Source organism: Chlorocebus sabaeus, chromosome 28 (genome assembly GCF_047675955.1).
Source record: "Chlorocebus sabaeus isolate Y175 chromosome 28, mChlSab1.0.hap1, whole genome shotgun sequence".
NCBI lineage: Eukaryota > Metazoa > Chordata > Mammalia > Primates > Cercopithecidae > Chlorocebus > Chlorocebus sabaeus.
In genome coordinates this window covers 10,062,751-11,200,434 of record NC_132931.1, presented here as the reverse complement: position 1 = coordinate 11,200,434, position 1,137,684 = coordinate 10,062,751, and the positions used below count along the sequence as shown (strand labels likewise).

General features: G+C 50.5%; 13 protein-coding genes, 1 long non-coding RNA gene, 1 other non-coding gene and 2 pseudogenes across 41 annotated transcripts in view; 8 read left to right on the top strand and 9 right to left on the bottom strand.

The window, feature by feature from the left end:
- COL26A1 (collagen type XXVI alpha 1 chain) overlaps window positions 1-88,750 on the top strand; it is a 195,626-nt gene extending 106,876 nt beyond the window's left edge. Inside the window, 10 exon segments of the mRNA XM_073012720.1 lie at window positions 65,136-65,197; window positions 71,147-71,303; window positions 73,683-73,781; window positions 75,019-75,153; window positions 76,772-76,855; window positions 79,195-79,247; window positions 81,132-81,167; window positions 83,328-83,378; window positions 85,771-85,855; window positions 87,114-88,750. Coding sequence (XP_072868821.1) covers window positions 65,136-65,197; window positions 71,147-71,303; window positions 73,683-73,781; window positions 75,019-75,153; window positions 76,772-76,855; window positions 79,195-79,247; window positions 81,132-81,167; window positions 83,328-83,378; window positions 85,771-85,855; window positions 87,114-87,274 — 923 coding nt within the window. The 3' untranslated portion in view covers window positions 87,275-88,750.
- A 3,697-nt stretch (window positions 88,751-92,447) lies between these two features.
- LOC119621372 (uncharacterized) lies at window positions 92,448-99,518 on the bottom strand. Its single transcript, XR_012091666.1, has 3 exons — window positions 99,227-99,518; window positions 96,868-97,015; window positions 92,448-92,775 (listed from the first exon to the last, which is right to left on the bottom strand). It is a non-coding gene; the product is annotated as an uncharacterized lncRNA (long non-coding RNA).
- A 43,789-nt stretch (window positions 99,519-143,307) lies between these two features.
- MYL10 (myosin light chain 10) lies at window positions 143,308-160,381 on the bottom strand. Of its 3 annotated transcripts, XM_037990454.2 has the most exons (8): window positions 159,697-160,381; window positions 154,576-154,668; window positions 154,323-154,424; window positions 153,394-153,469; window positions 152,505-152,609; window positions 146,349-146,427; window positions 143,716-143,764; window positions 143,308-143,627 (listed from the first exon to the last, which is right to left on the bottom strand). In XM_037990454.2, the coding sequence occupies exons 1-8, from the start codon at window positions 159,772-159,774 to the stop codon at window positions 143,529-143,531; spliced, it is 681 nt and encodes a 226-aa protein (XP_037846382.1). In that variant the 5' UTR covers window positions 159,775-160,381; the 3' UTR covers window positions 143,308-143,528. The 3 variants fall into 3 exon arrangements, with proteins under 3 accessions (XP_037846382.1, XP_072868822.1, XP_008016641.3); XM_073012721.1 differs by lacking the exons at window positions 154,323-154,424; window positions 159,697-160,381 and adding an exon at window positions 155,138-155,178; XM_008018450.3 differs by lacking the exons at window positions 154,323-154,424; window positions 159,697-160,381 and having other exon boundaries at window positions 154,576-154,861.
- A 185,425-nt stretch (window positions 160,382-345,806) lies between these two features.
- Window positions 345,807-816,400, top strand: CUX1 (cut like homeobox 1). 5 transcript variants are annotated; one of them, XM_008018442.3, is made up of 24 exons: window positions 345,807-346,079; window positions 447,975-448,085; window positions 558,637-558,684; window positions 601,199-601,277; window positions 628,292-628,429; window positions 634,913-635,036; window positions 642,629-642,705; window positions 646,481-646,547; window positions 690,265-690,313; window positions 700,724-700,828; window positions 708,685-708,873; window positions 721,273-721,331; window positions 725,215-725,263; window positions 726,901-726,997; window positions 728,036-728,707; window positions 730,192-730,257; window positions 731,467-731,568; window positions 732,752-733,596; window positions 735,805-735,970; window positions 736,528-736,584; window positions 759,073-759,375; window positions 765,835-766,023; window positions 770,304-770,568; window positions 779,412-789,301. In XM_008018442.3, exons 1-24 carry the CDS (start codon window positions 346,017-346,019, stop codon window positions 780,055-780,057), a joined length of 4,566 nt encoding a protein of 1,521 aa, XP_008016633.3. In that variant the 5' UTR covers window positions 345,807-346,016; the 3' UTR covers window positions 780,058-789,301. The 5 variants fall into 5 exon arrangements, with proteins under 5 accessions (XP_008016633.3, XP_008016638.3, XP_008016637.3 ...); XM_008018438.3 differs by lacking the exon at window positions 345,807-346,079 and adding an exon at window positions 346,766-347,656; XM_008018447.3 differs by lacking the exons at window positions 728,036-728,707; window positions 730,192-730,257; window positions 731,467-731,568; ... (5 more) ...; window positions 770,304-770,568; window positions 779,412-789,301 and adding exons at window positions 804,687-804,814; window positions 805,557-805,623; window positions 806,558-806,670; ... (4 more) ...; window positions 815,155-815,219; window positions 815,464-816,400 and having other exon boundaries at window positions 345,826-346,079; window positions 708,691-708,873.
- LOC119621409 (small nucleolar RNA SNORA48) lies at window positions 725,457-725,587 on the bottom strand. Its single transcript, XR_005237970.1, has one exon. It is a non-coding gene; the product is annotated as a small nucleolar RNA SNORA48 (small nucleolar RNA).
- A 1,202-nt stretch (window positions 816,401-817,602) lies between the features above and the next one.
- On the top strand, window positions 817,603-855,720 carry SH2B2 (SH2B adaptor protein 2). Of its 5 annotated transcripts, none has more exons than XM_008018434.3 (9): window positions 817,603-817,726; window positions 833,567-834,330; window positions 840,411-840,512; window positions 842,528-842,619; window positions 848,299-848,390; window positions 848,478-848,645; window positions 851,262-851,470; window positions 854,288-854,459; window positions 855,305-855,720. In XM_008018434.3, exons 1-9 carry the CDS (start codon window positions 817,627-817,629, stop codon window positions 855,637-855,639), a joined length of 2,034 nt encoding a protein of 677 aa, XP_008016625.1. In that variant the 5' UTR covers window positions 817,603-817,626; the 3' UTR covers window positions 855,640-855,720. The 5 variants fall into 5 exon arrangements, with proteins under 5 accessions (XP_008016625.1, XP_008016624.1, XP_072868820.1 ...); XM_008018433.3 differs by having other exon boundaries at window positions 848,475-848,645; XM_008018435.3 differs by lacking the exon at window positions 817,603-817,726 and adding an exon at window positions 819,395-819,647 and having other exon boundaries at window positions 848,475-848,645.
- Window positions 855,721-892,675: 36,955 nt separating this feature from the next.
- PRKRIP1 (PRKR interacting protein 1) lies at window positions 892,676-923,811 on the top strand. The gene is made up of 6 exons (XM_008018432.3): window positions 892,676-892,857; window positions 893,900-893,978; window positions 895,471-895,571; window positions 902,815-902,900; window positions 906,294-906,358; window positions 923,372-923,811. The coding sequence occupies exons 1-6, from the start codon at window positions 892,732-892,734 to the stop codon at window positions 923,470-923,472; spliced, it is 558 nt and encodes a 185-aa protein (XP_008016623.2). The 5' UTR covers window positions 892,676-892,731; the 3' UTR covers window positions 923,473-923,811.
- Window positions 923,812-923,865: 54 nt separating this feature from the next.
- On the top strand, window positions 923,866-924,751 carry LOC140710607 (uncharacterized; annotated as a pseudogene).
- Window positions 924,752-931,862: 7,111 nt separating this feature from the next.
- On the top strand, window positions 931,863-950,403 carry ORAI2 (ORAI calcium release-activated calcium modulator 2). Of its 5 annotated transcripts, none has more exons than XM_008018428.3 (4): window positions 931,863-931,992; window positions 935,474-935,604; window positions 937,809-938,046; window positions 944,970-950,403. In XM_008018428.3, exons 2-4 carry the CDS (start codon window positions 935,597-935,599, stop codon window positions 945,507-945,509), a joined length of 786 nt encoding a protein of 261 aa, XP_008016619.1. In that variant the 5' UTR covers window positions 931,863-931,992; window positions 935,474-935,596; the 3' UTR covers window positions 945,510-950,403. The 5 variants fall into 5 exon arrangements, with proteins under 5 accessions (XP_008016619.1, XP_008016620.1, XP_072868818.1 ...); XM_008018429.3 differs by having other exon boundaries at window positions 935,456-935,604; XM_073012717.1 differs by having other exon boundaries at window positions 935,085-935,604.
- A 2,298-nt stretch (window positions 950,404-952,701) lies between these two features.
- ALKBH4 (alkB homolog 4, lysine demethylase) lies at window positions 952,702-965,054 on the bottom strand. 2 transcript variants are annotated; one of them, XM_008018425.3, is made up of 3 exons: window positions 964,890-965,054; window positions 958,832-959,029; window positions 952,702-956,778 (listed from the first exon to the last, which is right to left on the bottom strand). In XM_008018425.3, the coding sequence occupies exons 1-3, from the start codon at window positions 965,010-965,012 to the stop codon at window positions 956,191-956,193; spliced, it is 909 nt and encodes a 302-aa protein (XP_008016616.2). In that variant the 5' UTR covers window positions 965,013-965,054; the 3' UTR covers window positions 952,702-956,190. The 2 variants fall into 2 exon arrangements, with proteins under 2 accessions (XP_008016616.2, XP_072868816.1); XM_073012715.1 differs by lacking the exon at window positions 964,890-965,054 and adding an exon at window positions 964,247-964,582.
- Window positions 965,055-965,115: 61 nt separating this feature from the next.
- LRWD1 (leucine rich repeats and WD repeat domain containing 1) lies at window positions 965,116-973,156 on the top strand. The gene is made up of 15 exons (XM_008018426.3): window positions 965,116-965,336; window positions 965,977-966,211; window positions 966,316-966,432; window positions 967,413-967,553; window positions 967,793-967,897; window positions 968,142-968,267; window positions 968,343-968,457; window positions 968,634-968,734; window positions 968,920-969,127; window positions 969,625-969,697; window positions 969,793-969,933; window positions 972,203-972,294; window positions 972,437-972,592; window positions 972,681-972,793; window positions 972,898-973,156. The coding sequence occupies exons 1-15, from the start codon at window positions 965,257-965,259 to the stop codon at window positions 973,036-973,038; spliced, it is 1,944 nt and encodes a 647-aa protein (XP_008016617.1). The 5' UTR covers window positions 965,116-965,256; the 3' UTR covers window positions 973,039-973,156.
- Window positions 973,157-973,444: 288 nt separating this feature from the next.
- Window positions 973,445-978,914, bottom strand: POLR2J (RNA polymerase II subunit J). 2 transcript variants are annotated; one of them, XM_008018424.3, is made up of 4 exons: window positions 978,767-978,914; window positions 976,249-976,338; window positions 974,350-974,524; window positions 973,445-973,672 (listed from the first exon to the last, which is right to left on the bottom strand). In XM_008018424.3, the coding sequence occupies exons 1-4, from the start codon at window positions 978,817-978,819 to the stop codon at window positions 973,637-973,639; spliced, it is 354 nt and encodes a 117-aa protein (XP_008016615.1). In that variant the 5' UTR covers window positions 978,820-978,914; the 3' UTR covers window positions 973,445-973,636. The 2 variants fall into 2 exon arrangements, with proteins under 2 accessions (XP_008016615.1, XP_008016614.1); XM_008018423.3 differs by lacking the exon at window positions 973,445-973,672 and having other exon boundaries at window positions 974,069-974,524; window positions 978,767-978,894.
- A 5,488-nt stretch (window positions 978,915-984,402) lies between these two features.
- RASA4B (RAS p21 protein activator 4B) lies at window positions 984,403-1,021,555 on the bottom strand. Of its 3 annotated transcripts, none has more exons than XM_037990460.2 (21): window positions 1,021,411-1,021,555; window positions 1,015,672-1,015,728; window positions 1,013,904-1,014,017; window positions 1,013,320-1,013,381; window positions 1,011,048-1,011,177; window positions 1,006,968-1,007,049; window positions 1,004,946-1,005,077; window positions 1,004,583-1,004,677; window positions 1,000,654-1,000,771; window positions 1,000,274-1,000,424; window positions 999,922-999,986; window positions 998,741-998,853; window positions 998,349-998,541; window positions 997,990-998,127; window positions 997,284-997,428; window positions 996,577-996,746; window positions 994,450-994,587; window positions 992,314-992,449; window positions 988,268-988,388; window positions 987,043-987,107; window positions 984,403-986,931 (listed from the first exon to the last, which is right to left on the bottom strand). In XM_037990460.2, the coding sequence occupies exons 1-21, from the start codon at window positions 1,021,473-1,021,475 to the stop codon at window positions 986,810-986,812; spliced, it is 2,412 nt and encodes an 803-aa protein (XP_037846388.2). In that variant the 5' UTR covers window positions 1,021,476-1,021,555; the 3' UTR covers window positions 984,403-986,809. The 3 variants fall into 3 exon arrangements, with proteins under 3 accessions (XP_037846388.2, XP_037846390.2, XP_037846389.2); XM_037990462.2 differs by lacking the exon at window positions 1,021,411-1,021,555 and adding an exon at window positions 1,021,306-1,021,324; XM_037990461.2 differs by lacking the exon at window positions 994,450-994,587.
- Window positions 1,021,556-1,047,507: 25,952 nt separating this feature from the next.
- Window positions 1,047,508-1,053,443, bottom strand: UPK3BL2 (uroplakin 3B like 2). Its single transcript, XM_008018418.3, has 6 exons — window positions 1,053,042-1,053,443; window positions 1,050,963-1,051,124; window positions 1,050,547-1,050,766; window positions 1,049,579-1,049,655; window positions 1,049,155-1,049,275; window positions 1,047,508-1,048,106 (listed from the first exon to the last, which is right to left on the bottom strand). The coding sequence occupies exons 1-6, from the start codon at window positions 1,053,151-1,053,153 to the stop codon at window positions 1,047,998-1,048,000; spliced, it is 801 nt and encodes a 266-aa protein (XP_008016609.1). The 5' UTR covers window positions 1,053,154-1,053,443; the 3' UTR covers window positions 1,047,508-1,047,997.
- A 20,236-nt stretch (window positions 1,053,444-1,073,679) lies between these two features.
- UPK3B (uroplakin 3B) lies at window positions 1,073,680-1,080,171 on the bottom strand. Of its 4 annotated transcripts, XM_008018409.3 has the most exons (6): window positions 1,079,821-1,080,171; window positions 1,079,506-1,079,655; window positions 1,078,689-1,078,914; window positions 1,077,409-1,077,488; window positions 1,076,472-1,076,601; window positions 1,073,680-1,075,500 (listed from the first exon to the last, which is right to left on the bottom strand). In XM_008018409.3, exons 1-6 carry the CDS (start codon window positions 1,079,903-1,079,905, stop codon window positions 1,075,341-1,075,343), a joined length of 831 nt encoding a protein of 276 aa, XP_008016600.1. In that variant the 5' UTR covers window positions 1,079,906-1,080,171; the 3' UTR covers window positions 1,073,680-1,075,340. The 4 variants fall into 4 exon arrangements, with proteins under 4 accessions (XP_008016600.1, XP_072868815.1, XP_072868814.1 ...); XM_073012714.1 differs by lacking the exon at window positions 1,077,409-1,077,488; XM_008018408.3 differs by having other exon boundaries at window positions 1,075,230-1,075,500; window positions 1,079,506-1,080,171.
- A 4,695-nt stretch (window positions 1,080,172-1,084,866) lies between these two features.
- DTX2 (deltex E3 ubiquitin ligase 2) lies at window positions 1,084,867-1,132,317 on the bottom strand. Of its 6 annotated transcripts, XM_008018415.3 has the most exons (12): window positions 1,132,166-1,132,317; window positions 1,130,291-1,130,464; window positions 1,117,157-1,117,217; window positions 1,113,271-1,113,627; window positions 1,110,904-1,111,543; window positions 1,101,993-1,102,093; window positions 1,096,710-1,096,850; window positions 1,090,384-1,090,463; window positions 1,088,405-1,088,563; window positions 1,087,269-1,087,430; window positions 1,086,424-1,086,513; window positions 1,084,867-1,085,485 (listed from the first exon to the last, which is right to left on the bottom strand). In XM_008018415.3, the coding sequence occupies exons 4-12, from the start codon at window positions 1,113,536-1,113,538 to the stop codon at window positions 1,085,258-1,085,260; spliced, it is 1,869 nt and encodes a 622-aa protein (XP_008016606.1). In that variant the 5' UTR covers window positions 1,113,539-1,113,627; window positions 1,117,157-1,117,217; window positions 1,130,291-1,130,464; window positions 1,132,166-1,132,317; the 3' UTR covers window positions 1,084,867-1,085,257. The 6 variants fall into 6 exon arrangements, with proteins under 6 accessions (XP_008016606.1, XP_008016605.1, XP_008016603.2 ...); XM_008018414.3 differs by lacking the exon at window positions 1,117,157-1,117,217; XM_008018412.3 differs by lacking the exon at window positions 1,117,157-1,117,217 and having other exon boundaries at window positions 1,130,291-1,130,346.
- LOC119621373 (farnesyl pyrophosphate synthase pseudogene) lies at window positions 1,122,502-1,124,590 on the top strand (annotated as a pseudogene).
- Window positions 1,132,318-1,137,684: the final 5,367 nt, after the last annotated feature.

The following is a 1,137,684-nucleotide window of genomic DNA, read 5'->3' as shown; positions in this document are numbered from 1 at the left end:
TTATTATTATTATTTTAGACGGAGTTTCGTTCTTGTTGCCCAGGCTGAAGTGCAATGGCGTGATCTCGGCTCACCGCAATTTCTGCCTCCCGGGTTCAAGTGATTCTCCTGCCTCAGTCTCCTGAGTAGCTGGGATTACAGGATCCTGCCCCCATGCCCGGCTAATTTTGTATTTTTAGTAGAGATGAGGTTTCTCCATGTTGGTCAGGCTGGTCTTGAACTCCTGACCTCAGGTGATCCACCCACCTTGGCCTCCCAAAGTGATAGAATTACAGATGTGAGCCACCGTGCCCAGCCTCTAATTCTAATTTTTATTTTATTCGTTTATTTATTTTGGAGACAGAGTCTTCCTCAGTTGCCCAGGTGATCATAGCTCACTGCAGCCTCTAACTCCTGAGCTCAAGTGATCCTCCCACCTCAGCCTCCTGAGTAGGCGGGACTACAGGTACACACCACCATGCCCAGCTAATTTTAAACATTTTTGTAGAGGCGGGGTCTCACTATGTTGCCCAGGCTGGTCTTGAATTTCTGGCTCCAAGTGATCCTCCCACCTCAGCCTCCCAAAGCACTGGGATCATAGGTGTGAGTCACCACCCTTAGCTTTAAGTCTCTTTCTTTCTCTTTCTTTTCTTTCTTTTCTTTTCTTTTTTCCTTCCTTCCTTCCTTCCTTCCTTTCTTCCTTTCTCCCTTTCTTCCTTTCTTCTTTTCTTCCTTTCTTTTTTTCTTTCTTTCTCATTCTGTTGCCCAGGATGGAATGTGGTAGTGCGATCATAGCTCACTGCAGCCTTCAACTCCTGGGCTCAAGCAATCTTCCCACCTCAGCCTCCTAAGTAGCTGGGACTACAAGTGCACACCACCTGTAGCCCTGCTAAGTTTTAAATTTTTCATGGAGATAGGGTCTCGCTATGTTGCCCAGGCTGCTCTCCAACTCCTGGGCTCAAGCGATCCTCCTACTTCAGTTTCTCAAAGAGCTGGGATTGCAGATGTGAGCCACCACTCCCAGCCTCTCTGCATCATTTTAACAAAGAGTCACAGCCTCTGGACCCTGGGCTGTGGCAGGACGAGCTCTGTTTCCTCCTCACACTCCAGTGCAGGACATCAGGAAGTGCTTTCAGATTACAGGTGTGAGCCACTGCACCTGGTCAGGAGTTCAAGACCAGCCTGGCCAACATGGTGAAACCCTGACTCTACTAAAAACACAAAAAAATCAGCAGGGCGTGCTGGCGCATGCCTATAGTCCCAGCTACTCGGGAGGCCGAGGCAGGAGAATTGCTTGAACCCAGGGGGCAGAGGTTGAAGTGAGCCGATATCATGCCATTGCACTCCAGCTTGGGTGACAAAGTGAAACTCTGTCTCAAAAAAAAAAAAAAAAGAAAAAAGGAAGTGCTCTCGGCCCAGCGTGACAGTGATATAAGACATCGGACTCCTTCCCATGTAACCGGAAACCCATGAACAGAGCCTGGTGGTTTTACATACAGGATGAGCAGAATGGAGAACAGAGAATCTCACCTTCTGGGGGTCCACACATGTTCCCCGAGATTGTGAGAATGAGTGTGTGCAGCTGGCTTGGGCAAGGGCGCCCCAGCACTGCAGGGGCCAGCGGCTTTTCCACCTACCCAGGGCTTGCCAACAATGTGTTAATGGCCCTGACTGAGGTGACTCAGTTTCCCAGCTAGAGCTCCCCAGCAGCAAATGCAGGCTTGGCTGCTGTATCATTGATCACTCCCAGCCTGTCCCTGACAAGCGATTCTATACCCCTCACCTGCTTGGACAGTGGAAAGGGGCCACAGGCGTCAAGAGTCTTAGACCCAGCATTTAAATCCTGGCTCCACACACTAGTTCTGTGGGCTGCTCGCTTCCTGTCTGAACCTCCATTTGCTTATCGATAAAGTGAGCACAGTGATACCTGCCTTGCAGAATTGTTAATATATTGTATATGAAATGAGGTGACAAGTACCTGATGTGGCACAATTGGTGGCACAGAGTAGGCCCTTAATAAATGGCCCTTGTTACTGTCATTCCCCGACCTGCCCAGCGCTAGGCACAACAGTGTTAGAAACACACATTGATTAGCCAGGTGCAGTGACTCAAACCTGTCATCCCAGCACTTTGGGAGGCCAAGGCAGGAGGATCGCTTGAGGCCAGGAGTTAGAGACCAGCCTGGGCAACATAGACCCCTTCTCTACAGAAAACTTTAAAAATTAGCTAGGCATGGTGGCGTGCACCTGCCACTCAGGAGGCAAAGGTGGGAGAATCGCTTGAACCTCGGAGGTTGAGGCTGCGGTGAGCTGTGATTGTCCCACTGCACTCCAGCCTGGGTGACACAGTGAGACCCTGTCTCCAAAAAACGTATAAATAAATACAGACTGACTGATTTTTGTATCTTCCCCTTCAGGATATAGATGCTTGACTGAGATGAGAGTGCTAAAACCCCCTGCTCTCTCTGTGTGTGTGTGTGTGTGTGTGTGTGTGTGTGAGAGAGAGAGAGAGAGAGAGAGAGAGAGGGAGAGAGAGAGAAGGAGAGAGAGAGAGAGAGAGAGATTCAGTCTCTGCCTTTTCATACGACGTGGAGGGTCGGAGTACAGATCCCCTGAGTATCAGAAAGCACCCTGTCAGGTAGAGCGTGCCAGGAATCCCTGGCCTTGCTACCAGAGCTGGAAGCCCTGGGCTGAGGTCCAGAGTTAGTGACCTCCCCCTGCAAAGCTGCTGTTTTCCTTCAGGGAGTGGAGATTGGTTGGGGTTTGGAGTCCAACCAAATTCCCCTTGGAGGGCAGCACATCTGTGCCAGGAATGCTGTGAACGTCCGTGGGAGGTGGTGGGTGGTGTAGACGGAGGCCAGAAGTCAGGACCTTTTGAAGCAGCATTATTGTCTGGGCTAAATACCTGAGGTTCATCATCTCCCGCCAGGGAAGTCAAAGACGTGGACCCACAAGAAGTGAGTTTAAGAGCAGAGGTTTAATAGGTGATAAAAAGAGAAAAGAGAACAGCCCTGTCTCCTGCAGATAGAGAGGGGCTGCCGAGTGGGTCTTCCGGCTTCATGGTGAAATGCACGGGGCTTGGTGGGGGTGGCCGTTGGAGGGGGGTGGTTTATAAATCAGCTTCAAGAGGCAGAGTCTGATTTACGCAGGGCCGGAGAGATTGGTCAGACCAGGTGTGACGTTTGTATAGTGTGCGAAGAAGCTGGCCATCCCGCGGCAGTCTTTTATTATGCAGATGGGTTCTCCACCTGGCTGCTGCCATCTTGTCTGTTCCTTACCATACACATGGTTGACAAAGAAAAGGGAAGATGGGGCTGGACATGGTGGCTCAAGCCTGTAATTCCATCACTTTGGAAGGCCGAGGTGGGCGGATCATGAGGTCAGGAGATCCAGACCATCCTGGCTAACACGATGAAACTCCGTCTCTACTAAAAATACAAAAAATTAGCCAGACGTGGTGGGGGGCACCTGTAGTCCCAGCTATTCGGGAGGCTGAGGCAGGAGAATGGCGTGAACCCGGGAGGCGGAGCTTGCAGTGAGTAGAGACCGCGCCACTGCGCTCCAGCCTGGGCGACAGAGCAAGACTCATCTCAAAAAAAAAAAAAAAGAAAGAAAGAAAAAGAAAAGGGAAGATGGAGTCGCCATGTTGAACCTGCCTGGCCCCCAGGTAACCCTTTTCTATTGGCACGCTGCCGTCATTTACCTATGCAAGCTTTTAGCTTGCTTACCCGTGCTTGCAGATTTTCAGGCTGCTTTTTGTTAGAAAAGAAATGATTCACACCTGTAATCCCAGCACTTTGGGAGGCCAAGGCTGCTAGATGACTCGTGGTCAGGAGTTCAAGACCAGCATGACCAAAATGGTGAAACCCCATCTCTACAAAAAATACAAAAATTACTCGGGCGTGGTGGCAAACGCCTGTAATCCCAGCTACCCAGGAGGCTGAGGCAAGAGAATCGCTTGAACCTGGGAGGCAAAGGTTGCAGTGAGCCAAGATCGCACCACTGCACTCCAGCCTGGGCAACAGAGCAAGACTCAGTCTCAAAAGAAAAGGAAAAGAAATTATTTTGCAGCTGCTTTTTATTAAAAGGAAACCTTACCAAGGACTCTCTTACTCCCGCTATCTGCCTAAACGATTTCTTTCTAGTTCTTGTATCACTTTGCAAGTGACCTGCCCATCCATTTCTCCTCTGGAAATAGGATCACAGGAGTAGCCCTGCTGGGGAAGGGGCACCTTGTTGGTCTTTGCTCCCTGAGGCGGGGCTCCAAGCGGCCAAGCAAGGCCGCCATAACCACGCACTGAGCCCTGGTTATCGTAAACTTCCTGCAGGAGGGGACTTAGCTTCCCATGATGCCATGTCTAGACACGAGGTCAGGTATAAATTATGGAGACGATGTAGCATGTTCGGTGGTTAAACCGTAAAACTTTAACGAGAGATTTCTGTGTCTTGAACATGTGCTGGGGAAACTGTGGGAGGAGGGAGGGGGAGACGCATTCACTTCCTTTCCACTTCCTCTCTGGCCGTCTGTAGGGGTGCAGGCACCACCCTGGAGGCCAAGCCCTTAGCACTTAGCTGAGATTTGGTGTCAGCGAGTGGCCTCCACCAGGCCTGGCAGTTCCCAGGGCTGGCTCCCATAAAGCAGCTAGACGGAGCCCTGCCCTGCTGCACTGGGTGGACCTTGGCCAAGTCACAGCCTCGCAGGCCTCGGTTTCCTCATCTGTGAAATGGGGGTGGGAGAGAGACTCTCCTAGCACAAATGTTTCCATCTCCTGATCTTCTACGACCTGGCAGAGTGCATCAGCAGACATGCACGCTGAGCAGAAGGAATGCCTCTCTGAGTTTCAGACCTGCCTCGTGGGGCCCTGGGTACACTGTAGGGCAGAGGAATAGCTTTGTAGGCTGTAAAGCGCTGTGCAGACGCACAGCCCTCCTGGAAATTCTGGGAGTCTCTTTCTCTGAAAAGGGCTGAAAGCTATGCTGGTAGCCATTTAGGAGATATCTTTGTGGAAAAGGAAATGGAGACAGCTATGGTTTTTTCTGACTCCAAATACATTGCCCCAATTCTCTGACACCACCACCATTCCATTCAGACACTACTGGGAGTTAGAGCAGACCCCACAGTTTAAGGGCTCAGGCCCATGAGACTGCTCTCCCAGCAGATGACAGCCATAAATGGGGTGCCCAGTCTACCTGCACTTATGCAAATTCAAGCGTTTCCACGATTTCTCCTTTGTTTTTTTTTGAGACGAAGTTTTGCTCTTTTGCCCTGGAGTGCAATGGCACCATCTTGGCTCACTGCAATCTCCGCTTCCTGGGTTCAAGCAATTCTCCTGCCTCAGCCTCCTGAGTAGCTGGGATTTCAGGCATGTACCACCACACCCAGCTAATTTTTGTATTTTTAGTAAAGATGGGGTTTCACCATATTGGCCTGGTTGGTCTCGAACTCCTGGCCTCAAGTGATCTGCCCGCCTCGGCCTCCCAAAGTGATGGGATTATAAGCGTGAACCACCACACCCTGTTGGTGTCCACGATTTCTGCCTCAAGTCTGGTAATTCCCTAGAACCACTCACAGAACTCAGAAAGGCACTTTGCTGATGGTTACCGTTTTATTGTAAAGGAAACACTTGAGTGGCAGCCAACTGGGAGAGATGCATATGAAGCGGCATTGTTGTCTGGGGTAAATACCCAAGATTCATTGTCTCACGACCATGGGCAACTAGGATGCAGACACACGAAGAGTGAGGTTCAGTGCGGAAGTTGAATCAGCGAAAGAAAGAGAAGAGCTCTCTATGCTGCAGAGAGAGGGGTCTCAGAGAAATGGATTGCCGCTTTTTTTTTTGGAGACAGAGTCTCACTCTGTCACCCAGGATGGAGTGCAGTGGTGCGATCTCGGCTCACTGCAACCTCTGTCTCCCAGGTTCAAGCGATTCTACTGCCTCAGCCTCCTGAATAGTTGGGATTACAGGTGCGCACCACCATGCCCAGCTAATTTTTTGTGTAGAGAGAGGGTTTCACCATGTTGGCCTGGCTGGTCTCGAACTCCTGACCTCAGGTGATCCATCCACCTCGGTCTCCCAAAGTGCTGGGATTACAGATGTGAGCCACCACACCCGGCCCCAGGTAGCCCTTTTCTATTGGCATAGCTGCCGGCATTCACCCGTGCAAGCCTCCGGCTTTCTTCTCTATGTCTGCTGCTTGATTTTTCAGGCTGCTCTTTGTTAGAAAAGAAATGATTTGGGGGCTGCTTTTGTTAAAAGGGAAACTTGCCAAAGACTCTTTTGCCCTCGCTATCTGCCTAAATAATTTCCTTCTATCTCCTGTATCACATAGGCCAGTATGGAGGGTGGGGACGGGATGTAGAGCTTCTGTATCTTTTCTGAGTATCCGCTGTCCCAGAACATTCAGGTGCTTACCAACCTGGAAGCTCCATGAATTGCACTGGTTAGGGTTTTTATTTGGGGTCTCATTACATAGGCTCCATTGACTTTGTTCCTCCATTCCTTTGTTGATTCATTCAATCTCGTCTTTCTTTTCTTCCTGGGAGTCAAGGTTGGAGCTGAAAGTTCCCACCCTCTAATCACGTGGCTGGCTTCTCTGGCCCCCACCCTCACCCTGAAGCTGTCTAGGGGCCCAGCAGGGATCACTTCACTTAGCATAAACTCAGATTTGGGGGAAAGAGGCTTGTTATGAATAACAAAACACACTCTATCACTCAGGAAATTCCAAGGGTCTTAGGAGCTCCCTACTAGCAATTTCAACAAAGACCAAAAACATGTATTTTACTATACCACAGACACAGAGGTCTTTGGAGCTGAGGCCGGATGCTACTCTGTGTACTGAAGACATTCACCTGGGCCTTAAGGTCAAGGTAGAGGAGGCCCTGGTTTCCAGCAATGACATTTCATGGTGCCAGCCCCCACGTGCCGTAACATCTGCTCCCATGTGATTAAGCATAAGGGCTTTATACTTGCCTTGTGCACGTGGCTGAGCAATGGCAGAGGTTTGAATAGGGTGGTCAGTGTGGAGCCACATCACAACACACCCTGTGTGAGTGTGTTACCGGAAAGGAGTGTCATCTAGACTCCCGATAGTGGGTTCTTGGATCTTACACAGGAAAGAATTCATGGTGAGTTACAGAGTATAGTGAAGCTAAGATAATGTATGAGATTACTCAATTACAGAACAGGATATCCTCAGAAAGTGGGAGGAATATACTCACCTCAAATACAATGCTTGCTTAAATAGGATAACAGAGCTAAGAATAATGTCTTTTTTTTTTTTTGAGACAGAGTCTCACTCTGTTGCCCAGGCTGGAGTTCAGTGGCACGATCTCAGTTCACTGCAGCCTCCACCTACTGGGTTCAATCGATTCTCTTGCCTCAGCCTTCGGAATAGCTGGGACGATAGGCACGTGCCATCATGCCTGGCTAATTTTTGTATTTTTAGTAGAGACAGGGTTTCACCATGTTGGCCGGGCTGGTCTCGAACTCCTGACCTCAAGTGATCTGCCCATCTTGACCTCCCAAAGTGCTGGGATTATAGGCATGAGCCACCGCTCCCGGCCAGAATAAAGTCTTATATGCTTTATTCCAAAGGTTTGTGATCAGGTTGTGGTAGGCAATTAGTATTGCTATTCTCTTGTGTAACTATTGATTTCAGCAAGAATTAATAGGTATGCTATTATCTTTTTTTTTTTTTTTTTTGGGATGGAGTCTCACTCTGTTGCCCAGGCTGGAGTGCAGTGGCTGGATCTCAGCTCACTGTAAGCTCTGCCTCCCGGGTTTACGCCATTCTCCTGCCTCAGCCTCCCGAGTAGCTGGGACTACAGGCGCCCGCCACCTCCCCTGGCTAGTTTTTTGTATTTTTTAGTGGGGACGGGGGTTTCACCAGGTTAGTCAGGATGGTCTCGATCTCCTGACCTCGTGATCCGCCCATCTCGGCCTCCCAAAGGGCTGGGATTACAGGCTTGAGACACCACACCCGGCCTGCTATTATCTTTAAAGCAAAACTTTTTTTTTTTTGGACAGGATCTTACTTTGTCGCCCAGGCTGGAGGGCAGGGGTATAAACATGGCTCACTACAGCCTCAACTGCCCAGGGTCAAGCAATCCTCCTGCCTCAGCCCACCAAGTAGCTAGGACTATAGGCATGCGCCACCACGCCTGGCCAGTTTCTGAATTTGTTTGTAGAGATGAGGGTTTCACCACGTTGCCCAGGCTGGTCTGGAACTCCTGAGCTCAAGCAATCTGCCGACTTTGGCCTCCCAAAGTGCTGGAATTACAGGTGTGAGCCACCGTGCCCAACCTTGAAACTTATTTTTAAACTAAGAATGCTTTTTCTTCTTAAGATATCAGGGCATCAGGACATCTCCTTAAGTTCGAGGTCTTATTTAGTTAGTTGGTGTCATTAACTCATCCCTTCCACCATAAACACTTTGTAACCAAGAGTGCCTAACTTCCTGGGAATGTAACCTATCAGATTTGGTTTTATTTGGCCATTATTCAGGATGGAGTCACTCTGGTTCAGACTCCTCCGATAAGTGGATCTATTCCATCATGGAGGGGTTGTGCTAAGCATATATGGACTGAGGACATCCTGGCACATGAGGACCATGTGGCTCAGGTCATGCACATCGTGCCTCGGGAAAATGCCCCCCAGGAGAGCATAAAGCAGCTGGGATGAGGACAGCCCTTCCCTCAGCCAACTGTTCCACCATCAAATCACATTCATGAAGTGCCCACATGCTCTTAGGAGCCCACAAACACCAGAATCTGTGGCTCAAACCTTCACTCCTTCTAGCCGAACTGTTGCGGGGCCCCAGGGGACCCTGCGGGGCTGCAGAGGGACTACACTTGGCTCTGGGTCTCCTGTTCCCACAAGAACCCCCTAAATGTTCTTTATGGCTAAGCATTGCCTGTGTTCCCCCGACATGGCGTTGGAATGTTCCAGAATCCCTGAGCCTCACTCTGCCTTTGTAGTTATTTATTGCCTGGGCCTCTCACTTAGTGCTTCTCTTACAGGCTTGGAGTTTTCTTCTTTTTTTTCTCAATTGCCTGCATGTTTATCTTCCCAACTAGTCTATGAGCTGACTACGGGTTGCATCTTTTGCCGCCACTTTTTGTTCTGCTAGGATCTCACCTAAAGGAGAACAAAAACTGGGCTTGGCACTTCTGGACCTGCAGTCAAATCTGGTCCTACCACCTCCTAGTTGTGAAGTTTTGGACAGCAGCTCACACATGTAACCTCAGCACTTTGGGGGGCTGAGGCAGGAGAATTGCTTGAGGCCAGGAGTTCAAGACCAGCCCAGGCAACAGAGCAACACCTTGTCGCCACAAAAACAAAACAAAACAGAACAAAACAAAAAATTATCCAGGTGTGGTAGCTCAAGTGGACCTCAAGTGATCCACCCACCTCGGCCTCCCAAAGTGCTGGGATTACAGGCATGAGCCACCAAGTCCGGCCTATTGATATCTTTAAAGAAAACACAAACTTTTCTGTGACTTGAGGGGGGTGTTTCAGGAGAGCATGGTGGTGAATGTGTGTCTGCCATCTGTGCCCAAAACACAGGAGCACAGGAAAATAAAACGTCCTTTTGTAAAACTAGGTCATGACACAGGACGCCAGACTCAGTCACCCTTAGTGTCCCTCTCACCATACTAATGGTAAAGTTAAAAGTCTGAATCTCTAAAATTTACATAAGAAATATTTCAAATTAACCAAAAAGTACATAAAACACCCCATAAAATACATACATACTTACCACCGAGATTTAACAGTTGTTAGCATTATGTCATATTTGCTTCAGTGTTTTCTTTTTAACTTTTTATTTTGAAATGATCCAGAACAGCGTGTTTTAAAGGAATAAAATGTTGTGGGCATGGCTAAAGTCAGGCACAGTAAAGGCCTGTATGCCTTTTCTCTTTTCCCAAACGTGATGCTAATAAAATTGGTGGATGTCATTCCCAGACAAATTTCTGTACTTTTACTACATATATATTTATAGCTACAAACAAAACGTACTATTGTGTGTTTTAAAATTTGCATAATGATGTTCTGCTGAATTCATCATTTTGTAGTTTGCTTTTTCACTTGACAAAATATTAGTGAGAGCTATACATATTGACTCTTTTACCTCTCATGGATTTTAACTGCTTTATAGTATTTCACTGCAGGGATATACTGCCGTTTATTTGTTATTCCCCTGCTAACAGATATATTGCTTCTACTTTTTCACAATTACAAACAGGGCTGCAGGGACTACCCTTGAATCCTTGTGCCTGTGAGCAAAGGATTGCCCGGACAGAAAATACTTACAGTTAATTTTCTTCTAGATATGGTCAATTACTCTCCACACTCAGTGTTCCAATTTCCACTTCAGTAGTGTACAAAAGTTTCCATTATTCCATAGTCTAGCCAATTTTTCATGTTACCAGAGTTATTACATTTTGCACACAAATGGATGAGAAACTGTATATCATTTTAAAATTTACGTTTCCCTAATACATCCAAATTTAAGCCTCTTTCAGTTTTGTTTGTTCAAAAGTTAGTCTTTAGGCATCGCTCTTGAATGATAGTTTAGCTGGGTATAAAATTCTGGGTTGACAGTTATTTTTCCTCTGCATATTGGAGATATTACATCATTATCTTCTAGCCTCTATTGTTGCTATTGAAAGATCTACTGAAGGTGTCTTTGGAGGTAATTCATTCCTTTCCTTTGGTTGATTATAATATTTTGTCATTGTATTTGGAATTCTGCAGAGTCATTGTGATCTGGTGTCTAGATATGGATCAGTTTGCTTGCCCATTTGAGACTCTTTGTAAGTCCTGAATCCTTGAATATATGAGGCTCCACATATTTTTAAATCAATTGCAGAAAACCTCAAGCTATTATCTCTTCAGATTTTGCTTCTTTATAAAATTTCCTCTATTCTTTGCTTCTGGACCTCCTTTTTTTATTTCTTTGTATTTTTATTGGCATATCATAGTTGTGCATATTTTGGGGGTACATGTGATATTTTGATATGTGTATATAATATGTAATGATCAAATATCCATCACCTCAAATATTTATCTTTTTCCTGTGTTGGGAACATTACAATTCTTCTCTTCTAGCTACTTTGAAATGTGTAATAAATTATTGTTAACTATAATTTCTCTACTGTACTATTGAATACTAAAACTTAATTTTTTTTAAGAGACAGGGTCTCACTATTTTTTCCAAGCTGTTCTTGAACTCCTGGGCTCAAGCAGTCCTTCCACCTCAGCCTTCTAAGTAGCTGGGATTTAGAACTTATTCCTTCTATTTAGCTGTATGTTTTTATCCATTGGAAGTTCTTTCAGATAAAATCCTCATTCTCTCATTCTATCTTCTGAGTCTCTAAACTGCTCATAATTTCTATTTCTTGTGCATTTTGGGCAATGTTCTCAGATCTAGTTTTCATTTTATTTATCTTCTCCTCAGTGTGTCCAATAATACTTTTTATCTGTTTAATTATTACTATTCTAATTTTCCCAAGTTATACTTAGTTACTATTCACTTCTACCCTATTTTCAATTCCTTCTTTTAGCTCTTTTGATATTTTTAAACATTCTTATTTTATACATATGTCATATTTCCTTTCATATTAGATGTTTTATTTTCTCATGTTGTTGGGGCTTTCATCTTTCTGATTATTTTATTTTATTTTTGTTTGTTTGTTTTGAGACAGGGTATCACTCTATTGCCTGGTCTGGATTGTCATAGTGCAATCATGGCTTACCATAGCCTTGACCTTCTGTACTTGAGTGATCCTCCCACCTCAGCCTCCCAAGTTGCTGGGACTACAGGCATGCATCACCATGCCCAGCTTTTTTGGGGGTATTTTTTGCAAAGGCAGAGTTTTACCATGTAGCCCAGGCTGGTCTTGAACTCTTGGGCTCAAGCGATCCTCCTGCCTTGGCCTCCCAAAGTGCTGGGATTACAGGTGTGAGACACCGTACCTGGCCTTCCCTGGTGCTTTTATTTCCTCTCTCATGGTAGCTTGTTTCCTTGTTTGTTTTGTAGTTTTTTATGGTTAACTCATCTTTGTCACAGCTTGTTTTTCAATGAGAAAACAAGCAGTCTGGATTGTGGAACCACTCTTCCACAAAGCTTTGCAAGGCACTCCAGAATATCCCGGGCAGGAGTTGATTTTCATGTTAATTTCTTGATTTGTGGGTTTCTGGATAAATACTAGTGAATTTCAGATATTAATTCAAACCTCAGATCCAAACAAGGCACAGGCCTGAGATTTGGATGTTATCAGGGGAGATTTTCTTTTTAAATTCAAACAAAGAGGAGACACTGCCTTGTTCCCTCACTCTGCTGATCAGCAGACAGTTTTCTAGCAAACCTTTCACAGATGGTTGTCCTTCCTTATTTCCTGGGTTATCAAAATGCATGGGTGTAAAACCCCACACTGAAGCAGCTAGGTTACCATGATAGCCACCCCACCCAAGGTCAGTTATAACATCTTTATAATATCACGTAGCAGCTTCTGTGTCTTCAGTTTTCTCTTTATTCTTGTAAGCACCTCCTTTTTTTCTTAGGATCTCAGCTATGCATTTATCACAATTATGTGTGTGTGTGTGTGTGTGTGTGTGTGTATATATATATATGTGGCATATATATATATTTGAAACAGGGACTCACTGTCACCTAGGCTGGAGTGCAGTGGCACCGTCATAGGTCACCACAATCTCAAACGCCTGTGCTCAAGCGATCCTCCCTGCTCAGCCTCCTAAGTAGCTGGGACTATAGGAGCATACCACCACACCCAGCTGATTTTTAAATCTTTTGTAGAAATGGGGTCACACTATGTTGCTCAGGCTTGATTTGACCTCCTGGCCTCAAGCAATCCTCCTGCCTCAGCCTCCCAAAGTGCTGGGATTACATGCATTAGCCACCACACCTGGCCAATTTTTGGTATATTTTGTCCAGTATTCCAAAGTGTTTGTAGGAGAGGTTTTTGTGGTTATCTTACACACCGTCCTGTTAAAGAGGTATCTTCTTAACCTTCTTAAGTTTCAATTTCTTTATTTAGACAGTGGGAATATTGTCTTTTCTACAAAGAATTATCAGGACTAGGTAAGGATTTAAGTAAACAATCTAACCACATGGTAAGTGCACCATAAATGCTAACAATAATGATTGTTATTACACTAATATCATATGCACTCTTTTTCGCTTTTTTTTTTTTTTTTCTAGACCGAATCTCACTCTATCACCCAGGCTGGAGTGCAGTGGCGTGATCTCGGCTCACTGCAACCTCCGCCTCCCGGGTTCAAGCGATTCTCCTGCCTCAGCCTCCTGAGTAGCTGAGATTACAGGTGCCTACCACCATACCTGGCTAATTTTTGTATTTTTTAGTGGAGACGGGGTTTTGCCATGCTGGCCAGGCTGGTCTCGAACTACTGATCTCCAAGTGATCCACCTGCCTCGTCCTCCCAAAGTGCTGGGATTACAGGTGTGAGCCACCGCATCTGGCCTTCTTTTTCCTTTTTATTGATGTTTTTATGTAGCCCAGCATGAGGCCTCTGAAAACAAAATAGCTCATTTTCTCTCACTGTAAGTTGCAATCTTTAATTGTGCCAAATTTCTCCCGAGAAGGAAGTGGCAGAAAGGCAATACAATGACAAGTGAGTGCTCTTATATTGTGCGAGTTACAGTAACATATATTATCTCATGTCACCCCTATCATAACCCCATGATGCAGGATATTGTAATGGTCAGGATGGACTAGGTTGCACTTTGGTAACAAACAGCACCAAGATTTTAGCAGGTTAGCCCAACACAAGTTCCTGTCTTGCTCCTGCTTCATGTGCAGTGCTGGTCAGTGACTGAGCATCTTGGAGTTCCTTACAGTGACTCATGCCTGTAATCCCAGCACTTTGGGAGGCCGAGGCAGGTGGATCACTTGAGGCCAGGAATTCAAGACCAGCCTGGCCAACATGGTGAAACCCCATCTCTACTAAAAATACAAAAATTAGCCAGATGTGGTGGCACATGCCTGTAATCGCAGCTACTCAGGAGGCTGAGGCAGGAGAATAGCGTGAACCCAGGAGGCAGAGCTTGCAGTGAGCCGAGATCGAGCCACTGCACTCCAGCCTGGGTGACAGAGTGAGACTCTGTCTCGGAAAAAAACAAAAAACAAAAAACAAAACAGAGTTCCTTAGGGAGAGAAGTTTCACCATCTGGCAGCTGTGGGATGCCTGGGAAATTGCATGTGGATCTTTCACGGCCTCAACCTCTTATAACTTAACTGGTGCAAACAAATCATGTGACCATGGTCTGCTCTAAGGCAGCAGGGAAATATAGGGAAGAAAATGGGGCATTTAGTCACTACATTTGTCTCTGCTACCGTCAAAATAGAAAGAAAGAAATTACCTTTTTTTTTTCTGGAGACAGAGTCGCGCTCTGTCACCCTAGAGTGCAGTGGCGTGATCTCGGCTCACTGCAACCTCTGCCTTCCAGATTTCAGCCATTCTCCTGCCTCAGCCTCCCGAGTAGCAGAGATTACAGGCGCCCGCCACCACGCCTGGCTGATTTTTGTATTATTAGTAGAGATGGGGTTTCGCTATATTGGCCAGGCTGGTCTCAAACTCCTGGCCTCAAGTGATCCACCTGCCTCGGCTTCCCAAAGTGCTGGGATTACAGGCGTAAGCCACCATGCCTGGCCCCACATCATATATTTCTGCCGGGGGAGAGAAAGAGCCAGAAAAGGAGGGACAAGCATACATGGAGGAAGGAGAGAGAAGGCCAGAGGTCAGCTCTGCACACGCCAGTGCTGAGAGGTGATGCTGTTTCACCTGCCTGAGCCCTGGGAGCAGCCAGGTTCCAGCTAACCTGTGTGAGGTGCTCCCAGAGGACTGTCACATCAGGCTAGACACACGCATCTTTGGAGACACATTTTGACATCAGGCATGAACGCTGAGTGACAAGTATGAGTTTGGGTCTTTTGCATCATAGGCTATGATGCTGTAGGGGCCACCAAGACTCCCCGGGACACACGTTTGCGAGCTAATGGACCAGAAAGGGTGTGGTCCTCATAGTTGCTTCCTTCTCTGTGCCCCTAGTAGCTTGTTCCGGGTTCTGAAGTCTTGCCCCTAGACTTCAGCTCCCCCGCCTATGGCTGCCTTTGTTTACCTGCCGTCATCTGATCTCTGCATCCCCAGTGCTCTGGACAGGGCCTGGCCCTGAAGAGGCCTCAGGAAAGGCTTTTTGGTGGTACAGATGGACAGTTCTGGCAAAAATCTGTAGGTGCTGGGGCTGCAGGTTTTGGGAGGGAGGAAGGCAGCATAGGAGCAGTGGGAGGCAGAGGGCTGAGATGGGCCTAGGTCCAGCTGTGGCAGCCATGTGACCTTGGGATTGTCCCATTCTCTCTCTCAACCTCTGACTGTGGTGTGGGGTGTAAAATGATCTCAGTGGAGGACAGGCATGATGGCTCACGTTTGTATTCTCAGCACTTCAGGAGGCCGAGGCGGGCGGATCACCTGAGGTCAGGAGTTTGAGACCAGCCTGCGCAACATGGTGAAACCTCATCTCTATTGAACATACAAAAATTAGCTGAGCGTGGTGGCGGGCGTCTGTAGTCCCAGCTACTTGGGAGGCTGAGGCACAAGGATCACTGGAACCCGGGAGGCAGAGGTTGCAGTGAGCCAAGATTGCAGCACTGCACTCCAGCCTGGGTGACAGAGTGAGACTCTGTCTCTTAAAAAAAAAAAAAGTGATCTCAGCGGGTCTGAGATTCTCTGGGATTTTCAGGTCCGTCTCCACCCTCTGGGCATAGTTGACCCTTGGGAAGGGAACAGTCAGAGATCTTCAGTTTCACAAGGGCACTAAGCTCCACTGTCCATTCCACGTCTCCCCACCCCACAGCCTGAGGCTGTCCGTATCATATCCCACAGGGAGCTCTGAAGCCTGGTCTTGGGGTTCGCAGGCCAGCCTCAGCAGCTGCGGGGAAGAGGACTGGGCGCATTTATAGAATTCCTGCCTGCAAAGCCATGCAGTTGTTTTAAATTAGCATACAAATCGACATTAGTGTAGTACATCTGTTGTTAATCCACATCCCGGTGGAAGGGAGATGCCAACACGCCTTTTATTAGGCACGTCGATCCCATAATGTCCTTTCTCCCTGCCTTTGTCTTCGATTGGAGTCCGTAATGGGTTCCAGGATGTCTTTTATTTTGCTACGGACCACGTTTCCTCCTGCCCAGCGGATCAGAAACGTAATGGATTCCAGGATGGAATTTATGTTCCTTTGGAATCAGACGCTGTACGATGAATTCTCAAGCCTTCGGGCAAATCTCCAGGGAGGCCGCGGCCCTGCGTTCGCCCCCGTGGTCATCAGACAGGCACCGGGAACCCGGGCACAGTCCCAGGGCTGGAGGGGGAGGAAGGGAGCCTGGGCCGACGGCTCCCAATTAAGGGAATTCCAGGCAGGCGTGGGAGGAGAGGCCAGGGGTGCTGGTGGAGACAGACAGGGAAGCTGGGAGGATGCAGGGTGGGGAGGAGGGGGCACAGATCTTCTAGAAACCCAGGAACCGGCAGCACCAGTGTCTCCGGGGCTGGTCACAGACATGACACCAGTTTGCGAGGTCCTGGAGAAGAAAAGGACCTTGATCCTGAATATTCTGGCAGGCCTGGGGAGGCAGGCAGGGTGTTGTGAGCCAGAGACTACCCTTGGTGCCAACCAGGCCGGGACTAAGACACCCAGCTTTACCCTTTGCTCATGGCATGGCCCTAGAGAGTCACTGTCTCTTGCTGAGTCTTGGATTCTGTAGCCTGAACCACAACACCCTGTGTCGGCACCAAGGGCTCCCCAGCCAGCCTGCCCCCACTGCCTGCTACCAGGCCTCCAACCAGTTTCCTCGGGTTCTTTCAACCCCCTCTCTCATGACATGGCTCTCAGTGCCCTCCCCACTATCTTGGCTCCTTCTAGGGCACACTCGAGGGGCCTCATCTCTCTCAAGAGAAGGAATCAAACCAGCCATGAAGCTGGGGCTGTGGAGGGCAGGGTCCAGGACTCTCCTCCCACCTCCGAGATGCTGCGCTCCTGTGCAAACCTGACCCTCAGCCACTCTGGCCACCACTGTGTCCCCAGGGCCTCCAGCCCTCCAGCCAGCCCTGTGGTTGGCCACCCTGCCCATAAGATAAGCCCATGCCGTTTCACTGGGGCTGGAGGGGCTCTGGGCAGAAAAGACCACGTTCAGGGGCAGGTTTGACCCCCACCACAACACTGATTTTCCAGACCACGAAGGGAACCCACTGTGCACCCACTGGCCATTGCAGATTCTTTTTTTTATTTTGTTATAGAGATAGGGTCTCACTATATTGCCCAGGCTGGTCTCGAACTATTGCAGTGTCTTTTAAATTGAAGGCTTTTAAAAAATTGTGATTAGGCTGGGCGCAGTGGCTCATGCCTGTAATCCCAGAACTTTGGGAGGTCAAGGCAGGCAGATCACTTCAGGTCAGTAGTTCAAGACCACCCTGGCCAACATGATGAAACCCCCATCTCTACTGAAAAAAACCCAAAAAACAAGAATTAGACAGATGTGGTGGTGGGTGCCTGTAATCCTAGCTACTGGGAGGCTGAGGCATAAGAATCGCTTGAACCCGGGAGGCGGAGGTTGCAGTGAGCTAAGATCACGCCACTGCACTCCAGCCTCAGTGATAGAGTGAGACTCGGTCTCAAAAAAAAAAAAGTAATTAAATATACATAAAATACATTTCAACATTTTAACCCATTTTTAATTTTATTCAGTGTGTGTGTGTATATATATATGTATATATATATATATTTTTCAGACAGAGTCTAACTCTGTCTCCCAGGCTGAAGCGTAGTGGTGCAATCTTGGCTCACTGCATTCTCCACTTCCTGGGTTCAGTGATTCTCCTGCCTCAGCCTCCCGAGTAGCTGGGATTATAGGTGCCTGCCACCACGCCCGGCTATTTTTTTGTATTTTCACTAGAGACAGGGTTTCACCATATTGGCCAGGTTGGTCTCGAACCCCTGACTTCAGGTGATCCTCCCTTCTCAGCCGCCCAAAGGATTACAGGCCTGAGCCACCACACCCGATCTTTAACCAGTTTTAAGCGTTCAATTCAGCCGTGTTAGGTACCATCACACTGTCGGGCAGCCATCTCCACCGTCCATCTTCAGAACTTTTTCATTGTCCCAATTAAATTGCAGACTTTTAAAGGGGGAATAAAGGTTTACTGTGTGTGTCCTGTCTAGCGCACTCTTCCAGGTTAGCTGTACCTTTTATTGTCTTTGAGCCAGTTTACAACTCTGTAAAGTTGTGCAATAATAGTCACGAGAACGGATTTTTGTCCACGTTCCTGTAAGTTAATTGTGTCCGGTGGAATGCAATTGGATATTGCCCTGGGGACAAACCTGTTTCGTGTCTATTTGTAAATTCACAGCAGCATTCCGTGTTTGCCTGCAAGATCCCGTGCTTCTGCGAAATTTGCCTTTAAACTGCCCGTGGCATCTGTCTGCTTTGTTCCCTCTTTGATTAATGTGCTAAATAAAATCTTTGACACGTGTTCATTTTCTACTTGTATGAGAGCCGCGATTTCCCGCCCCCCCCACCTTGTGGGAATCAGTCCTCTAACAACAGGATTTTAGTCTGCGGGATTGGAGGAGCTGTGGCTTAACCCCTGAGATTCCTCAGCCAAAGGCACAGTCCCAAACGAGGTTAGAATATGTGGAGTCCAGCTGGGGAAAGAGGTGCCAGATATATTCCATCCTCTGTCACCCTAGGAGCAAATGACAGTGGTTCTGTGCTCAGCCTGACCAGAGCTGCGAGGGACCTGAGAGCCTGTGTCCAACTGGCTCATGTTGTTACAGGAACGGGGTCCTGATCCAGATCCCAAGAGAGGGTTCTTGGATTTCACACAAGAAACAATTCATAGCTCACCTCAGCCTTGAACTCCTGGGCTCAAGAGATCCTCCTTCCTCAGCCTCCTGAGTAGCTGGAGGTATGCACCACCACATCTGGTTATTTATTTTTTTATTTATTTGAGATGGAGTCTTGCACTGTTGCCCAGGCTGGAGTGCAATAGCCCGATCTCGGCTTACTGCAACCTCTGCCTCCTGGGTTCCAGCGATTCTCCTGCCTCAGCCTCCCAAGTAACTGGGACTACAGGTGCACGCCACCACACCTGGCTGTTTTATTTAATTAATTTATTTATTTCAGTTAGAGTCTTGCAATGTTGCCTAGGCTGGAGTGCAGTGGCACGATCTCAGCTCACTGTAACCTCCACCTCCCAGGTTCCAGCAATTCTCCTGCCTCAGCCTCTCAAGTAGCTGGGACTACACGCGTGTGCCACCACGCCTGGGTAATTTTTGTATTTTTTAGTAGAGATGGGGTTTCACCACATTGGTCAGGCTGGTCTCAAACTCCTGACCTCGTGATCTGCCTGCCTCGGCCTCCCAAAGCACTGGAATTACAGGTGTGAGCCACTGTGCCTGGTCTTTTTAAAAGTTTTAAGTAGAGACAAAGTCTCAGTCTCACTATGTTGCCCAGGCTGGCCTCAAACTCCTGAACTCAAGCGATCCTCCCACCAGGGCCTCCCAAAGTGCTGGGATTACAGGAATGAGCATTGTGCCTGGCCAACAGTCCATTTTTATGGGAGGCCCATGATAAACCAGAGAGGCAGGCCAGGCACAGTGGCTCACACCTATAATCCCAGCACTTTGGGAGGCCGAGGTGGGAGGATCACCTGAGGTCAGGAGTTCGAGACCAGCCTGGCCAACATGGTGAAACTCATCTCTACTAAAACTACAAAAATTAGCTGGGTGTGGTGGCACAAGCCTGTAATCCCAGCTACTCGAGAGGCTGAGGCACAAGAATCACTTGAACCCAGGAGGTGGAGTTTACAGTGAGCTGAGATCGCACCATTGCACTCCAGCCTGGGCAACAGAGTAAGACTGTCTCAAAAAAAAAAGGTTGGGCACCATGGACCATGATTCATGCCTGTAATCCCAGCACTTTGGAAGGCCAAGGTGGGCGGACCACCTGAGGTCAGGAGTTCGAGACCAGCCTGGCCAACATGGTGAAACCTGTCTCTACTAAAAATACAAAAGTTAGTTGGGCATGGGGGCGGGCACCTGTAATCCCAGCTACTCAGGAGGTTGAGATAGAAGAATTATTTGAGGCTGCAGTGAGCCGAGATCATACCACTGCACTCCAGCCTAGGGACAGAGCATGACTCTGTCTCAAAAAAAAAAAAAAAAAAAAAAAAAAAAAAATTAGCCAGGCATGGTGGCGCATGCCTGTGTTCCCAGCTACTCAGGAGGCTGAGGCACAGACATTGCTTGAACATGTGAGGCAGAGATTGCAGTGAGTCGCAGTGAGTCAATATCAGCCATTGCACTCCAGCCTGGGCGACAGAGCAAGACTGTCAAAAAAAAAAAAAAAAAAAAAAAAAAAAAAAAGGCAGAGAGGCAGAGAGTTTGAGTCTCCAAGTATATTACCTTAAGCCCTGTAAGCCTCAATTTTCTCACCTGAATAATGGGGATGATTGTGCGTGCTCCCCCCCTGCACGGCGTGGTCAGCTGTGTTAGAAGCCACCTCCAACTAGATCACAAGAGCTGGTTTTGTGTGTTGCCTCCCAACTCCTGTGCAGGGGTGTCCTGTTGGTGACTTGAAATTGGCCATGCTGGGAGTATTTGCACCATGGAAATTGACAGATGCTACAGAGAGCTGGTTGTTAAACACTTACCAGCACACCACTGGTGGCTGTCCCAAATGTGTGGTTGTGCTACAGGAAAGGTGTCCCAATCCAGACCCCAAGAGAGGGTTCTTAGATCTCACACAAGAAAGAATTGAGGGCAAGTCCACAGTGCAAAGCAAAAGCAAGTTTATTAAGGAAGTAGAGGAATAAAAGAAGGGCTACTCTGTAGACAGAGCAGCCCTGAGGGGTGCTGGTTGCTCATTTTTATGGTTATTTCTTGATGATATGCTAAACAAGGGGTGGACTATTCATGCCTCCCCTTTTTAGACCATATAGGGTAACTTCCTGACGTTGCCATGGCATTTGTAAACTGTCATGGCGCTGGTGGGAGTGTAGCGGTGAGGACGACCAGAGGTCACTCTCGTTGCCATCTTGGTTTTGGTTGGTTTTGGTCGGCTTCTTTACTGCAACCTGTTTTATCAGCAAGGCATTTATGCCCTGTATCTTGTGCTGACCTCCTATCTCATCCTGTGATTTAGAATGCCTTAACCATCTGGGAATGCACACAGTAGATCTCAACCACGTTTTGCCTAGCTCCTATTTAAGATAGAGTTGCTCTGGTTCACATTCTGATAGTTGGAGGACCTGGCATTCGGGATGCATGTTCCCTCGGAGGTGTGGGAACTTTGGTACAACAGGATGGGTGGACAGGCTGGGGTCGTCTGGGGAAAATCCTGCTGGAATGGAATGGTGAGGGCAGGGTCCTCACCTGGAGGCCAAGACAGTGGGAGTCAGAGGAAGCTGCTGGTTAGCCTGGACGTTGAATTTAAGAGGGAGAGAACTGAATCCTCCTGGAAGTGACATTTCCTGCTCTTTCTTCTTGTCCAGACAGCAGAATCTTGACAGAAAAGACTACTGTTATTTTCCCTTAAGAAAAAGCAATAGATAAAAATAATAGTAAAAATCACACGGAGCATGATGAGGACTTGCCACTGTTTCTTGGGGAGCCTCTAGGTACGAGGTGTGGTGGGCAGACCATGGCTATCAACTACTGTTGAAACTATTATTTTACTTTAAAACGATTTTTTATTATTTTTAAAAATAGAGACGCAGGCCAGGCGCGGTGGCTCATGACTGTCATCTCAGCACTTTGGAAGACTAAGGCGAGAGGATCACCTGAGGTCAGGAGTTCAAGATCAGCCTGGCCAACATGGAGAAACCCTGTCTCTACTAAAAATACAAAAATTAGCTGGGTGTGGTGGTGCCCACCTGTAATCTCAGCTACTTAGGAGGCTGAGGCAGGAGAATTGCTTGAATCCAGGAGGTGGAGTTTGCAGTGAGCTGAGATCATGCTGTTGCACTCCAGCCTGGGCAACTGAGCAAGACTCTGTCTCAAATAAATAAATAACTAATACAAATAGAGATGGGATCTTGCTGTGTTGCCCAGGTTGGTGTGCAGTGGTACGATTACAGCTCACTGCAGCCTCCAGCTCTTGGGCTCAAGTGGTCCTCCCGTCTCAGCCTCCAAAGTAGCTAGAACTACAGGCGTGCACCACCACACCCAGCTAATTTTTGATAGGGGTCTTGCTATGTTACCCAGGCTGGTCTCAAACTCCTGGGTTCAAGCGATCCTCCACTTTGGCCTCCCAGAGTGCTGGGATTAGAAGTGTGGGCCACTGCACCTGGCCCATTGTCAGAGTTAGTCCTCAAACAAGATAGAAATCGTCATTCCCCTTTCACAGAGGAGAGTAAGAATGGGGAAGAGAGGTTACTTTGCTCAGGGACATTCAGCCGGGAAATATCAGAGCTGGGATCTATCTCAAAGTCGAAGTGTGTCTTTCCCCATCTCACTGTAAGAAGCTAGGATGGACCAGGCTGCCCACCCCCTCCCCCTGCCCCTGCCTCCCTCCCCACCCTGCCTGCTCCATCAAACTGGCCACTCTTCCCTCCTCCCTCCATGCTTAGGCCACAATACTCCACCCTTACCCCTTCAGTGTTTGTCTGGCAGGCTCTAGTCCGTCTGCAAAGGCTCAGCTCAGAAGTCCCCACCTCCATGAAGACCTCCTGACTACTGGGTTCCTGCACAGCTGACTTTTGCCATTAGTTCAAGTCCTCACCACACTAGGAGAGAACAGCTGTCACCTTGGTCAGGCGCTCTTCACTTGTGGACCTCTTTGGCCGTCTGCTGAATCCTGTAGACTCTTTCTCAGAACGGTATTTTTAAGTACCTAAAATGAGCTGTGAGGATTATCAATGACCATGAAATACAGTGCATCGGAATTTTGTTTTAAAAAATCAAACTATATACAGAATGATGTGTGTGTTTCTTTCCTAACACACAAACAGCAAGATCCCACACTAAGGCTGGCAACTTCCAGAATGTTGGAGTAGGAATGAGTGGGAAAGGTATTTCAAGACAGCGGCAGTAATTGTGTGAATTCTATTGGGAACGAAGACACAAGTACTTCTACTTCTCTGTTTAAGTGCAGCTGGAAGAGCTGGGACTGCAGAATTGTTGTTTTGTTTTGTTTTTTTGACGGAGTCTCTCTGTTGCCCAGGCTGGAGTGCAGTGGTGTGATCTCGGCTCACCGCAAACCCCGCTATCTGGCTTTAAGCAATTCTCCTGCCTCAGCCTCCCGAGTAGCTGGGATTCCAGACACTTGCCACCATGCCCGGCTAATTTTTGTACTTTTAGTAGAGATGGGGTTTCACCATGTTGGCCAGGCTGGTCTCGAACTCCTGACCTCAAGTGATCCACCGACCACAGCCTCCCAGAATGCAGGGATTACAGATGTGAGCCACCGTGCCCGGCCGTCTATTGCATTGTTGATGTTGTTGTTACTACATTCATAATAGGAAGAGATGCCAAATTGCAGTTTGAGTTTGGTGAAAGTAAAGGCGTAGTTCTATTTCCCATCAAAGTTCACCCATCCCTGATTTCTATCCTTGGACCTTGGCTAAGAGCCTAGGTTACAGACTCAGAGCCCCTTGAGGGACAGGATTGAGTTTCGTCTGCATTTCCAGCCAGGTTTGCACATTGCAGACAAGCTGACTACAGCCAATCATGCAGGTTTGGTGAATGGGTGAGCGAGTGAATTAAGTCAAGGAAGCCACAGCAGGGGGCCCAGCCCGCTCCTCCTGCAGTCCCAGCTCTTCCAGCTGCACTTGTTTAATGGCATGAACGTGACTTGGCTTGGTCCCGGCGCCATGGCTGGGAGCACAGGCTGCCCAGAGCATACACTGCAGGTTGGAAGGAGACCCTCTCTCTGAATCAGTGCCTGTAACGTGTGCTGCCTAGAGATGGTCGTGATTCATCTCCTATATGGGGAGAGGGGCTGCGTTCATGTCAGCCCTGGGCTTCCTTCCCTGTGGCTTCCAAACCCTCCTCCTGGCGAAAGACAGCCTGAAGGAGCTGCTGAGGTTTAAGAAAGTGATTGACCTGATATTATTCTGGCCCGGAGAAAAAAGATCCTGAGTGTTGTCTTAGAGAGGCATTACCTTATCTGCTGAGAATGTCAGGAGATCAGGGGGATCGGTCCCCCCACACCCCACCCCAGGTAGAGGAGCCATCAGTCCCAGCTGGAACCCAACACACAGGGCTAGAGCCTTATCTACCTAAGGCAGGCAGGATGTGGGGCAGACCAAGTGCTGGAGACCCTGGTAGTCAGAGCTTTCCAAAGCATGTTGACTTGATTTCCCTTTTTTTCCAAGACAAGCTGTTGAGCAATTCAAGCTTCCAGGGCACCTCTTCTGGGGGGATTTGGTGCATGGGCACAGGCAGGGGCTATGTGTGGGCAGCCTGGGTTTTTTTTTTTTTTTTTTTTTTTTTTTGAGACGGAGTCTCGCTCTGTCGCCCAGGCTGCAATGCAGTGGCACGATCTCAGCTCACTGCAAGCTCCGCTTCCCGGATTCATGCCATTCTCCTGCCTCAGCCTCCCGAATAGCTAGGACTACAGGCGACCTCCACCATGCCGGGCTATTTTTATTTTTTATGTTTTTCTTTTTAGTAGAGATGGGGTTTCACCATGTTAGCCAGAATGGTTTCAGTCTCCTGACCTCGTGATCCACCCACCTCGGCCTCCCAAAGTACTGGGATTACAGGCGTGAGCCACCACACCCGGCCAGCCTGGGGTATTTTTACCACCACATCTGTCATCTGATCACTCTGTGCCTAGGGCCTTCAAAGGCCTCACACACAACCAGAAATGTGGCTCAAGGCCGGGCGCAGTGGCTCACACCTGTAAGCCCAGCACTTTGGGAGGCCGAGGCGGGATGATCACAGGAAGCCAGGAATTTGAGACCAGCCTGGGCAACATAGTAAGACCCTGTCCCTACAAAAAATAAAAAAAATTAGCCAGGCATGGTGGGACATGCCTGTGGTACTAGCCACTTGGGAGGCTGAGGCAAGAGGATCACTGGAGCCCAGGAGATCCAGGCTGCAGTGAACCGTGATTACGACATTGCACTCCAGCCTGGGCAACAAAGCGAGACCCTGTCTCAGGGGAAAAAAAAAAAAAAAAAGGTGGCTCAGCATGACTAGGCATGGCCCATTTCCCAGCAGCCCATGTCTCCTGGCAAACTGGACATTGCGTTTCCCAAGACCATCTGCTTCCATCCAGAGTGGAGAACTCCTACTGGGCAGAGTCTAAAGGCAGCCGATTCCTGGACCAGTCGGCTGTGGCCAGGGCTGTGGCGTTAATGCCCGGGTAACCGAACAGGTTCATTGTCCGATGCACACAGCAGGTCAACTCACCAAGACACCGGGTTGCAGCCGCGAAAGAGGTTTAATCATAGGGTCACTAAACGAGGAGATGGGAGGAAACCTCAAATCCATCTCCCTGAGGAGTTTGGGGCTGGGGTTTTGGGGTTTTGGAGTGGGCTGAAGTGTGGAGATGGTTGGTGGGTGGAAGAGCGCAGGGTGAGGTCCTGGGACTGAGAAGGGAAGAAGCTGTGTTCTACCCTCATCTTCTTCCTCTGTGGGGTCTTCAGACTCTACAGGAAAGGGGTGCAGATCCTGACTTTGGACGGGCGTGGTGGCTCACGCCTGTAATCCCAGCAGTTTGGGAGGCCAAGGTGGATGGATCACTTGAGCCCAGGAGTTCGATACCAGCCTGGGCAACATGACAAAAACCCGTCTCTACCAAAAATACAAAAATTACCTGGGTATGATGGCGTGTGCCTGTGATCACAGCTACTCAGGAGGCTGAGGCAGGAGGATCACTTCGACCTGGGAGGTGGAGGTTGCAGTGAGCGAGATAGTGCCATTCAACCTGGGCAACAGAGTGAGACCCTGTCTCAAAAAAAAAAAAAAAAAAAAAAAAAAGAAGTATTCAGGGTGAGTCCATAAAGCGAAAGTAAGTTTATTAAGAAAGTAGAAGAATAAAGACCAGGCCCAATGGCTCATGTTTATAATCCCAGCATTTTGGGAGGTTGAGGAGGCTGGATCACCTGAGGTCAGGAGTTCAAGACCAGCCTGGCCAAGATGGTGAAACCCTGTCTTACTAAAAATACAAAAATTAGCCGAATATGGTGGTACCTGGGCACCTGTAATCCCAGCGACTCAGGAGGTTGAGGTGGGGGAATCGCTAGAACCCAGGAGGCAGAGGTTGCAGTGAGCCAAGATCGCATCACTGCACTCCAGCCTGGGCCATAGAGACAGACTCCGTCTCAAAGAAAAAAAACAAAAAGAAAGTAGAGGAATGAAAGAATGACTACTCCACAGAGCAGCCCTAAGGGCCACTGGTTGTCCATTTTTGTGGTTATTTCTTGATGATATGCTAAACAGGGGTGGATTATTTATGCCTCCTCTTTTTAGACCATGTAGGGTAATTTCCTGACATTGCCATGGTATTTGTAAACCGTCATGGCGCTGGTGGGAGTGTAGCAGTGAGGACAACCAGAGGTCACCCTCATCGCCATCTTGGTTTTGGTGGGCTTTGGCCAGCTTCTCAACTGCAACCTGTTTTATCAGTCAGGTCTTTATGACCTGTATCTTGTGCTGACCTCCTATCTCATCTTGTGATTTAAAATGCCTTAACCATCTGGGAATGCGCACAGCAGGTCTCAGCCTTATTTTACCCAGGCCCTATTCAAGATGGAGTTGCTCTGGTTCAAATGCCTCTGATGAAACTGGTTGCTGGAATTCGAGGTCTGTAAAACATCTGAAGTGATCCTCAAAAACCTTATGATTCTAATGTCAGAGATCCTGTCTATAGGAACAATGAGATGTAATGGTCAGGATCTAGTGACTTTTAAAAACAAGGAGGTGGGCCAGAATACAGCCTGATGAATGCTTAATTACAACTCTTAATTACAACTTTTAATGAGCAGCCAGTGGCCCTTAGGCCTGCTCTATGGAGTAGTCATTCTTTTATTCCTCTACTTTCTTAATTACAACTTTGAATTACAACTTAAAAGTTGTAAAAAGTTCTGTCCAGAACCCGCATGCAGTTCTTGTTAACCCTGTGGGAATGGTCTCACCAGGCCCCACCCTGAAGGAGCCATCAGGGCTCAGGTGCAAAGAGTGGTGTCGCTGCTAGGCTCCGGCATGGTGGGGGCAGGAGCAGACGCCTGCCAGGCGCCAGAGGCATCAGGGCCTCATCAGCATGAGACACAGCCAAAGAGCCCCATTGGTTGCTTCTGCCCCCAAGGGGTGGACACTTGGAGCTCACTCACTACCATGCTCTAACTCTGGAAAACCTCCCATCACCATGAACCTTCCCTGTCCTTCCCTTCTCTTCCTTTCTTTTCCCTTCCCCTTCCCCTTCCCCTTCCCCTTCCCCTTCCCCTTCCCTTTCCCCTTCCCCTCCCCTCCCCTCCCTCCCCTCCCCTCCCCTCCTTCCCCTTCCCTGCTTTCCCTCCCCTCCTTCCCCTCCTCTCCTTCCCCTCCCCTCCCCTTGCCTTCCCTCCCTCTTCCCTTCTCTTCCCATCTCTTCCCTCCCCTCCCCTCCTTCCCGTCTCCTCCTCTTCCCTTCCCTCCCTTTCCCTTCCCTCCCTTTCCCTTCCCTTCCCTTCCCTCTCCCTCCCCTCCCCTCCCCTCTCCCTTCCCTCCCCTATCCCTTTCCTTCCCTCCCCTCCCCCTTTCCTTCCCTTCCCCCTTCCCTCCCCTTTCCCTTCCCTTTCCCTTCCCTTTCCCTCCCTCTTCCCTCCCCCTTCCCTCCCCCTTCCCTTCCTTCTCTGGATCTTGTTTGTTACCAAACTGGGTCCCCAGCATTTGGCAAACTGGGCGGGGGTTTGGCCACAGTGGCCACTGGCAGGAGGAACAGGCGATTGCTCTGCACTCCCAAGGTCTGGAGACAGGGCTGGGCGCGGTGGATTACGCCTGTAATCCCAACATTTTGGAAGGCCGAGGTGGGCAGATCATTTGAGGTCAGGAGTTTGAGACCAGCCTGACCAACATGGTGAAACCCGTCTCTTAAAAAAAAAAAACAAAAATTAGCTGGGCATGGTGGCATGCGCCTGTAATCCCAGCTACTTGGGAGGCTGAGGCAGGAAAATCCCTTGAACCTGGGAGGCAGAGGTTGCAGTGAGCCAAGACCAGGCCATGACACTCCATCCTGGGGGACAAGAGCAAAACTCCATCTCAATAAAAAACAAACAGAAATAATTCTGGAAACATGACCTGTGACCCAGGGAGCAGGAGGCTCCTCCTATGTCAGGTTCACTCTATTTTGACTAACACGTACCGAGCACCTTGAAACCCAGGCATTAGGCTGAGCCCCTTAAAGGTATTTAACCCTGGCCACATGCGGTGGCTCATGCCTGTAAACCCCGCACTTTGGAAGGTCAAGGAAGGTAGATTCCTTGAGCCCAGGAGTTCGAGACCAGCCTTGGCAACATGACAAAATCCTGTCTCTACAAAAAATACAAAAAATTAGCCAGGTGTGGTGGTGCGTGCCTGTAGTCCCAGCTACTCAGGAGGCTGAGGTGGGAAGATTACTTGAGCTCAGGAGGCTGAGGCTGCAGAGAGCTGTCATTGCACGACTGCGCTCCAGCCTGGGCAACAGAGCAAGACCCTGTCTCAGAAAATAAGGCCAGGCGCAGTGGCTCACACCTGTAATCCCAGCATTTTGGCAGCCCAAGGCGGAAGGATCACTTGAGCCAAGGAGTTTGAGACCAGCAACATAGCAAGGCCCCATCTTACAAAAACATGTTTTTTTAAAATTGGCTACGTGTGGTGTTATGCACCTATAATCCCAGCTACTTGGGAGGCTGAGGCAGGAGGACCACTTAAGCTCAGATGTTTGAGGCTTCAGGGAGCTTTGCACCACTGCACTCTAGCCTGGGCAACAGAGCAAGACCCTATATTCATGAGTGTTCCAATGAGTCAAGAAGAGGAGGTTGGCTTTTGAAGGCAGAAGAGGACTGAGAAAAGCTAACACAGAGAACAAAAACCCAATTGGTCATTTCAAAGTTACTTTCCTTGTAAAGGCTAAGCCAAGGATGGCTTCCTCATCATGCTGGCTAAAACTGGCCAGTTTGGGGATCTGGCTATTGTCTCATTCTTGCCAGATTTCTCAGAAGATCGGATAAAGATCTTAATTTCTATTTGGTGATGTGAATCTTAGCATGAGTGACTCCATTTTGGTTTGGTCTGTTGGAGCCTAGGGCAGGAGCTCAGTCCAAACCATGGACCTCTTTCTTATCAGTTTTATGTAACACAGAAAAAGTAAAGCCAAGGCTGCCCCCAGTGCTCAGTTCCTTGGGGCTCCCCCTGGACACTCAACATCCTGTGCTTGGGTCCCTCAAAGTTACAGCGGAATGATTGAGAGAGGAGACCATGGTGTGCACAGCTGGCAGAGTGTGGCATGAGCACTGCGCAAGAATTGGGAGCCCTGGGTTCTCGCGCTGGCTCTGAGCACTTCGGTGAGCCTTGAGCAAGTGTCCGATGCCTTTAAGCATTTCTTTGCCTTTCTTTGCATGAGAAACAGTGACCCTGCCAGAGACGCCGCGGCTGTGGGTGCATGTGGTGGGGTCTCCACTCTGCACACTCTGGAGTTATTTCGTGATGTTGCTTTTCATTTAAAGAAGGTCTTTGAAACAAGCAAGCAGTGAGATGTTCTCCTAGACATGTATGTTGCAGGCTTTTGTGAAATTCAAGGGGATGTTTTCCCAAGTCAAAGGCTATTGTTGTTAGGAGACACAGGCTGGAGACGGATTCCCCAAGGGTTTGCAAAGGCGAGGGAGGCTTGGTGCTGGCTCCCCACTGCGAAGCACCCCTGAGAATCTGGTCTTCATCGTGAACTCTCAGGCACGGCGTGTAAGCCGATCTTCACACAAAACTGCATTAATGAAAGTTTTGACAGAGAGATTTCATTTTGGAGCTCACGTTCCCTGAAGGGTTTGTAATAATTGCTCTTGAAATGGAGCTATTCGGCCTCAATGCTTTCCAGATTGGGGGCACGGAGGTATAGCCCATCCCGGGAAGGTTGACTGGGGAGGGGGAGGCCAAGAGAGGTGCCTTGGCTGGAACTCGCGGGGATCTCTGGCACTGGCTGACCTGGGGACCGTGTATCCACAGCCTTGACCTTCTGCGTCGTCCCAGCCATCACAAGATGGGTGTTAGGACTCTTGATTTAAAGCTGAGCACAGGGCAGGGCACAGTGGCTCAATCTATAATCCCAGCACTTTGGGAGGCTAAGGTGGGAGGATTGCTTGAGCCTGGGAGTTTGAGACCAGCCTGGGCAACATGGTGAGATCCTGTCTCTACAAAATAGATAAAATTAGCCATGGCCGTGTGTGGTGGCTCACACCTGTAATCCCAGCACTTTGGGAGGCCAAGGTGAGCGGATCACCAGAGGTCAGGAGTTTGAGACAAGCCTGGCCAACCTGGTGAAACCCCATCTCTACTAAAAATACAAAACTTGCCTGGGCATGGTGGCGCGTGCCTGTAATCCCAGTTACTCGGAGGCTGGGGCAGGAGAATCACTTGAATCTGGGAGGCGGAGGTTACAGTGAGCCAAGATTGCACCACTGCACTCCAGCGTTGGTGACAGAGGGAAACTCTGTCTCAGAACAATAATAAAAGTAATATTAAAAAATAAAAATAAATTAAAAAATTAGGCAGGCATGGTTGCACATACCTGTGGTCCTAGCTAATCTGGAGGCTGAGGCAGGAGGATCACTTGAGCTCAGAAGATGGAGGCTGCAGTGAGCCATGTTGTTCACGCCACTGCACTCCAGCCTGGGTGACAGAGGGAGTCCCTGCCTCAACAACAACAACAAAAAGCACCTGTGTTATGGTTTCCTGTGCTCCCTTTAAAACGTATTCAGGCACAGTGGGTAGGGGCAGAGGGGCAGTGTTCCACTCCCACCCGTGAGTGGAAACTGGACATTCCCATAGCCATTTGACAGTATTGAAGTCATAAGCTCTGATGCAACAGGGGCTATGTCTTGTTCTATGGAATAAGCAAAACTGCGAACTTGGTTCAGCATTGAACCTGCCCATTCCCCATTTGGGACCTGCTATTGTGGCTGTTTGGAGTGGTCTGGGGCACGCATGCCTTCTCTGCCATTGCAACTTCCCCGCCTCTCTTGCCACCCCTCCTAGCCTCTCCGGGGTTGAAGCGGGGATTGCCGGGAGGTGGGGCAAGTTGAACACGAGAGCTGTACTTGCTGTGGTCTCTCCTCCTCTCTGGGCTACAAGGCTCAACGCTGCCTTTCTCTCTGGAGGGACACCCCTATCCCCATCTCAATCCCAATCGCTTGGCAAGTACACTTCCTTCTGGCCATTGCTTATGGTTTATTCAGCATCCAGGAGTTCAGAGACCACCCCCCAACTTCTCCTCTGCTAAGATCTGTTCATTACACTGGACAGGAGGTGATGCCCTGGCCAGCTTGCTGTCTGCACGGCCTACATCTGATCTAAAAGACCAGACCGGGTGCAGGACCTCACGTCTGTAATCCCAGCACACTGGGAGGCCGAGGCGGGCGGATCACTTGAGGCCAGGAGTTTGAGACCAACCTGGCTAACCCGGTGAAACCCCGTATCTACAAAAAAACACCCCACAAAAATTAGCTGGGCATGGTGGTGGGCACCTGTAGTCCCAGCTACTCGGGAGGCTGAGGCGGGAGAATCACTTGAATCCCGGAGGCTGAAGCTGCAGTGAGCTGAGATCACACCATTGCGCCCCAGCCTGGATGACAGAGTGAGACTCTGTCTCAAAAAATAAATAAATAAGTAAATAGATTTAAAAAAAAAGAAAGTGCCTTGATTGTCTAAGTGAGGCTTAGAAATGCTTAGGAACCACCAGGCGCGGTGGCTCACGCCTGTAATCCCAGCAATTTGGGATGCCAAGGTGGGTGGATAACGAGGTTAGGAGTTCGAGACCAGCCTGGCCAGCATGGCAAAACCCCGTCTCTACTAAAAAATACAAAAAAAATTTAGCTGGGCATAGTGGTAGGCGCCTGTAATCCCAGCTACTCGGGAGGCTGAGGCAGGAGAATCGCTTGTACCCAGAAGGCGGAGGTTGCAGTGAGCCAAGATTGAGCCACTGCACTCCAGCCTGGGCAACAGGACGAGACTCCGTCTCAAAAAAAAAAAAAAAAAAAAAAAAAAAAAAAAAGAAAGAAATGCTTAGGAACCTGCCAGTTGGAATAATCCTGCGGAATCAGGGAGTAAGTGAGTTGGGGGCCACGAGAGTCATTGCCTAGGAGATGCGCACACATCCCCATGTCGGCCCCAGGCCTATTCTAGCTCCCATGGCCACTGTGTTGGGCCTGGGGTACCTAAATGCCTCCGCAGCAGTGGTGGGGAAAGGCCAGGAGGAGCTCAGAGGTGATACCCCTTGAAGATAGCCAGTTTCTTCAGCTCCAATATCTTCCTCTGCTGCTTCCATATTCACCAGACACCCCCTCCAGGAAGCCTTCCCTGGTCTGTCCACATGGAAGCCAGGTTCCCTCCAGGAGCTGCCCCTCTTTTCAGCCCTTGTCACTCTCTGCCTGTTGTTTCTGCCCCAGGCCTGTATCCTTTGCTCTGTGTCACACTTCATTTGAGCAGGATGGGTTCATCCCCATGGTGCCCAGCACAGGGCTTTGTCCGTAGGGGTGCTCAGACTCTTGGAGGTGCACGCTCATAGAGAGTGTGTGTGTGTGAGTGTGCACCATGGGCTGTGTGTGTACGTGAACTGTGCACAAGCGTGGACTATGTGTGCAAACACAGGTTGTGTATACAAACAGCTGAGTTTGTGTGCGTGTGTGTGATGCATAGGCCATGTATGTACATGGGCCGTGTGTGTGCATAGTGAGTACATGTACACGGGCTGCGTGTGCAGCTCCAAAATCTTCCACCCTTTCTTCCAGATTCACCAGACACCTCCTCCAGGAAGCCTTCCCTGCTCTTTCCAGGGATGCAAGCCAGGCTCCCTAGAAAAATCTAGTTCACAACTATGTTTGAAGAATGGGTGCAGTGGCTCACGCCTGTAACCCCAGCACTTTGGGAGGCTGGGGCGGGCAGATCACCTGAGGTCAGGAGTTCAAGACCAGCCTGGCCAACATGACAAAACCCCGTCTCTACTAAAACTACAAAAATTATCCGAGCATGGTGGCACACGATGGTAGCCTGTAATTCCAGCTCCTCAGGAGGCTGAGGCAGGGAGTCACCTGAATCCAGAAGGCGAAAGTTGCAGTGAGCCGAGATCGCACGACCACACTCCAGCGTGGGCGACAGAGCAAGACTCAGTCTCAAAAAAAAAAAAAGCTATGCTCAAGAAAAATACCCGTGCATGGGATATATTGCGCCTTCCAAAGCCTTTCAGGTCATTTGGCCCAATCCCCTCTTGTTCTAATGGGGAAACTGAGGTTCCAAGAAGGGATCGGGCTTTCCATACTAACAGATCCCAGACTCAAACTCCTGCCAGGCTGGAGGCTGAGGCCTCTCAGGGACTGGCAGGTGCTGGGGAGAACACAGGGCCAGGGCCGGAGTTGGGCTGGAGCTGGGCTGGAGCCTCACTGTCCGGGGGTACCCATGAAAGGAGCTGTTCCACTGCAGCCTGGGAGGCTGGTTGGATTAGGGGCCCCCTCCTCTGACCCAGTGTGGGTGGGTGGCTCAGCCCACGGGAGTCTCAGCCCACAGGGTCTCGTGGAAGCATGCCTCCCTTTTGTTGCCATGCTCCCCAAGCGGCTGTCCAGTCTCTTCTTGGGCACTTATAGGGACAGGTACTCCCTCGTCCCCAGGGCTGCCTGGCTCTCTGCTGAAAGCTCATTCTCTAAGGGATGCGAGCTGCTCTATGATGTCTGCCCAGTGACCTTGGGTCCCAAAGCGGGGTCGTTCTGCTGCCTCCTCCTTCTCAGGGTGAGCTGCCCAGTCCCTCTGTGGCTCCCCAGGGCCCAGCCTGCCTGCTGCCCCCAGAACCTTCTCCAGCTCACCCTCCATTGTGAAGACCAGAGCCTGGGCCTCATATATGCAGTCACTCCTGTTATACGTCTTTGTCATGAGTTCTTCTCTCATCAGTGATGCATCTTCCTCCCAGGCCCCAGAACCGGTGTTGGGGGCAAGGTCTGTGGAGTCCCCTTTCGCCCCGTTCTCTAACAACGCATGGTGCTGGTGACAGCAGGATGGTCACCACCTGTGAGTTTGTCACGTGCTTCTGGTTTCTGTGTCTCAGAAATGATAGTTTGAAAATGAAATATAAGCCGTGCTTCTCAAACTGTCCCATGTGCAGGAGTCACCCTGGGGGGTCCTATTTAAATGCAGATTCAGATCGATAGGTCTGGGATGGGGCCTGAGTGTCGTCCTACCCTGCCCTGCCTTGTCGCCCAGGCTGGAGTTCAGTGGTGTGATCATAGCTCATTGCAGCCTCAAACTCCTGGGCTCAAGGGATCCTCCAGCCTCAGCCTCCAAGGTAGCTGAGACTACAGGTGTGCACCACCACACCTGGCTAATGTTCTTATTTTTTGTAGAAGCAGGGTCTTACTATGTTGTCCAGTCTGGTCTTAAACTCCCAGGCTCAAGTGATCATCCCGCCTTGGCCTCCCAAAGTGCTGGGATTACAGGCATGAGCCACTGTGCCCAGCTAAGGGTCTGCACGGCTCACAAAGCCCCAGCACCTGCAGACAGGGGGTCTGAACCATACAAGTTTGCCTCAAGGGAAGGTGCTGGAACTTTTGTTTCAGTCCTGAAGTCACAGGCACTGGTCAGGTTTGTGAGCAGGGAGGTATTGCCTCCAAAGGACATGAGTAGGGAGCAATGGCCATTCTCCACCTTGGGGAGTCCCTTGTTAGAACCCAGGCCTGCCACTTCCTGTTTCACAGTAGTTCAGTATTTACGGTAACTTCCAGGAAGGGGACCATGGGTCAGGCCTGAGCTGACCCTTTCTCTCTGCAGCGAGCTCAGGATGTGGGCAGGCGACCCTGAGCCCAGGAGGGCCCTCCGTCTGCAGATGTCTCCTAATTCCCTGGTGTCCCTGAGCTCACTACCCGAGGTGAGCCCCAACACCTCTTTTTTTTTTTTTTTTTTTTGAGACAGTCTTACTCCATCACCCAGGCTGGAGTGCAGTGGTGCGATCTGGGCTCACTATAACCTCCGCCACCTGGTTTCAAGCAATTCTCCTGCCTCAGCCTCCCGAGCAGCTGGGATTACAGGCGCCCATCACCACACCCTGTATTTTTAGTAGAAACGGGGTTTCACCATGTTGGCCAGGCTGCTCTCCAACTCCTGACCTCAAGTGATCCACCCTCCTCGGCCTCCCAAAGTGCTGGGATTACAGGTGTGAGCCATAGTGCCCGGCCCACTGGCACCACTTCTTCACCCCATGCTGACTCCTCTCATGTTGGGATTAGGGACCAAGGCCGAGTTCCTCCCCTGTCTATGCTCGCCTGATTCGGGGATTTCCGCCTCGCTCCTCCCCACTGCAGAAGCACCAGCACTTCTGTCTGAGCTGTGACCCCGAAGCTGCTGTTGACAACTGACATGTGTCCTGGGGCCTGTGATTTAGAAAACATCTCACCTCTGCCTCAGCCATCTTATTGGTCCTTCTCCAGGGCCCCCAGAGGCTGGCATTGCTGTGAGGATTTATATGAATTTTTTACTTCCTCATCATCCACACGAGGCCACTGAGCTCAGAGCGATTCACCTAAATTTTCCACTGTCACTGGCCATGAAGGGCCAGAGCCTGGACTCTTCGTTGTTACCCAGACTCTGTGTGTGTGTGTGTGTGTGTGTGTGTGTGTGTATGCCTGTGTGTGTCTGTGTCCATTTATGTGTGTGGGCTGGGCATGGTGGCTCACTCCTGTAATCCCAACTTTGGGAGGCTGAGGCGGGCAGATCCCTTGAGGTCAGGAGTTCCAGACCAACCTGACCAATATGGTGAGATCCCATCTCTACTAAAAATAGAAAAATTAGCCAAGTATGGTGGCGAACACCTGTAATCCCAGCTACTCCAGAGGCTGAGGTGGGAGGATCGCTTGAACCAGTGAGCTGAGATGGTGCCACTGCCGTCAGCCTGGGTGACAGAGTGAGACTCTGTCAAAAAAAAAAAAAAAAAAAATTATGTGTGTGGATGAATGCACGTGGGTCTGGGTGTGCATGTGTGTAGACCCATGTTGGCTGGGTGTGCCCGTGTATGTGAGCACTCTGTGTGTGTGATTGTGCAGGAGTGTGTCGTGAGTGTGCATGACTGTGTGAGTGTGCGTGAATGTGTGTGAGTGTGTTGTGTGTATGCATGGTGTGATGGGTGTGTGGGCACTCTATGTGTGTGCATGGGTGCATGTGTGTGCTTAGGTGTGTGCATGAGTGTGTGTGACCACTCCATGTGTGCATGACTGTGAATTCACTTTGTGTTTGTGTGTGCATGAGTATGTGTGTATACTTTTTTTTTTTTTGACGGAAAGGGAAGTTTGTTAAGGAGTATTAACTCACATGATCACAAGGTCCCACAATAGGCCGTTGGCAAGCTGAGGAGCAAAGAAGCCAGTCGGGGTCCTAAAGCTGAAGAACTTGAGTCTGATGTTTGAGGGCAGGAAGCATCCAGCACGGGAGAAGGATGTAGGCTGGGAGGCTAGGCCACTCTAGTCTTTTCACGTTCTTCTGCCTGCTTTGTATTTTGGCTGCACTGGCAGCTGATTAGATGGTACCCACCAGACTGAGGGTGGGTCTGCCTCTCCCAGTCCACTGACTCAAATGTTAATCTCCTTTGGCAACACCCTCACAGACACACCCAGGATCAATACTTTGCATCCTTCAATCCAATCAAGTTGACACTCAGTATTAACCATCACAGCCGCCTTCTCTTATAAGATGGGGAAACTGAGGCCCAGCAGCCCAGAGATGGACAGACAATTGCCTAAGATGACACAGTGGTATTACAGACTAGACCCTGAGTCTTCTGGTCCCTCCCAGCTCGTTACACCTATGAGGACCCTAGGACAGAAGAAGCCACAGTCTAAGCTGGAACCCGTCCTCACGCCACAGCCCTTGAGTTCTCCTTCTGTCCTTTCCCTCTGCCCGAATGGGGTCAGTGGAGGGAGTGGACTCTGGGTGAAATCACACCCATTCACAGCCTTTCGGACAAATCCTTGAGAGTCACAATTACCTGATCATCAAGGACATGCTTTTAACTTCCTGACCATCCCGGCTGCTGGGGCAGCCTGAGGCCCCCTGGAATCTCCACCGTCACTGGCATATTGCAAGCACATGTTTTCCGCACACAGAGCTGCTCACAATAAACCAACGCTGAAAACCACATTAAAATGAATCAGAGAAGAGAGAGTCACTTGGTAACATGCTTTATTTTATTTTGTTTTTGCCTTGGAAAGGAGCATATTTTGGCTGCTAATCAAAGAGCTGGTGGGGGCCTCTTAGCAGAAACCAAACCGGCCCGGGTTAGATCTACCCAGCCTGCCCCCTAGGACAGTGGCTCTGGCTCCAGGGAGCTGAGAGGGGCCCCGAGACCAGGGGTGAGCTGCAGGGCTGGTCTAGAAACCGGAGATCCCGGGTACCAGCCCTGAGCTCTGGGACACTGGATCCCTTTTCTCCTTTTGCCTAGCCTCTGTGTTCCTAACTGCAGAAGAGGTTCCTGGGCTGTATTTGCTCCTTCTGATTAGTCAGTGGGCACCACGGTCCCTAAGGAGAGAATGCATTTCTCAGAACAGCTCTGCAAGATGGTTTGGACCATCACGGGGATTTCCAGCCAGAGTGCTGGAATTTTGCATGGATTGGTCACACACTGAGATTCATACCTTTCTGTCCAATCACTCTCCAGCTTCCCTCTTAGGTGCTCTGTCTGCAGCCTTCTCCTCCCCGCACACATCCAAAAGCAACTCCTCACTACTCCCTAGAACCATTCCCCTCCCCACCATCTTTTTTCCCCCCTCACTCTGTCACCCAGGCTGGAGTGCAGTGACATGATCTTGGCTCACTGCAACCTCCGCCTCCCGGGTTCAAGCGATTCTCCCACCTCAGCCTCCCGAGTAGCTGGGACTACAGGTGCGTACCAGCACGCCTGGCTAATTTTTGTATTTTTATACCAGAGACGAGGTTTCAACATGTTGTCCAAGCTGTTCTCAAACTCCCAGCCTCAGGTGATCTGCCCACCTCGGCCTCCCAAAGTGCTGAGATTACGGACATGAACCACTGCGCCCGGCCTTGCCTAGAACCACTTCTCATCCTCCTTGCTCAGTGAAAAACGCCACTCCATCTAGCCAATCCACTGTTGAAATCAGAAACCTCAAAGCCTCAACTCTCTCCTTGCGACCCTGTTACAAGGGATCCCCAACATCCCATGGATTCTTCTGTCTCTACAGCCCTCTCTAATCCATCTCCTCTTTTCTGCCCCTCCTGGCTTTTTTTTTTTTTTTTTTTTTGACAGGTAGAGGGAGACAGAATCTTATCCTGTTGCCCTGGCTGGTGTGCAGTGGTGCGATCACAGTTCACTGCAACCTCCACCTCCCCGGCTCAGGCGATCCTCCCACCTCCCCGTCCTGAATAGATGAGGCCACAGGCACACGCCACCATGCCTACTTTTTTGTATTTGTAATAGAGATGGGGTTTCTCCGTGTTGCCCAGGCTGGTCTCCAACTGCTGGGCTTAAATCATCCTCCCTCCTCCGCTTCCCAAAGGCTGGGATTACCTGCGTGAGCCACCACAAGTGGCCCATTTTCTTACCTTAGATCTCACCCACCTATCAGAACTGTCTCAGCTACCTCCGGTCTCTCCCCACCAAGAGCAAGCAGAAATCTAAACATTCCCTTTCCCTGTTTGAGACCCTTCTGGACTTTCCACCCCACCTGGATAGCAGCCAAACAGCACCGCCGCTGGTCCCTGTGGTTTCTTTGTGCAGATTGAGGAAAAAGCGCCCCTTCCTCAAGGCACGTGACTGCCATCTGCTGGAAAACTGCCGTAATATATATAAAATCTATGAGGACCATGATATGATGGCGCCCCCTAGGGTTGTGCAAACACAGCATCCTGAATCCCACAGCCTCCTGGCTTTCAAGAGCCTGATGGCCCTCCAGCCTCATGTCTTTCCACTCCTTGTCCCTGCTCACATCTTCTCTTCCACTGATCACAAGCTGTTTGAGGCTCTCCAAACACACTGGAGCATGGCGGTGGAGAATGTGGACTTTGGAGACAGAATCCCAGCTCCACCATGTACCTGTTAAAAATTCCTTAACCTGGCCAGGTGCGGTGGCTCACGCCTGTCATTCCAACAGTTTGGGAGGCCGAGGAGGGAGGATTGCTTGAGGCCAGGAGTTCAAGACCAGCTTGGGCAACACAGCGAGACCCCATCTCTACAAAAAATAGAAAAATCATCCAGGCATGGTGGTGCACGCCTGTAGTCCCAGCTACTTCGGAGGCTGAGGTGGGAGGATCGCTTGAGCCCAGGAGTTTGAGGCTGCAGTGAGTCGTGATCACACCACTGTACTCCAGCCTGAGCAACAGAGATAAACTCTGTCAAAAAAAAAAAAAAAAAAAAAAGATAGGTCTTAACCTGTAGGGAGGCATGAACAAACAACCCTCCCTTCCCACCCCGCCTCAAGAATCAGATGAAACGCTGGCCCCTCTCTCCTAAAGCATGCCCGGGCACAGAGAATCTTATTTACAGGAACCCTTAGAGGGTTCTCCAATCACTCACGAAACCTGAAGGAGGAGACTCCCTTCATCTTTGCTGGGTGTCATTTCACATGCGGAAGCGGTCACTTTTCAAATTCAGGTCCTTACCTTCTCACCTGTATTAATTCGTTTTGTGTTGCTATAAAGGAATACTTGAGGCTGGGTAACGTATACAGAAAAGAGGTTTGTTCCAGCTACTTGGGAGGCTGAGGCGAGAGGATCCCTTGAGTCCAGGAGGTCAAAGATGCAGTGAGCTATGATCATACCACTGCACTCCAGCCTGGGTGAGGTTTACTTGGCTCACAGTTCTACAAGTCTGGCACCAGCATTTGCTCACCTTCTGGCGAGGCCTCAGGAAGCATTTACTAGTGGCAGAAGGTGAAGGGGGAGCTGACACATCGCATAGCAAAAGAGGGAGCCAGAGAGCGGGGAAGAGGAGGTCCCAGCTCTTTAAGACAACCAGGAGGCTGAGCATGGTGGTTCATGTCTGTAATCCCAGCACTTTGGGAGGCCGAGGTGGGCAGATCATTTGAGGTCAGGAGTTTGAGACCAGCCTGGCCAACATGATGAAACCCATGTCTCTACTAAAAATACAAAAATTAACCTGACGTGATGGTGTGCGCCTGTAATCCCAGCTGCTCAGGAGGCTGAGGCAGGAGAATAGCTTGAACCTGGGAGTGGGGGTTGCAGTAAGCTGAGGTTACGCCACTGCACTCCAGCCTGGGTGACAGAGTGAGACCCTGTCTCAAAAAAAAAAAAAAAAGAAAAGAAAAGAAAACAGGCTCTGATTCCCTCCCTCCTCCTTGCACCGAAAGCAATGGTGTCTCACTGAGGCCGGGAAACTCGCTAATGGGATGCCAGTCTGGCCGGGGATCACTGGTTCTTGCTGCCAGATGAAGAGTGGGGCTGCGGAGGTATAGGTCAGTGTTCATTCCCACCCCCAGAATGGCCTCGGTCCGGCCAGCACGGGTGAGCTGAAGCAGAGAGGAGGCCCCCGGCAGCTCAGGGTTTGGCTTCCTGGCCTCTTTCAGCACTGGGGACTCTTTTTCGTTTGTTTGTTTTTTGTTTTTTTGAGACGGAGCCTCACTCTGTCACCCAGGCTAGAGTGCGGTGGTGCAAGAGCTTGGCTCACTGCAACCTCCACCTCCCAGGTTCAAGTGCTTCTTCTGCCTCAGTCTCCTGAGTAGCTGGGACTACAGGCGTGTAGTCTACCACCGCGCCTGGCTAATTTTTGTATTTTTAGTAGAAGCGGGGTTTCATCGTATGGGCCAGGCTGGTCTCGAACTCCAGACCTCAGGTGATCTGCCAATCTTGCCTCCTAAAGTACTGTGATTGTAGGCATGAGTCATCGCGCCCAGCCTTTTTTTTTTTTTTTTAAAGAGAGGGTCTTACTCTGTCACCCAGGCTGGAGTGCAGTGGTGCAATCATAGCTCACTACAGCCTCCAGTTCCTGGACTCAAGTGATCCTCCCACCTCAGCCTCCTGAGTAGCGAGGACTACAAGCAATCACTACGAAGCCTGGATAATTTTTGAATTTTTTTTTGTAGAGATGTGGGGATCTCACTATGTTGCCAGGCTGGTCTCAAACTCCTGGGCTCAAGCAATCCTCCCATCTCGGCTTTCCAAAATGCTGGGATTACAGGCATGAGCCACCGCACCCAGCCCCTCACAGGAGCCTTTTAACGATGTAAATGAGATCATGAAATCGCCCTCCCTGAAACTCAGTAATTCCCTCCACTGTTATAAAAGCCCCCTCCTGGGCCCCGCAGGTAAGGCTGCATGTCATCCCACATCACACACACCTTTGCTCACTACCTGCCAGCCTTTTCCCTGCCTAAGGGCCTTTGTGCCTGCTATTCCTGCCTTCTGACACAGCTGCAGAGGCAGGGCGAGCCTGGGGCTTGGGGCTGAGTCAGGCTCACTGCAGCCTCAAATTCCTGGGCTCCAGTGATCCTCCCACCTCAGCCTCCCACGTAACTGGGACTACAGGTGTGCACCACCATGCCCAGCTAATTTTTAAATTTTTTATAGGGAATGGGGTGGGGGGATCTCACTATGTTGCCCAGGCTGGCCTCAAACTCTTGGTTTCAAGACTGCCTCCTGCCTTGACCTCCCAGAACATTGGGATTACAGGCGTGAGCCACTGTGCCTGGCTAGTGGAGGCTCCTCTGAGCAAGTCACACAAGGTGATTCAGAGTACTTGTGCATCTCACTTTTTTCTTTTTTTTTTTTAGACGGAGTCTTGCTGTGTCACCCACGCTGGAGTGCAGTGGCGTGATCTTAGCTCACTGCAAGCTCTGCCTCCCAGGTTCACGCGATTCTCCTGCCTCAGCCTCCCGAGTAGCTGGGACTACAGGCATCTGCTACAATGCCTGGCTAAGTTTTTTTGTATTTTCAGTAGAGACGGGGTTCCATCATGTTAGCCAGGATAGTCTCGATCTCCTGACCTCGTGATCCACCCGCCTTGGCCTCCCAAAGTGCTGGGATTACAGGCGTGAGCCACCACGTCCGGCCCATCTCACTTTTTTCAAAAGTGTTCCCATCTGAGTTCAAGTGGACATCAGGTGGTGGCGCGTGGGCAGAGGCCCTCTCCCTGCCTCCCTTGGCCTGGCCCACCAAACCCTTTAGAAGGCTTTGACTTGGGAAAGCATAACCCACAGGACTCGGTTTCAGGGCTGGGTCTCCTGAATGTTCAATGTGAATGCTACTAACTGAACTCCCAGAGCAAATCCTGATTCTCCAGGGCAAAAATGGCCTGGCTGGTCCAGGAGCTGAGCCGTTGTGTGTGCTGTTAAGCCATCCTAAGAAAAGGCAGCTCAGAGCCCTGCTCCAGGCTGAAGGCAGACAGGACCTGCTGGTCCCTGGCCGTGGTAGTCACCAAGTGCCACACAAGGACAAGAACATTTCAAGTCCCAGGACACAGGCTTGTCCTCTGATCTGGCCAGTGTGGCTGATAGTATTCATGTGACTACTCGCAACCTTACAAAATGGGGCCCACCAGAAGTGTTTCCCTACAGGCCAACGAAAGGGAGGACCCCGGTTCTGCCGAGGTGGGAGGATTGCATGAACCCGGGAGTTTGAGACCAGCCTGGACAACATAGTAAGACTCCATCTCTACAAAACCCCCCAAAATTAGCCGGGCATGGTGGTGCACACCTGTAGTCTCAGCTACTTGGGAGGCTGAAGAGGGAGAATTGCTTGAGCCTACCTAGGAGTTTGAAGCTGCAGTGAGCTATGATCACACCACTGCACTCCAGCCTGGGCAACACAGTGAGATCCTATCTCTCAAAGTAGTAATAATACATAAAATAAAAGACACAGCTGAATTCATAAGGCAGGAATGTGCTCTAGGTGCCCCAGTTACCAGAAGCTAAGGAAGCAGAGGGTTTCTCTGCTGGCGCTGTGGTCACCGTGGAGGTGGGGGTGGAGTGAGAATGTTGGTCTTTGTTTACACCTGAGCCCGCACAGGGGAGGGGGTTGGGGTCCTCTGTTGCTGAGTTAGAGCTGTGACTTAGTGGAAGAGGCAACCCAGGAAAGCCCACTGGCTCGTGGAGGCAGCAAGAAAACTTGTCTATCTTCTGTGTACTCTGGAATGGAAAAATTTGGCCTGGAAAAAAAAAAAAAAAAATCTAGCCAGGTGTGGTGGCTTACACCTGTAATCCCAGCACTTTGGGAGGCTGAGGCGGGAGGATCACTTGAGACCAGGGGTTTGAGACGAGCTTGGACAACATAGTGAGAGCCCTGTCCCTACAAAAAGTAAAAAATTAGCCAGTGTGTGGCATGTGCCTGCCTGTAGTCCAAGCTACTAGGGAGGCTGAGGCGGGAGGGTCGCCTGAGTCCAGGACGTTGAGGCTACAGTGAGCTATGATCGTACCACTGCACTCTAGCCTGGGCAATAGAGCAAGACCCTGGCTCAAAAACAGAAACAAAAATCAAAACAAAACAAAACAAAACAAAACTCTACCTCCCACAGGTTCAAGATTCAAATTGGCCCTACCTCTGTGACCACCAAATATTCGGTTGGAGCTATAAATGATTTAGGCGCAAACCCCCAAATAAAGTAGCTATTCAAATCCAGCAGTGCACCAAAAACGTAACAGGTCCTTACCATGCAGTTCTTCAGAAACTCTGTTTATGTAATTCAGCTCATTCACAGATTAGAAGATAATAGAGTTTGATGAAATTCAACACCTGTGCATGATGAAAACTCTTGCTAAACTAGGAAAAGAAAGAAGCTTCCTAGCACATAGATCCTGGCTGCCGCATTCCCCAGAAAGCATTGCACTAGTGTGAGACATTAAAAGCCTCCCTTTATTTATTTTTATTTTTATTTATTTTGAGACAGAGTCGCCCACTCCACTGAGTGCAGTGGCGTGATCTTGGCTCACTGCAACCTCTGCCTCCTATGTTCAAGTGATTCTCCTGCCTCAGCCTCCTGAGTAGCTGAGACTACAGGCATATGCCACCACGCCCAGCTAATTTTTGTTTTTGTTTGTTTGTTTGTTTTTGTTTTTGTTTTTGGTAGACGTAGGTTTTTGCCATGTTGGCCAGGCTGGTCTCAAACTCTTGGCCTCAAGTGATCCACCTGTCTCAGCCTCACAAAGTGCTGGGATTACAGGTGTGAGCCACCGTGCCTGGCCAGAAGCCTCCCTTTAAGGTCATGAATGGGGATTTGGAGGTAGTTGTTACAACTTTACCCGGCATTGCCTTTCAGATCCTAACCTGTGCAATATGTGGAATTAAAGGAATAAAAGGTAAATTGGAAAAATGTTTATGACAAAAGACAAACACACGCCACAGATTGAGAGGAGATATTCACAAAGCATGAAATTGGTGACGGGCTGGTATCGGAAATACAGCAGAAAGAACTCCTATGCATCAAAATGAAAAAGACAGAACAATCGAATAGGAAAACGGGTCAAGGGCATGAATGGGCATTTCCCAGAATGGGGAAACAGAAATGGCTCAAAAACCTGTGAAAAGATGTCCAGCCTTATTAACAATGCGGAAAATGCAAATTTAAACCACAACAAGGCTGGGCTCACTCCCGTAATCCCAGCACTTTGGGAGGCCAAGGCGGGTGGATCATTTGAGGTCAGGAGTTCCAGACCAGCCCGGCCAATATGGCGAAACCCTGTCTCTACTAAAAACACAAAAATATTAGCCAGGCGTGGTGGCGGGTGCCTGTAGTCCCAGTTACTCGGGACGTTGAGGCAGGAGAATTACTTGAACCCAGGAGGTAGAGGCCGCAGTGAGCCAAGATCACGCCACTACACTCCAGCCTGGGTGACAGAGTAAGACTCTGTCTCAAAAAAATAAAAATAATAAAAAAATAAACCACAACGAGATTCTGTTTCACACCCACCAGATTGGCAGAGCTGCTGAGGTTTTGGACAGCTGCCTCTCTGGGCCCTGGGGTCTGGAGGAGGAGGGGTGTTGGAGGAGTCAGGGGACCTGAGGTTGTCCCCAGCAACCCCATTAGGGAAGTTTATTCCTTCCAGCTGGGGCTGGCCAGACAGCAGGGGATAGTGAGCTATGGCCAGTGAGGCAGTGCTGTTTGGGTCTTACCCCAGGCTCTGGGGTGGGTGGGGGTGATCCACTGGTGTCAGGACCCCCCTCCCAGGAAGCTAGATGTGTCTTTGGCTGCAGCGCCTGGGTCCAGCCTGCAGAACTGGGGGGCAGGAGAGAGGGAGAAAGGGGATGTGGGGTAACCGGGCCAGGCTGCCCTTCCCTTGTACTTGAACAGTCTCCTCCCCCCAGAGAATCTGCGTCCCCAGCTACCCATCCGCCACCACCATATCCCTAAAGCCGGGAGAGGCTGAAGTGGGGAGGTCTAGGCTCCCTTCCCAGCTCCTCCCACGCTCCAGCCCAGCTGTGAGCAGACAGCAGGCATCAGACACTGAGGCCAGCCTCTGGTTGTCCCCAGTTCCTTCAGTGGCTTTGCTTCTGGCCCGAACATCCTCCCATCTGCGCCTTCATGAGTCCAGCTGGGCTTCCAGAAGCCTGGGATAAGACCAGTGTGGATGCCAGCCCTGCCCATGGGGCAGGAGCTTTCCTCGTTGCTCCAGACCAGTGTCTGGGTGCCCATAAACAAGGCAGACAGGAGCTGCAATTTAGTAGCCTCACTCTGCCTGAACAGAAAGTCTTCTGTCCCCTTCTTGGAACCTGCACACAGATGGTGCCTCTCTGATCAAGGAGGATTGGTGTTTCTGGATTCGAGACCCTCTCTTACCTTTTTTTTTTTTTTTTTTTTTGAGACAGGGTCTCACTCTGTCGCCTAGGCTAGAGTGCAGTGGTGCGATCGGCTCACTGTAACCTACATCTTCCAGTTCAAGCGGTTCTCCTGCCTCAGCCTCCCGAATAGCTAGGACCACAGGTGTGCACCACCACACTCAGCTAATTTTTGTATTTTTAGTAGAGACGGGGTTTTGCCATGTTGGCCAGGCTGGTCTCGAACTCCTGGCCTCAAGTGATCTGCCCGCCTTGGCCTCCCAAAGTGCTGGGATTATAGACATGAGCCACCATGCCCGGCTTTTATTACTTTTTTTGTTGTTGTTTTGAGACAGAGTCTCTGTCGCCAAGGTTACAGTGCAGTGGGTTGATCTCTCGGCTTGCTACAACCTTTGCCTCCCTGGCTCAAGTGATTCTCGTGCCTCAGCCTCCCAAGTAGCTGGGATTACAGGCACACACCACCACAACCAGGTAATTTTTGTATTATTGGTAGGGACAAGGTTTTGGCTTCCAGTGATCTGCCCCTTTGGCCTCCCAGAGTGCTGGGATTACAGGCATAAACCACTGCACCTGGCCAGACCCTCTCTTACCTTTTCTGGGCTTTGCCATCTCTCTCCCGTCTTTCACTGTGGGGACAGGACTACCTCTCAGGCATCTGGAAGGTGAAGGCGATGCTTTGTAAAGCATTGTGCCCCTGTGGAACTGAGGACTAATTCTTACTTTGGTGTAAATAACTGAGGGGGAAGTAAGGAGTTGCTGCCCCGGGAAGGTGAACTTGGTTTTAGCCCTGGGTTGGCCACCATTCAAATGTGTAACTGTAGCTATGAGCCACTTAACATCCAGATCTCTTTTCTAATCTGCACGAAGAAAGGGCTGAATGAGATAATTCTAAGATCCTTCTTGTCTTTACAACTGTATGGGAGATTTGCTTTTTTGTTGTTTTTGTTTTGTTTTTTAGAGAGAAAGAGGGTTTTGCTCTGTTGCCCAGGCTGGAGTGCAGTGGCAATAATCATAGCTCACTTCTGCCTTGACCTCCTTAGCTCAAGCAATCCTCCCACCTCAGCCTCTCGAATAGCTGGGACTACAGGTGCGCACCACCATGCATGGCTAATTAAAAAAAAAATTTTTTTTTTAGAGATGGGGTCTCACTAGGTTGCCCAGCCTGGTCTCAAACTCCTGGGCTCAAGCAATCCTCCCGCCTCAGCTCCCAAAGTGTTGTGATTACAGGCGTAAGCTAGTGCACCTGGTGAGATTTGCTTTTTAATATAAGAGTACAAATTACAGCTGTGTTTTCTCAGCCATGCAATCTAATCCCACATTCTCTAATCAGTTCAGGGGCCCAGGAGACAGCTTTGATCATTCTTGTCTTAAGGGCCAAACAACTGAGGTTCAGAGAGCCGAGAAACTTTCTCAGGGTCACACAGCGTGCTGGGGGCAGGGTCCAGAGAGATGACTAAGCCTTAGGGTATTAGGCAACCACTGTAAAATCCTGCACAGAGGCCGTCATGGTGTTTGAATGTGTTTTAAAGAACTAGTCAGGGCAGTGATACAGAGAAAGTCTCCCTCAGAAAGAGCCAGATTGTGTCTGCGTGATTTCCCAGGCTGGAAAATCCAGGCAAGTGGAAGAAAAAATTCATCCGCGGTGAAGGTCCGTGCCTGGTAAGGGGAGGGGCCCTGTCGAGGGCTCCTCGGGTTACCATGGCAACCACCTCCTGCCAGGAAAGGTGTGATCCTGGGTCTGAGCCTGAGACTTAAGAAGTCTCCTTCACCTGCCCTGTGATTCTTCCCTTCCTGTCTCCTTCACCCATCCCATCTCCTAGGGTCCTGGAGTCCAGCCTGACCTACTCCTGGCTAGAAGAGGTGGCAGGGGCAGCTGGCCAGCAGATAGTGGCCCCTGAGGAATAGATGTGGTGGGAAGGAGCAAGTCATGCTGCTCCTCTGTGGCTCAGAAGCACCCAAGTGCCTGGGCTGACATCACTGCCCTGGGGAAGCTGAGCCCAGGCTGCCAAATGCCACCAAGCAGGCAGCCTCCATGTGATCGCAGCATCCCTGAGAGATGTAGATGGCTCTCCTTCACCTGTTCCTCCCTTGGGTGCCTAGGAACCTGGGCAATGGGGCTCTGAGACCTGCACATCTGTATCGGTCCATTTTCACGCTGCTGATAAAGACATACCCAAGATTGGGCAATTTAGAGAAAAAAAGAGAGGGTGAATGAACTTACAGCTCCACGTGGCTGGGGGAGCCTCTCAATCACGGCGAGGTGATTTGCTCCTCCTTGCCTTACGCCATGTTTGTGAGGCTTCCTCAGCCACGAGAGAGCTTGCGTAGGTTGCAGAGAAACTCCCCTTCATATAACCATCAGATCTCGCGAGACTTACTCACTATCACGAGAACTCCCCGAGAAAGACCTGCCCCATGATTCAATTAGGTCCCACCGGGTCCCTCCTACAACACCTGGGAATTCAAGGTGAGATTTGGGTGAGGACACAGCCAAACCATATCACCATCTCTTGCCCATCTTGAGCCCAGGAGATAGAAGATAGCTGGGCTGGAAGATGGGGTGGGGGTGCTCCAAGGCTTCACCCCTGCCGTCAGGGAAGCTTCCCTTCTCCCTGCTTTTTTTTTTTTTTTTTTTTTTTTTTGCGATGAGGTCTTGCTCTGTCTCCCAGGCTGGTGTACAGTGGCGCCATCATAGCTCACTGCAGCTTCGATGATCCTGGGCTCAAGTGATCCTCACATCTCGGCCTCCCGAGTAGCTGGTACTATAGGCATGCACCACCATGCCTAGCTGGTTCTAAAAAACTGTTAGAGACAATGTCTTGCTAAGTTGCTTAGGCTAGTCTTGAACTCCTGGGCTCAAGAGATTCTCCCACCTCCACCTCCCAAAGTACTGGGATTACAGGTGTGAGCCACTGCGCCCAGCCTGTCTTTAGGTTTTAAAACTCTGCTGCCATTTCTCTCTGAAAGCCCCAATGGCCAGAGGACCTTGCCTGTGTCTTGCTGTATTTTCAGGAACCTCGTCTGTTCCTTGAGAGGTTATTGCCTCCTCCTGAGCCTTGACCAGTGGGTGCTACGGGAAGATGAGGCCTCACTTAGTCCCAAGGCTGTGGGTGCCCCTCTCAGCCCTCTGGGGTTCAGAGTGCCTGGCAGTGTCAGGCCGCTCCCCACCCCACCACAGCCTGGAGGCTCCCAGGCTGCCAGCTTTGTTTCATGACCCTTTGAACCTTGACCTTGGGCTTGGAGCACCATTACGACAAATTCTTTCCCAGTGATGAAGAGCAATGGCAGCGCCAACTCCCCGTGTCCAAATGGGTCAGGAACCACAGAGTTCATCTCCCCCTGTACTTGGCGTCATCTTTCAGGCCCGGGCGGGGCCAGCTGCCAGCTTTGCGGGGCCCTGGAGTTATTTATGATTTCTTTCTGGATGAGGAAAAAAGGGTTAGAGCACTTGAAGCAATAACTTCAGATGAACAATGCGATCTTCAGAAATCCACCCAAGAGAAGCAATTGAATCGCTGAAACCGGCAAGATAAACATGTACAGCAATGTTCCCCTCTCCTGGTATCCTCGCTCCCCCAGACAACTGCTGGAACTGATCACTTATTTCTGTTGTGATGAAATCCCTGTCAAGTCCTGAGGGACATTCCTGGAAGACTTGAAATCCCTCCACTGAGCAAATTGTAACCCAGCTGCCCTTCTCCAAGAGTCCCCAGCTGTGGGGACCCCAATCTGTCCCCAATGGAGAACCAAGAAGTACTTAATCCTGAAAGATTCTTGTCCCTCCATACTCACACCGTTGATTCTGGGGACGTCTCCTATTCATGGCTGGTCTGAAGAAAAGCTGGTCTATGGAACAGTGCTGCTGATAGATTAATATATTAATTCAATCAAACAGACCTTCCATGACCTGTTACACTTGCCTGTCCAGAAGAGGTGAGCTAAACTCATCTCCAGGTCGTCTGTCTGGCAGGTGACACAGGTACAGACATGGCCCCAGGAGGCGTCAGGATCCAGGCACTAATGCTCATGCACCTTTTTGGGAGATGTCCCGCATGTTACAGTTCTAATTCACTCACTCCCGAGGTTTCCAAGGTGGCTAAAGCAATCAGGAGCCACAAATTCTTTTTTCTTTCCCCCCTAGAGACAGGGTCTCGCTCTGTGGCCCAGGCTGGAGTGCAGTGGTGCCATCATAGCTCACTGCAGCCACCAACTTCTGGGCTCAAGCGATCATCCCGCCTCAGCCTCTCCAACAAAAGGAACCAAAATGAGCATTAGGAAGCTGCAGAAGGAGAGGCTGCCAGGCCCTGCTGGTGGTTCCCTGGCACTCTGTACAGGCTGCCGAGGGGACAGGCTTCCTGCTCTGTGCGTGTGCACTTTCTGAGATCCCATTCAGCCACTACCGGGTGGGGGCCACTGAACAGGGAGTGGAGTCAGGCACTGGGAACTGCAGCGTGCATCCTCTGGCAGAGCACAGCCCTCTCTATGCCTCAGCTACCCATAGATCAGAGGCAGGGACCACCTGGACACTCTTTTAAAGCCCGTTCAACCTCATCATTCTGAGACAGTAACTACTGGAGCTAGAAGTCATGTCATCTGGGCGTCCAGTGTTCCCTCCTCTCTCCTCGGGAAAAGGAGCTGAGTTTTGCTTGCTGAGAGCAGATGGATCACATCACGGCGGCTTGTTCTCAAGCTTCCATGGTGAAACATGATCCCCCGTGAAGCATCCCAGGCCCTCTGGTCCAGGCAGGTCTACAGGATGAGCAGCCAGATGCCCTGGTTCCATTTCAGCTCATCTGCTCTCTCTCAGTGGCCCTCAGTTTTCCTCCACAATAAAATAGGGCAATAATCCCCTGGTCTATTGCCTGGTCCAGATCTTTACCTTCAGCCTGCGGGGTGTGCCCTTATCCTCAGCTGTTTATCCAGGAGGATGTGCAGGAAGGAACAAGCTCTCTGCGTGCATGCTGAGTAGAGACCACCACTGCTACGTCCAGAAGTCCCCCAAGAGCATCATAAGCTGAAGATGGGGTCTGAAGGTCTCAGGGTATGCTCTTGAGTCAAGCCCACTCAACACCTGCTTGGGGCAGGCAGGGTAGCTCAGCCAGAGACAGTGCAGAACATGGGGACCTCGGGGACCCTCCCAGCCTCCTGATAGCAGAGGCTTTTATAGTCAAATCATTTTGGAGAGAGACTCACTGAAGAACTGGCCAAGCAGAATGGCTCATGCCTGTAATCCCTACACTTTGGAAGGCCGAAGTGGGAAGATTGCTTGAGGCCAGGAGACAGGACCAGCCTGGGCAACACAGTGAGACTTCGTCTCTACAAAAAAAATTTTTAAAAATTAGCTGAGCATGGTGGTGCACGCCTGTACTCCCAGCTACTCAGGAGGCAAAGGTGGGAGTAAGAGAACCAAGTAGACAAGCACACACACACTCACACACAAACACACACACACACCCGTGTTCTTGCATGTTTTTGCTCCAGCAGGTGGACATGTGGAGTGGTCTTCCTCTTGCTCCCCTGCCGTGCTCCTTCCCCAGCAGCAGGGCCCTGACTCTCTCTATAAGCCCCTTAATGTTTTTTCTTGACTTAGTGGAAATGGGAAACAGCTGCTGGGGGCTGCAGGGAGAAGCAGTTCCCATGCACGGTAAGGAAGCCTCACCAGATGGCTGATCTTGATCTTGGACTTCCCAGCCCCGAGAGCTGTGAGGAAATAAACTTCTGTTCTTTATAAATTACCCAGCGTATTAGTCCGTCTTCACACTGCTATAAAGATACTACCTCAGACTGGGTAATTTACAAAGAAAAGAGGCCCAACTGACTCCCAATTCTACATGGTTGGGGAGTCCTCAGAAAATTTACAATCATGGTGGAAGGCAAAGGGGAAGCAAGGCATGTCTTCACAAGGCAGCAGGAGAGAGAACATGTGCAGGGGAAACTGCCACTTTTTAAGCCATCAGATCTCATGAGGACTCCTTCACTATCACAAAAACAGCACGGGGAGACCACCCCCATGATCCAGTCACCTCCCACCATGTCCCTCCCTTGATACATGGGGATTACAATTCAAGATGAGATTTGGGTGGGGACACAGAGCTAAACCATATTACCCAATCTTAGGTATTTGGTTCTCATAATGCAAAATAAACTGAGACAGGTGTATATACAAAAAGTGATTCCATCCAGGGTGCTAAATTCTGTCAGCCAGTTGTGTCCAGGGTGCGTGGCAGTTGGTGAGAAGGTGGGTCCCTAAGTCCCCTTGGGGTGATCAAGGAAGGCTTCCTGAAGGAGGTGGTGCTAGCTGACCAATACAGGTGTGAGGGAGGGTTGGGGGCCATTTCTAGATGAGAGTACAAGACTGGTAAAGGCTTAGGAGAGCAAGAGGTGCACAGAGCAGGGCAAGTAGCCCACAGCAGCAGCACATAGGGTGACAAGGTTGGATTGGCATTTTAGGACAATTAAGAGATCACTTTGGCATGTTTATTACAGACCGATCATGCCTGTGTAACCAACACCCACATTAACAAGGAACGTTCTCATGACCTTGAAAGCCCTCTTCTTGCCCTTTTCAATCGTGACTCTCCCCACGGGGAATCACTCACCTGAATTCCAACACCTTAGACTCTTCTGCTTGTTTCTGAACTTCAGATAAATGGAATCAGACAGTAGACACTCATTTGAGTCTGTCCTCTTTCACCTGACATTATGTTCTGTGAGACTTGTCCACACTGTTGCGTGTGGTTTGCCTACTGTTATGACTGTGTTGCATTTCATTTTGTGAATATACAATCTATTTATCCAGTTGGCCATTAATAGGAATTTGGGTTGTTTCTAATTTTGGGTTATTCTGAGCACTGCTGCCATGAACATTCTTCTGCATGCCTTTCGGTGAACATATTTATTCATTCTGTGAATGAATTTCGTGCATATCTTGTTCTCTCATCTGGAAGTGGCTCCCAACCCTCTCTCACACCTGCATTGGTCAGCTGTCTCCTACTTAAGCACCACCTCCTCCAGGAAGCCTTCCTTGACCACTCCAAAGGAATGTAGGCACCCACCTTGTCGCCAATTGCCGTGCACCCTGTGCCCAACTGGCTTACAGCACTTAGCCCTCTGGATGGGATAACTTTTCGTATAACCATCTGTCTCAGTCTATTTTGTGCTACTAGAACAAAATATTGGACACTGGGTAATTTATAAGGAACAGAAGTTTATTTCCTCACAGGTCTGGGGGCTGGGAAGTCTAAGATCAAAATCAGGCATCTGGTGAGGCTTCCTTACCGTGCTTGGGAACAGCTTCTGCTGCAGCCCCCAGCAACTATTTCCCATTTCCACTAAGCCTAGATAAAGCAGAAAGGGGCTTCCACTGGGGTAGCAGGGACTTAAGAGAGAGATCAGGAAGACGTTTGATGCTGAAGTTTATTATATCCTGGCTGGTGTTATCATGGGAAGGGAGGAGATATCCGGGAATGGAGTTGTTTGGTCGTAGAGTGGGCTTGTATTCAGCCTTATTAGAGACTGCCACAGTGTTTTTAAAAGTGATTGTACCGTTGATACTCCCACCTGCAGTGTATGAGAGTTCCAGTTGCTCCACATCTTCTCTAATACTTTGTTAAAAAAAAAAAAAAGAGTAACTGTTAGTCTTCTTAACATCAGCCATTCTAGTGGGTATGTGGGAGTATCACAGTGTGGTTTAATTTATATTTCCCTGATATGGCAAATGAACTTGACCCCCTCTTCATATGATCATTGACCGTTTGGAGCTCTTATTTTGTGCATATACATAGTCCAAGAATCCTCTTCCAGTTGGTGATATACTTCTTCATCCATTCTCTTAATGGTGTCTTTTCATCTTTTGATGAAAAGAAATTCTTTTTTTTTTTTTTTTTTTTTTTTTGAGACAGTTTCGCTCTTGTTGCCCAGACTGGAGTGCAATGGCATGATCTCAGCTCACCGCAACCTCCGCCTCCCAGGTTCAAGCCATTCTCCTGCCTCAGCCTCCCGAGCTGTTGGGATTACGGGCACACGCCACCACACCCCGCTAATTTTGTATTTTTAGTAGAGATGGGTTTCACCATGTTGGCCAGGCTGGTCTCAAACTCCTGACCTCAAGTGATCCACCCACCTTGGCCTCCCAAAGTGCTTGGATTACAGGAGTGAGCTACTGCACCCAATCTGAGAGATTCTTAATTTTAATGTGGTCTACTTTATCAATTTTTAAAAATGGGAGTGCTTTTTGCATCCTGCTTAAGAACTCCATTCTGAGGTCATACAGGTAGTCACCTACATTTTCTTCTAAATGTTGTATTGTTTTACCCTTTACATTTAGATCTACAACCCAATTGACTTTCGTATTTGGTGTGGATTAGGGGTCAGATTCTTTTATTTTTCTTTTCCATTTGGATATCAGGTTGACCAGCACAATTTATTGATATGTCTATCCTTTCTCTTCTGTACTGCATTTGTACCTTTTTCATAAGCCCAGTGATTGTGTAAATGCAGATCTATTTGTCTAACTTTGCACCAATAATTCAGTGTCTTAAGTGCTGTAGTTCTATAACAAGGTCTCAATTCTAGTAGTATAAATCTTTCATTTTTGTTCTTCTTCAAGACTGCCTTGACTAGTCTTGGACATTTGTATTTTCATATACATTTTGGAATCAATCTGACAATTTGCACCAAAGAAAAAAAGCCTACTGGGATTTTGAATGGGATTGCATTGACTCTATAGATCAACTGAGAAGAAGATATATGTGTATATATGCAAATTTATTTTCAAAAACAACAATTGTGACTGGGTGCAGTGGCTCACACCTGTAATCCCAGCACTTTGGGAGGCTGAAGCGGGCAGATGACTTTAGGTCAGGAGTTCGAGACCAGCCTGACCAACATGGTAAAACCCTGTCTCTACTAAAAATACAAAAAAATTAGCCGGTCATGGTGGTGGGCGGCTGTAATCTCAGCTACTCGTGAGGCTGAGGCACTAGAGGTGCTTGAACCCAGGAGGCAGAGGTTGCAGTGAGCTGAGATGGCACCACTGCACTCCAGCCTGGGTGACAGAGCGAGACTCTGCCTCAAAGAAAAAAAAAAAAAGACTATTACGGTGACATCAATGATTAATCACCCACACTCCCCCACTGTTAGGGAAAAAACCTTCTATACAGTTGAGTTACAAAGGAAAATCAAGACAATTTATCAGGCACCTACAGCCAGAAAATGCTCTGTTGTTTCCAGTGGTGTAAACCTGACATGTTTGATGTCCCAGCGTAACACACCAACCAACTAGTATAGACACTGACATGTTCAATATACTAGTGTAACACAGCAGCTGCAATTTTTACTGGGATGGAGAGAATTAACATCTTTATAATATTGAGTCTTCCAATCCATGAACATAGTATATCTTTCCATTTATTTCGTTCTTATTTAATTTCTCTCAGTGATGTTTTATAGTTTTCGGTAGATTCAGTCCTATGTAATTTCATACTTTATGATGCTTTTGTACATGGTATCGTTTAATTTCATTTTCTATTTGCTTGTTGTATGTAGGAATATGGTTGAATTTTATAAACTGTCTTTGTATTCCAGCCATCTTGCTAAACTAACTTAATAATTCCATAATAGTAGTTTTTCATTAGATCTTGCTGAGGGAAAGATGCTTTGGCCTGTGGTCCAATCATGGTGCAAGATGCATCAACCTTGAATAAGGGTTGGATGTGGAGGCAGAGCGGGAGAAAGACAAAGACTCTGCCAGCCAAGTTAGCAGAACATCCAGGGTTATAGACAGACTTTGTCCACGCCCATCATGGTCCAGGCACTTGCTTTCATATCACATTGAGAATTGGTGCCCCAGAGAAGAATCTTATGAATCTTACGATTTGTGAGTGTGTGGCATGGCCCTTGATGCCAGCTTTCTAAGAGCCAGGTGGGGCAAAAGTGCTGAGGTAAGTTCCCACTCAGTATCCACAGTTTGACTTCATTCTTTTTTTTTTTTTTTTTCTTTTTGAGATGGATGCTCACTCTGTCACCCAGGCTGGAGTACAGTGGCATGATCTCGGCTCACTACAACCTGTGCCTCCCGGGTTCAAGCAATTCTCCTGCCTCAGCCTCCTGAGTAGCTGGGACTACAGGCGTGTGCCACCACACCTGGCTAATTTTTGTATTTTTAATAGAAACGGGGTTTCACCGTGTTAGCCAGAATGGTCTCAATGGATCCTTACGTGATCCACCCTCCTCAGCTTCCCAAAGTGCTGGAATTACAGGTGTGAGCTACCGAGCCCGGCTTCTGACTTCATTCTTATTTAAGTTAGAAAGTGACCAAAACGTTTAGAGACTTTCTTCCTTTGATCCCTCCCCTACATGGCAGTCCAGCCTTTACACTGACACCCCGATGCTACCCGGTTGACTCACCTCTTAATGGGATTTTGATAATGGGGATCCAGCCACTCTCCTTGGGAACGGCTACAGTAGGCCATACTGCCCTCCTATTTGCCATGGTATCTTTTTTAGCCCGAGCAGAACTGCATTTTCTTTCTTTTCTTTTTCTTTCTTTCTTTTTTTTTTTTCTTTCTTTCTTTTTTTTTTTTTTTTGAGATGGTATTTCGCTCTTGTTGTCCAGGCTGGAGTGCAATGGTGCGATCTCGGCTCACTGCAACCTCTGCCTCCTGGGTTGAAGCGATTCTCCTGCCTCAGCCTCCCGAGTATTTTTAGTAGACAGGGTTTCACCATGTTGGTCAGGCTGGTCTCGAACTCCTGACCTCAGATGATCTGCCCGCCTCGGCCTCCCAAAGTGCTGGGATGGAAGGCATGAGCCACCATGCCCAGCCGGAACTGCGTTTTTAAGGATGAACTGCGAAACAGAGGGGGAGGTAGGGAATAGGACTGTCCAGAGGAAGGAACTATGTGTGCAAAGGTTGGAGACTGGGGAATGCTCCAGGGCATGGCCTGGCTGGAGGAGGCGTGGTCTGGCTGGAGGAGGTGTGGTCTGGCTGGAGGAGGCGTGGTCTGGCTGGAGGAGGCGTGGTCTGGCTGGAGGAGGTGTGGTCTGGCTGGAGGGGGTGTTGTCTGGCTGGAGGAGGCGTGGCCTTGACTGGTGGGCATGGCCTGGCTGAAAGAGGAATAGTCTGGCTGGAGGAGGTGTGGCCTTGCTGGAGGGGATGTGGCCTGGTTGGAGGGGGCATAGTCTAATTGGGAGAGTGTGGCCTGCGGGAGGGGCATGACCTGGCTGGAGGCGGCATGGCCTGGCTGGAGAGAGCATGGCTTGGCTGAAAGAGGAATGGTCTGGCTGGAGGAGGTGTGGCCTCGTTAGAGGGGATGTAGCCTAGTTGGGGCCTTGGCCTGGAGGGAGCATGTCCTGTCTGGAGGAGGTGTGGTCTGGCTAGAGGAGGAGTGACCTTGCTGGAGGGAATGGGCCTGGTTGGAGGGGCCATGGCCTAGCTGGGAGGGTGTGGCCTGGTGGGATGGGGTGTGGCCTCACTATGGTACTGGCCTGGCTGGCAGGTGTGATGGTGAGAGACCAGGGCAGACAGGGGCACTAAGCTTAGCCATGCCAAGGACTTTTTCCTCAGGCCAGTGGGGGCTGTTCCGTGTTTCTAGCAGAGGGTGAGGTGACCAAAGTCTGACCAGTAGAGGAAGGCCCTTAGTGACCTCCAGAAGGGGGAAGAGGGAGACCAGAAAGAATGTGCGTCCTGAAACAGACCTCTTGAGTGGAGTGGGAAGACCCTGTGCATTGTAGCATGGAAAGGTGCCTGATGTATTTGTGTTAGGCTCAGTCTAGCTGTTTTCTGTCTTCTGTCTTCTGTCACATTGGGGAAACTGAGTCCACTGTGGACTTCCTTATTCCTGTGGTCCCCTGTGAGCACTCACGGCCAACCTAACTGGCCTGTTCCCAACCTCATCCCCACAGCAACTGACCCCAGTGACCTCCTTGGAGTTTTCTTCCCCTAACGGGGTCCGGGAGTCTTGGCTGGGGTCAAAGTTCTCTGGATGGATTTTTCTTTTTTTTTGAGATGGAGTTTCGCTCTTGTTGCCCAGGCTAGAGTGCAATGGCGTGATCTCAGCTCACTGCAACCTCTGCCTCTGAGATTCAAGCGATTCTCCTGCCTCAGCCTCCCGAATAGCTGGGATTACAGGCACCCACCACCACACCCAGCTAATTTTTGTATTTTCAGTAGAGATGGGATTTCACTATGTTGGCCAGGCTGGTCTTGAACTCCCAACCTCAGGTGATCCGCCCTCCTCAGACTCCCGAAATGCTGGGATTATAGGCATGAGCCATCAGGCCCAGCCTTCTGGGTAGATTTTTAGGATCTCCTCCAACTGGGCCCTGGTTGGGGTGGCCTACTGGGGACACCCACCCTGCACATGCCCTCTGCCTGCAGACCACTCTCTGAGATCTCTCACAGAGGGAGCCGGGCCTCTGGGGACAGGACCATCCATGTGCCTTGCCTCCCACTGGTGTCTTGTGGCCCAAGTAGACTCCGGCTGCCTCTTTACATTTCCCTGCAATAACCAACTCCTGCCCTATCTGCAAATCCCCTCTCAGGGCCCAGGCCTTGGGAATCCAGCCTCATTTGGAAGGCGGGTCCTGCATTCTGGGAGCAGAGCCATCAACAGGAGCAATGCTGACCAAAGGCAGATGGCAGCTGGATTTGGCAACTGTCATCCTGCAGTGGGTGGGCAGAGCCCGGAAGTAAGAGGCCGAGGAGAAGGTCACCAGTGGCAAGAGTGAAGAGTCCTGGAGCCTGAGGCCTCTGGAGCTGATCCAGTGTAAACCCCTTTTATAGATGGGAAAACTGAGGTGTGGAGAGAGAGAGGGCGTCTCAAGCCACACAGCGAGTTCCTGGCCGACTTAGAACCAGGTGTCTATAGTTCTCTTTACAATGAACACACCACACAATCAACTCTCTCTCTCTCTCTCTTTTGAGACAGCATCTCAAAAGGACACTGCATCTCCAGCCCAGGCTGGAGTGCAGTGGCGCAATCACAACTCACTGCAGCCTCCACCTCCCAGGCTCAAGCAATCCTCCCACCTCAGCCTCCTGAGTAGCTAGGATTACAGGCACACGCCACCACATCCAGCCAATTTTTAAATGTTTTCTAGAGACGGGATCCTGCCATGTTGCCCAGACTGGTCTCGAACTCCTAGGCCCAAGCTATCCTCCCACCTTGACCTCCTAAAGTGCTGGGATGACACGCATGAGCCATCCCACCTGGCCTGCTCTCTCTCTATGTCTCTGTCTGTCTCTTTCTCTTTTTTTTTCTTTTTTCTTTTTCTTTTTCTTTTTTTCCCTTTTTGAGATGGAGTCTTGCTCTATCACCAGGCTGAAGCGCAGTGGCGCAATCTCGGCTCACTGCAACCTCTGCCTCCCAGGTTCAAGCGATTCTCCTGCCTCAGCCTCCCGAGTAGCTGAAATTACAGGCGCCCACCACCAAGTCCAGCTGATTTTCTTTTTGTATTTTTAGTAGAGACAGGGTTTCACCATGTTGGCCAGGCTGGTCTTGATCTCTTAACTTTGTGATCCGCCCGCCTCAGTCTCCTAAAGTGCTGGGATTACAGATGTGAGCCACTGCGTCCAGCCTGTCTGTTTCACACACATGTGCTTCTGCATCCACAAACACACAATGGTTTGCCTGGTACGCTGACACTTCCAACATACACCTATCGGCAAAGGTTTTCCCCGCATGGGTCCTAGACACTGGGAAAGGCACTGTGGCCCCAGGTGCTCCAGGGCCAGTGTGTTCTCAAAGGGGCAGGACACGTGGGACTCTTCATAATCCCAGAAGGTTAGAGACCACACAGTAGGTAGTTCAGGCAGGGCCTCCTCCAGTCAGAGCCAGGAGGGGACAGGATCAGCACCCCCCTCAGTATTTCCATGTTTCCAGCACTCCAGTGACTAATCAGAGAAAGTTAAACAAACATGCTTTAATTGCCTGTCAATGACAGACGCCAAGGGAATGAAAATCCTGTCCGGTTCTCGAGGGCCTGCCGGGGATGGGGGTGGTGTGGCGAGTCAGAGCTGGCTGGGCCTCCTGGGCCTCACCACAGCTGGGGAGCTGGACCCACCCCACAACCCTCATGTCCACCGTTGCCCAAGCTGCTCCTCACCTGCCAAGCAGGGTGCCCAGTGCCAGAGAAAACTGGGCCCAGGCCCAACACAATTTCCAGAAATAGGTATTTACGAGAGCCGGGCCTCTCCCTCCGTCCACTGACCTTCTCCCCCTGCAGGGGGAGGGACCTGCAGGTCCTAATTGTTGCCCCAGGCCCTGGAAACGCTCTGCTCAAGGCCCCTAAAAGCCTTCAGATTGTGCACTTTGCCCGGAGTTCCTGGACAGACCAGGGCTGTCATTTGTAACTTCCCCATGTCCACCTCCTCCTCCTCTTCCCTCAGGCCCCAAGGGTGGAGTGGTGTCTTCCTGTGTGGCTGGAGAGGTGCTTTTCCCTCACCTCCCCTTCCATCCCCTCCCTTCCCCTCCCCTCTCCTCCCCTCTCCTCCTTTCCCCTCCCCTCCTCTCCCCTCTTCTCCCTTCCCCTCCCCTCTCTGACAGGATCTCGCTCTGTTGCCCAGACTGTTGTGCAGTGGTGCCAACATGGTTCACTGCAGCCTCAACCTTCTGGACTCAGGTGATCCTCCTGCCTCAGCCTCCTAAGTAGCTGGGACTACAGGGGCATGCCACAATCCCTGCTAATTCTTGTATTTTTTTGTAGAAAAGGGGTTTCACCATGTTGCCCAGGCTGGTCTCGGGCTCCTGGACTCAAGCAATCCTCCCGCCTCAGTCTCCCAAGTAGCTGAGACTACAGGCACGCACCACCATGCCTGGCTAATTTTTGTATTTTTTTGTACAGACAGGGTCTCACTATGTTAGCCAGGCTGATCTCGAACTCCTGGGCTCAAGCCTCTCATCTCAACCTCCAAAATCCTCTCATCTCAACCTCCCAAAGTACGGGGATCCCAGGCATGAGCCACCACACCCATCCTTCTTTTCTTTTTAAAATATGTTATTTTGTTTTAAGACTAGGTGCTGTGGCTCATGCCTGTCATCTCAGCTGTTTGGGAGGCCGAGCTGGGTGGATCACTTGAGGTCAGGAGTTTGAGACCAGCCTGGTCAACATGGCGAAACCCTGTCTCTACTAAAAATACAAAAATTAGCCAGGCATGGTGGCACATGACTGTAGTCCCAGCTACTTGGGAGGCTGAGGCAGGAGAATCGCTTGAACCCAGGTGGCAAAGGTTTCAGTGAGACAAGATTGCACCACTGCACTCCAGCCCAGGCAATAGAGCAAGACTCTGTCTCAAAAGAAAATTACTTTATGTTAGATTCAGGGGATTACATGTACTTGTTTGTTACATGCATAATAGTAGGGATTGGACCTCTAGTGTACCCATCACCCAAATATTTTTGGTTTTTTGTTTTTGAGACGGAGTGTTGCTCTGTTGGCCATGCTGGAGTGCAATGGCTCGATCTTGGCTCACCGCAACCTCTGCCTCCCGGATTCAAGCGATCCTCATGCCTCAGCCTCCTGAGTAGTTGGGATTTTAGGCATCTGCCACCACGCCTGGCTAATAGTTGTATTTTTAGTAGAGACGGGGTTTCACCATGTTGGTCAGGCTGATCTTGAACTCCTGATCTCAGGTGATCCTCTCACCTCAGCCTCCCAAAGTGCCGAGATTACAGGCGTGAGCCACCTCATTACCCAAATGTTGAGCACTGTACCAGATAGATAACTTTTCAATCGTCATACCCCATCTTTATGTCCATGTATACCTCTTGTTCAGCTCCTACTTATAAGTGAGAACATGCAGTATTTGGTCTTCTGCTTCTGAGTTTGTTCACTCGGAATGACAACATCCAGCTACATCCATGTTGCTGCAAAGGGCATGATTTCATTCCTTTTCATGGCTGTGTAATATTCCACAGCGTATATGTACCTTGTTTCCTTTATCCAATCCACCACTGATGGACACTTAGGTTCCATCTTGCTTTTTCCAAGTGATCCTGGTCAACCCACAGGACACAACTACTAGAGAGGGGCCATGGATCTCTGCTTTCAAGTAAACAACCCTGAAGGCAGGTATTCGGGTCTGTGCAGCCCCGCCCCTCTCCTCACCAGTATTAGAGTGTTGACACAGTGTCATCCAGTCACAGGAACATCCGCAGAGCCTTCGGGTAGATGAGAGATGATTGGAGGTAGAGGAGAGGAGGTGGACAGATGGGGAGCAGGGTGAATGTATAGGTGGGTAGATGGGGGTGTTTAGGGCGGGGGTAGCATGAGGTGTAGGATGGGTCGTTGGGTGGGTGGGTAGATAGGTGAACAAATGGAACCCTGTTCATTTTGATCTCTGCCTTTCCCATTAAGGACTTCTTTTAGCACTGCAGGAATCATTGGTTGTGTGAGTTTAAGAGGAAGGCGCTAGGCTGGGCGCGGTGACTCACACCTGTAATCCCAGCACTTTGGGAGGCTGAGGTGGGTGGATCCCTTGAGGTCAGAAGTTCAAGACCAGCCTGGCCAACATGGTAAAACCCCATCTCTACTAAAAAATACAAAACTAACCGGGTGTGGTGGTGGGTGCCTGTAGTCCCAGCTACCCGAGAGGCTGAGGCAGGAGAATCACTTGAACCTGGGAGGTGGAGGTTGCAGTGAGCAAGTTTGCGTCACTGTACTCCAGCCTGGGTGACAGAGTGAGACTCTGTCTTAAAAAAAAATAATAAAAAATAAAAGCAGGCACTGAAAGCACCCTGGACGCCAGGGCCTTGTTGACTGGGAACTTCACAGAGGCTGGTCTTTTAGGGACTCCGCCATTTCATCAGGGACGTCTCCAAATGTCAGTGTCAGTGGATCTTTCCTCTTTGGCGGGTCCCTGTTTCCAGGGAGGACTCCCTCCCCTGCCCCATCTGGGACATCTTGAGCCCCAGGAGAGCCAGTGGCTCCCAGTTTCCATCCCTACCTTGGGTTTGCAAGACTGGCTGGCGCACCTGGCTGCGTGCAGCTTGCAAAATAGTATTTGCATTGTTCATCTGCCAGGAGGTCCCTCCGCCTTTCCCTTTGCTTTATGGATTTTATACCTTTTTTATTTCTTGTTTTGTTTTGTTTTGTTTTGTTTTGAGACGGAGTCTCGCTGTGTCGCCCAGATTGGAGTGCAGTGGCCGGATCTCAGCTCACTGCAAGCTCCGCCTCCCGGGTTCACGCCATTCTCCTGCCTCAGCCTCCCGAGTAGCTGGGACTACAGGCGCCCGCCACCTCGCCCGGCTAATATTTTTTGTAATTTTTAGTAGAGATAGGGTTTCACCGTGTTAGCCAGGATGGTCTTGATCTCCTGACCTTGTGTATCTGCCTGCCTCAGCCTCCCAAAGTGCTGGGATTACAGGCGTGAGCCATCGCGCCCGGCCTACCTTTTTATTTCTTTATCAGCCCTTTCCTGAGAGAAAACAGAAGGGAACCTGTGTTCAATCCACCTTGTTTAACCAGAAAGCCACATCCCTGTATCGTGTGTCTTTGGTGAAGTCCTGTCTGGTCCCAGAGTCAGAAAATTGTATATATTCTTTTAGTTGTTTGAATGTTCGGTGTTTATACCTCAGCCTTAATCTGTTTTATGCATCAGAGGGACGGACAAGGTTTTATGGAGGAGAAAGAGTTCTATTCCTTAACAAATGCTTATAAATCACTGACTTGGGCCAGCCAGGGGTAGAAGGGAGGGAAGCAGGGAGAGGGGCCCTCTGCTAGGCCACATGTCGCTGGGGAGCAGAGAGTAGGGTGTTGTCCCCTCTTGACCCGAGACTGAGCACCCCGAGGGTACAGCCTCAATCACCTATTACCAGGGTCTAAGACTCCCCCGACCACCCGTGGTTTCTCCCCAAACATCTGTTGCAGAGGAATCGCCTTTTTTTTTTTTAAGGACGGGGAACATTTCAAGGTGGTTTGCATTCGGAAACAAAGACAGGGGTATCTCCAAGAACAAGGGGGAGGCTGACAGTGTTGGGGGGCCGTGGACTGTACGCATGAGCTGCAGCTCTCACCACTCCCAAGCAGCACCATGGTCAGCCGCAGCGCGCCGAGTGGGAGCTATTCAGTTACCCAAATACCTCTTAGGCGTCTCTTTAACAAGGGATGCGGATCGTGCAGGGTCAGGCTTTGAACTGAGCTGAGGAAAGAGAGACTTCAGGCATCCCCTGACTTCTAGAGCAATAAAAGCTCTTTAGAACAGCTTTGAACCGTCTATTTCGTCATTAAAGAGCTCCAGGTCTCGGGCCTCCGGGGAGACAGACATTAAAAGATAATTACAGCCCAGAGAGATGTGTGCTTGGGCGGGGTCAGCATCAGTAGGCTCCTAATGGGCCTTCCGGGCTCCAGTCCCTCCCACTTCCACCCACTGCACGCTCTGCTGCCAGAGCGAGCATCTGCAAATGCAAATCTGACCTTGAATTTCACCCGCCTAAGACCCTCCAGTGACCTACGGACACTGCCACAACCCTTCCCGGGCCCCTGGTGTTAGAGCTCCTTGACCTTTCCAGCCTTGGCGGCCCCCAAATGTGTTCCCAGTTGGCCAACCTGCCCTGTTCTCACTCTCCTCTCGCCTCGGAAAATGCAATCTTTCAGAATGCATTTCTTTTTCTTTTAGAATGCATTTGCTCTTCTCTATGCTGAACCTGGCCAGTTACTGTGCATTCCTCAGGTCTCATCTTTGATGCCACTGCCTCCAGGACGTCCTCCTTGATTGCCCTCCCCCCCACCCCGACTGGACTGGCTTTGGCATCCCTTTCCCAGTCTGTGTCTATTAGCCCAACTCTGGTTCTCAAAGTCAGGGGCCCACCTCACTATCTGTTCATCAATTGTCAGATATTTTTTGAGTCCCTGCTTTGTGCCAGGCACTGAGACTCATGGGTGAACGAAATAGAAAAAGACCCCTGCCTTCATGGTGCTCACCAGCTCACGGCATCACCTTGTCTGAATAAACAGACAGTACAGTGTACTGTGCGTGCTCAGAAGGGAGGGTCAGTGGTCCAGCAGGCTGCATGGAGGAGGGGTCTCTGAGGGTGAGGCTTTGAAGGATGAATAGGAGTTTTCCAGGCAAAATGACTGGAGATGTTTCTGCTTGCCTGTCTGCCCAGAGGCTATCCTGGTGACTGGGCTGCTCTCTTCCTGGGGTCTACACTCTGCTTTCACATTAGTTCCTCTTCTCTTTCAGAATGTATGAACTGCACCCGGCTCAGTGACATGAGTGAGCGACTGACCACCCTGGAGGCCAAGGTCAGTTGGGCTGGGGAGTCTGGGCCTGGGGAGCTGCCTGGGGATCTGGGGTGGTGGGGAGAAGAGTCGGGCAATCACTGGGTGTGGCTGTGGAATTCCCAGTCCCAGGTTTCCCAGCAGGCTTGGACAGCCGGTCCCAGGTACTGCGTACTGTTCAGGCCTTGGTGGCTCTGTGTGGCCTTCTTGGGCTGGGAGGTCCCAGGCAGCAGGCTGGTTGTGGGCAGGGCAGGATGGTGCTGAGCTCCCGGGACCTGGGGGCTGGGAGATTGGACACCCAGAAGACAGTGGAAAGAGGAGGGAGTCTCTGTCCCTCCAGGGCCACTCTTCCCACCTCCAGAATGGGGCTGGGCACAGAGGAACCGATGGGAAAAGACTCTGTGGAGGAGGAACTGCTGGGAAGTGACCAGCTTTCAGCCCAGTCTATAGGAAGAGGACTCCCTCAGTGGAGTCAGCCCAGAGGAGAAGGAATCCATAAAGGACAAGTAATTTACCTGGTAGTGACCCCCGGCAGCACCGGGCAGGGAGAGAGGCAGGGAAGGGTATGCCCAGTACAGGTGTGTCCATGGGCAGGTGACCTGTGGGAGCACCTGGGGCTCCATCTCACACTGCCTCTGGGAGGCGGTGGTTTTGAGCACACTTCAGGGCCCGCCCACCTTAGGGCAATGAAGCCAGACATCTCTCCTGCCCCTCACCGGGTGACACTTTTCCGAGGGTACTTCCTGTCTCAGTCAGCTTGTGCAAGCTCCTGTGACTGGAGAAAGCCCTTGGCAGAATTGCAGATGGCCACAGGCCGAAGCCAAAGCCAGGTGGGGCTGAGGGGTGCGCATGGGGCGTCAACAGCGTCTGCCCCGATGGGGACAAGCCCCGTTCTCACCCAGAGGGCTTGGTAAGCAGGCTCTGGTGTTTAGCCAGAGGGGCTTGGCCTCGGGGAGGACAGGTCTGGAGGGATGAGGCAGCCTCCAAATATCTACAAAGCCTCTTGGGACAGCAGGGTCTGCTACATTTCCTGGCCCCCCAGGGGAGAGCCAGCACCAGGAGGCTGGAATCACCTGAGCCAGAAGCAGAGCTCTCTCCGGAGCAGAACTGCGGCGACCGGAGCACGTGGCATTGCCCAGAGAGTGTGTGTGAGCAGGGCCACGTGGCAGGGAGGCTGGGTGAGGACCAGGGACCTGAGAGTGTGGGGCTGGAGCCCCAGGCAGCAAGAGCCCCTTGAAGACAGCAGGGCCAGGGTCAGCCGTGCCTCCACCCGGAAGAGCACTCATACACATACATCATACATGTGCACACACATGCACACACATAGACACCCGTGCACTAGAACGGGTGCAGGGGAAAATGCTGAGGGGTGAGCTTCTGACATCTGAGATTTTAGAGAAGGCGGGGTCCCCGAGCCATGCCCAACCTGATGGACACTTTCCTAGTCCCGGAAGCCTGTGTGGTTTGGCGCAGAGCAGCGGCCCTGGCCTCAGCCCGGTACTGTGGGTGTTAAAAGTCGCAGCTCTAGGGGAGCGGGGGACGCATTGCCAGCTGTCCCCCACCCACCTGGCCCACGCCCTCCCATCATGAGCAATTCCTCCCTGTGGCCTTCCCAACCCTGACACCGTCTCCACCGAGGGCCCCAGCTCCATGGCCTCCAGCAGCAGGCCCGGGGCAGGGCTTGCCCTGTGACGCTGAGCGAGAGGGCTGTGTTCTCTCTGTGAGCCTCAAGGGCTGGAGGGAGGGACAGCAGTGCGTGGCAGGAGCCCAGGCCAGGATTCCCACCCTTCCTCCACTCCACCTTGGCCAGCCCTTCCCTCTGGATCTCAGTCGGATGGCCTGGAAAATGGAAATTGGAGTCGCTTCATTTTGAGGCTGGTCCAGAGTGGGGAAGCTCAGGCAGCTCTCGAGTGGGGAGCTGGGGGAGACAGCTTGGGCCTGGGGTGTGCAGAAACGGAGGAGCTTTGCAGCCCCCCTCCTTTTGACAGTTGTCTGCATTTCTAGGTAGGGGCCAGGAGACTCCTGTCTTAGCTCCTGCATCTTGTCTGGAGCACTTTCTGGCCGCCCACCTGCCCACTCCATGCCCACCTGTGTTGAGAGGGCCTCTAGGAGGTTTTGTTTTGTTTTGTTTTGTTTTGTTTTCCAGACAAGATCTCGCACTATCACCCAGGCTGGGGTGCAGTGGCGTGATCTCAGCTCACTACAACCTCCGCCTCCTGGGCCTGGTTCAAGTGATTCTCCCGCCTCAGCCTCCTGAGTAGTGGGGATTACAGGTGTGCCCCACCACATCCGGCTAATTTTTGTATTTTTAGTAGAGACGGGGTTTCACTATGTTGGCCAGGCTGGTCTCAAACTCCTGACCTCAAGCAATCTGCCCGCCTCGGCCTCCCAGTGTCGGGATTACAGGCGTGAACCACTGTGCCCAGCCCCATAGGGAGGTTTGATGGCCCAGATCAGAGGGCCCTGAGAGGCAGAGGCCTGGAGAGGGGAAGGGAACACCAGCTGGGCTAGTTGCCAAGACAGCCCAGTGGCACTAGAGGCCATGCCAAGGTCAGGTGAGTCCGCAGGAGCCAGGACACAGAGCTGTGTTTTCAGCTCAGATCAGAGACTAGGGGTCAGCCAGGGCAGAGGCTGGGATCCCAGCAGGGTGAAGGCAGAGCCAGGACAGGAGCCAGGCAGGCAGATCCCAGACAGGGAAGCAGAAATCAGATGCATAAACAGCAGCATAAAACAGCAGCAACCCAGGGCCTGGACACTTGGGCTTCTGCTCCCTTAGACAAGACGTCTGCTTTGGTATGTCAGGAAGGAGGCAGATGAGAGAAACCTGGCCAATGGTAGCTTATTCCATAAGGACATTTATTGTTTATTCAACAAGAAGTCCAGGAGTAGAGGTGGTCTCAGGATTGGTTTGGTGTCTGAGGAAGCCAGGCTCTTCACTGACTTCTTAGTGAGCTGGCTTTTGTCTGCATTGGTTGATGCCTCATGATTATAGAGTGGCTGCTGCAGCTCCAGGCATCACATCCTCACCTTGTATGTAAAGGCAGGAAGTGGAGGGTGAGGTGAAGCTCCCAAACAGACTCCTTATGTTTCACGAGCCTGTGCTGGGTGAAGTGACCACCTCCTAGTTGCAAGGGAGCTAGGAAACTGAGTACCTGGCCAAACAGAAGGGGATTGCTCGGCCCGGTTCAGGTCAGTCCGGATTCCTTTCCTGGACCACATGCACAGAGGCACAAGAGGGAGTTCTGGAGCAAGGGAAGAAGGGGCAGCGGGGGCCAGGCAACCCACAAAGTCCACTCCATTTGCTCTCCCACTGGTGCTGACCTAGGAGCTGGTCCAGGATTTCTGCCACCCTCTGTTCCTGGGACGGGCTGGCGGGCAGAAGGCCAGCAGGGCACTGGGGAAGATTCCTACCTGCCCTCCCCTCTCCTGCCCCGGGCTTTACTCTCTGACCTCATGGACCGCAAACAGTACATGAGAGTCACGGAAGCCTCGGAGTCCCAGCAGTCTCTGGTGTGGAGAAGGCAGTGCCCCGGCCAGTCTGCCAGGCCGCAATGACATCATCAGGGCCACTGCCCCCGAAGGCCGTGGCCTGGTTTTCTTGGGCTGGGTCCCCACGCCCACGGCTGCCCGCCTGGGTGAGCTCATGCCTGGGCAGTAATAGGATCAATTTCTCCAGGTCAGCCACAGCCAGGCCAGGAGGGCTGAGACATTGGCCAGGGCAGATTCCAACCAGGGCCCCTCTGTCCAGGTCTGCAGGCTCTGTGGGCAGGGGAGGTGCCTCATGAAGGAGTGAGCTAGGCCTTTTGTACTGGCTGGCGGGTCCCTTCAGGGGAAGCCAGAGCTTTGCCCAGAATGGGGAACGCTAGGGGATGCCTGCAGGAGCCCAAGGCGGGACCCCTCCCCAGATCTCTCCAGGCTCCACCCTGCTCCCTTCTCCTCCACCCTAGCCTCCCCCGACCATCCCCACCTCCTCTCATGGTCCCTTACCTCCACCTCCCAGTCCTTGGGACCGCCCCCTGTTAACTATGGCTATCTGAGGTTCCCCCGGGATACTGCAACCCACCCCACCCCAACTTACCACTTTCACTCCCAAGCCTGCCCCCTCCCATGCCCTTGTTCGACTGGGGGCATTTCTACTATTCCCAGCAGCCAGGCCTGAAACGGAGACACACTCCAACCTTCCCCCCACCTCCTGCCCTCAGCCCCGGGAGCACCAGGGCCTGACGCGTCTCCAAATCCCCTGCGCTGGTCGTCCCAGGCCCCTTCCATCACGTGACCTGACAGCCACCGTCTCCTTGCTCCTCCCCAGAGCCCCTAACCTTGGCTGTGGCCCGTCAGCTTCTCCAGGGATGCCAGCGGCTAGGGCAGGAACTGCAACCCTTTCCTCCTTCCGGAGATTCAGGAGACTGGGGTCCACCCTTCACTGCTGTGTGATCTGAGCCAGCCACCCCAGCTCTCTGTGACTCCACCAAGTTCGGCCAGGGTTGAGGCAGAGCTGTTGGGAGGATGAACTGTGGTTTGGTGGATGAGGTACTGCTTGGGACCCCGGCCTCACCGCCCATTTGCTGGGTGATTTCGGGCAAGTCACTTGCAGTCTCTGAGCCTCTGTTTCCATCTCATTTGTGATATCTCCACAGTGACCCTCCCAGTTTCATGGACCCTTCTAAGGACCAGAAAGGGGAGTGGCTGAAAGAATTGGCCCTGGGGGTCAAGGGGCCCTGGGCCAGGCATCCAGGCCATCAGAGGGCTGTGTCCCATAGTGGGGTGGAGGGAGAGCCCGTTCTGCAGCCCACAGCAGGGCCTGAGCCCAGGGGGCCCAGCCAGAACCCTGGGTGCAAGGTCAGAGCCCTGAGCAGCCGCTGAGTACACCCTGGAGATGCACCTGCTGGCGAAGAGCCCAGAGCAGGCCACTTTGTCCCCAGGGATCCCAGGACTGTCCCCCAGGCCCAGGGGCACTGCAGAACTGGTGAGGGGGCGACTCAGGGAGACCATCTGCCTGTGCACCATGGACCCTCAGCTCAGCCCAGCGGGTCCCTCATGCTCCTGGGCCCCAGATCCCAGCAGGGATCGCTACCCACCCTGAGCCTATTTCTGGCACACAGCGCCTCCTGCCGGCCTCTTTGGGAGCAGCAGGGACTCATGGGGCTTCTGAGTCCTGTCTCTCAGGTCTTTAAAGGAAGGAGAAAGTCTCCTGGTCCCAGGCTCTGGGTCTCAGCCACCTTTGACTCCTGCCTCCCTCAAGCGGAGAGAGATGGGGCCGCACTGCAGGCTGGTCCCAAGCAATCGTGGCCACTCTCGTTTTTCTGGAAAACCTTCTACAGGTCATGTGCCACAAGGGGCATATTAATACTCACCCTTCCTCTCTCCTCCCTCCCTTTCTTCCCTTCCTTTTCTCTCTGTCTCTGTGTGTGTGTGTGTGTGTGTGTGTGTGTGTGTATGTGTTTTCTCTCTCTCTCTTTTTTTGTAGATGGGGTCTCGATGTGTTGCCCAGGCTAGAGCGCAGTGGCACAATCGTAACTGACTGTAGCCTTGAACTCCTGGGCTCAACCTCCTGAGTAACTGGGACTGCAGGCATGTGCCACCTCGCCCAGCTAATTTTTTTTCTTTTTTGCAGAGATGGCGGTCTCACTGTGTTGTCCAGGCTGTTCTCAAACTCCTGGCCTCAAGTGATCCTCTAGCCTCAGCCTCTCAAAGTGCTGGGATTACAGGCATGAGCCACCACTCCCGGCCAGCACAGGGACTTTGACGGTGTCCGAAAGGCACTGCTTGAACCTGAGGGTCCAGGAAGACTTTCTTAATGTGAGAAGGAGGAGAGGGCTGGGATGGAGGGAACCCCGGCCACGGGTGAGGTGATCCCACTAAGAAGCGTGACGGGGCACACGCAGCGTGGACAGCTGCAGGTCTCATGGGGTGCACACATGTGTCCCTGCCCTGGCCTGACTGGGACCTGATTCTCTGTCTCCTTTGGCCCAGGTCCTCCTGCTAGAAGCAGCAGAACGGCCCTCAAGCCCCGACAACGACCTGCCGGCTCCCCAGATCACCCCTCCCCCCTGGAACGAGGACTTCTTCCCCGACGCCATCCCTCTCGCTCACCCGGGGCCGCGACAGAGAAGGCCCACGGGCCCAGCCGGTGAGTGAGGGCTGCAGAGACGACAGGCTGGGGCAGCCGAAGGGGCCTCAGGCACGGCATCCCAGGGTCTCCCTGGAGAGGCCACACACTAGGCTCTCTGGATCAGACATGCCACCTGGCATTTTGAAAAATTAAGCTAACAGTTGAAAACTGGGGGATTTCACCTAAAAGCCAGGATTTCTAATTTCTCTTAAAAAGTAGACGATCTGGCCAGGCGCAGTGGCTCTGTAAGGCTGAATCCAGGAGTTGAAGGCTGGGGTCTACCATGAGTGGTCAGGATCTGCACTGTGCCAATTATTAAATATTTTCATAGCAGATATGAAAATATTTCAAATGCAGTTATAATTTTTTTTTTTTTGAAATGGAGTCTCTCTCTATCACCCAGGCTGGAGTGCCGTGTCATGATCTCGGCTCACTGCAACCTCTGCCTCCTGGGCTCAAGTGATTCCCCTGCCTCAGCCTCCCGAATAACTGGGATTACAGGCACGCACCACCAAGCCCAGTTAATTTTTGCATTTTTAGTAGAGATGGGTTTTTCCATGTTGGCCAGGCTGGTCTCGAACTCCTGACCTCAAATGATCTGCCTGCCTTGGCCTCCCAAAGTGCTGGGATTACAGGTGTGAGCCAGCGCACCCAGCCTAATTTCTGTATTTTTTAGTAGAGACAGGGTTTCACCATGTTGGCCAGCTGGCCTTGAACTCCTGACCTCAAGTGATCCGCCCGCCTTGGCCTCCAAAGTGCTGGGATTACCGGTGTGAGCTAGCGCGCCCAGCCTACAGATATCATTCTTAATCTTCACACAAAGCTTGGAAGCCTTGAGGTTACAGGGGAGACACCTGAGACTCAGAGAAGTTAAGTGACACCCCTGGGGTCACCCAGCAAGCCAGAGCCATTTTGCCTCCGTGATTCTCTGCCCTTAGAGCCCTTTGGAGTGGGCGCTCTCCCCTCCCCTCTGTCCTGTGTGTCCATTCTGATGCCGGGTTGGGGAGCAGGGGCGGAGCAGGGGCAGAGCAGGGAGGAGAGCTGCATGACAGATGTGGCCTCCAGTGGCCAGTCCCAAGGCTGGGGAAGGGGACTGAAGGCGCTCTTTGAAAGGGACTGAAGGCTGTGGGAGGAGGGCCGAGTTCAGGTCTGCTATGGGAAGGGGAACCTCTCACTCTGGTCCGCTGGCCCACCCCTGGAGCTGCTGTTCCTAAAGTCTCACACCCAGAGCGTTATTCCATGCCCACATTCTTCAAATCTTTCTTCGGGGATGGAGGATGAGGGGGCTTCCCATCCCACCGGGGACCCAGGCCCCTCAAAAGGGGATGCCTGGCAAGACCGTCCCAACCAGCGAAATGCAGTTTCAATAATGGCCACCAGGTGGCGCACACACCCTACACATGGTGACATCTGCAGCCAACCTGGATCCCAGAGAGCAGGTGGGGCTCTTCCGAGGCCAGCAGCCCCTCAGCCAGGCCCTCCCCACCATACCATAGTCCCATGCAGCCGGAGTGCAAAAGGCCGTAAGACTCTGCACAGGTCCCTTCATCAGATCGGGAACCCTTTTTTTTTTTTTTTTTGTCTGAGACACGGTCTAGCTCTGTATGCCACGCTGGAGTGCAGTGGTGTGATCATAGCTCACTGCAGCTCAGACGTCCTGGGCTCAAGCCATCCTCCCACCTCACCCTCCCCAGTAGCTGAGGCCACAGGCATGCACCACTACGCCCTGCTAACTTTTGCATCTTTTGTAGAGATAGGGTCTCACTAAGTGGCCCAGGCTGGTCTCAAACTCCTTGGGCTCAACTGATCTTCCTGCCTCAGCTTCCCAAAGTGCTGAGCACACACTTTTGAGCAACCTCTCTGGGCCAGAGGGAGAAAAGACTGTCCCCTGGCCACACAGCAGGCCTTACCTCTCCATCTCCTTGTCCACCCTTGGGGCTTGGAGACCTGTAGCTGGGAAGATCCGTCCTTCAGGACCTCCTGGGGCCTCCTCGGAGGCCACGTATTGGGGAGCACTTTGCCACAAGCCCGGTTCTTGACCCTAAGCAGGGAGACAGTAGGGTGTAAGAGAGGGACCTGGAGCTAAGCAACTTCAGCTGCGGCCTGGCTGTGTGACCTTGGGGAAGCGACAACCTTCCTGAGCCTTGGTTTCCCCACATTGAAAATGGGAACAAAAGCAGTTCTTGGAATCATAGATGTTCCTAAGTGCAAAACTAATTTGTGAATTATAATAAACAACAACTCCAAGGTGATGTGAGTGACTTTGCCTGTTTGGGGAGTTCCAAGCAAGCGGGGCTCCTGGGGGAAGGTGGGCCAACGGCCCAGGGAGCCAAGCCTGGAGCCGCTGGAGGCTGGGGGTCCACCGTGTTCTGATGCTCTGTCTCCTTCTCTCCCCAGGGCCCCCAGGGCAGACAGGACCACCAGGGCCTGCAGGCCCCCCTGGGTCCAAAGGTGACCGAGGCCAGACAGGAGAGAAGGGCCCAGCGGGGCCCCCTGGTACGAAAACCCCCCACATATGTGATGTTGTCAACCTGCGGAAGGGGCTGGGCTCTCTCCCCTACTGGAACAGGCGAGGTGTCCCGTGCACCCACAGCCCTGATCTTGCTGGGTACAAGAAAAAGCAGGGTCTTTTTTTTTTATTTTTTGAGAGGGAGTCTCACTCTGTCGTTCAGGCTGGAGTGCAGTGATGCCATCTTTGCTCATTGCCACCTCCGCCTCCCAGGTTCAAGCAATTCTCCTGCCTCAGCCTCCTGAGTAGCTGGGACTACAGGCGCCCGCCACCACTCCCAGCTAGTTTCGTATTTTCAGTAGAGACGGGATTTCACCATGTTGGTCAGGCTGGTCTTGAACTCCTGACCTCAGGTGATCCACCCACCTTGGCTTCCCAAAGTGCTGGGATTACAGGCGTGAGCCACCACTGCTCTTGGCACTTTTTTTTTTTTTTTTTTTTTGAGACAGAGTCTTGCGCTATGTTGCCCAGACTGGAGCGCAGTGGTGCAATCTCGGCTCACTGCCACCTCCACCTCCCGGGTTCAAACAACTCTCCTGCCTCAACCTACTGAGTAACTAAGATTACAGGTGCCCACCACGGCCAGTTTTGGTGTTTTTAGTAGATACAGGGTTTCACCATGTTGACTAGGCAGGTCTTGAACTCCTGACCACAGGTGATCTGCCTGCCTCAGCCTCCCAAAGTGCTGGGATTACAGGGGTGAGCCATGCCACCTGGCCAAAACAGGGTCTTCAGGGGGCTTCGGGTACAGGCATGAGCATCGAGGCTGTCAGGGGCCAGGAGCTGTTCTCAGCCATTTAAACACCTCCAGAGACCACCCTCGACTCCTCCTGGGTCCTGCGGGGGAAGGACTCCTGGTTCAGCAGGTACAGGGCCAGCCTAGGATGGTGGCTTACACTTGGTGTCCCTGCCACAGGGCTGAGGTCCCTGGGAGGGACCCATGGGCTTCTGGCCACCGCCTTTGCTGGTTTCACCGTCCCTGCCCCGCTCACCCTCCCCAGCTGCTCCTAAGTATCCCCTCTGGACTGGGCTGGGAAGGGGAGCCCATTTCAATGACACCCCAGGACACCCCCAAGGAAGACTGTGGATTGGAGGCCACCACTGACTGGCTGTGTGTCCCTGACCAACCCTGTTTCTTTCGGGGCCTCAGTTTCCCCATTTGTAATGTTGCAGCCACCCGCCAGGCTCCAGCCACCACAGTGACTGTTCTTTTCCTCATTGCAGGGCCCCAGGGGCTTCCTGGAGAGATGGGGCGCCCCGGCCCCCCAGGACCACCTGGCCCAGCAGGCAGCCCAGGCCCCTCACCAAACAGCCCCCAGGGCGCCCTCTACTCCCTGCAGCCACCTATAGACAAAGACAGTGAGTGACGTGCTTGGGGGCCGGGGGAGGGCTGAGCCACGCTGTGTTCTGGCAGGGATCGGCCTTCCTTAAAGGATCCTGGGAAGTGGACCCCTCCACATGCCCATCCTGCTGCACCCAACTGGCTCACTCCTGCACGCCTTCTCCAGGAAGCCCTCCATGCAGTGTTCAGGGCCTGCCAGAGACAATGGCAGGGAACAGCTTGGGAGCAAGGCTTGGCCCTCGCGCTGAGCATCCCCAGGGGAACCCAGTGCCGGCTCCCAGCCCTGCTCTTGGCCCCAAAGTGGCCTGTCTGTGCCTCAGTCCCGAGCCCCAAAGGTCACTCTGCTGGCTGACTTGGCCCAGATTCCCTACCTGGCTACCCCACCCCAGCGAGGTTATCCCTTGTTGCACTTCTTCCTCAACTGTCCTCACTGCAGGTCATTCAGCAGGTGTTTAATGAGCACCTACTATGTGCAAGGCACACGGTTTTAGCCACCGGGGATACAGCAGTGTGCAAAACAAACTCTGGCCCTTGGGGGCACAGGCCAGTCCAAGAGAGCTTCTGAACACACAGAAATGTCCACTTGTACCTTGGGAGGTGGGGACAGGGAGGTGCAGAGAGTAGACGGGACCAGGACTCTGGGCCCAAAGGACCATGAGGCAGTGGGAGGCCAGGCATAGGAGTCCGTGAGCCCTGAGAGGAATATCATTTCTGGTTAAGTGTCCTGGCAACTAAGATTTTAATTTTAATTTTTTTTGACATAGGGTCTCGCTGTGTTGCCCAGGCTGAAATGCAGTGGTGCCATCATAGCTCACTGTAGCTTCTTACTCCTGGGCTCAAGGGATCCTCCCACCTCAGCCTCCTGAGTAACCAGAACCACAGGCATGCACCACCACATCTAACTAATTTTTTTTTTTTTTTTTTTTTTTGAGTGGAGATGGAGCCTCACTATGTTGCCCAGGCTGGTCTGGAGATGTGGTCTCACTATGTTGGCCAGGCTGGTCTTGAACTCCTGGCCTCAAGTGATCCTCCCTCCTTGGCCTCCTCAAGTGCTGGCATTGCAGGTGTGAACCACTGTGCCCAGCCTGGGGTAGGGTTTTATGAGGAAGGTGATGGCATTGCCCTGGGGCCCTGGGTCTGGTTCGGGATGGCCAGGGTGAATCAGGCAGGGGGCTCATCCTGAAGGGCCATGGGTGATGGGTTGTTAGACCCTACCCCTGCCCCAGGCAGTGTGGTCGCTGTGATGGAATCAGACCACTCAGGCACAGCTCAGAGGGGTGGGCATGGAGGGCTTCCTGGAGGAGTGAGCCAGTTGGGTGCAGCAGGATGGGCCTGTGAAGTGGAGCCTGGAGGAAGGTGCCAGCCTGGCGCACTGGAGAAGTGAACAGGGCAGACCCAGAGTCTGAAGAGCCTGGATATTGTTCTAGAAGGTATTTGTGTTCTATATGAAGCTGACCGACCTGGCTTTCCCTCCTCTTTGTCTGGGCCTCTCCATGCTCTTCTGAGCAGTGGGGGCAACAGTGGGAGCCCCCTGGGCTCCATATGGCCTGGCTCAGGGCTCAGTGCCCAGGACCAGCCTCCCAGCACTGCCAGGTCTGTCCCGTCAGACCCCTGGCTGCTCTACTCTTCCCATAGATGGAGACTCAAGGCTGGCCTCTGCCATCGTGGACACAGTGCTGGCGGGCATCCCAGGACCCCGGGGTCCCCCTGGTCCACCAGGTAAGTGAATGGTGGACTGGCCTGCATTGAGGACTCCATCCCCCCAGGGCTGGGCCTGAGTCATGGAGCCTCCAGGGGAGCTAAAGGCTGGCTGGGGGTCCATGTCTTCTGGACAGTGCTGGGGACTGGGTCTGTCCCACCCGCTGTGTGGCAGGAAGTGAAGCCCCTCGTTTCCTGGTGGCAGTGCCCCTGGGGGACTGGATGCACAAAACCCACATGATTCTGCTGGAATAAGATGCTTGCATGAGGCTGCCCTTGCATGGGCCAGAGAGGGACACGCACCAGTGGGGGATGAGGTCAGGACAGAGGTGGCAGGAAGTCCCTACCTTTGAGGCAGAAACCAAGGGCCCTAGGGCTCAAATGGGCCAGGACCTGGCCTTCAGTCCTGGCCTGACCTTCCATCATCCACATTCCTCACTGTGGGAGGAGTGCAGGGCTGACTGCCTTGCCCCTCCCTGCCCGGGAAGGGAGTCATTCATTCATTCATTCATTCATTCATTCATTTATTCATTCGTTCGTTCATTCATTCCTTCGTTCGTTCATTCCTTTGTTCGTTCATTCATTCATTCGTTCATTTATTCACTTGTTCATTTATTCCTTCATTCATTTGTTTATTCATTCATTTGTTCGTTCATTCATTCATTCATTCATTCATTCGTTTATTCATTCATTCCTTCGTTCGTTCATTCATTCATTTGTTCATTCATTCATTCGTTCATTTATTCACTTGTTCATTTATTCCTTCATTCATTTGTTTATTCATTCGTTTGTTCGTTCGTTCATTCATTCATTCGTTCGTTCGTTCATTCATTCGTTCATTCATTCATTCATTCATTCGTTCGTTCGTTTATTCATTCATTTGTTCATTCATTCATTCATTCATTCATTCGTTCATTTATTCATTCATTCCTTCGTTCGTTCATTCATTTGTTCATTCATTCATTCGTTCATTTATTCACTTGTTCATTTATTCCTTCATTCATTCGTTTATTCATTCGTTTGTTCGTTCATTCATTCATTCATGCATGCATTCATTCATTCATTTCTCTGTGCATTTCACATTCGTTGAGCATCTGCTACTATATGTGCTGGACAGTGAGCTAGGTTCCCGGGACTCCTGAATAATCAAAACAAACATCATCGTGAAACTCTCATTCTGGTGGAGGACAGAAATGTCATCATAAATTGTGGCTTTAACAGGATCTGAGGGAGCTACAAGGGAGAAGCTGGGGTGTGGCAGGGAGGCCCCGTCAAAATGTGACATTTCAGCAGATGCTCTAGGGAGGAGAGGGAGTGAACCCAGAGGGTACCTGGGAGCCTTCAGGTGACATGCCAGGTCTCAGGAGAACTGGACAGACTCCTGATATTTGTCCCCAGGAGTGCCCGTCCTCACATGCCCTCTCCAAACCTGGGAGCCAGGCCATGCTGGACAGCCCAACACGGGGCTCCCTGCACCATAGGGGGCATGGACCCGTGCGGGGTTATGAGACACCAAGGCCTCACTCTTCCTAGCAGGCTGGAGATTAGTCGTGAATCTCCCTCCCTGAGCTGGGCACACACACAAGACCCAGCCTGGCCCTCTGGTTACTCCACGGCCCATGGGGGAGACAGATGTGAAAACCTCAGTGGCCATGGGCAGCGGCTGGTTTACATAAGGGATTTGCCTAGGGGAGCAGTGGCAAGCTGGGAAGGCTTCCTGGAAGAGGTGATGCTCCGTGTCAGACTAGTAAGAAAACCAATAGGAAAGGGTTTGCTGGGAGAGTGGAGGGATAGGGAGGCTCCAGGAGGAAGGACAGCTTTAGCAGAGACGCCAGGAGGGTGTCTGGCTGGGGCAGGGAGGGTGGGAAGGGGCCAGGCTGAGGACTTCGGAGCCCTGAAAGAGACCTAACTGGGCTTGGATTTTTGAAAGCGTGCTCTAGGGGTGCATAGGGAGGGTGGATGGTCAGGAGGTTGCTATAGTAACCCTGGCAAGAGGGATGGGTCCCAGGTCCCGAGCGGGGACAGACCTGAGAGACGTACCAAGGGACCAACTGGCTGGGGCACAGGACCGGTCTGGATGGACTTCCTCCCTCGCCTGCCAGGTCTTGGGACTGGGGCTGCCTCGTGGACGAGGCCCTGGGAGGAGGAGGTGTGGGAGCTGTGAGCAGCCAGTGGAGAGGCCCTGAGCTCTGAGGATGGAGACCTAGTTGACAGGGACTGTTCCTCCCTCCTCCCCTTCCCCGTTCATTCCCAGACCCTCCTTTGCTTCCCATGGAGACAGATCCAGAACAGGTGCTGGGGCGGGAGGCTGGGGATGCCCCTCTCTGGCCCCAGGTGACCATCCGTGACTCTGTCCACAGGTCCCCCTGGGCCTCAAGGTCCCCCAGGACCCCCAGGAACACCTGGATCCCAGGTAAGGACTTTGCCATTTTAGGTATGGTGTGGGAGGCGTTGGGGGGGAGGGGTGGCCTTGTCTCCCTAGGGGAGAAGAAGCACCTTCTTACCAGCAGCAGGAGTCACTCAGGAAGGAGCCAGTTGACCTGGCCGGTGAGATTTTACTTTATTTTGTTTTATTTATTTTTTAATTTATTTTTGAGACGGAGTCTGTCTCTGTCATCCAGGCTGGAGTGCAGTGGCACCATCTCGGCTCGTGCAACCTCCACCTCCTGGATTCAAGCGATTCTCCTGCCTCAGCCTCCCGAGTAGCTGGGACTACAGGCGCCCGCCACCATGCCCAGCTAATTTTTGTAGTTTTAGTAGAGATGGGGTTTCACCATGTTGCCTAGGCTGGTCTCAAACTCCCAACCTCAAGTAATCCACCCTCCTCAGCCTCCCAAAGTGCTGAGATTACAGGCATGAGCCACTGCACCTGGCCAAGATTTTAATTTTATTAGCAGCAGCGACTGTTTGCTGACTATATCCTCCTCCCATTATGTCAGGGAGGTGTTAGCACCACCCCCATTTCACAGATGAGTTAACTGAGTCCCAGAGAGACCAGCTGCTGCCTGAGGTTGCACAGAGAGTGTAGGCAGAGTTGGGCCAGGTCACAGAATCTCTGCCTCAGCCCCTCACCCTGCCCTGAAAACTGCCCATGGGGAGGCGGCACCCCAAGCCTGACTCAGCCCCAAACCCCAGGCTCGCCCTGCCTCTGCAGCTGTGTCAGAAGTCAGGAAGAGCAGGTGCAAAGGCCCTGAGGCAGGGAAAAGCCTGGCAGGCAGTGAGCAAAGGAGTGTGTGGTGTGGGATGAGGCGCAATGGGCAGGGCCTTGCCTATGGGACCCAGGTGTGGGCTTTTGTTACAGTGGCTAGAATTACTGAGTTTCAGGGAGGGTGATTCCATGATCTTATTTACATCTTTAAAAAGCTCCTCTGAGGGGCCAGGTGTGGTGGCTCACGCTTGTAATCTCAGCACTTTGGGAGGCCAAGGTGGGAGGATCGCTTGAACCCAGGAGTTTAAGATCAGCCTGGGCAACATAGCAAGACCCCATCTCTACAAAAAATGAAAAAATTAGCCTGGTGTGCTGGCGTGCACCTGTAGTCCCAGCTGCTTGGGAGGCTGAGATGGGAGGATGGCTTGAGCCCAGGAGTTGGAGGCTGCAGTGAGCTCTGCTGGCACCACTGCCCTCCAGCCTGGGTGACAGAGCAAGACCCTGACTCATTAAAAAAAAAATTAATTAAATACATAAAAATAGGAAGTAGACTCGGCATGTCTGGCTGATGGAATAAGTCTGTGAGAAGGACAGGGAAGGCTCTGGGTTCACTCCCTGGTGTGTGCCAGGAGGAGCTGGGAGGACCAGGGAGGCATTTCCTGAGAAGGGGAGGCTTGGGGGTGGGGGACACCAGGAGTTCCCTTCGGAGAGAGGGGAAGTGGGCACCTCATGGTCAGCTGGGTGGAGATGTCAGGGGACAGCTGTTCATGGGCCTGGGGCTCCCGGGAGCCGTCTAGGCTGACGTCAGCACACGGGGGACCCTGGCCATTGCTGTTAGTATTAGTGGTTCTCTCCACACACTGGGCCACCTGCTCCCCTTCTTTGCCTGACAGCCATACGTGGCATTGGCCCATTTTGCAGGCGAGAAGACTAAGGGCTCAGCTGGGGTCGCTAGTTAAATACCAGCTCCAGGTGGCTCGAGGACTGGAGGCCTTTGAGTCTGCCCCTCCCCTGCCTGCCAGGCCATCCTCCTCTCCCTTCCTCTTCTGCAGACTCGGAGCTCAGTGGGCGGGGATAGGGATGGCCAGAGGGTACTGGAGACGTGGCCGGGACAGGCAGGCCTCATGTGCTGCCTTTGGTTTTCTGTAGGGCCTGGCTGGAGAGCGAGGCACGGTGGGGCCGTCCGTAAGTGTGGGCTGTGCAGATGGCCACTCCCAGGCAGAGGCTCTGATGCAAGCCCAGGGCGCTGGGTGGCTGGGGTTGGTGGGAGGTTTGGCCCTGGGTGGCCCTGCTGGAGCTCAGGCAACAGGGAGTAACTGAGAAATGACTCAAATAACTTCCTGCTGCGGGGTGAGGAGGGGAGCCATCTCCAGAGGGTGGACTGACAGTCCTGAGCGCTTGCAGCCCTGGGTTAATGCACTGTGTGACCCTGGCCTTTCATTCATGTGCTGTGTGGCCTGGGGCCACGTGTTAACACGCTGTGTGACCTGGGAAGTCCCTTCTTTTCTCTGAACCTCCCCAAAATAGGCTTAGACAGCTGGCCTCTAATCGACTTTCTTGGAAACAAGAATTTATGAGTCTCCCAGCCTAACCAATATGGTGAAACCCCATTTCTACTACAAATACAAAAATTAGCTGGGTGTGGTGGTGCGCACCTGCAGTCCCAGCTACTCTGAAGGCTGAGACAGGAAAATTGCTTGAACCCGGAGGCAGAGGTTGCAGTGAGCCAGGATCGCGCCACTGCACTCCAGCCTGGGCGTCAGAGTGAGACTCTATCTCAAAAAAAAAAAAAAAAAAAAAAAGAATTTATGAGTCTCGACTTCTGCCTCTAGGGCCAAGGTGCTTCCTTGACGTCCAAGCCTCACTGCAGGGGTGTGGGGCGGCAGGGAGGAGGAATGGAGCTTTGCTGAACACCTACTATGTGCTGGCCACAGTGGAGGTGCTCTCTTCCCCGACAGCGCATGTAAGCTTCACAGCAACCCCAAGAGACCATGCTTTATTATCCCCGTTTGCCAAAACTGGCCACTAAGGCTCAGAGAGGTTAAGTAACTTGCCCAAAGCCACATAGTTAGGCAGTGGTGGAGCCTGGATTTGAACTGGGGATTGTCAAGCACCCAAGCCTTGCCTCTTCCTGTGCTTGTCTAGTGACCAAACACAACAGAGGAGACACAGTGATGGCACTTCTAGGTGCCAGGCTCTAATGTAAGCTCATTGTCCCTATTGATTAACTTAATTCTCCTAATAACAGATGAGATAGATAGTATTACTGATCCCATTTTAGAGGTGAGAAAACTGAGGCACCAAGAAGCAGAGTGACCCGCTGAAGGTCACACAGTAGTAGCTGGACATTTGGATGTTACTGTGAGCCGGGTGTGGTGGTGGCTTATACCTGTAACCCCAGTGCTTTGGGAGGCCAAGGCAGGAGGATCATTTTGAAACCAGGAGTCAAGACCAGCCTGGACAATGTAGTGAGACCCCCATCTCTACAAAACCATTAAAAAATGAGTTGGGTTGTGGTGGTGCGTGCCTGTAGTCCTAGTTACTCAGGAGACTGAGGTTGGAGGATCACTTGAACCCAGGAGGCAGAGGCTGCAGTGAACCATGATTGCGTCACTGCACTCCAGCCTGGGCAACAGAGCAAGACCCTGTCTCAAAAAATTGGCTGGGCGCAGTGGCTCACACCTGTAATCCCAGCACTTTGGAAGGCCAAGGCAGGCAGATCACTTGAGGTCAGGAGTTCGAGACGAGCCTACCCAACATGGTGAAACTAAAAAACTCTACTAAAAATACAAAAATTAGCCAGGCATGGTGGCACTGTAATCCCAGCTACTCAGGAGGCTGAGGCAGGAGAATCGCTTGAACTTGGGAGGTGGAGATTGCAGTGAGCCGAGATCACACCACTGCATCCCAGCCTGGGTGACAAGAGCAAAACTCTGTCTCAAATAAATGAATAAATAAAATACAGTAAAATACGTGACTTTGAATCTGGTATTACTGGCCTTGTGTTAGAGACAGACAGCAGCCCTTCCAGGCAGGCTACTCGATCCTGGAGGGGCCCAGGCAAGAACTTGCTGGCTTCCTAGCCTGAGTCTCTTCTGCCCCAGAAACAGAATGAAGCACCTACAGTCCACCCTGGACCCGTCCCTGCCGTGCCAGCTGAGCAGGCTGTGCCCCAGAGCCGTGGCCTCCCCTGTTACGCTCACCCCAGGGCAGGAGTCCCTAGGGTGCCTAGCACCCGTTCCCCAGGCCCTGCCTGCCCAGCCTGCCCCTGACTCCCTGCAGGCCCCCAGGGAAGAGGTGCGCCCACCTCCAGTTCCGGTGTTGACTGTGTGACTTGCTTCTTAGGGTGAACCTGGCATGAAGGGGGAAGAAGGAGAGAAAGCCGCCGCTGCAGAGGTAACTATGCCTGCCTGTCATGTTCCCTCCCGCCTCCTTGGCTGTGAGCACTGTCACGGAGGGCAGGCGCCCCACAGATCTGCACTGACCCGCAGCCGGCCCTGAGCTGGGTGCTGGGCCACCGGGAGTATGGGGTCCCCGTCCTGAGAAGTTCACAGCCCAGTGGGGAACTTAGCTGACTACAGCAGTGATTGCAAGAGAGTGAGAAGGTGGCTGGGTGGGGATGTCACAGAGCGGGTGATTGGCCCTTGGGGGGCTTCCCGAGACAGAAACTTGTAGGAAAGACAGTCTCCCTGGAGGAGGAGGCTTCAGGCTGTGGGGTCCCTCTCAACGGACTGGGTTCTCCCGTGAATGGCATCTGGGCATGGACATGCCCACAAGGTCAAGGGCGCTGGGAGACTGAAGGGGACAGAGCTGCTGGATGTGGGAGAGGATGGATGGAGGAAGAGGGACTTCAAACTGGGAATCTGAGGAGAGAAGATTGGAGCAAGCAGAGGCTGGGGCCGGCGGGGAGGGGGAAGCTGGGGCATGGGCTTGGCCGTGGGGACCTGTGGCTTCTGGGAGGAGGAGGGGAGGCTGAGGCTGGGGTCGTGGATGAAGGGGATGAAGGGCTCATTTGAGGTCCAAAGTCAAACTCCTCTTAGCTGGCCCTGAGCTGGGTGCTGGGCCACCAGGGATACAGGGTCCTTGCCCTGAGAAGTTCACAGCCCAGCGGGGGACACAGCTGAGGACAGCAGTGATTGCAAGAGAATGAGAATGTTGTTGCTGCCTGGGGGCCGGCAGGGGAGGCCTTGAAAGCTCAAAATGAAAGTGCCTGAGAGGGGTGTCCCCTGGGTGTGTCAAAGCTGGGCAGGCAAAACAGAAGGGCCAGGGTGGGTCTGGGGGACCTTCAGGAGGTCCTTGCAAGACCAGAGAAAGGGAAGAGGCTGGAAGGCAGGCGCTGTGGGGGGTGCAGGAGGCAGTGAGAGCGGCTGAGGCATGAGCCTGATACACTGGTTGCTCATAGCCATACTCTGAGAGGTGACCGTGACCCCCTCCATTTCATAGCAGCAACCTGCCCTGGCCTGTAATCCCAGCACTTTGGGAGGCTGAGGTGGGAGGATCGCTTGAGCCCATGAGATCAAGACCAGCCTGGGAAACACAGCGAGACCCAATTTCTTAAAAAATAACAATAATAATGAGACAGGTATGGTGGCATGTGCTTGTAGTCCCAGCAACTTGGGAGGCTGAGGCAGGAGGATCGCTTGAACCCAGGAGGTTGAGGCTGCAGTGAACTATAATCGTGCCACTGTACTCCAGTCTGGGCAACAAAGCAAGACCCTGTCTCTAAAAACTAAAACTAAAAAATAAAAATAAAAATAAACTAAAAAAAATAAAAATATCAAATAAAAAACCACCTGTGACTTCGGAACATGAGGCTCAGACTCTTGGTCTCCCCTTCCCTGAGTTGGGGACATGACACTGACATCCCCACCCCAGACCCTGTAACTGGCTCAACTTCCCATTGCCTTTGGCCCCCTGGTAGGCAGACCTTTCTCCTAAACCCAGCAGGATGCTTTTTGGCTTCCTTTTGTTTCATTTTAAGCTAAATTAATCTGAACGTAAGACAGACCTGTCATGTCACAGCAGCAAAAGGCACTCGTTCTGCTGCCAACTCCCAGGGCTGGGCAGGATGGGGACAATGGCTTTGTCTCCTCATCATGCCTTTTCTTTTCAGAGTGGCCTTGACACCTGCCTTCTCCATAAGTCAGCACCCTGTCTTGGCTCATTCGGGTGTCTCTGTCCAGAAGGTCCTCTGCCCGTGTGTAGACCAGGCCCTTGAAATATAGACTCCGCCATTGTGCCAGCGTGCCAGCCTGCCCGCCTGCACTGTGAAGTAGTGGCTTTCTCTGCTGTCTTTCTTGCCTGGCGCGGCCACACCTACCCTGCCCCTTGCCTGCTGTTTGGTGGAGAGCTCTCGGTTGGGCATTCAAGGAAGGAAACAAGCAAAGAACCGCCCTACCTTCAGGCCCTGGGATAGGTGCTGTGTCCTGATTAGGGTATTTTCAGGGTGTGCCAGGGAAGCTGACAGGCAGCTATGGTGGAAGGAAAAGCTCAGGCTGGAGGCCGACAGGTGTGGATCTGCAGTCTGGATCGACTGCTTTGCCAGGCTGTGTGGCCATAGGGAGGTTGCCTGCCCTCTCTGTGTTTCAGGTTCTTTGTCTGTGAACAGGGTTTGAAGCCCTGCCTGGCACATAGTTGGTGATGTTCAGTCTACGCTTGTTTGCAGTGGTGAGGGTGTCAGGTGGGAAGAGGCAGGGGTGGAGGATTTGAGGACACATACACTGTGTCAGGATGGCCCCGAACCCCTCCTCACAGCCGGCCCTGACCCTGGCCGTTTCCTCCCCGCCAGGGTGAGGGGGTGCAGCAGCTGAGAGAGGCCCTGAAGATCCTGGCAGAGCGAGTCCTCATCCTGGAGCACATGATTGGGATCCACGGTGAGCAGTGACCAGGACCAGCAGGCTGGGAATCTCCCCTCCCTCCTTCCTCTCCCTCCCTGCTGCCCTCATGGCTGCTGCCTCTGGTCTCTGGTCTCCCTCTCTGACCCCTAGTCTGACCCTGCCCCTCCCCTGCTCAAAGACCCTCAGTGGCTCCCTGCTGCCCTTGACGGACTTCCACGTGCATCAGCCCAGTTTCCCAGCCCCTCCCTAGTATAGCCATGGTGGCCAGAGCCCTGCCAAGCCATGTTGAGGCCCCTCCCACCTCCATGCCTTTGCTCGGGCCATCCCTCTGCCTGGTGAACACTGACTGCCACTTCAGGACCTGCTCAAAGATCTCTGCCTCTGTGAAGCCTTCTCTGAACCCTTCTCTTTGTCCCTATGGTGCTCTGGGGAGCCTTCCATTCCATGCTGGGATGGTGTTTTTGTGACCCTCTGGGAGTCCCTTGTGCAGAACAGTAAATGGTGCTTCTGCAGGGCCTGGAGCACAGGCCCGTCAGCATTTGTTGGAGAACGAATGGATGAATGAATGGGTGAATGGACAGCTGGGTGGGTGGGTGAGTAAGTGAATAAATGGCTGGTTGCCTGGATGAATGTGTGAATGGGTGGATGCATAGATAGATGAATGAATGAATGGTTGAATGGACAGGTGAATAGATGGATGAGTGAGTGAATGGGTAGAGGCATGGATAAATAAATGAATAGGTGGATGGATGGATGGACGGATAAGTGGACAGGTATGTGGGTGAATAAGTGAGGGAATGGATGAATGGATGGATGGATGGATGGATAGGTGGATGGGTAAATGAGTGAATGAATGGGTAGATGCATAGATAAATGAATGACTGAGTGGATGGATGGATGGATGGATGGATGGATCGATGAGTGGACAGATGGGTGGGTGGGTTGATAAGTGAGTGGATGGACAGATGGATGGATGGGCAGATAAATGAGTGAATGAATGGATAGATGCAAAGATAAATGAATGACTGAGTGGATTGTTGAATGGGTGAATGGATGAATGGATGGATACACAGATGGATGAATGGGTCAATGGACAGGTGGATGGGTGAATGAGTGAATGGATGGATGGATGCATGGATCCATGAATGAATGTATCAGGAGCTGAAAGCCTGCTGCTGTCTTGCTTTTCCATGCCGGACAAGAGCATCTCTCCGCAACCACGTATCATGATCAAAGGTGCCCCCAAGTGTTCCTAAGGCTCTACCTGGAGTCCACCCTTCTGCTCTCCTTCCAGATCCCCTGGCTTCCCCAGAGGGAGGTTCTGGCCAGGATGCCGCCCTGAGAGCCAACCTCAAGATGAAGAGGGGTGGCCCCCAACCCGATGGGGTTCTTGCTGCCCTGCTTGGGCCCGACCCTGGACAGAAGAGCATGGACCAGGCCAGCAGCAGGAAGTGAGAGCCCACTGCTCCAGGACACCCTGTCCTGGCTAGAGACCCAGCCCCAGAGGCCTGAGCCGCCGCTGGTTCCTAAAGATGCCCCCAGGGGAACTGGGCTCCAGGCATGGATGATTATGAGGACCTGGGGGGCTTTGGGGACAGATGATGTCTCCAGGGGCAGGGTCTGGAGGGGCCAACACCCTCATCAGAGCCCTTCTCTGGCCTTGCCCCTCCCCCACCCCCACTCCCGGCTGGAGACGGGGTCTGGGTGGGCTGGGTGCTGGGAATAAGAATAATCCTAATACCCATCATGTATTGAGTCCCTGCTGTAACTGGCCCTGTCCAGGGAACTTTCCTTACGTTGTCTCATATTTAACCCTTAGGAGGTAAGCTTATTACCGACGCTCGGATGGTATAAATAACCCTCCCTTGGCCACCGGGTCATGGGTGGCAAGGGCGGGATTTGAACCCAGGCCCCTCAGTTCCTGAAGCCATGTTCTCTCGACCCTGCCAGCTTCCCCTCTTCTCGAGAAAACTCAGAGGGAGGGTGCAGGGCCAGGATGGTTCCCTAAGGCAAGCAGGGTTGCGGGGAGGCTGGGCCAGCCGGTCTGAAGGGATAGGCAGGGTCCTGCAGGGCCTGGGGCTTCCCTTCCTCAACCCCCTTCCCCACTGGCTGGGGGGGCGGCGGCGGCCTGGCCTGCAGCTGCTCTCAGAGGCCAGGGAGATCCTGAATAAGTCACTGCCAGCCACACAGACTTGAGGACCTTGAGAGAGCAGCATTGGGGGTGCAAGGGCCCCCCAAAACCAGATCGGCATCACCAGCCACTGCCTCCCAGCCTCACTGAGCCCACCCGCCCTCTCTGGGTCCGTCCCATCCCTGATCCGGAGGCAGCATTTCATGGGCGTGTCTGTCAGAGGTGGGACTTCCAGCCTCTACCCCACGAGTTCGTCTCTCAGGGGACTCTGTAGGTTTGCTACTTTTGCATGGCACAGCAAGTCCAATATCCCCTTTGCAAACTGCAGAGAGGGAAACAGAGTCCCAGGCCTGCTGGGAAGAGATGCTCCTGCCTCCCACCTTCCAGAGTTGGGGAGCCTGGCAGGCTCCACGGCAGGCACCAGGTCCCTAGCCGCCCAGAGCAGCTCTGATTGGAGCCCTCAAGGCCTCTGGGGCCAGGGTCTCTGTGGTCAGCTCAGCCCTGGTGCTCCTCTCTTGCTGGGCTGGGACCTGGGACACAGCCACGACAGCAAACTCAGAGAATTGAAGGTGCTGGCGCCACCCTGGGGCACTCTGTCTTCACAGCAGGAGTGACTGTCTCCAGTGCTCTTGGTACTCCTGTTCGGCTGTGGCCTGGTCCCTCTGGGCCCTGGGATCTTCTTCTGGCCCTTGAGGCAGGTCTGGAGAGGCTGTCTTCATGGAGGGGCGGTCAGAGGCGGGCGGGACCACCAGCCTGTAGCGTTATTATTGTATCTGACAATAAAGGTGCTCTCCCCACTGTGGGTCTGTTTGTGTGGTGACAGCAAGAGGCTGGTCTGCATCTCACTGGCCAGGTGACAGGAAAGCTGTGAGCAGCTCCAGCCAGGCCCGGGGTGACCACAGGGCCTCTGTGGCAGGGAGGTCCAGCTCTGCCCTCAGGACCTCCAGGGAAGGGGCTGGGAGTGACACACAATAGGCAAGCCCCAGATTGGGGCTTAGCCTGCAAGGGTTCTTGGCTTCACCCAGGAAAGAATTCAAGGGCAAGCTGAAGGTAGGAGAAACAGCTTTATTGGAGGGGCAGGGTTATAGCTCCATGACTCCTCCTGCAGAGCAGGGCTTCTCCCCAGGCAGAGAACAGCAGTTCAGGGTAGTTCTGCACCATATTTATACCTACTTTTAATTGCAGGCAGATTAAAAGCTGGTTTATGCAGAGATTTCTAAGGAAAGGGTGGTCATTTCTGGGTCATTGGATCTTTGCCATGGAAAAGGGCAGTAGCTCCTGAGTATTGCCATGGCGATAGTAAACTGACATGGCACACTGGTGGGCATGTCCAATGGAAAGATGCTTCCACTCTGTCCCTGTTTTAGCTAGTCCTCAATTAGGTCCTGTGTCTGAGCCGTCCCTCCAGAGTCAAAATCTGTTTCTTACCTCCAGAGGGTGAGGGAGGCCCCTTCAAAGGCCACCTCACCCTTCCACCCAACCACACTGTCTGTAAGCTGGGCCTGGCCCCCAGCTCTGCAAGAAGGTGAGTTAAGTTGGGGTGGCCTTGGGGCTCTGGGAGGAGCAACCCTGATCCTGCTCCATGCTCCTGTCCAGGACTGGGGTCAGTGACATATCAGAGACCCCAGGGAGGCACATATACCCTGATGACAAGTCCCAGGTACAACAGAGAGACCCAAACTACTGCTGAATCACCCTGTGACCTTTGTAGGTATTAAGCTCTTGCCCTGTGTGTTAGTCTGTTCTCACTCTGCCGATAAAGATATACCCGAGACTGGGTAATTTATGATAATTTATAAAGACAAAGAAGTTTAATGGACTCACAGTTCCACCTGGCTGGGGAGGCTTCACAGTCATGGTGGAAGGGGAAAGGCACGTCTTACATGGCAGCAGGCAAGAGAGAATAAGAACCAAGCAAAAGGGTTTTCCCCTTATAAAACCATCAGATCTCGTGAGACTTAGTTATTCACTACCATGGGAACAGTATGGGGGAACCGCCCCCATGATTAAATTACCTCCCAACGGGTCCCTCTCACAACACATGGGAATTATGGGAGCTACAATTCAACATGAGATCTGGGTGGGGACACACCCAAACCATATCACCCTGTGCCCAGTGCCCAGCTACAAACAGAACCCTGCCTACCTCTGCCTGGAGCTTGAAATCCTATAGAGAGGGTGAACGTTAAACACCACACCAGGCCAGGCATGGTGGATCACACCTGTAATCCCAGCACTTAGGGAGGCCAAAGTGGGAAGATTTCTTGAGGTCAGGAGTTCAAGACCAGCCTGGGCAACATAACAAGACCCTGTTGCTACAAGTTAAAAAAAAAAAAAGTTAGCCTGGCGTGGTGGTGGCTTGTACCTGTAGTCCCAGATACTTGGGAGACTGAGGTGGGAGGATCACTTGAGCCCAGGAGTTGGAGGCTGCAGTGAGCCATGATTCTGCCATTGCACTCCAGCCTGGGCAACAGAGCGAGATCCCATCTCTAAAAAATAAACATAAAAAAGCACCACAGCAATCGTGTGGAGGAAGGAGATTCCAGGCTGCTCTGAGAGTCCAGGACCCAGAGACCAAAAGGGCAAAGAGAGCAGGGAAACAGAGAGAAAGAGGGAGGGAAGGGAAAAGAGAGACAGAGAAAGAGGCGAGAGGGAGAGAGAAACAAGAGACAGAGACAGAGAGATTGTCTGCCGGAGCTTCATCTGTCTTTATTTGCTGGTGAATAGGCGACACATTCCTTAAGCCAGAGCCTCTTCTTCCAGGCCCCATTGGCTCTGGGACGCTTCCTCCAGCCACAGGTCCTGGGCCCAGCAGGCACAGTTCTTTCAGCAAACAGGGAGACCCGGGGTGGGGCAGGTGCCTGAAGTCAAACCTTGGCAGGAACCACTGGGCAACTGTCCCAGGCAGGGAGTGTGAGTATGTTTAGGCTGGAGAAATGTCCTCACCCCTTTTATTCCTTTTGCCAGGGCAGGAGTTACAAAACTACGTATCATTCCTTCCTTCCTCCTTTCCTTCATGTAACAAATATTTTATTGATCACCTTAATTGAGCCAGGCCCTGAGAACTTCCCATGAACAAAAGACAGGAATCTCTGCCCTCAATGAACCAACACTTCAAGGGGAAGAAGTCAAAATAGGTAATAAACAGCCTGGACAACATTGTGAGACCCCATCTCTAAAAAAAAAAAAAATTTAGCCAGATGTGGTGGCATGCACCTGTTGTCACAGCCACTTGGAGGCTGAGGCAGGAGAATCACTTGAACTTGGGAGGTCAAGGCTGCGGTGAGCCGAGATCGCACCACTGCACTCCAGCCTGGGCAACAGAGCAAGACTCCGTCTCAAAAACCAAACCAAACCAAACCAAAATAGGTGATAAGTGTATATATTTTTAAAGCCAGTAAAATGATAGGCTAGAAACCTAGCCGTGCCCAGATGATCAGCAATATGGAAGCGCTGAGGACTGAGAGCTGACAATTAGTTTCATTTTTTAATTTTTAAAAATTATTTTAATTTTTTTTGTGTGAAAAAATACCTCCTCTCCTCGAGGAAGTAGACCAGCAGGCATTCATTCCTCCAGACCCAGTGGCAGAGATGGGATCCTAAGAGAGAGACTTGCCTGCATTGCCCAGGACACCAAAATGTCCTCCCCCAGAGCTGCCCCCTCTCCCCGCCGAGGTCTTCTTCCTTCTGTCTTAAGGGCAGACCCCACACCCACTGACGCCTTTGTCTTTCGACCAAGGGGCTGCTGAGTTTGAAGGGTGTGAACTGAGCTTAGATGCTCCAGGTGGGCACCCTCAGGTGCACCCTGAGAAGACCCCTGCCAGGCAAGGTGGAAGTTAGTGAGGGAAGCAGAAGGGCTGGAGGACGACAGGGGCTGACGCTCCCCGGCCATCACCTTCCAGCATGAGACTGACAGTCACAGTTCCAACGTCAAACCTGGCCTTCCAGGCCCTTGGAAAGGAATACCTGTCAAAGTAGGAAGACAGAGCCTGTTTTAATTAACAGCTGGTTAGCTCAATGCATAGCTTTTTTTTTTTCTCTCTCTGTCTGTCGCCCAGACTGGAGTGCAGTGGCGCGATCTCGGCTTACTGCAACCTCCGCCTGCCAGTTCAAACAATTCTCCTGCCTCAGCCTCCTGAGTAGCTGGGATTACAGGTGCCCGCCACCACACCCAGCTATTTTTTCCCCCCTGTATTTTTAGTGGAGATGGAGTTTTACCATGTTGTCTAGGCTGGTCTCAAACACCTGGCCTCAGGTGATCCACCCTCCTCAGCCTCCCAAAGTGCTGGGATTACAGGTGTGAGCCACCGCGCCCGGCCTCGATGTGTAACTTTTAAATAGACTCATGGGATGCCTTAATTTGTCCTCTGGTCCCTGGATCCTGCCATAGGAGGGCCTGGATGGGACCAGCAGAGTTTAGGGGGAGGGGGAGAGGGCTGTATGAGGAATGTTTAGGGAAAAAGAACTTCCAAGCTCCTGCCAGCAGGGTGGACAGGCCAGCCCGAAGTGTGTTGGATGGAGCCAGGGTGGCAGATACTATGGGTCCCAGAGGAGGTCTGAGACAGGGCTGAGGGAGAAGGTCTCCCCCAAGGGGCTGGGTGTGAATTGGTCATTAATATGGTGAGGACAGATCCAGTGCTAAACAGTGAAATGTGTCACCTCCTTTAACGTCACAGCCACCTCTCTCATTTTGGGGTGAGTCAACTGAGCCCCAGAGAGGTTATGTAACTTCCTCAAGGTCACACAGGCAGTTGGCGGTGAAGCTGAGTTCCAGACCAGGTCTGTGGGACTCGGGAAGCCATGCTCTGCCCCGCTGAAAGATGTTCTGGAATGAAAAGCAGAGTTCACATAAACCCAGGGGTGGTGCTGCCGAAGAGGCCCAGTGTGAGCAAAGGCTAGGGGCAGATGAAGGGCAGAGCAGATTTGGGTAAGGGTGGAATGAATCTCCCGGGACATTGAAGCAACTGCCAGGTCAGGGATCTCAGAGGACTGTGATGCTGGAGGGAGAGGAAACTGACCCCTAAGAGTCAGCAGAGGAGTCAGGGTCTTGGTCTGGCCTCTCCGCACCGTCTGGCTGTAGAATGACCTTTCGGAAGTGCAAGCCTGGCGTCGCTTGTCCCTCACTCATGAATCTACTGTGGCTCCCCTGTTCCTGGCCTCAAGCCTGAGCTCTGCCCCCTGGTGCTGTCACCTGGGTCCCTGTCCTGGCTGCCTTCTGCACACATAGAGGCTGCAGCCGCAGGAGTCAGCCAGGAGGTCTGCCCATTGCCTGGTCTCATCTCTGTCCAGCCGTGGAGGCTGGCTCCCCAGTACAAAACAGCGCTAAGTGTCTGCAGGAAAAGGGACAGTGCTGTTGGGGGAAGGGCCTCAAAGCCCCAAGGGGAGCCTAGCTCTTTGGCCTTGTGTGACCTCCTCAAATCTTCTCCTCCTCTCACCTCTGCAGCCAAGGAGACAGGGCAGGCCCATCTGATCCTCTCCCCAGCATCAGAAAGGTCCTTGTGTGCTTGTGTGGACACTGCCACCTGCACTTCCAAGCTGTCCACAGGGCCCAAGACTCGGCGTAGGAAGCAAAGCACCCTGGGCTCTCAGCTAGAACCCTGCAGGTCTGGACCACGGTCATCCTCGTCTGCCCAGAATTGCCCTCCCTCCCCACAGCCTCCTGGGGCAAGGGGACTCACCAGGGTCAGCCCAGTCCTGGCAGGAGCCTCCAGGTCCCTTCCTGGCTCACAGCTGAGCTTTGAGAGCCAGAGCTGGGGAAGGGCTGGCTAGAGCCTTCACTGCCTGTGTGCCCAGAGCTCCCAGTCTGAGGCCACCTGCCTGGGCACTAAGGAGGGATAATTAGCGCAGGCCCCTGCTCACCTCGCCCCGCCCTGCTCCACCCTGTCCCCACTTCGCCTGACCCAGACATGGCTGTCTCAGATTTCCTGCCTGTCTCCTCTGCTCTCGTGCCTCTGCCTCCGACGGCTGCTTCCTGCGCACGCCCCGTCTGTGGCCCAGCGTCCAGATCAAACCCGACATTTCTTCTGAAATGCCAACTAACTCTAGCCCCTGCTATACATGTGTGTGCATATGCAAGTGTGTGCATGCATAAAAATGAGTGTGTTCACATGTGTGCACATGAGAATGCACATGCATAAGAATGAGTGTTTTGTGTGTACACATGTGCACATGTGTGCATGTGTAAAAGTGTACATGCATGAGAATATGTGTGTATGTCCAGTGCATATACACATATGCACGAGTGTGTGCTTGAATATGTGTGTGTGGGTATGCGTATCTGCTACAGTGTGTACACACCTGGGCACATGTGTGCCTACAGGGTGTGTGTGGTGGGGAAGGGACTGACACCACTTCAGTAACACCTTTTCTTTTCTCTCTTTTTTTTTTGTTTTGTGTTTTGAGGCCAAGTCTCACTCTGTCACCCATGTTGGAGTGCAGTGGCACAATCTTGGCTCGTTGCAACCTCCATCTCCCAGGTTCAAGCGATTCTCCTACCTCAGCCTCCCGAGTAGCTGGGACTACAGGCGTGTGCCACCAAGGCTAATTTTTGTATTTTTAGTAGAGACGAGGTTTCACCATGTTAGCCAGGCTGGTCTTGAACTCCTGATCTCTGGTGATCCTCCTGCCTTGGCCTCCCAAAAAGCTGGCATTACAGGCATGAGTCACCACACCCAACCAGCTAATGCCTTTTCTTCCAAAGCCTCTCTCCTAGGGACTAGAACTCATTTGAATCATAGTCCTTGGTGCACCCAAGGCCCTGGACTGTGACTGAGTTCTCTGGCTCTGTGGGACCCTCTTGTCCTCATCCCTTCAGCCCAGTTGAGCCCTGGGGTGGAGCAAGGCTGCAGGTCAGACAGGACCCTACCTTGGAGCCTCCCCTCTTCTAGTGGTAGGAGGCCCAAGGGTCTCCCTGGCAGGCAGGCCTGCTTTGGGACCCAGAATCTGGGCCTGAAAGCAACTTCTTAGTCCCCAGCCAGGCACCCCTGCCTGCCCCGCCACAGTTGCCACCAGCCAGAGAAGAAAGTCAGGACCCCCCGAATCAGGCGGTAACTCTGGCAAGGGCTTGACATGATGGCCACAGTGTGGAGGTGGCCCGGGCTGGGCTGAACCTCAGAGGTTCGCACGAAGACACGCTCTTCTTAGCCTGTTCCTGGCATGTCCTGAAGACCCACAAGGGGCAACTCTCCTACCGGAGTGGCAGAAAGAGCCCGACTCTGGCTTTAGGCTCAGCCAAGGGTAGTCAAGGTGCCATTGGGGTTCCCCAGCTTCACTCCTCACCTCCCTAAATCCAAAGCGCACCCTCCCAGCTCTGTCTCTTCCAGTCACCTGTGAGGGTCCTGTGGGCCAGGTCACGTCTGAGTCCCCAGCTCAGGTCAGGTGCACAGCAGATGAATCACTGCAAATGAATCACTGGCACATGACAGGACATTCACGATGGGGGCGTGGCTTCTTTCCTGACACTGGCACATAGCTGGACATTCACAATGGGGGTGTGGCTTCTTCCTTGACACTGGTACATGGTAGGACATTAACGATGGGGACGTGGCTTCTTCCCTAACCCTAAGAGGCCATGTTGGAGATTATAGGCAGGGGCGGGTGGGAGCCAAGACAGGCCTACATCAGAACGGAAGCCCCCTCCCCACTCCAACCCTCCACGTCTGCAGTTCCAACCACTCCCGAGGTTCCTGGAATACCTCTCTCCCAGACCGGCTTTATGGATTGTAAAAAAAGAATTTCATGAGGTTTTCAATTAATTGAATTCTGGGGAGATTTATTTCCAATGTTATTAATAAATTCTAATGCCACCTATAACTTTCAAAATTAACTTGCAATCGGTGCATTGTAAAAGGCAAATTAAATACTTTTTCAGGCAAGGGCTGGTAAATTTAATGAGCCGATGTGTCCCGAGGGAGATGGCCAGGCTCACACATCCCGTCAAATACTCCTGCCATCAGCAGATAACAGTGTGATCTGGGTGAGTGACAACTGGACCTCCGCATCCTCATCTGTAAAAAGGGATCACAGAACTTGCCTCCAGAACCCTCAGATACCTGGAGTTGATGCCGTTTTTTATTCATAGACAAATACAACGAAGGGGCCCTATGGCAGTTAACGTTATGTGTCCACTTGACTGAGCCATGGGGTGCCCAGATAATTGGTCAAACACACCTGCCCTGCCCAGGTCAATTCATCTGGTCAGTCTACAGGAGAGTGGGGGCAGGCCAGCCTCTGCCTCCTTCTGAACAGAGAACAAGCATGGCAGTGAGGATGGCAGGGAAGACAAGGAGCAGGGGATGCCAGGGAGGACTGCCAGGCTCACTGGAGGGAGGAGAGTCCTCCCCTAGGAAGGGACACAGCTGAGGAGTCTGAGAGATTTAGTAGGAGTTGTGTGAGTGAAGGAGAAGGCAGGGCTAGCTGGGGAGGCACTAGCACGTGCAAAGGCCCGGTGGTATGAGAAGGGGAAAAGCACTGGAAATTGTTGGAAATGCTCTAGGGTGAAGCCAGCAGGGGAAATACAATAATGTGGGCTTATTACAAGGCTACAGGGATCTCAGGGGACCCCAAGGACAGGGACTGGAATCAGAATAGGCCTTAAGAAAGCAGTACTGGATCTGAGTTAGTCCCAAGGCCTCAGTGGCAGCAGGAGATTACTGATTCCCTTGGGCTCTGCCTGTTGTCTGTTTGTCCCTGTTTTTGTGGCAATGTGTCATTTTGTCTCGGCCTCATAGTTTCAGCCTGCTCATGACTTCTGCTGCTTCTTATGGCTTGCCATAAGAAGGCATCTCTCCTTCAGCAGCAGTCAGCTTTGCCGTGACCCGATATTCAAACTGGGTGTCAAGCACCTTCATTGTCTCCTCAGGGACACAGCACACAGGCTCCCTGGGGCCTCTCTAAAGGTGGAGTTCTCAGTCAGTACCTGGTACTGTAACAAATATCCCATTGACCTGAGGGCGACATTTCTCACAGCTCTAAAGGCTGGGAAGTCCAAGATCAAGGTGCCAGCAGATCCAGTTCCTGGTGAGGGCTCTCTTTCTGGTTTGCAGATGGCTGCCCTCTTGCTGAGTCTTCACATGGTGGGGAAAGAGAGAGAGGAAGCAAGCTCCGTTGTGTCTCTTCACATAAGGACATTAATACCCTTATGAGGGCCCCACCCACATGAGCTCATCTAAACCTAATCACCATTCAAAGGTCCCACCTCCAAATATCATCACACCGGGGATTTAGGCTTTAACAAACAAATTTTAGAGGCACATAAACAGGTGGTCTATGGCAGTAGAATGCCTTGTCCTTGTAGGTAGACAAGGACAGACCTCGGTCTGGTCTCCCCTAGGCCTGGAGGCAGGTACTTGGTAAGGAGGGAGGATTCCAGGGAACCAAGTTCAGAAGCCTCATAGAGCAGGAAGTATGGGTTTTGTGGCCTGTTGATGGCAGAAGCTTCTCTCTTAGGCTTAGGGTCTCCAGCAAGGCTCTTGCTGGGCAAACAGTGCAGTCTTTGCTTTGTTTTATATCAGAGCTGCATTTTCAAACATAACCATCCCACACCCACTCTCCAGCTATTCAAGGACTTTGATGACATCCCTCCAGTTTCTCAGGATGTAACAGCGGCAAATCACTGTGCACTTTCTCACTTGCTGCCCATGATCCCTCATGCTCCAACTGCCAAGCAGGCCCATATTGGGCATGAAAGGATCTTGGCCTTAATTTTTCTTCTGCCTCATGGCTATAAAGGGAGCATTTTGTTGTTGTTATTTTTTTCCCCCAAAAAGACAAAACCAAAAGGTGCATCTTAATTAGGGAAGATGTGCAGTGAGACCAGACTGAACTCTGCCAGGCACCAGTCTGTGTGTGCACAATGCTTTTAAGGCAGCCCCGTTGCCATGGCGATTACCACATCTCAGCTTACTGAGGTGGCGTTGCAAACCTGTAGGGAAGAAACAGATTATTCAATAAATGATGCCGGGACATTTGGTTAGCTATTTGGAAGGAAATAAAATTAGCTCTTTCCGTCACACCATACATTCATATAAATTCCAGAGGATTTAAAGAATTAAATGTAAGAAAGGGAAATCATTAAAAAGCAAACAAATGTTTGATCTTGTGGGTACATGAAGACATTTTAAACCTAAAGCAGTAGAAAAAATAACAAAGGTTAAGGTAGAATTTAATACATAAAATTTAAATATCTGTTTTAAAAATTAGTTTATTTTATTGGGAAACTGCAAACAAGAATAAAATGGTTGCAAGAAATATGACAAAAGATTAATACCTCTAATATGTAAAAAGTAATTACAAATCACTAAGAATGAACATTCCAATAGAAAAATAGTGAATGACAAATGCTTAGAAGATGAAATAAAAATATGTAATAAAATATTTAAAAATATTCAGCTTCATTGGTCATCAAAGAAATGCCCATTAAAATATCAATGAGATTTTTTCCTAGAGCTTATCAAAGAATGTTTAAATATAATTATAGCACTCAATCTCTTTGAGTGGAGTAAAACTGAGTATTCCTATTCATCTCACATGTGAAAATACAAGTTGGTATAAAATTTCTAGGAAAAAAATTAACTTCATGCCACAAGAGATTTTAAAATGTTCACACTATTCAGCTGGTAATTTCACTCTGAAGATGTCCTAAGGTGCTGTCCAGGATTGAAGCCAAAAATGTAAATATGATAATATTCACTGTAAGTATTTAATAGAAGTTTATAATTTACTAAAACACATGGGCATGGTTAAATAAATTATGGTACATAAATATGATGAAATATTGTGCAGCCATTAAAATAATATTTTGAATAATATTTAATAGCATGGAAATATGTCTATGATATAATGTTAAGCGGAAAATAGTATACCATTTGGGTTTCTTCGCTGCCAGCAATAGAAACCCGCTCTGGCTGTCTGGATAAAGCAGAAAAGGAATTCACTGGAAGAAAATTGTAGGGCTTGGAATTAACAGGAACACAGGAGAACTAAACTGAGAAAGAAAGAAAAATAGAGAAAGAAATAGAGGAAGAGAGAGAAAGCAAAGAAATACAGAGAAAAGAAAGAGAGAAAGAAGAATGAATGAAAGAACCAAGGAAGGAAGGGAGTAAAAAGGCAAAACAGGGCAAATATCCATCAACAGCTATACTCACGGTACCAAAGTAGACATATGGTATGATCCCAAGTCAAGGCAAAATTGGCTGTTCAGAAATACCAAACTCACCCGGGAATCTCAGTGCTCCAACCCTTGCAATGTTTCCTTCTTACACAAAGTAAGTACTTACCAGGTTGGGCAGCCTTTCACCACCTTGTAGCCCAGCCATGGAAAGAACGCAGCTTCTGAGATTGTCACAACAGGGAAGACAGATGGAGGAGGCTCCATGGGAGTGATGCTGTCGTTTCTGTTCACAGTCCATTGGTCAGCAGTAGTCATATGGCCCCCAACATCACTGCAATGGAGGCTGGGATAAAGAAGGCAGTGAGCCAGTTGAGGCTGCAATTTGAAACACATGGTACACTTAATTTAGAATAATTTGAGGAAGATTTAATTTCAAGGAGACTATTTTTAAAGGTGTGAGTGGGCTGTAGAAGAACCAGAAGGGAGAATGTGGTGAGCTAGGGCTATTAACAGCCCAAAAGGATGAGGGTCAGATTGGATTTTCAAAATCTCAACTATGTGCTGTTTATAAGTAGCAATTTTGAATAAAAGATCACTACAGAAAATTTGAAGCATACAGTTATCCAGCTTCACCCAATGGACAATATATAGAACACATGCCCACCAATTGCATAATATGTGCTCTTTTAAAGTGTACATGGAACATTTTCCAAAATAGACCATATGCCTAGCCATAAATAAATCTCAACAAATTTCAAATGATTAAAATAATAAAATATGTTTTCTGACTACATTGAAACTAAACTAGAAACTAATAACCAAAAAAAAAAAAAAATATATATATATATATATATAGAAAATACCCCAAACCCTTGGAAATAATCCACATTCTTCTAGATAATTCAATATGTCAAAGAAGAAATCACAACAGAAATTATAAATTCATGGAAATAAAAACATAGCATACAAAATTTGTGGGATGCAGTTAGCACAGCTCTTAGAAGAAAATTTACAACTCTGAATACATTAGAAAAGAAAAAAGGTAGAAAATGAATGATCTATGCTTTAATCTCAAGACACTAAAGAAAAAACAGCATATTTAGAAAAAGGAGAAGGAAAACTAAAGGAAATAATAAAGCTAACAGCAGAAATGAATAAAATCAAAAGCAAATGTACAGAGAAAATTTAAAAGCCACACATTGATTAAGATTAATAAAACTGATAAATACTTAGCAGGCTGGATCAAGAAAAAGAAAGGAGAAAACATAAATTAGCCATGCCAGGAGACATCACTACAGATCCCCAAGACTTTAATGATACAGTAAAAGGATACTGCCGACAGCTTTATGCCAATAATTTAAAATTTTAGATAAAATGGATAAATTCATTGAAAAACACAATGCATTAAAATTGTCCTAAGAAAAAATAAAAATTTGATATACTTTTATATCTGCTAAAGAAATTGAATTCATAATTAGAAACATTCCCACGAAGAAAACTCCAACCTCAGATTGCTTAAGTGATGAATTCTACTAAACATTCAAGGAAACTCATACAGACAGACAGTAGATTAGTGGTCGCCAGGGGGTGGGGGGTATTTGCCTATTCTAGACATGTTATATAAATGGAATCATACAATATGTGATCTTTTGTGTCTGGCTTCTTTCATTTAGCATATTTTAAAGATTCACCCATGTTAAATAAAGCTTTATTCATTTTTATGGCTGCATAATATTCCACCATATAGATAAACCAGATTTTGTTTAACCATTCCTCAGTTGATCAACGTTTGGGCTCTTTCTACTTTTTGACTATTATGAATAATGCTACTATGTACATTTTTGTACAAGTTTCTGTGTTGACACGTTTTTGCTTTTCATGGATACGTATCTTAGAGTGGAATGGCAGGGCGGTTTGGTGACTTTCTGTTTAGCTTTTTGAAACACTGCCAAACTATTTTCCAAAGTGGCTGCACCATTTTACAATTCCACCATCAATGTATGAGGACCTCAACTTCTCTATATTCTCATCAACACTTGTTATTGCCTTTTTAAATTTTAGGCAAATTAGTGAACATGAAGTGGTAGGTTACTGTTTTGGTTTGCATTTTCCTAATGACTAAGAATACTGAGCATCTTTTCATGGCTTATTGGCCATTGTATACCTTTGAAGAAACGTCTGTTAAAATCCTTTGCCCACAACAGATCTCTACCTCCCACCATACAAAAAAGTGAACTCAAAATAGATTATACACCTAAATGTGTGAGCTAAAACTATAAAACCCTTAGATGAAAACATTGATATAAATCTTGGTGACCCTGGATTAGGCAACTTGTGGACTGAAGTTTTAATTGGTATGTTTGCATTTTTACTGTTGAGTTTTAAGAGTTATTTGCATATTCTTGATAAAAAAGTCCCTTATCAGGTATATGATTTGTAAATATTTTCTTCCATTCTCTCATTCTGAGGGTTCTCTTTTTACTCTTTGACAGTACCTTTAGAGCACAAAGGTTTTATTTTTGAGAAACTCCAATTTATCTAATTTTTCTTTCTTTCTGACATTTTGGGTGTCACATCAAATAAACCACTGCTTAATCCAAGGTCATAAAAATTTACGCCTATGGTTTCTCCTAAGGGTTTTGTAGTTAAAGCTGTTACATGTAGGTCTATAATCTATTCTGAGATGGCTTTTACATGGTGGGAAGTAGGAGCCTGCTGTGGGTGGAACTGTGCCTCCATCAAAAGATATATTCGAGTTCCAACTCCCAACACCTGTAAATATTACCTTGCTTGGAAACAGGGTCTTTGCAGATGTAAACAAGATAGCACTGCACCTATATCCAACGACTGGTGTCCTTATAAGAACACCATGTACAGGGACATAGAGATACACAGGAAGAATGCCATGTGACAATGGAGGCAGAGATAAGAGCGAAGTGTCTGCAAACCAAAGATTGCAAAGTATCTCCAAGCCAGAAGCTAGGAGGAGGCAAGGAAGGATCCTCCCCAAGAACCTTCAGAGAGAGCATGGCCCTGTCATGACACCCTAATTTTGGACTTCCAGCTTTCAGAACTGTGTGACAATACATTTCTTTGCTCTTAAGCCATGAAGTTTAGAGTAATTTATCATGGCAGTGAGGAAACCACTATGGGATCCAACTTCATCCTTTTGCAAGTGGATATCCAGTTGCCCCAGTCTTTTGTTTGAAGAGACTATTCTTTCTCCATTGATTAGTCTTGACACCCTGTTGAATATCAGCTGATCATAAGTGTGTTTATAGCTGGACTCCCAATTCGATTCTATTGACCTACATGTCTGTTCTTATACCAGCATGACACTATCTTGAGTATGGTATCTTAGCAGTTTTGAAATTAGGAAGTATACGTCCTCCAAATTTGTTTTTCTTTATCAAAATTGTTGTGGCTAGTCCCAGTTCCTTGTATTTCCATAAGAGTCTTAGCATTAGTCTGTCAATTTCTATCAAAAAAGCCCGCTGGAATTTTGATAGGGATTGATCAATTTGGGGAGCATTGCTAACTTAACAATATTAACTCTTTCAATCCACGAACATGAGCTGTCTTTCCATTTATGTATTCTATTTAATTACTTTCAGCAGTGTTTTACAGGTTCCCACATAAAAGTCTTGTACTACTTTTGTTAAACTTAATCCTAAGCATTTCCTTCTTTTTGATGCCACTGTAAATGGATTCGCTAAAACTTTTTCAGGTGGGCATAGTGGCTCACACCTGTAATCCCAGCAGTTTGGGAGGCCAAGATGGGAGGATCACTTGAAGCCAGGAGTTTCAGACCAGCCTGGGCAATATAGTGAGATCCCTTCTCCATTATAAATTTAAAAATTAGCTAGGTGCGGTGGCAAGTGCCTGTAGTCCCAGCTACTTGGGAGGATGAGGTTCGAGGTTTGCTTCAGCTCAGGAGTTTGAGGCTGCAGTGAGCTATGATTGCACCACTGCACTCCAGCCTGGGCAACAGAGTGAGACCCTGTCTCCAAAAAAATAAATAAACAAAATAAAATGAAACATTTTCAGATTGTTTATTGCTAGTCTATAGAAGCAAAACTGATTTTTGTATGCCAACCTTATATCATGAAACTTTGCTGAACTTGTTTATTAGTTCTAATAGTGTGTGTGTATATTCTTTAAGATTTTGTATATACAAGATTGTGTCACCTGAGAATAGAAATGGTTTTATTTCTCTTTTTCCAAACAGGATGGCTTTATTTTTTTTTTCTTGCCTAATTACTCTGGCTAGAATCTCCAGTATGATGCTGAATAGAGGTAGTGAGAGAGGACATCCTAGCTGTGTTCCTGATTTTAGGATAAAAACATTCATACTTTCTCCAGTAAATATGATGCTAGCTGTGGGTTTTTTGTAGATACCCTTTTTCAGGTTAAAGTGGTTCCCTTATATTCTTAGTTTATTGCTTTGTTTGTATCATGACAGCGTGTTAGATTTTATAAAATGCTCTTTCTGCACATTTTGAGATGGTCCTGTGTGTTTTGTCCTTTCTTCTATTAATACGGTGTATTACTTTGATTGATTTCAGATGTTAAAACAATCTTGCATTCTTGGGATGAATCCCACCTGGTGGTGATATATAATCGTCTTATATGTTCCTGAATTTGGTTTTCCAGTATTTTATTGAGGATTTCCATCTATGTTCATAATGGATACTAGTTCATAAATTTCTTTTCTGGTGATGTCTTTGTCTAGTTTTATTATCAGGGTAATACTGGTATCGTAGAATGAGTTGGAAAATGTTCTGTTAGCTCATATTTTCTGGAGGTTTTGTGAAGAATTTGAGTTTATTATTTGTGTTAGTCCATTTTCACAGTGCTATAAAGAACTACCTGAGACTGGGTACTTCATGAAGAAAAGAGGTTTAATTGACTCACAGTTCCACAGACTTACCAGGAAACATGACTAGGAGGAGGCCTCAGGAACCTTGCAGTCAAGGTGGAAGACAAAGGAGAAGCAAGCACCTTCTTCACATGGCGGCAGGAGAGAGAGTGAGGGAAGGAGGAAGTGCCACACACTATTTTTTGAGACAGAGTCTCACTCTGTCTCCCAGGCTGGAGTGCAGTGGTGCGATCTTGGCTCACTCCGCACTCTCCACCTCCCAGGTTGAGTAGCTGGGATTACAGCTGCATGCCACTATGCCCAGCTAATTTTTGTATTTTTAGTAGAGACAGGGTTTCACCATGTTGGTCAGGCTGGTCTCAAACTCCTGACCTTGTGATCCACCCACCTCAGCCTCCCAAAGTGCTGGGATTACAGGTGTGAGCCACCACGCCCGGTTGAGAACTCACTCAATATCACAAGAACGGCAAGAGGGAAATCTGCCCCCATGATACAGTTACCTCCTATCAGACCCCTCCTCCAATTCAGCATGAGATTTGGGTGGGGATGCAAATCCAAACCGTATCATTCTTCACATTTTTGGTAGCATTCACCAGTGAATCCACACAAGCCTGTGTTTCTATTCTCTATTTCATCTATTTCACTTCAATTGATACAGGAGCTAGGAAGAAATTATTTAGGCAGATAGTGAGGGTAAGAGAATCCTAGGTAAGGTTTCCTTTTAATAAAAGGCAGCCCCCAAATAATTTCTTTTCTAACAAAAAGCAGTCTGAAAAATCAAGCTTCAAGCATAGATAAATAAGCTGAAAGCTTGCATAGGTAAATGCCAACAGCTGTGCCAATAGAAAAGGGATACCTGGAGGCCAGGTATATTCAACATGGAGGTTCTCTCTTCCCTTTTCTTTGTCGCCACGTGTGTAGTAAAAAAGCAGGCAACATGGCGTTGGCCAAGCAGAGACCCCATATGCATAATAAAAGATTAGGGTGGGATGGCCAGCTTCTTTGCACACTATGCAAATGAGACACCCAGTCTGACCAGTCTCTCATGTCCTATGTAAATCAGACACTGCCTCCCCAAGCTCGTCTATAAAACCCCACGCATTTCACCATGAAGCCCAAAGACCCCCACTCAGGAGCTCCTCTCCCTCTGCAGAAGAGAGAGCTTTTCTCTTTTCTCTTCCTTTCACCTATTAAACCTCTGCTCTTAAACTCATTCCTTGTGTGTGTTCGTGTACTCAATTTCCTTGGTATGAGGCAATGAACTTCGGGTATTTACCCCAGAGAAACGACGTCCCTTCACAATCTTTATTATTTCCTTTCTTCAACTTGTTTTGGGTTTAGTTTAGACTTCTTTTTCAAGTTACAAGAAGTGGAAGTTTAGCTGACTGATTTAGATCCTTATTCTTTTTAATACAGGTGATTACAGCTATAAATTTTCCTCTAAGCACTGCTTTATGGCTGCATTCTACATGTTTTGGTGGGTTGTTTAATTTATATTTAAAGCATGTTCTAATTTCCTTGTGATTTCCTCTTTGGTCCATTGGTTACTTAAGAGTGTGCTGTTTAATTTCCACATGTTTCCGAATTTTCCAAGTTTCCTTCTGTTATTGATTTCTAAAGTCATTCTGCTGAGATCAGAAACCATGCTTTGTATGATTTCAGTCCTTTTAAACTTACTGAGTACTGTTTTATGGCCTAACATATGGTTTATAGTGCAGAATATTCCATGTGCACTTGAGAAGAACGTGTCTTCTGATGTTGTTGAGTGGAGTGTTCTGTAGATGTCTGTTAAGTTCCATTGAATAATAGTGTTCCTTTAATTCTTAAGACGTGGTTTCCTCTAGTTTTTGCACGTATTTATAACAGTGTCCTTGAAGACTTTGCCTAGTAATTCCAGTGTCTGGACTTCCTCAGAGACAGTTTCCTGTGAGTGGACCATACTCTTCTGTTTCTCTGCATGTCTCATAATTTTTTATTGTTGAATATTAGACATTTAAAATAATATAATGTAGCAAATGTGGAAATCAGATCCCCTTACCCGTCCCCCCAACCCCACTGCAACAGTCTGTTGTTGTTGTTGCTGTTTGTTTCCTTAGTGATTTTTCCAGATTAATTCTATAAAGTCTGTGTTCTTTCTCATGTTTTGCAGCTAAAATTTGTTAGCTTAGTAGTCAACTAATGATTGAACAGGCTTTTATTTATTTATTTATTTATTTATTTATTTATTTATTTTTGACAGAGTCTTGCTTTGTCATCCAGGCTGGAGTGCAGTGGCATGATCTTGGCTCACTGCAGCCTCCACTTCCTGGGTTTAAGCAATTCTCGTGCCTCAGCCTCCCAAGTGGCTGAGACTAGAGGCACACACCACTATGCCTGGCTAATTTTTGTATTTTTGGTAGAGACGGAGTTTTGTATGTTGGCCAGGCTGGTCTCAAACTCATGGTCTCAAGTGATCCACCCACCTCGGCCTCCCAAAGGGCTGAGATTACAGGTGTGAACCACTGTGCCCAGCCCAGATATTTCTTTAAATCCCTTAAACCCATAAGTCTCCCAGCGTTTGCTGAGGAGCACTGTGTGTGTGTGTGGAGCCTGACTTCAATGCTTTACCAAGCAGTTTGCAACTCTGCCCTAGCCTTCATTTCCTGCTTGTGCAGAGCCTCAAGGTCAGCCAGAGGGGAGACATCAGGGTCTTATCAGGTCTTTCTGTACATGTGCACTGCTCTGCACATGCATGAAGCCTCTATCGTCCCAGGAATGTATCGAAGCTTTTAAAACCCCCAAAGGATATCTCATTTCCCAGTTTTTCCTTTCACGATTTTACTTAACCTATGGACCCCAAATGGTATTGCCACATAGGCAGCTACAATGTTGAACAGTTACTGCTGATTGTTTGTGAGTGTGTGTTTGAGATGGAGTCTGGCTCTGTCGCCCAGGCTGGAGTGCGATGGCGCCATCTCGGCTCACTGCAAGCTCCGCCTCCCGGGTTCACACCATTCTCCTGCCTCAGCCTCCCGAGTTACTGCTGATTGTTTTTGACAAGTGCCTTGGGGCCGGGGCTGGTCACACAGAGTAAGCTCTGAGTCAGGTCAAATAAAGACCATCTCTGGGAACAGAGCTTTTCAGGCAGCTTCCAGACAGGTCAAATAGTGGCCATTCTCTGGGGATAGAGCTTTTTGTGGATGCTGCAAACCAGTTCTTCCCCTCTAGTAGCTGCTAGGCTGCTGGTTTCACAGACATCATAGTTGTAAGACTGTTGGTATTCATGCCTGCAATAGAACTGTAAAGAGGACTGTGGGAATAAGACAAGTTAAAACTTCACAAAGCTTGCTGTTCTTACTGCAATACAGCCTGATTTTATTTTTTTTAGAGACTGGGTCTCACTCTGTCTCCCAGGTTGGAATGCAGTAGCATGATCATAACTCACTGCAACTTTGAGCTCCCAGCCTCAAGCAATCCTCCTGCCTCACCCTCCCCAGTAGCTAAGACTACAGACATGCACCACTGTATCCTGATTTTTTGTAAATACATAATATTTGTAAGGATGAGGTGTCACTATGTTGCCCAGGCTGGCCTCAAATACCTGGCCTAAGCGATCCTCCTGCCTCAACTTCCCCAGCAGCTAAGACTACAGACACGCACCACTGCACCCTGATATTTTTTTAAAATATATAATATTTGTAAGGATGGGGTGTCACTATGTTGCCCAGGCTGGCCTCGAATGCCTGGCCTCAAGAGATCCTCCTGCTTCAGCCTCCCAAAGTCAGCCTTATTAAAAAATAACAATTGTAATAATAAACACTCCTCAGGTAGCTGCAAGCCTTTGGTTAATTTCCAGAGGTATGAAAAAGTTGATTTTGACTGATTTTGCCAGCATACTTATTGCTTTTATGAAGGAACAGATTTCAGAAGTCCTTATTCGAATTATTCTCTCATTCTGGTCATGCTCCTCCACCTGTTTTTGTGCCTAAAGTTTCACTGGAAGGCAGCCTTGGCCATTCATTTACATAGTGCCTATAGCGGCTTTCACACACAACTGAAAAGTTGGGTAGTTGCGACAGAAACCATATGGCCTGCAAAGCCTAAAAATATGTACTATCTGGCCTTTATGAAAAGGTTTGCCAACCCCCACCATAAGGCAAGAAAATGATATACAGATTGCAAGGAAAGAGTAAATTGCCATCATCCACAGATGAAATTATTTGGCATTTACTTTTTTTTTTTTTTTTTCTTTTTTAGAGACAGGGTCTCACTATGTCACCAAAGCTGGTCTTGAACTCCTAGGCTCAAGTGATCCTCCCACCTCGGTCTCCCAGAGTGCTAGGATTATAGGTGTGAGCCATTGCACTCAGCCCAGAAAATTTTAAAATCTGTGAACAACTTGTTAGAATTAGTAAGTGGCTGGACATGGTGACTCGATGCCTGTAATCCCAGCGCTTTGGGAGACTGAGGCAGGAGGATTGCTTGAGGTCGGGAGTTCAAGACCAACTTGGGCAACACAACAAGACCCTGTCTCTACAAAAACAATAAAATAAAAATTAGCTGGGTGTGGTGGCACATGCCTGTAGTCCCAGATACTGGAAGGCTGAGGCAGGAGGATAGCTTGAGCCTGGGAGTTGGAGGCTACAGTGAGCTATGCTTGTACCATTGCACTCCAGCCTGAATGACAGAGTGAGATGTGTTTCTTAAAAAAAAAAAAAAATAGTAGGATGATTTAGCAAGATCATTGACTACATCAGAGTGCAAAATTCAACTGTAGGACTTCCGGATCCTGCTGAGATAGTATGAACACATCTGTCCCTTCCTCTCTCACTGGTCACAATTTAAAAGCCTGAACAGAATGCATACAGTAACTATCTGAGAACTCTGAAAAGTAGATCATAGGTGGTGGATTAAGGAAAGAAATCAAAACTGAAAGAATGATGGGCATCGCTGCGAGTTCCCTGGCTGGTCAGTTGGTTGGTTTTTCTCCACATTCCATAAGACAGATTCTAGCGCAGCCCAAATCCTGGCGCTGTGAAGTGGTTGGAGGAAAAGTCCTGTCTTTCTGGCCAGAGAACTAGGAATGGGGGACAGAGACTCAGGGGGTGGGGGCAACTCCAAATGTTTATTTTTTATTTCCCTTTTGACTGCATCTCCATTAGCTCTGTTTTCTCTTCCTGAAACTCATTTTCGATGGATGGCTCCTCCTAGGTTGACCCTCTAGTGTTTTCGTCTTTTCTCTCCTGATAACCAGTCACTCTCCCATTTCTCCTGGGATTTTCCATTGCACATGCCATTTCCTCTTCGTGGAACATCATAGAACACTCTTCTTGCTCCTGCAAAGAGATGTCTACTTAACTCCACCACCCAATCTTCAGATGGCTTTTGCCATCTTCTCTGACTAGCCAAATTTCTCTATTGGACACTGTATTTAGTCCATTCAAACGCTGCTAATAAAGATATACCAGAGACTGGGTAATTTATAAAGGAAAGAGGTTTAATTGACTCACTGTTCTGCATAGCTAGGGAGGCCTCAGGAAACTTACAATCATGGCAGGAAGGGATGCAAACATGTCCTTCTTCACGTGGCGGCAGCAAGGAGAAGTGCCTTAACAAAAGCAGGAAAAGCTCATATAAAACCTTCAGATCAGGCCTGGTGCGGTGGCTCATGCCTGTAATCCCAGCACTCTGGGAGGCCGAAGTGGGCAGATCACTTGAGGTCAGGAGTTCGAGACTAGCCTGACCAACATGGTGAAACCCTGTCTCTCTACTAAAAATACAAAAAATTTCCTGGGCATAGTGGTGCATGCCTGTAATCTTAGCTACTTGGGAGGCTGAGGCAGGAGAACTGCTTGAACCCAGGAGGCAGAGGTTGCAGTGAGATGAGATCTAGATTGTACCATTGCACTCCAGCCTGGGCAACAAGAGCGAAACTCCCTCTCAAAAAACAAAAAACAAAAACACAACCCATCAGATCTCATGAGAACTCACTCACTATCATGAGAACAGCAGCATGGGGGTAACCACCCACATGATTCAATTACCTCCCACCAGGTTTCTCCTCCACCACATGGGGATTATGGGAACTACAATTCAAGATGAGATTTGGGTGGGGACACAGCCAAACCATAACAGACGCACTGTGTCTTTTTCATTTCCAGCACCAGTTAAAGTTGTCACCTTGCGTTTACTTGCACAGTTCTTAGATCGCTGCCAGTTTCCTGTTCGGTCCATAAGCCCCATCTGACTTTGGTCCACCATTGTGCTTCCAGAATCTAAAACAGTGTCTGGCATGTAGGGGGCTTCCAAAAATGTTTCCTGAATGAATGAGGAATGTCTGTATGTCTTTGCACATGCTGTTCACCCTACCTGAAATACCTACCCTTCCATCCCCTGTCAGTACACCTCTGCATCCTACCAGAACCAGCCCAAGTGTCACCTCCTCTGGGAGGCCTCCCCTGGTGCTCTAAGCAGACACATTGCTTCTGCAGCATTGTGACTGTGGGCTGGAAGACAGCAGCCTTGTCACCTCGCACTACGGTAGCCTGGGGCATAAAGATTGTCTAAGAAATGACTGCAGTTTCCATATTTTTGTGCAATAAGGAAGACTACTTCCAGCATGAACCCAACTTAGAAAATACTCTCAGCCAACATTTCAGATTTCAGCACAACCCTCCATCAGGGTGCACGACATGAGGACTTTGCAGACCCCAGGGGCAGAACCTATGGACCTAGATGAGAGGGAAGGGTTGGAAGCTGTGCAGGGGCCCACAGCACCGGCTGCCCTACAGAGGCGAGTCCAGATGCTGCTGCTGATGCACGTCTGATGTGTCAGCACAGAGACCCACCCTGAGCCCTGGAGGAGTCCAGCCCAACACTTAGTGGCAAGGCGTTTACAGAGGATCCATTCCATGGTAGAGGGAGCACGATTTATCCTCGTAAATAACACCTACTCCACATTGATGTGAGTCTTCCTCGGCACAACCCTGCCACCTCTACACATGGGATTTCAAAAGTGACTGATTTCTCAATCTAGAATCCTGCACAAGGTCGCTTTGGACCAAGAGATAATTTTTTTTTTTTTTGAGACAGAGTCTCGCTCTATTGCCCTGGCTGGAGTGCAGTGGTGCGATCTCAGCTCACTGCAACCTTCACTTCCCAGGTTCAAGTGATTCTCCTGCCTCAGCCTCCCAAGTAGTTGGGATTACAGGTGCCCATCACCAGGCCTGGCTAATTTTTGTATTTTTAGTAGAGACAGGGTTTCGCCACGTTGGCCAGGCTGGTCTCGAACTCCTGACCTCAAGTGATCTGCCACCTTGACCTCCCAAAGTGCTGGGATTACAGGCGTGAGCCACTGAGCTTAGCCTAAGAGATTAATTTCACAGCAAAAGGTCCACAATGGATACATGGCGATGGGATTCATTGGTCCTACCAACAACTACATATGCTGGAAACAGACAGCCTGGATGACCATTGAAATGGCTTATTAAAGGCTGGGCTAAGGGGTCAATTGGAGCTTTCTCTGTGGGGTTTGGAACTTGTATTAAATTAGAATGTTTTTAGAATGTATCTGGTGGCTCATGCCTGTAATCCCAGCACTTTGGGACCCCGAGGAAGGAGGATCGTTTTGAGGCCAGGAGTTCAAGACCAGTCTGGGCAACATAGTGAGACCCCATCTCTAAAACATATGTATAAAATAGCCAGGCATGTTGGTGGATGCCTGTAGTCCCAGCTACTCAGGAAGCTGAGGTGGGAGGATTGCTTGAGCCCAGGAGTTCAAAGCTACAGTGAGCCAAGATTGTGCCACTGCACTCCAGCCTGGGCAACAGAGCAAGACTCTGTCCCCAACTCTCTGCTTCCAAGAAAGTACCTGGGATTTGTTTTAATCAGGTATGGCGAGGCCAACAGGTCAGGAGATGAATGCCATGAAGGAAAAATTTTTACTCACCCATCCCTAGAAACAGGAGGCCATGTGGGGCCACTCAGGGAAGTACTGGGGTAGGTCAGTGGGGAGAGGCGGAGGGGGAACGGGGCAAGAGCCTTCACTGTGGTTTGTGCAAGAAGGAACAGGTGAGGCTGGGGGAATGGGTTGATTGGGTTTGGGATTGGCCAATTTGAGTAATTTCAGCAGCCTCCAGGGTGCAGGGGCCACTCCTAGCAGTCTGATGTCTGGCCCTGGGATGCTGCGGGTCAAGAAATATTGTCTCCAAGAGTGCAAAATCCAGATGGAGGAGGCGCTTGCATTTGGGCTCTGGCTTGGTCGGTTTGCATACCGAAGGCGTGCCCGCGCTCGCAGGAAAGTGGTTTACCATCTCTAGGAATTCACTAGCACTGGAAGGAGCAGTTTCTCCAGGATTAGCAAGGCCCCCAGAAGTCAAAGCATCATAAAATACAGACAATTTAAACAAATATTACTGACACAAGCTACCTTCTACCACATGCCACAAGCATTGAACCAATAGTTGATGCACTGTACCCCAATAGCTATAATTCAAAGGCTCCCGAAGCAAGGACTGACCCTTCCCAAATCACTCCCAGTGACCCCGGTGGCACCAGACAACCTGGTTTTCCAGTTGCCAGAAAAACACTTCCATTAGAAAACTCACTGAAATGGGCCAAGTGCGGTGGTTCACGGCTGTAATCCTGGCACTTCGGGAGGCCGAGGCCAGTGGATCGCTTGAGTCCAGGAGTTTGAGACCAGCATGGGCAGCATAGCGAAACCTCATCTCTAGCAAAAAAAAAAAAAAAAGGTTAGCTGGGTTGTAGTGGTGTGCATCTGTGGTCCACGCTACTTAGGAGGCTAAGGTGGGAGGATTACCGAGCCTGGGAGGCAGAGGTTACAGTGAGCCATGACGGCACCACTGTACTCCAGCCTGGGCGACTGAGTGAGACATTGTCTCCAAAATAAATACATAAATAATAAAAAAACCATGAAAAGTTCCTCTGAACCTTCATCTGTAAATGTGTAAATGTTATCTGTCACTTTGGGTTTCTTGTGCCGGTGAAACAGAATTCAAAGGAAGGAGCTCCCATACTAACGGGGGTCATTACTGAGTATTGTGAGGGATCTGGATGGCTGCCGCACAGTGGAGGTAGGGAGGAGTCTTTCTGGACCATGTGGTTTCACTGTGAACCCCATAAGCCCAGCAGACCATGAGGATCTTGGTGCATTTGTGCCTGGCGATAACGGTGAACAGGGAGCAGTCATGCCTGGCAGAGAATAGGCAACCAAAGGCTGGGGCCCCTCAGGGATGAGGGCTTGGGTCACCCCAGCAGGCAAGAGCCTCGGACCATCTGAAGAGCTGGCTCAGGGTGAAGGAAATCTTGCATGGGTTCTCTCTAGAGGGGACTGATGACAACTATTAATTATGGACTTGGGACCACCTGCAGTTGCCCGGAATGTAGCTCGTTCCAACACATCTCTTTATTTACTCTTTCGGTAGGTCATGCCTGTCCACTGTCCCGAAGACTCAGTGCCACCGTGGGCTTGGGGTGGGCACACATGGATCTGAGTGGTGCAAGGGGTGGACTGTGGCAGACACTTTCTGGTGCTCTGAGTCACTTTCCATTAATTTCTTTCTGATTTCTGCAGCAGCAGCGGTGGTCAGTTACACGCAAGCGCAGGCATGCAGGGAATGTCCCACACCAAGCATGTGACAGCATCTCTTCCCTCTCTGGCTCAGAGTCCTTTCAACAAGGGTCTGTTGAGGCTATGAGCAAGCTCTGTCCACAGTTGTGAGGAAGTCAGTGTCCTCAAGGGACACCCTCCACCTCTGGGAGCGGAGGAGCAGATGGATACATGCTCCAGGCTCCTTCTTGCGGAAGGACAATTCTGGGAGACGTTCTATACTCTTTGCAAGGGTTTCTACAGAATCAAGACCCCTTTGCTGAAGCAGCAACCATGATAACTCACCCTGACATCAGCTTTTCCTCTTTCCCTTTAACACTCTTGTTCCTTCTGTCTGTTCCTTGAGGTGCCTCCCAAATAAACTCCCAACTCCCAAGACCTTGTCTTAGGTTCTGCTTTGAAGGCCTCCAAACAAAGGCACCCCCATGTTTTTGTTTGTTTGTTTGTTTGTGACGGAGTATCGCTCTTGTTGCCCAGGCTGGAGTGCAATGGCACGATCTTGGCTCACTGCAACCTCTGCCTCCCGGATTCAAGCGATTCTCCCACCTCAGCCTCCCAAGTAGCTGGAATTACAGGCATGCGCCACCACGTCCAGCTAATTTTGTATTTTTTAGTAGAGATGAGGTTTCTCCATGTTGGCCAGGCTGGTCTCAAACTCCCAACCTCAAGTGATCTGCCTGCCTCAGCCTCCCAAAATGCTAGGATTATAGGCATGAGCCACAGCACCCGGCCTGTTTGTTTGTCTTTTGAGGCAGGGTTTTGCTCCATTGCCCAAACTGGAGTGCAGTAGTGCAATCACAGCTCACTGCATCCTTGACCTCCCAAGTTCAAGTGATCCTCCCACCTCAGCCTCCTGAGTAGCTGGGACTACACGTATGCATCACTATGCCTAGCTAATTTTTTGTTGAGATGGGATCTCACTATGTTGCCCAGGCTGGTCTAAAACTCCTGGCCTCATGGCTGGGTGTAGTGGCTCATGCCTGTAATCCTAGCACTTTGGGAGGCTGAGGTGGGGGGATCACTTGATGTCAGGAGTTCGAGACCAGCCTGGCCAACATGGCAAAACCCCATCTCTACTAAAAATGCAAAAAAAAAAAAAAAAAAAAAAAAAAAAAAAAGCCAGGAGTGATGGTGCATTCCTGTAGACCCAGCTACTCGGGAGGCTGAGGCAGGAGAATCACTTGAACCTGGAAGGCAGAGGTTGCAGTGAGCCGAGATCACACCACTGCACTCCAGCCTGGGCGACAGAGCAAGACTCCATCTCAAAAAAATAAAAATAAAAAATAAAATTCCTGGGTTCAAGTGATCCTCCTACCTCAGCCTCCCAAAGTGCTAGGATTACAGGCATGAGCCACCGTGCCTAGCCAAGGACACCCTGTAATCAAGCAGTCCTGGTGGAAGGGCTGGGGTGGCCCAGGGCAGCAGGTGTGTGGCCAACAGTTTCTAGTGTTTTGTGACTGCTACTTACTGACACACATAAAAGAGACAGTCATACTGGTGCGTACTGGTGGAATGTCGACTCTTGTCTTCAACAATGCCAAAGTTCAGGGTTTAGTAAAAGTATTTAAACAGGGCGTGGTGGCTCACACCTGTAATCCCAGCACTTTGGGAGGCTGAGGCCGGTGGATCATGAGGTCAGGAGATCGAGACTAGCCTGGCTAACATGGTGAAACCCTGTCTCTAATAAAAATACAAAAAACTAGCTGGGTGTGGTGGCACATGCCTGTAGTCCCAGCTACTTGGGAGCTGAGGCAGGAGAATCACTTGAACCCAGGAGGCAGACGTTGCAGTGATCCGAGATCGTACCACTGCATTCCAGCCTGGGCGACAGAGCAAGACTCCGTCTCAGGAAAAAAAAAAAAAAAAAAGTACTTAAACTGGGCCTGGTGGCTCACACTTGTAATCCCAGCACTTTGGGAAGCTGAGGCAGGAGGATAGCTTGAGAATAGGAGTTGGAGACCAGCCTGGGGCAACATAGTGGGACCCCTCCATCTCTACAAAAATTGCAAAAATTAGCCAGGCATGGTGGCATGTGCCTGTAGTCCCAGCTACTTGGGAGGCTGAGGCAGGAGGATCACTTGAGCCAAGGAGGTCGAGGCTGCAGTGAGCCATGACTGTGGCACTGCACTCCAGCCTGGACGACATAGTGAGACCCTGTTTCAAAAATAAAAAATAAAAATAAAAAACAGTATTTACAGGCCTGAGAACTGCGCAGGTCAAGCCCTTCATAACTAGTTCTTTCATGTATTCATAACATTTCAAGATAAAACCTCCATTTGGGTGATTATCTGAATGGCTGAGGCCTATGCCACTGGTATACAGAGTATGCCTCTTGGTAAGTGGTCTCTCTTTCCCTAAATGGGGCTTCAGCCAGAAATTTGTCTTGTTTGGTTATATTGGGTGGTCAGGTTGTGCCAAGCATTACATATGATGCTTGAGTCATAATCACGTTGATAACAGAAAAAGAAACCATTTATGGGCCCTTCCTGTACTAAGCACTTCACATGCAGGATCTTGTACTGGAGAATTACTCTCCAAGGTAGCTACTGCTGTTACTTCCAATTTCTTGATGAGGACACTGGCTCAGAGAGGTTAAGTAATTTGTCTGGGGCCACTCAGCAGTTAGGTGACACAGCTGGTATTCTTGCCCTCTCCCTGGGCTGTCTTCTTAGTAGCACCTGTGAGCTCCAGCCCAGAAGATATGCAGTCATGTCCGCTCACGTCCTATTAGCTGGAACTGGTCACATGACCCCAGGTGAATTGGGAAGGATGCTGGGAGGTAGAGAAGAACGTGGCTAATTGGTGAAAATTTGCAGCTCAGTACCAGATACAGCCGGGTGCAGGCAGGGCTCTGTAAGATGTGGTCATCTCTGCACATTGATTGCCATGCAAGGCTCAACTCAGCATCTGTTGGCTTGTGTCTGCTTCTCCAACCTGTGCACACACAAATGGGACCAGCCCCCAGCATCCCTGGGAGACTAGAAGAGGCCTTGAACTCCACTCGGGATCAGCTCTTCTGAATGCAGATTAATTGCTGTTGGTGTTCTTTGGACATAATTTTCCGTGAGACAGGATCATTTGGAAACCCATAAATACACATTCAGATGCACGTGATGGATAATAAACTCGGCTCCAGCGAGTCATTTGAGCTGCCATAAATCTCGTTTGCATTTTCTTCCCCGGTGCCTGTAAATCAGGCCCTCTCTCTGCCTTCTGGGTCCTGGTGGCCCCTACCTGCCATCCATTACGCTGCAGGTGGGGCATCCGACAGCCAGCCCCACACGCCACCCTCATGCCCTACGCACATCCATCACGTGGCCAACCCTGCATCCTGCCGGCCTCCTGGGGGGCCCAGGTTCCCTGAAGTTTTACTTGTCTCCTGTGCTTTTCCGAATAGCAGCTGTCCCCTACCCCCAACATCACAGATTACACGAGTCTGACTGGGTTTTAACGACATGCAAGTTTTGAAAGCAAACTGGAGCGAGCTGCTACTGCGTTTCTACCCTCTCCTTGACCTGTGCCCCTGTGAGCTGTTTTGTTTTCAACAAGCCAACCATGCAAAGAGTAGGCAAAACCTTGTGGGGTTTGGAATCAGACACGGAGGGCTGCAATGGTTCTGTAATTAACAGATTTCAGCCGAGTTCTTTCTCCGGGTCTCAGCATGCTCATCTGCAGGATGGAGATAATAACCCCTACGTCCTCGGATTGTATCTCAGTGTAATAATACTCAGGTAATCAACATTAGAGAAACCCCCAAAACTCAGTTGCTTAACCCAATATACAGGTTTGATTTTTGCCCCATGCAAAATCAGTATGGCAGCTTCCCGCTCTCTTACAGCTTTGTTTTCTGGAGCTGATGATCCTCTAAGATCACCGAGGCAGGAGAGGAGAGAGACAGAAAAAGGACATTGGCTCCTAACTGCTCCAGCCCAGAAGAGATGCAGTCTTTTCTGCTCATCTCCTATTGGCTGGAACTGGCCACATGACCCCAGGTGAACTGCAAAGGCTGCTGGGAGGTAGAGGAGCACGTGGCTAATTGGTGAACATTTGCATTCCTCCAGGAGTGGTTGTGAGTGTTCAATCACATGCAGTTCTCGGGGCAGGGCACCGAAGGGCTCTAGCAGAGCCTCCAGATGTCAGAGATGAGTCTAAAATAAGATTGGCCAGGTGTGGTGGCTCATGCCTGTAATCAGAGCACTTTGGGAGGCAGAGGAGGGCAGATGACTTGAGGCAGCCTGGGCAACATGGTAAAACTCCGTCTCTACTAAAATACAAAAAATTAGCTGGGCATGGTGGCACATGCCTGTAGTCCCAGCTACTTGGGAGGCTGAGGCAGGAGATTCACTTGAACCCGGTAGGTGGAGGTTGCAGAGCTGAGATCGCATAATTGCACTCCAGCCTGCGTGACAGAGTGAGACTTTGTCTCAAAAATAAAATAAAATAAAATAAAATTTTGCCTGTGACCTGCTCTGGGCTGGGCAGCAACTCTTGTTCCTTTGGAATCCAGGAAGGACCGAGAGGTCAGCCCTGGACCAGAGGCAACTGTTCCTCCTTTCTCCCTCCTCCTACCCTAAGGGTGAAATCTGTTGCTTGTCCTGGTGGAATTCTCTTTTTCCAGCTCCCATTCTCAAAAGCACCCCATAAAATACCAAAAATAAACACCGTGCATGGCTTCCATTTGGGGAGGATTTGTCTTTTTCTTTTAATACTTCTTACCACGACATACCAGCCTTTCATCTTTGCACGCTTGGGTCCATGACCCTGGGAGGCAGGCCAAAGGCGGTGTGTGTAGCCTCTTGGGTCAAATGAGGACTTACCCCTCTGAATGCCGAGGAAAGCACAGGGGACTGTCTGGGGGAGGCACCACGCAGTGAACAGACAGGGAAATGCTGGGTCTGGGCCTGGAAGGATGCATAGGAGTTTGTCGAGTGGCAAAGTTGAGGCAACAGACAGGGAGACATTGGGTCTGGGCCTTGAAGGATGCATAGGAGTTTGTCGAGTAACAAAATTGAGTGTGTTCCTGGCAGAGGGAGCAAAGTGTGCAGAGAGATAGGAATGGGAATGGACTGGTGTGTTCTGGGAGCAACTGGGAAGTCTGGATGTTAGGGTTCCTGGGGATGGAGAGGCCAGGAGGCCTGGGTTGTGGAAGACCAGACTTTATCTCCAGGACTGGGAGCAGCGCAAGTGGGGACTTCCCAGGATACCTGCCCACCATGACCAACTTTTGTGACGGCACCGAATCTTGTATTGGTGGCAGGGTAGCCTGTTTTCTCCCCAGATTTCACTTCCTGGGCAAAGGCAGTCTTGCAAGAATCTGAAAGGAGGCACCACATAAAATGACTTTTTTTTTTTTTTAAGTAAAAAGTCAACAGTTCCGTGATCTTTGTAGAAATTAATCAGGAACACATGCGTTCTATTTTTCATAAATTGCAAGGGATCAAAAGGAAAGGAAAATGCTCTTAGGGTAAAAGACAATGGGAGTTCCATCACCAGCTGGAACACCCCACACACTGTCTTGGAGTGGGGGGCCTTCCCTGCACCCGGCGTCCTGGTGTGCATCCCTGGAGAGAAAGTATGGGCTGGGCATGAGATACGGGATGGGCTTAGATACGACCCAGACCTGAGAAGCTCCCAGGCAGGAGCAGAGGACCAGGCCCAGCAGGGGACAATGACAATCTCTAGAGGGACAGCCCAGGGCCAAGGGAACCCAGAGAAGGCTCTAAGTGTCTCAGATACAAGAGGAGGAACAATTGGAGAGGAGAACAAATGGGTGGGCTGGGGACGTATCGAGACTGTCTTTTTTTTTTTTTTTGAGATAGGGTCTCCCTCTGTCACCAGGCTGGAGTGCAGTGGCACAATCTCAGCTCACTGCAACCCCTTTCCCGGGTTCAAGCAATTCTCCTGCCTCAGCCTGAGTCTGTCTAGAATGTACAGCTAATGAATCTCGATTTTTCTCTTGTGCTTTTCTCCCCAGCTATCTGAGGATGGGGGCACAATGGCAAAAGCCCTGGGTACAAAAAGCCAGTCCAGCTTTTCTCTTACAGTGAGACCAATCCCATACTTTATGGGGGTTTTTCATACTTTTTTGTTTCTTTTCGAGATGGAGTCTTGCTCTGTCACCCAGGCTGGAGTGCAGTGGCACGATCTTGGCTCACTGCAACCTCTGCCTCCTGGGTTCAAGCTATTCTCCTGCCTCAGCCTCCTGGGTAGCTGGGATTACAGGCATGTGCCACCACACCCTGCTAATTTTTGCATTTTTAGTAGAGATGGGGTTTCACCATGTTGGCCAGGCTGGTGTTGAACTCTTGACCTCAAGGGATCAGCCCGCCTCAGCCTCCCAAAGTGCTGGGATTGCAGGTATGAGCCACGGCGCCCAGCCCCAATCCCATCCTTTGAGCCTCAATGCCCTCATCTGTAAAATGGAGCTCATAATGAGACCTACTTCCCCCAGGGGAGCTATGGACAAGTGCACGCTCTCTGGGGCCTCTCTCACACTGGCCCTCCTCTTGCCAGCCTCCCCTGGGTCTAACTGCTGTGGGGGCTGCAGTTACTCATGGGCAGGAGAAGTGAGGAAATGCAGTCGCTCGGGCCTAGACCCAGCTGATGCCCTGTGTGTCCAAAGTCCAGTGGGGCCTGGGCCTTTGGTGGCCGGGACACCCCTGTGTCCAACCCAGGGTGGAGAACAGAGGTCAGGAGGACATCGTGCTCTGAAGGCCTTTTGTGTGGCATCCTCAAGGGACCAGATCCAGGGCTCCTCCTGCACCCTGAGCCCCCCCACGGGAGCTGAACAGCACCCAGCCTGCCGCCAGCCACCCCCGCGGTGGCCTGGTGCCAGCCCTGCAGGCGGGCGGTGAGATAATCCGGCTAGACGGGCTGCCATCTTGGCACGTCCCAAGACGCCCGAGGCCACGGGGAGCTTCAAAAGGAAAATTAATGTCTCTTACCAGCAATTAGAGGAAATTATTCAGATAGAAATCTTGTTTTCTATCTCCTCATCCTTGTTTTTGAATCCCCAGCCTTTGATTTCTTTCTTCTCCGGGGATTCTCAGAAAGATGCTCTGAGAGCCTGGGCTGTGCACCGAGGCCTAATGAGGGCCTGGCACACCTGGCGTTGCAGCCTCGCCTGGGGTAGTCGTCTTCTGAGGCCTGTGCTCCTGAACCCAGCCCTGAGGTCTTCCAAAGAGGCTGGCGGGCCCTTGGCAGCTGAGGGCAGCTCTCCCGAGGTGGGTGGGCCTCTGCTGGGGCTGGCTCCCCCTGCCCAAGGGAGGGGGCACGGGGCTATAGGCGGATGTCATGCTCTTGGGGTGAAGGGGTGCTGAGGGCACTCCTGGGCGGAGGAGAGGCCCGAAGTGTGGACTCATTGGGAACTGACACCCTTCCTGTCTCAGCGGGGTCCACTCACACTTTCCACCCTTCAGTCTTTCCCCACTGCCTCGGATGCAGCCTCAACTTCCCAACCTGGCGCTCAAAGCCCTTAGGATCTATCCCTGTCGGCTTCCCTGGCCTTGCCTCCCCGTCCCCTCCTCTAAACGTCCCCCACTCCACCTGCCCAGGGTGCCCGGCTTGTTCCAGACAGGAGCTCAGCCGCCATGACCCACAGTCGCACACACCCTGACCTGACCTCAACGACCTTCTTCTCTTTTTCTACCTGGTAGACTTCTGCACCTCCTCAGGTGGCCCAGCCCTGCCTCACCTTCTCAGAGGTGCTGGCTTGGACCCCACCCATCAGAACAGTTGACATCTCCATCACCTAGTCCAGGCCACTGTCCTGAGCTAATCAGGAGCTACTCATGGACTCTCTCCTCTAGAAATTCCTCAAAGCCAGGGAGAAGGGCAGCTTCATCTCTAGGTTCCCAGCGCCAGGTGGCCCCAAACGGGTTTTAATAAGCTCCTGCTTGAATGAGTGACACCCAATGATAATGAGGGCTTGAATAATTAAAGGAATGAAAGAATGAATGGGACTTATTAAAAAAGGCACCAGGAACAAGGTGTCAAGAGACGAATCTTGAATCATGATTCAGTCACTTCCTCCCTGTGTGACATGGAGCAAGTCGCTTTACCTTTCTGGGCTTCATTTTTCAGTTCTGTAGAATGGGATTAATAGTTTTAGCCCTGCCGTCAAAACAGTTGTGTGGTTAAAACAAAATAAAGGGGTTGCCAGGCGTGGTGGCTCACGTCTGTAATCCTAGCACTTTGGGATGACAAGGTGGGCGGATCATTTGAGGTCAGGAGTTCAAGATCAGCCTGGCCAACATGGTGAAACCCCGTCTCTACTAAAAATACAAAAATTGGCTGGGCATGGTGGCGCGTGCCTGTAATCACAGCTACTCAGGAGGCTGAGGGAGGAAAATTGCTTGAGCCCGGGAGGTGGAGGTTGCAGTGAGCTGAGATGGTGCCATTGCACTCCAGCCTGGGCGACAGAGGGAGATTCTATCTCTAAATAAATAAATAAATAAAGGGATTGAGCATGCAATTATATTAAAGGCCTGTGTACCACTCATCCCTCCCTCCCTCCCTCCATCCATCTACTCATTCATCTGATTATCAATTCATCCATCCATCCACTCATCCATCCACCCATCTATTCACCCATCCACCATCCATCCACTCATTCATCCATCCGTGCACCCACACAGTCATTCATCCTTTCACCCATCTATTTATCCATCCAATTATCCACCCATCCATCCATCCATTCATTTATTTATCCATCCAATGATCCACCCATCCATCCATTCATCCATCCATTCACCCATTTGTTTATCCATCAAATATCTATTCATCCATCATCCGTCCACCCATCCATCCATCCATCCATCCATCCATCCATCCATCCATCCGTCCGTCCTCTTGTCCATTCATTTAACAACCTCCTTCACTCACTGAGACCTCCTTCATGCCAGGCCTGTGTTGAGGAATGGGGGACAGTGTGGGGTTAGAAGCAGGACCTGCTTCCAGAATATTCTCTCAGGGAGTGGTCATCCGTGGCAGCAGAGAAGCCCAGACAGGAGCTAAGGGGAGGAGGCTGAGCATGCAATCTCAAGAGTACAGCCCAGGCTGGGCACAGTGGCTCACACCTGTAATCCTACCACTGTGGGAGGCTGAGGCAGGCAAATCGCTTGAACCCAGGAGTTCGAGACCAGCCTGGGCAATGTGGTGAAACTCTGTCTCTAGAAAATATTAGCCAAGGCTGGGCACAGTGGCTCATGCCTGTAATCCCAGCACTTTGGGAGGCCAAGGTGGGCAGATCACCTGAGGTCAGGAGTTCGACACCAGCCTGGCTAAAATGGTGAAACCCCGTCTCAACTAAAAATACAAAAATTAGCTGGGCGTGGTGTTGTGCACCTGTAGTCCCAGCTACTCGGGAGGCTGAGGCAGGAGAACCACTTGAATGCAGGAGGTGGAGGTTGCAATGAGCCAAGATTAACACCACTGCACTCCAGCCTGGGTGACAGACCAAGACTCCATCTAAAAAAAGAAAGGAAGGAAGAAAGAAAGACACACAGAGAGAGAGAGAGAGAGAGAGAGAAAGAAAGAAAGAAAAGAAAAGAAAAAGAGACCGGGCGCGGTGGCTTACGCCTATAATCCCAGCACTTTGGGAGGCCGAGGCAGGCGGATCACAAGGTCAGGATATCGAGACCATCCTGGCTAACATGGTGAAACCCCATCTCTACTAAAAATACAAAAAATTAGCCATGCTTGGTGGCGGGCGCCTGTAGTCCCAGCAACTCGGGAGGCTGAGGCAGGAGAATGGTGTGAACCCGCGAGGTGGAGCTTGCAGTCAGCCGAGATCGTACCACTGTACTCCTGCCTGAGGGACAGAGCGAGACTGTCTCAAAAAAAAAAAACGGAAAAGAAAAAAATGGGCAAGCGTGATGGCACATGTATGTAGTCCCAGCTACTTGGGAGGCTGAGGCAGAAGGATCACTTGACCCCAAGAAGCAGAAGCTGAAGTGAGCCCAGATCACGCCACTGCACTTCAGTCTGGGTAATAGAGTGAGATCCTGTCTCAAAAACAAAACAAAACAAAACAAAAAAGAGTACAACCCAAATCTCTTCTTCCCACCACCTCAAATGCCCCTGCTCTTGTCATGCTCAACTGGCTTCAGAAACCCTAGGAGACCAGGAACACTTCTGCCAGGGGTCCAGTTGGGAGGACACTTGGAGGGCCTGGTCATGGAGGTGGAGGTAAAGAGGAAGGGAAAACCAGACATAGAGAGGTTAAGAAATATGCCCCCAACTACTGTTGAATTGGGATGTGAGTCCTGAGCTACATCATTCTTAACCAGGTCCACATGCTGGATCAAATGGGCCCTCAAGTCAAGTGCTTGGAAAGCCTCCAATAAGTAGCTGGCCAGCATCTATTACATACTTCCCCTGACAAGACGCTCACTACCTTTCCAGGCTAGTGAGGCTCATCTGTGTATGGCTCTGACTGTGAAAAACTCTTTCTTGGAAAGAGGATCCACACTGGTCCTGGCTCTCCCCTCTGGACCCTGTATTCCTGCTGGCCTGGAATGTCCCTGCAGAAACTTGAAGACAGTAGTGTGTCTCTGAGCCTTCTCTTCCCCAACCTGGGTACTCTTCCCTGCTCCCCCCAGGCTTTCTCACCTCCCAGCTGTCCATCTAGCACAGAAGATCAAATGTATCATTGAGACCACAAGGGAGGGGAGGCAGCTTAGGAGATCAGGAAAAAAACTTATGACAGTAATTTAGGGTCTTAGCCTCACCCTTGGCCTTATCCTGTGCTTTCTAGACATTAACTTTCATCAGCCCCCAAATCTTGATTTAATCATTCCAGCTTAATGTATTGTCTTCATTGCTACAAAATGCCTTGATTCCTTTTGGGGAGTAGAGATAGATAATAAATAAATAAATAAAGGTGCCAGTTAACCGCTCCCCCCAAGTTTGGGGTATGATCACATCTGGGTCCTTTCTCTCTTGCCTGCTTCAAGAAACAATTGTTAATTATTTTAGCAAGTTTCAGACCAGTTGATGTCATGACAATATCTTGAAATCAACCATAGTGGCCGGGCATAATGGCTCATGCCTGTAATCCCAGCACTTTGGGAGACTGAGGTGGGTGGATCACCTGCGGCCAGGAGTTCAAGACCAGCCTGGCCAACATGGCAAATCCCCATCTCTACTAAAAATACAAAAAATTAGCCGGGTGTCATGGTGCGTACCTGTAATCCTAGCTACTCAGGAGGCTGAGGCAGGAGAATCACTTGAACCTGGAATACGGGAGGCGGAAGTTGCAGTGAGCCAAGATCACACCATTGTACTCCAGCCTGGGTGACAGAATGAGACTCTGTTTCAAAAAAAAAAAAAAGCCAACCATAGTGAGGGTCTTTACACCATGAGAATTGGCAAACACTACCAGTCAGGGCTTTCCCCCCTACATTTTCCAGCACACAACTGAATATACCTCTCATCTTTCTTCTCCCCATGGAGTAGTCAAGTGAGGAGGACTGCCTGATCCTAGAGACCCTGATCCTCCTAAGATGCATACTAGGCCTCTATTCTCAGAGGACTTTCCCCTCACCTGACTCTCCTCGGTGCACATGCTGTCTTACTCTGTATTCTTTTAGGAGCCACAGGGCTTCAAGAATGCATCCATTCATTCAACATATATTGAACACCACTATCTGTCAGGCCCTGGGCTGGGGACTTGTGATGGAGGACTTACAGATTGAACAGAGCTGCCTTCTCTACTAGTGCCTTGAGGGGACTCACTCACTCTATGTCATGTGCATGATTCATGCTATCTCATTTAACCCTCACAACATCCAGGCCCATTTTATAGATGAGAAAACTGCAGAGCGTGGAGTGTCAAGTGGGTGATTTCTATCTGTTCTGCTCTGAAGACCCAGGTTTAACACTCCAAAATGACAGTGGTGGTAATTTTTTATTTTCTTGTTTGGTCTTCATTATGGCTCTGAGAGGAAGTTGTTTGTTGCTCTATTTGTCAACGGGGAAAGCCTGAAGCTCAGGGATGTTGGCTGGTCCAACTTGCAAGCTTGAATGAAAATGCAGGACTCTGTCTCCTGATCCAGGTGGTGGTGCAAAATGAGCCCCCCTCCTGGGGTGGAGCCTTGAGCTGGGATCCCTGAGTTCTTGTCTCAGCCCCACTGCGGATGTCAAGGGTGACCTTGGACATGTCACTTCTCATGATCTAAGCCATTCTGTCCCCTTCAGCCCTGATTGCTCTGAGCCCCAGACCCTGCCATCCCCTGTCACTTGAGCTTCATCATAAGACGTTCCATGAATGTTGCCACTTATTACAACACAGATGGAACTCTCTAAGCCTCTGTTTCCTCATGTGTAAAAACTGGATAACAGTAGTTTCTACTTTACAGGATATTGTGAGGATACAGTAATATCATACTCTCAATGGATCCCTCAAGGATGCTCAATGTTAGCCATTAACTCTCTGGGAACATATCCCCACTGTCTAGCTGGCTGTGGTAATCATGTATGAAGCCCATGAACATTCAAGTGTCCAGTGATCACCTAAAATGCACACAAGTTCATCCATTCAGTGTTGACATGGACAGATGGTATGGTGAATTACAGATGGCTATAAATTATTTGTCATGCCTTTCAAGAAATCTATTTCCCCTCCTGTTGAGTCTAGACTATCCTCATGGCTGCTTATCCAATAAAATGCAACAGAAGGAACAGTGGCCAGTTACAGTGTCCTAGTCTTTATGAAGACTGGCAGTTTCTGCTTCTCTCTCTTGGAACACTTGCTCTTTGGACACTGCTTCTCAGAAACCAACCATCATGCTCCAAAACATGTACAGAAGCCACATTTAGGCACTCTGCTTGACAGCCCCACTAAAGTCCCAGGCAACATCCAACATGAGCTGTCAGTCATGTGGATGGGCCATCTTGGATATTCCAGCTCACTATAGCCCCCCAATGGCTGCATCCCCAACCAACATCACATAAAGCAGAAGAACCTCCCAGCTGAGCACAGTCAACTCATAGGATAATGAGATTTAAGATGGTTATTGCTTTAAACCACTAAGTGTTGGGACAATTTGTTATGCAGAAAACCAAGTGTTGGGGCAATTTGTTATGCAGAAAACCAAGTGTTGGGGCAATTTATTATGCAGAAAACCAAAACAGACAGTATACCCATTTATGAAACTTTAAAGTATTTATTTACTATTTTTTTTGAAAAAGATTATACTTTTTCATTCTATACTACAGAAAACTATAAACAATCATTTGCTGCCTCTATTTGTATAGCCTGCAAGGTAAGCATGGCTTTTACACTATAACATGTCTGGAAGAAATCAAAAGAAGAATATTATTTTGTAATCTATGTGAGAAATTTATACAAAATTCAAATTTCAGTATCCACAAATAAAGTTTGATTGGAATACAGGCATGCTCATTAATTTATATCTTGTCCACAGCTGGTTTGTCATGAAAGCAGTAGAGTTCTGTGGTGGTATCAGAGGCCATACGGACCATAGCATATGGAAATATTTACTGTCTGGCCCTTTCCAGGAAAAGTTCACCAACTCCCTTCTGTGGAGCATTAAATATGTATCATCATTTTGAACTTAAAATCTTGCATATAAGAACCTGTATGTGTCTGAACACTTATTGACTGAGTCCTGTAAGGAAAAATCAAAAAAGCAACAGTGGACTTTTTTGCTTATTTATTTTTAATGTTTATAGAGACATGATCTCAGCAGATCACCCAGGCTGGAGTGCAATTGTGCAATTATAACTCACTGCAGCCTCCATGTTCCAAGTTCAAGTGATTCTACCACAGCCTCCTGAGTAGTTGGGGCTACAGGTGCATGCCACCATGCCTGGCTGCATTTTTATGTTTTATTTTGTAGACACAGGGTCTTGCTATGTTGCCCAGGCTGGTCTGAAACTCCTGGGCTCAAGCAATCCTCCCATCTTGGCCCCCCAAAGTTCTGGGACTACAAGTGTGGGCCATGGTGCCAGGTCTATTTATTTGTTTGTAAGTTTGAAAGCTTTCAGAAGTATAAGAATCGCCCAAGCTGGGCAACGGTAGCTCACACCTGTAATCCCAGCACTTTGGAAGGCCGAGGTGGGTGAATCACCTGAGGCTGGGAGTTCGAGACCAGCCTTACCAACATGGAGAAACCCCATCTCTACTAAAAATACAAAATTAGCTGGATGTGGTGGCACTTACCTGTAATCGCAGCTACTCGGAAGGCTGAGGCAGGAGAATCACTTGAACTCAGGAGGCGGAGGTTGAAGTGAGCCAAGATCACACTATTGCACTCCAGCCTGGGCAACAAGAGCAAAACTCTGTCTCAAAATAAATAAATAAATAAATAAATAAATAAATGTCCCAACAGTGTGCAAACATAGGAGGAATGCCTAGAAAGCATTCAAAGAGAGATCAAAGGGAAACTCTGATTATGGGGATGAACAGAGGACTTTGAAGAAAGAAACTAGAAATGGAAGGGCTCCTAGTGGGAAAAGGACATCCCCTAAGGCCAACACAGCATCCACGCCCCCAGCCCCTTCTATCCTCCCCGCCCCCACTGTCCTGCCCTGGCCAGAGCTCCAGGTCACACTATTGCCACTATAGGGCCTACACTAGCTGTCCCCATCTTTGTCCCCTACCCATCTTCCTCCACTAGGGCTGAGCTTGACAACCCTTCTTCGTGCAGCCTACCACCTCTAAGCCTGCATTGCTTCCCTTCTCTGTGCTCTGAAGTTATGTATACAGGATTTGCCTCTAAGATCCCAGGTCGTACTGTTGAGACCCAACCACTTATTCTTCTGCTCCCTGGGCTGGCTGCACCTTGTGGGTAGTCATTGGGCTTATTTATCTCTGGGCCCCCAGGGAAGGCATGAGAGCCAAGCTGCTGAATACAGGGGCCCTGCAGCTTGTACTGAGCATTTGAGTACCAGAAACTTATGGAATTTCACAGTGGAAGACCCTACGATACGGCATCTCCTTCCCATGCCCCACTGTCAGGGACAAGGGGTGTAGAGACATCGGGGCCTCCCAGCTGGAGGGACTGTTCAGGGCCAGCTCTGAGCTGCCTCCCACCCTCGCCTAGCCTCTGGCCGGCAGGAACGGCCAATAGAGTCACCTCCTGCTGACAAGCCTGGCGCTGACAGCCGGGATCTGGGAGAACAAGAAGTCCATTCAAGGCACAGGGCCGGGCGGGCCCACTTTCAGGTGTATGATCTCACCTCTCGGAAACTGGCAAGCCGCCGGAGGGCCTCGACAAGCCTTTGATGACCCTGTGCTGAGGACGCAAATCCTAGGCCTGGCTGACACCCTGCTCCAAGGACCAATGACTGCGGCCAAAGACGGTCCCAGATAGGGCCTGGGTAGGGGTGAAACTGCACAGGCGGACAGGCAGAGCTTCCACCTTGGAGAAGAGACCCAGACCTGACTGGGACCCAGAGCCAGGATGGGCACCTGGAGTGGCAGGGACAGCCCAGACCCCTCCTGCCCCACTTCCCGGGAAGCAGCAGCTTGTGTGTTCTGGTCAGTCGGCTTTGGCAAAGCTGACTGGTGACATCAGGAGTGACTCTCATCCAGATCCTGGGTCCCCCACACACTGGGACCAGCTGGGGGCTAGAGCTAAAGGAACTTTGCTCCCAGCTCAGCTTGTGGCTGGGCTTTGTTACCCAATAACCACCGGCACCCTAGTGGAAGGGACCGGCCAGGGGGAGCAGTTGGCCCCATCTCAGCTGGAATCTCCCAGGGTAACTGGGCCTGCAGCTTGCTGGAGTCCGTACTTTTCTGTGAGCTCACAGGGCAGATCCCAGGAGCCAAAACTGACCCAAAGGGAATGGAACTCAGATGGTCAAAGAAACCACTGCCCTCTGCCCTCTTGGCATGCGACCTCAGTTCCACCCACGGAGACCAGATGGCGGTCTCTGGCTTTTCCAGGGACTCGCAAGGCAGGAGTCCAAGACAGAGCACACACTGGCCTCTCACTGTGACCAGCAGTGGCCTCTGTCGTCACCTCTGTGGATGGCAACACGGGCCTTCCATCCATTCCGCAAAAGGAAGGCAAAGCCACAGCACCCATGCAGGGGCCTAAGCCCCGAGGGAGGTTCCCCATGCCTTCGAAATGACTATTCTGCTCTGGCTGGAGGCCCCAGGTCCTGCCACCTGACCCCAAGAGCCTCTCTCAGCTGAGGTCCTGCCTCCTGATCACTCACTGAGCTTGGCCTCCGAACGACTGTGGCGACGACAGGCTGTCTACTGCCTCTCAGAGCTCCTCCTGCCCCAGCTGGCCTGGCTCATTGGTGCTGTGGATGGCTCCCCATCTCCCAGCAACCAGGACTTCTCCCTCCTCCAGGCCCCTGGGACTCTGCCTAGCCCATGCCCTGGGCTATTTATGGATGTGTCCACTGCTCTGCCTCTCAAGAACAGAGGCTGGGTGTGAGCCCACACCGATTCCTAGTGCTCAGCACGAGCCTGGTCCAAGGAGGCACCCACTGGTAGTTTGCAAAGTGAAGTCTCTGGTCATTGAAAGGGCAGTGTGACCACATCCTTGGAGTGGAAAGATGACAGGCTTCGAGAGCAGACAGCCGTGGGCAGTTGTGGCCCTTGGACAAGTATCTTAGCTTCTCTGAGCCTCAGTTTCCTCATCTGCAGAATGGGAATATTAGCACCCATTCCCCTACAAAGTAGCATAGCAATTCAAGGCTAAAGAGAGGTGTTTGTTGTTTTTGTTTTGAGAGGAAGCCTTGCTCTGTCGCCCAGGCTGGAGTACAGTGTTGTGATCTCAGCTGCTGCAACCTCTGCCTCCCAGGTTCAAGTGATTCTCCTGCCTCAGCCTCTCGAGTAGCTGGGACTACAGGTGTCCACCACTATGCCTGGCTAATTTTTGTACTTTTAGTAGAGACAGGGTTTCACTGTGTTGGTCAGGCTGGTCTTGAACTCCTGACCTCAAGTGATCCACCCACTTCAGCTTCCCAAAGTGCTGAGATTACAGTATGAGTCACTGTGCCCGGCCGTAAGGCTGGAGAGAGGTTTAAGAGAGACCAACCGTGTGAAGCCCCGTCTACCAGATCTGGCACAGGCACTCAAAAAAAAATCAGTCCCCGTTCCAGCTCTGGGCTTCTCTCTCACTGGCCTTCTGCGCCCAGTCCCCCGGAAACTGACCTGAGCCAGGGTGGGAGCCGTCACAGCAGCTTGTAGGGAAAATGCTGGGCCAGGGTCCTCCACCCTGACTTTTGGCCTCATCCTGCCACTTCCTGCCTATGTGTGCAAACGAGAGCTGCCTTTTCTCTCTGAATCCCAGCTTTCTCAACTGTAAAATGGGTACTCCAGCCTGCCTGGCCCACCTCACAGTGGAGGTCCAGGTGCTGTGTAGACTGTCGAGGGCCACCCAGGGACTGGGCCACCTTACTGGCAGGTGGGCATAGGGACGACTTTTGTCCAGGATGGCCTGCCTGGATGGTGACCCAGTGAGAGTCCTCAGTCCCCAGCCAGGGCTGCTCTGGGCCCAGCCTGGCCTGAGATACCATCCCAAAGACAATGACCACGCTTCAGCCTCTCGAGTAGCTGGGATTACAGGCACACAACCATACCCAGCTAGTTTTTTTCAGTAGAGATGGGGTTTCACCATGTTGACCAGGCTGGTCTCGAACTCCAGACCTCAAGTGACCCACTTGCCTCCGCCTCCCAAAGTGCTGGGGTTACAGGCATGAACCACTGCATCCAGCCAGGCCTCCAGCTTTTAGGGGAGATTCACATCTGCCCGCTTGATAGAAAGTCGTGGGCAGGGCAGGAAGGAGAAGAACCAGCATTTACCAGAATGGATGAGGGCATTCCAGGAGCGGCCTTTTGCTGAATGGAGGCAGCATGGAAAAGGGGCAGGCAGGACCCGGACCGTGTAGGAGGCTGAGGCTGTCCCTCCAGGTTGTCCCAGGGATCTGGAGCCTCATCGAGGCCCCGTCCTTGGCTCTTCTACCGCCCCCATCCATGGAAGCCAGGAATCTTGTTGCCCCAAACTTGGGGAGTCAAACTTCACAGACAAAGGGCTCCCACTGGAGGTGCTTGGAGGCCTCGAACCTGCATCCTTGAATGGCCCAATGCCCTGATGGGCTGGGCTTCAGAGAGGGAGGGAGAGGTTATGGAGTGCTGGGAGTGGAAACGGCTGGAGGTATAATGTCATTCCATCTGCAGACCAGGAAACAAGGGATGGCAGAGGGGACCGCACAGCCAGGCAGTGACAGGTGAGGGACAGAAAGGGATAACCCCCCGCCACCCATTGTCCTGGGGGGTGCTGCCCAGGTTCCTGAGTGGTTGGGTCAGGTTACCTAAAGAACCCTTGAAAGCCCACGAGGAGAGAAAACCCGCTTTCAACAAACGTGGAGAAAGGCGTGGATCAGAGTTTAACAGGTGAGGTCCTACCACTCCGCACAGGGCCCGGGGCACACAAGCCTCCTTGGTCCCCTCCCGTGGACATGGGACCAAGACTAAGGTTTCTTCCCCCTGAATATCCTGCCCTCCCTCCCCAGCCTCCTGCCAACTGCCTGCCTTCCAGTGCCCCCGAGGACACAGGATAGAGGATTGCTTCGTGGACCATTGCTGGGGACATGTGGACAGGCAGGGGCTACCAGCTCAGAGCAAAGACGTCACAGATGCGTGAAAACACTGAAGATGGGGACGCAGAGGCACCAAGCATTAGGTGGCTGGAGTCACTGGATCACAGCATCTGGAGCCACTGTTCCCAGGTGTAATTCTTCCTCTGCCGTGTAAGGCAGGTGCCCCAGCTGTACTCACTGGGCTGCTCTGTGGGTTGCACAGTCAGTAAGTGGCAGAGCTGGGATAGGAGGCCAGGCAGGTAGGAGTCTCAGCCCGGTGTCTTACTCTCTCTGGCCTCAGTCTTCTCATCTGTCAAATGGTGTAATAATAGGATATACTCAGGGTTGCTGGGAGGGTTATGCACGTGAGTGCTCGGTGACTGTTCTCTAAGGGTTTGCTGCTATTTTTTTACTTAAGGAAACTTAACATTGAGTAGGTTAAGCAGTCGGGGCTTGAATTTAGTCTTCTCTGCACCAAAGTAGTACTGTGGACTCCTGTGCCGATGATCTAGACGGTGATCTAGAGATTCCCAAGTCCCAGAGGCTTTAGGGAAGGCCGCGCCAGAAGAGGCGGCTCAGCTGTCAGTAGATGGCGCTGTGGGGCCACAAGGGCCGCCATCGCTGCAAAAGCGCGTTGACGCACAAGGCTGTGCAGAGACTGGGGTCTCCCAGCCCTGGGCCAGGCCCCCCACCAGGTATGGCCCCAGTAGAGGGGGTGCTGGTTACCCTGTTTCCCTGATGAGAGATATGAAGGCTCAGAGAGACTGAACCACTAGCCTTGAGGTCACACAGCTACAAGGGGCAGGGCTGGGTCTCCCCACCCCAGATGTCTCACTGAGATCCCCAGCCCCACCCCCATCCCACTCCTCACTCTGGCCCTCAAGAGGCCACAGTGACTCCCTGGCGCTTGATGGGAGCCAGGCGCGCCCCTCCTCCCCCCATGGCTGGACATTCCAATGAAGCTGAAGCCACCAGCTTTGAAGTGAGAGCTAAACCCGGATTAGGGCGGCTCCAGGCTGGCCTCTCCCTCCCAGCCCCATTGCCAGGTCCACGCCCACCAACCATGTCAGGCCAGAGTCCTGGCCGCACAAAGGGGTCTGGGGTCCAGAGCGGGCAGGACCTGCCCAGCACAACACAGCCACTCTCATAGATGGTCTCTGCTGAGAAGCCTCAGGGGCCCGCACGACCTGCTACTAGCCTGAAACCCCACGTCACGCGGGTGCCAGCCCACGGGACTGGGAGGCTGTCTGTCCATCTGTCTATCTGCGGGCAGCCACACTTCCCTGGCCTCACTCTACCTGTTTGGGTTCCAGGATCAAGCCTCTTTATTCAAGGAGATTTGGACTGAAGACTGGAAGATGACACTGGTATAGTGAAGCTACACCAGTTCTGGAACCTCCACGTTCCAGAACTTTCTGGAACCTCCACGTTCCAGAACTTTCTGGAACCTCCACGTTCCAGAACTTTCTGGAACCTCCACGTTCCGCTTGATCTCTCATAGCCTTTTCTGCAGAATTCAGCTCTTCCCAGACTTCACTATTTTATTTTATTTTATTTTATTTTATTTTATTTTATTTTATTTTATTTTACAGAGTCTCACTCTGTCACCCAGGCTGGAGTGCAGTGGTACAATCTCGGCTCACTGCAACCTCCACCACCAGGGTTCAAGTGATTCTCCTGCCTCACCCTCCCAGGTAGCTGTGATTATAGGCATGAGCCACCGTGCCCAGCCTTATTTTGTTATTATCTTTTTGAGATGGAGTCTCATTCTGCCACCCAGGCTGGAGTACACTGGTACAATCTCCACTCACTGCAGCCTCTGCCCCCAACTGGATTCAAGTGATTCTCCTGCCTCAGTCTTCCAAGTAGCTGGGATTACAGGCATGCACCACCACACCCGGCTAATTTTTATATTTTTAGTAGAGACGGGGTTTCATCATGTTGGCCAGGCTGGTCTCGAACTCCTGACCTCAGGTGATTTGCTCACCTCGGCCTCCCAGAGTGCTGGGATTACAGGCGTGAGCCACCGTGCCTGGCCTTTTCCTAGACTTCAGCGGTTCCCATTTCACCTTCATGCTTCATGACTTTTTTTTTTAACCTAAATATTGTTTACATTTATCCTTTTCCTTAAATCGACTCCTGTAAATATGTTTATTTTAAAGAAAGCTTTTATAAAAAAGAAACCTTGCTATCAAAAATGAAAAGCTAGTCCCCTGTGCCACGTACAGACGATATGCATAAAGATGCATGCCACGGCTGGGCGCAGTGGCTGATGCCTGCAATCCTAGCACTTTGGGAGGCTGAGGTGGGTGGATCACGAAGTCAGGAGTTTGAGACCAGCCTGGCCAACATAGTGAAACCCTGTCTCTACTGAAAATACAAAAATTAGCCAGGCATGGTGGTGGATGCCTGTAATCCTAGCTACTCGGGAGGCTGAGGCAGGAAAATTGCTTGAACTCAGGAGGCGGAGTTTGCATCGAGCTATCGCACCACTGCACATCAGCCAGGTGACAATGCAAGACTTCGTCTCAAAAAAAAAAAAAAAAAAAAAAAAAAAAAAAAAAAAAAGCATACCACGAAAATGGAACAGTGCTGCTCAATTCTGGCTGGCTGCCAGGGCCTAGGGAAGGCTCTCAGCCTGGTGTCTGCTCCCTTGCTAAAGAGGGCAGTAGGCTGGTCAGAGACCTGGTTGCACAAAATCCAGCCTCTCCGTGATGCACTCAAGAGAGAACATTGTGGAAGGAGACTCGCTTTCAGCATCTTTCATTTGGAGACTGGTCATCATCTCCTCTTTGTCTGCATTTCTCCCACCCATTCGTCAAGTTATCACCTCCTCCAGGAAGCCCTCCAGGCTGAAAAGGGCATCCCCTGTGCTGCTTCAGCTCCACAGGCATTTTCTGACTTGGCATTTGTCATCCTGGTTTAATAAATCACATTTCCGGTTATGTCACTCCCAATGGAGTGAAAGTGTCCCTCTTTTATTCCTTAGAGACAGAGTCTTGCCCTATCACCTAGGTTAGAGTGCAGTGGGACAATCATAGCTCAGTGCAGCCTCTAATTCCTGGGCTCAATCAATCCTCTTACCTCAGCCTCCCAAGTAGCTGGGACTCCAGGCACACACCACCACACCCAGCTTTTTTTCTTTTTTTTCAGAGGTGGGGTCTCATTATGTTGCCCAGGCTGGTCTCGAACTCCTGGCCTCAAGCAGTCCTCCTACCTTGGCCTCCCAAAGTGCTGGGATTACACATGTGAGCCACCGCACCCAGCAAGGGCCAAACCTTTACCATGGCCCGCACAGTTCTGGACCACTCCCTTCCACCCACCGCAGCCTGTCCTCTGGCTGTCTACCTCTCTGCCGCCTTCAGTCTTTCTTGCATCATGATGTCCTCACTGGTCCTGGTGTCAGCCTTCTCCTGGATATAAGCTCCGTGTGGTCTGGTGAGGTGTGATCTGTCCACCTTCAGGTCCCCAGGCCTAGCCTGCTTGAAGGAAGAGAGCAGCCTGGAAACTTAGCATCGTCACTGTCTCCATTTTCCACATGGAGAAGCTGAGTCCTAGTGAGGTTGGTGACTTTCCCAGGGTCACCCCTCTCACCGTGGCAGACCTGGATGCAAACCCAGGCCTCCGGGGCCAGCAGGGATCCACCCTCCCCTAAACTCCCTCCCTCTCAGGACTCTACTTCACCTTGATCAGGCGAGATGTTGTGTTTGAGAGAGACAGGAAGAGAAAAACAGACATGGACAGTCCCCTGGGACCCCCGGAGGCCCAAGCTAACCCCCAGCCAGACTGAAATCCTTAGCCCAGCCCGGGGCTCAGCTCATAGCAAGCATAGAGTACAATCTCCCATCAAGACTCTGGCTATGGGGGCGCCCCCTTGGAACCTCACTGTGTGCTTTCATCAGCTCCTGAGTCCTGAAATTCCATGAGGAGATTTCATTGCCCTGAGGTTTAGTGTCCCAGGCTAAGGACACCATCAACCCCTAGTCCCCACTCCCACCCCAGCCACGTCCTGGCTGTGAAAAAGGTGCAGCCACTCCCAGGGTTGCCACAAAAACAGAGTGATGGTGGAAGCCTGTGCCAGGCAGGGTCCCTCCACCAGCCACGCTGTCCCGGGAGGGGCCCCACCCTCCTGCGGTCAGCAGAGGCTCCCTGGGAGAGTCCCCACCCCGCCAGCTCCAAGCCCCTGGGGTCCATCCTGGAAAGACCTTCAAAGGACTTGGCCATTCTTGAGTGAGTGCCAGGACGGAATCTGCTCCCAGAGTCAATTTAAGCAGCCACACGGGTGGAAGGAATTTGCCGTTTCTCTTAACAGTGACCCCCTCATGATTTACGTGGGGGCCACTGTCCGAAGGCCCCCGGCTGATGGATCCCGAGTGGAAAAATGAAATGCCAAGACCCAAGCGTCTTGCTGGGCTAATTATCCTCAATGAGATCCAGCTGGCTGTGGCAGCCGGTGGCACCAGGGCAGGGCCGGATCCCTGTACCCAGCTCCCTAGGGCTACAAAGGCCTGTCCCAACCCTGCCTGTGTTCCCTGTCTGTCACCTACCAGGCCAAATCTGGGGCCACCAGGGATTCCAGGAGAGCCACTTTGGCCAGATAACAAGATGCGTCACCTTGGATGCTGCCAAGCAAGCCCAGGACTGGCCATGGCCTTGGGTTTGCTACTGCCCTGGGGGCTAGAAATCCTTGAGACACCAGGGGCCCGGGGGTTCCATTCTGCTTATGGGAAGACTAAGGTCTAGGTGGACAGGGAAAGTCCCCTGAAGCCTCCAGGAGGCTCAGGAATAATTGCAATTCCAGCCTCAGCTTCTGCCCTGCAGTGTCTTGGAGGCCCAAAGCCACAGAGCTGCTTCCAGATAACTCCCATGGTTCGGGGCTGGCTCTCTGGGTGTCCTGGAGCCAGTCAAATATTTCCCAAGAGCCTCCTCCATGCCAGGCCCCGTGTAGGGTGCTGGGGGCATAGCCGTGGGCAAAATCCAGCCCACTCCCTGCCCTCGGGGACTTAGAGCACTCTGGGGGAAGACAGACACCACTTACCAAAAAGCAAAAGTTCTTGGTGCCATGAAACTACATGGAAAGTGATTTGGCCTATTCTGGCGTCAGGGCCTTAGGATGTGCTGCTGACCTGAGACCAGAAAGCTGAGTAGGGAGTGTGATGGTTAATACCGGGTGTCAACTTGATTGGATTGAAGGACACAAAGTATTGTTCCTGGGTGTGTCTGTGAGGGTGTTGCCAAAGGAGATTAGCATTTGAGTCAGTGGACTGAGAAAGGCAGACCCACCCCTAATCTGGGTGGGCACAATCTGATCAGCTGCCAGCAAGGCCAGAATATAAAGCAGGCAGAATGTGAAAAGACTAGCCTGGCCTAGCCTCCCAGCCTACATCCTTCTCCTGTGCTGGATGCTTCCTGCCCTCGAACGTCGGGACTCCAAGTTCTTCAGCTTTGGGACTCGGACTGGCTTACTTGCTCCTCAGCTTGCATACAGCCTATTGTGGGGCCATGTGATCCTGTGAGTTAATGCTTAATAAACTCCCCTTTATGTATATCTATATCTATATCCTATTTTATTTATATTATATAATATATATTATATAATCTTTATATATATGATAATTATATATATATATCCTTTTCTTTCCCTTGTGATCCTGTGAGTTAATACTTAATAAACTCCCCTTTATATAGATATATCCTATTTTATATATATATCCTATCCTATTTTATATATATCCTATCAGTTCTTTCCCTTTAAGAACCCTGACTAATACAGGGGGGATTGGGCAAAGGAGCAGGGAGTGTTCCAGGCAGAGGGAGCAGCATGACGAAGACTCTGCAACAGGAGGAAACATAGGGCCCCGGATGAAACTGTGCAGCTGGAACCCAGAGCCCAGGGCACGGTGGTGCAGGGAAGTTCAAGAGGCTGGCAAGGGGTTCTTTTGTTTGTTTTGTTTTTTATTATTTTTTCTAGAGATAGGGTCTTACTTTGTTGCCGAGGCTGGTCTAGAATTCCTCGACTCAAGCAATCCTCCCACCTTGGCCTCCCAAAGTGCTGGGATTACAGGTGTGAGCCACCCCACCCACCACGTTCTTGTGCCTTTAGAAAGGTGCTTCCAGAAAGAACTCTAGAAAGACGGTGTGTCCATCCACATGCTCATTCTTGCTGATTTCTCTCTGGCTTTTGGGAGCCTCAGCCTTCCACCCCCGGAAGGGCAGCTCTGTGGGTCACCCCAGCTACCGGGACCAGAGGGAGAACTGGAGAGCCTGGGGTCATCCAGGTATTCCTCGAGGACTGGACAGAAAGGCATGGATATTGAAGGCGGCTGGTCGTGTGCCCAGGTCAGGGGTAGCGGAGACCACCAATGAACCAAGCTTGGGAGGGAGGGGCCTCCGAGAGGCCATGCTGTGTAACTTCCAAGAGTGGTAGAGACCAGGGAGCCACCAGCAGCCTCAGAGCTGGCTTGTGCCTTCTGAGAGGCCCCCCGGTTTTCTTTTCCCTGGGGCCCCACTGGAGCCTCATCACTCCCATGCCTATAGCCTAACCCAACCCTGGTATCTCCCAGCCAGAGACGGTTGAGGGCAGAGGTGAGGTACTACTGGTGTTATTGATCACCGTCTCTGAGCACTGGTACAGAGGAGGTATAGACAAGTGGAGGCACTGAGGACAGAGGAATGAATGAGATGAATGCCCCTGGCCTCCTCTCTGAGCTGACATGGAGCCCCTCTGGCCTTCCCTGCTGGCTGGCCCTGTGTCTTGGAGGAGCTGGGCTCCTGCAGGTGGGCAGGCCTAGCGGCAGGGTGCAGCCGGCAAGCAGATACCTGTGGCCTGCGGTGCCTTGGCTCTGGCTTGGTTCTGCGGGGCACAAACAGGTCTGACAAGTTCCTCAGCAGCAGAGACAAGGCTCGGTTCATGGTTTCCAGGAAAGTCAAAGTCTTGGAGAGCAAGCGGAGCCAGGCTTGGGGCGGAGGGAGGAGCTCCTCTGCCACACACCTGTCCCCTGTGTCCTGAGCCCCGAGCTCCAGGCTGATGGTGGTGCTTCTCTCTCCTGCCTCCCGCAGAGGGAACAGGAGCTCAGCAGTGGGGGAAGAGGAGGGGAGACCTTTCACTATGGCCGAGGGGTCGGGGAGTGTGGCCCTTGTGGTTAAGCAGCTACCATCAAAACCAGGGCTGGCCATCTGCAGGGTCCAACATGCCACCCTCCTTGGCCTCCTTCCTCCTGGCCTCTCAGGGTCTGAATTCTACTCCTCAACCCACAGCCTCCAATCCTTGGCTCCAGGGACCTCCTCCCCTAACCTCAGCCACCATATTCCAAGGTCATACCTTAGACCTGCTCTTCTCTTCCTTAAACACTCGGTTCTTCTTTCTTTCTTCCCTTTCTTTCCTTTCCTTCCTTCCTTCCTTCCTTCCTTCCCTCCCTCTTTCTCTCTCTCTCTCTCTTTCTTTCTTTCTCTCTTTCCTTCCTCCTTCCTTCCTTCCTTCCTTCCTTTCTTTCTTTCTTTCTTTCTTTCTTTCTTTCTTTCTTTCTTTCTTTCTTTCTTTCTTTCTTTTCTTTCTTTCTTTCCTTCTTTCTTTCTTTCTTTCTTTCTTTCTTTCTTTCTTTCTTTCTTTCTTTCTTTCTTTTCTTTCTTTCTTTCTTTCTCTTTCTTTCTTTCTCTTTCTTTCTCTATCTCTTTCTTTCTCTATCTCTTTCTTTCTTCTCTTCTCTCTTCTTCTCCTCCTCCTCCTCCTTCTTCTTCTTCTCCTTCTTCTTCTTCTTCCTTTCTCTCTCTCTCTCTCCCTCCCTCCCTCCCTCTCTTCATCCCTCCCTCCCTCCCTTCCTTCTTTCTTCCTTTCCTTTCTTTTCTTTTCTTTATTTCTTTTCCCTTTTTTTGTTTGTTGAGACAGGGTCTCATGGTCTCTCTCTGTCACCCAGACTGAAACACAGTGGTGCAATCACAGCTCACTATAGCCTTGAACTCCTGGGCTCAAGTGATTCTCCTGCCTCAACCTCCCAAATAGCTGGGACTACGGTTGTGCACCACCACACCCGGCTAGTTTTTTGTATTTTTAGTAGAGATGATGTTTGGTCATATTGGCCAGGCTGGTCTCAAATTTCTGACCTCAAGTGGTCTGCCTGCCTCGGCCTCCCAGAGGGCCGGGGTTACAGTCATGAGCACAGCATCTGTCCAACAGTGTCTTAGATATAACACCCAAAGCACAAGCAGAAATAGCTAAAACAGACTTCATCAAAATTTAAAACTGTTGCACATCAAAGGGCACTATCAAGAGAGTAGAAAGACATCCCACAGAATGGAAGAAAATATTTGCAAATCACATATCTGAAAGGGTCCAGGCTGGGTGTGGTGGGCTCATGCCCGTAATCCCAGCATTTTGGGAAGCCAAGGTGGGAGGATTGGTTGAACCCAGGGGTTCAAGACCAGCCTGGGCAGCTCTCCTAAAAAAAAAAAAAAAAAAAATTACCCAGGTGTGGTGGCTCATGCTTATAGTCCCAGTTACTGGGGAGGCTGAGGTGGGAGGATCACTTAAGCCCGGGAGATTGAGGCTGCAGTGAGCTGTGATGGTACCACTGCACTCTAGCCTGGGTGACCGAGTGAGACCCTGTCTCAAAAATAAATAAATAGACAAATAAATTAAAATAAAAATATCTAGTATGTAGAATATATAAAGAACTTCTATAACTGAGCAACAAAAAAAGTGTAACACAATTTTAAAATGGGCAATGAACCTGAACAGATTTCTCCCAAGAAGAGATACAAATGACCAATAAAAACATAAGATGTTCAATATCATTATCCATTAGAGAAATGCAAATCAAAACCCAAATGAAATACCATTTCATACCCACTAAGATTGTTATAGTTTTGGAAAAAAAAACAAAACAAAACACAAAACAGAAAATAACAAGTATTGGCAAGGATGTGGAAAAATTGAAAGCCTTGTACATCACTGGTGGGAATACAAAATGGTATAACCTTTTTGAAAAGTAATTTGGCAATTCCTCAGAAGGTTAAATATAGACTTACCATGTGACCCAGTAATTTCACTCCTAGGTATATGCCTAAGAGAATTGAAAACATATATTTATACAAAAACTTGTACACAAATGTTCATAGTTGTATTATCCATAATAGCTAACAGAAATATCTCAAATGTGCATCAACTGATGAATAAACAAAATGTGATCTATCCATAAAATGGAATCTTATCTGGCTATATAAAGGAATGAAGCCAGGTGCGGTGGCTCATGCCTGTAATCCCAGGAATTTGGGAGGCTGAGGTGGATGGATCACCTGAGGTCAGGAGTTCGAGACCAGCTTGACCAACGTGGCGAAACCCGTCTCTACTAAAAATACAAAATTAACCAGACGTGGTGGCTCATGCCTGTAATCTCAGCTACTTGGGAGGCTGAGGTGGCAGAATCACTTGAACCCAGGAGGTGGAGGTTGCGGTGAGCCAAGATCGTGCCATGGCACTCCAGTCTGGGCAATAAGAGTGAAACTCTGTCTCAGAAATAAATAAATAATTAAATAAAGGAATAAAGTCTACAACAAGGATGAACCATGAAAATATTATGCTAAGTGAAAGACACCACACGCAAAAGGCTACCTATTGCAGGATTCTATTTATATGAATGTCTGGAACAGGCAAATCCATAGAGACGTGCAATAGTAGCTTCATGGTTGCCAGGGGCGGAAAGCAGGAAGAATAAGGAGTGATCACTAATGAATTTCGTTTTGTGGTGATTAATATTCTGTTTATAAGTAGTGGTAAAAGGCACGGCGCGGTGGCTCACACCTGTAATCCCAGCACTTTGGAAGGCTGAGGCGGGCGGATCACCTGAGGTCAGGAGTTCGAGACCAGTCTGGCCAACATGGCGGAACCCCGTCTCTACTAAAAATACAAATGTTGGCTGGGCATGGTGGCACGTGCCCGTAATCCCAGCTACTTGGGAGGCTGAGGCAGGAGAATCGCTTGAACCCAGGAGGCGGAGGTTACAGTGAATCGAGATCACGCCACTGCACTCCAATCTGGGCAACAGAGTGAGACTGTCTTAAAAAAAAAAAAAAAAAGTGGGTTTTATGGTATGTGAATTGTATCTCAATAAAAAGTTTTTTTTTTTTAAGTGTGCACTCTTTTGCCTCTTTTTCCATATAACATAGTATATATGAGCAATCAGTCAAGCTGTTGTGTACATCAATAGTTTATTCTTATTGCCGTGTGCTATTCCCATGTATGAGTGCCCTATTATTTATTTATTCAGACAGGGTCTTGCTGTCGTCCAGGCTGGAGTGCAGTGGTGTGATCACAGCTCACTGCAGCCTCCAGCTCCTGGGCTCAAGTGATCCTCCCACCTCAGCCTCCTGAGTAGCTGGGACTATGGGTGTGCACCACCATGCCAGGCTAATTTTTATTTTATTTTTATTTTTATTTTTTTGTAGAGATGGGGTCTTGCTATGTTGCCAGACTGGTCTCAAACTCCTGGCATCAAGCAATCCTCCTGCCTCGGCCTCCCAAAGTTCTGGGACTACAGGTTTGAGCCACTGTGCCCAGCCTCTTTTCAGATCGTTATGGCCATTTGAATATTATTCTTGTCATCTACCTTTTTGGGGGTTATAATCTTTCTATTATAGATATGAAGGATTTAAAAATATATATATCCTGTGGATATGAGATCCTTGTCACGACGTATGTGTTGCCGGTATGTTTCCTGGCCCAGCGCCTTTTTTCTTTCTTACTTGCATCTTTTGGTGACCAGAAATTTTTAATTTTGATGAAGTCCAATTTATCCACTTTTACGGTCAGAGCTATGTGTGTCCCGTTTAAGAAATCCTTGCCTACCCCCTAAACATCCCTTGAAGCCACCTCTTCCCTTCTGACGTCTTTGCCTCTAGCCAGCTCTTTGCAGCCAGTTTTCTCCCGTGCTTCTCCGTTCTCCTCCCACCAATGTCCCCACCCCACTTTTTGCCCCCTCCTCTGCCTCCCTCACTGCAGTCAGCAGCATCTTCCTGCCCAGGGACAGTCCTGGCTCTTCTGAGAATCCCTGGGACCAGCACAGCCTCTGGCACGCACTAGGTGCTTAATAAAAGCTCCATAAATGAAGGCAATATCCTGTGGCTTAGCTGGGAATCGTTAAAACTGTCAATTAGCTCTAAACACCAGCTCCTCGGGAACATTTGGGCAGAGCCAGAGAAACAAAAAAGTTTTGGAAAAACCAACAAGATAGGAATGTTTCGTTTTCTCCCTCACTGGAGCATTTACCGCACAAACTCAGACCTCGTTAGCATTATTTATTCTTGCTTTGTCCCCAACCATAGACAAGGGAACACTTTTTCCTGTACCCGCCGGCTGCAAGAGCTCCCTGTCACACCCCGCAACAGTGTTTGCTGCCCCTGAACGCTGGGGAGACTCGTGATCCCCTAATCCTTCTCTTCACCGTGAGTGATGACGTAGCACAGGTTTCTGTAGTCCAGGTTGCCGCACACATCTGGGGGGAACGCTGCAAACATCTGCTTGACCTGGGAAGGAGCAGAGAGTCAGCCTGCACCAGGCCAGGTGGCAGCCAGAGCAGAGAATCCGCTGTGATCCACCAAAATCCCAATTTACCTCCTCCTCACTGAAGCGGTCTGCCTGGGTCATAAGTTTTTCTTTGATGCTGTTCAAGGGAGAGACACAGTTACATTCAGGGAAAGGGATATCCAGCTTGAACATGCAGACCCCAGGGGTGATGAGGGGCAAGTGGGCGCAGGGGGACGTCCTGGCCCAGGAGGCCAGGCTACTCCAATGACCCAATAGCCTCTGAACCTCGGTTTCCTCCTCCATGAAGTGGGCTTTCCTCCCAGCATCAGGTAGGGACCAAAAGAAATGACCTGGGGACCCCAACATGGGGGCCACTCTGAACCTCAGTTTCTTTCTCTGTGAAGTGGGCTTTCCTCCCAGCATCAAGTGGGGACCAAATGGAATGACCTGGGGACCCCAACATGGGGGCTACTCTGATTTCCCATCATGCACTATAACTAAGCTCTGTATCATTGAGGGGAGACACCTCAGGTCCCCCACCGCAGAGCCTCTTTTGCCTGATTCTGGACACACTGTTTTCTCCAGCTTGTGATGTTCACTGACATCTGCAAAGCACTTTAGAGACGACAAGATGCTTGTGCTCTGCCAAGGGTATAGGAAGGCCTGTCCAGGTCTGTGTCCTCTTGGGCCTGCAAGGGACTGGTGCCCCTTCAAGTTTGGAGGGTCCTGTAGGGTTCTTAAGGAGGCTCAGTGGGCAGGGATGGTATCAGACAGCTGAGCGGGGCCTCATCCACCCACTCTGGCACCAGCTGCGGCAGACCTCGCTAAGGACCAATGCACATTTTCCATTATTTATGTTTCTGTGGGCCAGTCACAGTTTCCAGCTCTCCAGGCTGGGGACTTTTCACAGACTCTGTTTCAACCAGAGTCTCCGTCGTGGCCTGTCTGGCCTGCCTGGCCTGCAGCTACAGATCCAGGTCCCATGTCCCAAGGCAGTGCCTTCAGTTCCCAAATTAGGTCCCCCAAGGGTCTTTCCAGCCTTGTCCTTAAGAGTGAAGGTGGTTGACAGTAGAGGGAGGGCTCGGGGTCACTCCAGGGATGCCTCTGACGCTTCCCCAGTTCCCCAGGATGGAGGTAGGAGCCACAGACCCCGAGGGAGGGGTGAAGGGGAGGACTGTGGCCTGGAGCAACCCTCAGCATCCCCTCCCCATCCCAGGGGAGTATGTGACTCATGATCTTGGAGTTGAGAACGTGTGAAACAGGACAGACCCTCTCCACCTCCACCCCTGCCGCATCTGCCCTCTGCCCCTCCACCTCCATATGTGAGAATCTCAAAACTAGCAAAACTCGCCTCAAAACCTGAAGGCCGGCAGCATTACAGTAATTGATCAGGAAGCCTGGGCCTGGGGAGGAATCTCACCTGCCCCAGGCCACCCTCAGGTCCAGCAAGGTTCTGAAGGGACTGCCTGGGCACAGCTCAGAGGTCAGCTCTAAATCCTGGGTCCTGGGAAGGCTGCCACTCCCCCGCCCACTCCCACCTGCAATCCTTGGCTCTCTGCTCTCGTGTTGTCACTGGGTGGGGCACCCCTACCCTCACGATGGCAGCCCCAGTGCCTGCCGGACAGCTGCCTGCAGCCACTTCCCCCTCATACATTCCAAGTGAGCCGGTCACCTTCCCCAGTCCTTGCTGCCCTCTTGCCTGAGGCAGTGCTGACTTCGATCTGGCTCAGTCCTCTCCCCAGACCCTGGATCCTATGGGCACTGATCCTATAAGCTCTTTGCTTATCTGTCTACCCGACTCTGTCTCGACGGCCATGACCCTCCTGGGAGCTGCAACTCCTTCTCCAGGCTGGCCTCCATGGTGTCCTTCCCTAACTCCTCCTCAGGTTCTCCCATGCTCCCAGGGCAGACACAGAGTCCAGGGGCTACGGTGTGAGCCTCTCCAACAGGCGCCGCCTGCCACTCTGTGCTCAGTCTCCCCTATACCACCTCCATGCACACCCTCCAACTGCAGCCAACTCCAAACACACACGCACACGCCAAGCCCTGGCCCTCCAAGCTCTCTGTTCCCTCATCTAAAATGCTGTTCCCGCCCTAGCCTGGGCTACCCGTAGTCATCCTTCAAGGTCCGCCTTTGCCCCCACACCCACCCCACTAGGAAGCTCTCTTGGAGTGACCCACCACTTCTTTTTTTTTTTTGAGATAGAGTTTCACTCTGTCACCCAGGCTGGAGTGCAATGGCGTGATCTTGGCTCACTGCAACCTCCACCTCCTAGGTTCAAGCGATTTTCCTGCCTCAGCTACCAGAGTAGCTGGGATTACAGGCGGGCACCACTATGCCTGGCTAATTTTTTTTTTTTTTTTACTTTTCAGTAGAGACGGGGTTTTGCTGTGTTGGCCAGGATGGTCTAGAACTCCTGGTCTCAAGCGATCTGCCCACCTCGGCTTCCCAAAGTGTTGGGATTACAGGCGTGAGCCACTGCGCCCAGCCTGACCCACCACTTCTTATCCATTTCTACTTCCATGCACATACAGAGAAGGGGACACCAAGACCCAGAGAGGGGAAGGGACATCAAGTGATATCACTGGGCCGGATCCCCAGCTCCTGGCTTTTGGGAGAGGAGACTGGGCTGCCACCCATCCTGACCCCAGCCCGGAGCTGGCTTATTCCCGTGAGCCTTTGCAGGCAGGAAACCCCAAGGCAGTCAGGGGAAACTTACACATCGGCCTTGACGAAACCTTTTCCTTCAGTGTCGAACACTTTGAAGGCGTGGAGAATGGTCTCCTCTGGGTCCGTACCTATAAGCAGCACATACAGGGCAGAGAGAGAGGCAGGTGGAGAAGGACCCACAGAGACAGGCACCAGGCTGGGCAGGGGCTGGGGATGGGGGCAAGTCCCACGGCCCCTGCACAGAGGCACAGCTCTGGGGAACTCCTTCCCCAACTTCCACTGCACAGTGAGGGCCGAGCTCACTTGAAGCAAGAGCAAGGAGGGAAACAGGTCATTGTAATCATAGACAAGGGCACCGCATATATATTTTTGTGAACAACCTGTGCAACTGTACATGGAGACCCTGATTGAGCATTTACTTTGGGCTTAACCCTTCCCTATTTTACAGATGGAAAAGCTGAGACCCAGAGAAGTTAAGTGACTTGTCCAGGGTCTCACAGCTGAGTCTGCTGCATGACCAGTGAAGTGGGGGGCACGACTCTGGGGCTCACGCGTCACCCAGGCTGTGCACAAGATGTCGTGGGTGGAAGAAAAAGAGTTCTGTACATGGCTGCCAAAAGGCTGGGGCTTGGGCAGTGGCATTGGAGGGGTCTGAGAGATTGTCCTGGCCAGAAGTGGGGTAGGTGGGCCAACGGGCCAAGGGAGGGGGCTCGGGGGGCAGAAGTGAAGCCAGAGAAGTTCTGCTTTTATCACGTTCACAGCATAGTCTTGGGGAGAGATGTCATTAGAAGAAATGAATCTGATACCCACAACGGGATTGAATGTGCAGCCCCCGCATTGCACCAGTGGGAAACAGAAGCCCACAGAGAGGAAGGGTCTTGCCCAAGGCTTCACAGGCTGTGTGAATGACAGCAGGTGACCTGGCCACCCTTGCCTGGTACTCTTTCGCCCTCTGTCACCGTGTCCTCCTTGTTCACTGTGGACGCGGGGTGCCCCCTTCCTTTCTTCAGTGCTCAACCGTGTCATTGGTGAAAGGGGACAGAGATGGTGCTCGCCACCCACCTCACAGGAGCAGCTAAGATAACATACCATTCATGGTAAGGTTTTAACAAACGTGTATCAATCAGGGCTGCAAACAAATCTGAGTGCTCTATGCCTGCAGCTTTAAGATTTTATCTCCTGGAGCTCTCAGAGCACCCATGGAGTAGATGTGGTCATTTTAGTTTATCAGAGAGAAAACAGGCTCAGAGAGGTTTCATTACATGCCCAAAGCCCACTGATAAGAGAAAGGAGGATTGAAACCCACCTCTGTGGACTCCAGAGTCCCCTGCTCCTTCTGCCACCCTGTGCTCCTGCCAGTCAGATTGGGTCAGGCAGGGCCATGTGCCTCCCCCATCAGACTAGGTCAGGGCCATTTGTTCCTCCACCATCACACTAGGTCAGGACCATCTGTGCCTCCCCCATTAGACTGGGTCAGTGCCATCTGTTCCTCCTCCATCAGACTGGGTCAGGGCCATCAGCGCTTCCTCCATTAGATTAGATCAGGGCCTTATCTATGCCTCCCCATCTGATGGGGTCAAGGTCATCTGTGCTTCTCCCATCAAACTGGATCAGGGTCATCTGTGCCTCCCCCATCAGACTGGATCAGGGTCATCTGTGCCTTTCCCATCATACTGGCTCAGGGCCATCTGTGCCTCCCCCATCAGACTGGGTCAGGGCCATCTGTGCCTTTCCCCTCAGATTTGATCAGGGCCTCATCTGTTTCTCTAACACTAGAGAGGGTCAGGGTCAGCTCTACCTCTCCCATCAAACTGGATCAGGGTCATCTGTGCCTCCCCCATTAGACTGGGTCAGGGCCATCAGTGCCTTTCCCCTCAGATTAGGTCCTCATCTGTTCCTCTCCCATTACACAGGGTCAGGTACATCTGTGCCTCTTCCATCAGAGTGGGTCAGAGCCATCTGTGCCTCTCCCATCAGATTAGATCAGGGCCTCATTTGTTCCTCCCCCATTAGACTAAGTCAGGGCCATCTGTTCCTCCCCCATCAGACCAAGTCAGGGCCATCTGTTCCTCCCCCATCAGACCAGATCAAGTCCATCTGTGCCTCTTCCATCAGACTGGGTCAGGGCCATGTGTGCCTCCCACATCAGACTAAGAACTAGCCAGGAGTGGGGCAGTGTCTGAGTCTCCAGGCATCTCTGAAACTGGCACAGAGTGAAAAAGCCTGGCACATGCTGGCCTCACTGGCCTGGGAACTTCTAGAGGGCAGAGCCATGGACTGCCTCTGGGCAGGGTGGCAGGAAGTTCGTGTGCCCAGCAGAGAGGCTCCGCCCAGAGCACAGCAGGGGCAGGGCTCCAGGCCCTCACAGCCTGTCCAAGCAGGCAGAGGTCGGAGGGTGCCTCCAAGCGGGTGAGGGTTGAGTGACCAGAGGCAGCCACGTGGGATTTGCCTCCGAGGCCACAGCCTCCCAGGTCTCACCGATTAGCTGAAAATTCCCAGCGTCTTTGAAGAGGCCTCACTGCTTGGGTAGGTTTGTGGCCGGCTCCAGCCTGTCCCGCTGCGGACCATGCACATGAACTTAGCTCAGGCTCTCAGGCACCCAGCACAGCCCTGCCACTCCCTGTTGCCATGGCTGGCAGTCCTCCCTTCCCTCCTCCACAGAGAAAACCTCTGTTCCTGAGACTGCAAACCTCATAAAATCTGCTACAGAGTGGCCACCGCCCCCCATCATCGTTGGGAATCTCATGACGCAGTCTCCTCTTCCCAATTAGTGGGGTGAGGTGGCGCCCGCCCCAGCCCCCTGCCCTCCCGGCTCCTGTCCCCTCCCACCGGCCTCTCACGCAGTCTGGCCACGTCTGCACAACAGGCTCAGCCGGAGCCCCAGTCCCGGCGCCCCTGCAAAAATGAGAAAAAGCTGCAGCCCACACCAGGCCCTGGGTCACAGCTTCAGCTCAACCATGGACCAACACGAGCTTTTAGTCTCCATCTTCCCATCTGTGAAACAGGTTTGGGGCCCACCGTGAACTGACAGAGTCCCCTCCCCCTCCCCTGAGCACTCCTGCAGGCCTTTCCAAACTCCTGCTCTGGCAGCAGGGCCCTCCCTGTCCACGTCCAACACCAGGGGTGGGAGGTGCTCACCACCTCACCTCCTGGGCTGGGCCCTGGGCCGTCCACTCTGGCAGAACCAGAGGCCACTTCCCCAGGCCCTCCCGCCGGCCTTTAACAGGCCTCCTTCAGTGACGTTCCTCTGGATAAAAGAGTCAGGCCTGTCTGCTTCCTTTGAAGTTGCTGGCTACAGTCACGCATATCTTTCCCACAGAGCATTCATCTCTCCCGGCCTCCTGGGTTTCTGAGCTCTTCCAGGAGGCAGACATGGTCCTGGAAATAGGCCCCGACAAGCTGCCCGGCGGCGGGCCCAGTGATGCTCCTGATTCAGCTAGACAGCCCCACGTTCAAAGCCTGCTCCGGATGAGCCTGCCCTCCCCAGCCCTGGGTTTCCTCATCTCTCGCACCCAGGCTGATGGCTGCCTTCCTTCTGGCTCTAGATCTGCCGGGACACGGTGCGTGGAGGCTGCTCTACCCCCTAGCAGGTCACGACCCATGAGAGTACTGATTTTTCACCCCATCAAACCTGTGATGTCAGGTCGGATCACCCTGTGGTGGACTGAATGGTGGCCCCTAAAAAGGTATGTCCACCAGAAGCCAGGTGCGGTGGCTCACACCTGTAATCCCAGCACTTTGGGAGGCCGAGGTGGGTGGATCACGAGGTCGGGAGATCGAGACCTTCCTGGCTAACACAGTGAAACTCCATCTCCCCTAAAAATACAGAAAAATTAGCCGGGCGTGGTGGTGGGCACCTGTCCCAGTTACTTGGGAGGCTGAGGCAGGAGAATGGCATGAACCCGGGAGGCAGAGCTTGCAGTGAGCCAAGATCACGCCACTGCACTCCAGCCTGGGTGACAGAGCGAGACTCCGTCTCAAAAAAAAAAAAAAGAAAAGAAAAAGATATGTCCACCAGAGCCTGTAAATGTCACCTTATTTGGAAAAAAGGACTTTGCAGATGTAAGTTAAGCATCTTGAGATGCAGAGATCATCTTAGATTATCCAGGTAGGACCTAAATCCAACAGCAGGTAGAGTCCGGGCGCTGGGGCTTATGCCTGTAATCCCAGCAGTTTGGGAGGCCGATATGGGCAGATCACTTGAGGTCAGGAGTTCGAGACCAGCCTGGCCAACGTGGCGAGACCCTGTCTCTACTAAAAATACAAAAAAAAAAAAAAAAAAAAAAATTAGCCAGGCATAGTGGCGGGCGCCTGTAATCCCAGCTTCTTGGGAGGCTGAAGCATGAGAATCGCTTGAACCTTGGAGGTAGAGGTTGCCATGAGCTGAGATTGCGCATTGCACTCCAGCCTGGGCAACAGAGTGAGACTCCGTCTCAAAAACAAAACAAAATGAAACAAAGAGGCAGGTGGAGGGAGGTTAGATAGAAGAGGACGGGACCATTGACAACGAAGCAGAGATGAGAGAGGTAGAGCCACCAGAAGCTGGGGAGGCAAGGAATGGATTCTCCCCAAATCCTCTGCCAGATTTTGCACTTCTAGTCTCCAGGACTGTGAGACAATACATGTCTGTTGTTTCGAGCCACCCGGTTTCACAGAATTTGTTACAGCAGGCTCAGGAAACTATTATAAGCCCATTTTACAGACCAAAAAACTGAGGCCAGAAAGCAGATAAATCTGTGCAAGGTCAACCTAGGAGTCAATGGGAAGCCAGGGCCCGACCCTAGGCCTAGCCAAGGCAGGGGGTCCAAGGGAGGAGGCCTGGCAGGGGCAGCCTGAGGGTGGGGGGCTGACAGTGCCCACCTCCCAGGGACCACTGCCCCAGCTGGCTTTTCCTTTTTTTTTTTTTTTTTTTTTGAGATGGAGTCTGGCTCTGTTACCAGGCTGGAGTACAGTGGCCCAATCTCGACTCACTGCAACCTCTGCCACCCGGGTTCAAGCGATTCTCCTGTCTCAGCCTCCCAAGCAGCTGGGATTACAGGCACCCACAACCATGCCCAGTTAATTTTTGTATTTTTAGTAGAGGCAGGGTTTCGCCATGTTGGTCAGACTGGTCTCGAACTCCTGACCTCAGATGACCCACCCACCTCGGCCTCCCAGAGTGCTGGGATTACAGGCACAAGCCACCACGCCCGACCTTGGCCCTTCCTTCTAATCACGGAACTCTCAAGCTCCGGGACGTCCCTATGGGAGAGCTCCCCCAGGGCCAGGACAGAAAGGGGACACAGATGGCCCCAACCCTCCACCCCACGCCTAATGCTGTGTCTCGGGCGGGTACAGTGGTTAGAGCCAGGCTTTGGGGTTGAGGTTCCATCCCGGCCACTTTTTGCTGGGGCATCTGGGGCAGGGTTCGTGACTCCTCTGGGTCTGAGTCTCTTCATTTGTGAATGAGGCTCCGTGCTCCTTCCTCTGGGGGCTCCAGTGGCCACAGAAAAAGACAAGGGGAGTAACTCGCTCTGCACGGGGGTCGACCACAGCATCTTTCGGAAACACCTTCCCTCCGGCATCCTCTTCCTGTCCCCCCAGCCCCATGTGCAGAGCGGGCAAAAGGAGCCCACAGGTAGGAAGGTAGGGGAGCAGCATGGCTGGGGGCAGTGGGATGGGGAGCACTGTCCTGATGGTGGGCGAAGGGGTTAAAGGCAGGGTTTAGTTGTTGTTGTTGAGACAGGGTCTTGCTCTGTCACCCAGGCTGGAGTGCAGTGGTGTGATCTCAGCTCACTGCAACCTTCACCTCCCAGGGTCAAGCGATCCTCCCACCTTGGCCTCCAAAATAGCTGGGACTACAGGCATGTGCCACCATGCCTGGCTAATTTTTGTATTAGTAGAGATGAAGTTTCATTATATCACCCAGGCTGGTCTCAAACTCCTGGACTCAAGCAAACCGCCCGCCTCAGCCTCCCAAAGCGCTGGGATTACATGCATGAGCCACCATGCCTGGCCGAAGCAGGAGTCTTTACGGTTACCCCAGTCTGTGGTGAAGAGAGGGAAACTGAGGCAGGGTCCCTGAAGGTGTGTGCACCCGGGGGCTGGTGTCTGGGGCCACATCATGCTCCCACCTGTGGTGTGTGTGTGTCAGGGCCCCCCCCTTCCCACACACATCCGCCTGCCATTCCCCGCCATCCCCCAGGACTCCAGGAGCCTGGCTCACCCTTCAGCTTCTCCCCAAACATAGTCAGGAACACCGTGAAGTTGATGGGTCCGGGGGCCTCCTTCACCATGGCCTCCAGTTCCTCGTTCTTGACATTGATGCGGCCTGTGGGAGGTGAGAGGTGGGGGCGCCCGGGAGGATAAGAGAGAACAGAGCTTGGGCCTTGGAGGGTCCCACAGAGCCTCCCCACTCAGCCGTCCCACATCTCCCCCACTCAGCCCTAAGGCCCTGCCCCCTCATTGGGGGACTCTTTGGGGGACATTTGGGCCACAGTCAGCTTCCGGCTACCCCCAGCCTCATGAGAAGGGCAGCAAGTCACTCTCATCCCCATTTTACAGGTGAAGAAACTGAGGCCCAAGAAGCTGCAGCTGAGGTGCACAGGTGCTGCAGGCTCAGGATTCCTGTGCCCCAGGAGGGAATCAGTGGATGCCTGGACGCCAGGATTCCCCGTGGTTCCAGGGGACACTCAGATTCGCAGGGGCTCAGGGCCTTGTTACGTCCGTTCCACCACCTAAACCCTGCATAGGCAACTTCAGGCTCTTCCCTGGGGCCTTAGAGGGGGCAGAAACCTCAACCTGGGAGTTCGGTCTTTCCCTCCGACTCAGCTTCTCCCCTGCTCTCCTGGCCCCTGCCCACACCCAGGGCCACCTACACCAGCTCCAGGCCCATGCTGCTACTCCTGTCCCTGGAGTGTCCTCCCCTTCCCTGGCCGAGTCCTTCTCCAACCCCCCAGGAAGGTCTCCTGACTTTCCAGGCAGCAGCTGCCTTTGCCCTGCGCTCCCCAGCACAGGAGCCTCTCACGCCCACTGCGAGCGCTGCCCCGCTGGCCCCAGCTGCCCACTCTCTGGATGGCCCGGCCCTAAGCTCCCCCGGCTACTGGCTCACCCACCCAGTGCGGCAAAGGTGTCCCTCAAGTCCTCTTTGTCGATGAAACCATCGCGGTTCTGGTCCATGATGGTGAAAGCCTGGCAGAGACACAGGTGCCGAGTGGCCACCCACCCTTCCAGTCCCCCCCAAGGACCATCCTCCTGCTGACTGCTGCCCAAGGAGCCTCAGGGCAGGTCCCTCTGGCAGCCCAGCTGGGATGTGCTCCATCCCCAGCCCCTCATTTCAGGCTCACAGCAACTCCAGTTTACAGAGAGGGAAACAGGTGCAGAGAGAGAAAAAAGCCTGGCCCCAGGTCACACAGCAAGCACAGGGTCAGGTACAGAGAGAGGAAGAGGTTGCCCAAGGGCAACAGGTCACACACCCAGGCTCTAGGCCATGGCCATGGTGTCCTGAAAAAATAATGTCATTGGCTAGGCATGGCGGCTCATGCCTGCAATCCCAGCACTTTGGTAGGCAGAGGCAGGAGGATTGCTTGAGGCCAGGAGTTTGAGACAAGCCTGGGCAAAACAATGAGACCCTGTCTCTACAAAATATTAAAAAGTTAGCCAGGCATAATGATGTATGCCTGTAGTTTCAGCTACTCAGGAGACTGAGGTGGGGATCGCTTGAGCCCAGGAATTTGAGGTTTCAGCGAGCACTGACTGCAATACTGCACTCCAGCCTGGGTAACAGAGCAAGACCCTGTCTCAAAAAAACAAACAAACAAACAAAAAACAAAAAACTATGATCATTAAAAAATGTAGTAATGGACTGAGCGCGGTGGCTCACGTCTGTAATCCCAGCACTTTGGGAAGCTGAGGCAGGTGGATCACCTGAGGTCAGGAGTTCCAGACCAGCCTGGCCAACATGGCAAAACCCTGTCTCTACTAAAAATTCAAAAAATTAGCCGGGTGTGGTGGTGCGTGTCTGTAATCCCAGCATCCCAGCTACTTGGGAGGCTGAGGCAGGAGAATTGCTTGAACCTGTGAGGTGGAGGTTGCAATGAGCGGAGATCACACCATTGCACTCCAGCCTGGGCGACAGAGCCAGACTCTGTCAAACAAACAAAATAATCATAATAATAATAGTAATAATGACATCTTCAGCCCCCCGAGACTGAGGACTGAGCCTCTGCCCAGCTCCTTGAGCAACTGGCATGCATTCCAAGAATCCTCACAGCAGCCCCATGGGACAGCAGACCGACCTCTTTAAACTCCTGGATCTGGGACTGATCAAACATGGAGAAGACGTTGGAGCTAGCAGTGCCTTCTGCTCTTTTCCGAGCTCTTCTCGGTGCCTGCGAGGTACCAGACAACGCCTTGCAGCGGCCCCTGCCTCGAGGGTCAGCCCCCACCCCCTGTCTCACCTCCCAGGGCATCGCAGTCCAGAATGACTCTGCCCTCCCCGGTGCCCACAGCAGACAGACAAGGCTCCCCCTGAAGCCTTGCAGGTAATCAGGACGTTCTCCCAGCCCATGACAAGAAGCCTGCATGGCGTGCACCCCCACAGAGCTGGACAGCTGCTTCCTGGCCCTGTCCTCCGGGCTCCGGAAGGTGGGCGGCCAGCGCCTGCACTGCAGAGCAGAGGCGGGCATCTCTTCCTTCAGCCTCCCCATCTCCACCCCAGCATCCTCCACTACAGCTGGAATCTGACCTTATCACCACCTGCTAAAAACCTTCTTCGTGTTCTCAAGAGAATAATTGAGCTCTTAGACCCCCGACAGGATCTGCCTCTTGCCCCCTCCCGGAGCTGCTACTCCCTCTCACCCAGGTCCTCTGCTGTGTCCCACAGCTGCCTTCCCTCCCGGCGTTTGCCGCTGCCTGGAATGCCTTGCTCTGTTGGAATTCCCTGCTTGGAATGCCTTCCCTGGAGAATCTATGTAGAGACTCCTACCCATCCTGTAGGCTCAGCTTCCTCAACCTCCTCTGAGAAGCCTTCTCCGACCCCAGGCCATTCTCCCCTCCCCGCTCCACTGTGAACTGTCACCCCCACAGCACGCATCACACCATCCTGAGGTATCTCTGTGCGTCTGTCTCCTCGACTAAGTGGACATCTCAGGGGTAAAACTCACTTTGCCCCATCTCTGGTCTCTCCTGTCCCCACCCTGAACCTGGCTCAAAGTGGGGATCAGCTAATGCTTGGAAATAGCTGCCCAGAACTCAGGGCCAGCCTACGCAGCAGGCAAAGCAGGAGGCCACCCACGTTGAGTAGTTAGATGGTCTCCGGCCAGCCTTCCTGCCTCTGTGATGTCATAGTGTCTGGAAGTCCACTATTGGGCACTTCCTGAATGCCCTAGGTCCCCAAGACCCCCGAGGGTCCTGTCCCTTGGCAGCCATCCTTACAGCCCCCAGGGGCGCTGTAAGCCCCAGAATGGGCTCTTGATGGGGGAAAAGAATTGCTGGATTCCAGAGGGGGAGGTGGACGGGATGGCACAGGCATGGGCTCCCACCACCAGCTCCTGTCTCCATCACAACCTGTACCATCCTCTCCTGCCAAGCCCTTGTCTACCCGCCCCCACCAGAGCAGAGGATTCCCCTCATCCCCTGCTCCCCACCCCCCAACGCCTGTGTGGTCTCCCCTGCCCCCAGCTCACTGCTGTCCCCACCCCTGCCCAGGAGCCCTCGACTGACGGGGGCAGAAGTGCCGGCTGACTTATAATTAGCTTTTACTGGGTGCCTTGTCTCTACTAATCCTTTGAAAGGGGGCTGCCAGGGCGGCCGGGAACGTTATGATGCTGTAAAACCTCTGTAATATTTATAAATCCTTTCAGACATCATAAAGAAAAGAACTTCCCCGCAGAGTTCATCTCACATAATTACATATACATTTCCTCCGATTAATAAAAAATGATCACTTCCGTCTGTGGGAGGTTCTGCCCTTTCCCTGGCAGACCTGGCCATGGCCTTGGCGTCCTCAGTCCCTGCCCCCCAAGCTCCCAGCCTCTCATGATCCCCCTGGCTACACCCCCACCCTACAGTGTCCCAGAGCTTCATGAGGGAGGGAGAGGTCATTTTCTCTACCACGCAAGAGAGTCCTAAACCCTCGGGTCTTTGCAGCTCAGCTGTCTTGAAAATTCCTTTTGAGAACGGCCCCTATAAAATACAATTCCCCAGAGAGGAACATCTCAGGGAAGAAGGGGATCACCCGCATCAGGGTTCAAAGCCTGGCGTGGCAGCTCCCAGCCTCTGTGATGTTAAGAAATTCATTTGTCTTATCTGAGCCTGTTTCCCCATTTGTAAAACCAAGAACATGTCGACCTCAACGCATCGGGACGTGTATTAGACACATGCGGACCTCCAGGTAGGCCCATGCCCAGTCCTGGGGACCCAGGGCTGAATCAGGCCCCATCTTGGTCCCCAAGAAGCTCACAGTCCTGCTGGAGACAGGCAATCCACAGAGGCCCTCAGGCAGTCAGGAGGTGACAAGCTGAGACTGACAGCCGAGTCAGAGCTCTGGGCCGAAAGGGACTAACTAATGAGGCAGGGGAGATGCAGGCATAGAGGGACCGCCAGATTGATACCCCGAAGGGAGCCCCCAGGGGCAGGAGCCCAGGGCAAGCTCCACGTCACATGAGGTGCACAGGCAAAGGTGAGCAGGGGGACCTCGGAGCTCCAGAGGTGCCACGCTGTCGCGAACACTGACCCCCGGCCCTCCCAGGGGACCCGTGCCCTCAGAGCCACTGCCCCCATGAAGCCCCCAGGCCCTGCCCACCCCGCCTCTCTCCACCCTCCTCTTCCTCATTCTCCAGCAGTCCCCACCAAGTCCAGGAATGCAGAGACTCAAATCAGGACCCACGTGGAGAGGAGTCCCAGGTGGGGCAGGTCCAGGCACGGCATCAAGAGGGAAGAGGAGGTCAGACCAGGGACAACATGAGATCAAGGTCAGGAAGGTCAGTGAGAGGCAGGGTGAATTCAGGCAGGAGGTGAAGGTCAGAATCACACACGGAGTCAAGGTCACAGAATGAGATCAAAGTTGAGAAATGAGGCTGGGCGCAGAGGCTCACGCCTGTAATCTCAGAGCTTTGGGAGGCTGAGGCGAGTGGATCACTTGAAGTCAGGAGTTCAGACCAACCTGGACAACATGGTGAAACCCCATCTCTACTAAAAATACAAAAAAAATAAAAAATAAAAAAATAGCCAAGTGTGGTGGTGGGCGCCTGTAATCCCAGCTACTCAGGAGGCTGAGGCAGGAAACGCACCTGAAGCCAGGAGGCGGAGGTCGCAGTGAGCCGAGATGGAGCCACTGCACTCCAACCTGGGCGACAGAGTGAGATTCTGTCTGAAAAAGAAAAGGAGTTGCGGAATAAGGTCAGGGTCACAGTCAGGGTCAGGGGTGGGAGGGAGGGGACCGCAGTGCTGAAGCCAAAGACACAACAGCCATAGGCCTGAGCTCCCCAGGGAGGAGGTGGAGGTGAAGGAAGGTGGCCATGGGAGAGGCAGAACAACCCCAGCCTACCATGGTCTGGAGAGCTCCCTGGAGCTGCAGCTGGCTGGGGATCGCTCAGAGATGGCCCTTAAATAGTGATCCTCCCAAGGCCCCTGGCACGCACCAGGCTCAGTATGGAAGGTGATCCAGGTCAAGGATAGGGGCCTCCCTGCCAGGCACCTGCCTTGGGCCATTCAGAGTGGGTGGGGTTGGGGGGAATCCGTGGGTAAAAACCACGGACACAGGGACTGCCTAAGCCTCCAGGATCTCCGAGAGCCCTGGGCCAACTGTTTTCTCCAGAGCCAAGGGACCAAGGCCCAGGAAGGGGCATTTGGCCAAGGACACAGAGTAAGTTGAGGCCGGCAACCCCAATGGGAAGACTTGGCCTTGAGTCGTCAGGGAGTGTTGCCCAGGATGGGGTCACCCATGCCGGCTGGGACCCACTCAGACTGCAGTGTGGCCGGACCTCTGGAGCCGTGGGACTCTGGGTGGGACATCACCCTCTAGGAGGCTCAGTGATCTCATAGGAATGGGAGGGTGTGACACCCCCCGGTCTGCTTGTGGAGAGGGTTTCTGCACCAACCTGGCCCTCAAGGGCTCCTTCTCCCAATATGCCTATTATCAGGACCCCCATTACGCACCCCCAGGCCAGGGGACTCCCTCAGGGCACTGAAATGCTCAATGAACAGAGAAAGCAAAGAGACAAATAAAAGAAAAATGGGATGGGCGCGGTGGCTCACGCCTGTAATCCCAGAGCTTTCGGAGGCCAAGGCAGAAGGATCGCTTGAGGCCAGGAGTTCAAGACCAGCCTGGGCAACATAGTGAGACCCCCATCTCTACAAAATATATAAAAAAAGTAGCCGAGCATGGTGGTGTGTTCTTGTAGTCCCAGCTACTCAGGAGGCTGAGGCAGGAGGATTGCTTGAGTCCAGAAGTTTGAGGCTGCAGTGATCTATGATTGCGCCACTGCACTCCAGCCTGGGCAACAGAGTGAGATATTGTCTCTTAAAAAAAAGGAAAAAAGAAAAATGGAGGTGACCCTGATGAGGAAGAACTGAAAAATGAGACCTCCATTCCACCCTGGCTTCACACACACACATCCATCCCCACCCGGCCTGGCCCCGCCCAAGAATTCTCTAGTACATCTGCCAAACAGAGCCCGCACCTGCCCTGGAAAGCCTCTCCTGTGTCTAGCGCAGCCCCAGCAGCCCCAGCTCGACCTCAGAGGCTGCCACCGTCCATCTGGGGCCCGCCACATCTGATCAGCTGCCAGGGCCGGCAGTGCTGGGTTCAGGCAGTGAGCCCACGGGTCCCCAGGGGCTGAAGAGCTTAACTGTCCCAGGAGCTGGCCTCAGGCCTTCAGGCCCGGGTACAGCTGATCCCCTGCCTTGGGGGAAGGGAATATCATCATCATAATAAGAGCAGCTACTATACAACACAGAAGGTCAGGCCATGTCTTAAAACACGTGTCCTCCTAGGCCGGGCGCGGTGGCTCAAGCCTGTAATCCCAGCACTTTGGGAGGCTGAGACGGGCGGATCACGAGGTCAGGAGATCGAGACCATCCTGGCTAACACGGTGAAACCCCATCTCTACTAAAAAATACAAAAAACTAGCCGGGCGAGGTGGTGGGCGCCTGTAGTCCCAGTTACTCCAGAGGCTGAGGCAGGAGAATGGCGTAAACCTGGGAGGCGGAGCTTGCAGTGAGCTGAGATCCGGCCACTGAACTCCAGCCCGGGCGACAGAGCAAGACTCCGTCTCAAAAAAAAAAAAAAAACACGTGTCCTCACATTCAGTCCATACCCCATCTTCCGGATGAGGAAACTGAGGCACACATGGGTTAAGTCACTCACCCAAGGCAGGTAAGAAGTGGAGTCAGAGGCCAGGAACAGTGGCTCGCACCTGTAATCCCAGCACCTTGGGAGGCCGAGGAGGGAGGATCACTTGAGGCCGGGAGTTTGAGACCAGCCTAGGCAACATGGTGAAATTCTGTCTCCACACACAAAAAAATTTTTTTTAATTAAAAGATTAGTCAGGCATAGTGGTGAAGCGAAAAAGTTCCCTTATCCCCTTCACAGGGCATGCGGTGGGGGTGTGGCTTGCTTCTTCTGTGACCCACTGCTCAAACCTCTAGGGGGACCATGCAGACAGGCAGGCTCTGGGGCTCCGACCCCACGGCAGTGTCTAGGGGTTGACGCTTACAGCTCCTGAAGCCCCCGTGGGCGTGTGCTACAGGATGCTCTTCTAGTTTTGCCATCTGTAGGTGGCTTGTGTTCATCAGCTCAGTTAGACCCTCTGCCTTACCGTAAGGACAAAGGGCTTTCTGTATCCTGGGATTCTTGCCTTGATGCATGTGAAAACTGGATCACACGTGGGCTTGGAGAATGAGTGCGAGGTTTTATTGAATGGTGGATGTAGCTATCAGCAGATGATGGGGAGCCAGAAGGGGGATGGAGTGGGAAGGTGATTTTCAAGGTGCTCAGCGGCCAGACTCTCCTCCGACCATCCCTGGCCAAATTCCCCTGGGCATTTGCGTTATTCAGCCAGTCGATGGCGTGCCAGCGTCAGCCAGTGCTGTCGGTGTGCTCTTCCTGTCCTCTGCTCCTCTTGACGTCCAACCGCCTGTGTGTGCGCCCACTAGGGTCTCAGGGATTTCATAGGCACAGGATGGGCGGGGGGGGGGGGGGCAGGGTGTGGTGGGCCAGGGTGGTCTTGGAAAATGCAACATTTGGGCATGTAAACATGAGTGCCTGTCCTCACCTAGGTCCATGGGCACAGGCCCAAGGGTGGAGCCCTCACCAGGGACCCTGCCTTTCTCCTCCCAGCACTTCCCTGTCCCCCCTCCTATATCAGTGGCACATGCCTGTAGACCCAGCTACTTAGGAAGCTGAGGTGGGAGGCACTCCAGCCTGGACAACAGATCAAGGTCCCATTTCTAAACCAAAAAAAAAAAAAAAAAAAAAAGAGAGAGAGGGGTGGGGCCAGGACAAGAGCCCCTCTTTCTAGTGTTTCCAGAAGGAAGCTTCCAAAAGCTTCTGCTTATCCAAACTCTCCCCTCCTCCTGCTCCCTGCCAGTCACCCCCTACTACAGCTGACTGTGATGTCCCTGAGCTCTAGTGACTGAGTCCTCCTCCCAGAGCTGGGGCCAGGTCCTGCCATGATGCTGCACAGCCCGCTTTCTGCAGCAGGAAACTGTGTGCCTCAATCTCCCCGACAGGGCTCCTCTCCTGGTGTCCTGGCATTCCTCTCCAGGGAGACAAACCATACATTCCACAGGTGTTTAGCAGGCCAGGGGGAAAGGAGAACCCAGCTCTGGGGACGGGAGCCTGGATTCCAGTCCCAGCTGCCTGTACCTGCTGCAGAAAGCGGGCTGTGTGACCGCGACAGGTGCCTGCCCCTTTCCAGGCTCGGGCAGCAGGACAGTGGCCAGGCTACAGGCTTTCCATGCCCGGTCTTTGAGCCTGGCCCTGGTGCCTCCTGGCTCTGGGCTTACCGAGGGAGTAGCGGACCTAAAACTCCCTCTTCCTGCCTCTGGCTTCCCGCTGCCCTGAGGCCTCTGCAAGCAAGGGCTCTTGCCTCCAGGCAGCACGCCAGGGACCGTGGCAGGGGCTCCCGAAGGCCAGGGACAGGCCTGAGCAAGTGGAGAGCCCCCCCGCCCCCGCCTGCCCGGAGGAGGGGAAGCGACGCTGGTGAATCACACCGGGCTTACAAATTAGTCTGAGTGGATTTCCTCCCCTGGCCTCCTCCTTCGTATGACCGGAGGGAGGAAGAACTGGTGAGAAATCTGGTAGAGACGTGAAAACCCCGGGGTAAGATGGTTGGGAGACGTTCGTTCCTGAGGGGTGGGAAATGTGAGGGTGCAGTGGCCTTGAGAAGGGGGAGCCGTGAGTTCTGCACCCCCCAGTGGGACCCTCAGTTTTCCCCATCTGAGAAATAGTGCCAGCAGCTGGGACCCCTTGAGGCTGCCATCGGGAAGCCTAGTGCCGTTGGAAGGAGGTTGGCTTTGGGGTTATTGGCCTGGGGTTTGGAGGGCAGAGCCTTCTCTTGCCCCGCTTGCACCCCATGTAGATGGAGTCCTTGACAGAACTCCAGCCTCTCCAAGCTGCAGCCCCTTCACCCAGGTGACACCGCAGTGAGTCAGTTGTCGTGGCTGGGTCGCACTGTTTGACTCAACTGACCACAGGGCCAGGGCCAGGGCCAGGGCCAGTTCTTGGAGTCAGAGACACTCTGAGGGGTCTCTGCTCCCAGCCAGGGGACCCTGGAGAGCAAGTATCCTCTGGAACTGGAATTCCAGGTCTACCTGGGGTTGAGTCAGAGAATACTTAGCACTCCCGGTTTCCAGGGGTAACTGAAGTTCTGGGAATGGCCAAGCCAGGAAGGGAGCTTGGAATGAGCCCAGCTGCCTGGCAGGGGGACAGCTGTTCCCCAGACAACACTGGAACAAGCTGGGGAGATGCCTTCCCCTTTCAACCCTCACCCCTAACCTCTCACCTCTAACTCCTCAGGGTCAGCAGGCTGTCCGTGTCCTCCAGCCCCACGGCCCTTGACCCCTCCCCTGGCTAGCTACCACCCTGACTTTGGCTGTTCTCCACATGCTTCCCGAAATCTCCTTCCACCAAGCCTTTGGCCACATCGCATGTTCCCCTACTCATCACAATCACAGCCTCCAGCCTGCTTTAGAACACCTCTCGGCCAGGCATGGTGGCTCCCGCCTGTAATCCCAGAGCTTTAGGAGGCCAAAGTGAGTGAATCACCTGAGGTCAGGAGGTCGAGACCAGCCCGGACAACATGGCAAAACTCTGTCTCTACTAAAAGTACAAAAATTAGCAGGGCATGGTGGTGGGCGCCTGTAATTCCAGCTACTTGGGAGGCTGAGGCAGGAGAATCGCTTGAACCCGGGAGGCGGAGGTTGCAGTGAGCTGAGATAGCACCAATGCACTCCAGCCTGGGTGACAGAGTGAGACTGCGTCTCAAAAAAACACACAAAAAACAAAAAACAACAAAAACAAAAGGAAGCCAACAGTGCTGCCTTCGGTCTGTGGCCAAAGGCCCAAAAGCCCCTGGCAAACCATTGGTGTGAATTCAAAAGACTTCAAAAACTGAAGAACTTGGAGTCTGATGTTTGACAGCAGGAAGTTTCCAGCACAGAAGATGAAGGCCGGAAGACTCAGTGAATCTTCTTATTCCACTTTCTTCATTCTGCTTTATTCTGGCCTCGCCGGCTGATTAGATGGTGCCCACCCAGATTCAGGGTGGGTCTGCTTCTGTCAGTCCACCGACTCAAATGTTAATCTCCTCTACCAACACCCTCACAGACACACCCAGAAACAATCCTTTGCATCCTTCAATCCAATCTAGTTGACACTTAATATTAGCCATCACACCTACCCACTGAATTTGAGACCCTAGGCCACTTTCTGACCCTCCATGAGCAATCCCAGGCTGCTGTAAAAAATGCCTACAAATTCTTTGACCATGGAGAGGCGGGATCTATACCATCATTCCTTGCCAATGGGCAGGCTTTTGTGACTGCTTTGACCAAGAGAGTAGGGTAGAGTGTCACTATGTGACTTCTGAGGTTAGGTCACAAAAAGCCAAGGAGCTTCTACCTTATTTGCTGGGACTTTGTGCTGGAGCCCTGAGTCACTCTATGACGAGTCTGACTACCATGAGGCGGCCATGTTGTAGGGAAGACGAAGTCACAGGAAGAGGCCCCGTGTCTGCACTCCAGTCAGGAGTCCTTGCCTTTGAGTCATCATCCGAGCCTCCCAGACAACAAACGTGTGAATGATCAGTCTTCAAATGATTCTGGTACCAGCCATGGAGTCACTCCCATCCTTAGAGCCCCCCCATCTGAGTCCCTAGAGATTATGACAAGCCACCATCACCATCCCTTTTCTGAATTTCTGATCCGTAAGAACCCCTGAGCATGCTGCTGTGCTTTGGGGTGTTTTTTTCTTTTGGTTTTTTGTTTTTCTTTGAGATGGAGTCTCACTCTGTTGCCCAGGCTGGAGTATAGTGGTATGATCTCAGCTCACTGCAACCTCCACTTCCCAGGTTTAAGCAATTCTTCTGCCTCAGCCTCCCAAGTAGCTGGGATTACAGGCACCCACCACCACACCCAGCTAATTTTTGTATTTTTAGTAGAGACTGGTTTCACCATGTTGGCCAGGCAGGTCTCGAAGTCCTGACCACAAGTAATCTGCCTACCTCGTCCTCCCAAAGTGCTGGGATTACAGGCATGAGCCACCATGCCCTGTGCTTTGGGGTGATTCTTTACAAAATATCATACTAACCATCGCAGCGAGATTTAAATGTGATCTGTAGGGGGACAGGCTGCATAGTCACAGTCTACTCCTCAGGGGTCTGGGGCCCGTGGGAAGATGAGAGCATGAATTTGAAATCAGATGAAAGTGATTTGAAGTCCTGCTGGACCACTTGCTCTGTGACCTCACCCACATCACTGAATTTCCCAGAATCCTCAGCTTCTCCACCTGTCACACGGAGTCAGTTTTCACTTGGCAAGTTTGTTACGTGCCTGGCGCTTGTAGATTGCGGCTACCAATCCTGTCTGGTTATTGGCAGAGAACATGCTGCCCGTGACAAGACACTGAGCCAAAAGACACCTCTATTGGGCTTCCAGAATGTGCTTCCTGTGCCATGGCTCCAGTGTCCTTAGTGGAAGAGAGACACCCTCACGGCCTGCCCTTTCTGGCCTGGCCAAGGCAGCATGACTCCTTGGACAATCCCTCTCCCTATCCCAAATGTCACAGCCCGGCACCATGGCTTCCCTCAGACCCTGTGGCCCAAGGACAGACAGTAGGCTGGGTCCACAGGAAACACCCAAAGTCACAGAATGCCATTTCCCCATTCCCCCATCTGTATCTCCTTTACCCATCTCTGTCACATATTGAGAAAATGGCTCCAGATTGGAGGTGCACACAGCCCCTGAGCTCCTGCAGCCATCAAGGCTCCTGACAGGCTGGAGCCATCCGGGAACTAGAGGCCGGCTCAGGCCGGAGCAGCTCACACATAGCATTTCAGACAGACCCTGACTCAGGGCCAATTCGCCTCTTTCTCCCTTACCCCAGAGGAAATAGCCTCTCATGTCCATCAACTCTCTCATTGCCAGGTGGGATGCCTGAGATGTTGACAGTTCGAGCGGGTGGGCTGTCTTTTCCCAAAGCCCCTGGTGTCCCCTCTTCCCCAGCTCCCATCCCATCTGGAGCCTTCTTCCAATTGAAGGCCACATAGAAAAGACACGGAAACCTTTAAACTAAGAATGCGTCCTGGAATGCCTCTTGCCTGTTTTATAGCTGCAGCTCAACAGGCTGGTGAACGTGCTTCCTCACCCATAGAAGCTCAAGAGAGGCATCCCATCCAAGGGGCCTGTGGTCACAGCGTCCTGCTGTAAAAATAGCTACGGATGGCCGGGCACGGTGACTCACACCCGTAATCCAAGCACTTTGGGAGGCAAGGTGGGAGGATCACTGAGGTCAGCAGTTCGAGACCAGCATGGCTAACATTGTGAAACTCCATCTCTATTAAAAAAAAAAAAAAAAAATTAGCCGGGTGTGGTGGCTTGCACCTGTAATCCCAGCTACTCAGGAGACTGTGGCAGGAGAATGATTTGAACCCAGGAGGCAGAGGTTGCAGTGAGCCGAAATCACACCAATGCACTCCGACCTGGGAGATGGAGGAAAACCCTGTCTCAAATAAATAAATAAATAAATAAATATCTGTAGAACTGATGGCTGAGAGGAGGAAAAAGGGATAGGTTTTTTCTGGCCAGTGGGACTGGAAGTTACCCTAAAAGGGAGTAGATGAGGTCTCTGAGCCAGGTCTGGGAACCTGCGGCTGGATCTTGTTTGTTCTTTTTTTGTTTTGTTTTGTTTTGTTTTGTTTAGACAGGGTCTCACTCTGTTGCCCAGGCTGGAGTGAAGTGGCACAATCAGGGCTCATTGCAGCCTCCTGGACTCAAGCAATCTTCCCACTTTAGCCTCCCGAGTAGCTGGGACTACAGGTGCACACCACCATGCCTGGCTAATTTGTGTATCTTTTGTAGAGACCGGGTCTCGCTATGTTGCTCAGGCTAATCTCAAACTCCTGGGCTCAAATGATCCTCCCGCCTCAGCCTCCCAAAGTGCTGGGATTACAGGAATGAGCCACCACACCCAGCCAGCTTCCCTACTTTTGAGGTTTTGGGACTCCAGCTGGCTTCCTTGCTCCCCAGCTTGCAGATGGCCTGTGTGGGATCCTGTGAGTCAATTCTCCTTAATAAACTCCCTTTCATATATGCATCCATCCTATTAGTTCTGTCCCTCTAGGGAACCCTGACTAACACAGTAGGGGAGGCAGAATTCAGATCCAGGTCTGCGGGACTGTGTCCCACAGTCAGCTATGTGAGCCCAGGAAGTCCAGGAAACTCAGTGGGGGGTGACACAGCATGGCAGGTGGTGGTTCTCTGACCACAGCCAGGAAGGCCTACGTTTGGAAAGGGGCCCAAGAAGGGAAGAGAGGTCGGGCCCCCTTTTTCTGCTGAGAATGACCTTGAGAGGAGGCTGAGCCCTCCTTCAATGCCAGCTCCCTCCCACTCAGCCTGGACTGCGGCATCACCTCTCTGGGTCTGCATGTCCCCACGTACCCTTTCTTGAGCCCCTGACCCAAGCCCTGGGGAGGGAGGGGCTCACACGGCTCCCTCTTGCCTCACTCTCCATCGACAGCTGTAGAAACTGAGGCTCACAGGCTGGGTGTGGAGGCTCACGCCTATAATCATGCCTGTAATTTTGGGAGGCCGAGGCAGGTGGATCACCTGAGGTCAGGAGTTTGAGACCAGCCTGGACAACATGGCAAAACCCTGTTTCTACTAAAAATACAAAAATTAGCCAGGTGTGATGCTGTATTCCTGTAATCCCAGCTACTTGGGAGCCTGAGGCAGGAGAATCGTTTGAACCCGGGAGATGGAGGTTGCAGTGAGCCCAGATTGCACCACTGCACTCCAGCCTAGGCAAGAGAGTGAGACTCTGTCAAGAAAAGAAAGAAAGAAAGAAAGAAAGAAAGAAAGAAAGAAAGAAAGAAAGAAAGAAAGAAAGAAAGAAAGAAAGAAAGAAAGAAAGAAAGAGAAAAGAGAAAGAAGGAAGGAAGGAAGGAAGGAAGGAAGGAAGGAAGGAAGGAAGGAAGGAAGGAAGGAAGGAAGGAAGGAAGGAGAAAGAAAGAAAGAAAGAAAGAAGGAAGGAAGGAAGCTGAGGCTCACAACAGGAGGGCTGAGTCTCCTAAGCCAGCTGCTTCACCAACCTCCTGCCAGCTCCAGCCCTTTCATCCTTCTGCCCTGTCAGTCCCTGCCCTCTGCAAGTGGGGCCAGGGTGAGGGGAGTGTAGGAGTTCAGGTCCATGCATTCTCCAGCCCCCGTGGCATTTCCGCAGGGGTTCAGAGCAGAAGACAATGGTGGGATAGGCGGAATCCCCGGAGCCTGCGTGGAGGAGGAGAGAGAGGGTGAACTGGGCCCTGGTGGCTGCCTGGTTTCCCTATCTTTCCCCCAAGAGCCAGGCCGACCTCGTCCCGCTGGACAGCTGAGGAAACTGAGGCCTGGAGCAGCGAGGGGCCTGCTCAAGGTGAACCACCGCAATTCCAGCCGCGACTCCACCCACCCCATTCCCTAAGGGGTGCCTGGGAGTTGAACAACCTGGAAGTTCAGGTGGGACCTCCCTGAGGCTCTAGGCATCCCTGCAGTGGCCAGTGGCTCAGGCAGGCAGTGTCAAGGCTCAGGACCCTCCCAGGGGCCTAGAGGTTGCCAAACAGGTCCAATTTTCTGTGCTAATGTGGGCTTTCTGCTGCTTGGAAATTGCACACACACTCCTCTGAGAGCTGAGCCAGCAGCAACAGGACAGACTATAATTATGACAAGTTACATCCTGTTGTCCTGGCTCAGGGATTAGCCACATTGCCCAGCACCCAGCCGCTTGCACTCCAGGGGTCTGCCAGAAGCAGGGAGGGCAAGAGGAGCCCTTTGTTAACACTCGCCCCCCATCCTGCCATACAACCGCCCCCCCACCAACCGGGGGTACCTTTTCCCGCTAGTTACTCATCCCCTAAACCTGACCTCAATCACCCTCCAAGGGAGTTCGCTGAGCTGGACATTCCACCAGCCTCCACAGACCGGGGCATCCACAGCGGGAAGGATGATGGATGATAGGAGCCCTCCCGAAAGATATCCCACAGCAACCCTCATTTTGCCGCCTTTAATCCCACACTTCTGGGGCTGGGCTCTGAGGCAGGAATGTCATCCATGTTTGTGCCTTGCACAATTCCAGGGAAGCCACTCACACAGACCGCAACAACTTAGAACCTTAGACTCCAATTAAACTGTGGCCTCTGCAGTTGGGCAGTGTACAACCTGAATGGCTGTACATGTTCTACAAGGTATAATTTCTCAACTCCTTCCCTCAAGCAAATAAGACACAAATCCTGGAGGCACAGGTCCATCCACCCAGCTGACCAATTCTGGGACTGCATTTCCAGAATGTTCTATGTGAAGTGGGAAAAGGATTCTTTCTCTTCTCTCTTCCTCTGGGCCGGTGTCGTCGTGGGAGTTCTGAGTACAGTTGCGGGCCTGCTCTGGAAGAGAAACAGATACAAGGAAGGAGAAATTCCAGGAGCTGGGGAGATAGCAAGGACCCAGACCCACATTGTCTGAGCCTGGCTGATGTTCTTCAGTCAGCAGAGCTTCTTGGACCTCAAGTTTAGAGACTTAGATGCACCATGAACTTTGGTTCGGGGAACACCCTGATCATTGGCCCATAGCTGGCCCTTTTTCTCTCCATCTGGTTGATTACTTGATTGATTGACTGATATAATGAACATCCATGAACACCACCCAACTCAAGGACTAGAATGTCACCAATAACTTATGTCACTTATGCCTTCTAATACGGTTTGACTGTGTCCCCCACCAAATCTCATCTTGAATTGTAGCTCCCACAATTCCCACGTGTCATGGGAGGGACCCGGTGAGAGGTCATTGAATCATGGGGGAGGGTCTTTTTCATGCTGTTCTCATGATAGTGAATAAATCTCATGAGATCTGATGGTTTTATAAAGGGGAGTTTCCCTGCACAGGCTGTTTCTCTTGTCTGCTGCCATGTGAGACGTGCCTTTCACCTTCCGCCATGATTGTGAGGCCTCCTCAGCCACGTGGAACTGTGAGTCCATTAAACCTGTTTCTTTTGTAAATTACCCAGTCTCGGACATGCCTGTATCAGCAGTGCGAAAATGAACTAATACATATTCCTATCCACCTGCCCTCCTCCACACAGAGGAACGACCATCCTGAACTTATGCCTATCATTCTCGCACTGATTTTATGACATCTACATGTACACTTAAACAATATATACTTGAATTTTGCTTGTTTTTAAACTTCTTTTTTTTTTTTTTTTTTTTTTTTTGAGACACAGTCTTGCTCTGTCACCCAGGCTGGAGTGCAGTGGCATGATCTCAGCTCACTGCAACCTCTGCCTCCTGGGTTCAAGCAGTTCTCCTCAGCCTCCCAAGTGTCTGGGACTACAGATGCCCACCACCACACACAGCTAGTTTTTGTATTTTTGGTAGAGATGGGATTTCACTATGTTAGTCAGGCTGGTCTCAAACTCCTGACCTCAGGTGATCCACCCGCCTCGGCCTCCCAAAGTGCTGGGATTACAGGCAAGAGCCACCGTGCCCAGCAAAAGCGCATTCCATTTATTGTGCACTTTATTTCTATGATTATTCCAATGTGATATATAATGAAATAATTCTACAACTCACCATCATGTAGGATCAGTGGGAGCCCTGAGCCTGTTTTCCTACAACTAGACGGTCCCATCTGGGGGTGATGGGAGACAGTGACAGATCATCAGGCATTAGATTCTCATTAAGGAGCTCGCAACCTACATCCTTTGCATGTCATGTGCAGTTCACAATAGGGTTCACGCTCCTTTGAGAATCTAATGCCTCGGTTGATCTGACAGGAGGTGGAGTTCAGACGGTAATGCAAGCAATGGGATGCGGCCGTAAGTACAAATGAAGGCCGGGGGTGGTGGCTCACGCCAGTAATCCCAGGACTTTGATGCGGCCATAAGTACAAATGAAGGCTGGGGGTGGTGGCTCATGCCAGGAATCCCAGGACTTTGGGAGGCCAAGGCAGGCAGATCATGAGGTCAAGAGATCAAGACCATCCTGGCCAACATGGTGAAACTCTGTCTCTACTAAAAATACAAAAATTAGCCAGGTGTGGTGGTGCGTGCCCGTAGTCCCAGCTACTCGGGAGGCTGATGCAGGAGAATCACTTGAACCCAGGAGGCAGAGCTTGCAGTGAGCCAAGATTATGCCACTGCACTCCAGCTAGGTGACAGAGCGAGACTCCATCTCAAAAAAGATAAAAATAAATACAGATGAAGCTTCGATAGGGGCCCAGCCCTCATCTCCTGTGCTCCAGCCCAGTTCCTAACAGGCCAGGACTGATACCAGGGGTTGGGGACACTTGATCTCGCCTATTGCTCCTAAGCTACAAACCTGTTCAGCACGAGACTGTACTGAACACTGCAGGCAACTGTAACACGATAGTATTTGGGTATCTAAACATAGAAAGGAGACAGTAAAAACACAGTATAAAAGGTGAAAAATGATACACCTGTCTAGGGCACTTACCACAAATGGGGTTTGCAGAACTAGAAGTGGCTCTGGGTGAGTCAGTGAGTGAGTAGTGAGTGAATGTGAAAGGCTTGGACATTACTATATACCACTGCAGACTTCATAAACGCTGGACACTCAGGCTACATGATTTTCTTTTCTTTTCTTTTCTTTTTCTTTTTTTTTTTTCCCCCCAAGATGGAGTTTTGCTCTTGTTGCCCAGGCTGGAGTGCAATGGCACAATCTTGGCTCCCTGCAACCGTCACCTCCCAGGGTTCAAGTGATTCTCCTGCCTCAGCCTCCTGAGTAGCTGGGATTACAGGTGCACACTGCCACGCCCAGTCAATTTTTGTATTTTTAGTAGAGATGGGGTTTCACCACATTGGCCAGGCTGGTCTCCAACTCCTGACCTCAGATGTTCTGCCTGCCTCAACCTCCCAAAGTGCTGGGATTTCAGGTGTGAGCCACCATGCCTGGGTGATTTTTTTTTTTTTGGAGACGGAGTTTCACTCTTGTTGCCCAGGCTAGCATGCAATGGTGTCATCTCTACTCCCTGCAACCTCCACTTCCTGGGTTCAAGCAATTCTCCTGCCTCAGCCTCCCAAGTAGCTAGGATTACAGGCATGCACCATCATGCCTGGCTAATTTTGTATTTTTAATAGAGACGGGGTTTCACCATGGTGGTCAGGCTGGTCTCGAACTCCTGACTTCAGGTGATTTGCCCGCCTCAGCCTCCCAAAGTGCTGGGATTATAGGCATGAGCCACCGCACCCCGCCACTACATGATTTTTATTAAAAAAATATATATATATATATATTTCTTGGCCAGACTTGGCGGGTCACAGCTGTAATCCCAGCACTTTGGGAGGACAAGGTGGGAGGACTGATTGAGGCCAGGAGTTCAAGACCAGCCTGGGCAACACAGCAAAACTCTGTCTCTACTTAAAAAAAAAAAAAAAAAAATTAGCTGGGCGTTGTGCCATGTGTCTGTCATCCCAACGACTCAGGAAGCTGAGGTGGGGGAGGATCACTGGAGCCCAGGGGTTTGAGCCTGCAGTGAGCAATGATGGAACCACTGTACTTTGGCCTGGACCACAGAGTGAGATCGCTTCTCAAAAAATGTGTATTTTTCTTTCTTTAGTAATAACTAATCTCAGCTTACTGTAACTTTTTTACTTTATAAGCTTTCCAATTCTTTTTAACTTCTTTACTCTTTTGTAATAACATTTACTTTAAAACACAAACACGTCGTACAGCTGTACAAAAATATTTTCTTAGGCTGGGCATGGTGGCTCATGCCTGTAATTCCAACACTTTGGGAGGACAAGGTGGGCGGAAGGCTTGAGGTCAGGAGTTCGAGACCATCCTGGCCAATATGGTGAAACCCCGTTTCTACTAAAAATACAAAAAATTAACCAGGCGTGGTGGCAGATAGCTATAGTCCCAGATACTCGGGAGGCTGAGGCAGGAGAATCACTTGAACCCAGGAAGTGGAGGTTGCAGGGATCTGAGATTGTGCTGCTACACTCCAGCCTGGGTGACAGAGCAAGTCCCCATCTCAAAATAAATAAATAAATAAATAAAAATAAAATAAAATTCTTTCTTTATATTCCTATTCTATAAGCTTTTTGCTATTTTTAATTTTTGTTTTTACTTCTTAAACTGTTTTGTTAAAAACGAAGACACAAACACACACATTAGCCTAGGTCTACATGAGATCAGCATCATCAGTATCACTGTCTTCCACCTCCACATCTTATCCCACTGAAAAGTCTTCTAAAACTCGTGGGACTGTCATCACCTGTGACAACAGTGCCTTCTGGATACTTCCTGAGGGACCTGCCTGAGGCTGTTTTATAGTTAACTTTTATTTTTAATAAGTAGAAGGAGTACACTATAAAATAATGACAAAAAGCGTAGTATAATAAATACATAGGCCAGGTGCGGTGGCTCACACCTGTAATCCCCACACTTTGGGAGGCCGAGGCGGGCAGATCACCTGAGGTCAGGAGTTTGAGACCAGCCTGGCCAACATGGAGAAACCTAGAAAAAATACAAAAATTAGCCAGGCGTGGTGGCACACGCCTATTATCCCAGTTACTCAGGAGGCCAAGGCAGGAGAATCACTTGAATCTGGGAGTCGGAGGTTGGAGTGAGCCGAGATCACTCCACTGCACTCCAGCTTGGGCGAGAGAGCGAGACTCTGTCTGAAAAAATAATAATAATAAAATGCATACATACATACATACACCAGTAACACAGTCATTTGTTATCATTATGAAATATTATGTACTATATATCATTGTATGGGCTAGACTTCTTTTTTTTTTTTTTTTTTTTTGAGACAGGGTCTCGTTCTGTTGCCCAGCCTGGAGTACAGTGGTGCAATCACTGCTCACTGCAGCCTCAATCTCCTGGGCTCAAGTGTTCGTTCCTCTTGCCTCAGCCTCCCAAAGTGCTGGGATTACAGCTGTGAGTCACTGCACTTGGCCTTGCTTATTTTTAAACTTTAAATAAAGGGGTTAGCAAAAGTCTCTAGGAGTTGCCTTTTCACTGGACGTGACACAATCAGGCATCGCTTAATGACTGAGATACATTTTCTGAGGAATATGTTCTTAGGTGATTTTATTGTTGTGTGAACAACCTAGAGTGTATTTACACAAACCTAGATGGGCTAGCCTCCTCCGCATCTAGGCTAGAGGGTCTAACCTGTTGCTCCTACACTACAGACCTGTATAGCATGTGACTGCATTGAATACTGGAGATGCTTGTAACACAGGGGTAAATGGGCAGGCATTTGGCTGTCTCACACTATTTAGATGACGGATTCCTCCTTCACCAATGGGGTGAATAGGAGATGATCAGGGCACACGTGACTTGCTTTGATCAATGGCATGAGAGGAGAAGTGTTGGGCCAGCCCCAAATCTAAAGCTTTGACTCTCTCCTGCCTTCATCCCATGCTGTGACCAAGAGAGAAGCTGCACCCTCAGCCTGGAACCCAGGAAGAATATACTCAGATACTCAGAGCAGAGCAGTCCCGGCCAATCCCCAGACTCTCAGCTTGAGTCAGGACTTCCCACCAAGCTCAACAGAGCCCCAACCTAGATCAACCAAGCCGCAGCCAAGCTGCAGAGCCGTGAGCATTAACGAATGTTGCTTTGATCCGCCAGAGATGGGGGTGATCTGTCACTCAGCATGTCAATGGCTAATCCATTGCATCAAAATTTACTTATGTTGCTATATGACGCCACATGTGGCTTATTCTTAGTTGTGTAACTATAGGCCCATTAATATATCCACTTTTCCTATTGATGAGTATTTGAGTTGTTTCAATCTTTTGCTACCATAAATAGCACTGTCTTTTTTTTTTCTTTTTTTTTTTTTTTTGAGATGCAGTCTTGCTTATTGCCCAGGCTGGAGTGCAGTGGCGCGATCTCAGCTCACTGCAAGCTCTGCCTCCCAGGTTCATGCCATTCTCCTGCCTCAGCCTCCCAAGTAGCTGGGACTACAGGTGCTCACCACCATGCCTGGCTAATTGTATTTTTAGGAGAGACGGGGTTTCACCGTGTTAGTCAGGATGGTCTCGATCTCCTGACTTCGTGATCCACCCGCCTTGGCCTCCCAAAGTGCTGGGATTACAGGCGTGAGCCACCGCGCCCGGCCAATAGCACTGTCTTAACATTCTTTTAAATTTCTCAGCCAGGTGCGATGGTTTACGCCTGTAATCCCAGCACTTTGGGAGGCTGAGGCAGGCAGATTACTTGAGGCCAGGAGTTTGAGACCAGCCCAGCCAACATGGTGAAACCCTATCTCTACTGAATACAAAAATTAGCCGGGCATGGTGGTGGGCGCTTGTAATCTCAGCTGCTCAGGAGGCTGAGGCAGGAGAATTGCTTGAACCTGGAAGGCGGAGGCTGCAGTGAGCCGAGATTGCGCCACTGCACTCCAGCCTGGGTGACAGAGTGAGATTCCAGCTCTAAATAAACAAACAAACAAACAAACAGACAAGTAATCTTGATGTGTGTGGGCAAGAGTTTCTCTGGAGAATATAGCTAGAAGTAGAAACGCACATATTCAACTTTACAAGATAGTATCAAATTGTTTTTCAAAGTGGCTGTACCAGTTGTCACTCCTACCAGCCATCCATGAGACCTGGCTCATTTCATCCCATCCAGTATCTGCTGTCAGAGTTGGGTGTTTTTTAATTTTTGCTTTGTTTTGTTTTGGTTTTTGTTCTTGCTTTTCTTTTCTTTTTCTTTTTCTTTTTTTTTTTAAAGAGACAAAGAGACAGGGTGTCACTCTGTTGCCCAGGCTGGAGTGTAGTGATGCAATCATAGCTCACTGCAGCCTCAAACTCCTGGGCTCGAGCGATCCTCCTACCTCAGCCTCCTGAGTAACTGAAACTATAGATGCACACCCCATGCCTGGATAATTTTTATTTTTGTATTTTTGTAGAGATGGGGTCTCACTATGTTTCCCAGGCTGGTCTCAAACTCTTGGCTTCAAGCAATCCTCTTGCCTCGGCCTCCCAAAGCACTGGGATTACAGGTGTGAACCACTGCACCTGGCAGAAAAGTATTTTTTTATAAATCTAGTGTAGCCCAAGTTCTCCATTTTAATGTAGCCAAATTTTTCTTCGCTGTTTTGGTGTATCTCACACCGCTTCACTAATAGCAGACAATATTGACAGCAACTAGATGCTAAATGATCTATAACAGGGATAAGTTGAATTATGTCAAATCCACACAATGAAATGCTATACTGCAGGCCAGGCACAGTGGCTCACGTCTGTAATCCCAGCACTTTGGGAGGTCAAGGTGGGCGGACCACCTGAGGTCAGGAGTTCGAGACCAGCCTGGCCAACATGATGAAACCCCTCCTCTGCTTAAAATACAAAAATAAGCTGGGTATGGTGGAGTGTGCCTGTAATCCCAGCTATTCAGGAGGCTAAGACGGGAGGATTGCTTGAACCCGGGAGGTGGAGGTTGCAATGAGCCGAGGTCATGCCACTGCACTCCAGCCTGGGTGACAGAGCAAGACCTTGTCTCAAAAAAAAAAAAAAAAAAAAAAGAAAGAAATTACCATACTGCAGTTAAAAATAATTATTTCAAACAAATATGATATAAAAAGATATTCACATTGTAATAAGTAAAACGACTAAATAACAAAATTTGATTCTAAATGTGTTAGGATAAACTGAAATGTCTTCCACCTGTCATTAAACCCAGACTTAGAATAAAAATCAATCTAATCTGAGCTGAGTCATCCACGCAGGTTAGAAAAGAACCCTTTATTGCTAGAGAGGGTTTTATGGTGATGCAAGCCAGGCTTCCCAGGAAAATCTACTGTTACAGAGGGGTCAAGACCAAAGCCATACAAATGAGGGAAACAGAGTCTTTTTTTTTTCTTTTTTTTTGAGACAGTCTTGCTTTGTCACCCAGGCTGGAGTGCAGTGGCGTGATCTCGGCTCACTGCAACCTCCGCCTCCTGGATTCAAGCGATTCTCTTGCCTCATCCTCCTGAGTAACTGGGATTACAGGTGTGCGCCACCATGCCTGGCTAATTTTTGTATTTTTAGTAGAGACGGAGTTTTGCCATGTTGGCCAGACTGGTTTTGAGCTCCTGACCTCAAGTGATCTATCTGCCTGGGCCTCCCAAAGTGCTAGGATTACAGGTGTGAGCCACCATGCCCAGCCCAGGTTCATCTTAATTTGAAATTGGCCATGTTGCCGGGCACAGTGGCTCACACCTGTAATCCCAGCACTTTAGGAGGCTGAGGCAGGTGGATCACAAGGTCAGGAGATGGAGACCATCCTGGCTAACGGTGAAACCCCGTCTCTACGAAAAATACAAAAAATTAGCCGGGTGTGGTGGCGGGCGCCTGTAGTCCCAGCTACTTGGGAGGCTGAGGCAGGAGAATGGCGTAAACCCAGGGACCGGAGCTTACAGTGAGCCAAGATCACGCCACTGCACTCCAGCCTGGGAGACAGCAAGACTCCGTCTCAAAAAAAAAAAAGAAAAAAGAAAAAAGAAAAAAGAAATTGGCTATGTTACTTCTGAGAAAGAAATGATGAAAGCAGTGGTCATTTTGGTGAGATGTGCTTATTTCTTCCCCTCCTGCGGGTGGTCCCTGCAGCCCTCTTTGGGAGGATCCTGAGGTTGTCCTGGGGTGCCAATCTTTGTTCTCCAGCAAAGCACCAGAAGGGGCCAGTGGAGGGTAGGGGAGATGGGGAAAGTCAAAACTTTCTATTTCATATAAGATTAGAAACAGGTCCAGTGTAGTGGCTCATGCCTGTAATCCCAGAGTTTTGGGGGGCCGAGGGGGCCAAGCCCAGGAGTTCAAGACCAGCCTGAGCAAGATAGCAAGACCCCATCTCTACAAAAAAATTTAATAATTAACTGGGTATGATGGCGCAGGCCTGTAGTCCCAGCTACTCAGGAGTCTGGGGTGGAAGGATCCTTGAGCCCAAGAGTTCAAGGCTGTAATAAGCTATGATGGCACCGCTGCACTCCAGCCTGGGTGACAGAGACAGACCCTGTCTCTAAAAAATAAAGTCAGGAGGGCAGGCACGGTGGCCAGCACTTTGGGAGACCAAGGTGGGCAGGTCACTTGAGGCCAGGAGTTCGAGATCTGCCTGGCCAACATGGTGAAACCCCGTCTCTACTAAAAATGCAAAAATTCCCCAGTGTGGTGGCGCATGTCTGTAATCCCAACTAGTTGGGAGGCTGAGGCAGGAGAATCGCTTGAACTCAGAGGCGGCGGAGAATGCAGTGAGCCGAGATTGTGCCACTGCACTCCAGCCTGGGTGACAGCAAGACTGTCTCAAAAAATAAAAATAAAAATAAAATAAAATAAAATAAAATCAGGAACAATCTATTGGAAGGTGGGACTTCTCTGAGATTTGCATCAAAGTTATATTTGTATAACAAATGCCCTAATTTATGTATATTGTCTATTTCAGATGGCTGGGCGCAGGTGGTGTGGGAAGCCCCCATAGAGATTGGAGGAGGAGCTAAAGACTCCTTAAGCCCTGGCTTGTGCTGTGTGTGGTGTAGGTGAAAGTGACAAGGGGTTTCTTTCTCCACAAGGGAGGAGAGGCGTATCTAAGACCAGGATATATCTAATACGGGGACGTAGAGGGAGGGGGTGCAGAGGAGAAAGGAAAACAGGAAAAGGGTCTTCTCCTTCTCTCTGCCCCACCTCAGAGCCCCTAGCAGAGGTGGGCACATGGCAGGTTCTCCGGGAAACCTCCCAGGCTCCGCTCACGCTCCTACCTGGCCCCAGGTGACCTTGGGGTGCCCGCGCTCTGGGGAGCCTTCAAGGCGCCCGAGTGAACCTGGGGACTGTTTGAAGTCCCGGCACCTTCTAAGGATTCCGTTTAACAAGCTGGGTGCCGTGGGCACTTGGATGAAAGGCGCTATGTAAAGACATGATATCATTACCCATTAAAGCTCGTTTTCTTAGAAACAGGAAGGTCCATTTGCCAAGAGTAAACGGTAAGGGCAAGCCCTACCTGGGCACAGGACCCTGCAGTTGGGAAAGCCATTCTGGGCGGGCTCAGGAGCCAGTGTGAGTCAGAGCGTGGGGGTGAGGAGGGGTTGGAGGTCTCACCTGCGCCCCAACCCCAAGAGGGAGAAGCCAGCAGAAACAGCAGCTGGGGCCCCAGGGGGCTGGAGAGTCTGCCCAGCCTAGCAGGAATGAGGGAATTACTGGCCCAGTCTGAATAGAGGGGGCCACTCCGTCAAACTCAGAAACACCCCAACATTCTCTGCAGGATGTCACCTCCATGAAGGGACAAATGAGGGGCGCTGGCCCTGTCATTCCCCTTTTGTTAATTCTGCAAATGTCAGGCCAGGCACGGTGGCTCACACCTGTAATCCTAGCACTTTGGGAGGCCGAGGCGGGTGGATCACTTGAGGTCAGGAGTTCAAGACCAGCTCGGGCAACATGTTGAGATCCCTGTCTCTATTAAAAATACAAAAAAATGAGCCAGATGTGGTGGTGTGTGCCCATAATCCCAGCTGCTCAGGAGGCTGAGGCAGGAAAATCTCTTGAACCCGGGAGGTAGAGGTTGCAGTGAACTGAGATGGAGCCACTGCACTCCAGCCTAGGCGTCTTAAAAAAAAAAAAAAAAAGAAAGAAAAAAATTGGAAAAGGTGGTGTGTGAGCTTTACCTGGAAGGACGAATAGGGCTTGAGGGACAGAACAGGAGGGGACACAAGCACCTTGAATATGTCCAGGGATTTCCACAGGCAAAATGCACTTAACACACCCAGCAGGAGGGCCCTGGGCTAGATGCCGGGCCCGGCTTCCCATTCCTTCTTGAGCATGAATTAGCCAAGGTTTGCAATGGGCCCGTGACCCACCCCTGACCAGACCCCCCACCTCCCACCCAGTTCTCCCCGAACCACACCATGCCAGGCCCTGGCACTGAGGCTGCACTCCATCTCCCCATCCTGCAGGGTCCAATCAGCCCCCCAAACTCAACCTCAGGCCGCGACCCTCATGAAGGCCCGGAGGAGCCAGGCGCTGCTTCCCAGCAACTGTGTTTCCTCAGCCTTGTTTACAGTTGTTGAACTATTTTCGTCAAATTAATTAAATACATGCTAAATCCTCTCCAATTTGTTGTGCGATGAATTAAAGATGTGAAGATTGTGAAATGCTCGAGAAAACCCATTGATGCTGATGAAAGCTGCCGGCACCACAGCCCCGAGTCAAGCGTCAGGCAGTCCAGAGTGTGCTTCCACCACCCGGCTGAATCAGAGCGGGGTTCTGAGGTCTCAGTGGCAGGGTCCCGGGGAGACCTCACGTCTACCCACAAAGGTGACTCAAGGCGCAGAGATGCCCCTGTCACTGGAGAGCACAGTGCATGGCTGCCAGGGGCACAGGACACAAAGTTCTTCCCCAGAGTGCACCTCAGGGCTTCCTACAACCCCTCAGGTCAGCAGCTTGCAGGAACAGCAACAGCTTGACCAGGCGTCGTGGCTCACACTTGTAATCCCAGCACTTTGGGAGACTGAAGCAGGAGGATCACTTGAGCCCAAGAGTTTGAGCCCGGGAAATATAGGGAGACCGCATCTCTACAAATAATTTTTTTTTTAAAACTAGCCAAGGCTGGGTGCGGTGGCTCACGCCTATAATCCCAGCACTTTGGAAGGCCAAGGTGGGCGAATCATTTGAGGCCAAGAGTTCGAGACCAGCCCGGCCAACATGGTGAAACCCTGTCTCTACTAAAAATACAAAAAATTAGCTGGGCGTGGTGGCATGCACCTATAATCCCAGGTACTCAGGAGGCTGAGGCAGGTGAATCGCTGGAACCCGGGAGGCAGAGGTTGCAGTGAGCTGAGCTCACGTCATTGCACTCCAGCCTGGGTGACAGAGCAAGACTCCATCTCAAAAAAAAAAAAAAAGAAAAACAAGGAAAAATCAGCCTGGCATGGTGTTGTAACCATGAGTAGTCTCAGCTACTCAGAAGCTGAGGCAGGAGGACCGCTTGAGCCCGGGAGATCGAAGCTTCAGTGAGCTCTGATCACAGCATTGCACTCCAGCTTGGATGACAGAGTAAGTAAGACCCTGTCTCCAAACAATAAATAAATTTTAAAAAGGAATAGCAACAGCAAACGTTGATCTGAGATCGCAGTGCACAATAACTCACATAATCCTCATGCAACTCTCCAAGGGGGCAGGTGCTGCTATTATCCCATTGCACAGTGGAGGCACAGGAAGTAACTGGTCAAGTTCACACAGCCTGGGAGGACACGAGGCCTGGAAAGAGGCTGGGCTGTCCAGCTGTAGAGTCTGTGCCGGTAACCACTATGTACACAGGATCCTCCCCTAGCTCTGGCCTGTCCCAGGTATGGTTTTTGCAGAATCAGCCACCACAGGCCAGACCACACCCCCAGGAGGCTTCTGGGGTCTGGGACACACACCATCCCACCCACCCCACAGCTAGCATCTGCCTCATTCTAGTCTTGTTCTGGGTAAAGTGTACCCCATTGGCCTGCATGAGAGGGCAGGTCACCCATGAGAATCCCTTCACTCAGACAGGGGCCTCCTGCACCTGCCCGGGAACATAAGAGAGGCATGAGTGTTCTAGCCAGAGAAACTGAGGCACAGAGGGTCTTGCATCTCTGTGAGTCTGCGGCCTAAGCCCCTTTCCTGGAGCAAGGTGATGCATAGATTCAAAGTGACCCCACAGTCATTGCCCATATGGATCCAGGGGAACCCCGGGCTGTGTGTGTGTGTGTGTTTGTTTTGAGACGGAGTTTCGCTCTTGTCACCCAGGCTGGAGTGCTATGACGTGATCTCAGCTAACTGTAACCTCTGCCTACAGGGTTTAAGCAATTCTCCTGCCTCAGCCTCCTAGAATTACAGGCTGGAATCACAGGCACGAACCATCATACCCAGCTAATTTTTGTATTTTTAGTAGAGAGGGGGTTTCGCCATGTGGGTCAGGCTGGTCTTAAACTCCTGACCTCAGGTGATCCTGGTCTGTGTTTTCTTTCTTCCATGTTGTACATGAAGAGGTTGAGGTCCAGAGAAGAACAGGGACGCGTGCCCAACGCCCAAAGAGAGCCGGTGGGAGAGCTAAGTTCAGATCCGGGAAGGAATGGCTGAGCTGCTGGTGCCCAAAGCCCAGGTCCCAAGCCGGGGCTCCCCGGTCACTGCTGTCACTCCGCTCCCCCAAGGTGGCAGGCAGTCTGACTGTCTTGGGGCCCAGGGTACATTTCACAGAGCCTTGATTCCACCCTGTGAGGTGGGCACGGGTGTACCCCACCTACTGAGCAGAGCAGCACTGAGAACCCAGAAGCAACTGTGGATTTGAAAACATCTTGTCAACTCCAAATCCCAAAAAGGATGGTGATTGTTGGAAATGTTGATTCTGGAGAAGAGGATGGGGGCAAATTAGGTGAGCTCCAGGCCAGCACCTCCTGCTAAGACACATGCACCCCCTCAACAGAACTCATTCCTTAAAACACACACACACACACACACACACACACACACATTTTTTTTAAGAGACAGGGTCTCAGTCTATCACCCAGGCTGTAATGTAGTGGTGCAATCATAGCTCATTGCAGCCTCAAACTCCTGGGTTCAAGTGATCCTCCTGCCTCACCCTCCCGAGTAGCTGGGACTACAGGGGTGTGCCACCACACCCGGCTAATTTTTTATTTTTGGTAGAGATGGGGTCTTGCTATATTGCCCAGGCTGGTCTCGAACTCCTGGGCTCAAGCAATCCTCCCACTTCAGTCTCCCAAAGTGCTGAAACTACAGGCGTGAGCTGCCGTACCCAGCCCAGACCTCATTCCCATGTGTCTACTTAGGTGGGCAGAGGCCCACAGTACCCAGAGTCTGGCCTGCCTACGACCTTTCCCAGGAAGAGACAGGGCACACACCCTTGGGGGTCTCTCTAGGACACCCTGGCTGGCCACAGAACTCTCTTGCCCTAAAGTCTCCCTGAGTGGTGGCCTCAGTTCCGTCACAAGCCCTTTGATAAGAAGTTGACCACATGGCCCCAACTAATTCCTCTCTGGCCCTCAGCAAGTTTTCACCCATCGCCTTAGTGACATGAAGTAAGATAGGTCCCCAGCCTCCTCCCCTATTCCCCGAAGGCAGTCTTTCTCAGGGGCCTCCCCAGGCCTGTGCTGAGCCACCCTGGGACACAGCAGGGGATGTGACCCAGTACCTACTGCCTGGTCACTCACGGGCAGAGGAAGACAAAAGGCCACTTTGGTAAAAAGTGGCAAAAACGTCACTGTTATCAAGGAGACAGGGCTAGGACGTGCAGAAGCCAAAGAACCTAGCAGAACTGGGAGAGAGTGATGAGTTCTGATGGGGGTGGGGAGGTTTGGTGAAGAGACTGAGTGGGCCAAGTGGGCATTGTAGCTAAGGTTTTGAAGGATGAGTAGAAGTTTTCCAGACAGAGTTAGGAGGGTGGGGGTGGGGGTGGAGCAACCGAAGGGGATTCTAGACACAACTTCTTTGTAGGACACTGCTTTTCTCTTTTATTTTTCTCAGGAATGATCATTGGAGACTTTGATTCAGCAGGAGAGAAGGCACTGGGTGTGGCTGGAATATAGGGCATAGGACGAGGAAATGGCAGAGCTTTATCTATGAAGGTGGCATTTTCCAGGTCCTGGGGGAGGAGGGGGTTGAAGTCAAGGTAAAAAGCTTGCTTCTGTGCATGATGGGGAACCCTTGAGAGGCTTTGGGCAGAAAGAACGATGAAGCAATCACTCTGGCCTCAGACACAGACCAAGACAAGAGCCGAAAGCCCAGAAAAGACTGGAGAAATAGAACAGACAAGAGGTGCTAAAGTCTTGGGCGGGGGCCCTGGGGGAGGGCATTGATTAGAGCAAGCTTGTCCAACCTGCAATCCACGAACCACAAGCGGCCCAGGACAGCTTTGAACATGGCCCAACACAAATGCACGAACTTTCATAAAACATGATGAGATTGGCTGGGTGCAGTGGCTCATGCCTGTAATCCCAGCACTTTGGGAGGCTGAGGCGGGTGGATCACTTGAGGTCAGGAGTTCGAGACCAGCCTGGCAAACATGGTGAAACCCCATCTCACTAAAACTAAAAATACAAAAATTAGCTGGATGTAGTGGCGTGCGCCTGTAGTCCCAGCTACTTGGGAAGCTAAGGCATGAGAATCGCTTGAACCCGACAGGTGGAGGTTGCACTGAGCTGAGATTATACCACTGCACTCTAGCCTGGGCAATAGAGTGAGACTTCATCTCAAAAAAAAAAAAAAGAGAGATCTTGGCAATTTTTTTTTTTTTTTTTTTTTTTTGAGACAGAGTCTCACTCTGTTGCCCAGGCTGGAGTGCAGTGGTGCCATCTTGGCTCACTGCAACCTCCGCCTCCCAGGTTCAAGCAATGAGATTCTCCTGCCTCAGCCTCCCAAGTAGCTGGGACTGCAGGCGTGCGCCACCACACCCAGCTAATTTTGTTTGTATTTTTAGTAGAGACAGGGTTTCACCATGTTGGCCAGGATGGTCTTGATCTCTCAACCTTGTGATCTGCCCCCCTCGGCCTCCCAAAGTGCTGGGATTACAGGTGTGAGCCACTGCGCCTGGCTGGTTTTTTGTTTGTTTGTTTAGCTCATCAGCTATCATTAGTGTCAGGGTATTTCATATGTATGGCCCAAAACAGTTCTTCTTTCGATGTGGCCCAGGGAAGCCAAAAGATTGGACACCCCTGGATTAGAGGGACACTAGTGGGGAAGAGCACAGTGGGGACCAGCTGTGATCGAGGAGAAAGCTCACTCACCCCTACTTCCTGTGCTGTGGCCCGTGGGTGGTGCCAGTCCTGCTTCTTCAAGGAAGCAGAAGCGTATTTATTATAGAATAAGAATGAGTGTTGGCCAAGCTCGGTGGCTTATGCCTATAATCCCAGCATTTTGAGAGGCTGAGGCGGGCAGATCACTTGAGATCAGGAGTTCAAGACCAGCCTGGCCAACATGGTGAATTCCCACCTCTACTAAAAATACAAAAAGTAGCCAGGTGTGGTGGTGCGCGCCTGAAAACCCAGCTACTCGGGAGGCTGAGGCAGGAAAATCGCTTGAACTCGGGAGGCAAAGGCTGCAGTGTGCTGCTGAGATGGCACCACTACACTCCAGCCTGGGCGACAGAGCAAGATTCTGTCTCAAAAAAAAAAAAAGAAAGAAAGAAAGAAAAAGAATGAGCATTGAGATGGATGATGGATGGCACGGTCTGCAGAAGTCAAGGTTCGAAGAGGGGGAGATGCACTGGGGACCAGGGAAAAGTCACTGGCCAGCCCTCCCGCAGCAGGGAGGCAGGCAGGAGAGTCAGAACTTGCAGGGAATCCGGGAGCCAGAAGGATCTGGCTGCTGCAATACGAAGGCAGGGCCAGTGTAGACTCTCCTAGAGGTCTCTTCACACCATCTCTGTAAGATCACAGCCAAGCGTCCAGGGAAGGCACGGGTCACTGTGACTTCTTAACAGGGCCAGCAGCCTGGGAGAAGAGCCAGCCACCAATCAGGGAACAGGACATGCAGAAGAGTGTGGATAAACTGGAACCCATGGGCACCTCTGGGTCCGTCTCTCCGCCCCGCCTCTAGCCATGATGATGCTGAGAGCACAAAGTTCGCTTTAGTCCAACTCTAACTCAGACCCACAGCAGGGAGGGGATTCTTGGCCTCCTTGATAGCTAGGCCAACTTGACTCAGTACAAAACCACCACAGCAGGAAGAGATGGAGCTGCTTGCTGAGACCAGGCACCAGGGATGGGGCAGGTTCAGGGATGCCTGGTATGGTTGTGTATGTTGTTCACTGCTCAAGAGCACCTGGCTAAGGAGCCAGGAGGGGCTGAACTGACCCTGGCATGAAGCCATATCTACCTGGAGGAAGGGGCGTCTTTTTCTAAATTGCATAAGATACCGTTCTAACCTGGGCAGGATGAGGGAAAGGCATTGTATTCTGGTTGATAGGGGAGGTGTGGGGGTGTCCCTAGGTTAAGCTTCTCCCAGCATCTGTCATCGCCCTCTGTGACCAACACTGTAAAGGCCCCATGCACAGGGCCCTTGCTATCAGTTGGACTAACCAGTAACAGGCTTGTGGCACATGGTGATGGTCCTAAAATTCCCAGAGGGCAGGCAGTGCAAAAGCAGGCAGAGCCAGTTAACTTGGAAGGAGGACTGTGCCTTAGGCAGAGCTGTTTCAGATAGAACAAGATGTGTTTTGAGGTAGTGAGTTCCCTGTCACTGGAGGTATGCAAGCAGAGCCAGATGAATGTTTGCAGGGTTTGGTGCAGAGGATGTCATTAAGCTCTAGGTGGCAGTTCAGCCACTTGCTCCTCTTGGACAGTGAGTCAGATGTGAACAAGACTTCAGAGGATTGGTGGCGGGTCTCAGGCGGGGTTGGGGGAAGTTCCTCTCCAGCCCTCCCCAACCCTTTGTCTCTGCTCAATTCTTTTTGGAACCAGCTTAGGTATTTAGAAGATTAATTTCATGTTTGTGCAAAGCAGGGGATTAGGAGGGGAGGAGACTGAGGCTCTCTACAGGTTGTTAATCTAAAAAAAGACTGCAAAATCGCTCTGGCTACGAGTCACAGCTGAGGGTGCCACTCACCTCCAACAAGCCAGGTCTTTTCATCAGTAGTTTGCTTTCATTTTCTGCCGTCTCAGGACCAACACTCTTGTGCTCTGGGGAAGATCAAAGGCAGAACATGGTGGGGTGGCCTCCATGCCCCAGAGCAAGGAGACTGGAGTGCCACCCCCATTGCCCCCATCCTGCCAAGGTCCAGACTGTAGACCTCGGACAGAATTCCTGCCACGAACACCACCCCGACTCCTCAGTCCACTGCCACCTCCTGCCTCACTCCTCGGTGCTCCTGGAGGAACCAGAGGCTCAGAGAGGGCAGGATTCACCCCAGCAAGTCACTGATTCCTGGCCCAGAACTCCTCCTCGGTGCTGCCACTTAGAGTCGAGGTGGTGGGAGCTGCTGGAGCCCTTCTGGGGGTGTCTGGAAGCACCCCTTTTTTGTAACAAAATTATTGGGATAGAATTCCCAAGCCAGGCCAGGCGCGGTGGCTCACTCCTGTAATCCCAGCACTTTGGGAGGCCAAGGCGGGAGGATCACAAGGTCAGGAGATCGAGACTATTCTGGCTAACATGGTGAAATCCTGTCTCTACTAAAAATACAAAAAATTAGCCGGGCCTGGTGGCGGGTGCCTGTAGTCCCAGCTACTCGGGAGGCTGAGACAGGAGAATGGCGTGAACCCGAGAGGTAGAGCTTGCAGTGAGCCGAGATCACACCACTGCACTCCAGCCTGGGCGACAGAGCGAGACTCCGTCTCAAAAAAAAAAAAAAAAAAAAAAAAAAAAAAAAAAAAAAAAATCCCAAGCCATACAATTCATCCATTTAAAGCAGGGATGTCCAATCTTTTGACTTCCCCGGGCCACACTGGAAGAATTGTCTTGGACTGCACCTAAAATACACTAACACTAACGATAGCTGATAAGCTTAAAAACAAGCAAACAAAAAATTATCGCCAAAAAAAATCTCAAAATGTCTTAAGAAAGTTTACGAGTTTGTGTTGGATTGCATTCAGAGCCGTCCTGGACCACATGTGGCCCACGAGCCACAAGTGGGACAAGCTTGATTTGAGGTGTACAATTCAATAACTAATGAATTTTTGTATATTTAGAATTGTAAAGCCACCACCAAAATCAATTTTAGAACAGATTCATCTCCCCAAAAAGCAACCCTGTACTCGCTGGCAGTCACTCCTCACTCCCTTCCCCATCCCAACCCCTTGTAAATAATCTACTTTCTGACCAGACAGGGTGGCTCATGCCTGTGATCCCAGCACTTTGGGAGGCTGAGGCGGGTGGATCACTTGAGGTTGGGAGTTCGAGACCAGCCAGGCCAACATGGTAAAACCCTGTCTCTATTAAAAATACAAAAATTAGCCAGGTGTGGTGGCACACACCTGTAATCCCACCTACTCAGGAGGCTGAGACAGGAGAATTACTTGAACCCAGGAGACAGAGGCTGCAATGAGCCAAGATCACACCACTGTATTCCAGCCTGGGCAATGGAGTGAGACTCCATCCCAAAAAAAAAAAAAAAAAAAAAAACAACTGAGCTCAGGAAAGATTTGGCCAGTTTATAAGCAAAACTAGAAGGGAAAAAGGAAGCGGCCAGAAATGTCAGGGTTTGCAGGGTTCGAAAAGCCAACTGTAGGCTGGGGGCAGTGGCTCCTCCCTGTAATTCCAGTGCTTTCGGAGGCCAAGGTGGGAGGATTGTTTGAGCCCAGGAGTTGGCGACCAACCCTGGCGACATAGCCAGACCCCATCTCTACAACAAATTTTAAAAATTAGCTGGGCGTGGTAGCACACACCTGTAGTCCAAGCTACTCGGGAGGCTGAGTGGGAGGATCACTTGAAGCCAGGGGTTTGAGACCCGCCTGGGCAACATAGCGACTCTCTGTTGGAGTCCAAGGCTGCAGTGAGCCATGATTGCACCACTGCGCTCCAGCTTGGGTGACGGAGCAAGAACATGTCTCAAACAAAACAAAGCAAAATAGAGGAGAGAGAAGAAAAGCCAACTCTTTCTGGCTTTTAACTTCATATATGTTAAATGTCAATAAATTTACCTTCGTGTATGTAAAATGTCAATTAAAAAGTACCTTTGAGGAAACAAAGTTAACTCAGGAGATAGAAGATAACTTGAACAAAAACTCTAATTAACATCCCCAGGGGATTCACTAAGTAAACAAAAAAAGAGCTCTGGGGAATTCAAAATACCTTTGCTAGAATTTTTAAAAGGTAACAAAAGAGTTGGTGATTAAGGCTGAGGAATCTCCCAGAAAGGAGGAAAAGAGAGATGGGAGATAAAAGATCAGAGGTAGATGGGAAAATCCAACCGCTACCCCTGGGAGTTCCAGAAAGACAGAACAGAGAATGTAGAAAGAAGTAAGTGATCAAAGACACACAAGAAGAGAGGTTCCCAGAACAGAAGGCTAGGAGCTTTCAGATTGACTGGCCATACAGCGCGATAATAAAACTAAAGACGGCAAGGTGCGGTGGCTCATGCCTGCAACCTTAGCACTTTGGGAGACCAAGGTGGGAAGATTGCTTGAGGCCAGGAAATCAAGACCAGCCTGGGCAACATAGTGAGACCCCACTTCTATTTAAAATAAAATAAAAGTTTATTTTGTTTTTATTTATTTATTTATTTTGTGGCAGTCTTGCTCTGTTGCCCAGGCTGGAGTGCAATAGTGTGATCTTGGCTCACTGCAACCTCCACCTCCTGGGTTCAAGTGATTCTCCAGCCTCAGCCTCCTGAGTAGCTGGGATTACAGGCGCCTACTACCCGTGCCTGGCTATTCTTTGTATTTTTAGTAGAGATGGGATTTCACCATGTTGGCCAGGCTGGTCTCAAACTCCTGACCTCAGGTGATTCGCCTGCCTTGGCCTCCCAAAGTGCTGGGATTACAGGCATGAGCCACCACACCCGGCCAAGAAAATAAAATTTTAAATAAAACTAAAGAAAAGGCAAGGAGAAACTTCAGTAGGTGTACCAGTGGTAAACAGATGGTCCTAAATATTTCCAGTGGGCAGAGGTAAAAGCAAGTCACTACAAAAGAACTGCTGATCAGCCAGACACAATGGCTCACGCCTGCAATCCCAGAACTTTGGGAGGCCAAAGTGGGCGGATCATTTCAGGTCAGGAGTTCAAGACCAGCCTCGCCAACATGGTGAAACCACATCTCTACTAAAAATACAAAAATTAGCCAGGTGGGGTGACACATCCCTATAGTCCCAGCTACTTGGGAGGCTGAGGCACGAGAATCGCTTGAACCTCGGAGGTGGAGGTTGCAGTGAGCTGAGATCGTGCCATTGCACTCCAACCTGGGTGACAGAGAGACACTCTGTTTCAAAAAGGAAAAGGAAAGAAAGCAACAGAGCAGTGTCTTCTGGGTTCTCAAGCAAAAGTTTTGGTTTTCTGTTTTGTTTTGTTTTTGTTGTTGTTGTTGTTTTGAGATGGAGTCTTGCTCTGTTGCCCAGGCTGCAGTGCAGTGGCACGATCTCAGCTCACTGCAAGCTCCGCCTCCCAGGTTCACACCATTCTCCTGCCTCAGTCTCCCGAGCAGCTGGGACTACGCCACCCGCCGCTACTGCACCCAGCAAATTTTTTTTTTTTTTGTATTTTTAGTAGAGACGGAGTTTCACCATGTTAGCCAGGATGGTCTCAATCTCCTGACCTCGTGATCCGCCCACCTCGGCCTCCCAAAGTGCTGGGATTACAGGCATGAGCCTCTGCACCTGGCCAAGGGAAGGTATTTTTAACCTAGAATTCTATACCCAATCCAACTATTGTGAACGTGGAAAATCTGAGACATGTCTCAGTTAATTTAGAAAGTTTATTTTGCCAAGATTGAGGACACGCGCCCATGACACTGACTCAGAAGGTCCTGGCGACATGTGCCCAAGATGGTCGGAGCACAGTTTGGTTTTATACATTCTAGGGAGACATGAGACGTTCATCAACATATGCAAGATGAACATCGGTTCAGTCCGGAAGAATGGGACAACTCAAAGCAAAGGTGGGAAGACTCAAGTGGGGAGGGGGCTTCGGGTCACAGGTAGATAAGAGACAAATGGTTGCATTCTTTTGAGTTTCTGATTAGCCTCTCCAAAGGAGGCAATTGTGATGGCACACACCTGTAATCGCAGCTTCTCGGGAGGCTGAGGCAGGAGAATGGCGTGGACCTTGGAGGCGGAGCTTGCAGTGAGCCGAGATTGTGCCACTGCACTCCAGCCTGGGCGACAGGGCGAGACTCCATCTCAAAAAAAAAAAAAAAAAGATATGCCTTTATCTCGGTGAGCAGAGGGGTGACTGAGTAGAATGGGAGGCAGGGTTGGGAGGCGGAGGCTACAATGAGCCAAGTTCAGGCCACTGCACTCCAGCCTGGGCATCAGAGTGAGTGAGACTCTGTCTTTAAAGAAAGAAATAAATAAAAATAAAAATAATAAAATGAATTTAAAAACTGAAAAATTCTTTTGTAGAGGTGGAGTCTTGCTATGTTGCCCAGGCTGGTCGCAAACTCCCGGGCTCAAACGATCCTCCCACCTTAGCTTCCCAAAGTGCTGGGATTACAGGCGAGTGCCACTGTGCCTGGGCTGTGAACGCTTTTTGCTTTAGGATCCAGTTTTTCTTTCTCTGGAAGTTTCTAAATGCTGTTCTTTTGCCTGCATTTTCTGCATCTTGAGTTCTTTTGATGTTTCAGAAATGCCATCAAATCTATAGGGCCCTCGTTTTCCCTGGGTTTCTGGTCACTGGTGTTTACTACTCACCCATGATCTTTTGTTAATCTGGATCCCGGCATCTGGTCACACCCCTCTGTTACTCCCCAGGACTGCACCCACTGTTGCCTGTATCCCATTTCTCCCTCTTTCTTTCTTTCTTTTTTCTTTCTTTCTTTTATTTTATTTTATTTTATTTTTTTTTTGAGATGGAGTAAGCAGGCTGGAGTGCAGTGGCTCAATCTTGGCTCACTGCAGCCTTTGACTCCCGGGTTCAAGCATTTCTTCTGCCTCAGCCTCCCTCTTTCTCAAAAAAAGAAAAGAAAAGAAAGCAACAGAGAAGTGTCTTCTGGGTTCTCAAGGGAAAGTATTTTTAATCTATTTTAACTCCCTCCCAAGTAGCTGGGACTACAGGTATGCGCCACCACGCCCAGCTAATTTTTGTATTTTTAGTAGAGGCGAGAATTCGCCATGTTGGCCAGGCTAGTCTCAAACTCCTGACCTCAGGTGATCTACTTGCCTTGGCCTCCCAAAGTGCTGGGATTATAGATGTCAGCCACCATGCCCTGTCCCCCCCAAATTTTTTTTAATTAGCCAGGTGTGGTGGTGAGTGCCTGTAGTCCCAGCTACTTAGACACTGAGGTGGGAGGATCACTTGAGCCTGGGTGGTCGAGGTTGCAGTGAGCTATGATGGTGCCACTGCAATCCAGCCTGGGCAACCAACTGAGATCCTGTCTCAAAAAAAAAAAAAAAAAAAAAATTCCAGGATCACATTATGGTTGATGAGCAAGCCAAGGTGTGACAGTCAAAGGAAGCATCTGAGTGGGGTGGAGAGGAAGTCATTTGCCTCACTGTGAGATAGGTGACCCTGGAGGCTCAGAGACCATGAGGGCGGACAGAGAGGAACCCCATAAATGGGCTAATGTCTTCACTGAACGAGGGGTTGTGGGGATCAATGAATGAGCCTCCAAGGATCCTCAGAGACGTTTCTGCTGCCTGACCAGCCAGCATCCCACAGCCCAGGAGGTCGGGCTCTGTATTTGGTTCATTGATCCAAGCTCCCTCTAGACCCCGGGATCATCTTCCTGCCCCACCCCACACTGATTCCTCCCGCCTCTCATCTCAGCCCACTCCAATTCTGACAAACACATTCCCCAGTGCCTCATCAAATCCCACGTCGGTACATGCTCAGGAAGGAGTGGAGTTGGTTCCAGAGAGGTTGGCAGTGAACTGGAGTGAACTGGACAGAGAAACTAAAGGAATTTTCCTGGAGGGAAGGGCTTGAGGGTGGAGGTAGGGAGGCTCAGCTGCTGTCAGTAAACGTATGTAGAAGATCCGAGGAAGAAGACACAGACCAACTGCGGTCTGGGACCCCAGATTGCTGAGCCATCAGCAAGGGCAGGGTGCTGCAGGGAGTTCCATTTGGGTTCAAATAAGGAAGCCCAATTGAAGGAGTGAGTTCTCCATCCAAGGGGGTGTGTAAGCAGAGGCTGCACATCCACCCTGCTGGGATAGTGCTGGTGGGATTCAGGCATGAGATGAGGATCTCCAGCCCTGAGACTCTAAGAAAAGGAGATGAAGAACAATGAGAGGGAGGGGAGAGCAAGACAGGGCCCGAGGCTAAAGAACAGACGCCACGATCTCAGCTGTGGAAGCAGCAGCTGGAGATGGAACAAGCCCTTATGTGCGGGGAATTCGTCTCAGCAGATGAGGTACAGCGAGGATGCTCACGATGTCTCCTGAAATGAATACCATCTGGAAAAAGAACAAATTCAACAGGACCCATTTTTTTTTCCCACTAAAAAACCGAGCCAACTTCAGTGCCATCCTAATTTATCTGTTGAGAAAGAAGGTCTTTATTCTCAGGAGCTGGGAATACTCCCTCTTTATTATTATTATTATCATCATCAATCATGATCATCATCTTTTTTTTTTCTTTCTTTTTTTTTTGAGACGAAGCCTCTCTGTGTCGCCCAGGCTGGAGTGCAGTGGCATAATCTCGGCTCACTGCAACCTCCGCCTCCCAGGTTCAAGAGATTCTCCTGCCTCAGCCTACCAAGTAGTTGGAATTACAGGTGTGCACCACCACACACGGCTAATTTTTATACATTTAATAGAGACAGGGTTTCACCATGTTGGCCAGGCTGGTCTTGAACTCCCGACCTGGTGTGATCTGTCTGCCTTGGCCTCCCAAAATGCTGGGATTAAAGGCGTGAGCCACTGCATGCCCAGCCAGATTCCCAAGTTTTCTTTGTCAATTCTTGCTTTAACTATCTTGAGGCTATGTTATTAATGTATAAAAGATAAAAATTTTCTGTCTTTCTAATGAATTTACTCTGTTTTATTCTTTATTGACCCTCTTTATCTCTAGTAATGCATTAGACCTTAACATCTATTTTTCTAACATTAATATAGGTACACCATCTTGGTTTTTTTTATTTGCCTAGAGCATATTTTTCATCCTTTGATTTCTAGTCTTTCTGTGTTCTTATGTTTTTGTGTGTTTCTTATAAATACCATACACTTGAATTTTAATTTTGTTTTACAATCTTTGTCTTTTAACTGGAGAATTTAGTTTATTTATTTTTTTTTTTTTCTTTTTCTTTTTTGGATACAGAATCTCACTCTGTCACCCAGGCTGGAGTCCAGTGGCACGATCTCAGCTCTCTGCAACCTCCACCTCCCAGGTTCAAGCGATTCTCGTGCCTCAGCCTCCCAAGTAGCTGGAACTACAGGCATGTGCTACCATGCCTGGCTAATTTTTTGTATTTTAGTAGAGACAGAGTTTCACTTTGTTGCCCAGGCTGGTCTCTAGCTCCTGAGCTCAGGCAATCCATCTGCCTCAGTATCCCAAAGTGCTGGGATGACAGGCGTGAGGCACTGCGCCCAGCTAGTCCATTTACATCGAATTGATTAGTGAGCAATTTGGGTTTATTGCTATCATCTTGTTACAGTTTCCTATTTTACTCACATTTTCTCCTGCTTTGTCTCTCTCTTTTCTTGTCTTCCATTGGTTTATTAGTTAGATACTATTGCAAAAATGTTGCATAACAGAAAACTTCAAAATCTCAGTGGTTTACGCCACCAAAAATGACTTCTCACTCGAAGATCGGAGGCCGGCTACCGCTCTGCTAGGTCTTCTAATTATTCTATGTTATGAGCCTCCTCTGAGCATATTCTCGCAGGGAGCAAGCTGAATGAAGCAGGAGAGGCCACCTAGGGCATGCTTTTCTCCCAGCAGTGACAGGCACAGAGGGACAAAGCTAAATCAGGCAAGGACATTTAAAACCTCAGTTTGTGGCTGGCTGCGGTGGCTCATGCCTATCATCCCAGCACTTTGGTGAGGCTGAGATGGGCGGATTTCTTGAGGTCAGGAGTTCGAGACAAGCCTGGCCAACATGGTGAAACCCCATCTATACTAAAAATATAAAAATTAGCCAGGCGTGGTGGCGCACACCGGTAATCCCCAGCTGCTCGGGAGGCTAAGGCATGAGAATCACTTGAGTCTGGGAGGCAGAGGTTGTGGCGAGCCGAGATCATGCCACTGCACTCCAGCCGGGGCGACAAGAGCGAAACTCCGTCACAAAAAAAAAAAAAAAAAAAAAAAAAAAAACCCAAAAAAGCCAACCAGGAGTTATACCTGATGTAAATGACGAGTTGATGGGTGCAGCACACCAACATGGCACAAGTATACATATGTAGCAAACCTGCACGTTGTGCACATGTACCCTACAACTTGAAGTTTAATAATAATAAATAAATTTTAAAAAATAAAATAAAATAAAAATAAAAAAATAAAAAATAAAATAAAAAATAAAAAAGAAAAAAGAAAAAAAAAATAAAAATAAAAAAATAAAAATAAAAAAAACAAAACAGGATGTAGATTTCCCCATGAAAGACAGTTTTGCAGGGCCATTTCAAAATACACCAAATAAATATAGTTGTGGGCAAAAGACTTTGATTTCTTTCAGGGCCTGCTGTCTGTCATGCTGGTATCTTATTGCTAAAGAGAGACCGTTTTGTCCTTCTTAGGGTCTCTGTTTTAATGTGAATGCTGGTCAGCTGTACCTGAATTCCAAAGGGAGGTGGGTATAATGAGACATGTCTGACTAAAGCCATTCCCATCAAGGCCTGAACTAGTGTTTCAGGTTTACTTTAGAATGCCCTTGGCCGAGAGGAGGGAACCATTCACTTGGCTGGCGGGGGTGCTTAGAATTTTATTTTTGGTTTACAATTCCTAGGAGAAACATGTGTGTAGGTACACCCACCACACACATACAGACACACACACACCACACTCATATAGATTATAATCTAAAAACAACATATTCTGGCCAGGCGTGGTGGCTCACGCCTGTAATCCCAGCACTTTGGGAGGCCGAGCAGGCGGATCACCCAAGGTCAGGAGTTGGAAACCAGCCTGACCAACGTGGTGAAACCCTGTCTTTATTAAAAATACAAAAATTAGCCGGGCATGGTGGCAGGTGCCTGTAATTCCAGCTACTCAGGAGGCTGAGGCAGGAGAATCACTTGAACTTGAGAGGCGGAGGTTGCAGTGAGCCGAGATCGCACCAATGCACTCCAGCCTGGGCGACAAGAGGGAAACTCCATCTCAATAAATAAATAAATAAATAAATAAATAAATAAATAAATAAATAAAATAAAAATTACAAATGAAATAAAAACAACACATTCTGGTAGATTCTATTTTATTTATTCTACATAAGACAAAATGAAGTTCAGAAGTATGAAGTGACTTGCTTGGAGCTTCCCCATCTAACAGGGACCAGAGTTAGGATTCAAATCCTGTCCAACTGGCCCCAGAGCCAGAGCTCCTTGTACTACCTTGTCCCTCCCACCTCTATCTCTGGTCATCTCTGCATAAGGCTGAAACAAGAAGGCAGATCATTGCCTTGTTCAACCTTAGCTGAGAACAGGTGCATCAGGCAACGCAAATTTTTCACCACTCTACAAATATCCATGAGTGACAGCACAAGGGAGTACCAGCTCACTGTGAGTATCGACCTTGGGATTACAAACAAATTTCAGTGTGTAGGTGAATTGACAAATGCAGAATCCACGAATGATGAAGATCAACTCTACAGATGCTCCTTGACTTATGATGAGTTTACATCTCAATAAACCCATCTCAAATGGAAAGCATTGTAAGTTGAAAATGCATTTAAAGGCCAGCACAGTGACTCACACCTGTAATCCCAGCACTTTGGGAGGCCAAGGCGGGTGGATCACCTGAGGTCAGGAGTTCGAGACCAGCTTGGCCACCATGTTGAAACCCTGTGTCTACCAAAAATACAAAAAAATTAGCCAGGCGTTGTGGCATGCACCTGTAATTCCAGCTACTCAGGAGGCTGAGGCAGGAGAATCACTTGAACCTGGGAGGCGGAGGTTGCAGTGAGCCAAGATCACGCCATTGCACTCCAGTCTGGGCAAAAAGGGTCACGCTGTCTCAAAAAAAAAAAAAAAAAAAAAAAAAAAAAGAAGAAGAAGAAGATGAAGAAGAAGGAGATGCATTTAATACACTTAATCTATCAAACATCGTAGCTTAGTCAAGCCTACCTCAAACATGCTCATGTAACCAAGTATTCCCTTTTTCTAAGAGATAGTTTAATTATTTTTCTCTCTCCTCCTTTAGCCTGCTTCCTATTTAGCTATTTAGAAATGCAATTATTGCCTTTAACTTCCCCTGCACCAGATACTCCGTATTTTAGGGGTCCCCAGGCCATGTTAGGAACCTGTTAGGAAACGAACTGTGAGTGGCAGGTGAGTGAGCATTACTGCCTAAGCTCCACCTCCTGTCAGATCAGCGACGCCATTAGATTCTCATAGGAGCGCGAGCCCTATTTTGAACTGTGCGTCCGAGGGATCTACGTTGTATGCTCCTTATGAGAATCAAACTAATGCCTGGTGGTCTGAAGTGGAGCAGTTTCATTCCAAAACCATCCCCTGCACCTCCGGTCTGTGGAAAAATTGTCTTCCACGAAACCAGTCCCTAGTGCCAAAAAGGTTGTAGACTGCTGCCCTACAGGTAAGTTCATCTAACCATGTGCTTAGAAGCACCAGAGCAGAACTCTCTCCCACCAGGAAGTTGTCTTGGGAGACAACAGTCCATCTGCCACCCAAAGTGTGCCCGCTACGAAACTCTGTCCCACCTGGAGAGTTTTTGTCCACTTCTCCAACGCAGTCCTGTCCATGAAGGTGCCAGCAGTCACCAGCTCAACTGCCTGGTCATGCTAGCACCAAAGCTAGTATGAAGACCCGCCCCCAACCTGCCTGCTTCCTTCCCTGCATGTCATTCACCTGCCTTCTGCCCTAAAAGTGAAGCAATACCCTTAAGGCAGGAAGCCTGTACTTCTCCCCCTAAGCTAGCTTTGGAATAAAAAGTCACTTTCTTGGCCAGGCGTGGTGGCTCATGCCTGTAATTCTAGCACTTTGGGAGGCCAAGGCAACAGATCACCTGAGGTCGGGAGTTCAAGACCAGCCTGGCCAACATGGTGAAACTTCATCTCTACTAAAAATACAAAAATTAGCCAGCTGTGGTGGCGTGCACCTGTAATCTTGGCTACTTGGGAGGCTGAGGCAGGAGAATGGCTTGAACCCAGGAGGTGGAGTTTGCAGTGAGCCGAGATTGTGCCACTGCACTCCAGCGTGGGCGACAGAGCGAGACTATCTCCAAAAACAAACAAACAAACAAAAAGTCACTTTCTTTTTTTTCCCTTTTTTTTTTTTTTTTTTTGAGACGGAGTTTCACTCTTGTTGCCCAGGCAATGGTGCGATCTCAGTTCACAGCAACCTCCGCCTCCTGGATTCAAGCGATTCTCTTGCTTCAGCCTCCTGAGTAGCTGGGATTACAGGCCTGCACCACCATGCCCAACCAGTTTGGCATTTTTAGTAGAGACAGTGTTTCCCCATGTTGGTTAGGCTGGTCTTGAACTCCCGACCTCAGGTGATCCGCCCGCCTCAGCCTCCCGAAGTGCTAGGATTACGGGCTTGAGCCACCACGCCCAGCAAAAAGTCACTTTCTTTATATCAGACTTTGCTCGTGTTCACTGGACTCTACAAGCAGCAAGTGACTGAACCCACAATTTGGTTACACTCAGAACACTGACATTAGCCTACGGTTGGGCAGAATCATCTGGCAACACAGTACACTGTACAGTATGATTGTTCACCCTCATGGTTGCCTGGCTGACTGGGAGTTACAGCTCACTGCAAGAGAGTATCATACTGCATATCGCTTGCCACGGAAAAGATCAAAATTCAAAATTCAAAGTATAGTTTCTGCTGAATGCATATCATGAAGTCGAAAATTCCTAAGTCACACCACTATAAGTCTGAGACTGTATGTAATCTTTCACCCTCTGCCAGAAATATCTCTTCAATAATTGTCCAGTGCTTTAAGTATATTTCCAGAGAGCTGTGGAGTAGGGGGCAAAGGGCCTTGAGCAGAATGGTCTATGCCTTTGTGCCTCCAAATTTCATCTGTCAAATAGAAAAAAGAATCCCAGGTCAAATGAGCAAATGATGATGTCAAAGTGCTCAGCAAACAATAATGTACATGAAAGCGCTTAGCAAACAATAATGTACATGAAAGCACTTAGCAAACAATAGAAGTGTTAATACCACGTGCATTCTTGTAATAGCTGAGCCTACAACTTCGGTGACACTCTGGTTCTAAGCATGATTTTCAGCTATTCCCAAGAAACTGAAGTTTATGTAGCAGTGATTGTCCTACGAGCAATTAGACCCACTTCACTTCTCTTGATTGTCATTTAATATTCTTTTATTAAACATCAGTTGTGAGTGTAACCTAGAGAGCCACTTGATGTCAGAGACATCAGAACTGAGCTCAAGAGACACTCAGATACCTGATCCAGACCTCAAAGGAAAGCTCTGTCCAAAGTTGAGAAACTAAGAGAATGATCTGTCCACCTGGACCACGCCAGGCCCTAGGAGAAGGTCTGTCCACTCAGACCCTACAGGAGAAGCTAAGAGAACAGTCTGACCACACAGGAGCTGCTGAAGAACAGCCAGTCGTGGGTGCGGGGGGAGGAGGGTGCAGGGAAAGAGGCAGGAAGAAGATGTGCTTCCAGGAGAGCAGAGGTTAATGGTGCCCAGTGCAGCTGAGATGTCAAGCATGACACAGACTGAGAATTACCCATTGAGTTTGGGCCGTGATGTGGTTTGGTTGTGTCCCCATCCAAATCTCATTTTGAATTGGAGTTTCCATAACCCCCACGTATCACAGGAGGGACCCAGTGGGAGGTCATCGAATCACGTGGGCGGTTACCTTCATGTTCTCATGATAGTGAGTGAGTTCTCATGAAGGCTGATGTTTTATAAAAGGCTTTTCCCCCTTTTGCTCGGCACTTCTCCTTCCTGCTGCCATGTGAAGAAGGACATGGTTGCTTATCCTTCCGCCATGATTGTAAGTTTCCTGGGGCCTCGCCAGCCATGCTGAACTGTGAGTCAATTAAACCTCTTTCCTTTATAAGTCACCCAGTCTCAGGTATGATTTTACTAGCAGCATGAGAACAGACTAATACACGCCATGTGTCATCTCATTTCATCTTCAAGCACCCCTCTGGAGGTGGGTTCAGAGAGGCAAGTGGCTTGCCAAAGGTCACACAGGTGAGAGGAGCCAGAGGAAGGATTTAGAGGCTGGCCAGGCACAGTGCCTCACACCTGTAATCCCAACACTTTGGGAGAATGAGGTGGGAAGATCACTTGAGGCCACAAGCCCAAGACTGAGCCTGGGCCACATAGCAAGACCCCATCTCTAAAAACGAAAAAGAAAAAAATCATCCGGGCATGGTGGTGCATGCCTGTTGTCCTAGTTACTTGGGAGGCTGAAGTGGGAGGATTACTTGAGCCCAGGAAGTTGAGGCTACCGTGAGCCATGATCACGAGACTGCACTCTAGCCTAAGCGACAGTGACACTGTCTAAATAAATTAATTAATTAAATAAAGCCTCAGTTTGTGTTACCTCTACTCACAATCATTGGCTAAAGCAAGTCACACCGTCAGACTCAACCTCAAAGGTGGGGGGAGTTTGAAAACCAGTGGCCTCAAATTCTTTGGTTTTGAAACTTGAATGTGACAAGAATCTCCAGGCTACTCATTAATTAACCTGCATCTGAGATGGGACTCAGAAGTTCGCTGCACACCCAGGAGGCTCCAGTAGCTTGCATGGCCTCCCTCCTACTGACCCTTGTAGCCGGGGATCCCTGAGTTGTGTTGGGCTCCCCTCACCGCCCTGCCTGCAAACACATCCGAGTACATCACCGAGGTTGCTCCCCAAAGGAGGAGGGTGGCCCCCGGGGCACTCGCGGCCCCTCCCCTCTGCCTGGTCCTCCCCTGAGCAGATTCCTCATTAGCGAGTGCAAAGCCAGCCCCTTTGCGTCTTCCCAGGCCTCTCAAGGACTGGGAGAGGCTGGAATGCAAGCCCCGAACCACCCTCCAGCAATCCTTCATTATCCCTTCCCTCGCAGGTCCCACCACCAGGTAATTCCATTGTTAATTAAAATCCTGAAGCCTTTAATATCTCAGCTCATAATTGCTGTTTTCCCCAGCCCTGGATTGGCTGTGCAGGCTTTGGGGGAACCTGCTTTTTTTTTTTTTCCTGGGCTCTGCTTTGTAGCAATCACCGGCTGTCTATTTCCTCAACCTCAGCCAAAACCCTTCTTCTCCGTGGGCTTCAATAGTGGAGCAATGGGGACCACCCTGGGGGCCACCCTAGCACCCCCTGGATGCCTCCTAGGAAAGCAGACCAAGGAAAGAGGCAGTCTCCTCCCCCAACCCCAGGCAGGCCTCCAAGTACAACCCCCAGCAACACAGCCTGGGAGACGGAGACAGTCAACTCCTGTACACAGCGGGCCATGAAGGCCCCAGAGTCCCGCAGAGGCCCCCTGAGACCATGTTCATGGGCAACAAGGCTCTTCCTCATCCACGTATCATTTGCTGCTCCCCCGAGCCCCGAGTCCCCATTGTTCAGGTAAAGAAGAAAAAGATCAGAGAGGGAGGTGAATTTCCCAAGGCCACACAGCAGAGCCAGGAGGCCTAGAGTGCAGACCCTGTGCTCTTCTGACCGTATCCTCTGCCCGTTGACCTTTAAGACCTTTCTTACCTTCCTGCTCTCAGCCTTGATGCCCTTCTTCCTCCTCCACCAGCCTCACTCACACTTAGCCTGGCCCCTGTCTCTTCCTCTGTCATTCCCATTCTAGGTGAGGATCCGGGTTCCGTAGATGCTCCCAGGGGAGGCAGGGGGCCAAGAGTGAGGAGGGACAGAGGACTGTGACTATTGGTCACAGATGTCAAAGGTTGGAGGACCACAGTGGAGCCAGGAGCAGGGTGCTGGGGTTAGCCCTGTCTTTTTTTTTTTTTTTTTTTGAGACAGAATTTCACTCTTATTGCCCAGACTAGAGTGCAGTGGCATGATCTCGGCTCACCCCAACCTCTGCCTCCCGAGTTCAAGCAATTCTCCAGCCTCAGCCTCCTGAGTAGCTGGGATTACAGGCACATGCCACCATGCCTGGCTAATTTTGCATTTTTAGTAGAGACGGGGTTTCTCCATTGTTGGTCAGGCTGGTCTCGAACTCTCAACCGCAGGTGATCCACCTGCCTCGGCTTCCTAAAGTGCTGGGATTACAGGCGTGAGCCACCGCGCCTGGCATGCTTTATCTTAATCACTCTGTGCTGTTGACCCAAAGGCCCCGTAAGGTCTGAAGGATCACGCCTCCATCCCTTGCCCACTGGGAAGATGACTGGGTATTACCCTCTGTGGAAGAGAGCACCTCACTCAAGGCCAGGCCTTTCTTGGGCAACGGTGCAGATGGGGGCAGAGCTTGGCTGGCCTGGCTCCAGCTTTGGAGGGTCTGAGGGTGGACTGAGCTCTTGTTGCAACTGCCCTGCTCCTCCCTCTGTGCCCTCTGCTGCTGTCCTCCTCCCCAACAGGTGTTGATCCCAAGACCATATGTCCATAAAACCTCCATCCAGAGTCTGCATTCCGGGGGACCTGGCCTTCTAGAGCCATTTTTCTTTTTGGGATTTCCAGGGCCTGCTTCCTCTACTCTCCCTTCCCACAGGGACCCCAGACCCTGTGCACCATGACCCATTACCCATGCCTGTCCCATGCTTCTGGCTGGTCTGTCCTTTCAGAACTGGAGAACGGAGACGTATCTTCTCCACTTTGAAGAACCTCAGCTCGACCGGGTGCTGCAGATCCTGCCTGTAGTCCCAGCACTTTGGGAGGCTGAGGCAGGAGGATTGCTTGAGCCTGGGAGTTGGAGGCCAGCCAGGGCAATGGGGCAAGACCCTGTTTCTACAAAAAGTTTAAAAATTAGCTGGGTGCGTGGTGCATGTCTGTAGTCCCAGCTACTCAGGAGGATGAGCGGGGAGGATCATTTGAGCCCAGGAGGACAAGGCTGTAGTAAGCCATGATTGCACCACAGCACTCCAGTCTGGGCAACAGAGCAAGACCCTGTTCCCCCGCCCAAAAAAACAAAACAAAACAAAACAAATAAACAAAACAACAACGACAACAAAAACAAACAAAACAAAACCTCAGCTCCCCCTAACAGAAAGTCTCCAGGTGCTGAGGACCCCTTCAGAGCCCTTGATGCTTCTGAGGTCAGCTGTGTCATCCCAAATATCCAGAACTGGAAAATCTGTCACCTGCCCCAGTTGCACAGCTGGGAGGTGGTGGAGATGGAGTTCTGAACACATCTGGTTCTCATCTAATCCTCAGCTCACAGCTGCCTCGGTCAACCTCCAACAAGATTCCTCTGTCACTGGTGGCTCTGCAAGAAAACCAGTCCCTGAACTGACCAGCTCTTCTGACTGCTCAGAAGTAGGATCATGTTTTTGCTTTTGTTTTGAGATGGAGTTTCATTCTTGTCGTCCAGGCTGAAGTGCATTGGTGCATTCTTGGCCCACTGCAACCTCTGTCTCCCGGGTTCAAGTGATTCTCCTGCCTCAGCCTCCTGAGTAGCTGGGACTACAAGCACGTGCCAGCACGTCTGGCTAATTTTTGTATTTTTAGTACAGATGGGGTTTCACCATGGACCAGGCTGGTCTCGAACCCTTGACCTCAGGTGATCCACCTGCCTTGGCCTCCCAAAGTGCTGAGGTTACAGGAGTGAGCCACTGCACCAGGCAAGAAGTAGGATCATGTTTCCAGAGGACTGCTTGCATTCATTCATTCATTCATTCACTCATTCAATAAACATGATGTCTTGAGCATCCCTTGTGTCAGGCAATGTTTGTTGCTGGGGACACCTTAGTGAACAAGATGGACAAAGCCCTGGTCCTCTTGGAGCTTCTATTCTATGGAGAAAGATACTCAAGTAAAATAACATACAATAGGTTAGAGAGCGCTAAGTGCTAAGGAGGAAAATAACAGAGAAGACGGACATGAAATGCCTGTGGTGGGTTAGAGGGTGAAAGTTGAGTCAGGGTGGCCAGGGAAGGCCTCAATGGGAAGGTGGCTTTTGGCAAAAGGGTGCAGGAAGGCCCGGTACAGTAGCTCACCGCTGTAATCCCAAGACTCTGGGAGGCTGAGGCAGGAGAAGTTTGAGGCCAGCCTGGGCAACGTAGCAGGACCCTGTCTCTAAAAAAAAAAAACTTTTTAAATTAGCTGGGCCTAGTGGCAGGTGCCTGTAGTACCAACTACTCAAGAGGCTGAGGTGGGAGGATCACTTGAGCCTGGGAGGTCGAGGCTGCAGTGAGCTAAGATGGCGCCACTGCAGTCCAGCCTGGGTGACAGAGTGAGAGCCTATCTCAAATGATTGAGAAAGAGAGAGAAAAAGGGAGAAAGGGTGAAAGGGAGCAAGGCCCAGCTGGGAACAATAGGTCACATGGAGCCCTTTCTCTGGACTCTTGGTGGGGAAGTTCCTCCAGGGAAGAAGTTCCTTCAAGCAGAGGCTGAGCAGAGAGCTGCTGCCCCGGCTTCCCAGTCTGGTTGTCCTGACAGGGGCAGCAGGAAGGGTGCACGGACACCCATCTGCATGAGGAGCTTGCTAGGCAGGGGCCCCCTTGTTCCAGTGCTTCCACCAGTGCACCCAACCTGAGCCCCGCCCAGGTCCTGCTCACCCCCTGAATGGCCTTCCAACACTGAAGACCTCAGGCAGCTGCTTGCTAGCAATGAAACACGTGCAGCCTCCTTGCAACGAGTGCCATATATTGGAAGGGCACCCTGAGATTCCAGGAGAAGGAAATCGGTCACCCAGAGGTGTTATGTGTTCCCTGCAGGAGATAATGCAGCTTCAGCCAGGTCCCCCAGCCTCCGTGAGGAAAGTGCCCTGCACTGTCATCCTGACCACAGTTCCTGGAAACCCCCAGGGAAATTGGCACATTCTGCAGATCTGATCTGCTGGCTTCATCTCTGTCAGGCAACTAATCAGTGACAACACCCAGATCCAGGCTAGAGCCCTGTAGCATACCACTAGAGACTGTTAGTGAACCTGTGCTGGCTGCCCCTTTGTGTTTGCAACCAGCCTTCTGAGGGATCAGGGAGGGACACCAAGCTCTCCCCACTGCATGACCTGAGTGTCTCTCTTTAGCTCCCATGTGTGGAGGAAAGAAAGGGAAAGGTGTCAGCTGATATCAAAATAGAGAGAGTAAAACCATGACAAATACAAGACAAACTACCCAAGGTCCTTTGGAACCATTCTGGCCTTGGGAAATGTCTGAATCCACAAGAAAGACTCAGTGAGAGTTAAAAAGAAGCATTCTGCTCAAGACTGGAGAGCAGCTAGGATGAGGCTAAGTAGTAATGGACAACAGCTACAAATTCATGAGAACGGGAACTGCCATGGATTGGACAGCAGGGCCCTTGTGTGTGTGTGTGTGTGTGTGTGTGTGTGTGTGTGTGTGTGTGTAAGAGATGGGGTCTCATTCTGTCACCTAGGCCAGAGTGTAATGATGTGATCACCGCTCACTGCAGCCTCAACCTCCTGGGTTTCAGTGATCCTTCCACCTCAGCCTCCTGAGTGGCCAGGACTATAGGCATGCACCACCATGCTAGGCTTATTTTTAAAACTTTTTTGTAGCGATGGGGTCTCACTATGTTGCCCTGGCTGGTATCAAATTCCTGGCCTCAAGCAATCCTCTCGCCTCAGCCTCCCAAACTGCTGAGATCACAGGTGTGAGCCACCATGCCCAGACCACACACACTTTTTATTCATGAGAAAACTGAGGCTCAGAGAAATTAAATATCTTCTCCAAGTGGGGTGGTAGGGATTTAAACCTGCATCTCTTCAAATTTCAAGAGACATCTTTTCTCCTTTGAGACAACCAAACCCCTCAGGATGTGCATGTTTCCTATGAGTGAAGGGAGCACCTTGAGTGCCAGCAGGAGGCAGTGTGGAGCAGGGGAAAGGCCAAGGGCTTTGGACTCAGACCCATCTGGGATTGCATCTCCATGCGTGCTATCTTGAACAAGTCACTAAGATTCTCTGAATCCTGTTGTCGTTTTCCTTATTGGTGCTGCAATAAGTTATCTCAAGCTTAGCAACTGAAAACAACACAAATGTAGTATCTTATCGTGCTGGCAGTCAGAAGTATGAGATGGGTTTCACGGAGTGCAGTGGGGTGATCTCAGCTCACTGCAACTCTGCTTCCTGGGTTCAAGTGATTCTCCTGCCTCAGCCTCCCAAGTAGCTGGGATTACAGGCGTGCGCCACCACGCCTGGCTAATTTTTTTGTATTTTTAGTAAAAACAGGGTTTCACTATGTTGGCCAGGCTGGTCTCGAACTTCTCACCTCAGGTGATCCACCTGCCTCAGCCTCCCAAAGTGCTGAGATTACAGGCATGAGCCACTGTGCCTGGCCTTAATTTTCTGTCTTCTAAGACTACCCACATTCCTTGGCCTGTGGTCTCCTTCCATCTTCTGAGCCAGTGTATTAGTTCCTTCTCATGCTGCTATGAAGAAATACCCAGGACTGGGTAATTTATAAAGAAAAGAGGTTTAATTGACTCACAGTTCTGCATGGCTGGGGAGGCCTCAGGAAACTTACAATCATGGTGGAAAGCAACTCTTCACAGGGTGGCAGGAGAGAATAAGTGTCAGCAGAGGAAATGCCAGATGCTTATAAAACCATCAGATCTCGTTAGACTCACTCACTATCACAAGAACAGCATAGGGGAAGATGCCCCCATGATTCAATTACCTCCCACCAGGTCCCTCCCACAACATGTGGGGATTATGGGATTACAATTCAAAATGAGATTTGGGGCGGGCACAGTGGCTCACGCCTGTAATCCCAGCATTTTGGGAGGCCAAGATAGGCAGATCACCTGAGATCAGGAGTTCGAGACCAGCCTGACCAACATGGTGAAACCCCATCTCCAACAAAAATACAAAATTAGCCGGGCGTGGTGGCTCATGCCTGTAATCCCAGCTACTCAGGAGGCTGAGTCATGAGAATCGCTTGAACCTGGGAGGCGGAGATTGCAGTGAGCCGAGATCGCGCCACTGCACTCCAGCCTGGGCAACGAGTGAAGCTCTGTCTAAAAAAAAAAAAAAAAAAAAAAAAAATTAAAAACCAGTTTTAAAAGCGATTATCTCACCAAGGTTATCAAAATCCTTAAAGGAGCCAGGGCCAGATGCTCCCTGCCACCCGCAAACCCACCCCTGGTCTGCTGTAGGAGGCTGGGTCAGAGTAGGCTTGGCAATAAGGGAGTCCCTAGGGGAAGTGCTCCCTCCAACTGGAGGCTCCTGCCTGGGCTGTGGGGATGCCCTCCAGGGAGGTGAGCTGGCTGGAGTTGTGTGCCAAGACTTAATTAACCCTGGAGCAACCACATGTCCAAGGACAACTCTGAGCCGTTGAGAATGACCCAACCTAGATATGGCATTTCCCCCAAACAACCCCAGGTGTAACAGACTAGGGGAGCCACCTCCCAAACAACCACAGCCAGCTGGCTCCGGGCCTCTGGAAGTGCTAGTGCTTGGGGTCCACTGAGCTTTCTGACTCCTCCTCAGATATTTTAAAAATCACAGCTTACATGAATTTGCTACTTGAGGTCTTGTGCCTTTAAGTGAAATTCCAGCCACTGATTTCCAGAGTCTGTGTCACCAGCTGTTTTTACAAATAGACATGCAAGTTTCTAGAATCTTCCAGCGTTTGCCTTAAAAGACGGGACACCAGATTTCTTTTATGAGGCAACCCTTGAGCCCCTAGAGGCCTAGCTTTGGAAGGAAGGAAAGATTTAGGCTGCTTAAGTCTTATTGCAGCCACTCATGGCTACCATAGACAGTTGTGCAGCCTGTGCACTGCACAAATGCCCCCAGCTGGGATGTCAGGGGGAGCAAACATGGGAATTAAGATCCAGCCACACTGCACTGCACTCACTCTGCGCTCACACTGCACTCACCAGTGGCATATATGATCTCAGATTGGCTCCTCCCAGAGGAGGAGTGAAGGCTCGAACTCTGCTTCTCAAACTAGATGTCCATCATGCACAAAACGTGGCCCACCCGTACAAAATCAGGGCTGCCCAAATCAAATGTGACACAGCTCAGAAGCTGACAAAACTCAAACTGGTCTAATCCCCTGTGTGTTCGAGGATCACAAGCTTCGATGTCATGGCAATGTCGAATTTCCATCTGGGTGCCTGGATGTTACTCTCAATTTCTGTGTTCGTCATGTCTCAACCAGTAACTGTTTGCCCAGTGCTGGGCCTGGAGGCAGCCCTGCTCTCACCCACTGTGGGCCTCCTGGGTATACTCTGGGGCCTCCTAACCTCACTCTTTGGTAGATAGTCAGAAATCAAAGCCAGGAGCAAGTTCCAAGTCCAGAAGAAGAAGCAGGCCCCATTTTTCTTCCTTCCCTCCCTTCCTTCCTTCTTTCCTTCCTTCCTTCCTTCCTTCCTTCCTTCCTTCCTTCCTTCCTTCCTTCCTTCCCTCCTTCCTTCCTTCCTTCCTCCCTTCCTTCCTTCCTTCCTGTCTCTCTCTCTCTCTTTCCTTTCTTTCTCTCTCTCTTTCTCTCTTCCTTCCTTCCTTTCTTTCTCTTTCTTTTTCTTTCTTTCTTTCTCTTTCTTTCTTTTTTTCTTTCTCTCTCTCTTTCTATCTCTCTTCCTTCCTTCCTTCCTCTCTCTCTTCTTTCTTTCTCTCTCTCTCTCTCTCTCTCGCCCAGGCTGGAGTGCAGGAGTGTGATCTTGGCTCACTGCAACCTCTCCTCCTGGGTTTAAGCAATTCTCATGCCTCAGCCTTCCAGATAGCTGGGACTACAGATATGTGCCACCACACTTTGCTAATTTTTGTATTTTTAGTAAAGATGGGTTTCACCATGTTGGTCAGACTGGTCTTGAATTCCTGGCCTCAAGTGATCCACTCGCCTTGGCCTCCCAAAGTGCTGGGATTATAGCCACGAGCCACTTTGCCTGGCCCAGGCCTAGTTTTCTGCTACACCTGGACATGCTTTCAGCAGCTTACTAACTGGTGTGGAGAGGCCATCTCAGAGGAAATACGGACTGTCTAGGCTCTGAAAAGTTGCCTGGATTCTGTCCTGTTTGTGAGAAGGCTAGCGCTGAAACCTCCACATCACCCTGAAGTCCTGGTCTAGACCCAGGAGGCATCAGCAGTGTGAGGTGCTAGGCTGGTTATCTGTTGCTGCCTAACAAGCCACCCAAAGCACTGTGGTTTTACAAATTTTATGATTCTCACCCTCATGGTTTCATAGAGTTTACTGGTTTCAGCTGGGTGGGTGGTTCTGGCCTGGGGTCACTTGTAGAGTTACAGTCAGATGGCATCAGTGGCTGGTGTCGTCTGACTAGAAGTCCAGGATGGTTTCCTTACTCACACGTCTGGTGGCTCAGCTAGAAGACCCAGGGCCTGGCCAAATCACTCTCTCTCCCTGCCAGACTTCGCCATGAGGCTCCTTGGGCTTCCTTCCAACATGGCCACCTCAGAGGAGTCAGACTTGTCACACAGTGGCTGGCTTCCCCTAGAGCAGGCATTACCAGAGAGCCAGGTGCAAGCTGCAAGGCTACTTCTGACTTAGCAGGGCACACAGTCCTGTCCACTGTGTTCTCCTGGTATACCCAGGGCCAGCCACTATGTATTCAAGGGGAGGGGATGATATAAGAGCATGAAAACCAAGAGGCATGGTTCACTGGGGGCCTTCTCTGGTTACTATCCACCATGAGGGCGGGCAGGTCCAGGGTGGGACAAGTGCAAAGGCAGTCAGAGAACAGGTGGCCTGACTCTTCCCTCCAGCTAGGACTGAGCTGGGCTTTTCCACAAGCACCATCATCCATTTATTTCACAATTGTTCTGTCACCTGCCACAGTGATGACTTAGGCCCTGTGCTCACCAACTGTCTTTCCTATAGGAAATGATCCTTCCGGATAGAGAAACAGTGCAAGATATTCCCGTCCTCAGTATTCAATCCAAATCACTAATTCAATATCTGTATATTTAATAACAGGCTTGTAATCCAAACGCTTTGGGAGTCTGAGGCAGGAGGCTCTCTTGAGGCCAGGGGTTCCAGACCAGCCTGGACAACACAACAAGTACCCACTTCTACAAAAAAGATTGGCGTGGTAGTGCACGCCAATAGCCCCAGCTACTCAGGAGGCTGAGGTGGGAGGATCATTTGACCCCAGGAGGTCGAGGCTGCAGGGAGCTATGATCACACCACTGCACTCCAGCCTGGGTGACAGAGAAAGATCCTATTGCAAATATATTTATGTTGTATTTATATTTATAGTATATATTTATTTGTATTATATAATTATATTATAAATATATTGCAATATATAATATAAATAAAAATTTAGTATCTTTATAAACATATATAATTATATATATATATATATATATATATATATATATATATATATGATTGACTGTAGCCCACTCCATTTTTCAGCTAGTTCAGAAAGATGCATAATTTTTTTCCTCAAGCCACAGCCTCCAAATGATTGAACTCTTTCATGGATTTCCAGCCAGACCGAGGACATGCACAGCTCTCTATCCATCCACCCAGGAACTCTAAACAACCACGTCTCCTCCCAAGTCTTGGTTTTCTTCTGGGAGAAAAGGGGGTTATGGAGACAGAGAGGTCGACCAGATGGCCGGACTCCAAGAGCCACCATTATGATCAAGGGGATCCAGCTACCTTCATAGTCTTGGGCAGGTTCCTCCTTATCAGAGTCTTAATCTCCCACCTGGATCACAGGAAGTCAGACAAGATGACTCTACGGGCCCTGCCAGCACCACCATTCTTCAGACTCTCATCCAACCCCGTTCCGCACATCCAGGAATACAACCATTGCCTTGGGATTGGGATTTCAGCCCGGATTTTCGGTGTAGCCTGTTCTCCCCCAGATCCCATTCCCCTGAAGTTCAAACCATTGCAAACAGGCAGACACTGCAACGGAAGCTGATCTGAATCCATTCTCTGGCTGGGTGCAGTAGTTCACACTGGTAAACCCAGCACTTTGGGAGGCCGAGGCAGGAGGATCACTTGAGCCCAGGAGTTGAAGACTGGTCTGGGCATCACAGCAAAACCCAGTCTCTACAAAAAATAAAAATAAAAGTTAGCTGGGTGTGGTGGTGCACATCTGTAGTCCCAGCTACTCAGGAGGCTGAGGCAGGAGGATCACTTGAGCACAGCAGGTCAAGGATGCAGTGAGCTGCGATCACACCACTGTACTCCAGCCTGAGCAACAGAGTGAGACACTGTCTCAAATAAAATTAAATGAAATATTAATGAAATAAAAATAAATCCAGCCGGACGTGGTGGCTCACGCCTGTAATCCCAACACTTTGGGAGGTCAAGGTGGGTGGATCACAAGGTCAGGAGTTCGAGATCAGCCTGGCCACCATGGCGAAACCCTGTCTCTACTAAAAATACAAAAATTTGCTGGGCGTGGTGGTGCATGCCTGTAATCCCAGCTACTTGGGAGGCTGAGGGAGGAGAATGGCTTGAACCCGGGAGGCAGAGGTTGCAGTGAGCCGAGATCACGCCACTGCACTCCAGCCTGGGCAACAAGAGCAAAACTCTGTCTCAAAAAAAAATAAAAAATAAAAATAAAAAAATCCATTTTCTGGCCCCTAGCTACCACTGAGTGATGGGGCCAGGGTGGGCAGCAGCTTAGTGTAGCAGAAAAGATTGAGACGAGAGGTCTGCCAGGCTGGGTGACAATCCAGGCTTTCCTACTTGGCGACAGCATGACCTTGAGGCATTTATTAACCTCTCTGAACCTCAGTTTCCCCATTTGCAAAATGAGGGTTATAATGCTCACCTCACAGGATGGGTCCTATCTGAGAAGGCCAGAGGAGTGCACGTTATTATTCAAACTGCATGCTGGAAAGTGACGTTTGTTTCAAAGGCAGCGGCGCTGATTCTTGTCACTGGCGCAGAGCCCTCCCTGATATAATTTAGGAGTTCTGGGTTTGGGAGTGAATCCCGGGCAGAGCGGCCGTCTCCCTCCACCCCTGACATCCGCAGGATGAATAAACCCTGCAGCCCGCCTGGAAGGGCTCTCGATGCGGTGGCCTCGGAAGATGCCCTGGGCTGTCGTATTCTCCGACAGGCCGTGCTAAAAAATGACTCCAAGGAAAAGTAAGCAGACACTCCAGGCCATAAATATTTCAGAGCGGAATGAACGTCCTTTCTCCAGCACCGACTTGCCATATATATTATTTATAAAACCATAACTTGAGTTGAAAGGTAGTCGTCGAAAGAACAGACAGTCTCCCTCAGATTCACCCGGCGCTTGGGAAAACCATCTAGATGGAGAGAAAATAGTGTCTGGGCTAGGTGAGGTCATAGGAAGTCACCTGGCTCCATCCCCTGGCCCCAGCCTGGCCTGGGGAGGGACAGCCCAGAGAGGCCTCGGACCCAGCAAACTGCCAGGTTTGCACAACCCAGGACCTTCCTGGCTTCTTAGGAAACCTCCATTAAATGACAACAGTCACAACCAGACGGTTAAAAAATAAATCTGTTATCCCCCTTGATAACAGGGGTAGGGCTTGTCATGAGAGAGGAAGTTGAGAAGGGCTTCCCAGAGGATATTGGGTGAGCAGACTCACTCCCCAGCTAATTTTTATATTTTTGGTAGAGACGGGGTTTCACTATGTTGACCATGCTGGTCTCGAACTCCTGGCCTCAGGTGATCCGCTCACCTGGGCCTCCCAAAGTGCTAGGATTACAGGTGTGAACCACCGTGCCCAGCCCTATATTGATTTTTTAATATGTATGTGGATATGAGGTAGGAGGTGGGGCTTGACTCAGGACCAGATTGAGGACTGGCTGAAACAGGGAAGAAGCACAAAAAGCCCCTCTCCATAAGCCAAGCCCACCAGCCCCGTGTCAGTTTCCCTTTGCCACGACACCCGGAAGTTACCACCCCCTTTCTATAAATTTCTGAATACTCCACCCCTTCATTTGCATGTAATTAAAACGTTGTATAAACATGTACAAGAAGACAGCTTCCACTCCCTGTGATTTTATCGCTGATCAATCCACACTCCTGGCTCACTGGCTTCCTCTCACCCACCAAGTTGTCCTTAAAAACTCTGCTCCCCAAATGCTCAGGAGACTAATTTGAGTAATAATAAAACTCCGGTCTCCGGCACAGCCGGCTCTGCATGAATTACTCTTTCTCTATTGCAATTGCCTGTCTTGATGAATCAGCTCTATCTAGGCAGCAGGCAAGGTGAACCCCTCGGGTGGTTTCAGCCTCATCCTGCCATGGTGTGCGTGCGCGTGTGGGCAGATGTATCTTCCTCCCCCATCCAATCCTTGGGCTGGGCTTGTACCCCTGAAAGCCCGCAGTTCTGCAGGAGGAGGTCCCTGTGTTCCCCCCAGATCCTCCCAGATTATGCCAGGAACCCAGGGAGGGCTCACAGAGGTCCTCGAAACTCCAGCTTGGCTGCAGTGCACCCCTGAGGCTCTCCCTCTCCTGTTGCATGGCACTGCAGCTCCCTGGGCTACTAGGACCCCCAAGGGTTGGCCACACTGCCCACCTCATGGAATACGCCACCACAGCAAACACAGGTGAAGTCCGCTCCAAAGTGTGGGTGTCCAATGTCAACAGTATCACAGTCTTCTACAAGGCACCATCTCATCATCCTCAAAGCTGCCAGCCCCATGATGTGGAAGCACAAGAGGAAATGGTCTCAGCTGGGGACAGTGACTAATGCCTGTCATCCTAGCACTTTGGGAGGCCAAGACAGGAGGATCGCTTGAGCCCAGGAGTTCAAGACCAGCCTGGGCACCGTAGCAAGACCTCCCCACTCCAACCATCTCTACAAAATATAGAAAAATGAGTCCGGCATGGTGGAGTGCACCTGTAGTCCCAGCTACTGGGGAGGCTGAGATGGGAGGATCGTTTGAGCTCAGGAGTTTGAGACCAGCCTGGGCAACATAGCAAGACCCCTTCTCCACAAAAACAATTTTAATAACTAGCCAGGTGTGGTGGTACATGCCTGTGGTCCTAGCTACTGGGGAGGCTGAGATGGGAGGATTGCTTGAGCTCAGGAGTTTGAGATCAGCCTGGGCAACATAGCAAGACCCCTTCTCCACAAAGACAATTTTAATAACTAGCCAGGTGTAGTGGTACATGCCTGTGGTCCTAGCTACTTGGGAGGCTAAGGTGGGAGGATTGCTTTAGGGCAGGAGTTTGAGACTGTAGTGAGCCGAGATTGCACCATTGCACTCCAAGTTGGGCAACAGAGTGAGACCCTGTCTCCAAAAAAAGAGACAGAAAAAAAGAAACAAAATAGAAATCACTGGTAATTCCATGACCCAGAGGTACTCCAGTTACCATTGGTGACCATGTGTGTGGATGGATGGTTACATACGTATAAATATCTATACACATACATATGTATATATCCCTGTAGGATAGTATGAATGAACTTAAGTTTATGTAAACTATTCCCTACTATTGTTCCCACCTAAGGAGTGGGAATCCCAGGTCCCAGCTGGAGAGAGACTATCCCAAGGCAATGTCGTGGCAGCACTGAGGTCAGTGAATCATCAGCAGAAATGAAAGCCGCTGGGCTGAAGGGCTCAGGGGACTCAGAAGAAACTTCTGGGATCAAGGCCCAGCCCAGCTGTCTGGGGGCTGTGCGGTATCTGGGGACAAACCAAGGAAGGACAGGGCTCTGGTGGGGCGTTCCTGGCACCGTCCTGTTCAAAATGAACGCAGCACTGTCTGCCCTGGCCCCCATCCCACAGACCCCCTGCTCAGACTCATGACTCCAGTGGGGTGGCCCATCCTACCCTACATGCAGGCTGGGACTCTTCTGCATCTCCACCGTGGATCCCCATCTAGCAGCCATGGTCAGCAGGACCAGGGCACGGCACAGTGGGACATGGAAAGGTGGGAGAAGTTGGGGGGAGGGTGCACAAGCTAGGGGAGGTCTCCAAGGCTCTCAGGGAAAGCGGAAGTTAGGTTGCTAAGGCCTGGATGGGGTCTGATGCAGAGTGAGGAGGGGACTTTCCAGGAGAGGAGAAGTCTGCACTAAGACCCCAACCAGAAGCAGATGTCGTCTGGTCGGCAGGGAGGCCCACAAGGCCACAGTCCCCCACCACCACCCAAGGGAAGCCCCCAGGATCGGAACCACTGGCCACCCTCAGGCTCATTGGCTTGGAATGGCTATTTTATTTTATTATGATTATTTTTTAAGAGACAGGGTCTCACTCTGTCATCCAGGCTGGAGTGCAGTGGACCATCGTGGCTCCCTGCAGCTTCCAACTCCTGGGCTCAAGCAATCCTCCTGCCTCAGCCTCCCGAGTGACTGGGACTACAGGCGTGTGCCACCACACCTAGCTCTTTTTTTTTTCTTTTCATAGAGGCAGGGATCTTGATTGCTGCTCAAGCTGGAATGCAGTGGCATTATCATAGCTCACTGCAGCCTCGAACTCCTGGGCTCAAGCAATCCTCCCGCCTTAGCCTCCCAGGTAGCTGGGACTACACTACAGGCATGTCCCACCACACCTGGCTAATTTTTAAATTTTTCTCTAGGGATGGGGTCTCGCAATGTTGCCCAGGCTGATCTTGAACTCCCAGCCTCAACTGATCCTCCCACCTCGGCCTCCCAGAGCATTGGGGTTACAGACATGGGCCCCGGCACCCAGCTAACTCTTTACGATCAAATGCTGACCGGGCTCAATGGCTCATACCTGTAATCCCAGCACTTTGGGAGGCCAAGGTGGGCGGATCACCTGAGGCCAGGAGTTCGAGACCAGCCTGGCCAATATGACAAAACTCCATCTCTACTAAAAATACCAAAAAAAATTAGCCAGGCATGGTGGTGCACACCTATAATCCCAGCTACTCAGGAGGCTGAGGCAGTAGAATTGCTTAAACCCAAGAGGCAGAGGTTGCAGTGAGCTGAGATTATGCCATTGCACTCTGGCCTGGGCAAAGAGAGTGAAACCCCATCTCAAAAAAAAAAAAAAAAAGGATAAAATGCCCTTCGTACTCCCCACCATTTAAGGCGGGACGATACAGGACCCTACTGAGAGGGGAAGGGAGCAGCGCCTGGGGTCACTGTGTGAACTAGGGTGAGATTCCCGCGCTCAGGAGGTAAAACAGGGTTTGCAGTACCTACCTTAGGGCTAGAAGTAAGAATGAAATGCAAGAGCAAACGTAAAAACCCCAGGCTGGAGGACTGAGCCCCGTGGTGCCTTGGGAGCCACGACAGTGGGATCATTCACACACAGACAGGCCTGGTGGAATCTTCCAGACAGGCGCCTTGCAGCGAGGAGGCCTGCTCAGGCCCCAGGAGACCCCTCACTTGGGCACAGCCCAGCTACCATGCCCTCCTAGTTGGTGGGCACAAGAGTGTCGAGGGAATGTGCTTTGTGGGCAGCAAAGTCCTTCTTCAAAGAGGTATTTCCACCTGCAGCTTTGAGCAGGACATGAGGTCACGTCGGGCCCCAGGACAGCAGCCCCTGTCCTAGGCTCAGTCCTGACCCACCTTCTCTGGAAGCCGGTCCTCAAGTACCCTTAGGGCCTTTACACGCTCACACGTGCAGACACGCACATGCACACACAGGCACACACACACACGCAGACACACATGCGCACACACAAACGCACACACATGCATACAGGCGCACACATGGACACACGCACGCATGCACACACGCACGTACACACGTGCGCACATGGCTGCCTCCACTCAGGCCTCCACCAACCCCCTCCCAGCTGTAGCCACCGCCGCCACCCCCAAAATTAAAAAGAAATAAAAATAAAAAACCGAATGAGTTAATTTGCTAAAATGAACCAGAATGCAATAACTGATTACATTTTTCCCCAAAGGAAACTTGAGTTAATTTGGCCGGTGACTCATATGCCTGGCTGCCAGTGACAACACACACCATCCCAGACACAGCTCCTCGCTGTGCCCCACTGCCAACCATCCCCCTCCTGGCTTCCCTCCTGCGGGAGGCGGGGACGGAGGGGTGGAGGGAGAAGTACCCACTGGATAAAGAGCTGTTTGAGGCCCGTTTGAAAGTGCAGGAAACACACGCATGCACACAGACATGTATCTGTACAGAAGTGCGTGTCTGTGCACTCACACCAGGCGCGCACACACACACACACACGCCTGCACCACAGCTGAACTCTGGCATGGGCTACTCAGTAAATCATTCAACGATAACCTCTGCATACCAATACTGGGGGAAAATCCAATTAAAGTAACTCATTACTAAGTCATTCCTATTTTCCCAGCATCTTAAAGCTCCTGGGAAGAGAAGGGAAGGACAGGCAGATTACTAATGTGACCTCTCCTAGGCCGTGGGGAAAATTCCTGGCCTGGCTCCCAGGGGTGGAGGCCCCAGATGGATTTCTCTGTCTGCTTGGGTGTAGGGGGAACACTGGGGACAGCCCCCCTCCCCATCCTTGTGCCCTGTATATGGCCACAGCCTCTCCCGGAAAACAGCACACATAGCTCAAGCGAAGTCCTACGGTCAGCAGACCCATGAGGCCCAGCCTTGTCATTCACACGCTGTGTGACATTGCACAAAGCACTTAACCTCTCTGAGCTTTAATCTCTTCTCTAAAATATCTTCATCTGGTGGTTTTTTTTGGGTTTATTTTGTTTTGTTTTGTTTTGTTTGTTTTGTTTGCTTTGTTTTGTTTTGTTCCTCTGTCATTCAGGCTGGAGTCAGTGGCACTATCACAGTTCACTGCAGCCTTGACCTCCCTGGCTGAAGCAATCCTCCCGCCTCAGCCTGTTGAACAGCTGGGACTACAGGTATGCGCCTCCATGCCTGGCTAATTTTTTTTGTATTTTTAGTAGAGATGGAGTCTCACCATGTTGCCCAGGCTGCATCATCTGATTTTTTTTTTCTTTTTCTGAGACGGAGTTTCGTCTTGTTGCCCAGGCTGGAGTGCAATGGTGTGATCTCCGCTCACTGTAACCTCCACCTCCCGGGTTCAAGCGATTCTCCTGCCTCAGCCTCCTGAGCAGCTGGGATTACAGGCGTGCACCACCACGCCCAGCTAATTTTTTGCATTTTTAGTAGAGATGGGGCTTCACCATATTGGCCAGGCTGATCTCGAACTCCTGACATCAGGTGATCCACCTGCCTCGGCTTCCCACAGTGCTGGGATTACAGGCGTCAGCCACCGCATCCAGCCCATCTGATTTTTTTAAACTGGAGGGGGAAAGAAAGGAAAGGCACACACTTTTTACTTCCTCTTTCCCCCTTGCCACTGATTGGGTCACAGAAGTGATGGCAGGAGCTGAGGCAGCCATATTGGACTCAAAGATAGAAGTCACCTACTGAGCAAGACAAGAAAACCCAGCAAGATACAAGGAAAATGGAAAATGGTTCCTTGAGACTGTGGAGCTGCCGTGGAAACCCTGGATTGTTTGTGGTCAGACTATTATATGCAAGAGAAACAAACTTCTATGTTGTTTTCAAAATATGTTACCTATATTTATATATCACCATCATCCCTATGTTCACACATGGTGAAATCTAAAGTCATTCAGAGGCTGGGCATGGTGGCTCACACCTGTAATCCCAGCACTTTGGGAGGCCGAGGCGGACGGATAACTTGAGGTCAAGAGTTCAAGATCAGCCTGGCCAACATGGTGAAACCGCGCCTCTACTAAAGATACAAAAATTAGCCAGGTGTGGTGGTACGCACCTGTAATCCCAGCTACTCGAGAGGCTGAGGCAGGATAATCACTTGAGCCTGGGAGGTGGAGGTTGCAGAGAGCCAAGATAGTGTCGCTGCACTCCAGCCTGAGTGACAGAGTGAGACTCCATCTCAAAAAAACAAAATAAAATACAAAACTATTCAGAGGGGATCACTCGTTAAAGACAAGAGATGTCCCTGGACTCCTCATCCAGTAATCCCCAGTGAAATGACACCACCCAGGGCTCCAAGTTTTGGCCCAACTCACCCACCAATTTCTGCGCATCCTCAGGTACATCATTTTCCTCCCCATGCCTCAGTTTCCTTACCTGTCTTTTGACACTAATATCAGTCTCAATTTTTAAATGCTGATCAGTGAAAGACCCAAGCCATGGATGGGCAGGAAATCACTTTGTAAAGAACCAGGATTGGGCAAGGTGGCTCATTCTTGTAATCGCAGCACTTTGGGAGGCTGAGGTGGGAAGATCGCTTGAGGCTAGGAGTTTGAGAGCAGCCTGGGGATCACAGAAAGACCCTTGTCTCAAAAAAAAAAAAAAAAAAAAAATTAAATTAGCTAAGCATGGTGGTGAGCATCTGTATAGCCCAGCTACTCTGGATGCTGAGGGAGGAGGATCGCTTGAGCCCAGGAGTTGGAGGTTGCAGTGAGCTATACTCATGCTACAGCACTCCAGCCTGGGTGACAGGGCAAGACCCTGTCTCTAAAAAAAAAAAAAAAAAAAAAATTATTTTAAAGAGCAGGGAGGCTGGGCATCTGGGCACGGTGGCTCATGCCTATAATCCCAGCACTTTGGGAAGCCAAAGTGGGAGGATCACTTGAGCCCAAGGTGTTCAAGACCAGTCTGGGAAACACAGGGAGAACCCCATTTCTATAAAAATAAAAATTGGCTGGGGCCGGGCGCGGTGGCTCAAGCCTGTAATCCCAGCACTTTGGGAGGCCGAGATGGGCAGATCTCAAGGTCAGGAGATCAAGACCATCCTGGCTAACACGGTGAAACCCTGTCTCTACTAAAAAATGCAAAAAAACTAGCTGGGCGAGGTGGCGGGCACCTGTAGTCCCAGCTGCTTGGGAGGCTGAGGCAGGAGAACAGTATGAACTCGGGAGGCGGAGCTTGCAATGAGCTGAGATCCGGCCACTGCATTCCAGCCTAGGCGACAGAGCGAGACTCCGTCTCTAAATAAATAAATAAATAAATAATTAAAAAATTAAAATAAAAAAAATTAGCTAAACGTGGTGGTGCGTGCCTCTGGTTCCAGCTACTTGAGAGGCTGAGTCCGGAAGATCCCTTGAGCCCAGAAGTTGGAGGCCGCAGTGAGCTGTGATTACACCACTGCAGTCCAACCTGGCAACAGAGTTGAGACCCTGTCTCAAAAATAAATAAATAAATAAATAAATAAATAAATAAATAAATAGAGAAAAGCAGGAACTGGGTCTAGGTGTCTAGGCGGGACTGATGACTGCCTGGAGCACAGAGGGCAGAGAGACCCGCAGCCGCCAGGCTGGTTTCAAGCTCACCTGATGCTGTTGCTAAACCGTCTTGCAGGAGAGGAAGCTGAGAAAGAGAAAAAACCTAGAGGAGAAGCTGGAGTCCCACCACCCAAGCCCTACCACACAGCTGCAGGTCGTCAGAGCCTGCCAGAGCCCTGTGCCGGCCTCCCAGGCCAGACAATGGAGACAAAGGCAATCCCAAGTGGGGCACAGGTCAGGGCTCTGTATGGCCCCAGGAATGATGACACCTGGGGACGGTTCTCAGAGTGGCCAGACGTCTGCCTGAACTCTGAGCCCAAAACTCAAGCACAGAATAATTGTCCACCATGACCTTGAAAGCCAGCTCTCACAGCCCCGGGGAGCAACAGCCAGGCTTCTGGGCACACTGAGGCACACCCAGGCCCCACCGTCCCCTTGGTGTGGGTCTGAGCTCGTGCCTTTCTGCATGTGCACAGCCTTGGGGTTGGTCAAGCCTGGATTCGAATCCGGCTGTATCACTTACAAATGGAGGGACCTTGATCGAGGAGGGTTTATAACCTCCCAGAGGCTCAGCCCTGCCCCTACACCCAGGGGGCTGCTGAGAAGCTGAGAAGCTGAATGAGGTCAGGGGGTGGACAGCCACACACGCCGCAGGCACACACACAGGAAGGCGGCTTCCCCTCCCTCCCAACCGTGGCCATCTGCGCCCTGACTGGCGTGACAAAACGGCAAAAAACATTGATCAAATTTCTATGCAGCATCCTCCAATGTCCCTAAGTCCTGTCATTTCAAGATAGAAATCAGGCTGACATACTTCCTCTTCTCCAGAAAACAGACTCCAAGCATGGTCAAAAAACCAAAGGCGGCTGGGTGCAGTGGCTCACGCCTGTAATTCCAGCACTTTGGGAGGCCGAGATGACTGGATCACCTGAGACCAGGAATTTGAGACCAGCCCGGCCAACATGGCAAAACCCTGTCTGTATTAAAAATACAAAAATTAGCCGGGCATGGTGGCACGTGCCTGTAATCCCAGCTACTCAGGAAGCTGAGACAGGAGAATCGCTTGAACCCAGGAAGTAGAGGCTGCAGTGAGCCAAGATCACGCCACTGCACTCCAGCCTGGGCAACAGAGTGAGACTCTGTCTCAAAAAACAAAACAAAACAACAAAAAAACGAACAGCAAGGGAACCTTAAGGGTCCAAGATTCCCACTGAGAAACTAGGTCTCTATTTCTCCTTATTCCAGTCTGGAGCGGCATGTTCTGGACTTCTCCAGGCCTCAGACACAGCAGAAAAAAACACAAGAATCCTCATGCACCTGGCTTTTTCATTTTATTTTTTGTTTATTTTTTGTTTGTTTGTTTGCTTGTTTAAGATGGAGTCCCGCTGTGTGGCCCAGGCAGGAGTGTAGTGTCGCGATCTTGGCTCACTGCAACCTCCGTCTCCCGGGTTCAAGTGATTCCTCTGATTCAGGCTCCTGAGTAGCTGGGATTATAGATGCCCGCCACCACGCCCACCTAATGTTTGTATTTCAGTAGAGATGGAGTTTCACCATGTTGGCCAGGCTGGTCTCAAACTCCTGACCTCAGGTGATCCACCCATCTCAGCCTCCCAAAGTGCTGGGATTACAGGCATGAGCCAGCGCACCTGGCCACACCTGGCTTTTTCTATTGATTGATTGATTGATTGATTTAGAACTGAGGTCTCACTCTGTGGCCCAGGCTGGAATGCAGCTGCACAATCACAGCTCACTATAGCCTTGACTTCCAGGGCTCAAGCAATCCTCCTGCCTCAGCCTCCCAAGTAGCTGGACCACAGCCACGTGCCACCACATCCGGCTGATTTTTCAAATTTTTTGTACAGCTAGGGTTTTGGTATGTTACTCACGCTGATCTTGAACTTCTGATCTCAGGTGATCTGCCCCCCTCAGCCTCCCAAAGTGCTGGGATCACAGATGTGAGCCACTGCGCCAGGCCCACATCTCAACTTTTAAAGCACACACCATATAGCTTTATTGTTTTCCACCTGAATCTCCTTATATAAGACTCCCAGGCTGGACCAGGCACAGTGGCTCACGCCTGTAATCCCAGCACTTTGGGAGGCCAAGGCGGGCATATCATTTGAGGTCAGGAGTTCAAGACCAGGCTGGCCAACATGGCAAAACCCGTCTCTACTAAAAATACAAAAATTAGCTGGGCGTGGTGGTGCCTGCCTGTAATTCCAGCTATTGGGGAGGCTAAGCGGGAGAATTGCTTGAACCCGGGAGGTGGAGGCTGCATTGAGCCGAGGTCATGCCACTGCACTACAACCCGGGCAACAGAGTGAGACTCGGTCTCAGAAAAATGAATAAATAAATAAAAAGATTCTCAGGCCAAAGTCACGAAGCTGGGTGGCCCCGAGCCCCAACCAGCAGACACAGCCCAAGGGGGCCTCTGCAAAGAGCAGGACTGTGGGTTGTGGGCAAGACGCGGAGGGGAGGGAGAGGAGAGCAGGGGACCCCCTACACTGGGAGGAGTTTGCAGGCTTCACCAGGGAAATAGGAAGGCACCCCCTGCCCCAGGGAAGTGGACAGGGCATAGAAGGCATTTTCCAAATTGTACAGCTACAGGGACCACTCTGCCCAGAGCTCCACTCACACCCTCCAACCTAGTCACACAGACACGCATTCACACACACACACTACAGTCGTACACGCACAGATGTGCATTCACATATACACTCACAGACATACAGATACTCACTCACAGGCACACACAGACATGCATTCACATACACACTAACGCGGAGACACACCCAGGCGTTCACACGGAGTCACACTTACACATAGACATGTATTTACACATTCAAATGAATACACACGCTAACACACAGAGACACACACTCAAACACACACACACAGAGACATGTATTCACACACCAAATACACACACATACACTAACACAGAGTCGTACTCACATAGACACACACACATACACACGTAGGTATCATCACTACGCTAACGTCTCTCCATGTCTTACGACAGGTGTGCACAGCCTTACCTTGCACTGAGGTGCCACTGCAGTGTTGGGGTTCTGCTGTAGTATTGGGGTCCATTCACCCATAGACGGTTCATCTCCAGCCCCACACACAGGAATTTCCGGTGCCACAGGGCCTTTTGCTGGGGAAGATGCTGGTCTGCTCCAAAGTCAACGTGGAATCTGGGCAGTACCAGAACGACCTGCCCCCGGCTTGGGAGCCGAGCACACAACCCCCCTACACACAGCGCCATTCAGATCCTGGCACCCCACCGTCGGGCTCCCTAAAGATGTGTCCGTTCTGCTTGACTTAAACACGGAATTTCTGGTGGGTCCTCCAGCGACAGGGGAGGGAGGAAGAGGCTGTGGCTTGCAGAACAGGGGCTCAGGATAGCGATATGGGCAAAGGCTTGGCGGCCTCCTGCTTGTAAGGAACCAGGTGGGGTCGTATTGTGGGGATGGGAGCCCCTCCAGCCCCTGGCCTCACAGGTCCTTGACCTTCCGCCTCCTGGGATCTTCTGTCACAGGTCCCACCCTGCAGCCTATCCTGGGCATGTGACCCACAGCCTGTGTCTCCTGTCCCCCCCAGTGCCACCCTGAGCTCACCCTACCCAGCCCCCGCCACCCCTGCTGCACCCCCAGGGCTGACCTTCCTCCCTGCCCAGGCTGGGCATCCCACCTCTCTTGCCTGCCCCTTGACCTCCCTGATGGGACTAAGTGGAGACTTCTGTTCATGGAAACTGGGGTTAAGGAAGCAAACTACAGGGCCTGGGGTCAAGGTCAGGGCCAAGATCAGGGCTGAGTCAGCCCTGCCTTCCTTCTTCCCGCCTCTTCCCCCGGGCATCCAGGCCCTTAGGTGTCAGGAGTTACAGCCTTGTCGTCGCCTCCTGCTCCTCTGGTCGAGGCCAGGGCTGCCCCTTCCTGCCCCCCCGCCTGTCGTTCGCTCCCCGAGGGCGCAGCAGAAGCGCGGGGAACTCCGGACCCCACGAGCCGCCCTGGCAGAGGTCGCGCCGCCGCTTCCCTCGGGCGCCGCTAGGTGGCGCCGCGCTAACGAGGATCGGGATAGACCGAAGGGGCCCCGCTGCCACCAACCGGGTCCCCACTCCTCGGGCCCCAGGCTCGCCTCAAAGCTCAAACACGCACCCGGGGTCCCTTCCACCACCCTTCCTCCCCATCCCTGGCATTCTTAGCCCTCGGCAGCTCCCGTGGTCCCAGGTGCCAGTCCCCTCCCTTAGCAGGAGACCTGGAGTGCACGGCCCCTCCATGCCCCTGGGACGCAGGACACATTGGACGAATAGGAATCAACTGTGGGGAGGGAGGGGCCACCCAGGAGAATCCCAGTCCACGGATTAAGGGAGGGTGGCATGCTGAGTGCCAGGCAGAAGACCTGGCCTAAGCAGTGCTCCCTAAGTGAGGGTGCACCCTCACTTATATCCTTCCAGGACAGTTCTTCTTCACATCCTTCCAGGATAGCTCCCCGCCTCTGCGTTTTCTCCCCCAGTTTGGGGGTAGTGGTTTTAGGCCCCCGTGTGAGAGTGAGAAGGCTCAAGGGTGCCACTACCCCAAAACCAAGGGGGCAAGGGGCAGACCCCACCTGTACCGGGAGCAAGGAGCTGCTTTAATTTACTCCTCCCAACATGTCTGTTAGATGTTTTACCAACGAGGGAGATGGGGCTCAAAGCCCAAGGTCACATGGGCGTAGATGGCAGGTGGATCCCAGGTCTGGCAGATGCCCTTGCCATGCCCTGGGATGCCCCAACTCTGACCACAATGAGCCCCTCCAGCTCCTTTCCTGCCCAAAACTAAACCCTGAGCACAGTGACCAGGCCATGCTCAGACATCCCTGACTCTATGCTCCACCTCTGTCCCTCTGAGACCCCCACTGTCCTACAGCTGCCTCCTGGCCTTTGCAATGGCTGATTGTCCTGCCGGGAAAGGTATTTCCCCAGCCTCGCCCTTCAGGGCCCACTCCAGCATCAACTCCTACAGGAAGCCCTCCCTGATTGAGCCCTAAGTGGAGGCTTCAGTTGGGTCCCAGCCTCAGGAAACTGGCATCAGAGCCTCCCATGGTCCCAGGCTCAGACACAATAGTGAACTCAGTCAAGTGAGGGAAGAGCTGAGAGCCCACCACCACCACGATGCTGGTCCATCGGCAACCTGTACCACGCCCTCAAACACCCAATTTACAAAGAAACTTTTCAAAGGGCATTTAGGGTAGATGATAAAACTATGGCCCAAAGAGGCCAAGTGACTGGTGCAGAGTCACACAGCAAACCAGAAGAGAGACTAGACACCAACCAAGGTCTGTCACTACATTCAGGAAAGAAAAGAAGGCTGGGAGTGGTGTTTTGTGCCTATAATCCCAGCACTTTGGAAGGCCAAGGTGGGCAGATTGCTTGAGCCCAGGAGTTTGAGACCAGCCTGGGCAACGTAGCGAGACCTCTTCGCTACTAAAAATTTAAAAATTAGCCCAGCATGGGGACGTGTGCCTGTTGTCCCAGCTACTCAGGAGGCCAAGGCGGGAGGATTGCTTGAGCCCAGGAGTTGGAGGCTGCAGTGAACCATGATCCTGCCACTGCACTCCAGCCTGGGTGACAAAGCAAGGCCCTGTCTCTAAAAAAAGAAAGAAAATAAAAGGAAGACCAAAAGCAATGAATTTAAAACACACACACACGCGCGCGCACACGCACACACTCACGCATGCATGTACTTAAGGGGTAGAGCAAAGTGCAGCTGGGAAAGAGGGTGACTCAGTGCCACGATGCCTTGCACGGGGCCCCACGCTTCTGAGAGCAGTCCAGAAGCCGCTCCCAGCATGCAGCTAAAGCCATCCTCTCCTGTGGGTACATCCCTGGGGACAGACCCCGTCTGTTTATCACCTGGCTTGGGTAACCCAGAAAGCTCTGCCCTCCAGTCATCAGGACAGGGTCACCCATTATGAATGCCCCAGAGCACCTAGGGGTAAGTTGAGCTGGGTCAGGTTAGGCCAGTCCAGGCAGCACCCAGGGACCCCAAAACTCACTGGCATCCACCTCTCAGGGTCTCAGGCGGAGAGTCACAGGTGCTGTGGGACATTCCAGAAAGTGCCCCCAAGAAGGCTTCATAGAACAAGTCTACACTTGGAAGCTGGATCCAGGTTCAGCCTGTGCTCTGCCCTGCCTCAGTGTAGCCCTTCCTGGGTGCTTCTTTGGGATTCATTGATACAACCATGGGCTGGGGTGGGCGGGTGCTAAGTAGCATATGCTGGAGAGAGAGAGAGAGAGAGAGAGAGAGAGAGAGAGAGAGAGAGAGAGAGAAAGCGCATGTATATCATGCATATCTTCACACTACTACTTCTCTTTTTTTTTTTTTTTTTTTGAGATAGGGTCTTGCTCTGTTGCCCAGGCTGGAGTGCAGTGGCATCATCATAGCTCAATGTAGCCTTGAACTCCTGGTCTCAAGCAATCCTCGCACCTCGTTCTCCCAAGTAGCTATGACTACAGGCATACGCCACCACACCTGGCTCATTTTAAAAACATTTTTGCAGACATGGAATCTTGCTGTTGCCCAGGCTGGTCTTGAACTCCTAGCCTCAAGTGATTCTCCTGCCTCAGCCCTCCAAAGTGCTGGGATTATAGGGCATGAACCACCCCTGGGTTCCCTTCCTTCTTTCCTTCCTTCCTTCCTTCCTTCCTTCCTTCCTTCCTTCCTTCCTTCCTTCCTTCCTTCCTTCCTTCTTCCTTCCTTCCTTCTTTCCCTCCCTCCCTTCCTCCCTCCTTCCCTCCCTCCCTCCCTCCCTCCTTTCTTTCTTTCTTTCTTTCTTTCTTTCTTTCTTTCTTTCTTTCTTTCTTTCTTTCTTTCTTTCTTTCTTTCTTTCTTTCTTTCTGTCTCTCTCTCTCTCTTTCTCTTCTTCATTTGTTCCTTCTTTTTTTTTTTTTTGAGATGGAGTCTTGCTCTGTCACCCAGGCTGGAGTGCAGTGGTGTGATCTCGGCTCACTGCAACCTCCACCTCCAGGGTTCAAGCAATTCTCCTGCCTCAGCCTCCCCAGTAGCTGGAACTACAGGTGCCCACCACCAGCCAAGCTAATTTTTGTGTTTTTGTTTTTGTTCTGTTTTTGTTTTTGTTTTGAGACAGAGTCTCACTCTGTCGCTCAGGCTGGAGTGCAATGGCGTGTTCTCGGCTCACTGCAAGCTCCACCTCCCGGGTTCACGCCATTCTCCCGCCTCAGCCTCCCTAGTAGCTGGGACTACAGGCGCCCGCCACCACGCCCGGCTAATTTTTTATATTTTTAGTAGAGATAGGGTTTCACTGTGTTAGCCAGGATGGTCTCGATATCCTGACCTCGTGATCTGCCCGCCTCGGCCTCCCAAAGTGCTGAGATTACAGGTGTGAGCCATCGTGCCTGGCTGTATTTTTAGTAGATACGGGGTTTCACCATGTTAGCCAGGCTGGTCTCGAACTCCTGACCTCAAGTGATGCACCCGTCTCAGCCTCCCAAAGTGCTAGGATTACAGGCGTGAGCCACTGGGCCCCGCCCCTTCCTTTTTTCTCTTTTCCTTTCTCTCTCATGCTTTCTTTTCTTTTTTTCTTTTTTTCTTTTGAGAGCCAGTTGTAAATCATTTACCTGCAGAGGCTGAGAGAGCAGCCTCTTCCTCCTCCAGCCCAGGAAGCCAGCCAGCAGCACCTCCAAGCAGCAAGCCTGCCTCCCTTGGTGTCGCTGCCGCCCACCCGGCTGCACAGGGAAAGCCTGCGACATCTGTTCTTCCTCTTGCTTTATTTCTTGTTGCCTTGCCCAAGCCTGGGAACCCGCGCTTACTTGACCTCTGCCCCATGGATGTCTGGCCCCAGAGTGTCCCTGGAGGAGCTGGTATTTCCAGAGAGTCACCTCTGGGCCTCCCGGGGACCATCCATACCAGGGGGTGATGGTTTCTGAGGTTCAACCCCAGGAGAACACAGCAGCAAGCCCTGAGCCTCCCCGAGAATCTCCACACCACTCAGCAAGAGCCCACGCTGATCAATCAGTGAAACGGGAAGGCAGGGCCATCGCTAATTCAGGCAGCACAGCATGGAGTTGGCCTAATTTGGACGTGGCCTCCGCTAAAGCTGACCTTCGAACCCTCCAAGGGGGGAAAAGAAAAGAGAAGAGAAGAGAAGAGAAGAGAAGAGAAGAGAAGAGAAGAGAAGAGAAGAGAAGAGAAGAGAAGAAATCGAGTTGCCTCACCTATTTAAGGAAAATGATGATTTTTAAATGCGTTTAATGCATGGATTCGGGTACATCAAAAACTGATATCATGATTACGATCCGCCCTTTGTCCCCTAAAGATGACACCCTCCTTAGCACCACCAGCAGTCAGAATTGCTGCCAGCACTGAGCATTAAACTCCCCATCTTGTTATGTTTTTGTTTTGTTTTGTTTTTGAGACAGAGTCTCACTCTGTTGCCCAGGCTGGAATGCAGTGGTGCAATCTTGGCTCACTGCAACCTCCACCTTCTGGATTCAAGCGATTCTCCCACCCCAGCCTCCTGAGTAGTTGGGATTACAGGTACGCACCACCACGCCTGGCTAATTTTTGTGTTTTCAATAGAGACGGAGTTTCGCCATGTTGTCCAGGCTGTTCTCAAACTCATGACCTCAAGTGATCAGCCCACCTCAGCCTCCCTAAGTGCTAGGATTACAGGTGTGAGCCACCATGCCTGGCAGAAACTCCTTCTTAAAGAACATCCTTGGCTGGGCACGGTGGCTCATGCCTGTAATCCCAGCCCTTTGGGAGGCCAAGGTGGATGGATCACCTGATGTCAGGAGTTTAAGACCAGCCTGATCATTACGGTGAAACCCTGTCTCTGCTAAAAATACAAAAATTAGTTGGGTGTGGTGGCATGTGCCTGTATTCCCAGCTACTTGGGAGGCTGAGACAGGAGAATTGTTTGAACTTGGGAGGCGGGGGTTATAGTGAGCTGAGATCACACCACTGCACTGTAGCCTGGGCAACATAGCGAAATTGTCTCAAAAACAAAACAAAAAAAATCCTGGCCAGGCACAGTGGCTCATGCCTATAATCCCAACACTTTGGGAGACCGAGGTGGGAGGATCCCTTGAGGTCAGGATTCTGAGACCAGCTGGAGCAACATAGAGAAATCCTGTCTCTACAAAAAAAAAATGCAAAAACTTAGCCAAGCATGGTGGTGCACACCTGCAGTCCCAGCTACTCAGGAGGCTGGGATGGGAGGATCGCTTGAGCCAAGGAGATCGAAGCTGCAGTGAACCTATGATCATGCCACTGCACTTCAGCCTGGGCAACAGAGCGAGACCTTGTCTTGAAAACATAAAAGAACATCCCGCCATCCATTCCATCAGGCAGCTCTTCTCTCTTTCATGTAGCAATATTTATGAAAGAACAGCTGTGGCCACAGCCCTGTTGAGTCCACATACACAGATATTTTCTGTGGCATGTTGCTCCTGTCCTGCCCTTCGTGGGGTCTGATTGCAGAGGCTCTGGGGATAGGACGTCACTGGACTGCAAATTGGCACAAGCGCCACATCGGTCCCATGTCCTGCCCAAGTCTAACTTGACTTCTCTTAGTTCCTACCCCATCAATGTTTGCCCACTGAATGTTCACTGGTCCTGCTCGCACCCCAAGCGAGTGGCTGGCAGGAAGGCCAGGGTTGCGGGGCAAAGCAAGTAACTGCCTGTTCTGGACAAGGGCAGTGGCTTTTAATTGTTTTTCAGCAGAACTCTCTTTATAAGCAAAATCATAGGGAGAGCCTCCGGATGTAAAACAAGAGAGAACAAAACGGCTATAGTTGAATTCGGCCCTGCCCAGCTGCCCTTCCACCTGGGATCTCCTGGATTTTCTCTAGATCTTCTAGTTTTGAAGTCTCTATTTTTTTTTTTTTTTTTTTTGAGATGGAGTCTCCCTCTGTCACCCAGGCTGGAGTGCAGTTGTGCGATCTCGGCTCACTGCAACCCCCACCTCCTGGATTCAAGCAATTCTCCCGCCTCAGCCTCCCGAGTAGCTGGAATTATAAGTCTGCCATACCATGCCAGGCTAATTTTTTGTATTTTTAGTAGAGACAAGGTTTCACCATGTTGGCCAGGCTAGTCTCGAACTCCTGACCTCAGGTGATCCACCCGCCTCGGCCTCCCAAAGTGCTGAGATTATAGGCGTGAGCCGCCACGCCCAGCCTAGCTTTGAAGTCTGATTTCCACCAGGGCCTGATCCTGTCCAGAAACCCAGTCTAGAACTCCAACTTGTGGGTGTAAAAGAAAATATAAGGAACAAAAATTGCCGGGCACAGTGGTTCATGTCTGTAACCCCAATACTTCAGGAGGCTGAGGCAGGAGGATCACTTGAGGCCAGGAGTTCACGACTATCCTGGCCTCTTCAAACATATCAAGATCCTGTCTCTCTTTTTTTTTTTTTTTTTTTTGAGACAAGATCTCTCTCTCTGTCACCCACGCTGGCGTGCAGTAGTGTGTTCATGACTCACTGCAGTCTCGAACTCCTGAACTCAAGCAATCCTCTTGTCTCAGCCTCCCAAGTAGCTAGGACTACAGGCGTGCACCAGCACACCTGACTAATTTCATTTTTAAAAAAAATTTTTGTACAGACAGAGTCTGGCTATGTTGCCCAGACTGGTCTCAAACTCCTGGTCTCAAGCAATCCTCCCACCCTGGCCTCTCAAAGTGCTGGGGCATGAGCCACTGTGCCCAGCCAAAATCCCCGTCTCTACAAAAAGGAAAGGTTAGTCAGGCATGTGGTGCGTGCCTGTAGTCCCAGCTACTTGGGAGGCTGAGGCAGGAGGATCACTTGAGCCCAGGAGTTCAAGGTTGCAATTGGCCATGATTGTGCCACTGCACTCCAGCCTGGGCAACAGGGTAAGACCTCCATCTCTAAAATAGAAATAAATAAATAACAAAAACTGGGCTGGGTGTGGTGGCTCATGCCTGTAATTCCAGCACTTTGGGAGGCCGAGGTGGGCAGATCATTTGAGGTCAGGAGTTCAAGACCAGTCTGACCAACATGGTGAAACCCTGTCTCTACTAAAATACAAAAATTATCCAGGCATGGTGGTGGGTGCCTGTAATCTCAGCTACTCAGGAGGCGGCAGGAGAATCACTTGAACCCAGGAGGCGGAGGTTGCAGTGAGCCACGATCGCGCCACTGCACTCCAACCTAGGTGACAGAGTGAGACTCCCTCTCAAAAAAATAAAATAGGGCCAGGCACGGTGGCTCACATCTGTAATCCCAGCACTTTGGGAGGCTGAGGTGGGCGAATCACTTGAGGTCAGGAGTTTGAGATCAGCCTGGCCAACATGGTGAAACCCTGCCTCTACTTAAAGAAAATAAAATAAAATAGCCGGGCATGGTGGCACGCTCCTGTAGTCCCAGCTACTCAGGAAGCTGAGGCAGGAGAATCACTTGAACCCAGGAGGCAGAGGTTGCAGTGAGCCGAGATTGCACCACTGCACTCCAGCCTTGACGACAGAGAGAGACTCCATCTCAAAAATAAATAAAAATAAAATAAAATAAAAATAATAAACAAAAATTGGAAATTACAATAGTGTCTCCAAAACACCATTTCCTGGGCTCCACCTCCAGCTCCCCAGAGTCCCAGAAAGAATTCTCTTCTTTCGCACCTAACAGCTACCCTCTCCCTCCATGGCTGCAGGTCAGCCTGGCGGTGATGATTGTGGTTATACCATCTTCCAAACCAATCGCTGGGATGCCAAGGCCTGCAGAAGACCCTGTTGTCCCTACCAGCACCTGGGACACCAGATTGGACCAAGGAGCCATCTCCCATGATTGTACGAGTGACAATAAATCACTCATTCTTCATTCGTTCATTCATTCAACGCTGCCGTGTCCCTGGTGCCCAGTGCAGAGCCAGGGACAGCTGTGAAGGGCACATTCTCATTGACATGTGCCAGGCTTTGCACTGGGCACCAAGGACATGGTAGTGCCCAGGTAGACAGAGGTGCTGCCTGCATGAAGTGTGAGATGGACTCTGGTGAGGACACGGGCAGTCCCAGCCTGGAGCCACACAGGCATCCATGAGGGCAGGAGGGGAGCTTTGGGGCACATGGAGGGGTCTGATTCAATCTGGGAGTCAGGGAAGGCTTCCTGGAGGAAGTGGCCTCTGAGCTGATACCTGGGAAGTTAGCAAGAAGAAGAGGGTACAGGCTGGGCGCGGTGGCTCATGCCTGTAATCCTAATGCTTTGGGAGGCTGAGGCAGGAGAATTGCTTGAGGCCATGTGTTTGAGATCAGCCTGGGCAACATAGGGGGACCTCATCTCAAAAAAAAAAAAAAAAATTTAAGAGCATGGGTACATGGCTGGGAGCGGTGGCTCATGCCTATAATCCCTTTGGGAGGCCAAGGCAGGTTGATCACCTGAGGTCAGGAGGTCGAGACCAGCCTGGCTAACATGGTAAAACCCTGTCTCTACTAAAAATATGAAAATTAGCCAGGCATGGTGGCGCACGCCTGTAATCCCACCTGCTCAGGAGGCTGAGGCAGGAGAATTGCTTGAGGCAGAGGTTGTAGTAAGCCAAGATTGCACCACTACACTGCAGCCTGGGCGACAGAATGAGACTCCATCTCCAAAAAAAAAAGAGGGCTGGGTACGTGGCTCATGCCTGTAATCCTAGCACTTTGGGAGGCCAAGGCGGGCAGATTGCCTGAGCTCAGGAATTCGAGGCCAGCCCGGCCAACATGGTGAAACCCCATTTCTACTAAAATACAAAAAATTAGCTGGGCGTGGTGGCGTGCACATGTAGTCCCAGCTCCTAGGGAGGCTGAGGCAGGAGAATTGCTTGAACCCGGGAGGTGGAAGTTGCAGTGAGCCAAGATCGTGCCAGTGCACTCCAGCCTGGGTGACAGAGCAAGACTCTGTCTCAAAAAAAAAAAAAAAAACAGAGAGTGCAGGCAAAACGGGGTTCCAGCAGAGGAAATGGCATGTGCAAAGGCTCAGGGCGTTGCAAGAACGTGGGGGCTGGAGTTTAGTGTGGCTTGGAGAGAGAGGTCAAGGTGAAGGTCCCAGCTGAGGAAGGCTAGAGAGGGACAATTAGATTTCTAAGGTCCTAGTAGGCAAAGCAAAGAGGGAAACTCGATCAGTCATCACATTCATGGGTCCAAGCTGCTGCTGGGGATATGGACATTGTTTCCAAGGACTGAGACCAGGGAGAGAGGCCTTCTGTGCACTCCCATAGGTGGGCACAGGGGCAGGGGGTGAGTAGCATTTTGGACAGCACCCCTATGACAGAGGCACGTTGGCCGTCCAGGGCCAAGTGCAGGCTGGTGGAAGTCAATCTGTGAGCGTCCAATTCCCAGGCGTCCCATTCCACCATCCCTCGAACTGGTAACATTTGGGATCCTGGAGCAGCAGAGGGCCCACCTTGTTCATGGGCAAACAGCCTAGTCCCTATCTTCCGCTGCTTTTCCTCATCCTTCCTCAAGGCACACCTTGTACCAGTGTGGCATTGGCCTTTAGCAGGCAACTTGGCCTGAGGCCGGCAGAGGTGCATCCTTGCCTGCACTGGCTGGTTCCCGATGGAGCTGCGGCTGCCACCAATCCCTGGACCCCAGGCTGCCTGCCGGTGCTGCATGATCTCCGCCTCCTGGGTTCAACAGATTCTCCTGCCTCAGCCTCACGAGTAGCTGGGATTACAGGCATGCGCCACCACGCCCGGCTAACTTTTGTATTTTTAGTAGAGACGGGGTTTTGCCATGTTGGCCAGGCTGGTCTCAAACTCACCACCTCAGGTGATCCACCCGCCTCGCCCTCCCAAAGTGCTAGGAGTACAGGTGTGAGCCACTGCGCCCGACCTCTCCTAATGTTTAAATGCATCTCTATACACCTCCTGACATCCTTTTCTGAGCAAGGCAGGTGCAACTAACCAAATAAACAAATTCAAAATGACTCCCCACCCACCCACTCCTCCCAGCACTGAGCCATTGTCCAAACGTGAGTGTCGTGAGGCCTGGGTGACTTTAGTCCCAGGGGGCCCCAGGCTTCTTGTGCCAATGAACCCGGGCCGAACTGCACCCGTTCTGCATACGCCAAGACATCTTAGGGAGGCAAGGCCCTCTTCCCGCCCCAAGTCATCTGTTCATTCATTCACTCCGTCACTTGTTCAGCGGATGGTGGGTCTGAGGCTCTAGCTGGCTCACCCCCTGGCTGCCCTGGGCCTAGGGGACATTGGCCTCAGCAGCTGACCGATGGGGCCTGTGGGACAGTCTGTCCTCACACTGGTGTGAGGCTTGCTGCAGAGTCCGAAGTCACCATGTGCCTCCGGGCCTGGCTCTGTGCTGGCAGAGGCTGTCCCCTGGAGCGGATGCAGGCTCCCATATGGGGCCTCAGAACCCCGCCCCTGCCCGATGTCTGTAGCCTCTGTCACCTGCTCCTATGCAGGCATCTCCAAGGCCTCCCCTGTAGACACAGCTCCAACCTCCCCAGGCATCAGGCCAGGGCACCCTACAGGGTGGCCGCCACCCCAGCGGGAACCAAGCTCCTTCCTCTTCAGAGCTGCCCCAGGTGCCCAGGGACTGGATCCAAGGCTCTTGGGTCTTAGAGATGACTGGAGATGCCCCGTCCTTCATCCCCTCCTCCTGCCTCAGTGCAGCCCTGGATCCTCAGATCCTTCCCCAGGGTGAGAGATGGTGGTAGAAGTGAAAGCTCCATTTCTCCTTCATGGCAATAGGCAGACAGACAGACAGACAAAAAGGCATGCAAATAGGCAGGCAGACAGTCAGACGGGCAGACGGGTAGGCAGACAGACCGGCGGGTAGGCAGGCAGACAGATGGACAGGTGGGCAGGCAGACAGACAGGAAGATAGGGAGACAGACAGGCAGATGGGCAGGTGGGCAGGGAGACAGGCAGACGGGCAGACAGGCAGACAGATGGACAGGCAGACAGACAGACTGGCAGGCAGACAGACAGACAGATCGGCAGGTGGGCAGGGAGACAGGCAGATGGGCAGGCAGACAGGCAGACAGAGAGGCAGACAGACGGGCAGACAGACAGACAGACAGACAGACAGGAATGCATAAAGATAGGCAGACAGACAGGCCATCAGACGGTGGGCCACCTAGCTGGTCAGAGTTGCAAAACTCCCAGGCCTAGCAGAGAGGCATTTTGACAAAACAGGGTGGTGGGTGTCCCCTCTCCACTGTGGTGATGAGCAGTGGCCCAACCCCCTCCCCGGAAGGTGGAGAACAAAGACCAGGCAAGGGGGCCACCCGGTCCTTACCCTGGTCACCCCGGCCATCACCCCCATGGGGCCCGGCTGGCCCATGAACTCTCCGTGGTTCCCGGAGGCGCCATCACCCTCATCTTAGGGGAGGGCGCCTCGCGGGGCCGGGAGTGTGGAAAGAGTAGCGTGTTACTGTGCACTTCTTCTTAAGTCTGTGATAAGCTCCTTCTATTAGACTATAGATCTCGTCACATAAAATAGATTTGTGGACTCACAGCCAGGGAGAGCCCCATTCTGGAGCGGCGGAAATGGCTCATTTTTCCCTCTCTTCCGAGAGTAACTGATGGTCGTGAATTTTTCACCCAAATGTCGCCACTAAAGATGTCACCAGCCTCCCTCCCCTGGAGATTTTACGATCTGGCTCTAATGGGGTGGGGGTGGGGCCTGGGGAGAAGAGACTGGTGTGACCTGGAGCTGGAAAAAGGATTCAATGTCATCCAGGGCAGGGGGTGGTGGGGAATCAAAGGGGTCAGAGGCTGGAGTGTTGATGTCGGGTGACAACAGCAGTTCTGTTTACTGAGCAGACATGTCATTCACTCTCTGGCTGAAGTTCTTGATGCAAATAACAAAACATGAAGTAGCCGGGCCGAGATACAAGTCATACACTCAGGAGTTTGAGACCAGCCTGACCAACATGGCGAAATCCCATCTCTACTATACAAAAATTAGCCAGGTATGGTGGTGCATGCTTGTAATCCCAACTACTCGGGAGGCTGAGGCAGGAGAATCGCTTGAACGCGGGAAGCGGAGGTTGCAGGGAGCTGAGATCGCACCGTTGCACTCCAGCCTGGCGACAGAGCAAGACTCTGTCTCAAAAAAATAAAATAAAATAAATAAATAAATAAAGTCATCTTTCCCAGGGTGAGGAGGCACAGCTTGGGGGAGAGGGAGGGAGTTTGCATGGAGCCCATGGAGGGGGTAGCAAGACTGAGGGACGGGGGGCAACAGAGGAGACACATCCAGCGCCAAGCCCCAAGAGGGGACTCAGGAAATGTCCGGGGATTGATTGACACTTTACAGGACTCAAACACGTTGTACGTGGCACTCCCCAGATTATTGCCCTATAAATGAGTACACAGCACGTTCACTGATTCATGACCGGGAGGAATCCAGCCCCAGACAAGTAAACAAGACGACTGCAGTACCGCCCAATAAAGCTAATAGGTGTTTTGAGAGAAGCAAGTTCAGGGTTCGCTTTCCAAGCTCAGGGTTAGTGACTGGCTTGCTGGGCAAATTACTCATTCTGCCTGGAGGCAAGGAGATGTCCAGGAAGTCTTCCTGGAGGAGGGGACAACTCCGCTAATAACCATTAAGAGCACTTGGAGTGCAATTCTCTTGATGGCAAGACAGTGATTAATACCAGAGGTGGGTCCATTGTGTGGAGGAGAGAGTGGAGGGACAGTGAGACAGGAGAAAATGTTGGGGACAAGCTCAGAATCTCTTGGAGCTAGAGGCTTCTTTTCTTTCTTTCTTTCTTTCTTTCTTTCTTTCTTTCTTTCTTTCTTTCTTTCTTTCTTTCTTTCTTTCTTTCTTTCTTTCTTTCTTTCTTTCTTTCTTTCTTTCTTTCTTTTCTTTTCTTTTCTTTTCTTTTCTTTTTTTTTTTTTCCACGATCTCGGCTCACTGCAATCTCCACTTCCCAGGTTCAAGCAATTCTCCTGGCTCAGCCTCTTGAGTAGCTCGGATTACACACCCATGCCACCATGCCGGGCCAATTTTTGTATTTTTAGTAGAGATGGGTTTTCACCATGTTGGCCAGGTTGGTCTAGAACTCCTGACCTCGTGATCCGTCCCCCTTGGCCTCCTGAAGGGCTGGGATTACAGGCGTAAGCCACCGTGCCCAGCTGGGATCTAGAGTTTTATCTTCAAAAATACATGCAACTTTTGCATCCTGCTCCATAATACGGCGTTGGTTTTTGTTTTGGGTTTTTGTTTTGTTTTGTTTTGAGAAAGGGTCTCCCTCTGTCTCCCAGGGTGGATGGAGAACAGTGGCACTAGCATGGTTCACTGCAGCCTCAACCTCCCAGGCTCAGGCAATCCTCCCACCTCAGCCTCCCGTGTAGCTGTGTCCACAGGTGCACACCACCCCCCATCACACTGGGCTAATTTTTAATTTTTTTGTAGAGATAGGGTCTCACCATGTTGCCAAGGCTGATCTCAAACTCCTGGGCTCAAGTGATCCTCCTGCCTCAGCCTCTCAAAGTGCTGGGATTACAGACATGAGCCACCATGCCCAACCAGTATTGGTTTTTATTTTTAAAAAGTTTTCTGGGCCGGGCGCGGTGGCTCAAGCCTGTAATCCCAGCACTTTGGGAGGCCGAGACGGGCGGATCACGAGGTCAGGAGATCGAGACCATCCTAGCTAACTCGGTGAAACCCCGTCTCTACCAAAAAATACAAAAAACTAGCCGGGCGAGGTGGCGGGCGCCTGTAATCCCAGCTACTCGGGAGGCTGAGGCAGGAGAATGGCGTAAACCCGGGAGGCGGAGCTTGCAGTGAGCTGAGATCGGACCACTGCACTCCAGCCTGGGCGACAAAGCAAGACTCCGTCAAAAAAAAAAAAAAAAAAAAAAGTTTTCTTTCTTTTCTTTCTTTTTTTTTTTTCTTTTGAGACATAGTCACTCTGTCACCCAGGCTGGACTGCAATGGCACACTGCAGCCTCCGCCTCCTGGGTTCAAGCAATTCTCCTGCCTCAGCCTCCCGAGTAGCTGGGATTACAGGCACACGTCACCACGCCTGGCTAATTTTTTGTAATTTTAGTAGAGACGGGGTTTCGCCATGTTGGCCAGGCTGGTCTCGAACTCCTGACCTCAGGTGATCCACCCGCCTCGGCCTCCCAAAATGCTGGGATTACAGGCGTGAGCCATTGCGCCTGGCCTAAAAACAAGTTTTCTAATTACTTACCACATATGAATAGACAGAGAGGTCAATGGAGCGGGAAAGAAAGCCCCAAAATGTACCCCAAAACATACTAGAATTTAGCATATGAAAAAGAGGGCCTTACATCAGTGAGGTAAGCGTGGGCTTTCTAATAAATGGTGTTGGTGAAACCAGGAAACCATCTGGAAACAAATAAAAGTGAATCTGTTTGCCAGAACACAAAAACAAATTCCAAATGGGTCCAAGATTTAGATGTAAACGTTAAAATCATAAGAAAACCAGAAGAAATATGAATGAATCCCTTTATAACTTTGGACTGGGAACCATCTTCCAATGACGTAAAATCCAAAAACCGAGGAGGGGGGATAGTGAGCCTTTAAGTTGTTGTTGATGATGATAATAATAATAATAATGGGGCCAGAGGTGGTGGCTCACTCCTGTAATCTCAGCACTTTGGGAGGCCAAGGCAGACGGATAACCTGAGGTCAGGAGTTCAAGACCAGCCTGGCCAACATGGCGAAACCCCGTCTCTACTAAAATTACAAAAAGTTAGCCAGGCTTGGTGACATGTGCCTGTAATCCCAACTACTTGGGAAGCTGAGGCAGGAGAATTGCTTGAACCCAGGAGGCAGAGGTTGCAGTGAGCTGAGATCACACCACTGCACTCCAGCCTGGGCAACGAGAGCAAAACTCCATCTCAAAAAATTAATTAAATTAATTAATAACAATCAGGAACAAGTTCCACATGACAAAGAGCATCACACGCAAAGTAAGTCAAAAGACAAGCAGGGAGAAAATATTTGCAACTCATATTACAGCCAAGGGGCTGCTCTCCCTAGTAGGTAAAAAGTTCTTACAACAAAAGAAAAAAACAACAAAAAATTTAGTAGAAAAATGGACAAAGGATTTGAATAGAGCATTCTAAAGGAAAGAAATATAAGTGGGCCTTAAACACATGAAAATGCTCAATCTTATCCACATTAAGAGAAAAGTGGGACTCGGTGGTGGCTCATGCCTCTATTTCCAGCACTTTGGGAGGTTAAAACAGGAGGATCCGAGACGGGCGGATCACGAGGTCAGAAGATCGAGACCATCCTGGCTAACACAGTGAAACCCCGTCTCTAATAAAACTACAAAAAAAAAATAGCCGGGCGAGGTGGCAGGCGCCTGTAGTCCCAGCTACTCGGGAGGCTGAGGCAGGAGAATGGCATGAACCCGGGAGGCGGAGCTTGCAGTGAGCTGAGATCCGGCCACTGCACTCCAGCCTGGGCGACAGAGCAAGACTCTGTCTCAAAAAAAAAAAAAAAAAAAAAAAAAAAACAGGAGGATCACTTAAGCCCAGGAGTTTGAGATCAGCCTGGGTAAAAATCTCATTTCTACAAATATATTTTTTTAAAAGTTAGCCAGCATGGTGGCACATGCCTGTAGTCCTAGCTACTCAGGAGGCTGAGGCAGGAGGATTGCTTGAGCCCAGAAGGTAGAGGCTGCAGTGAGCTGAGGTCAGGCCAGTGTACTCCAGCCTGGGCAACAGAGTAAGATCTGTCTCCAAAAAAAAATGAAAAGAGAGAGAGAAATGAATTATACACCACACCAGAATACCATTTCTTACTATCAGATAGGCCCAAATCCAAAAGTATGCCAACATGGCCCAAGGATGAGGCTGTTGTGCAGGCAAACGGGCTGTCTGGCATGTTGCTGGTGGGAATGCAAAATGATACAACCCCCAGTGGCCAGTGATTTAGTAATTCTTATCGAAGTTACGGATGCATTCACCCTATGGCCTGTGAGTCCCACTTCCGGGAATGTGTTCAACAGTTTCACCTTGAGCATGTGAGAAATGATGTACGTATAAGCTTAATCATCGCAGCTGCGTGTAACAGCAGCCAGCAGCAAGCTGGCAGCAGTCCAAATCTTTCACACGTATCTATGCAAAAAGACAGTGAAATAAATCATGGTATATCCACACAATGAAGTACTATGAAGCTGTTGAAAAAGGAGGAGAAGGAGGAAGAGGAGGTGGGAGAGGGGAAGGAGAAGAGGAGGAAGAGGAGAAAGCTCTCTATATACTGATGTGGAAATATAGAATATTAGACAAAAACACAAAGAGTAGAACACCATAGGCGGGTGGGGTGTCTCATGCCTGTAATCCCAGCACTTTGGGAGGCTGAGGCAGGAGTAGCACTTGAGCCCAGGAGTTCGAGACCAGCCTGGGCAACATAGCGAGACCTCGTCTGTGCAAAAAATTTTTTAAATTACCTGGCATGGTGGCTCACACCTGTAGTCCCAACTACTCGGGAAGCTGATGTGGGAGGATTACTTGAGGCTGAAAGATCAAGGCTGCAGTGAGCTGTGATCATGGAACTGCACTCCAGCCTGGGTGACACAGCAAGGCTCTGTCTCAAAAAATAAAAATAGGCCAAGTGCAGTGACTTATGCCTCTAATCCCAGCATTTAGGGAGGCCAAGGCAGGTGGATCACCTGAGGTCACGAGAGCAGCCTGGCCAACATGGTGAAACCCTATCTCTACTAAAAATACAAAAATTAGCTGAGCATGATGGTGGGTGCCTGTAATCCCATCTACTGGGGAGGCTGAAGCAGGAAAATCACTTGAACGTGGGAGGCGAAGGTTGCAGTGAGTCAAAATTGTGCCACTGCAGTCCAGCCTGAGTGACAGATTGAGACTCAGTCCCAAAAAACAAAAACGAAATAAAGATAAAAATAAATAAAAAGAACCACATCTATGTCACCAAATACAGATTGCTTTATGCGTCTGCATTAAAAAAAACTAGAAGGATACACAAGAAACTGATTGTTCCTCTAGGGATCAGGGGGATGAGATCCCTGGAACGTGGATAGAAAAGGGACTTGTGATAAATGCCTTTTCATAGCAGTTTGGATTTCAAACCGTGTGAACACATTACATATCCACACTTTTGTAATGATATTAACATAAATAACTTGCCAGGAAAGTAAACATCAATATTTATCAGGTATAGGTCTGGTGGTCTGTTCATCCCTGAATACCAAGTCCTAGATCCATAGGAACTTGCCCCCCAGTTTGGAGGAGGCAGCAATGGGGAGCCATTGAAGGTCTCTGAGCAAGGCAGGCACACAGTGAACCCGAGAAAGCCCGTAGCCCTGCAGCCAGTGCTCAGGGCCAACAGACAGCTGCAGGGCCAGGGGACCTATGACCGCGGCCCTAGGAGCAGCTTTGGATCAAAGTGGAACTTCCTTGGTGGCCCAAGCCCCCATGCACCCCGTATCCAATGTCCAAGCTTCCCTGGAAGCAGCTTAGCACTCAGCTCTTGGCCTTCTGCTTCCTACATAGGGAGGAGATTTTCTACTATGGAGAGAGTCACCACCCGACAGGGCTCAAGGAAGCCCACGAGAGCCGGTTTCCAAGCCCTGGGGCTCGGGCTGGGCTGGCTGAGCCCAGGTCCCTCAGCTGATACCATGGCAAGTTGCTGAGAAGCCCTGCGTGGCAGCTCTGATACCCGATGGGGACCTAGTGGGTGTCCCTCTTCTCCTTTTCAAAATGAAGACATCCTTCCGGCTGCAGCTCAGGGATAAGGGGAGACAGAGGGACTCGTAGGATCACTCTCCACACCCCACCTCCTTCAGGAAGGCTTCCTGGGCCATCAGGATGATGGAACACCTCTTCAGCCTCCGTCTCCTGGACCAAAACCTGCCCTGCTGCCTTCTCCGAGTCCTCCATCCAGGGCTGCGACCCTTGGTCCTGACTTCACATCACCCTATGACCAGCCCCCAAGCTCTGGTATGCTAGTCCCTCATCTGCAGCTCCCAGCCCCTCACCTTTCCTGCCCCTCCATGGGAGCTTGTCCATACAAACCATTTTGTAAACTGTAAAGGGCTGTGCACTGACAAACACTTTGCAAACTGTAAAGTGCGGTGAACCGACAAGCACTTTGCAAACTGTAAAGAGCTGTGCACCCATAAGCACTTTGCAAACGCTGAAGGGCCATGTACCGGCAATGTCTCCTGAGGTGAGGAGGAGAGGGAGGGAGAGGAGAAAGCCTCTGACTGTGGTTCTCCACCACAGGCCTGGATTTTACTGCCCGCATGAAATGCTGTGTTTGCTCGGCACCCCACCCGGTGGCTTGTACACACCTGTACGCGGAAGGCTATAATTTGGCAGCATTAATCACAGGTAGGATCACACCCAAGTTCCTGGCACTCCACTCCCCAGGGCGGCTGGCCAGGCCATCGCCTTTGTGTTCCAATTATGCCATCTTTTATTGCTCTTTTTCTTTTCTTTTTTTCCAAGATGGAGTCTCACTTTGTTGCCCTGGCTAGAGTGCAGTGGCACGATCTCAGCTCACCGCAACCGCAAGCGATTCTCCTGCCTCAGCCTCCCGAGTAGCTGGGATTACAGGTGCCCGCCAACATGCCTGGCTATTTTTTGTAATTTTGTAGAGATGGGGTTTCACCGTGTTGGCCAGGCTGATCTCAAACTCCTGACCTCAGGTGATCCGCCTGCCTCCCAAAGTGCTGGGATTATAGGCGTGAGCCACCACGCCTGGCCTTATTGCTCTTTTAATGATAACAGAAACACTGAAAGAGGCAGGGTCTGGGGGTGATTAATGGCATGCAAAAAAGCCATGCAGTGCCACTGCACTTGGGGCCCAGAGGAAGTTCTGTGTCTGGACAGAGCACTCCCCATAGGCGGGTGTGAAGAGGCTGTGCGGGGTAGTGGCTAGCACATGGGCTCTGGCATTCTACAGGCCTGAACTCAAATTGTGGCTCTGGTGCTAACCAGCTGTGTGACCCCAGGCAAGTGACTTGCCCTCTCTGAGCCTCCATTTCTTTATCTCTAGAACAGTATATCGAAGACAAAGGACTGAGATGACTGTGGGGAGAGGCTGCTACTTAGTAGACTTTTGTCAATGCCAAGTCCTCCCGGGCCCTCCCATAGCTAGTGCTGTCTGTTTCTCCCTCCAAATTCATGTCATTTCCTACAGGTGTTGCCTCACTGCTATGCACGCGGTAGGTGCACAGGGCAGCCGAAAGAGCATGGACTTTGGAGTTGATTTTTCCCTTCCCTTCCCTTCCCTTCCCTTCCCTTCCCTTCCCTTCCCTTCCCTTCCCTTCCCTTCCCTTCCCTTCCCTTCCCTTCCCTTCCCTTCCCTTCCCTCCCCTCCCCTCCCCTCCCCTCCCCTCCCCTCCCCTCCCCTTCCCTTCCCTTCCCGTTGATTCTTCCTTTCCCTCCCCTTCCCTCCCCTCCCTTCCCCTCCCCTCCCCTTCCCTCCCCTTCCCTCCCCTTCCCTTCCCTTTTCTTTTTTCTTTTCGAGATACAGTCTTGCTCTTCCCCCAGGCTGGAGTGCAATGGCGCGATCTCGACTCACTGCAACCTCCACCTCCCAGGTTCAGGTGATTCTCCTACCTCAGCCTCCCAAGTGACTGGGATTACAGGTGCCCGCCACCACGCCCAGCTAATTTTTGTATTTGTAGTAAAGACTAGGTTTCACCATGTTGGCCAGGCTGGTCTCAAACTCCTGACCTCAGGTGATCCACCCACCTCAGTCTCCCAAAGGGCTGGGATTATAGGCGTGAGCCACCGCACCTGGCGATTTTTCATCTATTCAGTAAATATTAACTTCCTGCGGCCAGGGTGCTGGGGATCTGGCCCCACACAGATGGTGTAGGAAGGTGTCCCTTGGGCCATGCCTTCCTGATGCTGTGCCCTGGGTTGTGGGAAGAATGAGGCAGGTGCAGGAGGAGAGCAACACAGGTGACGGTCTGGAAGCGAGACAGAGAGGCTTTGGGAACAGAAGGCTGGCGTGTGGAAGGGACGGCAGGAGAAAGGAGGCCCGAGGCCAGATCCTAAAGGCCTTTGCACCTGGGCTATGGAGTCTGAGCTCCATCCAGAGCACATAAGGAGCCACCAGAAAGATTCAAAGGGGAAATGTGGGTTACAAGGCCAGGAGTGGAGGCAAAGGGTTGGTAAGAGGTTGCAGTTGTGGACCAGTTTCAAAAGATGAATGGGGCCCAGGTACAATGGCTCACGCCTGTAATCCCAGCACTTGGGGAGGTCAGGAGTTCGAGATCAGCCTGGCCAACATGGTGAAACCCCCGTTTCTACTAAAAATACAAAAAAATAGCCGGGCATGGTGGCGGGCGCCTGTAATCCCGGCTATTTAGGAGTCTTCGGCAGGAGAATCATTTGAGCCCAGGAGGCCAAGGTTGCAGTAAGCTGAAATTGCATCACTGTACTCCAGCCTGGGTTACAGAGGGAAACTCCATTAAAAAAGAAGAAGAAGAAAAGAAAAAAAGATGGATGGGAACCAAATCTGGGGTTACTTTTTATTTTTAGAGACAGGGTCTTGCTCTGTATCACCCAGGCTGGAGTGCAGTGGTGCAATCACAGCTCCCTACAACCTCAACCTCCCGGGCTCAAATGATCCTTCTACCTCAGCCCCCTGAGTAGCGAGGACTACAGGCAGGCGCCACTGGCCACTGAGTTGGGCCGGGGTAACTTTGTGTCCCTTCTCGGCCGTGTACCAGCTGTGAGACCTTAGGCACGTGATTGACGTAACTCCTGGCCATGTTTCCTTGTTCCTAAATTGCAATAGTGATGCATGGTTCCCCAGGTAGCAAGATTTAATAGAGATTAAAAGAGGGGCTAGCCAGGGATGGTGGCTCATGCCTGTAATCCCAGCACTTTGGGAGGCTGAGGTGGGTGGATCACCTGATGTCAGGAGTTTGAGGCCAGCCTGGCCAACATGGTGAAACCCCATCTCTGCTAAAAACACAAAAAATTAGCCGGGTGTGGTGGTGCACGCCTGTAATCCCAGCTACTCGGGAGGCTGAGGCAGGAGAATCGCTTGAACCCAGGAGGCGGAGGTTGCAGTGAGCCGAGGTCATGCCATTGCACTCCAGCCTGGGCAACAAGAGCGAGACTCCATATTAAAAAATAAAAAATAATAAAAGAGGGGCTATACCATACTTAAGAAATAATTGCGTAACTAAATAAATGGGGACAGGAGGACCACTCTTCCATACAGTAGAATGTTGATTAATACGTGTACAAGAAAAGAGGAAAATAGGAAAGTCGCCAGTAGGCAGTGATAGTTGCAAATGATATCACCGATGGATGCTAAAATTGATGGGTGAGAGTTTAAGCAGAAACAGGATGTGCCTGGTCTCAAAGTATCACCCCAAAATAAGGATTAATTAGCAAGAGAAGGGAGACAGTAACTGTACAAGGAGAAACCACTGTAGTCAGTGAGCAAGGCTCGTACTATAAGATGCACGCAGACCGCACCGAGATGGACAGGATGTTATCTTTGTGATATTCTCTCCCAAAATGCATACACTTGCTCTGAGCGAGAGAACGCACTGAACAAACTCAAAATTGAGGGAAATTGGACAAAATAGCTGATTGGGGTCAATCTTCAAAAGTGACTTCCGGCCGGCAGCGGTGGCTCACACCTGTAATCCCAGCACTTTGGGAGGCCAAGGCAGGCAGATCACCTGAGGTCAGGAGTTCGAGATCAGCCTGGCCAACATGGCGAAACCCCGTCTCTACTAAAAATACAAAAATCAGCCAGGCATGGTGTCTCGCACCTGTAACTGGGAGGTGGAGGTTGCAGTGAGCCGAGATCGCACCACTGCACTCCAGCCTAGGTGACAGAGCAAGACTCCGTCTCAAAATAAAATAAAATAAAATAAAATAAAATAAAATAAAATAAGTGACTTCCAGGCTGGGCACAGTGGCAGTGGCTCATGTTTATAATCCCAGCACTTTGGAAGGCTTAAACAGGAGCATTGCTTGAGCCCAGGAGTTCAACATCAGCCTGGGCAACATAAGGAGACCCCGTTTCTATAAAAAAATAAAAAATAAAAAAATAGCCTAGCATGGCGGTGCACACCTGTGGTCCCAGCTACTCAGGAAGCTGAGGTGGGAGGATTGCTTGAGGCCAGGAAGTGGAGGCTGCAATGAGCTATTACTGTGCCACTGCACTCCAGCCTGAGCAACACAGTGAGACTCTGTCTCAAAAAAGAAAAAGAAAAAAAGACTTTCAAAGTGTCAAGATTATGAGAGAAGACAGACTGAGGAGCTACCACCAACAGCAGGAGGTGAAGGAGAAATGACAATTACATGTAACGTGGATCCTGAGAACAGGATCCTGAGACAGAGTAAAGAGAGCCATGGAAAAAACAGTGAAATTCAAATAAACGAGCTCTGCAGTTTTCGAAATGGTATTGCACCCATGTTAATCTGCTTCTGATCATTGTGCTGTGTTTATATAAGACATTAACTTTAAGGAAAACTGGATGTGACCTAGACAGAAACTCTATTTGTACAACTTTTCAGTAAATCTAAAATTATTATAATTTAAAATTTAAAAGTTGTTTTTTTTTTTAAAAAGGACTATATCAGTTATAAGTTGTTCTTAGCCTTGGAGACACATTTGATCACCAAAAGACCAAGAGAGTTGTGGAGCTGTGTGTCTCGCTTTTATTTTTTTATTTTTATGTTTTTTAGAGACAGGGTTTTGCTATGTTGCCCAGGCTGGTCTCAAACTCCTGGCCTCAAACAATCCTCCTGCCTCGGCCTCCCAAAGTGCTGGGATTACAGGCATGAGCCACAGTGCTCAGCCCCCAAGAGAGGTTTTTAATACTGTGTCCTGGCCCCTCCTGGGATCAATTGAACCAGTATCTCCAGGGGAGAGGCCGAAGCATGGTTAGTTATTAAAAGTTCCCAGGTGATGTTCATGGCAGCTCCTGTTGAAGGGTGGGCTATATGTAAATTACTTGGCCCAAAGTAAACTCTTTTTTTTTTTTTTTTTTTGAGACAGGGTCTCACTCTGTTGCCCAGGCTGGAGCACAGTGGTGCAATCTCTGACTCTCTGCAGCCTCAAATTCCTGGACTCAAGCAATCCTCCCACCTCTGCCTCTCAAGTAGCTGGGACTACAGGCATGCAACACCGCACCTGGCTAATTTTTTTTTTTTTTTTTTTTTTGTAGAGATGAAGTTTTGCCATGTTCCCCAGGCTGGTCTTGAAGTCTTGAGCTCAAGCGATCCACCCACCTCAGCCTTCCAAAGCTACAGGCATGTGCCACCCTGGCTGGCCTGGTTCTTCAATTAAATGATCATTCCCCAATACAAATGTGTGGGTTCATCACCTGACATCTTCATGCACTCACAGACTATTGAGCACCAGGCACTGTGAGATACAGAAGGAATGCCATGGTGGGCAAGAAAAACAAGGTCCTCATATTCCAGAGTGGAGTGGGGACAAGACAAACAATAAATGCTTGAAATGATCACACATGGGACTTTGTTAAAAAAAAAAAAGGGGGGGGCTTTGATGGAAATAAATGTATATGATAGGGAGTAACTGGGGATGGAGGTGCAAGCTTCATTAGATGGGGTAGTTCAGGAGGACATCCTGGAGGAGGTGACATTTTAGCTGACAGTTAAACTGGAATGATGAGAAAGATGGAACCATAAGAAGAGCCGGGGAGAGACTAGATTTTCTGTGCAGTGGAAAGACTCCAGTGATCATTGAAGGGATGAAGGACAAGGCAAAGCATGAAGGGCAAGGCAGGGATGTTCTTTGGTCTGATTTCATTTTTTTTTAGATGGAGTCTCGCTCTGTTGCCCAGGCTGGAATGTAGTGGCATGATCTCAGCTCACTGCAACCTCCACCTCCTGGGTTCAAGTGATTCTCTCACCTCTGTTTCCTAATACGCTGAGACTACAGGCGACCACCACCATGCCCGGCTCTATTTTTAGTAGAGACGGGGTTTCATCATGTTGGCCAGGATGGTCTCGAACTCCTTTCCTCAAGTGATCCGCCCGCCTTGGCCTCCCAAATTGCTGGATTTACAGGCATGAGCCACCACACCCAGCCTCATATATATTTTTTAATTACTATTTTTTAGAGACAAGGTCCCATTCTGTCATCCAGGCCGGAGTGCGGTGGTGCAATCATAGCTCACTGCAGCCCCCAACTTCTGAGCTCAAGTGATCCCCAACCTTGGCGTCCCAAAGTGCTGGGATAACAGGCGCCAGCCACTGCGCCCAGCCTGATTTAGGATTTTTAAAGATTACTCTGGAAAGCAAAAAGGTTACTCTGGCTGCCAGAGGGAGGCTGATCCATGGGGGATGAGTTAGGAGGCTCTAAGATCTGTCCAGGAAAGAGACGATGGTGGCCTAGACCAGAAAGATGGCGACAGAGGAGGAGTTGAACTCATTGAAACTGGCATCTCATTGAGCCGAGGTTTGGGGTAAGCAGTGCCCTGGCCGCCCAGCTCCTCAACAGAGCAACTGCCCTTTCATTTATTGTTATTATTATTATTATTATTATTGAGATGGAGTCTTGCTCTGTCTCCCAGGCTGGAGTCCAGTGGTGCAATCGCGGCTCACTGCAACCTCCACCTCCTGGGTTCAAACAATTCTCCTGCCTCGGCCTCCTGAGTAGCTGAGATTACAGGTACACACCACCACACCTGGCTAATTTTGTACTTTCAGTAGAGACGAGATTTCACCATGTTGGCCAGGCTGGTCTTGAACTCTTGGCCACAAGTGATCCACCCACCTTGGCCTCCTAAAGTGCTGGGATTACAGGTGTGAGCCACTATGCCTGGCCTGCAACTGCCCTTCCAAATCCAGCCACTGCCTACTTGTTAGTACCTATCGCACGCCAGTCCCTCAGCCCAGTATCATCATGGCCACAGGCTCCCCTTCTGCAGTCACCCATACGCCCGAACATGTCACATCCTACAGTCACCCTGTAAGCCACATGCTCCTGGAATCCCTAATACTGATGGCAGAACTAAAGCTCAGAGAGGAAAAGACACTCAGCCAATATCACACAGCCTGTGGAACCCAGGACAGCCTGTCCCACTGCCCCAGGCTGGTTCCCCAATCAGGACCCACCACTTCCTCTGAGCCTGGAGGATGAGGGGAGGTGTTGGCAGAAAGTCACCTTAATGCTCCAAGCAAACAAGGGCAGGATTAATGTCCAGAGCCAAGCTGGGCCCACGCAGCTGAAGACGGCAGCACTGTCATCCTCCAGGGTGCCTGGGCCTCAGCCCAGAGATGTAGCTCTACCTGCCCAGCCTGATCTCCGAATTCCTAGACATCCCAGCCCAGGGAGGCCAGGTTCCCAGGAAAGCAATTCTTACTAAGGTGTGAATGACTGATAGCCAGTCCTTTCCTGAAAGGGAATGACAGCATAGGGACACTGAGCTCCAGAAGCAAAAGAAAGGATCAGCCTCCCTCTGGCAGCCAGAGTAACCTTTTTGCTTTCCAGAGTAATCTTTAAAAATCCTAAATCAGGCCGGGTACAGTGGCTCATGCCTGTAATTCCAGCACTTTGGGAGGCCAAGTTTGGGGGATCACTTGAGCCCAGAAGTTGGAGGCTACAGTGAGCTATGATTGCACCTCTGCACTCCAGCCTGGATGAAAGGGGAAATATAAAATCTTTGGCCAGTTGCGGTGGCTCACACCTGTAATCCCAGCACTTTGGGAGGCTGAGGTGGGCGGATCACTTGAGGTCAAGAGTTTGAGACCAGCCTGGCCAATATAATGAAACCCCATTTCTACTACAAACACAAAAATTTACTAGGCGTGTTGGCAGGCACCTGTGATCTCAGCTACTCAGGAGGCGGAGGCAGGAGAATCGCTTGAATCTAGAAGGCAGAGGTTGCAGTGAGCCAAGATCACGCCACTGCACTCCAGCCTGGGAGACAGAATGCGACTCTGTCTCAAAAAAATAAAAATTAAAAATAAAAACTTAGCTCCTTTTCTATTTTACATCCTCTTCGCAGCTGGAACTCCTTGGAGCTCAGTTATTAGCTGCAAACTCCTCCACTTAATTCCTCAAATCAGCAACAGATGGAGGAACTCAGCTTCCAGCCCAGCCCCACCTAATGCTGGAGTCCCGTCAAGAGTGGAGAGTTGTCTCCTCCTGGCTTGGACACCTCCAGTGAAAAAGCCCTATTATGTTCATTTAAAAACCTAGTGTTATTTAACAACATTGCTATTGGAAAATCCTTTTGCACATGTGAGCAACAAGGAAGTAGGTATAAAGCAAACACGTCTGGAACCATTGGTTTCCCTTTTACAGATGGGGAAACTGAGGCACCGGGGGTGAAGGCATTGCCCGAGGTCACCCATGAAAGAATGGAGCTGACTGGGCACAGTGGCTCATGCCTATAATCCCAGCACTTTGGGATGCCAAGGCAGGCAGATCACAAGGTCAGGAGATCAAGACCATCCTGGCCAACATGGTGAAAATACAAAAAAAACCCCAAAAACTAAAATACAAGAAAAATACAAAATTACTAAATATACTAAAAAAAAAAAAAAAAAAAAAAAAAAAACTGGGTGTGGTAGTGCGCGGCTGTAATCCCAGCTACTTGGGAGGCTGAGGCATGAGAATCGATTGAACCCAGGAGGTAGAGTTTGCAGTGGGCCAAGATCGCGCCACGGCACTCCAGCCTGACAGAGCAAGACTCCGTCTCAAAACAAGAATGAAGCTGGGATGTAAACCAAGGCAGGGATCCTGGTTCCTGAAACCTCTCCAGTGAGTGATCTGAAGGCCCCAGACCCTAATCTGTTGACTGCATCATTAGCTATTCCCCAAGTAAAGTGTGGTCTCCTAAAGGCCACTGCCAATGCCCTGCCATGTGCCCCAGGAGGAAGCAGGATCTTCCCGACCCAACTTTGAACATGCACTTGGAGTCCCCAGTCAAGACAGCCTGGAAGAAATGAGGGCAACATGGGCAACTCAGTGGCCCCCAAATGCATGCCACCATGGCTTCCCCCCGATCCACACATCTCTTGTCCCCTCCCCTCTACCCACTCACGTGCTGGGCTTTCTCTGCATCCCTGGCAGGGACCTCTGTCTCGGATCACAAAGCTGAGTAAGAGAAGGAGGCTGTTGGCCTGGTGCCGTGGCTCACAGCTGTAATCTCAACACTCTGGGAAGCCGAGCTGGGCGGATCACCTGAGGTCAGGGGTTCGAGACCAGCCTGGCCAACATGTGAAACCCCATCTCTCATAAAAATACAAAAATTAGCTAGGTGTGGTGGCGCACACCTGTAGTCCCAGCTACTCCGGAGCCTGAGGCAGGAGACTCTCGAACTCGGGAGGTGGAGGTTGCGGTAAGGCAAGATCACACGACTGCACTCCAGCCTGGGCAACAGAGCAAGACTCTGTCTCAGAAAAAAGAAGGTACTGTCTTCGTCTTGACCACAGAGTGGGGTGGGTGGGTGGGAGACGATGTAATGAGAGGACACAGGCCTCCTAGTCACAGGCCAGGTTCAAGACGAGGCCTCAGCTAAGCATGGTGGTTCCCACCTTTAATCCCAGCACTTTAGGAGGCTGAGGCAGGAGGATCCCTTGAGCCCAGGAGTTCAAGACCAGCCTCGGCCACATAGTAAGACCCCCATCTCTACAAAAAAAAGAAAAGTTTAAAAATTAGCCAGGCATGGTAGCACATGCCTGTAGTCCCAGCTACTCAGGAGGTGGGGCAGAGACATCTCTTGATCCCAGGAGGTCAAGGCTACAGTGAGCTGTGATCATGCCACTGCACTGCAGCCTGGGCAACAGAGCAAGACTCTGTCTCAAAAAAAAAAAAAAAAAAAAAGACAAAGTCTCATCCTTTCCTGGTTGGGGGGCCTCGGGAAATCACCTCTCTGAGCCACGCGAGATTCCCTCCAAAAACAGTCCCACCATCTAGAGGGTACAGAGCCATCTCTGCCCTTGCACCCCTTCCACAGTGATTGTAGATTCTGGGATGAAGGGACAGCTGCACCCAGGCCCCCTTCTGCCTGTTCTCACATCCTTCCAATCCTAGATTACCCCTCGCCCTATTCTCTTGGGGACCCCAGCTGCCCTCAGCCCCAGACCCCGCTAACCATCCTGCCACCGGGGCCTGGGCTGCCTTAATCCGGGCCCCCTCCCTCCCTGTAAAAGGCTGCAAACGCTTTTGAGGGCTGGAACATCTGGCTAATGGTGGGGAAAGTGCTGAGACGACAGGTTATTTCAACACGGTCATCATCTGTTGGGTATTTCAACACTCAGTGCTTGTGCAAGAGACTTAATGGGACCTGTCATAAAGTCACGCTGTCTCAAAGCTCGGGCACGTCGCGGCGGGGCTGATGGGGAGTTGTCGGGGTTTAGCAATAGGCCCCGTCTTGGGGCCCGTAGCCTCCTTAAGGGTTATTTTGGCTCCACCGTGGAAGGCTCGAAATCTCAAGGTGTCAGAGAAAATCCCAAGCAATTACCTCCCGGGGTAATTAGATGGTGGCACAGATAGCCCGCCTTCCTGCCTTCCCTCCTGCCCGGCAGAGGGAGGGAGAGCGGGGGACCAGCCGGCCCAGCCCCTGCGCCAGCCCCCTGGGGGAAGGAGGCCGCAGATGACCTCATGGAAGGAACGGTGGTGAATCATGGCCCAGACCACATTCGTGTTTCCCCGGGGGTGGGCAAGCGTGTTGATCACCGGAGGGGCAGCTTCAACACCCAGGGAGATGGGGGGCAGGCGGGGGTGTGGGAGTGCTCCAGGAACCCACCGGCCTCACTGCAGCAGTCCAGATCCCGGATGTTTGATTCGGTTCAGCCCTGATCCAAGACTTTGTCTGAACTCAATCGCCTCTCTGAAAGGCTACACAGAGGGGTGGAGGCTGGGATAGCGCCTCCTGAAACCAGGAGGCGAGGTCCCGGGGAGGGAGGTTGCCGTCCACACTTGTGGGGGCTGTGCAAAGCTCCCCACCACTGGCTCTCCCGGGGCAAGTAAGAGGCCCTGCCCCATGCTGGCAACACCGGAAATGAACTAAACAGCGCAGAGCAGAGACTCTGGGGCCTCAGACAGCCCCGCTGGCCGGGAAGAGGGGCAATGGCTCAGCTACAGAGGCCTCTTGGTATGGGGATTCACAGAAGCGCCCTGGGGAGGCCTGAGGGATGAGAGATCAGAGACTCCCTCAAAGACCACCAGAGCCCCAGCTGAGAACCTGCTCGGTGCTCATCCACCCTCCCTGGTTCATCCCAACACGCTTATCCCCAGAGTGTTCCGGAGGGGTGGTTCCAACGGGGAGTCTTGTGGGAGTTCATGAGGATGGGCTGGAAACGGAGCACGGGATTCCCAGCCCTGCATAGGACAGGCGGGGAGGTGCCGGGACAGGACACCCAGGGAGAAAGAAGAACGTGGAGAACGTGGAGAACGCGTCGGGTATGCCAGCAGGACTGTGCACTGGGAGACCAGAATGCAGGCCATTAAGACACGGACCAGGCCGGGCGCGGTGGCTCACGCCTGTAATCCCAGCTCTCAGGGAGGCAGAGGCGGGAGGATAGCTTGAGCCCAGGAGTTCGAGACCTGCCTGGGTAATATAGTGAGACCCTGTTCTCCACAAAAAGAAAAAAGAAAAAAAAAAAAAAAAAAAAAAAGGACAAAAAAAAAAGACACAGACGGGGCGGGCCTGGGCAGGGCAGCCCACGAGTGCGGATCCCTTGGTGCACTAGGGAGCCACAGAAGGTCTTTGATTCCTGCAGTTACACATACAGCAAGGGACTTTGAGCCCCTTCTCAGGCTTGGTCTGGCAGCAGCTAGGGAAGAGTTCTAGGGGTGGGTAGGAGGAGGTGGGAGGTGCAAGAAGTCGGAGAATAACCTGAGTGAGGACAACCGCCAGGATGAGAAGGTGAAGGGAGCATGGGACTGAGGACGCTGGAAAGTAGACACCCCAGAACTGGGGCCCGAGCTGGGAGAAGCTGGATGAGGAGGGGCCCCTTCTCTGAACCAGTCCACAGAGTTGAGAGGGAGGACAGACAGGGAGGGGTTTGCATGGACTTTGGGGTCTCCCTAGAAATCGGCCACACAGGACCCAGGTAGTCTCCGAGGCCCTCTGTCATGGGGACAATGATCCTCTGCTTCAGTTGGACCCTTCAGAGTCACTCAGACATTCTCCCAGGAAACACATCAACCAAGAATATGGTTTGTTGCTTTGGTTTGGTTCGGTTTTGTAGTTTGCTTGTTTTTTTTTTCCAGAGAAGACCTCACTCTGTCACCCAGGCTGGAGTGTGGTGGCAAAATCACAGCTTGCTGCAGTCTCAAGCTCCTGGCCTCAAGTGATCCTCCCATCTCAGTCTCCCAAGTAGGCAGGACCACACAGGCGTGCGCCACCATAACTGGCTTTGTTTATTGATTGATTGATTGATTGATTTTTCTTGAGATAGAGGCTCGCTCTGTCACCCAGGCTGGAGTGCAGTGGCACAATCTTGGCTCACGGCAACCTCCACCTCCCGAGTTCAAGTGATTTTCTGCCTTAGCCTCCCAAGTAGCTGGGATTACAGGCCTGCACCATCACGCCCGGCTAATATGTTTGTATTTTTTTTAGTAGAGATGGGGTTTCACCATGTTGGCCACACTGGTCTTGAACTTCTGACCTCAGGTCAGGTGATCCACTCACCTCGGTCTCCCAAAGTGCTGGGATTACAGGCGTGAGCCAACGCACCCGGCCATTTTTTTCTTTTATTATTTGTAGAGACACTACGTTGCCCATGCTGGTCTTGAACCTCTGGAATCAAGAGATTCTCCCACCTTGGCCTCCCAAAGTGCTGGGATTACAGGCGTGAGCCACCATGCCGGGCCCAAGCCCCTGCCTTTATACAATCACATCACCTCCAAACAGAGGAGAAACTGCCCGCCCTGCCATCTTCAGACAGACAAGGGCTGGGGATGGAATGGTTTATTCTGACTCACCGCTGGGGCTCACCTGATGCTCACCCTCGTCCTGTGCAGCAGGCACTGTGATTATCCCATTTTACAGATGAGAAGACTTGCTGCTTACAGGTGCAGAGCCTGGGCCAGCCATCCCTGCGACCTCACTCCTGCCTGGGGCAACTCAAGTGTCAGGACCGGCCTTCCTTTACTTCCTGGGCAGGAAACCTCATTGGAGCTCCCCTGGGTGAGGTGGGAGGGATCTGGCCCCTGCCCTTCACCAACACTCCAGTGTGGCTTCCTGTTGGCCACCTGTCTCCCCTCCCATGCCAAAGACTAACCTTGCCTGGGTACAGGGAACCACAGTGAAGCAACAGTGAAATAGAAAGGGGCCCTGGGATGGGAGTCGGGAGACGGATGCTGTGGCAGCCCTAGTCCCGACCCTAATGCGTTCTGCCATCAGGAGGAAGTTATTTATCATCATCAGGCTTCCAATTCCTGCCCTGAAGAAAGAGGTAGTGGCCTCAGTTTCTGGTCAAGAGATGACATCGTGGCGTGGTGGAGAAAGGCCCCCCAAGCACAGCCAGCCACCAGGTTGGGGTTTTAGCCCTGCCTCTGGAGTGGACACCCTTGCTTCCCCAGGCCTTGTCTTCTCTCTCTCTCTCTTTTTTTGAGACAGTCTCGCTCTGTCACCCAGGCTGGAATATAGTGGTACGATCTTGGCTCACTGCAACTTCCACCTCCTGAGTTCAAGTGATTCTGCTCCCTCAGCCTCCCGAGTAGCTGGGATTACAGGTGTGCGCCACCACACCTGGCTAATTTTTGTATTTTTAGTAGAGATGGGGTTTCACCATGTTGGCCAAGCTGGTCTTGAACTCCTGACCTCAAGTAATCCACCTGCCTCAGCCTCCCAATGTGCTGGGATTACAGGCATGAGCCACCGTGCCCGGTCTTCTCATCTTTAGCTGGGGTACAATAGCATCTCTCTCGAACACAGCCCAGTGCAGGTGCCATGCTGGTGAAGCATGATGTCCTCAGTGTGACAGGCAAATCCCCATCCTGCTCTAGAACCTTCTGTGGTCCCTTGACAGACTGTGCCTAGCTGGGAGGCTGGGCCACCAACTACCTGCTAAGAACAGGTCTGTGGACTGTGGGCTGAGTGCAGGGGCTCATGCCTGTGATCCCAGTGCTTTGGGGAGCCGAGGCAGAAGTATCGCTTGAGGCCAAGACCAGTCTGGGCAATTCAGTCTCTACAAAAATTTAAAAAATTAGCTGGGCATGGTGGTGCATGGCTATAGTCCCAGCTACTAAGGAGGCTGAAGTGGGAGGATTGCTTGAGCCCAAGAGTTGGAGGCTGCAGTGAGCTATGATCACACAACTGCACTCCAGCCTGGACAACATAGTGAGACCCTATCTCTACAAAAAAATAAAAATACAATTTCAAAAACAGGTTTGAGCCAGGCACAGTGGCTCACACCTGTAATCCCAGCACTTTGGGAGGCCAAGGCAGGTGGATCACCTGAGGTCAGGAGTTCGAGACCAACCTGGCCAACATGATGAAACCCTGTCTGTACTGAAAATACAGAATTAGCCAGGCGTGGTGGCAGGTGTCTGTAATCGCAGCTACTCGGGAGGCTGAGGCAGGAGAATTTCTTGAACCCGGCAGGTGGAGGTTACAGTGAGCCGAAGATCACGTCACTGCACTCTGGCCTGGGCAACAGAGGGAGATTCTGTCTGTCTCAAGGAAAAAAAACAGAAATACAAATACAGAGCAAGGAGAATGCAGTGGAAACTCAAGAGTGGTGAGCATGAGGGCTGGGACAGGGGTGACAGGAAGGATGACATTCCCTCTTGCCTGCCCCGTGGCAGGCCACGTGCCAGGAAGGAGATGCCCACAGTCCCTACTCCTCCCACCTCAGCTCTGAACCCAGGCAGGGCTGCATACAGCATGCCAAGAGGCCCCCAGGCCCTGAGAACAGGGCCCCAGGAGGGCATCCAAACTGGCTCTGACCCCTGCCTCTGGAGCAGCCTCCTGGCCCAGCCTCCCGCTCGGCATGGGGCAGCCCAGACACCATGGCTCAGGCCGAGGGCCTCCCGCCATGGCCTCCCCATCGGCTGCGCTGGATGGCACCGTCTCCTCATGCATCTGCCAGTTTACATTCCCCCAACGAAAAGCAGCTTTGTTTATGGAAAGAGCTATTTTGGTTCCACGATTTCCCTCCACTCCTCCGGCTCGCAGGCGGGATGGCGGCTGCTCTCTTGGGGAGCTAGGAGGAGCCGTGGAGCCATCTCCACTCCCTTGGGGAGGGGACCGCAGGGCTCTGGCATGTGGAAGGGGACGGAGACCAGGGACACAGTGCCATCACCCCCACGAAGGCTCTGGGAAAAGGACCAATACACAAACCATGTCCAACACCAGGTCAGGGCAACCCTGCCCAGAGGCAGGAGAGTGGGGTCCCCATGTGCTGCTGACTTGGGCACTGCACACTCTGCCTGCCCCAACCGTGTGCCCTGGGCTCTTAGACCATACCCTCCTCCTCCCACAGCTCTGCCTGGTAAGAAGGGTTATTAACCCCATTGCACAGATGAGCAACTAAGGGTCCTGGAGATGATGAAGCACCTGCAAAATTACAAAACTTGGGGACGAGGGGCAGGGTTCCCTTCCCGGGACCCGGGGTTCTGACCCCAGATCTCATCCTTCTTCCCCTGATGCCACCCTGTGATGGAAGTAGAGACACACATCTCATAGAGACGGGAGCCAGTAGGAGTCCAGGGTCACTGCCATGCCTCAAAAAAGGGGTGGCAAACATTAACTCCAGTCACAGGAGGCAGCGAACCAAGTGTGAGTAGTAATAGTCCAGCTTACAGCATGGGGGCCTGCCTGGAAGGAAGCTTCGGTTTCCTAGATGGGAGCCCTGATAGCCCAAGGGGCAGGAGGAAACAAGTAACAGTGTCCCTCCAAAAAAAAAAAAAAAAAAAAAAAAAAAATCACAAGAGGCCAGGCCAGGAGCCGTGGCTCCTTCCTGTAATCCTAGCAGATTGGGAGGCCAAAGTGGGAGGATCACTTGAGGCCAGGAGTTGTGAGACCAGCCTAGGCAACATAGCCAGATCCCATCTCTACTAAAAATAAAAAAAAACTTAGTGCAGCATGGTGGTGCACTCCTGTAGTCTCAGCTACTTAGGAGGCTGAGGTGGGAGGATCACTTGAGCCCAGGAGTTAGAGGCTACGCTGAGCTATGATCACACCACTGCACTCTAGCCTAGGAGATGGAGTGAGAAACGGTCTCAAAAAAAAACAGAGAGAGAGAGAGAGACTTGGCCAGGCGCAGTGGTTCACGCCTATAATCCCAGCACTTTGGGAAGCCAAGGCAGGCAGATCACAAGGTCAGGAGTTTGAGACCAGCCTGGCCAACAAGACAAAACCTGTCTCTACTAAAACTACAAAAATTAACTGGGTGTCGTGGTGGGTTCCTCTAATCCCAGCTGCTCGGGAAGCTGAGGCAGGAGAATTCCTCGAACCTGGGAGGCAGAGGTTGCAGTGAACCAAGATCGCACTGCTGTACTCCAGCCTGGGCGACAGAGAAAGACTTGCGGAAAAAAAAAAAAAAAAAAAGGCTGGGCGTGGAGGCTGAAGCCTGTAATCCCAGTATTTTGTGAGGCCGAGATGGGCGGATCACAAGGTCAGGAGATCGAGACCATCCTGGCTAACCCAGTGAAACCCCGTTTCTACTAAAAAATACAAAAAACTAGCCGGGCAAGGTGGCAGGCACCTGTAGTCCCAGCTACGTGGGAGGCTGAGGCAGAAGAATGGCATAAACCCAGGAGGCAGAGCTTGCAGTGAGCTGAGGTCTGGCCACTGCACTCCAGGCTGGGCGACAGAGCTAGACTCCATCCCAAAAAAAAAAAAAAAAGAATTATATAGTAGATCTACTTCCTACTCTTCCCTCCAGATGAAGAGCTCCTGGCTGGGAGTCAGACACATTCCTTTTGCCACCCTGAACACCTCCAAATGCCCCTCCTATGTCTGGGGAATTCCCCACCTTGTGAATTACATCCATCTTTTCAGACTCCCTTGCAGCTAAGGCTTAATCACGTGACCTGGGCTCCACCAATCCATGCACCTACCAGACTCAGAATGAGAGCAATGACCCAGGAAGTAGAGGCCATGTGGAATCCATTCTGGCTGGGGAAGTGTCAGCTCCCACATCCAGTTTCTGAAGGCAGCATCATGACTTCAGAGTTGGAGCCCAGTGGAAGGCCAGCCTGGCATGCAGTGGGATTAGGGGCCTCACTTCTAATTGTACAGCCTCAGAGCCTGGGACTCTGGCTTTCCGGGAGATACTGAGTTACGTAGGAGCTTTGAACAAATTCCTTATCTGCCTAACCCAGTCAGAGTAGGTTTCTGTGTCTGGAATTACAGACCCTGATGTGTTCACTTCAGGATAATGAAAATGCTCCGGAAGCCCCAGCTCAGCCCAGCTGACAAGAGTCAGAGGCATTTGTGCATGAGCAAGAGACCTGCCCTGCCTTCTCCAAGACAGCCCCGTGCTGGGCCACAGGCTGGGGATGGGAGGGAATGGAGGCCCACCAGGCCAGATCCTCCCTGGCCTGTGAGATGCCCAGACACCAAACCCAGCCCAGGACAGGGGTCTGGGCAAGAGTGGCTTTCAGACCCCAATGGTCCTGCACATCCAGGTGGCTCCTAGGAGGGGACTCCAGAGCTCTGCCCCACAGGAGGATCACTTGAGCTCAGGACTTTGAGACCAGCCTGCGCAACATAGTCAGACCCCATCTCTACAAAAAACAAAACAAATAAAAATAGCCAGGCATGGTAGTCCCAGCTACTTGGGAGGCTGAGGCGGGAGGATCACTTGAGCCCAGGAGGTCAAGGCTGCAGTGAGCCATGGGCATGAGCCCTTCTCATGCCTTTCACACAGGTGATCAATGGCCTGGGGGCTGCAGGTAGGAGTGTGTGCTGCCCACCAAGCCACAGGGCCACTCTGCGACTGCTCTTCTCCTTCCTGGCTCTCACCATGCCAAGACCTCAGGCTTCTCCCACGGGGGAGGACATCCATTCCGTCATCATATAGTCACTCAACAAACACACGGAGCGTCTACCGTGTCATGACTGTGCTGGGCACTGGGTGTTCAGAATGGTCCGGAGATGGCCCTTGCTCTCTGGGGGCTGTCATTCAGTAGGGAGATGGACGGAGAGGACCTGAAATGGGCAATTTCAATCTAGTGTGGACGTGTGTTGGCTGATGGGGCCCCAGTGCCTCTGGGTGTTCCTGGGAGGCACCCGACTCAAAAAGCGTAGGGCTAGAAGCTTCCTGAAAGAGATGATGAGATGTCAAGTTTTTTTTTTTTGGTGGGGCACAGGGTCTCACTTTATTGTCCAGGCTGGAGTGCAGTGTTACTATCATAGCTCGCTGCAGCCTCAGCCTCCCCAGGCTCAGGTGATCCTCCTACCTCAGCCTCCCGAGTAGCTGGGACTACAGGTGTGCACCACCACGTCCGGCTAATTTGTATATTTTTCTACAGGTAGGGTTTTGCCTTGTTAGTCAGGCTGATCTCAAACTCCTGGGTTCAAGCAATCCACCCACCTCAGCCTCCCAAAGTGCTGGGATTGCAGGCATAAGCCACCGCGCCTGGCTCCCAACCACTATTGGTCTGTATCTAGGAGAAGTGCACCTCTCCATTTACTTGCCAGGGACACCTGTCCAGCACACATCAAGGAACGAGGCAGTGATTGAGCGGCTTTGAGTAGAAGTCAAGTGTATCCCTTCGGAGTCTCTCTTCTTTCCCAAACGTGGGCAGGCAGAAGGAAGTTCCCAAGGGGCCCCTCAGAGGGAATCTGGCAGCTCCAACCCACCAGCCCGGCTGCCATCGTCAGCACAAGAAGCGAAGTGCAAAGGATCCCTGCTCCTCCAAGCCACAGCTGCCCGAGACTCACACCTGGTCCTGCAAGCTGGCATCAGTGGCATTATCCTGGCCCTACAGGACAGACCTAGAATGACTCATAGCCCACACCAAACCGTGGATGGTGGAAGACTCTGGACTCCCTTCCCAAGATGTCTGTGACGTTTTGTTATGGACACAGCGTTAGTCATATGTCACAATTGCCCGGGGCCCAGAGCCCAACTTCCACTGAATTTCAGTCCAGGGACAGCCTCAGCTTCTAGCATGAGACGCCTCCAGCCTCCAGCACAGCCACCAGATGTCAAAATCCTTTACCTTAGTTTCTGTGCTCAAACCCACTCACACCAGGCATCTGTGTGGGTAGAAGGTTTACTGTCGCTTGGAGAGGCAGAGGAATTTGCTTTGCAATTATCGGGACCTATTAAAATCCTTCTCCCTAGATGTTTCTCTGTCATATCTGCTCTGGCCTCCGCCTTCTCCTTCCTCCTTCTGCCCCTGAAATCCTGCCTGCCATCGAAGCAGAGCTCTCCAGCCCCCGTGGTCCTGCCTTCAATCCTGAAGCATCTGATCAATTCTCCTAAACAAGGAGGTTTTGCTTCTAAGCAGAATTTGGTGCTGGTTCTTCAAATAATGTTTTGTTTTGTTTTGTAATCCCATGACACTGGAATCGGAGTCACCTTCTCAGCACAGTTTCTGGTACCCCTTATATTGCAAGGACCTGAACTGAATGGACACAGACCCAGACCCCAGAGAGTCCAGGAGAGGCGAGCCCTGCGTAGACCAGAGCAGAGCCGATGGGGTGATAACAGGATGAGAGAAGGGCAACCCAGACCTGGCGGGGGCTAATGAGGACAGTGGCCTCTCCTTGGAGGAGCCAGAGAAAGCTTTGCCAGAGAGGTCACGGGAAAGCCAGTCTTGAAGGGGTTTCATGAGCAGAAAAGGCAGCTGGGACGGTCAGCCAGCAATACCTCTCCAATGGGTTGCAGCATTCACACTGCACCATAATCACTGGGTTCAAACCAGGCACGGTGGCTCACGCCTGTAATCCCAGCACTTTGGGAGGCTAGGGCAGGAGGATCACTTGAGACCAGGAGTTTGAGACCCCCAGCCTGGGCAGCATAGCAAGATTCCACCTCTACAAAAAATAAAAATAAAAAATTAGCCAGGGGTGGTGGCACATGCCTGTGGTCCCAGCTACCCGGGAGGCTGAGGTGGGAGGATTGCTTGAGACCAGGAGTTAGAGGCTGCAGTGAGCTACGATTGCACCACTGCACTCCAGCCTGGGTGACACACTGAGGTCCTGTCTCTGAAAAATAAAAATTAAATTAAATTTTTTAAAAAAGAATCCTGTTTAGTGTCTGCCTCCTCCATCAGACTGGAAACTCATGGAAGGTGAATGACAGGGGCTGAGGTGCAAGTTCAATCAGCCTGTGGCCCTGGGAGGAAGAAAGGGAAAAAGCAGGTTAGGGGATGGGACTGCAGCCGCAGCACCGAGGTCCTGGGTGCCTAGAAACCACGAGATCCCTGACACTGAGGCAGAAACAAGGGGGAGCATTGACTGGATTTCTATCCTACACGTGTCAGCAGATGTGATGGCTTCAAACTGAAAGTGAGTGAGTAGGTTGTGGGACCTTGGGCCACACCTATGAAAGGCTTTTTTTTTTGTTTAAGACAGGGTCTTGCTCTGTCACCCAGGCTGCATCGCAGTGGTGCAATCACAGCTCACTGTAGCCTCAAACTTCTGGGCTCAAGCAATCCTCCAGCCTCAGCCTCCCAATTAGCCAGGACTACAGGCAGGCACCATGATGGCCAGCTATTTTGTTGTTGTTGTTGTAGAGATAGAGTTTCACTATGTTGCCCAGGCTGGTCTTGAACTTCTGGCTTCAAATGATCCTTCTGCCTCTGCCTCCCACAGTGCTGGGATTCAAAAGGCCTTTCATATGAAGCATTTGTGATCCACCAAAAATCTCATCGTAAGTCCTGTTGCTCTAACAAGCACCATAATCGCGCATCTGTCCAGAACTCTGCATTGAGGAGGACGCTTTAAAGCCCACGTGCTCAGAGCTAGGGTAAAGACCCTATACCCCACCATCATCCCACAGGATTCAGGGAGCAGCTGGAGGTGAGATAATTGTAGGCTCCAGGCTCTGCTCCCTGGGTGGGATTAGCATTAGTCAGTAGGTTTCTCTGTCCCCTCAATCTCCCCGCTCCCGGGACTTGCAAAGCAGTGAGAGTGGGCAACACGCCGTGTAACACAGTTAATTACACGTTGCTTGCATTGTGCTCTAATTACTGTTCAGGCGTGTGGGGCTCCTCACCTGCACTGGATCCTGGAACTCAGAGAAAGAAACTTCTGTCTCCTGTAATCCCAGCACTTGGGGAGGCTGAGGTGGGCAGATCGCTTGAGGTCAGGAGTTCGAGACAAGCCTGGGCAACGTGGTGAAACCCCCATCTCTACTAAAAATACAAAAATTAACTGGGTGTGGCAGCTGGCATCTGTAATCCTAGCTACTCGGGAGGCTGGGGCAGGAGAATCGCTTGAATCCAGGAGGAGGAGGTTGCAGTGAGCCGAGATGTCACCAGTGCACGCCAGTCTGGGTGACAGAGCGAGACCCTGTCTCAAAAATAAAAAGAAAAAAAAGTTAAAAATTAAAATAAATAAAAATAAAATTGATTGTAGAAACTGCATTAATGGATACATTAAAAGCCATTGAATTGTGTGTGTACATATATATATATATATATATATTTTTTTTTTTTTTTTTTTTTTGAGACGGAGTTTCACTCTGTTGCCCAGGCTGCAGTGCAGTGGTGCAATCTTGGCTCACTGCAAGCTCCGCCTCCCAGGTTCACACCATTCTCCTGCCTCAGCCTCCCGAGTAGCTGGGACTACAGGCACCCACCACCACGCCAGGCTAATTTTTTGTATTTTTAGTAGAGACGGGGTTTCACAGTGTTAGCCAGGATGGTCTCTATCTCCTGACCTCGTGATCCGCCCGCTTCAGCCTCCCAAAGTGCTGGGATTACAGGCGTGAGCCACCATGCCCGGCCTGAATTGTATATTTTTGATGGATGAATTGCATGATATGTGAATTATATCTCAATAAAGCTATTACTTAAACAGGAGAAAACAAAAAACCCAGGGGCAATCTTCCCTAAGCTCCTTGGCAATAGGAGGCCTTGCCGTTCCCCACCCAGCCCTCCTGAATTCCTGCTTACAGTTGCTTCTTTTTTTTTTCCTTTGACCCGGAGTCTCCCTCTGTCACCCAGGCTGGAGTGAGGTAGCTCAATCTCAACTCACTGCAATCTCCACCTCCTGGGTTCAAGTGATTCTCCTGCCTCAGCCTCCTGAGTAGTTGGGATTACAGGCACTCACCATCATGCCCGGCTAATTTTTGTATTTTTATAGAGACGGGGTTTCACCATGTTGGCCAGGCTGGTCTTGAACTCCTGACCTCAAGTGATCCGCCCGCCTTGGCCTCCCAAAGTGCTGGGATTACAGGCCTGAGCCACTGCTCTCAGCTGCTTCTTAAATGCAGCTGGGGCCAAGCAGAAAGACGGCCCTGTCTCAGGCCAGGCAAACGCAGAACCCACTGGACAGAGTTCCCTGAGATTGAGGCAGGGATGACGCATGGCTGCCTTGTGACTAGCTATCTCTCCGCTCTCTGGTGAACTATCCCAAGCCAGACCGTGGTTTTGTAATTTGAAGTCCAAGGCCGTGAATCAACATAATCTACTTATCAAGACCAAAGGCTGCGGTCGCCGTGCATGTAGAAGGAACAGCTCACAGTGCGTGGCGCCTTCGTGCCAGAGGGCTGGGCCACACCCTGGTGCCCACTGGGGGTGGTGCCCAAGGATCCTGCCGGACTAACCAAACACAGCCCTGGGCCACACCTTCCCCCAGCCCTCTCAGCCCTCTCAGCTCTGCCACTTGGAGCCTGAGAGTCTGACACCCCCCACCCCACCCCCAGCCAGCTCTGTGACTCCCAGTGCTCTGGCTTTGGGATTTGTTTTGTTTATTTTAGAGACAGCGTCTCTCTCGCTGTGTTACCCAGGCTGGGGTGCAGTGGCGCCATCATGGCTCACCGAAGCTTCCGACTCCTGGCTTAAGAGATCCTCCCACCTCAGCCTCCAGGGTACCTGGGATGACAGGCATGCGCCACCATGCTCAGCTAACGTTTTAAATGTTTTATAAATGTCGGGGGTCTATGTTGTCCAGGCTGGTCTCGAACTCCTGGCCTCCCGCGATTCTCCCACCTCGGCCTCCCAAAGCCTTGGGAGGTGTGAGCTGCTGCACCCAGTCTGGCTTTGGCTTCAGCATTTACGTTATGTTGTAAAACACGACTTCAATCAGGGCCACTTCTTTTAGCTTAAAACTCTTCAGTGCCTTCTGGGGATAAAGACTAAGCTCTTGGACCCAACTTGGTGTGACCCCTGGGAGTCCTGCCCCGACTGGGAGCCCCCATAGCTCATCCTCCCCGTGGCCCCTTCACTCCAGATACACGGGTCTTATTTTAACTCTTTGGTTTTTTGTTTGTTTGTTTGTTTGTGTGAGATGGAGTCTCGCTCTGTTGCCCAGGTTGGAGTACAGTGGTGTGATCTCAACTCACTGCAACCTCCACCTCTTGGGTTCAAGTGATTCTCCTGCCTCAGCCTCCCAAGTAGCTGGGATTACAGGTGTGCACCACCGTGCCTGGCTAATTTTTGTATTTTTAGTAGAGATGGAGTTTCACCATATTGGCCAGGCTGGTCTCAAACTCCTGACCTCGTGATCCACCTCTCAAAGTGCTGGCCGGGCATGAGCCACTGTGCCCAGCCTATTTGAGTTCTTTGTAGTCCTCCTGTTCCCTCTTAACCTGGGAGCCTCTGGGTAACGTCTTCAGCCCGTTGTCTTGGCATCCAGCTAATTAGGTCACTCATCCCTACAAAAACCCATCTTTCAAGGAATGGCCATCCCTGCTCAGGTTGCTGAGTCCTGTTTACCCTGGACTCTCTCCTGTCTCTCCCCGGCACTGGTCAGTGTGTCCGTGTTGCTGCAGTTGCTGAATTAATGTCCGTCCCTCCCTCCAGGCCACATATGATGACACCCCCTGTAGCTGCCACAGAGCCCAGCACCCAGTGGATATGCAGAAAGCCCTCGTAGGCCAGCCACGATGGCTCACGCCTATAATCCCAGGACTTTGGGAGGCTGAGGTAAGAGGATGGCTTGAGGCCAGGAGTTTGAAACCAACCGGGGCAACATAGTGAGGCCCCATCTCTACAAAAAATTAAAAAATTAGCTAGGCATGCTGGCGTGCACCTGTCGTCCCAGCTACTCAGGAGACTGAGGCAGGAGGATCGCCTGAGCCCAGGAGTTCCAGGCTACAGTGAGCTGTGATTGCACCACTGCACTCCAGCCTGCCCAACAGAGTGAGACCCTGTCTCTGAAAAAGAAGAGAAAGAAAAGAGGGGGAGGGAGAGAGAGAGAGAGAGAGACAGAGAGAGACAGAGAAAGAAAGAAAGAAAGAAAGAAAGAAAGAAAGAAAGAAAGAAAGAAAGAAAGAAAAGAAAAGAAAAGAAAAGAAAAGAAAAGAAAAGAAAAGAAAAGAAAAGAAAAGAAAAGAAAAGAAAAGAAAAGAAAAGAAAGAAAGGAAGGAAGGAAGGAAGGAAGGAAAGAGAGAGAGAGAAAGAAAGAAAGAGAGAGAGAGACAGAGAGAGAAAGAAAGAAAGAAAGAAAGAAACAAACAAACAAAGGAAGAAAGAAAGAAAGAGAGGAAGGAAGGAAAGAAGGAAGAAGGAAGGAAGGAAGGGAGGGAGGGGGGGAGGAAGTGAGGGAGGAAGGGAGGCGGGGAGGAAGGGAGGCGGGGAGGAAGGGAGGCGGGGAGGAAGGGAGGCGGGGAGGGAGGGGATGGGAGGGGAGGGACCAAGGGAGGGAGGGAGGGAGGAAGGAAGGAAGGAAGGATGGAAGGAATGAAGGGAAGGAGGGAGGAAGGAAGGAAGGACGAAGGGAGGGAGGGAGGGAGGAAGGAAGGAAGGAAGGACAGGAGGGAGGGAGGGAGTGGAGGGGAGGGGAGGGGAGGGAGAGACGGAGGGAGGAAAGGAGGAAGGAAGGAAGGAAGGAAGGAAGGAAGGAAGGAAGGAAGGAAGGAAGGAAGGAAGGAAGGAAGGAAGGAAGGAAGGGAGAGAAAAGAAAAGAGTGGACAATTCCAGGCTGATGTAAGCTGAATGAAAAGCCTTGTCCTGGAGTTGCACTTAAACCTGTTCTTGTTTTCAGCTTCTCGAACTCTCCCATTTTTCCCAAACATAAATTGCTCCCAGTCCTCCTCTGCCTATAACCCACCGGGAGCTTCCCATTGTGATTATAATAAAACCTAAGCTCCTCACCATCACTCACAGGTGACGTCACCCACAGGCCCCACAGGGACATGGTCCCTGTCCCCTCTTACATCACAGTGGGAAGCTCTTAGAGGGTTCTAGGGCGAGAAGCATCTTTCCTCCTGGACTGACATTTCAGTCACTTTGTGCCCCTGACTCTCTCCAAGCTCATTTCCATCTCCCTCTCTGCAGGGCCAGGTGAATCAGAAACTGATCGCACACCGGAGAACCAATGACCCACTGCCCTTGCACCTCTTCACAGGGGCATTTGCAAGAGAAGCTGTTTTTTTTTCACCAACGTCATTGGGAATTGCCAGGACAAGGTGATAATAAAAAGCAGACTGCTTTGAGTAATTTTATTATTGTTATTAAATTGGCTACAGACAAGGCATTCCCTCATTACCTGCACCCGGGAGGGACCACTTGCGCCACCGCCAGCCCCAGCCCCAAAGGAAGACGTCCAACATCGGTCCCTCCACTGGGCAGGTATTGGAACAGAGGATGTGACCTCATGGCCACCCCATAGGGTCACCTGATACAGAATGAAGCAGGTACCAGTATAGCTTTTACGTCACCCCACCAGGGTGGTGAGGGGGGCACCAGGCACTCAGTCATGTGGTCACAGGGCAGGAGTTCAAGGAGTATCCATCCACATGACAGGTTTTTGATTTGGGGCTTGGGAAGAAGTAAGGCATCCATGGCCAGGAGTGGTGGCTCACGCCTGTCATCCCAGCACTGTGGGAGGCAGAGGTAGGAGTATTGCCTGAGCTCAGAAGTTCTAGACCAGCCTGGCCAACACGGTGAAACCCCGTCTCTACTAAAAATGCAAAAATTAGCCCGGCGTGGTGGTGCCCGCCTGTAATACCAGCTACTCAGGAGGCTGAGGCAGGAGAATCACTTGAACCCAGGAGGTGGAGGTTGCAGTGAGCCGAGATTATATCACTGCACTCCAGCCTGGGTCACAGAGTAAGACTCTGTCTCTAAATAAATAAATAAATAAATAAAAGCAGTAAGACATCCACACACCCCTCTGTCAGCTTCCTCTGTGACTAGCGTGGATGTTCTCAAAGGCAGCAGAACTCTAGGACCATTCCTTTATTTTTTTTCTTCAGAGACAGGATCTTACTCTGTTCCCCAAGCTAGAGTGCAGTGGCACAATCCTAGCTCACCACAGCCTCCAATTCCTGGGCTCAAGCAATCCTCCTGTCTCAGCTTCCCAAGTAGCTGAGACTACAGGTGCCTGGCACCACGCCTGGCTAATGTTTAAATCTTTTTGTAGAGATGGGATGGGGAGTCTCACTATGTTGCCCAGGCTAGTCTTGAACTCCTGGCCTCTAGTCATCCTCCCACCTCGGCCTTCTAAAGTGCTGGTATTACAGGCGTAAGCCACAGCATTTGGCCTAGGACCCTTCCTTAGAGTCCCTGCTGTGAAGCTGGGCTGGGCTGCTGAGGGGCCATGGCAGATGCTGACTACATGGAGCAAGAGCAAAATAGGAAGAGCCTCTGAGCATCCTTCCCTGGCTGTTCCCTATGCTTGTCCTTCTCCTTGCCCCAAACCTACACCTATTCCCCACTCTCTCAAGGAGGTTCAGTTCTGTGCATTTTATTTTTTTTAAGAGGCAAACTGGAGCAGGCTGGATGCAGTGACTCACCCCTGTAATCCCAGCACTTTCAGAGGCTCAGGTGGGCAGATCACTTGAGGCTAGAAGTTCGAGACCAGCCTGGCCAACGTGGTGAAACCCCATCTCTACTAAAAATATAAAAATTAGTGGCCAGACACGGTGGCTCAAGCCTGTAATCCCAGCACTTTGGGAGGCTGAGACGGGCGGATCACAAGGTCAGGAGATCGAGACCATCCTGGCTAACACGGTGAAACCCCATTTCTACTAAAAAATACAAAAAACTAGCCGGGCAAGGTGGCGGGCGTCTGTAGTCTCAGCTACTCGGGAGGCTGAGGCAGGAGAATGGCGTCAACCCGGGAGGCGGAGCTTGTAGTGAGCTGAGATCCTGCCACTGCACTCCGGCCTGGGCGACAGAGGGAGACTCTGTCTCAAAAAAAAAAAAAAAAAAAAATTAGCTGGGCATGGTGGTACATGCCTGTAATTCCAGCTACTCAGGAGGCTGAGACAGGAGAATCGCTTGAACCCAGGAGGCGGAGGTTGCAGTGAGCCAAGATCGTGTCACTGCACTCCAGCCTGGGCAACAGAGCAAGACTCGTCTTAAAAAAAAAGATGTAAACTGGAATAAAGTTACAGCTAATGGGCGCTGGTCACATGCCAGCAGGGGATTTTTTCATTTTGCCTCTCTAGGAACCCTCATATTCCCTGTACCCCTGCCCCCTAACAACAGAGAGGAGCTCCGTAACAGCAGGAAGAAGAGACAGGACTAGGGAATGGATCAAACAGGGTCCTGCTGAATAACTAGCCAGGCAGTGGAAATGCTTCTGAACAGTAAAATTTCAACAGAAACACCAGAGAAAGGAGATGCCGGCCAAGTGGGCAGAGAGACCTTGGCCCGGAACACAGCCTCCCGTTCCAGCTTCCGCAGGGGGATTAAAGACAGATTCGGCTGCTCATATCCAGCCCTTGTGAGGGGCCCGCCGGTGCCCCAGGCATTAACACCCACCTCCTGATTCATTTTGTCCTGACCACAGCCCTTGGGGGAGGACAAGGCATGCCCATTTTACTGGTGGTGGCACTGAGTCTCTGAGAAACGTAATGATTGCATAGGGAAGCCAGGCTCTCTGCCTGCGGGCCCAGGGCTATTTTCAAGGTAACCTGAAACCTGACCTCCCTGCCCTGGCTGTCAGCACAGCCTCCCGCCACCCTCCCACTGTCCCTCCCCTCCCCCCACCACTCCCATCCCGCTTTTCACCCACCTGCCTGCGGGCTGGTGGCTGGCCACTACTGGAAGACTTCCAGGCGCTCTCCCCTCCCTAGTCCCTGAAACATTTTGGAAGAAGGGAGAGGCCGGGAACTTAGGGCCCAACATGAAGGACATTAGTAGGTGTTAGAAAAAATAGTCAAGTGTGAAATGAATTCCTGCAAACCTCCCCGCCTTGCCGGGAACCTTCGCTTCACCATCCGACAAACCCACAGCTAATAAATCAGAGGCGGTGACCAGAGCTGGAACGGCCAAAACAGCCTGAGCTGGATCCACACAGAGCCTCAGAGGGGCAGAGAAGGGAGCGCTCTGGCCACCTGCCTCTCTCCTGTAGTGCCAGCTCCCTGAGCTTTTTTTTTTTTTCCCCGAGACGGAGTCTCACTCTGTCGCCCAGGCTGGAGGGCAGTGGCGTCATCTCGGCTCATTGCAACCTCTGCCTCTCAGGTTCAAGCGATTCTCCTGCCTCAGCCTCCCAAGTAGCTGGGACTGCAGGTGCGTGCTACCACACCTGGCTAATTTTTGTATTTTTAGTAGAGACGGGGTTTCGCCCATATTGGCCAGGCTGGTCTCGAACTCCTGACCTCCAGTGATCAGGAGTTCACTGCAGTGATCAGGCCCGCCTCGGCCTCCCAAAGTGCTGGGATTACAAGCGTGAGCCACCTCACCCGGCCCTCCCCAAGCTTTTTGAGTTCTCCCTGCGAACTCAGAATCTTTGGACAGCCTCCAAAATGACTCCCTCACAGCCAGAGCTGGGTTCCAGGTCGTGAGGGGTTTTCAGAGCGTCTGAACAGACAGGCCAGCTTGGGGATCTCTGAGAGGGTATACCTTCCACTCTACAAAGCCGTTTCCTGAGACTACAGCCCCCATAACCTGAATCCTATTCCCAGAGGGCCAGGCCCTGTGCCACTTCTTCTCACCAGGCAGGAATTGAGGCCCACAGCACAGAAGAGATCTGTCCAGAGCTTACTCTGAGTCTCTGTTCCCTCCCTGGGCCCAGCGTGTTGTGTCTGTACCTGAAGGGCACATGTACAACCTGACGTCTCATGTGGGCACGTGAATTTTAGCCAGTTGGCCCAACCAGAATCCAAGCTCTGTAAAGGCAAGGCTTGAGCCTGGCCTAATTCTTGCATGCTAAAATGCTAGCTCAGACCCCAGCTACAGAAAGAAAGAAGAAAGGAGGGAAGAGAGGAAACAATAAATGTGAAACAAGGAAGGTGATAACAAGGAAGGTTTTGGAACTGGGATTTTATTCTGATTGGGCCACAGTAAAAATGAATTGTACAATTCCTTCAGGCGTGGTGGCTCACACCTGTAATGCCAGCACTTTGGGAGGCCGAGGTGGGAGTATTGCTTGAGTCCTGGAGTTCCAGACCAGCATAGGCAATAAAGCAAGACCCCAAATCTACAAAAAGTTTTAAACTTCGCCATGCACTGCATTCCCAGTGGCACGGGCCTGCAGTCCCAGCTACTCAGGAGGCTGAGGTGGGAGGATTGCTAGGATTGCTTGAGCCTAGGAGGTTGAGGCTGCAGTGTGAGCTATGATCATCATGTCATTGTCGTCCAGCCTGGGTGACAGAGGGAGATTCTGCCTCTAAAAAATAAAAATTAGCAGCCAGGCACAGTGGCTCACACCTGTAATTCCAGCACTTTGGGAGGCTGAGGTGGGCAGATCACAAGGTCAGAAGATTGAGACAATCCTGGCTAACACGGTGAAACCATCTCTCTACTAAAAATAGAAAAAATTAGCCAGGCATGGTGGCATGCACCTGTAGTCCCAGCTACTCGGGAGGCTGAGGCAGGAGAATCGCTTGATCCCAGGAGATGGAGGTTGCAGTGAGCTGAGATCGCACCACTGCACTCCAGCCTGGGCACAGAGCAAGACTCTGTCTCAAAAAAACTTTTTCAATTAAAATTAAAAATTAGCCAGGCATGGTGCTGCATGCCTGTAGTCCCAGCTCCTCAGGAGGCTGAGGCAGGACGATCACTTGAGCCCAGGAATTCAAGGCTGCTATGAGTTACAATCATACCACTGCCCACCAGCCTGGGCAACAGAGCAAGACCCTGTAAAAGAAAGAAAAGAAAAGGTGTTTTGTTCTCCCTGCTCTAGATTGTAAAGTCCCAGGGAAGGACCATGATAGGCCCAGGCAATGTCATGTGACCACCCCATTGGACCAATCACGATGACCAGAACTGAGTCTGTTCCAAGAAACAAGGAAATTGCCCAGGGCAGATAGAGTCCCAGATGTCCACTACACATGGGTTTATTTTGTTTGCCCCGCATATCAGCTCTGGAAAGGAAGGCAAGAAGAAGGGGTAAGTACTATGGCCTACACCTTCTGGCTGAGAAACCGAGACCTTAAGAGATTTCTTTTCTTTTCTTTTCTTTTCTTTTCTTTTTTTTTCTTTTTTTTGAGGCGGAGTCTGGCTCTGTTGCTCAGGCTGGGGTACAGTGGCGTGATCTCGGTTCACTGCAAGCTCTGCCTTCCAGGTTCAAGAGATTCTCCTGCCTCAGCCTCCCAAGTAGCTGAGATTACAATCACCCACCACCACATCTGGCTAATTTTTGTACTTTTAGTATAGACGGGGTTTCACCTTGTTGTTCAGGCTGGTCTCAAACTCCTGACCTTGGGTGATCTACCAGCCTCAGCCTCCCAAAGTCCTGGGATTACAGACTTGAGTTACTCCGCCCGGCCAAGAGTTCTCCCATCATGAAACACTAAGTGGAACCTGTATCTACCCACACCCAGTCCCCACAAAGGCCAGGCTATAGCTGCCCCCACACCAAAGGAAAATTCGACTGCGGCTGGACACAGTGGCTCAGGCCTGTAATCCCAGCACTTTGGGAGGCCGAGGCAGGTGGATCACCTGAGGTCAGGAGTTCGAGACCAGCCTGGCCAACATGATGAAACCCTGTCTCTAATAAAAATACACAAATTTAGCTAGGCGTGGTGGTGGGCATCTATAATCCCAGCTACTCTGGAGGTTGAGGCAGGAGAATCGCTTGAACCCGGGAGGTGGAGGTTGCAGTGAGCCAAGATCGTGCCACTGCACTCCAGCCTGGGCAACAAGATTGAAACTTTGTCACAAGAAAAAGAAAAGAAAATTGGAACTTAACTCCTGCCAGGATTAAAGTGAGAGAAGGGAAAATGGATTTCAAATGTGTTTTGAGAGATTTCATCAAGACCAAAATGACGTTTTCTAGTACATGTCTCCGCACAAATCGATGTAGAGAAGGAAGCGGTGTTCAGATGAGAATCTCAGAGCCATGCGTGATAGAATTGGAAGATGTTTGGCCGGGCGTGGTGCTCACATTGTAATCCCAGCACTTTGGGAGGCTGAGGCAGGCAGATCACCTGAGGTCAGAAGTTCAAGACCAGCCTGGCCAACATGGTGAAATTCTGTCTCTACTAAAAATACAAAAAGTAGCTGGGCATGGTGGCGCATGCCTGTAGTCCCAGCTACTCGGGAGGCTGAGGCAGGAGAATCGCTTGAACCTGGGAGGCAGAGGTTGCAGCGAGCCGAGATCATGCCACTGCACTCCAGCCTGGGCGACAAGAGTGAAGCTCCATCTCAAAAAAAAAAAAAAAAAAGAATTGAGAGAGGTTTTAGCAGTAATGTCATCCCCCCAGGTGGGTGGTCTCACAAGTTCATGCAAAACCAGAAATAGGCTAACAATGGCTATTTATTGAGTGCTGGACATTTTTTATATATTCGGGGAGCACTTCCTCCCCACCCCTGAAGTTTCCATTGACAATGATATATCCCTTCTTCACTTCCTGCTTTTCTGATCCACTTCCTTCTCCCCTAGGAGGAGGACTCATCTGATTGGTGGGTTTAGGAAAAGGAAGTAACTGCCTATCGTGGTCCCTTCTAGGCACGTTTCAGTCCAATCAGCTGCCCACAGAGGGTGCCTTCCCATCTCAGTTGATCCAACTCCTGCAAGTCTCTTGTGTCAGTTGAGTTCTGAACTTAGGAGGAGAAGTTTAAATTGTGTGTGTGTGTAAAAAATATATATAATATATATTGAATTCCCAACAATATATATTATTATAATTATCAACAATACTGTGAGATGAGTATTACTCCCATTTTATTTTTATTTTATTTTATTTTTTGTGATGGAATTTCACTCCTGTTGCCCAGGCTGGAGCGCAGTGGTGCGATCTTGGCTTACTGCAACCTCCGCCTCCCACGTTCAAGCTATTCTCCTGCCTCAGCCTCCCCAGTAGCTGGATTACAGGCATCTGCCACCACGCCTGGCTAATTTTTGTATTTTTCATAGAGACAGAGTCTCACTATGTTGGCAAGGCTGGTCTCGAACTCTTGACCTCATGCAATCCGCCTGCCTTGGTCTCTCAAAGTACTGGAATTACAGGCGTGAGCCACTGCCCCCAAGCCTCTCTTTCTCTTTTTCTTTCCCTTCCTTCTTTCCTCCTTTCTTTCTTTCTTTTTCTTTTTTTGAGATAGGATCTTACTCTGTCACCCAAGCTGGAATGCAGTGGCACCATCACAGCTTACTGCACTTCACCTGGGGTCAGGAGTTCGAGACTAGCCTGGCCAACATGGCAAAACACCGTCTCTACTAAAAATACAACAATTAGCTGGGTGTGATGGTGCACACCTGTAATCCCAGCACTTTGGGAGGCCGAGGCAGGTGGATCACCTGAGGTCAGGAGTTCAAGACCAGCCTGGCCAACATGGAGAAAGCCTGTCTCTACAAAAATACAAAAATTAGCTGGGTGTGGTGGCACATGCCTGTAATCCCAGCTACTCGGGAGGTGGAGACAGCAGAATCGCTTGAACTCAGGAGGTGAAGGTCAGCCGAAATTGTGCCACTGCACTCCAGCTTGGGTGACAGGGTGAGACAACATCTCTCAAAAAAAAAAAAAAAAAGAGAGAGAGAAGGGAGGGAGGGAGGGATGGGAGGCAGGGAGGAAGGGAAACAGGGAGTGTGGGAGGGAAAAAGGAAAGAAGGGAAGAAAAAAGGGAAAGAGGGAGGGAGAGAGGGAGGAAGGAAGACTATCTACTTTTCAGGGTTAGGATGTAGCATTCAATGTAAAACTACACACAGAATGATTAGAACCGGTCATAGCACACAGTGAACACCAATACAGCCTGTCTGCTGCAGTTATTTTCTGTGTGTCCTCGGACAAGTCTCCTGCCGTCTTGGAACCTTGGCTTCGGCATCTGCATAACAGGTGAAATGGTGGCAGCCCATGAGGTGGGTCACATGAGCGTCACATGGGAAAAGTTTTGGAGAAGGTCTTTGCAGTGTGTCCAGCTCAGAGCAAAGGCAAGGGGTTGGGATTCTCTCACACCCTGCAGGAGCCCTAGTGCATAAAAATGGACTGTTCCTACCCTCTGGGCACTTATGGTCCAGTGCAGGGGATTATTAAACTACACAAGGAGACACAGTACAGAAGGACTTACAGGCTGGGACATATGGAATTTGGATTTTGTCTTAAGTCCAATGCAAAACCATCAAAAAATTGTAAGCAGGGGGAAATGTGATCTGATCGACATTTTTTAAAAATTACTCTGGGTTGGGCGTCATGGCTCACGCCTGTAATCCAGCACTTTGGGAGGCTGAGGTGAGAGGATCATGAGGTCAGGAGATCGAGATCATCCTGGCTTACAAGGTGAAACCCCGTCTCTACTAAAAATACAAAAATTAGCTGGGCATGGTGGTGGACACCTGCAGTCCCAGCTATTTGGGAGGCTGAGGCAGGAGAATGGCATGAACCCGGGAGGTGGAGCTTGCGGTGAACCGAGATTGTGCCACTGCACTCCAGCCTGGGCAACAGAGTGAGACTCCTTCTCAAAAAAAAAAAAAAGTTACTCTGGTTGCCAGGCGCTGTGGCTCACGCCTGTAATCCCAGCACTTTGGGAGGTCGAGGCAGGAGGATCATTTGAGGTCAGGAGTTCAAGGCCAGCCTGGCCAACATGGTGAAACCCTGTCTCCACTAAAAATACAAAGGTTAGCCATGCGTGATGGTGCACACTTTGAATCCCAGCTACTTGGGTGACTGAGGCAGGAGAATCACTTGAATCGGGTAGGCAGAGGTTGCAGTGAGGCGAGATCATGCCAGTGCACTCCAGCCTGGGCGACAGAGTGAGACTCCGTCTCAAAAAGAGAAGAAAGAAAAAAAGTTACTCTGGCTGCAGGGTGGAGGGTGAATGAATGGGAGGTGGAGCGAGGGCATGAGGACAGAGGACCCCATGAGTAGGGCAGCGGAGATGGCCAGGAATAGTTGGATTGGAGTGTTTTTGGGAGCTGGAATCTACACAGTTTGATGTCAGATTGGGTGGGGAAGGTGAGGGAGAGGGTGATATCAAGAAGGACTCAAAGGCTTCTGGCCTGAGCCCTGGGTGGAAGGTGTGGGGACATTTCCTGAGAGGGGAGAGCTTGAGTTGAGTTTGGGACACGGGGAGTTGAACATGCCCTTGAGACATCCAAGTACAGGTCCTAGGGACAGCAGGGTACGCACCGTGACAGAAGGGACTCAGTGACGGGGTGCTATTGTGAGGGCAGGCCTGCTATCCTTGGAAACAGTGCTTTGGAGGACCTAAGGGTGAGACCCTCTGGCCAGGGAGACCTGGACGGCCCCAACCCCTTCCTCCCACGTCCCACTACTCCCAGGTCTAGGGGAAATCTGGAGTTTTCCAAGGACTTGGTTCTAACACAGTGGTGCACATTCCTGCAATTTTCAGGGAGAGAAGGGGCCCAGAGGGATGGAGCCAGCCTGGGCAGACTCGAGGGAGGAGGAGGAGGAGGAGGAGGAGGAGGAGGAGGAGGAGGAGGAGGAAGAGGAGGAGGAGGAGGAGGACGAGGAGGACGAGGAGGAGAGGCACAGAGTGTGGCCTGGAAGCCCCTTCCTCAGTCTGTTTGCACAGCTGTCCAGGCCTGGCTGGGCAGGGAGGGTGTGAGTCATGGGTTTCCGGTTCACCACCCCCACCTCCAGGGGAGGACAATGTGCCTGCAGGTATGCAGTTTGGTGATGAAGACTCTCCCAGGGGAAGCTCCTCCTCTCTCCCTCCTTCTCAGCCCTTTGAGCATACCTCTGGGGGTTGTTTTAGCTTTGTTTTTTGGCTTTTTGTGTTTGGTTTTTAGAGATAGGGTCTTGCTCTGTTGCCCAGGCTGGAATGCAGTGGTTCGATCATAGCTCACTGCAGCCTCCAACTCCTGGGCTCAAGCCATCCTCCAGCATCAGCCTCCCAAGTAGCTGGAACTGTAGGCACCCGCCACTGCACTTGGCTAATTTTTTAATTGTTATTTTTTGTAGAGACGAGGTCTCACTATGTTGCCCAGACTGGTCTGGAACTCCTAGCCTCAAGTAATCCTCCTGCCTTGGCCTCCCAAAGTGCTGAGATTATAAGTGTGAGCCACCACACCTGGGCAATCCCCATTTCATGGTTTAAAAGGAAGACTCGGGGCCCAGCACAGTGACTCATGCCTGTGACCCCAGTACTTTGGGAGGCCGAGGTGGGCAGATCACCTGAGCTCAAGAGTTCGAGACCAGCCTGGCCAACATGGCAAAACCCCATCTCCATTAAAAATACAAAAATTAGCCAGGCATGATGGCACATGCCTATAATCCCAGCTACTTGGGAGGCTGAGGCAGGAGAATTGCTTGAACCCAGGAGACGGAGGCTGTAGTGAGCCAAGATTGCATCAGTGCACTCCAGCCTGGGTGTCAGAGTGAGGCTCTCCAACTCAAAAAAAAAAAAAAAAAAAAAAGTGGATTCGGGAAGGTCAAGTGACTTCCCAAGGGCATTACTTATCTCTGTGCTGGGCCTCTCTGACCCCAGGTCTCTGCTCCTGGCCACTGTGCCCTCACAGGAGACCTCAGAAGTGAGAGAACTCTCTGGGTAGGAACCAAAATAGCATGGGAGGAAATTTCTCTCCCAAACCCATGAGTTGGTTACTCCTCTCCTCAGCCCTGCCCACAGCACCAAGGTGCACAGAGACCTTGCTTCTGACACTCTGGCCAAGCTGGCTCTGAGAGTGAAAGGCTTGGTCTCTCTTGCCTAGGGAAGACAGATGCAGCCTTTACAATCATGCAAGTAACCGTTTACCCACTTGGCTTCCTGTTAGGTTGTGTGTGTTTTTTTTTTTTCTTCCTTCCCCCAAGGGGTGTCTCTTATCTGAGGGTTCTTAGGGGCTTTTTGTGCTGGGCTGTTTACCAATGGGTGACTGTTAGTGTCAGAACCAGCCTCTCTTGGGAGGAGTGAGGTGAAGAAACGCAAGACCAGGTGGGCCCTGGGTCATCCACACAGCCACAGGAGGGCAGGCTGGACGGGACAAGCATACCCTGGGCGGTGAAGGACCATGGCCACATCCAGCTCTCCTGCCAATTCCGGGCTCCTTCTTCCAAACGGCCCGATTTAGCTAAGTTAAAGTGAGTTGGTGGCTGGGCATGGTGGCTCAAGCCGGTAATCCCAGCACTTTGGGAGGCCGCGGCAGAAGGATCACTTGAGGCCATGAATTTGAGATCACACTCGGCAACACAGTGAGATCCCACTCTGTAAAAAACTATAAAGTTAGCCAGGCGTGGCTACACAAGCCTGTAGTCCTAGCTACTCGGGAGGCTGAGGCGAGAGGATCACTTGAGCCCAGGAGTTTGAGGCTGCAGTGAGCCATAACCGTGCCACTGCATTCTAGCCTGGGCAACAGAAGGAGATCCTGTCTCTTCAAAATAACACGTTTAAAACATTTTGCCTGTAATCCTACCACTTTGGGAGGCCGAGGCAGGTGGATCACCTGAGGTCAGGAGTTCGAGACCAGTGTGGCCAACGTGGTGAAACTCCATCTCTACTGAAAATACAAAAATTAGTCAGGCATGGTGGCTGTCACCTGTAATCCCAGCTACTCAGGAAGCTGAGGCAGGAGAATCCCTTGAACGGGGGCAGTGGCAGAGGTTGCAGTGAGCAGAGATGATGCCACTGCACTCCAGCCTGGGCAACAGAGCAAGACTCTGTCTCAAAAATAAAAACTAAAAATAAAACATTAGAACAGTGCTTGGTACCCAGTGATGGCTCAGTAGGTGTGAGCCAGTCATGTAGCACTTAAAGCATAGCCTGTGCAAAGAGGCCGTGCTTCTACCTTCACCTTTCCAATAGCATCTTTCCAGAACTTTCTATCTTCTGGTGGGCAAGGACCGTGAGAAACACCAAAATCTGGAGAGAAATCCTGGGTCTTGAGATGACTCCGGCTGTGCCTGTCTTGGGCAAGTAGGGTGGTGTGTGTGTGAGGGTGAGGGGGTCCAGGAAGGGTCCCTGCACTTCACTCCTGCACCTTTCGCTCCCCACAGCCCCCCTCCCCTTCTCTAACTCCAAAAAGTCCAGAGGCCCAGCCTTGTTTGGAGAAGGAGGGGGGCCCTGAAGCTTGGGCCACCTTCAAAGTGACTGCAGGGAGGAAGATGTGGACGCTAGACTCCGTACTGACCACTCTGAGAAGGAAACCCCCAAGGGAAAGAGGATGTGTGGTGGGCGTCACAGCAAAGAGGTTTAGGGGAGACAGGGATGTCTGTGAGATGTGGGAGAAGCACACTGAAGACCCAAGAGGTGAGAATGGATGGAACTGCCCCTGAGAAGGGGGACGGGGTCTCCTCTTCCTCTAAGAAGGAACTTGTCGGCAGAGCGCTGAGAAGTGAAAAGTGGATTTGGCCTTCCTTAGGAGACCAACACTCACCTGCAGCGCCCTAGAATGTAAACAGGGCTGGGAATGCAACGACCAGGTCCTGGTAGCCTAAAGGCTGGTACCTCTACCTCCATCAGGACCTGGTGCCAGAAATAAAAAGATTCTTAGACTATCCCCACTGGAGGCCGGGTGCAGTGGCTCAGCCTGTAATGTCAGCACTTTGGGAGGCCGGGGTGGGCAGGTCACTTGAGGTCAGGAGTTCAAGACCAGCCTGGCCAACACGGTGAAACCCCTCTACTAAAAATACAAAAATTAGCTGGGCATGTCAGCAGGCATCTGTAATCCCAGCTACTTGGGAGGCTGAGGCAGGAGAATCACTTGAACCCAGAAGGCGGAGGTTGCAGTGAGCGGAGACAGGAGGTTGCAGTGAGCCAAGATCACGCTATTGCACTCCAGCTGGGACTACAAGAGTGAGACTCCATCTAAAAATAAAAATAATAATAATAATAAATAAATAAAATTTTTTTAAAACCCCACTGGAAGGGTCCTGCAAGGCCAGCCACGAATCTGTACAAGTCCTCGGACAGATTGGGAAACTGAGGCTCAGAAAGGCGGCCCCCACCCCATCGGAGCGTCCCAGCTCCACGCGCGCGCCTGGCAGGGGGCGCACTTCCCCGTCGCGCGTGCCAGGCAGGGTCCCCCAAGGAAAAATCCCTCTTAAAAGAGTTTTTCCTTTCGCGTGAACTCGCCGCCTGCATCCAGCGGCGCGGTCTCCAAGGTGAACCTCTTACAAATGCGTTGCAGATGTGCGTCCTTCCATTTCTGGCTACCGCGGCGCTGCTCGGGAGCTGCGGCGGCGTCCCCAGAGCGATCCAGCCCGCGTTTTCCGTTCCGCCCGCCAACTTTTGCAAGCTGTAGTTATTTGATAATGATTTTTTTTTTAAACCTCTCCCAATAATTGTTATCCTCCCCGCCCGGTGCAGCTCAGGTGATGGGCATAGACGGCGGCTCCTCCTCCTCTTCCTCCTCCGGGTGCGCTAGGCTCTGGCTTCAGCCCAGGGGGAAGAGCCACAGCGTAGGCGCCTTCTGCAAAGGCAGCGGGGAAGGCCCCGGAGGCTGGGCCAGAGCGACCCCGGATCCGCCCCCGCCCCGTCCATGAGGCCCCTCACACCCTCCCCCGGCCCAGGCTACCTCCTCCAAAGCCCACTCTCCGGAGGCCAAGACTGTCTGGTGAACGGCTAGGGGCTGGTGGGCACAGAGTTCAACATTTTAAATATTTATTAGGCACCTACTGTATTCCCGGGCCCTGAGCAGAGCTGGCCTCCAAACGAGAACAGCCCTTGTCCTCACGGAGACTGGGGGATGCCACCACTGACCTGGGAAGCTGAGAGGGGCTTCCAGGGCAGGGATCCCCCCGACAGAACCTGCTCAAAGTGCCAGTGCCAGACAAGGAGGGAAGGCTTGGCTCCGCAGCAAAGTTCAAGGCAGAGCTCCGCCCCACCCCCATCACCTCCAGCCCTTCCTCCACCTTCTGCCAAGGGTCATCACTGAAAGCACCCTCAGAGCCTCTTTTAGAAAGCTACGGGTCTTTGCTGGGCGCAGTGGCTCACGCCTGTAATCCCAGAACTTTGGGAGGCCGGGGCGGGCGGATCACTTGCGGTCAGGAGTTCGAGACCAGCCTGGCCAACAAGGAGAAATTCCGTCTGTACCAAAACCACAAAATTTAGCCAGGCGGGATGAGATGAGCCGAGATCATGCCACTGCACTCCAGCCTGGGCGACACAGTGAGACTCTCTTAGAAAAAAGAAAAAAAAAAAAGCTACCGGGCTCAGAAAATGCAGTTATGTAGGTAAGAGTGGAAGCAGGTGGCTGAAAGGCAGACCCACACTAACTCCTTTTTGGAATCCCTGAGGTGCACACATAAACAGGGGCGGGAGGAGGGCAGGCTGGAGAGAGTCCAGGTGAGCTCCTGAGCCCCACTGGGGGGGCCACATCTGGGTCTGATGGCTCAGCCACAGTGGTTTGAGAGCGGCCCTTTGCTGGAGGGATGTGAGCCCAACCTCAGCTCGGTTACATCCCCCAAAGCCTGAAAAGTTCTTTTGTTTGTTTGTTTGTTTTCGTTCTTTAAGCCTGAGCCCATTTTTTAAGTTTTTAAATGAATATTCAGTTTTGGTTTAAAGTTTTTAAATGAATACTAAGAGTTTTCGTTAAAGTTTTTTTATGCATACTAAGTTCTTTCTTTCGTTAAGCCTGGGTTGATTTTCAGCTTTTTAATGAATACCATTTTAATTATTTATTTTAAATGCCAAGGGTTTTTTTTGTTGTTGTTGCTGTTGTTGTTTTGTTTGTTTGTTTGTTTGAGACGAAGTCTCACTCTGTCGCCCAGGCTAGAGTGCAGTGGTGTAATCTGGTCTCACTGCAACCTCTGCCTCCCGGGTTCAAGCGATTCTCCTGCCTCAGTCTCCCGAGGCAGCTGGGATTGCAGACATGCACCACCATGCCTGACTAATTTTTGTATTTTTAGTAGAGATGAGGTTTCACCGTGTTGTCCAGGCTGGTCTCAAACTCCTGACCTCAAGTGATCCACCCACCTCGGCCTCCCAAAGTGCTGGGATTACAGGCGTGAGCCACCATGCCCAGCCTTAAATGCTAAGTTTTCATTTTAATACATTTTTAATGAGTTGATTTTAAGTTTCTTGGGGCTTTTTTGTGGGGGTCCGGGGGGACCAGGTCTTGCTGTGTGGCTCTGTCACCCAGGCTGGATGCAATGGCGTGATCATAGCTCACAGCAGCCTCAAACTACTGGGCTCAAGTGATCCTTGGCAGTGGCCGGAGTTCTGGGTACCTGGAGGTGGGCAGTGATAGAGGCATTTCCCAGGCAGGAGGTACCACTCAGGGGATGACTGACTCCTGGTAACTCTATGGCCTTCCCTGAACCATGAGTGACACTGGAGCAGTGAATGTATGACCTCTATCGCGCGGACCAAGAACTGGTACAGATAGGCCATTATTGACGATCTATCTAAGGGCAGATGTAAGAGGGGCCTATGAAGCCACAGACCAAGGTCGAGTTTTCTTGTTGTTGTTGTTGTTTTGGGGTTGGTTATGGGGTTTTGTTCTTTGGGGGGTTTGGGGGGTTTTGTTGGTTTATTGGTTTGTTTGTTTGCTTTTGAGACAGGGTCTTGCTCTGTCACCCAGACTGGAGTGCAGTGGCACAATCATGCCTCACTGCAACCTCAGTCTCCTGGGCTCAAGTGATCCTCCCACCTCAGCCTCCCAAGCAGCTGGGACTACAGGCATGCACTGCCATGCCTGGCTCATTTAAAAATTTTTTTTTAGAGATGGGGTCTCACGATGTTGCCCAGGCTAGTCTGGGACTCTGGGCCTCAAGAAGCCTCGGCCTCCCAAAGTGCTGGGATTACAGGTGTGAGCCATACCACAGTTGCCCTCTAAAGTCTAGTTTCATCTTGTGAAGAGTGAGGAGCCACTATGAGATGACAAGTCAGGGTCCTTCCAGGCCCTTACAGGAAGCCCACCATGACTGTTCCCCGGGCGGTTCACTAGTATCTCTGAGCACATTGTGCCTCTGAGCCAGGCCCCCAGCTATGGAAGGCGACCACCCTCCCAGCCTCCCAGCCTATGGGGGCGATGCTTCTAGAGGTTGGAGGACTCATCGTGAGGGGCAGAACAGTCTGATTTTCCTGGAGGACGCCCCTCCGTAGACAGGACAAGCCCCCAGCCACTGCCTCCTTCTTCCCAGCACTCAACACTGCTCCTCTGCCTCCTTCATCTTTCACTTCCTCCTCCACCACCTTCTGCTGCTCACCAGAGTCCAACTCACATTTCTTCAGAAACTTAAAATGGGCTAGGTGCATGGTGGCATGCACCTAAAATCCCAGCACTTTGGGAGGCTGAAGCAGGAGGATCGCTTGAGGCCAGGAGTTCGAGGCTGCAGTGAACTATGATCACACTGCTGCACTCCAGCCTTGTTGACAGAGATCCCATCTCTAAATAATAATAATAATAATAGGCCAGGTGTCATCCCAGCGCTTTGGGAGGCTGAGGAGGACAGATCACCTGAGGTCAGGAATTCAAGACCAGCCTGGCCAACATGGTGAAACCCTGTCTTTACTAAAAATACAAAAACTAGCCAGGCCTGGTGGTGGGCACCTGTAATCCCAGCTACTCGGGAGGTTGAGGCAGGAGAATCACTTGCACCTGGGAGGTGGAGGCTGCCGTGAGTTGAGATCGCACCACTGCACTCCAGCCTGTGTGACAGACCATGACTCAGTCTCAAAAATTAATAATAATAATAATAGTAATAATAATAAAGTTTCTTTGATGAACGGATCCAAAATTTTCCAATCAGAAAATCTAGAAAGAAGCTATTTTAATTTTGGCGTATGTATAAGTTTCATGGTTTCAGGGGTGTCCAAGGGAGAGAATAGTCACAGGTTCTTAGTTTCTGTTTCTGGTTGGGCCAGTAAAGCCCCTTCCTCATCTCTCTTTTCCGCTTGTCACTAGAGGCAGAAACTAAAAACCATGGCTTCAGGCTGCTAAAAGCCTAAAACAAAACAGAACAACAACGGCCAAATAAGGCAGGTTGGACAAGCTTGGTAGGGTTTAGTATCATTTTTTATTGTTTATTCTCACAATGAGCAGGGCACATCCTCTGCTCATTGTGGGACCTGTGAAAGACCCAGATCAGGGCTACCTCCTCCAGGAAGCCTTCCAGGCTCTACAGGCTGTGTCAGGTACTATCTGCCACGCTCCCACAGCCCCTGGGGTTCTCACCATTGCAGTCCACAACACACAGTATTGGGGTCATTGGTTTACCCATCCCTCTCCCTCATCACGAGTTCCTTGGGGCAGAAACTAGAGTCATTCCTCCCTGTGTCCCCAGCGGTGCAAGCAAGGTGCCAGGAACAGTTAGTGGCACTGAGTCTGAGAAGCAGGCTGGCCTGTGTGAGTTGCCTTCTGCTCCAGCTGTGTCCTGGGTCGTGATGGGATCAGGCCTCCTATAAGAGGCCCTGTCACAAGCTTGCCACCCTCCCCCACCGGGTTGTGAGACCCTCTTCGGAGTCTCGGAGAAATCCCTCTCTTCCTGTCTCCCTGGGCTCAGCCATCACCCTCCCAGCCTGCCGGGAGGGGGCTCCCACAGGCACCTCCCCTCCCCATCCACCCCGGAGGAGGGAGATCAGATGCTGGGCTGGAGGCCCCTTGTCTGCACAGGGGCAGGATTTATCTCAGTTTGGGGAGGTCTGGGGCCCCCAAAGTCCTAGATCATCATTAGTTCCATCAAAGAGGCGGCTGTGATCTCAGAGACAAGATGCATGGTGTTCAAATTGGAAACAGCCTGGTGGGCCGAGGGGCAGCGCTGGGCGGGGAGAGGGTTCAGGCCGCCCCTGGGGGAGCCCAGGACACTGGAGGCATCCCACAGACGGTCACAGGAAGAGGAGGAAGAGGAGGAGGGAAGAGAAAACATTCCACGCCGGCTCCAGGGAAGAGAGCTGCACACAGATGGAGCGGAGCCAAGTCTGCGAGTCAAGGCGACCTCTCCATGGAGGCTGGAGAGAAAGGATGGCCAACTGTACTCACCACTCATCCCATGAGGGTCCTACTGTGCCCAAACCGCACTGCAAACCTTCGTGGGCCCTGTCTCACCACCCACAGCAATCCCTGGGAACTAGAAACTGAAGGAATGCATTGCCTTTACTTTACAAACAGGGAAACTGAGACTCGGCGGGGAGCAAATGGATGTGCCCTAGATCACCGGGGGTACCTGGCATGGCTGGGCTTCCAGCTCAGGTGCCTGGGCCTCCGGAACTTCACCCCGACTCTGGAAAGACATAGCAAGGAATTGTTTTTGTTTTTGTTTTTGTTTAATAGAGTTTTGCTCTTGTTGCCCAGGCTGGAGTGCAGTCTCACGATCTTGGCTCACTGCAACCTCCGCCTCCCAGATTCGAGCGATTCTCCTGCCTCAGCCTCCCAAGTAGCTGGGATTACAGTTGCCCACCACTATGCCTGGCTAATTTTTTTTTTTTTTTTTTGTATATTTAATAGAGATGGGGTTTCACCATATTGGCCAGGTAGACCTCAGGTGATCCGCCCACCTTGGCCTTCCAAAGTGCTGGGACTACAGGCGTGAACCACTGTGCTCCGCTAAGGGATGGTTGAGTGGGTACAGTTCTCTATCCTTGTCGCTCCCTGTTAGCGGCTGGCACCGAGACAGCAGTTCGATTTGAAACTTGAGGTTTAAAATAGAGCTGGAGAAACAAAACAGAAATTTCTCCTAAATATTGAGAAGTAGCCATACTAGCAGACAGAATGAGATTTAACTGGCACATTCAACTAAAGAAACAAACGTGAAAGATTTCTCCCACCCTGCTGCTCTATGTGGATGACTACCTCTGTCTAGACGCCCTCCAAAGGATGTCCTCTAACCCCTGCCCACCCCACAGGCCTCCAGACAGCTGGCCCCTCTGGTCCCCCACCTGCGCTCCCCCCATGCTCCCCACAAGCCCCTCTCCAACGGATGGAGGGTAGTTGAAGCCGCTGTCTGGTGGTGCTGTGGGCCACTTGGGTGCAGTCTCTGCCCGGCTCTGCTCAAAAGAGAGAGGCTCTGACTTAGTGGGTGTGGTCCCCAGTCCCCAATGGGCAGAGGGAGCCTCTGTGAGGCTCCAAGAGGTAGCCAAGGCATTAAAATGCCTACAAGGCAGGCAGGGTGGTGATTCTTCAATGGACGATAGGACCAGAGAAGTGATCCAGTCAGGAAACTGTCCCTAGGAGCAGGGGAGAGAGAGGAGCTAGGACTTCTGTTGGTCGGGCATGGCAGCTCATGCCTGTAATCCCAGGACTTTGAGAGGCGGAAGCAGGAGGATCACCTGAGGTCAGGAGTTCAAGACCAGCGTGGGCAACATAGCGAGATCCTGTATCTAAAAAAAAATATTTTTTTAAAAAAAAAGCCTTCTGCCTAAGAGTGTTTCAGAGACTCTGTTTATAATGGTGAAAAATGGGGAACAACCTAAGTTTCCAGCAATAGCTAAGTAATCCCATGTGATGGACCAGCAAGTTGCCATTACAAGCAATGCTTGTGGACTTCTTTTATTAGCGTGGGAGAAGTGCTGTCAGCGCAAAGCAAGATTAAATGAGATAATTTATGTAAAGGATTTATCACAGTTCCAGCTACAATATAAACACTCAAAAACTGTTAAATGTGGTGTGTGATAAAGGCAGGAATGAAAAAATATATATAGAGAGAGAATAATTCCAGATTTGTAAACAACAAACATGTTTTAAAAGGCAGGAGGGGCTGGGCACGGTGGCTCATGCCTGTAATCACAGAGCTTTGGGAGGCCGAGGTGGGAGGATCGCTTGAGCCCCGGTTTTCAAGACCATCCTGGGCAGCATAGCAAGACCCCATCTCTACAAAAAATTTAAAAAATCAGCCAAGTGTGGTGGTGCATGCCTGTAGCCACAGCTACTCTGGAGGCTGAGGTGGGAGGATGGCTTGAGGCCAGGAGTTTGAGGCTGCAGTGAGTCATGATTGCACCACTGTACTCCAGCCTGGGTGATACAGCAAGACCCTGTCTCAGATAATAATAATATTAAAGGCAGAAGGAAATATTAGAAAATATTGTTGAGTTGTGGGATTACTGGAGATTTGGGGGCTCACACCTCTGTATTCTCCGATTTTTCTATGAATGGATATATTTTTCTATTAGTGGAAATTTTTTCCAGCATTTTATTATGCAAATTTCCCAACGTGCCGCAGAGTTGAAATAATATTACAGTGAGCGAATATATACCTCTTCCTAGATTCCACACTAACATTTTATTATCTTTTATCTCATAAACATTCATCTACCTAACCTGTCTCTATCCAGTCATAAATCCATCTTAGTTTTTATAATGCCTTTTAAAGCAAACTGCAGACACCTTTCTGTAAATACTTCAACATGCATATCAGGAAAAGTAGGGGTTTTTTTTGTTTTTGATTTGAGACAGAGTCTTACCCTGTTGCCCAGGCTGGAGTGCAGTGGTTTGATCTCCACTCACTGCAACCTCTGCTTTCTGGATTCAAGTGATTCTCCTGCCTCAGCCTCCTGGGTAGCTGAGACTACAGGCGTGCACCACCATGCCCGACTAATTTTTGTATTTTTTTTAGTAGAGTTGGGGTTTCACCATGTTGTCCAGGCTGGTCTCGAACTCCTAAGCTCAAGTGATCCTCCCACCCTGGCCTCCCAAAGTGCTGGGATTACAGGCATGAGCCGCTATGCCCAGCCAGGGAAAGTAGTTTTTAATAGTTACCTAGAGGAGACAGGGTGTCCTCAGCCCTAAGAAAGCAGCCCCCGCTTCTCCATCATTCTTGCAACAAGCTAGTCTGGAGGGACTGCAGTGGGGTGGGGTGAGGCCCAGCCCTCCAGCCTTCCTCTGTGGGTGACCTAATCGGCCCTTGCAGTCCAGGGGTTTCTCCTTACCTGAGGCAGAGACAATGAGATGTAAATAAACCTCTCTTCTCTTCATCACCTGAGGGTGTGGTGAAGGTTACCTGAGATAAACCTGAATTCAACTTGGGCTTCCTAGAGGGGTAAGGCTGTCAGATGAAGCAAATAAAAATATAAAAATCAGCCAGAATTGTTGGCATGCACCTGTAGTCTAGGTTACTCAGGATGCAGAGGTGAGAAGGATCACCTGAGCCCAGGAGTTCGAGACGGCGATGAACTATGATCGTGCCACTGCACTCCAGCCTGGGCAACAGAGCAAGACTCTGTCTCCAAAACAAAAAACAAATTAACAAACAAACAAAAAAACTGCCGGGCGCCTGTAATCCCAGCACTTTGGGAGGCCGACGTGGGCAGATCACGAGGTCAGGAGATCGAGACCATCCTGGCTAACACGGTGAAACCCCATCTCTACTAAAAATACAAAAAATTAGCCGGGCGTGGTGGCAGGCGCCTGTACTCGAGAGGCTGAGGCAGGAGAAGGGCGTGAACCCAGGAGTCGGACCTTGCAGTGAGCCAACATTGCTCCACTGCACTCCAGCCTCAGTGGCAGAGCAAGACTCTGTCTCAAAAAAAAAAAGAAAAAAAGTTTCCTGTTATCTCAGTGTTATTTAAAAAATAAAAATTAAATTTAAAAAAATGAAAAAATACATAATGTAAAAAATACAGGGGCCGGGCGCGGTGGCTCAAGCCTGTAATCCTGGCACTTTGGGAGGCCGAGACGGGCAGATCACGAGGTCCGGAGATCGAGACCATCCTGGCCTACACGGTGAAACCCGTCTCTACTAAAAAATACAAAAAACTAGCCGGGCGAGGTGGCGGGCGCCTGTAGTCCCAGCTACTCGGGAGGCTGAGGCAGGAGAATGGTGTAAACCCAGGAGGCGGAGCTTGCAGTGAGCTGAGATCCGGTCACTGCACTCCAGCCTGGGCGACAGAGCGAGACTCCGTCTCAAAAAAATAAAAAATAAAAATAAATACAGGACACTCAGCTAAATTTGATTTTCAGATTAATAAATTTTTTTAGTGTTAGTATATCCCATGAAATATTTGGGATATACTTGTACTAAAAAATGATGCAGTCTATATTTTATCTGGCAACCCTATGCAAGATGGGAGAATCAAAGTCCCAGAAAGGAAAGCATGTCAGGAGTTAGGATACGGGTTGGGATTTTTTTTTTTTTTTTTTGAGACAGGGTCTTACTCTTTTACCCAGGCTAGAGCGCAGTGGTATGATCATAGCTCACTATAGCCTCGACCTCCTGGGCTCAACCAATCCTCCCACCTCAGCTTCCTGAGTAGCTGGGACCATGGCTGTGCACCACCACACCCGGCTAATTTTTTTTATTTTTAAGAGAGATGGGTCTCACTATGTTGCCCAGGCTGGTCTCGAACTCCTGGCCTCAAGCAATCCTCCCACCTCAGCCACCCAGAATGCTGGGATTACAGGTGTGAGCTGCCATGCCTGGCCCAGGTTGGGATTTTTGATAATAAAGTCTCACTTTTTTTTTTTTTTTGTGATATGGAGTCTGGCTCTGTCGCCCAGGCTGGAGTGCAGTGGCATGATCTCGACTCACTGCAATCTCCGCCTCCCAGGTTCACGCCATTCTCCTGCCTCAGCCTCCTGAGTAGCTGGGACTACAGGCACCCACCACCACGCCCGGCCGATTTTTTGTATTTTTAGTAGAGACAGGGTTTCACTGTGTTAATCAGGATGGTCTCGATCTCCTGACCTCGTGATCCGCCCACCTCAGCCTCCCAAAGTGCTGGGATTACAGGCGTGAGCCACCGTGCCCGGCCAATAAAGTCTCACATTTGTACTGTACATTGTAGCCCACAAGGTGTTTTCAATTTGTCATCTCACTCAAGGCTCATTATCAGTACCCAGGAGAGTAGGATTTTATTCCCATTTTACAGCTGAAGAAACTGAGGCTCCTAGAAGCCCAGCTTCCAGCTTCCCCACCCAGCTGAAAAGGCGCAAGGTTGGTGCTCAGCCGCGGCATCTGGCCTCCTGTGCAGGCACTCCCGAGTCTGGTTACTCTCTCTGAGCTCTCAGTAGACTACACCTGAAACCCAGAAGCGGGGTTCTGGGATGAGGCTTTCAAGCCTGCAGCTCCAGTGAGCTTAAATGATCTTGTTTAAATGGACGTTAAAACGACGCAGAGAGAGTCCACCATCTAATCTCACTCAGAGTGGTCATGCAGAGTCAGAAAGAGGCCTCTGTGGGGTCTGCCATCTCTTAAGTCCCTACTTTCCTATTTGCAGGGCACCTGTGTGCCTTGCAGGGCTATGTGCAGAGCCGAGAGGTAGGCACTTAGAGGTGACAGAGTTGAACCACCAGCTAAGACCAGTGATCCGGCAGAGGCTAAGCTCGTGTAGCTTTGGTGAAACTGAAGTTTTAGAGTCTTTCTTATATCAAGTAAGAAAGACCATTATCTGGCTGGGCACAGTGGCTCACACCTGTAATCCCAGCACTTTAGGAGGCCAAGGCTAGTGGATCACCAGAGGTCAGGAGTTTGAGACCAGCCTGTTCAACATAGTGAAACCCCGTCTCTACTAAAAATACATAAATTAGCCAGGCGTGGTGGCGCATGCCTGTAATCTCAGCTATTCAGGGGGCTGAGGCAGGAGAATGGCTTGAATCCAGGAGGTGGAGATTGCAGTGAGCCGAAATCATGCCACTGCACTATAACCTAGGGGATAGAGCGAGACTCCATCTCAAAAAAAAAAAAAAAAAAAAAAAAAAAGACTATTATCCCATATATCTGCATGCATGTGGCCATTGCTTCATCTATTGGTTGCTTGGTTTGTTTGGAGACAGGGTCTCACTCTGTCACCCAGGCTGGAGTGCAGTGATGCAATCATAACTCACTGTAGCCTCTCACTCCTGGGCTCAACGATCCTCCCACCTCAGCCTCCCAAGTAGCTAGGAGTACAGGTGTGCGTCACCATGTCCAGCTAAGTTTTAGTTTTTATTTTTGTAGAGAATGGTTTTGCTGTTTTGCCTAGGCTGGTGTCAAACTCCTGGCCTCAAGTGATCCTCCCGCCTCAGCCTCTCAAAATGCTGGGATTACAGGTGTGAGCCACTGTACCCAGCCAGTTCAATGCATTTAAGCAATGATTTTAAAACGTACTTTCTTTTGCTATCGTTATTCACTGAAAAATGCGCATTGAAATGTAGTAATGCAGTAAACAAATCTTTCTAGGTTGAATATTGTTGCGTGCTGTTCTGACAAAGGAGGGGAAATTCCCTGTCTCAATTTCCATGGTCCCTCCTCCTACACCCATACACATCCTGTGCCACAACAGACTTTTTCTTTCCCAAAAGGAAGGTTCTTTTTGTTGTTTTGTTTTCACTTTGAACTCCTGAGATTCGTTTCTGGCAAGATTCCTTTCCTCTCTCTCTACCAAACGGTTTTGAAATAGTCATCATTTCTCTGAGATGATAAACAGTGAGAGATTGCTTTTACTTTTGAAGGCAATGAAAACGCATCTATGGTTTCACTTTGAAAAACATCAGGAAAAACACTCCTATCACATTTAGCACGTGTAAAGGAATTCTCCATTCATGGGCCACCTGTGTGTCTGACGACCGTTTAATACTGCTTCCCAAGTTTCAGTAATCGCTGGAAGCCACTTAATCACATCCAGCCTCGCGATGTGCAACCCGGTGTGTCTTCAGCAAAGTTACCCAGCGTCCTGCAGGTCTCTCCACCACTCCCGTTACATGTGTTTTGGGTAATCGCCAATCTTTTCACAGATGAATGCCAGAATGTGGAACAAAGGCTTGAATGCAACGAAAGCACGTCGCGGTTTTTTAATTTTTCTACAAAAGCATCAGCATCACAAATTGCAATGGACAATGCTCCCCGATGTGCCTGCACAGACCCCTTATTCCTCCTTGTACCATACTGCGGTGCAGCCAGCATTCCCCACAGATGTGTCCACCCTTTTGTTGCAAATTCGGCCACCCATGTGACAAATTCCATTTGATTAGCAGATAATAATTTGCTACTGACCGTTCCATTAGGAAATCAATATCTTCGCCTTGCCCAAACTGCAATGATTTCAGATGCGCTTTACTTCTTTTGTATTTTCAGAATTTTGACAGAGATTTTCTTTTTCAAAGCAGAAACTCCTGTGCTATGTGAATGAGTCTATATATATATACACACACACACAACTTTATATATATAGGCAACTTATATATGTCTTTTTTTTGAGATGGAGTCTCCCTCTGTCACCCAATCTGGAGTGTAGTGGTTCAATCTCGACTCACTGCAACCTCTGCTTCCTGGGTTCAAGCAATTCTCCTGCCTCAACCTCCCGTGTAGCTGGGATTACAGGCACCTGCCACTGTGTCCGGCTAATTTTTGTATTTTTATTAGTGATGGGGTCTCACCATGTTGGCCAGGCTGGTCTCAAACTCTTGACTTCAAGTGATCCACCTGCCTTGGCCTCCCAAAGTGCTGGAATTATAGGCGTGAGCCACCATACCCCGTCTATATATGTCTCCTTTTTTAGAGAGAGATGAGGTCTTGCAACGTTGCCCAGGCTGGTCTTAAATTCTTGGGCTCAAGCAATCCTCCCACCTGTGCCTCCCAAAGTGCTGGGATTACAGGCATGAACCACTGCCCCTGGCCTCAACTTATGTATGTCTTTATGACCATATATATGAGTTAGTCCTAGTCATCTTTTCAATACCAGCAAAATCAAAGAGTCTCTATAAATTGAGATAGTGATTCAGAGTTTTCTTACCTAAACTACAGTGGTTCTTTCACTTCCCAGAGATGGCCTTTACATGTTATCAGGAAACACTGATTTCATCTGCCATGCCCTGCAATGTTTCAACTTTTATTTTTCTGGTGATTTCATTTTGAATTTGCTGGCTTCTACCAGCATCGACAGATTCACACATGAGAATCACTGTCTTTTATGGCCTCCCGAAACTCCCTCCAAATTGGCTTTATTCACGGAAGGAATATTCTTGTCATGACTCCTTAACGATAAACACTGTTTTGCAAGAAATATTTGACTTTGAATTTCAGGTATGTTCTTGCTTCCTCAAGCTGTTATGAGTGAGCAGATAATCATTTGTTAGTGACAGTTTCACTAGGAAATCAATATCCTCTCCCAATTGCAAATGATTTCAGATGCATTTCACTTCTTTTGTATTTTCAGAATTTTTACAGAGATTTTCTTTTTCAAAGCAGAAACTCCTTGTACTCTGCAAATGAGTCTGCTCTGCAAAACATTGACAGAAACAATGAGGAGGGTGTGTGTGTGTGTGTGTGTGTGTGTGTTTGTTTTGTTTTGTTTGAGACAAGGTCTCGCTCTGTCACCCAGGCTGGAGTACAGCAGCATGATCTCAGCTCACTGCAACCTCCCCTCCCGGGTTCAAGCAATTCTCATGCCTCAGCCTCCCAAGTAGCTGGAGCTACAAGCACATGCCACCACACCTGGGTAATTTTTGTATTTTTATTTTATTTATTTTATTTTATTTTTTTTTTTTGAGACGGAGTCTCACTCTGTCCCCCAGGCTGGAGTGCAATGGCCGGATCTCAGCTCACTGCAAGCTCCGCCCCCCGGGTTCACGCCATTCTCCTGCCTCAGCCTCCTGAGTAGCTGGGACTACAGGCGCCCCGCCACCGCGCCCGGCTAATTTTTTGTATTTTTAGTAGAGACGGGGTTTCACCGTGGTCTTGATCTCCTGACCTTGTGATCCACCCGCCTCGGCCTCCCAAAGTGCTGGGATTACAGGCATAAGCCACCGCGCCGGGCCAATTTTCGTATTTTTAACAGAGATGAGGTTTTGCCATGTCGGCCAGGCTGCTCTCGAACTTCTGGCCTCAAGTGATCTGCCTGCCTTGGCCTCCCAAAGTGCTGGGATTACAGGCGTGAGCCACCGCACCTGGCCAGGGAGGGTGTTTTTTTTTTTTACCCCATTTCCTATCCTGCAAATCTGACTCCAAGAGTTTTCATCACTTCCAACTTTGCCTTAAACTCCTCACACATTAAAAATACATTTTAAGACTGGCTAACATAGCGAGACCACATCTCTACTAAAAATTAAAAAAATTAGCAGGCATGGGGGTGTGTGCCTGTGGTCCCACCTACTCGGGAGACTGAGGTGGGAAGATGACTTGAGTCCAGGAGTTCAAGGCTACAGTGAGGTATGATCACACCATTGCACTCTAGCCTGGACGATGGAGCAAGATGCTGTCTCAAAAAACTTAAAATTAAAATTTAAAATAAAGTAGAGGCCAGGTGCGGTGGCTCAAGCCTGTAATCCCAGCACTCTGGGAGGCCGAGGCGGGCGGATCACAAGGTCAGGAGATCGAGACCATCCTGGCTAACACGGTGAAACCCCGTCTCTACTAAAAAAATACAAAAAACTAGCCGGGCGAGGTGGCGGGCGCCTGTAGTCCCCGCTACTCGGGAGGCTGAGGCAGGAGAATGGCGTAAACCCGGGAGGCGGAGCTTGCAGTGAGCTGAGATCCGGCCACTGCACTCCAGCCTGGGCGACAGAGCGAGACTCCGTCTCAAAAAATAAAAATAAAAATAAAATAAAATAAAATAAAGTAGAAATAAATTTTAGCTTATCTATCACAAATGTCAAACTATGTGTGGCATCCTGGCATGAAACCCTATAATTTTCTGTATCTATATTGGCATCATTTATATACAGATTAATTATTGGTGATAAAGGCATACTTGAAACGTTGAGTCCCACCATTTGACAACATGACTCAAGAATGAAAAACAGATCGGGTACGGTGGCTCACATCTGTAATCTCAGCATTCTGGGAGGCCGAGGCAGGAGGATGGCTCAAGCCCAAGAATTTGAGACCAGCCTGGGCAGCATAGTTAGACCCTCGTCTACAGAAAAATTTCAAAAATTGCCAGGCACAGTGGCTCATGCCTGTAATCCCAGCACTTTGGGAGGCCAAGGTGGGCAGATCACCAGATGTCAGGAGTTTGAGACTATCCTGGCCAACATGGCAAAACCACATCTCTACTAAAAATACAAAATTTCGCTGGGCCCAGTGGTGGGTGCCTGTAATCCCAGCTACTTGGGAGGCTGAAGTAGGAGAATCACTTGAACCAGGAGGTGGAGGCTGCAGTGAGCCAAGATCACACCATTGTACTCCAGTCCGGAGAACAAGAACAAAACTCCGTCTTACGAAAAAAAATAAAAAAATAAAAAATTAGGTAGGTGTGGTTGCATGGACCTGTAGCCCCAGCCACTTGGGAGGCTGAGCCGGGAGGATCACTTGAACCTGGGAGGTCGAAGGTGCAGTGAGCGATGACCATGACATGGCACTCCAGCCTGGGTGACAGAGTGAGACCCTGTCTCAAAAACAAAACAAAACAGAAAAACCATTGCTGGCATTCCTAAGAATGGGGTCAATACCTTCAGAATCGAACTGCCCTGGACTCAAAACGCTCCCACGTTTCCACTTATCCACAGGCTTTTTAGACTGACTGAGCCAAACTCTTAGACATATGAACACAGACTTTGATTTTCACATCTTTTTTCCAATAATTGCACTTACCAAGAGAGAAACCATAGCTGACCATGATCAATGTATCCAATAATTGAAGGAGAGTAAGACGTTTGTCTTCCCAGCAATACAAAGGTATGCACTTGTCAATGTGAATGAGAGGTTTACTTCAGTCAGCAGACACAATATTTGCCAACTGAGGATGCTAAATTGATGGATCCCATGGTGTTGGCTTTCATTTTTCTTTTGGAAGTGTCTTTTTAATTTTTCTTTTATAGAGATGGAGTCTCACTATGTTGCTCAGTCTCGAACTCCTGGACTCAAGCAATCCTCCCAATGTGGCCTCCCAAAGTGCGGGGATTACAGGCATGAGTCACCGTGCCCAGCCAGCTTTCATTTTCTATCTTGATGAGGAGATAATTATTTTTTAATATTACTATTATTTTATACTACTACAGGAGAAAGAGAAAAATGGGCTAGGTGTGGTGGCTCACACCTGTAATCCCAGCACCTTGGGAGGCTGAAGCAGAAGTATTACTTGAGGGCAGGAGTTTGAGACCAGCCTAGGCAACACAGCAAGACTCCATCTCTACAGAAAGAAAAAAAATTTTAATTAAATTGTTTTAAAAAGAGCTGGGCCCAGTGGCTCACGCCTGTAACTCCAGCACTTTGGGAGGCTGAGGCAGGTGGATCACCTGAGGTCAGGAGTTTGAGACCAGCCTGGCCAACATGGCGAAACCCCGTCTCTACTAAAATTACAAAAATTAGCTGGGCGTGGTGGCGGGAGCCTGTAATCCCAGCTACTCGGGAGGCTGAGGCAAGAGAATTGCTTGAACCCGGGAGGCAGAGGTTGTTGTGAGCCGAAATCACACCACTGCACTCCAGCCTGGGGGATAGAGTGAGACTCTGTCTCTAAAATGAAATGAAATAAAATAAAGTAAAATAAGATAAAATAAAATAAATTGTTTTAAAAAGAGAAGGATGAGTTGTGTTTCATGCATATGTAGCTAATTCCAAGTTGTCTGACTTCTCTATCATGTTTTTGACATTAATGCAGTTTTTCTTCTCTGCCTTTTTGGGAAATCAGAGTCACTCCTAGGATGTTCCATTCACCCTCTTACTCCTTGGACTTTTGAGGAACATTTCCATGCCAGGGACACAGCTAAGCCCTGGGCACACAGATGAACAATCCATTTCCTGGCCTGGAAAGCTCATAACTCCAAAGGTAAGACAGCTGTTGACAATTCTAAACCGTTTTTATTTACAACACTTCTAACACCAAACGTGTGAGGTTTTCTTCCCCACATCAACCAGTTCTCCAACTTTCCGGACACCAACTGGGTGTCCTGCAATTCAGTTCAATCCTTCTTTATTTTATTTATTTATTTATTTATTTATTTATTTATTTATTTACTTATTTACTTACTTATTTTTGGACAGCGGCCCAGGCTGGAGTGCAGTGGTGCAATCACAGCTCAGTGTAGCCTTGACGTCCCAGACCCAAACAATCCTCCTGCCTCAGCCTTCCAAATAACTGGGACTACCGCACCACCATACTTGGCTAATTTTTTAAAAATTCTTTTTGTAGAGACAGAATCTTCTTATGTTACCCAGGCTGGTCTTGAACTCCTGGGCTCGATTGATCCTCCCACCTCGGCCTCTCAAAGTGCTGGAATTATAGGCATGAGCCGTAGCACCCGGCCAATTCAATTCAATTCTTTTTTTTCTTTTTTTGAGATGGCGTTTCTCTCTGTTGCCCAGCTGGAGTGCGATGGCACAATCTCGGCTCACTGCAACCTCCACCTCTGGGGTTCAAGCGATTCTCCTGCCTCAGCCTCCCGGGTAGCTGGGACTACAGGCGCGTGCCACTACACCCGGCTAATTTTTGTATTTTTAGTAGAGATGAGGTTTCACCATGTTGGCCAGGCTGGTCTCCAACTCCTGACCTCAGGTGATCCACCCACCTCAGCCTCCCAAAGTGCTGGGATTGCAGGCATGAGCCACCATGCCCAGCAATTCAATTCAATTGTGACGCTAACTGCCAGGAGTTAGGGCAGATCCCACAGGATAAGGACTCAGTCCCACATGACTGCTCCCCACTTCAGATGTCAATCACATGTATAGAGTGCACAGAGGACCCACTTTTTTTTTGAGATAGGGTCTGCTCTATCACCCAGGCTGCGGTGCAATGGCATACACGATCATAGCTCACTGCAGCTTCAATCTCCTGGACTCAAGCAGTCCTCCCGCCTCAGCCTTTCAAGCAGCTGAGACCACAGGTGCGTGCCACCATGCTCGGCTAATTTTTGTTTTTTATTTCGCAGAGACAGAGCCTCATTATGTTGCCTAGGCTGGTCTCAAACTTCTGGACTCAAGCGATCCTCCTGCCTTGGCCTCCCAAAGTGCTGGGATTACAGGCGTGAGCCATGGCACCCAGCCCCATATTCGCATTTTTGTCCAACTTGGCTATAAAGTTGTGGGTTCCCACAACCCCCTCCTCAGATTCAATAATTTTCCAGAATGGCTCACGGAACTCAAGGAAACACTTTCCTTACTATTACCAGTTCATCTTCAAGGATATTATAAAGGATACAGATGAAGACACAGAAGAGATTACACAGGGCGGGGTATGGGGGTGGGGGATTCGTGGCGTGATCCGCCCGCCTCAGCCTCCCAAAGTGCTGGGATTACAGGCGTGAGCCACCACACCCGGCCTCTCCCCACATGTTGATGTGTTCACCAGCCTGGAAGCCCCCTCAACCCAGTCATTTAAGTGGTTTATGAAGGTTTCCTTTCATAGGCATGATTGATTAAATCATTAGCCATTGGTGATTAATTCACTCTCCAGTCTCTCTCCCCTCCCTGCAGGTCTAAACTGGGGCTGAAAGGTCCCACCTTCTAGTCAGGTGGCTGGTTTTTCTGGCATCCACCCCCATCCTGAAACTGTCCAGTGGCCCAGAAAGTGTCACCTCATTAGCATAAGCTCAGATTTGCTGGAAAGGAGTTTGTGATGAATAACAGACACTCTTGGGCTGGGCATGGTGGCTCACGCCTGTAATCCCAGCACTTTGAGAGGCTGAGGCGGGCGGATCGCCTGAGGTTGGGGGTTTGAGACCAGCCTGGCCAACATGGTGAAATCCAGTCTCTACTGGAAACACAAAAATTAGCTGGGTGTGGTGGTGCACACCTGTGATCCCAGCTACTTGGGAGGCTGAGGCAGGAGAATCACTTGAACCTAGGAGGCAGAGGTTGCAGTGAGTCAATAGAGTGCCACTGCACTCCAGCCTGGGTGACAGAGTGAGACTCCACCTCAAAAAAAAACATTAAAAAAAAAAAAAAAAAAAAGACAATCCTCGCACTCAGGAAATTCCAAGGGTTTTGGAGGCCTGTGCCTAGAAGCAGAGACAAAGGCCAAATATAAATCGATTTCTTACTGTATCACAAAGTTACAGTGGGATAACTGCAGGAGACCGGTGGTCACTTCTTCCTGGTGGGGTGAGGAGTAAGGAGCAAAAGTTTCATAGACGTGACTGGCGGCCAGGCAGGGTGGTTCAGGCCTGTAATCCCAGCACTTTGGGAGGCTGAAGTAGGAGGATTGCTTGAGTTCAGGAGTTCAAGACCAGCCTTGGCAGCATAGCAAGACCCCATCTCCGCAAAAAAATTAGCCAGACGTTATGGCGCACACTTGTAGTCCCAGCCACCCGGAGGATGAGGTGGGAAGATAGCCTGAGCCTCAGAGGTTGAGGCTGCAGTGAGCTGATGGCATCACTGCACTCCAGACTTGGTGGAAGAGTGAGAACCTGTCTCAATAAAAAAAAAAAAAAAAAGACCAGGTACAGTGGCTCATGCCTGTAATCCCAGCATTTTGGGAGGCCAAGGCGGTTGGATCACCTGAGGTCAGGAGTTCAAGACCAGCCTGACCAACATGGTGAAACCCCTTCTCTACTAAAAATACCACAAATTAGCAAGGCATGGTGACACGTGCCTGTAACCCCAACTATTTGGGAGGCTGAGGCAGGAGAATTGCTTGAACCCAGGAGGCGGAGGTTGCAGTGAGCCGAGATCGCGCCACTGCACTCCAGCCTGGACAACAGAGAGAAACTCTGTCTCAAAAAAAGAAAAGAAAAGAAAAGAAGAAATGACTGGCAGTGGCAGGAGCAGGGGATGACTTGTGGCCACCCATAAACCCAACCAACACCCAAACTACCACCTCCAAAATCATACAACCTCAACGGAAAGGACATGAAAATTCCATTTCAGGCCGGGTGCGGTGGCTCAAGCCTGCAATCCTAGCACTTTGGGAGGCCGAGACAGGCAGATCGCGAGGTCAGGAGATCGAGACCATCCTGGCTAACACGGTGAAACTCCGTCTCTACTAAAAAATACAAAAAACTAGCTGGGCAAGGTGGCGGGCGCCTGTAGTCCCAGCTACTCGGGAGGCCGAGGCAGGAGAATGGCTTAAACCCCGGAGGCGGAACTTGCAGTGAGCTGAGATCCGGCCACTGCACTCCAGTCTGGGCGACAGAGCGAGACTCCGTCTCAAAAAAAAAAAAAAATCCGTTTCAAGACAAGTTCCCAGTTTCTCTACCCAATCTGATTTCAACACTCAACCCTCTCCCAAATAGAAATTGGGGGTGGGGAGGGGTGCTTTCTCAGGCCCTTTGCCCACCTTTGGGGAGAGACAGTCTCCTCCTCTGGCACTAAGAGGATGCTGGTGGTAGCTAGTGCCATCCGTCACATCCAGAAAGGACTCTCTGCTCCCGACCCCCAAAAGCAGACCTTGTTCCACCTTGGAAGGGGCTAATATGACAAACACCAGTACCTGGCCCGGGATCAGACACATTGCCACAGAATCTCTGGGCATGGGACCTAGGTGTCTGCATGCATTAAAAAAATTTTTTTTTTTATGAAAGAGATATGGAATCTCACTCTGTCGCCCAGGCTGGGATGCAGATTATAGCTTACTGCAGCCTTGATCTCTCAGGCTCAACTGATCCTCCTGCTTCAGCCTCCGGAGTAGCTGGGATGACAGGTGTGCACCATTACACCCGGCTAATTTTTAAAAATTTTTGTCAGCTGGGTGTGGTGGCTCAAACCTGTAATCCCAGCACTTTGGGAGGCCGAGGCGGGCAGATCACCTGCGGTCGGGAGTTCGAGGCCAGTCTGACCAACATGAAGAAACCTATCTCTACTAAAAATAAAAAATTAGCTGGGTGTGGTGGCGCATGCCTGTAATCACAGCTACTCAGGAGGCTAAGGCAGGAGAATCGCTTCAACCCGGGAGGCAGAGGTTGCAATGAGCCAAGATCATGCCATTACACCCTAGCCTGGGCAACAAGAGTGAAACTCCATCTGGAGTAAAAAATATATATATATCGAAGAGACAGGGTCTCACTATGTTCCCTAGGCTGGTCTTGAACTCCTGGCTTCAAGCGATTCTCCCACCTCGGTCTCCCAAAGTGCTGGGATTACAGGCATAAGCCACCGTGCCTAGCCCTGCACTTTTAAACACCTGCCCGATCACCTGTTATGCACACTGCAGTTTGAGAACTGCGGCTCTTACCTTTTGTTTCATAAAGGGGAGTGGGGCTCCCTGGGAAGCCAGACCCCCCAGGATGGCCAGGGTCACAGATGCCCGTTGGAAGCTGGGCCCTGGAATGGAAAAGCCTGCCTGGTTGTGAATTTGGACTCTGTCCAACAGCGTCACCAGGGAGGTTGTCCTCCATCCATCAAGCCAGCCTGACTCCCACCGGAACCAATCCAGAGGGAGGAAGGAAATCAAACATAGCATCTGGATTTTGCCAGCAACCAGGCACTTGGGGACCTTACCCGCTTTTCCATTTCCTGGGCTCAGAGCCCACTCCTGCTTCCCCATCCCCTACGACACGGCCTTGGGTCAGGTCTCCCCAGCTCCTACAGCTTCCTCCATGGTCCCTCTGCCTCTTGTCTCTGTGCCTCCAATCCATATGCCATTCTGCTGCCTGGGCAATCATCCATAAATGCAAATTGATCTGATTTCTCCCCATCGGAATCCTTAAATGACTCCTCATTGTCTATGAGGAAATGTCCAAATTCATCAGCCCAGAGTTTAAGACCTTTCAGACATTTGACTTCCTTTCCTTGTCTCTAAATAACCCCACTAATGCTCCTACCTGCCACCTACCTGCTCCCTCGTCCCAGGACGTCCAGGTGCCCCTGGTGCAGTGTAGACAGTGGTTATGGACTCAGCTTCTGGAGCCAGACCTCTTGAGTCAAGATCCTGGCCATGCCATTGACAAGTTTTTGGGCCTGGCTGGGTGCCATGGCTCACACCTATAATCCCAGCACTTTGGGAGGCTGAGGGAGGAGGCTTACTTGAGGCCATGAGTTTGAAACCAGCCTAGCCAACATGGTGAAACCCCGTCTCTACTAAAAATACAAAAAAAAAAAAAAAAAAAGCTGGGCATGATGGTGGGTGCCTGTAATTCCAGCTACTCGGGAGGCGGAAGCAGGAGAATCACTTGAACCCGGGAGGTGGAGTTTGCAGTGAACCGAGATTGTACCACTGCACTCCAGCCTGGGTGACAGAGCCAGACTCCATCTCAAAAAATAAATAAATACAAATAATAATGATGATGATTTTAAAAATGTAAAAGCCTGGCAACCCTTTTGCTCCCTCTCTTACCATGTGACATACCTGCGCTCCCTTTACCTTCCGCTGTGAATAAAAGCTCGCTGAGAGGCCGGGCGCGGCATCTTACACCTGTAATCCCAGCATTTTGGGAGGCCAAGGTGGGCAGATCATTTGAGGCCAGGAGTTCAAGACCAGCCTGGCCAACATGGCAAAACCCCCTCTGTACTAAAAATGCAAAAATTAGCCAAGAATGGTGGCACATACCTGGAATCCCAGCTACTTGGGAGGCTCAGGCAGGAGAATTGCTTGAGTCTGGAGGTGCAGTTATCAGGCCTCTGAGCCCAAGCTAAGCCATCATATCCCCGGCGAAATGCACGTGTACATCCAGATGGCCTGAAGCAAATGAAGATCCACAGAAGTGAAAAGAGCTTAACTGACATTCCACCATTGTGCTTTGTTTCTGCCCCACCCTAACTGATCAATGTTCTTTATAATCTCCCCCACCCTTAAGAAGTTTCTTTGTAATTCTCCCCACCCTTGAGAATGTACTTTGTGAGATCCACCACCTATCCCAAAACCTATAAGATCTAATGATAATCCCACCACCCTTTGCTGACTCCTTTTTCGGACTCAGCCCGCCTGCACATGGTGAAATAAGCAGCCATGTCGCTCACACAAAGCCCGTTTGGTGATCTCTTCACACAGACACGTGAAACAGCAGTGAGCAGAGATCACACCACTGTACTCCAGCCTGGGCAACAGAGGGAAACTCTGTCTCAAAAAAAGAAAAAAAAAGCTCCCTGAGGTTCCCCAGAAGCTGAGCAGATGCTGGCACTATTCTTGGACAGCCTGCAGACCCCAAAGCCAAATAAACCTCTTTTCTTTATAAATTATCCGGTCTCAGGCATCCTTTTTTTTTCTTCTTTCTTTCTTCATTTTTTTTTTTTTTTTTTTTTTTTTTGAGACAGAGTCTTGCTCTGTCGCCCAGGCTGGAATGCAGTGGCGTGATCTCGGCTCACTGCAACCTCTGCCTCCTGGGTTCAAGCGATTCTACTGCCTCAGTCTCCCAACTAGCTGGGATTACAGACATGAGCCACCACGCCAGGCTCACTGCAACCTCCACCTCCTGAGTTCAAGTGATTCTGCTCCCTCAGCCTCCCGAGTAGCTGGGATTACAGGTGCGTGCCACCACACCTGGCTAATTTTTGTATTTTCAGTAGAGACGGGGTTTCATTATGTTGGCCAGGCTGGTCTCGAACTCCTGACCTCGGGTGATCCACTGGCCTCGGCCTCCCAAAGTGCTGGGATTACAGGCGTGAGCCACCGCTCTCAGCCTCAGGCATCCTTTATAGCAACGCACAATGGACTAACACATTTGCCTTGTATCAGCTTGAGAACCAAACACTAAAAGCCACATGATAAAGGAGAACTGATTTCTATTTATGCAATGTTTCTTAAAGCCATAAAAGACGATGAATATTTCCAAAAAGAAGAAACTGAACAGAATAAAAGGTTAGACTTTTTTTCTTTTAATATCAGAGAGGTAATAAAATAGAAAACCTTTTTTGTTTAATTAGTCATTATGATCAGGTATCTATGGAAACAAGTCCGCGATCATGCTGGAAATAGGTAAATCACCTCCTCATTGAACAATGTAACAATCAACACAAAAGCTGGAGGTGTGAAACATCAACGTTCACTGCTTCAACAAGTGCTTTTTTTTTTTTTGAGACAGGGACTTGTTTTGTCATCTAGGCTGGAGTGCTCTGTTGCCCAGGCTGGAGTGCCGTGGTGCAATGTTGGCTCACTGCAACCTCCGCCTCCCGCGTTCGAGCGATTCTCATGCCTCAGCCTCCTGAGTAGCTGGGACTACAGGTGCCTGCCACCACTTCCAGCTAATTTTTATAATTTTAGTAGAGACAGAGTCTCACCATGTTGGCCAGGCTGGTCTCGAACTCCTAACCTCAAGAGATCGCCTGCCTCAGCCTCCCAAAGTGCTGGGATTACAGGCGTGAGACACCATGCCCAGCCTCCTCCTAGTGATTTTCCATCCACTCACCCCATCGTGCTCCCAGACTGTGAATTCCCACTTTTTCCTGTGGTATTTGTAGTTAAGTCCAATCTCTTTCCCTACTGCAAGATCCCATCGTGGTGGTTCTTTACCCTGTCACAATAGTCCCCCCTTTTATTCAAGGTGTTAATTTTTTCTCTAACACTGGAAACTTGTTAGAAACGCAGGGTCTGCCCAGGGCCGGTGGCTCATACCTGTCATCCCAGCACTTTGGGAGGTCTAAGCAGGAGGATGGCTTGAGTCCCGGAATTCTAGACCAGTCTGAGCAACACAGCAAGATCCTCATCTTTGTTTTAAAAAGATTTTAAAATTTAGCCAAGCGTGGTGGCACACGCCTGTGGTCCCAGCTACTCAGGAGGCTAAGGCGGGAGATCACTTGAGCCCAGGAGGTCAGAGCTTCAGTGAGCTGTGATTGCACCACTGCACTCCAGCCTGGGCAACAGAGTGTGACCCTGTATCCCCCCAAAAAAGAGAGAAAAACAAAAAGATAGATCAGAATGAACCTTTTTTGCATTTTACAGATAAGGAAGCTTCCGCTCAGAGTTGAGGGCTTCCTAAATGGCCCAATAAGGGTGGCCTGGTGCCTTGCTCCAAAAGGCCTTATCAGTAGACCTGAGACGATGGGCTGGGTGGTCCTCATTAACCTCTGAAAGCATGCCTGGGGAAGAAGGGACCAGCCCAGGCTCCGAGGGCCTCCTCAGAACAACGCACTGCTTGTCCAAGTGCCTCACTCCCGGGTGACTTGATTTCCAGGAATACCAGGGCAGTCCCCTGCCATGTCCACTCAGACCCGGGAGCCTTCCTGGTATCAGGCCTGATCCCAGCAAACTGCACAGATGGCTGTGCCCATCCCCCGGCTGTGCAGGGAAGCCCAGGGAGAGCTTGAACTTCAGCCACTGGCCCCTGCTTCCAGGCCTAATCCTGCAGCAGCTGAAACCAGGGAGAGTGGGGGCAGGGCCTGCAGGGTTTGTGGGGTTTCTGCTACTGTGAGTTGCAAAGTCCATTTCCAGCCTCAGCGAGGGCTGCCTCCTGCCCTCTGTTCTCCTCTTAATCCCTATACCATGGGACCATTTGCAGGTCTCCAGATTTCCTTCTTTTTTTTTTTTTTTTTTTTTGAGACAAGAGTCTTACTCTGTCACCCACGCTGGAATGCAGTGGTGCAATCTTGGCTCACTGCAACCTCTACCTCCCAGGTTCAGGCGATTCTCTTGCCTCAGCCTCCCAAGTAGCTGGGACTACAGGAACCTGCCACCACACTTGGATAATATTTGCATTTTTAGTAGAGACGAGGGTTCATCACGTTGGCCAGGCTGGTCTCGAACTCCTGACCTCAAGCGATTCGCCTGCCTCAGCCTCCCAAAGTGCTGGGATTACAGGCATGAGGTCTCCAGATTTCATGTTAGAGCTCACCTTTGAAACTCAAGCCAACTCTTCATTGTGCAGAGAGAAAGATAGAGCCCAGAGAGGGTAATGGAGCTGCCCTGGTCACAGAGCAAGCCAGAGGCACAGCCAGCCTGGCACCCAAGGCTTCCCTTTTCAGGGCTTCAGCCTGCAGGCCCACCATGTGCCCCAACGTGGCCATGGCCAGAGCCTTGCCCCAAACACCCACTGCAGGGCCCTTGTACCTGCTGTTCCCTCTGTCTGGGAGTCCCATCCTCTCGACATCCCTATGGCTTATTTTCTGAGTACATTCAGATCTCTGCTCACAGATCAGCTCATTGGAGAAGCCCTGTCTGACTCTATAAAACAGACCCCTCCCCGCTCCTGCTTTGTGGCTCTGCAAAGCTCTAGACATTGATATTATGTTCTCTGCTAATTGTTTTATTTTGGTCATTCTCTGCCTCTCCCTGGCCTGAATATAAAAGTCAAAAGGGTGGGTGTGGTGGCTCACTCCTGTAATCCCAGTGCTTTGGGAGGCTGAGGCAGGAGGGTTACTCGAGGCCAGGATTTCAAGACCAGCCTGGGCAACATAGCAAGACTTAATCAGTAGAAAAACTAACACTAGGTCGGACATGGTGGTGCACACCTGTAGTCCCGGCTACTTGGGAGTCTGAGGTGGTAGGATCCTTTGAGTCCAAAAATTTCAGACCAGGTCAGGTGTGGTGGCTCATGCCTGTAATCCCAGGGCTTTGGGAGGCTGAGCTAAGTAGATCGCTTGGGATCAGGAGTTTGAAACCAGCCTGGGCAACATGGTGAAACCCCGTCTCTACCAAAAATACATAAATTAGCCAGGTGTGGCGGTGCACACCTTGTAGTCCAAGCTAATTGGGAGGCTGAGGTGGGAGGGTTGCTTGAGCCCAGAAAGTGGAGGCTGCAGTGAGCTATGATGGCACCACTGAACTCTAGCCTGAGCGACAGAGTGAGACCCTGTCTCTGTTAAAAATAAATAAATATTTCAAAAATAATAATAAAAGCCAGAGTGGCAATGACTTTGTTTTGTTTGTTGCTGTGTCTCCTGTGGCCGGAACAGTGCTTGACATAGTAGAGGTTTTCACTAAATATCTGTGCAGCGAATGCATGAATTCACCTATACTTTCCAGATCTGAGGGTGATTAAATATTCCCTCACCGTTGTGTGAGGAGAGCTACAAACACATCCCAGCTTCTTCCCTTCATCTCCTCTCTGGTTTGCAGATTCAGCCTCTCGCAATTCACTGTTCCCAGGGAATTATGTGAGAGAAATGGGCCTCATCTTCATCTTGTCCTTAGATTACTGGTCTTTATCTTTCCCACACACACAAGCCCCAACCGCCAGCCACCACCATCCTCCCCTGGGCCCTTCTAATCGCTCATCTTAGAATGGTCTCTCCCACCTTCCAGGTGAAATGGCAGACAGTTTGCAATTCTGTCTCTTTGTTTATTTAATCCTCATGGCCATCCACAGATGCCACCACAGTCACACTCAGCATCCTGATTCCCAGGCTCAGAAAGGGTAAGTAAATTCCCCGAGACCACACAGCTAGGAAAAGAGCAGAACAGACTCATGCCCCAATGCCTTGATTCAAAATTCTGTTGTCAGCTTTTCTCTCTCCCTTTCTCTCTTTCTCTCTCTGCCTTCCTTTCTTTCCTTCTTTCCTCCTTCCTTCTTTTCTTTCCTTCCTTCCTTTCTTTCCTTCTTTTTCTTCCTTTTCCTTCCTTCCTTTCTTTCTTCCTTTCCTTCTTTCTTTTTCTTCCTTCTTTCCTTTTTTTTTTTTTGAAGATGGAGTCTTGCTCTGTTGCCCAGGCTAGAGTGCAGTGGTGTGATCTTGGCTCCCTGCAAGCTCCACCTCCTGGGTTCACACCATTCTCCTGCCTCAGCCTCCCAAGTAGCTGGGACTACAGGCGCCTGCCAATACACCAGGCTAATTTTTTGTATTTTTAGTGGAGACGGGGTTTCACCATGTTAACCAGGATGGTCTCGATCTCCTGACCTTGTGATCTGCCTGCCTCAGCCTCCCAAAGTGCTGGGATTACAGGCATGAGCCACTGCGCCCAGCCTTTTCTTCCTTCTTTTCTTCTTCATTTCTTTTTTCCATCTTTCTTTCTTCTTTCTTTTCTTTTTCTTCCTTTCTTCCTTCCCTCCTATCTTCCTTTGTTACTCTTTCTTTCTCTTTCTTCCTTCGTTTCTTTCTTTTTTCTTCCTTTTTCATTTCTTTTTTCCTTTTCTTTCTTCCTTATTTTCTTTTTCTTCCTTTCTTCCTTCCCTCCTTTCTCTCTCTCTTTCTTTCTTTCTTTCTTTCCTTCCTTCCTTCCTTCCTTCCTTCCTTCCTTCCCTCCCTCCCTCCCTCCCTTCCTTCCTTCCTTCCTTCCTTCCTTCCTTCCTTCCTTCCTTCCTTCTCTCTTTCTTTCTTTCCTTTCTCTCTCCTTCCTTCCTTCCTCTCTCCTTCTTTCCTTCCTTTCTTTTTTTTTTTTTCCTCAGATGGGATCTTACTTTGTCACCCAGGCTGGAATGCAGTGGCATGATCATAGCTCACTGCAGCCTCAACCTCCTGGGCTCAAAAGAATCTCCCACATCAGCCTCCCAAGTAGCTGGGACTACAGATGTGTGCCACCACACCGGCTATTTTTAAAGTATTGTTTTAGAGACACAGTCTCACTATGTTGCCCAGGCAGCCTCAGATTCCTGGGCTCAAGCAATCCTCCTGCTTCAGTCTCCCAAGAAGCTGGAACTGCAGATGTACATCACCATGCCTAGCTAATTTTTAAATTTGTTGTAGAGATGGGGTCTCACTATGATGCCCAGTCTGGTCTCAAGCAATTCTCTCACCTCAACCTACCAAAACATTGAGATTACAGGCATGAGCCCCTCGCCCAGCCATCTGCCTTTTCTATGTCATTGCTGAGGTCCAGCATGGAGGGAAAATGCCAACACTAAATCAACACTGGGGGAGTAACGTGAAGTGCCTATTAATTTGCCAGTGCTCCGTGAGGGCCCGTGATCCTAGACGAGAGGGCTCTGCTCGTGGAGTCTGTTCTCTTGGGCTGCCATCCAACAGGTTGGGCAATCCTACTTCTTTGACCCCTTCCTTTTTTTTTTTAAACGGAGTCTCACTCTGTCCCCCAGGCAGGAGTGCAGAAGTGCAGTCTCGGCTCACTGCAAGCTCTGCCTCCCGGGTTCACACCATTCTCCTGCCTCAGCCTCCCAAGTAATTGGACTACAGGCGCCCACCACCACACCAGGCTAATTTTTTGAATTTTTAGTAGAGACGGGTTTTCACTGTGTTAGCCAGGATGGTCTTGATCTCCTGACCTCATGATCCACCTGCCTCGGCCTCCCAAAGTACTGGGATTACAGGCATGAGCCACTGCGCCCGGCCTAACTTTTTTATTTTTGTTTATTTTTTTATTTTTTTTATTTTTATTTTTTGAGACAGAGTCTCACTCTGTCACCCAGCCTGGAGTGCAGTGACGTGATCTCGGCTCACTGCAACCTCTACCTCCCGGGTTACGCCATTCTCGGCCTCATCCTCCAGAGTAGCTGGGACTACAGGTGCCCACCACCTCGCCTGGCTAATTTTTTGTATTTTCAGTAGAGATGGGGTTTCACTGTGTTAGCCCGGATAGTCTCAATCTCATGACCTTGTGATCCACCCGCCTCGACCTCCCAAAGTGTTGGGATTACAGGCGTGAGCCACCGCACCCAGCCTATTTACTTTTTTTTGAGAGAGAATCTCGCTCTGTTGCCCAGGCTGGAGTGCAGTGGCGTGATCTCCTACAACTTCTGCCTCCTGGGTTCAAGAGTTTCTCCTGCCTCAGCTTCCCATGTAGCTGGGATTACAGGTATGCGCTATCACACCCGGCTAATTTTTGTCTTTTTAGTAGAGATGGGGGCTCACCATGTTTGCCTAACTGGTCTCGAACTCCTGGCCTCAAGTGATCCGCCTGCCTTGGCCTCCCAAAGGAGTTGGAGATCCACAGACCTCGCCTCTACCAAAATATAAAACTAGCGGGGCATGGTGGTGGGCGACTGTAGTCCCAGTTACTCAGGAGGCTCAGGCAGAAGAATAGCTTGAACCTGAGAGGCGGAGGACACAGTGAACCAAGATCACATGGCTGCACTGCAGCCTGGGTGACAGAGTGAGACCCAGTCGAAAGAAAGAGAAAGAAAGAAGGAAAGAAAAGAAAGAAAGAAAGAAAGAAAGAAAGAAAGAAAGAAAGAAAGAAAGAAAGAAAGAAAGAAAGAAAGAAAGAAAGAAAGAAAAAAGAAAGAAAGAAAGAAAGGAAGGAAGGAAGGAAGGAAGGAAGGAAGGAAGGAAGGAGGGAGGGAGGGAAGGAAGGAAGGAAGGAAAGAAGGAAAAGAAAGAAAGAAAAGAAGGAAAGAAAGAAAAGAAAGAAAGAAGGAAGGAAGGAGAAAAAGAGAAAGAAAGAAAGAAGGAAGGAGAGAGAGGGAAGGGAAGGGAAGGAGGGAGAAAGGAAGGAAGGAAAGAAGGAAGGAAGGAGAGAAGGAAGAAAGGAAAGAAGGAAGGAAGGAAGAAAGGAAGGGAGGAGAAAGAAGAAGAAAAAGAAAGAAAGAGAGAGAGAAAGGGAGGGAGGGAAGAAGGAAGGAAGGAAGGAAAAGAAAGAAAAGAAAGAAAAGAAACAAAGAAGGAAGAGAGGAGAAAAAGAGAGAGAAAGACAGAAAGAAAGAAGGAAGGGGAAAGAGGGAAGGGAAGGGAAGAAGGAAGGGAAGGAGGGAGAAAGGAAGGAAGGAAGGAGAGAAGGAAGGAAGGAAAGAAGGAAGGAAGGAAGAAAGGAAAGGAGAAAGAAGAAGAAAAAGAAAAAGAAAGAAAGAGAGAGAGAAAGGGAGGGAGGGAGGGAGGAAGGAAGGAAGGAAGGAAGGAAGGAAAAATAGGCAAAGAGGAGAGTATTTAAGGAAGGAGGGAGGTATGGCCAAAGCTATGAAGTTGGTAATGATTGTGGCCTATTTCCAGGAAAAGTAGGTCTGGCAGAGCCAAGCGTTCCCCATGGGAGCCCTGGAGTGAACAGGGGAGTGGAGACAGATGATGGACAGCCTTGAATGACAGGCTCAGGGATCTGGACTTCTCATAGACCACGGGAAATCATTGAAAGTTCATCAGCAAAGTGACATAATGGCTCATGATTCAGAAAATGTATGGCTGGACTGTGGGGGTGGGTGGAGCAGGCAGGGAGCCCACATTAGCCCTGCCATCCACGTAGGAGGAGAGAAATTATAGAACATCACCCCAAGGTCTCACCCCCGTCATCCACAGGTGAGAAAACTGGGGTCCCGTAAGGGAAAGTGACAGTGACATGCCCAAGGTTGAAAAGCCACCAAGGAACAGAGCCTGAACCTGACCTCTGGGTTTTAATTTTTTTTGTTTATTTTTAGAGGCAGGGTTTTGCTCTGTCACCCAGGCTGGAGTGCAGTGGTGTGATCATAACTCACAGGAGCCTCAAGCTCCTGTGCTTCGAGTGATTCTCCCGCCTCAGCCTCCTGAATAGCTGGGACTACAGACGCACACCACCGTGTCTGACAAATTTCATTTTTTTTTTTGTAGAGATGAGGTCTCACTGCATTGGCCAGGCTGGGAGATTTTTTGTTATTGCTTTCCTTGGAGACAGAGTCTCACTGTGTTGCCCAGGCTGGAGTGCAGTGGCATGATCTTAGCTCACTGCAACCTCTGCCTCCTGGGTTCAAACAATTCTCCTGCCTCAGCTTCCCGAATAGCTGGGACTACAGGTGTGTGCCACCAAGCCCGGCTAATTTTTGTATTTTTAGTAGAGACAGGGTTTCCCCATGTCGGCCAGGCTGGTTTCAAACTCCTGACCTCAAGTGGTCCGTCCTGCCTCGGCCTCTCAAAGTGCTGGGATTACAGGCGAGAGCCACCGTGGCTGGTATGTTGCTATTGTTAATTTCTAGCCCCAGTGTCTTTCTGTTACAGGAGACCCTCCCCGAGGCCATGGAGACCATAGAACCCAGTAGATATTCAAAAGATAAATGCGGGTGTGATGGTTCGATGTGCTGCCTGGCTTAGGTTGGTGGCAGCAAGGAGGCATTATAAGTGTAAAAGACAGAGCTTAGGGATTGATGGTGGTTTGGAGCAGGATAGGAGGGGAGGTGATCAGCAGGGCTTAGACCACCATCGAAGATGCATGACAGCCAGAGGAAGTCAGGCCAGGGTCTCGTTTGTCTGACACAGGAGGAGCTCGTTCCTGGAGATACCTACACAAGAGGGTCTCCTCCAGGTTGGAGCTGCGGAGAGATTCAAAGTGCAGCAGAGGCTGGTTGCGGTGCCTCACGCCTGTAATCCCAGCACTTTGGGAGGCCCAGATGGGAGGATCACTTGAACCCAGGAGTTGCAGACCAGCCTGGGCAAACACAGCGAGACCCTGTCTTTACAAAGGACTTTAAAAATTAGCCAGGTGTGGTGGTACTTGCCTGTGGTCCCAGCTACTTGGGAGGCTGAGGTGGGAAGATTGCTTGAGCTGGGAAGGTCAGGGCTCCAGTGAGCTGTGATGGAGCCACTGCACTGTGATCATGCCTGGGTGACAGAGCTGAGACCCTATCTCAAAAAAAAAAAAAAAAAAAAAAAAAAAGCAACAAGAACAACACAAAAACAGGCCGGGCGCGGCAGCTCACACCTGTAATCCCAGAATTTTGGGAGACCGACGGGGGGGAGTGGATCACTTGAGGCCAGAAGTTCGAGACCAGCCTGGCCAACATGGTGAAAACCCATCTCTACTAAAAATACAAAAATTAGCTGGGCGTGGTGGCGGGTGTCAGTTACTTGGGAGGCTGAGGTGGGAGAATCGCTTGAACCCGGGAGGCAGAGGTTGCAGCGAACTGAGATCGTGCCATTCCATTGCACTCCAGCCTGGGTGACAAAAGCAAAATTCTGTCTCAAAAACAAAAAAAAAAAGAACAACAGAAAAACAAAGGGCACGAGAGACGCCCTGATGCAGAGCCTGGGTGTGGACACGCAGCGGAGAACACCCAGTGGGGGGCCCAGCATGGGAGCATGGAGGCCCCCACCTCCTGGCAGCAGAGCCAGCGGGCTCTCCTGATGACTATGAGCTAATCACTTACCTTCTTTGTGTCTTGGCTTTCTCATCCGTAAAATGGGAGTGATGATGCTTACCTACCTCATCGCCGAGTTATGAGAATTAATTAATGTTTATAAAGGACTTGGAGATCCACAGATGAAAGCCTCTAGAGAACTACAAAGTATCATTACCGTAATTACATTACACTATTATATCTCGGGCCAAGGGCTTTCTGCAGCTTTGCTTATTACTGAGAATGGGTGATGGCGTGCAGATAAAACCCAATCTTCTCCAACCATCGCGCAAAACGCCGACCCAACTTCATCCAGATCTAAACTCCGGGAGATTCCATCAGGCTTGGAAGACATGACAAGCGTCTCCAGCATGAAAATCCCCCAGGGGCAGTGAGATATGGTAAAAAGACTACCTTCTCAGTTTCCTCCTGGGAGCAACAGTTCTGGGGGTCTTAGAGAATCAGGGGCTACTCTGCCTTCCTCCAGAGGCTGCCTCCTCATAGGTTAGTCTGATCCAGCATCATCCAGTCAGGCTTTCTCTTCTGGGGGGCACCCCCGACTTTTTTTTGGTAGAGACACAGGTCTTACTTTGTTGCCCAGGCTGGTCTGAAACTCCCGGCTTCAAGCGATCTTCTTGCCTCGGCCTTCAGAAGTGCTGGGATGACAGATGACATGAGCCACTGCACCTGGCCTCTTGGGGACTTTTTGATGTTCAACTGGGGCCTCTGTAGGATCCCTGCCCATCATTTCCCTGGCCCCAAGTCAGACTCTGTTTCCAGACCCAAAGAAGACAGCTGCTTGGCCTTGGATGGTAAACTCTCCCTCGTTTATTGAACCTCCAACGATTTTGGTGTTTACCCATCCTCCCTCATTTCACAATAGCCCAACCTGACCGGGTAGGCGAAAGCTAGATCAGAAAGAAATATAATTACCTTTTTACGAGCTTATGACATGGTTGCACCCTACTCTCCTGCCAGCTTGTCCAGTCACTCACGAATGATGATATACATACTATAAATTATATCATTATCGACCTATAATTACAGGCAACATATATATGAATCCCCCTGAAGGAGATTGAGGCTCCAAGATTACGTACCCTCGCCCCTCGGTCCCTTGGGAAAAAGCCCGTTGCAAGACGGGAGGTTGTTACCAATTTCCAAATATCACAGACGCTCTGTTAAAACAACAGAGACGCCCCCTCCCACTCTCATGCATACACACCCCCAGGCTCCATTAGAACAAATCAGCTCACCCCACAGCACGCACAAAGCCTGAGATGTTGGCAGGAACAGATCTGGACGTGTGAGGGCTGATTCTCAGGGGGAGACCAAGGGCAGAGTGCCCTGGCTCTGGGAGCTCCAGGGAGAACGACTGGAGTGTGTGGAGCAGGACGAGGCCCTAGGATACCAAAGCAGGGCAAGGCTGGGAGGGCTGTTGCTCCCCTCTGTCCTCAAAGGACACCCTAAAAGACACCTGCACCTCTCAGGACAGAGCGTTGGTGCTCTCAGAGATGCCCTCACTCCATCAGGACATTTCCCAGTACCCGGCAGTGGTCTAGCCACACAGTCGCCCTGCACCATCCTGAAGAGTGATCTGGAGGGCTAGACCTGGCTGACGCGGGCTGCGGATGCTCCCGGGCCTTTGGCTGATGGCAAGGGGCTGTGACTGCTGAGCTCAGCTCATTTCCTCATGGGAACCCTGGGCCAGAAGGAGATAGTAGGCTAGGTTTAGGAAGAGGACCAGGATCACTCCAGGTGCTAGAGCTGACCAGCCTTCCATACCTCTCTTCCTCCCTTCTGTGGGCCTCCTGGAAGCTCTGGGGCAAGCTCTGGGGAGCAGACATGAAAATGGCAAGTGGAGCTGGACTTGGTGGCTCACGCCTGTAATCCCAGCACTTTGGGAGGCTGAGGTGGGTGGATCACTTGAGGTCAGGAATTTGAGACCACCCTGGCTAACATGGTGAAACCCTATCTCTACTAAAAATACAAAAATTAGCCAGGCATGATGGTGGGTGCCTGTAATCCAGCACTTTGGGAGACTGAGACGGATGGACCACCTGAGGTCAGGAGTTGGAGGCCAGCTTGGCCAACACAATGAAACACCATCTCTACCAAACATACAAAAATTAGCTGGGTGTAGTGGTACACATCTGTAATCCCAGCCGTTGGGAGGCTGAGGCAGGAGAATCACTTGAATTGGGATGTGGAGGTTGCAGTGAGCCGAGATCAAGGCTCTGTCTCAAAAAAAAAAAAAAAAGAAAAAGAAAACAGCAAGCCTCATTCATCCTTAGGGAGCTCACAGAGAGAGAGACAGAGAGAGAGAGAGACAGAGAGAGAGAGAGAGGCCCTTGGCCGGAGGAGCACGTATTCCGCAATGAATGTGACACCAGAGGCAGGACAGAACTCAGAGGCAGGACAGAACTCAGAGGCAGGACAGAGGGAGGTGGGAACTTGAGAGATCAGGAAGGAGTCTGAAGTGGGCAAATGGGAGAAGGAGATTCTGCAGAGAGAGCATCACCCATGAAGGCATGGAGGTCTGTCCGTGCTGCAGTGAGCATGCCTACTCACTTACAGCGCTAGCCGGGCAGAGGTGAGAGGGGAGGCTGGATGGGGCCAGCCCTCCCCACTCCCCCCGTCCTATCTTACCTCCAGTTTTTCCTCATACAAACCCACACTCAGCCAACCGGACACCTTGGTGTCTCCAGTGATCCCCTCAGTCTTCTGCAATCTTTCCTCCTTCCTCTTCCTTCCTTTGTGACATCCCCTCCTCCCGGTCCCACCAGCTTATCTGGTCACACTTGGGATGTGAGGGCCTGGATGGTTGTCTATCAGGGTCTGATACACACCCTGATCCCCAAATAGCCTTGCCCTGGTCAACTCCTCCAAACAGCCTAGGACCGGGCACACAGCGGCGGGAGCAGGAAGAGGAAGAGGGCGCCGGGGGACAGAAGGGTTTTACCCAGAGTCACAAGTGGTAGACTCAAAACAGCCGAAAGCCTCTTCCATCTGGATGGCAGGCGACCCCAACTGTGGCTCTCCCTTGAATCACATCTTGTAAAAAAATCATTTGCACGTTTGAATTCAAAGCCCCTCAAAACAGTATAAACACCACCATCCCGCGTACCATAAAAACAGCACTGAGCATTTAAGGAAACTGAAACATGTGTATTAACATATGGCAAAAATTTCACTTACTGCATCTTTTTAGCATTGGACTGATGCATGAGGCATCTGTGCAAAAAGCGTTGGAATGGAAGCTTCAGAAACAAGCAGAACGAGAAAAAGGCTGTCGCGGAGGCTGGCAGGCCAGCAGGGTGGCAGGGAAGCCCAAGGATTCGTCCCTGGCACAGGCTGGTGGCTTTGGCAGAGAGGCACGGGGTTGGCCCACCAAGGAGCAGGGCCCAAGAGCGCATACAGTGCAGCCATCCACCCCAGACCCTCCGAAGCAGCTCCCACCCACCCTTCAAACGATGCTCTCACCTCAGCCTCCCGAGTAGCTGGGATACAGGCTCCCGCCATCATGCCCGGCTAATTTTTGTGTTTTTTAGTAGAGGTGGGGTTTCACCATGTTGGCCAGGCTGGTCTTGAACTCCTGACCTCAGGTGATCTATCTGCCTTGGCCTCCCAAAGTGCTGGGATTACAAGTGTGAACCACCGCGCCTGGCCACTGCCTTCCTTTGTCTTTCTTTTCTCATTTTTCTCTCCTTCTACCTCCAAGCAGTAGATGGATCTTAGATGCTGGAAACAGGAGAAGCAAGCTCACTTCTTTTTCCTCACCCCAAGTCCCAGCAGGAGAGAGTCAAGTCATTCTATGCCCCACAGTCCATTATTGAATCTCTTCTTTACTATTTATTTATTTGTTTACTTATTTTTGTAGAGACGGGGATCTGGCTATGGTGCCCAGGCTGGTCTTGAACTCCTGGCCTCAACAATCCTCCCTCCTTTGCTCCCAAAGTGCTCAGGTTACAGGCTTGAGCCATAGCACCTAGCCTCATGATCGTGCTTTGATGGGAATCCCAGAGTAGGACCTTCACTAGTTTCTGCTTGGAACCAACAGCCAAGTGTCCCTTGTGGCTCATCTAGGGTTGAGATGGCTGCAGCCTGCCCCATTATCTCATCTAAAAGGCCAGTTAGGGCCAAACGCAGTGGCTCACGCCTGCAATCCCAGTGCTTTGGGAGGCCAAGGTGGGAGAGACACTTGAGCCCAGGAGTTGGAGGCTGCAGGGATCTGCAATCATGCCATTGCACTCCAGCCTGGGTGCCAGAGCAAGACCCTGTCTCAAAAAAAAAAAAAAAAGGGCAGGAGGCAGTCAGGAATTTTCTTCTCCTTCCTTAAAGGAATGTTCATGGTTCCAGGACACACAGTCCCTGTTCACTGAGCCAACCCCCCATGCTGGGCTTCATGTCTAGAAGTGGCAGCTGCAAGTAAGAATGCCAAGACCCTTACCAAACCCAGCATTCTGATGGTCATAGGCCCTTCAGCATCCTTCAACTCTAGCAGCAGCCTCAACCCAGAAAGCGGAGGCCCCCTTCAGGCCTGCAAATGGGGCTCTACCCTGAGTCCTCAGACCAGCATGTGGCATGGAGCCATGCTTAGGGATGTGCTAGTCACTCTGGGTTGCTTTGAAAGAATAAGCCAGCCTTGGGCCAGGCGTGGTGGCTCACGTCTGTAATCCCAGCACTTTGGGAAGCTGAGGTGGGCAGATCGCCTGAGGTCTGAAGTTCGAGACCAGCCTGGCCAACATGGTGAAACCCCATCTCTACTAAAAATACAAAAATCAGCTGGGCGTGGTGGTACGTGCCTGTAATCCCAGCTACTCAGGAGGCTAAGACAGGAGAATCGCATGAACCCAGAAGGCAGAGGTTGCAGTGAGCCAAGATTGAGCCACTGCACTCCAACCTGGGTGACAGAACAAGACTCTGTCTCAAAAAAAAAAAAAAAAAAAAAAAAAAAAAAAGAATAAGTCAGCCTTGTAAATAGCCACCGGCCCAGGGTGAGTTACAGTTTCCATGAAACGAAATAATAAGAAATGTGCTTTGAATTACTTCGATACTATGTGTCATTGACGAGAGGTCAGGTGGGCTTTCAGCTTCCCTCTGAGTGAGAGAGCATCCCAAAGGGCGATGCAAAGAACGTGGCCACATGGCTGTGGAGCCTGTGGGATGGGGACCTGTGGCAGATTCACTCATGTCATGGAGCATGAAGGTGCCAGAACTGCCACACCTCACACCTTGCAGGCTCAGGCATCTACTGGCCTCTGTCATCTGATTGGGGTCTCTGCTAATTGAGGGATAGGTGTGAGAGTGAATAGTCACAATCCTGAAACCTAGGTGGAACAGCATCACCATTGCATAAACATGCTGGCTGCCAAGAAGGGCCCTTCCGGCTGGGCATGGTGGCTCGCACCTATAATCCCAGCACTTTGGGAGCCCGAGGCAGGAGGATCGTTTGAGTCCCAGAGTTTGAGTTTGAGACCAGCCTGGGCAAACTAGTGAAACCCCCATTTCTACAAAAAATACCAAAAGAAAAATGCATTTTTTTTTTTTAATATATACACCCTTGATGGTGCCACTGTTCTCCAGCCTGGGTGACAGAGTGAGATCCTGTCTCAAAAATAAAGAAATTGGCCAGCACAGTATCTCATGCCTGTAATCCCAGAACTTTGAGAGGCTGAGCCAGGTAGATCACCAGAGGTCAGGAGTTGGAGACCAGCCTGGACAACATGGTGAAACCCCATCTCTACTGAAAATACAAAAATTAGCTGGGTGTGGTGGTGGGCACCTGAAATCCCAGCTACTCAGGAGGCTGAGGCAGGAGAATCACTTGAACCCAGGAGGCAAAGGTTGCAGTGAGCAGAGATTGCGCCATTGCACTCCAGCCTGGGCAACAAGAATGAAACTCCATCTCAAAAAAAAATTAATTAATTAATTAATTAATTAATTAAAATAAAGAAGGGGCCTTCCAATGTGGGGGCTTATGGGTCCTTGGGCTTTTTTATCCAAGGCTGAGCAAGTCTGTTTCTCACGGGTGAGGGGTAACCAAGCTGGTCTGGAACTGGGAGCCTCCATCAATTTCTTCCGATGGCAGCTTTCCAGGTCTACAGTGCTGATTTGTGCTGGAGTGCTATCCTATCTGTTAATCAATGGCATGGAAGAGAACACAGACTGCTGAGCAGATCCCCACAGTGCCTATCAAAGAATAACATCGAGTCTCAGCCTTACACGGAAGGAGGAAATTAATCCACTGCCCTCCCATTCATGAGGATACTCCTTGCTGCACCCAGACACGCAGTTTGCAAAGTGCTTCCGTACACATCAACATGGTTGAGATGTGCAGCCACCCTATGAGGGAGGCATCCTGACCTCACCTTCTTAGATGGGAGGAAACTGACTGGGCGCCATGACTCCCGCCTGTAATCCCAGCACTTTGAGAGGCTCCCCTGAGCTCAGGAGTTGGAGACCAGCCTGGCCGACATGGTGAAACCCCATCTCTACTAAAAATACAAAAATTAGCTGGGCATGGTGGCATGCGCCTCTAATCCCAGCTACTAGGGAGACTGTGGCAGGAGAATCGCTTGAACCCAGGAGGCAGAGGTTGCAGTGAGCCAAGATCATGACACTGCACTCCAGCCTGGGCAACAGAGCAAGATCCCATCAAAAAAAAAAAAAAAAAAAAGGGAGGAAACCAAGACTCAGAATATTGAAGTGACTAGCCTAGGGCCATATGGTCAGTGGGTGGCAGAGACATGGCTCAGAACAATGTGCCCTGACCCTACGGTCCTTCTCTCTCCAGAAGACCCCCCCACCTCCAGTCAGGAAATCTTAACTCATATTAAAAGCCAGACACTAGGTCCTAGTCCTCTTTCTTGCACAGTGGATACTGTCTGGGTGCCTACTAACTCCTTATCAGAAAGTAGACTTCAGCCTAAAGCAGTGGCTCATGCCTGCAATCCCAGCACTTTGGGAGGCCGAGGCAGGAGGATCTCTTGAGCCCAGGAATTCGAGACCAGCTTAAGCAACCTAGCAAGACCCCATCTCTACAAATAAAAATAAAAACATGAGTCAGGTGTGGCAGTCCGCAACTGTAGTCTCGGCTACTCAAGAGGCAGAGTTGGGAGGATCTCTTGAGCCCAGGAGGTTGAGGCTGCAATGAGCTATGATGGTGCCACTACTCTCCAGCCTGGGCCACAGAGTGAGATCTTGTCTCAAAAAAAAAAAAAAAAAAAAAAAAAGGTAAGTTCTCTTAGGCAACCAAATTGCCTAACATTCTATCTTTTTAACCATCAGAATATCAGAACCTGGCCCTGAGACAAAAGAATATCTAACTTTCCTTTCTTGCTTTGATAAAAATCAAAGCCCAAGAGGTAAAATTACCAACCATTTCCCCCAGCCAGCATCCTGGACTTGGGGTTTATTCCCAGCCTTATGGGGTTCCCGGCCAGGCAAAAGGTAGGCAGGGTTTCCTAGCTCTCTTTATCTTTCCTGTTCCTCTCATAAAGAAAAAAAAAAAAAAATGTGGTGGGGCCCACAGCACAAACAAGTTACAAGATGAGACGATACCCTCTTGTCACCATCCTGGTATTTCAGTATCTAGAGAATGGCGGCTCAGTGCTTGCATTGGCAAAGAAAGTGGGGTAATTGATATACCTTACGACATCTTTCAGAATGTGCTCCTCCCTGCTTTAATTTCACCCTCAAGGTGTGGAGAAGCAGGCTGCTTTCTGAAAAACAAGAAAAACACATCCTTCCGTTAACCAGGGTACTAAATGGCTTCAGGCCTTTCTCACACCTACAGTCCCAGAGGGTCCCCAAGAGTCCTTGGGTGGTCTAGGAACCTTTATTTTTATTAGAGACAGGGTCTCCCTCTATCTCCCAGGATGGAGTGCATGATCATAGCTCACTGCAGCCTCCAATTCCTGGGCTCAAGTCATCCTCCTGCCTTGGCCTCCCAAAGCACTGGGATTACAGGTGTGAGCCTTAACACCCAGCCCTAGGAGCCTTTTTTATTGAATCTGTCCTGGTTTCCTCCTGCTGGAAAAGGGGTGGGAGGATGTGATATGGTTTGGCTGTCCCCACCTAAATCTCATCTTGAATTGTAACTCCCACAGTTCCCTCGTGTTGTGGGAGGAACCCGGTGGGAGGTGATTGAGTTATGGAGGCGGGTCTTTCCTGCACTGTTCTCGTGATAAGTGAATGAGTCTCACGAGATCTGATGGCTTTAAAAACAGGAGTTTCCCTGCATAAGCTCTCTTTGCCTGCTTTATATCCTGGCCACGCCAGCAGCTGATTAGATGGTGCCCGCCCAGACTGAGGGTGGGTCTGCCTTTCCCAGTTCACCAACTCAAATGTTAATCTCCTTTGGCAACACCCTCATAGACACACCCAGGATCAATACTTTGCATCTTTCAATCCCATCAAGTTGACACTCAGTATTAATCATCAAGGGTGGTGTGGGGTTGGATGATCTTCCAGAAGATTCTGTTCGGAGTGACCATGGGAAGCCAAGCTATGATGTTGGAATGAAGGTCCGGAGATGACTGTGTACGAAGGGAAGGTCAAATGTTGGTGGGCAGGGCATGGGGCTTGCTGTGTTTCTGGCATTCAACGTCCACTGTGATGGAGGAAAAAAGCCCTTCCTGAATTCCAAGGGGAATTTTGGGTGATGTCAGGAGAAGCAGGCACACAGGTGTGCAATGCATGTTTGCCAAGACAACCACATAAGCCATCGGCAGGACTCAAGGGGCAGAAAGGACTTCCTGGGATACTCAGTTGGAAAAGGGGTGCTTTGGAGTAGCTGGGAGGGCCGGAGCACTTACTCAGAACGCTTAACCCACTGGGAGTCACTCCATGGACAGAACACGATAAGGCAGAGGCCACATGGAGGACCTGAACACCTCTGGATGACCTCAAACGGTCACTTCTGGTCTCTGGCCTCCGTCTCCTGTTCAACCATCAAAGCTGTTTACCGACTTCCGAGAGTCACTGTAAGTCCCAAGTGTAGTGACAGGCGTGCAGGAAACTCACACACTATAAATTCCCTTTCAAAAGTCAGGAGGAAGCCAGGGGAGCGGACGTAGGTCTAGACTGCTGTGACATTTCTGAAACTCCTCTGAAAATCCACTGCCATCCGCAGTGTGCCAGGAAGAGCCTCTGTCAGAGGACAGTCATTGAGAAGTGGACAACAGTGGGTACATTTATAATTTGCAGAGAGGAAAAAAGAAAAAAAAAAAAAAAAGGGAAGAAAAACAGTCATCCGCGCTGGCTGGCTCACGGTCACACACATTTCTGGGTCCTTCCCCAGCAGGCAATGACATCTGGTAACCCCATTGTCTGCTATCTGCAGGGAAGAAAGTGTTAGACACGAGGGCAGATGGAGTTTGCCTAACGTGTCTGTTCTCTTCTTTGCTGCCTTTTCAACTCTTCTTGGGAATGCAGCAAAATAGCAGCTGTTCATAATTTCATGAATAAAGAACTATGTAAATTTTAACTATGAAAATGTGTTGCGTCTCTTGTGGGCAAAGTGTGGTGTATGCTCCTGCGCCGTCTCTATTTCCATCTCGTGCGCATGTTGGAGTTTATCTAAACGGCACTCTCTGGGTAACTGCTCAGTTTCAGATTCAGACTCGGCTAATTCACGACAAACGGCTTTGAGAACTATCCCTGCTTAGCCAGAGCAACAGGCTTGGAGGCCCAGCTCTCACGGTAACAATTCAAGGCCCATTGCCTCTGAGTGAGATGTCAGTCTCTTCTCTCTTTCCTTCTCTCTCTCTCTTTCTTTCTTTCCTTCTTTCTTTCCTTCTCTCCTTCCTTCCTTCCCTCCTTCCTTCCTTCCTTCCTTCCTTCCTTCCTTCCTTCCTTCCTTCCTTCCTTCCTTCCTTCCTTCCTTCCTCCCTCCCTCCCTCCCTCCCTTCCTTCTCTTCCTTCTCTCTTTCTTTCTTTTCAGGGTCTTGCTCTGTCACTCAGTCTGGACTGCAGTGGTGCAATCTCGGCTCACTGCAACCTCCACCTCCTGGGTTCAAGCAACTCTCCTGCCTCAGCCTCCTGTGTAGCTAGGATTACAGGTGTGCATCTCTATGACTGGCTAATTTTTATATTTTTAGTAGAGACGGGGGTTTCACTATGTTGGCCAGGCTGGTCTCGAACTCCTGACCTCAGGTGATCCACCTGCCTCGGCCTCCTAAAGTGCTGGGCCACCTTGTGAGTCACCGTGCCTGGCCTCTACGTGTTTCTTTTTATTGACCTGTAAAATTGGTACGATGATGTGGAAAAGAAAAAAAAAAAATGCAAAAAAACCCAGAACATTTGTGGGCTGGGTGCGTGTACCTACTTTGGGAGGCCCAGGCAGAAGGATGGCTTGAGGCCAGGAGTTTGAGATCAGCCTGGGCATCCTGGTGAGACCCTGTCTCTACAAAAAAAATTTAATTAGCTGGGTATGGTGGTGCACACCTGTAGACCCAGCAACTTGGGAGGCTGAGATGAGAGGGTCGTTTGTGTCTAGGAGTTCGAAGCTTCAGTGAGCTGCAGTCGCGCCACTGCACTCCAGCCTGGATGACAGATAGAGACCTTATCTCTAAAAGAAAGAAAGAAAGGAAGAAAAAAAAACAACATTTGCATAATAATTATGGAGGCCAAATATATTGAGAGTTTTCTTCCAAATTCCTGCACAAGGCCAAAATTGCCAGCAAAGGATTCCAGTCCCTAGGACCTAGATGGGTCTCCATGGGTACATGCAGTTCTAAAGCCATCATATCCTCGACTCCTGGGGCCTCCAGGCAGCTTCTGGACGGTTATGGACACCATCTTGCTGGGGAACATACTGCACTCTTTGCGAACAGTCTTTCTAGTTCATTTCAGAAGGGCAGGGTGCACCCCTTTTTGGATGGGTGTCATCTGGGGAAGATGCCGAACCCATTGTGAAGGAATCCAGTGTGTGGAGCGAGGACTTATAAGTAGACGCTGTAGAAATTCCACGTTCAGGCCAGGCGCGGTGGCTCACACCTGAAATCCAGCACTTTGGGAGGCCGAGGCGGGTGGATCACTTGAGGCCAGGAGTTTGAGACCAGTCTGGGCAACATGGTGAAACCTGGCCTCTACTAAAAATACAAAAATTAGCCGGATTTGGTGGCACACACCTGTAATCCCAGCTACTTGGGAGGCTGAGGTAGAAGAATCATTTGAACTTAGGAGGCAGAGGTTGCAGTGAGCAGAGACCGTGCCACTGCATTCCAGCCTGTGCAACAGAGCGAGACTCCGTCTCAAAAAAAAAAAAAAAAAAAAATTCCAACTTCAGCTCCTTAAAAGAAGGAGTTTTCTGGTAGTGCTCCAGAGATAACCAGACTGCTCTGGAAGGATGAGGGAAGACTCCTGGTTTCCGGTTGGTTAGGGTGCTGCAGAGAAGCACCTCGCATGCTTGGATGCACATAGGAATCACCTGAGGACCTCGTTCAAATGCAGACTTGAATTCAGCAAGTCCAAGGAAGGAGGCATTTCGAACCAGCTCGCAGGCATTTCTAACCTGACGCAGGTGCAGCTAGTCCCCAGACCATACTTAGGACGCTGATCTTTCTCTTTCTTTCCTTCCTTCCTTCCTTTCCTTCCTTCCTTCTTTCTTTCTTTCTTTTTTTTTTTTTTTGAGACAGGATCTTGTTCTGTCACCCAGGCTAGAGTGCAGTGGCATGATCACAGCTCACTGCAGCCTTGACGTCCTGCACTCAAGTGATCCTCCTACCTTAGCCTCCCAAGTAGCTGGGACTACAGGCCCATGCTACCATGCCCAGCTAATTTTTGTATTTTTTGTAGAGACAGTGTTTCACCATGTTGCCCAGGCTGGTCTCAAACTTCTGGGCTCCAGCAATCTGCCCTATTTGTTTCCATTTGAGGGACCAGGCATCATGTATTATTTAAAAAAAAAAAAAAAAAAGTACCAAGCATGGTAGTTCACACCTGTAATCCCAGTACTTTGGGAGGCCGAGGTGGGAGGATTGCTTGAGCCCAGGAGTTCAACTCCAGCCTAGGCAATATAGTGAAATCCTGTCTCTACAAAAAATGTAAAAATTAGCCAAGCGTAGTGGCAAATGCCTGTAGTCCCAGCTACTCGGGAGGCTGAAGTGAGAGGATCGCTGGAGCCCCGGTGTTCCAGGCTGCAGTGAGTGGTGATCACACCACTGTGCTCCAGCCTGGGTGACAGAGCGAGACCCTGACTTAAAAAAAAAAAGAAAGGAAAACAAATTGGATCATCAAATGGTCTGAGTCACCTGAGAAACCACAATTTAATGCCACCTTCTGATACCCAGAGTTCCTATCTTTGAATCAAATTAAGTTAAAAAAAAAAATCTTTAAATAATTACGGAGGTGGGCAGGGGTTTTTTTTTGTTTTTTTTGTTTTGTTTTGTTTTGTTTTTTTGGTGATCGAAATGCTTGATAACACTTGTAGAAGAAGTGAAAAACATCTCACATAAAAATTTAATCTGAATGTTTTTGTTGTTAAAAGTCTCCTGTGAATCATGAATTATGAAAAACATGACCCAGGAAAGCTGTGAACAAGTTGATTCAAGTATCTCAGGCATGTGATGATCTCACGCCCCAGTCCAGCTTGGTTTCTGAGACGGTTAGGATTTTATCAGGTTCAGGGCGCACTGATGGCCTAATTCTGGCTCCAGGCCTCACCCGGCTCTTTTCACACCGGCGCCAGATATTTGGGAAGTTTTCAGGAAATTGTGGAAAACCAGACCTCAGGCTGGTCACCTTCCAGCAAGGTAGGAGGTGGCTGGTATGGTTTTCACGTTATTATTTTTTTTTCTTTTTTTTTCTTTGAGACAGGGTCTTGCTCTGTCACCCAGGCTGGAGTGCAATGGTGTGATTTAAGCTCACTACAACCTCGACCTCCCAGACTCAAGCGATCCTCCTTGAGGATTGCAACCTCAGCCTGCCAAGTACCTGGGAGTACAAGCACACACCACCACACCTGGCTAATTTTTTTTATTTTTTGTAGAGACAGGGTCTTGCTATGTTGCCCAGGCTGGTCTCAAACTCCTGGCCTCAAGCGATCCTCCCACCTCAAGAGGATTGCTTGAGGCTTGAAATCCTAAAGTGCTAGGATTACAGGCGTGAGCCACCGTCCCCAGCTGCTCACCCACTCTTAAATACAAAAGGAGACCCTGAAAATAAACTGTACAGAGGGATAGATTAGACCTCATGACCCTTGACTTTTAACTCTTCACTGAGGAATGAGCCTGACTCCTTTCTTCCTACCTGCACTCATCAGACATTTATTACACGTGGTGGGGCGTGATGGCTCATGGCTGTAATCCCAGCAATTTGGGAGGCTGAGGTGGGTGGATCACCTGAGGTCAGGAGTTCGAGACCAGCCTGGCCAACCTGATGAAACCCCGTCTCTACTAAAAATACAAAAAAATTAGCCGGGTATGGTGGTGCGGACCTGTAATCCCAGCTACTCGGGAGGCTGAGGCAAGAGAAGAGCCTAAACACACCGTGAGCAGACTAATCACATCAAAGTGGAACCAGAATGATAAGTCATAGCTCCCCAAAATTTGAGCATCTGTTCTGTGCGAAACACTATAGCAGACATTTGTTTGTTTGTTTGTTTGTTTATTTATTTTGAGACGGAGTTTTGCTCTTGTCACCCAGGTTGGAGTGCAATGGCGTAATCTCGGCTCACTGCAACCTCTGCCTCCCTGTTCAAGCGATGCCTCGACCTCCCGAGTAGCTGGGATTACAGACGCCCACCACCAGGCCTGGCTAATTTTTGTATTTTCAGTAGAGTTGGGGTTTCACCATGTTGCCCAGGCTGCTCTCGAACTCCTGACCTCAGGTGATCCACCTGCCTTGGCCTCCCAAAGTGCTGGGATTACAGACGTGAGCCACCGCGTCCGGCCTATGCTACTTCCGATTCCCTACCATCGTCCATTTAGTGATGACCATACCCAGGCGATCTTGATGCCCGAGATTTAAGGTGTGTGAAATCCCACTGGAGTTCAGAGCTGCTGCTTTTTTTTTTTTTTTTTTTTTTTTTTCCCTCCAAGAGGAATTGTTAAAGTCAAACTTGACCAAGTTCTTTCTGCAAACTGGATGCCTTCACATGCCTGTCTCCAGATCCATGCTTCAAGGTTAAGTGTTATTAATAAAAGTAATACAGATTGGGAGGCCGAGGCAGGCGGATCAGGAGGTCAGGAGTTCGAGACCAACCTGGCCAACATGGTGAAACCCCGTCTCGACTAAAAATAGAAAAATTGACTGGGTGTGGTGGCAGGCACCTGTAATCCCAGTTACTTGGGAGGTTGAGGCAGGAGAATCACTTGAACCCAGGAGGCGGAGGTTGCAGTGAGCCGAGATCGCGCCACTGCACTCCAGCTTGGCGACAGAGCGAGACTCCATCTCAAAAAAAAAAAAAAAGTAATGGAGAAGCTGAAGGTCACCCAACTCGTTTCCTGGGCTTGCTTCTCTCTCACAGTTCCCTGACAATGATGAAAGTCTGTTCTCTCCAGTCCTCGGCCTCTGTTGGTCCTCACTTTGCAAATGTCTTTCCCGGTTTTCACCCAGACTAGAAACTCCACGTCTCCCCGTGAGAGTTCCCAGGGCACCTCGTGAGACATTTGCAAGAGATTGTATCACCTTTAACTTACCCCTGTGTGCTGCAGGAAACAGGGGTCAGACTGTTCTACGCTTTGAGCACATGGCCTTTGAGGCTTCTCACTTGATCCTCAGAGCGAAATGCTCTCAGATCAGAACAGCAAAGGACTTCGGCCCCAGCCCTAGCAAGAGATGTTGTCGTTGCATACAATCAGCCAGGAATGCCTTCATTCATTCTACACATCTTTATTGACACAGCCTGGCACTGAAGACAAGAGAATGAGCAAGGAGGAAGACAACCTTGGTGCCTGCCTCCCTGTGTTTAGAGGTTAGCAGGAAAAAGAACTAAATCAGGGATGCATTAGAAGTATGGTATTACGCCACCATGGAATACTATGCAGCCATAACAAAATAATGAGTTTGGCCGGGTGCACTGTCTCACGCCTGTAATCCCAGCACTCTGGGAGGCTAAGGCGGGTGGATCACCTGAGGTCAGGAGTTTGAGACCAGCCTGACCAACATGCTAAAACCTCACCTCTACTAAAAGTACAAAATTAGCCAGGCATGCTGGTGCACGCCTGTAATCCCAGCTACTTGGGTGGCTGAGGCAGGAGAATCGCTTGAACCTGGGAGGCAGAGGTTTCAGTGAGCCGAGATGGCACCACTGCACTCCAGCCTGGGCAACAAGAAACTCTTGTCTCTGGCCGGGTGTGGTGGCTCATGCCTGTAATCCCAGCACTTTGGGAGGCTGAGGCAGGCAGATCATGAGGTCAGGAGTGCAAGAGCAACATGGTGAAACACCATTTCTACTAAAAATACAAAAATTAGCCCAGTATGTTGGTGCGCGCCTGTAATACCAGCTTCTCCAGAGGCTGAGGCAGGAGAATCGCTTGAACCCAGGAGGCAGAGGTTGCAGTGAGCCTGAGATCACACCACTGCACTCCAGCCTGGGCTACAGAGCGAGACTCCGTCTCAGGAAAAAGAGAAACTCTGTCTCAAAAAATAAAATAAAATAAAATAAAATAAAATAAAATAAAATAAAACAAAACAAAACAAAACAAAACAAAACAAAAACAGAATGAGTTCATGTCTTTTGCAGGACATGGATGAAGCTGAAAGCCATCATTCTCAGCAAACTAACACAGGAACAGAAAACCAAACACCGCATGTTCTCACTCATACGTGGGAGTTGAACAATGAGAACACATCGACACGGGGAGGGGAACATCACACACCGGGGCCTGTCGGAGGGTGAGGGTAAGAGGAGGGAGAGCATTAGGACAAGTATCTAATGCACGCAGGGCTTAAAATCTAGATGACGGGCTGATAGGTGCAGCAAACCACCATGGCACATATATACCTATGTAACAAGCCTGCACATTCTGTACATGTATCCCAGAACTGAAAGTAAAATACATTTTTTTTTTTTAAGTATGGCATTATGCATACTAGTCTGGGCGTGGTGGCTCATGCCTGTAATCCTAGCACTTTGAGAGGTCGAGGCGGGTGGATTGCCTGAGCTCAGGAGTTCGAGACCACCCTGGGCAACATGGTGAAACCCCGTCTCTACTAAAATGCAAAAAATTAGCCGGGCATGGTGGTGTACCTGTAGTCCCAGCCACTCAGAAGGCTGAGGCAGGAGAACTGCTTGAGCCCAGGAGGTGGAGGTTGCAGTGAGCCTAGATCATGCCACTGCACTGCACTCTAGCCTGGGCGATGAAGCGAGACGCTGTCTCAAAAAAAAGAAAAAAAAAAAAAAGTGTGGTATTATGCATAGTGACAACAGGGAAAAGTGAACCAGCTCCCAACTGAATCCTACTTTGCTAAGTTGCATACATGTTTTCTTTATTCATTTCCATCCACTTATGTATAAGTTAAATATATATATTTTAATCCCTGCTGTATCAGTCAGGGGACTAGCAGGAAACAGAATCAAACAGGGACAATTTAAGAGAAGGGACTAGGAGGCTAGCTGTGGTGGCTCACGCCTGTAATCCCAACACTTTGGGAGGATTGCTTGAGTCCAGGAGTTTGAGGCCAGCCTGGACAACACAGCAAGACCCGATCACTGTAAAGATTGTTTTTGGCCGGGTACAGTGGCTCATGTCTGTAATCCCAGCAATTTGGGAAGCTGAGGCGGGCAGATCATGAGGTCAGGAGTTCGAGACCAGCCTGGCCAGCATGGTGAAACCCCATCTCTGCTAAAAATATAAAAAACTAGATGGGCATGGTGGTGCTCGCCTATAATCCCAGCTACTAGGGAGGCTGAGGCAGGAGAATTGCTTGAACCAGGCAGACAGAGGTTGCAGTGAGCCGAGATTGAGCCATTGCATTCCAGCCTGGACAACAGAGCAAGACTCTGTCTCAAAAAAAAAAAAAAAAATCTTTTTTTTAATTAAAAAAAAAATCTTGTTTTTTAATAGCTGGGCATACACCTGTAGTCCCAGCTACTCGGGAGGCTGAGGCGAGAGGATTGCTTGAGGCCAGGAGTTTGAGACCAGCCTGGGCAACATAGAGAGATCCTGTTTTTTTTTTTTAATATATTTTTTAATTAGCCAGGTGTGGTGGCACACTTCTGTGGTCCTAGCTACTTGGGAGGCTGAGGCAGGAGGATCACTTGAGCCTAGGAGTTTGAGGCTGCAATGAGCTATGATTGCTCCACTGCACTCCAGCCTGTAAGACAAAGTGAAATCCAGTCTCCAAACAAACAAACAAACACCTCACAAACAAACAACAAGCAAAGGACAGTTAGGAGAGTTGGTTAATCCGTGCCCTTTCGGGAAGCCAGGGTGCACAATTTACTCTCAAAATAAGAGTGGGCAGGGTGGAGATGGTAGTCATTCATTACCATTCTGTCTATATTAATCCACTAAACCGATAACCACCAGCTGTCTCGCATCTTTGTGAATTCACAGACATAATGTGTGTGCATCTGGGTCTTAACAAGAGATCACGGAGGCTGAGTAATGTTTGGGCAGAGAAAAAAATTATTGCATTAAGCAATATGATCTTCAGCAATTGACAGCTGGTGATACGGGAGCTTTCAATCTTTTATTTTGTCTTAGGCTGAGAGGCGAAGTCTGGTGTTTAGCTGTATTTTGCATTGATTTTCCGAATGACAAAGAAAATTTCAAAAGCTGTCAAACAAACGCGAGACATTTACAAAGTGAAGCTGGGTTTCATTGGGATTTATGCTTTCTTCCTCATCTATTATGGATATTTCATTAGCGATTAGTCAGAAACTTTTAGAGCTAGCTTCGGAGTTTGTCATTTAGAGCTTTCATATCAATTTCCTTAAAACATAAGAAATAGCATTGCTATAAATAAGGCAAAAGGCTAAGGCAGATAATACAATGCAGAAGGCAAAACATAATTTCCAAACATATGCAATTATGAAAAATAGAATAACAAAGTAGGCAATGTTTCAAATGAAGTTCCTAGATGCACATTTCATTTAAGCTTAATAAAATATCACTTATATTGCAGTAATACCATTTAATTATTAAAAATTCTCTCCAACCGGATTAATAGCTATGTAAAAGATGCTTGTCTAAATTCAAAATTTTCCTCCACTCAGCAGTCTCTCATTATTAAGACTAGCCCTCGTTTAGAATGAATTTTCTTCTGTCCATCAAAAACCCCACCTGTTAACTCGTTTTTAACACTGTAAATTATTTATATCAGATGCTTGGAAACACAAAGCAAAATAGAGAAGATGTCACCCACGCATCATTTTATGTTTATTTTTAACCTACTATATCTTCTTAGTTTCAGGCAATTTTAAAAAAACAATTTTTTTGAGACAGAGTCTCACTCTGTTACCCAGGCTGGAGTGCAGTGGTACAATCTCAGCTCACTGCAGCCTCGAACTCCTGGGCTGAAGTGATTCTCCTGCCTCGGCCTCCCGAGTAGCTGGGACAACAAGTGCATGCGCCACCATGCCCCAGCTAACTTTTTGAATTTTTTGTAAAAGCATAGTCTCGCTATGTTTCCCAGGCTGGTCTTGAACTCCTGGCCTCAAGTCATCCTCCCACCTTGGTCTCCCCACGTGCTGGGATAGAAACTGGCCTTTATACATGCTGGGTGCCCCACAGATACTGGACATGTGTTATCTTTTTTTCTTTTCTTTTCTTTTCTTTCTTTTTTTTTTTTTTAAAGACTGCATCTCACTCTGTCACCCAGGCTGGAGCGCAATGGCACAATCTTGGCTCACTGCAACCCCTGCCTCCCGGGTACAAGAGATTCTCCTGCCTCAGCCTCCAGAGTAACTAGGACTACAGATGTGCACCACCACGCCTGGCTAATTTTTGTATTTTTAGTAGAGACGGGGTTTCACCATGTTGGCCAGGTTGGTCTTGAACTCCTGACCTCAAGTGATCCACCCGCCTTGGCCTCCCAAAGTGCTGGGACTACAGGCGTGAGCCACCGTGCTCTGCTGATGTGTGTTATCTTAATTATTCCTTACAGGCCCATGAAGCAAGTTTTATTGTCCCCATTTTACAGATGGGGAAAGTGAGGCATAAGGAAGTCATACAACCAGTACAAGCAACTGGGCCTGTTCCGAAACTTTACGATTTCTGCCTTTAATCACTCACCACACTGCTAAAGCAACTTGTAATTATTACCGACTATAATTCCTTTTGAATTCTGTGGCTTTGTGATTTGGCTTTTGTTGGATTATGAATGACCGGTTTTTTTTTTTTTTCAGCTAGAGTCTTGCTCTGTCACTCAGGCTGGAGTGCAGCGGTACGATCTCAGCTCACTGCAACCTCTACCTCCCGCGTTCAAGTGATTCTCCTGCTTCAGCCTCCCAAATAGCTAGGATTACAGGCATGTGCCACCACACCCAGCTAATAAATTATGAACAAGCTTAATTCCAGATAACAGCAATAGGGCCTGTCTCACCCATGATACATGCTGGGAGTAGATCTTGAATTGATGGTTTTATTAATCAGTGACACCCCACGGAAATTCAATCTCACAGAATTTGGGGACTGCAGAACCAGACAGGATGTGCTGAGAAGTTTCCGTCTGTGTTTAAAATATGTTTCTGAAGTTGCTGCTGTCCTATTGTGGTTGCTTTTTACTCAACGGTTATTGCAATCTTGGCCTCAGGATACCAAAGAGTAAGACTTCGGTTGCTCAGTAGGATCTAAGACGTCAGGAAGGCGGTTTTTATTCTGTGCAACCAGACCCTTTGCTTCTTTCATTTAGTTTGGGCTCCAGAGCCTTTAGAGGCTTTGGTGATTTCACCCGACCACTATTTCTAGCAAGTCAGGAAGATGAGGCCAGTGGCTTAGGGGTTGAGATCACACCCTGGGAAAGGCAAGGCCATGGTCAGGCACAGTGGCTCGCGCCTATAATCCCAGCACTTTAGGGGACTGAGGCAGGAAGATTGCTTGAGGTTAGGAGTTCAAGACCAGCCTAGGCAACATAGGGAGACCCCTGTCTCTGCACATATATTTATATACTTTTTTTTTTTTTTTGAGACAAGGTATCACTCTGTCACCTAGGTTGGAGTGCAATGGCGTGATCTCAGCTCACTGCAATCTCTGCCTCCCAGGTTCAAGCGATTCTCATGCCTCAGCCACACGAATAACTGGAGTTACAGGTGTGTACCATCACGCCAGGCTAATTTTTGTTATTTTTAGTAGAAATGGGGTTTCACCATGCTGGTCAGGCTGGTCTCAAACTCCTGACCTCAAGTGATCCACTTGCCTTGACCTCCCAAAGTGCTGAGATTATAGGTGTGAACCACCACACGCAGCCAAAAAATGCAAAAATTAGCCAGGTATGGTGTGGTGTGGTGTTGCCTGTAGTTCCAGCTACTTGGAAGGCCGAGGCAGGAGGATCGCTTGAGCCCAGGAGTTGGAGGCTGTAGCAAGGTATGAAGATCCACCTACTGGGTGACAGAGAATGACCCTGTCTCAAAAAATTTAAAAACAAACAAACAAAAATTAAACCATATTGGCCAGGTGCGGTGGTTCACACCTGTTATCCCAGTGCTTTGGGAGACCGTGGGAAGATCACTTGAGCCAGGAGTTTGAGACCAGCGTGTTTCTACAATTTTTTTTTTTTTTTCCCCGAGGTGGAGTCTCACTCTGTTCCCCAGGCTGGAGTGCAATGGAGCAATCTCAGCTCACCGCAACCTCCGCCTCCTGGGTTCAAGCGATTCTCCTGCCTCAGCCTCCCAAGTGGCTGGGATTACAGGCACCCGCCACCATGCCCAGATAGTTTTTGTATTTTTAGTAGAAATGGGGTTTTGCCATGTTGACCAGGCTGGTCTCGAACTCCTGACCTCAGGTGATCCACCTGCCTTGGCCTCCCAAAGTGCTGGGATTACAGGTGTGAGCCACTGCTCCTGGCCAAAAAAAAAAATTTTTTTTTTTTTAATACTAACTTGAAGTAGTGGCACACAGCCCTGGTCTCAGCTACTTGGGAGGCTGAGGCCGGAGGATTGCCAGAGCCCAGGAGTTCAAGGCTTCGCCACTGTACTCCAGTCTGGGCAACAGAGGGAGATTTTGTTTCTAAAAAACAAAAACAAAAAAAACAACAAAAAAAACGGAACCACACTGACACACTGTTGTTACATCGCCATTAACTAAAGTCCACAGTTTACATTAGGGTTCACCTTTCTAGTTGTACAGTTTCAAGGATTGTGAAAAATGCATGATGTCACATGCTTACCATTACAACATCACACATAATAGTTTCCCTGTCGTAAAACTGCAGTGCTATGGCTCCATCCCTGAGGTATTTTCATCATCCTGAAGTTAAGCAAAAAATGACATTCCAGGAACAAGAAACTAAGAAAAATGCTACGCTCCCAATGGGCTGAAACCATTATAGGATATGATCTGGGCTGGTGAATGCAATGTTCTGATAGGGATGAAACAGAGTTATTGAAGGAGAGCAGGGCCAAAGATCCTTTCTGGAATGAGGAACAAAGAGGAAGCAAAATTAAAACCATCACTGAGGGATGACTGTACCCAGGTCTAATGTGTATTAACTCATTTAATCCTAGCAAAGATACGACAAGGTATGTTCGATAATTATCTTAACCTCCAGCATTGGATCTTATTTGGAGCACAGCCATAGGGATTGGTGAGGTACGGTTCAGAAATTATAGGTGAGGACAAGGTGACTCAGAGAGGTTAAGTAACCAGCCCAAAGTTGCCCAGCAAAAAAGCAGCATGCAGTGCCTAGGGTTTGCACACAGGTCTGTCTGTCTGATGTCCACACCTGTGACCTTCTCTCTGCCCCATGGCGCTGGCTCCTCTGAGATGCAGAAGGGTGAGGATGGAGCTTTTTTCATCTGCAGAATGCCCACTGCAATTGTTCCAGGGAACGCGAGGGAGGCAGTTTTTAAGAGACTCAGCAACAGGAAATTTGGTCTATTGTTTGAAACAAGAGGTGCAAACAAGTGCCCGCTTTGAAGTGCTGAATAACAAACTCTGCTGGGAGTGGAAAGGCAAGAGGCTACAAGATTCTTGAGTTGGTGTCAAATGCGCAAGACACGGGGCAGAGGGGAAGAGGCTGCCCGGGAGAAACTGGGGCAAGATCTGTTTGAAGAGAATGGGTCTTAAATAGATCAGGCTATAGAGGACAGTAAGGGGTAGGGGGACCAGAGGGTCATGTGTCTGCCTTTCTTTCTTTCTTTCTTTCTTTCTTTCTTTCTTTCTTTCTTTCTTTCTTTCTTTCTTTCTTTCTTTCTTTCTTTCTTTCTTTCTTTCTTTCTTTCTTTCTTTCTTTCTTTCTTTCTTTCTTTCTTTCTTCTCTCTTCTTTCTTTCTCTCTTTCCTTCTTTCTCTCTTTCCTTCTTTCTTTCTTCTTTCTTTCTTTCTTTCTTTCTTTCTTTCTTTCTTTCTTTCTCTCTCTTTCTTTCTCTCTCTCTTTCTTTCTTTCTCTCTCTCTTTCTCTCTCTCTCTCTCTCTCTCTCTCTCTCCCCCCCCCCCTTTCTCTCTCTCTCTCTCCCTTCCTAAGGGAGCTTGTTTGTTTGTTTGTTTTTAAAGAAAGCATAGCAATCCCAGGTGGGGGTAAGAGGCAACAAGGTGAACAGTAAAACACAGACCAGTTTCAAAGGGAAACAAAACGAAACCCCACCACCTGGTCTGACTTGGTTGGTAATAAAATGCTATCGGATAAACGGAGCTTGTGTAAACTAATCCCACCTCCCACTCACAAGTCAGTATTAAATTTAGGAATGAGAGAGTCTAAGATACCGACTTGGAATTACTTACAATTGTTTCACTAAACTGCTCGCCTTGGACTGTAATAGCACATCCATGACCCCACCCTCCCGGCCATAGCTGCCAGAATGGGATTGTTAATCAGATACTTCCAGACAGTCCATTAAACCAGACTCCCCTAAAGTGAAGATAGAGCCCACGGCAATTAGCAAGTAGATTCCCAATGATGACTTGGAAAACACACCCTTTTCTGGCTGCTTAGACTGCCAACCACCCGTCTTCCTGTACTTAAGGGGGACTTTTGACTCTTCCCGACGTCTCTCATTTGCAATCAATGTCTCATTCAAGACCAAGGTCAAGTTATCAATCTTGATTATAGATGCCCTGGACCGGGGTGTCTGGAGCCTCCACCGCCGCAGAGAGATGTCTGGAGACAATGCCTCTACGGGGAAGGATTGCTGGCAAGCAGGTTGCTGCAAGGTAAGACGAAGGAATCCTTCCTGGGCAGGTAATACCCAGGACTTCCTGAAGGGGGGAAATTGAGGCTCCCTTTTGGACAGCTCAGGTAGGTTCTGACCAGTTCGGGGCCCAGGTGTGGCAAAACAGCTGCATGTAAGTCTGGGGTGGTACCGAAAGTCCACACTTTGGCTTACCAGAGAGTAAGTAGTTGTGCAGAAGTTCCTTTACCTTGCTGAGCCTCAGTTTCCCCCTGTGTAAAAGGGAGATAATGCTTTGTACCTTGCAAAGCTGCTACCAGGATTAGAGAGAAGCCGTGTAGACCTCTGTGGGTAATAACTGTTGTGATTAGGTGGTTTTACAGGCAAAGATGACTCTTGCAGACTTGTGACTTCCCATCTGGCCTTTCTAACCTCAGGAGGTCAGTAGGTAACAGCGACGTCCTTTCGTGGCTCTATTCCTGGTCCCTTGCCAAGAGTTCTTATAAACGTTTTATTCTGGGGAGGTGTGAACTCAAAAGTCCCCCAAAGGGAAAGAAGTCTGAGAGAGGCGTATGACTGAGTCAGAACGAGGGACCCTGAAGTCTTAAGAACATTATCTTCTAGCTAAATCTTGACTCACAAATACAACCAAATAGTACCAAATACGATTTTTCGTGTGCACATCAAATAATTGGTTTAATAGGACCAAACCAATTACACATTTTCCAGGTCTTCCCAGTTGAATTTTAAGCTCTCTCCCAGGCAGGAACTACTGTGTTTCGGGTGGCTTTATATACACTCTGTCACCATGCCTTCTTGCCTGCTCCAGCACACACACACACACACACACACCACCACCACCACCACCACCTCCACCTTCACCTCCACCACCACCACCAGCACCTCCACCTCCACCACCTCCACCACCACCTCCACCTCCATCACCACCACCACCACCTCCACCTCCACCACCTCCACCACCTCCACCAGCACCACCAGATTGATACAGGCTTCAGGAACAGTTGTTGACTTTATTTTGCATGACATTTAAGAAAACAGGAAACTTGACTCCTTTGTATAGAGCTGAGGGGTCTCAACCCTGGTTTCTGAAATAAAAAGTCCTGGGTAGACAGGTCTGGAAGCTGAATATTAGACCAGTCTTAGCAGGGTTTACAGGTGTGAGCCACTGTGCCCAGTCCATTATTGTTGTCACATGTTACTGCCCTGTTCCCACTCCCAACTAAATTGTAAGATTCTAAGGGCAGGGACTTAGTCCACCTCTGCCACGTGGTTGGTTTTTTTTAGTGTCTGATACAGCACTTTGCTCAACACATAGTGTTTGGTGATTGGACAATGGGCTTTCCAGCATTACTGGTGACATCCGTACCTGCCCCCCAGTAAACCTTTTTAAAGAATACAGGCCAGGAACAGTGGCTCATGCCTGTAATCCCAGCACTTTGGGAGGCCGAGGTGGGTGGATCACGAGGTAAGGAGATTGAGACCATCCTGGCCAATATGGCGAAACTCCGCCTCTACCAAAATACAAAAAATTAGCCAAGCATGGTGGTACATGCCTGTAGTCCCAGTTACTTGGGAGGCTGAGGTAGGGGAATAGCTTAAACCTGGGAGGCGGAGGTTGCAGTGAACCGAGATTGCGCCACTGTACTCCCGCCTGGTGACAGAGCAAGACTCTATCTCGGAAAAAAAAAAAAGAAAATTGAACAATTAGGCATGGTGGTGTATGTCTGTGGTCCCAGCTACTTGGGAGGCTGAGATGGGAGGATCACATGAGCCTGGGAGGTTGAGGCTGTAGTGAGCTATGATCATACTACTGCACTCCAGCCTGGGCAGCAGAGCGAGACCCTGCCTCAAAAAAAAAAAAAGTAAAAACAATGAAAAGAAAAAAGAAGACAAAGATCTCGCAGATCCAGTTCAGCAGTTGGCACTGTGTCTGCTGCCTTCCTCAACTGGACCATAATGACTTCAATTTCTCTCAAATGCCTTTGTATTTTACGTTCACTTCAATTAGCACTAATAGAACAACACTTCACACCTTCATAAGGTCTTTCCTTGGAAAGCTCCAAAGCATTTTACAAGAAAGTGTTAATTATTCCCATTTTACAGGCCCGAAACCTGAGGCAAAGTGAAACAGTGACTCAGTGGCAAAATTAGGACGTGATTTTCCCTCTCTGTTTTCAATTGCCTGCTATAATCACTAGATCACAGGACCCCTTTTAGATTAGAGTTAAGTTACTGTTTAAAGAGCTGAAAGGCTGGCACGGTGGCTCCCCTCTGTAATCCCAGCACTTCGGGAGGCTGAGGCGGGTGGATCACCTGAGGTCAGGAGTTCAAGACAAGCCTGGCCAACATGGTGAAACCCTGTATCTACTAAAAATACAAAAAATTAGCTGGTTATGTTGGCGGGCACCTGTAATCCCAGCTACTCAGGAGGTTGAGGCAGGAGAATCGCTCTAACCCAGGAGGCGGAGGTTGCAGTGTGAGCTGAGATCGTGCCATTACACTCCAGCCTGGGCAACAAGAGCGAAACTCTGTCTCAAAAAAAAAAAAAAAGAAAGAAAAGAAAAGTCCAGGCACAGTGGCTCACACCTGTAATCCCAGCACTTTGGGAGGCCGAGGTAGGTGGATCATGAGGTCAGCCTGGCCAAGATAGTGAAACCTTGTCTCTATACTAAAAATGCAAAAATGTTAGCTGGGCATGGTGGCAGATGCTGGTAATTCCAGCTATTCTGGAGGCTGAGGCAGAGAATGGCTTGAACCCGGGAGGCGGAGGTTGAGATTGTAGTGAGCTGAGATCGCACCACTGCACTCCAGCCTGAGTGACAGAGTGAGACTCCGTCTCAAAAAAGAAAAAAAAAAAAAAAAGATGACATAGGCGCTAATGTATTCTTATTTTAAATAATATTTACTATTTCCCTGTATTATACAGGTAGTATATACTCATGTAGAAAATATATAAAATATAAAAATAAGGCTGGGTGTTGTGGCTTATCCCTGTAATCCCAGCACTTTGGGAGGCCGAGGAGGGAGGATGGCTTGAGGTCAGGAGCTCAAGATCAGCCTGGGCAATATAGAGAAACTCTGTCTCTACCAAAAATTGTTTTTAAAAATTAGCAAGGCTTGGTGCTGTATGCCTGATGACTTGAGCCCAGAAGTTCGAGGCTGCAGTGAGCCATCATTGTACCACTGCCCTCCAGGATGGGGAACAGTGAGCCCATGTCTCAAAAAAAAAAAAAAAAAAAAAAAAAAAGAAAAGAAAAGAAAAGAAAGAAAGAAAAGAAAATACAAAAACATTAAGGAAAATAAGTCACTTATAAATTCATCATCCAGAGACACCGACTCTTAGGAGTTAGCCTGTTTTTCTCCCTAGCATCCTTTTTTTTTTTTTTTTGAGACAGAATCTTTTATGGTTGCCCAGGCTGGAGTGTAGTGGCACAATCTCAGCTCACTGCAACCTCCGCCTCCCGGGTTCAAGCGATTCTCCTGCCTCAGCCTCCCAAGTAGCTGGGATTATAGGCGCCTGCCACCATGCCGGGCTAATTTTTGCATTTTTTTTATTTTTATTTTTTGAGATGGAGTCTTGCTCTGTCGCCCAGGCTGGAGTGCAGTGGCGCAATCTCGGCTCACTGCAAGCTCCTCCTCCCGGGTTCACGCCATTCTCCTGCCTCAGCCTCCGGAGTAGCTGGGACTACAGGGACCCGCCACCATGCCCGGATAATTTTTGTATTTTTAGTAGAGACAGCGTTTCACCTTGTTAGCTGACCTCGTGATCTGTCCGCCTCGGCCTCCCAAAGTGCTGGGATCATAGGCGTGAGCCACCGCGCCCGGCCAAATTTTTGTATTTTTAGTAGAGACGGGGTTTCACCATGTTGGCCATGCTGGTCTTGAAGTCCTGACCTGAAGTGATCCGCCCACCTCGGCCTCCCAGAGTGCTGAGATTATAAGCCTGAGCTACCGTGCCAGGCCCACATAGGCTTTTCAAATGATACAAGTGTGTGTGCCTGTGTGTATGGGTGAATATTTTAATAAGAAAAAGTAAGTCCTAGAGTCGAGGCCTACTTTCCTCACTTCTTCCTTCTGCCATTCACCTCTCTCACACAAAAACAAAATGTTGACATCCCCTGAGATTCTACCCTGGTTAAAGCTAGCTTCATAAATCTTTAAAGATATTATAATACAGACTCTCAAAAACTGACACTACATCAAATATTTCACATGCATGGAACTTGAGGGAATGAAAAAGTTTTCTATTCCTGCTAGAAATACGAGCTTTTCTATTTCCTATTTTCCACGGGAACAACCTTTCTCTTCTTCTTCTTTTTTTTTTTTTTAAGTCAGAGTTTTGCTCTTGTCACCCAGGCTGAAGTGCTATGGCGCGATCTTGGCTCACTGCAACCTCCACTTCCCGGGTTCAAGCGAGTCTCCTGCCTCAGCCTCCCAAGCAGCTGGGACTACAGGCAGGCGCCCGCCACCATGCCCAGCTAATTTTTGTATTTTTAGTAGAGACGAGGTTTCACCATGTTGCCCAGGCTGGTCTGGAACTCCTGACCTCAGGTGATCCACCCACCTTGGCCTCCCAAAGTGCTAGGATTACAGGCATGAGCCACCGCGCCTGGCCGGAACAAGCTTTCAAAATCTTGCAAACCACACTTACTCAGGAAAAAAATAATATACAATCCGACAGTGCTTATGACAAAAGAAAATCTAATTACATTTCATGAAAACAAATCTTCATTCAACACCAACTGTATAACTGTGGAGATGTGTCATGAAAGAGGGTGTAGAAAAATATTTTGCTTTGTATGATGAATAGAACAGGAAAAAAAAAAAAAAACCCAATCCATGTCTATACCCTACGTGGCCTAGCACCAGGGACATATTTGTTGTTTAAAATATTAGATGGCAAACTTATGTTATAACAGAGCAATATTAATAATGAAAGCTCAATGTAAATAAAATGCACATGGTTCGTATCTCCCAGGAGGAAAGCAAAGAAATTAGTATAAGTCTGAGCACAGAACTTGAACTTTACATTAAGCAAGTTAATAATAATATTTATATAGTGTTTTACATATCTCAAACCCTTTCAAGCTACTGTTACCCTATTAATTTCTAGTGATTCAGCAATGACATCAGTGAGAGTCACAGAGGATGGCATTTATTTTAATTGTGTACAGGAAATGGGTAATATGACATCTATGTGGGAGTCTCATGATATGGGGGAGATACAAAACGAAAAGTGAGATTTGATATTCGAATAAACTCGAAATATCAAGAAAATGTAGGCCCGGGTGTGGTGGCTCACGCTTGGGAATTCCAGCACTTTGGGAGGCCGAGGTGGGAGGATCCCTGGAGACTGCGAGTTGGAGACCAGCCTGGGAAACTCTGTCTGTACAAAAAAAGAAGAAAAAAATAGCCAGGCGTGGTGGCACATGCCTGTGGTCTCAGCCCAGCAGACTGAGGCCACAGTGAGCCATGATGGTGCCTCTGCACTCCAGCCTGGACTACAGAGTACAACTCTGTCTCAAAAAATAAAGAAAAGAGGCTGGGCGCAGTGGCTCATGCCAGTAATCCCAGCACTTTGGGAGGCTGAGGCGGGCAGATCACTTGAGATCCGGAGTTCCAGACCTGCCTGGCCAACATGGTGAAACCCCATCTCTACTAAAAGTGTAAGAATTAGCCAGGCCTGGTGGCGCACGCCTGTAGTGCCAGCTACTCCAGAGGCTGAGGTGGGAGAATCGCTTGAACCTGGGAGTGGAGATCGCGCCAGTCACTGTTGCCTGGGCAACAGAACGAGACTGTCTCAAAAAGTAAATAAATAATAAAATAAAATAAATTAAAATAAGAGAAAAGAAAACCAAATTTATAGTAGAATATAAATTTGGTAAGAAAGAGATTACAGCCACAGGTCAGTGACTGGTGAGATGGGCTTTGGAAGCTTGTTTGATAACAAAAGCTCCAGGTCTCTTAGAAACTTCGATGTCCCAAAGCAAGGAGGGGCCGAGTCCATTAAGCTTGATGTATTTTCTTCTTTTCTTTTCTTTCTTTCTTTCTTTCTTTTTTTTTTTTTTTTTTTTTTGAGATGGAGTCTCACTCTGTCACCCAGGCAGAATGCAGTGGTGTGACCTTGGCTCACTGCAACCTCTGCCTCCTGGGTTCAAGCAATTCTTCTGCCTTAGCCTCCCAAGTAGCTAGGATTACAGGCACGTACCACCACACCTGGCCAGTTTTTGTATTTTTAGTAGAGACGGGGTTTTACCATGTTGGCCAGGGTGGTCTTGAACTCCAGATCTGAAGTGATCTGCCCACCTTGGCTTCCCAAAGTGCTGGTATTACAGGCATGAGCCACCTCTCCACCATAGACGTATTTTCAAAGCGTAAGCCACCTCCATTTAAGAGGCCAAGCTGTACACTTTTTTTGTTTAAGACAAATCGGAGAGAACAGAACATAATCATTAGAGGTGTAGAAAGATACCTAGAGTGAATGTCATCAACATATGCTGTCCAGAAGTGGAAAGAAGGGGGAAATGGTGGGCCAGACATGAAGTCTTTGAAGATTTCCAAAAGGGGCTTGGAGACCGAGAAATGCTGTCACCAGAGATAGGGTGGAAGGGTGGTGAACAGGAGCCTACTGTTTAGAAATCATTGTAGTTTGTTCTTACAAGTTGGGCAGGTTTTTGGTACAATTATATAACTACACATACATTCAGGGTATTGAAATGAATGATGTACTATACATGTAATTACATGTAGCAAAATGTGTACTTTTATTTGGTGGGTATTTACATATAGTACAGTGAATAGTGTACTTAAAAATAATTAACATAAAATCCTATTTTAAAAACAAAGCAATTAAAAGTAGTTTGGTTTTCTTGAGCTCAAAAAAAAAAAAAAAAAAAAGAATCTGGAATCTTCCTTCCATTTATTCCAGTAGTCTATGCCAAATCATTCTAAAAGGCAGTCACCAAAGACAAAAGAGTCATTCCCTCTGTTATTCATAATCTTTTGATATAAGGAAAAGGGATTTTCAAATGTAAAGTGTCTCAAAACTTCTGTCTCGCCTTAGTCCTGAATTTAAAACATTTACAAATTCAGGCAGCTTGAATGACTACCTTGATATAATTTTGAACTTCTGTTTGTAAAATTAAGATTCTCCACCTGACTTTTTATTAAGACTTTTTATTCCTTTATACCATGCATCAAAATAGTCATATCTTTATGTTTGTTTATGAATAAATTATGATGTAAGCATTTAGCATTATGAATTGTTTCTGATTATTTCTTGTTGAAAACTATTTGAAACTTGTTCTAGTTTGGATGCAAAAAAAAATTCAGAAAATGGATTAAGGTTTTAGAATGAACCTCTTAATTTTTCCTTTGAAGTATATCTGATTTCTGAGGTTTTTTTCATTTTCCTTCTGGCTTGGTAAAAATTATAGATTATTCCCCAATTTTTCTTGGGGATAGAGTTTCTTAACTTGAGGTGAAACTTAATTGTATGAGTCCATAATAAAAGACTCTTATGTGGGATAAAGAAAATTGATTTTTAAAATAATGCCTTAGGTTTTAGACATTTTTCAATGTGGAAGAAATTCTTGATAGTTAATTCCTTCAAGGAATTAGCTGAAATATAACAGAACAACTTCTAAATTTGAATCTTTAGAAAACAACGCGACACATTTGCATTTCTTGGGTCTGCCAACGAAGGCCAATTTAGTAGTAATCTACCCATATTTTGGAGAATTGGACAATTTTTTTTTTTTTTAACCTTAGTGGATTTAATAAACTATATGTAGATGTCAGGGAAAGGAAAATCCACTAGTGTTAAGAGGACAGGAAAGAATGAACTCCCAAAAGCACTTTACAATTTTCTGCAAGTTAAATCAGATAGTATTATCACATCCCCCATGTGGCTACTTAATGCTTTTTAGGCAAAATAAAATGGGCCAGAAAAGAAATTTAGGAATTCTGGACTAAAATATTAATTATTTAGTTACCTTATTTGGGGCTAAGCTGTATTTCATTTAAAGGCATCAGGAACAAACATTATCTTGGTCAGTTCCTCCATCTGATGACGGGGGGCTTGATTTTGAAAGCTTGGGTGGCAAGTTGGTCATATACTTGGAAACTGTGAGATTTCATCCCCTAAAGGAAGAGCCTGAGTATCGAAAAGTGACCAAATGCCTGTGGATTTTTTTCCCCTTGTTTTTCATTCTGAGTAATATTAATTATGCATCCAGGTGCCCGAGGTATTTCTTGGTACTGGGCCATTTATCTTGAGAACTTACCTGCCTCTCACACTGTGTTCTGGGAGGTCATAACCATTACTGTATTATCTTTGTAGGTGCCAGTGGAAATCCAGGTCCTAAAACCTATAAAATATTTTCTAAATATTTTATGCAGTGCACAGCTTTGTAGATCCACTCTGCCAGTGGGTACTCTTGGGTTTTTACAATGGTGAGGGTGAAAGTCAATCTGAAACAATAAAAAAGAAACAAAATAGTCTTTGGAAATAAATACAATTTGCTTTTATTCTGTGTCTATACTTGCTCAAGAAAAATAAAGTGCATTTTAAAAACTTTTTTTAGGTCTCTGCTGTTTCACTCAACCCAGATAACTTTTGATCAGTGGTTTATTTTGAATGATTTTCTTTTTACAAAGTAACGTTTTATGGTGCTGCTGAAAGTTATTCTAAACCCCCCCCCCCACTACCCCCTGCAGAGAGCAACAAGGTTTATGTAAGGCAAAGCTTTGGTGGGAGAAATCTAAATTGTATTTAAATAGAGGTTAACCTCTGGGCCATCCAATACAGTGTGTCTGTACTAAGTCAGGTTAGCATGTAAATAATATAAATATAACCAGAAATGTAACAAGGGTATTTAATAGTCATCAGATTTATTTCTAAAATATTGCCATGGATTCAGAATCCTGAATTCCAACCAGATGTATTTCGGGAGTATTACACAGGTCATATATATTTCACTTTTTTGGTTCAAACCCAGGGGATCTACACGATAATTAGATTGAGAACATCTGCATCAAATCCAAACCATTTCCCTGATCCTTCCTTGAGCCTTCCCCATGGGAGGGATTTCTTTCTTTCTTTTTTTTTTTGTAAAGCCCCTGCACATTTTATTTGTCTAGCCACCTTTAGCGCAATTCCTAGGTCTCGCCTGCCTGCCACCGCAGAAATAGACGTGCAAGGGGAAGGCGGAAGCACCCCTCCACCCCCACCACCTCCCAGAGTGTGGAGGCATCCTTAGAAGTCGCATTTCCTCGGGACAGGACTGTCCCGCGGTGGCAATGCCGCTTCCCGCCAGGGGCCTGACTCCGGGATAGGGCGTGGCCAGGCGCGGGGGCCCGGGTGCGCCGGTGGGCACGTGCGCGGGGACCCGAGGACCCGAGTGTCGGGGCGCCGCTGCCCTCTACCGGGCGGTGCGGTCGGAGCTACCGCGCGGCGACCGGCCGACTGCGCGCGCGGGCTGGGGCGCCCCACACGGAGGCAGCCCTTGGCCACCGGAGATCCGCAGTGCCCTGCTCTGTGCGGCGTCACCGCATCTGGGGTGGAGGCTCGCGACGTGCCCCCCGACGCCAGCGCGCTCCCACCCACCGGCGAGTCAAAGTTGCCTTGGGGAGGCAGTGAACCCCGCTCCTGACGTCAGGGGCCTCCCCTTGGGGAAACTGAGGCCCCTGGCCAGCAGCGCAAGACCTGGGGACACGCGTGTTCTCTAAATGTTGGGACTTTCATTTCTAGCCTCTTCCTCCAAAAATGCCGAATTCACTGCGCCAACTCTCGAACTCACTTGAAAAGCAATTGTTTTCCACTTGCGCGTTTTATTTTGTATCCTATACAGATTTTGTTTACATATGCATATTGAGATTAAGGAATTTGGGGACTTGTTTTAACTAATTACTCGTTCAAAGAGGTGCGGGAGAGTCAAAGTACAGTATTCCTACTGGAAACTCCAAGTCACACGTGTGTATAATCAATGAAAGATGACGATCACAAAACGTGTGTTTTCGCCAGCTTTCTGCGAGGAGAGAAATCAAAAGAGAATTTATTTTTTGGTTTGCATTTTAGCATTTCTGTAAACTTGGGACCACGCTTTCCGTTTTCAGTGAGTGCACCCACACTTTCCAACATTCTGCGCCCGAAGTTGCAACAAACCAAGGTGTCTGAACCACAGGAAGTTTCTTGGGCTGTTCCGCTGAAGCGGCGCGGGGGGACACAGAACTGGGCTCCCAGACTTTTCCTGTCGTGGCCTAAACTGGAACGGCTTGGGCGAATGGGGGCTGCCGGGACCCCCAGCGTCACCGCCGTTGGGGTGCGTTCGGGTGCGACGCTGGCACTGCCGCGGTCCGGGTGTGGGGCATCCACGCGCGCGGCCCCCTGAGAGGGTCAGGGCTGTTTCCCCCTCAACTCCACTCCTCCAAACATGCGACGCCGTTCCTGGTCGTCTCGGTGTCCCCGTCCTCGCTGGGCGCAGAGGGATCAGAGCGTTGCCGTACACCGCCGGGGCGCCTCCCACGCGCGCCGCTGCGGGGGACCTGGGCCACGCAGGGGTCGGGTGGAGGGTCCGGGGCAGTTGGTAGCGGCGTCTCCGCGCTCTGGACACTAACCACTACAGGGTCGCTCAGACGTTTCCCCCGACCGGAGCCCTGAAGGCGCTGCGCTCGGCCACCGCGGGCGATCGCGACCCCTGCGGGGGACCCCCCAGCCCTCCCCAGGTGCGCGGTGACTGGGGACCCCGGTCGCTGCCCTCCAGCGCCCCCTCGGGGCCGGGTCTGTGGCCAGCGCGACCGCAGACTGGGGTGGGGGGGGTTGTCCCGAGGGGCGGGGGTCGCCGGCCGGCCCGCGGAGGGGAGGGGGAGAGCGGGGTGGGGGGGTTGGGGGAACAGGGGCCGCGGCCGCGCGCGCGAGGCCGGGCCGCGGCCGCCGCGCCCTGGGGCTGCGACTCCGGCTCCGGCTCGGGCTCGCCATGGCTGCGGCGGCGCCGTGAGGAGGAGTCCGCGTCCTCGGTGGCGGCGGCGGCGGCCGGCTCCAGGCCGGGTTTTGGCGCCGCCCGCCTGCTGCCTCCTGGCGGCTCCTGAACTCCAGCCCCCTCTCTATCAGCCGCTCACTCCGTCTCAATATGTCTCAAGATGGCGGCCAATGTGGGATCGATGTTTCAATATTGGAAGCGCTTTGATTTACAGCAGCTGCAGGTCAGGCTCCTCCGCGCTCGGCCTCGCGCCCGGGGGTGGGGGCTGCGGGCGGTCGCGGCCTCCGCTGGGGGCCCCGGGCTGGCCCAGCCTCCGGGGGGCCCGCGGCGGCGGGGAGGAGGGGGGTGCCGGGCACCGCGGGGCCGAGTCGGGGCCGAGTCCCTCCCGCTCCCCGGCCCCCATTGATCACTCGCTTGATCGGAAATTGATCCTCTTTGTTCAATTCATCGATCAGCCCAAGATGGCGCCGGGAGCCGCCGCCGCCACCGCTGCCCCCGGTGTCTGCCCCCACCCCGGGCGCCCCCCCGGGCCCCGCGCCGCCGCGGCCGCCGCCGCCAGCGCCGCCGCCGCCGTTGCCGCCGCGGGACCGGGGAGGGGGCGGCCCCGGCGGCCCGCGGGGCGCGCGCGCGAGCGGGGGGCGGGCGGCGGGGGGCGGGCGGCGGCGGGCGCCGGGAGGGGGCCGCGGCCCGGCGGTGGCGCCCGCCCGCCGGCTCGCCCCGCGCCCCCGGCCCGCCGTATTCCCGGGGAAAGTTTGTGGGGAGTTGCTGCGGGGGGAGAAGCGCCTGCCTCTCCAGGAGGAGCCGCCGCCACTGCCGCCGGCGCGGCGGAGCTGGGGCTGGTGGCGCTGTGGTGCCGCCGGCTCGGGGGAGGGTCAGAGCGGCCACCGGCGGCGGCGGCGCGGCCCGGCTCCGGCCAGGCGGGCGGGTGGCCGGGCGGGCGCCCGCGCTCCCTACTCCCGGCCGGCCCCGGTCGCCGCCCCCGTCTGTCACCGGCCCGGGCCGCTCAGCCAGTCCGGCACCCCGCGTGTGGCTCCCGGCGCGGACCCCTGGGTTTGTTTACGTCCTGGGGAGCGCCCCGGGGCCACCCGCGCACCTCGCGGCCGCCCCGCTCTTTTGTGTGCCTGTGTAGGTGGCGCGGACCTGTCCCTCCGTGGCCGGGAATCCCGGCGGGCGCGCTTTGGGGAAACTTGGCGAGGGGCGGCGGGGGTGTCCCGCGCGCAGTGCGGCTGGGTCGCGGTCCCGGACCGCCGGGTGCGGGCGCGGGCGCGGGTGGAGGAGGCTGCAACTTTCCCCGAGCGCAGGCCCCGCGCTGTTCCCCCGGGTGCCCGAGCGGGGGACGCTGCCTCCCCGCCGCCTGTCCGAGCCGAGATCGCGGCGCGCCTGGGGGCTCCGGCGGCCCCCAGTGACCTGCGGCGCCCGCTCCCTTCCTTGCCTCCCCTCGGGGCTTCTGCCCTCTCTGCAGGGCCCGCCATGGAGCGCGCGGCGGGTGCGCTCGGAGATGCCTTCTCGGGCCAGGTTCTCGAAAGCAGAGCCCCAGGGGCCCGTTGGGACCCTGGCGTGCCGGGCAGTGGTCCGCGCGCAGAGTCCCCGGCGCCGCGGGGGGACTGTGCCGGAGCTCCCCGGCCCGCGCCAGAGCCGCCGCCGTGCCCAGGGGGCGAGTGCCCGCCTGCCACCCCCCGCCCGGAGGAGCGGCGCGCCCTTAGGGTCCGCCCCGCACGTGCCAGCTCGGCGCCCGCGGCGCCTGGACAGCCCCGGGACTCTGCCAGGTGGATGTTGTGCGTAGCCGGAGCCAAGTTGAAGGTGAGCGGCGTGTGGGCCAGAAGTCCCGAGATTGCAGGCGCGAGGGGAACCGGGAATTGGGGGGGTGGGGTGCCTGGGTCCCGCGGTTTAGAATGCCCCACGGCTGCTTGGCGCTCTGGGAGGGGATAGGAGGGTTCCCTGGGGAACTGCAGCTGCTCCCACTGCTAAGGTGTGTGTGAAGGTAAACTTGGCTGAACTTTCCTAACCTGGAGGACTGGTGACAGTGACCTACAGCAATACCTTTGGGAGCAAAGCGGCTGAACTCGAGATGCAGGCTTGTATGAAACGAAGCGGGTTGGATTAAAACATATTTAAATGGGATCTGACAACTTTAATTGTATATGCTTGTTTTCTGCTCTTGCCTACTAAGAACGATAAAGCCGAGTCATAGTCGTTATGAAATTTCCTGAAATTTCTCGCTTAACTAGGAAGAAGACTATGCGAAATATGTATTTCCGATAAGATTAAAACTTAAAGGAGTTTGAGTATTTATTGACTAAAATAGATTACTCCAAAGTGTCTATTGTGTAAATTAGATTCCTGGATGTAATGAACACAGCCGAATGGCATTTTTGATAAATTGGTCTACCCTGTTTTAGTAAAAATAGCTCCCTTTTACCATAATTTAATTCCTGTGCTTACTGTAAAACCCGTTGTGGAGTTTTAAGAGACAAACATTATTATTATTTTTCCCTCTTCCTAAATGTGACATCCTAGCTTAATATCAATGAAGTGTCCTTTTTAAAGCATCCTGGCAAACCTGCCAAATGGATTTGGTTTCTAGAGTTACTAGATTTTAAGAACTCTGAACCATCCTGTCCCCCATATTAGCTACTTCTTCAGGGGGTCAGTGCTCCAGGATTCCATCGAAAGTTTCCATGTCACTTTACTTGCACTTTATGTGGATATTAAGAAGAAAACAAAACCAAACTCCCAAACAAAATCCCTTATTTGAACGTCATTCCTCTTTACTCCTTTGCTTTTGGTAGTTGCTAATGATTTGGCCTTAGATGATTTTCTATGGGTTTGCAAACTTCAATCGAATAGGAGATGTCAAAGTTCAAGTCTCAGGCCAATCTGGTTCTTTCTCTGGGCCGTGAGGCGGCCTTTGGAGTTGGTGTCTGGTTATTTCCCACCGATAGTCAGTGAACCAATAGGACGACAGTTTGGGAGAGAATTCATTACTTTCAGATTCTTCTCATCTTTCCAGACCTCTTTATACTGAGATTGGGTTGCCACCTGGGGGTAAAGAGGCTGATTGGTCTCAGCAGAGACAAATTCAGGTTGGAGACTTCAGCGGGTCCAGGTGAGGTTGGGCAGTTCCGCAGTTCTGCAACCACCCAGTGAGCCAGGGCCACCGGGTTCTTGTCCCTCGGCTTTCGGGGTCTTGAAGCTGCCGCCTTGGCACAGGAGTGCATGCTCAGGAAGAGAGTTTCTGAAGATTGTGTTTTATTCCATTTCCTTTTTAGTCCCAAAGGCTTGTGGTATGGAAGTTTCAGTGCTTTGGTATTGCTAAGACTAGTTGGACAAGTTTTTTATCCTATCTCAGACTTGTAAAAACTAGGTTTTCTTTTCTTTTTAAATAAGAAAAGCACTGTTGTATAAATTTGTCTTTTAAATACATATTTGTAAAGAGGACACTTTCTAAGACAGGCTCATGGCACTCTATGTTAGTGCAGCTTTGAACTCTTTGGGACGGGCCTGGCCAATGACTGTCTTCCCTTTGGGACATTATTCCCACATGGCGACCAGCCTTCCCCTTTAAGCAGCCTCTGCAAAAGTAAATTTGAAAAGTTGCCTTCTTTTTCAGAATCAAAAAACAATTTCAGTTTTGCTGAAAGTCCATTTTCTGATGGCTTTTTTCCCCCCCTGTTGTGGAAGCGTGTATGTTACTGGCTGTCCAATACTGTTTACCATAATAAGTATATTATTTTAATTAAAATGTCCCATCTAGTACCCTTTATAAAATAACGGTTCAAGAAATTACACCACTGCTGCTTCTGCTTTTGTTTTCTTGGTTATTTTAATATGGGTGTCTTTGAGGTTGGATGTGGGAAGGGGTCATTGGCAGTTGATTTTTTTCCTATGTGAAACTCTTTTTTTTCTTAAAGATGCAAGTTGGTGAGTTAATGCAACAACTCCTGGTATAGTTGAGTCCACAGAGACCCCTTTGACTACATCCTTAGCTTCATGTATCTTCTGTCGGTAGTTAGCCAACCTAAGAAAGTTAAAAGGGCCACATTGTCCAATACCTTCAGGAATGATTCCCTCCTAAATCCACTGAGCTAACCTTAAAAATGCAGTCTGGCGAACTGTGCTGAGCCTAAAACCTTTAATGGCTATTTAAAAAGTCTCCTGTTGCCGTACAATTAAGACAAACCCATCAGGGTTTTTATGGGAACTGTGCAGAAACAGTAGTTTGTGCTTTCTAATTCCCCTCCGGGTCTACCTGTAGCAGTAAACAATCAGAACCGCTCCTGAGGCTGTACTCACTTTCTGTGTCTTAGGAGAGAAAACAAGGCTAGAAGTAGAAAGTCCACATTTGTTTCAGCTCCTCTGTAATGCCCCAGGAACGGCTGTTTTTAGTGAAATGAAGGAAGGACACATTTGTTAGGGGAAAACTCATACATTTCGTAAACAGAGAAATTCATCACATGAAGAATCATACAGAGGTAGGTTAAATTCCTACCTGTGCTTCCATTTCCAATAGTTTACACAATTGTCACATGTAAATTTCCCAGACAGGTATATCTGACGAATTGTAACAATTGTAACACAAATGCTACGTAAAAGGCAACTCTAACCATTATTTGAATATACAGGACCCAGGATTGTGAGTTATTGTAGGAATTATTTAAGACCGATTTAAAATTATTGAATACGTAACTTTAAAAAATATAATTGCTCTCTCTATGAAAAGTGACTTTTATTAGTAATTGTCAAAGACAGAAATTTGTCTGTCTTGTCATTTTGTTTTGTCTGAAGCCCCGCGTTATCACCGCAGAGAAAGAGTTTTGGTTTCCACCGAAATTTCCCTGCCTCCGATTGTTTAAACCAGACCCTTAATCTTATTTTAACATATTTAAAATGTTCAAAAAACCCGGAAGAATTGTTTTGTGTAAGTAGCAAGCGAATGTAGCTTAAACACTCAAGCAATTCTGGTATCTAATTGGAAACAGGTGGAATTCTTGGAATCCCATGTTTGAGTCTTTTTATAGCAAAGCCCAGGGACACTTTTCACTTATAGCCATTCGTTTTGTCGAAGCTATTTGAAGAGGGGCCCCACAGTCTCTCCTTATGTCCCACTGTTGCTTACCTGGACAAAGCAGTCGTGCTGGGTGCTTTAGGAACTGGATACCTGTGAATGCCTGGATGCCGGGAGAAGTGTGTGTGTGCTCCGATAATGGAGTGAAAAAGGAATCTAATGGCGTAGTTAGACAAGAGATTTAATATCTGTATTGTTATATGACTTTTAGAGCAAAGAATTTGTGAATTCATTTGTGATTTCTGACTTGATGAACCTTGACTGACCGGAGCATGTAGGTACATTTTATTACACCCTGATTCAGAGAAAAACTATTTGCCCCCGCCCCTCCCCCCAAAAAAGTTCTACATTTAGAGAATATAAACTTCACCAGCAACCAAAAAAGTATTAACTTGGTGAGGAGGGTATTTTCTTTTTTCTTTCTTTCTTTCTTTCTTTTTTTAAAATTTGAGACGGAGTCTTGCGCTGTCGCCCAGGCTGGAGTTCAGTGGCGCGATCTCGGCTCACTGCAAGCTCCACCTCCCGGATTCACGCCATTCTCCTGTCTCAGTCTCCCGAGTAGCTGGGACTGCAGGCGCCCGCCACCGCGCCCGGCTAGTTTTTTGTAATTTTTAGTAGAGACTGGGTTTCACCGTGTTAGCCAGGATGGTCCGGATCTCCTGACCTCATGATCCGCCTGCCTCCGCCTCCCTAAGTGCTGGGATTACAGGCGTGAGCCACCGCGCCCGGCGGATATTTTCTTAAATATTAATGGCAGGGCCCTCTGAATTGACTGTGTCATTTGATCCATTCTAGTTTTCAAGGCGTGGTCTTGAAAAGCAGTTGATCGCCCTGGTTTTGGGATATGTTTCAGAACCAAGTTTCGATGGTATGTCAGTGTTGGATTTTCCTGCTGAGGACAGCTAAGGTTTGGTATGAAGCAGTTTTGAATTTGCTGAGCTGTAATCAGTCTAGCTTCTCAGCTGTCTTCTGAGAAAGTTGATAGAGGAGAGTGGTCTATGGCGGGGATGGAGGTGTCCCCGCAGGAAATGAACCAGGTCTGAGGGGAACCTGTGCTGTTCCCCTCATTTGTGCTGCGCGTGAAACAGCTTTGAAGCACCTGGCTTGTGACTTAAAAGTTTTTTAAAAAGCATTTGTGCTGCCCTATTCGGGTATGACACAGTGAGGGTGAACCACTCTTTTTGAAAGACATCTAAGGTCGGCCATGGTGGCTCATGCCTGTAATCCCAGCACTTTGGGAGGCTGAGGTGGGCGGATCACTTGAGGTCAGGAGTTCGAGACCAGCCTGGCCAACATGGCAAAACCTCATCTCTACTGAAAATACAAAAATTAGCCGGGCGTGGTGGTGCATGTCCGTAATCCCAGCCACTTGGGAGGCCGAGGCACAAGAATTGCTTGAGCCCAGGAGGTGGAGGTTGCAGTGAGTTGAGATCACGTGACTGCACTGCGGCCTTGGTGACAGAGCGAGACTGTCTTAGGAAAAAAAAAAAAGAGACATCTAATTTGTTGTAAAACCTGTCAAGAACCTTCGCTTTAAAAAGCTAATGCCTCTCTAATAAAAATAATTTTAATTTTGTTGTAATTAAATTCAGAGAGGACGATGTTAGTGCACAAAATAAAGATAGTCAATTTCTTTATTTTAATTGGACGGCATTTCCTTACTGCAGGAGGCCCAGGACCGTTGGCAGAAATTTGTGTTGATTAGAGCCCCGGGCCATGGGAAGTGCAGGTATTGTGGCCACGGAGTTCGTTGCCCAATCCCTGGCTGACCCCACAAGCAGGACTGGTACAGATCCCACCCACAGGGTCTTCCTACACAGAGAAACATAATCACACAGGTGACTGGAACGGAGCCAAGGATGGCGGTGTTCCTCCCAGGGATTTACTAACACTGCCAGCCAGCAACTCAAGAACTAGCCAGCCAGGAGTTTCACAGTAAGTGAAACTGACTTGGTTCTGCTTCCTTGCATGAAAACCTTTGTGAAAATGAGCCCAATAAGGGGTCCAAACCTTTATAAAGCACAGGAACCACCAGAGTGGAAAGGGCCCCGGCGGACTCCATCACCGGAAGCTTGAAATCTGGGATGGTCTGGACTGTGTGATTGATGCAGTTAACGATGGAGGAAATTAACAGAACTTACTCTGAAACACCAGGGAAGTGGCTTGTTCTTCCTTGGCGTTACTTTGAGTAGATACTGGCACACTGCTTGTTTTCTTACAGATACCTTTCTATTGGGCTGTGTTTATTCAATAAGGAAATGCAGTTAACTTTTTTTTTTTAAAAGTGAACCATGGGTTATGAGGTGTTCCGAGTTTGGTTAAGGGAAAAACAAATTGACAAATTAGCTCTTTCTTAAGTGAGTATTGCGAAACAGTGAGAAATAGAATGCCTGTCATACCGTCATTAAAGATTTATCTGGGTGTTGACAGCTTTTTGTTAAATGTGAGACATTCAGATCCTGTCCACCCAGCATATGAAAAAACCAAACCAAACCAAACCGAAAAACAAAACGCAACACAAAAGCTTCTTTCCATTTCTCCCCAAAAGCAAGACAGTTTTTCTTAAACTGGTACTTTCTCCCTAATGAGTTGCCACGATTTTATTTTCTCTAACGTAGTTTTATATCTTTAAGACAGAACGAATATCAACTCTTTTTATTTTATTTTTTGAGACGGAGTCTCACTCTGTCACCCAGCCTGGAATGTAGCGGCACAAACTCCGCTCACCGCAACCTCCACCTCCCGGGTTCAAGTGATTCTCGTGCCTCAGCCCCCCGAGTAGCTGGGATTACAGGCGTGCACCACCGTGTCCGGCTAATTTTTGAGTTTTTAGTAGAGACAGGGTTTCACCATGTTGGCCGGGCTGGTTTCAAACTCCTGACCTCAAGCAATCCACCCACTTCGGCCTCCCAAAGTGGTGGGATTACAAGTGTGAGCTACTGTGCCCGGCCTCCACTCTTTTCAGACATCTTTGTTGAGTTGTTCTTTTGGGCCTGTAAGTTTCTCTGGCTTATTGCCACTTTCCCCTCCTGTTTCTAGGGAAGAAATGATTATTTAGATAAAAAATAATTTGATAAAAGGTAGCAGATGATACCAAAGGTTAATCTTTGTCTTGTAGAGCCTGAAGCTGTGAGCACCGGTAAAGCCATAGGCTGTGTTGAGGGAAGGGCTGGCTGGGAGCCGCCCTCAGCCTAGCCTCCGGGTGTTAGCTGGAGCCCTTGCTGTCTGGACAGCCTATTGCTTCTCGCCCTTCTCCTGCCCCACCAAGCCTGTCCCTTCCTGTGTTGTGACAACTTTTTTTTTTCTTTTTTAAACAAGTATTTCTACCGCTCCATTATTTTGAGATTCTTGGAAGAAAGATACTATGTAAATGAAAATTAAAAATAAAATTCTCACTGGAGGGAATCGTATACATGTAATGTTTTTGATGAGGTTTGGAAAAGACTTTCATTCTCCCTCTGGAACTGGAAACAATCTGTGACTCCTGTCACCATTTCTGTGTCACTCTGAAAGGTGTGGCAGATAATGGTGAACATATTATTTTCTGTTTTTCACCACAGTAGTTGACCCAGAACTTGAACCCATGCAGTCCTGGGTTCAGTGAATTATTTCTGTTACATACAGTTCTGCTGTGTCCTTGCCGAGAGCGTAGTCAGCAACCACCCAGAGAACACCAACCTTTCAAAAGGAAAAGGACTGGAGTCCCCAACATACAGAGATTACAGCTAAAATTACGACCAGAGCTGTAAATCAAATCCTGTCTTCCCTTCCTATTCACACAGCAGAGATGTTGTAAGTCATACAGGTTTGAGACAGAAAATTGAGAGCAGAGGAGCATGTGTTTAAACCAGCATAGAAACATTCATTTACCAGAATTGCTTTATTTCAGCTGTATCTCAACTCGTTGCTTACACAGTCACGCTTGCTGTCTCGTCACTCAGCCAAGTGGGAGATAAGTTCAGGTTTCTGCTCCATGGGATCCAGGAGTCTGCAGTCACCGGTGAGCTTGGAGGACCACGAGGTGGCTGGGGCCCTTGGAGAACTGTGCTACAGAGTCGTAAAGCCACCACCCGGAGCTGGCCATCTCAGAGGGAAGTCTTGGTCATCTCTCCTCCTCCACCTGGTCCTCAGCCCTGGTCCCACAGTTTGTCAGCATCGATGTGGGACTGGGAGAGGAAGGATATTGCCAGTTATGGTTGAATGTCATTGTCAGGGGAGTAAGAAGTAGTTTGCGATTGTTTTACATGGCTCTGTGTTGGTATATAATTATGCTGTCATCTTAAAACGCCCTGATACCTTAATGAAATCTTTGTGTGTGTGTGTGTGTGTTTGCAGTTAGTTTTGGGGGCTGCTTATTGTGTGTGAGAGCCAAGTCTTTCTAACACACAAGAGCTGAGTGTGTCGTCTTTTACTTGTTTTAAAACTGCCCATTCAAAACAGGTCGCAATCCATTATAAATGCAGCTGCCAGATTAATCTTCCCGAACCATTGATTTCATGATGCCATTCCTCTCCTTAAACATCCACGGTGGCCCACTTCGGCACAGAGTGGAGACCACATTCGTTAGGGTAGCAGGCAGAGTTCCCCGATGGTCCTTTCTGCCCCACCTAAACCTTTTCCATCCCAGCTAGAATGACTCCAGAATCTTGCATATTTGGGGGAGCTCCCTCCTCCTCCCTCTCTACATTTGAGCTTCGAGCCTATTTCAGAATTTTTTGATTTTTTGTTTTTGATTTTTTGAGGCAGGGTCTTGCTCTGTTGCCCCGGCTGGAGTGCAGTGGTGAGATCATAGCTCACTGAAGCCTTGACCTCCCAGGCTCAAGCAATCCTCCCACCTCAGCCTCCTGGGTAGCTGGGACTATAGGCATGCAGCACCACGCCTGGCTGATTTTTCTATTTTTTTTGTGTGTGTGTGTGTGTGGAAACGGGGTTTTGCCATGTTCCCCAGGCTGGTCTCAAACTCCTGGGCTCCAGTGATCCTCCCTCCTTGGCCTCCTAAAGTGCTGGGATTACAGGTGTGAACCACTGCGCCCGGCCTTCAATCCTATTTCATGCATTCCTTTTTCTTTCACCCCTGTGTGCCCGGCAGTGGTGACGGAGACTTAAAATAGCAGTGGCTTCCCGCCCAGAGGGGCGGACAGGACCGGCAGGACAAGGCTGGGATGGATGGAGCTGTGTGTGTCTGAGCCTCTGGGAAGGCTGCAGGAAGGGCTTGGAAGACAGGTCGGGGAGTGGGCAGGGGGCGCCCACTGAGCTCTGTGCGCTTGGGGAGGTGTGGGAGAGAGGGCTTTCCAGCAGAACCGTTGTGGGGTGGCCAGGGATCTCTAGGGCTCCCCTCTGGGCTTGGGTTCCCTCCCTCTGCCCTGATTATCCCTTGGGTACCCACCACAACCATCCGCCACCCAGGCCCCCACTCTCTACCTTATGTGTCCAATTTAGGACTCATTCAGCTGGTTAAGAATGCAAAATTAATTCTTATTATATTTTTTTTAATAGTGTGAAAGCAGGTAGATTATAGTAACACGGCTGTGATTTTTGTTTGTTTGTTTGTTTTTTGAGACGGGGTCTCGCTCTGTCACCCAGACTGGAGTGCAGTGGCGCGATCTCCACTCACTGCAAGCTTCGCCTCCCAGGTTCACGCCATTCTCCTGCCTCTCAGCCTACCGAGTAGCTGGGACTACAGGCGCCCGCCTCCACGCCCGGCTAGTTGTTTTTGTTTGTATTTTTAGTAGAGATGGCGTTTCACCATGTTAGCCAGGATGGTCTCGATCTCCTGACCTCATGATCCGTCCACCTTGGCCTCCCAGAGTGCTGGGATTACAGGCGTGAGCAACCGCGTCCAGCTAAAATGACTGTGTTTTGAAAGCTACTGATAGGTACACCTATGGAATAGATGTTTCTTTTTCAGTGCCGTTAATTATCTTTCTGTGCCAAGTAACATAAGTGTTACTTTTTCGGTCTCATTAAGGTTATCTTTCTTTGCAAAGTAGCATAAGTGTTGGTTAAAATATAGCTGACCCTTGAACAACATGGGGGTTAGGGGCTGATCCCTTCTCCCGTTCTCCCCACACCCCGCCTGCACAGTCAAAAATCCATGTATAACTTTTTCCTTCCTCCCCTCCCCTCCCCTCCCATCCCCTCTCCTTTTCAGACAGGGTCTTACTCTGTCACCCAGGTTAGAGCGCAGTGACATAATCGTAGCTGACTGCAGCCTGGACCTCCCGGGCTCAAGCAGTCCTCCCATATCAGCCTCCCAGTAGCTGGGACTACAGACACTCACCAGCATGCCTGGCTAATTTTTATTTTTATTTTTTTTAGAGACAGGGTCTTGCTTTGTTGCCCAGGCTGGTCTTGAGCTCCTGGGTTCAAGTAATCCTCCTGTCCCGGTCTCCTAAACTGCTGAGATTATAGGCATGAGCCACCATGCCCACATAAAACTTTTGATTCCCCAAAGACTTAATTACTAATAGCCTACCGCTGATAGGAAGCCTTACCGATAACATAAACAGTTGCTTGATTAACATGTATTTTGTATGTTATATGTATGATATACTGTATTCTTAGAATGAAGTAAGCTAGAGAAAAGAAAATGTTATTAAGAAAATCATAAGGAAGAGATAATATATTTACTAATCAGAAAGTAGAAGTAGATCATCCTAAAGGTCCTCATCCTCTTTGCCTTCACATTGAGGAGTCTGAGGAGGAAGAGGAGGGGTCGGTCTTGCTGTTACAGGGTGGTGGAGACGGAAGGGCTGGAGCAGGTGGAGGGGGAGTCAGGAGAAGCAGGCCCAATCAGTGTAACTTTTTTTTTTTGAGGTGGAGTTTTACCCTGTCACCCAGGCTGGAGTGCAGTGGCGGATCTCAACTCGCTGCAACCTCTGCCTCCCAGGTTCAAGTGACTCTCCTACCTCAGCCTCCTGAGTAGCTGGGACTACAGGCACCCGCCACTACACCCGGCTAACTTTTGTAGTAGAGATGGGGTTTCATCACGTTGCCCAGGTTGGTCTCAGAATTCGTGACCTCAGGTGATCTGTCCTCCTCGGCCTCCCAAAGTGTTGGGATGACGGGCGGGAGCCACCACACCCAGCCCCACTCAATGCCACTTTTACTATGGAAAAAAAGAAATCTGTGTGTAAGTGGCCCTATACAGTTCAAACCTGTGTTGTTCAAGAGTCAGCTATATGTATAATTGTACTTGTGGCACAGAGAACACAAAAAGATCCGTATTTTTAAAAACAGCATTGGGCAGAACAATTTTTTGACAGAGGTTTGTTCTTTGACTCTGCTGACAGCCTGAACGGGAGGAAACTTCCCCATATGAACGAATGGGGAAAGTGCATGTTGTAGTTCTCAAAACCCCAAAAAATCTAAGAGAAACCCAGCAGCAAGAAACACAGAGGCTTGGGTGTCAGCATCGGAGGAATGTCTCACGTCTGCCTTATCCCCCAAACCCTGTCCCATGGGTCTGGCCTGTGTCTGGGCAAAGGCACTCCCCACTCCGGGTCAGCCCCACTTCAGAGCAGTGGCCCTCATAGGCCTGCGTGCTTTGTGGCCACTTCATTTAGTCAAAGAAAGTACCTAGGATATTTTTGTAGAGGTGACGTCACTGTCTGGCTGCAGAAGCATTTGCTTGGATTTAGGGAAGTGAGGGCTGGGAGAGGAGGGCTTAGAGAGGCAGGATGCCCAGGCCCAGTGCGGGTGGCTGATGGGAGGTGGGCTTAGCATCTGCAGGGACAGGGCGGAGGGAGAGGAACCACCCCAGGCAGGGGGAGGGGGTGTGCCCCCTTTGGGATATGGGGGATTTGGGGGACTGGTAGGAGGTAATTCCAGGGGTTGAGCCCCTGGGGAAAAGGAGGCTTTAAGCCCAGTGGAAAAGTGGGTGCCGCAGTCTGGAAGATGAGTTGAAACCTGGAGTTTGAAGCCTAGGGAGGATTTTGTTGGAGTGTTGGCTGGTGCTGGGGAGTTTTGCATCATTTGGGGTGGGGTGGGGTGAAGAATTAATTTGAACCGGCACAGCACCCCTTTGTCTTGACTTTCCCTGTTCTGGAGGGAGGATGGCTTGATGTTTCAGCAAAAGGAGCAGTGGAGAGAGAGAATGTTGCTTGTAGGATTGGATTCCACATACCGTATCCAGTTTTACATCCACTGGTGACAAGACAGGAGCTTTTCTATTTTTATTTTGTATTTTTATGTTTTTACGCACTAACAGTAATGGTTTCATGGGAACGGACAGCGGGCAGGCGCGGGCTTAGGCTCTTGGTTTATTTCACATTACTTGCATGACAGCCCTGTGGAGCTGCGTACCTGCCATAGGTGAGAAGCCGGGAGTCGGGGTTATATCCTGGCCTTTGCCGAGCTCCAGGCGTGTTTTTCCTCCCAACCCGCGCTGTTCCCTAGGCAGCCCTCAGCCGAAGCAGTGGGGTCATTGGGGGACTCAGAAGGGACCTCTTCTCCGGGGCTGCCCAAGATGAACTTGGCTGGGTCTGAGTCACTTAGCAGTGAGCAGCTGGGGATGGAAATGGGGCCGGGGTGGGTGGACTTGAGGGGAGCACTTTCTCAGGGAGGCCTGGCTGGAGCCTTGCCCTGTCTGTAGACTTCAAACTCAGCCCCGCAGAGAAGGGTCATCTGATGTATAGAATCACAGCTGCCCCGTCATTCCTGTTAGCAAACCTCATCTGATAGTTGGGATACAGTTGTGGCTGGGGCTGCAAGGAGCCCCCTGTTGCATTACTTGCTATCCTCAGATGCCCAATCCTTGCCTGAAGCAAGTTTGTTGGAAGCATTTTGGGGAACTGTTAGGAGAGAGGCCTGGCCATGGGGCCCGAGGGGCCCAGAGGAGAGGCCTGCCCTGTCTATGGGTGGTTTGGTGAATGCTGGATGGAGCGTCTCTTTACAGGACTTTCCTCTGAGATGCCGGGGCTGTGCCCCTGGGTGCTGGGGAGTGAATTGCCCATAGATACTGATCCCTATACTTAACCCTGTGACGGTCAAGACCAGATCCCCACTCTCCAAGCCCCTGGGAAACTGGTTGATGTAGCCCCTGCGGTGATATCGCACTCAAATCCATGCAGATCCCCTGACATGGTCGGCAGCACCCACCACGCAAGCTTCTGTTCTGAGCTACACGGGATGTTGGGCGTGTGTTTTCTGAGACTGACTTCATAAGACATGTACCATTGGCTGACTGGCCTGAGATAAACAGCCTGGTCACAGCGACATCCCTGAGATCTTAGCTTCTTTCCCTCGGGGAATTATCACTGGACTGGAAAACTGAGATTTTGGGCCACTCTGGATTCAGATGCTTTGGTTGTTGTTTTGAGACAGAGTGTTGATCTGTTGTGGACTGCAGTGGTGGGATCATAGCTCTCTGCAGCCTCAAACTCCCAGGCTCAAGTGATCCTCCTGCCTCAGCCTCCCTTGTAGCTGGGACCACAGGTGCGCCCCACCATGCCTGGCTAATTTTTTTTACATATTTTTCTATAGACAGGGTCTTATTATGTTGGCCAGACTAGTCTCAAACTCCTAGGCTCAAGTGATCCTCCTGCCTCAGCCTCCCAAAGTGCTGGGATTATATAAGCGTGAGCCACCGTGCCTGGCCCAGATGACTCTTGCATGCTGATTTTTTTGTAATGATGGACTTTGTTTTGTTAAAAAATTATAAATTTAAAGAGAAAATATGCAAAAATGTGCACTGGTCTCAGAAATAACACAGCACATTCGAGTGAAGTTGTTGGCAGTTCTGTATATTTCGGGGTGACTCATTTTTCTCATAGGCTGTTGGGGCCATGCATCCATTTGTGTCTGAGCACATCTCCATGGTACCTGATGACTCGAATGGATCCTGTTCAAGCCCCTGGGTTACCCAAAGAAATACACTCCTGGCCTGCTGGTTGGTCAGAGAATGTAGGACACATGGGGTATCGTGAGGTGTCCAATGGCAGCGGGTTTGATGTGTCTGCTGTGTGGACAGGGCAGGGGTTTGGAAAGATGGACTCTGGCTGTCTTGCTCCAAAGACGTATTTAGGCTGTTGTTGAGCATTTATTGAGTGTCTCCTGTGTGCCAGGCAGCATTCTAGCATAGGGATCGAGTGACCAGACAATAGAGAATCCTTGCCTTCAAGGACTGACATTCTTTTTTTTTTTTTTTTTTCGAGATGGAGTCTTGCTTTGTCATCTAGGCTGAAGTGCAGTGGTGCAATCTCAGCTCACTGCAACCTCTGCCTCCTGGGTTCAAGCGATTCTCCTGTCTCAGCCTCCCGAATAGTTGGGATTACAGGTGCGTGCCACCATGCCTGGCTAATTTTTTTGTATTTTTAGTAGAGGCAGGGTTTTGCTATGTTGGCCAGGCTGGTCTCCAACTCCTGACCTCAGGTGATCTGCCCACCTCAGCATCCCAAAGTGCTGGGATTACAGGTGTGAGCCACCGCGACTGGCTGGAACTGACATTCTTGCAAGGGAGATGGAAAACAAAGGCCAGGAATAAGTGACATGTATAGCTTGGGTGCCCGGTGGCCTGGGAACAGATAGAGCAGGACAGATAGAGCAAAGCCCCACAGAGTCACTTCTGTCTTCTGAAGGCCCTGAGAAATAACAGATTATTATTATTATTATTATTATTATTATTGTTATTATTATTATTTAGAGCCAGGGTCTCACTCTGTCACTCAGGCTCCAGTACAGTGGTGTGATCACAGCTCACTGCAGCTTTGACCTCCCGGGCTCAAGCAATCCTCCCACCTCAGGTTCCCGAGTAGCTGGGATTACAGGCATGTGCCACCATGCCAGGCTAACTTTTTTGTATTTTTTGTAGAGATGGGGGTCTCGCTGTGTTGCCCAGGCTGGTCTTGAACTCCTGGCCTCAGGCAGTCCTCCTGCCTTAACCTCCCAAAGCGCTGGGATTCCAGGCCTCAGCTGCCACTTCTAGCCCTGATTTTTTTTTTTGTTTTTTTTTTTTTTGAGACGGAGTCTTGCTCTGCCGCCCCAGGCTGGAGTGCAGTGGCCGGATCTCAGCTCACTGCAAGCTCCGCCTCCCGGGTTTTCGCCATTCTCCTGCCTCAGCCTCCCGAGTAGCTGGGACTACAGGTGCCCGCCACCTCGCCCGGCTAGTTTTTTGTATTTTTTAGTAGAGACGGGGTTTCACTGTGTTAGCCAGGATGGTCTCGATCTCCTGACCTCGTGATCCGCCCGTCTCGGCCTCCCAAAGTGCTGGGATTACAGGCTTGAGCCACCGCGCCCGGCCCTAGCCCTGATTTTTAAACTGAAGAGGGACAGTTCAGTTGTTGGGGTGTGTCTCCGAGGATCCCTCTGCAAGCCCCACATGAAAGGCAGGCTAGAGTGAGGGGGAGGGATGATAATGGAACCAGGAGGGTGTGGTGATCATGGCCTGGTGAGAGGATGCCAGGCTGTGGCTGTGCCAGACTTGTGTGCCTGGCCCTGGCATTTCGGGCAAGGACCACTGAGGGGTGATGGGAGAGATGGGACTGGGTGAGTGGCATTTCTGCAGGCATCCAGAGGGGTCCGAGAAACCGAGGTAGGGGAACAGCAGGGGTGGGGAACAGCCTGTGGAGGGTGTGGTCATCAGTGTCCCCCACCGACACGGCACATCCAGCGAGCCCACTGTGTCCCCAGTGCCTGCGGTGCAGGGGGCTGGCACCTCTGGAGGTGGGCTCTGTGCAGACATCCACTGTTTGATAGTCCCCACAGGTTTATCAAACAAAAGTGGGGCGACAGGACCCACACTTCGGCATTGGACATGACTCACACACGCGGGGAGTCGGCTTAGAGTTCCTTTATTCATCCCTATTTGCTTTCTGTCTGTAATCCTTTGTAATTCCTTGGTTTCATGATGTAATTCTAATGGAAGTAAACCCGACCCTTTCAAAATTATGTAATTAATTGCATTCAGCTTCAATGACAATGACTAATTATAGTGATACCTGGTGGCAAGGCAGGTACCTACTGCAGGGGGGCTCCTGTCTGCTTGGTACTAGGACTATCACTTCTGTGCACATCGGAGCAACTGCACAGGAGGTCAGCTGGCTGCCCTGTGGCCTGCTCCAGTGCCTCCGGTCCCCACCTTACCAGGAGCAGCTCCACGGCCATGCAGGGAGGGGCTGGGGAGGGTGGCGGTGTGCAGGGAGGAGCTGCTTCGGGGTGGGAGGGCGTGGACTTGTCTGCAGGTTAAAGAGAGGAAGTCTTGCTGGGAAAGTAACTTCGGGGCTGGCTCCCTGAGGGCATTCTTCTCTGATTCATCTATTTTCCTGAGAAAAAGGAGGGAGGGCACGTTCAAGTGAACGTGAAGGGTTCAAGGATCGGAAAGGCAAGCCAGGTACAGTGGCTCACACCTGTAATACCAAGTTTGGGTGGCTGAGGCAGGAGGATCGCTTGGGCCCAGAAGTTCAAGACCAGCCTGGGCAACACAGTGAGACCCCATCTCTACAAAAAAAAAAAAAAAAAAAAAAAAAAAAATTAGCCCAGCATGGTGGCTCACACCTGTAATACCAGTACTTTAGGAGGTCAAGGCAGGAGGATCGCTTGAGCCCAGTAGTTCAAGACCAGCATGGGCAACAGTGAGACCCCATCTCTACAGAAAAAATAAAAAGAAAAAAAAAGAAATGAAATTAGCAGAGCATGGTGGTGCACACCTGTGATCCTGGCTACTTGGGAGGCTTGAGCCCAGGATGCACTCCAGCTTGGGTGACAGAGCAAGAGGAAGACTCTGTCTCTTAAAAAAAAAAAGAATCCAAAAGCAAGCTTATGGAGAAGGGAGAAAGTGTGACAGTTTCCTCGGGGCGTGGGAGAGCAGAAGATGGATGTCAGGTTAAAAACCATGACTGTGCTGTAGTATTTCCAGGAGGCCAAGTCCAGGGCTCTGGGCCCTGTACACTGCTGTGGTATCAGACCCTGAAGCAGAGCTCTGAGGTTTTAACCTTCCCAGAAAGTCGGCATTTTTTTGCAGATCGGTTTTATTTCGTGTTAGGAGGAGGTGATTTTGCTAGGAAATCTTCACTGTAATTTGTCCCCGTTAAATCAGGGCACTTGGCATCTCCTTCTAACAGGGGGTGCAGAGTCTGTCCTAGAATGGGACGCACGATGTTCACATGAGGACCGATTAGGTGGGTTGCTGGGCTGGACCCTCCGATCCTGTCCTGTCGCCATGCAGCCACATGCCTTTCCTTATCCGCAGATGTTCTGCTGTCACGATTCCTCCAGGGAAGAATCTGGAAGTGGAATCTACAGGGCGGTACCCAGGGGTGGCCTTCAGTGTCTAGTGTTCTGTTTCAGAGAGATGCCTTTTCTTTATTTGAAAAGCGGATTCTTTCTCTTCTTCTTCTTCTTTTTTTTTTTTTTTTGAGATGGAGTTTCCCTCTGTCGCCCAGGCTGGAGTGCAGTGGCGCTATCTCAGCCTACTGCAACCTCCGCCTCCTGGGTTCAAGTGATTCTCCTGCCTCAGCCTCCCGAGGAGCTGGGACTATAGGCGCCTGTCATCACGCCTAGCTAATTTTTGTATTTTTAGTAGAGATGGGGTTTTGCCATGTTGGCCAGGCTGGTCTCGAACTCCTGACCTCAGGTGATCTACCTGCCTAGGTCTCCCAAAGTGCTGGGATTACAGGCATGAGCCACCATGCCAAGCCTTATTTTCTATTTTTAAAGAAAGAGCAGGACTGAAAACATTTGCATGCACAGTGAGTTTTGAAAAGTTCCTTTTTTTAGGGAGAACCAAGAAGGTGCAGAGTACTCTTGAAAAGAAGTTTTTTTTTCTGTTCTAAACATGCCGCTTGTTGCCCTGGTGCAGAGAGCAGTTCTTTTGACACAATACCTCCGTCCTGTAACTATTTTTTTTTTTAACTAAAATTCATATAATGTACCATTCACCTTTCCAAAGTTTAAAATGCTGGCCAGGCGTGGTGGCTCACTGCACGGTGGCTTATAATTCCAGCACTTTGGGATGCTGAGGCAGGCAGATCACTTGAAGCCAGAAGTTTGAGGTCAGCCTGGCCAACATGGCAAAACCCCGTCCCTACTAAAAATACAAAAATTAGCCAGGTGTGGTGGTGAGCGCCTGTAATCCCAGCTACTCAGGAGGCTGAGGCAGGAGAATCTCTTGAACCTGGGAGGCGGAGGTTGCGGTGAGCCGAGATCTCGCCACTGCACTCCAGCCTGGGTGAAAGAGTGAGACTCTGTTGTAAATAAATAAATAAAGTTTAAAATCCATAGATGTTTGGTATATTCACGATGTCATGCAGCCATCACCATGTCTAGTTTCAAAACATTTCCAGCACCCCCACAAGAAACTCCCATACCTGTTAGTAGTTACTATCTGTCCTCCCTCCTGTACCCCCGGCTCCCTGTAACTATTCATCTACTGTCTGCCTCCATGTGTCTCGGGAATCACGGATTACATGACCTTTGTGCTCTGGCTTCTCTCACATAGCGTAGTGTTCGCGGGGCTCACCCACGTTGACTCATGCACGTGTCTGTGCGGCATTCTTTTTTTATGGCCGAATAATATTCCTTGGTATGGGCATACCAGGTTTTGTGTATCCTTTCATCAGCTGGTAAACATTCGTGCTGCTTCCACTTTTTTGGCCATCGTGAATAATGCTGCTGTGAACATTCGTGTACAAATGTTTGTGTGAATGCAGTTTTCCATTTTTTTTTAGGTGCAATTGCCAGGTCATATGCAGTTACTCTGGGTTTCGCTTTCTGAGTCTGTTGTATTTTGTTTATTTTTTTATTTTTGTGGGTGTGTATATTTATGGGGTACATGAGATGTTTTGATGCAGGCCTGCAATTCATAATAATCACATTGTGGAGAATGGGGTATCCATCACAGATTTATTTTTTGTGTTACCAACAGACCAATTATACACTTTTATTTTATTTTATTTTATTTTATTTTATTTATCTATTTATTTTGAGTCAGAGTTTCACTGTTGTTGCCCAGGCTGGAGTGCGATGGCACGATCTCAGCTCACTGCAACCTCCGCCTCCTGGGTTCAAGCGATTCTTCTGCCTCAGCCTCCCAAGTAGCTGGGACTACAGGCACCCACCATCACGCCTGGTTAATTTTTGCATTTTTAGTAGAGGCGAGGTTTCACCATGTTGGCCAGGCTGGTCTCGAACTCCTGACCTCAGGTGACCCACCGGCCCCGGCCTCCCAAAGTGCTGGGATTACAGGCGAGAGCCACCGCGCCAGGCTTTTAGTTACTTTAAAATGTACGATTAAATTATGATTGACTATAGTCACCCTGTTGTACAATCAAATACTAGGCCTTATTCATTGATGCTAACTTTTTTTTTTTGTAGCCATTAGCTGTCCCCACCTCCCTGCATTTTTGTGTTTTGACCTCTTATGTGTAAGTCCTGTTTATTCTCCAGAACGCTCCTTTTAACACCCAGGCCATGCCATCTCTCTTTCTTCTGCCCTGGGTGTCATAGCATCTCTTCCTCAGATCTCCCCTGGGGTGCAGGTGCTCCCCTCCAAACGACTGCTGTGCACAGAGTGCTTTTGTGCTCAGGCATATGGATCGCTTGAGCCCGGGAGTTTGAGACCACCCTGGGCAACACAGTGAGACCCCATCTCTACAAAAAAAAATGGCTGTTGTGCAGTTTGGGATGAGAGTTGGTTGCCCCCACAGTCCTCCCTCCTCCCAACCCCACCTTCCCTCCTTGCTCAGCAACGAGGGACCCCCATCCCTGGGCGATGAAGCCTCAGGGTTGTCCAAATCCTTGGCCGGGCGCAGTGGCTCATGCCTGTAATCCCAACACTTTGGGAGGCCAGGGTGGGTGGATCACCTGAGGTCAGGAGTTTGAGACCAGCCTGGCCAAGGCTCTGAGACAGAGCAAGAGTCCTTCTCAAAAAAAAAAAAGGAATTCTGGCCCATTCCTTCCCCATGGCCAGGGCATTACACTTTGTTTTGGCCGGAGAAACTGGGAGTGCCCGTTGTCTGCCTGGGGACATGCCTGTGGGAGAAGAGGCTGACCCCACCTGCTACCACCATCCCAGCATGGGTGCGGCGGGGGGCAGGGGAGACAGAGTCAACATTGCAGAGGACGTGGGGCAGGAAGATGGAAGGAAACTGGACCCTCAATGGCTCTGAGCTGTGGAGTGAGCCAGTCCTGCAGTGCCCAGTCCCCGTTTTTCTGTGGCCTGAAAAAGTCAAATTTCCTCATCCTTTGTAGTTGGCCATTGTGTTATTTGGAGCGGGAAAAGCATTCTGAAACAAGCTACTACAATGAAAATCCAGGTCCTAGCAACTTGCTGTGCACAGCTTTGGCTTGGCATGGACTTAGAGAGTGACGTCTTTGAGATACACTGGTCCGGGGTGCAGGTATATTCGAGTGTGTGAGGAGGACATATGTCCTCTAAGCTCTGTTTACTAAAGGCAGCAGAATTCCATTTGCCAAGCCAGATGTCCCTCAATACGTTAGATCCCGCCAATAAAACATTAAGCAATTAGAATGGTTAATATTCAGTAAAGTATAATTAGAAGCTGGCATAAATTGTGAATGAAATTGGCAGGTTCCATACGTTACAGCGAAATACCAAATCTTTTTTTAGTTGTGTATGTGTATCTCAGTGAGTCTGTCAACTCGGATGGGTGAATCTTACCTCCTCTGTGGATAGAAATGAGCTCAATTTCAACTCAGTTCACTATAATTTTAAATGTTTAAGAACATCTTGCCAGTTGTTCTATCATGTTAAAGATACTGACATCTGGCTGGGTGGAGTGGCTCATGCCTGTAATCCCAGCACTTTGGGAGGCCGAGGCGGGTGGATTGCTTGAACCCTGGAGTTCAAGACCAGCCTGGGCAACATAGTGAGACCCCCTCTTTACCAAAAAATCCAAAAGTAGCTGGGCATGGTGATGCACACCTGTGGTCCCAGCTACTCAGGAGGCTGAGGTGGGAGGATCACTTGAAGCCGGGAGGTCGAAGGTGCAGGGGGGAGCCATGATGGTGACACCGCACTCCAGCCTGGGTGACAGAAGGAGACCCTATCAGGGAAAAAAAAAAAAAAAAAAAAAAAAGATACCAAAATTCTCAAATCAAATTGTAAGGGTTTTAACATTCCCATTTCTACACCATGTGCAAGAAAAACCAATCCTTGTTTTCTGCCTGCCTTTAGGGTCCATTCTCATTTTCAGCCGCCTTTCCTCATTCTGCAGTATTAATTATGCCTTTATATGGATGCAGACTTATGAAACATATAGCCTATTTTATGTGTATATGTGGTTTTAATTCGTAAGCGTGGCATTGTGTCCTAAATCTTTTTCTCCTTCCTTTTCACTCATCACATTTTTTTTTTTTTTTAATGAGACAGAGTCTCACTGTGTCGCCCAGGCTAGAGTGCAGTCGCACAATCTTGGCTCACTGCAACCTACACCTCCTGGGTTTAAGTGATTCTCTTGCCTCGGCCTCCTGAGTAGCTGGGACTACAGGTGCCCTCCACCACGCCCGGCTAATTTATGTGTGTTTAGTAGAGATGGGGTTTCATCATGTTGGCCAGGCTGGTCTCAAACTCCTGATCTCAGGTGATCAACCCACCTCGGCCTCCCAAAATGCTGGGATTATAGGTGTGAGCCACCTCACCCGGCCTCACTCATCACAATTTTTGAGATCTTGTTGTCTATGTCATTCCCTGTGAATTGTGTTTGTTGTGACAGCCCTATTGAAATCCATCTTCAGGGCCAGGCGCGGTAGCTCACGCCTGTTATCCCAGCACCTTGGGAGGCTGAGGCAGGTGGATCACCTGAGATCAGGAGTTCGAGACCAGCCTGACCAACATGGTGAAACCCCATCTCTACTAAAATACAAAAAATTAGCCGGGCGTGGTGGCGCATGCCTGTAATCCCAGTTACTTGGGAGGCTGAGACAGGAGAATCACTTGAACCTGGGAGGTAGAGGTTGCAGTGAGCCGGGATTGTGCCATTGCACTCCAGCTTTGGCAACAAAAGTAAAACGCTATCTTAAAAAAAAAAAATCCGTCTTCAGCATTCACCCGTGTTAATCAGTCCAGACTGCCGTAACAGAGTACCATAGATGGGGTGGCTTACACATATTTACACAATGCGTATTTATCTCTTATAGTTCTGGAGGCTGGAAAGTCCACGATCCGGGTACGGGCCAACATGGTTCCTGGTGCGGGCCCTTTTCCTGGCTTGGAGACGGGCTTGTTTTTGCTGTGTTGCCACATAGCAGAGAGTGCGCGCAGGCAGGCAAGCCAGCTCTTTGGTATCTCTTGTTTTAAGTATACTAATCCCATCATGAGGGCTTTACCCTAGTGACCTCAATCATATTGGAGGCTGGGGCTTCAATGTATGAATTTGAGGGGGGTGGAACAGTTCAGTCCTTAGCAGCACCCTAGCTCACACGTCCGTTTTCCCTGGGGCTGGTCCCCCTCAGTGGTATCTGACCCCCCGCCCCTGCAACCTCCACGCACAGCACTGCTAGGAACGTTCTTACACACGTCCCTTACTGGTATCCAGGAGCAGGCTTGCTGGATCCAGCCAGAAAGTGTTCCTCCTTTCACGAAGCACCTCCAGATCGCTTCCCAGCGTGGCTGTCCCACTTACTCCCCCACCCACCGTCGTGAGAGTTTCTTTCCCTCACAACACAGTCTCATCCGTGCTTTGTGGAGATATTTTTTGCCAGAGGGATGGTTTTAAAGCTGGTACTTAAGTGTTGTGTCATGATCACCAGGAAAGTCGATCTTTGCGATAAGCCTCATTTTATACTTGTCAACTTTTCAGATTTTGCCTTTTGTAAATTGTCTGGTCATATATTTTGTCCTCTTTTTTTGTTGTTGTTTTTTTAAACGGTTTACCATCTTTTTGTTGATTTGCAAGAGCTCCTTGTATGTTTCACATGGGAATAATTTGTCAATTTTCTTTCTTTCTTTTATTTTTTTTAGACAGAGTTTTGCTCTTGTTGCCCAGGTTGGAGTACAATGGTACGGTTTTGGCTCACTTCAACCTCCGCCACTTGGGTTCAAGCGATTCTCCTGGCTCAGCCTCCCCAGTAGCTGGGATTACAGGCATGCACCATCACACCAGGCTAATTTTTGTATTTTTGGTACAGATGGGGTTTCACCATGTTGGTCAGGCTGGTTTCAAACTCCTGACCTCAGGTGATCCGTCTGCCTCGGCCTCTCAAAGTGCTGGGATTACAGGCGTAAGCCACCATGCCGGCTGTTACAGTTTTTTAAATAAAAAAAAAATTCTAATAGATTATTGTGATATAGAGGAAACAATTGGTTTTTGTTGACTTTGAAGCTGGGAAACTTGCTGTTAATATTTTTACTAATTAACTTGATTCTGTTGCATTTTCTCTGGAGATAATAGTATATGCAAAAAATGCAAGTTTTTATTTGTTCCTTTCCTTCTGATTTTTACAGTGGAGTGACTTGCTGGCTAGAATCTAAAGTACTCAGTTACACAGTAGTGGTGACAGAGGCTGCCCTTTTCTTTCTGTTTCTACCAAAGGAGATTTTTGGTAGAAGCTTTAACCAGGTGAAGGAACTACCTTAACTCCCCTTTCCATAGTTTTTAGATAATTTTTTTTTTTGCTATAAATAGGCATTATCCTCTTGCAGATACTTTTCCTTAAAACCTATTCATGTCCATGCCATTTTTATCCCTTAGTTTATGAATGTGGTAAATTCCATTGATTGACTATTTGATGTTGAATCCTTTATTGCTTTCTGGGATAAACTCTTGTATTTTAAAAATATTGTTGGATTTGATTTACAGTTTTCAAATCTGTGTTATTAAGTGAAATTGGCCTATAATTTTCTTCTTCTTATTCAGTTGGAATTGAGGTTTACTAGTCTCATGAAATGGGTAAACATCGTGTTGGAACAATTTATATAACATGAGGATTATCTGTATCTTAAAATTTGATAGCTCACCTTTGAAACCATCAGGGCCTGAGACATTAGAATGGTGGCTGGGTGGCATTTAACATTTCACTTTTTTTTGTTATTGGTCTATTCAGGTTTTCTATTCTTTTTTTTTGAGATGGAGTCTCGTTCTGTCACCCAGGCTGGACTGCAGTGGCATGATCTCGGCTCACTGCAACCTCCGCCTCCCGGGTTCATGCTGTTCTCCTGCCTCAGCCTCCCGAGTAGCTGGGACTGCAGGCACCCACCACCATGCCTGGCTAAGTTTTTGTATTTTTAGTAGAGACAGGGTTTCACCATGTTAGCCAGGATGGTCTCGATCTCCTGACCTCGTGATCCGCGCACCTCGGCCTCTGAAAGTGCTGGGATTACAGGCGTGAGCCACTGCGCCCTGCAGGTTTTCTATCCTTGTGTCAATTTTGGCATTTTATAATTTTCTAAAAATGTTTTCATTTTATCTTGGTTTTAAAACTTGCTGTTCTATGATCATAGTATTTTTTTTGTAAATCTGTTTTGAACTCTAGCTGTCTCCCATTTCTACATTCTGTGTTTCTGGATTTATTTACCACTTTTCTCTTTTTATTTTTAGTTGTGCATAGAGGTTTGTTTATCTTACTGATCTTGAAAAAACAACTTTTGGTCTTGTTAATCTTGCCTTTTTGTTTATGTGGTGTATTTTTCACCATTATTTCATTCTCTGAGTGCATTCTTTTCCTAACTTCTTTTTTTGAATACTCAGCTTTTTATTTTATTTCATTTATTTATTTATTTATTTTTGAGACAGTCTCGCTCTGTCACCCAGGCTGGAGGGCAGTGGTAAGATCTCAGCTCACTGCAGCCTCTGCCTCCCGGGTTCAAGTGATCCTCCCACCTCAGTCTCCTGAGTAGCTGGGATTACAGGCGCCCATCACCATGCCCAGCTCATTTTTGTATTTTTAGTAGAGACGGGGTTTCAGCATGTTGGACAGGCTGGTCTTGAACTCCTGACCTTGCATGATCCACCCATCTCAGCCTCACGAAGTGCTGGGATTATAGGCATGAGCCACCACGCCTGGCCTTGAATACTCAGCTTTTTAAATTGGGATTCTTTCTTGTTTTGGATAAATCTATTCAAAGCCATAACATTTCTGCTAAGTATTATTTTAGCTGTGTTCCACAAATTTTGACATGTAGTGCTTTCATTTTTATTCATTTTGTAATTTTCTATTCATTTTGTAATTTCCCTTATAATTTTCTCTTTAACCCAAGGGTTATTTAATACTGTATATTTTTAAGATTTTTGACATTTTTCTTTAATGGCTTTTAAAAATGTTGTTGCTGTCATTTTTATCACATATGGTCAGAGAACATAGTTCCCGTAATCCTGGTTCTTTGGAATCTATGAGGCCTTCTTTTTGGTGCCTTGCACATGGTGGATTTTTGTGAATTTTCCATATGTGCTCAAAAAGAATGTGTTTTTTGTTTGAGTAGAAAAACGTTAAATATGCAATATATAAGTGACATATACAATATAGTCATACAGTTTGTTTGGTATATAGAATATGTTCATGTCAATGTTTCTTTGATAATTTTCTTCCTATAGTGTTTTATTTATTTTTTCTTTTTTTGAGACAGAGTCTTGCTCCGTCACCCAGGCTGGCATGCAGTGATGTGATCTCTGCTCACTGCAACCTCTGCCTCCCAGGATCAAGCTTCTTGTGCCTCAGCCTCCCGAGAAGCTAGGATTACAGGAGCACACCACCACGCCCAGCTAATTTTTGTAGTTTTAGTAGACTGGGTTTCATTATGTTGCCCAGGCTGGTCTGTAACTCCTGACCTCAAGTGATCCTCCTGCCTCAGCCTCCCAAAGTGTTATGATTTCAGGTGTGAGCCACCATGCTGGGCCTTCCTATAGTTTTTCACAGTTGTTACATTATATTAGGTTAAGGCTGTGCTGTTACATGCATATATGATCATGATCTTTAGATTTTCCTGATCTATTTTTTTTTTGATGTCTATATAGACTCATGTTTTTCACGTTAAATTCTATTTGTTTTGATGTTAAAATTATTCTATTTTTTTTTTGTTTTTGGTTTGATGTTGCTTTTTTCTCTTTAATTATTTCCAATCCATATCATTTTGCTTTCGTTGCATCTGTTGCAGATATGTGATGTAAGATCTCGTTTTTAAAACCCAGATTGAAAATCTTTGATAAGTGAATTTAGCTGATACACATTTCTGGTAGTTGTGTTATATTAGGATTTTGTGTTTTCTGTTTACCATTGCTTATTTTTAAAAAAGCTTCTCTTGTAGTGCTTTGTAGGGTTGAACTTTCTTCTGCTGGATTTTAAAGTTGTGCAATCTATTTTATTCTTCTAGAGCTCAGAATTGTGATTATTCTTAAAATTATTAAGAGCCATTTATGTGATTAGTTTTTCCTATCCATTTCCTTTTCTTTTTTTCTTTTAGAATATAATTGAGTTTTAAATTCACTTGTTTCAACTGCCTGGAGTAGGGATTCCTGTCAGTTTCTAAAGCCTATTGGTATCTTTGTCTTTCTGTCAAATAAGCTAAGTGATAGGGACCTTGTTCCCTCCCTTCAGCCTGTTGAGATCATCTAGATTCTAGGATAATGGTGCCATCTAGGACTGTGGCCCTTGGGCGTGCAGAATCAGCCTCACCAGGTATTAGACTTTCAGTATGAATTTTCTCTCCTTGCTAGAATATGTGAACAAATGTGAACCTGAAAGAGCCAATCCTTCAGGATGGATCCAGAGTGGCTAAACCAGGCCTAAATTTAAAATAGAGCCAGACGGCCATTTGCAGATTAGAGGTCACACATTTAGTCTGAGTTCCCTGAAAACCTGCACCTTTCTTAAGTTTGGGATTTTCAGAGCTCACCTGACCCAACCAGTCTGAGTTCACCTGCCCTGGCCAATCAGGGCTCAGCTGTGTCAACCAATCAGACCTAAGCAAGTTTGAATCATTTATTTGCATAAAGAAAGCTGATTGGGAACCTGGGTGGGCACTTTTGCTATTAACAAACGACCCTCCCCGCCAAGCAACTCTGTTTACACGGAAGGCTGCATCTCCCTGGTTTGCAGGGAATAAAGTGTCTTTCCTCCAGGTTCCTTTTCAGAGCACTTTTGTTAGCAGGTATTTTAAATGATAGTGCATTTAAAGAAGTCTGTGATAAACTTATTGAGACTTTAAAATCTGAGTCTATACTTATTCCACCTTCTTTTTTTTGTTTGTTTTTTTTTTTGAGGCGGAATCTCGCTCTGTCACCCAGTCTGGAGTGCAGTGGCCGGATCTCAGCTCACTGCAAGCTCCGCCTCCCGGGTTTATGCCATTCTTCTGCCTCAGCCTCCTGAGTAGCTGGGACTACAGGCGCCCGCCACCTCGCCCGGCTAGTTTTTTGTATTTTTTTAGTAGAGGCGGGGTTTCACCGTGTTTGCCAGGATGGTCTCGATCTCCTGACCTCGTGATCCGCCCGTCTCGGCCTCCCAAAGTGCTGGGATTACAGGCTTCAGCCACCGCGCCCGGCCTCCACCTTCATATTTAAGTGATACATTAGCTGGATGTAAAATTGCAGGTCAGAATTCTTTTTCTTCAACACTGAGATGATCCCCCTGTTTTCTTTTTGCACAGAGTCACAGTTGAGAAATATGAGGACAGTGTGATTCTTACTGCTTTGGAGGAAGTCTGGTTTTTCTTTTTATCCTTGTTTTCATTCTTTTTATCCTTGTCATCTTTTTTTTTTTTTTTTTTTGAAACAGAGTCTCTCTCTGTCGCCCAGGCTGGAGTAGAGTGGCACAATCTTGGCTCACTGCAACCTCCGCCTCCCAGGTTCAAGTGATTCTTGTACCTCAGCGTTTTGAGTAGCTGGGATTATAGGGACCTGCCACCACGCCCTGCTAAGTTTTGTATTTTTAGTAGAGACGGGGTTTCACCACGTTGGCCAGGCTGGTCTTGAACTCCTGACCTCAGGTTATCCACCCACCTTGGCCTCCCAAAGTGCCGGGATTACAGTCGTGAGCCACTGGGCCTGGTCTGTCTTTATTCTTTAATATCACCAAAATGTTTCTAAATGTGGATTTCTCCCCCGTACCTATCTTATTTGGCACTTTACTGACCCTTTGATTCTGATGTCTTATTTTTTTCTTTTATTCTAGGGAGTTCTCATACATTTATCTCTCCAAATATTTTCTCTCCTCTATTTTTTCTTCATTCTAGGACACCCACTGTACAGGTGTCAACCCTTTTTCTTCTGTCCTCCATCTCTCTCTTTTTGAAATGGAGATGGGGTCTCACTATGTTGCCCGCTCTGGTCTTAAACTCCTGGGCTCAAGCAGTCCTCCTGCCTCAGCCTTCCATAATGCTGGGATTACATGTGCAAGCCACCATGCCTGGCCTGTTCTCTGTATCTCTTGACATTAGCCTCATTCTCCAACATGAAGAGAGTAGCCTTGGCGTAGACTGGCCACGAACTGGCGACTGTTGAGATGGGCAGTTGGTAGTGAGGGTACCCATGAATTGGCGATTGTTGAGACAGGCAATGGGTGGTGAGGTACTGTTTATATGTATTTCAAATACTGTCCGTGTATAGCTGCAGTTGACTTACCTCCTACTGAGACCCACTGGTCTCAGCCTGTGGTGTGGGGATGAAGGTGGGGAGGGAATAGAGGAGGAGGCTGGCTGGATAGGCCTGGGGCTGGCTGCCGGGACAGTTAACATGACTTACGTGGCACGTCTTACATTTCTATGGGACAGTGCTATTCCAATCTAGCCCCTTGCTAGGCAAAGTGATTCATGAACCAGCGACAGTGGTATCACCTGGGAGCTCGTTAGAAATGCAGGATCTGGCCGGGCACAGAGGCTCATGCCTATAATCCTTTGGGAGCACTTTGGGAGACTGAGGCCGGAGGATCACTTGAGTTCACGACCAGCCTGGCCAATGTGATAAAATCCCATCTCTACTAAAAATACAAAATTAGCCAGGTGCAGTGGCACATGCATGTAATCCCAGCTACTTGGGAGGCTGAGGCAGGAGAATCGCTTGATCCCAGGAGTCGGAGATTGCAGTGAGCCGAGATTGCGCCACTGCACTCCAGCCTGGGTGACAGAGTGAGACTGCATCTTAAAAAAAAAAAAAAAGGCCGGGCGCGGTGGCTCACGCCTGTAATCCCAGCACTTTGGGAGGCCGAGGTGGGCGAATCACGAGGTAAGGAGACCATCCCAACATGGGCTAACATGGTGAAACCCCGTCTCTACTAAAAAATACAAAAAACTAGCCGGACGAGGTGGCAGGCGTCTATAGCCCCAGCTACTTGGGAGGCTGAGGCAGGAGAATGGCGTGAACCCGGGAGGCGGAACTTGCAGTGAGTCGAGATCGCCACTGTATTCCAGCCTGGGCGACAGAGCAAGACTCCGTTTCAAAAAAAAGAAAAAAGAAAAAAATGCAGGCTTTCAGGCCCCACCCCAGGCCTCCTGAGTCAGAATCTGCATTTTTATGAGATTGCCAGGTGAATCATATGCACATGAATGTCTGCACATTAAATGAGCACTGGTCTGGATGCTTTAAAAAGGGATGATTGGTTTTATTTAATTCATATTTTAATAGAGTGACTCCTCCCTTACCTTCCAAGTTCAGCTCTCCCAGCATAGATGGCCCAGCTGCCAGGACCAATGCTCACAGTCTGTGCATAAACAGGGGAGTTCCCGAGCCCTTTCCCAAGCCGCCTTTAAATGCAACTCCTTTTTTTTTTTGAAACGGAGTCTTGCCCTGTCGCCCGGGCTGGAGTGCAGTGGCCGGATCTGAGCTTACTGCAAGCTCTGCCTCCCGGGTTTATGCCATTCTCCTGCCTCAGCCTCCCGAGTAGCTGGGACTACAGGCACCCACCACCTCGCCCGGCTAGTTTTTTGTATTTTTTTTTTTTTTTTTTACTAGAGACGGGGTTTCACTGTGTTAGCCAGGATGGTCTCGATCTCCTGACCTTGTGATCTGCCCGTCTTGGCCTCCCAAAGTGCTGGGATTACAGGCTTGAGCCACCGCACCTGGCCTTTTTTTTTTTTTTTGACTCCATTGCCCAGGCAGGAGTGCAGTGGTGCAGTCCTAGCTCACTGCAGCCTTGACCTCCTGGGATCAAGCGATCCTCTCACCACAACCTCCCACCTAAGCCCCCCGAGTAGCTAGGACTACAGGCGTGTGCCACCATGCCCAGCTGATTTTATTTTTTGTATTTTTTTTTGTAGAGGCGATGTTGCTCAGGCTGGTCTTGAACTCTTTGACCTCAGCAATGCTCCCACCTCAGCTTCCCAAAGTGCTGGGATTGCAGGCGGGAGCCACCCTACCCAGCCAAACTCCTTTCTTACACGTAGTTCTAACAGTTACTGATCATCACTCTTCAAGGTGCTCATACATTAAAACAGCAAATTGGAAGTAGGCCAAGAAGGTGCTAGTGGTAGCCCCACGGACAGCAGCAATTAGGACCAGTTGCCAGCTTGATAGTGGGAGACCAGAGAGACTAAAAATAATTGCAGCCTGCGTTGGTCTGGTATGGATGCTGACTTCCAGACACGTAGCTAGGCGCAGTGGCTCATGCTGTAAACCCAGCACTTTGGGAATCCAAAGTGAGATGATAACTTGCCAGGAATTCGAGAGCAGCCTGGGCAGCATAGCAAGACCCTGTCTCTACAAAAAATTTTAAAAATTAAAAAAAAAAAAATTAGCTGGCATGGCGGCACGCACCTGTAGTCTCAGCTACTTGGGAGGCTGAGATGGGAGGATCACTGGAGCCCAGGAGTTCAAGGCTGCAGCAAGCTGTCATTCTACCACTGCACTGTAGGTTGGGCAACAGAACAAGGTCCTATCCCTAGAGAAATTACAAAATAAACCGTCAGCCTCCTGGTGGAGAAGGTAGTATTTTCACCAACGCTGTAGCAGATGTCAAGGCCAGGACAAACACTTGTTTGGAAAATTTACTTTTGGGGAACCTCCTCTCCTCTAGTGGTGCTGGATTCATGATGTATTGTTACCTGGAAATGGCAGCTCTCACTGGGATAAGAACCTGGGGTTTTGGAGATGGCCTATGTTTGGAGGCGCCTGATCCCCATCAGCAGCCATGAGTGCCACTGTCTAGGCAGTGGCCAAGGGCGCTCTGTCTTGGATGGCAGACAGCGCATCTGATTTGGAATTTTTGTTCCAGCACTTTTTAGCTGCGTGACTTCAGGCACTGAACCTGCTTCCTCCGTGAAACAGCGATAAAACTATTTACTGTGTAGAGGATTCTGTGAGACTCAGTGTATGTCAGTGCCTGATGTGCTATTCTAAATTTATTTTTATTTTTATTTTAGAGATGGGGGTCTTGCTGTGTTGCCCAGGCCGGTCTTGAACCCCTGGCCTCAGGTGATCCTCTGGCCTCAGCCTCCCAAAATGCTTTTTCATTTTTAGCCTCAAAATGAGAAAGTAAAGTGTGGTGGTGTTGGCAGCTCACCCATAGAAACTGCTTTAAAGACCAGGCACAGTGGTTCATGCCTGTAATCCCAGCACTTTGGGAGGCCAAGGCAGGCAGATCACCTGAGATCAGGAGTTCAAGATCAGCCTGGCCAACATGGTGAAACCCCGTCTCTACAAAAATACAAAAATTAGCGGGGCATGATGGCAGGTGCCTGTAATCCCAGCTACTCAGGAGGCCGAGGCGGGAGAATCACTTGAACCCGGGAACTGGAGGTTGCAGTAAGCCAAGATCGTGCCATTGCACTCCAGTCTGGGCAACAGAGTGAGACTCAAAAAAAAAAAAGAAAGAAAAGAAAAGAAAAAAAGAAACTGCTTTATATTAAAATAAAAATAATGGTCATAATCTGGCCTTAGGGGCCATAGCATCAGTGCTGAGGCCTAGATCACCCAGGTCACTGGGCATGCATTGATGTTGTGTTGTTTACATGTTTTCTTTCCTTTATGCTTTTTCCCAGAGACTGATTTTTTTTTTCCTCCCTTATGTGATTAAAAATATCTGCTTACACGTTCAACCCAGCTCAGTTGGCATAATGTCTTTTTAAGGCACAAGCCAGCTTCCTGGGTGTGAGCAGCTTCCACATCAAATGTTCAGTGGGCAAATGAAACACGTGAGTCATACAAGACTTGGCACCTCTGTGGCTTTTAATATTTGGTGGCAAACTTCCTACCGCGAGGAGAACATTTTCAAAGTGGAAGTCCTTTCAGATCCAGATGGCGAAAGAATTTGTTGGGCGAGGGATCTTGATTGTTAACGTTGAGGGGACTAGGAATGTTTGAATTTTCTCCCCCTTGTATTTTCCCAGCCTGGTAGGCCTCCGTGGAGGCCAAATTTAGTTGCGAATTGGACCACTTTTGTGCAGAGTGAGGCTCCATCTATGGAATGTGCTTAACCATAAGGATCAGAAAAATTTCTAGTAGCTTTGTAAGTGCACAGCAAACAGAAGACAAAGTGTGGCCGGGCGCCATGGTTTATGCTGGTAGTGCAAACACTTAGGGAGGCAGAGACGGGAGGATCATTGAGCCCAGGATTTCAAGACCCAGCCTGGGCAACATAGCAAGACCCCCTTCTCCAGGAAAAGGAAAAAGAAAGAGTTTGAAAAAAGTGTGTAGACTAACTGAACACTTGCAAGGCATTCTTTTTTTTTTTTTTTTGACTGTCTGGAGAGCTTGGGTTCCGTGAACACAATACAGCTCTTGTTCCACGTGACTTACATGTTGGGCCCCGGGTTTTGTTTTCTTGGCTGAGATCTTGAAGACTGTCTCCAAGTAGGTGTTTCTTCCTTGGCAGCAGGTTTGGCCAGTTATGTAGTCAGCCGTGTCCTTCTCCGAAGGGTGGGTAGTTGAGTCGGGGGTAAGAGAGGGGTGACGGTGGGTCATACGAGCTTTTTCTTCCTATTTCACGTCATTGTTCAGGGATACAAGTTCAGGTTTGTGACACAGGTAAACTTTTGTCACGGGGGTTTGTTGTACAGATTATTTCATCACCCAGGTATTAAGCCCAGTATACATTAGTTTTTTATTTTTTTATTATTATTTTTTGTTACTTCTCCTGATCCTCTCCCTCCTTCCACCCTTCACCCTCCAAAAGGCCCCAGTGTGTTTTTTCCCCCTCTCTGTGTCCATGTGTTCTCATCATTTAGCTCCCACCTATAAGTGAGAATATGCAGTATTTGGTTTTCTGTTCCTGTGTTAGTTTGCTAAGGATAATGGCCTCCAGCTCCATCCATGTCCCTGCAAAGGACGTGACCTCGTTCTTTTTTCTGGCTGCATGGTATTCCATGGTGTGTATGCACATGTTTTCGTCATCCAGTCCATTCTTGATGGGCATTTACGTTGATTCTGTCTTTGCTATTGTGAATAGTGCTGCAGTGAAATACATATGCATGTATCTTTATGATAGAATGATTGATATTCTTCTGGGCATATACTCAGTCATGAGATTGCTGGATGGAATAGTGTTTCTGTCTTCAGGTCTTTGAGGAATCACCACGGTGTCTTCTATAATGGCTGAACTAATTTACACTCCCACCAACAGTGTATATAAGTGTTCCCTTTTCTCTACAGCCTTGCCAGCATCTGTTACTTTTTGACTTTCTAGTGATAGCTATTCTGACTGGTATGAAACAGTATCTCATTGTCTCATGCAATTTTTTTTTTTTTTTTTTTTTTTTGACAGGGTCTCACTCTGTCACCCAGGCTAGAGGCGTGATCTTGGCTCACTTCATCTTCCACTTCTGGGTTCAAGCTATTCTCCTGCCTCAGCGTCCCTAGTAGCTGGGATTATAAGTGTGCGCCACCATGCTTGACTATTTTTTGTGTTTTTAGTAGATATGGGTTTTCACCATGTTGGCCAGGCTGGTCTCAAACTCCTGACCTCAGGCGATCCGCCCGCCTTGGCCTCCCAAAGTGCTGGGATTACAAGTGTGAGCCACCACGCCTGGGCTATTCCATTTTAAAATACAGTTTTTCTGAAGGTAGTCATTGTTTTTGCATGTTTTCTTTTCTTCAAAACATTTTTCATTTGTTAATCACCATTTTATAAGGCTTAATATTAAAAAAGGACCAACCACCCTACCTCTCCCCGCTCTCATTTCCTACACCCAAGAGCAGCCCTGGTTTTCTTTTTCTTTCTTTCTTTCTTTCTTTTTTTTTTGAGACGGGGTCTGTTGTCCAGGCTGGAATTGCAGTGGTACGATCATGGCTCCCTGCAGCCTCGACCAGGTATAGGAAATGAGAGTACTGTGCCCGGCTAATTGTATTTTTTTTGTAGAGATGGGGTCTCACCGTGTTTCCCAGGCTGGTCTCGAACTCCTGGGCTCAAGCGATCCTCCCACCTCGGCCTCCCAAAGAGCTGGGATTACAGGCATGAGCCATTGTGCTCAGCCAGCCCCTGGTTTTCTAAGTATCAGGGTTATACCACTTGTGCTTGGTATCTCAGTGTGAGGTGTTGACTTACTGATTTGTTTTATGAGACATGGATGAGGATTCTGGCCTCAGCAAAGGCCACCTCCCCCTCTCTCCTTCTCAGAATAGTCACATTTCACCTGTAATCCCAGTGCTTTGGGAGGCCGAGACAAAAGGATCACCAGAGGCCAGGAGCTCTCGACTAGCCTCGGAAACATTGCAAAAACTTATCCAGGTATGGTGGTGTGCACCTGTAAGTCCCAGCTACGTGGGTGGCTGAGGTGGGAGGATTGCTTAAGCCGGGGAGGTCAAGGATGCAGTGAGCTATGACTCCATGTACTCCAGCCTGGGCGACAGAGCAGAGAGTCTGTTTCTTAGAAAATAGCAAATAAATACATTTTTAAAAGAATAGTCATACTTCTCTTTTTGGCTCAATCAATTTTCAAATATACAGTGTTTCCATAGCTATGACTTTGCAAATATTAGTTTTCTTTGTACACTGCTTAATGTATCCCTAAACTGTCCTCCAGCAGCATAGATCTCTTAAAACATGGAAGGCCATCAGTGAGGTAGGGTTTCATCTTTCTTGGTGACAGCCCTTCTTGGCTCCACTATTCTGCCCAGCTGGGTCTCCCATTCCTCATCATCTCGGGGGCTTCCCCCTGTCTCTCTCCAGCTTTGGATCTCCTGACTCCCGTAAGCCATGGCTTTGTTCTTCCTGGTTAACCTCTCATTTGCTGGGGAGACCTTCTCCGGTTGCTTCCTACTAGATGGTGACCGTATCTGCGATCCGACAAGGTCTTCTTTATTCTGTCGTCAAATCCCAGGTTGGAAAACGCTTCACGCAGAATGGGAAAGATGTGGCTAGCCGTTTTCTAGCATCCATCAAGGGTGTTCTGAATTCTTGTCCTTTGTTCTAACACCTTGTAGAGTTGTCTTTTTCTTCTTCTTAGAGTTCATGAACATGCACCTTGGCATGGTTCTCATGGCCTGGCCTCTGTTTTCTGTCTTCCAGAGTGGTGTTAGTCAGACGTTGCACTTTGTGGCCTGATCTGCTAATTTTTCTTACCTTTCCTTTTTCTCTCTTCTCTTTCTTTTTTTTTTTTCTTTTGAGACAGGGTCTCACTCGGTCACCCAGGCCAGAGTGCAGTGGCACCATCATTGCTCTCTGCAACCTCCACTGCTTGGGCTCAAGGGATCCTCCTGCCTCAGCCTCCCTAGTTGCTAGGACTACAGGTGCACACCACCACGCCCGGCTAATTTTTAAATTATTTTTTAGAGATGGGGTCTCACTGTGTTGCCTGGGCTGGCCTTGAACTCCTGGTCTCAAGCAATCCTCCCACCTTGGCCTCCCGAAGTGCTGTGATTACAGGCATGAGCCACCGTACCCAGCCTTACCTTTCACTTTCATGCCTTTGTCTTTTTTGATGTGTTTTCTGCAGGGATTTCTCAACCTTCCAGTCTTTCTGAACTTTTATTCATCTTATTTTAGATTTCTGAGTTTTCTTATTCTTTGAACATTTTTATGGTCTGTTCTTTCATGGAAGCATCACCTTTTATATTCCTGGCTACATTCATCACAGTTTAAAAAAAAAAGTTTTTGGCCAGGCCTGGTGGCTCATGCCTGTAATCCCAGCACTTTGGGAGGCCAAGGTGGGCTGATTGCTTGAGCCCAGGAGTTCGAGGCCAACCTGGGCAACATGGTTGCCCAGGTCTCTACTAAAAAGACAACTAGCCCTGTCTCTACTAAAAAGACAACTAGCTGGGCGTTTTGGCACACACCTGTAGTCCCAGGTACCTGGGTGGCTGAGGTGGGAGGATGGCTTGAGCACTGAAGCTGGAAGTTGCAGTGAGCCGAGATCACGCCACTGTACTACAGCGTGGGTGACACAGCAAGATCCTGTTGGAAAAATAAAAAAAATTTGTAAAAAGTTTTCTTCTGTCCTCTGCATTGAATTCTTTTTTTTTTTTTTTTTGAGATGAAGTTTCACTCTTGTTGCCCATGCTGGAGTGCAATGGCATGATCTTGGTTTACTGCAACCTCCACCTCCCAGGTTGAAGCTATTCTCCTGACTGCCTCCCAAGTAACTGGGACTACAGGCGCATGCCACCATGCCCAGCTAATTTTTTGTATTTTTAGTAGGGATGGGGTTGAACTCCTGACCTCGGGTGATCCACCCACCTCGTCCTCCCAAAGTGCTGGGATTACAGGCATGAGCCACTGTAAGCATTGAATCAAAGTAAGCGTTGAATTCTTACTGTCTTTACTTTGTAAAATGTTTTTTAAAAAATATGCAAACAGTTGCATGCCATGCATTTTGGTTGCAAAGTATAATAGAGTGAACACCCAGGAACCCTCCACCCAACCCTAAGAACCAGAGCTTTGCCAGTCAATTGCATCCGCCTGTATATTCCTCCTATCCCCTATTCCCTGCCCCCTCTCTGGGACAGGTGAGCCATCCTAAGTAGTGTATTTATTATGTTCTTGCCTAAAATAATGTAGTTGCTATACCCATGAATAGATGCTTAAGTAGTATATGATTACTCTTCCCTGAGTTTGAGCTCTATAAAAATGGTATTATTCTGTAATAGACTTGCAGGATTTGCTTTTTGAACTTGAGTTACTGCAACCTTATTTGTGAGGTTGTCTCTTATAACTGTGGTCTGTTTATTTTCTCTGATGCTTAAACCCAGTTGTGCGGCTAGACCCACAACTTCTTTAGCCTTTGTCCTGTCGCTTGGTCTCTGTTCCTCGTTCCACTCTTTGTTTTGGTCCCAGGTAGAGGTTTCCTCCAATGCCTAGTGACATGTTTTTGTTTGTTCATGTATCAGAGCATGGCAAAGAAGGTTTTGTGTGTGTGTGTGTGTGTGTGTGTGTGTGTGTGTGTGTGTGTCAGGGTGAGGAGCAGTTTTGGTGGCCCCCACCGTAAGTGATCAACCCAGGTGTCCAGTTGCGGGGAGCCCCCAGGCATGGGTATCGGTGGCTCCTTCTCTTGGACTGGTCAGTTTCTCCAGCAAGGAGCCGTCAGTGTTGCTGCTGGGTGGCGCAGTTGGGAACTGTTAGTCTGACCACCTGTCTTCTAGGTGCCAGGCTGGGGAATGTGCTGGGATATTCACTCAGCCCCCTGCCCGTGGTCATGAGAAACCCCAGTCTTCTGCCCGCAGTGCAGGAGGGACCTGACCGCAGTGGCATTTTGCACACCTGCCGCCCTCCAAGTCCGGCAGCTCAAATGAGCTTGCTGCAGGCAGCCTGCTCTGCCTTGAGGCTTCTCTGGAAAGGCGGCTTCGGCTTTCCAGTGCTTTCCAGCTTCTGAGATTTTGGGGGCTTTTCATTTGCTCTTGCTTTCCTGTTCTCTTTGTCAGGTGAGTTTATAGCTTTCTGTTCCAAAGCGAACAGAGATCGTCTGCCGTGTTGAACTGGATGTCACAATTCTGAAATGCGTGCATGCGGCAAGGCTGTGTGTGATGATACCAGTTTCATAGGAAACACTTCGGTTTTGGTTTTGTCTTTCGAAGTCATCTTTTGTGAGCCCCTTTCTAGCCAGGCTGCCAGCGAGTAACATATGATTAACACATGTTTGGAGTTTTTCTGCAGAGCAACTTTATGAAATGCTCAGAAAGTCAGTCTCCTGAGTATAGGAACCTGTTGGGTGGTGATGGGATGAGGAAGCAGTGGGGGCTTTGGCGCCAGAGGCCTGGGCTCAAATCTGGCCTCCGTCATTTAGGGAGGGGTTGGATATCTCCATTCCCTTATCTCTGGGTGGAGAGAACGTCGTAAGTTCTTAGTGTTTGGAAGGGACCCCCTCCATAAAGTGAGGTGCCTCTTGGCCACCGCTCAGCCAGTGGGGGCTGTTCCTAATAGTTGCCTCCTCCGATTGCTGGACTAAGAAATGACACCCTGTCTCCTGTTTCTGTGGCACCCCATTCTCAACAGTGATGGTTCTGCTTGTTTTTATTCACACACACCTGCACACTCAAAAGGACTAAAAATGGACTCAGCTTTTTTTGAGACAAAGTCTCGCTCTATCACCCAGGCTGGAGTACAGTGGCATCATCTTGGCTCACTGCAACCTCCACCTGCTGGGTTCAAGCGATTCTTGTGCCTCAGCCTCCCAGGTAGCTGGGACTATAGGCATGTGCCACCACACCCAGATAATTTTGTATTTTTAGTAGAGGCAGGGTTTCACCAGGCTGGTCTCAAACTCCTGACCTCAAGTGATCCTCCTACCTCGGCATCCCAAAGTGCTGGGATTACAGGTGTGACCCACCTTGCCCAGCCTGGACTCAATTTGGATTGCAATGCCTCACAATGGTGACCTGCCTCCTTTTTGTTAATGCATCCGCTTCCCTCTTGCTTAAAAATTTCACCAGTGCTGACCAGGCGCGGTGGCTCATGCCTGTAATCCCAACATTTTGGGAGGCTGAGGTGGGCGGATCACGAGGTCAGGAGATCGAGACCATCCTGGCTAACACAGTGAAACTCCGTCTCTACTAAAAATACAAAAAAATTAGCCGGGCGTGGTGGCAGGCACCTGTAGTCCCAGCTACCCGGGAGGCTGAGGCAGGAGAATGGCGTGAACCTGGGAGGCGGAGCTTGCAGTGACCCGAGATGGTGCCACTGCACTCCAGCCTGGGTGACAGAGTGAGACTCTGTCTCAAAAAAAAAAAAAAAAAAAAAAAAAAAAAAAAAAAATTCCCCAGTGCCGTGGCGTCTTACCTCCTGCTGAAGTGGGTGCTGATGCTTTGCCAGGGATTGGACACTATCCTTTGGAGCCTGGCTCAGGTCCTGCCTCCCAGCAAAAGCCTGGCTGCCTTTCCAACCTCAGAGGCTCTATCTCCTCCCAAACCCTGTAGCCCTTCCAGTCGCCGGTCACTGACTTCCATTTATTGGCCTGGTGGCCTTGCCTGCCAGGGGGACCATGAGGTGAGGGGCCATGTCCCACAAGTGGTCTCTTTCTCCAGGGTGCTGGGGACCCAAGAAATGCCTGGTCATTTCTCACAAGTTGATAAGGAAAATGAGGCCTAGGTAGGGACAGGCAGGATTTCACCTGAATTTACAAGATGACGCAATGGAAGAGTCTTCAGTATATTTTCAGGTCTTTTAGAATTGAGTCACAACACTCATTTGGATACTTTCTCTGTGTTCTCCCCATGTGTTAAAAAGCAGTTTAAGGCCGGGCGCGGTGGTTCACATCTGTAATCCCAGCACTTTGGGAGGCCGAGGCGGGTGGATCACGAGGTCAGGAGTTCAGAGACCAGCCTGGCCAACATGGTGAAACCCCGTCTCTACTGAAAATACAAAACTTAGCTGGGCACAGTGGTGGGCGCCTGTAATCCCTGCTACTCGGGAGGCTGAGGCAGGTGAATCGCCTGAACCTGAGAGGCGGAGGTTGCAGTGAGCCGAGATCTAGCCTGGGCGATAGAATGAGACTCTGTCTCAGAGAAAAAAAAAAAAAGCAGCTTAAGTGGTGGCTTAACGCCTGTAATCCCAGCATGTTGGGAGGCTGAGGCGGGAGGATCGCTTGAACCCAGGAGTTTGTGAGTAGCCTGGGCAACATAGCAAGAACCCGTTTCTACAAAAAATAAGAAAAATTGGCCAGGCGTGGTGGCATGTATCTGTAGTCTCAGCTCCTTGGGGGCTGAGGCTGAAGGATCGCTTGAGTCCAGCAGGAGGTCAAGGCTGCAGTGAGCTGTGATCAAGCCACTGCACTCCAGTCTGGGTGACAGAGTGAGATCTTGTCTCAAAAAAAAAAAAAAAAAGAAACAAGAAAGAAAAAAGCAGCTAAATTCAGCTGCAAGTGTGCAGTAAAGCACAAGTTTTCAGCCATCAGTGCAGGGAGCCGTTAATCATGACCCGTAATAACCAGAATGTTATTCCACAGTTGCAGTTTGTTTATTTCATTAGAGTTGCATCTTCACCTATTTCCCTCCCTACTCTTAATTATTTATCCAAGTTAGTGTTTTCCATTCTTTCACTGAAGGCTCTAAAAATGTCCCATCAAGAAGTCTGGTAGATAACGGAAGACGAAGTGGACTTTACAGAAAGATGAATTTTCTTCTCTAGAGCTGGAAAACCCTTCAGCGTGTCATGCGTTCCCCAGCCAGGACAAAGCCACGCAATCTGTTTCCTGCAGGCCCAGAGGGGAAGGCTTCCTCCTTGTGGTTAGTGACTTCAAAAGCTGTCCCCTCTAGAGCAAGTCCAACTGTTCCTCCAGTTCTGATGACCTCATGGCAGCCGACTGAGCTGCTGAACACTGTTTTTTCTACGCAGAAACCCTCCCAACTTCCACGAGGAGTTTACAGGTTTTCCTCTTCACTCGGGTTCGCTTGTCATCGTTAAACTGAAACTACCTTCTTGTAGCCAAATTCTATGGTCCCTTCTTGGCCTCAGCCTCCTTGACCTCTCTGTGTCCCCACCTTGGCCCTCCCACGCCTGCCAGCCATACCACAGGCCCTGGGTGTGAACCCACCCTCCGCGGTCATGTGGCCACGCCTCTGCTCAAGCTGTGCCTCCTCCCGGGTGCACCCTCCCTCTCCCATCCTTCAGCCTCTGAAGTCCTGCCCAGCTCCGGTTCCTGTTTCTGTTAGGACGAGGCCCTTCAGATCCTCTGCAGCAGGTGGGCTCTGTCCTGCCCCGTACCCCGTGCGGCGGGCCACTTTTGGGCCTGCACCATGTTCCTGCCCTGACCCCGCCGGTGTTAGCGTCATGTGGGTCCTGATGTCCTCCCTCTCCCAGGCCTCGGCTTATCTGATTGGAGGCTGTGCTTGACTCTGAAACCCCGGCACCTCCCACAGGGCATTTGGCCTGTCACAGGCCTAGCATTCAATACCTCTCATATTTTTGAAATATCTGCAGAAATAAAAAGAAATAACTATTTTCTTCTTCAGGAGTTAACATGCATGGCCACCATCTACTTTTCAATACATAAAATACGTTTTCAGCACAGAAAGGCCTTTCACCGCTCTTACTTACATAGTCTGCTTTTGGTATGATGTGGACGGATGAAAAATGAGGACTGTAGGCCTCTGAAATCAGCTGTTTTGACTTAAAGAAAGCAGCGCACGCTTTGAGTCAGGTGAAGCAAGGATGGGGTTTCACCCGTCAAGGATGAATTTGCTGGGCTACTTTATACTGGAACTGTTCTTTCCAGAAATGAGTGAGGCAGGAAGGGAAAGATGGAGCTTGTCTGGCTGCGTCGGATGAGCCCCTTCGCAAGGCTGTCACCCCGCTAGGCTGACTTAGCTCAGAATGACTTAGTTGTGCTATAGCTTTGCATAATTGCAAGGAGCTTTGTTTCTTTTCTTTTTTTTTTTTTGGCAGGGAATTTTTTTTTTTCTCCTTAGCTCTTCTTCCTGGTGTATTTGTAGAGATCAGCTTCATCACGGTCATTTAACAGTAAGGGCTGGGCGCAGTGGCTCACGCCTGTAATCCCAGCAATTTGGGAGGCCAAAGTGGGTGGATCACCTGAGATCAGGCGTTTGAGACCAGCCTGGCCAACATGGTGAAACCCCGTCTCTACTAAAAATACAAAAATTAGTCGAATGTGGTGGCACGTGCCTGCAGTCCCACCTCCTTAGGAGGCTGAGGTAGGAGAATCGCTTCAACCCAGGAGGCGGAGGTTGCAGTGAGCCGAGATCGTGCCACTGTACTCCAGCCTGGGCAACAGAGTGAGACTGTCTCAAAAAAAGAGAGAACACACTATTTTTGTTGTTTCTGAGGAGCCGGGTTTCTTGCCACGGAACCTGCTTAGAAGAAAATGCGGTATGTCGATTCCTCAAGAACCAAGTTAAGCAGCAGCTAACCAAGCACGTGGCTAAAAACCCGGCCAAGAGCATTGTAGTATCTGGTTTTGGGGTGGGTGGTGGGGATCCCATTTTAGAGGCCGACTGGTTTGTGATGGTTGGGTTTTACTTCCTTAGGTCTCAGCTCCCATGTCCCCTTCTCAGAAGAGCTATCCTCACCCGTCCCTTCTTGGTCCCTCACCACTTCCCTGACTTTTTCTTCTTCAATGACTTATCTGCACATGACCCCTACTTATAAAACCTGTGCCTTCCAGTCCTCACGCCACCGGAAAGAATGTTTGAATTCTGAAAACAGTGACTTTGTTCTTAGCACCCACAACAGCAATTGCTCAGTGAGCCCTTTGTTGAGTGAGTTAGTTGTGAGCTATAGTGGTTTAGTGAGGGTATACTTTGGCCCGTAGAATGGGAATGGCTTTTTTTTTTTTTTTTTTGAGATGGAGTCTTGCTCTGTGGCTCAGGCTGGAGGGCAGCAGCACGATCTCAGCTCACTGCAACTTTCGCCTCCCAGGTTCAAGAGATTCTCCTGCCTCAGCCTCCCGAGTAGCTGGGATTACAGGCACTCACTACCACGCTCAGCTAATTTTTGTATTTTTAGTAGAGACTAGGTTTCGCCATGTTGGCCAGGCTGTTCTCAAACTCCTGACCTCAGGTGATCCGCTTGCCTCGGTCTCCCAGGGAATGACTGTTTAATCACAAGAAAGTCTTCCCGTCATGCGTTGTGAAAGCCAGCAGTATTTTAATTGAAGAAATCCAGTACTGTTTGGCTTTCTAGATTGGGAAGTAGGGCAGGTGGCTAATGATTGAAAATGGACCAGCAACCAGAGGGCCCTTGGAAACTCTAGCTCGACTTCAGGCTGTAGTTTTGTTTATGCCCTTGTCACTAAAGGCACTGCCCATGAGAGCTGGGTTTGCAGTCCCTGCTGAGCTGGGGGTTGAGAGCAGAGCCCTAGAGTAACTCAGCGAAGGCGTCCCTCCCTGCACCTGAGCTGGGGGAGAGGCGGCTTATGATTAACTCAGCGATGTCTCAAATGCCATTTCTAGAGGCTGAACACATTAACTTTTAAAAAATGATTTAAAAATTACCAATTGACCGTATCCGGGGCCGAACCTGCATGATTCAGCTTCTTTTAAAAATAAAATCTCTTCTCAACAAATTGCTTCCTTAACATTTTAATTTGTTGATCATCAAGGAAGCTTGCCAAATATTAGCTGTTCTTTTCCATTTCCTACCGCCTCAAGCTTCCCGTATTTGGCCTATTTCAGTGGAGCTGTAAGGTCACTCCCTATTTTTCTTCCCAAATAACTGTATTTATTACTGTCAGGTATTGGCGGGTTTGATCCAGCTGTCATCAGAACGTTTGGAAATACCGTTTTCTGCCAGAACGCTGATTTAATGATCTCATACTGACATGGCTTGTTCTCTCTGCAGACTTGATAACTTGTTGAATATGTTCCCTCTTCTTATTGAGCAACGGTGCTCTTTGAACATTTTTCCCAGCCAGAGGCTTCATGGGCAGTAGCTTTAAGATCCTAGCAGAAGGTTGCTTTTTTCTCTCTCTCTTCTTTTTCTCTTTTCTTTGATTCTTTCTTTCCTTCTTTCCTTTTTCTCTTTTCTTTGATTCTTTCCTTGTTTCCTTTTTCTTTCTTCTCTTTCTTTCTCTTTTTCTTTCTCTCTGCTTATTTCTTTCTTTCCCTTGCTCCTTGCTCCTTCCTTCCTTCCTTCCATCCTTCCTTCCTTCCCTCCCTCCTTCTCTTCGTCCCTCCCTCCCTTCCTTCCTTCCTCCCTTCTTTCCTTCCTTCCTTTCCTCCCTCGTCTCTCTGTCTCTGCCTGCTTTTTCCTCTCTCTCTCTCTTCCCCCTTCTCCCCTGTCCTATCCTCTTCTTCCTTTTTTCTTTTTTCTTTTTTTGGAAGACCCAGATTAGTAGCAGAGACTCTTCTTGAAGGGGATAGATAGCATTGTCGCTGTTTGGTATTTTGAACAGATTCTTAAGAAAATGTTTTCCTGGTGGAAGATTTCAAACACACACGAGGTGAGAATAACGAACCCTGTGTGCTGCCCCCAGCATTGTCAGTTCCGAGCTCTCAGCCTGTCTAGTTTCATCTCCACCCCTACCTACTCCTGGGATTTCGAAAAGGACATCATATTATTTTCTCCATAAATATTTCAGTATGTATCTCTAAAAGATAATGTCACTTTGAAAAACATACCTAATACCATGATCACACCTAAAACATAAACAAACAATATGAAGGGTGAGTTTCTGCTGTGTGGCACGGCAGAGTGATGCTCTGTGGGGTCCCAGGAGAGAGGTGAGCTAAGTTCAGTGTGTCACCTGCTGTCACCTGTCCCAGGGCCTGGGGCTAGCCACTGCTCTTTTGTGAGCCTCAGTTTCTTCATCTATAAAACTAGAGGGTTGCACTAGTCTGTCTTTCCCCTCCCCTCCCCTCCCCTCCCCTTCCCTTCCCTTTCCTTCCTTTCTCTCTCTCTCTCTCTCTCTTTCTTGACTCCCTCTCTCTTTCTTTCTTTTTTTTTTTTTTTAAAGAGACAGAGTCTTGCTCTGTCACCCAGGCTGGAGTGCAGTGGTGCAGTCATAGCTCTCTGCAGCCTTGACCTCGTAGTCTCAAGCGATCCTCCCACCTCAGCCTATGAGGTTTTGGGAGCACAGGTGGGCAACACCATGCCTGGCTAAGTTTTAAATTTTTTGTAGAGACAAGCTAGTCTTGAACTGGCCTCAAGCGATCCTCTTACCTCTGGCCCCCAAAGTGCCGGGGTTATAGACTGAGCCACTGCACCCGGCCTGCACTAGTTTTTTTGTCTCTAGAAATCTGCATCTCTGAATGTGTGAGGTCCTGACCTGCTTTAGAATGGATCTCAGCCACCCCACTCCTTCGAGTCCACATTTCTTACCCGTGCCTGCTGGTCACAAGAATTGGCACATTTTCGTTTAGCTGCACCCACCAGTCCTTGCACGCATACTCCTGGTCACTTTTTAAATGTCTGGCAGATGGTTTCAAGTGCAATGCCATCTCTGTGTAATAGTTGATTCTCTAAAGAACAGAGTCTACTAAGTGGAAGATGTGTTTCCACATTTAGCAGTTAGCTGTTAAGAGCCAGTAACAGGTGCAAATTTGCAACCCGTTTTTTCCCCAATCTTTTGGAATGGAAATGGTTCAGTCATTTGAATTTAACAAACTGCCTGCCCTGCACGCGCCGCAGATGCTGGGCTGCAAAGCTGGTTTTGGTGCTGGTTGGCCCCCTGGGTGCTCCTGTCTACTGGGGGTGGGACAGGCAGAGGACTGGAGGCTCAGTGCTGCAGGGGCACATGTCGGGTGGGGTGGGGTGGGATGGAGTGGAGAAGAAGTCCTGGCCAGGCCTGATTTGGTGGTGCCGGTGCTTGTGGGCTAGTGAGATTTCTACATGCCCACCCAGGCTGGCTGGTAGCCATGTGTCAGTCACTCATAATCCCAGTACCAGAGTTATCATCACCCCAACTTTTTTTTTTTGAGACAGAGTCTCACTCTGTGGCCCAAACTGGAGTGCAGTGGCACGATCTCAGCTGACTGCAACCTCCACCTCCTGGGTTCAAGCGATTCTCCTCCCTCAGCCTCCCAGGTAGCTGGGATTACAGGCACCCGCCACCATGCCTGGCAAAGTTTTGTATTTTTAGTAGAGATGAGGTTTCACCATGTTGGCCAGGCTGGTCTCAAACTCCTGACCTCATGTGATCCGCCCACCTTGGCCTCCCAAAGTGCTGGGGTTACAGGCGTGAGCCACTGCGCCCGGCCACCCCTAATGTTTTGCTTTATTTCCTTTGGATTTTTTTTTTCTCTGAATAAATGGATTGATGATATCTATTGACATAGTCAGAAACTCAAGAAACATCTATGGAGCATCTGGCCGTGGAGCGGACCCTCCTCTTGGTCCTGGGGGTGTGTGGTGGGAAGGTCAAGGTCCTTCTAGTCCTCCAAGAGCTTCCAGTCTGGTGGGTTCCTAGAATATAATACATTGTGTGCTGTCGTAGGCGGGACCTGCACGCTGTGCAGTTGGCTTTACGGTTGACGCTAGGCCACCAGTGGCCGCCTCCGCCTGCCCTTCCAGCCTGTGGTTGTCCTTCAGCTGCTGCCTGTGAAATGTGATCCTTTCCATAAGTCCCAGCACAGAGACGGGGAAGGCAGTTTCCAAGAAGGCCCTTCTGCTGGGCTGGCTCGGAACCTGCCCCCTTTCATCTGACTTGCCTATAAAAAGGTGGGTTTTTCCTCCGGCCTATAAAAAGGTGGGATTTCACACTGACGTAATTTACATCAAGGGACATATTAAGCCTGGTGTAATTTGCAAGTGTGCCCCGAACACGTTTCATCATCAGGCTCGTTGTAGAGACCACAGTGTCCCTTTCCTTCCCATTGTAAGTCCCCGGGGTGTGTGTGTGTGTGTGGAAATGTCACACCCGAAGTTTAGAGCTCAGAGAGGATAAAGACCCGTATTACTAAAATTATCTGGAAAATGTGGCTTCAGATTTTTTTTTTTTTCACAGCAGTAATTGCATTTCGTGTGTGTGTGTGTGTGTGTGTGTGTGTGTTTACTTATTACAGAAAATTTCAAATATATACCCAAACAGAAGAAGATCATGAATGCTTTTGTGTCCATGACTCAGCTTCAATAATAATTATTTACTTGTCGCTGGCCTTGTCTTATCTGTAACTTTCTCATCGCTCACTTGACTTCAATTTTGAAACAAATCCCAGACATCATATCTTATGCCATCCACAGATACATCGATGTGTATTTGTAAAAGAGAAGGACTTTGCAAAAAGTACAACCACAATACCATTAGCACACCCTCGAAAAATGACAAAAATTCATCAATATCAGCTATCTAGTATCAAACTGCCGCTTTCCCACAAATGTCATAATTAAAAAAAAATTTGTTTGAATCAGAAGAAGAAAATCCAAGTGAGATTCAAGAGTCCCGCTGAGACTGGTTCATGTGTCTCAGTCTTTTGAGAGTTCTTTTTTTTTTTTTGAGATGGAGTCTCGTTCTGTCACCCAGGCTGGAGTGCAGTGGTGCGATCTTGGCTCACTGCAACCTCTGCCTCCTGAGTTCAAGCGATTCTCCTGCCTCAGCCTCCCAAGTAGCTGGGATTATAGGCATGTGCCACCACACCCAGCTAATTTTTATATTTTTAGTAGAGATGAGGTTTCGCCATGTTGCCCAGGCTGGTCTCAAACTCCTGGCCTTAAGTGATCCACCTGCCTCGGCCTCCCACAGTGGTGGAATTATATAGGTGTGAGCCACCGCACCCAGCCAGGGCTCTTTTTACATTGCAGAACTGAAACTCTGCACGCATTAAACAATAACACTCCATTTCTCCTTCCCCATCATGTCCTGGCAACCATCATTCCACTTTGTCTCTATGCCTTTGACCACTCTAGGTCCCTCGTCTAAGTGGAATCATACAGGATTGTCTTTCTGTGACTGGCTCAGTCCACTTAGCACAGTGTCTTCAGAGTTCCTCCATGGCATAGTTTGTGTCAGAATTTCCTTTCTTTCTGAGGCCGAACAATATTCCGTGGTGTGTGTATACCCCATTTGGTGTATTCATTCATCTATCAGTGGATGTTTACGTTGCTTCTACCATTTGACTATGATAACGCTGTGTGAACTCTAGTGTGTATTTATCTCTTCAAGACCCAGTTTTCAGTTCATTTGAGTTTATATCCAGAAGTGGAATTGCTGGGTCTTATGGTAATTTTATTTGGGTTGCACCATTTTAGATTCCCACCAACGGTGCACAAGGGTTCCAATTTCTCCACAGCCTCGCCAGCATTTGTCATTTTCTGGATTTTTTTTTTTTTTTTTTTTGAGACAGGATCTCATTGTGTTGCCCAGGCTGGACTGCAGTGGCACAATCATGGCTCACTGGATCCTTGACCTCCTAGACTCAATCAGTCCATCCACTTCAGCCTTCTGAGTAGCTGGGACTATAGGTGCGCACCACCACACCCCACTAATTTTTATATTTTTTTGTAGAGACGGGGTCTTGCTGTGTTGTCCAGGTTGGTCTTGAACTGCTGAGCTCAAGCGATCCTCCTGCCTTGGTCTCCCAAATTGCTGGGATTATAGGGGTGAGCCACCATGCTCACCTGGATTTTTTTCTTTTTTAATGGTAGACATCTTAGTGGGTATAAGGTGGTATCTCATTGTGGTTTTGATTTGCATTTCCCTAATAGATGGTTATTTTTATTTTTATTATTTTTTAGAGGGAGTCTCGCTCTGTCACCCAGGCTGGAGTGCAGTGGTGCTATCTTGGCTCACTGCAACCTCCTCCTCCCAGGTTCAAGCAATTCTCCTGTCCCAGCCTCCCTAGTAGCTGGGACTACAGACACACACCACCATGCCCAGCTAATTTTTGTATTTTTAGTAGAGATGAGGTTTCACCATATTGGTCAGACTGGTCTCGAACTCCTGACCTCAGGTGATCCACCTGCCTGGGCCTCCCAAAGGGCTGGGATTACAGGTATGAGCCACTACACCCAGCCTAATGGTTATTTTTAATACTTATTTAAGCTTCATGTTTCAATTAGGGGTGCTTCATGATGGGGAATATTTAATATTTAATGAGCCACCTTAATCATTTCTTAAAAAGTAAAAAAGGGAAATACTGCCTCCCACACGGGGTTTATGATGTATGTCATTTTTTGAAATGTTTTGTAGAATCCGACCAATCCTCTCAGTTTATCACAAAGATATCAAAACCCAGAGACAAGGAGGCTTTGCCATAGCCTGGGCCCTGGGAGATAGAAGAGGACCCTGGGGCCCGTGTTCCCCCCTGCCCTGGCTGCCCGGTCCTTCCCCCGACACCATTTCGAGGCCCCCTTGTGGAACTTTGGTGGGGACGCCAGGTGCATAAAGTCTGTTTGTTGAGCTACAGATGCCCACCAGCAGTTGCTGTTATTGTAGACTGGTTGTTCTGATTTGTCAAGAAACGCAGAACAACTGTTTTTCTTCTTTGCAGTGGATGTTTGTGCACATGACCTTTTGAGAACATATTTCCTGATACGGTGAAGGCACTGATGTTCCTGCAGACTAGCTGAGTTAAATCTTCATTTCTTTCAGCTGAAATTGCCTAGCCGCTCCTTTAAGAAGTGCGCTGTGTGGAGTTACCATGTTTCTCATGCTGTTAAATGTTTACTGGCAATCCTGTCTACTTTAGTGTGTTATTGTCAAATGACAAGGGAGTCCCCAGTCAGAGAGCAATGACGCAGCCTGTACTTCTGGGGGCAACCAGCGTCCCAGCGTTTCCACGTTCATTCCTACGCAGTCGGTAGGCTCAGGATGTTTGTGAACGCCAAAGGGTGTGCGTGCACCCTGGAGTGTGGAGATACTAGCATGCTGTTTAATGATGGCCACCATGGGACGTGCACGCTCATTCATTAAGGCTAACGTTTTATGGTTTGTTGCGTGAGAGCAGGCACAATGGTAGGTACTAGGCATTAGTGCTGAAACAAACGACAGCACCGGCCCTCATGGGACTTCCATTTCAGTGGATTCAGGGGAAAGCAACACGTGTTTTTGAGAGACTTTGGCAAGGCAGGCGACCTTGACGTCGACCAAAGGAAGAGAGATTTGGAATGCCTGTTTTACAGCCTCTGGTCACAAAAATCATAGGGGACCCTTTACTGCAGACTGAAACATTTATTTCAAGGTCTCAGATTAAACTAGAGGAGGCCAGGCATGGTGGCTCACACCTGTAATCCCAGCAGGTTGGGAGGCTGAGATGGGAGGATTGCTTGAGCTCAGGAATTTGAGACCTGCCTGGGCAACATAGTGAGACCCCCATCTCTACTAAAAAAAATAAAAATTAGGCTGGGCATGGTGGCTCACGCCTGTGATTCCAGCACTTTGGGAGGCTGAGGTGGGTGATCACTTGAGGCCAGGAGTTCGAGACCAGCCTGGCCAATATGGTGACACCCTGTCATCCCAGCACTTTGGGAGGCCGAGACGGGCGGATCACGAGGTCAAGAGATCGAGACCATCCTGGCGAACTTGGTGAAACCCCGTCTCTACTAAAAAATACAAAAAAACTAGCCGGGCGAGGTGGCAGGCGCCTGTAGTCCCAGCTACTCAGGAGGCTGAGGCAGGAGAATGGCGTAAACCCAGGAGGCGGAGCTTGCAGTGAGCTGAGATCCGGCCACTGCACTCCAGCCTGGGCGACAGAGCCAGACTCCATCTCAAAAAAAAAAAAAAAAAAAAACTAAAAAATTAGCTGGGTGTGGTAGTGCATGCCTATATTTCCAGCTACTTGGGAGGCTGAGGAACGAGAATCTCTTGAACCTGGGAGGTGAAGGTTGCGGTGAGCTGGGATTGCACCACTGCACTCCAGCCTGGGTGACTGAGTGAGACTCTGTCTCAACAACAACAAAAGTTAACCAGTTGTGGTAGCACTTGCCTATAGTCCCAGCTACTTGGGAGGCTGAGGTGGGAGGATCACTTGAGCCCAGGAGTTGGAGGCTGCAGTGAGTCATGATCATACCATGGCATTCCAACCGGGGTGAGAGAGCAAGGCCCTGTCTCTTAAAAAAAATTAAACTAGAGTAGATAAATGAGCAGGCATACTTGTTCGCTGATCATTCATGGTTGAGACAATGAACAACTCATTAAATAAATTGTTGGTAACAATGAAATCAGGAGAATTTCAATCCTGAGTCAGTGTACACAATACAAGGCACAAAATGTTGAGTTTACGGTGGTTCTACTTTGCCCTCTAAGCATTTTATTGACTTCAAAACCTACGAAGAAGGCGCCATAGCAGCCTTTGGGGGAAACTGATACATGGAAATAAGAAGGTTCAAAAAGTTTCATAAAAGTTGTATTTGGGGCTGGGCATGGTGGCTCACGCGTATAATCCCAGCACTTTGGGAGGCCTAGGTGGGCGGATCACTTGAGGTCGGGAGTTCGAGACCAGTCTGGCCAACATGGTGAAATGCCGTCTCTACTAAAAATACAAAAACAAGCCAGGCGTGGTGGTACCTGTAGTCCCAGCTACTCAGGAGGCTGAGGCAGGAGAATTGCATGAACCCGGGGGGCAGAGGTTGCAGTGAGCTGAGATCACGCCACTGTACTCCAGCCTGGGCAATAGAGCGAGACTCCATCTCGGGGGAAAAAAAGAAAAAAAGTTGCATTTGGTCTTTGAGTTGATTTGATTTTCTGTGGTGATCATTAATGCGTTCTGTATTCCTGCGGCGTTTGGCTTCCGTGTTCTTCCATATGCTTAATTCTCTAACGTGGAGACGCATCGACAGCAATAGATGAAATGAAACATCAGGTTGCTTACCGGGAGGTACCTTCCAGAATGTGTGTGACGGAGCCAGCATGGGCAGCAGCATCCCGCTCTTTCAGAGGGTGCTTTGGATGCTCAGTTTCCGAGGCAGACTGTTTATTAAGCGTGGCGGCACAGAAGTCCTCCCCTCCCAGTGTGCCCGCCACACACGACGTGCTGAGGTGTCGTGGCTGGGGCAGACCTAACACCTGTGTCGCTTGTGGCTGCCGTGAGTGGTCACAGGTGAAACGGGGTGGTAGATGGGGCCCCTGGTGGGATTCTGAGCACACAGAGTGGGCACCTCCCTTGATGTCTGGGGCAGGGTGAGCGCGTTGTGAAACCCTTGAGTGTGTCCACCGATCAACACTTACTCCAGCCATTCCTTCCCTTCTCTGATCTTTCTGAATTTCAGATAATTTGCTTTTCTCTCTCTGTTTTTTTACTTTTACTTTTATTTTTTCAAGACAGTCTTGCTCTGTCCCCAGGCTGGAGTGCAGTGGCATAATCTTGGCTCACTGCAGCCTCCACCTCCCGGGTTCAGGTGATTCTCCTGCCTCAGCCTCCTGAGTAGCTGAGATTACAGGCTCCCACCACCATGCCCAGCTAATTTTTATATTCTCAGTAGAGATGGGGTTTCACCATGTTGGCCAGGCTGGTCTTGAACTCCTGACCTCAAGTGATCCGCCCACCTTGGCCTCCTAATGTGCTGAGCTTACAAGTATGAGCCACTGTGCCTTGCCTCTGTCTTTTTTTTTTTTTTTTAAAAAAAGGTCTCGCTATGTTGCCCAGGCTGGTCTAAAACTCCCGGCCTTAAGCGACCCTCCTGCCTTGACCTCCCAGAGTGCTTTGATTACAGGCGAGCTTTTCTCTTTTTAAGCCAACTTGTGCGTAGAATCATTCACTCGTGCCTTTAGCTGTTGTCTCTGTGTTGAGGAATCCAGAGTCTGGCCCTCCTAGACTTATCTGGGGACCCGAGTTTCCTTCTGCAGAGTTAAAACCCGTCGCATCCATCTGCTGTCCCTTTACGGCACCCGTGTAGGCCTGCAGTGGAGCTGGCTTTTGTCCTTTGCTGTCCCCGGCTGAGCCTTGGCCTTGTCTTGGGGCGATGCCTCCTTCCGTGGGCTGCCGTGATATGTTGGCATTTCCTGGGGAGAGTCTCGTACTTTCTCTTTTCTCCTGTCTTAGTCTTTCTCCCAGGGACCTGGCAGGCCTGTGTGCTGGGGACCCTTTGCTCATCTCACACACTGAGGACAGGCACCTTAGCTCTTGGTGCCTTGGGTTGGAGCAGCCCCTGAGCACCCAGCCCTGTGCCCTGTGTCCACTGCAAACCTGGTCCTGTTTTTTGGAGCCCCTCACTTGGCAATGGGGTCCTCATGGGTGGGGTTACTGAAGCAGGAGTTGGTTTAAGGTAAATACCATCAGCCGCAGAGCTCAGAGTGGATGATGAAGTGCTTGAGGGGTTGACAGGGCAGAGCTCGCTGTAGGGAGTGATGGAGAGAGGCTCCCAGGAGGGGGACCCTTTGACGTGGGAGTTAAAGGACTGGGACCATTTGTCGTGGGGGGATGGGAGCAGTGGCTTGGGAAGGGACAGAACGGGAGCAGGAGGGCCTTGCGCACCGATACTTTTGAGGACTGGATCTGAATGGGAGAGTGGGGAGAAGGCTGGAAACCTGGGCGGGAACAGGAGAGGAGAGGGCCCTGGCTGCCAGCAGAGCTGTAGGCGTGATCTGGGCCATGCCCTGGGAGATACACAGGAGATGGTGCGGCTAGGGCGGAGACTTCCCTGGCTTCAGAGGGCAGGCGAGGGGGCAGAGGGCCTGGGGCGTGGACTCGGGCAGGTAGCAAAGGCCAGAAGGAGTGAGAGTCATTCCACCTGGGACGTGGGAACGGCCGGTGGAGGCAGGCAGGGGGAGACTAGGATGAGCCCCATGTGCGCGTGACCTGGAGCCCCAGGTGGTGGGAGGAGCATCAGCGTGTCCAGAGGACGTGGTGCCTTTCAGACCCTTTGAGTAAGAGACAGAGTGGGTCTGTCCTCCCTGGGCTGTTTTCATTGCCCAGCACAGTGCCTGGCACACAGTAGGTGCTTAATAAACACGTGGACTGAACACAAGAGGTTGGGGGGAAAGGTTGGAATTGGCCACAGGTGTCCTAATGCCTGACATGTGCATCAATGCATCCCTGAGGGATGGAATTTAAAGACAAGAGCTGGAGGCACAGGGCTGAGGCTGTCGGGTGAGCACAGCATTTGGGGGGCACGGGAAGGGAGTGACTGGTGAGGGGTAGGGAAACCAGCATGTTAGAAGGTCAGCCAAGGTCAGGCAGCCAGCAGGGTGGGAGGAGGCGTTGGTGTGCACACGCGGGGAGCCTCCGTGTCCTCAGGACACCGTGGAAGATGGCAGGACACACGTGTGAGGCACAGCAGGTGGGCGGGAGCTCACAGGCTGCAGAGGAAGTGCAGGGGAGGCCAGGTTTTGGCGTTCCCCAGAAGCGTAAACTTGGCTTCAGCTTTTCCGTGGCTCCCCTCCACCAAATCTTAAATCCTCTTGCTAAGATGTGCTCCACCCCCTGTGCTCTGCCCCTGCGTCCTTATTTCCCACCGTGGTGGGCAACTTGTCTGCCATCCCCTTCCAGGTGCCCCGCAGAACCACCACCACTTGGGAAGGCGGCTCCTCGTGCCCCTCCCCTTGTGCCTTCCTTCCCCAGTGCCTTTTCTGACCCCCTCCTGAGACAGCCTCCCTGTGGGCCATTTGAGCACCTGTAGCATTCCATCCCGTGTCCTTACCCCCTTGCTCTTTGTAGCTATCTCACTCCCACTGCAGCTCATGAGGCCACGCAGGCCCTGATATTTAGTGGGTTTTTTTTTTTTTTTTTTTTTTTTAAAGACAGCATCTCCCTTTGTCACCCAGGCCGTTGTGCAGTGGCACCATCCTAGCTCACTGCAACCTCAACCTCCTGGGCACAAGCAATCTTCCCGTCTCAGCCTCCTGAGTATCTGGGACGACAGGCTCACACCCACCACACTGGGCTGATTTTTTTTTTTTTTTTTTGTATAGACAGTGTTTCACCATGTTGTTCAGGCTGGTTTCGAACTCCTGGCCTCAAGCAATTCACCCGCCTTGGCCTCTTAAGTACTGGGATTAGAGGCATGAGACATTCCCTGATGTTTAGTTTTAAAGAGGGGGTGGTGCTGTTTATCTCTAGGCTCAAGGCTGGACATTCTTTCCTTAGGATCTGTGATACTCCAGTCAGGACTGTTTCTGTTCTGCCTTTTATAAAACTCTTGTCTAAAAATTAATGCACGAGGGAAGCTAGGGACTCTTCTTCGATTATTTCTTGTGAAATATTGTGAATCATTTCTTGTGAAAACCTCAAGAGTCTGAATTTACAGGGAAAGCTTAGAATTAGCTGTAATGTGGATTACAGAGCAGCAAACAACCTTAAGTGGCAGAGCTGGTTCTACAAGATTTTTCCAACCCTTTGTGGTCTAGTTTTCGTTTTTTCCCTTTTAAAATTATTTTCAGCTAAAGCTGCGAGGACAGTACAGAGTTTTGCCTTGTAAAATTGGTAGTGAGTAATTTTAGAATAGATGCTTATGAAGTCTGTAAATAAATAGTAAGACGCCTTGCCTAGTTCCACGCGTATGTCAGTTTCGTAACTGTTTCCCGAAGCTGAGCTCACCTGCCGGTGCCTTGGAGGGACCTAGCCGCCAGGGGCTGCAGATGAGTAGGAAAGCGGGTATTGCCCAGAGCAGAGCGGACACCCCTGTTCCCGCTTGTGTTTTCTTCTCCAAAACCTGCCACAGGTCATTGGAGAGCATTCCTGTTGCTCTCTGCATCCCTCTTTCTGATGCATTTTACTGTGTGATCTTAGCATCCATGGTTCAGGAGATCCTGCTACATTTTCCTGAGTGTCTTGCTCTGCCCGGGAATACCTGGCTCATCAGCAGAATACAGGCCTCTGCTTAACTGAATTTGGTCGTGTCGTGAAGACTAAGAGGTGATGTACTCAGTTACATGATAATTCTGAAAAATAAAAGCCCTTTTTTTTTTTTTAAACACCCATCAAAGTGGAAGAATCTGAAGTCTGTGTGTAGAGGGGGTTGGCAGGGCAGTAGAAGCAGGGGGCCCTGTGTCCTGTTGGTAGAAGAGTGAGCAGAATGGCCACTGGAGAGCCACTTGGTGGAGGTGCCTGCAGCACAGCAGAGCAGCCTCCCTCCCCGATGAAACATCATGCGTCTTAGAGGGGACCCTGGGCACGTGCACAAGGAGACAGGTACTAGAGTGTCTGTTGTCATATATTCAATGGGAGTGCGAGACCTGGAAGGACGCAGACGTGCATGGGTGGTGCTGGCCCCCAGCAGGTGGCATCTAGTAGAAGTAAGGGTGGTGGTGGCATGTGTGGTCACCTCACCAGCGTGGCCTCACACAGGAAAGGGCTGTTGAAAATTGTGTGGGCTGGGTGCCGTGGCTCTCGCCTATAATCCCAGTTCTTTGGGAGGCCAAGGTGGGCAGATCACCTGAGGTCAGGAGTTTGGGACCAGCCTGGCCAACATGGTGAAATGCCGTCTCTACTAAAAATACAAAAATTAGCTGGGCGTGGTGGCAAATGCCTGTATTCCCAGCTACTTGGGAGACTGAGGCAGGAGAATCGCTTGAACCCCAGAGGTGAAGGTTGCAGTGAGCCAAGATTGTGACCCTGCACTCCAACCTGGGTGACAGAGCGAGACTGTCTTAAAAAAAAAAAAAAAAAAAAAAAAAAGTTGTGTGTAGTGTGATTCTGTGAGTTCAAAATGTACAGCAGTGACTTTATGTTATTAAAGATCTAGCAGACATAGAAGGATATTTTATTTATTTATTTATTTATTTATTTATTTATTTATTTATTTTTGAGACAGAGTCTCTGTCTGTTGCCCAGGTTGGAGTGCAGTGGCACGATCTCGGCTCACTGCAACCTCTGCCTCTTGAGTTCAAGTGATTCTCATGCTGCAGTCTCCCAAGTAGCTGGGATTACAGGCGCCCACCACCATGCTCGGCTAATTTTTGTATTTTTAGTAGAGACGGTGTTTCGCCATGTTGGCCAGGTTGGTCTTGAACTCCTGACCTCAAATGATCCACCTGCCTCGGCCTCCCAAAGTGTTGGGATTACCACCGCGCCTGGCCCATAGAAGGATTTTTTTTGCGAAAGAATCTGGAAAGTGATTATGTTGGAGGTGGAGAGGAGAAACTGAGACTAAAGAAGATAGAGTGGGGGCTTCTATGATAATGCTTTATTTTTTAAAAAATAGCAGATATGACAAAATGATAAAATTTGATAAAGCTGTGTGTTAGGTACATAGGAATTTATTTTCTATATGCTTGAAATATTACGAAAAAAATAAAGCCATATACACTATCTGTTTTTTTGTGTGTGTCAATAGGATTTAGGCCTTTTTTGTACTTCTAGGTTAAAGTTTTCAAGATGAGGGTATTTCTTTTTTTGCCTCTCTGTTAGAGAATACTAAACTTATGTTTTATGTTTTATTTTATTTATTTATTTAGTTTTTACAATGTACCATTTTAATCATTTGGGTATCCTTTTTAAAATCTCTGAGCTTTTTAATTTTTATTTATTTAATTTTTTGAGACAGAGTCTAGCTCTGTCACCCGGGCTGGGGTGCAGTGGCCCAGTCTCAGCTCACTGCAACCTCCGCCTCCCAGGTTCAAGCAATTCTCCTGCCTCAGCCTCCCAAGTAGCTGGGATTACAGGCACGTACTGCCATGCCCAGCTAATTTTTGTATTTTTAGTAGAGACGTTTCACCATGTTGGCCAGGATGGTCTTGATCTCCTGACCTTGTGATCTGCCCATCTCGGTCTCCCGAAGTGCTGGGATTACAGGCATGAGCCACTGCGCCCGGCCTCAGCTTTTTTTTAAAATTACTTTTTATTTTAAGTTCCATGGTACATGTGCAGGATGTACAGGTTTGTTACATAGGTAAATGTGTGCCATAGTGGTTTGCTGCACCTAGGTATTAAGCCTAGCGTGCATTAGCTATTTTTCCTAATTCTATCCCTCCCCCCACCGCATATTTTTTATTTTATTTTTTATAGAGACAGGGCCTCACTATGTTGCCCAGGCTGGTCTCGAATTCCTGGCCTAAAGCGATCCTCCCACCTCAGCCTCCTTAAGTGTTGGGATTACCAGGTGTGAGCTGCCGCGCCCGGTGTTATGTTGGCTTTAATCGTATTTATGGTAGAACTTCTGTGTTCTCTTTCCTTATTTTAAATATTGGGAGGTAGATGAAACATTTTAGATTTCTCTACATTTGAAGAAGAGGTATATTTTCTTAGGTTCTTCTTTTTTTGAGACAGAATCTCACTCCATCACCCAGGCTGGAGTGCAGTGGCAGGATCTCGGCTCACTGCAACCTCCACCTCCTGAGTTCTAGCGATTCTCCTGCCTCAGCCTCTGGAGTAGCTGGGATTACAGGCGTGTACCACCACACTCAGCTAATTTTTTGTATTTTTAGTAGAGACAGGCTTTTGCCGTGTTGGTCAGGCTGGTCTCAAACTCCTGGCCTCAGGTGATCTGCCTGGCTTGGCCTCCCAAAGTGCTGGGAATACAGGCGTGAGCCACCGCGTCCGGCCAGGTTCTTCCTTTTGATAGAATAATAAATATAGGTACTTGCCTCTGTTTCTGTTCAGTATCAGTGAATTATCTACAGGAAAACGAGCACAGGAGGACTGCTGAAGTAAAGAGGCGCACAGTGCCTGCATTCCCTCGCCTCATGTAGTCTTAGACTACTCAGGATGCTTTGAAAAGAGTAAACTGTAAATCATATTGCGTATTTTCTGGGCCAGGAGTCTGGAATGGTTTCATATTGCCCATGAAACAAGAGATGCTTCTCAGAATGAGATTTCTGGCTTAATTGAATTAGGATTATTGCAGGCAGGATGGGAGTGAAATGGTACATTCCTTTCATGCCAGTTGTGGAGAGGATCTCCGTGCAGGCCGTTGATAGAATGGTATCCTACACTTCCTTGGTGTCTCTCTCTGAGGAAATAAGGGCTTAATATGTCCTATTCAATTAATCCTCACAGCATCCTTAAAGGTGACCGGAAGGCAGATAGTATTAACTCCATTTTACTTAAACAGCAGTGGAAACATGATAATTTGGAGCTCCCTCGAACTTTTCTCTAAACTCCTCCGGTGGCTGAGGAGCAGGACGCACGCGCAGAGAAGGGACATATTTATGGCGCATTGCCTCGGTGCCAGGCACCATTGGGAACTTTCTAGGATCGTGATGTCTTTGAATTCTCAGGACGTTTCTGCGAGGTGGTGGGCGGTATCATCCTGGGTTGTCAGGGAGAAGTCAAGTTCACCGGCCCAGGTCCCCAAGCTGGTCAGTGTGGCCCGGTCTGACCCCGAGGTTCTGCTGGGGTTTCTGTCCCTCCAGCCTGGCATCGTGAACTCAGGGGAAGCAGATGGGGAATCTGTTGTTGTAGCAAAGATTCAAAGGATTTGAAGCAAAATCAACAAACTCAGTTGTAGAGGGTACCACGTGGTTGATACCATTGAAAACAATTGCACCTAAATGAAATAATTTGATGGCATGGAGTCGAGTTTCGAGTTTCGGAGCGCTTGCATCACACCTTCTGACACCGGGCTGGGGGGCCGCCTGTCCCAGAGCATCGAGGACAGACACCGCTGCTGTTAGACCGCATTCCACCTCTTTAGTGGGGCCCCACCGCACGCTGGCCGCGAGACTATTTTAATTTGCAACAATTCTGCTTGATGACAGGAAGACGTCAAAAAGGAGAAATCAGGCTCATTGGGGTTCCTTGTCCACTCGGGGGGCACGTCTCACTGTGTTGCCTGGGGCCTTGTACACACCCTTACCCTCTCTTCCTGGGACGTAAAGTGAGGTTTAGAAAGATTACCTTCATAGGTGGGAATTGAACAATGAGAACACCTGGACACAGGAAGGGGAACATCACATACCGGGGCCTGTTGTGGGGTGCGGGGAGGGGGGAGGGATAGCATTAGGAGATATACCTAATGTAAATGACGAGTTAATGGGTGCAGCACACCAACATGGCCCATGTATACATATGTGACAAACCTGCACGTTGTGCACATGTACCCTAGAACTTAAAGTATAATAATTACAAAAAAATAAAAAAAAGAAAGATTACCTTTGTCCTGGGTCATTTTTTCTTAAATGCACAGCTAGGATGCAAACCCAGACAGTTTACAAACTCTTTCAGGTACCATCAGCCACATGCCAGGACTTCAGTGGCGTGATGTTTTTTGTTGTTTTTAGAAAATACTGCTAATCACTCATGGGAAATAGGGATGAGGGCTTGGATTTCAGCTGCTTTGCATTAGACAATGATTTCTCTTATTATAAGCAGAGCTCTCTATTAACCAAAAACACTTGGCTGTTAGACATGGTGTTTAATTGCTGTTAGAATGTATTTTTGTCACACTGCCCTATAATAAGCAAAAGAACTGTTTGTGCCAAACATTGAAAGGAAGCTCAGGGAGGATGAAAACCATGCCTGCTACTCCACCTCCCTTCTTTCGAGGTCGTGGTGTTTTGTTTGCTGTTTTAGCTGTGGTGTGTGCGTACCACGCGTACCTTTCACAGGAGAACACCTCATCTGAATACCGGTCAGGACCTGAGACGGGATGAGCCCTCCCCACAGTGCCCACGGGTAGGTGCGCTGCTCTCTGCCCCTTAGCCAGGAGCTCTGCTTTTTCTACCCCTAGAGATTTCTTTCATCCTCTATTATGTAGGCCTGACTCTTCGCCTAATAGAGGAAAAACAGCCATCTATTTGGCACTCCTTTTTTTTTTTTCCAAAATGGAAATGACTTTCTCTCTGATTTTTACAAAGCAAAAAATAAGAGTAAAGATTCAGAAACGACAAAAAAGTATGGCGAAGGGAGTAAAGATGGCCACGAATCCTATGACTGCCGATGGTTTGGTCCCAGGATGCATTCTTCAGATATTTTCTCCCTGTAGGTTTATGTAAACAGAAAGCTAGGTGAGTGGAACTAACACTCCAAATACTGATTTGTGGCTGGGCGTGGTGGTTCACACCTGTAATCCCAGCAGTTTGGGAGGCCAAGGTGGGTGGATCACCTGAGGCCGGGAGTTCGAGATCAGCCTGGCCAACATGGCGAAACCCCATCTCTATTAAAAATACAAAAATAAGCCAGGCGTGGTGGCACATGCTTGTAGTCCCAGCTACTCTGGAGACTGAGGCAGGAGAATCGCTTGAACCCAGGAGGTGGAGGTTGCAGTGAGCTGAGATCATGCCACTGCATTCCAGCCTGGGTGACAGAGCAAAAAAAAAAAAGCAACCTGATTTGATTTGTAACAATTTTGTGTCCTAGCGTAGAGTTTACTGTGCTATTGAAAATATCTTTTGACTAGGCGGGCGCGGTGGCTCATGCCTGTAATCCCAGCAGTTTGGGAGGCCGAGGCGGGCGGATCATGAGGTCAGGAGATCAAGACCATCCTGGCCAACATTGTGAAACCCCATCTCCACCGAAATAGAAAAAATTAGCAGGGTGTGGTGGCACGCACCTGTTGTTCCAGCTATTCAGGAGACTGAGGCAGGGGAATCGCTTGAACCTGGGAGGCAGAGGTTGCAGTGAGCTGAGATCAGGTCACTGTGCTCTAGCCTGGTGACAGAGCAAGACTCTGTCTAAAAAAAGAAAGAAAATATCTTTCAATGATAGCTAAAATAGATATATATATTTATATATATTTTATATATATACACATTTATACACACACACACGCATACTGTATTTGAAGTGACATGTTACATGGTTTTCCACTATATGATTTCTCATATTTCATCAAATTGATCCTCTCGAACTCCTGACCTCAAGTGATCTGCCTGCCTCGGCCTCCCAAAGTGCTGAGATTCCAGGCCTGAGCCACCGCACCCAGCCTCTGATCTTTTTTCATCTTTTTCTTAGTTTCTGACCTTATTACCACTCTGCACCACGTTGGGATGGGTATTCTTGTACATCCGTGCAGCTTTTCTATAATTTTTAATGTCTGATTATTTTCTTAGGTTAAATTTCTAAAAGTAGAAGTGAACAGCGTGTGCACATTTTTATGACTTTGGGTACATTTCATTACATTACTTTCCAGAAAAGTTGGAACAATTCATAACAGTAACTGCAATGAATTTCATGTATTACTTACCTCTTTTTAAGCAAGTAATGTAATCTCTTGGTTCCAAAAACAAAGCATAAAGAAAAGTCTCCTATCTGCCTACCTCCCCACCCACAGTTGCTGATTTTTTGGTGTGTATCCTTCCCGAGTTTCATTATATACACTGAAACAAATACCAGTGTCACCCTCCTTTGTATGTACATAGTCTAGCGTGCTATGCATACTCTTGTGCAAGTGGCTTTTTTATTTTTTTAAATTAACAGTCCAGGTGCAGTGGCTCATGCCTGTAATCCCAGCACTTTGGGAGGCCAAGGAAAGTGGATCACTTGAGTCAGGAGTTTGAGATCAGCCTGGCCAACATGGCAAAACCCCGTCTCTACAAAAAATGCAAAAATTACCTGGGCGTGGTGGCGGGCACCTGTAATCCCAGCTGCTGGGGAGGCTGAGGCAGGAGAATCGCTTGAGCCCAGGAGGCGGAGATTTCAGTGAGCCGAGATCGGGCCACTGCACTCCAACCTGGGCGACAGAATAAAACTCTGCTTCCAGAATAAATAAGTAAAATAAAATTAAATTAACAATGTTTCTTACACTTTTCAAATCAGTACATTAAAGTCCCTCCCAATTGTGTGTGTGTGTGTGTGTGTTTATTACAGCAACACGAGTTTTCAGTGATATGAATAGGTATATTTTATATACTTGGTTCCATTTTGATAGATATTCGGGTTGCTCGTTGTGCATACACCGTTTGACACAGGTGCAAGCTTATCTGCAGGGGGAAGCCGATCTGCAGGACTCATTCCTATAGGGAGAGGGGCCGGGCCCAGGGACTTAAGTATTTGTGAATTTGTAGAAACCGCCACCTACGCACACTTACCAGTTTACACACCTTCCCTCCAGCACTGACTGCAGAGAGCCCTGTCCTCCAGGGCCCTAATGCTAATTCTTTTCATGATTGCACTAATTATATGCACAAAAGGAATGCAACAAAACAAAGCAAACCACCTGGTTTTGTAGGTGTGGAAGTGCACATGGCAGTAAGGAGTCAGTGAAATCGGTTACTGTGGGACACGACCCTCCCCTTGGTTATTTTACTGACTTGGAATAATGCCACTTCCTTGTAGGAAACAGGCAGTGACTGTCAGTGCATGTGCCTAGGAAAGGGGTGGGTCCTTTTAGAGACTGATCACGCAGTTACCCAGCCATAGGCTGCTGCTTAGCTAGATGAAAAGTCAGTTTGAGAAACTGAAATCATTGCCGCTAAGGCTGGCAAGGTGTGGCCGGGGCCAAGTCAGGGGAATGTCGTAGCCGGTCCTGTGTGCCTGAGACCCTCAATTAATGCGTGGCTGCTGGGGTCTGGCAAAGCTCACCTTGCAGTTTTGTTCAAAGCAGTGCAATTTCCAAGCCACAAAACAGATCCTTGTCAATACAATGTGATTCTAAAAATTCTGTTAATAAAGAGAAAAAAAGACACACCAGCGGCTTACAAGATTTTTTTTTTTTTTTGAGACAGAGTTTCACTCTGTCGCTGAGGCTGAAGTGTAGTGGTATGATCTTGGCTCACTGCAGCCTCCACCTCGGCTCACACAATTCTCCTGCCTGAGCCTCCCGAGTAGCTGAGATTACAGGCACGCACCACCATGCCGGGCTAATTTTGTATTTTTAGTAGAGATGGGGTTTCGCCATGTTGGCCAGCCTGGTCTCAAACTCCTAACCTCAGGTGATCCGCCCGCTGGGGTCTCCCAAAGTGCTGGGATTACAGGCGTGAGCCACCGCGCCCAGTCACAAGATCTTAAAGTAGAAGGAACTACGGTATTTTTTTCGAGAATTCTCTTAGGGCGAGAAGCCCGTTCATACTGTGCTGGAACCATCCTGTGCCTGTCTGTCCTTTGTAGGAACTCAAACCAATATGCCTAAGTAGCTGAAACTGTTGCATTTCAAAGCCTTTTCAAGCATGTCTTGAGGACACTGTTCCCTGCAGCTGAACTGAAGTCTTGATCTGAGCCCAGGAGGAGTCCCTGGGGTTGTCTTGTTGCGGATGGGGGAGTGGGAATGCTTGCACTCAGCTTTGGGGGACCTTAACCCTTTGCCCCTCCCCTGTCACCCTCACATAGCTTTAACATGAAAGTCTTTCTGTCCGTCAGATCTCCCCTGTGCAAAGAGGGGTCTACTCCAAAAATCGCTTTGAAATGGGAAAGGACCCCTCCCTCTCTTCTATTTTAGTTTCTAGCTCTTTAAAATAATGCAACTTTCGCTTTATTGTTCTGAATCAATGCATTCTAGCCATTGGCTTTCCCAGTTGCTTCCCTGCGACTGGGAGCCCCCCTCTGTGGTTGAGGCTGGTCTTACCATTGCTCCAGTGGTCTTTGGCCCTCTGGGGCTTACTTCCCCTGCCCAGGAGGCCTGGGGCCAGCCAGCCAGTGTGGTGTGACCCGCCTGACAGTGAGCTCTCCCAGCTGGCCCAGTCGAGGGTGGTCAGGTTCCTTTTGTGGCCTCACCTTCTTGGGAGGTAAAAGTGGCCCCCTGGGTGCCGTGTGGGCCGCCCACAGGGTCCTCGGTGGAGCTCCAGCATTGATTCCCGCAGGTTCAGCTCCTGCCCCAAGGCAGCATCAGCTGGCTGACTGCGGTTCGCCCAGGGTCAGTAAGCACAGGACAGCCTGCTTCTGCATGGGGGCGCACAGGGGACCTCAGAGTCACGCTTAGACCCTTCTCCCACCTCCTGACTTGCGGACTTCGGTGGTGGGTGGTGACAAACTGGAGTCCACTGGGTCGGAGGCAGAGAAAGGTGGCTTTGCTGGGGGCTGAGGAGAGGAGGCGTTTTTGGATCGCAGCATATACCTTGTCTAGAATTGTATAAAAACCTACAGGAAAAGGCTGATTTTAAAAAAACAACTAAAGGCACAAAAAATCCAAGCGTGAGAATATCCAGAATGCGAATGCGTTTATATAACCTGCACCATTGAAAGGAACATTGGGGGAAAAAAAAAAAAAAACTCCAAGGAACAGGTCGTTGGGTTTGGAGAAGTTTCCTTCAGGAAGTTCTCTTCCTGCTTGTTCACTGTGGATCAAAGCTCGTTGGCAATTTCAGAAATTCATATTCTTGAGACTCGGTGCCTTTGGAATGGTGGCTCACAATGAGGACGGTGTGTGTTTCCGGCAAGAATCAGTGGTGGGGGCTTTTCTCCTTATCACCCGTTCCCCAGACCCCTCTCACCGGCCTCATAAAGAAACAGATGGTGCATCAGGAATAGCTCAGAAATCACGTTGGCTCCTGGCTGTATAAAGAGTGTGGACTGGGATCATAAAAATTTGAAATCTCCTAGGAAAGGACAATGATTCCCTCAATGAAATATTGATGTAAAGGGAGCATTTTAAAAGGCAGAAATGATGAACCCTGATTCAGGTCGAAGCTGGTAGTGTACTTTAACCTTTTTGAGCATTGTTAATTTAAAAGCAAATAGAATGAAATATAGACTATAAAAGCAGATTAAATCACTTTTATGCATCCTGGTTTTTTTGGTGTCACGTGACAGGAAGACTTAATACAAAGAAGACCAGGTTTTGGAAGGACAGTGGGGCTCACATGTGATGAAACACAGGCCATGACCCCTTTAGGAATTGGAGGGAAGCCAGCCAGGTCAGGTCCCCCACCCCTGGGTCCTGGGTTGGGGCTCTGTGGGCCCCGGGAGCCCCCCAGAACCAAATTCTCCGCTAAGCAATTTTTAAAAGAGCAGCTGCCCATCCCATGTCCAATTAGAGTGAGCAGATGTTTAAGAAACATGTCTTTGATTGGTTTGGGGGGAGCCCCCCACAGTTTGATGTTTTGCTTGGAGGTAGGGGAAACGGGGACTGAGTTACAAGTATCTACCTGTAGGAATAAACAATTCTTTGGAAACATCAGTAGAGAAGAAAGAAAAAAAAAAGGCAGCTTAAGATTTATCTAAAAAGGAAGTGGAAAGTTAAAGTTGCTGGAGATCTCATTACTGTCTGTCTCGCTCACCGTAATTAAAAAATGCCTGAATGATCTTAATAACACATGATTCAGCTGACAAGCACTAATTGCCCTGTATCAGGCCAAGAGAAGATGAATGTTGTCAAGAAAACCACAAGTCAGACAAGCTGATTCTCTGTGAGTCTGACACCGTGTTCCCATGTACAGACCAGTTTTTACTGGAGTTCTTCCAGCATCAAAAGCAGCTTCTTACCTTCCCATTAATTTTCATTGCTGGCAGGCCCGAGTTGTTTGCGATACACTGACTGCCTCCCTTGATTCCTGCTCGCTGTGGCTCAGGAGCTTGGGTCCGCAGACAAATGTAAATATGTTTTTTGCTCTTATCTTTGTCCTTTTTCAGAAAAGAAATCCGTTCCCGTCCAATACGAATGCCCTGGTGGGCTTGTCAGTGAATTACATGGTATTTGGGAATTGATTTTCTGACGCCACCGATTTGTCAAGAACTTCTCCTGCCTTTTCAGCGATTTGACAGCACCTGTTAGGCTGTAGTGCCGTATGATTGGGCAGTTTGCCTGCGGAGAAAAAGGGGACTGATGACTTTTTGTCGCTTGGGTATCCAGAAACCTCCCTGAAGGTGGAGGTTATTGAGGGAGGAGGCGGGGTGGAAAAATGATATTGGTTTGTACCTGCACTTTTATAGAACAGCCAAACCATTCTATGGCAAATAAAGCAGAATCCTAGGGCCAGGTGCGGTGGCTCACACCTGTCATCCCAGTATTTTGGGAGGCTGAGACAGGAGGATCGCTTGAGCCCAGGAGTTTGAGACCAACCTTGGCAACACAGTGAGACCTCGTCTCTACCCAAAAATAAAAAAAAAAAATTTGCTGGGCATGGTGGTGCACCACGCCTGTAGTCCCAGATCCTTGGGAGGCTGAGGTGGGAGGATCACTTGAGCCTGGGAGGTGGAGATTGCAGTGAGCCATGATCACACCACTGCACTCCAACCTGAGCAACAGAGTGAGACCCTATCTCAAAAACAAACAAACAAACAAACAGAAAAGGAACTTGTTTCCTAGCAAGGGACAGTTGAGGCTGGTGAATAAGCCTACCACATAAGTAAGTAATCCACTAACTTAGGGAATTTCATGACCAGTCACTGAGCACGCCCTGTTGCAAGGGCGACGGCCGACCAACAGGATCATCTCAGAGTCACCCGCACACAACTTGGCTTAGCCTAGTTGGCAAAAGTGTCTCTTTTCAGAGACCTACCCTCCTGGAATTGAAATAAAATGAAAATTTGTGATGACTGTCAACTACTGTCAGTGTGACTTAGGTGTAGAAATTAAGAAAAAAAGACCACCCTAAAGGCATTTGTGCATGAAGAAACCCACAGAAATAAAGCCAGGGGTGCTGTTCTTGGTCTTCATTCAGGCTAGCACCTCTCATCACCTTTTCACTTTGGAGCTCAGGGCCTGGTTCACTCAGCAAGTGAGCAACTCACACAGCAAGTGCTCTGCACACAGCAGATGTTCTGCACACAGTAGGTGCTCTGCACACAGTAGATGCTCTGCACACAGTAGTAGGTACTCAGAATATAGCGCTGTTGATGTACATGTTTCTGGAGGGGCCAACACAGGAATCTGCACGTGGGTCCCTGCTTTAAGCCCAGCCCCTCTCTGTGGGCGTGGGATGGAGTCTTCCTTTCTTGGTGACCGGCGCCCTCTGGGGTCACTGGAGGCCTGGACTTCCCCACTGGCCCAGTGACCTTGTTTCCTTGTTCCCTGTCTCGCCCAGCCTTGGCTGTACTGGGATTTGAAAATCTGGGATAAAGCCTTTTTCGGGCCTCTAAGGCCCTGCTGGTTCTGCGTGTTCCAAGGAGCTGCACCTCTGGGTGGTGAGCTGGCCTCTTTGGCATTTGATTTATGTATAGCCCTGAGTCACTGGGAGCGGATCTAGAGTCCAGGCCAGTGACTGATTTCAAACGCTAACACTCTTGGCTCAGGCTCAGGTTTCAAGTCAGCCTCCAAAGGGGATGTTTGCTCGTTTCGTCATCTTCCTATCACACCAATTTTCGTCATATGGAGGGGTGGCACTCATGTACCCTGATGATTATTATTCTTTTAAAACATGAAGTTATTTATGTTACGGGGCAAGTTCGTCACACAGTCCGAATGTGGAATGTTGCCATCCTTTCCATCCCAATCCTGCCAGTGATTTCTGTTTACAATAGAACTATTGACATTGTATGGGGATGAAACTAGCATGAGATAGAAATTGTTGGCTTGCCTGAGATTTTCATCATATGTACACATAGAAAAACCTGACTTTAGTTCCTAAAGCTATTGCTATTTATTGTACTTTTATTAGCCAATGTTACAGATCCCTATAGCATGCCAGAGGCTATTAAGAAATACAGGGGCCAGGGGTGGGAATAAAGTCCCTGGCTATGGATCATGCAATTGATCTATAGTTATTTTTCTTTTTCTTAAATTTTTTTTTAACTTTAAATTATTATTATTACTATTTTTTGAGATGGAGTTTCACTCTTGTTGCCCAGGCTGGAGTGCAGTGGCACGATCTCTCCTTCCCGGGTTCAAGTGATTCTCCTGCCTCAGCCTCCCGAGTAGCTGGGATTACAGGTGTCTGTCATCAAGCCCAGCTAATTTTTATATTTTTAGTAGAGACGGGATTTCACCATGTTGGCCAGGCTGGTCTTGAGCTCCTGACCTCAAGTGATCCACCCACCTCCTCCTCCCAAAGTGCTGGGATTACAAGCGTGAGCCACCGTGTCTGGTCCAAATTACTATTATTTTTTATAAGACAGGATCTTATCACACAGGCTAGACTGCAGTGGTGCAATCATAGCTCATGACAGCTTCCAACTTTTGGGCTCAGGTGATCCTCCCACCTCAGCCTCCTGAGTAGCTGGGACTATAGTACATGCCACCATGCCAGGCTAAGTTTTAAAATTTTATTTTGGTAGGGGGTCTCGCTGACTTGCCCAGGCTGGTCGTGAAGTCCTGGCCGCAGTGATCCTCCTGCCTTGGCCTCCCAAAGCGCTGGGATTATAGGCGGGCGTGAGCCATGCTCTTGGCCTATTTTTAGTTATTATGGATACGTAATAGCTGTACGTATTCATGGAGTACTTGTGATGTTTTAATATAAGCATACAATGTGTAATGATCAAGTCAAGGTAATTGGGATATACACTGACAGTCTTACTGATAATATTCTCAGAAATTTCTGATTCCAGAACTCCTCCCTCCTCTCCCATAATTAGATACGGGTTTTTCTGTCCAGTAATTGCTGCAGTACTCATTTTTAGGTGGCATCGGGAAGGGGGTGTGCCATGTGGGGGCCTCATCCCAAAGACCTTGTGCTGTTTGGGACAGGTAATTATTTAAAGCCCCATGCGAGGTGGGTGAGTGTTAAACTCATGCTCTCCACACCTTCCCAGAGTGCCTGGGAAAGCAGGCTTCTCTAAGAAAGCAGAATAGCAAATAGGCAGTGATCCCTGACAGAGATACATAATGATCGTCAGTTTCATGGATTACAGATAATTCCGTTTAATGTCCTCTGTTTTTCCTTTTTGCAAATTTCTATGCATTATAGAACATTGACTTTAGCATAGAAAGTGCTAATTCTTGATTTGGCACTTTAATGGATATTTACACAGTGACACCATAAACATTGGATAAACAGAGGATTTATTTTAATGAGATCTTTGGTGATCTGAAGCTGTTTCCCCCTTGCCTTCTGGAATCCCGGGCTCCAGTTCTGCCTGGTTTTGGTGATGCTGTCACAGTGGAGGGCTGACGGCAGGCCTCAACTGTGAGCCTGCACTCGGCCTCCTTCTCATTTCCTCGCTGGGTTCCAGGCTCTTTGAAGCACTCGCCTCCTCCCCTCCCTGCATGTCCTCTGCAGTGCCTATTTCTGTGATTTGCATATAGCGGAAATATTTGTTGAACCGAATTATTTTTACACACAAGCCTTTCATGTGGCCAACATTTTGAGGTCTGTCTCCTTTGGCGGGAGTCTAGGAGGAATCTTCCAGTTCACTAAGAAGGGTTTGATAGCTTCAGGGCAGGTGTGCCCTGATTGGGGCTGGATGCAGCCCTGCCTCCACCCAGAGGCTCTCTGGCCAGGAGGGGAATGAACCAAGTGCCCACATCCCCCCTCTACAATGTTTATGCAGAGGTGACTCTCACCTGCCAATGGTGACAGCCCACCAGGGAAGTCCAGAAGGCCTTTGGATTAAAGCTGTAGGAGAGGCAGGTCCCTCCCCAGGGTCTGAAGGGGAAGAGAGAGGAGATAGAAAACCAAAGATGGGAAGGTTCAGCTACTCGGGAGGCTGAGGCTGGAGGATCCCTCGAGCCCAGGAGGTCAAGGCTGCAGTGAGCTATGATTGTACCACTGCTCTCCAGCCTGGGTAACAGAGGGAGACCCTGTCCCAAAAAATAAAAAATAAAGATGGAAAGATGGGAAGATTCTCCCCAGGAAGGCCCAGGCTGCAGTGTCCGCTTGTCCTTAAAGGCCAGCTCAGTGAGGCTACAGGTCCCCTTGCCCCAGTTCCCCGAGCACAGAGCAGGCATGGCCTCAGACGACTTCCTCTTTGTGTCTCGTGGACTACTCAATAAATATTAATGTTTTCCAAAGATATCTTGCCCGGCCCTCCCTGGCGAGGCTGTTGGCTTGAAGGAATAACAGCACTCATTGCACTCACGGAATATTAAGTCTGTGCCAGGACCTGTTCTGAGCTCATCACTTGTGCTGACTCGGTGCCTCCCCACAGGCTCGCAGGGCGGATGCTATCGTCACTGCCGTTTACAGGAGAGGAAACTGAGGCACAGGGTCCTTCCACAAATGGCCCCCATGAGCAGACAGCACATCTGGAATTCCAGCCTGTGCAGCCTGGCCCCGGGATCCCCATGCCTCTGTGGGGGACACTCTGGGAGTGACAGGTGAAGCACTTCTCTGGCCTCTCTGGATCTCCTGGTGGCCCTAAATATGGGTAGTTACCCTTTTGGGGTGCTGTCGGTGCTTCGTAGATGTCTCAGGGACCCTACAGGGACTGCCGTCCATAGACACCCAGCTTTTTTCTTTTTTTTGAGACAGGTTCTCACTCTCCTGCCAAGGCTGCAGTGCAGTGGCACGATCTCACCTCATTGCAACCTCTATCTCCTGGGCTCAAGTGATCTTCCTACCCCAGACTCCCAAATAGCTGGGACTACAGGCGTGCACCATCACGCCCAACTAATTTTTTTTTTTGTAGTTTTTTTTGGTAGAGATGGGGCTTCACTGCGTTGCCCAGGCTGGTCTGAAGCTCCTGGGTTCAAGTGATCTGCCCACCGTGGCTTCCCAAAATATTGGGATTACAGGTGTGAGCCACTGTGCTTGGCCGGCACCCACCTTTTTGTGGACTTTTCTTTGTTGACTTGGCAACCGGCAAGGTGCAGGCTTTTGCCACCAACACGATACCTGTGGAGAGAAGTCCCGTGGCCTCCGTGCCTGCCAAAAGAAAGGCTTAGGGTCCCCTGCAAGGGCTCACATGTGCACTGCACGCCTGGAGAGCCCACGCCAGCCTCACTGAAGCCGGATTTAGTTCCTGAGTACGTTATGGAGAAGGGCCCAGAGCAGAGACTGCAGGGACCACAGGCACAAAGTGGTCAGGTGGGCCTGGCCTTTGGAGGAGGCTAGGCACAGCCACCTGCTCCTCCTCTCTCCCATGGGCAGGTTGGCCTTGTTGCCACTGGAAACACTTGAGAACTCACGGGTGTTTTCTGGCCATGTGACCTAAATGGGAGGCTTGCTGAAGGGTAGATGCTGCTTCATCAGCAACAACAGGAGCCCCCGGACCTCAACCACAGGACATCCCCCACCCCATTCAGCTCCCACTCTTCGCTCCCCCCTCGGCAGAGCAACACATACCATTGCCCAAAGAATGGATCAGGCACAGCGCGGGGCCCAAGAGCAAATGTTCTGACGAAGGAGGTCAGTGCCGGACCCTGCTGGGTGTTGCTGAGCCCTGGGCTGGCAGGGACAGTTTTGCAGAGATGCTTTGGAAGGGGCTTTGCTGGGGAGGGGGTATCTAGAAGGGGCAGCCCCTGAATAGGGGAGCCGAGTTGCTGTGACTGCATCTTCCTTTTTTCCCGATGGGGGCAAAATTCTCTCTCCTTTTTAACCATTCTCTGTTATCTGTTTTTCTTTTCTTTTAAAACTTTTTCTTTCTTTTTTTTTTTCAGAAGGAGGATCTTGCTCTGTTGCCAGGCTACAGTGCAGTGGTATGATTATCGTTCACTGAAGTCTTCATCTCCTGGGCTCAAGCACTCCTCTTACCTCAGCCTCTTGAGTAGCTGGGACTACAAGTGTGAGCCACCACGCCTGGATAATTTTTTTTTTTTTTGTAGAGATGGGGTCTTACTGTGTTGCCCAGGCTGGTCTTGAACTCCTGGCCTCAGGTGATCCTCCTGCCTCGGCTTCCCAAAGTACTGGGATTGTTTTTCTGAATCGGGAGGATAAGGGCTCCCCACGACACTGGCATCAGCATTGGGAGCATTTCCATGACCCCAGGGCTGCTGATACGCCCTGCAGACAGGGTGGGATCCATAGCTAAGTCAGTAAAGCACCATCCTCTGGGACTGGCTGTCATACGACATTTCTTGCTTTTAGGACTGTTGGATTGAAAAACCAAATCCCGTCACTGTGGTGACGACAGTGACTTTTTTTTTTTTGTTTAGAAGCTTATGATTCATCGGGTCTCTTTTGGTTTACGGAAAGCCCAGATGTCACGGGTCCCTCTGCGTGCCCACTCCAGGAGAACGCATTCAATGTCAAGGAACCCTGCAGTGTGCAAAGTTGAATTTAGGGCTTTCCCGGATAAAGCTCACTGAGGGTCAGTGAGTTCCATAAACATTATTGAGGCTGGGCATGGTGGCTCACGCCTGTAATCCCAGCACTTTGGGAGGCTGAGGCGGGCGGATTGCCTGAGGTCGGAAGTTCCAGACCAGCCCGGCCAACATGGCAAAACCCTGTCTCTACTAAAAATACAAAAATCTGCTGGCTGTGGTGGCACATTCCTGTAATCCCAGCTACTTGGGAGACTGAGGCAGGGGAATCGCTTGAACTCAGGAGACGGAGGTTGCAGTGAGCTGAGATCACGCCACTGCACTCCAGTTAGGGTGACAGCGAGACTCCGTCTCTAAAAAAAAAAATTACTGAACGTCTTCCTTGTACCTGACACTTTGCTTTATCCTATTTAATACCATTGGATAATATGTTGAATTCAGACTTGTTCCTAGATTTATATACATCTACCTATCCATCTTAACACATTGGTTTATTTTGTTTCTCCATGTTCATACCACCAGCGTGATGCCTTAATTGCACGAATGAATGAATGAGTGAATCCAGCTTATTTTATTTCTCCCCAGGATCTGGTATACAAGAAGTGGTTATTTTTTAATTTGAGACAGAGTCTCACTCTGTCACCTAGGCTGGAGTGTGGTGGTGCAATCTCAGCTCACTGCAACCCCTGCCTCCCGGATTCAAGTGATTCTCATGCCTCAGCCTCCTGAGTAGCTGGGATTACAGGCGCCCGCTACCACACCCAGCTAATTTTTTGTATTTTGGGTAGAGTCAGCGTTTCACCATGATGGCCAGGCTGGTCTTGAACTCTTGACCTCAAGTGTTCCACCTGCCTCGGCCTCCCAAAGTGCTGGAATTATAGGCATGAGCCACCACACCTAGCCAAGAGATGGTCATTTAAGTTCAATTTAGGCACTCCTTACAGAAACCCTACAAAGTTGGTATCACCTCTATTTTGCATATCAGAAAACTGATGCTGGCCAGGTGCAGTGACTCATGCCTGTAATCTCAGCACTTTGGGAGGCTGAGGCAGGAGGATTGCTTGAGGCCAAGGGTTCAAGACCAACCTGGGCCATATAACCAGACTCTGTCCCTACAAGAAAATTAAAAAATGAGTTGGATGTGTACCTGCAGTCCCAGATACTTGGGAGGCTGAGGTGGGAGGATCATTTGAGTCCTGGAGTTGAAGGCTGCAGTGAGCTATGATTGCACCACTAAATTCCAGCCTGGGCAATGGAGCAAGACCCTGTCTCAAAAAAAAAAAAAAAAGAAAAGAAAAAAGAAAAAAGTACTGAGAGAGAGAGATCGTTTCCCCTGAGGGTCTTTGGATAGTTTGTAGAAAAACAATACTCTTCCTTCTAATGCCTTGTAGCTTTTTCCCTATTTCAGGTGCACATTGGCCTTTGAGGCTGGAAAACACTTTTACTTACTTCCAGCTTTATGAGATTCATAAAATGGCCTTGAGAAAAGGAAACCGATTTTTCTCCTTCTAAAAACATCGAGTGGGCCGGGTGTGGTGGTTCACTCCTGTTGTCCTAACAGTTTGGGAGGCTAAGGCCGGCGGATCACTTGAGGTCAGGGGTTTGAGACCAGCCTGGCCAGCCTAGTGAAACCCCATTTCTATTAAAAATACAGAAAACTAGCTGGGCCTGGTGGTGAGTGCCTTAATTCCAGCTGCTCAGGAGGCTGAGGCAGGAGAATTGCTTGAACCTAGGAGGCGAAGGTTGCAGTGAGGCAAGATCGCGCTGCTGCACTCTAGCCTGGGTGACAGAGCAAGACTATATCTCAAAAAATAAACAAACAAATAAATAAACAAAAACATCCAGTGGAGGTAAAGTGTTCAGGAAATAATTTCCTGGAAGAGGGAACTCTGCAGTTGCAAATGCAGCCTTCTTACAAGTTGCTTGTAAGGTGTTGAAACTCTCTGGCAAGCCCAGTGACTGGAGATGTCCTGTTTTCTGGAAATTTAAGCTTTTCCACCTTCACTTTAGCTTAGATGGGGAACCAGGGTCTTTGTAGCAGAGATGCAGCTGCCCCGATGGCGGAACCACTCCCGCCAGTGTGTGGCGGGGTGCCCCGGGGGATTTGGGGAGAGAGAAGGCCAGTGGCAGGGACTGACTGGAGGAAGAGGGTGCGAGGAAAAACACTGGCTGACATTTGAAGGAACGTGCTTCAGTATCAGGGAAGCCCAGCGTGGGATAATCGGTGTCTTGGCAGATGGGCTTGGCCGGGAGCCCCGAAGCCGGCAGTGTTTAGAGATCCAAAGAATAGGGGGGCTGTGGGGAGTCTGTTGGTTCACAGCAGTGTCCCCCAAACCAGCACAGTGGGGTAAGAGTGGGCTCGCCAGGGAAGGACAGGGCGTTAGGTCCAGAGGTGCTTAAGTCCCCAACGGTGGTGAAAATGCGGACATGAGAGACTGGGGGTTCAGAGATCCCCTGAAGGATGACTGTCTCCCCCTCCGCCCCTGCCTTGGGTCAGAGCTGGCTGGGAGAGCCCATCCTGCAGCCTGTGCTTGGTGGGAATCAGCATGAGGGGTGCAAAGCGCTCGGCAAGGCCTGGCACCGGGTTTGTTCTTGGGATCAGAGTGACGCATGCGCCTTACATTTTTAAGCTGCCGGTTTTGTGGGTCAGTACGGGGAACAACAGTGAGTCCCTTTTCTAAAACATATATAAAGGTTGGTGTGAAAAATAGCAGCTTATTTCTGCTTGTGTGTTTCTACTCACTGCTAGGACACAAATCTACCCTCCCGTCTTCTGAATTGTATTCCTTCAAACTCTGATTTAACCGCTATTTAGTTAACGAGCTGGGCGGGTTAACCTCGAACTCTTCCAGGCTGTGGCTGTTAACCGTCACCATCTCCTGCTTCTCACTTTACACACTCACATGAGACCTTTTTTATTTCTGAAGTGTGGCCTGACATTGTTTAAGACTGTTGTTTGGTGCTTATTTTTAACTCTTCTTTTGTCACTTAAGTCGGATGTCTTAATTCTTATTTAGTGTTAGATCACTTAGCAGGATTTTTTGTTTTTTTGGGGGGGAATATGATTTTGTGTCACATTTTGAATACTTCTCTATGGCAGTATCTTTTAGAGTTATTATGGACCCTGTGATTCTGTTCTCAAAGACTATATCTCAGAATATATATCTAACCATTGGCGGTAGACACCAAAAATGCTTTATTTAATTGTCTCATTTGGGACTCTAATTCAGTGAAGTTGGCTGTTTGGAGTCTGAGACTGGATCTGTTTTTGTTTTGTTTTTTTTTGTTGTTTTTTTTTGAGAGAGGGTCTTGCTCTTCTGCCAGGCTGGTATGCAGTGGTTTGAACACGAGTTGATCACTGCAGCCTCTCACTTACGTGCTCAAGCAGTTCTCCTGCCTCAGACTCCCGAGTAGCTGGGACTACAGGTGCTCACCACCAGGCCCAGCTAATTTTTGTACTTTTTCTAGAGACAAGGCCTCATAAGTAGTTGTTGCCCAGGCTGGTCTCGAACTCCTGGGCTCAAGCGATCCTCCTGCCTCAGCCTCCCCAAAGTGCTGGGATCACAGGCATAAGCCATCACACCCAGCCAGGACTGGATCCCTTGACTCACTTAATGATCAGGGTTTACTTCTGACCTGTGTGGGGTGCTGTGGGGAACCCAGAGATGAATAAGACAGCCCCTACCTTCTTGGAGCTGTATTTAACAGGGTCATAGAAGACACACTCATAATCAGAAACCATCCAGAATGTGACTTACGGCCAGGGAGAATAGGGAAGGGTTCATGGAGACGGTGGCATTTGATTGAATTCTGAATTTGAGGTTGTAGGTTTCAAATATTAATTTGGGGGCAGTCATCCTTTATTTTTATTTTCCTCTCTAAATTTAAAGAAATTGTTATTTTAAAAAACCAATTGGAATGGGTATTGAATTTCTCTGTGGAGAATATCTACCAGTTTTTCATCATTTTCTCCATTGCATGGTGTCAATAAATGTTAAATGGAATGGTCTGTAAGGCTTTGTTGATAATTTTCTTTTCTTTAACAAAGACTTGTAAACTAGAAGCCCTGTGTGGGTAATGGGCGTGCCTATTTCAGCTTCTTGTCCCCAGAAATCCACTCCCTAAAAGGCTTATTGAGTGAATCAGATCTGGGAGCATCTCTTTTGTGTTGGAGCGGAGAGTCAGTCCGGGCTTTGAGCTTCTCCTTGCCTGACCAGCGGCAGGCTGAAGACAGTTGGACTTAAGAAAACTTCATGTAGAAGCAATATGCTGGTCAGATTCTTTCAATGCTAGGTTTAGTATCGCTCCTTTTTCTCCCATTTGGTGAAGTGGTATAATGCTTTAGCACATTTTAAATAAGATTACACAAGCGGCTGTTAGTTGGCATCAAGAATCTTTTAATCTGGAAAGAAAATGTTACCTCCTTCATTTGCAAAACAGAGTGTTTCTGGCACCGTATCCCAAAGTGTCTTCTGGTTGTTCCGTTTTTCAGAAGTTACTGTGGGCTTCTAATTACCCTCATTTAGACATCCAGGACAGAAATTGCCACTTCAACAAGAAAATTTTGTAATGAGCTGGAGGAAATGGTCTCATCATTACTACGTTATACGCAGTCTGAAAGTCGGCGTGGATTTTTATTTCACAAGAATGTGACTGTTTAATTGAAAAATGTTGTTCAAATGTGCTTTCCATCAGTATGTTGTTAATGCTTATACAGCCACGCTCGAGTCAGTGAAAATTGGTGCCCTTTGTCAAAATACTTTTTTTCATTTTTGTGTAGAATTTTGTGATGCTAGATCTATTTTTGTTTAATTAGGCCCTGCAAGAAAATGAGGGAGAGCCGTATTTAAATTTTTAGACCATTAAAGGGCCTAAAACTATCCTAGATGAAAGGCCCCCAAAATTAGCTTTAATATTTATTATATGAATAAAACCAATAGGGAAAACGTTTCCAGAAACCCTTTCTCTTTTTCCTTCTTCAGGCAGCTGGCTAAGATTAATTGCAGGCCTGAAAGTGGGCATGTTTGCTAGTTTCTCTCCTATTACTAGAAAATAACTCTAAGAGAGGAGAGAGATAATGTCTCCTTGTATTTGAGGGGCAGGTTGTAAATTTTATAACTCACTAATATAAAATGTTTGTTGATAACATCATATTTTGCTTTCTGATAGAAAAGTCCTAATTTCTATGTTTTTTTTTTTTACTTTTTATTTTTATTACTTTTTTTTTTTTTTTTTTTAAATAGAGATGAGGTCTTGCTATGTTGCCCAGGCTGGTCTTAAACTCCTGGGCTCAAGCAACCTTCCCACCTCAGCCTCCCAAAGTGCTGGGATTATAGGCATGAGCCAGTGTGCCTGGCAAGTTTTTTTTTTTTACTTTTTATTTTTATTACTTTTTATTTTGTTTCTAATTTCTACTTTCGACAGGATTCCTTTTAAAATTTTATTCTAGAAAACAAAACTGCACGTGAAATATTTGCCTTGTAAACGGAAAGTTCTGAAAATGTCAGCTCCAGGCTGTGGTATGAAGCCGTCTGGCTGATTTGCCTGGTAAGAAGCGTGTTTGGGGCATGGTCGGTCACCTTGCCCCCTGCGAGCGTTTTTTCATCATTTGAACAGCCAAGCATCCCTTTTGGGCCGAGGGTTTGCCAAAGACTCTTACGTAGAGAAATGGACAGACCCAGTTGCATGCTGATGTTAGGGGCAGAGAGAAAGACGGAAAGATCCTTGTCTAGCTTAAGTCCTTGTGCTTCTTCCCCACATTTAGTTGACTTCCCAAATTGGATTGGCTGTTGTGATTGAAAAGATTGTCAGCACTATGTAAATGAGAACGAGAAGTAAAAGTGCATCTCATGCAGATAATTTCTATGTAGATAATTTGCCATAAAAATTTATATTGCAGTCCTTAAAACCTTCAGAGATGTAGTCTGTCTAGGGAAAGGTGATTTATATGGCATTAAAACACTTTTTATGTCCCAGTCCTTTAGATTTAATGTTTATTGCCTATAAAAACGAAATCTTCTTGTGGATATTTAAAAGTTTTGGTACTGTGTGAAATATATATTCAAGTTAGAAATGCTTTGGAGATGTTGTAAATAAGTGGCAAATCTCTTGCTCCAAAGTCCACTGTGGTGTCTGGGCCCGCATCTTGGCTTTGCACGCCTGAAAAGCTGCCCAGGGTACCGGTGTCTGAGCAGCGCCATAGTGGGGTTGCCAAGCAGGAGAATGTCTTATGTAGGGATTGTGTTGGTTTTTCAAAAAACTTAAATTAGCTAACAAGGATGGGATTATTATAATTCCTCAGAAAGTTATGCAAGGCCTGACCAGAATTTCATTCCAATCTGATTGGAAAGACTGAATTATGGCGCAGGATTTTTTTTTTTTTTTTTTTTTTTTTTTGAGACAGAGCCTCGCTCAGTCACCCAGCCTGGAGTGCAGTGGCACGATCTCAGCTCACTGCATCCTCTGTCTCCCAGGTTCAAGCAATTCTCCTGCCTCAGCCTCCCAAGAAGGTGGGATTACAGGCGCCCACCATCACACTCGGATAATTTTTTGTATTTTTAGTAGAGACGGGGTTTCGCCATGTTGGCCAGGCTGGTCTTGAACTCCTGACCTCAGGTGATCCACCCGCCTCGGCCTCCCAAAGTGCTGGGATTACAGGCATGAGCCACTGCGCCCGGCCTATGGCGCCAGTTTTAAAGAGTGGAAGTGCTTTGACAATGCAATGCCTGGTGCCAAGCAGTTTCTAGGCCTTCGCAGCCACTCAGATTCATAACGGCACACTTCAGTTCTGGTCTTAAATAAAACTCTCATGGAGTAAATAAATCATATGGTGGGGGCGGCACTGCTGGGGAGGAGGGTGCTATTTAAGCATTTTGGGGGTTCCTGAAAGATGTTTCTCAAAGTGAGCACTGGAGAGGGGAGTACCTGGTTTGATTGTTGAACTAAAGCGTGGTTTCTGTAGCCCTAGGGAGTTCTTCCCTGGGTGTGATTGAATTCCGAGTACTGGGATGGTGGCCTCCCCAGCCTGTCCCCAGCTTCCCAGATTCCTTAAAACACTGCGTATTTTATTTAATTCAGTAATTTATTTTTGAGATGCAGTCTTGCCGTGCTGCCCAGGCTGGAGTGCGTGCAGTGGTGCAATCTTGGCTCACTGCAGCCTTCGCCTCCTGGGTTCAAGCTATTCTCCTGTCTCAGCCTCCTGAGTAGCTGGGATTACAGGCATGCACCACCACGGCTGGTTAATTTTTGTATTTTCAGTAGAGAGAGGGGGTTTCACCGTGCTGGCCAGGCTGGCCTCAATCTCCTGACGTTGAACACTGGGTAGTTTAGAAATCATGTGGGAAGTGCTTTTCCTAGAGCTTTGTAGCTCCTCAAAAAGGCAGAAGTAATCAACTATGCTTCCCCATTGTAGCCACAGTTGGATCCCAACAGTAAAGGCCATTGGGAAACCATCTAGTCTGGGTGAGTCTGGCCTGGGACCCTGGCATGGGGAAGAGACTGGACATGGAGGCTTTGGATGGGCAGCTTGGTCTGTACAGTACTGGGAATAAAGGAACTTGAGACTTCGAAATTGCTGTAATGGGGGTGTTCTTACCTGTCCATAGGGGTGGGATGTCAGTAAGCTTTGCCGGTGTCTGTCCCATAGATGGATTCAGCTCTGCATTGCAGCCCCCAAAGGAGCCTGTATTCTTAAAAGAATGTTAGAGGAAGAAAGATTTAAGAGAGCACCTGAAGTCCTGAACCCCTTCAGATGGAATTCTTGGCTGCCTGTAGTCAGCTGCCAGGCCAGCCGCGCCCTCTAAAAGAAGTCACAGAGACTGAGTTATCAGCGAGGCAGTGAAAAGTTGTTATGTTCGCCTAATTCTTATAGAGGCAAGAGTGGGAGTAAACTGGAAGGGGGTGGATTATTGGTGATTTGGGGGCCACGTTTCCTTGTATCACCTGTAAAGTTTTTTTGTTTGTTTGTTGTTTGGAGACAGGGTCTTACTCTGTCATGCAGGCTGGAGGGCAGTGGCACAATCACAGCTAATTGCAGCCTCAACCTCCCCAGGCTCCCAAGTAGCTGGGACTATAGGCATGTACCACTGCACTTGGCATATTTATTTATTTATTTATTTATTTATCTATCTATCTAAGAGACAGGGTCTTCTTATGTTGCCCAGGCTGGTCTCAAACTCCTGAAGCAATCCACCCACCTCAGCCTCCCAAAGTGCTGGGATTACAGGTGTGAGCCACCGCGCCTGGCTCACCCATAAAATGAAAATGAAAAGAACAGACCACAGCCATCAGTCTTCCGACCTCCAGCTCTCGCAGGTGGTGGGCAGTCTTGCCCCAGGTGCAGCAGGTAGGCCAGGAAGCAGGTGTAGGGACAGAGCAACAGCAGGTACTGTGGGGACACACACAGTAAGTGTGGAAACGGTGTGTGTTTGCGGAAACGTGAATGGGCGAACGAAGGGGTGTACGAAGGTATACACAGGAACGCCACAGTCAGCTTTGTGTAAAGTGGACCAGTGAACAGATTGCTGATATTGCTTCTGACAGCGCTGCTCCTCAGGGGAAAACGGTGAACTCACTTTAGAACTCGCCTTTGTCAGCTCCAACTAGACTCTGGAAGGAACACAAACACTCAGACTTCCCCATGACAGACTGTGAAGCAAAGCCAGTTACACAGCTACAGTCACTAATATTTTTGGTACAAAACAGTTGCTAAAATTAATTCCAGTCTGAAACTTGATGAATTCTCAGTCATGGAATTAACAGGTCTCAAATGGAAAAAAAAAAAAAAATTAACTTGATTAAAAATAAATGTTTGTGCTGGAAATGTGGAGCCTGTCTGTCCCTAACAAACTAAATACGAAGTTTTTCATCTTAGAGGATTTGCTTGCCTTTGAGTATTCATAGGGAAAGTGCACGTTTGTACCAGAAATTTAGAGACGCACCCCCAGTAAGTTGTTACAAGCAGTCAGTATTATCCTTTTTGTGTAAGGCCAGCAGTCAGTCCCTATGATAAAGGGAAGATACAAGCCTGGCTCAGCAGTGGCCCCCCTGAGTCTGTCTGATGTGCAGAAAAGTCACGCACACACCACTGTCTTGAAGGGCAACTTCCTTTCAGCCAGCACCCATTTACTCCCTCTTATTAGGCCTTCTTCTGAATTTATATCAAGCAAACTATTTAGGACACATCTGTGAAGCAGGAAGTGTGTTTCATTTTGTTTTTAATGAGGTTTCAAACTCTCTCTTCCCATCTCTGTCCCTGGATGACAGCGCAGAGTTTTATGTCATTTGCTATTAGACGTCTTGTGGCTTGACATCCTCGAAGGCTCAGCCACCCCTGGGTGTGTTTGGTTAATATAGCAAGTGAAGAAGGGGTGGTCTGTTAAGAATTTGGAGATTCTGGCCAGGTGCGGTGGCTCACGCCTGTAATCCCAGCACTTTGGGCGGCGGGCTGCAGGGTGGCAGCTGGGGGTGGGGGTGGGGGGGGCATTGCTTGAGTCCAGGAGTTTGAGACCAGCCTGGGCAACATATCGAGGCCTCATTTCTACAAAAATTTTTAAAGAGTAGCTGGGCATGGTGGCATGCACCTGTCATGTCAGCTACTTGAAAGGCTGAGGCGGGAGGATTGCTTGAGCCCAGGAGTCCAGGTCTGCAGTGAGCTATGACCATGCCACTGCACTATAGCCTGAGTGACAGGGCGAGATGTTGTCTCTTAAAAAATAATAATAGAATAAAATAATGAAAGAAAAAAGTAGAGGTTCTGTGCTTAGTTAATTAGAAAATTTCTAACAACACAATCAGTTAGACGTTCATAATTATTTCTGCTGATGTAAGTATCACAACGCAGGTCATGGGCAACAGTTTACCATTTTCACACCCAGCTTCAATGTTAAATGTCCCCCAGAGTATAGCGTAACCAGTCTGATATTATCATCGCCAAATCTTTATAGTTTTAGCTATTGGGATGGATGACTGAATAACCATTTCTTTTTCCAGTGTGGTGGTCTTGGGGTTTTGCTTATTGGTGTGTGTGTTTCAAGAGGAACCTCTGTTCCTTGGACTTGATGAAAGTGGCAAGTCATGCAAAAAGCTGGATTTTATCAATAGTTTTTGTCTAAAAACCAAAACCAAAAAATCCTTCCCCCGAAGTCCCAGTGCTTGAAATAAACCACCCTCCTACCCCCACCCAGCTTGCCCGTGTGGATCCAGTAGCACCCCCGGTACCCTGGTGGGCCTTTTTGGCAGCCCGGAGGGGTCAGGGAGCTAGGGGGATGAGTCACCTCGGGGAGCGCAGATGCACTTGGAGTGGGGAATTGCAGGGGGAGACCCATTCCCCTGCTTTAAACCGCAAGTGTCTTTTGATATCTAGTAAAATTGGCAAGCAGAATGATTGAAAACATGTGAGAGGTAACTGGATCTAAGTCTCAAGTAGTACATATTTGAGAAGTTTTCCCCAATGTAAAAGTCACTCTTTAAGAGCCTTAAACTAATAAAAACAAGGAAATTCCATGTTACGGCTGCCACTCGGCCTTTTCATTTTTATTCCAGAAGTCAGATCTGACAGGTCAGCAGCTCACTGGCTCTGAGCTCCCTGTATTTAAAGCAGTAGGGACGAGGGGAAGAACTGGCAGCCGCTGGGACGGGGAAGTCTCCAACGCCGTTCAGTGCCAGGCTCGTAATTCCATCTTAGTTTATCCTATTTTCTCTTCTTGGGGCGGCTTCCTGTATTTACTTTAAAGGAATCCTGAAGCAGCTTTAGTGAATAGAGACCATTCTTGTTTCTTTCCGTTTCTGTGTCCTTCTTTTCTTGAGACAGAGTCTCGCCCTGTTGCCTAGGCTGGAGTACAGTGGCACGATCTCGGCTCACTGCAACCTCTGCCTCCTGGGTTCAAGCGATTCTCCTGCCTCAGCCTCCTGAGCAGCTGGGATTACAGGCACGCACCATCACACCTGGCTAATTTTTGTATTTTTAGTAGAGACAGGGTTTTGCCATGTTGGCCAGGCCGGTCTCGAACTCCTGACCACAGGTGATCTGCCTCCTTTGGCCCCCCACAGTGCTGGGATTACAAGGCGTAAGCCACTACACCCGGCTAATTTCCTTTATAGTTACACTGGCTTGGAGGAATAACATACTGAGGGGCGTGGAAGGCATTGGTGCACATTAGCGTAGCATCCCAGAGTCCCGTCCACTGGCGGTTGCTTGTGCCTGGCTACCTGTGGCTTCTTGTCTGTGATGGAACCTCGTGGGCAGAGAAATGGCTGGAGAGCATCACCAAGGCTGCCTGGTCCAAGTTGCTTCCTGTTGCTGCGTGGGCGGTGTCCTGGGGTCCAGGCCCTGGGTGGTAGCGATAAGATGGTGATGGGGTGGAGTGGGGTCCTTGTAGATCCCACACTACTGGGCGGCCTTTTGCCCTTCAAACCAGATCACAATCCCCTCCCTGCCAGGTGGTCTTCAAGAAGGCACGGGAGGCTAGGTACGGTGGCTCACGCCTGTAATCCCAGCACTTTGGGAGGCTGACGTGGGTGGATCACTTGAGGTCAGGGGTTCGAGACCAGCCTGGTCAACACGGACAAACCCTGTCTCTACTAAAAATACAAAAAAAAAATTAACCAGGTGTGGTGGCGTGCTCCTATAATCCCAGCTACTCGGGAGGCTGAGGCAGGAGAACCGCTTGAACCCAGGAGGCGGAGGTTGCGGTGAGTCAAGATTGTGCCGCTGCACTCCAGCCTGAGTGATTCTGTCTCAAAAACAATAAAAAAATAAAGAAGTCACAGGAGGCCCAGCATACAGAAAACATCAGGTATAGAGAGATGTCCTTCCTGGGCCAAAACAGGTGGTGTCGTTTTGCTGAGTTTGATAGAGAAATAATCCTGATGTCTGTGTACCTAAGAAGTGACGCCTAGAGTTCGAGAAAAACCGGTGATGAGAACTTGAACTTGGAGGAGTCACAGGGAGAGTGGGAACGCTTTGTAATTGGCATGAATTTCTTGCCTCCAGGGGCCTGGCGCAGAGACCTAGGATGAAGAGGGGGCCACTGAGCGGGGTGTGAACTTGGAGAGTGTGGGGAGCTGCCCCAGCCGAAGGCACTGGATGGGAATTCCTGCCAGAACCCCATCACATAGTGGCAGGCGCTGTAATTGTGCTTCTTAACTGTGTGTCCTCATTTAGTGTGAGTTTACATGGTTAGCAATAGCTCATTAGCTAGCTTTCCAGAGTCAAAGTTAAAGAGCCCCCCAGCTATCTTGTAGAAAGCCCCCTGGACGGGATGGGGTGATGCTGACAGCTGGGGTCTCTGTTCCAGTGCCCAGAATGGGGAGACTGGCAGTACTTCCGGGCAGCCCACGAAGCAGCCCCTTCCCTCCGCTGGTGTCCCTCACGTCCAGCAGAGCTAGAAGTGAAACTCACTGAGGATTGACACGGCCCCTTTAAAATCGCATCTCCAGTCTTGGCACCAGGAGCCGTCATGTAGTGTAACCTGTTGGTGCCCAGAACCCAGGTTTCCTGGTGGCAGCCAGCGGTACCGGTGCCAGGAGGCAGCGAAGGAATCACTTGCGACGCCCGCTCTCTCTGCCATACGAGTGTCGTTCTGCGGGGCCATCTGGCTGGCAGCAGCTCTCAGCCAATGGCAGGATGTTGTAAACCTCACTCGCTGAATGCGGCACCAAAAATCTTGAAAATTAACTGCAAAAATAAAATCAAAGCTGGCTCCGAGATGGTATTTCTTGGCCTGGCATAAGCTCTCCGGATGAACTTGCTCTGCCTTGTTGATAGATGCCTCTTACTAGTTTGGTTTTTTCCCAGGAGCCAGTTGGCATCTTTTAACTTTTCCTTGTAAAATCCAGGCAGAAACATTTTGAGAGCTTTCTGGAGTTTTTATTTGCTAATTAAAATGTGAGAAGGGAACACAGCCACAGGTAGAGGTCTAGTGCAAGCCACAGCTGTGATTCAGAAGAAAAAAATAAAAAAGCCAAACCTGACAGTTTCAAAATGAAGTTATTAGCACTTCACCTATAACTGTGATAGCTTTTAACTTGCATGATCCTTCTCTTAGGCACCACCTCCCACCCGAACCCCAGAGCATATGGGAAAAGGAGCTGATGTGTGTACGTTGCAGGATACTTAATAGCTGAAGAATCTAACAGGGATAACTACCATCTCTCTGGAACTTTTTTAACTTAGAAGAGTATGTCTTGTTCTGTTGATGTATCACGTAGTTTTCCAGCAACCCTGGGAGGTGAGGTAGGTGGTATATTTTACCAATGGGAAAATCGAGGCTCAGGAAGTCTTGGTGACTTGCTCAAATTCCCATAATAAGAAGCCGCTGAATCCGGGATGGAACCTGGTCCTACCCCAAATGCCTCTACTGCTTCCTAGGCCCCAGTAATGCCTCTGGGTAGGGTGGGCCCAGCTCTGGAAGAAACACGGCTATGAAAAACATCACCCAATATTGGGTCACCAGCCTTCTTCCGCTTGCAAAATAATTAAGCAAAATCTGTTTTTATTTGTTTTTGAGACGGAGTCTCGCTCTGTTGTCTAGGTTAGGGTGCAGTGGTGTGAACTTGGCTCACTGCACCTCCACCCCTAGGGTTCTAGTGATTCTCCTGCCTCAGCCTCCCAAGTAGCTGGGATTACAGACTTGCACCACCACACCTGTCTATTTTTTTTGTATTTTTAATAGAGACAGGGTTTTGCCATGTTGGCCAGGCTTGTCTCGAACTCCTGACCTCAGGTGATCCACCTGCCTCGGCCTCCCAAAGTGCTGAGATTACAGGTGTGAGCCACTGTGCCTGGCCGCAAAATCTATTTTAATTCTCCAAGTTGTAAGCAGCCAATGGCCCACCAGGCCCAGCTGTATGTTCTCAGAGACCCCTCCAAAGCGTATATGTCCCAGGCAAACACACACTAGGTGGTTTGTGTTGCTCCCCAGTAGACCGTGTCTGCCCCGGCAGATGTCAGTGGCTGAGAAGCCCCAACAGGGAGCGAGCCACAGACCCGTGGATGGCTTCCCCGCCAGCGTTCTCCTCGCGAAGGGGAAGGGAGCCTTTGCCAGGATGACTGGTGCCCTAACAAATTGATTCCTGCCAAACAATAGAAATAAATATTTTCAGCAGACAGAAATGTTGGCTCCGAAAGCATTCAAATTAAAGGCTTATTTCTGAAACAAATACTTTAGGAGGAAAACATTTTTACCAGCGCAGATGAGATCAGAGCTATTCCTTTTGGCAGTGGCAGGATTATTTTGAGACTCAGCCACAACGGTTTCCCTGCCCCGTCTCGTTTTTCACTGATGACCTCGCCCCCTGTTTCATGGAGACAGGGAATTGCATTCAGCTAGAGGCATGGCGAAGAGGTGTGGCATGGTGTCCTGCAGAGAGCCTCAGTTGGACAGTGGGCCGAATTGGATTCAAATCGAGGCCCTACCTCTCCTGCTGTGATTTCAGCAAAGCCCGTCAGTCATCTGATCATCAGCTTCCTCAGTCTGTGAAATGGGGCGGTGTCTACCTTACAATGGTTAATAGCATTATCCTCAGGACCTGGGGGTCATTGGAGGCCAGCACTGTCCCTGGAACTCCCTGTGTTGATGAAATGGTCTCTACCCACCCCAGCAAATATCATTGCCACTAGCTACATGTAACTGTTGGGCCCTTGAAGTATGGCAGCTGGAGCAGAGGGAGCACATTTTAAATTTAACTTAGATGAACTATAATCCACATGTGGCCACTGGCTACCGTTTTGGATAGTGTAGTTCCTGCTCATCCGTCTCATTTCATTAGCTGGTGCCTGGAGCCAATTAATTGGTTGGAGGGTCAACCTACTACAAATCTCCCAACTCCTCTGTGCCGGATGCAGCTGTGCGGAGTTTGGGCCTGCCTGTTCTCTTTGACATCCATCTTCTGTCTTGCAGCCAGAGCAGTGGGGCAGTGCCATCGAGTTTGGCAGAGGAATGAATATCTTAGCCACGAACTCCCCAAATCAACCTTCCTGGGTATCTCTTAATTTTCTAAGAGAGGGGTCTTGCTATGTTGTCCAGGCAGGACTCGTGGACTCTTTCCACCTCAGCCTCCCGAGTAGCTGGGACTGCAGTTGTGCACCCCCACACCCCTCTGATGTTTCTTAATTTTAACAAGTTCCCACATGTCTCATGATGTATGCTAAGTATGAAAAGAATAATAGAAGGCATGAAGTCAAGGGGCCTGTTTCCCAGGCATTTGTTACATTCATGCGAAGTGAGTCACATTTATTCGAAGCCTCAGTTTCCTTATCTGTAAGACCAGATCAGCAAAGCTCCTGTGGCCACCTCTCTCCCTGGTTGACCCTGAGGCCAAGAGGAGGGGCAGGGTCAGCAGCGGGCCAGACCTCAGCAGCCCCTCCCCATCCTGGTCTGGGGGAACACAGGAGGCAGAAAAAAAGTGACCTACCCAAGGCGGGCGGTGGCGGAGGAGGTCCCACTTTAACAGGAGGCAAGATGGCTGGGAGAAGGCTGCGGAGAACCCAGGCAAATGGAGATTAGCAGACCCCAAGAACTATATCCCAGGGGGCTGGGTGGGTGGGGGGATTAGGGTCCTCTGGGCTCCTTTCACAGCCGAAGATTGTAGTGGGGAGCACTGTGTGTGCCTACAAGGCTGAGGCTGGCAGGCAGAATTGTGTGTTGTTTTGAGATAACAGCCACAACAGAGCAGTAAAGAACACTGCATATAAAATGGACATTTTTTTTTTGTAGCTCAAAAATGGTCAAATATCAGTAATTTCATGCGGTTTGAGTAATCCATAAAGCAGAGCCCTTCTCATTAGGGCTGAGAATTATCCTCCCCTCTCCCTGCCACAGAGCCGGCCACGTGGCCTGCCCCCGGCACCTGCTCTGCCTTACATGTCATTATGCGTCTCCGAGACAGCGTCTCTCACATCTCACCGTTTAAATGAGCGTCTAGCAAGTGTTCCATGGAGTGCAATGCTTGTTGGATACATCTGGCATTTTCGTCTTTGCAGAGTGGGTTTGTGACGGGGTGAAAAACGAAAAAACAAATTCTTGATTCTTGATGGAAATCTCTCAGCCCTGAGAGATTTTTATAAAAAATAAAGCCTTTATTAACAAGGCTTGTGGGAAAACTTTGTATGCATAGCTTTTGTACTCATAGACCAAATTATAATTTTTTATTCAATCTTATTTTCTGAATAGGTAATGTGTTCACTTGGTCTAAAATCAAAATTTTAGCTGGGTCCAGTGGCTCACACCTGTAACAGCAGTACTTTGGGAGGCTGAGGTGGCGGGTGGCGGGGGGTCACTTGAGCTCAGGAGTGACATGGTGAAACCACATCTTTACAGAACACACACACAATTAGCTGGACATAGTGGCACGTGCCCATAATCCCAGCTACTCAGATGGCTGAGGCGGGAGGATTGCTTGAGCCAGGAGTTCGAGGCTGCAGTGAGCTGTGATTGCACCCCTGCACTCCAGCCTGGGTGACAGAGTGAGACCCTGTCTCCAAAAAAATGAAATTTGTATGTTTATATACTGAGAAATCTTGTCTCCGCCTTTATCCCTTTTCACCCCTACTGTTTACCCCAAGTCAGTACTGTACTTCTGTTCATTTTCTGGGGGTGTGCTGCACATTCAAGAGAATAACATTTTCATGGAAAGGCTGCAGCTTGTAAGTTTCACTTGAATTTCTGTGACTGGGAGTTCACATCAAATGATCTCTCAGAACCAAGAAATACTGATACATATCAAATGTATAATAACGTTTTGAGAATTTTCATTTTTTTTTTTTTTTTTTCAGACAGAGTCTCACTCTGTTGCCCAGGCTGGAGTGCAGTGGCGTGATCTCGGCTCACTGCATCCTCCACCTCCCGGGTTCAAGTGATTCTCCTGCCTCAGCCTCCCAAGTATCTGGGATTACAAGTGCCTGCCACCACGCCTAGCTAATTTTTGTATTTTTGGTAGAGATGGGGTTTCACCGTGTTGGCCAGGCTGGTCTTGAACTGCTGACCTCAGGTGATCCGCCTGCCTTGACCTCCCAAAGTGCTGGGATTACGGGTGTGAGCCACTGTGCCTGGCTGCATTTTGAGAATTAAAGGAATATGGGCACATAATCTTTATACGAGGTGGAGTCAGATTGAATAGCAAGAGGAAGAGAAACTGACGTCCATGCTCTTTGCACTGGGCGTTTTATGTGACTTAATCCTCATAGCAGTTCCATGAAGTATGCATCAGGCTGTCCCCATTTTACATTAAATCGCTTGCCTGGATCACTCAGCTGGGGAGGGTGAGAGCCAGGTGACCTACCCAAGGCTGTGTCTCTGGGTGGGGGGCTCAGAAGCTCTCTCCCTCGTTTTGCAGTAACCAGACATTGTCTCCTATAAATTGTAGCAACTGGAAATGAACCAAGTCTTTTCCTGCCCTCTGATTTTGGTGGAAGATGTTACCTACCCAGGAAAAGCAGGATGATTTTAGGAGTTTAGGTGCACGAAGCTATTTTCCAAGCATGCTCATTCTTCTCCCAATTTGGGACACATTGCTGCCCCTCTGCCCTCATCTGTGGGGCTGAGGGAGCTGGAGTGACAGCCACAGCAGACCACTCTGCATCCCTGTATGCCTTGTGGGAAGCAGCAGAGGAGGTGGCGTTGAACCCATCTTACAGATTCGGTGGCTTGCTGAAGGCCATTCCCCCGACAGGCAGTGGGAATCCGTGTTCACGCTGGTCCCTTGGATCAGAAATTCAGTGCCCTTCCCTCCACACCACGCTGTAGATACCTCTTTCCTCTCCTGGACCCGGGACATCCTCTCTTCTTCAGGGTACTGGGGACCAGGATCCACCCTTGTGGTGAGAAAACCACACCATAAATAAACACAGCCACCATACGCCGTGAGATCTGGCCAAGAGGTTTCCTTCTGTTCATTCGGCCCTGATCTCCAAGATGGGAAAGCATTGCCAGCTGCCCTGTGTAGAGATTCCTGAACACACGGCGTTTCTTATTAACCCCCCAGATAACCAGAACATCAATCTTTGGGCAAGCACTCGCTTCTTCACATGCCCCGTATCTATTTCTTTCTTTTCTTTTCCTTGTCTTGTCTTGTCTTTCTTTTCTTTTTTCTTTTTTTCTTTTTAAAATGAGACAGGGTCTTGCTTTGTTGCCCAGGCTGAGCTCAAAATTCTGGCCTCAAGTGATCCTCCCACCTCAGCCTCCCAAATAGCTGGGACTACAGGTGTGCGCCACCATGCCCAGCTATCTTTTCTTTTCTTTTTTTTTTTTTTTTTTTTTTTTTTTTTTGGGTACAAACAGGGTCTTGTTATATGGCCCAAGCTGGTCTCAAAGTACTGGGCTCAGGTGATCCCCCCACCTCGGCCTCCCAAAGTGTTGGGATTACAGGTGTGAAGCACTGCGGCCAGCTGTTCTTTAATTTACTAACGCTGACTACCTGCCTGTGATGTCCCCGGGACCCTGCAAAGTTCGGGGAAATTCGTAGTGAGCAAAACATAGGCCCTGCTGGAGTTTACAGCCCATGGGGAGATGGTACCACCCCTGTGCCCAGACTAGGGGAGCTGCCACACAGCCACTCTCTGAGCTGGGCACACAGGTTCCCATCTCTTATGAGGTGAGGCAAGAGCAGGGAAGGAGTCGGGGAAGTGGCATCGGAACAATTTTTGGAAGAGAGAAAGGAAAGGTTTCCAAGCAGAAGGAAGAGCCTGTGGCGAGGTCCGAGGGGAAAGGAGGGGACCCTGTTCTCTGGGGACAGTAGGGGAAGGCCAGCGTGCCAGGGCAGGGTTCTGGGGGGCCCTGGGGGGTCTTATCCGTGGCCCCCAGGAAGCCACAGAAGGCGTTTAAGCAGGGAACGCCAAGTTCACAGCAGGCTTTGGCAGGGCGCGCCCCCTGTCCTGGAGGACTGTGTCCTGGTCATCTCTCCAGGCCCCCACTACATGCCCTTGAGGACTAGGAAGCGTGCCTTCTTCTCTGCACCAGGCTGACTCCTAGCAGCTCCCGTATCTCCAGCTTTCCTGCTTTCCATTATGCTTTTTGCCTCTTTTCCCTCACTGCTAGCCCAGGCCTGTGTGGGGTGGTGGGGTGGCTGGGAGCTCACTGCTCAGCGTGGGCGGGCGGTGTGGGTGGTGGTGGTTCCCTGGGTCTCTCCCTCCCACTGTCCCATCTTTGCCACTCATCTGCTGCCCCCCACCCCCGGACCCCTTTTGGAGGTCAGTCTTACTCTGTGGAAACTCTGGCTTCCTGGTTCGAGATGCCCCCTCTTGCCCACGTGTCTGACATCACGTACCAGAACACTGTGGCCATCATTCAGAATTTTTTATGACATAGCAGTGAATCAAAGCCTGTCAGTGGGAAAGTGATGGGGAAGGATTAAGTGTCTGAGAACATTTGGGAAATATGAGGTTAAACCTGGTTCTCAAACTTATGAAATAGGCGAAAACATGAACATTTACTTTGGGAATTCTGCAAGATTCTCCTTTAAATGGAGCCCATGAAGAGAACAAAATGAATTTTCTGCAGCGTTACGCAGGAGCACTTTTCTGGAAATGAGGTTTCCTAGGACCTTGTCAGCCCTTCATAGCCTAGGTCTCCTTGCTGGGGGGAAGAAATGAGATTTTGTTTGTTTTTATTTTTATTTTTTTATTTTTTGAGACGGAGTCTCACTCTTTTGCCCAAGCTGGAGTGCAATGGCGCGATCTCGGCTCACTGCAACCGCTGTCCCCTGGGTTCAAGTGATTCTCATGTCTCAGCCTCCTGAATAGCTGGGATTACAGGCATGCATCACCACAGCCAGCTAATTTTTGTATTTTTAGTAGAGACGGGGTTTCACCATGTTGGCCAGGCTGGTTTCAAACCCCTGACCTCAGGTGATCCACCTGCTCCAGCCTCCCAAAGTTTTGGGATTACGAGTGTGAGCCACCCACCGGCCACAAACTTATGAAATAAGCCAAAACATGAACTTTAACTTTAGGAATCTACAAGGTTCTCCTTTAAATGGAGCCCACGAAGAGAACAAATGAACTTTCTGCAAATGAGGTATCCTAAGACATTGTCAGCCGTTCAAAGCTTAGGTCTCATTACTGGAGGGGAAAAAGTAAGATTTTAAAATATAAATGTGTGGCCGGGCGCGGTGGCTCACGCCTGTAATCCCAGCACTTTGGGAGGCCGAGGCGGGCGGATCACAAGGTCAGGAAATCGAGACCATCCTGGCTAACATGGTGAAACCCCGTCTCTACTAAAAATAGAAAAAATTAGCTGGGCGTGGTGGTGGGCGCCTGTAGTCCCAGCTACTCAGGAGGCTGAGGTGGGAGAATGGCGTGAACCCGGGAGGCAGAACTCCCTTGGATCAGAAATGAGTGCCCTTCCCTCCACACCACGCTGTAGACACCTCTTTCCTCTCCTGGACCTGGAACAGCCTCTCTTCTTCAGGATACTGGGGACCAGTGAGCCGAGATCACGCCACTGCACTCCAGCCTGGGTGACAGAGTGAGACTCCCTCTCAAAAAATAAATAGATAAATAAATAATAAATAAATAAAATATCAATGTTTAGCCAGACTCAGTGGCTCACCCCTGTAACCCTAGCACTTTGAGGAGGCTGAGGTGGGAGGATCACCTGAGCCCAGGAATTTGAGGCCAGCCAGGACAACATAGCAAGAATGCCCATCTCTTTAAAAACAAAACAAAACAAACAAAAAAAACTCATCATTTCCTTTTAGGAGTAGGCATTACGTTTACGTGCTTAAAATACCAAAGGTACCCAAGTGTAGATATGAAAGACTGTCCCGCCCCCAAGTGAGTGCCCAGCCCCTTAATTTCCCTCCCCTGGTGCGGCTACTACCAGTATCTTATGTTTGCAGAACCTTCTACAGAACCTTGTATAGGTAGAAGCAGATTCTATGCATCTATGTATATCTGTGTATTTGCAGTGACTAGATTGATTGCTGTTGATGGACATATTTTGGGGAGGTATTTTTACACTTTCATTACCGAGCACAGGCTCGCAGGATGGCACTTTCCCTCATGCACCACCACGCCTGGCTAATTTTTGTATTTTTAGTAGAGACAGGGTTTCGCCATATTGGCCAGGCTGGTCTGGAACGCCTGACCTCAGGTGATCTGCTCGCCTTGGCCTCCCAAAGTGCTGGGATTATAGGCGTGAGCCCCTGTGCCCAGCCAGTTTTTTTTTTGTTTTTTTTGTTTTTTTTTAAATAACATAGAAACAGGGTTTCACTATGTTGACCAGGCTGATTTTGAACTCCGGACCTCAAGTGATCCACCCGGTTCAGCCTCCCAAAGTGCTGGGATTACAGGTGTGAGCCACCATGACTGGCCTCGTTTTCTCCCTTTTCTAAGCCCCCCACCTCTGTTTTTGTCCCTGTCTGTCTGGTCCTGTCTGTCTTGTTTCACCTGGCAGTCAGGGTTGACTTGTGATTTACCTGCACATCCCTGGAGCCCCTGGCCTGGTGGGGGATGCTGGTGGCAGAGTAAATTCGGGTCTGAGGCCAAGCATGTGTCTCTGAGAATATAGAAAATGAACCGTGATGTAGCGTTTACTCTGCCACAAACTTGAAATACATCATCTTGATTATGTCCAGAGAGAGGAAGTCATTTGACCACAGCCACACAGGTTACAGCAGGGATGGGGCCTGGAGTCCAGGTGTGAGCTACCACACCCAGCCCACATACACTTCAAAGATGAGCAAATCCAGGCTGAGTGCAGTGGCTCATGCCTGTAATCCCAGCACTTAGGGAGGCTGAGGTGGGAGGATCACTTGAGGCCAGGAGTCCAGTCAGATTTGGGAGGTTGAGGCAGGATGATCACTTGAGGCCAGGAGTCCATTCAGGTTTGGGAGGCTGAGGCAGAAGGATCGCTTGAGGCCAGGAGTCTATTTCAGGTTTGGGAGGCTGAGGTAGGAGGATCACTTGAGGCCAGGAGTCCAGTTCAGGTTGGGGAGGCCGAGGCAGGAGGATTGCTTGAGGCCAGGAGTCCAGTTCAGGTTGGGGAGGCCGAAGCAGGAGGATCACTTGAAACCAGGAGTCCAGTTCAGGTTGGGGAGGCCAAGTCGGGAAGATTGCTTAAGGCCAGGAGTCTAGTTCAGACACCACCGTTTGAAGCGTCTTGAGATGTTTTCAGTAGGGGGCTGGGAGAGGTGATGGAAAGAGGCTGGTGGGTAGGCTTAGGCCCACCACGTGTTTCTAGTCAGAGAACCCTCCATTCATCCAAATGATTCTGTTGTTGGAAATGAAACAAAAAATAAAATGCTCTTAGGACCTTCCTGTGCAGGAACCATGGCCGACCTTTCCCTTTTTTACAAGTGATCTATTTTTTCACTAACAAAACCATTTAGATTTCTATATAGGATGTGCTGTTTGATTAGTTTGACAGATAATCCCCCAAGAAACATCAGATGAACTCACTCTTTGGATTAAAGTGTGAGATAATAAAACGAGAATACTTGTGTTGCACCAGCCCAGGGGTTCTGGGGGCAGGAGGTTCCTTTGCAGGCCTAGAAGGATCCACCCTGTGGGACCCTGGCCCTGTGACTTACAGGAAGTCTCAGTGGGAAATGGTGGGGATGCCTCCCACAGCTCACACTTTAAAACAAACAACTGACAATTACACTTTTTTTTTTTGAGACAGAGTCTCGCTCTGTTGCCCAGGCTGGAGTGCGGTGGCACGATCTCGGCTCACTGCAACCTCCACCTCCCGAGTTCCAGCGATTCTCCTGCCTCAGCCTCCCAAGTAGCTGGGATTACAGGCTTACACCACTACGCCCAGCTAATTTTTTCTACTTTTAGTAGAGACGGGGTTTCACCATGATGGCCAGACTGGTTTCGAACTCCTGACAATTACACTTTTTGAGGCAGGTTCTCCCTCTGTCACCCAGGCTGGAGTGCAGTGACTTGATTATGACTCACTGCAGTCTTGACCTCCTGGGTTCAAACGATCCTCCCGCCTTAGCTCCCCAAGTTACTGGAACCACAGGCACCCACCACCATGTCCAGCTAATTTTTGTATTTTTTGTGGAGATAGGGTTTCACCATGTTGGCCAGGCTGGTCTTGAACTCCTGGGCTTAAGCAATCTGCCTGCCTCGACCTCCCAAAGTGCTAGGATTACAGGTATCAGCCACTGTGCCCAGCCCACATACACTTTAAAGGTGAGCAAATCCAAGCCAGACATGGTGGCCCATACCTGTAATTCCGCACTTTGGGAGGCCGAGGTGGGCAGATTGCTTGAGGCCAGGAGTTCAAGACCAGTCTGGCCAACATGGCAAAACCGCCTCTCAGCTAAAAATATAAAAATCAGCTGGGCGTAGTGGCTCACACCTGTAATCCCAGCTTCTCGGGAGGCTGAGGCTTGAACCCTGGAGGTGAAGGTTAACCAGTGAGCTGAGATCACGCCAGTGCACCCTAACCTGGGCGACAGAGAAAGACTGTCTCAAAAAATAGATATATATATAGGCATATCCAAATGGATCTCTGGTCTTATTAAAATACCTATCTGGGAGAAAATTTTTTCCACAATTTCTGTTAAGCAGACAGCTGGTTACATGGTAGTTTTGTTTGTTTGTTTGTTTGTTTTTATTATACTTTAAGTTCTAGGGTACATGTGCACAACGTGCAGGTTTGTTGCATATGTATACATGTACCATGTTGGTGTGCTGCACCCATTAACTTGTCATGTACATTAGGTGTATCTCTTAATGCTATCCCTTCCCCCTCCCCCCTTCATGGTAGTTTTTTAAATTTTGTTTTTAATAACATCTGAAATGCCTGGCTGAAAGTCTGGAGTTGGGGGCAGAGAGAAACTTAAAATGTTAGGAGCTTTGCCCTTTGAGGAGCTGTCAGAATTGGAGAGAAAACATCCCAGAAGTTGTCATCAGTGAGGAAAACAGGATTCCAGCTATCCAGAGAGCCCCGGCTGTACACCAGCATCACGGGATGAGGGATGCCCGTGTGCACGTAGCCCTTGGTTTCTGAGCCGAAACAGCAGCAGGCCGACTTGGTGATAGGCTCGGCCTGCCCCTGCGGTGGACCGCCTGGGCCTTGGCCTTGGTCTTGGCCCCGTGGTGGATGATCTGAGCCTTGGCCTTGGCCCTCCAGTGGATGATCTAAGCCTTGGCCTTGGCCTTGGTCCTGCCGTGGATGACCTGAGCCTTAGTCTTGGCCTTGGTCCTCCAGTGGATGACCTGAGCCATGGCCTTGGCCTTGGTTCTGCAGTGGATGACCTGAGCCTTGGCCTTGACCTTAGCCCTCCAGTGGATGACCAGAGCCTTGGCCTTGACCTCTGAAACTCTTCTATGCAAGGATGAGGCTCTCGTTGGTGACACCCACTTGCTCAGTCTACACCTGGGAAGCTCTTGGTCAGCTCGGCCTGTTGACTTGGGTGAGAGATAGTTGCCATCCAGCAAGTGCTGGGTGTGTGAGGGGGACTGGGCCACACGGCTGCAAGGGGCCGGCTGGGTGGGACCAAAACCGGACCCATGTGGGTCCTCATTGCCTCCTGACATCAGTCATCCCATGATCTCTTGGAAAGATAAAAACACATTTTCTGCGTTCTGGTGCCTCTCCTTGCCAGACATTTTCTCAGTCACGTTTCTGTCTCTTTCAGCCTTGTTGGAAGTGCCAGGTTCTGAGCCTGTCCGTTTGCTGCTAGCCTGCCAGCTTCCAATGACCTGGGACCTGGGACGAGGGGCCTGCAGGTGTTTCTAGCTGGAGAGGAGTTCTAGATAGTTCTGAGCAGATGCCCTCCTGTGTCTTCCTCGGGAGAGTTCTGGCTTGGCTGGTGGTGTTTTCTGTGACCAGCAGTGGCCACCGCTACCACCAACCCCTCCTCCCCTTCCCCCTCCTCTATCTCCATACGCCCTGAGACTGGCCAGTGGGCAGCATATTGTGCAAGAAACAGCTGTTGTTTTGACAAAGGACATACTCGCCTCACTTCTTGCATCACCAGACCCACGAGGCCGTGGATTCCAGGCCTCTGTCCCTGCAGGTGGACACACAGACCGTAACACAGAGGCTCACGTGTCCTACACTGTGCATTACAGAAAGTATTACTCCCATCACCACTTGTGTACGCACTCGTTCACATTTAACAGGATTGTAAAAATTAATACATAGTGCAGTTTTTCCAGCGAGATAATGCATGCAAATGGAAAGACAGTCCAAAGATACACGCTGTGGAGTGAGTCCCTCTCCCCACTGGCCCCTCTGGAGAGAGCCAGGCACGGTCACAAGTTTCTTCTGTATCTCTCTGGAGATAATCACAGCCCCTGCGAGCATATGGATGGATATTCTTTTAAACATTGTGTTGCGGTTTGCTTCTTGGCTTGGATGTGTCTGATGATTATCATGTCCCTTACAATACACCGTGCTTTTTTACATTGCAGGAAAATCTGTGAGGGGCTAGACCGATAACAGGGTATTGCTGGGCGTGGAGGAGGTTGGGGCCAGGTTTTTTGCTCTTTGTGATTTTTTCATGCCTTTCAGATGTGACGACTCTCCATACACCTTCTCACACGTGACCCGTGACTCATGGGCTGAGGACTCTGCATTTGGGACCCCCACCTCCACCTCCCCAAAATGCATTTCATTCCCTTGTTAATGTGTCATTGTAGTTGACGCTTTGAGGATAGGCAGGCTTGGTAGATAATAAAACAGTATTTGGCTTATGTTTAATCGCTGTCTCCTCCCACAGCCCGAGAACGCCTTAGTGTCCTTCAAAAAGGATTTGGTGGTGCTGTTTTTTATGTGTGTGTGTGTGTTGTTTTTAAAAAAAATTTTTTCCAAGGGACCCGGTCAAAGATTTCAAGCCTTAAATCTGATCAACTCAATCTGGGGCGGCGGCAGCTCAGTCTCTCCTCCTCGCTGTGCCAATCTGTTTCTGTGGTGGCGGGTGGCGGCTCGGTGTTAAATTTGGAGACCCCCGTGGGTTTCCCATGCCGACCTGCATATGTCTGCAGGCGCAGGGAAGGGAGCGCCGCAGACCCCCGTCGAGTCCCCGACTGCCAGCAGCAAGTTGCCACAGGCGCACTGGCTCTGCAGCCCCGGGATCAAGGTGGGTTCACCTTGCACCGGGCCACCTGTTTCAGTTCCCTGCTCCCCCAGCCAGGCTCCCTGACAGATCAGCCCAGGGAGGGGCAGGTGGGGGCCGAGGGGGTTGGAGGGGGCCCACAGACCCCCTGCTCATCTGGCGTCCTCTCCAACGTTTTCCACACTTGACCCACTAGATGAGAAGCTGGGGGTCGGGGCTGGGACTCCACAGTCCCCTTCCTACCTCCAGCGCCTGCTGGCTCAAAGACATCAGTAGACACCCACCAATTGGGTAATGGCCCCCAGCACCCCCACCCTGCGAGGCTTCCATGCAGTGAGGGAAGTAGGGACCCCCGGCTGAAAGCAGTCATGTTCTTTTTTGTTTTTCTCCTAAGTTTTCTGTGTCTGTGTGCGATTGGAACGAAACATCAACTCTTTTTTTTTTTTCTTTTTTGTCATATTTCAATATTGGCTTTCTTCCCCGCCTTCTTTCGAAGGCTCCTTTTATAACTTCGGCTGCTGCTGCTTAAATATAGATGTCGAAGCCCTCCTCCCTCCAGATTGTTTATATTTTTGAAGAGCCTTCTGCTTCGCTGTGACTGCTCCTCTCTTATCTGTATCCCCCGTTCCACCACATTGGTTTCGGTTGCTCTTTTTTTTTTCCCTGCCTTCCCTTAACTGGGATGTGTTTCAAATGTGGTCTATCAAAATGTTCAGTGTTTCCCTTTTTTCTGCAATAGCTTTGACATCTGTTCTTGAATTCTAGCCCACGTTATTCCTTAGGACTTGTTTGCCCAAGATGTGCCTGTATGCCAGAAATACTAAGGGGAGAAGAGTGTGGTGTGGTGGTATCTTCCCCTCATTGCCTGGTTTGTTGTTTTATTGTTGTTGTTTTTTTTTCCTTTCCTCCCCTGCTTTTTAAAATGTCTACGATTTCTTTCTTTCTTTCTTTCTTTCTTTCTTTCTTTCTTTCTTTCTTTCTTTTATTTTTCCCTTGGAACATCTCGCTCTATTGCCTAGGATGAAGTGTAGTGGCATGGTCTCAGCTCACTGCAACCTCTACCTCCTGGGTTCAAGCGATTCTCCTGCCTCAGCCTCCCAAGTAGCTGGGATTACAGGCCCGCCACCATGCCTGGCTAATTTTTGTATTTTTAGTAGAGACGGGGTTTCGCCACGTTGACCAGGCTGGTCTCAAACTCCTGACCTCAGGTGATCCACCCACCTCGGCCTCCGAAAGTGCTGGGATTACAGGTGTGAGCCACCTCGCCCGGCCTATCTATGATTTCTGTGATTTCTAAGTTGACAGCATGTTTTCATCCCATCCAGCATGGCCCAACCCATAGTGGTACCAAGGAAGCATTTCCCAGCAAGCACTTGTAACATGTAGGTTTGCTGGTTTACATCTGCCAAGGAGGAAAGCCAGTGGGCCTTGGTGAGGTGGGTGGGGCGAGGGGGTGGCAAAGGAGAGGCTATCGTGTGCTTCTTGGAGGCGTGGGGATAAATCTTGAGTTTTGATTTTTCTCGCCGTTCAGCCTTTGAAATGTTAGGGTCTTGCTCTGCTTGGACTCAGGGTGACGGTCCCCACCGTTGAGAAGCCAGCTGGAGCAGCCACCTTGGATCCCAGCAGAATGGGCCGCTGTGTGTCTTCAGTCGCCGAAGCGACTCGGCAGGAAAACAGGCCTTTTGGTGGCGACAGCAGTGTGTCCTTGGGCGCCTGCTGTCAGCCTGGAACACCATTCTGGGGCCATCTGCTGCAGGCTTGTTGGAAACAGATCCTCTTGGCAGCTCTTCCCAGAATTTCCGAGGCCAGGGCACAGGTTCTCTGGAGCGTTGATTATCGGTTTGTTGTGGGGAGCAGAGCCCAGAGCCCTCAGTCCCCTGGCGGGTTGCTCATGGGGGACCCACTCCTGGTGGTCCTCAGTGCTCCTGCGCAAGTAATGTGATTTGAGAATAATCGCCAATTCCAGGTGCCTCGTTTCCGAAAAGTGGTTGGAAATAATTATTCTTGGAATTTACGTTTTAAAGATCCCTCTTGAAAACTAATCATAGGTTAATGGTCTCGAACATGATGCTTGGCCTAGAGTGAGCTCACCGTAAATATTTGTTGAATGAATACAAACCAAATATTACTCCCGGAGATCCCAGGCCCACAGCGTTGAAGGACGGCCACAGGAGGCCAAGGAGGGGATAGCCGAGGAGGGAATAGTTCAGCAGAAGGACTAGAGCCCAGAAGAGTGGCTGGAAGGGACCCTTCCTTGGCTGGAAGAACAGGCGTGGAGCAGCTTGGGGAGGCGGGTCCTTTGGGCATTGGCCTGAGAGTTGTGGCTGGAGCAAAAAAGATGTTTCTGTATATTCTGTTACCGGAACAGAGTCATTTATGGGGGGCACATGGAGGCACGACCCATGGCGTTGAACGAGCTTGGTTTTCTCAACCACTGCACATGGGACGGACGAGGGATGGGTGGATAATATAATGTTCATTTCCCTGCCTTCCCACCACCCTACAGCCCCTCCTCTGCCGATGATTGACGATCCCTAGAGCCAGTGGGGTCTCTCCCCCAGTGTTCTGGTCAAATGCAAATAGGACCCTCCTCTAGTACACAGTGCAATTACAAACTCTCTTTTCCTTTCCTGTTTCCCCCAACAGAGAGAACTCGATGCCACCGCAACGGTATTGGCGAACCGGCAGGATGAAAGCGAGCAGTCCAGAAAGCGGCTTATCGAACAGAGCCGGGAGTTCAAGAAGAACACTCCAGAGGTGAGGCGGGTGACCGTCACAGTTGCTTTGGAGGGATCTTAGAATGCTGGGGCATATTCAGGCGATGCTCCGTGAGCGTTTCATTTTCATCAGTTGAATGCGCGGTCGGCAGACAACCCGTTTCTTTCCCCGGATGTCTTCAGCCCCATTTCCAGCAGAATGCATGCCACCCTGCAGGCCGTGGGGACGTGGAAATTGATAGGTTGTCTGGAAGTATGAAAGCCAGAGCTAGGCCGGGCGCGGTGGCTCAAGCCTGTAATCCCAGCACTTTGGGAGGCCGAGACGGGCGGATCACGAGGTCAGGAGATCGAGACCATCCTGGCTAACACGGTGAAACCCCGTCTCTACTAAAAAATACAAAAAACTAGCCGGGCGAGGTGGCGGGCGCCTGTAGTCCCAACTACTCGGGAGGCTGAGGCAGGAGAATGGCGTAAACCCGGGAGGTGAAGCTTGCAGTGAGCTGAGATCCGGCCACTGCACTCCAGCCTGGGCGACAGAGCAAGACTCCGTCTCAAAAAAAAAAAAAAAAAAAAGAAAGCCAGAGCTAATTCCAGGTGCAGATACTGGACAAGCTGGATCTGTAAGAACACGTGGGCAGGTGTGTGGGTGTCTCAGACCCTTGAGTTCGTCCCAGACCCTGTCCCATGTCGGTTAGCAAGCCACCGATGTCCATAAGGGATCCTGTGGGGTGGAAGGCCCTTGGGGCCTGCTTCCCTGGTGCTGGGGCAGTGTCTGAAGACTGCACGCATCTGGGCATAGCAACGCGCCTGACGCTTCTTGTAAAACAGACATTTCGCCTGCTAGGCCTTTTAAATGCCTCTCTGTTTCTTGAAATATGCCATAAAGGGCAGTGGAAATGTGCCTTTTACATACTCCTGTTTTTTCTCTCGTGAGTGTGCAATCGGGGGACAGTGTTGAGTTGCTGGGGTGGTATTTTTCTGCTCATTTCCTGGGCCGCTTCTTCCTTCCCTTCAACCCTATCAGAGGCTTAGTAAGAAAAAGAAGAAAGATCCACACGTGTTGCAGGCAGATGAGCAGTCGCAGGAATGGCTTTCCGGGTGACGTCTGCCAGTTTGGTCCCCATGGCACTCATGCCGTGGTCTCGGACCCCAGCCTCTCTTACTGCTTCCCCTTGTATGGGAAGGGGTCGCAGCAGCCCACAACTTCGGCCCGGCTTCTGGGCTTGGGGAATCTACAGCTCTTGGCTCCTCCCTATAGGACCCAGGAAGACGCCTGGAGGCAAAGCTCCGTTCTAAGAGAGATGCCCCTCTCTTACATAATATTGCTGGGAAATTATATGTGAATTGCATTTTTAAAAGGAGACTCATATAAAATGTTTCAAAGGAGGCTTGCTAGTCAAGGGAATACTGGCATGAATCATTATGGAAAACAAATTAATAACCTTATGTCTTCAGAATAAATATTTTGGGAGAAAGCTTGGTAGCAGAGTGGAAAGAAGGCAGCCTCTGGCCACAGAGCCAGCTAAGGGTTCAAATCTCACACTCGCTGCTCACCTCCGCCTGCCTCTAAATGTGGGTACTCCATGTTTCACGAGACCAAAAATGAAGATGGGAGTCACTGGGGGTGCTTGAGGGTTGCTGCCTTCTCTGCCCGTGTTGGGGAGTGGGGGGCCCTATTCTCCGTGTCAGCCTTGCCATGAGTGAAAACAAGAGGAAACAAAGAGCTAGGGACAGAACATCCTTCTTCTGTTGCCTCCAGCGGCTTCAGAGCAGACTTTCCTGGAACTCTGGTTTCCTGAGAACTTGTCCTTGACTCAGTTTCCCCAGCCCAAGCCCCGCCACATCCATCTCGTGAGCTCCTTGTAGTGCTGTTTCTGTAGCGAGTGGCCATCCGCCGTTCTGTATGGTCACTGCCCTTTCCTCGGTGACCACATGTCCGCCGGTTTCCATAGAAAATCTTAGAGGTTTGGCTGGGCGCAGTGGCTCACGCCTGTAATTTCAACACTTTGGAAGGCTGAGGCGAGCAATCACTTGAGGTCAGGAGTTCAAGACCAGCCTGGGCAACATAACAAGACTCCTCATCTCTGTTATAAAAAGAAAAAAGAAAACATTCTATGATTAAAAAAAAAAAAAGAAAATCTGAGAGGGGCAAGGCCATCCTTCTGAGGCCACAGACAATAAATACACGAGTGTAATCAGCCAGAGAATGAGGCTCCAAGAGGCCTAGATTCCCGGGTGTTCCTCAGAAGTCCCCAACTCCTAGTGACAGTGGAGAGGAGCATGTCCCCCTTCGGTCACCCTGTCTGTCCCATATGCTGTGCTGATAAATGCTGCTTGTACTCTGCTGAGCCCTGTCCCTCCATCGTGCCTTGTGTCGAATTCCACATTAGTTACTCAAAGACACCTGGCCTTAAACTTGGCGTTTTTATCTCCTTCTGATCCCAATAAATGGAAGAGGCTTGGGCAGGCGGCAGCCTGGTAGGTACCTGCCACTTGGGGCATTTCTTCTCAGGACACATTTTTAGACTCGTCTTCATGGAGAAGGGGGCTGGAACCCACCTGCTTGGCCCCGACCCCGCCACTGCCAGTGGGTGGAGGGTGGCGCCCACTTCCTCATCTTTCGCTGTAGTAAGGAGGGTCTCACTGCAGCCTGAGGTCCTGGGGAGGTGGCGAACGGGGAGCTGGCTGTAGGCTTCCGCCCCGCCGGCCCCATGCACTTTCCCATCCAAGGGCCAACCTGGAAATCTGTGGAGCGCCCATGTGGGAAGTCCAAGGCGAGACCCACTTCACTTGTGTCAGCAGCCAGAGCCTCCTGCTGGAAACTTCTTTTAATTTTTTGAGATAGAGTCTTGCTCTGTTGCTCAGATTGGAGTGCAGTGTCACAGTCTCGGCTCACTGCAACCTCCGCCTCCTGGGTTCAAGCGATTCTCCTGCTTCAGCCTCCCAAGTAGCTGGGATTACAGGCATGCACCACCACCACAGCCAGCTAATTTTTGTATTTTTTGTAGATTTCACTATGTTGGCCAGGCTGGTCTCGAACTCCTGACCTCAGGTGATCCACCCACCTCAGCCTCCCAAAGTGCTAGGATTACAGGCATGAGCCACCGCGCCCGGCCCTCCTGTTGGAAATTTTGAAGTCATATAAGGCCAGAGCGGTGGTGGGAGTGGGGGGCTGTGGCTGGAGTGTGCAGAGCGATGCTGGGAGCGGGGGGCTCTGGCGGGAGTGTGCAGAGCGATGCTGGGAGCGGGGGGCTGTGGCTGGAGTGTGCAGAGCGATGCTGGGAGCGGGGGGCTGTGGCTGGAGTGTGCAGAGCGATGCTGGGAGCCGGGGGCTGTGGCTGGAGTGTGCAGAGCGATGCTGGGAGCCGGGGGGCTGTGGCTGGAGTGTGCAGAGCGATGCTGGGAGCGGGGGGCTGTGGCTGGAGTGTGCAGAGCGATGCTGGGAGCCGGGGGGCTGTGGCTGGAGTGTGCAGAGCGATGCTGGGAGCGGGGGGCTGTGGCTGGAGTGTGCAGAGCGATGCTGGGAGCCGGGGGCTGTGGCTGGAGTGTGCTGGGTGTGCAGGAGGCGGGGTTTCCTGCTGTTCCCTGTGACAGCAGGTGTCTGTGAGTGGCGGGGCTGTGACAGTACGTGTGTGTGTATAGATAGCACATATGTGGAGCCTCAGCTCAGTGCCTGGCCTACGCCCCGAGGGGACATTGGGTCACCATTTGTTTGGGGTCTCGGTCTTGAGGAGCCACCACTGCCCCGACACTGGCTGTTCCTCTGGCCACACCGCAGGATTGATTACTAATCATGGAGGTGATGTCGGGATGTTGCATGTGTAGAAATGGGGCTTGCTTAGAGCTTTCACCTGTGGGGTAGGACAGCCTGGCTTACCAGGCTCTTCCCTATGGATGCAGCCCACAATCCTCACGGCTCCATACCTTCCAGGGCACAGCGTGGCAGAGCCAGGGCTGGTGGTGGTCCTGCTGGTATGACACCAAGAGTGTTGATCTTGGTGGAAATGCCCAGGTCTCCTTTTGTTCTGGGAAAGGAGGAAAGGCTCTTCAGTGTCTGATGAATGTCTAATGTGTTCCACGAGGAGGATTCGGCACCCGTGAGGGTTCAGTGGGGAGTAAGGTTCACCTGCTGTTGGAGATTTCACCTTCTAGACTGGCCTTTCCCAGATGTCACTGGGAAAAGCTCTAGTCCAGGAGGGAAAAGGTGGGCTCTGATGGGGATGTGGCTGGGACTCCAACAGGCGGGAGAAGCCACAAGAACATCAGGAGGTGAGCGCCAAGATGGCTGGAGCTTTGAAGGGTTTTTCTGGGGACAGGATCCTGCTCTGTCACCTGGGTTGGAGTGCAGTGGCACGATCACAGCTCACTACAGCCTCCAACTCCTAGGCTCAAGGAATCCCTCCGTCTCAGTGTCCCGAGTAGCTGGGATTACAGGCACGTGGCACCACAATGCCTGGCTATTTTATTTTATTTTTATGTGTTTTTTTTGAGACAGAGTCTTGCTCTGTTGCCCAGGTCGGAGTGCAGTAGCACGATCTCAGCTCACTGCAGCCTTCACCTTCTGTGTTCAAGCAATTCTTCTACCTCAGCCTCCTGAGTAGCTGAGATTACAGGCATGTGCCACGACACCCAGCTACCTTTTTTGTATTTTTAGTAGAGATGAAGTTTCACCATGTTGCCCAGGCTGGTCTTGAACTCCTGACCTTGTGATCCACCCGCCTCAGCCTCCCAAAATGTTGGGATTACAGGTGTAAGCCACCGCGCCTGGCCATAGTTTTTAAATTTTTGGTAGAAACAGAGCCTTTTGCTGTTGCCCAGGCTACTCTCAAACTCCTGCGCTCGTGCAGGGTCCTCCCACTTTGGCCTGCCAAAGTGCTAGGATTACGGGCACGAGCCACGGCACCCGGCTGAAGGTTTTCTTTTTAGAATTAGTTTTTCACAGTTTCAGTTTTATATCATTAGATTAATATGTTTGTCATCATTTGATATGGTGTCTTTTTAATCCAGAAATTGTAATTTGCAGAAGATTGCAATTACTCTGCAGATAAAATTGTGTACATTTTCTTTGAATCTAAAAACAGAGTCCATTTGAAAGAAAAACGTTTTTAAATGTTCTAACTGAGCATCCATTCCCTATTGAATTAAGAATCCATCATGGAACACAATAGGCGGTGGAGTGTTTCTAGGGTATATTGCTTTCTATATTTTTGGGTTTTTTTTGGAATATAGTGGCACAGTCATAGCTTACTGTGGCCTTGATGTCCCGAGCTCAGGCGATCCTCCCCTTATAGCCTCCAGAGTAGCTGGGACTATAGGTGCGTGCCACCACACCCTGCTAATTTTATGTTTTGTAGAGGCCGGGTCTCACTTTGTTGCCCAGGCTGGTCTCAGACTCCTGGGCTCAAGCTAAATCTCCCACCTTGACTTCCCAAAGTGTAGGGATTACAGGTGTGAGCCACTGCGCCCAGCTCTGCTTTTTGTATTTCTTATTGCAGGCGACATACTTAGTAGCTGTGTTTCTTGGGGCAGATACCTCCCAAAGCCCCAGTTCTGTCATCTATAAATAGTGTAACGACAGGGCCCCGCTCACAGGGTTGCTGTGTGCACATATGTGTATGTACGTACCCATGTGCCTGTATGTGACGGGCTACACACAGGCCTGTCCCTAGAGTTTAGCTTATGTTCGTTACTAGTATTAACCGGGGGATACTCACCGTGTAACTCATGAGATACGGTGGATTTCTGTTCCTCAGAGCTAGCTTGGGGAATTTCTATATTTTATTTTATTTTGTTTGTTTATTTATTTATTTATTTATTTATGAGGCGAAGTTTTGCTCTTGATACCCAGGCTAGAGTGCAGTGGTGCCATCTCGGCTCACTGCAACCTCCGCCTCCGGGTTCAAGTGATTCTCTTGCCTCAGCCTTCTGAATAGCTGGAATTACAGGCACCCACTACCATACCCAGCTAATTTTTTGTGTTTTTAGTAGAGATGGAGTTTCACCATGTTGGTCAGGCTGATTTCGAGCTCCTGACCTCAAGTAATCCCCCCACCTCGGCCTCCCAAATTGCCAAGTGGCATGAGCCACCGCACTCGGCCTTAGCTCGGCAACTTAAAAAAAAATAAGAACAAATATGGGTAGTTTCAGCTGAAAGTGTTTCAGAAGTCGGTTTGGGGCCAGGCACGGTGGCTCACGCCTATAATCCAAGCGCTCTGAGAGGCTGAGGTGGGAGAGTCGCTTCAGACCAGGAGTTTGAGACCATCCTGGGCAACATAGTGAGATTCCATCTCTACAAAAAGTCAAAAGATTAGCCGGGATAGTGGTGTACACTTATAGTCCCAGCTACTTGGGAGGCTGAGGTGGGAGGATGGCTTGAGCCCAGGAGTTTGAGGCTGCAGTGAGCCATGATCGCACCACTACACTCCAGCCTGGGCAACAAAGTGAGATCCTGTCTCAAAAAAAAAAAAAGTTGGTTTGTAATAACAGTTAATCATCTTACAAATATTTATTGAACACCTTCCATGTGCCAGACAGTTTGGCCCTGGGAATAAAACCCTATCTCCATTCTTTAAAAAGTTTCTTATCTTTCTTAGCAAGCAAATAGAACCCAATAGCAGAGCGTGTTAAGTGCTAGGATAGAATGACTGGAATCTTCTGACTGTAGACTTTCCCCACAGAAACACTCTTATGTCAGCGGTGATAAAGTTCTCTGGATAAGCCACATATGGCTCAGTAACCCTTTTTATAGATAAACAGTTCTGCTTTTTGAGCCTTGGTTCTTAACCTTTAAAATATCCATGAAAGTTAAGGACCTACGCCCCTGAGAAATGCACATGTTTGCAGCCCTAGTTTAGAACACAGTTCTCTGGGCCCATAGTCCCAGTTTCAGCTCACCATTCCAGGAGAACCACGTGGGTCACCTCCACCCTCCTCCTCCTCCTTGTGCCTTGGGGTGGAAGGGGATGAAAGGGGTGGGGGGACTCTAGAGCTTTGGGGTGGGTGACAGATGAATACCAAGGCCTGAGCACTGGGCAGGGACAAGGTGTGCCTGGCCCTGGCTGTGTGCTGGGGAGTGGGAGATGGGTGAAGGAGCAAGGCCACTTGATGTGACAAGGGGCTCCACGGGCTAGCAGCAAGGGCAGCACCTCTGCACTGGGCTGGCCACAGCATGTCAGGAGGGAGCAGCGGCAGCTTTCTGGAAGCCTGGTGGTGTTAGAATCATGTATGTGAGCAGTGGAGGCTGAAAGCCTAGCTCTTGCAAACCCAGAAAGTGTCTCTTAGCCTTTCCGTTTGCCGTTTGCTTTTCCGTGGCTTTGATCGTGGCCGAACACCGATTTCCCGCGTGTGTGATTCCATAGTTCTTCTGGAGGCGAGATCACAGGAGGTCTGCAGCACGTCTGACCTGCAGCCCCGGCTCACTGGCCTGGCTGTAAGGAGTTAGTGGATGGAGAGTGGCTGGGCAGGTTAGAGACCAGGTAACCCGGCGTGGGGTCCTCTCTGGAGAAACCCCCAGTGCTCCTGCGACATTGGCCTGGCTTCAGGGCTCTGCTATTTGAATGTGATGCTCAGCTCTCCAATAAATGGTCGTCTGTGTTAGGCTTGCTTCCAGAAAGAGCGCAGGGATGGTTTTGGGTTTTGTTCTGCTTCTTTTCAGTATGGGAGGAACCTTCCCTGATGGGAGGAAAGAGAGGAGGAGAACCACATTCCTGAGATGCTGTGATTTTATCATGAAACCATCCCCAGCCCTCATCCTGGTGACGTCAGTCAGCCCAGTCCTACTCCAGAAGGCTTTTTGGGTGTCTGTCTGCAGGACTTTGCTTGGTTAATTTTTGTCTCCTCGGAAACAGACCCCGTTGCTCTGGGAGGAGAGCCGAGCTGCGGCTCAGGGGCCATCGCTGGTCATTTTTTGCCCTGATGTATTTTTGCCTCCACATGTCTTGATCTCTGGAACGTTAATCCCAACGATGCCTGGTCCGCGGTGCTCAGTCTGCGTCTGTGCTTTCGACACCTGTCCTGCTCAGATGCACGTGATCACGCCCAGGTCTCCATCCTGGCTCTTGTTGGCTGCGGCGGCAGCCCTGACTGTCGGGGACACCTGGCTCAGCACGCCCAGCCTGCAACAGGGAGCACCCTCTGCTGCTCACAGAACTGGCCATCCACTTTCTTCTCCTTTCCCGGGTGCCAGCGTCTTCCTCTACCCCTTCTACGCCGGCCTGGCGCATTTCTCTGATTTCTGTGTTCCCTGGTTGCAGTTGTAAAAATTCAGGCTTGGGAGTTGTCTTGAGATAGGACTTGCAAAGGAATCTTTTACAGTCGTTGAAATGGGCTAGATTTGTGGATTCCTTCCTGACCCTGGCAGGCGCGGTGAGGGGAGGGGTCCCTCCTTTTTATTGATCAGGATGCACCGTGTACGGGGTAAGCCAGGAAGCCACGCGCCCGACGCTGTCTCTGCCATGGTGAGGAAGACAGAGGATGGGAAGACGCTGTGAACTTTTATGATTCGTTTTTCACTCTCAGTGAGAAAAGCAGCTAGCAGAATGGGTGAGGGAGTGGAGGGTAGTAATATATAGTTGTGGCCTGGGCCCAAACGCATTTAGTCACTGCCTCGACAGCCTTTATATAGACACCACCAGAGTGACTCAGCCTGGAAAAAGAGAGTCACTTAAAAATAAAGTTGCGACTCCAGTGGACACGTGGTGCACAGGCTGCCCTGAGATAGTCACCAGGGCTCCATGGCCCTGCACGCCCCCCAGGGCCCTGGGCAAGTCAGGTGATGAAGTGAGGGCGATCATCGTAACCCTATCGTGGCGCTGTCATGAGGATTTAGTAAAGTCACATATCATCCCCCATGACATTTTTCTTTTTGTTTTTGTTTTTTTTCTTTTTAGAGCCAGGGTCTTGCTCCATGGCCCAGGCTGGAGAGCAGTGGCATGATCTCAGCTTACTGCAGCCTCAACCTCCCAGCCTCAAATGATCCTCCCACCTTAGCCTCCCGGGTAGCTGGGACTACAGGCATGCACCCCCACACCTGTTTAATTTAATTTTTTTTTTTTTTTTTTGGATAGAGATGGGGTCTCACTTTGTTGCCCGGGCTGGTCTAGAACTCCTGGGCTCAAGCAATCCTCCCACTTCAGCCTCCCAAAATGTTGGGATTACAAGTGTGAGCCACCACACCCGGCCTTTGATGCTTTTTAAACACAAAACAGCGGCCAGCCATCATCAGCTACTCCTTGATATGTTAGTGTTACCCACCGAACTCTCTTCTCTGTTATCAACACATTTTGTTTTGCTCCTTATTAGACCCTAAAACCACTGCACACAGAAGAGTGAAAAGCCCAGCCTCATTTTGCTTTCATCACATTGAGCCCATTGAGTTGGCTTCACTACCCACAGCCCTAATGTGACACAATGGGGCTTTTTTTTTTTTTTTTGTAGCTAGAATTCCACTCCATCACCCGCGTTGGAGTGCGGTGGCTCAACCTCGGCTCACTGAAACCTCTGCCTCCCAGGCTCAAACAATTCTTCTGCCTCAGCCTCCCAGGCTCAAACAATTCTTCTGCCTCAGCCTCCCAAGTAGCTGGGACTACAGGCCTTGCCTCTGTGCCCAGATAATTTTTTTGTAGTTTTCGTAGAGATGGGGTTTCACCATGTTGGCCAGGTTGGTGTCAAACTCCTGGCCTCAAATGATCCACCTGCCTCAGCCTCCCAAAGTGTTGGGATTACAGGCGTGAGGCACGGTGCCTGGCCAAAAGTAGGTTTCTATAGAGATAGAAATCCCTGGGGTGAGGGGAGAGAGGAATGACTGAGAGTTGGTGTGGAGTGTCTTTTTGGAATATAAAAACGTCCTGGAATAAGACAGTGGTGACACTTGCACAACTTGGAATACGCCAAATGCCACTGAACTGTGTACTTTAAAAGGGTGAGTGGCATGGTATATAAATTATATATCAATAAAGCTGTAATTAAAAAAAAAAATTCCAGCCAGATGCAGTGGCTCACGCTTATAATCCCAGCACTTTGGGAGGCTGAGGCAGACGGATTGCTTTTGCTCAGGAGTTGGAGACCAGCCTGGCCAATATAGTGAGACCTCGCCTCTACAAAAAAATAGAAGGGAGTGGTGGTGTGTACCTATGGTCCCAGCTACTCAGAAGGCTGAGGTGGGAGGGTCGCTTGAGTCCAGCAGGAGATTGAGGCTTCAGTGAGCCATGATTGCGCCACTGCACTCCAATGTGGGTGACAGAGTAGAGACCCCTGTCTCAAAAAAACAAAACCAAACAAACAAAAAACTAAATTTAAAAAGAATTCCTCTCTTCGTGGGGGTGTCAGAAACCCCTAAAGAGATTTCTTACTCAGTTGTTCTCTCATCCTCTGAAAAAACTCCCCACAGAAAAGTATCTTGTGAATTTTCATTTTTTGCAGCAGCAGTTTGGTTTTAAAAAGGCCACTCCAGGGTTTGGCAAAATGAGAAAACCCCAATAATCAACTTGGGTGTTTAATCATTCTGGAATCACCTACTGTTAAGTTATAATAAGCTTTTAAGTAGAAAAAGTTTAAAAATTAAAAGTGAACTTTTAACTGTTACCAATTAAACTCTTTAAGTCAGTTTATCAACCCAAGACATTCTTTCTTTTCGGTCCCTAAGGGAGAAGAGGTGCCTTGAGTGGGACCCAGTAATGAAGGAAATTTGAACCTAATTGGGGCCGAAGTCGGGGAGGGTGGCTGCATTATCCCCTGACATCCCAGCAAGACCTTGCCGCATGGTCTGGAGGGCACCAGCGGGGGCCTGTAGGGAAGAGAAAGTTGCTTGGGCCCAGGGACATTGAGTGCTAGTCAAGCCCTGGCTTCATTTGCTGCAACAGCATTAATAGTGTTGTGACCTCCATGGCACTGGGACAGAAGCTTAACCCCAGTTTCTTCATCTGCAAAAACATACCCTGCCTACTTCAAGGGGTCCTGGAGGCTCAATGTGCAGTCTCAGGCGAGGAGTAGAATGCATAGCTAGTTAGTGGTGACAGGCAGTGACCTTCAGCAAGGTCACAGGAAACTGCTCTAAGACGTGATCCCCTTATCTATAAGCAGGAAGAATTGGTGCTATCCCATTTCACCCAGGAGGTTGAAATGAATTCAGATGCACAGAGCATATAGGAGGTGCTCAATAAACACTTACCCTCCTCTCATCTTTCCTTCCTTCCTTTCTTTTACAAGTGATGCTGAGCCCTTTTCTAGGGCCAGGGGCAGTCAGCTACAGCAGGGATGGAGGGAGAAGATTCCAGATCTCACAGAGATCTGGCAACAGCCAAATAAACAAATGATGCACAAGATAATTTCAGGTGGCGGTAAGAGCTCAAACAGGACAAAATGGTAGGGAGTGATCAAGGATGGGCGAAGGTACTTCGGGGAGTCAGAGAATGTTTTTTGATCTTAAGAATGCAAAATGACTTTTTGTATCACCTGTCAACACAACACACACACACACACACACACACACACGGAGTTTTTAGTGCACATTTTGAACCATCGATAAATTTGGGCAAGCTTTTAGCAGTGGAGTCCCCCGCATTTCTTCCATGTAAAGCCCTGATCATCTTGGCTCTAACCACTCACTTACTTTGAAGCATCACATTCAGTCTCTCTGCTTTCTAATACCAGGGATGCTATTTAATTTGGGCGTTAGAAAATTCAGCTGGCCAGGTGCAGTAGCTCATTTCTGTAATCCCAGCACTTTGGAGTCTGAGGCAGGAGGATTGCTTGAGACCAGGAGTTTGAGACCAGCCTGGGCAACATAGCGAGACCCCATCTCTACAAAAAAATGAAGAAATTAGTGGGGCATGGTGGCGCACACCTGTAATTCAGGAGGCTGAGGTAGGAAGATCCCTTGAGCCCAGGAGGTCGAGGCTGCAATGAGCTATGATTGTGTCACTGCACCTCAGCCTGGGTGGCAGAGCAAGACCCTATCTTCAAAAAAAAAAAACAAAACAAAACAAAAAATAGTCAATGAATTCTGGAGTTTCAAAGAGACCTTATTTTGTTTGTTTGTTTTCTGGGCCAAAGGCCCAGAAATTCTTAGGTAATTCTTCGGTAATTAATTCTTAGGTAATTAACAAGGAGCTAATCTCCCAGTTGCTCTGTTCCTTGTCACTGGAAGTGGTCAGAGCCATGGTGGGGCTTGGTCCAGAGGTGGCAGGTGGCATCTGAAGACCCCGCAGGCCCCTCTTTCCTTCCGGGAGCATCTCAGGACGGCTGCTGTGTCTGCCCCCGCCCCTTGCTGAAACGTCAACAAGGCCGGCATTCCCTTTCCTTCCTGAGAGCCGTGTGTCGCTTCCTTCGTGTGTCCAGCCGTTTTTACAGGGCTATTTTAAGTATAACAGACGCATTATCTGAGCATTTAATAACTGTCAAAAGGGAAGCACTGTCATTAGATTCATGTGCCCTGGAATTTTAGTTGAAAACATGCTGCTTTCTATCACATCTGAGCCTCTATTTTCCCAAAATATCTATATTCCCAAAAAATAGGAATGATGACAACGACCTCCGAGTCATTATGAGCTGGATGAACTCTTATAGGGATTCAGAACAACCCAGGCACCAAGTAGAAGGTCAATGAATGGCTTATTGTGTTCATGTTACCGAAATCTACTCTTTTGAGAAACTGTGTTCACAAATGACATTTTTTTTTCCTTTTTTTTTTTTTTTTGAGACAGAGTCTCCCTCTGTCGCCCAGGCTGGAGTGCAGTGTACGATCTTGCCTCACTGCAACCTCTGCCTCCTGGGTTCAAGCAATTCTCCTGCCTCAGCCTCCCAAGTAGCTGGGACTACAGGCACCTACCACCGTGTCTGGCTAATTTTTGTATTTTTAGTAGAGATGGGGTTTCACTGTGTTGGCCAGGTTGGTCTTGAACTCTTGACCTTGTGATCCGCCCGCCTTGGCCTCCCAAAGTGCTGGGATTACAGGCGTGAGCCACTGTGCCCGGCCTCACAGATGGACTTTAAAGCTATAAATCTGACTGAGGCCAGTGGCTCACACCTAGAATCCCAGCACTTTGGGAGGCTGAGGCTGATGGATCACTTGAGCTCAGGAGTTTGAAGCAGGAGAATCGCTTGAACCGGGGAGACAGAGGTTGCAGTGAGCTAAGATCGCGCCACTGCACTCCAGCCTGGGCTACGGAGTGAGACTCCGTCTCAAAATAAATAAAAATAAAATAAAGCTATAAATGAACGCTTAAAAAAATTCTTAAAGCCTATGGTAGATCCTCGTTTCTACTGTGGACTTGAATAGATACAGTAAAATAAAAACTTGCCTTCTTCCATATGTGTCTAGAGTTTTCTCTCCCTTTGCATTAGTTTCACTGTTCATAGAGTGGAAATGTTTGCTGCTGGACTTTTCTTTTTGGAAGCTATTCTTTGAGAGTAGCCCATAACTTGTCTTTCTGGTCAATAACCTCAAGTGAAATGCATTCTGAATGGAGAACGTCATTCTGTGTAGGATTTAATAATAACTTCGGCACAGAAAAGCACTCTGTGCCTCTTCTCGGCAAACAACTTTGTTGAGCACGATTTTAAAGGTGTAACAGCTAAATGCGAAAGCCATATGATTTGGTTGAAATTGTGGTGAGCTGTTATTAATATTTATTGAGTACTTGCTAGGAGCCAGGCATTATGCTAAGTGCATGACAATCATTTCTCTGCCCCTGGAAGTCACCCTGGGAGCTAAGTATCATCGGTGCCACTTAACAGAGTGTAAGCCACCCACCTACCTACTGGGATTTTCCTAGGCAGACAGACTCCTGGGAATGAGGCCATATAATCCCCGAACACCCTGCCTCCTTCAGGTTCCAGAAGCCAAATTTTCTTCTTTTTTTGAGACAGATTCTTGGTCTTGTCACCCAGGCTGGAGTGCAGTGGCCTGATCTCGGCTCAGTGCAACCTCTACCTCCCAGGTTCAAGCTATTCTTCTGCCTTAGCCTCCCTAGTAGCTGGGATTACAGGCACCAACCACCACGCCCGGCTAATTTTTATATTTTTAGTACAGACGGGGTTTCACCATGTTGGCCAGGCTGGTCTTGATCTCTTGACCTCAGGTGACTCACCTGCCTTGGCCTCCCAAAGTGCTGGGATTCCAGGCATGCGTCACCACGCCTGGCCCAGAAGCTTAATTTTTAGTCACTTAACCATTAGCGATTCCTCTTCTATTAGATTTTTTAAAAATCGCTTTTCAGTATTTCTTTGAAGTGGCATACTCATTTAAAGGATTCTATATGTCAGGGGGAACGTTTTGTAGGAGTGTACTTAGGAAGGAACATATCGTTATAGCCTAGAATTTGCCATTGCCCTAAGAAAGCCTTCTTAACTTACGGAATTGGTTATAAGCCAAAGCATGGGAAAATCTCCCCTTCCACTTTGAGATTATGACAGTCAAGAAAATGACAATTGGATGCCAAGCCATGCTAACTCTGATACTTGCTGTCTTTATTTTTCCTTTCTCTGGCTAGGGGGCTGCGGCGCGTGTGGGGTGGGTGGGGCTAGTCACTGAGCATGTTATTGACTAACATTGGCTTTTCATTTTAACTTGCAAATGTGAGCGGCATAAAAAGTGAGTTTACAAGGCGCATGACTGGCCTGTTATGCAGAGTCTTGTAATTTTGTTTGTGGCCCAGTATTTTAAGAAGATATTGTGTTATATAGTTGGTGTCCTTAAAGGAGTATGTATGTTGGATCTGGAAGCTTAGATTCTGATACTGACTTGGCCACTGAATGAATGGAAGATCTGAGCAAGCCATGTCCTTTCTGTTGTTCAGTCTAAGAAAGGAGGTGTTGGTGCTGAGTGCGGTGGCTCATGCCTGTAATCCCAGCACTTTGGGAGGCTGAGGCGGGCGGGTCACTTGAGGCTGGGAGTTTGAGACCAGCCTGGCCAACATGGCAAAACCCCGTCTCTACCAAAAATACAAAAATTAGCCGGGTGTCGTGGTGGGCGCCTGTAATCTCAGCTACTCTGGAGGCTGAGACGGAGAATCACTTGAACCTGGAAGGCAGAGATTGCAGTGAGCCGAGATCACGCCCTGCACTCCAGCCTGGATTTCAGAGCGGGACTCCGAGGTTCTGTGTGGCCGAGAGCCACAAATTTTGCAACAAGAGGCTCCTCTCTTTTCCAAAGGTGTTCTTATTCCTGTTGGTCTTGCCTGTGGGCCCAAGATATAGGCACATCCCTTTCTTCTTAAAAGGCATCATCTCCTCTGTCTCTTGGGGTTTTCCTACCCAGAATTCATTGATGTGTGCAGCAGATATTCCTGGCAGTCCCATTGTGTGTGGAATGGGGTGAACCAGGAAGACTGTTGTAGGGCTCGGTAACTTCAGGGACACAGCCGTCATAGCTTATAATGGCAGCTGACATTTAGTGAGCACTTACTGCATATCCAGTACTATTCTAAACACTGAAAAGGCATTTAACTAACTTAACACTCACAGGATCCCTACGAAACAGGTACAGTGTTTATTTCTGTTTCAAAGAGAGGGAAACTGAGGCCCAGAGAGGAGGAGTGAGTAACTTGCCTAGGGTGTCACTGCCCACAAGTGGCAAAGCTGCTTGAAGGTTTTTTTTTTTTTTTTTTTTTTTTTGAGACAGAATCTCACTCTGTTGCTGAGGCTGAAGCGCAATGGCACGATCTCAGCTCACTGCAACCTCCGCCTTCCGGGTTCAAGCAGTCTTCCCACTTCAGCCTCCCAAGTAGCTGGGGCTACGGGCATGCGCCACTGTGTCTGATTGATTTTTGTATTTGCTGTAGAGAGGGGTTCTTACTGTGTTACCCACGCTGGTCTCAAACTCCTGGGCTCAGTCCCTCCCAAAGTGCTGGGATTATAGGTGTGAGCCACCGTGCCCCTCAGGAATTCTTATTTTTTAGATGGAAATCTTAAATTGGCTTTTATTGGAATCTCATTGAATATGTAGATTTGGAGAGGCTTTAGAAAGCATTTTCGAGTTTTGATTGATTGTTTTGGATTTCTTTCACAGGTGAATTTCATTCTATATATTTGACTCGAGGGATCCACAGAACCCATCTACATGGGCTTCACTTACTGTGGTTCATTGTGTGGGATACAAAATCGTCAAAATTGAAGGATTGATCATTGTGTCTGGAGCCAGGCATAAAAATAAACCTCACTCTGTTATCATAGGTGGCTGTGATTAAGATCGAGGGAAAGGTCGGCCCTGGGCCTCCTAACATTGACAGTTTCCTTCAGAAGATTAAGTGCGGCTTCATTTTTGGCCCGGGCCATCAGTAGCTTAAAGCCATTACTGTCTATTGGCTGTTTGGTTTGTCTGAAATATGGGGCCGGCCTCAGCCTATTTCCCTGGGGTCAGGTGTGTTCACATAATCAAAGTGCCAGGAACCCATATCGCGTGCAAGCATGTGTGTTCAAATTAGCCTTCTCCGGGGAGGAAATCACAGCGCCGGGAATACGTGCAGAGATGTTCTTTTGCACTTTTGCATTTTGAAACGTGCATCGCTTATGAGCGCAGCATTTTCAAGCCTTTTCTTGAGATCAGCTCGTTCGGTTACATGTGTTTTTGAAGATGACCATTTGTGAAGCTGTCAGCCACTGGCAAAGTGAAGAGAAATGAAGATTTCCGCCTGGTTGATGTGTGGTCGGGGAATTTCATTGGGCCAGTACAGCTCCCGTGATCTATTCGGAGATGGGTGGTAGCTTCTGTTTCCTTGAATTAAAAGTTGTAGACAAGTATATTTTCATTTATTTTGCTTATATATCTACAACCCATTAAAGGTATTTCATATGTATTTAAATGATTGCTTTGCCGCAATCAAGAAAAAGTACTGGTTCACTTCACTTAACAGTGAATTGAGACACGGAAAAGTGATGTGTGAATAGAAATAAAGAAATTAAAGTAAAACAGGATCAGGGTAGGTTCTAGGGCTAATAATTTAAGAACAAAACATGTGGTTTAACTCTTTTTGCACCGTAAGGGGAGGGATATTTGTATTTTTCTTTTTACTGAAACTAGATCGTGAGATACGCTTTTCATTCATATTTGAAACTTGATAAAATGTTTGGCTTCATATTAATTTTCTCAATTATAAGTGTGGGAAATGAATTCGTTGATAACCCTTTTCAAGTAAATGAACTGATAGATTAGAACCAGAAGAGCCGAGAGTCATTTTTATTTTAAAATTCTTTTTGCATGAACACATCTGTAGTGCTGAGGAATATGTGGAAAATTGAAATATTGCTTCTCTCCTACCGTGTCTCCAGTGCCTCGATAAATCACCTTTTTTTTTTCCCTTTTAAAATGTCTGGCCTTATAATTTATGTTTGCATAACCCATTACTAAATTCATAGTAGGTGTTTTAGTTGGCAGACATTATTCCAGGGATTTGGAGGAGTTAAAAAAAAAAATACAGACCCTTTGTTAGTATTTATACTAAGTGGACATTTTCCTTTTTTAACAACAACAACAAAAAAAGAATTAGATTTTTAAAAAAGAATTTGGCGCTATTTACCTTTTTCCTAGGCAAACGCTATTAAGTTCATATTCTCACATTATTCATTGTCTTCATGGAGATTAAGATTTCTTAATGGACTTTATAGCTTTTCTTTCTGTTTTTCAAAATTAGAACTGGCCGAAGAAAATACTTCTGATATTAAGATTGCACAAATTTCTATGGAATTTTCAGTAGGTGTCATGTTGTATAGGAAATAAACATTTCTGTTTTAGTAAGTTTTAGATTTCTTACCTCCCATTGACCGTTTTGATCATAAAGTGAAGATGAATATATTCATTCATTTACTGCAGTCTTTGGTACTTGAACAGAAATAGCAATGTTCTCGGTTTGTTCGCATACTTGTGGCTTACCTTTGAGACTTTCTAATTTTTAACCAGACATTTAAAAATAGCCATTCTGTCTTTTAGCCCTAATTTAGAAAATCTTGTAGCGCTTTCCTTTGAAATGATGAAAAAATAGTTCTTTCTGTTTTCTGTCATCAAAGTTTAAAAAGCGATGTTAGGGTATTTTAAAAGCCAGAAAGATCATGTATGGCGTGCTGAGGAAGTTTGCTTTGTTTGATCATTTTCTCTTCCCTTCACCCCCATCAGCTGGCTAATAATGTTTTCCATGTAAAACGTGTATCACAGCCTGTTGAAATCCCTGTGGTTAATCAGAAGAGAAGTTGTTTCTATCCTATGGAACCTTAATATAGTTGTCAGCAGGTCTGTGGCATCTTTAGTTTCTTTGTGAAATAGAATGCCTGTTACTGTTCAAAGGCTAATAGTATGTTAAACAGAAATTCAGAATTCACCACACTGTAACGATGATCTAAAGGTCAAGTTGTACAGTATAAATTTGAAAATCTCTTTCTGACTTCCTTTCCACCTAAATTAGAGCCTAAAAGTCACGAGAATTTTGTCTTATTTTTGTTTATTTTAGAGATAGCATAGTTCATGTTTTAAAAAGTTGCCACCTTTTCACTATAATGCGCTTTCATTATCAGAGATGTTTATTCTGGTTGTATCTCTCTGACAACCTTCAATACTTAACAGAATAATTTAGTTTGGACTCAAAGAAGTGCCTCTTCTATTTCTGTATTTGTTTCTAGAAACTTTGGGGTGGAGGGATTATTGTTCCTTCTTCCTGGCAATGTGCAGGGTTTCACGAATCTGACTTTTAAAAGCTCAGCTCTCAGCCCCGAGCCTCTCATGAGTTAAAGAAAGGGTTTTTCAGCTTTCGGTAGACGGTAGACGAGAAACACATTTTATGGCTCTTCGCGAAGTCGCCTGCTCCATCCACGTTCTGTCCTCTTCCTCCTTCCCAGTTTCTGGGCTCCCTGGCTCTTGTCATGAGGCTTGCAGTTTTGTGTCCCAGAAAGCACTCCCCCCCGGGGACGGTGCCATGCCAAGGCTGGGAGAAAGGAAAAAGGAGGTGTTTATCGCCCTGAAGATGCCTTCCAGCCTTTATTATTAACTCCCTTCCAAAGTAAACTTTCGGGTTTGTTTCAAGTCAGTTCTGGCCAAAGTACAGTTGGGTTTGCCGTGTTCTCTAGGAGTAGAGGTGAAAACAGCCTTGCCCGGGGTAAGGAGCAGGAGGAGGAAGAGGAGGAAGGGTCCACTTATAGGAGTGGGTGGAGGGGATCTGTGAGACGGCTGCTGGGACAGATCTGACTTGGAGAGTGCCGTGCATGAACGAACAAGGCCCGGCTCTGTCCACGCTTTCACAGCTCTGTGTCCTGCCATCGGACATGCTGGCACGTCTGCTGTGGGTGCCCTGCAGTTTTCCGGGCACTCCTGGCCCAGCTGGGGAGGTTGGCATGGTATCCACCATTTTGATCTCAAGTAGTAAATGAAACTCTTGAGAGGGCAGCACCCAGCAGACCTTTGCAGCTAGAGACAGGGCTCTGGGGATGTGCAGGAACCTGAACCTGGTGTGGCAATGGTGTGGGGCTGTCACGAGGCGTGAGGAGTCTGGGGTGGTGTTGGGGATGGCACACGATGGTGGGACTCAGGCCAAGTGAAGCTTGGACTTCACCCTGTCTAAGGCCTTGCCAAGTGTCAGAGGGTACACACTTGGGAGTCACATGGCCAGGCTCACATTTCCAGCCGACGTTACACTCTACAGCCTGGCAGCAGATGGATGTTTGGGGACAGAGGTGGAGCCGGAACAGCTGGGACGCTGTTTTAGAGGACTTTGCAAGAAATACGCTCTTAAAACAAGGAAGCAGTGGTTATGTCTTACCCATTCAACAATGATCTGTTGTGGACCAGCTGTGTGCCAGGCAGTTGCACAGGCCCTGAGGCTGCAGCAGTGAGCAGAAGGCCAAGGTCCCTGCCCTCACAGTGCTTACATTCTAGTGGAGACAGACTTTAACCCACAGGGCAGGAAAACACTGTTCCAGGAGATGCAGGTGGGGGATTGTGACTGTGGAACTGGGAGCATAGAGGCATCGAGACAGTTTTGAAAGCACTTGGCTGAGAAGGATGTGAGGAGGGAAGAGGGAGGGTGCATCTGTAGACGGACCAGGTTAAGAATGGGGACTTCCCCATCCTGACAAGGGGGAGCCCCAAGCTTGTTTCCAGGTGTGACAGGGGTGGGGAGAAAGGGATTATTCCAAGAGGGGTGCGAATGTCATTTTCAGAGCGAGATGAAGGTCACAGAGTTTGGAGGGAGATGAGATCAGGCACTTGGGCTGGTAGGCGGACAGGAGGGAACTCAAGGAGATGGGAACCCCGGGGAGGAAGTTAGGGCAGGATCCCCTGGGAGTTTTCCCGGATAAATAGGAGAAAAGGTTGTCCTTCGAGGGGTGAGCGGGGGCTAAGTGCAGGGGACAGAAGAGAGGAAAGCCCCGCGGCCATCATGCCCGGCTACTGTGGGTGGTCTGGATTGGAGGCGGCAGCCGGGCTGTGTTTGTGCGGAGGGTGGCAGGGGGCCAGCGGAGGAAGCTGCCTAGGCGCCAGCCCTGCCGTCCCCACCGGCCTCCTCGCTTTGGGGTTTTGCTTTCTGCCCTAGCTACGTGGGACTGGCTAGATGGAGGCTAGGTGGAGACCAGGCAGTCAGGGTTCCCGGCTCTCAGAACCGTAATGGTTAAGCAAGCAGCTTCGTTTCCAGGCACGCAGGAACTCCCCCGTGTCAGCGTTTTCCTAACATGGCTAATCATAAAAACCTCCTGGGTGTGTGTGTGCTTGTTAAAAATACTGTCCCTGGGCCCCACCCTAGACTTAGTGAGACACAGTCACCGGGGAAGGGCCTGGGGACTTGCATTTAGAAACAGCACCTGGAATGCTTACTCCAAGGCCAGTTTGGGCCCCCTCCCGTGGCCTCCCTCTGTGTCCCTTCCTCCAGATGTTGATTGAGGATATGTCCCCTTCCGGGGCTGTGGTTTGCATGTCTCTGTCTCTGTCACAAAGTAGATGCCTGGGGAGTGTGTGCTGCGTGGCCCCCTGAAGACCCTGCACTGGGGTGTCAGCACCCCAGCCCCCAGATCCTCCCCCTGTGAAAGACATTAGCTCCTGGAGGGGCTCAAGTGGTAGAAATGAATCTTACCATCAGTGTTTAGACCTAAAAACCATCTCCAGGTTATCACAGCATGAGACAGAGATAGAGGCAGAACCTGGTGGCTATAGGATTATTTTTGAGCAAAGATCGCCCAAGCTTTGGCATAAGCCAGGGTTATTCACATGTCCGAGTCCCTGGAAATGGGGTGTGACGAGGTTGTGGGGGACCTTCAGAATGAGGGAAAAGGTATAAATCAAAATCGCGTTTTTTAATTGAGACGGAGTCTCGCCCTGTCTCCCAGGCTGCAGTGCAGTAGCACAGTCTTGGCCTACTGCAACCTCTGCCTCCCAGGTTCAAGCAATTCTCCTGCCTTAGCCTCCCGAGTAGCTGGGACTACAGGTACGTGCCACCACACCTGGCTAATTTTTTTTGTAATTTTAGTAGAGACGGGGTTTCACCACGTTGGCCAGGCTGGTCTCGAACTCCTGAGCTCAAGTGATCCACCCGCCTTGGCCTCCCAAAGTGCTGGGATTACAGGCGAGAGCCACCACGCCCGACCTAATGATACAAATATTAGTAGATTTCTGCTTACTTCATCACCACCAGCATTTTCTAGCAAATGTGAGTTCAGCAGACAGCAAAGATTTTTATAAATCATAGGAGACCGTCTTTAACGTTGAGAAGATTCTGTTAACTCATCTGTTCTACCCACACTCTTGCCCTTCCCCCCTCACAGAAAAGCCAGGAGAAGGGTGAATAATTGAATTACAGATGGCAGTAAATATTTGGATCTAGCTACTTATGAGGCCTGAATGATATCAGTCAGTACAAAAGGTTGATATCCATGTTTTTTGGGGGGTGTGTGTGTGTGTGTTTGAGACACAGTCTCGCTCTGTCACTCAGGCTGGAATGCAGTGGTGTGATCATAGCTCACTGCAGCCTCAACCTCCCAGGTTCAAGTGATCCTTCCACCTCAGCCTGCTGGGTAGCTGGGACCACAGGTGTGTGCCACCACACCCAGCTAATTTTTTTTGCAGAAACAGGGTCTCACTCTGTTGCCCAGGTTAGTCTCAAACTCAGGCTCAAATAATCTTCCTGTGTCGGCCTCCCAAAGTGCTGTGATTACAGGCATGAGCCACTGTGCCTGGCCAATATCCAGCATGTTGGGAGCCTTTTTTTGGTTACATTTCATCCTCATCTACTGGCCTGGAGATATGGGTGTCAATCAGGTCTTCACTGGGGGAAGAGATTTTTTTAAAAAGTCAGATTTACACTCAGTAAGATTCACGCTTTTCAGATGTCCACTGTGATGAATTTTGACAACCGCATACGGTCATGTGCCACCACCACTATTAAGACAGAGGACAGGCTGGGTGCAGTGACTCACACCTGTAATCCCAGCACTTTGGGAGGGCAAGGTCGGCAGATCACCTGAGGTCAGGAATTGGAGACCAGCCTGGCCAACATGGCAAAACCCCGTCTCTACCAAAAACACAAAAATTAGCCAAGCATGATGGCTTACGCCTGTAATCCCAGCACTTTGGGAGGCTGAGGCGGACAGATCACTTGAGGTCAGGAGTTTGAGACCAACCTGGCCAATGTGGTGAAACTTCGCCTCCACTAAAAACACAAAATTTAGCTGGGCATGGTGGTACAATGTCTGTAATCACGGCTACTTGGGAGGCTGAGGCAGGAGAATCGCTTGAACCTGGGAGATAGAGGTTGCAGTGAGTCAAGATCATGCCACTGCAGTCCAGCCTGGGCAACAAGACCAAAACTCTATCTCAAAAAAAAAAAAAGATATAGGATGATTCCACTCTCCCCCCACATTCTCCCAAGCCTCTATGTAGTCAGTCCCTTCCCCTACTCTCAGCCCATGGCAACCACGAATCTGTTTTTTGTTGGCATCATTTTGTATTTTCTGGAGTGTTACATAAAGGGATCATACCGCATGCAGTCTTTGAGGCTGGCTTCTTTCACTTAGCGCAGTGCATTTGCAATTCAGCAGTGTGGCCGCTCTCAGTGCCAATTAGTATTCCGTTGTGTGGATGTACCACAGCGTGGAGGGATTTTTAAGGCTGGTCAGGCAGTGCTTATGTCACGGGCCCAACATCCAGTCCCCTGGGCCATTTAAAGCCGAGCACAGCCCCACACCTAACCCTCGTCCTAACGATTGTGTAGCCACTCTGCAGCTTCACATCCTGAATGTGAGCAGTCTTTTTTAAAGAAGGAGGTTTTGTGCCAGGTGCAGTGGTTCATGCCTGTAATCCCAGTAGTTTGGGAGGCTGAGGCGGGTGGATCACTTGAGCCCAGGAGTGGCCTGGCCAACATAGTGGAACCCCGCCTCTAAAAAATACAAAAATTATTGGTGGTGGGTATCTGTGGTCGCAGCTACTTGGGAAGCTGAGGCCGGAGGACCACTTGAGCCTGGGAGTTTGAGACCAACTGGGGCAACATAGTGAGACCCCTCCATAAAAAATACAAAAATTGGGGTCAGGCACGGTGGCTCACGCCTGTAATCCCAGCACTTTGGGAGGCCAAAGTGGGTGGATCAGGAGGTCAGGACCAGCCTGACCAACATGGTGAAACCCCATCCCTACTAAAAATACAAAAATTAGCCAGGCATGGTGGCGGGTGCCTGTAATCCCAGCTGCTTGAGAGGCTGAGACAGAGAATTGCTTGAACCCGGGAGGTGGAGGTTACAATGAGCCAAGATCGTGCCACTGTACTCCAGCCTGGGTAACAGAGTGAGACTCCGTCTGTAAAACAAAAAAAGCCGGGCATGGTGGTGTAAGCCTGTGATCCCAGCCACTTAGGAGGCTGAGGCAGGAGGATTGCTTGAGCCTGGGAGGTTGAGGATGCAGTGAGCACTGCACTCCAGCCTGGGTGTCAGAGGGAGACCCTGTCTCAAGAAGAAAAAAAAAAAAGGAGGTTTTAGTGTTTGCAAAGCTGGCCAGTTTCCAGTCTGGTGTCACCAGTGGAAAAAATATTTGAGTGTTGTTGGCAAGAGAAGCTCACCCAGAGACACACTCCATGAAGTCCCTGGCTCCCACCAGGGGTGCCTGTGATGGAGGGCAGGCTGTGGTGCCTGTGGGCACGCACAGGTGAGACGGAAGGAGTAAGGGGTTATTACTCCTGGGCGCAGCTCTGCCTGGAGGCCAGATGTCCTCCTTCCTTCGATCTCTGAATTACAGATGCTCTTCTAGTATTTTCTTATATTGATATATATATGTGTATATATATCAATGTAAGATATATATCAATATAACACACACATATGTATGTGTGTGTGTGTTTTTTCTTGTTGTTCTATTTCTTATATTGTCATTTGATTCCTTTGTCCTTTAACTTGCGAGTGAATGTGTTTTCTTATTAGACTGTAAGCTCTGGGAAGGTAAGACCAGCACTTCAGTCCTCCCAGATCCTTGGTTGGGCATGTTATTGATCAGTCCACATCTGTTGCTTGGCTGATTGACTAAATGCTGTGGTGCCCATGTTCACTGAGGGATTCCAGACCCCTGTCTAGCCCAAGGATGCCTCACAGTGGGAATGGTGGCACAGCTGTCTTGGCAATCAGTAGACCATCCTGTTAGTTCTTCAAGCCCAGAGAGGGTAAATGACTTGCCCGGAGTCACGGAGTCACACAGCAATCCATTAGTGAGGCCGGCCCCTTCCGTTTCTCTTGTAGTGAAGAGCTCCTCACAGTTTATTTGCATACTGTAAATCTGCAGAGTCAGAAGGAAAAGGGCAGGGAGCTGGGCTTCCTTGAGGCAGGTGGCTCTTTTAAAGCTGGGGCATGTTGTCGCCAATCTGAGCTTGTTTCCAGGGATACAGTCAGCCGGGCAGCCTGTTCCGGTCAACCTGAGCCCTGATGGAGGCCTGGACCTGACAGGCTGCCTGGGGAACTCACTGGGAGGAGGGCGGGTCGGGGGAGACCCAGGAGCCATGCTGGAGTCTCTCTCTGGCCTACTTTTTGCCATAGTTTGAAGGGAAAGTGAGTGAATTGCCAGGCTCAACCTGCAGTTTCCCCAAAACTTGCACAGGATTGGCCTTCATCACTGCATGGGGAGATCTCCTTTGGGGGTCTGCTTCGTGGTAGCTGGGGTGTCCCTGAGGAATACCTGGCTTTCCTCACTGTTCCTGGAGTATCTTAAAGATGAAAATGGAAGAAAGTGCTCACATCTTTGTCTTGTGCTGCAAGCAAAGTCTTGGAAAAATGAACGATGCCAGTGGAATCTATTTATTGTAATTAATTTCCTCAAGCTACGGGATCTCCTTTTCTTGCTGAGATTGCCGTTTGGCAGTTGCAGGTCAATAGCCCGATTCTGAGAGTGGATCTCTCTCTTCCCTTCTCTGGTAGTTTTCACGTTGGGGCATTCCTGAACTCCATCTGCCTCATTTCAGGCTGGGATCACAGTTCAGGAGCGAAGGCTTTATGATATTAACTAGTCAACAGATACATTCTTTGAAGAATTTCTGTGTTTTTAATTACCCCACGCAAGCCTTTGGACGCAAGGGTTATGAGGGGCATTTTGCATTGCTAAATTCCAGCCTTGATCGCAAACCTTAAAAGAGCAGAAACTGCTCAGAACAAGTTGTTAAAAGCACAGACGCAAGGGAAAGGTTCCTCTCTCTCCCTCCCCCTCTCTCTGTCCCTGTTTTTAAGTCCTTTCAGCTGGAGGTGAAACTGCAACATTATCAAACATGCCAGTACACACTGTTTCCCAGGCCTGTTTTTGCATGAGTCGGGGTAGAAATGTACCCAGCTTCTGTTCCAGTAGGTGGAGAAAGATGCTTAAATCCTAGAAGCACCGTTCACCTACCTTTTTAGGGTACTGCAGGTTTAGCTCGAGGGTTGGAGGGCGTCCAGAAAAGCATGACTAAGAGAGAAAAAGACTACTCCCAAAGCTAACAGGGTGGAGTATCATAGCCAGGACAGGAAAATTCCCAGCAGGGAAATGGCCTGTCTGTAATGCAGACACATTGGGTCATAGGTTTGCTTTCACAGAATAAGTGAATCGGAACAAACGTCTGTTTTGAATTTCATTCCAAGAGGCCCAGTTTCTGCAGGTGTGTCTTTTCGATCTCACCTCGTATTCAGTATTATTTCAAGCAATCTCCATTTTAAGCAGTGTCTACTCCAGACCAAAAAACCTGGCTAAGAAAGAAATGTTGTCATTGTTGTTTCTGAGACAGGGTCTTTCTCTGTCGCCCAGGCTGGAGTGCAGTGGTGTGGTCTCAGCTTACTGCAGCCTCGACCTCCTGAGCTTCAGCGATCCTCCCACCTCAGCCTCCCTAGCAACTGAGACCACAGATGCCCGCCATCATACCTGGTGAATCTTTAAATTATTTGTAGAGACAGGGTTTCCCTGTGTTGCCCCAGGCTGGTCTCGAACCACTCCTGTGCTCAAGCGATCCCCCTGCCTTGACCTCCCAAAGTACTGGGATTACAGGCGTGAGCCACTGCAGGCCTCCCAGACTCTGGGTTGCTTTTCCTGTTGCGAGGGCAACTTGAGCTCCTCCACCGATTGCTCCAAGCCTTTGCTCCAGCTCTTGGTGCCTGAGGTGGTTGGAGCAGCATGGCCTTTGCTGCACACAGACCTGGGCCCAGATCTTGGTTCCATAGGCTGCTGGGAGATCAGTTCCCTTCTCTGCACCTCCATTCAGCTTGGACAGGAATCTGTCCTTCCTAGAACAGCTGTGATTAACAACTGAGACCACACCTGTCTTCGCTGTGACTCAGTGCCGTGCACACAGGTACCTAGTGGATGTTAACTTTCCTCTCCATCCTGGTCAGTGCTTTATTTTGGTTTTTTGTTTTGTTTTGTTTTTGTTTGTTTGTTTTGTTTATTTTGAGATGGATTCTTGCTCTGTCACCCCGGCTGGAGTGCCGTGGCGCAATCTTGGCTCACTGCAACCTCCATCTCCCGGGTGCAAGTGATTCTCCTGCCTCAGCCTCCTGAGTAGCTGGGATGACAGGTGCCCACCACCATGCCTGACTAATTTTTGTATTTTTAGTAGAGACGGGTTTTCACCATGTTGGCCAGGCTGGTCTCGAACTCCTGAGCCTAAGTGATCCACTCGCCTCAGCCTCCCAAAGTTCTGGGATTGCAGGTGTGAGCCACTGCACCCAGCCTCTGGTCAGTGCTTCTGTTGAGTTCAAGAAAAATGACCAATTCATGTAAAACTCTGAGGGGCAGACGCTCTCCCACGCTGCGGCGACTGACGTCAGTGCTGCTTTCGGCGTCTTTGGTGCAGTCTTGGTTGGTGTTTGCTCTCAGATGGGCTCTTTTCAGTATCACGTATTGTATGCAGGATGTAGAGGGGCCCGGCTTACATACTGAGAGTCAGAGGACTCGTGCGATCACAAGTAGGTTGGGAACAGTGTCCTCTAATGGATGAGTTTTGGGCTTTAAAAAAAAAAAAAAAAAAAAGTGGGGGCATTGATGAGTCTCGTTGGCACCTTTTGGCTTGTTGAGGCTCGGGATCTAATATAGGTCTCTGCCGTATACCCAGCACAATACCTGCCACTTAGGCATTCCATAAATATCGTTAAGTAAGTGAATTAGGCTGGGCTCGGTGGCTCACGTCTGTAATCCCAGCACTTATGGAGGCTGAGGCGGGTGGATCACGAGGTCGGGAGATTGAGACCACCCTGGCTAACACGGTGAAACCCTGTCTCTACCAAAAATACAGAAAATTAGCCACGTGTGGTTGCGGGCGCCTGTGGTCCCAGCTACTCGGGAGGCTGAGGCAGGAGAATGGCATGAACCTGGGAGGCGGAGCTTGCAGTGAGTTGAGATGGTGCCACTGCACTCCAGCCTGGGCCACAGAGCGAGACTCCGTCTCAAAAAAAAAAGAAAAATAAAGTGAATTGGGCTGGGTGCCATGGTTCACACTTGTAATCCCAGCACTTACGGAGGCCGAGGTGGGAGGATTTTCTTGAGCCCAGGAGTTTGAGACCAACCTGGGCAACATAGCTAGACCACGTCTCTATTTAAAAATAATAATTAAAAAAATGACAGCTTGAGCCACACACAGGTTCTTGCCAAAGCCTCCATTAGTGCTGTGACTCAGGAAGGAAAACTTGTTTTTTTCTTCAGTTGACTGGGCTCAGCCATCCCAGGTGTGAGTGACCCAGGCCTTGAGAACAGGTAATTGATCTGTAGGGAGCCCTGTCCCCACCCAGGGAGACTGTCCCAGCCCCTCCCGATGGCTCCTTCCAGAGAGCAGCTGGGTTGCAGGGGGTAGTCGTGTCCAAGAGTCCTGCAGGATGGAGTGGGAAGGGGCGGGAGGGCTGCCCTGCACCGCCAGCTGTTCATCCACCCCAGTGCCATGGAAACAGAGCTCCTGCTTTTCCCCAGGAAGGCGCTGATACATTTATAGGCTAGCATTCAACATCAGCGATGTGCTTTGGCAGGCTCAGCAGTAAGACATAAACCCACCAAGGTCTGCGGGAAGCACTGGGTGTTACCGTCCTGGCTCACGCGGGAGACCCATGCTCCTCCGTGACCATTTGTGGCCAGTGAGCCACCAGTTGACACCAGCCTTCTGCCCCTCTCACTTCACAGATGAGGGAAGTGGGGACCTGCCTAAGGTCACGCTTTAGTGAATTTCTCAAATCAAACCCGGCAGCCGGAATTTTTCTTCTGAGCTCCTGCTAAGAGACCCTGGGTCGTTTCCTCTGGGCAGTCCGTGTCATCCGCTGTGGCGTGTCTGTGCATGGGTGATTCTGTTTCTGTTTTTAAACCCTTTGCCCTATGGTGGGTGCTTTTCCTCCTGGAGGGTCCTGTGGACCTGCAGCAGTCACCTTGGGCCACCCAGGGAGCAGGTGGGCACACCCAGGTTGCACCTGTCGCCACACTGGTGTGGGCTGTATGGCACATCACTGCTGTCACGTTCGCTCCACTTGGTATGAAATGAGAGGGCCTTTTTGCTGAAGTAAGGTGTTGCAATTTAGCCTGGGGATGAAGCTGCTTCTTCCAATACCCAGAGTTAAGACCAAATGCCACAAGAGTGAGAAAATACGACAGCATTGCACTTTCCCAGAAAGTGTCACCCCAGGGTGCCACCCCACCTCCCAAGCCCACTCTGGGACTCCTTCCACACACAGTCACCCACAGATTACCAAGCCTGTGGGGCAGGTGCTGGCTGCGTGTTGGGAGTTGGGGGTGGGTGAGGATGAGGTCTTTTGCAGACACAGGGCAGAGCGACCTCAGGGCAGAGCCACGAGGGCCTGTATGCAGCAGCCACAACCCAGGCAGGCTCAGGCTCTGCACCTTCAGCTACAGGATCCATTTGCTTTTGACACCTCCGCTGTCATTCAGACACAAAGCACACCACCACCGAAACCACTCCACAGAATGTAGAGTTTCTTGCCAGGAAAATAAAATAAATTAAGTCGCTAATACTTTTATTTAAATTGTGAGTACATTTCCTCTCTGCTGCATTTTGTAATTTATACCTGGGAGTTAATTTATTGTTATTTACAGTTGCACAAGGACTCATGGAAACGCCTTGTGTATCGAGTGTTCTCTTCGTGCCGGGCACGGTCCCAGGTGCTGGGGGAGGTGGGTCACAGTCCTGGCCTCGTAGAGCTGATGTTCTGAACGAGAGTTGAGTCCCCAGTGGGACATCCTGAGAGCCCAGTGCAGGTCCTGGCCAGGGCTGTGGGAACTGAGGGGAAGACCTGGATGGCGGGAGGAGTAGGAACAAGATCTACAGGATTCTGCGCACAGGGCTGCAGGCCGAGAGGGAGGAGTCAGGGGTTCTAGTCGGCCAGGTTCAGGGAGCTGGGCGTGTCTGCAGTCCCAGACCTCCTGTGCACGGGAACGTGGTTCTGATGAGCCTGCATCGCCTTCCCTTCCCTCCACCACCTATGAGTCTGGGTGGCAAGAAGAGTTCTGGCTCTGTCAGCCAAGGTCGGGTACACCAGAGGCACAGGACTTGGTTTAGGAGTCAAGACAAGGCGTCTGTTTATTCAAAGAATGAGTTCTATGCACCTCCAATGACTGGGTCTATGGTCAGGAGGGCGGCACCTGGCGAGAGGTCAAGGTAGACTTGTGGATTTGGAAGGGTGGGGGATGGAAGGCCCCAGAGCGATCGGGGACTGAGAAGGTGACGACATTCTCTAGTGTGATGTGTGGACAGACAGAGTAGAAGAATCTAAACCAGTCTTGAAGTGACAGGTGGGTCAGAGGGCAGAAAGAGAAGGGTTTCCAGCAGGAGGGAAGATTGCACTTAGGAAGAGAAGGGTGTGCTGGGCTTGATGGTTCACGCCTGTAATCCCAGCACTTTGGGAGGCCAAGGTGGGTGGATGACCTGAGGTCAGGAGTTCATCTTGAGACCAGCCTGGCCAACATGGTGAAACCCCGTCTCTACTAAAAATACAAAAATTAGCCCAGCGTGGTGGTGGGCGTCTGTAATCCCAGCTACTCAGGAGGCTGAGGCAGGAGAATCACTTGAACCTGGGAGGTTGCAGTGAGCTTGGATTGCGCCACTGCACTCCAGTCTGTGTGTAAAGAGTGAGACTCTGTCTCCAAAAAAAAAAAAAAAAAAAAGATAAGGTTTCCAGCAGGAGGGTCAGTGACGGTCAAGCTTGCAGCTGGCAAATATTAGGTTGGATTTGGGGTGGGGAGGTAGCCAAGAGCTGGTGGAGGGGGGTAGGGGAAGGAAAGATCACTCTCTGCTAAGCCTTTCAGATGAGTTCCCCGTGGTCATCAGAGGTAGGTCTTGCTGTCTTCATTTTACAAAAGATGAAAGCCACAGGAGGCGTACACTTGCTTGGAGAATTCGTACTCAGTTCAGGGGACTCTAGCATTGATGCTCAGCCCACACCGCCACTGGGGAGGGCTCAGGGGCCAGTGTTAAGTGAGACCAAGGAGGTGGCACCCCTGAACCAGTCTCTCCGTGAGCTCGGTGGTGAGAAAACGGTGCACAGCGAGGGGAGCCACAGAAAGCCTGGGATGTGTCACCCAGATTTTCAGCTGGGAAAGGGAAAAGCCGATTTGGGTGGGAAAGTGGAAGCAGGTCCCAAGAACGAGGAAGCAGTGACCAACTTTTATTTTAAATCTTTTGATCACAGATTTAAAACTTGAGTAATTTCACTGTAAATTGGCCGGGTGCGGTGGCTCACACCTGCAATCCTAGCCCTTTGGGAGGCTGAGGCGGGAGGATCCCTTGAGTCCAGGAGTTGGGAGACCAGCCTTGGCAACATAGTGAGACCCTGTCTTAACAAAACAATTAAAGAAATAGCTAAGTGTGGTGGCGTGTGCCTGTAGTCTCAGCCACTTGGGAGGCTGAGGCAGGAGGATTGCTTGCGCCCAAGAGCTCGAGGCTGCAGTGAACCGTGATCATGCCACTGCATTCCAGCCTTAGCAAGAGCGAGACTCTGTCTCAAAAAAAACAAAAACAAAAAAGCCACCTCACTGTTCTAGGCATGAGCCCGAGCTTAAATATTTACCCCATGTCCAACCATAAGTTAATCCTGCACACACCTTCATCAGTTTCTTAAACTGGTGCCCCAGCACGGGGCATGCCAACGTATTAGACAGGCAACAACTGAGACATGGGGATGAAATATATTCCATCTTAAATCTCAAAGTGCACAATACAGTCTCTAAAATTAAAGAAAAGAAAGATTTATTTCCAAAACAGCCCACAGTGAAATAATTGTCTCAGTCTGTGGAGAGAGCTAATTTGGACAGAATCACATATTTTGATTCCTGGGATTTTTTTAAAAGGAATCTTTTAAAGCAGTAAATGAAATATTTTTGGATGTAGACGAAAATGACTTACTTAGCCATTCCACTGGCAATGTGGAAAGGATGAAGACCAAGTTTGAGTTAGCAAGGACACCTTCAGAAAGTTCAGCTCCCGGGAACTGTTGACCCTAGCCATCCATGTGTGTATTTCCTCAGGACTATTGCTTACGGAATTAATTGGGACTAATTTCTGTTGCAGCTGATCTCCAGCCAAAACACTCACATTTTGCCTCATCTTTGCAGAGACCTGGGCTGAATTTTATCTCTGCGTCACTGCCGAGTTCCCTGCCCCCGCTCCGTTAACAGAGCTATAATTAACTCACAGGACGCCAGGCAGCCAGATTCGGCCAGGCGCCAAGAAATCAGCCCCAATTACTATATTCACATTGTCAGTAATGCCCACTTCACAGCTTCTGCTAATTTGAAATGGCAAGTTCCAACTTTCCATAGTAAAATTACCATTTTTGTCCTATTCTATTACATGGTGATATTTGTCCATTATTTGGGCTCCGTAAACTTGGCATTATCACGACAATTAGTTGTTGAGGGTTTTCTAAAATGATTTGCAATTACATCTCTTAAGCGGAAAACTGTCTGCTCTGATGGAGTGAGAATCCATTCCCTCTGTGCCCTAGATCCACTTTAGGAATTGGCTTTTCATAGGGGAACGTGGTGCCTTGGGATTTTATAATAAAGTCCAGCCTTTAAAATAAGGGCTAGCCTTGGAACGTTGCCTGCATTGTAGATTTCCAGTGTTCAAGTTGTCTGATTTCTTTATAAAGATGGAGAAGTGTCTCTGTCCCTCTGGGTCTCTGGAGTTCCCTTGGGTCTGGGCCTCTGTATCTGGATCCCCTCAAGCCCTGCTTTGTTGTAAGAGCCAGATCAGCCAGGGGCCACTGGTTGGTGGCTCTGCTGGAGCATCACAGTCTCTTTTCTCTGACATTTGCTGACCTTCAGCCCGCCCTGGTACAGGAGCACCCCACTGAGGTCCTCTGTTTTCCAGAGTCCCGTCCCTGAGGAATCACCTGCCTGAGTCCCTAAGCTTGGGACTGGCTGGCCTGATTGGGTTGTACATTTTGTTCTCTTGTTGGCAGCGAAACCTCAGGAGGCACCATGCCAGGCCACTGTGCCCCTGCAGGTGTGTCTGAGTGTGGCCCAGGACCCTGGCCATCACTGGTCTGCAACAAGATAAGCACAGAAGTTCAGAGTAGGTGTCTAGAAACGTTCATAGCAATTTAACGTGACGGTGACATCCAAGTGGCATTTTAATTTATTTTATAAAGATCTGAGTCCACAATGGGCTGGAAATTGAAAAATCTGTTGTGTGTTCTTCTCCCACAGAGTGTTTGACAAACATTGGTCATTATTTAATCTCCTCATCTCTGATTGGATTTCACTGTGATCATTTACTGTGGCTAAGGCAGAGTGCTTGCTTTTTTTGCTAGACAGTGGTCCCCAGGCCCAGTCCCTGAGAGAGGGGCTTCTGAGAGGTGAAGGAGGCAGGAGTTCTTGCCCCTGACTCAGGGGCTGGTGTCTCCTGGGCGTTATCACAGATGGGCTGGTTATTACCCCACAGGATATGACGGTTCCAGTACAAGCTGCTTTTCTGAGACGGAGTCTCGCCCTGTCGACCAGGCTGGAGTGCAATGGCGCGATCTCGGCTCAGTGTAACCTGCGCTTCCTGGGTTCAAGCGCTTCTTGTGCCTCAGACTCCCAAGTAGCTGGGATTACAGGCACCCGATACTACACCCGGCTAATTTTTTTATTTTTGGTAGAGACGGGGATTCACCTTGTTGGTTAGGCTGGTCCTGAACTCCTGATCTCAGGTGATCCGCCCGCCTCAGCCTCCCAAAGTGCTGGGATTACAGGCGTGAATCACCGCGCTCGGCCCAGAAGACTTCTATTTTATGATATAAGAAAATTATATTAAATTTTAAAAAAACCAGTAAATTATATGAAATTCAAATTTCATGGCCCATAGTTTGTTTTTTTAAAAAATTGTAGTAAAATACACATAACATAAAATGTACTATTGTAGTTATTTTGAAATCTACAGTTCAGTGGAATTAGGTACATTCAGTGTTGTGCAAGCCATCACTGCCGTCCGTCTCCAGAACTTTTTCATCATTCCATACCTCACCTCCGTAAATAAAGTTTTATTGGCACTCAGCCATACTCATTTGTTTATCTGTTGTCTGTGGCTGCTTTTCTGGGCTACAGCGGCAGAGCTGAGTAGTTGCAACAGAGACCATATGGCCTGGAAAGCTAAAAATATATATTTTTTCTTCTTTCTTTTCTTTTTTTTGTGGAGATGAGGTCTCACTATGTTGGCCAGGCTGGTCTCAAAATCCCGAACCCAGGCAGTCCTCCTGCCTTGCCTCCCAAAGTGCTGGGATTACAGGCATAAGCCACGTAGAATATTTACTATCTGACCCTTTCCAGTAAAACTCGGCCAACCCCTGTCCCAGTGCACATTCTCCTTACTTCTTAGTTACCATAGCAACTGCCTAACTGGTCTCACTTCCTTCGGTTTCATTCCCTTTCTGTGTATCTGCCCCCGGAGGAGTTTTTCCAAGATACAATTCCGATTGATTAACTTCCCTGGGTTAAAATCTTTTAGCAGGCTGGTACGGTGGCTCAACTTGTGATCTCAGAACTTTGGGAGGCCAACGTGGGCAGATCACTTGAGGCCTGGAGTTCCAGATGAGCTTGGGCAACATAGCAAAACACTATCTCTACTAAAAATACAAAAAATAAGCAGGGTGTGGTGGTACACGCCTGTGGTCCCAACTACTTGGGAGGCTGAGGTGGGAGGATCGCTTAAGTGGGTGGCAGAGGTTGCAGTGAGCTGAGATCGTGCCACCGCACTCCAGCCTGGGTGATAGGGGGAGACACTGTCTCAAAATAAATAAATAAAATTCCTTTAGCAGCATCCCGTAGACTAATGCCATGTCTGGGAACACCAGTGCCAGGATAACTGCACTAGTTATTAAAGGCTCTGTAAACTCTTGCAGAAAAGAAACCTGCTGAACATTGATCAACCCAGTACCCTTCAAAACTCAGCGACTGTGCAAGTCTTTTTGGTTTTTACTTTTTTTTTTTTCTTTTTTTGGAGACAGAGTCTTCTCACTCTGTGGCCCAGGCTGGAATGCAGTGGCGCGATCTCGGCTCACTGCATCCTCCGCCTCACAGGTTCACACCATTCTCCTGCCTCAGCCTCCAGAGTAGCTGGGACTACAGGCACCCGCCACCATGCCGGGCTGATTTTTTGTATTTTTAGTAGAGATGGGGTTTCACTCGATCTCCTGACCTTGTGATCCCCCTGCCTCGGCCTCCCAAAGTGCGGGATTACAGGCATGAGCCACCGCGTTTTTCCTTTCTTATCACCCATTCTCATAGCCTACAGCAGGGATTGGCAAACTGTTTACTGTAAAGAACCAGATGGTAAAATACTATCGGTTTCGGCAGAGCCATATGGTCTCTTACAAAGACTCAACTGTGCTGTAAAGTAGCCATAGATAATACAAAAATGGTGGGCGTGGCTGTGTGCCGATAAAACTTTATTTAAAAAGACAATCAGGCCCATTTGAACTCCTGTCCTATAGAGCAGTGGCTGTCAAGGTGTGGCCCAGACCAGGAGCATCACAGGACCTGGGGACTTGTTAGAATTGCAGATTCTGACCAGGCATGTTGGCTCATGCCTATAATCCCAATACTTTGAGAGGCCAAGGTGGAAGGATTGCTTGAGGAGTTCAAGACCAGCCTGAGCAACATAGTGAGACCCCATCTCTACCCCCCCCCAAAAAAAATACAAAAATTAGCTGGGTGTGGTAGCATATGCCTGTAGTCCCAGCTACTCAGGAGACTTGAGGATTGCTTGAGACCTGGAAGGTCAGAGCTGCAGTCAGCCGTGATCGTGCCACTGCACTCCAGCCTGGGCAACAGAGCGAGACCCTGTTTCAGGAATAAACAAATTAAAAGTACAGATTCTCAGGTCTACTCCAAATCCGCTGAATCAGAAAATATGAGGGCAGGCCCAGCCGCCTGTGCCTTAACCAGCCCTCCTGGCTAAGGCATGAGATCCATGCTACGGAACCCTGAGTACCTTTCAGAACATGTCGACCTCATTTGCAGGGATCAGTGGCCCTTTGCCATCTGGTCTCTGGCCCGTGTCCCTCCCTCATCTGGTGGAGTTGGTACCGATGCCGGACCACCTGTGGGTTCCGAACATGCCTTCATTTCTTCCGCCCACATATTTGCACAAGTGTGGTCCTCTGTGGGACCACTCGCCTTTCTGCCACCACCTTCTCCCCCACTGCGCCGTGCTGGTCTCGGCTGGGGGCTTACCTGGTCCCAGAGGTGTGTTGGGAGGTCCCCACCCCTTCCCCCTGCCCGTTGCGTTTTCCACCCCTGCGCTGGGTGTGCTTAGGTGTGCAGGGTACATCTGTATGTCCTTCTGCAGTCACTGACTTGATTGCCTTTCCCCAGAGGACGTGGGCTCTGTCGGGACATTTTATCCATCTGTTTGCAACATGAAATAGACATCTCCGAAATGTGTGTGTGTTCCATAAATGAAGGAGCAGAGGGACCCCATTGGAGCATCTCAGAGGCCAGGAAGCCTGGCTTCTGGCCGCCCTGCCCGCTCCTCATGTGTGAGGAGGACTGGGGAAGTCGAGTCAGCCCTCGGGGGTTCCTGATTTTCTCCGGTTCTGGGAAGAGCTCGCGGTGGAAGGCCTCCCAGCCGTTTCCTCTTCTCCCTCAACTCTGACTCACTGATTGATTAATGTTTGGAAATTGTGACTCATCTTGTTAGAGAAGGAAAAGGAAATTTTATTCTCTTCGTTCTCCCTCCCTTTCAAATAAGTATTAAATAAAAAGTGGCTGATGTTCCACTTGGTGCGGTAAGAAGCATTTAAATACATTCCCGGCCCTCATAATTGGTGGCTTCTTGCAGAAAGGTACTTATTAGAAGAAAAACATTTCCCTATGTGTTGGTGTTTGGCCTTCTCGTTGATGAAATTACACGGTGAGTTGCTGAGCGAATCTACCTTCCCCCTTTTTGAAGGTATTTGTGGCAGCTCCTGTTGTAGGAATTGGGGGAGAGGAACTACTTCTCTTTTAGTAAGAAATGCGAAGAGTGGCCTCCCCACCTTCAGAGTTTCAAAATGAGTTCACTCGGGTGGTGAGTAATGATGTCTTAAGCTGACTTATTAAAGGCGGAGGAATAAGATGTTCTCGCTTTACCTCACGTACCAAATATAGATAAGGCGCTGGATCAGCAGGGCCTCAGGCCCGTGCCAGGACACAGTCGGGCCTGGCGATGTCTGTTTTGTCTCACGATGTGGAGGGTTGAAGGGGAAGCACAGTCTTTGCTTTTAAGGGTTTTCTTCTGGGAAATACACACACACACACACACACACACACACACACACACACACACACACACAAAAGGCATTTGTTCACTTCTCACATTGCGATGTTGAAATTATGGCTTGGAGTTTTACATTTGCCTTTTAATTCTCTTTATGGGCAGCAAGCATGTCTGTATGTCTTAGGCTCTTGGTTCTGGAAGACCAAGTAACTTTGATATCATTTCAAATTGTAACCCTCTGATCTGGGCAACAGAGCGAGACCCCCATCTCTTAAAAAAAAGAAAAAAAAAAGGTTTGTGAGTCGGCCAGGCATGGTAGTGTGCACCTGTAGTCCCAGCTACTCAGGAGGCTGAGATGGGAGGATCGCCTGAGGCAGGAGTTCATGACCAGCCTGGGCAACATAACAAGACCCCATCTCTATTACAAAATTTAAAAATAAGCCAGGTACAGTCGTGCACACCTGTAGTCCCAACCAGTTGACAGGCTGAGGTTGGGAGATCACTTGAGCCCAGGAGTTCAAGGCTGCATTGAGCTATGATGGTGCCACTGTACTCCAGCCTGGGTGACAGAGTGAGACCCTGTCTCAACAAAATAAAATTGTAACCCAAAGTAAGGGCTCAGTAAATGTTAGGCACTGCGATTATTCTATTATTCCCGTCCTCGTTGTTAATATTTGTGTGGCTTTGGTGCCTAGCGTCTTTAGTACCTGTATATATTGCCAAGGAGAATCTCAAGGAAAAAAAGTAGAAATATAGTTAAAGCTGGCTGGGCACAGTGGCTCACACCTATAATCCCAGTACTTTGGGAGGCCGAGGCAGGCAGATCACTTGAGTGCAGGAGTTTGAGACCAGCCGGAGCAACATAGCGAGATCCCGTCTCTACAATGTGCTGGCATTTGCAGTGCAGGCACCAGTGCCCATGGTAGCGAGGAGGAAGCTGTGGCTTAGAGCAACTTCCAGAATCACTGCTCTGGTCACACAGCTGCTCACAGGTGGCATCAGGAACACATCTAGTCTGCCTGCTGCTTAACCGTGACAAACTCCATCACCTTCCAGTTTGCCGGGCTGAGGATCGGATGCATTACGTAGAAATATTTGAACTTGGAAGCTGTTGAAATGCAGGTTCAGGCAAGGCACGGTGGCTCACGCCTGTAATCCCAGCACTTTGAGAAGCCGAGGCAGGTGATCACCTGAGGCCAGGAGTTCGAGACCAGCCTGGCCAACATGGTGAGACCCTGCCTCTACTAAAAATGCAAAAATCAACTGGGCATGGTGGTGCACACCTGTAATCCCAGCTACTCGAGGGGCAGGAGAATTGCTTGAACCCTGGTGGTGGAGGTTGCAGTGAGCTGAGATCATGCCACTGCACTCCAGCATGGGTGACAGAGAGACTCAGTCTCCAAAAAGAAAGAAAGAAAGAAGGAAAGAAGGAAAGAAAGAAAGAAAGAAAAGAAGGGAAAGAAGGGAAAGAAAGAAAGAAGGAAGGAAGGAAGGAAGGAAGGAAGGAAGGAAGGAAGGAAGGAAGGAAGGAAGGAAGGAAGGAGAAAGAAAGAAAGAAAGAAATGAATGCATGTTCAAGAAACGTAGAGGATGATTTGTGGTCCGCTCTGCACCTCCTCCCTGGTCCGTTCCCTTCTCCCTGTTGGACCATTGCTGTGACACAGGTGATCTGAGCGTCAAGAAAAAGGTACTTCTTGCCTCTCAGTGATGATATTAATGCAAGCACCTACTGCTTGTATTCACTGTGCTGAGTTCTACCCATTTCTTCTCTCATTCAGTCTTTACATCTCCCTGATGAGGAGGCGTAATAATATCATGCCCATTTTACAGACTTGAGGGAACTGAGCCGAAGCCACTCAGCCAGAGAGTGACCGAGCTGGGGTTCCACCAGGTCTGTCTGCTCTGATGGCAGGCATGCCTGACCTCTGCACGTACCCACCTCCCCACTTCTGCAGCCTCGTGCATCCCAGGGAACGCACAGCTGGGGCCCCTCTCTTAATTTGCAGCCTTCCTGAGCCAGTTCAGAAGTCCCAGACTGTGTCTTTTTGGCTGGCTGTGTCACTGGGTCCAAGGATGGTGCTACAGGATTAAAGATCTTCCACACAGACCCTCTCCACTAATGAGAAATCAGAAAAGGGAACTTGCAGAGAATATTGGCACCAGTGGTTGGACCTAGGGATTTGTAGCCACCTCTCTGAGGGAGATGGAGGACAGGGCTAAGAGTCACAACTTTGTCCTCTACTCTCGAGCAATCAAATACTTGGAAAGCCCTGTTTCTAAGGTTAAAAGAAAAGAAGGCAGCTTTGGGGGACGAAAAATTCAGCGTGGCTGGCTGTCCGCATCTTACAGCGGTAGGGATGAAATGCACGCGCCCTCATTTGAAATGAGAATCGCGGTGCCTCAGTCAAACGGCGGCCTCTCCGGATGCCAAGCTGAGATCATTTCCATTTCTGTGCCGGGATCGGCCTTTTGCAGAGATAGATGGGTTATATTTATCACCAGCTAACTTATTAGCATGTGACACCAGATACACCAAATTGTAATCTGACTCATAAAAGGATACGTGGTTCATGACTTGATGGTGAAGCAGGTCAGTTTCAAAAAAAAAAAAAAAAAATCAGACGGATTATGGAATCAACGTTTCCTTCAGAAAACTTCTTCAGGGGTAAACTGGTATAATAGGAATGCCAGTTCAGACTGTTCTGAAAACAGTTACCTTAAGAATTTTATATTCCTTTGACCCAGCAATCCCACTTTTGAAAATCTATCTCAAGGAAAAAAAGTAGAAATATGGTTAAAGCCACCTGGGCACAGTGGCTCACACCTGTAATCCCAGCACTTTGGGAGGCCGAGGCGGAAAGATCACTTGAGTGCAGGAGTTTGAGACCAGCCGGAGCAACGTAGTGAGACCCCGTCTCTACACAAAATATAAATTGTTTGCTGGGCATGGTGGTATGCACCAGTAGTCCCAGCTACCTGGGAGGCCAAGGTGGGAGGATTGCTTGAGCCAGGGAGGTCGAGGTTGCGGTGGGCTATGATCACACCACTGCATTCCAGCCTAGGTGACACAGTGAGACCCTGTCTCAAACAAAAAGAAAAAAAAGAAATATGGCCAAAGCTTTATGAACAAGAACGTTTATTATAGTGTTATTGATATACTAAAAACAGGTAGGAGGGAACAAGGCTAGCGTCCAATATAGAGGAACGGTTAAATGATGTTAAAAGTCATTCATTCAAATTATTATGTAACTGATATTGTTTCCCAGGAATATTTGCTAACACGGAAAAGATCATGATATCACCTAAAGTAAGAATTACAGATGCTCTATCACCCTGGTTTTATGAAAGAAAAATGTTCAACAATATAAAGACAAGATGAATATATGGACGTATAGCACAATAGATCCAAATACCTGCACATCACACAAGGGCTGGTGCACATGAGGACACTGGATTATTCCAGGCCTTTTTCTAAGTCTTAGCAGGGATTATTTTTGTTGGTGTGAGACTGGCTTTTTTCTTTGTTATCCTTTTCTCTGTTTTGCAGATTTTCTCTATAGAGAATGTTACTTTTTTTTTAGGCAGGGCATGGTGGCCCACGCCTGTAATCCCAGCACTTTGGGAGGCTGAGGCGGGCAGATCACCTGAGGTCAGGAGTTCGACACCAGCCTGGCCAACTTGGTGAAACCCCGTCTACTAAAAATACAACAAAAATTATAACCAGGTGTGGTGGCGGGCGCTTGTAGACCTAGCTAGTTGGGGGGCTGAAGCAGGATAATCGCTTGAACCTGGAAGGGGGAGGTTGCAGTGAGCTGAGATCACGCCACTACACTCCAGCCTGGGCGACAGAGTGAGACTACGTCTCAAAAAAAAAAAAAAAAAAAAAGAGAATGTTACTTTTTAATTTGAAAATAATAACTAAGAAAATGTCCAACTTTGCAAAATAGAGTCTTTTTTGAAAGACTCTGTACTGATTATTCGCCAGCATCTTTAAATGGAAACAGTGGTTAAGCGTGAGAGCTTGGAGTCCCACAGATCAGAACCCCAGCTGCCGTTTACTTACCCACTATAGTCCCTGGGCGAGTCATTCAATCATCTAAGCCTCCTTGTCCCTACCTGTGCAATGGGGGATCTCTGGTACCCATCTCGTGGAGCTGCTAAAGTGATTAAATGAGACACAAGTACGCGAGCCCTTTGCTGGAACATGTTTCTGGAACACTTGCTATTATTAGTGGAAATATTGCCGCCGTGCCACGTGCCAGACTCCGTGTGAAGTGCGCAGAGTGCTGGGTGGGTAAAAATAGCCCCCCTCCTCCTAGAACCTCCAACCCAAATGTGGGAAGGGGGCACACAGGTAACAGAAATGACAGCGTTGACGTCTGGTGTGTGCTGTGTAAATCAGGTCATCTGTGCTGAACCCTGGGGCTCAGGAGAGATGTGGTGGGGGCTGTCGTGGGAACTGGGCCCTACCTGGGAGTCAGGATGTGGGCCCAGCCTGAAGCTGCAGCAGCAGCAGAAGCAAGATGTGAGAATATTTAGGAGATGGAACTTGGTTCAGTGGGAAGAGTAACCCAAAAGGACTCTAGAGTGGTCCTGAGATTTTCTTTCCCTTTTTTTTTTTTTTTTTTTTTTGAGGCAGTCTCACTCTGTTGCCCAGGTTTGAGTGCAGTGACACAATCTCAGCTCACTGCACCCTCCGCCTCCCAGGTTCAAGTGATTCTCCTGCCTCACCCCCTCAGGTAGCTGAGATTACAGGTGTGCACCACCATGCCTGGCTAATTCTGTATTTTCAGTAGAGATGGGGTTTCACCATGTTGGCCAGGATGGTCTCAAACTCCTGGGCTTAAGCAATCTGCCCATTTCAGCCTCCCAAAGTACTGGGATAGCAAGCATGAGCCACCATGCCCAGCCTGTCCTGAAGTTTGCACAGAAGCATGAAAACACAGAGAGAATTCCTTTTCTGTCATAAGGAGATGATGCCTTTTTTTTTTTTAGAGACAGTATTGCCCTGTCACCCAAGTGATACAGTCGTGGCTCACTGCAGCCTCGACCTCCCTGGCTTAAGCAGTCCTCCCACCTCAGCCCTCCTAAGTAGCTAGGACTACAGGCTCATGTCAGCCACCATATCTGGCTAATTTTTAAATTTTTTATAGAAACATGGTCCGGCAGTGTTGTCTAAGCTGGTCTCAAACTCCTGGGCTTAAGTGATCCTCCCACTTCGGCCTCCCAAAGGATTACAGGGGTGAGCTGCTGCGCCCAGCCTGGATGATTGGATGATGCCTATAGATTAAGGAAAAACAGACTTTTCCCCCAGAATGTTTTCCTTACCGAGCTCTATGTGTGTGCAATGTGTATGTGCGTGTGTGCAAGAGAGCGTGGCTAAGACAAGGATATTCACCTGGCATCCTCATTCCCAAGTTGCCAGTACTCCCCTCCCCTTTTTTCTTAACTCACCACCTAGGAAGTTTTCCTATTTCTCTTCCCCCTATCCCAGATAAGAAGAATTGCCTTCTTTCCTCCCAGCTGATTTGCTTTTCTCGTCATTATATGGCAAACCAGGCTGCGCTCCCTCCTAAGGCAGGCGGTGGTTCGCTTTGGGCTCTGAGTTCTCAGAGTTCTGCCTCTTCGGGTGCCAGCCAGGAAAGCCGCCTTCCGCTTTTAGAGCAACGTGAAGAAATCATGGCAGCCCACGTAAGATCACTCATTATTTCTGTGGAAACCGATTCTATCGAGGGTGGAGTGCATTGCCTTTCATTTCTTTGTTTGCGTGTATTTTTTTCCCTCTCTCTCACAAGAAGTATATTCTTTTCTTTCCTGTTTGTTCCTGCTCGATTTGGGGAGGCTGCTATTTCCACTGCCTAATTAATGGGAAGGTGTTCTGCGGCCGATTTCACTGCGTACGTGTTCTCTGTTTGGACATGGTACAACCTGTGGACCCTTTTAAACGTAGTTACATTTACGTTTGACGCTTTATAGGGTAATAACTCGATTAATTTTGCACGGCTTTTTAGAATACCATTGTTCTCTTGAAAAGAACAGGTTTGCTGTTTTAACAAGACTTTAATGCCATCGAGATGCCTCACATTGGCACGGTTGCGTAAGAATCGCACGGTCCCATGAAATGAAATTGAGAGAGCTTTTTCCGGCGCCCGGTTGTTTGGGACGGCCTCCGTTCGGTGCTTTTTTCATCCTCAACCCAGTGACCAACTGTGTCTGCCCTGACGTTTCTTTCAATTCCATCATTCTGAAATGTCTCTGGAATCTGTCATTTTGGCTTTTGCAGCAAGGTTCATTGTGTGTGTCTTGCCCACTTCAGGTTTCTCTAATTGAGATCATGTGTAAAGGAGAATTGGCAATTAATCGGATGACTGATTAATTGTGAGATTCTTAGTCTTACCAAGGAATGCTATAGAAGTCCTGGCTTTAGATAAAATTCTCAATGAGGGCCGGGTGCAGTGGCTTACGCCTGTAAGCCCAGCACTTTAGGAGGCCGAGGTGGGAGGATCACTTGAGCTCAGGAGTCTGAGACCAGCCTGGGCAATATAACAAGACCAAAAAAAAAATTAGCTAGGTGTGGTGGCACACACTTGTGATCCCAGCTACTTCGGAGGCTGAGGTGGGAGAATTTATTGAGCCTGGGAGGTTGAGGCTGCAGTGAGCCGAGGTGGCACCACTGCACTCCAGCCTGGGCAACAGAGCAAGACTCCATCTCAAAAAATTCTCAAAGAGGCCTTAATATACCTTTTTAATCGTAAGCTTTAAGAGCCTGGTCATGCAAAGAGAATTCAGTGAGATGGAAGATTGTTTATTTCCTCCTGTGCATTGGTCACAACTTTGATTCCACAGAAAGTCAGTGTGCTGTCCTAACAGAGCTGAGTGTGTGGAGTCTTAAGACCTTCCTCCCTCTCAGCAAATGTGTATTAAATGTTTCTACTTTCCCAGTTCAGTGCCAGTGCCCTGTGATTAGAGCTTCACCGAGGCCTCCTGGTGTCGTGGAGAGGGAGCCCCAGGAATGGCTGGTTGCAGAGGGTGAAGGTTGACATGCAGGAGAGGGAGCAGTCAGCCTTCTGGCTTGGGCTCTGGTGGGTGGTGCCCTCCATGAGATTCCAAAAAGGACTAGTTTGGGGAGGAATGAAATTGGCATTTGGAGAGTCTAAGATACCAGTGGGCAGAGCTGCCCAGGAGACAGGCTGGCCGTGAGGAGAGTAGCATTGACCTGGATGTAGATTTGGGAGCCACTCACCGGGAGACAGATTCCATCTGTGTGTCCCTGGGCAGCGTGATCATGGGAATACCACTTAACCTCAAATCCTTGGCTTTCTCTGTAAAGTAAATGTAATAAGATCTCCACAGGGTTTGCTGTGAGGGTTGAATGAGTTCAGTGCACATGAAAGTGCCCTGTACACTCGAAACCAGCTATAAATATTGGTTATTATTGTTAGGATGCTGATGTTCAAATATAATTTGCCAAAATCATTTGGGAAGCATTGCATACTTCAGTCCCACATGGAGATTTGCAGGGCATGTGATTATCTGTTTGTTCATTTAGTCACAATATTGATCAGTATAGAACAACTAAAGCAGTATATTTTAAAAATCAACCAGGAGCAGCCATCCTTTGAAGTATTACACAACCATTAAAAATTATGTTTGGCCAGGTGCAGTGGCTCAAGCCTGTAATCCCAGCACTTTGGGAGGCCGAGGCAGGCGGATCACCTGAGGTCAGGAGTTCGAGACCAGCCTGGCCAACATAGTGAAGCCTTGTCTTCACTAAAAATACAAAAATTAGGCAGGTGTGGTGGCAGGCGCCTGTAGTCCCAGCTATTCCAGAGGCCAAGGCAGATGGATGACTTGAACCCGGGAGGTGGAGGTTGCAAGTGAGCCAAGATTGCGTCACTGCACTCCAGTCTGCGTAACAGAGTGAGACTCCATCTCAAAAAAAAAAAAAAAAAAAAATTGCAGAGAGTTTGTAGTACATGGGTCAGGCTTAAGCAAAAAGAAAAACAACTTAGGAAGTATATATACAGTATTATTACAACTACAAAAGAAACAGACAGAAAAAACCCTGAAAGGAACTATGCCAAAATATTAAGTCCCCCTTAGGGAGTAGGACTTGAAGTCATTTTTCTTTATGTTCTTCTGTGCTTTAAACATACTCTGCCATGACATATTCCTTCTGTGATGAGAAAAATATAAACCAACAGTAACAGCAGAACACCCCTTCCCCCCAAATACAGGTGGGAATTCCATGTCTGAAGAGCTGAAAAGACAAATGTATCGATTTCATCTTTTTAATATTTCCCTGCAATTCATCTTGCCTTAATCACTGTTTTCTCTCTGGCTGTGGAATCACAGAGCTAACTGCACAGAAACGGTGTGAATGAAACCAGGTTGGCCCTACGCAGAATCTCAAATCGCTCTACCCTTTTGGGATCTTCCGTTTAAGTTTTTGGATAATGAAAATTTGATCTTGATTTCAACTAAAGCTGTTGTGTGTAAATCTAACGTTTCTATTTAGCGAAGGTTTTTAGCGGTCCATAGAGGATGGAGATAACAAACTGTTATTTGTCTTCTGTCTTTCCCATGTTTGCCATGGGTTCTGGTTTGTAGGCAGATGTAAATGCAGATATGTGTGCCCCCGTCATGTCTAAAAGGATGATAGAAGCGAGCTGAAGACTCTTTACTGGGAGAAATGGATTTCTCCCTTGCTTTTAGAATTCTCGACTCCTCCCATTCATTCTGAGCAACAACCATCATACCATATTTCATCAATCTCAGATTTCTTTTTTCTTTCTTTTTTTGAGACAGGGTCTTGCCCTGTCACCCAGGCTGGAGTGCAGTGGCACAATCATAGCTCACTGCAGCCTCGAACTCCTGGTCTCAAGCAATCCTCCTGCCTCAGCCCCCTGAGTAGCTGGGACTGCAGGTGTGCACCACTGCAACCAGGCCAGTTTTTGTATTTTTTGTAGAGACAGGGTCTTGCCATGTTGCCCAGGCTGGACTCAAAACTCCTGGCCTCAAGCGATCCTCCTGCCTCGGACTCCCAAAGTGCTGGGATTCCAGGCGTGAACTACTGCGCCCAGTCCAATCTCGGCTTTCTGGTCTGGCCAAGGAATTTACTTTCAAGTTGTAGATATAGTTTGTGCATTTCTGCTTTTGCCATCTCCTGGTTCCCCCTGCCGATGCCACTTGTCACCTTTCTCTAAAACCACCCCCTTCCCTCACCTGGCAGGAAAATTCCCTGCCTATCCTTCAGTGACCCCAGCTCCGGTTTCTGTGCCAGAAAATGTGCTGTCCTCCCTGTATTTGGCTCACCTGTCCTCCCCCTCACTGATATTTTCTGCTCGTTGGATTGGGGAGGAATCACATGGGTTAGGTGCCCATCCGTCGGCTCCTGTATTCCATGCGCGGCCACGGCGGCCCAGTGTTGGATTCCAGCATGTGAGGTTGAATGAGGCAGGCGTGGCTCCCGTCCCCAGGCTGCACCCAGCAGTTCATTCCGGCTCCAGGCCTCTGCCTTCCTCTACTCTCACCTCTTCTCCTCTGCAGAGAAGTGACTGCTGCTGGTTAGTAGGGCGGGAAGTAGAGGCTGGAGGTTCTTTTGAGAGGGCAGAGCTGAGCCCTGGCCTGATCCAGTCACTCAACAGCCCATTTTCCCATCTAAAAATGGAATAATAATGAATTACTTAGTATCTGTCAACACAAGTCTATGTGTGTGTATATATATTTTAAGAGATAGGGTCTTGCTGTATTGTCCAGGTTGGAGTGCAGTGGCATAATCATGGCTCACTGCAGCCTCAACTCTTGGGCTCAAGCGATCCTCCCACCTCAGCCTCTGGATTATCTGGTGTGCACCACCACATCTGGCTAACTTCTTAATTTTTTGTAGAGACAGAATCTCACTATGTTGCCCAGGCTGGTTGCGAACCCCTCACCTCAAGTGATCCTCTCACCTCAGCCTCCGGATTATCTGGTGTGCACCACCACATCTGGCTAACTTCTTAATTTTTTGTAGAGACAGAATCTCACTATGTTGCCCAGGCTGGTTGCGAACCCCTCACCTCAAGTGATCCTCCCACCTCACCCTCCCAAAGTGTTGGGATTACAGGCATGAGCCACCGTGCCTGGCCAAGCCAATATTTTAACAGGCCCTTTACCTATGTAATTTCACTTCAACTTCTCAGCAACTCTTTGAGGTCGGGAGGTCGGGTGTTCTTGTCAAAGACACATCCAGAAATGACAGGGCGGGTGCCGGGCACAGTGGCTCATGCCCTGTAATCCCAGCACTTTGGGAGGCCGAGGTGGGTGGATCACCTGAGGTCAGGAGTTCGAGACCAGCCTTGCCAACATGGTGAAACCACGTCTCTACTAAAAAGACAAAAATTAGCTGGGTGCAGTGGTGAGCACCTGTAGTCCCAGCTTCTCAGGAGGCTGAGGCAGGAGAATTGCTGGAACCCGGGAGGCAGAGGTTGCAGTGAGCTGAGATCACACCATTGCACTCCAGCCTGGGCGACAGAGCAAGACTCCATCTCAAAAAAAGGTGAAAGAAGTGACCGAGCAGGAATTTGGGCCCAGGTTTTGTCACCGAATTTTGTATGTTTTAGCTATCATTATTGCTGTCCTTGTTATTGATATCAGCCCTGAGGGTTTAATGATGAGCAGAATATATCCCGGTTCTAAGAAGTCAAGAGGAAAGCAAGCTAGCTTTGCTTTATTTCAAGTTTCTCATTCTTTCTTGATCACGGAATGCCCACCTGTGCTCTGGAAACCACATCTCCATTGGACACGCTTTGGGAGTACTGGCTCCGGCGATTTGGGTGGTTTTGCACTGATTTCGCATCCAGCAAGCAAACCTCAACATCTTCCGACGGTCCCCAGCAACCAGAACATTGTCATTTCAGAGTTGCGAGGGACCACAGCTGTCAGCCTGTCTGTCCACCCTGCCTGGCGCTGGCCTCAGTGGGAGGATGGTTGCATTTGGACCAGAGCAGAGGCAGAGATTTCATTCATTCCTCCAGTGAAATACGAGGGCTTGTGCAACAGGCTTCTTATCTCATCTCCACCTGATCTCAGGAGCCCGATTCCTTTCCAGGCAGTGGATGAGACCTTTCTCTTTCCAGCACCACTGTGTGTGCATGAGTGAGAGAGTGAGTGAGTAGGGTTTATGGTGATTAAAGGCGTGGTCTTCATTTTCACACCTTTTGTTCTATAACAAATGAGCCTGACAACCATGAACCTACTTCTTGCCAGACAGAAAAGTCATTCCCGTGCTTTGCCCCTGAGCCTCCTCGGAAATGGCAGATCCGCACATGAGGAATTATTCTTCCTCAAGCAACAACATATGAGTCGTGCCTGTTCCCTAACTCGGCTTTGCAGTTTGTGACTATAATCTAATGACTCCGGCTGACGTTGATCAGGTCCTTGGTGTGGGCGAGGCACTGTGCGGCGGGGAGGGGGCTTCCTTCCTTTGTTCCTCCCCAGTGCAAAGCAACAGGCATCACAGACGAAACTCAGAAGCCACAAAGAGGTGCCTAGGTCGGGCTGGCCTTGGTGCCCATGACGTCTCCCTCCCAGACCTGTTCTCCTTCCACCATCCTTGGTTCCCAGTCAGGCGGGGAGAGGGGGCCGGGGGGGGGAGGAGGGCAGGGTCAGCAGGGCATGTGGCCTGGCCCTGTCCTGGAGTGGGGTTGACTGCGGCACTGCTCCAGAAAAATGGATTTTGTTGCCAGCGTTAAAAAATGATGACTTGGAGATTGAAAGAGGTTGAAGAGATAGGAGCCAAAGGCAATGTGTGGACCTCATTTGGATCTCAGTTGGAAACAAACCAACAGAAAACGTGTTTCCGAAATAACTGGAGAAATTAGAACAGTGGGTATCTGGATATTTTATGATATTGAAGAGTTATTGCTGTTATTTGTGAAATGACAATAGTGTTTTGTTTTGCTCTGAGACAGGGTCTCATTCTGTCGCCCAGGCTGGAGTGCAGTGGCACCATCAGGGCTCACTGTAGCCTCAACCTCCCCAGGCTCAGATCCTCTTGCCCCAGCCGCCCAAGTAGCTGGGACCACAGGTGCACACCACCATGCCTGGCTAATTTTTGTATTTTTTGTAGAGATGGTGCTTCACCGTGTCACCCAGGCTGGATAATAGAGTGTTGACTGTCTGTTTTTTTTTTTTTTTAAATAAAGGATCGTTATGTTTTAGAGAATTTACACTGGAATATTTCTAGATGAAATGACATGATATCTGAGATTTGCAACAATTAATACAGTAAATGAAACAAGCCTGGCTGAGGGTTGATACTCATTGAAAGCGCATGATGGGCACGTGGGGATTGGTGTTACTGTGTGGTTGATGTAGGCTTGTCTTTGAGATTTTCGTAGTAAGGTGGTATTTTGCACAAAACCCCAGCTCTGATTGTTCTGGGAAAATGGGAAGGTCTGGTGGTTGCAGGCTGCTGGAGCTTTAGATGGGTGGGAATGTCCTAGGTGGTGAATGTTCCTTGGCCACGTGGAGGGAAGGCTAGAAAGAGCATGGCAGGGGGCCTGATGCCCCGACAGGTAGGGGCCACCTGCAGGGAGCATCAGCAGTGTGTGCTTCTTGAGGGTTGTTACCCACGGTCTGTATCTCCCTATATTCACCATGATACACACGGGACTTCCCTTCTGATCAGTTGCACAGCCTAGGGGATCCTCTGGGCCAGGCAGACCTGCCAGGGAAGCTCTCAAGTGGTCTGGATAGAACCAGCAGGGGGCTTCTGCGACAAGCCGGCCTGGCTCCAGGACATCCCCATCCAGGACGGATTTGACAGATCCATCCCAGCCCCATACTTTGCTTCCTTTGCAGAGGATCATTTGGAATTGTTTTTTCTTTTTCTTTTTTTTGAGACAGAGTCTCACTCTGTCGCCCAGGCTGGAGTTCAGTGGCGCAATCTCGACTCACTGCAACCTCCGCCTCCCGGGTTTAAACGATTCTCCTGCCTCAGCCTCCTGAGTAGCTGGGATTACAGGTGCCCTCCACTATGCTCAGATAATTTTTGTATTTTTAGTAGAGATGGGGTTTCACCATGTTGGCCAGGCTGGCCTTGAACTCCTGACCTCAGGCGATCCACCCGCCTCGGCCCCCCAAAGTGCTGGGATTACAGACGTGAGCCACCCCGCCCGGCCTGGAATCTTTTTCCATTTGCCACACTACACTTGTGACTCAGCCAAGTGTCTTTTTCAAAGACTAATAAAGCCTTCACAGCTTCCGAAACACCGCACTAGGTCTGGTAGCCGCGGACAATTTGGATTCCTTCTCCAGTGGGAAAGATTCAAAACGGCAGGTTTCAGAGGCTTCTTGTTTGTGTAATGTTCATTGAACGCAAATTCTTTCGCAAATAATGGCCCGCAACTGCTTTCAAGAAATAAACTCATCTTGCTGAGCCCGGGCTTGTATGTGTCAATGGTGAAAAACTGCAAACACGCATTCTATTAGCCGAATCGTTTAATTAAACCACATCCCTGAAATGGTCTGCACTACAGGAAGGGATGCTGTGTGCACCACACTTTCTAAAAAGATATGTAAAGGGTCCCCAGAAACATATAATCGGAATTTATCCTAGACAAGTCATTTCCTCTCCCCATGTCTGTTTCCTCATCTGTAAAATGAGGCAGTGGGGCCAGGACGTCCACGAGCTCTGTGGAGTGATGCTGTTCACAGGTGCTGTTACTTGGGGGAATCGTAATGCTGTTAGGTTTCTGGTTTGGGGACTTTTCTTTCTCTTTTTGAGACAGGGTCTCCCTGTGTTGCCTAGGCTGGAATGCAGTGGTGTGATCATAGCTGCCTGCAGCCTCAGCCTCCTGAGTTCAAGCAGCTCCGCCTGCCTCAGCCTCCCGAGTAGCTGGGACTATAGGTGCACACCACCGCAACTGGATATTTGTTAAAAATTTTGTACAGATGAGGTCTCCCCGCATTGCCCAGGCTGGTCTCCAACTCCTGGGCTCAAGTGATCCTCCCTACCTTGGCCTCCCAAAACGCTGGGATTACAGGCATGAGCCACTGCACCTGGCGTTAGGGTTTTATCCTTTGTCTTTAAAAAAAAAATCTTCACATAAAAGTTAATTGGTGGGTGGGAGGGTGTTCCTATATCAAATGTATGTTGAAATATAAGAGTCAAGAGGCTGAGTCTGGGGTCCAGGTGGGTCCCCTGGTCAACCCTCTGCAGACTTGCTGCTGCTTTTGTTAAAGTGTCTGGGAGTCCCAAGCCACATGGAGTAGGGGCATCAGAAGAGTTTAGAATTATTATTATTATTTTTGACACGGGGTCTTGCTGTGTCACCCAGGCTGGAGTACAGTGGCGTGATCTCTGCTCACTGCAGCCTCCACCTCCCAGGTTCAAATGATTCTCCTGCCTTAGCCTCCCGAGTAGCTGGGGTTACAGGTGCGCACCACCATGCCTGGCTAATTTTTGTATTTTTAGTAGAGACAGGGTATTCCCATGTTGGCCAGGCTGGTCTTGAACTCCTGGCCTCAAGTGATCCACCCACCTCGGCCTCCCAAAGTACTGGGATTATAGGCATGAGCCACTGCGCCCAGCCTGAAGAGGGTAGAATTTTTCAACCCTCTCCAGGATGTCCCTGCTGCCTGGGTGGGAGGCGCGGGAGAGTTGGTAGGGAGAGGACTATGCTGTGGGGATATGACTCTGCAGGGTGACCCTGGCTCTGCAGCTGATCACCTCTGTGGCCTTGGGCAGGACACTGGGCTCCCTGCACTCCTGTCTCCACATTGGTAAAGGGTCTGGTCAGGCCAGCTGTGGGCTGGTGGTGAGAGTAACAGAGATACTGGTCTGTTACTGGGAACGCCCATGAGCTGATTGCTGTCATTAACCTCCCTGCACTGAGAGTTAAACAAACAGGCACCTAGGCTGGGTGCAGTGGCTCACACTTGTAATCCCAGCACTTTGGGAGGCCGAAGCAGGAGGATCGCTTGAGGCCAGGAGTTTGAGACCAGCCTGGGAAACATGGTGAAACCTCATCTCTACCAAAAAAAAAAAAAAAAAAAAAAAAAAAAAGCAAAAAATTTGCTGAGCATGGTGGTGCACACCTGTACTTTCAGCTACCCAGAAGGCTGAGGTGGGAGGATCGCTTGAACCTAGGAGTTCCAGGCTGCATTGAGCCGAGATCGCGCCACTGTACTCCATCCTGGGTGACAGAGCAAGACCCTGTCTCAAAAAACAAAACAAACAAACAAAAAACAGAAGGAAAAAAAAAAAAGAGGCACCCAGATTAGGAAGGTCCAACCCTGTCACAAAGAAAAGTGACCAAATCATACATTTTGAAATTCATCTCCTTTTGACAAAGCCGGGATCCTCATGAAAGAGGAGATTCTGATGTGAAGTCAGCCCTGCGCTTTCAGCGTTTCCAGCCTGCAGGTTGATAGAATCCCACACTTTTTAGCGGTCGAAAGGAACTTAAGATGTACCAGTTATTTCAGAGTTGTGAAGCAGAGACTAAAATAGTTTGAAGCTGAATTTTAAGCCTCTTTTGGCCAGATCAAAGAAACCCAAACTTCTAAAAATACCAAATTAGCTTTTTAAGCATAGTTTCTATCTTTAGTTGAAAATGTGTGCAGTGTATACTTCTGGAACCTACTTAAATGTATCCATTGAAATGAAGATGTACTTTGAAAAAAGAGGCGCCTGGCCTGCAGTAATAATTAAGTAACTTTCTCTGCCCTTGACTCTTGCCCCAACCCGTATCAGGATTCCACGGTCCCCTTTCTCCTTCCCTTTTCAATTCTGAATCCATCCTTGTCTTCTTGCTGGAGTTAGTACCCAAAAAAAAAAAAAAAAAAAAGTTACTCTTGTAGTTTACATGTCATAAATGAAAATGGATATTCCTACCCAGGGCATAATCTGAAATATTTGTATTTGGGTTTCAAATGTGTGATAAGATGCTCTCTGTGGCAGATCGGCCTTTCTAATTGCTGTGCTTGTTAAAATTCAAATTAGGCTTTATTCTCTTAGCAAACGTTGACTGACAGTTGCAGAGAGTGGCCCAGAATGGCACTGAGTGATGGGTGGCCGGGAAGCCTGCGGGAGGAAATTCACAACAGACCCCTTCATAGAGAAATGGCTGGCCTTGACTTTGAGTCCTTCCATCCCAGGTGCTTTAGAGACAGAGCTGCCTGACCCTTGGCAGAGCTTGGCCTGGGGGAGCATTGGAGGGGGCTGTTCCCACCTGCAGTTCCTGAAGGACACACGGTCTGATACAGGCTTCATGTGGACTGGCCAAATCCCACCCAGGTTTACACAACCCCAGAATTGTAGAACCTGAGCTCCAGGAGTGGGACACGATCTCCCCACGCCTCCGCTGAGCATCCCAGACCTTCCCATGTCTCTCTTTACTTTTCTTTTTTTTTTTTAAAGGAGTCCCACTCTGTCGCCCAGGCTGGAGTGCAGTGGTACGATCTTGGCTCACTGCAACCTTGGCCTCCTGGGTTCAGGCGATGTTCCTGCCTCAGCCTCCCGAGTAGCTGGGATTACAGGCGTGTGCGATCACACCCAGCTGATTTTTGTATTTTTAGTAGAGACAGGGTTTTACCATGTTGGGCAGGCTGGCATTGAACTCCTGACCTCAGCTGATACACCTGCCTCGGCCTCCCAAAGTGCTGGGATTACGGGCGTGAGCCCCTACACCTGGCCATACCTTCCCATTTCTAATCAGGACTGACCCTGGGATCAGCTGACCTCCTTGGAGTGTAGTGGCATCCTGGTTGTCTGGGGACTTTGGGTGGGATCTCTGCCAGTTTTGCCTGCAGTGGAAGGAAAGGGAAGTGACTTGTCTTGGGCACCTGCTTTGAACAAGGCACTGAGCTGAGCACATTCACATGCATCTGCTAATTTAATCCTGACAACGGTCCTGAAAAAGATACTTTCCCCATTTTCCATCTGGGGAGACTGAGGCTCAGAGAGGTCACTGGCCTGCCCAGGATGGCACTGCCAGCAAGGGGTGAGCTCATATTGAGTCTGGGTCCGTGTGACCCTACAGCTATGACCTTGCCACTATGCCATTCCTGCCCTCCTGGCTGGTTGCGTTCTGCCCACTTCCAAGAATGATTTCCAATGGCTTTGCAAAGGTACAGTTAGCACAGTATGATAAGCAAGGCATGAGACTGGGAGTAAGTGAGAACGAAGAGGAAAGAAAGTGAGAGGAGGCTGGGCATGGTGGCTCACGCCTGTAATCCCAGCACTTTGGGAGACCAAAGCAGGAGGATCACTGGAGCCCGGGAGTTCAAGGTCAGCCTGGGCAACACAGGGAAATTCCATCTCTGTTGTAAAAAATATATTGTAAATAAAGTGAGAGGAAAAGACAGTTAGAACCAGAATCAGACAACTATCCCAAGTTCCCCAGACCCTGTGTACTTTGTAAAGATGAGACAGACTTGATTGTGAGCTTCCCAGCAACCAATGCAAAAAGGGCAACCAGATAAGTCATGTGACTCATGCTGTCCACAAGCTTAAAACAAAGCATGCGTTGAGGGAAAGCACAGCTCCTGTAGTGTTGGTTAAAAAAAAAAAAAAAAAAAAATTCTCCCTACGATCCTCGTAAAAAGAAGTCACTCGGTTTCATTGCTGGTTACAAGTTGCTGGCAATCAAGTGCCCCTTGCAGGTATCTTGCAGCTTAATAGAAGTAGCATTACATTGATCTGAAAGAAGACAAGAGAATTACAGGCCCATTTTTGGGAGTGGATACACCTTTCTAAAGGTAGAGGAACTTCTGTCTGGATTTATGAGTTGGGTGATTTCAGATACTGATGTTTTGAGTTCAGATACAAAGTAAATATAGCTTGTAAAGTACTGGTCATTAGAACCAGAGAATGAACTCTGTCCCTCTCTTTTAAATCTGGTTGGTGTAGTCTTTATAGACACATACTGTTTGGGGACAAAGAGATCAATCAGAATTTTCTTGGCTCCTCGGACACCTTCTGACCTGGGTTGCGGGGATCTGTTGGAGAGAGAAGGGCGTCATGCATCCCGCGTCGAAAACAGCCTTGAAGAGGGCCAGGAGCACGGAGGACCCGAGGGAGGGCCCTGACCACTGGGCACATCTGCCCTTTGTTTCTCGTTTGACTTTTTCTCTCTGCTGGTGGCCCTTTCTGCTATATTCATGCGCCTTCACCACCTCCGCATATTCGTATGCTGGGGTTCAGCCGCCAAGGCAAAGAGAGGCTCCCTGTCGGGGAAGGACTGTGGCCCCAATGCCTCCTCCTCCAGGCCAATCCGCCATGGTGGGTGGGAAGAGAGGCCGCTCTTAGAGAAAGAAACACTGTCAGTAGGTGTCAGGAGGGATCCCGGGAGCTCGCCGCGTGGTAACCAACAGACACAGCCCTTCTCGGCATTCAAAGTTGCACCCCGATCCCTGTCAGGGAGTCGTGACTTTGTTACCACTGACCTAGGGCAGAGTTTTAAACAGTGACCTTAAGGCGAAAAGCTCCGGATCTCGTTACTGACCAGTGCAGCCAACCACTGCCTGCCTGCCTTTTTGATTCTAAAAATGACACTCGGGTTTTAGAGGGTTGCTTTTCAGGCAGCCGAAATCCCGCATACACCTTCTGGTACACTTCAGGAGGGAAGAATGAAGTCCATCCACGGTATCCTTGCCCGGGTACTGGTATCCATCATGAGCGCGACTGGGGTTTCAGCAAAGCCAGACCTGCTTTTCCTGGCAGAGGCTGGGCCCCTTTAGATTTTGCTTGTAGCCTGAACGCACCTCCCAGCCCTTCCTTGCTCAGCACCCGTGACCCACTGGGTCACAGTGACCCACATCCCACGGCTCTGACCGCAGCTGGACTCATCTCACACTCACGTTCATCACGGCCCCCAGAAGGCACGTGTTTTTAACGAGAGGTTCATTTCCACTACTGCCCCCAGCCCTCCGCAGCAAGCCAGTGCAACACCAGGACAGAGTCTGCTAATAGGGGAATTGGAGACTGGAGGGAGCAAGTTTTACATTTGTGGTTTGACCATTTAAATTGAAGTCATGCCTGCAGAGAAAGTTATGCATATAGAAAAAATGTACACCTCATACTGTGTGCATTCAATGAATTGGTGCAAAATGAATGCATCCATGTCCCCAACACCCAGATGGAAAATGCCACCAGCACCCTTAGCAGCCCCCACCTGGCCCCCTGAATTGGAGTGAATTTTAAAGGAAAAGGGAAAGAAAGTGACATTTCCCAATTAGAACATATGGGACAGGCACTTTGTATACTGTCCACCTTGCCCCAGATTTTTTTTTTTTTTTTTTTGAGAGTCTCTCACTGTCGCCTGGGCTGGAGTGCAGTGGCGTGATCTCAGCTCACTGCAACCTCCGCCTCCCAGGTTCAAGAGATTCTCCTGCCTCAGTCTCCTGAGTAGCCGGGGATTACAGGTGTCTGCCATCACGCCTGGCCAATTTTTTGTATTTTTAGTAGAGACAGGGTTTCCCTGTGTTGGCCAGGCTGGTCTCGAACTCCTGACCTCGTAGTCCACCCACCTTAGCCTCCCAAAGTGTTGGGATTTTGGGCATGAGCCACTGCGCCCAGCCAGATTTTTTTTTTTTTTTTTTTTTTTTTTTTTTGAGACAGGGTCTGGTTCTGTCGCCCAGGCTGGAGTGCAGTGGCGCCATCTCACTGCAACATCCACCTCCCTGGGCTCAAGTAATCCTCTCACCTCAGCCTCCCAAGTATCAAATTCTCATTTTAAAAATTAAGAATCAGACCCAAAAAGGACGAGTGGACTTGACCATGACTGAGGCCGCAGAGCCTAAAATGTCCCCATCCAGGAGTCTTACTGTGGCACACTCTCATCCAAGCCACACGCTTGAGTTTTATCCTCTCCACGTCTTTCATAGATTATCAGGAAGCGAAATAACCTGTTAATATTTTCAAAACTTCTTACGACATGTGAAGTGCTGTATAATGATTAAGATAGAAAGGAGAAACTAGGAAACGAGAGCTTTTAATCCTAGCTTACAGGAAATTCTAACTAGTAGGAAATCTAATTCAGGCAGCGCTGGGAAACATCACAGGCTATGAGATGAAAGTCAGCTAAATTGGGATCTAATTCTATAATCTAAATATAGATGTAGATATATTACAGGTTGGCCTTTTCAGCTGGGGAGAGTATCATTCAATCCCAAAGTGCCTTTTGTATCACAGAGAAGAGCGCAGCCAGGGGTGATACCAGCTGAGGAAGGGGGTGGGCAGCTTGGCGTGAAGGGCTTTCATTCATTCCTTAGTTGTCTCTATTTTCTTAAATTTTATAGTGGGAACTGTTTGTGCATTGTATGTATAATAAACACATGGAAAAGACAAGAACGAGGAAGGCATCTCAGGAGTGTTTTTTGGGAGCAAGGCTGTCATGGCATGTGGGCAGAGGGAGGCCTGGGAATGGGGTTTGCTGGGTCAGAAGGATGTCCGTGTTCTTTGCCAATTTGGCATCAGAAATGGCTCGCGCCAGCCAGGTGCGGTGGCTCATGCCTGTAATCCCAGCACTCTGGGAGGCCGAGATGGGTGGATCACCTGAGGTCAGGAGTTTAAGACCAGCCTGGCCAACATAGCAAAACCTCGTGCCCACTAAAAATACAAAACTCAGCTGGGCATGATGGCGGGCACCTGTAATCTCAGCTACTCGGGAAGCTGAGGCAGGAGAATCTCTTGAACCCGAGAGATGGAGGTTGCAGTGAGCTGAGATTGTGCCACTGTTCTCCAGCCTGGGCGACAGAGCAAGACTCCATCTCAAAAGGAAAAAAAAAAAAAAGAAAAGGAAAACGCTCACTCCTGTAATCCCAGCACTTTGGGAGGCTAAGGCGGGAGGAGCTCAAGATCAGCCTGGGCAACATAGTGAGACCCCCTGTCTCTACAAAAAAAAATGAATATGTATATATTTTAATCAGCCAGGCACAGTGGCGTGTGTATATAGTCCCAGCTACTCAGGAGGCTGAGGTGGGAGGATCACTTGAGCTCAGGAGTTTGAGGATGTGGTGAGCTATGATTGTGTCATTGTACTCTAACCTGGGTGACAGAATGAGACCCCATCTCTAAAAGAAAAAAAAATGCCTGTTTCAGTTGTCACTCCTCACCAGTGAGGCATGGGGGTGTTCTCTTCCTCCAAACCTCACTAGCCCTGGATAATGGCATTGTTGTACATTTTCCACTGGTCAAAAAATATATATTGCCTTAAATTCAAAACTCGTCAATCAACAGTGAGCGTGACTGTCTTTCCGTGTGTTTGTTAGTCAGTGGTATCTCCTATGTAAATTACCTTTTGACATCCTTTATTTTTTCTGGTTGGTCTTTTACCTGGTCTTGTTCTTACTCATTCTTAAAGAGTATGAATTAAGGCCGGGCACAGCTGCTCACGCCTGTAACCCCAGCACTTTGGGAAGCCAAGGTGGGTGGATCACCTGAGGTCAGGAGTTCCAGACCAGCCTGGCCAACATGGTGAAACCCCGTCTCTACCAAAATTAGCCAGGCGTTGTGATGGATGCCTGGAATTCCAGCTACTTGGGAGGCTGAGGCAAGAGACTCACTTGAACCTGGGGGGCGAAACTTGCCGTGAGCCGAGATCACATCACTGCACTCCAAACTGGGCACAGAGAAAGACTCCATTACAAACAAACAAACAAAAACAGTATGACTTAATTATTTCTCTCTTACATATTGTAGAAATTTTCCCCAAATCTACCATTCATTTTGTAAACATAAACATATATTTCTATACTCTCTTAGTAGTGATTGTAGATTTCTGGTTTTTCACTTGGTTTTTGAATCGGACAACAGTTTTGTGTGTAGGGTATTGTAGTGTAAGGGATCTGTCTTTTCCCCCAAGCAGATAGCTCATTTTCCCAATGCAATATTCCTTGAAATATTCTGAATAAAAGAGAATTTTAAAAATCTGTTTTTGAGCAATGGGAAATGTGAACCAAAAATATGCATAAGGAATTTTTGATTGAAAAACCCAGATGGGGGCAGGAGTTTGAAATGAACTTCCCCATAAAGCCAAAACTTGTAGAGGTGGCAGCCTGAGGGCTTTCCAGAGAGCTGTAATTGACTGCTGCTCCCATCAGCCGCTCTCCTCTCTCTCATAACTTTTTTGGGCAGCCATTAAAGATCTGATGACGAGCGTGAATGTGGCAGCATTTTGGCATTTTGGATGGTGGCATAATTGCACATATTGAAAATCTCTAAATTTACATGGGTGGATCCAGTGTGTCTCATTATATGGGAGGTGTGAAAACTCCATGTGCCTCTTTGAGCAATTGTCCTGCTCTGTCACAGTTCAGGGGAAACAAAAGTAGCTCCAACTTCCTGAGATTTAAATTGGACTTTATTCCATTTAGTTGATACTGTAACTAGAATTTGAATATTCTTTTCCCTTTCTGATTTTTTTTTTTTTTTTTTTGGAGATGTAGTTTCATTCTTGTCACCCAGGCTGGAGTGTAGTGGCACAATTTCAGCTCCCTGCAATCTCCACCTTCCAGGTTCAAGCAATTCTCCTGCCTCAGCCTCCCAAGTAGCTGGGCTTACAGACGTGCACCACCACGCCCAGCTAATTTTTGTATATTTAGTAGAGATGGGGTTTCACCATGTTGGCCAGGCTGGTCCTGAACTCCTGACCTCAGGTGATGCTCCTACCTTGGCCTCCCAGAGTGCTGGGATTACAGGCGTGAGCCACCGTGCCTGGCACTCTTTCCGATTTCCATTTTCGCTTTTATCTCTCCGATCCTGAAGATATATCAACCCACAAGGAACTTCCTTCCAGCCTTTACTTAAAACATTGTTCTTCTTCCAACTCCAGATATTCCCTACATCGGCTGCCACTCCTCCTTGTCTCTGTTCAGTCTTGGAAAATTGACTTGGTCCAAGCTGAAGCTATTCTTGGAAGAAGTACCATTATTTTTAAATAAAAGGGTTCCCCAGCCTGGACAGTGTAGCAAGACCCCATCTCTACCAAAAAATCAAAAATTTAGCCAGGCGTGATGGTGCACACCTGTAGTCCCATCTGTTCGGGCGGCTGATGCAAGAGAATGGTTTGAGCCTGAGAGATCGAGGCTGCAGTTAGCTATTATTGCGCCACTGCACTCCAACCTGGGCAATAGAGTGAAACCATGGCTTAAAATAAATAAATAACATAAAAAGATACCTCCTTTCAGAGAATCGCTTGAACCCATGAGGCAGAGGCTTGCAATGAGTCAAGGTTGCACCACTGCACTCCAGCCTGGGTGACAGAGCAAGAATCCGCCCAAAAAAACATTAAAAAAAAAAAAAAAAAAAAAAAAAAAAAGATTCCTCCTTCCAGGACCCAAGAACTAGGAATTTCAAGCTGAAATCTTGCTTTTGAAGCATGATTATGTATGGGGGGATCAGCAGAGCGTGTGAAAATTATTAAAAAGTAAAGCATGAGATGTGACTGAGCTCTTGGGAGGGGACCACTCTCCCCTTCTTAAAACGCTTTTTTTTCTCCTGAGCCCTGCCTGAGATACAGGCTGTCCTGATTCAGCCTACCTTGCCTGTCACTCTTTGATGGATCCCCGCTTGTGCCCTGCACCTGAGATTGGAGTGCACCCAAGCCTCGGGGACCTGCCCTTTGAACATCTACAAGACCCTGTCCTCAGGGGATCCCGTCGACTCTCGTGGCTGAAAATACCATCCACAGAAGGATAGCATCTATATTTATATTAACCCAAATATTCAACTGAATATTCAACATCTCTACTTGGAAACACATCTCTGGCTTCACATGGCTTCAAAAGAGAACTGTTGACCCCTCCCCCACACACCGCCTCCACCACCAATCCCAGTCCCCCTGTCACCTCGGGAAATGGTGTCACCACCCAGGGGCGGCTCAGGCTAAAACCTAGGTGTGCCCTGGGGCTCCCCCTCCTCTTCCCCGACATGCCCGGTCCACCAGCAAGCCCATCCTTCCTCCTGGATACACCTGTGCTCCCAGCGACACCACTGTCACCTTGGCCCAAGCCATTGTCATGGTCACCCCACCACCACTTCCATTCTTAGCTGCCTTCTGTCCATTCTCTTTCCCCAGCGGTCCCAGCTCTATTTTTAACGAATGCAGTTCAGATCTTTCCGTCTCCCTGCTAGAGCCTCTGATGCCTTTCCATACAACCTTCCACGGTCTGTGACCCCACGTCGCCCTCGCTGGCTGGGCCACGGTCCCTCTAGTCCTGGTCTTCACCCTTGAACCCGCCTAGCCTCTGTCCTTCTCCTCTACACCCCATGGCTTCTTCCACTTTCTTCCACCTGGCTCTCCCGGGAATTCCAGCTACGTGTGCTGTTCCTGTCACACGTCGCCTGGTGTGTCATTTTCATCTCTGTCTACCTTTCCCTCCTAGAATGCCATTCCTATGAGAGCACTTTCAGGTCACTTCACAGCGTACCTCCAGCCCCAGGCGCAGAGCCCGGGATATCGTAGGTGCGCAGTAAACATCTGTTGGCGGGCTGGCTGGATTCTATGTGGGAAGCGTAATGACCAGTGGTCACAAATTACCAGGGTTGGAGGGGCGCCTCCTGGCGTTAACCACCTGGTGCCCGCCCTACCTTTAAAGCCAAGAGTATCCATTTAATGATCAAGAAGCAGAAACCCTGGGCAAAGCAGTGCAGATTTAGGCTCTCAGGGGATACATGTTGACCACTCAGAAAACCTTCCAGGAGGTGAGTACAGGGAGATGGAGGTGCTCTAGCCTGTGATGCTGGGAAAGGGTTGTGGGCTGGAGAAAGGGCTCCCTGGGGCTGGTGTATGGGCCACTGGGCAGAAGAGGGGCTGCCAGAGGGCTCTGAGATCCTCACTCTGGAGCAGGTCCTCACCCACACCGAAGGAACGGAGGACGAATTCCGTCGTGCTTGAAATGTTGAATTGTTGGCAAAAGCCCAAGTTAATGAAATAGCATGGAAAATGGGCGTGATTAGATTTTTGAATTGTAATTAGATTAACATTGTCACTAGTTATCTGTCTGATATATCTTACAAATCAAATGTTGGGTTGATTTATCTTTCATCACTTGTAGGGACTTTACTCCTAACAGTAACTCAGAAACCAGCCCCAAGTCAGAGCTGGTGGGATGGGCTCCCGGCTATCTTTAGGAAGTTTGTTGGTTTGGGGAAGACAGCCGCCACCTTGGGCAGGGCTCTGGTGTTTTCTTCCTTTTTTCTTTTCTTTTTTGAGATGGAGTCTTGCTCTGTCATCCAGGCTGGAGTGTAGCAGCACAGTCTCGGCTCACTGCAATATCCGCCTCCTGAGTTCAAGCAATTCTCATGCCTCAGCCTCCTGAGTAGCTGGCACTACAGGTGCCCACCACCACGCCCGGCTAATTTTTGTATTTTTAATGAGACAGGGTTTCACCATGTTGGCCAGGCTGCTCACGAACTCCTGACCTTAGGTGATCCACCCGCCTTGGCCTCCCAAAGTGCTGGGATTATAGGCGTGAGCCACCGTGTCCGGCCGGGCGTTTTATTTCTTTGTCCATCTGTTATTCAGGAACTTTGTTTCCAGCGCTGTGAGTACAGGCCCAGGGCTGGGTGACAGAGTGCAGAGAGCAGGGCCCTACCCTTGAGCTGTTTCTGGAAGGGCTCCCAGCCAGCACCAGGCTTAGGAAGCAGTACCCTGCAGTGTCATTCCGGGCCAGGGAGGTTGTGATATTTTTCTCAACAGAGGGTCCCCAGGGCAGTGATGCCACTACTTAGGATCTTACAGAATAAGATCCTTCAGGCTGGGTGTGGGGGCTCACACCTGGAATCCCAGCACTTTGGGAGGCCAAAGTGGGAGGATCACTGAGCCCAGGAGTTCGAGACCAGTCTGGGCAACATAGCAAGACCCTGTTTCTACAAAGAAAATGTTTAAAAAGTAGCCGAGCATGGTGGCATGCACCCGTCCCAGCTACTTGGGAAGCTGAGGTGGGAGGATTGCTCCAGCCCGAGAGGCTGAGTCTGCAGTCAGCTGTGATTGTGTCATTGCAGTCCAGCCTGGGCGACAGAAGGAGACCCTGTTTCCAATAAAAAAAGAAACAATAAAAATCTTTATTTTGAAGAATCTGACCAGTTCTCTACCTGGCACTTGAGTGAAAAATGACACAGTCCAAAGTAGGTGGCGGATTGGTTCTCGCTCGGGCAGTTCCTGGAGACACCTCTCCTGCTTCTGACCCGGGGAAGAGTGCGGTGACATAAACCACCTTCTGCTCTAGGCCAGCTTGTAACTGTTCAGTCAGCCAGCCCTCTCCTAACTCTGTGACCCCTGGCCCGGGAATGGGGCTCCTCAAGGCCCCAAGAACCAGCCCGCCGTCCCCACGGATGTACCTGGAAGCCACAGTGCCCCACACCCCCTGGGACTCTCCCGAACACAGCACCTGCGCTTCCTGACTCCTCTCTCTCAATCTGGCCTTTGAGTTCAATGTCCTAGGAACTTAATTCTAGGGATGCCCTTTCCCCCTTTAGCTACTGAGTCCCATGCTGAGTCTTTGGGAATTTCAGGCAATATTTAGGTTGGTGCAAAAGTCATTGTGGTGTTTGCTATTAATTGCAAAAATAATAAATGGGAAAATGAATTTGTGTACATCAGGCTTGCCTAGGGAGATGACCTAGGGAGAGGCCTCATTTTGCGTAGCTCCTCAGCGGGGAGAGATCCTGACATGAATGCCCCCCTTTCTTTTTGTGAATCCTGACCCAGTACTGTGTCCCCGTCCCACTCCTCCCCCCACCTATACACACGCTTCCCTTTCCCTTGCAGGACATTTTCTACCACAATTCCTCTCTCCTGACATAGTATATGTTTGTTCCTTACCTGTCTTGCCGCATGAGGATGTAAGTTGCCTGAATTCAAAAACATGTCTTGCTTTTTGTGAATGAAAGAGTGGCTGGCATGTAGCAGGTACTGAAATATTTGTAGAGTGAATGACAAATCTCAGTTCAGGGCACTCAGTGTGGCCTGGGCTATGTGGAATAGCCAATTGGTGGCCACAGAGAGTGGCCAGCCATTCCCAGGCTGGGAATGTGACACCTAGCCACTCTCTTTTACAGATATGTGCTTATTAAAATGATGTCCCAAGGCATTCCCCAGTGTGAATCGTGAATGCAAATGTTAGAGGCTCTGAAGTTTCAAGTTTTTTTTTTTTTTTTTTTTTTTTTTGCGACGGAGTCTCGCTCTGTTGCCCATGCTGGAGTGCAACAGTGCGATCTGGGCTCTTTGCAACCTCCGCCTCCCTGATTCAAGCGATTCTCCTGCCTCCGTCTCCTGAGTAGCTGGGATTACAGGCAAGCACCACCACACCCGGCTAATCTTTGTATTTTTAGTAGAAACGGGGTTTTGCCACGTTGGCTGGGGCTGGTCTTGAACTCCTGACCTCAAGTGATCCGCCGCCTTGGCCTCCCAAAGTGCTGGGATTACAAGCGTGAGCCACCGCACCTGGCCAAGTTTCAAGTCTTGACTCTAATAAAACCAGGGAAGTTTCACACGGCCACATAAGTGGGAGGGAAAATTAACTGTTGCTTTCTGTATTCACCAAGATGGCCTAAAATAAGAAAGCAGAAAAGGGAAGAAAGAAAACCAAACCCCTGAGGTTGTCCAAGTCGATCTTGGCAGGTATTTTCTTGTTTCTGTTGATTGCTAGACTTTCCCTCTACCTGCATTGCAGGCTAAAATGTATGACTCAGCCAATAACATACCAGTAAAAAGTAGTTTCCCCTGAGAGCTTTCTCTTCCTCCATAGCTGTGAGTGCCGACAGCTTCCACTGTAAGTGAGAAAAGCTGAGTGTGCCCCGGCTGCCTCGTTTTCTCACCAAGGTGTTATGAGCTGGTGGGGAAGGCCAGCAGCTGGGGCAGTAGCTTTAGAATTAGTGCACGAGGTAGGAGGACAAGTCACTGGGCCTCCTGAATTTCCTCATCTGCAAAACAGGGACAGTTTTTTAATTTCTTTTTTGTTTGTTTGTTTGAGATGGAGTCTTGCTCTGTTGCCCAGGCTGGAGTACTGTGGCATGATCTCAGCTTACTGCAACCTCTGCCTCTCGGGCTCAGGTGATTCTCATGCCTCAGCCTCCTGAATAGCTGGGATTACAGGCGCAGACCACCATGCCCGGCTAATTTTTGTATTTTTAGTAGAGGTGAGGTTTCACCATGTTGGTTAGGCTGGTCTCAAACTCCTGGCCTGAAATGATTTGCCTGCCTCAGCCTCTCAAAGTGCTGGGATTACAGGTGTGAGCCACCGTGCCTGGCCAATAGGGACAGTTTTAATCCCCTTTCTGGGTGGTGTCAGGACACCCACAGAGGTGTGGGTCTAAGCGCTTTGTGAATATCCACGTCCTGTTCCTAAGGAAAGCACTAGTCATTCATTCATTCACACAACAGTTACTGATGGCCCACCTCAACCGGCAGGAATATTATACAGCCACTAAAATGTAAAATCACCAGTGCTGTTCAGAAGGGTGGAGATGTTTATGTCATTGGCTGTGTGGCCAAAAGAAAAAGTTCTGCTGGGGACGTGGGATGGGCATATACGTGTTTTGAATATAAGGTCTTTCTTTAATGCTGTTATATTTGGTCTCCATCAAATAATTATTCTGTGGGTGACAACCTCTTACAAAAAGAAAGAGAAGAGCAGCTATTTGCATAAACCTCAGGCCACGTGTGGTCTCCTGCCCCAGGAACCTTCTGTCACACTCATCCCATCTTCCCGCCAGTGGTTCCTCCCTCGATGGCATGAGGTGGTTCGGTTTTTTCCCTCTGTGTCCACCCTGGGGTGCCCTGGACCCGTGGTCACTGACCGCAGTGAACAATTATGTGTGCGTCTGTTAGTTCATTTGCATTGCTGTAAAGAAATACCTGAGGCTGAGGAATTTATAAAGAAAAGAGGTTTACTTGGCCCAAGGTTCTGCAGGTTGTACAAGAAGCATGACCCAAGCATCTGCTGCTGGTGAGGCCTCAGGAAGCTTCCAATCATAATGGAAGGCAAAGAGGACTTGATATATCACATGGGGAGAGAGAGAGAGTGAGAAGGGGGAGGTCCCAGACTCTTGTAAACAACCAGGTCTCACAAGAACTCAGAGCAAGAACTCACTCATTACCAGGAGGCGGGTACCAAGCCATTCATGAGCTATCTGCCCTCATGGCCCAAGCACCTCCCACCAGGCCCCAGCTCCAACACTGGGGATCACATTTCAACATGAAATTTGGAGGGGACACTAGCCAGGGGTCGTGGCATGTGCCTGTAATCTCAGTTACTCAGGAAGCTGAGGCAGGAAAATCGCTTGAACCTGGCAGGCAGAGGTTGCAGTGAGCTGAGATCATGCCACTGCACTCCAGTCTGGTGACAGAGCAAGACTCTGTCTAAAAAAAAAAAAATATATATATATATATATATATATGAGAGAGAGGAGGGGACAGATGTCCAAAGTGTGTCAGTGTCCATCATGGCTTCATGGCTTTTAGACTGTCAGGTGTTGAATATGGGCCTGTGTTTTCTTTGTCTTTATCTCCTCATTGTTGAACACATGGGTGTGCCTCCTATGGATGGGACCAGTGGCTGATTCACCTCTCCAAACCTGCGTCCTGATGATCTGTAAAGTGTACCCACCCTGTAAGATTGTCATGGGACAATGTATATAAAAACCTCGATATATACAGCGTAGTACACAAAGGACGGTGTAAATATTCTCTTCCATGCTTCGTAGATTTCATTTTTGAATGCTCAGATTGTTCTCCGGCAAAAATAAATAAATAAATAAATAAATAAATAAATAAATAAATAAATAAATAAATAAAATAAAATAAAATAAATAAATGCTTGCAGTGAGAACCTGCCCTGCACTCTCAGGCAAGCTGTTGGGTGCACGTCCTGCAGGACTGAGCTCTGAAGGCCACGTAGTCCCTGGGTTACGCTTGCACCATGGCATCCATCCTGGCACAAGCGCAGATGGGCAGTTGGGAGGGGACATCAGCCTGGGAAAACTAGATGTCAGTGAAAAATGCTGGAGGTGGCTGGTGTTCGCAAAACCCAGTCGTAAAAAACAGTGTGTTCTCAGTACAAAATGAGCACTGTTAAAAATAAACCGCGCAAGAAGAAATATATTTGAATACGAGGCACGGCAAACAGTTTTGCAAGGTATTAAGATCACATTAATCTTAATTTTATTATATATTAAAGTTTCTAACTTTTCAAATAATGCAGTTTTCGTTGTTTTAAAACGTCTGAGAATTATAGAGCTATTTGGTGTGGCTGTCAGGCAAGGACTCCTGCCATTTATTGGGGCCCTGGTTTTATTTAATAGCCAGATGAATGGAATAGTTAATAAAAGAAATATTGCTTTATTCCCTGACATTTATGTCCTTGGTTTCCAATAAAGAATTGAAATTATGAATAGTTGATGGTTTAAATTGATGTTTTATGTTGAACGCTAGCTATAATTTGCCCTCTGAGGATTGTAATACCGAGAAACAGATGGTTTCACAGTAACAAATTGCTATGTGTATACACTCTATAGTCTTGGCTTTCAGATACTTTCACCTTCGGTTCTGAGCTGCTCTGCAGATGGAGACGGGGGGCGGGTGGGGGCGAGATCAGCCTCTAGTGAAAGGGGTTTCCTGCCTAGTGGGGGAGACACTGACAGGCCCTGGGGGTTCAGGGAAATGTAGCTGGCCTGAGATGTGGCCAGCACCTGCACTGAGCTTTGGTGTCAGTACCTGGGGCCAAGAGGGGCATTCTGTCCAAGATCACGGTGGCAGCTGCAAGGGTAGTGCCTGCAGGACTGCTGTGCATGTGGCCGTTCGACACCGTGCCGTGCTGCAAACTCCACATCTTCCTAGAACAACCAGGAAAATGACGTGGAGACTAGCTGCCAGATTTTGCAGTTGCCCTGCGGTAGAGAGGTCAAGAGCCTGGACTCCGGAGCCAGGTGGCTCGGCCACTTTGGGGGAAGTTTCCCGAATTCCCACATCTCAGTTTCCTCATCTGTAAAACGTGCATAAGAGCAAAAGCCACTGCCCTGTTCTGAGGATTCACAGAGACCATCCCTCTAACACAACCCTGAACCCGGTGCCGGGTACGGCGTCAGCGCCTGCCAGGTAATGGTGTAACGAAAATTACAAAGCAGGTTGATGTGGTGTGATTCCTGACGTTACAAAAGCTTCCTTGTTTTTCAGAGGGAGTTCCCACAGGGGTTCTTTAGACAGGCAGTGCATTAAGGTTGCAGAAATTTACTTTCCAAAACGTTTTAAAGGAACGCAGCTTCAGTGGCAGCAAGGTACCTGAAACGGGAACCCTTCCAGAGTGTCTCTGTGTTGTTGGCCTTTGAGACCTGCCACTCCTGACTGTGGGGACCTGGGCTGCCCCAGATCTGCCTGTCAGAAGCCTGGAGTTGTTAAGCTGGTGAAATTTAACACCACTGCGAAGAGCCCCTCACAGACAATTCAAGAACACTTACAGATAGCAACTGGGCCTGGTTTTAAGGTGTCATTTAGCACAAGTGTTAACAACAAGAGATGGAATTGGTAACGAGGCGCTGGGGTCAGATCCTCGTATTTTTGTCAACTTTCATCGGTCAGATCAGTAGTTCTGTCTTCTCTAAGAGGAGTGTGGAATTTAGTGTTTTTCCTTCTTTAGGCTGTGACCCAGGAGCTTGTTTTCAAGATGTATTTATTTCGAATACAAGGCTCTTTTCCATAAGGAAAGAAAATGTTACAGAAGCGAGCTCTTGGTTAATTGAATAAGAAACCTGTTCGTCTCATGACTCACTTAAGAGAGAGCTGGCAACCCTTCCTGAATGCCTATTACAGGCGGCACTGTGTCCTTTTACTTAACCTCCCAAGGAGGATGAGGGTTGCGGGCTCCCCGGGCCCATCGCTGTGTTGATGAGTGACAGACCCTCTGTAAAGGAGTGGGGATGAGCTCTGAGCCCTTTTCCCGTGGGCTGCGCTGCCTGGAAGCAGGCCCTGCCTCGGCTTGGCTTCCAGCTCTCGCACAGAACCGAGTGTTAACTGGTGGTAGTTTGGAGATGAGAGGAAATGGGCTGTAAGGACCATTGAGTCCAGGACCTACCAGAGCAGTCTTTCTCCTCTGTAATGTGAGACTGTAGAGCTCTAGAATGTTCTTCTCCAACTCCCAGCTGATGCTGTCAGAGCCCTAGGGGCAGGGTCCTTCAGTGGCTCCCTGTGGCCTGAAGGACAAGCCAGCTCCTGCCCTGGAAGCCGTGGGGACGTGGTCCTAGCCTGTGCTCCTGCCTTGCTGACCTCCCTGGAATGCCGGGGCCACCTCGCTGGGTTCCTCCTGTGCCCCAGTCTGCCCCCGCCACCCCTGTCCCACCGTGCTTCCTCCCTCCCTGTGCCTCGGCTCAGGCCTTGCCACCCAGTGCTCTGACCTCGTCCGTCTTGGAATGAGGCGCCTGCGTGGGTAGCCTGTGGGTGGAGTTGTGATCATCTGTTTGCTTTCGGTCCACTCCACCGCATCCCGACACAGTGCCCAGCACACAGTAGGCATCAATGAATGAATGTGGGACAAATGCTTGCACAGAAGTCTTTGCATGAGCCACGACTGTAAACAGAGGTGCTCCTCTCGTCCTAACATGGAACTCCCCAAGCTGCGGGAAAGGGTGCCTGTGGACCGCTGCTCACTCGTGGCTCAGATACTTCCACAGTAATTTATTGGCAACAGTGACTCATAGCTTCCATAGGTTCAAGCAGAAGAAACGGCGAGTCCCGGAGCACTGCTTGTTTTGAAGTCTGTTTCAGATTAGGGTCATGTTTCAAAGTTTTTGAATTTCTTTTTTATTCAAAAGACATTTGATGAGTTGACTATTGGGGGGGATGTTGACCCCGGTGACTCCGCGGGACAGGGGAGACCCCTGGGCTCCCTTATAAGCCTGCTGACTCACCACCTGTTCTCTGTCTTCTACATTAGAAGGAAGGGCGGGGCCGCTGCCTTTCCCGGCCGCTGTGGTGTCCCAGTGCAGGGCACGTGCCCGAGGACCCTTGGTGATCAGAGGGAGGGCTGCACCAGGGACATCAGAGTGCTGGTCTTACAGGAAACGGCAAATGAATGGAATTGGTCTGACTCCATATTACTCCTTATGCAGATGCAAAATAAATACACACAATTTTTCGTCCCGGAAAGAAGTCTAAACGAACTCTTGACAAAACCGTGTTGGTGTAAGAAGCTGTTTTCAGGCCGGGCCTGCAGTGGCTCACGCCTGTAATCTCAGCACTTTGGGAGGCCGAAGTGGGTGGATCACTTGAGGTCAGGAGTTCAAGACCAGACTGGCCAACATGGGGAAACCTCGTCTCTACTAAAAATAGAAAAATTAGCCAGGCGTGGTGGCACAGGCCTGTAATCCCGGCTACTTGGGAGACTGAGGCAGGAGAATCGCTTGAAGCCAGGTTGAACCCGGGAGGCAGAGGTTGCAGCAAGTTGAGATCACACCACTGCACTCTAGCCTGGGCAACAGAGTGAGACTCTGTTTAAAAAAAAGAAGCCGTTCTCCCTGAGTCAGCCCCGGTGTCTGATAAGTGTCTGCAGCTGACAGCTCAGAGCTTCTGTCAACCCACTTCGGAGGCTGGGGTGGGAGGCAAGAAACCCAGACATAACCCCCCTGGCTGCAAAACCTCCAGGTTTGATTGCGGCACCCACTCCATGGTGAGTCTTAACTCTTCTGAAAACTCTTCATGGACTGCAGGCCTCGCAGGGGCTTCCGTGCCAGCTTTTCCTCGGCACCTCCTGCTGCAGATCTGTGCCCCCAGACTCACCTGTGTGTCTCCCTGCTCCTCCTTTCCCTCCAGGTCCCATTCCACAGCCCTGGGTTGCCTTCCCGCCTCTGTCTTCTCTAGGGTGTGTCCTGGCCTTTCCTGCCACCATTGTCCTCAGGGATCTTCCAGCTTTCCAGGCATTTGGAAAGAGGCCTCCATACCTTCATGTGGCCTCCCAGGTTCCGTGTGACAGGGTCCTGTGTCGGGATAACGGGGGCTGAGTGCAGTGGCTCATACCTGGTATCTCAGCACTTTGGGAGGCCAAGGCAGGAGGATTACTTGAGGCCAGGAGTTCGAGCCAGCCTCGGCAGCATAGTGAGATTCCATCTCTCCAAAAAATAAAATTTAGCCAAGTGTGGTGGCGTGCACCTGTGGTCCCAGCTACTCGGAAGGCCAAGGCAGGAAGATTGCTTCAGCCCTGGAGGTTGAGGCTGCAGTGAGCTATAATTGTGCCATTCCAGTCTGGGAGACAGGGTGAGATCCTGTCTCAAAATAATAATAATAATTATTATTATTGTTACTATTGTCAGGGAAGGACACTTAGATCCCCTACTGGAATCTAGGCTTCCTCATTCCGTCAGATTCTGCTCCTCCTCCAAGGCTGGGCTCAGGAGCCTGCCCCTCTGTGAACCTCCCAGCCCACAGCCCCCTTCCTTCCTGTTCCTGCAGCACTGACGTCACCTCGTCCTGCCCTACTGTGTAGCGTGCAGGCCTCCATCTTCCACCCGACTGCAGAACCTCAGGTGGTATCTGGTTCCACGTGTCCCCACTGGCACCTCGCCTGGGACATTGTCTGCGCCTACCAGTGATAACAATCGAAATAGCAAGCGTGGCTGACCGTGTGCCGAGGCTCGGCGCATGGCATTGGCCAGCCGTGATTTCATCTCAGCCTCTAGCATCCCACTGGAGTAGGTTAATAATCCCTGGATTTCTCAGATGGGAAATGTTAGGAACGTCTCTAAGCCCCCGTGGAAGGTCCCCGAGCCCAAATTTGAACCCATGTGGAGCGGTCCGTTGCTTCACTGTGCTTTGGTGTGAATTTTAACATAAGGTCCTGGCATTTAAGAGCTGGAAGTCACCACAGAGGTGGAGAGCTCAGCTCTGTCATTGGATGGAAGCTGAGACCAGTGAGGTTCTCACTGGGGCTTTTGCAGGGAGTTTAGGGGAATTTTGAAGGCGGTACAGGTGTTCTGACCCCAATACCGTCTCCTCCAGCTGGGCCACACACTTGTTTGCTGCTCCTACCCCCATCCTTCCCACCCCTTGGATGCTGGGTGTACAGAGGGGTGGGCACGTGCTGCGGTCAGCCTTGGGTTAGCCTCGCAGACAACGTGGGCCTGGAGCAGGAACCCGCCTGATAGGAGACACTCCAAGTCTGTCCGTACATGCTCGGTGTGGGCATCACTTGCACGCAGATGCAACTTTTCTCTGGGAAACCACTTGAAATGAATTGATAGCCTCACCGCGGTGGAGACATGGCTTGACTGTGGAGAGACTCCATTGTAGAGAAATATTTGAGTAAAAGGTTTCATGTTAGAATAGCATCTGCATGCAAATAAGAGGCAATGGGTGGGTGCGGTGGTTCACACCTGTAATCCCAGCTACTTGAGAGGCAGAGGCGAGAGGATCTCTTGAGCCCAGGAGTTTGAGACTGGCCTGGGCAACACGGTAAGACCCCATCTCTTAAGAAGAAAATAAAAAGTTTAAATTAGCTGGGCATGGTAGTCCCTGTAGACGAAGCTACTCAGGAAGCTGAGGGGAGAGGATCGCTTGAGCCCAGGAGTTCAAGGCAGTAGTGAGCTATGATTGTGCCACTGCATTCCAGTCTGGGCAACAGAGCCAGACCTTATCTCTCTCTTTTTTTTTTTGAGATGGAATCTCGCCCAGGCTGGAGTGCAGTGGCAAGATTTTCGTTCACTGCCTCCCGGGTTCAAACGATTCTCCTGCCTTAGCCTCCCAAGTAGCTGGGATTATAAGTCCCCACCACCACGCCTGGCTGATTTCTGTATTTTTAGTAGAGACGGGGTTTCACCATGTTGGCCAGGCTGGTCATGAACTCCTGACCTCGAGTGATGCTCCCACCTCGGCCTCCCAAAGTGCTGGGATTACAGGTGTGAGCCACCGTGCCCAGCCCAGACCCTATCTCTTTAAAACAAAAAAGTACATGGGATAAATGGGGAAAACGCTCTTGAGACAAGACCAAAACATACAGTGGCTGCTAAATGTCAGTGCCATGAGGCCAGGATTCTCCTACATCCCCTTCTGTGGTCAGGGAGGACCACTGAGCTGTGTGTCTTCTGTGATTCTCCCCTGGTTCTGAGCCCTTTGCACCTGCACCTCACAGCGCTGCTCAGGTCCCTGGGGGTAAAGTGCAGAGGGAAACGGTGGCCGCTTGTAGTCTGATTGGATAAAAGCCACTGCAGGGTTTTGAAATTCTCTTTTCCTCTCAAATATGTATTTCCCCATCTTTACGGAGCCTCATCAATGCTTTTTAAAACCTCCCCTGGGATTTGAACCAGCGCCCATAGATACAGGTGGCTTGTCAGGTCAGCCAGGTGCTGCTACTGAGGCAGCATCTGTCCCTAGCCCCGCAGCCACAGGTTCAGAAGGGAAACGCATCTCCTGGGTGCCTTATGAGACCCACTACTTCTAGTTTCACTTCATTAAAAACACCGTACAAAAGAAAAAGGCTGTCAAAACACAAGCAGCGTTTGAAACGAAACTTTGTAGGTCCCCTTGTACCACCACCGTCGTGGGCAGCATAGCGGATGAGTTCTGGGACACCAGCTAAAATGTGTGCAAGAGAAGCCAGGGTGTGTGGCAGACGTGTGTGTCTTTATATGGGATTCAAGTCATGTCTCTGTTTTGTTGACCTGATAGAATTCATAGCCATCTAGCCTATGCATTGGATTTTTATTTTTGTGATGTCTGCTGCTTTTAAAAATATCAGTTGGGGCCGGGCGCGGTGGCTCATGCCTGTAATCGCAGCACTTTGAGTGACCAAGGCGGGTGGATCCCTTGAGGTCAGGAGTTCGAGACCCACCTGGCCAACATCGCCAAACCCTGTCTCTACTAAAAACACAAAAATTAACTGGGCGTGGTGGTGCGCACCTGTGATCCCAGCTACTCAGGAGGCTGAGGCAGGAGAATCACTTGAACCCAGGAGGCAGAGGTTGCAGTGAGCTGAGATCGCGCCATTGCACTCCAGCCTAGGCGACAGAGTGGGACTCCATCTCAAAAAAAAAAAAAAAAAAATCAGTTAGTAGCCAAGCACCATGCACACACCTGTAGTCCCAGCCACTTGCGAGGCTGGATGATCACTTGAGTTCAGGAGTTTAAGACCAGCCTGGGCAACATAGCAAGACCTCATCTCTACAAAAAATAAAAAATTAGCAGGGCATGGTGGGACATGCCTGGAGTCCTAGCTCCTTGGGAGGCAGAAGGGTCTCTTGAGCCCAGGAGTTCAAGACCAACCTGGGTAACATAGTGAGATTCCATCTCAAAAATATATATCAGTAGGTTAATCTAAACTTTGTTACATGGGCCAAACTCACATCTTAGAGTTGTGGACTGTGTAATCAGGTAAGTGTGGCTACAGTCACAGAAAGTTAGGGTAGAAAGAGGCTTGGAGCGGGGTGCACTTCTTCTAGCCAGAGCTTTCCGACTGAACTCCTTTAAAGCTCAGGAGAAAGTGGGACGGGGTTGGGGAGCGACCTAAAACCCACCCCGTCCCATCTTCAACCAGAGCTACCCTGTTTTTACCTGCTCAGCAGTATCGTGCATCCATGTCACATTTTATTTGAAAATGGTTTTCTGCAGTTAAAACTACGAAAAGTTGAAAGTGGCCAACTTCAACGGCACTGTTTCTTTTTTGATTGAGGAGACTGGTGTACATAGAAGGGAAGTGTCAGCTAACGAGACTGTGACCTCACCACAGATGCCCACCTGTGGCTGATGGCGCTCCCAAGGCTTGGGCCACACCCTGTGTGCCCTGTGCCCAGCAAGTTGTGGAGGGGAGGGGTCAGTACCTGTTTGTAAGATAAAGAAAAACATGCTTCGCAATCGGCCATACTACCCAGAGGGTGATACTGATTTAGATCTTATTTCAGTTTGGCTAGAGAAGCTCAGGTACCAGTGAGCAGAAGTCTGGCCATTGTGGTGGCTTCTGGAAGACGATGTGTCATACTGTTAGCAGGGGTGCAATTTGAGATGTGAGAACACCAGAGCTTTGATTCCCCCCCCCCCCCGGCACCCCCCTCCTCTGCCTTGTATTATTTGGAGTGTTTTTGTTGTTGTTGATGGTAATTACCTACTATTAGAAAACAATCTAGTTCCATTTGCAATAGGGAATACTATGTCTATGACACTTACAGTCTCCAGACCTGGGGAGCCCCTGGCTACCCCGTGGGGGCCCTGGTCACCCTGCTGTTGGTCATGCCTAGCTCTGGGTGGCCGGCTAGGTGGCCTGGGTGGGAAGGTCCACTCTTTGCCTTTATGAAAAGAAGGGCTTGGGCCAGGCGTGGTGGTTCATGCCTGTAATCCCAGCACTTTGAGAGACCAAGGCGGGAGGATCACCTTAGGTCAGGAGTTCAAGACTAGCCTGACCAACATGGCGAAACCCCGTCTCTACTAAAAAATACAAAAGTTAGCCGGGTGTGTGGTGGGCACCTGTAATCCTAGCTACTCAGGAGACTGAAGCAGGAGAATCGCTTGAACCCAGGAGGCGGAGCTTGCAGTGAGCTGAGATCGCATCACTGCACTCCAGCCTGGGCGACTGAGCGAGACTCCATCTCAAAAATAAATAAATAAATAAATAAATAAATAAATAAATAAAATAAGATAACAAGGTGCTCTAGAGATGGCCACAGGCCTGCGGCAGCTGCACCATCAGGGAAATGGAGTCAGAGAGAGCTGCAGCTGCTCTGATGGGGGATGAGGGTGTGCAGGATCCTCTGGAGGTGGCTCAGGCCTCCCAGTGGAGCACTTACTTTTCATTTCATAGTATGCCAGAGCTGCTAACGCAGGAATAAAGCAAAGGGCTTGCCAGTCGGTGCGATGGCCGTTTTTTCATTCTTTCATTTATTCGTCCTTCCTCTACACATGTATGGCAGATTAACAAAAGCACCTCCATGGCCTAGCCATGTGGCCCCCATGGGTTTCTTAGCCTTTCTGAGCAGGTTGGACAGGGCTGCCTTTTCCTCTTCCTAACTCTGACTTCTTTCCAGCCTCTTCCATCTAACATCAGTCCTCATCCCTGCACTGCGCCTCCCGGTGCAGGCTGGGACATCCTCAGGCCGTGTTTGAGCCACCCCTTCATCCTCTGTGCTTTTCCCTGGCATCCTGGGCTCCCCTCTCCCCGTCATGGTGCTCCTAGGCCATTCCCAGCTCTCCTGTTACGCTCTCTGTCCTCCCAGCCCCGAACCCATCCAGCTCTATATCCACCTGCCGGGCTGCCTCTCATGCTGCAAATGTAGCACTCCCAGAGCCCATCCGTCTCCACGTGTTCAGGCTTCCAGCCCCCTAACCCCGGTGGTGGCCACAGTGCCCAGTGGGGCACCCCAGCCAATCCCAAGGGTGGCCACATGGAGCCCTTCCTCCATCTCCCTCCCCTCATCCACACATTACCAAGTCTTGCCAGTTTCATCTCTTGAGGACCTCAGCGTCCGTCATTCTCTCCCCATTATACCGCAGTTGCCACCGTTATTTCTCTCCTAGACCTTGGCTGGCATTACTTGGACATTCATTTCTTTGGAACCTCTTGGCCAGCCTTGCACACCTTTAACTAGACTAAGAAGATTTGAGGCCATGGGTAGTGGCTCATGCCTCTAATCCCCAGCACTTTGGGAGGCCGAGGTGGGCAGATCACCTGAGGTTAGGAGTTTGAAATCTACCTGGGCAACATGGTAAAATCTCGTCTCTACTAAAAATACAAAAATTAGCCAGGCGTGGTGGCACATGCCTGTAATCCCTGCTACTCGGGAGGCTGAGGCAGGAGAAACACTTGAACCCAGGAGGTGGAGGCCGCAGTGAGCCAAGATCACACCACTGCACTCCAGCCTGGGTGACAGAGCGAGACTCCGTCTCAAACAACAGCAGCAAAAAAGAAAATTTGAGCTCCCTTCCGAGATCCATGCCACTGGACCTGGGCTGAAGGCTTCTACTCCCTTTGTCGTCACCTTCAGGAACCCGCTTGTTACTTCCCTCCCAAGAATGTTCCGGAAGGTCTTGGTTTAATTTCTGGAGGGCATTCAAGAACTCACAGTCATCTCATGTGTCTAGAAGAGAAACATTAAGGCCAGGCACAGTGGCTTATGTCTGTAATCCCAGCACTTTGGAAGGCTAAAGCAGGAGGATCACTTGAGCCTAGGAGTTCAAGACCAGCCTGGGCAACATAGCAAGATCTCATCTCTACCAAAAAAAAAAAAAAATATTAGCCAGGCATGGTGGCACATGCCATTAGTGTCAACTACTTAGAAGGCTGAGACAGGAGGATCATTTGATCCCAGGAAGTCAAGGTGCAGTGAGCTGCGATCGTGCCATTGCACTCCAGCCCAGGTTTCAAGAACAAGACCCTGTCTCAAAATTTAAAAAGGGAGAAACAGAAGCATGGCGGCTCAGAAACCTGGCCGGGGGTGATTGTGGGGAACTGCTGCTGACGGGCTCTTGGGCACACCCCCTACTCCAGTCATTTTGCCTGGATGCCTTAGGAACACTCCTCATACCCTCCCGAGAGTCCCCTCCAGGCTTCTGTGGCTCACTTATCCCTGCCACGTGGACTCCAGAAAGCATTCTCGGTGAGAACCCACAGAAACTGTTCCCAGGCACAAAGCATGCCAGGTGCATCCTGTTCTTTCTGTCATTTAAAAAAGTGAATGTGTCTCAGTCCCTCCGTATAAAACAGTACCCTCTCACCCTGTGTGGTTTCAATTCTGGTCTGTCTGACACCTTTGGATTCAGTGACCTTCATCAAATCTCTGCAAGGCAAGGGCCATTTACAGTAAACATGGTGGGAACTTCACTTAGCAATGTACTTGGGAAATAAATTCTGGTCACAAAATAGAGAAGCAAATGCAGCAAATAATCCCACAGACCATTGTAAAATGTCTTTTAGACGGTAGTTGTCAAAGATTAGAGTTACTCGTCCAAAACTGTTTGGGATTTCCTAACTTGTTGGAAGTGTCCAAACATCGGCTGGCCCATGTACCATAGGGGCATCCGCTCAGCACCCTGGTGAGTGGAGAGTTGTGTGTGTGGGGACTTAGCAGAGTGGTAGGCAGTTTGCAGGAAACTTGCCAACGCTTATTAATATATACAAAAAAGATGCAGGAACCGCTGCGGTGGCTCACAACAGTTCTCCCAGCACTTAGGGAAGCCAAGGTGGGTGGATCACCTGAGGTCAGGGATCCGAGACCAGCCTGGGTCAAGATGGAGAAACTCCGTCTCTCCTAAAAATACAAAAATTAGCCAGGCGTGGTGGCGCACACTTGTAGTCCCAACTAATCGAGAGGCTAAGACAGGAGAATTGGTTGAACCCGGGAGGCGGAGGTTGCAGTGAGCTGAGACCACGCCACTGCACTCCAGCCTGGGCAACAAAAAGTGAAACTCCATCTCAGACAAAAAAAAAAAAAAAAAAAAAAGATGCAGGACCATCTGCCTAGATTACATTTTGGTGATGATATCTGACCTTCTGGGAGAAGAGAACGTCTTACCCCCACGGACCCAGGAAGGCGTGCACGTGAGGATGGCAGGAGAGTGACTGTGGACACTTCCTGTGTCACCGTCCTCTGCTCTAGGTGGGTACTGGTCACAGGCGCAGGACAGAAGACTCCCCAGAGTCCGATCCCATCTTGTGAGCCCAGCTGGCTATCCTGGAACCCCGAACCTGCTGGCCTTTGGGAGTGGACAGCAGCCCACGCCTGCAGGCGGCCCGGCCCCACTGTGCAGCCCGGCCCCACTGTGCAGCCCGGTTACAGCACGTTGTGTTTTTCTGGCTTGTCTCTGCCTAGCCTGCTGTGACCACGGAGGGGGCCCCGAGCAGACCTGGGGGTGGCGGTACCAAGGCAGAGGCAGGCGCACAGTGGTTTCCAAGGGAGAAAATGAATTCATGATCTAAAATGTAAAACCTTAATTATGCCTGACTCTTTCCCTCCCTCCCTCCCTTCCTCCCTCCTTCCCTCTTTTCCTTCCCTCCCTCCCTTCCTTCCTTTCTTCCTCCCACACTTCACTGACCTTCTTTCATTTTGTGACTTTATCAAATACAGCTCCAGGCTGTCTTCTCTTGCTCCTCTGCCGCACACATACCCTTCCACCCTGTGTCTGCCCATAGAAATCTCGCGTCCCCTCCAGTATTCCTGCCCACTGTGGCCTCTGTTAGGAAATTCTGGTGCAGTCTCCTCCCAGGGCAGCCCTTCTGGAAATCGCTCCCCTGCGCTCGTATGCACTCCGGCCCAGCCCTCAGAGCTGCTTATCTGGCTCTTGTGTCCTCTGACCGCCCATCAGGGACTGTCCATGGGGCTGTGTCTGCAGGGAAGCAGCCCCACACACAGTCCTTGTCAGCACCCTGATCTGGACCTGAATTGGGCCCTTGCGCTCACTAGCTGTGGACCGAAGACAAATCAGGTTCCACCTGTCCCCAGAGTGGGGAAAGCAGTAGTGTGGGCCTCCCTGGTGTCCCCATGATGGTGTAATGAGTGCATGCACGGAGCCTGCTCCATGTTCTATGGATATTTCCATAACTTTTCATTTTATTTTGTTTTATTTTATTTTATTTTCTGAGATGGAGCCTCCCTCTGTCACCCAGGCTGGAGTGCAGTGGTGCGATCTTGGCTCATTGCAAACTCTGCCTCCTGGGTTCAAGAGATTCTCCTGCCCTAGCCTCTTGAGTAGCTGGGATTACAGGCACTCACCACCACACCTGGCTAATTTTTGTATTTTTAGTACAAACAGGGTTTCACCAGGTTGGTCAGGCTGGTCTCAAACTCCAGAACTCAAATGATCCTCTTGCCTCAGCCTCCCATAGTGCTGGGGAATTACAGGCCTGAGCCACCGTGCCCAGCTAACTTTTCAGTTTATAAACACTAATACCTACTTGTGTCCTGTGGCCTTATCTCAGCCATGTTAGGCTGATGTGCCCATGGTACAGGTGGCAGAGCAGGCTCAGGGTCAGGAAGCTGCTGGAAGCCATCCAGCCATGTTGCGCAGAGCACAGTGTCTGGGACAGGGTCTTCGCGACAGCTCTTGGGATCCTCTCTTCTCATTGTTATCTCAGAGAGCTTTCACTGTTGGATGAGAGGTTGACCCCGGGCCCCACCCCAGTGCTGCTGGGCCCTGTGGGCACTCACAGAGCGGTCCTTGCTGGCGTGACTCATACTCCTGAGTCTCAGGGGTTCCTGCGCCACCAGAGAACCAACTCCCCAAGTGTCAGTCACTCGGCTCAGTGCCTGTATCATAAACTGGGCACCTTTAGCAAAAGTCCAGTGTGGAACTGTGTACCCTCCTGTCCCAGCCCTTAGTAAAGACTGCTGTAGGCATCGCAGTGCAGACGGCAGAGCTGTGCCCGGGCTGCAGGCACACATTTACCGGGTATGTGCAGTGCGGATTTCAGGGCTGTGCCTGGGCTGCAGGTGCACATTTACCGGGTATGTGCAGTGCGGATTTCAGGGCTGTGCCTGGGCTGCAGGTGCACATTTACCGGGTATGTGCAGGGTGGATTTCAGGGCTGCGCCTGAGCTGCAGGAACACATTGGCTGGATGTGTGCAGTGGGGATTGCAGGGCTGTGCCTGGGCTGCAGGCGCACATTTACCGGGTGTGTACAGTGTGGATTGCAGAGCTGTGCCTGGGCTGCAGGCAAACATTTACCAGGTGTGCGCAATGTGAATTTCAAGACTTAGAGATGAGGCAGCCAGTTCCTGTCCTGCCCAAGGACTGGGCAGGGGTAAGCATCAAAGACCCTGGGCATCCTTCCCAGCCTGGGCGGTGCCCCCAGCCATCGCTTCTCAGCAGGACGGCCGGCAGGGCATCTGTCGTCTTTGTCCACCAGCATCCCGGCCTGTTTGGGAGAGAAGTAGTATTTCCATACCCCACTCAGGCTGATAGCGTTTGAGGAAGAAGAGAAAGAGAGGCTTTTGGCTTTCTTGATTTCAATCTTTCTGAAGGTGAACCCATCACTGGTGGAAAAAAGTGGTTTTTCTGGAACCAAGAAAGCGGCCTCGGCCTCCAGTGCCCGAGCAGGCTCTGGCCGGGGCATAGGATCCTGGCAAGGATGCTGTGCTGTGTTGGGCAGGAAGCTGCTTCCTCCCTCCAAACGTGGGTGTCCAGCTCTCTCTTCCTCCCTTTCTTAAGTTGAGGGAGCTGTTGTGCCAAGGGCAAGCAAGAAACAGGCCCCTGAGTGCGCAGGTTCACGGCTGGGCTTTGAAGCAGGAGTTTCCTCTTGGCCCTTGGGCCACACCTCTGTAGGGTGCCTCTGCAGCATTTCCCTCCTCGGGCAGGAGCCTGGCTTGTAGAGGACAGACAGACAGGAAGAATGCTGGCCTCCACTGTGCCACCAGATCCTGTCCCTAGGCCAGCAGGAGGGGAGAGGAGGGGAGGCGATCTCATCACTGGAGGAGGAGGGGCCAGCTCTGGAGTCCCCATGGCTGTGGCTGGGCTGTGCTTCTAGAAGCAGCAGCCCTTGCCTCCACTCTCTAGGGATTTTTATCTTTCCTTTACAAACTTTTTTTTACCCTTTTTTTTTTTTTTGAGATGGGGTCTTGCTATGTTGCCCAGGCTGGTCTCAAATTCGTGGGCTCAAGCAATTCTCCTGCCTCAGCCTCCCAAAGTGATGGGATTACAAGCATGAGCCACTGTGCCTGGCCAATTTTTATCTTTCCTACCAGCCTTTTCATGTGGGCTGAGCCTGCAGGCTGTGCCTAAGTATAGTCCTTTGAACTTGATTGACCATGAGCTTCGAAAGGCTCCTTTACGGTCTCAGTTCTCTGGCAAATACACCAGCTTGGTTAAGCCGACTTTTCTTTGATTGATGTTGGCTACATCTAGAAAGCAGGATTGCCACCACTCCTCGAAGCACCCCACGATTAGAGTGTCTGAGCGTCCTGTCTGCTCTGCCGAGGCTGGTGACAAATTGCCTGGAAAGACCCCCTGACAGAGGATGATGGGCTCGTCTGCAGCAGGCCACTTGCGGCCCAATTGCTTCCGAGATTAAACCTTTCCAAGGCAGTCTGCACTGCCCCGTACACAGTTGGGCCGCTCGGTTTAAGATTATGAATGAATGTACTGAATTGGATCTCATTTAAAAATATATAGGTTTTAAAGTTTGAGGGCTCAGGAAGAAAATGAAATCCTTTGTCCCAGACCAGGGCCTGGTTTCGTCAGTGGCGTGCGTGCGTGCTTGTGTGTGTGTGCGTGTGTTCTAAAGAGACCCTAGTGGCTATGCACCATGGCTCATGCCTATAATCCCAGCATTTTGGGAGGCTGAGATAGGAGGATCACCTGAGGTCAGGAGCTCAAGACTAGCCTGGCCAACATGGCGAAAACCCCATCTCTACTAAAAATACAAGAATTAGCTAGGTGTAGTAGCAGGCAAGTGTAATCCCAGTTACTCAGAAGGCTGAGGCCAGAGAATCGCTTGAATCCGGGAGGCGGAGGTGGTAGTGAGCCATGATCATGCCGTTGCACTCCAGCCTGTGTGACATGAACAAAACTCCATCTAAAAAAAAAAAAAAAGAGAGAGAGAGAGAGAGACCCTAGTTTAGCTCTTTCAGAAAGCAGCTGCCCTGCATTGAGACACATGTATCTTAAGCTCGTTTCTGGACGCTAGCACTAAAATAGCAGTCGGACTCTGCATGCCTCTCACAGGCAACTTGTCCACAAAACCGCTTCCAAATGTTTTCCCAAGTGCATGCGTCTGACCCAGGCTTCTTTCTCATCCGCCTCCTGTGGAAGGAAGATCGCATCTTGAGTTTTAAGGATTTTTAAACAACCTTACCTGCAAAGCAATGTATATTTCATGTCCATTGACATTGGAAAACATTCTTGTCTAATCAGTCGCTCTGGTCCTGCTTTAGTTTTCTCCAGAAATAGCCAAATCCTCTGGGCCTGTTGAGGCTGCAGCCCATTGTGCAGAACTGCTTAATGTGTACCTCACCTGGTTTTTGCGTTCATGCAATTGTTGGTCCTTTAGCAAAATGTTCGTTTGGTTGGGTTTTATGTGCAGGAATGGTGGTGGGTTGGGTGTTAGTATTTAAGGGAAGGGTTTTTTTGTTTTGTTTTGTTTTGTTTTTAAGAGTTAGGGTCTCACTTTGTCACCCAGGCTGGAGTGCAGTGGTGTGATCATAGCCCACTGCAGGCTCAAACTCTTGAGCTCCGGTGATCCTCCCTCCTCACCCTCCCCGAGAAGATGGGACTACAGTGGGTGCGCATCACCATGCCAGGATAATACTTTTTATTTTTATTTTTGTAGAGGTGGGATCTCACTTTGTTTCCCAGGCTGGTCTTGAACTCATGGGCCTCAAGTAATCATCCCACCTTGACCTCCCAAAGCATTGGGATTATAGGCATGAGTCACCATGCCTGGCCATAGGAGAAGATATTTTTAAACATGATTTGCTTTTGACTAGTGTCCTGCGTTTATTAAAGACCCTAGATTGCTCCAGGTGTTCTAAAAATAACCAAGCCCACCTGCCTGCCTTCTAGACATGGGCTGGAGGCCCTGCCAGGAGCATGCTTGGGGATTCTCAGTAGCCCCCAGTTAACCCAGGTTGACTTACAGTTCTTCCCTCTCTTAACCAAAATAATGTTGAATTTTTGGTTCCTTATCTTTTAACTGAAAAGCTCTTGTTTGTTGGTTGGTTGGTTGGTTGGTTGGTTTTCTGAGATAGTCTTGCTCTGTTGCCCAGGCTGAAGTGCAGTGGCACGATCTCGGTTCACTGTAGCCTCCACCTCCCAGGTTCAAGCCATTGTCCTGCCTCAGCCTCCCGAGTAGCTGGAACTACAGGTGCCCTCCACCACACTAAGCTAATTTTTGTATTTTTAGTAAAGACAGGGTTTCACCACGTTGGCCAGGCTGGTCTTGAACTCCTGACCTCAGGTGATCCACTGCCTCAGCCTCCCAAAAGTGCTGGGATTACAGGTGTGAGCCACGGCGCCCGGCCCCGTTTGGTGTTTTTAATGCCATATTGCCATTATTTGCACTTACTCTTTTGCAGAATTTCAGCACCTGGTGGTCAGGATGTTCCTCCTGGCCATGCACATGCAGGACACGCAACAGGTTCTCCATAAGCGTGTGCTGAGCAAAACTCACTCCTTCCTTCTGGATGCATTCATCACGGGTGTGCTTGAAGCAGCCAGAGCTTGCCCCTGCTCAGAAGTGCTTAGTTGCTCATTAGCTGTTTTCGCAAAGGTACTGAAGTTGGAGGCATCAGTGTTCATCCTTTATAGCACTGGAAAAATGTGATTGATTTACAACTGTGACCAAAAAGGTGTTTAGAGAACTGTTCTATGTAAAACAAGACAGTAAGCTGGGCGCGGTGGCTTCGTGCCTGTAATCCTAGTACTTTGAGAGACTGAGATGGGTGAGTTGCTTGAGCTCAGGAGTTCTAGACCAGCCTGAGCAACATAACGAGACCCCATCTCTGCAAAAATTTATTTTTTTAAAAACTGAGGATGGTGGTGCATGCCTGTAGTCCCAGCTACTCCAGAGGCTGAGGCAGGAGGATCTCTTCAGCCCGGAAGGTGGAGGTTGCAGTGAGCTGTGCTTGTACCACTGCACTCCAGCCTGGGCATCAGAGTGAGACCCTATCTCAGAAAGAAAAAAAGGGAAAAAAAAAAAATATATATATATATATATATATATATATGTAGTGTGTGTGTGTGTGTGGTTGCAACTTTTGCACATTACTTTGAGTTCTGGGCTAGGGGAGAGGAACTGAGGTTGGTCACTCCCTTCTTGCATGGATGGCTGTGGGATTTGGGTGAGTTTTTTGCTCCATAGTACTTTTCACCCTGTATTTTCTCATAGGTTTTGCCCCCACTGGGGCTTTGTGTAGAGATTGGGGCTCTCAGGTCCCATATGGTACTTACTAGTGAGAGTTCCGAGTGACCAGTCCCCTCCCTGCCCTGTCATTGCTACAAGGGGGCCTTGCTGTTGGACCACGGTCTTCCAAGAGTCCAGCTCCCCTGCTCACTCAAATCTGCAGCAAGGTCCCGCTTGGGAGTTATAGATCAGACTCCTTTGAAGTCAGAGCATGGCAGCGGAATTTCAGGCCACCCGGCAGTGAGTGCCCTTTGCAGACCTGCGTGCGAGTGGTGCTGGGCCACCCCACCATCTCCACCGCTAGCACCGTATCTGTGTGATTAAAGCCATGACCTGCCTCTTGGGTGGAGGCCTTCCAGTCCTTGGAAGTGGAATCTTTGCTGCTGCTGCTGCTGCTACTGCCTGCAGAGAGAGACCTTTTTTTTTTTTTTTTTTTTTTTTTTTTGACGGAGTCTTGCTCTGTCACCCAGGCTGGAGTGCAATGGCACAGTCTCGGCTTATTGCGACCTCTGCCTCCCGGGTTCAAGCAATTCTCCTGCCTCTGCCTACTGAGTAGCTGGGACTACAGCTGCCCGCCACCACACCCAGCTAATTTTTGTATTTTTAGTAGAGATGGGGTTTCACTGTGTTGGCCAGGCTGGTCTCAAACTCCTGACCTCAGGTGATCTGCCCGCCTCGGCCTCCCAGAGTGCTGGGATTACAGGCGTGAGCCACCATGCTCGTCCCAGAGGGACTCTTTAGAGAGGCTTCTTGATCCCACAAGGGGTGAGGGTCTCTGGCCAGGCACAGCCCCTCCCCACTAAGCCCAGCGCGCCTGGTGCTGAACACACACACACACCCGCCCCCGGCCCCACTGTTCTGTTGTCAGATGTGTTTGTTGTTTTCTTGTAAAGAAACAGTATGACAATAAAGGGAGGTTACTTCTTAGCTGCTCGGAAGGTGACTAGAGCAGGGCTGGAGTGCGAGCTTTGCATTCACTGCTTATTGCAAGGCCACGTGGAATTGAAGGGGATCTCCATTTGAATCTGAGCTGGAAGAAGGAAGGGGCTCCTGCACCGTGGATAGAACTCAGGCTCTCCCCGGGGTCAGGGGCCTGGGCTCTGGTGCAGCCCCACTGCTTCATCAGGGCACCCCAGGCGGTTTCAGCCTCTGATTTCTCATCCCGGGAATGGGGTGTTTGTAGCCTCCTGGGCCGCTGTGAGGATTGAATGAGGTGTGTTTGTGAGCCAGTAAGGCAGCCAAGATGTCACTTACATGGAACTTACATTGCAACCCCAGTTTTAGAATGTCATAGGATATTAAATATCACCATCTCCTTGAATACTCACAGTCCACAGTTCACTTCTTGTTACAAAGTGTTTAGTTCTAGGCTGGGCTCAGCAGACCAAGGTGGGAGGATCACTTGAGGCCAGGGGTTCAGAACCAGCCTGGGCAACATAGTGAGACCCCTGTCTCTACAAACTATATATATACACATATACATTTTATAAAGATGTTTAGTTGTTCTGGGTTTCCTAAAAAATACAGCTTAACTTGTTTTGTCTTCCTTTACCTGCACCTGGATGCAGTGGGAGAGATTTTCCCAGTTTTACAAGGTGGACCAGGTGAGCTCTCCTCTCGATGGGGCTGAAAGACAGGGCTTTGGCATCCTGCCCCAGAGCCTGGCTCTTACCACATGGCTTGATTGCAGTGCCAAGCAACCTTCCTTACGGGTCCACACACCTCTGGTTTTTAGCGTGAGATTAGGGCAGCTGTTCTTCCTCTAGCCCAGCCAGGTATAGTCAGGTACAAAGGAAAGTGACCTAGAATGAAGAGGTTGCCCTGACCTGGTGTTGGAATTGGAGCCTGGGAGCATCGGATGGCTTAGTTCATCTGTTTGGCAGTGGATCAAATCCCCCTCCTCCCACATACTTGATTTATGTGGACTGGGAAAGAATGTTGGGTTTCAACATAAAGAAAATAAATTTGGCTGATAACTCATAAATCACAATAAACTTTCATTCCAAGAGTGTTCTGGGCTTTTAAGAAATATATTCCTATCCCGCATCTCAGTTGATATTCACAGCCACCATTGAGCTAGAGTCATTCCCAGGTGGAGAAACTGAGGCTTGGGAGTTACACCTGCCTTGGAGAGGGATGAGGCTAAGACCGGGACTCTGGTGTCCTGACCACGGAGCCTGGCTCCTTCCACGTGGCCTGATTCCTGGGATGTGAAGCAGCCATCCTCAGAGGGCCACACACACCTGGACAGGTGCACAGTGCAGCAAGTAGAGAGGCAAAGAAACAAGGGAATTGATCAGGGGTCCACACGCTTTCTCTAAAAGAGGCTGGTGCTACATATGTTAGTCTTGACGGAGAAAGAGGCAAAATCAGGATATCATGTAGGCACTTATGTAACCACTTTAAATGCAACCATTTAAAAGTGTAAAAACCATTCTTAGCTCATGGGCCATAAAAATCCCAGCAGCTGGCTAGTTTTGGCCGGCTTGCCGCGGCTCGCTGACCCCTGGGAGAGAGAGCATCTGCTGTTGCAGGCAGGGGGCTGCAGGTCGTCCCCCCTGTTCCGATCCCCCTCCTGCCCGTCGCTCACTCTGTCAACTTCTACCCAGAAGTACCTGGGAGTCGGGGGTTTTGCTGTGTCACAGAGAGCTTGGCTTTTGATAGAGTCGGAAAGGAGTTCTGGGAAAACTCTGGAGATGCATTAAAAAATCTCCATCGGGCCGGGCGTGGTGGCTCCCGCCTGTAATCCCAGCACTTCGGGAGGCTGAGGCAGGCAGATCACCTGAAGCCAGGAGTTCGAGACCAGCCTGGTCTGGTGTTGTTTTGTTTTGTTGAGACAGGGTCTTGCTCTATCCAGGCTGGAGTGCAGTAGTGCAATCACAGCTTCACTGCAGCCTTGAGCTCCTGGGCTCAAGCGATGCTCCCCGCTCAGCCTCCCAAGTAGCTGGAACCACAGGTGTGCACCACTACACCCAGCTAATTTTTTTTATTTTTTGCAGAGATGGCGGGCTCCCTATCTTTTCCCAGGCTGGTCTCGAACTCCTGTCCTCAAGTGATCCTCCTACCTCGGCCTCCCACAGTGCTGGGATTATAGATGTGAGCCACTGCGCCTGGCCTCTTTCTTCTTGAGGCTAGTTTTCCTGACTGCGTGATTCCTAAAGCTTCACCCTACTAATGCTGGGTTCCCCTCCTCTCTCTACTCCACCTGCTGAGGCTGGAGCTCTCAGGGACACAGTCAGCAGCTCAGCCTCTGGAAAGATCACATCCTTCCAGGAACCTGCTTCTGGAGGCACAAGAGGTGTAGCTCCTCTTAGGCCCTTTCAATGAAGTAAGAGCAGCTCATTAGCATCCCAGGCTAAAAAGCCTAAAACCCTTCGCCTTTACCAAACCAAACGGTCCAAAGAGAAAAGTCATGAGGAGCGAGCGGCCGTGTAGATGAGGCTGGCCAGAGAAACTGGTTTGTTTCGGAAGCCGATAGAAGATCCGCTTGGAAAGCTAAGGCTGCCGAGGTTGAAGTCTGTCGTTCTTAGTTGCAGACCCTAGGGAAGAAGTAGGAGGACCCCGGTGGGGCTGCAGCCATTCAGAAAGAAAGCTGCCTGGGGTTTCACTTCAGAACCTCCCTCCTTTTAACCTAGGAGTAAAGAGAAAAAGACCCACAGGGTTCACTGGCTCAGAAGTCAGTCTCTTTCAGTTTGGAGCCTCCGGTTGGAAACCTGCTTTTTAACGGCCAGGCCAATGGTCTAGTTACTCTTTGAACAGGGAAGGCTCATCAGGATCTCTGCTGCCCAAGCCTCAGTGCTCCCTCGAAGGACAACTCTGGGATGCCAGTTTCTATCAGAATCTCCGTAGAATGGATTTCTTTTCTTTTCCTTTCTTTTCTTTTCTTTTCTTTTCCTTTCTTTTCTTTTCGAGACAGAGTGTCACGCTGTCACCCAGGCTAGAGTGAAGTGTCACAATCTCAGCTCACTGCAACCTCCACCTCCCGGGTTCAAGCGAGTCTCGTGCCTCAGTCTCCTGAGTAGCTGGGATTACAGCCAACACGCCTGGCTAATTTTTGTATTTTCAGTAGAGATGAGGTTTCACCATGTTGACCAGGCTTGTCTCGAACTCCTGACCTCAGGCGATCCACCCACCTTGGCCTCCCAAAGTGCGGGGATTACAGGCGTGAGCCACTGTGTCCAGCCCTAGAATGGATTTTTCTTTTACGGAAAATAATGTTATTGGTGAATGGGTTTGGGCTGTCATCTTCAGAAACTGATTTAATCTGGAACAGTCTGTGATGGGCAGATGTGGAATAAAACCACTGGACACATCAGGCGTCACTGCCAAGGGTGCAAGGGGCTGCTCCATGCTGGGGGTGCGAGAGGAGCAAGAAGCCGTCTCCGCCCACCACGGTGCAGGCTGGGGTGCAGTGGAAAACCCTTGCTTCTTAGATTCCCACACAAAAGTGTATTTCTTGTAGATTCCGCCATTGCAGCCCTCCTCCTCCACTTGGCAGTGGCTCTCCGCTAGCTGCCTCGGGGTGGATCTCTCCTCATCTTTGCTGCTGGCCTCAACAGACCCCATGCACGGAGCCGAGGTGCCCCGAGGTCTTCACTGATGGCCCTCTGAATTTTTATGTTGTTTGTATTTCATTTTTTGTTGATTGAATATTTGAGACAGGGTCTCGCTCTGTCATGCAGGCTGGAGTGCAGGCGCGCGATCCTGGCTCCCTGCAGCCTCGGCCTCCTGTGCCTAAGCCATGGCCCTCTCTGACTTTGAACCCCTGGGCTCATTCTCAGGTCAGACCACTCACTCACTGAGACCCTCGGCTCTTCCATAGGTCTCAGCTTTTTGCCCCTTTCAGTTTTCAGTTTTTGCAGCCTTTCTGTCCTCTTCCCCTCTCCTGTTAAGGGGACATATCCAAGGCCCCTGGCCACAGGGCCTCCCACACTCAGCCCCTGGGTACCAGGGCCTGGGTCCTCTGTGGAAGTCCTGCCAGCTCCGCGTATTTGCCAGCGTGGATTTCTCATCATCTTCGCCACCGGATCAGTTCCTGGCCTGTGCCTCTCCTGTCTGGCTCGTGACAGGGGCTGCCACCCTCACCCTCACCTGGGCCCTAAACTGCTACAAAGCCCCACTCTCTCCTGTTCCCATCAGTCTGCCAAGTCCAGTTTATTTTAATTCTGGGGAACATTGTCTTCCTCCTCCCCCCTCCCTCGCCACCACCCACCTCTGGTTGTTTTTCTTGAGATGGAGTCTCGCTCTGTCACCCAGGCTGGAGTGCAGTGGTGCGATCTCAGCTCACTGCAACCTCTACCTCCTGGGTTCAAGCGATTCTACTGTCTCAGCCTCCTGAGTAGCTGGGACTACAGGTGCCTGCCCCCACACCCGGCTAATTTTTGTATTTTTAGTAGAGACAGGGTTTCACCATGTTGGTCAGGCTGGTCTCAAACTCCTGACCTCAGGTGATCCACCCGCCTCGGCCTCCCAAAGTGCTGGGATTACAGACACCACCTCTGGTTCTGTTACCTTTGTCCAGACTTGTATTTCCCAGCTGGTATCTTCCGTCTCCAGGCTTTCCCCTCTGGCCCGTCCTTTAGCAGAAGTCACCTTCCTGAAGCCGACCCTGGTCTGGTCTCTGCGTACTACCTTTTGCGTGGTTGGTGGCCGTGCACCTGCCTCTCAGGCCATGTCTGGGTTCTTCTAGGGGCTTCGGTGGTCTGGGAGCCTGTCCCTGCTGGCCCCCTCTCCCATGTGGCTTACTTCATCAGCTTCACCTTGTTTGCATCTCTGGATCTCCTCTTTTTTCCTTCTGTTTGTATCTTGTCTCTTTCTAGAAAGCCCCCCACTTCTACTTTCCCCTTTATTTGCAAATGTCACCCAGTTCAGGTGCCTCCAGCTCAGCAAAGAGGGATTTTCATTCCTCAGGCCCCCATCGCAGGCTCATTTCATTTCCTGCCTGGGATTTTGGTCGTGTGCATGTCTTTATTCTCCTCGTGTAATCCCTGAGGTGCAGAGTGTGTGCCAGTCCACCTCTGCCCTCTCTAGAGGTTGGAATATGACCAGTGTTCAGCCCCCAACCCAAAGAGCCCAAGATCCCCAAGTCCTCAGCCTGTCCTACTCTGCTGTGGGCCCTCGTGCCTGGGGACGAGGCACCTTTCCTTCCCTGACCTTGACTAGGACAGGACACGGGGTAGGACCTGAACATTGAGCAGTTGTCAAACTGCCTACTTACAATGAGCAAAATAGCTTTTCAGGAGGCAAGACCACAGCATGGTCATGGTGAATCCTGACTCGCACCGCAGGTCTTTTATCAGGATTTTTGGTTTTCCTGGTGGGCACAGATGTGGGTGGAACAGATAAGAGGCCTCTCAGGTTCTTGATCACTCATGGCAGTTCAGGCCTGTCGGTAGTGAGGTTAGAGATCCAGACAGCAGAGGAGAGAAGGGAGGTACAGGGAACCCTCGGCCCCGCGTGCTCCAGCAGGTCTGCGTGATTAACCTGAATTGCAGCGTTCAGAGGCTCGGCCCGCCAGCCATGGCGGTTCCAGATGAAATGCAGCTTAGAAGGCAGCGTGGCGCAGTAGCTTTGGCGCCAGCCGCACCCAGAGTTTGGATTGTAGCCAAATGGCCTCAGGTGCAAAGTACAACCTCTGGGAATTCCAGATTTCCTATTTACATGACAGGGATGATTCCATACCTGAAGGGCTGTTTGGAAGCATCTAGAAGCAAGCACAGTGAAGTGGCTGTCATGATGCTGACCGCACAAATGATGGTGTTAGGATCCCTCCACGGATGTGGCCGGATGACACCCCTCACCTGGGCCGCACAGCACCCTAATGTACACACTGAAGAAAGGCTGCATGGGGCTGCAGAGCGGCTCATGTCTAAGAAGGCCGAAGAAATTGCTCAGTCCAGACCAGGGAACCCAGCTTCTCTTTTAGAGGTGGGATCTTGCTGTGTTGCTCAGGCTGGTCTCAAACTCCTGACCTCAAGTGATCCTCCCGCCCTGGCCTCCCAAAGTGCTGAGATTCCAGGCATGAACCACTGCACCCAACCTCTAGCCTCTTTCTACAAGTAAAATGATTCAAGTGAGTTCAGGCCCACGCCGGGTCTCAAACCCTGGCCCTCCACCCATCTCCCAGCCTCCACACCCCTTCTCTCTCCTTACAGAATCTTCTGTCCTTCTACACATCAGGGTGGCAGACAGGTTGGCCAATGGCCTTGGACTCCTTTATCTCTAGTACATGTTCCTATAAATTTAAACCTCCTCAGTTGGGTAAAAGCTTTGGAATTACTAACATTCCTTTTGTGCTGCCTAACGTTCTTGCCATTTAAAAGATTAGCAGGCATCATTTCAGTGAGCCTTCGTGACTGGCGTGCCTCTTAGCTTAATCTCTAGTTGGTACATGTTAAAACCTATAAAGACAGCCTCTCCAGCATACACAGGGAGCTTGAAAACGAAAGAAAGGTTGCTCTGACCTCTCAGCACAGCAGATTTCTTAAAAAAGAAAGAGTGAGGTGGGCGGCCTCCCTTGCTGCCAGTGCTAGATTCCATGATATGAAACAGCAAGGTGCAGCTGGACACGGTGGCTTGTGCCTGTAATCTCAGCACTTTGGGAGGCCGGTGTGGGCAGATCCCCTGAGGTCAGGAGTTTGAGACTAGCCTGGCCAATATGGTGAAACCCCGTCTCTACTAAAAATAAAAAAATTAGCTAGGCATGGTGGTGAGCGCCTGTAGCCCCAGCTACTTGGGAGGCTGAAGCAGGAGAATCACTTGAACCCAGAGGTGGAGATTGCAGTGAGCCAAGATCACGCTACTGTACTCCAGCCTGGGAGACAGAGCAAGAAGATTCCGTCTCAAAAAAAAAAAAAAAAAAAAAAAAAAACTGACTTGCATATGTGCTTACATAAGAAAGGGAGATTCACTGAGTGGACCATGCATAGCATCTCTTAAATCTATATCATGGAATTCATGATTGGGCATCTCTTTTATATCAGGCAACATACAGGTGATATACATACCTGTGGCTTCCCTGAAAGGGAAGGAAGTAGAGATGGCATCGTCTGTTAATTGTTTGTATGTGTGTGTGCGTATTTAAGGTAATGTGTGTCTGTGTGCATAGGGACACATCACATGCATGTGTGGCACATTTATAGGATGAAGGGGTGTCTAAAAGACATTCAGGAAACTCGCTAAAGGAGTGAGTTTGCAGTTCTCAGGATGCGTGCTGTTTTAAAATGAGCATATTTCACGCCGGCGGGCATGAGGACCACGCTGAAAGATGCCGGTTGTGCTTTGTGTCTAAGCCCAAAGCGTGGATATCATTTTCTAAAAGTAAAATTATATTGGCCGGGCATGGTGGCTCACACCTGTAGTCCTAGCACATTGGGAGGCCAAGGTGGGCAGATCACCTGAGGTCGAGAGTTTGAGACCCAGCCTGACCAACATGGAGAAACCCTGTCTCTACTAAAAATACAAAAAATTAGCTGGGCATAGTGGCGGGCGCCTGTAATCCCAGCTACTTGGGAGGCTGAGGCAGGAGAATCACTTGAACCTGGGAGGCGGAGCTTGCAGTGAGCCGAGAGCACGCCATTGCACTCCAACCTGGGCAACAAGAGCGAAATTCCATCTCAGAAAAAAAAAAAAAAGTAAAATTATATTGTTATTGAAGGTCTGTCTGTTCGGGTAAGCCCTCTCCGGACGTATCATTGTATAGTGTATCCATGCCAAGGATTTGGTGTGAGTCTCGAAGCAGTCACACCAAATTGTGGCCAAGCCCAGCACTGAGAGTGCTGTGGGCGTTTGGAGAAGGACACGTTCGGATTTCGTGATCCTCTGCCTGGCAGGAGCCGCTCAGCCCCTACAGCCCCTTCCCCGAAACCACCAATGCCTTTCTCTTCACTTTTGCTGTTCTCATACGCTGGTATGGGAGTTTGGAGATAAACATAGTCTCTTCTGCTTGCTTGCTTGCTTATTTATTTATTTATTTATTTATTTATTTTACCTCCCAGATTCAAGTGATTCTCCTTCCTCAGCCTCCCAAGTTACTGGGATTACAGGCATGCGCCACCATGCCCAGCTAATTTTGTGTTTTTAGTAGAGATGAGTTTCACCGTGTTGGCCAGGCTGGTCTTGAACTCCTGACCTCAGGTGACCTGCCCATCTTGGCCTCCCAAAGTGCTGGGATTACAGACGTGAACCACCGAGCCCAGCCTTCTGCCTTTTTTTGTTAGCTCCCTGTGGGTGGGAGAACTACCCCATGGAGTTGGTGCCTAGCCAGGCAGGACACGGAGGTACACCCCTATCGTTTTCGGTGGCAGGGTGAGAGGATTTTTATTACCATACCTAGACACTTGATTTTTTTTTTTTTTAATTTTGAGACAGAGTTTCGGGCTTTTCACCCAGGCTGGAATGCAATGGTGTGATCTCCGGTCACTGGGTTCAAGTGGTCACAGGGTTTCACCATGTTGGCCAGGCTGGTTGACACTTGAATTTATTTATTTTTTTCAGATAATTTGGGACTACAGAAAGGACTCTTTGAAAGGGTATTCTAAAATAATTTCACCCAATTAGGTTTTAGACATAAACTGCCATATTGTTGATTTCACAGGATTTGCTTTTTTAAAAAAATGTATTTTATTTATTTAGAATTTTTCTTTAAGAGATGGAGTCTTACTCTGTTGTCCAGGCTAGAGTGTAGTGGTACGATCTCAGCTCACTGCAACCTCTGCCTCCCGGGTTGAAACAATTCTCGGGTCTCAGCCTCCCAAGTAGCTGGAACTATAGGTGCGTGCCACCACGCCTGGCTAATTTTGTATTTTTAGTAGAAACGGAATTTCACCATGTTAGCCAGGCTGATCTCGAACTCCTGACCTCAAGTAATCCACCTGGTTTGACCTCCCAAAGCGCTAGGATTATAAGCGTGAGCCACCACGCCTGGCCTTCAGTAGCTTTTAAAGGTTGTAGCTGAAGATTTTGTACTTGTCACATGGGGTAATATGACAATGAAAGCAGAAGACAGACTGGTCACTCTGCTTTCCCCGGCGTCCTCTCTGGCTGGACTTTTTGAAGGTGCTGCCCGGGGTCATGAAGAGATGGCCCTGGCTGCTTCCAGAAGGTATGCATTCCCGAGTCCACTTGTGTCCTGGAGAGTCGGGGTGGCGGGGGCTGTCCATCTTTGTATCTCTGTCTCTCGGTATAAATTTAATAAATGAATGAAGCATTCCCCCAGAGAATTCTTAAGTCATCTCAGCCAGTCATGGAATTTCCCAGCAAGTCAGCTTTTTGAACCCTGAAAATATTTTCTGTATTCATCTCTTTAAGGAATGTATCAAAAGCAGTCAGCACCAACCATGGTTTTTCAGCTGATTCCCAAATGCATGATAAGAAACACCTAATTCCTTGGGGGAGAAAACTTGTTCAGGTGAAATTCTTGCGGAAATCCTTACAGCCCTGTGGTGTTCGCTAAGATGTAGCAAGAATGTAAATAGCTAGGTACTTTGATCTACCTCAAATACTTACCAGTTTAAACATTCTGCCATTCTGCCGTCATACCAAAAAAAAAAAAGGCACCGGCCCAGGGTTATGAATGACATTACTGTCGTTGGACATGCTGTCTTGTGTGACTGAGACGTAGATCAAGAGAAATTTGTAAGAAAGACAATAAGGTACGAAAATCACCAAAGCTAATGTCAAGACGGTTGGAGATAAATAGATCTATATTTGCCATATACGGTAATAAAAGAAAAGTCCGTGCAAATTTGCTTGACATTTATGGACTTCTATGATTCATCTACCAGGGCCAGCAGCTCCAGCCAAGAGATATAGAATGTCTTCAACTGTATTTCTTTCCTAAATTGTTTCACTACAAAGAAGCCACGTTGTGTATCCAGAAGAAAATTCCAGGACCATGTAAAAGTCACTGTTCGGGAATAGGCCTGAGAAAGCTTGCTTAGAGGAATTCCAGAAGTATTCAAAAGGCAGTTATTGACCAAACACGTAATAATTTTCTAAGCATCAACAGTTTTCCATAGATCCAAGCTCACGTATACAGCGTATTTTCTGCGGCTAGTCACTCCGGAAATAGAGGATTCTCAGCTTTGTTGACTGATTGACTCATACGCAAAGTCCTCTCATTTCATTTTATTTTCTTATTTTTTTGAGAAAGGGTCTTGTTCTGTCTCCCAGGCTGGAGTGCAGTGGCACAGTCACGGCTCACTGCAGCCTTGACCTCTCTGGGCTCAAGCCATCCTCCCACCTCAGCCTCCTGAGTAGCTGGGACCACAGGCACACGCCACCACGCCTGGCTATTTTTTGTATTTTTTGTAGCGACAGGGTCTCACTATGTTGCCCAAGCTGGTCTCGAACTCCTGGGCTCAAGCAATCCTCCCACCTCAGCCTCCCAAAGTGCTGGGATTACAGGCATGCGTCAACATACCCAGCCTGTTTTTCGTTTTAATCTGTTATTGAGTAAGTTCAATTTGTGGCTCCATTTCCAGAGACAGGGTGCGAAACAGGTACTGAGTCGTGTGTATCCTTCGGGTCCAGCAGCTTCTAAATTGTGTCTATCCCTGTTCAGGTCCCTGGAACTCTCCTGGGCAGCAAGCTCAGAAGAGACCGACCTCTGTGGCCTTCGCAGTGGGTTGCTGTTAGATGCACCTTTTAGAAGCTACATTCATAGTATCTCAAAAGACCGACATAAGGGATACTCGGTACGGCCACCACTCACTCCCACAACACAGCCACCATTTCCCGCCCAGAATTTCCTGTGAAATGTGCTCATTTTAAAACAGCGCGCATCCTGAGAACTGCAAAGTTAGGCATATAGATCAATACCAATTAGACTTCTTTTTAGCTACACTCTACGCTCTGCAGAGACCTCTGGGGTCTCCAAGGGCTGGGACCTGCTGGATAAAACTGGATGAAACTAAGTTGCTGCTTCTCTGGTGCCCTTGAATGGACTTTCTTGGCTGCAGTGACGTTGGGTCCCCTTCCTAGCCGCGTGCTGGTCTACCATCGGAGATGCTAAAGTCGGGGAGGGCCAGGAAGCCTTTCTTTGCTTGGAAGTTTTTGTTTCTCCTTTGCTTGCTAGGTTGGGATAATCCGTTGGGAAGCCTCTGAGCGTCTTTAAACATAAAATCTAGTTTCAAAGGTTTAAATTCCCTAGTTGCCCCCTAAGTTACATGTTGCTTAGACTTGGTTGCTATCCGTATGGTATAAATAATTCCATTTAGAAATTAAGAAATTATGGGCTGCATTTTCGATGCCAGTGGCTCTGTGGTATCCCCCGACTACCAGAAAAAAAAAAAAAAAAAGAAGAAAAATAAAGCATCTAAAAATTGTGAGGTCACTGCTTAGATCTTTCTTTCTGGCTGCACGTGGGTTACCAGGTGCCCTGCCAAGATCTTGCCTCTGTGTCCATGTGTGTGTTTGAGTGAGCGTCCCAGAAAGCATATACACTGTGCTTTGTGTCTGCAAGTAGATTTACCCATCGTTCATTATTAATTATTCCTCTGAGCCGTGCTGTGAAACTAGTAAATATTAATAAACAATATGTACTGATTATGGACCTAAGAACGAAAGATGTCTTTTTCAAGCTGCTTAATTTTAGGTAAGCTAGTTGCACACAAGTGATGAATAAACGTGAAGTCAGGCATCCAGGTGGAGAAACAAAGAAAATCAACCTGGAACTGCAAAAGGAGCGTGCCTGAAATCTGATTTTATTTTATTTTATTTTTGAGATGGAGTCTTGCTCTGTCACCCAGACTGGAGTGCAGTGGCGCGATCTTGGCTCACTGCAACCTCCGCCTCCCAGGGTCACGCAATTCTCCTGCCTCAGCCTCCCAAGTAGCTTGGACTACAGGCGCACACCACCATGCCCAGCTAATTTTTGTATTTTTAGTAGAGACGGGGTTTCACCATGTTTGCCAGGCTGGTCTCGAACTCCTGACCTCAGGTGATCTACGTGCCTCAGCCTCCCAAAGTGCTGGGATTACAGGTGTGAGCTACCATGTCCAGCCGAAAGGATACAATTTATTTAAAGACAAAGGAAAAAGAAAAGCCATAGTTGTGTTCACTTAGAAACGTCTCCCATTTCATGCCGATGTCTTTCATGGTGGTGTTGTCCAAATGCATATATGTGTGTGAGATTCATTGTTGTCATGTGGGGGTTAAACTGTAAACATGCTTTATAAAAGTTCGTGACTCCTTTCACTCACCCGCCCCCTACACATCGTCCAGATCTGAGCTCAGGTGCTCCTTCCCCAAAGGAGCCTTCGCTGCTGTCTAGGGTCAGGTCTGCCTCTTTTTTTCTTTTTCTTTTTTTTTTGGAAGCAGAGTCTCACTCTGTCACCAGGCTGGAGTGCGGTGGCGCAATCACGACTCACTGCAGCCTTGACCTCCTAGGCTCAAGCAGTCCTCCCACCTCAGACTCCCAAGTAGCTGGAATTACAGGCACATGCCACCACACCTGGCTACTTTTTAAACATTTTTTGTAGAGATGAAATCTTGCTCTGTTGCCCAGGCTGGTCTCGACCTCCCAGGCTCAAACAATCCTCCCTTAGCCTCCCAAGTAACTGGGACTACAGGTGCGTGCCACCATACCCAGCTAATTTTTTTGATTTTTAGTAGAGATGGGGTCTGGCTATGTTGCCCAGGCTGGTGTTGAGCTCCGCAGCTCAAGCAGACCTCCCGCCTTAACCTCCCAAAGTGCTGGGATTACAGGCGCGTTCCCCTGTGCCTGGCCAGTTTGCCTCTTAAACTCCCTTCACACCACGTGCCCCTTTCTGCAGCACTGGCCACAGGTAAGTGTCATCCATGTTGGTGGTGGTTTGACTCATATCTCACCTGCCACACAACAGAAGCTCAGGAGGCACAGCAGCCTGTGGACTCTGCTCATGATTGAAGGAGCCCTTGAAACAGGGCCGGAAGGCCCAAAATAGCCATTCAACAAACATCTGTCGAATAAATGGAAGTCACGTGCCTCATTCCAAGTTTTTGCTCTTCTTCAAAAACTAATGATACTGACTCCAGGCTGCAGTGAGTGATGACCGCACCTCTGCACTCCAGCCTGGATGACAGAGCAAGACCTCGTTTCTTACAAAGAATTATACTGACTACCTAATATGCTATTGTACTGCTTTAGTAAAATTCTCTAGTAAGTACTCCCCTGGTGTCGGAATCCACATTGTTCCCAGTAGTTCTCTGTTCTAAACTCATGCTGGACATTCTTGTGCGTAAATCTCTGCCTACATCTCTGATTATTCTTACGGATAGACTCCTGAAAGTACTAAGAGGAAGGATTCATCTGCATTCTGATTTTAAACAGCCCATTTGTCTAAATGTTAGCAGGGCCTAAGATCTGGAATAAATGACACAGTGGCAAAAGTCGGAGTCACACATCTTGGTTGGTTTCAGAGAGTCCTGGGGTGAAATGGTGCCTTTGGGGTCCATCCCTGTCTAGCACAGGAGTTCCCTTTGCAGCAGTGTCCATAAAACGTTAGCTTGGGCTGGGCGTGGTGGCTCACGTCTGTATCCCAGCATTTTGGGAGGCCAAGGCAGGTAGATCACCTGAAGTCAGGAGTTGGAGACCAGCCTGGCCAACATGGTGAAACCCTGTCTCTACTAAAAATGCAAAAATTATCCTGACGTGGTGTTGGGCGCCTGTAATCCCAGCTACTCAGGAGATTGAGGCAGAAGAATTGCTCGAACCCAGGAGGCGGAGGTTGCAGTGAGCCGAGATCGCGCCACTGCACTCCAGCCTGAGCAATACAGGGAGGCTTCGTCACAAAAAAAAAAAAAAAAAAAAAAAAACAAAGTGAGCTTGGTGATGAGTCTGGGAAGAGAATCTCTTCATTCATTCAATCCACAAGTATTCACTGAGTGTCTGCTCCGAACCTAGCACCATCCTTTGGCCCAGGAATAGAGGAATGTACATCTCCTCAAATGTCGCCTAGAAATTGAGACCTCACCACTCTCGCTAGCACATAAGCTTCCTGAGGGCAGGGACTGACTGTCTCATTCACTACTCGTAATTAATGCTCAAATGATTTTTGAATAAATTAATATATAATATGTGGGCCAGATGTGGTGGTTCATGCCTGTAACCCAGCACTTCAGCAGGCCGAGATGGGTGGATCACCTGAGGTGAGGAGTTTCAGACCAGCCTGGCCAACATGGAGAAACCCCATCTCTACTAAAAAATACAAAAATTAGCCAGGTTTCGTGACACACACCTGTAATCCCAGCTACTCAGGTGGCTGAGGCACGAGAATCACTTGAGCCTGGGAGGCGGAGGTTGCAGTGAGCCAAGATCACACCACTGCACTCCAGCCTGGGCAACAGAGTGAGACTCTGTCTCAGAAAAACATGTGGTTCCTCTCTTTGACAAATTCCAAATCTATTGATGTATAGATACATCAATAAATCAGTAAATCACAACTGTTTTCAAAGTTCTGAAACGTAACTAGAGATTTGTTTATTTTTGAGATGAAGTCTTGCTCTGTCACCCAGGCTGGAGTGCAGTGGCGTGATTATAGCTCACTGCAGCCTCAACCTCCTGGGCTCAAGCGATCCTCCCATCTCACCCTCCCGAGTAACTGGGACTATAGGCACTTGCCACCATGCCTGGGTAAAGTTTTAAAAAAATTTTTGTAGAGCAGGAGTCTCCCTATGTTGCCTAGACTGGTCTCAAACTCCTGGCCTCAAGGAATCCTCCTGTCTGGGCCTCCCAACGTGCTGGGATTACAGGTGTGAGCCACTGTGCCCAGTCAGAGGTTTAGACATGAGCAGTTATTCAGAAAGGGACCTGGAAGAATATTTTGAAATCAGACCTAGAATCAAATCAGACTTATTTAAGAGAATTAACCAATGGAGCCTGAATTTGGCTTCTCCTGTTTCCCACCGCTGATCCCCTGGCCATGAGGAGAGTCCTGCAGGAAATTCCTGTGCCAAGTGGGCTAGCCCTGGACACGTGGCTTTGGAGACTGGGCAGGGCTGATGCCAGCCCAGGCTACTGGAGCTGGCGCTTGCACGCCCCTCTCAGTGAGGTGTCTGATCCCCAGATGCCAGCGAGGCTCTGGCTGTTCTGTCTGAGCTGCCCGTGAGGCCACACACAGGATCTCAGAGTGGACAAACAGCCTTTCCCTTGACAATGAGCGGTTCTCAGCTCTGAGACCAGAAGAAGCCTTAGTGCAACCATTTCTCAAAGTTTCAGTCTCTTTAAACTGGGGACTCCGGAGAGGTTGCGTGCGTGCGTGCGTGCGTGCGTGCATGTGCGTGCGTGCGTGCATGTGCGTGTGTGTGTTTTCTCTCTCAGTATTGACTGTGTTAGCCATGAAAGCTGAGGAGTCTGCAAAGCACAGGAACACACAAACACATGAGCCACTGGTGTCAGAGTGATGCTATCGTCACACATCGCAGCCATCTAGAAAACTCCACTGTACACTTGCAGGAGAAGGCGAGGAGAAGGCAAGTAACAAGAGTAGTTTTGACCTTGTGGATCCATGAAAGGATCTGGAGAGCCGGGAGTCCGTAAACCCTGCTTTGAGGATCGCTGGCTTAGCGACATTGGCATCCAGGCTCCACCATAACCCTGAGCCGTGGCCGCGTGCTGCTAGATCACGGCCTCCGTGCAGTTCGAATCTGCCCTTCTTCTGAGTCCTTTGCACCATCCTCAGTCTTTATTGGCCCACATTCAGGCATTACCAGTTAGATAACCACCCCCTACACACAAACACACACACACACGCCCCACTTTTCAACATCAGACAAGTCTTTTTTTGTTTTTTTGTTTTTTGAGACATAGTCTCATTCTATTGCCCTGGCTGGAGTGCAGTGGTGCAATCTCGGCTCACTGCAGCCTCCGCCTTCAAGCAATTCTCCTGCCTCGGCCTTCAGAGTAGCTGGGATTACAGGCGCATGCCACCACGCCTGGCTAATTTTTCTGTTTTTAGTAGAGATGGGGTTTCACCATGTTGGCCAGGCTGGTCTTGAACTCCTGCCCTCATGTGATCCACCTGCCTTGGCCTCCCAAAGTGCTGGGATTACAGGCGTGAGCCACCATGCCCGGTCTCATCATCAAAGCCTTGCAGATTCCCTGTTGCTTGGGAACTCAGGAGTCCCCGCCTGCGGTTTCAGGGTACCCCTCGCTGCTTACCAGCAGGCACCCTGTGTTGAAATCCTGCACCCTCATCTCTGCTCCCCATCCCACCAGTCCCCCGAAGCCAGCCCTTCCCGTGGTGGAGTTGTACCAGGCACCATGCAAAACCCATAGCATCAGCATTGGAGACTTGCTGCCAGGACACGGAACGTGTTTTAAATGGTGCAAAGACATTTAAATGGGAAGAAATTACAGCAGGAGTGAGTTTATCCCTTTCAAGATAATCTTATTTAATAACCAAAAAACTCACAAAGATGTGCATTTTATCCAACTACAAAAGCAGCGTGGCGGGTTATATATTGTGGTAATTACATGTTTGGGGTTTCATTCCTCCTTTAAACCAGATTTCTATTATTTCAGAAAATCAGCCATTGTAGAAAAAGACTATTCATTTATTTCATTGCTGGGTGGCCCATACACTGTAAAAATAGGTCAAGAACAGTAATCTAAATTGACTGCTGATAAATAATTAAAGCTAATGGAATTTTTCTCAAACCTGTGAACTAAAATCTTTGAGAAATTGCCAGGACATACTTACTGTCTGCTGTTGTATAGAAGATATTTTTTATTTAATACTTGAGTTTCAATGCCATTTAAAATTACCCTTTTCTATCACAAGGACTGGAAGGAATATGTGTTCATCTATAAAAGTAACCAAAGGAACGATGCCGTGTTGATGGTTATAAGGTTCATCTTCAGATGAGATGGGAAGTGACGGTTTCAGTATCCCGGAACAAAAGAAACTTATTTTTCACTGAACTATATTTTAAGTTGAGGTCTGCAGTCTGCATATCGCATAATATATATTGTCTTGTTTTTAAAGACTTCATACCTGGTCTGAGCTCTTGTATACATTGATAAGGGAAACTTACAGCTATCTTACATGACATCCAGGAAAATAAATACTAAGAACATTTTTTCTTTCACCAGTAATTACTGTTCTCTCATTGGTGCTGCCAGGGCCTTATAAAAAGACACTGGGGTCGGGCGCAGTGGCTCACGCCTGTAATCCCAACAGTTTGGGAGGCTGAGGCAGGTGGATCCCTTGAGGTCAGGAGTTCAAGACCAGCCTGGCCAACATGGTGAAACCCCATCTCTACTAAAAATACAAAAATTAGCCGGGCATGGTGGTGGGTGCCTGTAATTCCAGCTACTTGGGAAGCCGAGACAGGAGAATTGCTTAAACCCAGGAGGCGGAGGTTGCAGAGAGCTGAGATCATGCCACTGCATTCCAGCCTGGGCGACAAGAGTGACAAGAGTGAAAAAGAAATGACAATGTGAGCTAAGACCAGAGGAGAGGGGAGAGGCAAGAGCAGAGAATTACCCCAGGTAGGGGATATCTGGAACAGAAGGTGACAACTGAACAGGCCAAGTCACAGGGCCAGGTCCCTAAGGGTCCCCACCTCTAGCACCATTGGCAACAACCTTGAGAGAGTTAGAATTGAGTCTTTCAGAAGTGACCCAGTTCAGCTCCTCACCACCCCCACCCTGCCCCAGTGCTCTTGGAAAGACTACATTGTCACCAAAGGAGCAAGGGTCCCACCCCCGAGCTGTCACTGTAGAGGGTGGGGTGCCACCAAGAGATGCTGCACCTCTTAACCGAAGTCAGGGTTATTTCCCAGAAAAGCATCCAAGTTACTGTAGAGTGAAAAAAAATCCAGAAAAATCTGGATTATTAGGTTTTTGGGTTTTTTTTTTTCATTTGGAGACAGGGTCTTGCTCTGTCACCCCAGGCTGGAGTGGAGTGGCACAGTCATAGCTCACTGCTGTCCCAAACTCCTAGGTTCAAACCGTCCTCCCAAGTAGATAGGACTACAAGCCTGCACCACCATACTTGCTAATTTTTGTATTTTTTCTAGCAACGGGGTTTTACCATGTTGCCCAGGCTGGTCCCGAATGCCTGGGCTCAAGCAATCCTCCCGCCTTGGCCTCCCAAAGTGCTGGGATTACAGATGTGTTACCAGACTTTTTTTTTTTTGAGACGGAGTTTCACTGTTGTTGCCCAGACTGGAGTATAATGGTGCAATCTCGGCTCGCCGCAACATCTGCCTCCTAGGTTCAAGCGATTCTCCTGCCTCAGCCTTCCAAGTAGCTGGGATTATAGGCACACACCACCATGCCTGGCTAATTTTGTATTTTTTTTTATTAGTAGAGATGGGATTTCTCCATGTTGGTCAGGCTGGTCTCGAACTCCCAACCTCAGGTGATCTGTCTGCCTCAGCCTCCCAAAGTGCTGGGATTACAGGTGTGAGCCACCACACCCAGCCCAGATATTTTAAAAATAGAGACGACTCGACTTTGGAGATGTGTTTGTAATTCACAGCCTGCTTCTGTGTATGCGTTGTGTTTGTGCTGATTCCAGCAAGGCTCTCACTCCTGCAGACAGAGGTGAACCTCCATGCAGCAGCTCAGCATGTCACCAGCTCTGGGTCCCTGGCACGCGACTCTGGGATATGGGGAGCGGAAGAGAGCTCATGGGAACTGGGAACATGAGGCCCTAAGATAGAGCAGAGCCTTCTAGAGAGGGCCTGGGATTGTGTGTGTTACGACTTCCACGACTCGTGAATTACAGGTGCAATTGAACACTGCATGACAATTTTATTTGTCTCTATTTTGCTTTTACGTCAGAATGGTTTCCTCCAGCAATTAGCATTACCTAAAAAATTCCTTAATAGCATTTTGCTGTTCAGTTCTCTGACCTGAAAACTGAGTTGTGAATCAGCGGTTTCGAGAATAATGGAAATCCGGCCAGACACAGTAGCACACGCCTGTAATCCCAGCACTCTGGGAGGCCAAGCTGGGTGGATCACTTGAGCCTAGGAGTTTGAGATCAGCCTGGGCAGCATGGTGAAACCCCATCTCTACAAAAAATGCAAAAATTAGCCGGGCATGGTGGCACATGCCAGTAGTTCCAGCTGCTCGGGGTGCTGAGATGGGAGGATTGCTCGTGCCCAGGAGGTCAAGACTGCAGTGAGCTATGATTGAGCCACTGCACTCCAGCCTGGATGGAAGAGAGAGAGACATTGTCTCAAAAAAAAAAAAAAAAAAAAAAAAAAAAAAAAAAAAAAAAAAAGAGAAAATAATGGAAATCCTTTCACATAGAAACATCTCTGTGTAAACATTACTTATTTGCTGTGTACTCAAAGGAGAGGAGGTTGGCATAAGCTATTTTGGCTTTCACCAAAAGACATTCAATAGTAATTATCTCAAGACCTTGATTTTCTGTGCATTAAGATGTTTGTTACTTTTTGCCCAATAGATGGGATGGGATGAAAGCAAGGTGAAAAAACATCACTGACAAGCCTGTAAATAAATTAAGTGTGTAACTCAAAGTAATTAAGTTTTAAAACACGGCCGGGTGCAGTGGCGCAAGCCTGTAATTCCAGCACTTTGGGATGCCGAGGTGGGCAAATTACTTGAGGTCAGGAGTTTGAGACCAGCCTGACCAACATGGTGAAACCTTGTCTCTACTGAAAGTACAAAAATGAGCAGGGCGGTGTGGCTCGCACCTGTAGTCCCAGCTACTTGGGAGGCTGAGGCAGGAGAATCGCTTGAATCTGGGGGGTGGAGGTTGCAGTGAGCTAAGATCACGTCACTGCACTCCAGCCTGGGTGACAAAGCGAGACTCCCTCTTCCCCAAAAAACAGTTTTTAAACATGTGTTCACTGCCTCATTATCATTTGTTCCACTGTAGTTTTGACCGGCCTGAACCCCACTTTTTCTAGTTTATGACCACAAAGAAGGATTATGCGGGTGTGCGTGAGGACCAGTAAGTGGCAGAGTCTGCATTTTCTGGTGCTGTCCAGACAGCAAAGAGTGCTGTGTTCTAGAAAGACAGTAAATCATATCATGTCCTTGCTAACCGACGATGGAGAATTCCGTGGGTCGGAATTGAGCATCTTTTTTGAGACAGAGTCTCTCTCTGTCACCCAGCCTGGAGTGTAATGGCACGATCTTGGCTCACTGCAGCCTCAACCCCCCAGGTTGAGGTGGGGAGTCTCCCAGTGTGCTGGGATTCTAGGCGTGAGCCACCGTGCCTGGCCAGAATTGAACATCTTTGTATCTGTCTTCTTAGTTTAGTACAAAACTGAATAATATTTGCAGGCAGCAGAATTGGATCGGGAATTTCTCAAACTGCCAAAGATGAAATTAGAATGAGTGATTTTTAGCTGGCAGCTTGAAGTACATATATATCAGTTTGTGTATGATACGTGTGAGTATATAGTGGCTTTTCCCTCTTCAACTGTCTTTAAATATGTGTGTGTGCGTGAGTGTGTGTACAAACACACATGTAGCTTTAATATCAAAAAGGTTATTTTTGTAGGTCTGTTAGGAGACATGAATATGCTCAAAAGGGAAAAAACTACGTGGATGGGGTGAGAGGAGTTCGCTTTATTTAAGGACATTATAAAAGGCACAGCCCTTCTGCCTTTCTGGAATGCTGCAATGGAATATAGAAATAATTGTATCATCTCCTGTACTTCTCAAGAGCTGGTGTTTGGGTGAGGCTGGCCCTGTGCCAGGTTGCAGGGTTGGGGGTAACGTGGGAGCACGCCTGGTAAGGCACACTGCCTTTCAGGGCCTGGCCTTGCCCCTGTGCCCCAGCCCCCTGCTCTCTTCCATCAAGCTCTGCCCTCTTCCATTTCTCTGCTGTAATCTGAAATCTCTCAGCCCCACCAGCTTTCTCATTCCATGACTTCATCTGACTTGTCTCTTTCCCCTCTGAATCTGGGCCCTTGTGAAGCCTTTTTTTGTTTTTTCTTTGAGACGGAGTCTCACTCTGTCACCCAGGCTAGAGGGCATTGGTGCAGTCTCGGCTCACTGCAGCCTCTGCCTCCGGGGTTTAAGTGATCCTCCCACCTCAACCTCCTGGGTAGCCTGGACTACAGGCATGCACCACCATGCCCAGCTAATTTTTGTATTTTGAGTAGAGACAGGGTTTCGCCATGCTGGCTAGGCTGGTCTCAAACTCCTGACCTCAGGTGATCCACTTGCCTCAGCCTCCCAAAGTGCTGGCATTACAGGTGCGAGCCACCATGCCCGGCCATAGCTATTCTTCCATACATTCCCTCATGCACCCATTCCATGTCTTTTGAGTCCCCACTGTGTGCCAGGTCCTGTGGTCGTTTTCCCTGGACCCTGCTGGGATCACACAGTAATCTCTCCTCCATCATTCTTTACGCCTTCCACCCTCTTTTCGCTTGTTACCCTTTGTGTTACATTTTGTCCTCTACCTTTCTGAAAAGCACAATGGGATGCAGTGATGTGTTAGTTTCCTGTTGCTGCTATCACAACCTGCCATGCGCCGAGTGGCTTAAAACAACAGAAATATATCATCTGACAGTGCTCAAGTTCAGGAGTCCAAAATGGGATTTCCCAGGCTGGAATCAAGGTGTCAGCCAGAATTGTGTTCCTATTAGAAGCTCTGGGGGGAGAATCCGTTTCCTGGCGGTTTCCAGCCTCTCGGGCTGCCCGCATTCCTATAGCATTCCGACCTCTGCGTCCGTCCTCAGATCTCCTCTGATTCTGAGCCTCCTGCCTCTCTCTTACTAGGAGCACTGGGATTACACCGGGCCCACCTGGATAATCCGGGATCATCTCCTGACTCATGATCCCTGACATAGTCCCATCTGCAAAAGCCCCTTTTACCATCGCAATCTGATGTATTCACAGGTGCCAGCTATGAGGACGTGGTTATCTCTGTCAAACTATTATTGGTGCTGACCACAGATAGCCTTATTTATATAAAAAGAAATTGGTGGCCAGGCATGGTGGCTCACGCCTGTAATCTGCAAACTTTGGGAGACCAAGGCGGGCATATCGCTTGAACCTGGGAGTTCGAGACCAGCCTGGGCAGCATGGTGAATCCCTGTCTCTACAAAAAATACAAAAACTAGCCAGGTGTGGTGGTATGTGCCTGTAGTCCCAGCTACATGGGAGGTTGAGGTGAGAGGATCCCTTGAACCCGGGAGGTGGAGGTTACAGTGAGCTGAGATCATGCCACGGCACTCCAGCCTGGGTGACAGAGCCAGACCCCGTCTTAGGGGGGGAAAAAAAGCAACAACATATTGGTAAAGAATCTGATTCTTTTTTGTCATGGAACTTGGTGTAAAAATATAGAAAATCATCTAGTGGAGGAAGTAACAGGACTGACTTCTCCAAGGAAATAATGGTATCACGTTTAGAAATGCATCCTTTGAAACAGTATACAGTTAAAAGGGAAATTACAATGCTTCTTGACCAAACGTTTCTACAGGATCACAGTACAAAATAATGTGGGCTGGTGATATTTGTCAAAAAACTTGTGGTACAGTGGTCAGGTGCAGTGGCTCACACCTGTAATCTCAGCACTTTGGGAGATCAAGACAGGCAGATCACTTGAGTCCAGGAATTCCAGCCTGGGCAACATAGCAAGACCCTTATCTCTACAAAAAAAACCCACGAAAATTAGCAAGGCATGATGGTGTGCATCTGTAGTCCCAGCTACTCGGGAGGCTGAGGTGGGAGGATCATTTGAACCTAGGAAGTTGAGGCTGTAGTGAGCTATGATCACACCACTATACTCTAACCTGGGTGACAGAGCAAGACTCTGTCTCAAAAAAACAAAAACTTGCGGTACAGGCCTATCCTGTAGGTCCCTCTGCAATGATGGAAAAGTTCTGTGTTTGCGTGGTTGGAAGCAGTAGCCACTAGCGCCAAGTGGCTACTGAATCCTTGAAATGTGGCTAGGGAAACTCAGAAACTGAATTTCCTAAATGTATTTAACTTTAAGTTATATTTAAAAATAAGTAAGCACATATGGCTGTATGTGTTGGATAAGCAGACTTCTTCATCTGGGATCTCGATAGGTCTTACTTAGGAAGGCTCTGATAAAATAATTTGCAGAGTTTTATTTCTAATGGCAAGGTCAGTAGCTTTCCTCAGATTCTCAGAAGGCTTCATGAACCAAAAGGTAGGCCTGGCGCAGTGGCTCACGCCTGTAATCCCAGCACTTTAGGAGGCTGAGGGGGGTGGATCACCTGAGGTCAGGAGTTTGAGACCAGCCTGGCCAACATGGTGAAACCCCGTCTCTACTAAAAATATAAAAATTAGCTGGACGTGGTGGTGGGCACCTGTAGTCCCAGCTACTTGGGAGGCTGAGGCAGGAGAATCGCTTGAACCTTGGAGGTAGAGGTTGCAATGAGCTGAGATCTAGCCACTGCACTCCAGCCTGGGCAACAGAGTGAGACTCCATCTTAAAAAAAAAAAAAAGAAAAGAAAGAAAAAACATAGTTTAAATGCCTGAACTTTCAGTAAATATTATCTTAGTTGAGTCTTTTCAAAGTATTTGAAGCACTTTCTCAGTTACTTCATTTTAAATAAAATGCCCTGAACAGGATCATAAGGACGTACCTATGGGATGTCCTGGTGTTTCAAAATGGGCACTGGTGGCATGGGATAAAATTTATTGTGACTTTGTCAGATGTGGATTCAAAACAGGCTGTATCTCCCACTAACAGTGCATTAAAATGGCAGCTAGGACCAGTCATGGTGGCTCACGCCTGTAATCCCAGCACTTTGGGAGACGAAAGTGGGTGGATCACCGGACATCAGGAGTTCGAGACCATCCTGGCCAACATGGCAAAACCCCGTCTCTACTACAAATACAAACATTAGTCGGCATGGTGGTGGGCACCTGTATTCCCAGCTACTTGGGAGGCTGAGGCGAGAGAATCACTCAAACCCGGGAGGCAGATGTTGCAGTGAGCTGAGATTGTGCCACTGCACTTCAGCTTGGGTGACAGAGTGAGACTGCATCTCAAAAAAAAAAAAAAAAAGGCAGCTAAAACACAGTGCAGTGGCCCAGGTCCATTTCAGATAGAAACAGCAGTCAAACCACCCATTCTAGTCTCTTTTATTCCAAGCGAATCATCTCACTTAAACTGACGTCACCAAAAGCTTTAGTCTGTAGCACATTCCAAGTGAGGTACATGTGACCAGGAGTTAGTAGAAATAAAAAGTTGTTGTAGGCTGGTGGGGTGGCTCACGCCTGTAATCCCAGCACTTTGGGATGCTCAGGTGGGCGGATCTCTTAAGCCCAGTAGTTTGACCCTCGCCTCGACGACATGATGAAACCCTGTCTCTACAAAAAAATACAGAAATTAACCAGGCATGGTGGCGTACGCCTGTAGTCTCAGCTACTTGGGAGTCTGAGGTGGGAGGATGACTCTAGCCCAGGAGGCAGAGGTTGCAGTGAGCCGGGATTGTGCCAGTGCACTCCAGCCTGGTCGACAGAATGGGACTCTGTCTTCAACAACAACAACAAGAAGAAAGAACCACCTCGTTGTATTCTTAAATAAGTTTAAATCCTGGGGCGCCAGTTGGCGTTATTCACGTTTTGGGAGTGCAGGAACGGGTGAGGTCCCCAGGCTTGCTTTAGGTGATAATCAGCACTGACTGCCACGCTGTTTTTAGGAGGCCTTAACCGATGTTTCCCTTCTTTCTCCTTCTCAAATGGCTGCTTCCTGACCTCCGCCTCCTGCTCCAGGATTTGCGCAAGCAGGTAGCGCCGCTGCTGAAGAGTTTCCAAGGAGAGGTAAGTTTTTCTATTCATTTTCTATCCTGAGCCACCCTTCGTGGCTAATTCATCTTTTTAGTCATGTTAAAGAAATGCTCTGGGCAAAAGGTGCTGCCCAGATGGTGCCTTCCCTGCTGCTCCGACCCAGCGTTGTGCATATTTTGCGCTCTGCGACGTGATTTTCCACTGGGTCCTTGGTGAAAGCTCTCCTGGAAAAGGAAGCTATGCTCAAAATATACCGAGGTGTGGTGGATTCCGAGCAGAAGCGCCCTGTGTGGTTGCAATGGGCAGGTTGTTTTCGTCAGGGCCTTTAGGAGCCCATGCGTTCCCTCTCAGAAGTCGCCTGGTTCCCTGAGCTGGTCTGGGGCTGCCACTGCCACGAGTGCGGTGCTTTGGTGAGAGGCTGGCGGGGGCACAGGGATGCCACGTGATCGCAGGCTTGAAACAGAGCATCAGGCAGAAGCCGCGAGGAGCGAGCCTAGGCTCGGTAGAAGGAAGTGGTTTCTAACGGATCCCTCCAGAGAGGGACTTGAGCCATCTGGCAGACGGCACGTGGGTGGCAAGTCACCTGGGACGTCCGCCCTGGCTACCTGTTAGCAGGAACAGCCACAGAGGGGACCGGGCTTCACGCGGGTGACCTTGCCAGCCCTTTGTGTAACAATTCAATGATGTTTAGAAAACCAGAAATTATATTATTCTTGTGGATTTATTGAATCTTCTCACCTCTTTAGCGTCTCCCATTGGAAAAACAGAATGTGAAATCATACCAGGCTGATGAGAAAAGGAAATGAGACATTTCCAAAGCCCCTGAAAGGGCCCATATTGGTACAGTCTTAGGGATTTTTTTTTTTCCTTTTTTTTTTTTTGAGACAGAGTCTTGCCCTGTCACCCAGGCTACAGTGGAGTGGCGCGATCTTGGCTCACTGCAACCTCCACCTCCCGGGTTCAAGTGATTCTCCTGTCTCAGCCTCTCAAGCAAGTGAGATTACAGGTGCACACCACCACACCCAGCTAGTTTCTGTATTTTTAGTAGAGACACAGTTTCACCATGTTGGTCAGGCTGGTCTCGATCTCCTGACCTCAAGTGATCCACCTGCCTCAACCTCCCAAAGTGCTAGGATTACAGGCACGAGCCACCATGCCTGGCAGGGATTTTGTTTTCTTGCAACTATTAAGTCACAGGGAGCACATGGGGGAAGGGGCAGAAGCGATACAGCTGTGAGATACAGTAGGTTCCACTTGGGACACAGGTGATGTGGGCCTTATATATGGAAGGCTGGGTTCCTGGGCCCAGAGCTCTAGAGCAAGTGGTCGGGCTTCCATTTGGGAAATTTGTCAGCTGGGAGCGAGAGCAGGGAGTGAGTGAAGAAGGAGGCCAGAGAGATTATAGCCAGAGATAGAGAGGCGATTTCAGGACATCAAAAGGGACCAGCGTAGAAAGAAGACACAGCGGTTGGTGATGGCTGGAAATTTTAGAGGGTAGAACAGTGCCCCTGTCTTCTTATGATCTTCTTCCTGCCTCATTCAGGCCCCATGCATGTAGCTTGGTCCGGCCAGCAGGACACCCGCATCCCAGAGCCTGGATGGACTTGAACAGTCTTTTTCTCAGAACTTCATCTCCAAGCCCGTACTTGATGAGTGAGACTGTTACCTGACACCTACCCACATTTGATCTCACCTGTTCTGTTACCTGTTCAGCAGCTTTTGAGAGACGCACTAGCTTCCTAGTTCTCTCACTCAGAGTTCAGTGTACTTTCTGGGTGTTTGCTTGTTTTCCTTTCTTCTTGAAAACATTTCAAAGCTGTGTAAAAATGGAAAGATTAGTACGGTGAACACCTGCATACTCTTTTTTTTTTTTTTTTTTTGGAGACGGAGCTTCGCTCTTGTTGCCCAGGCTGGAGTGCAATGGCGAGATCTCGGCTCGCTGCAACCTTCACCTCCCAGGTTCAAGTGATTCTCCTGCCTCAGCCTCCCAAGTAGCTGGGATTACAGGCATCCGCCACCATGCCCAGCTGATTTTTGTATTTTTAGTAGAGATAGGGTTTCATCATATTGGTCAAGCTGGTCTCTTAACTCCTGACCTCAGGTTATCCACCCGCCTCGACCTCCCAAAGTGCTGGGATTACAGGCATGAGCCACCGTGCCCGGCCCACCTATACGCTCTTTACCCAGATCCACAGTCGTTAACATATCACCCCATGTACCTCCCCCCTCCCCTACCCGCCCACCACTTTTGCTGAACATTTGGAAGTAAGTTGCAGAAGCAGGCACTGTGTCCCTCAAACACATGGAAGGCTCCCGAAGTGAAGGAACCATTAGCATTCTCCCACATTACCACAGTCCATAAATATCACACCTGGGAAAATTCACAGGAATTCCAGCTCATCTCCTATTTGATCTAAAATCAAATTTTTCCAATTATCCCTAAGATGTCTTTTATAATGGCCTTCCCTACAACTGAGGTCCAGTCAGGTTCAGGTTCACACATTACATTTGGAAATCTATCTATAGATCTGTCAATTCATCATCTGTTTTATAATTTTCTATTTTAAAAAGTTTTTTTTTTTTTTTTTGAGACACGGTCTCACTCCATTACCCAGGCTGCAGTGCAATGGTGCCATCATGGCTCACTGCAGCCTCCACCTCCTGGGCTCAGCAATCTTCTTGCCTTAGCACTCCCCCGCCCTCCCTCCACAGATAGCTGGGACTATACATGTGCACCACCACATCTGGCTAATTTATTTTTATTTTTAGTAGAGACGAGGTTTCAATATGTTGCCCAGGCTTGTCTTGACATCGCGGGCTCAAGCCATCCTCCCACCTTGGCCTCCCAGAGTGCCTTGATTACAGACATGAGCCACCGTACACAGCCCCTCCATTATCTCTTTTAATGTAGGATATCCTCTCCATCTCCATCACCTTTATTTTTTTTAATTTTTTTTATTTTTCTAGACAGGGTCTCACTCTGTCCCCCAGGCTGGAGTGGAGTGGTACGATCTCAGCTTACCACAACCTCCACCTTCCGGGTTCAAGCGATTCTTCTGCCTCAGCTTCCCAAGTAGCTGGGATTACAGGCACATGCCACCATGCCCAGCTAATTTTTGTATGTTTAGTAGAGATGAGATTCTGCCATGTTGGTCAGGCTGGTCTCAAACTCCTGACCTCAAGTGATCTGCCTGCCTCAGCCTCCCAGAGTGAGTGCTGGGATTACAGGCATGAGCCACCGCGCCTGGCCTGATTTTTTGTTTTGTTTGTTTGTTTTTTTGAAGCGTCTTAGCAAATTATCTTATAGATTAGCCCATATTCTCAGTAGGATAATGGATTTGATTCCTGATATCTTAAATTTGAAATACCCAACAAATATCTAGGCAAAGCTTTCAGTTGCCTATTTTTTTTTTAAAGGCCATATGGAAGCTAATCATAAATAAATAAATAAAATTAACATGGATTTTGAAAACACAAAAGAAAGGTAATTGTTTAGCACCATTAATTAATATTTATCAAGCCTCTGCTAATTTATAAATAAATTTTATTATGTATACTTAAGGTATACAACATGATGCTATGGAATACATACAGACAGTAAAATGGTTATACAGGGAAGCAAATTAACATATGCATCGTCTCCCATAGTTACTCTTTTTCGTGTGTGCGGCAGGAGCAGCTAAGATCTCATTTAGCAGAAATCCCTCATATTGTAATTATATTTACTACAGTTCTTGTTGAACATTAAATCTCTAGACACTCCCAGCATCATCCTTCCCAAAATGCTACATTTTTTTTTTTGAGACGGTGTCTCGCTCTGTCACCCAGGGTGGAGTGCAGTGGCGTGATCTCGGCTCACTGCAAGCTCCGCCTCCCAAGTTCAGGCCATTCTCCTGCCTCAGCCTCCTGAGTAACTGGGACTACAGGTGCCCGCCACCATGCCCGGCTAATTTTTGTATTTTTAATAAAGACGGGGTTTCACCATGTTAGCCAGGATAGTCTTGATCTCTTGACCTCGTGATCCACCCGCCTTGGCCTCCCAAAGTGCTGGGATTACAGGTGTGAGCCACCATACCCAGCCCTAAAATGCTACATTTATATTAAATAATTTGTACTGATATATATATACATATATATATATATATTTTTTTTTTTGAGATGGGGTCTGGCTTTTTCACCCAGGGTGAAATGATCTTGGCTCACTGCAACCTCTGCCTCCCGGGCTCAAGCGATTTGCCCACCCCAGCCTGCCAAGTAGCTAGGACCACAGGCACGTGCCACCATGCCTGCCTAAATTTTTGTATTTTTTGGTAGAGGCGGGGGTTTCACCCTGTTGGCCAGGCTGGTCTCGAACTATGAGCTCCAGTGATCCACATGCCTCAGCCTCCCAAAGGGAGGGCTAGGATTACAGGCTTGGGCCACCACACATGGCCTGGAAGTGGTTTTTAAAATATTTTACTTCCATCCTTTTGTTATGATGTGTTCCTATTAAAAAGGTGATCATGCCTGTAATCCCAACACTTTGGGAGGACAAGGCAGGAGGATCACTTGAGCCCAGGAGATCGAGACCAGCCTGGTCAATCTAGTGAGACACCGTCTCAGGCTTATGCCTGTAATCCCAGCACTTTGGGAGGCTGAGGCAGGTGGATCACCTGAGGTAAAGAGTTCGAGACTAGCCTGGCCAACATGGTGAAACCCCATCTCTACTAAACATACAAACATTAGCCTGACATGGTGGTGTGAGCCTGTAATCCCAGCTACCTGGGAAGCTGAGGCATGAGAATCACTTGAACCCGGGAGGCAGAGGTTGCAGTGAGCCAAGATCGGGCCACTGCACTGAAGCCTGGGTGACAAGAGCAAGACTCTATCTAAATAAATAAATAAATGTTTGCGATATTATGAAATGATTAGTTATAATTATAACAAAATCATAAAATGTAACTCACAGTGAAATTAGAGCTATTTATTATTGATTGATTGATTGATTGATTGTGATACCTAATTTTGAGTGTTTCACAAGCCCAACAAATTGATGGGTGGTCTAGGGGAGGTGTGCCCTTAATATTCAGTCCAATTTGAAGCTTATTCTAGTTCAACAATAGTTTAGACAATCCCTTCAGTAAAGTAATGTGCACACCCTCTAGGAAAATGCTGTCTTCCAACCTTTTCTGGCCAAGCCTTACTTCTCTCCCTGAGAAGGGGCATGGTGTAGAAGGTTGAGGGGATGAGGGGCTGGCTCAGAGAACCTTTTGGTAGTAGGGGAGCAAGTGTCCTCAGGCAGCAAAAGCCTCTTAAGAAATAACTTGAGTGCTCATATTAGAGAAGAAATGAAAGGCTAACAATCTTTTTTTTTTTTTTTTTTTTTTAAATTTATTTATTATTATTAAACTTCAAGTTGTAGGGTACATGTGCACAACGTGCAGGTTTGCTACATATGTATACTTGTGCCTTGTTGGTGTGCTGCACCCATCAACTCGTCATTTACATCAGGTATAACTCCCAATGCAATCCCTCCCCCCTCCCCCCTCCCCACGATAGGCCCCGGTGTGTGATGTTCCCCTTCCCGAGTCCAAGTGATCTCATTGTTCAGTTGAAAGGCTAACAATCTATGAACTAAGCATCAGCTTTATAAAATTACAATAGGCTGGTGTGGTGGCTAACACCTGTAGTCCCAGCACTTTGGGAGGCCAAGCCAGGAGGATCATCTGAGGCCAGGAGTTTGAGACCAGCCTAGCCTAACATAGCAAGACTCCATCTCTATTAAATACATAAGCAAATAAATGTACAACAGAGTAAGTTCAAATCGAATAAAAGAAATGACAAATATAATTATAATAATAAATATAAGAACAGAAATGAATGAAAAAGAAAACAAAGAGCCAGGAGAGAAACATTCTAAAAGTCGTTTATTTGAAAATACCACTTCAATTGACAAACCACTGCACTAATCAAGACAAAATTGTTAGGAATAAAATTGGGGATGATATTGCAGCTGCTGCAGAGATTAAAAAGATAAAGGGAATGTTATAAGCAACTTTATGCCAATAAATTCTGAAGCGGAAAAAGTTCTAGAATTCTGTAACTACCAAAACTGATTAAAGAAGAAATAGAAAACTTGAATAGCTTTGTAACTATTACTGAAATATTTCCATAAGGTCTAGACAGTTTTCCGAGAGAATTTTATCAATCATTCATGAAATAGAGAGTTCTCATACTTAGCAGACTCCTTCAGAAAACAGAAGAAGAGGGAGCACTTCTTAACTCCTTTTATGAGGCTAATATAACCTTGATACCAAAACGAGACAAGAACAGTACAAGAAAGAAAAATTAAAAGTCAGTCTTATGGGCCAGGCGTGGTGGCTCACGTCTCTAATCTCAGCACTTTGGGAGGCTGAGGCAGGCAGATCACTTGAGGTTAGGAGTTTGAGACCAGCCTGGCCAACATGGTGAAACCCACTCCGTCTCTACTAAAAATATAAAAATTAGCCTGGCGTGGTGGCGAGCGCCTGTAATCCCAGCTACTTGGGAGGCTGAGGCAGGAGAATGGCTTAAACCCAGGAGGCGGAGGTTACAGTGAGCTAGGATCATGCCACTGCACTCCAGCCCTGGCAACAGAGCGAACTCCATCTCAAAAAAAAAAAAAGGTCAGTCTTATTATTGAATAACTATGCAGAAGTCTTTTCAAAGGTATTAGTAAATGAAATCCATCAAGCTTGGTATATCCCAAGAATACTGTTTTGTTTAAAGTTTTCAAAATTTATTAATTTAAATCCATGTCATTAGCAGATTAAAGGAGGAAACAATTTCAATAGTTATACGAAAAGATTTTGATAAAATTCAAATCCATTCATGATAAAAAAACTACCAATAGGCCGGGCATGGTGATCAGGAGTTTGAGACCAGACTGGGCAATGTGGTGGAACCCCGTCTCTACTAAAAATACAAAAACAAAAATTTAGCTGGGTATGGTGGGTGAGGGCCTTTAAACCTAGCTACACAAGAGGCTGAAGCAGGAGAATCACTTGAACCCAGGAGGCAGAGGTTACAGTGAGCCGAGATCGCACCACCTCACTGTAGCCTGGTCAACAGATCGAGACTCCATTTCCAAAAAAAAAAAAAAAAACAAAACCCTGTCAACAAACTAGGAATAGAGGGAAGCTTCTTTAATGTGGTAAAAGGTATTTATCAGAAACATACACCAATCATCAGACCCAGTGGTGGTAAAAAATAGTTTCACAGAAAACCAGGTACAAGACAAGAATACCTACTATTGCTACTTTAATTAACATTGTACTGGAAGTCTTAGCTAGCAGACAAGACCAAAAAAAAGAAATAAAGTACAGATAGCTTTTTTTTTTCTTTTTCTTATTTTCAGACAGAGTCTCACTCTGTCCCCCAGGCTGGAGTGCAGTGGCGCGATCTTGGCTCACTGCAAGCTCCACCTCGCGGGTTCACGCCATTCTTCTGCCTCAGCCTCCTGAGTAGCTGGGACTACAGGCGCCCGCCACCACGCCCGGCTAATTTTTTGTATTTTTAGGAGAGACGGGGTTTCACCATGTTAGCCAGGATGGTCTCCATCTGCTGACCTCGTGATCCGCCCACCTCGGCCTCCCAAAGTGCTGGGATTACAGGTGTGAGCCACCGCGCCTGGCCAGATAGCTCTTGACTTAATGATGGTTCAGCTTTAGGAGGATGCAAAAAAACTGTACTTTGAGTACCCATACAACCATGCTGTTTGTCAGTTTCAGTACAGTATTCAATAAATTACATGAGCTGTTGAATGCTTTATTATAAAATAGGCTTTGTGTTGAATAATTTTCCCCAGCTATAGGCTAATATAAATCTTGTGAATATATTTCAAGTAGGCTACGCTAAGCTATGATGTTTGCTAGGTTAGTTTATTAAGCGCATTTTTGACTATAATATTTTCAACCTACAATTAGATTGTTGGGATGTAACCCTGTTGTAGATCCAGTATAAGTACTGCGACAGAAGAAATCAAACTGTCATTTTTCAAGTAAGCCTCAATTATTTAACCAGGTTACTAGATACAACATCAATATACAAAAGTTTATATACCCCTGTATCAGCAGCAAACTTAAAATGTAATTTTTATAAAGGATACTACTGGAGACAGCCAGCCAAAAAAAAAAAAAAGTAGCTAGAAATAAATGTAACAATACAAGGGAAATCTTTCTGGGGAAAGATGTGACATTTGTATTGGAGGATATTAAAGGAGATTTAAATGGAGAGAGGGAAAGTATATAAGGAGAGAAATTTCCACTGCTATTGAAGCAGTCACTTTTCTCTAAATTGATCACAAAATAAGTCATTGTAGTTCCAGTAAAAATCCCAACAAGATTTTTTTTTTTTTTTTTTTTTTTTTTTTTTTTTTTTGAGATAGAGTCTTGCTCTGTCACCCAGGCTGGAGCGCAGTGGCACCATCTCTGCTCACTGCAACCTCCGCCTTTCGGGTTCAAGTGATTCTCCTGCCTCAGCCTCCCGAGAAGCTGGGATTACAGGTGTGCGCCACCACACGCGGCTAATTTTTGTATGTTTAGTAGAGACAAGGTTTCATCATGTTGGCCAGGCTGGTCTTGAACTCCTGAGCTCAGGCGATCAGTCTGCCTCGGCCTCCCAAAGCGCTGAGATTTCAGTCGTGAGCCACTGCACCTGTCCCCAACAAGAATTTTAATGAAACTTTTCAAAAGCCGATTCCAGAATTTTTATATGTATGTAAGAACAAATGGTCAATAATAGTGAAGATGATATTGAATCAGTCCAAGTTGGAGGAATTGCCCTACCAAATTTTTAAAGCTGCAGTAGTTGGCACAGAGTGAGATACCTACACCAAAGGAACACAATAAAGAATTCGGAATCTGGCCGGGCACGACGGCTCATACCTGTAATCCCAGCACCTTGGGAGGCCAAGGCAGGGGGATCACTTGATGTCAGGAGTTCTATACCAGACTGACCAATATGGTGAAACTTCCTCTCTACTAAAAATATAAAAATTAGCCTGATGTGGTCACATGCTCCTGTAGTCCCAGCTACTTGAAAGGCTGAGGCAGGAGAATTGTGTGAACCTGGGAAATGGAGATTGCAGTGAGCCGAGATCACGCCACTGCAGTCCAGTCTGGGCCACAGCGTGAGACTCCGTCCCAAAAAAAAAAAAAAAAGAATCCGGAATCTGACCTATGCATATATATAGAAGCCAAATATATTCCAAAGATGGTATGGATCAGTGAGGAAAGAGGGGACTTTTCATGGTTCCCTGACAGTTGGCAAATCCTTATAATTAAATAAAGTTGAGGCCGGCTGCACTGGCTCCTATCTGTAATCCCAGCACTTTGGGAGGCTGAAGCAGGCAGTTCCCTTGAGCACGTGTGTTAGAGACTAACCTGGGCAACATGGCGAAACCCTGTCTGTGCAAAAACTTACAAAAATTAGCTGGGTGTGATGGCGCACGCCTAGAGTCCCAGCCACTTGGAAGGCTGAGGTGGTTTGATTGCTTGAGCCCAAGAGTTGGAGGCTGCAGTGAGCTGTGATTGTGTGCCACTGCACAACAGCCTGGCTGACAGAGCAAGATCCTGTCTCAAACAGACAAACAATTAACTAGAGTTGGAGCCCTACCTTACACTATGTGGAAACACAAATTACAAGGAGAGTCTTAGGGAAAGCTTTAAACTTTATAGAAGAAGATATAAAAGATGATGACTTTGACTTTGGGATGGGTAGAATTTCTTTCTCTCTCTCTTTTTTTTTTTTTTTTTGAGTCAGAGTTTTGCTCTTGTTGCCCAGGCTGGAATGCAATGGTGTGATCTTGGCTCACCGCACCCTCCGCCTCCCGGGTTCAAGCAGTCCTCTGGAGTAGCTGGGATTACAGGCATGCACCACCACACCCAGCTAATTTTGTATTTTTAGTAGAGACAGGGTTTCTCCATGTTGGTCAGGGTGGTCTCGAACTCCCGACCTCAGGTGATCCACCCACCTCGGCCTCCCAAAGTGCTGGGATTACAGGCGTGAGCTACCATGCCCAGCCCTGGGCTGGGTAGAATTTTTTAAACAGAAAACCATAAAAGAAGAGATTGTTGCAGTGAACTACATTAAAATTTTTAAGTAGGAGTTTTTTGTTTTTTTTTTAAATGGAAAGATACCCTAAAGAAAGTGGAAAGATGGCCGGGTGTGGTGGCTCACACCTGTAATCTCAGCACTTTGGGAGGCTGAGGCAGGTGCATCACTTGATGTCAGGAGTTTGAGACCAGCCTGGTCAACATGGTGAAACCCTGTCTCTACTGAAAATACAAAACTTAGCTGGGCATGGTGGCACATGCCTATAGTTTCAGCTACTCGGGAGGCTGAAGCATGAGAGTCGCTTGAACCTGGGAGGTGGAGGCTGCAGTAAGCCAAAAGCACAGCACTCCAGTCTGGGTGACAGAGCGAGACTCCATCTCAAAAAAAAAAAAAAAAAAAAAAAAGTGGAAAGATAAGGCCAGTGCACTGCTAGATCCATGGTATGTTCATGTGAACTAGAAAAAAGGTCTGCTGTTCTGAAGACTTTTCACATCAACTGTTGGAAACTTGCCGTAATAAAGATTCATACCTACCTCAATGTTTACCGTGATAGATTCAAACGTCCAGAATGTGAAGCATGCCGTGTAGGACTGTGCCTCCCACTGTTGTGTGTGGGATAACCTTGGCCATGATTTACAAATCTGGAGGAGGTAGTTGTCACACCTGTAATTAACAATTAACGTTCACAAGATATTCAAAAAGCTCGCATGTCAGTGGGGGAAAAACCCCAGTAAGAAAATGTGTACAAGTTATGAGCATAATTGTTAGAAGAGAACATTGGAATTGTCAGTAGCTATATGAAAAGATGTTTGGGCTGCATTATAGCCAGGGATATACAGATTAAAATAACTCATCTGCAAGTTATTCCTCCCAACCAAGTTGGCTAAAATTAAAAAGTCAAGATAGGAGCGTAAGTTGAATTAACCTTTTTGAAAGCCAATTTGGCATCTGGTGATACAGTTAAAGACTCACCTGTACCGTGCTGTGGCCATTTCACTCCTAAATACATACAGTAAAGAAACTCAAGCATGCCGGGCGCGGTGGCTCATGCCTGTAATCCTAGTACTTTGGGAGGCAGAGGTGGGAGTGGCGCTTGAGCCCAGAAGTTCGAGACCAGCTGGGCAACATAGTGAGACCACCATCTGTACAAAAAAATTTTAAAATTACCCAAGCATGGTGGCACATGCCTGTAGTCCCAGCTACTCAGGAGACTGAGGCAGGAGGATCACTTGAGCCTGGGAGTTAGAGGCTGCTGCAGTGAGCTTTGATAACAACATTGTATCCCAGCCTGGGGGACAGAGCCAGACCCTATTTCAAAAGAAAATTAAATAGCTAAATAAACTTAAACTTGTTTGCCCTGGAAAACCAGTTCAGAAAGTTTGAAAATAGTTAACATATGAAAACAACCCAGCCAGCCATCAACAGGAGAAAGAATATGATAAAACTTTGTTGTAACAAAAGATTAATGATAGAAAAGCATATGGATTTATTTACTGAAAGTTATGAGCTCTGTATACCCAGGGCCTCTCCTTCGTGAGCACTAAGTAAGTGTTTATTGGTTGGGTGGATGGAAGCATCGTCCTCATCTTACAGATAAAAGGACTAAGCCCGAGAGAGGACTCCAAGTCACACAGGGCATAATGGCAGGACTGGCCTCGATCCTGGGGCTGTCTGACATCCCAGAAGTGCTGACGTTGGTGCGCTCTGATAGTGCTTGAGCTGGGAGGAAGCAATGCCTTCAGGGCCTCCTGATCTCAGCCAACCTCTCCAGTCTTTGATTGACACTTTGAGAGGCCGAGGCAGGCAGATCACTTGAGCCTAGGAGCTCCAGACCAGCCTGGGCAGCATAGTGAAACCCCTTCTCTACAAAAAAATGCAAAAATTAGCCAAGCATGGTATCACACACCTGTAGTCCCAGCTACTTGAGAGGCTGAGGTGGGAGTGGCGCTTGAGCCACTTGTTTTTGAGCCCAGGGTTTTATTTGAGCCTAGGAGGTTGAGGCTGCAGCGACCTATGATGGCACTATTGCACTTCAGTGTGGGCAACACAGCGAGACCCTGTCTCTCTTTAAAAAAAAGAAAAAGATTGATGTTCATCTTGCGTACAGTGCTCTGCAAACCCTGCCTGAAGCCCCCTTCCCTTCTAACCAGCCCCTCCTAGGTAAATTCTGGAGCTTGGTGCATTCTCATGTGTACATCCATTACTGTGTCCCTGCGCTTTGCTACAACCACGATCTGCATCATTGGAAGGAGTGGGGCCCGCGTTGACTGTGACTTTCATCACAGTATCACCTGCTGTCATGGCCTGAGGAAGGGACCAAGGAATGATCTGAAACTTCCCTTGGGGCTGAGTGTCTCCCTTACCTGCAGCGCGCTGGCCGCGTTCAGAGCTGCATGCGGGACATGCTCTTGGAGGCGGGGTTTTACTCTCTGGTCTTCTTTCAATGCAACCTTTTCGGGAGCCTCCTGCTTCAAGCTATGGGCCAAATGGTAGCTAAAGATTGAATACAATCAACTAGGACCCTGCTATTCTGATGAAGGGAAACGAATGATAAACCAAAAGGCAATGTTAGATGGCACCAGGTGCTGTGAGGGAGACACGCTAGGTCTCAGGGTAGAGCGGGAAGAGGTGGTAGCAGCTTCTTCAGTCATCCAGGGAGGCCTCTCCAGGGAGGATGACAGAACATCAGAGGGAAGAAGCAAGGAGAACCAGCCACACTCAGAGCTGAGAAAGAGCGTCAGGAAGATAGGGGCAGCGAGTGCCAGGGCTCTGCAGGGACGAGCTTGCCTGGCAGGGAGCAATACCAAGGAAGTTAATAGGGCCTGGGTCATGCCAGGGCCTTGTAGGCAGAAGCCTTAGGTCTCTTTGTAAGAGACCCTTTGGTCTCCCCTTTGAACTAGACCCTTTCAAAGAGGTACAGTAGAAAGCAAATTCCCCATGGGCACCGGCAGGATGATTTGACAGATTCTAATCAAATCATGGGAAATAGAGAAAGTTGGGTGAACTACAACAGTCTATGAATGAGTTAAAAGTGACTACGAGTCTGCTGCCCATCTTGCAGCCCATATCTGTTGAGCTGTAACATATTTAAGCATTCAGATCTAAAGGCCGTTGCTAAATAAAGCCAGGGCGTCCATGTGGTTCGCTCCAAAGAGCATTTCGCAGGCAGCCGGTCCAGGCGCTGCTGCCCACCACCTCTCTGACCTTGTGTGAGTCTCGGGGCCTCTTTCTGCCCAACTTTGCTCATCTGTGAAACGAGTGGGTTACCCAGATCCTCCCCCAAGGAGCTCCGTAGCTGTAAAACCTCATGAGACTCACTGGAGCAGTTACTTTGGTTGACTATCGCCAGCAGAACCGAAAAGGACGTTTTCCAGCAATGTAGATCTGTTCAAAAGTAGATGAGCTGGCCAGGCACGGTGGCTCGTGCCTGTAATCCCAGCACTCTGGGAGGCTGAGGCAGGTGGATTATGAGGTCAGGAGTTCAAGACCAGCCTGACCAACACAGTGAAACCCCATCCCTACTAAAAATACAAAAAAAAAAAAAATTAGCCAGGCGTGGTGGTGGGTGCCTGTAGTCCCAGCTACTTGGGAGGCTGAAACGGGAGAATCACTTGGACGACCACCTGCCAGGGAGATTGTCACCTCTTATCCTTTTTTTTTTTTTTTTTTTTTTTTGAGATGGAGTCTGTCTCTGTCACCCAGGCTGGAGTGTAGTGGCACAATCTCGGCTCACTGCTACCTCTGCTTCCTGGATTCAAGCGATTCTCCTGCCTTAGCCTCCCAAGTAGCTGGGATTTCAGGTGTGCGCCACCATGTCCTGCTAATTTTGTATTTTTAGTAGAGATGGGGTTTCACCATGTTGTTCAGGCTGGTTTCGAACTCTTGGCCTCAAGTGTTCCACCTGCCTCAGCCTCCCGAAGTGCTGGGATTCCAAGTGTGAGCCACCATGCTCTTGCCTTATCAATCCTTCTAAATGCCAGATCCTCCAAGTCTTCCCAAAATACTCAGCCAGAAACAGATTCTTCTTCTGATCTCTGATAGGACTTCATTTGTATCTCCCTTTTGATTTTCCTTTTTTTTTTTTTTGAGACGGAGTCTCGTTCTGTCACCCAGGCTGGAGTGCAGTGGTGTGATCTCAGCTCACTGCAACCTCCACTGCCCAGGTTCAAGCGATTCTCCTGCCTCAGCCTCCCAAGTTAGCTGGGACTACAGGTGCACACACTATGCCTGGCTAATTGTTTTGCATTTTTGGTAGAGGCAGGGTTTCGCCATGTTGGCCAGACTGGTCTCAAACTCCTGAGCTCCAGTGACCCGCGTAGTAGTTAGGATTTGGCGCTCTCTCTCCCTTTTGGTTTTGAGCCTAAAGACATTCTGCCCCTATAGTTCACTTACCAAGGCCTTCTGCTTCTAAAATGTAGAAGGGAGGGGATGTGTGTGTGAGTGTGAGTGTGTGTGTGTGTGAGTGTGTGCGAGTGTGTGTGTGAGTGTGCATGTGTGTGTATATGTCTTTGTACCTATTTCTCTCCCCATCTTGCCAGCACTTGGCTAAGTACTGCATTAAGCATCATGGGTGAAATAGGAATGGAGAAGGTCGGACCAGATCAGTGGCTGCTAAAGCTGCTGCTGGGTTGGACCAGCGCACTGGCCTGAGAACTGAACTGCTCGCGCGTTTCCAGGAATATAGCCCCCCAGGCTCCTACCCTGACATTCTGGTGTAGAAGGCCTGGGGTGGAACCTTAGAATCTGTAATATTTCGAAACCCACCTCTGATTCCCATGCACTGCTAGTTGTAAGAACCACTGGGCTTGGTTCCCTGAAAGAGCTCTTTCTCCTGGTAACAAGTTCTGTGACTCTCTCTGCCCACTCAAGCTCCTTAGATTGGTGTGTTAGGAGCTCTATGACTTGCCTTTGAAATATTTTTCCAGCTTCAAAGTCCTAGACTTCTACTCCAGCTGAACTGGCCTGTGTATTATGAGTCACCTGAACATACTTTTTGGTTTCCTGAAGCCTCTGTTATTGTTCAGAGTCTTTTGCTGGTCTCTACCTATAAAACGCATTTCCATCCTTTAGAGCCGAGCCGAAAAGTCTATCTCCTTTGATCATTTTCCTGACCGTCTCAACCTATTTCTAACCTTTCCCCTCTTTTTTATCCTCAGCTCTATTGAAGTATCATTAACAAACAAAAGTTGTACATATTTATGGTGTATAATGTAATGGTTTGGGGTTTTTATTTTCTCCCTGTGTCACCCAGGCTGGAGTGCAGTGGCATAATCAGGACTCACTGCAGCCTCCGCCTCCTGGGCTCAAGCGATCTTCCTGCTTCAGCCTCCCGCATAGTTGGGACTATAGGCACCTGGCCCGGCTAATTTTATATTTTTTCTGTTTTAGTAAAGCCAAAGTCTGGCTACATTGCCCTGGTTGGTCTTGAACTCCAGCAGCACAATCTCAGCTCACTGCAACGTCCACCTCCCGGGTTCAAGTCTCAGCCTCCTGATTATCAGGGACTATGGACGTACACCACCATGCCTGGCTAATTTTTGTATTTTTAGTAGAGACAAGGTTTTGCCATGTTGGCTAGGCTGGTCTCAAACTCCTGACCTCAAGCGATCCTCCCACGTAGTCCTCCCAAAGTGCTGGGATTACAGGCGTGAACCACCACACCCAGCCCAATGTGATGTTTTGATACATGCATACATTACGAAGTGATTTCCACAACCTGACTATATACCCATTAGCTCATGGTCCGTGTGTGTGTATGTTGAGAACACTTGAGATCTACTGCCTTAGCAAATGTCATATATATGATTACAAGATTATTAACTATAGTCACTGTTCTGTACCTTAGGTCCCCAAAACCTACTTTTCTTGTAGGTTCTACTTATGCTTTGACTGACTGGGGGATCTTGAGTATGTGCAGATTTTGGTACATGCAGGGGGTCCTAGCACCGATCTCCCGAGTGTACCAAGGGATGCCGTGTGTATATAAAATCACATCTTTATTACCCATTGATTTGTTGTTGGATGTTTAGGCTGTTTACATATCTGGCTGTTGTAAATAGTGCCGCAGTGTACATGGGTGTGCAGATAACTTTTAACAATACTGATTTCAATCCCTTTGGGGTGTTGCTGGATCGTATTAGTGTTGGGGGGACCCTCTGTACTGTTTCCTATAATGGCTGTACCAATTTATATTCCCACCAACAGTGTACAAGGCTGCCCTCTTCTCCACGACTCACTACCACTCATGTGCCTTTTTGCTAATATCCCTTCCAACAGGTATCAGGTGATACCTCATCGTGGTTTTGAGTCAGATTTTCCAGATGATTAATGATGTTGAACAGCTTTTCATATACCCGTCGGCCATTTGCGCGTCTTTTTTAAGAGAGAGAGAGGGTCTCGCTCTGTCATGCAGGCTGGAGTGCAGTGGTGCGATCATGGCTCACTGTAGCCTTGAACTCCTGGCCTCAAGTGATCCTCTTGTCTTGGCCTCCCAAAGATTTTGAGATTACGTGAGCGACTGCACCAGGCCTTATGTGTCGTCTTCTGAGATCCTTAGCCCATTTTCCTTTTTTTTTTTTTTTTTTTTTGAGATGGAGTCTTGCTCTATCGCCCAGGCTAGAGAGGCTGGAGTGCAGTGGCGTGATCTGGGCTCACTGCAACCTCCGCCTTCTAGGTTCTAGCAATTCTCCTGCCTCAGCCTCCCAAGTAGCTGGGGTTACAGGTGCCCGCCACCACACCCAGCTAATTTTTGTATTTTTAGTAGAGACGGGGTTTCACCATGTTGGCCAGGCTGGTCTCGAACTCCTGACCTCAAGTGATCCACCTGCCTTGGCCTCCCAAAGTGCCAGGATTACAGGTACCCAGCTGCCTTAGCCCATTTTCTAAACAGGGTGCTTATTTTCTTGTTATTGCATTGTTAACTTTCTCCCTCTTTCCAGCCCCCTCTTCTGCGAGACTGTACACACTTCGAGGGCCTGTATCTTGTCTTAGATGCTTTATCCGTTCTTTGCCTTATGGAACTGGTTACATAAAACGTTCTTAGCTGAATTTCCCCCTGCCTCTCGCCTTCTCCTTGTTAATGAGTATTGAGTGCTGCGTGCGAGCATCTAGTTCAGTTCCTAGACGCCCACAAGCAAAATAGGTCAGTGCCCTGCTGGGAGTAGGGAGAGGTTGTCAGGGTCTTCTTTGGATTTGTGGCCAGACAGGCGACTGTGGAGCAGGCCAGGCACTCTGGGGACAGGATGATGCGTTCTGGCTGGAGGATACAGTGAGGCTTCCCAGGGACCCTAACACAGCCTGCTGCCCTGGACCCTTGCTGGGAACTTCCTTCTCACCCACTATGTCTGTCCGCAGGCTCTTGGGTCTTCTGCAGTGGTGGCGGTGACAGTGGTGGCAGCTGTGGCGGTCACCGTGGTGATGTGGCTGCTGTACTGTCATTATCTTACGGCAAAACCCGCAGGCCTGACACACACAGTGTCTCCCTGTAAGTTCGCGCCATGATGGCTCAATTAGGGACCCGTCGGACTGGGCTCAACATCCAGGCCAGCTGCATAATTGAAAGCACATTTTCTCCTCCAAAGCTGCAGCTGGTTTGGTTCTGCTCATGCAGAAAGGGATCTAACCTTGCATAACATAGGAAATGAACAGTTGAGAGAGAAGCCAAATTCAATTTCAGTCAGATATGTTGAGGCTAAGTCCATGATCTATGGAAGCAGGGGCAGGAGCCGTGCGCCTGTGGAAAGGGGCGCTCTCAGCAGTCTATTAATCACGGCCGCCCGCCCGGCGCTGCCGCCACTGCCGGGTGCCACCGCGCCCGCGCGCCCCCTCCGATGCGGGCTGGAGCGCAGCCAAGCACTCCAGAAGTTAACCTCTTAAAGACCCGGAGCTGCTTTCTGTTGAATAAATGTAATTTTGTGGTCAGAAATAAATGCTTGTGATATAGCAGGAGCTTTGAAAACAACAGCAAGCCAGAGCGATTACAAATTGCTCCATGTTGTAGAAGTCAACAGCAGACATCAAAATTCCACGTGGAGGGCAAATTGATTTCGGCCCAGAGCTCTGCAGCTATTCAATAAAAGTCCTATTAAACCATTGTAGGTAATGAACAATCCAGAGCAAATCTAATATTTTCAGTGGATAATTATTTTTAACATCCTCTCGGTAACCGCTGGTAGATTTCTTGGATGTTTACAGCTCGAACTCGGCCAGAGTGGTCCTTCCCAGCTGTCATTTGGCATCTCTGCAGGGGGACCCGCTCCAGGGACCCAGCTGCCTACATGGCTCCTGAGCATGGGGCTCTGGGCCTGGGGTTCAGGCTGCCAAGGAAGGGTGCATGTTTCTGAATCTCCCAGTGCCTGGGACATAGTAGGTCCCTGGGCAATGCTTGTTGGATTGAGCTGAACTGAGTTGAAATGCACAAGAGGAAGCTCTAAGAACCCCGGATAACTTAGGAAAATGATATTGTGGCAAAGTTGACTCAGAATCTGAGGCTGAAGAGACCAGTGGGTTGCAGGTAAGGAAACTGAGGTCCCTTGTGATAGAGGAATGTCAGCCTCTATGGGAGTCAGGACAGAGCTGGCACCCCAGGAAGCCCCAGCACTTACCCATTTCACTTCCCTTTTTTGAGATGGAGTCTTGCTCTGTCGCACAGGCTGGAGTGCAGGGGTGTGATTTCGGCTCATTGCCACCTCTGCCTCCCAGGTTCGTTATTCTCCTGCCTCAGCCTCTGGAGTAGCTGGGATTACAAGCACACACCACCACGCCTGGCTTATTTTTGTATGTTTAGTAGAGACAGGGTTTTGCCATGTTGGCCAGGCTGGTCTCGAACTCCTCACCTCAAGTGATCCACCTGCCTCAGTCTCCCAAAGTGCTAGGATTACAGGCATGAGCCACTATGCCCAGCCCCCATTTCACTCCTGTTCTGTTCTGTTCTGTTTTGGTTTTGACTTTTTTTTTTTTTTTTTTTAATGAGACAGTCTCACTCTGTGGCCAGGCTGGAGTGCAGTTGTGTGATCATAGCTCACTGCAGCCTGGACCTCCTGGGCTCAAGCAGTCCTCCAGCCACAGCCTCCTGAGTGGCTGGGACTACAGGTACACACCACTATACCCAGCTAATTTTTGCATTTTTCTGAAGAGATGAGGGCTTGCTGTGTTGCCCAAGATGGTCTTGAATTCTGGCTTCAAGCAGTCCTCCCACAAAGGCCTCCCAAAGTGTTGGGATTACAGGCATGAGCCACCACGCCCGCCTTACTTCTGTTCTTGACAGCTTGCAAAGTGCATTCTTTGTCAGGGAAGCCACACTGGGAGTCACCAAAGCGATCTTGTTGCCCCTCTACTGTTCCCACCCCCAGGATGCTCCCCTACCTTGCTCATGACAGGGCTGTAACCCTGTTCCTTTCTAGACCAAGAGCTTCTCAGGGAAGGTCTGTTCATTCATTGATTCATTAAATATTTGCTGAGCATGTGTGCCAGGCTAGACCAGAATTAGACCCTGGTTAGTGGTGGTGGGTGAATGAGTGCAGCCGTTGCTTTCATGAAGCGTAACCGTTTAGCAAGATCTGTATGCCCATGTGGCACAGTGTTTGGTGCTCTGTTAAGTGATGGTGGATGGGTGGATGGATTGGTGGATGGTGGCTGGGTGGGTGGATGGATGATTTGATAGATAAATGGGAATGGATAGATGCTTGATTGCATGGAGGGATGGGTGATTGCATGGAGGGATGGGTGAATAGGGGATAGATGGATGGGTGATTGGATAGAAGGATGGATGGATAGATGATTGGATAGACGGGCTGATGGCTGGATGATTGGATAAAGGGATAGATGGATGGATGATAGGATAGAGCTATGGATGGATGAAGGGAGAGATGGAGGGAGGGAGGGAAGGAGTGAGGGAGGGATGGATGATTAGCCTAGAGGGAGGGAGGGAGGGAGGGAGGGAGGGATGGATGGATGGATGGATGGATGGATGGATGGATGGATGGATGGATAGATGGTTAGCCTAGAGGGAAGGATGGATGGATGATGGATGGATGGATGGATGGATGGATGGATGGATGGATGGATGAATGGATGATTAGAAAGCAGTATGTGTCTGTAAGAATAGATTGACTCTTACTCATTTTCGTCTCTTGGAGTAAAGTCATCCAACTTGTAACACTCTGTCATACAGTATTTATTTGACTATTGTGGAATTTAAATTTCTAGGGTATTTTATTTTCTGCAGATCTCCCTTCCCTTGGAAAAACTCAATATGGATGTTAATTAGGTTTTACTAAAGTTCCATTGATTTAATGCGTCATTCCTTAAATGAAACTGACACCAAGGACCAGATGGCCAAAAGGAGCCCACGTTCATGTGTGTGGTTCTGAGGAGGGAGCATAGGATGCAGTTTGATAACAGCTAAGAGCCCTGAGGAGTTTGTTGCTGAATGTGGAATATTCCATGTCTTGTCCCTCCCCCAGTCATTTTCCAACTATGTCACAACTCCCTTTGCTAATAATATGTTGCACAGCATTTTACGTCTACAAAGTACCATTTCCATGATGTCGCTCACCCTTCCTCACCACCCTGTGCTCGAGGCATCATCACCATTCTGAGTTACCAACAAGAGGGGTAGCAAAGAGTCCAAGGAGCAAAGCAGGGACTCCCACCTCCAGGCTCCAGCCTCTCCTCCCCTCCTCCCTCTCCTGGTCCTGTCCTGAAATCTTTGGCTTCCTTGAACCTTGTTATGCCCAGGCAAATGCCACAATCGTGCGACTGTATTCCCACCACCTCCAATGAGTGTCCCCAGCCTGACGGGATCACACGTTTGTCCAGCCACCTGCACATGGACAGCTCTGCGAGGTCAGAAATAGACAGAACAGGGTCACTTGGTTGGAAGAGGTGGTAGTGTTAGAACCCAGGTGTTTGAATTCGGTTTAATATTCATTCCACTCTTTCACACACACATAAGGGCACATGACCACTATTAATCAAATTTTTAAAAACTCAGCCAGGCATGATGGCTCATGCTTGTAATCCCAGCAATTTGGGAGGCCAAGGTGGGCGGATTATCTGAGGTCAGGAGTTTGAGACCAGCCTGGCCAACATGGTGAAACCCTGTCTCTACTAAAAATACAAAAATTAGCCAGGCGTGGTGGCACACGCCTGTCGTCCCAGCTACTCAGGAGGCAAGGGGAATCACTTGAACCCGGGAGGCAGAGGTTGCAGTGAACTGAGATTGTGCCACTGCACTCCAGCCTGGGCAACAGAGCGAGACTCCATCTCAAAAATAAATAAAGGGAATTTAGCATAAAGTCATTGATGTTGACTGTTTCAGCCTGGGTGACAGAGCGAGACTCTGTCTCAAAAAAACAAACAGACGTGAGCTCCGTGTCTGTTTCATCTGTTCCCCTCTAAGCATAAACTTCCTGAACCTTCTAAGTCCAGCCAGGTGGGCCGGTGGTCACCGAGATCCCTCCTTGCTGGGGGACAGAATAGGCCTCTCCCTGCTTTGCTGCTGTTCTTTGGCCTTGTCCCCTGCCTCCTTTCCTGGACCACCTACGAAGACCTAGAGGGACACAGTACTGGGGGCAGGAGCTGGGAAAGACCTGCCATGGTTCACTGATAGAAATAGAGACTCACTTGGAGAAATTTCCTCTGAAACACAGCAGACTCTTAGCGCAGCCCTTTGAGCAGATGAAGGAGGGTGAAAAGAAGACCATCCCTTCAGCTCCAGCTGCGTGCCAGAAGCTTCGCTTACATTATCCCATTTCATCTGCACAGCAGCTCAGCCCGGAGGGGAGAGGAGTAAATGGGCCCAGAGAGATCAAGTAACTTCCTTGGAGCTTGTCAGCCTTGAGCTGAAACTTGGACTCTGATGTCAAACTCAGAAGCCCATGCTTATTCTATAAAGCCTGAAAAGTATCTTGGAATTGCTTTAGAAGTAGGAAAAAAGTGGAAACCTGTGAGATTACACTGTCTTCCAGCATAACAAGAAAAGAGAAGCCAGTTGGGTGTGGTGGCTCACACCTGTAATCCCAGCACTTGGAGAGGCTGAGGCAGGAGGATCACTTGAGCCCAGGGAGTTTGAGTCCAACCGGGGCAACACAGTGAGACCCCATCTCTACCAAAAAAACAAAAACAAAAACAGAAACCCATGAAATGATCCATGGGTACATAGGAAAGGAGAGACACTCGTTCCTAGGGCTGTGGGAGGAATGACCGCAGGCCTGGCCTGGGAAAGAGCTTTGCTTTTCAGGGAGCCCCTTGGTGTTTGGGGACTTAGGAGAGCAAGTCTGGCCCCAAGATGTAGCGCGAGGCATCCCCACAGAGCACACATCAGCAGATAAGGGCTGTCGCTCTAGGAACACAGTCTTGTCCTGGCGCAGGCATGAGGAGGGCTCAGAAGTTTGGCTGGGAGCATTCCTGCCGTCCTTACTGAGGAGCTACCACTGTGGACCAGGACACCCCCGTGATAGGAGAAGATTCCCGGGGTATAGACACTGCTTCCCTTTTCACGCTGTCTCCTGAATTTTCTCCTGGGTTCCCACTTAGAGGAGCAGAGAAAACCAAACCGGTAAGTCACTGATCTTGGAGTCAGATCTGGATTTGAATCCTGGGATTTGCCAGCGTGACCTTGAATATCTCATGTCCGCTTCTCTGTCCCATCCATATAACAGGAAGTCTCTCTCACAGAGTGTAGACATGATACGCACATGTTTAAAGATGATGGCATAAAAGCAGTGCTGGATGGGAGCTGGTAGCTAGTTATTGATCATAGAACCCTCCAGGTCCTTTAACCTCTCCAATAGCCGTACTCTTCCAGGATTTAACCTTCTGGGGCTCTCCCTGTATCCCTGTCCCATCCACACTCCAGAGTAACCTCCTCTGGGCCGTTTGGGGCTGGCTTTTCCACATTTTTGCGTCTGGCCTCGGCCTGTCATCCAACGTCAGGCCTCCCTGGGGCTCCCACTTTGGGCACCTCACTAACTAATAATCTTCACTTCCCATGTCAACACAGGCACCTCCGTATGCCCCATTTCAGGAGAGGTAACCAGCCCCTAGTTGCCCTGGCCAGAACTCTGGGAGAAGCTATGTTCACTATTAGATTCTGTGAATTCTTTTTATTGTTATTATTATTATTATTATTTACTATTATTATTGTGTTGGGCTCTTGCTCTACTGCCCAGGCTGGAGTGCATTGGTGTGATCATAGCTCACTGCAGCGTCAAACTCCTGGGCTCGAGTGATCCTCCCGCCTCAGCCTCCCGAGTAGCTGGGACTACAGGCGCACGCCACCACTCCCTGCTGAGACCCTGTGAATGCTATTCCCCTAACCTCACTGGAATCGGCTCCCTCCTTCCCAGGAGTTAGCTTCCTCCCTCTCTTTCCTGGACTGGTCTATCTACCACCAGTTGCCATCCTGTCCCAAGTGATCGCTTCATTTCCCACCCTGATTGACATCCTCAGGGACTCCCCCTCAGCATAAGCTGCTGCTCCTGGGCGTGGTCCCCTGCACCTCCCTCCACAGGCTGGCCCCTGCCTGCCTCCTCACCTCACGTCTCCCCAGTCACCTCCTCTGCTCCCAGGCACGGCAGGTCCCTGCCCTTCTCTGAACAGGTCACTCTGTTTGAACACGTCTCTGTGTCTTTGAATAGCCCTCCTCTCCCTGCTGAAGCCTTGTCCCTCCCACCACGAATAAAGATGATCTTTGTGTTCTTTAAAACTTGCCCTAAGTTTGCAAAACACAGGATGCAGAGCAGCATCTGTAATAGCCTATCATTTGTGTTTGAAAAAAAAAAAAAAAGTAGGGCTGGGCATGGTGGCTCATGCCTGTAATCCCAGCGCTTTGAGAGTCTGACGCGGGTGTATCACCTGAGCTCTGGAGTTTAAGACCAGCCTGGCCAACATGGTGAAACCCCGTCTTTACTAAAATACAGAAAATTAGCCAGGCATGGTGGTGTGCAAATGTAGTCCCAGCTACTTAGGGTAGGAAAATCAGAGACAGGAGAATCATTTGAACCTGGGAGACAGAGGTTGCAGTGAGCCGAGATCATACCACTGCACTCCAGCCTGGGTGACAGAGCGAGACTCTGTCTCAAAAAAAAAAAAGGGAAGACAGTGTATGTCTATAGATGATTGTAAATGCGTAAATACCTCTGGGAGGATGCCCAAGACCATCTTTACCTCCAGACCAGGCAGCTGGAGGACAGGTGGATGTGGATGGGAGGAAGACCTACTTTTCACTACCAACTTTTGTTTTCGCTTTGCTTTTCTTTACAATTAAATTACTTTTAGTGTATTCACCAAGTCGTGCAGCCATCACCCTAATTCCAGGACATTTTTGTCAGCTCAGAAAGAAACCTCACACTGGCCGGGCGCGGTGGCTCACATCTGTAATCCCAGCACTCTGGGAGGCCAAGTCGGGCAGGTCACTTGAGGTCAGGAGTTTGAGAACAGCCTGGCTAACATGGTGAAAACCTGTCTCTACTAAAAAAGAAGTATAAAAACATTAGCCGAGCATGGTGGTGGTCGCCTGTAATCCCAGCTACTCAGGAGGCTGAGGCAGGAGGATCACTTGAACCCCGGAGGCGGAGGTTGCAGTGAGCTGAGATTGCACCACTGCACTCCAACCCGGGTAACAAAGTGATACTCTGTCTAAAAAGAAAGAAAGAAACCTCATACCCATTAGCAGTCACTCCTCATTTATCCCAACCCCAAACCTTGGCAACCATGAATTTCCCTTCTATCTCTGTAGATTTGGCCATTCTTAACATTTCATGTCAATGAGATCAAATAATATATTAGTTTTTTGTTCCTGGCTTTTACTTAACCATGGTTTCGATATTCATCTGTGCTCTAGCATATACCAGTACTTGCTTTCATTCTTTTTATGGCTGAACAATATTCCATTGTATGGATGTCCCATGTTTTATTTATCCAGTTATTAGCTGATGGCCATATGTAGTTTTTTTCCCACTTTTTGGCTTTTATGAATAATGCTTCTATGAATATTCATATACAAGTTTTTGTGCAGGTAAACATTTTTGTCTGTCTTGCCTATGCACCTAGGAGTAGAATTGCTGGGTAATAGGGTAACTATTTTTAACATTTTGAGAAACGGCCAAGCTGTTTTCCAAGGTGGCTGCATGATTTTACATTTCTGTCAGCAGTGTAGGAGGGTTCCAATTCAATTTCTCAACATCCTTTCTAACACTTAGTGTCATCTTTTTTTTTTTTGGAGACAGGGTCTTGCTCTGTTGCCCAGGCTGGAATGCAGTAGTGTGATCTAGGCTCAATGCAACCTCTGCCTTCCAAGTTCAAGCGATTCTCCTGCCTCAGCCTCCTGAGTAGCTGGGATTACAGGCGCGTGCCACCACGCCCAGCTAATTCTTTTGTATTTTTAGTGGAGACGGGGTTTCACCATGTTGGCCAGGCTGATCTCGAACTCCTGACCTCGGGTGATCTGCCTGCCTCAGTCTCCCAAAGTGCTGGGATTATAGGCATGAGCCACCACGCCTGGCCCCATTATCTGTCTTTTTGATGATAGTCATCCTAGTGGATGTTGTGGTATCTCATTGTGGTTTTGATTTGCATTTCCCTAATGAGTATTGGCATTGAGCATCTTTTCATGTGCCTGTTGGCCATTTGTGTCTTTGGAGAAATATCTATTCAGATCCTTTGCCCATATTCTAATTCAATTACTTTTATTAAATTTTTTATTTTTAATTTTTGTGGGGACGTATATATTTATGGGGTAGGGCACAGGGCACATGAGATGTTCTGATACAGGCATGCTATGTGTAATAATCTCATTATGGAAAATGGAGTATCCATCACCTAAAGCATTTATCCTTTGTGTTACAAACAATCCGATTATCCTTCTTTAATTACTTTTAAATGTACAATTAAGTTATTGACTGTAACCACCCTGTTGTGCTATCAAATAATAGGTCTTAATTCGTTCCTCCTGGCTTTTTTGGTACCCATTAACCATACCACCTTTCCGGCTCCACTACCCCTCCCAGTCTCTAGTAACCATCCTTCTACTCTCTGTCCAAGAGTTAAATTGTTTTTATGTTTATATCACACAAATACATGAGAATATGAGATGTTTGTCTTTCTGTGCCAGGCTAATTGTTTTTTTTATTTAATGAGTTGTAAGAGGGCTTATATATTCTGGAGTATCTTTTCAAAACTTCCATGCTGCGGATTGTGTTTTCACTTTTTTTTTTTTTTTTGAGACAGAGCCTCACCTTGTTGCGCCGGGTGGGTGCGGTGGCACAATCTCAGCTCACTGCAACCTCTGCCTCCCAGGTTCGTGCCATTCTTCTGCCTCAGACTCCTGAGTAGCTGGGATCACAGTTGTGTGTGCCACCATGCCCAGTTAATTTTCATATTTTTAGTAGAGACAGGGCTTTGCCATGTTGGCCAGGCTGGTCCCGAACTCCTGACCTTAGGTGATCCACCTGCCTCAGCCTCCAAAAGTGCAGGGATTACAGGTGTGAGCCACTGCACCCAGCCTCTCTTTTCACTTTCTTGGTAGCATCTTTAGAAGCACAGAAGTTTTACATTTGATTAAATCCAATTTATCGATTTTTCTTTTGGTATTTCTGCTTTTGGCATCATACCTAAGAAACCATTGCCTAATCCAAGGTCATAAAGGTTTATACCTATGTTTTCTTTTATGTTTTATAGTTTCAGCTCATACATTTTGGTCTTTGATTTATTTTGAGTTAATTTTTTGCATATGGTGTGAGGTAGGGATCAAACTTTGCTCTTTTGCATGTGGATATCCAGTCGTCCCAGCAACATTTGTTGAAACACTGTTCTTTTACCATGGAATTGTCTTGTCACTCTTGTCAAAAATCAGTTGATCATACTATGAGGGTTCCTTTCTGGGCTGTATTGATCTATATGTTTATCCTTATGCCACTGCCACTACCAGTTCTGGTCAATGTAGCTTTGTATTTAGTATTGAAATTGGGAGGTGTGACTCCTCCAACCTTGTTTACTTTTTCAAAATTATTTTAGTTATTTGGGGTCACTGCATTTTCGTATGAATCTTAGAATCAACTTGTCAATTTCTGCAAAGAAGCCAGCTGGGTCTTGGCACAGGGGTTCTTGCCTGTAATTCTAACACTTTGGGAGGCCAAGGTGGGAGGATCACTTGAACCTAATAATTCAAGACCAGCCTGGACAATATAATGAGATCTCATCTCTCCAAGAAAAAAGTTAAAGATTAGTCAAGCATGGTGGCTCATTCCTGTAGTCTCAGTTACTCGGGAGGCTGTGGCAGGAGAATCACTTCAGCCTGGGTGTTGGAGGTTGCAATGAGCTGAGGTTGTGACACTGCACTCCAACCTGGGTGACAGAGTGAGACCTTGTCTCCAAAAAAAAAAGCCAGCTGGAATTTTGATAGGTATTACCTTGAATGTGTAAATCAACTTGGTGACTATTGCCATCTTAAAAATATTAAGTCTTCCAATCCATAAGCATTGGCCATCTTTCCATTTAGTTTAGTGTCTTTCAGCAGTGTTTTATGGTTTTTAGAGCACAAGTTTCATATTTCTTTTGCCAAATTTTTTCCTAAGTATTTTATGCTTTTTGTGATGCTATTATAAATGGATTTTTTTTTTTTTTACTTTCACTTTTAGATCATTTATTGCAAACATATAGAAAGACAAACGATTTTTTTTACAGGGATACTTTGTTGCACTGAGCTTCACTTTTTTATGCTTTGAAGATAATTGTGTTTTTTCACAAATTGAAGTCTGTGGCAACCCTGAGTCAAGCAAGTGTGTCAGCATTATTTTCCCAACTGCAGGTGCTCACTTCATTTCTCTTTGTCACATTTTGGTAATTCCCACAGTATTTCCAATTATTCACTATTATTATATCAGATATGGTGATCTGCAGTCAGGGAGCTTTGATATTACTATCGTAATTGTTTGGGGACACCACAAACCGTGCCCCATATAAGATGGCAGACTTAATTGATAAATATTGTGTGTGTTCTGACTATTCCACCAACCAGCTGTTTCCCATCTCTTCCTGTCTTCGGGTTTCCCTATTTCTTGAGACACAACAATATTGAAACTAGTTGAATTAATAATCCTACAACGGCCTGTTTAATCAAATGAAAGGAACAGTCACATGTCTCTCACTTTAAGTTACAAGCTAAGAATGATTAAGCTCAGTGAGAAAGGCATGTTGGAAGCTGAGGTAGGTTAAAAACTAGACTTCTTGCACCAGTTAGCCCAGTCATTAGTACAAAGGACAAGTTCATGAAGGAAATGAAAAGTGCTGCTCCAGTGAACACATGAATGATAAGAAAGCCTTATTTCTGATAGGGAGAAAATTTTGGTGGCTGGATAGACAATCAAACCAGCCACAACATTCTCTTAAGCCAAAGTCTAATTCTTTTAATTGGGTCTTAATTCTCTCAAGCCAAGGCCCTGAGTCTTCAATTCTGTGAAGGCTGACAGAGGTGGGGAAGCTACAGAAGAAAAGTTGGAAGCTAGCAGAGGTTGGTTCATGATGATTAAGGAAATAATTCATCTCCATATACAAAAGTGCAAAGTAAAGCAGCAAATGCTTTGGTGGAAGCTGCAGCAAGTTATCCAGAAGATCTAGCTAAGATAATCAATGAAGATGATGGCACTACACAACAGATTTTCAATGTAGGTAAAATAGCCTTCTCTTGAAAGAAGACATAATCTAGGACTTGCATAGCTAAAGAGAAGTCAGTGTCTTTTCTTCAAAGCTTCCAAATGCAAGCCAACTCTCATTAGGGGATAATGCAGCTGGTGACTTGAAGTTGAAGCCATTGCTCATTTACCATTTGGAAAATCCTACAGCCCTTCAGAATTCAACTATACCTACTCTGCCTATACTAGAAATGGAATAATAAAGCCTGGATCACAGCATCTGTTTACAGCATGGTTTACTGAATATTTTAAGCCCACTGTTGAGACCTACTGCCCAGAAGAAAAAAAGGTTCTTTTCTTTTTTGAGACGGAGTCTAGCTCTTGTCGCCCAGGCTGGAGTGCAATGGCACAACCCTGGCACACTGCAACCTCTGCTTCCCAAGTTCAAGTGATTCTCCTGTCTCAGCCTCCAGAGTAGCTGGGATTACAGGCTCCCATCACTATGCCTGGCTAATTTTTGTATTTTTAGTAGAGACGAAGTTTCACTATGTTGACCAGGCTGGTATCGAACTCCTGACCTCATGATCCGCCCACCTCAGCCTCCCGAAGTACTGGAATTACAGGTATGAGCCACCGCACCCAGCTGATAAAAAGGTTCCTTTTTTTTTTTTTTTTTTTTTTTTTTTTTTGCCTGAGACAGAGGCTCACTCTGTCACCTAGGCTGGAGTCTAGTGGTGCGATCTCATCTCACTGCAACCTCTGCCTCCTGGGTTCAAGTGATTCTCCTGCCCAGCCTCGCAAGTAGCTGGGATTGCAGGCGCTTGCCACCATGCCCGACTAATTTTTTGTATTTTTAGTAGAGATGGGGTTTCACCATGTTAGCCAGGATGGTCTTGATCTCCTGACCTTGTGATCCATCTGCCGCAGCTTCCCAAAGTGCTGGGGTTACAAGCATGAGCTACCGTGCCCAGCCAAAAGGTTCTTTTCAAAATATGACTGCTCATTGACAGTGCACCTAGTCAACAAGAGCTCTGATGGAGATGTACAAGATGAGTGTTGTTTTCATGCCTGCTAACACAACCTGCATTCTACAGCACATGGATCAGGGAGTAATTTTGACATTAAAGTCTTATTTTTTAAGAAATACATTTTGTAAGGCTACAGCTGCCATAGATGGTGATTCCTCTGATAGATCTAGGCAAATTAAGTAGAAATCCTTTCCTTCTGGAAAGGAGTCACCATTTTAGATTCCATGAAGAACATTTGTGATTCATGGGAGGGGGTTGAAATAGCAACATGAACAGGAGTTTGGAAGAAATGGATTCCAACCCTCATGGATGACTTTGAGGGGTTCAGGGCTTCAGTGGAGGAGGGAACTGCAGATGCGGCGGAAATAGCAAGAGAACTAGAATTAGAAATGGAGCCTGAAGATGTGACTGAATTGCTGCAACCTCATGATCAAACTTGAATGGATGAGGGGTTGCTTCTTATGATGAGCAAAGAAAGTGGTTTCTTGAGATGGAAACTACTCTTGGTGAAGATGCTGTGAATATTGTTGAAATGACAATAAAGGATTTAGAATATTCCATAAACTGAGTTGATAAAGCAGTGGCTGGGTTTGAGAGGATCCACTCACATTTTTTAAGAAGTTCTGTAGGTAAAAATATATCAAACAGCATTGCATGATACAGAAAAATTTTGTGTTAATGAAAGAGTCAATCAGCGTAGCCAATTTCATTGTTTTCCTATTTTAAGAAATTGCCACAGTCACCCCAACCTTCAGTAACCACTACCCTGATCAGTCTAGCAGCCATCAACACCAAGGCAAGACTCTCCACCAGCAAAAACATTACAACTCCCTGAAAGCTCAGATAATCGTTAGCATGTTTTGGCAATAAAGTATTTTTTAATTAAGATATGTACATTTTTTGAGACATAGAGCTATTACATACTTAATAGACAATGATATAAACATAACTTTTATATTCACTGGAAAACCAAACAAATTATGCGACTTGCTTAATTACAATATTCGCTCTTTTTGTCATATTTGCCTTTTTTTCTATTTTTGAGACAGTCTCACTCCGTCACTCAGGCTGGAGTACAGTGGCACAATCTCGGCTCACTGCAACCTCCACCTTCTGGGTTCAAGCAATTCTCATGCCTCAGCCTCCTGAGTAGCTGGAATTACAGGCATGTGCCACTACACCTGGCTATTTTTTTTTTTTTTTTTCGTACTTTTAGTAGAGACAGGGTTTCACGATCGTGGCCTGGCTGGTCTCAAAGTCCTGACCTCAGGTGATCCACCTTCCTCAGCCTCCCAGAGTGCTAGGATTACAAGCGTGAGCCACCACACCTGGTCTGTTTTTACTTTCTTATGGTGGTCTGGAACCAAACCTGCGTTATCTTCAAGGTACGCCCATATATTGATTTTGCATTGTGCAGTCTTGCTGAATGTGTATGTTTTTATACCTTTACAATTTTTTTTATTGTACGCATATATTATCTACTCACAACAATGGTGATGTAAAAATCTCAGGTAGGCATTTATCCCCTAGGAAGCCTGCCCCCCACACCCCCACCGGGATTTACCCAAGGGAGATAGAGTAGGGGAGCATTACCCCATCTTAAGCTTTTTGGGAGCAGCAGTAGGAATCTCTGTCTCCCATAGGCTGGGATAGAACACCACCTAGCACATCTTAGCCTCCTTCAACAACTTTATTGACAGAATACAGGAAGAAGTGAAGTGGGGGTGAGCAAGCAACCAGCACCTCCTTCCTCTGAAGAGCCTGCTGCCGGCAGGTTTCCCTGTTGTCTAAGCCGTGATCTGCCGTACTGGAGCATTTACTTGCTCATTCTGGTTTTGCACTGTGGGGAGAGAGAAGACAGCTAATCTTTCTTCCCCCAAGACAGCCTTTCAGATAGATGTTGACAGCCAGAATGGCAGACGTACTTGGAAGGGCTTCGTAAACTCAAGGAGAATAGAAATGCTTGTTGCTTTTTTTATCATCTTGGCTTTTAATCTTGTGCTATCCCCTGCCACAAATCTCCTCTATGGATCCCACATCCTTTCTCCAAGCCAGCGGCTTCTTCAGGGCCTCTCTAGTTTTCCTCTTAGAAGCTTTACTAAGTGGGGCCAGGCGTGGTGGCTCACACCTGTAGTCCCAGCACTTTGGGAGGCCAAGGCAAGTAGATCACTTGAGGTCAGGGGTTCGAGACTAGCCTGGCCAACGTGGTGAAACCCCGTCCAATAAAAATACAAAAATTAGCCGGGTGTGGTGGCAGGTGCCTGTAATCCCAGCTACTCGGGAGGCCGAGGCAGGAGAATCACTTGAACCCGGGAGGTGGAGGTTGCAGTAAGCCAAGATCATGCCACCTCACTCCAGCCTGGGTGACTGTGAGACTTCATCTCAAAAAAAAAAAAAATTAAAACCCTCAAGCTTTGGCCTGCATAGGTGTCTCTTTCGGACAGCACCCGGGTCAGTCTTAGCTGACTTCTAGCGTTTCATGTGGCCCTTCAAACCATGCTTTGCTGTTGAAAACATTCTACAGCCAGACTTTGAGTAAGACAAAACTACCCTATCGTATCCCTGCAGCTTTGTTGATTTTTATTGGCCTATGGTCCGACAGAGCTCATCGATTTGAAAATTCTTTTAATGGCCTGTGTTTATTTCTGAATCATTAGCTTGTAAACTCCCGGGGTATATAGGCTAGTGGATTGTTCTTGAATATGCCATTGTCACTGTGGTCTTAAATGTTACTTAGGGGCCGGGCGCAGTGGCTCACGCCTGGAATGCCAGCACTTTGGGAGGCCGAGGCGGGCGGATCACGAGGTCAGGAGATTGAGACCATCCTGGCTAACACGGTGAAACCCTGACTTTACTTAAAAAATACAAAAAAAATAGCCGGGTGTGGTGGTGGGTGCCTGTAGTCCCAGCTACTCGGGAGGCTGAGGCAGGAGAATGGTGTGAACCCAGGAGGCAGAGCTTGCAGTGAGCCGAGATCGTGCCACTGCCCTCCAGCCTAGGCAACAGAGCAAGACTCCATCTCAAAAGAAAAAAAAAAAAATATGTTGCTTAGGGTCCTAGTCCTCCAGGACTTTCCACATCTTGGCTTCCTGCTTGGTTTTATCATGACGGGGAATAACCTATGGTGTGGTCGAAAGAAAGGTGCTGACTTTGGATTTCTTATTGAAGGTTAGTGATGTTGACCTGGTTCCTATCCAGACAGTGTCCAGTGTCAGATACTTGATGTAGGAGGTTCCCACATTTATAATCACAACAGCTCAACAAGGAGGGAGTTACTGCCCTCACTTAATAGACAAAGAGACCAAGGCTTCAGTGTGTGTGTGTGTGTATATGTGTGTGTATATATGTGTGTGTGTGTATATGTGTGTGTATATATATGTGTGTGTGTATATATGGTTTTTTTTTTTTTTTTTGAGACGGAGTCTCACTTTGTTGCCCAGGCTGGAGTGCAGTGGCATAGTGTCTTGGGTCACTGCAACCTCCACCTTCTGGGTTCAAGCAATTCTCCTGCCTCAGCCTCCCGAGTAGCTGGGACTACAGGTGCCCACCACCACACCCGGCTAATTTTGTTGTATTTTTTTAGTAAAGTCAGGGTTTCACCATGTTAGCCAGGATGGTCTCAATCTCCTGACCTCATGATCCGCCTGCCTCGGCCTCCCAAAGTGCTGGGATTCCAGGCGTGAGCCACCGCGCCCAGCCAAAGACTTCAGCATTTGAGTAACCTGCCTCCCAGTCACCCAGCCAGTGTGTGCTGGAACTAGGATTCAAACCGAAGTCTGTCTTTCCATCAAACCACATGCTCTTTCCATTGACCACGTGGCCCCCAGCCCCAGTGTGCAATGCTGGATGTTATCATATCCCTAGGAGGGGCCAGGGGCCAAGTAACTTGGTGGGTTTCTGCATCTGAGAAGTGAAGCTGGTGAGACAGCAGTTCCTTCACTGTTTTCCAAGGGCTGCCACTGCTTTGATCTTCACAGCAACCAAGATGTATCACCCCACTTCGCAGATGAAAAAACTGAGGCCCAGATAGGTTAATTCAATGGCACAGGCAGAGCACCTGTTTTATGTTGGAGCTGGAAATCAAACCCTGGTGTGCCAACAGCATGCCCAGGCTCTTGGCTGTGTGTGGCGTGGACTTGCCTACCACACGGGCATGGCCAGGCCCCGTGGTACACTGGAGAGATGAGCCTTTTTTATTTCAAAATACACAGCACTTCTTGGCCGGGCACAGTGGCTCATGCCGGTAATCCCAGCACTTCAGGAGGCTGAGGCGGGTAGATCACTTGAGCTCAGGAGGGAGCCACTGTGCCCGGCACTGTATGTTGATCTCTTAGAGATAGGGCCAACTCTTGAGATCTGTAACCATCAGCTTTTACTAGATTATGCTGCAGTAACAAACAAACTGCTACAAATCTCAGTGGCCTGTAGCAACCAGAGATCATTTCTTGTTCATATGTCATGTTGGCTGGGGGTTGGCTGTGACTGTGCCCCAGCCCTGTGGGTGATCCTCATTCTAGGATCTCAGTAGAGGAAGCAGGTCCTATAAGGTCCTCACAGCAGAGGGAGGGAGCACACTGGCTCTTAGATCTTAACGCTCAGATAAGACACCATCACTTAGATACCATTGGCTAAAGCATTTCATGTGGCCACACCTGACATCACTGGGGAGGGAAAGCACCCAGGAGGAAGTTGCTGTTACACCACAAGTCATGTGGCAGTGGGCAGAGATGTGTGACGCCTCCTCCAGGGAGCCTGGATGGTAGTTGGGAGCGGCAGCAGCATATTCCGTGTGACTCCGGGAACCCACAGCACAGCCCCGCTGGCACTCGCGTGGTTGGGCAATTTCTTACCCCTTCCATAGCTCAGAGACCTGGTGGATTTCTATGAACTCGTTTTCCAAACCTAGTTTTTATACTATCATAAGCAGGTACTGATTGAGAGCTAGATTAAAATACCTTCCTATGGACATTTGTCTTTATCTTATTTTATTTGAGACAGGGTCTCACTGTCACCCAGGCTAGAGTATAGTGGTGCAATCATAGCTCATTGCAGCCTTGACCTCCTGGGCAAGGAACTGGGACCACAGGCATGCACCACCACACCCACCCAGCTAATTTTTTATTTTTTGTAGAGACAGGATCTTGCTACATTGCCCAGGTTGATCTCGAACTCCTGCACTCAAACGATCCTCCCACCTCGGCCTCCCAAAGTGCTGGGATTATAGGCGTGAGCCATTGCACGTACATATTTGTCTTCAAATGTAACGCTTAGCCGGGCACGGTGGCTCATGCCTGTAATCCCAGCACTTTGGGAGGCCGAGGCTGGTGGATCACTTGAGGTCAGGAGTTCGAGACCAGCCTGGCCAACGTGGTGAAAACTGTCTCTACTAAAAATACAAAAATTAGCCAGTCATGGTGGCAGGTGCCTGTAATCCCAGCTACTCAGGAGGCTGAGGCAGGAGAATCGCTTGAACCCAGGAGGGGAGGTTGCAGTGAGCCGAGATCGCGTCATTGCACTCCAGCCTGGGTGACAGAGCGAGACTCCTTCTCAAAATAAATAAATAAATAAGTAAATGTAACACTACGTTAAAAAAAAAAAAAAAAAAAAAAACCTCAACCTTATGAAAGTGATGTTGCTGAAGACATAACCATGGACTCCAATAGCAGCCATTAGGGCAGATGTGCGGGTCACCGCAGGAAGACAGCTGGAGAGCGCTGTTGGCTGTGTACAGTACAGAAAGACACCTCCCAGGAGCTACTACCAGCCAAGTGACTGTCATCATCTCACAGCACACCAAACAAATGCTTACTACACAGATAACTCTTTACATATTAAGCATTTATTTTTCTTTCCTTTTTTTTTTTTTTTTTTTTTTTGAGACGGAGTCTTACTCTGTCGCCCAGGCTGGAGTGCAATGGCGTGATCTTGGCTCACTGCAACCTCCTCCTCCCAGGTTCAAGCGATTCTCATGCCTCAGCCTTCTGAGAAGCTGGGATTACAGGTGCCTGCCACCACACCCAGCTAATTTTTTTAGTTTGAGTAGAGACAGGGTTTCACCATGTTGGCCAGGCTGATCTCGAACCCCTGACCTCAAGTGATCCACCCACCTTGGCCTCCCAAAGTGCTGGGATTACAGGCGTGAGCCACCATGCCCAGTCAAGAACTCTTTACATATTGAGCATTTTCATAAATATTTATACCTGGATTCCTGAACCATTGGGTCACATCTGCAGACCATGCAGTTGGCCATTGCAGAAGATATTAAAAGCATATTAAACACCCACTGTGTGCCCGTGCTCGGGAGGAAAGACAGTTGATGCTGCAGCTTAGTTTTCCAGGAATTCAGGATCCCTGAATCAGGCAGCCTTATCTGTCATCCTAAAACTCCAGGACAGCCCCAGGTGGTGGTGGGAGTGGCCGTGGCTGGGAGATGGATCTGCTCTGAGCCTGGGGATCAGGGTAGCATTCCTGGGAGGCGCCTTCCAGGTGGAGGGGAAATTGCTCATGTGTTCTGGGAATTGGGAGTGACTGGGTGTGGCAGGAGTGTGAGGCATGGCAGGAGGTGAGTCTGAAAAAGAGGCTGATCCCTCAGAGCAGGACAGGTTTTACCCAAGGCCGCAGGCCAGTGTCTAACCGTCTCTAGATCCATCCCAGTTTAGCTTCTTCTAAATGGTTTTGTGTCTTTGAGAGTGTGTGTGAAATGGGGTTTTGTTATGTTGCCCAGGTTGGTCTTGAACTCCTGGGCTCAAGCGATCCTCCCACCTTGGCCTCCCAAAGTGCAGGGATTACAGGCATGAGCATCGGTGCTGGCTCTAAATGGTTTTAAGGGCATGGTACCTACCTCAAGCTAATATGCACGCAGGCACAGCGAGCCGGAACCCTAGCCTAGGATCCTCTCTTCAGCAATCCTTGCCTTAAGACCTCGCCTCAGACGTTTACTCGTTCAGATCCCTCCCCTTCTCAGAGGCAGCTGTGTTACCAAGCCCTGGCTTGCACCTCCAAGGCACGCAATGGATGGGCTGGGCTCCCTGCAGGATGGCCGTGAGGGGATGGGGGGCCAGCATGAGCATGAAGATGAGCAGGATATTGTCCGTTCCTCCCTCCCTCCCACGGCTGCTCTTCCTGGCCAGTAGTCATGTGGACACCTGGGGGGAAGCTGTCGTGTGTGGCAGTCACTGTGTTGTGTCTGGTACTGGGGCCCTGGCAAGGGTAGGTCAGTGACTCGTCCAACCCCAGGAGGCCACTGCTGTCTCCTCCTCGAGCAGATGAGGTGGGGCTGGCATTCAAAGCTCTGGCTCCCTCCCCGTCTCCAGACTTAGAGCAGCCCGGGAACCCAGCTCCAGGTCTGGAGGAAGTTGTGTGTGCGTTGGGTCTCGCAGCATAGATGGGTTTTGAGGGGACGGAGAGGCTAGCAAAGGGTGTTTTGAGTAAGCAAAGCACAGAACTAGGAGGTCACCGACTGCAGCAGGGAAGTCACACGAAGGGACAACCTGCCGCCGACTGGGTGAGCTGCAGAAGGATGGACCGAACTCCAACTTCAGGGTCATTCTGGTTTTTTTTTTTTAAGACAGGGTCTCGCTCGGTCATCCAGGCTGCAGTGCAGTGGCTCAATCATAGCTCACTCCAGCCTTGAACCCCTGGGCCCAAGTGATCCTCCCACCTCAGCCTCCAACTAGCTGGGACTGCAGGCGTGTACCACCGTGCCTGGCTAATTTGTATTTCGTAGAGATAGAGTCTCACTCTGCTGCCCAAGCTGGTCTTGAATTCCAAGGCTCAAGCCCTCCTCCCACCTCGGTTTCCCAAAGTGCTGGGATTACAGGTGCTTGCCACCATGCCCAGCTAATTTTTATTTTTGGTAGAGATAGGGTCTCACTCCGCTGCCCAGGCTGGTCTTGAACTCCTGCCTCCATTTCCTAAATTGTTGGGATTACAGGCATGAGCCACCACGCCCAGCCTTGAGGCCCATTCTTGTCTATGTGGCTGAGGGGACTTCATCATTTAGAAAAGGATCTTTTAAGTAGTCTGTTTTAAGAAACCTCATGGTCTGTTTGCATACTGAATTAATTAAACTCATCAGCCTGACCGTGTTCCTCAGGACTGGGCTGGAATTTCCCTGTGTTAGTGGAGGAGGGCACGCAGAGAGGACTGAGAGTCATGGTCCCTATGATACAGCTCCGATGAGTGGAGGAACACTAGGGTTTTTGGGTTTTATGCTGGTTTAGATAAAACGACACGGACACACATGGAGTGGTTGTTTTTTTTGTTTGTTTGTTTTGTTCTGAGATGGAGTCTCGCTCTGTCACCAGGCTGGAGTGCAATGGTGTGATCTCGGCTCACTGCAACCTCCGCCTCCTGGGTTCAAGCGATTCTCCTGCCTCAGCCTCCTGAGTAGCTGGCATTACAGGCACCCACCATCATGCCCGGCTAATTTTTGTATTTTTAGTAGAGACAGGGTTTCACCATGTTGGCCAGGCTGGTCTACATCTCCTGACCTCGTGATCCACCCGCCTTGGCCTCCCAAAGTGCTGGGATTACAGGTGTTTAAGCCACTGCTCCCCGGTCAGTGGAGTGGTTTTAAAACCCCGGTGTCCATGGGGCTGGTTCCTTCTGCTTGCTGTAGGGGAGAATCTGCTGTGTTCCTGTTCCAGCTTCTGGTGGTTTCCTGGTCATCTTCCTCTTATAGATCATCAACCCAGTGTGACATCCTACCTGTCTATGTGTCTGTCTCTGTGTCTAGGTTTCTCCTCCTTATTGGATCCTATTGGACGAGGGCCCAGGCTAATGACCTTGCCTTACCTTGATCACCTGCAGAGACCCTAGCTCCAAATAAGGTCACTTTCACAGGTACTGGGGGTCAGGACTTCATCATCTTTCGAGAGACACAGTTCAGCCCGTTACAGCCCCGAAGTGTGCCGTGTAAATTACCAGACCCCACATCGCCGGGAATAACCCAAACAGACGGGATGACAGAGTTCAGGATCCTTCCAGATCCCAGCCCTTGCCTCCAGGAGACGCAGCCACCCGATACCCTCAGTCAGAATACCTGGGAAGTGAGGGGCCCTCCCTAGGCAGATCCTAAGTCAGAAAGAAAAGCCTCTGTGTGGCCGTCAAGCGGTACGGACAGCAGCCAGGGCGTCTGCCCAGCTTTCTGGACAGACTCTGCTATCCACCTGCCTCTCTTAGAACTGAGCCCCAGGGAGTGTTCCAATTCATCCAGAGAAGCAACTCTAAATCCATTGCTTACTCCAGACATCTATAATATGCGGGCTTAGGTACAGTTGAAACAGTGCCATTTAGACAGTTCCCAAAATTTGTAATAGATATTGAGAAAGGTACATGATATGACAGGGAAAGAAAGCACAACGCACAATCTTACGTATAGGCTGATTTCAAGTACGTACATACACACATGCGTTTTAAGCAGCTTAATTGAGATATAATTCACATACCATATAATTCACCCATTTAAAGTCTGGAGTTCATTGACTTTTAGGATATTCACAAAGTTGTACGGCTGTCACCACAAACAATTGTAAAACATTTTCATCACCCCAGAAGGAAATCCCACACCCGTCAGTTGGCATCCACCAGCTCCTCCTTCCCATCACCCCCAGTCCAAGACCACTCTAATGTATAATACATCTCTCTCTTGTTTGTCTGTGTGTCTGCACTTCATGTAACTCTTTTTTTTCTTTTTTCTTTTTTTTTTTTTTGAGGCAGAGTCTTGCTCTGTCACCAAACTGGACTGCAGTGGTGCCATCTCAGCTCACTGCAACCTCCACCTCCTGGGTACAATCGAAGCAATTCTCCCTCCTCAGCCTCCTGAATAGCTGGGATTACAGGTGCACACCACCATGTCCGGCTAATTTTTGTATTTTTAGTAGAGATAGAGTTTCATCACCTTGGCCACGCTGGTCAAACTCTTGACCACGTGATCCGTCCGCCTTGGCCTCACAAAGTGCTAGGATTACAGGCGTGAGCCACTGTGCCTGACTGCAACCCTTTTTATATATATATAGATATATATAAAATTAGGAAAAAATATTAGAAATAAAGACCTGACAGTTTGACTCCTGCCTGTGAGTGGCGGATTTTAATTATACTTTTAAGTTGTTTTCTATATTTTTGATATTTTTCTGATCACACAATGAGCATGAGTTGCTAATATGGGGGAGGGGTTATTTTAAAAACAAAGGGCGGTCTTGTCATATTAATAGTCCTTGTAAGCAAGGCGTGGTGGCTCATATCTGTAATCTCTCCTGACCCCCGAGGTCAGGAGTTCAAGACCAGCCTGGCCAACATGACGAAACCCCGTCTCCACTAAAAATACAAAAAATATTAGCTGGGCGTGGTAGCGCACTCCTGTAGTCTCAGCTACTTGGGAAGCTGAGGCAGGAGAATCGTTTGAACCCGGGAGGTGGAGACTGCAGTGAGCTGAGATTGCGCCGCTGCACTCCAGCCTGGGCAACAGAGCGAGCCTCCGTCTCAAACAAAAAGTCCTTGTAGATTGTTCTGAAACTCTACTTAACACCAAATTCCCAACCTTGTTTTTTTTTTGTTTTGTTTTTATTTGAGACAGGGTCTCACTGTGTTGCCCAGGCTGGAGTGCAGTTGTATGAACATAGCTCACTGCAGCCTCAAACTCCTAGGTTCAGGCAGTCCTCCCACCTCAGCCTCCCAAGTAGCTGGTATTACAGGTGCATTGCCACCCTGCCCAGCTAATGTTTTTTGTTTTTTGTAAAATTTTTATTTTTAAATTTTGATTTGTAGATATCTCATTATTTTGCCCAGGCTGGTCTTGAACTCCTGGGCTCAAGCCATGTTCGTGTCCCTGGCTCCCAAAGTGCTATGATTACAGGCGTGAGCCACCACACCTGGCCCAGAATCACAGCCTTATCATATCAGGTTGAGGGGGGTCGAAATGTGTCTGAGTTCCAAAGAATTGACTTCAAATTTGAATCTTGGTGCACAGCTTGTTAGAAGGTGGAAATGCTTGCATTGCACTAGGCTGCTATGCGTTCAGTTTTCTAGGCCCAGCTCCCACTAGCCATCATCCCCCAGTTCTGAGCACCCCACATCCTTAATCAGGAGACCTCTTTCAGCTCTTAACAAACTGCCTGGTGGCTCAGGTGAGAGGCCCTATAATTAAACCACATCCTTTGCCTCTGTAATAACATCGGAGACAGCATAGTTCTAGGAGGGGACAGATGGAATATATAATTTCCTGTCCTTTGCCTGAGCCAGTATGACATTGGTACATGTGCAATCTTGCATGTTTCGGCTGTAAAATGCGATCTGTTGTCCCAGCAAGTGTGTAGGTAAGCTGAATATTCTACCAGGTTGGTCCAACCATGGCAGGCTCTTTGCATATGCGTCCAGCATAGTTGATGAACAGACGTCTACACTAGGGGAAACTGGCTCAGCTAGTCAGTTCACAAAACAAACCAATCCTGGCCACTGTCGCAAAACCTCGCCAGTTGCCTAATCTGGAATCCCGGGCACCGTCCTCGATTCGCCTTGTTCTTCTGGGCCTCACGTCAACTGTGTGTGTCGCTGATCTCTCCATCCACCCTCTCCTCCTCCTCAACACCCCCAACCACTGCCCAGCGCATCTCACTCGGATGAAGGCAGTGACGTCCGACAGGTCTCTTCCTCCCTGCCCCCTCCTGTGCCCTTTCCACCCTGACCGCTGCCCAGGTAATGAGGGTCTCCCTGCACTATGTACCCTTGTGCCCCTCAAAATCTCACCCCACTTGCTTGTCCAGCTGCATCACCCACAGCTCCCGCATATGTATCTACATTCCCACCCGGCAGACTCTCGCAGGTCCCCTATGCCCCATGGTGTGTTGTAGCAGTGTTGGTGGACTCTTAATTTGGAATGGAGCACAAGCTGACATGCAAATAAGTGTCTTAAAACAGAACACACAGGCCAGATGCGGTGGCTCACGCCTGTAATCCCAGCACTTTGGGAGGCTGAGGCGGGCAGATCACCTGAGGTCAGGAGTTGAAGACCAGCCTGGCCAACATGATGAAACCTCATATTTACTAAAAATACAAAACTTAGCCGGGCATGGTGGTGAGCACCTGTAATTCCAGCTACTTAGGAGGCTGAAGATTGAGAATTGCTTGAACCTGGCAGCCAGATGTTGCAGTGAGCTGAGATCGTGCCACTGCACTCCAGCCTGGTGACACAGCAAGACTTTCAAAAAAAAATTTTTTTTGGTATGAAATTCTTTGCTCCCAGGATTTGAATGTGTCTGTCTGTTTACATGCAGTGTCTTACCCGTCCACCTGGGTGAAATGCTTTTAAAGACTCTGCTCTAAGGTCACAACTTTACTGCCTGAAGTTCCGTTCTCCATGTCCCCAGGGATTTAATTGCTTGTTAATTACATACCTGTTTCCCTCCTAGACCCTGAGCTCCTGGGGGTAGGAACTGTCTCTTCCTGCCCACCTCTGATCCTCAGCAGTGTCTAGCACATGGCCAGCTCTTAAGTCAGTACTTGGAGAAGAAAAAAGACCAGGAAGGGCGTGCCAGACCATTCTGTATGGAAGATCCACCCAGTGTTCCCTGCTGTATAGTGAATGGCTCCGTACTCTCCAATCTCTGCTCCTCCCTCGTTTACCTTCATGAACAGGGTACTGTTGTGTTTGCAGGCATTTCTTCTAAGAGACTGAAGCCCAGTTGTCAAGCATCTGTGCGGAGGAATCAGACTTCCCCCTGCTAGGGGAATTCACTAGATGTGTTATGCTTTGTAAATTACCTCTTGACAAATGTTGAGCTCTTTGTTTTTCTTTCTTTCCTTCCCTTTCAGATTGATGCACTGAGTAAAAGAAGCAAGGAAGCTGAAGCAGCTTTCTTGAATGTCTACAAAAGATTGATTGACGTCCCAGGTAAGCCCCGGCACTAATGGCCCACCACTGGGGGGCGTTGTGTCTGGTGAGTCGGTGGGTTTGGGGCCCATTCTTCTTGGCTTTCCTAAGGAAAATAAATATGCCATCAGTGGCAACTTCCCCCAAGAAACCAGGGAGTGCAGGACACATGAATTCTCCACAACCCAGACTTTGGGTACGAAAGGAAATTGGATGTACTTGTTGAAGTACTCATGTAATCTCTAGGGGATGACTTTGTAAAAGCAAAGACCCAAATCTCTGAGGCTACAGCATAAAACTACGCGTACTGCAGAGAAGATGTGTGTGTGCAAACCTGATGTGTGTGTGCTGTGCAGAAGTCCCTCGTACTGCCCGATGCCACATTTAAGACTTTCGGAATGGCCCTAATAAGACACCTGCAGTGTCCCGCTCCCCCTGCCAGGTCCATCCAAGATTGGGCAGAGGTAACTGATAATCCTTGCAGCTACAACCAAGTATATAAGTTGTTTCTTTTATTATTTTTTTCTAATTTTATATATTTATTTTTGAGACAAGGTCTCGGTCTGTCGCCCAGGCTGGAGTGCAGTGGCGCAATCTCTGCTCACTGCAACCTGCACCTCCCGGGCTCAAGCGATCCTCCCACCTCAACCTCCCAAGTGGCTGGGAAGTGCGTTCCACCACACTCAGCTAATTTTTGTGTTTTTTGTACAGATGAGGTCTGACTGTATTGCCCAGGCTGGTCTCAAACTCCTGGGCTCAAGCGGTCCTCCCACCTCAGCCTCCTAAAGTGCTGTGAGGTTATAGGCAGGAGCCACCACACCCGGCCCTGTTTCTTCTTTTAGAGGGATTGAAGAATTAAAATTTAAATAATGTTTGTGAGGCATTCTGAGAAGTGATGGCTTCCGATTATTTATTCTGGAAAAGTCAGAAGGCATGTAGAGTGCCTTGAACTCTCTGGTCCTGTTTGTGGGTCCTCGATTGCCTTAGAATCTCGAATAAGGTGATGGACATAACCATGTGGGGCCCAGCTCAGCTCTGGAGAGATGCTTATCAGAAAATTAGGAAAGTCACTTGTTGCCTTTCTCCGCCAAGCAAGGAATTGGAATTACCACCACCCTCCCCTCCCCACCCATTACAGTTGCACACTTGCCCTTGTTAGCAATTCTCTGAATATCATTGACGTCATTAGAGCTACATTAACAGAGCGAGGCAGACTCAGGTCTCCTTTGTACTTATGTTCTAATTCAGGTCCACCACGGGCTTTGCTGTCCCCTCTTGGAGCTGGGATTAATAGAGGTCACACCAAACACTTCGGACAGGGAGTTGGGAGACCCAGATTCTCCTTCCCTGGATGACATTCCTTTTCCTCTCTGAACTTCAGTGTTCTCATCTGTAAAATGGAACAGGGTCAGGGAACAGCCTAACCATAGAGAATGGTTTGCTTTGTTCTAAACTTTTGCTGTCTTGGGAGCTTATCTAGTTATTAGTTCCAAATTCTAGCCTTTTGGTTTTCTATGAGAGTTTGTATCTGACTAGGAGTTCCTTGAAGAGCCTGACTGAGCCTCACGACGAGGCTCCTTCACAGTAAAATGGATCAGTGTTACTGCTGGAGGGTGTCCAGGTTCTTGGTGTTTTGAGCAATGAATTGGACAAAATGCGCAAAGCAAGGAAAGAATGAAGCAACAAAAGCAGATACTTACTGAAAATGAAAGTACACTCCACAGGGTGGGAGTGGGCTGAGCAGCCACTCAAGGGCCCAGATACAGATTCTTCTCGGGTCCAAATAACTTCTGGAGGTTTCCCATTGGCCAATTGGTGTTCACCCCATGTAAATGAAGTGCTGGCCCACAATCAGTCTGATCAGTTGCAGAAAGCAACCAACCAGAGGCTGAAATGAAGTTACAAAGGTCACACTCCTGTGCAGACATCTTGATTGGTTGTGGAAAGTAACCAATCAGAGGCTAAAGTGAAGTTACAAGGTTGCACTTCTATGCAAACGAAGACTTGGCCCTGCAATCAGTCTGATTGGTTGCAACCAATCAGAGGCTGAAGTTACAAAGTTACACTTCTATGCAAACATCTGATTGGTTGCAGAAAGCAACCAATCAAAGGTACTTTCAATTTCCCATCTACAGGGCAGAAAAGATTGGGGTTTGCAAAGAAAGTAGCAGGTGGTCCTTTTGTTACCTGGGCGTGGAAAGTGGGGATTTTCCCTTCGATTTAGTTCTAGGAAGTCAGGGTGAATCAGCCTTCTGTTCCCTACCTGCAGACCCTATTCTTCTGCCTCAAGAGCACTGTCCCTCGGGCATCAGCAGCCTGGTGGGTTGGGCATCACTGGCATTTTCTTGTGCGTAAGGTAGTGGCTGAGAATTTTCTCTCTGGACTATGTCATGTCCTTCCTGACACAGGGATAAAGAATTTACAGAAAAAGCGTGACCCGGGCTTTGAGAAATTTCATTTTGTGTTTCGAAAGAGTTCATTCTCTGACTTTTTGTTGGTTCCTTGGGCTCAGGAAGGTTCTGCTCCGTTCTATTCCCAGAAGTTCTTGCTACTACTTCTGGGAGCAGGATCCCAGAAGGGAGTGGTTTCCAGCTGAGAACCTTGTCCAGTTGGTGACTTAGTCGAAAGAAGACTGGCTCACTTCATCTTTGCCAGAGACCCAAAGACTCTTTAGCTGCTGTTTTCTAAATAATATGTAATCTCTTTTCTTTCTTTTTTTTTTTTTCTGAGACAGAGTCCCGCTCTGTCACACAGGCTGGAGCGCAGTGGTGCAATCTTGGCTCACTGCAACCTCCACCTCCCGGGTTCAAGCAATTCTCCTGCCTCAGCCTCCCACATAGCTGTGATTACAGGTGCCCGTCACCACACCCAGCTAATTTTTGTACTTCAGTAGAGACGGGGTTTCGCCATGTTGGCCAGGCTGGTCTCGAGCTCCTGACCTCAGGTGATATGCCTGCCTCAGCCTCCCAAAGTGCTAGGATTATAGGTGTGAGCCACCGCACCCCGTCTAGCTGCTGTTTTCTAAATAACCTATAATCTCTTTTCCAAAAGTCAAATTTGCACCTCAATTTTTCCCTAGTGAAATTTTCCAACTGGGCAGCCACTTTAAAACATTGCTCGGTTTCTTTCTCTGCAGTTACGTTCTGTGTGAATTTCCCATAGAAAAAAAGACCGTTTTTCTCATCAACGTTTCCTCTTTACCTGAGCCGACCTTGTCCATGTACATGTGCAAATTTTATAGAATTTCGATCACAGCATAGGTATATATTCATATTCTGCCTTTCTCGCTTAATGTTATGATTCTTATTATTACCGTAAGCATTTTCCTATATTGGTGATATTCTTCACAGTGTTTATTTCTGGCCAGAGAATTGAAGTTTGCAGTTTAAATTGATGAATGGCGGGAGCAAAGAATGTTTGATGTTTTCTGTAATACTAAAAGTCAATCAAAATACATCTACATTCCACATAGATCACTTTCACCCACCACCTCCCAGGTATTTCTTACAAATGCTGTGATCTGCCAGATCTAACAAGTTACTTGCAAAGCAGGAATGGTGCTCGGAGCACTCTCCCTGTGTTTTGAAGTCTGATTATTGCTCAGATGCAATCATTCTGTGGCTGAGGCTTACAGGAAGGGCCCGGTCAATAGCAATGATGCATTTACTGACAGTCACTCAGTCGGGGGGAGTCAGGATGCCTTAACTGTCTGCACGCTTCAGGCCTTAATCCAGTGGAACACAGAAACATTAGTAGGGTGCAGTAAGTTCTGCTAGTTGCAAGAGACAGCAACTCACACTGTCACAGGAAAAAGGAGGAAGCCCTTGGGAATAATGCAACAGGCATTCCAGCTATGTGCCGCACAGCCCTGCTCCTGGATCACAGGGCGAGCCGCCAAGCTGGCCCCAGGAGCAGCGGAGCCAGAGTCCCACCCAACCCAGGAGTGACAGGCACTTGACCAAACCAGCTCCCATCTGCTTCCCCTTTCTGAAGTTTTATTTATTTGTGCATTTCCTCATTGCTTATCGCTGGGTCTCATTAGAGTGACAGCTCCGTGAGGATAGGGCTTTGCATTGTGGCTCTCTGCCCAGAGCCTGGCATGCAGCAGGTGGGACATACTGAATGACTGAAGGAGTCAATGGACCCAAATTCCCACCACTCTCACCGGGTCCTCAGCAGCAGAGTTCACCAAGGGTTGCATTGGTGACTCTTAGAGCTTTGTCTGTGGTCCAGGTCTCACTCCTGAGTGCCAGGCTGCATATCCGACTGCCGCCTGGACTTTCCCATTGGGATGACTGGTGGGCACCCACCCGATGTGTCCGGCAGAAGCCGTCTTCTTACTGCCTGCCTTCTTTTGGTGGGTAGCATCACCTCCCACCTTGCTGCTCATGTTCTGAGCTTTTTGCTTTTCCTGAGACGGGGTCTCACTCTGTCACCCAGGCTGGAGTGTGATGGTATGATCTCAGCACACTGCAACCTCTGCCTTCTGGGTTCAAGCAGTTCTCATGCCTCAGCCTCCCAAGTAGCTGGGATTACAGGCATGTGCCACCACACCTGGCTAATTTTTGTATTTTTAGTAGAGATGAGGTTTCACCATGTTGGCCAGGCTGGTCTCAAACTCCTGACCTCAGATGATCCACCCGCCTCGGCCCCCGAAAGTGCTGGGATTACAGGCGTGAGCCACCATGCCTGGCCTGTGTTCTGAGCATCTTGTCACCAACTCTGGCCATCCGACCTCTAGGATGTGTCTCAATTCCTGCCACTTCCCTTCACCCCAACTCCTGCCCTACAGTCTGCAGTTCACATTGATGTGAGTCTAAGTGCTTGTAGGGCGGCCAGACTCCTCCTGGCTAATCGCCACCAACCCCTCTGGATTAACCTGTTGAGATGCCACTTCCTGACAGAGAGGCCTTCCTGGTTTAGGGGACCCTTCCTGTGCACATACACACCCTGGCCTGGGACCCTGCCCTTCAGTCCATCGTAATTCCTTGGTAACTCTTTGGCCAAGAGACTGGTTCAGTATAGTTTTGTTGCTAATTATTTCCTTTGTGTCCACCCCAGTGCCTGCCATGTGGCAGAAACTCCATAAATATTGCCAAACGAATGCAGAAATTAATGACTCAAATTATTTCTTCAAAATGCTGAGTGTTTTTTGGTCTCAGGCTCCTACTGTTCCCAGTGAATCACCCTTCCGAGGTTGAAGCTTCCCAGTGAGGGCAAGCACTGCAGAGCACTAAGACAAGTCAATTGCAGGAGAACAGAATGTATCTTTTATTGAGTTGTAGCAGTTTAATAGCTCTCTGAACTCTCATTTTACTTTCGTGTCACTCTATAAAGATTTACATGCCTGCATAGACATTTATACGGCACTTAGCATTCGGGGTTGCCCAAACCAACACATGCGCATCTGAGGCCTTCGGCTTTGGGGCGGGTCCTTGGTGGCTGGGATCTGTGTTTGGTTTACCAGAGGTCCCATCAGCGCCCCAAGCCCAGCACACAGGGTAGGATCTCCCTCCACTCCAGCTCATCCCCTACCATCTCCACCCACCCACTTCTCCTTCGGTGTTCTGGCTCCTCCCTCTTCTTCATCTTCCACCTTCTGTAATTTCCTTCACATTAAAGACACTAAGGCCGGGTGTGGTGGTTCACTCCTGTAACCCCAGCACTTTGGGAGGTCGAAGCAGGCAGATCACCTGAGATCAGGACTTTGTGACCAGCCTGGCCAACATGGTGAAACCTCGTCTCTACTAAAAAAATACAAGACATTAGCTGGGCGTGGTGGCGAGCACCTGTAATCCCAGTTACTTGGGAGGCTGAGGCAAGACAGTCGGTTGAACCCGGGAGGTGGAGGTTGCAGTGAGCCGAGATTGTACTACTGCACTCCAGCCTGGGTGACAAAGCAAAACTGTCTAAAAAATAAATTAAAAAAAATAAATAAAGATGGCTGGGCGGGGTGGCTCACACCTGTTATCCCAGCACTTTGGGAGGCCGAGGCAGTCAGATCACGAGGTCAGGAGATCAAGACCATCCTGGCTAACACGGTGAAAACCCATCTCTACTAAAAATACAAACAATTAGCCAGGCATAGTGGCGGGCGCCTGTGGTCTCAGCTACTCAGGAGGTTGAGGCAGGAGAATGGCGTGAACCCAGGAGGCGGAGCTTGCAGTGAGCCGAGATCGCGCCACTGCACTCCAGCCTGGGAGACAGAGCGAGACACCATCTCAAAAAATAAAAATAAAGACACCAAATAAGCATTTAGCGATACAGTAGCATTGAACCATCATGGTCCTCATGCACCCTCTGAGCGGGTTTGGTAGTTCAGACCTTGATGTTTCTGTTGTTTTCATTTGCCACCAGATTGCTTCTCATTCCTTAGTCAGTTTCATGAGTATTATCAGACTCACCTCCCTGGGTATTACTCGGGTATTACTTGGGTCAGTGCCTGAGACCCCAGAACCCCTCATCCCCCCACCATACCCCCGGGGCATCAAGAACCAAGCTGAGCCCCAGGGATATAATAGCCAGCTCAGTTCCTGCCCTCGGAGTATAGAGCCTGGTGGGAATATGGGTATTAAAAAGTAATTGCAACCAGGTGCAGTGGCTCACACCTGCAATCCCAGCACTTTGGGAGGCTGAGGCAGCTGAATTACCTGAATTACTTGAGCCCAGGGGTTGAAGACCAGCCTGGGCAACACGGTAAAATCCCGTCTCTACCAAACATACAAAAATTAGCTGGGCATAGTGGCGTACGCCTGTAGTCCCAGCTGCTCAGGAGGCTGCAGTGGGAGGATCACCTGAGCCTGGGAGGTCAAGGCTGCAATGAGCTAAGATTGTGCCACTGCACTTCAGCCTGAGTGACAGAGTGGGATCCTGTCAAATTAAAAACTGTATATATATATATATATATATATATATATATATATATATATATATATTTAAAAAAAGAAGAAAAAAAAGTAATTGCCCAAATAACAACTGAATTTGAGGGTGTGATAAGCAAAGCCCAACAGGCAATGAGATTATAGAATAAGGTGAATCAAGCAGGACAGAGGCAGCTGCCCTAAGGTGGCACCGACTGAAGCCAGGAGAAGAAGCCACGGGAGGCAGTTTTCTGACCAGAGAAAGTGGCAGCAGGGAGGAGCTGGGACGGGAAGAAGACTAGCAGATGGAGAGAATGTTGGGTCAATGGGGCTTAGTGCGCAGAAGAGGAAAAGGACCCAGGAGCAGCCAAGCCCTACAGCAGCCAGACGGAGACACTGAAATAGTCAGAGGGGCTGTGAATAATGACTCTGGGGATCAGGCGCAGTGACTCACTCCTATAATCAGTGTACTTTGGGAGGCTGAGGCAGGAGGAGTATTTGAGTCCAGGAGTTCGAGACCAGCCTGGGCAACATAGCAAGCTCCCCATCTCTTAAAAAAAAAAAAAAAAAAAGAGAGATAAGTAAAATATGCAGCCTCTGTCTCTAGTTCAAGACCAGCCTAGCAACATAGCAAGACCGCCCCCATCTCTTTAAGAAAAAAAAAAAAAAAAACAAGTAAAATAGCCTCTGTCCCTTACTGTAATGAAATGAGAAATAAATTTCTCTGCTCTTAAAATGTGACGCTCTCAGATAGCTGGGAATATTCTGGAATGACCGCTTCTAACAGGCTCTTCCAGCATAGCTGGAATTTTACTGAGTTCTGAGCAAAATTATGACAGTATGCATAATTCGTCAGTAATTAACCTTGTGTGGGTGACTTGCTCTTGCTTCTTGATACTTTTCATTTTTTTTTTTTTTTTTTTTACAATAAGTACGTATTTATTTCTACAATGGCAGAGAGCATAAATTAGTAAAATATTCAAGTTGCAATCTTAGTTTCTGAATAGGCCTTATTAATGTATTGCAGATAAGAACTTAGTCAAGTAGTTGTAGGATAAAACACAAGTGTGACTGTTCTGTTCCAGAAACATCTTAGTAATGGCTTTGGGGGTTTTTGTTTGTTTTTTTATATTTTAGCAGCGGGGTCTCTGTTGCCCAATCTGGAGTGCACTGGTACCATCGTAGCTCACTTAACAGCCTCCTGGTTCAAGCGATCCTCCTGCCTCAGCCTCCTGAGTAGTGGGAACTACAGGCACATGCCACTACACCTGGCTAATTTTTAATTTTTTTGTAGAGATGGAGTCTTGCTATGTCGCCGAGGCTGGTCTCAAACTCCTAGGTTCAAGCAATCCTCCCGCTTCGGCCTCCCAAAGTGCTGAGATTATAGGCATGAGCCACCACACCCAGCCTAGTAATTGGTGTATTTTGAAGAGTTCCTAGGTAGAAGAAAAAGACTAGGCACTACAGAACCTCTCTGCTTTGGTTGCAAAGTTCACTGGAAGCATCTCTTTGCAAGTTGTCCTTGCCTCTGTCTCTGACCTGCTATCAGAACCGTATTTTACTGCTTGCTGAGATGCAGTTTAGTTCCTACGGACACAAACCCTTCAAACATAAAGGCAGTGCCTGGAAGGGTTTATTTTAAGATTTAAATCTTAGGAAGCACATTACCAGTGATATAAAATATTCATTGACTCATGAAACACTGCTAGAAGTCGTTGTTTCGTGACTGACTTGTCTCCCTTTATTTCCATAGGTTAACTGGTCTGCCTTTGTGAGAAGTAGATGTAGGTTTTTCGGAAGTACTAAAAGAGAGCTAGCTGGAAAGAGTGCATTTGTAGGCCATTCCATTTTCAGAGCCTGCTCCCAAATGCCCATGCTCTGAGGTCCCCCCCACCGGGGGAAGTTTCATTTTGAATGTAGGAAAACCATCTCTCCTGGTGACTATCCTTGTCGGCCTAGCATCTGAGAATCTAGAAATAAAATGGAATGTCATCATTTTTGAGAACTGCTTTTTAATGCTCCTCCAGGAGAATAAAATAGCAATCTGGTTCTTGGTGCCTGCTACTTTCAAGTGAGGACACATTACAGGTTAAAATTAGAAAACACTGTTCTTTTATACGTCTGTCTCCGCTGCCTGCCCCTCACTCAAGGATCCCACATTAAGACTCCTGGAAAAAAAGGTGAAGAAATTGACCCGGCATGGTGGCTCACGCCTATAATCCCAGCACTTTGGGAGGCCAAGGCGGGCGGATCACCTGAGGTCAGGAGTTCAAGACCAGTGTGACAAACATGGTGAAACCCCGTCTCTACTAAAAAATAGAAAAATTGGCCGAGCATGGTGGCATGCACCTAGTATCTTAGCTACTTGGGTTGCTGAGTCACGAGAATCGCTTGAACCTGGGAGGCGGAGGTGGCAGTGAGCCGAGATCGTGCCACTGCACTCTAGCCCGGGCAATAGAGTAAGACTCTGAAAAAAAAAAATAAAGGTGACAAAATCTTATTTCGTTAGAAATAGCCCCTGGTTTTCATGCCAAGACGTTCATCAATGTGCCACTTGGTAGCCTTCTCGAAGGCGATAGAAATGTGGCCGTTGCAGCCTGATTCTGTACGGTGACTCCAGTCCACATATTCCAGGTCTCCTGATGTTGGCAAACAAGGCCTGGTACCCAGGGCCCCTCCGGAGAGCTCCCTGTAACTTCAGTAGTGGGAGACGTGCAGGATCCCTTTACAGATCCTCAGTTTGCCTTCAGAAAACATTTTCATTCTTGTGATTAAGAAGCAATCACAGGCCCCAAACAAAACAGGACAGAAAGAGGAACTGGGTCTGGAAGAACAAAGCCCTGTGGGTGGCGAATAATGTGCTGACTCCTGTCCAGGATACAGGTCCCTGGCCCCACGCTGGTCCTGAAACAGCCTCGGGGTCGAGTCTATATGCTCTGTCCCAGTTTCACTCAGGCCCCGGCATTAGGGAAATTGGAAACCAGGCATGGAAGCAGCGTCCCTACCTTCCTCGGCCAGGTTCACAAACCTGGGGCCCAATCCGCCTCTCCATGTAGGACACTGTATGTTTGCAGTCTGAGGAATTAGCAGGCATGACAAGATGGGTGTTGGACCCAGCACCAGCAGATTTTGCCGGCTGCTGTCACTCCCAAGGCTTTCCCTTCTCCATCCATCCTCACCCACTCGCTCGACACAGCACTAGAGGGAGAACACCCTGGATGTGACTTGGGGACTCCTCGGTGTGCTTGTGTGGAGAGTGGAGAGGTGCGTCGTTTGTGCCCCGCTTTGCCGTGACCGGGGTGGTCCTGGCACGCTGGGTATCTAGACAGCTTTTCATCAGTCGCTCATCAGCATGCTAATTGCCGTATGACTAATTATGCCCTGAATTCCAGTTGATTTTCTTAATGAGACAGCTGGGTTAATTATGTAATCGTATGATTACATTAGCCTAGAGTGCCCTGGCGAAAAGTAGCGTCTGCCGCGCTGTGATGTCATCGCGGGGACGGTGCTCACAAGGGGGACATTCATCCTCAGGCTGGTGGCAGGGGACGGCCCCCGTCACCCGCAGAGCACACTGTGCAAACATCGGCCTCGTGTCTATTAAGATTGGCCTTTTCAGCCCTCACAACCTGCAGGAAAAGCAGTTCACCAGCAGTGTCTTCGCCACCCTGCGCCCTCTCCACGCCCCCAGCCGAATCCCAAACCCGCCTGCAGCCCTCGGCAGCTCTTCTGAGATGCAACCATGTGTCCTTTCTTCTCACAGGGCCTCTCTGCACCAAGACTGTTGGACTTTATCAGGGCATGCCAGCACTTCCTTTGCAGTGATCCTAAGAACTCAAAGCAAAATGTTTGCATTTAAGTCTCAGAGCGACTTAGTTTACGATATCATATAAACAAGCCCTAGACTGGTCCCGACCTTAGATCCCACTGCGCACCCCAGATATGCTGTTTCATTCCTTCTTTCTGCCCTGATCTCTAACACACATCATATTTACTAAGAAAATACATGACTGATACCCTCTGGTTTCTGGCCACTTCGCTACTCCCCATCACACCAGAACTTCCCTGGAGGGTGACTACCTGCCGAATCCACTTCTTCACCTATTTACATTCTTCCTCCTTAGACTTCTGTGGCCTTCTCCTCTTCCTCTGCCAGGGCTCTAAATGTTGGAGTATGCCAGAACGTTATTCTTAGCCTTTTCATTTACATTCTCTCCCTAGGTGACTTCTAAAACTCCACATGACCAAAAGAGAATGATCAGTTCCCCCGACATGCTCCCAAGACAGTTCAGTGGCATCACCATTCACGCAGGTGCTTTGCCCACTGATATGGTTTGGCTCTGTGTACCCACCCAAATCTCGCCTCGAATTGTAATCCCCACATGTCGAGGGAGGGAGGTGATTGGATCATGGGGGCAGTTTCCCCCCGGCTGTTCTCATGATAGTGAATTCTTGTGAGATCCAATGGTTTTATAAGTGTTTGGAAGTTCCACCTTCACTCTTCTCTCTCCTGCCGCTTTGTGAAGAAGGTGCTTGCTTCTCCTTTGCCTTCCACCATGATTGTAAGTTTCCTGAGGCCTTCCCAGCCATGTGGAACTGTGAGTCTATTAAACCTGTTTGCTTTATAAATTACTCAGTCTAAAGTATTTCTTTTTTTGGGGGGCGGGGGACAGAGTCTTGCCATCGCCCAAACTGGAGTGCAATGGCACAATCTGGGCTCACTGCAACCTTCTCCTCCTGGGTTCAAGCAGTTCTCCTGCCTCAGCCTCCCAAGTAGCTGGGATTACAGGTGCCTGCCCCCATGCCCAGTTAGTTTTTGTATTTTTAGTAGAGACAGAGTTTCACCATGTTGGCCAGGCTGATCTCAATCGCCTGACCTCAGGTGATCCACCCGCCTCAGCCTTCCAAAGTGTTGGGATTACAGGCATGAGCCACCGCGCCCGGCCCAGGTATTTCTTTATAGCAGTGTGAAAACAGACTAATACAGCCACAATGCACAAGCCAGCCTGGGTTCCCTTCTTTCTTTCACACCCAATAGCCAGGCTGTTAGTAAGCCCTGGTGAGCCAGCAGCCTCCAGAATATATCCCAAATTCGGCCACCTACCCTTCGGCCACTGCCACCTAATCCAAGCCACCAGTCTCTGTCACCTCACTGCACTCATACCTCCACCTAACGTCCTTTGCACAGCAGGCAGACAGGTCTAAGTCAGTGGTCTCCAAACTACTTTTGCTTATGCACCACAAGAGTAAAAAAGTTTGAATTGGGCCGGGCATGGTGGCTTACGCCTGCAATCCCACCACTTTGGGAGGCCGAAGCAGGTGGATCACCTGAGGTCAGGAGTTTGAGACCAGTCTGGCCAACGTGGTGAAACCGCTCTCTACTAAAAATACAAAAATTAGCTGGTGTAATAGTGAGCGCCTGTAATCCCAGCTACTCAGGAAGCTGAGGCAGGAGAATTACTTGAACCCAGGAGGGGGTGAGCCAAGATTGCGCCACTGCAGTCCAGCCTGGGCAACAGAGTGATTCTCTGTCTAAAAATAAGTACATACACACATACAATGAAATGCACTCATTTCAAGTGTGCAGTGTGATAGCGTGGCCACCTTCACAATCAAGATGTAGAATATTTCTGTCACATCAAATTCCCTTCTGATCCCAGTACCCAGCAACTGCTGTTCTGCTCTTTCTTACTATCTAGTAGATTTGTTGCTTCTGGAGTTGTGTAGAAGTGGAATCATTTGGTCTGTGGTCCTACATCCGGCCTCTTTCACTCAGCACAATGTTTTGGGATTCATCTAAGTTGCTGGTATCCTTAGTCCTTTCCTTTTTATTGATGAATGATATTCCACTGTGTGGATATATACCAATTTGTTTATCTAACAGGTATGTTGACAGACATTTTGTTGTTTGTGGCTATTATGAATCAATCTATAAACATTCATGGAGAGTTATTACGTAGGCATATGTTTTCATTTCCCTTAGGCAAATACTTAGGATGAGGATCAGGGTACCTGTACATTTTACCTGATAAGAAATGCCAAGCTGCTTTTCAACGTAGATGCATCTTTTTTTATTAATTTTTTTCATTTTCTTTTCCTCAGGGTAGCAAAGTTACAGTTGTATTATTTTATCCCCGCATGCGAAATCGAGAGGAGTTCCAGTTGCTCCATGTCTTCTGTTTCGTTGGTTATCGTCTGATTTTAGACATTCCTAGTGAATGCTTAATGTATTTCATTATGATTTTAGTTGGCATTTTCGTGATGACTAATGATGTGGAATATTTTTTCATGTGCATTGTTGCCTTCATAGATTTTTATTTATAAAGGTTTCAATCTCTTGCACATTTTCATTTTGGAAACAGGGTCTTGCTCTGTTGCCCAGTTTGGAGTGTAGCCATGAAGTCATAGCTCACTGCAGCCTCAGTCTTCCAGGCTCAAGCAATCCTCCCACCTCAGTCTCTCAAGTAGCTGGGACTACGGGCACGTGCCACCACACCCAACTAATTTTTTATTTTTTCTAGACGTGAGGTCTAGCTATGTTGCCCAGGCCAGTCTCAAACTCCTGGGCTCAAGCAGTCCTCCCACCTTGGCCTCACGAAGTGCTGGGATTATTGGCATAAGCCACTGTGCCTGGCTTCTATATACGTTTTAGATTCAGCTTGTCAGTTTTTACAAAGGAGCTTTCTGTGATTTTGATTAGGATTCCACTGTATTTGTAGATCAATTTGAGGAAAATTGACAGCACTATTTATTCTTCCAGTCTAAACAATGTATTTATTTAGTTCATCTTTAATTTCTCTGAGCAATATTTTACAGTTTTGATGTATAAGCCTGGCACAGATTATATTGTTTATTTCTAAGTTAAAGTCATGTTTTTCAATGCTATATTAAAGGGTATTTTCTTTTGTAAAAAATCTACAATATGTTTATTTTTTTATTATTATTATTATTATTATTATTTTTAATCTCGCTTCATCACCGAGGCTGGAGTGCAGTGATGCGAGCTCAGCTCAGTGTAAACTCCGCCTCCCAGGTTCAAACAATTCTCCTGCCTAGTCTCCCGAGTAGCTGGGATTACAGGTGTCTGCCACCACACCCGGCTAATTTTTGTATTTTAAGTAGAGATGGGGTTTCAACATGTTGGCCAGGCTGGTCTCAAACTCCTGACCTCAAGGGATCTGCCCACCTCAGCCTCCCAAAGTTTTAGGATTACAAGTGTGCGAGATTAAAGTTTATTTTATTTGCAAATTTATTTTCCAATTGTTTGTTGCTTTTATGTAGAAATAGAATGAATTTCATATAATATTATTTTATATATTTTTTACATTTTAACAAATCATAAAATATATAAATATTTTATATATTTGGTATTTACTTAATTATCAGTCTGAATACTTTTCCCTAATGTTGGGTCCAATGCAAGGATGTCTGCTTTCTCTACTTCTAGTCAACATTAAATATAGGGAGCAAGTGCCAAAAAGAAAACAAAACGGCAAGAAAAATATACATATGGCGTTATATATAATATATTTTATATTATATAATTTTTATATAATAATAATATAGGTAACCTCTTAATGCTCGCCTATTAGCTCTAGACATTTTTTTGAAGTTTTCTTGAATTGTGCATATATGCCCTTGAAGGCAATATATACTTTTTTTTTTTTTTTGAGACAGAGTCTTGTTCTGTCACCCAGGCTGGAGTACAGTGGCGCAGTCTTGGCTCAGTGCAACCTCCGCCTCCTGGGTTCAAGCAGTTCCCTGCCTCAGCCTCCCAGGTAGCTGGGATTACAGGTGCCCACCACCACACCTGGCTAAGTTTTTTGGATTTTTTTTTTTTTTTTTGAGACAGAGTCTCGCTCTGTCGCCCAGGCTGGAGTGCAGTGGCCGGATCTCAGCTCACTGCAAGCTCTGCCTCCCGGGTTTACGCCATTCTCCTGCCTCAGCCTCCCGAGTAGCTGGGACTACAGGCACCCGCCACCTCGCCCGGCTAGTTTTTTGTATTTTTTAGTAGAGACGGGGTTTCACCGGGTTAGCCAGGATGGTCTCGATCTCCTGACCTCGTGATCCGCCCATCTCGGCCTCCCAAAGTGCTGGGATTACAGGCTTGAGCCACCGTGCCCGGCCAAGTTTTTTTGATTTTTAGTAGAGACGGGGTTTCACCATCTCGACCAGGCTGGTCTTGAACTCCTGACCTCTTGATCCACCCCCCCTTGACCTCCCAAAGTGCTGGGATTACAGATGTGAGCCACCCCACCCAGCCACAATATATACTTTATAGGTGTTGGGTGGAATGTTCTATAAGCATCAGTTAGGTCAAGTTGGTTGATAGTGTTCATGTTTCCTGTATCCATATTGATTTCCGATCTATAACGCTGTATATTTATTTTCCTTGCTTTTTTTTTTTTTTTTGGCACTTGCCACCTGTACTTAATGTTGACTAGAAGTAGAGAAAGCTGACATCCTTGTGTTGGACCCAACATTAGGGAAAAGCATTCAGACTTTGATAATTAAGTATAATATGAACTGTAGATTTTTTTTTAGATACCGTTTATAAGATGGAAATTCTCTCCTATTCCTAGTTTATGGAGAATTTTTGTCATAAATGGTATTGAATTTTCTCAGATGGTTTTTGGCATCTATTGAGATGATCATATGATTTTCCTCTTTCTTCTTAACATGGTAAAATAATCTGATTCTCAAATGTTAAACAAATCTTGCATTCCTAGGATAAATCTTACTTAGCTATGCATTTTATGCATATTGTAAGTTTTACTAAGTGAGCATTGTTTTATTTCATTGTGGTCAGAGTACATGTTTGTATGATTTCTGTTCTTTTGAATTTATCAAAAGTTGTTTTATCATCCTGTACATCGATGAATGTTCCATGTGTGCTTCAAGAGAATGTGTATACTGCAGTTGTTTGAATGGCATGTTCTAGAAAAGTGAGATCTGTTTAGTTAGTGGTGTTCTTCAAGTCTCTCGTATCCATATTGATTATATAAAAATCATAATATTTATTAATGTGAATGGCGTTTGTTGTTGTTTTTTTGTTTTTTTTTTTTTGAAACAGAGTCTCTCTCTGTCGCCCAGAGTGGAGTACAGTGGCGCGATCTCGGCTCACGGCAACCTCTGCCTCCCGGGTTTATGTGATTCTCCTGAATGTGTATGGTGTTTTGAAATCGAATTATTATTTTGGATTTTTCTTTTTTCTTTCAGTTCTGTCAGTTTTTGATTTACATAGTTTGAAGCTTGCTTTTGGGGCAAATATACCCTTTAAGATTATTATATCGTCTCTCAATTATTTGATTCTTTTGAGTTTATACAGTGATCTTCATTATTCCTGGAAATATTCCATGTCTTAAAGTATTCTTTTTCTGATTTTAATATAAGCACTCTGGCTTTCTTTTGATTAGAGTTTTTATGTTATGTATTTTTTCTGTCCCTTCACTATTAACCTGTCTGTATCTTTATGTTTAAGATATGTAAATAGCTACATCTTGCTTTTTGATCCATTCTATCTTGTTTTTTTATCCATTCTATCTGCCTCTTAACTGGAATGTTAGATCATTTACATTTAATGTAATTATGGATCAAGTTGGATTGAAGTCTACCATGTTTTTCTATTTGTCTTGCCTGTTTTTTCTTGTATTTTTCCTGCTTTCTTTTGATTAACTGATTTTTTTATGATTTTATCTCCCCAATTATCTTATTAGCTATAACTCTTATTTTCTTAAGGGTTACTTTAAAGTGAAAAGTAGGCCAGCCATGGTGGCTCACACCTGTAATCCCAGCACTTTGGGAGGCCGAGGTGGGTGGGTCACCTGAGGTCAGGAGTTTGAGACCAGCCTGACCAACATGGAGAAACCCCGTCTCTACTAAAAATACAAAATTAGACAGGCGTTGTGGTGCACACTTGTAGTCCTAGTTACTCGGGAGGCAGAGGCAGGAGAATCGCTCGAACCTGGGAGGTGGAAGTTGCCGTGAGCAGAGATTGTGCCACTGCACTCCAGCCTGAGGGACAGAGCGAGACTCTTTTTCAAAAAGAAAAGAAAAGGAAAACAGAAATCTGAACTCTCTTTGTACAAACAACCGTGTTCCTAAGGCTTTTGTGCACTTATAGTATGGGAGGAATGCAGATCCTTGACAAGTCACTTCTCTCTGTCTTCCCATCTGTAAAACGGGAATATGGGCCAAGCACGGTGGCTCACACCTGTAATCCCAGCACTTTGGGAGGCTGAGGCGGGCGGATCACCTGAGGTCGGGAGTTTGAGACCATCCTGACCAACATGGAGAAACCCTATCTCTACGAAAAATACAAAATTAGCCGGGTGTGGTGGCACATGCCTGTAATCCCAGCTACTCGGGAGGCTGAGGCAGGAAAATCTCTTGAACCCGGGAGGCGAAGGTTGCAGTGAGCTGAGATCGCGCTGTTGCATTCTAGCCTGGGTAACGAGCAAAACTCCATCTCAAAAAAAAAAGGGAAAAGTAACCATCTTAAACTTACTTTATACCTTCAAATAATATACCATTTCATATACAAGAATCTTATAATACATTGTCACTTTCTCCCTCTTGTTCTTTGTGCATTTTTACTGAGTTTGCTTCTACCTGTATTATAACGCTATAATACATGGTTACTATTTTTTCTTTAAACACTTATCTTTTAAAGAAATTAAAAATGAAATTGTAGTATTTTATTTTTACTCATCTATGTACCGTTTCCAGTGTTGTTTATTCGTTTGTGTGGCTTCAAGTATGTGCATGGAATCATTTTCTTTTGGTCTATAGAATCTTTTAACATTTTTTATGATATAGGCACACTGGCAATGAAATCTGTTAGCTTTCATTCATCTGGGGGAAAAAATGCCTTGATCTCACCCTTTTTTTTTCTTTTTTTTTTTTGTGTGTGTGACGGATTCTTGCTCTGTCACCCAGGCTGAAGTGCAGTGGCACCATCTCGGCTGACTGCAACCTCCGCCTCCCGGATTCAAGTGATTCTCCTGACTCAGCCTCCCCAGTAACTGGGATTACAGGTGTACGCCACCACGCCTGGCTAATTTTTGTATTTTTAGTAGAGACAGGATTTCTCCGTGTTGGCCAGGCTGGTCTCAAACTCCTGACCTCAGGTGATTCCACTGCCTCAGCTTTCTAAAGTGCTGAGATTACAGGCGTGAGCCACTGTATCCAGACACCTGAATTTTTTGTCAGATATAAAATAGTTTCTTGGGTCTGCCAGTCATGGTGGCTTACACCTGTAATCCCAACACTTTGAGAGGCTGAGGCGGATGGATCACTTAAGGTCCAGAGTTGGAGACCAGCCTGGTCAATATGGTGAATCCCTGTCTCTACTAGAAAAACAAAAATTAGCTGGGTGTGGTGGTGTGCACCTGTAATCCCAGCTATTCGGGAGGCTAAGGCAGGAGATTCTCTTGAACTCAGGAAGCAGAGCTTGCAGTGAGCTGAGATCGTACCGCTGCATTCCAGCCTGGGTGACAGAGCAAGACTCTATCTCAAAATAAAATAAAATAAAATAAATAGTTTGTTGTTGGTTTGGGTTTTGGTTTTTTCTCTCTCTGGACTGACTGACTGTTTCTGACAGGAGATCTCCAGTAATTCATCTTTTTTTTTTTTTAACCTATATACAATGAATCTTTTTCTCTTCACCATTTAAGATTTTCATTTTCTAATTTTGATTTCAGAAACTCTCTTATGCTTACTGGTGTTCTTTGGGTTTATCCTGCATGGAGTTTGTAGAGTTTCTTGAATTTTTAGGTTTATAACCTTTATGAAATTTTGCCACTGTTTCTTCAAATACACCCTTTCCCCCTTTCTGGGAAATGTATGTTTGGTTGCTTAATTTTGTTTCATAGGTTGCTGAGGGTTTACTAACTTTTTCTTCAATTTCTCTCTGTCTATTTCTGTTTGGTTTGTTTCTGTGACTGTATCTTTAAATTCACTGATCTTTTTCTTTCACTGTGTCTAATCTGTTGTTCAGCCAATCAAGTGAATTTTTTTCATTTCGCATGTTTTAAGTTTCAGAATTCCATTTGATTCTTTATGTTTTCTGTTCTTCTCTGTATTGTATTCATATTTTTCTTTAAATCCTTGGACATGCTCGTAATGGATGTACTAGTCTGCTTGTTCCATTATCTCTTGTCATTTCTGGTTCTGTTTTTATGAATTGATTTTTCCTCTGATGATCCTGCTGCTTTGCGTGTCTAGTAATTTTCTATTAAATTTTAGACATCATGAGTGTTAACTGGATTTTGTTGTCTTATTTAAGTTTGGGCAGGCAGTTAAGTTACTTGAAGATCAGCTTGATCATTCTGAGACTTGTTTGTAGCTTTTTGGAGTGGATGTGGATAAGGCTTCAAGATTAGTTTAGCCCTCCACTCTGGTGTGACACTTCAGTGTCTTTACAAGTTCTTGCTCTTCAACAAGCGTGTCCTCTCTGACTGGATGCAGTTGGAAAGTCCTCCAGCCCTCAAACTGGGTTGGTGGGGGGGTGTGGTGGTTTTTGGCTCAGGCTTTCCTTTCTGTTCTTGCCTGGCCTTATGAGTTTCACCCTGTACATAGGCACTTTCGCTCTTGGCAACAGATCACCTCTCTGCAGATTTCTGTAGCTCTTTCTTAGTATATGTCCCTCCTTTTCAGTGCTCTACCTTGCAAATTCCAATTGCTGCAGCCACCCAATCTTCTGATGTCTGTCCTTCGGTGGACAGGGAGACCATCACACACTGCTTGGGTTTTTTTCTTCACTGTGATGCAATCCAGAGAGTTCTTCCTGCCAGGAAGAGTAACATAGGGCTCATCTCATTTGCTTCCCTTCCTTCAGGGAAGTCTTGTTCCACCAGTTGTCCAGGGTCTGTAAATAGTTATTTCATTGACTTTGCCTAGTTTTCTAGTTGTTTATGACCAGAGGGCATGTTGAGTATCAGTAGATCTGTCATGGCCAGAAGCAAAGACTCCAAGTTCTTTTAATTTTGACTTTTGTCTTTCATGGAAATGGCTGGAAAAAATAACTTACAAACATAAATAGATTCAAACCAAAGAAGCACATTATTGGCTATCTTTACAAAAATAGGATTCATATTTATGAAATCTAGGTATAGGTTGAGTGTCTTTTATTCAAAATGCTTGGGATCAGAGTGTTTTGGATTTGGAATTTTTGAATTAGGGAAACTCAACTTGTACTAATTATGAGACGGTATTTGTTGAAACTCATCTAGTCAATTTTCATTTTCCGTGATATTCTTCTTTTTTTTTTTTTTGAGATGGAGTCTCGCTCTGTCGCCCAAGCTGGAGTGCAGTGGCGCAATCTCTGCTCACTGGAAGCTCCGCCTCCCAGGTTCACACCATTCTCCTGCCTCAGCCTCCCCAGTAGCTGAGACTGCAGGTGCCCGCCACCACACCGAGCTAATTTTTTTGTATTTTCAGTAGAGACGAGGTTTCACCATGTTAGCCAGGATAGTCTCGATCTCCTGACCTCATGATCTGCCCACCTCAGCCTCCCAAAGTGCTGGGATTACAGGTGTGAGCCACCACGCCCAGCCTCTTTTTTTTTGGTTTTTTTTTTAAAATAGCTTTTCAGAAGATTTTGCATTTCTTATATTAATTAACAAACTATTTGAAACTTCTTTTGGCAAATGTTTACTCAGATTTGAGTTGGTAAATAATAGTAGATAACATTTATTGAGTGTTAACTCTGTGTGTGGCAATTTTCTTAAGTTAATCCTCACAATAGCACCATGACATAGGCACAGTTACTATGCCCAATTTGTAGATGAAGAAACTAAGGCACAGAGGGGTTAAGTAACTTGTCCAAGATTGCACAGCCAGTAAATGAGAGAGCTGAGACTCGAACACATGCAGCCTGGCTCACACTGCAAACCGTAACACTACAGTCCCTCTTGTGCGATATGAGGCATTGAGCCATTTTTGTAGAAGGTGGTGCCTTTGCCCATCAGTATATAGATGATGGGAACATTTCCATATATTCACCTTTAGAATGCTGTCACTGTAGCATGAAATAGTTATTTTCCTCAACAAGCATTAAAGCACCACATTTATTGCGACAGCTTAGTATGTGTTTATTTTTTCAAAAATATCCGTCAAGCAGTGTATTACTGATATGACAGCCATTTACCATCACAAAACAGGGCAGATAATTTGGATCACTTAGCTTGCCCTTTTTTTTTTTTTCTTCCCTCTTTTGAGGACAGGGTCTCACCCTGTTGCCGAGGCTGGAGTGCAATGGCATGATCATAGTTCACTGCAGCCTCTAACTCCTGGGCTCAAGCAATCCTCCCACCTCAGCCTCCCTAGTAACTAGGACTATAGGTGTGTTCCCACCATGCCCAGCTACATTTTTATTTTTTATTTTTTATTGTTAGAGATGGGGTCTTGCTATGCTGCCCCAGCTGGTCTTGAACTGCTGACCTCAAGTGATCCTCTCACCTCAGCCTCCTAAAGCACTGGGATTATAGGCACACACTGCCCCACCCAGCCAGGATCACTTCGCTTTTCTAAAGAAAATCATATAGCTCATCTTTAAGCTTAAAACTCTTACATACTTTTGCCAAGAGAAAACCAACAAACCATTTTGTGGGTTGAAGTACTACAGTTTTGGTTTGGTTTGGTTTGAGATGGAGTCTTGCTCTGTTACGCAGGCTGGAGTGCAGTGGTGTGATCTCAGCTCACTGCAACCTCCACCTCCTGGGCTCAAGCAATTCTCCCGCCTCAGCCTCCCAAAAAGCTGGGACTACAGGTGCACGCCACCACACCCAGCTAATTTTTGTATTTTTTGTGGAGACGGAGTTTCACAACATTGGCCAGGCTGATCTCGAACTCCTGATCTAAGGTGATCTGCGTGCTTTGGCCTCCAAAAGTACTGGGATTACAGGCATGCACCATGGCATCCATCCCTGGCCACTTCTTGACAGGAGCAGAATTGCATCCAAATTCTGACCATTGGCTCATTTCATACATTGTATTTTCAGCTCTAGCATTTAGTTTGCTTCTTTTTGTATATCTTTTCCTCTCCTCCTTGCACTCCTGTTTTCCTTAAAATCCTTGTGCGCAGCCTCCCTCTCCCTGGTCTCTTTTCTCTTCCTGTTCTCCCTCTCCTTCCCTGGGACCACACTGGCTTCTCACTATGCCTTGACCATGTCCTGTTCACAGCTACCACAGGAACTTTTACCGGTTGCTGCCTCTGCCTGGGGTGGATCCCTGCAGCGCCTCCCATTACCATCCCGATCTCCATCCCCGCTCACTTCTTCAGAGAGGCCTTCCCTGTCGCCTTGTCTGTAGGACCCATTCCCGTCGCTCCCCGTGCCTCTCCTCTCCATGCTCGGCAGCGCAAATGCTCCGCACTCACAGTGGGGCTGTGCTCCAGTCAACCCATCACAAGTTGAAAACATCATGAGTCGAAAATATATTTAATGCCCCTAACCTACCAGATATCATAAGTTGAAAATACCACGAGTCAAAAATGCATTTAGGCCGGGCACGGTGGCTCGTGGCTGTAATCCCAGCACTTCGGGAGGCCGAGGTGAGCAGATTGCTTGAGGCCAGGCGTTCAAGACCAGCCTGGGCAATGGAGTGTGAATCCCTGTCTATACTAAAAATACAAAATTATCCTGGCATGGTGGTGTGCGCCTGTAATCTCAGATACTCGGGAGGCTGGGGCAGGAGAATTGCTTGAACCCGGGAGGCGGAGGATGCAGTGAGCCAAGATCGCACCGCTGCACTCCAGCCTGGGCGACACAGTGAGACTCCGTCTCAAGAAAAGAAAAAAAGAACTCCTTTTCCCAGTTTCTCCAGGAGCGCTCTTCCACTCATCTGGCCTCCTGCCTTGCGTTTGTCATTTACAGCCTTGGCTTCTCTCTGCTACGAGGCTGAGCTTTTCCCAGAGCAGTTAGTTGGTTCAGTTGCTTAGGAAATATTTGTTAAATTAGTACTGAAAGAGATTTTCGTTGGCTGCTGGTTAAGGAAACAGAAACCTTTTTTTTTTTTTTTTTTTTTTCTGAGACAAAGTCTCACTCTGTCCCCCAGGCTGGAGTGAGACCCTATCTAAAAAAAAAAAAAAAAAAAAAAAAAAGTCATAGCTCTCTGCAACCTCCACCTCCCAGGCTCAAGTAATCCTCCTACCTCAGTTTCCCAAGGAGTGCACCACCATGCCCAGCTAATTTTTTTATTTTTTCTAGAGACAGGGTCTCACTTATGTTGCCCAGGCTGGCCTCAAAGTCCTGGGCTCAAACAATCTTCCCTCTTCAGCCTCCCAAAGTGCTGGGATTACAGGCGTGAGCCACTGTGCCCGGCCAGTAAGCAGAAATCGTACTGAGAATTTTTCATACTCATTTGCCTGGCCGGCTTCTTTCCTTCTTCCTTCCCTCCCTGGGTGAGATGCATCACCCCATACATTGCAGAGCGAGCTCCACCAGCCTCTGACTGGGATGGCTGGAATTAATGAGATAATGTTGTGTGCACTTAGGAAAAGGTGCTGAATATGTACAGTATTGTTGTTTGTAATAATTATGTTCCTTGAGCCCTGTGTTGCATAACAAGCTATATAATACCTCCAAGATTGCTTTAGGAATTAAGTATCAGATGATTGTAAAACACTTTACAAGATTGTCGCATTGGGTGGGTGGAGCTGGCAGGAAAGCGTGTTGAATCGGAGGAGGAGGCTGGGAAAACAGGGGTTACCGGATTTTGTGTGTTCCTGTTTTATGTATGGGTGTGTCCTCTTCGCCTCCTCCAGACAATTCCCTAATTGAGCTGCTAAGATCGGAGGCATCTGACGTTCGCATAAGACCTGACAATCCCTGTGTGGGGTTTAAATGGCATTGGAAATCATTAACGAGACAAAAAGCTATGATTTCCGTAGATTAACACACAGGTTGGGTTTTGGCATGCCAGAATTCATTGTTTTGGTCCTTAGCCCAAACATGCTGGAGTCATTATATTGTCATGCGGTAATTAGCTGCTCCTTTAATACAAGTAATAAAAATTAAGCCTAAGAAGTTCTTTAGCAATGCCTCTTACATATCCCAAAACAATATTCCTATGCTGTAGGAATTTAGGCATTCAAATGTACTGTAGTAAAGTTTGGAGTTTAATGCACAGTGATGTTTGAACATTTAGCTGATCCTTTAGTCTGTGACCAGCTTTGCTACGTAGGCATTAACCTTTAATAGTGTCAGACTAAATATACATGCCATAGTGAACGATTATGAGATGGCCTGAATTTTCATTTACAGTATAAGGCTTTGAAAATTGGTGTAAAGGTCTGGCTCCTCCTCACTTGATAATGTGCGTGTCATTTTCATATGTCACTGGATTCCTTGCTTAACCGCCTGGGAGAAGCTATTTTTTAATTCGAAGCAGATACAGTGGGATCCTGGCCTTTTGAAAAGAATGGACTGGAAATGTTGTTGACAGAACTTTTAGGGAGGGCGGGCAGTACACTAGCTTTGTTCTTTAAAGATATAATTTGTTGGCACTTGTGCTAGAAAGCCTACATGAGCAACTCTTAATATAATTTTATACGTGAGCAAAGGTTCCTCTCTTTACCTCGTTTTCCCTGACCTCTATGTCAAGTGTAAATCGTGGTTTTGTAAAAGGAGGCTGTGAACAGGCTGTTCACTTTCTTGAGACCATTTGCCCAGCACAAGGCCGTGAAGGTAGGGAAGAGGGGCAGGCTGAGAAGGTGAAGGTATTCAGAGAAGTTACAGAATTTTTTTTTTTACAAACAGCACCTGGAATGTTTTCAGTAATTCCGTTTTTTATGTTATCACGACTCCTGCTTACAAAGAACCATCTACCCAAGATAGCTATTTTTCCCCCCACCAAGACAGGATTTTGCTCTGTTGCCCAGGCTGGAATGCAGTGACTCGATCACAGCTCAATGCAACCTCTACCACAAGGGCTCAAACGATTCTTCTGCCTTAGTCCCCCTAGTAGCTGGGACTACAGGTGTGCGCCACCATGCTTGGCTAGTTTTTTGGTTTTGTGTTTTTGTTTTGTAGAGACAGGCTTTCACCGTGTTGCCCTGACTGGTCTCGAACTCCTGAGCTCAAACGATCCGGCCACCCTCGGCCTCCCAAAGTGCTGGGATTACAGGCATGAGCCACTGCAGCCGGCCTCCAGAATAGCTTTTGGAGTCAAATTTAACATAAATATTTTAATGCTGATTAAAATAATAATGAAAAGTCATGCGCCAGAAAGAGATGCAATTATAGACTGTGTATATGTGCAGAGTAAGTGCCCAGCAGCCAAGGGTTCTGCATGATGGACTGTGTTACTGCGAAACCCCAGCACCCAGGATCCGCTGACGTTGAGCCCAGCATATCCCAGTGCCTGCCTTTCGTAAACTCTGCCAAGATGCTGGCATCCCAGAGAGTCCCTGGCTCCCGCTGGATACGTTAACCGAGGCATGGTAGACCTGGCCCTCGATTCCAGGAACCTAGGGTGGTCTGAAAAATTAACGACTCTGGCATTTGAAAATTAAGTGAGCTCTTGAATATATACTCTTGTTGATCCGCTGGGCATGGTGTTTGGCATTCTTCGACTGGAGACTAAATCTCTGCAACCATCTCATAAGTGACGCTGGCGCCCATACTAGAAATACATTCAATAATCTTTCTAAGCCCTGTGGACTTGGGTATTCTTCCACTCTGACGGAGCCTGAGAATTCCAAAGGAAGTATGCCCCGGGTACCCAGCAGGCGGAATATAATTGCCTCTTAGGCAGCAGAAGGAAAACTAAAAATCGCATTGATGCGGAAGAACATTTAAGGTCTCTGCATCCTGTTGAATTCACGGTAAAGGCGAGAGCCGTGAGTTTGTACTGTAAATTCCAGGTCCTGTGACTTCTGACTTTGGATTAAAATCCAGTTTTCTGCAAGTGAATCTGATGGCAGATGTGGCCTTGGATTGGCCGCAAGACCCCATCGCTGGCCTGGCTGCTGTTCAGCTCGTGCTGCCCCGCACTTTGTTATTGTCAGGAGTGTGGTGGCCTCTGGGCCAGCTGGCCTGCGACAGGGCCATGCTGGGTCACCAGCTGTGCCTCTGCAAGGGTCTTCAGCCTTGGGACCCGCAGCCACTAACCCCTGACTCTTCTGAACACCCATCATTAGTGAAGGAGGATCGTGATGGAAAGTGATCATGTCGTGAAACGGGGTGGCTTCTTATAAAGCCTAAGTGTTTCTTTCCTCTGCTTCACCAAGTGACCTTCCTTGTTGTAAAGAATGATCACTCAGGGCCGGGTGGGGTGGCTCACACCCGTAATCGTTTGGGAGGCTGAGGTGGGCAGATCCCTTGAGTCCAGGAGTTTGAGACTGGCCTAGGCAACATAGGAAGACCCTATCTTTACAAAAAATACAAAAATTAGCCCAGTATGCTGCTGCGTGCCTGTAGTCCCAGCTACTTGGGAGGCTGAGGTGGGAGGATTGCTTGAGCCCAGGAGGCGGAGGCTACAGTGAGCCATGATCATGCCACTGCACTCCAGCCTGGGAGACCCTGTCTCAAACAAAAAAGCATGATCACTTGGAGTTAACAGACTTAGGTGTGCATTCTCCATGCCAGCCAACTAATTGGGTGACCTCAGGTGAGTCACTCGTCCTCCCTGGGCTTTAGTTTCCGAGGTCTCTTTCTCAAGATCGTTGTAAGGCTCAAAAGACAAAATCTCCATAAAGTGTCCCGTGAACTGTGTGGCGTTCTCAGGCATCAGGTGTTACTTCCAACCTCATAATCACTGGACCCTTAAACATGCCGGCACCTGTCCACGGACTTGTCCGCCCTCCACATGCAACTCTGGGGATGTGATTGATCTCCTGGGCTGCTGCCTGGTGTATTTCTCTACTTATGTCATCAAAGAATAAAAATCATGAAAGTGTCACACCAGGCAGAAGTAATCGACAAATACCAGTGAATCTCATGGCTGTTCCCAGCCCGTTTTCACACCTCCAGGACCCTGGGCTGGGTCCATCCTTTGTAAAGCACTGGAGAATTCTCCCACCCCGCAAGGGGGCTGGCTGCGGGGGCATGACTGTGGCCTCTGGGGTCCCACTGGAGCTGACGTCCCGGGAGCCCCTCTCTGAGCCTGTGTCCCGCCGTGGAAGGGGCCTTTTTGGGGGCAGAGTCGGGTGACGGCTGTTTTCCTGTTGTGCAGATCCCGTACCAGCTTTGGATCTCGGACAGCAACTCCAGCTCAAAGTGCAGCGCCTGCACGATATTGAAACAGAGAACCAGAAACTTAGGGAAACTCTGGAAGAATACAACAAGGAATTTGCCGAAGTGAAAAATCAAGGTTGGTGGAAAATGCGTTCTTTGCTTTGTCTTCTCTCTTCTTTTCTCTTCTTTTTTTTTCTTTTTTTTTTTTTGGTCTCTTCTTTTCTTTTTATTTTAATTGGCTTTTCCCATACTTTTGGGACCAGCTTCCTTGTAATAGACACGTCATAAAGTCAGGGTGGGGCAGGAATCTGAGTGTTAGAGAGAGATGATAATCGTGCTGAGCTATTTTGAAGTAAAACTTTTCCTCTGCACAACAACGACGTAAGATTTTATTGCCCTCTGATGAGACCGATCAGGATTCTTTGAAAATTCTTCCTGTATCATTACGTGATTGGGTCTGCCTCTTGAAAGGCCGACGCATTGCCTCCAGGCGACACCTGTCAGAGAGCCAGCTCATGATCAAAGGGTCATACACAGTAAGTCATTTAATAATTGCCGCGGATACATTAAGGCTTCAGACACGTCTTAAAGGCTGCATGCTTAAGCGCCGCTGTTGCCTTGTCAGTATCGCCTATTCATTAGGAATTTAATGAAAGAAAGCAACCTCTTGGTGTGTTTGCCCAGCCGTCAACAAGACAGAGAGGGCAAAGGTTGCCTGGCTTTTCCCTTCAGGGAAGAACAAAGGAATCTGTCCTATACCTAAAATCCAAGGCACTCAGAATCTGGGAGCCTCTTGGCTTCCTTGGCTTGAAGGAAAATCACAGCCCCCCTCTGACAGCAGCAGCAGGTTTTTCAGCCAGCTCCGAAAAGAGTAATTCGGCCTGTTTGTTTTTGTTTGGGAATGTGGGTAAGGAATTAAACTGAAAGGGGAGGCTGCCCATTCCCAGTGGCCTTCCATTGACTATTTGTAGAGACTGCAATAAAGAGTTAATTGGGGCCACGTGCGGTGGCTCACACCTGTAATCCCAGCACTTTGAGAGGCCAAGGTGGGAGGATTGCTTGAGGCCAGAAGTTCGAGACCAGCCTGGGTAACCTAGCAATACCCTGTCTCTACAGAACATCAAAAATTAGCTGGGCATGGTGGTGTGCACCCGTGGTCCCAGTCACTCGAGAGGCTGAGGCGGGAGGATTGCCTGATCCCAGGAGGTCAAGCTTGCAGTGAGCCGGGATCGTGACCCTGCACTCAGTCTGGGTGACAGAGCAAGATCCAGTCTTTAACAACAACAGAAAAAGTGAATTGGCAAAGACTTCTAAAAGCATCCTTTGGCTTTAAAAACACTGCAGACAGACCAGGGAAGAGGAATTGTCCATGGGAATGATCCAGAAAGCATCTGTGATGATGTGTGAGGAGCCAGAGGTAGATGGGCTGCGAGGGCAGCGGTGCCCAGGGCCTCCGAGAACATCTCCCTGCAGTGTAGGTATGAGGGTACTCGAGCCCTCAGGCCAGCAGGGCTTCCTTGCTGACATTTGGGGGCATGAGGTGACAGGCAGTTGGGGAAGCCAGACCGCACTTCTGTCTGGCTTTGCAGAGAGTGGTGAGCCTTTAGGACCAGAAGGGAAAGCTCTGTCCCGCTAGAAAGTGAGGCGTTGGGCTTACTGGGCTGGAACTGCTGTGAGGGAAGGTATTACCTTCCCCTGTAGGAAGCATTTCTTGCCAGAATCACTCCAGTGTTGCAGTGAAATGTAACCTGCAAATCTGCACATCAAGTTTTCATAGGTGCGCTACCCTAAAGGGGAGTATCCTGGGGTTTTTTTCCCCTTTCATTGTCCTCTGGCATCTAATTTTGATAGATCCACTCTCTGGTTTGTTTGGTGGGTGTTTTTTATTTATGTATTTATTTTAGATTCAGGGTCTCGCCCTGTCACCCAGGTAGGAGTGCAGTTGCACAATCATGCTCATTGCAATAACCTTGACCTCCTGAACTCAAGCGATCCTCCCGCCTCAGCTTCCCGAGTAGCTGGGACTACAGGCATGTGTACCACCGTGCCCAGCCTCTTTCTGGCTTATTTTATTTTTTTAAGTTTGCTTTTGTTTTGTGGGAGGGTGGTGCAGGTTGGGCCTGAAGGGCTGTGCAGGATTGTCCTTCCCTTCTCCTTATATCACCGGTGCCTCAATGACCAGCTTCCCAGTGGCCAGGGCTTTGCACAGGGGCTGACCAGGAGCCAAGCTGGGTGTGGATATTCTCTCCCCAAAGGTCTCATATGGTGGGCTTTGAGTTATAGAGTCCAAGATTTAAGAACGGCTCCAGGCCAGGTGTGGAGGCTCACGCCTATAATCCCAGCACTTAAGGAGACCAAGGTGGGCAGATCATTTGAGGTCATGAGTTCAAGACCAGCCTGGCCAACATGACGAAACCCCATCTGTACTAAAAATACAGAAATTACAGGCATGGTGGGGCATGCCTGTAATCCCAGCTACTCAGGAGACTGAGGCGGGAGAATCACTTGAACCTGGGAGGCAGAGGTTGCAGTGAGCTAAGATCACACCACCATACTCCAGCCTGGGCAACAGAGCGAGACTCCATCTCTGAAAAAGAACGACCCTGGAGATAGACAGACAGACAGACCTGGTCTGAGTCCTTTCGTTGCCACCACCTAGCTATGTGACCTTAGGCAAATTATCTCACTTTGCTAAAAGCCTCTTTCTCCTGGGAGGCAATTCTCATACTTACCAGGTAGGGTTGGTGTAGGGTTAAATATGTATATACACACAGCATTTAGCTCTCAATAGTACCTGCTACTTATTCAGCAGTGTGGTTTTTGCCAGAAATTCACCCCCCTTTATTTGGATAACAAGTTTTCCCAAGCTCCAGAAAAATGTCATTTCCTCTCCTCCCCTTCCAAGAATAAAAGTGATCATAATTTGGGAAGGTGGGCGGTGCACATCACTTCTTGTAATTATCACAGCAGTAGTATAAATGATTAAAAAGTTAGAGCAGGGGCCCGCACAATGGCTCATGCCTATCATCCCAGCACTTTAGGAGACCAAGGCGGGAGGATCTCTTGAGGCCAGGAGTTCGAAACGAGCCTGGACAACATAACAAGACCCTATCTCTTAAAAAAAAAGATGGTGTGAGTACTTTGTGTGTTGCAGTAAAGAAATACCTTAGGCTGGGTAATTGATGAAGAAAAGAGGTTTATTTGGCTCATGGTTCTGCAGGCTGTACAAGCACAATGCCAGCATCTGCCTGGCTTCTGGGGGTCCTCAGGAAGCTTTAACTCATGGCAGAAGGTGGAAAGGGGAGCGAGCATGCCACAGGGCAAGAGAGGTGGGGGGACCCCAGACTTCTTAACAATCAGCTCTCAGTGATTGAGAGGCCACCAAGCCATTCATGAGAGATTCGCCCCCATGACCCAGACACCTCCCACTTGGCCCCACCTCCAACATTGGCGATGAGATTTCAACCCGAGATTTAGGGGAGACAAACACCTAAACTACATCAGGCACATAATAAAAGTTAGAGCAAAGAGGGAACTTCTGCCTCATGGGCCACAGCCCACTCACCCTGCAAAGATGAGTAAATGGAGGCCCCAGGTAATGCCAAGCCCTTCAGAGCCCTCTCTATTATGCTGGCCCCTCCTCCCCTGCACATGCCTGGGAGGCCTGCTGAGACACCCATTGTCGGCCCGGGGTACAGCCTGGGCCAGAAGGCCAGAGGCTCTAGTATAAAGTGGCCTCTAGTTGAGGTTGGGCTGGTCCGTGAGCACTCACCTGGGGCCAGGGGACCTCATGAGGCAGAGACCTCATCAGGCACAGCACACTGACGAGGTCACACACTGTGATGTGTCATGAGGAGCCCCACTGGAACAAGTGTTAGGGTCCAAGTGCTGTACAGCCACTTCCAGCTGATCCTTAAAGGCAAAAATGAGGCCGGGTGTGGTGGCTCATGCCTGTAATCCCAGCACTTTGGGAGGCCGAGGTGGACAGATCATTTGAGGTCAGGAGTTTGAGACCAGCCTGGCCAACATGGTGAAACCCCATCTCTACTTAAAAAATACAAGAATTAGCCAGGTATGATGGCACACACCTGTAATCGCAGCTATTTGGGAGACTGAGGCATGAGAATTGCATGAACCTGGGAGGCAGAGGTTGTGGTGGGCCGAGATCATGCCACTACACTCCAGCCTGGGCGACAGAGTGAGTCTCTGTCTCAATTTAAAAAAGGTAAAAATGCTGTATGTTTACATGAGAGTGTAGACCATTGACGTAGCAGAGCAGTGTTGGCTTTTTCAGAGCTGACCTGTCTGGAGTCTATTCTAGAAGTGTCCAGCTCTTGCCTCACTTTGGCCTCGTCCGTATGGCTTGAGAGAGACGTATCACCAACCACTGTGTACACAGAGCATTTCTTCGAGGCTCTGAACAGCCAAGCCAAAAGGCAGAAAGGTGCCCAGTCCCCTCTCCTGTGGCCCGCTGTGATCATTGGTGGAATTCCACCTCTCTGAAAAAAGCACTCTGGATCCCACCTCATGAAAAAGGCCAACCTCTTCTCTTAACAAAAGAGCCTTTAACACAAAAATTAGCCAGGCATGGTGGTGTGTCCCTGTAATCACAGCTACTCAGGAGGCTGAGGCAGGAGAATTGCTTGAACCCAGGAAGTGGAGGTTACAGCGAGCGGAGATTGCGCCACTGCACTCCATCCTAGGCCACTGAGCGAGACTCTGCCTCAAAAAAAAAAAAAAAAAAGCCTTTCGCTTCTATGCACTAAGCCACATGGGTGTTAATCACCCAGGTAATGTGCTTTCACCCTGGCCAGCGTGTGTCTGTGCAGCTCAGAGAGCAGGAATGGCTGTGAGTTACACACCTGGCAGGTGCACTTGCTGCACCAGAGAGAGCTCCATTGCCACAAACCCTGTCTGGCTCTCCCCTGGCTCTGCCCAGCCTCGGCTCCTTCATTCATTCATGCCATAGTGCTTTCCTGAGCACGCGTCTGTACCCGTGCTGGGCGCACAAAGAAAATGAGCCTCGCCTGCTAAGAGGTGGATCTGTAGCAGCGGGTGACCATTCCTAAGAGCTCCCCTCTCCTGGGGGCTGGGGCCGCAGTGCTTCTCCACAAAGCATCCAGCATGCAGAGTGGCATAGGCGTGTCTAGAGGAGGGCGCAGGTGGAGCGGCCCTGCCCCAGAGCCACCCACAGGTCTGTTCCATTCATCAAGTCTGCTTTGATGTTCCCTATCTGGGCAGTTGAGGCGATGTCTGTAAACTTGCAGTTGGTGGTACAGGAACCACTCACTCACCAGAGCCACCTGGTCCTGGGCTTTCCTGAGACAGCCCTGCCTTCCAAGGGGCCCCTCACTGCCCCACATCCCTGGCACTCACACCCCACTCTAGGACTTCTCCGGGCCACATGCCAGTCACCAGAACATCTTCCCCCAGGCTACAGCACCCTCTGCTCTGCACACACAGCCCCCGACCACCAGAGTGGAGGGCGCTCCAGGGTAGGTCCTTTCCAGCCCAGTTCCTTCCATGCTTTCTCCACCTAGCACTGCGCGTTTCTTGTCACTTGTGAACCAGCTGAGCTGCAGGGCCAGGCCGCCTTGCTTTGCTTGCTTCCTGCTTCCTTCCTTCCTTCCTTTTCTGTCTCCCTCTCTTTCTTTCTCTCTCTCTTTCTCTATTTCTCTCTCTGTTTCTCTCTCTCTCTCTCTCTCTCTCTCTCTCTCTCTCTCTCTCTGTCTCACTCACTCACCCTCACTCTGTCACCCAGACCGGAGTGCAGTAGCATAATTATAGCTCACTGCAGCTTCAAACTCCTGGGTTCAAAACATCCTCCCACCTCAGCCTCCCGAGTCCCTAAGCTGGGCGCAGGTGTGCGCCACCACGTCCAGCTAGTTCCTGCCCTTTTTGTAGAGGTGGGGCTCGCTATGTTTCTAGGGTTGGCGTCAAACTCCTGGGCTCAAGGGATCCTCTCATCTCGGCCTCCCAAAGTTCTGGGATGACAGATGTGAGCCGCTGTGCTTGGCCTGTAGACTTTGTTTTTTTTTTAATTTATTTGTAATTTGTGTGGGTACATGGTAGGTGCAGATATTTATAGGGTACGTGAGATGTTTGATACAGGTATGCAACGTGAAACATCACGTCATAGAGAATGGGGTACCGGAGACTCTCTTGACTCCACTTCGATTGCTTCTTCCAAAATGCACACGCCATTATGAACTTTTTTTTTTTTCCTGAGAAAATACTTAAACCCACCTAAAACTTTATTAATCATCCCTCAGTTACAGGACTAATTGAAGACTCATCAATAAGATGATATGATATTTTACCATTGATTTCCATCCCCCCTCCCCCTGCTTTTTTTCTTTGACTGGTACTAGAGAAACCAAAGCTCTTGTTTTCAGCGAAATCCATTGATCCTCCTCAGCCTAAACGTTTAAAGTTCAATTTAACATTTAGGGAGTAAAAAGTCTCCGAAGGGACTCGTAACCATTGATTTTGTGTCAGAGTTGAAGAGCTGAGGTTTAAAACACACCGATCCTACCAGGTTATGAGAGCCTTGTACCTACAGCCATATGGAATTGTGTGCTTCTCTTACTGTAGGTTTTTTTTCTTTTCTTTTCTGCAGAGGTTACGATAAAAGCACTTAAAGAGAAAATCCGAGAATATGAACAGACACTGAAGAACCAAGCCGAAACCATAGCTCTTGAGAAGGAACAGAAGTTACAGAATGACTTTGCAGAAAAAGAGAGGTGAGCATGGCTTACAGGCACACACAGACCGACATATCATTTGCCCCTGAACTTCACATCACAAGACACGTTGATAAATGGATCTGCAAAATAAGCCCAGGTTGTAACCCCAAATGTGTAAAGGCTGTGGACAAAATGTTTCAAAAATTATATTCTGGCCAGGCGCACTGGCTCACACCTGTAATCTCAGCACTTTGGGAGGCCGAGGTGGGTGGATCATGAAGTAAGGAGACCAGCCTGACCAACATAATGAAACCCCGTCTTTACTAAAAAATACAAAAAAAAAAAAAAATTAGCTGGGTGTGGTGGCACGCATTTGTAATTGCAGCTACTTAGGAGACTGAGTCAGGACACTCTCTTGAACCCAGAAGGCAGAGGTTGCAGTGAGCCAAGATGACACCACAGCACTCCAGCCTGGGCAACAGAGTGAGACTCCATCTCAAAAAAGAAAAAAAGATATTCTATGTTTGTGAGGTTTCTATGAGCAAAATGCATCTCCCTTTCCCAATCGGTGGATGGTGTCAGGCAGCCAGTGAGCCCCAGGGTATCCAAGCCGTGCAGGGGCAGGTAAAGCTCAAAGCATGAGTCGTTAGCAAGGTGGTACCCGGCAGCTGCACCTGGGCTGAGACCAGAGAGGAAAGCCCATTCCCAGTGTGTGGCCTCTGGGGACAAGCCCTGGGCTAGTGCTAAACTCTTTCTGCCTCCTCAATCAAATTGATATTTAATATTACATGCACACACACACACACACACACTCTCTGATGTGATATTTAATATTACACACGCACACACACCATCTCGGTGGGTTTTTTGGTATTGCCTCTCATTACCTTACATATCAGGGAGTTACTATCAGTAAAATATGTTAATGCCCTATGTAACTGATGTGAGTTTTAGATTTCTAAATACCAATTACCAAAAACGTTTCCCACAAATAATGAGTTGGTTTTCCCCTAGCATGATGAGTTAATGAAAGTTAGATTCCTTGTAACAACAATAAGGACTATTGAACTTACCGATCCCAACCATATCGATTGGATTTTTTTTTTTTTTTTTTAAGAGAGTTTCGCTCGTTGCCCAGGCTGGAGTGCAATGGCGCGATCTCGGCTCCCTACAGCCTCCACCTCCCGGATTCAACCAATTCTTCTGACTCACCTCCCAAGTAGCTGGGATTACAGGCACCTGCCACCAGGCCTGGCTAACTTTTGTATTTTTAGTACAGACAGGGTTTCACCATGTTGGCCAGGCTGGTCTTGAACTCCTGACCTCAGGTGATTACAGGTGTGAGCCACCACGCCTGGCCTAGATTGGGTTTTTTTAAACTCACGGGTTAAATTAAGATATTAAGTTTTATACCCACTCCCATCAAGAAAAGCAAAAAAGGGGGGAAAAAAAAATACTGAATTTTAACTTTAGTGTGAAGAAATGTATATATCCATCAACAGGAAGCATGAAATTTGTGATTACAGGTGAGGGGCCAAGTGGGACTGTAGCTGGTGTGGGATCTTGTTTTATTTTCAGTTGACTTCCTATGCTGATACTTGGTGAGCTTTTCTTCTTACTTTTTCTGGTTTTTTGTTTTTTTTTTTTTTTGAGATGGAGTCTCACTCCGTCACTCAGGCTTGAGTGCAGTGTCACAATCTTGGCTTGGTGCAACCTCTGCCTCCCAGGTTCAAGTGATTCTCCTGCCTCAGCCTCCTGAGAAGCTGGGACTACAGGTGTGCACACCACCACGCCCAGCTAATTTTTGTATTTTTAGTAGAGATGGGGTTTCACCATGTTGGCCAGGATAGTCTCGATCTCTTGACCTCGTGATCTGCCCACCTCGGCCTCCCAAAGTGCTGGGATTACAGGCGTGAGCCACCGTGCCCGGCCCTTGGTGAACTTTTCTAAGGCAGACTCTGTAGCAACATCATTGAGTTAGGAGGTGAGGCTCAGACACTGGACCAAATTGAAGACTAGCTGAAACAGGGCCTGGAGTGAAGCAGGTTTCTATAAGACATGCCCACCAGTGTGCCATGTCAGTTTACCATTGCCATGGCAACACCCAGGAGTTACCACCCCTTTCCATGGCAACAATCTCCCAGCCCAAAAGTTACTACCCCTTCCCTAGAAATTTCTGTATAAACTGCCTCTTAATCTACCGGTAATTAAAAGTAGGGACAAATATGAGTGTGAAACTGTCCTCAGCTACTACCGTCAGCACATGGCCTGTGGGGCAGTCCTACCCCTCAAGACCAGTCACAGAGCTATAACGCTGCCGCCTCCATAAAACTGCCTTCTTCTGCCCTTCCACCGGCTCGCCCTTGAATTCCTTCCTGGCTAAAGCCCAGAGCCCTTGCCAGCTAAGCCTTCCTTTGGGGCTCGCCTGCCCTGCAGCATCATGAAGGCCTCTAGGGAACGTCATTAAGCTGACTTCATTCAGAAAGAAAACTGGCCGGGCGCAGTGGCTCACATCTGTAATCCCAGTGCTTTGGGAGGCTGAGGCAGGAGGATCCCTTGAACTTAGCAGTTTGAGACCAGCCTGAGCAACATAGAGATATGCCATCTCCATGGCATGAATGAATGAATGAGCCATGCACGTCAGCTTGTGCCTATAGTCCCAGCTACTCAGGAAGCTGAGGCAGGAGGATTACTTGAGGTCAGGAGTTCCAGGCTGCAGTGAACCATGATCAGGCCACTGCAATCCAACATGGGTAACAGAGCGAGATCTTGTCTCAAAAAAAAAAAAAAGAAAGAAAGAAAGGAAAGAAAGAAAGAGAGAAGAAGGAAGGAAGGAAGGAAGGAAGGAAGGAAGGAAGGAAGGAAGGAAGGAAGGAAGGAAGGAAGGAAGGAAAGAGAGAGAGAAAGAAAGGGAAGGAAGGAAGGGAGGGAGGGAGGGAGGGAGGGAGGGAAGGAAGGGAGGAAGGGAAGGAAGGGAAGGAGGCTGGGCACCTGTAATCTCAGCACATTGGGAAGGTGAGGTGGGTGGATCACTTGAAGTCAGGAGTTCAAGACCAGCCTGACCAACATGGTGAAACCCTGTCTCTGCTAAAAAAATACAAAATAAGCCGAGCGTGGTGGCGCATGCCTGTAATCCCAGCTACTCGGGAGGCTGAGGCCGGAGAATTGCTTGAACCCTGGAGGCAGAGATTTGCAGTGAGCTGAGATCACGCTATCGCATTCCAGCCTGGGCAACAAGAGCGAAACTCTGTCTCAAAAAAAAAGAAATAAAAGAGAACTGCCAGCTCCCGCCCACCCAGGGCCCTCCCTGCATCAGAACTTGGCCAGAGGCTCTCAGTACATTCTCTCACTAATTGCCCAGGATAGATCTGCAATGTAGACCATCTCATTTCATAGAGGGAGAAACAGGTCGTGGGTGAGGTACGTCCTACAGCTTTTGCAGCTAATCAGGGCCAGAGGTGGGACTTTGCAACTCCAGACTGGCGCCTGCCCACCTCTGCAGCCCTGGCCTCCCCATCTGCTCTGACATGGCCACCTGGAGCCCTGGCTGCAGGACCAAGTTCAGTCCCTTGGGGCCACGCCCAACTCTGCAGGTGGAGACCGCATCCATCTTCCCTGGGGGAGCAGGGCAGGGCGCAGACTCCAGGAAAGGAGTGCGCATCACAGACTCAAGGCTCGGACAGACGGGCAGACCTTTGACCCCATTGATACGGACTTGGTCCTAAGTAAATGCCTCTTAGGAAAGCACTCCTCACCAGTGAGTGATCAAGGGGGAAAACGCAAGCAATTTCAGGGCCCTGCCGTGGACAAATGGATTAGTAAAAAGAAGGACCATCCCTAACTGGGATGTTATAGCACCATTAAAATATTAATAATGGTTATGGAGAATTCATAGTAATGTGAGAAGTGTATCCAGTAGTCAAAACATACATCATACAAAATTATATACAGTACAGTATGATTGTACGTCTTCCTATAGCAGACTCATGCATTACCACAATATGGAAATAAACACATATGGGAATTAAATATTAAGTTGACTTTTCTCTTTTTTGAGACAGAGTCTCGCTCTGTCACCCAGGCTGGAGTGCAGTCACGCAATCTCGGCTCACTGCAACCCTCCGCTCCAGGCTAAAGAGATTCTCCTGCTTCAGCCTCTTGAGTAGCTGGGATTATAGGCATGTGCCACCAAGCCTGGCTAATTTTTTAGTAGAGACAGGGTTTCACCATGTTGCTCAGGCTGCTTTCGAACTCCTGACCTCAGGTTATCCGCCGCCTTAACCTCCCGAAGTGCTAGGATTACAGACGTAAGTCACTGTGCCCAGCTCTTGGCTTTTCAAATTAGGTAAAGGGATTAGCTATATTAAAATATACAATAACTGATTCTTAGAGGGAAGGGCTGAAGCTAGAATTTACTTCATTCATTGCGTGTGTGTGTGTTTCAAGACAAAGTCTCACTCTGTCACCTAGGCTGCAGTGCAGTAACATGATCTCAGCTCACTGCAACCTCCACCTCCTGGGTTCAAGCAATTCTCCTGCCTCAGCCTCCCGAATAGCTGGGGTTACAGGTGCCCAACATCACGCCCAGCTAATTTTTGTATTTTTGGTAGAGACAGGATTTCACCATGTTGGCCAGGCTGGTCTTGAACTCCTGACCACAAGTGACCTGCCCGTCTTAGCCTCCCAAAGTGCTGGGATTACAGACTTCATTCTTTACACCAAAAAATTGTTGATGGATCTAGGATTTAAATATTATAATTTTTTATTGTCACAAACGTACTGAAAGAAAACTGGGGTGCATATTTGTTTTTATTAATATGACTATCTAAAACTTAAAACAGATTCTTAAAAACAAATAATATTTTAAAAACATAACACACGGAGAAGAAATATTTGTACCATGTAAGACAAAAAGGCTAATCTTCATTATATACAAAGAGGTCTTCAAAATTAATAAGAACAAAATCCACTCTACAAAAATAGGCAAAGGAGATAAGTAGGCATTTCATACAAAGAGAAATAACATAGCTTTACTCAGCAGTAAAAATTTAAATTTGATTTTATCTTGCGTTGGCAGAGTATACGAAAACACACTTACATATTGTTGGTGGGAGTTTAAATTGGTGAAAGTTTTTTGTTGGGAAGTTTTTCAGTATCTATCAAAACAAGAAAAGTAGCCAGGCAAGGTGGCTCATGCCTGCAATTTCAGCACTTTGGGAGGCTAAGGCAGGCGGATCACTTGAGGTCAGGAGTTCGAGACCAACCTGGCCAACATGGTGAAACCCCATCTCTACTAAAAATATGAAAACCGGCTAGGCGTGGTGCACGCCTGTAATCCCAGCTTCTTGGGAGGCTGAGGTGAGAATTGCTTGAACTCAGGAGCAGACCTTGCAGTGAGCCGAGATCACGCCACTGCACTCCAGCCTGGGTGACAGAACAAGACCCTGTCTCCAAAAAAAAATTGCAGATACCCTTTGGCCATTGTAATTCCTCTGTTAGCATTTCATCCAATAGATTCACTCTGAAAATTATGCAACAATATCTCCACAATGATCACTGAGGGAATGTTCAGTAGAAAGAAACCTAGAAACAATCTGAGTGTCCATAGAGGCTTGATTAAGTTAATTATTTAATAAGAATGAGGAAGAACTATGTTTGCTGGAAATAGAACATTTCTAAAATGCGGAGAGAAGTGAATAAGGGACCCCAGAATGTGATGTGTGTTGTGATCACCTTTGTATTAAAAGAACAGGGCAGGGAGATTATATTACACTGTAGGATATTAAATACTTCTGGCCAGGTGCGGTGGCTCGTGCCTGTAATTCCAGCACTTTGGGAGGCCGAGGCGGGCGGATCCACGAGGTCAGGAGATCGAGACCATCCTGGCTAACACAGTGAAACCCCATCTCTACTAAAAAATTAAAAAAAAAATTAGCCGAGCATGGTGGCAGGCGCCTGTAGTCCTAGCTATTTGGGAGCCTGAGGCAGGAGAATGGCGTGAACCCAGGAGGCGGAGCTTGCAGTGAGCCGAGATCCCGCCACTGCACTCCAGCCTGGGCAACAGAGCGAAACTCTGTCTCAAAAAAACAAAAACAAAAAAAAAACCTTCTGTTTCACTAGCCAGTATATTACATTGCTTCATTATTACTATATAGTATGCTACATATTAAATCATACTATGCTTTAGTATATTACATTCATTCATATTTTGCTGTACTATGTGACATATTAATTTATAATTTGTATGTTACATATTAATTCACATTATGCTATAGCATGTTACATATTAGTTCATGTTACACTATAGTATGTTACATTAGTTCACATTTCACTATAGTACGTTACATATTAGTTCATATTACACTATAGCATGTTACATATTAGTTTGTATTACACTAGTTTGTCACGTGTTAGTTCACATTACGCCCTAGTGTGTTACACATTAGTTCATATTACGCTCTAGTGTGTTACATATTAGTTCGTATTACCCTATAACATGTTATGTATTAGTTTATGTTACACTATAGCATGTTACATAGTAGTTCATATTACACTATAGCTTGTTACATGTTGGTTCATAGTACACTGTTGTTACACATTAATTTCTATTATGCTATAGTGTGTTATGTGTTTGCTTATATTACACTATCGCCTGTTACATATCATATGCTACATATTAGTTCATATTATGCTATAGTATGTTACATATTTGTTCATATTACACTTTAGCCTATTACATATGATGTCGTATTTCTGTACATGCAGAAACATTTTAGAAAGATACAAACGAACTCTATCTGAGGAGCGGAAATGAGCCAAGGAATAGTAAGAATCTTCCATTTTCCATGCTCTTGTCATATTTGATTACATCCCTGAGTGTCCATAATTGAAATACATGAAAATATTAGCAGTGCTTTTCTAGAGGTGATGGGAATTGGGGCAACTTTGTAAACTGTGTCATTTCTACTTTTCTGTATTCCCAGTTTATTATTATGAGAGCATATGTTATATTCATATGACATAAAAATAATAAACTTATTTTTGGAGCTTTTTTTTTTTTTTTTTTTGCAGATTAAGAGGAAGGAATGCTATTTATTGACCAGGGAAGTCACTTAGAGATCCTGGGAAATGTGAATCTGTGGAATGCCGTTGCAAGCATTCACAATGTCCCCATTAGGTATTGCAGTTGCGTTTGCATTCCATTATAACAGAGACGAAACAGCTGCCACATCTATTTAGTGCATCCTTTATTCCAACAAACTCCTTCATTGTGTCAGCAGAATGTAAATGGATCATTCTTCTTGGGCTAACTTCAGAAAACAATGAGTGCGTGATGATGATTTTTTTTTTTTCTTTTTAAAATCTGGCATTGCAAGAACAAATTACATTTAGGATAACCTTCTACGCCAGTTACCACGCGTCAAGCCCGACAGGTTGCACACTTCCCATGATGTGACAGGCAGTTACAAAGTTGGGGTGTGGAAGCTGCAGGAGCAGGGCCCACGGCCCACGTGTCGTCGCGGGCGATACCCCGTGGCGCGCCTGCCGCCAGCTGAGCGCAGGGAGGGAGCTGAGCTCAGCCCAAAGGCACACGTGCATTTCCGTTGGTAAAGGAGATGACCAATTTGGCTTCATCCTCTTCTTTGCAGAAAGCTGCAGGAGACACAGATGTCCACCACCTCAAAGCTGGAGGAAGCTGAGCATAAGGTTCAGAGCCTACAAACAGGTTTGATACTCTCCTTCCTAGTACCGTGGATGTGGGGAGGACCGGGGGAGAGTTGGGTCCGCTCCCTGACCGCCCCGGTCCCCGCAGATACCTGTTGCTCTTGGGGGCCGTGGGAGCTGCCGTGAGCCCACGCTGAAGATTCCGCAGCACGCCCGCCAGCTGCTGCGTCTCATTCCTCACTGACTTTGAGTTGTTAATGTAGAGGTGGGAGGATCTCAATTCCATTTTCATCCCTTCCACACGCCATCCTTGCTTCCTGCTCTTTTTCCAACAAACACGTCTAAATCACCAAACTGTCAAGGACTGACATTTCATTTGGAACAATAATAGAAAAAAAAAAAAAACTCACTTCTACCCTAAGTGAAGTTAAGGAGAACAGTAATTTCAGACCTTTAAAATTTAAAAGCCACCAAAAAAGGTTATGCTCAAGTTTTTACAGTATCTTTAAACTTCTTTCTCTCTCTCTGTCTCTCTCTCTCTTTTTTTTTTTTTTTTTTTTTTTTTTTTTTTTTTTTTTTTTTTTTTTTGAGACAGTCTTGCTCTGTCACCCAGGCTGGAATGCAGTGGCGATCTTGGCTCACTGCAAGCTCCGCCTCCCGGGTTCACGCCATTTCCTGCCTCAGTAGTAGCTGGGACTATAGGCGTCCGCCACCACGCCCAGCTACTTTTTTGTGTTTTTAGTGGAAACGGGGTTTCACCATGTTAGCCAGGATGGTCTCGATCTCCTGACCTCGTGATCCGCCCACCTCAGCCTCCCAAAGTGCTGGGATTACAGGCATGAGCCACCGCGCCCAGCCCTCTCTCTCGTTTTTATTTCTGTTTTTGTTTTTTTTTGTTTTTGTTTTTGTTCTTTTGAAACAGGGTCTTGCTCTACCACCCAGGCTGGTGCGCACTGTCGTGATCTCCAGTCACTGCAACCTTTCCCTCCATGGGCTCAAGCAATCCTCCCACCTCAGCCTCCCCAGTAGCTGGAATTAACAGGTGCCCGCCACCACACCCGCCTAATTTTTGTATTTTTAGTAGAGATGAGGTTTTACCATGTTGGCCAGTCCAATCTCGATCTCCTGAGCTCTAGTGAGCCACCACGCCCAGCCTCTCTTTTTTATTTCTGAAAGAGAGGCATCACCATGTATTTCATTTAAATGTACTTCTAAATTTTTATTTATTTTTTTGATGACCCAGAACTGAGCAGAAATGTGGACAGACATCAGAAGTCATGATTCAACTTAAAACACAAATGACGAGAGTGGGAGAAAATAATCACAACCAGTTTGACAAATGGATAATTAAAAAATGTAAAGGCTGCCTGTCAATCCGTTAAATGAGAGAAACAGTGCAATTGAACAATAAGCAAAGGATAGGAACAGTCAGTTCACAGAAGAAATGCAAATGGAAGCTACACATGTGAAAAAATGCAAAGTTTTTTTACAGTCAGGGAGAGGCAGATTCAATTAGTGAGACTGTTTTGCCTGTCAGACTGTCAGAATTTTTTAATTATTTATTTATTTATTTTTGAGATGGAGTCCCGCTCTGTCACCCAGGCTGGAGTGCAGTGGCGCGATCTCGTCTCACTGCAAGTTCTGCCCCCCGAGTTCAAGTGATTCTCCTGCCTCAGCCTCCTGAGTAGTTGTGGTTACAGGCACATGCCACCACGCCCGGCTAATTTTTGTATTTTTACGGGGTTTCGCCATGTTGGCCAGGCTGGTCTCGAACTCCTGACCTCAGGTAATCCACCTGCCTTGGCCTCCCAAAGTGCTAGGATTACAGGTGTGAGCCACCGCACCTGGCCTAATTTTTTATTTCATTTTAGAGACATGGTCTCACCCTGTCGCTCAGGTTGGAGAGCAGTGATATAATCATAGTTCAATGCAGTCTCAAAATCCTGGGCTGAAGTGATCCTCCTGCCTCAGCCTCCCAAGTAGCTGAGACTGCAGGCACGCACCACCACACATGGCTAATTTTTTTTTTCATTGTTTATTTTATGGACATGGACTCTCACTGTGCTGCCCAGGCTGGTCTTGAAGTTCTGGCCTCCAGCGATCCTCCCACCTCAGCATCCCAAAATGCTGGGATTACAGGTGTGAGCTACCACACCTGGCCTTTGAAAAAAAACATAGCAAGGCCGGGCGCGGTGGCTCACGCCTGTAATCCCAGCACTTTGGGAGGCCGAGGCGGGCGGATCACAAGGTCAGGAGATCGAGACCATGGTGAAACCCCGTCTCTACTAAAAAATAGAAAAAAATTAGCCGGGCGCAGTGGCGGGCACCTGTAGTCCCAGCTACTCGGGAGGCTGAGGCAGGAGAATGGCGTGAACCCGGGAGGTGGAGCTTGCAGTGAGCCGAGATTGCGCCACTGCACTCCAGCCTGGGCGACAGAGCAAGACTCCGTCTCAAAAAAAAAAAAAGAAAAAGAAAAAAAGAAAAAAAATATAGCGACTCTGGCCTGACAAAGACTGTCAAAAATTACTGAAACACCCAGTGTTGGTGAGGGTGAAGTGGCACTTAAGGAATGGATGGGCGTGGAAGAAGCCTCTTGGGAGGCCAGCTGGGTGGCATTTATGTAAAACTCCAGTGCCCAAGCTGTTCAGCCAGCAGCTTCACTTCCAGGTATCCTGATGAGAGAACTGAAGGTTATTGCCACTGCCCACGTCCACAGGTGGAAGGACTTCCATACCATACTGCCCGGGGAGAAAGACTAGTCTCAAGAAATCTTCATACCGTCCCATTTATGGGGGTAGAAAATAAAAAAAGATATATACACACACATATATACATGCAATTATGTATGGACATTTTTTTAAATGTAAAATACACTTTCTTTTATTTTGTTACACTTTTTTGAAATGAGTCTCGCTCTGTCACCCAGGCCTGGAGTGCAGTGACGTGATCTCGGCTCACTGCAACCTCCGTCTCCAGGGTTCAACCAATTCTCCTGCCTCATCCTCCTGAGTAGCCAGGATTACAGGCTACGCACCACCATGCCTGGCTAAGTTTTGTATTTTTAGTACAGACAGTTTCGCCATGTTGGCCAGGCTGGTATCAAACTCCTGACCTCAGGTGTTCCGCCCGTCTCAGCCTCCCAAAATGTGAGCCACCTCACCCAGCCAGGAATAATAAAATACACCTTAAAAGAGGAAATCATCCAGGTGCAACGGCTCACACCTGTAATCCCAGCACTTTGGGAGGCCAAGGTGGGAGGATCACTTCAGGCCAGGAGTTCCAGACCAGCCTGGGCAACATAGCAAAAGCCTGTCTCTACAACAGTGTTTTAAAATATTAGCCAAGCGTAGTGGCTTGCACCTGTAGTCCCAGTTACTTGGGAGGGTGAGGCAAGAGGACGGCTTGAGTCCAGGAGTTCAAGGTTGCAGTAAGCTGTGATTGTGCCATTGTACTACAGCCTGAGTGACAGTGAGAAAACTTGTCTCTTAAAAATGGAAGGGAAAGAAAGAAAGAAGGAAGGGAGAATGGGAAAGAAGAAAGGAAGGGAGAGAAGAAGGGAGGGAGGGAGGAAACTATTAACATTGGTTCTGTCTTTGTAGGTGGTTGGGATTCGATGAGGCAGAAATGAAAGGAGATTTCCTATTCCATTTTTTATATTTTTATCATCTTGACGTCTTTTGTGTTTTTCTAATCTTTATTTTTCCACGTACCTGACTCTTCACAGAAATCTTTGCCTCTTTTGAAACGGGAATAGATTACTTGTATATGCATTCTTTTAAATTTTCATTTAAATAGTTAATATCTTACATCTTGGTTTTATATGCTTTGCCCTTCAGCCCTGGAAAAAACTCGAACAGAATTATTTGACCTGAAAACCAAATACGATGAAGAAACTACTGCAAAGTAAGTCTGTCCGCTTGGCCTCCCTTATCGGCACGCGTTTCTCACCTGATTTTGCTTGTGTAGGGCAGGATCGAGAAGGTTCTTGGCCTCTGTGCTGCTGCAGGGACACAGTGTCTTTCCCATGAGTTACTTGCGTCGGTTCAATGCCCATCCTAGCACTCATTGGGTAACCCTTCCAACAAACTTCTTTCTTTTATTCTAAAGCCTGGTCACTGCTTTGCCTTCTGCCATGAAAATTTGGGAGTTAGTTTATACAAGATGTGACACATGGGACATTTTTTGTGTGGAGTTGGGTCTGGGTAAATCACATCTCTTCTTCCTTGGGCCACAGTTCTTCATTTCTTCCAGGGCCCTTTAGGAAGGCCTGCCCCAGAATAAGCCCGTTCCCATGCAGGCATACAGGTTCATGTCATACCCTGCAACACTATGTGTGGATATATGGATAGACACAGATTCGGGCAGGCAGAGTCACAAAAGGCCAAGTTCCCACCCAGCTCTTGTTCAAAGGAAATTAGAGGTGTCCACTACAAGTGTACTTTTTACCAGCACATCTTTCGTGCAGAACACCAGCAAGGAAGAAATAATAATCGACATAAATCATGAAAAGATGAAGAAATGGCAGAAATTGCTCCTAGCCATGGCCTCCTCTACCAAATTCCAGGGGAGCAATGCCAGGCTAGAGTTTGAACCCCGTTTTCCTGTTCTGGAAGGCTCTTCCCGTCTTCCGCAGAAACACACATGCGTGCTTACTGCCATGTCTCTTGGGTTTCCCTATTCCAGTAACTAAGGTCCCCCTACTCTGCTCACACAGTGTCTCTGTGGGCATCAGCAAGAAGATGGGTGCTTCTGAATGGCACCGCTGTCCCGTCAGGCTCCAGCTCTGTATGGGTGCTGGTACTTAGTATCCCTCTGCGCCATCTCACATGACCTTGGGCTTTGAGGGTGCTGCTGGGTCTGTTGCTTTGAGGATGCTGTATGGGGTTCTTGGCCCTTTGCTCTGGGTCGTTTAGTAGCCCGAGACCTCAAGAGCCCAGCTCCCCAGCCTGGTGGTCAGAATGGATTCTGATCATGAGTATGAAACTGACAAAGACTAAGACATCACCACTAGATCAGCTACTTTCTTCTCTCAATTACTTCTGCTTGGACCTGATTAAGCAACTTACTTGTACTAAGTAAGTTGTTTTTCTCAGTAAATCTGATTTTTAAAAATTACTGTATTTCATCAGGCATGGTGGTGTGTACCTGTAGTCCCAGCTACTTGGGAGCCTGAGGTGGGAGGATCATGTGAACCCAGGAGTTGAGGCTGCAGTGAGCTATGATCGTGCCACTGCACTCCAGCCTGGGCAACAGAGCAAGACCCTGTCCCTAAAACAAATTTTTAATTAAAAAAATATTTTTTGTTTTAAAAAACATGTCAGGGGCTTAATCCCCTTCACGTAACAATTAGCCCTGTCTCAGGACTATAGCTGAGAGGGCAGTGGCTCCCTTGGGGTGCGCCCTGCCAGCCCTCTGAAGTAAGAAACATTCTTGTCTCCCCAGTGGTGAGCCAGGCTGAGGGGTGTGGTGTGCACGAAGGGAAAGAGACTCACTCAGTTAGATGATAGGCACGGCTCAGAGATAATAGATTCATTCATTGATTCAACAGATGTTCACAGAGGCTTCCTCTGTGCCTTGCCCCGTGCAAATTCTGAGCCTTTTATGGCTCCATGGCCATTGTAATCCAACATGCCCAGTGCTGCAATCAAGGGGATGGGTGCTGGCCATCAGCAGGTCAGACAGGGAGCCTGCAGGTGGCAGGCAGGGCACTCCCATTGGGATAGTCAGAAGAGAGTTTGGTTGGGTGCGGTGGCTCACACCTGTAATCCCAGCACTTTGGGAGGCCGAGGCAGGTGGGTCACCTGAGGTCAGGTGTTCAAGACCAGCCTGGCCAACATGGTGAAACCCCGTCTCTACTAAAAATACCAAAATTAGCTGAGCATGGTGGTGCGCCCCTGTAACCCAAGCTACTGAAGTGACTGAGGCAGGAGAATCACTTGAACTCGGGAGGCAGAGATTGCAATGAGCCGAGATAGCACCACTGCACCCCAGCCTGGGCGATGGAGCAAGACTCCATCGCAAAAAAAAAAAAAAGTCAACATTGGACCTATTTGCAGTGGTGCAGTTCCTAGGCTCATAGTACCAGTAGGGTTTCCACGCCTGGGTTTGAATGAGCCAGAGGAGGGAAAGGAAGCTGGAGCCTGAAGGTGAGGGCCCCCTCGAGGGGAGCCGTGGCCTTGGAGAGGGGAGAGGGACCCAGGGCAGTACCAGGGACCCCTTACCTGATCCCCTCTCTCCTCCTACCAGCCAGGAGAGCTGGGGAAGGGCATAGAACATCCCTGGCACCAGGGGAGTGCAGGGAAAGAATTGTCAAGGAAGCCTTCCTAAAGAGGGTGGTATGAGATTCGGGATTGGAAGATGAGTCAATTCAGGGTTTGCAGAGGTTTGTGAAGATGCAAGCCTGGCGAAGCCTGTCTTGGGGAGGACCCGCCAGAGGTTCCGAATGATTTGCCTGTGGGGCAGGATGGGCACAGCCTGGCAGGGCATTTCCCACATTAGAAGCGGTCTGGACACTGACAAAGGCAGCCTAGGACCAACGATGTACTCTACTAGTTCCCGGAGTAAGTCATCCCCCAAAAATGCAGAGAATGGCCTGAGATTATTGGATCTTGGCTACTTTCTTTCAACTTTGGAGGCCATGGGCTCAATCGGAGACTTCCCCTGCTGCCTTTCCCTCCCCTTTTATTTTCCAGGACAGATTTGTCACTATTCCATCTGCTTCAAGTCCAACCTACGCATATTTTATGAGACCAGACACGTTTTCATTCATGCTCATGAATATAAGCCCCTTGGGGGTAAATCTTTTCACATATGGTCTTACAGCATTTCAAAAATGATTTCTTTTCCCTCTTCAGAAGGAGGGATTCTTAGGGCCAGGCGCAGTGGCTCACGCCTGTAATCCCAGCACTTTGGGAGGCTGAGGCGGGTGTCTCACTTGAGCCCAGGAGTTCGAGACCAGCCTGGGCAACATGGCGAAACCCTGTCTCTACAAAAAATACAAAAATTATCCTAGCGTGGTAGCTCGTAACTGTAGTCCCAGCTACTTATGGGGCTGAAGTGGGAGGATCACTTGAGCCCAGGAGGTCGAGGCTGCAGTGAGCCTAGATTATACTACTGCACTCCAACCTGGGTGACAGAGCAAGACCCTGTCTCAAAAAAAAAAAAAAAAAAAAAAAAAAGGTCATTCTTAAATATTTGTTGACGGGAATTGGAGAGGCATGAAGGAAGATGGGTTTTAGAGAAAGACTGACTTGAGAGTGATTCACTAGGGTCCACTACCAGCACTCTGCGTGACCCTGAATGAGCTGTGAGCTGTCCACCTCCCTTTCTGACCTGTACAGCAGGCATACCAGTAGTCAAGTCACTGGGTGTTGTTTGTTGTTGTTTTCATTTTGTTCTGTTTTGAGATGGGATCTCGCTCTGCTGTCCAGGCTGGAGTGCAGTGGCACAATCTCTGCTCACTGCAACCTCCGCCTCCCAGGTTCAAGCACTTCTCCTGCCTCAGCCTCCCGAGTAGCTGGGATTACAGGCGTGCACCACCACATCTGGCTAATTTTTGTCTTTTTAGTAGAGACGGGGTTTCACCATGTTAACCAGGATGGTCTTGATCTCCTGACCTCATGATCCACCTGCCTTGGCCTCCCAAAGTGCTGGGATTGCAGGCGTGAGCCACCGCACCCGGCCCGCTGAGTGGTATTGAAGAGGAATGGGATGTGTGTGTACAGCACCTGGCATGGTGAGAGTCTGAGGCTAAGCTGTCGACAGATAGAGGCTATTCCCAGCAAGCTCACAGCAGGGCGTGGTATGCGTTTCTGAAGTTAATGGCCTTGGAGGAAATTGACCTTCACCACGACGGACTGGGTGCATATTGCCTGTCTGTCGTGGGGAGATGTCACGGGGTACCCATCCCTCTCCCCGGTTTTGGGGAGAAGCCCGCAGGTCTATGGCACCGAGGCTGCTCCGAGACCCTGGTTTATCGTGAGCAGTCATCGCCATGTGTCAGCTGGGACAGCACGGGCTGACTGTGGCGGAGACAACAGCAGTAAAGTTTTCCATGTGTAGGCTTGAAGCAAAATGTAATTAGCCTTTATGTGCAGAACAAGGGCCCATTGATGAATACAGCTGGTCTTTGTTTTGTCCTGTCGTTGAGAGTGGGAGGTAAAAGTGTTCTTCTTCATGTTTATTAATGCAAGATTCCTTAGACAAATGGCAAGCACAGTTTAATATTTGTTGGAACATGGGGGCTTTGCCAAAACAGTTGTTGTGTAAGAAGATTGCAAGGTTTCCGATTATAACCATTTCTGGGTTAAATAAATGAATTATTTCTGCCCTTTTTTTTCTTTTTTGAAATTTTTTTTAGAGTCAGGGTCTCACTGTGTTGCCCAGGGTGGTCTCAAACTCCTGGCCTCAGGTGATCCTCCCACCTCAGCCTCCCAAAGTGCTGGGATTACAGGCATGAGCCACTATGCCTAGCATTCTTTTTTCTTTAGTTAAAAACATAGCTCCTTCTCAGATGGTCACCCCGTGTATGGATCTTCCCACTTCTCTTAGCAAATGGAGATTTACCACCCTAATAGCCTTAACCTTGACGAGTCCAGCAAAGGAACGTGGTGTGGATTTTAACATCTAAACAATTTCCTGGGATGGATGGCCATGGAGGTGGCAGATCCCTGGAATCATGCAGCAGCAGCCGGCCCAGAGAGAGGCCTGGGCATCCCTCACTGCCCCAAGTTCCTGTGTCCATCTCCTGCAGCTGTTCACTTACTTGTTACTGAGTTTGGGTTGCTACTGCACCCTCCAGCAGGAATGTCACCCTCCCAGCCAAGCAGCTAGTGTTCCGGGCAAAAGTGCAGGAATTCCCATTTTTGCTGAAGTCCACGATCCTATGCCCTGTCCCCCCGAATCTGGGTTAGAAAAGGACTTCCAGCTGCAATACACACAGTCAGCTTCTTGCATTCCTCCCCACTCGTGGGCCGAGGCACTGAGCCTTGATGAAAGAAAATATTGAATTGCACTGAAATACTACATTTTTTATAGCTCACGTTAGTCTTGGGAGAATTTGCACCTCCCAAACCTTTCCTGCCAGTAAAATTCATATTTCTTAAGGTTACTCGTGTTGTATTCCTAGCGTATATGCTGTCTTCAAAGAATGACATTGTATATACACATACTTCCACAGTATGGTTACAAAAGAGACATTTACGAGGAACTTCACTTGGGTTAATTTTAGAGTATTTTCTTTATAACGTGTGTATAACCAGTGCTTCATCACAAAACACAACGTGCTCTGAAACAGCAGAAAACTTTCCTGTGGCTAACTCAGTGTGGGGGAGCCTCTATGCTTCTTTGGAGGGATAGAGAAATCCAGGTCCCAAAAGAGGACATAGGACAGAATTTGGAAAGGGGAGGAGGCGGGGCACAGTGGCTCACGCCTATCATCCCAGCACTTTGGGAGACCGAGGTGGGAGGATCACTTGAGCCCAAGAGTTTGAGACCAGCCTGGGCAACATAGTGAGACCCCATCTCTACCAAAATATACAAAAAATTAGCTGGGCATGGTGTTGTACCTTTAGTTCCATTTACTTGGGAGGCTGAGTTGGAAAGTTCGCGTGAGCCTGGAACTTCCAGCCTGTAGTGAGCTATGACTGCATCACTGTACTCCAGCCTGAGTGACAGAATGAGAGCCCATCTCTAAAAATAATAATAATAATTTTTTAAAGGAGGGGAGGAGGATACCAGCAATTCAAGACAACTCTCTGCATGCTGAATGTGGATAGGATGGATACTTTCTTTTTATTTATTTATTTATTTATTTATTGGAGTCAGGGTCTCTCTCGGTTATTCAGGCTGGAGTGCAGTGGTGCGATCATGGCTCACTGCAACCTCTACCTCCCGGGTTCAAGGGATTCTTCTGCCTCAGCTGCTGGAGTGGCTGGGATTACAGGCTCGTGCCACCATGCCTGGCTAATTTTTGTTTTTTGGTTTGTTTTTTTTTTTCTGAAACTGAGTCTTGCTCTATTGCCCAGGCTGGAGTGCAGTGGCACGATATTGGCTCACTGCATCCTCCGCCTCCCGGGTTCAAGCGATTCTCGTGCCTCAGCCTCCCAAGTAACTGGGATTGCAGATATCTGCCACCACACCCGGCTAATTTTTGTATTTTTAGTAGAGATGAGGTTTTGCCATGTTGGCCAGGCTGGTCTCGAACTCCCAGACTCAAGAGATTTGCCCGCCTTGGCCTCCTGAATTGCTGGGATGACAGGCGTGAGCAGCTGGGATGGATACTTTGTTTACGTGCTGTGCTGGACTATTTCACAGTGGTTTCCTGAGTGTTATCTCGTCTGCCCTTTCCTGCAGTCATCAAGGCAGCTTTTACTGTGCTCATTGCATGGATGAGGAAGCAGTCCCAGGAACACGCAGAGTCAGGCCCCGGACCTGGTCCTTTAGGCTCAAATTCCAGTGCTCTTTGCTTGAGACCACAGCGGTCTTCAAAGCCCCTTTCTGGTGCCAGTTTCGTAATCAAGCAGGGAAGGCGAGGGCTAGCCGGGTGAAGGCAGGCATTCCCGGGGGGGTTCAGCCTTTCCCAGTCTCACAAGCCCTCGTATTGACCCTAGCAGATTGATTTTTCCCTTTCTGAACGATAATTTCTCATGAAAGACTCACGGAACTGGGGCCAGGTAGAGCCCAGTTGACTAAACCTGAGAATCACCCAACTGTCTTGACCATCATATTTAGACAAATACTGCATCCCCTAATTGAATTTGAAAGGGACAACTTAAGCATCCTGAAAATAGTCTGTCTGCTGTACCTTTAAGAATGTAAAATGTTCTATTTCCTGGCTTTTTGATGAGTCATCAGTTTCCAGTACTAGTTGCTGTAATTATCCTGGTTGGATTAATTTCCCTAAAAATAGAGAAGCAGCCACTTTTATGGTTTTGAGAGTATGGACTTGAATAAAGAACCTCCTGTCCCTTAAACCTTAGAGAGCTCTAAATCAGACTTGCAGGGAAAAACTGATGGCCGGTTTTTTTTGTTTGTTTGTTTGTTTCCTTCTTCCTGTGTCTTATCTCCAATAGAGCTTGTGGATTTTGTAGAATTCTTGGGATTTTTTTCATCTCTGTACAAGTATTTTGCTCCACACCTGAAAATTGATGCCTGGGTGAGCCCTGAAGGATTTTCCTTGTCTTTTGTACCAATACCAGCTGTCTTGGCCCCCTCTGAATAGTACAACCATGACCTGGTGTCTCCCCAGGCTGGGGCCTGGGCAGAAACAGGGGGTGGCTTCATAGTTCCAAGTCCAGGTAGAAATTCCTCTGAGTACCGAAGTTTCTTTGCCTGTTCTGTGGACCCCAGACCTGGCTAGGAAATGTAATTGACATGTAATAGACATGTCTGTTGCAAAGCATCAATGAGAATTGCCAAACTTTACTCCTCTCCTTCATTGATGTTTAGGGAAGCCCTGCTTTACCATGGTAGGTGTGGTGTCTGTTGCTGGAACGATACAGTAAAGACAGGGTGGGAGGCGGCTTACAGACATCACATGCACACACACAGGCTCACACACTCTGTACCCAAAAACACGTACACATAAATAGAGAGGCAGCCGGGTACGGTGGCTCACACCTGTAATCCCAGAACTCTGGGAGGCCGAGGCGGGTGGATCACCTGAGGTCAGAAGTTCAAGACCAGACTAGCCAATATGGTGACATCTCGTCTCTACTAAAAATACAAAAATTAGCTGGGTGTGGTGGCGTGTGCCTGTAATCCCAGCTACTCGGGAGGCTAAGGTAGGAGAATCACTTGAACTCGGGAGGCAGAGGTTGCAGTGAGCCGAGGTTGTGCCACTGCACTCCAGCCTGGGCAACAGAGTGAGGCTCTATCTCAAAAATAAAAAAAAAATAAAAAAACAGAGGAACTGTACATGTGTCCATGTATATAAACATGTTTATGAATATAAACATGCAATCAGTTTTTAAAAATTTTTTATCATACAGTCTCTCAACCAGTCCTACTGCTTTTATTTTCTTTCTTTCTTTCTTTCTTTATTTTGAGACAGGATCTCACTCTGTCACCCAGGCTGGAGTGCAATGATACAATCTTGGTTCCTTACAACCTCCACCTCCAGGGTTCAAACGATTTTCCCACCTTAGCCACCCAAGTCACTGTTATCACAGGTGTGTATCACCACACCTGGCTAATTTTTGTATTTTCAATAGAGACGGGGTTTCACCTTGTTACCTAGGCTGGTCTCGAACTCCTGAGCTCAAGTGATCCACCCACCTCAGCCTCCCAAAGTGCTGGGATTACAGGCATGAGCCACCGCACCTGGCTAATAAAGCAATCATATTCATCCAGCATCCTTTAAGAGGGTAGAGAAAATCATTATTCACAGACTGTCACCTGGGTTTGGCGTGCATTCATACAGACTTTACCTATTTAAGAGATCCTTAAAGTTTTTCTGATTCACTGTTAAGGCAAGCCTAGGGATTTCGCAGTGTATATGTGAAGGAAACAGGTAACGGACTGTTGAGTGAATACAGTGTATAGATTGTAGCACATATGGTGATCTGTGCATAGCAGTGCCAAATGCAGGCTGCAATCCAGCAATGTCACTGCTGGGTATTTATCCAAAGAAAGGAAATGGCTGTGTTGCAGGCATGCCTGCACTCACACGTTTATCACAGCACTATTCACACAGCAGCCTACACGGGGAAGTGACCTGTGCGCCCAGCTTCAGATGAGTGGATGAAGAAAATGTGGTGTAGATCCACAGCATAATACGATGGAGACTTACAAAAGGAAATCCTGCCATTTGCAACAACAACATGGATTCATCTGGGGGATGTTACATTAAGTGAAATGAACCAGGCACAGAAAGACGAATACCACAAGATCTCACTCATGTTGACTCTAAACGTTGATCACGTAAAAGTTAAGAAGAATGGTGGTTACCAGAGGGTAAGGAGAGGTTGGTTAAATGATACATATTTATAGGTGGACAGGAGGAATAAGTTTGAGTGATGTATTAGACAGTATGGTGACGATAGTTAATGCCGATATATTGTAAAATAAATGTGGTTAGTAGAAAAATTTTTTTTTTTTTTGAGACAGAGTCTCCCTCTGTTGCCCAGGCTGGAGGGCAGTGGCATGATCTCAGCTCACTGCAACCTCCGCCTCCTGAGTTCAAGCGATTCTTATGTCTCAGCCTCCCAAGTATCTGGGAATACAGGCATATGCCACCACGCCCAGCTAATTTTTGTATTTTTAGTAGAGACAGGGTTTCGCCATGTTGGCCAGGCTGGTCTCGATCTTCTGACCTCAGGTGATCCGCCCGCCTTGGCCTTTTAAAGAGCTGGGATTACAGGCATGAGCCACCGCCTCCGGCCTCATTTTGTAAGTGTAGACTGAAAACTACCTCAAAAGAGGGCCTTTATCCCATGGTCTGTACACACAGGCTTTGCACATCATGGCTGTGCAGGAACTCTTGAGCCTTCCCCGTGATGATGAGTGGGTCAGGGTTACCACCTCTGTAGTGTTCAGCCTGCAGCCTGCCCAGTGAGGACATTTGCGCTCTGGAAAGGTAAAGTCAGGATGCTGTTGGCTCCTAAGCAGAAAGCAGGCGCCACCCGGCCTTCAAGTGCTTCAACAGTGAAGAGTTAGGACGGAGGCCCAGCCTGGAACATTCCTGCCACCTTCTGCCCCCAGTAAAATTCCTTGAAGCTGTGAGGTTCTGACTCACCACGGGGAGTCCCTGACTGCCGCTGGGAGGGCCTGGGCTACGCAAATCTCAGTGACATGGCACGTCTTATTTGCTTCAGAAGTGGCAGAGGAGAAAGTGACTCACCTCACGCTGCCCGGTCCCACCCAGGGTCCTTGTGAAGAAAGGTGGGAAGGCTGGCAGAAAGGAGAACCGTCCTTCCCATGGGATACTCCCGAGATCGCACCACTCCACTCCAGCCTGGTTGGCAGGAGTGAAACTCTGTCTCAAAAACAAAAACAAAACAAAACAAAAAAAACAGGCACTATACATGTGTCCATGTATATAAACATGTTTATGAATATACATAATTTTTTTAAAAAATTTCATCTTGCAGTCTCAACCAGCCCTACTGTTTTTATTTTATTTATTTATTTATTATTATTATAATTTTTTGAGACAAAGTCTCACTGTGTCACCCAGGCTGGAGTGTGGTGATTCAATCTTAGCTCACTACACAACCTCTGCCTCCTGGGTTCAAGCAATCTTCCCACCTCAGCCACCCAAGTAGCTGGAATTATAGGCTGTTTCCTTTTACGTGACATTATTTTCCTTTTTAGATTTTTTATTTTATTTTTATTTTTGAGACAGAGTCTCATACTGTTGCTCACGCTGGAGTGCAGTGGTGCGATCTCGGCTCACCGCAGCCTCTGCCTCTTAGGTTCAAGCAGTTCTCCAGCTCAGCCTCCCGAGTACCTGGGACTACAAGCGTGCACTTCCGGCTATTTGTATGTGTGTGTGTATGTTTTGTAGAGACGGGGTTTTATCATGTTGGCCAGGCTGGTCTTGAACTCCTGGCCTCAAGTGATCCTTCCGCCTTGGCCTCCCGAAGTACTAGGATTACAGGTGTGAGCCAATGAGCCTGGCCCATGACGTTATTTTCAATTACAAAGCTGTACATGTTTACTATACAAAATTTAGAAAATTCTCAAAGATTTTTTTAAAGGAAGCAGATCATCACTCATAATCCCACAGCAAAGATGATCATTGTTAACATTTTGGCCTATTTCCATAGTCTTTTTTTCTATACAGATTGTTCCTTACAATGGCATTATGTCCCCCTAAACCCATCGTAACTTGTAAATACCTTAAGTCTAAAATGCGTTTAATACACCTAACCTGAACGTCATAGCTTAGCCTCACCTATTTTAAGCGTCCTCAGAACACCCACGTTAATTAGCCTACAGTTAGGCAAAATCATCTAACACAGCTGTCCCCAACCTTTTTTGGCAACAGGGACCAGTTTCGTGAAAGACAATTTTTCCATGGACCAGTGCAGTGGGGGGCGCAGTTCAGAATGATTCAAGCTTGTTCTATTTATTGTGCACTTTATTATTATGACATTGTACTATATCATGAAATAATTCTACCATCATGTAGGATCAGTGGGAGCCTGAGCTTGTTTTCCTGCAACTAGACGGTCCCATCTGGGGGTGACGGGAGACAGTGACAGATCATCAGGCGTTAGATTCTCATAAGGAGTGTGCAGCCTAGATCCCTCGCATGCGCAGTTCACAGTAGGGTTTGCCCTCCTATGAGAATCTAATGCTGCCGCTGAGCTGACAGGAGGCAGAGCTCAAGCAGTCATGAGAGCAATGGGGAGCAGCTGTAAATACAGACGAAGCTTCCCTCCTGCGGTGCATCTCCTGCTGTGCGGCCCAGTTCCTAACAGGCCACAGATGTGGCCCAGGGACTGGGGACCCCTGATCTATATAGTGCTTTCTTTTTTCTTTTTATGAGATAGGGTCTCACCCTGTCACCCAGGCTGCAGGGCAGTGGCACTATCATAGCTCCCAGCAGCCTCCAACTCCTGGGCTCGAGCAATCCTCCTGCCTCAGCCTCCTGAGTAGCTAGGACTGCAGGTGTGTACCCCACGCCAGGCTGATTTTTGTATTTTTTGTAGAGACAGGGTCTTGCCGTGTTGCCCAGGCTGGTTTTGAACTCCTGGGCTCAAACAATCCTCCTACCTTGGCCTCCCAAAGTGCAGGGTGGGATTATAGGCGTGAGCTACTCCGCCCAAACTCGTCTGTTTTTTACCAGGGGCATAGACTGATAACATGATTTTGATTTCTAGGGTTTTTTTTTTTTTTTTTTTTAACACCTGACATGTTGTAAATATTTCTTGCTTATCATTAAATATGCTTCAGAAACACAGTGTACACTGCGTAACATTCCATCACGTAGGTGAGTCCTAAGACCCACTTGTTTCCCTGCTGGTCAGGAGCCTGATTTATTACACTGCTTTCGTTGCCCTATGGGTTTTAATCTGGGGAGCTTTGTCCCCCTTCTTTTTATGCCTTCATGTTCTGCCAGTGGCTGTGGCATCTTTTTCATTTTTTTTTGTTGTTGTTTATTTTTTTGTTTCTTTTGAAACGGAGTCTTGCTCTGTCGCCCAGGCTGTATGTAGTGCTGCGGCATGATCTCGGCTCACTGCAACCTCCACCTCCCAGATTTAAGCGATTCTTCTGCCTCGGCCTCCCAAGTAGCTGGGACTACAGGTATGTGCCACCACGCCTGGCAAATTTTTGTATTTTTAGTAGACAGGGTTTCGCCATGTTGGCCAGGCTGGTCTTGAATTCCTGACCTCAGGTGATCGGCCCGCCTCAGCCTCCAGAAGTGCTGGGAGTACAGGCCGGCTGTGGAATCTTGAGGTAGCCTCCCAAGGCCATCATCAGACAAGAGAGTTTGGAAGCCCAGAATTCTCCAAAGGCTCACAGCAGCACTGGCACGGGGCCCGTGTTCCTAGGCTGCTGCTCTGTGATATTTGTAGACGTCTCTAGTGAAAAGTCAGGGACAGTGGATGATGTGCACGGCTCAGAGACCCTTACTCTGGTCCCATCTGTCCCCAGGTGTGGCCCCACAAAGCCCCTCCCTCGGCCGCAGCACCGACCTCTCTAGTAAAATGAAAGGATCGGACCAAATGCCAGGCAGGACAGAGGAGCCGGCCCCTTTGTCAGCCTCTTGCATTTTCTTGCCCAGTTCTACTTCCCAGAGGCCTGGATCTCTGATACTGTCTCCCAGCGGGGCCTGTTTGTGGAGTGGCCTTCAGGCAGGGCTGCATCCAGGGCACAGGGCACAGCATGAGTCATGGTGGGAAGAACCTGGGTTGTAACATCATAAAGACCTGGGTTTAATTCCTGACTCCATGAATTATGTAACCTCAAGCAGGGCAGGAGTTTTCCTTACTCAGACCTCAGTATTTTCATAAGTGAAACAAAAGAATGCCTCGCCTCATCTGTAATCCCGGCACTTTGGGACATCAAGGCAGGTGGATCATTTGAGGCCAGGAGTTCGAGACCAGGCTGGGCAACATGACGAAACCCTGTCTTTACTAAAAATACAAAAATTTGCCAGGCGTGGTGGCAGGTGCTTGTAATTCTAGCTAGGAGGCTGAGGCAGAAGAATCACTTGAACCAGAGAGGTGGAGGTTACAGTGAGCTGAGATTGTGCCATTGCACTCCAGCCTGGGCAACAGAGAGAGACTCTGTTTCAAAAAGAAAGAAAAGAATGCCACATTAGTGCCTGGCACAGGACCTCTATAAAGGGTGGCTGACATTGCTGCTGCTGCTGCCTGCAAGGTGCCTGGCATCACTTGGCACATTTTAAAAAGGTCTGCTTACCTCCCCCTGCTCAAGGTGTCTTCCCACTCTTAAGAATTCTGAAACCCCGTCTCTACTAAAAAACTACAAAAAAAAAAAACTAGCCGGGCTAGGTGGCATGTGCTTGTAGTCCCAGCTACTCAGGAGGCTGAGGCAGGAGAATGGTGTAAACCCGGGAGGCGGAGCTTGCAGTGAGCCGAGATCGCACCACTGCACTCCAGCCTGGGCGACAGAGCGAGACTCCGTCTCAAAGAATTCTGTTGCTTTCCATGAAGAATTTATAAAAATCGTTATCTGCACTGCAAGACCTGCTCATCCATATTAGCGTGCCACAGCTGGGGGACCCAGGTATAAGGCTTTGTTTCCCATCATCTTCCTCAGGGACCCTAAATTTTAAAATCTGCATTAGTCACCATTGAGGTACCGCTAAATATGGTGGCCAGAAGTTCCAAGTTCAAACCATTGCACAACTGCAAATGCCTTCATAGACATGTCTTTAAAAAATCAACAGCGGGGCAAGGCACAGTGGCTCACCCCTGTGATCCCAACACTTTGGGAAGCCAAGACGGGCAGATCACTTGAGGTCAAGAGTTCGAGACCAGCATGACCAACATGGTAAAACCCCGTCTCCACTAAAAATATAAAAATTAGCTGGGCGTGGTGGCGGGCGCCTGTAAACCCAGCTACTCAGGAGGCTGAGGCAGGAGAATGGCTTGAACCCAGGAGGCAGGGGCTACAGTGAGCCGAGATTGTGCCACTGCACTCCAGCCTGGGAAGCAGAGTGAGACTCCATCTCAAAGAAAAAATCAACACCAGAGGTTAATAATCTAGTAACTAACTGTCTTCTATGTGCCACATTTTTGCAAGATCCAAGTTTTAAAGTGAGAACAAGCTGTTCAGTCCCCTCCCAGCTGACCGTGACACCGAGGTGGTGGCCCACATTGGAGATCTGGCTCCATCTGGCTTGGAGAATTTGGGGCACCCTGGGCTGGTGTGAAACAAATTAAAAGAGGTGCCAAACAGCCAAGCACCCAGCAAGGATGCCCAGGGCTCTCGTTCAGGGATTTCATTAAAAAAACTTTTTGGAACCCACCTCAAAGAATGAAAAGTTTCCTATGGGAAGGCAGGAGTGAGGGAGATAATTGAACTCATTGATTTCCTTCACGGCTTGTTTGCCCTTTCATTCTCTTCCCAAGGTGCTATTTGTTGAGGAATGTCTCCAATTGCCAGAAAGACAGTGGGGTGTCTCATATTTCCTCGCCACCTCTCCTGAGTTCTAAGGCAAGCCTGCAATATGAATTTTTAATGCCGAGCTTTATGGCATCACTCCCGCACAGCCCGACTGCATCGCCCTCCTGAGCCTTCAGATTTAATGCTCCAATGAACAGAGCAAAGACTGGGGCATTCAACATCAGTGAGAATTAACCCCCAAATGGCCACACCGGTGCCCTCTGATTTTCCTAAAGGGAGTTGGGAAAAAATAAAATAAAAATTATGTAGTGTTGGCCAGGTGAGGTGGCTCACACCTGTAACCTCATCACTTTGGGAGGCTGAGATGGGCGGATCACCTGAGGTCAGGAGTTTGAGACCAGCCTGGCCAACATGGCAAAACCCCATCTCTACTAAAAGCACAAAAATTAGCTGGGCATGGTGACAGGAGCTTGTAATCCCAGCTACTTGAGAGGCTGAGGCAGGAGAATCACTTGAACCCAGGAGGCAGAGGTTGCAGTGAGCTGAAATCACACCACTGCACTCCAGCCTGGGCAACAGGGCAAGACTCCATCTTACAAAAAAAATTATGTAGTGTTGAGAATCCTTGCTATCAAAATAGCCTGAAGCACAAAAGCACAGCTTATTCTTTAAATTTTATGGAATAGCCTATATTTTACCTTTTCACTTCTTCTAAGTTGGACATTGTGTGCTTCGATGCATTTCTGTGATCTTCCCACCCTTAAAAAAAAAAAAAAAAAATCTCTGCAGGCCGGGAGTGGTGGCTCACGTCTATAATCCCAGCACTTTGGGAGACTGAGGTGGGCAGATTGCCTGAGGTCAGGAGGTCAAGACCGGCCTGGCCAACATGATGAAACCCCATCTCTACTGAAAATACGAAAATTAGCCAGGCGTGGTGGCTGTAGTCCCAGCTACTCAGAAAGCTGAAGCAACGAGATCGTGCCACTACATTTCAGCGTGGTCTACAGATTAAGACTCCATTTCAAAAAAAAAACAAACTAACTAACTCTCCAATTTGTAGGATTTTAATGAATATATAGATGACCAGCTGCTGTGCGGTTTCCATGGAAAGCCCAAATGTAATTAGAAATCCAATTTCCGATGGATTTTTCCAATGGAAAAAGGACCAGTTGTGTTAAGTGGCTAATTCTTTTTGTACGCAGATGGTTGATTGTCATTTTCTTATAGTAGCTTTCTGAATTTTTGCAGACGTCAAAACTAAGAAAAAGTTGTATATAAAAATTGCTCTGGGCCGGGCACAGTGGCTCAGGCCTGTAATCCCAGCCCTTTGGGAGGCCAAGACGGGCGGATCACGAGGTCAGGAGATCGAGACCATCCTGGCTAACACAGTGAAACCCCGTCTCTACTAAAAATACAAAAAAAAAATTAGCCGGGTGCAGTGGCGGGCACCTGTAGTCCCAGCTACACGGGAGGCTGAGGCAGGAGAATGGCGTGAACCCGGGAGGCGGAGCTTGCAATGAGCCGAGATTGCACCACTGCACTCCAGCCTGGGCGACAGAGCAAGACTCCTGTCTCAAAAAATAAAAATAAAAATAATTGCTCAATTGTCCAGGCGTGGTGGTTCATGCCTGTAATCCTGACACTTTGGGAAACCAATGTGAGAGGGTCGTTTGAGGCCAGGAATTCAAAACCAACCTGGGCAAAACAGCGAGACATAATTTCTATTAAAAAAAAAAAAGTTTGAAAGTAAAAGTTCCTCAAATTTAAGTACATTAAAGGAGGACAGAGTCTTTAGTAAATGGTAGAATAACGGGCCAACTATGTAGAAGCCAGTAGAATCAGAACTGAGCCCCACGCAAAATAAAGTCTATTATTTATTCATTTATTTATTTAGAGACAGGGTCTTGCTGTCTCGCCCAGGCTGGAATGCAGTGGCATGATCTCAGCTCACTGCAACCTCCGCCTCCCGGATTCAAGCAATTCTCCTGCCTCCCCCCGTTAGTGGCTGGGATTACAGGCATGCACTACCACACCTAGCCAATTTTTGTATTTTTAGTAAGGATGGGGTTTCACCACGTTGGCCAGGCTGGTCTCGAACTCCTGACCTCAAGTGATCCACCCACCTCTGCCTGCCAAAGTGTTGGGATTACAGGCGTGAGCCACCACACTCAGTTTAGATGTTTAAAACATTTAAATGTGACCAAAAAGAAACCTATAAAAACACTAGGAACAATTTTAGGTGGATATTTATACAATAAGGGGGTGGAAAAAAACTTTTTTTTTTAAGCGTGATGCCAAAAGTAGAAATCACAAAGGGAAATTCAGAGCTTTGTGGAGATGGATGAGCGGGTAGATAGATGGATGGACGGATGGATCGGCAGATGGATTTAGACAGACTGGCAAAAATATTTGCAATGTATATAACAGAGAGAGAGAGAGAGAGAGAGAGAGAGAGAGAGAGAGAGAGAGAGAGTGCGCACGCGCACGCCCTTACAGAGCAATAAAAAATTTCATTTCCCAATAGAAAAACCTCTATATTTTCAGTTTCTTACTAGATATTTCTACTATGAGTATCTCAAACTCAGATTACCTTGTTATTCTCCATAACTTCCCCCTTCCCTATAGTCAGACCCCTTCTGCTTTTTTCCTCTGCCTGACCGTATCTGCTCCTCCTTCATTCCAGAAACTGAGGGTATTTCGTCACTCCTTTGTGAGCCCTCCTGTCTAATTCATGTTAGTTCCGCCTTCTTGCAACATTGAACATTCCCAACTTCATCACCACTCTCACTACTGTCATTTTAATTTGTTTTTCTTTCTTTTTTTTTTTTTTTTTTTTTTTTGAGACAGGGTCTCTCTCTGTCACTTGCAGTGGCGAGATCTCAGCTCACTGCAACCTCTACCTCCCAGGTTCAAGCGATTCTCCTGCCTTAGCTTCCGGAATAGCTGGGATTACAGGCACCCGCCACCACACCTGGCTGATTTTTGTATTTTTAGTAGTGACGGGATTCACCATGTTGGCCAGGCTGGTCGCGAACTCCTGACCTCAAGGGATTCACCTGCCTCAGCCTCCCAAAGTGCTGGGATTATAGGCATGAGCCATCGCACCCAACCTTAATTTGTTTTTCATCTCTTGGTCTCACTTCAAGATCTTCCGAATTTGACCCTCTGCCGCCAGTTTCTCCCTGGACAAAACCACCCTCCAAGCATCTGCTAAAATTATCTTTCTAAAATATGTCTGATCCTGCTAAAACCTATCGCGCTTAAAATCTCTCCGTGGTGTGCTCTCTCATCTCTAAGGGAAAGTCCAAATCACAGAGTGATGCACAAGGCACTTTGGGAGGCAGCCCTGCCTTCCCAGCCTCATCTTAGGCCAACTCGAACTCCACCATACTGTAGAATCCCAGGCCTTTCTTTCCCCAGCTCACCTTGCAGCCAGTTCCACCTTTCCTGACAAGCAGATCCTGCCCTGCCTTGCCTACTCCTGTGCCCACACTTACCTGCTCTGGTGAAAGAAGGCACTGGTATCCCTCATGCTAGGGGCTCTTCATGTGGGGTCTATAGAGAGAACCCAGGGGCTTCATGAAGTGGACTCAGAAAAAAATACGTCTTTTTTTTTTTTTTTTTTTTTTTTGAGATGGAGTCTTGCCCTGTCACCCAGGCTGGAGTGTAGTGATGCGATCGCGGCTCACTGCAACCTCTGCCTCCCGGATTCAAGCGGTTCTTCTGCCTCAGCCTCCCAAGTAGCTGAGACCACAGGCACGTGCCACCACGCCCGGCTGGTTTTTGTAGTTTTTAGTAGAGATGGGGTTTCACCATGTTGGCCAGGCTGGTCTTGAGCTCCTGACCTCATGATCCATCCGCCTCCACCTCCCAAAGTGCTGGGATTACAGGCATAAGCCACCGTGCCCAGCCTAGAAGATACATGTTTATTTCCATCAGTGTCTAACTGCAATGTAGCATTTCCTTCCATTGCAAATGAAGCCCCCACACCGGGGTAATTGCAAACCTGTGACCTTGTTGCGAGTGGAAATTATAGAGGCTTTCACATCTCATTCCCATTGTTGCAGAGATCACAAACACTGTTTGGATTCATCACTGCTTCAAAATGTCAGTGGTTCTTAGATTTGTTATTTAGTGCAACAGTAAAGAACAGTTGTTCCTATATCACAAATCTGGTTTTAAAAAAAGATTGTCCTGGCGTGGTGGCTCATGCCTGTAATCACAGCACCTTGGGAGGCCAAGGTGGGCAGATCGCTTGAGGTCAGGCATTTGAGGCCAGTCTGGCCAACATGGTAAAACCTCATCTCTACTAAAAGTTTAAAAAATTAGCTGGGCGTGGTGGTGGGCGCCTGTAATCCCAGCGACTCGGGTGGCTGAGGCAGGAGAATCGCTTGAACCTGGGAGGCAGAGGTTGCAGTTAGCCAAGATCGCACCATTGCACTTCAGCCTGGGCAACAGGGCTAGACTCAGTCTCAAAAAAAATACAAAAAAAAAAATTGCAATAAGTGAACTTCAAAATAATTGTTTTCCTTGGTCTTTAAAACACGATTTGACTTGTGTCCTATAATGGCCTCATGGACTTACATCTTTAAAACATTCTGAATAGACGCCTGTATTCTTTACAAGACTTCCAGAGGGGACCATGGCAGAGGAAGGGTTAAGCATCTGCATCAGATTGATAGAGTCTTGAGGGCTGTGGCCGGATCCTCCTCCGTCTTTCCCCCCAACCACTTTGCACAATGCCACTTTATACCACATGACTTTTTATTTGTTTGTTTTGAGACAGGATCCAGCTCTGTTGCCCAGACTGGAATGCAGTGCTGCAATCACGACTCACTGCAGCCTTGACCTCCTGGGCTCAAGTGATCCTCCCACCTCAGCCTCCTGAGTAGCTGGGACTATAGGCAAGTGCTACCACACCCAGCCGATTCTTTTTATTTTTAAAGATGGGGTCTCACTGTGTTGCCCAGGCTGGTCTCGAACTCCTGGGTTCAAGCGATCCTCCCACCTCTGCCTTCCAAAGTGCTGGGATTCCAGACAGGAGTCACAGCGCCAGGTCCCTATTTATTTTACTCTCTGTGTGTTTCCTTATATCCTGTAAAAATGGGTACAGTGGAAACTGGGCAGTAATTCTACATGTATTCTGGATTTTAGCTACTCACATTTATGATTACTTCTACCTATCAGTTAATTGCTTTTCTTTTCACTCGAGTTTTAGAGATTTTCACTGTGCAAAACAATCGTATATAGTTGGCCCTTGAAAAACACAGGGGTTAGAGGCACTGACCCCCCACACAGTGAAACTTCCAATATAATTTTGGACTCCTCCAAAGCTTTACTGACAGCCTGCTGGTGACCGGAAGCCTTACCAGTTGTATGTTATATATAGTATCCTTCCAATAAAGTAAGGTAGGGAAAAGAAAATGTTAAGAAATCCTAAGGAAGAGAAAACACACTTTCTGTTCATCAGGTGGAAGTGGATCATCAAAAAGATCTTCATCCCCGTTGTCTTCACATCAAGTAGGCCAAGGAAGAGGAGGATTGGTCTCGCTGTCTCGGGTGACAGCAGAGGAGGAGGTGGAGGAGGTGGGAGGGGAGCCAGACACACTCAGTGTAATTTTACTGAAAAATATTCAAGTTGAAGCGGAACCGTACTGTTCAGACCCATATTCAAGGGTCAACTCGTGTGTGTGTATGTGTGTGTGTGTGTACATACAAAAATTATACATAGAAATAAGACGGGTCCCATCAATCTTATCCTTAATCATTTCTAATATGGTTTCAGTGAGAGAAAATAGTCTTTTCAGGCCAGGCACGGTGGCTTATGCCTGTAATTCCAGCACTTTGGGAGGCCAAGGCAGGTGGATCACTTGAGGTCACGAGTTCAAGAGCAGCCTGGCCAACATGGTGTAAACCCATCTCTACTCTAAATACAAAAATTACCCCAGTGTGGTGGCGCGTGCCTATAGTCCCAGTTACTTGGGAAGCTGAGGCAGAAGAATCCTTGAACCTGGGAGGTGGAGGGTACAGTGAGCTGAGATCATGCCACTACACACCAGCCTGGGAGACAGAGCGAGACTCCATCTCAAAAAAAAAAAAAAAAAAGGAAAATGGTCTTTTCTCCTCCATCCATTCTTATTTTTCAATGATTTAGTGTATCTTTAACTTGTCTGAAGTTTATTGTAGCATATAGAGTAATATTTGTTGCTGTTTGTTATTCTTTAATACTCAGTTTGCCCAATAGTATTGATGGTTTCTTCCCCCAATGTATAATATCTGACAAATCAGGCATAATTACATAAACTTCTGGATTTCTGTATAATTTCATTCTATCAGTCTACTTTTTCACTCTAATAAGTGCCACACTCTTGATGAAGTCTCCTTGTTTTCTATTTCAATATCTTGTATAGCCAGTTTACTATTGTTGGTTTTAGTTTAAAAAACAACACCACAACAACCTTTAGTATTTTGGTCACCTATTTTTTCTGTATGCATCTCATCATTTTACCAACTTCTTTTTTTTTTTTTGAGACACAGTCTCACTCTGTCACCCAGGCTGGAGTGCAGTGGCATGATCTCAACTCACTGCAACCTCCACCTCCCAGGTTCAAGTGAATCTCCTGCCTAAGCCTCCCTAGTAGCTGGGATTATAGGCACCCACCACCACGCCCAGCTAATTTTTGTTTTAGTGGAAACAGGGTTTCACCATATTGGTCAAGCTGGTCTCATGATCTGCCCACCTTGGCCTCTCAAAGTGCTGGGATTACAGGCATGAGCCACCGTGCCTGACCATTTTACCAACTTTTATAAATTAACTTGGGAGAGAAATGTGTGTTTCTTTATATTTAATGCAACTGCACATAAGATATGTATCATTCGCTTCCTTTGCTCCAAGCATTTTATAATCCGATTTTTCTACAGATAGAATTTATACTATGTTATTTTAATTCCCACGTGCTTCTATGTTTTTCCCTGTTGTAAATGAGATAGATCTTTTATTTCATTTTGTGGATGTTTATTACTGCTGTAGGGGAGTTTGTTATTTTCTTGTGTTTGCAAAGAAACATAGGGCTTTGCTGAACCCTTGATTGTCCCAGCCCATTTGCTTAAGTGAATGCCTTGGATTTGGGGAGCATGGAACTGCATTACCTACAAGTAGCGAATGTGCACCCTTTGTGACACTCAGAACCTCTGATCCTCTTCTTTCATTCCTGTTTTCAGAAGGAGCATTCTGTTACAGCTCTGGGAAGAATCGTGGAGGCTGTTGGCTTAAGCCTGTGTCCTTTTCCGTGTTAACCAAATGCTCCAGTGATTTCCCCTCTGTAAACTGAACTGTGACCTGGTTTCTAGATTCCATGGGATCAAAGCCCCGCAACTGTGTTAGATCCTCCTAGTGGGGTAGTTTTCTATTAGGTCTGTGCAAAAGTAAATGCAGTTTTTGCCATTAAAAGTAATGGCAGGTCAGGTGTGGTGGCTCACACCTGTAATCCCGGCACTCTGGGAAGCTGCGGCAGGCGGATCACCTGAGGTCACAAGTTCAAGACATGGCCAACATGGCAAAACCCTGTCTCTACTAAAAATACAAAAATTAGCTGGGCGTGATGGTGGATGCCTGTAATCCCAGCTACTTGGGAGGCTGAGGCACGAGAATTGCTTGAACCCGGGAGGTAAAGGTTACAGTGAGCCAAGATCGCGCCACTACACTCCAGCCTAGGCGAGAAGAGCAAATCTCTGTCAAAAAAAAAAAAAAAGTAATGGCAAAACCGCAATTAGTTTTGCACTAACCTAATAGTAGGATGACACTTTTGTATAGTACATTTCATTCCATTTTTCTTTTACATATTTTGTGGATTTTCTTGCTTGATTATTTAAGACAAGTTGAAGCTTATGTTTCTATGTACTGTGCTGTTTAGCATTTCTTATTTCTCCCTAACATTATTATGCTACATAAAATATTGTTTAGTCTGGCTTCAAACCTTACCTTAACTAGCCTTTTAAAAAAAATCTAGTTGTCCAAGCACACTGGCTCACACCTGTAACCTCAACACTTTGGGAGGCCAAGGCAGAAGGATCACTTGAGCCCAGGAATTGGAGACCAGTCTGGGCAATGTAGTGAGATCTTCTCTCTAAAAAAATTAAAAATTAGCATGGTGGTACTTACTGCAGTCTTAGCTACTTGGGAGACTGAGGAGGGAGGATTGCTTGAGCCCAGGAGGTGAAGGTTGCGGAGAGCCAAAATTGTGCCACTGCACCCCAGCCTGGGCAACAAAGTGAGATCCTGTCTCCAAAAACAAAAAATCTAGTTAATCGTTGCCTTTTTACTCAAAATGTGTTTCTACCATTTTTTTGGATTTTTTTGAAAATATGTATTTTATTGTTATGGGTAAATTTGGCCTAATTACATTTACTGATCTAACTCTTAACTGAAATTTCTCTTTACTGTTGAATTGTTGATCCTTTTCTTTTTTCTAATTCACAGTATCTCTGTCCTAGGCTTTCTGATCTATTTAAGGAAGATTGAGTGAACAGCCTAATTGACCCTCTGAATGTCCCCTGAGCCTTCTAATCAGCCCTGCCTTGAGCCTCCTCTTGTAACTGAAATTCACTTTCTGATGCAGAACCATTGAGCCCTTCTGAAACCTTTTCAAAACTATATATTTAAATTTTCTTATCAAACTGTACTGTTATTAGATTACATGTCTAGCATAGCAGCAAATTATGCTTCATTATATTAACCTTGCCACTTCCCTCTACAATGAGACCCGATCTTTTATAAAATACTCTGGACCTACAAATTCCTGCTGGTGAATTCTTTAAAGTTATCTGGATTTTCGACGATTGTCTACTCCCTTTACAAAGCAGCTGCTGTTTAACAGGATTATCCATTAGTGGTGCGAATCCTTTATTCCCTAGCATATGGTAAATATTTTTCACCAACTTGAGGTATGCCACGTAGATCCCACGGGGTTTACACACATAGACAAAGGCGTTCTTCTCATCACATTGTTTTAAACAGTACAGCTGCCATTTTAACTTTCACTAGACCTCAGAAATGTATCAGCTGGGCCGGGCACAGTGGGTCATACCTGTAATCTCAGCACTTTGGGAGATCGAGGCAGGTGGATCATTTGAGGTCAGGAGTTTGAGACCAGCCTGGCCAACATGGAGAAACTTCATCTCTACTAAAAGTACAAAAATTAGCTGGGCGTGGTGGCGCACGCCTGTAATTCCAGCTACTCGGGAGGCTGAGGCCTGAGAAGTGCTTGAACCCAGGAGGCAGAGGCTGCAGTGAGCCGAGATTGCACCGCTGCACTCCAGCCTGGGCAACAGAGAGAGATTACATCTAAAAAAAACAAAGAAAGAAAGGTATCAGCTTGACACCCAGGGTCCTTCTGTAAGTTAAAACCTGGGAAATGCCCTACCCTGGCATTTGTAAAGCGGCTGAATCCAGTTTCCTGTCCAGAATTACAATGACATTGTATTAATACATTGATGATCAAAAGCATAGCTAAGCTGAAAGGCTGGTTATTGGATATACATCTTCCTAGTGGAGAGATTAGTACCACCTGAAACAGCTTTTAGCTTGTCCGATAAGACTCCTTTCCAGCCAGGCATGGTGGCCTACACCTGTAATCACAGCACTTTGGGAGGCCAAGCTGGGAGGACTGCCTGAGCACAGAAATTCGAGACAGGCTGGGCAACATAGCAAGAACTCATCTCTACTAAAAATTAAAAACCCTTTCCAAAATGATTTTTTGTTGTTGTTGTTGTTGAGACAGAGTCTCGCTCTGTCACCCAGGCTAGAGTGCAGTGGCACGGTCTCGGCTCACCGCAAGCTCTGCCTCCCGGGTTTACGTCATTCTCCTGCCTCAGCCTCCCGAGTAGCTGGGACTGCAGGCACCCACCACCACGCCTAGCTAATTTTTTGTTTTTTAGTAGAGACAGGGTTTCACCATGTTAGCCAGGATGGTCTCAATCTCCTGACCTCGTGATCCACCTGCCTCGACCTCCCAAAGTACTGGGATTACAGGCATGAGCCACCGCGCCTGGCCGAATTTTTTTTTAAGACAGGGTCTTGATCTGTCACCCAAACAGTAGTGCAGTGGCACAGTCATAGCTCACTGCAGCCTTGAACTCCTGGGATCAAGCCATCCTCCTGCCTCACCATCTTAAGTGGCTGATTCTACAGGGGCATGCCAGCACACCCAGCTATTTTTTTTTTTTTAATTTATTGTAGAGATGGGATCTTGCTACATTGCCCAGGCTGGTCTCAGGCTCTTGGCCTCAAACGATCCTCCCACCTGAGCCTCCCAAAGTCCTGGGATTACAGGTCTATGCCACTCTGCTCAGTCCAAAACAAATTCTATAACCAAACCAGAAAAGTTGTTTTTTGTTTAGCTTTTTACCTTGAAACTTTCATTACCCCTACTTCCAACAAAGTATTTGAGGTGGATTTAATGCAAGACACAGAATCAATAAAGCTCTTAAGTGAAGTCTGAGATTTAAAGGGGGATAGCTCAGTGGGGAAGATAACTTCTAAAGCTTGGCTTTGAATAAAGCTCAGCTCTTCAATAACCTGGCGTGACTAAGACATTCTCTACCTATGTGGGTTTTTTTTTTTTTTTTTTTGAGACGGAGTCTTGCTGTCACCCAGGGTGGAGTGCAATGGCACGATCTCAGCTCACTGCCACCTCCACCTCCACCTCCCGGGTTCAAGCGGTTCTCCTGCTCGGCCTCCCGAATAGCTGGGACTACAGGCGCACACTGCCACGCCCAGCTAATTTTTTGTATTTTAGTAGAGACAGGGTTTCACCATGTTGCCCAGGCTGTTCTTGGACTCCTGAACTCAGGCAGTCCACCCACCTCAGCCTCCCAAAGTGGTAGGATTACAGGCGTGAGTCACTGTGCCTGGCCTCTATGTGTTTTTTTATTGTTAAGATTTTGAGGCTGGGTGCGGTGGCTCACGCCTGTAATCCCAGCACTTTGGGGGTCCGAGGCGGGAGGATCACTTGAGGTCAGGAGTTCAAGACCAGCCTGGCCAACATAGCGAAACCCCGTCTCTACTAAAAACACAAAAAAAATTTAGCTGAGCATGGTGGTACATGCCTGTAATCACAGCTGTTGGGGCGGTTAGGGTAGGAGAATCTCTTGAACTCAGGAGGCGGAGGTTGTGGTAAGCCAAGATCATGCCACTGCACTCCAGCCTGGGGGATACAGCAAGACTTTGTCTCAAAAAAAAAAAAAAAAAACTAATATTACTATGCCACCCTGATACACTGCTTGGCTAGGAGGGAAAACTTGTTGCAATTAACCTTTCTATTTTCTTCGCTATGTCTAGTATTGTGAACTTCCTTTGTGGTCTTTTAGTGATTAGACAGGATGGAGGGCGTTCTTAAAGATTCATGGCCAAATCCGATGATGTCAGAGTGAAGGGAACGGACGGTCTTCATGGGGCCAGCAAGTCTGGCCCCATATGAATTGTTTGTCTAACACTTCACAAGCAGAATAGGAACCGCTGAATTATTCATTTTCAAGTTGCCCTAAAAAAGGTACTTAGCCTGCCGAAAGGCAGACTTTCGGTGCCAGCGAGAGGAAGAGGAAGGATGCTGTCTTTCCTATGAACATTCTCATGCCTCCACTGCCTGGGTCTTCAGTTTCGCTTCCCAGCCCTGCGGGGTCTGGGAAACCACCAGCTAACTTAAGTGCAAGGCAATTAAGCGGGGAGGGAATTGTGGACAAATCGAGAGAGACTCTGAAGCCACAGGTGAGCCAAGCATTGACTTTACTGGGGAAAGAGCAGGTGGAAGAAGGTTGAAGGAGCTTGGGTTGGTCAGAAGGTGCCAGGATTTGGGACCTGAGCCAGGGAGGTGGGCCCAGGAAGTGGGCTTGGGCTTGGGGATGGGGAAGGAGAGAAAGCTGAGAGCAGTAAGTAGTATGCAATCAGAAATTTGTTAATTGTTAGTTTTAGCTTCTCTGCCACCAAACCTTCTCTTTGTTTTCTTTTCTTTTTTCTTTTTTCTTTTTTTCTTTGAGATAGGCTCTTACTCTATTGCCCAGGCTATGGTGCAGTGGCACAATCTTGGCTCACTTCAACCTCCGTCTCCCGGGTTCAAGTGATTCTCCCACCTCAGCCTCCTGAGTAGCTGGGATTACAGGCGCATGCCACCACTCCCAGCTAATTTTTTTTTTTTTTTTTTTTTTTTTTTTTTGTATTTTTAATGGAGACAGAGTTTCTCCATGTTGGTCAGGCTGGTCTTGAACTCCTGACCTCAAGTGATCCACCCGCCCCAGCCTCCCAAAGTGCTGGGATTACAGCGTGAGCCATCATGCTCAACCCCAGTCTTTTCTTAACAGTTCCTACCACGCAGTACTTAGGGGAGAAAGTCATTAGAAACGCACTTGGGATGAAAGCCTGGGCTTTTAGTAGAGACAGGTTGCCCACCATGCCCTTGAGCCCATGCACCACTGATCCGCCCTGTGCCTCAGCTTCCCCACCCATGAAATCCTAGCAGTCTTCCCCTGTAGGTCTGCATTGCTACCCTATGGTGTATCTTTTGTGCAGCGCGGGAGGCGGGTGAGAGAGAGAAGCCCACGTCTTGCCCAAAATACGATTTGGCACATTCTTGGGCAGCGTCTGTTGGAGCTACAGGCGGGATGCTTACAGGTGAAGTAAACCAGGAAAGGTAAACAGAACCTGAAAGGTGATTCTGAAGGAGAGAATGCAGAAATTGGGCAAGCAGTACTCCCACCAGCAGGAAGGTTTGCTGGCAAAGTTTCACACTAAAACGTGAAGGAGACTGTTAAAAACAATGGGGATAGATGATGGAACAGCAGCCCTTCCTAAACAACCTTTAAAAGTCTGAAACTAGGGCCAGGTGTGGTAGCTCACACCTGTAAGCCCAGCTACTTGGGAGGCTGAGGCAGGAGGATCACCTGAGCCCAGGAATTCGAGGCTGCAGTGAGCCGTGATAGTACCACTGCAGTCCAGCCTGGGCAACAGTGCAAGACCCTGTCTCTACAAAAAATAAATTAGCCAGGTGTGATGGTGCACACCTGTAGTCTCAGGTATTCAGGGGATCGAGACAGGTGGATCACTTGAAGACAGGCGTTCAAGACCAGCCTGGCCAACATAGCAAGACCTCGTTTTTACAAAAAATTTAAAAATTAGCAGGTGTGGTGATGCACACTTGTAGTCCCAGCTACTTGGGAGGCTGAGGCAGGAGGATCTCTTGAGCCCATGAGTTCAAGGCTGCAGTGACCCATGATCAAACCACTGCAATCCAGCCTGGGCAACAGAGCAAGATCCATCTATTAAGAAAAAAATAATAATAATAAAAACAAACAAATCTGAAAGTAAAGAAGAAACAACCGGTCCCCATTTCCTGCTGGGTTGCTGTCTACCCGTGATTCCTGGCACAGTTGGGGCAAGTCCCCGGAGTGCAGGAGCCATGCTGCCTGCATCTTTGTAACTGTCCCATGGCCAGGGGGCTCAATGGATGGCAGGCTGCCGGCCCACCATGCCAACAGCAGGAACTTGTGCCTCAGTTTCCTCCATCGCCTAAGTGTAGGCCTCTCACCACGACAGTTCCCTTCCTGGGTCAGATGATACTTGGGGGGGTCCCTTCCAGAATTCATTTTCTTCCCATTCTCTGTTCTTGGCTAACAATCTTTTTCTTTTTTTATGAGACAGTCTCACTCTGTCGCCCAAACTGGAGTGCAGAGGCGCGATCCCAGCCCACGGCAGTCTCCAACTCCTGGGCTCAAACAATCCACCCACATCAGTCTCCAAAGTAGCTGGGACCACAAGTGCATACCACCACACCCAGCTAATTTTTGTATTAATGTTTTGTAGAGACGGAGCTTCACCATGTTGCCCAGGCTGGTCTCACACTCCTGGGCTCAAGCGATCCTCCCAACTTGGCCTCCCAAAGTGCTGGGATTACAGGTGTGAGTCACTGCGCCTGGCCCAGTCTTTTTCTATGTCAAGAAAAAAAAAATACTTATGGCGTCTTATTTTTTAAAGTCACATTCTTCTTACAGAGATGTGCTCTTTGTGTACATTTTTTTCCCCTTGACAAGTGAGCAGACAAGATTCTGGGAAGGTAACTGTCTTGATTAAAGTTAGAGTCTGGCATCAGGCAAACTGCACAGGATGGCCACTTCTTTTTTTTTGCTTTTTTGTTTTGTTTTGTTTTGTTTCATGTTTTTTGTTTGAGATGGAGTCTCACTCTGTCTCGCCGAGACTGGAGTGCACTGCTGCGATCTTGGCTCACTGCAGCCTCCGCCTCCTGGGTTCAAGCGATCCTCCTGTCTCAGACTCCTGAGTAGCTGGAATTACAGGCATACACCACCACACCTGGCCAATTTTGCATTTTTAGTAGAGACGGGGTTTCACCATGTTGGCCAGGTTGGTCTCGAACTCCTGACCTCAGGTAATCCACCTGCCTCAGCCTCCCAAAGTGCTGGGGTTACAGGCATGAACTACTGCGCCTGTAATTAGAAGGACAACCACTTCTAATGCGTATTCTTTTCCACAGCCACAGCTACTCAGCATCCTTTAGATTCTACTTCTTCTTGAGTATTTTAATGTCTTGCTTATCACCTTGTTTCATTGCAGATGGAATAGTAACAGTCAGCATCAGTGCACGCTTTACAATTAATGAGTGATGATGGAGGGATCCCCGACTACTGTAATGCTCTTAACTTTTCTTATGGTCTTACGGGTTTTTTGTTTACATTTCATGTGTTAAATTTCCAACCTACATGTGGCCTGGTGCCAGCATCTCCCGTTCATGGCCCATCCCGCCTCACCTGTCCCCACTCCTGTTTTGACTTGAAGCTACTCCCAGAATCCTTTCATTCCCTTTCTAAACATTTTAACACACATATCCTCACAAGAAGGACTTTCGTTTTTTTAATATAGTCACAGTGCAGTTAGCACATTCAAAAATAATTTTTCACCTGGAGTCCCAGCAACTCAGGAGGCTGAGGTGGGAGGATTGCTTGAGCCCGGGAGGTTGGGGCTGCAGTGAGCTATGATCACAGCACTACACTCCAGCCTGGGTGACAAAGTGAGACCCTGTCTCAAAAAGAATAGTAAAAATAATAGTCTTAATAATTTTTTATACGATCAGGTAAATCTAGCCAGTTTTGAAATTTCTAGTTGCCCCCAAACTTCATAAATGGTTTTATTTTCTAAAATTATTTTAATTTAGGCCGGGCGCAATGGCTCACGCCTGTAATCCCAGCACTTTGGGAAGCCGAGGTGGGTGGATAACTTGAGGTTAGGAGCTTGAGAACTGCCTGGCTAACATGGCAAAAAAAAACCCCACAAAAATTAGCTGGGCGTGGTGGCGCACACCTGTAGTCCCAGCTACTCAGGAGGCTGAGGCAGTGGAATCACCCGAATGGGGAGGCAGAGGTTGCAGTGAGCTGAGATCGCACCACTGCACTCCAGCCTGGGCAACAGAGCAAGACACTGTCTTTAAAAAAAAAAAAAAAAATTGAACTTGGATTCAAGTAAGATCCACACGTTGCAGTTGGCTGGTGTGTCTTTAAGTCTTGGTCATTGTATAGATTCCCTCTTCGTTGCTTTTTCTTTTCCTTGCAATGTATTTATGCCAGAAATGGGGTCATTTGTCCAGAAAACTCCTCACCCCACCCCACCGCGCTGCTGAGATTTTACTGATTGCCTCCTCCGAAATAGTTTATCATGCTCCTCTGTCCTCACGCTTTCCTGTAAATCTAGAAGCTTGATCAGATTCGGGCTAGAAGTTTTTGGCCAAAAACCACTTCGTGGGTGGTTGCGATGATCTCCTGATGGTCTCAGGTACTGGAAGTGAGCTCTCACCAGAAGAGAAAGGTCCTGACTTTCATACACCATCATGAGGAATCCAGGCATGGAGCTTGGTGGTTTACAAAACCTTTTCCTTTCTCTCTGTGTTCTTGTTTTATCCTCATGCCACTTTCTTTGAATTTCATGGCTTCTTCTGTATAGGTGACTGTCCAGCTCAGAAATCTGTCCAAGGTCAAACAACTGAAAGACAATGGGAGGGCTGGGCACAGGGGCTCACGCCTGTAATCCTAACACTGGGAGGCTGAGTTGGGTGGATCACCTGAGGTCAGGAGTTCAAGACCAGTGTGACCAACATGGTGAAACCCCGTCTCTACTAAAAGTACAAAAATTAGCTGGGCGTGGTGGTGGGCACCCATAATCCCAGCTACTCATGAGACTGAGGGAGGAGAATTGCTTGAATCTGGGAGGCGGAGGTTGCGGTGAGTTGAGATCGTGCCGTTGCACTCCAGCCTGGACAATAGAGTGAGACTCCATCTCAAAGATAAATAAATAAAAAGTTTTGGAAAATAAAAATGCAGCGGAGAGGAATTCCAACCCATTTTCCGCCAGCCACACACTGTTCTCTAGAGCACAGTTTTCCTAATTTCACTTGATTTTAAAAAACAAAGGAACCTCCATGCCCAGCCCGCTCCCCACTTCTTTGGGTAGAGCAGGGCTGTTAGAACTCTAGAGAAATGCAGGAAGCAGCTGCCGATGAACCCAGATGCTCATCCCTGGAGGCACTGTGCAGTCTCAGGAGCAGAAGCCGAATGAATTATGCAATATCATAGCCTCATTCCCTGGGCCACAGCTGTCCCATGTTCCCTGCCTGGAGATGACTGAAGCCCGAGTGACAGTCACAGGCTGTTCCTGATCATGCTGAGGGTCACACACTCTGGTGAGCACCCAGCTGGCCAGAGCTGTGCTATTGGTTTGGCAGAGGTAGGAAGTTGACCCTGCACGTGCCATGGAAGGTCATTTCGTTCACTTCATCAGCTATACTTGGACTGAGCTAAAGGAAGATTTTATTGAAATTCGTTTCCCATGAACAAGTCAACTAAATAGTGGGGCAGGAAGGGAAATTTTCTTCCCATTTGGGATTGAAAAGATGAGGCTGAACCAAACTTGTTTTTATGTTTGTTTGTTTTTTTTTAAAAAAAAAAAAAAAAAACGGAGTCTCACTCTGTCGCCCAGGCTGGAGTGCAGTGGTGCGATCTCAGCTCACTGCAACTTCCACCTCCCAGGTTCAAGCAATTCTCCCACCTCAGTCTCCTTAGTAGCTGGGATTACAGGCGCATGCCACCACACCCAGCTAATTTTTGTATTTTTAGTAGAGTCGGGGTTTCACCATGTTGGCCAGGCTGGTCTCGAACTCCTGAACTCAAGTGATCCATCTACCTCAGCTTCCCAAAGTGCTTGGGATTACATGTGTGAGCCATCACGCCTGACCTAAACTTGTTTTTAATTGTTACTGTTGTATCATTTAAATTAATATAATGGTAATCTACAGAAAACAAATCGTGGTTAATTTCTGAGCAGGCAGAGGTGACATCCTGGCCGTTTTAACTGTCTCTCGGCACAATGTTACTTCCAGCAAAAATGAAAACCGCTATTTCCAGAAGATTATCTGGAGGGATAAAGCTCCACAGACTGGACCGACTCTCCGTCCAGGCCCTTGACCGGGGAGGGGTGGGGCCACCCTGGAGTGTGACACATTTGATCCGGGGCTTGGAAGATGCGAGACGGCTTCATCCTCCCCTCTACTCCTGCCAAAGCAGAGGTGGTTTAACCTTGGGTGGAAAACGAAAGATAGGGCGAGTCGTGCAGATGAGGGCTGCCAAAAAAACCTTTCCCCGAGAAACACTCTCTCCTCCCCTCCTCCCCTTCCCCATCAGCCTCCGTGTCTTCAGTCCCGACCCAGTTCACAGATCCATGTTGGGCACGGGGATGAGTGATGAGTGGTGAGCTGGGCCGCCTGGTTCTGCACTCCAGGACCTCACAGTCCAGTGGACAACAAGAAGCCTAATTCTGTGTCTTTCTATACTTCTCCCCCAAAGCTATTATTGCCTTGTTTTTCAAAGGCTCTGAAAAGCAAATCGTTTTCCTTCTGCAATAACATCTTGTAGGCTCTTTCCTTAAAAGTCATAGTTACAATTTGGCAAAAGAATTCTACCCTTTCTGCCCTTTAGAATGCTAGCCAGTGAATGGCTGTCTGTCAAGAGGAGAGGGGACCTCAGATATCACAGGTGTCGTTAATTTGCATATTTGGGCCGGTGCAGTGGTTCATGTCTGTCATCCCAGCACTTTGGGAGGCCGAGGTGGGTGGATCACTGGAGATCAGGAGTTCAAGACCAGCCTGGCCAACATGATGAAACCCGGTCTCTACTAAAAAAAAAATCGAAAAATTAGCCGGACATGGTGGCGCATGCCTGTACTCCCAGCTACTCAGGAGGCTGAGGCAGGCAGAGGTTACAGTGAACCAAGATCATGCCACTACACTCCAGCCTGGGTGACAGGTGAGACTCTGTCTCAGAAATAAATAAATAAATAAATTTGCATAGTTGGTCAACCAGTATTTTGCGAGTACCTGCTGTGCCCTCTGGAATTCTGGCAGTGGATAAGCGGTAATCAGTATATGAACAAGAGACTTTGAGATGGGAATAGATGCAACGGAAACGAAATGAATGGACGATGGAGAGTGGGGCTGTGGAGAGGCCTCTCAGAGGAGGGCCAGGAGGGCTGAGACCTGGAATGGCTTCCTAGGCCTGAAGGGGGGACAAGCATGGCGCTTCCAAGGAACAGAACAGGAAGAAAGAGGCCGGGCACGGTGGCTCATACCTGTGATCCTAACACCTTGGGAGGCCAAGCCAGGCAGATCACCTGAGGTCAAGAGTTCGAGATCAGCCTGACCAACATGGTGAAACCCCGTCTCTACTAAAAATACAAAAATTAGCCGGGCGTGGTGGCGCACACCTGTAGTCCCAGCTACTGGGGAGGCTGAGGCACTAGAATCACTTGAACCTCGAAGGCAGAGGTTGCAGTGAGCTGAGATTGTACCAGTGCACTCCAGCTTGGGCAACAGACTAAGACTCCATATCAAAAAAAAAAAAGGAAATACCCATCTTTTATTAAAAAATCGTAATAAAATAGGAATATAGTCAGGTATTTCATTAATAAATGTGTATATATATAATTATGTATGTGTTATATATAACTACATATTTATGTATTATATATATAAAGCCAAAATTCAGCAACATGGCTTCATGGTGAGCCATTAGATCTGGTACCCACATATCAGTCAGGCCCTAAACCAGGATTCTCTTATATTTAAGATAGTTCTGGAAGCACTGGTCAGTTCAGTTGTCCAAGAGAAAGAAAGACAAAGATTTTGGATTTGGGGGGAACAGGTGGTGTTTGGTTACATGAATAAGTTCTTGAGTGGTGATTTGTGAGATTTAGGTACACCCATCACCTGAGCAGTATACGCTGCACCCAATTTATAGTCTTTTTTCCCTCACTCCCTTCCCACCCTTTCCCCCCGAGTCCCCAAAGTCTTTTGCGTCCTCATAGCTTAGCTCCCACTTATGAGTGTAGAACATGCAGTGTTTGGTTTTCCATTCCTGAGTTACTTCACTTAGAATAATAGTCTTCAATCCCATGCAGGTTGCTGCGAATGTCATTCACTCATTCCTTTTTAGGGCTGAGTAGTGTTCTATCGTGAAATAAGATTAAAAGGGAGTGGGAAGAGACTCTGCCGTCTTTATTTGCAGATGTGGTCACGGGATGCCGCGCAACTCCAAGAGAGCCATTGAAAAGTTGTTACAAAATTGAACAGGCTTCCGTTCCCCTGTGGCCTCTTTCTCTAGACGACTGTACCTCCTTCTGCCCCTGAGTCCCCTGCTCAGTAACTGTGTCCTTATCCTCCAGGGTACAGACTGGATATCCCCTACTCCGGGATACTGTTTCTCCTGGTGTCTGCAGAGGCCCTCATGCCCCTTTCTGGGGTGTCACTGTGCTGAATCGCTGGTGGCTGCCGTCTCCTGCACCTCCCACTGGGTAGACAGGAGGGGGGGTCCCTGTCCACCCACCCATGCCCAGTATGTCCCTGCTGAACTCCCAGGACGTGCAGGGCGTACTCCTGTGTGCTAGCAAGAAGGCAGTGCCAGCGCCACTTTGCCATTGCCCACTCATCCCCTGGGACATTTGTTTCCCTTGGGTGTGGTTCATGGTAGGTGCCCCATGGGCGTTATTGGTGGGAGACCGCCCTCGCTCGGTCTGAGCTGGGCCTATCGCCATCAGGGCATAACAGCCACAGCATGTGCCTTGGCTGGGAGTAATCTCGCCCTGGCTCGCATAAGACTGCAAGTAGACCAGCCCTTCCTCTCCGGAAGATCAGGCGTTTGTGCTCCGATCAGCTTTTCCTATAGGCTTGTCCCCCACTCCGTCCCCAACTCTTTGACCCCTCGAGTTAAGGGGATTCCAGACACAGAGCCAAGTGACCTTCCTCAAGAGCCTGGCCCTGTCTCCACCGCTTCAGCAACCTGCTCTTTCTGGGTGAGGTCCAGTGAGCCCCACCTCTGTCCCTTTCCTCTACCCCCTGTGCTAAGGAAGCCTCACCTGTGGTGTAGGTTGTCTTGAGAAATGACCCCCCTTAAGGACAGAGCAAGTCATCACGTGCAACCCTGGGGTAGAAGAGGAGAGTTCACTGGATCAAACCTAACGGGAGCTTTTCTATTAAAGCAGGAGGAATTCATCTGTAGATATTTCTTCTTTCAGTACCAAAGGACTTTATCATCTGGTGTTGAGACTGTTGGTGTTCTTTCTTTTTCTCTCTTTTCTTTCTTTCTTTTGTTTTTTTGTTTTTTGGTTTTTGGGGGTTTTTTTTGTTTTTTTTTTTGAGACAGGGTCTTGCTCTGGTGCCCAGGGTGGAGTGCAGTGGCACGATCTCAGCTCACTGCAACTTCCACATCCCGGGTTCAAGCGATTCTCCCTCCTCAGCCTTCCGAGTAGCTGGGATTACAGGCACCCGCCACCATGCCTGACTAATACTTGTATTTTTAGTAGAGACAGGGTTTCATCATGTTAACCAGGCTGGTTTCAAACTCTTGGTCTCAAGTGATCCACCACCTTGGCCTCCCAAAGTGCTGGGATTACAGGTGTGAGCCATCGGGCTGGGCCAAGACTATTGGCTTATGAATCGAGTCTAAGAGGATACACTGGTCTTTGAAGTCCGCTGTGTATGTTTTTCCAACTGCCTTGTAGATATACTTTGTTTTAAACAACTCCTGATGTCAGCATGCTTATTTGGGTATTGAAATATGCGCCAACACCGTGCCCCAATGCCACGCTTTATCCCCCAGGAGGCTCGCGTGAAAGTAAATACTAGAGTTTCTAGCGTGGATATAATTTCCCTTCCATCGACCTTGACCATGTCCTTTTCAGTTCCTCATAAAAACTGTGTTAGCCCAGAGAATACCCTGAAATGATCTGTAGGGAACTGATTGAATGAACTACATATTCTAGGCCAAACTGAAATTATTCGTTATTTGAAGTCAGAGCTGAGCATAATACCGGGCAGGTTAATAGATCAGTGGAAGCTGTTTTGTCAGCTCATAAAAAGGTGAGAGAACTAAATTTTTATAATAAATCATTTGGCTGAGCAAACAATATGTGCGGTTTTTACGGACTTTGGAAAATAAATGATTTTAGACCAATGTCAGGCTGCAGATACTGATGTGGTTAGTTGAGCCTTCAGCATGAAGAGAATGAAAAATCTTTGGAATACTGTTGACACTCACACCATGAAACCACATGCCATTTAATTCATTACTGCGCTTCCAAGATTGCATTTACGGTTGTGGTATTAACCCCTGGGCATTTTCGTATTACTTATTGCAGACAGTCTGTCAGGCGGGATTAATTTGGTGGGGGGGGCAGCAGTTTGGAGAGAAAATGGATGATTAAGACTAGGGTGGGGCCAGGCACGTTGGCTCAGGACTGTAATCCCAGCACTTTGGAAGGCCAAGGCAGGCAGATCACCTGAGGTCAGGAGTTCGAGACCAGCCTGGCCAACACGGTGAAACCCCATCTCTACTAAAAATACAAAAACTAGCCGGGCATGGTGGCGCATGCCTGTAATCCCAGCTACTCGGGAGGCGGAGGCAGGGAGAAGTGCTTAAACCCGGGAGACGGAGATTTCAGTGAGCCGAGATCACACCATTACATTCCAGCCTAAGCAACAACAGCGAAATTCCATCTCAAAAAATAAAAATACAAATACAAAAATTAGCTATGATTGGGTGCGCCTGTAATTCCAGCTGCTTGGGAGGCTGAGGCAGGAGAGTCGCTTGAACCGGGAGGGCGGAGGCTACAGTGAGTTGAGTTTGTGCTACTGCGCTCCAGCCAGGCAACAGAGCAAGACTGTCTCAAAAAAAAACAAAAAAACAAAAAAACAAAAAACTGGTTGGGAGATGCCCCAAGGCAAGACCTGCCTCCTTGGTCCTGGTCTGCAAACACTGATGGCCCCCACTTCGCATCTTCCAAAGCCCCGATCGCACTTAGCTAGTTGTGTTTTCCTTTCGGCTTTTAAAAAAGAATACCTCCTTAGAAAAATTAATAACGGACCAGGCACAGTGGCTCATGCCTATAATTTCAGCACTCTGGGAAACCAATGCAGGAGGATCGCTTCAGGCCATGAGTTCAAGACCAGCCTCGGCAACATAGCAGGATCAACCTTGTCTCTACAAAAAAGAAAAAATTACCCAGGTGTGGTAGTGCATGCCTGTAGTCCTAGCTACTGTGGAGGCCAACGCAGGAGGATTGTTTGAGTTCGGGAGTTTAAGACCAGCCTGGGCAACACTGTAAGACCCCTGTCTCTAAAAAACAAATTTTCCTTTTAAATTAGCTGGGCTTGGTGGTTCTCAACTGTAAGTCCCAGCTACTTGAGAGACTGGGGCAAGAGGATCACTTGAGCTCAGGACAAGAGTTGGAGGCTGCAATGAGCTGTGATCACACCACTGCACTCCAGCCTGGGCAACAGAACTAAAAATATCGCATCAAAAATAAAGAGTTGTCAGAAAAATGAATAACAAACATACAGACTGTTTTTTTTTTTTTTTGAGACAGGGTCTCATTTTGTCACCTAGGCTGGAATGTAGTAGTGCCATCTTGACTCACAATCCTCCTGCCTCAGCCTCCCAAGTAGTTGGGACTACAGGCATGCACCACCACACCTGGCTAATTTTTGTATTTTTAGTAGAGACAGGATTTCACCATGTTGGCCAAGCTAGTCTTGAACTCCCGACCTTAGGTGATCCACCCACCTTGGCCTCCCAAAGTGCCAGGATTACAGGCGTGAACCACTGTGCCCGGCCGACTTTAAAAATAATAATCAGAACGTTTCCTCGCCGACTGCATCCCTGGTTCCTCCCATTGTCTCCTCCTGTGGTTTCTGGTCTCTTCTGTGAATGGAGACGGTAGCCCCTCCGGGCCCGGCTGTCACCACAATCCCTGGTATGGAATAGGCCTGCCCTGCAACGGCAGAGTGTGGTATCGTCATTGTCATTTGAAAGCTTGGGGAAAAGAGAGTTGCTCTCATCATGGAAGGTAAGTGCAGTCCTTGTTATCACATTCAATATTTTGGTCTGTTTAGCAGTTGCTTAGTAACCAAAGCACAACTGACCAGGAGATGGAAAACTTAAAATTCACTTCTAGGGATTGCCTCAAACTGCCAAGTGTACACCTTCCCGCGTCAATGTGACTGATTTTTTATAAGTGACGTGAAATCTTCTGGAGATGAGGCATGGTTTTCCGGATATTGGGTGTCCTGGTGAAAATCCAAAGCCATGTGCTATCTGAGAAGAAATCCAGAGAGTGTGCACTTTCCAGGAGGTGCCCAAGCCCCAGCCAGGCCCCACAAACCTGGCAGGAACTGGACTCGACCTGCACGGACCCCAGCCCTGCGAAGCCGGCCTCTGCGTAAAGCAGAGCCCCTGGAACCTTGCTCTTCTCTATACCTGGGCCTTTGGCCGCTGGCAACACCAGGCTGCAAGTGAGGAGTGGATGAAAGCAACCAGGGGCGAGCCGGCACCCCCAGGCAGCCCGGGCCTCCAGCTTTTCAGCTCCACACTCCCAGGATCAGGGAGCTGCACCCAGGGAGACGGTGTCCTCCCGTTGCTGCTGCTCCCAGAAGAGTCAAGGCTAAGTAAGCTCCCTGGCCAGAGGGTTTTCCTGGTTGACAAGCAGCAGAGGGGAGGCATCGGTGAGGCATCTCGGAGACTGGGGCCATCCCCTTCCCTTCCTTCCTATCTTCAGCAGGAAGGTATTGAATGCCTGCCGTGTGTTTTTCTCTTTCAATTCACTTAAGAGACACACAGTAGGGCTGGCTTATCTGTCCTCCCACCACATACACTGCCAGAAAGAGCGGCTGGTGTCCCTGGGAGGACTCAAGCACACAGGCAAAAACAGCTGGGCCCCAGAGGAGAGCAGTGCTTCTGAAAGACACACCCAGACCCCAACAGTGGGTGTGATATGAGGCAGGACAGCTGGGCCACAAAGACAAAGTCAGCATGACAAATGCATTCAGGGAAACAGAGGAAGATATTGGCAGTGTGAAGCAAAACCAACAGGTAATTTTCAAATGGACCAAGAAGAAGTAACAGTGTAAAAAATCGAATAACTTAGGAGCAAAGAAGAAAGGATACATTGCCAGCCGGGTCTGGTGGCTCATGCCTGGAATCTCAGCACTTTGGGAGGCCAAGGCCGGAGGGTTGCTTGAGCTCAGAAGTTCGAGACCGGCCTGGCAACATAGCAAGACCCCATCTCTATAAACAAAATTTTTTTAAGTAAATAAATAAAAGAATCAACACAAACGTGGAAAATAAAGATGAAGATATTTCCCACAAAGTAACTAAAAACATATAGATGTAGATGTTAGAAAGAAAAGAAAATTAGAGATCAATTCAGGAGCTCCAACATCCACCTAATAGGAATTAGGAATTTTCTTTCTGGAAAGAGGAAGTAGAAAATAGGCCAGGTGCAGTGGTTCACACCTATAATCCCAGCACTTTGGGAGGCTGAGGTGGGAGGATCGCTTGAGCCCAGGAGTTCAAGACCAGCCTGGACAACATGGCAAAACCCCATCTGTACAAAAAAAAAAAAAAATAGAAAAATTAGTTAGGCATGGTGACATGCGCCTTTAGTCCTCGCTATTAGGGAGGCTAAAGTGGGAGGATCGCTTGAGCTCAGGAGGTTGAGGCTGCCATGAGCCAAGATCATGCCACTGTACTCCAGCCTGGGTGATAGAGCAAGACCCTGTCTCCAAAAAAAAAAAAGATAAATTGCTAAAGACCAGTTAGATCAAGTTAACCTTGATCCAGAAGGCAGCAGGAAAGGATAAAGAAATAGCAAAATATAAAAGAAAAGTTGAACAACATGGAGGACAGAAGTAGCTATGCCAACAATATCCAAGTAACAGCAGTCTCAAACAGAATAGAAGTATTCAAATGAAAATAAATTTAGCCAGAATTAAAGAGAGGGCTTATATAGGACCACACTGGAGCCATTAGGAAAAGTCCTCACCTAGACCCACATTCAGTGTCTCTTCACTCACCAGCCCGACCAGTCCCCATCCACCTCCCAAGTTCTTCAGCCAACTCTGCTGATGCATTCAGAGGAGGACTTAGGCAATTGTTAACCTCTACACATCTTGTGGGTACGCAGCAGCTGTGTATTTTGTTGTCATCTTTTAAATCTATGACATTGGTGAGATACACAGGACCCATGTCTGCATCTCTATGTGCCCATTCCAGCACCAGGAAACTTTTAGGGGTCTGAAACGCTCGTGGAGCAAGTGAATGAATGAGTGACGGTAGCCAGGGCAGTTTTGACCTGTGTATGTGAATATTGGAAATACACGATGGGTAACTAAAGTACAAAACTGTGTTTACAACTTGTGATTTGGGACAGGCTCGTGCCTATAGTCGCAGCACTTTGGGAGACCAAAGCGGGTGGATGGGTTGAGCCCAGGAGTTTAAGACCAGCCTGGGCAACGTGGTGAAACCATGTCCCTACCAAAAAAAAAAAAAAATTAGGTGAGTGTGCTGGCATATGCCACTAGTCCCAGCTACTCTGGAGGCTGAAGCAGGAGGACTGCTTGAGCCCAGGAGGCAGAGGTTGCAGTGAGCCAAGATCATGCCACTGCACTCTAGCCTGGGTGACAGAGTGAGACCCTGTCTCAAAAAAAAAAAAAAAAAAAAAAAAAAAAAACCTTACAATTATCCTTAAGAAAAGTTTGCAAGCTTTTATTTTGTGTCTGAAGGAGTTTACACTCTGAATTCTTCATCAACAGGGTGTCAAGGTAGCAGCTTTCTGCATTGACTAGTGATTAGCCTTTTCTGATATAAGACCCTTAACACTTTTAATTTTTTTAAATTACCATTTGTAGTGTTAGACTATCTTTGCACAGCAATTTTTCTGTCAGATCTTGCAGGTTTCATTTTGAGAAGATACAGTGGGATGTTTAGTCATTTAAGCAGCCCTGTCCCTTCCCCACTGCCTGCACCCAGCACTGTATTGCAGAGGCCCAGTTTGGGTACTTATCTTACAGAGACACTGCCTTCTTCATGAAATCGTCCTAAAAATAGCTTCATTTAACTAGGCCATTTGACAGGCTTTTTCAGACTTTTTCTCAGACCAGTCTGAAAGCCGGATATTATTTCAAACAGATACAATGAACATTGAACTTGATCACAAGGCATCTGTTACCCTATTCAGGCTGCTGGGAGTTGATAAGACTGCCTCAAATCACTGTGTGCAGTTAAAGGCTGCAAAAGCCTCAGGCCACAAAAATTCCTCAGTCCAGGGGCCCAGAGACAGTTTTTCCACCTCTCAGCATCGAGGGTGTACCTTAGCCTGTTTTCTGTTGCTGCAACAGAACACCTGAAGCCAGGTGATTTATAAAGAAAAGAGGTTTATTTGGCTCACGGTTCTGCAGGCTGGGAAGTTCAAGGACATGGCCCTGGCTCCTGGCGAGGGCTTCTGTGCTGTGTCATAATATGACAAATAGGGTCAAAGGGGAGGTGGATGCATGCCAAGAGGGACAACCCAGGGAGGTTCCTGGGGTTATGATATCCCACTCTTAAGGGAACTCATCCAGTCCCTAAAGTCTGGTCAGAGCAAGAACTCATTCACTGCCAGGAGAATGGCACCAAGCCATTCATGAGGGGATCCACCCTCATGACCCAAACACCTCCCTGTAGACCCCACCTCCCAGTGCCCCCATGCTGGGGATGAAATTTCAGTAGCAGTTTTGGTGGAGACAAACCATAGTAGGGTGAGTAGGTACTCTCACTTGCACCTGCCTCCTTGGGACCATGGAGCAGGTTTCGGAAGGACAGAGCTCTCATCGTCAGGCCTGTCTGGTGCCCTGGGCTGTCCCCAGGAGTAGACCTGCCCATCTCTGACAGGATGGGCCACATCCAGGACTCTGGCATCCAACATGACACACAGCCCAGTGAATACTGGACAAATTCTAGGGATATAAGGCAAAAGGGACCTATGGCCCAGCATTCAGAGAGAGCTCACAGTGTGAGCACCCAGTGAAAACTCAAACCTGCAAACGAGGACTCGAGACAGTGCTACTCCCTGAGACAGAGCCGCTGGGAGGGTCTGGGAAGGACAGAGGGGATGGAAGTAGGAGATGAGGTTCCCTGGGAGGAGAAAGCATTCAGGCAGGCAGCACAAGTGGAGGCCTAGTGCCGAGGAAGGCCTGGCTCTTCGGGGTCCCGCACATGGTGGGAGTTGTTGGAGAACAGGGCCCTGAGAATGAGTGGCGGGTAAGGCCAAGAGGAGGAAGGAGCCTTGGTGTAGAAGGGCCGTGCGTGTGGCTGAGGGAGGGATTGCATCCTGAAGGCAGCAAAGCACAGGTGCGTGTGGACTCAGAGCCATAGAATGAGAGCCCTCAACCCCAACCAGGTCCCTGTGGCTGTAACATTGGCTCCACGGCCCTTGGGCATGCTAAAAAAAACCTTCCTTGGGTCACAGACAGTTCTAGCCTGTGGCCTCCTAACAGAGACCATCCTCAGGACCTGCTTGCAGACGTTGGGGTGGTGGTGTGCCCAGGTTTCCTGCTCTAACCTCCCACAGGCTTTTGGAGTTGGCCGTGCCTTTCTCAAAAGGACTCTCCAGACCGGGCGTGGTGGCTTATGCCTGTAATCCCAGCACTTTGGGAGGCCAAGGCGGTTGGATCACCTTAGGTCAGGAGTTCGAGACCAGCCTGGCCAACATGGCAAAACCCCATCTCTACTAAAAATATAAAAATTAGCCAGGTATGGTGATGGTGCACACCTGTAGTCTCAGCTACTCGGTAGGCTGAGGCAGGAGAATTGAACCCGGGAGGCGGAGGTTGCAGTGAGCCGAGATCATGTCATTGCACTCCAGCCTGGGTGACAGAGCTCTGTCTCAAAACAAACAAACATAAAAACACTCTCCACATTCCTCTCTCATGATGCTCTGTGTTGGATTCGCATATTTGCCTTCAGATTACTAAAGGAAATACTTTAAAAACAGAAAAAGGATAAACAGAACCTGGACAATTGCTTTTACAAGTAGGCTGGGCCATAGCAATGAACCCACACAGTCTGCACTGCGGCCTGTACAGTCCCCCAACCTGTGTCTCCATCCTCACCTGCCCTCCTTACCTCCAGATGACCACCTTCTCCTGGTTTCCTCATTCCTGGTGAGGCTTTCACTGCCAAGTGCCTTTTCCTAAAGTAGCCTTTCCCCGGCTCCTCCTCTCACCCCCAGCCTGGCACACTTCTACTCATCCTTGAAAACCCCACTTACCTGTCACCTCCTCTGCAGCCTTCCTTGATTCCCTCCCACAAAGATGATTTATTTCTCCCTCTGTTTTTTTCATAGCACTCTTCTCAGAGCTCTTTTTGAACCCTTGACAGGACAAGGTGTATTTTATATTTTTATGGGTTTGTCTCTCCATTGAGATTGGGACCCCATCAAAGGCAGGCAGCCCATGTGCACCAGACACATGATTATCAAAAGAGCACATAGCATCAGCAAGCACATCTCTTGCCCCAGTGCGAGCCCACCTCCTCCTGCTGGACAGCATTGACTCATGGTTCCACATAGCCCTTCCCGAGCCCTGAGCTAGGAAGCTGTCCTTTTAGTCACCCACTGAGCCGGTCTCCTTGTGACTAACCTGCTCTCTCCCTCTCACCCTCCTAGGGCCGACGAGATTGAAATGATCATGACGGACCTTGAAAGGGCAAACCAGGTAGGACCCTGGACGCTTTTAGTCCTAAAACCCACACTAGCGGGCCCGTTTCTGGTATCTCGGAAGATGTGTCACCCGAAGTTAGAAGGCCGGTTATCCTTCCATTTTTTACTGACAGTTTTCAACGTCGATGCTGCTTCTGATGTCGTGAGAAGTAGGAAAAGACATAAAAAGTCCCAGGAACCATTTCCTTGGCAAAGTCTTTGATGTGGTTCCAGCATCTCAGACATCCCATGGTGAACATCCCCTCCAAAGTGGTAACTGTCTCCTTTTCCTTACTCCGTCTCTAAACACCCGTCTGTGTAGCTGTGGCATCCGTGACAGCGTAGACATCTTACCATGGTGTTATCCTAGGAGAGTTCCTTACCACCACGTTCTCATGGGTCACAGCCACTTGCTCCAACGAGGGCTGTCAGCCGACGGCCCCCTTTTGGCTGACACTTGGTTTTCAGAGAGGCCTTATGGCAAGTACCCAGCACAGTGTCTGGCACATAATTAGGTACATGGTGTTGGGTGGTTCTAAACACTCTGCTGCCTGGAAAATTCAGCCGTCCCCAAACCCCTTCCTCCCGCAAGGACCCCACAGAACAGGAAAACATTTTGCTTTAGCCAGTGCTGCGTTGCTCTGAAAAGAAAGTGATCCCCCAGCCAGGCTCACGCCTGCAATCCCAGCAGTTTGGGAGGCCGAGGTGGGTGGATCACTTGAGGTCAGGAGTTCGAGGCCAGCCTGGCCAGCATGGTGAAGCCCCGTCTCTGATAAAAATGCAAAAATTAGCCGGGTGCGGTGACATGCACCTGTCATCCCAACTGTTCAGGAGGCTGAGGCAGGAGAATCAGTGAGCCGATCACACCACCGCACTCCAGCCTGGGCGACAGAGCGAGAATCTGTCTCAAAAAAAAAGCAGTTACTAGAAGGAGTTACCTTCATCACAGATCGCTATTCCTATTTCTCAAGTGTCCACCGACTCCCCCTCTCCGCTCAAGGCCAGTCCTGGGCATACCTTGCCTTTAGATGGCACTTTTGGACAATCTAATGTACCCAACAGGAGAGCCTGGTTTGTTAAACAGGAGAGCCTTATCCTGTGAATATCAGTGCACTGTCTGGAACAGGCTCTCTGTGGTCTGAGAGACAGTCCCAGGTACCTAAGAAGTTTAGCAAAGCAAACGCACTTCTCAAGGTGCCAAAGCCACTCGGTGAACCCCAGTCTTAGGAGACACCAGACAGGACCGTAGGGACAGGTGCTGACTCCAGAACGACATGGGTTCAGTTACTAACTTGGTATTTCCTGTGTGGCCTTGACGGGTCTCTTAGTCTCTTAAATTTCTTGGTCATTAAAAAATCAAAAGAAAAATGAACCTTGAGGCCATTATGCCAGGGGAAATACGCCAGTCACAAAAAAAGACAAAGACGGAATGATTCCACCTCTATGAAGTCTCAGGAGGAACCAGCTTCAGAGAGACAGAAAGTGCCACGGTGACTGCCAGGGATGAGCCGGGGAGGAGGGAAATACGAAGTTGTTGTTAAATGGGTACAAAGTTTTGGTTTTGCAAGATGAAAAAATTCTGGAGATTAATTGCACAACCACGTAAACATCCTTGACGCTACTGAAAAGGACGCTAATGGTTAAGGTGGTAAATTTTATGCTTTGTGTATTTTACCATGATTTAAAATATATTAAAAATTTTTGAAAGAAAGGAAGGGAATTTAGCTAATGCTTCCTTTGCAAGGTTGTTTTGAGGATTAGAGGTAAAATGCCAGAATAAAAAGTAAATGGTGGCCAGGCGCAGTAGCTCACACCTGTAATCCTAACACTTGGGAAGACCGAGGCAGGCAGATCACTTGAGGTCAGGAGTTTGAGACCAGCCTGGGCAATTTAACAGGACCCCATTTCCATAAAAAATACAAACGTTAACTGGGTATGGCAGTGTGCCTGTAGTCCCAGCCACTCAGGAGGCTGAAGCAGGAGGATCACTTGAGTCCAGGAGGTAGAGGTTGCAGTGAGCTATGACTGCACCACTGCACCCCAGCCTGGGTGACAGAGTGAGATCCTATCTCAAAAAAAAAAAGAAAAAGATGCCTAAATAAATGTTAGTTCTGTAGCTGCTGAAGAAGCACAGGTTTTGGGGGAATTGTAAAGTCATGCCTTCAGGAAAGGGTGGTAAGTGGTAGAGGCGAGTTCTCACCAACAACTCAGCCAGAATTAATAGCCTGATATGGCTGCATTAATAGAAATACAGTTTCTAGAATGAAGAAGGTGGTGATTCTGCTCATTGGCAGCAATGAGTCCATGCCTGGGAAATTCCGTTTTTTAAATTTATTTATTTTTCTTCTTTGAAACGGAATTTTACTCTTGTCATCTAGGCTGGAGTACAATGGTACAATCTCAACTCACTGCATCTTCTGCCTCCCGGGTTCAAGCAATTCTCCTGCCTCAGCCTCCCGAGTAGCTGGGATTATAGGTGCCCACCGCCACACCCAGCTAATTTTTGTATTTTTAGTAGAGACAGGGTTTCACCGTGTTGGTCAGACTAGTCTCGAACTCCTGACCTCAGGTGATCCACCCGCCTTGGCCTCCCAAAGTGCTGTGGTTTCAGGCATGAGCCACTGCACCCGGCTGGAAATTCCATTTTAGACTGGAAGCCACACTGTAAAGAAAACAGCTCCTTGGAGTATGTTCAGAGACAACTCCATGGCCAGGACAGGGAGGGGCTCTAACACAAAAGGAACTATGGGGTTCGGAGACGTTCCTCATCTTGGGGTAGCAGGGAAAGACAGCAGCACCACTGGACAACAGGAGCAAGAGGAGTAATTTCAGGAATCTGGGACACGAAAGGATGAGAAGAGGGAAGGGTTGTGGGGTATTTGTAGGTTCTGTCCTTGGAGCTCTCAAGGGCCGACCAGAAAGAAAGAAAGGCCAGGGGACGGAGCCACGCCTTTTCTGAGAGACCCCTGTAGACCCCAACCAAGCATAGAGGCTGGCGGGAGGAAACGTTTTTATTTTTGTTTTTGAGACAGTCTTGCTCTGTTACCCAGGCTGGAATACAGTGGCACCATCTCAGCTCACTGCAACCTCCCCCTCCTGGGTTCAAACGATTCTCCTGCCTGAGCCTCCCCAGTAGCTGGGACTACAGGCATACGCCACCACGCACGGCTAATTTTCTTACTTTTAGTAAAGGTGGAGTTTTGCCATGTTGCCCAGGCTGGTCTCGAATTCCTAGGTTCAAGCAATCTGCCCACCTCAGCCTCCCAAACTGCTGAGATTACAGGCACATGCCACCATGTCCAGCTAATTATTGTTCTTAGTAGAGATAAGGTTTTGCAATGTTTGCCCAGGCTGCTCTTGAACTCCTGGGCTCAAACGATCCACCCACCTCCGCCTCCCAAAGTTCTGGGATTCCAGGTGTGAGCCACCATGCCCAGCCAGGAAGCTTATTCCCAATGGTGGTCCTCCTCAGTCTGGCTCTCCAGAGGTGCCACGCTGAAAGATGCTTGCTCTGGAGAGAGTGAGCTCCCTGTCACCAGAGCTATGCAAGCAGATTCGCCAGCCCTCCCGGAGAGCATGAGATGGGGAATCAGCCACAGAGTGGACCGAAGGAGGGATTAAACAAGAAGGCTCAAAGGGTGCCTTTTGACCCTGAAGTCTAGGAGTTCGTGACATGAGAAGCATTCAGAGAGGAAAGATGCAAGCCCTGGAATATTGAGAGAATATTTTCAGCAGGACAAGAAGTAGAAGGTTAAAGGAAATCCAGAGAAGGGGACGTTGGCCTGGGCCATCAACTAGGAGAAAAGCTGCCCAGAGCTGGGCATGGTGGTGGCGGCACCTGTAGTACCAGCACTTGGAGAGGCCGAGGCAGGATCATCGCTTGAGCCCACGAGTTTGAGACCAGCCTGGGCAACATAGTGAGACCCCCATCTCTACAAAAAGTTAAAAAAAAAAACTAGCCAGGTGTGGTAGTGCACACCTGTAGTCCCAGCTAACCCAGGAGGCTGAGGTGGGAGGATCTCTTGGGCCCAGGAGTTCAAAACCAACACCAGAGATGCGGGTCAGAGAGTGGGCTGGTAGGAGGGAACCTGGCCAGGCCTGCAGGAGGGTCCCAGTGTGAAGGATTAATCCTGGGAGCACTGCAGAATCGTAGGCAGGATTGAGACATCAGGTTTGAGTTCTAGAAGGATCTCTCTGGCTGTACCTTGGAGAACAGATGGGAGTGGAAAGACCAGAAGCCGGGAGAGCAGTGGGAAGCTAGCGTGGCAGTAAGGGGAGAGATGGCATGCGCCTGACCCAAGGCCGTCCCTGCGGAGGTGAGCTGGAGGTGAGCTGGAGGTGGGCTGGGCAGTAAGAGGAGAGCGAAGACACGGTCCCACACTGGTGCAGGCAGCAGGCATCTGGACCAACGCCTTTCCCATCAGGAAACCCCCAGGAGGAGCAATTTACTAGCTCACTGGCATACAACATTCGTTTTCCCTAGGCATGTAGTTAGAATGTTCTACTGAGACCTGAAGCGCTCTTTTATTGCTAAAGCACTGTGCTCCTGTTACAGAGAAGTGGTAGAGCAGTTGGCACCTGTCAATTACGTCTGAGCCTCATTCACACCTGTTTGTTGAACATCAGGGCACTGGCATAAATACTTACTGTCCCAATTGGTGACAGTAAAGGTTCAGAACTCTGGAGATATCATGGTAAATAAGAAGCCACAGCTTTGCACTTCAAGCTGTGTGTGAAACCCCGTCCCGGGGTAAATAAGAAGCCACAGCTTTGCGCTTCAAACTGTGTGTGAAACCCCGTCCCGGGGTTTTCAGCAATTCACGGCTTTTTTGCGGTGAAAAACAGCGGCCCACCCACTGCCCCTCGAGGGCCTCCTTTCTGAGCAGTGGTGATCTGAGTTGCTGGTGGGCCTTGGTCTCAAACTCCCAGGCTCAAGCTATCCTCTCCCCTTGGCCTACCAAAGTACTGGGATTACAGGCATGAGCCACTGTGCCAGGCTTTGAAACCAGCATTTCTTTAGTACCTATGAGGCCTGCTCAGAGTCGGTGCTCACAAAGATGTACTGAATGAATATGGGCTTCAACGCCCAGGCTGGAGTGCAGTGGCACGTTCTCCTAGCCCACAGTGGGGCTGGGAGGGAGTCATCGAAGTGAGCTGCCCTCCTCCCGTTCACCTGCCTGGTGTTTATGTCACAAGACTGCCCTAGTGGAGGACCCTCCAGGTTGAGGTTAGGGGTTGGAAACCACAGCTGAACCTCACCATGGAGAGTGGGTCTCCATGGAGGCCTTGGCCACTGGTGCAGCTTCAGCGTGGGACACGTGGTGGTCGGCATCCGGTCTCCAGCCGTGGTAGACGTTCCTGGCCTCCTTCCTGCAAAGTCACTGACGTGGGGTTACCTCTGGGAGTCGAGACGGTCACTGTAATTGCTAGGGGTGGGGAAGCAGGCCTCAGCCCATCGTAGGCTCTGGGGCTGCTTTGTTCCTCAGGGGACTTGCTCATCTCTGGTGTCCTCAAGCCTGAATTTTAATGGCCCTGCAAGCAGAGAACAAGAGACAAAACCTGGGGCCAAGAAAGGGGTGGAAGATTGGATCAGAGGCTCCCCCCGCCCAACCCATATAAAACCAGGGACTTCAAAGGCCACACTCCGAAAGTATAAACTGGGGGGATGTGGAAAGGAGTCTGCCCTTAAAGGGGAGACAGTGAGGGTTCCCTCTTGTTGGTTCCAGAGGGAGAAGAAAATGAGCCTCCCAAGAGATTCCTAACCACAGTCATCTCTCCACAGGTCTGGGGCTGTGTTTCACGCCAGTCACCCCAGCCCTCTCCCCACAACTCCGCCCCACCAGGCTGCAGCTGGCCCAAGGCCCTGTCTTTATCCTCTGCAAGCCCGTCCCTCTCTGTGTCCTTCCTATGGTGCCTCACCATGTTTTATGAGTCAAATTGTTCAGACTTTAGAGGCCTGGATGTAGCTGTCTGCATCCCGTATTCACATCCCAATCGGGGGCACTGAGGTTAGAGGAAAACTTTCTTTTTGGATTGCCCTTGCTTGCCCTCTGACCCAGGCTGGGGTGCAATGGTGTGAGCTCACTGCACCCTCCGCCTCCTGGGTTCAAGCAATTCTCATGCCTCAGTCTACTGTGTAGCTGGGACTACAGGTGCACACCCCCACACCTGGCTAATTTTTGTATTTTTAGTACAGACAGGGTTTCACCATGTTGACCAGGCTGGTCTCAAACCCCTGACCTCAAGTGATCTGCCCACCTCAACCTCCCAAAGTGCTGGGAGGGATGGGCAGGGGCAGGGGAGAGATGGGCAGGGGTTGGGGGGCCCGTGGAACTTCCTCTAGGATGAGGTGACCTCGTGGACCCCTGGTTCCAGCTGCCCCTCCCCAAATCACCCAGTGAGGAATGTGACACCAGCCCAGGGAGCAGAACAGCCTCCTTCACCTTCCCCAGAGACGTGAAGCCCCCCGGGTCTCACGGTGGAAACCGTCTCTGTATTTGCTGGCTTGACTCTAACAGGAAGAATTCCTGAGACACGGTGTCGCTGGCTGCTTGCTACCTCCCAGTTGACTGCTAAAGGGAGGCAGAGTTTAACTTGATGCCAGCTAAGAGTCATTTCCCCAAAAAGGGTCTTCCATTTTGAGAGGAGGAGGATGTGAGGTGTGCCTGGGGCCACACACGCCAGGGACCTTCATGACAATGTCCTGGATACCGTTGCCAGGTGGCGGGCATCGGCTTGTGTGAGCCCCATGGTCGCCAGCCCCCTTGCTGGGCGACTGTTTTCTGCCATCGTAGTCCAGGTTACCACCGATATGCAAGCAGTACCCTCCTCACCCCCGTGTTTCTAGCATCTACTCTGGTTTCTCAGCAAAGGACAGAGAACAGGCAAGAAACCACAAGGAAGATCTCCCGGGACAGTGCTCAGGCTCGGCGAGGGGCCGTTCTCATGGTGAGGCAGACACAAAAGTAGAATGAGGACTCCCAGTAGCTCTGCCTCTGCAGGGACACAGGAGGAGATGGGAGCCCAGCAGTAATCACAGGAAAGTGATGTCTCAGGGCAGCCACCGCTCTTGCGTCTGGGGTTCCGGATCTAGAAACACAGCTACAGGTGGTTGAACAGGGGTCTTCAGGAAGATGCCAGAGCCCCAAAACCAGTGTCACCACGTGCCGACCCGGCACAGGGCCCCCTTCTTCCTGCCTCAGCTGCCAACGATGAGCTTCACTTCTCAGCTCCTGAAACAAATTCATCCCAGCTGTGGATCAGCATCTGTTTCCCTGTTCCTTCCTTTCACTGCCATGAGGCCTGTTTTTAGGGAATTCTCCTGTTTCGTGGATGTCGCACCGCACAAACCACCTCAACGCTTCGTTTTTTGAGTTTTCTATTTTTTTCGACGCCCTCAGGACAGAAATCCTAAATAACTACGTGATCAGACGAGGTGAAGCCAAAAGTGATAGAAGTCTGACCACCGTGACCACCAACAGACAGGCCACAGAGAGACTGTCCGTGAACTTGGAAACTGCAAATGCAACCGCTCCACAGAAATTTTGCAGTCAGGCCTGGCTCGGGGGCTCACACCTGTAACCCCAGCACTTTGGGATGCTGAGGCGGGCAGATCACTTGAGGTCGGGAGTTCAAGACCAGCCTGGCCAACAGGGTGAAACCCTGTCTCTGCTAGAAATACAAAAATTAGCTGGGCATGGTGGCGCGCATCTGTAATCCCAGCTACTCAGGTGGCTGAGATGGGAGAATCACTTGAACCTGGGAGATGGAGGTTGCAGTGAGCCAAAATCACACTGCTGTGCGACAGGGTGAGACTTCATCTCAAAAAAAAAAAAGAGAGAGAGAAAGAAAGAAATTATGCAATCGGAGATTGAAATCATCAACAGCTAGATCCCTTCTTTTGTGAACCGTCACCCTGTGATGAGATGGTATCCGCTCTGAACGGCTAAAGCCTGCTTGAGACCCATGTAGGCTCCTAGGGACACCTTATAACCAGGTGTCCAGGACTTCCCCAGCTCTGGCTGTTCCAGAACACTTCAGAACCAGAAATAGGTTTCCTAGCCCAAGAGACCAGGAGAAATATCTCCAAATACATCTTATTCCAGGCAGTCTTCGATATTTTCTGCCCAAGAGTTGAACTGACCAGCAAGGGAGGCATAAGCTCTTCAGTGATGTGACGTGATTATCAGAAACACTTGGTGTGACCCATCTGGAAATAAACTGGGAAAAATCTTTTTTGTTGAAGAAGACATTTTTCCGTAGTCTTAATAGTTGATTAGGCTCGGTGCAGTGGCTCACACCTGTAATCCCAGCTCTTTGGGAGGCCAAGGCGGGTGGATCACCTGAGGTCAGGAGTTCAAGACCAGCCTGACCAGCATGGCAAAACCCTGTCTCTACAAAAAATACAAAAATGAGCCGGGCATGGCAGTGCGTGTCTGTAATCACAGCTACTCGGAAGGCTGAAGCAGGAGAATCCCTTGAACCCGGGAGTCGGAGGTTGCAGTTAACTGAGATCGCACAACTACACTCCAGCCTGGGCAACAGAGTGAGATTCCAATCTCAGGAAAAAAAAAGAAAAAAAGAACACAACAGTTGATTAGTTAACATGAGCCAGCAATCACCTCCATAGTCCTGGACATACAGGTCACCTTGCCACTTTCCTGATGGCTGGTTCTAGATTCAGTGTGGACGAGAGATAGTGACAGAGGTGACCTGTTTGGGCCTAGACAGACCCAGCCAAGCACCACGTGAATTCAACTGAATGTAATTCCAAGAGCTCCTGGAGAGGCAAGGCAGACGGCCACCAGCACCACCCTGGGCAGACGGAACTGCCATTAGAAATATCCTACATTGGCTGGGCATGGTGGCTCACACCTGTAATCCCAGTATTTTGGGAGGCCGAGGCAGGCAGATCATCTGAGGTTAGGAGTTCAAGACCAGCCTGGCCAACATGTGAAACCCCATCTCTACTCAAAACACAAAAATTAGCCAGGCATGGTGGGCACCTGTAATCCTAGCTACTCAGGAGGCTGAAGCAGGAGAATCGCTTGCACCAGGAGGTGGAGGCTGCAGTAAGCCAAGATCATGCCACTGCACTCCAGCCAGGGTAACAGAGCGAGACTCCGTCTCAAAAAAAAAAAAATCGTAGTTTGTCTGTATGCAGGGCAAATAGATTCCATGCTGTTGCCACAGAATTGCTTAAACCTGCCAAAGCCACTCCTCCTAGAACTAGATTAATCAGCCAGTTCCAGGGCAGGCCAACTTCTTGTCTTTCTGAGTCCTTTCTCAGCAATTATTAACCACACGCTGCCATGCCACAAAACAGGAAAACACACAATGGAGATGCTGCTTGGCCAGGCTTTTCTGATTGAATGTTTCTAGTAGTGGAATGTAAGTCTGGGAGGAAGAAGCGGAACTTTGCCTCAGCCCACATGTCCCATGTCATTCGCCACCGTCTCTTACCTGTCTTAGAACTGTGCCTCAGTCCTAAGAATTAAACCGGCACAAGACCATTCACAAACGACCTCTGCCTGAGCTCTGTGTCCCGGGCACTTCCGTGGCTAGGGACCATATTCCCATTTTACAGATGGGTAGGCGGCAGCTCAGTGAGTTTGGGTAACTTGCCCTGGTTTGTCTTTTCCCAGACACCCTGTCGGGTGGGGGCACTGGGGTGACCTGTCCTCGTCATCCAGTGGGAAATCCCCATTTTCTCTCTAGGAGTGGTGGTTTCCTTGTTCAGGATTTTCAGGCAAATGTTGGAAAAGTCCACTCATTTGTCCCGCAGCCCCCCGCACTGGTCTGTGCCATCCTCCTGCCTATGTCCTCGGATTGGTCTGGTTGGCTGAAAATGCCAGGATCAGCATTCAAAACACTTTGTCCAGTGAAGGGTTAAATATGTTGAAATAAGCCCAGCCCTTACAAAAGCGGTGGCATTTACATCCTGTACGTTTATGGAAATCCTTGCTGAAGAAAAACAACCACAACATTGTTTGTGCGTGTTTTTAGGAAGAGAATGGCCAAAGTGTCTTTAATTCACTGTTTACCCGTGAGAATTACTCCCAGGAGTAATCCCGCAATAAAATCTTCTTGGTCTGTGAGAATAGAAAGAAATTGAATCAAAAGACTCGATTTCCACTTGTATTTATTCAGTCTGGGAAATTCAGTGGGCCGGAGTATTAGTATCAGCAGGGGATTCCTTTGCTCCTAGCGTTAAATTACTGTCATAATCGCTCAATTATTTCTTCCTTGTACTGTTTAAAATAAAAATCCATCACATTCTGTGTTTTTTTTCCTAGCATTTATTAGGTTGAGTGTTTAGGAAAATCAATTATAGTCAGTCAGGCATGAATTGATGAATGTTCTTGTAATAATTGTCAGTTGTTAAACTGAATGTACTTTCTCTTTCACCCCTTTTCATTTCCTTCAGAGGGCAGAGGTGGCTCAGAGAGAGGCGGAGACCTTAAGGGAACAGCTCTCATCCGCCAATCACTCCCTCCAGCTGGCCTCACAGATCCAGAAGGCACCAGACGTGGTGGGTAGCCCCGGCCCCGTGGGGGACTGTCCCCGCCTGGCCTCTGCACCTTCGAGTTACGGCCGCTTGCCCCTTTTTGTTTCCAGCGTCTCTTTTTGGGAATCATGTTTTAACCAGTACTGCTTTCTTGGTGGGGTTTGCTTTGACCAACTGGGGGCCGGAGCTTGTTAAAGTCGAAGGAAGAGCTTTGCTAACTGTGTGTGGCTGGGCTGAGACCAGCGTGGCGTCCACCCAGGGCCAAGGTGGAGGCCGCGCAGACATAATCCCAGACACAGTCACAGTGCCCCAGCCGGGCCTCGGGAGTGATTGCTGGTGTGCGGGTGGAGACCCGAACCAGGAGCCTCTCCAGAATGACACAGAGAAATGGAGGGTTTCCGCTGTGCCCTTGCAAGATGAGGAACAGTTCAGGATGAGCTGGGGGATGGGGATGGGCAGGCAGAGAGGTAATAAGGTAACATTCTGCACCAGTTTATAGAGCAGGAAGAGTGGGTATCACACCACTTTTTTGCAGCTTGCTTTTTCTGAAATTAGCGCACATGGCTCTTACCCCAAACATTCCCAGCTCAATCAAGGTGGCTTTGAACTGCTGGTTTCCAGACTGTCTTTCAATGCTGTGTAGGGACAAGGGACAGTGTCAGAGCTAAGACCTTGGGTGTTGGAGCCATAGCCCCCGGTGCAGACCCCAGCTCTGCCGTCTGGTGATGGGGACAAGGAGCTTAATGTCCCTGAGTCTCTGTTTCCCCGCCTCTAAACTGCGGGGTTGACTCGGAAGTTATTGTGAGCAAATAACTTAGAGCAAAGCTGGACGCGTAATAAGACTAAGTAAACCTTAGCAGTAATTCTAGTTGTAGTTGGCCCCATTATCTCTGATCCCCCCGTTTTGGGTTTTTTTTTTTTTTCTTTTTTTTTAAATTAAGATAAGGTCTCTCTCTGTCACCCAGGCTGGAGTGCAATGGCGCAATCTCGGCTCACTGCAGCCTCCACCTCCCAGGCTCAAGGGATCCTCCCAGCTCAACCTCCCGCATAGCTGGGACTGCAGGCGCACACCACCAGACCTGGCTGATTTTGGTATTTTTTGTAGAGACTAGGTTTTGTCATGTTGCCCATGCTAGTCTCAAACTCCTGGACTTAAGAGATCTTCCTGCCTCGGCCTCCCAGAGTGCTGGGATTACAGGCATGAGCCACCACGCCCAGCCTGATCCCCCAATTTCTAGCACATGATTTCATCACTAGTTCGCTTACAAACCTCAGTTTTCCCGTGTGTAAAATAGGAATTAAGTGATCATGAGGCCCCTCTAAGGAGCCCCTCATCCTATGGCTACAATGAGTACGTATCAGTTGTAGGAGTCCTTTTTATCGAATGGTGACTCCGTCGAGCCCTTGCTCTATGCCAGGGCTTGCCGTGGACACCCGAAGAACCCTAAGGAGTAAGATGAGGCTGCTTGCAGAGGGTAGTCTCGTCAGAAAAACTTGCTCTTGTGATCAATTCTTCCGTCAGTTTGACAGTCATTATTCCCACCCAATCTGTGAAACAGGGTACTGTTGTTTCTTTCTTTCTTTCTTTCTTTTTTTTTTTTTTTTTTTGAGACAGAGTCTTGCTCTGTCGCCCAGGCTGGAGTGCAGTGCCATGACCTCAGCTCACTGCAGCCTCCGCCTCCCGAGTTCAAGCAATTTTCGTGCCTCAGCCTCCCGAGTGGCTGGAGTTGCAGGCGCGTACCACCAAGCCCAGCTAATTTTTGTATTATTTGTAGAGATGGGGTTTTGCCACGTTGCCCAGGCTGGTCTTGAATTCCTGTCTTCAGGTTATGCACCTCCCAAAGTGCTGGAGTTACAGGCGTGAGCCACTGCGGGATCTCACTCAGTCACCCAGGTTGGAATGCAGTGGAGTGATCATGGCTCACTGTAGCTTTGACCTCCTGGGCTCAAGCGATCCTCCCACCTCAGCCTCCCGAAGTGCTGGGATTACAGGCATGAGCCTTCATTCCCGGTCCTATTTTTTTATATAGATGAAGAAACAAAAGCTCCATGAATCTAAACACCTTTTCTCAAAGCACAATTTAATGGCTGAGCTAAGACCCAAGTTGGGCCTTCTGGCACCCCAGACTGTGGCTTTTAAATTATTCCCCAGGAATGAATCTAGATCGAGGTATGAAGACTCCCTTCTAAGAATGGATTTTAGGTTTCTTTTTAAAATTAACATTAAATAAAACATCTGTTGCTGGGCGCAGTGGCTCACGCCTGTAATCCCGGCCCTTTGGGAAGCTGAAGCAGGAGGATCACATGAGGCCAGGAGTTTGAGACCAGCCAGGGCAAAATATGGAGACCCCATCTCTACAAAAATGTTAAAATTAGCTGGGCATAGTGGCATGTGCCTATAGTCCCAGCTGGCCGAGGCAGGAGAATTGCTTGAACCCAAGAGGCAGAGGCTGCAGTGAGCTATGATCATGCCACTGTGCTCCAACCTGGGCAACAGAGAAAAATCCTGTCTCCAAAAAAGTAAATATGAGACTGGGTGTGATGGCACACACATGTAATCCTAGCACTTTGGGAGGCCGAGGTGGGCGGATCACCTGAGGTCAGGAGTTCCAGCCTGGCCAATATGGCCAGACCCTGTGTGTACTAAAAATAGAAGAATTAGCTGGGTGTGGTGGCCTGCGCCTGTAATCCCAGCTACTCGGGAAGCTGAGGTAGGAGAATCGCTTGAACCTGGGAGACAGAGGTTCCAGTGAGCTGAGATCATGCCACTGCACTCCAGCCTGGGCAACAGCAAGAATCCATCTCAAAAAAAAAAAAAAAAAAAAAACAGATAGGATTTCTGGATGTAGAGAGTGTTTCTGGATATAGAGAAAAGATTTGCATTGAGCAGGCCATCACGTCCTTCATACTTCATGGACTCTGGAACTTAATTTTAACTGAATGTCCCCTTGGCTCTGTTACGGTTCCTTCCTCTAAGTTTCGACAAACTGGATGCAGCACTACGGCCGGGGTGGGAGGCAGCCTTCAGGACGGGGTCAGCGGCTTCCCCTGGCCCCTGGGGTCCCGCTTGGTTCTGCAAAGGAAGCCGTCCATTCTGATGCGTCTACAGGGAGCCCCTGAGCTCCGTGTTTTGGTTGAAAAGAATTCTGGCACTATCCTGGACTGCAGCAACCAAAACATTTCAGAAGGAAATGAATGTTTTTGCAGGTAGAGTCCGTTGTGGATCCTAGGGGCGCTTAAACACTTCATCATCGGTTAAGTGCCGTGTTTACATGGCACCAGTTCAGTCTCCCCAGAGCAGCCCCGTGGGGCTCCCCGCGGGCATGTGTTCCCACATAGCCAGTGGGTTCCAGCTGCAGCCAGTTGGGGAGCAAACATAGGAAACTGGGCCAGCGGAAAAACGGTCTGTTGCACTTGGCTGGCAGAATGCAGTAGAGAAACAGTGGAGTCTGTAGACCTAGCAAAGGCCAAAACCCGTGCATTGGGTATCCCAGTGGAATCCCCCATTCTAGAAGGTGAGCGGTCACTGAGTGAGCTGCTGGCCCAAGTTTGCGACCATGCTGGGCTTTGCATAGTTTTTTTGTTTGTTTGTTTTTTAATGAGACGTAGCCCTGCTCTGTCACCCAGGCTGGAGTACAGCGGCGTAATCTGGGCTCACTGCAACCTCCACTCCTGGGTTTGACCAATTCTCCTGTCTCAGCCTCCCGAATAGCTGGGATTACAGGTGCATGCCACCATACCTGGCTAGTTTTTGTATTTTTGGTAGAGATGGGGTTTCACCATGTTAGTCAGACTGGTCTCAAACTCCTGACCTCAGGTGATCCGCCCACCTCAGCCTCCCAAAGTGCTGGGATTACAGGCATGAGCCACCACACCCAGCCTCCCTAAAGCTTTGAAGGCCACCTCTTCCTCTCTCTGATTTCCTCTCTAGCTTTTGCCCATGTCTCTCCCAGCCATCACCCTATGGACTGACAAGCCACTGCTTCTCATCCAGGCCCCCTGGATCGCTCCCCAAGCCCCTCTCTGTTTCTTTCTTAGTTCTCCATTGTGTCCTTGTGACGGGACAACTGGGAGTGCCCATTGTGTTGAGATGGAGTGAGCCACAGTTTCAGATAAAGGAAGGATGGGCCGGGCGCGGCAGCTGACACCAATAATACCAGCACTTTGGGAGGCCGAGGCAGGCGGATTACAAGGTCAGGAGTTCGAGACCAGCCTGGCCAAAATGGCGAAATCCCATCTCTACCAAAACTATAAAAATTTGCCTTTGCCAGGCATAGTGGCATGTGCCTGTAAGCCCAACTACTCAGGAGGCTGAGACAGGAGAATCGCTTGAACCCAGGAGGCGGAGGTTGCAGTGAGCTGAGATGACACCACTGCACTCCAGCCTGGGTAACAGGGCAAGATTCTATCTCAAAACAAAAAAACAGATAAAGGGAGGACGGTCATGTCTGTGTCATTTCCAAGGTCTTACTGCTTTGGGGTTCATTATTACCTTGTTTAGTTCATGCGAGACAGCAATGATTTTTGCTATTTTATGAAGGAGGAGTTTGTGGCTTGAGTTCCTGGGAGTTGGCCAATGTGGCCAAGCTCTTGTGGCCACACCCAGCCAGGCCCAGGAGTTGAGCCCTCGACCACCCGCTGCCCGGTCCCCACTCTGGGTTCAGCGACAGCACTGAAACCTGTACCTTTGACCCGTGTCATTAGAAGCACCTGTCCCAGATACATTAACCTTGACCTGCCCCTCATGAAACCCACGTTCCCCTGGCTGGTTTTACTGACCCTTTCGTAAAAGCCTTTTAATCAGTGTTTATGGCCAGCACCCCTCAGGGTGGAAGATTAAGATGAGGACGTGATATAGCATGATTAGACTGACCTCCCTACTTGTTACTTTTACTGTGTCCCCTCCTTGCTCCAGAGCTGGCAGGGGCTCCCCAGGGCTGTCACCACACGTCCAGGCGCCTCTGGCCACCCCTGGCAGCCGTCACTCCTCCAGCCCTGCCCTACACTCCTGCCAGCCTCTGCACCTGCCTGCATGTTCCCCGCCCTTTCCCGGGACCCACCCTGAGATGGAGCCCCCCTTCCTTCCGACAAGGCCCGCCCGAGGCCCACCCATTCCCCCCTTCTGTGGCTCAGCCCCTGTCCTGGTCCTCCTACCCTGGAGGGCTCCTGACATTGACCCTGCCCGGCGTTATCCAGAGCGGTGCTTTCCAGACTCCCTGTGATGGACAGTTTTGTTTTGTTTTTTAAATTTCCAGTCTGTGGCAGACTGATCGTTTTATATAAAAGACATTTAAAATGTCACCGAAATGCCGAATCGCTATAAAAGTTTCTAAACACTTATTCTCGATTTCTGTAATTGCCTCACTGTGCACCAGCAACAGTTTGCAAATTGGCAATGGTCCGTGCAGCGTGAGCTGCACGGAACAGGCCTGGACAGCCTGTGCCTGGTAAATAAGCCGACAGGAGATGCACGCTCCAGCCCTCCAGGGCCACGCGCACAGCTGTCAGAGGTCAGGAGACCCGAAACACCTCTTTTACAACCTCATACAAATCAAAGAAGCAGGAAGGAGTACCGTCTTTGCACACGAAACTTTACAGACTTAAATGGTAAAGGCCTCATTTTCCCCGAGGGAGATATGAAGCATTATTTCCCTGAGTAATTGCCTGTCCCCAAATTTGAAAATCTGTGGCGAGCACACAGTGCATGGGATGGCCCAACTGCGCTTGCCAGCCGGGGCCACAGTGCCACCCTCTCCCCACAATACAGGCAAGATCAGGACATGAAACTGAGCACTTCAGAGGGGGGACAGCAGCAAGGACAGTGGCTTTCTGCGTTACAGCGTGAGTTGCCCCTAGGTTTCGGCTGTCATAGACACCATGCAGCTCTGCCCTGTCCACCCCTGTCCCCATCTGTCATGCCCAGAATTGTATCTGCCCTGCAGAAAAGATTTCAGAATCTTTCAGGAGCCAGGATTCCTTTTTTTTTTTTCTATGACACAGAGTCTTGCACTGTCACCCAGGCTGGAGATCAGTGGTGCAATCATGGCCCACTGCAGCCTCAACCTCCCCAAGCTCAAGCAATCCTCCCGCCCCAGCCTCCTGAGCAGCGGGGACTATAGGCATGCACCACTATGCCTGGCTAATTTTTGTATTTTTTTGTAGAGATGGGTTTTCGCCATGTGGCCCAAGCTGGTCTCGAACTGAGCTCAGGTGATCCATCTACCTCTGCCTCCCAAAGTGCTTGGATTACAGGTGTGAGCCACGGCACCCGGCCCCATGATTACTTTTAAAGCTTGAAAAAAGTACTACTTGAGTCGTTGATAAGTAGAATTACAGATTTGACTTTTTCCTTCTTTTTTTTTTTTTTTTTTTTAATACCTTACCTTTTTTCTATTTTGCATATTTGCCACAATGAGCATTTGGTGAGGTTAAGGGGTAGGTAGGTAGCCAGGTTTTTTTTTTTTTTTTTTTTTAATCAGTTATCCTAAGAGTTCTTCAACAAAGGAACACCAAATATACATCTGCCACATCTTTTAATTCTTTTATTAAATAAAATACTGGCCGGGCACAGTGGCTCATGCCTGTAATCCCAGCACTTTGGGGCCAAGGTGGGTGGGTCACTTGAGGTCAAGAGGTTGAGACAAGCCTGGCCTACATAGTGAAACCCCATCTCTACTAAAAATACAAAAATGAGCCAAGTGTGGTGGTACCCACCTGTAATCCCAGCTACTCAGGAGGCTGAGGCAGGAGAATTGCTTGAACGCAGGAGATGGAGGTTGCAGTGAGCCGAGATCGCACCACTGCACTCCAGCCTTGGCGACAGACCAAGACTCCATCTCAAAAAAAAAAAAAAGAAAAAGAAAATGCTGATATAGAGTTATCAATTTGTCAGACAATATCTCAACTTCTGGGTAATTTTAACAGAGAATCTCAAGGACCTTGAATCCCACCTTGTGGTGGAAAATCTCGGTGGTTTGGGAGCATTCCAGGGAGGCTTCCTCCTCTGAGCCACCCACTCTGCTGTTCTCCTGCCTGGAGCACTCTTCCCTCTTCTCCAGCACTCAGCAGCCCCTCCCTCCAGGTCTCTGCTCACACATCACCATCTCAGTGAGTCTTTTCCTGGCCATCTTATTAAAACCCCTGCCTCTCTCAACTCTGACTCTCTGGCCTCTGTTTTAAGTCTCCTTTGACAGTGGTCACCCTGCACACTTTGCATTACTAATAAGTGTATTTTCTGCATCTCACTCACCATGCCCCATCGCTGCTGGGCTGTAAGCCCTGGGAAGACAGGGACTGTTCTCCTGTTTTTTCGTTTTTTTGAGACAGAGTCTCATTCTGTTGCCCAGGCTGAAGTGCAGTGGTACAATCTCAGCTCAGCGCAACCTCCGCCTCCCGAGTTCAAGTGATTTTCCTGCCTCGGCCTCCCAAGTAGCTGGGATTACAGGCCGCCACCACTCGCCTATAATTAGCCCAGCTAATTATACCTAATTATAGGCACAGGGTTTCACCATGTTGGCCAGGCTGGTCTCGAACTCCTGACCTCAGGTAATCCACCCACCTCGGCCTCCCAAAGTGCTGGGATTACAGGCGTGAGCTGCCACGCCCAGCCTGGACTTTTGTCCTTTGATTCACTGCTATATGCTTGGTACATGGTGGGTGCTCAGTACATATTTGTCCAGTGGATGAATCCAGGTGGCAGCTAACCACAGGGGGAGGAAGGTGACATAGGGGAAGTGCAAGCAAGGGCAAGAAGTGATGTCCTGCCATCACCATCCACACCCTGACATCTGTGCAGCTTCTGTCTCAGTTGCCAGCACAGATAGCCCCAGGCACCTGCCTCAAGACCAGTGCAGTTTTGTCATCTCTTTTCTCCTCCCCAGGAGCAGGCCATAGAGGTGCTGACCCGCTCCAGCCTAGAAGTTGAGTTGGCCGCCAAGGAGCGGGAGATCGCACAGCTGGTGGAGGACGTGCAGAGACTCCAGGCCAGCCTCACCAAGCTGCGGGAGAATTCGGCCAGCCAGATCTCCCAGCTTGAGCAGCAGCTGAGCGCCAAGAACAGCACGCTCAAAGTAAGGGGGCCACAGGGGCCGGGGGTGGCCCAAGGAGGCAGGGCGGGCAGCTGGACGCGCACGTGCACACACACCCTCTGCCTTTCTGGACTTGATAGCAAGTATGGCAACCTTGAACCTCTGTAAAGTAGCACCAAGGAGAGTCCCAGAGTCCACAGCAGGGATACTGGATGTTGAACCCTGCCATCAGCCCTTATGTAGACAGCATTTCCCTTTTTTTTTTTTTTTTTTTGGAGACAGAGTCTCGCTCTGTTGCCCAGGCTGGAGCGCAGTGGTGCGATCTTGGCTCACTGCAGCCTCCACCTCCCAAGTTCAAGCAATTCTCCTGCCTCAGCCTCCTGAGTAGCTGGGATCACAGGTATGCATCACCACGCCCAGCTTCTTTCTTTATTCGTTCATTCATTCATTTATTTTTGAGACAGAGTCTTATTCTTGTCGCACAGGCTAGAATGCAATGGTGTAGTCTTGGCTCACAGCAACTTCCACCTCCCAGATTAAAGCAACTCTCCTGCCTCAGCCTCCCGAGTAGCTGGGACTACAGGCGCGTGCCACCATTTTTGTATTTTTAGTAGAGATGGGGTTTCACCACGTTGGTCAGGCTGGTCTTGAACTCCTGACCTCAGGTGATCTGCCCACCTCAGGTTGCCAAAGTGCTGAGATTACAGGTATGAGCTTCTGTGCCCAGCTCTTTAACCGAGTTTTGCATCCTGGCTTTCTGAGGATACCCCCTCAGGAGGACATGGTGTGCTATAACTCCAGCACTTCCAGTGCCTGAGCCAAATAAAACCCCAGAGGTCCATGGAAGTCACATCTGACCTTCTAAGCTAAGGGACATTCTCTTGTCCAAGCACCTTTTCCCTTGGTGGCCCCAGTCCAGGTACTGCTTCAGTCCAGGGAGCCAGACACTCAGGCTCCCTCCCACGAGGCACTCTTGGCTTTTCCATAAATTTCTATCCCAGACGCAGAACCCAGAGCTTTTTCCACATATTAAAAGTAATGATTATACTTTAGGTATTTGCAATCTGTTGAAGCGAGTGTAATTTGAAGAGGGTCCTGGGACCCTTGATTTACAGGCTTCAGAGCCAGAGGAGACTCTCAGAGTTGTCAGTCTTGACAGTGAAGAAGGCAGGACCTTCAGGGCAGGGCTTCAGCTCCTGGCCAGGGTTCCTCGCTCTGCCCGGGGGCTGCCCATTCAGGCCCATTCCTTCCCCAGTACCTCCGTACCATGTCGGGGGGTGAGCGAATGAGCGGCTGTGAGGTCTATTCATTGTATGAATAAAGTGAGTCAGGGCTCATTGTGAACATTCAAAGGAAACCTTTTCTGGTATGAAGTAGGCCTAGGATGTACTTAGGTCCATTTTGTTTTGTTGTTGTTGTTTTTGAGACGGATTTTCACTTTTGTCGCCCAGACTGGTATGCAGTGGCGCAGTCTTGGCGCACTGCAACCTCCGCCTCCTGGATTCAAGCAATTCTCCTGCCTCAGCCTCCTGAGTAACTGGAACTACAGGCAGTCACCACCATGCCAGGCTAATTTTTATATTTTTAATAGAGGCGGGGTTTCACCATGTTGGCCAGTCTAGTCTCAAACTCCTGACCTCAGGTGGTCCAGCAGCCTTGGCCTCCCAACCAAAGTGCTGGGATTAGATTACAGGCATGAACCACTGCCTTTTTGGGTTTTTTTGGAAATGGAGTCCCTCTCACTCGCCCAGACTGGAGTGCAGTGACAGGATCACAGTTCACGGCAGCCTCGAACTCCTAGGCTCAAGCGATCCTCCTGCCTCAGTCTCCCAAGTAACTGGGACCAAAGATGTGACCCACCACATCCAGCTAGTTTTTTAATTTTTTGTAGAGCTGGGATTTCACTACGTTCCCCAGGCTGGTCTGGGACACCTGGACTCAAGCCGTTCTCCCACCTTGGCTCCCAGAGAACTCTGGGATTATGGGCATGAGCCGCTGCACCTGGCCCAATGTCTTTTTTTTTTTTTTAATTGAAATTTTTTTTTGACACATGACCAAATTTATGCCAAAACTAAGTTTCCAGCAAATCTACTGCTGATGCTGATGGTTCCCATGACCCTCCCTCGCTCCGTTCTTCTGCCTCTTTGGGGTGAATTTCACCCATTCACTGAGAACTGCCCAGCGCCTGGTCCCTTGGAGGAGACAGTCCTGCCGACTTTAGGGAAATGGTTGAATCCTGCTTCCGTCTGTCCTCAGCCAGGTCATTTTAAAAAATATTTTATTTTATTTTAGATGGAAATTCATTCTGTTGCCCAGGCTAGAGTGCGATGGTGCCATCTCTGCTCACCGCAACCTCTGCCTCCCAGGTTCAAGCGATTCTCCTGCCTCGGCCTCCCGAGTCGCTGGGATTACAGGCATGAGCTAACACTTCCAGATAATTTTGTATTTTTAGTAGAGACAGGATTTCTCCATGTTGGTCAGGCTGGTCTTGCACTCTTGACCTTAGGTGATCTGCCCACCTCGGCTTCCCAAATGCCGGGATTACAGGCGTGAGCCACCGTGAGCCAGGTAGTTTATTTTGTCACCGCCATTTCTTCCTCTCTCATCAGCTTACCCAATGAGTACCAGGATTCAGTTTTTATTTCTAGATTTAATCTCATTTGCTCATGTTACGGCCATTTCTGACCCCAGCAACGACATCATTATGAGATTATTTGCCTTTCTCTCCATTGTCGAGTTAAAGGGCGTGACTCAGATACACACCAGCTACAAGAGAGCAAGGCTGTAGACCTCACATTTTTTATTATAGAGCAATTTCTTCCAAATCAGTTAAGGTTTCAATGTTTGCCTTCACAAAAAAATGAAACGCGGTTTTGCAAATTAATGTTCGTTATCCGTATCTTGGGGGAATTGTTTAATACCGTGCAGTTAATGAAACAATTCAGCAATACTTCTTCCAAAATCATTGCTACCTTATCTTCATCTAATCTCATAATCAAAACATATCTTCCAGTAACAAGACTTCTGATTTTAATTATCTTAACTCCTTGTTGCCAGGAGTACAGATTTCACTAATACCAAACCCACATGCAGAAAGCGTTTGACTTCACCAAACCAGGGTTTCCTCTCACCCCAAAGGAGTAAGGTTAATTGAACGAGATACCTTCTGAGGGTGTTTTGTTTTCCTAATGTGTATAATGTATAGCCTCAACTATAAGCTAAAGGAATACAATTATTAGGAAAATATTTTTACGAATGAGACTTGGCAAATCGGCAACCTGATGCTTTTGCCATGGGGAACCTTGACCCCACAGTCTTGGCTACTCAAAGAACTCACCTTCGCTTACCATGGAGCTGCTTTCTTTCTTTCTTCTTCCTGTCCCCTTCCCCGCTTTCCTGTCTTACGGGGGACCCACGGATGCACAATGTGGCCTTGAATTAGGTTGCCGTTTGGGAGAGGAGGCTCCAAGCGCCCAGCTCTGGGCTCAGCTGTTTGGAGTTGCAGGTGGTTTTCCCATGAACACTTGGCAGCAGGTCCTTGATCTTTGAGACATGTGCCAGGTTGTTTGGTGGCAGTCACTTGGGGAGAGGGCATTTCCCATATGCAGAAGGCTTATTGGGCAGAATCTTTTGTCCTGAGTTCATTGAATTGTTTCCACCCGTACTTTCCAATGATCCTCTCTGTAGTTGGATGTATTGGAGGACTAATTGGTTCTCTTTCTCTAACCCATTGAAATTCTCCATCTTTGTGCCACTGAGATGTCTTCTCTTCCCTCAAATTTGATTTGTCATTTTACAAGGATACCAGACAGCTGCCCGTCTTCGAGTCTGTCCTGTCCAGGGCTCTACTTTTTCAAGCGAAGTTCCCCATAAGCGCCCCACCATCCACGTGTGTCACGGGACATCCGCTAACCTTTAATTAGGCACGGAAACAGACGCAGAAGTGGGAGATGTTTCCTCCTGCCTAATCTGACAAGTGCTTAAGCATAGTGCCACTTGTAAGGAAGAACTCTATTTTTGCAATTAATGAAATAGCCCGACCACCGTTGACAAGGCTGCTTTTTGATAACTCTCTATTCTGTGGTCTTCTGTTGGAATGCTTTAATATAGAGGCAGTATAATTAGCTAGTGAACTGCACTGTTCTTGCTACAGCACAGAAGATAATGCTACCAATAGCTTCGATTTAAAATGGAGTATTTGTAAGAAAGGCTAACTAAAAGAACGCCAGTCTCCCAGAAGGAGAAATTATATTTTTCTGAAGACGCTTTAAAGATCATTGCTTCCCATTGGGTGGGTAGTCACATGAGTTAGAATCACCTAGGGGTCTTTTTCCAAACGGCTCCTGTTTCCCTTCCCCTCACCCCAGCCCCTGAGGCTCTCATGGGTCCCATGGAGACACTATGGGAAGGTGCTGTGTCCCTGGAGCACTGAGGTGGTATAAAAGAGGCGGTGGAAAACCTTCCATCTCCCCACACGCTCTGGCCTTGGGGGTCTCTCTTTTCATCTTGCATTCTCAGGTGGGAAGATCACTGGAGCCCAGGAGTTCAAAACCAGCCTGGGCAATGTAGTGAGATCCCATCTTTTTTATTTTTTTATTTATTTTTATTTATATATATTTTTGGATACAGAGTCTTGCTCAGTCTCCCAGGTTGGAGTCCTGTGGCGTGATCTCAGCTCACCACAACCTCCGCCTCCTGAGTTCAAGCAATTCTCCTGCCTCACCCTCCCAAGTAGCTGGGACTATAGGTTCCCACTACCACGCCCAGCTAACTTTTGTATTTTTAGTGGAGACGGGGTTTTACCGTGTTGGCCAGGTCAGATCACGAGCTCCTGACCACAGGTTGTTCGCCTGCCTCGGCCTCCCAGAGTGCTGGGATTACAGGCATGAGCCACCATGCCCAGCCCCTTCTCTTAAGTTTTTTTTTTTTTTTTTAAATGAGCCAGAGTGGTAACACATGCCTGTTGTCCCAGCTACATGGGAGGCTGGGGAGAGAGGATCGTTGGAGCATACACAGCACCCACCCCAGTGTTTGGAGATTTGGACTCACCATCCAGAGCCCAGAGTATCCTTGGGCTCCTCCCCAACTCCCAGCACCAGCAGAACCTAAATTTCCATAGCTGCTGCCTCTCCCTGAGGAAGCATGGAGACACATGTCCTCATCTGGAGAGAGTCCTTGTCCAGTAGAAAAGGAGGTACATGCTGCCCAGGCCTGGACCCCAGAGATGCAGTGTCAACTAAGGGTCTGTGTCTCAGACCCCTGCCCTGGGCCAGGGGTTCCCCGTGAGGCCGAAGACTCCCACACCAACTCTCACCTGAACCAGTCAGACAGCACCACACGGAGCCTGGCCCCGTTTATCTGCACCGCAGATGCCACTCTGCCCCCACGGTCAGAATTTTATGGAAAAGAGATATTGTCACCTTGATCGCTCGCTGTGTAACCTGGAAGACACGACCTTTCCCAGGGTCTCTGCCTTAGTCAGACCTGCGAGAGGCCCCTTTGCTCTTTTTTTTGAGACAGGGTCTCACTCTGTTGCCCAAGCTGGAGTGCAATGACACAATCATAGCTAACTGCAGCCTCGACCTCCCTGGCTCAAGGAATCCTCCCACCTCAGCCTCCCAAGTAGCCGGGACTACAGGCACATGCCACCACAGCCGGCTAGTTTTTATATCTTTTGTAGAGATTGTGTCTTGCTATGTTGCCCAGGCTGGTGTCGAACTCCTGGGCTCAAGTGATCCTCCCACCTCAGTCTCCCATAGTGCTGGGGTTACAGGCATGAACCACCATGCCCTGCAGTAGATAGACATCGTCTATAGATTGAACATGTAATTTGCTAATGCCAAAATAGTTGGCATTGTAGATTAAAGCTTATTTTCATTTAAATCTTAGCCAGGCTTTTAAGAACTTCAAATAGATCATTCTTCTGGCACTTCAGGACCGAGCTGGGGAGCACCAGTTAAGTTAGCCAGGTGGGCTTCGTGTATCTTTTCGATCGTACTATTACAACAGGTACGTTCGATTGGTTCTTGATCATCCTATGTCTCACCACTGTCCTTTGAAAACCTGTGTTCATTCTGAATCTCCCCATTCTTCAGATGAGAAACGTGAGGCCCAAACAGGCTCAGGTTATCCAAGGTCACAGTCAGCCGGGGTAGGACCACGTTGGCAGCCAGGTCTCTGACACGTGGCCTTTTCTCCCCTGTCTGTGTAAAGCCCACATGTGTTCCTTAGATGCATGCATTTTATTTTATTTTTAAAGACAGGATCTTGCTCTGTTGCCCCAGGATGGAGTGCAGTGGCATGATCATAACTCACTGCAGCCTCAACCTCCAGGGCTCAAGTGATCCTCCCACTTTAGCCTCCCGAGTAGCTGGAACTACAGGCGTGCACCACCACACCCAGCTAATTTTTAAATTTTTGTAGAGATGGGATCTCCCTGTGTTGCCCCTGCTGGTCTTGAACTCCTAGGCTCAAGCAATCCTCCTGCCTCGGCCTCCCAAAGTGCTGGGATTCCAGGCATGACCCACCGCACCCAGCCAGACAAGTGCATTTTTCAGGAAGATGACCAGTTCCCAGATTTCTCTTTCCACAGTCTTGGACATGGGGTTACCCTTGACAGCGGGAGCCACTCCAGGGCACATGTACTCTTTCTCTGTGGCTCTGCTGCAGAATAGCGGGGACCTTGGGACGTGACAGGCTGAGATCTGGAGACTTCCATGAACAGAGCTCCTGGAGAAACAGAACCAGAGACTCTCTTCAGATCCAAGTGTAGCCAGATTCAACCCCACCTAGCAGGGATGTAGTAATTGTAGTAACAAGGACAGTAACAGTACTAACCACCATTTACAGAGCACTTTACCATGTGCCCAGCACCGTACTAAGCTCTAAGTACCCAATATTTTATTTAATCCTCACCAAAGCACTGTAACATATACACACGATCCCCATTTTATAGATAAGGAAACTGAGGCTTAGAGAAGTCAAGTCTGGGTGGTTGGGTGGGTTGGTTGATTGGTTGGTTGGTTTATTTATTTAGAGACAAGGTCTCACTCTTTTGCCTGGGGTGGAGCGGCACCATCACGGTTCACTGCAGCCTCCACCTCCCAGGCTCAAGTGATCCTCTTGCCCCAGCTTCCTGAGTAGCTGGGACTACAGGCACATGCTAACACACCCAGCTAATGTTTTGGGGTTTTTTTGTTTTGTTTTGTGTTTTTGTAGAGACAGGATCTTGCTATGTTGTCCTGCTTGTCTTGAACTCCCATGCTCAAGCGAGCTACCACACCTGACCCAAGACGTCGAGTCTTATCTAGGTTCACCTTGCAAGTACGTGGCAGAGTCAGGATCTGTGGGACTCTGGAGCCCAGGTTTGCAGAGAGCCCCTGGCTCATCCTGGCCTCTCCGGCGTCTCACTTCCTCCCTGCAGGCAAGCAGGGCTGCCCTCAGCTCTGTCAAGACCTGCACTGTAGGACCCCAGAGATTTTTTTTCTTTCTTTGGGTAGTCAGACCCATCTGCAAAAGTTTTGCAATCATGAAATCAGATAGCGTATGAAATGCTAGGAATAAGCGCAGGTCTAGCATACCACGCGGCCAGCGGGAGCATGACCAGACAGGAGGAGTGCGTCTTCGGAGACATTGAGAAACTGGCGTGCCTGTCGCCCATCCCAGGGTCAGAGTCTTTGAAACCGAGCTTTCTGGGAACCCAACAAGGAGTTTCTGATCGAAGAACCACACTGAGGACAGTTAGTCTTTTTTCCCACACTGGGCATTTTCAGCATCAGAGGCCAATGGGAGCCCTGCGTCTGCAGGTTTTGAGATGTGGCACTCACAGTAGGGTCACTAGAACGGAGATGTCCATGGGACCAGGTTACAGGCGCTCCACCAGTTGGGGGAAGCGTCGCCAGGCAGCCTCCCCCAGGCTCCATCCAGCTTGTCTGCCCAAGACAGGAAACGTCATCAAAGGTTTAGAGAAGAGATCCTGGCGACTTCCTGGTTCAACTGCCCCAAGGTAGATGGCAGAACTCTCAATGGAAGCTGTTTAGCTCTCAGCAAAAGCTTATGTCCAACTAAAATACAGTCATGCGTCACTTCACAATGAGGCTGCGTTCTGAGAAATGCGTCATTAGGTGAATGCGTTGTGCAATCATAGTGTGTACTTGCACAAACCTAGATAGTATATATATATTTTTTTATTTGTACCTGTTTTTCATACGGAAAACCAAATGTCCCAGCACCATTACTGAGCATTAGTCATTTCCCCTGCTTGATCTGCAGTGCCTTTATAAAGGGCCGTATGTCAGCTTTCTCTGTACGTTCCATTAGAATGACTCAGGCCAGGCGTGGTGGCGCAAGCCTATAATCCCAGCACTTTGGGAGGCCAAGGCAAGTGGATTACCTAGTGTCAGGAGTTCAAGACCAGCCTGGCCAACATTGTGAAAAACCTCATCTCTACTAAAAATACAAAAATTAGCCAGACATGGTGTCAGACGCCTATAATCCTAGCTACTTGGGGAACTGAGGCAGGAGAATTGCTTGAACCCAGGAGGCGGAGGTTGCAGTGAGCCGAGATCATGCCACTGCACTCCAGCCTGGGCAGCAGAGTGAGACTCTGTCTCAAAATAAAAAAAGACTCTTATGGGGCTTAGGCAGCCTTTGTTGACCGAAGCGTTATGTGGTACACAGTTATACACGGATCCCACCCCTAAAACCTTCCAGTTAGGGCCAATCACAGGCCTTCAAAGAAGACCTGCAGCCGTGCCCTTAGACAGAGAGTGTAATGGGACTTAGCAGTGCTAAGAGTCCCAATATCAAGGCTGGGAACCTGGAATCCCGGCACTTTGAGAGGCCGAAGTAGGAGGATCACTTGAGCCGAGGAGTTCAAGACCAGCCTGGGCAACATAGTGTGACCTCGTCTCTACAATAAATAACTTAAAAAAAAAAAAAGAGTCCCACTATTGAGGGCCCAGAGTTGCCAACATCTGTACTAGTTCTTTGCTTTGTGCAAACCCTTGAGTAATTGCTGTTATTCCCATTTTACAGATGAGAATTTTATTAACTTGTCCATAGACACCCAGCTCATAAGTGACAGATTCGGGTTCCAGACTCAGGCCATTGGCCTTCTTGGTCTGTGCCATGCCAGGCTCTGAGACCCTCTGTGTGCTCCTCCCTCTCTCTGCCTTATTCCCATCCGGCTCCTATTCTCTGGATGTGACCATGTTTATGCACGTTCCGTATCCAGCCTCGGTGATCGCGACCATCTGATGTGCATTTTGGATTCCAGTGACACTGAATAATCCCTCGCAAGGAAATATGAGTGCATTAGTACTAACTGCTATTTGACGATAAGGAAGAGAATAAAATAATCACTTCTTTTTTTTTTTGTATCGGAGTCTCACTGTGTCGCCCAGGCTGGAGTGCAGTGGCGCAATCTCGGCTCACTGCAAGCTCCACCTCCCAGGTTCACACCATTCTCCCGCCTCAGCCTCCCGAGTAGCTGGGACTACAGGCGCCCGCCACCATGCCCGGCTAGTTTTTTGTATTTTTAGTAGAGACAGGGTTTCACCATGTTAGCCAGGATGGTCTCGATCTCCTGACCTCGTGACCCACCCGCCTTGGCCTCCCAAAGTGCTGGGATTACAGGCTTGAGCCACCGCGCCCGGCCAATAATCACTTCTTAACAAGCACCTTCTGAGAATCTTTTGTAGGAAAATGAGTGCCTTCTACCTCGTGTTTCATTAGGACTGAGAAAACCATTATAATACACAAAGTCAGCAAGAGGTTTTCAAAAGGACCTAGGGCAGAGCAGTTTCATGCAGTGGGAAAGGCACGCTTGAGAAATCACCAGCGAAGGCAACAGAAAAAGACAGGCCCAATGAAGGCTGGGCAGCAGGAATCCCAGCACTTTGGGAGGCCAAAGAGGATAACTTGAGCCCAGGAGTTTTAGTTAGTTAGTTAGTTAATTAGTTATTAATAGTGTGTGCTTGTACAAACCAAGATAGTATTTATCTTATTTATGCATTTTTTTATATGAAAAACCAAATGTCCCAGCCCTGTTACTGAACATTCGTCATTTCCCCTGCTGGAACTGCAGTGCCTTTATAAAGGGCCGTATGTCAGCTTTCTCTGTATGTTCCATTAGAATCTTAGGGCCTTAGGCTGGGCACGGTGGCTCAAGCCTGTAATCCCATCACTTTGGGAGGCAGAGGTGAGCAGATCACCTAAGGTCAGGAGTTCGAGACCAGCCTGGCCAACATGGTGAAACCTCATCTCTAATTATTATTGAATAATTACTTAATTATTAATTCATGATGAACTAATAAAACACATGACTTTTTAAAACAGTGGGCAGGTTGGGATTTGGATGGCACCATCTCCTCCCCAAAGTCTAGAATGTTCTCAGTTGGCTTTAAACTGTGGTCTTAGCCATGGCTAGTCAAGCAGAACCTGAAAGGGCACCTATGGCTGGGCATGGTGGCTCACGCCTGTAATTCCAACACTTCGAGAGGCTGAAAGGAGAATCACTTGAGCTCAGGAGTTTGAAACCAGCCTGGGCAACATAGCAAGACCCCATCTCTTAAAAAATAACCAGGTGTGGTGATGTACATCTGTAGTCCCAGCTACTCAAGGGGTTAGGGCAGGAGGATTGCTTGAGCCCAGGAGTTGGAGGCTGCAGTGAGCTATGATCGCACCACTGCACTCCAGCCTGGGTGACAGAGCAAGACCCTATCTCTCTTTTTTCTTTTTTTAAAGAAAAAACAAAAAAAGAAGAAGCAGCATAACACCTAGAAACCCTGGAGAGGAGAAGTTACCGGAAATGACATTTGTTCACCTCTAGCTTGGAAACATGCTGAATGACCAGAACACCCTCCTGGCACTGCCCCTCCATGTTCTTGTTTTATGTAGAGTTGCCTCATTTCCTCCAAGGAGTTCCCTTTAGAAAAGATCAAAGGCAAACTAGTCCAAAAACACCTTCAGAAAAGAAAGCACCCCCTACGACCACCCCACAGCAATGGCTCCTCTCACAAGAAAGCCCTGCAGAGCTGTGGGCAGAAACGGCCACACCAGGCTGGGCAGGGTGGCTCACTCCTGTAATCCCAGCACTTTGGGAAGCTGAGGCGGGAGGGTCACCTGGGGTTGGGAGTTCAAGACCAGCCTGGCCAACATGACAAAACCCCATCTCTACTAAAAATACAAAAAAATTAGCCAGGAGTGGTGGTGCACACCTGTAATCTCAGCTACTGGGGAGGCTGAGGAAGGAGAATTGCTTGAACTCGGGAGGCCAAGGTTGCAGTGAGCCAAGCGAAGATCACGCTACTGCACTCCAGCCTGGGCAACAGAGCGAGAGTCCATCTCCACCAAAAAAAAAAAAAAGAAAGATTAAAAAGAAAAACAAGAAACAGCCACATCAGTCCCCAGTGGGCTCACAGACCTTTCTGGAGCCCACTGGAGCATCACTGTACTTTGGAAATGTGCCATCGTTCCCCTAGGCACCTGAGAGGGTGCAGCATCTCAGGCAGGGCCCTCCCCGCAGGACTGAGACCAGCTTGCTGTCAGGGAAGCCACCGAGCACCTAACTGAACAGGCCCCTACTCCTAAAACCCCAGCATTCAGGGGTTCAGGAATGCAAAGGCATTTGCCCTGATGCCTGTTTGATGCCTACTCTCAACATTTGCTGTGTCTCTCGTTAGCAGAGGTCCTCCCAAAGGTGTTGACTACCAGCTGTATGAGTCCCTCAGCCTAACATATTTTGTTTCAAACCACACGCTGCTTTTCAGACACCAGGAAAGCCTCTCCTCCTTCTGTTTGCCATTTCCTGGCACTTCCTACAAAATGCACTTTTCCTCCTCTGCAAAGATTCTTCCTTCCGTTGTTTTTTTTTTTTTTTTTTTTTTTTTAAAGAGGTAGGGTCTCCATTCCTCACTTCATCACCCAGGCTGGAGTGCAGCGGCACAGTCATAGCTCACTGCACCCTCCAACTCCTGGGCTCAAGCAATCCTCCCACCTCAGCCTCCCAAGTAGCTGGGACCACAGGCATGTACCAGCAACCCGGCTAATTTTTTTTATTTTTTGTCGAGTTGGGGCCTCACCATGTTGCCCAGACTGGTTTCAAACTCCTGAGCTCAGGCAATCCTCCCACCTCAGCTTCCCAAAGTGCTGGAATTACAGGCATGAGTCACCATACCCAGCCTTCATTCTGCTTTTGCTAAGTTGTACATTAACAACTTTACAGCATCCCTACACACGTTGCTGTGCCTGGGCACGCACTCACACTGGGCAGGCCGGGAGCGTGAAGGAAAAAAGATGGCCCCAGCACAGCTGACTCCATTCACAAGGGCTGGCTTCCCCTCGCAGGGACAGCTGGCTGTTCCGCAGCGAATGCCGTCGGTGAAGTCCATGGACCTGTTGTCAGGCATGGCCACTGATCAAATTCTTCTCTGTTTTCAGCAACTGGAAGAAAAACTCAAAGGCCAGGCTGACTATGAAGAGGTGAAGAAAGAGCTGAAGTAAGTACGGAGACCTCTGTGGCCCCTCACAAGATGGGGCGCATTAGGGCCATCTGCTAACAATGCCAGGCCGGTGACAGGCAGCCTTGGCCCCCTGCCCTCTGGCTCAGCAGATGCCCGTAAATGCAGCCAGAGTTCTGCCACTCCACGGTGTCCTGCGCTACCCAACGCTGTGGGCGTTTGCCCTCGGGCCTGTCCCTGAATTCTTTGGACTTCTGCTAAAAGCTGTGCATTTCAGGTATTCCAGAATGCATGGAATCAGGGGCATAGTGCCTTTACAGAAATGATCAAATTTGACCTTGTTTTGCAACTATAAATTCCCCAAACAGAAGCAAAGCACAGGAGGGAAACGTTTTCGGGTTGAAGGTGGGCATATGGCCTCACACTGCCCTGGCCTCCTGGACTCGGAAACTCTGTCTTCCAGTCTCTGTTCTCCATCTGTGAGACTGTAGCCGAAAGCCTGTCGTCTTTTCAGGGCTAATGATGGCATTCTCAGTTCTCAAGCTTCAAAGTTCCCTTCTTGGCCAGCAGCCCCCACCTCTGCCTCCTCACCCTGAGCTGCCTTTGGCACTCTGGAGCTCCCAGGTCCTGGTCTTTACCTGTCCCCCAACATCCATCATGCTCCAGGCTCACTGACCTCCCCTGCAAGCCTGGAGCCTGTGGTCAGACCCTCTGCATTCATACAGCTCCCCTGGATCGTCAACCATTCCAAGCCTTCCCACCGGCATCCCTGCCTCACTCCTAACATTATTAACCACTGCAAACGAAGGTTGCCTAGGGCGTGGTGACCGGCCCCACAGGTCCCCTGTGCTTCTCGTGGCTAGAACTCTGCTGGTTTGAGGCTTCCTCAGGGGTTCTTCCCTGCCCTTGTCACTGTTACCCCAATCTCTATCCACAGATGCCCTTAGCCCTCTGCTAGGGACAGACTCCCGCCTCTGGTCTTAGGTGCCACCTCCCATCTGTGCAGGCTGCCCCCTCCACCTAGACCTTGGGTCTCTTCCTTCCTGCCCCTCTGCTGTCCCATCAGCCCCTTTCTCTCTTGCTGCTATTTTCCAGTTCTCCTTTTAAGATGAGCCTACACCCACTCACCACGTTTTCTTTGTATTGTTAATTCCATTCTGCTAAGAAAAGCTCATTGGGTGTCCTCTTGAACCATCTCACTTCCATGACCAGCTGCCTTCTCTCGCCTGAGACCTCCAGCCTCCCTGGTGTCTGCTGGCCCTCGTAGTCCCTGTCCCCACCATGCTCTCCCCACGAGTAGTCTCACCCCTTTCCAGCTGCGAAGCCTCTGCCGGCACCTCTTTGGACAAACCCCTACACCCCTCTAACACTTCCAGCCTTTGTAACTTACTTACTTACTTATTTATTTATTTGACAGAGTTCCGCTCTTGTTGCCCAGGCTGGAGTGCAGTGGTGCTATCTGAGCTCACCGCAACCTCTGCCTCCCAGGTTCAAGCGATTCTCCTGCCTCAGCCTCCTAAGTAGCTGGGATTACAGGCATGAGCCACCACCCTGGGCTAATTTTGTATTTTTGGTAGAGATGGGGTTTCTCCATGTTGGTCAGGCTGGTCTCGAACTCCCGACCTCAGGTGATCCGCCCACATCAGCCTCCCAAAGTGCTGGGATTACATGTAACTTATTATTAAACGTTTCCTGGTTAACCTTCTCTACCTGCCTCTCCTATCCCATTCTTTCCTTCCTTTCCCTCTTCTTCCCTCTTCCAAAAAAGAAAAAGAAATTGGGCCTGCTCATTTTGAGCCAGAGAAACTCTGCTGCAAAGGCCTTTGCCCAGCCTCACCCTGGGAGTTAGTATTCCTCTTCCTCTTCCTCCTCCTTCTCCCCCACTCCCTCAAGTTCACTTCATTCCCTGGGAGCTGAGGTTTCCAGGCTCCAGCCAGCAGCACATACCAGTCTACTCCCTCTCATCCATAACCCGCTAGGCCACAGGCTGCCCCTACCCCCACTGCAGGCCTGCCTCGCCAGCCCCGCTTGTCACCACGTTCCTGCTGACTCTGTTGCATCTGCACACGACAGGCCCCACCACCATGTGTACATCTGGAAGCCCCACTCAGGTGGCTTCTTTGCCCAAATGTGCTCCTAGCTGCCCACTTCCTGGTGAACCAGGTGTGCTCTTGGGCTCTTGCCCGCGTCCCCTTCTCAACATCATCCCATTTCCATTTCCTCACTCCCGCGCAACGGGGTGCTGACCTCAGATCCTCACGCACTGCAGCACAAGACACCCCGTGCCTTCAGGGCCCTTCTCCAATGCTTGTTCCTCATGACGCTAAGAAGTGGTCTCCAACCCGTCAAGATCCCTCCTGCTGGGGTCCTCGCAAGTTCTGTCTCTTAATGGACCACTTGGAGTCTTGCCTGTTACCTGTACTGGCCTGTACATTTCCTGGAGTATGGACCAGGAGTGGTTCTGATTCCCCATGACAACAAGCAGCTAGCACGCTGCTGGTAAAGATCTGTAGAATAAATAAAGAGACATGTGGTCTTTTATTACATAATCCTAAAGAAAATAGGAAACAAAGGACAGGATTCCATCTTAAGAAACCCCTTTCGGCCGGGCGCAGTGGCTCACACCTGTAATCCCAGCACTTTGGGAGGCCGAGGCGGGCGGATCACCTGAGGTCAGGAGACCAGCTTGGCCAACATGGCGAAACCCCGTCTCTACTAAAAATACAAAAATGATCCGGGTGTGGTGGCACACACTAAGGGGACAGAGGCTGAAATCGTGGCTGCAGGAACGCAGTGAAGGTTCGGTTGACTCTGCACCTGCGAATCGTAAATCTCACGGTCCAGCCAGCCTACTCTGGGTCTCTCCTCCATCCTTGGTATTTCAAAGAAACACTTGCAGCTCCTTCAAAGCCACACAGCCTTACTTCCCCTCTTCTCCTTAGTATACTCAGCAAAAGAGGGACATCCACAGCAAAAGGAACTCGAGAAACAGTAATAATCCTGGGGACCTGGCCTCACTGAGACTCTAGTGATCAGGGCATGGCCCTTTTCAGTGCCGATGAGAACAAGGGAGGCAGAAGTCACCTTATGTTGCCACGCCTTTGTTATTGCGCTCCTTCCCCAACCTGGGGCTGCAGAGAAGGTCTGTCCACCTCGCTTCTGAGTCATCCAAGTCTAGGACGTTGCCCTTTGCCTATATGCCCTGGTCCCCAGGTGGGTGCCAGTTAGGAGTAAGGTGTGGGCAGTGGCTGCCCTGGTGGGTTCCTCTCTCTCTGGCTTCTCCTTACAACTTTTTCCTTCCCTTTAAGCTTTACAAATACATTCCACTTGCAACAATGTTCTGTCTGTATTAAACTTTAAAATTACACTCTGAACAGACCTGGTGTGACTCCATATGGAATGATTTACATGCTAGGCAAGAAACTTTTGCCAGCCAACTGCTAGTTGAATAGTTATTCTAGAGACATTATCAGATTCTATTACTGCCAGGGAAGTTGTTAAAGTTGACAGTTCTTCAGTTCCTGGAGAGCAGGAAATTGTAATGTTAATGCTTATTAATGTGGCTGTTGTCAAAGGTATAAGTAGAAAATAACCGCTCTGGGCCGGGCGCGGTGGCTCACGCCTGTCATCCCAGCACTTTGGGAGGCTGAGGCGGGTGGATCACTGGAGGTCAGGAGTTTGAGACCAGCCTGGCCAACACGGTGAAACCCTGTCTCTACTAAAAATACAAAAATTAGTGGGCATGATGGCACATGCCTGTAATCCCAGCTACTCAGGAGGCTAAGGCAGGAGAATCGCTTGAACCCAGGAGGCAGAGGTTGCAGAGAGCCAAGATTGTGCCACTGCACACTAGCCTGGGTGACAGAACGAGACTCTGGCTCAAAAACTAAAATAAAATAACCCCTCTCTCGTGCTCTTGCAGCATTCTGAAGTCCATGGAGTTTGCACCGTCCGAGGGCGCTGGGACACAGGTACGTGTCTCACTCAATGGTCAGCACTAGCGTCAGCCCCGCTGCTGGTTACCACTGGTCCCTCTGGACTATCCCATGATCTCACTGTTTCTACGAGGCCTCTCGCTTACAGTCAATGAGTCATACTTCAAGAACATTTTAACCAAGTTAAAACAGATTGTCTTTTCTTTCTCTCTCTCTCTCTCCTTTTTTTCCATGTGTCCAAGGTATGAACTAGGCATAGATCAAAAGCCAAGCTGGGGATGAACAAGGGATTGCTTCATCCCTGACTGATAGGAGATGGGCACTACCAAAAAGCAAATGATCTTTAACTAAAAAGAGGCAAAAAGAGACAAGTTAGTGTTTTCCAAACTGGTAACTGAAGTGAAATTGTGATTTCACTTGAGCAGGTACTAAGAACGTAAATAAAAAACTGTCAGTTGTGTTTAAGAAGGCCAGGCTCAGTAGCTCCTGCCTGTAATCCCAGCACTTTGGGAGGCAAAGACAGGTGGATCGCTTTGAGGCCAGGAACTCGAGAACAGCCTGGGCAATATAGCAAGACCACGTTGCTATTAAAAAAAAAAACAAAAACAAAAAATAGCCAAGTACTATGGCATATGCCTGTGGTCCCAGCTACTTGGGAGGCTGAGGCAGGAAGATCGCTTGAGCCCAGTGGTTCAAGGCTGTAGTGAGCTATGATTGCGCCACTGCACTCCAGCCTGGACAACAGAGAGAGACTTTTTTTTTTTTTAATTGCATTAAAGAGCAGCCAAAAATGGATTGGTTTAGGAACTTTCAGTTACATGCTGCCTCAGTAGAGAAGGCACAAGGGCAGGATGACAGTGGCCCAGGGTCATCTGGTGGCCAATTAAAACTGACTTCCAGGCCAAGCATGGTTGCTCACGCCTGTAATCCCAGCACTCTGGGAGGCTGAGGTGGGTGGATCACTTGAGGTCAGGAGTTCGAGACCAGCCTGGCCAACATGGTGAAACCCTATCTCTGCCAAAAATATAAAAAATTAGCTGGATGTTGTGGCACACGTCTGTAATCCCAGCTACTCGAGTGGCTGAGGAAGGAGAATCACTTGAACCCCAGAGGCAGAGGGTACAGTGAGCCAAGATTATGCCACTGCACTCCAGCCTGGGTGACAGAGCAAGACTCCGTCTCAAAAAATTAAAAAATCAAATCAAATCAAATTGACATCCTAAGTGTAATCTGACTCCTGATGCCCAGAAGACAACCAACATCTTTGTGGCTGGCAAAAAAAAAAAAAAAAAAAGTTCCCTTTACAGAAACATTCGGACAGAGGTTTGTGGCTTGGCAGCCAGTCTTATGGCCAAATGAGGCGTGAGTTCAGGTCGCTTGAGTTTGAGAACAGATGAGAGAATAATTAATTGTTTAGAAGCTGTGGAAGTCTAAGAAGAAAAATGACTTCAACTAGAATCCATTCTTTCTGAAGGGAACTTGTTTTCCACGTGTGTTAAATGTCTTGGGGGAAAATCAGCTGTCCCTACCCACTTCGGAGTCAGATCGAGAGCCGGGTGGGAACACGGACAGACGGAGGGAGGCAGGGCTCCGGGCCTGGTCGCCCAGGAAGCAGGTGGGTGGCCGGCCCCGCAGTGAGCCCCACAGTGAGCCCCCTGCTCTGCCTCTTCTAGGATGCGGCCAAGCCCCTGGAGGTGCTGTTGATGGAGAAGAACCGCTCGCTGCAGTCCGAGAACGCCGCACTGCGCATCTCCAACAGCGACCTGAGCGGTAGGTTGGCCGGGCTTCACGCGTGTGAGGTGCTTGGTTCGCTTCCAGGGGTCGGTCAAGGAGAAGCAAGGTGAATCGTGAGTCTGGGCAGATGCATGGCCAGAAAAGCGCCGGTTAATGAGAACCTTTGACTAATGCGTGTTGGGTGCCCTTCTCCTCACCGCTCCTCCCTTCCCTTCCCCGCCCTGCTTAAAAAGCTGGATGTTGAGACGGGCCAGCCGCACAGGCTCTGCGGAGGTCAGTTAGGGGCAGTGCGGCTGGAGACCCCGGAAGGGACAGCTCGGAGGACGTCGGCCTTTCTGATCTGTGTCTAGTTGTGCTGCACAGAGGCCAGGGGCAGTGTGAACCCAGCCTCGCTCTGGTGGTGTTTTCAGGGACAGCCCCGGGTATGCCGGGTCCAGTAGAGGTTTTTCTTCCTTGGTCAGGTCTACCCTGGGGACGCGTCCCCCATCCTTAGCCTTTCTTGGCTCCTCCCCCAAATGGTGGCGTCACTGACTGTGCTTCTGATTTGGGCAGCTGGTAAAACGCGTACAGGTGTCTCGGGCTCCGATGATATTGCATTCTCAAAACGGGCGCGCGCCTCCAAATCGAGGGGGCTTGGTACTGTGCATCCACCTCAGAGCAAGAGGTGCGAGCGAATCCATTGGTCCTAAAATGTCAGTGTTTGCTGCTCCTCCGGCCGGGGCCAGCGGGCCCAGTAAGAGGCCCGTGACCCGTCAACTCTTCCCTGTGTGTGTCACCGGCTCCTTGTCACGCTAGGAGTTTGAATCTATGTGAAGGGGACTCTCCAGGCTGCAACGTACAAGAAAGGCGCAAACATGAATGCATGTCGCTTGTTTTGGGAAGCCTCGTTTGGCTGACTTACAAATTTAATCGGAAAACAAACCAACCCACCTCATTGGCCCTTGTGAAAAAAAAAAAAACCTGCACTCTTTTTTGTTTTCCCTTTTGCGGGGGCAAACTTTTGCATTTTGGTCTTGGTTTTTTTTTCCCCCTTTGGAATCCCCCATAATGCATTCTGTTTGCCCTTCCTTGTAGGGTCAGCCAGGAGGAAAGGGAAAGACCAGCCTGAAAGTCGGCGCCCGGGATCTTTGCCGGCCCCCCCTCCTTCTCAGTTGCCCCGCAACCCGGGGGAGCAGGCTTCCAATACTAATGGTACACACCAGTTCTCACCAGCGGGGTTAAGTCAAGACTTTTTCAGCTCATCCCTGGCAAGCCCCAGCCTACCCCTGGCTTCTACAGGAAAATTTGCACTAAACTCTCTTCTCCAGCGGCAGCTAATGCAGTCCTTCTACTCCAAGGCTATGCAGGAAGCCGGAAGCACAAGCATGATTTTTTCAACAGGTCCATACAGCACAAACTCCATATCTTCCCAAAGTCCATTACAACAAAGCCCAGATGTCAATGGCATGGCCCCATCCCCCAGCCAGTCAGAAAGTGCTGGGAGCGTCTCCGAGGGCGAGGAGATGGACACTGCAGAAATCGCCCGGCAGGTCAAAGAGCAGCTCATTAAGCACAATATCGGACAACGTATTTTCGGACACTATGTGTTGGGACTGTCTCAAGGGTCCGTGAGCGAGATTCTAGCTCGACCCAAGCCATGGAATAAACTGACTGTTCGCGGCAAGGAGCCATTTCACAAGATGAAACAGTTCCTCTCCGATGAGCAGAACATCCTGGCCCTCCGTAGCATCCAAGGCAGACAGAGAGGTGAGAGACTGGCGTTGGGCGGCGCCAGCGTGTGAGCCCGTCACAGAGTTGCACATGTGTGTGTGCATGCGTGTGTGTGTGTGTGAGATGAAACATTTGTGCATCACATCAGGTAAAGTTCTCTTTACTTCTGCCACGTCCAGAGCTCAAGGGTGGCCCGGCATGAGTTAAGGCTGTTAGATTTGGGAGATCTGGCCTTTCAAATGCACTCAGCACTCCTTACTTAGGAAACCCTGTAGTATTTCAATACTGTAGATCATATTACATGATGTATAGCGTCTCGGTATGCTTAGTGGCCATGGGTCTAATTGGCCTTGGGTGCTGGTCTCACTTTTGGGAGGAGCCCTTGCGTCCCCTCCAGCCCCATAAGACCATGTTGACTGGGCTCGATCCTTGTGCAGAGCTGGTTCTGTAGGGAGAACACATCACAGATGACACCTCCCATCTTCCCAGCCCGCAAAAGAGGGCGTGTCCCGTGGCTACCTTCCTTACATTGTTCATGGTCCATTGGTGATTTGTTCAGCATTATGAGTAAAACAGGCCTGGCTTGAGTAAAATACACAAAAAATTTTATTTAAGCACCCTTCCTACCCCACCCTCCGTAAAAAGATAAAATGTCAGTCGCATTCATAATTTCAAAAATCCTAGCCGGGCGTGGTAGCTCACGCCCATAATCCCAGCAGTTTGGGAGGCTGAGGTGGACAGATCCTTGAGTCCGGGAGTTCAAGACCAGCCTGGGCAGTATAGATTTTGTAATCTTTTGATCTACAAAAAAATCAAAAGATTAGCCGGGCGTGGTGGCATGTACCTGTGGTCCCAGCTACCTGAGAGGCTAAGGCAAGAAGATGACTTGAGCCCAGGAGGTGGAGGCTGCAGTGAGCCATGATTGAGCCACTGCACTCCAGCCTGGGCAACAGAGTGAGAGCCTGCCTCAAATAAAAAAAAAAAAAAACAAGAAAGAAAGTTCCTTCTCTGTTTTAAGACCAGGCGATCAATGTGCCACATCAACAGAGCTATAGAGAGGTCATTTCATCAGACATATTTGAAACACCCTGAAATTTAGACTCAAACAGAGCAGGGAGATGTTTTGAACAGCATCAATTTGCACCAAGAACATGCAGTGTTTTATGAGGATGTTAACCGAAATTGAATGTCTTTGGATGATTAATGTGAGCTTTGTTCTGGGGGCTGGTGGGTGATCCTCCTTCAAGGCAGTCCTCCCTCCCGTGGACCTCCCTGGCCTTGATGCCGTAGGTCGCTACTTAGATTTCCCCCATCTCCTTTTGCAGCAGAGTCACGGCCTCTGCGGGCCAGTCAGCCAGGGAAGGGCCTCTCAGAAGATTCTAGAAACTCCCAAGTTGCACAGGCAGCCCTGAGCCCTTTCTTTAGCGACAGGCGGCTCAGATTTCATGTCACACAGCCCATATCGTCAACACCACCATTCCCCTGATTGTTTTGTTCTTACCACACTTGTTTTTCAACAGAGAATCCAGGCCAGAGCCTGAACAGACTATTTCAGGAAGTACCGAAACGAAGAAATGGGTCTGAAGGTATGTTGCAGGCAGGTGTTTTCTTTGCAGTCAGTCACCTAGGGAAGCAGCATGTCCTTAGCTGTGTATTTGGGTTAAAACTGTGCAGTGTGATTCTGGCCTGGAACCTGATGGAAAAACAGCTAGTAAGTATAAAACAAGGCACGGGTTCAAGCACACCCAGCCCCTTCCTCCCAAGTTGCCTGCCCTTTCCCAAGCGCAGGCAGAGGTGAGAAGAGGCATCACTAAGCTAAGCTCCCCTGAGTCTGAATCTCAGCCCACTTCAGATCCTAATTACCCGGTCCCCCATTTTTCTCAGACATAGTTGAAAAAATAACAGTGGTTGCTCTGAGAAAAGTCAGGTGACCCCCATCAAATTAAATACTGCTGCTTCCTTGTATTTTTAACTCGGAAATACACTCAAGGTCCTACGGAACGAACGCATCCCAAATCGTCCCGGTGGCATACTTGTTTTTAAATGGTGGTATACTTGTTTTGAATGCAGTGGTTCCTATTTAGGAAGGTAGTACGAAATTAAACTATCCGGGCAGCTTCCCGAAAGAGCTGGGGCCGGCCCCCGGGCCATAGTAGCTTCATTTCGTCTGCACATTTGCCTGCACAAACATCACCGTGTGGCCGAAAGAATCCATCCTCGCCCCTTAGGAATTTCTGCAGGCTCCTTTCCTCGTTTGTAAATTTTAAAAAGACATTATGGGATCATAGATGTGAACAATTTTTTAAGTTAAGTCTGTCTGTCTTCACCCTGTGCCTCTGAATGATTGATAGACAATCAACCTCAAACCCTCCGCCCTCCTTTCCCGTTTATCCTGTGTGGGACACCAGCCTCCAGTAAACATCTAACCCCGAGGAGAGTCAGTCCCAAGCCACAGCAGTTGCTTCTAAGTGACTCATGAGAAACATTGCCTTTTCATCACTCACCTTTTATATATATGGATTAAATGATCGGTTCTCCAGGCTACTAACCCACGGGTGGTGTCCGGCTCTGGCAGAGTGACACTGACCATAAGGTCAACTGAGCAGGAAATCCCTCCTGCCCGGTGTCGCTGTGAAGTTGCACTCACAGCAAACACAGGCCACTGGGAGGCCACATCTGCCTCCTTGTGTCACCAGCCCCCACCTGGGGCTGTATATCAGAATGACGTCTTCGCGCAGCGCTGCTTTCTGTTCGAGGTTTGGGTTTGATGTCATTGGCGCAACTTCTCCCCACAGGTAACATCACCACCCGGATCCGAGCCTCAGAGACTGGCTCTGATGAAGCCATCAAGTCCATCCTAGAGCAAGCCAAGCGGGAGCTCCAAGTGCAGAAAACTGGTACAGCTTCCGTTTCTTCACCCACTGTCTTCCAAACTTAATTAAGAGAATTGTCATGAGTGCTCTGGTCAGCAGTAATTAACTCTTTTTTTTTTAAAGCAATAATGAATGCCTGTTCTCAAGCATTTAGGCATGTAGAGAGAAGCAGGTCTGTCTGTATGATCTATATTTGCCTAATAGTTACCTTTTTCTTTTTTTTTGAGATGCAGTCTCGCTCTGTTGCCCAGGCTGGAGTGCAGTGGCACAATCTCAGCTCACTGCAACCTCTGCCTCCCAGTTTTAAGCTATTCTCCTGCCTCAGCCTCCCGAGTAGCTGGGACTATAGACATGTGCCACTATGCCCACTAATTTTTGTGTTTTTTAGTAGAGACGGGGTTTCACCATGTTGGTCAGGCTGGTCTCAAACTCCTGACCTCCAGTGATCCGCCCACCCCGGCCTCCCACAGTGCTGGGATTACAGGCATAAGCCACCACACCTGTCCCCTAGTTGCAATTATTCACAGAAATTACGCTTCTCAACTTTGACAGAACTACTTGCATTTCAGAATATAGCACAGGAAAATGAATATTAAGTATAAAAATTATCAGAGGCCAGGTGCGGTGGCTCACACCTATAATCCTGGCATTTTGGGAAGCTGATGGGGGAGGATGGCTTGAGTTCAGGAGTTTAAGACCAGTCTATGCAACATCGTGAGTGACCTTGTCTCTTAAAACACTAGCCAGGCATGGTGGCATGCACCTGTGGTCCCAGCTACTTGGGAGGTTGAGCTGGGAGGATTACCTGAGCCAGGGAGGTGGAGGTTACGGTGAGCCATGATCATGCCACTGCACTCCAGCCTGGGCAACAGAGCAAGATCCTGTCTCTTAAAAAAAAAAAAAAATCCTCGGGGAAAGGAGCCCCAGGAGGGCACATCAGGGAGCACTTTCAGTGACACCCCCTTTGTTACCCTCTACATCTGTGTGTACCAAAAGCCACCAGGTCATCAAGCTGCAGCATCAGGCCCTGGCCCTTGGTTCAGACAAGATGCCTGAATGTTTCACTGACAGGGGCCATGCTGGGGAAATAGACGGTGTGGTTCTCCCAAATAACCCACACTTTGCAGTCGGTCAAGTTAGGATGAGAAGCATGTCCCCAGCTAAAGGGGGCCCCCCGCCACACTCTCACCCCTGTTTCTCCACGCAGCAGAGCCGGCCCAGCCTTCCTCCGCATCCGGCAGCGGGAACTCCGATGACGCCATCCGCTCCATCCTGCAGCAAGCCCGCCGGGAGATGGAGGCCCAGCAGGCCGCCCTCGACCCTGCCTTAAAGCAGGCACCACTGTCCCAGAGTGACATCACCATCCTCACCCCCAAGCTTCTGTCCACCTCGCCCATGCCCACCGTGTCCAGCTACCCGCCTCTCGCCATCTCCCTGAAGAAGCCCTCCGCAGCTCCCGAGGCTGGTGCCTCTGCTCTGCCGAACCCCCCGGCCCTCAAAAAGGAGGCCCAGGACGCGCCCGGGCTGGACCCCCAGGGAGCGGCTGATTGTGCACAAGGGGTCCTGAGACAGGTGAAAAATGAAGTGGGCCGCAGCGGTGCCTGGAAGGACCACTGGTGGAGCGCGGTGCAGCCAGAGAGAAGAAACGCCGCCTCCTCCGAGGAGGCCAAGGCCGAAGAAACAGGTGCCGGGAAAGAGAAGGGTAGCGGTGGCAGCGGAGGTGGCAGCCAGCCTCGGGCCGAGCGCAGCCAGCTCCAGGGACCCTCGTCATCAGAGTACTGGAAGGAGTGGCCCAGCGCCGAGTCCCCATACTCCCAGAGCTCAGAGCTGAGTCTGACCGGGGCCAGCCGCAGCGAGACGCCACAGAACAGCCCCCTGCCATCCTCCCCGATCGTGCCCATGTCCAAGCCCACCAAGCCCTCGGTCCCCCCGCTGACCCCTGAGCAGTACGAGGTCTACATGTACCAGGAGGTGGACACCATCGAGCTCACCCGGCAGGTTAAGGAGAAGCTGGCCAAGAACGGCATCTGCCAGAGAATCTTCGGGGAGAAGGTAAGGGATCTGATCTTGAGGCTTTGGTTCTCCCGTCTCTTCTCCTTGCTGAGACCAAGTATCCCAGAGTCTGTGACCCTCACCCATTTCAGTTCACCCAAGAGCGGAGCATAAGACATCCTCTGCTCCCAGACTTCCAAGGTGCGGCTGGTAAACGTTCCAGCCCCGATCCCATTTGTCGAGCCCCGACTGCAGCCAGGTTCTGGGCTTGGCCTCTCACCTGTGTGCTGCCCTTTCAACCTCTCAGTTACGCTGGGAAGTAGATGATAAAATCCCCATTTGACCAGGAAGAACATCAAGGCTTGGGGACGTTAACTACTTGCCCCAAGCTGGCCGGCAGCCTAGTTCACATCTAGCTTTTGCTGCCAAGGGGGAAGCCGAGAGGCACCCCTGCAAGTTTCTTTGGCTAAAAAAGATCTGATCTGATCACATAGAGGGACCACCAGTATGCAGAGAGCCAAAAGGGACGTACTAGAAAAAGCTGCAGAGAGCATCATTGTTCCTTTCTGTGTAACTCTTGGATATTGTTCAGTCAGAGAGGTCAAGCAACCTGCCCAGGGACACACAGCTCGGGGATGGCCCAAGCAGGGTGGCCTGTGTTTCCCCATCATCCGTCCCTGGCTCAGGAAAGTGTAATGCATGGACGAGCTTCTAGGGCTTTCTGTTCTTGGCACTTTCCTGGTCACTGGGATTCAGGAGAATGAGGGTTAACTGCACCTGCCAAATCTAAAATAAACATCATGTCCTAGTATCATTTTATTTATTTTTTTTTTGAGATGGAGTCTCACTCTGTTACCCATGCTAGAGTGCAGCGACACTATCTCGTCTCACTGCAACCTCTACCTCCTGGGTTCAAGCGATTCTCTAGGTTCAAGCGATTCTCCTGCTTTAGCCTCCTACGTAGCTGGGATTACGAAAGCCCACCACCACGCCCAGCTAATTTTTGCATTTTTAGTAGAGTCGAGATTTCACCATGTTGGCCAGGCTGGTCTCGAACTCCTCACCTCAGGTGATCTGCCCGCCTTGGCCTCCCAACCTTCTACCATTTTAGATTAAATTTAGATTAAATAATGGAGTGCTGAATAGAACGAGAAGCACCCCTCTCCCCTAAAAGGAAGGTGCCCTTCCTGAGGGAGCACGTGGCTGATCAGCAGGGGACAAACCTCCCTCCCCTGCTTGCCAAGCCAGGGTCCCTGCATGGTGCCGTCCCCGCACTCCCCGCCCTGCCTTCCACTCCGTGTTTGCCATATGCTGTGCTGTAAATCCAAGTGGTGTCCGATGGCGAACTTTGCCCTGATTTTGCAAAAGGTGAAGGGGGGCAACTAGAAATGAGGATGAGTATTTCAAGCCCCTTGAGATTTCTAGATCAGTGTTGTAAAAATACCATTTGAGAACATGGAAATAGACATTCGTGCTCATGCCTTAAATTTAGCAGACTTAATAGCACTGAACTTGTTTGGCCCGTGAGTGCAGTTTTATTCTGGAACTTGAGAACTTTTCAAAAGAGTGATCGGATGCAGCCCCTAAATATCCCAGGGCGGCATCTGTGTCCTGTGGGGGGTGTTTGTGCCTATACATATGTATGGCCATATGGGAGCATCAGAAAACTCGGGTGTGTACACGCAACTCAGCGATCATCTGCGGCGGACTTTCACTCCCAGGCCAGCTCCCCGGGTCCCACCAGCTCACCTCTGGGCCCCCACCTTTGATCAGGATGCGGTCAGAGCAAGCAGACCTTTCTAAATGCCGGCCTGGTTCTGTTTGCAGAGGATACCAGCTTCCCCAGTCCCACCAGCACCCACTGCCCCACCTCCAGAGGAGTCTTGTCCCTGGCACCTTAGCCTTTCCCGGTGCCACCAGGTGAAGAGCAAGGTGCTTGTACACACCTCCTCCGCAGGGGGTCAGGCCTGCTGTCTTGGCAGGATCAAGACCCTGGGATGAGACCCTCTTCCCTTCCTGGGAGCCAAGAGCTGTGGCTGTAACCATGGCTTGCCCGAAAGTCCTCCTGTGCCGGGGTCTCAGCCTACCATTGATCTTTAAATGTTTATTCCCTGCCCACAACCTGTCACTGCCACCAGGCCGCGGTTCTGTGCTCAGAAGTCAGCCCTAGACACGCCCTCTGTGTGTTGCATGTGCATTGCAGCAGTGTCTGTGGCGTCATGCTAATACCCCGGTGCTGATGGCCATGTGTGTTCGGTGCCACTCTAGGTGCTGGGCCTGTCCCAGGGCAGTGTCAGCGACATGCTGTCCCGACCGAAGCCATGGAGCAAGCTGACGCAGAAAGGCCGAGAACCCTTCATCCGGATGCAGCTCTGGCTGAACGGCGAGCTAGGCCAGGGTGTTCTACCCGTCCAGGGCCAGCAGCAAGGGCCAGGTAACAGGGGTCCTGCCAGAGGAGAGGGGCTGCCCCCACTGTAGCAAGGACCTGGTCACAGCAGCCCCACCTGGGCTATGCAGAGAGGGAGGAGGGAACTCCACCGCAGGAGACGGCCAACCACGCTCCCCACCATGGGCTGGTGCTGGGGGACAGAACCGTCCCCTTCCTCCACAACCTGTCGCCGTGGGACTGACTTTAGTGTTTAGGAGAGAAGATCGTGCCTAATTTTATAAGCAGCAGAAAATGAGTTACCAATTTAAAAAATGCTGTTTATACATAAATACAGGTAAAAGTCAAGTAGCTGAATCAGGGATTCAGGAAAGAAAGTCAGCCAAGGGTACTAACGTGGGAGATGTCACAGGCAAAACCTTTCACCTTCTCCCAGCCCGGGGGCCTGGCTTTGCATCAGCAGCGCCTCCCTGGCCCGCGGGTCCCCGTGCTCGCCCCTCCCCAGGAGGAGTGGGAAGCCTCCCTGGGCCTTGCCACATGCAGTTAGGAAGCTTTAAGCCCTGGGCCGCGTTCCTTCCTTTAATTATAACCTTTTTCTACTTCAGTCCTCCACTCTGTGACGTCGCTCCAGGACCCGCTGCAGCAGGGCTGTGTGAGCTCAGGTAAGCAGCCAATTTCTGTTGCTTTTACATGAAATGTCTCACTGTCTTTTCTGTTGTCCCGTGCTCTGGTCTGTCCCGGGGAGACTCCAAGGGACCCCACGTTCTGGATTTGGGGAGCTGAAATATGGCATCCTGTCTGCAAACGGGGTCCCTCTCTGCGTCAGTTTCTAATGGAGGACGAGTCGACAGTGCACGGAGGGACCCTGCCAAGGTTTGCACACCCACTGTCATCCTTCGTCGGCCTAGAGCCTTGTGTTCAGGGCTGGGGTCTAAGTCAGAGACAGATTCCCCATTCAGGGGGCTTACTGTCTGATAGGAAGGGACAAAGGACGGGCGCACGTCCTTCTCCTGGCGTGGTCATGTCAGGGGACTTCTTGTCTAACCGGAAGACATCTAGGCAGCCTCTGAACAGGAAAATGGGGAGCTTGGACCTTGAACAGTGGGAAAGGTAGGGTAGCAGAAAGGAAATGGCCAGGAAACCCCTGAAGACAGCTCAGGTGTGAACGGATGGAGAGCTGGGGACTAAGATCAAAGCCTGGGATCAGGTGGTAGCGGAGGGTGGTGGCTGCAGGCTGAGAAGCTCGGGTTCCTTTCTGTCTGCATTTCACAGCCTCTGCCACACGGTGCCTGGACACAGCCCGTCCAGGCTGACCCATGGCTATGGCTCCTAGGCTCCCTCCTGCGCCCCCCGCCTCCCATCTCGTGCACCGATCCCACACTTGGAGCTGAGCTTTTTACAGCCAGCTTTTAGGAACAGCCAGCACTGTGAGCTGGTCCTCTTTTTCCCTTTCTGTATTTTTCTAAACATGTTGATTCGTCTCCATATCCCATTGATTCATTGAAAACACAAACAAAGCTAACAGGAGCACGAAGCCCGCCAGCTTGCAGCAAGCTCCACGAGGGGGAATGTGTGTAGCACGGGGAACAGCTGTGTGGCAGTGGCTGCTGCTGCTGCAACAGCCCAAACCCTCACACAGATGCAGCCGGAGCGCCTTGCTGGCATCTCAGTCCCCATTTGAGAGTTCTGCGTGTTTTCCGTGTTTGATTTGATTCTGACCAATGTGGGGGTCAGGAGGCTGCATCTCACCGCGCCATGGGTCTTCTTGGCTGGACATCTAGGTAGAACGGGCATCCATCAGAAGGGATCACTCATTCTGGCTTAGCCAATTTAATTAGAAAGTACCAAGAACTAATCCAGCACTGGCTCGAGTTCAGAATACTTGAGGGGAAATAATGGATGTAGCTGTTTGTGCTGGAGTTTTACGGACGTCTGCGTGGAAAGTTAGCCTTGACCCCCTGCTCTAATGGGAAGTTGGCCTTCTTTAAACTCATGAGAGTATTTGAGTCCATTGAGGCAGGACTGAACTTGGCAGAAAGTGACTAATGTTTTCTAGATCAAAACTGCTCATTAGACCGGGTGCAGTGGCTCACGCCTGTAATCCCAGCAGTGTGGGAGGCTGAGGTGGGTGCATCACCTGAGGTCAGGAGTTTAAGACCAGCCTGGCCAACAGGGTGAAACCCCGTCTCTACCGAAAATACAAAAAAATTAGCTGGGTGTGGTGGTGGGAGCCTGTAATCGCAGATACTTGGGAGGCTGAGGCAGAGTTGCTAGAACCCAGGAGGCGGAGCTTGCAGTGAGCTGAGATCGTACCACTGCACTCCGGCCTGGGTGACAGAGTGAGACTCCATCTCAAAAACAAAAAAAAAAAAACAAAAAACCCCTCGTCCTACATAAAACAGGAAGTCTCCCTCGGTGCCAGCCCTGCTAACGATCGATGCCGGAAGCAATTTCTCCGTGACGGAACAAATCCTAGAAGAATGACGTTTTACTTTGTATTGTAACAGATCACCGCCACTGTGCTGGAACGTTCCTACAACAGTCACATGTCAAACCTAAGGAAAACACACTAGGCTCTAAGAGGAACGTAAATGATATTTGTAAGATATCAATTGACTTTATAGAATAAAGTCAGTTAAGACTCCTGGGCAGTCTCGCAGATTGGAAGCAGGAGATAGAAAAAGGCAATGAGCCCCTGGATGAAACGGAACAGGGTGTGGAAGTTGCCAGTGGTTTTTGTGAAGAGGCAGCAAATGGATGTATCTCCCCCACCCCCCTTCCATGTCATTCCAGCAAGAGGGGAGGTGAAGCATAAATCACCGACCCAACAGCCTGAAGTCATAGGAAAGCCAGCAGCAGAAGCAAAAATCGTGGTGACTAGGGGAAAAAAATGGAAAAAGATTTCTTATATTGCAGGAAAATTTTTTATTTATTTATTTATTTTGAGACGGAGTCTTTCTCTGTTTCCCAGGCTGGAGTGCAGTGATGCAATCTCAGCTCACTGCAACCTCCACCCCCCAGGTTCAAGTGATTCTCCTGCCTCAGCCTCCCGAGTAGCTGGGAATACAGGTACCCACCACCACGCCCAGCTAATTTTCATAGTTTTAGTAGTGACAGAGTTTCACCATGTTGGCCAGGCCAGTCTCGAACTCCTGACCTCAGGTGATTTCCCCCACTTCAGCTTCCCAAAGTGCTGGGATTACAGGCGTGAGCTACCGCGCCTGGCCAGGGAAGTTTTTAAAAATTGTATAGCGTAATGATGGCTAAGTAAAAATATTTCTCTGGACCAGGAAGACTAGGAGGGCTTTGCCAGAAAGAAAAGAGATGATCATATGGCTTTCCTCATCTGAATCTTTACTGTCAGAGGTTACTTTTCAAGGGAGTTTCACACGGTGGCTCACATCTGTAATCCTAGCACTTTGGGAAGCCAAGGTAGACAGGTCACCTGAGCTTAGGAGTTCAAGACCAGCCTGGGCAACATGGTGAAACCCCATCTCTACAAAAAATGCAAAAATCAGCCAGGTGTGGTGGCACGCACCTGTAGTTCCAGCTACTTGGGGGACTGAGGCGGGAGGATTGCTTGAGCCCGGGAGGTTGAGGCTGGAGTAAGCCAAGATCACGCCACTGCACTCCAGGCCGGGTGACAGAGGAAGACCCTGTCTCAAAATAAAAATAATAATAAAACTTTTTAAAGCTATGTTTGCAGTATACGGAGTGTGTGTGTGTGTTGGAGTCTCACTCTGTCACCCAGGCTAGAGCGCAGTGGCACAATCTCAGCTCATTGCAACCTCCACCTCCTGAGTTCAAGCGATTCTCCTGCCTCAGCCTCCGAAGTAGCTGGGACTGCAGGTGTGCACCAGCACGCCCAGCTAGTTGTCGTATTTTTAGTAGAGACGGGGTTTTGCCCTGTTGGCCAGGTTGGTCTTGAACTCCCAACCTCAGGTGATGCGCCCACCTCAGCTTCCCAAAGTGCTGGGATTGTAGGCATGAGCCACCGTGCCCCGCCCAGTATATGGAATTTAGTTTAGAAAAATTGAGTTGCTTTCTAACAGTGGTTTTTAGTAAATCCTTAGGATGGGTGACATGAGAGACTCTAGAATCTTCCTTGACAGTGTCTCTGCGGAAGCTTCCCTGAAGCAGGGGAGTGAGCCTCTGTCCTAGGATTGCTGCAGGATTCCGATTCCCTGTTCTTCCCATGGCTACCCCAGAATCCTCAAGAGGCCCACAGACCCAGAAGACGCTCCCTCCATTGTCTGCCTTGAGTAACTCGCCGTGGTAGAACCAGTGTCTGCAGGAAGGTCATTGCAGGCCCGTCTTGGCTTCTTGCTGAAAGTCGGTGAGAAACACTCAGTGCTTGAGATTCCGGGCCTCCAAGATGGACTGGCGGTTGGTTTTCCCTCCCAGGTAGGCAGGGACTTTGGACAACTTGCTCAGCCAGCCACAGCCCTGCAGTAAGGGAAACAGGCTTACAGCGGAGTCTGTGGGGGCGGATGGCTCTGTGCTCTGTGCTCGGTTACCATGGCGATCAGGTGCCCTGCGCTAGAGTGGCCTCGCCCATCTGAACAGCAAGCTGCTGGCCCAGGAGTCTGTTTTCTTTTCCTCACTGAAGAGCTCCCGTCAGCGTCTTCCTGCCGGGCTCTATTGCCCTGTCTGTCCCTCCATTTTCCTTAATGACTTGGGCGCCAAATTTGCCAAAAAGGAGAGAGAAACTGACGTTTCATTCACATCATTACTTTTTCCTCTTGGCGGATACAACAGGTTCTGAATGTTCCTCTAAGAATCCAAGCATGGGGGTGACGGCCTTGGGCATTAAGGAAATTTGATGCCATTTTTAAGCAGCAGCGTCACTAGTGACCCGCCACTTTTTCTTAGACGCTGTTGAGGCCTTGAAAAGGTGTAAGGTGGTAGGTTCCATGCCGGTCATGAGTAACTTCTTTTTAAGAAAAACGGTTTTTAAAAGACAAATCTTCAGATCAGTTACCTGTTCACAGGTTTTCTGGTGCGTCTTAACTTTCTGCAAGTATTTTTGTGTTGGCTTCTTGCACATTGCTCAGCACCTTGGGGTATAAAGGGGGGCGTAGTTATAACCAGAGTCATCTTTAATCTGATTTGGAAAACTTCATTTCAAGATGGAGTTGCAGGTGGTCCTTAGGGACTGATTCTACAGTCCCTTTTGTCTGTTCATCATTCCAGGCTTCATCCCTCATTCCTGGACCTCACACTACTTAACCATAGCAGATGTTCATAGAGGAGAAGGTAGGGGCTCTTGAAGGCTTGTTTGCTCAGAGTGTGACCTTCTTATCATTTAGCAATTTATCTTATTCTATTTTTTTGTTTATTTTTTATAGATAGACGGGGACTCACTCTGTTGCCCAGGCTGGAGTGCAGTGACATGATCACAGCTCAGTACAGCCTCAACCTCTCAGGCTCAAACAATCCTCCCTCCTCAGCCTCCTGAGTAGCTGGGATTTACAGACACTGTCCACCGCACCCGGCTAATTTTTTTATAGAAGTGGGGTCTCTTTTTTATTCTTTCTTTCCTTTTTTTTTTGTTTTTTTTGTTTTTTTATTTTTATTTTTGTTTTTGTTTTTTGAGATAGAGTCTCACTCTGTCACCTGGGCTGGAGTGCACTGGCTCAATCTCCGCTCACTGCAACCTACACTTCCTGGGTTCAAGCAATTCTTGTTCCTCAGCCTCCTAAGTAGCTGGGATTACAGGCACCCGCCACCACACCCAGCTAATTTTTGTATTTTTAGTAGAAATGGGGTTTTGCCATGTTGGTGAGGCTGGTCTCGAACTCCTGACCTCAGGTGATCCACCCACCTCGGCCTCCCAAAGTGCTGGGATTACAGGTGTGAGTCACCACACCCGGCCTTTTTTATTCTTTATTTCCAATATCCAAGTAAGCTGGAGAAGTAGGGGGTCTCTGTTGCCAGGGCTGGTCTCAAACTCCTGGCCTCCCAGAGCACTGGGATTACTGATATGAGCCTCCACACCCGGCCACTTTGTAACTTTTTAATGTGGGAGCGTTTCATTGCCGTGGCTAACAAGCTGTTACATCTGCGTTCACACTGGCTTCTAGTGTATTAGGGCTATCCAGGTGGAAGGATGGTCCCCTGCCCTTGGCTGAATCGTGAAATTCCCGGCTCTTTCCCGGCGTGTTAGAAATGATGGGTTCCAAGCCTTCTCTGCTGCCTGTTGCTGTTCCCAGTCAGCCAACAGAGTATCAGTTGCCTCTTTGAGAAGACAGCTGCTGTGGTCTGTCTCTAACGTGGGTGGTCCGATGTGTGCCCCTCTTTGACGTGAAGCCCACGGGGCCATGGGCTGTCCATGACCTTGTACAACCAGGAGATCCCCTATCGCAGACAGGTCCACATTCCTTTTGAATGTGCATGTGTGTCATGGTCATGGCTCTTAGCTGGTCCCCACCAGATAGCCAGGAACATGTGTCCAGGGCTCATGAGCTTTAAACTCTGCTGTAAGATTCTAAAGCAGTGTCCTTGATAAGCAGCCGGCTCTCCCATGTTCATGGCTAACACTCAGTGTTGGGAGCATGTGGATAGCATGTTCATAGGGACAGGAGGGGCTGATTGCACCCCCTGGAAATTCTGTGGCACTGTCTGAAGAGGCAGGAGCCAGGCACAGTGGCTCACACTTGTAATCCCAGCCCTTTGGGAGGCTGAGGTGGGTGGATCACTTGAGGTCAGAAGTTTGAGACCAGCCTGGCCAACCTGGTGAAACCCAGTTTCTACTAAAAATATAAAAATAAGCCAGGTGTAGTGGTGTGCGCCTGTGATCCCTGCTACTCAGGAGGCTGAGGCAAGAATATCACTTGAACCCGGGAGGTGGAGGCTGCAGTGAGCAGTGACAGCACCACTGCACTGCAGCCTGGGTAACGAAGCGAGACCCTATCCCCCTGCAAAAAAAGATTACCTCTTCCGCTGGAGGCATAAAAGAATCAGCTTTTCAGCCAGGCGCAGTGGCTCACACCTGTAATCCCGGCACTTTGGGAGGCCAAGGCGGGCAGATCACCTGAGGTCAGGAGTTTAAGATCAGCCTGGCCAACATGGCGAAACCCCATCTCTAGTAAAAATACAAAAATTAGCTGGGTGTGGTGGTGCAGGGCAAATCTGTAGTCCCAGCTACTCGGGAGGTTGAGAATCACTTGAACCCGGGAGACCAAGGTTGCAGTGAGCCAAGATCACACCACTACACTCCAGCCAGGCGACAAGAGCAAAACTCCATCTCAAAAAAAAAAAAAAACTCAACCTGATCTCGGCTAAGATAAAACAGGACTGGCTGTGCCACCATGAACCCTTCCAGAGACAGGTGAGGCAGGCTGCGTGGGGGCAGCGCGGGAAGTCCCAGCTGATGAGACGAGGCTGGGGGACCACCCCGAGAGCCACAGGAGGAAGGGCACATGCGCTTCTCAGAAGTTCCTTGGTATGTGACGTGTCAGGATCACTCGGAGACCTTGCCGGAAAGCCCCTTTGTCACTGTGTATGACCTGCTTGTTCAGTTCCCCAAGCCCCTCCAGATGTTTGTGGGATTCACGATGGGGGTTGGCCACATGTTACTGGAACCAGCACCCTGTGACATTTATGCAGGAGAACACGGGCGTGTGGAGGGCCTTTTGTTCCTGGGACAGCCCAGCCTGGGGGACCCTGCACACACAGATCCTGCACAGACGCCCCAGGCAGCCAGTGCTGAGTACCATAGCCCACTTTAGGTTTTGTTTCAAAGCAACAAACGTTGCTGTCAAGGGAGCAAGGCGGCCTCTGCAGGCTGCCAGCACCACCCGAGCACCCTGCAGTCCCACCTCCCAGCACCATCCATCACACCCCCTTGGGGAAGGCTTTGCCAGAACTCGGCCCCCAAAGTCTCTGTTCCTAGAGCAGAATTTGTCCCTGTACCTCACCCAAAGAGAGGGGAGAAGTCATAGCCCAGAGTCACCGATTTATTTGACTTTTTTGTTTTTATCATGATTTGCAGGATTTTTTCCAAGAAGTAAAATGCACCATAGTTACAAAATGCAAGCATTCAAACTTACAATTTTTTTTTAAGAAATCAGTCACTAGCCCTCCCTCATCCTCCTCTCACACACCCCCAACCCCCCACCCCGCCACCGTCCCCAGTTTCTCATGTGCCCTTCAGGACAGTCATGCATCTAAATATTTATTCCACACAGACGGGGGCCGTGCAGGCCTCAAAAAGGCCATGTGCCTTGCTTTTCTCCCTTAGTAACACACCATGGGGACCTTCCTCCATCAGCATGTGGAGGATTTTCTCTTTTTGTGTGTGCGTGTGTGAGAGGGAGTCTCGCTCTGTCACCCAGGCTGGAGTGCAGTGGCACAATCTCGGCTCACTGCAGCCTCCGCCTCCCGAGTTCAAGCAATTCTCCTGCCTCAGCCCCCAAGTAGCTGGGATTACAGGTGTGCGCCTCCGCACCTGACTAATTTTTTGTATTTAGTAGAGACGGGGTTTCACCATGTGGCTCAGGCTGGTCTCAAACTCCTGACCTCAGGTGATCCACCAGCTTCAGCCTCCCAAAGTGCTGGGGTTACAAGTGTGCACCACCACGCCCGGCCAGATTTCTGCCTTTTTTTTTTTTTTTTTTTGAGACGGAGTCTCGCTCTGTCGCCCAGGCTGGAGTGCAGTGGCCAGATCTCAGCTCGCTGCAAGCTCCACCTCCCAGGTTCACGCCATTCTCCTGCCTCAGCCTCCCGAGTAGCTGGGATTACAGGCGCCCGCCACCACACCCAGCTAGTTTTTTGTATTTTTTTTAGTAGAGACGGGGTTTCACCGTGTTAGCCAGGATGATCTCGATCTCCTGACCTTGTCATCCGCCCGTCTCGGCCTCCCAAAGTGCTGGGATTACAGGCTTGAGCCACCGCGCCCAGCCAGATGTCTGCCTTTAAAACAGAATCTAGTCACATCTTACCACCTCCTTTGGTGGAGATTGTCCCTTGCAGATGGTGCCGGGTGCTCCTCCACCCCAGTCCCCTGAGACGTGATCTGCATGTGCCTTTCCAAAGTCTCACCTTCTACAAAATGCTGTTCCATCCTTGGAAGCTGTCCGTTCATTGACCAGTTCCTTAAAGTGGACACAAAACCTTGAGCTTCCAGAGTAAGACTATAGGGTCTAGGTCATTGCTCAGGCCATTTGGGGCCAAGCTCGTATGGAACCAGGCCAACTAAGCTGGAAACAGCCGGCAAGGTTGAGGGGTCACATAACTCTCGTTCTTCCCATCGCTTTCCCTGGACCCTCCGTCCTGGTGCTCCCTGGCTTCCCCTTCTGAAAAGGCCCAGCAGGCCCAGCAGGCCCAGCCTGGCTTATAGACACATCCCGTTCTCTCCCCTTCAGGCTTTCCATAGAAAACAGAATTTACAGCACAGTGGGCATTCAGTACAAGAGGCAAAAATAGGTCATAGGAGCAAATGAGGACTTCAGTTTTCAGTGGTTGAATTCTAGGGAAGGAATGAAGAAACTTAAATGCCTAGAAACCCTCAGGTGATTGCAGAAAGGGGATGGGAATAAAACAAGGGAGTCCACGTGCTGGCATGGACTCTGTGCCACTTACAGAGCTGATGTCCTTAATCCGTAATCAATAAGTGAGGCCAGGCGCAGTGGCTCACGCCTGTAATCTCAACACTTTGGGAGGATGAGGCAGGTGGCTCACCTGAGGTCAGGAGTTCAAGACCAGCCTGGCCAACATGGCGAAACCCTGTTTCTACTAAAAATACAGAAAAAATTAGCCGGGCGTGGTGGTGGATGCCTGTATTCCCAGCTACTCGGGAGGCTGAAGCAGGAGAATAACTTGAACCTGGAGGTGGATGCAGTGAGCCGAGATGGCGTCACAGTGGCACTCCAGCCTGGGCAACAAGAACAAAACTTCGTCTCAAAAAAAAATAATAATAATAATAATAATAATAATAAGTGGAAACTTTTCCCTCCTCTTATGGATGGAATAAACCAAGACTCAGAGATAAGAGGTGATTTGCCCCAGTCAAGAAAGTGGTGGCCAGGCACAGTGGCTGATGCCTGTAATCCCAACACTTTGGGAGGCCAAGACGGAAGGATCGCTTGAGTCCAGGAATTTGAGACCAGCCTGAGCAACATAGCAAGACCCCATCTCTACAGGAAATTTAAAATGTAGCCGAGCATGGTGGTGCGCGCCTGTAGTCCTAGCTACTCAGGAGGCTGAGGCAGGAGGATTGCCTGAGCCCAGGAGTTGAATCAGCAAATCAGTGACAACATGGAAGCCACATTTACAAGGTTTGGCTGTTGGAAAATGTATAATCCACCTGGCCTGGGCTGCATGGAGTGTCCATACTCCTTTGAAACCTCTTCTGGTCTAAATTCAGTGAACCTATACACACTGGCTTGAGGTCCTGTCCCTGCTACGGGGCAGCCCTGCCTTTCAGCCCCCCGGAGCCATGCCAATACCCAGGCCCCTTAATCCGTAATCAATAAGTGAGGCGCCATGCAGACTGGCCCAAGGGACCTGCCGGGCTCCCAGGGAGGATAAGGAGGGGAGTTTCTTAATGGCATTGCCCTGGATAGGATGGGAGCCAGGCAGGAGGCTTCCATCGGGGCCTCCTCTAGATTTTGTGTTTACTTCTTCCCTTTGGAACTGGATTCCTAAATATAGCCCCAGTCTGAATTGGCAGATGTTGGGTTTGTCCTTTCCATGAGGGCCAAAATTAGTCTGTCATTTGGCACCTAAATAAAGCAGCCAAACTGCCTTTATACCAACTTTGCAATTAAGAGGTAGTTGGAACATTCTATTTGATAAGGAAAGTTTTATGGATGCCTTAGCAGCACCTCTGAACCCAGGAGGCTGAGGAGAGAGGACACCCGGGCCCCAGAGGGGCACTCCTTCCCCGCCATCAGGCCTTCTCATTCCAGAATTAAGGTCAGTTTTGTTTCACGTGGCTTAAAACACCTCGTGAATGTGGAAAAGAGAATCAGTGCTCCCCAGAAATAGCACTCCGAGCGCACGGCAGCGGTTACTCCAACTGATTTATTTATTTACTTATTTATTTATTTATTTATTTATTTATTTATTTATTTATTTTTTGCAAGCAAAGAAAAATCTGTCCAGAGTGCCTGGAGCTGGGTTAGTGCAGGGACTCCCCAGGGGCAGGAGAAAGATGTTATAATCAATTATCACATCATAACACTGATGTATGATAATTACTGAGTGTTTCTCCTGAGATAGTGCAGCATTTGGCTGGGATGCCGCTCTTTCACGGTCCACTGCCTGATTAATATGCAAATAATAGGCTGATTGCATGATGAATGCAGAAATGAGTTCGCTGATAACGTGAGCACCGAAGCGGGAAGATGATAAATTACTTTTACTGACTGTCCTACATTAAGTACCCTTTCTCAACAATTTCATCACAAATTAAGTAAAGCAGTATGGAGAGATTAGGAGGACGTGTAAAATAATGTACCTTAATGGTTTTTCTAATACCGTCGCGGAAGACGGAAATGTCAGCTTGGTTCTGCCCGGCGCTGCCCTGGGTCTTTGTAGGGCTAAGTAAGTTCACTCACCTGGGCATTGAGTGGAAGACAGGAGGCAGCCCACCACACCAGGGTGTTCCATGGGCGGTGATCAGCCATGGATTCCTGAGGAACATTCCATTGCAGCCCATCCATTGCAACCCCGCACACTGGGCCAACAGGCAGCATCATGGAAGGAGGAGGACAGGCTGCTCTCAGGACAGACGCAGCATCCTCCCCACAGATGGGCACCCCCAAGCCTGCTGTCCACCATGTGCCTGCGGGAAAGGAGCATTTCTGGGCTGCAGGCCTGGAAGACTCGAAAGAAAACAGTATTTAAGACCTCGTGCCTGGGCATAGTGGCTCACGCCTGTAATCTCAGCACTTTGGGAGGCTGCAGCGGGAGGATCGCTTGAGGCCAGGAGTTTGAGAGCAGCCTGGACAACGTGGGGAAACCCCATCTCTACAAAAAATACAGAAATTAGCCAGGCATGGTGGTGTGTGCATCTATAGTCTATAGTTTCAGCTACTTGGGAGGCTGAGCGGGGAGGATCATTGGTGGAGGTTGCGGTGAGCCGAGATCACTCCAGCCTGGGCAACAGAGCAACACCCCATCTCAAAAAACATAAACAAAAAAAGACCTCCTTGACCTCTTTTTAGCTCTTCCAAGTCTTGGAAATCTGGAAAAATTAATTTCACTATTAGAATGGCAATGGGCACACCGGCCAGAGAGCATGACTTGGTAAAAGGGACAGATAAGTTTGCCCAAAGCCAGAATTGAACCCTTGAGAAAAAGAGGGTACACACACACACACACACACACACATATTCTGTCTCCCTCACACACACACACATTCTCTCTCTCTCCCTCACACATACATTCTCTCCCTCACACACACACACACACACACACACACATATTCTTTCTCACACACACACACTCGCACAGTGATTAATCTTTGATTACAGCAAAGCAATTTAACCAGAGGCTTTGTTTTTTCCCATCTTAGTAATATATATTTAGACTGTTTGTATGACATACATTTTGTCTTAATGCACAGGGACGCATTGATAAGTGTTCGTACACACAGCTGGCTTGGTAATAAGGTTATTGAAGGTAATTTGAAAGCATCATTTCTAAATCAGTATGGATCTACAGAAAAGCCGGAACAAGGCGAGCCTGTGCCCCTGAAGCAGGGCCAACTGTGTCACCCAGTGTCCCTTCAGCAATCTGGCCAGACTGCGAGTTCACTACCAAAATTGAATTGTAATTTAAGTAGGGTTTTTAATTTTTAATATCTTCAAGCTCTGCTTTTGATATGTTTATTTCCTTAAGAGCTTATAAAAGATACACAAGCCAAATGAGCCCGGAAGGAAAGTGAGTTTCCACTCCGAATCCCCGGCAGGTCCCCTCCCGGCCCGCGGGTGAGCTCTGGTTCTGTGCAGGTTCCCGCCAGCCACAGGGCCTCATCACCTCTGCAGCTTCGTCCTCGCGCATTTCAGGCCAACACAGAATTTCTAAGATCATTTCTCCCCAGCGTACCTTCCCATGTTGGGGAGATGAAAGAGGAGAGTAGAAAACCATCCCAGAGGGAGGGAGGCTCTGGATGGACACGATGGCTTTTAGAGGGAGGGAGGCTCTGGGTGGACACAATGGTGTCTAGAGGGAGGGAGGCTCTGGGTGGACACAATGGTGTCTAGAGGGAGGGAGGCTCTGGATGGACACGATGGCGTCTAGAGGGAGGGAGGCTCTGGATGGACACGATGGCGTCTAGAGGGAGGGAGGCTCTGGATGGACACGATGGTGTCTAGAGGGAGGGAGGCTCTGGATGGACACGATGGCGTCTAGAGGGAGGGAGGCTCTGGATGGACACGATGGTGTCTAGAGGGAGAGGCTCTGGACGGACGCAATGGTGTCTCCTCTAGTTGGAGGAGCTCATGGTTAACTTCTCAGAACAAGTTCTTGCTCGCTGGGCAGCAGGGGCACACCCCTGTGCTGTGGCCAGGACCATGCTGCCCGCACAGCTGTACCTCCAGACCCTGCTCTGGCACTGCTCTCCCCAGAAACACCCTCTTCCTAGACTCTGAGTGACCCGCTTAGTGACATCGGCCTCCCGCTTTGGTTACAAGATATGGGGGCGCAGGGTCTGCCTTGCTTATGGCTGTACCCCCACCACCTGGCACATGGAGGGTTTCCCTATTGTGGAAGGCACAGGTCCCATCTTCGAGCAACTTGGAAGTCAGTTTTGGGGAGGTAAAATACAAATCGCACAAGTTAAACAACCTTGCTCTAATTGAAACAGGTTTTCTTTGGGGCCAGATATGGTGGCTCATGCCTGTAATCCCAGCACTTTGGGAGGCCAAGGCAGGAGGATCACTTGAGCCCAGGAGTTCAAGACCAGCCTGGGCAACATAGTGAGACCCTATCTCAACAAATAATAATTATAGTAAATTAGCTGGAATGGTGGGATGTGCTTGTAGTCCCAGCTGCTCAGGAGGCCGGGGCAGAGGGATTGCTTGAGCCCAGGAGGTCGATGCTGTAGTGAGCAGTGATTACGCCACTGCACTCCAGCCCAGGCAACAGGGTGAGACTATATCTAAAAAAAAAAGGGAGAAAGAATTTTGGCTCCCATGTCATTATAAGAGTTTCTTGGGCAAACCTAAAAATATGTATTGTTGGCCAGACACAGTGGCTCATGCCTGTAATCCTAGCATTTTGGGAGGCTGAGGCAGGAAGATCACTAGAGTCCAGGAGTTCAAGACCAGCTTGGGCAACATAATGAGGCCCCCATCTCCACAAAAAATTAAAAATAACCAGGCATGGTGGCGCACTGTTGTTACAGCTACTCAGAAGGCAGGGGTGGGAAGATCACTTGAAGCCGGGAGGCAGAGGCTGCAGTGAGCCAAGATTGCACCATTGCACTCCAGCCTGGACAACAGAGCAAGATGCTGCCTCAAAAAAAAAAAAAAAAAAAAAAACATACACACACACACTATGGCTATATAGTTGGCACACAGACATACCCCAGCACCTACTAGGTACCAGCAACTTTGAGTTCATCTTATCCTGTTCTTTCTTAGTCCCTGCAGAGGGTGGGTGGGTGTGTGTGTGTGTGTGTGTGTGTGTGTGTGTGTGTGAAAGAGAGAGAGAGAGATCATTGCTGTTCCATTTTATAGAAGAAACTGGCACCCATTGGTTGGGTGGAGGGGGGCATTGATCTTTCCTGGAGTGGAGCAGAGCTACCACCCATCCCCTCTGGTTCCTCTGAGGGATCTTCCCACCCACTCCAACCCTTTTCAACCCCCACCTCTCCCCGCCTGCCCCGGCCCCACCGCTTACAGACTCTTTCTCAGGTTCTTTCTGCTATTGAAAAACAGTGATTTGATAGATTTGGGGCTGGCAAGGGATGTGCCCAAAGCTTGATGCTGCCACTTGTATGGGCACAGACCTTCCCAGGGGGCAGAAGGCCAACCCGGGACCCTGGGGAATTGGACCTTTGCGTCCCACCACTGGCGTCAGGCACAGCTCCTCACCCTCTTGGAAAGAAAGTCATTTCATAGTTTGGCCACGCTGGGTATGTCTCTGATATTCCTCAGTATGTTGTTGGGTTACTTTTGTTTCTTTCGTGGTAGGGAAATGTCCAGTGGCCTAGGAAGGAGCTGTGGAAAGCTCATGAGTATCTTTGTGACATCTGCTAAAGTTGCTGCATATTGTGTTTCAAGCTCTTGTTAATCAGTCAAGATGCCAGTCTTACTCAGAAGAAGAATACTCTGGGTTTTTATATGGGCTGTGTCTAATGGAGACGGAGAATGTTCCGGTGGAGATCCAGCAGGGCTGTGAGCTTCTGCTGCTGGATTCAGAAGCAAGGCTTGGGAACCGAGGAGCCCAGCATCACTGCCACGGCCGAGAAAAGCCTTGGTTTTCAGAAATTTTGGAGCTGGTCATGCAAGAGTGTCTCGTGTTTGTGATATGACCCTGTATGACCAAAATACAGGAGGCCAGGGCCAGACGCGGTGACTCACACCTGTAATCCCAGCACTTTGGGAGGCTGAGGCAGGCAGATCATTTGAGGTCAGGAGTTCGAGGCCAGCCTGGCTAACATGGTGAAACCCCATCTCTACTAAAAATACAAAAATTATCTGGGCGTGGTGGCGCACACCTGTAATCCCAGCTACTCAGGAGGCTAAGGCAGGAGAATCACTTGAACCCGGGAGACAGAGGTTGCAGTGAGCCGAGATCACACCACTGCACTCCAGCCTGGCAACAGAGACAAAGAACAAACAAACAAATAGGAGGCCAAATGAATGTTGTCGTTCCCCTTTGATGCTGAGAAACTCAGTCCAGGCCTAAACCCCCAGGGGGTGTGGTATCTTCAGAGTACAGGGTCAGTTCCGGAACAGATCTGGTGCCCACATCACAATCTGTCCCTCTGAACCCAGCTAGGAAGCCTCCAGGCTGGTGGTCACCCTGTTGTGGCTTCTGAAGCTGTCAGCACCAGTGGCTGGAAAGGCCTGCAGGCTGGGCAGAGTCTTTCTGAGCCTCCAGGGCTCCTGCCAGCCCCAACATGCCCACACCAGGCACCTCAGAGCCCGCCAAGCATCCTTGTATCTTGCGCCACTCCTGCCACCTCCAGGCCCATCCCTCCCTCGGACTCTCCTTTCCTCTCCTCCCAGGCTCCCTTTATATTTTTTGTTTGTGGTTTTTCTTTATTTTTTATGTTATTTATTTTTTTGAGATGGAGTAACTGGGACTACAGGCGTGCTCCACCACACCTGGCTAATTTTTGTATTTTTAGTAGGGACAGGGTTTTGCCATGTTAGCCGGGCTGGTCTCGAACTCCTGACCTCAAGCGATCCGCCCATCTCAGCCTCCCAAATGTTGGATTACAGGCGTGGACCACCGTGCCCAGCTCCCCTACTCATTCACACTTACATATGCCAGGCCACGACCACCCTCCCCTCTCCCCTAACCTCCTCCCTCCTTCCTCCCGCCCTTCTGTACGTGTCTGTCTGTATAGTCATTGGAATTTCCTGGCTTGGCATGGGCTCAAAGCCGAAACCATGGACAGAATGAAAAGTGGCGCATCAGACCAGCCGCCAGTTAAATAATGTTTGGGTTCTTGTCAGAATGTCACGGAGTACCCTGTCATTTTGTTTCAGCAACTTGTCCTTCCGAATGCACAGTTCGCCTTATGGCATGCCAGCAGTAAAAATGTCACTTACAATAATTACTTTTTGGTGAAAATGCTTGCTGACTTCCCACCTTCAAGCTGTTTTTTACACAGTGGGGAGATAATAAGAAACGACTTTATCCTGACTGCTCAAATGAACACTAAATGGAATTTGGGTTATTATTACTGTGGATAGAGGGCCGGGTATGGAAATTTCAAGAGTGGATCGGAGGAACTGCAGAGAGATGCATCTCCGAGAATTATGACGGGTGCGCGTTTTCAATTGGCTCCCATCGAAAACTTAAGGCAGCTGTTGTTTGCCTGCTGTTTTTGGAATATAATATTTTTCGTAATCCTTTTATAGTTCCTGAATGCCTTGTGTATCTCAGAGGGCCTTGAGTCACTATCTCTGCTTTCTGTAGCTTCCTAACCAAACTCCTCTTATGCCAGATTCAGTGCCTTGTAAAAAAAAAAAAAAAAAAAAAATTAATTCACATAGATCACTTTTTAAATGTAACACCTTACTATTGCTGTCAAAACTGGATGGATGGGACTATGCAGTAGGGCTTTTAAAATATGCAAATTACCCATTTTCAACTGTCCTGGTCCTGCAGGCTGCAGAGTCCTTGGAAGCGAGGTTTTTGTCTGATTTCTCCCTTATACCCAAGACACAGAGTAGGTGCTTAAAAAATGTGTGAGTAGGCTGGGTGCGGTGGCTCATGCCTGTAATCCCAGCACTTTGGGAGGCAGAGGTGGGTGATTTGCTGGAGCCCAGGAGTTCAAGACCAGTCTGGGCAACATAGCAAGACCCCATCTCTCTAAAAAAATACAAAAATTAGCCGGGCATGGTGGCACACACTTGTCCCAGCTACTTTCCATCATACATTAGCAAGGAGACTAAGGCGGGAGGGGTCTCTGAAGCCTAGGAGGTCGAGGCTACAGTGAACCACGATCACACTACTGCATTCCAGCTGGGGCAACAGAGCAAGACCCTGTCTCAATAAATAAATAAATAAAATGAGAGTGAAATGACGCAGGAACGACGGTAGGCTGCGATTCAGAATCACGTGGTATTGGCAGATAGCAGGATGGGTAGGAATATCAAGGTTTTCCACTCCTGATCTGGTTCCGATCCTTGCACCATCTGTGTGACTTTAACCAAGTCACGTTGCCTGTCTGAGCCTCTGCTTTCTCACCTGGGATGTAGGGTGTAAATTTCCACCCCAGGGCCGTTGGGAAAATTGAATGAAGCCACATGCAAACACCCTCAGCTGGCTGCTCCATTCACGCCTGGTATGAAATGTGTTTTGGTTCCCTTCCACAATCCTGTGAGTGGATCAGCTTTTTGTGACTCATCGTTAAGTCTTCGAGATTCACACATGTCGATGTGTGGGTTGTAGAAAAACTGCGTGGGAAGGCAGGCACAGTCACTCTGTCACTAAGGCACACTCGGGTGCAGGGGGCAGGCACCACCAGCTGTACAGGGGCTGTTTAGAATATGGCCCATCCGCCTAGCTCCTGGCTGTGTGTCTCGGGGCACCATATCTTTTTTTTTTTTTTTTTTTTTGAAACAGAGTCTCTGTTGCCCAGGCTGGAGTGCAATGACATGATCTCAGCTCCCTGCAACCTCTGCCTCCTGGGTTCAAGCAATTCCCCTGTCTCAGATTCCCAAGTAACTGGGATTACAGGTGCGTGCTACCACACCTGGCTAATTTTTGTGTTTTTAGTAGAGATGGGGTTTCACCATGTTGGCCAGGCTGCTCTTAAACTCCTGACTTCAAGTGATCCGCCCGCCTCAGCCTCCCAAAGTGCTGGGATTACAGGCATGAGCCACTGCGCCTGGCCAGGGCACCATATCTTACCTGTGTAAAATGTAGGAAGTGGCTGGGCACAGTGGCTCACGCCTGTAATCCCAGCACTTGGGGAGGCCAGGGTAAGAAGATCCGATCACTTGAGGCGAGGAGTTCTAGGACCAACCTGGGCAGCATAGCAAAACCCTGTCTCTATTTTTTAAAGTTTAAGAAAAGTTTAATGTTTTAAAAAAGATAAACACATCACATAGGATGTGGCCTTTTGAATCTGTCACCAGCGTCCCTGTCATGTGCCAGGCATTGTGGAAGAAATAGCCCTCGGTCATAAGATTTATGTTGACCGTAGGTCTTTATAGAAATACATTCGACCGGATACAGTGGCTCACCTGGTCAGGGTGGCCAGGGTGAGGGGACCCTCTGGGCAGTGGGGAGAGTTGGCTTCCTGTAGGATTCACTGTCTGTCCTAACAGAACAAAAATACAGTCAATATAAAGAAATATTACTTCTCCTTTCCAAACATTAGCAAGTGGAGCTCTGTGATTAAAATGATACTCTCTGAAACAGCAAGGCTTTTTGCTCCGTTCCATGCAATTAAAAATAATAATTAAAAAAAAAAAAAGGCCGGGCGCGGTGGCTCAACCCTGTAATCCCAGCACTTTGGGAGGCCGAGATGGGCGGATCACGAGGTCAGGAGATCGAGACCATTCTGGCTAACACGGTGAAACCCCGTCTCTACTAAAAAATACAAAAAACTAGCCGGGCGAGGTGGCGGGCGCCTGTAGTCCCAGCTACTCGGGAGGCTGAGGCAGGAGAATGGCGTAAACCCGGGAGGTGGAGCTTGCAGTGAGCTGAGATCCGGCCACTGCACTCCAGCCTGGGCGACAGAGTGAGACTCCGTCTCAAAAAAAAAAAAAAAAAGGCCCGGGCACAATGGCTCACACCTGTAATCCCAGCACTTTGGGAGGCCGAAGTGGGTGAATCATCTAAGGTCAGGAGTTCGAGACCAGCCTGGCCAACATGGTGAAACCCTGTCTCTACTAAAAATACAAAAATTAGCTGGGCGTGGTGGCACACACCTGTAATCCCAGCTACTCGGGAGGCTGAGGCAGGAGAGTCGTTTAAACCCGGGAGGAGGAAGTCGCAGTGAAATCGTGCCACTGCACTCCAGCCTGGCAAGAGAGCGAGACTCTGTCTCAAAAAAGAGAAAGACTGACTTTCTTCCCAACATGATGTTCTGAGCACATGGATTCATGGTGTCTCCAGCGCGTCTGTTTGCTGTGGCATCTCTCCATGCCTGCGCCACAAACGTGGGCTCAATCCTGTTTCCTTGACCTGAGACCGCAGCCACATCTGTGCACACAGATGTCTGTTGGTGAGTAAACTATCTCCCAGGAAGAGTGTGCAGCTTGCAGCTGTCTTCTACATTTTATTTATTTATTTATTTATTTAGAGACAGAGTCTCGCTCTGTCCCCAAGGCTGGAATGCCATGGCACGATCTCAGCTCACTACAACCTCCGCCTCCCCCATTCAAGCGATTCTCCTGCCTCTGCCTCCCCCAGTAGCCGGGATTACAGGCACCCGCCACCACGCCTGGCTAGTTTTTGTATTTTTAGTAGAGAGGGGCTTTCACCATGTTGGCCAGGCTGGTCTCAAACTCCTGGCTTCCAAGTGATCTGCCCGCCTCACCCTCCCAAAGATCTTCTGCATTTTAGACTCAGACTGAGAGTGGAGAGACAAATACAAACCACCTCCAGCAACCAGCCGCCACATGTCAGTTTCACATGCTGGATCTCTCAGGACTCGGACAGGGATTTGATCTCAGGAAGCCTGCCTTTGTCTGTAGTCACAGCCTGGAGCACAGAGGGACACCTGTAACAGTAGTGAGCACCCCCTGTTTAGTCCTCCCGGGGGTTCATGATGGCAGAAATCCACGCCACCGGCTTGCAAGGCGCGCCTGGAAGAAAACTGCACAGCCTCTGAGTTTCGCGGTGAGCTCTGCCTCCGCCAGCACCCAGAACAAAACGGGGAGGTGCCCCGGCAGCCGGCACCACACTCGGTTTATTAGCCAGGCAGCCATGATGTTGACCTTGTTGTGGGTTAAAGGACACAAAACCTGAAAAGAAATCTGTTTATCATTTGGGGAATTCATGCCATCCTTGACAGTATCTGGTGAGCAAGATGGATGATCTGCCAGGCCGGCCCCTCGCATGGGTGAATCACGCCATCCTTACAGTGCAATTCCACTGCCGGCTTCAGACACAAAAATAACATTTGCGGGGTTTTATATCCCGTTCTCTGGTGACCCGGGGGGTGAGCAGAGAGAAGAAATCTGATTTGTAAGATTCACATTGCCCTAAAGATTTATACGGACCATTTCTGCCTCTTACGCTTGTCTCTTCCACATCTTTCAAAAACCGGTTTGGCGTGTGTTTTTCTCTCTGTAACCTGATTTCCCAGGTCAAGGACACAGCCTTATGCGATGGCGGAAGTTTGTGCCAGTTCAGGATGATAAACGGGGTTGATGGCTTAAATTGTGATTGTTTTATTTGGGGCTTTGCTCTTTCTAGGTATGAATACAAAATATTCCTTGTATTTGGAATGTATTTATGGCAGGTTTAGTGGATCCTGGATACAGCATGTCCAGAAAAGGACTCTTGAGATAAGTGGTAAATTGAAGTTAAGTTGCTGCTCTATGCTACATTTTCCCTTCAGCCAGGTAACAAGTATTTTGGGTTATCTACTATGGTACTGATGTTGACCGAGTGACCTGCTAGGGCTCAAGGGAGAAGCAGCAAGAGTAAGACCCTTGGCCAGGCGTAGTGGCTCATGCCTGTAAACCCAGCACTTTGGGAGGCCGAGAAGGGAGGATCACTTGAGGCCAGGAGTTCAGCCTGGACAACATAGCAAGACCTCATCTCTGCAAAAGGAAAAATTAAAAAATTAGACAGGTGTAGTGGTGCATGTCTGCAGTTCCAGCTACTTGTGAGGCTGAGGTGGGAGGATTGCTTGAGCACAGAATTTTGAATCAGCCATGGCAACCTAGCAAGACCCCATCTCCACAAAAATTTTTTTACAAGACCCTGGGAGCAGAGAGCATGGCCTGGGCCCTCTTATCTGGCACTGTGGGATCTTACTCTGTCACCCTTAGTGGGCATGGAGGGAGAGATTGTGCCAAGACACTGAGCTGGGCCAGAGGCAGATTCTGCCTTGCAGGCAGGACCTCAGCATGAAGCCACATCTTCCTCCTGGACAGTTTCTATCTGTAGAAATTAGGAAGTGGCCAAAGTCTTTATCCCAGACATCCCGGAACTGGAATCCAGCCTCTTTTATCAGGTTTTATGGGGTGTTATCAGAGGCCAGAGGGATCACTCACCAACAGAGCCCAGCTGGTGTTTCCCACTGGGCACCCACAGCAACCCCAGCAGGGCAGAGGAGAGTGTAGACACTGGCTCGTCCACACCAGCCCAGTCACTTCTGCTGTTGATTACAGCATGGCTTATACCAGCAAAGAGCTTGGTTTTCAGAAGCAGGCAGAACCAGCAAGTCCCAAGACTGGAGGTAGGATTCTAAAATGGAAGAGCTGGAGAAACAGAGAGGGTGCTCCTCCTCTCCTTGCCTCTCTCCATCTTCCCCTAGGGTTGGGTGCTGTGGAGTTCTCTGCTCTTCACAATAAAAAACCAGCTGGGCATGGTGGCATGCACCTGTGGTCCCAGCCCCTCAGGAGGCCAAGGCGGGAGGATCTCCTGAGCCCAGGAGGTCGAGGCTGCAGTGAGCCTGATTGCACCACTGCGCTCCAGCCTGGGCCACAGAGCAAGACTCCATCTCTAAAAAAATAAAAAATAAACACCCTAGGTCCTGAGACCCATTACTGGGGGACCAGAAGCTATGGCCTTACGTTTCCTCATTTTTTTTTTTTTTTCTTTTTTGAGATGGAGTCTCACTCTCAGTCACCCAGGCTGGAATGCAGTGGCACAATCTCGGCTCACTGCGGCCTCCACCTCCTGGGTGCAAGTGATTCTCCTGCCTCAGCCTCCTGAGTAGCTGGGATTACAGGCGTGAGCCATCGTGCCTGGCCAATTTTTGTATTTTTAGTAGAGACGGGATTTCACCGTGTTGGCCAGGCTGGTCTCGAACTCCTGACCTTAGATAATCCACCCGCCCGGCCACATTTCATCTTAAGGGTCTTCATAACTCTGGTGACAACGTATTATGGGCAGCCGTTATTTAAAACAATCTGTCTATGCTTTTGGTTCTGGAAAATATGGACAATATAACTTCACAAGTTATAATCTAGCCAAAGTGCTTCTGAATTACCAAATTGTGAGGTTTCATTAGAAGAAATCATGACAGCGATAACATGATTAATAGGAGTTTTTTAGCAGAATGCCCTCATGCCCTCATGTTAAGCCCTCCAAAGCCTTTCTTTTAAACCCCTAGTTTTTCTTCCAGTGATGGTATTTTTGTTTTTTAATATGGAAGATTAGTGGTTACTCTTAGTCAAAAAAATATGAAACAGTTCACTGAGACCCACAGAAAACCCTACCGTCTGCTTCTACAGAGCGTTTAATTAGTATTTCCTAGATGTAGAACATAGATAGATGGTCGTGGTGAAAGACAGCTATTTTCAGGCACGGTTTCTCGTGTGCTTTAATTACAGAAAGCACTCCAAAGACCTCCGCCAGCTGCAGCCCTGCCCCTGAGTCCCCGATGAGTTCCAGCGAGTCGGTGAAGAGCCTGACCGAGCTGGTCCAGCAGCCTTGTCCCCCCATCGAGGCAAGCAAGGACGGCAAACCACCAGAGCCCAGTGACCCGCCAGCATCCGACTCCCAGCCCGCAACCCCGCTGCCTCTCTCCGGACACTCGGCCCTCAGCATCCAAGAATTAGTAGCCATGTCCCCGGAGCTGGACACCTATGGCATTACCAAGCGGGTGAAGGAGGTGCTGACGGACAACAACCTCGGTAGGTTCTCCTCTCGGCTGCTGAGTCAGGAGGTGGCAGGGAGTTTGCAGGTGGAGTAGATGAAGGGCGGGCGCTAGGCCAAGCCAACCATAGAGTCTCAACTTGTGTAGGTGCCCTCTGAGAACATGAAACGTCCTATAGTTGTGAACAGTAAGGAGCGTGCATTCTGCAGGTCAGTCCCTACCTCCTCCCGACCCTGCTCCCTCACGGGGACCAGTTAGAAGATGAGCATGGGGTCAGAGTGGACTCAGGAGCCAGACTGTCACTTTTTTTTTCCGTCTTGTCTTGTCTTTTCTCTCTCTCTTTTTTTTTTTTTTTTTTTTTTTTGAGACAGAGTCTTGCTCTGTCACCCAGGCTGGAGTGCAGTCATGCAATCTCAGCTCACTGCACCCTTGCCTCCCTGGTTCAAGTGATTCTCGTGCCCCAGCCTCCTGAGTAGCTAGGATTACAGGTGCCCACCACCACTCCCGGCTAATTTTTGTATTTTCAGTAGAGATGGGGTTTCACCATGTTGGCCAGGCTGGTCTCAAACTCCTGGCCTCAAGCAATCTGCCCATCTCAGCCCCCAAAATTCTTGGGATCACAGGCGTGAACCATCGTACCTGGCTTGGATGTATCTCAATAGAGACAGTCTGAGGAAGTCCAGATTGCTTGAGGCCACAGTCTGAGACCAGCCTGGGCCACATAGCAAGACCCCATCTCTACAAAAAATGTTAAAATTAGCTGGACGTGTTGGTATGCACCTGTAGTCCCAGCTACTCAGGAGCCTAAGATGGTAGGATCACTTGAGCTCAAGAGTTCGAGACCAGCCTAGGCAACATAGCAAGACCCCTTCTCTTTAACAGGTTTAAAAATTAGGCCAGGCACAGTGGCTCATGCCTGTACATTGCCTCGTGTTGGGAGACCACAGCAGGAGGATTGCTTGAGTTGAGCCAGGAGTTCGAGACCAACCTGGGCAGCATGACGAAACCCTATCTGTACAAAAAATACACAAACTAGCTGGGTGTGGTGGTGCACGCCTGTAGTTCAGCTGCTCGGGAGGCTGAGGCAGGAGAATCGCTTGAAACCCTGTAGTTTTAGACTACAGTGAGCTATGATCATGCCAGCGTACTTCAGCCTGGACAACACAGTGAGACTCTGTCTCAAAAAAAGAAAGAGATAGACACCCAATAGAGCCTGGCATCCTCAGGGGGCTCCAGAGCTGGGCAGCGTCCACCTGGCAGCGCCAGGATGGCTTAATGGAAGGTCTGACGGACCCCAGTTCTCACTCCGCTCACTGAGTCTGTGATGCTGGCCAGGCTGCCTGCCTTCTCAGATCCCCCTCCACAAAACTGGAATAACCACGCCTGTCTGGGGGCTGTGAGTAGCAGTAATTTCTAGCACCAGGCCTGACTGGTAATAATAGTCATTGTTATTTTATCATTGCTGTTTCTGCTGCCTTGCAAAGCCATCTCCATTTCACAGCCCATAGCTGGGGCGGGCAGCCCCTGGGGAACTCACTCCGTCACCCTGGCGTCCCACCATGCCTCAGACCCAGCCTCAGCCTGGCACATGCTCCACCCCCTCAGGTGCTCGGCCTGAGGTGGTTCTCTGTGCTCTGTGTCACTGCTCACCAGCTGCTGTGGCTGTAAGAATGTTACAGTGTTTCATCATTTTTATTTTTTTATTTTTTTTATTTTTTGAGACGGAGCCTCACTCTGTCACCCAGGGTAGAGTGCAGTGGCACGACCTCAGCTCACTACAACCTCTCGGCTCACTGAACCCCAGGTTCACGCAATTCTCCTGCTTCAGCCTCCCTAGTAGCTGGGATTACAGGCATCTGCCACCACGCCCAGCTAATTTTTGTGTTTTTAGTAGAGACGGAGTTTCACCACGTTGGCCAGGATGGTCTCGAACTCCTGACCTCAAGTGATCCACCCGCCTCGGCCTCCCAAAATGCTGGGATTACAGGCATGAGCCACCGTGTCTGGCCTTTTTTTTTTTTTTTTTTTTTTTTTTTTTTTTTTTTTTTGAGACAGAGTCTCCCTGTCTCACTCAGGCTGGAGTGCAGTGGCACAATTGCGGCTCACTACAGTCTCTGCCTCCTAGGTTCAGGTGATTCTCCTGCCTCAGCCTCCCAAGTAGCTGGGATTACAAGTGCCCGCCACCACACCCAGCTCATTTTTGTGTATTCAGTAGAGATAGAGTTTCGCCATGCTGCCAAGGCTGGTCTCGAACTGGCTTCAGGTGATCCACCCGCCTTGGCCTCCGAAAGTGCTGGGATTACAGGCATGAGCCACCATGCCGGCCAAGTCTATTTTGTCATTTTAAACCACCGTGCTCCTCCAGTGTGGTGTTAACCAGACAGGGTGGTGTAGACACGCAGAGACTGGAAACGCACTTTTCTATCCTTCTTATTTCCCAAGGGTGAAAGTCAGTTGAAGGGGCGCTGTTCTCTGCAGTGCGTGCAAGCACAACCCTACCGAGTGGTTGCAGTTTGTCTGCTGTTCATGGAAAGGCCTTGTGTGTCCTTTGTTTCTTCCATGGGGTAAGAAGAGAAGGGAGGCCGAGCACGGTGGCTCACTTGAGAATGACAGGTGGCCTGTAACCCTAGCACTTTGGGAGGCTGAGGTGGTGGATCACCTGAGGCCAGGAGTTTGAGACCAGCCTGGGCAACACAGTGAGACCCCGTACAAGAAATAATTTTTTTTTTTTTTTTTTGAGACTGAGTCTCGCTCTGTCGCCCAGGCTGGAGTGCAGTGGCCGGATCTCAGCTCACTGCAAGCTCCGCCTCCTGGGTTCACACCATTCTCCTGCCTCAACCTCCCGAGTAGCTGGGACTACAGGCGCCCGCCACCTCGCCCGGCTAGTTTTTTGTATTTTTTAGTAGAGACGGGGTTTCACCGTGTTAGCCAGGATGGTCTCGATCTCCTGACCTCGTGATCCACCTGTCTCGGCGTCCCAAAGTGCTGGGATTACAGGCATGAGCCACTGCGCCTGGCCAAGAAATAAATTTTTAAAAAATTATTATCCGGGCATGGTAGTGCCTGCTGTAATTCCAACTGCTTGCGAGGCTGAGGTGGGAGGATCACTTGAACCCAGGAGGTTGAGGCAGCAGTGAGCCATGATGGCACCACTTCACTCCAGCCTGGGCAACAATGCAAGACACTATCTCAAAAAAAATAATAATTTTAAAAAAAGAACAGAGTAGCTGAGTTCCACTAAAGTTTGCTCAGTGATCTGACAGCCTGGGGGTTAAGCCAGCTTGTCCAGTGGAAGCCTCCCATCCCCCTGTCCGTACAATGCAACAGACAAAATAGAATGAGAGAAAAAGTCATATCAATGAGACCTTGTATAATTAAGTCAATTCATAAAAATAAAAATGTAGCTGTTGATTTGAAAAAATGGCTAATTCCCATATGTTCATCAGTTATTGAATCATGCAGCGATTCCTAGACTTGAGTCATCTCCCACTTCATAGCTTGTCACACATCCAAGGAAGCAGGTCAGTTGCATCACTCCCGCCCACCTCCTTATAGGAAGTGGCCTTTCGTGTAAATGTTGAAAATCAGATAGGGTCTAGCTCTGTAGCCCAGGCCGGAGTGCAGTGGCACGATTATAGCTCACAGCAGCCTTGAACTCCTGGGCTCAATCCTCCCACCTCAGCCTACTGAATAGCTAGGACTACAGGCACACGCCCCAAGCCTGGCCAATTTTTTTTTTTTTTTTTTTTTTTTAATAGAGATGGGGTTTCACCATATTGCCCAGGCTGGTCTCAAACTCCTAGGCTCAAGTGATCCGCCCACCTCAGTCTCCCAAAGTGCTGAGATTACAGGGAAAAGTCTCAGTTTAAACACTTGTGAGTTGCAAGATTGCAATTACAAGATTGCGAACATTGAAATCTCACACTTGGCCTTATCTTCCATGCCACCATCATTGCTGGAGTTTTCCTTAATGTTGGTTTTACTGGGTGAAGGTCTGTAGCTTTCTTCAGGCTCTCAAATGGGTCTGTAGCCCAAAAACGGTTAAAAGTCATGGCTAGGAAACATCCAGGAGTGACACAGATAATTTTCCAGGAATAATCATCTGATTTTTTCCCCCCATTCAACTGGGAGGCCTAAGCAAGGAGCAACTAGCTATTCATATATATGGCTTTCCCAAACATAGCAAGCTCCTTAAAATGAAAATAGATTCTTTTACCATGTTAGCATTAAGTAAAATTTTCTTTTTTTGAGATGGAGTCTTGCTCTGTCGCCCAGGCTGGAGTGCAGTGGCGCGATCTCAGCTCACTGAAAGCTCCACCTCCTGGGTTCACACCATTCTCCTGCCTCAGCCTCCCCAGTGGCTGGGACTACAGGCACCTGCCACCACACCCGGCTAATTTTTTGTATTTTTAGTAGAGATGGGGTTTCACTGTGTTAGCCAGGATGGTCTCAATCTCCTGACCTTGTGATCCACCCGCCTCGGCCTCCCAAAGTGCTGGGTTTACAGGCATGAGCCACCGCACCTGGCCAAAATTTTCTTATAACAACTGCAAAAAAAAAAAAAAAAAAAAAAAAAAAATCATAAGGACTTGGGACATTTATAGGCTAAAGAGTTTGAAAGACAGAGAAACCACAGGTTTACAAAATCAGTAAATTTATCTTTAGGTTTAAAATGACCAAGCCAGGCGTGGTGGTGTGCACCTGTAATCCCAGCTACTCAGGATGCTGAGGTAGAACAATTGCTTGAGCCCAGGAGTTCCAGTCCAGCCTGGGCAATATAGCGAGACCCTGTTTCTTTAGGGGAAAAAATTAAAAAAGACTGATAAGAAATTAATGTCTCAGCTTCAGAGCTTTCCAGGCAGTAAACTTTTACTTGGAGGCCCCCTTCTTAGAAGCCAGTGTGTGGTGGTTCTATTCACAGAGAGGATGTGAGCCACAGAGAGAACAAGCCAGCCCTCTGTCGTCTCCTTGCCCCTGACGGGGAGAGGTGCCTTCTGTTCTGTACGCTTTATGGGGTCAAACACCGGCCCCTCTGATCCCAGTCTCCACTTCCACCTAATAAGTCCTGTTCATTCAAGTACTCCCGTCAGGCCATCCAGGTTATCACTGATCCTAATTTGTATCTTTACAAGCGGTGGCCCTGTAAACCGGCAGCGGAATGGCCCTCAGAGAAGCGAGCCTTTCTTTCTAAGCTCCTGACAAGCATTGCCAACTCAATGCGGCTGTGCCCTCCATAGCGAAATGCCCTCTGATCAGCCTGTGAAGCAGGCTGCCTACCCCTGCCTGGGAGAAGAAAAGGTATCGGAGAAGGGGTTTTGATCCACTTCCAGCTACTTTATTTAGCAAAGGCAGCCTAGACTGCAAAAGCAGACTTTGGAATTGGAATTGGCCGGCCTCTCAGAAAAGCAGAGCTGGGCAGCTCGCCCTCTCCTCTGTCCTGCTGTGATTGCGGGTTGCGTGCCCCGTTTTCTCAGCGAGACCTGATAACCTTGCTAATTGTGGCAGGAGACGCGGGCTGCCCTCTGATTTGAGGTTGTACGAGAGGGGTCTCCTGTTTGCTGTTTGGCCTCCTGAGCTCTGGCTTAGAGATTTCACTGCCTCTGAGAAACACCACAGGTGTTAGCGTGACCTCAGCACATACAAAACCGGAAAGCTTTTTTTTTTTTTTTTTTTGAGACACAGTCTCTCTCTGTTTCCCAGGCTGAAGTGCAGTGGTGCAGTCATAGCTCACTGCAGCCTCAACCTCCTGGGCTCAAGCAGTCCTCCCATCTCAGCCTCCCAAGTAACTAGAACTATAGGTACATGCCACCATGCCTAGCTAATTTTTTTTGTGGTATTTTTGTAGAGACTGAGTCTCACCGTGTCGCCCAGGCTGGTCTCAAACCCCTGGGCTCAAATGATCTTCCTGCCTCACCGCACCAGGCTGAAGGCCTAAGAGAAACATCATTGGCCAGATGCAGTGAGTCACGCCTATAATCTCAGCACTTTGGGAGGCTGAGGGTGGGTGGATCACCTGAGGTCAGGAGTTCAAGACCAGCCTGGCCAACATGGCAAAACCCAGTCTGTACTAAAAATACAAAACTTTGCCAGGCATGGTGGCGCACACGTGTAGTCCCAGGTACTCGGGAGGCTGAGACAGAAGAATCGCTTGAACCGGGGAGGCAGAGGTTGCAGTGAGCTGAGATTATGCCACTGTACTCCAACCTGGGTGACAGAGCAAGACTCCATCTCAAAAAAATAATAATAATAAAGAGAAACATCATTGGTTGTGTGTATGGAGAATGCAAGAGCAATGCCAACTCCCTCGCCAGTGGAGAGTATTAAAAGTCTGGTTGAAGATCTATTTCTACCAGGTGTTTGCTGTAAGCTAGGACGTCGCCAGCCCAACCCTGGGCCTTTAAACTCCTGTGTCTGATTTTAACCTTGACACATACTTGTCCCTTCAGATCCCTGGCTTTCAGTGACAATACCTGTCTCGCTTCTGTTTTCTCTCTAGGCCAGCGCTTATTTGGGGAGACCATCTTAGGGCTCACCCAAGGCTCTGTCTCCGACCTCCTGGCCCGCCCCAAACCCTGGCATAAGCTCAGTCTGAAAGGACGAGAGCCCTTCGTCCGGATGCAGCTGTGGCTGAACGACCCCAACAATGTGGAGAAGCTGATGGACATGAAGCGGATGGAGAAGAAAGGTGAGTCTCCTGCCCTGCTCAGGCCGGCTGTGTCCTCATTCATAGACAGGCTGTTTCTTTCAAATCTTTCCCACACAGCTAATAAGGGACATTGACCCATGACCAAGGGACCGGAGGACGGGGCAAAAATATTTTTGGATGGTCATCAGCTAATGAGTACCTAAGAGGGCTAGGAAGATCTGTAACTTTTTCTCTCCAGCAGCCTGAATCTAAAGATTTTTTTAGCATTGGGAGCACTTTTAACCAAGGAGAGCAGAACAGCGCTGGGGGTGCTGCATTTGGGTTTTGTGTCATGTGGGTGGCTGATCGGGCTATGACAGCATTTACTGTGTATGCACCAGGTGGCTAGAGGCTTTCCTTTGTTATCAGAGAGAATTAAGAAATGCGTTTTGTAGGCCGGGCACGGCGGCTCACGCCTGTAATCTCAGCACTGGGAGGCTGAGGCAGGTGGATCACTTGAGGTCAGGAGTTCAAGACCAGCCTGGCCAACGTGGCAAAACCCCGTCTCTACTGGAAAAAAAAAAAAAAAAAAGCCAAGCATGGGGTGCGTGCCTCTGTAATCCCAGCTACTTGGGAGGCTGAGGCACAAGCATTGCTTGAACTCTACAGGCAGTGAACAGAGATCAAGCCACCGCACTCCAGCCTAGGTAATAGACCATGACCCTATCTCGGGGGAAAAAAAAAAAGCAACAACTGCATTTTGTAGATCAGGAAACAGAGGTTCAGAGAGGTTCGGTGCCTCCACCAAGGTCACCCGGCCTAGAAAGCGACAGAGCAAACTCCTGCCACAGCGGATCTCTCTCTTGCTGTTATTTTCCAGCCTCTGGGGATTTGGCCTCCCGAGAGGAATAACCCCACGTCCACCCACATATCATCTCGAATGTGGATTCGCATTTTTCTCGCAGCCTGTAGGCTACAGCATAGGAAAAATGCCTAAAGCCAGGTGTGCTGTGCCTCGTGGTTTGCAGTTTCCAAGTGCTGGTCCTCGCCAGTGAGTCCACCCCTCGAGCACCCTCCGTCCTCCAGTCACCCATGGTGCTGGGAGCTCACTGGGCGGCTGAACTGCATCCCTTAGAGGCAGCAACTGGGAACTAGCTGCTGCTGGTCTGACCATAAGAAGCAGCAGCCTCCCTGATCAGCTAATGCAGAGGACCTGAACTAAGAGTGGGCATCCCAGGGGCCGGGCGCGGTGGCTCACGCCTGTAATTCCAACACTTTGGGAGTCCAAGGCAGGTGGATCACTTGAGGTCCAGAGTTCGAGACCAGCCTGGGCAACATAGTGAAACCCCGTCTCTACTGAAAAAGACCAATCTCAGCCAGGCATGGTGGCGCATGCCCATAACCCCAGCTACTTGGGAGGCTGAGGCAGGAGAATCGCTTGAACCCGGGAGGAGGAGATTGCAGTGAGCAGAGATGACACCACTGCACTCCAGCCTGGGCGGCACAGCAAGACCCCATCTCAAAAAAAAAAAAAAAAAATGGGCGAATGGGCATCCCAGGCCCCTGAGTGGCTCTGCCCCAGCCCACCCCTCCACCACACAGAACATCTGAGCCAGGGACGGGTACGGAACCCAGGCCTGTCCATTCTTAATTCACCCAGAAATTCCAGCCAAGCGTCACCATTCTCACCCAACCCGGGAAAGGGCTGCTGAAGGAGAGAGAGTCTCTGGTGCCTCCTCCAGAAACCCTATGGGGGTTCCTTCATAATAATAGAGGCTTCTATTTTCTGAGAACTGCCCTGTTTGCAAGGCACTGTGCTAAGACGACTGCATAGATGTCCTTATCCAGGAAATACGAAGCTCGGGGCTTCATACAGCCTGGCAGATTTCAATAGCTCCTATCAGTAGGGAGTGGAAATCCATACTCAGGGCTGTCAGATTTCAAAGCAGGTGCTGTTAAATATACATCCGCTGCCTCTGTGCTGCGAGCTGCCCCCGTGCGACCCAAGGGCACTGCTGCTGCCCACTGATGACCTGCCCAGGTGGTGCCCTCTGCCCCATTCAGGGCCCCTCTAGCGGGCTCTGGCCTGCCCTTGGGTGTGTAGTCTAAGGGTCTGAGGTAGGCCACGCCTCTTGGGCAGCCTCAGGCAGCACTGTAAGCTGCAAAGGCCTGGTGCCACATTGCCCCCCCCAAAAGTTTTCAACTTCTTTTTCATTTTGTTTGTTTGTTTTTTAAAGTCTTACTATATTGCCCAGGCTGATCTTGAACACCTGGCCTCAAGCAATCCTCCCATCTCGGCCTCCCAAAGCGCTGGGATTACAGGCATGAGCCACTGCGCCTGGCCCTTTCAACATCTTATTATGGGAAATTTCCAACATAAACAAAAGTAGAGAGAATGCTGTCATGAACCCAATATATCTGTGCAGAGTTTCCCATTATCCCCTCACCCGAGCAGGGTGAAGCTTCCTGCACTCGCCAGGAGGCAGCCCTCAGCCCCTAGGAGGAAGGAGGTCCTGACAACCCCGCTCACCCCGGGCCGGTAGGAAAGGACCTTAGTCCCCCCAAATACATCTCCAGGGCTTCCCAGGCCTCCCGTCTTTCCCTCTGCACAGGCTCGGGGCGCCCTCTTGTGTTATAAATGAGTTACTGTTTCTGCGGGGCCCAGACCCTTCCAAAGGTGTCCCAGTCTCGAAAGCCTTTGTGGTCCTGTGGCCTTCTCTTCACTCCTGGGGGTGCCGGCCACGAGGGCTGCTCCCTAGAGAGGCCTTCTCCAGCCCCGCGCCAGCCCCTGGTCTGTCGTCTGTCCCCTGGGAGGGAACTGGAGGGAGTCCCCACCGTTGGACAATCCAACTCCTTTCTCTGGATCCAGCTGCTTTGACTCAGCTGTTTGGGTTTTGTTTTTGTTTTTTTGTTTTTTGTTTTTTTTGAGAGGGAGTCTTGCTGTGTTGCCCAGGCTGGGGTGCAGTGGCATGATCTCGCCTCACTGCAAGCTCTGCCTCCCGGGTTCACGCCATTCTCCTGCCTCAGCCTCCCGAGTAGCTGGGACTACAGGCACCCGCCACCTCGCCCAACTAATTTTTTGTATTTTTAGTAGAGACAGGGTTTCGCCATGTTAGCCAGGATGGTCTCGATCGCCAATCTCAGGTGATCCGCCCACCTCGGCCTCCCAAAGTGCTGGGATTACAGGTGTGAGCCACTGCGCCCGGCCCCGCTGTTTGGGTTTTCTGTGGGGAAGATTTACCTTCACAATTACTTCTGAGTTCTCATGACAAAACGGCAAGTTAGTTAACGAATTCCCTTGCCTAAGTTGTTTATTTTATTTTATTTTATTTTATTTTTAGAGACAGGGTCTCACTCTGTTGCCCAGGCTGAAGGGCAGTGATGCAATCATAGCTCACCGCTGCAACCTCGACGTTCTGGGCTCAAGCGATCCTCCCGTCTCAGCCACCCGAGTAGCTGAGACTACAGGTGCACGCCACCACACCTGGCTAATTTTTAAATTTTTTGTTGAGACAGGATCTCACTATGTTCTCCAGGCTGGTCTCAAACTCCTAGGCTAAAGCAGTCTTCCCACCTCAGCTTCCCAAACTGCAGCAATTATAGGTGTGAGCCACCACGCCAGGCGATGTCCTCCAAGATTCAGTTTAAACATCATCTTTTCTGGGCAACTTCCCCTGCCCGCTCCCCAGGCCTGACTGAGGAACTCTTCTCAATATCCCCATGGTCCCTTGTACTTACTTACCCCCACCCCACTTTTCACTCTGATGGGAACATCTCTCTGGATACTTCTCCGCCTCCCCTACTAAACTGTTAAGTTGTGCAGGGACAGGTGAGGACCTCACATTCCGTCAGAGCAGGTCCTTGGTGAGCGTGTGCTGGTAACAGAATGGCTCTCATCTTAGTGTTGTTTCTTTGTTTTGTTTTGTTTGAGACGGAATCTTGCTCTGTTACTCAGGCTGGACTGCAGTGGCACCATCACGACTCACTGCAACCTTCACCTCCCGGGTTCATGCAATTCTGCCTCAGCCTCCCTATTAGCTGGGATTACAGACGCCCACCACCATGGCCAGCTAATTTTTGTACTTTTAGTAGAGGGGGGTTTCACCATGTTGGCCAGGCTGGTCTTGAACTCCTGACCTCAAGTGATCTGCCCGCCTCAGCCCCCCAAAGTGCTTGGATTACAGGCATGAACCACCGCGCCCAGCCTCATCTTAGTGTTTTGAGATGCTCTGTGCAAAGTCCCGCAAGCCGGCACTGTGCCATCCCGCTAGCGGGGACCAGGGATTTGGGCTGCTGTCCCACCTGGGCCTGACCTCAGTCTGCCGTCTCTTCCTCTGCAGCCTACATGAAGCGGCGGCACAGCTCAGTCAGTGACAGCCAGCCCTGCGAACCACCCTCCGTCGGCACTGAGTACAGCCAGGGCGCCAGCCCCCAGCCCCAGCACCAGCTGAAGAAACCCCGGGTGGTGCTGGCTCCGGAGGAGAAGGAGGCGCTGAAACGAGCGTATCAGCAAAAGCCATACCCGTCACCAAAAACCATCGAAGACCTCGCCACCCAGCTCAACCTGAAAACCAGCACTGTCATCAACTGGTTCCACAACTACAGGTACGGCTGGCTCCCAAGGAGCGCCCGGTCGGCCCAGGGGAAGGGGCTGATGTGTCCCGAGGCCCCCATGGTGCACAGGGGTGAGGCTTCGGGGGGCTGGGAGCTTGGTGATTGGTCCATTCCTTGGTCTCTTAGGTTTGTGGGGTTTTTGTTCTGTCTTTTTAGACAGAGTTTCAATCTTGTTGTCCAGGCTGAAGTGCAATGGCACAATCTCGGCTCATTGCAACCTCTGTCTCCTGGGTTTAAGCGATTCTCCTGCCTTAGCCTCCCAAGCAGCTGGGATTACAGGCCCCGGCCACCACACCCGGCTAATTTTTGTAGTTTTAGTAGAGATAGGGTTTCACTATGTTGGTCAGGCTTGTCTCAAACATCCTGACCTCAGGTGATCTGCCCACCTCGGCCCCACAAAGTGCTGGGATTACAGGCATGAACCACCAACGCCCAGCAGTTCCTTAGGTTTTTTTGGAGGTTTTAACCCAGAGATGTAAGGCCACGTCCCTTCCCATCACTGTCACATAGTTAGAGACAGATGGTATCTGCCATGACCCAGAAAGAAAATCACCTCTCAATTACATCATTTAATAAGGGAGCATGTAGGCATTCAAGGTTCAAAAGGAGTGAAATTTTTGTGGTTTAGTTTATATATATTTATATTCATATTCATATTTGTTTATTTTTAGAGGCAAGGGCTTGCTCTGTCACCCAGGCTAGAGTGCAGTGGTGCAATCATAGCTCACTGCAGCCTCGAACTCCTGGCCTCAAGCAGTCCTCCCACCTCGGGCTCCCAAAGCCTTGCGATTATAGGCATGAGCCACTGCACCTGGCCTGAACTTTTATTTCTTAGTGATTTTGCAGTGCTTTCTCAGGGTCTTCTGCCGTGTTATCTTCCAAATTAGTTTGATTAGTTCTGTAATTAATAAATGAAGTCATTTAAGGCCTTTGCTTTTGGGAAAGTTCATGAGTTAATGAAGACAGATTGAGCGTCTTCTAGATCTCAGATTCTGAGCTAAGTTTCACCAAGTTATATCACTTAATCCTCACAAAGTATATGAGATAGCACATTCTCTTCCTTTTTTTTTTTTTTTTTTTTTTGAGATGGAGTCTTGCTCTGTCGCCCAGGCTGGAGTGCAATGGCACGATCTCAGCTCACTGCAACCTCCTTCTCCCAGGTTCAAGCGATTCTCCTGCCTCAGCCTCCGGAGTAGCTGAGACTACAGGTGGGCACCACCACGCCCAGCTAATTTTTGTATTTTTAGTAGAGACAGATTTCAACATGTTGGTCAGGCTGGTCTCCAACTCCTGACCTCAGGTGATCCACCTGCCTCAGCCTCCCAAAGTGCTGGGATTACAGGCATGAGCCACTGCACCTGGCCAGTTCTCTTCGTTCTACAGATGAAAAATACAGAACTCAGAGGGGCTAAGGAGGTCAGAGCCCAGCGCTCTCTTGGTAGAACAAAGTGCACTGGGATGAAGGGTTTGGAGTAGATTGAGGAAACCCACTGAAGGATCCTGAGTTGCTGATCATAGCTATAACCATATTCTCTACTGCTAGAAACCAAGAATTCCAGGGCCCTGATGGAGATCCCTAAGCTAGTGCCTTGCCAATGACCATCTCAGGTGCTGCTTCCCATTGTCCCTAGGGCCTGATAACATTGGGGTAGGTGCGCCTGGTTCAACCAAGGTGACCATATGTAGGTGTAGCTGATGGCAGTGGGGCCCTCCCAGCTGTGCATGTGACACAGTCACGGGCAGTACAAGGTCACAGTCAGGCTGGAGGGGAAGTTGTGTCTGTCACAGGGCCCTCCCTCCCCCGTAAGGTCCACTGGAGTTCCTGAAGGGGCCCAGTAAACCACCCAGGCTCTGGACAAATTGGGAAACTAAAATATTAGGTTGGAGCCCAAATCACACTTTTATTGCCCATAAAGGCCAAGTCACAAGATGCTGCTCATTGTGAGAGCTGAGCACACCTGCTACGTGGACCCTAGACCCAGGCAAACTTCCCCACAATGGCAGCCCTGGCCCCACACAGGCCTCCCCATGTGCCAGCTACCTCTCGCAAGGAAAAAATCCACGATTAGCAGGCATGGTAACACGCACCTATAGCCCCAGCTACTCAGGAGGCTGAGGCAGGAGGATCGCGTGAGCCCAGGAGGCAGAGGTTGCAGTGAGCCGAGATCACACCACTGCACTCCAGTCTGGGTGATAGAGCCAGACCCTGTCTCAAAAAAAGAAAGTAAGTCCAGGAGCTGCGCAGCCAGTTTCTTCATTTCAAATTTAGCAATCAGATCAAAACAGAGGCAGAGGGAGGCCAGCAGTTAGAACAGTGGAGGTCCCTCTACTTGGAAGGAAACTTCAGCATTAATGAAGCAGAATGAAGGAAATGAACGGAAACGTGGACAGGGGTTTCCTGAAGCTTCTCTTCACCAGGTGCCATGCTATCCCATTTCCACTTTCTTTTTTTTTTTTTTCTGAGACAGAGTCTTGTTCTGTCACCCAGGCTGGAGTGCAGCGGCGCAATCTCAGCTCACTGCAACCTCTGCCTCCCAGGTTCAAGCCATTCTCCTGCCTCAGCCTCCCGAGTAGCTGGGATTATAGGCGCCCGCCACCAAACCTGGCTGATGTTTTGTATTTTTAGTAGAGACTGGGTTTCACCATGTTGGCCAGACTGGTCTCGAACTCGTGACCTCAAGTGATCCACCTCGGCCTCCCAAAGTTCTGGGATTACAGACGTGAGCCACCGCGCCCAGCTGCCATTTCTACTTTCTAGCCACAAAGATGCTGCATTTTGAAGTCTCCTGTAATTCATATCCATTTTAGGACACGTGTGGTAACTCTTTCTATAATATAGATGTCTGCAAAGCCCTAGGTTACTATCTGGGCATAGACGCTACCAATTATAAAAAATAGCTCCAAAACTATGTTCCCTGGCCCTGCTGGGGCCACGTGTGTTTCCCAAGTCCCCCAACAGGCTTCAGCTGCATGACAGTCACTGCCCCCTGGCCAGAGCATACCCCCCTCAGGTTTCTCAGTTTGCCGCTTGTCTTGCTGGTCTTCTGACAGTCATGCCCATCGCACCGTAGTCTGCAGTCATGGTGGCGATGCCTCTTTTGTGCATTTTAGCACTAGCAAATTCAATGGTACACCTGTGGCAAAGATAAAGAGAGAAGGGGAGAGAAGAAGAAGACCAGTAGGACCTCAAAACTTAGTAAATAAAATTTAGTAATCACAGGTGTGGGCTGGGTGTGGTAGCTCATGCCTGTAATCCCAGAACTTTGGGAGGCCGAGGCGGGTGGATCACTTGAGGCCAGGAGTTCGAGACCAGCCTGACTGACATGATGAAACCCCGTCTCTACTAAAAATACAAAAATTAGCTGGGTGTGATGGTGCGCGCCTGTAATCCCAGCTGCTCAGGAGGCTGAGGCAGGAGAATCGCCTGAACCTGTGAGGTGGAGGTTGCAGTGAGCCATGATCATACCATTGCACTCCAGTCTGGGTGACACAGCGAGACTCTGTCTCAAAAAAATAAACGAATCCCAGGTCTGAATCCAGAGTAGACACTCAACAAATGCTTCCTTTCAAAAATAACTCCACAACAAAGCAGGCTGGGCTGAGTCAAATATGGGATCCAAGAGATGAGTTTGAGCTGCAGAGATCTAGAAAAATATCATGGAAGAGGTATGAGATGAGCAGGCTCTTGAAAGGAGGATTGGAGTAGAGAAGAATTTTATAAGCAACGAAACAGGTGGAAGGAGAAACGAGGGACCAGGCACAGTGGCTCATGCCTAGAACCCCATTGGGAGGCGGAGGCAGGAGGATGGTTTGAGGCCAGGAGTTCGAGACCAGCCTCAGCAACATAGTGAGAGCCTGTCACTACAGAAAAAATAATAATAATAAAATAGATGAAGGAGAAGTGAACATTCAGAATTGGCATGAAATTGCTTGTCTAAGATCACCCAGCAGGGCCAGTCTCGGTGGTTCACGCCTTTAATCCCAGCACTTTGGGAGGCCAAGGCAGGCTAATCCCAGCACTTTGGGAGGCCAAGGCAGGCAGATCATCTAAAGTGAGGAGTTCGAGACCAGCCTGGCCAACATGGTGAAACTCTGTCTTTACTAAAAATGCAAAATTAGCCTGCTGTGGTGGCACATGCCTGTAATCCCAGCTACTCGGGAGGCTCAGAATCTCTTGAGCACAGGAGCTCGAGACCAGCCTGAGCAAGATAATGAGACTCTGTCTCTACAAAAAATTTAACAATTAGGCTGGGCATGGTAGCTCACACCTGTAATCCCAGCACTTTGGGAGACTGAGGCGGGCGGATCATGAGGTCAGGAGATCGAGACCATCCTGGCTAACATGGTGAAACCCCGTCTCTACTAAAAAGATAAAAATTAGCCAGATGTGGTGGCACACACCTGTAATCCCAGCTACTCGGGAGGCTGAGGCAGGAGAATCACTTGAACCCCGGAGGCAGAGGTTGCAGTGAGCTGAGATCGCGCCATTGCACTCCAGCCTGGGCGACAGAGCAAAACTCCGTCCCCCCCCCCAAAAAAAAAAAAGACCACCCACCCATCAGGCCAAGGGCAGAGCAGAGATGCAGACTGAGTTTTTTCTCCAAGGCTTTCGTTCTTTCACTAAATGCTTTGTACAGACCAATCTGCTGTTATACCCGACAGAGCTTCCCAACACTGCATATGTTATATCCCTAACCAAGAATGTAGTTTTTTACATTCTTTTCTCAGGGGTTAAACAGGAAACATTGATTTTCCTTTCTCCTGCCCCACTGGAACCCTCAGGGAGTAACACTTGGTGTCAATTTTTGCCCCCTCAAAAAAAACTAAGCCTTATTTCCTCTTACCCTTTTACTTTAAGGGGATTAGGAATATCTCTGGCTAAAGGCAATTAAAAATATCTCAGACTAGGCTGGGCACAGCCTGTAATCCCAGCACTTGGGGAGGCCAAGGTGGGAGGATTGCTTGAGCCCAGGAGTTTGAGACCAGCCTGGGCAACATAGTGAGACCACGTCTCTACAAAAAATAGAAAAACTCAGCCGGGTGTGGTGACGCGTGCCTGTGATCCCAGCTACTCAGGAGGCCGAGGTGGGAGAATCACTGAAGCCAGGAGGTTGAAGCTGCAGTGAGCCATGATCACGCCACTGCACTCCATCCTGGGCAAGAGAACAAGACCCTCCCGCAAAAAAACATATCTCAGGCTGACCATTTACCCAGGATTGATGACAAGATTGCCAGAATAACACACCACAGGACACTGCTCTTCCTTGGAAGAACAGGTCCATGCAGTACGAACTCAGATTCCGAACCCTTGTAGCCACGGCATTCCGTGAGTCTTGTGTGACTTCCCTAAAAAACCACAACTGCTCCTGGAAGCTCATCTTTCTAGGCCAGAAGACAGTATTCTTTAGACACATGGAGATAAATCTAGGCTAAAGGATAATGCCTCACATCTGTGGAGCACAAGGCATGTGCCAGGCACTGAGCCAAAAAGTTTTTTGTTTGTTTGTTTCTTTTCTGATTGTGGTTTTGGTTTTGGTTTTGGTTTTTTGAGAAAGGGTCTCGCTCTGTCGCCTAGGCCAGCGTGCAGTGGCAAAATCTCAGCTTACCACAGCCTTGAACTCCCAGGCTCAATCAGTCCTCCATCTGAGCCTCAGGAGTAGCTGAGGCTGCAGGTACACGCCACCACACCTGGCTAATTTTTTGTATTTTTTTGTAGAGATGGGGTTTTGCTCTTTTGCCCAGGCTGGTCTCTAACTCCTGAGCTCAAGCGATCTCCCATCTCGGCCTCCCAAAGCCCTGGGATTACAGGTGTGAGTCCCTGCACCCGGCCCGAGCAGACAATTTTATAGATGTATCATCTTATCAGTCCCTCCATCAGCACCCAAGTGCAGTGCTGCTGGCCCCATTTTACAGGCAAAGTCTGCACGTAGGGGCCAAGCTCATGAGCATGGAAACCTAGGCCCCACACCTAACGGTGTCCCCTCCCCACCCTTAGGGCTTATCACAGCACACAAACAGCAGCTGGATGGTGACCTCTTTTTGAGTGTCTACTTTGGGTTGTACATCATACGTTTAATACCTTATTTAATCACGCCTGTAATCCCAGCACTTTGGGAAGCCAAGGGGGTTGGATCACCTGAGGTCAGGAGTTCGAGACCAACCTGGCCAACATGGTGAAACACCGCCTCTACTAAAAATACAAAAAATTACAAAAAATTAGCCAGGCGTCGTGGCACACACCTGTAGTCCCAGCTATTCGGGAGACTGAGGCAGGAGAATCATCTGAACCCAAGAGGCGGAGGTTGCAGTGAGCTGAGATCGCACCACTGCACTCCAGCCTGGGCGACAGAGTGAGACTCCGTCTCAAAAAAACAAAAACAAAAAAACCTGAAGTTTTCTTATTTCTCACAGAATGCTATGGCTGTGAGGTTAAATAACTTCTCCAAGTTGCACAGCTAGTAAGCACCAAAGCCAGATGTCCAACCCCGATGTGCCTGCTTCCAAAAAGCCTGTACTCTGGCTTGGGGTCTGGCTGGAACCAAACCTTCACTACCCGTACAGCCTCCCGCCTCCCCAGTCAGAGTGGGTGGGGTGGAGAGTTTCACCCCAGCTAGCAGTCTCACTGCCAAGGAGCTTGAAAGCCATAGCGCCCAGGAACCTGTTCACAGAAGCCCCCGTTTCCCGGGCTCCCAAGGTAGCCCCAGGAAAGGGAGAAAGACTGATACACCATGGAACTTCTGGGGGGCGTCTCAGAACCCTTCCTTTCTGAACCAGAGCTCACAAATCTTTCAGGACAAGGTTCAGAGCTCACTGCACACAGGAACCAAATAACTCCGTAGCAGATTCACACCCCCCTGCGCTCCGCCAGAGTTCAATACCCTGGGCTAAGCTACAGTAGGATCTTCCCCAGGGGAGTCCCCACATTCAGCACAGGACCCAGTGCAGAGTAAGAGCCCAGAAAACCTTTTTTTTTTTTTTTTTTTTTTTCCTTGAGACAGGATCTTGCTCTGTCGCCCAGGCTGGAATGCAGTGGCACAGTCTCGGCTCAGTGTAACTAACCTCTGCCTCCCACATTCAAGAGATTCTCCTGCCTCAGCCTCCTGAGCTGCTGGGATTACAGGTGCTTGCCACCATGCCTGGCTAATTTTTGTATTTTTAGTAGAGACAAGGTTCCACCGTGTTGGCCAGGCTGGTTTCAAACGCCGGGCCTCAAGCCATCTGCCCGCCTCAGCCTCCCAAAGTGCTGGGATTGCAGGCGTGAGCCAACACGCCCAGCCTCAGTAAGCCTTATTGGCCGGGCTTGGTGGCTTATACCTGTAATCGCAACACTTTGGGAGGCCAAGGCAAGAGGATCACTTCAGCCCAGGAGGTCAAGTTTGCAGTAAACTATGATCGTGCCCCTGTACTCCAGCCTAAGTAACATCATGAGATCCTGTCTCTACAATATTTTAAAAATTTATCCAGGCATGGTGACATACACCTGTGGTCCTGGCTACTCAGGAGGCTGAGGCAGGAGGATCACCTGAGCCTGGGAGGCAGAGGCTGCAGGGAGCTATGATCACACCACTGTATTTCAGCCTGAGTGACAAAGCAAGACACTGCCTCTGAGTAAAATAAGGAAAGGAAAAAAAAAAAAAAAGGAAAAATACAGAATTTGGTGGAATTCCACCCTACCCTGGACCACAAGTCCCCAACCTGACCTTCTGTGGCTCAGAGATTACAATTGTCACTTTGGCGGCTGTCCATTAATTGATCCTCTCCCCTGAAGTCCTGATGGATGCAGTGGTTATCAGGCAGTTTCACTGATGAACTCACCCAGCCTTCATTACTGCACACCAGTGGCGCCAGTGCAAGGCCTGGGTGTACAAAGAATAAATGGGACCTTGTCTTTCTCAGTCTAGTTGGAGCAAGATAGGATGGGATGTAGGAAACGTGTCACTCGATAAGAATCCTGGCCGGAAGTGGTGGCTCATGCCTGTAATCCCAGCACTTGGGGAGGCCCAGGCAGGAAGATTGCTTGAGCCCAGGAGCTCAAGACCACCCTGGGCAACATGGAGAGACTCCATCTCTTTAAAAAAATTAAAAAATTAACAAGCATAGTGACACACTTGTGTTCCTAGCTACTCAGAAGGCTGAGATGGGAGGATCACTCAAGCCCAGTAGTTGGAGGCTGCAGTGAGCTGTGATGGCACCACTGCACTCCAGTCTGGTGACAGAGCAAGGCCTTGTTTCCAAAAGGTTTTTGGAAAATAAAATAAGTGGCCAGACACAGTGGCTCACACCTGTAATCCCAGCACTTTTGGAGGCCGAGACAGATGGATCACCTGAGGTCAGGAGTTTGAGACCAGCCTGGCCAACATGGTAAAACCCCATCTCTACAAAAAATGCAAAAATTAGCTGGATGTGGTGGCAGGTGCCTGTAATCCCAGGTACTCTGGAGGCTGAGGCAGGAGAATCGCTTGAACCCGGGAGGCAGAGGTTGCAGTGAGCGGAGATTGAGCCACTGCACTCCACCTGGGCGGCAAGAGTGAAACTCTGTCTCAAAAAATTAAAATTAAAACAAGTGCCTGTGGCACTTTGTTGCAGTGGAGAAGAAGGGAGTGGTGTCCCAGCCCTGGGATGCTGGGATGGCTCCTGGCCAGGCCCCGAGGGGTAGGCGGTGACTCTGGAGAGGGGGTGCCCCATGGCCCGACGAGGGTCGCTGGAGGGGCACGGAGGGGCCTCCGGGCTGGATGGAGCAGGAGCCCCAGAGAGAGAGGTCTTGCCAGGGTGGCACCAGAGGCCCTGTCTCCAGCAGCACTCCCCTCACATCCGCGCCGCTTGTTGTCTTGTAGGTCTCGGATTCGCAGAGAACTGTTCATTGAGGAAATTCAGGCCGGGAGCCAGGGCCAGGCGGGCGCCAGCGACTCACCCTCGGCCCGCAGCGGCCGGGCGGCGCCCAGCTCAGAGGGCGACAGCTGCGACGGCGTGGAGGCCACCGAGGGCCCAGGCAGCGCCGACACCGAGGAGCCCAAGTCTCAGGGAGAGGCCGAGCGGGAGGAGGCGCCGCGGCCGGCGGAGCAGACGGAGCCGCCGCCCTCGGGGACCCCGGGCCCGGACGACGCCCGCGACGACGACCATGAGGGAGGCCCCGCGGAAGGCCCGGGGCCCCTGTCCAGCCCCGCCACCGCCACCGCCACCGCCACCGCCGCGCCCGCGGCCCCCGAGGACGCCGCTACCTCAGCCGCCGCCGCGCCAGGGGAGGGCCCCGCAGCCCGGAGCTCCGCGCCGCCGCCCAGCAGCAGCAGCAGCAGCAGCAGCAGCAGCGCCCCCCGCAGGCCCAGCTCGCTGCAGAGCCTCTTTGGCCTCCCCGAGGCCGCAGGCGCCCGGGACTCGCGCGACAACCCCCTGCGCAAGAAGAAGGCCGCGAACTTGAACAGCATCATCCACCGCCTGGAGAAGGCCGCCAGCCGGGAGGAACCTATCGAATGGGAGTTCTGAGGGGCCGCGGCCCCGGGGCGGGCAGCCAGGCTGGGCTGCAAGGGCCTGGACGGGGTCGGACGGGGCAGGAGCTGCAGACACCGTGGCCTGGGCTTGGCCCGCGGCCTGCACCGACCCCAGGCCGGACCTGAGCCCGCAGCCCAGACCCACTCCACGGTCCGGGGCCTGCACCGACCTGAGGCCCAGATCCAAGCCTGTGGCCCAGACCCACTCTGCGGCCCACGCCGACCTTGCGGCCTCCACCAACCCTGCGGCCCAGACCCAGTCCGCGGCCTGGACCGCTTCGCGCACTTACCGCCCTGCGGGCCACAGGGCAAAATCGCCATAGGCCAAGGTGCATATAGAAAACAAAGGAGCATTAAGCCCAATCTATGTCGAGTTTTCAAGGAAGAAAACGGAAATGTGTGGTCGAGCTTTTTTGTACCCTGAAGTGTTTTTTTTATTGCCCTAAGTGATTTCCACAGGTTCTGGAATAACTCTTACAGCTTTGCCTTGTGTCCTCCTGTTCCGTGTGGGCTTTAAAAGAAAAAAAATCAAACCCACATATTAAAAGGGGGCTTTTTATCTGCCATCTAATGGCTTCAGAGCGATAATACACTATTATCTTCTTAAACCAGGAAAAAAAAGGGGGGGGGATTTTTCAGAAAAATTAAAAAAGAAAGTTTTTGTAGCTGTTCAGTTGCCACTAAGAGATTGCACAGTCAAAACGACTCTAAACACACTAGTTTGGATTCCTAAATATTTTCAAGAAAAGAATCTTCTCGTTTGAAACTTTGAATTAAAATAAAACACATTTACTCCACATATTTTTTAACAAAAAGAAAACGTCACATCAGGAAACTCTGATTTTGTGGTAGCTGACATAGTGTTTTCTTGTACGTGAATAGAATCCTGACATGTAGTGCACATCGATGTATAGCTTTAACTGACCCTGGGTTTTGCAGACTAGGGTTTGTTTAATACACTCCATTCTAGGCCAAATCAGGACAAAAAAAAAAAAAGAAAAAAAAGAAAAAAAAGAAAAGATCCGAATCTAGGTATTTTATAATCTGCTTTTTAACCTCTAACCGCAGAGCACGCTGATCAGACCTCATATCTTGGAGGTTTAGGAGACAAGTTAGAAGAACTGTAGCATGTACCTGTCAATTTTGTTTAATTTATGGTGTCTCAGTCTGTCTGTGCGTCTGCACGTGTGGAAGCATTGAAAGAAAGGAGAGAGTAGTCCGGGCGAGCACAGCAGGCAGTTCCGGGGCCAGATGGGCCTGTCCCCAAGTAGATAGCAGTCTACGGATCTCTCTCTGGCACAGAAGGCACCTCACCTCACACCACTCTCCTGGGCACCTGATGAACTGAGCCCTCCCAGGGGAAGACACTCCCCAGGCCTGGGCAGGGCTTGCACGCGCACTCTCTCTCTCTTTCCCTTTTTCTTCCCACCACAAGCACTGATGACCCTGTTGAACTCGTGGGAAACTTCCTTTCTCTGCAGGAGAGAGAACGTGGCATTCTGGGCTCCCCACTCCCATCCCTGTAGAAATGGCCCAAACTCACACCAAAACGTGGATGCTCTTCAACTTCCAAACCTACCATTTGCCCTTCGTTCATTTCGCCTCTTAGAAAGTTCTTTTATGCACAGTTTTAGGGCAGTCTAAGTACAAACTGAAAGTCTAACTTGTCTCTGATTCCTCCCTTGTCTATGTGTATATGCGTGAGAATAGAGGCGGGTGAGAGTGTGCGTGCGTGTGCGTGTGTGCAATTTTATACGTCTGTGTATTTTCTTAAGTACCTGTGCACACGTAGAGTGCATTACTGCCACCTTTTTCAATAAGCTGTTTTATCAGTTACGGCTTCTACAAGTTTGCTAATTTAGACTCCTTTATTGCCATATCTTTAAACTAACAATAGATGATTTCGGTATATATATATATTTTTTTTTGCTTATTTATAGGTGCTGTATTTTATTATCTGATTGTTAGGAAGGGATGAAAGGGGCAAATATTCTTTAGAGGGATAGACTGCCGGCAGTATTGGGTATAATTTACAAGATGTAGTTGTCATACTGTATATTACTGATTGAAAACTTTTTGACCGTATTGTGTATCATTGAAACCTTTGTCTTAGGTCAACATCTTTGGATGACATTTTAATGGTGCATTCATTATTTCTTAAGTTTAATTAATATTACTTTTTTTTTTATTTGGGGGGTGGGAGGGAGTTATAATTTTAAAGGTATGCTCTGGCTGTTCCACCTCCGTGTGCTTGTTAATTAACTTGTAGGACTTTGACTGTAAGATGTGAAACCACGTTTCTTGCATGATGTTTTAGAGATTATTTCATTTACAGTCTTTTAACCTGCAACTGCAGCACTTAGTTCACGTTTTCACAAATTTTGAGAGTCACTACACTAAAGACAATGCCTTTTCATGAATAAGAAGTTTTCAGAAGGCTCTAGGGGGCTGGGAGGCAGGCCGTTTGTTTGTCTTTTGATGGGGGTATCATTTCTGAACTTGAAGTCTGGTTCAGGGAGAAGAGAATTCAAAATCAGAGGAGCTTAAGGGGACACGGGTCAACATCTGGCTCGATTCAGGTGCATTGAGAAGAGTGAGTTCACATCAGTGACCCTTAGGACAGTGAGTGGCAGAGCCCTGACGACTGTGGTGTCCTCTCCACAAAACCCTCAAGGGACTTTTGTCATCATGTGTGATGAATCTCTAAATATCATCTAATTTTCATAAGAATGAAAAGCAAGAAGTTAACATGAAATAGTAGGCTAGGGTTTAGTTTTAAAGGCATGACTGTTATTTACAAAGGTGTTAAATCTGAGGAAATTGACAAACACAGATTTGTCCATTCTAGTGGCCAAACAGTAACAGTCTAAAACGCAGTCATTTTGGCCCTCCCAAGCAATTTAGTCATATGTGTTGTTTTCCCTTTTTGGTTTTTTTTTTTTTTTACATTTTTAACTAGGTTACTGTTGGTTCCTATTCTGTCTTTTTTGCCAGATCTACATCTGGGAACCGGATACAATCAGTTGGTTAAATTTTGCTTGCAGTTCTGTGTATTCTTTTTCCTCTCTTATTTATTTTTTTAAAAAATGGAGATCCCAACCTTACGATCTTTGATGTTAAGCTAGCACTGTCTGTAATACTTCTAAGAGCTGCCACTAAAATAATACAGCAATCCGTGGCCGGGGGAGCACCCCCTCCTGGTTGGGCCCCTCAGTTGGAGTCTAAGGGTTAATCTCTCATCTTGCTAAGCAGTATTCAAGTGCCTTGAACAGTGTCCCCTCGGCGTGGCTCCCCTTCAGCACGCTGATGTTCCAAGCAGTGGCCCCTGCAGGCAGCCGACCCCCTTCCTCTTCACGCCCTATGAGTTTAAGAAGCTGATTTGTACTTCTCCCCTGGGGGAAACGGTTCCATATAAAACACTAACACTTAATTACAAGCTCCATTATGCCATTTTAAATGGCTTCTTTTTGTTAATTGGAGGCAGTGTTCATAACTTAAGGCTTTTGCCATTAACTTAGCTGGCTAAGCAGAGGCTCGGCATAAAATCAGTGTTTGCATTTAGCCTCTTGACCCGGGGTTCCTGCCCAAGCTCCCTTGTGATAGCCGAGATGGCAGGTGTATGGGTTCTGCCCTAGACCTGTGCCCGACTCACTGCCATCCCAGAGGAGTCTTCTGTCCTCCTCCCCAATCCCCGAGCTCCCAGGTAACCTCCTCTTGAACTTCTGTATCAGTGAAGACATCTGTGGTTTCTGCTCACCAGACCTCTCTTTAGAAAGGGTTATCAGAGCCATGGAGCTTAGCTCAACTGGATTCTTCTAGACTATCTTAGGAGTCATCTTGGCATGAGGCAGCTTCTAAGCATCTCCTGGGACAGGATCGGGGCAGACAGCCCAGGGATGCGTGCGTGGGGGAACTCTCTGAGAAATGCCAGGATCGTGGTTCACAGGGACTCACCATCAAACCCTGCTACTTTGTGCAAGTAATTGAGGCAAAAGATACCAGTCGACGGCCTCCCTGGGGTAGATCCCTTGTACCTCCAAAGTACAAATACCTCCCTGCTCAGGTTCCTTTCTGTCGCCATCTTTTTTTTCCTCCCATTGAAAAACCATTCTGTCTGATGTGGACGTTCAGCTCTGCTGGTTGGCAGTCCGGGCCCAGAGTGCAGCAGAGCTCTGGGTTAAATATTCCTTTCTGGCCACCGCCCAAGCCCAGGTGGCCAGCTCTCATACCCCATCTCCCTCCTTGGCCAGGGCCAGCATCAGGCGTGCAGCTCACGACCAGTTTACACAGGTTGTAAAGAGATCGCTGTGGGCCTCGGCTGACTACTTTAAGATCATGCCACAGCCAGGCCCTAAAAAGAGGGGAACAGGAGTCCCCAGGTGAGCTCTCTCACGGGCAGGTGCCTTCCCGACTAAGGTTGGACTGGATGACTTTGTTCCTCCTGCACGCATGTCCTTTGATACAAGGTAGATCAATGAACTCTGTTGACATTCTATGCAATGTTTTTCATTCCTCTGATTTTAGCAAAGCAAATCTTACTGAAAAATAGCAGAGTCTGGGGAATAGACGCATGTCCTTCTGAGAGTCACACAAAGAAAAGCAGAGAGATTTTGAACTGAGGGGCGACAGCCTTTGCCTTAAATGCACTATGACAGGCGCATCTTGACAGACCAGTGAAAACAAAAGTCCATAGACCTTACTCATCCCAAGGCCGACAAGCCAGCTGTACAAGGGGAGATGTAGCGAAATGGGGCATGTGCGGTGGGCGTGCTGGGCTGTTCGCTGTGGTACTTTAGGCTAGAGGTTTGGCTCCAGTGCTGCCGGTGGGGGGGCCCTGTCCCTCCCCGGATGTCCTCCCTCTTCTTCACACTCCTCATTGTCCCTTCTACCTCACTAACCTGTGTTCTCCATCTGATGTCACCCAGAGCCACACCCCGCAGAACTATGAGGCACGTGGGCTGGAGGGGGCGGGAAAGCTGCCAGTGCAGCAGACCCGAGCATCCCTCTGCCTGGTGGGCTGGCGTTGTGTGTCTCTCCTTTTGTGAGCACGACACGGACAGACAGCTGTGCTCTGCCAGGCACACGGATTTTTCTCTTGACTTCCACCTGTTCTCAAAGCTCCAGCAGCTGTTTCTTTTGCAGGCAGGGTGTGGTCTCGGGCCTCCAAGGGTCTTTGCCTATCCTTTCTGTCCAGTCCTGTTCAGCTGTTAAGATCCATCATGGCCATTATCCTTGCCCCGGGCTGCCCCAGAGTGGCCACATGAGGACACTTCCCAAGATTCCCAGCTGGCTTTGGGGAACGCTGTAGCTCTTGGGTGTCTGTTGTCTCTGGCATGGTTTCAGCGTCACTGCGAACGCTCCTTTGCAAACATCAAACATCTCAAAGACAGAAAAGGATAGATGGCTTCCTCCAGTCTACACGCCCCGTCCGCACTTGCATCACCCTCTTCTCCCAAAAGAATATGCCAGTTCCCATCCAGCACCGAAGAAAACCAGCTCCTGGGGCTGCTGGTTGGAGGTGGGTCTGTCCACTGTGGGGGTCACAGTGTTCCCCTGCTGGAGAGAGTTTGCAAGTAAGAACCCAAGGGTGGGGACAGCATCCTATGATTGGGCATTGACCAGCCAAAGCTCACATTTAGAAATCCCTCAGTGCTTCTGTGGTTTCACCTGGGCATCGATGACATTAGGGAAGCCTTTGTGACCACAAGGGCAGGGCTTATGCCCTGAGTGGCAAGGTGGTGACCTGGGGCCAGTGTGACATGGTTGGATCTCAGCATGTACTAAATGTCAGTCTGGCCAGCACACTCGGAACGCTAAGAGAATGGTCCAATTTGACGATCTTATGTCTATTTCCATCAGGTTTTGACTTTTTGTAGATGAAAACTACCAGGGAAAAGGGGAAGCAGGTACCCAGTAAAGTTTAGAAAGATCCAGTCTGTGAAACCCTTAGAGATGGGCTGAAAGTTAAGTCCACAACCCTTGGGCTTAATCAGGACAGAAGAGGAGAGGGCATAGGGGGCAGAACGTAAAAGGAGCTCCAGCCGTGCTCCCGGCCCCCCAGCCCAGTCTTCCCAATTCCAGAGGCCTCAGCGGCCTGTGCTCCTCACCACCCTGGTCAGGGGAGTAGAAGGAAATGCAATTTCTGCCTGTCTGCCCGACTTCCAAACACTTCTCCCTCCTGCCCAGGCCTCTCCCACCACCACCTCTCCTCCAAAGATAACCGTGTCCATGCCGTCCGTGGCATCATCTCGAGTTTTCATTTTTGGATGAAGTGACATTTAGCTTTAACAAGACATTTCCAAAGCGCCTAGTCTCCTCCAAAATGCTAACTTTAAAAGTTGGGCATTGTAGGCGAAAAATCCCGAAAAAAAAAAAAAAAGAAAAAAAAGAAAAAAAAAAAAGGCTGGCGAGAGAAAGACATTCGGCTATGCATAAATGTGCACTTCCCCCATCCCCCCGTTCTTAAACTCTTAAGATGCCCTTGAGTTGCTTTTCATGAATCCCTTTAGTTTACCCAGTAATGTTAAGAAAGCATTAGTCTGCGTTACTGTAATTTCTGTAGTGTTTAGGCTTTAATTTCTTCCACAAAATATGCTATATGCTATGTATCAAACTTTCTGTAATCAGAAAGAAAAGGTGCCTTATATCCCAATGTCACGGCTACATCCCTATGGAAATTAATCAGAAGCACAGTGTGTACGGAAGCATTGGGACTTCTGCTGGTGAAACGAGACACCATTCAGCAAGACACATTGAAGTGGCACGGAGCTGCTTTTGTTTTATAATTCCTTTTTCCCCCCTTTTGCTTCTTTTTTATTTTTATTTTTATTTTTTTGTAGTTTGCTTTAAACAAAAAGCACTTAAATAGATGACTATGTGTAAAAGCTCTGTGCAATTGAAATCATTTTTCTTCATTTTTAAAAAATAACGTATTGCACACCAAATGAACTCAAAGTAAGCTTTAGACCAGGACGATTCAGGTTATGAATGAGTTTGTTCACTGTAGTTCCGTTTGTTCATGAACCGAAGGGAAAACAGGCCTCCCCCATTCCCTCCAGTCTCCCAGCCTGCCTCTTGGTGACCACTGAGCTGGGCGTGCAGGGCCCGCGGGCTCTGGCCGGAGCCGCTGGCCTGACGAGGCAGGATGGGGAGTGTCGGTGATTCAGAAGCTGAGAGCCTTCCCCAGTGTCTGAGGCCACAGCCATCCCTTCCAGCACTTAACCTTGTCTTGTTGAAATGGACTGACTGCTACTGACCTGCCGGCGTGCGTGAGGGTGATTATAAAAGGATGTTTCCTTGAGAAAAAAAAAAAAAAATTATTTCTATCCTCTTCTATTTATTATTAGGTTAATCATTTAAGTACTTATCAGGAGTGTATTGTTATTTTGTGTTTTGTTGTCATAAATGCTTTTTGCTGTCACTCTAGTGGTTACTATCCTCTGCCTTCCTCTCCTCCCCCATTCCCCCAGAGAACCAAGGCGTCTGGGGGATTAACTGGGGGGCAGATGGGTTTCCCCAGCAAAATCAAACACCTGTCTCCAGAGTAGCCACTCAAAAACTGGTGGTCTCTATGTGTCTAACTTTTTAAATGAGAGAGTATATGAACAAAAAACATCTACCAACGAGTGAGGGAGTGCTGAGTTGAAGAACGCTCGCTTGAGGAGCTTCAGAGGAATCTTAGCAAAGCCAAGTTCAGTTCCCCAAAGCCTCCTAGAGCCTCTGGTAAGACTTCTGGGTTCATGAAGTTTCGGCGAACCCCGGTCAGAGAGGGCGCGGTGGCCTGGCCAAGACTTTACTTCCAAGCGAGAGAGTGATTTCTTGCAAGGCCCGCATGGGTTGATATGTTTTGGTTGGTTTTTTGTTGTTACTGTTTTTCTTGCGTACAAAGTTGGTCAAAACCATCTTTCAAAGCAACAGTGTTTTGTAGTACCAGGCTGTGGCTTGAGGGCTCACCTAGGAGAGCATAGGCAGAGGGCCCCTTTTCCCTATAGGTGGTTCAATGTGGAGGAAGGTTGGGTGTGGAGATTGCTTGCTGTGGCCCCAAGCTCAGCCAGCAGGACACCAGTTGCTTGCCAATCGGGTGTGAAGGTGAGACGCCCTGCCTCGATCCCATGGGCCCGGCAGAAGGAATCTTACCCCAGGCCAAGGCAAGGGCCCTGCCCACCCCAAGGTAGGCTGGGAAGAGTATCTCTTTCCATACCATCACCTCCCCTTCTCCAAGATCACCGGGGGTCCTGATTTTGTTCTCTCTTTGAAAGAAACCCTCCACCGAAACAATGGTCCCCATCTCCCCAAAATACTTTTTTTTTTCATTTTTCTCTAATTAGTCTATGCATTTCTCTCTCTCAAACCATCTTCTGCCTCTTCCCTTGAGAAAACGGGCATCTCATGTCCCCCATCTGAGACCTCTTGGAAAAAAAAAAAAAATCCCATGCGTTCTGGAGATGTGAGAATTCACCCAAAATTCTTAAAGCATTGGAGAATAGCTGGTTATAAAATAAAAGTGGGGGAAAAAAGAAGGTGGTTTTCCCCACATCCCTTTCCATTGAATAAGAGACCTAGTTCTTTGCGTTTGTGCAATAATAACTGTTTGCTGCTTGCCTTGAGAGCGGGTAGCACCACGCTCCTGTCCAGACTACTAACAGCACAAGACGCACTCGCAGGGTGGCGGAATCTTCCGGAAAACTCTTTATAAGCTCAGCACCCCCTAACCCACCCCCGCTCCAGTGTTTTGTCACGTCTTACATTTTAGCAGTATTTTATATTTTCTGTAACGCACCAAGTCTTAGATCTTTCTAGAGCTTGTTTGTTAATCCTCACACTCACAGATTTTTTTTTCTCCAATCCTCACAAAGACCCAATTGACCAAAAAAGAAAAAAGGAAAAAAAAAAAAAAAAAGTCTTTTTTTTTTTTTTTTTTTTTGTACAAATCGCTTTGAGATGCCTCTGGTGTGTTGCTGTGTGACATCTCTCTGATAACATTTTATTTCTTGCTATTTGTTTTTCTACATTAAGAGTCAAAGTTGACCTGGCTGGCGTGGGGGTGGGGGAGGCACCCGTCGGCCCCTTGGTGTTGTCCCTCTGTCTTTGGTTAGCCATACGATGTTTGTTCTCAGCACTGTACAACGGTCCCTATATAATACGGAGAAGCAATATCACTGTATGAGACTCACACCATGTATTATTCACTAGCACCCTAGGTGTGATAATTGAAGTAAATATCTTTTATACAAACACAAGAATGTCTGGGTTGTTTTTATTTAAAGTGTTCTGGCCTGAGGACGAGCAGCAAACACTGTCATTCAGGGTCCAAATGGCACCTCGAGAATCGCCGTTCCCGAGGTTGTCCTCCTTGCACCTGTCCGCACGTCCTCGGGCGTGTGGCTTCCGGGCACACAGAAAACCGCGTGGCTCTAGGAGGCATGGGGATTTCGGGCACCGCTCTTTCAGTCTGCATCCGGCTCACAGGAAGGGCTCCGCCGGGGCCTGCGTTCCTACTTGCTGTTGTCACCAGCACTGTTTGCCTAGCCTTGAACCAAGCCCTTACCCTCCCTGGCGTCTGCTTCCTTGTCTGTAAAATGGAGACACCATTGCCTGCCATATAGGCTTGCTGTGGGGATGGTGGCCAATGCTGGTGTGGCACCGGGTTGGTGGTGGCAGCCCCAATCGATGGCATTTGGGCGACCAGGACTACGGCCAGGCTGCTCTGCCTGGTGGCCCGCAGCTGGTCAGTGGCGTGACCTCAGCCTTCTGTGTGGGGCTCTCACTGTGCCCCTGACTCCTGATGTAACAGAAAGACAAGTGAAGATGCCAGTTAATGCTTGCGAGTGGGCCGGAAGAGGGGATTGGGACAGTGGCTTGCGGGTCTCTGGAATGCTGGGGCGGCTGAGCAGGGTCTCCTTCCAGATGGCGCTCGGGCTGGACGTGGGGGAATGGCTCTGCCGAGGTGGCTGCTAGGCTTCTCCGCGCAGTTGTGACTCAGAGGCTGTTGCTCGTCTTGAGACCTACCGGGTTGGAACAGAGCCGTCTGCCAGGCCGATGTGTGTCTAGTGGAAGTGGGGGATGACTTGGTCGCGTATTAATTTGGAGATTTCAGATTGTGGAATGCCCACATGTGATACAGAAGCATAAGCCTCTCTCCGAATTACACTGGATTCAATCCTTCCTCCAGTGGGAGAACCCAGAGTATGGGACGGAGACGACCCCCAGTGCCAGGTGCAATTGGCAGCCCCCCGTCTCATGCAGTCACTCAGGGCCAAGGGTGTCTCTAAAGTTACCCCAAATGCCAGCCCCCTCAGATAGGAGAGACCTGCATAAAACCCTAAGAGCTGGCCCGGCACGGCGGCTCACACCTGTAACCCCAGCACTTTGGGAGGCTGAGGCAGGCGGATCACTTGAGGTCAGGAGTTCAAGATCAGCCTGGCCAACATGGTGAAACCCTGTCTCTACTAAAAATACAAAAATTAACCAGGCATGTTGGCGGGCGCCTGTAATCCCAGCTACTTGGGAGGCTGAGGCAGGAGAATTGCTTGAACGTGGGAGGCAGAGGTTATAGTGAGCTGAGATTGCACCACTGCACTCCAGCCTGGGCTACAGAGTGAAATTCCGTCTCAAAAAAAAAAAAAACCTAAGAACTCTGCCAGTTTGGTATTTGACACACTGAAGTGACGTGGTTAATTTTTCTGTTTGCTAGTTTAGGCATGCCCCCATGTATTTAATGATCTGCTAACTAAATTAAAATAAGAAATGTTAAAAAAAAAAAAAAAAAAGGAAGGGAGGGAGGGAGGGAGGAAGGAAGGCAGGGAGGGAGGAAGGAAGGAAAAGAAAGGAAGGAAGGAAGGGAGAAAGGAAGGGAGAGGGAGGGAGGGAGGGAGGAAGGAAAAGGAAGGAAAGGAGGAAGGAAGAAAAGAAAGGATGGAGGGAAGGATGGAAGGAAGGAAGGAAGGAAGGAAGGAAGGAAGGAAGGAAGGAAGGAAGGAAGGAAGGAAGGAAGAGCTGGGCACAGTGACTCATTCCTGTAACTCCTATAAGCCCAGCACTTTGGGAGCAGGTCAAGGCAGGAGGATTGCTTGAGCACAGGAGTTTGAGACCAGCCTGGGCAACATAGTGAGACCCCATCTCTACAAAAAATAAAAAATTAACTGGGCATGGTGGCATGTGCCTGTAGTCCCAGCTACTCTGGAGGCTGAGGTGGGAGGATCACTTCTGCCCAGGAGTTCAAGGCTGCAGTGATCTATAATGGCACCACTGTTCTCCAGCCTGGGCAACAGAGCAAGACCCTGAATCTTTTAAAAAAAAAAAAAAAAAGTTTGCTCAAAGTCTTTTTCCTCGGAAAGTTGAGACAGGGTCTCAGTCTGTTGCCACCTCCTCCTCCCAGGCTTAAGCAACCCTCCCACCTCAGCCTCCCAACTAGCTGGGACCACAGGTGTGCACCACCACGCCTGGCTAATTTTTTGTAGAGATGGCGTTTCACCATGTTGCCCAGGCTGGTCTGAGCTCAGGAGATCCACCCACTTGGTTCTCCCAAGTACTGGGATTATAGGAGTGAGCCACTGCGCCCGGCCTCCCCACGTGCTTCTAAACTGAGATTTAATTAAACAAAACTGCAATTGCACCTGGTTTTGCAGGGCTAGCTGCAGAGGCATAAAAAGAGAGTGAGATTTCATGCTCTGACTGCAATTGGCCGATGCCCCCATTCCAGGCAAATGGTTCAGCCTTGACCTTTCTCCTGTCCCCGCAGTTAAGTGGATCTGAACAGAACCTTGTTCCTTGCTTTTGTTTTTGAGACAGAGTCTCTCTCTGTTGCCTAGGCTAGAGTTTAGTGGCACGATCTAGGCTGGCTGCAACCTCTGTCTCCTGAGTTCAAGCAATTCCCCTGCCTCAGCCTCCCTGGTAATTGGGATTAGAGGTGCGCGCCACGATGCCCAGCTAATTTTTAGTATTTTCAGTAGAAATGGGGTTTCACCATGTTGGCCAGGCTAATCTCGAACTCCTGACCTCAAGTGATCTGCCTGCCTTAGCTTCCCAAAGTGCTGGGATTACAGGCGCGAGCCACTGTACCCGGCCGCATTCTTTATTTGATGCTCTGAGGAAACACAATTGCATGTAGACAGGGTGGCACGGCGTGATGATGAGATAGATTAGAGCGCTTGAATTGTCTGCAATGGTCCTGTGTGCTTCTGTTTAAAAGCCCCTCCGAGTGGCTGCCTGGGGATATGCTGCTCCTCTCCACGGTCCTAGCATGCCAGCTTTGGAGGCACACAGCTTGCTGGCGTCTACTTCAGTTCATCACTGATTCTTGTGAGGTGGCAGAGGCCTGGGCCCGCGTGTACGGACCCAACCAGGCAACTGGGAGGGCTCCACAGAGCTACTGTGATGTTACCAGGGCTCCCGGCCGGTGGACCATTGATCAGCAACTGACTCATACAGTGTGGAGTGACTGGTCTCCATAGACAGGGGAGACACAGCCTGGCCCCAGCCTTGAGCAGGCATTGCCGAAGTTCCTGCCTTTTCCAAGAAATTCAGACTCTTCAAATACCAACAGGAAGGGCCCTGGTTGAGCACGGTGGCTCACGCCTGTAATCCCAGCACTTTGGGAGGCTGAGATGGACGGATCACCTGAGGTCAGGAGTTTGAGACCAGCCTGGCCAACATGATGAAACCCCATCTCTACTAAAAATACAAAAATTAGCCAGGCATGGTGGTGCACACATGTAATCCCAGCTACTCAGGAGGCTGAAGCAGGAGAATCGCTTGAACCTGAGAGGTAGAGGTTGTAGTGAGCCAAGATTGCACCACTGCGCTCCAGCCTGGGCAACAGATCGAGACTCTGGCTCAAAAAAGTAAAAAATAAATAATACCAATAGGAAGAGCCCTTTCTCTTTTTTCAAACAGAATCGGGTATGGATAAGTGATAGCAGAACTGGCCGGGCGCGGTGGCTCAAGCCTGTAATCCCAGCACTTTGGGAGGCCGAGACTGGCAGATCACGAGGTCAGGAGATCGAGACCATCCTGGCTAACACGGTGAAACCCCGTCTCTACTAAAAAATACAAAAAACTAGCCGGGTGAGGTGGCGGGCGCCTGTAGTCCCAGCTACTCGGGAGGCTGAGGCAGGAGAATGGCGTAAACCCGGGAGGCAGAGCTTGCAGTGAGCTGAGATCCGGCCACTGCACTCCAGCCTGGGCGACAGAGCAAGACTCCGTCTCAAAAAAAAAAAAAAAAAAGTAATAGCAGAACTGCCCGTTTGGGGCAGTGGTGTGGCCTCCGGGGAGCAGGATTTGAGGACAACCCTGCCATTGTTCAGGGAGGCAGCGTCTCTGTGATCAGGAGACACTGGCTGTATTAGGATCCCAGCAGCGTCACTTACTGACTGATGACCGTGGGCAAGTCTTAGTCGACGCTCAGGAAATCTTTAAAAGAATGAATGAGTTTAACTTCCTAGTGCGTCTGTTTCTGTCTCTGTAAAGGGGATATAAAAACCCAAACTTGGTTGGGCACGATGGCTCGTGCCTGTAATCCCAAGGCTTTGGGAGCCCACAGTGGGAGGATCACTTGAGGCCAGGAGTTCAAGACCCACCCTGGGACACACAGCAAGACCCTGTCTCTACAAAAATGTTTAAAATTCGCCGGATGTGCTGGCACATGCCTGTAGTCCCAGCTACTCGGGAGGCTGAAGGATCGCTTGAGCCCAGGAGCTCAAGGCTGCAGTGAGCTGTAATTGCATCACTGCACTCCGGCCTGGGTGACAGAGTGAGACCCTGTCTCCAGTTAAAAAACTAAGAGGTAGGTGGCTCACGCCTGTAATCCCAGCACTTTGGGAGGCCGAGGCGGGTGGATCACGAGGTCAGGAGATTGAGACCATCCTGGCTAACACGGTGAAACCCCATCTCTACTAAAAAATACAAAAAATTAGCCGGGCGCGGTGGCGGGCGCCTGTAGCTACTCAGGAGGCTGAGGCAGGAGAATCGCTTGAACCCGGGAGGCAGAGGTTGCAGTGAGCTGAGAGACCTCCACTGCACTCCAGCCTGGGAGACAGAGCAAGACTCCATCTCAAATAAATAAATAAATAAATAAGAGGTCAGACTCACAGGGTTGCTGAGAGAACCCAATGAGAAGACCTGAAAACCAGTCGCCCGGCTTCCAGTGCCAGGGCAGAGCCTGGAAGGATCCAAGTGAGGCCTATGCAGTTACTGGCAGTGGAAGCAGCAGAGGACTGGCCGGCCCTGCCGGGGTCTTGCTGCCCGTGGCCAGGCCCCATCTCCTGGGGTCTCTCATCTCTCCAACACACGTGGCCACTGGGTTTGGCTGTGATGGGGTGGGACTGAGCTGTGGTAGATGCTTACATCAGATCGCAAAGAGGGCCAGCTGTGCCCCAGCCTGGGAGACGCTGCAGCTCCAGGAATCCTGGTGCAAGTTTCCAACTGAGGAAACAGATGCCTGCCGCAGGGTAGCATCTACTCGCCCGTGAGCTAGAACATACCCAAGGCTGACCGTGGGCAGCTGCCTTACACGCTGGGGTTATTACAGGGCAAACCAGGAGCTCACCTTCTTATGAAGGGACAGACAGTAGACGTAATAAATAAGTGAATGAGATAGTTGCTTTGAAGGTGATCAATGTTATAAGGAGGATGGGAAGAGCAAGTGAAAAGAGTTAAAGTTTTTTTTTTTTTTTTTTGAAGATGAAGTCTTGCTTTGTTGCCCAGGCTGGAGTACACTGGTGCAATCTCGGCTCACTGTAACCTCCACCTCCCAGGTTCAGGCGATTCTCCTGCCTCAGCCTCCCAAGTAGCTGGGATTACAGGTGCCCGCCACCACACCCATCTAATTTTTGTTATTTTTAGTAGAGACAGGGGTTTCATCATGCTGTCCATTCTGGTCTCGAACTCCTGACCTCAGGTGATCCGCCCGCTTCAGCCTCCCATAGTGCTGGGATTACAGGTGTGAGCCACTGTACCCAGCTGAAAAGGGTTAAAGTTTTAAATCGGGTGGTCAGGGTAGGCCTCCCTAAGAAGTTCGCTTCTTTAATTTATTATCTTTTTCTTTCTTTCTTTTTTTTTTTTGGAGACAGGGTCTCACTCTGTCACCCAGGCTGAAGTGTAGTGGCGTAATCATAGCTCACTGCAGACTCCAACTCCTGGGCTCAAGTTATCCTCCCAGCCTCCCTAGTAACTGGGACTACAGGCACACATCACCGCTTTTGGCTAATTTTTGTATTTTTTGTAGAGACGACGTCTCGCTATGTTGCCCAGGCTGGTCTCAAACTCCTGGCTTCCAGCAATCCTCCCACCTGGGCCTCCCAAAGTGCTAGGATTACAGGCATGAGCCACCGATCCCAGACAGAAGTTAACTTCTAAACAGTCGTGGCAAAGGTGAGGGAACGAGCCCTGCAGATGTGAGAGGGAAGGACGTTCTAGGCAGTGGGAACCGCCTGTTCAAAGGTCTCGTGGTGCAAACGTGTCTGGAGACCAGCATGGCCGCAGCACCGTGACCAGGAGGAAGAGTGGGAGGCGGTGAGGTCAGAGAGACCAGGGAGAGGCGGAGCATGGGGGCCTTGTCGGCCATTGCAGAGGCTTTGACTTTTACTCTGAGTCAACTGGGGGCTATTGGAGGGTTTGAACGGAGGGTCCTGGCTCTGGTGGGGAAACAGGAAGTAGGATTTATTATTGGTAGGCATGAGTAAGGAGGGGTCTGCACAGGGGGAAGCCCTCAGAAGCACAGGGGCCACCACTCACCCAGGAGGCCACGACTGGGGCTGCGTTTGACCCCCCCAGCCATGCCAGATGAGGGAGCCGCTTCTCAGCCACCATGTGGGATCAGCTTCATCCACATTGAACTTGGTCAAGGCCCGCTGCTTTGTGCTGTGGATCTTCTGGCAGCCAGGGAACTTGGACTTGGCCCCACGTATGGCCTCAGTCACATGCTCATGGTTCTGCTCTTGGTACAGATAGACATGATGACCTGGCCAACGTGAACCCTGGCTGTCACATCCTGGGGCTTTCCAAGGGCACCCCGAATACTTGCCTGGTGTCTAGACCAGAGACAGCACGAGGTCAGAGACACAAATGTCCAGTGGAAAGAATTGTCTCCAAGGTTCCTTAGGGCAACCCATATAAGAAACAGACTGTGTGGCCAGGCGTGGGGGCTCACACTTGTAATCCCAGCACTTTGGGAGGCCAAGGTGGGTGGGTCACCTGAGGTCAGGAGTTCGAGACCAGCCTGGCCAACATGGCGAAACCCCATCTCTACTAAAAATACAAAAAAGTTAGCCAGGCATGGTAGTGGGTGCCTGTAATCCCAGCTACTCGGGAGGCTGAGGCAGGAGAATCGCTTGAACCCGGGAGGCAGAGGTTGCAGTGAGCCAAGATTACACCACTATACTCCAGCCTGGGCGACAAGAGCAAAAATCTGTCTCAAATTAAAAAAAGAAAGAAACAGACTATGTACTTTACTGAGGAGGGTGTTGTTTGCAAGCATTGCACCTTACAAAGTCACAATTTTTTTTTTTTTTTTTTTTTTTTTTTTTTTTTAGACATAGTCTTGCTCTGTCGCCCAGGCTGGAGTGCAGTGGCCGGATCTCAGCTCACTGCAAGCTCTGCCTCCTGGGTTTATGCCCTTCTCCTGCCTCAGCCTCCCAAGTAGCTGGGACTACAGGCGCCCGCCACCACGCCCGGCTAGTTTTTTGTATTTTTTTAGTAGAGACGGGGTTTCACTGTGTTAGCCAGGATGGTCTCGATCTCCTGACCTCATGATCTGCCCCTCTCGGCCTCCCAAAGTGCTGGGATTAGTCACTATTTTTTTTTAACAGACAGGGTCTCACTCTGTTGCCCAGGCTGGAGGGCACTGGCACCATCATTGCTCACTGCAGCCTCGAGCTCCTGGGCTCAAGCAATCCTCCTGCCTCAGCCTCCCAAGTAGCAGGGACAGGCACGCACCACCACACACGGCTAATATTTTTATTTTTTGTAGAGACAATCTGGCTATGTTGCCCAGGCTGGTCTCAAACTCCTGGACTCAAGCAATCTTCCTGCCTCAGCCTCCCAAAGTCCTGGGATTACAGGCATGAGCCAATTGCACCTGACCAACTTTTTAAAAGGCTCTCTCTGGCCACTGCTTGGTGCCCCGATCATAGGTGGCAGAGGGAGGCCAATGGGAGGCTGATGCCATCATCGCAATGAGAGGTGGTCATGACTCGGACTAGGTGGCAGCAGTGGTAAAAAGGGACTGGATTCTGGAGATATTTTGAAGGCAGAGCCAAAAATGAGACTTAAGGCAGGCGCAGTGGCTCACACCTGTAATCCCAACACTTTGGGAGGCCGAGACAGGTGGGTCACTTCAAGCCAGGAGTTCGAGACCAGCCTGACCAACATGGTGAAACCCCGTTTCTACTAAAAATACAAAAATTAGCTGGGCTTGGTGGATTCAGGAGAATCTCTTGAACGCAAGAGGTGGAGGCTGCAGCGAGTTGAGATCACACCACTGCGCTCTAGCGTGGGAGACAGAGTGAGACTCCATCTCAAAAAAAAAAAAAAAAAAAAAGGAGAGAGAGAGAAACTTAAGACAGATTCAGCATCAGGAGTGATGGAGAGGAATGAGGCCACCTCCCGGGGTTTGTTCTGAGCCACTGAAGGGTGGCAGAGAGCTGGGTCAGGCCGGGAAGGGGGTCTCTGCCTAGCCCTGCAGATGTCACCTCCCGGGGCTGGGCTACAGGGGTCCACACTCGGGCTTGGGGAGTGCAGACTTGGGGAGGAAGGGATCAGGCTGAAATGCAGACCCATAAAGGTTGAAATTCCAGTAGAAGAACAAGTAGAAGATAAATCCAAGGAGAGGCGTGGACTGGAGTCCCACACTGGGGAGCCATCGGCTTGTCAATGGCATCCCACATGGCCAGAGCGGATGAGAAGGCAGAGTGAAGCATCTGCGGACAGTCCCCCTGCAGCCGCAGCAAGAAGCTTAGCAGGGAGGGCAAGGACCAGTCAAGGAAACAGGGACAGAGCAGCCAGCCGGGGGAGGAGGCCCAGGAGGGTCGGTGACCTGGAAACTAGCTGCTAACACAGCAGCTCAGATGAGAGTCGAAAAACAAGGACGTGGCAATGTGCGGAGGTCATTAGGGACCTTGGCAAGGACAGTCGGCGTGGGGGGCAGCAGAGTCTGATGGGAAGGGCTCGAGGAACTGGAGGAGTGGAATTAGATGCTTGAGAAGAGACAGCTTTTTCAAGGAGTTTTGCCGGAGTGGGGTCAAGGGAAGGGGCGTGTGTGCATGTGTACATGCCTGCTAGGAGAACATGCTTGCATGCATGTAGAAGAGGGAAGCAAGAGCTGGGGCTGCAGGAGAGGGTGGCATTGCTAGAGACCCCACTGCGTAGGGGTGAGGGGCCAGCACCTGCAGGCATGGGGAGCTGGCCGGGGGGCTCCGCGGTCACCTGTGGCTACCTGCAGGATCTACACGTGCAGAGGCAGGGAGGGGTGGATGAGGCAGCAGCTTGGCCCCCCTCAGTGTCCTCCTAGCAGAGGATACCATGTGCACCAAGCGTCTCCACCATTCCTACCTGGCCTGCAAGTGATTTAATAAGACAGGGGCGGCCGGGCGTGGTGGCTCACGCCTGTAATCCCAGCACTTTGGGAGGCCGAGGCAGGTGGATCACCTGAGGTCAGGAGTTTGAGACCAGCCTGGCCAACATGGTGAAACCGTCTCTACTAAAAATACAAAAATTAGCTAGGCATGGTGGCGCATGCCTGAGAGGCTGAGGCAGGAGAATCGCTTGAACCTGGGAGACAGAGGTTGCAGTGAGCCGAAATCATACCATTGCACTCTAGCGTAGGTGACAAGAGTGAAACTCCGTCTCAAAAAAAATAAAAAAAAAGAAACAGGGGCCCCCCACACCTTCAGGAAAACTGTAGGTACAACGCCGCTGGCCTTGCTATGATAAATCTCTGCGTTCAATCCTTTTGCAATCAGAAATCATGCCTAGACTTTTTTTGGGCATGGGGCAGAGGGGGACAGGGTCTTGCTCTATCACCCAGCCTGGGGTGCAGTGGTGCAATCAGCTCTCTGCAGCCTCGAACTCCTGGACTCAAGCAATCCTCCCACCTTAGCCTCCTGAGTAGCTGGGACCACAGGTGCACACCACAATGCCTGTCTAATTTTTGTATTTTTCTGTAGAGATGACGTTTTGCCATGTTGCCCAGGCTGGTCTCAAACACCTGAGCTCCAGCGACGCCCCCACCTCTGCCTCCCGAAGTGCTGGATTCCAGCCGTGAGCCACAGCGCCGGCCTTCCTGACGTCTTGACCTTAAAGACGCTTTGATTCCCTCCTCCTCTCTGTGAGGTGCCCTCTCTAGGCTGTCTTTCCGGGTTCTCAGAAGGATGAGGTCCTAGGCTTTCCTGAGGGGAAGGGGACCGTGTTGGGCCCTTGCCCCACAGACTCCTTTTCTGAGCCCATTTCCCTGTCTTATGCTCACTTATCCACCCGTCACCTGTCATCCCTCTCTCCCCTAAACAAAGTATATCCCTCCCTCCTGGGTTTCCGGGTTGCCGATGGTCCACTCCACACACTCCAGGCTTCTCAAGATCCCCTCTCGGGCCCACGTTACCCCTTCCCACCAGTTCTGCCCCCATCAGGCTGTGCCTTGCAGCCCTGCACACCCCCACCACCCCGACGACGACGCCCTCGCCTCGTTCAGCCTCTCTGTAGCTTCTGACCCCCTGACCCTCCGTATTCATTGACCCTCCTGCCTCATCTTGGTGCCTTCACATGCATCCTCCTGGTGTCTCCCCTGCCTCCTGCCGCCTCTTCTCAGGGTCTTTGCGGGACCCCCTTCATGGGTCATCCCCTGGGGCTCTGGCCACACTCATGGCAGCACTTTCTCAGGACTCGTCCACCACTCCTGATTTTCTGTATTAGCCATTCTTGCATTGCGGTAGAGAAATACCTGAGGCTGGGTAATTTATCAAGAAAAGAGGTTTCGTTGGCTCATGGTTCTGCAGACTGTACCAGAAGCGTGGCACTGGCGTCGGTTTGGCTTCTGGGAAGGTGATGGAGCCTTTACTCATGGCAGAAGGCGAAGTGGGAGCAGGTGTGAGACACGGGGAGGCCAGGAGGAAGAGACAGAGAATGGGGGTAGGGGAGGTGCCACGCTCCTTAACCAGATCCCTATCCCAGAGATGGCACCGCGCCAGGAGGGACCCACCTCGTCCCCCAAACACCCCCAACCAGGCCCCACATCCAACACTGGGGATTAATCACTTTTTTTCTTTTTTGAGATAAGGTCTCACTCTGTCACCCAAGCAAGAGTGCAGTGGCACAATCACGCTCACTGCAACCTCTGCCTCCTGGGCTCAGGTGATCCTCCTATCTCAGCCTCCTAGTAGCTGGGACTACAGCTACAGCACCACACCCAGTTAATTTTTTTGTGGGTTGTTTTTTGTAGAGACGGGGTTTTTCCATGTTACCCAGACTGGTCTCGAATTCCTGGGCTCCAGTGATCCTCCATCCTCAGCCTCCCAAAGTGCTGGAATTATAGGCAAGAGCCACTGCACCTGGCTTGATTACATTTCAACATGAGAAGTGGACAGGGGTAAATATCCAAACTATATCATTCCACTCCTGCCCCCCTCGCCCGAATCTCATGTCCTTCTCACATTGTAAAATACAATCATGCCTTCCCAACAGTACCCCAAAGTCTTTTTTTTTTTTTTTTGAGATGGAGTTTTGCTCTTGTTGCCCAGGCTGGAGTGCAGTGGCGCCATCTCAGTTCACTGTAACTTCCGCCTCCCGGGGTCAAGTGATTCTCCTGCCTCAGCCTCCTGAGTAGCTGGGACTACAGGCACCCGCCACCATGCCCGGCTTTTTTTTTTTTTTTTTTGGTATTTTTAGTAGAGATGGGGTGTCACCATGTTGGCCAGGCTGGTCTCAAACTCCCGATCTCAGGTGATGTGCCCGACTTGGCCTCCCAGAGTGCTGGGATTACAGGCATGAGCCATTGCGCCCAGCCCCAAAGTCTTAACTCATTACAGCATTTAGTCACAACCATCGAACCAGTCTCTAAGAAGTTTCAAACTTTCCCTCATCTTCCTGTCTTCTTCCAAGCCCCTGAAACTCTTCCAGGCTCTGACTGTTGGGGCCCTAGATCTCCTCAACCTGCATCTCCTGAGGTCCACAGGTCCAACCCCCACCACACACACGCCCTTAGCTGTTCACAAGCAACTTCATGCATACTGGAGCCAAGCCAGGCAGCTGCCCACCCCTTTCCCCACACGGGGCCAGGCCCGGGCCTCCCCACCTGGGTTCTGCACAGCGATGGGGTCCACAGCTCTCTCTCTCCAGCTCCTTCTGTGGCCTCGCCCCAGGGCTCTGCACTCCAGAGGTTGAAGAACTTGCCGAAGGTCGTGAAATTCATAAAAGGCAGGGCCAGAATGCAAGCCCAGTTCTGGACTTGACATCAAGTGGTCATCGCGGATGTGACCCCAACGTCCCCACCTGCGTGTTCCAGCCTCCAGCAGAGGAGGCAGGGCGAGGCAGCCGGTGGTGGATAGGGGGCCCTCCCGTGGCCGGTGAGGCCCTGTCCTTCTCTAATGGAAGCCCCTCTCTCGGGGAAGCCCGCACAGTCAGTCTCCTGGCCTTCGCATCCTCCCAGCGTGGAGTGACAGTTTCAAAGCACAGCTCTGGTTGCTGCTGGGATCCAGCTGGGCTCTGGGACAGTGTCCAGATCCTGTCCCCAGCAGCCTCCGGTTCCTTATCCAACCCTCTCTACCCAGAGCCTTCCGTCCAATCTCACTGCCTGCCTGCCTCTGCTGCCCTGTCTTACCCAGCCTGTTCTCTCTGCCTCACGAGCAGCCATCCCCCAATTCTGCTGCTCGTGCATCTGGCCTGTGCTCCTATTGCCCAAAGCCACCTCTTCAGCGATGGCCTCCCCCAACCACTCAGCCATGCACCCCGAGATCCCCTCAGGAGCTAACCCAATGCCCAGAGCATCTGCAGCAGCGCCAATGGCCAGGCCTCCAGGCCAGCTTAACACATGGGACGTTTCCAGGATAGCGGGCCACCAGCTGGGAACCGGGGCAGCCTAGGATAGAGGGTTTGCAGCCAGGGTGCTCACACCTGCACAGAATGTTGCATACATGCACAGCGGGACCATGTGCCCTCCCCTGCAGGAGCAGGCACAGGAACAAGTGCACAGGGACCAGGCCCACGCACCCCATCATCTCCCCAGTGCCTACGGACGGCGCTGGGAGCTGCAGGCCCTGCGACCTGACCAAGACCACACTGAGGTGGCCACAGACTGGAGGCAGATAAAACAGGCATTGCAAGGAATCATCTCAGCCGCTTTTTATCCACCCCTCTTGCCAGGACACACCTCCAGGGACAAGGAGGACAAGGAGGCCTCACTCTGGCTGGGCAAAAGTCACCTCTGCAAAGGTTCCCCATCTCAGCCCTGTCTCTCTGTCCCCCAGGCCCTCATCCCTAAGGTGGGATGTGGCTTCCCTCAGCCTTGTTGGGGCTTAACGCCCTCTTTTTATTCCAGGAGTCTGTCCCCATGGGATCAGTCCCAGCACAGTTCTTGGATGTGCTCTTGTTTGTGACCAAACTGAAGAATCCCCTCCCTTGGTCTAGGCCCTTCACCTCTATTAATGTGACCCAAGGCCCCATTAGCTTTCTGGTGGTTTCCTCTCCCTACATCTCATAGCTGCTGTCCACCTCCCCTCCTAAGCATGCGTGGCCAGATCTGCCATCCCATCCCACAGGCCAGGGCCCAAGAACTCTGCACCCAGGCCAGGAGGGCATGGCATTTGTCGTCTGTCTGGACCCCTCCATTTGGGGTCTCCTTAAAGTCCCTGCAGGTGACCCACGGCCAGCCCCAACCCTGCCCCTGACAGTCCTCCCTCCAAGGCCAGGTCCTGCCCTCAGGTCCTGCCTCTTCCCTCATCCCCTCCTCACTTCCGCAGGCACCACCTTCCTGCCAGGTACCCAGGGGCTCAGTGAAAGTGTGAAGGAACAAATCTATTTGGAGGCCCGGCGTGGTGGCTCACGCCTGTAATCCCAACACTTTGGGAGGTTGAGGCGGGCAGATCACTTGAGGTTGGGAGTTCGAGACCAACCTGGACAACATGGCAAAATCTGTTCTCTACTAAAAATACAAAACTTAGCTGGGCGTGGTGGCAGGTGCCTGTAATCCCAGCTACTCAGGAGGCTAAGGCAGAAGAATTGCTTGAACCTTAGAGGCGGAGGTTGCAGTGAGCCGAGATGGAGCCACTGCACTCCAGCCTGGGTGACTGAGTGAGACTCTGTCTCAAAAAAACAAAATAAAATAAGAAATCCCTTCGGGGCCTGAACGAGGCGAGACTCTGGTGTGGACAAGGGCTTAGACAGAGCTGGGGGTGGATGCCTTGGGTTTGGTGCCAGGTTGGAAAGCCTCTGTTCTTCGACTGTAAAATGTGAACCGTCTTTTGTCACTCATCTATAAGGGCTTGGTGTGCAGGGAACCCAGGAGCATGTTGGGGTGAGACTGGGTTGCCAGGATGCTGAGCCCAGCCAGGGCGGGTATGACAGCCAGTCAGTGGGCCGCGCAGTCAGGGACAAGTCCACCGAGAGGGCCGCACACACCATTTCCCTGGCACTGCCCACAGCCTGCAGCCTTTGTGCATTTCCGAGGCCACAGTGCCCCCTGGCGGCTGTGCAGCCTACCCCAAAGGACAGCGTCCTGGGTCTCAGGCCTCCGTCTCCCTCTCTGCAGCCCCAACAGCTCACCCTAAACGAGGTTTGTTGTCACCATGTTACATGTCACCATTTGGGACCAGAAAGGGGGATGCAGGGGCCCTGAGTCGCACAGTCAACCAGAAACAGGGCCAAACCTCACCCTCAGGGCTGCCTGGCTCCTGGGTCACTGAAGTCCTGCCTGGAGATGCATGCTCGGGTCTGGGGCCCTTCCCCGACGTCTCTCACCCTCCTGCAGGGCAGAAAAGTCACAGTTTGGATGCTTTGTTGTAAAGACAACCCTGGCACCTGGAAGAGGGAGAGACGGACAGGGCTGTGGGTCGGGGGACTCCTTGGGGACCACACGGCCCCCACCACTGCAGCTGGAGCCTCTGTTGGGGGTGGGACGAGGCACCTCTGCTGTCAACCCAGAGGTGGGACCCTACGCACCCTCTCTGCACCCCCCACGGCTTTCTCTGCCTCTCCTACCCGTCGGCTTCCCACTGGACATTATCTCAGAACATCAGCTATGGAACCAACTTGAGCCTCCTTGCCCCTGCATGACAAGCAAAGTGAGGCCCAGAGAGGGAAAGACGATGGCCAGGGCGCCCCAGACGGCTGTGGGCAGAGCCACGTTGCACTGGTTTCTCCTAATCCCTGACTTGAGTTCCTTCTCCTACCCAGAGGATTTCAACAATCCAGAGAGTGCTTGGGGCCAGGAGTGCCTCTGATAGTCAGGGAGGGCTTCCTGGAGGAGACCCTAGGTCTAACGGGGTCCTCTAGGCAGAGGTGAGTTGGGAGGGAATAACCAGCACTCTCACAGCATCCAGGCGGCCCTGCTTCCAGACCGTGGGTTGGAGAGGCAGAACCAGGGGAGGGCACCAAGGGTCCCACCAGGCTCCCTCTGATGGCCATGTCTTCCTTTGGCCACAGGACGCTGTGCGGAGCTGCAGGTCCGTGTCACTGAGGCTGTGGCCACAGCCACTGAGCAGAGAGAGCTGATCGCCCGCCTGGAGCAGGACCTAAGCATCATTCAGTCCATCCAGCGGCCCGATGCCGAGGTGAGCCCACCCCCCTGCCCCGTGCCAGCCTCACTGCCTGCCCAGGGTTATTTTAGCCTCTGCAAACGCTGACTTCCCAGATAAGCCTGTGTATCAGGCAGCTGGTGACAACCCAGAAGGGCTGTCACCTAAAACCATTGGGTTCTCCCTGCTTACTCCATGAATACCACCCTGCCCCCGATTTGGGGTGACAGGCCATGGGGCAGAGGCCGCAGGACTTCCTAGCAGTAGCACAGAGGCCCCTCTCAGGCATTGCCCTGAGAGCAGAGGCAGAGGCAAGGCCAGGACCATGTACCCATCTCCCAGCTAAAGAACCTGGAGCCTAGAGATCACAGCAGGCTGGGGCATAAAGAGCCCAGGGAGGGCATCTCCTCGCCCACCTCCCCTTCTATAGAGGCCACGATGGGACTCCGGGAGAGAAGTCTGGGCTTCCCCAGGTCATGAGGCAGGCTGGTTGCAGGGCCAGGGAGGCCAAGTGTCTGATGCACGTCAAAGCTCAGTGGTCGCAAGGAGAGCCCCACTGCTGCTGAACTCTGGCCTCAGGAGTGACTCGGGGCCCAGCCGTCTCTTTGGTAGCCCACGCCATGTGTCCAGGTCCGGGCCTTCCTGCAGCCAGCCTGCACCCTGGACAGTCCCACCCACTCCTTGCCACAGCCACCCTGCCATTTGCCTTGGCCATGCTGAAAGGGAATATTCCATGCCCACTGTGTGGACGCACCTCATCGCTTCCTGTCATCTGCAGGGTGCTGCCGAGCACCGCCTGGAGAAGATTCCGGAGCCCATCAAAGAGGCCACTGCCCTATTCTACGGTAAGGAGAGGCCTGACCCATGGGAGGAGGGAGGAGGCGGGAAGAGGAGACAGGTGATACCACCTGAGAACCCAGATCCCCAAAGATCAATCCCTTCCTTTAAGAAGGTCAGGCCCCCACGCCTGCAATGCAGCAGCAACCTTTGAAGGGTCAGATAAGGCCAGGTGTGGTGGCGCACACCTGTAGTCCCAGCTATTCTAGAGGCTGAGGTGGGAGGATCGCCTGAACCCAGGAACTGGAGGCTGCAGTGAGCTATGACGGTGCCACTGTACTCCAGCCCGGGTGACAGACCAAGACCCTGTCTCTAAAAAACAAAAAGGTGAATGAGCCTCCAACCTGCCTTTCTGGATCTTAGCCTGACACCCCCCATCTTGGGGTCCTGACCCTTCGGCCCTCCCAGTGGCCTGTGAAAGGCTGGTGAGTGGTGGTCAGCCAGGCCTCACTGCTGAAGTGCAGCTGGAGGTCCATGGGGAGGGGGGAAGGCAACCTCCTTGGGTATTGAGGACAGAACCTGAGGCTGCTGGACCAGAATACTGGGGGTGTGCCCATGCGTCCCCAGTTCCCCTCCTGCCCTTTGCTTCCCCAGGGGCTATAGGCCTAGTCTGACAGCTGCAAGGGTCTCAGCTTCAAGGACAGAGTGACTGGGAGGGGAGTTCTGGGCCTGGCCCTCTGACAGAGCAGACGGGGGAGCTGGGCCCTTCTCTAGGGTTCTTATTGTCAGGCCAGCCCCTGCCATCCATTCTCACACTCCCCGGTTCCCCTGGCTGTCCCCTTCCTTTCGCCGACCTGCCCAGCACCAGGGGGTCAGATACCATGTGGCTTCTACCCCATGGCATTTGGTCAGAAATCCCCCAGGGCTGGGGGACCCACCCCAAAGGGCCCCCTGCTGGGTTCCGCCTCCTGCCACCCCAAGACACCTTCCTCTACCTACTAGGACCTGCGGCACCAGCCAGCGGCGCCCTCCCAGAGGGCCAGGTGGATTCACTGCTTTCTATCATCTCCAGCCAGAGGGAGCGCTTCCGTGCCCGGAACCAGGAACTTGAGGCCGTGAGTCACATCCTTCTCTCCCCAATGCTCCTTGGGCCCAAGGACACAGTGGGGAACACACAGGCTTTTAGGAGAGAGATGCAGCACAGACTGTAAACTTCATGGGGAAGAGATTTGTTCTGTGCAGTCAGGGAGGGCTTCCTGGAGGAGGTCATGCCACACCGGGCTTTGAAAGAAGACTCAGACGCTCACAGTAGAGGAGACAGGGGGGGCAGTGAGCCAGAAGGAAGCATAGATCATTCCAGGGCTGCAGGAAACAAGATGAAACAAGTCGCCAGGTGAGTGCACTCCTGCCAGGCTGGGAGGCGTGGCCTTCAATCTGCAGGGAGGGGCACCAAGGAAGGATTTAAGCCAGGCAGTGGCACTGCAAGAATGCAGGGTGACCATGCTGGCTAACACGGTAAAACCCTGTCTCTACTAAAAATACAAAAAATTGGCCAGGCACAGTGGCTCACGCCTGTAATCCCAGCACTTTGGGAGACCGAGGTGGGTGGATCACGAGGTCAGGAGATCAAGACCATCCTGACTAACATGGTGAAACCCCGTCTCTACTAAAAATACAAAATAATTATCTGGGCGAGGTGGCGGGCGCCTGTAGTCCCAGCTACACAGGAGGCTGAGGCAGGAGAATGGCGTGAACCCAGGAGGCGGAGCTTGCAGTGAGCTGAGATCACGCCCCTGTACTCCAGCCTGGGCAACAGAGCAAGACTCCATCTCAAAAACAAAACAAAACAAAACAAAACAAAACAAAACAAAATTAGCCAGGCATGGTAGCGGGCATCAGTGGTCACAGCTATTCGGGAGACTGAAGCAGGAGAATGGCGTGAACCTGGGAAGCAGAGCTTACCGGCAGCCAAGATCGCGCCACTGCACTCCAGCCTGGGCGACAGAGCGAGACTCCGTCTCAAATCAAACAAAAAGAAGAATGCAGGGTGCGCCGGGCGCGGTGGCTCACGCCTGTAATCCCAATACTTTGGGAGGCTGAGGCAAGCGGATCACTTGAGGTCGGGGGTTTGAGACCAGCCTGACCGGCCGGGCGCGGTGGCTCAAGCCTGTAATCCCAGCACTTTGGGAGGCCGAGATGGGCGGATCACGAGGTCAGGAGATCGAGACCATCCTGGTTAACATGGTGAAACCCCGTCTCTACTAAAAAATACAAAAAACTAGCCGGGGCCGGGCGCGGTGGCTCACGCCTGTAATCCCAGCACTTTGGGAGGCCGAGGCGGGCGGATCACAAGGTCAGGAGATCGAGACCATGGTGAAACCCTGTCTCTACTAAAAATAGAAAAAATTAGCCGGGCGCAGTGGCGGGCGCCTGTAGTCCCAGCTACTCGGGAGGCTGAGGCAGGAGAATGGCGTGAACCCGGGAGGCGGAGCTTGCAGTGAGCTGAGATCCGGCCACTGCACTCCAGCCTGGGTGACAGAGCGAGACTCCGTCTCAAAAAAAAAAAAAAAAAAGAGACCAGCCTGACCAACATGGTCAGGTAGAAACCCCCTCTCTACTAAAAATACAAAAATTAGCCGGGCATGGTGGCGGGCACCTGTAGTCCCAGCTACTTGGGAGGCTGACGCAGGAGGATCGCTTGAACCCAGGAGGTAGAAGTTGCAGTGAGCCAACAAGATCACGCCACTGCACTCCAGCCTGTGTGACAGAGCAAAACTCCATCTCAAAATAAATAAATAAATAAATAAATAAATAAATAAATAAATAAATAAACAAATAAATTTCCTTCCTTTTTAAGGCAGAATAATATTTCATTGTGCATATAGACCACATTTTGTTTATCCATTCACCTATTCATTTATGTTGCTTCCACCTTTTGGCTGTGGCGAATAATTCTGCTGTGAACGTGGGTGTACAAATCTCTCTCCAAGTCCCTGCCTCCAATTCTTTTGGGTATCTACCCAGAAGCGGAATTACTGGATCCTATGGTAATTCTATGTTTAATGTTTTTAAAGGAAGCACCATACTGCCGTATACTTTTTTGTACTGCTCAAGTTTTGGCTGTGTTTGTTTTTGTTTTTGTCTTTTTTTTCTTCTTCTTCTTCTTCCTTTTTGTGGAGAACAGAGTCTCACTATATTACCCAGGCAAGTCTCGAACTCCTGGGCTCAAGCTATCCTCCCACCTCTGCCTCTCTGAGAGCTGGAATTACAGGCGTGAGCCACCGCGCCTGGCCTTGTTTTTGTTTTTTGAGATGGAGTCTTGTTCTGTTGCCCAGGCTGGAGTGCGGGGGCACAATCCGCGCTCACTGCAACCTCTACCTCCCCGGTTCAAGCGATTCTTCTGCCTCAGCCTTCCGGCTAGCTGGGATTACAGGTGCCCGCCATCACACCCAGCTAATTTTTGTATTTTTAGTAGAGACAGGGTTTCTCCATGTTGGCAAGGCTGGTCTTGAACTCCTGACCTCAGGTAATCTGCCCACCTCAGCCTCCTAAAATGCTGGGGTTATAGGCATGAGCCACCGCGCTGGCCACTGCTTGAATTTTGAATAGTATGAAAGAAATACTTATTCAAGCATTTGAATAAGTTGAAACATGAGATTCCATTTCACCTTGCCTTTAGATTGGCAAATATTAAAACCACGTAGTGTGTGATTCCGTGTATATGAAACATCCAGTACAGGCAAATCCATGAGACAGAAACGAAACTGCTGATTGCCAGGCAATAGGGGAGGAGGAAATGGGGAGTGACTGCTGGCAGATTTGAGGTTTCTTATTGGCGTGATTTTAAATGTTCTGGAATTAGGTAGTGGGGATGGATGGTTGCATAACATTGTGAATACATATGACCGAAATGTACACTTTGAAATGCTGATGTTTATGTTATGGGTATTATATCTCAATAATAGTCTTTAAAAAGCTAATACCAATGACAAAAAAAAAAGTATGAAGAAATCTGACCAGGCATCGTGGCTCATGCCTGTAATCCCAGCACTTTGGGAGGTTGAAGTGGGAGGATTGCTTGAGCCCAGGAGTCTGAGACCAGTCTGGGCAATGCAGTGAGACCCCGTCTCTGCAAAAATAAAAAAGTAGTGGGGCATGGTGGTGTGAGCCTATAGTCCCAGCTACCTGGGAGGCTGAGGTGGGAGGATCGCTTGAGTCACAAGGCTGAGGCTGCAGTGAGCTCTGGTCATGCCACTTTATTCTAGCCTGGGTGATAGAGCAAGACCCTGTCTCTAAAATATATAGACAGGGGCCAGGCGCAGTGGCTCACGCCTATAATCCCAACGCTTTGGGAGGCAGAGGTGGGTGGATCACCTGAGATCAGGAGTTCAAGATCAGCCTGACCAAAATGGTAAAACCCTGTCTTTACTAAATACAAAAAATCTAGCCAGGCGTGGTGGCACACACCTGTAATCCCAGCTACTTGGGAGGCTGAGGCAGGAGAATCGCTTGAACCCAGGAGGCGGAGGTTGCAGTGAGCTGAGATTGATGACATCATTGAGCTCCAGCCTGGGCAACAATAGCGAAACTCCGTATCAAAAAAATAACAATAATAAAAATAAAAAATAAAATAAAATACATAGACAGGGTCTTGCTCTGTCATGTATTAAGGTTGATGCAAATGTAATCGTGGTGTTTGCCGTTACTTCTAAGGACAAAAACCACGAGTACATTTGCATCAACGTAATACATAGGAAGAAACCTGACCCAAGATCCCTGACTTCTGCCCGGGGTGGGGCCACAGTGGGGGAAGGGGCAGCTTTACAGAGTCAGGCAGGTCAAGGAGAAGGCTGTGGGCACAGAAGGGGCTTTGCTCCAGGTAGACAGAGCAGCACCTGTGCCAGCACGGAGGCCCCTCCCCCACCCCGCTTTTTGCCCCTCCCCCCACAGGAGAACCGCCTGGCCCAGCACACCCTCCAGGCCCTGCAGAGCAAGCTGGACAGCCTGCGCGCTGACAACATCAAGCTCTTTGAGAAGATCAAGTTCCTGCAGAGCTACCCTGGCCGGGTGAGGGCCCTCCCCTGGCCTCAGCTTCAGGTGGACCAGGCAGGGAGAGAGGCCGATCAGGGCTCGAGGTGGGAGGGTCAGGGGCCAAGACCTGCTGGGCAGCACTGGGCCCCAGAGGCCCCCTGAGACCTTCCGACATCTCCCCACCCACCCACCCACCTGCCCGCTAGCTGCCCTCCCTAAGCTGGGAGAAGCCCATAGAGTGGAGCCCCATCCAGATTCATTCATAAAAACTAGCCAGAAGGGCCAGGCGTGGTGCCTCACGCCTGTCATCCCAGCACTGTGGGAGGCAGAGGCAGGAGTATTGCCTGAGCTCAGAAGTTCTAGACCAGCTGGCCAACACGGTGAAACCCCGTCTCTACTAAAAATAAAAAAAAAAATAGCCGGGCATGGTGGCGCACGCCCGTAGTCCCAGCTACTCAGGAGGCTGAGGCAGGAGAATCACTGGAACCCGGGAGGTGGAGGTTGCAGTGAGCCAAGATCGTACCGCCACTGCACTCCAGCCTGGGCAACAACAGCAAAACTCCATCTCAAAAAAAAAAAAAAAAACTAGCCAGAAAGGCAGGGCACAGTGGCTCATGCCACTGTGGGAGGCTGAGGGGGGTGGAGTTTGAGACCAGCCTGGCCAACATAGGGAAACCTCATCTCTACTAAAAATACAAAAATTAGCCAGGCATCTTGGCACGTGCCTGTGGTCCCCGCTACTCAGGAGGCTGAGGTGGGAGGATCACGTGAGACCAGGAGATAGAGGCTGCAGTCAGCTGAGATCCAGCCACTGCACTCCAGCCCAGGTGACAGAGCAAGACCCTGCCTCCAAAAAATAAATATAAATAGGCCAGGCGTGGTGGCTCATCCCCGTAATCTCAGCAGTTTGGGAGGCTGAGGCGAGCGTATCACTTGAGGTCAGGAGTTCCAGACCAGCCTGGCCAACATAGTGAAACCCCATCTCTACTAAAACTACAAAAATTAGCTGGGTGTGGTGTCATGCACCTGTAATCTCAGCTACTCAGACAGCTAAGACAGGAGAATCGCTTGAACCTGAGAGGTGGAGGTTGCAGTGAGCCGAGATCACGCCATTGCACTCCAGCCTGGGTGACAGAGCTAAACTCTGTCTCAAATAAATAAATAAATAAATAAATAAATAAATAAATAAATAAATAAAGCAAGCATAAAAAAAAAATGTAAACAGAATTTGGTACACACTCCAAAAAGCAACGAAGAGAGTGGATCAAAAACTCACTTGCCGAGTTCTCCTGGGCTAGGGAGGCCTGTGCGTGTCTTCTCGCAGCCCCCCACCCCGTGCCAGGAAACCCTTTCTGTGAGTGACAGGAGAGCTTGGGGCATAGTAAGGCACGGATTCACCTCTCCCTCTCCCTCTGGGGCCCAGCAGCCACCAGCCCTGTCCCCACCCATCAGAGCCACTCCTCGGCCACCAGAGGGCACTCAGACCCTGCAAACCAGCCTGGCTCTGGGTGGCCAGCTGAGGAGGGGGGAGTCTCCTCTCCCAGGTGCCTGCCTGCCCCCACTTCTACCCCCACAATCCCAGGAGGCCCACCTTCCTGCACCTGCGCCCGGTCCTGCCTGGGCCTCAGTTTCCCATCCGTGCCCAGATGCGCTGTGGCCCTGACCTCATGGGTAGCTCCATGCCCCTCTGGCGGGAGGCGCCTGCCATATTCACATTGTCACCCCGGCACCCTCTCCTCCCACCTCTGGGATCTAGGGCTCCCTCCCCCACCTCCCTTTTTGCAGATGAGGAAACTGAGGCTCCCCTGGGCTCCTGCCCTTCCCACTGGGCCCCAGGGCACTGACTGGGTCTCTTCCCCTCCCGGTCTGTGCAGGGCAGCAGCAGTGATGACACGGAGCTGCGGTACTCGTCCCAGTACGAGGAGCGCCTGGACCCCTTTTCCTCCTTCAGCAAGCGGGTTCGTGAGCCCAGCCTGGGCAGGGGAGGGAAGGGGCATCAGCCCAGGGAAGTCCAGGGGTCCCCCCATCACCTGGCCCCCATCCCTGAGCACTCGGCCTTCCCTGGCCCCCCTCCAGCTGCCCTCGTCTGGGTGCTCTCGGCCAGCCTGGCCACACCAGCGCTGCACACCCTGGCCCCTCAGGCCAGGAGTCCCCCCAGACAGCCTCCCCACCGCTTCGGTGCAGTGTGGGCCCAGCGCCCATTCAGGAACACCTGCCGATGGCTACCTGAGGGTGTGTGGCAGTGGCTGGGTTAACCTGTAGTGTATTTGGGGGACAGGCAGACAATGAAGAGCCAGTTACAGCTCCCAGCGATCCATGGTGGTGACCCCACCCTACAACTCCCCTCCCTCACCCAGACTGCAGAAGCTCTGCCCGTGGAAAACTTTCCCGTGGGCAGAATGGGCGGCTGCAGAGGCGGGGAGGGGCTCTCACAGATGTCAGGGGAGTCCAGAATGTCACACTGAGTCGACTGCACCCAGGGAAGCCCCTGGCAGCACCCCGGCAGCCCCCTGGAGGTCTGCAAGAACAGCGAGACAGGGTGACCTGTGGCTGGCCAGGCCCCGCTCTCTGCCACAAGCCAGGGTCTGTGAGGTCCTTTGGGGTCCTTTCCTGATTGTCCCTCCCTGTACAGGAGCGGCAGAGGAAGTACCTGAGTCTGAGTCCCTGGGACAAGGCCACCCTCAGCATGGTGAGTCCCTGCGCCTACCCGCCCCCTCCCCGGACAGGCCTGAGCCTCTGTCTCCAGCCACCTCTTCACCTGCCCTGCAGCCCAGGCTGGAGGAGCCGCCTGCCCTGCCAAGAGTGGCTGTGTGATCTGGGACAGGGTCTCTCCCCTTCCCAGGCAGATCCTCTGAGAGCATGGTTCATAGCAGTAGGTTCTGAACTGGGCTGCAGGGGGGCCATTCCTCAGAATTCCTGCAGCCTAGAGTCAGGCCTGGTGGCCCACACCTGTCATCCCAGCACTTTAGGAGGCGGGAGGATTGCTTGAGCCCAGGAGTTCGAGACCAGCCTGGGCAACACAGTAAGACCCTGTCTCTACAAAAACTAAAATTAGCCAGGCGCGATGGTGTGCTGTAGTCCCAGCGAGTCCCTGTAGTCCCAGCTACTCAGGAGGCCGATGGATGAGGATCACTTGAACCTAGAAAGTCAAGGCTGCAGTGAGCTATGACCACTACATTCCAGCCTGGGCAACCTTGTCTCAAAAACATTTTTGTTAAAGAATTCCAGTTGCCGGGCACGGTGGCTCACGCCTGTAATCCCAGCACTTTGGAAGGCCGAGGCGGGCGGATCACCTGAGGTCTGGAGTTCGAGACCAGCCTGGCCAACATGGTGAAACCCCATCTCTAGTAAAAATACAAAAAATTAGCCGGGCATGGTGGCAGCGCCTGTAGTCCCAGCTACTTGGAGGCTGAGGCAGGAGAATGGTGTGAACCCGGGAGGCGGAGCTTGCAGTGAGCCAAGATAGTACCACTGCATTCCAACCTGGGCGACAGAGTGAGACTCCGTCTCAGGAAAAAAAAAAAAAAAATGAATTACAGCAGCCCTTGTCTCTCACCCATAATGGTAGAATGGGAGACCCAGCTTCCTGCCCCTTCCTTCCCCTTGCCACCCTAAGGCCCTTTCTGTGAAGCCCAGGTAGCCCTGCAGGGGTGGGTGAGGCCGGCCCCATCCCCACTCACCCTTTCCTTCCTCCCAGGGGCGTCTGGTTCTCTCCAACAAGATGGCACGCACCATCAGCTTCTTCTACACACTGTTCCTGCACTGCCTGGTCTTCCTGGTGAGTGTTCACACGGGCAGGCCAGGGGCACCTTCACCACCCCTACCCCTGACCTCCAGGGCAGCACGGGCCTGTTACAGTGGCCTGGCCCCTGGACCTACCCCGAGCTGCATCCCCAGCTGGAGGCCACGCCTCTCCCCTTCAAGAGCCTTGGCCCACCCCAGGGACGAGAAGGACCCACCCCACTAGGACCTCTGGCCAGGGCACCAGCCGGGCCGCTCCGTGAAAGAGGCCTGGCTGATCGCATCTGGGACTGGTCCTGGAGGGGCTTCGTAGGAAGAAGGGATGGAGTGGGAAGGGAGCAGGTCTAATGAACTCCACCAAGGGACAGTCATGAAGGCTGCACAGGGAAGGGGCATCTTGAACTGACCTCCTCAGCTGCAGAGGGGTGTTCTAGTTAGCGGATAAGGGCCTCCATGTCTGCCAAGTTGGGGGAGAAGAGAGGTGGAAGGCTGTGTCTCTGGAAGGATCCAGCCTTGGGGACTCCTGTCCCCAGCACAGTCAAGATGGCCTCTACAGGGCTAACCTGGGCTCCAGCTCTGACCCCAGGGCCCAGTGGGTCCTGGCCCTTCCAGGGGTTGTCCCACAATATTCGGGGAGGTGCCTCCGTGTCTGGGCCCATCTGACCATCTGCAGAAACAGCAGGTGCAGGAGCATGTCTAAGGCCCACCCGCCCCGGAGCCTGGGGCTCGAGAACCTTTATGTCCCAGGCCAGGCCCAGGGGCCATGGGTGGGCTGCAGGGGTGGCCTTGAGGCGAACGGGCAGCTCACCGTGTCTCCATCTGGCCAGGTGCTCTACAAGTTGGCATGGAGCGAGAGCGTGGAGAGGGACTGTGCCACCTTCTGTGCCAAGAAGTGAGGACCCCCACTTGGGCCCCCATTCAGCCCTACAACCAGCTCCCAGAACCCCCTGCAACACCCCTGAGTTCCTGCCTCATGTCCCCCACTCCTTAGCCCTCCATCACCGCCCCCATTCTGGCCCTCCCCCTACCCCCACTCCCAGTGCCCACGACCCCCCAGCCCCACCCCATCACACGATACACATCCCCCTTTCCCAACACACACACTCGGCCTCAACAAACCTTCCCGTGTCCCCCAGGTTCGCCGACCACCTGCACAAGTTCCACGAGAATGACAACGGGGCGGCGGCTGGTGACTTGTGGCAGTGACACCCCGGCGCCTGCCCCGTGACAGTGACAGCTGCACCTCCACCCCTGACTGCTCAGTGCATCTAATCACTTAGTCTCCCTCAAAGAATCCCTCATGGAAACTGCTCTTATCCGCTGTCCAGCAGCTGCCAGAGGCCCCAGGTCTCCTTGGGTCCCCTTGAAAGAATGTCTCGGTCACATCAGGCTCGCTAGGTCCAGAGAGCCAGCCCCCAATGCTCGGCCAGGCTAAGCCGCAGAGACCCTCTCAGCCCCCACCTCAGGCTAGGGCTCTGCCCGCAGCCTGACCTCTAGCCCTGGTGGCAGAGGTCCCTCAGCTGCGAGACTGATTGGGTGACTACCAATTCCAGCTGTGGTTAATCCAGCTTGGACCTGTCTGCACTGTGATCCTCTTGGGCTCCCCTAGGATCTCCCCATGCCCCGTAAGAGGTGGAAGGCACTTCCTTCCAGGACAGCAGGCTTCGAGTCCAGTACCCCCAGCCTGCCTTTGCCACCAGCCCCACCCCGCAGACTATATGAGGTTTGACAGAGTCTGCCCCCTCCCCCACTGCACCCCGAGAGAGAGCCCCAGTCAGCGGAACAGTTTCTATTACCCCCTCCCTGCCCCCAGACCCATGTGATTTCTGCTTTCTTCTTTAGCAAGGTATTCTGGTTTCTAGGTAAGGAAGAGTCTCTAATGAGCCCGCGAGCCTCAGTCTCTTCAGACTCATGGACTGGTCTGAGGGGTCCAAGCATGTCCTAGCCAATCAGAACTGGCTGTGGACCACCCTAGCACGGCCACTTCTCAGGGCCACTGGCAGGCCTTCCTAAGTTAGATTTGTAGTTGCATATTTAGCTTTGCACATTTGAAATAAACCACGGTTGCAGCCACCCTGGTGCCGTGTGCTCTGGGACGCTGGAGGGACAGGAGGCTGGTGGGGACGCCTGCAGTGCCAACCCCTGGGAGCTGGGGCTGGCCTCACAGCTGGGCACACAGAACATTCCTCCACCTCTTCTCATCTCCAGGAATTCCATGAGCACATTCAGAGCTCTGCTGAAACCCAGATCCAGTGTCCGCCAAGTGCTTTTGAGCGGACAAGCAGCACCATCAAAAAGGGAAACCCATTCCTTTATTCAAAAACCACCCGGGGCCAGGCACAGTCGCTTACACCTGTAATCCCAGCACTTTGGGAGGCCGAGGCAGGTGGATCACTTGAGGTCAAGAGTTCGTAACCAGCCTGACCAACATGGTGAAACCCCGTCTCTACTAAAAATACAAAACTTAGCTGGGCGGGCATGGTGGCGCATGCCTGTAATCCCAGCTACTCAGGAGGGTGAGGCAGGAGAATCGTTTGAACCGGGGAGGCGGAGGTTGCAGTGAGCCGAGATCGCGCCAGTGCACTCCAGCCTGAGGACGGAGTGAGACTCCATCTCAAAAAAAAAAAAAAAAAAAAAAAAAAAAAAAAAAAAAACCACCTTTCAGGCTGTGGCTGGGTGTATGACGTGTCTTGGTCCACATCAGTTCCTGGGGAATCTCTGCTTCCCTTTCTGTGCTCCCCTTTCCCATGGGCCCTCACCTGCCAGGGGCTGCAGAGCACGTACCTGCCAATCTCCCGAGCACCAGCCTTGCATGGGAGCCCCCCTGAGCCACAGGTTCTGGGCCACCTCACCTCCAGCCCAGCCCCAGATGGAGGAATGCATTCTCTGGGTCTGGAGTGGGTGCATTAACCCATTGTCCAGGTGGCCCATGAGACTGGTGGCAAACCCAGGTCCCCCACTGCAGCCCACCAGGCCAGGGTCCCCTGGGCTACCTCTGTCTCCATTTTAGTTCTGACCAGTCTAAAGCATGTGTATCCAGGGGCCTTTCTTTGGGGTCCCAGCACCCCTCATCATCTCCCCCATCAGGACTTCTAAGCCCCCCGAGCCTCCTGCCCTCAGGGACCCAGGATGGGTCCTTTCCTCCCTGACCCTCATTCCTATCCCCAGCGAGGTGACAGCTGCTCTTGGCCAACCACGCCCCCTCCACCCCCACAGCTACTTCCACATCTCCATCAGTTCCTCCTTGTGGGTCTGAGGCGCTCTGCCGCCGGCCCCTCCCCACTTCCTCCTCCCTGGGGATGGATCCGAGCTATTGTCCTGCCCATGGCTTCCCATCTCAGGACGCTCTCTGGCCACTGTCATCCCAGCAGTGGAGTTCAGCCCACTACTCTGAACCAGGTTAGTCCACCGCGGGTCAGGCTCTCTGCTCTCCCAGGAGGGTGGAGACCACAACCAGGCCATGTATGGAGCCTCCCTCTCTCCTGCTCTCCGGCACCCCCTCCTCCCCCTTCCCAGCCTCATTCATAGGTGTCCTGGTTCCCAGCCAGGCCTCCAGGCCTGTGTGCAACTCCAATCGAGGGCTGGCCCACTGCCGAAGCTTTCATTAAAGTGTCTGCTGGCCTGGTCCTGCGAAGGGAACAGAGCCAAGATGTGGCGCAGGGAAGGGGCCTGCTTGGCTTCCATGCCCCCGTGGAGGGCAGCACCGGGGTTTTGGGCAGCAGGTGAGGGCTCTGTCCCCTCCACCTTCACCTCTGGAAGCCCCACCTTTCCATCCCTAAGAAGGGGATAAAAATCCTTGTCTGTCCAGCCTCCTGGAAAATTAGAGATGGGAAATGGCTCTGGGAAAGGTCAGAGGTCAGTTTGGGCCCGGGAGGGTGACAGACGGAGGCAGCTCCAGCTGGCAAGGAGACCAGGGCAGAACCGCCAGAGGTGGGGGCAGGGGACAGGGAGGGAGATGAGGGGAGAAGACACGCAGGGGTCCCCCACTGCTATCTCCAGCAGCAAGATCTACTCTCATCTCTGAGGGGCCCTTTCCACACCTCTGCCCCCACTGAAGCCCTCCCTCCCCTCTCGGACCTCTTCCAGTCCCGCTGAGCCCCCTACACCTCTTTCAGGAAGCCTCCCAGAGCCCCCCCACCAGCGGTCTGGCCACCTGACCCCTCAGCACCAGGGGTCAGGCCACAAGTGCCCCGCAAAGCCCAGCGGGACTGTTTCCTTAGCCCGACTGGTCTCTGCCCTAACGCAGGCGAGTTCTGGAGCCAGGAAGGGGTGAGCAAGGTGCCAGGGCTGCGGCCCCTCATCGCCCCTCTATGATCTCTGACACCTCTCCGGGTGGCATCAGGCCCCCATCACAGCGAAGGCTGGGTGGTGGGGGCACAGCGCTCTGGGGGCCGTCCCGCGCTGTGTCCCGGGGGCGATTTCCCGCACCGGAGGGCTGGAGGGAGGGGGCGTGGTGGCGCCCTCGGGATTTATGAGAACCAGACGTCGACTTCCCCCGTTGCGACATCCAGGCCTCCTCCAGGCTCCCATTGTCCCCGCTGCGGAGGGTCTGGCCACAGCGGCGGCTCCCGCGAAGCACCCGTCACCGAGGGACGCTTCGAGGGCTTCCGCGCCCCATACAGCCGCCACGCAGGACACTCCCCCGGCCCCACGAGCCGCGCTCCCGGGGCTACCACCACCCCGGGCTCGAGAGGTCGCTTCCGCGAGAAGGAGGGGGAGTCCCGTGCCTGGCCTGGGACCGGCTCTGCGAAAAGAGGACCCCGGTCCAGATGGGGCAACTCGGAGCCGGCCCCTAACCCCTCTCTCCGGGCCCCAGGGCCGGGCGGTCTCGGCAACGCAGCTGCGGGCAGCCAGCAAGCACCGGCCCCCGGCGCAGCTCGGGCTCCGCGGAGGGCTGGGGGCGTGGCGGGGGCGGGGCCTGAGCCGCGCAAGGAGGGGCTGGAGGGGACTGATCCAGAAGGCGTGAGGGGGCGGGCGGGGCGGGGCTCGCGGTGGGGGCGGGGGCGGGGCTCGCGGCGGGGGCGGGGCCGGGAGGCGCGCGCCTTGCGGGCGGGGGGCGCGCCGCGCGGGGCTGGGCTCGGAGCGCGCGGAGCTCGGCTGCCGGAGAGCCGCGCGGGGAACGCGCCGGTACCGCGAGGAGCGCACGAGCCTTAGAGACGGTGAACCAGGGAGGGAGCAGCCGCCACCGTCGCCAGCTCCCTCCCGGAGGGAGCCCAGTCCGCCGCGGGCCATGAGCCACCGGGCCCGGGGAGCCCGGCCGCGGTACGGGCAGCGCTCAGCCGGCGCCCCAGCCCGCTCGGCCGCAGCTGCGCGCCTGTAGGTATGGCCTCCTTGTACACAGTTCCTCGCTCCCTGGTCCTTCCCCCGGGACCCCTGTCTGTCCCCCGGGACGTGCGCTGTGTGAGCACCGCTGCCCCGCGGAGAGCGGCCGCACGCGCCTCGGTTCGCGCGTGTCGTCTTTGTGTGCGCGGGTGGGAGGGAGGAGGGCGCGCGAGGGAGGGGACGCGCCCCCGGCTGGGATCGGCTCTCGGATCCCCATCCCGGGCGGGGCGGGGAGCCGCTGGAGGGGCCGAGCCGCCTCTGGAGCAGCTGCGCCCCCGCCCCCTGCTAGGGCCCCGGCCGAGTGGTAGGGCGAGAGGAGCCGGGCCCCTAGAGGAGGGGTCTCTGGTTGGGGGAGGGGGCGCCCAGGTTTCTTCCCTACGCTGGGAGCGCTGGGAGGGGGCGTCAACCTAGAATGAGGGTGAGGGCCACGGGGTGGGATCGGGAAGAACCTCCTCCAGGCCACAGTCTCCGGGCAGACACGCCCTCCCTTTGGCCCAGGCACCCCTTTCTCGACCCGCCCACCCGGGCAGCTCCCCGGAGCCCCCGATTGCGGGGAGGATCGTGGAGGGTGCCCAAGAGGTCGGCTCCTTTAAGAAGGGGCGGATTCGTGCCCTCCATTCAGGCCCTTGGGCCTCTGCCATTGATGAACCTGCGGGCAGCGCCGACCGGAACCGCGCCAGCCCAGCGGGCTGAGGCCGGGCAGAGGCAGGGACGCTTCCCGGCCCCCTGCAGCCCCGAAGTGGGGGCCTTCAGGGAGGGAAGTCTGCAGTGACTGGGGCCTCTCAGGAGCCATGCAAGGCAAACTGGGCAGCCTCAGCCGAGACCCTGAACAGCAATAAGCCAGGATCTACGTGCACTTCCAGCTGGTGCAAGGGAGAGCCTCAGGCTAGGCTGTCAGACCTGGGTGGAGCCCTACCAATGCCCTCGAGCCCACATCACCTACCCTGTAAAATGGGACGGTGCTGCCTGCCTCCTAGCTACGGACCCGGCAACTCCCGGCAGGAGTTGCGTCCCAGAGGCAGGTCCCCGGAGCTCCTCTGGGAGGACTGAGGGCAGGGGGTGTGGTTTCCCCAAGAGGCTTCGACTGCCTCTTGAGCCGAAGCCCCCCTACTCTGTCCCACCTTGAACTCTCCCAACCTCTTCCCTTCTGACCTCCCCGCTCCACGCAGGAAGAGGTTGGGAGAGTGACCTAGAACTTTTCAGTTCCAGGAACTTTGGGAGAGGTCTGGCGGTGGCGGTGGTGGCACTGCTTCTAGGCTAGTGTGGATCAGGGCGTTTTGGGGGGTCTCAGAGACAGTTTCCCACCAGCCACTTCCTTAGAAGTCTGTCCTACCAGCATCGGAGAACAGCCCCACCCCGCGCCGGGCCGGCTTCTGATGCTGCTTGGTTTAATGCTTCTAGGTAATCAAGGGTTAATGCACATGCTTTTCTTTTTATCCTTGTTGTGAAAAATCTGTCTAAAGTGTCTAAATCCCTCTTCCCTACTTAGCATGGATCTCCTAGGGAGGACTTCTGTGCAAATACAGAGGGGTGGGCTTCCCTTGGGGGTCTTGGAAGTGGGATCTCCACCCAAGTGATCCTGGGCCTCCCAGGGCTGAGCTTTTGGTTTCAAACTTACTCGTGCCAAGCTAAGGGCATCAGGGTCGCTGTTTGTGTCATCTTTACAACAACCCTGTGGGTTTAGTGCTATTATTTTCCCCGCAGAGGGAGGGGAAGTGACTGGCCCAAAGTCCTGCAGTCAACCAGTCAGGCCTCCCAACCACTCCTCTCTGACAAGAGCCTGGCACTTCTTGCCCTGTCTACCCAGCCTGGGTTGCAAGGAATTGGGGGTTTAGGGGCTTAGGCCTCCTGGCTGCTGTCTCCCTGGGGCTAGGGTCCAGTCTTGAGGCCTGCGCTCATTCTTACTCTCCAGGTGAGGTCAGGGGACTGGTCAGAACCCGGGGCCTGGAGAGGTTTCTCTTTCTGGCTCACCTGGTTGGGTGCTGTTTTATGGCTATGCTCTGTCTAGGGGGATAGCAGGTGTGACCCCTCAACACGAGGTCACAGCCCACACCTGTTTGGGCAGAGCAAGGCAGGGCATCGCTGTGTGGGTGTGCAACATCTTTTGGTTCCTCTGGGTGACGCAGGGTTTGGGCCCCATTCTCCACATACTTCCGGCCCATCTGAGGGTAGCGCCCACCTGGGGGTGGGGAGGACAGCCAGCCAGGAGCTCACGGTCTGGTGGAAGAGACAGGCTACAGCCATGTGGTGTGGTGGAGGGGCAGGGGGCAAGGGTGGAGGTGGGGACAGGATCAGGGGGTGTTCCCAAGGCCTCTGTGGGCTTGGGGGCTTACCTGCTATTGGGGCAGAACAGGGGAAGTAGGCAGTGCCTGGCTGGGTGCTGAGGCTCTATGCAGAGGACAAGCAGGAGTTGGAGGAAGAGGATGTATTCGAACTTGGAGGTGGTGAGTTTGAGGTACCTGGAGATCAGCCAGGCTGGGAGTTAAGCTCAGAGAAAGGCCCGGGGAAGCTTTATTAGCACCTGTAGTCCCCAGAATTTGGGGATGCTCAGATCTTAGGGGTGCCACCAGAGGTCTCAGGAGGCACTGGTATGTGTGTCCTGGAAAAGCCAGAAGGCAGCTGGGTGGGATGAATTGGGGGAGGTACTAAGGGGATATCCTGCAGGTTTAGGGGGCTGGGCCAGGGCCCATGTGAGGCTTATGACGCTGGGGGAGTGGAAGGGACTGAGTGTCTCAGGCCAAGGCTGGAGATGGGGGGGACCTCTGCTCTGCAACCCCAGAAAGGCAGGGTGGGTTGGGAGTAACCAGGGCCAGTGCAGGTGGAACCAGCCCAGCCTGCCCTCCACCTGCAGAGCCCATCCAGGAACTGTCCAGCACTGGGTGCTCCTGAAGGAGGCTGAGTCTGCCTCTTGAGTCCCCAAGCCCTGGCTTAGCTTGTTGTCCTGACCCCCACTTCCTGCAGAACCCAGCTGTGGATGCCCCTGGCCCTCCAACCCGGCCACTCAGAGTGCCCTATCCCCTAACGGTGGTCATTTCCTTTCCGGAAACAGGGACTCGGTCTTCCCACTGTGCCCCTGGAAGGGGAGTTCCCCAGAAACAGGGCTCAGAAAGGGACCAACCTGGAACTTGGCTCCATAGCCCTCTTTTTTTTTTTTTTTTTTGAGACAGTCTTGCTCTGTTGACCAGGCTGGAGTGCAGAGGCGTGCAATCTCGGCTCACTGCAACCTCCACATCTGGGGTTCAAGCAATTCTCATGCCTTAGCCTTCTGAGTAGCTGGGGTTACAGGTGTGCACCACCACGCCTGGCTAACTTTTGTATTTTTAGTAGAGATGCAGTTTCACCGTGTTAGCCAGGCTGGTCTCAAACTCCTGACCTCAAGTGATCCGCCCTCCTCGGCCTCCCAAAGTGCTGGGATTACAGGCGTGAGCCACTGCACCCGGCCTCCCCTCTTGCCCATTCTGCGGCCCTGGACCCTCCCACCTGGCGTCTGACACACAGTGGGAGCTCACCACGGCGTGGTGGCCAGTGCATTGAGGGTAGTCACCTCCCTCCCCAGAACCCCATTTCTTCATCTCTACAATGGAGAAACAACTCTTTCTTCCAGGGAAGATGTGAGGGGAGAAGGGTTTTAACAGGGACATGGCCCACTGAAATGTGGGTTCTAGAATGCTGACCTTGGCCGCACTGGAGCCTGGGTTTATGTGTTGGGGCAGTGGGTACCTCTGCAACCGTCTGCTGCGAGCAGTTGGAGAAAAAGGGAATGAACAGAGCTGTGATTTTTAAACAAATGGCTTTTTTAATCTTCATGACAGCCTCTTAAGGTTGGCACTGCTGTCACCTCCATCTTAACAGATGGGGAAACTGAGGCTCCAGAGTCCAAGGGGTCCTGCTGGGCAGCAGGGCAGCTGGGATTCAAACCCAGACAATCTGGCTCCGGATCTCAGACTTTTAACACTGTCCCAGCACGTCAAGTGACCAGAGGTGGTCATAGGGAGACGCCCAGGCAGTGGGGCTCCCTTTGCTGGGGAGCAACTGTCAAATGCAACTGTGGGAATCCCTGGGACTGAGGGTCTGCAGGCCCCGGTGCCAGCAGAGCTTGTCAAGCTTGGGATGTCTGCAAAAGCCGGGGGGACTCAGCAGAAGGGCTCCCACCCTCCCATGGCGGTGGCAAAGGCTGAGCATGCCATGAGAGGCCTGGGGTTGTCCTGGGTGCGGAGCTGTTGTAATAGCTGCCTCCAAGCGATGCTGCTCAGGGCGGGCCTTGGACTAGAAAGTTATCTGCACGGAAGAGCAGCTAGGGAAACTAATGCTCAGAACAGCCAAGACCACTTAGTACCTACTCACCCATACAGAGGCATACAAGTCCCAAGGGCTCTGAATCCACACCTGGCCCCATCACCAGCCAGAAGGTCCCCACCCACCCATCATGCAGTGAGGTTATAGCAAGTTCAAGGGTGTTAAGACCAGAAACCATGCCTACTTTGCCTTCTGCCAGGGTGGTGGAGTGAACGCAGGTATTCTGGGAGGGGAGGGTTGGGGAATTCCAGCCACATCTGGTGGAATTCCAGCACATCTGGCCCTGGTTCAGAGCCTACCTTGTGGGGTTGCGGTCTCTGGGGAGGCGAGGAGTAAAATGGGCTTGAAAACCAACGCCCACGTATTCAGCGGTGAAACAGAGACTGAGCTGTGTGCTCTGTTCCTGAATCTACAGGGAAGAGAGACACTCATACCTAGTCAGCGGGTGGGAGTCACTCCAGGCCGGAGGGATGGCCTGCCCAAAGAGCGTCTGTGTCCTGCCCAGGGAGGGCGGCAGAGAGGAGGCTGGAGGGGTGGAAGGGACTGCCCTGCTGAGGCCAGGAGGGCGCTCGAGGAACAGCAGGATTGAAAGCCTCTGTTGTCCAGAGCAAGGCTGAGTGGGCCAGGCCCGTGCTGCTAAGGTCCTGAGGACCCCTAAGGGTAGTGGACATGAGAAGGCATGGCTGGGCAGCTTTTCTGAGGATGGTGGAGGTGAGCAGAGTGAGGCCTTGTATCTTGTGTCAGGCAGGGAGGTACCTCAAGAAGAGACTGCACAAGACCAGCCTGGGCAACATAGTGAGACCCCCACCTCTACCAAAATATCAAAAAATTACTTGGGGCCGGGTGCTTGGGGCCGGGTGCACTGGCTCACAATCCTAACAATTTGGGAAGCTGAGGCGGGCGGATCACCTGAGGTCGGAAGTTCGAGACCAGCCTGGCCAACATGATGAAACCCTGTCTCTACTAAAAATACAAAAATTAGCCAGGCTTGATGGGATGCATCTGTAGTCCCAGCTACTCAGGAGGCTGAGGCAGGAGAATCGCTTGAACCCAGGAGGCGGAGGTTGCAGTGAGCCAAGATCACGTTATTGTACTCCGGCCGGGGCAACAGCGAGACTCGGTCTCAAAAAAAAAAAAAAAAAAAAAAAAAAATTTTACCTGGCCATGGCGTCATGTGCCTGTAATCCCAGCTACTTGGGAGGCTGAGACAGGAGAACTGCTTGGCCCCAGGAGTTTGAGGCTGCAGTGAGCTATGATTGTGCCACTTCTCCCCAGCCTGGGCCACAGAATGAGACTTTGTCTCAAAAAACAAAACAAAACAAAGCCTGTTTCCCCATCGTGAATGGTTCATTGGGGGATAGGTGGCACTGCCCACCCCAGGATGTAGGAGAGGACCCTTAGTTCTGACCCTCTCCCCGTTCATGCACTTGGTTCTCTGACTGCCGCTCTGAGGACGGAGCTAAGTGAGGGTGCAGGAGGAAGGGGCATCACTTGGCAGTGGGGCGCAGCCTTTGGGGGTGCTGCATAGCTAGTTTGACCTGTGGGACCACCGACCATCCCTCCTCTTCCTGGGCCTCCTGGCCTCTTGTGGCTGGGACGGTGCTGGGGAGGGGTTGGGGGTGCCAGCTGGACGTGGGCGGGGCTCCTGCCTCTCCCCGCCCCCAGGGCCACCGCCCACTGCGCCGCGCATCGATTGGTCGCGGGCCCGTTAGCGGGGGCGGTGAGTCCGACTCATCAATATTTTAAGAAATGACCCGGCCTTGGGGTCTGGAACTGCTGAGCGGGCGGGGGCTGAAGACCGGCCTTTTTTTTTGTCCTCCAATTGTCAGCGCTATTTTTACCGCCGGAAAGCTGCCGCCCCTCCCCCATGCCGCCTGGACTGACTGTCTAGCTGAGCTGGGGGCTGGGGTCTCTTGTCTGGGTTGCTGGTGTTGGGGTTAGGAGAGGCTGTGGCTTGGAAAGGCGATGAGCAGGGACTCCATTAGTCTCCCCCGCCCTCCTCGCTCCATCCTCCCCACCAAAAACCCCTCTGAAGCCCCCATCCCATCCGAGATGGTAACGAAAAACATTTTTTCAGGAAGAGAAGGCAGACAGCCCAACTGAGCCTAGAAAAACCGGAGGTTGGGGGAGTGTAATGGATTGGGGGAGGGTGGTCTACCCGCCCAGTGCTTCGAGGAGGGCCAGTACTGTAGGGGGTCCTGGGTAGGCTTCCTTTGTCTCCAACGCCAGTCCTCAGAGAAGCAGCCTGTGAGGGGGAGAGGCAACCCCCTACTTGTCCCTGGTCCCAATGGAATGACAGCCCAGTCTTCGATGTCCAAGGCCATCACTTCTGCATCAGAATCAGGAGCCCCTAGAGGCCACACACAGCTCCAGTAGCCCCATTTTACTGATAGGGAAGCAGAGGCACCGAGAGACACAGAGCCTGGCCCAGGATAGAGTCCAAATCTCCCAGAACCCAGTCCAGCACTGCCCGGCACCAACTCAGCTGGTCTGTTCTGACACCCTGGGACCATAGGAGGAGAGCTGACCACCAAGACAGTTAAAGACCACAGGGTCTTGGAGATCAGAGAGGCAGAGCAGTATAGGGAAGGTTTCCTGGGAGAAGAGGTTTTGTTTTGGTTTGGTTTTTTGAGACAGGGTCTCACTCTGTTGCCCAGGCTGTAGTGCAGTGGTACAATCTCGGCTCACTGCAGCCTCAGCTTACTGGTTTAAAGCAAACCTCTTGCCTCAGTCCCCCAAGTACCTGGGACTACAGGCGTGTGCCACCACGCCTGGCTAATTTTTGTATTTTTAGTACAGACGGGGTTTCACCATGTTGCCCAGGCTGCTCTTGAACTCCTGAGCTCAAGTGATCTACCCGCCTTGGCCTCCCAAAGTGCTGGGATTGCAGGCGTGAGCCACCGCTCCCGGCCAGGAGAGAGGGTTTTGCACGATCTAAAGGCAGGGGAGATGTTGATAGTTGGAAGAGCAAAGTCCCTAGAGAGGGCTTGAAACACCAACCTTGGCAACACCTGGAGGCTGGGGGAGCTCCCGCCCTGCCCATGACTGCACATGGGTTATAACATTGCAGACACCACCTCCTGTCCCATCTTGCCACCGAGTGGTCAGAAAGTGAGGAGAGTAGGCTCAGAGGTTGGGAGTGTGGTCAGTGTCACTCACTCGGGGAGCCCCTGCGGGGTCACGCCTTGAGCCCAGGTCAGCCAAGCTCCCTACACATGGTCTCCTCCCCAGTTCTGGTCCCAAAGGTGGGTGGGGACAGCACACTCCTGCCCCTGCCACAGCCAGGCCCCCTTCCCTGTGGCTTACAGCCTCCCCTCTGCAGAGAACCATGTCGGGGCCTCCCTCTCTCCATCTGAAGCCAGGTGGGAGCCTCCCTGCTGGCACTGCTGTTTGGAGACTTATACCTCTAGCTGCTCAACCTGCTTCATCTGTGTATCCGGGGCTGGTCCTACTGAGGACTGCTGTGCCCAGCATCAGGCCTACAGGCTCCTGGCTGGCTTGCGGGGTTAGGTAGGGGAGGTCAGGGCAGTCCCAACCTCCCAGTGCCTCCCAGGCCAGTCCATGCCTAGGACCTGGCCATACCTGCCATGCCCTTGGAAGATTCCTCTCTAAGTTCCACTCCCACTCCAGTAAGGGCTACCTGAGACGCACCTGCGAGAGCCTTCCCCAGGGCCCTGTCCCGCATCTCCGTGCCTTCTCCCTACCAAGAGTTCCTCCAGCCAGCAGGACGAGCTGGGGGCAACAGGGATGGATGTCTGAGGACTCGGCACTGGGGCTGACTTCCTGCCTGCCCCCATGTGGGGGCATAATCATGTCACTCAGGGACCCCACACCTCCCCTTCCCAGGCTGCCAAGTCACTGGCTCTGAGCCCCCGGGGGGTCCTAATGGTACCAGGAGAGAGGTGGCCACCATCAGGGGCACTAGCATACTGGATAAATGGTTGGGCTTGGAGCTCAGGGACAGGGTTTCATGGGTTCAGCTGCGGCCCCACCCCAACCCCAGGAAATGTCACCCCCGCAGGTCAAGGACTGGGCCTGGGCTCATCACCTTCCCTAGAGGCCGTGGTGGTGGTGGTGGTGGTGGTGGTGGTGGTGGTGGTGGTGGTGGTGGTGGTGGCAGGTGTGTTCCCGTCTCCACCCCTCAGGGAAGAAGCAAGTTCCAGGAGCCTGGACTATGACTCAGGTCTCCCTTTTGCCCTGCGCACTTTCTGTGTCAGATGGGGAGACAGTCGTGAGGACAGACACTTGGAGTACCCTACAACTCGCACCATGCAAGACAGACAGTCAGGAGGAGACCGTGGGAGCTCAGAGGAGACACTTGTGCTGGCCTGGGTTGGGGAGAAAGGAGAGGTGTCAGGGAAGGCTTCCTGGAAGAAGTGGCTTCTGGATTAATTATTGAAGGGTGAGTAGGAGTTAGGGGAAGAAAGGAGGGGGCAGGGGAAAGGTCAGGCATGAGCAAAACTCATTGGGGCCTCAGTCCCCATCCTCCCCCCACCTTCATGAACTCTAAACACCACCAACACTACCCAACCACCGATATCCTGATAAGCCCTGCCCCCAACTCATTGTTCAGGCCCCCAGCACCCTCTTTATTTTATTTGCACTCATGAAGCCCAATGCAATAACCACCTCTTGAAGGAAACCTTCCAAACTCCCTACTCCCCTCCCCCAGTACCAAGGCAGGAGTCTCCTAGGAGACCACTGGTTTGGAAACCCGTCCTTGAAGCTAAGCAGGCTCAACCGGGAGCCCTGTTCTGTCCCTGGGGCTGTCCCTTGGTTATTGACTGCAGATTGATGGCGAGGTTGCCCCAAGGAGAGAGGGAATTCCCACGGTGCCCTATGGCCCAGAGGCCTCACAGATGATCTCGCAGAAGTGGGGCAGCTATTTTTACCTGGCATTTAATTACAGGGTTTGGATCCCAGAGGAGAGATGAGATGGTGATCCCAGGAGCTGCGAGGGAGGGGCATTCCGGGAACTGTGGGGATCTTGGGAGGACAGGCGAGGGCATGAACCTCTAACTCAGTTCCTCGGAAGGATGGGCGCTTGTCCCCCAATACTGGGCTGGCTCCTCAGACAGGGACTCCCCAGGGCACTACATCACCCCACTTCATCATTATTGGGAATTTTCCCCCTGGGTTGGATGGGGGCTGTACGCACACAGCAGGTTGGACCTGCGCCCCCAGGAGCAATGGCAAGGCCCCCAGGTGATGAGGTGGGTCCAAGCCACACAGTTTAGCCATCCAGAGCTGTGAAGGACAGAGGGGCCTGGGAATAAGAGAATGACGCTGGGGTGAGGAGACCGCTGGGATTCCTGGATTGGGGCATCTTCAAAATCGGATTTGAATGGGAATTCTGGGGGAAACCAGATTCCAGAACATGGGAATGTAAGTAGAAGCGTGCAAGCCATTGTGATGGAAAGAAGCAGGGTCTTCAATGTCAGTTCAAAAACTTGGTCCCTTTAGCCAGGCATGGTAGCTCTTGCCTGTAGTCTGAGCTACTCGTAAGGCTGAGGTGGGAGGATCGCTTGAGCCCAGGAGTTGGAGGCTGCAGTGAACTATGATCTTGCCACTGCACTCCAGCCTGGGAGACACTGCGAGACTCTGTCTGAAAAAAAAAAAAAACCTGGGTTCTTATCCACAGCTTTGCTTTCAGATGCCCATGGTCAACAGAGGTTTGAAAATATTAAATAGAAAATCCCGGAAGTAAACATACAAATAAAAATGTAAATTGCAGGCCATTCTGAGTAGCAGGATGAAATCTCAAGCCATCCCGCTGTTCTGCCTGGGATGTGAATTATCCCTTTGTCCGGCATATCCGCGCTTTGGATATGACCCGCTCACCACTTAGGAGCTATCTGGGTTATTAGATCCAAAAAAACGTAGTGGGCCAGGTGCAAGTGGCTCATGCCTGTAATTTCAGCACTTTGGGAGGCCAAGGCCAGAGGATTGCTTGAACCCAGGAGTTCAAGACCAGCCTCATCAGAAGAGTGAGATCCCGTCTCTAAACACACACACACACACACAAATACAGTGTACAGAGGTTCAGTATTAACCAGTTTCAAGCATCTGCTAGGGGTGTTGGGACATACACCCCTTGGACAAGAGGGAACTACCATATTTGATCCACAGTAGGAGGAGACCCCTCAAGTCTTGGAGTCACTGCAGACCTGGGCAAGCACCCTGGACCTGTCTTGTCACTAACAAGCTGTTTGTCGTCAGGCCCCATGTGAGGGCTTAGGCGGTGACAGCTGTGACATGCCTGGTGCGCCGAATACATTCATTTGTTCATTCTGGTCAGTGTTTCCCAAGCGCCTGCCGTATGCCCAGCACTGAGGACACAGCCGCTTCTAGGTCTGGCAAAATCCCTGCCTTGTGAAACTGGCGTTCTCGGGGGAAGGGGAAGGGGGTGGAGGGGAACACACGACCAAGCAACTAAATCTATACTATGTCAGCCAGCAGTAAGGATAATGGTGAAAATAGGCAGAGTGCATGGAACGCATCAGAGGGAGTATTGTCATGAGACGGATTTGTCATTCTCAAGAGTGGTCAGGGAAGGCTATCGGCCAAGCCTATGGTTGCACAGGTGAGGGAATGTGGAGGAAAGAGCACTCCAGGCACGTGCAAAGGTCCTGAGGTAGGAATTTGGCTGCTATGGTTCTGGGAGGGCGAGGAGGCAGGTGCAGCCAGGGAAGAGTGGCAGGAGGTATGTCCAGAGGGATAAACGGAGGCAGATTATGTCAGGCCCTAGGGGCTGTGGATAGGGCCTCGGGCTTCGGCTTTTACTCTGTTTTGTTGTTTTTGTTTGTTTGTTTGTTTGAGACGGAGTCTGGCTGTGTCGCCCAGGCTGGAGCTCAGTGGCATGATCTCCACTCACTGCAAGCTCCGCCTCCCAGGTTCAGGCTTTTACTCTGTTTTGTTGTTTTTGTTTGTTTGTTTGTTTGTTTTGAGACGGAGTCTGGCTGTGTTGCCCAGGCTGGAGCACAGTGGCGTGATCGCCACTCACTGCAAGCTCCGCCTCCCAGGTTCACGCCATTCTCCTGCCTCAGCCTCCCGTGTAGCTGGGACTAGAGGCGCCCACCACCGCGCCCGGCTAATTCTTGTATTTTTAGTAGAGATGGGGTTTCACCATGTTAGCCAGGATGGCCTCGATCACCTGACCTTGTGATCCGCCCATCTCGGCCTCCCAAAGTGCTGGGATTACAGGCCTGAGCCACCGCGCCCGGCCTCGGCTTTTACTCTGACTGTAGTAGGAACCACTGCAGGATTTTGTGCAGAGGAGGGACTTGATCTGTCTTGTGTTTTGGTTTTGGGTTTTTGTTTTTGTTTTGTTTTGTTTTTGAGTCAGAGTTTCTATCACCAGCTGGAGTGCAGTGTCACGATCATAGCTCACTCCAGCCTCCAACTCCTGGGCTCAAGCGATTCTCCCACCTCAGTCTCCTTAGTATCTAGAACTGTAGGCATGCCGCCACATCCAGATTGGTCTTGTTTTTGAGATAGAGTCTTGCTCTGTTGTCCAGGCTGAAGTATAGTGGTGCCATCACGGCTCACTGTAGCCTCAACCTCCCAGGCTAAGGTAATCCTCCTGAGGAGGGCTACCTCCACATTCAGGCATGCCACCACATTCAGATCAACTTTTTTTTGTTTATTTTTTTGAGACAGGGTCTTGCTCTGTCCCCAGGCTGGAGTACAGTGGCACCATCACAACTCACGGTGGCCTTAACCTCCCAGGCTCAGGTGATCCTCCTGAGTAGCTGGGACTACAGGTGTGCACCACCATGCCCAGCTAATTTTTTGTATGTTTTTTGTAAAGACAGGGTTTTGCCATGTTGCCCATGCTAGTCTTGAGCTCCTGAGCTCAAGTAGTCTGATCACCTCGGCCTCCCAAAGTGCTGGAATTACAGGCCAATGTGTAAGCCAATGTGCCTGGCCAAGACAATTGTTTTGTTATTACTTTTTATTTTTTTCTTCTTCTTTTTTTTTTTTTTTTTTTTTTTTAGATGGAGTCTTGCTCCGTCGCCCAGGCTGGAGTGCAGTGGCACCATCTCGGCTCACTGCAAGCTCCGCCTCCTGGGTTCATGCCATTCTCCTGCTTCAGCCTCCCGAGTAGCTGAGACTACAGGCACCCACCACCACACCCGGCTAATTATTTGTATTTTTAGTAGAGACGGGGTTTCACCGTGTTAGCCAGGATGGTCTCGATCTCCTGACCTCGGGATCCGCCCACCTCAGCCTCCCAAAGTGCTGGGATTACAGGCATGAGCCACCGCGCCCGGCCTTTTTTCTTTTTTCTTTTTCTTTTTTTTTTTTTGTTTTGTTTTTGAGATGGAATCTGGCTCTGTCACCTAGACTGGAGAGCAGTGGTGGGATCTCAGCTCACTGCAACCTCCACCTCCTGGGTTCAAGCAATTCTCGTGCCTCAACCTCTCAGACGGCTGGGACTACAGGCATGCGCCACCACGCCCAGCTAATTTTTGTATTTTTAGTAGAGACGAGGTTTCATAATGTTGGCCAGAATGGTCTCAATCTCTTGACCTCGTGATCCACCTGCCTTGGCCTCTCAAGATGCTGGGATTACAGGCATGCGCCACCACACACAGCAGTCTTGAGTTTTGGAAATGACTGGGCTCCTGGGAGGAGAACAGACTTTAGAGGAAGTGAGATCAGGATCCCGGAGACCATGAAGCAGCTGCTGGAATGCTGCATGCAAGAAAAATAGTTATGTGAATCCCAGGACAGCAGCCTGGACCGGGAGGAAGGAGCTGAGTCCTAGGTATATTTCAAAGGTCCAGCCAGCAGGATTTCATGTGACTTCTTCGTTTCTACCCGGCTTTGGGGGACCTCAGAAGAGGTCACTGAGGAAGTGAGGCCACCAGAGGCTCATGGGGACCCCACTTGAAAGCATCTGTCATCCCAGCCTCTTCTGCCAGCCCCAGGAATGACCCTGAGGTTCCCTGAGACTATTGTTTGGGGAGAGAATGAATACAGGGCTGCCCCTTCTGCAGACACCACCTCTGCTTCCCCAGTTGTCTTTCTCTTTTTTTTTTTTTTTTTTTTTTGCACAGTCTCACTCTGTCGCCTAGGCAGGAGTGCAGTGGGGCAATCTCGGCTCACTGCAACTTCTGCCTCATGGGTTCAAGTGATTTTCCTGCCTCAGCCTCTGGAGTGGCTAGGACTATAGGCGTGTGCGACCACGCCCGGCTAATTTTTGTATTTTTACTACAGCCTCCGCCTCTTGGGCTCAAGCAATCTCCTGCCTCGCCTCAGCCTTTCGATGGCTGGGGTTAAGGCGTGCACCACCACACCCGGCTAGCCGGCTAATATTTGTATTTTTAGGAGAGACGGGGTTTCACCATGTTAGCCAGGCTGTTCTCGATGATCCGCCTACCTCGGCCTCCCAAAGTGCTGGGATTATAGGCGTGAGCCACCGCCCCCTGCCCCAGTTGTCTTTCTGTTACACGCATCCATGCTGCTTGGAAGGTCTGCCTGCTGTAGTCCCACAACACACACGTGTGCATGTACACACATACAGCCCCAGAGAGTCCTAGGGGAGCTGGAAGGAGGGGACAGGTGGGCACACTGGTCACAGGCCTGAAAGTAACTGCGCGCTCTTCTCGCCCGCAGCCGCAGGTGGCTGCAATGGGACGGAAGCCATGAATGGTGCCGCCCCCGGCCCCGCCACAGCCGCCCCGGTCCCGGTCCCGGTCCCGGACTGGCGGCAGTTTTGCGAGCTGCACGCGCAGGCGGCCGCCGTGGACTTTGCGCACAAGTTCTGCCGCTTCCTGCGGGACAACCCAGCCTACGACACTCCCGACGCTGGCGCCTCCTTCTCCCGCCATTTCGCCGCCAACTTCCTGGACGTCTTCGGGGAGGAGGTGCGCCGCGTGCTGGTGGCCGGACCAACGACTCGGGGCGCGGCCGTGCGCGCGGAGGCCATGGAGCCGGAGCCCACGGACACCTCTGCACTCAAGGCAGCGCCCTACGGCCACTCGCGGAGCTCGGAGGACGTGTCCACGCATGCTGCCACAAAGGCCCGCGTCCGCAAGGGCTTCTCGCTGCGCAACATGAGCCTGTGCGTGGTGGACGGCGTGCGCGACATGTGGCATCGGCGCTCCTCTCCCGAGCCCGAGGCAGGAGCTTCCCTGCGCGCCGCCGAGCCCTCGGCTGAGCCCCGCGACAAGTGGACGCGGCGCCTGAGGCTGTCGCGGACGCTGGCGGCCAAGGTGGAGCTGGTGGACATTCAGCGTGAGGGGGCCCTGCGCTTCATGGTGGCCGACGACGCGGCCGCGGGCTCCGGGGGCTCAGCGCAGTGGCAGAAGTGCCGCCTGCTCCTGCGCAGGGCTGTGGCCGAGGAACGCTTCCGCCTGGAGTTCTTTGTGCCACCCAAGGTGAGTTACCCCATAACTCCCACCTCCTGGGGGGCCCAGAGGAGGCGCCTGGGCAGCAGCTGAGGGTGCCAGGGACACTGCCTTTGGGGACCACGTGGTCTAATCTGGTTGACAGGGTGGAGTATTTAGTGCCAGGACCCTGGGAGGTGGGCCTGTCATGCCTCTTGGACAAGTCACCGCTTCAACCCTGGTTCTTCCTTTGCCAGGAAGGGCCCTCTGGCTACACCAAAGGGTTCTGGGGCACTGGTTTTTTCTTTTCTTTCTTCTTTTTCTGTGTGTGTGTGTGTGTGTGTGTGTGTGTGTGTGTCCGTCCCTTTGTCGCCCAGGCTGGAGTGCAGTGTTACGATCTCGGCTCACTGCAAACTCTGCCTCCCGGACTCAAGGGATTCTCCTGCCTCAGCCTCCGGAGTAGTTGGGATTTACAGGCACCCACCACGATGCCCGGCTAATTTTTGTATTTTTAGTAGAGACGGGGTTTTGCCATGTTGGCCAGTCTGGTCTCGAACTCCTTACCTCAAGTGATCTTCTTGCCTCAGCCTCCCAAAGTGTTGGGATTACAGGCGTGAGCCACCATGTCCGGCCTTTCTTTCTTTTTTGTTTTGAGACAGGGGCTGTCACCCAGGCTGGAATGCAGTGGTGCAATCATGGCTCACTGCAGCCTCCACCTCCCAGGCTCAAGCAGTCCTCTGTTAGCATCCCGTGTAGCTGGGACCACACACACCACCACTCCTAGCTCATGTTTTTTTTATTTTTCTTAAAGACAGGATCTATGTTGCTCAACTGGTCTGGAACTTCTGAGCTCAAGAGATCCTCCCCCACCTTGGCCTCCCAAAGTGCTGGGATTACAAGCATGAGCCACTGTGCCCGGCCCAGGGCACCGTTCTTGATGTTGTTCAAGAGCCCGGCTACCTGCCCTCCTCTCCTGCAGCCCGAGGGTGCCTGGCACCTCCCAGAGCCAAGGCCTGCAGGGACGAGGGCAGGAGTGACCGAGCACATTCACAGAGGGCTCCCTGGGAGGTCTGTGTCTGACTCCATAGGGCTTTGCTCTTCCCCAGCTCAGCTGCCAGGCTCCAGCCCAGCGCCTGCCCAGGGGGTCCTTTTCTGGCCAGGGAGATGCCAGGTTTCTTTCTAGCTGTCACCAACATTGTTGCTCACTGGCATGTGCTGACCCTTCCCCTCTTAAGGGCTGGCCGTCAGGTCCCTGGCAGTAGTGTCACGTCTTCTCCAAGGTGGCCCCCCTGCTTTGGAGAGTGGGAATAGTTGTAACAATAGTGCCCAGCCTCTGAGAGCCCACAGTGTGTCCAGACCCCAGCCTGGTGGGCATCTGTACAGACATGCTGTCATCTAGGTACCCCACCCCGGCAAGGTGAGCACATGGTCCCCAGATTACAGAAGAGAGCGCAGACGGATGTTCAGAGAGGGAGTGTGGCCTTCCCAGTGTCACCCAGATGGCAGGTGCCAGAGCTTGGCTAACATGGTGGGGCATGGTGGCGTGCACCTGTAGTCCGAGCTACTTGGGAGGCTGAGGCAGGAGCATCGCTTGAACCCAAGAGGCAGAGGTTGCAGTGAGCCAAGACCACACCACTGCCCTCCAAGCTAGGCAACAGAGTGAGACCCTATCTCAAAAAAACAAAACAATACAACTGGGGGCCGAGCACGGTGGCTCACACCTGTAATCCCAGCACTTTGGGAGGCCGAGGCAGGCAGATCACCTGAGGTCGGGAGTTCGTGACCAGCCTGGCCAACATGGAGAAACCCTGTCTCTACTAAAAATATAGGATTACATGCCTGTAATCCCAGCTACTTGGGAGGCTGAGGCAGGAGAGTCACTTGAACCCGGGAGGCGGAGGTTGCAGTGAGCTGAGATCATGCCATTGCACTCCAGCCTGGGCAACAAAAGCGAAACTCTGTCTCAAAAAAAAAAAAAAAAAAACTGGGCTAATGATACCCCCCACCCTGGTGGTCCCAAGAATGAAAGGAACGTGGCAGTGGAGGTCCTTGGGCACTGGGAAGTTGGGGCAGGGGGAGGCTTTGCTGGTGCAGCAGCGGACAGCAACACCAGGGGCCCCCACCCGCCTCCTGCATCAGGGCCCACTCCACCCCTGGGTGCTCTCTGAGTCACCCACAGCTTCTTGGCTCTCTCTCCATCTCTCAGTCTGCTGGGAGAATCTGGGTGCCTGGAGGTGCAGGGGTATGGACTCCCCAAAGCTCAGTGCCCATGAGCGACATGGGCCCTGGAGAAGTGACGTCCTGGGGACACAGCTACTGTCTGAAGAGCTCTTTCCCCAGGTCCTAACACCCCTACACTTCCCTAGGGCTTTTTTCCTGCCCAGGCCCCTGCCTTTAATTTCCTGGGAGAAATCCTAGACCCCTAAGCCCGACTCCACTCCTTGTCAGAAAGGGAGACCGAGGCCCAGTGACGGGTGGGGTGGGGCTTACCCAGGGTCACCCAGAGGGCAGGGACAGAGGCCCAGGGCTCCAGCACCTTGGGCCTGAGTGACAGTCACAGCTGCCCTTCTGTAAATAGCAGTGTCTGCTGCCGTCGGGGGAGGGGAAGCAGCAGCTGGTGCCCCCACCACCACCTCCTTAGCCCCAGCAGAGCCCACTAATTTTGCTTTTGGCAGAGGGCAGCGTTCCTGTGGGGTCACTGGGCCCTTCCCCTCCTTTGTGTCATGCCAAGGTGGGGGCATTTGTGGGTATTCAGGAGTCGTTCCCATGGGACGGCAGCTCCTACCATGTTAAGAGCTTGGTTGAGTTTCCCAAATGTGTCTGGTCCCAGGAGACAGGCTCCCAGGGTGAGTGAGCCCCTGGGATGCCCCGAATGATACCCCCACTGCCTCTGCACCCACCCACGGTCCAGTTCTCTTGCCTCCGAGAGGCCTGGATGCACCCTTGGAGCCATCAGGAGCTCGGGGCCTGCAGGCTCAGGGGCCATTGCCTGCCTGGCACCTTAGATTTCCCTCTCACACAACCTTTGAGGTGCCAGCCCCAGTGAGTCAGGTCTCTGGCTTCCTGCCTCCTCACCCCTGCAGGAAGAGCCTCCTGAACCCCAGGTCCCCTCATGGCCCTATGCCAGGCCAAGCCCTGGGGACCCAAGGAGCAACGAGGCCAGCCCCCTGCCATTAGGGAAGCCACTGGGAAACCTGGTATTTTCAGGATGCTTGCAAATCTTAGTGGGGTCAGTCGGGCTCGGTGACTCACGCCTGTAATCCCAGCACTTTGGGAGGCTGAGGCGGGTGGATCACTTGAGGTCAGGAGTTCGAGACCAGCCTGGCCAACATGGTGAAACCCCATCTCTACTGAAAATACAAAAATTAGCCAGGCATGGTGGCAGGCACCTGTAGTCCCAGCTACTCGGGAGGCTGAGGCAGGAGAATCCCTTGAACCAGAGAGGTGGAGGTTGTAGTGAGCTGAGATCGTACCACTGCACTTCAGACTGGGTGACAGAGTGAGACTCTGTCTCAAAAAGAAAAAAAAAGAAATTTCAGTGGGGTAAGCCCTGGAGGAAAAGCTTGGGCTACCTACGTGTTCACTGGGTGGCCAGGACCCTGGAACGGGCACTTCTGGAGGTTCAAGCTCTGTGAATAAAGGCCTGGAGTTGTAAAACAAGTTGACCATTCAGGCATGTGGGCATAGTGAGTTGTGGCTGGAGCAAGTGGTAGGAAGCTGGACCAGGACAAATGGACCTCAGATTCCAAGCTGGGGAACCACAGCGTCTCTGGCCAGCAGGATCCCTGCTGAAGCTTCCAGTCCAGGCCTCCACTGCAGGCCTCTGTCTGCTCTGTCCCCAGCCCTGCTGGCCGGCATGACAGCCGCACACCAGGGTCAGCCAGCCTCTGTTCATGCTCCAAGCCCAGCTCTGCCCCTGCTGGACAGGGGCCAGTTCTTCCTGGAATTCCCATCTGCCTGCCCATCAAATGTGTGGCCCTTCCTTTTCCTCCTAAGAAAGTTCCTGTCTCGGAAACCAAACCCTGCTGGGAATCCCAGACTCAGGCCAGCCCCGGGGGGGCCTCAGGCTCACGGCAGGGAGCTTTGAGGCAGAGCAAGTGGAGCCAGGCACAGAGTGGCGGTCCCACAGAGCCCTGCCAGCTCACCTTGGATCAACCCTGCCCGCAGCGTCGTTGGGAACACTGGTCCCTTTTACTCACTCCAGGAAGCAGTGAGCCCCGTTCTGAGTCGGGGGCGCCAGGCCCTGCTCTGGAAGGTCAGGTCTGTAGCAGGAGACCAGCATTTTTTCTTCTTTCTTTTTTTTTTTTTAAGTGACCAGATTTTAAGGCCATCATTTTTTATTTTTTATTTTATTTTTTTTACTTTATTTTATTTTATTTTTTGAGACAGGGTGTCACTCTGTTGCCCAGGCTGGAGTGCAGTGATGTAATCTCGGCTCACTGCAACCTCCACCTCCTGGGTTCAAGTGATTCTCTTGCCTCAGCCTCCCAAGTAGCTGGGATTACAGGCGCACACCACCACGCCTGGCTAATTTTTGTATTTCTAGTAGAGATGGGGTTTTACCATGTTGCCCAGGCTGGCCTCGAATTCCTGACCTCAAGTCATCCTCCTTGACCTCCCAAAGTGCTGAAATTACAGGTGTGAGCCACTACACCCAGCCAAGACCAGCATTTTTTAAAAAGTGAACTAGATTAGAATAGAAAATATCACACTCTATCACACACAGGAAGGGTAACTGTTTTCTGGTGAGATATTTGCTTCAGAGATATTTTTACCTGCGTGTGTGTGTACCGGGCCCCAGTGTTGAATGTATTTCTCACAATGGGTCAAGGTCAAAAATAAGAAAACCACAGAGCTTATGGGTGTATCAGGCAGCCCAGGTGGGGTTCTCTCCTCAGGGCTGGGATGTAGGAGGCTCAGATGTCAATTCTGGGTCTGTCCTGGACTTGCTCTTGCTAGGTGACTATAGGAGGAGGCCCCTTTTTTTTTTTTTTTTTTTTTTTTTTGAGGCAGGATCTCACTCTTGTCACCCAGGCGGGAGTATAGTGGTACCATCATGGCTCATTGCAGCCTCGACCTCCCCCGATCAAGTGATCCTTCCACCTCAGCCTCCCAAGTAGCTGGAACTACAGGTGCACATGCCACCATACTCAACTAAGTTTTTTGGTCTCTCTTTTTATGTATTTATTTATTTTCTGTAAGACAGAGTTTCGTTCTTGTTGCCCAGGCTGGAGTGCAATGGCGCAATCTCAGCTCACTGCAACCTCCACCTCCCAGGTTCAAGCGATTCTCCTGCCTCAGCCTCCCAGGTAGCTGGGACTACAGGCATGCACCACCACGCCCGGCTAATTTTGGGTTTTTTGTTTGTTTTTTGTTTTTTTGAGACAGAGTCTTGCTCTGTCGCCCAGGCTGGAGTGCAGTGGCCCGATCTCAGCTCACTGCAAGCTCCACCTCCCGGGTTACCCATTCTCCTGCCTCAGCCTCCCGAGTAGCTGGGACTACAGGTGCCCGCCACCTCGCCCGGCTAGTTTTTTGTATTTTTAGTAGAGACAGGGTTTCACCGTGTTAGCCAGGATGGCCTCGATCTCCTGACCTCGTGATCTGCCTGCCTCAGCCTCCCAAAGTGCTGGGATTACAGGCGTGAGCCACCACGCCCGGCCAAATTTTGTATTTTTTTTTAGTAGAGATGTGGTTTCTCCATGTTTGTCAGGCTGGTCTCAAACTCCTGACTTCAGGTGATCTGCATGCCTTGGCCTCCCAAAGTGCTGGGAATATAGGTGTGAGCCACCACGCCCGGCCCGTTTTTGGGTCTTGAGTAAAGATATGGTCTCACTATGTTGTCCAGGCTGTCCTTGAACTGCTGGACTCAGACCATCCTCCTGCCTTGGCCTCCCAAAGTGCTAGGATTACAGGCATGAGCCACCACACCTAGCCAGGAAAAATTTATTTCTTGTTTCAAAGAAATGCCTTCCTCAATTTCCCCATCTGTGAAATGAGGATTGGGACACCTCTGTACCACGGTGGCTGTGGCAGTCTATTTGAGGGCCACTCTAATGCCTGGCAGCGGGGAGGGGATGGAGAAGGCGTCAGGAAATGCTGGGGCCACTGACTGTCCTTCTTCTGGCCCCCAGGCCTCCAGGCCCAAGGTCAGCATCCCACTGTCAGCCATCATTGAGGTCCGCACCACCATGCCCCTGGAAATGCCAGAGAAGGACAACACGTTCGTGCTCAAGGTGAGGTCTCACCCCTAATCCCAGAGATCCTCCAGCTGCCCCAGGCTACCTCCCCTTTGGGTGCTACAGCTTCATAGGGGAGCGAGGGGAAGGAGCCTAAGGCAAGGCAGGACGGTAGGGAGGGAGCCAGTGGGAGGAAGCCCTGGTGTGGGGGCGTCCCCAGACCCTATGACAGATGCCTAGTACGTAGCTAAGACTTGAGTCTCGGCTCCCCAGCCAAGTCCCCCAGGCATTGCCCAACATCTGGGCCCCTTGCTCCCATTTACCCCTGGGCCTGGGCGAAGCTCATCAGTTTCACTTCCTGCCCTCCCTTCCCCCACTGGAGTCAGCACACACCCACCCCACTGGTGGCCAGCCGGCAGCAGTTATGCAAATGTTCCCGTCTCAGGGCACTGGAGTGTGGGAACCGGGCGGTCTCCCACAGAGGGCACAAAGGCATCGAGGGTGGGCGGGGAGGCGCCCCGGTGGGTCTAGAGGCAGCCCATCCTTTTCCCAGGCCCCACACCGCACGCCGGGGTGGCCTGCAGGGGTTTCTGAGGACACGGCTCCAGGCTGCCAGAGCTGTGGTCCCTGGGACTCCGCAAAGGATCAGAGGGTGTTGATGAAGCAGTGTCCCCCGGGGATGCCTGGTCCCACCCACTCACCCTGCATGAAGCCCCCACCCTCTTCTCCCGGCTTCTGGTTGTGTTTGTGTTTGTACCCGTTCCCATTTGTTTAGTCACGGCTCGCTTTTTCGTTTAACTCATGTTTACCGACCCCGGACCCTGAGTCATGCCAGGCTGGGGGCTGGGGACACTGTCCCTGCCCACCTGGTACCCTCTAAGCTGCTGATCGTGCATGACAGCCCTGAGGCAGAGGGGCTCGCCTGCCTCAGGTTCCCCATCTATTCAGAGAGGGATTAAAGGCAGTCTCCGAGAACCCACCCAGCTCTGTCATCCTGGGAGTCCAACAACTACATTGTTTGGTTGTTTGTTTGTTTATTTGTTTGGAGATGGATCTCGCTCTGTCCCCCAGGTTGGAGTGCAGTGGCGCAATCTTGGCTCACTACGAACTCCTCCTCCCAGGCTCAGGCGATCCTTCCATCTCAGTCTCCTGAGTAGCTGGGACCAAAGGCACATGCCACCATGCTTGGCTAATTTCTGTATTTTTGGTAGAGACGGGGTTTTGCCATGTTGCCCAGGCTGGTCTCGAACTCCTGAGCTCAGGAGATCTGCCCGCCTCAGCCTCTCACAGTGCTAGATTACAGGTGTGAGCCTCCACGCCCAGCCCAGCGACTACATTTTGACAGAGGCACACCACCGGAAGCCGACAGCACGGGACCTGGGTGTCCCAGAGACCTGGGTTCAGGCCCTGGCCCTGCCACTGGCTGCTGTGTGACTTTGAGCAAGTTCCTTGGCCTCTCTGAATCTTGGTCTTCTCATCTATAAAATGGGAGAAATGGCTCCCCTCCCTCACTGGGCCGTTGGGAGGAGTTGAGCAGAGTGCAGGGTTATGCTGTGGGCCTGGCCCCAGCAGGGATGTCCCCTGCCCTCTTCCCCTTCACAGGCTGCATTTCTCAAGCACATGGCCATGCTGGTAGAACTCCAGGCACTAAGACGTGCAAGGCACCCTACTCAGTGTGCCTCTCCGCTCAACTTGAACCTCATCCCTGCGGTGCCAGGGCATGGGTTGGGGATGCTGGGCCACCCATCCCTCCCCCCACCAGCATGGCCTCCTCAGAGGCTGCGTCTCCAAGGCAGAGGAGCTGAGATCAGTGAGGCGGGACATATCCCCAGTGGGGAGGCCCAGGAGGGAGGGAGCGCAGAGTGTAAGCTGCAGGCTGTACCACCGGGTCCCTGGCCTGAGTTCCGGGTGGTGTCCGACGGTGAACCCCACTGTCTTTCCTGCTGCTTATGCCCTTGAGCCCTGCTGTGGAAGCGGGGGATGAGCCATTTGAGCCATTCTGGCCCTGTGCCCTGGAGTCCAGAGCCTGTCTGCTGACCGTGTTCTGGACTCCCGGCCACCTTCCTCCCCAGGTAGAGAATGGAGCTGAGTACATCCTGGAGACCATCGACTCTCTGCAGAAGCACTCGTGGGTAGCTGACATCCAGGGCTGCGTGGACCCCGGGTGAGTGTCCAAGTGGCCCAAGGATGGGTGGACAGGCTGGGTGTGTCCTTGGTCCAGCCTTCACCAGGAGCAGCTTTCTAGCAGGGCGGGAGCTCAGCTTGAGAAACGAGCAATTCAATGTGATTCAGGTTGGTGCCAGCCAGGATCACTCTCTTTTAAAATACCCGCTACCTCCAATCCCCAGCAGGCTCTATGAGGCCTGCTCTATGGGGCCAGGGCCTGGGGACCTGGAAGGAAGTTGGGCCAAGTCTTGTCTTCACCTCAAGAGAGCCTCAGAGCACTGGGAGTTGGGCAGAGATGGGAGTGAGTCCCCAAAGGGCTGGGGGCCTGGTGCAGTGGCTCACACCTGTGACCCCAACACTTTGGGAGGTTGAGCTGGGAGGACCGCTTGAGCCCAGGAGTTCAAAACCAGCCTGGGCAACATAGCCAGACCCTCTTTTTTTTTTTTTTTTTTTTTGAGACAGGGTTTTGCTCTGTTGCCCAGGCTGGAGTGCAATGGTGTGATCTTGGCTCACTGCAACCTCCGCCTTCCAGGTTCAAGCGATTCTCCTGCCTCAGCCTCCCGAGTAGCTGTGATTACAGGTGCCCACCACCACGCCCAGCTGATTTTTATATTTTTAGTAGAGACGGGATTTCATCGTGTTGGCCAGGCTGGTCTCGAACTGCAGACCTCAAGTGATCCACCCACCTTAGCCTCCCAAAGTGCCGGGATTACAGGCATGAGCCACTGTGCCCAGCCAACCCTGTCTCTTAAAATAAGAAAAATAAAAAGAGCTGGAGAGAGAGGCTCCTGACCCAGCTCTGGGCTCAGGGAAGGGTTGCTGGTAGGTGTGCTCACCTAACCCGAGGCTTAAATAAAGAGTGGACCAACGCTAGGCAGAGGAGGATGGGAGAGGGCAGAGAGAACAGCCCAGCAAAAAGAGTGGAAATGGAACTGGGCACGGTGGCATGCATCTGTTATCCCAGCTACTCTGGAGGCTGAGGCTGGAGGATCGCTTGAGCCCAAGATTTGGAGGCTACAGTGATCTAGGACTGTACCACTGCACTCCAGCCTGGGCAACAGAGCAAGACCCTAACTCTTAAAAAATAATAATAAAAATTTGGCAAGGGCCAGGCGCAGTGGCTCACACCTGTAATCCCAGCACTTTGGGGGCCCAAGGCTGACAGATCACCTGAGGTCAGGAGTTCGAGACCAGTTTGGCCAACATGGTGAAACCCCATCTCTACTAAAAATACAAAAATTAGCCAGGCCTGGTGGCGGGCATCTGTAATCCCAGCTACTCAAGAGGCTGAGGCAGGAGAATCGCTTGAACCCGGGAGGCAGAGGTTGCAGTGAGCTGAGATTGTGCCATTGCACTGCAGCGTGAGCGAGAGAGCCAGACTCTGTCTCAAAATAATAATAATTTTAAAAGGTGTGGAAGTGTACAGGCACCTGGGACTTGCAGGCAACATCAAGGCCTTTGGGGTAGCCAGTGAGGAGGAGGTTTTGATGAGAGCTCAGGAAACGGGTAGGTCAGGGACAATGGGAGCCATGGCGGGTAATAAGCAGAGGGCACTTACGGTCAGCTGTGAACAGGAAGAGCAGCAAGAAGGTTGGCTCCACCGTCCAGGAGAGATGCCAGGCCAGGAGTAGGAGGGACAGGCAGCCTGACACGCTGAGCAATTGGCAGCAGCTCTGCTGGCTAATGGGGTGAGCCAAGCGCCCGGGGGAAGGGCCGCTGCTTTCTAATTAACAGCTTCATTTAAAGAAACACAATTAAGGTCCCGGGCGCCTCCCAGGCGCTGATCCACAAAGTGGTTGGAATCCCTCCGCCGCCGCCCTCCGGACCATCTGCTCTGCAGACTCTTTCCGTAGCCCCTGTGAAGGTGAACCTCACTGGGTGGAATTTTCGAGCTGGCAGGGTCCCAGACACCTCGTGTTACAGACGGGGAGAGAAACCTTCCCACCCTCTGAGGGTCTCCACGGGATCCCAGGAGGAGCCCAGCCCCTCAGGGATAGTGGGCAGGGATCATGAGCCCTCAGAGGGGACTGTACCCATTTGGTGGTATCCGGGCCACGAGAGAACCTTCCCCTTGGCTTTCTGAAGTTTCAGTGGAAAATCAATTTGCAAAAGGCAGATAAATAAGAGAAAAAGCATACAAATTTATTTATTTATTTTTATTTTATTATTTTATTTTGTAGAGGTAAGGCCTTGCTCTGTCGCCCAGGCTGGTGTACAGTGGTGCAATCAAGCTCACTGCAGCCTCGACCTCCTGGGCTCAAACGATCCGCCTGCCTCAGCCTCCCAAGTAACTGGGACTATAGGCACATGCCACAAGGACTGGCTTTTTTTTTTTTTTTTTTTTTTTTTTTTTTTTTTTTTTTTGAGACAGAGTCTTGCTCTATCATCCAGGCTGGAGTGCAATGGCACAATCTCAGCTCACTGCAACCTCCACCTCGCAAGTTCAAGCAATTCTCCTGCCTCAGCCTCCTGAGTAGCTGACATTATAGGTGCCTGCCACCATGCCCAGCTAATTTTTGTATTTTTAGTCGAGACAGGGTTTCCCCGTGGTGGTCAGGCTGGTCTCAAACTCTTGACCTCAGGTGATCTGCCAACCTCATCATCCCAAAGTGCTGGGATTACAGGTGTGAGCCACTGCACCCAGCCTAAATTTTTTTTTTTTTTTTAAGAGATGGGTAATCCAAGCGCTTTGGGAGGCCGAGGCGGGCAGATCACAAGGCCAGGAGATCGAGACCATCCTGGCTAACATGGTGAAACCCCGTCTCTACAGAAAATACAAAAAATTACCCGGGCGTGGTGGTGGGCGCCTATAGCCCCAGCTACTGGGGAGGCTGAGGCAAGAGAATGGCGTGAACCTGGGAGGCGGAGCTTGCAGTGAGCCAAGATGGCGCCACTGCACTCCAGCCTGGGCGACAGAGCGAGACTCCATCTCAAAAAAAAAAAAAAAAAAAGAGATGGGATCTTGCTACATTGCCCAGGCTGGTCTTAAATTCCTGGATTCAAGAGACCCACCTGCCTCAGCCTCCCAAAGCACTGGGATTACAGGCATGAGCCACAGTGCTTAGCTGTACAAGACAGATTAATAGGAGAAAAAGCAAGTAAATTTATTTAACATGTATACATAAGAGCTTTCAGAATGAAGACTCAAAGACACAGGGGAGGGCTGGGCGTGGTGGCTCACACCTGTAATCTCAGCATTTTGGGAGGCTGAGGCAGGCAGATCACCTGAGGTCAGGAGTTCAAGACCAGCCTGGCTGACATGAGGAAACCCCGTCTCTACTAAAAGTACAAAAATTAGCCGGAGGTGGTGGCAGGCCCGCTGTGATCCCAGCTACTTGGGAGGCTAAGACAGGAGAATCACTTGAACCTGGGAGGCAGAGGTTGCAGCGAGCTGAGATCGCACCACTGCACTCTACTGGGTGACAGAGCAAGATTCCATCTCAAAAAAAAAAAAAAAAAAAAAAAGCCAGGCATGGTGGCTCACGCCTGTAATCCCATTACTTTGGGAGGCCGAGGCAGGCGGATCATGAAGTCAGGAGTTTGAGACCACCTTGGCCAACATGGTGAAACCCTGTCTCTACTAAAAATACAAAAAGTAGCTGGGTGTGGTGATGGGCACCTGTAACCCCACCTACTTGGGAGGCTGTAGCAGAAGAATCGCTTGAACCCGGGAGGCAGAGGTTGCAGTGAGCCGAGATTGCGCCACTGCACTCCAGCCTGGGCAACAGAGTGAGACTCTCTCTCTCAAAAAAAAAGATATAGGAAAATGGTCCATTTTTATGCTTAGGTTCAGCAAAGTATAGACAGCGGTGTAGAAAGAGGATTGGACACAAAGGGCAGGATCTGAAGGGAACAGACTGAGCAGGGGACCCAGCCAGGCCTGTCTGTCTAGATTTTTCTTGGCCTCTCTGAACAGCATTCCTTCTGGGTGTGGGACAGAACCCTATCTTGAATGGGGGTTTTATGACCTACAGTCAAACCAGGTGGATTGGGTAATTTCTTTCATTCTTTTTTTCTTGCTTGCTTTGCTTTCCTTCTTTCCTTTCTTTCTTTCTTTCCTTTTGTTTTTACTTTTTTTTCTGTTCTGTTGCCCAAGCTGGAGGGCAGTAGCATGATCACAGCTCACTGCAGCCTCCAATTCCTGGACTCCATTGATCCTCCTGCCTCACCACCACGCCCAGCTAATTTTTTTTTAAAATTAAGACAGGGTTCTCAGGACCAAGCACGGTGGCTCATGCCTATAATCCCAACACTTTAGGAGGCTGAGGTGGATGGATCACCTGAGGTTGGAAGTTCGAGATCAGGCTGGCCAACATGGAGAAACCCCGTCTCTACTAAAATACAAAATTAGCCAGGCGTGGTGGTGCATGCCTGTAATCCCAGCTACTCGAAGGAGGCTGAGGCAGGAGAATCACTTGAACCCCCAGGAGGCAGAGGTTGCAGTGAGCCAGGATTGCGCCATTGCGCTCCAGCCTGGGCAACAAGAGCAAAACTCTATCTCAAAAAGAAAAAAAAAGACAGGTTCTCGCGGCCGGGTACAGTGGCTCACACCTGTAATCCCCACACCATGGGAGGCCAAGGCAGGCAGATCACCAGTTCAAGACCAGCGTGGCCAACATGGTAAAAATACCAAAAAAAAAAAAAATTAGGCAGGCATGGTGGTGCATGCTTGTGGTCCCAGCTACTGAGGAGGCTGAGGCAGGAGAATCGCTTGAACCCGGGAGGCGGAGGTTGCGGTGAGCTGAGATCGTGCCCCTGCACTCTAGCCTGGGCAATAGAGCAAGACTCCATCTCAAAAAAAAAAAAAAAAAGATGGGGGTCCCGCTATATTGCCCAAGCTGATCTCAAACTCCTGGCCTCAAGTGATCCTCCCACCTCAGCCTCCCAGAGTGCTAGGATTACAAACATGAGCCACCATGCCTGGCTGGATAATTTCTCTATGACAAGTTTTTACATAGAATATTTTTAAGTTGGCCAGGCGCAGTAGCTCACACCTGTATTTCCAGCATTTGGGGAGGACAAGGCAGGCGAATCACGAGGTCAGGAGTTCAAGACCAGCCTGGCCAACGTAGTGAAACCTCATCTCTACTAAAAATACAAAAAAAATTAGCCAGGCATGGTGGCGGGCGCCTGTAATCCCAGCTACTCAGGAGGCTGAGGCAGGAGAATCGATTGAACCCAGGAGGCAGAGGCTGCAGTGAGCCAAGATCATACCACTGTATTCCAGCCCTGGCAACAGAGTGAGACTCATCTCAAAAAAAAAGAATATTTTTAGGTGTTATGACTACGTTTTGGAAAAAGGGGTTCTGGTTTCTGTGACCCACCTTGGGAAAGAGGGACTTCCGTTTCTCTGGTGCCTCTGGGAAGAAGAGGATTGAGAGACAGGTAGGCAGGAGAAGGTCAGAGAAAAACATTTTTGTTTCTGAGGCTGCTGCTGAGGACTTTATTTTGGGGTATTGTTTTCTGATCCCCAACAGTGGCCTGGTCAATCACATGGTGGCTACAGAGCCAGCGGAGGGCGGGACAGAGGGACATGGAGGCAGAGAGAGGTGACCAGAGCCCGGAGGGCTACATGCTGAGCCATGGGACTGCCAGCCACTGCCTGGCCACGTGAGCAGCCTGTGGTTTGGGTCCAAGTCCCATGGCAGGACATGGCTTCCATTTCTTGTCTCCACAGTGACAGTGAGGAAGACACCGAGCTCTCCTGTACCCGAGGAGGCTGTCTGGCCAGCCGCGTGGCCTCCTGCAGCTGTGAGCTCCTGACTGATGGTAGGTAGGGGGACAGGGTTGGAGGAGGGCCACACGCAGGGTGGACAGATAAAGATACGTGTGTCTCACCTGCCATTTCCCCAGCAGTTGACCTACCCCGGCCCCCAGAGACGACAGCCACGGGTGCAGTGGTGACAGCCCCCCACAGCCGAGGTCGAGATGCCGTCAGAGAGTCCCTGATCCACGTCCCACTAGAGACCTTTCTGCAGACCCTGGAATCCCCAGGCGGCAGTGGCAGTGACAGCAATAACACAGGTGCCAGTGGGGACAGCCTGCTCTTCCCACACCACCTCTCCTGGACCCCCACCCCCAGCCATGGCCACCCGTGGGCTCCCTAAACATTGCTAAGCCCCAGAAGCTGTGACATCTCATCCCCCTGGGTCCTTCACACATCTCCGAAGTACTTCTGGCTTTTGTAGACTGGTCTAGGAACCTGGCCCCTCCCACTGGACCCAGTTTCAATAGAAAATGTTCACAGGGGCCGGGCACAGTGGCTCACACCTGAAATCCCAACACTTTGGGAGGCCAAGGCGGGCGGATCACCTGAGGTCAGGAGTTCGAGACCAGCCTGGCTAACATGGCAAAACCCCATCGCTACGAAAAATACAAAAATTAGCTGGGTGTGTTGGTGCACACATGTAGTCCCAGCTACTCGGGAGGCTGAGGCAGGAGAATCACTTGAACCTGGGAGGCGGAGGTTGCAGTGAGCCAAGATGACGCCACTGCACTCCAGCCTGGCAACAGAGTGAGATTCTATCTCAAAAAAAAAAAAAAGAAAAAGAAAAAGAAAGAAAAGAAAATACTCACAGGGCCTGGGTGCAGTGCCTCATACCTGTAATCCCAGCCAGGGCTTTGGGATGCTGGAGATCACTTGAAGCCCAGAGTTTGAGACTAGCATAGACAACATAGCAAGACCCTATCTGCACAAAATTTTTGAGACAGAGTCTCACTTTATTGCCCACGCTGGAATGCAGTAGCGGATCATAACTCACTGCAACCTCCACCCCTGAGTTCAAGCGATTCTCCTGTCTCAGCCTCCCGAGTAGCTGAGAATACAGGCACCCGCCACCACGCCTGGCTCATTTTTGTATTTTTAGTAGAGATGGCGGTTTTGCCATGTTGGCCAGACTGGTCTTGAACTCCTGACCTCAAGTGATCCTCCTGCCTTGGCCTCCCAAAGTGCTGGAATTACAGGTGTGAGCCACCGTGCCCGGCCACAAACATTTTTTTTTAATTATCTGGGCAGGTTGGTACACACCAACCTGCCTGTAGGTTGGTGTGCCTGTAGTCCCAGCTACTTGGGAGGCCGAGGTGCAAGGATCACTTGAACCCAGGAGGTCGAGGCTACAGTGAGCTGTGATCACACCATTGCACTCCAGCCTGGGCAACAGAGAGAGACCCTATAAAAAAAAAAAAGAGAAAAGAAAAGAAAGATAAAAGAAAAGAAGAAAGGACAGAGGGAGGGAGGGAAAGAAGGAGCTCACAGAAAAGGGTCCAGAGCGTTGGAATCAGGGGTGGGGAACAGGCGACTGGATTTGTTCCTAAGTTTGTCGATGACTTACAGAGCAACTCCAGGATAGTCCTTCACAGCTCTGTGCCTCAGTTTACCTCATAGACGTCACCATTGGGTTGGGTCAGCTCCCTGCCCAACTCTAAAATTATTCCGACTGGGCACAGTGGCTCACACCTGTAATCTCAGCACTTCAAGAAGCCAAGGCAGGAGGATCGTTTGAGCCCAGGACTTCCAGACTAGTCTGGGCAACAAAGCAAGACTCTGTCTCTACAAAAAATAAAAATTAGCCAGGCACCGTGACACAAGCTTGTAGTCCTAGCTACACAGGAGGCTGAGGTGGGAGGATTGCTTGAGCCCAGGAGGCCAAGGCTGCAGTGAGCTATGGTTGTGCCACTGGACTTCCGCCTGGGTGACGGAGCAAGACCCTATCTCAAAAAATAAGTTAAATAAATAAATAAATAAAATTATTCAACTGGGCACAGTGGCCCACGCCTGTAATCCCAGCACTTTGGGAGGCCAAGACGGGCAGATTGCCTGAGCTCAGCAGTTCAAGACCAGCCTGGGCAACATGGTGAAACGCTGTCTCTACTAAAAATACAAAAATTAGCCTGGCCATAGTGGTGCATGACTGTAACCCCAGATACTCAGGAGGCTGAGGCAGGAGAATCACTTGAACCTGCAAGACTGAGGTTGCAGCGAGTTGAGGAGATCACACCACTGCATTCCGGCCTGGGGCAACAGAGCAAGACTCTGTCTCAAACAAAAAAATATTCAGGCCAGGTGCAGTGGCTCACACCTGTAATCCCAGCACTTTGGGAGGCCAAGGCAGGAGGATTACTTGAGCCTAGGAGTTTGAGACCAGCCTGGGGAACATAGCAAGACCCCATCTCTAAAAAAAAAAATAAGGCTGGGCACAGTGGCTTACGCCTATAATCGCAGCACTTTGGGAGGCCAAGGTGGGTGGATCATCTGAGGTCAGGAGTTCGAGATCAGCCTGACCAACATGGTGAAACCCCATCTGTACTAAAAATACAAAAATTAGTTGGGCGTAGTGGCAGGCGCCTGTAATCCCAGCTACCTGGGAGGCTGAGGCAGGAGAATTGCTTGAACCCCGGAGGCAGAGGTTACAGTGAGCCACTGGGATTGTGCCATTACACTCCAGCCTAGGCGACAAGAGCAAAACTTTGTCTCAAAAAATTAAAAATAAAAACTAAAACCCAACAAAAGTTTTAAAAATTATTCCAACAGCATTTTGCATGTAAAAAAAAAAAAAAGATGTCACCTCTTTTCTCACATTTATTTCTTTGTCCCCCTCTCTCCTTCCCTCCATGTTCCCCACACTGTCATCCCCACCTCAGGGGAAGAGAGTACAGAGACGGATCCCGAGGCTGAGCCGGAGCTGGAGCTGTCCGACTACCCCTGGTTCCACGGGACACTGTCTCGGGTCAAGGCTGCTCAACTGGTTCTGGCAGGAGGGCCCCGGAACCACGGCCTCTTCGTGATCCGCCAAAGTGAGACTCGGCCTGGGGAGTACGTGCTGACTTTCAACTTCCAGGGCAAGGCCAAGGCAAGTGTGTGTGGGGGGGCCGTGGGGGTGCAGTGGCCAGCCCTGAGGGAGAGGGGTCATGGTGACCCCGGTCCTGAGGCTGTGCCTCGGAAGCAGCTGCAGGCGAACCGGTTTGGCATGACTTCCCATGGGCCCCGCTCACCCCAGCCGTGCTCCGTGAACCACCTGCGTCCCTCCTACACATCACTGAGGGACTGCAGTCAGCCCTATTTCAGCCTCTCCGTTCTCCAGAAGGGGATCTCCTAGCACTGGATCTTCTGAGGGTCTCCACCCACAGATCCTGCAGTGCGGGGCTGGAGCCAGCCAAGGCCCTCAGAGCCCCACCTTCTGCCCCACCCCCCCCAGACAGCCCCTCTTCCCTGCCCAGGTCAGGTCACCAACCCGAGAGGCACACACGGGCAAGCCCTAGAGACCCACCAGGGGAGGAGGTGCTGGGCTGGGTGGGAGAGCTGTGCAGGGTCTGGGGGGTGGGGTTCAGCATCGGAGGGGACAGCCTGATCAGAGACCTGCAGGGGAGGGAGAATTGTAGAGGGGAAGACAGGCGGGAAGGCGCCCAGCTGGATCAGAGGCATGATGGTACGTACACCCAGGCGGTGTGCTTTCAAGGAAGAGGATTGTGTGCTATCTTGACCTAAAAGGCTTTGTTTTTTGTTTTTTGTTCGAGACAGTCTCGCTCTATCCTCCAGGCTGGACTGCAAAAGTACAATCTCAGTTCATTGCAACCTCTGCCTCCCGGGTTCAAGCGATTCTTGTGCCTCAGCCTCCCAAGTAGCTGGGATTACAGACACGTACCACCACGCCTGGCTAATTTTTGTTTTTTTAGTAGAGACGGGGTTTCGCCATGTTGGCCAGGCTGGTCTCAAACTCCTGACCTCAGGTGATCCACCCGCCTCGGCCTCCCAAAGTGCTGGGATGACAGGCGTGAGCCACTGCGCCCGACCTGTTGACCTGAAATTCAAAGGAAAATTTGACAGCAAAGCCGAATGATTATGGGAGGGTGCCATGTGGCCAGAGGGGGCAGGACCCTCAGTGCCCACCCCCGCATCCCAGGTTTCCGATAAGGAGACAGTCAGCCCAGGCTCCTGCCAGGACGGATTTCCTAGAGGCCCCTACTAGAGGAGGGAGAACTTTAGGACTCCTGCTCTAGGCCTGCAGCTGGGGGACAGCGTCTCTCTGCAGGGACCCCGGCTGCCCTAACCCCTAGTGACCCAGTGCAGACCCTCTAGTGGCTTCTCTCCTCCGCCGGGTTGGCCCCACCGTGCAGGAGGTAGCACCTCCACCAGGGACATTTCCTTGGCAAGCAGCCACTCTTCCAGTTCCTCCGACAACCAGGTGCTTAAGGCCATCCCTGGTGACGTGCGTTTACTTCTCAGCCAGTGCTGCTCCAGGCAGCCTTCCAGAGGGCCTGGATCTGACTCATGCCCAAGCCAGAGGCTAGGATGGGGGAACACAGGGTGGGCAGGAAGCTCCTCTCCTTCCTGGAACAGGACGCAGCCTTGAACCTGCCTCTCACCTCTCTACCCAGCTGCTCTTCTCCCAGAGTGGAGATGACTGCTCCAGGCTTGATCATTGAATGGTGGGACAAAGCAGGAACCCCGGCCTCCCGCTTACATACCTCCTGGGAGGGAAGATCACTACCTTCCCAGAGGCAACTCTTTCCACCTTCACGGAATAAACGTCTGGAAGGTCTGGCAGAAGACTGGGATGTGTCCAGCTTGCCTCTCCTCACCCCTGGGGCCCGGCTGTGCCCTGCGCAGGCTCTGCCCGGCTATGAGGCTGTGGTGGGACCCCTCTGTGCTATTTCTCTCGGGCTGAGTCCCTGCATTGTCCTGGCAACTTATTCTGCTAAGTAGCAGAGCTCACTTGTGGGACCGCCACCCTGTTCCAGGGATTGTCTGTATTTTGTTTGTTTGTTTTTTAAAGGGATGGGGGGATCTCACCATGTTGGCCAGGCTGGTCTTGAACTCCTGACCTCCAGTGATCCACTCCCCTCAGCCTCCCAAAGTGCTGGGATAACAGGCGTGAGCCACCGCACCCGGCGGATTGTCTGTCATTTATGTAGGCGGCCGGACCAGCTCCCCTTGCTGGGCTTGGGGCTATGTGTGTACCCTCAAACCACTCCTCTTAGCTCCCCTGTTGCCACACACACCCCAGAGATAGCCACTTTTTTCTGCAGTGGGATACACGTTCAGCAAAATAGGGCTTAAGTCAGAGACCTGCGGCTCACTGCTAGACACCACAGGCCTGTGGTTTCTTACCCTGAGGCACCTGCCTCATGCAGGCTCTGGAGACCTGGAGAGTAGCCAGCCCTGTTCCAGCTGTTCCCACAGTGTGCTGTCACTCCTCCCCAGCCAGCCCTGGGGAGCTTTTCACACCTCTGGGTTTTGGCTCTGCCCAACCTCTAGCCTCCTGGGCTGGGGGAACCACCCAAACAGGAGTTTTCTTCCCTGCTCTGTGCTGTGACCGTGGGCCAGTCACTCCCCTTCCCTGGGTCTTGGTTTTCCCATCTCTAACATGGGGGCAGTAATCCCTGTCTTCTGGCGTTAGGAGAGGATTAGAGATTAGAGGTGTGTAGGACATGGGCCCATAGTAGGGGTGTCCCAGCATGGGGACAATGCCTGATGCCTTCCATCCCAGCCTGGGTCTGTTGCCCCCATTCCCCACCCCCAGATGGGGCTCATGTGTGAGGGGCCCCCTGGTTCTGACACAGCCCCATCCAGCCCCTGTGAGCCTTGGTCCTTCCATCAACCCCCAAAGGCGCTTACCCAGGTGCCCAGCCCCGGACCCACCCCTGACCACACCCACCTGTACCCACAGCACCTGCGCCTGTCCCTGAACGGCCACGGCCAGTGTCACGTACAGCACCTGTGGTTCCAGTCTGTGCTTGACATGCTCCGCCACTTCCACACGCACCCCATCCCACTGGAGTCAGGGGGTTCCGCCGATATCACCCTTCGCAGCTATGTGCGGGCCCAGGGCCCCCCGCCAGGTAAGATGCTACCACCTGGCCCGTGTGATTACTCAAGAAGACCCCTTTGATTACTCAAGAAGGTGGCCCCTGGGGTAGGATGAGCCCCAGGTCTCCTGTCCCACAGCCTCAGCTGTGTCCCTCCCACCCTAGCCTAGCCACAGCAATTGCAAGCAGTCAGGTCAGCAGGAGTGGAGGCAGAAGTGGCAGCCCTGAGGCAGCCAGGTCCCTAATGATTCCTGGCAAGGGGAACGGGGTGCCCAAGAGCAGTGCAGGTGGGCGTATGGGGGTGGGGACGGGGGTGTGGATTGGGGCAAATGGGATGAAAGGAGCTGGGAGTGTGGATTCCCAACCCCTGCACAGGGGAGGCTCAGAGCAAAGCTGCTGTGACCCAGCACTAAGGGCATGGTGCATGTGCATGTGTGTGGTTGTGTGTGTGCATAAGTGTATGTGTGCATGTGCACGCATGTGCTCGTGTACGTTTACGTGTGCATGTGTGCGCAAATATGCATGAGCATGTGTATTGCGTGCATGTGTATGTGTGCGCGCATATACGTGCACGTGTGTGCACGTGCATGGGTGCGCATGTGCCTGTGTGCCTCTGTGCAAGCGTGTGCCTCATGTGTGCGTGTGTGTGCACTCCTGTGCGTGTGGCTGTATGGGCGTGCACATGCGTGGTTAGGTACGTGTATGTGTGTGTGCTCCTGTTTATGCATATGTGCGGGTGTGCGTGCCTATGTGTCCGAGGACATGGGCTGCAACTCGGAAACCTGAGTTTGGCCCTGGCCCCCTGAGGGATCCCGGCCTCCCTCCAGGATGTGGCTAGCCCAGGTCCCCACTCACTCCCTGCTGCCGCCTCGTTGCAGAGCCGGGCCCCGCGCCCCCAGCCACGCCAGCGCCCCCGGCCTGCTGGAGCGACCCGCCCGGCCAGCACTACTTCTCCAGCCTCGCCGCGGCTGCCTGCCCGCCCGCCTCGCCCTCCGACGCCGCCGGCGCCTCTTCGTCGTCCGCCTCGTCATCTTCGGCTGCGTCGGGGCCAGCCCCCACGCGCCCCGTCGAGGGCCCGCTCAGCGTGCGGAGCCGCAGCAACAGCGCCGAGCGCCTGCTGGAGGCCGTGGCCGCCGCCGCCGCTGCCGAGGAGCCCCAGGAGGCCGCGCCCGGCCGCGCGCGCGCCGTGGAGAACCAGTACTCCTTCTACTAGCCCGCGGCGCCGCCCGGGTGGGACACGCCAAGCTCTTCAGTGAAGACACGATGTTATTAAAAGCCTGTTTTAGGGACTGCACCCTGCTCTCCTGTCGTCCTTTCTCCCACGGGGAAGGCGGGGACTGCGGGGCAGCCACTCTCAGAGACCCCCGTCCAGCCCAGTGTGGCCTGACACCTGCCAGGCCCCCTTACAGCTGTGTCTCTGGTGGGACAGCTGAGGGACTCCCCGTGGGCCATCGGGCAGCACCTGAAAGAGGGCCCAACAGCAAGGGTTAGGGCTTAGGATCGGGAGGGGGCTTTAGTGGAGCTGTGAGGCAGAGAGATGGGGGTGGCAACAACGAGGGGTGCTGGAAAGAGAGGAGGGGACATTCAGGACACAGGGATGGTGAGCACGCCCAAGTCACACGGAGACCTTGGATGCCAGGAGGAGTCCGGGCTCCGTCGAGGAGGGTAAAGGCGTTTTGGGGCAGATCTATGAAGTCTGGCGGTGTGGACAGGGTGGCAGGGCAGGATGTCTCTGTATTAGCCCTTGGGGGTTGGGCAATGGAAGAGGCTGGATTTCCCAGCTGGGTCATAGACTGAAACTTAGAAGAAGCTTAAAGAGCCCTCCCACCCACCGCACTCCACCCTATTCACACCCTTCCCCACCCCGTCCCATTCCCACCCCACACCTACCCACAGGTGGAATTCCAGCTGTGGCTCCCATGACCTCAGGCTCAGGAGACACTGCCTGCTGGCAGTCCCAGCACCCCATGTTCAAGAAAGATCTTGTTCCTACTAAGCCAAACCTCTGCCTTCCCCTCAACGCCCCAGACGTGGGGTCACAGACCCACGGTCCCCTTGCCCAGGACTGGCCTTGCAGGGCTTGGGCCAGTGATGCATCCATCTTTCTTTCTCCTTCCTTCCTTCCTCCCTCCCTCCCTTCCTTCCTTCCTCTCCTCTTTCTCTCTCTCCTTTCTTTTCTTTCTTTTTCTGAGACAGGTGCAGTGGCACGATCTTGGCTCACTTGCAGCCTCAACTTCCTGGGCTCAAACTATCCTCCCACCTCAGCCTCCCAAGTATCTGGGACTACAGGCGTGGACCACCACGTCCAGCTAATTATTTTTGGTAGAGACAGGGTTTCACCAAGTTGGTCAGGCGGGTCTCAAACTCCTGAGCAATCCTGGGTGGGAGGTGATCCACCCACCTCAGCCTCCCAAAGGGCTGGGATTATAGGCATGAGCCACTGCGCCTGGCCAGTGATGCGAATTTCAGATCCCAGACATCTAAATCTCTCAGGACTGTGACTAAGACTTATAGCCTCCTCCCCATAAAAGGGGCATAAACACCTTTGGGCGGCTCCCAGGGCTATCAGTCACCCGGTCCCCATACACAAAATCACCAGGAAGTGACAGAGCAGGGCCCCCTGCTGCCACCATGGTGAGGGAAGAATACAAATTCAGCGATCAGGAGAGCACCCTGCTACCTCTGCTTCCAGGTCCTCCATTCAGTTGTGGCTGGAGCCCTTCTGCCCCTGTGCCCTGGTGGTTTGGGGTCTATGCCAGGCCAAGTGCAAGCCCCCATTCCACTCCAACAAGAACGGAGCAGGCTCTGGACTGAGGCTTGGGTTGGGCAGAGGAACAGGGGCAGACTTAAGACTTGGACCCACCGGGCGGGGGCAGTGGTTCACGCCTGTAATCCCAGCACTTTGGGGGGCCAAGGCGGGCAAATCACCTGAGGTCAGGAGTTTGAGACCAGCCTGGCCAACATGGTGAAACCCCTCCTCTACCAAAAATACAAAAAAAAAAAAAAACTGGCCAGGCCTGGTGGTGCACGCCTGTAATCCCAGCTACTTGGAGGCTGAGGTGGGAGGATTGCTTGAACCCAGGAGGTGGAGGTTGCAGTGAGCCAAGATTGTGCCACTGCACACCAGCCTGGGTAACAGAGTGAGACTCCATTTCATAAAAAAAGACTTAGACACAGAGTGTGCCAGCCTTCAGGCCCTCCTGTCCTTTCCTCCTGATGTAGTCGGCCACAGCAGAGGCCACTCTCCATGCTGAATGTTCAAAACAGAATCAGCACAGAAGCAGGCAAAAGCACTGATGGCTGTCGCCCTCGCTCAATGTGGGGCTCATGCACATACGCACACACATAGAGAATAAGACTGTGGGAAAGGGTCTGTGCCCATCCTAAGGGGGGCAGGCGCTATTCCTGGGGAGTTCCCAGGCTAAAGTGAATTCGGGGGGGACAGCAGGAGAAGATGATACAGTGACCCCCCCGGGCTCTCCCAAGGGATGCGGCAGGAAGGCCCAGGAGGTCAGTGAAAAGGGAGCTCTCTCTTCAGTCTGGCCACCAGGGTGAGATCCTCAGGTCTGTCCCTCAAGAGGGTGCTTCCAGACAGCCCACACTCAGTGGGGGCTCTGGCAAAATCACAGCAGTTGCACAGACGGCAGCAACATTTTCAAGGGGGTTTCACTGGTTCCTCAACAAGCATTTCAGATGCCTGCTCTGTGCCAGGCCAGGACCATGGGATAGCTGAGCCAAGTTTTGGGACCACGAGTGCCCTGGCTGACTGTGACTCTGGGTGTTGGGGGCTTGGGGGACTGCAGTTACGGGAGCAGCGAGGTGGGATATGAGACCTGCAAGGTAGAGAGAGCCTCGAATGCCAGGCCAGGGAGTTTGGAAGGTGCTGGGAGCCAATGCCAATTAAAATGGGAGCTGAGATCACCCTGTAGCCAGAGGGTTGGGGCAAGGATGGATTGGAGGTGGCAAAATGAGGCGGGGCCCAGGGAGGCTGTGGTGGGTCTGGGTGAGGGCAACGGGCCAGGGTGGGGCAGCAGAGGAGGAGGACAGTGACGGAAGAAAGATCATAGCGGGGTGCAGTGGCTCATGCCTGTAATCCCAACATTTTGGGAGGCCAAGGCAGGTGGATTAGCCGGGCTTGGTGGCGGGCGTCTGTAGTCCCAGCTACTCGGGAGGCTGAGGCAGGAGAATGGCGAGAACCCGGGAGACGGAGCTTGCAGTGAGCCGAGATCGCGCCACTGCACTCCAGCCTGGGCGACAGAGCCAGAGTCCATCTCAAAAAAAAAAAAAAAAGAAAGAAAGAAACTTCCTGCGATGTTGAGGGGCTCTTACATTCCTAGTATTAAGAGACAGCAAAGCAGCCAGGCACAGTGACTCATGCCTGTAATCCCAACACTTTGAGAGGCCGAGGCAGGCAGATCACTTGAGGTCAGGAGTTTGAGACCAGCCTGGCCAATACGGTGAAACCCCATCTCTACTAAAAATATGAAAATTAACCCAGCATGGTGGCGGGCACCTGTAATTCCAGTTACTCGGGAGACTGAGGCAGGAGAATCGCTTGAACTCGGGAGGTGGAGGTTGCAGTGAGCCAAGATTACACCACTGAGCTCCAGCCTGGGCAACAGAGTGAGACTGTCTCAAAAAGGAAAAAAAAAAAAAAATAGCAAAGTAATGCACTAATGTGAATGTTGAGTAATGAATCTCAATCACTGTCCCCAAATCCTGTATTCATTTATTATTTATTTTAAAGAGCATCTTGATCTGTTGCCCAGGCTGGAATGCAGTGGGGTAATCACAGCTCACTGCAGCCTCAATCTCCTGGGCTCAAATGATCCTCCCACCTCAGCCTCCCAAGTAGTTGGGACTACAAGTAGGTGTCACCGCACCCTGCTAATTTTTAATTTTATTGTAGAAATGAGAGGTCTTGCTATGTTTCCCAGGCTGGCCTCGAACTCCTATCCTCAAGCGATTCTCCTGCCTCGGTCCAAAAGCCTTTTCTTTTTCTTTTTCTTTCTTTTTTTTTTTTTTTTTTTTTTTTTTTTTTGAGACAGTCTTGCTCTGTCACTCGGGCTGGAGTGCAGTGGTGCGATCTTGGATCACTGCAACCTCTGCCTCCCGGTTTCAAGCAATTCTCCTGCCTCAGCCTCCCGAGTAGCTGGGACAAGAGGTGCCCACTACCACGCCCAGCTGACTTTTGTATTTTTAGTAGAGACTGGGTTTCGCCGTGTTGGCCAGACTGGTCTTGAACTCCTGACCTCAGGTGATCCACCCACCTCAGTCTCCCAAAGTGCTGGGTTTATAGGCATGAGCCACCGTGCCAGGCCTCAAAATCCTTTAATAAGAAAAAAAACATGCATTTGGCCAAAACATGCATTTGGCTAGGTAGAAAGTTTTCTGCAGTGCCCACCCTCCCCTAAAAGACCCCAGGCCAGGGGTTTCTAATCTCTTTTGTGCCTTAGGCCCCTGACAGTCTGGGGAAGACTATTATGCCCTGCTCAGCATAATGTTTAAAACGCACAGAATTAAATACATAGACTCGCAAGGAAAACCAATTACCCTGAAATTCAGTCAAAATATTAAATACAATTAAAAAGTAATCAAAATATTTTTTTAAACTGGTGATATAGTAATATACATACTTCTTTATTAACACTTTAAATGGCAAGCTTTAAGAGCAGCCCTCATAACTACTGTAATGTCAGCCAATGATGAGCATGAATGATACTTTTGGGTTCTGAAACAAACTAGATGCGCTGTGAAAAGATTCCTTATTTGGACAAGCTCAGTGGCTCACATCTATAATCCAGCACTTTGGAAACCTGAGGTAGGAGGATCACTTGAGGCCAGGAGTTCAAGACCAGCCTTGGCAACAGAACGAGACCCACCCCACTCTGCAAAAAATACGGAAAACAGCCAGGCACAGTGGCTCACACCTATAATTCCAGCACTTTAGGAGGCAGAGGGAGCTGGATCACTTGAGACCAGGAGTTCAAGACCAGCCTGGCCAACACAGTGAAACCTCGTCTCTACTAAAAATACAAAAAAATTACCTGGGTGTGGTGGCACGTGCCTGTAACCCCAGCTACTCCAGAGGCTGGGGCAGGAGAATCGCTTGAACCTGGGAGGCAGAGCTTGCAGTGAGTCAAGATAGTGCCACTGCGCTCCAGCCTAGGCAACAGAGCAAGCAAGATCTGTCTCAAAACTAAATAAATAAAATAAAGTACTACAGAATTTTAGCCGGGTGTAGTGGAGTGCGCCTGTGGTCCCAACTACTCGGGAGGCTGAGATGGAAGGAACACTCAAGCCCACGAGTTGGAGGCTGCAGTGAGCTATGATCTGGCACCACAGCACTCCAGCCTGGGTGACACAGCGAGACACTGCCTAAATAAAAACCAAGAAAAGGGCTGGGCGCGGTGGCTCAAGCCTGTAATCCCAGCATTTTGGGAGGCCAAGACGGGCGGATCACGAGGTCAGGAGATCCAGACCATCCTGGGTAACACGGCAAAACCCTGTCTCTACTAAAAAAAAAAAAATACAAAAAACTAGCCGGGCGAGGTGGCGGGCGCCTGTAGTTCCAGCTACTTGGGAGGCTGAGGCAGGAGAATGGCGTGAACCCGGGAGGCGGAGCTTGTAGTGAGTTGAGATCCGGCCACTGCACTCCAGCCCGGGCGACAGAGCGAGACTCCGTCTCAAAAAAAAAAAAAAACAAGAAAAGAAAAGACCCCTGATTTCCATTGGTGGCGGCAAAGTAGCAGCTGCTGCTAATACTGTTGGTGGTTTCTCCTTAAATGAAATAAATGCGATTTTTCAGTTAGAAGTTAATTAAAATAAGGATGTAATTTTATACCCATTTAAGTTTACAAGTCTCCTGAATTTTTTTTTTTTTTTTTTTTTTGAGACAGAGTCTCACTATGTTGCCCAGACTGGTCTCAAACTCCTGAGCTCAAGTGATCGTCCCGTTTCAGCCCCCCAGAGTGCTGGGATTATAGGTGTGAGCCCCCATGTCCAGTCCAAACTTCCTGAATTGTATCTATGAACCATTCAAGACCCTTAGGTGAACAACCCTCTTCTAAAGAGTGGAGACACATTGCAAGAATTTGAAATAAAATGTTCAGGCCAGGCATGGCGACTCATGCCTGGAATCTCAGCACTTTGGAAGGTCAAGGCAGGGGGATCACGAGGTCAGGAGTTCGAGACCAGCCTGACCAAGATGGTGAAACCCTGTCTCTACTAAAGATACAAAAATTAGCCGGGCGTGGTGGCGGGCACTTGTAATCCCAGCCACTCGAGAGGCTGAGCAGGAGAATCGTTTAAATCCAGGAGGCAAAGGTTGCAGTGAGCCAAGATCATGCCACTGCACTCCAGCCTGGGCAACAGAGCAAGACTCCATCTCAAAAAAAGAAAAAAAAAAAATGTTCAGGCTCACGCCTGTAATCCCAACACTTTGGGAGGCCGAGGCGGGTGGATCACCTGCGGCCAGGAGTTCGAGACCAGCCTGGCCAACACAGCGAAACCCCGTCTCTACTAAAACTACAAAAGTTAGCAGGGCTATTTGGAAGGCTAAGGCAGGAAAATCGCTTGAACTCAGGATGAGGAGGTTGCAGTGAGCTGAGATCACGCCACTGCACTCCAGCCTAGGCGACAAAGCGAGACTCCGTCTCAAAATAAAAGAAAAAGAAAAAGAAAAGGAAAGAAAGAAAATGTTCAGAAATGGCAGAGGGACAGTGGCATGATGAGGAATTCACCACTTACTATAAAAAAAAAAAAAAGCCCTCGGCTCGGCCACATGGGCATAGTGGCTCACACCTATAATCCCAGCACTTTGTGAGGCTGAGGTGGGAAGATCGTTTGAGCCCAGGAGGTCAAGACCAGCCTGGGCAACATGGAAAAACCTTGTCTTCTCTACAAAAAATACAAAACATTCGCCAGGCACAATGGCATGCACCTGTAGTCCCAGTCACCTGGGAGTCTGAGGTGGGAGGATCCCCGGAGCCTGGGAGGTCAGTTGCATCCCACTGCACTCCATCCTGGGCAACAGAGGGAGACCTTGTCTCAAACCGAAACAAATCCCCAAAACAATGGTGATCAGCAAATTCTCCTCCAAGGCTGAGGTTAGATTGGGAGGGGCGGATATTTTCCAGTTACTTTAAAATCTTGCCCGGAAATCATGGCTGCAGCCATGAACCTTGATTGTGGAAAGGTCAAGCACCCAAATTTATAAGAGAAGATGACTTTTAAGAGTTTCTGCGCGGTGGCTCAAGCCTGTAATCCCAGCACTTTGGGAGGCCGAGACAGGTGGATCACGAGGTCAGGAGATCGAGACCATCCTGGCTAACACGGTGAAACCCCGTCTCTACTAAAAAATACAAAAAACTAGCTGGGCGTGGTGGCGGCGCCTGTAGTCCCAGCTACTCGGGAGGCTGAGGCAGGAGAATGGTGTAAACCTGGGAGGCGGAGCTTGCAGTGAGCTGAGATCCGGCCACTGCACTCCAGCCTGGGCGACAGAGCCAGACTCCGTCTCAAAAAAAAAAAAAAAAAAAAAAAAAGAGTTTCTTTGGTTATAAAAGGGAATTAACAAATATATGTTACAGTAGAACAAGTAACATAACGTGTCTCATCTTGGAGACCTCCTTACTTGAAACTGCTAACTATTTCTTAAGAATTCATTAATGTTTCACTTCTCTGTTGTAAAAAAAAAATTTTGCCAAGCACAGTGGCTCACACCTGTAATCCCAACACTTTGGGAGGTCAAGGTGGGCGGATCACCTGAGGTCAGGAGTTCGAGACCAGCCTAGTCAACGTGGTGAAACCCCATCTCTACTAAAAATACAAAAATTAGCCAGGCATGGTGGCACGTTCCTACGTCTACCAATCTGTCTCAAAAAAAAAAAGAAAATTATTTTTGAGACAGAGTCTCGCTCTGCCGCCCAGGTTGGAGTACAGTGGTGTGAACATGGCTTACTGCAGCCTAACCTCCTGAGCTCAAGCAATCCTCCTGTTTCAGCCTCCCAAGTAGCTGGGACTACAGTTGTGCACCACTACACCCCGCTAATTTATTTTTTTTATTTTCTGTAGAAGTAGGGTCTCACTGTGTTACCTACGCTGACTTCGAACTCCTGGGCTCAAGTGATCCTCCCACCTCAGTTCCCAAAGTGCTGGGATTGCAGGCATGAACCACCATGCCCAGTGTGTAGTAAATATAATTTTCACTTCCTCTCTGTGGTGATGGTGCAGTTACCACACATGCAACTTTGGGAGTACCAGCATCACATATTTAATTTGTGTTTTACTGGTGAATTCTACCAAATACTTACTGACACTCATCAAAGAAGATACATGGATGAGCCTGGCACGGTGACTCACATCTGTAATCCCAGCACTTTTAGAGGCTAAGACAGGCAGATCCCCCGAGATCAGGAGGATCTGACAGGTGTGCTACTCGGGAGGCTGAGGAAGAAGAATTGCTTGCACCAGGGAGTCGGAGGTTGCAGCCTGGCCAACATGGTGAAACTCCGTCTCTCCTAAAATACAAAAGTTAGTCAGTGGTGGCTCATGCCTGTATCCCAGCACCTTGGGAGGCCAAGGTGGGCGGATCACCTGAGGTCGGGAGTTTGAGACCAGCTTGACCAACATGGATAAATCTCATCTCTACTAAAAATACAAAATTAGCTGGGCGTGGTGACGCAGGCCTGTAATCCCAGCTACTCAGGAGGCTGAGGCAGGAGAATCACTTGAACCTGGGAGGCAGAGGTTGTGGTGAGCTGAGATCACACCATTGCACTCCAGTCTGGGCAACAAGAGGGAAATTCCATCTCAAACAACATATATATATATACAAAAATTAGCCAGGTATGGTGGTACATGTCCTAACTACTCAGGAGGCTGAGGCAGGAGAATCACTTGAACTCAGGAGGTGGAGGTTGCAGTTAGCTGAGATTGCGTCACTGCACTCCAGTCTGGGTGACAGAGCGAGACTGTCTCAAAAAAAAAAGGGAGATAGATGGATGCCATGAGCACATAAAATGATACTTAACTGGCTGGGCATAGTGGCTCATGCCTGTAATCCCTGCACTTTCGGGGGCCGAGGTGGGTAGATCACGAAGTCAGGAGTTCAAGACCAGCCTGGCCAATATGGTGAAACCCCATCTCTACTAAAAATACAAAAATTAGCCAGGTGTGGTGGCGGGCACCTGTAATCACAGCTACTTGGGAGGCTAAGGTAGAGAACTGCTTGAACCCAGGAAGTGGAGGTTACCGTGAGCCGAGATCGCACCACTGCACTCCAGCCTGGGCAACAGAGGGAGGCTCTGTCTCAAAAAAAAAACACTGACCACCCCAAGTGTTAGTGAGGATGCAAAACAACTAGAATTCTCACCCTCAGGTGGTGAAAATGCAAAATACTTAAAGCAATATAGAAGACAATTTGGTAGCTTCTGAAAAAGTTAAAAATATACGTACTGTAGACTTCAGCCATTCCACTCCCAGGTATTTAACCAAGATAAATGAAATCGTATTTCCACACTGTGACTTGCACAGAATATTCTTGGTGGTATTAATTATAATAACCCCAAACTGGAAACAACCACATACATATCAACAGGTAAGTAGAGGCCAGCCGCGGTGGCTCACACCTGTAATCCCAGCACCTTGGGAGGCCAAGGCGGATGGATCACTTGAGGCCAGGAGTTTGAGACCAGCCTGGCCAACATGGAGAAACCCTGTCTTTACTAAAAATACAAAAATTAGCCAAGTGTGGTGGTAGACGCATGTAATCCCAGATACTCAAGTGGCTGAGGCATGAGAATCGCTTGAACCCGGGAGGCAGAGGTTGCAATGAGCCAAGATCGTGCCACTGTACTCCAGCCTGGGCAACAGAGAGAGACTTTGTCTTAAAAAAAAAAGAAAAGAAAAGAAATGGACAAGAGTGAGGGATTTAACAAGGTGTGAGCAAATTTGGGGGGCATAATTCCCTTGTTCATTTTCTTCTTTGTAGTAATGGTTTCACAGTACATATGTGTGTCAAATTTTATACATTTATGTATTTACTGAGATAGGGTATGGCCCTATTGCTCAGGCTGAAGGGCAGTGGTGCCCTCCTAGCTCACTGTGCCTTGAATTCCTGGGCTTAAGCAATCCTCCACCTCAGCCTTCCAAGTAGCTGGGACAACAGGGGCACACTGCCATGCCCAGTTATTTTTTAATAGTTTTTTGTAGAGACTGGGGTCTCACTATGTTGCCCAGGCTGGCCTCAAACTCCTGGGTTCAAGTGATCCGCCTGTCTCGGCTTCCCAAAGTGCTGGGATTACAGGAGTGAGCCACTGTGCCTGATCCAAATTATACACTTTAAACATGAAGCATATTGTATGTAAGCTTTTCTTGAATAAAGCTGTTAAAAAGTGAAAGAATAAAACAATGAAGGAATTGTGGCTATTCTTTTATAATGTTCTTGGAGAAGACCTGATCTTGTTTTAGAAAATTAAAGCTTGCGGCCGGGCGCGGTGGCTCACGCCTGTAATCCCAGCACTTTGGGAGGCCGAGGTGGGCGGATCACAAGGTCAGGAGATCGAGACCATGGTGAAACCCCGTCTCTACTAAAAATAGAAAAAATTAGCCGGGCGCAGTGGCGGGCGCCTGTAGTCCCAGCTACTCCGGAGGCTGAGGCAGGAGAATGGTGTGAACCCGGGAGGCGGAGCTTGCAGTGAGCCGAGATTGCGCCACTGCACTCCAGCCTGGGCGACAGAGCGAGACTCCGTCTCAAAAAAAAAAAAAAAAAAAAAAGAAAATTAAAGCTTGCAAAGCTTTAAATAATATTGTTATTTAAACACATGACTTGGTCTAATACTTTAAAGCAAAGTAAGTAAAATTTGATTTTAAAAAAAGTTACATAGTACAGAGAATATGTTTTAAAATCTCAGTAAAGAGGAGAAAATAAATTAAAATACTTTAATGTTAGTACAAGAAAGAGCTTAGTAAATTATAATTAAGTTTAAGATATCTCGCCAGGCATGGTGGCTCACGACTATAGTCCCAATACTTTGGGAAGCTGAGGTGGGTGGATCACCTGAGGTCAGGATTTCGAGACCCGCCTGGCCAACATGGTGAAACCCCGTCTCTACTAAAAATACAAAGGCCAGGCGCGGTGGCTCACGCCCGTAATCCCAACACTCTGGGAGCCCGAGACGGGTGGATCACGAGGTCAGGAGATCGAGACCATCCTGGCTAACATGGTGAAGCCCCATCTCTACTAAAAATACAAAAAAAATTAGCTGGGCGTGGTGGCGGGCGCCTGTAGTCCCAGCTACTGGGGAGGCTGAGGCAGGAGAATGGCGTGAACCTGGGAGGCGGAGCTTGCAGTGAGCCGAGATGGTGCCACTGCACTCCAGCCTGGGCGACAGAATAAGACTCCATCTCAAATAAATAAATAAATAAATAATAAAATAAAATAAAAATACAAAAATTAGCCGGGCATAGTGGTGGGCGCCTGTGGTCCCAACTACTTGGGAGGCAGAGGCAGGAGAATTGCTTGAAACTAGGAGGCGGAGATTGCAGTGGGCCAAGATCATGCCATAGCACGTCAGCCCGGGTGACAGAGCGAGACTCTGTCTCAAAAAAAAAAAAAGTTTAAAATATCTGCATAAATTCATGAGCTTTTGCTTTTAAATAAAAGGTAATTTTTCTCTACTGTCATCCTGTGATGCTATCGGCACTCTTCTGAAACCATAAAAATCTGTATTCCTAAGGCCCAAATTTTTTTTTTTTTTTTTTTTTTTGAGATGGAGTTCACTCTGTCACCCAGGTTGGAGTGCAATGGCATGATCTTGGCTCACTGCAACCTGTCTCTCAGGTTTAAGCGATTCTCCCGCTTCATCCTCCCAAGTAGCTTGCGCCTACAGGCATGTGCCACTATACTCAGTTAATTTTTGTATTTTTAGCAGAGATGGGGTTTCACTATGTTGGCCAGGTTGGTCTCGAACTCCTGACCTTGTGATCTGCCTGCCTCGGCCTCCCAAAGTGTTGGGATTACAGGTATGAGCCACTGGGCCTGGCCCCAAATTTTGGTCTCTAACAGGATGTTTCAATAAAATACGGCCAACGCTCTTGGAATGAGTAGCCAATTCTATGTTTGAGACAGAAAACCTTTAACTGGGCCTAGAATATCCAGCTGTCAGAAAACAAGATTCCTCATAATCCCAGCACTTTGGGAGGCCAAGGCAGGTGGATCACTTGAGCTCAGGAGTTTGAGACCAACCTGGACAGCATAGTGAGAACCCCCCCCCAAAAAAAAACACAAAGAAAATTAGCCGGTCATGGTGGCCCATGCCTGTAGTCCCAGTTGCTCGGGGGCCTGCAGTGGGAGGATCACCTGAGCCTGGGGAGGTCAAAGCTGCAGTGAGCCTTGATTGCTCCACTGCACTCCAGCCTGGACAACACAGTGAGACCCCTTCCCAAAAAACGACAACAACAAAAAGCAAAAGTTTTTTTTAATGGCTAATTGGAGATGTTATCACTACAAAGAGCTTAAAAGGATATTCACTAGCCACAGGGTGGCAATTTAAGCGTCAAAAATAAAATGCCACTGCACTTCAGCCTAGATGACAGACCCAGACCCTGTCTTCTTTTTTTTTTTGAGATGGAGTTTTACTCTCATCACCCAGGCCGGAGTGCAATGGCGCAATCTCGGCTCACTACAACCTCTGCCTCCTGGGTTCAAGTGATTCTCCTCTCTCAGCCTCCTGAGTAACTGGGATTACAGGTACCTGCCACAGTGCCTGGCTAATTTTTATATTTTTAGTAGAGAAGGGATTTTATCATGTTGGCCAGGCTGGTCGCAAACTCCTGACCTCAGGTGATTCACTCGCCTCAACCTCCCAAAGGGCTGTGCTTACAGGTGAGAGCCACAGTGCCTGGCCTGACTCTGTCTTCTAAAAATGAAAAATAAAAAATTATAGGCTGGGCACTGTGGCTCATGCCTGTAATCCCAGGACTTTGGTAGGCTGAGGTGGGCGGAGTGCTTGAGCCCAGAAGTTCGAGACCAGCTTGGGCAATAAGTGAGACCCTGCCTCTACAAAAAAAAATTTTTTTTTTTTTTTTTTTGAGATGGAATGTCACTCAGTTGCCCAGGCTGGAGTGCAGTGGCGCGATCTCAGCTCACTGCAAGCTCCGCCTCCTGGGTTCACGCCATTCTCCTGCCTCAGCCTCCCCAGCAGCTGGGACTACAGGCACCCGCCGCCACACCCGGCTAATTTTTTGCATTTTTAGTAGAGACAGGGTTTCACCGTGTTAGCTAGGATGGTCTCTATCTCCTGACCTCGTGATCCGCCCGCCTCGGCCTCCCAAAGTGCTGGGATTACAGGCATGAGCCACCACACCCAGCCTACAAAAAATTTTAAAATTAAGTGAGTGCAGTGGTGCACACCTGTAGTCCCAGCTACTTGGGAAGCTGAGGTGGGAGGATTACTGGAGCCTGGTAGGTTGAGGCTGCAGTGAGCCGTGATCGCACCACTGCACTCTAGCCTGGATGATGGAATGAGGCTCTATCTCAAAAAATATATATATATATACACACACACACACACACACGTGTATATATAGATATATGATCAATGGAATAAGTTGAATTTGTAAAAGATCATGAGTCTATGATACTCAAAAGGGATAAATATTTTAGAATGTGAATATGATGATTCTAAAATTTCCCACTGAAACTGAAAATTGCAATCCTAGTGCTTTGGGAGGCCCAAGCAGGAGGATTGCTTGAGACCAGGAATTCAGGACCAGCCTGGGCAACACAGTGAGACTCCATCTCAAAAAACTTCAAAACATTTAAAACTCAGCAGGGTGTGGTGGCGCATGCCTGTGGTTTCGGCCACTCAGGAGGCCAAGGCGAGAGGATCACTTGAGCCCAGGAGGTTGAGGCTGCAGTAAGCTATGATCACACCATTACACTCCAGCCTGGGCAACAGAGGGAGACCCTGTCTCTAAAACAAACAAACAAACAAATATTTGCAACAGATGTGAAATTCCAGTGCTGAATTATCAAATACAGAATTAACAGAGGAGATGGCCACAGGCTAGTTCTGTGACTTCTGATCCACTCGCCTATTTTAAGTACAGGAAAGAGCTGAAAAAAGAAAAGGGGGCTGGGCGAGGTGGCTCAAGCCCATAATCCCAGCACTTCGTGGGGCTGAGGTGGGCGGATCGCTTGAGCTCAGGAGTTCAAGACCAACCTGGGCAACATGGTGAGACCCCATCTGTACAAAAAATACAAAAAAAAAAAAAAATGTAGCCAGGCATGGTGGTGCACCATGCTACTCTGGAGGCTGAGATGTGGTCCCAGCTGCTCTGAAGGCTGAGATGGGAGGATTGCTTGAGCCCAGGAGGTCAAGGGCTATAGTGAGCTATGATCATGCCACAGCACTCCAGCCTGGGAGACAGAGCAAGACCCTGTGTCCAAAAAAGAAACAAAAAAAGAAAAAATAAAAATAAAAAAGGAATGCAAGGGAGGGGAGGGGGGAGGGCAGGGCGCAGTGGCTTATGCCTGTAATCTCAGCACTTTGGGAGGCCTAGGCGGGCGGATCACTTGAGGTCAGGAATTTGAGACCAGCCTGGCCAACATGGTGAAACCCCTTCTCCACTAAAAATACAAAAAAATTAGCCAAATGTGGTGGCACATACCTGTAATCCCAGCTACTCAGGAGGCTGAGGCAGGAGAATCACTTGAACCTGGCAGGTAGAGGTTGCACTGAGCCAAGATTGTGCCACCGCACTCCAGCCTGGGAAAGAGAACAAGGCTCCGTCTCAAAAAAAGAAAAGAAAAGAGAAGGAGACTGGGAGCTGTAGCTATGCCGAGTTCATCCTGAGGAGGCAGGATGGCAAGTGAAGCTTCTCAGCCCCTCCGCAGAGCTAGACAGGCTACCTACAGAGGAAAAGTAGACTGCTCTCCGCCTTGTGTCTGGAAAAGCTAAAGCAGCCTGTGGCCTCAGGATAAAGGAGGCCACACTCCTAGAGCTTACCTAGGAAAGGCAGACACAAATATTTCCTGTGGGTTACATCACCGGCCCACAAGAGAAGTCAGCTCTAGGCCAAGGTGGGAGGATCACTTGAGCCTGGGATGTGGAGGTTGACGTGAGCGAAGATCACACCACTACACTCCAGCCTCGGCAACAGTGAGAAACTGTCTCAACAAAAAATAAATAAATAATAAATATTAGAAAAAAAGAGAAGTGAGCTCTAGATTTTAGCCAGAATCAGAAAAATGACAAGGCATCCAGGGCCAGGCGTAGTGGCTCACGCCTGTAATCCCAGCACTTTGGGAGGCCGAGGCAGGAGGATCACCTGAGGTCAGGAGTTCAAGACCAGCTTGGCCAACATGGTAAAACTCTGTCTCTACTAAAAAATACAAAAATTAGCCAGGCGTGGTGGTGGGAGCCTGTAGTCCCAGCTACTCTGGAGGCTGAGGCAGGAGAATCGCTTGAACCTGTGCAGTGAGCTGAGATCGCACCACTGCACTCTAGCCTGGGCAACAGAGTAAGATTCTGTCTCAAAAAAAAAAAAAAAGGAAAAAAAGGTAGAAAAATGGCAAGGCATCCACAAAAACTTTCTCATCCCCTTACTTCTCCTGTCTCCTTTCTACCAGGATCAAAACAGCAGCTAATAAGGAGGAAGGGAGGTAAGCAGGGATTTGGAAGCAGAATCTACTCACAGTTGCCTTCCTGGAATGAAGGTTCCCTCCTGCTACCAGCCCTCAAGAGGGAGGAAAGAGAAGGCTTTTCTTTTTTTTTTTTTTTTTTTTTTTTGAGATGGAGTTTCACCATATTGGTCAGGTTGGTCTCGAACTCCTGACCTGAGATGATCCACACACCTCGGCCTCCCAAAGTGCCGGGATTAGAGGCATGAGCCACTGCACCCAGCAGGGAAGAGAAATCTTAACCCTGCTAAAGGGAATGATTTCTCCTTGGTGCCCGGATGACTATGCATGTCTCTACATCAGCCATGTAGGCAAGGCCTAACCACAGCTGGCGTGAGCCTTGGTGGAATACCCTTATGGGCTTCCCAGAACATGAAGATTTAGGAGGACTGGGTGGGGCTGCCTGCCTCTCTCCCAGGAGGGCTGTCATGAGTCAGTTTCTTATCACCTCCCAGGTTCTTTTCTTCTTTTTTTTCTTTTTGAGACAGAGTCTTGCTCTGTCTCCCAGGCTGGAGTGCAGTGGTGCAATCATGGCTCACTGTAGCCTTGACCTCCTGGGCTCGAGCAATCCTCCCACCTCAGCTTCCTGAGTAGCTGGGACCACAGGTGTGTGCTAACATGGCTAGCTAATTGTTTTATTATTATTATTTTTTTTTTTTTTTTTTTTTTTTGAGACGGAGTCTGGCTCTGTTGCCCAGGCTGGAGTGCAGTGGCACAATCTCGGCTCACTGCAAGCTCCGCCTCCCGGGCCCACACCATTCTCCTGCCTCAGCCTCCCGAGTAGCTGGGACCACAGGCGTCCGCCACCGCGCCCAGCTAATTTTTTGTATTTTTAGTAGAGACGGGGTTTCGCCGTGTTAGCCAAGATGGTCTCGATCTCCTGACCTTGTGATCCACCCGCCTCAGCCTCCCAAAGTGCTGGGATTACAGGCGTGAGCCACCGCGCCCGGCCGTTTTATTATTATTTTTAAAGACAGGGTCTCGCTCTGTTGCCCAGGCTAGAGTGCAGTGGCATGACCATGGCTCAGTGCAGTCTCAACCCTTTGGCTCAGCAATTCTCCTACCTCAGCCACCCAAGTAGCTGATACCATAGGTACGCACCACCACACTGAGCTAATTTTCCTTTTCTATTATTTGGAGAGACAGGGTCTTGCCATGTTGCCCAGGCTGGTGTCAAACTCCTGGCCTCAAGAGATCCTCCCACCTCGGCCTCCCAAAATGCTGGACTGACAGGTATGAACCACTGTGACTGTCCTGGAATTGGTTCTTAGCAACAGAGTGCAATCTGTGTGGCATTGTCATCTGACCCCTTTTGATTCAGTGTCACTCTGTGGAACAAGGGACAAAGGGAGCTGACACTTTTGGTGACCTTGTTATTGCTGTCTATGTAAATAATAAAGGGCTTGAATCTAAAAAGAGCTTGTTATTTCTTTTGAGACGGGGTCTCACTCTGTCTCCCAGGCTGCAGGGCAGTGGCGCAATCTCATTTCACTTCCATCTCCACCTCCCGGGTTCAAGTGATTCTCCTGCCTCAGCCTCCCGAGTAGCTGGGATTACAGGCACCTGCCACCACGCAAGGCTAATTTTTGTGTTTTTAGTAGACAGAGGGTTTCACCATGTTGGCCAGGCTGGTCTTAAACTTCTGACCTCAGGTGATCCACCCACCTCAGCCTCCCAAAGTGCTGGGATGACAGGTGTGAGCCACTGCGTACAGCCCACATTGCCTCCTTGAAATAAGAAAATGATAGCAAATGTTTTAGATGATGTGTCTTCTCCTATGAAGCATAGGAATTTTGTGCTTTGTTCTTGCTCTGTCGCCCAGGCTGGAGTGCAGTGTTGCGACCTTGGCTCACTGCAACCTCCACCTCCCAGGTTCAAGCGTTTCTCATGCCTCAGCCTTCCCAGCAGCTGGAATTACAGGTGTACGCCACCACACCAAGCTGATTTTTGTATTTTTAGTAGAGACAGGGTTCACTACGTTGGCCAGGCTGGCCTCAAGCCATCTGCCTGCCTCGGCCTCCCAAAGTGCTGGGATTATAGGCATGAGCCACCGAGCCCAGCCCTCTGTTGCCCTCTGTTGCCCTCTGTTGTTTCGTTTTGTTTTTCTTTCTTTCTTTCTTTCTTTTTTTTTTTTTTTTTTCCTGAGACAAGGTCTTGCTCTGTCGCCCAGGCTGGAGTGCAGTGGTGCGATCACAGCACACTGTAGCCTCAAGTAATCCTCCCACCACAGACTCCCATATAGCTTGGACTATAGGCATGTGCCACCACGCCTGGCTGTGTGTGTGTGTGTGTGTGTGTGTGTGTGTGTGTGTTTTTGTGGAGACAGTGTCTGGTTATGTTGCCCAGGCTGACCTCGAACTGCTTGGATTCAAATGATCTGCCCACCTCGAACTCCCAAAGTGCTGGGATTACAGGCATGAGCCACCATGCCCGGCCCCTGATTTGAGAGAGAGGGAGAGATTGTGTGTGTGTGTGTGTGTGTGTGTGAACTGAGAGTAAAAAGGCTCCTTCAGCGAGTACCCAGGACGACCAGTTTTCGTCTATTTTCCTTTCCCTTGGCAAGTCATGAGAAAGAAAACACCACAAAACAACTTCCTAACAACGGATGCCAAAAGGAAACAAATAGCCTAACTGTATGTTAAGTCAGTGGCACAATTAGGCACAGTGGTTTGATATTCCTAGGGGAATATACTCTGAGGACAAAAGGACTCCAAAGAAATCTTAAACAGCACTCAGTCATCATACTGTTAGCAAAGGTATTGGTGTGACTATTTTGAACTTATTCAAAGTTCAGATGGTATTGGTATGACTATTTTGAATACACACACACACACATATGTTTTATATATAGTATGGAAAGTCAGTGAGTAATTGTGTTGACATTATTAGGAACCAAGATGAGGAAAAAGAGATACCAATATATATATATCGGTTTTTTGGCTTTTGTTTTTATAGGAATGGAGTATCACTATGTCGCCCAGGCTGGTCTTGACCTCCTAAGCACAAGCGACCCTCCTGCCTTGGCCTCCCAAAGTGTTAGGATTACCGGCATGAGCCACCATGTCCGACCGAGATACAAATATCATTTCTTTTTATTTTTTATTTATTTATTTATTTTTTTTTTTTTTGAGACGGAGTCTCGCTCTGTCGCCCAGGCTGGAGTGCAGTGGCGGGATCTCAGCTCACTGCAAGATCCGCCTCCCGGGTTCACGCCATTCTCTGCCTCAGCCTCCCAAGTCGCTGGGACTACAGGCGCCCGCCACCTCACCCGGCTAGTTTTTTTTTAGGAGAGACGGGGTTTCACCGCGTTAGTCAGGATGGTCTCGATCTCCTGACCTCGTGATCCGCCCATCTCAGCCTCCCAAAGTACTGGGATTACAGGCTTGAGCCACTGCGCCCGGCCCATTTATTTTTATTTTTATTTTTATTTTTTATAGAGATGAGGTCTCACTACGTTGCCCAGACCAGTATTGAACCCCTGTGCTCAGGTGATCCTCCTGCCTCAGCCTCCCAAAGTTCTGGGATCACAGGCATGAGCCACCATGCCTGGCAACATACAAATTTTTTTTTCTTTTTTGAGACGGAGTCTCGCTCTGTTCCCCAGGCTGGAGTGCAGTGGCGCGATCTCGGCTCACTGCAAGCTCCGCCTCCTGGAATCATGCCATTCTCCTGCCTCAGCCTCCTGAGTAGCTGGGACTACAGGCACCCGCTACCGCGCCCAGCTAATTGTTTTTGTATTTTTAGTAGAGACGAGGTTTCACCGTGGTCTCCATCTCCTGACCTTGTGATCCGCCTGCCTCGGCCTCCCAAAGTGCTGGGATTACAGGCGTGAGCCACTGCGCCCAGCCTTTTTTTTTTTTTTTTTTTTTGAGCCAATGTCTCACTGTTTTCCAAGCTAGAGTGCAGTGGATTGATCTCAGCTCACTGCAACTTCCACCTCCCAGGTTCAAGCGATTCTCATGCCTCAGCCTCCCGAGGAGCTGAGAACTACAGGTGAGCTCCACCTGTAGTGGAGCTAATTTTTGTGTTTTTAGTAGAGACGGGGTTTCACCATGTTGGCCAGGCTGGTCTCGAACTGCTGATCTCGGGTGATCTGCCCGCCTTGGCCTCCCAAAGTGCTGGGATTACAGGCAGTCAGAGCCACTGCTCTGTCGAGATATAAATATTAAATCAAAGTGAAAACCCTATGATTTTACAGTTGAACCCGGAAGGCGGAGGTTACAGTGAGCCAAGATCGTGCCACTGACTTCAACCTGGGCGACAGAGCGAGACTCCATCTCAAAAAATGAAAGAAAAGAAAAGAAAAGAAAAGAAAAGAAAAGAAAAAAGAAAGAAAAGAAAGAAAGAAGAAAGAAAGAGAAAGAAAGAAACCCCTATGATTTTAAGTGGGAAAGATTGGCAGGTACATTCTAAAATATTAATTTTTCCACTCTGTCCATTGAAAAGATTCAGAAACTACAGTAACAACCCTGTAGTAAAAGCATCCCTGGTGCCTGACGATGGTCTTTAAATGTTATTTTTCACTGAGAAATTAGGGATCCCTGGAAAAATGGCTGATTTCAGGTTAGTGGCAAGAAATGGGGAAAATGAACCCAGAATATCTAGTCATACCAGAAATCAAAGACAGAATTAAAAACCACCAACATCTTTCTAAAAGGACACAGGAGTTGACTTGAAGAGGCCCCTACTGACCCGAGATACAACCATCCGAGTCTTATGAAAGAATATTGACAGGCCGGGTGCAGTGGCTCACGTCTGTAATTCCAGCACTTTGGCTGAGGCGGGTGGATCAACTGAGGTCAGGAGTTCGAGACCAGCCTGACCAACATGGAGAAACCCCCGTCTCTGCTAAAAATACAAAAATTAGCCAGACATGGTGGCAGGCACCTGTAATCCCAGCTACTCAGGAGGCAGAGACAGGAGAATTGCTTAAATCCGGGAGGCAGAGGTTGCGGTGAGCTGAGATTGCACCACTGTACTCCAGCCTGGGCAACAGAGCAAGACTGTCTCAAAAAAAAAAAAAAAAAAAAAAAAAGCTAAGGTCAAGCTGGGAAAGTATTGTTCACATCTTCTATATTCTTATTAATGTTTTTGTCTTCTTTTTAAAAACTCAAATTGCAGAAGCCTGGATACGGTGGATCATGCCTGTAATCCCAGAGCTTTGGGAGGCAAAGGCAGAGTATTGATTGAGGCTAGGAGTTTGAGACCACCCTGAACAATATAGCAAGAAGACCCCATCCCTAATAAAAATTTAAAAAGCAACCAGGCATGGTGGTGCATGCCTGTAGTCCCAAGCTACTCAGGAGGCTGAGGTGGGAGAATCACTTGGGTCCAGGAATTTGAAGCTGCAGTGAGCCATAAAAGCACCACTACAGCACTTTGAGAGCTTGGGCAACAGAAAAATACCCTGTCTCTAAATTTAAAAATTAAGTCTGGGCACGGTGGCTCATGCCTGTAATCCCAGCACTTTGGGAGGCCGAGGAAGGCGGATCACCTGAGATCAGGAGTTTGAGACCAGCCTGGCCAACATGGCAAAACCCCATCTCCACTAAAAAAAAAACAAAAATTAGCCAGCGTGGTGGCTCATGCCTGTAAACCCAGCTACTCAGGAGGCTGAGACAGGAGAATCCCTTGAACCCAGGAGGCGGAGGTTACAGTGAGCCGAGACTGCACCATTGCGCTCCAGCCTGGGCGACAGAGCGAGACTCCATCTAAAAAAATAAAATAAAATAAATAAATAAATAATAAAAACATAAAAATTAACTAAATAAAGATGGATAAAATCAATTGCTGAGGGCACAGTGTTAAAGCGTCCAAATGTGATTGTGGGTTTCCTACTTTTCCTTTAATTCTGCCAGGTTTTCCTCCTTACATGCTGAATATTGTTATTGGACCATACACATTTACAGCTGTTGTGTCTTTCTGTTGAATTGACTCTTTTATCACGAAAAATGTGTCCCTCTTTTTCTCTGGTAGTACTTTTGACCTTATAAACCACTTTGTTAATAATTTAGCCACACCAGCTTTCTCATAGTTGGCGTTTATAGAATATATCTTTTTTCATCCTGTTATTTAAAAATGTCTGTGTTCCTATATTTATTTATTTTATTTATTATTATATTTTTGAGATGGAGTCTTGCTCTGTCGCCCAGGTTGGAGTGTAGTGGTATGATCTCGACTCTCTGCAACCTCTGCCTCCCAGGTTCAAGCAATTCTCCTGCCTCAGCCTCTCAAGTAGCTGGGATTACTGCTGTGCACCACCACACCCAGCTAATATTTGTATTTTTAGTAGAGACAATATTTCACCATGTTGGCCAGGCTGGTCTCAAACTCTTGACCTCAAATGATCCACCCGTCTTGGCCTCCCAAAGTGCTGGGATTACAGGCGTGAGTCACCAAGCCCAGCCTGTTTTATTTATTATTATTTTTTAAGACAGGGTCTTGGTCTGTTGCCAAGACTGGAGTGCAGTGGTACAATAATAACCCATTGTAGCCTCAACTTCCTGGGCTCAAGTGATCCTCCCATCTCAGCCTCCCAAGTAGCTGGGACCACAGGTTCACTCACTCCAACCTCTGCCTCCTAGGTTCAAGCTATTTTCCTGCCTCAGCCTCCCAGGTAGCTGGGATGACAGGTGCGCACCACCACATCCAGCTAATTTTTGTTTTTGTTTTTGTTTTTGAGATGGAGTCTTGCTCTGTAGCCCAGGCTGGAGTGCAGTGGCACAATCTCAGCAAACTGCAACCTCTGCCTCCAGGTCTGGTTCAAGCAATTCTGCCTCAGCCTCCCGAGTAGCTAGGATTATAGGCACATGCCACCATGCCCAGCTAATTTTTGTATTTTTTAGTAGAGATGGGGTTTCACCATGTTGGCCAGGCTGGTCTTGAACCCGTGACCTCGTGCTCGTGATCTGCCTGCCTCAGCCTCCCAATAATTTTTGATTACAGGCGTGAGTCACCGTGCCCGGCCGGTCCCAGGCCCTTTTTAAACAACCAGCTCTAGTGGGCACTTATAGAATGAGAACTCGCTCACCCCCGAGGGATTCATCTATTCACAAGGGATTCACCCCCATGACCTAAACACCTCCCATTAGGCTCCACCTCCAACCTTAGGGATTATATTTCAACATGAGATTTGGAGGGTCAAAAATCCGTACCATAAGCTGGGCACCGTAGCTCATGCCTGTCATCCAGCAGTTTGGGAGGCCGAGGCAGGCAGAGCACCTAAGGTCAGGATTCCAGACCAGCCTGGCCAACATGGCGAAACCCCGTCCCTACTAAAAATACAAAAAATGTGCCAGTTGTGGTGGTGGGTGCCTGTGATCCCAGCTATTCAGGAGTCTGAGGTACTAGAATAGCCTGAACCCGGGAGGCAGAGGTTGCAGTGAGCTGAGATCACGACACTGCACGCCAGCCTGGGTGACAGAGGGAGACTCTGTCTCAAAAAAAAAAAAAAAAAAAGAAAGAAAGAAAAGAAAAGAAAAAAGAAATTGGGCTCAGACAGGTTAAATAATCTGCCAAGGGTCACATAGCAGTAAAGGATGGGACTGTAATTCTAACACAGTGTCTGACTCCAAAGCCTATATCCTCTTTTATTTTGACTTTTATTTTAGAATCAGTGGGTACATGTGCAGGTTTGTTACAAAGGTATACTGCATGATGCTGAGGTTTGGAGTATGAATGAATCTGTTACTCAGGTACTGAGCATTTCTTAGCCCTTCCCCGCTCTCTCTTTCCCCCTCTAGAAGTCCTCAGTGTCTATTGTTCCCACCTTTATGCCCATGTGTCCCCAGCGTTGAGCTCCCACTATAAGTGAGAACATTCAGTATTTGGTTTTCTGTTCCTGTGTTAATTTACTTGGGATAATGGCTTCCAGCTGCATCCATGTAACCGCAAAGGACATGATTTCATTGTTTTTTATGGCTTCATACTATTCCACGTTGTCCAGGGTGGTCTTGAACCTTTACGACCGATCTTCTCTTTCCCCAGTGAAGTTGGGAGGCTCCTAAGGACAAGGATGCAGGCCTGGCTTGGGGGTGGCTCACGCCTGCAATCCCAACACTTTGAGAGGCCAAGGCGGGCAGATCACCTGAGATCAGGAGTTCGAGACCAGCCTGGCCAACATGGTGAAACCCCATCTCTACTAAAAACACAAAAATTAGCCGGGCATGGTGGCGCACGTCTGTAATCCCAGCTACTCGGGAGGCTGAGGCAGGAGAATCACTTGAGCCTGCGACACGGAGGTTGCAGTGAGCCGATATCGCACCACTGCACTCCAACCTCGGCAACAGAATGAGACTCTGTCTCTAAAAAATAAAAAAGGACAAGGATGCAGGCCCTGCTATTCACACTAAGACTTCCAGGGAGCTGAGAAGGATCCAGTCACATTGTCAGTTCAAGACGATCTGGGCCAGCCAGGGAGACAGAGGCGTGTTCCTACAGAAGGAAATTCAGTAAGGAGAATTGTCGTGTCTCTTATGTGGCCCCGCCCATTCTGCAGCAGCTTCAGGTGGGAAAGGTGCAATTCCAGAGAGTGTGAGTTGCTCAAGCTGCAAATGAGTAAGCAAGGGGTAGAGAGTTTTCAAATAAAAAGTGTGCAAAATCGGCCGGGCGCCATGGCTCATGCCTGTAATCCCAGCACTTTGGGAGGCCAAGGCGGGTGGATCACTTGAAATCAGGAGATCGAGACCAGTCTGGCTAACACAGTGAAACCCCATCTCTACTAAAAATACAAAAAAATTAGCCGGGCATGGTGGCGGGCGCCTATAGTCCCAGCTACTCGGGGGCTGAGGCAGGAGAATGATGTGAACCTGAGAGGCGGAGCTTGCAGTGAGCCGAGATCGCGCCACTGCACTCCAGCCTGGGCGACAAAAAGCGAGACTCCACCCCCCCCAAAAAAAAAAACATGCAAACTCAGCTGCTACTGAGAGCCCCAGGAAAGGGAAGCAGTGTCCAGCCTGCCCCCATCTCACTGGGCCATGATCTCACTTCAACTTCTGTTTTCTGTACAGTTCTGCTTTGTCCTTGGGAAGAGATCTGCATGAAGTTGAACGGGGCCAAAGGAGAGACTAAGGAGGCGTAAATGAGCTCTGAAGTGTCCCTGGGCAACAGAGAAGGAAGAGGTGAGGGCAACTACTGGGAGGAGGCAGGGCCCAAGGCATAAAGGACTTTAGGCCAAGGAGTTGGATTACCTGATGGCATCAGAGCATGGTAATGAAGAATACAGGGCCAGGAGTGGTGGCTCATGCCTGCAATTCTGGCATTTTGGGAGGCCAAGGCAGTCAGATCACCTGAGGTCAGGAGTTCGAGACCAGCCTGACCAACATGGAGAAATTCCGTCTCTACTAAAAATACAAAATTAGCCGGGCATGGTGGTGCACGCCTGCAATCCCAGCTACTCTGGAGGCTGAGGCGGGAGAATCGCTTGAACTGGGGAGGTGGAGGTTGCGGTGAGCAGAGATCACACCATTGTACTCTAGCTTGGGCAACGAGAGTGAAACTCCATTTCAAAAACAACAACAAAAAAACAGTATCAGCTGGGCATGGTGGCTCGTGCCTGTAATCCCAGTACTTTGGGAGGCTGAGGTGGGCAGATCGCTTGAGCCCCGGAGGTTGAGGCTGCAGTGAGTTATGATCGTGCCACTGCACTCCAGCCTGGGTGACAGAGTGAGACCCTGTCTCAAGAAAGAAAAAAAAAGTCTACTAAGACCTCCACTCCCTGTAATGGCACGTGAAGTATCTCCAACCAACCCACTCAGTGAGTAAGATAGGAAAGCTGGTCAAATGTATTTTTTAAAATCTTAAGCCATTGTAATGTTGAGGAGGTAGTGAAGAATGACGAGGCTACAGCCTGGAAGAAGAACAAAAAATCTACAGAGGTGAGCCCAGCATTTCAAACTACTTTTTCCTGGAGTTGTTTGCCAATTTGGAAGAGGTGGATGAATGTCTAAAAGGCTGAGAAGCCTTTCAACAGCCTTGTTGGGCTAGGGAACAATTATTTGAATACAGGACCTGCCAAGGCAAGGGGCCCTATTAAAGTCTCTGCGCTTTGGAGTGAAACCAAAAAAAAGCCTGCATCCTAGGAATCGGAAATAGACCAGAAAGCCAGGCGCAGTGGCTCACGCCTATAATCCCAGCACTTTGGGAGGCCGAGGTGGGCAGATCACTTGAGGTCAGGAGTTCCAGACCGGCCTGGCCAGCATGGTGAAACCCTGTCTCTACCAAAAATACAAAAATTAGCTGAGCATCGTGGTGGGCGCCTGTAGTCCCAGCTACTTGGGAGGCTGAGGTGTCACAAGAATTCCTTGAACCCAGGAGGCGGAGGTTGCAGTGAGCCAAGATCACACCACTGCACGCCAGCCTAGGTGACAGAACGACACTGTCTCAAAAAAGAAAAAAAAAAAAAAAAAAAGAAAAGAAAGAAATAGACCAGCCCTTCTGTGGACTGAAGTTCAGCTTCTAATCATCTCAGTTCCTGAAATTGAATAAAAGTAATCGTAGATTCGTAGACTGTTAGCACCCTCAGGTGCTAGCAATGTATATCCTGGCAGAAGCCAAGTTAAATTCTCTCCAGAGGTAGTTAATATAATGCTAAATTTAAAAATAAATATCAAGGTTTAAAGGTTAAAAAAAAATTATTCCTCAAGATAAAAAGTAACTCTTCACTGTAATAAAAAGTTAAACTCACCAGGAAGATATAATAATTCAAATTTGCATGTACCTAATAATATTGTCTTAAAATACATAAAGCAAAAATCAACAACTCTATAAGACTAAATAGCTAAACCAAAAATAGTGGGAAATTGTAACATACTTTTCAACAGAAACTGATAAAATAGTTAGACAAATAATTAGTAAGGTTATAGAAGATTTGAACAACTTAATCTATGGACATATGTGGTCACAGTGACATGACGAAGCTGGCTTGTATCCTCTCATGAGAACCAATTTTTAAAATTTCAAGACTTTTGTGAACCAGCTGACATCACGCTAGTAGCTTGACATTAACCACTATGGGAATATTTATATACTAGTGTGATAGGCAAATGCTACCAGTCAGAGTTTCATCCCCTTCCCCTCTGAAGCCAGTTAGATTTTTTACTTTTTCTTTTTTTTTTTTTTTTTTTTTGAGATGGAGTCTCGCTCTGTCGCCCAGGCTGGAGTGCAGTGGCCAGATCTCAGCTCACTGCAAGCTCCACCTCCCGGGTTCCTGCCATTCTCCTGCCTCAGCCTCCCGAGTAGCTGGGACTACAGGCGCCCGCAACCGTGCCCGGCTAGTTTTTTGTACTTTTTAGTAGAGACGGGGTTTCACCATGTTTGCCAGGATGGTCTCGATCTCCTGACCTCGTGATCCGCCCGTCTCAGCCTCCCAAAGTGCTGGGATTACAGGCCTGAGCCACCGCGCCCGGCTTTTTTTTTTTTTTTTTTAATAGAGGTGGAAGTCTTGGTATATTGCCCAAGCTGATCTTGAACCCCTGGGCCCAAGCCATCCTCTTGCCTCAGTCTCTCTGGTAGCTGGGATACCATGTCTGGCCAGTCGTTAAATTTTGTTTGTTTTTGAGACTGAGTCTCACTCTATCGCCCAGGCTGGAGTGCAGTGGTGCAATCTCAGCTCACTACAACCTCTGCCTCCCGGGTTCAAGCGATTCTCCTGCCTCAGCCTCCTGAGTAGCTGGGATCACAAGCGTGTGCCACCACATCCGGCTTTTTTTTTTTTTTTTTTTTTTAATAGAGACGGGATTTCGCCATGTTGGCCAGGCTGGTTTTGAACTCCTGACCTCAGGTGATCCACCTGCCTCAGCCTCCCAAAGTGTTGGGATGACAGGCACGTGCCACCGCACCTGGCCATGCTGCATCTTCTTTGCCCTAAAATGACCCCTTGATCTGAAGAGATGACGTAGGAGATCCCTTGCCCACAAGTCAGATGCATTTTGCAAGCCCTTGAACGATGGTGCTGGCAGAGGTACTGCAGATAGAAAACGCAAGCCCATTTCTGGTGTAGTACCAATTAGAGTAAGACAAATCAATGCCCTGCTCTAGGATGAAAGGTGGCCCGTGTAATCAACTTACCCCCAAGAGGCTGCCTGGGCTCCTCAAACGATCGTACTGTATCATGGGTCATTCTGTTCAGGCAGGCATTCAGTGGCAGCAGTAAATATATCAGCCTTGCTGAGAGGGAGCCCATGCCGTCATGCCCATGTGTAGCCTTCAGTCCTGCATGTGGCCATTCTGCTCATGGACCAATTGCATAATCACTGGAGTGGCTTAGGACAGACACTGCATGACCTCCATAGACAAGCTATCTGAAATTCTTTCCTTTTTTTTTTTTTTTTTTGAGACAAGGGCTCACTTTGTCACCCAAGCTGGAGGGCAGCAGTGTGATAATCACTTTTGGAGGCTGAGGTAGGAGGATCGCATGAGCTCAGGAGGTCAACACCAGCCTGGACAACAAAGAAAGATACCATCTCTACAGAAAATTTAAAAATTAACCAGGCATGGGGATATGCTCCTGTAGTCCCAGCTACTCAGGAGGCTGAGGTGGGAGATTTGCTTGAGCCCAGGAGGCTGAGGCTGCAGTGAGCTATGATTGCACCACTGCCCTCCAGCCTGGATGACAGAGCGAGACCCTGTGTCAAAAATAATAAGTAAATCAATCAATAAATACAAAGAAGTGTGGGTGCTTCGACCACATCGGCCTCTGGGTTTTCAAAAACCTGTCACCCCAAGCCTTGGCCGTATGGTGGGCAGGGCAGATTTACAGGCCTGAGCTGCCTCACAGGGCACAAGGAGCTAAGGGTGGAACTCCTCCCCAAAGCAACCCAGACGATGGAGGGTTAGCTCCCTTGCAACCTGGCAAACCCACATTGTTAATTAGGTCAAGTTTATTGAGGTACAATGTTCATACGATTAAATCCACCCTTTTAAAATATATGGCTCAAGTCCAGGCACGGTGGTTCACACCTGTAATCCCAGGACTCTGGTTTGAGACCAGCTTGGGCAACATAGTGAGATCCCATCTCTACAAAAAAAAAAAAAAAAAAATTAGCCAGGCATGGTGGTGCGCACCTGTAGTCCCAGCTACTCAGGACTCGGGAGTCCCAGGTACTCGGGAAGCTGAGGTGGGAGGATTGCTTGAGGCTGAGAGGCAGAGGTTACAGTGAGCAGAGATCAAGACACTGCACTCCAGCCTGGGCAACAGAGTGAAACCCTGCCTCAAAATAAATAAATAAATACTTAAATACATAAAAGTATATGGTTCAATAAGTTTGATAAATGTGGGTGGTTGTATGGCTGCACCACAATTCAGATATAGAACATTTTCATTATCCAAATATTATACAGAGAGGCCAGGTGCAGTGGCTCACGCCTATAATCCCAGTGCTTTGAGAGGTTGGGGATGGAAGGATGGCTGGAGGCCACGAGTTTGCGACCAGCCTGGTTAATATAGCAAGACAAAAATAATAATAAAGTAAAAAAAAAAAAAATTAGCCAGGTGTGGTGGAGTGCACCAATAGTTCCAGCTATTCAGGAGGCTAAGGCAGGAGGATCACTGGAGCCCAGGAGTTTGAGGCTGCAGTGGGCTATGGTCGCACCACTGCACTCCAGCCTGGGCAACAGAGTGAGACGCCATCTCAAACGAAGGAAGGAACGGAGGCAAGGAGGAAGGGAGGGACGGAGGGAGGGGGAAAGATATCCATTACCCGAGAACGTTCCCTCAGGCCCTTCCAAGTCAGTCCCCTCCTCCTCCTTGGCCCATGGCAACTGCCGATCTGTTTTCCATCCCTATCATTTTGGCTTTTCCAGAACATCAAGTAAATGGAACCATTCAGGTTGTGACCTTCTATTAATAGATCTGACTTCACTCACTAAGCATAATGCATCTGAGATCCATCCATGTTGTTGCAAGCCTCAAGAGCTCCTTCTTTCCTTTTTTTTTTTTTTTTTTTTTTTTTGAGACGGCGTCTCGCTCTGTAGCCCAGGCTGGAGTGCAGTGGCGTGATCTCGGCTCACTGCAAGCTCTGCCTCCCAGGTTCACGCCATTCTCCTGCCTCAGCCTCCTGAGTAGCTGGGACTACAGGCACCCACCACCACGCCCGGCTAATTTTTTTGTATTTTTAGTAGAGACGGGGTTTCACCATGTTAGCCAGGATAGTCTCGGTCTCCTGACCTTGTGATCCACCCGCCTCAGCCTCCAAAAGTGCTGGGATTACAGGTGTGAGCCACCTCACCTGGCCCCGGCTTCTGTTTTTTGTTTTTTTTTTTTTTTTTGAGATGGGGTCTCACTCTGTCACCCAGGCTGAGTGCAGTGGTATGATCTCTTAATCCATTTTATTAATCTGACTCACTGCAACCTCCACCTCCTGGATTCAAGTGATCCTCCTGCCTCAGCCTCCCAAGTAGCTGGGATTACAGGTGCCCACCACCACGCCTGGCTAATTTTTATATTTTTAGTAGAGATGAGCTTTCACCATGTGGACCAGGCTAGTCTTGAACTCCCAGCCTCAAGTGATCCTCCCTCCTTGGCCTCCCAAAGTGCTGGGATTACAGTCATGAGCCACGGCACCCAGCAAAATCTCCTTCCTTTTATTGCTAAGTAGTATTTCCCTGTAGGTCCAGATCACAATTTGACAGACATACGGGTTGTTTCCAGTTTTTGGCAATTTTGAATCAAGTTGCTGTCTGTATTCACATACAAGTCAATCTGTGGACATATATTTTCATTTCTCTAATTCGAGACCAGCCTTGGTAACGCGAGTGAAACTCAGTCTCAAAAAAGAAAAGAAAAAAGAAAAAAACAAACTTTGCTGTTTTAGTACTTTAAGTCTCAGCCACTACTCAAAGAATTGAGGTAGGAGTGCCCACTCCTCTAGGGTAACCAACCATCCTGGCTTGTCCAAGACTCTCCTGGTTTTAGCACTGAAGGCCCCACTTCTTGGGAAACCCTTTAGTCCTAGGATCAAACTAGGACAGGTGTGGTCACCCTATTTTTTTTTTTTTTTTTTTTTTGAGACAGAGTCTCTCTGTCTCCCAGGCTGGAGTGCAGAGGCGCGATTTTGACTCACTACGGCCTCCGCCTCCTAGGCTCAAGTGATTCTCCTGCTTCAGCCTCCCAAGTAGCTGGGATTACAGGCGGCACCCCCCATGCCCCACTAAATTTTTGTGTATTTTTAATAGAGACGGAGTTTCACCAGGTTGGCCAAGTTGGTCTCGAACTCCTGATCTCAGATTATCTATCCGCCTCGGCCTCCCAAAGTGTGGGATTATAGGCGTGAGCCATATTATTGAGTGTCAGGCACTGTGCTAGGCATTGCAGGTCCAAACGTCATTTTACCCATGGGCCAGTGTCAAGGTAGGTTCGCTTGTACATAAGGAAATCTTGTACAAACCAATCTTGCACATAAGGAAAGAGCCTTAGAGAGGTTAGGCTGCTTGTGCAAACCCAGGGTAGGTGGCGGCCAGTCTGCCAGTCTGCAAAGCACTGGTATCTTCCAGCCCGTAGACCTTGCTCCCTGGGTGCCCGGTACTGGGGCTCAGGGAAGGTGGATTAAAGCGCCCAGTGGCGGGACCTAGGTGGGGATTTGCTGCCCTCTGGTGGCAGAAGGGACGTCACTCAGGGTGTGAGACTTCTGGGCATCTGTGAGGTGTGGCCTTTCATTCCAGGCAGCCGGACCTCAAATCTGACCTCAGCCCTAGGAAGGTGTCGCACGAGCAGTTCCCACCAGGGTCTGCTGGGGCCCTGTCCCATCCATCTGTGAGTCACATGATCACTCAGGCTGTCACAGGCCCAGGGCTAGACTGCTGGGTTTGAGTCTGTGTGGCCCTGAGCATTGCTTTCTCCTCTGGGCCTCAGTTCCATTTCAGTAAAATCAGGATGATAGCCTGGGCAACATAGCAAGACTCCATCTCTACCAAATAAATAAATAAATAAATAAATAAATAAATAAATAAATAAATAAATAAATAAATAAAAGATTAGGCTGGGCAAGGTGGTTCACGCCTGTAATTCACTTTGGGAAGCCGAGGCAGGTGGATTACCTGAGATCAGGAGTTTGAGGACAGCCTGGCCAACATGGCGAAACCCTGTGTCTACTAAAAATACAAAAATTGGTCGGGCATGGTGACGGGTGCCTGTAATCCCAGCTACTCGGCAGGCTGAGGCAGGAGAATCGCTGGAACCTGGGAGGTGGAGGTTGCAGTGAGTCAAATCGCACCATTGCACTCCAGCCTGGGTGACAAGAGAGAAACTCCATCCTAAAAAGAAAAAACAACAGAAAAATTAGCTGAGTGTGGTGGCACCAGTCTGTGGTCTTAGCTACTCAGGAGTCTAAGACTGAAGAATTGCTTGAGGCCAGCCTGGGCAACATAGCAATACCCCATGTCTACAAAAAAAATGTGAAACATTAGCTGGGCATGGTGGTGTGTGCCTGTAGTCCTAGCTTTTCCGGACACTGAGGCGGGAGGATCCCTTGAGCCTAGGAGTTCAAGGCTGCAGTGAGCTCTCCAACCTGGTGACAGAGTGAGACCTTGTCTATTGATAAATATATATCTGCTGATAAATATGTCCACAATTTAGAACACACTTAGACACTGAAGTTATTACCAGCTCCTTCATACCCACATGCCTTAACTCTCTCTTGCTTTCGTGCATTCCTTCACTTCATTCATTCGCCTAACTTCCATCCAGCAGATATCTGCCAAGCACCAGCTCTGTGCCAGACACTGAAGTTGGGGGTGCCAAGGACACCTTTACCAACCGGACAGACGCTGCTCCGCACTCCTGGCTCTGCGGCTTTACTAGGAGCCCATGTCCCTCCAGCAAATGTTTCTTTTATTTTTATTTTTATTTATTTATTTATTTTTAGACAGAGTCTTGCTCTGTTGCCCAGACTGGAGTGCAAAGGCGTGATCTTAGCTCACTGCAACCTCTGCCTCCCGGGTTCAAGCAATTCTCCAGCCTCAGCCTCCCGAGTAGCTGGGATTACAGGTGTGCACCACCATGCCTCGCTAATTTTTGTATTTCTACAAAATACAAAAGAATACAAAATACAAAAGTCCATGGCCTCACGTGTTCATTTAGTAAGTGTCCATTTATTGATTGAGTCTTCATTCACTCTTTCTCTTAACGTCCTTATTCATTCATTCATCCATCCCTTCCTCATCTCACTAACTCATCCATTCAGTCTTCATATATGTTTTCATTCCTTTATTCTCCAAGCATCCTGAAACTACCCACTCTACACCACGCCAGGGTTAGATGCTGGGATTCTGGCCCAGCCCACCACCCTGCCAAGCCCATGGGGACGCAGATGGTGAGGACATAGTGGCAACTACTTCACCAGTTATTGGGATTCAGAGCTGGGGGAGCACCAAGAAGGGAGCAATTCACTTCCTGGAGGTGGAGGGTAGGAAGGGCATTCTGAGAAGGCTTCTTGGAGGAAGTAGCATTTTGGCCAAGTTGAGAAGCCTGTGTGGGAGTTCTCTAAGGAGGAAAAGATGCTTTGTTTTGTAGACAAAGTCTTTGTTCTGTGGAGTGTTTGGAGAAAAGTGAGATACTGGTTGCTAACGTGTGTGGTGCTGGGTGAGTTTGTGTGCCTGGCCCCACCCAGGTCAAGCCATCCCCAGGTTCCAATGACAGACCTGGGCCACTAAGGATCCTTAATTCCACCCTGAGCTCCTAGAAAACCACCCACTACCGGGCAGCCAGGAACAACCTTTGGAGAACAAACATGTCACCCTCCAGGTACCATCCACTTGTCCACCTGTTCATCCCCCTGGGGACTCAGTGGGAGGGCGACCCTGTCCCTAGGAGCCCCTGTCCCTCCAGCAAGTGCTTCTTTTATTTTTATTTATTTATTTATTTTGAGACAGAGTCTTGCTCTGTTGCCCAGGCTGGAGTGCAAAGGTGTGATCTTAGCTCACTGCAACCTCTGCCTCCCGGGTTCAAGCAATTCTCCAGCCTCAGCCTCCCGAGTAGCTGGGATTACAGGTGGGCACCACCTCGCCTTGCTAATTTTTGTATCTCTAGTAGAGACGGGGTTTCACCACGTTGGCCAGGCTGGTCTCAAACTCCTGACCTCAGGTGATCCGCCCACCTCGGCCTCCCAAAAGTGCTGGAAGCCACCGCGCCCGGCTGGAATTCTTTAAGTAAGAGGCATGATTAAATATTACGAGAGAACAGAAGAATGGCTATTTTCTTTGTATGACTAAAGCCTCAGGGTTAGCAGGTATATTGTCAGCGAGGTAATGGTGTAAGGTTTTGTGATCAGTGGTATAAGAGAAGGAAAAAGGGAAAGGATGTGAAGGAGAAGCTCTGTCCAGTTCCTGTTCTGTTTCTCTGGGAGCTGGCCAGACATTCACAGCTGGGCCTTGGTATTCTCTTGTCAAACAAAAGTAATTTCCAGGACACCAACATCACACAAGACATTCCATGACCACAAGAGCCTGGTGCGGTGGCTCATGCCTGTAATCCCAACACTTTGGGAGGCTGAGGCAGGTGGATTGCCTGAGGTTAGGAATTCAAGACCAGCCTGACCAACATGGAGAAACCCCATCTCTACTAAAAATACAAAATTAGCCGGGGTGGTGGTGAATATCTGTAATCCCAGCTACGAGGGAGGCTGAGGCAGGAGAATCGCTTGAACCCGGGAGGCGGAGATTGCAGTGAGTGGAGATCGCGCCATTGCACTCCAGCCTGAGCAAATAGAGCGAAACTCTGTCTCAAAAAAAAAAAAAAGAATTTCCAGAGACTGGACTTAAGAGATCCAAATATCAAATGAAGCTTGCAGAGTGTCCCACCTCGGGAAGGAATGCTGAACAACTGATTGACACCCTTGTTGCCACCAGCCAGACTACCAGGTGAGTCATTACTCAAGATAACCATCGCAACCAGATATGCGACCTGCATACCCTCACGTGCTTTGCCCAGCCCAGCCTGCATACCCTACCCCTGATGTCAATTCCCATGCTTTGTCTAATAAAAAAAAAAAGTCCTGGCCGGGCACGGTGGCTCACGCCTGTAATCCCAGCACTTTGGGAGGCCGAGGCAGACGGACCACGAGGTCAGGAGATTGAGACCATCCTGGCCAACATGGTGAAACCCTGTCTCTACTAAAAGACAAAAAATTAGCTGGGCGTGGTGGCATGCACCTGTAGTCCCAGCTACTCAGGAGGCTCAGGCAGGAGAATTGCTTGAACCTGGGAGGCAGAGGTTGCAGTGAGCCGAGTTCATGCCACTGCACTCCAGCCTGGTGACAGAGCAAGACTCCGTCACATACACACACACACACACACACACACACACACACACACACACAATTCCCACTGGTTTTTCCACAAATCAGCTGGAGGATCCCTTCACTTCTGCTGCCATCGCCTCCCGTACACTCAAGCACAAGCTCTGAAATAAACGCCTTTTCTGGGAAATCTGCTTGGACCCCTGTTAAGTTTCATTACAAGTGGAGCCAAAGAGACTGTGGTCTGTAACCCCAAATGTATGTGAGCAACAGCTTTTCTCTCTCTCTCTCTCTCTCTCTCTCTCTCTCTCTCTCTCTCTCTTTTTGAGACGGAGTCTTGCTCTGTCGCCCAGGCTGGAGTGCAGTGGCACGATCTCGGTTCACATCAACCTCCGTCTCCCAGTTTCAAGCTATTCTCCTGTCTCAGCCTCCGGAATAGCTGGGATCACAAGCACACACCACCGTACCTGGCTAATTTTTGTATTTTTAATAGAGATGGAGTTTCACTATGTCGGCCATGCTGGTCTTGAGCTCCTGACTTCAAGTGATCTGCCCGTCTCGGCCTCTCAAAATGTTGGGATTACAGTTTTGAGCCACCATGCTGGGCCTTTTCTCTTTCTCAATGTCAACTAAACAAAAAATCAGGCTTTTAAAAAATTAAGGTTAGTTTTTTTCAATCTTACTGAGGACTGTAACCAGGGAAAGTCTTTCGTAGAGTTAAACTGCTCCAAAACAGAGTTTCAGCACACATTTTATATTTATATTTATATACAGTTTATATACAAACATTTATATACAGTTGTTGGTGCTCTGCATGTGCTCAGAAGTTATATCAGTCCAGGTGAGGTGGCTCATGCCTGTAATCCCAGCACTTTGGGAGGCCGAGGTGGGCGGATCACCTGAGATCAGGAGTTCAAGACTAGCCTGGCCAACATGGTGACTCTGTCACTACTAAAAATACAATAATTAGCCGGGCATGGTGGGGGGTGCCTGTAATCCCAGCTACTCGAGAGACTGAAGCAGGAGGATCGCTTGAACCCGGGAGGCTGCAGTGAGCAGAGATTATACCACTGTGCTCTAGCCTGGGCAACAGAGTGAGAGTCTGTCTCAAAAAAAAAAAAAAAAAAAAAAGGTTTTATCTAATGTGCTCAGAAGTTACAATAGAGCAAAATTTCATCAAGGCTTGTGTGTGAGGGTATATCTAGTTATAGATTATAGAGGCTTGGCTGGGCATGATGACTCACGCCTATAATTTCAGCACTTTGGGAGGCCCAGGCAGGAGGATCACTTGAGCCCAGGAGTTCAAGACCAGCCTGGGCACCACAGCAACACCTTGTCTCTGCAAAAAATAAAAATAAAAAAATTAACTGGGCGTGGTGGCATGCGCCTATAGTCTCAGCTACTTGGGAGGCTGAGGTGGGAGGAGTGCCTGAACCCGGGAGTTCAAGGCCACAGTGAGCTATGATCGAGTCCCTGCATTCCAGCCTGGGCAACCAAGCAAGATCCCGTCTCTAAAACAAAAACAAAAAAACAAAAACCAAAAAACAAAAAAAAAGTTATAGAAGCATAACCATTAATACTGTCAGAGATTATGTACAGGAAGAGGCAAGGGCTAGGATCATTGAACTTGTCTTTTCCAAAAATGCAGTGATTGGCAAGAAAGGTGGGAACCTGTGTTCTCTCTCTCCCTCCCCCCAGTTTATTGTTCAGGGAGTTATTGGAGAGGGCTGCGCTCAATCACGAGTCAGGGCCTTTGTGAAATCCTGCTTGCAAGCAGAATGAGCAGACATGGTTCCTTAGGTTTACTACTTTGTCTGACACTACGAAAGGGTCATTCATTGGCAGAGGTGTATTTACTGGGGGCCAGGTATAGAGTAATTCGAGGGGGACAAAGGAGGCAGGTCCCAGTCTTCAGGGAGCTCAGTGACATGTTTGCGCTGTCTTATGTGAACAGGAGATTGTCAGAAATGGAGGAGGGGGCACCAGACCCAAGGAAGCGCCCGGACAAAGGCGGGAGGCGAGAAGTGCTGATGGAGAGGAGGTGCCGAGTGCATCAGCAGGGCTGCTCGGTGGCACGAAGACGCCCGCGGGGACAAGAGAGGTCGGCTAGGGCCAGGTTACTCAGGCACGGAGGGCCACCTCCCCTCCAGGGACGTGAGCATCTAGCTGCATTGATTTGTTGTTCAGGAACAGGAAGTGAAACCCCGCAGCTTTGATTACAATAACCCACGCCAGCCTCAGGCTCATGAATATTCAGCAGGCTGCTTCCGGCTCGCAACCCCGCCTCCGTCCCCCTCTGCGGAGACTGCGTCTGCGTCGCCGGCGCGCGGCTCTGTCGTCATACTTGCGCGCCGCCGCCGCTGCCGCTCGCCGGGGAAAGTGGAAGCCTGCTATGGCGAGCTCCGCCGCGTCCTCCGTGCGACCGCCGAGGCCCAAGAAAGAGCCGCAGACGCTCGTCATCCCCAAGAATGCCGCGGAGGAGCAGAAGCTTAAGCTGGAGCGGCTCATGAAGAACCCGGTGAGACGAAGCCTACCCCCTTCCTCTGCAGCGCCTCTGGGTTCCCGCAGGTCCACCTTCTCTACCTCCAAATTCAGAAACTTGGTATCCGACCCTCCCAGAGCAGTCTTTGGGGAGGAGGAGGAGAAGGCTGTCCTGGAGATAAGTGAACTTCCCGTCCTTGTGTGAGAGCCCAGCTTGAATGAAAGCACGGTGGAGCGGCTTCCCGTGCTCTAAGACCCCTTCTAGTTTAACTTTCTGTGAACAAAAAGCGTTAGACTGAAAAGGTAGAATTTGTGGGTTAGCAAAAGGGTATTTTCTAAACAACGCTGATCATTAGAGAGTGGCGGAGACGTTTGGAGCGAGTTACTCCTCTCCCGCCCACACCCCCTCCGGGCCTCGGTCCCCTCAATCATAAAAACAATTGAACGGGAACGTCCTTTATACCTTTAACTAGAAAAGCTTGACTCTTCTCCCCTCGTAGTGTTAAAGTTGGCGATTTCTAACTGGAAACTATGGCTTAGGTTTCTCAGTTCTGCTCTGGAAAGTGTAACCCTGGGAAGGTGTGGACTGTGTTATACCCAAGAGTACGTAGGATGAATAAAGCCACGACAGAGGGAAGAACACAAAATCAGCTCTGTGTCCAAGCAGCAAAGCAATCCTGCTTCATTCGTCAATTAAAATTCTTTGGTCATAAGAAATGTAACTTGGGGTGGACTTTGTGGCTCCTGCCTGTAATCTCAGCGCTTTGGGTTGCTAGGCGGGAGAATGGCCTGAGGCCAGGAAGGAGTTCAAGACCAGCCTAGGCAACATAGCCAGTCCCTGTCTCTACAAAAATAAAAAAAATTGCCTGGCATGGTGGTGCACACCTGTGAGTCCTAGCTACTCTGGAGACTGAAGCGGGAGGATCACTCGAGCCCAGGAGTTCAAGGCTGCAGTGAGCTATGATTGCACCACTGCACTCCAGCTTGAGGGACAGAGCAAGAAGCTGTCTCTAAAAAGAGAGAAGTAATTTTGTTAGCAGATTTATACTTAGAAATGCTTTCATGTTTAAATGTTACAGGACAAAGCAGTTCCAATTCCAGAGAAAATGAGTGAATGGGCACCTCGACCTCCCCCAGAATTTGTCCGAGATGTAATGGGTAATGTCTGTGTGTGTGTGTGTGTAAATATAATGTTTTAAGGTAGCTATAAAAGCCCTGTAGTTAGTATTTGTTAAATCTCTGATGAGGGGAAATGTTTACATGTTCAGTGTTTTGCTTTTACAATGATGGGGATATAGTTGCTTTTATTTGTTCATTTGACATCAGTAAATTTAGCTTAAGGGTTATAGTTGCTTATGGTTTGGTATTATAGAATTTTTTCCTGCACTGTTGCTTTTTTTTTCTTCTTCTTCTTTTGGAGATAGAGTCTCACTCTGTCACCCAGGCTGGTTTGCAGTGACACCATCTCGGCTCACTGCTACCTCCGCCTCCCAGGTTCAAGCAATTCTCCTGCCTCAGCCTCCTGAGTAGCTGGGACTACAGGCCTGTGCCACCACGCCTGGCTATTAGTAGAGACTGGGTTTCACTATGTTGGCCAGGCTGGTCTTGAACTGCCGACCTCAGGTGATCCGCCTGCCTTGGCCTCCCAGAGTGCTAGCATTACAGCTGTGAGCCACTGTGCCCAGCCATCTCCTGCATTATTCTTAATAACGCATTGTGGGTTTTTTTGTAAATAAAAATAGTTTTATTATTTTGTTGGATCATAAATTAACATATCTACAGGCATACCATGGAGATAGTGCGGGTTTAGTTCCAGGCAACCTAGTTAAAGTGAATGTCGCAATAAAAGGAATCATATAAATTCTTTTAGTTTCCTAGTGTACATACCAGTTTTCTTTATACTCTACTGTACTTTAATGTGCAGTAGCATTATGTCTTTAAAAAGCAACGTAGGCCAGGCGTGGTGGCTCATGCCTGTAATCCCAGCACTTTAGGAGGCTGAGGCAGGAGAACTGCTCGAGTTTGAGACCAGCCTGGGCAACATAGAAAGACTTCATCTCTACTAAAAATGTAAAAATTAGCCAGGCATAGTGGTGCACGCCTATGGTCCCAGCTACTTGGGAGGCTGAGGCAGGAGGATCGCTTGAGCCCAGGAGGTCGAGGCTCAAATGAGCTGTGATTGCGTCACTGCACTCCAACTTGGGTGACAGATCAAGACCCTGTCTCAAACAAAAAAAAAAAAAACTTAAGAAAAAACACTTTTACAAAAATATGATTATTCTACATATACTACTTTGTAAGCACCTTTTTTTCATTTAATGTATCATAGATGTCTTTTCAACTCACTGGAAATCTAGCATGGCAAATGTGAAATCATGGAGGAGGTGAGAAAGTCACTTAACCACAGTCTGCCCCTCCTGATACTGAATTTGAGTGGGATTTTTAGTGACTTCACATTCAACATGTTTATAACAAATAATGACATCTACAATATGCCAGGTACTGAGCCAGTTCTTTATACAGTGGGGAGAAAGGAAGGCATGGTCCCTTCCACGACTTCCACTGTTTGTTTCTTTAGTCCCCTTCGATTAAGGGTGACCTGTGTTGGTAGCTGAATTTCATCTAGAACCATGGACTGTCCTGGCTACAGGTTCAAGTGCTGGGGCCGGCAGTGGAGAGTTCCACGTGTACAGACATCTGCGCCGGAGAGAATACCAGCGACAGGACTACATGGATGCCATGGCTGAGAAGGTCAGTGAGCCAGAAGGCTGGTTGAGCCCCCATGTTTGGGCAGTGTGCATGTACTGCCTTTAGAAGAAAAACATTTGAGGAGGCCAGGCATGGTGGCTCGCGGCTGTAATCCCAGCACTTTGGAAGGCCAAGATGGGATCACCTAAGGTCAGGAGTTCGAGACCAACCTGACCAACATGGAGAAGCCCTGTCTCTACTAAAAATACAAAATTAGCCAGGCGCATGCTTGTAATCCCAGCTACTTGGGAGGCTGAGGCAGGAGAATTGCTTGAACCCCAGAGGCGAAGGTTGCAGTGAGCCAAGATCGTGCCATTTTCTCTCCAGCCTGGGCAACAAGAGTGAAACTCTGTCTCAAAAAAAAAAAAAGAAAAGAAAAGAAAAGAAAAAAGCACTTGAGGAAGAATAGATACGCTGGTTGTGGCTGGTGTGAGGTCTGCCTTCTATGGACAGCATAGCACGCAGAGTCCAGGTAAACCCTCAGTCAGAATCAACATAGCAAGATCCTTACACTAGACGAGGGATGGACAGTGAGAGTCTTCCTCGTGTGTGAAAGGGCACAGCTGAGACCCCGTTTCCCTCTAGGCCATTTGCCACGTGATAGAACAGCAAATGGGATCCCCACACCATTTAAGTTGTTACTTCTCTCTGTCATCCTCCCTCTTCTCCCTCTTAGCTGAATGCCTAAATGCAGTTAGCTGTGCATTTAGTGTGAACAGCAGCTTACTTTCACGACTGTGAAAGTGCATATAGTATCTGCCTCTTTGAGCATTTGAGCTTCCTGGCTCTGGAGCTGGCATTTCTTTGTGACAGGTGTCAAATAATAGACTATTTTAAGATTATTATTAATCTATAATAATTATAGGTTATTTGAGAATTGCTTCAGAAACCATATTTTGGGGGAGGGGTCGTTTTTAGAGACAGGTTGTCACTCTGTCGCACGTGCTGGAGTGAAAGGGCACAATCTCAGTTCACTGCAACCTCCGCCTACTGGGTTCAAGCGATTCTCCTCCCTCAGCCTCCCAAGTAGCTGGGATTACAGGCGTGTGCCACCACGCCTGGCTAATTTTGTATTTTTAGTAGAGATGGGGTCTCACCATGTTGGCCATGCTGGTCTCGAAATCCTGACCTCAAGTGATCCACCCACCTTGGCCTCCCAGAGTGCTGGGATTACAGGCATGAGCCACTGTGCCTGGCCCCCAAAAGCAGAATTTTTTCTAACTCAATTTTGGCCATTCCAATAAATTCTTACTTATTTTCTTCTATATCCTGGCTGTCTCTTTGGTTTAAATTTTCCCTAATGTTTTATTTTGAAAATTTCAAACAGAAAAGTTAAAAGAATTATGCAACACATATATCCACTCCCCCTTGACTTAACAATTCTGTTGTGCTGGATTTTCTTTATCACACACCTATCGATCTATCCATACCTCTATTGGTATGCATTGTATTATGTCTTCCCAGCAGTCCTGTTTCCAAGCCTCATTTTCCTTATCTATAAAATGGGGAAAATTATAATTCCTCCCTTCCAGAGCTCTACTCATACCTCTATTCCTCCCATCAATTCGTTGGTTTTTTGTTAGTTTGTTTTGGTGCATTTCAGAATACGCTGCAAACATCAGGACGTTCCATTCTTGAACATTCAAGCACGCACATTATTAAATAGGGTTTCATATTTGTGTATGCTTTTCTTTTTCCTTTTAAAGTAATATCTGGCCAGGAATGGTGGCTCATGCCTGTAATCCCAGTACTTTGGGAGGCCGAGGCAGGTGGATCACTTGAGGTCAGGAGTTCAAGACTAGCCTGGCCAACATACTGAAACCCCATCTCTACTAAAAATACAAAAAAGTTAGCCAGGCATGGTGGGTCGTGCCTGTAGTCCCAGCTCCTCAGGAAGCTGAGGCAGGAGAATCACTTGAATCCAGGAGGTACAGGTTGCAGTGAGCCAAGATCATGCCACTGCAGTCAGCCTGGGCAACAAGAGCTAAACTCCATCTCAAAAAAAATAAATAAAGTTAATGTCTACACAGAACCAAATGCCCAGATCACAAGTATACAATTTGATCACCCCAGAAAGTCCCTTCATACGTCTTTTCCCAGTCAACCATGACCCCAACCAGACAACCAGTTTTTTTCTCCCAGAAACTAATTGTGCCTGCTCTAAAACGTCATATAAATGGAATTACACAATATGGTCTCTTTTGTGCAAGGGTTCTTTCACCCAGCATGTTTAAAGAATCATCCCAGTTGTTGTACAGATCAGTAGTGTGTTCCTTTTTATGACTAAATAGTACAATATTTTATGATTATTTCTTGGTGTCATTTTTTTTTTCTTTTTTTTGAGACAGTCTCGCTCTGTCGCCCAGACTGGAGTGCAGGGATGCAATCTAGGCTCACTGCAACCTCCGTCTCCCGGGTTCCAGCGATTTTCCTGCCTCAGCCTCCCGAGTAACTGGGACAGTTGCCCGCCACCACGCCCAGCTAATTTTTGTGTTTTTAGTAGAAACAGGGTTTTACCATGTTGGCCAGACTGGTCTTGAACTCCTGACCTCAGGTAATCCACCCGCCTCGGCCTCCCAAAGTGCTGGGATCACAGGTGTGAGCCACCATGCCCGGCTAATTTTTGTAATTTTAGTAGAGATGGGTTTTCGCCATATTGGCCAGGTTGGTCTTGAACTCCTGACCTCAGGTCATCCACCCGCCTCGGCCTCCCAAAGTGCTGGGATTACAGGCGTGAGCCACCGCGCCAGTCACTTGGTGTCATTTTTAAAAGCATTTTACTTCCTCTAGGTAGAAATTTTCTAGAGTCTGATTTATTTTACTACACTACTGCAAAGCAAAATGCTAATGGGTAAAGTGGCTTCCTCTCTAATAAAAAGTAGACGAACAAATATCATTTTAAAGCATTTGGGCCAGGGGCGGTGGCTCACACCTGTAATCTCAGCAGTTTGGGAGGCTGAGGTGAGTGGATCACCTGAGGTCAGGAGTTCCAGGCCAGCCTGACCACCATGGTGAAACCCCGTCTCTACTAAAAATACAAAAATTAGCCGGGCGTGGTGGCACATGCCTATAATCCCATCTACTTGAGAGGCTGAGACAGGAGAATTGCTTGAACCCGGGAGGTGGAGGTTGTAGTGAGCCGAGATGGTGCCGTTACCCTCCAGTCCTGGCAACAAGAACAAAACTCTGTCTCAAAAAAAAAAAAAAAAAAGAGGCCGGGTACAGTGGCTCACGCTTGTAATCCCAGCACTTTGGGAGGCCAAGGAGAGGGGTCACCTGAGGCCAGGAGTTTGAGACCAGCCTGGCCAACATGGTGAAACCTTGTCTCTACTTCAAATACAAAAAATTAGCTGGACATGGTAGTACACACCTATAATCCCAGCTACTTGGGAGGCTGAGGCAAGAGAATCGTTTGAACCCAGGAGGTGGAGTTGCAGTGAGCCGAGATTGTGCCATTGTACTCCAGACTAAGGGACAAGAGCGAGACTCGGTCTCAAAAAAAAAAAAAAAGCATTTATTTGAACCTCTGTAAAGTGCCACAAATATATTCTACGAAATAATAGGCACCCTGGCCATACTGAGGAAAGGGACTTTTTTGGATGCAAATTCTAAAATTAGTAACGCAACAATCCCTCACCCTTATTAGAAGAAGTCAGATGTACATTTGGAAAATCAAAAGGAACCTGCCAAATAACATTTGATTTTTTTTTTATTTTAAGAGACAGCGTCTCACTCTATTGTCCGAGTTGGACCTCAGCCTCCTCTGTAGCTGGGACTAAAGGCACTTTTCTCCTGGGCATTTCTGGAGGAACTTTGGTCTCCAATTAAAAAACGACAGACCAGACAGGTACCACCCAGGTGGCACTTGACACGCCATCATACCCAGTTTTGTTTTTTTTGTTTTTTTGCTTTTTTTGAGACTGAGTCTCACTGTCACCCAGGCTGGAGTGCAGTCGCCCGATCTCGGCTCACTACAAGCTCCGCCTTCCGCCTCCCAGGTTCACGCCATTCTCTTGAGTAGCTGGGACTGCAGTCACCTGCCACCACACCCAGCTAATTTTTCTGTATTTTTAGTAGAGACAGAGTTTCACTGTGTCAGCTAGGATGGTCTCAATCTCCTGACCTCGTGATCTGCCTGCCTCGGCTTCCCAAAGTGCTGGGATTACAGGCGTGAGCCACCACGCCCGGCCATCACACCCAGCTTTGGTTTTTATTAATAGTAAGACAGGAAGGCCGGTGCAGTGGCTCACACCTGTGATCCCAGCACTTTGAGAGACCGAGGCAGGAAGATCACTTGAGCTCAGGAGTTTGAGACTAGCCTGGCCAACATGGCAAAACTCCATCTCTACTAAAAATACAAAAATCTGCTGAAAACTCTGTCTCAAAAAAAACAAAAACAAAAATTAATCAGGCGCAGTGGTTATGCCTGTAATCCCAACTACTCGGGAGGCTGACGCAGGAGAATCACTTGAACCTGGGAGACGGCAGTTGCAGTGAGCCGAGATTGTGCCACTGCACTTCAGCCTGGGCGACAGAGTGAGACTCTGTCTGAAAAAGAAGAAAAAGTCCTGCTTTGGGCACAGGATAGGGTCATCATTGTGCTGGCTGTCAACTGATACTTGCTTGTCCTGTAGTTTTTTTGGCCCCTGGGTGTTGGTGGTGGTTCTTGTTCCTGCCATCTTCTGTTGGTAGCAATCTCAATCCTAGTGAGAAGTATTAGACAGTTTTTGTCAAAATTCTACCAGGTCACTGCAATGGGTTTGCCTGTCAAAAATAATGATCTGTGTATAGAAGCCATCAAGCTGGGTGCGGTGGCTCACGCCTGTAATCCCAGCACTTTGGGAGGCCAAGGTGGGAGGATCACTTGAGCCCAGGAGTTTGAGCGCAGGCAACATGGCAAGACCCCATCTCTGCGAAGAATACAAAGACTAACCAGATGTGGTGGCACCTGCCTGTAGTCCCAGCTACTTGGGAGGCTGAGGCGGGAGGATCGCTTGAGGCTGGACAGTCAAGGCTGCAATGAGCTGTGATCACGCCACTGTATTCTAGCCTGAGTGACTGAGCAAGACCCTGTCTCAGGAAGAAAGAGGGTAGGGGGGACTGAGGAAGGGAAAGGAAAAGAAACTACTATCAGAAACACTTTTATTTTTATAAACTATTTTAGAGGGGAGGACATAGAGCAGATTGCTGTCTCAAACACTATAAATTAGTCTGAAGTTTTTATATATGGATTCAGGATTCAGAGAAAAAACAAAAAAAAAATGTTCCGCAAACCTTGGCCTCCATGCAGATGCAAAGATTCTTGTTTTGAATGGCAAAAGACAGTCTCTTGAGATTTTTTTAAAAAGGCAAGAGCATCCTCATTTTTTAGTGACTGACAGATCACCTCCATCAAAGCCCAGTCCCACTCACCCCTGCTTGAGACATTGCCTCTGCCAGGTACGGCAGCCAGCTGGGGCTCTGTTTCGTTCACTTGCTGGTAAATTCGGCTTCTTCAGCAGCACAGAGTAAGACATTCACAGCTCAGATTTTTTTTTTTTTTTTCTTCCTGAGACAGAGTCTCGCTCTGTCACCCAGGCTGGAGTGTGATCTTGGCTTGCTACAGCCTCTGCCTGCTGGGTTCAAGCAGTTCTCATGTCTGAGTCTCCCGAGTACCTGGGATTACAGGCGCCTGCCACCACGCCTGGCTAATTTTTTATTTTTAGTAGAGACGGGATTTCACCATGTTGCCCAGGCTGGTCTCGAACTCTGGACCTCAGGTGATCTGCCCGCCTCAGCCTCCCAGTGTGCTGGGATTACAGGCGTGAGCCACCGCACGCGGCCTTCACAGCTCAGCTTCTAAGCAAACCAAATCTTTTAGAGTTAAGTCATTTGCTTTTTGGTCGTCCAGAAAGTTGGTTAATTAAAGTTGATTTCCTTCCTGAAGGGATATTTTCTGCCCTCGGAGAGAGGGCTTGTTTGGTTTGGTTTCTGTGCCACTATAAGCAGATGCATACAGCCCTGGTGGTGCAGACCAGCAGAGGTGTTGAAGGCACCTCTCCGTCCTTTGCCGGCTCCTTATTTTTTGCTCCATTGACCTTTATGGCTGTGACTGGAAGAAACAAGAGATGACACTTTGAATCAGTAGATATCCTTGTAGTTTACAGGTGCTTTTCTATTTTTTTGAGGCAGAGCTCTCCCTCTGTCGCCTAGACTGGTGTGCAGTAGCGTGATTTCCGATCACTGCAACCTCTGCCTCCCAGGTTCAAGTGATTCTCCTGCCACAGCCTCCCGAGTATCAGCCTCCCAAAGTACTGGGATTACAGGCATAAGCCATTGTGCCCAAACCCTTATTTCATTATTATTCTTAACAGCTCTGAGAGAGGAATTACAATTTTCCCCATTTTATAGATGAGGAGACTGAGGCTTGGAGACAGAACTGCTGAGAAGTAATGCAGTCGATACAAATATATGTGTAGGTGTGGATGCGTGCTTAGCAGCAGGTCATGGCAGCAGATGGCATGTGTTATGCTGCTTTAGAATCAGTCATTTGGTGGCTGGACACAGTGGCCTGTAAACTCAGCACTTTGGGAGACAGAGGTGGGAAGATCCTTTGAGGCCAGGAGTTTAAAACCAGCCTGGACAACATAGCCAGACCTGTCTCTACAAAATAAACATAAAAATTAGCCAGATGTAATGGCATGCACCCATAGTCCCAAGTACTCAGGAAACTGAGACAGGAGGATCTATCGAACCCAGGAGTTCAAGGTTGTAGTGAGCTATTGTGCTACTGCACTCCAGCCTAGGCGACAGAGTAAGACCTCGTCTCAAAACCAAAACAAAAAACTCAGCCATCTGGTAACTATGGTTGGGCTTAGGGCTTGAAAATTCCATGGTTCTAACCCTCCTGCCATTCCTTCTAATGAGCTCTGGGCAGTGTCCGAGGTCCCGGCTGAGCAGACAGTGAGCGCTGCCCTCAGGGTGTCCTCTGCACTCCCTCCTGTGTCATCTCCTGTATCATGCTGTGCCTGAGTGGTGCCTCAATCAACTGAAAGAGTTACTTCGCCAGCCATTGGAGAGCTATGTATTGATTACCTGCCCTGCCTCTGGTACAGGCTTTTAAAGTTAAAATGGCCCTGGGGACCCGAGTAGTGCCTCTAGCACCCCCAGTGGTGTGACTTCTAGGACTCTCCTACTTAGCCTGAGCAAAACCTCCCACAGTCTACCCAGACCCGAGCACGTCTAAACGATTTGGGTTTTGTTGCAGCAAAAATTGGATGCAGAGTTTCAGAAGAGACTGGAAAAGAATAAAATTGCTGCAGAGGAGCAGACTGCAAAGCGCCGGAAGAAGCGGTAAGAGGCATGGCCTAACTGTGATGACACTTAAGGGCCCGGGTGGTGACGGGGTGAGCTGAGTCCTTGCAGTTGGTAGTAGTTCCTCTGCACGACCTATAGGGGTCATGAGTGTAGAACAGTGACTTATATTACCTGAGCAGAGCGCAAGTTCTTATGACCCTCCAGCTGGTTACAGCTTGTCCAGAGCTTGCAAGTCAGGACTTCGGTGATCACATTGATTTCTGTGTCTCCTTCACGTCTGCATTTTTTTTTTTTTTTTTTTTTTTTTTTTTGAGACAAAGTCTCACTGTGTCCCCCAGGCTGCAGTGCAGTGGCACAATCTCGGCTCACTGCAACCTCCACCTCCTGCATTCAAGCATTTCTCCTGCCTCAGCCTCCCGAGTAGCTGGGATTACAGGTGCCCGTCACCACACCTGGCTAATTTTTGTATTTTTGGTAGAGACGAGGTTTCACCATGTTGGCCAGGCTGGTCTCAAACTCCTCACCTCAGGTGATCTGCCTGCTTTGGCCTCCCTAAGTGCTGGGATTACAGGCATGAGCTACTGCGCCCGGCTGAATCTGTATTTTAACAAGGTGCTGCAGCCAAACTTCCCATTTAGCAAGTTTCTTAGATTAGGGTTTATGACTCCCTCGAGTGACTACATGGTGTGTTTATATGTGTATCTGTGTGTTTACATAAGTGGCCCCTCAACATTTACAATTAGAGCTGAGCAAGATTCTAACAACAGCCCCTAAATATCTTGAAATGAAAAAGCATCTTTAGGGACCAGGCATGGTGGCTCACAGCTGTAATCTCAGCACTTCGGGAGGCCAGGGCAGGAGGATCGTTTGAACCCAGGGGGCTGAGGCTGCAGTGAGTTACGATCGTACCACTGCGCTCCAGCCTGGGTGACAAAGTGCAACCCTATCTCTATAATCATAAATTTTTTTTAAAAAAAGCATCCCCGTTATTTCTAAGGTTGCTTTGCCTCAGGTCTCCCCGGGATTTGCTCTTGAATCCTAATGAAAGCAGCTGATAAGGACGGACTGGCACTGGCAGAGTCATGCAAAACTTTTGGTTGGTGCAAAAGTAACTGCAGTTTTGGACCGTGAATTTTAGATCATTATAACTAGGCTCAAACATGTTTATTAATCAAAATAGGAACCATTACAATCAACACATTTTTGCCAACGAGAAATAAGTTTATTTCTGTAACGTAAAAATCCATCTCCAGGATTTGAAGAAGTCTTAGAAAGCGTTTTCTGTGGCCGGGCGTGGTGGCTCACGCCTCTAATCCCAGCACTTTGGGAGGCCGAGACGGGCGGATCATGAGGTCAGGAGATCGAGACCATCCTGGCTAACACAGTGAAACCCCGTCTCTACTAAAAAACACAAAAAACTAGCCGGGCAAAGTGGCAAGCACCTGTAGTCCCAGCTACTCGGGAGGCTGAGGCAGGAGAATGGCGTGAACCCAGGAGGCGGAGCTTGCAGTGAGCTGAGATCCAGCCACTGCACTCCAGCCTGGACAAGAGAGCCAGACTCCGCCTCAAAAACAAAACAAAACAAAAAAACAAAACAAGAAAGCGTTTTCTGCATCCTGCTGGTTGTGTTAGTGCTTTCCCTGCAAAAAGTTGTCAGAGTGCTTGAAGAAGTGGTAGTCAGTTGACAAGAAGTCAAGTGAATATGGTGGATGAGGCAAAACATTGCAGCCCAATTTGTTCAACCTTTGAAGCGCTGGTTGTGCGACGTGTGGTCAGGCATTGTCCTAGAGAAGAATTTGGCCCCTTCTGTCGATCAGCGCTGGCTGCAGGCATCGTTTTCAGTGCCTCTCACCAATTTGCTGTGCATACCTCTCCAGTGTAATGGTTTCACCGGGATTCAGAAAGCTGTAGTGGATCAGACCAGCAGCCAGCCAGCAAGCAGTGACCATGACCTTTTTTTGGTGCGAGTTTGGCTTTGGGAAGTGCTTTGGAGCTGCTTCTTGGTCCAGCCACTGAGCTGGTCGTCGCCGGTTGTCATGTAAAGTCCACTTTTCATCACATGTCATAATCTGATCGAGAAATGGTTCATTGTTGTTGTGTAGGGTAAGAGAAGACGACACTTCAAAATTTTTTTTTATTTTTGCTCAGCTCACGAGGCACCCTCTTATTGAGCTCTCTCACCTTTCCAGTTTGCTTCAAATGCTGAATGACCGTAGAATGGTCGATGCTGAGTTCTTTAGCTACTTCTCATGTAGTTGTAAGAGGATCAGCTTCCTGATTGCTCTCAATTGGTCGTTGTCCAGTGACCAATGGCTAGCCACGATGCTCATCTTCAAGGCTCTCGTATCCTTTGCAAAATTTCTTGCCCCAGCACTGCACTGTACATTCGTTAGCAGTTCCTGGGCCAAATGCGTTGTTGATGTTGTGAGTTGTCTCCACTGCTCTACTACCCATTTTGAATTTGAATGAGAAAATCACTTGAATTTGCTATTTGTCTAGCATCGTTTTCATAGTCTAAACATAAACAAGTAATAAGTCATTAGCAAAAAAAAAAAAAAAAAGCCCATGAAAATGATGTATGACATAATCACATCTATTAAAGAATATATTGGCTGGGCGCGGTGGCTCATGCCTGTAATCCCAGCACTTTGGGAGGTGAAGGTGGGCAGATCACGAGGTCAGGAGATCGAGACCATCCTGGCTAACACAGAGAAACCCCGTCTCTACTGAAAATACAAAAAATTAGATGGGTGTGGTGGCAGGCACCTGTAGTCCCAGCTACTAGGGAGTCTGAGGCAGGAGAATGGTGTGAACCCAGGAGGCAGAGCTTGCAGTGAGCCAAGATCGCGCCGCTGCACTCCAGCCTGGGTGACAGAGCGAGACTGTGTCTCAAAAAAAAAAAAAAAAGAATATATTCCAGGCCAGGCGCGGAGGCTCACACCTGTAATCCCAGCACTTTGGGAGGCGGAGGCAGGCGGATCACGAGGTCAGGAGATCGAGACCATCCTGGCTAACACAGTGAAACCCCATCTCTACTAAAAATACAAAAAATTAGCAGGGTGTGGTGGCGGGTGCCTGTAGTCCCAGCTGCTAGGGAAGCTGAGTCAGGAGAATGGCGTGAACCTGGGAGGCAGAGCTTGCAGTGAGCCGAGATTGCACCACTGCACTCTAGACTGGGCGACAGAGCCAGACTCCATCTCACACACACACACACACACACACACACAAAGAATATATTCCAATAGCAAATAGCAAATTCCAGCAATGCAAAAACGGCAATTACTTTTGCACTCACCTAATATTTTTCTTATTTTGTTGTAATGTTTGTGTTATTCCACAGGTTTTAAAGATACCATAATAAGGTGTTTATTTTCTAAAATATACCATAAGGTAGTTAAGGAATCAATGTATATGGTTTTACATTTTTAGCCAGAAGTTAAAAGAGAAGAAATTACTGGCAAAGAAGATGAAACTTGAACAGAAGAAACAAGAAGGTGAGTGGTGCCCACTTTTCTTGGTTGTAGCCTCTTTCTTGGTGTTGGTCACAGTGGCTGAACTGTCGGGAAACACAGGGATGGAGAGTTTGGGCTGGTTGGCTGGCCACTGAAGAAATAACAGCTTATTCATATTAGCTAGAACCCACTGAATTGCAAGTATCAGAAAACCAAACTGGCTTACGCAAAAAGATGCTGGCTCAAGTTAGGTTGAGGACAGACCTCCCTTCGGGCACGGCTGGTCAGGGAGATCAGTGACATTATTGGTTACTGACATCTCCCCCTCTGTCCTGGTGTCCCGTCCTCAGGCCGCTCACACTCCTTGTGGTTTTGAGGTGCCTGCAGCAGCTCTTGGGGCTACATCCCTCCTCAATATTGTCCAGGAGGGAAAATTGAGAGGATGCCTCAACTTTCCTAGCCAAAAGTCTTTTTATGTCTCTCTGACTCTGATTGAGTCACTTGTCAGGTCAGATAAGAATGCTTTTGACTACAAGCAACAGAATGCAGCAACGAAGTGCCTAAACCACGAGGAGTTGGTATTTTTTACAGGATGAGAAATCTGGTAGTAGGTGGCAGCGTGACGTGGCTCAGCAGTGTGGGCTGGCTCCCCCGCACATGCCTTGGCCTTTACCCCAAGGGTGTGAGGTGGCTGCCGTGGCTTCTGGCACCATACCTGTGTTCAAAGCAGGAAGAAGGGGAGTAAGGTACTTATGTGGTCTGCCCCTTTTATATTGGAGAGCAAAAGTTTCTCCAGAAGTACCCAGAAGACATCACCTTAAATACTAGGTCACTTTGCCATCCCTAGCTGCCATCAGGCTAGAGGAATAGAAAACAGAACTGTTGTAACCAACTCAAACCTATCATGATCCAGCACTGCAAGCTGAGTACATTGCCGCCCCAGCCAGATTCGAGGTACCGTTAATAAGGAAGAGTCGGGGGCAGGATTGGCTATTAGGTCAGCATCCTACCGTGCTGCCAATCCTGCCGCCTCTGAACTCATCACAATGCTGGGGTGCTGTGCCCCATCCCTGGAAACTCTTGTACTGTGAATAAGGGAGGGGGGCCCCAGCTGGAAAGGGCCAAGGATGCTAAGAGATCAAAAAATGACACTGTCCCCCACATGACTGAGTCTGTGGCTATTCCCTGCTTGACTGGGTCTGTTTCCCAAGTGCATGATTGTAGTTTTTGGTTTTAGGGTGAAGTCAGACTTTCATTGATGTATTAAAATACAGTTGGGCTGGGCATGGTGGCCCATGCCTGTAATCCCAGCTACTTGGGAGGCTGAGGCAGGAGAATGACTTGAACCCAGGAGGCTGAGGTTGCAGTGAGCCAAGATCGTGCCATTGCACTCCAGCCTGGGCAACAAGAGCAAAACTCCATCTCAAAAAAATAAAACAGGCCGGGCACAGTGGTTCATGCCTGTAATCCCAACACTTTGGGAGGCCAAGGCAGGTGGATCACCTGAGGTCAGGAGTTCGAGACCAGCCTTGCCAACATGGTGAAACCCCATCTCTACAAAAAATACAAAAATTAGCTGGGCGTGATGACAGGCACCTGTAATCCCAGCTACTCGGGAGGCTGAGGCAGGAGAATTGCTTGAACCTGGGAGCATAGGTTGCAGTGAGCCAAGATTGTGCCATTGCCTGGGTGACAGGAGCAAAACTCTGTCTCAAAAATAAATAAAATAAAATAAAGTATGATTGGCCACTTAAGAACTGCTCCTTATGAGTTGTAAATCTACTATGTGACACATCGGATATAGTTTTAGGTTGTTTCTCACCCTTTCCTGGAAGAAATTATTTTAAACTGCTAAAATGTGACTGATAGGACCTCGTCCCTCAAATAAACTACTTCATCACTTTCCACTCCACCGCAGCAGTAGATCATGGAACTACTTGGCCCAAGGAGGAGGATTGGGCACAAAAGCTATTCTCACAATCTGTTGAGGGGATATTGTAGCTTGGACCTATTATATTTGGAAATTTGAGACCAGCCTGGGCAGCATAGCAAGACCCCATCTCTACAAACAATAAAAAATCAGCCGGGCATGGTGGTGCACACCCGTAGTCCCAGCTTTTAGGGAGGCTGGGGCAGGAGGATTGCTTGAACCCAGGAGTGCAATACTAGTCTGGGCAACATAGTAAGACCCCATCTCTACACAAAATTTTAAAAATTAGTCAGGTGTGGTGGTGCACACCTGTCGTCCTAGCTACTCTGGAGGCTGAGGTGGGAGAGTCGCCTGAGCCCTGGAGGTCAAGACTGCAGTGAGCCATGATTGTGCCACTGCACTGCAGTCTGGGTGATAGAGCAAGATTCTGTCTCCAAACAGCAACAACAACAAATATATATTAAAAAAATAGGTCTCCTTTGCTGAGTAATTTGACCCTCCCTCCTCAGGGTTTGTTGGTTTTGCTGCTTATCATTGTCATTGTTGCTGTTTGTGTGTTTAGTGACTTTCCTAACAAATTCTGTAAAACCTGTATTCTTTGTTGTGTTTGGACTCCAAAGTCTCTGCCTGATCAGCTTAGTTGGTCAGTGGAAGATGAGAGATTTCCTTGAACGTCTTGAACCACCAGTCTTTGGCAAAGACTGTCTCCCAGTCTTTGCCAAGGACCTCTGTGTGTGTATTGGAATTTGCCTCCAACACCCTGGCAGGCAGTCTGCAATTTGCTGTAGCCTTTACTTCCTGCTTGCACAGAGCCTCCAGGGCAGCAGAAGTGAACAGTCAGGGCCTTGACTGGCTTTCTTGGGCATGTGCACTGTTCTGGTGGCCCTCTAGAGTCCCAGCTTTTCCTTTTAAGCTTTTTGGTCAGTTTCTTGTTTGTGTCAATTGTTACTGCTGTCTTGGTTGATGGGATGTTAAACAGTTGTCACTGATGGTTTTTGACAAACGCCCAGGGGAAAAAGCTGTTCATGTTGAGTGAGCTGAACTCAATGCTGAGTCAGATCAACGGAAGACAAGCCTTGCAGGTAGACGTTTCCAGGGATCTGCCAGACAGGTCAACTAGGGCCAGTGCCCTGGGAATGGAACTTGCAACAGCCCCCAAACCAGTCAACCTCCTCCTGTTTTTACAGCTGCTGTGGCAGGGGGGCTCTTGGTTTTCAAGGCTCCTTCAGATCTGGGGAGAGGGAGATGGGAAATTAAAACCCACAGAGCTCATGCTCTTAGTGAGGTTCAGGCATTTGAACAGTTCGAGGAGCATTTCCAGAGTTCTGAAAAAGTTGATTTTTAGGATATTTGCCAGTGTTCTGTTACCTTTATGGAGAAGCAGATTTTTGGAGGCCCTTACTCTGCCATTCATCCCTTTAGATTTTAACTTTCAAACAACACTGCATTTGAAGTGTGTTTCCTGTACGTCAAATGTTTGGGTCATGTTTTTAAATTCATTCTGACAGTCTGTCTCTTTCTTGATATGTTTGGATTCATTTTATTTGTTTTTTGTTTTCATTTTTGTGTTTTTGAAGGAAGATCTCACTTTGTCACCCAGGCTGGAGTGCAGCAGTGCAATCGTGGCTCACAGCAGCCTCAAACTCCTGGTAGGCTCAAGCAGTCCTCCTACCTCAGCCTCTTGAGTAGCTGGGGACTACAGGTGTGTACCACCATGCCTGGCTAATGTGTTATTTTTTTGCAGAGATGGGGTCTCATTATGTTGCCCAGGCTTGTCTTGAACTCCTGGGCTCAAGTGATCCTTCCACCTCAGCCTCCCAAGTAGCTGGGACCACAGGCCTGTGCCACCACACTCAGGTAATTTTTGTATTTTTTATAGAAACTGAGTTTCTCTGTTTCAAACTCTTAAGCTCAAGTGATCTTCCCACCTTGGCCTTCCAAAGTGCTGGGATTTCAGGCGTGAGCCACCATGTGAGGCTGTCGTGCTTTTTCTCTGGCTGCTTGCTTTTTTTTTTTTTTTAAGATGGAGTCTTGCTCTATCACCCAGGCTGGAGTGCAGTGGTGTAATCTTGGCTCACTGCAACCTCCACCTCCTGGGTTCAAGCAGTTCTTCTGCCTCAGCCTCCCTGATAACTGAGATTACAGGCGCATACCACCATGCCCAGCTAATTTTTGTATTTTTGGTAGGGATGGGGTTTCACCGTGTTGGCCAGTCTGATCTCGAACTCCTGACCTCAGGTGATCCCCCCACCTCAGCCTCCCAAAGTGCTGGGATTACAGATGTGAACCACCACACCTGACCTTAGTTCTATTTTTAATTTTTGGGTAATCACCATACTCTTTCATAGTGACTGAACCATTTTATACTCCCACCAGTGCAAAAGGGCTGTAATGTCTCCACATCCTCACCAACACTTATTTTCTGTTTTTTGGGGTTTTTTGTTTTTAGGTAACTATCTTAATGGGTGTGAAGTGGTATCTCACTACAGTATTGATTTGCATGTCCCTAATGATTTGTGATGTTGGGCATCTTTGTTTTTATTGTTGTTTTGTTTGTTTTTGAGACAGAGTCTCGCTGTGTCACCCAGGCTGGAGTGCAGTGGTGCGATCTCGGCTCACTGCAACCCCTGCCTCCACCACACCTGGCTAATTTTTGTATTTTTAGTAGAGACAGTGTTTCACCGTGTTGGCCACACTAGTCTCAAACTCCACCCACCTCAGCCTCCCAGAGTGCTGGGATTACAGATTTGAGCCACCACGCCCAGCCAGCACCTGAACATACTAAAAAATGGATAATACCCCATGATTGTACATGCTTTGTACCAAATGGGAAGAATAGAGTGTTCTAAGGATAACTGTCATAAAAGTGGTTTGGGCTTGAACTCATTGGCTCATGCCTGTAATCCTAACCAAATGCCTGTAATCCTAACATTTTGGTAGGTCAAGGTGGGAGGATCGCTTGAGCCCAGGAGTTTGAGACCAGCCTGGTCAACAGAATGAGACCCCCATCCCTAAAAAATGCTTTAAAATTAGCGAGGTGTGGTGGTGCGCACCTATAGTCCCAGCTTCTTGGAAAGCTGAGGTGGGAGGATGACTTGAGCCCAGGTGGCGGAGGTGGCAGTGAGCTATGATGGCACCGCTGCACTCCAGCCTGGGTGACAGAGCAAGACCCTGTCTCAAAAAAGAAGTGGTTTGTATGCCATTTATCTCGCCTTCTCGATTCCCTTCTTTATTTTTCTTTTTCTTTTTTTTTTTTTTTGAGACAGAGTCTCGCTCTGTCGCCCGGGCTGGAGTGCAGTGGCCGGATCTCAGCTCACTGCAAGCTCCACCTCCCGGGTTTATGCCATTCTCCTGCCTCAGCCTCCTGAGTAGCTGACTACAGGCGCCTGCCACCTCGCCCAGCTAGTTTTTTGTATTTTTTAGTAGAGATGGAGTTTCACCGTGTTAGCCAGGATGGTCTCGATCTCCTGACCTCGTGATCCGCCTGTCTCGGCCTCCCAAAGTGCTGGGATTACAGGCTTGAGCCACCGCACCCGGCCCCTTCTTTATTTTTCATTTTGTGAGAGTAAGCAAGCTTTTCCAATTGTCCGGTGGAAAGAAATGGAAACTAATGTGGTAATACCAAGTTGCGCCCCAAGGTGGCTTTGGTGCGCCATGGGTCCTGGATGGACTCAGAGGCACCGATCACTCAAGCTATTTTGGCTCTTCTCCTAAAAAGCAGGAGGGGGCAACTGGCTGAGTGTTGTGTTGTTGGAGAGGACATCTCACCGCTTGTTTTCTGTGCTGGTCCAGTAGCTCAGGGAAGACTCCCGACAGTGTGGGACTTGTGTCTGAATGACAGCACAGGATGACATTAAGCCAGTGTGGATTATTCTGAAGCCTTGAACTCCCCAGATGATGTATTCCCACACCACTGTTACTTACCCTAACATAGGCCTGCCCATCAAAGAAATCCAGGGTGCCCTTAGGGGATTTGTTACTAGGCACCTCTAGAGCAGAGTTTCCCCACAGATGCACTGCTGATGCCTCAGGCTGGAAAATGCTGTGTCGTGAGGGGCTGTGTCTTGGTCACTGCAGGATGTCTCACGGCATTGTAGTGTCAACCCCCCCGAGGCCAGGAGCACCCACCTTCCCCCAGTCATTGGCAGTTGGATGTCTCCAGACACTGCCAAATGCACCCTAGTTGGGGAGGCAGACGGAATTGTTCCTGCCTGAGAGCTCCTGATCTATGGGCAGGTATCCGGTGTCCAGAAGGCACTCAACATGTGTTTGGATGAAACTGTTTCTTTCAGAGCCAAAATCCTTCAACATAATATGTTGGAAAACTACCCACATCCTTTGTGTCTTTGGAAAAAAGAGATACTCTATGATCATTTTAGAAATTTTAAAAATATGCAGAAAAGAAGAACATCAAAAATAAAAGTTGGCTGGGCACAGTGGCTCACGCCTGTAATCCCAACACTTTGGGAAGCTGAGGCTGGAGGATCGTTTGAGGCCAGGAGTTTGAGACCAGTGTGGGCAACATAGCAAGACCCTGTCTGTATTTTGTAAATAAATAAAAGTTACTGTAACCCGTACTAAAAATGACTTTAACACTTTAATATCATTTCTTCAATTTCAGTTTTTTCATATATAAGCCTTATTTCTATAAATGCCTTGTTTATAGATGTCCTGATTTTATCACGTAACATTGTATCACAAGTGTTTTCCCAAGTCTCTGCTTGAAAGGATTTTTTTCTAATCTGTTCATTCATCTGTTAAAAACAAAGTGTGTGCTTCAGTTGCAGTCAGTGGCATTTTACCCAGTATGCCTGTAGCCTGTGAATAAAATCTCAGATTCCTGGATCTTAAAATATTATATAAACAGTAGTAGAAGAGTACTGGAAGGAGGGCCAGGCGCGGTGGCTTCTGCCTGTAATCAGCACTTTGGGAGGGTGAGGCGACAGATCACCTGAGGTCAGGAGTTCAAGACCAGCCTGGCCAACATGGTGAAACCCTATCTCTACTAAAATACAAAAATTAGCCGGACATGATGGCGGGTGCCTGTAATCCCAGCTACTCGGGAGACTGAGACGGGAGAATCACTTGAACCTGGGAGACAGTGGTTGCCGTGAGCCGAGATTGCGCCACTGTACTCCAGCCTGGGCAGCTGAGTGGGATTCTGTCTCGAAAAAAAAGAGTACTGGAAGGAAATTATGGAGAAAGCTCAGATATCATCACCCTAGTTGATCACCTTTTTCTCTATTCATTTTCTTTTAGTCTCCATGTGCACATCATTTGTATGTAGATAGAATTATAGGAAGCTTTCCATTTTACTTATTTAACATTATACACATACTGCTTCATGAGGCAATTCCTTCATAATTTTTCAGTGACTGACAATATCCAACAGTTGACATGCCCTAACACACCTAATCTTTCTCCTTTTATGAAACAGTAGATTGATTCCAGTTCTTGTCTTCGGTGAATATCCTGTGTCTTTCTCCCTTCCCCCTTTCTAGGGTGATTAAGATAAATTTCTAAACCGGGCATGATGACTTACACCTGTAATCTCAGCACCTAGGGAGGCTGACGCAGGCAAATTGCTTGAGCCCAGGAGTTGGGAAACCAGCCTGAGCAACGTGGTGAAACCCTATCTTTACACAAAGTAAAAAAAATTAGCCATGTGTGGTGGCACATGCCTGTAGTCCCAGCTACGTGGGAGGCTGAGGCAAGAGGATCACCTGACCTTGGGGAAGTTGAAGCTGCAGTGAGCTGTGATCATGCCACTGCACTCTAGCCTGGGTGACAGAGCGAGACCCTGTCTCAAAAAGGGGGGGAAAAAAAGATAAATTTGTAACTACGAGAATTACTAGATCATAGAGTATAAAAAGAACTCCTGGCTCTGGAAATATATTGCAGGTTACTTTCTGAAGGGATAGCCGCGGTTTTTGCCATTGACAGTGTGTGTAACGGTACACTCTCACCATATCCTCAACGTTTTACTCCTCCTCCACATGGGTCAGAATGGGGCACATGAGAACCACTCAAGGTCTTACTGGGGATTGAGTAAAAAGCCTTACAGAAGTACAGTGTAGACCTGCAGGACCGTGGAGGCAGTCCCACTCTCTTGCCATTCCACTTCCCACGCACCCACCTGTGTATAGCCTCCAAAGCTCTTTTTTTGTTTGTTTTTCGAGGCAGAGTCTTGCTCCATCACCCAAGCTGGAGTGCAGTGGTGCCAGCTCAGCTCACTGCAACCTCCGCCTCCCAGGTTCAAGAGATTCTCCCACTTCAGCCTCCCAAGTAGCTGGGATTACAAGCGCCCGCCACCACACTGGCTAATTTTTGTATTTTTAGTAGAGATGGGGTTTCGCCATGTTGGCCAGGCTGGTCTCGAACTCCTGATCTCAGGTGATTCGCCCGCATTGGCCTCCCAAAGCGCTGGGATTACAGGCGTGAGCCACCGCGCCCAGCCCCAAAGCTATTTTATAAGATGTACGTTGGATTGTCAGTCATTCTTCTGCCTTTGTAACAATACCCAAGATCATGGAATGCTTGTTACGTACCCCTAGTTCTAAACGCTTTGCGTGTATTAACTAACATAATCCTCACAGCAGCCCTGTGAGGCAGTCCGTGGTGCTGTTATCCCCATTTTACAAATGACAGACCTTAGGCACCGTGCGGTGGTGGCGCCCACAAAGCTGCAGAGGATGTGGGCAGCAGGCCGGGATGTGATCCCAGGCACCCGCCCATGAGGCGATCCTGCGTGAAACCCTGTCAGCAGCCCCAGCGTTCCTGGCCTTCGCCAACTGGCCCCTTCCGGTCTCTCTACTATGCTGGTCTGTCCACTCCCTTCCACATACCCCCAGCTCTCTGTTCTTCAGCCTCGCTGCATGTGCTTAGGCCGCCTGTACTCTCTTCACGCCACCTGACTTCTCATCTGCCTGGAGAAGCTCTCTTCACCTTCAGCGGCCTCTTACAATACTTCTGTCCGTGTAAAGCCTCTCCTCACCTCCCTCCAGCCCCCGGCCCCGGAAGTGGCCTTTCCTGCCAGCCTGCCCCATGGGGTTGTGTGTGCCCTTGGCTGCGGACCCTGCCAGATCACATAAGGTGCTTCTCCATTCAGCTATAATGTCAGTTCCATCTTTTTTCAAAATAAGCCTCATTTTAGAATGGCTTTAGATTTACGGAAAAATTGCAAAGATATTTACAGAGCGTTCTCATATACCCAGTCCCCCCATTGTTTAACTTCCGAAGTTAACCTGGAACGTTGGTCGCAATTTTTGAACCCACATTGATACCTTTATTAGCTAAAGTCCATACCTTATTCCAGCTGCCTTAGTTTTTACCTGATGCCCTTTTCTTGCTCCAGAATCCAATCCAGGGCACCGCGTCACATTTTGTTATCACGCATTCTTCGGCTCCTGTTGGCTGTGACAGTTTCCCAGACTATGTGGGTCCAGTACTCTATAAGACGGCCCTCAGTTGGGATTGGTCTGATTTTCTCATGATTTGACTGGAGTCGTTTGTTTTGGAGATGAGGACCACAGAGGGAAAGCACCCTTCTCACCACACATTAGGGCTGTGTCACAACTGCCAGCGTGGCCATCAGGTTTTGTGGGTTTTTTTGTTTTGTTTTGTTTTTGAGACAGGGTCTCTCTCTGTTGCCCAAGCTGGAGTGCAGGGGCACCATCTCACCTCACTGCAGCCTCAAACCCCTGGGCTCAAGTGATCCTCCTTCCTTAGCCTCCTGAGCAGCTGCAACTACAGATGTGTACCTCCACACCCTGCTAATTTTGGTATTTTTTCTAGAGATGGGGTCTCACTGTGTTGCCCAGGCTGGTGCCATCACTGTTGATGTTGACCTTGATCACATGGCTGAGATAGTGTGGTCACGTTTCTCCCTCTTACATTTTCTCTCTTTTCCCCTTCCTGTACAATACTCTGTGGAAGAAAGTCACTGTGGGCAGCCCACACGTAGGGAGTGTGGGGCTGTGTTCCTCCTTCCTGACAGTGAAGAATCTACATGCGTCGTTGAAGCCATTCTGCACTCAAGGGTTATTTCTGTGTGTTTATCATTATTTAATCATTTCCTTCTATCAGTATGAACTTGCGGATATTCATCTTGTACTTTAGGTTATAGTCCAGTATTACTGTATTTGTTTTACTGCTGCTCATATTATTCCAGCTTTGGCCATTGGGAGCTCTTTCAGTTGGGTCCTGTGTTCCCTTGACAAAGTCCCATCATTGTCAGTAATTTTTTTTTTTTTTTTTTGGAGACAGGGTCTCTCTCTATTACCTAGGCTGGAGTGCAGTGGCACCATTGCAGCTCACTGCAGCCTGAAACTCCAGGCTCAAGCAATCCTCTCACCTCAGCTTCCCAAGTAGCTGGGCCCACAGGCATGCACCACCATGCCTGGCTAATTTTTAAAATTTTTTTGTAGACACGAGGGTCTTGCTATATGGCCCAGGCTGGTCTCAAACTCCTGGACTCAAGCAGTCCTCCTGCCTCAGCTTCCCAAAGTGCTTTAATTACAGGCATGAACTGCCACACTTGGCTTCCTTACTTCCTGGTACCATAGGATATTCCAGACTCATGTCTTGTATTTCCTGCCCTGGGCCCCGGATCAGCCATTTGTCCAAGAAGTCCTGGCTGCTGCTTTTTTTTTTTTTAGATGGAGTTTCGCTCTTTGTTGCCCAGGCTGGAGTGCAATGGTGCGATCTCGGCTCACTGCAACCTCTGCCTCCCGGGTTCAAGCAATTCTCCTGCCTCAGCCTCCTGAGTAGCTGGGATTACAGGCACATGCCACCACACCCAGCTAATTTTTGTATTTTTAGCAGAGACAGGGTTTCACCATGTTGGCCAGGCTGGTCTCAAACTCCTACCTGCAAACAATCCACCTGCCTCTGCCTCCCAAAGTGCTGGGATTACAGGTGTGAGCCACCATGCCTGGCCCCTGGCTGCTTTTACTAGAGAAATGGTATTAAAACCCAAGGTCTGGGGACTAGGCATGTTCTGTGCTACTGGATGGTTGCTTTTAGGCTCTCTCAGCTGACAAAGCCAGGAAATCTACCTGTGTACTCTACCAGTATATATATACATATCTGTTACTACTAGTACCCATAACCAACCTCATCCATAATACACTAATCTGAGTTCATGCTGATGTCTCCAAGTCCAGCCCAGTACGACATGGCTCATTCTAGCCTTCTCTCCTTATTTCTCTATCACCTCTCACCCCAATAGTGAGTATCTTTGTTACCACCGTCCGCTAGCCATTTGCTTCATTGCTCAATTCCAGCATACATGGATAATGGCTTCAGAATTGTTGACTGTTACCCTGGGGAAAGCACCATTACCAACTAGGGACATTGCTATGTGCAGTCCCTTCAGCTTTACAGAGGCCACTCATTTCAAGAATTACTTAGATCGACACTTTTTTTTGTTTGTTTGAGATGGAGTCTTGCTCAGTCGCCCAGGCTGGAGTGCAGTGGCGCGATCTCAGGTCACTGCAAGCTCCGCCTCCCGGGTTCACGCCATTCTCCTGCCCCAGCCTCCCGAGTAGCTGGGACTACAGGCGCCCGCCACTACGCCCAGCTAGTTTTTTTGTATTTTTAGTAGAGATGGGATTTCACCATGTTAGCCAGGATGGTCTCAATCTCCTGACCTCGTGATCCACCCGTCTCGGCCTCCCAAAGTGCTGGGATTACAGGCGTGAGCCACTGCGCCAGGCCACTTTTTTTGTTTTTAATGTTTAAAAAAACATTTGAGACGATGTTACACTATATCGCCCAGGCTGGTGTTGAACTCCTGGGCTCAAGCGATCCTCCGGACTCAGCCTCCCAAAGCGCTGAGCCGCCACACCTGGCTGATCAGCACTTTTCCCCACACTCCCTTCACAGAGATCATTTCATACATTGATAATACGTTTGGATTCATGTGTCACCTTCTACATTCCATCCTGGGACCCCGACGTCCTAAATGACTTTTAAAATTAACATAATTCAGCCAGGCATGGTGGCTCACGCCTGTAATCCCAGCACTTTTGATTTTTGACAGTATCTTTTTAATTCTTGTATCACCAACATTAAGCATAGTAACTGATATGCAATAATCACTTGATGATTTCTTTTTTTTTTTTTTTTTTTTTTTTTTTTTGAGACGGAGTCTTGCTCTGTCGCCCAGGCTGGAGTGCAGTGGCCGGATCTCAGCTCACTGCAAGCTCTGCCTCCTGGGTTCACTCCATTCTCCTGCCTCAGCCTCCCGAGGAGCTGAGACTACAGGTGCCCACCACCTCACCCGGCTAGTTTTTTATATTTTTTTTTTTTTTTTAGTAGAGACGGGGTTTCACCGTGTTAGCCAGGATGGTCTCGATCTCCTGACCTCGTGATCTGCCCGTCTTGGCCTCCCAAAATGCTGGGATTACAGGCTTGAGCCACCGCACCCGGCCGATGATTTCTTTTTTTTTTTTTTTTTTTTTTGTTTTTTGTTTTTTGTTTTTGTTTTTTGTTTTTTGTTTTTTGTTTTTTTGAGGCGGAGTCTCGCTCTGTGGCCCAGGCTGGAGCGCAGTGGCCAGATCTCGGCTCACTGCAAGCTCCCCCTCCCGGATTTACGCCATTCTCCTGCCTCAGCCTCCCGAGTAGCTGGGACTACAGGCGTCCGCCACCTCGCCCGGCTAGTTTTTTGTATTTTTTAGTAGAGACGGGGTTTCACTGTGTTAGCCAGGATGGTCTCGATCTCCTGACCTCGTGATCCGCCCGTCTCGGCCTCCCAAAGTGCTGGGATTACAGGCTTGAGCCACCGCGCCCGGCCTGATTTCTTACTGTTACGTATTTGTCACATTGAAGGAATGAACTGGGGTAGTTTTGTTGAATTGCCAAGTGACTTGACTGTGCCCGAGGTTTCTGGGTTTCTCCTCCCTGAGAGTGATACTCTTAGACCATGACAATAGGTCTTCCACACACACAGAATCCCTTGTGTAGACTGTTAGTGAGATACAGGTTGAGCATCCCAAACCCGAAAATCCAAACTCAAAAATGCTGCAAAATTCAGAGCTTTTGAGCACCGACATGACGCTCCAAGTAGGAATTACACCCCTGACCTCATGCGAGAGGTCGCAGTCGAAACGCAGATACACAACACAGATGATTGATTCAGTGTCTCCCACGGACAGAAGACCCTCCCAGCCTCCTTCAACCGCAATACAACCTGTCCACATACACCCAGATTTTCCCCCACACAAGCACACCCACAGAGGGTAAGAAAATGGTGCCTCTAAGACAGACCATACGCACCAGCAGCAGGTTCCCCACGATGCCCCACACGGGGCCCAGACCTCCATGCTTACTCACAGTTTTTTTTGCTTGTTCTCCACTTTGTTGTGTAAAGACACTGTTGAAAACGTCAAAAAGGCCTGCAGATCCCCCTATGGGTAACAGTGATAAGAAAAAGAGGAAGCATTTATGTTTATCTATAGCCCAGAAAGCCAAGAATGACTGCCACACATGACCTGAGGAAGCAGAGGGATAAAATGTTGAAACACCAAAAGCCATGAACAGAAGTTCATGAAAAATTGAAAAGTGAGGCCAGGCACGGTGGCTCATGTCTGTAATCCCAGCACTTTGGGAGGCCAACGAGGGAGGATCACTTGAACCTCAGCCTTCAGGGTAGCTGAGATTACAGGCACCTGCCACCGTGCCTGGCTAATTTTTGTATTTTTAGTGGAGATGGGGTTTCGCCATGTTGGCCAGGCTGGTCTCGAACTCTTACTGTTCAAGTAAGGAGTTCAAGACCACCCTTGGCAACATGGTTGAGACCTCGTCTCTACAACAAATACAAAACTTAGCCAGGTGTGGTGGCACACACGCATAGTCTCAGCTACTCAGGAGGCTACAGTGAGCTGTGATCACACCACTGCACTCTAGCCTGGTGACAGAGTGAGACTCCGTCTTAAAAAAAAAAAGTGTCCCGTAACCCTTTAATTCAAACACAGTATAGTAGGTGGGGATTGAAAGCCCATTGTTATCATTTAGCAGCCGATCCAGGTGTTCTCGTGATGCAGCTGTGCTGCTTAATTACCCTGAACATACTATTTTCTACTGTATGAATGGCCCATCACATTTATTACTGTTAAGCACTTATGTGTGAGTAAGTGTATGAAAAGGATTGCTTATCAGTTGCAAATAAATTCAGAGTCAGAAATGATGGTGACACCAAGCCACAAATCAGCCACATGGGTGAGAGATAGACGCCTTTGCTTTCTGATGGTTCATTGTACACAACTGTGTTTCATACATAAAATTATTATTAGAGACGGAGTCTTGCTCTATTGTGCAGGCTGGAGTGCAGTGGCATGATCTTGGCTCACTGCAACCCCTGCCTCCCGGGTTCAAGCGATTTTCCTGCTTCAGCCTCCCAATTAGCTCAATGACAGGCGTGCGCCACCACACCTGGCTAATTTTCTTTTTTTATTTCTGAGACAGTTTCACTCTTGCCCAGGCTAGAGTGAAGTGGCACGATCTCAGCTTGCTGCAACCTCCACCCATCCCCCACCCCTGGTTCAAGCAATTCTTCTACCTCAGCCTCCCAAGTAGCTGGGATTACAGGTGTACCACCACATCTGGCTAATTTTTGTATTTTTAGTAGAGATAGGGTTTCACCATGTTGGCCAGGCTGGTTTCGAACTCCTGACCTCAAGTGATTCACCCGCCTCAGCCTTTGAAAGTGCTAGGATTACAGGTGTGAGCCACTGTGCCTGGCCTAATTTTTGTGTTTTTATAGAGACGAGGTTTCACCATGTTGGCCAGGCTTGTCTCAAACTCCTGACTTCAAGTTATCCACCTGCCTCCGGCTCCCAAAGTGTTGGGATTACAGGTGTGAGCCACCATACTCAGCCACAAAATTATTTTGAAATGTTATATTTACTTTCAGGCTATGTGTATGGGGGGTTACATGAAACATAATGAACTTCATGTTTAGACTTGGGTCCCATCCCCAAGGTATCTCATTGTGTAGATGCGGATATTCCAAAATCTGAAAACATCCGAAATCTGAAACACCTCTGGTCCTGAGCATTTTGGATAAGGGATCTTCAGCCCATACTGCATTTTCAAAGGCTTTTCAGCCATGGGGAATGCTTCCAGTCCTTCTCTGTTGCTCCTCTCCACAAACATCCAGCTCAACCAGTATTCTACGATTCATCAGGAGCAGAATTAAAGATCAGATCCTATGCTTGTTTTTTTTGTTTTTTTTTGGTTTGAAACAGAGTCTCCCTTTGTCACCCAGGCTGGAGTGCAGTGGCACGATCTTGGCTCACTGCAACTTCTGCCTCCTGGGTTCAAGCGATTCTCCTGCCTCAGCCTCCTGAGTGGCTGGGATTACAGGTGCCTGCCACCACGCCCGACTAATTTTTGTATTTTTAGTAGAGATGGGGTTTCCCCCATGTTGGTCAAGCTGGTCTCAAACTCTGACCTCGTGATCCTTCCACCTTGGCCTCCCAGGGTGTTGGGATTACAGATGCGAGCCACCGTGCCCGGCCTCTTATGCAATTTCTGCAGACAACGTGGGCAGAGGCCGAGAGGGTCAGAGAGCGTGTTTAAGCCCGGGTCCCTGTCTTAGCAAATAGGAGATCTCGAGCCGCAAGTTCCTCCACCTCTCTGGGCTATCTTCTTCATCTGTAAAATGGACATATAAGAGTGATACTTACCTCATAGACTATTGTAAGAATTAAACAGGGTACTCTATGTACAGACTTAGCACAGTGCTTGGCATGTAATAGTGTTGGACAAATATTAGCTATTAAAATATCCTCACCATTTAAACTTAAAAAAGAAAAATTCTGCCCAGGCTGCAGTGCAGTGGCACGGCTCACTGCAGCCTTGAACTCCTGGGCCCAAAAGGTCCTCTTGCCTCAGCCCCATGAGTAGTGAGGACTATAGGCATGTGTCACCAGGCCATTTTTTGTAGAGATGGGACTTGCTGTGTTGCCCAGGCTTGTCTCAAACTCCTGGGCTCGAGTGATCCATCCTCCTCAGCCTCCCAAAGTGCTGGGATTACAGGTGTGCACCATTGCACCCAGCTTCCCCATTTGAACTTTCAAAGCTAATCATGCTGTGTGGTATGAGGTTGAGGGGAAAAAGGGATGCCCCAAATTAATGAAATTAAATCTTCCAGATGCTTTCACCAGAGCTGTGTGTGTTCTTTCTGGGGTCCCATCCTGGGTATGACAGTGAACTTTAGGCTAGGCTGTGCCTTTGGCTGTGCATGGCCTCCTGCTTAGAGGCCCTTTGTCTGCCCTGTGGTGACACAGCAGTGGCAGTGCTCAGGGTGTGTAGTGGGCGTGTGGGTGGCCAGGGCAAGCCCTGCACATGTGCCGGGAGGAGCATTGGCTGGCCCAGGTGAGCCCACCCAGTTGCGAGTTGGCTGAGGCCACTGTGCCTTCGGGCAGCGTCCTGGCGTGGCTGAACCGGGCCATCTGCTGCCTTGTGGTCTCTGCCTCCACCTTTCCAACTCTCCCTTGTCCTCCTGCTCCCACAGGAAGCCCGGGAGGGAAGGAGTTGGGAACATGTTGTCCTCGTGCTCTGCTTCTGGCTGGCAGTCATGACGGGGAACAGGGACCGTGTGCTGCTCACAGGTGTCAGGAGGGGCTTCCTGGGCCATGCTTGGGAGGAGCTGGGAAGCTGGCGTATGTGTAGGGGCAGAGTCCTCTGCCACACAGGTTTCGGAAATCCTTTCGCGGACGGCAGTGAGAACTTGAGACTTCAGCGAGAATGTTGTCAGCCTGGCGTTAGGTGTTGAAGAGGTGGGTCAGGAATTTGCCCACCCAGGAGGTGGCCATGGCAGGGGGCAGGAGCCATGTAAAAGTAGTGGGGCCTGGTTTTTGGGGTGTCGGGTCTTGCGTGTGCCGCTGGGCCTTTAGGTAAAGATGGGGTACACCCGTGAGAGCGGTGGTAGATCAGGTCTGTGACCCACCCTTACTTCCGGGGAATGACTCGGGACAGGCAGGCGTGGGGCGTGGCCCTGGTTTCTCGCTATGCGGTCCAGGAACAGGAACTTCTGACTTCCCATCAGCTCTCCTCTTTGAAAGCACACTTGAGCCTGAACCATTTTGCATGTGTGTGATTTGAATGTCGTGTGGTTACAGGACCCGGTCAGCCCCAGGAGCGGGGGTCCAGCAGCTCTGCAGAGGCGTCTGGAACGGAGGAGGAGGAGGAGGAGGTGCCCAGTTTCATCATGGGGCGATGACAGTGTTTGCCACAACCGCTGCCTGGAACCCGGCTCGTGCTGTGACCAGAAAGGAAAGGTGGCTGTTTGGCTCTTTCTTCCCTGCAAGGACCCGCTGACCCACTGGATGGAGAGCAAAGGAGACCCCTCCCGAGCTGCTCGCAGTCCTGCTTTCGGCAGGGTTGGGAGCCTGAGGGGCCATCTCCCTGACACTCAAAGGCACTGCCTTGCAGATGCCATCCGTGTTCCTGGTAAACGGGGGCAGAGAGCCTCACCTTGTCACATATTTGAACAGTGATGAGTTTGGGGCTGGTTTCTGGGAAGGGAGCGTTTATTTAGTAAAGAGCAGACACCCTTGCATTTTGTTGGGACGTGTGGACCGTGAGTCACAAACACTCTGGAGAAGGCTGTGAGATGCCACCATTCCCATGGGGACTGAACCCCGTTACGTGGACCTGGTCCCAGGCTCAGTGAGGAGATGGCCTCAGCTGTGGGGCTGATCCATGTTGCCCACCCACTCCAGTGGGAAGTGGGAACCACACCACAGAGGGTGTGCTCCCACTGCAGCTCCCAGTGCCCTGTGTGTTCTGGGAAGCCCTGGGTGTGCACAGGGAGGCCCGGGCCAGGGATTTCACCAGGGGCTGGATCACAAGGGCATGGGGTGTGTGGAAAGGGCTGTGGGGGAAGAGCCGTTGACCAGAGAGTGAGCAGATGGAGAATGCAAGCTGGACTGAGCCAGAGCAGAGGGCAGGGGATTCCCAGCTGGATGGGGGTTCTCTCGCCGACAGCTGCATTTTCATCCCGAAGTGGAAGGGGGTCTAAACAGAACGGGCTGAGAGAGGAGGAACTCGGTCAAGTGGGTGGAGCTCCTCCTTGCATGACTGCAACCATTAGGGCTTTCCGCCAGGTCATAGCAGTTGGGACCAGCGGGGAGAAGAGAGGCGGAACTGCTGTGTCCTCAGGTGGCGCAGCCCCAGACTGGCATCCAGGAGGCACTGGGCCCGTGCAGAGAAGGCACCTGCAGAGAGCAGGGCAGCCCAGCACAGAGGCGTGCGCCTGGAATCCCAGCTACTCGGAAGGCCAAGGCGGGAGGACCGCTGGAGTCCAGGGATTCAAGGCCAACCTGGGCAATAGAGCGAGACCCTGTCTCTTAAAAAATGATGATGATGCCGGGCGCGGTGGCTCACGCCTGTAATCCCAGCACTTTGGGAGGCTGAGGCGGGCGGATCACAAGGTCAGGAGATCGAGACCATGGTGAAACCCCGTCTCTACTAAAAAATAGAAAAAAATTAGCCGGGTGCAGTGGCGGGCGCCTGTAGTCCCAGCTACTCGGGAGGCTGAGGTAGGAGAATGGCGTGAACCCGGGAGGCGGAGCTTGCAGTGAGCCGAGATTGCGCCACTGCACTCCAGCCTGGGCGACAGAGCGAGACTCCGTCTCAAAAAAAAAAAAAAAAAAAAAAAAAAATGATGATGATGATGAACACAGAGGGCGGGGCACTGTGCTGGGAGCCAGGGTGCCTGGGAGGAGCCGAGACCAGCCTTTGACCTCGGTGTTTTGAGGCCAACAGGGATGACAGAGACGGTTTCTAGTTAGAGCCTTGGCTCCATTTTTGGATGATTTAACCCCGAGTTCCTGAGTCTATTTTGTGCCCCTTACATACTTTGATAGAATTAAGGAAATAGTGGTTTTGAATGAAGGGAAAGGAAACCCAGAAACATTTTCTGTTGCTTTTACTTCTGTAGTGTAGATTTCCCCGGCCCCGCTCTGAGCCCTGTAACATCTGTGATAGCTTCTGTCCCTTCATCGGTTCATGTCACAGGGATATTCTTTCCCAGGAATCAGACACGGAGAGTCAGCCCTAAATAAATGAGCACGTGCCCTGGCTGTACATTTTGAAACCTGTTTTGTCTTTGTCTGGGACTGGCAGGTTTGTGTTTCGGTTTTAGTTCTCCTATCTTTGGACTGTTGGGTTTCCATCCCTCTCCCCGCCCCCATGTGTGTCACAGCCCCTGCCCTGAATCTGCAGCCTGGAGTTTGTGGGCCTCCTTAGTGCTGCGGAGGGTGCTGGGGCTTGGAGCCTGATGACCTAGCTTTTAATCCTTTCCCTGCCTCTGGTAAGCCAGGGGACTGTGGGCAAGTCCCTTCCCGCCTCTGCCAGCTCACTGGGCCAAGAGAGACAGTCGCCACGGGCGTGTGCTGGGTGGGCGGGCACATGGCGACACAGGATGCCAGGTTGCGGTGGGCTTCACCCCCACGGGCTGCGGAGATGTTTAGGCAGGATATGTCCTGTAGCCATTTCTGGCCATTATTATTAGGTCATTAGGACCTTAAGTTGAGAGATTTTTTCTTCAGGGCATCACTTATTTGGGAAAAGAGGAACAAACAGATGTCATCCCTGAGAAAGGAGTGGGTGATACTGAGAGCCCCTGCCCGCCCCCCATAAAAAAAAACAAGATTAGGGGAGAATCATGAAGTAATGTCCCTCATCGCTGTTGGGTGGGAAGGAGTCTGGAACTGAACACAGAGGTGCAGGTAACAGAATCATCTCAGAAAACCTCACACACAAGAATTCTCATGGCCAGGCACAGTGAGTTCATGCCTGTAATCCCAGCACTTAGGAAGGCCGAGGCGGGAGGATCGCTTGAACCCGGGAGTTTGAGACTAGCCTGGGCAACAGAGTGAGGCCTCATCTCTACCAAAAATTTTTAAATTAGCTGGGCATGATGGTGCACACTTATAGTCCCAGCTACTTGGGAAGCTGAGGTAGGAGGATCCCTTGAGCCCAGGAGTTCAAGGCTGCAGTGAGCCGTGATCACTCCACTGCACTGCAGCTTGGGTAACACAGTGAGACCCTGTTTCAAAAACAAACATATCTAGGTTCCCTGGTGATGCCCCTGTGATTCTGCATCATTACGATTCACGCCCAAATATACATTTAAACAGGTACCTGCTCCAGGAGATTCTACTACAGGACCCGCCCCCTTAATTAGTTAACTTTGAGACAACGTCTTGCTGTGTTATCCTGGCTGGAGTGCAGTGGTGCCATCATTGCTCACTGCAGCCTCCAACTCCTGGTCTCAAGCATTCCTCCCGCCTCAGCCTCCCAAGTAGCTAGGACTGCAGGCATGTACCACCATGCCAGCCTAATTTTTGTTTGTTTTTGAAACAAAGTCTGGCCCTTTTGCCCAGGCTGGGGTGCAGTGGCGTGATCTCGGCTCACTGCAACCTCCACCTCTCAGGCTCAAGCCATTCTCCTACCTCGTCCTCCCAAGTAGCTGGGACTACAGGTGTGCACCACCGTGCCTGGCTAATTTTTGTATTTTTTGTAGAGACGGGGTTTTGCATCTTGCCCAGGCAGGTCTCCACCTCCTGGGCTCAAACGACCCTCCCACCTCGGCCTCCCAAAGTGCTGGGATTACAGGTGTGCACCACCAAGCCCTGCCCTGTTACTATTTTGAATTTACTTCCCTGTTTCCTACATTTATATTTTGGTAAAAAACAAAAACTAACACATTAAAATTGAGTTAGAGGAGTGTTCTAACTCAACACTAACTGTTGGAAATAGAACTCAGGCCAGTTCCTTTGCATTCATGGTGGAGACGCGCGTTTTCTCCTTCTCCCTCTTGGAAGTTAATTTCTGTTTACTATTTGGCGTACTTGACTAAAGTGAGCTATGATTACCATATATTAACATATATTTCAGTAGAGAGAACATTCTTGGAAATTAACCTGGAGCAAGTTCCGGGTGGCCGTTTCCTGTTTTCTTACTCCACAAAACATCGTAAAGCCACTGGGTGCGGTGGCTCTCGCCTGTAACCCCAGCACTTTCGGAGGCCTAGGTGAGAGGATCACTTAAGGCCAGGAGTTCAAGACCAGCCTGAGCAACATAGTGAGACCCCACCGTCTCTATCAAATAAAAATTGAAAAGTGCGCCTGGCCTGGTGGCACAGACCTCGCTACTTCCGAGGCTAAAGTGGGAGAATCACTTGAGCCTGGGAGATCCAGGCTGCAGTGAACCATGATTCTGCCTCTGCACTCCAGCCTGGGTAACAAAGCAAGACCTCATCTCAGAAATAAAAGGCCAGGTGCAGTGGCTCACGCCTGTAATCCCAGCACTTGGAGGCCGAGGTAAGTGGATCACCTGAGATCAGGAGTTCGAGACCAGCCTGGCCAACACGGTGAAACCCTGTCTCTACTAAAAATACAAAAATTAGCCAGGCGTGGTGATGACAGCCTGTAAATCCCAGCTACTTGGGAGGCTAAGGCAGGAGAATTGCTTGAACCCGGGAGTCAGAGGTTGCAGTCAGCCGAAATGGCACCACTGCACTCTAGCCTGGGCAACAAGAGTGAAACTTCGTCTCAAAAAATAATAATAAAAAAAAATAGCAAATGTTTATTGAGCATCCACTAAGTGCAAAATCCAAAGGATTCCAAGGCCCATTGCTAGGCACTGGGGATGGTGGTGGACAAAACACAGTCCTTGCCTTCAGGGGGCTCCAGGTCTGAGCAGGAACAGGGTCGGGGAGAGCAGCACAGCATGCTGTGTGGGCACTTGACCCAGGCCTCTGCAAGGGCGAGCACCGAGGTGAACTCAGGTGGCTCAGGAGAACAAGAGTGCCCAGGAGAACAAGAGTGCCCAGAAAGCGAGCTGGGGAGGGAGGAGGCGCCCTGCCATGGCCTCAGACCCTGTTAATAAGGGGACTGGAGTCTCAAAGGCCACAGGGTAGGGGCTGGAATGGAGAGACATGGGGGACCTTTGAGTTTGTGGAAGGGGACAAGGCTCCTGCCTTGCCATGCAGACCAGAGGTGATGGTGGCCTGAGTTAGTGCAGAAGCAAGTGAGGACAGGGAGAAGTAGGGGAGAGTCCAGTGACATGGAGGTGGGAGAATTCACATGACCCGATGGGGAGGGGACTCATGGTTGCCAGCAGCTGAGTGGTTGAGGGAACCCTTCTGAGACAGCTGACCTAGGGCTGACGGCTGAAACATCGTCTGGGTTTAGGAGCTGGGTTTATGCGGGCCGATCGCCTGAGGTCAGGAGTTGGAGACCAGCCTGGCCAACACGGCGAAACCCCGTCTCCTAAAAAATATATACAAAAATTAGCTGGGCATAGTGGTGGGCACCTGTAATCCCAGCTACTTGGTAGGCTGAGGCAGGAGAATTGCTTGAACTCGGGAGATGGAGGTTGCAGTGAGCCGAGATCGCGCCATTGCAATCCAGCCTGGATGACGAGCGAAACTCCATCTCAAAAAGAAAAAGCTATTATAGGCCAGGCGTGGTAACTCAACCCAGTAATCTCAACATTTTGGGAGGCTGAGGCCAGCAGATTACGTGAGACTAGGAGTTCTGAGACCGGTCTGACCAACATGGTGAAACCCTGTCTCTACTAAAAATACAAAAATTAGCCAGGCTTACTGGCCTGTGCCTGTAATCCCAGTTACTTGGGAGGCTGAGGCATGAGAATTGCTTGAACTCAGGAGGTGGAGGTTACAGTGAGCCGAGATGGCACCACTGCACTCCAGCCTGGGCAACAGAGCGAGACTCTGTCTCACAAAATGAGAGAGAGAGAGAGGAAAAAAAAAAAAGGAATAAAATGGAAGGAAGGAAGGGAGGGAGGGGGGAGGGAGGAAGGAAGTGAGGGACAGAGGGAAGGAGGAGAAAGGGAGGGAAGGAAGGAAAGGAATGAAGGGAGGGGGGAGGAAGGGAGAAAGAGAAAAAGAGGAAGGGAGGGAAAGAAAAGCAAGCAAGCTATTCTGTTTGGTTAGGAAACCAGCTCTGAAAAGCACTGGCAATTATGACTTGCATTTTGCTTCTGTCTGGGCATGCTGGATAAATGTGCCTGGGGGGTGGCGGCATCAGTAACAGGCACAGGAAGCTTTCTCAGGGATGAGTGAAGTTGCTGCAAGAGTGAGAATTCAACAAAGGACTCCTTTGCTGAAAGCACTTTCATCTGTGATGCAAACTACTGCCGTTTACAAAGTGTTTTCTTCCTGGGTTTTTTTTTTTTTTTTTTTTTTTTTTTTTTTTTTGAGACAGAGTCTTGCTCTCTGACCCAGACTGGAGTACAATGGCATGATCTTGGCTCACTGCAACCTCCGCCTCCCAAGTTCAAGCGATTCTTCTGCCTCAGCCTCCCCAGTAGCTGGGACTACAGGCATGCACTACCACACCTGGCTAATTTTTGTATTTTTAGTAGAGATGGAGTTTCACCAGTTGACCTGGCTGGTCTTGAACTCCTGGCCTCAGATGATCGGCCTTCCAAAGTGCTGGGATTACAGGCGTGAGCCATCGAGATACATTTTACCAAGAACTCCACGTTGGAAAGCCATAGCATGATTGCTTTTTGAGGACTTTGCCCCCTGAAATTCAAATGATCCCTTACCCATAGCCATTGATGGGGGTGGCGGGAGGAGGGCCAGTAAGGAACCCTGGGCTTTTCTTATGCCCATGTTAGGGCCTAACCTGCCTTTTAGGTCAGTAACCTGGAGGGGGGAAACCTGGTTTATTAGACTAAGTGTCCTCGTGGTTTCATTCTGGCTCTCAGCAGTAGTCTGTAAAATACAACTCGAAGTGTAGATGGATTTAACCTGGCGTCCATAACATCTACTCTTCCAATTGTCATAAAATGTGGGCTGGCTGACATGAGTGGAATTTTTCCTTCGTTTGGATAAATGTGTCACGGTCCAATGCTGTTGTGACAGATGGAAAAATCCTATGTAGGGCACGCAGCAGCCTACCCAGCACGGAGGAAGGACTCCAAGGGACCGTCTGGCACCGCCGGGCTGATAGGAACCCATCTTGTCTGTCTGTGAATTATTCATGTGCTGCACTTCCTGAAAAGAACGCTCCTGTTTGACTACCTCACTCGTAAAACCGCAGAGAGTTCACCAGGAAGGGTGAGAGGCTCCCTGCAGTAGAGAGTGGAAGGGGCCAGGCAGGGCACAGCAGAAACGCTTTGCTGCTGTCTGCGAACAGCCTGAGGACAGCCTGCTGCACTGGGGTTGGGACCCCAGGGGTCTTGCTGGGCCTGTGAGTGGCAGTGCGCTCTGGGTGGCAACCCCCAATTAGCTCAGTGCAAGCTCTTCGTGGTGCCATCCAACACCCTGGGCAGGGGCCAGGCAAGGTGGCTTATGCCTCTGTGCCCAGCACTTTGGGAGGCTGAGGTGGGAGGATCACTTGAGCCCAGGAGTTCGAGACCAGCAGAGGCAACATAGTGAGATCCCGTCTCTATTTTTCAAAAAAATTTTAAAATCAGCTGGACGTTGTGGCACATACCTGTAATCCCAGTGCTTTGAGAGGCTGAGAGAATCACTTGAGGCCAGTTTAAGACCAGTCTGGCCAACACAGGGAGACCTATCCCTAAAAAATAATTTTTTTTTTTTTTTTTTTTTTTGGCCGGGCACGGTGACTCACACCTGTCATCCCAGCACTTTGGGAGGCCGAGGCCAGCGGATCACCTGAGGTCAGGAGTTCAAGACCAGCCCAGCCAACATGGTGAAACCCCATCTCTACTGAACATACAAAAAAGTAGCCAGGCTACTGGTCCGCAACTGTAGCTCAGGAAGCTGAGAGAGGAGAATCGTTTCAACCCCGGGGGCGGATGTTGCAGTGAGCGGAGATGGCACCACTGCACTCCAGCCTGGGCGACATGGCAAAACTCCCTCTCAAAAAACAAAAACAAAAATTTTTTAATTACCACGGTGTGGTGGCTCCTGCCTGTAGCCTCAGCACTTTGGGTGACTGAGGCGGGAGGATCACTTGAGCCCAGGAATTCGAGGCTGCAATGAACCATGATCGCACCACTGCAGTCCAGCCTGGGTGACACAGCTAGACCCTGTCTCAAAAAAAAAAAAAAAAAGAAAAAATCCTGTGAAAACTCGGGCGTGGCCAGACGGATTCTCCCCTCCCCACCTTCTTTTCCCCTCCACTGCCCACCTGGCACCCCCCCCGCCCTGTCCCCACTCCCCACCCCTCCATGCAGCCAGCGTCCAATGCTAGGCACCCCCCAAGGCTCCCCCTGCCAAGCCCGGGGCTTCCCTTTTGCGCCCGGACCCAGGGGCAGGGAAAGCCCAGCTCGTGGTCTGTGGGTAGCCGGATCTCCGATGGGGCGGGGGCCTCGCCTTGACTCCGAGAGCTGGGGCGGGGGACGGGAGCTGGGGCAGGAGGGATGCGCGCGGGTCAGGGCCTTCCCACCTCCCCGGCTCCTCTCCAGCGCGCGATCCCGGGGTGGTTCCAGGTAAGGCAGGGACCCCCACCCCGCCACTCCGAGGAGGTGCCGCCAGCCCCGCCCCTCCCTGCCCGGCGGGTGACGTGGCCGCGGCTCCCCCGCGGGCAGGTCACGTGGCGGCGGCGCCCGGTTGCCTTGGCAGCGGCTGCGGCGACCGCGGGGGCGGGGCGGAGGCGGGGCCGGGGGACCCCGCGCGACCGGCGGAAGGAGGGAGGGGGCCGCGCTCGGCTCCCCGGCCGGGCCACTGGGCCACAGGCCACGCGGCCACGCAGCCCGAGCGGGAGCTGAGCCGGGCGGGGAGAGGGCAGCTCCGGTGAGTGTGGCGGCGTGGGGCTGGCGCCGGGAGCGGGGGTCCCTACGGCTGGGGGGGCCGAAATTGGACCGGGGACGCTCGGCGGGGAAGGGGACGACTGTAGGCTGCCGGGGCGCGGTCACCACCCATCCGGGGTTGGTGACCTCCACCCCGCGGGATCCCTGGCGGGGTGCGGCGCCCAGCGGATCCGGGTCGAGGGCGCAGCCAGGTCCGGACACCGGGGTGTCCCTGGGGGAGGGACAGGGATGCAGGCGGGCGTCCCTGGGAGGCCCCCTCCCAATGCGCCTGCCGGAGAGAGACACTCGCCATTGCCGGTGCCCCAGATGCTTAGAGGAAGTCAAACTCCAAGACCGCCCTCTGGAAATGTGTCCAACAGGCCAGCCAGGAAGAATCGCTCATCTTTAGAGAGGGGATCGCGTTATTCTCCAAGACCTGTTTTCTCTGACTGCTCGTTGAAGCAAAAAAAAAAAAAGCAACCCCACAAGGTTCAGTCCCTGAGCATCCTCTAGGGGCTGTGCCACCTGACAGAAGTGCAGGGCTCCATCCTGCCCCACCCCACCCCCTGCCTGGGATCCAGTGTGGGGCCCAGACTCTGTCCCTCCCCCCCAGGTCACTGGGCCTGGCACACACACACACAGGTGGCACTGGAAACATAGAGGATGAATAGGAATCCCCTCCTGGGCTACTCCTTCCAGACCTGCAGACCTGTCTCAAGACCCACCTCCAGACATCCTTTCCTCCACACCCCCACCCACTCGGGGGGCATCTGCAGGGCCTCACCAATGGGGCATGAGAGGGCTGGCAGCTCCCAGGAAGCCACCCTCAGCCCTCACTGCCCTGAGCTCTTCACCTCCACTCTCAGACCTGAGCCCAGCCCACCCCTACTAATGGAGCGTCCCTCTTGTTCACCCTTCCTTCCTCTGGAGGCCACCAGGCTCTCCCTTGCCTCCCACTCCTCCCAGTTGGCCAGCCATTTCCCTGGGTTGAACTGTGGTCCCAAACCAGAATGATCTAGCAGTGCCCAGACCGTTCCACTCACCGATTCCTTCCATTCTCCGTGGCTGGACGCCCAGTCATGCTGCCCAGACCCTCTGGCTCATTCCACAGCCCCAGGCTCCAAGTGTCTTCCACCCACATCTCCCTGCCCCCTCCAGCCCCCAGGTGGCAGCTACCTTCCCTGCTTATCTCCTGGACAAGGGGAGCCACCCCACACATACACCTGGAGTGGCCTTCCGGTCTCTCAGAATCTTTCCATTCGGGCAGCGTCTTGTCTTTGAGGAACGGTCCCTCTTTTTTGAAATTCTTTTTAGAGGCCATATGCAGTGGTTCACGCCTGTAATCTTAGCACTTTGGAAGGCCAAGGTGGGCAGATCCCTTGAGCTCAAGAGTTCTAGACCAGCCTAGCCAACGTGGCAAAACCCTGTCTCTACCAAAAATAAAAAATTAACCAGGCGTGGTGGCACACACCTGTAGTCCCAGTTACTCGGGAGGTTGAGGAGGGAGGATCACTTGAGCCCAGGAGGCAGAGTTTGCAGGGAGCTGAGATCGTGCCACTGCACTCCAGCCTTGGCAACACAGCAGGACCCCATCTCAAAAAAAAATTATTTTTAGAGACAGCTTCTTACTATGTTGCCTAGGCTGGTCTCCAGCTCCTGTCCTCAAGTGATCCTCCCACCTTGGCCTTACAAAACACTGGGATTACAGGTGTGAGGCACTTTGGCCTGCAAAGGGCTGCTGTGTCCCCTCCGCGGTGTTATCTGCAGGCACCTTTTCCTGGCCTTGGTGTGAGGCAGCCAGTCCTCTGCTCCCTGCCCTCTACTGAAGCCTTTAGCTCAGTGGATGAGGATTGCCCCCACTTCTTTTTTTTTTTTTTTTTTTTTTTGAGATGGAGTCTTTTTTTTTTTTTTTTTTTTTTGAGACGGAGTCTCGCTCTGTCGCCCAGGCTGGAGTGCAGTGGCGCAATCTCGGCTCACTGCAAGCTCCGCCTCCCGGGTTCACGCCATTCTCCTACCTCAGCCTCCCGAGTAGCTGGGACTACAGGCGCCCGCCACTGCGCCCGGCTAATTTTTTTCTATTTTTTAGTAGAGACGGGGTTTCACCATGGTCTCGATCTCCTGACCTTGTGATCCGCCCGCCTCGGCCTCCCAAAGTGCTGGGATTACAGGCGTGAGCCACCGCGTCCGGCCTGAGATGGAGTCTTGCTCTGTCGCCCAGGCTGGAGTGCAGTGGCGTGCTCTTGCCTCACTGCAACCTCTGTCACCACACCCGGCTATTTTTTTTCTTTCTTTCTTTTTTTTTTTTTTTTTTTTTTGAGAGGGAGTCTCGCGCTGTCGCCCAGGCTGGAGTGCAGTGGCCGGATCGCAGCTCACTGCAAGCTCCGCCTCCCAGGTTCACGCCATTCTCCTGCCTCAGCCTCCCTATAGCTGGGACTACAGGCGCCCGCCACCTCACCCGGCTATTTTTTTGTATTTTTTAGTAGAGACGGGGTTTCACTGTGTTAGCCAGGATGGTCTCGATCTCCTGACCTCGTGATCCGCCCGTCTCGGCCTCCCAAAGTGCTGGGATTACAGGCTTGAGCCACCGCGCCCGGCCCTTTCTTTCTTTTTTTAAGACACAGTCTCACTCTGTCACCCAGGCTGGAGTGCCGTGGTGCAATCTCAGCTCACTCCAACCTCTGCCTCCTGGACTCAAGTGATTCTCCTGCCTCAGCCTCCTGAGTAGCTGGGACTACAGGTGCATGCCACCACACCTGGCCAATTTTTGTATTTTTGGTGGAGATGGGGTTTCACCATGTTGGCCAGGCAGGTCTTGAACTCCTGACTTCTAGTGATCCACCTGCCTTAGCCTCCCAAAGTGCTGGGATTACAGGCATGAGCCACTGCGCCTGACTTTTTAAAAATTTTATTTATTTATTTATTTTTTTTGGAGATGGAGTCTCGCTTTGTGGCCCAGGCGAGAGTGCAGTGCTGCAATCTCAGCTCACTGCAACCTTCACCTCCCTGGCTCAAGTGATTCTCCTGCCTCAGCCTCCTGAGTAGCTGGGATTACAGGCGCCCACCACCATGCCCAGTTAATTTTTTGTTTTTTAGTAGAAACAGCGTTCCACCATGTTGTCCAGGCTGGTCTCGAACTCCTGACCTCTAGTGATCCGCCCACCTCAGCCTCCCAAAGTTCTGGGAGGACAGGTTTGAACCACGGCTCCCGACCCACATCCCCTTATCTTGCTCCCCTACTGGGAGGCCATGAATTCTGGCCTCTTTCATCTTGGATCCTTAAGTACCCAGTGTGCTCAGCACCTGTGTGATGGAGGAGGGAGGACGGAGGGAGCAAAGGTTAGCGTCTCACCCCTGCAGTCTCCGTATACTGTGGTCATCAGACCTGCACGCTCAATTCTGTTAACTATGGGGGTGAGGGAAGAGCAAAAATGCAGTTTCCAAATTATAGCATTTCCCATTATGTGGAGCTAATCTATGGATTGCAGTGTTTCTCTGAGTTCTCCCCAAGGGAAGGTACACCCGGGGATGGAAGTGCTTGGATGCGGTGCTGCTGGCTGCGGATGTGCATGAGGAGATGGGACGGACAGCCCAAGTTGGCATTCGTATAAATGACCTGGTAATTGGCATCCCCTGGCAGAAATAGCACAGAACTGTTCCCAGAGGGCCTGTTGGCCAGGGAAGGCTGTGGCTTTGCAGCCTTGTTGAGAACAAAGGGAAAGCCGACATGGTTTTCCACCTCCAGCACCTTCCTGCGTAGTTTCCAAATTAGGGCATTTTCAATTATGGGGGCTGGACTCTGGCAGGGATGGACTAAGTTTGGGGCATTTCCTCAGCTGCTGACCCTGTTAAGCACCCCCCACTCCACCCATCCACCCCAGCCACACTCCCTGGGACCTAGAACACGGATCTGTGTGTAACAGCCTGAAGCAGACTTTCCATGGGGCCCATGTGGGCCTGGACATAGAAGTTACTCTCTTCCCTTTCCTTCCTTTCCCTTTCCTTCCCTTCCCTTTTCTTCCCTTTCCTTCCCTTTTTCCTTTCCTTTCCTTCCCTTCCCTTTCCTTTCCTTCCCTTTCCTTCCCTTCCCTTTCCTTTTTCCTTTCCTTTCCTTTTTCCTTCCCTTTCCTTTCCTTCCCTTCCCTTTCCTTTCCTTTTTCCTTTTTCCTTTCCTTTCCTTTCCTCTTTCTTTTCCTCTTTGCTTTCTTCTTTCCTTTCCTCTTTCCTTTCTTCTTTCCTTTCCTCTTTCCTTTCCTTTCCCCTTTCCTTTCCTCTCCCCTCCCCTCCCCTCCCCTCCCCTCTCCTCTCCTTTCCTCTCCCCTCCTCTCCTCTCCTCTCCTCTCCTTTCTTGAGACAGAGTTCTGCTCTGTCACTCAGGCTGGAGTGCAGTGGCACAGTCTTGGCTCACTGTAACCTCCGTCTCCTGGGTTCAAGTGATTCTCCTGCCTCTGCCTCAGCCTCCCCAGTCACTGGAATTACAGGCACCCACCACCACGCCCGGCTAATTTTTGTATTTTTAGTGGAAACAGGGTTTCACCATGTTGGCCAGGCTGGAAAAGTCACTCTTTTTGATGCCAAGTAAACCACAAGGTGCCTGTGCCCTTGAAGCATGCCCTGCAGATTAATTAGAACTGGATCCTGGCATGCAGCCGAGCAGCCCAGCTCCTTGGGACACACACGACCGCCAATCCCCTTACTTAGTGGAGATTTAGGTTTAAATTCACAAATCTTGACAGATCCGTCCTTCTGATGTTTAATCCATGTTAGTCAAACCAGATGTCTACCAGGTATGAGTCCAGGCATCTCCGCCGTCTGTTTCTCCTTAAAATGTGGTCATGTGAATTGGTGGATTTCATTTTTCATCTTGCTAAAAGTTTGCCTTGTAGCTTGGATGTGGCTTTAGTTTTGTAAGTCCAGTATTTTTCTTAAGGTGAACTGTAATGATCAAAATTTAAGTTGAAGGCTGGGCGCGGTGGCTCACACCTGTAATCTCATCATCTTGGGAGGCTGAGGCAGTTGCATCACCTGAGTTCAGGAGTTCGAGACTAGCTTGTCCAACATGGTGAAACTCCATCTCTACTAAGAATACAAAAATCAGCCAGGTCTGGTGGCGGGTGCCTGTAGTCCCAGGTTCTTGGGAGGCTGAGGCAGGAGAATCGCTTGAATCTGGGAGTCAGAGGTTGCAGTGAGCAGAGATTGCACCACTGCACTCCAGCCTGGGTGACTCAGCGAGACTGTCTCAAAAAAAATATGTAAAATAAAATAAATTAAAAGTCCTATAGGTGGAAATATCCCCATTTTCAAGATGAAAGAGCCAGCTCAGAGAGGTCAGCTGTCATGCTTAGAATCACACAGTAGGGTCAAATCCAGGTTTCAGAACTTTAGGTCCTGGAGGCTGGGCGCAGTGGCTCATACCTGTAATCCCAGCACTTTGGGAGGCTGAGGCAGGCAGATCACTTGAGGTCAGGAGTTCAAGACCAGCCTGGCCAACATGATGAAACCCCGTCTGTATTAAAAATACAAAAATTAGCTGGGCGTGGTGGTGCACACCTATAATCCCAGCTACTCAGGAGACTGAGCAGAGGAATTACTTGAACCTGGGAGCCAGAGTTTCCAGTGAGGTGAGATTGCCCCACTGCACTGCAGCCTGGGCGACAGAGCGAGACACTGTCTCAAAAGCAGACAAACAAACCATCATAACTTTAGGTCCTGGGCACTTTCTAAACCCCTGGGCAGCCCCTGTAGGTTGAATGGGCTTAGAGTCTAGCTCTTCCAGGCCGCAGTAACCTAGGGTACCTGAGCATATCTCTCTCCCACGTTCAGCCTGGCTCCCACCATGAGCGCTGAGCTCAATGTGCCTGTCGACCCCTCTACTCCTGCCTGCCCGGAGCCCGGCCACAAGGGCATGGATTACCGGGACTGGGTCCGCCGCAGCTACCTGGAACTGGTCACCTCCAACCACCACTCGGTACAGGCCCTGTCGTGGCGGAAGCTCTACCTGAGCAGGGCCAAGCTGAAGGCCTCCAGCAGGACCTCTGCCCTCCTCTCCGGCTTCGCCATGGTGAGTGTGCGTGCCAGGTGAGGAGCTCGCTGGTCAGATGGGCTTTGCTAACTGAGGTCCTGGGATGCCTCAGGGACCAAAGCGTTCCCACCAGCTGGGACTTGGGCGACTCTGTCAATGTGAGTGGGGGTGCTGGGTGTATGCCGGGGGCTCCCAGCCTAGAATCTTCAGAAAACCCACTCTGTCCTGTTCACATCAAGTGCTTGCTCAGGAAGGAGGGAGGTTGGTGCAGGGTAATTATAGTAGCTCAGGTGCAGTGACTCACACCTGTAATCCCAGCACTTTGGGAGGCCAAGGCGGGAGAATAGCTTGAGGCCAGGAGTTTGAGACCAGCCTGGGCAACACAGCAAGACCCCTGTCTTTACAAAAATAAAATAAATAATTAGCCGGACGTGGTGGCACGCACCTATAGCCCCAGCTATTTGGGAGGCTGAGGCGGGAGGATCACTTGAGCCCAGGAGGCCGAGGCCTCAATGCGTTATGATCACATGACTTCACTCCAGCCTGGACGTCAGAGTAAGACCCCATCTCCAAAAAGAAAAAATAAAATTTATTTATTTCTTTATTTTGGCCGGGCGCAGTGGCTCATGCCTGTAATCCCAACACTTTGGGAGGCCGAGGTGGGTGGATCACTTGAGATCAGGAGTTCAAGACCAGCCTGGCCAACACAGTGAAACACCGTCTCTACTAAAAGTACAAAAAAACAAGCTGGGTATGGTGGCAGGTGCCTGTAATCCCAGCTACTCGGGAGACTGAGACAAAAGAATCGCTTGAACCTGGGAGGCCAGAGGATGCAGTGAGCCAAGGTCACACTACTATACTCCAGCCTGGTCAAGAGTGAGACTTTGTCTCAAAATAAATAGATTAATTAATTAATTAAAAAGATAAAATCAAATCAAATCGCTGCATGGTACAGGGTTTCCTGGAGAAAAGTGCCCATGTCTGCCCCGTCTCGGGCACCACCCAAACGTTTGGAGCTCTCAGGGATCTCTGAGCAGGCCCCAGGGATTGATTGGGGTTGGATCAGTTTATCCCAGTTAGCGATGCAGAAGTTCCTGGAATGTGAACTCCAGGGTGACAAAGCAGAGCTTTTGGCCTGGCTCCCGGTGGCCGCCTTCCCTCTGAGTCATCCCCTAGGACAAGAGTCAGTTTCGGACAAAGCTGTGGCTCTGACAAGGGGCCCATCTCCTGTTGACTCCAAAGTCGCTGACCCACACCCCTGGAGGGAATTGTCCCAGAGGTTAAGGACTCACAGTGAGGACAACAGTGTGCTTAAAGGTCCTATTGGGCGGAAGTGATTTTTTTATTGTTGTTTTGTTTTTAGAGACAGGGTCCCTGTCTGTTGCCCAGGCTGGAGAGGGCAGTGGTGTGATCACGGCTCACTGCAGCCTCTACTTCCTGGGCTCAAGCCATCCTCCTGTCTCAGCCTCCTGAGTAGCTGGAATTATAGGCACGTGCCACCATGCCTAGCTAATGTTTTTTTTTTTTCTTTTTCTTTTTTAGAGACAAGTTCTCTGCTCTGTTGCCTAGGCTGGAGTGTGCAGGAGTGCAATCATGGCTCACTGCAGTCTTGAACTCTCAGGTGATTTTCCCACCTCGGCCTCCCAAAGTGCTAGCATTACACCTTGTCCAGCCTGTTTCCTTATGTGAAAACAATTATTGTTTTTCTTTTTGTTTTTGTTTTGAGATGGATTCTTGCTCTGTCACCCAGGCTGGAGTGCAGTGGTATGATTTCAGCTCACTGCAACCTCCGCCTCCTGGATTCAAGTGATTCTCCTGCCTCAGCCTCTCAAGTAGCTGGGACTACAAGCACACAAACCACACCCGGCTAATTTTTGTATTGTTAGTAGGGACAGAGTTTCACCATGTTGGCCAGGCTGGTCTCGAACTCCTAACCTCAGGTGATCCGCCCACCTCGGCCTCCCAAAGTGCTGGTATTACAGGTGTGAGCCACCACACCCGGCCTCTATTGTTTTTCTATAGGCCAGAGGCTCAATTGTTAGACTGATGGTACAATTTAAAAGAAAAAGCTGACTGGGCACGGTGGCTCATGCCTGTAATGCCAGCGCTTTGGGAGGCTGAGGCGGGCAGATCACCTGAAGTCAGGAGTTCGAGACCAGCCTAGCCAATATGGTGGAACCGTGTCTCTACTAAACATACAAAAATTAGCCGGGCTTGGTGGCACTTGCCTGTAATCCCAGCTACTCAAGAGGCTGAGGCAGGAAGATCACTTGAACCTGGGAGGTGGAGGTTGCAGTGAGCCAAGATGGCGCCATCGCAGTCCAGCTTGGGTGACAGAGCGAGACTCCATCTCAAAAAAAAAAAGAGGTGGAGGCTGGGTTCCGTGGCTCACGCCTGTAATCCCAGCACTTTGCGAGGCCGAGGCGGGTGGATCATGAGGTCAGGTGTTCAAGACCAGCCTGGCCAAGATGGTGAAACCCCGTCTCTACTAAAAATACAAAAATTAGACAGACGTGGTGGCAGGTGCCCATAATCCTGGCTACTCTGGAGGCTGAGACGGAGAATTGCTTGAACTCGAGAGGGGAGGCTGCACTGAGCTGAGATGGCGCCACTGCACTCCAGCCTGGGCGACAGAGCAAGACTGCATTGCAAAAAAAAAAAAAAAAAAAAAAAAAGGTGGGTCTTGCTGTGTTGCCCAGGCTGGTTTTTTTTTTTTTTTTTAGTTGTTATTTTTTTCTTCACCTTATGCCAAGAGGAAAATATTGTTGTTTCATTTTGTTTTTTCCCCCAAGTATTTTTGATCCGCGGTGGGTTGAATCTGCAGATGTGGAACTCGGAGATACAGAGCACCAGCTGCCGTGGGAAGCAAATGAACCGTCTGGCGTAGAGCTGAGACCCGGGGGGAGCCGCAGTGCACCTGCTTGATTAGATTAGCACAGCGTCATTAGGTCAGATCATTCTTCAGACTGCAGGGCAGCTTGGGAAAAATAAGTGACAAGTACAAATCATCAGAAACTGTAGCTGAGTCGGGGCAGGGCCCTGGGAACAGGCAAAGGTGCAGATTGCTAGGAAGAGTTCGCCCTTTGTCATGTGTCTTCCCTCATTAGAATTGCAAAGCTGTTCCTTTGTCTAGCAACGCGTGCTTATGCCTAACCTGAAGCTTATTTCTTGATGCGTATTCTTCCCCCAACACGGAGAACCAGTGATCCGAGGCCCCCCTCATAAAACCTCTACATAGGCCAGGCGTGGTGGTTCACTGTAATCCCAGCACTTCGGGAGACTGAGGCGGGCGGATCACTTGAGGTCAGGAGTTCCAGATCAGCCTGGCCAACATGGGGAAACCCAGTCTCTACTAAAAATATGAAAAGGAGGGCCGGGCACCATGGCTTATGCCTGTTATCCCAGCATTTTGGGAGACCGAGGTGAGCAGATCACTTGAGGTCAGGAGTTGGAGACCAGCCTGGCCAACGTGGTGAAACACTGTCTCTACTGAAAATACAAAACTTAGGCCGGGTGCAGTGGTTCACACCTGTAATCCGAGCATTTTGGGAGACTGAGGCGGGCAGATCACGAGGTCAGGAGATGGAGACCATCCTGGCGAACACAGTGAAACCCCGTCTCTACTAAAAAAATACAAAAAACTAGCTGGGCGAGGTGGCAGGCGCCTGTAGTCCCAGCTACTCGGGAAGCTGAGGCAGGAGAATGGCATAAACCTGGGAGCGGAGCTTGCAGTGAGCTGAGATCCGGCCACTGCACTCTAGCCTGGGCAACAGAGTGAGACTCCGTCTCAAAACAAACAAACAAACAAAAAAAAATGTAATTTAAATTAAAAAGAATTCTGTATAAACACAGTAAAAAATTGCCTTCTCTTTTCTTCTTCTTCTTCTTTTTTTTTTTTCTAATAGAGATGGGGGTCTCACTTTGTTGCCCGGGCTGGTCTTGAACTGCTGGTTTTAAGTGATCTCCCGCCTTAGCCTTCCAAAGTGCTGGGATCACAGGTGTGAGGCATCTCACTCAGCCCCTTTTCTCCTGTTAAGGCGGAACAAACCACTTTTTGCGAGCCCTGCCCGCTACCTCGTAATCATCTTTATTTCCTGTCTTGGAGGCCTCTGTGGTTTGTAATATTTGTCACTTGGGCCATATCCTTTGAGGTGACCATAGCCAACCCAGGGCCACACTGAGAAAAACCATCCCTCAGCCCATGTTCTGTGGCTACTGGTTTTTGGATACGTTTCACAATAGCCCCAGCCTTATTATTGGTGAACTGCTGTTCAGCTCTGGTCTACTAGGACTGCCATGTCTTCTTCTTTTTTTTTTTTTTTTTGAGATATAGTCTCGCTCTGTCGCCCAGGCTGGAGTGCAGTGGTGCGATCTGGCTCACTGCAACCTTCGCCTCCCAGGTTTAAGAGATTCTCCTGCCTCAACCTCCCGAGTACAGGCGCCCACCACCATGCTCGGCTAATTTTTGTATTTTTAGTAGAGATGGGGTTTTGCCACGTTGGTCAGACTGGTCTCGAGCTCCTGACCTCAAGTGATCTGCCCACCTCAGCTTCCCAAAGGGCTGGGATTACAGGCATGAGCCACCGCGCCCGGCCATATTTTCTTTTATCTAGGAAGCGTTCCATCACCACTAAGAGGTGGTAGTTGCTGAAGGACATTATTAAATCTTCATATATATTATTTTATTTTATTTTTTACTTTATTCGTTCCCAGACAGGATATCGCTCTATTGCCCAGGCTGGGGTGCAGCGGTGCGTTCATAGCTCACTGCAGCCTCCAACTCTGGGGCCCAGCCTCCTGAGTTATTTTTTATTTTATTTTATTTTATTTTATTTTTTTGTGTGGCAGAGTCTCACTCTGTCACCCAGGCTGGAGTGCAGTGGCATGATCTCAGCTCACTGAAACCTCTGCCTCCCGGATTCAAGCGATTCTCCTGCCTCAGCCTCCCGAGTAGCTGGGATTACAGGCACAAGCCACCATGCCTGGTTCATTTTTGTATTTTTCACAGAGAAAAAGTTTTTGCCATGTTGGCCAGGCTGCTCTCAAACTCCTGACCTCAAGTGATCCGTACCCCCTTGGCTTTCTAAAGTGCTGGAATTACAGGCATGAGCCACCGCACCTGGCCTGAGTTTTTTTGTTTTTTTTTTTTGTTTTTTTTTTAACAGGGATGGCTTAGGTCTAGGAGAGAAACACAGTGGTAGAAGAATCTTCCCCTGGCTTCTTTCTTCTTTTTTTTTTGAAACAGAGTCCTGCTCTGTCACCTAGGCTGGAGTACAGTGGCATGATCTCCGCTCACTGCAACCTCTGCCTCCTGGGTTCAAGCGATTCTCCTGCCTCAACCTCCTGAGTAGCTGGGATTACAGGCACCTGCCACCAGGACCAGCTAATTTTTTGTGTTTTTAGTAGAGACGGGGTTTCACCATGTGGGCCAGGCTGGTCTTGAGCTCCTGACCTCGTGATCCACTCGCCTCGCCCTCCCAAAGTGCTGGGATTGCAGGCGTGAGCCACCGCGCCTGGCTGACCTCACATTTCAAGACACCAAGCAGAGCCTGCCGTTCCTTGGTTTGTCCGTTTTAGACCATACCTGCTGTAACCTCTGACTGTGATTGATGATTTTGCTTCCTCAGGAGACCCAGCCATGCCTCCTTTCCTCCTCACCCTCGGCCTCACTTCCGTCACTTTTCCTGGGCTTTAGAGATGCTGGCTCTCGCTGGGCTTTTGGCCTCTGCTGAGGAGGCACCACGTGGTCTGTCTGAGGCCGTCCAGGTGTGCAGCTCTGAGTCTGGGGTCGGCAGTTTTAGTTGTTATGTTTTAAAAGGTCAGGTTTTTTTTTTTTTTGTCAAGATGGGCTCTCACTATGTTGCCCAGGCTAGTCTGAAACTCCTGGGTTCAAGCGATCCTCCTGCCTCTGCCTCCCAAAGGAAGGAGTATAGGCATAAGTCATCGCGCCTGGCCAATTTTTACCTTTGAAAGGTCAGTTTCCTTTTTGTGTAGAGATGAAGTCTCGCTCTGTCACATGGGCTGAAGTGCAGTGGTGTGATCATAGCTCATTGCAGCCTGGATCTCCCGGATTCAAGCGATCCTCCCACCTCAGTCCCCAGTAGCTGGGACTACAGGCGTGTGCCACCAAGCCCGGCTAATGTTGTATATTTTTTGTAGAGACAGGGTCTCCCTCTGTCCCCCAGGCTGGAGTGCAGTGGTGTGATCGGGGCTCACAGCAGCCTGGAATTCCTGGCCTCAAGTGATCCTCCTGCCTCAACCTTCCAAACCACTGGGATTACAGGCATGAACCATTGTACTCGGCCAGTTTTTCCCTCCCTCCCTCCTCCCTTCCTTCCTTCCTTCCTTCCTCCCTCTCTCTCTATCTTTCTTTCTTTTTCCTTTCTTTTTTAAACTTTTGTGGCTTGTTTTGTTTTGAGACAGAGTCTCATTTTGTCGCCCAGGCTGGAGTGCAGTGGCGCGATCTTGGCACACTGCAACTTCCGCCTCCCAGGTTCAAGCGATTCTCCTGCCTCAGCCTCCCGAGTAGCTGGGATTACAGGCGCCCGCCACCATGCCCAGCTACTTTTTGTATTTTTAGTAGAGACGGGGGTTCACCATGTTGACCAGGCTGGTCTCCAACTCCTAGCCTCGAGTGATCCACCAGCCTTGGCCTCCCAAAGTGCTGGGATTACAGGCGTGAGCCACACACCGGCCTCTTCTGTACTGTTGAGATTTTTTTTCTCAGTGCAGTCTTCTTTAGCTAATTAGAACAAAGGAAAATGTGAAACATTTGATCAGTGAGGAGGTTGCCCTCTGGTCTTCAAGGGCCCAAAACGTGGGTGAGTCCCGCCAGCAGGAGAGCCCATGGCTACCCTGTCCCCTGAACCTGGCCCAGCCCCTGCTCTGCCTGGCAGGTGGCCCTGGTGGGGCCACGCCTTGCCCTCCCCACACCCAGCACCACCTGTCTGCTGTCCCCACAGGTGGCCATGGTGGAGGTGCAGCTGGAGACACAGTACCAGTACCCTCGGCCGCTGCTGATTGCCTTCAGCGCCTGCACCACGGTGCTGGTGGCCGTGCACCTGTTCGCCCTCCTCATCAGCACCTGCATCCTGCCCAACGTGGAGGCCGTGAGCAACATCCACAACCTGAACTCCATCAGCGAGTCTCCGCACGAGCGCATGCACCCCTACATCGAGCTGGCCTGGGGCTTCTCCACCGTGCTAGGCATCCTGCTTTTCCTGGCCGAGGTGGTGCTGCTCTGCTGGATCAAGTTCCTCCCCGTGGACGCCCGGCGCCAGCCTGGCCCCCCGCCCGGCCCCGGGAGCCACACGGGCTGGCAGGCTGCGCTGGTGTCCACCATCATCATGGTGCCCGTGGGCCTCATCTTCGTGGTCTTCACCATCCACTTCTACCGCTCTCTGGTGCGCCACAAAACGGAGCGCCACAACCGCGAGATCGAGGAGCTCCACAAGCTCAAGGTCCAGCTGGACGGGCATGAGCGCAGCCTGCAGGTCGTGTGAGGGGCTGAGGGCCGGGGCTGGGGGCGGCCCTGTACCCGGGAGCCCGCAGAGGCGGGGCTTTGTCAGATGCAGACATTTTGCAAGGCTGCCGGGTAGTTCCAGACCAAAGTTTTCCTCTTGTCTTAATACCATAAGCACTGGATGACTTCTCCTGAGATGGAACCATCTGGTTCAACGAGGGACTGTGTTGCTAAGAGCATTGGGGGCAAAACCAGGCTGGTTCCTTGGCCTCAGGCTTTCCTGGGTCGGGGACACAGTGAAGAGGCTACAGCGGGATCTGCCCATCAGTCCTGGGCCAGGAGGGCCTCCAAGCAGCACCCAGTGGGTGCTCAGACCCGGCATGCGTGGCTGGCAGGCCTGGGAGAGCCAGGGCAGGCTTTTGCTTTCAGAGAACGATTGCCCCAGAGACCCGTGGTGGGCTTCGTGGATGCCGAGTGGCCCGTGTGGCAGTGATGACACGAGGGCTGCGGCATTTGAATGGGTGCAGGTGCACGGCAGGGCTTGGTGCTTGGAGGAAGCTGGGTGGCCTGGCTTCAGGGGAAGACAGGAGCCAGGACACACGTCAGCCCAGCAGGTGTGCAGGGTGCTGCAGCCCTCGGCAGTGGTGTCAGGCCCCCGGGGATGTTTCCAACGGCGGGGGGCGGCCTGGCTGAGCCGGAGGAGACATGTTCACGGGTATCTATGAGACACCCACATGAGGAAGTTGAATTATTTGAGGACTGCTGCAAAGTACGCTAGGCTCAAATTCTCTTTTCTCAGCCAGAGAGAGCCCTGGCCACACGGACTCAGTGGGGCCACTGGGATGGGGAAAGGATCCTTCCCCGGCAGCCAGCGGCCTCCAGCTGTCAGCCACAGAATGGCCTCTGAGGCTGACTCAGCCACTCCCCTGGGCTGTGGCAGCCCGAGGGCGGGGGCTCTGGCTCAGGCCCCGGAGCCTGTGCAGCTTCCTGTGGCCCCAGGCAGCGAGTGGACATCCTGGGGGACTTCCTGTCTAGGCAAGGCCATTGGCCTGGCCTGGCCTGGCCTGTGGATAGTGGGGCCAGGGGTTGGCCCAGGCCAAATGGGTGCCCTCCTTGTTATGACTCCTACAAGGGAGGCAAGACCCCTCTAGGCCTCTCAGCTGACACTGGGTCCCACCACACACGGTGACTGCACTGTGCAGTGCGGGTTCTGGCCTTTTCCCTAAGGGCATCTGGTAGACCCAAAGCCACACTCTTGGGCTGCGCACGCACCCTGCAGCACCAGCTTCCCTGAGCTGCTTGTACAACCAACCACCTTTCCCCTCTTCTCCAGCTGTAACCTGGAGAGCCAGCCATGCCTTGTCTTTTGTTCTCATAGTCACTGGGGCTGGGCGCAGTGGCTCATGCCTGTAATCCCAGCACTTTGGGAGGCCAAGGTGGGTGGATCACCTGAGGCAGGAGTTCCAGATCAGCCTGGCCAACATGGTGAAACCCCACCTCTACTAAAAATACAAAAATTAGGCTGGGCGCGATGGCTAACGCCTGTAATCCCAGCACTTTGGGAGGCCAAGGCGGGCGGAATCACTTGAGGTCAGGAGTTCGAGACCAGCCTAGCCAACATGGTGAAACCCCGTCTCTATAAAAAAAATACAAAAAATTAGCCGGGCGTGGTGGCGGGCGCCTGTAGTCCCAGCTACTTGGGAGGCTGAGGCAGGAGAATGGCATGAACCTGGGAGGCGGAGCTTGCAGTGAGCTGAGATCACGCCACTGCACTCCAGCCTGGGCGACAGAGCGAGACTCCGTCTCCAAAAAAAAAAAAAAAAAAAAAAATTAACCGGGTGTGGTGGCGGGTCTGTAGTCCCAGCTACTCCGGAGGCTGAGGCAGGAGGAGAATCGCTTGAACCCAGGAGGCAGAGGTTGCAGTGAGCCGAGATCATGCCATTGCACTACAGCCTGGGCAACAAGAGCGAAACTTCATCTACAAAAAAAAAATAGTCACTGGGCTTCTTCATGCTCTGATCACATCTCTTGTAAAAGCTCACGCTCTCTCCGGGGTCCAGGTTGGCTGTGCCGTGGAATTCTGGGTGGCCTGGTTGGGGTCTCTGGAAATGTGGCTGCAGCAGAGAACAGAGACCCTGACACGCAATTCCCCGTGCTGAGGGGCCCTTGGGGAGTCACGCCGAGGGTCCCCACGAGAAAGTTGTGGCATCCTTGGGGGCTGGAGAAGAGCCCTGTGTCTTCTGAGGGGTTCATCCTTTGTGTCCCCTGCAGACATCTGTCTGCAACCCTTGCCCTCCAGCACGTCTGTACTTTCCTGCAGCCTGTAGAAACACCTCTTATGGTTTAATATGTGTTTGCATTGCTAAAGAGTGTCAGTGTTGGCCAGGCAAGGTGGCGCACGCCTGTCATCCCAGCACTTTGGAAGGCCGAGGAGGGAGGATCACGTGGGCCTAGGGGTGCGAGACCAGCCTGGGCAACATAGCAAGACCCCATCTCTAAAAAAATTATTTTAAATTAGCCAGGCCGGGTGCAATGGCTCATGCCCGTAATCTTAGCACTTTGGGAGGCCGAGGTGGGCAGATCACTTGAGATCAGGAGTTTAAGACCAGCCTCAGCAACAACATGGTGAAACCATCTCTAGTAAAAATACAAAAAATTAACCAGGTATGGTGGCGGGTACCTGTAATCCCAGCTACTTGGCAGGCTGAGGCAAGAGAATTGCTTGAACCCAGGAGGCAGAGGTTGCAGTGAGCCGAGATCGTGCCACTGCACTCCAGCCTGGGCGACGAAGCAAAACTGTCTCAAAAAATAATAAATAAATTAAATAAAAATAAATTAGCTGGGCGTGGTAGTGCATGCCTGTAGTTCCAGCTACTTGGGAGGCTGAGGCAGGAGGATTGCTTGAGCTGGGGAAGTAGAGGCTGCAGTGAACTATGATTGCGCTACTGGCCGGGCACGGTGGCTCACGCCTGTAATCTCAGCACTTTGGGAAACCGAGGTGGGTGGATCACTTGAGGTCAGGAGTTTGAGACCAGCCTGGTCAACATGGTGAAACTCTGTCCCTACTAACAATACAAAAAATTAGCTGGGCATGGTGGTGCTCACCTGTAATCCCAGCTACTTGGGAGGCTGAGGCAGGAGAATCACTTGAACCCAGGAGGCAGAGGTTGTGGTGAGCCAAGATCGTGCCACTGTACTCCAGCCTGGGCGACAGAGTGAGACCCTGTCTCTGAAAAAAAAAGAAAGAAAGAAAAAGAAAAGAATGTCAGCATGTCAGTGTCCCTCCAAGGAGTGGCTTTGGGTCAAGACAGGCCGGCTCTTCTAAATGAATGGCTCCTCGTGGCTGGGAGAGGCGGCAGCCTCTTACTCTGGCCTCAGCCTTTTGGGAGGGCCCTGCTGGGCCTTCTCCTGCCTCCCACCTTCCTGCACCATCTGTGCCCCTGCCCATGCAGTGCCACACTCCCCAGACTATGGAACGCATCTCCAGTGCCATCTGGGGGTCAGTTAGTGTACCTGGTCCCCAGGCAGAGTTCTTGACCTGGCAGCATCCAGGCAGGTATTAAGTGCCCAGTGATGGTGGCACGTGGGTGGGGACGGAGCCACATTGAAGTCTAGCTCTCTGATTAGGAGGATGACGGTGTTGGAATTTCCTGTTCTCTTTCTCCGAGAGTTCTTGTTCTCCCAGCTCCAGACTTTCTAGTTTCGAGGAATGAGGCAAACCATTGCTGTGGGAATAGCAGTGACCATGGGTAGGGCCATGGTGGCTGGGAGAGGAAACCTCAGGGTCACCCCAGAGCCTGTGGGGAGACGGAGGGCGAGCTGTTGTCGGAGCTGCAGAAACACCTTGAGGGGCAGCATGGGCGATGGGGAACGCCACTGCAGCCTAGAAATTCAGTTTCTGGAGGTTTAGCCTGTCTTTGAACAGTGTTTAAGAACAGAGGCCTCCAGGCCGGGCGTGGTGGCTCACATCTGTAATCACAGCACTTTGGGAGACAGAGGCGGGCGGATCACCTGAGATCAGGAGTTCGAGACCAGCCTGGCCCACGTGGTGAAACCCCATCTCTACTAAAAATACAAAAATTAGCCGGGCGTGGTGACACACCCCTGTAATCCCAGCTACCCAGGAGGCAGAGGCAGGAGAATCACTTGAGCCTGGGAGGCAGAGGATGCAGTGAGCCAAGATCACGCCACTGCACTCCAGCCTGGGTAAAGAACGAGACTCTGTTGTTTTTCTGTTTTGTTTTTTTTTGAGACGGAATCTCTCTCTGTCGTCCAGGCTGGAGTGCAGTGGCCGGATCTCAGCTCACTGCAAGCTCCGCCTCCCGGGTTTACGCCATTCTCCTGCCTCAGCCTCCCGAGTAGCTGGGACTACAGGCGCCCGCCACCTCGCCCGGCTAGTTTTTTGTATTTTTTTTGGTAGATATGGGGTTTCACCGTGTTAGCCAGAATGGTCTCGATCTCCTGACCTTGTGATCCACCCGTCTTGGCCTCCCAAAGTGCTGGGATTACAGGCTTGAGCCACCGCCCCCGGCCAGAGACTCTGTTAAAAAAGAAAAAAAAAGAACTGGGGCCTCTGCCTCAGTTCGCCCTGGAGCCAGCCAGGGCCCGTCCTAATTTGGAGCACAGTCTTCCTGGTGCCTAGACATGCCAAGGCCCCTCCCACGTGGGATACCCTCTCCGTTTAGTACCTGACCACCTGTTTCAAAACGCAGGTGTTTCTGGTTTAGAAACTTGGAAGGCAGAATGTGTTTTCGCGTCTTCTAGGAGGGTTTGCTGAGGACTGGACCACGTAAGCCTGAGTGGATCCGGACTCAGCTGCAGCCCTTACCCGCCTTGTGCTGATGATCCATGCATGCAGCAGACACATCCACTGTCCTGTGTGCGGGTTTTTAAAACAGTTGCCCTGGATGAAACTGAATAAACCAGTGACGCTATTCAAAGTCTTTCTGTTCTTGGGGGGACGCTGTGGGCAGAGGGGATAAACTGCAGCCCCTAGCCCTCCCCTGGCATCTGCTGACTGGGGGACCCCCATCATGGCATAAAAACCTTCTCCTGTAGCGCCCTCTGGCCTCCTGTCACTGGTCACTGGCCAGTGTCCTCCCAGGCTGCCCCGGGAAGGGGGCGTGGACATCTCTAGAATGGAGGCAGGGTGCTCAGGTCCAGACACGCCGCCATGGGGCTCCAGCCAGCTGGGACCCCGAGAGCACAGGGTGCTTCTGCCTGCCGCTTCCCCTCCCAGACAGGTCCCTCTCTTTCCAGAAACAAAGGAAGGGGCAGCCCCAGAGGGTGGCTGAGTGACAACAGAGCCCACCTGGACAGGGTCGACTTGGAGGTCCCCCCAGTCCCTTCAGGAGAGGAGCCACTGGAGCACTGGTCGCCTTGGGACATTCTCCAGCCCCAGGTCACTGTGGGGCAGCAGGAACAGGTGGGTCCCTCCTGTGGGCTGGTGGCACTACTGAGGAAGCAGCAGACTGCTTTTTTTTTTTTTTTTTATTCAGAGTGGCTCTGTCACCCAAGCTGGAATGCGGTGGCATGATCTTGGCTCACTGCAACCTCCTCCCTCTGGGTTCAAGCGATCTTGTGCCTCAGCCTCCCAGGTAGGTGGGATTACAGGCACACACCACCATGCTTGGCTAATTTTTGTATTTTTAGTAGAGACGGGGTTTCACTATGTTGGCCAGGCTGGTCTCGAACTCCTGACCTTGTGATCTGCCCACCTCGGCCTCCCAAAGTGCTGGGATTAGAGGTATGAGCCACCGCGACCGGCCTATGTTTTTAAAAATATAGATTTATTTTAGGGATGGTCTGGCTCTATTGCCCAGGCCGGAGCCGAAGTGCAGTGGTACAATCATAGCTCTCTGCAGGCTCCAGCTTCTGGGCACAAGCAGTCCTCCCACCTCAGCCTCCCAAGTAGCTGGGACTACAGGTGCACACACCACCATACCCAGCTAATGTTTTTTGTAGAGATGGGATCTTGCTATGTTGCTCAGTGTGGTCTTGAACTTCTGGCCTCAAGCGATCCTCCTGCCTTGGCCTCCCAAAGTGCTGGGATTACAGGTGTGATCCACTATGCCTGGCCTGTTCTGTATTTTGTCGCCCACTGAGGTAGAGGCCCCCTTCTAGGAAAGAATTTGTTTTGTTTTGTTTTGTTTTTTCGAGACAGTCTCTATCGCCCAGGTTGGAGTGCAGTGGCATGATCTCAGCTCGCCGAAACCTCCACTTCCTGGGTTCAAGCAATTCTCCTGCCTCAGCCTCCTGAAAAGCTGCGACTACAGGCGTGCACCACCACCATGCCCAGTTAATTGTTGTTGTTGTTTTTTGAGGTGGAGTTTCACTCTTGTTGCCCAGGCTGGAGTGCAGTGGCACGATCTCAGCTCACTGCAACCTCTGCCTCCCAGGTTCAAGCGATTCTCCTGCCTCAGCCTCTTGAGTAGCTGGGATTACAGGCATGCACCAACACGCCTGGCTTATTTTTGTATTTTTAGTAGAGATGGGGTTTCTCCATGTTGGCCAGGCTGGTCTCGAACTCCCGACCTCAGGTGACTGCCTACCTCAGCCTCCCAAAGTGCTGGGGTTATAGGTGTGAACCGCCGCACCCAGCCTTTTTTTTTTTTTTTTTTTGGTATTTTTAGTAGAGACTGGGTTTCACCACATTGGCCAGGCTGGTTTCAAACTCCTGGCCTCAAGTGATCTGCTGGCCTCTGCCTCCCAAAGTGCTGAATTACAGGCATGAGCCACCGCACCAGGCCTTGTTATTATTTTTAACTCTGGTACTTCACCCTAGAGGCTGCTAGGAATCAGGTGTGCCAAGCAACTGGCACCACTCCATGGAAAGCGTTTGGGGCAGTGCCTTGGTTCTGCCAACCCTGAGAGGCCAGGCTGCCCCTTGGGCTGGGCAGTGGCCTCAGTACCAAGCCCCGGGCCAGCAAGCCCACCAGCCTCGAGAAAGACTGCACTTCCGGTGGAGGCTGCCGTTTCCTTAAAGGGAAAACATGCCCCACCCCTGTCAAGGGCAGGACACAAGTCACTGGCATGGAGGAACCCACTCCACACCCAGCAGATCATCGACACAGACTTTTTTTCTTTTTTTTTTTTGTCCAGATAGAGTCTGTTGTCCAGGGTGGAGTGCAATGGTGCAATCTCAGCTCACTGTAACCTCCACCTCCCGGGCTCAAGTGATTCTCCTGCCTCAGCCTCCTGAGGACCTAGGATTACAGGCATCCACCATCACGCCTGGCTAATTTTTGTATTTTTAGTAGAGACGGGGTTTTGCCATGTTGGTCAGGCTGGTCTTGAACTCCTGACCTCAAGTGATCCTCCTGCCTCAGCCTCCCAAAGTGCTGGGATTATAGGTGTGAGCCACCTCGCCCAGCCCAAGACTTTTTGCCTCAGATGCTGCAGAGCCCTGGTGGGGCCCAGGAGGGCAAGGCCCAGACAGGAGCCGAAACCCATGTAGAACCTGACAACCTATCGCTCACACCTGTAATCCCAGCACTTTGGGAGGCTGAGGTGGGCGGACCGCTTGAGCCAAGGAGTTCGAGACCAGCCCGGGCAACATCGCGAGACTCTGTCTCTACAAAAATACACGAATTACCCGGGCTTGGTGGTGCGTGCCTGTAGTCCCAGCTACTGGGGAGGCTGAGGTGGGAGAATCATCTGAGCCCAGGGAGGTCGAGGCTGCAGTGAGCCAATTGTGCCACTGCATTCCAGCCTGGGTAACACGAGTGAGACCACGTCTCAACCCCTTTCCCAGCCAGTCTGTGGCCCACCCACCCATGGGTACTGTGGGATAGCGGACAGGCCGGCTCAACACAAATTGAGGCAGGAATAACCCCAGAGAATGGGCCTTGCATGGAGCTTGGCCCCTACTCCTGCCTGTGAGGGAGGACCAGCCTCGGCCTCACCACCTGCCACTCTGAGCAAACAGGCAGCAAGCGCTGTTTCCTGAACATCCTTCAGAAGCGGCTGAGGGATGTCAGCTGAGCCCCCGCTGGGCCTGCTCTGGAGCAGGATGTCTCTGGAAGCCGTCCTCAGAGTCAGCACTTCCCTATTCGGGCGTGTCCCAGTCCCACACCTCACCATCCCCTTGCTTGAAGCTCCAAGAGCCTGAGAGCGGGCGGCCTGGTCTGCTGAGGTAAGCGTGCTGACGGATGCGGAAACTGCCACCCCAAACACAGGTAAGCAGACTTTACCCTGCAGGCGGTGGCTCCTGGGGCCCAGCCCTGCAGAAACACATGGGGCAGGCTGGGCGGAGGGGCTCACACCCATTATTCCCAGCGCTTTGGGAGGCTGAGGCAGGCGGATCGCTTTTGAGCCCAGGAGTTTGAGACCAGCCTGGGCAACATAGCAAGACTCTATCTCCACTGAAAATCAAAACAAAACAAGACAACTAGCTGGGGATGGTGGCACATGCCTGTAGTTCCAGCTACTGGGGAGGCAGAGGGGGAGGATGACTTGAGCCCAGGAGGTCGAGGCTGCAGTGAGCCATGATTGCGCCACTGCACTCCAGCCTGGGCAACAAAGCAAGACCCTGCCTCCGCACCCCCACCCCCCCACAAAAAGAAAGAAAAAGGAAATATACGAGGCTACGGGGTAGTGTACGGGGGCCAGGCTGTGGCAGAAGCCTCCCAGCATGGCCTTCTCCAGCCCCATCCTCGTTGGGTAAGGTGTCGCTGTGGATCTGTGTGTTGCAGCTTCAAGGACAGACCCAACTCGGGTGTCACCAACTTACCAGGTAATGGAGTTTCCTAAAGTGTGCTCTGCTGGAAGGGCGAGCACGGAGGGGGCCCGGGGAGGGAGGTTTCCTGCTCTACAGCATTCCCAAGTCTCACCAGGCCTCTCCCCTTCAAGTCTCTATGTGCATCGTTCTCCAGATGTCCCTCCCCATTGCTGGAGCATCGTGCAGCGGCCAGCCCAGCCTGCCAGGGGCAGAGACCCTGCACTGGTCCCCGGGCTGGCTTATCTGCTCCAGTGCAGGGATGATCAGCTGGAACTCTGACCCCACTCACATCTGGATACGCAGTGAGGGGCCCGTTGCGGCTGTGACACTGGGAGGAAGCCGGGAGGAAGCAGGGCTCCATGCTCTTGCTCCAAGTGAGCTGACCAGGGAGCCAAAGTCAAGGTGGCCTGGGAGCCACGTCCACCCACCTGGCTGCTGGGCTCTCATAGCCACTAGAAACCCAGCAGCCTCTCCCCTGGGTCTGTGCGGGGCTCTTCAGCCCTCCTGGGGGCTCAGTGGCTGGGACGCTGCTTTATAGACAGTGCATGGCTCCGCCACCTGATAGCTCCCAGAGGGTTCTGGGGGTGACTGTAAAGAGCGGTGCTGGCCCCGAACCTTTCCTATTCCCCTGGATTTAGTTTCCAGTAGGTGGTGGGGAACTGAGTATTTTGTCCCATCGTGGTGGGAGAGAGGGCTGGCCACAGGGGTCTGGGCCACCCCCTCAGCCTCCACAGCCTGCCTCTCACCCGGCCACAGGGACAGCAGAGCAGCTCCCCCATCCAGGTAAGCACCCCCTACACACAGCCCCATCACAAGGGAATAGCCGCCTGGTGTCGTGGGAGGTGAGGAGCTTTTTTTTCCCTTTTATTTATTTGAGTGACAGGGTCTTGCTCTGTTGCTGAGTAAGTGCAGTGGTATGATCATGAGCTCACTGCAGCCTTGACCTCGTGGTAAAGTCATCCTCCTGCCTCAGCCTCTCTTACAGGTACGTGTCACCACGCCCAGACACCCAGCTAATGTTTGTATTTTTTGTAGAGATGGGGTCTCACTATGTTGCCCAGGCTGGCCTCAGGCGATCCTCCCACCTCAGCCCCCCAAAGTACTTGCATTACAGGTGTGAGCCACTGCACCTGGCCGGGAGCTTTAATTTTTCCCACATGTTAACAGCATTATGGGGCTGGCAGGAGGCTCTCAGATTTCCCTGACCTCCTCACATCCTCAATCCCCTGGGGCGTGGGGGTGTCAAGCATGAATCAGGCTGAGCCTGACTCTGAAGCTATTACCAGCTCTTTAAACTTCAAATCTTCAACCAACTCTGTTCTCTAATCCAACACATTCCCCAAATAAAGGGGCTGGACGGTGAGATATCAGGAAACCCCATGAAAATAGATGCATAATAAAGGTGAAAATCATTTAAAATGTTCCCTTTTTTTTTTTTTTTTTTTTTGAAACACTCTTGCTCTATCACCCAGGCTGGAATGCAGTGGCGCGATCTTGGCTCACTGCAACCTCCACCTCCCGGGTTCAAGCGATTCTCCCACCTTAGCCTCCCGAGTAGCTGGGACTACAGGTGTGAGTCTACAGGTGCGAGTCACCACACCCGGCTAATTTTTGTATTTTTTGTAGAGACGTGTTTTCACCCTGTTGGCCAGGCTGGTCTCAAACTCCTGACCTCAAGCGATCCACCCACCTCAGCCTCCCAAAGTGTTAGGATTACAGGCGTGAGCCACCGTGCCTGGCCCCCAATATTTTTTAAGCTCAAATGATCCCACGTCCCCAAGACTGTGACAAATTAAATAACCAAAACAAGCGTGGCCACGGTCCAGGTGGGAGGGGGCTGCCCCGAGGTGCGTTCCCATCAAAACCCGCTCCCGGGTGCGGCTCACAGCGCTCACAGCATGTCACCCATCTTCTCTTGAAACCCCGTGAGTTGCGGGAGGCCCTGTCCTGTGCTCCCCGTTTCAATCCCAGGATCAGTTAAGTCTGGAGCCAGGGAGGCGGCTCACACGGGTCTTCCCTGGAAGGAAAGGGCAATTCGCAGCAGTTCCTGGCCCAGCTCTTGCTGCCCTCCTCCGGGGCCGAACTCGGCCGACAGCTCCCGGAAAGTGACGCAGACGCGGCGGGCCTCGATGTGTCTGCGGTGGATGGCGTGCTTCCACTGGTGCCTTGCGGCCCCTGTGAGGACCAGCAGGGAGCGGGCGGGTAAGGGGATGGCCACCTCCACCTCCTGGCATAGCACCGACCGGCTGGGTGCTATCACGCTGTCCACCAAGGCCTCTGGGGCAGCCGATGGAGCCGAGCAGAGGAGCAAGCTCCCAGGTGCCTCCCGACACATGGACAGCACGGTGGGGGACAGGAGGTTGAGGCTGACCAGCCGCTCCCCCCACAGCCAGGCGTCGTCCAGGTGGGGGTCGATGGCAGAGCCGCGCTCAGGGCAGTAGTCCAGGTTGCACTGCTCGACGGGCCGGAAGCCCTCCAGCCCCGGGTAGAGGCCCATCCTCCGAACCACCTCCCGGCTGAAGCTGGGGAGGCCGCAGAAGCCCTCAGTCTTTAGCTTCTGTTTCCGAAAGTTGACTTTGGGGCCATAGTCCTGACGGATGAAGACAAAAAGAACATGAGGTGTCTGACTTTACGAAGATGTCTACCACAGACTAGGTCGGAAGATTCAATCACAGTGACCAAGGCAAGCAAAAGCCCCCTGGGTTCATGGAGGTGAAGCAGGAGGAGGCAGACTCAAGGAGACAGAAGTGACAGCACATGGCCCGGCGTGGTGGTGCATGCCTGTAATCCCAGCGCTTTGGAAGGCTGAGGCGGAAGGAGCTCTTGAGGCCAGGAGTTCGAGACCAGTCTGGGCAACAAAGTGAGACCTCCTCTCTACAAGAAATTTAAAAATTAGGCTGGGTGGCCGGGCACGGTGGCTCAAGCCTGTAATTCCAGCACTTTGGGAGGCCGAGGCGGGCGGATCACGAGGTCAGGAGATCGAGACCATCCTGGCTAACACGGTGAAACCCCGTCTGTACTAAAAAATAGAAAAAAAACTAGCCGGGTGAGGTGGCAGGCGCCTGTAGTCCCAGCTACTCGGAAGGCTGAGGCAGGAGAATGGCGTGAACCTGGGAGGTGGAGCTTGCAGTGAGCCAAGATCCAGCCACTGCACTCCAGCCTGGGCGACAGAGCGAGACTCCGTCTCAAAAAAAAAAAAAAAAAAAGCTGGGTATGGTGGCTCACGCCTATCATCCCAACACTTTGGGAGGCCCAGGCCAGTGGATCGTTTGAGCCCAGGAGTTCGAGACCAGCCTGGGCAACATAGCAAAACTCCATCTCTAGTAAAAAAACAAAAATTAGACAGATGTGGTGGCACAGGCCTTAGTCCCAGCTACTTAGGAGGCTGAAGTGAGAGGACTGTTGGAGCTCAGGTGGTTGAGGCTGTGGTGAGTGGAGACTGAGCCACTGTACTCCAGCTTGGGAGACAGAATGAGACACCCTGTCTCAAAATACTACTAATAATAATTAGCTGGGCTTGGTGGCATATGCCTTAGTTTCAGCTACTCAGGAGGCTGAGGTAGGAGGATCACTAGCGCCTGGGAGGTCAAGGCTGCGGTGAGCCAAGATCACACCACTGCACTCCAGTCTGGGCGACAGAGCGAGACCCTGTCTCAAAAAAAAAAAAAAAAAAAAAAAACAACAACCAAGAAAAACCTGTACACAAATGTTCACAACAGCCAAAAAGTGACAACACCAATGTCCATCGACAGATGAATGAGGAAATGAAACGTACAAACATCCAACGGGATGTCACAAAAGAATGGGGCCGGGCGCGGTGACTCACGCCTGTAATCCCAGCACTTTGGGAGGCCAAGGCGGGCGGATCACGTGAGGTCAGGAGTTCGAGACCAGCCTGGTCAACATGGTGAAACACCATCTCCACTAACAATACAAGAATAAGCCGGGCGTGGTGGTGGGCACCTGTAGTCCCAGCTACTTGGGAGGCTGAGCCAGAAGAATGGCTTGAACCTGGGAGGCAGAGGTTGCAATGAGCTCAGGTCATGCTACTGTACTCGACTGGGTGGCAGAGCGAGACTCTGTCTCAAAAAAAAAAAAAGCTACAATGAAGGCTGAGGGGGCACCCAGGGATGTTGACTGTCCCAGTGGCCATACATGGAGGCTGGGGAGGGAGGAACAGGGGTGAGGGGGTGAGGGGGTGAGGGGACGTGAGGAGGCGGGGTCACTCCAGCCTCCAGTAGAGTTTGGACACAGGTAGGGAAGGGGTGAGTTGGAGGGAACAGCGGGCCCGGGGAAGGGGAAGCGTGTGAGGAGACAGGACACTGATGGTGATAATGGGAGGTGGGGGCGCCTGCAGCTTGGGAGAATGGGGTGCCCTCGCCACCACCAAGCCAGCTGCAGAGAGGGGCAGAGAGCCCAGCAGCACATATCACAGGGAGAAGGGTACCCGGATGCACCTCTGCCCATTGGACACACGTCCGGCAGCACACAGGCTGCAGACAGCCCCAGGGTCTGGGGAAGTCGCCCACTACTAACCCTGGAGGTTTGTGGGGTATGGCTGCAGAGCAAGGGGAGGGTCCCCAGCAGTAGGGCTGCCCCCTCAGTGCAGCCCAGCCCTCCCCATGGGCTCAGGGCCAGCCTACCTGCTTCCTCCGTCCAGACTGGGAGAGCTTCCAGGGGTCACGGTCCATGAGCCGCACCAACTCAGCTTCTTCCTCCCGGGTCACAAAGTCCTCGATCAGCATCACTCCTGGGAAGGGGAAGGCCCAGCCCTCAAAGTCAGATTCCTCTGCACCCACGGCCCAGCCGGTGTCGGAGCAGTAAATGAAACGGTATGTTTTCTGCAAAAGAAACACAGGTCCACAGGCTGGGCAATAGAGTGAGATCCCGTCCCTACGAAAAGTTAAAATAGGCCAGACGCGGTGGCTCACGCCTGTAATCCCAGCACTTTGGGAGGCCGAGGTGGGTGGATCACCTGAGATCAGGAATTCAAGACCAGCCTGGCCAACATGGTGAAACCCCATCTCTACTAAAAATACAAAAATTAGCCAGGCGTGGTGGCAGGTGCCTGTAATCCCAGCTACTCAGGAGGCTGAGACTGGAGAATTGCTTAAACCTGGAAGGCAGAGGTTGCAGAGAGCCAAGATAGCACCACTGCACTCCAGCCTGGGTGACAGAGTAAGACTCAAAAAAAAAAAAAAAAGTTTAAACAAAAGTTAGCCAGGTGTGGCAGAGCTACTCAGGAGGTTGAGCAGGAGGATCATTTGAGCCCAAGAGGTTGAGGCTGCAGCGAGCCATGGTTGTGCTACTGCACTCCAGCCTGGACAACAAAGCAAGACCCTGTATCAAAAAAAAAAAAAAAAAAAGGAAAGACGCGTCCTGGAGCCATGGCAGCCCCGGCACTTGTGTGCCCTCAGGAGACCCTCTGATGGCTCATTCCTCCTCTCAGGCCACTGTAGAAGGCAGCTGGAGTCTAGGGGGAGGTGCAGGCAGAGCCTCTGCCCCAGGCTGACCAGAGGACGGCCTGCAGCCCTCTGGAGTTAACATGAATTTGATTGGTTTCCTTTCTCACTTTCCTCCCCTGTAAAAGAGAAGGTTTGTACAACGTGTTTTTCCTTCTCCATTTTACAAAGGAGGCTCAGCAAAGTTAGGGAACCAGCCCGAGGCTGGACAGCACCTCCTGCACTCCCATCTCCATGGCTGCTTCCAGGAGGACCCAAACTGCCTATCTTGAATCTGTGGACCCTCATCTCTTTAGGTCTTTGCTGACGCCACCCCCGTATCCCAGGGGCTGCCCGTGCCTATCACCAGCCTGAGGGTCACCCAGGAGGGCGGCCTCCTTCCCTACTGAGCTGAGTATTCAGCTGAGCTCCTCAGCGCCCCAGCCTCCCTCCTCTTCACTCTTGTCCTCAGGGCACTTTTCCAGACCCAGCATCACCCCTCAATCCTTATACCCTGGGCTGTCACTCAACTGCCACCCCATGTCCCTCTCTGCTCTGCCACCATCCCTGAGGCCTGGCGGTACTCTCAGGGCTCCCCCATGCTAAAGAAAGTCTGGAAACCAAGATGGGTGCGATGGCTCACACCTGTAATCCCAGCACTTTGGGAGGCCAAGGTGGACAGATCACCTGGGGTCAGGAGTTTGAGATCAGCCTGGCCAACATGACGAAACCCCATCTCTACTAAAAATACAAAAGTTAGCTGGGCGTCGTGATGCACGCCTGTAATCCCAGCTACTCGGGAGGCTGAGGCAGGAGAATCCCTTGAACCCAGGAGATGGAGATTGCAGTGAGCTGAGGTTGCACCACTGCACTCCAGCCTGGTGACACAGCCCCTCTCAAAAAAAAAAAAAGTCTAGAAACCACTCCTGGCCTTGTCTCCTCCCGAGCCACGGCTCCTCCTCCTCTTCCTCTCCTGTCACCACCATTCCTATACCTGCAGCCTCCCATCCCCCAACTCTCCCGGGGCCTCCACCTCTCTCAACTGTCTCTTTTCTGCCTTCTGTGCAGCCATCCTTGACCCTGACCCCAAGTCACGCTGCCAGTGACTATTTCTTAAATCTCTCCCTTGGCTTCGGCTACCCCTTCCTGTCCACCTGTCTTCATTAAAAATAGTTAGTTAATGGCCAGACGCGGTGGCTCACACCTGTAATCCCAGCCTTTTGGGAGGCCAAGGCGGGAGAATCACTTGAGCCCAGGAGTTTGAGACTCGCCTCAGCAACACAGAGAGATCACATCTCAATAAAGAAATAATAAGTTCTGGCCAGTCGTAGTAGCTCACACCTGTCATCTCAGTTCTTTTGGAGGCTGATGCGGATGGATTACTTGAATACAGGAGTTCGAGACTAGCCTGGCCAACATGACAAAGCCCCGTCTCTACTGAAATACAAAAAAAGTAGCTGGGTGTGGTGGCGCTCCTATAGTTCCAGCTACTCGGGAGGCTGAGGCAGGAGAATCGCTTGAGCCGGAAGATGGAGGTTGTAGTGAGCCGAGATCGCGCTAGCGGACACCAGCCTGGGCAACCCCATCTTCAAAATAATAAAAAAAACTTTTTTTATTTTCTTTTTTGAGATGGAGTCTCGCTCTGTCACCAAGACTGGAGTGCAGTGGCACGATTTTTGCTCACTGCAACCTCCACCTCCTGGGTTCAAGCGATTCTCCTGCCTGAGCCTCCCGAGTAGCTGGGACTACAGGCACGTGCCACCACGCCCAGCTAATTTCTTCGTGTATTTTAGTAGAGATGGGGTTTCACCATGTTGATCAGGATGGTCTTGAACTTGTGACCTTGTGATCCTCCCGCCTCGGCCTCCCAAAGTGCTGCAATTTACAGGCATGAAACACCGAGCCCAGCCAATAATAAATTTTTAAAAAAGAGTTTCACCAATGAAATATTTGCATCCATGGCACTAAACATTTTACATGGATTATCTAGTTTCATCCCTAGGACAGCCCCAAGAGGAAGGTACCATAACTATCATGGGCAGGAGGTGTAGACATGCGGAGGTTCTGGCCAGAGTCACCCAGTGAGGACCTTGGAGGCCACCAGACCTCAGCCCTGGGCTGTGTGGCCTGTCTCCTCTTCCTCTCCCATCTCCAGGCTCCTCACACCCTGGGCTGCCACTCACCGTGGGCCGCTGTCTTTCTCTGTTCTTCCCTCCAGGGACCTCAGCCCCTTCTAATGCTTTACTTCCAGCTCAGACACCTCCTGAGATCAGCACTATCTCCTCCCGCTCCTGGGGCCCTCCCATGGGAAACATTAAAATTGGGAGTCCCCCGTGTGTCGACTGAGCAGGCTGGACTTGTCCCAAAGGCCATGGAGCGCTCTTGAAGGGTTTTAAAGGAGTGACGAGGTCAAATGTGAATTTTAGAACGATCTGGAGAGGGGGAGGGGCAGCTATGAAGGGGTGGAGGCTGGAAAGTCAGTGAGGAACTGCCCCAGTGCCCTGAGATCCTGGACACCTCATTTTCCTTGCTCCACAGCCATCGTGTTGGGAAGGTGTTACCTCCACATGGCCACTGGCGCGGGTCAGACTTTCCGCAATTTTTTTTCTTTTCTTTTTTTTTTTTTGTTTGAGGCAGGATCTTACTCTGCCACTCAGGCTGGAGTGTAGTGGCGCTCACAGCTCGCTGCAGCCTTGACCTCCTGGGCTCAGGCAATTCCCCTACCTCAGCCTTCCACGTAACTGGGACTACAAACACACGCCACCGCACCTAGCTAATTTTTAAATTTTTTGTAGAGGCAAGGTCTTGCTATGTTGTCCAAGCTGGTCTCAAACTCCTGGACTCAGGTGATCCTCCTGCCTCAGCCTCCCAAAGGGCTGGGATTCTAGGCATGAGCCACCGCACCTGGCCCCTTCCACAAATGAAAACTCTTTTTTTTTTTTTTTTTTTTTTGAGACGGAGTCTCGCTCTGTCGCCTGGGCTGGAGTGCAGTGGCCGGATCTCAGCTCACTGCAAGCTCCGCCTCCCGGGTTTACGCCATTCTCCTGCCTCAGCCTCCCGAGTAGCTGGGACTACAGGCGCCCGCCACCTCGCCCAGCTAGTTTTTTGTATTTTTTAGTAGAGACGGGGTTTCACTGTGTTAGCCAGGATGGTCTCGATCTCCTGACCTCGTGATCCGCTCGTCTCGGCCTCCCAAAGTGCTGGAATTACAGGCTTGAGCCACCGTGCCCGGCCATGAAAACTCTTAAGTTCATTCATATTGTTGCACAGCCGTCACCACCATTCAGAACTTTTTCATCTTGCAAAACTGAAACTCTTTCCCCATTAAACAACAGATCCCCATCTCCGCTTCCTGAGCCCCTGGCAACAACCCTTCTACTTTCTGTCCTTGTCACTACCCTACATAGCTCACACAACAGGAATCCTGCAGTATTTGTCTTCTGTGACTGCTTCCTTAACTTAGCCTCATGTCCTCAAGGTTCATCCATGCTGTAACATATGTCAAAATGTCCTTTTTTTTTGAGACAGGGTCTCGCTATGTTGCCAGAGTGCAGCAGTGGCATGATCATAGCTCACTGCAGCCTTGACCTCCCAGACTCAAGCAACCCTCCCATCTCAGCCTCCTGGGTAGCTGGGACCACAGGTGCGTATCACCATGCACGGCTAATTCTGTGTAGAGGTGGGGTTTTACCATGTTGCCTATGCTGGTCTCAAATTCCTGGGCTCAGGCGATCCACCTGCCTCGGTCTCCCAAAGTGCTGGAATTATAGGCGTGAGCCACTGTGCCTGGCCTGTCCTTCCTTTTTAAGGCTGAATAGTATTCCACTGTGTGTATACACCATGTTTTCTGGATCAATTCATCTCTTTTTTTTGTTTTTTTGAGGAGTCTTGCCCTGTCACCCGAGCTGGAGTGCAGTGATGCGATCTTGGCTCACTGCAACCTCTGCCTCCTGGGTTCAAGCGATTCTCCTGCCTCAGCCTCCTGTGTAGCTGGGATTACAGATGTGCCTCACTAAGCCTGGCAAGTTTTTGTAATTTTAGTAGAGGCAGGGTTTCGCCATGTTAGCCAGGCAGGTCTCAAACTCCTGACCTCAGGTGACCTGCCCACTTCAGCCTCCCAAAGTGCTGGGATTACAGGCAAGAGCCACGGCACCCGGCCCAACTCATTTCTTGATAGATACTTGGTTTGCTTCCATCTTTGGGCTGTTGTGAATAATGCTGCTATGAACATTGGTATGCAAATATCTCTTCCAGACCCTGTTTTTAGTTCCTTTGGATATATACCCAGAAGCAGGACTGAGGATCATGGGTAATTCTATGTTTAATTCATGAGGCATGCCATAGGGTTTCCACAGGACCTTGGGCACTTCTACTATGGACGATGGGGCAGTTTCTTCACTGGCTTCCCAGCCTCCACAACTTCATATCTGCCCCTTCCCTTCCCAGGATCTTTCTAAAATTCACATTTGACTTCACTCCTTTAAAACCTTTCAAGAGCTCTCCATGGCCTTTGGGACAAGTCCAGCCTGCTCAGCTGATGCCCGGGGAACCATCTGTGGTCAGACACCACCCGCCCCCCGCTGCCCCCACCAACCGCTCCGGCCTCATCTCTCTCACCTGAGCCATCACTACTCCACCTTCCTACCCCACGCAGTTTTCTGGGTTGGAATGCCCTTGCAACCAACCAAAATCCTTCCATGATCCTTCCATGCCAGCCCAAAGGCGCTGAGTTCTTTTTCTTTTTTTATTTATTTTCTTTTTGTGAGACAGGGTCTCGCTCCGTCGCCCAGGCTGAAGTGAGGTGGCTCAATCATAGCTCACTGCAGCCTCCAACTCCTGGGTTGCAGCGATCCTTGAGTTCCTCTTCATTAGTTAACTGGAATTCACTGTCTCCTTGCCCATTGCAGTCCACGGCCTTCAGGCACCGCTGGACTGGTATTCAGCACCCTCGATCGATCCTTTCCGTGTCATCTCCTCGCTGGCCCGTGAAGCTCCCAGCGCCAGACCCGAGAGGCTACGTCGAGGTTTGCAGGCAGATCCCCCCAGAGTCCCCGAGGTTACCTGTGATCGCACCCACCCACGTTCCAGCCCCTTCCCCACTCCCAAGCCCGCTCCTTAAAGCCCTCATCTCCTCACCCCGCATCGCTCCTACTGCAAGGGTCCCTCACAGGCTTTGATCCCGGCCCGTATCATGGCCAAGCTGGGCCTCAGTTTCCCCAGATGCAGAGCGACGTCTGTGGACGAGGCCCCTATCCCTTACCGCTGGGGGCAGTTCCCAGGGCGGGTCGCCGCCACGCTGCCGCTCGCAGATCAGACAGGTCCGGATGCCCTTACAACCACATTCCCGAAGGACCTCGGGGGTCTCCGCGGCGGCAGCCGCCATCGCGCCGTTCGGGTGGCCAGTGCGCAGGCGCAGCCGTGGGGGCCGCTGGGAGTTGTAGTCCGCGCGGGGCGGGGGCACGAGGCCTGGGTTCCGCTTCCTTCCGGTTGTTAACGCCCACGGGCTCGCGCGGCGCCACCTCCTGGGCTCCGTTACCGCGGACGCCAGTACCGGGCTCCAGGAGACGCAGGGCGACGCCAGACGCTGGGGCTGCCGACTGGGTCGGCGCGGGCCGCGCCTCCTAGCCATGGGCCCCCTCTCGGCGCGGCTGCTGATGCAGCGCGGGCGCCCCAAGAGCGACCGGCTGGGGAAGATCCGGAACCTGGAGTAGGAGCCGGGCAGGGGGCGAGGCTGTGTCCGCGGGGCCGGGGGTCGGGGGGAAGAGCGGGGACCCTCCCCAACGGCCTGCCTGTCCCCGTTATCGCCCTCTGGGTTCGGCAGTGTCGCTCCAAATATCTTCTTGTTGGGAGATCGTGGCCCTACCCGCTCGCCGCGAGCCCCGAGGGGCCTCATCCCCTGAAGGGAGCCCGGAGAGTTAGGGGCGCAGCCTGCCGCTACCATTAGAGGGCCTGGGAAGCACAGAGGAGCCCCCGAAGGATCAGGAAGAGCATCCTAGAGGGGGCTAGGATGCCCCCCAGTCCTAAAGTAGTTGCAGTTTTTTTTTTTTTTTTTTTTTTTAAAGTGGTGGGGAGTCGGGAGTAGTGGCGCGCGCTTCTAGTCCCACCTACTCGAGAGGCTGAGGCGGGAGGATCCCTCAGCCCAGGAGTTGGAGGCAGCAGTGAGCTGTGATCGCGCCTAGGCGACTGAGTGAAACCCCGTCTCTAAAAATAAAGTAACGGGTGGGGGAGGGGGCCGGCTGCACTTGTGCGAGAAATGTCAGGTGAAAAAGCCTTCTGAGATAGCTGGGGCAGATTGGTGTGGGGTGCAAAGCCTGCCCGCCCCCTAAGCCTTCTGCTCCCAACTGCAGCCTGTCAGGGTTGGAGCTGCTCTCGGAGCACTTGGACCCCAAGCTCCTGTGCCGCCTGACGCAGCTGCAGGAGCTGGACCTATCTAACAACCAGCTGGAGACGCTGCCGGACAACCTGGGCCTGTCCCACCTGCGTGTCCTCCGCTGCGCCAACAACCAGCTGGGGGATGTCACTGCCTTGTGCCAGTTCCCCAAGCTCGAGGAACTCAGCCTGGAGGGCAACCCCTTCCTGACGGTAAGGGGGGGGGCCTCCCACCAGCCTCATACTGGGAGCCAGGACTCTGTTGGGCTCAGGCTCAGCATCTCCTGAGCCACTGCCGTTCACCCCCTCTTCCCCAGGTCAATGACAACCTGAAAGTCTCCTTTCTCCTGCCCACACTCCGTAAGGTCAATGGCAAGGATGCGTCCTCAACTCACTCTCAGGTGGAGAACCTGAATCGGGAGCTGACCAGCAGGGTAAGGGGGTGTGAGGGTTATTGTGTGCTTGGGAGCTATAGGGGGCATCAGGAGAGTGATGGAATTGGACATCAGGAGGATGTGAGGAGGGTGACTGATAGGGGCTCTTTGCCCTAACAGCCCCTAGCCTGATGTGCTGTGTTTTTTTTGGAGATGGAGTCTCACTCCATCACCCAGACAGGAGTGCAGTGGTGCAATCTTGGTTCACTGCAACCTCTGCCTCCCAGGTTCAAGTGATTTTCCTGCCTCAGCCTCCCAAGTAACTAGGATTACAAACACCTGCCACCACGTCCAACTAATTTTTTGTATTTTTAGTAGAGACAGGGTTTCACCATGTTGGCCAGGCTGGTCTCAAACTCCTGACCTTAGGTGATCTGCCCACCTTGGCCTCCCAAAGTGCTAGGATTACCGGTGTGAGTCCCTGCACCCGGCCTGACTCTTATAAGTAGCTCTTTCTGAGTTTTTACTTTCCTTTTTTTTTTTTTTTTGTTTTTAGAGACAGGGTCTCACTCTGCTGCCCATGTTGAAGTGCAGTGGTGTGATCATAGCTCACTGCAGCCTCCAACTCCTGGGCTCAAGCAGTCTTCCTGCCTTAGCCTCCTCAATAGCTGGGGTTTTGGCACATGTCTGGATCATTTTAAAATTTTTTGTAGAGATGGGATCTTGCTATGTTCCCCAGGCTCCACCTCCTGGCCTCAAGCGATGCTTCTTCCTCAGCCTCCCAGTGGCTGGGACTACAGGCGCCTGGGCTGTTCGGGGTGTGTGTGTGTGTGTGTGTGAGACTACAGGTGCCTGGGCTGTTCGGGTGTGTGTGTGTGTGTGTGTGTGTGTGTGTGTGTGTGTCTGTCTGTGTCTGTCTGTGTCTGTGTGTGGTTTATGAGGCTGTGATTCCAGGAGGCTTCCAGCAGGTGGCAGGATGGAGGGCTGGGTCCGGAGGAGCTGGGGTGGGCTGGGCCTGGATCTGCTCCCTCTTGCACCAGGTCACAGCTCACTGGGAGAAGTTCATGGCCACACTGGGCCCTGAAGAGGAGGCTGAGAAGGCCCAGGCAGACTTTGTGAAGTCGGCTGTCAGGGATGTCCGCTACGGGCCTGAGTCCCTCAGCGAGTTCACCCAGTGGCGGGTACGTCCCTGTCTCGATGTGCAGGGAATCACTGGCTCTCGTATCCCTAGTTGCCTGGAGGTCCCTGGGTGTGAAGGGCTGAGGGGCTGTGGGAGTGGGGTGAGTCAGGGTGGGCAGCCCTGTTGACTGGAGAGGCCCTTCCCCAACTCTGGAAGCACAGGCTCCCCCTGACTATGCATTGGCAGGGCTGGGGGCACCTGGGACTGTGCCCAGCTTCCTGATGGCCTGGCCCCACCCAGGTGCGGATGATCTCTGAGGAGCTGGTGGCCTCCAGTAGGACCCAGGTGCACGAGGCTGACAGCCCAGAGAAGCCCCCAGAAGCTGGAGCTGCCCACAAGCCCAGGGTGAGTGCAGCTCCTAGGCCTCTGAGGCCCGGCCCAGCCCAGCCCCTCCTGCCTGGAGAAGCTGCAGGAGACCAAGGTGACCTGGGCATGGGCCCAGGAAGCACCCCAGGCCCTGACTCGCTCCCTAGACGACCCTGGGCCAGCCTGGGCCTCCTACACCCACAGTGAGGTGGGGTCCAGCCTGTGATGGGCATGAAGGAAACCCCTGGCAGATGGGCCCATGGTCACAAGGCCCCCTCCACAGGCCAGACTGGCGGCCTTGAAACGGCCAGACGATGTCCCACTCAACCTCTCTCCCAGCAAGCGGGCGTGTGCCTCCCCGTCGGCCCAGGTGGAGGGCGGCCCTGTGGCAGGCTCCGATGGCAGCCAGGTGAGCTGAGGTGGCAAGGAGCAGGTGGCAGATGAGTTGGGGCTGGGCAGCCGTGACCTTCCTCTCCCCACACAGCCTGCCCTGAAGCTGGAGCCCCTGCACTTCCTGCAGTGCCACAGCAAGAACAACAGCCCTCAGGACCTCGAGACCCAGCTGTGGGCCTGTGCCTTTGAGCCGGCCTGGGAGGAGGGTACATGGTGGCGGGCAGGCGGGGCAAGGGCTGCTGGAAATGGGGCCGCCTGGCTGGGTGGGGGATCAGGAGACAGAGCTTAAAAGGCACTGTCAAGTCTGGGAGGAGGAGGCTGCAGGGAGGACTTGGATGGGAAATGTCTCCGCTCATCCGACCTCTCAAAACCGGGCACTCAGGGGCCACATCCCAGACCGTGGCCACGTGCGGCGGGGAGGCCGTGTGCGTGATTGACTGCCAGACAGGCATCGTGCTCCACAAGTACAAGGCGCCCAGCGAGGTGAGCACGGGGCAGGGGTGCCCGACTGACTCCTGCATAGCAGCATGGGGATGGGTGCAGGCTTGGCCCCCTGCCCAGTGGCCTCTTTCTTTCATGCTGGGGCTCCCTCCCCCAGGCCCGGACCTGCCCGTGTGTTCACACCAATAGCTCTGCCCCAGTGACTGTTTCCTCTAACCCCCGCCCAGGAGTTCTTTTCTGTGGCCTGGACCGCCCTGATGGTGGTCACACAGGCTGGCCACAAGAAGCGCTGGAGTGTGCTGGCAGCCGCAGGCCTGCGGGGCCTGGTCCGGCTGCTACACGTGCGTGCCGGCTTCTGCTGTGGGGTCATTCGGGCCCACAAGAAGGCCATCGCCACCCTGTGCTTCAGCCCTGCCCGTGAGACCCACCTCTTCAGTAAGCCCCTCCCCTTCACCCCTGGGACCCCCAAGCACCCCTGTCCTGCTGCCCCAGTGGCCTCCGCGCTCCCCTCCCTGGGATGGCTGGGAGCTCAGGCGCCTGCCGGGCCCCAGGCTGCACTGCTCCCACTCTAGCTTTGGCAGGAAGCCATGGCACTTCAACCCTGGCTTTATCCACAGCCTGCTCTGTGGCCTTGGAGTTTTCCACCAGCTTGGGCCACTCTGTCCCCTGTCAGTGACCTGGGGGGATGCTCCTGCCCCCGGGTGTGGTGCCCCCCGGCAAGGGAGATGGATGAGCCACAGGAGGTGGCTGCTGGAGCCACCACATCAGCTTACAGCGAGGAGACAGGGATTGTGGACCCAGGAGTGTTCTGTCCCCTAGCCTCGGCCCTCCCTCCCTGCCTTGGTGACCGTGGGCTCAGCCTGGTATGCAGCCAGCAGGAGGGAGCAAGGCCACCTCAGGGCCACCTCTCCCCTGCCCCACTCCCTCCTCAGCGGCCTCCTATGACAAGCGGATCATCCTCTGGGACATTGGGGTGCCCAACCAGGACTATGAATTCCAGGCCAGGTGATGCTTTGGGCGAGGCTGGGGAGCGGCCAGCTGCTGGGGCAGGAACACCTTGGTCCGGGGCTGATGCTCTGCTCCCTCTAACCCACCGGCAGCCAGCTGCTCACACTGGACACCACCTCCATCCCTCTGCGCCTCTGCCCTGTCGCCTCCTGCCCGGACGCCCGCCTGTTGGCCGGCTGCGAGGGTGGCTGCTGCTGCTGGGATGTGCGGCTGGACCAGCCCCAGAAGAGGAGGTGAGGCTGGGCAGGGGGCACCTTGGAAGCCAGGTCTCTGCACAGGGTGACTGTTGGCCCAGATGGGCTCAGAACAGCCTGGGCACACCTGGGCAACCATAAGGGTTGTTTTCAGGGGCCTCTTCACGGAGCTGGCCTGTCTCGCCTTCCTGCCAGGCTCGGGAGGAAAGGACTGTGACCCTGCCCTCACCCTGGGTTCCGCTGTGGGACTGGGCCATGATGACCTCCCCTTCACCTGGGGCTTCTGCACCATGCTGTGCCCGTGATCTAGCCACTCCTGCCACTCAGCAGCAGCCTGACGGTCCTCTGTGCTAGCGCAATGCCTTCATCTGTAAAGCGGGGCCAATGGCTAGCGGAGGGCAGGGGAGGCCGTGTCTGGGCAGGCAGGCAGGCTTTGGAAATGCCACATTGAGGCTTTGTGGCTCACCTGTCCTGTCTGGAAAGCCTCTGAGACAGGGCTTGGCAAGGGGTCCCTGTCCTCTTGGGGCCCCCAACCTACTGGGGAAGACAGACGCTAAGCAAAGGTGGCCTGTCAAAATCCCACAGTGTGATGCCAGCTACGAAGGAGAGGGAAAAAGAGTAACGGGCAGGGGGACACTAGCGTGGGGGCCTCAGGGGACTCTGCTGAGGTGACCAGCAGCAGATGGATATTCTGGGGCTCATGCTTTCCCCCCGGGAGCCCAGCGAGGGAGTCAGCAGGCAGAGGGCGGGAAGGTGCTCGCATGGAGGGAACGGTATATGCAAAGATCAGTGGCAGGTCAGCTGGCTGGTCTTCTTGGCCATGTGGCCACAGCTGGGTAGACTCAGCCCACAGCGAGGTGGCAAGGGTGCCTGGGCAGGGCACGCCAGGCTTTGTCAGCCACAGTAAGCTTTGCATTTCTATTTTTTATTTACTTTTTAGTTGAGATGGAGTCTCCCTCTTGTCACCCAGGCTGGAGTACAGTGGTTCAATCTCGGCTCACTGCAACCTCCGCTGCCAGGGTCCAAGCGATCCTCCTGCCTCAGCCTCCCAAGTAGCTGGGATTACAGGTGCACGCCACCAGGCCTGACGATTTTTTTTTTTTTTTTTTGAGACGCAGTTTTGCTCTTGTTGCCCAGGCTAGAGTGCAATGACACAATCTCGGCTCACTGCAACCTCCACCTACCTGGGTTCAAGCAGTTCTTCTGCCTCAGCCACCTGAGTAGCTGGGATTACAGGCGTGAGCCAACACGCCCGGCTAATTTTTGTATTTTAATAGAGATGGGGTTTCGCCATGTTGGCCAGGCTGGTCTTGAACTCCTGACCTCAGGTGATCCACCCACCTAAGGTGATCCACCCGCCTCAGCCTCCCGAAGTGCCAGGGTTACAGACGTGAGCCACTGCACTGGCCAATTTTTGTCTTTTTAATAGAGATGGGGTTTCACCATGTTGGCCAGGCTGGTCTCGAGCTCCTGACCTCAGGTGATCCACCCACCTCAGCCTCCCAAAGTGCTGGGATTACAGGCATGAGCCACCGCCCTGGGCCAAGATTTGGATTTTTAGCCTACCTACAACAAAGAGCCCAGGAGGAGCTTCCACACAGCAGCTGCTGTGCTGAACGGAGCAGCAGGGGCCTTGGTGGCAGCGGTGGTAGTTATGGGCTTATCTTTCTCACCAGCAGCCCCTGGGTTGCCTCCTCCCTCCCTGCCCGTGTGCCTGGTCCCCATGTCTAAGACGCTTCTTCTCATGCCCTCTGCCCAACTGGCTCAGGCCTGGCCCATGGTTAGCTGCTGGGCCACCCTCCTGGCTCCAGGCCAGTCTCCGAGTCAGGTAGCTGCCGGGACACTTCTCCAAGCAGACACTCCCACACGCTCTCAGCTCTGAAACATGCAGCAGCCATTCCCGTCTTTAGAGTCAGAGCAGATACCCCCAACAGCCCCCTGGGCCATGGCCTGGAAACACCTGCCCTACTTGGCTGCCAGGAGGGCCCCTGCTCATCTCACACTCGGTCCCAGAAGCACCGGCTCACTTCAGAGCCTTTTCAGACCACCTGGCCTAGTCCTGTCCTGGAAGAGCCACCCCCTCGTGCCTCTGGGTCACTACTGTGACTTGGGACACTCAGGTGCTGGCTCCCCCTTCCAGGGCAAACTGAACCTTCCTGGGGCCAAGAATGTATCTCTTTGGTGGCATCTTCTGTGCCGCCTTCCCACAGGGCAGGGTCCCCAGCAGGTGCCCTGCAGATTCCCCGGGTGAGCGGGCAGCTCTCTCTCTGCAAGGAATGGCCAACCAGCATCTCCTGCTGCCCCACAGGGTGTGTGAAGTGGAATTCGTCTTCTCTGAGGGCTCTGAGGCATCTGGACGGAGAGTGGATGGGCTGGCATTTGTGAATGAGGACGTCGTGGGTGAGTGAGCCCAACTCGCGGGACAGCCTCGCCTCTGGGCACACAGATGGGCCACTTGTCCCCAGGCTGGGCTTCTGATGATCTCTAGGGAGGTGGTGTCCAGGAGGGGCCACCCTGCACAGCTCTCCCTTCTCCCCCACAGCCTCCAAGGGGAGCGGCCTGGGTACCATCTGCCTGTGGAGCTGGAGGCAGACGATGGGGGGCCGGGGCAGCCAGTCCACAGTGGCAGTGGTGGTCCTGGCACGGCTGCAGTGGTCACCCACCGAGTTGGCCTACTTCTCGCTCAGCGCCTGCCCTGGTGAGCCCACCTGCCTGCCTGCCCACCCCATCCCCTCAGGGCCTCCGGGAGCTCTGCCCCGACTCAGGCTCCACCTCTGTCCTGACAGATAAGGGGATCGTGCTCTGTGGGGATGAGGAGGGTAACGTGTGGCTCTACGATGTCAGCAACATCCTGAAGCAGCCACCCCCGCTGCTGGCAGCCCCGCAGGCCCCCACGCAGGTACTGCCTGTCTCATCCTGCCCAGGCTTGGGCTGGCAAGGCATCAGGGACCCTGCCTTTGGTCAGCAGGAGCCCAGCCCAGCCCTCCTCTCTCCCCCCACCAGATCCTGAAGTGGCCCCAGCCCTGGGCCCTTGGCCAGGCGGTGACCAAGACCATGGTGAACACGGTGGTGGCCAATGCTTCCTTCACCTACCTCACCGCCCTGACGGACTCCAACATCGTAGCCATCTGGGGGAGGCTGTAGCCTCACACCATCGCAAAGGACCAGGAACACAGCTAACTTATTCAGTTTTGGGCCGATGGGGGTGGGAGGTCTTTCTATCAGTGAATATTTTTATTAAACTCTCTACTGTGGACAAGAAGCCTGTGGAAAGGTGTTTCGAGTTATGCAGGAAAAAGTGTTCCTGCTTTGATTGACAGGCAGGCCCAGGAGCTGAGGCTTCTAGAGCAGAGATTCATGGGAGCTCATGGATTTGCACACTTCCCTCCGGCTCAGCACTGCCTCCCCAGCAGACCCTGGGCTCTGGAGCTTTGGTCCAGAATGAATTCATCCCTGCCAACCGGAGGCCCCTGAAACAGGTCATCTGCCTGCATCAAGCCTGACAATCCACTTGCTTGTGAAGTCACCGCTGCTGAAGTCTACATCCAGGTCTCTTCCGCCATCCTTTATTAGGAATATAAAACCTAATCTATGTACAGGATACGTCGGTGTCAGGGTGAGGGGTGGTCACAAGGCAGGCCATGGCTGGGACTGGCCGCTCTCCTCCGCGTAGTGCCTGGAGCGGAGGGTCAGGCGCAGGTAGGAACTGGGCTCACAGGCTGAGCAGAGCCCCCTCTGGCCCCTACTCAATTCCTTCCTGCTTGTCTTTGATGGCCACCTGGGAGAGAGGAAGAAGGTGGAGACTGAGTTGGAACGGCTGGGGCAAGGACGCTGGGGAAACAAGCCCAGCATCACCTGGCCAGGCCCTTCCTGGAGGGCAGCCATGGGCCACACTCCCCAGGACAGTGGAGCAACTGAAGAGCCCTCCCAGCTGGCCCAGTCTAGTCGTTCTCTATGGCAGCCCAGGCGGGAATCAGGGGCCACAGGCTTCCTGGGGAGCAGATGACTCAAGACACTGAAATCCCCCAAGCTGTGGCTCTTTCCCCTCTAAACTGTTACAGACTCCCAGGCACCCTGCCGGAAACAGGCATGGGCTACACTGGGGTGAGCTGCCTCCCAGACAGAGGTCTGGAAGGACCAGGCCTTGCCAACCACAGACAAGGGACATAGAAGAGCACGACCAAAGGACAGCCGCTCCCCGCCCCAATCCGGCTCACAGCACATGAGGGGACCCTGCCACGCTACGGAAGTCCCATGAGGCAGGCAAGCCGCAAGCCTGGACTCCACAACCTCTCAGTCCACATGTCCTGGAGCCTGTGGTGGAAGTCCCTGCCCTTCCATCAGCACCGTCTCTCCCCCAGGACCTCCGAAGAAACAGGCTAGGGCTGTCCCAGGCATGGGCACATGGGCCGGTGTCCAGCCCACGCCGCCCGCCCCTCCGGGCCCCGCCCTCACCCGGAAGCGCTCCTCCAGCAGGGACAGCTCGCTGATGAGGTCGGTGATGGCGTTGGTGAAGGCTTCCTGGGGGCTGTAGTCCGGCGTGGTCTGCACTCGGATGATGATCTTGTGCTCCAAGGGGTGGGGGACTTTGTAGCCAGCAAATAGCACCTGTGGGTCCTTTAGGAGTTGTCTGCGGTCCAGGGACAGACAGTGTGAAGGTCTAGCCTCATGCCCTCGGGGCTCAGGCCCAAGCTGGGTGGCAGCCAGCTCAGAGCAGAACAGACTTTCTAGCCAAAAATCCAACCCCCCAATTTTTTTCCCCAAAAGTCTTCAAGGGAAGTAATGCTTTTAGGAAGATACCTCATGTGGGAACACCCTACCCGCACCAGACATACACACATAACACCTTGCATCCATGATGTTGAAGGACACACACACGGTCCCCCACACCCCCCACATCCATGAGGCTGAAGGACCCAAGCTGGAAACGGATTCCAGCAACCTCTTCCCACAGGGAACCGCAGTGCTGGCAGAGAGATCTCCTAGGCAGCGAATGTCCAGCCAGCGTTCAGTGACTCAGACCCAAAAAGCCCAAAAAGAGCATCCACACAGCAAATAAAGGCAGCAAGGAGGGGAGGGCCCGGGCTCTGAGCAGTGAGTGGAATGGAAATGCAACTCTGTCCTCCGAGCAGCACAGCTGCCGGCGGCTGGCCACACACACTGGGCCCTGTGCCATGGGGCTGCGTCGTGCACTGTGCCCTGGGCACGCTGGGGTCTCCTCTAGAGCAGCTCAGAGTGGTGTGAGCACCACGAGGGGGACACCCATGCATAGGTGGCAACACTGGGCTCAAGAGCAGGGGAGCAGCAGGGCCCCAGGAGAGCTTGGGTGCCCCACTGGCTGGGCTCCGGGCAAGAGTCCTCCATCCCTGTGCCCGACCACACCAGGAGACTGGGCAGACCCCACTCACAGACAGGGGAAGGCCTGGCTTCACTAGTGGCACCAGAGGGAAGAGCCAAGTCTACAGGAAAATGACAAGTCCCTGGGCCAGAGTGGCCATCACATCCCTGACCGACCACCTGGCTAGGACCTCACTGGTGTAAACGAACATCCACCAACTAATGCAGGGCGCCCATTAGGGGCACTGGAGAGCCACAGAACTCTCCTACTTCTTTCTCTTGTTAAATAGAAGTTCTAGTCTCTGCCACATCTTAAGAGTCCCAGGTGGCACTGAGGTCACAGACAGGTGGCATGAAGGGAGCTAATCTTGACTGCTTTTCAATGCCCCTTAGCATGAACAACACACAGGCCTACTGTGCTGGAATCTGCTGCTCGTTCATTTACAGAATGTGCACTTAACAGTGAATGTAAGGCCGGGCGCAGCAGCCCACATCTGTAATCCCAGCACTTTGGGAAGCCGGCGGGTGGATCACCTGAGGTCAGGAGTTCAAGACCAGCTTGGCCAACATGGTGTATCCCCATCTCTACTAAAAATACAAAAATTAGCCAGGCATCATAGCGTGTGCCTGTAGTCCCAGCTACTAGGGAGGCTGAAGCAGGAGAATCACTTGAACCTGGGAGGTGGAGGTTGCAGTGAGCCAAGATTGTGCCACTGCACTCCAGCCTGGGCGACAAGAGCGAAAACTCCGTCTCAGGGAAAAAAAAAAAAAAAAAAAAAGTGAATGTAAATGCACATGTTCATCTACAGAATAAGCCACTACAGAAGCGTGGCTTATGTGAAGACATGAAGGTCAGTGTCATTTTGATAAAAAGGTACCAAGATTATAAAATGCCCACAGCAAGCCCCCAGAAGGACCTCCTGTAGCTCAGAGAGACTGAGAAAGATCTTGGAACTTGTGCTTTGCCCAGAGGGCCCATTAAACACAGCCCCTGAGAGCCTGTGATGGCAAACTTACGATTTAATGATGTTTCCCAGTGTGTGGTCTTCTTTGTTGATGGTGAATAAACAGGCATTGGGTACCTTGGTGTCCTTGTTAATAGTGATCCTAGGAAGACACAGAGGCCACAGATGAGGTGCAGGGGCTCCCCTCCTCCCACCCTGAATCTAAATCCTGCCTCCTCCCGGCCAGGTGCGGTGGCTTGTGCCTGTAATCCCAACACTTTGGGAGGCTGAGGTGGATAGATGACCTGAGGTCAGAAGTTCAAGACCAGCCTGCCCAACATGGCGAAACCCTGTCTGTACTAAAAATACACACACACAAAAAAATTAGCTGAGTGTGGTGGTCCATGCCTGTAGTCCTGGCTACTTGGGGAGACTGAGGCAGGAAAACAACTTGAACCTGGAAGGTGGAGTTGCAGTGAGCCGAGATCACGCCACTGCACTCCAGCCTGGGCAACAGAGGGACTCTGTATCAAAAATATAAAAATAAAGGCTGGGCGCAGTGGCTCACGCCTGTAATCTCAGCACTTTGGGAGGCTGAGACGGGCGGATCACGAGGTCAGGAGATCAAGACTATCCTGGCTAACACATTGAAATCCCGTCTCTACTAAAAATACAAAAAATAGCCAGGAGTGGTGGCTGCTGCCTGTAATCCCAGCTACTCGGGAGGTTAAGGCGGGAGAATGGCATGAACCCAGGAGGCGGAGCTTGCAGCAAGACTCTGACAAAAAAAATATATATATATATATATATATATATATAATACACATATATTTTCCTATGTATATATATTCCTCTCTCTCTCTCTCTATATATATATATATATAGGAAAACAAGCTCTGCCTCCTCCTGAAGACCTTTCTCAATTTCTTCATCCCATAAAGACCTCGCCAACCCAGTCCCCTACTTCCTGCTACCCCAGATCTATGGAACCTTGGCCTTTTCTGAATTCCTTTTTTTTTTTTGTAGAGATGGGGTTTTGCTTTGTTGTCCTGGCTGGTCTTGAACTCCTCGCCTCAACTGATCCCTCCTGCTGCCCAGGCTGGAGTGCAGTGGTGTGATCCTAGCTCACTGCAGCCTCCAACTCCTCGGCTAAAGTGATCCTCCCACCCTAGCCTCCTGAGTAGCTGGGACCACAGGTGCACGTCATCATGCCTCCCCTGTTCCTTTTTTCCAAGATGGTTTCTCCACGTTGACACCACACACATTTTAGGGTGCATAATTCTTTCCTGTGGGGTGCTGTCTTGTGGACATTGTAGGACATCAGCAGCATTCCTGACCTCTATCCAGTAGATTCTAGTCATAACCCCTTTGACAACCAATAATGTTCCCAGTTATTGCCAAATGTCCCTTGTGGGGCCAAATGGTCCCCAGTTGAGAGTCTGCTCTAAAGGAGGCCAAAGTGGCTGACAAGGGCCAGACCAAGACCTCCGCACTCCAACCTGGGAACAATAAGAGCCAGTGGTTACGAGGTCTTTCAGGTGCTGAGCTTTGGACCAAGAGCTTTACACAAATCACCTCATCCAATTATCTTTATTTTGAGACAGGATTGCGCTCTGTCGCCCAGGTTGCAGTGCAGTGATGCGATCACAGCTCACTGCAGCCTGAAACTCCTGTGCTCAAGCGATCCTCCCACCTGAGCCTCCCAAAGTGCTGGGATTAAAAGTGTGAGCCAGCGCACCTGGCCAGATCCCTTTTTTGTTTGTTTGTTTTTTGAAATGGAGTTTCACTCTTGTTGCCCAGGCTGGAGTGCAATGGTGTGATCTCCGCTCACCTCAACCTCCGCTTCCCACGATCAAGTGATTCTCCTGCCTCAGCCTCCCGAGTAGCTGGGATTACCGGCACGCGCCACGACACCCGGCTAATTTTGTATTTCTAGTAGAGTAGGGGTTTCTCCATATTAGTCAGGCTGGTCTTGAACTCCCGACCTCAGGTGATCCGCCCGCAACGGGCTCCCAAAGTGCTGGGATTACAGGCGTGAGCCACCGCACTCGGCCTGAATCCCATGTTTAAGTACACTAATAAACTCATTTTCCACATGAGGAAACAGGGCCTCCAACAGATCAAGTCACAGATACAGAGTAGCTAAGTGGGGGACGCAGGGGCTGAGCCCAAGCTCTCTCCCCTGGACTCCTTCAACCCGCAGGCAGCGAGGAGCCACTGCGGCTTTTACACAGGCCGCTGACAGATCAGAGGGGATGGGGGATGAAGGATGGAAGTGGCGGGCGAGAGACAAGCCAGGAGGCTGCCAGATCCCAGAGGAAAAGGGCTATGGAGAACCAGACACCCTAGGTTCGAATATAACCCCGCCACTTCCTGCGTGTCCGGGGGAACTTGCTCCTCCGAGCCTCAGTCTCCTCATCTGCAAAATGTACACACTCGTCACTGCCTCGCGGAACGGCCTTAAAACAGGCCGAGCGGACGATCAAGCAAAAGCTGTTTCCCTCCCGGGGCAAGAGATGGGCAGGAGACACCCCAGAATGCGACAGTCGCAGGCCCGCGCACCTCGGCCCGCCGCAGCCAGCGTCACTTACTTCTTCTCGCCCTCGAAGAGCAAGAACGACTCGAAGGCTGGAGGGGCGTTCATGCTCCCGCCGCCGTCGCGTCCAGACCCCAAGTACCCGCCGCCGCCTCCTCCAGAGCCCTGATAAGAGGCCTCTTCCGGATTACGCCAGCGAGACAAACCCGCGTAAGGATCGGCTCATCGCCCCCTGTCGGGCTGGAGGATCTTGCGCAGGCGCGAGAAAAGCCCGAGGCAGGCCCGTGCCTCTGCGCGTGCGTCAGTCGGGAGGCGCCCCCCCGACACACACACACACCACCCCCTCCCCTTGGCGTGGCTTTCCCCCGTGGGCGCTCTTCGGCGCATGCTCAGAGCGCGAGGAGGGCTGTTTTGCCCCTAGAGAGACCTCCTAGTCCTGGCTGAGCGGGAACCCCAAGCTGTACCTTTCTCCGCTCCCCGTATCCCTTGATCTCCCTTTGGAAACTTGCACCCCTTTGGAGTGCGCAGCAGGAAGCCCCTGAATAGAGATAACAAAGCTAAGGGGTAGTGGACAGCTGCGGCTGGCAGCCATAGGGAGAGCAGAAGATCTCGTGGCCAGAGGCAGATCTATGATAAGCCTTCTGCGCAGGCTGCCTACGCCGACTGCTGCAGGACCCCTGCCTTGGGGGTGCCACCGGCTTATTAGCCGGGAGGAACAACTGGGTGAGGGATACAGGAGGCGGCAGGTGTATACAGAAGTGAGAGGGGAGCCCGTAGGGTTACGTATATCTTTTTATGTATTATTATTATTATTTAGAGACGGTGTCTCCCTCTGTCGCCCAGGCTGGAGTGCAGTGGCGCCATCATGCAGCCTCCAACTCCTGGCCTCCAGAGATCCTCCTACCTCAGCCTCCCGAGTAGTTAGGACTGCAGGCATGTGCCATCACACCCAGCAATTTTTTTTTTAGGGGGGGAGACATAGGGGTCTTCCTATGTTGCCCAAGCTGGTCTTCAACATGGTGAAACCCCATCTCTACTAAAAATACAAAAATTAGCTGGGCATGGCGGTGCACGCCTGTAATCCCAGCTACTTGGGAGGCTGAGGCAGGAGAATCGCTTGAACCAGGGAGATGGAGGTTGCCGTGAGCCGAGATTGCACCACTGCACTCCAGCCTGGGCGACAGAGCGAGACTCCGTCTCAAAAAGAAAAGAAAACTTTATTAACCAGTTTTGAATCTAACATCACAATCTTATTCTAGCAGTCTTCTCTTAAAATGCTTACGGGCCAGGCACCAGTGGCTCACATCTGTAGTCCCAGCACTTACGGAGGCTGAGGAGGGAGGATTGCTTGAGCCCAGGAGTTTGAAACTAGCCTGGGCAATATAGCAAGATCTTGTCTCTACTAAAAATTTACAAAATCAGCTGGGCATAGTAGTGTGTGCCTGTAGTTCCATTTACTTGAGAGGCTGAAGCAATAGGATTGTTTGAGCCTAGGAGGAAGAGGCTGCACTGAGCTATGATTGCACCTCCACACTCCAGTCTGGGTGGCAGAACAAGACCCTGTCTCAGAAACAAAACAAAACAATGAAATGCTTACAAATACATGAAATACATGTACCCAGCTTCTCAGAATGATCCATGAATCAGAGTTCCTACTCTTTTTCTGAATTGGTGCGTAATAGATCTTTGATATGTGTTCATGCTATATATGAGTCATCTTTTTAACATATTTGAAAATTATTCTTTGACAAGGCTTTTTCCGGAGGTGGTTGCTGCATACCTGTTCAGATTTCCTAAGAGGTTGAGAGAAACAGGTACTAGGTGAGCTGGGTCCGCTTAAGCCTTCCCAGGGTGCCTGCCCTGTTGTGAACACCGGCCCCCTGGGTTGCAGATATCTGCCTGGGGGTCCAATCAGATCCTCAAGACATCTGGGACTGAGCGTGGTGGCTCATGCCTGTAATCCCAGCACTTTGTAAGGATGAGGTGGGCGTTATCACTTGAGGTCAGGAGTTCAAAACCAGCCTGGCCAACATGGGGAAACCCCGTCTCTACTAAAAACACAAACATTAGTCAGGCGTGGTGGTGGGTGCCTGTAATTCCAGCTGCTCGGGAGGCTGAGGTGGGAGAATCACTTGAACTTGGAAGGCGGAGGTTGCAGTGAGCAGAGAATGTGCCACTATCCTCCAACCTGGGTAACAGAGGGAGACTCTGTCTCAAAAAAAAAGAAAAAAGAAAAAAAAAGGGGGTCCAGGTGCAGTGGCTTACACCTGTAATCTCAGCACTTTGGGAGGCTGAGGCAGAAGGATCATCTGAGCTCAGGAGTTTGAAACCAGCGTGGCCAACATGATGAAACCCCATCTATACTGAAAAAAAAAGACAAAATATTAGCTGGGAGTGGTGGCGGGCACCTGTAATCCCAGCTACTCAGGAGGCTGAGGCAGGAGAATCGCCTCAACTCGGGAGGTAGAGGTTGCAGTGAGTTGAGATCACACCACTGCACTCCAGCCTGGGCAACAGAGCGAGACTCCATCTCAAAAAACAAACAAACAACAACAACAACAACAAAAAACATCTGGGAACCTGCCCCAGGCCCCAGTTGAATGCCAGGCCTTGAAGTCTCTGGGAGGCGTGAAGTCTCTGGGAGTCTCACGGGGCAGATGGGAGGTATACCCTCTCCTGTTCCTCTCGCTTTTCCAGGTGGCCTCCAGAAACAATGTGACACCCTGGGCTATGGGCAGCTCTGCTCAGGGCCTGAGCAGAGAACCGGGGGGCAGGGCCAGGCATGCACTGATGTTAACTTCCCTTCCAGCTGCAGTGGTCAGGATCTGGGGAGGAGAGGAGAGGCGTGGTGGATGCTGCCAGAAGGGTGGCTGTGTGTGTGCACTCAAGATCCAGGTTTCCACTTGTAGTCCTAATAAGTCCATGCCTCTTTCCCTATCACTGCCTGCATTTAGGCTCAGGAGACCCTGGAGGCCGTACTTCCTGGACAGTAGGTCCTTGAAACCCAATGAGATCCAACAGGTATGAGGACTTTTGTGTACCCCTAAGGAAGTAGCCAGAGAACCATGTGCTGGTGATTTAGGGTGGGGTGGGGGCTGCATCAGGCTCAGCCGTCCCTGGACCCAGGCCTTGGGCCAGGAAGGGAGGGGAGGGACCCAATCCAGCAAAAAGGCTTAGGAGGCCCATAGGATGGCAGACCACAGGAGGCTATGAAGCTCTAAGGGGTCAGGCTGGTGGGCTGCTTAAGGGGGAAATGGTATCCACCAAGGCCACAGCCAGGAGAAAACACTGATATGGCCCCAAAAGCCATAGGGAAGAGGGAGAGGGCAGGCCCCTTGAATCTAAATCTCCCCTTGACCTTTTTTTTTTTTTTTTTTTTTTTGAGACAGGGTCTCTCTGTCGCCCAGGCTGGAGTGCAGTGGCATGATCTTGGCTCACTGCAACCTCCACCTCCCGGGTTCAAGCAGTTCTCCTGCCTCAGCCTCCCGAGTAGCTGTGATTACAGGCACCTGCCACCATGCCCAGCTAATTGTTGTATTTTTAGTAGAGACAGGGTTTCACCATGTTGGCCAGGCTGGTCTTGAACTCCTGACCTCAGGTGATCCACCCACCTCGGCCTCCCAAAGTACTGGGATTACAGGCATGAGCCACCGTGCCCAGCCCTCTTTACCTTTCAACAGTTCCTGGAAGAGCCAAGGTATACAGGCTGCCCCACTGGCCCTGCCCCAGAACCTAGCTGGGCAGCCAGGTCAGGGGTCATGTCTGAACCCTGGGACTTTGGGGGCTGTCCTAGGATAAGGACAAAGAGGGGAGGCTCAGAGCTTGCTTGGATGAGCTTTGAGAATGTGTTCGTGGCTGGGTGCGGTGGTCCTCTAATCCCAGCACTCTGGGAGGCTGAAGTGGGAGGATGGCTTGAGCCCAGGAGTTGGAGACCAAGCTGGACAACATGGTGAGACCCTGTCTCTACCAAAAGTACAAAAATGGGCATGATGGTGCACACCTGTAGTCCCAGCTACTCAGAAGGCTGAGGCAGGAGGATCCCTTGAACTCAGGAGCTGGAGGCTGCAGTGAGCTATGATCACTCCACTGCACTCCAGCCTGGACAACACAGTGAGACTCTGTCTCGAAAAAAAAAAAAAGATATTCTGGAAGACTCTGAAGACTCTGTCCTTCCTCTTTTTTTTTTTTTTGAGATGGAGACTCACTCTGTCACCTAGGCTGGAGTGCAGTGGCGTGATCTCGGTTCACTGCAACCTCCACCTCCCAGGTTCAATCTGATTCTCCCAAGTAGTAGGGATTACAATGCGCACCACCGCACCCAGCTAATTTCTGTGTTTTCAGTAGAGACTGGGCTTTCACCATGTTGGCCATGGTTTGCCAGACTGGTCTCGAACTCCTGAACTCAGGTGATCCGCCCGCCTCAGCCTCCCAAAGTGCTGGGATTACAGGTATCCTCAGTCTGTTTTTTTTTTTTTTTTTTTTTTTTGAGACAGAGTCTCGCTCAGTCGCCCAGGCTGGAGTGCAATGGCGCGATCTTGGCTCACTGCAAGCTCCGCCTCCTGGGTTCACGCCATTCTCCTGCCTCAGCCTCCCAAGTAGCTGGGACTACAGGCGCCCGCCGCCACGCCTGGCTAATTTTTTGCATTTTTTTTTTTTAGTAGAGATGGGGTTTCACCGTGTTAGCCAGGATGGTTTCGATCTCCTGACCTCGTGATCCACCCACCTCAGCCTCCCAAAGTGCTGGGATTACAGGTATCCTCAGTCTTGTTAATTACACTGGGGTTTGCTGTGTACGGTGAGATCAGGATGAGGGCGGTGAGGTGGTGACCAGGGGGACCCATGCTTCTGCTCGGGGGTTGGCAGAAGCCAGCAGGGCTTGGGGTTTCCCTGTTTGAAGCTCTCCACGTTGAGAGTGCAGAGGAGCGTGACGTGTGTGTGAAAATGCAAACCTGGCCCTCCCTGGCTGGAGGCTGGCAGTGGGCGAGTCTCTAGTAAGACCAGGACACGTATACTTTTTAAGCTTTTTTATTCTTGAAAAGTTAAAAGATACACAAAACTAGACTATGCAGGATAATGAGCCCCCACATACTCCGCATCTCTCTTCCGTAATTATCAGCTCATGGCTACCTCTACCTCTCCCCTCTACCTCGTCTCATCTCTACCTCTCCCCCTGACCCCCGCCTCTGGATCATTTTGCAGCAAATCCCAAATGCCCATATCATTTATCCTAAATATTCCATAAATATTCCACTATGTAGTTCTGAAAGAGAAGGACTCTTACAACACAACTGCGGTATCTTTTTTGTGTGTTTGTTTTTGTAAAGACGGGGGTTTCACCATGTTGCTCAGGCTGGTCTCCAATTCGTGAGCTCAAGCGATTCTCCCACCTCAGCCTCCCAAGTAGCTGGGATTACAGGCATGTGCCACCGTGCCCAGCCAAGTGCAGTATCTTATCACACCTTTACAAAATTAATAATTCTATTCATCCTATAGTTGATCAGTGTTCAAATTTCCAATTGCCTCATAAAAAGGTCATTTCTTAACATTTTGTTTTGTTGCAATTGGTTGCTGTAAGTCACCTAAGTCTCTCTTTTATACTTTTTATTGTAGTAAAATAGGTATAATATAAAATTTGCCATTTTAACCATTTTAAGTGTTTAACTCAGTGGTGTTAATTACATTTACAATGTGTAGCCATCACCACTATTTAGTTCAAAAATCTCAAGTTTCCTTTATTTTCCTTTTTTTTTTTTTAAATTAATTTTAGGGACTAGGTTTTGCTGTGTTGCCCAGTCTGGCCTTAAACCCCTGGCCTCAAGGTGATCCTTCTGCCTTGGCCTCCCGAGTAGCTGGGACTACAGGTGTGCACCGTCACACCCAGCTTCAAGTCTCTTTTAATTATAAAGTTCTGGCCATGCACAGTGGTTTGCAACTGTAATCTCAGCACTTTGGGAGGCCAAGGAGGTCAGACCACCTGAGGTCAGGAGTTCAAGACGAGTCTGGCCAACATGGAGAAACCCCATCTCTACTAAAAATACAAGAATTAGCCGGGCGTGATGGCGGGTGCCTGTAATCCCAGCTACTTGGGAGGCTGAGGCAGGAGAATTGTTTGAACCTGGGAGGCAGAGGTTGCAGTGAGCCAAGACTGAGCCACTGCAGTCCAGCCTGGGCGACACAGCGAGACTCCGTCTCAAAAAAAAAAAAAAAAAAAAAGAATCTATAAAGTTCCCCTTCATCTGAAAATCGAATGTGATTTTAAACAACCTATTTGAGCTCTGAGGTGGATGTCTAAGTTCCAAGCCCACTCCTCCCTTCTGAGGGTCCCAGTTTCCTGATCTCTTCTTCCCTTTCCTTCCTGGTAGCTTAAACAAGATACAGATAACAGGATAAAGGTGAGGAATGAATGAATGGAGGTAGGCAGATGTGAAAACAGCACCCCCCCTGGAGGGCTGGGACCACCTAGAGGCGCCCTGTGTCTGAGCTGCTGCTGTGAGGAGCCTGGAGCCGGTGGGCACTGGGAAGGAGGCAGCCTTTGAGTGGGGGGCAGCCGGGGAAGGAAGGAGGTTGGCTGAGCCAGGTCTGGAGGCCTCAGGGACTTCTGTGTCCTCATAAGGCACAAAGGCCCTGCCCACCCTGCCCCGGGGCGGCCCACAGTAGCAGCGGCTGGTGGTCCCTGTAGCAGGTCAGCCCCAAGAGCGGGCACAACGTGTGGCTTGGGTACCACAAGGCCGGAGGAGAGGGACAGGGGCCCTGCTCCTGTCACCTGCTGCTTCTGCCACCCCAGGACCAAGTCATCGGTGTGAGCCGGTGGCCAGACATCACTGCCCCACAGGCAGTGGGGACTCCTCTTGGGCTGGGGGCAGGGCTTAGTGGGTAGCCCTATGGGAGGGGGAGCTGGTGGGGGACCACAGGGACTGACCAAAGAAAGGCAGGCCAGATCCCAGGACACCAGGGGCTCTAAGTCCCCAAGAGTGCGGAGCGGGTCACAGTCAAATTTTGCCGACCATCGGACCAGCCCGGGGCCTCTATGATAAAGGCATCAGAGAAACCCCATGGGGCCAGGAAGGGGCTGGGGCAAGGGTGGGCCTTTGGGATCTGGGGTCAGAGTGGGGAAGGAGGTGACTGCGCGGCAAGGCTGGAGCTGAAGGTCTTCCGGAGAAGGAGAGTCCAGGCCTTGTCCCCACCCCGATCCAGGTCCCTGTGGACGCAGCTGGGAGCTAAGCCTGGCAGCCCATGTGACACAAAGGTTGGGGGGACGGGAGCCTCCACAGGGCCAACACTGCCAGCCACACAGCTAATGGGCTTGGGGTAAGGGCTACGTGAAGAGGAATGGGGTCTCTGAGCCCCGCCTCTGTGCTGTCCTCAGAGACACCCTAGAGAAAGGACTTGCTTGGGGGCTGCTTTGAGGAGAGAACAGCTGGTTGGACACACTGGGCTCTGTGGCCTGTGGGGCATGGAAGAGGGGACCCAGGGACATGGTGGGGACAGCAACTGGGAAGGGAAAGGAGTCCCCACCCCAGATGAGTAGGGGGAAGAAAGAGGGGGGAACAGGGATGCCCAGGCCCTATCCTTGGCACATCCACCGACAGCCTCCAAGGTTCCCCTGGGCCCACTTTCTCCCCAGACCCCCATCACAAGACCCCACAGCCTGGACAGTAACAGCAGGTTTACTGTTGGCAACAGCACAGCCCTGTGCCACCCAAGGGTAGCGGGTGGGGTGGCGGCCGGGTCTCCTGGGGCCCCGTTCTCCCTCCCATTCTCTAGGTCCCTGGAGGCCAGACTCCTGGGTGTGGCCTGTCCTAGCGGTGGTTCTGGCTGGGTCTGTCCTAGGCGGGAGAGGGGGGTCCTTGGAGAGGCAGTGATGGCTGCAGCGGCTGTAGAGGGCCAGGGACACTTCAGGCCAGCCATGACAGGCCCAGGCCTGCTCAGCTCTGCACTTCTGGGGATCCCCTTATTCCTGACTCCCCCTCACCCCCCCTTGGAAGAGACCTAGGCCCTGCACCCTGAGGAGGACGGGGGTGAGGGGTGCAGAGTCTGGGGGCGGGGGGGCCTCCGAGCGCTTGGCAGGGGACTCAGCAACGGGAGCGCAGGGCGGGCCTCACGTCTGCAGCTCCAGGAGGCAGTTGGGCTCTGAGGGCGGGGAGCCGGCCGGGCTGGACCTATGGGCCTCCCGGAGGTCCTGCAGCACCCAGAGCAGCTGGGCCAGTGAGTCCTTGGGAGCTGTGGGCAGAGGCAGCCGTGAGGGACCCTGGGAGTGAGCCTGAGGACCCCACCCGTGCATCCCTGGTGGGGGTTCCGGCCACGAGCAAGTCCCAGGGGGGCAGGACCTACCTTCGCCAGGGCTCGCGGGCACCGTGCCTGCCTCTGTGCCCCTGCTCAGCTCCCGGTGCCTCTCCCTGTGGGGGAGGTCAGAGTCAGGGCCAGCATCCTCTACCTGCCCTGCCGGAGCTTCTGGTGTCCTTGTGGGAAGGCTGGGGGTGACCCAGCATGGGCCTCCGGGGCTAGAGGTGGCTCTGGGGGTGATGGCAGGGTTGACTCTTTCAGTCTATGAAGAGGAAATACGGGCCCAGCCTCGGCCCCAGGCCACCTTGCACCTTCTCCCTCCCTGTGTCTCCTACTCCTCCCCACACCGCTGTGGGTTGACCAGAATGCCCTTTGGATTTTTTTTTGGTTTTGATTTGTTTTGTTTGAGATGGAGTCTTGCTCTGTGGTCCAGGCTGGAGTGCAGTGGCACAATCTGAGCTCACTGCAATGTCCACCTCCTGGGTTCAAGCAATTCTCCTGCCTCAGCCTCCCCAGTAGCTGGGATTACAGGAACCCTCCACCATGCCCAGTTAATTTTTGTATTTTTAGTAGAGATGAGATTTCGCCATGTTGGCCAGGCTGGTTTCAAACTCCTGATTTCAGACGATCCGCCTGCCTCCATCTCCCAAAGAGCTGGGATAACAGGCATGAGCCACCGCACCCCACCTTCGTGGGTTTTGAGGGCAGAGATAAACCCGGAAGAGTCTATGAGGAATGGGGAGGACCACACCCTTCCTCCTCACAGGGTGTAGGGGTGTGAGAGAGGAACGAGCTCCGGCTCCAGCTGGCTCAGGGGAAGCTGAGTGTGTGGGAATCACTGGATCACCTTGAAGTATCCCGGCACCGGCCGCATCTCCAGAGGCCCTGATTGAATGGGGCCTTGGCATCCTGTTTTTAAAGCTGATCTTTAAAAGCATCCTGTTTTTCTAAGCTTCTGCCAGGGCTGAGAACCACTGGATGAAGCAAGATGGTCAAGGATTCAGGGAGCTGGCCGAGGCTGTGCCTGTGCTCCAAGGGCCCGGGGAAACAGCTGGCCAGGTTGCAAGGGGGGCTCAGCACACAGCATGAAGCAGGCATGGCCTTGACCCTTGGGGCCTCCGTCCTAACCTGAGTTGGCCTCGTGCTGCAGAGAGGTACTCCTGGTGCCCTCCCCAGATGTGGCCAATTAGAAGAGAGGTGACCAGCCACCATGGAGCAGCCCCAAGCCTGCCACGTTCCCCGGGCTGCACAGGCTCTCCTGGGTGGGACTCACCACAGCATGGCCTCCACGCCCAGCAGGTGCCGGTAGATGAGCTGGGCCTCAAGGTCATGGTCAAGAGGGTCATTCCACTCCTGCAGGGTCACCCGTGACCGGGTCTTATCGCAGCCCTGACCTGGGGGCACAGAGAGGGCAAAGTCACAAGCAGACACTTGGGACTACCATGTCCAACTTTCTGGTTGCATAGATGGAGAAACGGAGGCCTGGAGGGGAGAGAGATGCACTTGGGGGACCCTGGTGAGGGCAGGGCTGGGAGCACAGCCTGGTAAGTCTGACCCAGGCCCTGCCTCGGCTCCCCACCCTCTGGGGGCAGCCACTTCTCCTGGGGTCAGCCCCTGCACCACGGGATGCATGACTGCAGAGCGTGGATGTCATCAGGATATGACCGGGGGAGCCAGGTAACTTTTTTTTTTTTTTTTTTGAGACAGAGTCTCACTCTGTCGCCCAGGCTGGAGTGCAGTGGCGCAATCTGAACTCACTGCAAGCTCCGCCTCCCGGGTTCACGCCATTCTCCTGCCTCAGCCTCCCGAGTAGCTGGGACTACAGGCGCCCGCCACCACGCCCGGCTAATTTTTTGTATTTTTAGTAGAGACAGGGTTTCACCGTGTTAGCCAGGATGGTCTCGATCTCCTGATCTCGTGATCCGCCTGCCTCGGCCTCCCAGTGTGCTAGGATTACAGGCGTGAGCCACCGCGCCTCGTCAGGGAGCTGGGTAACTTTCTGGAAGGCTGTCTGCCTGGAAGGGAGCAGGCTGAAATGTTAACATCATGGTGAGGTGGGCCACAGGGGGTTCATGCCTTACAGTGAGCTGCTCCTGCAGCTTGCTGTCTTTATGACCTTGCCAAGTCATCTGCCTTCCGCAAGCCTCAGCTTCTCCTCCACACAGTGGAATAACAGGCCCTGTCTCTTGGGCCACAGTGGGTCCCACCTTGCCAATAATGAGAAGTATCACTATGATGGTTCTAGGCAGAGGCTGCAGGTCATATCAGCCAGCCAGCAATGCCCTTACAAAGAGTCACCAAGAGGCCGGGCACAGTGGCTCTCACCTGTAATCCCAGCACTTTGGGAGGCTGAGGCAGGAAGAGAGCTTGAGGCCAGGAGTTCAAGACCAGACTGGGCAACATAGTGAGACCCTGACTCTATAAACAATAAAATAAAAAAATAGCTGGGTGTGGGGGCATGTGCCTGTAGTCCCAGCTGTGCAGGAGGCTGAGGCAGGAGGATTGCTTGAGCCCAGGAGGTCAAGGCTGGAGTGAGCTATGATTGTGCCACTGCACTCCAGCCTGGGTGACAGAATGAGAGAACCTACTCAAAACAAAAACAATAACAAAAGAGTCACCCATCCCTATACACGACTTGACCATAAATCCAGGGCTGGGCTAGAGTGGGTGGGTCAGTTTTCAATGGCCTCTGCCACACTGGGCTCTGGGGACCAAGGTTTGGCCTGGCCTGAAGGCCAGGGGACTCCAAGTGCTGAGTCTACTCTGTAAAGTAAGTGTGGATAACAGGGAGAAGGTCTCAAAAGTTCTAGAACTGTGCTGTTCTACAAGGTGGCAGCTAGCCACATGAAGCTATTTGAGTTAATTAAAATTAAAAAAACTTTTTTTGTTTGTTTGTTGTTTTTTTTTGAGATGGAGTCTTGCTCTGTTGCCAGGCTGCAGTGCAGTGGCACCATCTTGGCTCACTGCAACCTCTGCCTCCCGGGTTCAAACAATTCTCCTGCCCCAGCCTCCTGAGTAGCTGGGATTACAGGCCTATGCTGCTATACCTGGCTGGCTGGCTTGCTTGCTTATTTATTTATTTATTTATTTATTTATTTATTTATTTATTTATTTATTTATTTATTTATTTGTCTTTTAGTAGAGATGGGGTTTCACCATGTTGCCTCGGCTCATCTTGAACTCCTGAGCTCAGGCAATCCGCCCGCCTTGGCCTCCCAAAGTGCTAGGATTACAGGCGTGAGCCACCACCACACTTGGCCAAAACAACATTTTTAAAAATGTAAAACTCAGGCCAGATGTGGTGGCTCCCTCCTACAATCCCAGCACTTTGGGAAGCTGAGGCAGGAGGATTGCTTGAGCCTGGGAATTCAAGACCAGCCTGGACAACATAGCAAGACCTCACCTTTAAAAAAATTATTTTTAAATGAGCCAGGTATGGTGACGTGCCTGTAGTCCCAGTCTACTCAGAGGCTGAGGTAGGAGGATTGCTTGAGCCCAGGAGTTGGAGGCTGCAGTGAGCTATGATCATGCCACTGCACTCCAGCCTGGGCAACAGAGCAAGACCCTGTTTTACAAAATTAAACAAAAAAAACCCCTCAGCTCCTCAAGCCACATTTCAAGTACTCAAGAGCCACCGGTACAAAGGCCGGGCACGGCGGCTCACACCTGTAATCGCAGCACTTTGGGAGGCCGAGGCGGGCAGATCACGAGGTCAGGAGATCAAGACCATCCTGGCTAACCCGGTGAAACCCCATCTCGCATAAAAATACAATAAAATGGCCGGGCGCGGTGGCTCAAGCCTGTAATCCCAGCACTTTGGGAGGCTGAGACGGGCGGATCACGAGGTCAGGAGATCGAGACCATCCTGGCTAACCCGGTGAAACCCCGTCTCTACTAAAAAAATACAAAAAACTAGCCGGGTGAGGTGGCGGGCGCCTGTAGTCCCGGCTACTTGGGAGGCTGAGGCAGGAGAATGGCGTGAACCCAGGAGGTGGAGCTTGCAGTGAGCTGAGATCCGGCCACTGCACTCCAGCCTGGGCGACAGAGCGAGACTCTGTCTCAAAAAAAAAAAAAAAAAAAAAATTAGCTGGGCGCAGTGGCGGGCGCCTGTAGTCCCAGCTACTCAGAAGGCTGAGGCAGGGGAATGGCGTGAACCCGGGAGGCGGAGCTTGCAGTAAGCCAAGATCGCGCCACTGTACTGTAGCCTGGGCGACAGAGCGAGACTCCGTCTCAAAAATTAAGTAAATAAAGCCACAGGTGCTAGAAGCTAGAGTACTACACAGTATGGAGTCCTTCTAGAAACTCCTCTCTGCCATCCCTCTAGTGCCCAAGGCTCAGGGTCCCCTCCCACCCACAGCTCTGGATTGAGACCACCAGTATGGGGGTGTGCAAACCCAGGGGCTCTCTGGCTCATGAGCAGAGGGTTCCTCAAGTATGTTCCTCAGAACACCGGTTCTGTAAGAAGCTCCTTGGGGAAGAGAAGAGTTCCCTGTCAAATGAGTTTGGGAAGTGCTGGGTTAAACTGTGTTAGAAATGGAATTCTAGGCCGGGCATGGTGGCTCACGCCTGTAATCCCAGCACTTTGGGAGGCCAAAGGCAGGCGGATCATGAGGTCAGGAGTTGGAGACCAGCCTGACCAACATGGTAACACCCCATCTCTACTAAAAATACAAAAATTAGCTGAGTGCAGTGGCTTGTACCCGTGGTACTTGGGAGGCTGAGGCAGGAGAATCACTTGAACCTGGGAGGCGGAGGTTGCAGTGAGCCAAGATCTCACCACTGCACTCCAGCCTGGATGATAGAGCTAGACTCGGTATCAAACAACAACAACAACAAAAACAAGAACAGCTTGACCAACATGGTGAAACCCCATCTCTAGTAAAAATACAAAAATATTAGCTAGGCTTGGTGGCGAGTGCCTGTAATCCCAGCTACTGGGGAAGTTGAGGCAGGAGAATTGCTTGACCCTGGGAGGTGGAGGTTGCAGTGAGCTGAGATTGTGCCATTGCACTCTAGTCTGGGCGACAGAGTGAGAAAAAAAAAAAAAGAAGAAGAAAAAAGAAATGGGATTCTAACATGTTTTCGGGTCTCCTTAGAGTCATCAGCGAATTCACTCATATGCATCACAGGCAACACGGGGCATTTCCCAAACCACCTGGTCCATGGGACCCTTTCTGGCCAGAGCACCTGGAGGGGCCACCATTCCTTGGGTTAGGTCCCTGCAGGTACACAGCAGGGCTCAGGGCCCTGTCGTTCAGCCAGAGGCCCAATCTCGCAGTGGACGGATGCAGAGCCTGGGGTCCAGGCCTCCTCTCCCACCTGTCTTCTCTTTTTGGTGGCAGCAGCTCCACTTGTCCCCACGGAAGACACCAGGGTGGTAGGAGCCCAGCAGGCCAGTGTTGTTGATGCTCACCTTCCGCAGCGCAGACAGCCACTGGTTCAGTTCATTCACACACTGCCGGGGATGTGGAGGGGGAGGCCTGTTCAGATGTCACCTCCTCCAGGAAGCCCTCCTAATGCCAGATGCCATGTTCCCCACCACCCCAACCCAGCAGCTTTGAGTGAATTAGGAGAGGCTGCCCTTCCTCCAGGGTAACGTGGCCCATGCCGGGGTGCACGGCCTGGAGAGCAGGTGCGGTGGCTCACTCCTACAATCCCAGCACTTTGGGAGGCCGAGGTGGGAGGATCGCTTGAACCCAGGAATTCAAGACCAGCCTGGGCAACACAGCAAGACCTCATCTTCTCCTCTCCCACCTGTCCTTTCTCTTTGGTGGCAGCAGCTCCACTTGTCCCCGCAAAAGGCACCGGGATGGCAGGAGCCCAGGAGGCTGGTGTGGGCTGGACTTCAGCTGCCATTGGCCCCTTGGCCCCACTCATAGGTATTCCAGAACCCGCCAACTATATTTGGTGGCCCTGATATCACTACTTTTCCTGGTGGCTCTGGACCCTGACCCAAAAGGGAACCCCTAGAGGAAAGGGCACAGAGGGAGCAGGTCTGTGACTTCCTCTAGGACGGTCACGCCTGCCCCTCCAGCTGCAGGCTTCTTACTTGTCCCACATGTTCCTGCCCTAGTATGCATCTGGGTCACCCTCCTACAAGGTCCCTGCTCGAATGCCACCCATCAGAGGTCCTCCCTGACCACTCTTTATAGGGTAGACTGCTCCCTGCTATACCCCACTCTGTTTTCTCCCTTGCTCCCTTAGTCCCTTCTGGTTCCCTTCAAGTCACTATCACAATTTGACTTTTTTTTTTTTAAGAGACAGGGTCTCACTCTGTCACCCAGGCTGGAGTGCAGTGGTGTGATCATAGCTCACTGCAGCCTCCAACTCACTGCAGCCTCCAACTCCTGGGCTCAGGCAATCCTCCTGCCTCAGCCTCCCAAGTAGCTGGGATCACAGGTGCATGCCACCATGCCTGGCTAATTTTTTATTTTTTGTAGAGATGGGGTCTTGTTACATTGGCCAGGCTATTCTCAAACTCCTGGCCTCCAGTCATCCTCCCACCTTGGCCTCCAAAAGTGCTGCGACTACAGGCATGAGTCACTGTGCCTGGCCTGACATTTGAAACATGTATTTATTGGCCCATCTTCTCCCTGGGATATCAGCTCCATGAGGGCAGGACTCTGCCTCGTCTGCCATGGTATCCCCTTACCTAGAATCATGGCTGGAACCTAGGAGGTGCTCAGTAAGTATTTTTTAAATAAATGAATGAATGAGTTAATGAAGGAACAGATGAGAAGGTTATTTGAGAACATGCATCCAGAGCCACACAGAGCATAACGTTTGATTATTACACGTTGATACAGACACAGAAACACACAGGTGCCAGCTCAGACTTTCTTTTTTAGAGACAGGGTCTTGCTCTGTTGCCCTGGCTAGAGCACTGGGATTATCGGCATGAACCAGCGTGCCTGGCCCTAATCTCAGTTATCTGGAAATAGTTTCCAACAAACGGGTACAACGCGCAAATTTCACATCACAGGGATGCACCTGTCTGTACACTGGCCCATACACAGACAGACCTGCACATGGATGCCCAGGGAAAGACATGGGCCATGGCCTCCTGGGGGCTCAGACCCCTGGACAACACACACACATCTGTCCCCGACACCTCCCAGATCAGACAAACCCTGCGATGATTGATGTAGCTGGTAGGGGATCGAGAGGCTCAATCAACTCTTTTCTCATCCAGTCCACTCAGGCCACTCCCATAGCACCTAGGCCACTCCCACAGAGCTCAAGCCATTCCCACAGCACCCAGGCCCCTCCCATAGAGCTCAAGCCATTCCCACAGCACCCAGGCCACTCCCATAGAGCTCAGGCCACTCCCACAGCACCCAGGCCACTCCCACAAGGCTCATGCCACTCCCACAGTACCCAGGCCTCTCCCATAGCATCCAAGCCACTTCCACAGTGCTCAGGCCACTCCCACAGCACCTGCTCCCCTCCCCGCACCTTGCACTGCAGGTAGGCAGTCTGGGGCCTGCCGACATCATCCGTGTAGATGACCTGCATGACGTGCGAGCTGCCAAAGCTCTTTTCCTCCACCTTTTCCGCTGCCCGGATGTTGGCTAGCTTGATGAGGGCGCTTTTCTGGGGCAGGCAGGGAGGAGAAGGTTTAGGGACCTAGCCAGGGCCATTCCATTCCCCACCTCTGGGCCTCAGCCTCCCCTTCTGCAGCACCAGGGGTAGGTGTGGGAGACCCAGAGTGACCTCAGCCAGGGCAGAGCACAGACTGATGGTGACCAAGTGCCCAGCAACTGGGAGGGGAGGACCTGGCCTCTCAGGGGAGCACTCCCAGAAGGCCTGGGAGGTGGTGAGCTTTGGGGTAGTGTCTGGACAGCCAGTATTCCCTGGGCTACAAAGTCAATCCAGCCATGGCCAAGGCTGTGTGACTTTGCATTTATTAATTTTCCAACTTGCTTTTGTAGTCCCAGGCTCTAACAGTCATATCCTGGCTGGGCACAGTTGCTCACGCCTGTAATCCCAGCACTTTGGAAGGCCAAGGCAGGTGGATCACCTGAGGCTGGGAGTTCGAGACCAGCCTGATAAACATGGATAAACCCCGTCTTTACTAAAAATACAAAATTAGCTGGCTGTGGTGGCTCATGCCTGTAATCCCAGTTACTCGGGAGGTTGAGGCAGGAGAATCGCTTGAACCCAGGAGGCAGAGGTTGCGGTGAGCCAAGATCGCACCATTGCACTCTGGCCTGGGCAACAAAAGTGAAACTCCACTTCAGAAAAAAAAAAAAAAAAAAAGGGACCAGAATTAAATAATGCCCATGTAGCCAAATCTTTCAGCCCTGGCAAGGAAGATGCATAATAATCATCTGAGTGCTTTGGGAGGCTGGGGCGGGAGGATTGCTTGAGGCCAGGAGTTTGAGACCAGCCTGGGCAGCATAGCAAGACCCTGTCTCTGCAAAAAAAAAAAGTTAAAGAAAATTAGCCGGGCTTGGTGGCACATGCCTGTAATCCCAGCTACTTGGGAGGCTGAGGCAGGAAGATTGTTTGAGCCCAGGAGTTGGAGGCGGTAGTCAGTTACGATCGCACCACTGCACTACAGCCTGGGTGACAGAGAAAGAAATAGTTATCATCTCAAAAAATAGTTATCATCATCTGAGGAATCTCGGGATGGAAGGGGCAGGCCCCTCATCTGGTGGGACCCCTGAGCTGGTTCTTTGAGAACAGGGTGAGTGATGAGCTCCTTCACCTACCCCAAGCCCACTCTCACCTGCCCAGGGCTAGGCTGGGTACTCCTGGCCGACCATCCCCCATAGCCTGCATGACTGGGGGCAGGTGTACAGCAAGAGGTCACCAGGTCTGTGGAGGAAGTATGTCCTCAGCCCTTCCTGGGAGAAGAGAGCTTGCAGGAGAGGTGACCCATGACTCAGAGAGGGCTCTACAAGATGATCTTTGAGATCCCTTCCCACACCAAGCTTCCATGCTTCTATATTCCTGCCTCTTCCAGGAAGCCTCTCCTGGTTGCCCTAGCCTCCTCCTCACCTAGCAGCCCAGGTGATGTGCTTTCTTTAATAATACCATTTGCCTAAATAGTACTACCTGCCAGGCCCTGGGTCAAGACCCTTAGGGAGATCATCTCATCTAATCCTCAACAACTTGGTAAGGTCGAATCATCTTCCTCCTTTTTTTTGAGACGGAGTCTTGCTCTGTTGCCCAGGCTAGAGTGCAGTGGCACAATCTTGGCTCACTGCAACCTCTGCCTCCTGGGTTCAAGGGATTCCTGTGCCTCAGCGTCCCGAGTAGCTGGGACTACAGCCGTCACCACGCCTGGCTAATTTTTGTATTTTTAGTAGAGACAGGGTTTCTCCACGTTGGCCAGGCTGGTCTGGAACTCCTGACCTCAAGTGATCCACCCGCCTTGGCCTCCCGAAGTCCTAGGATTACAGGCGTCAGCCACCATGTCCAGCCCTCCTAGGTTCTGACAAGCAGTACAGATGCCACACACCTGGCTTTCTTCTCTGACCCCGGGGGACCTCAGGTGGGCTCCAAGGAAGGGGACAGGTGCCTCTAAGGTGCCATAACCTCTCAGAGCCTCACTTGCCGGCCTCCCTCCTTACCCACCTTGGAGCTGGGCGTCTTGGCGAAGCTGAGGGCCTCGGTGGTGAGGAAGAAGTAGAGCTTCTTGAAGGAGGAGGACATGAGGGGGCCCTTGCCCTTGGTCCTGTGGATGAAGAGTGGCCCCTCCTTCACAGGTGGCGCCTGCAAACTCAGCGTCCGCTGCAGGTCCAGCTCTGCCAGGCCAGGGAGGGAGGGGGGAATCGAGAGCCCAGTGAATGAGGGCGGGGCCGGGGGGCGGAGCAGTGGGCGGGGCCATGGGGCTCAAGGGCTGAGCAAGTGTGAACAGCTGGCAGTGGACGTGGTCATGGGGCTCAAAGGTGCAGCAAACATCAACAGCAGGTGGTGAGCGGGGTGACGGGTGGACTGAGGTAGGCAGGGCCATGGGCTTGGAGGCGGGACACGCGTCAATAGCAGGTGGCTACTGACCAATATGGAGCTCAAGGGTGGAGCAAATGTCAACAGGCACAGATGGTGGGTGAGGCCATGGGTCTAGGGGTGGGGCAAACGTCAACAGCAGGCAGTGAGCAGGGTCACAGGAAGCACAAACAGTGGTGGGTGGGTCTATGGTCTGGGAGCCTGGCAAATGTCAACAGCAGGCGGTGAGTGGGGCCACCAGAGGCAGAAACAGTGGTGGGTGAGGCCGTGGGGCTCAAGGGCGGAGCAAACGTCAGCAGTAGGCTGTGGGCGGGTCGGCGCAGGGCTGCGCTCACCATCCTTCTCCTCGATGTCCACGAGCTTGGTGATGAAGTCCTTCAGCTGCGCCACGCCCTGGCGCACGGTGGGCTGCAGCGGCTCCATCCAAGCCTCCTTGGCCCTGGAAGCCGGCGTGTCCATGTTGCCCACGTTCTGGACTGCCTGGAGGCGACAGCAGGAAGGACCAGGCTCTGCTGGGTCAGGGGCCTAGCCACTGCACCCCCTCTCACCCCCCAAGTCTTTGCTACTCAGCCTTAGAGATGGAGGCAGAGGCGACAGAGGCCATGCCCACGGGCCCCTTCCAGCCCCACGAGGGATCAGGGAGGAGTGGATCATGGAGTTTGATGCCTTTTTATAACTGAGACCACTTGCACCTTCCTCTGCAGGTTTAACAGACGCTGCTGCACTGGGTACCCCACCCCGGTGCCAGGCAGATAGGTGCAGCCTGAGAGTAAGTAGACCCGGGTTGGAAGGTCCCACGATTCACCACCGACAGGTTGGGCGGCCTTGGCCACCTCCGACCCCTCGCAGGCCTGTTCCCCTATCCATGAGATGGAGCTGGAACAAGGTGGCCACAGGAAGGCTTTGCAAACTGTGAAGTACAGTGCCCACGTAGGCGTGCCAGTGGCCTCGCCGGAGCCGGTAGGAACACACTGCAGTCCAGGCCAGGGCCCCGGTGGGACACCCAGCTGTGCATCCCCCCCTTGGCCGCAAGGCCCGCACCTTGGCCAGCAGGAGCAGGGTGCGGCTGGTGCGGGCGTCCGCGTGGCGCTCCCGCAGGTGGAAGAGCTTGGGAGACATGATGGCGGGAGAGAAGAAGCGCAGGCACAGAAAGCTGGTGACGGCGATGAACGGTACATTCTGCAGGGATGCGGGAGAGCGCGGGCTGGGGTCCCCCAGGCCTGGGCTCCTGGCAGCCCCCTCCCCTTAGGCTCCGTCCCTGATCCTCCCCGGGACACCGCCTCCCTTATCCTCCCCAGCGCTCCCTGGTTCCTCCACCGCTCTTCACCCGCAGCCCCAGCCCAGTCCAACCCGGCCCAGTCCAACCCGGCCCAGTCTAGCCCGGCGGGTGGAGGGCGCACCTCGTGCTGGGCGCCGGGGAATCGCTCGCGCACGCGCCGAAAGAGCTGGCGGAAGGTGGCGCGCACCACGGCGGGGCACGCGCGAACCGAGCGGCTGAGCGCGCTCAGCAGCGCCCCCAGGTGGGCGCGCAGCGTCTGCGCGCTCTGCTCTAACACCTCGGCCTCTGTCTGAGGGCGGTGCAGCCCCGAGCACCTGCGTGGAACGGGGCGGGGCGGTAGAGGGGGTCGCGGTCAGCGCCAGGGCCACGACAGGAACAGTGGCTCTTGCAGCAGCCAGGATACGGACACAGGGGACAATACATGGGTGGGCAGAGCCACAAACACACGTGCAGACGGGGCCTGATTCCACGCCGCTGCACCCCACATCCCCCCGGGGTTACCCCCGGCCTCACCCTACATCCTTAACTTCCACTTTGCTGGGGTCCAGCTCCACATACTTCTTCTCCTCAAACACCTTGTTGATGATGGGGCCCAGGACGCCGTGCAGGTACTGCATCCCGGCCACCTGGGGACCACCGCAAGTCACATTGATCCTGTCTCCCCCAATCCCACTCCAGCTGCCCACCCTCTCCCGGCAGCCGCTCCTGCACCATCTTCCTGCACTATCCGCCCAGGAGGGGGCCAGGTACACATACAGGGCAAACTGCTTATCCATGAATGAATAAGGGTGTGAATGAATGAATGACTAGAATTCTTAGCCCTTGTAATCCCAGCATTTTGGGAGGCCAAGGCAGGGGGATCACTTGAGGCCAGGAGTTTGAGACCAGCCTGGGCAACATAGTGAGACTCTAACTTAAATTTTAAACACACACACACACACACACACACACACACACACACACACTTTTTTGGTGGGGGGGGCGGGGAACGGAGTCTTGCTCTGTGGCCCAGGCTGGAGTACAGTGGCGTGAGCTCACTACAACCTCTACCTCCTGGTTCAAGCGATTCTCCTGCCTCAGCCTCCCCAGTAGCTGGGATTACAGGTGCCCGTCACCATGCCAGGCTAATTTTTGTATTTTTAGTAGGATGGGGTTTCGCCATGTTGGCCAGGCTGGTCTCGACCTCCTGACCTCAAGTGATCTGCCCACCTCAGCCTCCCAAAGAGCTGGGATTACAGGCGTGAGCCACCACGCCTAGCCACATTCTTTTTTTTTTTTTTTTTTTTTTGAGACGGAGTCTCGCTCTGTCGCCCAGGCTGGAGTGCAATGGCGCAATCTCGGCTCACTGCAAGCTCCGCCTCCCGGGTTCACGCCATTCTCCTGCCTCAGCCTCCCGAGTAGCTGGGACTACAGGCGCCCGCCACTGCGCCCAGCTAATTTTTTCTATTTTTAGTAGAGACGGGGTTTCACCATGGTCTCGATCTCCTGACCTTGTGATCCGCCCGCCTCGGCCTCCCAAAGTGCTGGGATTACAGGCGTGAGCCACCGCGCCCGGCCTAGCCACATTCTTAACCTTAAAGGGCTCTGAATGCGGAGATAGAACACTGGAGTCGAAGTCCCAGCCCCCTCTGTCGCTCTCTCTGAAGGTCCGTGTTGTCATTTGTAAGATGAGGACAATATAGCATGCAACTCACCTTCAGAAAAGACTCCATGGACTTTGAGGCCAGAGAGTTGCTTCGGAACAGGGTGTTGGTCTCACCTACAAACAGAGGCCCCAATGGGTAGGGGGCTAGGACAAAGCTTTTGCGGGAGGAGGAGGACAGAGGACCTTGGTGGCTGGGGGATCTAAGCTGGCCCCTCAATAAAGGGCCTCCTCGCCACCTCCCAGCCCACTGTCCCACCTCTGCCCTTGGATCTGTCCCATGCTGCCCTCAGCTCTGTCCCGTGCTGCCCTCCTGTCTGACCCCATCTGCCTCCTACAGGAGGAGCCCACCCCAGCCCAACCACCTCCCAGTGTTCTGGGCCCAGCTCCCTCCCAGGCCTCACTGGTGCGACTCAGCTCCAGCTGGAAGAGCAGGTCTAGGAAGTCCTTGGCCAGCCCCTGCCCCAGGAAGAGCTTGAGCAGGTTCGTGGCCACGTCCTGGCGACACTCGGTGCTGGTTGTCTCCTCGATGAGTGAGATCAGCTGCCCTGGGCCCTGCAGGGAGAGGCGCGGGGGATCCCAAACCCTTTCCTCTGGGGACCTCAGAGCCCCCGAGGGAAAGAGGACATTTTCCCCAAGGGGTGGCTGGGGATGGGGCCCTGGGTACTGGCCAGCTCCTCACATCCCCAGACCTCAGTTTTCTGCTCTGCAGAATGGGTTTAGGAGGACAGAGGCACAGGCCTACCACCGCTGGACCCTCCCACCCTGCCCGGAGCCCCCTCACCTGCATGCCCAGCTTCACCTCATGGCACAGCAGCTGCACCAGCGGCTGGTAGCAGCTGGAAGGCAGCACCATCTCGTCCCGCAGCCGCACCTCCAGCTGCAAGGAGCCCAGGTTGCCCCTGGAATGGGCAGCCTGTGACCTCTCCACCAGGGACCCAGGCCGCCCTGGGCCACAGCCCTCCCATGGCCTCCAGTTTTTTCCCTTGGGCCCAGCCTCCCATCTCTCTGCTCATGCCCTCCATCCGGGTACCCTGCACAGCTCTGCCTCCCAGGTTCCGCCCGGCCTATTTATTTTCTCTTTTTGGAAAGCCGTTCCTGCCTCTGCACTCAAGGCACCTCTATCTGTCTTCAAGGTCTGGCTCCCTGCCACCTCCAAGCTTGGGTATGTGGAGCTCCCAGCCTTGAATCTATAAACTCCCAGATAATGGCACCATCACGTGTACAGTTTACAGCAGAAGCAAATCCCCAACCCTCATAACAACCTAATGGGGAAACTGAGACCCGAGCCTGCAACTTGCCACATTAGATCGAGCTTCCAAGCTTCCCTGTTCTGACAGGGAAGGTAAGAACAGAGGAGGGTATGGACCAAGGCATGACATCCTCTAAGGCTCCCACTGCCTCTGCTCAGCACGAGCCTCAGGCACAGAAGCAGTGTTAAAATGGGCCCCTGGGCCTGGCGCAGTGGCTCATGCCTATAACCCCAGCACTTTGGGAGGCCAAGGCAGGCAGATCGCTTGAGGTCAGGAGTTCGAGACCAGCCTGGCGGACATGGCAAAACCCCATCTCTACTAAAAAAAAAAATACAAAAATTAGCCAGGCATAGTGGCAGGTGCCTGTAATCCCAGCTACCCAGGAGACTGAGGCAGGAGAATCGCTTCATCCTAGGAAGCAGAGGTTGCAGTGAGCCAGGATCACACCACTGCACTCCAGCCTGACTCTGTCTCAAAAAAAAGAAGATGGGAAGATGGGCGTTGGCTGGTTCTATGGAAACGCCTCGTGCTGGACACACGGCTGTCCACCTGCCCCTACCCTGTTAAGGATGGGAATGGGGGGAAGGGTGTCTGGGGCCTTCTACAGAGACACAAAGCGGAACCATCAAGGGCTGTGGGGCCACAGCACATAAGCCAGAGGGCTCCCTAGACAGGCTGCCAGATTGAGCAGAATGATCTAAGACACCCAGTTAAATGTGAATATTTTATTTACTTATTAACTTTTTTTTTTTTTTTTTTTTTGAGATGGAGTCTGGCTCTGTCGCCCAGGCTGGAGTGCAGTGGCCGGATCTCAGCTCACTGCAAGCTCCGCCTCCCGGGTTTACGCCATTCTCCTGCCTCAGCCTCCCGAGTAGCTGGGACTACAGGCGCCTGCCACCTCGCCCGGCTAGTTTTTTTGTATTTTTTAGTAGAGACGGGGTTTCACCGTGTTTGCCAGGATGGTCTCGATCTCCTGACCTCGTGATCCGCCCGTCTCGGCCTCCCAAAGTGCTGGGATTACAGGCTTGAGCCACCGCGCCCAGCCTATTAACTATTTTTAGAGATGGGGTCTTGCTATGTTGCCCAGGCTGGTCTTGAACTCCTAGGCTCAAGTGATCCTCCTGCCTTGGCCTCCCAAAGTGCTATTACAGGCAGGAGCCATCGTGCCCGGCCTAAATTTGAATATTTTTAGTATAGGTATGTCTCAAATAGTGCATGGTCATTCTTTTTTTTTTTTTTTTTTTCTTCCTGAGATGGAGTCTTGCTCTGTCACCCAGGCTGGACTGCAGTGGCACGATCTCGGCTCACTGCAACCTCCACCACCCAGGTTCAAGCAATTGTCCATCCTCAGCCTTCCGAGTAGCTGGGATTAGAGGTGCCTGCCACCACATCCAGGTAATTTTTGTATTTTTAGTAGAGAATACAAAAATACAAAATGTTGGCCAGGCTAGTCTCGAACTCCTGACCTCGTGATCCACCTGCCTCGGCCACCCAAAGTGCTGGGATTACAGGCATGAGCCCACGCCCGGCCATTTTCTTGAAACAGAGTTTCCCTCTTGTCACCCAGGCTGGAGCGCAGTGGTGGAATCTCAGCTCACTGCAAGCTCCGTCTCCTGGATTCAAGCAATTCTCCTGCCTCAGCCTCCCAAGTAGCTTGGATTACAGGTGCCCTCCACCATGCAAGGCTAATTTTTTGTATTTTTAGTAGAGACGGTGTTTCACCATGTTGGCCAGGCTGGTCTCGAATTCCTGACCTCAGGTGATCCACCCACCTCAACCTCCCAAAGTGTTGGGATTACAGGTGTGAGCCACCACGCCCAGCAGTTATTCTTTTTTTTTTTTTTTTTTTCCCAGTTATTCTTATACTAAAAAAGTATTCACAGCTGGGCGCAGGACAGGAGTTCAACATCAAGCCTGGCCATCGTGGGGAGACCCCATCACTATTAAAACTACAAAAAATTAGCCAGGTGAGGTGGTCCTAGCTATCTGGGATGTTGAGGTGGGAGGATTGCTTACACCCAGGAGGTGGAGGCTACGGTGAGCTATGATCATTACTGCACTGGTGGTACAGGCACATGCCTATAATCCCAGCTACTCTGGAGGCTGAGGCACGAGAATTGCTTGAACCTGGGAGGCGGAGGTTGCAGTGAGCCAAGATCATGCCACTGCACTCCAGCCTGGGTGACAGAGTGCGATTCTGTCTTAAAAAAAAAAAAAGTATTCACTGTTTATCCAAAATTAAGTTTTAACTGGGTGTTCTGTGTGTGGTTTTGTTTGTTTTTTGTTTTTTTAGAGAGTCTAGCTCTGTCACCCAGGCTAGAGTGCAATGGCACGATCTCAGCTTACTGTAACCTCTGCCTCCAGGGTTCAAGCGATTCTCCCTGCCTCAGCCTCCCAAGTAGCTAGAATTACAGGCGCCCGCCACCACGCCTGGCTAATTTTTGTATTTTTAGTAGAGATGGGGTTTCACCATGTTGGCCAGGCTGGGCTCAAACTCCTAACCTCAGGTAATCCACCCACCTTGGCCTCCCAAAGTGCTGGGATTACAGGCGTGAGCCACTGTGCCTGGCCTAATTTTTTATTTCTTTGTAGAGACACAGTTTCACCATGTTGGCCAGGCTGGTCTCAAACTCCTGGCCTCAAGTGATCCTCCCATCTCAGCCTCCCAAAGAGCTGGGATTACAGGTATGAGCCACCGCTCCTGGCCAAGGGTGTCCCGTCTTTTATCTGCCAACCCTATTCCTGGAGAATCTTTCAGAAGGAGTTGGAGCTATGGCTCAGGGACACTGACCCTGGAGACTTGAACCCTGGTCTGAGGTCTGTAGGGAAATTTTCAAAGGGGAAGTGTCTGAGCACTTGTTTTAGAAACTTCCAGAAGGCAGAAAGCAGAAGACCTGTACAACTTGTGAGCTAAGAAGACAGAGCCGGCCAGGTGTGGTGTCTCATGCCTGTAATCCTAGCACGTTGGGAGGCCGAGGCGGGTGAATCACTTGAGGTCAGGAGTTCGAGACCAGCTTGGCCAATATGGTGAAACCCCGTCTCTACTAAAAATACAAAAATTAGCTGGGCGTGGTAGTGCACAGCTATAATCCCAGTTAATCGGGAGGCTGAGGCAGGAGAATCACCGGAACCTGGGAGGTGGAGGTTGCAGTGAGCCAAGATTATGTTACTGCACTCCACCCTGGGCAACAGAGCAAGACTCCCATCTCAAAAAAAAAAAAAAAAAAGCTGAGCTGAGTGGGGGACTATGGAAAAAAAAAAAGGGGGGGTGGGAGGTGGAGCCCAGCCTGGAGGAGAAGGATGCTGGCCTGGTGGGCAGAGGCTGAGGGGGCCCTGGAGCTATGTCTCCTGACCCCTCACCCCTGAGCAGACCCCTGCCCCCTACCTGCCTGTAGCCAATTCCCAAATCTCAGCCCCCACCCCACCCCTTGAGGCCAGCTGCGCAGCCCCACGAACTTACTCATCATGCCGCCGGCTCTTCGTCTGGTCAGGCTGCAGCCGGAACCAGCCCTCCTCCGGCTGGGCCACCTGCAGTCTCTGGATGTCGATCACCACCTGGGGACATAGCGGCAGCCTTCCTGGAGCTGGGAGGCTTAGGTCTCCTCCTTGCCAACTACTATTCTTAGTGGGGAGGGGCCCCTTCCAAGGGTCCCTGAGTGCCAGTGGCGGTGGGGGGAAGTTGCTGGTTCTGGCAGACAGTGGGGGGTAGTCCCAGGCTTCCTGAGTGTCCCTCTCTGGGGAAGCTGGAGGGAGGTCCCTGAGGGTGGGTGGCTGCAATGGAGCCAGGTGCTGGGGGACACTGGAGGTGGGGGGTGGTGCTCACTTTGCCCAGGAAGTCATTTCGGCTGACAAGGTCCCAGTCCCAGGTCTCCACGCACAGCACCTCCGTGGCCCCCTCCTCCAGCTCAAACTCAAACGTCTCATTCCAGCGCGGGTAGCATGACTTCTTCACGATCTGCCCAGAAGAGGGTGGGAAGGGGTTAGGCTGATGCCACTGGACTCCCCAGGATGGGCGAAAGGCAGAGCTGCCCCAGACACCTCCCCTGGGTTCCCCACAGCCTCCTCGCCTTGGAGGCTCTGCCACAGCAGAGGTTAAGACGTCCTGTCCAAGCTCCCACCCATTTATCAGATGGGGAGAATTGAGGCCCAGGGTGGGGAAGAAACATATCCAGGGCCACACAGCAAAACAGTACTACTCTGCTGGTGGGAATATGAACTAGTACAACCGCTATGTAAAAGAGTGGAGATTCCTTAACTAACTAAAAGTAGAAACTACCGTTTGATTCAGCAATCCCACTACTGGGTATCTACCCACAGGAGAAGTCATTACACAAAAAAGATACTTGCACACACGTTTTTTGTTTGTTTTGTTTTGTTTTTAAGACAGAGTCTCACTCTGTCCCCCAGGCTGGAGTGCAGTGGTGCGATCTCAGCTCACTGCAATCTCCGCCTTCCAGGTTCAAGCGATTCTCCTGCCTCAGCCTCCCGAGTAGCTGGGATTTCAGGGGCCCACCACCACGCCTGGCTAATTTTTGTATTTTTAGTAGAGATGGGGTTTTACCATGTTGGCTAGACTGGTCTCGAACTCCTGGCCTCAAGCAATCTGCCAGCCTTGGCCTCCCAAAGTGCTGGGATTACAGGCGTGAGCCACTGCACCTGGCCAAGATACTTGCACACGCATGTTTATAGCAGCACAATTCGCAATTGCGAAAATGTGAAACCAGCCCAAATGTCCATCAATCAACAAGTGGATAAAGAAACTGTGGTATGTATATATAAGATGGAATACTACTCAGCCATAAAAAAGGAATGAATTAACGGCATTCACAGCAACCTGGATTGGATTGGAGGCTATTATTCTAAGTGTAGTAACTCAGGAAAGGGAAACCAAACATCGTATGTTCTCACTCCTATGTGGGAGCTAAGCTATGAGGACGCAAAGGCATAATAAGAATGACACAATGGACTTTGGTGACTCGGTGGGGGGAAGGGTGGGAAGGAGGTGAGGGATAAAAGACTACAAATTGGGTGCAGTGTATACTGCTCGGTGATGGGTGCACCAAAATCTCACAATTCACCACTAAAGAACGTATGTAACCAAACACCACCTGTTCCCCAATAACCTATGGAAATAAAATATTTTTAAAAATACACACACACAGGGCTGGGCATGGGGGCTCATGCCTGTAGTCCCAGCACTTTGGGAAGCCGAGGCGGGAGGATCACTTGAGGCCAGGAGTTCGAGACCAGCCTCGCCAACATGGTGAAACCCCACCTCTACTAAAAATACAAGAAATTAGCCTGGTGTGGTGGCGTGCGCCTGTAATCCCAGCTACTCCGGTGGCTAAGGCAGGAGAATCTCTTGAACCGGGAAGGCAGAGCCTGCCGTGAACTGAGATCTAGCCACTGTCCATCCAGTCTGGGTGACAGGGCGGGACTTGGCCTCAAAAAAACCCCACAAAACACAAAACAAAAACAGTAGCGACTACACAGAGAAACCAGACCTTGGTGCCTTCCTGCTCAGGACTGGGCCCCCCCAACCCTGGACGTTTCCTGGGGGTGGGGAAGGCAGCATGGGTGTTCTCAGATAAACCCCACTCCGGCTGTCTCAATCCCCTCCTTACCCCCAAGCATGGTCAGGAGTGAGCGGAGTTGGCCCCAGAGGGGCTGGGACCTATTATGTCCCCTAGAGAGGTTGCCCCCTTCTCTGGGCCTCCTCTGTAAGACTGTGGCCCCCAATCTGTCCCCCCAGGGGACGGTGAGCAGATGGTGAGGTGAGCAACGGGGGCACGGCTGGCAGGTCCCCTGAGCCTCCTGCCCCTTCCCTGCCCTCTGGCCTCCTCACCGAGGTCTCCTGTGTCCGGCCCTTGTAGCGCACTCGGACGAAAGGATCAGATGCGCCATTGCGGTCCTTTGGGGCCAGATCCCTGGTGGGGGTGGAGGAAGATTGGATCATCTACTTGTCCCTGAGCCCCCCTTCCCCCACTTGTCACCACCATTATGTAACCACAGTGGCCAAAAGGCCTGAGCACATTCTGTCCCTGGCAAGCTGATTGTGGACAGTGCGCCTCTGGCCTTTCTGGGCCCTGCTCCCATAGCCAAGAATCTCTCCCCAGGGCCGCCCATGTGGCCAAGAATCCCCCAAGGCGGAGGCCATAGATCCTTCCCACCAGGCGGCTGCAGGCCAGTGGGTGCACCTTGCTCTGGGGGTGCAGGGGGGTGGTGTGAGTGCTGCCAGGGAACTGCTGGGGCCATGTTCCCGGCCCTCAGTTCCCAGGGCTGCCCTGAGCCTCGGTTTCCTCATCAGGAAAATGGAAAAGTGAATTGCTACTGGGCTCAGGTTTAGGGAGAGAGTGTGCTTCTGGAAGGTCTGCCCCAGTAATGTCGTCCTACTTGGTGGAGGGGTGAGATGCAGCCCTGATGGGTGGCCCTTCCTTTTCTCCATGGATGGATCTTTACACAGCCCTAGTCTAGTCACGGTACCCCCAGCTTTTTTTTTTTTTTTTTTTTTTTTTTTTGAGACAGAGTCTTGCTCTGTCGCCCAGGCTGGAGTGCAGTGGCGCAATCTCGGCTCACTGCAACCTCCGCCTCCCAGGTTCAAGTGATTCTCCTACCTCTGCCTCCTGAGTAGCTGGGATTACAGGTGCCTACCACCATGCCTAGCTAATTTTTGTATTTTTAGTAGAGACAGGGTTTCATCAGGTTGGCCAGGCTGCTCTCAAATTCCTGACCTCAGGTGATCCACCCGCCTCCCAAAGTGCTGGGATTACAGGTGTGAGCCACCACATCCCCTCCCCTCCCCTCCCCTCCCCTCCTCTCCTCTCCTTCTCTTCTCTTCCTTTCCCTCCCTCCCTCCCTCCCTCCCTCCCTCCCTCCCTCCTTCCTTCCTTCCTCTTTCTTTCTTTCAACAGGGTCTTGCTCTGTTTATCAGGCTGGAGTACAGTGATGCAATCATAGCTCACTGCAGCCTCCACCTCCTGAGCTCAAGCAATCCTCCCACGTCAGCCTCCCAAGTAGCTGGGACTATAGGTGTGTCCCACCACACCTGGCTAATTTTTTAATTTTTTTGTAGAGACAGGGTCTTGCTGTTGCCCAGGCTGGTCTCGAACTCCTGGCCTCAAGAGATCCTCCCGCCTCTGCTTCCCAAAGCACTGGGATTACCAGCATAAGCCACTGCACCCTGCCAGTTTTCCCTACTTAGAATTCTTTGTGGAAGAACACCAAAGCCCACTCGTCTTCGATATTTTAAGCCTCTCATGCCTGCCTTTCTTTCCCCCTCAAAACTGTCTAATAAAACCCCAAGGTTGAGGTTGGGTGCAGTGGCTTGTTCCTGTAATCCCAGCACTTTGGGAAGCTGAGGCAGGCAGATCACGTGAGGTCAGGAGTTCGAGACCAGCCTGGCCAATATGGTGAAACCCCGTCTCTACTAAAAATACAAAAGAATGGGCTGGGCGTGGTGGCATGCACCTGTAGTCCCAGCTACTCAGGAGGCTGAGGCAGGAGAATCACTTGAACCCAGGACGGCGAAGGTTTGAGTGAGCCAAGAAAACGCCACTGCACTCCAGCCTGAGCCATAGAGCCAGATTGTCTCAAAAAAAAAAAAAAAAAAAAAAAAAACACAAAACAGCCCTGACACGGTGGCTCATGCCTGTAATCCCAGCACTTTGGGAGGCCGAGGTAGGCAGATCACCTGAGGTCAGGAGTTTGAGAACAGTCTAGCCAACATGGTGAAATCCTGTCTCTACTAAAAACACAAAAAAATTAGCCGGGTGTGGTGGTGCACGCCTGTAATTCCAGCTACTAGGGAGGCTGAGGCAGGAGAATTGCTTGAACCCAGAAGGCAGAGGTTGCAGTGAGCTGAAATGGGGCCACTGCACTCCAGCCTGGATGACAGAGGGAGACTGTCTCAAAAACAAAAAACAAAACCAAAAAAAAAACCCCAAGGTTTTATTGAAATATTGAGAATCTCCCCAGAAAAAATAAGGAGGAAATATTCTTTCTTCCTCTGCAGCAAACGGACCTTCTTAGGCTGACTTGGGATTCCAGCAGGAGTCTCATTGCTGAGGACAACGGGGGACAAGTCCCCTCACTCTGAGAGAGGCCTGGACATTCCTCTCCTCTGCTAGGACTCACTAGGAGAAGACCAACCACTGTGGCCCCGGAGGATGGGAGAGAGGAGATTCCTGGAGAGAGGGGAGGGCCAGGCCTCCCATCTCCGTGGGTGACGAGGGGTGCCTGGGAGAAGTGGTCCCGAGGTCCCAGAGCCCGGCCACGTGCGTGAGCGGGTGCACACATGTGCATGCCTGTCCTCCAGACAGCCTGGTGCCAGGCAAGGATAAGGATGGAGGAAGTGGGTGAGTTGGGGTGGGGCGGGGCGGGGGGGGGGAAATTAATGGCGGAGGCCAGAAAGTGAGCGAGTGTGGGGGCGTGGCTGAGACTCCCAAGGCCAGCCATTTTCCATCCATTTCTATTTTCCCAGGACAGAAAATAACTCCTGGGAAGCCAGAGTGAGCAACACGGGTATCATCCGACCCACACCCCTCCTCTGCCCAAGGGAAGTCTTCCTCTTAGACAGGCGGACCCCTCAAGGGTGGGGGGAACACTGGCTCCATACGGGCTGCTTGGCTGGGGGCCACCCTCCTGCCCCACAGGCAGGGAGCCACTCGGGGAGGTGGGTTTGGAGCCGGAAGGGAAGGCACTTCGCACAGACAGAGTGTGACTCAGGCCCAGGCCCAGACGTGAGTGCAGCCTGCAGCTAAAAATACCCTGTGGGTTGGGGGGGTGGCCCTGTCACAGGTGACTCAGGTCCATGGAACCGTCCAAACCACTGTCTCTCCTTGGGGGAACCCTCAATTTTTACCCATTGGGAGATTTTCAGCAAATCTTTTCACCCCCCCAATCCCACAAGGGACCCATTGACCCACACACACACTCCCACCAGGCCAAGTTCACACTGGGGTTAAACGTAGGGAAGCCGGCCTTAGCACTGGGGCACTGAGGCTGTGTGATCAGAGTTTGGGGTCCCCTCACCCATACCCCCTACTCTACCCCTCTGTGATGGCTCCAGTTCCTCCATGAGAACATTAAGACTCTCCCTTAAGGAATACATTACCTTGAATGGAAATCACCCAAGAAACATCTTCAAGTCCAGCAAAGCTCCCCAAATTCTCTCTTTTTCTTTTTCTTTTTTTGAGATGGAGTCTCACTTGTTGCCCAGGTTGGAGTGCAGTGGCACCATCTCGGCTCACTGCAGCCTCCACCTCCTGGGTTCAAGACTCCTGCCTCAGCCTCCTGAGTAGCTGGGATTACAGGCGCCCACCACCACGCCTGGTTTTTTTTTTTTTGTTTTTTTTTTTTTTTTTTTTTTTGAGACAGAGTCTCGCTGTAACGCCCAGGCTGGAGTGCAGTGGCACGATCTTGGCTCATTGCAAGCTCCGCCTCCCGGGTTCACGCCATTCTCCTGCCTCAGCCTCCCGAGTAGCTGGGACTACAGGTGCCCGCCACCACACCCCGCTAATTTTTTTTTTTTGTATTTTTGGTAGAGATGGGGTTTCACCGTGTTAGCCAGGATGGTCTGGATCTCCTGACCTTGTGATCCGCCTGCCTTGGCCTCCCAAAGTGTTGGGATTACAGGCGTGAGCCACCTTGCCTGGTCAATTTTTGTATTTTTAGTAGAGAAAGGGTATCATCATGTTGGTCGGGCTGGTCTTGAACTCCTGGCCTCAGGTGATGCACCCACCTCGGCCTCCCAAAGTGCTGGGATTATAGGTGTGAGACACCGGGCCTGGCGTGACTCTCTCTTGAGAGCAGGGTTTGATTGGAGGTGGCCAGCTCTGGGACCAGGAGGTAGGGTGGGGCGAGGGGAGGCTCAGCTTCCTCATGTTGCAGGGGACCCACTGTCCGCCCCCAGGCCCCTGAGTCTCACCTGGCCTCCAGCACAGAGCAGCGTAGTCGGCAGGCCCTGGCCCCTGGCCGCACTTCCAGCCGCAGGTGGATCTCGCCCTGCACTTCCTCATCGGGGTCCACCTCCATCAGGTGGGTCCACCCGCTGAAACCTGTGGGGTCAGTTCAGCCAGGGACCCGGCCCTGAACCCCCACACCCTCCACCCTCAGCCCCACCAGGCACCCTGAGGCACCTCTATAATCTCCTGGGAATCCTCTAGGCACCTGTGAAGCAGGGGCTGGTATCCCTAATGACAGATGGGGAAACTGAGGCTTAGCAGGTGAACAGCAGCAGTCGGAAGAACTGGGGTTAGAATCTAAGTCAGTGACCTGGGGCCTGTGCCCTCACTATTGCGTCATTTTGTTGTTGTTTTTAGAGACAGGGTCTCACTCTGTGGGCCAAGTGTGGTGACACACACCTGTAATCCCAGCTACTCAGGAGGCTGAGACAGGAGAATTGCTTGAACACAAATCGCGCCATTGCACTCCAGCCTGGGCGACAGAGCAAGACCCCATCTCAAAAAAAAAAAAAAAAAAAAAAGATGGAGTCTTGCTATGTTGCTCAGGCTGGTCTCAAACTCCTGACCTCAAGCAATCCTCCCACCTCAGCCTCCCAAGGTGCTGGGATTATAAGCGTGGGCCGCTGTACCCAGCCAGGTTCCCCATCTTAAAACAGGAAGAGAGTGGCCCTCCCCTAGGGCTGCTGGGAGGAGGGTCTGAGGCCCGGATGGGTAAGCTACAAGGCACCCCAAGGAATAGCCTCACTGGGGCTGCTAGACCCCAGAGACGCTGGCTAAGGCTGCAGGTGGGAAAGGCCTTTGTCCTGGCAGGGGCCAAGAAGCCCCATGAGTCAGCAGAACCTGCCTCCGCCCTGCCCCCATCCCTGGCCCAGCCTCACAGACAGGAGCAGGTGTGTGCGGGGGGAGGCCAGTGAGCAGGACACAAAGGCTCTGATGGCAAAGTCCATAGCATCCAAGAACTAGTTTGAACCCTCACAGAGCCCAGAGAAGGCAAGAGCTGCCCAAGGTCACACACAGTGAGGCTGGCACAGGGCTGACCCCTCAAAATCCTGTCTGGGCAGAGCATGGTGGCTCACACCTGTAATCCTAGCACTTGAGGAAGCCAAAGCGGGAGGATCTGTCAAAGCCAGGAGTTCAAGACCAGCCTGGGCAACAGAGTGAGACACCCATCTCCATTTTTTTTTTTTTTTGAGACAGAGTCTTTCTCTGTCGCCCAGGCTGGAGTGCAATGGCGCAATCTTGGCTCGCTGCAACCTCTGCCTCCCGGGTTCAAGAGATGTTCCTGTCTCAGTCTCCCTAGTATTACAGGTGAGCGCCACCATGCCCAGGTTATTTTTATATTTTTAGTAGAGACAGTGTTTCACCATGTTGACCAGGCTGGTCTTGAACTCCTAACCTCAGGTGAATTGCCACTAGGATTACACGTGTGAGCCACCATCTCTATGTTTCTTTCGGAGATATGGAGTCTTGCTCTGTCATCCAGGTTGGAGTGCAATGGGGTGATCGTGACTCACTGCAACCTCCGCCTCCCAGGTTCAAGCGATTCTCCTGCCTCAGCTTCCCGAGTAGCTGGGATTACAGGCACCCACCATCACATCCAGCTAATTTTTTGTATTTTTAGTAGAGACAGGGTTTTACCATGTTGGCCAGGCTGGTCTTAAACTCCTGACCTCAGGTGATCCGCCTGCCTCGGCCTCCCAAAGTGCTGGGATTACAGGTGTGAGCCACTGTGCCCGGCCTCTATTTTTTTTTTTTTTTAACTACTTAAAAATTTTAAAAACAATAACACCAAACAATGTCTGCATCCCAGAAATAATTCAAAGGGATCTCCAGCCTGGACTGTCTCCAGGCCAGCCCTTCAGACTCAGGACACAGTAGTACTAGGGTCCAGGTGGAGGCGACCCCATGGGCTACAGAAGGAGCTGGCTCCATTGGGAGAAAGGGTCCCTACGCTTCAGCAATGGAGTGTAAGGAGGCCCCTTCTTCTGCCAGCAGAGGACTCAGATTCCACCCGTAGCAGCCCCTCTTTGCCCTAGGGAAGATGCAGTAACAACCAGGTTTGGGGACGTGCTGAGGAACAGAGGCCAGGAGTACAGAACGTGGCCCTGGCTTTTGGGAGAGTAGAAATGGCTTTCCCTGAGCTGGAGACCAGATGGAGCCTAGGGGGGAGGTCTCCGAGTGGGAGGGAGGCCAGGGACGGGGCAGACCAGTGCGGGAGGGAAAGGGAGAACTTACCCTTAGGGTGAGAGGCCAGGGTGTCCCTTGGAAGGCAGACCTTTCCGATAACATCGTCCCGGCTAGAGGAGAGAGATGGAGTCAGAGCTGGGCAGGGCTTCAGGACCTGCCCTCTGGGACCTCCCACCAAGTTCAGGACCCCCGGGGGGGAGCAGGGTGGTGGACACTGTCATCATTTCCAAAGTAACCCAACAGAGCTGAACCTGTGGCCCTTCTGTAGGCTGTGGGCTCTGGACCTTCTAGGGGGATGTGATAGGTTTCTATCACATGCCCACATATGCCAAGCTCACACTCTCTGGGTGCCCATTTCACAGCTCACACCTGCATGCACACGTGTAGTCCATGCACACCTGCGCCCCCATGCCTGCACACACACGCGTGTGATGTGGCACGTGCACCATGGAGCCACACATGTGCACACCCACACGCTTAAGTCTTTCATCCTCCCAGGCCCCCAGGCTCCGCTTCCCTCCAGGCTGCAAAGAGGATGCCAAAAAGGAGACCCAGGAGTCCTGGCGGTGAAATGGGCCAGGGAGCAATCAGATGGCCAGGTCTGGGTCCAAGCTGGAGAGGGGGGTGCTCACCTGAGGGCATCCTCATCCATGACATAGAAAGCCACAGTGTGGAAGGTGGGCGGCAGGTGCACTTGGTACTCTTCACCCCAGAAGGGGCACAGGGTCTTCCACACGGTGGCTGTCCTGCAGGAGAGAACCCTCAGCAGGCGCCCAGGCCACCCCTAGGCCCTGGACTGGGACCTTCCTTGTATCTCCTCCTACCCCTACAACTACTGGCTCTGCTGCTGACGTGTTTCCCCTGTGCCAGACCCTACTGTCCACCACCAGTCATACCCCCCGACCTTCCTCTCTGCCCTGGATGGGGCACAGGGCTGCCTCTCTCTGGCTGTTATTTATTTTATTTATCTTTTTTTTTGAGACAGAGTCTCGCTCTGTCGCCCAGGCTAGAGTGCAGTGGCATCATCTCGGCTCACTGCAACCTCTCTGCCTCCCAGGTTCAAGCAATTCTCCCTGCCTCAGCCTCCTGAGTAGCTGGGATTACAGACACCTGCCACCATGCCCAGCTAATTTTGCCATTTTAGTAGAGACGGGGTTTCACCCTGTTGGCCAGGCTGCTCTCGAACTCCTGACCTCAGGTGATCTGCTTGCCTCGGCCTTCCAAAGTGTTTGGATGACAGGTGTGACCCACCGTATCCAGCCTCTCCAGCTGTTTTACATTTGGGGAAACTGAGATCACAGTTGGCAGGCATTGGCCTCAGGTCACAGGATAGCTGCCTCAGGGTGACTGCCAAGTCTGGCCTCCCATCCTCACCCAGCTCTGGTCAACCCCCTGTGGATCAGAGCCTTCAACTCATGGGATTCAGCGGGCTAGCGGGTGGGGAGATGCTGAAGACCCCAAGGACCCGGATGAAAGTTCAGGGGACCACCTCATGCCAACCACTTCTCAGGTCATCTGACCTCGGGGGCCTGTTTCCCTTCTGTATCAAGAACAGCAGTGCCATCACACCCCTCTCCCTCTTGCTATCTGTGGTTTGCAGACCCTTGAGAAAGGCTGGGAGCCTGCTTGCAGGTGGGGAAGGACTGGGAGTCTGGTGGCCTTGGCTACGAGTAGGCCATGGGCACTCAGGTGGGCAGAACAGCAGGGCAGGTCTGGCCATGAACTTGGAAGCAGGAGCCTGACTGAAGGAAGGGAGAGGACAGCAAAGACCCTGCTCAGAGATCATGGGGACCACGGAGGAAGGGACATCCGGAGGAAGTGGCTCTTCGGGGTGCAGGCTGCGGGTGCCCAGCCTCGAGGGATAATCACTGTGGGACTCTCAGGGGACAGGACCCAAGTTAGAGCCAGGACCAGGGAGGGGAAGGGAGCTAGGCTCTCGGGAGGCCAGACTTAGGCTCCAGTGTGGCTCTGCCACTTACTAGGCTTGTGACCTTGGGCAGGGTAGTCTCCCTGAGCCTCAGTTTCCGAGTCTGTAAATGGGGTCTAATAATATCGTACTCACTAATTGCAAGAACTAAACGAGCTAGAAAAGGGCTGGCTCCATAAATGAGAGCTGTTGTTACAAATCGTCAGCATCTGTCTCTCCCGGAGGTTGTGGTGATTGCAAAGATGAACAGAGTCCGGCGAGAGGCCCTTGGCCAGGCCAGTTCCTGGAAGGTCTTTCTCACCTCCTAGCTTGGGTGTCAGGGTGAGGTGGGGAATCCCAGGCAGAGGACCAGGTGCACCAAGCCCCCTCCCATCTCCGTACGAAATTCACAACAAAATTCACACCCCTTTGCGGGGAGAGCGCAGGTCCGTGAGGGGCTGAGCGCCCCTGGGTCCTGGGGGTGGGGGCGGTACCTGATGATGGGCTCATTGTCCACTTTCACGATGCAGTAAGGGTCGCTGCTGCCGGTGCTGCAAGACAGAAGGGCAGGGGCGGGGCTGGAGGGCAGGGGCGGGGCGGGGCCTCGCGGCACGCTCCTCCCTCTTCCCCGGCCCCTCGGGAGAAGTGCGGGGAAGAGAGCGGAGGCTGAGTCTTCGCATCCTGGTTAGGAGACCGCAGGCTCCTCGGGCCAAACACGGGTCCTCGCCCTCAGCCCGGGAGCGGATGGTGAGGGAAGGGCAGGAACCCGCGGCAGGGCTCCCCTTTCGCGGGCAGGGGTGGGAGTAGATGGAGGGAGAGTTGTGGGGGAGGGAGAAGGAGAGGGAAGAGACAGGGATGGGCAGAGAGAGAAAGGAGAAGAAAGGAGGGGGAAGGGGGGGGGGAGGGACTGGGAGAGGGGCAGAGGGAGGGGCAGAGAGGGAAGGGGATGGACAGGGAGGTGAGAAAGAGGGAAGAGGAGACAGAGGGAGGGGGCTGAGAGGGAGAAGAGAGAGGGACGGGGGCAGGGAAGAGCGGGGCAGGGAAGAGCGAGGAGGAGAGAGAGGGACGCGGTGGGGGCGGGGTAAGAGGGAAGGCGGGTGATGGGGGGGAGAAAGAGGGAGGAGAGTAAGAGGGAGGAAGTTAAGAGGGAGGGGGAGACTGAGTTATGGGGTGAGAGGGAAAGGGTGAGAGGGAGGGGGAGAGAGAAAGGAAAGTGAGAGGGAGGGGGAGAGAGGTGGGGAGAGAAGGGGGTAGAGAGGGAGGGGGAGAGAGGGAGGGGGAGAGTAAGAGGGAGGGGAGACTGAGTGACGGAGGGAGGGGGAGAGAGGGAGGAGAGTAAGAGGAAGGAGAGTAAGGGGGAGGAGAGTAACAGGGAGGGGGAGACTGAGTGAGGGGGAGAATGAGTGAGGGGGTGACTGAGTGAGGGGGTGAGAGGGAAGGGGAGAGAGGGAGGAGAGGAAGAGGGAGTTAAGAGGGAGGGAGTTAAGAGGGAGGGGGAGACTGAGGGAGGGGGTGAGAGGGAGAGGGAGAGGGGAGAGACAGGGAGAGGAGGGAGAGGTACAGAGGGAGGGGTTACTAGAAACCTGCTGTTCCTCCTGCAGGGGATAGAATGTTCCTCCTTTCTATGCCCTCCTACCCCATCCCTGCCTCCCCCCAAAACAGCTCCAAGCAACAGCTCCAGGCAAGCTCCTGGGACCCCTACCCTCTACACCAAAGTCTGGCCCCTTAATCTCCCTGGAGCGTTGGCTCCTGCTGTCCCTTCTGCCCAGTCTGCCTTCAGCGCTGCCAGAGCCCTCCCTTGCCCCAGGGCGGGATGGGGTGGAAGGCCTCCCTGGACTCACACTCCTTGCCCACTTCATCCAGCCTGGTAGTGATCAGCTGCCTCCCACCTGCTCTGAGCTACCTGGGGGCAGGGAGCATGCCTATGTCCCTAGGGACCCCACAGGGCTTGGCACAAGACAGGCAGCCCGTGAGTGTTTGCCGAATGAACTGACAAATGAATGAACTGATGGTGAATGAATGAATAACAGCTATCTGGGGAAAGAGGGATGGGGGAATGCAAACCTGCGCTCAGTTCCAAGGGTCTCAGGTGTTGGGGGCCTCCTGGAGCTGGGAGAGACCTGCAGCCAGGCCTAAGGCTGGTACTGGGTAAAGTGGAGGAGTGAGGGCTGTCTCTAGAGCTGTTCCTCCACTGAGTGTCCATAAAAAGGAAGTGTGTTTCTATAGTGGAGGGTGGGGAATTCCAACCTCTGCTTCCCTTCTCAAAAGGGGCTCTTCCGGCAGAGGAAGGCACTTGGGGCAAGCAGCTCCAGAAGCTCCTGGACACAGACAGGAAATGTCTACCAAGACTCAGTTTTCTACCTATAAAGTGGGAAGTGTAACCCCGGCTCACAAGGGAGGTTCCCTGGGTCCTGAGATGATATGAGAAGGTCTTGGAGGTGCTCAGTACATGTTAGCACTAACTGCAACTGTGCCTGTAACCTCCCCCTGCCATCATTCGAGAGTCCCCTCCTCCTGGCCAGGCATGGTGGCTCATACCTGTAATCCCAGCACTTTGGGAGGCTGAGGCAGGCAGATCACATGAGGCCAGGAGTTTGAGACCAGCCTGGCCAATATGGTGAAACCCTGTCTCTACTAAAAATACAAAAATTAGCTGAGTGTGGTGGTGTGCACCTGTAATCCCAGCTACTGGGGAGGCTGAGGCAGGAGAATCCCTTGAACCCCGGAGGAGGAGGTTGCAGTGAGCCAAGATCGCACTGCTGCATTCCAGCCTGGGCAACAGAGCAAGACTCTGTCTCTAAAATAAAATAAAATAAAAAGAGCCCCCTCCAGGGAGCCCCCTGTGAATACCCCAGCTTGTGTCGCATCAACCCAAAGCCAGGGGACTCCAGGTGCTAAGCAATCAGGCCCCTGGGCACCCCAGGTGCTGGGCTGGGCTGCAGGACCCAGGAGCCATACAAGGAGCTCAGAGGAGGCAGGGAGAGGTCAGTGCTGGCTGAGGCAACAGGGGACCTCCCTGGGCTGTCCCCCACTACTGAGCTGCTACTGCTTCCAAAGGCCTGGAAGCAGGACCCGAACCCCAGTGTGCAAGGACTGTGAAGAGCTGGTGGCTGCATCAGAGGGCGGGGGCAGGAGGACGGTATTGAGAGCAGGCCGAGGCCAGATTTAAGGACCTGGGCCCAACCGTGGTCCCCAGTGGGTTGCTGGAACCCATGCCCAGTTCCTTCTAAGGCCCCTAGGCTGCCCACCTCTCTCATTTCTCCTTCCCCAAGCCAGTCACCACTGGCCTTGTCTGGCTACTTTCGGGTCCTCTATATTTAGGGCCTTGGCAGTTTCTAGGCTGTGGAAGGAGGAGGATCAGGGAAAACCCCGAAATAGCCTTGGGCCATTCCCCAAGGCCACTTGGTGTGGGAGGCAGTGGGTCACTGGTCATCGTGAGACTTGGCTCATGCCTAGGTACGCAGGGATGGGAGACAGTGGGAAGAGGCGGGGCAGGAACAGGCAGGCTGTGAAAGCTAGCAGTGATGGGGAATGCAGCTGTGCTCTGTGCCCTTTAGAGGAACAAAAACCCATGAGTAGAAGTGGCAGGAAGGCAGATGGCAGCTGTGTGAGGACAGTTCCCTCCTTGGAACTGACTCAGTCAAGATGAGCCACTATGAGAGGTGGTGAGCTCCCCATCCTCAGAAGTATGCAAGCCCTGGCTGGAGAGGATGCCACTCAGAAGATAAGCGGGGCACTGGTGAGGCACAGGGAAACTCCAGTACTCAGTGAGGGCCTCCCATGATCTCCAAACCCCTGCCCGACTCTGCAGCCAAATGCTTTGCATAGGATTTCCGAGGCTCAGTGTCCCCGAGCCCAGCCGCAAGCTTGCAGCCGTGGGCAGGCGAGGATTCTCAGCCTGTCGGCAGTAGACAAAGGCAATCTGAATCTGGACTTCTCTACCTACCCTCTGTATCAACTTGGCAAATGACTTTCACTTCCTGAGCCTCAGTTTCCCAATGTGCAAACTGAGGACGTCTCCCTTAGAAAGCTAAGATGAGGACTAAGTAGGGGAAGTCCTCAACACCTCTTATTCTCCCCTACTATGGACCTGGTGCCAGGATTAATGAGTCACCGTCCGTGCCCTCACAGTCCCCGCCACGCCAGGGGCTTCCTCCTGCCACCCAAAGTGCTGGGGGGCGAGACCAGGAGCCAGGAACTCTGCCCAAGGCCACCAGAGAATGCCCTGGAGAGGAGAAGTTTGAGAGGGGTCCTGAAGGATGAATGGGAGTTTTCCGGAGGACTGAAAGGGGGTGCTTGAAGACAGAAGTCTCCACACATGGGCGAAGGCAGAGATGTGAAGGGTAGTAACCCAAATGTGAGGGACTGTTTATGGGATGGTTTAAGAGGTGGCTGACAGGTCAGAGTTGTGTATGCCAGCCACAGGGGAAGATGGGGGGTTGCAAAGGAGACGTGAGTAGGGCAGGCAGGGGGACAGGGTGAGGAGCGAGATTCCAAGGCACCCCTCCACTGTAGACGGAGCCCCTTTGCTCAGAGGCAAAGCACTGGGCAGGGAACCAGGCACTGGGCTCCCAGGTGGGCATACCCCAAGAGCTCCACTGCCCTGGGCTGGAGAAAGCCTGGAGCCAGGCACTAGGGCCAGCTGCTGTGGGGATGAGGAGGGAGGCGACAGACGGAGGGGCTGCTCCTCCCAGCCGTCACCAGCCAGAAGAGGCCAAGATGACCTAGTTCCTAGTGCCAGTGGTGGCAGGGGGTGGAGGGTGCTTAAAGGCTGGGCCTGGAGGCTGAGACCCTTCTCAGAGCTCCTCTGCCTTCCCAGCCCACACACCTCACTGGCAGCTCCCACTCCATCTCCCTCCAGGCTTCCAAGCACAGAAACCCACCTAGGGCTGCCCACCGCCCTCCCTTCCCCATTGTCATGGTAACTGCTGAGCTGGGCCTCATCAGACCCAGGGGGCCTGGAACTGGCGCTGCTCTCAGTGGTGGCGCGCTGAGCGTGCTGGGAAGCTCGCAGGGGCCACCATACATATGTGTGAGCGGAGTGCCTGCCTCACACCCCGCCCCACCCCCTCGCCCACGCTGACCACTTCTCTGCATCCAGGAGCCCGGGGCGCCCCGAGGAGGAGCCCCAGGGGTGGGGAACTGCAGCCCCGCAGACTTTGGACTCTGTTTCCTCCGGGCTCCCCTTCTCCCCTCCCACCCTCCTCCTCCAGGCAGCCAGTGCCCCTCGACCTTTGAGCTTTCCCCCTCTTCCTCTAGAGGGATTTCAACTCCTAGTTTAAAGAGGGGAAACTGAGGCTTGAGGAGCAGGGAGCTGCCTAAACCCTGCACATGAGGAAGGTGGTGGCAAGACCAAGATGGGGGGCCAGGGGTCAGGCAGCCCAGCCCTGGGACCTACTGAGAAGAGTGGGACGAGGGGCCCCTGAAACCTCCCCAAATCGAGCCAGGGACCAGGGGAATCCCCAGATGTCAGTGCCTGTTAGAAGCCCTAGACTCAAGACTCTGCTCTGCCTGCCACTTGGAGCCAGCATTTCACGTCTCTGATCCTCAGTTTTCTCACCTGTAAAATGGAACGGTGAGAACCGCTTTTCTGGGTGGTTTCGAGGATTAACCGGATGGCTCAGGTGTAAAGCCCAAGGCACAAGAGACAGTTACTACCCTCCTTCCCTCCCCCACAGTCCTGCACCTGTCCTGTCCTCCTGACCTGTTCTCACTTTTCATGCCAGTCCCTCCTACCCAAGTGCACAGCAGGAAGCCCGGGGACAGCCCCTGGGCCCCAGCATGTGCTTCAGGTGCACACTCAGGGGCATTAAGGGCTCTGGAACTACTGATCAAGACCCTTCCTTTGCAGGGGGACACCCCACCCTCCAACCACACCCCAGGGGCAGATCACCAAGACGTCTCCCCTGGTACGTCACCCAGCTCCAGCTCCTGTCCTATCAAAGCCCCTTCCCCTCGTGAGCCGCGGATCGCTGACAAATTCTCGCCCCCTCCCTAGTTCCCAGCCCCCCAGCCCTCGGTGACACTTTTCCCACCCCCCCTCAGTTGTCACCCCCTCTGGTGCTCACAGCAAATGTCACTGTCCCCATTTTCCCCGCCGATCCCCCACCGCAGCCGCACTCCCGCACCCTCTCAGCTGCTCTACTTGTGGGTGGACCCCGGAAAGGTCAGGCGTCCTGGGGGGCAGTGCCCCTCCCCGGAAAGTTGGGGCTCCCACCCCTGGCCGCGCTCACATGTCCTTGGCGGGCAGGTTCTTCCCCTCCACGATGCGGATGTACAGCGAGCTGCGCTTGGCCATCGCGGGGTCCCGGCTCGGGGGGAGCCAGACACCGGGGTCCGGGGTGGCGGGCGGCGGGTGCTGGACTGGGCTCCGCGGGGGGCGGGCCGGGGAGGGAGGCGGGGGCGGGGCGGCGGGGGCGGGGTTTCACTGCCACTCCGGTCACCCCACCCCCGCCCCACGTGCGGGTACACTGCTCCCGGGTCGGCCAATCTGCGACCGGGATTCCCCGGAGTGGGGCGGGGCCTGCCGGGGCCGCGGAACTCATTGGCCGTCTGGGGTGTGAGGGGCGGGGCCTGTGCGGAGGCGCTGACGCTCGCCGGGCTGCGGGCACTGCCCGCGCGGTGGCTCCAGCGGGGCGCCCCTGGAGGCGCGGGTGGGGAATCCGGGCCGCGTGGTCTGGGCCGCGGGTGCGTGTGGGCAGCGGGTGTGGTCCGAGCGCGAGTACCGAGGAGCACCGAGCACCGGGGGATGGGGGGTGACTCTTGACTGTAAGCTGGGGACTCGCGGGCCTTGCGGGGGGGAGCACGTGCAAGGGGGGGACACGTTCCCACCGCGCCGGGACCACCGGAGTCTGGCGGGTGGAAGGCCCTGCGTGGATGTGAGTTGAATGAATGAGCGTTCTGACGAATAACAAACAGCAAACAGGAGTGTTTATATCACAGCCACCTGGACCCAGAAGGAGACAGAGAGAGCCCGGGCAGCTCAGAGATTTTGGAAACTGGCATTTGGGTTTGAGAGACCTGTTTTTGTTTTGATTTTTTGTGCACCTGCTTGGGAGAAGCTGCTTTCTGAATTGTCACCTGATTTACTCCTCCTGCATCCCCGCAGTGGGAACCTGGATGAGGTTCACAGTGGGAAGATTTCCTGTTGGAGGTCAGGAGGTCACACAGGTAGCACCGGGGCCAGGCTTGCCAGGCTTGGCCTCCCAAGCACTCCCTGATGGCAGGTCGTTCCACTGGGGCGAGATCCTTCTCACAGATTCTGTCCAGAGCGGAGTTTCTGGAATTATCCATCTTCATGGTTCAGTCTTGGGGCCCTGCACGGCAGAGACTGGCCCTGGGGAGCTGGCTCTCCTAAGGGCATTGTCGCAAGCATGACCACAGAGTTGGGTCAGGACCCAGCTTCACCACTCACTCCCTTGCTGGGTGACCCTGGGCAGCTTCCTGAGCTTCTGTGAGCTGGTTCAGTTTCATCGACTGCAAAGAGGTGCTGAGAGCAGAAACACCTGCCTAAAGTACACAGGAGATAATGTGTGTGGGGGGGGAGGGGTTGTCTAGCACAAATTCTAGTTTCTTTTACATCATTTTCCTATTTTGTTATTTGTATGATACATGCACACGTTATCAAATTGAAGAGGTATTAGCCAAATGTGCTGGCTCAGGCTTGTAATCCCAGCACTTTGGGAGGCTGAGGTGGGCAGATCACCTGAGGTCAGGAGTTGGAGACCAACCTGGCCAACACGGCCAAACCCTATCTCAACTAAAAATACAAAAATCAGCTGGGCATGGTGGTGGGTGCCTGTAATCCCAGTGACTTGGGAGGCTGAGGCAGGAGAATCACTTAAACCTGGGAGTGGGAGGTTGCAATGAGCTGAGATCGAGCCACTGTACTCCAGCCTGAGTAAAGGAGTGAGACTCTGTCTCAAAAAAAAAAAAGTACACAGGATATATTGTGTGTGTATGTGGGGTGGGGGGGTGTCTAACACAGATTCTAGTTTCTGTTATGTTGTTTTCCTATTTTATTATTTGTATGGTACAGGCACATTTGATCAGATTCAAAAAATAGAGTTTGCAATGATTACAATGAAAAGTAAATCTGTAGCCAGGTGCGGTGGCTCACGCCCATAATCCCAGCACTTTGGGAGGCTGAGGCGGGTGGATTACCTGAGGTCAGGAGTTCGAGACCAGCCTGACCAACATAGTGAAACCCCATCTCTACTAAAAATACAAAAAAAATTAGCTGGACGTGGTAGCGGGCACCTGTGATCCCAGCTACCAGGGAGGCTGAGGCAGGAGAATCGCTTGAACCTGGGAGGTGAAGGTTGTGGTGAGCCGAGATCACACCATTGCACTCCAGCCTGGGCAACAAGAGCGAAACTCTGTCTCAAAAAAAAAAAGAAAAGAAAAGTAAGTCTCGCAAGTCTCACCCAGCCACACAGATTCTCCCCCACAGGCATCTAGTGTTCTTAGTTCCTTGTGAGTCACTTTGGCGGCTGAGGGAGAATTTGTCTTTATTTATTTATTTATTTATTTATTTATTTATTTATTTATTTATTTTTTGAGATGGAGTCTCACTCTGTTGTCCGGGCTGGAGTGTAGTGGTGCGATCTTTAGCTCACTGCAACCTCTGCCTCCCCGGTTCAAGTGATTCTCCTGCCTCAGCCTCCTGAGTAGCTGGGATTACAGGCACCCACCACCATACTGGCTTTTTTTTTTTCTTTTTTTTTTTGAGACAGAGTTTTTGCTCTTGTTACCCAGGATGGAGTGCAATGGCGCAATCTCAGCTCACCGCAACCTCCCCCTCCCAGGTTCAAGCAATTCTTCTGCCTCAGCTTCCCCAGTAGCTGGGATTACAGGCATGTGCCGCCACGCCGGGCTAATTTTGTCTTTTTAGTAGAGATGGGGTTTCTCCACGTTGGTCAGGCTGGCCTGGAACTCCTGACCTCAGGTGATCCGCCCACCTCAGTATCCCAAAGTGCTGGGATTACAAGCTTGAGCCATGGCGCCCGGCACACCCGACTAATTTTTGTATTTTTGTTTTGTTTTGTTTTGTTTTGTTTTGTTGAGACAGAGTCTCGCTTTGTCGCCCAGACTGGAGTGCAGTGGCCAGATCTCAGCTCACTGCAAGCTCCGCCTCCCGGGTTCACGCCATTCTCCTGCCTCAGCCACCTGAGTAGCTGGGACTACAGACGCCCGCCACCTCGCCCGGCTAGGTTTTTGTATTTTTTAGTAGAGACGGGGTTTCACCATGTCAGCCAGGCTGGTCTTGAACTCCTGACCTCACATAATCCACCCACCTCAGCCTCCCAAAATACTGGGATTACAGGTGTGAGCCACTGTGCCCGGCCGAAAATGTGTCTTTTAAAAGATTTTTTAAAAATCCCAGCACTTTGGGAGGCCGAGACGGGCAGATCACGAGGTCAGGAGATCGAGACCATCCTGGCTAACACGGTGAAACCCCATCTCTACTAAAATACAAAAAAAATTAGCCAGGCAAGGTGGCAGGCGCCTGTAGTCCCAGCTACTTGGGAGGCTGAGACAGGAGAATGGCGTGAACCCGGGAGGCGGAGCTTGCAGTGAGCTGAGATCTGGCCACTGCACTCCAGCCTGGGTGACAGAGCGAGACTCCGTCTCAAACAAACAAACAAACAAACAAACAACTTTGAGAGACTGAAGCGGGCAGATCACCTGAGGTCAGGAGTTTCAGACCAGCCTGGCCAACATGCTGAAACCCCGTCTCTACTAAAAATACAAAAATTAGCAGGCATGGTGGCATGCGCCTATAGTCCCAGCTACTCAGGAGGCTGAGGCAGGAGAATCGCTTGTACCTGGGAGGCAGAGGTTGCAGTGAGCCAAGATCGCGCCACTGCAAGACCCTGTCTCAAAAAAAAAAAAAAAAAAAAAAAAGACCAGGCGCAGTGGCTCATGCCTGTAATCCCAGCACTTTGGAAGGCCGAAGCAGGCAGATCACAAGGTCAGGAGATCGAGACCATCTTGGCTAACACGGTGAAACCCCGTCTCTACTAAAAATACAAAAAAGTAGCTGGGCGTGGTGGCGGGCGCCTGTAGTCCCAGCTACTCGGGAGGCTGAGGCAGGAGAATCACTTGAACCCACGAGGCAGAGGTTACAGTGAGCCAAGATCATGCCACTGCACTCCAGCCTGTGCAACAGAGCTAGACCCTGTCTCAAAAAAAAAAAAAAAAAGAGAGAGAGAAAGCAACAAGCAAGCATGCTCATTCTCTCTGCCACTGGGGAAACATACCATCTCTCTTCAACAGGTCTGGGTTCCCTGTTAGTAGACAGGCCGATGGTTGCCATCATTTGCTTTTACCTGACAACTACATGGCTCATACATTTTGCATGGGAGCAAATGCAGCTGATAATAAATTCCTAGAAATGGAATCTCCAGGCCAGAAGACATGTGCATGCAGAAAGTCCATTGGATTTGCCACGTTTCCCAAGGTGTTGGCTCTTTGCGAGTACAGGGCCACCAACATTCAAGAGAATGTCAGCTCTCCCGGTCCTGGTAGCCCACTCGTTATCGGTCTTATAATCCTTTTTCTTTTTTCTTTCTTTCTTTCTTTTTTTTTTTTTTTTGAGATGGAGTCTCGCTCTTGTTGCCCAGGATGGAGTGCAGTGGCGCCATCTCAACTCACTGCAACCTCTGCCTCCCGGGTTCAAGCAATTCTTCTGCCTCAGCCTCCCAAGTAGCTGGGATTACAGGCACCTGCCATCATGCCCAGCAAATGTTTGTATTTTTGTAGAGACAGGGTTTCACCATGTTGGCCAGGCTGGTCTTGAACTCCTGACTTCAGGTGATCCACCCGCCTCGGCCTTCCAAAGTGCTGGGATTACAGGCTTGAATCACCACGCCTGGCCTTTTTTTTTTCTTCTTTTTTTAGAGAGACACAGTCTTGCTCTGTGGGCCCTGCTGGAGTGCAGTGGTAGCATCACAGCTCACTGTAGCCTTGGCCTCCTGGGCACAGTGATCCTTCCACCTCAGCCTCTGGAGTAGCTGGGACCATGGCATACACCATCATGCACCATTAACTTTATTTTTTTGTACAGATGGCGTCTCACTATGTTGCCTAGGCTAGTCTTGAACTCCTGGCCTCAAGCAATCCTCCTGCCTCAGCCTCTCAAGTAGCTTTGACTATAGGCACAAGCCAACATGTACGGCTAATTAAAAATTTTTTTGTAGAGATGAGGTCTTACTATGTTGCCCAGGCTGGTCTCAACCTCCTGGCCTCAGGCAATCCTCCTGCCTCAGCCTCTCAAGTAACTTTGACTATAGGCGCAAGCCAACATGTACGCAAATTTTTTAAATTTTTTTTTAGAGATGAGGTCTTGCTATGTTGCCCAGGCTGGTCTCGAACTCCTGGCCTCAAGCAATCCTCCCATCTCAGCCTTCCAAGAGAGGCCCTTGGGGCCTAAACTATGGCTGGTCTCCCTAGAACAGTGCAGTCAGCTCATCCCTCCCTCTCCCAGAGCCTTCAACCACCTCTGCCAAGAGTTCTAGACCCCACAATGACCTGGTCACCAGCCCTTCTGGATTGTAGCTGCACAAAACAGATGTAAACAAACGAAATCCTCCCTTCTCCAGAGCAGTAGACCCTCGATGCCACCCACTTAGCTTTGTTGTGTCATGCTTTTCCAGTTCTGGTTGCAAGCAGCAAGAACCAGCTCCAACTAAACAAAAAAGGGTTCGTTAGATGGATGTCTAGTATGTCACAAACTCTCCCGAGAACCAGGCACAAAGGCCCCACATCACATTGTACGCGTGGCTTGGTGCAGACACCCCCATCGCTGGCCCTGGCACCAGACCCCTCATCTCACACCAACATGGGACGCCCTGTGCTGCCGCTGCAACTGTTACACTCCAAGTCCCTCTTCACAACAAGGCTGGGAGAGCCAGCAACAGATTGTTGGCATCTGTGCTGGGAGCTGGGCGAAGGAGGAGGCCCCTGGACAGAGAGAAAGGGGGTTCTTGTGCTTGGGAGCCCAAAGAGTTGGCTAGATTCACCACAGTATCTTAAATTTCTCCATGTTAGTTCGAGACCAGCCTGGGCATCACAGCAAGACCCCGTCTCTACAAAAAAATTAGCCGGGCATCGTGGTGCTCGCCTGCAGTCCCAGCGACTCGGGAGGCTGAGGCAGGAGGGTTGCTTGAGCCCAGGAGGTTGAGGCTGCAGTGAGCTATGATTGCGCCACTCCAGCCTCAGCGACAAAGTGAGAACGTGTCTCAAAAAAATAAATACGCCAGGCACGGTGGCTCACGCCTGTAATCCCAGCACGTTGGGAGGCCGAGGCGGGCGGATCATGAGGTCAGGAGATCGAGACCATCCTGGCTAACACAGTGAAACCCTGTCTCTACTAAATATACAAAAAATTAGCCGGGCGTGGTGGCGGGTGCCTGTAGTCCCAGCTACTCGGGAGGCTGAGACAGGAGCATGGTGTGAACCCGGGAGGTGGAGCTTGCAGTGAGCTGAGATCACGCCACTGCACTCCAGACTGGGTGACAGAGTGAGACTCCATCTCAAAAAAAGGAAAATAAATAAATACGTAGACCTGGCCTGGTGGCTCATGCCTGTAATCTCAGCACTTTGGGAAGCTGAGGTGGGTGGATTGCCTGAGCCCAGGAGTTCAAGACTAGCCTGCGAAACATTGTGAAACCCCATCTCCACATAAAAATACAAAAAACAAAACAAAACAAACAAACAAAAACGGAGCCACGAGTGGTGACATGAGCCTGTAGTCCCAGCCAGTTAGGAGGCTGAGTTGGGAGGATCACCTGAGCCCAGGAGGTGGAGGCTGTGCTGAGCTGTGATTGCGCCACTGCACTCCAGCCAGGGCGATAGAGCAAGACCTTGTCTCAAAAAAAAAAAAAAAAAGAAAGAAAGAACAAACAAAAATAAACAAATAATGCCAGGCACAGCGGCTCACGCCTATAATCCCAGAACTTTGGGTGGCTGAGGCAGCCGGATTACTTGAGGTCAGGAGTTCAAGACCAGCCTGGCCAACATGGTGAAACCCTGTCTGTACTAAAAATACAAAAAAATGAACTGGGCATGGTGGTGCTTGCTATAATCCCAGCTACTCATGAGGCTGAGGCACAAGAATTGCTTGAACCCAGGACACGAAGGTTGCAGTGAGTTGAGATTGCACCACTGTGCTCCAGCCTGGGTGACAGAGGGAGACCCTGTCTCAAAAATAAATAAATAAACATTTAAAAATAAATTAATTTAAAAAGGGAATTTCTCCGTGTCATACCCCAGATGACAGCCTTTAGTACCCACTAGATGTCCCCTGGACTCCTGGCACCCACATGGTTTTTTCATTTGATTCTCATGACACCCTGTTGGATAGATAATCACCTCTATTTGCCTGAGATTCCTGTGACATGCCAAGAATCCTACAGCACACTCCATTTCAGAAGGAACGTGGGGCCCGGGCACAGTGACTCACTCCTGTAATCCCAGCACTTTGGGAGGCCGAGGCAGGTGGATCGCTTGGTGGTGGTTACGAGTTCGAGACCAGCCTCACCAGCATGGTGAAATCCCGGTTTCTACTAAAAACACAAAAAATTAGCCAGGCATGGTGGCATGTGCCTGTAGTCCCAGCTACTTGGGTGGCTGAGGCAGGAGAATCACGTGAACCCAGCAGGCGGAGGCTGCTGTGAGACGAGATTGGGCCACTGCACTCCAGCCTGGGCGACAGAGTGAGACTCTGTCTCAAAAGAAAAAAAAAAAAGAAGAAGAATCCCTGCCTGGGGTCTGCTGGACTGTTTTCAATACCTGCCATTCTGCTGTAGCCCCAGCCCCTAAGGGCACATGAAACCCTCCCCTTCTCATCTCCATCATCCCTCCCCATGGGAGCACAGCCTGTGAGCTCGGGGACTCCTGGGGGAGAACATCCTTAACACAGGATTCAGCCAGGGAAGTGAGCCAAGTTTTTAGCACATTCCCAGAAACTGCTCTCTTGGGAAGGGGTGAGTCAGAGGGTGGGGCCGGGAGGGGAGCCTAGTCCTGGCTCCACCATTTAGTCCAGACACACCAGTCTCTGGTGGGCATAAAAACAGCCAGGCACAGTGGCTCATACCTGTATTCCCAGCACTTTGGAAGGCCAAGGCGGTCAGATCATCTGAGCTCAGGAATTCAAGACCAGCCTGGCCAACATGGTGAAACCCTGTCTCTACTAAAAATACAGAAATTAGCTGGGCGTGGTGGCGCATGCCTGTAGTCCCAGCACTTTGGGAGGCTGAGATGGGAGGATCACTTGAGGCCAGGAGTTCAAGACCAGCCAGGGCAACATAATGAGACCCCTTTGCTATGAAAAATAAAAATATTAGCCAGGCATGGTGGTGTGTGCCTGCAGTTTGAGCTACTCAGAAGGCTGAGGCAGGAAGACTGCTCGAGCCTAGGAGGTGGAGGCTGCAGTGAGATTTGATTGCACCATTGCACTCCAGCGAGGGCGACAGAGCAAAACTCTGTCTCCAGAAACAAAAACAAAAACAAGGCCAGGTGCGGTGGCTCACACCTGTAATCCCAGCACTTTGGGAGGCCGAGGAGGGTGGATCACCTGCAGTCAGGAGTTCGAGACCAGCCTGGCCAACATGGTGAAACCCCGTAACTACTAAAAATACAAAAATTAGCCAGGCCTGGTGGCGCATACCTGTAATCCCAGCTACTCGGGAGGCTGAGGCAGGAGAATTGCTTGAATCCGGGAGGCGGAGGATTCAGTGAGCCAAGATCGCACCATTGCACTCCAGCCTGGGTGACAAGAGCGAAACTCAGTCTCAAAACAAACAAACAACAACAACAAAAAAAGCAAGGAAGGAAATTCTTACACATGCTAAAACATGGATGAAACTTGAAGACATGATGCTAAGTGAAATGAGTCAGTTACAAAGAAAGACAAATACTGGCTGCCTCCACTTACGGGAGGTATCTGGAACAGTAAAATTCACAGAAACAGAAAGGAGAGTAGAAGTTTTCCAGGGCTGGAGCGGGGCAGGGAAAGGGAGTTGTTTGTTGGGTATAGGGTTTCAGTTTTGCGAGGTGAAAAAGTTCCAGAGGTCTGTTGCACAGCAATGCACGTATAGTTAATACTACTGTGCTGTCCACTTAAAAATAGTGAAGATGGGTCGGGCGCTGTGGCTCACACCTGGAATCCCAGCACTTTGGGAGACTGAGGTGAGTGGATCACCTGAGGTCAGGAGTTCGAGACCAGCCTGACCAACATGGTGAAACCCTGTCTCTACTAAAAATATAAAAATTAGCTGGGCGTGGGGGCGGACGTCTGTAGTCCCAGCTACTCGGGAGGCTGAGACAGAAGAATCGCTTGAACACAAGAGATGGAGGTTGTGGTGAGCTGAGATGGTGCCACTGTATTCCAGCCTGGGCGACAGAGAGAGACCTCGTCAAAAAATAAAAAAATAAAAAAACTTAAGATGGGCTGGGTGCGGTGACTCATGCCTGTAATCCCAGCACTTTGGGAGGCTGAGGCGGGCGGATCACTTGAGCCCAGGAGTTCAAGACCAGCCTGGGCAACATGAGAAAAAATACAATTTTAAAAAATAAAGAAATAAGGCTGGGCTGACACCTGTAATCCCAGCACTTTGGGAGGCCGAGACGGGCAGATCACGAGGTCAAGAGATCGAGACCATCCTGGCCAACATGGTGAAACCCCATCTCTACTAAAAATACAAAGATTACCTGGGCGTGGTCGTGGATGCCTGTAGTCCCAGCTACTCGGGAGGCTGGGGCAGGAGAATCGCTTGAACCCGGGAAGCGGAGGTTGCAGTGAGCCCAGATGGCACCACTGCACTCCAGCCTGGAGACAGAGTGAGATTCCGTCTCAAAATAATAATAATAATAATAATAATAATAATAATAATAAATAAAATAGTTAAGTGGTAAACCTTATGTGTTTTTTACCAGAATAAAAAAAAATGCACCTATACCCCAACTTTGTACATATATTTTGACTGTATAAAATAATTGAAAAGAATTTTATAACTTAACTTTCAAAGCGGTTGGGGGGCAAATAAATCATTTGATTTGCTCCTGGCCTTGATTTCTCTACCAACATCATGCATTCTTGAGAATCTTAGGATTCTTCCAAAGTGAGAAAGTGTGACCTACAAATTGTTTTCATGAGCAGTGACGCATTTTGAAATACTAAATTTAACAATGGATGAAACTGACATAGTTATATTTAGAAGACATTTCAGTAAAGATTTACTATTTTTTAAAGTTGCAGTTTAAATGCAGTTTAAATACTATTTTTTAAAGTTAAATATTTTGGAGCCAAAGCCTTTTCCCCTCTTAAACCTCGAGGAGTTTTAGGAGCTGGAGGCCTCACACCCCTCCTGGAAAAAATTGTCACTGCCCGAAGGAAATATTCCTGAGCCACTTCCATCTTCACCCATCAGACTCTGACAGTGGCTCCTGGTTCCTGTCCTGCTGTGCCACGGTCCAGAGCCCCCAGAGAGGACCTCTGCGAGGAGGCAGGTCCCGGAAGAACAACACCGGAGGCATTGCTGGAGGAGGAGAAGCCCACAAAAATGGATAGGAGGCAGGAGCAGGGGATGAGGAGGAAGCTGTGTGGCAGGTGCAGAGGGTGGCAAGGGCGGCCCCCTCTGAAGGCCAGAGGAGCCCAGCTGTGAACCCACAAAAGCTGGGCACAGGAGCCAGGGACACAAGGATCCCTGGCAGGCTCCGGGCCAAGTGACAGCTGTATGTTAATAAGTTCTGGCCGGGAGCAGTGGCTCATGCCTGTAATCCCAGCACTTTGGGAGGCCAAGGCGGGTGGATCATGAAGTCAGGAGTTCAAGACCAGCTTGGCCAAGATGGTGAAACCCCGTCTCTACCAAAAATATAAAAATTAGTCTGGTATTGTGGCAGGTGCCTGTAATTCCAGCTACTCGGGAGGCTGAGGCAGAGAATTGCTTGAACCTGGGAGGCAGAGGTTGCAGTGAGTCGAGATCATGCCATTGCATTCTAGCCTGGGTGACAGAACAAGACTCCGTCTCAAAAAAAAAAAAAAAAAAAAAAAAAAAGTCTTGGTTGGCCAGAGGGGCCAGCTGGGAGGCATCAGAGGCCAGATGGGGCTCTATCCCCAGCTTCCCCCCCGCCATCCCACCAGTCTTGACACCCCTACTGCACCAGTTAGACAGATACCATTGAATAACAGTTCTAAAGCCAAGGTCCACAGGCTGGGCTTGGTGGCTCAATGCCTGTCATCCCAGTACTTTGGGAGGCCAAGGCGGAGGATTGCTTGAAGCTTGGAGTTCAAGACCAGCGTGGGCTACATAGCGAGACCCTGCCTTTACGAAAAATAAAAAAATTAGCCAAGCATGGTGGTGCACACCTATAGTCCCAGCTACTCAAGAGGCAGAGGTGGGAGGATCGCTTAAGCTCAGAGGTCACGGCTGCAGTGAGCTGTGACTGTGCCACTGCACTCCAGCCTGGGTGATAGAGTAAGACCCTGTCTCTAAAAACAAAAAGCAAAACCCACAAAAAAAAAAACGAGGTCCACAGTGAGGATCGTAGGCTCTGGAGCCAGACAAGTGAGTTCAAATCCTACCTCCACTGCTATGATAGGACCTGCTGTGTGACTGTAAGCCAGTTATTCAGCCTCTCTGGGCTTCATCTGCCTAATCTGTAGAGTGCGGCAATGGTGGCTGCACCCCACAGAGTGACTGGGAGCACAGCGTGCTGGTGAGCCACTTGGTCACCAGACCACAGAGGGCACCTCCCTGGGGCAAGCACTCAGGATGTCCTCACACTAATCCTCACAAACAGAGGAGCAGGGCTGTTCTCACCATCCACACCACCCCCACTTTTTTTTTTTTTTTTTTTTTTGAGACAGTTTCGCTCTGTGGCCCAGGCTGGAGTGCAACGGCGCAATCTCGGCTCACTACAACCTCTGCCTCCCAGGTTCAAGTGATTCTCCTGCCTCAGCCTCCTGAGTAGCTGGGATTACAGGTGCGTGCAACCACACCCTGCTAATTTTTGTATTTTAAATAGAGACAGAGTTTCGCCATGTTGGCCAGGTTGATCTCAAACTCCTGACCTCAAGTGATCTGCCTGCCTCGGCCTCCCAAAGTGCTGGGATTACAGGCGTGAGCCACTGTGCCCTGCTAATTTTTGTATTTTTAGTAGAGACAGGGTTTTGCCATGTTGGCCAGGCTGGTCTCGAACTCCTGACCTCGAGTCATCTGCCCGCCTTGGCCTCCCAAAATGCTAGGACTACAGGCATGAGCCACCATGCCCAGCCTCACCATCCCCCTTTCATGGCTGCAGAAATCATGGACTGAACCCTTAACTCGGCACCAGCCTCAACACACCAGGTCCTCACCAAGGACTCTAGGACTAAATGCTGGTGTCCCAGCCGCTTCATAGATAAGGAACTGCAAAGTCACAATGACGAATTCAACCCCCTCCTAGCACAGCCCCCAGACTCCTAGCACAGCCCCCAGACTCCTAGCACAGCCCCCAGCCCCACAGAGGTCAGAAAGAAAGACCCTGCTCCGAGAGAAAGACAGACAGACAGACAGACAGAGAGAAACAGATGGAGAAACATAGTCAGAGGCAGCGAGAGACAGGAAATCAGAAAGAGAAAATTCAGGCTTATGCCTGTAATCCCAGCACTCTGGGAGGCCAAGGCAGGTGGATCACCTGAGGTCAGGAGTTTGAGACCAGCCTGGCCAACATATTGAAATCCCGTTTCTACTGAAAACACAAAAAATTAGCCAGGTGTGGTGGCGGGCGCCTGTGATCCCAGCTACTCGGGAGGCTGAGGCACAAGAATCGCTGGAACCAGGGAGGTGGAGGTTGCAGTGAGCCGAGATAGAGACATTACACCCCAGCCTGGGCAACGAGAGCAAAACTCTCTCTCAAAAATAAGTAAATAAATAAAAGAGAGAGGCAATTCAGAGGCCGGGAGTGGTGGCGTGAACCTATTATCCCAGCTACTTGGGAGGCTGAGGTGTGAGAATCGCTTGAACCCGGGATGCGGAGGTTGCAGTGAGCTGAGATTGCACCACTGCACTCCAGCCTTGGTGCAATCTCAGCACCAAGGAAAAAAAGAAGGAAAAAAAGAAGATTCAGAAACAGAGAGGGCTGGTCTGAACACCCAGACTGAAGTAAGGGTGGGAGTCGGGGGAATGTTGTCCCGTTTTCCCAGGGACCCCTTGTGGGGGCGGTGGGAAGCAGTTACAGGTCACCTCTGGGCACCTCCGGGGTGGCTGTGAATGGTCTTCAGCGGAGGCAAAGGTGGACAGAGGCAGGCATAGGGCTGGTGACAGGTGTCACCTTAGGACGTGCCCTGAGGCCATGGGGATCCCAAAAGTGAGCAGGGCATGGCTGCCAGGAGGACTTCAGCCCTGCAGTAAAGAGAAGAGTTTGTGTGTGGTCTCAGACTCTGATGATCTCCTTTCCCTTTTGTCTTTCTTTCTTTTTAATTTTTTTTTTTTTTTTTTTTTACACAGAGTCTCGCTCTGTTGCCCAGGCTGGAGCGCAGTGGTGTGGTCTTGGCTCACTGCATCCTCTGCCTCCCAAGTTCAAGCAATTCTCCTGCCTCAGCCTCCCAAGTGGATCACAGACACCTGCCACCATGCCCAGCTAATTTTTTTGTATTTTTAGCAGAGATGTGGTTTCACCATGTTGGCCAGGCTGGTCTCCAACTACTGACCTCAAGTGATCCTCCTGCCTCGGCCTCCCAAAGTGCTGGGATTACAGGTGTGAGCCACCGCACCTGGCCAAAATTGTTGTTGTTGTTTTTATTTTTGGAGAACTGGGCCTGATGGCTCATGCCTGTAATCCCAGCTACTTCGGAGGCTGAGGCACGAGAATCACTTGACCTTGGGAGGTGGAGGTTGCAGTGAGCTGAGATGACGGAGTACCTGAGTGACAGAGTAAGACTCTGTCTCAAAAAAATAATAATTTAAAAAATAAATAAAAGAAAAGAAAAAGAAAAAAAACTTCTAAATTTTTTGCAAAGATGACATCTCACTGTGTTGCCCAGGTTGGTCTCCAACTCCTGGACTCAAGCGATCGTCCTGCCTCGGCCTCCCGAAATGCTGGGATTAGAGGTGTGAGTCACTTCGTCCCACCTGTACCCTTTTCTCTGAGGCCTCCTGGAGCTGCAGTCCCTTAATCCGCTCAGCCCCAGCCCCTGTGGGTGAAAACTACTGCCCCTCTCAAAGTGAGAAACACTTTGAAACACCAGGAGTGGGTGTTACCTGCCAGCCCAAAGCTGGGAGTCCAGAGTCTTGGGTCCGTATCTCTGCCATAGACTCTGGGCGCAACCAAGAACACACTGCTCTCACTGAGACTGGAGACTGGAGACAGTCTCAGTGGAGAGCTGGGCTTGAAGGAGAAGGGATGGGGCTGGGAGAAAGAACAGGAGGAAGGGCTGGGAAGTGGGGGAAAGGGGCCAGGTGCAGCTCTGAGGGCACTGCCCAAGCAGAGATGGCCCAGGGCTGGGGAAGACAGCGTGATTCCAAAGGGACTCTCGCCTCCAGATCCCTATGCAGGACCTGACCAGGCCTCTTCTGACTCCACGAGGAGAAAAATGTGTGTGCAAGTGAGGGGACTTGGGATGGGGCCAGCGCAGCTGCGGCTGGAACGTAAACCTGTCATGGCTTCTGGCGCCATGGCCACCCTCAGCCGGGGAAAGGGCCCTGGCTCAGCTGATGAGAACCAGGAGCCAGGATGGAGCCACAGTGGGGGCACGGAAGGGTGGAGGTGACAGCTCTTGGTTTTCAGCCTGGCTCTCGCCCATCCACTACTCCCCCCATCCACTACTCCCACAGATCCTGGGCACTGTGGGTAACGGGAACCCTGGCCTCTAGATGCCCCCAGCCCTTGGATCACTGGTGTCCCGCAACCACTTAGTTGCCCCCCAGTAGGCCCCCCCACCATCCCCCTGCATCTCTGCCTTGGCTCTGCCTGGGATCTTCTATGTGGCTGTTCCCCGATCCCTGCAGTGCCTGACGCCACCCAGTGTCTTGCTAACCCACAGTTCTCCGGACTATTCCATGGATGTTTGCTGGATAGACATGGACATTTTGCATACAGAGAACTGCACAAACCTTTTATTTATTTTTTTGAGATAGGGTCTCGCTCTGTTGCCCAGGCTGGAGTGAAGTGGTACGATCATAGCTTGCTGCAGCCTCAATCTCCTGGGTCTAAGCAATCTTTCCACCTCGGCCTCCTAAGTAGTTGGGACTACAGGTTCATGCCAGCACGCTCAGATAATTAAAAAAAAATTTTTTTTTTAGAGTCAGGGGTCTCGCTATGTTGCCCAGGCTGGTCTCGAACTCCTGGCCTCTAGCAATCTTCCCACCTCAGCCTCCCAAAGTGCTAGGATTCCAGGTGTAAGCCACTACATTCAGTTAAAGTGCACGGATTTTATGTGGACAGCTCGAGGAAGTCTTACACAGCCTACGACTGCATCACCATCTCCCAGATCAAGAACAAGAACATTCCCAGCCCCAGGAGGCTTCCTTGTGTCCCATACCCGTCACCACCACCTCTGGGAATAACTTCTATCCCAATTTATTGCCATAGATTACTCCCACCTGCTTTTTTGAGATAGGGTCTCACTCTGCAATCACAGCTCACTGCAGCCTCCAAATTCTGGGCTCAAGTGATCCTCCTGCCTCAGCCTCCTGAGTAGCTGGGATGATAGGCCTGCACCACCACGCCTGGCTATTTTTTTATTTTATTTTTTTAAGGTGGGGTCTTGCTATGTTGCCCAAGCTGGTCTGAAACTCCTGGGCTCAAGCGATTCACTCCCCCTGCCCCCCGAACTGGCCTCCCAAAGTGCTGGGATTACAGGCATGAGCCACTGTGCCTGCCCGGCCCTCCCATCTGCTTTTGCTCTTTATATAAATAGAATCCTACAGTGTACATTCGCTGGTGCCTGGCTTCTTTGCCAATGTTATGTGCAGGGAAGTCACCCATGTTGCTGAATAGCATTCTATGGTGTGGGCGGAGGCTCCACAGCTTGCCTCTTCACTGGCCTGTGGATGAATGTCTGTTGTTTCCTGTTTAGGTCTGTTATGAAGAACCCTGATCTGAATGTTCTTGCACGTGTCTTTTTTTCTATTTTTTTTTTTTTTTTCTAGATGGAGTCTCGCTCTGTGGCCCAGGCTAGAGTGCAATGGCATGATCTCGGCTCAATGCAGCCTCCACCTCCTGGGTTCAAGCGATTCTCCTGCCTCAGCCTCTCGAGTAGCTGGGATTACAGGCGCCCACCACCATGCCCGGCTAATTTTTGTATTTTTAGTAGAGACAGGGTTTTGCCATGTGGGCCAGGCTGGTCTCGAACTCCTGACCTCAAGTGATCTGCTCCCCTTGGCCTCCCAAAGTGCATGTCTTTTGGGAGGCTCAGTGCTCATTTCTCTTGGGGAAATGCCTAGAAGCAGAATTACTGGGGCCTAGGGCAGGTGTAGAACACTGGAATTCTAAACAGGCCGGTTCTTACGGTGCCTTTCCGAGTATTTCACATGTGTTCCCTTCGCCTTCCCAGGGGACCTACCACATATCTCCTTCACCTCCCTCTGTTCCCCTAGTAACAGAAACTTCGGATCTGTCAGCCTCTGTTTTGCAAAGCAGGGCAGCCCTCCTGACCCCACTCCTATCCTGGTGGGTCCAGGGCACACCTGTCACTGCTGAAGGCCCACTGGGTTGGCCAACAAGGAGGGAGCCCTTTCCTGTAGGCTGAGAGCTTCTCTCTCTCTTTTTTTTCCTTTCCTTTTCTTTCTTTTTTTTTTTTTTTTTTGAGACAGAGTCTCGCTCTGTCACCCAGGCTGGAGTATAGTGGAACAATCTCGGCTCACTGCAACCTCTGCCTCCTGGATTCAAGCGATTCTCCTGCCTCAGCCTCCCAAATAGCTGGGATTACAGGTGCGTGCCACCACGCCCGGCTAATTTTTGTATTTATTTACTTATTTATTTATTTTTCAGTAGAGATGGAGTTTCACCTTATTGGCCAGGCTGGTCTCGAACTCCTGACCTCAAGTGATCCACCCACTTTTGGCCTCCCAAAGTGCTGGGATTATGAGCATGAACCATCACACCCAGGCCCTGAGAGCTTCTGTCATGGCACTTTGGGACTGTCTGCTTGGGGTTCATCCCTCTGTGGCCTGGCCACCCCCTTACCCCCAGGACAGGGACTGTGGTCAAGCTATTCCTGCATCCGGTACCCAGCACACAGCTTGATGTGGACAACAGGGAACCAGGGGCTCACAGAAAGGTGGGGTGGGAGAGAACAGCTTAGAGATAAATGTCTCCCACTTTGAGGACTAGGCCCAGAGATGTAGCTTCAGGGTCCAGTTTCTCTGCTTGGGCCTGGGGAAAGCTTTTCACTTCTTGGGACTTTAGTATGAGCCTGGTGTCCCTCCAGGGTCCAGGTGAGCCCTTCCATTTACCCTAACCTTACACCCAAGGCAGATGAGTTGAGTACAACCGAGGCCCATTGGTCACACCCTTCCCAGGCCCTGAGACGTCACTTCCTGGACCGTCCAGGCTGGAACCGGCCCACGGTGGGAAGAGAAGGGGTCTCCCACTGGAGACAAGGCCTCCAGTCAATGTCTCTGACATTCATGGAGACCCCTCTGGGGCTCAGTGGCTGGTCAGAGGGGTCGAGGCAGGGCCCTGGGCAGCGGGTGGACAGGCTCCGTGACCAGAGGGGCCATCGCCCACCCCGCCCTTGGCCATCAGCCCGGACTCAGGTTCCTCTCTTCCCAGAAGTTCATCCCCTTGAATGGACTTACGTGCTTAGCTCTCATTAACCTTTTGAACCTTCCAGAAAGGGAGTGGAAATGTCCTGCCTCGTCTCTTGCTGAGGAAGCCTGGGTAGGAGTGGAGGAAGATAAGAGGACCCCTCCAGCGCTGCTGCTGGGGCCAGAGATGTGGGAGTCCCAGGCAGGGGTGTTGTCCTGAGCAGGGTCTCTGCACCAGCTCGGTCACCAACGGGGCTCTGCAGGTTCACCCAGCAGAATATCTCAAATCTGGGATTACAGGCACCCACCACCACGCCCAGTTAATTTTTGTATTTTTAGTAGAGACGGGGGTTTTGCCATGTTGGCTAGGCTGGTCTCGAACTCCTGACCTCAAGTGATCCACCCACCTCAGCTTCCCAAAGTGCTGGGATTACAGGTGGTGGGTGTCTGTAATCCCAAGATATTTGAGATACTCTTGAACTCCGTGTGATTCAGAGGTTGACAAACCACTCGAGGTGGAAGAGACAGAAGTGGTGAAAGCATTTGAAGAAGGCATTTGAAGCTGAGCTTGGAGGACCAGAGGACTGGGGCTCCAAGAGAAGGGGTGGGAGGTGGGGGAAGGGTGCCAGGGAGCAGCTGGTGTGAGCCCTCGTGTGCCATCCTGGAGACCCAGGGCCTTGGGTCTGATGGCACAACTCAAACCCATCCAGCAAGCAGGGGCTCCGGCCTCTGCAACAGAGTCCCCCAAATCCCTACAAGTCCCCAGGGGCATCTGGGGACAGTCTGCATTTCAGCCAGGAGCTCACCTACGGGTCCTGGGAGCAAGGGGAAGTCACCCCCTCTGCCTGGGGTGTCCTACTCGGGAAGGGCCCCCACAGCAGGGTGGCTGGGACCCTAGAGAGACCCCTCTCTCAAACCATAGCCCTTGCCTCTTGTTTTTTTTTTTTTTTTTTTTTTTTTTTTTTTTTTTTTTTTTTTTTTTGAGATGGAGTCTTGCTCTGTCACCCAGGCTGGAATGCAGTGGCGCGATCTCCTGAGTAGCTGGGACTACAGGCGCCCGCCACAATGCCCGGCTAATTTTTTTTTTTTTTTAAGTAGAGACGGGATTTCACCATTTTAGCCAGGATGGTCTCGATCTCCTGACCTTGTCATCCGCCCGCCTTGGATTCCCAGAGTGCTGGGATTACAGGCGTGAGCTACCGCGCCCGGCAGCCCTTGCCTTTTTGTGACGCTGCAATGGAAATATCCCCCAGGAAGATTACTTTGATGGGATCAGACCGGGTAGCCCCCGCCCACTCACTGCCGCTGACTCTTGGACAAGCTGATTCCCTCCCCGAGGCTTCACATCCTCCCACTGCCCAAGTCTTCAGACCCCTCAGGTAAACCCGCATTTCCAAGAGAGCCCCAGCTCCCATGTCAAAAAGGGGGTGCAGAGACACACTGTGTGGGTGAGTGGAGAGCTGCCTGGTTTCCAACAGTCGTCCCCTTGGGGCACCTGGGCTCCTGCTGCAGTGGACGGCTGGGTGTCTGGAGGAAGGGCTGGGGTGTGGAGACAGTGTTGGGGCACAGCCAGCAGCGGAGGGGGTTCCAGGCTGACTCCCTCTGCATCTGCCAGCTTCAGGGGATGGGCCGCGAATGGTTTCTGTCCCCTGATATCCACTTGCTCCTCCCTCCCTCCTTTCTTTCTTTCTCTCTCTCTCTCTTTTTCTTTCTTTCTTTCTTTCTTTCTTTCTTTCTTTCTTTCTTTCTTTCTTTCTTTCTTTCTTTCTTTCTTTCTTTCTTTCTTTCTTTCTTTCTTTCTCTCTCTCTCTCTCTCTCTCTTTCTTTCTTTCTTTCTTTCTTTCTTTTTCTTTCTTTCTTTCTTTCTTTTTTTTCTCCCTCCCCCCTTCCCTCTCCTCTCCCTGTCCCCTCTCTTTCTTTCTTTCTGACAAGGTCTCAGGGTCTTGCTCTGTTGCCCAGGCTTGAGTGCAGTGATGCAAAGCTCACTGCAGCCTCAACCTCCTGGGCTCAAACAATCCTCCCACCTCAGCCTCCTGAGTAGCTGGGACCACAGATGCACACTACCATGCCCAGTTAATTTTTAAAACTTTTTTAGAGATGGTGTCTCCCTGTGTTGCCCAGGCTGGTCTTGAACTTCTGGGCTCAAGTGATCTTCCCGCCTAGGCCTCACAAAGCGCTGGGATTACAGATGTGAGCCACCGCATCCAGCCCCTGTTCTTTCCCCGCTCTTACTTCTGCTTCTTTTTTCCCTTTTCCCCACTGAGCCCAGCTCTGGAACTGACGCCGGCTTTCTGATCTTGTGTTTATTGGGAAACGGTGGTGCCCATCTCTGGGCCAGTCCAGACAGCTTCCCTCTAGGAGGTGAGCCGAGTTCCCACGGCGTGTCAGAGTTAAAAACAAGGACAAGAGACAGCGTGAGAGACGTAAGAGAGGGGCCATGGAGAAAGACAGAAAAACAGAGAGCGGGCCACACAGGTTCCCTGCTTCCCCTTCTGTTTGTTCACTAATCAGGCTGATGTCAGGTGGCACAGGGGGCATTGGACATCATTTCATGGCTCAAGGTCATTGTCCCCAAGTCTGTTTTCCCACGCTGTCCCCTTAAGAGCTGGGCTGCCAAGGCCACACACTGTGGTCCATGGGAGGGTCAGTGTCACCCTCCAGCCTGTGGGTGTGCCCAGCAGAGCCTCCAGCTCTGTGCCTGCCCCCTGGAATGCCCCTAACGCCCTCCCAGCCCCTTACCCATCCTTCAAGGCCACACCTGTGCCCCTCCTCCATGCAGCCCCCAGATGGGATTGGCAGGGTGTGCCTCTCTGTCCCTCAAGGGCTCCCTGGTCATCTCTGTGCATGTCTAGATGCCACTGAGATGGACTGGCCTTGATGGCCGGGACTTTACATCTTAGCACCCAGCATGGCTAGCTGAAGTCAGTGGCTGCAGAGTGTGGGAATGAATGAGTGAGTGAGTGAATGAATGGGGGAGAACTGAGTGACCCGAGGGAGGGCCAGGCCTGGACAGGAGCTTCTGATGCCTCTTGTCCATCTTTTTTTTTTTTTTTTTTTGAGATGGAGTCAGGCTCTATTGCCCAGGCTGGAGTGCCGTGGCACAATCTCCACTCACTGCAGCTTCTGCCTCCAGGGTTCCAGCGATTCTCCTGCCTCAGCTTCCTAAGTAGCTGGAACTACAGGTGTGCAACAACATGCACACCTGTGTGTATTTTTAGTAGAGACAGGGTTTTACCATGTTGCCCAGGCTGGTCTTGAACTCCTGACCTTGTGATCCACCTGCCTCGGCCTCCCAAAGTGCTGGGGTTACAGGCATGAGCCACCGCACTCAGCTCCCACTTGTCCATTCTTTTCATGGATGAGGAGGCTGAGTCCCAGGCCGGCCAGGTGGGTGCCAGGACTGGGGCTCTGACACTTTCCCTCCTAGGGGATTCTCAGGATCCCTCTCTGGGAACATGGTCAGCGGCTTGAAGGGGCCAGGGGCTTTCCCTCCAGCCAGCCCTGGACTCCCAGGCCCCAGAGAACCTGGAGAAGCATGGAATCCCAGCGTGGAATGGCTGGGATTTTCATCGGGAGATTCCCACTGGCCATGCACTGGGCTGTCTCCCAGCCCCTGAGATTGGGCTCTGGGCTCAGCACTGGGCAGGACCCAAGGAAGTGGCTTAAGTCTCTGTGGCCAGGCGGTGACTGCAGTAGAAAGCAGGGTGGCATGTGGCCGGGGCAGGGGACTGTGGTCAGGGAGAAAGGTTGCCTGGGGCTATCCAGGCTTCAGCCTGGGCATGGGAGCACCAGGGAACCAAGACAAAGTGCAGGGTTGGGGCTAGCTTTGGGCTCGGCTGTCAGGGAAGCATATTGGCATGAGGGGCCTCCTGGATGTCCGGTCAGAGATGGCCAGGGGGCCAAGGACATATGAGAGGCAGCTGAGGGTTTCCAGGTGAGCTGGCTCACACCTGTAATCCCAGCACTTTGGGAGACTGAGGTGGGCGGATCACCTGAGGTCAGGAGTTCGAGACCAGCCTGGCCAACATGGTGAGACCAGGAGTTCGAGACCAGCCTGGCTAACATGGTGAAACTTCGTCTCTACTAAATATACAAAAATCAGTCGGGCATGGTGGCGGGCGCCTGTAATCCCAGCTCTTTGGGAGGGTGAGGCACGAGAATCGCTTGAATCTAGGAGGTGGAGGTTGCAGTGAGTCAAGATCGCGCCATTGCACTCCAGCCTGGGTGACAGAGCCAGACTCTGTCTCAAACAACAACAACAACAACAACAACAACAACGACGACGACGACGACGACAACGACAACGAGGCAGCTGACGGGAGGGATAAGGGTGATTAGTCCATATCAGAGCTGGCTGAGGCTGGTGCTCAGGGATAGGGGAGCTGAGTGGGTGCAGGCCCAGAAAGTGAGCAATTGCCAGTGACACGGGGTGGAGGGACAGGTGGAGGAGGAGTTGTGAGCTCGGCTGCACAGGACATTACTCCAAATGGGGCTGAGGAGCAAGGGGGACCCCCACACTCCCCACCTCCCACTGCTGAGGCATGTAGGTAGAGGGCTACACGAAGCCTCAGGAGGGCTTCAGGGAGGAGGTGTTCTCCAGGAAGAGGCAGGAGGGTGGTGAAGGGGACATTTGGGGGCCACCCCTTCTCCAGCTGGCAAAATTGCCCTGTCCCCGCTGGGTGCAGTGGCTCATGCCTATAATCCCAGTACTTTGGGAGGGTGAGGTGGGAGGATCACTTGAGGTCAGGAGTTTGAGACCAGCTTGGGCCACACGGTGAAACCCCCAGCCCCGTCTCTACTAAAAATACAAAAATTAGCTGGGCGAGGTGGTGCAGTCCTGTAATCCCAGCTACTTGGGAGGCTGAGAGAGGAGAATCACTTGAACCCAGGAGGCAGAGGTTGCAGTGAGCCGAGATTGTGCCATTGCACTCTAGCCTAGGCGACAGAGCGAGACTCCATCTCCAAAAAAAAAAAAAAAAATTTGCCCTGTCCCCTGGGACTGAGAGGTCAGCCCCTGCAGAGTCCCCTCTGCACACCACCAGCCCCACTCCAGCCTCGGCAGCCCTCTTTCTGGGCAGGACTTTGTGGCCCTTTCTCCAGTCTGGAGACCAGAAGGCCAGGAAAGGAGGCCAGGTATGGTGGCTTATGCTTGTAATTTCAGCACTTTGGGAGGCCGAGGTGGGAGCATCTCTTGAGCTCAGGAGTTCCAAACCGGCCTGGGCAACATGGCGAGACCCCATCTCTACAAAAAATTTAAAAAAGTAGCCGGGTGGTGGCACACACCTGTAATCCCAGCCACTTGGGAGGCTGATGTAGGAGGATTGCTTGAGCCCAGGGGTTCAAGGTCGCAGTGAGCTATGATTGTGCCACTGTACTCAAGCCTGGGTGACAGAGCACGACCCTGTCTCTACAAATAAAAAATAAAATAAAGAAAGTTAGCTAGGTGCCTGTAGTACCTGTAATCCCAGCACTTTGGGAGGCCAAGGTGGGAGGATCACCTGAGCCCAGGAGTTCAAGGCTACAGTGAGCTATGAAGGCGCCACCATACCCCAGCCTGGGCAACAGAGCAAGACCCCATCTCTAAAAAAGGAAAAAAGAAAAAAGAAAGAAAGAAAGAAAGAAAACAAAGAACAGGAAGGATCTAATTCCACTGGATCAGCACAAAGGTGGCCTGTGCCTCTGTATGTCTATTTGCCTTCTCTGTCCTGCTGTGACCCCGAAGGCTGGCCTCCAGGGACTGCACCACTCAGACCCCACACTCTCTTGCTTCTGGTGAGGTGTGGCTAGTGGAGGGACTGGCATGAGATCAGGGGGCGGGAAGACAGAGCCCTATTCCCTCCGGTGGCTTCATCCTTTCACCTACAGCCCCTGCTCCTGCAGGGCCCCTCACCCATGGCTACTGCCTGCTGGTCCTGGAAACATCCCTCCCTCCCTCCCATCAGCCATCAGACCCAGGAGTGCTCAGGGCCCCATTAGAGCCAAGTCCCAGGTCACCCTCTCTTGTCCATTCCCCTAATGCTGCCCACACCTTTGTAAACGCTCTCAATTGCCCTGTGAGACAGCGTACCATCTGTTTCCTGCCAGGACCAGACCCATACAGGGTGTGGCAAATGTTTGTGAAATGCAGGGTCTTAGAGTTCACCCAGTTCAACCTTCCCTTTTAAAAATGTTTCATTTTAGAGACAGGGTTTTGCTCTGTCACCGAGGCTGGTGTCCAGGAGTGCCATCATAGCTCACTGCAGCCTGCAACTCCTGGGCTCAAGCGATCCTCCCACCTCAGCCTCCAGAGTAGCTGGGTCTACAGGTTCATACCACCATGCCTGGCTAATTTTTGTTTTGTTTTGTTTTGAGACAGAGTCTTGCTCTCTGTCACCCAGGCTGGAGTGCAGTGGCACGATCTCGGCTCACTGAAACCTCCTTCACCCAGGTTCAAGTGATTCTCCTGCCTCAGCCTCCCCAGTAGCTGGGATTACAGGCATGCACCACCATCCCTGGCTAATTTTTGTATTTTTTGTAGACAAAGGGTTTCACCATGTTGGCCAGGCTGGTCTTGAACTCTTGACCTCAGGTGATCCTCCTGCCTCTGCCTCCCAAAATGCTGCAATTACAGGTGTGAGCCACCACGCCTGGCCTTAACCACCATGCCCAGCCTTAATTTTTGTATTTATATTTTGTAGAGATGGGGTGTTGCTATGTTGCCCAGGCTGGACTTGAACTCTTGGCCTCAAGAAGTCCTCCCGCCTCGGCCTCCCAAAGCACTAGGATTAGAGGTGTGAGCCACCTACACCTGGCCTAACCGTTGCTTTTTATGTAAGGGGAAACTGAGGCCCAGAGAGGGTGAGTGATCTGTCTTGGGTCACCCAGCCCCAGGGTTGGGGCTCATAGCTGTTCTGAAAAGGTTCTGGAGAGGCCAGGGCTTATCTCACAGAGGCTGGCAGCCTGTCTGCCCCATCCCCTGCCTGCCTCTCCCAGCCTGGTAGGTTCAAGATCATTTGAGCGTTTCCTCCACAGCAGGAGCCGGATGCATCTGCTCCAACTAATAATCCCATTAGGGCCATTTGCGCCTCCTAGGGGCAGGCGCCTGGGAACCCAGCCAGCACCCTCCTCCCTGACCTCTTGCCCCAGAGGGTGGGGCCCCTCCACATGGCACAGGGTGTCTTCCGGCCTCCTCTCCATCCCTCACCCTCCCCAACCTGCCCATCAGCGACACGTTGCTCCTCCGGCCTGGCACCCTTCCAAGGTCCACCTGGAAGTGTCCTGCTCCTTCTTCAAAGCCACCCTCCCCAAGATGCTGCCTCTGAAGCTCAAACAGTCCATCTCCCTGACAACTGTGTCCTCTTCTTCTCTCGTGTGTGGTGGCATCGCTGTCCTCCCCCTACAGCAGTGGGCACCTTGAGGGTAGAACGTTGCCTCGGGCATCTCTGGCCCCTGGGATCCGAGCACTGAGCGGGAATCCTGATAATAAATGTTGCATGATAAATAGGCACCGTGACTCACGCCTGTAATCCCAGCAGCAGGATCACTTGAGACCAGGAGTTCGAGACCAACCTGGGCAACATAGTGAGACCCTGTCTCTACAAAAATTTAAAAAATTAGCCAGGCATGGTGCTATGTACCTGTAGTCCAAACTACTCAGGAGGCTGAGGCGGGAGGATCACTTGCACCCAGGAGTTTGAGGCTGCAATGAGCTATGTATGATCACACCACTGTTCTTTCCAGCCTGGGCAACAGAGTGAGATTCTACAAAAAAAATTACTGTCTACAAAAAATTAAAAATTAGTTGGGCGTAGTGTCATGCGTCTGTAGTCCCAGCTACTCTCAGGAGGCTGAGGTGGGAGGATCACTCGAGCCCAGGAATTAGAGACTGCAGTAAGCTATGATGGCACCACCGCACTCCAGCCTGGGCTACAAGGCAAAACTCCATCTCAAAAAAAAAAAAAAAAGAAGCAGCAGCTGCGCCTTTGCCTTTTGTGTACTCCAGGAAAGGACTGGAGGAAGTAGAGGCAGAGGGCTTGAAGTCCTCCAGCCAGCAGAGAGCAGACTGGGGAGAGGGGCCACAGGGAGGACGCTTGGGTAGAAAGACAGCAAGTGCCAGCCATGCTGCCCAGTGGCCTTTGGGTACCAGAGGGCTGTCTGGGCAGGACAAGAGGAGCACCTATCTCAGGTCCACAGTTGGCCACCAAGCTCAGCTAATTTTTTTTCTTTTCTGTAGAGATGGGGTTTCACCATGTTGCCCAGGTTGGTCTCGAACTCCTGGGCTCAAGTGATCCTCTTGTCTCAGCCTCCCAAAGTGCTGGGATTACAGGCCTGAGCCATTGCGACCAGCCTTGGGTCCACGGTCTTCACAGTTCCCAAGGCACGTTCATCTTGGTTTAGTCTTACTGTAGCCTTGTGGGTTCAGGGTTACCATCCTCATTTTACAGATAGGGACAGTGAGGCTGGCAGAGAGGCCTGTCCTGCCCCAGGTGACAACTGCCCTAGGATCCTGAGCCTCGCCCCGGTCCTACATGCCCTTGGGGACCTCCCCAGGAGGAGGAGCCAGGGGCAGTGGTGCAGAAAGATTGCCCAGGTGTACGATGTCACAGGCAGGCAGGGGGATGTTGGGGGCATTTATTTCTGATAGAGACTGGCACAAGCTTTGGGTTAAGGACACTCACCCCCCACCCTCATCTAGAAACAATCTCTCTTGCCGGGCGCGGTGGCTCACGCCTGTAATCCCAGCACTTTGGGAGGCTGAGGCGGGCGGATCACAAGGTCAAGAGATCGAGGCCATTCTGGCCAACATGGAGAAACCCTGTCTCTACTAAAAATACAAAAATGAGCTGGGTGTGGTGGTGCGTGCCTGTAGTCCCAGCTACTCGGGAGGCTGAGGCAGGAGAATCGCTTGAACCCGGGAGGCAGAGGTTGCAGTGAGCCAAGATCGTGCCAGCCTGGCGACAGAGTGAGACTCGTCTCAAAAAAAAAAGTAAAGAAACGAAACGATCTCTCTCAGGGTCCAGAAGCTTCAGGGCATGTCCCAGCTCAGGCTCTGCAGCCTGGGCCAGGGAGGAGATGGAGGGACACATGGACCGCCCCCCGAAACCCCTCAGGAAGCCCCCTCAGCAGGAGTGCTGAACGTGTGGTGGGTGGTGTATCTTCTCACACTCCCCGTCTCCTCTGGGCCTGATAGCGAAGTGCTCCTGCAGCTGTTGAAGCTTGGGAGGGGAGGAGAGAGGGAGAGATAATGGATGCTGAAGAAATACTCTGGCCGAGATCCCACACCCATTGGCTAGCATGCTCCGACCCATCACAAAGGGGAAACTGAGACTCCACTGGCCAGGCGGAATTAACCAAAGGGACTGAGGTGATTCCTCCAAACCTCACAAATCTAGCTCATCGTTCCTGCCCCCCACCACTCTCCCCCTCCACCCTCCACACCCCAGGATCCCGCTCAAACATGATCTGCCTGTCTCCCTTGATCAAAACCCACTACTGGCTCCCATAGGCTGCAGGATACAGCCCAGTTCCTCAGCTGGGCCCCTGGGGCCCCTGGCCTGGCCTGGCTGCCTGCACCCCCCTTCTTAGAGTCACCGCCTCTCCCCCTCCTCCCCAAATCCCACCAGGGCTAGGTCTCCCCTTTCCTCTAGGAAGCCTTGTGGACCCCCTCTGTGCCCCAGGCTCAGGCACCTGAGCTCTGTATGACACCCTGACACCCTTTTTTTTTTTTTGGATGGAGTCTCACTCTGTTGCCCAGGTTGGAGTGCAGTGATGCAATCTCTCAGCTCACTGCAACCTCCACCTCCCCAATTCAAGCCATTCTCCTTCCTCAGCCTCCCAAGTGGTTGGGATTACAAGCACGTGCCACCACACCTGGCTAATTTTTTGTATTTTTAGTGGAGATGGGGTTTCACTATGTTGGCCAGGCTGGTCTTGAACTCCTGACCTCAGGTGATCCACCCGCCTCAGCCTCCCAAAGTGCTGGGATTACAGGCGTGAGCCGCCACACCTGGCCTCTATGGCATCTTGAGGCAATGCTCAGAGCTTGGCCTGAAAGCAATTCACCTCCACCTGGAGCGTCTCCCCGACTGGGGTGTCTGCAGGTTGCACCCACTTGCAATCCCAGATGCTGCCACCAGGGGGTGCACAGTGCCCGCTTGGAAGGTGGGCAGGGGCGGGCGGGGAGGAAGTAGAGAGGGAGGGGTTAATGCCCAAGGGTCCCGGCCCTCCCAAGAGGCATGGGCGGTCTCAGCCCGGTCCACTCACCAGGTGTAAATGAGCACAGCCAGGAGGGCTGTAAGGAGGACTGCCAGGAGGATAGACAGGATGGCGATGATGACCACGGTGCCCGGGCTCTGGGGGCCGGGGACAGCCGGAAGTGCCTGGGCTGAGGGCGGTGATGGGGGACCGCACAGGCGGGCAGGAAAATAAATTTTACGTGACGTGGGGGGGCCCTTGGACAGAATCCAGACCAATCACCCCCCACCCCCCTCCTACCACCACCCAGGCCTGGGGGAAGAGGGTGGCTGCGGGAGGGGCACCTGCAAATTGCAGGACGGTCAACTGCCTCTGACTGGGTGGTGGGCTGACCTGTTCCTCCAGCCCATCCTCAGTCCTCAGGAGCCCCAGGCTCCAGTCCCTCTGCCCTGCCCTCTGCCCCTACTGTTCCACCGGAGCCTCTGGCCCCTACCTTGCTGCAGGTGAGTGTCGCTGGACCACTTTGTCTCAGCCACGGGTCCTTCGTCATTCATCACCAGGAACTTCACCCTGAATGGGAGACCCAGCATTGGCCATGGGGTCCCCCAGAGTCCTGAAACCATCAGGCGGTGGTGCCTGCAAGTCTGTCCCCTGGAGTCCCAGGCCCTGGGGAGAGCAGCCTGGGGAGGGAGCTGAGGACTAAAGAGCCCAATAGAATGGGTTCGAATCTAGGGGTGACATTTCCAGCAGTGTGACCCTCCTCTCTGGGCTTCTGTGTCCTCATTTGGGAAAGGTAGGGGGCGGGTATTCGATCTCTCAGAACGGAACATGCGTGAATCAAGCATTTAGTGAGGGGAGACTGTCTGGATGGAGAGACGCCACCTGAGTGGTCCACATGGCCCGTGGGGACTGGGGCTTGAGGTGGGAAGCCTTCTGCTCAAGAAAAGCAGGATAGGCCGGGCGCGGTGGCTCACGTCTGGAATCCCAGCACTTTGGGAGGCCAAGGTGGGCAGATCACTTGAAGCCAGGAGTTGAGACCAGCCTGGCCAACATGGCGAAACCCGGTCTCTACTAAAAATACAAAAATTAGTTGGGTGTGGTGTCAGATGCCTATAATTCCAGCTACTCGTTAGGCTGAGGCTGGAGAATCGCTTAGAACCCGGGAAGCGGAGGTTGCAGTGAGCCGAGATCATACCACTGTACTCCAGCCTGGGTCACAGAGCAAGAGTCTATCTCAAAAAAAAAAAAAAAAAAAAAAAGAAGAAGAAGAAGAAAAGAAAAGGATAATTCATGTAATTCATGAAGGCCTCTCCAACCCCTGCCTGCTGCTTCCTCTTCCCTTTGGCCAAGCAGGAGCAGGGGACCCAGGCATCCTGCTGGGGCCCTGGTGAGCATCCTAGGAGCTGCCCCAGGCTCTGGCTTGGGTGCAGGCAGGAGCCAGGGCCTGGCAGAACCGCTCACCTGTAGGGGCCGGGTCCCGGGAGGGGATAGTTGCAGCCAATTTTTGTTGGTTGGCAGTGGGTATCATTGCCGACGCGGAGGACACGGAGCTGGCCTCTGGCCTGGCCACCCGGGTACAGCCCCCGGTTGGCCCTCAGTGTGAGATAGTAGCCCCTCTGGGAGAAGTTGGCAGGAGGCGGGACGTCCTGGTTTGACCGTGGGGCCGTGAAGCTCTGGGTGGCTAAGGGTGGCACTGTGGTTAGACAGTCACATAGCAGGATTCCACCCTCACCCCACCAGGCCTGACAGCCCTCCCCGGCCCCATCCCCTGCAGCACCTGCTCCCTGCATCTCCCCCCAACACACCCGCTACTGCCCTCAGGCCCGCAGGCCCATTTCACAGAGGGAAAACCGAGGCCTGGCCCCAGCAGCACCCACCATTGCTGAGGGCCACCACCAGCCAGATGGTATCCGAGTCAGAGATGTTGTGACTGTGGAACTGGCCCAGAGGCTGCTCCAGCGTGAAGGTGGACTGGGTGAGCCTCCCCGCCAGGGTGTCGTTTGAGAGCTGGGGCACATAGTTGATGTGCTCTGGGGCAGCTGGAAGGGGAGGGCAGAGAGGAGAGGCCAAATGGGGCAACCAAGCCCCCAACAGCTCTGATCTTCCCCCCACCCAGATCCAGACTTAACATGGGAGCCCCAAATTAGGGGCACTTCCTGGGAGGTCGGGTCCGGTATGAATCAGGAAGCTTCTTCTCTGGCGACTCTATGCCCCATGGGCATGGGTGGGAGGCCTGAGTCCAGCCCCTGGCCCCTCTCTTAGGAGTCTACTGGGGGTGGGCACCGTGGGAGGTGCAGGACAATGGCAGCATGGGAGCCTCCACCCTGGCGGTAGGCACAGTTCTCCTGGGCCGGGCCATGTTGGGATGAAACTGGAATTTGGGGGCAGCCTGACCCTTGGCTGAACTCTGCTCCTGACATGCGCAGTAACCTCCAACTTAAGTCCCTCCAGCTCCACCCACATGGTCTAGGTTGTGCTGCTTGAGAGGATGAGTAGCTTGGCAGGGGGCGGGGGCTGGAATGGCACAGGAAGGTCCCTTTGGCTGAGACTCCAGGCTGGGACACAGACTGCCCAGAGGGTCTGGGGGCTCTGAAGCCAGATCTTGGTTCCAAGTCTAGAATGTCCTCTCCTCCCCGCCCGGTTCTTTACCACCTCCCACCATGGCCCCAAGGTGTCTTCGCCTTCAGGACCAAGTCCCCCTCTCAGACTCCCACCACCCCTCCCTGGGGAAGGGTGGGGGATGAGGACAAGCATCCCAGGTCCGTACGCCAGAGGGGACTCCGGATTGGCAACTTGGCCTGTGTCCAGCCTTGCTGGTTGGAGAGCTCAGACCTCCCCAACTGAGCCTCCCAGGCAAGAGCAGGACCACAGCGCCCTTCCTCTCCCCAACCCCAAATACAGGTCCAGGAGAAGCAGAATGATGGACTGGGCTTCTAGGCAAGTCTCCAGCAGCTGCCCCTGTTCGGTTCAGTTCAGTTCAATTTGATTCATTTACGCTGAATTCAACTCAAGTCCAAAGGTGCAGGCTAGAGTCTTCCTTGAGGGCGACTGTCGTGATTCCTTTCTTAGAGTTCTCAGTCCTATCTCTGCAGCCCAGGGCACTCTGCGTGCAGGAGGCACTTAATGTTTAGAAAGAGAAGTGGAGGCCGGGCGCGGTGGGTCATGCCTGTAATCCCAGCACATTGGGAAACCGAGGCAGGCGGATCATGAGGTCAGGAGTTCGAGACCAGCCTGGCCAATATGGTGAAATCCCGTCTCTACTAAAAATACGAAAAGTAGCCAGGCATAGTGGCTCATGGCTGTAATCTCAGCTACTCAGGAGACTGAGGCAGGAGAATCGCTTGAACCCAGGAGGCGGAGGTTGTGGTGAGCCGAGATTGCGCCACTGCACTCCAGCCTGGGTGACAGGGCAAGACTCCATCAGAAAGAAAGGAAAGGAACAGAAAAAGGAAAGGAAAGGAAAAGAAAGAAAGAGAAAGAGAAGTAGAGCAGGCAAAGACTAGGGGGGAAGGCAGAGATTGTAGGAATGTATCTCTCAGCCTGTCCAGTTTTTCTTTTCTTTTCTTTTCTTTTCTTTTCTTTTTTTTTTTGAGACAGGGTCTTGCTCTTTGGCCCAGGCTGGAGTGCAGTGGCGCATTCATAATTCACTGCATGGGCTCAAGCCATCCTCCCGCCTCCATCTCCCAAGTAGCTGGGATTACAGGTGCACTCCACCACACCCAGCTAATTAAAAACAAAAATCTTTTTTAAAAATGGGGTCTTGTTATGTTGCCTAGGCTAGGCTTGCCAGAGCTTCCTGGGGACACACATTGTCCTGGACGTCTAGAAACCTCTCCTCAGGGAAACGAGGGAGGCAGGAGCCACGCGTGAGAATTTGGAAACAAAGTGAGGTCTTGGGTCTGTCCTGCAGCCTGAGATGCAGTGGGTCCCTCCCGACCAACCCCCACCTTACTCACCTATGCCTGTCCCAGGCTGGACATGGGTCAGTAGCAGCAACAGCGACATTAGCAGCTGGGACTGTCCCGCAGAGAGCCCCATGGCCGGGCCAAGCCTACAGCTGTTGTCCATCTGTCCGTCTGTCTGCAGTGTCTACAGCTCCAGAGGCTCCCTGGTCTGTAGTCTGTGCTGGGCTAGGGGAAGCTGTTCCTGGCATCTCCTGTTGCCCCTCCCAGGTACCCCCTCCTCTCAAACAACTGGTTGGACAGGTTTGGGGGCAGAATCTGCCGGCTCAGTGAATCTGGCATCGCCAGGGAGGGTCCGAAGAGAACAATCAGTTGCAAGACAAGCCTGGACTCCCCCACCCCACCCCAGGAGCGCCTGACCAGGGAGGGGCAGAGGAAGGAGGAGGCAGCCCCAGGATCCAGGCTGCCCCAGGGACTATCCCGCCAAGTCTGCCCGGTGGATCTCCTTGTCCAAACAGTCCCCAATGTAGCGACTCTTCCTTTAGGACCTGAGGTGGGAGGATCACTTGAGCCTGGGAGGTTGAGGCTGCAGTGAGCCTAGATGGCACCACGGCACTCCAGCCTGGGTGACAGAGTGAGACCCTGTCTCAAGAAAACAAAACAAAACAAAACAAAAAAACCTGGGAAGAGTTGGTGTCTGTTTTTGGTTCGTAGAGAGTGCCGATCAAGGAAGTTCCCTGGAGTCTCTTTTATTAATTAATTAATTATTATTATTATTATTATTATTATTGAGGCAGGGTCTCACTGTTGCCCAGGCTAGAATGCCATGGTGCTATCATAGCTCGCGGCAGCCTTGACTTCCCAGGCTCCAGGTTCTCATGTTCTCAAGGCCCCGCCCTGGGGAAGGATGGGGGATGAAGACAAGCTTCCCAACTTGGCCTGTGTCCAGCTTTGCTGCTCAGAGAGCTCAGATCCCCACCCTCAATTCACCCTCCTGCGTAGAAGGGAGTGACCCTCACTTTCTAGCACAGACAGGGAAGAGGGCTTGGCTAAGAGCACCCAGGAGGTCAGGGCAGGACTGGGGATTAGATCACGCCCAAATGCAAGCTCTGTGACACTCCTCGTATGGCCCTGCTGTCCCCCTGCAGCCTGGCCCTGGGTGGGGGGCTCCCAGATCTCACACCCCCTCATCTCTTTATCCAGGGGACCTGCCCTCTCTCCCTCCTTCATCCCCAGCCTCTGCCAGGGCAGGGTAGTTCCTCTTCAAGACAGAAAATTACCAGATGGAAGGCCGGGCATGGTGGTTTACGCCTGTAATCCCAGCATTTTGAGAGGCCGAGGTGGGTGGATCACCTGAGGTCAGGAGTTCAAGACCAGCCTGGCCAACATGGCGAAACCCTGTCTCTACTAAAAATACAAAATTAGCTGGACATGGTGGCTTGTTCCTGTAATTCCAGCTACTCAGGAGGCTGAGGCAGGAGAATCACTTGAACTCGGGAGGCAGAGGTTGCGGTGAGCCGAGATCGCACCACTGCATTCCAGCCTGGGCAACAAGAGTGAAACACCCTCTCAAATAAAATAAAAATAAAAATAATAAAAAAGATGAGATGGGCTCAGGGCGGGTAGACAGAGACCTGTGACCACCTCTCCCCTGGATCAGGGTACCAGCCCCCGTCAGCCTGACCTTCACACTCTAATTATGCCAGATGTCTTCTTTCTGGGAAACCCAACAGATTTGTGGCCCCCATTTTTGGGTGAAGAGGGGGCATTACCGGAAGGGGACATACCTCAGTTCTCCAAGGGGATTCAGAGGTTCACCTCAACTCACAAGAAAAACTTCTGGCAGGGTGCGGTGGCTCATGCCTGTAATCCCAGCACTTTGGGAGGCTGAGGCGGGCGGATCACCTGAGGTCAGGAGTTCGAGACCAGCCTGACCAACATGGAGAAACCCCGTCTCTACTAAAAATACAAAATTAGCCAGGCGTGGTGGCATGCCTGTAATTCCAGCTACTCGGGAGGCTGAGGCAGGAAAATCGCTTGAACCCGGGAGGCGGAGGTTGCGGTGAGCCAAGATCGCGCCATTACACTCCAGCCTGGGCGATAGGAATGAAACTCTGTCTCAAAAAAAAAAAAAAAAGAAAGAAAGAAAGAAAGAAAGAAAGAAAGAAAGAAAGAAAGAAAGAAAGAAAGAAAGAAAGAAAAAGAAAAACTTCTAGAAGGGACATCTGTCTTGAGCAGGACAGGAAAGAAATGTGAAGTGCGTTGAAGTGGGAAGACATTGAGAACCATTGGCCACCAGGTAAGGAAATTCAAGATCCTCCCAATCGGGGTCCCTCACTCCCTGCTCCTTCACACCTCTGAGCCTTTGCCTGTGCTGTTCCCCTGCCTGGAACCACCTCCTCCCCAGAGAGAAAACTCCTACTGCTACTTCAAAACCCAGTTCAGATATCACCTCCTCTTGTAATGTCTTCCCAGACAGTCTCTCCAGGCTGACCACCAAACAGAGTGACTCCCTTCTTTCTCAGCACTGCCATGGCACTTTGTATGGACCAGTGTCCCTCCTGCTGTTTAATGACCAGTGAGCCATGCACCTGCCACCCTCCTGGGCCCAGCCTGTGTTCGGGCAGATGGGAGGCTGTCTTTGTTCACTCAGGCAGCGATAACAAAACACCAGAGACTGAGTGGCTTAAAAACAGCAGACATTTCCTTCTCACAATTGTAGAGGCAGAGAAGTCTAAGATCAAGATATGAGAAGAGGCCAGGCATGGTGGCTCGTACCTGTATTCCCAGCACTTTGGGAGGCCGAGGCGGGAGGATCACATGAGGCCAGGAGTTCAAGACCAGCCTGGGAAACATAGCCAGACTCCGTCTCTACAAAAAAATTAAAAATTAGACCGGCATGGTGGCTTACTCCTGTAATCCCAGCACTTTGGGAGGCCAAGGCGGGAGGATCACTTGAGGTCAGGCATTCGAGACCAGCCTGGCCAACATGGTAAAACTCCGTCTCTACTAACAATACAAGAGTTAGTAGGGCATGGGGGCGTGTGCCTGTAATTCCAGACTTGGGAGGTTGAGGCACAAGAATCGCTTGGACCCGGGAGGGAGAGGCTGTAGTGAAGCAAGATCACACCACTGGTCTCCAGCCTGGGTGAGAAAGTGAGACTTCATTTAAAAAAAAATAAACAAAAAACTAGGAAGAGTTGGTGTCTGGTTTTGGTTCATAGAGAGTGCCTTCTAGCTGTGTCCTCACGTGGGGGAAGGGTCAAGGAAACTCTCTGGGGTCTCTTTTGTTTATTATATTATTATTATTTTTTGAGGTAGGTCTCACTCTGTTGCCCAGGCTGGAGTGCAGTGGTACGATCTCAGCTCACTGCAACCTTCACCTCCCGCGTTCAAGTGATTCTCCTGCCTCAGCCTTCCCAGTAGCTGGGATTACAGGCGTGCACAACCACTCCTGGTTAATTTTTGTATTTTTAGTAGAGACGGAGTTTTGCCATGTTGGCCAGGTTGGTCTTGAACCCCTGACCTCATGTGAGCCGCCTGCCTCGGCCTCTCAAAGTGCTGAAATTACACACGTGAGCCATTGCGCCCAGCTGCCCAGCTAATTTTGTAACTTTTTGTAGAAAGAGAATCTTTTTTTCGTTTGTTTTTGTTTTTTTTTGAGACGGAGTCTTGCTCTGTTGCCCAGGCTGGAGTGCAGTGGCCGGATCTTGGCTCACTGCAAGCTCTGCCTCCTGGGTTTACGCCATTCTCCTGCCTCAGCCTCCCGAGTAACTGGGACTACAGGCGCCCGCCACCTCGCCCGGCTAGTTTTTTTGTATTTTTTAGTAGAGACGGGGTTTTACCGGGTTAGCCAGGATGGTCTCGATCTCCGGACCTCGTGATCTGCCCGTCTCTGCCTCCCAAAGTGCTGGGATTACAGGCTTGAGCCACCACGCCCGGCCGAAAGAGAATCTTACTGTGTTGCCCACGCTGGTCTCAAACTCCTAGGCCCAAGTGATCCTCCCACCTCGGCCTCCTAAAATGCTGAGATTCCAGGTGTGAGCCACCATGCCCAGCCCATATAATACAGGTTTCCCCTCTCTCACTCCCTTTTGAAAGGCAGTTGAAAGCATACATCAGAACGTGGGAAGAGCTTGTTTCCCCTTCTTGAAACACGTTCTTGCTCATAGACTTAGCCTCTCCTTGAGTACCCAGAGGTGGGCAGGGCAGGTGTTACGACTAATCTCATTATACGGATGAGAAGAAACCTGGGGCCTGGCAGGCAGAGAAACTTCCTGCAGTCCCAGGGCAGGTCAGTGGCAGGGCTGGGACCCAACCCCCTGTACCCAGGAAGAACTCCCTTTTTGCCTTATTTATTTATTTATTTGACAGTGTCTTGGTCTGTCACCCAGGCTGGAGTGCAGTGGCGCGATCTCAGCTCATTGCAGCTTCTGCCTGTGGGGTTCCAGTGATTCTCCTGCCTCAGCCTCCCAGGTAGCTGGGATTACAGGCACATCCACCACCATGCCTGGCTAATTTTGAATTACTAAATTTTGAATTTTTTAGTAGAGACAGGGTTTCACCATGTTGGCCAGGCTGGTCACTCCTGACCTCAGGTAATCCACCTGCCTCGACCTCCCAAAGTGCTGGGATTACAGACCCCTCACCGTTTTTTGTTTTTTGTTTTTTTTGAGACAGAGTCTCGCTCTGTCGCCCCAGCTGGAGTGCAGTGGCCAGATCTCAGCTCACTGCAAGCTCCGCCTTCGGGGTTCACGCCATTCTCCGGCCTCAGCCTCCCAAGTAGCTGGGACTACAGGCGCCCGCCACCTCGCCTGGCTAGTTTTTTGTATTTTTCAGTAGAGACGGGGTTTCACCATGTTAGCCAGGATGGTCTTGATCTCCTGACCTCGTGATCCACCCGTCTCGGCCTCCCAAAGTGCTGGGATTACAGGCTTGAGCCACTGCGTCCGGCCCCACCTTTTTTCTTTTTTTCTTTTTTTTTTTGAGACTGAGTCTCACTCTGTCACCCACGCTGCAGTGCAGTGGTGCCATCATAGCTCACTGCAATCTCTGTCTCCTGGGCTCAAATTATGCTCTTGCCTCAACCTCCTGAATAGCAGAGACTACAGGCGTGCACCACCATGCCTGGCTCATTTTAAAATTTTTTGTAGGGATGAGGTCTCACTATGTTGCCCGGGCTTGTCTTGAACTCCTGGGCTCAAGTGATCCTCCTGTCTCAGCTTCCCAAAGTGCTGGGATTACAGGTGTAAGCCCCTGCACCCGCCCTTGAATGGATCTTAAAAACCCACCTAGGCTGGGCGTGGTGGTGCGTGTCTGTAGTTCCAGTTCTTTGAGAGGCTGAGGCCGGAGGATCACATGAGGCCAGGAGTCTAAGGCTGCAGTAAACCATGATCACACCACTGCACTCCATCCTGGGTGACAGAGTGAGACCCTGTCTCTAAAGTAATAATAATAATAATTTTTAAAAGTGTTAAAATCGACATAGAATTTATTTTTGGTGTGATGTGTGATTCAAATTATTTTTTCCTCAAGTTGGCCTGTTATTCAAACACTAAAATATTGAAAAATGCATCCTAGGCCGGGCGCAGTGGCTCGCACCAGCACGTTGGGAGGCCAAGGCAGGTGGATCACCTGAGGTTGGGAGTTCAAGACCAGGCTGACCAACATGGAGAATAATAATAAGCCAAGATCATGCCATTGTACTCCAGCCTGGGCAATGAGAGTGAAACTCCGTCTCAAAAAAAAAAGAAAGAATAAAGAGAAGGAAGGAAGGAAGGAAGCAAGGAAGGAAGAAGGAAGGAAGGAAGGAAGGAAATGTATCCTTTCCCTATTAGAATTGAAATGCCGGCCGGGCGCGGTGGCTCACGCCTGTAATCGCAGCACTTTGGGAGGCCGAGGCGGGCGGATCACAAGGTCAGGAGATCGAGACCATGGTGAAACCTCGTCTCTTCTAAAAATAGAAAAAATTAGCCGGGCGCAGTGGCGGGCGCCTGTAGTCCCAGCTACTCGGGAGGCTGAGGCAGGAGAATGGCGTGAACCCGGGAGGCGGAGCTTGCAGTGAGCCGAGATTGTGCCACTGCACTCCAGCCTGGGCGACAGAGCGAGACTCCGTCTCAAAAAAAAAAAAAAAAAAAAGAATTGAAATGCCTTTTTTTTTTTTTTTTTGAGACGGAGTCAGGCTGGACTGCAGTGGTGCAATTTCGGCTCATTGCAGCCTCCGCCTCCCAGGTTCAAGTGATTCTCCTACCTCAGCCTCCCAAGTAGCTGGGATTACAGGTGCACACCACCAACCCGGGTAGTTTTTGTTTTTTTAGTAGAGACGAGGTTTCACCATGTTGGCCAAGCTGGTCTCAAAGTCCTGACCTCATATGATCCGCCCACCTAGGCCTTCCAAAGTGCTGGGACAACAGGCGTGAGCCACTGCACCTGGCCTGAAATGCTGTTTTTATCATACACTGCAGACTAATGCATCCTCAGTGTCACCTCCCAGCTTGATGTGGGACAAGCCACCAAGGGTGTCCTCATCACAGCCCTGCTCAGGGCACCAGTTGGCTATGTTTGCCCCTGCCACCCGAGGCACACAGGAGTCCAGGAGTCCTCTCTGGCCTTGCCTTTATCCCGGGGCAGTTGCAGGTGACAACCTCTGGAAGAGGCAGTAAGAGGAACCAGGACACAGGCCAGTCTGAGGGACATGCTCCTCCCACAGTCCTGCAGAGGGGCCTGCATGTTTCTGCACGTGGAGGGCCAGGCCAGGGTGGGGAAGACTGGGGATGGGCGGGGAGGCCCGACCCTGCAGCTTCTTGGGGCTGCAGTCAGCCTGGAAGCCAAGTCCCTGGTCTGCAGTGAGGCTGCGGCTGCCAGCCCCTCAAATAGGCACAGTAGGCACCTCCCAGCAATGCCACTGTGCAGAAGAGATGCCGACAGTGACAAGGGGGTCCAGGGTGTTCCCCAAACCGGACACCCCACCTCCACTCTCTGCTATTTTCCTTTTCCAGGTCAGCCCTGGGGCCCTGGCACAAGTTCAGGAGGGGAGAGAGGCCATGCAAAGTGACCACACTGGACTCTCTGCCCTGAGAGCCTGGGCACTGGGAACCAAATATACTGTGATTAGAAAAATGCGGCCAGGTGCAGTGGCTCACACCTGTCATCCCAGCACTTTGGGAGGCTGAGGCAGGAGGATCGCTCGAGCTCAGGAGTTTGAGACCAGCCTGGACAATATGGTTAGACCCATCTCTACTAAAAATACAAAAAATTAGCTGGGCATGGTGGTGCACACCTGTAGTCCCAGTTACTCATGAGGCTGAGGGTTGAGGCATGAGAACTGCTTGAGCTCAGGGTGGTCGGGGTAGGTTGGGGGGATGGAGGGTAGAGTGGAGGTTGCAGTGAGCTGAGCTGGGATAGTACACCACTGCACTCCAGCCTGGGTGACAGAGTGAGACCCTATCTCAAAAAAAAAAAAAAAAAAAAAAAAAAAAAAGCATCTTATACCTTGAGGGTCATGGAGACTTTCATGCCTTCCTCTGTGTGTGTGTGTGTGTGTGTGTGTGTGTGCACGCGTGTGCGCATTCAGGTTAACTTCTGGAATTTCCGTTTCATTCCTTGGATCAATCTGTCTGTTCAGGCGTCAGTACCAGACTATTTTAATCCGTGTATGTATCTTTGTATTTATTTTGAGACGGAGTTTCGCTCTTGTTGCCCAGGCTGGAGTGCAATGGTGCAGTCTCAGCTCACTGCAACCTCCACCTCCCGTGTTCAAGCGATTCATTCTCCTGCCTCAGCCTCCCAAGTAGCTGGGATTACAGGTGCCCGCCACCACGCCCAGCTAATTTTTGTGTTTTTAGTAGAGACGGGGTTTCGCCATTTTGTCCAGGCTGGTTGAGAACTCCTGACCTCAGGTCATCCGCCTGCCTCGGCCTCCCAAAGTGCTGGGATTACAGGCGTGAGTCACTGTGCCCGGCCAATCGCTGTATTTTTATAATCTGCTTTGTTCTGTGTAACTCACTAGTTGTGAGGGTAACTCACTCGTCAGCTGTGCCCTTCTTTGGTGAATACCTCTTTTTCCCATTAAACTGTAACTCCCTGAGGGCAGGGACTGGACCTGTTTATCTGTTTCGTTCTCCCACTGAATCCCCACTGTTAACCTAGGGGTTTGGCACAATAGTTGTGTCCAATAATTTTTTTTTTTTTTTTTTTTAAGCAGCGTCTTGCTGTGTCACTCAGGCTGGAGTACAGTGGTGCGATCAGAGCTCACTGCAGCCTCGAGTTCCCAGGCTCAAGTCATCCTCCTACCTCAGCCTCCTTAGTACCTGGGACTACAGGCACATGCCACCACACCCATCTAATTTTTAAATTTTTTCCTTTTTTTTTTTTTTTTTTTTTGAGATGGAGTCTCACTTTGTTGTCTAGGCTGCAGTGCAGTGGCATGATCCTAGCTCACTGCAACCTCCGCCTCCCAGGTTCAAGCGATTTTCCTGTCTCAGCCTCACGAGTAGCTAGGATTACAGGTGCCCACCACCACGCCCAGCTAAGTTTTGTATTTTTAGTAGAGACAAGGTTTCACCATGTTGGCCAGGCTGGTCTCGAACTCCTGACCTCAAATGATCCACCTGCCTCGGCCTCCCAAAGTGCTGGGATTACAGGCATGAGCCACTGTGCTCAGCCCCAACAATTATTTTTGACAGATAATAGGGACATCTCCTTCCTCTCTGTGTCTGGCCAAGTAGCCCCGGGTGACACTCTTTTTTGTCTGTTTTTGAGACAGAGTCTCGCTCTGTTGCCCAGCCTGGAGTCCAATGCCATGGTCTCGGCTCACTGTAACCTCCACCTCCTGGGTTCAAGAGAGTCTCCTGCCTCAGCCTCCCAAGGAGCTGAGACTACAGGCGTGTACCACCACACCTGGCTAATGTTTTTATTTTCAGTAGAGATGTGATTTCGCCATGTTGACCAGGCTGGTCTCGAACTCCTGACCTCATGATCCACCAGCCTTAGCCTCCCAAAGTGCTGGGATTACAGGTGTGAGCCACTGTGCCCGGCCGTGACACTTGTTTTATAGCATCAGGTTGGTGACCAGAATGTCACAGCCTCTGAGTAGAGGCCAGCTTCCATGTCATGTCCTGTCTTCCTAGTGCAGATGTCCCCAGCTGCAGTGAGTACCAGTGTGAGGAAGTGGGCTCCAGACGCCCAGAGGGGCCAGAGGGATGGCCACAGCAAGCTCTGGGGAGTAGCCAATTCCCCAGCACCTGCCTGCCCACGCACCTTTGGGGTGACTCATGAGACAGGGTGGGGCTCCCGCCTGCCCTCTCCCAAAAGGCAACCAGCTATAAAGGCTCTCAGAGGCCCACCCAGCCCTGGGTCATCAAACAAGGCCCCAGCTCCATGGCAACCATTACACACATCAAGGAGGAGCAGAGGGAGGTGCTTTCTGGCTCACCTCATTCCCAGCAGAAACAGACCCCAGATCTGGGCCCAGGACTTTGTCGGTGCGGGGAGGGGAAATGCAGGTGACTCAGTCCCTACTCCTCCACCAGCTTGGCCTCAGGCCTCTCCCCAGACCCTGATAGAGATCTGTCTGTGATAATAATATCAAGAGGAAAAGGCCCCACGGTTCATCCACCCCACCCTGGCTCTGATATTTTTGTTTCGTTTTGTTTTTTGAGACAAAGTCTTGTCCTGTCCTTGAGGCTGGAATGCAGTGGCACGATCTTGGCTCACTGCAACCTCTGCCTCCTAGGTTCAAGCAACTGTCATGCCTCAGCCTCCTGAGTAGCTGGGATTACAGGCATGCACCACTACACCCGGTTAACTGTTGTATCTTTGGTAGAGACGAGGTTTAGCCATGTTGGCCATACTGGTCTCGAACTCCTGGCCTCAAGTAATCGGCCTACCTCAGCCTCTCAAAGTGCTGGGGTTAGAGGTGTGAGTCACTGCACCTGGGCCTTTTGTTTCTTTTTTCATTATTATTTTGTTATTTTATTTTTATTTATTTTTTGAGATGGAATTTCATTCTTGTTGATCAGACTGGAGTGCAATGGCATGATCTCGGCTCACTGCAACCTCTGCCTCCTAGGTTCAAGTGATTCTCCTGTCTCAGCCTCCTGAGTAGCTGGGATTACAGGTGCACACCACCATCCCTGACTAATTTTTTTTTTTAAGACAGAGTTTTGCTCTTGTTGCTCAGGCTGGAGTGCAATGGCATGATCTCGGCTCACTGCAACCTCTGCCTCCCGGGTTCAAGCAATCCTCCTGCCTCAGCCTCCTGAATAGCTGGGACTACAGGCACACGCCACCATGCCCAGATAATTTTTGTATTTTTAGTAGAGACAAGGTTTCACCATGTTGGCCAGGCTGATCTTGAACTCCTACCCTCAGATGATCTACCCGCCTCAGCCTCCCGAAGTGCTGGGATTATAGGCATGAGCCACCATGCCCTGCAAATTGTCTTGCTGCATAACAAATGCCTCCAAAACTCTGAGGCTTAAAGCAATGTTACCTTATTTCTCAAGGTTCTGTAGGTGGGCTGGGCTGGGCTCAGCCGGGCGGCTCTTCAGCTAAATATGGCATGGGCATTGGCTAGGGCTACTCATGCAGCTATAGGCAGATGGGAGCTGGGCTTCACTCATGTATTTGGGATGGCTGGAACAGCTAAGAACTGGCTGCACATCTTTCTCTCTCTCTTTTTTTTTTCTCTCTCTCCATGAGTCCCTCATTATTCAGCAGTCCAGCCCAAGCTTGTTTACCTGGCAGGAACAATTCCAAAAGGGCAAAAATGGAAGTTGCCGGCCCTCCAGTCACAAGTCCCAGGTAGACGTGAATTTTGAGGGGACACTATTCAACCAAATGTAGGGGGCCAGGGCTTTTGGGGTGCTCAGTGAGGAGGTTACTGTGGTTGGCCAGGCAACAGACTAGAGTGATGGCAGTGAAAATCCTCTCTAAATTCATTTTCCATCCTGGGGCTGTGCAGAAGTTCTAGCCAGAGAAAGTGCCCCATGGCTCCAAGTTTTCCTGAAGTTCTGCTGCCCTCTGTGCTGAAGCTCAATTGGCCAGACACTGGCTAGAGTGATGATCTTAGAGGACAAGGGGTGGATCCCAAGTGCTACCAGGTACCCCTACCCTGACCCTGGGAGTGGATGGGTCATGTGTTTGTGGGAGAAGTTGTCCCCCAAGGCCTGGCTTACACCCCCCCTCCCTGATCTGCCCAGGATTACACTCCCTGCCATTCACACCACCTCAGCCACTGAAGATCTTCCTAAACCCAGTCTGCCCATCTTGCTTGGGCATCCTCTGCATGGTCCAGCTTCTTGGGGGTGGCATTTAGGGCCTTCCACCCCTTTCCCAGGCTGTATCTCCTACCACACCCTCTTGACCTCCCCAGTTCCATATCCCTCACCCTGGCCAGCTAAGGCTTTCCACAAACCCACTGTGATGCCCAGTTCCTAGTTTGTTTGTTTTGAGACAGAGGGTTTCGCTCTGTTGCCCAGACTGGAGTGCAGTGGTGCAGTCTTGGCTCACTGCAAACTTCACCTCCCGGGTTCAAGTGATTCTCCTGCCTCAGCCTCCTGAGTAGCTGGGATTACAGGCGTGTGCCACTACACCTGGCTAATTTTTATATTTTTAGTGGAGATAGAGATTCACCATGTTGGCCAGGCTGGTCTTGAACTCCTGGGCTCAAGCAAACTACCCGCCTTGGCCTCTCAAAGTGCTGGGATTACAGGCGTGAGCCACTGCACCTGGCTGATGGCCAATTATTTATCTCCCTTCCCTCCATCTTCAACAGGGGCTCCAGCTCCAATGCCACCCCCTCCAGGAAGTCCTCCTTGCACCTCTGCCCCCCATTAGGCTGGGCCAGGTGTCTCCCTTGGGCTCCCAGCACTGCCTGTGTTGCCCCCATCATAGCTCCTCTCCCCTGCACCGTACTTTCTAGGCCAGGTCGTATCTGGGCTCCCGGTTCTGTCTGGCAGGGACCCCAAGAGAAAGAAGCACCCAGATACATTTGACAATCTGATCCTGCTTGCAACTCCCCACCCCTCCTGCCCAGCTCAGCCTGTCCAGCCCCCAGCCCAAGTGTCTCCTGACCTAGAGCTCCCTGACTGGCCTGAAACCCTGGAATCAGGGCTGAGACAGGCCTCCAGGCACAGGGGTGGGGACGGCGTAGCTGAGACCACAGCTGCCATGAAACCCTCTTAGGGACGTTGGGCTCCCTCCCCTGGGGAATGAAAGGTGGGGGCAGGAGGAGGGAGGGAGAGGCCAGAATGATTAATGGGACATTTCTTTCTGTCCCTGGGGGGAGAAGCCAGGGAGAGAATGGTTGTCAAGGGCAACACATTCTTTCCAGTGGCTAACTCTGATGTGTCACTCACATCACAGGGAGTGGGGTTTCGGGGAGGCGGGACTGCAGTGTGGGCCCAAAGGGAGCTTGGAGACCTTCTAGGTTAAATGCTCATTTTACAGAGGGGAAACTGAGGCCAGGGGAGACAGGTATGGTGCCCCTGTGGGCCTTACACCAAAAATGAGGCTTAAAAAAGGGGCAATCCTGGGCTGGGCGTGGTGGCTCATGGCTGTTAATACCAGCACTGCGGGAGGCCAAGGTGGGAGGATCACTTGAGGTCAGGAGATCAAGACCAGCCTGGCCAACATGGTGAAACCCCATCACTACTAAAAATTCAAAACTTAGCTGGGCCATGGTGGCGGGCGCCTGTAATCCCAGCTACTCGGGAGGCGAGGCAGGAGAATCGCTTGAACCCAGGGACAGGCAGGAGCCACCGCATCCAGCCACGCATAGGGATTTTGAAGGAACACAGTTCAGTCTGCAGCTGGGGGGTGCCTCCCCCATGAGCAGGACGCTCTCTAAGGACAGAGACTGGACCTGAGCCCTCCGCTGAGCCCATGGGTCTTGGGCTGGGTCTAGATCTGTTGTCCTGCCCAACAGTGGCTGCTCCAGGGGGGCAGGGGCAGCTGCAGAATGAGCAGTCAGGTGTGTCCCTCAGCTCCTGTTTCTTTCTGGCCTCTTCTCAGAAAGTGGTGCCATCCTGCCCCCTCCACCACAGCCTGGGCAGCTTCCAAGGCTGCTGTGGGCAGAGATCAGAGGGAGATCCAAGGAGGCAGTGGGCTGGGCTGTTGGGGGCCACTGCCCTGCGGTGTCGCCAGGAGTGGAGATGCCCGCTCTGTGCTCCAGCTGCGACCCTCTATGGGCAGTGCGGGGGCTGATCTCTGCAGAGTGACCCTGCGTCCCCAGGCCTGGGGAGGGGATGGGAGGCTCTGAGGTGGCAGCTGTGCATGGTCAAAGTGACAGCTTAGGCCAGATGTGGTGGCTCACACCTGTAATTCCAGCACTTTGGGAGGCTGAGAGGGAAGCCCAGAAGGTGAAGACCAGGGTGGGCAATGCAGTGAGACCCCATCTCTACAAAAAAATTTAAAATTAGCTGGATGTGGTGATGCATGCCTGTAGTCCCAGCTACTTGGGAGGTTGAGGTGGGAGGACCATTTGAGCTCAGAAGTGAGTGAGCCCTGATGGCACCACTGTACTCCAGCCTGAGCAACAGAGTGAGACCCTGTCAAAAAAATAAAAATAAAAATAAAATTAAAAAAAAGAAATCAGCAAAATGAGAGGTGAGTAACAAAGCTGAGGAAAGCCAAAGGCCAGGGTATCTTTTTTGTTTGTTTGCTTGTTTTCTTTTCTTGTCTTTTTTTTTTTTTTTTGAGATGGAGTCTCGCTCTGTCACCCAGACACGCAGTGGCAGGATCTCGGTTCTCTGTAAGCTCTGCCTCCCGGGTTCACGCCATTCTCCTGCCTCAGCCTCGTTAGTAGCTGAGACTACAGGCGCCCGCCAGCACACCCAGCTAATTTTTTTGTATTATTTTTAGTAGAGATGGCCTTTCACCATGTTAGCCAGGATGGTCTCGATCTCCTGACCTCATGATCTGCCCACCTCAGACTCCCAAAGTGCTGGGATTACAGGTGTGAGCCACTGCGTCCCGGCCTGTTGTTTTTTTTTTTTTTTGAGACGGAGTCTCACTTTGTCACCCAGGCTGGAGTGCTATGGTGCGATCTCAGCTCACTGCGTCCTGTGCCTCCTGGGTTCAAGCGATCCTCCTGCCTTAGCCTCCCAAGTAGCTGGGATTACAGGTGCATGCCACCACACCTGGCTAATTTCTGCGTTTTCAGTGGACATGAGATTTCACTATGTTGGCCGGGCTAGTCTCCAACTCCTGACCTCAGATGATCTGCCAACTTTGGCCTCCCAAAGTGCTAGGATTACAGGCATGAGCCACCGTGCCTGGCCAGCAAACCATTTTTTGTTTGTAGTGTTGGGATCTCGCTATGTTACCCAGGGGGGTCTTCAACTCCTGGCCTCAAGTGATCCTCCTGCCTTGGCCTCCCAAAGTGCTGGGATTACAGGCATGAGCCACAACGCCCGGCCAACGCTCACAGTTTTAAACGTCTAATTACAAAGTGAAAAACATGCTGTGAAGGAAAAGGACACAGCTCTCAGAGAGCTGAGAGTTGAGAAAGGGCTTCCCTGAAGAGAGACAAGGAAAGACAAGGAAAGGGCGAGAGGAAGAGGCGCCTGGTGGAGGAGCCGTCTATGGACAGGGAAGGACAAGGGCAAAGGCAGGGCGTCCTAAACGAGGGTCTGTGTGGCTGGAACAGTGGCAGCAAGAGAAGGATAATGGGGGCATCGTGACTGAGATGGTGAACTTAGATTATGTTCTTATTTATTTACTTATTTTGAGCAAGGGTCTTGCTCTGTTGCCCAGGCTGGAGTGCAGTGGAGCGATCATAGCTCACTGCAGCCTTGACCTCCCAGGCTCAAGTGATCCTCCCATCTCAGCCTCCCGAGTAACTGGGACTACACGTGTGCAACACCATGCCTGGATAATTTTTTTTTCCCCTGTGACAGAGTCTCACTTTGTCGCTCAGGCTGGAGCGCAGTGGCATGATCTCGGCTCATTGCAACCTCTCCTTCCTGGGTTCAAGTCGTTCTCAAGCCTCAGCCTCCTGAGTAGCTGGGACAACAGGCGTGTGCCAGCATGCTAATTTTTTTTTTTTTTTTGATACAGAGTCTCACTCTGTCGCCCAGGCTGGAGTGCAGTGGCCGGATCTTGGCTCACTGCAACCTCCGCCTCCCGGGTTTATGCCATTCTCCTGCCTCAGCCTCCCGAGTAGCTGGGACTACAGGCACCCGCCACCTCGCCCGGCTAGTTTTTTTGTATTTTTTTAGTAGAGACGGGGTTTCACCGTGTTAGCCAGGATGGTCTCGATCTCCTGACCTCCTGATTCGCCTGTCTCGGCCTCCCAAAGTGCTGGGATTATAGGCTTGAGCCACTGCGCCCGGCCTAATTTTTGTATTTTTTCATGGAGACGGGGTTTTGCCATGTTGGTCAGGCTGGTCTCAAACTCATGGCCTCCGGTGATGCGCCTGCCTCAGCTTCCCAAAGTGCTGAGATTACAGGAGTGAGCTACCACACCTAGCCTATGTCTGGAAACCTTTTTTTTTTTTGAGATAGAGTCTCGCTCTGTTGCCCAGGCTGCAGTGCAGTGGCGTTATCTCGAGTAGCTGGGATTACAGGCACACACCACTGTGTCCGGCTATTTTTTGTATTTTTAGTAGAGATGAAATTTCACCATGTTGGCCAGGCTGGTCTCGAACCCCTGACCTCAGGTGATCCACCTGCCTCAGCCTCCCAAAGTGCTGGGATTACAGGTGTGAGCCACCACGTGTGACCCCTAGGGGTTATTTCTGACCTGACCCTTTTCTTTTCTTTCTTTTTTTTTTTCCAGATGGAGTCTTGCTCTGTTGCCCAGGCTGGAGTGCAGTGGTGTGATCTTGGTTCACTGCAACCTCCACCTCCCAGGTTCAAGTGATTCTCCTGCCTCAGCCTCCCAAGTAGCTGGGATTACAGGCACCTGCCATCATGCCTGGCTAATTTTTTTGTATTTTTAGTAGAGACAGGGTTTCACCATGTTGGCCAGGCTGGTCTCAAACTCCTGAGTTCAACGGATCCTCCCACCTCAGCCTCCCAAAATGCTGGGATTATAGGCGAGAGCCACCATGCCTGGCCTTAAGCTGAATTTTGAAGGGCAAATGGAAGAAGGAGGCCAAAGCAGGAGGATCTCTTGAGCCTAAGAGTTCAAGACCAGCCTGGGCAACACAGCAAGACCCCATCTCTAAAAAATTTTTTTTTTTTTTTTTGAGACAAGAGTCTCGCTCTATTGCCCAGGCCAGAGTGCAGTGGCTCGATCTCGGCTGGCTGCAAGCTCCGCCTCCCGGGTTCACGCCATTCTCCTGCCTCAGTCTCCCGAGTGGCTGGGACTACAGGCGCCCGCCACCACGCCCGGCTAATTTTTGCATTTTTAGTAGAGACGGGGTTTCATCGTGTTAGCCAAGATGGTCTTGATCTCCTGACCTCGTGATCCGCCCGCCTCGGCCTCCCAAAGTGCTGGGATTACAGGCGTAAGCCACTGCACCCAGCCTTAAAAAATTTTTTTAAAAAAAGAGGAAAGAAGGAGAGGAGGAGAGGGAGCTGCTCAGAGAGACCAGGGGTGTATACGGTCCTGCTCTGCAGTGGCACCCATGGTGGCCAAGGGGTGGCAGTAGGGATTGTGAGCTGGGAAGAACCAAATCTGAACCAGGGCAGACAAGGGGGATTGGAGAGGAAGAGTTGAATTCCAGAAATATGCAGGAGGTGGCGACAGGAATTGGGAGATGAGGCAGAGGGAAGAGGCCATGCCCAGTTTGTGATGTGGCCTACTCATGAATGCAAAAATTGGGGTCTTCTGTGCTTTGCAAGTGAGTGCACCACCCCAGTTTGCTTTACAGCAGGGCCCCAGGAAAAGGGGTTCTGGGGATGTCATCTTAACAACAGGTGTGTTCCACAAGAACATTAATACATCGTTAATATTTTTGAAAGACAAGACTGGGCATGGTGGCTCATGCCTGTAATCCCAGCACTTTGGGTGGTTGAGGCTTGCGGATCACTTGAGCTCAGGAGTTCGAGACCAGCCTGGGCACCATGGTGAAACCCCGTCTCTACTAAAAATACAAAAAATAGCCGGACACAGTGGTGTGTGCCTGTAATCCCAGCTACTTGGGAGGCTGAGGCAGGAGTATTGCTTGAATCTGGGAGGCGGAGGTTGCAGTGAGCCGAGATCACGCCACTGCACTCCAGTCTGGGCAACAGAACGAGACTCCATCTCAAGAAGAAGAAAAAAAAGAACGCAAGGGCACTGCCCAGCACAGGCACAGTCACATCAGGCCCTGGGGAGCTGTGCCGGGACGTTCTGCCCAGCAGAGTCACACCGAAGAGGGTCCTCAGCCTAACCCCATCCCCTTGAGGACCAGCTCGTGACAGCTTTGAGCAGAACATGTCATGGGAACGGCATTGTGCAGAACCTTTTATTAAATGGCATTTAAAATATTCTCCAGGACTGTGTAGTTGGGGAAACGCCATGAAATCCATTGGCCCGGAACATAATGGCTCAATGGTTCAAAACAAATGCATTGTTAAAAAGGAAAAACAGCAACTGTTGTGGGGTAATGACTTGCAGATGACTCAGCAGGTCAAACATCAAAGGAATTCGGATGGCAGCAGGTGGGCACAGGCAGCCAGGAAACACCCTCCCTCGCTCTCACTTCCGGCGATCGCTTTAACTCCCTGGAGCCTCTAAACTACCCATTTCTCTCCACCATCCCTGCAATCCCCAAGCAAGAGCCACCTTGATCTCCCGCTGGGATGTCGGTGGCTCCACTCTAGCTGAACTCTCCACGTCCACTCCTGCCCCTCGCCCGTTCCCCTCTCAGTATCCAGAGGGACCAGGTTCTTTTTTTTTTTTTAGACGGAGTCTCACTCTGTCGCCCAGGCTGGAGTGCAGTGGTGCGATCTCAGCTCACTACAACCTCCGACTCCCAGGTTCAAGCAATTCTCCTGCCTCAGCCTTCTGGGCAGCTGAGACTATACATGCACGCCACCACATCTGGCTATTTTTTTTGCATTTTTAGTAGAGATGGGGTTTCACTATGTTGGCCAGGCTGGTCTCAAATTCCTGACCTCAGGTGATCCGCCCACCTCGGCCTCCCAAAGTGCTGGGATCACAGGCGTGAGCCACTGTGCCCGGCCAGGACCAGGTTCTAAACCTGATCACATCGCACCTCTGCTCCCAACATTCAGGAACTTCACACGGCAAGAACAGAATCTAGGTTCAGACAGGTGTGGTGGCTCACGTCTGTATTCCTAGCACTTCGGGAAGCCAAGGCAGGAGGATCAATTTGGGAGGCCAGGAATTCGAGACCAGCCTGGGCAACATAGAGATCCAACTGGGCACAGTGGCTCATGCCCGTAATTCCAGCACTTTGGGAGGCCAAGGCAGGAGGATCACTTGAGGTCAGGAGTTCGAGACCAGCCTGGCCAACATGGTGAAATGTCATCTCTACTAAAAATACAAAAATTAGCCGGGCATGATGATGGGCACCTGAAATCCCAGCTACTTGGGAGGCTGAGACAGGAGAATTGCTTGAACCCAGGAGGTGGAGGTTGCAGTGAGCTAAGATCACACCACTGCACTCCAGCCTGGATGACAGAGTGAGACTCTGTCTCAAAAAAACAAAACAAAACAAAATAAAACATACCGACACCTAATCTCTATAAAATATTTTTAGAAGTTATCCAGGTGGGCCGGGTGCAGTGGCTCATGCCTGTAATCCCAGCACTTTGGGAGGCCAAGGCAGGTGGATCACTTGAGGTCAGGAGTTCAAGACCAGCCTGCCCAACATGGTGAAACCCCGTCTCTACTAAAAAAAAAAATACAAAAATTAGCCAGATGTGGTGGCAGGCACCTGCAGTCCCAGCTACTCGGGAGGCTGAGGCAGGAGAATGGCTTGAACCCAGGAAGCAGAGGTTGCAGTGACCTGAGATAGTACTGTTGCACTCCAGCCTGGGTGACAAGAGCAAAACTCCATCTCAAAAAAAGAAAAAGAAAGAAAGAAAGAAAAGACAAGAAAAGAAAGAAAGAACCCCTAGGAAGCCCCTTGGCTCTCAGCGGCGGCCAGTAGCGTCCCCTAGGCTCCTGGGCTATAATTCAGTCTTTTCACCCTAGGTTCTAAGATCTGTTTAGAGGGTGTTTCCAAAGTCAAGTTCCAGGCGGCTCCTGAGGGTGACAGCAGCTCCTCAGTAGGCCCAGAGAGGCTGTGCAGAAGGGAGGGGCACCTGCAGGCTCGCACGGGAAGTCCCTGGCGCTGCGCCTGGCATCAGCACAGATTCTGACAGTAAGAACACAGAAGGGCCCCAGGACATTCAAAAGCCTGTGGCCAACATGGTGAAACCCCATCTCTACTGAAAATACAAAAATTAGCTGGGCGTGGTGGCAGGCACCTGTGATCCCAGCGACTCGGGAGGCCAAGGCTTGAACCCAGGAGGTGGAGGTTGCGGTGAGCAGAGATTGCACCACAGTACTCCAGCCTGGGTGACAGAGTGAGACTCCACCTCAAAAAAAAAAAAAGTCTGTGGCAATCCTGCTCCTAGCTAGTCCTTGGACCCTGGGAGGACTCATTCATCATTTTCTTGTCACACAGCAAACATCAATGGCCCCCTCCTCCTCCCTCTCATACCCCTTCGGGCTGGGCCCCTAGCCAGCTGTCTTGAGTCTGGATAGGACAGCATGAGACAGTCTCCGCTGGGGGCCGCTGATAGGGAGGTGGTCTTTTAACTTTTTTTTTTTGAGATGGAGTCGCTCTGTCGTCCAAGCCGCTCAGTGGCATGATCTCAGCTCACTGCAACCTCCGTTTCCCAGGTTCAGGTGATTCTCCCGCCTCAGCCTCCCAAGTAGCTGGGATTACAGGCACCCACCACCACACTGGGCAAATTTTTGTATTTTTAGTAGAGATAGGGTTTCACCATGTTGGCCAGGCTGGTCTCGAACCCCTGACCTCAAGTGATCTGCCTGACCTGGCCTCCCAAAGTTGGGATTACAGGCATGAGCCACCAAGCCCGTCCGTTAACTCTCTCTCAATTCCAGGCAGAGGGACCCGGGGTCCACCGTAGTGGGTTTTTGTTTGTTTGTGTGTTTTGTTTTGTTTTGTTTTTGAGATGGAGTCTCACTCTGTCGCCCAAACTGGAGGGCAGTGGAAAGATCTCAGCTCACTGCAACCTCCACCTCCCGGGTTCAAGTGATTCTCCTGCTTCAGCCTCCCGAGTAGCTGGGATTACAGGCCCCCTGCCACCATGCCCTGCTAATTTTTGTGTTTTTGGTAGAGACAGGGTTTTGCCACATTGGCCAGGCTGGTCTTTAACTCCTGACCTCAAGTGATCTGCCTGCCTCAGCCTCCCAAAGTGCTGGGATTATAGGTGTGAGCCACTGCGCCCAGCCTGTTCGTTCAAGACAGGGTCTCACTCTATTGTCCAGGCCAGAGGGCAGTGGTGCGATCACAGCTCACTGCAGCCTTAAACTCCTGGGCTCAGGTGATCCTCCTGCCTCAGCCTCCCAAGTAGCTGGGGCTAGAGGTACATGCCACCACCCCTGGCTAATCTTTTTTTAATTTTTAGTAGAGATGGAGTCTCACTATGTTGCCCCAGCTGGCCTGGAACTCCTGGGCTCAAGTAATCCTGCCTCAGCCTCCCAAAGTGCTACGATTCTAGGTATGAGCCATGGCACCCAGCCTATCACAGTAGTGTAACCTAAAGGGGCTGGGTCCCCTGGCCAGACTTCACCTGGGACACCGAGGCATTTGACTGAATCTGTTTCTGTCTATACCTGGAGGGGCTCTGGTGGCTGGTGGGGGTGCAGGCAGCATGGAGGAGGGGCTTTCAGAGATGAGGGGCTCAAGGGCTTGCTTGGGAGGGAGCACCAAAATCACATATCTGGCCCTGAAACGCATGTGCGGATTTTCTTGGGTTATTAGAAGATGGGGGCACCTCAAAGTACAAGCCAGGACAGCAATCAAGGGACAGGCTCGGGGTAATCCCATGGGGCAGAAGCTGAGCAGGGCCCTGGGCTCCCAGTATAAATTTCCTGTCATGGGAGGGGCACCATTCAGGCCATGGTGGGCTCCAGACCGCATTTATTCACCTCCAAAGAGGGCTGCAGCCCAAGGGTCACCACTGAGCGCCCTCTGTGGGCAGGGCCTGCAGGCCGGGAGCCGTGGTCACATTAGAGGGCCCGGGAGCGCAGCCCAAGGGGGCGTGCGCAGCGGCCGTGGACAGAGTGCAGCAGGCAAGTCACTGAGCCTCAGTTTCTCCATTTAGAAAATCGCGGCGGCTGGGCGGACTGTATGGCACGCAGCGGGCTCTCAGGCGTGACTGCTTATCCCTCTGGCTTGGCGGAAGGAGGCCTAGAGTACTGACCTCCACCGACCCCGCCACGCGGCATCTGCTACCGCCTTGGAGATAGGAGGAGCAGCGAATCGGAGTGCGCATGCGCACTGGCCGTGAGGCGGCCTGGCTGCGACTCGCTGGCGCCCCCGAGTGGCGACGACGGGAACCACCGGCCTTGTACACAGATGGACACTTGGGGTTCTTCTGCACAGAGGGTCCTTCCAGGTGATGGAGGCTCCTGGGTCCCGGAGAGCCTCCTGGGATGGCAGTCTAAGGGCGTGACAGACCTCCGACAGCAACAGGTCACATCTGGACACGTGGTCGTCTCAGGTCTAGAGAAGGCAGCTCCCCAAGGTCAGGACCAGCTATGCCTGAAGCCCCAAGTCTAACACTGTATGTGGCATACAGCAGGTGCTTAATAAATGCTTGAGAGGGTGGATACGGGCAAGAGCCATCCGTATGCGCAAGAGGGTTGGAGGTGGTGGCCAGAATTGGTAGTCAGATCACCATGGAGAGTCCCACTCTCAGAAAGGTGCCGTGCCCAGGGGCAGTAGGGGACGCCTCTGAATCCTTACCCTGCCCAGCCACTGATGGGTGGGACAGGGGACAGAGGGCGGCTCAGGTCTCATAGGCCCCGGAATGAGCCCAGCTTCCTGCACCAGGCAAAGCACGGTCCCCTGCGGGCCTCCTCCTGGGGTCTGGAAGCTTGCGGTCAGGGTGGCCTGTCCACACAGCCTCCAGCCTTCCTCGAAGGAGGTCAGGTGAGACAGAGGTGGGGATGGAGGTGGGGACTGGGTGTCCAGTCTGCCCATGACCCTCCCCTAAACCCTCCTGAGTGCAACTTACAGATGTTTGGAGAGGGAGAGAAACCGGAAAGGCAGAGGCAGGGGGGCTGGTGCTGGGATTCCAGGCAGGGTAGGGGGTGTGCTGGTCGGCGGGGAAAGGCGAGCAGCCCTGAGGGGGCCTGTGGGTGCAGGAGCTGGGACAGAGCACCATGCACTCGCTCCCTGCACCCCACCTCCCCCAGCCCCATGCACAGAGGCCAGGCTAGGGGCTGAGGCTGGGGAGGGGGTCCTGGCCAGGCTCGCAGCCCACTGGCAGTGTGGCAGCCTCGCTGGGCGGGATGTGGTGGGTCATGTAGCGCTTCCCCATGAAGGAGCCGATCCGCAGCTGCTCCGGGGCCTCCTCCGGCCACCACAGGCTGGAGCTGGGTGGGGAGAGGAGGAGGAACAGATGTATGTCCCTGCCATGTGGGGCGGGTGCTGGGTCAGGGCCTGTTCTCTCTCCCTGCTCCCTCACCTGCAGTCTCTCTCTCTCTTTTTTTTTTTTTTTTTTTCTTCTTTTTTTGAGATGGAGTCTGGCTCTGTCACCCAGGCTGGAGTGCAGTGGTGCAGTCTCGGCTCACTGCAAGCTCCGCCTCCCGAGTTCAAGCGATTCCCCTGCCTTAGCCTCCCGAGTTGCTGGGATGACAGGCTGGCGCCACCACACCTGGCTAATTTTTGTATTTTTAGTAGAGACGGGGTTTCACCATGTTGCCCAGGCTGGTCTTGAACTTTTGGCCTCCCGTGATCCTTCTACCTTGGCCTCCCAAAGTGCTGGGATTACAGGCATGAGCTGCTGCACCCAGCCTCACCCGCAGTCTCTGATCCCTCCTTCCTCCTTTCTAGAACCAACTGGAGGACCTCTCCAGGTGGCCACCCTGACTACCCTGGCATCAGCTTACTAAACCACCAGAGGATCCACAGAGAGCAGGTGAGACCCGGGAGGAGAAGGGCCTTGGCTGAGGATACACTGAAAGACAGGGCCTGAGTGAGGTGGGCCCTCCTGAACCTGTCCCCAGAGGGGCTGCTGGCCCCCATCACTGACCCCCGAGGTGCGAGATACTCAGGGTGGGAATTCCCTGCACAGGCCCTGGGAGGGGCGCTGCGCAGCTCAAAACCAAAGCATCGGGCTGGGCAAGGTGGCTCACGCCTGTAATCCTAACACTTTGGGAGGCCGAGACAGGAGGATCGTTTGAGCCCAGCAGTTCCAGACCAGCTTGGGCAACACAGCAAGTGCCTATCTCTACCAAAAATAAAGTAAACCCCATGGCATGCCTGGAGGGCTTCCAGACACTGGGACCAGTTCAATGGAAGGGGTTCTGGGTGAGAGAGGGGCTGAGGGGGTGTCCCCACTCACAAGCGTGCGGTAGAGGCTGCCAAGAAGGCCAAGAGCAGGAGGCCGCTCAGAGAAGAGAGGATGGAGGTAACAACGATCATGCTGCCACTTCGCCGCCCTGGCCAGGTGTCGATGGATCCGGGGGTCTTCCCTGCACACACACCAGCTGCTCAGAGAGGCTGCCCCTCAACCCCAGGACTGGCTGTCACCTCCTCCCTTTCTCCCTCCCCACCCATGCTCGCCTAGCCTCAAGGCCTGGCTTTCTCATATCCCGAGGCACACCCCGGAGCCCAACCCCCTGTCCCACTTCCTCTGTGCTCTGCCAGCCTGGACCACGGCCTCCGCCCTGCTCCTACCTTCTAGGTTGCTCCCAACCACGTGCTCATCCACCGCCCTGCTCCCGGGAGCCCAGCAGTCAAGGCCTTCAGAAGACAAGACTTCCAACCCACACCCCCTGACCTCTGAAGCCATCTCCCAGGAGACCCCCACCCCAACACCCGGGTCGCGGCTCTCAAAATGTCCTGGGCCTGGTACATTCACACCCGCCCCTTGGGTCTGCTCAGAACTCAAGCTGGCTGCCTCCCCAGCCAGCCCCGACCTGACTCTGACCCCCTCCACACCCTCTTCCTCCCTCCCAGCAGGGGCTGACACAGCCTGACTCCCTATAGCAGTGGGGAGGCTGTCTCTGCCCACAGTGTGGCTGGAGCCCAAGAGTTGGCAAACGCTTGCTGATGGGCCGAGATGGTGCCCCTGCCAACGGGGCTGGCTCAGTGCCCCACTCCCCCAGCATGAGGATCTGATGGGGGTTGGGCCTGACTTGGACGTGGCCTCCAGGCCCCCAGCCCTGTGGGAGCAGGGGTGCGCCCAGCTCAGCAGAGGGTGACGAGGTGGCCCAGAGAGATGGGTGAGTCCACTGGGGGCAAACAGAAGCCAGGGCGCCCCTCCTGCCCAGCGCTACCTTGGTGGAGAGTGATGGGGTCTGACCACTTGGTCTCGGCCCTGGGTGAGCCCCTGGCGTCCATCAGGAGGAACTTCACGCTGGGGACGGGAGGTGGTGGGGGAGGAGGGGAGAGACTCAGAGGCTGGGACCACCCCAGGCAGGGCCAGGTCCCCCAGCAGCTCCTCTGGGCCCCTCCCATGGATGTGGAGTGGGGGTGCCAGTCAAGAGCAGCAGCCGGTGGCCTGGCCCTGCTCTGAGAATCCCCTGAGATGTCTCCAGCCACTTGGCCTGTGCCACCATCCCCCATCCCCCTGAGCAGTTGCTCTCCAGACACCAGACCTGGGCCGGGGATGGTTTAGGGGCCCCAGTTCCTAAATGCCACGAGTCAAAAGTGCAGGTGAAGGTGGCTTAGCAAGGCACATGGGCAGGGGTCCCAGGCCTCCCAGAGGGGCAGCAGTAGCCGGAGGGCGGGGGGCTCAGTCACCAGCAGCCCAAGGACCGAGGGCACTAGGAGCCCTGCAGAGGGGCTCGGTTTGTGTCTTTGCAGGGCTGGGAGCTCTGGAAGGTCTGGGCAGTGGGGAAGGACCTGACAGGTTGGCACTGAAAAGAGTGGCTGCAGGGGACAGGGCGGGGCGTGGAGCTGGAAGCTGAGCCAGGGTGTGGCGGCAGGGAGGGCAGAGGGTGGACCTGGAGAGTGGGTGAGAGGGCAGAGGGGGGCTGGGTAGAGCGGGGTGCTGTTCCAGCTTCTCCATGCCCTGCCTTCCCGGCTCCCCCCAGGCCTGGTCTTCCTGAGGCCACCCCACCTTGTCCTGTGCCGGGACAGTCCTGACCTGGACACACAGCCTGCTTCCCCTTCCCGGCTCCACCCCGACCTTGGCAGGCCACTTGACCTCCTGTACCTCAGTTTCCTCATCTGTAAGAGCGGGTGGGAGCCACCTCTCTTGCTCCCTGCCTCATATCCACAAGACTGGGTCTGAACTCGGCCCCCGAGTTTCCTGCCAGATCTGCCCGTGGTGGGGGCCAGGGGCCTAGACTTTGGGGAAGCTGCCCCCTCCCACCTTGACTAAGATCCCGCCTCCCCGTGGTGCCCACCCGCTCCTCCTGGGCCTTGCCCGGCCCCAGCTGAGGTGAGCACTGTTGCTGACTCTACAGTGGAAGGAGCTCGGGCTTGCAAAGGGGAGGACAGGGGCCAGAGGATCCCTGGGAATATAGTAGAGAGAGCATCCTTGCTCCCAGCAACGCCTCCTCCCCAAGCACAGCCCCAGTCCCAGGGCCCCGGTGGTGGGGGTACCACCTACCGATAGGGTCCAGGGCCAGGGAGGGGCGCGTTGCAGAAGGGCCGCTGATGGCAACCGTGGTCATGGCCCACCCGCAGCACGGGGGCACCTCCGCTGCCCACCATGGGGTCGTCACAGGGCAGCCGGTCCAGAGACAGGGGCAGGGTCATGTAGTGGCCATCGGTCAGCAGCTGTGGGGAGGCCGGGATGTCAGCCAGTGTCTCTGGGTTCTGGAAGCTCCTGGAGGCTGCAAGATGAGAGAACAGATGGGGGTAGGAGGGGAGAGACCAGCTTTGTGCTTATGAGCGGGGGTTCTGCGTTCGCCCACCCTCCAGCCCTGACCCCCCATGCCACCTCCTCCCTCAGGACCCCCAGAGATAGTCCAGATCCACAGTTGACTTTGTTACCCCTGAAGGAGAACTTCCCTCTGGCCTTCTGTCCTCACCCAGAGCCAGGAGTGGGGAGCAGCGGGCGGTCCCAACCTGCCCAGCCCCAGCCCCATCGCAGTGCACCGGCCCTGCCCCCCACGAAGCCACATCCTGTCAGGTCGAAGCCTCGGTTTTCCGTCCAAAGGAAGAACTACTTGGATTCAGAAAAAGGGCTGCAGAGCTGTTGACAAACCCGCCACTTAAACAACTCCCGGGATTTGGTGCTCACTATGTGTGTATTTTTCAATACACATATCACCCCTTTGGATAAAGCCCCATTCATCCACACCTATCTCCCAAAGGCCCTACAAGGGCTCAGTCATTGAAGGTGCTTGCTGGTGAGGGGCTCCTAGGGCCCACCACTGTCCTCGGCCGTCACCGTCACCCAGGCCCCACAGCTGTCCCCGCACCATTGCTGAAGGCCACCACGAGCCAGACGGTGTCGCCGGCGCTGGCATGCCCGTCGAAGACACAGCGCGGCTGCTCCAGGGAGAAGGTGGTGGCCGTGACCTTCCCTTCCAGGTCCCAGGCTGTTATCTGCGGCGTGTAGGGCACCAGCTCTGTGGCCACGGGGGACAAAAGGTGAGCCACGGAGACGGGCTTGGGGGTCCCTGGGGCTGCCTCTCCCAGTCGGAGGCAGGTGGGCGCCCAGGGTCCAATCACTCCAGCAGGGCCCCCAGCCCCTTGGGTCTGGCTGGCCGCGTCCATCCAGGACCCCCACTCACCCAGGCTCAGGCTGGGCTGGAGACAGTTCAGTGCCATGAGGAGCATGTGCAGCCCTAGGAGAGGCTGCCCCCGGGGGAGCCCCATGACAGCTGCCAGCACCCAGGAGGCTCAGGGGCTGGTCTGGCCACCTTGGGCTGCACCCCACCCCCAGCAGCTTGGCCCTGGAGAAGCTGGTTAATCAGGCTGCCCCAGGGGCTGGAAAGACCTGCAAATATAAGCGCACCCCACCCCCTTCCTCCCAGTCCAGCCCCCAGCAGGGAGGAGCTGGGGGCGGTTCTGGAGGGAGGCAGGCCAGTGCCCAGCCCCACTGCCAGGGCCGAGGGAGAGGGACCACTGGACCCCCGGATGCCAGCCAGGCCTTCCCAGAGCTTGGATTGGGGCCCCTCCCAGTCTCTTGGCCCTGGGGAGGAGGGTCTGGCTTTTGGAAAGTTGGGCTCAGGACCACATGCTTGAGATTCCTGCGCCCCAGGTGCCAGGAGCCTCCCTCTGGCCGTCTGTCCCCACCCAGAGTCAGAAGTGGGGAGTAGCAGGCACCCTTAACCTGCCCAGCCCCAGCCCCATCACAGCACGCTGACCCTGCCCTCGACGAGGCCACATCCTCCCAGGTCACATCCTTGATTCCCCATCCAAAGGAAGAAGAACTTGGATTCAGAGAAAGGGCTGCAGAGCCCTTGACAGTTGACAAACCCTCCACTTACACTACTCCCGGGATTTGGTGCTATGTGTGTATTTTTCACATATATAACTCACATACCTTCACAGCTCAGTGGCTTAAATATGTATATGTCACCCAGGGAGGGCAGTGGTGAGAGCACAGCTAACTGGAGCCTCAAACTCCCAGGTTCAAGTAATCCTCCAACCTCAGTCTCCCCAGTAGCGGGAACCACAGGCACGCAACACCATGCCCTGGCTAATTTATTTATTATTTTTTAAAATTTTATTTAATTAATTAATTTTTTTTGTAAGATGGAGTCTCCTCTGTCGCCCAGGCTGGAGTGCAGTGGTGTGATCTGGGCTCACTGCAACCTCTGCCTCCCAGGTTCAAGCGATTCTCCTGCCTCAGCCTCTCGAGTAGCTGGAATACAGGCACATGCCACCAGGCCCAGCTAACTTTTGTATTTTAGTAGAGACAGGGTTTCACCATGTTGGCTTGGCTGCTCTCAAACTCTTGATCTCAAGTGATCCGCCTGCCTCAGCCTCCCAAAGTGCTGGGATTACAGGCGTGTGCCACCGTGCCTGGCACCCCCGCCAATTTTTTTTGAGACGGAGTTTTCACTCTTGTTACCCAGGCTGGCTGGAGTACAATGGCCCGGTCTTGGCTCACTGCAACCTCCGCCTCCTGGGTTCAAGCGATTCTCCCGCCTCAGCCTCCTGAGTAGCTGTGATTATAGGCATGTGCCGCCACATCTGGCTAATTTTGTATTTTTAGTAGAGATAGGGTTTCTCCATGTTGGTCAGGCTGGTCTCGAACTCCCGACAGAGTCTCACCTTGTTGCCCCGGGCTGGAGTGCAATGGCACAATCTTTGCTCACTGCAAGCTCCACCTCCCAGGTTCAAGCAATTCTTCTGCCTCAGCCTCCCGAATAGCTGGGACTACAGGTGCCCCCCACCACGCCCGACTATTTTTTTTGTATTTTTAGTACAGACGGGGTTTCACTGTGTTAGCCAGGATGGTCTTGATCTGACCTCGCGATCTGCCTGCCTCGGCCTCCCAAAGTGCTGGGATTACAGGTATGAACCACTGCGCCCGGCCTGTGTCTGGCTTTTACTTTTTCAAGGTTCCTCCTTGACTGTGATTGCTTCATTCCTTTTCACAGTTGAGTAATATTCCATCCTGTGACGTGTCGCACTTTGATTCATCAGTGGATGCATAATTTGGTTTTTTCCTCTTTGGGGCTATTGTAAATAATGCTGCCATGAGCATCTGTTTGCAGGCTTCTGTGGGGACATTTTCAATGCTCTTGAGTACGTACCTAGGAGCGGAACTGTGGTCACACACTAATGCTCCTTTCAGAGGTTCCGTTTGCCGAAGTGGCTGCATTTTACATTCCCAGTAGCAGTGGATGAGGGTCTCATTTCTTGACATCCTCTCCAACATTGCTTTATTTTTGTTTCAGTATAGCCATCATAATGGGTGTAGTGTGGCATCTCATGGTTTTTATATTTTTGAGACGGTGTCTTTTTCTGTTGCCAGGCTGGAGTATGGTGTGGCATGATCTCGGCTCACTGCAACCTCTGCCTCTCGGGTTCAAGCAGTTCTCCCGCTTCAGCCTCCCGAGTAGCTGGGATTACAGGTGCTATCACCACACCCAGCTAATTTTTTAATATTTTTGGTAGAGACACAGTTTCATCATATTGTCCAGGCTGGTCTCGAACTCCTGACCTCAAGCGATCCACCCACCCCGGCCTCCCAAAGTGCTAGGATTACAGGCGTGATTCACTGTGCCCAGTCTGGCCCTTTATCTTCTTCGGAGGAACATCTATTCTAGTTCTTTGTGCATTTTTAAATTGGGTTGTCTTTTTATTGAGGTTTTCTCATTTTTTGTTTGTTTTTGTTTTTGAGACAGGGTCCAGGCTGGAGTGCAGAGGCATAATCTCGGCTCACTGCAACCTCTGCCTTCTGGGTTCAAGCAATTCTCCTGCCTCAGTCTCCAAGCAGCTGGAAGTATAGGTGCCCACCAACACGCCCAGCTAATTTTTGTATTTTTAGTGGAGACGGGGTTTCACCATGTTGGCCAGGATGGTCTCTAACTCCTGACCTCAGGTGATCCGCCCACCTTGGCCTTACAAAGTGCTGGGACTACAGGCATAGGCCACTGCACCCAACCTATTGCTGAGTTCTAAGGGTTCTTTATATATTCTGGATACTAGATCCTTATCAGGAATGCGATTTGAAAATATTTTCTCCCATCCTCATCCTCAGAATCCTTTCAAGGAGAAGCATCCAAGGCTCAGGCACCCACCCCAACTCCTGCACTCACAGGCAGTGTGAGTACGGAGTCTCAAATGTGGAACCAGGCCAGGCACAGTGGTTCACGTCTGTAATCCCAGCACTTTGGTAGGCCGAGGCGGGAGGATCACCTGAGGTTAGGAGTTCAAGACCAGCCTGGCCAACACGGTGAAACCCTGTTTCTACTAAAAATACAAAAATTAGCTGGGCGTGGTGGTGGGTGTCTGTAGTCTCAGCTACTCAGGAGGCTGAGGCAGGAGAATCGCTTGAACCCGGAAGGTGGAGGTTGCAATGAGCCGCGATTGCACCACTGTGCTCCAGCCTGAGTGACAGAGCGAGGTTCCGTCTCAAGACCAACCAACCAATCAAATGTGGAACCAAACAAGTTTGGGGTCCAGCTACGCTGGGGTCTTCTAGGGAGGCCTCAGTACCCTTTTTCCCTGGACCATGTTACCATTAGGCATAGTGCCCTGGGCCCACACTGTTTATAAGAGCCCACATACTTTTTTTTTTTGAGACAAAGTCTCGCTCTGTCACCCAGGCTGGAGTGCAGTGGCCGGATCTCAACTCACTGCAAGCTCCGCCTCCCGGGTTCACGCCATTCTCCTGCCTCAGCCTCCCGAGTAGCTGGGACTACAGGCGCCCGCTACCTTGCCCGGCTAGTTTTTTGTATCTTTTAGTAGAGATGGGGTTTCACCGTGTTAGCCAGGATGGTCTCGATCTCCTGACCTCGTGATCCACCCGCCTCAGCCTCCCAAAGTGCTGGGATTACAGGCATGAGCCACCTCGCCCGGCCGATCCCACATACATTTTTAATTTCCGTTAAAATCAGAAGGGAGAAAAATGAACCTTTAGGTGAGAGAAAATCCTCTAGTATACATTAATATATTCATCTTTATACCAACATGTTGTAAAATAGATTTTTTAACAGAGAAAGGGGCTCGCCAAGGCCAAAGTGCCTCTGCTTCCCACAGCCAGGAACGAGGTGGCCCTGCCGTCCCTCTCTGGTCCCAGGCCCAAACTCCTCCTCCCGGACAGGCAGCACAATCTTGACTGGGGATATCTGATCCAAATTCCAAGAGGGTCAACAATTAGAACTTTTACAATGGTGTCAGATCAACCCTGGCCTGGATTCCACCTACCTAGCCAAGCATTCAATCTGTCTTTTTATTATTGTTATTTTACAGATGGGATCTTGCTCTGTTGCCCTAGCTGCAGTGCAGTGGTGCAATCAGAGCTCACTGCAGCCTTGAACTCCTGGGCTCATGCGATCCTCCCACCTCAGCCTTCCGACAGCTGGGACTACAGGCAGGTGCCAGCATGCCCGGCTTATTTTTTTTTTGAGACGGAGTCTTGCTCTGTGGCTCAGGCTGGAGTGCAGTGGCATGATCTTGGCTCACTGCAACCTCCACCTGCTGGGTTCAAGCGATTCTCCTGCCTCAGCCTCCTGAGTAGCTGGGATTACAGGAGCACGCCACCACGCCTTTTTGTATTTTTAGTAGAGACAGTGTTTTGCCATGTTGGCCAGGCTGGTCTCAAATTCCTGACCTCAGGTGATCCACTTGTCTCGGCCTCCCAAACTGCTAGGATTAGAAGCATGAGCCACGGCACCTGGCCTAACTTTTTTTTAGAGATGAGGTCTTGCAATTCTGCTCAGGCTGGTCTCAAACTTCTGGACTAAAGTGAGCCTCCTGTCTTGACCTCCTGAGCAGCTGGGATAACAGGCATGCGTCACCATCTCTGGTTCAAGTCATTGCACCTTTGAACCTGTGTCCACATCAGTAAAACAGACAGCAGCTCCAATCCTAAGTGAATGGCATTTTGTGAACCACAACCCCAGGGCCACAAAGGTGACAGCTGGTGCTCTGGGGTGACAGCCCCTGGCACAGCAGGGTGATCAGCGTGGGGCATGTGGGGCATGTGGAGGCGGCATAGTCCAGTACCATAGACTTCTCCACGCCTCGCTGTGGCCTGTTCTTCAGTAATCAAATGGGAGCTGATGAGCCCACGGGACCTCCTCCTGCTCTGATGCAGGAAGTGTGGGGGGCACGCGTGCACACACACACACGTACTCATGCACACACCCAGGACCTGCTGACTTTGGCTATAGAACATTTATTGCAAACAAAATTGAGGTAAAAGAAGCTGACCCAGAACCCACGCCCGTCCAGGCTGGGGAAGTCTCTAGTTGCCCCACACCAGGCCCCGAGCACCGCTGGCCCGAAGCAGCCCCCAGAGGACAGACGGGCCCTGCGCACTGAGGTAGCTGCATCTTAAGCCCCCATGAGTACAACTGCCCAGGACTGCCCAATTCCTGGAGGGGAGGAAGGAGAGGCAGGCAGGGGGAGCCCCGGCTTCAGGTGGGGCACACCCCACACCCCCAACAAACCTCCCAGCCTCCCGGGCTGGGCACTTCCTGCCTGGCCACCCAGCCAGCCATGGGGCAGCGGGGTGGCCACCAGAGGCGGGTGTGCTGGGGCACAAGGTCACTGCTGCTCCAGACAGTCCTCGGTCACCCCCTGGGCGGCCAGCTCAGCCAGCACGTTCTGCAGGTAGTTGGGGTCGGGGTAGCCATGGCCCGTAACGTTGCGGTCCATCTCTGTCTTGTGGTGGATCTCGTTCCACACCACAGTGTCCGTCTCACCCGTGGTGCTGGACGTGCCCACTGTAAAGATGAGCCGCCTCTTCCAGGCCACCTTCAGGAGCTCTAGGACCTGCCCGGGGAGGAGGAGGGGGAAGAGGAAGGAGGGAACGGGGAGAGAGAGGGGCTCAGTGAGCAGGCACAGGCTGGCACCATGTTCTTCCCATCCCAGCCCCTCCTGGGTGACCTCATCCACTCCCTGGCACTCACCCCATCTGCAGGGACCCCAAAACTGCCCACTGGACAGTACATTAGGATCCCACAGAAGCCTGGGCTCCAGCCCACCCTGCCTTGGTGCCAGGCACTGCCATCGTTTGGTTCTGATGCCCAGGCACCATGCTTGAGTCCTCCCTGCTTCCAGAGCCGGTGCTGGACGAGCACCGGCCCATCCACCCTCCCTGGTGGAATCCAGGCCTCCCTGCCCTCTCCCTGCCCTCTCCTCACCTCCAGCTCTGCCACCTTGAGCCCATTCTCACACGGCCAGAGGAGCTTTTCCAAAGCTCCATCAGCAGCTCCACCTCCGTGGCTTCCCTGGGCGCTCAGAACCAGCTCTACCCCTGGGGTTGGCCTGGGGGGTGGCCTTGCCTTCACACCCTCACCATGGGCTCCCACCCTCCTCGCCAGCTGTCCTGCCTGCCTGGAAGGCTCATCCCCAGCCTTCTCTGCAGTCACAAAGTCCCTATTCAGGTCTCAGGGCAGACACGACTGCTCCAGCCTTCCTTGGTCACCTGGTCTAACACAGTCCCCAGTCCCTCCTCTGACTCTCAGGAGCTCCTGACCCCACCCAGCCGGGTGCTGGAAGGCGATGGCCCCTCCTCCTCCCTCAAGGCTCTGTGAGGTCCAGGCTGCCCTCCCTGTACCTACAGCAGGTCCCCAGAAAAGAGCAGCAGACACCGAGCCCGGCCTCAGCCTCTGTCCTCCGCTGCAGTAGTAGAGAGCACAGTGTGGCGTCTGGCCTCCCGCTGCGTGGTCAGGGCCCTGTTCACCCCAGGGGCGCATAGTGGCACTTACCTTGCGACCCTGGGCATTGTCTGGAAGGTAGCACTGGCGGGGAAACCCTCTGGCAGTGAATGGCTTTCCGGGATTGGGGTGCTCAGGGCCCTGCCGGAGGAACAGACACCAGGATAGGGTGCTCCAAGAGCCCGCACAGGGACAGGCCCCTGCACTGGTCCAGCCTCTCCCCGGTTCCAAGATGCCAACCCTGAATGTTCCTAATTTCCCTCTGAGCTGCGGAGAAGTGGAGGGAAACCACGGGAAAGGCTCACGGTTCAACACGACAAAAAGACCACTCCATCCACCACAGGTGGACCTTGACTGGTACCCACTGCCCCATTATCTTCCCACCCTGCCCCAGACCCTGCCATCCACCCTCTGCCCAAGACAGGAGACTGAAAGGGCCAGGGCCCGTCTGGTTCTCCTCAGGGATGCTGGGGCCTTGTGCCTGGGCTTCTGACACCCACACACCTGGCCCCGCCACTCCCAACCCAAGGTTCCTCGATGCACACCCTGCTGTGACCCCACTTCTCTAGCCCCTCCGCAGGGTTCCTCCCACTGAACTGCCTGTCCTTCTGCCCAGAACAAGTCTAGCTAAGATGGCTCCTCCTCCAGGAAGGCTTCCCTGGTTCGGGAAAGAGTGGAGGGCCAGCTCTCTGCTGCCACAGCCCTAAGAGCTTGCCCTAAGCCCCGGCACTGCCTCCCCATTCCTGGCTCTCCATGGCCCTGGCCTTAGGGGACCTGGGGGCCTGAGCTTGGCCACATGGGCATCCTCAGCCTTGATCCAGGGGCAGACTGCTGGGATGTGGGTGGGGTGGGAAAAGGAGCAGCCGGGAGTGGGGGACTCCAGGAAGGCCCCTCACCTGGATGCCATGGGGAATGTTGTAAACTATGAGGATGGTCCCGCAGTCCTCGTGGCCGGGGAGCGACATCTGGAACCGTAATACCTCCATCTTTCCCTGGGGCTGGGTCCCTGTCTTCTCTCCATAGATGGTTTTGCAGGAGGGACACTGCAGACTTCCATCCTGAGAGAGGCAGACGCGACCCACTGAGCTGGCTGTCTGAGAGCACCAAGACGGTCACCTCCACCGTCAGATGGTAAAGGGCCCCGGGAACGGGCCGGCCGCCATCCCAGGGAGTTGCTGGCAGCCTCCCGCCCAGAAACTGGCTTCCAACAGCTTCCCTGGAAAGCTTTGTTTTGCACCAGCAACTCATTATGCCGTTTTCGTTACAGGAGCATGCTATCAGGAGACAGGTGGCGAGTGGGAAAACTCAGATCCTGAGCAGAATTCTCCACGGGTGAAGCGCATGTGAAGTCCGACAGACAGCCTTGCAGCGCCTGATCCGAGGAGCTGGGCCCTGGCTGCCCAGGACGGCAGACACTAGGGAAGGCCAAGCCAGGCTCTGACGCGCCACATGACTTGGTTCTCTAAGCCTCCAAACTCTGCCCATCCTGCCTGAAGGTCGCTGCAGGGACAGCAGCTGGGGGTCGGCTTGGGCGTGGCTCTTCACGTTTAGGTGCCGTGGGACCCAGGGTCAGCCCTGCCTCGAGGCCTGGCTCCCACCTCCCAGCGGGGCGACCCTGGGCACGGCCCCTGCTCTGAGCCCCTCCCTCATGAGCACTGTGCTGACCGCACAGGGACGCTGTAAGGAAGAAGGGAGACAGCGTGTGCAGCGCTTACAAGTGGCCGAGGGGGTGGCGGTGCCCTGAGGCTTGGAGAAGCCCACAATCTCCTCAGGACTGGTTGGAGGGGTGGAGGGAACCAGCCCCATTGGTCCCCCTTTCTAAAGCGTGGGGCAGGCCTAGGAGAGTAGGGCAGGCCTGGGAGAGCCAGCCAGGCCTTTAGAAAGGTCTTCAAGCTGGCCCCACGCCCGGCACCATCTTTTGCAGAGGCCCGTCCCCACAGCCACCCCCAGAACCCTCCCGCCTCTGCAGGTGTGGACAGCTCAGGACTGTGGGGGCAGGCCACCCGCCTCCACCCCAGGCCAGTGGGGGCACCTTGTTGCCATTGCAGTACATGGCCAGCAGGCACAGCAGGTGGAAGGCGTGACTGCACTTGGTGAGGCAGCCCACAGCCAGGGGCCCGATGGCCTTGCTGTCAGTCACGTCGCTGTACCCAGATGCTGCGGACAGCTTCTCCATGCAGATGATGCAGTCCTGGAGGAGACCAAACACAGGTCATGCTCGCCAACAGTGGGCTGGGCTGACGAGGGCCAGTCTTGGAAAAAGAGGCTTTCATGTGCTGAAATGCTGGAAGTGTGGTCAAAGTCAATTCCAAGACCAGGCACAGTGGCTCAGCCCTGTAATTCCAGCACTCTGGGAGGCCGATCACTTGAGGTCAGGAATGTGAGGCCAGCCTGGCCAACATGGGAAAACTCCATGTCTACTAAGAACACAAAAATTAGCCAGGCGTGTTGGTGGGCGCCTATAATCCCAGCTACTCGGGAGGCTGAGGCAAGAAAATTGCTTGAACTCAGGAGGTAGAGGTTGCAGAGCTGAGATTGTGCCACTGCACTCCAGCCTGGGCGACAGAGTGAGACTCCATCTCAGGAAAAAAAAAAAATCGTCCATTCCACAGGCTGGAAACACAGGTGAGTCACCGGGACCTGTGCCCTTAAAGAGCTTAACAGCAGCACAGGCCCGACATGACAGCAGGAGCCACCAAATGGGGAGGATGGACAGGGCAGGATCCTGGGGGAGGCCCTCGGAGTGGGGCTGTACAAGGGAGACAGGAATTGCCAGATGGACAAGCACGGAGCGGGCACCTGGGAAGAGGGAGGAGGACGTTTTGAACGAGAAGCCAGCACATGGGCACTAAAGCTGGCGGGGGGAGAGCAGGAGATGAGACAGGATCAGGGAGAGGCGGGCCCTCGGGGCTCTGGCTGCCACACTCAGCGGCTGGGGCTGTGTGTGAGTTGGGGATCCTGCTGGGGGTTCCAGGCAGGGAGTGCTCCCACGATCTGAGCTACGTGCTGGCTGTGCAGACGGCAGCTTGGAGAGGAGGAGCCTGGGGTGAAACGGCCCAGTCATACCAGATGGGCACCAGGGCGGAGACAGAGCCAAGCACTGGGCAGAAGGGAATGTGGCAAGGGCTTGTTGAAGGGGTGGGACGAAGGAGGAGGACTTTGAGGCTCCTGTCCAAAGCTTTACTTACCAGATTTTTTTCATGGACTCAACTGATTGGAGAGAGACATAAGTGAAGAGTCCCTGGGTACTGGGGCTCCTGGCCTTTCACCCGTCCCCCAGTATCTGAAGATCTCTGGGTACTGGTACTCCTGGCCATTCACCCGTCCCCCAGTATCTGAAGATCTCTGGGTACTGGTACTCCTAGCCATTCACCCTACCCCCCAACAGTATCTCCAGGGTTCCCCACTAAAATCGGGGGAAAGGGGTGCCACAGCCCCCAAAACGTGGCTCAGCAGAGGTTCAGGTTCTATGGAAGAGCAACAGGAGTCTCACTGGTCCCGTTCATTACAGGAGGCCAGGAGGACAGGGCTGCAGTGAGCTGTGATCACGCCACTGCACTGAGCCTGGGTGACAGCGTGTGCCCCTGTCTTTAAGAATAAAAACATTATAGGAACCTTAACCAGCTCTCCCAACAGCTGGAGGGGCAGGGCAGCCACCTGGACGAGGCCACCTCACTTCTACACCAGCATCCGCACGGCGGAGAGTGGGGCAGGCTGGCCCATCCCTTGTCTCCGGGATTCCTGCTCCCAGGACGGCCATGAGGCTACAGAGAGGCCAGGGCCGGGAGAGGAGGGACTTTGCTCAGGACCACAGCTCCTTAAGTGCAAAGCTCAGATCATAACGATATGGGTCTCAGGAGGCTGGGAGATGAAACCAAAGGGGCTGGAGCAAGGTCCTGGCACCCAGAGGCACCTGGGAAGCACCCTTCAAGCGGGAAGGGGCAGATGTCCTTTCTATCTGGAGTTGTCTGCAAACAGAAACAAAGGCAGCCCAGCTCCCAAGACACAAACCTCATCTGGGGGCACTTGCAGCTCTTCCGTGTAGTTTTTTATGACCTGCTCTGGCTGTAGCTCTGGCTTCGGGGTCCCTCCTAGAAGAGAGAAGTACATAAGCAGCATCCTGAGGAACACAGGCTGGATAGGAGGCCAGAGGGCGACGAAGGCAAAGGAAAGGTCCAAGCTGCCAGGAGGAAATGCGAGAGGGTCCCAGACAGGGAGGCCAGTGTGCAGGACGGGAGAGCGCAGCGCCAGGTACAGAGCCCCGAGCTCCACCGGGCAAAGCCTTACCCAGTCCCAAAGTCCAGGGACCTGGCTCAGCCGCAGGAGCCCTAGAGGATGCAGAAGAGCAGAAACAGCAGCACAGTCTCCTGGGAGCCGCAACCCCACGCACATTCAGTGAGGAAACCGACACAGGCGCTACTGAGGCTGCGCCGAAGAGTCAGACAGCAGCTTCGGCACAAACTACTCCAGGGGGCGTTGCGGCAGCACAATTTGATTCAGCTTGCATTACCCTGGCATGAACATCGCGGGGAGACGGGAGTCTGGGGCCCAGCATGTACGGGCAGCTGCACACACTCTTGACTGCTACACCGATACTGTCCCGGGAAACGCCTGCCACTGACTGGGAGGGTCTGTCACGTGCCGATTAGCTCCTAAGTCCAGCCACTCTGGGGAGGGGCCGAGTCGTGGCAGGAGCCCACCCTGACTCACTCGCCGTCTGTGCACACGTGCATGAAGCAGGAGGGAGAAGGGCTGCATCTCCATAAACACCAAACCCCGCATCCAGTAAAGTCCCTCCTACAGACAGGAAGCTCCCCCACTTGGTGAGGATCGGCGCGGCCCGGGAGGCTCTCTAGGTAGCGGGGGTAGCAGAACCACAGAGGCCAGCAGCTAAGCCCGTGCGGGGGTGAAAGAGGAACGGGGAGCCCAGTGCCGCCCGTGGAGGCGCTCCTGACAGGGGCTCCACCCCAAGGTCATGGTGGGGCTGCTGGTGGTTCCAGACTCCAGGACCAGAAGGGGCTCTGGTTTGAACCCAAGCTCATGGCCATCATCAGGGGCTGCAGAGAATTCTAAGCCTGAGGGCTCACAGCTGCACCTGCCGAACTCCCCCTACATCAAAAAGGGCCAGGGAGGGGACAGTTTGGCAGGGAGGTGCCCTGGTGGGGTGGAGGCTGGAGTCAGCACGGTTTGTTTGATTCTGGTTCTCTTGCTGTGACCGAATCATGTCACCTCTGAGCCTCGGTTCCCTGATCTCAAACAGGAAAAAGGAATATGTAACCAAGCTGGAATTGCTGTGATCGCATTCGCTGCTGTGGCCTGGAGGGAAGCTGCTGGCAAGACCATACCCACCAACGCCCGTCCACACGCCCCACACCTCCACTCACACCCCCCACTCCTACAGACCCCACACCTACACACACACCCACATAACCCACACCTCCACACCCCACAACTCCACCCACACCCCCACATAACCCACACCTCCACACCTCACAACTCCACCCACACCCCCACATAACCCACACCTCCACACCCCACAACTCCACCCACACCCCCACATAACCCACACCTCCACACCCCACAACTCCACCCATACCCCCACATAACCCACACCTCCACACCTCACAACTCCACCCACACCCCCACATAACCCACACCTCCACACCTCACAACTCCACCCACACCCCACATAACCCACACCTCCACACCTCACAACTCCACCCACACCCCCACATAACCCACACCTCCACACCTCACAACTCCACCCACACCCCCACATAACCCACACCTCCACACCTCACAACTCCACCCACACCCCCACATAACCCACACCTCCACACCTCACAACTCCACCCACACCCCCACATAACCCACACCTCCACACCTCACAACTCCACCCACACCCCCACATAACCCACACCTCCACACCTCACAACTCCACCCACACCCCACATAACCCACACCTCCACACCTCACAACTCCACCCATACACCCCAACCCCCGTCCACACACCCCACACCTCCACTCATACCCCCCAATCCACACCCACACTCCCCACATACACCCCACAACTCCACCCACACCTCCACATAACCCACACCTCCACACCCCCCCCCACACACACCCAACTCCACCCACACCCCCACATAACCCACACCTCCACACACCCCTCCCAACTCCACCCACACCCCCCACACCTCCACATAACTCACACCTCCACATCCCACAACTTCACCCACACCCCCCAATCCCCGTCCACATACCCCACACCTCCACTCACATCCCCCACTCCCCACACACACACCCCACAACTCCACCCACACCCCCCCCACATAACCCACACCTCCACAAACCCCACACCTCCACACCCCACACCTCCACACCCCACACCTCCACACACCCCACACACCCCCCAGAACCCACATACCTCCACACACACACCTCCACACATCCCACACCTCCACACACCCCCACAACCCACATACCTCCACACCCCACATACCTCCACACATCCCACACCTCCACACACCCCCACAACCCACATACCTCCACACATCCCACACCTCCACACATCCCACACCTCCACACACCCCCACAACCCACACACCCCCACAACCCACATACCTCCACACACACACCTCCACACATCCCACACCTCCACACACCCCCACAACCCACATACCTCCACACATCCCACACCTCCACACACCCTCACAACCCACATACCTCCACACACACCCCACACCTCCACACACCCCCCACAACCCACATACCTCCACACACCCCCACAACCCACATACCTCCACACACACACCTCCACACATCCCACACCTCCACACACCCCCCACAACCCACATACCTCCACACACACACCTCCACACATCCCACACCTCCACACACCCCCCACAACCCACATACCTCCACACACCCCACACCTCCACACATCCCACACCTCCACACACCCCCACAACCCACATACCTCCACACACACACCTCCACACATCCCACACCTCCACACACCCCCCACAACCCACATACCTCCACACACCCCACACCTCCACACATCCCACACCTCCACACACCCCCACAACCCACATACCTCCACACACACACCTCCACACATCCCACACCTCCACACCCCCCCCACAACCCACATACCTCCACACACACACCTCCACACATCCTACACCTCCACACACCCCCACACCCCACATACCTCCACACATCCCACACCTCCACACATCCCACACCTCCACACACCCCCACAACCCACATACCTCCACACACACACCTCCACACACCCCCCACACCCCACATACCTCCACACATCCCACACCTCCACACACCCCCACACCCCACATACCTCCACACATCCCACACCTCCACACACCCCCCACAACCCACACACCTCCACACACCCCACACCTCCACACATCCTACACCTCCACACACCCCCACACCCCACATACCTCCACACATCCCACACCTCCACACACCCCCCACAACCCACATACCTCCACACACCCCACACCTCCACACATCCTACACCTCCACACACCCCCACACCCCACATACCTCCACACACACACCTCCACACATCCTACACCTCCACACACCCCCACAACCCACATACCTCCACATATCCCACACCTCCACACATCCCACACCTCCACACACCCCCACAACCCACATACCTCCACACACCACACACCCCACACCTCCACACATCCCACACCTCCACACACCCCCACAACCCACATACCTCCACACACCCCACACCTCCACACATCCCACACCTCCACACACCCCCACAACCCACATACCTCCACACACCCCACACCTCCACACATCCTACACCTCCACACACCCCCACACCCCACATACCTCCACACACACACCTCCACACATCCTACACCTCCACACACCCCCACAACCCACATACCTCCACATATCCCACACCTCCACACATCCCACACCTCCACACACCCCCACAACCCACATACCTCCACACACCACACACCCCACACCTCCACACATCCCACACCTCCACACACCCCCACAACCCACATACCTCCACACACCCCACACCTCCACACATCCCACACCTCCACACACCCCCACAACCCACATACCTCCACACACACACCTCCACACATCCCACACCTCCACACACCCCCACAACCCACATACCTCCACACACACACCTCCACACATCCCACACCTCCACACACCCCCCACAACCCACATACCTCCACACACACACCTCCACACATCCCACACCTCCACATACCCCCACAACCCACATACCTCCACACACCCCACACCTCCACACATCCCACACCTCCACACACCCCCACAACCCACATACCTCCACACATCCCACACCTCCACACATCCTACACCTCCACACACCCCTCCATACACCCCCACAACCCACATACCTCCACACACCCCACACCTCCACACATCCCACACCTCCACACACCCCCACAACCCACATACCTCCACACACCCCACACCTCCACACATCCTACACCTCCACACACCCCCACAACCCACATACCTCCACACCCCACATACCTCCACACACACACCTCCACACACCCCCACAACCCACATACCTCCACACACCCCACACCTCCACACACCCCATACCTCCACACACCCCTCCATACACCCTACACCTCCACACATCCCACACCTCCACACACCCCTCCATACACCCTACACCTCCACACACCTCATACACCCCACACCTCCACACACCCATCTCCACACACCTCACACACCCCACACACCACCACACCCCACACACCTCCACACACCTCTCCCTACACCCCACACCTCCACACACCTCACACACCCTACACCTCAAACACCCCACATACCTCCACACACCCCACACCTCCACACACTTCCACACAGCCCACACCTCCATACACCTCCACACCCCACCCACACTTTCACACACCTCACACCTCCACACATCCCACACAACCCCAAACTTCTACACACCCCACACCTCAAACACCCCACACAACTCCACACACCCATACAGACCGCCCGAACCCACACTCCAGTCACTGTGGCGGGAACGCCAGACCAGAATGATGGTTCCCCAGCTCAGGGTGGCCCTCCGTGTGGCTGGGACGCCCTACTCAAGCTGAGGGGGGGCCTTTTCCTTTAGAAAAGCCTGCCAATTCCAGAGCCATCTCCGGGTGAGCCTGGGCCGTGCCTCGCCTCTGCCCAGCGCTGGTGAGGCCAGGCACAGCATCCCACCCCCGCCACCCACCCCAGCCCTTGCAGCTTTTCAGAATGGAAGGGAGCTTTCCATTAGCCACATGTCTCAAAAGGGTCCAGCCAGGTGACCCGCCAAGAGCCTGTCCTTCCCAGGTAAACCCAAGTGCCACAGAAGGTTGCCAGCCCGGCCTGCCAACGAGTCCGGCTCCTCCCCCAGGGCAGGAGCTCAAGGCCCACCCCTCCCTGAGCGCACCTCCTCGCCTGTGGGCTGGAGGTCGGACACGATCGGAAGCCACCCTTGCCGCATGCCAGGTGCTTCGAGTACTTCCTAGTCCTTGCCCAGCCCCTCTGCTAAGCGGAGGCTCCGGGAGGACCTGCTGAGATGACACAGCCACTGAGTGCCAGCAGGACCACAGCCACCCTCCCTGCCCGCCACCACGCCCACTCGAGAGAGTCTGGACTGGCCGCAGTCCACACTTCCGCAGCCCGGGGGTGGAAGCAGGGCCAGCACCCGCTTGGGAAAGGTTCAGAACTTGATCATCACAGGCTGCTCCGAGCAGGTCTTGCTGTAACTCCCTGGACCTGCTGTGGTCCTAAAGCCCCTCCTTCCCTGGCCATGCAACGAGCAGGGCAGAGGTCACCAAGGGACCCCTCTCAGGCAGCCCACGTGGCGGCCACACAGGGCTGGGGACCAGGGCAGCAGACCTGGGCAGTAGACTTGGGCCACTGTCTGGGAGCCTTTCCCGAGACACATGCTGGCCCTGGCAGAAGGGACGGTTGTCCCCGCATCCTGAGCCGGGCACCGCCTATCACCCACAACTTGTTGCTTATAAAAATCACAAAGTCCTCAAGAACAAGCCCCCCTCAGGCCAGCTGTGACTAGAGGAGAGGAGCTGAACTCTGGGAATGCGGCGGAAAGTCAGCTTCCAGGGGCCGCCTCTGCTGCCGAGTGAGGGCAGGGAGAAGGGCCACTGAGCCCCTTCCCACAGGAGACTGGGCGCAGAGAGAAGGAAGAGCGTCTGTGCAGGACAGTCAGAGGCAGCGAGGCTGGAAGGAGGCTTAGCAAAGGCCAGAGAGCTTTTGGGAACAGGAACTACCTTTCACGGACATTTTCCTCAATTTCTTAACTGAGCTGTGACTTTTAGAGGCCAGACGGGAGGCGGGAGGGCTGACGGGCTGGGGTGCGCGGCTAAGACACACGGGGAGTCCAATGGCTGACATCAGAACACTCGTCATGCCTGCACGGGTGTGAGATCAGACACGCAGAGAGGGAGAGACATTAGAAGATTCATTCGGCATGTCACGCCAACAAACTCTGCTCAGGCCAAGGACGTGACACCATCAATGGCCACAGGGACCCCCAGGTCTCCCTGGGGAATGCGGCCTCTAGCGGCTGCCAGGACTACCCAGGCCAGGAACCAAAGGGTGGGGCAGCCTGGTTCATGGAAGCCCTGGCCCCAGGGCCCACAGACAAGCCTATGCCCTCAGTGCGCAGGTGGGGACCGGACGGGGCCTGTGACTTCAGGAGAGCAGAGGGCGGAAGACACCACTCCAGGAAGCCGCCCAGGGCATGGGGTCTCCTGGGTGGGGCTGCTCCAAGGGCTCAGCTTCCCCAGGAGGCCCTGGGCCTTCCTGGCTTGGGGTTACCAGGCCTCCAGCTTCCACCTGGCGCTCGCTGTGTGGGCTCCACACCCCTCCTGGCTGATCTGGGTGCCACGGCCTTCATGGACGCACTGGGGTGGACGGGCAGGAACGTGGCCCCTGGGCCTGCTCCCACACCGCAGCGTCCTCATCCTGTGAGGGCTGGGCTGCAGCAAAGCCCCAGGCTGTGGCTCTGATGCCCTCGGGCAAGGGTGGGCCTGTGGTCAGCAGCTATGCTGAGACGGACCGGCCACGCTCTCCAGGGCTCACCGCTGCCCAATACCTGCAGGGAGCCCCGCACTTGTCCTGGGGAGAACCTCCTCTGACACTGCTTCCTTTGTGCTCCCTGATGACCTAGCACTTCCTGGGACACAGCGTGTCCTCCTGCTGGAAGAACCCGTTCCTGCCACACCCTCGGCCTACCCCGCTCTCCATAGTGCCAGCTCCCTGGTCCTCCCTGTCATTCGTCAGTCAGGTCAAAATCACCTCCTCTCCAGGGAAAGGGGAAGCCCGGAGCTTCTTAGCCATCCCTTAAGGTGGCTTTCGGGGTCTGCAGAACCTGGCTCAGAGGCTGGGCACAGCCGGGTGCCGGGGGAGTTGGCAGAGATCCCAGCCCCCCTGGACCCCACTCCCCATCCAGGAACAGACGGCGTGACTCAGGGGTGAGGGGCGGCCAGGCCAGTCACGGCGCCCCCACTAGAAGAACAAAGTTTCTCAACCCGGCACATGTGCCTGGCTATGGGGACAGAAGCGGAGGCCAGCCACCAGCCTGGGCAGCACAGCCAAGGCGGGCAGGGTGAGTTGCAGTGGCTGCTCAGCAGGAGACACCAAAGCGTGCATCAGAGGGCGGAGGTTCGAGCCCGGGAGCGTAATGCCCTCAACGTCCCAAGCTTGTTCCTGGCTCAAATGCAGTTCCTGTGGGAACTGAATTTCGGGTGGAGAGAAGGACAAGCGGGCGCGATGGCAGAGAGATGGGAGAGGACAGGGACAGGTGCAGCTTTCCTTAAGAGAACCTGGTGCCTCTGCACTGCCCGCGTCTTCTGGGAGGACCAAAGACCAGAACACGTCTCCCTACCCAGGGTTCTCCGGCAGCACTGCCTCGGTGGGCAGCCCTTCCCTGAACACCGCCTGACGGGGCCTGTGCCTCCAAGCCTCCTGCCCCGCTCTGCTGGACTCCCCCTGCTATGCACTCTCCTCTGTTTCTATGGACTGTCTTCCCTCAGCACCAGTTCCACGAGGTCCTGCCCGCAGCTGCATCTCCAGTGCCTGGTCCCTGGGAGGCCTGCAGCCCTCTGTGTTTGCTGAGGAATGAAGACATCCCTGGGCTGCCACCAGCCCCCAGGAGGCCACAGCCACATGAGCGACACGCGTGTCCTTTTCAACGCAGGACCCACTCCCCTGAATTCAAGTCACAAACACACAAGTTTCAACCCAGAAGCCTGGAGAGAAGGAGGGCTAGGGACAGCCCCCCAAACTCCTGACAGCCCCCAAATCACCTGAATAACTCAGAGGGCCACAGCCTTTTTCTCTACCCATCTGGGAGGATTCCCGCTGTCAGAGCCCCGAAGAGTGAAGCCCCCACTCACTGACTCTCACTTCCAATTTGCAGACACCCCTCCTTCTAACACCCAGGGCCAGGGCTGAGATCCAAGCCTCTCCTCTATGTGCTCTGACCTCCCAGCCTGGGTTCGAGCCCAGTGCCAGCCCTCACCAGCTGACCAGTCCTGGGCGGGCTGCTGACACCCACCCCTGCCCCGGGCAGCAGTGTGAGCTGTGGATGGACCGCTGTTGTGACCAGAGGAGGGGTGAAGACCCTGGCCCCAGTCTCACAGTCCCTACCCCCACCCGATAAAGGAGGGGCTGGGCTATGCCACAGCCAGGGGAGCTGTCACCTGGAGGCACTGTCACCTGGAAGCAGTGCCTCCTGCACCCAGTCCTTCCAAAGCATGACCTCCTGGTTATAAACCTCCTTGAAAACCCTGTGCGCGAAGACTCGTCTCTGCAGCCGGGCATGGTATAACTCCTCAACCCACAAGCACGCCAGGGTGACAGGACACCACTCTCCAGCTCTGGCTCTGGGGTGCTGGCCAGGCTCCTCTCATTCCCCGCTCCCCTAGACAACACTCCCCCCAACAGGTACCAACAATGGGCCTTGAACTGGGGGAGACAGCAGGCTACACAGCCTCCAGGCTCTCCTATTTCCTTAGGCCTGAACCAGCTTCCCGAACCTGTTTCCCCACAAGTAAAATGGACGTTAAAATACCTACTTTGCTCCGGGATTGCTCTGGGATTGCTCTGAGAGCCACGGGGACAGAGAACAGGATGGACAATTTGGGACGCAGCCTGGATAGGACCTTCAGCCTCAAGAGCAGAGGAAGAGGGCAGGTGGTAACTCCACATCCAGGGCACTCAGATCTGTGTCATGGCCTCAGAGGTCGCTGTCAGGCCTGGCCATGAAGGCTCGCGACAGCCCCAGAGCTGGAAGGAGCTGGGCCATGAGGAACCGTGTGGGGGCCCCATCTGTTTGCCCGCAACTTGTCTCCAACACCACCACGGCCGCCCACGCACACGCGCATACCCGGTACACTGTGACCTCCCCATGGCGCCGCATGATGACTTCAGTGGGCAGGGACTTTCTAGCCAGTGCGTCTTGCTCATTCCGTCTCCCCTGCCCCACTCCAGCTCCTCTCCCTCCTGCCCCCACCTCTCTGGCTGCTCCTTCATTTTCTCTTCAGGCTTCTCTTCCCAGAGTCCCACCCGCGGTCTCTAGCACACACACTCCAATGAGGGGTCGGGGTACCCCATTCCACCGCAAACTGCTCTTCTGAGGCCCACAGCCAAATCCCACTGCCCCAGAACAGCTCCACTGGCCACTCCACAGCCATCACCCCCTCCAAACCTCCCCCCAGACTCAGCAGCACCAAACTGTCATAGGCAAGAAGGCCTGGGGCTGTGTCTCAGCTCTGCCAAGGGCTGGCAGAGAATTTTTAAATTCTCCAAGCCTCAGTTTCCGTTAATGAAAACGGGAACAAAAGCCCCTACCTCAGTGATTTAAGGATGAAATGAATTCACACACGCCAAGCCCCAGGCTGCTCCTCAGTCATGACTGGCTGCACTCCAGCAGGCCTCAGTCTACCCCCAATCCCCCCTCACAACCCCCAGCCTGACAGCTCCTGCCTCTGAATGTTTCAAGCCACACCTCCTCCTCCACTCCACCGCCTTGAAGCTGGTCAGGCCTTGGCTGGTGCCCCCAGGTCTGAGATCAGGCTTTGCACTAGCTGCCCTGCCTCCAGACTTGTCCCCTCTCAGCCACCCTGCACTATGACAGCGACTCACCTAAAATACCAACTCATTGAATTCTGCTACATCACCCTGTGAGCAACGGCAGTGCCATCCACCTCCTGACATACCTCGCACTTTCCAGAAGTTAGAAAATAACCTCAGCTGGGCGCGGCAGCTCGTGACAGGAATCCCAGCGTTTTGGGAGGCCAAAGCAGGATGATGGCTTGAGCCTGGGAGTTCAAGACCAGCCTGGGCAACATAGTAAAACCCTGTCTCTATAAAAAATAAAAAACTAGCTGGGCATGGTGGCATGTGCCTGTAATCCAAGCTACTCAGGACGATGAGGCAGAAGGATCACTTCAGCCCAGGGGTTGGAGGCTGCAGTGAGCAGCCTCTGCACACCACTGCACCACTGCACACCGGCCTGGGGAACACAGCAAGATCCTGTCTCTTATAACAAGAAAAAAAAAGGCCAGGCACAGTGGCTCATGCCTGTAATCCCAGTACTTTGGGAGGCCGAGGTGGGTGGATCGCTTGAGGTCAGGAGTTCAAGACCAGCCTGGCCAACATGGCAAAACCCCATCTCTACTAAAAATACAAAAATTACCTGGGTGTGGTGGCAGGCACCTGTAATCCCAACTACTCGGGAGGCTGAGGCAGGAGAACTGCTTGAACCTGGGAGGCAGAGGTTGCAGTGAGCCGAGATCCCGCCGCTGCACTCCAGCGTGGGTGACAGAGACAGACTCTGTCTCAAAAAAAGAAAAAAGGAAAAAGAAAAAAAAAAAACCCTGCCATGTGTGGAGCTTCTGCAAACCCTGCTAGCCAGGCTGCTGAAACAGAATGGGTGCGGGGGCCAGTGGTAGGTATTTTTAAGGATCCTTAAGGTGAAAGCATTGCTTGAGCCCAGGAGTTTAAGACTTCAGTGAGCTGGGTTAGCGCCACTGCACTCCAGCCTGTGTGACAGAGCGAGACTGTTTCACCAAAAAAACCAAACCAAACCCAAAACCGTTCCAAGATGTAAGATGTATGGTTAGTACAGCACAAGATCTGGCTGGACCCAAAAGGTGCTTCTTATTCAAGATATAAGAGTAACTACAGCCGAAATAGGTCTATTAATTCCCCACAGGGCTCCTTTAAGGAAACATTTAAAGCATTTCAGGACAGGAAAGTGACTATTTAAATATAATGCAATTCAATGCAAAAATGTTAAAGGATATGAAAAGTTCTGCACCCAAGCGCCCACCGTCATCAGGCCCCACGTCCCCAGAGAGCCAAAGGAAGGGTGCCTGGGCTCACTCTGGGGGGACAACATCACCAGAAAGAGGGACTGCTCCCCTAGGAAGCCCCTTTGGCTCTCCCTGAGGATCCAGAGAGTGACAAGGCCCCACATCACAATTTCTTCCCCACTGAGTCCCGCGGAGCACAGACTGCTCTGCAGCCCAAGGGCAGGCACCTACCTGCGAGCGCCTGCTGGACTCTGCTGGGCTTTGGCATCTGCACGGGCACAGTGGCAGGGACGCTCCCCGGGCTGCAGGACGGACCGCTGGGGAGGGAGGCACTGGGGGAGAAAAGAGCAGAGCTTACGGCGCTGCTGACTTATCAGAAACGAGAGCGAGAGAAACACTGTGTCATGGCCAAGTGGGAGTCACTGAGGTGCCTTCGCGCTTTCATGCTCCTTGGGTGCCTCTGTGTAGAGGCCTTTGGTTTTGTTTTCCTGGGCAATTCAGAGGACTCAGGAGAGGACTCAGGAGGGGTGTGGTGGCTCACACCTGTAATCCCAGCACTTTGGGAGGATGAGGTGGGAGGATCACTTGAGGCCAGGAGTTTGAGGCCAACCTGGGCAACATAGTGGGACTCCATCTCCACAAAAAATTTAAAAAGTCTGCCAAGAGCGGTGGTGCACACCTGCACTTGGGAGGCTGAAGCAGGAGGACGGCTTGAACCCAGGAGGTTGAGGCTGCAGTGAGCCATGATCACATCACTGCAGTCCAGCCTGGGCGACAGAGTGAGAACCTGTCTCAAAAAAAAAAAAAAAAAAAAAAAAAAAAAAGACTCTGAAAACAACCGTTTCACACCTATTGTGAATACAGAAAATAAAAAGATATTTTACACCCACTAGTGTTAGCAAAATGCAGTCTTTTAGGCCGGGCGCGGTGGCTCACGCCTGTAATCCCAGCACTTTCGGAGGCTGAAGCAGGTGGATCACAAGGTCAAGAAATTGATACCATCCTAACATGGAGAAACCCCGTCTCTACTAAAAATGCAAACAATTAGCTGGGCATGGTGGCATGCACCTGTAGTCCCAGCTACTCAGTAGGCTGAGGCAGGAGAATCACTTGAACCCGGGAGGTGGAGGTTGCTGAGATCGTACCACTGCACTCCAGCCTGGGCAACAAAGTGAGACTCTGTATTAAAAAAAAAAAAAAAAAAATGGCCGGGCGCGGTGGCTCAGCACTTTGGGAGGCCGAGGCGGGCGGATCACGAGGTCAGGAGTTCAAGACCAGCCTGGCCAAGATGGTGAAATCCCGTCTCTACTAAAACTATAAAAATTAGCCAAGTGTGGTGGCAGGCACCTGTAATTCCAGCTACTTGGGGGGCTGGGGCAGGAGAATCATTTGAACCTGGGCAGCAGAGGTTTCGATGAGCCAAGATCGCACCACTGCTCCAGCCTGGGCAACAGAGCGAGACTCTGTCTCAAAACAAACAAATAAACAAAAAATGCAGGTTCTCATAGCACCTGTTTAGAGGAGAAACCTGGCAGAAACCACTTTAGCAAATGATCATGACCTTCATCACCAGTAACAGACAAGTCAGTATCATAAACCCCATGATACGATGCTCTGGGAGGGACACACCGCCATTTTGGGGGGATTTAATGTCAAAAATGCATTATCTAGCCTGGGCAACAATCAAGACCCCATCTCTAAAAAAGAAAAAACTAGCTAGGTGTGGTGGCATGCACCTGTGGCCCCAGCTACTCGAGAGGTTGAGGCGGGACGATCACTTGAGCCTGGGAGTTCAAGGCTGCAGTGAGCTATGATCTCATCACTGTACTCCAGCCCAGGCTGGAGACTGTCAAAAAAGAAATAATGAAGGGCATTATCTTTGTCCAAACATGGGAAAACTTAAGACAAACTCAAATTAAGGGACATTCAATAAAGCACCTCTATGAAAGTAACAAGATTATAAAGGATAAAGACTGACAAACTGTTCCAGCCCAGAGAAGGACGGGGAGAATAAGAACTGGAAGTGAAGTGGGACCCTGGATTGGATCCTGGGACAGAAAGAGGACAGTAGTGGGAAACTAGTGAAAAATCAAGAAAAAAAAAAAACTTTAGAGTACTGTACCAGTGGTAATTTTCTTTCTTTTTGCGGGGGGCGGGGACAGAGTCTCGCTCTGTTGCCAGGCTGGAGTGCAGTGGTATGATCTTGGCTCACTGCAACCTCTGCCTCCCAGGTTCAAGCGATTCTCCTGCCTCAGCCTCCCAAGTAGCTGGGACTACAGGCACATGCCACCATGCCCGGCTAATTTATGTATTTTTAGTAGAGATGGGGTTTCGCCATGTTACCTAGGATGGTCTTGATCTCTTGACCTCGTGATTCGCCTGCCTTGGCCTCCCAAGGTGCTGGGATTACCGTTTTGTTCCCTACAATGATTATATTCAGGTCACTCATTTGGTCTTTGTATTTTTTTTTTTTTGATACAGAGTCTCACTCTGTGGCCCAGGCTGGATGGAGTGCAGTGGCATGATCTTGGCTGGCTGCAACATCTGCCTCACAGGTTCAAGCAATTCTCATGCCTCAGCTTCCCGAGTAGCTGGGATTACAGGCGTGTGCCACCACACCCGGCCAATTTTTGTATATTTAATAGAGATGGGGGTTTCGTCATGTTGGCCAGGCTGGTCTCAAACTCCTGACCTCAGGTGATCTGCCCACCTCAGCCTCCCAAAGTCCTGGGATTACAGGCATGAGGCACTACACCTGGCCACTCATTTGGTTTTAAGTCATCATATTTCTTTTTTTTTTTTTTAGAGGTAGGGTCATGCCGGCAGAGTGACGTGGGGGAAGCATGCTGGGCTCATAGAGTGGGGCTCTTGCTCTGTTGGAGCTCAAGCCCTTAGCTGGAGTGCAGTGATACGATCATAGCTCACTGCAGCCTCCACCTCCCAGGCTCAAGTGATCCTCCTGCCTCACCCTCCTGAGTAGCTGGAACTACAGGTGAGCACCACCACACCTGGCTAGTTTTTAAAATATATATATAAACAGAATCTTCCTATGCTGTCCAGGCTGGTCTGAAACTCCTGGCCTCAAGAGATCCTCCCACCTTGGCCTCCGAAAGCACTGGGATTATGGGCATGAGCCACTGTGCATGGTCTGAGTTTGTTGACTATTCTCAAACAGGATTGCCTCTGTGGCTGTGCCACGCAAACAGCAGCTTCTTGCTCTCCTCGCCTACTCCCAATCCAAAGGCAAGGCTGGCAGCGGATATGGGGACCCTGATAATGCCAAGAAGGGCAGGGAGTCTGGACACCTGGGTCAAGGTCCTGGCTCTACTGGACACTCACAGTTTCACTCATTTGGAGCAAACCCCTCCCCTTCCTCAGTCGGTTTCAACTCTTCCCCACTCTTTTTTCTTTTTCCTCGGAGTCTTGCTCTGTTGCCCAGGCTGGAGTGCAGTGGTGTGATCTTGGCTCACTGCAACCTCTCTGTCTCCCAGGCTCAAGCAATTCTCCTGCCTCAGCCTCCTGAGTAGCTGGGATTACAGGAGCCCGCCACCATGCCCGGCTAATTTTTGTATTTTTAGTAGAGACAGGGTTTAACCATATTGGCCAGGCTAGTCTTGAGTTACTGAACTCAAGTGATCCACCCACCTCAGCCTCCCAAAGCGTTGGGATTACAGGTGTGAGTCACCTGCCCAGCCCTCTTGTCCTTTTTTTTTTTTAAAAGGAAAGTGGATCATCTCTGATGGTCTCTGCAACTCTAAGGTTCTGTAAGTGAAGGCATTCAGGACCCTCTAGGGCAGCACTGAGCTCAAGCCCTGAGTTGGAGCCCAGAAAGCTGAAGTTTGGCACTGCAGATCTACAAAACAAATGAGCTGTGCAGCAGGCTAGGCATCACTGGCCCAGAGGGGCTCTAAGCCCATGGTACTCCTCCCCCCACCACCCCCACCAGAGATGGGGTCCCTGACTGCTCCACCCTGCAGAAAAATCCCAGGAAGTGAGGTCTTCCTTCACCAGGGAGAGGCACATATCCGAACGAGATGGCTTGCTTCTGTTCTAACAAGAACGAACAAGAAGTCCTTGCTTCCAAGGACTAGAGCAGAAAGCAGAAGCACAGTGAGGCTTCCAATGGGCGCTCACCCTGTGACTAGAGGGCAGGAAACCAGGAGTGTGTTCTGTAGAAAGCTCTAAAAATATCACCACTTACCCCATATAATCACAGTTCCTCCCTGGTGTGTGTCCCTGCTGTGACCTCTAGGAACTGAACCATACAAGGATACAGAGGTTCCCAAGATGGGGACCGCCAGGGGTGGATGGAACCTCAGAAGTTATCAATCGTCCTCATCATCCTCAGAGGGCTCGGACCTGCAGAACGTTCCCAGATGTGGGCACCAACTGCTCCCCGAAGTGTCCTTCTCTGAGAAGTCCCTATAGTCATGACCTCAGGCACCCTCCTCCTCTCCCCGACTCCTGGTCCGCCTATTAGGCCCTCCCTGGCTTTCCTGTCTGTGACCATCTCCAGGAGATCCCAGACAGCGTGGGAAACGTGAGACATGAGGACTCCGAGTTTTCTATGCAGGGCGAGGGCAAAGCCAGGAGGCCGGAGAGGAAGGAGATCCAAAGCCCCTCTCCAAGGCCACACCCTCTGGGATTGAGGCTGGCAGCCAGTCCCATGAGCTGCAGAGGCTGGAGACGATGCTAGAAGCGTATGCTCCCGCTCAAAGCCGTATGCGCTGGGCATGGCAAGTCCCCTTCCCGAGCCTCAGTTCCTCTACCTATGAGGATGATTCCCAAAGGCCACCAGGGCAGTGAGGAGACCCAGGACAAATACCGGTGGGGTCCAGGTCTTGCAGGAGCAGAGGGAGGTGAAGCCAGGCCCTAAGGTCCACCAGGTACTTTCCTGTAGGGCCCTAACTACATCCTGAAAACCACAGCAACAATAGAGCAGAAGGCAACCTCATAAACTGACCAGTCCAACCCTCTCTCAGCTCAAAAGAAGAGGAGGCAGGGCACGGTGGCTCACACTTGTAATCCCAGTGCTTTGGGAGGCCAAGAGTTTAGGACCAGCCTGGGCAATATAGTGAGATCCGTCTCTACAAAAAATTTTAAAAATGAGCTGGACACAGTGGCATAAGCCTGTAGTCCTGGCCACTCAGGAGGCTGAGGCAGGAGGATCCCTTGAGCCCAGGAGTTTGAGGCTGCAGTGAGCCATGATCACGCCACTTCACTCTAGCCTGGGTAACAGAGTGAGACCCTGTCTCTTAAAAAAACCAGAACAAAACAAAAAGCAAAGAAAAAGAAAAGAAAGAAGAAAAAAACAAAGAGAGAAGAGACCCAGGGCCTACCATAAGTCAGGAGCAAGGCCCCATCTGGGCCCCATGACTCCAATCCCACAAGCCAAAAGACAGGCGGCCGCAGGAGGAAGAGGAAGTGAGTTCTTTCAGAGGCAAGGGCAGGAGCAGCAGCAGCCGCCCACCACAGCAGCAAGCCACCAAGAGCTGAGCGGGCGCAGTTTTGTAGGGCCACTGAGCCATTCGGCACTGAGCAAAACGCCCACAGGCTTCACCTTGCTGAGCTGTGACAGACTGCTGGTCATAACCACCACCCCAAGCCATCCAAGTGCTATGCAGTGCCACACCCTCTCCGTTAAGGGAGACAAGAGCGTGCATGACACACTTAGGAAAGATTTCCGTCCAACATCACTGAAACACAAGTTCTGATGCTTAAAGGAATCAACTTCAGCTACCAGGAAATCTACTGCCACCCAGCAGTTCAGCCCCAGATGACACGCTTTCTTGTATCATGGTCTATTCCCAGGGGGCACGTGGAAGCTGTGCACATGAGTTCCAGGAAATTTTTTGATTTCATGCGCTCACATGGTATTTCTAGTGGCTGCCAGTAAAAAGTCGGTTCTCGGGCCTCCCCAGCCCATGGCGCTGGCTCTAGATGGGCCCCGCCTACCCTGCCTGCCCCCCTCACATCCAAGGTAACTTTCACCTGCTGCTGTTGACAAGCACTTGGCTGTGAGAACCTCACCGCCTGCTAGGTTAAGAGGTCAGATATTTACTGAGCCCCATCTGACTCTATACCCGTCAGAGGAGGGTTAACTGCAGGGGGCCTCACTACCAATCAGGCAGGGGAAAAGCCTGTTTTTCAGCACGGGGATAGGCCCGTGCAGGTGAATTACACCTCTCCAGCTCCAAGAAAACCAAAGGAATCAGGATGCACCTACACCTACCCCAGGAGACAGGCCCCTTTGAGGCTGGTTCTACTAACAGAGCCTGCTGGCCTGGTTCCCTCCTGACTTACAATGTGGGGCAAGACACAGCATGCCCAGCCCAGCACCAAGGGCAGACAGACTGGCCCAGCCACCTTCTTTTCTGTAACTTGCCTGGCCCACACCAGTAGGACCCATATCAGCACTTCTGCAGGCCCTCAGGCTAGGGATGGGGACCCCAGAGAAATATTGGGGGAAACGGAAATGGTTTAGTAAAGACCAGTGGGGCCCAATACCAGGAGAAAGGAACAAAGCCACATTAAGTCACTTGACTCAACTCCGGAATCCCGCTCGAGCACTATCCAGAAATTTGCCTCAAAATAATTCCTAAGAACTTAAGCAGCTCCAGGAGGCTGGGTGAAACAGAGCTGACAGAAGTCCCAGTGCCTCTAAGAACCCTCCTGGGCCTGTAGATAGAGTACACTGTTCTCTGAAACAGGCTGACCCAGATATTCAGGGCGGGAAGTTGAGGCAGCACCTCCCTGAGCCCGGCTTGCCTATGTCCATGTCCTCAGAGAACCCCAATAACACCTTCCTGTACTCGCAACTCCCAGAAAGATCTCAGATGCACGTGCCCCAACTCCTGGCAGAAGATGCCCATGAGAACTCTGACTCACCCAAGGCCCATCACCCTCCTGTCTACTGGCCTCCTCCTAGCTCATCCCTCAAGAGGCCTTTTGGGCCAGGTGTGATGGCTCATGCCTATAATCTCAGCACGTTGGAAGGCTGAGGCAAGAGGATTGCTTGAGGCCAGGAATTCAAGACTAGCCTGGACAACATGGCAAGACCTTGCTGATACGTAAAACTGAAAAATTAGCCGGTTGTGATGGTGTACACCTGTGGTCCCAGCTACTCAGAAGGCTGAGGCAGGAGGATCACTTGAGCACAGCAGTTCGAGCCTGCAGTGAACCATGACTGCACCACTGTACTCTAGCCTGGGTGACACAGCAAAACCCTGTCTCTAAAAATAGTAATCAAATTAAATTAAAATGTATTAAAAGAGCTCCCTGCCTTCCCAGGAGCGTCAAGAACTCCCCATGTGCCCCAGATAGCGCACTCTTGGGGCCTGGGCTGAATCCCAGCTCTGGCACTTGCTGGCTCTGTCGCCAACCTCATGGGCCTGGACGTGCTCCCCTGTAAGTGAAGAACACTGCTCAGCCTGAGAGCGTCGTGGCATGAGTGAAGTCACTCACGCAGCCTGCTCAGGAGGGCCTGGCACATGACACGAACCAATAAGTGGGAGGCGCTGTCACTGTGTCTTACACAAGCTGGCAGGGTCCTCAGAAACACAGTCTGAAAAAATACTAGAGGTCTGAGAAGTTGCCAAGGAGGTCTCGACCACCCTGAGAAGTTTCAGCCCTTGACGTGGGTGCGGTAGCCAGTGAGCAGCGAGGCAGCAGGATGCTGACCAGGGCCAGTGCGGCCCACACACTCCCTCACCACCCACACCAGCACACTCTCGGAAAGCCCCGTCCCAGCTACCACTCTGAATTCTCAAAACGTGCTCCAAGCCCAACACTCTCAATAATGAATGACGAAGCCCCAAGTCAGCCAGAGCGTCAGAGGGCTATGGCCAGTCAGAGGGCTACGGCCAGCCCAGAGCATTCACCTTGGCCAAATCCAGGGAAATCCAGGGGGGTTCCTCATTTTATCTTTTTTTTTTTTTTTTTTGAGATGGAGTTTCACTCTTTGTCGCCCAGGCTGGAGTGCAGTGGCGTGATCTCGGCTCACTGCAACATCCACCTCCTGGGTTCAAGGGATTATCTTGCCTCAGCCTTCCAAGTAGCTGGGATTACAGGCGCTGACCACCATGCCTGGCTAATTTTTGTATTTTTAGCAGAGATTGGTTTCACCATATTGGCCAGGCTGGTCTCGAACTCCTGACCTCAGATGATACGTCCACCTTGGCCTCCCAAAGTGCTGGGATTACACACATGAGCCACTGGGCCCAGCTTTAAGACAGGGTCTCGCTCTGTCGCCTAGGGGCTGGAGTGCAGTGGCACGATCACAGCTCACTGCTGCCTCGACCTCCTGGGCTCAAGCGATCCTCCTGCCTCAGTCTCCTGAGTAGCTGGGATCACAGGTGTGCACCACCATGCCTGACTAATTAAAAATTTTGTGTGTGTGTGGAGACGAGGTCTCACTATGTTGCTCAGGCTAGTTTCTCACTCCTGGGCTCAAATGATCTTCCTGCCTTGGCCTCCCAAAGTGCTGGGATTAAATGTGTCAGCCTCTGTGCTTGGCCAATCTCCTCACTTTAAATGCCACCTGCTCTCGTCTGTACTGGGCCCGTGGTATCCTTCTCTCTCTCTCAAGGAGCTGAGTGCTTTACCAGGCACTCTGGGCTCGGCTGCATCAGCAGGAGGCCAGGTCACCCATGCCACCTGCAGCCACTGCCACACGCTCCACATTCTGTCCCCCTCACACTGCGTTGACAGCCCCCGACACTAGACTGGGGCTCAGGGGTAAGGGCTGATGCTCTGGTCTCTGGGTCTTCACGACCTGGCACATGGCAGGGGTCAGTGTACAGGCAGTGACCCGGTGTTCTTGGGCACGATGCTCACCGTGCAGCCCGCAAGCAGAGGCCACAGGCCTCTAACTCTGCTCTCCGTAGAGGGTCCCAGCATCGTGAGTGAAAGGACTGTAGATTCTAACCTGTGTGGTGACCACCAGGACTCGGGTACAAGGGGTCAGGTAGGCTCTGGACAGCCATGGCACCTCAGCACCCACATGGCACATGCAAATGAGATGCCATGGCAGGGACCACCCAGGGGGCAGGAGCCGCGTCTGCAGGAATTGGGGTGAGTCTTCCCAGCCAAGTAAGAGTGGAAACACAGGGCAGACAAAACGAGTGGCTGTTGCCCACGATACCTGACTGCACCAGAAGTGGAGGATCCTGGGGGCAGGTGCTGCAGTCCCAGGTGGGAGAGGCTGGAGCGGTAGAGGGGCTGGCTCCCCAGGGAGGGAGGAGCCGCGGCCCAGGGGTTGGTGGTGTTCAGCCTGGGCACAGACCGAGCCCCGGAGAGTGAGGGTTTGCTGTACGGTGCAAAGGCCTGGTGGGCCCCAAACACAAAAGCGGTCCTGTGCGGGGGGTGCTGGGGGGCGGGGTACGCAGGGAGGTTGGTCATGGAGTGGCGGTAGCGGCCTGACACGGGGCCAGTTCCGCTGCCGCTGAGGCACTGGTGGCAAGAGCAGGCAACGCCCGTGTGGCCCGGCGGAGCGATGATGGTGGTCACCGGGTAAGGCGGCCCTGCTTGGCGCCGCACACTGCGGCAGAAGCTGGAAGTCTTGTTGGTCTGCGTTTGGGTGGCAGAGTTGACGGTGTAGTTGTACCCCAGCGGGGCCAAGTCCACAAGCTGGTTGCCCCTGGCCACCTGCTGCTCCAGATAGTCACAGACGCTGGCTTCGTAGGCGGTCCAGGAGCCATCGTCGCTCAGCCACTCCCAGACGACACCTCGGCCAGGGGCTGAGTGCTGGGAGAACAGGTGTCTCCGCACGGCCCGCATGGTGCCTGTTTTCAAAGAAAAACAAAAGGTTAGTCTGCTAGCATCCCCCAAATACAGGGAACGTTCAAATTCTTTTTTCAACAGCCCAAATAAACACATAGGAACACAGTAGGTACACAGTCATGCTGCTATTTGTTTATTTTTAGAGACAGGGTCCCCCTTTGTCGCCCAGGCAGCAGTGCCATGATGTGATCATAGTTCTCTGCCACCCTGACCTCCTGGGCTCAAGCGATCCTCCTGCCTTAGCCTCCTGAAGAGCCGGGACTACAGGCACATGACACTACACCCAGCTAACTTCAAATCGACGGCCTCTATGACACCTGCCACTTTCATTCCCCAATTAACACTTCCTGCTCTCCACCACAATATGCAATTTCGGTGTTATTATTTATCCTGTCTGCTATCTTTCTCAGTTGACGTCACACAACGTGAAGGCGATGACTTGGGAGCTGACTGACAGCCACAGTTTTCACAGACTCTACGACACTCCTGACAAAGATTAACACAGAGTTTCCAGGGCTGGGCGTGACAGCTCAAGCCTGTAATCCCAACACTTTCGGAGGCCAAGGCAGGAAGATCACTTGAGCTCAGGAGTTGAAGACCAGCCTGGGCAACACAAGGAGATGGAGACCCTGTCTCTACAAAGAACAAAAAACAAAAACAAAAAAAGAAAAAAAATCCCATACTTTTAAAAAAAATTTTAAATTAAAATTGGAAAAAAAAAAAAAAAGGAAAAACCAGTTTCTCAAGTCTCGGCACTGGTGACACTATGGGCCAATAATTCCTTATTGCAGGGCCAGCCCTATACGCTGCAGGACGGCAAGCAGCATCCCTGGCCTCCACCCACCAGGTGCCAGGAGCACCCCCACCTCCCACCCACTCAGCTGTGACAACCAACAATCTCTCCAAACATTGTCAGATGGCCCTGGGGAAAAAATCACCCCGGTTTGGAGGAAGGGACGGCTCCAAGAGGAAACTGGTGCCTCATTCTCAATAATCCTGATCAAAACACACTGCAGGTCCAGGAGCAGTGGCGCACGCCTGTAATCCCAGCACTTTGGGAGCCCGAGGCAGGCAGATCACCTGAGGTCAGGAGCTCGAGACCAGCCTGACCAACGTGGCAAAACCCTGTCTCTACTAAAAATACAAAAATTAGCCAGGTGTGGTGGTGGGCACCTGTAATCCCAGCTACTCAGGAAGCTGAGGCAGGAGAATTGCTCAAACCCAGGAGGCAGGGGTTGCAGTGCCGAGATCACACCATTGCACTCCAGCCTGGGCAACAGAGCGAGACTCTGTCTCAGAAAAAAAAAAAAAAAAAAAAAAAAAAGATCAAAACACATCGCAGACCAAAAAGCAGAAATGCACACATGCAGAGGGGCGCAGTTGCCTGCCCAGGGCACACAGCCATTGAGTGGTGGGGCAGGGCCCTCTGAACTCCCATGGCGCACCACCCCTCCATGCCGGCCTGCCTGCCAGAGACCCTCCAACCTCTGCGGTCGGGACAGGCATTTCTGCTTTGCGAGACAAGGGGAAGGGCCTCCCACAGCGTCTCACTGTGAGCTGCACTCAACTTGTGTGGATGTTCCCACTCACTACACCCACCCACCACCACGTGTGCTGCGGGGAGAGAGCAGCTCTGTAGGTCACGTCCATCACCCCAACACCTGGCACAGAGAATGTGGGAAAGCAGGTGCGGCGCCCAGATATGTGCGAGAGGCAGACAGCGTCTTACCGGTGTCCTGGCGGAACTGGGTCCAGCTGGGGAGGTCAATGATGTAAGGGGCCAGCGAGGGGTCTGCCTGGCCCAAGGGGATGCTGTGGGCCAGGCTCCCGAGCCCGAAGCGTTGGCCCTTCTGCTGGACAAACTGCTGCTCGATGAAGTTGCAGACGACAGCACTGTAGGGGTGCCAGGTGCCCAGCCCGTCCTGCCATTCCCACACGGCCACAGCCACGGGGCTGGTATACACCTGCACCAGGGAAGGGCTTGGGGCCATGGCCATCTTCCCAAGGAGTCCTGCTGCTTTCCCAAACGGCTTCAGACCCCTCTGGCCTGGAGTCCTGGGGTCATTGCCCAGAGCCTGCGGCAGATCTGTGAACAGGACAGACACGAGCAGTTACCAATGTACGCAGTAGCCCTGCAGAGTCAGCCTCAGGGCAGGGGAAACACACCATGCTTTTCCATAGCTGATTTTTTTTTTTTGGGATACAGGCTCTCCCTCTGTCACCCAGGCTGGAGTGCAGCAGTGCGATCTTGGCTCACGGCAGCCTCAAACTCCTGGGCTCAAGTAATCCTCACAACTCAGCTGCCAGAGCAGCTAGGACAATAGGCATTTGCCGCCACACCCAGCTGATTTTTTCCCTTTTTGTAGAGACGGTGTCTGTGTTGCCAGGCTGGTCTCAAACTCCTAGCCTCAAGGGATCGACTCGCCTCAGCCTTCCCAAGTGCTGGGATCACAGGTGTGAGCCACCGCGCCTGGTCTCATGCTTGCTTTTCTTACCCTAACACCTTAAGGGCACCATGAATCAAGAACCTGATCCTGCCTCTTTAGTCTGGCAGCCAGGAAGAATTCAAAGTCAATCCTGCAGCCTACCGACCGCCGCACAGGCCCATGAAGAAAGAGCAGCGGAAATTCCGGGTGCTAGTCACCAGCGCAACTTCTTTCTTGCTACTGGTAATTCCCCTCTGGCCTAACTGCTTAGTGTATTGTTTCATCATGCATGCATTTCTTTCTTCATTGAGATGGAGTTTCACTCTTGTCACCCAGGCTGGAGTGCAATGGTGTGATCTGGGTTCATTGCAACCTCCGCCTCCCAGGTGGGTTCAAGTGATTCTTCTGCCTCAGCCTCCCAAGTAGCTAGGACTACAGGCACGCGCCACCGCGCCCAGCTAGTTTTTTATACTTTTAGTAGAAACGGGGTTTCACCATGTTGGCCAGGCTGGTCTCAAACTCCTGACCTCAGGTGATCCACCCATCTCAGCCTCCCTATTAGCACCCACCATGCTGAAGATGAGAACCCACCATGTCTCGGAAAGGAGCAGGGGTTTTGGGACACAGGTTCTAGCTCCTCGTGTCTCCAGAGTGCCCTGACAGCATCACTGACCACAAAGGAAGCCCTAGATGGGCACCGAATCACCCCTCTCTGGCCTCTGCAAACCTGTCTGCACCCACTCCCCCGCCCGGCCCCTGCTGACTGGCCACCAGGCCCAGCGAGTTCTTCCCCACATCCCAAGCTCCCCACCTCCTGAGACCTCCTTGTAGTCGCTCCAGCCCACCCTCTTCCCTTGCAAACACTCCACATCCTCCAGGCCCAGCTTGCGTCGCTCAGGATGACCCGTCACATGGCCTCTGCACCCTCCACAGCACTGACCAGAACCCTAGTAACCGCATCCACCCGTGGCTGTAACCACGGTCCTTCTACTCCTCCCCAGGTGGCAGCAACCCCAAGCCTGCCTCATTCACAGCTGCATCGCTGGGACCCAGCCGGGGCGTGCCACGTGGTGAGTGTTCTAGAATGTTCTATACACCGCTTCAGAATGACAGAGTGAAGGTGGACAATGATTCCAGTCAGCACCTCCAGTTGTCTGAATGAGAAGAGGCCTGCAAATACTCCCACATGATGGCCGCCCCCCATGGCACTGGCTGTTGGAGTGCCGGTCCAGGGTCCAACATTTAGCAACCAACATCAAATGTTCTAGTCTCTCCTAAGTCGCACGGACTGATAAGGTGACATTTCTCTCACTTACGGACAGGAAACCAAGGCTGAAAGAGGTCAAGGGGACTGGGTGTGGTGGCTCACACCTGTAATGCCGGTGTTTAGGGAGGCTGGGACAGGAGGGTTGTTTGAGCCCAGGAGTTTGAGGCAACATAGTAAGATCCCATCTCTGCAGGAAATTAAAAAATTAGCCAGGTGTGGAGACGCACGCCAATAGTCCCACCTACTCAAAGGCTGAGGTGGGAGGATGGCTTGGGCCCAGGAGTTGGAGGCTACAGTGAGCTATAATCCCAAGGCACTCCAGCCTGGGTGACAACAGGCCCCACCTCTAAAAAAAAAAAAAAAAAAAAAATCAGGCCAGGCACTGTGGCTCAAGCCTGTAATCCCAGCATTTTGGGAGGCCGAGGTGTGCAGATCATGAGGTCAGGACATCAAGACCATCCTGGCTAACACAGTGAAACCCCATCTCTACTAAAAATACAAAAAAAAAAAAAAAAAAAGGGCGGGCGTGGTGGCAGGTGCCTGTAGTCCCAGCGACTCAGGAGGCTAAGGAAGGAGAATGGCGTGAACCCAGGAGGCAGAGATCGCAGTGAGCCGAGATCGGGCCACTGCACTCCAGCCTGGGCAACAGAGCGAGACTCCATCTCAAAAAAATATATAATAATAATAATAATAATGATCAGAGCTGATGCAGCGTGTGTGTGCACGCTGATGCCAGAGCCCATGACTGCTTCTTTCCAGGGGTTGCTCCAGATCTGTCTCCCTTCCAGGGAAAGCGGTCTTACCCTTCTCATTGAAATCTTGCTGGGGTAGTACAGTCAGGGACCACACCAGAAGTCCAGGGTCCCAGTCTTATCACGAGCCATGCGACTATGAGGACGTCACTGTAACTACCTGGGTCTCAGTTTCCTCATTGGCAAAATGGGGATAAAATATGACGTGTACGCTTGAGGGGACAGTAGTCATGGGAATCTCCAGATTGTATCAGTGGGGGCCCTACTGGCCAGGGCCCTGCATGGGTGTGTTGTCACAATGAGGGTGTGTAGTGCTTCAGAGATGTGGGTCGTGCTCTCCTTCCCTTTTCCCCCTCTTTAACCAGGGCCCGTAAGTGAAGCCCAAGGCAAACCTCAGACTGAGCCCTTCTCGCTAAGACAATGGGCCTTAGAGCCAGACCCGAGCTGGGTTTGTTCTCTGTGCTGCCTCTTAGTCGTGTATGTGTGACCTTGAGTTATTCAATCAAGGTCACACATACACTACTTAATAAAAGGTGACATTTATGTATTTATTTAGAGTCTCACTCTGTCACCCAGGCTACAGTGCAGTGGTATAATCACCACTCACTGCATTCCCACGGCCTCCTGGGCTAAAGCCATCCTCCTGCCTCCGCCTCCCGAGCAGCTGGGACTACAGGCATGTGCCACCATACTCAACTGATCTCTTAATTTTTTGTAGAGACAGCGGTCTCACTCTGTCACCCAGCTAAGACTACGGGCACGCGCCACCATGCCTGGCTATCATATCATCTTGATGGTAGTGTCTAAGCTCGCCAAGCTTGCTTTCTTTGGGAAAACGGAATTATCAACATGTATCCTAAGTGCTTTTCATAGGGATAACACAGACAGGTGTGTATAAGGTACCCACACAGCACTAGGCATACAGCAGACAGTCAACCCATCTTGGCCTCCCTGCCTCTCCTGGCCCCTCACCTCCAGCACTTGCCCACCCTTTCAGTCTCAAGGAGGAACGGCCGCAAGGGCAGCCCTGAGTACACAGCATGAGAACACACATGAGTCAGGCCTGCAACAACTCCGAACACAGGAATCGGCAGCTCTGTGGGTGCCAGGCCTGCCACAGAGCTGCCAATTCCTCCGACAAAAGCCCACAACCCGCCCAGAAGATCAGACCTGGGGTGCCCTCGGGCAGGCGGGCTGAACGGCTCAGCTCAGTGTCTTCAATTAGAAGTTTCTGTAACCACAATGAGGTACAAATCAGAGGACTGCCTTCCGAGCCAATTACTCGTGAGTGTCACTCATCTCTCGGGCAGCCAGGGCCGCCTCCATCATCGGCACACGGGGTATGTCCCAACATGTCCTCACGGCCCGGATGAAACAACTCTCACAACTCTGCAAAACAGCCTGGGAAATACAGGTGAGGACTTCAGCTAAAACATTCCATGAAGGCACGCGGCCTCCCCGATGGAGGGTGTGCCATGGCCCAGGCCCTAGGAGGGTACTGGAAACTCCAGAGGAGGATGACAAGGCACACAAGCCCCTCCATGACCAGCCAGTATTCGTACTCACACCAAGCCCTCCACCTTTGAAACCTACAGCTAATTCTAGGAAGTTCCAGAACATTCCAAGCCACTTACCACCCTCTAGCAATTGATCCTCCCTCTATACCAGACTCCAAGCAAACATGCCCATCCTTCCAGACCCAACCATGACATCGCCTCTCCTGCGCCCCTGACCCACACTCTCGCCAGAGAGGGCTGGCTCCACCCACCCTTGTGTGCACAGCACAGGCCACTTACACAAACACAGCTGCACTCCCTAGTTTCGGTGGCCTTCTCCCCACCAAAACAGAAACTCCCTGAGGGCAGAGCTGGGGCTGCAGCTCTTCAGGTGCCCAATATCCCAGAGGCTCTGAAACACCAAAGGAGGGGTGAGCCTTCTGCTCCAGGGGCACAGGCACCTTTGAGTCACTGCCCAGAAACGCCCACTGTGTTGAACCCAGCAATTACGCACAATACAGCGGCGAGTCGGTGCACCAGTCTCTGCAGCAGCCTCGGCTTAACCATCACTTAGCTGCAGCTTAAAAACCTAATTTGTTTCAGCTCCTAATGATGCGGGTTCTTCATTATGAAAATTATTAGTATTATAATTGGCCATGGGAAAAAGCCTCAATTTGGAGGCAGCCTAAACACTTTACAATAAAGGAATTCTTGCACCAATTATGGAACATTCTAATGATGGAATACAAATCAGTCTTAAAAAATGAAAGAAAGGGCCAGGCACAGTGGCTCATGCTTGTAATTCCAGCACTTTGGGAGGCCAAGGCGGGCGGATCGCCTGAGTCCAGGAAGACAAGACCTGCATGGGCAACACAGCAAAATCCCGTCTTTACAAAAAACAGAAAAATTAGCCATGTTTGGTGGTGCGTGCCTGCAGTATCAGCTACTCAGGAGGCTGAGGTGGGAGGATCGCTTGAGCCATTAAGGTTGAGGCTGCAGTGAACCGCGATTGCACCACTGCACTCCGGCGTGGGTGACAGAGAGAGACACTGTCTCATAAAAATAAATTAATTAAAAATTAAAAGTCTGGAAAGAACAACACTAAAATGTCACTGGAATTAAAGAATTATGGGATTTTTTTTTTTTTTTTTTTTTTTTTTTGAGAAAGAGTCTTGCTCTCTCACCAGGCAGGAATGCAGTGGCACAATTTCAGCTCACAGCAACCTCCACCTCCTGGGTTCAAGCAGTTCTCCTGCCTCAGCCTCCCAAGTAGAGCTGGGATTACAGGCACACACCACTATGCCTGGCTAATTTTTGTATTTTCAGTAGAGACAGGGTTTTGCCACATTGGCCAGGTTGGTCTCAAACTCCTGACCTCAAGTGATCCACCCGCCTCGGCCTCCCAAAGTGCTGGGATTGCAGGTGTGAGTCATTGCACCCAGGTTATTCTTTCTTTACCTCTTTACTAGAAAAATGTTCTAAAATAGTCATATAACTTTTTAATAATCAAAGCTTTTTTTTTTCTTTTTTTTTAGACAGATCTTCATTCTTGTTGCCCAGACCAGAGTGTAATGGCGTGATCTCAGCTTACTGAAACCTCCACGTCCCGGGTTCAAGCGATTCTCCTGCCTTGGCCTTCCAAGTAGCTGGGATTACAGGCACCTGCCACCAAGCCCAGCTAATTTTTTTTTTTTTTTTGTATTTAGTAGAGACAGGGTTTCACCATGTTGGCCAGGCTGGTCTCGAACTCCTGACCTCAGGTGATCCACCTGCCTCGGCCTTCCAAAGTGCCAGGATTACAAGCATGAGCCACCGTGTCAGGCTAAAGTTTTTTTTTTTTTTTTTTTTAAATATTAACAACTTTGACCAGGAAAACTAAACCTTGCTTTTCCTTTACAGTCTCTCATCAGGTTTTCGCTGCAAATCTGTCCATAGGATCGTGGCTGAGGCACCATGGAATGCTGCTGTTCTACTGGAGATGCAATTTCATCCAAAAGAAAAAGGGAAAAGTATCCAAAAGTCTTTCTAGTCTCAGGGGAATTAGAAAAGCTTCAGAACAAGATCTGCGCTGGCACAAGAATCTGAGTGGCAATCTCCCTGCCCAGCTGTGAGCGCTGGGGCGGGTGAGCCCCACACATGGATCTCACTGCAGTTGTGGCCTCTAGGAAGAAGGCCTTGAATGCAGATTTTAAACAGGTACTCAACTCAGACTGAGCTACGGCTCCTAATCGCTACTCAGACCCGGCTACTTTCAACTTAACAATATGTGAGAAACCCATCTCATCACTGCAGACCTGCTGAAATCTGTTACGACTAATTCTTCAATCCTCACCAGAATGCTGGCTGTCCTGCCTCTGCTGTCCTGAGAGAAGATGAAAGCCACTGGGTAGCCAAAGGGCAGTTATGTCCCCTTCTCTAGGCTCTGTGATTCCGGCAGTTAGAGTAGGTTCAGAAACCCTTATACACATGATCATATGCTGTCTGTCAACATGTAAAACAGGCTGAGCGTGGTGGCTCACACCTGTAATCTCAGCCCTTTGGGAGGCCAAGGTGGGAGGATCACTTGAGGCCAGGTGTTTGAGACCAGTCTGGGCAACAAAGCAAGACCCTATTTCTTAAAAAGAGAAAAAGAAAAGTAAAACACAGAAATGTGGGATGTTGTTTTTGACACAGAGGTGGCCTCCATTCCTAATTTTCTTCAAAAGAACCATGAAGCTCCTTTGCAAAATAGGAGAGTTTTCTTTGAGACAGAGTCTCGCTCCATCACCCAGGCTGGAGTGCAGTGGTGCGATCTTGGCTCACTGCAACCTCTGCCTCCCAGGCTCAAGTGATTCTTGTGCCTCAGCCTTCTGAGTTGGAACTACAGTGCACCACACCACACCTGGCTAATTTTTGTATTTTTAGTAGAGACGAGGTTTTGCTATGTTGGCCAGGGCTGGTCTCAAACTCCTGGCCTCAAGTGATCCACCCGCCTCGGTCTCCTAAAGTGCTCGGATTACAGATGTGAGGCACTGCGCCCAACTGGAAAACGGGAGAGTTCTGAGAAGTGTGGACTGGAAACCAGTGACAGGAGGTAACTTCTACCTCTTCCCAGCTCTGATTCCACTAACATGGTCTAAACTTTCCAAACTCAACCCACACCACTGTTCAAGTCCTTATTTTCTAAGCTGTTTCTCTTTCGGGTACTTTCCTTTTTTTTTTTGTTTTTGTTTTTTTGAGACGGAGTCTTGCTCTGTCACCCAGGCTGGAGTGCAGTGGCCGGATCTCAGCTCACTGCAAGCTCCGCCTCCTGGGTTTACGCCATTCTCCTGCCTCAGCCTCCTGAGTAGCTGGGACTACAGGCGCCCGCCACCTCGCCCGGCTAGTTTTTTGTATTTTTTAGTAGAGACGGGGTTTCACTGTGTTAGCCAGGATGGTCTCGATCTCCTGACCTCGTGATCTGCCCGTCTCGGCCTCCCAAAGTGCTGGGATTACAGGCTTGAGCCACTGTGCCCGGCCTCGGGTACTTTCCAAGAGGCCTGGGCCTGAAACTCCACACCCCACCAGCTGACACAGTGTGCGTGACCTGGAACTAGAAATGACCTTCTCATAGGGCAGATGGCCACCCACGGGGGACACCTTGTTAGAAAGCCACTCCAAAGACCTGGGAGAGTTGAATCTTGACACAGACATATCAAAGAAATGTTCTACTTTACTAGAAATTTTGTTTAAAACATACAAGTTAAAATCAGTGGCTGAGCATGGTGGCTTACACCTATACTCTTAGCTACTCGGGAGGGCGAGGCAAGAGGATCACTTGAGGCCAGGAGGTCAAGACCAGCCTGGGCAACACAGAGAGACCCCCATCTCTATTTATTAAAGAAAGGGGAAAGAAAACAATTTGGTAATATATATCGAGAGGTTTAAAAATGTTCACTTCCTTTGATCCAATAATTAAGACTCTAACTTGAGAAAATTATAGAAGAATTTTGACGTGAAGCTATTCACTACAGCACTATATTACGTAAAACAGAAGCATAGGGCAAACTCCACAGAAGTCAATAAAATGTTAACAGCTGTCTTTGAGTGGAGAAACCATAGGAGACTTTTCTTTTTTTTTTTCTTTTTTACTTGTGTCTTTTCTTCTTCATATATAGGAGATGTTTTATTCGACTTCCTTATATATCTGAAATTTTCACATTTTCTAAAGTGAGAAAGTATTACTTCTGTTATCAGAAAAAAACTCTCCTGGCCGGGCACAGTGGCTCATGACTGTAATCCCAGAGCTTCGGAAGGCCAAGGCAGCAGATCACCCGAGGTCAGGAGTTTGAGACCAGCCTGGCCAACATGGTGAAATCCCGTCTCTACTAAAAATACAAAAATTAGCTAGGCATGGTGGCAGGCACATGTAATCCCAGCTACTTGGGAGGCTGAGGCAGCAGAATCCCTTGAACCCGGGAGGTGGAGGTTGCAGTGAGCTGCTAACTGCACCATTGCACTCCGTCTGGGCAACATGAGTCTCAAAAATCAAAACAAAACAAAACAAACCTCTCCTTAAAATGCCAAACACGTTTAAAAGGTCATAAATGTAAACCAAACCACCACCACCGCTGTGTCTTACCATCATTACTTTAAATGGCGGCTGCTATCCCAGTGCGGTTTCACTAATATCAGGCCCTGTCAATTTACCATAGCACCTCCCTGACAACAGACACATCCCCCTATCCCTGAGATCCACAAAAATGGAAGAACCAACCATCCACATTCCTGACTATGACAGCAGTCCTGTGAGTACGGCGAGATGGGGCTTTGCTTGAAAAGGGATCACTCAGGCCAGCGCCTCCCGCACCTTACTGAAAGATGGCACGAAACCAGCATGGGATTTGTCCCTTGCACGGTGGGTGGCTGGAAGGGAAGTGACAACTCTTCTGGCTGGGGCCTGACGAGCCCTCCAGGGACAGGTCAGAGCAGAACCTTCCAAAGGGCAGCCATGGTGCCGGCCCCAGTAACCTACAATTCCCTTGTGGTCAACCAGCTTCTCCAGAACCAAGAACCCACTGACTCCTGGGTGGCCAAGAGCAATCTGACCACCTACAGCCAGTCAGAAGGTGGAGCCCTGGTTTACGGGCCTACCCAGAGGGCAAAGTGGAGGAGTAATGGGGGCAGCAGTGGATATGTAATAGTAATAGCATGCCTGGGGCGGTGGCTCACACCTTGTGATCCCAGCACTTTGGCTGGCTGAGGCAGAAGGACTGCTTTGAGCCCAGGGGTTCAAAGTTGCAGTGAGCTATGATCGTGCCACTACACTCCAACCTGGGCAACAGAGCAAGAGCCTGTCTCTTAAAAAAAAATAACAGTGGAGCAGGAACCTGCATCCAGGAACCTCCCTCAGAATGAACGGAGACCAGAAATCAGATGTTTATGCCCAAAAAAAGCAGGATTTCGTTCAGCACTACTCCCAGATTGTTAGGGTGCTGACTGAGGATGAGATGGGGCACCCAGAGACAGGAGATGCTATTGCTGGGCTCAAGGAGATCCTGGAGTACAATGCAATTGGAGGCAAGTATCACCGAGGTTTGACAGTGCTAGTAGCGTTCCGGGAGCTGGTGGAGCCAAGGAAACCGGATGCTGATAGCCTCTAGTGGGCCCTAACCGGGGACTGGTGTGTGGAACTGCTGCAAGCTTTCTTCCTGGTGGCAGATGACATCAAGAATTCATCCCTCACCCACTGGGGAGAGATCTGCTGGTATCAGAAGCCGGGAGTGGGTTTGGATGCCATCAATGATGCTATCCCTCTGGAAGCATGTATCTACTGCCTGCTGAAGCTGTATTGCCGGGAGCAGCCCTGTTACCGGAACCTGACTGAGCTCTTCCTGCAGAGTTCCTACCAGACAGACTGGGCAGACTCTGGACCTCATCACAGCCCCCCAGGGCAATGTGGATCTCGGCAGATTCACAGAAAAGAGGTACAAATCTATTGTCAAGTACAAGACAGCTTTCTACTCCTTCTACCTTCCTGTAGCTGCAGCCATGTACATGGCAGGAATGGATGACAAGAAGGAGCACGCCGATGCCAAGAAGATCCTGCTGGAGATGGGAGAGTTCTTTCAGATTCAGGATGATTACCTTGACCTCTTTGGGGACCCCAGTATGACCGGCAGAGTTGACACTGACATCCAGGACAACAAATGTAGCTGGCTGGTGGTTCAGTGTTTGCAGCGGGCCACTCTGGAATAGTACCAGATCCTGAAGGAAAATTACAGGCAGGAGGAGGCCGAGAAGGTGGCCTGGGTGAAGGCACGATATGAGGAGCTGGATCTGCCAGCCGTGCTCTTGCAGTATGAGGAAGACAGAGCCACGTTACAGGCCTCACTGAACAGTATGCAGCGCCCCTGCCCTGAGCCATCTTTCTGGGGCTTGCGTGCAAAATCTACAAGTGGAAAAAGTGACCTAGAGACTGCAAAGGCGGGGACAGAAGGCTCTCAATAAGTAAATTATTGCTTAAAATAAATAAATGAATAAATAACAGCAATGGCTACCAGGTAAAGGTTTACCAGGCACCAGGCACTGTGCTAAGCCCCTCCACCTGACTAGTAATTCTCGTTGGTCCTCACAACAGGGGAAGCGGGATATTTCCATTCCACAACCGAGAAAAGTGAGTCACAAGAAGACATGCGGCTTGCCCAAGGATATCCAGGGACTGAGAAAACCCAAATCTGTTTCCAGAGTTCCTATCTTTCCCACCAAGACAGACTGCCAGACAGACTGGCCTGTAGATGTGTTTTGCTTGGGCTACTGAGGTTTGGCTTCTAAAAACTGAGCGGATGTTTAAAAATTGGAATATTTGGCCAGGCTAAGTGGCTCATGCCTGTAACCCCAGCAATTTGGGAGGCCAAGGCGGGCAGATCACGAGGTCAGGAGATTGAGAGCATCCTGGCTAACATGGTGAAACCCCATCTCTACTAAAAACACAAAAAATTAGCCGGGTGTGGTGGCGGGCGCCTGTGGTCTCAGTTACTCGGGAGGCTGAGGCAAGAGAATCACTTAAACCCACTGAGGCGGAGGTCACAGTGAGCCGAGATCACGCCACTGCACTCTAGCTTAGGCGACAGAGTGAGAATCTGTCTCAAAAAAAAAAAAAAAAAAAAAAGGAATATTCACAGTAAAAAAAAAAAATCTAGATTTCCAGCTTCCCTTGAAAATGAGAAAAGATGGCAACATTTGCAGGCAGGACCTAGATCTATGATCTGCTTGGCAACACCAGCTAAACTGCAATGGTGGCTGGGACGTCCTCTCTGGGTGACCACAGCTACCACGACTCCCTATGGCTGGGGCCAGCATGCTTTTCCTGTAAAGGACAGAAAAAGTCTTTGCAACGACTCTGCCACTAGACCACAAGAACAGCGATAAACAATTTGTAAACAGGAGGGGTTGCGTACCAATAAAACTTTATGAATTAAATCAGGCAGTGGAGCTGAACACGGTGGCTCACGCCTGGAATCCCAGCACTTCGGGAGGCTGAGGCGGGCGGATCATTTGAGGCCAGGACTTTGAGACCAACTTGGCCAACACAGGGTAACCCCATATCTACCAAAAAAATACAAAGATTAGCCAGGCGTAGTGGCATGCGCCTGCGATCCCAGCTTCTTGGGAGGCTGGGGCAGGAGAATCACTTGAACCCAGGAGGCGGAGGTTGCAGTGAGCCAAGATCATGCCACTGTACTCCAGCCTGGGCGACAGAGTGAGACCATGTCTCAAAAAAAAAAAAAAAAGGCAGTGGGCCAGATTTGGCTGACGGGCCATCACTTGCAGACCTCTGCCCTGTGGCCTCCCTCACATCTATTACCGTGCTTTCACACTCCTACAGTTGAGCAAGACTTCTCTGAACTCACGTCTCTATCAAAAAGGGAGAGTGCTCTGCCTCTGGCTAGCTTTGCCAACAACACGCCCTGCCCTCTGCAGACATGTCAGCCTTTGCCCAACACCTAAGGGTGAAATACAGCATCCAACAGCACAGCAGGCAGCATGCCAACAGAGCCACACCAGGCGTTGATAACATTCTCTGCATCCGGGAATCAGGCCCTGGTCTCCCTCTCCCCTTCCTCTCTCCACTCCCCCCGGATCCTCAGGATCTGTTCCCATGGCTTCAATATTCCCCTGCATACAGATCACCCAAAGCCATCCTCATGATGCCCTGCCCGAGCCCCTCAAACCCTCAGCTCCTGCCATCTGGACCTCCTGGCAGTGCCCGGGGTGGGTCAGGCTGTTTCATGCCCTTTGTCCCCCACTGAGAATGCCCATTGCCCTTGTCCACTTACTCATCTCTTAATTCCTAACTCGAGACTTTGCCCTGTGAGATCTTTCCTATGTTCACTCCTGCTCCACAGGCAGAAGTGGCCACTTCTAACAATCAAGGCCCACATGACGTCTGAGTGCCATTATCTGTCTCCTCCACTGGGGAATGCATAAGCTCCTTAAAGGCAAGGATTATGTTCAGGAAAAGACTTCAAACCAGACCCAGAAAACTGAGTACTAGTGAAAAAATACGTATCACTATGTTAAAATGAAGAACGGCTGATCGACAGAAGACACCTTAAAGAAAGCGGAATAATACGTTAAAAGCTGGGAGAAAATATTTGCAATAGACACGAAGGATTAAAATCAGCAATATATAAAGAGCCCTATAGATCAACAAAAAATAAAGCACCAAGAACCCTACTGAAAAACTGGCAAAAGACATGAATATTTCACAGGAAACACAGATGCCAATAAATGTAAGAGGAGATAGTCAGCAACAGGGCTGAGGGACCTAGAAACCAAGTTCCCAAAGATTCCATTTTCTACTCATTCACTTGGCCAACAGCAAATGTTGGTAAGACTGTGGAGTTGCAAGACACAGTACACTGCTGGTGAAGTGGATACTGGGATAAGCACTTCATTCATGAAACAGTCTAGCAATAGCTACGAAAGATGAACATTGCTGAGCATGGTGGCTCTCTGTCATCCCAGCACTTTGGAAGGCCAAGGCGGGTGAATTGCTTGAGCCCAGGAGTTCAAGACCAGCCTGGGCAACATGGTGAAACTCCATCTCTATTAAAAAAAAAAAAAAAAAATTAGCTGGGCATGGTGGTGCGTGCCTGTAGCCCCAGCTACTTGGGAGGCTAAGATAGGAGGATCACATGGGCCTGGGAGGCAGAGGTTGTAGTAAGCCGTGATCACACCATTGTACTCCAGCCTGGGCAACAGAGCAACATCTTGTCTCAAAAAAAAAAAAAAAAAAAAAAGTTGAACATTTATTTACCCTATAACCCAGCTCCTAAGTTTATATTCTTACATATGTATGATAGACATACATGGAAATTTTGGAACAGAATGCTTACAATACCAAAAACCTGGAGGCCGGGCATGGTGGCTCACGCCTGTAATCCCAGCACTTTGGAAGGCTAAAGCAGAAGGATCACTTGAGACTAGGAGTTCAAGACCAGCCTGGGCAACACAGTGAGACTGCCTCTACACAAACTTTAAAAATTAGCTGAGCATGGTAGCCTGTGCCTGTAGTCCCAGCTACTCTGGAGGCTGAAGGGGAAGGATCCCTTGGACCCAGGAATTTGGGGCTGCAGTGAGCCATGATCATGTCACTGCACTCCAGCTGCCTGGGTTACAAGGTGAGACACTGTCTCTAAAAAAAGAAATAGGCTGGACGTGGTGCCTCACGCCTGTAATCCCAGCACTTTGGGAGGCCGAGGCGGGCGGATCACCTGAGGTCAGGAGTTTCAGACCAGTCTGACCAACACAGAGAAACTCCGTCTCTACCAAAAACATAAAATTAGCCAGGCATGGTGGCACATGCCTGTAATCCCAGCTACTAGGGAATCTGAGGCAGGAGAATCACTTGAACCCGGGAGGCGGAGGATGCGGTGAGCCGAGATCACACCACTGCACTCCAGTCTGGGCAACAAGAGCAAAAACTCCGCCTCAAAAAAAAAAAAAAAAAAAAAAGAGAAAGAAAGAAATACACATGTAAGATAAACAAAAAAAAATGAAAGAAAGGAGATAATGATTACCTCAGGGTAAGAACAGAAAACAAGTTCAAATGAAATGATTGGATGTTCTAAGGGGACCTGATAAAACAGAAAACTTTTTAAAGTTTTTTAAAATTAAAAAAAAAAAAAGATTAGATGTATACTTTTGTTTCACGCTCCCAGCTTTTGTTTTGGGTGCCTAGATTGCCAGAGCTTACTACATTTATTAAAAATAACTTACTAAATAAGGAAAAGTAGGTCAGGCATGAACACTGAGGAGTATGTACTAATCAATTTTGTTCTCAGCTTAGCTGATAAGGCAAACACCAAAGGGACTGCTGAATTCATCTTTGTACTCCAAGTGCCAAGCACAAGCCCTGGTGCACAGAATTTCGGGAGGCATTTGGAGAATGAATCAGTGCTCTTCTCTCTAGCCCATGGCCTCATTTCCTGTTGGCCTCTTAATACCTTCAACACGTCTGAGGCCAAACGCATCTTCCTTCCTCATTCTCCTTTTCCCCCTGGATTTCTCCCAGGCGGCCAAGAGAAAAACCTCAGATTCTCAGTCCTCAGCCCGCTCCCCCAGGCCTAGCAGCTGCCTGCCCTCAACTCTGAAGCCCCCTGCTAACACCTGGCCGGGACCCTTATGCCTCTCACTTTAATAAATACTCCCTCCCCGCCAGGTGCAGTGGCTCACGCCTGTAATCCCAACACTTTAGGAGGTCACAGTGGGTGGATCACCTGAGATCAGGAGTTCGACACCAGGCTGGTCAACACAGGGAAACCCCGTCTCTACTGAAAATACAAAAATCAGCCAGGCGTGGTGGCAGGTGTTTGTAGTCCTAGCTACTCGGGAAGCTGAGGCAGGAGAATCACTTGAACACGGGAGGTGGAGGTTGCAGAGCTGAGATTACGCCACTGCACTCCAGCCTGGGTAATAGAGCTAGACTCCATCTCAAAACAAACAAACAAACAAACAAGCACTCCCTCCCAAACAGCTTCTCCAACTCTGCTTTCTCCCTCTCGTACATCTCAGATAGAAGGGGGGGCGGGGCGGGGGACAAGATTAAGCTTCCTGAACTACCATTCTGATCTTGTTTTTTACACACCTCCCCTGGATCTCTAGAATGAAATTCAAATTCCTTAGGCTGATAGTCAAAGTTGATCACAATACGGCCCCTCCCTTGCTATCAACAATATTTGCTGGTGCCCTTCCCTTCCATCCCCCCTCATGTATACCTCCCCCACCAAAATCCCCCTCCAGAGCCAGAGTAATTTAATCCACTACTCCCATCTGCATCGGGGTGTCCCCACCCCCATGACTCTGCTCTGCCCTGAATCCCACCCACTTGGTCCCCTGTCCTGACCTTACCCACCCTTTTATGGCCCAATTTAAACAGCCTGGATGTGCCCAGCAGAAAGCAAACACCCTCTAAATTAGCCAGGCGTGAAGGTGTGCACCTGTAATCCCAGCTACTCGGGAAGCTGAGGCACGAGAATCTTGAGCCTGGGAGGCGAAGCTGCAGTGAGCTGAGGTGGCACCACTGCACTCCAGCCTGGGTGACGGAGTACGACCCTGTCTCAAAAAGTAAACAAGCAAAACAAAACAACAACAAAATGAATGAAAGAAAACACCCTCTTATCAACTTCCTTATCAGTTCTCTATGTTCACTTTATCTCTTCGACTAGACTATGAGCAACCGAGGGCAAAACCACTTATCTGCCTCTCCCCATGAAGAAGCTGGCATGGTGTCAGAAGACTGTCACAAAGCGAATAATCCAGTCTAACCCATTCCACACGTTCCAGCGTGCTCCTTTGAAATGTCCCTCATGAGGCCAGGCACGGTGGCTCAGGCCTGTAATCCCAGCACTTTGAGAGGCTGAGATGGGAGGATCACTTGAGGCCAGGAGTTAGAGACCAGCCTGGACAACATAGAGAGACACTGTCTCTAGACAAAACATTAGTCGGGTATGGTGGTAGGCACCTCAGCCACTCTGGAGCCCAGGAATTTGAGGCTATGGTGAACCATGATCACTCCACTGCACTCCAGCCTGGGCAGCAGCAGCAGACCCCAACTCAAAAAAATAATAACAAAAATACCCTTCATGGAAATCTTCTAAAATCCTTCCACTCCCGAGTCTTGGCATGGCCCACAAAACCCTCCCCGCTCAGCCCTCTGCCTGCTTTTCCAGCTTCCTCTACCACATACTAAGCTACTTACAGTAGCCCAGCTGTGTCCTGGTAGCTTCATGACTCTGTAAATGCTGACTCCTCTCCCAGACGACTGTGCCCCACTTTCTAAGTCCTACTCCTCCTTCACAACCCCCCTCAACTACCACCTTCAGGAGCCTTCCTGACCCTCCCTCTAGCCCTTCCCTTTCTGGATGGCCTTGTGCTTTCCCCCAGCTCAGTATGTGTCACACTGACAACACTTTGTCGCTGACTCTGGTTTGTCTTTTCCACCAAACAATGCGCTCCCAAAAGACAGAGATCTTGTCTGGCACCCAGTAAAGGTTTATGCAACAAAAGAAATGAAAACTGCCAGTTCAAATGCAGAAATCGTGACTTGTGTCTTCCATCCCATAAAGCATGTCTTAAAGTGGAAAGCATCTTCTAAGACTAGTTAGTGAAACAGGAGAAGCAGCTGGCAAGACGCCACTGCAATTTATTTGAGACAGGTGGCAATCAACAGTCAACTTCCAGGGCGCACGTTTATCCTGCAGACCTCAAATTCCACCCTCCCCAATCCCCACCCTCTCTGCACCAGATAGAGAAGGCAGCAAGGTCAAGTCCCCATGGCTCTCACCTTTTCTCTCTGGAGAGCTGGCACAAACCGTCCCTTCTGGATGAAGACACCAGCTCCTTAGGAAGAATGACTTGTTTGAGTTCCCATCTTGATACAAACCACAAACAACAAAAACCGGGCAAATCTGAAAGGCTTGCTGACTCAGCGACACAAATTCCAAGGCACCTTTGCCAACTAGGAAGAAGATGATCAGGTTTTAAATTAAACAGCAGTTAGTAAAAAACAAAGGTACAGATGTTGGATCCGTGTGCTGTGCCTGGGGACTGAAAATCACCAGATTTATTTTCCAATAGCCTGGGTGGAGCAAAAAGTACAATAGTCTTCCTCCACCCACTTAACAATCAAGGAGATAGTTGAAAAAAACAACAAACAAACAAAACCCTGAGCCCTTTTTAAATTTTTATTATTATTATTATTATTTTTTGGAGACGGAGTCTTGCTCTGTCACCCAAACTGGAGTACAGTGGCATGATCTTGGCTCACTGCAGCCTCCACCTCCCAGTTTCAAGCAACTCTCCTGCCTCAGCCTCCTGAGTAGCTGAGATTATAGGCATGCATCACCACACCTGGCTCTGAGCCCTTTTCTTTAAAAAAAAAAAAAAAAAGAAAAAAAAAGTTTGTTTTTTTTGTTTGTTTGTTTTTTGAGACAGGGTCTCCCTCTGTCGCCCATGCTGGAGTGCAGTGGTGTGACCATAGCTCACTGCAGCCTCCAGCTCCTGGGCTCAAGCGATCCTCCTGCCTCAGCCTCCCAAGTAGCTGGGACTACAGGCACCCACCAACACGCCCATCTGATTTTTTACAGAGACAGTGATCTCAGGAATCTTCTTGTTTTCCCAGGCTTGTCTCAAATTCCTGGACTCAAGTGATCCTTCCACCTCGGCCTCCCAAAGGGCTGGGATTACAGGCATGAGCCACCGTGCCTGGCCTGAGCTTTTTCACGGAAAGCCCTAAAAGGACTTCATAAGCCAGTCTGGCAGCTAAGCATCCAGGAAATCAACACACCAGAGACGGTAAATATTTAAGGTCACAGAGCAACCGAATCAGAGGGCTTGCTATCCAGATGGCTTAAGTAAGCCCGGATGGTGGCTACCAGAAAGTCTACCTTCTAGAGCGCTAGAGGAGCTAGGAGGGCATGCAGAAATATTCTGAGTTTCTCAAGGGTCCAGACGTCTGTACACATGCTATTTATTTCCATCGCTGTTGGCGCTTAGAGAAGTGGAGCCAGCTTGGAGGAGGAGGGCAGCTGGCTGAGACAGTCGCGATGAAAGCGCAGCTCCAGAAAAGGGAACCGAGTTCTAAATCTTTTTCGGCACCCCTAAAGGACCCCAAAAAGTGACCCAGGGCCCCAGGAACTCCCAGGAAGGCTCCCCACAGGAGAGTAGGGAAGCAGAGTTAGGAAGCAAACTCCTCCAAAGTACAACCCATGGCCCAGTGAGTCCCTTCACCTGGGGGTAGACCCCAGCAGAGGCAGAGAGGCAGTGGCAATCTCGTCACCGCCTCCTCCGGGTACTTTGGGAAGGGGTGCGCTCCTCCCGAGCGACCCGGACTCCCGGGAGCGGCGCCCCTCCGCCTGCGAGCCCCTCAGCCTTCACCCGAACGTCCTCTCTCGCACCTGGCACCCTGTCCCGTCCAAAGCTCCCGGCGCCTCCCAAGTCCCCCAACTCCCGCCCTCAGGACCTTGATCCCGGAGACCGATAGCCCCGACACCCCCGATCTCCCGGGACCCCCAGGTGTCCCCGCCGCCCCGGCCGTCGCCCCCCCTCACACCCACGCCCGCCCCCTTCCGGTCCCAGCTAGGCTCCAGCTCCCCGCGCCACCCCACGCCCCCGGGACCTCAGCCCTAGCGACGCGCAGGTGGCCTGCCCGCCCTCTCACCGAGGCTGAGGAGGACGAGGGGACGGGACTGAGGGCACCACCGCGCTCAGGCTGCAGTTCCGGCACGGCCTGGGCAGGGCTCTGGCTGTGGCTCCGACTCTCAGGAGAAGGCAGCCAGAGTGAAACTCGGCGTCGCAGCTTCCGAGCGCGCCGCTGCGCATGCCCGGGGCGTGCGACCTTCTGGGAAATGTAGTCCCGGTAGGGCCCAGGGGGCGGGCAGGAGGCGTGGCTCAGGGGGGAGGGGCTCAACCCAAGGCGCACCTGCTCTGGTGTCTGTTTTCTTCCTTCACCTGTTCACTCATTGACTTATTCCTTCAGTAATTACTGACTTAATTTTAACTAGTTTTTACTAGTACATATATGGTGCCAGGTCATGTGCTACTGTGTTTCCCTTTTTTGTTTTTAAAATTAATTTTATTTTTCTTTTTGTACAAATGGGGGTCTTGCAGCGTTGCCATGTTGCTCAGGCCGATCTCAAACTCCTGGCCTCAAGCGATTCTCTTGCTTCAGCCTCCCAAAGCACTGGGGTTGCAAGTGTGAGCCATCGAGCACAGCCTTTTTAAATTTAAATTTTTTTCTTTTTCTTTTCTTTTTTGTTCTTTCTTTCCTTTTTTATTTATTTTTAATATTTATTTATTTATTTTGCTACTGTGTAGTGGGAGTGTGGGAGTGAATAAGTGAATCAGAAATGGTTTCTCCGCTGGACGCAGAGGCCAATGCCTGTAATCCCTGCACTTTGGGAGGCGAAGGCCGGCGGATCACCTGAGGTCGGGTTCTAGGCCAGCCTGGCCATTCTTGGCAAAACCCCGTCTCTACTAAAAATCCCTAAAAAATTAGCCAGGCGTGGTGGCTTGTGCCTGTAATCCCAGCTACTCGGGAGGCTGAGGCAAGACAATCACTTGAACCCTGGAGGTGTAGGTTGCAGTAAGCCAAGATCGCGCCATGGCACTCCAGCCTGGGCGACAGAGAAGGAATCCCTCTCAGGAAGAGGAGGAGAAGAAGGAGGAGGAGGAGGAGGAGGAGGAGGAGGAGGAGGAGGAGGAGGAGGAGGAGGAGGAGGAGGAGAATAGAAAAAGAAAAGAAAAGGTTTCTTGCCGGGAGCGGTGGCTCACGCCTGTAATATCAGCACTTTGGGAGGCCGCTGGGGCCGGATCACGAGGTCAAGAGATTGAGACCATCCTGGCCAACATGGTGAAACCCCATCTCTACTAAAAATACAAACATTAACTCGGTGTGGTGGCGCGCGCCTGTAATCCCAGCTACTGGGGAGACTGAGACAGGAGAATCACCTGAACCTCGGAGGCGGAGGTTGCAGTGAGCCGAGATCGTGCCACTGAACTCCAGCCTGGGCGACAGAGCAGGAATCCGTCTGAAAAAAGGAGGAAAGAAAGAAAGAGAGAGAGAGGAAAGAAAGAAAGAAAGAGAGAGAGAGGAAAGAAAGAAAGAAAGCGAGAGAGAGAGAGAGAGAGGAAGGAAGGAAAGAAGGAAGGAAAGAAAGAAAGAAAGAAAGAAAAAGAAAGAAAGAAAAAAAGAAAGAAAGAAAGAAAGAAAGAAAGAAAGAAAGAAAGAAAGAAAGAAAGAAAGAAAGAAAGAAAGAAAGAAAGAAAGAAAAGCAAGCAAACAGGCTAGGTTGGTTTCTTTCCTGGGAAAGCTTTGTATCTAGTTGGAAAGTCAGGCACTTAAACACACAATTACAATATAGTGGGGAAAATGTTTGGATAAAGGAGGGCACAGAAGGATATGCCTAACTTGGGGGTGGGGAGAAGACATCACAAGACAGATAAAGGCTATGTGGGTTTTTCAGTCCATAGAGAAATTTGCCAGTTGGAGCACAGGGAAGCTCTTGTAAAGCAAGAGAGATGTGCAAGTGCCTCATGCACTCCGGAGGCAGCCCAACGTTCCTGGTGGTCAGGATAGGGGACACATGGAGGGAAGGGAGTGAGGAAGGAGAAAATGCACTAGGCTATGTCAGGGTCTGAGGAGTATGAGGAGAAGTCAGGGTAAGATTGTGATGAATTTTAATGTGAGTGTTCACACATGTGTGCACATACTACATATGTTGAATATTATGTATACAGTTTCAGTGGGATCAAGTTTCTGTGAATCTTGGAGGACCATGCACCCAGTTAGAGATACTTACCTGGAATGACATTATCCAGGTAAGGTCATTATCAAGGTCATTATCATTGACATTATCAAGGTCATTGATCCTTTATCAGGGTTACTCGGGAGGCTGAGGCAGAAGAATTGCTTGAACTGGGGAGGCAGAGTTTGCAGTGAGCTGAGATCATGCCATTGCACTCCAGCCTGGGTGACAGAGCAAGACTCCGTCTCAAAACATATATATATACAAAAATTAGCTGAGTGTGGTGGCACATGCCTATAATCCCAGTTACTCGGGAGGTGAGGCAGGAGAATCACTTGAACCTTAGAGGCGGAGGTTGCAGTGAGCCGAGATGGTGCCATTTCACTTCAGTCTGGACAACAAAAGCAAAACTCCATCTCAAAAAAAAAAAAAAAAAAGGAAAATAAAATAAAAATCTGACCTCAGGTAATCTGCCCTCCTCAGCCTTCCAAAGTGCTGGGATTACAGGTAAGGGTCACTGCATCCAGCCAGAGTTCCATTTTTATAACCTGAAAAGACGGACTATTTTTATTTGGGAAAAATAAAGAGTTCTGGTTGTGAAAAGAAGTAAAATAGGGCAGTATCAAGAGGGAGAGTGGGGGGCATGGACTTTTATATCTTTCACAGGAGAGAGAAGAGTGTGCTGATTTCTGAAATTGCAGCAGGATGTCTGCCCCCTGGGAACCTGGAAATGAGGGAAACAGGCTTGGCCACTTGCAAAGTGAACTTGAAACTAATATATGTAGCAAAGGGTCAGAGACAAAAGACCTGCCTGGCAGGAGGGGGCTGGTTAAATAACCCCAGAACACTAGGCAGCCCTAGAAGGAATGAGGAAGACTCACAGTGCCCTAGATCTATAGTTAAGCCAAAAAGGAACTTTGAGAAAGGCAAGGTGGCTCATGCCTGTAATCTCAGCACTTTGGGAAGCGGAGGCAGGCAGATCACCCGAGGTCAGGAGTTCGAGACCAGTCTGGCCAACATGGTGAAACCCTGTCTCTACTAAAAATACAAAACTTAGCCGGATGCGGTGGTGCGCGCCTGTAATCCACCTACTGGGGAGGCTGAGGTAGGAGAATCACTTGAACCTGGGAGGCAGAGGTTGTAGTGAGCCAAAATTACATCATTGCACTAGCCTGGTTGACAGAGTGAGACTCGGTCTCAAAAAAAAAAAAAGGAACTTTCAAAATAGAAAGTAGAGAATATAGGAATATGCACCCATTTGTGTTTTTTAAACAATTGCATACAATAAAGAAAAAAGTTTCTGGGAAGAGACCCAAGAAGCCCCCAGAAGGTAGGGGGATAAGCTGAAGAATGTTTAAAGATTTTATTTATTTATTTTTTGATACAGTGTTTCCCAGGCTGGAGTACAGTGGCGTGATCATAGCTCACTGCAGCCTCGACCTCCTGGGTTCAAGTCATCTTCCTGCCTCAGCCTCCTGAGTAGCTGGGACTACAAGTGTGCACCACCATGCCCGGCTGATTTTTGTATTTTTTGTCGAGACAGGGTCTCACCATGTTGCCCAAGTTGGTCTCAAACTCCTGGGCTCAAGCGTTCCTCTTGCCTCAGCCTCCCAAAGTGCTGAGATTACAGGTGTGAGCCACCCACCGCGCCTGACTGAATTTTTAAAGATTTAGAGAGGGCTGTCGGCCTGGCGCGGTGGCTCATGCCTCTGATCCTAGCACTTTGGGAGGCCAAGGTGGGAGGATCACCGAAGGTCGGGAGTTCGAGACCAGCCTGACCAACATGGGGAAACCCCGTCTCTACTAAAAATACAAAAATTAGCCAGGCGTGGTGGTGCATGCCTGTAATCCCAGCTACTGGGGAGGCTGAGGCAGGAGAATCTCTTGAACCCAGGAGGCAGAGGTTGCAGTGAGCCAAGATCGCGTCATTATACTCCAGCCTGGGCGACAGAGTGAGACTCAGTCTCTAAAATAAATAAAATAAAATAAAATATAAAATGAAATAAGGCTCTCTCCTCTCTGGCAGTATCCCCACTCCCCACAACACACACAGTAGGGCAGTTTACCACTGGCATTCTTGCATAAAGGTCCACAGCCTAAGGGGCAGTGGTAGGAGCAGCAGCAGGAAGTGTTCCTGGCAGGAGTTCTTTGTCTGAAATTTTCTGCCTAGAGATGGTGTCTTTTTTTTTTTTTTTAAACTCCTCAAAGGCTGAGGTTTGTTCAACACACCCAGGCCACCAGCGCTCTGAAGCAACTGAAAATGAATGACGTGGCCCAAGAAAGAATGTGACTGTTGGCCACACAATGGGGAGTGGTGTTGAGCAAAGAAATTTAGATTTTAATACCCATAATCCATAATCCCAGCACCTGGGGAGGTCCAAGAGGGAGGACCGCTTGAGCTCAGGAGTATGAGACCAGCCTGGGCGACAAGGCAAGACCCCATCTCTACAAAAAACAAAAAAATTAGCCAGGTGTTGTGGGATACCCCTGTGGTTCCAGCTACTTGGGAGGATGAGGTAGGAGGATCACTTGAGCCCAGGAGGTCCAAGCTGCAGTGAGCTATGATGACACTACTGTGCTCCAGCCTGGGTGACAGGGTGACATCCTGTCTCAAAAAAAAAAAAATAGAACAAGTGGGGGCGGGGCATGGGTAGAGCGTGTTTGCAAACTATTGGAACTTTTCCACCAGTTGATGAATGAACGGCGAGCACGTGTACCTTACTTTAGATTTGCCACAAGGGAACCAGTGAAAACGATGAGCCTTTTATTTGGTTTTTGAGATGGGGTTTCACTCTTCTTGCCCAGGCTGGGGTACAGTGGTGTGATCCTGGCTCACTGCAACCTCTACCTCCCATATTCAAGTGATTATCCTGCCCCAGCCTCCCAAGTAGCTGGGATTACAGGCACGTGCCACCACGCCCAGCTAATTTTTGTGTTTTGAGTAGAGATGGGGTTTTGCCATGTTGGCCAGGCTGGTCTTGAACTTCTGACCTCAGGTGATCCGCCTGTCTCAGCCTCCCAAAGTGCTGGGATTACAGGTGTGAGTCACCGTGCCCAGCAGAGTGAGCCCTTTCAAAACATGTTCCAAGGGGCTGGGACTTACATAAGATAATTCTCTGGGGAAGACTGGGAAGCCTGGTTTACTCCACAGGGCTGTAAAGCACCCTTTTTTTTTCTTTTCTTTTTTTTTTTTTTTTTTTTTTTGAGACAAAGTCTCTCTGTGTCGCCAAGGCTGGAGTGCAGGGGCGTGATCTCGGCTCACTGCAACCTCCACCTCCTAGGTTCAAGTGATTCTCCTGCCTCAGCCTCCTGAGTAGCTGGGATTACAGGCACCTGCCACCACGCCTGGCTAATTTTTTTTTTTTTTTTTTTTTTGTAGTTTTAATAGAGATGGGGTTTCGCCATGTTGGCTGCAAAGCCATCTTGCTTTTCT

Coding starts and splice junctions, on each gene's coding strand:
- LRWD1 (XM_008018426.3), top strand. CDS start 965,257: ATGGGCCCCCTCTCGGCGCGGCTGCTGATGCAGCGCGGGCGCCCCAAG. Junction 965,337..965,976: donor GGGAAGATCCGGAACCTGGA/GTAGGAGCCGGG, acceptor TCCCAACTGCAG/CCTGTCAGGGTTGGAGCTGC. Junction 972,794..972,897: donor CCCCGCAGGCCCCCACGCAG/GTACTGCCTGTC, acceptor TCCCCCCACCAG/ATCCTGAAGTGGCCCCAGCC.
- UPK3BL2 (XM_008018418.3), bottom strand. CDS start 1,053,153: ATGGACAACAGCTGTAGGCTTGGCCCGGCCATGGGGCTCTCTGCGGGA. Junction 1,050,767..1,050,962: donor GGTGGTGGCCCTCAGCAATG/GTGGGTGCTGCT, acceptor TGCCACCCTTAG/CCACCCAGAGCTTCACGGCC. Junction 1,049,656..1,050,546: donor CCGGGACCCGGCCCCTACAG/GTGAGCGGTTCT, acceptor TCTCCCATTCAG/GGTGAAGTTCCTGGTGATGA.
- PRKRIP1 (XM_008018432.3), top strand. CDS start 892,732: ATGGCGAGCTCCGCCGCGTCCTCCGTGCGACCGCCGAGGCCCAAGAAA. Junction 895,572..902,814: donor TGGATGCCATGGCTGAGAAG/GTCAGTGAGCCA, acceptor GTTTTGTTGCAG/CAAAAATTGGATGCAGAGTT. Junction 902,901..906,293: donor GCAAAGCGCCGGAAGAAGCG/GTAAGAGGCATG, acceptor TTACATTTTTAG/CCAGAAGTTAAAAGAGAAGA.
- DTX2 (XM_008018415.3), bottom strand. CDS start 1,113,538: ATGGCCATGGCCCCAAGCCCTTCCCTGGTGCAGGTGTATACCAGCCCC. Junction 1,111,544..1,113,270: donor CCAGTTCCGCCAGGACACCG/GTAAGACGCTGT, acceptor CTTTGAAAACAG/GCACCATGCGGGCCGTGCGG. Junction 1,096,851..1,101,992: donor AGTCCAGCAGGCGCTCGCAG/GTAGGTGCCTGC, acceptor ACACCCGTGCAG/GCATGACGAGTGTTCTGATG.
- ALKBH4 (XM_008018425.3), bottom strand. CDS start 965,012: ATGGCGGCTGCCGCCGCGGAGACCCCCGAGGTCCTTCGGGAATGTGGT. Junction 959,030..964,889: donor CCTGGGAACTGCCCCCAGCG/GTAAGGGATAGG, acceptor TTTCTTTTGCAG/AAAACATACCGTTTCATTTA. Junction 956,779..958,831: donor AGTCTGGACGGAGGAAGCAG/GTAGGCTGGCCC, acceptor TTCATCCGTCAG/GACTATGGCCCCAAAGTCAA.
- POLR2J (XM_008018423.3), bottom strand. CDS start 978,819: ATGAACGCCCCTCCAGCCTTCGAGTCGTTCTTGCTCTTCGAGGGCGAG. Junction 976,339..978,766: donor CTCTTCGAGGGCGAGAAGAA/GTAAGTGACGCT, acceptor GTGTCTTCCTAG/GATCACTATTAACAAGGACA. Junction 974,525..976,248: donor CTGGGAAACATCATTAAATC/GTAAGTTTGCCA, acceptor CCTGGACCGCAG/ACAACTCCTAAAGGACCCAC.
- SH2B2 (XM_008018433.3), top strand. CDS start 817,627: ATGGATCCGAGCTATTGTCCTGCCCATGGCTTCCCATCTCAGGACGCT. Junction 817,727..833,566: donor AGCCCACTACTCTGAACCAG/GTTAGTCCACCG, acceptor TCTCGCCCGCAG/CCGCAGGTGGCTGCAATGGG. Junction 842,620..848,298: donor CAGGGCTGCGTGGACCCCGG/GTGAGTGTCCAA, acceptor TTGTCTCCACAG/TGACAGTGAGGAAGACACCG.
- MYL10 (XM_037990454.2), bottom strand. CDS start 159,774: ATGTTGCCTAGGCTGGTCTCAAACTCCCGGCCTCAAGTGATCCTCCCT. Junction 154,425..154,575: donor AGATCCAGGAGTTTAAAGAG/GTCGGTCTGCTG, acceptor TTTGTTTGACAG/AGTCTGGCTCTGTCGCCCAG. Junction 152,610..153,393: donor GGACACCTTTGCCGCACTGG/GTGGGTGAGCCA, acceptor CACCTCCCACAG/GCCGCATCAATGTCAAGAAC.
- UPK3B (XM_073012713.1), bottom strand. CDS start 1,079,905: ATGGGGCTCCCCCGGGGGCAGCCTCTCCTAGGGCTGCACATGCTCCTC. Junction 1,076,602..1,078,688: donor CCTGGCCCTGGACCCTATCG/GTAGGTGGTACC, acceptor GTGTGTGTGCAG/GGAAGACCCCCGGATCCATC. Junction 1,075,501..1,076,471: donor GCAGCCTCTACCGCACGCTT/GTGAGTGGGGAC, acceptor CTCCCCACCCAG/CTCCAGCCTGTGGTGGCCGG.
- RASA4B (XM_037990460.2), bottom strand. CDS start 1,021,475: ATGGCCAAGCGCAGCTCGCTGTACATCCGCATCGTGGAGGGGAAGAAC. Junction 994,588..996,576: donor CCAAGACGCCCAGCTCCAAG/GTGGGTAAGGAG, acceptor TGCCTGCCCCAG/AAAAGCGCCCTCATCAAGCT. Junction 986,932..987,042: donor GCCCGCGAGCCCTGGCGAAG/GTAGGTCCTGCC, acceptor CTCTGCCCACAG/CTCCCAAGGACTCACTGGCC.
- ORAI2 (XM_008018428.3), top strand. Junction 938,047..944,969: donor TCCTCTCCGGCTTCGCCATG/GTGAGTGTGCGT, acceptor CTGTCCCCACAG/GTGGCCATGGTGGAGGTGCA.
- CUX1 (XM_008018438.3), top strand. CDS start 347,327: ATGGAGCGCGCGGCGGGTGCGCTCGGAGATGCCTTCTCGGGCCAGGTT. Junction 558,685..601,198: donor TGAAGAGTTTCCAAGGAGAG/GTAAGTTTTTCT, acceptor CTTCCCTTTCAG/ATTGATGCACTGAGTAAAAG. Junction 708,874..721,272: donor CCAAGAACAGCACGCTCAAA/GTAAGGGGGCCA, acceptor CTCTGTTTTCAG/CAACTGGAAGAAAAACTCAA.